The following is a 1,153,433-nucleotide window of genomic DNA, read 5'->3' on the forward strand; positions in this document are numbered from 1 at the left end:
TATGCTTAGCTTGTATGAAAAAAGAACTGTTTATGTGGAATTTTGTTGTTTTGTATATAATTTACAGTTCAGGGAAAGAACGAAATAATGTTAAATCCTTCGCTACTCTCCGTTTCGCATTTCTGCGCAAGTGAGAGTTTTCGTCCTGTATTTTTTCAGACAAACGTACAGTATCCCTAACAGAAGTATTATTAACGAATTAACTTCCTGGCGGAATATCAAACATTGTTACGTTGCACCCGCACAACAATTAACTCTTATTAGACACTTCTTTATTGAGTGTTGCCTTGTAATCACATTTGTTTGTTTTCGACACTTCCTCAGTCAACGGAGCTGGTCTGGATGACCCGAGATCCTTTATGGCTAACTTTTCCTGATAATTTTATTTCCTCTCAGCACTTACAACAGCTTCAACAGAGTTCATGTTAATACTGCGCACAAAAGTCGATTCCTGCACAGTAAACAGCAAACTCCAAACACAAATTGCTGTTTATGGAAATAACTAAATTCATTTCATTTAACTACAGTAAAAATGAGGCAGTGGGAACAATTAGGGCAAAAAGCACATTGACTTCGATCCCACAATTAAGTGAATATCACAGAAAGCAGGAAGACAGCTTTTCGTGAATGTTCGTAACTACAGTGTGGACCTACATCACAGATAAACCTGACCCACAATAAGATCAACAGCTATCAGAAGCATGAATAAATGCGACAGTCTCATAATCGACTATGATGTTCTTTAGGATTTCATCGCCACAAATGGATTACTGCTTGATAGAATCCAAAACTTAACACACCATGTCTCATTCAGAATTCCACAAAATATGTTTTTCTGTCAGTATAACAATAACGTATACTGATGCCCATTCTATTAGTGAGTGAATGGACTAATGTCTGCTGCAGTGTGCTGCCACCTGGTGTCACTGACGTAAACTTGTATTTGAGCGGTAAGGGCCCGGTCGCACTGGGATGCCACGGCAGGTCTGCTGGGAGGGGCACCAGACAGAAGCTAAGGACCCAATGGAGCCTCAAATGGTTCAAATGGCTCTGAGCACTATGCGACTTAACTTCTTGGGTCATCAGTCGCCTAGAACTTAGAACTAATTAAACCTAACTAACCTAAGGACATCACACACATCCATGCCCGAGGCAGGATTCGAACCTGCGACCGTAGCGGTCGCTCGGTTCCAGACTGTAGCGCCAGAACCGCACGGCCACTCCGGCCGCAATGGAGCCTAACTCACCTGGCATTTCCCTGAGTGTGGCAGCTCTGCCAGTAGGCCTGCCAGCCTGGCGGCTCTGCATTTGTTTCATTTGTGAGATGGGGACGAGATCAACTTGGGACACTCCATCTCAAAACTATTCAAAACGTGAAATGGAAGAAGAAGTGTTGGGAATTACGAGAGTCATAAATGAAGTTTTGTACGAAGAATAAGCCTCTCCAAACTACAATAACGGTGAAATTACTTATAATAATACATTTTCCGGATTCTAACTAGCTGGATAGCGTGGAAATTATCGATTCTCAATTTCCTCATAGCCTGTTCCTAATGCTCCACTCCAACCACAAGGACCTTGCATCACAGAGAAAGCACGTTAGTTTCCGGGCTGTGTAAGTTTTTCTCAAAGCCTACCTCCAGACCGAAATAGCACAGCTACATCTCCTGCTGCAGCAAGTGATGAGTAAGATACATCAGACACTCTAAAATTATCTTAAGAAAAAAGATATGTAAACAAAGGAGACCGTTTTCTGACTTCTTTTGTAAAACATTCGTAAATTTAATTTCAATTTACAATAACGTACTTCTCGAATAAACACTGGAAATCACTTCTATGTATCCTTCACAGATACAGCTAAAACAGTATATATTACTGCAGACAACAAATACTTAGCTGCCCAATACACAGGTCACGAAAATGTTTTCCCATGAAGAGATTACTTTCCTTAAAACGGTGAAACTTTTCGTCAGTTAAAATCAGGAGCTATCCATCATTTCGTCGAATGAACAGAATAATATTTCCAGGATACTGGAAAACTTAGCGCTGTATTTTCTTAAACCATTATAAAGTATGTTAAACAACCCGTTGAAGTCACGATCAGCAATGAACAGATGCGCCCAGAACTTCTTATTCTGCATTCCTTTTTTATTTGGAACTTGCACACAAAGCTTGCTGCTCTTCCACTGAGCGCGGACTGAAGGCATTCCTCTGGCGTCCCTGCTGGCGTCTTGTACTGGCAGACCTGAGCACTGCCAGCACGAGCGGCCAGTAGACCTGCTGTGGCGCCCCAGTGCGGTAGCGTCGTAAGGGCAGCGTCGTAAGGGCTGGCTGTGCACGCCGTGAACCGCACACATTGTTTCTCAAATCCGTTTGTAATTGACCCATAAGGCAAATGGGCCACACCAGTTGCACATGCGCAACAGCCTCTTGAAACGTGCACAACTGAAGGTGTACATGAGACCCGCATGCCAAGTTTCACGAAGTCTGGAGAAGTAGCAATGGCGCATAGCGAGGTAGATTTAGTGCTGTGCATTTCAGATTGGTGCATTACATTACGTTTCACATCATTCAAAGCAAAATAACCAAAAAATTCGCAAGGTGTCAAAAGTTATGGTGTTCGCGAACTCGTGTGCTCTTACACAACAGCCACCAGTGGTACCACACGCTTGGATAGCAGCACAAACACAAGAAGGTTGGAGTAACGCCATGTTCATTCTCTGTATAAGGAAATACAGCGCAACAGGTCTCTTATTCCGAAGCCGTATTTGAATGTTAAGCGTCAGTGGTAAAACCATGTTATGCCTCGTGTAAGAAGGAGAAATGGTTCTAATGGCTTTAAGCACTTAACATCTGAGGTCATCAGAACTTAGAACTACTTAAACCTTACTAACCTAAGGACATCACACACATCTATGCCCCAGGCAGGAGTCGAACCTGCGACCGTAGCAGCAGCGCGGTTCCGCGCCTAGAATCGCTCGGACACGGCGGCCGGTTAAGAAGGGCAAATGTCTGCCTTCATGTGTCGGAATTCAACAGCGACCGTATCGTCGCATATAGAGACTGCAGTTTATCCTTCCAAGATACGGCTCCTCTAGTGTGCTTCAGCCCCACGAGTGCCATGCGAATATGTAATCAATGGATTATCACGACTATACTCAACACTACGCAATACCTCAAAGGTCCCAAACGACTAGACCTGAGACTATAGACTATTGTTTGCTTGATGGTGTAGGACCTTAAGGTAAAACACGGTTTTGACATAAAGCACTGCCAGTGGCTGGCCGATACAGGGATAAAGTCCGAGTACTTCGTCGGAGGCAGTAAAATTGGCCGCCTCTCAGAATCCTAAGTCCTACCATCCGCAGGAAGTCTTTGTGCTAGAGCTATTCACGTGCTGTATCTGCTCGAGGTCTGATGACACTGCCCACTGCTTCTGTAACAGGTGTCTTGCGGCTGTTGCACGTCATGTTAGCCGTCCACGCAGTTAGTTCGTGGCGAAGAGCGAGGTGGAGAGACTGCTGCCACGTATTGTTGAGTTTTATCATTCGGCAACAGGGAGGTGAACCCCCAGCGACCTACCCTTAGATTCAGTTTTCCAAATGGATTTTTCCGACCATGAATCGTGAACGTATACGTCTGGCTTCGAATTAAGAGCTAGGCAAACACAAGCTCTGGCACAGTTGCTATATTTCGAAATGCAGAGCAGCTTATGACAGACTGATACGCCGATTGGGGATACACAATGTATGCATTCTGAAATCCGCAACCATATAATGAATAGTTTTAAATCATTACATGCATCCGGCGGTGACAATGACACGAAGGTGAGTGAGTGATCACAACGCGATGAAAGTCATTAACAAATTACTCAGCATCAAAACGTGGCTTTGAAGGAGACTTTCATTAAGGAGGACAGTGGTTTAGGGCGATACATCATCCATATAGAACAAGAAGGTAGCTGCATACGTGCTATGAGACATGCGTTAACGATGAAAGATATTTTTTCGTGTGAGCCAACCTGCAACTCGAGCCGACAGGTGTCACCACCGTACAGGCGATGGAATATTGACTACAGCTTTAGAAGGTAAGTGGCGCCTTTCCCATACACCAAATGGAATACAAGTTTGTACAACAGTTCGTTAGGCCTGTTGCCCATAATACTGGTAATTTCAGCTTTTTTCTACAATATATTTCGATATTTACAAAATTACTTACAATACAGAATTTAGAACGTCCAAGAATTAGTTATTTCCTGACAGGCTCACATGTATTGTCTGAAGCTTAGTGAAAATGTTTAATGTAATATCAAGCCTTTCAGTAAGAGATAAAACACTTTTCTGTGAAATCCTTTACTTTTCGTAATGAAATTATGTTTTTAGGTAGAATAAGTTATTTCTTAAATAATGTCAATTTCCTTTCTTTTACTGCTTGAGTGGTAAGTAACTGATTAACTGTCCCTTGCACCTGACAGCTCATATCAACACAATGTACTGCTGTCGCTGTGGAGGTAAAAGTCATACGAGTTCCTAGTCAAGTCGTATTTAGTAGAGTAGTGACCAACATCTTTCTCGTGACAGCAGAACTGAAAAAGTTGCTTTCGACGAACAGGTTTCAGTTTATCGGAGTGTCACAGATTACCTAAGTAGCAGGAACTTGCCGCTTTTACGAATACAATTGAATAGTTATATCAGTACATTTCTGCAGAAGCGAAAGTAGTATTACGAGAAAAAAAATTCATACAACTGGCAACTAAAATTATAAACCAAATTTTACGTAATGAGCGCCAGTTTCTATATATCACAAAAAATATTTTAATCTGTACGATATTATCTGATATCAAGAATTTAATAGCAGTATCAAAGATAATGTCTTTACTATGTCTGTAGTGTTTGTTTTTGTTGCAGTGTTCTTATCAATTTTCTCTCCTTTCTGGCATTGGATTTCTGCAGCTCGGCGAATATAATCTTCTATTGCCCGACGACTCACCTTAAAGTCATTCGTAAGCGGCAACTCAGAATGAAATTCGACTGCTCATGGTAGACACTTCGGAAGTCGTCCAAGCAAAGATACGATTCTACATTTGAATCTGGTAAGCATTATCTGTCTTAGCGAAACCTCAAAATGGAGAAAACTCTTTTGTGGTGAATAAAAGGTTATGGGACGTGGCTAAAGCCCATCTACTATTATGAACTCTATAACGGTGCTGGTCGTGAAGCAAATTTTCTGGGGGAGGCTGGATGTAACGTGTCGCGTCACTGGGAATCTTCGACTTGCTCAGGTTAGATAGCAAGTACAGAAAGTTCACAGGTTACTGGAATTGACTAAGCGCCGATTTTTGGTCAAACGTTTTTAATGCATATGGATACCAAAATATTAAAAAGTTACCGCATTTTAATGTGCTTCAGAGTGATTAAAAATTCAGAAAAGAAAGAAATAACTGTATATATTTTACTGCTATCTTGTATATTCGTAGGAGTAAAATATCCGAACTCAAAATAGTGAATTATGTATAAACGTGGCTTTTTGTACAGCAGACTGCAAGCAGACTAGGTTTTCTAGGCCCATGTAACTGTCAGAAAGTATCGAAATTCTTGGAGTTAGAGATTGAATATAAAAGCAACAGTAATGCTATTAGTTTTGATATAGAAACCAGGAAAAATAATTTAAGAATTATGAAGCTGTTTCTTGTATAAGAAAGTCAAAAAATAGTGGCTCTAGCAAATTATTTTAAATATAAACTTCTTATTGATATTACACTAGCAGTGGCCGTAAATAATTTCCACGCAGTTAATATAATGTTTTTTCTTTGTTTTTTAAAACAACTGTTACACATTAAAACTTCACTTTGACGTAAAAAAGTAAAGCTTTCTTCATCGTGAAGGTTGGTTTAAGCATCGCCGTGGTATATAAGGCATGCCTGTAGCCCTATTGGATGTGGGATGTTGTTTCCGCCTCCCGATCTTAGAACTCACTTAACAAAGCAATTTTTAGTGTGGTCTATAGTTTCATTTTGGATGTACCATGGAGCAAATTGGTGTTCTTCGGATCAACGAATCATTAGCAGAGGTAAAGGAATGAGTTAATAAGTCACAGACAAATACTAACAAATCGACAATTGCTAAGACATTAATAAAAAACAACCGCGTATTAGAGATAGCTACAAAGTGTAAAAAACGGAGATCTCGAAGATACCACACACTCATCGACTTTAACCAGTCATAAACGTAAGGGCTGCTATCCAAATAACCGGATAGAAGGAGAAGAGGCGATTGCGCTTGTTGCCAGTAACACACTACGCCACCACGCCCTGTGATGATTGCAATCTGACAGCGCTGGTTCTCGGACACACTACAATGCCCTCTGTGGCATTGTAGTGAGAAGGAAACGACTCTGCCTTACTTCTCTGGCTGCTGTATTACTAACCTGGTGTCTTGCTGCTTCGGTAGCCCCTCGTCGCACAGTAGTAGCACTCAGGCGCCAGGTTCAATGTAGGTTTGTGATCCCGCTGAAGTGGGATGTGAGTTGTTAAACGTTATCAACGTTTTGTAATGTACTCGTTTTAATGAAGAATATTTTTAAACACACGTCACAAAATTTCCAATATGGCGGCTCTTAGCTACGCCGTTGTATTCAACAATTTCAACACATTTATCACTTTCCTTACTCGTGACAGATACTGCCCACGACAAGTGGCGTTCACTGATAACTAATACCTTCACTTTAACTTTCTATCTTGTTTAACAGCTGGAATATTTTCTCGCGACCGTTCTTTTGGAGCCGCCCACGGTGACTCGACCGTGAATTTTGAGTGGCACCTCGCTACTATCTCGCCCTGTGTTCCCCACGAACAAGAGACCCCATCTTTCTCCCTCAGCCAAGAGAAACACTTCACTCGTCTCCTACGCATATATATATATATATATATATATATATATATATATATCGAAACTTTCAGCCAATGTGCGTTTAGATCGCTGTTGCTTGGCGGATCTGACTTCACGTTTATGGGCATTGTGACGGAAGTTTGTCTCGGAACACTGTTTCAGTTTATAAGACCCTTCTCCCGAATAGTCGGATCTTGTCCCTACTAAGGTTGCACAACATTGCCTCCTATGACATTATCGTTAATGCTCCTTGCTGACGTATAGTTGTCAGATGTACATGTAGCCTGGCTGCTACTGAGCATTCCCGATCACATAAATGTCCGTAATACCTAGCATAAACACATGAAGGGAATGCAGAGATGCATTACAACACGAAGCTGCTTCGAGCGAAACGGACAGCACGTCTGCAGACAGGGCGCCGTTCTCGAAGGGCAGTTGAGATCCTTAATTACACTGTGTACCCACCACCTGATCCTACCGGTCCCATATTTCCGTGGCAGTCGTGTGATCCCGGCCATAGGAGCAATGATGTGGAACGACAAACGACAGTGTGGATAGACCTCGATCCCGCCTCTGTTGAAATCCGACACGTGCTGGCAGACGATGCTCCTTACACAATGCATAACATCATCCTCTCACAAACCAACAATATTCAAAAATGGTTTCTGAAAGAGAAACTCGCTGCGAAATCTTGTTTCATATATACAGAGTGTAGATACGTTTATTCCTGTATACGCTTTGCGGTTGCGTTGAGATGAATATCATTGTTCTGTGACCCAAACGGTAAAAACGGAACTATACTAAGATCGCTGTGTTGCCCTGCGTTTGTCTGTCGGACTGTTAAAAACATTTTTTGCTCAGGAACAGGTAGACGTAGCAAGTAAAAATTCATCCCATATTCAACTCTATTATTCCCTGGCGGTGTAAAATATTGAATCTTCTATAGCAAAGCAGTCAATAGGTGTGGCCATTTATGTCACATATTTCAATACTCAAACTCTCTCATAATAAGCTTTAGGGTACTTTCCTTTGGCGTAGACCCATGAAATTTGGCAAAAAGGAAGGTTTTACATTAAAACCAAAGAAAAAAGTCGAAAACTATAAATTTCTTACCAAACCACAAGGAATTTTTTTTTGTCGTATCTTACTTCTCTTTCTGTTCGTCCGTCTGTTAAGACTATTTTGTCTTACAGATGGGTAAAGATATCAAGTTGAAATTTATGGCCCATACTAAGGCCTACGGTCCCTTTGCTGCGTACACAAATGAAATTTCTAAATAAATTCCGTCATTAGATACGGCAATTTAGTCACATATTTTGATACTCGTAGAAAAAAACCTGTAGAGTACTTCTCGTTATCAACAATGATAAAATTTTGCAACAAGAAAGGTTTCACATTGCAAGTAGAGTGCACTAATTTTCGATGTACTAAGGCCTATCACAGCAGATTTTTTGTGTGTTCCCATATAAAGTAGCTAAAACACTCATTTGGATTTTGTAATTACTTCTCTAGTCAGCTTGTGCAACAAGTACAACAATGATTAAAAATTCATGAAAAACATATTTCTGTCTGAAGAACAAAATTCTGTTTTTAACAGAGCTACCTGAGTGACACGGGTGCTGGTGGGAAGAGAAGAGGGGAGGGGAGTGGTAACGGAGGGGGGTGGGGTCATCATCTTTGGAGACACTTTTAAACTGGCTTAATTTTGGTTTTTTTATGGTACAATTTCCACGAGTTAATTTTTTTCTTGTCGGAAAACTACAAACAATTTTTGAAGAAAAAGCTTAAACAAATTTTTTGGCACTTATTCGCGTACTAGCCCCATCAGAAACTGTGTCTGCGTCTCAAGACACCGTAAATCAAGGTACTCAAATTATCCAGCCTGTATTAACCTTGCAGTCGTGCAAGGTATAACAAATTGCGTACTGTTGAAAACAGCAGAGGTGGAAAATTTCAAACTGTCCTTTATATTCACATAGTATTTGAAAAAGCGAGCACACGACGACTTGTGACAAAATTTACATCTGATTTCATGCTATTTCTCGCTGATACACCCCTGCCCCCCATCCCACCTGAAAATAATAAAAGGAAATAATGTACCAATGTACCGCTTATTATATTTTCGCTATTAGTGTTGTAAAACCTCAGCATCAGGCAAGGCGTAATAATTTATTACTTTATTACCGCTAACTCTATTGGTAAAACATTTTACAAAGACAATCCACATGTCTCAAACTCGGACATACATCAAAATCATATCATTGCACGACACATAGCTCAGATCTGTCATTGAGGTGCGTGGAAAACTAGATTTTCTTAAAATAGAGCTTTCTGTGCATACGAGTTCGATTCGTTAAAGGTTCCGGTTCGAGGGTTACTGGTAAGTAGCTACTCACTCATAAAATCATTGAAGATCTACACTTCTGACCCACATTGTCGAGAACTCACAGCGATCCATCTAATAAGTGCCAAGAACACAGATCTGCTCTCGGTAGCGTGTGGTATGTGGGCAATAAGAATTAGGTGCCTCGGGGTTCGAACAATATTCCTTCTGTTCATTGAGTGTTATTTAAACTGACCAATACAATCTGGGAGTTCCGAGGAGGTGCAGTTTCTTGTTGAAGTTACATATTGTCCTCAGAGGGAGAGACAATGCAGCAGATCTCTGTATTGCACTGTGGAGACAGGCATGTAAGCATACGCTATACCAGAAGAGCAGAGTGGTATCCTGCTGGCACGTGGGTTTTGATGTTGTTGTTCTGGTTTATATTGAAGTTATTTCTTTCTATGCCTGAAGCATCCAGCCATGGTTCTTGCCCATCGGTTTACCTGATGTATCTCTGAATTGAAGTGGTTCAAATGGCCCTGAGCACTATGAGACTTAACGTCTGAGGTCATCAGTCCCCTGGAACGTAGAACTACTTCAACCTAACTAAGCTAAGCACAGCACACACATCCATACCCGAGGCAGGATTCAAACCTGCGACCGTAGCAGTTGCGCGCTTCTAGACTGTAGCGCCTAGAAACGCTCGGCCACCTCGGCCGGCCTGCTGTTTGATTTTCTGATATGGATTCTGTGTATCCACTTACATTATCTAGGATGATCGACGCTGAACCTAATGCATCTGACGCTGCAGTTTTCCTCTACTCAAGGTCGCACGTTACAATCTTGTTAAGGTGACATGTAAAGCGTTCCTTGTCTTCATTGCCGATCTGCCACGAACAGAAATATTTATTATTGGGATCTCATTTCTCTAAGATAGCAGTGATTTCAAGACAAGCAGAGAATGTATGATAGCAAAGAATTATTGGTTCAAATGGCTCTGAGCACTATGGGACTTAACATCTATGGTCATCAGTCCCCTAGAACTTAGAACTACTTAAATCTAACTAACCTAAGGACATCACACAACACCCAGCCATCACGAGGCAGAGAAAATCCCTGACCCCTCCGGGAATCGAACCCGGGAACCCGGGCGTGGGAAGCGAGAACGCTACCGCCCGACCACGAGATGCGGGTAAAGAATTATTCCATATAGTCACTCGACCGCTGACATAATCACGAAGCCAACTTAAAATTCATAGTAGTACATCGTAGCGTAATCCTGTGATGTACAGTTAACGTTTCAAGGTATCTTACTGTTTCTCTGTGTTCCATCGACTATGGAGGCGTCAGTGACTCAGCAACTGAAATAGAAATCATCCACGGTATTTGGAAAGAAATCACCCACTCAGTGCATTATAGAAGGCGTAAGAAGAACAGAGAATGTGCAGGTAACAGCATCGAGCAAATTATTGCCCACACGAAGGAGACATCACGCTAAGACCATTCAGAACAACCTCCAGTCTTGATACCACGCAGCACAACCTCCATTGTTCTGAATGAACTCAGTCAGGCGAGAAAGATAGCAAGTTTCTTCAGGTATAACATATCAATGTGAAGACAGTCGTTGGTGATTAGACCACTTAGAGCTACCAAGTAGCTGGTATGCTGACTGCTAAGTTTCACTCGCTGTTTCAAACAGTCCCATACATTTTCTATGGAATTTCGATCAGGTGATCTAGCGATCTAGCTAGTCGACGTGCATAAGGATGCCTGTGTTTTTGTTAATCCTTGGACGTATGCGTGGAATCTAGTGGACACGACGGATGTCATTGTGTAGGCGAAAGCGTCCGCAGCTTACTCATCAAGAAAAAGTGGAAGAAAAGACAAAAAGCAACAATTCGGGCAACTTATTTCGCTGTGTGATCTTGAGGGCATCCTTTCTGCTGTTCTGTCATCTCCCAAGGAGACGAATGTTACTACGATGATTCCATACAACCAACTGACGTATACAAATCAAAAAATGGTTCAAATGGCTCTGAGCACTATGCGACTTAACTTCTGAGGTCATCAGTCCCCTAGAACTTAGAACTACTTAAACCTAACTAACCTAAGGACATCAGACACATCCATGCCCGAGGCAGGATTGGAACCTGCGACCGTAGCGGTCGCGCGGTTCCAGACTGTAGCGCCTAGAACCGCTAGGCCACTTCGGCCGGCCGCATACAAATCACTTCACTGCCATGATGATATGACCTACGTCAGAGGTGAAGCGTCATATGACTACCTGGTACTAGTTCTACACCAGAAACAGCACTCCAAAGCGACCAAGATGCTATTATTGTAAGGGGATGACTAATACGTTATCAAGTGAGTCTACTAGCGTAAGGCGTTGATGTGCAGCAGCACCCAAACTTCCAACGCTTCTGTGCACAATTAGAAGAAATCTCATTACCAATTCGTGCTGCAGGCTCAACCGAAAGATCTATGGATAAACAACCAACGCCATCTGAAATTTCTATGGAATGTTGCAAACTGATTCGGTGTGTAGTGAATGGAACGATGTGGCAACATGACCTAGTACAGGCAAACAATCGTATCGTAACGAACAACGCTGATCACAGGTATTTAATCAACGTTAAACGTCATATCAGCAGCTTCACTACAAAGTGTCGATGATAACGGCAACACCTAGTACCGGCAAACAGTCGTATCGCAAGGAACAATGAATGTTAACAAAAAAAAGGAAACACCGCGAAGGAATTATCAGAAAGGGACGGAAATCTGTAGATGTGATGTACATGTACAGACGATTAAATGATTATGACCTTAGAAAAACCTTATAATTTATTCAAGAAGAAGAGTTTTACAAATAGAGGAGCTTAATAACGCGTTTATTGACCTCCGGCCCTTACGCAAGCAGTTATTCCGCTTCGCATTGATTGACAGATTTGTTGGATGTCCTCCTGAGGGATATCGTGTAGAATTCTGTCCAGTTGACACTTTACATCGTCAAAATGCCGAGATGGTTGGTGTGGGGGGCTGCCCATTATGTTCCAAACGCTCTCAACTGGCCCAGGATCCGGCGACGTTCCTGGCAAGATAGGGTTTGGCAAGCACGAGGACAGGCGGTAGAAGCTCTCGCCGTGTGCGGGCGGGCATAATCTTGCTGCAATGTAAGTCCTGGGAGCCTTGCCATGAAGGGCAACAAAACAGGGCGTAGAAACCCGTAGACGTACCGCTGGCTGTAAGGGTTCAACATATGATACCCAAAGCGGTCCTGCTATGAAATGAAGTGGTACCACGGACCATCACTCCTTATTGTCGGACCGTCTCGTGGTCAATACTCAGGCCGGTATTCCACCACTGTCCGGGGCGTTTCCAGACACGTGTCCGCAAGTCATCGGGGCTACATTCTAAGCAGGACTCATCAATGAAGACAATTCTGCTACAGTCAATGAGATTCCTGGCCGAATGTGCCCGACACTACGGCAAAAGGGCTTCTTTGTGTACCGTTGTCAGTGGTAGTCGACGCAAGGGGTGCCGTAAGCTTTGCACCTCTTTCTGTGATCCGTCTATCTATGATCCTTGTGGTTACTGAAGCGCAAGTTGCACGTCGGACCAATGATGATGATGAATCCGGTGCTCTGAGTGCCTCTCTGACGTTGTCTCTGAACTCTCATTCCGTCGTCTCTCTGACTCGATCCCTTCCTTCTTGATGCTGTGTTCAGCCAAGGTTCACCCACTCCTGCCATCTTCGTCGAATAATGGCATCGTTCCCATTCAAATGTTGAGCGATTCGCCGATTACTACAACCCGCTCAACTATACGTCCTCTCAAAAACTGGCTTCTGCGTATATTATTTACACGCTTTTCTGCGACGTGTAGGTACTGTCCAATTGAATATACCGAACGAAATTCGCAGAGACTTATGCCCCGCTACTGACGCGCCCCTGTTTACTGTCCTTGTCGGCTACACGATGAAACTAGGCTGCAGCGTCACACATTCATCCATCGGCCGCCAAAGTTTATAATTTTCTATTTCCCGTCGATACCTACGTATATGAATATAAGTTTGTGACCAATTTGCATAACACGCTTGACGTGTGCCTTTGTTTATTTTAGAGTGTATTTAATCAATGTTAATTGACAGATCAGTGTCACAACTTTAATGTTTATTTCTTGTGCTCTTCACTTCTTTCATCTCCGAATTGCTACTTAGGTTATGTTTCAGAGAGACAAAGCATAGTGTTTATGAAGCAGCACAGACGCGTAGAGGTGCAAAATTGAGGGGGTATGCCGCATCCGATATCGAATGTGAATCTCCGTTGTGCCACCATCAATCGTTCCTGTGTGCAGCCAGGTTTACCTTCCATACAGGATCAAAGCTTCAGTTCTTTGCTTTATTGCCCTGTTCGAATTTCGATAAAGCGTTCGAAGAAATTGAAGAAGGGCTAAAGGCAAGTGGGATCTAGAAGTGGAGTTCCGATTGAAGCGTTGTTGAATAGCGCCGTGAATTGCGTTCTCTCATCAGGGTTCGGATTTCTATTTCCTTTACAGCACACGCTTTCAGATCGAGAACGGATTGTACTCTGACAAAAGATGGTACGTATGCGGCGCGGAAATGAAGATTTACGCGTTTTCATTTCAGATAGGGTTTTAGGGGAAGCATCTGTGACGGTTTCAAATGATCTGGTCGACAGTGCGATTCAGATGTGATACGGCGAAAGAGAAAAATGACATCGGACTCTTTATTAACAGTGAAACCTGGACCATAACAAAGTCGCAGGAAACGAAATTACATCCGGGAAGTATATGAGAGTCATATGGAGTTGTGATGAAAATTAAACCCACTAATAATACCCTCGATAATACATGTAAATGAAAACGCAAGAGCGGAAAAAAAGAACGTCCTCGCGAAAACAATACAAATGTTAGTTCGATATTCTAAGTATATCTCAGTACTGACTTTCAATTCAGGTGAATGAATTTCGGGCAGAACTTTGGTGCATGTCAGATACTGTTATTCTGAGAATGTGCGGAAAGATTTGCTACTTTTTCGGCCGTCAATGGGGCATCTTTCGAAACAGTGAATCTTTTTTTCGATGAAAATATACCGACGGCGGAGTGGCAATGACAGCAAAAATACTGCTGGATTTCATGTTGAAGCTGAAACTGTAAGCAGTAGTCCTACAGTGACAGTTTATCATAGGATAAATAGAGAAGCTGTAGTGGCTAAGAAGATTTTCAGACGTCTGGATGCGATATTACAAAGTGCAGTTAAAGTCGACAAATTGATTGAAATCCTCACACTTGACAATCGTCTCTTCGCAAACTCATATGATGAAATTTCGGGTTCTAGGCGCTTCAGTGTGGAACCGCGTGACCGCTACGGTCGCAGGTCGAATCCTGCCTCGGGCATGGATGTGTGTGGTGTCCCTAGGTTAGTTAGGTTTAAGTAGCTCTAAGCTCTAGGGGACTGATGACCTCAGCAGTTAAGTCCCATAGTGCTCAGAGCCATTTGAACCATTTTAAATTTCGGGACACGTTTACTGCTTGTGAGAGAGCGACGGATATCAAACAGACAACCTCTCAAATGGCTCTCTGAAGAAGTGAAGTTTGATTTGGCTAAACACATCAGAATTGATTAACTGGTATGAAGTCAAGGTAATTTTCAGAAGCACTTTTTATCCCAGCTATAAGTAAGCAGTTTGTATTCAGAATGTCTTTGCCATAGAAATCGAATGTTTAACACCTCTCATTTAAACTAAAATAGAATATTTTGAGTCCTTTGATTGATATCACGATCCTCGGTTTTCAAGTAGAACAATATTTGGTTTGATACGGAGGTAGATCTGTGCCGACGCACATGAAACAACGCTTCGCGCTGTTGTGTACAATTAAGCAGTCATATTTATCGTATTATAGATGAAGATGTCTTTTCCAGATTTCATTTAATATATCTTTTGTTGAAGTGAAACTGTAAGTGGTATGATAACAAAGCGATTTTTTAAAATTTTGTTACACGCCATAGGAGTATGTCGTGCCTTGTGATGGAAAAACAAAATGTTGCAAGTAATATTTCATCGATGGTTAAAATTTTGTTACACACCATAGGAGTATGTCGTGCGTTGTGATGGAAAAACAAAACGTTGCAAGTAATATTTCACCGATGGTAACAATACAATCTCTTAACACTACTACATCTGATACATCTGTACGATTCCGTTACTTCTCCGACAATCAGTTGCTTTCCCACCGAAGTAAATGGTTGTCGAAAGTTGAGATTTTTGTGCATTGTCCACAACACGTGACTCATGCACCGAAAACAATTTCTACAACAGAGCGTACAGGGAAGACTTCGTGGTTATACACACTAAAAAATCCGAAGGAATTATCAGAATATAACGGAAACCGGTTGATGTGTTGTACATGTACAGTCAAACAAATGATTATAGTTATAGAAAATCTATATCATTTATTCAACAGAGAGAGCTTCACAAATTGAGAAAACCAATAACGTTTTGGTCTACTTCTGGCCCTTCTGTAAGCAGTTATTCATCTTGGTATTGGCTGACAGAGTTGCTGGACGTCCCCCTAATGGATATGGTGTCAGATTACGTCCTACTGGCTAGTTAGATCGTCAAAATCCCGATCTGGATGGAGGATCCTGCCCATAATGCTCCAAACTCTCTCAGTCGCCGAGAGATCTGGCGACGTTGCTGGCCAAGGTAGGGTTTGTATAAGCGCGAAGACAAGCGTTGGAAACTCTCGCCGTGGGCGTGCAGGTTTTAGCTTGCTGAAACGTAACTCCAAGATGGCTTGCCTTGACGGGCGACAAAACGGGCGTAGGATACCATCGACGTACCGCTGTGCTGTAAGGTTGCGCAAGTTATAACCAAATGGGTCTCGCTATGAAACGAAATGGCACCCCATACCATCACCCCAGATTGTCCGACCGTATGGCGGGTGACAGTCAGATCTGTATCCTACCTCTGTCTGGAGGGTCTTCAGAATCGTCTTCACTGGTCATCAGGACTTCGAAGCGGGACCCATCACTGAGAACGATTATCAACCCGACTGTTACTCGCTATACGGCCCGACAACCAGGAGTTGCCATTTCTTTCCATAGTGGGACCAGTTTGGTTGCCATCCTCTGAACCCCTCAATACGTCGACGATGTTCTACACCCGGCTTTGTTTCCCTTCGTGGCAAGCCATCCAGGGCTTACATTTCAGCAAGATAATGCCCGCACGTACACAGCGAGAGTTTCTACTGCTTCTCTTTGTGCTTGCCAAACCCCTACCTCGGCCAGCAAGGTCGCCGGATCTCTTCCCAATCGAGAACATTTGGAGCGATATCGGCACGGCCCTTCAACCAGCTCGGGATTTTTATGACCAAATGCGCCAATTGGGCAGATTTTGATAGGATATCGCCCAGTAGGACATTGTTCCTTAGTGTGTTGTTTCTTTACTTCTTAGAGGATATTTGCAATATAAGGGTAATTGGTAATACCTCTCGGCTTTCAGAAAACGACCGCGCGAATACTGCAAGACGAACTGAAAAGAGACAGAAATCACTTGACGGTGAAAAAGCAAGAATTTCAAATATTAGCGGGTGGGATTCATTGTTCTGTACAGAAGTACGAGTGGTTTTTGAAACAGTTTACAATAATCACTCAGTCGAACATTATGCATTCTTGCTCGACGGTTGTAAGGTACATATTGTAGAAGTCAGTTGTGCTGCAGAACTCGCCATTGCTGTTGTGCGGAGCGGTCACGGCGGCATGCTCGCGATGTTATATTACACATGTTCGCAAAGTGTTATCAAAATTTTCGTTCCTTAAGCGTTTAGCTTCGCGTCGGCGTGTAATAATCAGACGTGACGTCATATCCACAAAGTTCAGCGCTCCAGTCTGTTTCACAGTTTATTGCGCGATACGCGATATCTGAGTTTCATTTTAAAGCAATAACAATTCACTGTGTTTCACTTCAGCGTATCATCACATCACGGGTGAGTACACAAAATAAGTTCACTTGCCACTAAGAGTGCCGTCCATATTCGACATCAGTGCAAAGTGTATTTATTTCACCAGACGAAATTGTATTACCACGCGTATAATGTCTCTTGAAAACACATATTTCTCTTTGCTGTTTTATAAAGAGCCCTCCCATGAAATGCAAATTTACGTGCACTACGTCACCACTGACAGTTCTGTTTTCCATTGACAACTTATTACTCAGCCTCTGTCGGTAAGTGTCTTGTTACTTACAAATATGCTCAAAGAAAAATCCCACAGCTTATGTACTCTGTATTAAGTACTAACTATGATTTGCATAGTGTTTATGTTCTTTAACTTTCTAACTATTCCCTGTTAAAATTCTTTGCGACATTAATTTCATTGTGTGGTTGTTTACGACAGTGAAGCCTAGCTTTACAGGTTTTTTCGGCATGTAATGCGAGTTTACTCATTACTGCTGAAGCTAAGAACATCACTGACTATTTTTACCTCACACAAACTGGTGTGTGCCGTTGAAATTAGTCACGAGAATACTCTCAATAGTTTTATTACTTCACTTTAAAAACACGATCCGCAGTAGCTTGCAGTTTATGTTTACAAACTACATGATAGGCATAAACAGAAAAAATATTTTACACTACAAATCAATGCATTTGTACAAAACTTAAAATCTACTGACAGAAAAACTTTATCATCTGTATGGCTTCTGCCTTACTTTCTTTACTTGCAACTGCATAGCAAAAGAAATGGAATAATTGCATCCATGAAAAATATTATTAAGATTAAATCAAAAAAACAACTTCGTTGTTTACTTTTCTCTTCATAATATTAATGAAATGACTTTACTTAAAAGTTTATTCCTGAACTTCTATTAAAGTGAAAGTTTGTTGTTCAGCAAATGGTTTACTTAAGATCTACTTATGCACACGAAGAAATTAAATTTGTTCCTAAGACTACCATGTACACTGTTAAACGTCTTACATACAAATAAATTTACAAATTCGCATAATATTTACATAGGTACATCCACTCTAGGAAATGTTTACTGAGCAAAATATTTCTTTACATCCTTGTTTAGCCACTACAAGTAGTGGTCGACTATATGGTGACATAGATGGTTCTATAATATCCCATTCTAACATGCGACGGATTTCATCTCATTCAGCTTCTCTGTTGGACCACGGGACAGAAAAAAATATGTGTGACATCTTATGGGACTTAAGTGCAAAGGTCATCAGTCCCTAAGCTTACACACTACTTAACCTAAATGATCCTAAGGACAAACACACACACCCGTGCCCGAGGGAGGACTCGAACCTCCGCCGGGACCGGCCACAGAGTCCATAACTGCAGCGCCGCAGACCACTCGGCTAATCCCGCGCGGCCCCACCGGACAGAATAGGTAGAGTGACAAAATCTTTCGTGAGGCTTTACTTGCATTGTATACACATATCCTTTAATTATACCGGGATTGTCATCAAAACCAGATATATATATATATATATATATATATATATATATATATATATATATATATATATATATATATATATATATATATATATAAGGTCAATCAGTTCTTTTTGTTGTACGGTGTTTGAATAAACTGATTCATAAACTTTGCTTCGTATTTCTTGTCTGCAAGACTGTACATCAAATTGCTGTTGACTGGGCTGTGTTCGATCTGGCAATTGATTATCACATAAAACTACTTCTGTTTTTGATATATTTGATTCTGACTCCTTGACATAACTTACTGTGTACCGGCTTGCTTTTAATGAGTGGTAGGTAGTCTATTCCCTTCCCATTCGCTTTTAAGACATATGTGCCACAAGAAATGTCAATTACTGTATCTCTTTCTTGTAAGGAATCTACTCCCCACATGCAGCTCACTGATAAACCTTCACAAAGCAGGAATATTTTCTCTATAGCTCCATTACCTGCCTCAACTAATACGTGAGTCTGGATACGTACTACTTTTGACTTATTTCCAGACGCACCAATTATCCTACAATTGTGTACCAGCGACGTATGTGGTGTCTGAAGTTCACAAATCTTATTATAGAATTCTAAAGCCATACAATTTGTAGCCGCGCCCGTGTAAACAGTAGCTGTGGTTGGTATTACACCCACTACTGCTTGAAATGCAGCTTGGATTGTTTCCTTTTCGTTAGTTTAGACAAATGCTTTTCTTCGCGAAGTTCATCACTCAGAATTTTGCCCTGATTATATCTTATTAAATACACGCTCTTACGACATTTGCCCCCTGCTTCTTCCGTGACCGCCATATGAGGGCTGCGAGAGGTCGCATTTAGTTTAACGTCTCTGAAGTGCTGGGCGTAGTGTTTCCCACCACTTCTATAATTCTTACTGGTGGCTGTTGCCTCCACTTTTGTCCAGAACTATTGTGTTCAGCGGCACTATTCGGTGGTGCAGAAGCTCCAGCTGATTGTGTATTGGTTCCTGTATTAGGATGCCAATTACTGTTTGACAGCTGTGGCAGTGGTTGCCATCGGTTCGGCTGATTATTGTTATTAGTATTGTAATTACTGTACGCTGGATGATACCTGTTGTCTTGCCTACGCCTCTTATAAAAGGAGGGGAATTTCTTCCATCCCTTTGTCGTAGGTTATTATTACCCCTGTAAGAATGAGGAAAAGTATTCCCATTTTTGTTACCATTTCTGTTTTCTCAAATTCCTTATAAGTATGGCAACAATCTATTACTTCACTTGCTCATAAGACTCCGTCACCTTGAATATTTGTAGTGACAAACTGTATTTTCTGTTTATCAATCCATGATTTTGGTAGTATACCGCGGAAGCTTTTGATAAAAATGACAGGGTGTGGTATTTTGCGATCCGGTGTAAAACTTTGGAATTGTCTGTATTTTATTAAACTCTCTTCCACAAGGATGTTAGAAAGAAAACTGGCCGCCCCACGTTCACAAGCTACGTGAATGGATTGCGGACCGGACATTGTTGCCGAACAGCTGATTGATGTCGCTGCTCGAGACGTCACAGTCTACGTCTCTGGCAAATTACTGACACGTAAATCAGACTCGCCTGCTGTGTTTTGTATCGTTGCAAGCTCCTTTTTTAACGTGTCTACTTCTTGTGTAAGTGTGTTTCCATTCAGAAACGTGTTCGGTGTTTTCACCTAACATTTTTGCTGCGGACAGAGCTTCGTTTGTCGCGTTCTTTACGGTTACAAGCAGTTCGTTCCGTAAACATTCTTGAAATTGGTTGTCTTCCATGTTCAACCAGTTTACAAAGTCAAGAGTGAACTGATTGCCCTTCTCAACAAACTTCGCTTCTAGAGCTTTCTCCTGTTCGACAGTGAGTGTCTGTACCTGTGTAGCTATTTGCTGCACAGAATTTTCTACTGTACTTTGTGCGACATTAACTTGCGCGATCTGCTTGGTTACAACATTGACAGCTTCGGGCAAGTGCTTGTATGTTTTTCACATTTCGTCAATTTCATCACTAATATTTTTGAAGTTTGTTTCAATTTTACTGAATTTTCTATCAAGGTCGTCACGAATTTGTGTTGCAACATTTTCTTGTATCTGATGGGCTATGGCGTTCAAATTTTCATTTCCTAATGTAGTTATATTATTCTGAATTTCAGTGGCCGTAGTTTGAAGTTTTCTATTCAAACCGTCAGTCAGATTTTGAAGTTTTGCGTCTGAACTACGAGTCATATTAGTTTTGATTTCAGTGGCTGCAGTTTGCAGGTTTGCATCTGAATTGTCAGTTACATTTTGTAGTTTTGCATCTACACTGTCTGTTAAATCTTTTAGTTTTGCATCTAAGAGAAATCAGAGCTCGAACAGAAAGATTTAGGTGGTCCTTTCTCCTATGCGCCATTGGAGAGTGGAAAGGTAGAGAAGTAGTATGAAAATGGTTCGAAGAACCCTCTGCCAGGAACTTAAGTGTGAATTGCAAAGTAACCATGCAGATATTGATATAGTTGTAGATATAAACTGTCTGTTAAATCTTTTAGTTTTGCATCCAGACAGTCTGTTAAATCTTTTAGTTTTGCATCTAAACTGTCTGTTACATTTTGTAGTCTTTCAAAGTGTGCATTTTGTTTATTAACAGCGCGATGAAAAACCTTGCTTGGTTCTACGGAAAATGTGAACTTTTCCGCAGAATTAATAGGTACTGATTCACTGTGGGAGGGTTCTTCAGTATGTTCGGCCGTAGGTGCATTCTCACTCCCCGATAATTCATTATTTTGGGCTTCGTGACTCGCCATATCTTGCTCGACACTGTGTGTCTGACTCTACTCCGGGTGGTGTAGCCATTTTAATGTTTCTACCAACTTTGCCCTGAATTTTAAGAAATACACTTCACTGGATTTAATAAAACGGACCGTTAATTCCACTCAAGTTACACACGGCAAATTTTATTTAATAGGAATTACTGTTAATGGATAGCCATTGGCGATAAAATAGTTTAGCGACGATTCTCAGTCGTTCTAGAAAATGGACATCTTGCAGACATTTCGTTTTGCAAAATTCACCAAAAAATTTGCAAGCTGTTGTGAGCAACGTTTTTTTGGAATTTAACACTCCCTAACTGACTTATGCACACCAAGGCAAAGGAAAACAGTAATGTCCTTACCTCCTTTCTTAGTGCGCTTCAGCAACATCTCGAGTTGTGCTTTTTCCTTTTAAGGACCGTACTCCACGTCTCGTATTACCCAGCTTGTTGAAATTGTCTCGTATCTCTTTACAGTGGTTTTTCAAGTATCAGAAATATACAAATTTCTTAGATACGAAACTTACAATGATACATATACATACATATGTACATACATGAATAGCTCCTGTCACGATCGCCATTTATCATTGGGTTTTGAAATTAATATTTAATTTTATATTATTCTGGCTTTAAAAAAGTTTGAACTCAAATGCAAGTCTGAATCGAATTAAAATTATCTTTGACTAGATGAGTCGTCAATTAAAGCGTGAAAATTACGTACTTTAAAACATATCTAAAAATATTTTTAAATAGTGAAATTTGAATGCAATTTGCGAGATATTACCTCCATATGTTTTAGCTAGGCTCCTCTACCGGTATTGTCTGTTGGCGAGTACAATTTTTGGACGTGATTTACGCCTAAAATTTACCGGACTTCGTTTTGTGAAAAGTGAAATTTTAGATGCAGGTTCTATTCTGAAAGCAAACCAAACGCATGATACTGATCGGTGGCGTTAATTCGTGATCATTCACTAAGACATACCCACACAAAGTAGTCCACATTTAATTATCACATTCATTAAAAAAACCTGAGGAAGAAAGGTATGATTAGTCATAATGACAAACACAATGAAATTAAATAGTTATTATTATGCAAAATGAGAATAAATAACAAAATCTCTATGTAACATAGACCAAGCAGTATATTTTATCACCTTACCAGGCAATGGCTGAAAAGGAAGAGAGAGAACAAAAAAGCTGCGAGTCCTTGTTCGCTTAAATTACATAGATAATCCAATTACAGAGATATTAATTTCAGTGTAATCGCAGTGTCAATTGTCAGCGATAAAATCGTCTCAGAGCTAATGCGCGTAAACACACAGTCACGAAATTCGTAACACTTGGGGAAACATTACATGATGATTCAGAATAACGGGCTCTTCTGGTTAAATTAGCGCCAGATTGCTACGAGATAGAAACTCAAGTTATGAGGATGCCGTAGCAAGCCATGAGGCCGCAACGCCTCAGAGGCTACGGTGAGAGAGGAAGCGGCGCGGCGCCCACGCACATACACAGGCGACGCGGACAGACTACGCCCGATGAACCGGTGGGTAACAAGTAACACTTCGGGTCAGCGCCTCCAAACTCTTCGAACAGCTCGAAAAGCAGAGAGCAAACAAGCAGACATATAATTCATGCATAATAATCATAGAACATATGAAAATGCTCAGACCACGAGAAGAAACTCAATGTGAGCGTCACCCCAAGCCCCAACCAAACCTTCCTATTACAACAAGAATATTGCAGTTATAACTACTAAGACGATTAACCGCTTAATCTTACAATAAAATATAACAAGTTAATATGATAACTAAGAAATCATAGTGTTCTCAGCTCAAACATTTACAATAGTAATTGTACTTACAAGGGAACCTCCCCATCGCACCCCTCTCAGATTTAGTTATAAGTTGGCACAGTGGATAGGCCTTGAAAAACTGAACACAGATCAATCGAGAAAACAGGAAGTTGTGTGGAACTATGAAAAAATAAGCAAAACGTACAAACTGATTATTTCATGCGCAAGACAGGCAACATCAAGGATGGTGTGAGCCCAGGAGCGCCGTGGTTCCGTGGTTAGCGTGAGCATCTGCGGAACGAGAGGTCCTTGGTTCAAGTCTTCCCTCGAGTGAAAAGTTTAGTTTATTTTATTTTATTTATGATAATCACATCCACAAGAAAACCTAAATCGGGCAAGGTAGAAAAATACTTTTACCCTTTCGCCAAGTGTACAAGTTAGGTGGGTCGACAACATATTCCTGTCATGTGACGCACATGCCGTTACCAGTGTCGTATAGAATATATCAGACGTGTTTTCCTGTGGAGGAATCGGTTGACCTATGACCTTGCGATCAAATGTTTCCGGTTCCCATTGGAGAGGCACGTCCTTTCGTCTACTAATCGCACGGTTTTGCGGTGCCGTCGCAAAATACAGACACTAAACTTATGATCTGTCCGTTCGTTCATTGACGTCTCTGTTCACTGTAATAACTTTGCGAAAATGTAGAAAGTAAACTTTTCACTCGAGGGAAGCCTTGAACCGAGGACCTCTCGTTCCGTAGCTGCTCACGCTAACCACGGGACCATGGCGCTCCTGAGCTCAGACGATCCTTGATGTTGCATATCTTGCACATGGACTACTCAGTTTGTATAATTTTGCTTATTTTTTTCATAGTTCCACCCAACTTCTTCCTGTTTTCTCGATTGATCTGTGGTCAGTTTTTCAAGGCCTATCCACTGTGCCAACTTATAACTAAATCTGAGAGGGGTGTGATGGGGAGGTTCCCTTGTTAGTACAATCAGTATTAAATTTTTTGTGAGGGGAAAAAATCTCACCAGAGTTAAGGAACTTAATTAGCGAAATGAGCCAAGATTCACTAGGCCGGAAGCGTTTGCTTACCACGTCCGTAGGCTATTTTATAGTCGTTGCATTAGTCAGGAAAGCAACAATTTCCAATTAAAAAAATGTCGTCTGACTAGGGCCTCCCGTCGGGTAGACGGTTTGCCGAGTGCAAGTCTTTCGATTTGACGCCACTTAGGCGACTTGCGTGTCGATGGGGATGAAATGATGATTATAAGGACAATACAACACCCAGTCCCTGAGCGAAGAAAATCTCCAGCCCAACTGGGAATCAATCCCGGGCCCTTACCACTGACATTCTGTCGTGCTGACCACTCAGCTACAAATTTCCAATACAAATTAGACTCAATTTCGACCTCAGTGGTCACCAATTCACGTGGGGGCATAGAACATATGACAATTAATTTCAGGCTCAAATGACAAGATAAACAGACACTAAACAATTTGCAACTAAAAGAAATTGTAAAACATATCAAATATGGAACTCAGATAATCTCAAACAGAAGCACAAAGGGTAAATTTAATACTTGGTAGAGTGACACAGAACCACAGGCAGTCGAGCGAAGCAGGAGCAACTTTGACACGGGAGCACATAAGTGAATCAAGTAACGAGTACTTTATCCCCCAAGGGCAGAACAGACGGCACCAGAAAATGAACAGCACTTTAACACCCACATCAGCAACTATGCCTCCTCAATCAAGGGTAAACCAGCTGCGTGGACACAAGGCCCGAGTACTGCCGACCAACACAGCTCTACCCACCACTGGCCGCTTAGACAACCTAGGCTCCGTGACCAGCTCGCCGTACATCACACGTGCCCCTTCTCTCTCTCTCTCTCTCTCTCTCTCTCTCTCTCTCTCTCTCTCTCTCCCTAACTGCGAAACTGCGAGCGACTATTTGCCCACGTGGTCAACAACCCGCGCCAAGAAACTACAACCAAAGATTCAACTAGCAGGCGAGCGAAGCGCCACCCTGGGATGAGACATAGACAGATAGCGCCAGCTGGCAAAGATGTAACGATATAGAACGAGCCGACAAGGCTCAGGCACGTAGGAACCAAATTTCAAACTTCTGCGTCGCCATGGGAGAAAATTACGGGATTTCGTGACTCTTTAATTGTGCTGCGGAGTATACTTCCTGTACTCCGTTCCTCCGATGAAACAAGAAAAACCTTAATATGTGCTTCAATAAAAGCATTGAAATCTTTCTACCTAAATGATTAATTCTGCCTCCTGTAAAGTGTATCAAGAATGAATTATAAACCGCAAAGCCGTCCGCTGTGGCCAAACGGTTCTAGGCGCTTCAGTCCGAAACGGCGCTGCTGCTACGGTCGCAGGTTCGCATCCTGCCTCGGGTATGGATGTGTGTGATGTCCTTAGTTTAGTTAGGCTTAAGTAGTTCTAAGTCTAGGGGACTAATGACCTCAGATGTTACGTCCTGTAGTGGTCAGAGCCATTTGAATCATAAACACCAAAAATCAAGAGGTATGTTTCGGAAGCTGATGGATAAAAAGTGAAATACAGAGCATTACTGCATAGAAGTAACAATGATCAGAGATATGAATGACAAGGAAAAGCTTAATTTTACGTAAATAGAATATCGGTGTTCATTTCCTTGTGAGGATACTGGGAAGCAGCTTTTTATTTTCAGAATACGTTGCTTCCAAATCTATGCGCACGTTACACTGCAATACTGCCATGGTCTAACATGACTTCCAGTTCTCACAGTGGTAAGAGACTTGATTAACCGAAGTGTGAATGTACACAGTATTGTTGAAAAAACTGACGGATAAACTAAAGATTACGTAGCATTTTTAAATCAACACGTCGCAGTGGCCTTGTTGAAGTAACTAATGAGATTTCAGGTGACTAGGTGAGTTGAAATACAATTTCTTCTGATATTCTAAGAAGTATTCCTCCAGTAAAGTGACAAAGCTGTACGAAAACTGGGTGCAACTCTGTTGAATATACAGGGTGATTCAAAAAGAATACCACAACTTTAGGAATTTAAAACTCTGCAACGACAAAAGGCAGAGTTAAGCACTATCTGTCGGCGAATTAAGGGAGCTATAAAGTTTCATTTAGTTGTACATTTGTTCGCTTGAGGCGCTGTTGACTAGGCGTCAGAGTCAGTTGATGCTAAGATGGCGACCGCTCAACAGAAAGCTTTTTGTGTTATTGAGTACGGCAGAAGTGAATCGATGACAGTTGTTCAGCGTGCATTTCGAACGAAGTATGGTGTTAAACCTCCTGATAGCTGGTGTATTAAACGTTAGTATAAACAGTTTACAGAGAATGGGTGTTTGTGCAAAGGGAAAAGTTCTGGACGGCCGAGAACGAGTGATGAAAATGTAGCACGCATCCAGCAAGCATTTGTTCGCAGCCCAGGAAAATCGACTCGCAGAGCTAGCAGAGAGCTGCAAATTCCACAATCAACTGTATGGAGAGTCCTACGAAAAAGGTTAGTTATGAAACCTGAACGTCAACTACCCGAGGCGATGGATCGGCCGCCAGGCAGCCCGTGACAGAGCACTTCATCACTGGCCTCCAAGAAGTCCTGATCTTACCCCCTGCGATTTTTTCTTATGGGGGTATGTTAAGGATATGGTGATTCGGCCACCTCTCCCAGCCACCATTGATGATTTGAAACGAGAAATAACAGCAGCTATCCAAACTGTTACGCGTGATATGCTACAGAGAGTGTGGAACGAGTTGGAGTATCGGGTTGATATTGCTCGTGTGTCTGGAGGGGGCCATATTGAACATCTCTGAACTTGTTTTTGAGTGAAAAAAAACTTTTTTAAATACTCTTTGTAATGATGTATAACAGAAGGTTATATTATGTTTCTTTCATTAAATACATATTTTTAAAGTTGTGGTATTCTTTTTGAATCACCCTGTATTTGAAGCCATTTTCTACGCAAGTAGTGGGGTAGTGGGGCAGGCAACTACTGCCAAGCGTACATAAATCATGCAACACGCAATTATATATTTTTCGTATTGGAAGCATTTTTTTTTCCATCAGTCTACTGGCTGGTTTGATGCGGCCCGCCACGAATTCCTTTCCTGTGCTAACCTCTTCATCTCAGAGTAGCACTTGCAACCTACGTCCTCAATTATTTGCTTGACGTATTCCAATATCTGTCTTCCTCTACAGTTTTTGCACTCTACAGCTCCCTCTAGTACCATGGAAGTCATTCCCTCATGTCTTAGCAGATGTCCTATCATCCTGTCCCTTCTCCTTATCAGTGTTTTCCACAGATTCCTTTCCTCTGCGATTCTGCGTAGAACCTACTCAGTCCTTACCTTATCAGTCCACCTAATTTTCAACATTCGTCTATAGCACCACATCTCAGATGCTTCGATTCTCTTCTATTCCGGTTTTCCCACAGTCCATGTTTCACCACCATACAATGCTGTACTCCAGACGTACATCCTCAGAAATTTCTTCCTCAAATTAAGGCCGGTATTTGATATTAGTAGACCTCTCTTGGACAGAAATGCCTTTTTTGCCATAGCGAGTCTGCTTTTGATGTCCTCCTTGCTCCGTCCGTCATTGGTTATTTTACTGCCTAGGTAGCAGAATTCCTAATCTTCATTGACTTCGTGACCATCAATCCTGATCTTAGGTTTCTCGCTGTTCTCATTTCTACTACTTCTCATTACCTTCGTCTTTCTCCGATGTAGTCTCAAACCATACTGTGTACTCATTAGACTGTTCATTCCGTTCAGCAGATCATTTAATTCTTCTTCACTTTCACTCAGGATAGCAATGTCATCAGCGAATCGTATCATTGATATCCTTTCACCTTGTATTTTAATTCCACTCCTGAACCTTTCTTTTATTTCCATCATTGCTTCCTCGATGTACAGATTGAAGAGTAGGGACGAAAGGCTACAGCCTTGTCTTACAAGCTTCTAAATACGAGCACTTTGTTCTTGATCGTCCAGTCTTATTATTCCCTCTTGGTTGTTGTACATATTGTATATGACACGTCTCTCCCTATAGCTTACCCCTACTCTTTTCAGAATCTCGAACAGCTTGTACCATTTTATATTGTCGAACGCTTTTTCCAGGTCGACAAATCCTATGAAAGTGTCTTGATTTTTCTTTAGCCTTGCTTCCATTATTAGCCGTAACGTCATTATTGCCTCTCTCGTCCCTTTACTTTTCCTAAAGCCAAACTGATCGTCAACTAGCGCATTCTCAATTTTCTTTTCCATTCTTCTGTATATTACTCTTGTAAGCAGCTTCGATGCATGAACTGTTAAGCTGATTGTGTGATAATTCTCGCACTTGTCAGCTCTTGCCGTCTTCGGAATTGTGTGGATGATGCTTTTCCGAAAGTCACATGGTATGTCACCAGACACATATATTCTACACACCAACGTGAATAGTCCTTTTGTTGCCACTTCCCCCAATGATTTTAGAAATTCTGATGGAATGTTATCTATCCCTTCTGCCTTATTTGACCGTAAGTCCTCCAAAGCTCTTTTAAATTCCGATTCTAATACTGGATCCCCTATCTCTTCGAAATCGACACCTGTTTCTTCTATCACATCAGACAAATCTTCACCCTCATAGAGGCTTTCAATGTATTCTTTCCAGCTATCTGCTCTCTCCTCTGCATTTAACAGTGGAATTCCCGTTGCACTCTTAATGTTACCACCGTTGCTTTTAATGTCACCAAAGGTTGTTTTGACTTTCCTGTACACTGAGTCTGTCCTTCCGACAATCATAACTTTTTCGATGTCTTCACATTTTTCCTGCAGCCATTCCGTCTTAGCTTCCCTGCACTTCCTATTTATTTCATTCCTCAGCGACTTGTATTTCTGTATTGTTGATTTTCCCGGAACATGTTTGTACTTCCTTCTTTCATCAATCAACTGAACTATTTCTTCTGTTACCCATGGTTTCTTCGCAGCTACCTTCTTTGTACCTATGTTTTCCGTCCCAACTTCTGTGATGGCCCTTTTTAGAGATGTCCATTCCTCTTCAACTGTACTGCCTACTGCGCTATTACTTATTGCTGTATCTATAGCGTTAGAGAACTCCAAACGTATCTCGTCATTCCTTAGTACTTCCGTATCCCACTTCTTTGCGTATTGATTCTTCCTGACTAATGTCTTGAACTTCAGCCTACAGTTCATCACTACTATATTGTGATCCGAGTCTATATCTGCTCCTGGGTACGCCTTACAGTCCTGTATCTGATTTCGGAATCTCTGTGTGACCATGATATAATCTCATTGAAATCTTCCCGTATCTCCCGGCCTTTTCCAAGTGTACCTCCTCCTCTTGTGATTCTTGAACAGGGTATTCGCTATTGCTAGCTGAAACTTGTTACAGAACTCAGTTAGTCTTTCTCCTCTTTCATTCCTTGTCCCAAGCCCATATTCTCCTGTAACCTTTTCTTCTACTCCTTCCCCTACAACTGCATTCCAGTCGCCCATGACTATTAGATTTTCGTCCCCCTTTACATACTGCATTACCCATTCAATATTCTCATACACTTTCTCTATCTGTTCATCTTCAGCTTGCGACGTCGGTATGTATACCTGAACTATCGTTGTCGGTGTTGGTCTGCTGTCGATTCTGATTAGAACAACCCGGTCGCTGAACTGTTCACAGTAACACACCCTCTGCCATACCTTCCTGTTCATAACGAATCCTACACCTGTTATACCATTTTCTGCTGCTGTTGATATTACCCGATACTCATCTGACCAGAAATCCTTGTCTTCCTTCCACTTCACTTCACTGACCCCTACCATATCTAGATTGATCCTTTGTATTTCCCTTTTCAGATTTTCTAGTTTCCCTACCACGTTCAAGCTTCTGACATTCCACGCCCCGACTCGTAGAACGTTATCCTTTCGTTGATTATTCAATCTTTTTCTCATGGTAACCTCCCCCTTGGCAGTACCCTCCCGGAGATCCGAATGGGGGACTATTCCGGAATCTTTTGCCAATGGAGAGATCATCATGACACTTCTCTCCGCTCCTCCGCCCTCTTTCACAAGGCCGTTGGCAGAATGAGGCTGAGTTCTTATGCCGGAAGTCTTCGGCCGCCAATGCTATGGGAAGCATAGTTTACTAATAATTTAATGCTACTGTAAATAATTCCGAATCATCGTTTATTATGTAACATGTCCTAAAAAATTCGCGTTGCAGTTGTCGGTACCCCAAAACTGATGAATGAGAGACGGTTCACCACGATTCAAGAAACTGATAATGAAAGGTTGTGTCAGAAGCTGTCTGACTTTCTCTTTGACGTCTGTACCTTTAGTGCTCGTTATCACGGGTAAAATCTCCCTGTCCAACGTTCGGCTCATATTGGAACATCCTTCACTGGAAGGCAACAACAGTGGTGAGTTGTCAAGCGATGTGTTTTTATTGGCGTATCTCCATAGAGTAAAAGCTTTGAATCTTATTGAGAGCGGTAGCAAAAACATATAAATTTTTGTGAATGGAGCAGTCTAGATCCCTAACTACTTTATTTTCGATAGCGTTTCGGCTACTACCCATCTTCGTATCCTCGATTAAGATTAAAGGAGCATCAGAAGTCTTCTTTTGCTTCTCCCATATCGTGCACAGGGTTAAGGACGGATTTGGTACGGTTAATTTTAAGGGGTAGCTGGATGCCCTTCCTGCTGCCATCCCATACCCCCCTCCCCCCCCCATCTCCAGGACAGTATTAGTGTACCCCAGCTGTCTGCATCCAGTGTAAATCATGAAAGAGTGCAAATAGGTTTCAAATGTCTGCGAGTCGTATAACTGAGGCGGAACATGGGGACCAGCCCGTTATTCACGTAGTGGGATGTGGAAAACCGCATTACAACCGCACCCACGCTGGCCGGCACACCGACCCCTCGCCATTAATCCACCGGGCAGATTCGATACGAAGCCTGCGCGCCTACCCGAGTCCAGAAAGCAGCGCATTAGCGCTCTCGGCTAACCTGGCTGGTCAAATGAGCATCAGAATGAGACAGGTTAATCATAAATTAAAAGATGACAAAAGATTGGAAAATTGAAAAGCCAATATTCACTCGCTTAAACTTAGAAGTTCTGTGCTTCCGTGAAAAAGTAACTTCTTAATTTATTTCCTTTTGTCGCCTACTTATGTGTAGTTAACACATCTCATTCTCTCGTTCCTTTATTCTTAATAAATATCAGAAGATGACATTAGTGACCTACACATCTTTATTCGCAAAATATCCACAATGATTGCCGACTCATAAGGGAAATTTATTTCCTTTGTTAATAAGCTTACAAATTTGGTTTTTACTGATTTTCATTTTTTCCTGTACACATATTTTGCACTTTGCAAAATGTACGCGGGTGATCTGCAAAGTGAAGCCTATGAATTTGTGTGAAAGCTCTTGGAGCTTTTTAAATAAAACATGCGTTATTAATATTCTAAATCTTTGCCTTCATGTCCACATATTTATTTCTCAACTTAGTCACATATCATATCAACATATATTTCCCAACGAGAAAACCGGCCGCTGTGTCCGAGCTGTTCTAGGCCCTTCAGTCCGGAACCACGCTGATGCTACGGTTGCAGGCTCGAATTCTGCCTCGGGCATGGATGTGTGTGATGTCCTTAGGTTAATTAGGATTATGTAGTTCTAAGTCGAGGGGAATGATGACCTCAGAAGTTAAGTCCCATAGTGCTTGGAGCCATTTGAAACAACGAGAAACCTGTTTGTTGATACCGTTACTGTAGAATGTTAGATATTGTTGACGAAGCTAAACCTCACCACCGTTTATACCACTTCATCACTAGCAAAGTAAAGTCCTTGAAGGTGTTCTTTAAGCTTTGAAAACAGAGGAAAATCGGATGCGGCCTAGTCATGACAGTATGGAGGACGATCGATGACGGTGAACCGAAGGCATCAGATTATAGCAGCTGTCGCGACGCTAGTGTGTGATCTGTCATTGTCATACTGAAAGAGAGGATGCTCCATATGTGGATGAACTTTACGCATTCGAAATTCGATTACAGCGCGATGTCTCTTGCGCACCTACGTTGGTAGGTTACATACCGCCATGTTATATACTAGAATGAAGAGCGCTCTAGCGTCAGAGGGCTGGTAAAACGTAGACATGAAGAATAAAGGTATACAATGTTAATAACGTTTGTTTCGTCTAAAATCTCGAAGAGTTTTCACATAAAACGTTCCGAGGCATTACTTTGCAGCACGCTGTCGTAACTATTGTTCTATTAGCAAAAGCATACACATAGTAAGTACAGGGTTATTACAAATGATTGAAGCGATTTCACAGCTCTACAATAACTTTATTGTTTGAGATATTTTCACAATGCTTTGCACACACATACAAAAACTCAAAAAGTTTTTTTAGGCATTCACAAATGTTGGCTATGTGCCCCTTTAGTGATTCGGCAGACATCAAGCCGATAATCAAGTTCCTCCCACACTCGGCGCAGCATGTCCCCATCAATGAGTTCGAAAGCATCGTTGATGCGAGCTCGCAGTTCTGGAACGTTTCTTGGTAGAGGAGGTTTAAACACTGAATCTTTCACATAACCCCACAGAAAGAAATCACATGGGGTTAAGTCGGGAGAGCGTGGAGGCCATGACATGAATTGCTGATCATGATCTCCACCACGACCGATCCATTGGTTTTCCAATCTCCTGTTTAAGAAATGCCGAACATCATGATGGAAGTGCGGTGGAGCACCATCCTGTTGAAAGATGAAGTCGGCGCTGTCGGTCTCCAGTTGTGGCATGAGCCAATTTTCCAGCATGTCCGGATACACGTGTCCTGTAACGTTTTTTTCGCAGAAGAAAAAGGGGCCGTAAACTTTAAACCGTGAGATTGCACAAAACACGTTAACTTTTGGTGAATTGCGAATTTGCTGCACGAATGCGTGAGGATTCTCTACCGCCCAGATTCGCACATTGTGTCTGTTCACTTCACCTTTAAGAAAAAATGTTGCTTCATCACTGAAAACAAGTTTCGCACTGAACGCATCCTCTTTCATGAGCTGTTGCAACCGCGCCGAAAATTCAAAGCGTTTGACTTTGTCATCGGGTGTCAGGGCTTGTAGCAATTGTAAACGGTAAGGCTTCTGCTTTAGCCTTTTCCGTAAGATTTTCCAAACCGTCGACTGTGGTACGTTTAGCTCCCTGCTTGCTTTATTCGTCGACTTCCGCGGACTACGCGTGAAACTTGCCCGCGCTCACTGCAGGCCGACCCGTTGATTTCCCCTTACAGAGGCGCCCAGAAGCTTTAAACTGCGCATACCATCGCCGAATGGAGTTAGCAGTTGGTGGATCTTTGTTGAACTTCGTCCTGAAGTGTGGTTGCACTGTTATGACTGACTGATGTGAGTGCATTTCAAGCACGACATACGCTTTCTCGGCTCCTGTCGCCATTTCGTCTCACTGCGCTCTCGAGCGCTCTGGCGGCAGAAACCTGAAGTGCGGCTTCAGCCGAACAAAACTTTGAGTTTTTCTACGTATCTGTAGTGTGTCGTGACCATATGTCAATGAATGGAGCTACAGTGAATTTATGAAATCGCTTCAATCATTTGTAATAGCCCTGTACATCTCTGTGCAGTACATACAAGATGATAATTCGTCTTTTGGTCTCAGTTCCTTCTGTAATTTCTTATAATCTATCAGTTCCTGCGTAAGAAACACTGTGGATATTGTAGCAGTTCGCATATTTTACGCAACAGATTATCGCGGATACAACGTCGCCTTCCTTCTAACGTCATAAATTTAAATTTCCCGAGTGTGTCCGTCAGTTTTTGGTATGAACCACACACATCTGGCAGTGTTAGCGGAACATCTTGGGATTTCGTCGATGTCTTTATTTGTACTTGATAAGAATATAGCAGTATTAATTCTCGTTTTGTAACTGAATCTTCTATACGGTTTCCTTAAGAGTTGAAGTGCACTATTCCAAAATTACTTTAACAAGTATTGTCATGCCATTGTCTCCGGATGTTCACGGACATCTCCCTGGTATATCAGATCCGTATAAGTTCAGAACCCACAGAGCACTGTTGTTGCAGCTGGAACTTTCTTGTTTAAGCGAATGCTGCAAATCGTACTCTTTCAGCTTCCTGTGAGTTAGAAATAATCAACGACAGTAAATGTAGCCTCAGTATCTGGGTTAATATTAGGAAGAAATATGCACTAGGACGCACACGTGAAATCAGTTGTACGGTAGGCGGATGAGAGGCATATCTGCTGGAAGGATTCTGGGGAAGTTTTTAAAACGCAGCAGCATTTCACTAACTTGCGTACGCCACTGTAACTGCACCTTCTGGGATTCGGAGCAGTTACACGCGATTACTGTTTTAGTTCCTAGTTCTCCTTATGGCAAAATGTGTGTAGTGTGCTCAAGTTATGCTAACTGTATACAACACTTATTGCTAGGGAAACTCACTATGATTAACAATGTCGTAGAGATACTCTTACTGTCCGCATCTGGTGGTCGTGCGGTAGCGTTCTCGCTTCCCACGCCCGGGTTCCCGGGTTCGATTCCCGGCGGGATTAGGGATTTTCTCTGCCTCGTGATGACTGGGTGTTGTGTGCTGTCCTTAGGTTAGTTAGGTTCAAGTAGTTCTAAGTTCTAGGGGACTGATGACCATAGATGTTAAGTCCCATAGTGCTCAGAGCCATTTAAATCAAAATACTCTTACTGTTATCAGAACTTGCAGAGAAAACGTCCAAGTTATTGGTGAACAACATCATGTATCAAGTATTTTCGTTAAAATTTAAGATCAAGCAGTACCGGAATAATACATGATAGCAAATTTCAATACAATGGCGAAGCTAAAATCCGATAGAGCTGGATTGGTCTTCCGACTTCTTTCTAATTATCCTTTCTCCGCGGAAGTACACATCGTAAACCGAGTGAAAATGTGCAATTTTGTTGATATGGAAAAAAAGTGTGAAATCAATCATAATTTAAATATATTCAAGGCTGCAAAAGATGTTCTCAATGAAATTAACATATTCTTCTAATTTTTATAGATACATTAGAGATTATCCTCTGCAATCATTCTTTGGGAAACTTATAGTTTCCTACAGCACCATGTGCAATTAGTTATAAACACCTAGGACCTGTTTGAAACAACAAAGTATTCCTGTCGCCAAGAACGGTTTCCCCAAATCTTTACCTTAATATCGAGATAATTTCTTAACGATGGCGACGAACAATACTATTATCAAATCTGCCAAAGCAGCGGTAATGCTATTTCTCGTTTCGAACAAGTAATTCACATATAAGTGTTGGCATTGGTTCCCCTCAAAACAACGTTCTTAAGGTTCAGGAAATTTGTCGTTCAAAACATATGCAAGATATCGACACTTTTCCAGTAGCTGATAGTGTTTCAATGTGAGACTTTTCTGTTGTATGGTTGATACTTACAGAATACTGTGTTAATGTACTAATGTATTCTTTAAAAATTAAATATTTTAATGAAATTCGTTACTTCTCGACAATAGTTAAGTGATATAACAATGGTCACTTACTGTAGTAGAACTTGTTGAAAACGGAGCGAGCTAGTTGCCAACAGTGAAGATCAAGACTGGCACCAAAGCAATTTTCACTCTATTGTTTTGTCAGTATCGCATAACCGGATCGAAACTTAGCTGTGTCGACTATCCTGAGACGAATTTAACAATCTTGCCAGTAGTATACGGAAAAAAAAAGAGTTTTACTATGAACTTGCTATAAACATTAGCATGTATTGCAGAAATGTACTATCATCCTTTCCAGACAAGATAGAAAATACAATTGTTCAAAGTTTTAGTAGTTGAGATAATTATCACAAATCGTTACAGGCAAGTGTATGCGCAGTATCATTTGCAGGCATCTTGTTCCGGGCGTAGTAAAGTAAATCGAACGCTAGAGATGACAGTGTTACAGGACACACGATACACAATTAGTTTCCAGAAATTGGAATCCTATTAACAAAAATATTATTACGGCAACATATCTACTACAGCTTGCTCCGCAGCCGCGTTTCGTCATCGAATGACAGAACAAAGTTCCTTAACTGTTGCCGTGTGATTTGCTCTTTTGGTCCCGTCTTACAGAAATATGTGATTGTGATCGTACGTAAATTTACTTTTCTTTCTTCAGAGCTGAAATGGAATTGCACAGTCATCCTCCAAATTCGAGAACTGGGTTGTCGATGAACGCCAACGTATAACTTTGAAATAAGGTTTATTTCATGGACTCTATATAAAGAACACATTGAGTCGAAATGTTTCTTAAACAATGATTTCTTAGAACCAAACGATAGATATGTCAATAATAAATTACGATTATTGGCAGAATATGGGTAATAAATATGAGATCTGCGTACCACCGACCCATGATTAGTCGCTGCAGCGTGCTCGATGATATATAAATTGTTGCCGTATTAGTTTGTTTCATAGTTAAATATGGACAGTTGCCTTTACTGCTTGGACTTAACTGACATATTTTATCTTTTTACAGGTACGGTCTCAGCGAAACAGACACTGTCTACCAACACCGAGACCAGTTTCGGTTCGTATATCGTTAGCATAATTTTGCATTGCATTTCTTCAAAGCTGATACACTTCCGTCTGAAAATACATACTATCTGCTGGTGATGAATGCATTATTCCATTTCTGTACCTGCCTTTCTATCCTCACAAGTTTCTTTAACTTCTGTGAATACCTTAAATGTCATTGTTTATCATATTTTATTCTCCATGTGTAAATTAAATAGATTTCATCAGATAACATGTGCACAATTCGAGATGTTAATAGTTTTCCTTTTAATCTAGTTTTCTGAACATGGCTTCTACTTTTCAACTTTTCCAGGAGAGCGGAAATCGAGGTTCGCTTCTTTAGCAGTCCGTCCTGCATGTCAGTCTGTCGTAGTCGTGTTGTGGCAGTTATGCGCTCACGACAGATTGCTGTACGTAGAAGGTCGTCGGGCCTGAAGGTGCAGTGGCAGACTTTCGCCCCAACAGTTGTAGCGACTGGTTACACGGTTGTTCACTTGTATGCTCTGCACTGCGTTTACATGTTGTGTATCACTCCTGACGTCTCGCTTAGCGTCTGCTATACGTCTCCGTTACGCGAAAACTACCAGTCATTACACTTTTTTAAGTATGTGAAAGAGTATCAGCAACAATTAAAACTTAGCCCTTGACGTCTCCAGGAACAACGACAGATCAACAGCTTTCTAAATTGGCTTGCTATGTACTCGAAACTAGCACACAGACAGTGTGCAAGTTAATGTTGACAAGTCAGCTTTCTATTTCTAGCTTTGCTCTAACTTAGTGTTTCAGCGAATAATATGTGAATGTACTGGAAACACTGAGTTAACATCATGAAGAGGCTCTGTCTCGAAGTTGTGCATTAGTCAGATCCAGGGCAGATTGACAAATGCGCATGTTCCAGCCCTGAAATTCTATACATATACTGCCTGACAAAAAAAAGTGAACCAACCAGAAGTAAAGGAGGAAACAAACCGAGACTTCATGGCTTGAGAGTGTATGTGACGTTATTTCAGTGATTAAGAAATTTAGATTCAGATGTACAAAGAACTTGGCATTATGCTCCCAATAATCCGTGCATTATTATTGTTTATTTACATGCAGATTTTTTAATCTGTTACCTATATTCAACAACAGACCAAATGGGCACATGAATCAGTGTGTATATCGAACAAAATATTTTAACATAATTTCAGATGTGTTAGTATAACTAAGCCCTGTGGTGTTTAAGGAAGAGAATCTACATAGAATATATACACCTAATGATATAATAATAATAATAATAATTAAACTGAGTAGTAAAAAATAAATCTCTACATATTACCATTTGGCTATCTGGCGCAGAAATATATGATCTTCCAGAATCCAGGGGGGATACACGCTACTTGTCTACTAAACCATGTAGCATTGGTAGACCACAAGTTTTGCAATTTATAATTCTGGACTACACTGCTATACAACAGTGCACCAAACAGCATTACACAATACAATACTACCCAACTGTACTTGGTATCAGAACCAAGGTGAAATTCTAATTTGTCTACTTCATTGGCTTCTGGCTCGCTGAGGAGCAACTGAGAATTCCCAAAGGCTGTGCTGCTGTGCCAACCAAGATGTAGAGATTGCGAGGTGCAGTCGGGATCTCAGAAAATCCTTTCTGGTCCTCTCCGAGGCTCGTCTCCTCACTGCTTCCTGAAGGTTGTTGTAGGCGGATGTTCTGCCATGGTGCGTCTCCTTGTCAACATGGCCTCTTCTTCGTTGTTTCTTAACCATGTAGGCTTGCAGTTCATTAGCTGATATTTTAGCTGTTGGCGAGTTCAGTTTATGTCACAGTATCTCAATTCCTTATTATGTTGTAAACCGTCGTTTCTGCCGTGGTCTGCAACGTCTTCTGACATTCCGAGACGATGTGATCGGGGTGCCGATTGCTCCACACTCAGAAGTGTGCTCGCTGTAGAGCCTGTGCGAACCATACATTTCTCGCTCCATCAGCCGAGACGCCAGACCTGTAGCCCACAGCAGCGAGTGGGATTGCGTTGTGATACGTTCTGACTGTACTTCCTAGCGACTGAAAACTTCTTTGGCCAGTTTTTGCTATTTCCTTTAGAAATTTTATGCCTCTCTGGCAGACGATTTCTACATGTGCCTGGAAGCTTTTCGGTATAACGTTGCACCCTCTCTGGCCGGGATATATCCACTGATTCGATTGGGCCGGCCGGAGTGGCCGTGCGGTTCTAGGCGCTACAGTCTGGAACCGAATGACCGCTATGGTCGCAGGTTCGAATCCTTCCTCGGGCATGCATGTGTGTGATGTCCTTAGCTTAGTTAGGTTTAATTAGTTCTAAGTCCTAGGCGACTGATGACCTAAGTTAAGTCGCATAGTGCTCAGAGCCATTTGAACCATTTTTTGATTCGAATGAAAGGGTGTCATGAAGCCGTTGTATCCTCGTACCCTCTCCTGAGTTAATTTGACCCACAACTGTAGCTGGTCCTCGATATACTGATATTGGCGCAAAGTTGGAGTCGACATCTGTGCTCGTCTCTCACATGTTCTATTGGGGACAGATCTGGAGATCTTTCTGGCCACAAGAGTACCTCAGTATAACGCAGACATTCATAGGGACTTGTGCCATGTGTGCAAGACCATTGTACTGTTCCACTGACTCTTATGCATGAGAAGTAACACATGAGGTCGCAGGACGTCCGTGTTATACCGTCTGATGTTCCTGAATCAGTACCAGCCATGGCCTAAGCCATGTATGATGGCGCCCCACACCATGACGTCAACAGTAACTACGCTGTGCCTCTCCAAATTACTGGAAGAATGAGATTCTTACCAGTAACCGATGTACTCGCTAACGGGTCTTCCAGGGCAGTGCAGAACCACGATTTGGCGCTGAACACAGTGCATCGCCGTTCATCAGCACTGCCTGGTGGACTGTAATATCTAGTTTGGATGCTGTTGGTCTCCAAGCAATTGTGCGGGATGAAATGTTCTCGGACGACTGGCGCAATGGGTTGCAGTGCGAGTGGCGTACAATATGGCGATACTCCCTTGTGGGTCACACGCGGTCGAGCGGAATCTTGCTGACGAGTTTACCTTCTTTCACGTTCCAATGCAATCCAAGATAGAGCCACTGTCACATCTGAAAGCCCCAAAAATATGTACCCTTTACGTGTAAAAAGAGTAAATAACTAACAGAATCGTTTGATAGAGCAATGAATGTGGGTTTCAGTTTCATTCCCAACTAACACCGTTACTTCCCGACATACCCGTCAGGTGGCATGTGCGATTGAGTTATTCTAACAGTAATCACTGCATCCTATAACGGTGAAGAGTGTGCGCAGTGTTGCTTATGGTTTTATGAAACCAGATCATTTTCTACAATTCGGAGACAATTCAGGCCTAAATAAAGCAAGCCACCACCACAAAGACAAACTGCTATTAATTGGTACAATCGTTTCACCGAAACTGGCTGCACCATTATACAGTACCTTCATTGGAATAACTATTTCGTACATGCCACCTATCGGAATCGTCGGGAATTATCAGTGTCAGGCGGGAATAAATATAATAGTTTCAGTGCTATATCAAACATTTCTTTAACATATTTACCTTTTTCATGATTAAAGTTTAGTTCTCTGTAACTAATTCATAAACAGTATATTTCATGATTTGCATAAGTACGGTGTTCATGTGAAGAATGAATAACTGATATTAGAAGCAATTTTAAACATTCCTGACAGCAGCAACCGTACATAAATTTTCAGTGATTAATGTATACAGTCATCGGGTAGCATAAGTTTATCGAAAAGAACCTTGACCACGTTTCAATACCACTAAGGGTAACTTCTCCAGAAAGGAAGTCACATATATTAAATGACGTCAAAACTGTAAAAGTGCATGATTAGCTGAGAAGCTTAAGTCAAACAGCAGAAAATAACGAATATAGTCCTTCATTTTTACTGTTTCAGGGGATGACTAAATTCCATATTTACTGCTGGTTGACTTGAGGTTCTTAACTCTTCATGTATATTTCCAATTTAAACGTCGTGGTTGACGACGTGCAATTTACGTGACCTTCTTCTGAAGAAGATACCCTTCGAGATATTGAAATTTGGTGAAAGTTTTTTCAATAAACCTGTTGGCTGTGTACTGAAAAAAGTGGTATTTGAAGTTTTCATATTTTCTGTTTCATTATTTTCCCCAAGTTCATTGGTAATGGAGGTTCCGGAATAATGAAGCGTGTTTGAATGATACCTAAGAAAGAAAAGTTCGATTTGCACTCGTTTATCTTTTAGTTTTAAGTGAGCAAGACGTTAATCATTTTTAATTAGTTGTTATTTATAATACTAATTCTAGATTTGATGCTGGTGATTAATATATCGTAGAGATAACTAACTCGACAGTCATTCTACAAATTCCTTCACATTTGTCAATCCACGATGAATTCCTTATCAACTACTGCTCGGGCTCGTTTCCTTTCCTTGACACTTCCTCAGCGGACTAATAGGTACAATATCTCCATTGGTCTATCGCGGTTACAAATCACTTCTACTCGAGTTCCTGTTCCACGCCCATTCCTTGCTAACTTATTCAGAACTAGTTAATCTCTGGGAACAGAACGGACATCCCAAGGACAACGACCTCCGTTCTGCGATCATCCTCAACTACGACCCCTGCTTCTCTTCAGGATTTATGGAGTACATTACCATCCCCAATCCCCGGCTCTGTTCTCTCCCTCTCTAAACGTGTTGTGATTTTGCACACCCTGAATTGCTCAGGAAAGAACCGAAGTTACTGTCGAAACTATTCCAAAAGCTGAAATCCTTCGTGTCTGTCTCTGAAAAGGAATATTTCGTTACACTGACACTGTTCCTTCTCAATTTAGCATCAACCACCTATCAATTGTGAATAATGCATATTAACATGCTTTATTTCTTATTTATTGCATTTTTTCCGACGTGATGCTGAAAATATTTCTACGAAAATTAATGTCAATTGCTGCCGTTTGGTAACATATCGCAGTGTTTATGATGGAAAACATAATTCAGTTTACGTGGCTGGAATGTGAGGTACATCATCATAAAACACTTTGTGTGTAAGTTTGAGATATACGTGAAATTGAACTGTATGAATAATAGCGAAAGTGTGTATTCATACATATGAACATTACTGACATGGATGTACGTACACTGAGATGACAAAAGTCACGGGGTAGCGATATGCATTCGTATAGATTCCGGTAATACCATGTACACAAAGTATAAAAAGTCAGTGCATTGGCGGAGTTGTCATTTGTACTAAGGTGACTCGTGTGAGAAGGTTTTCGACGTGATTATGGCCTCACGACGGAATTCAACAGATTTTGAAGGTTGAATGACAGTTGGAGCTGGACGCATGGGACATTTCATTTCGGAAATCCTTAGGAAACTCGATATTCTGTGATCCACAGTGTCACGTGTGTGCTGAGAGTACCGAATTTCAGGCGTTACCTCTCACCACTAACAACACAGTGGCCGACGCCCTTCACTTGACCGAGGGAAGCGGCGTTTGGATAGAAAAGTCAGTGCTAACAGACAAGCAACACTGCGTGAAATAACCGCAGAAACTAATATAGGAGATATGGCGAACGCATCCGTTTGGATAGTGTGGTGAAATCTGACGCTAATGGTCTGTGGCAGAGGACTGACTCAAGTGCCTCTGCTAACTGCACATCACCTGCAGCGACTCTCCTGGGCTCGTGACCATATCGGTTGGACCCTAGAGGAGTGGAAAACCGTGGCCCGGTCAGGTGAGTCCCGATTACGGTTGTTAAGGGCGGATGGTAGGTTTCCAGTGTGGCGCAGAACCCACGAAGTCATCGACCTAAGTTGTCAACACAGCATCATACAGGCCGGTGGTGGCTCCATAATGGTGTTGACAGTTTTCACATGGATTCGACTGGATCTTCTGGTCCAACTGAATCGATAATCGACTGGAAACGGCTATGTTCGGCTAATTGGAGACTATTTGCAGCCATTAATGAACTTCATGTTCCCAAACAACGATGGAATTGTTATGGTTTATTACGCGCCATCTCAGTAGGGTACAGCTGTTCGCGATTGGTTTGAAGATCTTTCTGAACAATTCGAGCGAATGAGTTGGCTACCCAGATCGCCCGACAAGAATCCCATCGAACATTTATGGGGCATATTAGAGAGATCAGTTCGTGCACAAAATCCTGCACGGCAACACCTCCGCAGTTACGGTCGACTGTAAAAGCAGCGTGGATCATTATTTCTGCAGGGGACTTCCAACGATATTTTGAGTCCATGCCACGTCGACATGCTGCACAACGGTGGGAAAATGGAAATCAGACATGAATTAGGAAATACCCCACGACATTTGCCCCTCAGAGCATGAGTGTGTGTATGTGTGTATGCTCCACATCTCCTCCTAAACCACTGGACCAATTTCAACCTGACGTGGTAGAAATATCCCATACTGCCGGCACCAATCGCTATTGGGGGCAAGAACCATCTATCTATCATAATTCAGGAGATACTCCATCATAAACAATGTGATGCGTCCACTTACGCTGCTGAATGTACCTACAATCTTATCTCATTCTACGACCCATAGTTCAAGTGACAAACGTCATAAAAAATGCCGTATTATGCATGACGTAATACATTTATTCTTCACTATTGAGACACTCCTGTAGTCTAGTCAGCTTAAGGTAATCCCTTGACACCTGTCAACGCTTTGACAGCTTTCAGCTGTCAAGCGCAAACGGCTGTAAGCGAGAACAATAGCCGACTATAGAGCTGTGAAGAGACATTGCCTTAGAGATGTTTATAAAATCGCGTTTTAGACTCGCGAAACAGCTGCGCCCAGCACACAGAAACTATCCGGGATATTGTATAAGGGGCGTTAAAAAAGAAACGAGCCAGAACCATAATAACAAAAACCATTACCTGTATGTTAGAAATATTGATCCTAGCTGTTGAGACACCTGTCCCACTGTCACACAAGGCGGTGAATGGCTGTCTCATAAAATTCACGGGACTGTGATGTTAACCAGTTCCGCACGTACAGCTGGACGTCGTCGTCCGAGGTGAATCATTTGCCCCTCAGAGCCTTTTTAAGGGGATTAAAAATGGCGTAGTCACCGGGGGAGATGTCCGGACTGTATGGCGGGTGGCCGAAAACCTCCCATTTGAATATCTGAAGGAGTGCCGCGACTGTGTTGGCCGAATGAGGCTTTGCATTGTCGTGGAGCAGAATGACCCCGCGGGTTAGATTGCCTGGTCGTTTTGATTTGATCACTTGGCGAAGGATTCTCAAGGTTTGCGAGTAACGCTGGGCATTCACTATTGTCCCCTGCTGCAGGAAGTGAATCAGAAGGGGGCCATCTTGGTCAAAGAACAATGTCAGCATAACCTTTCCTTTCCTCGGTTGGACGACGACGTCCAGCTGTACGTGCCGAACTGGTTCACATCGCTGTCCCGGGAATTTTATGAGACAGCCATTCACCGCCTTGTGTCACAGTGGGACAAGCGTCTCCACAGTCAATACTTCCAACATACAGGTACTGGTTTCTGTAATTATGTTTCCGGCTCGTTTCTTTTTGAACGCCCCTTATACTTCTACATTTGTACATATACGTATTTCTATGCACAACTTTGTCATAATTTCAAAGATGTCTTCACGAATACACAGAAATGAATTTTTTCCGGTATTGCACTACAAACAATGTGCATTTCTTGTTTTTGTTGCTAACAGAAAATTGGCAACCAGTAAATATGTAAAAAATAATCAGTTAGTATTTGCAGCGAAAGTTACTTGTAGCCTCAATGAATCGCAACGATTTTTGTCATAATACTGCAGAAATATTGACAATATGTAATAGTGGATATTCCTGTACTACCTTTTATAGACGCGCATCATGCTAGTCACGAGTACGGAAGCGGTTGACCGCATATTACTCACCGTGCAATGCCAAGACGTTGCTCTTCATTCTTAAACTGTTATCTTGCAATCTTGTTTTAGGTCTTCTGTGATTTCACTAAACCACTTAAGGTGAACGTCGGAATGATTTCCGTGAAGCCGTTGTGGGCTATTTCCTACCCCATCTCTATATAGGCTGATGGAAAGAAATTGCAGCACTAAGAAGAAGTTGTGCGACATAATCGAAAGTTGGCAGTCGTGTTTCCTCAGCTGAAACATGGTGTCTATGAAAATTTCGAGCCAGTGACATAAGAGTGGCACTAGTAGTGTCACAATGAGAATGCTAATCAGGTTTGCCTTGAATACGCGCTGTAACGGTCGTGAGCGTTTGAGACTGGACGTGGTGAGTTGATTCTAGTCAAGAATGAGTTTAAGGCTGCAAAGACGCCACTATCAACAGCTCACTGACTCTGAACGAGGTCGTGTAATAGGTCTACGAGAAGTTGAATGTTCCTTCTGGGATACTGCAGAAAGACTTGGCAGGAATTTAGCCACTATACAAGACTAGTGACAGGTGTGGTCACGGGAATGTACGCTCACAAGAAGATTGGGCTTAGAACGACCGCGTGCCGCTATCGAGAGGGAAACCATTAACTTTGGTGTATGGCGCTGGCGCATCGTACTACGTCTGCAGTAGCAATCTTAGGAGTAGCTGGCACCACAATGGCACAACGAACTGTTACAGATCGGTTACTTCAAGGACACCTTCGAGGCAGACGCCCTATAGCATTCATTCCACTGACTCCAATCCACCGCCATTTGGGACTTAAGTGGTATCAAGTGAGAGCTCATTGGATGGTGATGATGATGATGATGACGATGTTTGGTTTGTGGGGCGCTCAACTACGTGGTTATCAGCGCTTTTTTTTTCCCATCAGTCAACTGACTGGTTTGATGCGGCCCGCCACGAATTCCTTTCCTGTGCTAACCTCTTCATCTCAGAGTAGCACTTGCAACCTACGTCCTCAGTTATTTGCTTGACGTATTCCTCTACAGTTTTTGCCCTCTACAGCTCCCTCTAGTACCATGGAAGTCATTCCCTCATGTCTTAGCAGATGTCCTATCATCCTGTCCCTTCTCCTTATCAGTGTTTTCCACATATTCCTTTCCTCTCCGATTCTGCGTAGAACCTCCTCATTCCTTACCTTATCAGTCCACCTAATTTTCAACATTCGTCTTTAGCACCACATCTCAAATGCTTCGATTCTCTTCTGTTCCGGTTTTCCCACAATCCATGTTTCACTACCACACAATGCTGTACTCCAGACGTACATCCTCAGAAATTTCTTCCTCAAATTAAGGCCGGTATTTGATATTAGTAGACTTCTCTTGGGCAGAAATGCCTTTTTCGCCATAGCGAGTCTGCTTTTGATGTCCTCCTTGCTCCGTCCGTCATTGGTTATTTTACTGCCTCGGTAGCAGAATTCCTTAACTTCATTGACTTCGTGACCATCAAACCCGATGTTAAGTTTCTCGCTGTTTTCATTTCTACTACTTCTCATTACCTTCGTCTTTCTCCGATTTACTCTCAAACCATACTGTGTACTCATTAGACTGTTCATTCCGTTCAGCAGATCATTTAATTCTTCTTCACTTTCACTCAGGATAGCAATGTCATCAGCGAATCGTATCATTGATATCCTTTCACCTTGTATTTTAATTCCACTCCTGAACCTTTCTTTTATTTCCATCATTGCTTCCTCGATGTACAGATTGAAGAGTAGGGGCGAAAGGCTACAGCCTTGTCTTACACGCTTCTTAATACGAGCACTTCGTTCTTGATCGTCCAGTCTTATTATTCCCTCTTGGTTGTTGTACATATTGTATATGACACGTCTCTCCCTATAGCTTACCCCTATTTTTTTCAGAATCTCGAACAGCTTGCACTATTTTATATTGTCGAACGCTTTTTCCAGGTCGACAATTCCTATGAAAGTGTCTTCGTTTTTCTTTAGCCTTGCTTCCACAATTAGCCGTAACGTCAGAATTGCCCCTCTCGTCCCTTTACTTTTCCTAATGCCAAACTGATCGTCACCTAGCACATTCTCAATTTTCTTTTCCATTCTTCTGTATATTATTCTTGTAAGCAGCTTCGATGCATGAGCTGTTAAGCTGATTGTGTGATAATTCTCGCACTTGTCAGCTCTTGCCGTCTTCCGAATTGTGTGGATGATGCTTTTCCGAAAGTCAGATGGTATGTCGCCAGACTCATATATTCTACACACCAACGTGAATAGTCGTTTTGTTGACACTTCCCCGAATGATTTTAGAAATTCTGATGGAATGTTATCTATCCCTTCTGCCTTATTTGACCGAAAGTCCTCCAAAGCTCTTTTAAATTCCGATTCTAATACTGGATCCCCTATCTCTTCTAAATCGACTCCTGTTTCTTCTTCTATCACATCAGACAAATCTTCACCCTCATAGAGGCTTTCAATGTATTCTTTCCACCTATGTGTTCTCTCTTCTGCATTTAACAGTGGAATTCCCGTTGCACTCTTAATGTTACCACCGTTGCTTTTAATGTCACCAAAGGTTGTTTTGACTTTCCTGTAAGCTGAGTGTGTCCTTCCGACAATCATATCTTTTTCGATTTCTTCACATTTTTCCTGCAGCCATTTCGTCTTAGCTTCCCTGCACTTCCTCTTTATTTCATTCCTCAGCGACTTGTATTTCTGTATTCCTGATTTTCCCGGAACATGTTTGTACTTCCTCCTTTCATCAATCAACTGAAGTATTTCTTCTGTTACCCATGGTTTCTGCGCAGCTACCTTCTTTGTACCTATGTTTTCCTTCCCAACTTCTGTGATGGCCCTTTTTAGAGTTGTCCATTCCTCTTCAACTGTACTGCCTACTGCGCTATTGCTTATTGCTGTATCTGTAGCGTTAGAGAACTTCAAACGTATCTCGTCATTCCTTAGTACTTCCGTATCCCACTTCTTTGCGTATTGTTTCTTCCTGACTAATGTGTTGAACTTCAGCCTACTCTTCATCACTACTATATTGTGATCTGAGTCTATATCTGCTCCTGGGTACGCCTTACAGTCCAGTATCTGATTTCAGAATCTCTGTCTGACCATGATATAATCTAATTGAAATCTTCCCGTATCTCCCGGCCTTTTCCAAGTGTACCTCCTCCTCTTGTGATTCTTGAACAGGGTATTCGCTATTACTAGCTGAAACTTGTTACATAATTCAATTAGTCTTTCTCCTCTTTCATTCCTTGTCCCAAGCCCATATTCTCCTGTAACCTTTTCTTCTACTCCTTCCCCTACAACTGCATTCCAGTCGCCCATGACTATTAGATTTTCGTCCCCATTTACATGCTGCATTACCCTTTCAATATCTTCATACACTTTCTCTATCTGTTCATCTTCAGCTTGCGACGTCGGCATGTATACCTGAACTATCGTTGTCGGTGTTGGTCTGCTGTCGATTCCGATTAGAACAACCCGGTCACTGAACTGTTCACAGTAACACACCCTCTGCCCTACCTTCCTATTCATAACGAATCCTACACCTGTTATACCATTTTCTGCTGCTGTTGATATTGCCCGATACTCATCTGACCAGAAATCCTTGTATTCCTTCCACTTCACTTCACTGACCCCTACTATATCTAGATTCAGCCTTTGCATTTCCCTTTTCAGATTTTCTAGTTTCCCTACCACGTTCAAGCTTCTGACATTCCACGCCCCGACTCGTAGAACGTTATCCTTTCGTTGATTATTCAATCTTTTTCTCATGGTAACCTCCCTCTTGGCGGTCCCCTCCCGGAGATCCGAATGGGGGCCTATTCCGGAATCTTTTGCCAATGGAGAGATCATCATGACACTTCTTCAATTACAGGCCACATGTCCTGTGGATACACGTTACGTGCAGTGGTAGTGCAGTGGTTTCCATTGCCTTCTGCATCCTCATGTCGTTGATCATTGCTGATTCTTCCGCCTTTAGGGGCAATTTCCCACCCCTAGGACAAGAGAGTGCCCTGAACCTCTATCCGCTCGTCGGCCCTCTTTCACAAGGCCGTTGGCAGAATGAGGCTGACTTCTTATGCCGGAAGTCTTCGGCCGCTAATGCCGATTATTTATCAAAATTTAGGCAGTTGCGGGGATCGAATCCACCACCGAAGACGTTTTGATTTTGAATCAAAGACGCTACCCCTAGACCCATACAAATTCCCAACGTTTGCTCAGTCCAATCTCGCCACTTTCAGGAATGATGATGGAATGATGAGGACAACACAAACACCCAGTCATCTCGAGGCAGGTGAGAGAGCTCATTCAAAGGCAGGGTGGAGGTCTGTTGTTTTTTCTGATGAAAGGTGATTCTGCTACCTCCGCTGTAGTTATGGTCGTCTATCTGTTAGAAATGAGAACAGCAAGAAACTTAACATTAGGATTGATGGTCACGAAGTCAATGAAGATTAGGAATTCTGCTGCCTAGGCAGTAAAATAACCAATGACGGACGGAGCAAGGAGGACATCAAAAGCAGACTCGCTATGGCAAAAAAGGCATTTCTGCCCAAGAGAAGTCTACTAATATGAAATACCGGCCTTAATTTGAGGAAGAAATTTCTGAAGATGTACGTCTGGAGTACAGCATTGTGTGGTAGTGAAACATGGACTGTGGGAAAAGCGGAACAGAAGAGAATCGAAGAATTTGAGATGTGGTGCTATAGACGAATGTTGAAAATTAGGTGGACTGATAAGGTAAGGAATGAGGAGGTTCTACGCAGAATCGGAGAGGAAAGGAATATGTGGAAAACACTGATAAGGAGAAGGGACAGGATGATAGGACATCTGCTAAGACATGAGTGAATGACTTCCATGGTACTACAGGGAGCTGTAGAGGGCAAAAATTGTAGAGGAAAACAGAGATTGGAATACCTCAAGCAAATAATTGAGGACGTAGGTTGCAAATGCTACTCTGAGATGAAGAGGTTAGCACAGGAAAGGAATTCGTGGCGGGCCGCATCAAACCAGTCCGTAGACTGATGACCAAAATAAAAAATCTGTTAGATGGAAGCCAATTGAGGACATACTACCAATCTATCAAGATGCTAAACATACAGGTCCTACACCAGGTATTATAGTCTGGGGTGCGATTTCATGTGAGCGTAGGAGCACTTTCCTGGTTATGCCACACATCCTGACCGCAGATTTGTACGTCAGTCTGCTGAGTAGACCTGTTGTACTGCCTTTCCTGAATACCATTGCAAGGGGTGTTTTCCAACTGGATAAGGCTCGCCACGTACTGCTGCTGTAATCCAACATGTTCTATAGAGTGTCTACACGTTTCCTTGATTTGCTGGATCAAAAAATCTGCTCCATCACTAGATCTGTCTCCAATCAAGCACATTTTGGGACATCATAGGATGAAAACTCCAGCGTCATCCACATCAGCATTAACTGTCCCTGCATTGATCGACCAAGTGCAACAGTCATGGAACTATCCTACAGACTGACGTCCACCACCTGTGCAACACAATGCAAGTACATTTGCATGCTTGCATTCAACATTCTGGCGGTTACACCGGTTATTAGTGTGCCAGCATTTCTAATTTGCAATGGCTTACCTCGCCCTTACATTAACTTGTGATCTTGCATTGTTAATCACTTAAATACGTTACCGAGACAAATGTAATCTCGAAAGTCATTACTCTACAATAATTATTTTTTGGTGCTGCGATTCTTTTCCGTCAGTGTATAAAATAAAAGCAAATGTCCTGACTATCATTGCCCAGCCGTAACTGCTAAGGACAGGAAATTCAAAATTGTGGAGGGTTTTGACCCTATTCTGTAGGCATCGTTTAAGAAGGTATTTTTCAAAATTCCACCCCTAAGGGGTTGAAATAGGGGTTGAAACATTTTTCTGAAAGTATGTCGATATTTTGAAGCTAGAATTACCAAAATTGGTACTTGGTTTCTCAACCAGAAATAAAAAAATACGTCCTGCAGAGAGGTGTTACGTTTAGGAGTCCGTCGTAACTTAAGTGGTGGGGAAACTAGCGCTGTATATTCGTTACTAGTTATTTCAGCAGACGTAGAGCCTTGTACAACTGAACAATGCATCTTTGTTTACGGCTCCCTTGTTCAAATGGTTCTGAGCACTATGGGACTTAACATCTGAGGTCATCAGTCCCCTTGAACTTAGAACTACTTAAACCTAACTAACCTAAGGACATCACACACATCCATGCCCGAGGCAGGATTCGAACCTGCGACCGGAGCGGTCGCGCGGTTCCAGACTTAAGCGTCTAGAATCGCTCGGCCACACTGGCCGGCGCACCTTTGTTGCAGCCGGTCATTCGGTAGTACAGACACAGTGAAGATTTCGCAATCAGTTCGTTGTTGGTCCACACGTTGCTGTCTCATCTCGTCCTACAATAATAATGTACTTCAACAAGTTCAGAACGAGACGAACGGTGCGACCTGGAACAACTCGGAGAGGTGTTTCGACAGTTAGAACAGCAAAACACCGAAAAGAGTTCGACAAACTATGGAGGCCAGCCCTCGGCGTTCAAGGTACGACATGCCCGTGCTTTTCGTATCTCAAGCAGGTCAGTTCGCTGCATTTTGCAGTTTGACCTTCACTTTTACCCTTTGAAAAGTATGATTGTTCAACAACTGGAGCAAACGACTGTGTACGGCACCGGCACTGGTCCGTAAATAACCCATGGGAACTACACGAGAGACCCCACATAGCAAGAAGGAAAATGTGTGGCGTGGATTAGCCCGATTTGGTATTATTGGAACTTACGTCTTCTGAGGAAATTGACGCACTGTGCCTGTCAACTCAAAGCGTTACGCCGGCCTGAGTGGCCGAGCGGTTCTAGGCGCTACAGGTTGGAACCGCGCGACCGCTACGGTCGCAGGTTCGAATTCTGCCTCGGGCATGGATGTGTGTGATGTCCTTAGGTTCGTTAGGTTTAAGTAGTTCTAAGTTCTAGGGGACTGATGACATCTGAAGTTGAGTCCCATAGTGCTCAGAGCCATTTTTGAAAGCCTTACCTCTCGATGATGCGAAAAATTTTTGTGCCAGAACCCTCTTCTAAAGGAGCCTAATTTCTTAGCACGGGGATGTGGAGTGGCCTCCTCGGTCAACAGATCTTTCTCTGTGCGATTGTTGCTTGTTGGGATACCTGAAATCTCGGGTTTACATTGAAAAACCAAGAACTCTTGAAGCTCTTTCAAAAGTAATTACTCGAGAAATACGAAAAATTTCTGTTGATATGTTTGAAAAGGCGTGGCAGTAGTTCCACTCGCCTGCAACAAGGCATGGTCAAGAATTCCAGCCAGATGGATGTCATTTTTCGAATTGAATGCATTCTTGTTTGTGCTTCATGTTTATTCAATGGCATTATATTTGTAATCTTTGAGAAATATAAGAATGGAAATTTATGAAAAAGATAAATGTGTTGGAATGTTTTGGAAAGTGTTTCTATGGAAACACCACCACATGAAATCAACAAGCAGGATTAACAGAAACCTCCAGCCACAAGAATCTCATTTTGGTCAGAAGTGTATTCAGAAAAGACCTTATAAAGGGTGAGAAGTTTAGAAGATGTTACAGTTTGTGAACAACATAGAAATTTGATTAAAGAAAAAGAAAAACATCTGTGCAAATCACACAGTGTGCCCGAAGGAAGCTGCGAGCACTAAGCTAGACCTTTAATAAATCGAGTTTTTGCTCTGTCTCTGAGGACCGAGAAACCATACTCCAGTGTTCTCACGTTTTTAAACATTTTCTTTTAGCAATAATGAACGCAATGGTAAAATTCCTTCGCTTTTCTGCCTCTGAAGTGCACTTAGTGATTTTGTTTGGAACCGATATCATCGTCAGTGTAGATTCACATCCTTTGTACGGTGAGTGAGCCTCCCGTACCTTCAGCATTGTAGAATGACAGAGCAATTTCTCCTTTAGTGTCAGCCAACCATTCAGCGGTACACAGGTATCAATGCTGAAATTGTTCACAGGATGCTCCTCGGAAATTGCAGACGCTAAGCTCTATCGAATATGGCATGCGTGGATCTACAGGCTGAACCAGAACTCCACCCACAATCTTCCAGAGGTGGAAGTATGGGCCGAAACAAGAAAAAAAGTTTAGTAAACATGGGGTCTAAAGTGCATACCTAAAGAGCTACTATCGCTTGTTCATTTTCGGTACTTTGAAACACATTTCTTGTATTGCAAGCTCTTTGATTTCCTTATTTTCCTACGAGCTACTGTGAATCAAAACAAAACAAAAAAAAACATGTCTAGCAAACATGTACTCTTAACACCTCAAGAGCTATGAGTAGTTGTTCAGTAGAAAAGATGTGATTCACAGTAGCGAAGATGAACAAGCAGTCTTACTTCTTAAGCTGTGCACAAATAGACCTCTTATTTACTGCACATTTTTTTCGTTTTTGGATCCCTACCACCATCTCTAAGAGTTTGGCGATGGAGTTTTAGTTCAGTCTGTATGTTCTAAACTGTTAAAAGGGCCGCACGACCCGACTGCAAGTTGCTTACCTAACGGCTTCCATGGGCAGAAAAGACTTCATTTTCAATATTTTATATAGTCATTGACCGAATTTAAAACTTAGAAATTCCATCACAATCCTCTCATGAATAGCTATAATTTTATGTGAAAGATTTCACACGACAGTATGAACTATATTTTAAAGTTAGAAACAAAGTCCTGCTACTAATAGATCTTAACTCATAAATGGAACTATGCAACGATACATAAATGATTGTCAAATCTATGACAGGTAACACGTTTGAGGCAGAAATTATTACTGGCTCTCATACAGGAGAAATTACTTTAATTCAGAGGATGGACTCAACAATTTCCAACATAGTTACCCTTCGTCTTAAGCGTCGGCAATTTCCCGTTAAGGCTGCTTTTGCCACGACTGTAAATTAGTTACAAAGTCAAACAGTGGACACAGTGTGAATATTGCTGCCAGAATTGTTTTCCATAATGGTCAACTTTATGCTGCAACCTCAAGGGTTCGAAGTTTGTGACGTAGAAATCAGGGAAGGTGATTCAATGTTTTCGTTATGGATTTTTCATCAGCTTATGGGTGAATAATGGTAAACTAATAGGGCCAACGTAATTACTATTTTGCTTCTTCAACCATAAACATTTTGCGTACTGAGCCTGAAATATTTATCATATTCACTCATATGTAAAGTAACGAAATTTTTTAAGTTGTTCTATACATAGGAGTTCTAACGAATCTTAAAGATATCGGAAGTGGGATTTAGAGGGGGGGGGGGGGGAGGGGGTTGTAATTGTTATTACAAAATAAGACCTCACAACATACGAATAAAGTGGTGTTCGTTTTCCAATGTTAGAGGAAGCTTATATTTACCAGATAATAAAATTAATCGAGAGCGTAGCAACTCCGATGGCTGCAAATGCCTCAACATTAATTTATTTCATAGACTCAGTTTTAATATACTATGTCTGTATCCATCAAAGACGCATATTTTAGCGATTTCACTTTCAAATGACTCATTTTTCCTCTTCGTATGTGAAATATACTTTGTGATGTGCATTTGCTACAACTTACAATGACATTTCTATGTATACCAGCATAAAACTGCTACAAACTTTATGTTGCTGCTAGTGCCTACAATTTGTGTCGTTATCTGGCGGACTTCAGAATTTAAAATGTCCTTTATTTTAAAATACATTACATATTTAGTGCTGTAATTATGTAACATATTTTAAAACAATAAACAGGCAATATGAATCATTTTAAATTTTAAAGTCTGTCAGAAGAAGAACTAGGATCATAATTTGTGGTGGAATGCAAGTCTCTTTTTTTTTTAAAGTTGTGTAGTTAAAGAATATACACTGAAACGTACGCTGGAGAGGGGACGCGAAAGCATACCTGTCTTTCAAGGCTGATGCTTGCTCTTCGAGCGGACCGACATACAAATTACTCTTGCCATTGCGCCGGCCGAAGTGGCCGTGCGGTTAAAGGCGCTGCAGTCTGGAACCGCAAGACCGCTACGGTCGCAGGTTCGAATCCTGCCTCGGGCATGGATGTTTGTGCTGTCCTTAGGTTAGTTAGGTTTAACTAGTTCTAAGTTCTAGGGGACTAATGACCTCAGCAGTTGAGTCCCATAGTGCTCAGAGCCATTTGAACCATTTTTGAACTCTTGCCATTTGACAACTACAAACCACTCTCTCCCACGATCCTGTCATGTAAGTACCCCACCAATAACATCGCTCAAGCGTTCTGCTAAGCATTTGTTTGAAATGGATGACTCATTATAATGTGAGTTATATGCTCCCATACATATCTTTTGTAGATGTTTATGACGCCCTCTCTTGTTTAAATGCTTCCCGGATGAACAGAACAATGTCGTAAAATGTTCGACTCAGCTTGGAATTTGAAATGTCTCGGAACAATTTAACCAGGCATCGGTGGGAAGAGGGGGGAGGGAGCGCTCGAAGTGTCTGCACTGGCCGGTACTGTTCGTAAACTGCCTCGCCATAACAGTAGTATGTGATGATTCGGTGTGTTGTTGGTCCTTCAGTACTGTCACATGTGTGACTAAAGATGAGATTCCTTAAGCCGTCGAGTGGACAGATGCATCACCTGACCGGTAATGGCACGTATGCTATATGCCTAGACATAATGAAAAGACAAAAGAACGGTAGTTGCGGCAGTGGCAGTGTGGGCATCCCACAACACAGACTGTGGGACCGTGTCCTCTGTAAAGAACGTCAGCCATTAAGGATGTTGGACCTCAAAGCAGCACTGAGCACAGAGCCGTCCTTGCGCATCTTGGACGTAGCCGCCAAGGAAGACTAGATGAGGCGTTCAGCCACAGGTCAGAATGTTCCCATCCCGGCCAGGCAAAATGTGTAGAACACATGGAGGGAAGAAAATTGAGGTCGGTGACCACTGAATGAAATGGCTTGTCACGAATGTACACTGAGTTGGTGCAAGTGATCACGGAACTGTGGATTCTAAGACGTAAGAATGTGTCGTGGAATCGATTGTCATAGTGGAAACTCTGCTGACACGCTGCCTTACGTCCAAGGAATGTATCAGGTAAGGGCTGTTGACCGGGTTTCTAAGAGGAAAGATTTAGCAACGGTGAGACCCATCTACAGTTAAGTGCACCAAAATAGATAAATAAAAACAGAGCAGATTCAGCAGTGTTAGTTTCTGGGTAATTGGTTAAAGAATTATAACCGAAGGAAAGTCCAGCATTGGTCGTATAAATTTGAAACTTTTTTAAAATTATTACATATAAATTTCAATCACAGAGTAATAATCTTCAGTGCAAGACTAAGTCCTGTGCGCTCATATAATCGTGCAGGAACTGTAGCTTCACCAAAAGGTATTTGTCATGAAGAACATGCCAGCTAGCAGGAAAAGTCCATGTTGGAATGAAGAGGTGTACACCAATACCAAGCTTTCAGAATATAAACGGCATTGCATTGCAGGGCAAGTGGAAAAAACGACCGTGGCGGAGTACCACCGTGTGACACCGACCGGTCACGTAATAAATTTCGTCAGCACACAGATTCCCACACTGGAGAATAAATACGACGATCGTTTTCTCAGGGAAGCCGTCGAAATTCTCAAATCAGGACGATAGTTTCATCAAAAAACAGGCAAGCCTAATACATCGCATAGATTCCTCCATGGCCGAGAACGACCGTTCCAGGAAACAGGATTATAACTGCAGCGGTAATGGTTAGAGAAAAGACGTCACAAACTTATGCTGCAAGTTCATATGACCTCCGTCGGCGGATTCGAATCCAGTCCGTCGGCAGGAATTGAGGATGAATGACAATGATAGCCGTTTGCGCTTGGCAAAACGCTAGAAAAACCACAATCGAAGATCCAGAGAAGACGAAGAGAAGAAGAGGCCACGAAAACTTCAACAATTCCATAATTTCAGTTTATCTGAGTTTTTGAAATATTCTTCAATAGATAGCAGCGCAGCTTCCTCTTTCCTGTGTGGCATTACAAATATATCGTAAATATTGTGTATTTTTACTACCACTACTTTTTTATTTTCCTTCTCTTATTTCTAGTTTTCAGTGTTTCATAAAACATAACTTGTAATGGAACAAGTTTCTTAAGGCCAAATTAGCATGCTTTGATAAGATTTTTTTGATTTCCCCAACGCATTCTCATTTTTGCACGATTGCACGCAATTTATATTTTATTCCTTAGAGTTGAGGGTTTCTAGGTATTAACGAATGAGAAAAAATGACGTAAGACAATTCTATAATATTTGTTTGTTGCAAAAATGAGCAGTCATACTCGGAGTGTGACACTGAAATTGAAGTGAATGAGAGGAATCACACAATGTGATATTCCCTTGAATTTTTTTCTATAGTACATACAGAAAATAGGATGTCGTGTTTTACTGATTTCTTTTCGTATCGCAAGATGTGATTTTGGACACGGGTTTCGAGTCAAATTTACTGGAAAACTTCGTGTATGAAACCTGTAGCTACGTGCCTTATCGCAAACAATATTACGACCTTTGTTATTTTGGAATTATCTGCATTTGCAGTCGGAACTACAGTATATTCATTCTGCGTTGACATTACATGCTTCACATTCGCATGTTGTACTCTACACAGATATCACCGAACGAAACCGTCTGTCAACGATTTTAGTGCATCGTGCCTCCGCAGCCAAACTGCACCAAAGTCCATCGAATTTATCTTGGCATCTGTGACGATACCAAGCTTCTTTTCGGATACACGTAACTTTGATGATATGTATCTGTTACCCCAAACTTTACAAAAAAAATTAGTAATATGCATATAGAAACAACATAAAATAAAATTCAACGATCTTAGTTGCACTTACATAATTTAATTGTGTGTTTGTCAGGATGAAAAAGTTTTTATTGCCTTGTACACTTGGTGCTCTATAGGTGAAATTTCAAGTATGACTTATTTGCCAATATTTTATTTTTCACGCATATTTCGGCCACCAAACATAAAACAGACTTATAAAAAACTCACTTTTTCACTTAAGATTTGTATCGACAACTGACGAGACATTTTATTTCGATTTATTTCACGTCATTTTGGAGTTGGCCTTGGCTGGAACACGTCAAAAAATTAAAATGTTTTTCTCGTCGAGATAAAAATTTGATAGTGTGAACATATACGGGGAGAAGAGTACCTGGAAAGCGAAAATACTCCTCGCCCAAAATTTCATTACATTTCTAAGTATATTGCACGATTAAATTTTTGATATGTTATTATTGTTAGCTAAGATATTCAGTAATATGAAATGTTTTCACGTGACCTTCTGAAAACAATATCCTCCGCTACGCTGAAGTTGACGCAGGAGAGATTGTCCTGTCACATGCCCGTTCTCTGCGTTAATCCAGCGGTTACAATGCGTACCATCTCATTGGTAGGGATGTGCGTTCCAAACTTGTTTATTCTTTCTCCATCACATTTTGCTTCATATGATGTATCTTGCACATCAGTTTCGGAAGTTGTCTACGTAACAGCATTTCTTACACATAGAGTGAAATCGTTCAATTGTGTGTCCACGGGGTGCTCAAAGCTGAAACATCAATTCTCAGAAAATACTGCTATTTATGATGTGAAAAAGAAGTACAGGTTTCAGTATTTACTGTAGCTGGGGGAGAAATCTTTATACGTGTCTAGAAGTAATAGCGGATTTAGGTAACCGGTTTCTCAACGAGGCGTCCTGAATTTCAATCATTGAGATGATATTTTTTCTCTTTAGCAGTGTGTGGGCTGTGACAAAATTTGTGCCAAGTTAACTCAATGTAGCCCTACAAAACCGAGACGATTATGTAAACCTACTATCATAACGTGCTTCACGTTCCGACTTCAAAAGTGTGGAGAAGACCTAATGGTTAGATGGTGTTTATACGGGTGAAGCTTTCTCGAATGCCGCAGTTCAGCAATGTCCGAGAAAGACATGGATTCAAGTTAGAGTTCCGGAGAAATACAAGGTTTTGTCGCAAGTGCTACATCATCAAATGACTAGCGACATGAAACTAAATCCCAATCGACTAACAGTTGGAGTCTCTCGTGGATGCTGAAGGAGTAAATTTGTTTATCACTTTCGAGCTACTGCGATTTATCAGCTAGTCTAAATAGCGGAACATCCTGTTTATTTCTGTATTTCACAGATACGATGCAGTCGTTCATCTTAGATCATTTTGTTTGTCTTTTAATTACCATGAGTCAAAGTACTTAATTCATGTCTCATGCAACATCCTGGCCAGCCTCTTGACAAATGAATAGTTCATTTTAGAAACCACTTATAATTACCATTTATGTCTCTATTGAGATACTCGTCCTACCTCTCTGATAAGTTGACAGATGGCATGTTTCCACTACTTGGCAGCTTGTCGAACAAGTTAAGTGACAAGCAGAACGGACCTGAATTATTCAGTACTTCAAGGATTTTGTAGAGTATTTCATTCACATTCCTCCAGCTTACAGGCACCTTTTTGTTGCAAAAGTTGTAAGGCAGCTGTAGTTTTCATTAAACTGAAACCTTGGAATTTTAAGCTCATTTTACGTTTGCTAAGCCTTCTATGTGGCTTAATTCTTGACCACCAACTTTCACAAAGGGAAGAACCACTGAAAGCATTTTTCATAGAGCTACCGTATGTTGTGATAGATCAAGCTAATGTCAGTTAAATGCATATACGAACGGTTAGATCCAGAAAGTGTATAACACACAACTGAAAACTTTAGTGTAATTGAATGCTCCCTTAAAGGAAAGGTAGTGTAATTATCACCCAGATAAAAATACAGGATCAGCACACATAAAGTACTGAAAAACAAACAGAAGAAAGGATACGCCAAGTAAGAGTAAGTTAACACTAATTCAAACAATTGTACTGCACAGGGCATTGAATGCATTATTTATCGAGCTACCTTCTGACACTGAACATTAAAGCTGTTTAAACGAATTAGCTACGCTGCTAGTAGTGCAACGCAACTGGAGAAAAAAGCACAGCTAAATAGGGTCATGTGCACCGTGTGTTGCAAGCTTGTGACGGTCATGAATAGATGGTGAGAATTAATGAGGAAATCATACACCTGAGCACGGGCTGGTTTTGGTTCCCTTTGTTTGGAAAACAAACCTGGCATGTAAAGGGACCTGGCTGTAATCCACAAAGAAAGCCAAAGCGCATTAGTAATGGAGACGTTAGGAGGTGACAGCATATGAAACTAATGAAACATCGTTGCAAGTGGTAAAGAAGTTGTTATACTCGCTATCTACACACATAATCTTCAGTTGCTCAAAGAACGGAAACTATTAAAACACATTTTACGACACTCGAAGGCAATGCGCGACACATAGATTCCAAACTAATTAACTGACTTGCTTTCAACGGAAACAGGTCAAATACATGTTACGTATGAACAAGGTCGTAAGTCTAGAATTCATTTGCAGATCACTTGAGTTCCGGTTCTCCCGACGCTCGGTGTATGAATGTCTCTGCCATGTGTGAAACCAACGTCAGAAACAGAATTACTTCTTGCAGAATAATGTAATATCTGTGTTTATCCTACGCGCAAGAGCATCTAACTGATGCAACATGCGGCTTCACCTAGACCTACATCCAGCTAGCACAGCAATTCGTCCACAAGAGCCGAAAAAAACCGGTCCTTTGAAACTGGCCCGGATTGTTCACTCTCATCCTGCAGTGTGTCAACCGAAAAATGGTCTCATCGATTGACCCATGTACGCAACCCTGAAAATTTCGCTAAGTACTAAAACGAGTCGAAATAGCAACTACGTTTCAATGTTTAAAACCTTTCTGGTGAAGAGTGTGAGCGAAATCCTGAAACGATTTAGATTTGTCTCTCATCCTGCACGAGACCCTCAGTTTGTCGCAGATGTTTGTACTATTTAAACTCACATACCCCCTGCCATGAGCAGAGAGTCGTAACTCAACCGTTTGAATAACTGTGACTACAACAAACCATCAGGAATTATCATGTACAGTTGAGATAGCTAGAGGTCTCCGTTGTTTCTAATTGCTCAAATATTGGACTTACCAACAAGAACTGTCATCCTCAGAAGCTATGACCCACAAAGTAAAATTACTATCCGAAGCATATGGGTGGACACATTTGACTTAGCAACTACGGTGGAGAAAAGTGACGTAGTGGCTGGTCTGATTCAAACACTAAACAACATGGGTGACCATGGTTGTCGTCTATAGAAAACATGTACTACTTTCATTCTCAGCGAGTCACAGTACTTCTCGTATTCATCCAAGATGACAGAAAAATTGTTCAATAATTGTTCTTTACTCGGGGCTAAGAATGGTATATTGGTGACCATAAAAGACCACCTAAAAATCGGATTGACTGCCTCAGAGCTATTTCTCGAGTGCCTGAAATTCACATAAATCTGCAATGGCAACTGATATTTAGTACATATGTAGAAAAAAAAATGAGATGGGTGATCGTGGTGGTGATGGTTTCACTCAAACGCGACAGTAGAAGGAATAATGAAAGATTTTTAGTATCAAAAACAGTCTTGGTCACAATTTATTTATTACGGTGACCAGTTTCGACCACTACAGTGGTCACCTTCAGACCAATGAGTAAGAACCTTCTTCTACTGGAGAATCACAGCAGAACGATGTTCTTACTGATTGGTCTGAAGATGACCACAGTAGTGGTCGAAACCGGTCACCGTAACAAATAAATTGTGATCAAGACTGTTTTAATAGTAAATATTTGTAACACATTGATCACTGTCACTCCCATAATGTATTCAAACATAATGAAAGACTGTACAAGCAGACTGTCACACACAGACTTCGAGTATCTAGTAAAAGTTTCAAAGAAAATTTCACGAGCTGCTGTTGTATCAGAAATAAAGGAACTTTCGGTAGCTGGTCTATTAGAAGATAAGGATAAGCCGGACAAAGGACTATTTAAACAGAGACATCTTGTAGGACTGGGAATAAGCTTTACGTGTAATAAAGGTACACCCTACCTCAGGATTCACCGTACTTTTTACAACACTGGGGTAAGCTCTAGATACACGGATACGAGTTGTACAGATACCGTCTGCATTAGCACGCAAATCAACGACGATCTCCAGTTGCAATATCACATTCCAGGAAAATTCGAAACTTAAGGCACTACCCTTCTAAAATTAGAAAAAAATGTCTGTTCTAGGCCGTTAAGGGGAAACTAGTGAACAAATAACTTTGATACGAACGCGATCTTTTTACAGAACATTCTACATTGCTTTTACGTGACTAGGTTACAATATAAATTGCACTAGAAATCAGTGAAGTTACTTACGGTAAGCGATCAAAATGTTAATTTAATGATTACAACGTTAGTGTTTTTTTAAACGTATAAAAGCATGAAAATACAAAGGACTTGGCCCAAATTCCAGAATATCTCTCTCTTCTCTCAAACAAGCATATTTTCTGAAACCACTGCCACGTGATAATAAAGTTCATTTTGATGTTCCTTACTCTACATGTTTCCGGATGTTGTATCCTTGTCAACTGCTGTCGTTCTTCCTGTATCATCACTAGTGTCGCCGTGAACTAGCAGAAAGAATTTTAAGACTGCAAAATTTACTCCATACTACACTTTCGAATCCTGTACTCATTTTTCACAGATTTCAACTCTGAAGAGCGCAAAGCAGACGAAAAATGTTCATTATATTCGCGAATAATTGAATTTACGTGTGAGCAATATGTAGAGAAAGGATGGAACTTCAATCGTAGTGTAATTAAATTATCATGATAACTTCGTACCACTATTTTGTTTGATTTATTTATCACTTAAAAGTAACATCAATGTAACGTTAACGGCGTTTTCATAAATTCGTTTACTGTCGAATCGTGTAATTAAGCACTGGCACAGATTAGTTTAGTTTCTCTCTCTCATTGCCGAGCTGTCACGTTGCTTTTAGCAGTCGCTGTGAAATGCAGTCGTACGCAAATATTACATACAAAAATCAAATACTGCAGAAACCTTTCAGTAACATTAAATGTAAACTGAAACTAATCCTGTAAAACAGTCCGTTTATTATATGACAGTTATTTTGTACGAACTCCGATAATCTGAATGAAAAAATGTGTCTATCAGAAAGGAATTTTGTGTAAATACTACATAAGAGCATTAACTTCCTTTCAACAGAAAAAAACCATGCTGATTAAATCGTTATTCTGTAGCAAAGCTATATCAAGATTTTATCCCCCTTTGGGAACAAAACTACTGCCTTTCTATTAAGATCACTTCGTGCTGCAGCTCCTTATTTAAGGTAAAACGTCGTCCTCCACCTTCTTCATCCCCGAAAAAGAAGAAGAAAAGATAAACTGGTGCCGCGAGATTACCCAACACCCTCCAATATTGGACGATGTAATCATGCTGAAAAATAAACACCCGCGAGCGCATTAACATTACCACAATCCGTGAAAACCTAAGATCGGACATTATGACACCTGAGAATATCATGTGTGTTGTTATCTGGCGTTTCAGAGACGAGGAACTAAGGCAAGAGGTTTGGAGAACGTTGGAAGGATTATGCTGCCTACAAAATAAACACCCGGCCCTACGGCAGTGGTGGATGTAGTTGGTCAAGTAAAAAATAACAAAATAAGACACTATAGTTATCAGAAAGCATATTTGGGAATACTAATAGTGAAGCTGAATAGAAACTCAGGTACAGAACGTTTGACGTCTTTGGTAGTTTATAGAAGACTGAAATAAAAGCGAAAATTCTTTTAGTAAAAACAAAGGAAATTGAAGGCATCAGAGAAAGTTCATAAGTGAAAACAGCAATACCAGCACAAGTATCTTCGCTTTACTATCTCACTGAAGGAAAAAACAATGTGGCAAGTGCGAGTGAGTTTGCGAGCATCTACATATGGCAAATAAATGACCGTATCGTATGATCCCACTGATTTACAAGCTGCCGTTTTTGACAACGCCAAGAGACCATAGGAGTCAGTATTTGACATAGCTTTCAATTCGATTCATCGTCCCGTTCCTGAGAAAAAGGTGTCTTAACAGACGGACATCAAAGTGATACTGTAAGGGTCCCGTTTTTATTGCCTGAGGTACAGAACCCTAAAAAGGGAAAGAGCGGAAATAATCAAATAATTAAAAACGGCAAATAATACAAAAATTAAAATCAAACACAAATTATCACATAAATATATAATGAAATTAGATTATTCTGTATACGACTACATATAGACGAACCGCTACTTCCGCAGCCATTAATCAAGAACTAAAAAAAAAGAAATACAGAAGGAAACGGAAGAAGAAGAGATATACAACATACTAAAATCCAGCCTATAAACAAATCACCACGTCCAGATAACATCGCAGTTGAATTCTACAAATGTTATTTGCAAATGATGAAACGGGAGCTTATCAACATCGTCAATAAAGTGCTGCATGTAAGAGACATACCAGCGGAATTAAAAAAATGCTCATTTATTTTGTTCCTGAAACAAATGTAATCGATGATATGAATAAGAGGAAATTAATTTCACATTAGACATGCTTTTCCTGGTAAATACTCAACCATCACATACCAAGTGGGTGGAGAAGGGGGATAAGGGTTACTTCGTGCCAACCTTTCCAAAATATTGTAATCTAGTCAGTTCCTTGATGTGTTAATTTTAAGAAAACATTTAATATTTTTAACGAATTCTTCTACAAGAATCGAGAAATGTTTTAAAATTGTCAGTTAAACTTCACGCAAAAATGGAGCCTTACTTGTCACTTTCCCAGGAAACATATCGAATACGGCACTCTCACCTTCAGGACCTTACTTACAAATCAAAGTATATTGTAAGTAAAGGCAACAACAATTAACGAAATTTACATTTCAAAAATGTTATGTTGCGGTCTATATACGTTGTTGAAAATGCGTCGAAATTGCTAAGAGTGTGGTAAACGATATTTTCAAGTTACAGACTCTACGTACACATCAGTACCCCTTTAAAAAGTATGTTGTTAATATAAGTCAACAAAATTAACAAATCTGGCTTTTTTGGTTCTTTTAGGGTTGGCATAAAGTGCCCCCCACCCACTGGGTAATTCGTGTTAGGAATATGTGTCGGTATTGCCAGAGTTAATGCTCTCAAACAGCGCCTAGCACCGTAAGCCCAAATTTACCAAGTTCTTCAGTTATAGGATACTACTGATATTACATTATGTCCGACGATGTACTTCACAGATGCCACTCGGCTGTTTACGCCTCTTCGCTTCGCTAGAGTGATCTCGCTTTGCATGCATTTGATGTATTATTCCTGTTCCAACATACGTTTCACAGTTTTGATCTTTTTATTTTGACTTTATTGTTCTTGTTACTGGTGAATGGTTTAGGTTTACAACGTCTAATCAGTAAGAATCTGGTTTTCATAAAGTTAAAATGCGATGTCTTTTCACCCTTCAAAAAGTGGTTCAAATTGCTCTGAGAACTATGGGACTTAACTTCTGAGGTCATCAGTTCCCTATAACTTAGAACTACTTAAACCTAACTAACCTAAGGACATCACACACATCCATGCCCGAGGCAGGATTCGAACCTGCGACCGTAGCGTTCGAGCGGTTCCAGACTGTAGAGGCTAGAACCGCTCGGCCACCCAGGCCGGCTTTTCACCCTTGTTGCAGTAAATTAGGGAAAAGTAAGAAACAATATTTTAACATGTGATAATACAGGATTTGTGGTTTACAAATCAGTCGTAGACAACATCCTAGGTTTCAGTTCAGTACCAGAGAGAGTCTCTACAATAACCTTCAAATCGGGAAACAAAAGGTACAGTCATCAATGCTCATGCATCGGTAAACGATTGCAACAGAAAGAAACCACAAGAAGTCGCAGACTTTTGGGAAGACATGGAAGATATAACAAATAAAATACGAGAAAGACTACTTAAAATTGTATTAGGAGACATCAGTGCACGACTAGGCAGGAAGAAGAAGTACTAGCAAATCACAGTCCCATACACAGCACTCAAACGCACCAACAAGGTTGGGGAACATACTTTACAGTCAAAATCTTCGCTTAAACATTGTGTGAACGCAATTTCAAAAGCCAGAACGACAGTCTACAACATCGAAAACGACCATAAACTAACGGAGAGAATTTGAAATAGATCACGTTGCCATCACAAGAAAAAATAAAAGCGAAATTCTGAACGTGAAAACACGCAAGGGATTCTTTGAGTCCGACGATCACTTGCTACAAGTAAAAATTTGGCCAGTCCCAATATACAGAAAGACAAAACAGGAAAAATTATTAGGTCTGAACCGGAATACCTTAAACTAAAACAAAATAGTTAAAAAAGTTAACCAAAGTTCAACAGAAAATTGGGTAGACCTCACGGAGACAATACAGAATGCAGTGCGTTGGGATCAACCTCCTAGAAAACGAAAAGATAGATGGTAGAACCCAACTTGTGATAAGGCCATTGCACATAGAATCCAGGCCTGAAGGAAGTTTAGCAGCAGCATAACAAAAGATACATGTCAAGATTTCCACAAAGTCTAGAAACAGTTCTCGAAATATATTAGAAGAGTGACAAGGACATACGACAGAAATAGACTAAATGAAATCGAGGAATACTTCAAAAGAAGTAACAGGAGAAACTTCTACAGAATTTTCAGAGAAAACATAAAAGGTTATCAGCCTCCAGATATATGCTTCCAAAGAACGGACGGATCTCTGGAGACAAATACTAAAGAAAGCTGTAAAATACTTAAAAATTATTTTGATAAAATCCTCAACTGCGATAAGCCTAAAGAAAAATTACTCTTCAGAAAATCAGCACTAGACCCAGATTCCAAGTCGCCTTAAATGACAGAGGTAGAAGAGACAAAACAACTAAAACACAACAGAGCCCCAGGAGAAGACGGCATTATCTCCGAGATCTGGAAACTCAAACTCCAAACTATCACAAAGAAAATCCATGAAATTCTTTTAAAAATGTGGAATAAAGAGAAAATTTCACAGGAATGTAAATGTGCGTTGATCCACCCAGTCCACAAAAAGAGTGTCCCTAATAACTACAGAGGTATCTCAATATTACAGGTCACCTACAAAATTTTCTCTAGGAAATTACTCAACAGATTAGAACCAAAAGCTGGTACAGAGATAGGTGAATACAAAGTGGGTTTCAGAAAAGGAAGGTCCTGTACTGAATAAATTTGTAACCTTCGAACGCTTGGTAGCTCGTCGCTTGTATTCAACATAGTCTTGGACAAAATTATCAACCAAATGGAAGAAAATCTAAACGAATTCAGTTAGGAAGAACGTGTGCAGACAAGACTATAAAATGTCAGGCATTTGCCGATGACTTGGCAATACTCATCAATAATAGACAAAAAACACAAGAAGCACTGGAATACTTAAATGAATTCTCTGCGAAAACAGGTCTACAGATACTGTATGAGAATACGCAATGCATGTAAAGAGAGAACAACAACAAAAACAACCAAACCATGTACACGAAATACAGAAAGGTTAACGTAATGGAAAAATTCGAATACCTTGGGGAACATACACAAACAGGAGTACCAAATAAGGCATCCAACATACAAAGAACAGAAAAACTTCAGAAAGAATACAAACTGATATGGACGCATTACAATGAAAGAAATATTTCAAGACATGCTAAACTCAGGCACTACAGTACAGTTCTACTACCTGAAGCACTCTATGCGTCAGAAACGACCACAATCGGAGAATCATGCATCACAGAGACACAAAGAAATGGAACATAAAATCCTCAGAAAAGTTTTCCGTGCAGTACACAGAGATGACATATGGATGAAAAGACCAACCAAAGAATTATATTAACACACAGATAGACTCACAGACATGATCAGGAAACGCCGACTAACATTCAATGGACACATACATAGAATGAACAACAACAGATTCACAAAGACGATTTTTGATGTAATAAACAGTTCAATTAAATAAACAATTTGTTTCAAGAAATAGCTGAAGATCTTAAACAAGCAAGTATCAGTATTGAAATTATAAATGAGAGACAAATTCAGAAGCAAAATTATAAACACGAAATTTGAAGTAGAAGAAAGGAAGAAAACAGGCAAAGTATGGGCAGAGGAAAGGAAAAAATAACGTAACCAAAGAATGAAGAGGTTTTGGGAAGAGAAAAAGAAGAGTGAAGCTAGAAAAATTAATAACATTCAAGTTAATCACTGTCCTGGACACAAAAATGTGTAATAACAACAATGAAGTTAAGTAAATAAATAAACTGCAGCGACGAAAGGTTCCTCTCCGACATTTTGTAGTGAGCCTCTTTAATACTCATCTGTGTGCAAAGAGATGCATAATAAAAATTGAACACTTAGTATAATTCATAAATACCCAAATGGTGTAGTAATACAACAATTACAGTGAAAAATATCATGAGAATCTTTCGAAGATAGTCCATTGCAGTGACTATTTTCCGCGGTTGCTGTTTATCTTCTGTTGACAATAGGAAGCGTAACATATCTTCGGGAAACGAAGACGCAAAAGGAAAGCCGTATGGTTCCTAATGAGCAAACCAACTTATGTTAATTTCTTTTAAAAGAACTGTAATAATCGAAATATGTAAGAATACAATTATTATCAATTATCATAAAACGTGTAACTGGAGTGTTTTCTTTGAAAAGTGTACTAAATGGCTTTTGAGTACATTTATCTGTTCCACACTTAAAAGTACGCATTACCATGCATTTCGATATTTCTATGTAAATGTCGGCTGGATTCTGCAGGCACTTTTTCATTTTTCAGACGACACCGGCAAAAAACAGTACATCATAACACAAATATACAGTACATCACAAGGAACTTCATTTATGATCTGTTCCCCAAAAATTTAGTAAAAGTCTTTTATAAATAATAGGCATTGAACTGGGATGCGATTGTAAGCCAGATATGCCTGAATTCCCCATGGACAGCCATCTTGCAAGCAATGTTTCCGTAGCTGACGGTGTGGTCAGTGTTTCTTTTTTTTCTCCTATGTGTTTGTAGAAGGTAGAAGAATCCACCGGCTGATCAGCGCCAGTATATACACAACTATCAGTTGAAACGGAAAGCAGAAACCGGCTCCCACAAATCAGGTCACGCACCATCACTGCAGAAACTTTCGGGGCTCGTACCATTGACTTGGAAGCGGCTTTGCTCGGACCGAGTGTAAAGGGTGGCGAGCTAAGGAGAGTAGATTCAGACGGCCCGTCGACCATGAGATCATTAGAGACGGAACAAATTCGGGTTAGGGGAGGGTGAGGATGGAAACCGGCTATGTCGTCTTCAAACCATGGCCTAACGCCCATACAACCAACACGAACGAGGATGCTCACCGCTATTTGCATTAAGGGATTTAGGGAAACCACAATAAACCTAAATCCTGCTGGCTGGAAGAGGATTTGAACAGCTGTCATCCTGGATGAATGCCGCACGTTGCTCGGTGATATTGTTTGGTACAATAGATATATAAAGACAGGAAGTTGTAACCTCCCATCAGATTATTTCCGTAACCTCGGAATAAAAATCTGACTAATCTCCCAATGAAAATGTGACTCATATACAACCTTTCAACAATTAACTGACGGTGAATCTAAACTGGAAAATCTAGACGTCAGTAATGCTGCGTCATGGCCCGGAAATTCTGAATAAACTGAAGATTCTTACCTCAATTATGTCGCCGGATAACGCGCATATATCTGCTCCTTTAAGGAATTTTTGTGGCACAGCCCAGTGCAATGCTGGCCGCTAGATTTTGTTATGTATAAAAAAACTGATTTTTCTTTACGATAATTGGCATGGATAGGAGAAATTGGTAAAAACTTTAAATTCAGATGAATGACTGTCAAAAGTTATCTTTATCAGAAAGATTACTATTGAAAAATTACTGAAAGTTATTTACATGTGACTTTGATATAACAATAGTACAAAATGAGTTGTTGCAAATTACATATGCGCGGCAATAAATAACAACAATTTTTGCTTTTACCTTATAACACATCGCTCAAGCACCGCCATCGTTCTCCACGACCGGCCTTGATAATTCCATACGGGACACAAATGCTTTCTATGAGCTATACAACTCGACAACTGCTCTCTAAGAGCGACCTGACCCAACCGCCCGACTGCGAGCTACTACTACTACTACTGCTGCCTACACTGCTCTCTGGTCTGCGGTTCTATTGTAGCTTACATATCACAGGCAGCGCTTGAGCAATCCATCGAAGTTACATCTGCTCGAGTGCGCTAGCAATAAATTCCTTAGTCATGGACCTCTTACAAAGTGTTAGAAATTCGTTACGATATGGCGAGTGAATGCCTGGTAGCCCGTAACGTCTCCTCATGGTTCTTATTTTTTTAAATCTTTTTCTTTATTTTCCGACTGTTTTGATGCTCTCGCCACGACTTCCTCTTCTGTGCCAGCCTCTTCATCTCGGAGTGGCACTTACACACAACGTCCTCGATTATTAGTTGTAGGCAGGGTGAGGCAGCCAACAGGACGAAAGGCCACCCAAGAACATTCAGAATGAGTAACTACATGGAGGTGCTGTTTCCGGCAACTTATAGCGGACAATACGGTGAATTTCTTGACGCTCGAAAGTAATTTTTATCATCTTTAATCGCTGAATTACGACACCGACTCTGTTTTTTCTAATGGAAGTATATACTTTCTCCTGTGGCACTTGAAAGAGGCTTCTAAGAGAACTTCAACGACATAACATGTATGGGACTTCATTAAATGAATTCGCAATTGCGAATAAGACAACCGTCAGTTGTAGAATGGAATGTCGACGATGGCAATGTGTGCCGGACCCCCGAACCTGGAATTCCCGCTTATCGCGACCGGTCGCTTTAACATTTGGCTACCCGTGCACGGCTCAAGACCACACCCGAACTTCATACGTCGTCAACCGTGCGTCTACGATCTGTAATCGTACATCAGTTACGTACATTCACGTACTTGAAAGTCGCTTACTCGGCATCGGCAGATAAATACGATACTGCAGTGCCTATGTCACTCTGCCGGCCGGAGTGGCCGTGCGGTTCTAGGCGCTACAGTCTGGAACCGAGCGACCGCTACGGTCGCAGGTTCAAATCCTGCCTCGGGTATGGATGTGTGTGATGTCCTTAGGATAGTTAGGTTTAATTAGTTCTAAGTTCAAGGCGACTGATGACCTCTGAAGTTAAGAAGCACAGTGCTCAGGGCCATCAGAGTGCTGATTACGATGCAAAGTTCCGTTGGACATGTATGCATTGCATCGTAATAAGAATAACACAGGCATTGCAATATCTTTTGTATGGGACTCGTTTGAATAGTATCAAGATAACAGCGCCATAAAGCACTGTCCCGTGGTCAGGAGAAGAGGTTCTACAAACGTGTGTCCCGTTATTCCACACTCAATCAAACACGTAACTCAGGCATGGTTCTTGTGTTTACCTGTGCGCTTGAAGACCATCAGTCCGTGCTCTGCTGTTGAAAAAATGGAAATGAGCGTTTGGCGTCACTGGGCGGGAGGCTCCCTGCACGGCAGGTCTGGCAGGCTTGGTGCAGGTCTTATGACATTCGACGCCACATTGGGCGACCTGCGCACCGGATGGGGATGAAATGATGATGGAAAAAACACAACGTTCAGTCCCTGACCGAATAAAAATCCCCGACCCAGCCGGGAATCGAACCCGGGCCCGGAGGACGGCAACACGTCACGCTGACCACTTTTTTTTTTTTTTTCATTTTGTTCGATATAGTACGTTGCGTTTGGTCTGGGCGGACGTCAAAAGACATCCGTTGAAGTTGATTCTTTGACTCCGTTTTTTTTATTACAGAGAGCACGCAGCACTCTGACCGAACACGCTGAGCCACCGTGCCCGCACCACTCAGCTATCGGGCCGGACTCTGGTGTCGAAGCAATCAGGTAACTTTCTCGTATAGCTACTGAGACATTCACGATGAATACGACAGTCGAAAACGTGAATATAATTTATGCCGAATGTTGCCAAACTATTGGAGCAGCGGTGCGATTGTATACTGAAGAATATCCAGATCGTACCAAGCACTTGCGATCTGTCTAGGAAATGGAAGTGTCGAGAACAAAACAACAAAGAAAAAACAAGAGAAATTGATGAAAGAAATGAAGTTAACATTTTAGCAGCAGTAATACACAATGCAAATGCCACTAAGAGGCATCTCGGAAGAGCTACAGGGATCGACCAAACGAGTGTTCTGCGAACATAACATTCCAAATGCCACATTTCGCTGGGTTTAAAAGTTCGTGGCAATGAATTCCAAAATTCATTCGAGTTCTCCGAGTGTTATCTACGAAAAGTGTAAAGTGATGCGGCATATTAGTGTAAAATTTAGTTTAAAGTAGAAGTATCGTATACAAAGAATGGGCAGGTCAATTTTCACAATACGCACTAATCATCAGTTGAAAACCCACGATGGCTCCGAGAACGCTGTTGATCTATCAACGTCTGGTGCGTGCTTTTCAAGAGTCGCATCACTGGTCCCTGTTTTAGTGACGGGAATCTAAATACAGTCAAGTATCTCGAGTTCCTATGATATGCTGCTATCGCAGTTATCGGAAGACACCCCACCGGACATACGCTCGTAAGACAATCAGTGTGCTTCGAGCACGAAGGAGGTACCATTCCGCAGACACTGTTAAGAGAACATTTGGAAAGCACTGGAGCGGCCGTTCAGGAAACGGAAATTGGTGCGCATGCTTACCAAACTTAACACCACCACACTTCTGTCTACAGCGGAAATTAAAAGGAGGGGTCTATTAGAAAACGCCGACGACTCCCAAAGGCATGACGAAATGCCTTATATCAAGATCTTGTGCTGCTGTTAACTCCAAACGAAATTCAACATGTGGTATTGTTTCTCCAGGATCACATTATAGTGTGTAGCAAATGCTAAAAGCCAACATTTTGAACACTTGTCATAACAGTCGTGATAATAAACACACGAACCATCCCTGAGTTTCGTGCTGCTAGAAACACCAGGTATGTAATTGTTAGCCTCTCACTTAGACAATGAATTGCAATCATTTAGTTCCAGTATGACGGACGTAGAGGAATTATGGATGAAGTTTACACAGATTGTAAAAAGTGCTCTGGACAAGTATGTGCCTAGTAAGTAGAGTAAGGACGAAAAAGACCGAACGGCGTTTTGCAACGACATTCGGAAAATGTTGAGAGGGCAAACGTTGTTGCATGCGGGGAAAGTGAGTAGAGACAAAGGTCAATAAAGAATCGTGCGTCTGTGGAAAGATAATGCGCGAAGCATACAAAACTACCACCGTCATACGTTAGCAAAAGATCTGACGGAAACCCGAGAAAATTCTGGTCCTATGTGAAATCGTTAATCAGGTTACATCCACTCACTCATTCCCAGTTTGGGTTGCATCTGAATACACGATAGTAATAAGCATCCCTGGCGTAAAGAAACAACGAAAGAGTTGAAAACAAATAGGTCGCTATGATCTGGAGGAATCCCAGTTCGGTTTTACAAAGAGCACTGTACTTTGGAGCCTGATTCCCACTTAGCTTCCATTTAACGCGAATCTGTCGCTCACTGCAAAGCCCCAAGAGACTGGAAGAAAAACGGAAGCAGCTCCTGTTAAGAGTGAAAGAATGGACCCTCAGTATTACAGACCAATATCCTTAACACCGGTTTGCTGCAGAATTCTAGAACGCATTCTGAGTTGGAATACAAAAAAAAAAAAAAAAAAAAAAAAAAAAAAGAATCCTAGAGACCAAAAAACTTACGTCCACAAATCAGGATGATTTTTGGGAGCATCGCTTGTGTGAAACTTAACTTTCGTTTTTCTCACAAGATATAGTGCGAACTATAGAGGAAGGGTCACAGGCAGATTCTGTATACCTAAATTCCCGGAAAGCATTTGACACAGTACCCCACTGCAAACTTTTAATGAAGATGCAAGCAAACGGAATAGGTTCTCAAATATGAGAGTGGCTCGCAGACTTCTTAGGTAATATAGAACCCGGTATGTTGTTCTCACGGCGAGTGTTCACTAGAGACAAGGGCGTCATCAGCAGTGCTACAGAAAAGTGTCAAGGATTCCTTTTGTTTTTCTGCATATATAAATAATCTGGAGGACAGGCTGAGCAGCTGAAGCTCTGGTCTATGGGAAGGCGTTAAAGACGAATGTCTGTAGGAGGACAATAGACGACTTAGTCGAAACTTCTAGTTAGTGTGACGAGTGGCAGCTAGCTCTAAATGTAGAAAAATGTAAGTTAATGGGGCTGAGTAGGAAAAACCAATACGTAACGTCTGCATACAGCGTTAGAAGTGTCCTGCTGGACACAGTCGTGTCGTTTAAATATCAGGTCGTAACGTTGCAAAGCTATACGAAATGGAACGAGGATTGTGGTAGGAAAGGTAAATGGTCAACTTCAGTTTATTGGGAGAATTTATAGGAAAGTGGGGCACATCTGTAAGGGAGACCGCATATAGGAGACTAGTGCGACCTATATTGTTGAGTACTGCTCGACCGTTTGGTCCGACCAGGTTGAATTAAAGGAAGACATCGAAGCAATTTATAAGCGGACTGCTATATTTGTTAGCAGTAGGTTCAGTCATCAGGCAAGTATTACAGACGTGCTTCGGGAACTTAAATGGGAATACCTGGAGGGAAGGCGACGTTTTTAGCCAAGAACATTATTGAGAAAATTTAGAGAACCCGCATTTTAAGCTGACGGGAAACAATCCTGTTACCGCCAACAGACCTTTCACGTAAGGTCCACAAAGATAAGATACGATAAATTAGGGCTCATATGGAAATAAATATTCTTAGGGATTGTGCCCCCCCCCCTCCCCCTCTCCCCGGAAGTTGGAGTCCTCCTCCGGCCATGGGTGTGTGAGTTGTCCTTAGCAGAAGTTAGTTCCAGTAGTGTGTAAGTCCAGGGACCGATGACCTGAGCAGTTTGGTCCCTTACTAATCTCCACACATTTGAAAATGGAGATATATAAACTGCCATTTTTCTCTATCTTTCTCTGCGAATGAAACAGGATAGAAACGACTACTAGTGGTAGGTACATGGTGCCCTCCGTCAGGCACCGTACAGTTCCTTTGCAGAGTACGTATGTACGAGGCCTGTTCAGAAAGTAAGCTCCGATTGATTGCCAAATTGAAACCACAGTGAACATCAGAAATGTTTTGCTTGTAACAATTAGCTACACCTTTCAGCTACTTCTCTACGTAGTCGCCGTTCTGACTTAGACTTTTGTCATAGCGTTGTACCAACTTTTCAATAGCCTCATCATAGAAGGCAGCCGCCAGTGCTTTCCGCCAATTCTCCACGCTGGCCTACACCTCGTTGTCTGTGTCAAAATGTTGTCTTCAAAGACAGCGGTTCATGTGACCAGAGATGAAACTCAGGGGGAGACAATTGCGGACTGTATTGTGGGTAATCTCACATTTCATTTGAAAACGATGCAGGAGCATCTTCATTGCCCCTGCAGAATGCGGCTGAGAATTGTCTTGAAGAAGAAACAGCACGACAGTTATGTAATGTTAGCTGCATAGCTTCAGGCGAAATTTCTCACCAGGCCCTCGTACTTGGCGGCAGACACTATTTTCTAGACATCTTTACGCGCTCACTGCGAGCTCAGAAATGAGAAGAGCGACGGGATGCTAACGGGGGTTATACTAGAGACACTACCCAACACATCTGTGCAAAGCTTTATCGGATTTTCATAGTCGTTTCCATTTCGCGACCGATCGGAGCTTACTTTCTGAACGCCCCTCGTAGATGTGCATTTGGTATAATAGGGTAGACGTTTGTAGAAACTCTGACGGGTGGCCAGTGGTTTGAGGCGCTGTTACTTTGATGTTATTTCATCAAGTGCCACACATCCTATGTCGCTGAAGTTCTCTTAGAAGCTTCTTTCAACTGTCACAGAAAAAAAATACGTTGTTCTATTAGAAAAGAAAAAACAGTCGGTGTCGTAATTCGGCGACTAGTAACGATAAAATTTTCTTGCGAAAGTCAGGAATTTCCCCATATTGTCCGGTATAAGTTAGCGAAAACCACATCTATATGTACAAAGTTACTAGAGGTGTTTTAAGCTGTTTCGTAAATTCACTGCAGGTAAATTAAATGACATATTGTTACAAAACTCAACACTCACGTAGAAGAACTCAAAAAGTTTCGTTCTGCTTGAGCCGCTGTTCATATTTCTGCCACGAGAACGCAGCAGTGAGCAGTTAGGTTAGATGGCGTCAGGGGGTGAGTATACGTAGGTTGTGCTTGAAATACATTCACAACAGTCTTGTGTAACAGTGCAACGGCACTTCAAAACGAAGTTCAACAAGGATCAACCAACTGCCAATTCTATTTGGAGTGGTGCGCGCAGTGTAAACCTTCAGGATGCCTCTGCAAGGGGAAATCAATGTGTCGGCCTGCAGTGAGAGAAGAAGCGGTTGGCCAATTGAGGGAGAGTTTCACACGTCACCCACGGAAAACGACGAACAGAACAAGCAGTGAGCTGAACATGTCACAGCCGACCGTTTGGAAGGTCTTAAGGAGACGACTGAAGTTGAAGCGTCACCTCTTCCTTTTGTTAAAAGCCCTGACACCCGGATTACATAGTCAGATGCTTTGAATTTTCAGCACATTTTTAAAAGCATGGTGAAGACGATGATTTTTTTCGAAATACATCTTCAGCGATGGAACAACATCTACTGTGAATGTCACAGTGAACAAGCACAACGTGCGAATCTGGGAGACAGAGAATCTCCACGCTATCGTGAAGCACATTCGAGATTTATTAAAAGTTAATGTGTTCTGTACAGTCTCACTGTTTCAGGTTAATCATCCCTTTTTCATCCGTGAAAAGACCTTTACAGGACACGTATATCTGGACATGCTGGAAAATTGACTCATGCCACAACTAGGGACTGACAGTGTGGACCTCCTCTGCTAACAGCATGGCGCTCCACACCACTTCCAACATGACGTTCGTGAATTCTTAAATAGGAAATTAGGAAACCAGTGGATTGGACATGGTGGGGTTGATTACTAGCAACCCATGTCATGGCCTCCACACTCTCCCGCCCTAATCCCATGCATTTTTGTGTGTGAGATTATATGAAAGAGTGTTTACACTTCCTCTATTCACAATGCTACTAGAACTGTCAGCTCGTATGAACGGAGTTTTTGAAGAGATTGATAATGACATGCTGCAACAAACGTGGAAAAACTCGATTATTGTCTTGATAGCTGCAGAATTAAGATTGGGCACATATGGAGCACTTGTAAAATGTAAAAAAAAAAAATTGTGTTTCTATGTGTGTCACATTTCAAACAAAACGGCGCTGACAGATGTATGAAGTCGCTTCAGTAACTTGTAATAGCTTTCTATTTATTCATTCTGGACATACACTCCTGGAAATGGAAAAAAGAACACATTGACACCGGTGTGTCAGACCCACCATACTTGCTCCGGACACTGCGAGAGGGCTGTACAAGCAATGATCACACGCACGGCACAGCGGACACACCAGGAACCGCGGTGTTGGCCGTCGAATGGCGCTAGCTGCGCAGCATTTGTGCACCGCCGCCGTCAGTGTCAGCCAGTTTGCCGTGGCATACGGAGCTCCATCGCAGTCTTTAACACTGGTAGCATGCCGCGACAGCGTGGACGTGAACCGTATGTGCAGTTGACGGACTTTGAGCGAGGGCGTATAGTGGGCATGCGGGAGGCCGGGTGGACGTACCGCCGAATTGCTCAACACGTGGGGCGTGAGGTCTCCACAGTACATCGATGTTGTCGCCAGTGGTCGGCGGAAGGTGCACGTGCCCGTCGACCTGGGACCGGACCGCAGCGACGCACGGATGCACGCCAACACCGTAGGATCCTACGCAGTGCCGTAGGGGACCGCACCGCCACTTCCCAGCAAATTAGGGACACTGTTGCTCCTGGGGTATCGGCGAGGACCATTCGCAACCGTCTCCATGAAGCTGGGCTACGGTCCCGCACACCGTTAGGCCGTCTTCCGCTCACGCCCCAACATCATGCAGCCCGCCTCCAGTGGTGTCGCGACAGGCGTGAATGGAGGGACGAATGGAGACGTGTCGTCTTCAGCGATGAGAGTCGCTTCTGCCTTGGTGCCAATGATGGTCGTATGCGTGTTTGGCGCCGTGCAGGTGAGCGCCACAATCAGGACTGCATACGACCGAGGCACACAGGGCCAACACCCGGCATCATGGTGTGGGGAGCGATCTCCTACACTGGCCGTACACCACTGGTGATCGTCGAGGGGACACTGAATAGTGCACGGTACATCCAAACCGTCATCGAACCCATCGTTCTACCATTCCTAGACCGGCAAGGGAACTTGCTGTTCCAACAGGACAATGCACGTCCGCATGTATCCCGTGCCACCCAACGTGCTCTAGAAGGTGTAAGTCAACTACCCTGGCCAGCAAGATCTCCGGATCTGTCCCCCATTGAGCATGTTTGGGACTGGATGAAGCGTCGTCTCACGCGGTCTGCACGTCCAGCACGAACGCTGGTCCAACTGAGGCGCCAGGTGGAAATGGCATGGCAAGCCGTTCCACAGGACTACATCCAGCATCTCTAGGATCGTCTCCATGGGAGAATAGCAGCCTGCATTGCTGCGAAAGGTGGATATACACTGTACTAGTGCCGACATTGTGCATGCTCTGTTGCCTGTGTCTATGTGCCTGTGGTTCTGTCAGTGTGATCATGTGATGTATCTGACCCCAGGAATGTGTCAATAAAGCTTCCCCTTCCTGGGACAATGAATTCACGGTGTTCTTATTTCAATTTCCAGGAGTGTATTTATGGTCGTCTGTCTTAGTTGTCCACCTTGTATATTCCAACCTCTGTCTTCCCGTGTACACTACTGGCTGTGATATGCAAATGATTAGCTTTTCAGAGCATTCACACAAGGTTGGCGCCGGTGGCGACACCTACAACGTGCTGACATGAGGAAAGTTTCCAACCGATTTCTCATACACAAACAGCAGTTGACTGGCGTTGCCTGGTGAAACGTTGTAATGATGCCTCGTTTAAGGAGGAGAAATGAGTACGAGTACGTTTCCGACTTTGATAATGGTCGGATTGTAGCCTGTCGCGATTGCGGTTTATAGTATCGCGATATTGCTGCTCGCGTTGGTCGAGATCCAATGACTGTTAGCAGAATATGGAATCGGTGGGTTCAGGAGGGTAATACGGAACGCCGTGCTGGATCCCAACGGCCTCGTATCACTAGCAGTCGAGATGACAGACATCTTTTCCGCACGGCTGTAACGGATCGTGCAGCCACGTTTCGATACCTGAGCCAACAGATGTGGAAATTTGCAAGACAACAACCATCTGCACGAACAGTTCGACGAAGCTTGCAGCAGCATGGACTATCAGCTCGGAGACCATGGCTGCGGTTACCCTTGACGCTGCATCACAGACAGGAGCGCCTGCGATGGTGTACTCAACGACGACCGTGGGAGAACGAATGGCAAAACGTCATTTTTTCGGATGAATCCAGGTTCTGTTTACAGCAACATGATGGTCGCATCCGTGTTTGGCGACATCGCGGTGAACGCACATTGGAAGCGTGTATTCGTCATCGCCATACTGGCGTATCACCAGGCGTGATGGTATGGGGTGCCATTGGTTACAAGTCTCGGTCACCTCTTGTTCGCATTGACGGCACTTTGACAGTGGACGTTACATTTCAGATGTGTTACGACCCGTGGCTCTACCCTTCATTCGATCCCTGCGAAACCCTACATTTCAGCAGGATAATGCACGACCACATGTTGCAGGTTCTGGATACAGAAAATGTTCGACTGCTGCCCTGGCCAGCACATTCTCAAGATCTCTCACCAATTGAAAACGTCTGGTCAGTATTGGCCGAGCAACTGGCTCGTCACAATACGCCAGTCACTACTCTTGATGAACTGTGGTATCGTGTTGAAGCTGCATGGGCAGCTGTACTTGTACACTCCAAGCTCTGTTTGACTCAATGCCCAGGCGTATCAGGGCCGTTATTACGGCCAGAGGTGGTTGTTCTGGGTATTGATTTCTCAGGATCTATGCACTCAAATTGCGTGAAAATGTAATGACATGTCAGTTCTAGTATAATATTTTTCTCCATTCCCAGGTCTCTTCATATTTTTCCTGTAAAGCAGTCTTTTCCACATATTCATTTTCTCATTGAGTCTGCGAAATACCTTATTTGTTACTTTAATGAAATGGAACTGTATGGTCCCAAAGACCTTTTCAAGTATCAAACTACCGAGCGAGGTGGCGCAGTGGTTAGCACACTGGACTCGCATTCGGGAGGACGACGGTTCAATCCCGTCTCCGGCCATCCTGATTTAGGTTTTCCGTGATTTCCCTAAATCGTTTCAGGCAAATGCCGGGATGGTTCCTTTGAAAGGGCACGGCCGATTTCCTTCCCAATCCTTCCCTAACCCGAGCTTGCGCTCCGTCTCTAATGACCTCGTTGTCGACGGGACGTTAAACACTAACCACCACCACCACCAAGTATCAAACTTCAAATGGCTCTGAGCACTATGGGACTTAACTACTGAGGTCATCAGTACCCTAGAACTTAGAACTACTTAAACCTAACTAACCTAAGGACATCACACACATCCATGCCCAAGGCAGGATTCGAACCTGCGACCGTAGCGGTCACGCTATCAAACTTCTGTGATGTATGTATGCAGACTGAAGTGACAGACGAAAATAAGTAACAAGGTCAGTATTCGAACCCGTGTCTCCCGTTCATTAAGCAGGTATGCTAACCACTACGCCATCCTGTCACGGTGGCTTCGCACAACAACACCGACTACCCGAGCATGTGTCCCTCCTCACACCTAATTCCCATTCATGCCTCAACCCACTTCATATTCCCACTATACTCGAATTGCATTTCTTACTTCATCGTATAATTTACTTTTGAGCATCCTTCTGTAACACCTCAAACCTTTCAATCCTTTTCGTGCCAGCTTTTTCTAATATCAATGATTCATTCCTATAAAATTCTATGTACCAGACATACATTCCCCGAAGCAACTAAGGGAGGTGGAGTAGTTTTTAACATACGGATTTGCGTTCCGTAGAATGATGGTTCAAATCCATACCCAACCATCCATATTTACTTTTTCTGTTGTTTCCCTAAAATGCCCCAGAGAATGGCAGGACGGTCCCTTTCAAATGACATGGCGCAATTCTTGCCACATCCTTTTGTAACTTAAGCTTGTGTTCCGTCTCTAATTACCTCGATGGCAGTGGGACATTAAACCCTTGTCTTCCTTCCTTCCCTCACATAATTAAGGCCAATATTTGATGTTGAAGATTTTGTATTAGGAGGGATTTTCTTCTTCCGATATGGGTTACTTTGCTGGCCGCTGTTTAATGTAGAAGACTTCGTTTTAAGTGTTTTTATTTTTTGCTTTTATTAAAAATTATACCAGCTGATGTCCCACCATCATCCAATTTAAATATGGATGTACGAAGATCGTTTCAAGAGGGATTTTCTTCGTCCGACATGGGTTAGTTTGCTGACCGATGTACCAATATAGAAGACTTCGTTCAAAGAGGGATTTTCTTCGTCCGACATAGGCTAGTTTTTTTGTCAAGAAATGGAATTCCTTCATTTTGTATGCTACGCAGTCCCCAGATTTGACGCCATATTTATCGCTAATCTTATTTCTGTTGCTTCTCGCTACTTTCTTTTATATCTTCTCAGTCCATACTCGGTAACTCTTTATTCCATTCGTGAATATTGTAATCCTTCATCACAATCACTGATCATAACAAGAAGTCATTAGTAAGTCTTATCCGCTTGCGTAGTTGAGTGGTAACGTGCTTGCCTCCCACGCAGCGGGTCCGGGTTCGATTCCCGGTTTGGTTGGTGTTGCTGTTATGCTCATCACCGGCACGCAAGACGCCCAGTGTTGCGTCAACTGAAATAAGACTTCCACTCGGCTGCCGAACTTCCCCGGAGGAGGCCTCCCGGCCAACTGTGCAACACGATCATTCATTCATCAGAGATACATCCTGAATCTTTCCACTTTTGAACCCTTCTTTAAATTCCGTTATTTCTTCTTCCCTATAAAAGTCGTGCAGGAGGCATTCGACATATACAGCATCGCAAAGGTACATTACAATTTTCACGAAATAAGACAGATCCAGAAATTCAAAAATGTTCAAATGTGTGTGAAATCTTATGGGACTTAACTGCTAAGGTCATCAGTCCCTAACCTTACACACTACTTAACCTAAATTATCCTAAGGACAAACACACACACACACCCCCATGCCCGAGAGAGGACGCAAACCTCCGCCGGGACCAGCCGCACTGTCCATGACTGCAGCGCCAGAGACCGCTCGGCTAATCCCGCGCGGCTCCAGAAATTACATTCCATCTTTTGTTAGTGGGTAGTGTTCATATAGTTTGGCTACTATTACGCAAAAATTATATTGCTATGCCATAAGTAAGAAAAATCCTACCACCCATAAAAATAATCTTGCTGTAGTTATATATAATTCAACGCCGTTGTTCAATGAGACAGGGAGGTAAGTACCTTACGAAATAGCGACTCAGTATCTACGAAATACGTTCACTGTCAGACTAGGACACAGTAAACTGCAGTGCTGTGGAATGTAATGAGTTTCCTCGGCTGGAAACGAGGAAGCGAAATGAATACGCACTTTTAAAACTTCAGCAGGCACACTCGTGTTTCATCAACGGCCATGTCTCCTTCCCGCCAACTACAATGTAACGAGCGCGTGTATGAAAAGCCCCACACACTCCGCAGCATGAAGCTTTTAATGAGACGTGAGGATCGCACATCCAGAGACATGCACAAAAAAGTACGGTAGACTCATCACTTTTCTCTGGAGAAAAGAGGTTCTGGCATAAAAAGGCCGTACTCTCTGGTACAACGTTTTATGGATGTACAAAGCTCAACGTAAAAGCATCATTCGCTCTTCCACAATTTCGCTGCGAAGCGACGTATCTTAAGTCTGCCCTTGTAGCCGAAGAGACGGAATTTCTTTTGTTACGTTGGACTATGATTATAGAAGTAAAAGCCCACTATCCGGTTGAAAGAGAAGTGCACAAACTGACGTTAAAGTGCTTCTATGTTGTACCACGTTTAGTTACAGTGCTACTGACAATATATTACATTCGCTTTCGAAGAAACAAAACGACAAACAAAAGTATATTCCACGTGTTGTGAACGAGACCAGAACGCATATGTGAAACCCAAATGTTTTCTCCAAGGTCGCGACCGTAAACTTCTTTCAAATGAAGGATAAGATCTTATCAACAAAGAATGAAAACATTAAATTTAATGAAGAGGCTTCATGTACAGGTCTATGTGTGTAGCAATTTTGTGTCACTCTTGTGTTTAACCTTTTCGCTGAACGACTTTCCTTTATTAAAATATTGTATTAATTACCGTACGAGGTCTGTATGTCAGCTGTGTAAATTTGGAATTCCCACAAACAATGTGTTTCTTTATTTTCGTCCCACATGCAATGGATGAACGCCAACATCTAGTATACTAATGAAAAGTACAATCTTCTTAGGATACTCTTTGTCTTTGCTGCAAAAATACATAAGCAGAAACAGTTATCAATGTAAACGGTGCACAAAACTTGTTAGAGACTGGAAATGTGTCAGGCCAGACAAGCGAATCTATATGCAAAATGCAGAAACTAAGAAAGCACACAAGATTATTTATAGATAACTTACGAGGACGTGCAGAAAAGTAACGCTTCCGAATTTCTTATGCGAAAACTATCAAATCTTTGTAAATAAAACAAACATTATTAATATTCTACGTCTCCATTGTTCATGTCTACGTATTTGCAGCCCTCTGCCGGTAGAGGACTCTAAATTGTAACGTGTAACATGGTAGTGTGTAGCGTAACTACGTCGGTACGTGAGAAACATCGGTCTGCAATCGAGTTTCGAGAATCGTCCAAACATGGAGCACCTATTTCTTCAACATGACAATACCAGATAACACACGAGCTCTGCGCCATCGGAAACAATCCGATGCCTTGGGGTTTACTGCCGTCGTTCATCCTCCATACAGTCCCAACTTAGTAGCCTCCGCCGATTTCCATTTGTTTTCGAGACTTAAACAACACTTTCGAGGATTTCACTTTGATAGTGACTAAGTCGTGCAAGCAGCGGCGAGGTTATGGCTCTGTCAACGAAGTCCAAGTGACGGTATGGACGAACTAGTCTCTCGTTGGGAGAGGTTTATTTGTTGGCAAGGCAAGTATGTTGAGGAATAAATTTGTAGACATGAAGACTACGGATATGTTGAGCAATAAATTTGTAGACATGAAGACTACGGATGAATAATGTTGACATAAAAATTTTTAAGAATTTTCATATCAAAAATTCGGAAGCATTACTTTTCAGCATGCCCTCGTATATATCTATATATTGATGATGATTTATTAAAAAACTGAGAATCATTATTGATTGAAAAATCCCGCAATTTATTAAAATCGTCGACGTCAAATAATTAACAATATTATACCAAAAGTAAGATACAAAAGAGGCAAGAAAAGACGTCGTAATTTTGCTGTGAAAGTTAATTTATTTGGAAACGGTATTACCACCGGGGTCTTTGTTAAAAGAAGTGAACGATCATCCCAGCTGCTACGAAAGGGACACTGAGAACAATGCTACAGAAGTGATTGTGAACACATTTTAACAACAATTTTTGTTGAAACGAATCTAATATAGCTTTATGCATATTTCGTGGCATACTTATCTAAAGCTTATAGGAGGAATAAGAAAGAAGCTTAGGGTTTATCGCCTCGTTGACTGCGATGTCATTAGATGAAGTTCAAGCTTGTAATGAGGGATAAGGGGGTGAGGACGAGGGGAATAAAATACACCATGTCCTCGTTTCTGAGAGACCACCGTGGCATTTGCCTTAAGAGATTTAGCGATGCAACGGAATTCCGAAACCTGGATGACCGAGTAGGGATTTGGACTGCAGTCGTCTCGAACGCATGCGTTATCTTAACCAGTGTTCCACCTAGCTCGACATCGGAAGCTATCAGCTGTGATAACTTGAGGGACGAGTGTGTGGAAATAGTCAAATAGTTTTACAGGAATCATCTGAAGACACGAAGTCCTTAAATGACTCCGCAATCATTTTATTTTTGGCACTTTGATTTTCACAAGTCCGTCTCGACACATAGATTTCTTCACACAAAGAAATCGGTGTGATCAAGACTGACTTGTGAAAATAAAACATGCTCTTTTAATTCTTCATTGAATTACCTCAATGATGCCTTGAGCAACAGTGTATTCGTAGGTCACTTCCGTGACAGTAAGATGGTATATCGCTTGTGACGCGGTACTTGGTAGTTCCTTAGTAGGAGTTGTTGCAGGCGCATTCTGTCACCGTTGTAAATATGAAGTTGAGCGTAGAGAAAAAAAGTGGAGCTAGATGCCGATATGTACAGTATGGGTTATACCTGGTGTTGTGTTGGCTGAAGAGCCAACACCGTGTTACGAAGGGAGGCCGAAATGCACACGTTTTAGCTCACACAGGCTGGCGTGAGGAGAGAAGAACTATACTGATGTGAGGTCTGGAACATGTCAAGGAATTAGAATTCAGAAAGCGGACGGAATTAGTTTCATACTTAACTTTAATCCATTAATGATGAACGTCGCTCTTGACGGTACATGATTCACAATATCAATATCAATAGTAACTGAATATGGCGCCTTGCTAGGTCGAAGCAAATGACGTAGCTGAAGGCTATGCTAAACTGTCGTCTCTGCAATTGAGAGCGTCTGTAGACAGTGAACCATCGCTAGCAAAGTCGGCTGTACAACGGGGGCGAGTGTTAGGGAGTCTCGCTAGACTAGACCTGCCGTGTGGCGGCGCTCGGTCTGCAATCACTGATAGTGGCGACACGCGGGTCCGACGTATACTAACGGACCGCGGCCAATTTAAAGGCTACCACCTAGCAAGTGTGGTGTCTGGCGGTGACACCATACCTGGCCTGCAAATGACTGAATAAGTGCACAATATTTCTGAGATAACGATTCACTTCATCTGAGAAACGTCACAGAATGCAACTAGCATTATCCGCTAAGCAATTGAATAACAGTGATAAGCGACAGTCGAAGAGGAACAGAGTTACTGCATGTAAAATATGCTACGTGATGTGCTTTATTTGTGTTAGTTGGTATATCGACAATAGACCGGGATGCGGAAGCTCTGCCACTAATTTTAGGTTCTCCCTAGTGGCAGTTTTGTGAGGAAGTCTGCAGGTAAACATTGGTAAGCGAAAGAAACATAGCTGCCAGTACTAGCAAAGCTTGCAGTATTCGTTCTAAATAAATGCCATTAAGGGACGATTTGTACGAATCTGTAGATGATGTCGGATACTACGACTCAGAGCCTGAATATGTTCCTGGCCGCAAATTTTCTTCAAAAGTGTTACCAATAAGATAAATTTCTTTAATCAAGAAAACATTGTTAAATTGTGAGCCTTGCCATCGTTTACGTGAATTTTCGTGGCAGGGTGATCGCTAACTTTCTTTACGTACTGTTGTTGTTGTTGTTGTGGACTTCAGTCCTGAGACTGCTTTGATGCAGCTCTCCATGCTACTCTATCCTGTGCAAGCTTCTTCATCTCCCAGTACCTACTGCAGCCTACATCCTTCTGAATCTGTTTAGTGTATTCATATCGGTCTCCCTCTACGATTTTTACCCTCCATTCTGCCCTCCAATACTAAATTGGTGATCCCTCGATGTCTCAGAACATGTCCTACCAACCGATCCCTTCTTCTAGTCAAGTTGTGCCACAAGCTCCTCTTCTCCCCAATTCTATTCAATACCTCCTCATTAGTTATGTAATCTACCCATCTAATCTTCAGCATTCCTCTGTAGCACCACATTTCGAAAGCTTCTATTCTCTTCTTGTCTAAACTATTTATCGTCCATGTTTCACTTCCATACATGGCTACACTCCATACAAATACTTTCAGAAACGACTTCCTGACATTTAAATCCATACTCGATGTTAACAAATTTCTCTTCTTCAGAACCGCTTTCCTTGCCATTGCCAGTCTACATTTTATATCGTCTCTACTTCGACCATCATCAGTTATTTTGCTCCCCAAATAGCAAAACTCTTTTACTACTTTAAATGTCTCATTTCCTAATCTAATTCCCTCAGCATCACCAGACTTAATTGGACTACATTCCATTATCCTTGTTTTGCTTTTGTTGATGTTCATCTTGTACCCTCCTTTCAAGACACTGTCTATTCCGTTCAACAGCTCTCCCAAGTCCTTTGCTGTCTCTGACAGAATTACAATGTCATCGGTGAACCTCAAAGTTTTTATTTCTTCTCCATGGATTTCAATACCTACTCCGAACTTTTCTTTTGTTTCCTTTATTGCTTGCTCAATATACAGATTGAATAACATCGGGGATAGGCTACAACCCTGTCTCACTCCCTTCCCAACCACTGCTTCCCTTTCATACTCCTCGACTCTTATAACTGCCATCTGCTCTCTGTACAAATTGTAAATAGCCTTTCGCTCCCTGTATTTTACCCCTACCACCTTCAGAATTTGAAAGAGAGTATTGAAATCGACATTGTCAAAAGCTTTCTCTAAGTCTACAAAGGATAGAAACGTAGGTTTGCCTTCCCTTAATGTACGTGCTGTAGTAAAGGTGTTAGCAAAAATTAATTTTATATTAGGCTGAATCATGATTAATTTTTGAGATTGTTATAGTTTATTATTGCAAAAACTCTTAATGCAGTTCTTGGCACCAAAAACTTAAACATTTCGGACGTTTTAAATACAGTGAGGTAAAACATCGCAACACCAAGAAGGAGTTTGGCGACGTAAACGAGATTTAGTAGGCGGGTTTTTACATATAAAACATAATGTCTATACAAATTTCACACCAGTCGCTTATAAGAGTGGCGCTAATAGCACCGCTATGAGGATGCAAATCAGGTTTGTTTTAAATACAGGTTGTAACGGTCGTGGGACTGATGACCTCAGAAGTTAACTCCCATAGTGCTCAGAGCCATTTGTAACGGTCGTAATGAATAAAGACCTTTGAAAATGGAAGTGGTGAGCTGATATTAGTCAAGAATGCCTTTAAAGCGGCAAAGTCATCATTATCAACATCCAGCAGAATTTGAACGAGGTCTTGTAGTAGGGTTACGAGAAGCTGGATGTTCCAGCTGCTACATTGGAAATACACAAATACACTTGGCAGGAATACAGCCGCGCGGTCTAGGCGTCTTCTCACGGTCCGCGCGGCTGCCCCCGTCGGAGGGTCGAGTCATCCCTCGGGCATGGCTGAGTGTGTCCTAATTAGCGTAAGTTAGTTTAAATTAAGTAGTGTGTAAGCTTTTGGACCGATGACAGCAGCAGTTTGGTCTCATAAGACCTTACCACAAATTTCCAGATTGGCAGGCATATAGCCACTGTACGCGACTGCTGTCAGCTGTGGTCGCGAGAACGTACGGTCGCAAGAAGACTGGGCTCTGGATAGTGAAGTGGCACAACCGAGAGGGAGGATCATTGTGTTCGGCGTGTGGCTCTGGTGCTTCGTACGGCATCTGCAGCAGCAATTTCGGCAGCTATTGGCACCACAGTTATATACGAACTGTTACAAATCGCTTACTTCAAGGACAAAGGCGAGGCAGACACCCTGTAGCGTACATTCCACTGAACCCAAACCACCATTTGCGACTTCAATAGCGTCAAGCGAAAGCTCGGTGGAGGGCAGGGTGAAGATCTGTTTTGTTTTCTGATGAATGCTGTTTCTCCTTGGGTGCCAGTGATGGTCGCGAGTTGGTTAGAAGGAGGCTAGTTGAGATCCTGCAACCAACCTGTGCGAGGTAGACACACTGGACCTACACCTGGAATTACGATCTGGAGCGCGATTTCGTAGGAGAGGAGGATTCCTTTCGTAATTATCCTACGCATCCTTACCGCAAATCTGTACATCGGTCTGGTGATTCGGTCTGTTGTGCTATCATTCATGAACAGCATTGTAGGGGGTGTTTGTTGACAGGATGGTTCAAATGGCTCTGAGGACTATGGGAGTTAACATCTGAGATCAGTCCCCTAGAACTTAGAACTAATTAAACCTAACTAACCTAAGGTCATCACACACATCCATGCGCGAGGCAGGATTCGAACCTGCGACCGCAGTGATCGCGTGGTTCCATGCTGAAGCGCCTAGAACCGCTCGGCCACACCGGCCGGCTGCCGACAGGATAACGCTCGCCTACGTACAGCTGTTTTAACCCAATATGATCTAAAAGTTGTTGACATGTTGCCTTGACCTACTCGATAACCAGATCTGCCTCCAGTCGAGCAAATATGGGACATCATCGTTCGACAACCCCAACATCATCCCTTGCCAGTATTAACCGTTCCCGTATTGACCGACCAAGTGCAACAGGCAAGGAACTCCATCCCACTAACTGACGTCCGGAACCTGTACAACACAATGCATGCACGTTTGCATGCTTCCACTCAATATTCTGGCAGTTATACCGGTTATTAATGTACCAGCATTTCACATTTCCAATAGCCTGTCTCGCACTTATATTAACCTGTGATGTTGCCACGTCATTCACTTAAATAAGTTACCTAGACAAATACAGAGTTCGCCAGAATAATGTATACCGACTTTAAGCAACGAAGAGTATTGCTTATGTGTTTACTTTACATTTAATAATTGATCACACATGTTGTAGTCTTCAGTTTAGCACGTGGTTACTTGAAGTATTCAAAATGTTCACCGTTGGCGGCTATACACTTAACAGAACGACGAGCCGTACGTTCAGTTTTACTCAGCTGTTTCAGAATCAGATAACGTAGAAGTTTCATCTTCTCGCTCATTCAGCAATTTAAGTACAGACACACTCATTTAAATAAAGAAGTTTCAAAGTCTCTGGTCTGCATAAAGTACAAAGACTTGGATTCCCATTTGTGGTTTACAGATTAATGTACAAAATATTTAAAAGTTTTTAAATTTCTAATAGTTTAATTAATTTATAATTACAGTGAGGTTCTACATTGCATCCCTGTTTGTCTGTATATCAGAATACGTTAACACTGTTTCTTGGTTATGACTTAACACTGATATTATGCAGTGCTTTCATCTGGACTGAATATACGTGAACAAATTTACGAGCGATAGATAATTGTAGGTTGTGAGTATTATATTTTTCGCTAGAAATTTCACTTACTACGCAGGGTGTGTAACTACACTTGATATAGTTTTACTCGTCGTCAATACACGCAGGAATATTTCTTCACACAGATTTATTTCTTGATTACTGACGTAATTTTTCTAGGGTGCACTACAACCGCGCCGTTTTACTATTGAGGGTGTACCACAAATGTCTTATGTTTCATTTTAGTACCTATCCGATTTTCATAAGTCTCTTATGACGTAAGTTAACACTGTCTTGACCTACTTACTCGCTTACTTTCATTCTTTGACGTGTAACCATGGTAGCTTCTACACTACATTTGTTGCCGTATGGTACTGATGTAGTGCGCTCTTTCCTCCTTAGGCTGACTTCATACTACACGACGTGTGTTTGTTTCCACGCGTCTCCACCTGTATTACGTGATGTGGTTATTTTTTTTTCGACTACGCACCTGTATTTATTATGCCTTGTACTACTCGAATAGTGCTTCTGGTATATTCCTTGACACCCACATTCCCATTTAACCACCAACTCATGAAGCTACCGACTAGGTTGTTACACATTTCGTAGTATACCCTGACACGGTTTTTGTTTTAGGACTGATTGTTTGACATATTTGGGAAACATATGATGCATTGGTTGCCCTCATTACCGCCTTGACTGTTCCCTTGCATTCTGTTTCACTGCATGACATATAGACGTTTCTACATAATTCTTTCTCCCCCATGAACCATGGACCTTGCCGTTGGTGGGGAGGCTTGCGTGCCTCAGCGATACAGATGGCCGTACCGTAGGTGCAACCACAACGGAGGGGTATCTGTTGAGAGGCCAGACAAACATGTGGTTCCTGAAGAGGGGCAGCAGCCTTTTCAGTAGTTTCAGGGGCAACAGTCTGGATGATTGACTGATCTGGCCTTGTAACATTAACCAAAACGGCCTTGCTGTGCTGGTACTGCGAACGGCTGAAAGCAAGGGGAAACTACAGCCGTAATTTTTCCCGAGGACATGCAGCTTTACTGTATGATTAAATGATGATGGCGTCCTCTTGGGTAAAATATTCCGGAGGTAAAATAGTCCCCCATTCGGATCTCCGGGCGGGGACTACTCAAGAGGACGTCGTTATCAGGAGAAAGAAAACTGGCGTTCTACGGATCGGAGCGTGGAATGTCAGATCCCTTAATCGGGCAGGTAGGTTAGAAAATTTAAAAAGGGAAATGGATAGGTTAAAGTTAGATATAGTGGGAATTAGTGAAGTTCGGTGGGAGGAGGAACAAGACTTTTGGTCAGGTGATTACAGGGTTATAAATACAAAATCAAATAGGGGTAATGCAGGAGTAGGGTTAATAATGAATAAAAAAATAGGAGTGCGGGTTAGCTACTACAAACAGCATAGTGAACGCATTATTGTGGCCAAGATAGACACAAAGCCCATGCCTACTACAGTAGTACAAGTTTATATGCCAACTAGCTCTGCAGATGATGAAGAAATTGATGAAATGTATGACGAGATAAAAGAAATTATTCAGGTAGTGAAGGGAGACGAAAATTTAATAGTCATGGGCGACTGGAATTCGTCAGTAGGAAAAGGGAGAGAAGGAAACATAGTAGGTGAATATGGATTGGGGGGAAGAAATGAAAGAGGAAGCCGCCTTGTAGAATTTTGCACAGAGCATAACTTAATCATAGCTAACACTTGGTTCAAGAATCATAAAAGAAGGTTGTATACCTGGAAGAATCCTGGAGATACTAAAAGGTATCAGATAGATTATATAATGATAAGACAGAGATTTAGGAACCAGGTTTTAAATTGTAAGACATTTCCAGGGGCAGATGTGGATTCTGACCACAATCTATTGGTTATGACCTGCAGATTGAAACTGAAGAAACTGCAAAAAGGTGGGAATTTAAGGAGATGGGACCTGGATAAACTGAAAGAATCAGAGGTTGTAGAGAGTTTCAGGGAGAGCATAAGGGGACAATTGACAGGAATGGGGGAAAGAAATACAGTAGAAGAAGAATGGGTAGCTCTGAGGGATGAAGTAGTGAAGGCAGCAGAGGATCAAGTAGGTAAAAAGACGAGGGCTAATAGAAATCCTTGGGTAACAGAAGAAATATTGAATTTAATTGATGAAAGGAGAAAATATAAAAATGCAGTAAATGAAGCAGGCAAAAAGGAATACAAACGTCTCAAAAATGAGATCGACAGGAAGTGCAAAATGGCTAAGCAGGGATGGCTAGAGGACAAATGTAAGGATGTAGAGGCTTGTCTCACTAGGGGTAAGATAGATACTGCCTACAGGAAAATTAAAGAGACCTTTGGAGAGAAGAGAACCACTTGTATGAATATCAAGAGCTCAGATGGCAACCCAGTTCTAAGCAAAGAAGGGAAGGCAGAAAGGTGGAAGGAGTATATAGAGGGTTTATACAAGGGCGATGTACTTGAGGACAATATTATGGAAATGGAAGAGGATGTAGATGAAGATGAAATGGGAGATAAGATACTGCGTGAAGAGTTTGACAGAGCACTGAAAGACCTGAGTCGAAACAAGGCCCCGGGAGTAGACAACATTCCATTAGAACTACTGATGGCCTTGGGAGAGCCAGTCATGACAAAACTCTACCATCTGGTGAGCAAGATGTATGAGACAGGCGAAATACCCACAGACTTCAAGAAGAATATAATAATTCCAATCCCAAAGAAAGCAGGTGTTGACAGATGTGAAAATTACCAAACTATCAGTTTAATAAGCCACAGCTGCAAAATACTAACGCGAATTCTTTACAGACGAATGGAAAAACTGGTAGAAGCGGACCTCGGGGAAGATCAGTTTGGATTCCGTAGAAATGTTGGAACACGTGAGGCAATACTAACCTTACGACTTATCTTAGAAGAAAGATTAACGAAAGGCAGACCTACGTTTCTAGCATTGGTAGACTTAGAGAAAGCTTTTGACAACGTTAACTGGAATACTCTCTTTCAAATTCTGAAGGTGGCAGGGGTAAAATACAGGGAGCGAAAGGCTATTTACAATTTGTACAGAAACCAGATGTCAGTTATAAGAGTCGAGGGGCATGAAAGGGAAGCAGTGGTTGGGAAAGGAGTGAGACAGGGTTGTAGCCTCTCCCCGATGTTATTCAATCTGTATATTGAGCAAGCAGTAAAGGAAACAAAAGAAAAATTCGGAGTAGGTATTAAAATTCATGGAGAAGATGTAAAAACTTTGAAGTTCGCCGATGACATTGTAATTCTGTCAGAGAGAGCAAAGGACTTGGAAGAGCAGTTGAACGGAATGGACAGTGTCTTGAAAGGAGGATATAAGATGAACATCAACAAAAGCAAAACGAGGATAATGGAATGTAGTCAAATTAAATCGGGTGATGCTGAGGGGATTAGATTAGGAAATGAGACACTTAAAGTAGCAAAGGAGTTTTGCTATCTAGGGAGTAAAATAACTGATGATGGTCGAAGTAGAGAGGATATAAAATGTAGACTGGCAATGGCAAGGAAAGAGTTCCTGAAGAAGAGAAATTTGTTAACATCGAGTATAGATTTAAGTGTCAGGAAGTCGTTTCTGAAAGTATTTGTATGGAGTGTAGCCATGTATGGAAGTGAAACATGGACGATAACCAGTTTGGACAAGAAGAGAATAGAAGCTTTCGAAATGTGGTGCTACAGAAGAATGCTGAAGATAAGGTGGGTAGATCACGTAACTAATGATGAGGTATTGAATAGGATTGGGGAGAATAGACGTTTGTGGCACAACTTGACTAGAAGAAGGGATCGGTTGGTAGGAGATGTTTTGAGGCATCAAGGGATCACAAATTTAGCATTGGAGGGCAGCGTGGAGGGTAAAAATCGTAGAGGGAGACCAAGAGATGAATACACTAAGCACATTCAGAAGGATGTAGGTTGCAGTAGGTACTGGGAGATGAAGAAGCTTGCACAGGATAGAGTAGCATGGAGAGCTGCATCAAACCAGTCTCAGGACTGAAGACCACAACAACAACAACAACAACAACATAATTCTTTATTTTATATGAAGTAGTTGTATGAATTTATATGTATTTTTACATCTATTATATACAGGCAGTTGTTCACCATTACTAACATTTTTTGAAGTTCTGCATACATGTTTTGGCTAAATTAAGACATAGGTAATCGCATGTTCTGTAACATATCGATGGATAATCACGCCATAACTTTTGCCCTCATTATCGTCTTGAGGTCACCCTGCCCCCCCCCCCCCCTTCCCCCTTTCCCCTGCCCGCGACAAATGGAGTTTTTTTTTTTATCTTTGATCCACTTTGCCAGTTTGTTTTACTGGTCATAGGTCACACTATCCTCTGTTTTACCCTGTATAAGGGCTACGTGTCTCATAGATGTCCGTGTCTTTGGTTTTCTGATTGAATAGAATATTTTTCTGATTTACTGACTATAAATTCCATGTCATTTCTTTAGACTTACTTCATAGTTAACAGTTCGCTATATCACCTAGCCACACTCCTGCCCACCAGCAGACTTCCCGTTTCTTAGCAATGATGATTATGAACTCTTAATACTTCATACAAGGTGGGAATTCGTTAAGGTGTATTATGTTAACTTTACAGTTTGTTTCATAAAAAATGTTTTTATTGAATATGTAGAAGCATACGAAACTGTGATTGATACTTGTTTTGACGTAACGTTAAATTTTTGTTTCTATATCAATATATAGCATTACTTGTAGTTGTTTGTCAACATGTGACACTATATTTATCAATGAATGACATCCGATTAATAGGTTCACTTTACTAATAAGTGGCATATATATATATATATATATTATTTCCTAATTTATATTCATACAGTGTGCAACGTTCCTCTCGCTTTATTCTTCAATTTATCTTTGGCTTTGACTTCACACCCTGTACAGTTTGGTTTTTGTTAAATGATTACTACGTGTTACTACTGTGTAAATTGATTTCTTAAATTCTACTCCGCCCATTTTATTATTGTTTTTATTATGTAGCTAACACGTTATTGTTGTTGCCTTTGCACAAGGGCCTGAAGTTGCATAGTGAAACGCCGAAACTGGTCGCATAAATAAATAAATCACATTCAAAATTTCGATAGCTGAAGGTAGTTTTAATTTTATGTTATTATTCGTGTTTATAGTAACGATCTTTCTTCAGATACATTGCCATATGTTCAGTTTGTTTTATTTTTGAATAATTCAAATGTTACAATACATAGCAATTCAAGTGTAGCTCTAGAAAGAGCTGCCACTGAAATTGACGGGGGTTTTAATACTAGGTTTATAATTTATTCATTCTCATCACATTTTGAAGAAATATCTTGTACGTAATTCAGAAATCTGGGAGAAACCTCTATACTAATAAATATAATACGAGGAACTAAGGATAAAGGATGCCAATGACCTCGTTTTAGAATTTTAGCATTATAGCATATTAAAATGAGGTGAACATAACACACAACTGCTGACACGCCTTAACGAATTATTGTTGCAAGGCGAATGTAATAGTCGAAAAGAACTGTTGGCATACTTCGCTTTTTCCATTCCATAGTGTCATATGCTGCTATGTTTTGGGGTATTCTCAACCTATATCATTGTTTTCCCAGACCAAAAGTTTAAAATACTAATTATGTGTTGTGTGAATTGAAGAATGGCCTATACAAATCCAAATAATATCTATACTACCTACTACTTCGGAGTATCTTCATTTATTACTAAAATTTGTATTAGATAATACATCCCTTTACTTATACGACCAATCGGCTCACAAAACAGGTGCTATGAATGAGAACCGTTTACGCACAGACTTAAGCGCAGTTACTTTGATCCTCAAAAATTTCCCATTTTAAATAATTTCTCGTGCCACCACAAACTGTATTTTTTCACAAAATAAACAGCCTTTCGGGCTGACTGATTGCTACTTCTACTCCACTTACGACTTGGCGCTAACGTTCGATCTCCCTAGCACCTCCTTCAAATATACGTAGGTTGGAACTTAAATAGTGGCAACACTGCTGAGGAGACACTATGCAATGGAATCTACTGTTGTCGCTGATAGCACACGTTGTTGACATACCTACCTAACCTCCGAGCAATCGAGGGAAACACTGTCACTTGTGAGTGAGCGGTCCAACATAACGGTGTCACTATGTTTTCGAAACAGGAACAACGGAGTTGCATCAAGACTGAATGTGCCAGAGGTCGTACTGCAGGACAGTGTCATCAAGGTCTTCAAGAGGCGTGCGGGGAATCGGCATTGCCGTACAGAACAGTGGCACGACAATGCGCGGGCGCACACAGCGCAAGCTGTGGCTGCTCTGTTCGGTCGACGGGACTGGGAAGTACAGTACCATCCACCATACACCCCGGACTTAAGTCCTTGTGACTTTGATTTGTTTCCGAAGATGAAGGATCCACTTTGTGGCATTCGCTTCAGAACTAAAAAATGGTTCAAATGGCTCTGAGCATTATGGGACTCAACTGCTGAGGTCATTAGTCCCCTAGAACTTAGAACTAGTTAAACCTAACTAACCTAAGGACATCACAAACATCCATGCCCGAGGCAGGATTCGAACCTGCGACCGTAGCGGTCTTGCGGTTCCAGACTGCAGCGCCTTTAACCGCACGGCCACTTCGGCCGGCTGCTTCAGAACTGTTCCAGAAATTCGACATTCGCACCATCAACAGAACAGGCTCTGCTAACGGTTTACTATGCCTTCCACATCGCTGGCAATGGATTCTACACAACGCTGGTGATTACTTTGAAGGACAGTAACAGGTGCAAACATGTAACTCTTTTGTATCGGTTGTGAATAAATAGTTGTGACTATTTAAGTTCTAACCCTCGTACTTCTTACAGACAACCGATATGTAGTAACTTGCCTGAAGTAATTTCGCGAATGGCTGTGACGATTACTGGGACATTATATAAATTTTTGTGTAACTGTATCGTCGATGAAAATGAAGCTTAACTTTTTACTCGTTCCACACTGTTGAGGAGCACTTCGTTATCTTCTGTTGACTGGATGTTAGATCGCTTGTAAAATATTTTTATGTATTCATTTCGATATGTTCAACATCCGAAACGATATCTTCAGTTGGGATTTATGGGAGAAAATATTTCTCCAATATATTTTGTAACATAAATAGCTTGTTGCCTGTAAGATGCAGTTGACTAAAGACGTCAACCAGATAGATTACAATAAGTGCCTATAATTTTTTAACTGTGTACTTGAAACTCAGAGAAAGTGGAACTGTTTCATCATGAAAGTCACCTTAGGTGAGACGTAAATTAGGTTTTTACTAATACTGTAAAATTCATGACTTCCTTCACGCAGAACGCGTTGCCACGCTGATGAATACTACATCACACTGCTTTGAAAACGAAGCCCAGAATGCGATGCCAGTGAACGGAGAACAGGGCCACTATATGTAAACAGAGTTTCGAGGCCTCATTTTCGTAATATGACTTCTGAAGACGTTTTTCACCAGGATGACGCAACCTGATGCGTAGCGTGATACATATCGACATAATTAAGAATATTTTATGATCTGCATTGACGTCTACATCTTTACCTGTATCACATATAGAGATAACGAGTGTGGCACTTACGTTGCACCGTGTATTAAGATTTAATCTTCCGCTTAATTCGCTGATGAAGCACGAAAAGAATTATTATTTGTATACATCTCTGCCAATGATTAGGCGAGTTTTATCCCTACAGTAATCATGATAGCTACGCAAAGGGGCTAACGATGTTCGCAAAATCTCTGGTGATAAATAGTTTTTGGAACTTTCTAACTGATATGAAGAAATAATAATCACGTTTTTTCAATGTCCCCTGATGATTGCTCATTGTTCAACTCTCCAACAATGTGAAACGTTCAAAGATCGGCCGCGTTTGGTATCCACAGGTATACATCCCACATATTTGAGATGTATTATGATACAGTTCTTACAAATGCCTACCAGCAGTGGCTACAGTATACTGAGCCCTCCAAATGTAATGAAAATCCTGTAGTTTCCGTTATCTGCAATTCATTTTGTGTGATCACATGGATTCTTTTTAGGGAGGGTTTGTGAAGTATGAAGCACGCGTACTTTCTAATGAAACAAAACTGGTGGCTTTCAGGGCGAAACTGAGTCACTCTTAAGAAACGCCGGTATTATCTAAGGCGCCATAGAAATAATGAACATAACGATACTGCGACAATAAACTGTGTGACGGACATTCGAGTGTTAAATGATATTTTGTGGTGGATCATAAACTGGGTTCCTTACAACAAAATATTAGCAATTAAGTGTTTTCTGTAAATTCTTATGTTATTACCGGATTCAAAAATTTCGTTCGTTTTGGGACAATTTTCTTCTTTGGCTAATGTCATTGCAGTTCCACTGTGTTTAATATTTCGTGCATTCCTTGTCCCATGTAATGCTTATTTTTCGTGTAGATTCCTGTCGTAAGATTAAAGTTTTAAGTACTCCAGAGTTATGTATTTAATAATTATCTTTTAACTCCCAAAAACATCTCCATTTTCTCAACATCAATCTGACACAGTCTGCTTGCCATAGGTTGTTCACCGATCCTGTGTAATTTTGTCTCCTTTTCGTTACTCGTAATTTACCAGCATAGTTTGTAAATGTTTCACCTGTTCCATAGCTGTATCTTCCAGTTTAGATTCAGTCCACTGAACATAACAGTGAGTTCATGTACCACTAGTCACAATTAAATTCAAGACTTCTCTATTGACTAAAGTTTGGGTATCGCCTCTGGTTGAATACGATTTGCTTTGTTGAAGTGTGAATATATTAACAACAAAATTGAAAGCAGTAAAATCGACACAATGAATTATGTTTTACTTCTGACATTTTTCTTACAATACTGTCATTGTCACACAATCGTAATTTCTTTACGTTTGGTATCGATCTCGCGTATACCTTTGTTTACCGCCAAACATGACTGGCAGTCTGTGCGGCATACTGACATCAGAATCGTGATCTATAGGGTGCAACATATTCCTGGGAAGCTATCAACGTAGAAAATTCAAAATTCTAGTTAAATATTTTCGTAAAATGTTGAAATTGGAAAATGAACTGTCACCTTTGGAAAAAAATATTGCTGTGTATCTATAGATGTTACTTTTTTAATGGAGTAGATAGGTATTTTGAATACATTTTACAATAGAGGAACATGCAAAGTAAACCTATGTCCAGTTTTGATCATAAATAATAATGGTTTCCTTTCGTTCTTGATTGTTTCCATGTTTCACTTCTCCCCCCCCCCCCCCCCTCTCTCTCTCGCTCTCTCTCTCTCTCTCTCTCTCTCTCTCTCTCTCTTTTACAACAACACAGAGTACCAAATTGATTGTTCTCAGACGAGAAAACAATTTTAGTCATCTTTCGTTTAGGAGCCCGTGAACTCCACGACAGATCAACAATGTAGACCGTCGAATTACTGTCCTGCAATTATGCATTTCGTGTGGAATCCATTATACATATATAACCTCTCGTAGCATCTGATTAATATTTCTTTTTTGAGAGACATACTAAAAGACTTACTAAATGTGTTTATTCCGTCATCATTTTAATTGGAAATACTGAGACGATTGTTCAGAAGCGGCAGAAGAAGAGGTCCGTTGTTGACAGCGTGGTTTACCTAGCAGTTTAGATGGCTGATGTTCAGGGACATCACACGGTAATTGACCGATTGCTGGTCGACAATGCCCTGGCCGAACTTGTTGTAGCGGTCGGTGACGACAAGCAGCTTGTCCTCAGAGTGCAGCACCTTGACGCTGCTGAAGAACTGGAGGCGCTCGGTGTTGTGGGCGAGCTGCCGGAAGAAGACCTGCATGTAGGGCTTCCTGGTGTCCCAGCAGTAGAGTGCCTCCTGCTCCGCGATGCCGAAGAACATCCGCCTCCCGGAGGCGTCCACGGCCAACGCACCCGCTGGGCCCGCCCTCTGCCCTGGCACCAGCGTCTGTCCAACACGCAGACGGAGGCAAACATTGCATCTTGTACGTGAAAAGGCAAGTAAATAAGTAAAGCCACTTTACTTTTGCTGCATAAGTTTACAGCACTGACACAACCGTGACGTTCCTAAACCTCACTGTTGATCTTGTGAATTAGCTGTGTTGATTCAGTAAATAGCTCTGTTCGCAGTGATTTCAATACATTTTATTACGGCTGCCGCGTCAACTCTATGCACCATGGAAGATATGTGGGGAGTGATTCGTTTTCTAAACTCTGAAGGCACTAACACTACAAAAAAATGGCTCTGAGCACTATGGGACTCAACTGCTGTGGTCATCAGTCCCCTAGAACTTAGAAGTACTTAAACCTAACTAACCTAAGGACATCACACACATCCATGCCCGAGGCAGGATTCGAACCTGCGACCGTAGCAGTCGCAGTGTTCCGGACTGCGCGCCTAGAACCGCGAGACCACCGCGGCCGGCACTAACACTACAGAGAGCATTCGTAAAATGCATCTGTCCCAGTTAATGAAAATTTACGAATGGATACATCGTAATTTCTGCCAATGAAGATATGCCGAACAGGTTATCCACTTCCAAAACGGACAGGAGCGTCGAAACAAGTGAGCAGATGATTCGTGATAACCGCCTTGCTAGAAATGATGACAGTGGTTGTTAATTGAACATTAGCCACTGTTCAGCACCTGCATTAACCCATGAATCTCTAAACCAACGTAAAAGTTTGTGGCCCTTTATGTACGTCAACTGCCAGACGAATACGAAAACAAAAAAAAAAAGATACATTACTGGCATACTCGGCTGCAGAGTGATAATTCATTCCACAAACACGACAGGTTTCAAAATGTCGAACTTACATTTCAAGTGCTTTGTGGAGGAAGGTAAACACTTTCTCATTCGCATAGTAACCATCGAGGACACACAGGTCCGTTACTGCGAAACACAGATTGTCAGAGCATGGTGTGAAAACATCCAGTTGCGCCTGCAGCAAAGATGTTAAAAAGGCCAAACTTGTGCAGGAATGTTGATAACGAAAGCGGTTTTAGATATGAAACGTCCACTGCACAGAGGTGATCAGTGAACAGTGACAGTTTCTGTAAGCTACTGTGATATGTGAAACCCAAAATAAAAAAGAATATGAGAGGGATGTTTGCAAGATGTGAGATTTCGCCCCGGGGTGATGACCGCCTTCATAAAGCTGAGAAAATGATCCCCCGTATTCAACCCGAGGGTTTTGAGCTGATGGAGCAGCCGCCGTAAAGTCCTCATCTAGTTTCTAGCTATTTGCACCTTTTTGGTGATAAAGGAGCACCTGCGTCAATCAGGTTTACATCTAATGAGCAAGTTGTAAGCTGCAGATCCTTCCAGGATGGACTTGTGAACCCTGTCAAAATATGGACCAACTGCACACAAGTTTAGGAAGATTCTGTGGAGAGATCATTTTCTTGCATAGATACTTTGTATTAAAAGGTTTCTTTTTATAAAATGCCTCTACTTTTTGAATTACCCTTGTACATAAATCTAACGGACTGAAAATGTGTAGTGATGTGGACAGTGTGTCCGTACGGTTACCTAATGTGACACTAATGAAGTCCTTCACTGAGATGACAAAAGTAATGAGCTACACAGTAATATCGTGTCGAACCTCCTTATCTCCGGTGCAGTGCAGCGCCTCGACGTGGGGTGGACTCAACAAGCTGTTGTAAGTCCCCTGCAGAGAAACTGAATTTCGATGCCTCTAAACCCGTCCATAAATGCGAAAGTGTTGTCGGTGCAGGATTTTGTTCCCGAACTGACCTCTGGATTATGTCCCATAAATGTTCTATGTGATTCATGTCGGACGAGCTGTTTAGCTAAATCAGTCGCTCGAACTCTCCAGAATGTTGCGACACTGCGCATTGTTAGCTACACAAATTCCGTCTTTGTTTGGTAAGATGAAATCCATCAATTGTCACAAATGGTCTCCAAGTAGCTGAACATAACCATTTCCAGTCAATGATCGGTTCAATTGGACAAGAGGACCACTCCATTCCATGCGATGATATCATACACCATTATGGAGCCACCAACACCTTGTACAGTGCCTTGTTGAAAACTTGGATCTATGGCTTCGTGGAGTCTGCCCCATACTCTTATCATCAGCTCTTATCAACTGAAATCGCGACTGGTCTGTCCAGGCCACAGTTTTCCAGTAGTCTAGGGTCCAAACAATATGTCCACGAGCCGAGGAAAGGCGCTGCAGATGATGTCGTGTTCTTATCAAAGGCACTCGCGCCGGTCCACTGCTGACGTAGCACATTAACGCCAAACTTTGCCTTACTGCCCAAACGGATGCGTTCGTCGTACGTCCCACGTTGACTTCTGCGGTTATTTTCCGCAATGTTGCTCGTCTGTTATCTCTGACAGCTCTACGTAAACACCACTGCTCTCGGTTGTTAAATGAAGGCCGATGGTCACTGCGTAGTCCCTGGGGAGAGGTAATGTTTGAAATCTGACAATCTCGACACACTCTTGATCCTGTGAATCACGGAATACTGAATTCCCTGGCGATTTCTGACATGGAATGTCCCATGCGTCTAGCTTCAACTACCATTCTGCGTTCAAAATCTGTTAAATCTCGTCGTGCCGGCATAATCACTTCGGAAAACTATTCACACGAATTACCCGAGCGCATATGACAGCCCTGCCAATGCATTGCCCTTTGATACTTCGTGTGCGCTGTTCTACCGCCATATGTATATGTGCATATCGCTATGCCATGACTTTTTTCACCTCATTGTGCTAGACCTGAGGTTTATCATAGAAATTCATTTTACGTAGAATGAATACCTGCCCTTCGCTCAACCCCCAACCTGGAGGACTAAGGACTTTTCTACCAGGATAAACTTCCCTTAGGAGAGTTGCCTTCGCTATGACTAGATATCTCTGCTCCATCAATTTTGTATTGCCAGTTAAAGCAGTGCTCCTTCATGCTTCACGTGTCAGTTCTGACGACCATCATCCCCGCCTTCTTTGCCCATGAAGTCTCCACGGTGTCGCTAGCGAGAGGCCTTCAGGAGCTACCATCACCCGGATTGGGTGAACAAAGGCTTTATTTTACTTTAACAAGGTGTTGCTCCTCCTCCTTCCTTTAGCGGGATCGGGGCAGACTATGACAAGTAAAGGGTAAGGCGACAGTTCAATATGTCTATGTTGAATGATGGAATATCCCAAAACAAGGGAACTCATGAAGCCTCATTTTTAGAATGGAGAACATAAGAATTGCAAAGTTTGCCCTTAGATATCATCTTGCCCGAAGAAGAGATATTGTTCGACTCATGAAGATTGCAGGAAAACTGCGGTCGGAGCAGACTAATAGGCTAATCCTGAAAAAAGGAAGTAAGTAAATAAAAAATGTGTGAGAAATCTTATAGGAACTGCTAAGGTCATCAGTCCCTAAGCTTACACACTACTTAACCTAAATTATCCTAAGGACAAACACACACACCCATGCCCGAGGGAGTACTCGAACCTCCGCCAGGATCAGCCGCATAGTCCATGACTGCAGCGCCCTAGACCGCTCGGCTAGTCCCGCGCGGAACTAAGTAAATAATTGAGATACAACACAAGTAATAACTTGGTTGCTATTACGGTGCGATTACAGATTCCTCTAATGCGACGTAGGCGCGTGTATGCTTACTGAATTTGTAATGAATTAGACAAAGAAAATGTGAGTCAACCATCTTAGCTGGACACGCGACACAGATGGTATACGTCAGATGTGTCGCACGCAAATATTCGTGAGTACTGCTGACTGCCTGGGGTTTTCGTTAGTTGTTCCGTGTAGTGTTACATCTTTATAGTGGAGGCTCAGCAGAACGAGTGATTTCAGACGTTTATGATATGTGTGTAGTTAGGTTTCGAAACTTGTGGAGTACACAGAGGCAAGGAGGGGTCCTGCTGCATGTGGTTTTAGCTCCATAACAACGTCAACTCAGAGGGTAAAGTTACCTCAACGGTGAGGTCCAGTATCTGCTCATCGGTGGCGTTCCTCAGCACACGGGTGGCAACCTTGTTGAGGGTGTTGCTGGCGAACGCCCAGGAATAGAAGTTGCCGTCGGCGACTCCCAAGCCGAACAAGCCGTCCATGAGGTAGGAGCGCACGCCGCCGATGGTGGTGACGCCCAGGCCGGGAGTGGGGTAGTAGTACTGGCTGTAGACGCGGTGCGTCCGCCCGCTGTCCAGGTCCGTCACCGCGAGGGCGAAACCCGTCACGTCGGCCGAGTAGGCTACTCGCCTTCCGCCTCTCAGAACCTCCACCTGTCGAGCAAATTACCGAAACGGCTGAATACTCGTCAAGACCGGTGTTTCTCATAAGAAATTATAGTTGGTATAATAAAACATGAGATTTTTCTAATTACATACAAATACACAGAAATTGTTCGAGTAGCTTGTGCAGCGTGCATTTCTACTACTTGAGGCGGATGCATTTGCCACATCCACTGATGTTTTGTAAGTAATGTTTGTGGACCTGCCTCTAGGTCTGCGTATCAGAGAAAGAACTGCCATCTACTAGAGTAAATCAACATACCACAGAAAGCAATGGCGTCCACGGCGCGCCAAACTTCAAGTGTGCAGTGTGTGCGGGCCGCGTGCTGCTCAAGAGCCGGTCTGTCTCCGCTTAGCTTCGTCCTTCTCGGAAGTACCCGGAACAGCAAACATTTAATTGAATACCGCGGGATCGCATTTTACGGTATTCTCAAGTCTCTTCAGTTCGGCAGAATCGTGCTATCAGCGCTGTATATCGTTCGCTGGTTAGAAAATTGCAGCGAAATGCAGGAAGATCTGCAGCGGATAGGCACTTGGTGCACGGAGTGGCAACTGTCCCTTAACATAGACAGATGTAATGTATTGCGAATACATAGAAAGAAGGATCCTTTACTGCATGATTATATGATAGCGGAACAAACACTGGTAGCAGTTACTTCTGTAAAATATCTGGGAGTACGCGTACGGAACGATTTGAAGTGGAATGATCATATAAAATTAATTGTTGGTAAGGCGGGTGCCAGGTTGATTCATTGGGAGAGTCCTTAGAAAATGTAGTCCAGCAACAAAGGAGGTGGCTTACAAAACACTCGTTCGACCTATACTTGAGTATTGCTCATCAGTGTGGGATCCGTACCAGGTCGGGTTGACAGAGGAGATAGACAAGATCCAAAGAAGAGCGGCACGTTTCGTCATATGGTTATTTGGTAAGCGTGATAGCGTCACGGAGATATTGAGCAAACTCAAGTGGCAGACTGCGAAAGACAGGCGCTCTGCATCGCGGTGTAGCTTGCTGCCCAGGTTTCGAGAGGGTGCGTTTCTGGATGAGGTATCGTATATATTACTTCCCCCTAGTTATACATCCCGAGGATGTCACGAATGTAAAATTAGAGAGATTCGAGCGCACACGGAGGTTTTCCGACAGTCGTTTTTCCCGCGAACCATACGCGACTGGAACAGGAAAGGGAGGTAATACAGGGGCACGTAAAGTGCCCTCCGCCACACACCGTTGGGTCGCTTCTCTTCGCTAAAAGATGGAGATTTCCAGCTCTGTAAAACATTTTGAAGATATGTTACACAAGAATCAGTATTTTTCAAACCCTTACAGCCTCTCGGAATTTATTCGTGTTTGCTTAGTTAAATTTCCTGAACACAAGATATATTATTTTGGGTGGACGTTGTCAAGATGATATGGAAGCTTTTCAGGAACTTTTTCAAGGACTGGAAATTGACACGGACAATTGCATGATGCGAAAACGGGAAAACAACAACAATTATAGGTCACATCCAACACAATTTCGTGACGACAAAAACAATAACCGTACACGACAAGTCTACCGTTATAAATCAAACAGACCTGAATTTAATCAGAACTGACGTGATTCAAATAGGGCTCACGACAAGTTGAAACTATAGAAATTAGATCTCCAACTCCCAGTAACGATGCAAAGTTCCTTTGGACATGTATGTATGTGCATAGCAATTTACAGATATTATTGACAATGGAAGAACAAAAGATTACAGCAATCGACAGACGGGATTCATTGTTCTGCACATTAAGAAGCACTTTGTGCTACATTTGCAGCCATGGAGCTGCAGTACTTTCAAGGTCACAGCAATGAACGTAATAACTACGACATTCATATGCAAATCACTTTACTTTCGTGTATGTATGATTTCTGGAGAACGTAGTCTATGAACGACGATAACTACGACACTTGGCACATTTTTACCGTTAGCGATGACATAAATTTTCTTACAGCAGGAAGTACAGTTTAGCGCTACATGAGACGTATTTGGATGATTACTATTTGTAACTGAAACATTATTAGAAATATTTTTGAACTACAATGATACAAAGAAGGGTTTCGGTGACACATTTCATTCCGCAGTTTTAATATATAAGATCTGCGGTATCATTACACTATCCTTCAAAGGGATATACCAACTTTCTGTACCATGCATATGGCAAGCTCGAGGAGCCCTAGCTAATATGGTATTTTCTTAAACAGTTTTACATATCGGTACTACATTTCTCTAACGCAGAATTACACAGCTATCTGGTCACTGAACAGAGAGAAACTAGCATTTTAACTACGCCACTGACACATATCTACATAATTAAGCAATCTGATAACTTTGCATGTTTGAAATTGTACTTTGTCTGCATTTTGTGAACTGTTCACGTATATTTTCGGAACCATTGTGATACTGAGAGAGCTTTGAGTTATGTATATTGTAAGGGATCATGATTTTTGAAGTACGTTTGAGGTAGGTGACACAATTTAAACAAGCAGAGAGCATTTTAAGAGGTTTTGAGATTATTGAAGGAAGCTACGACGATTTTGAGATTTGATGGCTATGTTATGATGATATTATTACGACGATGATGTGTATTATGATGTTGTGATGTGGCTGTGATTAATAAGGCGATGCAATATGAGCAACATGATTATGCTACGTGTTTATTATGATGAAATATTGTAGAAGAAGACTCTGGTTTGTGGAAAAGAATGGTGGAAACCAAGAATTGTAGTTTAAGAGTTACTAAAATTGAGTATATATGTGAATGTGAGTACCAGGCTGCTGACGGAAATTTTTGCACACTGTTATTGATGATGTTTCCTTTCTACACACTTCTCCTGTAATTTTCAACCTGTGATTTTTTTTATATGCAACTGTCATTGTAGCTGCAACTGCTGTCATAAATATTTTGGTAAAGAGTATATGTGACCTTGACGTAATACTCTGCTGTGCTGGGCTGTGCGCTAGCCGCCTTGAAATATACCCATTGTTGTTGCCTTTGAACTTTACTGGTGCTGCTTGAACCTCTTTTAAGCTCGTCGCACTCCTGCAAGAGCTCGCATAGCTGTTGGGAATAAGGCCGTTGACCTCGCTATTGACATTTCTTTGCAGAACACACCACAAACATAACTTACAAAACTACTTGTAAACATATGAATATACGTTGGTGTTTGAGCTACTCATTGAAATGCTTATGAATTGATGAGAAATATTCTTAAGTTTACACACCTGATTATGGCAAGTATCTCTCTACGAGAGTTGACAGACTTTCTACTGACTTATGAAACGTCACATGGCTACTGAATGATGTTTTTATGCTTTGCTTTGTACAAGTGTGCTCATTTTATTTGATATCTGGTTTCTAGCTGCTATGCAGCATTGGTTTTATAAAATAAAATTTAATACATATGCTAATGTGAACACTTTCTGTCAACAGATCCATTAAATAATAATTTTATGACCCACATTCTTGAGAAAGAGCACTAGGAAGGAAATAACAATAAGGAGGAGAAGGGACTAGTAACAGAAACTGCATACATAATTTTCTTTTCAAGACCTTGTTGTTTTTTTTTTGTAGAATAAGCTGTTGTGGTGTACCACTTTGGTGTTGAGATGTAACATAGAACCATTTCATTTCACATGAGAGATAGTATAGATCTTGTTCCTTGTGCTGGCACTTTGCTTAGTTGTGATTATCACAGATGCACATATGCTATTGTAAGCTTACACATACGTATATTTCCCTTATCTGCATTGATGTCTTTACTGTAGTATTTTTTGTGCTTTGTCATGTTTATGTATAAGTCATTGCATTTGCTGTTGCTATTTTTCAGGCAGCATTCTACTGACTTTTACTTTGTATTACTACACTAAGCCAGTTTTACCACTGTATTATTTTTGTTTGCTGCATATTGCCTTATATTATTTGTAATGTTGCATTAGCTTTGCTAATTTAGATATGCTGCTTCTTGCTTTGCCAATTTGCATTTTTGTCAGTGTTGTTTGTGTTAATTTTTTGTGCTGCTGCATTGTCTCGTTCTCTAGTTTATGTATCTTACCTCAGTAGATTTAAGTTGGCGTAAGTGGGGGTATGCTCTATAAGAAAGATTTGTGATGAGTTGGGAAGAGATGCATTGAAAAGTTATAAGGAAAAGATCTGGCCAAAGAGTATTGTATAATGAGGAACAATTACTTTGAAAGAATAAATGAACAGATATAAGTAGGATATAGTGACAACAGGTTTAGGCAGGATTTTCTTGGAAACGAATGATGAGGTAAGAAAAATATGGAAATATGAGCACTGGTTGAAAGTATAAATACAGATAGCATGCTTAGGTAGGATTTTTGTGGAAAGAAATGTTGAAGTAAGAGAAGTCTGCGAGAGTTAAATGAAGATTTGGCTGGAATGGAAGTAGTTATGGCTGAAAGTAAAGGAAGTATGAGCATGAAGTATATTATTAAAAAGAAAAAAAACTAAAAATAGGTATAAAATGCGCACCCGAAGTACTGCAATGTCAAATGTTACACTTTGGCACATTTGCACTTGAAGACAGATCCTGTCCTTTGCTTCTGGGTTATTCCTGTATGTTTATGTGAACCCTGCGTATGTGTGTTCTTCTTATCCCTTTGTGTTTATCTGATAAGATAAATTTGGTAGAATTTTTTTCCTTCTAATATTAGGCTGCATTCATGATGATTACGAATACTGTTACCCTCAAACCTAATCTCTGTTTTTGTACCATATTCTTTAATTTAGGAAGATGTTCAGACATTATTTATTGTGTAATGTTTTCTTTTAATATTCATGTGTCAAGTTAATTTTTCTACTGACATTCTCATTTTTCGTTTATTTACTTACGTCATAATTCCTGTAATACTCATGTATACGCTTATTTCTATTCTTTTTGTAAAGCCTGTATTACTACAAATGTTATTTGTATTATCATGTTCTGTACTACAATAATGTTTTCTTTACATTTGTGATTGTATTCTTAATCTGTAAAATTGTAATTGTATACACACAAGTTCTCCAAGTGAGGTAAATAGTAGGGAATTTTTTTACTGCACACATTTGTCTGTTGGCCGTACTATATGTGTCAAATCTCAGAGATTATATGACTGTTTAGTGCTTGCACATGTGTTGATAACTCAGCAAGGGACTGGTTAAAAGCATTGCTGGTTGAAAATAAAAAAAAAGAAATTAAAAAAAATTGTGAGTGCACAGGTGGTGGCTCAGGGACTTGTAATATGCATCGGTACTGACTACACAATGGTGGCTCATGGACTTGCTATATTATCCTCAAGCCTCTTAAATTGTGAATGTGCACCCCCACAGTTGCAATGGAAGGACTACAGTGGGTTTGCTGTGTGTTGATCCACCAGTACTGCTACTATTCTTTAAGACTTCGAGTGATACTGCTGTTGGTCTGCTCTGTGGTGGCCCTTTACCAATCGTACGATACCATTCCAAAACTTAATTCACAAGTAAGCACTGTCTTTCTGTGCGGAGGACAACACTACTTCTTCAAGATCGCATGGTTGTGCACTACTTACTTGTGCATTTTCATATACTGCTCAGCCTGCGTGTGTAAAACTGGCATAGACTTCTCCTTTGATGAATTATTAGGACTGCCTTAGGAACTGTGAGGAGAATTTTTACTTTATTGACCAATAGCATATTACTTAACCTTTGTGTGCATCTGCTCAATTTGATATAAAACTTTAACAACTTAGTCTTGACCACTGCCCAAAACACTTCTTAAAATTTTTTGAGGGGAGCAGGGGGGCTATGTAAGTAGCCTGTTTGTATGTTGGCAGCGCTATAGACTGTGTCAACATCGCTGATAGCGCTCTGCGACCTTGGCAAGAGATTCTGTGGTTGGACGTACTAGCAGTTAGCGAGTGGATAGGGAAGTGTATGGACATGATATTCTTAGTGGAGACTGTGTGTTGGCAGGACATGCATTGTAAAGTGAGATAACTTGATGTGTTTATAAGAAGATACAAAGGAAATGTATGAGGATTGATGTATGGTTGGCAATGTTTGAGCTGTGGAATAATTGACAACTTTATAATTTTTGGAACTGGATGTTACACGAATAAGGTAAAATTTTCTATATATATTGTTTGCTCTTCAACAAAATCTTTCTTAATACGTATGTTTTTGGATAGGGTGCGCCTTTAGCAAAACACAATTTTGTTTCTTAACCCAAACATGTTTCACTGCAGTTGCAGCATCTTCAGTGGGCTTTTATTTTTCATCTGTTAAAGATAAAGAGTGTTCTTTACTGTTTGTATACATGTAGCTATTAGTTTTTAAATCGTAATTACAGATATTGGAGGAAACACATAAATTACGAATTCATACCTTTTTACCACATCTGGTCTAAACTTATATTATTAATTTGGAATGAGTGGAGACTGTCTCTCAGGATGGCGTCAAGTGAATTTTTATCTGCTTTTTTGAATAGGTATATTTTTCGCTTATTTTTCGAGGATTTGGGGATTACAATATTCAATCTCGCTACGACAACCCTGTGTTCACTAATCCATGTATCGGTTTTGATGCGCGTTATTAACTCAGGATTATTTGTTGCTAACAGGTCAAGTGTGTTTTCACAACTGTTTGCTATTCGCGTGAGCTCATGAACTAACTGCTCGAAATAATTTTCAGTGAATGCGTTTAGCACAATTTCGGACGATATTTTATGCATACCTCCGGAATTAAACATGTATTTTCGCCAACATATCGAGGGTAAATTAAAGTCACCACTGACTATTATCGTATGAGTCGGGTACGTGTCTGAAATCAAACTGAAGTTTTCTTTGAACCTTTCAGCAACTATATCATCTGAACTCGGAGGTCGGTAGAAGGATGCAATTATTATTTTTTTCCGGTTGCCAACAATGACCTCTGCCCATACTAACTGGAAGTATCTACTTCAATTTCGCGACAAGTTAAGCTACTTGTGACAGCAACAAACACGCCACCGTCAACCGTGTTCAGCCTATCTTTTCGGAACACGGTTGGGTTCTTTTCAAAAATTTCGGCTGAGCTTATATCCGGCTTTAGCCAGCTTTCAGTGCCTACAACGATTTGAGCATCAGTGCTTTCTATTAGCGCTTGGAGCTCTGGTACTTTCCCAACACAGCTACGACAATTTACAACTGTTAAACCAATGGTTACTGTATCTACGTTCTTCCTGTGATCAGCCTGCACCCTTTGTGACCGAAGCCCTTCTTGTGTTTTCTCGAGACCCTCTAACCTAAAAAACAGCCCAGTCACGCCACACAGCTCCTGCTACCCGTGTAGCCACCTCCTGCGTATAATGGACACCTGACCTATTCAGCGGAACCCGAAACCCAACCACACTTTGGCGCAAGTCGAGGAATCTGCAGCCTACACGGTCGCAGAACCGTCTGAGCTTCTGATTCAGACCCTCCACTCGGCTCTGTACCAGAGGTCCGCAATCGGTCCTGTCGACTATGCTGCAAATGGTCAGCTCTGCTTTCATCTTGCAAGCAAGACTGGCAGCCTTTACCTCTTCTGTTAGCCGCTCGAAACCATAGAGAATCTCTTCTGATCGACAGTGACGCACATCATTGGTACCGACTTGAGCAACCACCTGCAGTTGGCTGCACCCTGTGCTCTTCATGGCATCTGGGAGGACCCTTTCCACATCTGGAATGACTCCACCCGTCTGGGAGGACCCTTTCCACATCTGGAATGACTCCACCCGGTCTGCACACGGAGTGCACATTGGTTTTCTCACCTTCCTTGTCAACCAAGTCCCTAAGGGGCCCCAAAACGCGCCTAATGTTGGAGCTCCCAACTACCAATAATCCCACCCTCTGAGATTGCCTGGATCTTGCAGGCTGAGTGGTTTCCTCTGTAACAGGACAGGCGACAGTATCTGGTTCAGCGACAGTGTCAGCCACAGACAGCACCTGGAACCTGTTTGTCGGACAAACCGGGGAAGCCTTACGTGTGGCCGCCTGCAAAGTCTTTCGCCGCTTGCTTCACCCTGGGGCGACCTCCCACTCTACCACAGGTGAGGGGTCGGCCTCAGTGCGAGCAGTAACTGGGTTTGCCACCGATGAGGACCGATCAGAGGACTCTGACGTGCGGGACGTCCGTTGGACCCCCACGGCTGGCCTACAACAGTGGCTCCCATCCACTGCAGCCTCAAGCTGTGTAACCGAAGCCATCGCAGCCTGAAGCTGAGAGCGAAGTGTCACCAACTCGGCTCGCATCCGCACACAACAATCGCAGTCCCTGTCCATACTAAAGTCCGTGGAAAACTTAACTTAACTATTCAGATAAACGGACTATTGGCTCGTGCTGCGCAACTCTACGGTAGACCCTGGCGACAACGCACGAACATACAGATATTGAGAAACCTAGCTACCGAAGCACTGAAGTGAAACTAAATAATTTGCCCCTGATTAGGAACTTTTATTATGTCACAAGATCGGTTTACTTTCTGACGCAAACGAAAACGCGAGAACTGTGGGTATTAGATGTTAAAATTGACACGCAAAAACACAAGAAACTAAACTATTAAAGAACACAGATGATACAATAAAATTCGCTCCTGGTTAGGAACTCGTAAATGACACAAAAGCGTTTACTTATCTGCTGCTGCGTCTGTAGCGGTCGGCTACTGCTGCGTGACTCAGTTATTTCGCGTATTAGGTCACGCATGTCTAATGCAAAGATACAGTTCTGTACCTCATAATCGATTGCGGACCTTCAAGGCGAACACTGATTTCTATCCTACTGGATGAGGATCTTTGACCTCAGAGCATACAACTTCAACATGTCTGCAGATTCTGCTAGTCGCCATGATGTAATTAAGCAAAAGAAATTCCACCGGTCCATACGTGATAAGAAATTATTTACTTATTTTTAGCAGTCTACATCAAGTGAATAGTCTTCTGTCAAAAGACGATCAGCAAAGATTGAATCTTTCTTCCTTAATCTCCATCTTCTCCCATGTTCAGATAACTTAAATGCCACAGTTCTCCCTGACTGAGCAATATATACATACTTTACATACTTTTTCACACTGCTTGCATGTGATTTTATACACATCCTCTGTGCCAAGGATTTAGTTTTGTCTTTACTATTAAATAAAAATTAAGTATGCTGTTGGTATTATGAAATGCAGGTTTGCAGTTGCGATGATTTAACTTTTTTCTAAGGTTATCTGGAATGTTGCCAATATATGGAATTCTGCAACAGGCTTTATAGCTACTGACTGACTGCTATAGGCCAGTGTACAGAGCGTTGTAGTTTTATGCCTTTTATTCGGTAGTATATTATCAGTCAGAGAAGAGCTATAGCAATTGCTGGAACCGATGCGCTTGACTGTCTGTAGCACTGTTTGAAAGGCTGATTCTGATTACGGAACAGATACCAGACGATGCACCATCGAGTGGAAAGCTGCTTGTTTGTGGCTGCGTGGATGCTGGGAGTTTGCAGAGATTACCGCAACCGTAGCTATGTTTTTCCTGTAAATGCACTTACACCACTTCAAGCGCCGCTCAGCTCTGATTTCAGAAATGTGTCGCTTATGAGAAGCTACTCGACCACTGTACCCCTTCCTTTTTAACTTGCTACGCAGAGTTGTCGTTCAAGCTGGACTGTTGGTAGTACTGTGGAAGTCGAGTGGTTCCTTACTGTGATTATATGCAATTTGTTTTCAACCACCCTCCTCCGCAATGTTCGACGGTCCCAATCCATCAGTACATGAGGTTCTCTTGGTCTTGTTTCAGCTGTAGTTATCCCTTTGGGTTTCTGCAGCACAATCACAGTTGTCGATTTGGGCAGCTGTAGAGGGGTTCATAGGTCACTGATGGATTTTTAGGTGACATCCAATGGTTAGTCCACGCTCGAAAAGTTACTGAGCTCTCCTGGGCGACCCTGTCTGCTCTTACTGCTTCTCTCTAACGGCAACACAGTATGCTTTCATACTGGTGGGTCCGCCTCGTGACATCTAGTGGTAAGTTCCGCATAACATATGGGTGTCCTGACACTTTTCATCAGGCAATATATGTAACAAATTAGAAGATGAGTCAGAATTCCATTTGTCTCGTATTCGTGAAATTCTAGAGACAACAAAAGATGGTGACCGCTCACCGGTAAACGAGAACGCCTTGCGACTACGACCAAGGCACTTTTTAAGCATAGTTGAATGTTCTCGAAAAATAAGCCGCACTCTGGTAAAGTTCGTCTCCTGCAGCAAGAAAATAAGCGGAAGAAATCGTCGTTTTGTTGAAAACAATGCTGTGATGAACTATGTGCTGTTCCACTACTTGAACCCTAGCTTATTGACAGATGAAATGTAATATTGACGAAATGTAACGTTTTACATCACTATAAAGTTTTGTTAAAGCCATTTAAAAAACAAGCAGACACAGTAACGGTGATAATTTAGAGCGACAGTGATTTTCATAGCACGTGAACATGACCCGTAACATCAAAGGCACATGACATCGGCCGATTCGGGAACAGATTCCCACCCACCCTTCGTTTTTCAACTCGGCGCTTATAAGAAAAGAAGCTGCTACTATTAACAGACTTAGATTACATGGATGCTAATAATACGAGATATTGATTAAAATTAATAAACCATCTGATTTTTGATTCCTGGCTTACTGAAGAGGGCAATATGCATATAGTGACAAAATGTGAAAAATACAATCATCCAAGAACAGTAATACTGTGTAATGCTCCAAAACTTAAGTTCTCTTAGAGTACTACGTAGTTCCGTTGATAGATCTGTTGCTTAATGCAGTTGCCATTTTATGCACCTTTATAAACGGAAACTTGAGGTGTTTTCCTTATGTTTCATTATTACATATTATGCTAAAACTGTTCGTTTCTATTGTAATGTTGCAGTTAGAATAACGAACTTTGTAGACTTATTATTATTTTTTCCAATGAATCCTGACATATGTCTGTATCATTATTTGACGTAATTGTATGTGGGAAAGTCGGCTTTGCCTGAAACCAACAAAAGAAGATAATATAAAAAAAATTAAAAAATCGTCAACACAGCATAGCACAATCTGAATTGGCGAAATATGCGTCATTCCACGAACAGTAAGCGCACTGCTGCATGAATTCTACAGAGGAAGTGTCTACATCGTTGTGAGCATAAGACTGTCTTGCGCAAGAAGAACACAAAAGATATAACACAAATGATATACTACACTGCAGCGCCTATGTTGTTAAGAAGTACAATGCATGTCCGAAAGAACGGGCACTGCAGCGGCTGCAACCATCATAAAATACATAAAATGTATTTGCAGTTGCGAATACGCACCACCATCAGCTATTTTACGGAATGACAACAATGAAAACTGTTCCGGATATGGACTCGAGACCGCATTTCCCACTTTACGAGAGCGGTCGCCTTAATCGATTTGGCTATCCGTGGACAACTCACGGCCAGACTCAAATTTCCGTACATCGTCGTTCATGCTATACAGCCTGCATGCATGCATGCATGTCTGAAGGAACATTGTCGTACAGCTTAACAACAGGCACTGCAATATCGTATTTAACCGCCGATACCAGGCAGCAGCTTTCAATTAAAATGCGCCCCCCTCCCCCCACTCCCTTCCCGTACGGGAATTAAGTAATGTGTACGAGTGCAGGATGTGACACACGAACGACATTGTCCGTGTTGGCAACTTCGAATATATTGCGTGTAAAATATATTCTACGGACGCACAAGGCTACCACTACGATACCACCAGTTCAGTAATTAATCGTCGTCTTACCTCTATGGCGATGTACAGGGAATTGCAGGCCTCCTTGTCGATCTTTGTCGTATTGAGGATTGTAGCAGACGGCACGTCGAGCGTCACAATTTTTGGAGGACACAGTTTTTGGAACGATGACGCTATGTCCACCACCCCTGAGTCTATCAGGTACACGGTATTGTCGTCAGATGGAACTCTCTGGAAAATTCATTTCATTACATACAAGCAGAAGAAAAAACAAATAGAACGTGTGTGTGTTGCTCTTACTACAATGCAAAGTATGTTTTGTAAGCTGTCATTTGAAAATTAAATAACTTAAAATTAATTCTCCCTATCAGTGCAACATTAAGTATTAGACATTTCTACTTTTGTCGAAACAATATGGGTAACAAATATTATCAAATTAAATGTTATTCCTTAGCTAAATCCCTACATTCTTAATTTTACATTGTTCAGTCATAACTGTCCGCAGTTCGTGGTCTCGCAGTAGCGTTCTCGCTTCCCGAGCATGGGGTACCGGGTTCGATTCCCAGCGGGTTCAGTGATTTTCACCGGCCTCGAGATGACTGGGTGTTGTTGTGTCGTTTTAATCATCATCATCATCATCATTCATCCCCATTACGCTCGGAGCAAGGCAATGGCAAACCACCTCCACTAGGACCTTGCCTAGTACGGCGGTGCGGATCCCCCGCATCGTTCCACTACGCTCTGTCAAGGAGTATGGGACTTCAAAAAATCATCATCAGTCATCATAAATATCGTAAACGTAAAAAATGGCTAGGAATTCTTTGGAAGGATTTTAAAATTAAATGTGTTGTTACCGCAGGATTTGACCGAAAATGGGCAGTGCACCAATATTTCCTTAATTGCCTATGATGAATACCTCTTCAGTAAAACTCATCATGAATGAAATTATTTCTATTTGGGAGCCTCATAGTTTGAACTGTATTGGGTTGGTGCATAAGTTCGTTGCGTTTTCCGTAAGATTAATAAACATAGCAGACACACATAACAGATACTTTAGTCATCAATAATATATTCACCTTCACTGTTTACAACCGTCTGCCAACACTGGCGGAATTTTTCAATTCCACGACCGGAAAAATCACGTGCGTTTGAGGTGAGAAAATCGTCAAGCCAATTTCGGAGCGCGTTTTCATCCAGAAAGGAAATTCTTTGAAGGTTGTTTCGATGGAGGGAGGAAGAGGGGAAAATCTGAGGTCGCAATATCAGGTGAATAAGGTAGGCGTTTTTTGTCAGTCAAGCAGAATGCGGACAGGCGTTATCGCGGAGTAGCATCTTTCTGATCTTTGTTCTCGGATTGCTCTGTAAGACGTCTCAGTTGTTGACAATGAATGTCAGTTGTGATGGTTACATCTCGCCACTCGTAGTATACCATACAGTCACTGTTTCAACAGATGCGTAACATAATCTCTTGTGGAGCGCGCAGGCCTATGTATAGGCAGTTTTGGGTTTGTTTGGGTTGAACCATTCCTTTCTTTTCCTTATGTCAGCATAAAGATATCATTTCTCGTCAACTGTAACGATACAGGAAAGGAATGGTCGGTGTTGTTCACTAGCCAATTGATGACGAGAAAACAGAGGTGTACAAATGCCCACCCACTTATTTTTGTGGTTTCGGCTTACAGGAAGCGGTAACAATACACTCGATTTTTGAACCTTGCCGAATGCATGCGAATGTCTTACGATGGTGGAATGATCACAGTTTATCACATTTGCCAATTCTAGAGTACAATGAAGTGGATCATTGTCTATTAAAGCGTTTAAACGTTCTTCATCAAACCACGAAGGTCTTCCTGAACGTGGCGAGTCTCTATTCTCAAAATGATTCTTCTTGAAACGAGAAAACGATTTTCTTGCCGTGCTGTGGCCATTATCACCATAGACGGAGCAAATGTTTCTGGCTGCCTCCCCTGATGTCTCTCCTCTATTGAACTCAAGTATGTCGGAAGTGTTTCAGTTTCTCCACTTGGCACTCAATTTTGCAGCGTCCACAGCTCCGCTCAGTATTTCCAAATGACAAAATGTCAGTGTGAAAACAAAAATTGCAGCAGTGAACTAGACATAAAAAAGTCACGCGCTAGATAAACCTACGGCAACAGGAATACCAACATGCAAAACAAAATCACTAAGGAACTTACGCACCAAACTAACAATTTTTCAGCGTCCGACGTCAGTCGTCGCAATCTTTTAAATTAGTGAATACGAATTAGGGCAAGGCACTTCACACAAGCCGGCCGAAGTGGCCGTGCGGTTAAAGGCGCTGCAGTCTGGAACCGCAAGACCGCTACGGTCGCAGGTTCGAATCCTGCCTCGGGCATGGATGTTTGTGATGTCCTTAGGTTAGTTAGGTTTGACTAGTTCTAAGTTCTAGGGGACTAATGACCTCAGCAGTTGAGTCCCATAGTGCTCAGAGCCATTTGAACCATTTTTTTTTTTGAACTGCACACAAGCAAGACAACAAATTCCAGACTCTTCCAGGAGGAGTACCGGATTTATGAACTCATATGAAGTCGATATTATCAGCGTGCGCAAAATGCCGCCTCCTGACTCTCGGTTGTGCGGGGTTCCGGCGTCTAATTCGAATCTCTATTCCCGCCTTCCAACAATCGAGGTCATAATCTACCTTACGCTCTCTAATAAGGAACTGAGTCTTTTATAACTGAAGCATAGTAATGTGATGCAAAAGCCAAAATTCTCTGTCCGCAGCTCGTGGTCGTGCGGTAGCGTTCTCGTTTCCCACGCCGGGGTTCCCGGGTTCGATTCCCGGCGGGGTCAGGGATTTTCTCTGCCTCGTGATGACTGGGTGTTGTGTGATGTCCTTAGGTTAGTTAGGTTTAAGTAGTTCTAAGTTCTAGGGGACTGATGACCATAGATGTTAAGTCCCATAGTGCTCAGAGCCATTTGAACCATTGAACCAAAATTCTCATATTTGCAGATTGTATTTTGTTTCCATTTTTTTGGCATGTTTCACTATGGCCAACTTACTTAGCTTCTTATCATTTGAAGAAGTCCTGAAGAAAACAGAGGGATTATAAAATAAATTGCTTGAAAACCGAGAGACTTGTAATTAGTCGTGTTGTCGCGAAAGAATCTGAAAATAATTGATTACTTTTACTGACAATGAGGTAATTTTGTGGTTGTATCAGAGGAAACAGCTGCTTGGCGAGAGCTGTTCCCGCACAGAACACAGTATTCATAATATGCTCGACTGTGTGTGGCGTCATGTTCCAGTAATTGCTTCCTGGAAAAGTTGCTTCGTAGTTGACGTTTATTACCATCACCTCAAACGTTTTGTACCTGCAGTTCCATTGAAGCAAGCGGTAAGGCTGCGTCAGGTATTGCCGCAACACGATAATGTTCGTACACGTGTCGACAACATCAGAAAAGCAGGTGCCTTCCTCCCCTCAGTCCCCCCTCCGCCTCTACCCTCTATACCACCCCTCCCTCCCACCCTCACCCCTCCACACACACATGAAAGGTGCTACGTACGTGCTCTGTGAATTTTGTATGTCATTACGTCTTAGTACAGACCGATATAGACCCTGATGTACTCTGCACATTCATTTCATAGGCATCTTAGAAATCAGCATTCGATTTCTGAAATGCACTTGGCTTAAAGTTTTTGTACAGGTAAATGCGAAGGCATTTCGCTTCTTTGTGACAAGTGTCACAGCCCAGACGTCAGAATTTATTTTACTAAACGAAAGGAAGCACAATTTATTAGTTTCATACTGCACTTCATCAAATTTCAGAGTTTCTTTCACAATACAGCACGCGCCTGATGGTGACATCACATGTTTATAGATAAATTTCATAAAATAATTATTTATTTACTAACATTCCGTGAGATGGATCTATTAGCAGTGGAGTCGTAGTGGGAAGGCGTCAAATGGCCTATGAGAACGTAGCGAAGAAAATGCGAGGAAATTAGTTGGGTCGCTGTGTCACGTTGTGCTGTTTGTTATCAGCGGCGATTACGCTGCTAGTTTCGAGCACAGAATATTCTGCCATTGAATTAAATTTACGTAAATGATCGTGAACTCTTATTGCGTTTTCAGTGCTGTAACAATAAGTTTCTCTAGGAAATTCCGCCGGCCGAAGTGGCCGAGCGGTTCTAGGCGCTATAGTCCGGAACCGCGCGACCGCCACGGTCGCAGGTTCGAATCCTGCCTCGAGTATGGATGTGTGTGATGTCCATCGGTTAGTTAGGTTTAAGTAGTTCAAAGTTCTAGGGGACTGATGACCTCAGAAGTTAAGTCCCACAGTGCTCAGAGCCATTTGAACCATTTTTTGGGAAATTCCATTGAGGTATTCTGGAATCGTTGAATACAAATTGATTCATACTACAACAGTTAAAGCTAGGACTAAATAAATAAGTTAACATGCATGTGCAGATATTGTGATCCTTGCTACCTTAATATATACACATTTCAGTGCGTTAGTTGTTTTTCTCTGCCTCTAACAGTCTTTCTGCAGGCACTTCGCATAATTTACTGCCCTATGTTTCCTGCACAGTCGCAGCTGTACCACTCAGTGGACTATGCTCGTCAGCGTAGACTAAACGTTTCGCGCCCAAGTGCCCACACTAATGGCTTGCTCTTGCTCATATACATGGAGCTACTAACCATCCAAAAACATACCACTCATAATAGCTATAATTACGAGGACAGTTCAATAAGTAATGCAACACATTTTTTTTCTCGGCCAATTTTGTTTGAAAAAACCGGAAATTTCTTGTGGAATATTTTCAAACATTCCCGCTTCGTCTCGTATAGTTTCATTGACTTCCGACAGGTAGCAGCGCTGTACGGAGCTGTTAAAATGGCGTCTGTAACGGATGTGCGTTGCAAACAACGGGCAGTGATCGAGTTTCTTTTGGCGGAAAACCAGGGCATCTCAGATATTCATAGGCGCTTGCAGAATGTCTACGGTGATCTGGCAGTGGACAAAAGCACGGTGAGTCGTTGGGCAAAGCGTGTGTCCTCATCGCCGCAAGGTCAAGCAAGACTGTCTGATCTCCCGCGTGCGGGCCGGCCGTGCACAGCTGTGACTCCTGCAATGGCGGAGCGTGCGAACACACTCGTTCGAGATGATCGACAGATCACCATCAAACAACTCAGGCCCAATGAAGGACGCAATCCGTGGGACGCACTACGCGGATGATGAAGAAGTTATTGATGCAGTACGACGTTGGCTCCGACATCGACCAGTGGACTGGTACCGTGCAGGCATACAGGCCCTCATTTCAAGGTGGCGTAAGGCCGTAGCATTGAATGGAGATTACGTTGAAAAATAGTGTTGTGTAGCTAAAGGATTGGGGAATAACCTGGTGTATTTCAATGCTGAATAAAACAACCCCTGTTTCAGAAAAAAATGTGTTGCATTACTTATTGAACTGCCCTCATATAAGCCTGCAAATGAAGTAATTACTGATGTAATGCTGTTCATTACACTGTCCTCAGTCACCAATGAAATATCTGTTCTTATATTCCTAACACCTTGTATATCGACGTTTTGTCACTGAATGTAATTTGCAGCTTATCACTTTGCACGACAGAACGTTATTGACTGTGACAATGGCCGCAGAAGCCTACGTTTATATTTGGAATATCTACTTTAGCACTGAAAGACCTGAGTCGAAACAAGTCCCCAGGAGTAGACAACATTCCATTAGAACTACTGACAGCATTGGGAGAGCCAGTCCTGACAAAACTCTACCATCTGGTGAGCAAGATGTATGAGACAGGCGAAATAACCTCAGACTTCGAGAAGAATATAATAATTCCAATACCAAAGAAAGCAGATGTTGACAGATGTGAAAAGTACCGAACTATCAGTTTAATAACTCACAGTTGCAAAATACTCACGTGAATTCTTTACAGACGAATGGAAAAACTGGTAGAAGTCGATCTCGGGGAAGATCAGTTTAGATTGCGCAGAAATATTGGAACACGTGAGTCAGTCCTGACCGTACAACTTATCTTAGAAGATAGATTAAGGAAAGGCAAACCTACGTTTCTAGCATTTGTAGACTTAGAGAAAGCTTTTGGAAATGTTGACTGGAATACTTTAGTTCTAATTATGAGGTGTCAGGGGTAAAATACAGGGGACAGAAGGCTATTTACAATTTGTACACAAACCAGATGGCAGTTATAAGAGTCGAGGGACATGAAAGGGAAGCAGTGGTTGGCAAGGGAGTGAGACAGGGTTGTATCCTGTCCCCGACGTTATTCAATCTGTATATTGAGCAAGCAGTAAAGGAAACAAAAGAACAATTCGGAGTAGGTATTAAAATCCATGGAGAAGAAATAAAAACTCGGTCAAAGACAGCAAAGGACTTGGAAGAGCAGTTGAACGGAATAGACAGTGTCTTGAAAGGAGTGCATAAGATGAACATCAACAAAAGCAAAACGAGGATAAGGGAATGTAGTCGAATGAAGTCGGGTGATGCTGAGGGAATCCGATTAGGAAATGAGACACTTAATGTAGTAAAGGAGTTTTGCTATTTGGGGAGCAAAGTAATTGATGATGGTCGAAGTAGAGAGGATATAAAATGCAGACCGTCAATGGCAAGGAAAGAGTTCCTGAAGAAGAGAAATTTGTTAACATCGAGTATGGATTTAAGTGTCACGAAATCGCTTCTGAACGTAATTGTATAGAGTGTAGCCATGTATGGAAATGAAACGTGGACGATAAATAGTTTGGACAAGAAGAAAATAGAAGCTTTGGAAATGTGGTGCTACAGAAGAATGCTGAATATCAGATGGGTAGATCACATAACTAATGAGGAGGTATTGAATGGAATTGGGGAGAAGAGGAGTTTGTGGCACAACTTAACTAGAAGAAGGGATCGGTTGGTAGGACATGTTCTGAGGCATCAAGGCATCACCAATTTAGTATTTGAGGGCAGTGTGGAGGGTGAAAATCGTAGAGGGAGAGGGAGAGATGAATACACTAAGCTGATTCAGAAGGATGTAGGTTGCAGTACGTACTGGGAGATGAAGAAGCTTGCACAGGATAGAGTAGCATGGAGAGCTGCATAAAACCAGTCTCAGGACTGAAGACCACAACAACAACAACTTCTATTTCAGCAACTTTTAAACATTAATATTTAAAGCTCTCGGTGTGTGGAGAATGCTAAGAAAAAGAGTAGGATAAATTTTTGTTGCAGACCACATATTGCCCACAGCTATTGGACCAAAGTGTTCAATAATGGGCAGTAGCTTAATAACACGTACGCCTAGAAGACACATTGGGTCGAAACACGTGAGTAATTTTGAACCACAAATTCAACCCAGGGACTACAGCACAACGCTAGGAAGAAGAAGGACACGAAAGTGCCGGAAAAGAGCGCGACTCACGGTCGACCTGAAGACGGAGACCATTTGCGTGGAGCAGTCGGTGAGCGCCTGCGCGCTGGTCGCGTGCGCCTCCCAGCTGGGGAACGGCCTCAGGGGCGGGTCCAGCGTCCGCGAGCCGCTCACCACGCTGAACGAGGCCGGCGCGCCCGTCTTGAACAGCGGCGTCGTCACGTAGAGGTGGTCGCCGACAACTGCCAACAGCGTAAACAGACCAGGATGGCACTCACGCTTGTGTGTGTCACTTAACAGTCGCAGAACACGGCAGCTCAGATGAACCAACCTCATCATTTCTGCCTTGTGTAACAGGTACGGAAGTACACTACTGGCCATTAAAAATGCTACACCACGAAGATGACGAACTACAGACGCGAAATATAACCGACAGAAAGAAGATGCTGTGATATGCAAATGATTAGCTTTTCAGAGCATTCACACAAGTTTGGTGCCGGTGGCGACACCTACAACGTGCTGACATGAGGAAAGTTTCCAACCGATTTCTCGTACACATACAGCAGTTGACCGGCGTTGCCTGGTGAAACTTTGTTGTGACGCCTCGTGTAAGGAGGAGAAATGCGTACCATCATCGTTTGCGACTTTGATAAAGGTCGGATTGTAGCCTATCGCGATTGCGGTTCATCGTTTCGCGACATTGCTGCTCGCGTTGGTCGAGATGCAATTACTATTAGCAGAATATGGAATCGGTGGGTTCAGGAGGGTGATACGCAACGCCGTACTGGATCCCGACGGCCTCGTATCACTAGCAGTCGAGATGACAGGCATCTTATCCGCATGGCTGTAACGGATCGTGCAGCCACGTCCCGATCCCTGAGTCAACGGATGGGGACGTCTGCAAGACAACAACCATCTGCACGAACAGTTCGACGACGTTTGCATCAGCATGGACTATCAGCTCGGAGACCATGGCTGCGGTTACCCTTGACGCTGCATCACAGACAGGAGCGCCTGCGATGGTGTACTCAACGAAGAACCTGGGTGCACGGATGGCAAAACGTAATTTTTTCGGATGAACCCAGGTTCAGTTTACAGCATCATGATGGTCGCATCCGTGTTTGGCGACATCGCGGTGAACACGCATTGGAAGCGTGTATTCGTCATCGCCTTATTGGCGTATCACCCGGCGTGATGTTTACACGTCTCGGTCACCTCTTGTTCGCATTGACGGCACTTCGAACAGTGGATGTTACATTCCAGATGTGTTACGACCCGTACCTCTATCCTTTATTCGATCCCTGCGAAACCCTACATTTCAGCAGGATAATGCACGACCACATGTTGCGGATGCTTTACGGGCCTTTCTGGATACAGAAAATGTTCGACTGCTGCCCTGGCCAGCACATTCTCCGGACCTCTCACTAATTGAAAACGTCTGGTCAAGGGCGGCCGAGCAACTGGCTAGTCACAATACGCCAATCACTACTCTTGATGAAGTGTAGTATCGTGTTGAAGCTGCATGGGCAACTGTACTTGTACACACCATCCAAGCTCTGTTTGACTCAATGTCCGGGCGTATCAAGGCCGTTATTACGGCCAGAGGTGGCTGTTCTGCGTACTGATTTCTCAGGATCTATGTACCCAAATTGCTTGAAAATGTAATCACATAAATCACACATCAATTCTAGTATAATATATTTGTCCAATGAATACCCGTTTATCATCTGCATTTCTTCTTGGTATAGCAATTTTAATGGCCAGCAGTGTACTTACCATTACGACACCCAATGAAAACTCGACAGTGGCAGAGTGCATAGAAATTATTGAATTAAATTCGGAAGTTCAGTGTATAATAAGCATGCCACTGTGCATCGTGCGTAGAATTATTGTAACAGAATTCAGTGCGCTGTATGCCATATGTACTGAGGACTACCGAATCGTATAATTCATTAAAGGAGGGGTCAATGTTCTGTCAACATACACGATGCTACACAATTCATGGCTTCAGAGGTGAGCAGAGGGGAATCAGCAGATAAAGTTCCGATAGAGCAACCAGTCCGGAACTGTATCGCTTGGGTGTAAAGTAAGACTGAAGATCGGATCACTTTCTATAGTCCCGCTTCACGGTACCCACACAGCAGAGAATGCGTTCTGAGGAGAAAAACGGTATTGATTTCGATGTTGAAATTACTGTTTATTTATTCATCAACGACGCTTGTTTCATCTAATTCAAGTCATATTCGGACTGGCTGATAAATGGTTATAAGCAAGTTATGGATATCGATGACAAAACATTCCCAAAAATAAATTTCCCTCGTCACATGCAAGAAAAATAGTCGAAGCAAACATATGCTCTCGTCATGTGTTAAAAGTATAACGTCATATTAAGTCAGTACTGAAGTACTGTGTATGTGGTCGTAGGACACAGAACGACGCTTCCAGCATGTTTACCATTTGACATATTTACTCGCCTGATCCTATCTTGCATTCATTGGACCACATTACGCGTCCCAGCAAAGTTATCGGATGTTACGCATTTATTACATGGCGGGAACATATGTCTTCCTCAATTATTTTTCATAGACATGACGAGTGCAGTTTTTTTGCGGATGTTTCATCATCGATATCCAGAACTTGCTTATCACCATTTATCGGCTAATCTGAAGATACCCTGTATTACGCGAAACGCTCATGATTGATGAATTAATAGTGATTTTACCCTCGCAACTAAGACTTTTCTCCTTCACATTGTACTTTCTGGTTTCCCACACCATGGAGTGGCAAACCTTATACAGTGTTTGCTCTACAGGACACTATGGCAAGGGCATTGTTTCCAATTCTCGTCACCTGGTTCTTTTCAACGTGACAAAGGACGTCCTCTTCAAAGTCGAGAGTGCGGCGCGTTAGTGAAGCAGCATTCAACCTCTTAGCTGCAAACGCAGCAATTTCTGGCAGCTGTTGCGGCTGATAATCGTATGTGATGCTACAGTTATAACTGGGTTGGTTGGTTGTTTGGGGGAAGAGACCAAACAGCGAGGTTATCGGTCTCATAGGATTAGGGAAGGATGGGGAAGGAAATCGGCCGTGCCCTTTCAAGGGAACCATCCCGGCATTTGCCTGGAGCGATTCAGGGAAATCACGGAAAACCTAAATCAGGATGGCCGGACGCGGGATTGAACCGTCGTCCTTCCGAATGCGAGTCCAGTGTGCTAACCACTGCGCCACCTCGCTCGGTGTGTTATAACTGGGACTGACGACAGTGCTCTCTTCCCAGTCTGCATGCGTAGCGTGAAGCGATACGACATTCAAACTTATTCCGGACATGGGTTCCTCATGTAAACTTTGTCTACTAACGCCCCTCTGCAACGTCTACAAGCCTGTAATAGGAACTGTGAAACACCCTGTATATGGGAAGTTTTTTTTCGAGTCATCTAGCTAGTTTGATGCAGCCTGTCACGAGATCCTCTTTGCTGTCAACCTCTTCATCTCGGAGTAGCTCAAAATGGCTCTGAGGTCATCAGACGCCTAGAACTTAGAACTACTTAAACCTAACTAACCTAAGGACATCACACACATCCTTGCCCGACTCAGGATTCGAACCTGCGACCGTAGCGGTCGCGCGGTTCCAAACTGAAGCGCCAAGAACCGCTCGGTCACAACGGCCGGCTCGGAGTAGCACTTGCCCCTATATCCTCAATTATTTGCTGGATGTGTTCCAATATCTGTATTCCCACACATTCTCTACCCTCTATAATTCCCTCTAGTACCACAAAAGTTATTCTATGATGTCTTAAAGCATCTCGTGCCATCCTGCTCCCCTTCTTGTCATTGTTTTCCGTATGTCCCTTACTTCCTCGCTTGTGCTGGGAACATTCTCATTTCTTATCACTCTACCTGATTTTCAAAATCCTTCTATACCATCACATCTCAAACGCTTCGATCCCTTTCTTTCCCGTTTTCCCATACTTCATGAATCATTATGATATAATTCTATGTTCCAAACATAGATTCTTTGAAGTTTCTGCCTCAGATTGAGGCCTAACAAACATCTCTTGTAGAGTAAATTTCTTATATTTCACGTCTGTTGTCACAAACTTGTAGGTCCTCAGACTACCGGTTTCGGTCAGCAATGACCATCTTCAGATGTGCTTTATAAAAAAAAAAGGTATATTAGGACATGTTTTTCTGTAAAAGAGATCTAAAGATGGTCACTGCTGACTGAAACCGGTAGGCTGAGGACCTACAAGTTTGTGACCACAGGCGTGAAATATAAGAAATTTATTCCACATTTCCACTGTTCCATGTCGCCGTTTGCGATACGTCTCTTGGCCGTCAATATCCTCTTTGCTCGTGAGAAACTACTTTTTATGTCGTCCTTGCTTCGTCCCTCATGTGCTACTTTACTTCTGGACTAAAATTTACATAGAAATTTAACCCCACTGTTGAACAATTTTTTTATTTGCATCGTAGATTCTTCGCTGCATAGACTGAATAGTGAAGGCATTGATATTGTTTCCTCTCGTTCTTGTACATACCGTATAGCTTACACATATCTTTCACAGAATTTCAAACTTCTTGCACCGTTTTACGCTGTCAATCGCTTTCTCCTGGTCAACGAATGCTGTAAGGGTGTCCTGCCAGAACTGCCTGTCTGGTGCCCTTACCTTACCGAAAGCCAAACTAATCGGCAGCCAGCATATATGCAGTTTCGTTGTTCATTCTGATGTATATTATACCAGTCAGCTACTTGGATGCTTGAGCCGTTGAGCTGATTGTGCGATAATTCTTGCATTACCTGCCACTGCTGTTTACGGTATTGTTTAGACGATATTTTTCCGAAAGTCTCATGGTGTCGATTTACGTTTTATCCTCAGCCACGTCATGAGAAAAGTGCTCCCCCTCGTAGAGGCCTTCGATGTAGTGCTTCCATTTTCCTGACCTCTCCTCTGCGCTTAACAACGAAATTCCCGCTGCATTCTTAATGTTGATGCACTTGCTATAAATTTCGCCGAAGGTTGTTTTGAGTTGTTCAATCTCCTGAATTAGTTCTTCCGATGACATTCCTTTTCTCGCCCTCTTCACATATACCTGAATAGTTTCGCTATGCTTTCCCTACACTTCTTATTTGTTTCATTCCTAAGTGATTTGTATTGCTGTATTCCGGAATTTCCAAGAGCTCTTTGAGCTCCATTCTTTCGTAGATCAATAAAATGTTTCTTGTGTTATCCATGGTTTTTTCGCAGTTGCCTTCTTTGTACCTGTGTACATTTCTTTGAGCTTTGTTTTTTCCACTTCACCCTGTTCTTCATCATTAATAAATTTGACCTGACAGTATGTCTTATAATTCAATACCTGATTTCGGAATCTCTGTCTGACGATGATGTAATACAGCTACAAACATCCAAATCCATAGGCCTTTTCGAAGTATACCTCCTCCTTTTTTGAAACGAGTAATGCATTGTTCTCCATTGCGTTCTGCATCCTCATGCCTTTGAGTATAGTTATTACGCCTTTTACTAACAGTTCCCTTTATTAAGGACAAAAGGGTGCCGTGAACATCTGTCCGCTCCACGGTTATCTTAGATAAGGCCGATGGTAGAACGAGGGTGACACATTGAACTGGGAATATTCGGTGGCCATCGTTGATGATTTTTATTCAAACCTTAAGGAGTGGCTCGGTTCGAACCCGCGACCCAGGACAATTTGGTAATTAGTCATTAGACGCTACCCCTAGACCATGGATTTCGAAGTTTACAACAGTAAAATTGTGACTTGGGTCCTATATCGCACTTCAGTTATACTTTGTAGAAAATTGATAGCCGGCCGGAGTGGCCGTGCGGTTCTAGGCGCTGCAGTCTGGAGCCGAGCGACCGCTACGGTCGCAGGTTCGAATCCTGCCTCGGGAATGGATGTGTGTGATGTCCTTAGGTTAGTTAGGTTTAATTAGTTGTACGCTCTAGGCGACTGATAACCTCAGAAGTTAAGTCGCATAGTGTTCAGAGCCATTCTTGAACCAGAAAATTGATAAACTGTGTGTAGAAGTTTAGACGAATCCTTCTTTCACAGATAAAATAAAATTTTATGATGAAGAATAAGAGAGGAAACTCATTTTCTTATTTTTTAATCAATAGAAATGGGTTAATCTGTTATGCGACTTCAAACTTTTAACTACAAGTTTTGTAAGTACGATATAGAAATTTTGAACACATGTGAGCCATTAAAACTACGAGGTTAGTCAAATTAAAACACGCACAAAACACAGTATTAAATTACCTTTGTGAACGGAAAAATAGGTGTTTTAAGTCAAAAGAGCGATTACAGTGACACTCTGTCAATTGCATTAATTAATGTTATACCAAACCATATATTATCACTCACTTTCCTTCTGTTTGGGGGATAATTTGTCTGTGAAGCAACTGTTCTAAGTGTAAGGTCATGGCTAGTGATTCTAAGGTGGAGCTTGTTGTAAAAACACGTGTGTAAGGTTCATGGTTAGATGATAGAAACAATCAGGTGAGAGGGAGAAATTCTTGAAGTACATGGTTTTGTGTAGAGATGTATAAAGCAGAGGCACAGGAAAAATGGAAAATGTAATAAAGGGAAAGTTGAAACACAAGAAACTTTGATATTCATAATGAGAACCGATTCCTTGGATTTTTCTTGGGATCGTGAACTTGAAATTTCGAGGTGAACCGTAAGATTAGTACTAATATAACCAGATAACCAATCAATCATAAATTTATTGTGTCAGTCGTATTTCTCAGTAGTCAATTTCAACATGTCTTTAATATATATCAGACTGTACGCTTGTATGTGGTCAGTAGTGACTAATTACACGGTTCGTGATTAACCCCCCCCCCCTCCCATCCTCCCACTCCCCTGACTTGTCCTGCTGTTCAGTCCGCGGAAGAACAACTGACCATAATTGTCCGGATGAGCTTTTTCATATCTCTGATATTCTCGTCGTGGTCATTTGTCGAGACGTATGGGGCGCAAACAGTACGTGGCCTTAATCTTCTTAGAAGGAACTCTCGGATTTTTGACACTAAAACACGATGCACAACGCCTCTGTAGTTTAACAAAAATGTCTGCACTGCTGTCACGCATACTAAAGCACTCATGACGAAACACACCTCTCTGCTTTGCATCTTCTCCACCTTCTTTATTAACTGTACCCGCTAAAGACTTCCGAGTGAATAACAATACTGAATGAGCGCTTTGCACGCCACTTTCCTGTGGGGTCTGACGTTTCTACGATTTGTCTATCGTGTTCGCTCCACATCAGACGGCTCCTGTCGGTTAGCCCCATACATTTTAAAGATCATACTATTTCAAGCGATTTTTCACCAATAGCGTTAGCCAACAGGACTTTTTTTTTTGGTCTCTTTATGCGACATATGTTATTCATTTACATAGATGGTCAAACATGTATGCAGAATACATCACATTCTTAAACTATTCTTGATATAAAGTAAAGAACTTAGAATAAACGGACACAAAAGATGACTTTTACACCCAAGACAAAGAAATGAGCCAACGGCGTCATAGAACAGACAGCTCAACATCCGATGCAGAATTCCTGCGACGACACAGAATTGTGAACAAAACTGTGGCTATCTGAACAAGTTGGTTGTCATCTCATGCGGTGGTAACAATACCTTGTCCTCTTGCCATGTGTCGCTGCATCCCCATGCGATTCACTTCGTAGATGAACTGGTACAGTATATCGAGTGCGCTAACAAAGAGCGACAAGTCTACCGCTTTAGAACTCGCTCGCATGGTCGTACTGCTGCCTCTGAAGTTGCACACGTGCACTTGCACTTTCCACGTCATTCCGTGTCCGCACGCCTCATGGTCTAGTGTCTAGAGTTGCTGCCTCTGGATCACGGGGTCCCGGGTTCTCTTCCCGGTCGGATTGGGGATTTCCTCTGCCCGGGGACTGAGTGTTTCTGTTGTCCTCATCATTTCATCATTATCATCATTCGAGGCAGTGGCTACATTGGATTCTGAAAAAACTTTGGACTGTGTAAAAACTGGGACTTTGTACGGGCGCTGATGACCGCGCAGTTGAGCGCCTCATAAACCAAACATCACCATCCTCGTCGTTCAATGACTCTTCCGTGAGTTTTGATGTTTCACAAGACAGTGTTTTATTTTGGACCCTGCCGTTTTTCATTTGCGTAAATGATCTTTCACTTTCCATTTCGGAATATGCTAATGTTGTCGTTTCTGCAGATGGTTAAGTATAGGAACAAAAAGCAGTGCTGATCCCTTTACTGAAAAGGCAGCAAATGAAATATTAGGTAACATTATTATATGATTCAAAACACTAGAGGCATTACTAAATTTTGAGGAGAATAAGTAAATATAATTTAATATTTCTCATGTAATTGCAAAAAGTACAAAAATAATGTTCTGAAACGACGTAATACAAGCTGTAGAATGTGTTAAGTATTCGGTACTAGAAATAGAGCACAACTTTGATTCAAAATCCAGCTGCGTAGAATTAACGAAACGCCTTAGTTAAGCTACATTTTCAATATCACTGTTATAAGTTTTCTTCCAAATTAAGAAAATAGTTTATGCTGCATGTTTTCATTCACTAATGTGCTAAGCAACCATTTTTTGAGTAAACGTACAGGGATAATACTTTTAGAAAACAGAAAGGCGTTAAAAACCTGCCACCACATATTAAATTTCTTGTCAGCAGTCAGCGAGTGCAGTTTTAGACTGTTCATTTCTGCACTTTGTGCCTGCTATCAAATATATGAGATTAGATCCACATCAATATGACAGCTACTGCAATTAAAAATATTGTGTTTGACGTCAGTGAACCAACCTTAAACTTGATATTGTGTTAATTCGTGACTTGAAGATAGTCGCGTGATCGAAACCACTTGCATGGAAATAAATATTGAAACAGCTTTTGGTGGTTCATGAATATCGTTCTTTAAAGACATTTCACTGGGACCAATATTAACTTTTGCAAGAGGATATGGCTCAAATGGCTCTGAGCACTATGGGACTTAACATCTATGGTCATCAGTCCCCTAGAACTTAGAACTACTTAAACCTAACTAACCTAAGGACAGCACACAACACCCAGCCATCACGAGGCAGAGAAAATCTCTGACCCCGCCGGGAATCGAACCCGGGAACCCGGGCGTGGGAAGCGAGAACGCTACCGCACGACCACGAGATGCGGGCAAGAGGATATAATACAAGCTTATTTACGGAAGAATGAAAGAACTAGTAGAAGCTTACTTCATGGAAATTAATCTCGGTTCCGGAGAAATGTAGGAACTCGCGAGGAAATACCGACTACACTGCACAGAAGACAATTAGTTTATCTTGCGACATAAAGTCGCGAGTGAGGGCTGCGAGCGTTAAACTCTGAACAGAAGTATCTGGGCACCTGTTACTGGCCATTTATATGGGATATGTCCACCCTTCGCCTTTATGACGACGTGGTCTCTGATGGGGTCAGTGGGATACTTGAATATCTGTGGACGAGTGGTAATAATTTTGGACTCCGGGTTCTGGATCGAAGTCGACTCATCCCAAAGGTGTTCCACTAGATTCAGTTCGGAACACCAGCCAGACCAGACTATTTCAGGAATGTCAAGCCCACAAACCACTGCCTCAAGGTTATGCTTTATTGTCGCGTGCATTACATTGCTAATCCAAATAATCATCGTCTCCGAACAGTTCCTCTACTGCAAGCAGGTACACAATGCTACAAACTGGGTTCATATCCTCCGGCATTTAGCAATCACACCAAAATACGGAAAAGCACCCGTACACCGTAATACCAACTCCTCCATACTTCACTGTTGGCCCTACACATAATGGCAGGTTATGCTCTCCAGGCATTCGCAGAGCTCAAACCCTTCCATCGGACTGCCAGAGGGTATAGCGTCATTCGTCACTCCAAGTCGCTCGTTCCCACCCGTCCACTGTCCAGCTGTGTCGCTCTTCACACCACCTCAAGCGTCGGTAAGCAATGGCTACAGAAATGTGTGGCTAATGAGGAGCTACTCGAGCACTGTGCGCCATAATTTTTAACTCTCTATGCACTGTCATTGGGCTAGGTGGACTGCCGGTACGATTTTGGAACTCACGAGCGATTCCTTACGCTGATTTCATGCGACTTTTTACAGCCGCCCTCCGCATTCCTCGACGGTCCCTGTCCATTGGTACGTGTGGTCTGCCTGGTCTTGGCTTAGCTCCGGTTGTTCTTTCGCCTTTAGTCACATAATCAACAGTCGACATGGACCTCACCACCTCTTATACTGGTGGTTCAGCCTCTAGTGACATCTAGAGGTAAATTCCACGTTACATAGGGGTATCCTGGTACTTTTGATTAGATAGTGTACTAATGCTGAACACGTCCTGATCCTAAGTTTTTGTCCACTAAAAGCAAAAGTCTACGTCACTTTTTTGCGCTTCTAGCATGACCCATCATCGGAACATGTGCCAAATCGTCACAACTATCATGCAGGCACAACTTATAGGTGGTATTAAGAGCACATGTTCTTAAATTTATCGACAAGTAAGTTTACACGCCAGAGAAAAGAGCATAATACAGAGTATCGCACCAAGTGATATCTGTCGTAACATTCGCAGCAAATGATGTCATTCGTCCCTGGCTTAAATATTGTTTCCCCTTGTGTTATATAAGTTAATGAATACCTGTTTTTACTTTTTCCAGTTTCCTGGATTTTTACTGAAATACACTCCTGGAAATGGAAAAAAGAACACATTGACACCGGTGTGTCAGACCCACCATACTTGCTCCGGACACTGCGAGAGGGCTGCACAAGCAATGATCACACGCACGGCACAGCGGACACACCAGGAACCGCGGTGTTGGCCGTCGAATGGCGCTAGCTGCGCAGCATTTGTGCACCGCCGCCGTCAGTGTCAGCCAGTTTGCCGTGGCATACGGAGCTCCATCGCAGTCTTTAACACTGGTAGCATGCCGCGACAGCGTGGACGTGAACCGTATGTGCAGTTGACGGACTTTGAGCGAGGGCGTATAGTGGGCATGCGGGAGGACGGGTGGACGTACCGCCGAATTGCTCAACACGTGGGGCGTGAGGTCTCCACAGTACATCGATGTGGTCGCCAGTGGTCGGCGGAAGGTGCACGTGCCCGTCGACCTGGGACCGGACCGCAGCGACGCACCGATGCACGCCAAGACCGTAGGATCCTACGCAGTGCCGTAGGGGACCGCACCGCCACTTCCCAGCAAATTAGGGACACTGTTGCTCCTGGGGTATCGGCGAGGACCATTCGCAACCGTCTCCATGAAGCTGGGCTACGGTCCCGCACACCGTTAGGCCGTCTTCCGCTCACGCCCCAACATCGTGCAGTCCGCCTCCAGTGGTGTCGCGACAGGCGTGAATGGAGGGACGAATGGAGACGTGTCGTCTTCAGCGATGAGAGTCGCTTCTGCCTTGGTGCCAATGATGGTCGTATGCGTGTTTGGCGCCGTGCAGGTGAGTGCCACAATCAGGACTGCATACGACAGAGGCACACAGGGCCAACACCCGGCATCATGGTGTGGGGAGCGATCTCCTACACTGGCCGTACACCACTGGTGATCGTCGAGGGGACACTGAATAGTGCACGGTACATCCAAACCGTCATCGAACCCATCGTTCTACCATTCCTAGACCGGCAAGGGAACTTGCTGTTCCAACAGGACAATGCACGTCCGCATGTATCCCGTGCCACCCAACGTGCTCTAGAAGGTGTAAGTCAACTACCCTGGCCAGCAAGATCTCCGGATCTGTCCCCCATTGAGCATGTTTGGGACTGGATGAAGCGTCGTCTCACGCGGTCTGCACGTCCAGCACGAACGCTGGTCCAACTGAGGCGCCAGGTGGAAATGGCATGGCAAGCCGTTCCACAGGACTACATCCAGCATCTCTACGATCGTCTCCATGGGAGAATAGCAGCCTGCATTGCTGCGAAAGGTGGATATACACTGTACTAGTGCCGACATTGTGCATGCTCTGTTGCCTGTGTCTATGTGCCTGTGGTTCTGTCAGTGTGATCATGTGATGTATCCGACCCCAGGAATGTGTCAATAAAGTTTCCCCTTCCTGGGACAATGAATTCACGGTGTTCTTATTTCAATTTCCAGGAGTGTATTACGTGCCTATTCTGTCAAACATGTCCTTGTTTAAAATGTTAGCATTTGTTCCACGGTATTTGTAAGTGCATTCCATTTCATCCTATTTATCTCATCTGGAGTGGGCGCTCTCTCGTAAGGCCTGTTGAACATTATCGCTTTTTTTCATTGTTTGCTTGTAATTTACAAATGTTTAAGATACTTTTATTATAATGTGACTTGATCTGTGTTTTGCAACTGTACGTCAGTAAAGAGTGTCTCCCCTTTCCCTATACCCCCACACTGTCCATATCCCCGTTCCGGTGCATATTCGCCCACGCCTTCTTTCTGTCGTAAAAGAAACTTCTCCTTTACCTTAATTATGTAGTTGCCCGATAACTGACAGACTTACAGTGGGTCTCTCCACTGTATATAAGTAATAGGTTTGCCAACGCTGTACTTCGTTGGCTGTAACCTGTGTGAGCTAAGATTTATTCATTACACCATGTCGGCTCGCTTTCCCAACACCCGTTGCTCGTATCAGATGTTGTTTGCCCACTTCTAAATGTGATTGTTGATTTCCCTTAAAAGGGTTTACTGCTACTTTATTTGTGACCCTAATTTTGTTAATAACTGACCGTCGCCTTTTAATGTAAGTTTTAAGTTTTTGAACGTGGCTACGTGGTCAGTGACCGTTTACAAAGTAAAATTAAAGCAGTAACAGCCCTCGGTCGCAAAAAGAAGTATTTTGATCTAGGTTTCGGTCCTATTATGAGTGCCTTCATCAGAACTAAAACACTCAGACTGGCCTATGACATAAGTACAAAATTATAGTAAAAATTTTTTTTTTGAAGTATAAGTACTGACTAGCAGTACAAAAAAGAAACAAAACTTACATGTCACGTATCAATAAGATCAAGCGATAAAGCTTTTACCACAAATTTTTTGAAATAGAATTACTTCTGTACAAGACACTCATAGTAGTGCAGAAACCTATGTCAAAAGACGTCTTTTTTGCGACCGAGGGCTGTTATTGCTCTAATTTTAATGTAAGTGTCCAACACCAGTAGAACTATTCCAAAAAATGGTTCAAATGGCTCCACCATGGGACTCAACTTCTGAGGTCATCAGTCCCCTAGAGCTTAGAACTACTTAAACCTAACTAACCTAAGGACATCACACACATGCATGCCCGAGGCAGGATTCGAACCTGCGACCGTAGCGGTCGCGCGGTTCCAGACTGTAGCGCCCAGAATCACTCGGCCACTCCGGCCGGCAGAACTATTCCACCCGGCGGCATTTTATCATAGCCGGTTTTTACAATGTCAACACTCGGTCATTTGAAAATCATGTTACGATTGTTACCACTTAGCAATACTCTGTGTACAATTCTTTTCTTTGGTATGTAAACTTGTTTGTCGATAAATTTAGTTATGTTCGCTCTTAAAACGTCATCTGTTTGTTGTACTTTCATGACATTAGTGAATTTTTTGGCAGACATTCTGTTGACGGGCCATGCTGTAAACGCATAAATAAAAAGTCTTCAACATCATGCGGCTTCTCAGTATTAGCGGCCAAAAAGCGGTTGTTAGGGTATTCTCAGTATTTGGAACAAAGATTGAAGAACCAATTGTTTAATTTTCAGAACTGCGTATGACAGTTTGACTGAAATACACTCTTTGGAATTCTGGAGGTAGCAGAAATAAAAATACATGGAACGAAAGATTAAGTGCAACAGGTACATAAATCAGACTGCAATTATAAGGCGAAGGACGCGAAAGGGAACCAGTAGTTGATAATGGATTGACATATGATGGCAACCTACCACAACCCCCACCCCCCACCCCCCCTATTTTATTCAGTCTGTACGTGGAGTAAGCTGTGAAGTAAATCAAGGAGAAATTTGGACAGCTAATTAAGGTTTAAGGAAACCAAATAAAAAATTTCATTTTTGCGATGACTATAATTCTCTCACAGACTGGAAATAACGTTCAAGAGCTATTTAACGGAACAGATAGTGACCTGAAAGTTTATAAGATCAACACCAACAAAAGTGCAACACGTAAACTAAGTGTGTTGGAATTAAACAGAGTGATGCGTAGGTAATTGCTTTATATTAAGGGGGGGGGGGGTGGAGGAGGAAGGAAAGGGAAGGAACTGAAGATACCAGGTGCACTTGGACATTGTGCGGAATCGGTAGTTGACGAGTGAAAATGTGTGAAAGACGGGGACTCTAGCCCAGAACCCCCTGCTTGTTAGGCAGTTGAGTTAACCACTGCGCCAATGTTCGCTAATTTTAGATATTGTGCATTCTCACTGACGGTTGTGGATTCATTAATCAATTATATCAATCTGTGGTTACTCTTCTTTCGGACATGTCTTGGTATAAGTAGTGTAGTGGTTTTAGGTAACGAAAGGCTGAAAGCGGTTTACGTATTTTGTTACTTGATTACATAATAAGCAAAGATGGCTGAAATAGAACATAAAATGCGAATAGGCAATAACGAGAAAAACATGTCTGAAAAAGATAACTTTGTAAATATTGAAAATAAATTTAAGACCATCATAAGACGCCGGCCGGGATGGCCGAGCGGTTCTAGGCGCTACAGTCTGGAACCCCGCGACCGTTACAGTCGCAGGTTCGAATCCTGCCTCGGGCATGGATGTGTGTGATGTCCTTAGGTTAGTTAGGTTTAAGTAGTTCTAAGTTCTAGGGGACTGATGACCTCAGAGGTTAAGTCCCATTGTGATCAGAGATATTTGAACCATTTTTGAACCATCACAAGACGAATGTCAACAAAATCAAAACAAAGGTAATGGAATAAAACAGAATTAAACAGCGCAACGGTGTGGGGATCAGATAATGAAATGAGACACTAAAATTCGTAGATGTTTTGCTGTTTGGGCAGCTAAGTAGCTGATGATGGCCGAAGCGGACAGCATGTCAGACGGTGACTGACAACAGAAAGAGAAACATTGTAAGTGTTAGAAAGTCTTTCTTTTGGCATAGGTCTGGATTGTAGCGTTGTAAGGAAGTGTAAGGTTGGCGATAAAAAGCTAGAAAAGAAAAGAATAGTAACTTTTGAAATTTGTTGCAACAGCAGAACGCTCAAGGTTAGATGTCTAGATCGAGTAGCTAATGAAGAATTACTGAATCAAACTGAAAACAAGTTAAATAGATAGTACAAGTGGATTAAGAAGGGGTCGGCTGAGAGCACACACATCCTGAGCCATCATTGAATCGTCAGTTTATGTGTGTGGTTGGTAAAAACTGTAGAGGGAGACCAAGGCTTGACTACAATGTGCATGTTGAGATGGATTTAGGTTTTCTCGGTTAAGCAGAAATGGAGACTATATGCAATAGACTAATGTGCAGGAGTGCATGAAACCAGTATTCGTATTAAACACTATAACAACAAAGAACACCAACGAAAATCAGATCAAGTGTTGCAGATGCGTTATTTGTAACAAATTCTATGATAATCCTCTGAAATTTGCCCTTATTAATAGAGCGCGTTGCGTGGTCTTTATCATGGATCGTAGCTGGAATTTCAAGACGGTACTTACTGTCGGCGTCTATGAGAAGGATGGAGGGCGGGTCGTAGCGTCCTGAGTTTCGGTACTCCTGCTCCTTCGTCCGGTTGCCTCCGAAATCGAACGTGAGAGTGTGCCACCGCGCCACATCTGAAAGCCCGCCCACACCTGGCCACATGGGCGAAAAGAAGTCCCAGTCGTCGGAGCGGCCTTCTTTCTGCTGCTGCTGCTGTTGTTGCTGCTGCTTACCACATGCAGACGTCGCCACTGCCAGCACCAGGAGTGCAAGAGGCACGGCGTTAGCCAGTGGCCTGGCTCCTCTTTGTGACGCTACTGCCATCACGTGTCGCTCTCTGGAAATAAAAGAGTTTCAAGACTCGTCATTAACGGATACGATGGTGGCAGTGTGACAGAAATGTTGTTTGGATAAGACTTTGATTCATTCACAGGACACTGACAGAATGCAACCAGTCTGCAGAGGAGACTGCTTGCACAACATTCTTGCCACTCATCCAAGAGTATTGTTCAAATATGTGGGAGCAGCATTAAGAACATTAGAGGATATTTAATGTATACTAGGAACGGTTGCACGTATCGTCCCCTCTATATCAGTTACATGGGGGAGCGACAAGTAGGTGCAGCAAAACCTAGAATAGTAGCTGCCAACTATCTACTTTGCATGTTTGAAGAATCGGAATCAACGGAGGAATTTGGGGTGTACACAACTGCCTAAGCATCGCTCCTCTAGGGACTACAAAGACAAGACTGGACTACTTACAGCGCGCACAGAAGCACTGAAGCTGTCATTCTTCCCACGCTCCATATGTAGATGGAACTGGAAGAAGCGCTAATGAGATGTAGATTGGCTTTTACCCTCTACCATCCACTTGGTTGGAAGAGTACAGATATACATGTTGAAGTAGTAGGTGTTGATGTAGAAGTGGATATAGATGTACAAGAGGCGATCAAAAAGTTTCCTTCGAAAGCTGTACAGCCTAGATTCGGAATGCGAATTACGCAAAATTGCCTTGAGCATTGAGACAACCATCCCACCGACGCACCAGGTTAAATATGACCTTTCGCTAGAACACCGTGTCCTGATGCTTGAAGAAATATGTAACTGCCTACTGCACGTCGATGTCCGACAGGGATCGTCGATCGTTCAAGGCCTTTTTTAAGGGAGCAGAAGGGTGACAACCGCATGGGGAGAGATCAGAACTATATGGCGGGTGCTCGAGTGTCTTCCACTTGTCCGTAATGGATGAGGCTGGCTTCGCAGATCGACCGGCGACTCGAACCGCCACCAGTACTGAACTTGGCGCACCATTCCACAATGGTGATTTTCTTCAGACGTGCTGCGCCACACACATTCCTCATTCGCCAATGATTGCCACATTTTTGCGTTTACCGCCCGCATGTTGGAAAGACACTAATGCGCCACTACTCTCTTCCCTACATGTCCGCGCTTGTATTGAGCTACGTTGCATATCCACTGCAACAGTGCCCTCGAACGGAAACTTTTTGATTGCCTCTCGTATGTAACAAGTCATTATCTAACTATTCCAATCAGAATACCACACGCAAGATTCACTGACAACTTCTCTTATCACTGTTGTGTTCAAAGCAATGTTTGCTGTGATGAAAGTATGTAACAAAAAATGGTTCAAATGGCTCTGAGCACTATGGGACTTAACATCTATGGTCATCAGTCTCCTAGAACTTAGAACTACTTAAACCTAACTAACTTAAAGACATCACACAACACCCAGTCATCACGAGGCAGAGAAAATCCCTGACCCCGCCGGGAATCGAACCCAGGAACCCGGGCGTGGGAAGCGAGAACGCTACCGCACGACCACGAGCTGCGGACCGAAGTATGTAACAGATAAAGTCTGTGTGCCGGCCTGGACTTTGGAAATGAATTCCTCCCTTTCGCGGACTGTGCACTACCAGTTACGCCATCCAAAAATGCATCACGGATCAACTTCCAGCTTCATCCTATCCATAGTTACTTCACTTTCCTTCGTCGAATGCTGAGACACAGTTTCAGTGCGCTGCCTGAAAATTATCATCTTTACTGAAATTACTAGTACACATAACGTCACAGTCGTCATTAGGATAACGGATCAAGGACAATAGCCGATTATCTTTCAGCTGCATCTTAGCCAAAGGATCCATTTCTGTGCAACTGAATCATTTCCAGAACACTGAAACACCTGCTAAATTTTGCACCACATTTAGCATGCTACAGCAAGATTTCCTCAACTATTTGACGAACAAGGCTCAGCTCATCATTCTCGTATAGACAGCAACAATGACCTTATGTAAATTGTTTCCAGTCTTCGGCAGCCCATTGTTTGCGTCAACAGCAACGGGACAGCCTTCTTCACAGGACTGAAGAATGTGCAGCTCTACTCCAAATGTCCACGCTATCAATTTCCACCACACTGTACCTTAGGGGCCAGGTTGAGAAGTGTCAGTGTTAACGTACTACATGAATACAGAGACCGAAATTGTACTTTGCTGCTTTTGTGGACTACCAGAACACTACTCTGGCCAGTCTGCCGCCAGTGCACAATGAAACACCACAAGTCACGGCCATTGATCGTCTACAGCGAAAGTGAATAATAATGGGAGATTGAGTCCCTTCGACAACGAGATCTTTAGAGAGGATGAACAGACTTGGATTACAACTCGATAATGGATGAAAATGAGCGATGTGTAAAATACATTTAAGCGAAAACTTTTCAATCTTACGTTACGCCTTCAACGAAATTTGTTATTGAACGGAATGCAAGGAAAATAATTAAGGCTCTGACAACCCGCGGACATGGAGGTCTCTTTGTACCTCGAAATGACTTTATGATTGACAGACTGCAGTGGCGGGAGGCACCGTTGCTGCTTGCCATCGTGCAGCCAGACGGCTTAACTGAAACTGTACACACAAAACACACAGACATACGTTTAGCCAGAAGCACGTAAATAAATATTAGTGGTGCTTCAATTTGACTTGTTTTATCACGAGAAATTTACATTGCTGCTAGCCAAAATAAAGTAAGGGGCAAAAAGCCAGTGCCAAACACAGGAATATTTGCAGAATGTGTAGCCAGATGACACTTCCTGAAGTAATCGGAAATGAGACAAATTTATTGTAAATAAAACTCGCTCTTCAGTGTCTTTTGAAACGATACAATCAGTAACTTTAGTTTATATTTTCAACAAATCTTTTGAATTTGCATGGGAATGTTTATATATTTCAAATTCTTCTAAAAGGTTATTATGTTGCACTTGTGAACTATATGCAAATTTTCTGTGTTAAGCAAGGACTGAGGAGAAAGGTGTGTTTCTGTATTTAGTGATGTTTGCAAAAGTTGACTTTTATGAATTCTTACCGTCTTTGTTGAGCAAGTCCTCACAAAAGTGGGTCTCAAATGCCATGTCTGTCTGTCCTGTACTATATAAAAACACGGAAAACTATTACATAGTATTTTATACAGGGTGATTCACGAAGATAAGCAAATATTTTAATATGTTTTTCTACAAGTAAAACTAAAGAAAAAAGGTCATGTAAACATAGGTCTGCAAATGTTTAGTTATGGAGTTACGGCTAATAACAGATTTTGCTTGAAATTAAGCAACTTCGGTAATTTTAAGCCAGCACAAAACTGTATGAGGTTAAAGTAAGGCACGATTTCCATTTATTTTCTTGTTATTGGTGTGGTGAATCTAATAAAACATGTCCCAGACGTGTATCTACAGTAGTTTTCCAGAACATCAAAAATGGTTCAAATGGCTCTGAACACTATGCGACTTAACTTCTGAGGTCATCAGTCGCCTAGAACTTAGAACTAATTAAACCTACCTAACCTAAGGACATCACACACATCCATGCCCGAGGCAGGATTCGAACCTGCGACCGTAGCGGTCGCTCGGCTCCAGACTGTGGCGCCTAGAACCGCACGGCCACTCCGGTCGGCTCCAGAACATCCAGAGCAGCAAAGATTATTATGCAAGTAAATTCGTTTACTTTCCATTGAGAATGTAGAAACGTTTTTGTCATTGTTGGCAACCGTTAGTGAGTTGTTTCAGTCGTTTCGTAACCTTGAAACGAGTTAGTTTCCTGTATTGTTCAGTGAAGGAACATAACAACAACAGTGTAAGAGAAACCACATAGTAACTGTTCTAGTTTGTAGATTATTTATGAAATAAGGATGCCTTTCAAATTTACGACAGAGGAGTGCGCCGATATGATGTTTTTTTACGGCAAATGTGATGGTATGCTACGGCTGCGGTTAACGAATATCGCATACGTTATCCTAATCGGAGGATTCCGAATGCACGAACCATTAGCTCAGTGTTTCGAATGTTACTGGAGATAGACTCTCTGCCTAGCGTTCGTAATTAGTACGAGAGCTCGATACGCGAAGATAATGGTGAGGATATTACGGATGCTGTTCTACGTTGCCGGATTACCAGTACACTACGTATCTCTCAACGATTAGACATTTCACAATATAAGGTATGGCGTACACTGAAGTACAATAATCTGTATCCTTACCATAAACAAAAATTGGATCATTTACAACCGGGAGATCGTGCCCTTCACTTGGAGTTGGGCAATTGGTTAAATACTAATCAGCAGTTACACAAAAACGTTATATTTACTGATGAGGCACAGTTTACTCGAGATGGTATAAACAATTTACATAACGAGCACGTATGGTCTGAAGTAAACTCACATGCAACAGTGCAACGCAATTTCCCAACAGCGATTTAGTGTAATGTGTGGTGTGGTATAATCAACGCACACTTGATTGGACCATTCATTTTCCAAGGACGTCTAACTGGCGAACGTACTTACGATCCCTTCAATAAGAAATGTCCCGCTTGCTCGGAGATGTTCTACTTGCTATGCGATTGCAAATGTATTTTCAAGTTGATGCCGCGCCTCCACATTTCAGCAACGCCGTTACTACACATTTAAATGAACAATTTCCCCAGAAATGGATTGGTCGTGGTGCTACACGTCCGTGGCCACCCAGATCGCCCGATTTAACAACACTGAATGTTTGTGTATGGGGATGGATGAAAGACATAGTTTTATGAGGGGACAGTCAATAAACGTGAAGCACTGCTTGCTCGCATTATGAATGCAATAAACGAAATAAGAGGAACCCTGTGAAACTGAAACGAGCAACAAAATCTTTTCATACAGGTGCAGCTAAATGCATTGAACTCGGTGAAGACATTTTTGAACATTTATTGTGAGTGTACTGTGAAACTGTTTGTAGACTGTGCAATTTCCTTAACACTGAGCTTTTTCCGGTTTAACATGAATTCACGTGTGCTATGGTATTAATAAAAGCAAATTATCTGACACATTCATACAGTTTCAGTTAACGCTATTACCATCATTTTTCCAAAATTAAATTCTCTAGAACTTCTGTTAAGAACTTTGTGCAGTTGTTTGGAATTTATAAAAACAAACTAGGCCAAGTAGTTAACAAATAAAAAATTTTACGAAATTGCGTCTTTGCTTCTCTGGAGGTTCTGGAAAACTACTGTAGATACACGTCTGGGACATATTTTATTAGATTCAGTAGATCAATAACAACAAAATAAATGGGAATCGTGCTTTACTTTAACCTCATACAGCTTTGCGATGGCTTCATATTAGCAAAGTTGCTAAGCTTCAGGCAAAATCTTTTATTAGCCATAATTTCGTAACTAAACATTTGCAGACCTATGTTTATATGAACTTTTTTCTTTAGTTCTACTTGTAGAATAACATATTATAATATTTGCAAATCTTCGTGAATCACCCTGTATAGTCCAGATTCGAGAAATTTGTCTTTTGGAGGTATTATGTAAAGAACATGCATGAGAAAAGTAATGAAACTGCCTTTTTATCTACCTAAGTTTTTTTTTCAGACAACAAAATTGTCCTCTTGAAAGTAGTTCTCTTTGCCAGATATACACCGGCGGAGTCGATGTTCTCAGTCTTGGTAGAAGGGCTTCAGGTGGTAAGGCTTTTAACATGTCGGTCACATTCTTTTGAATGATCTCCAGCGTTCAAAAATGGCGTCCTTTTAAGACTTTTTCAATTTCAGGATAAGAAGAAAGAACAAGGATTCATATCAGATGAATACAGAGCTGTGGAACACAAGAAATCCTTTCGAGACCAATAATATGGCGATGGAAGTTGCTGTGTGACATGAGGCGTTGTCTTGATGCGTCATACACTTGTCAGCAATGTCCGGTCTCACTCGATTCACGTTTTTCCTGAGCGATTCAAGCCCATCTTTGTAAAACACTTGGTTAACAGTTTGTCCTTGGGGAACAAATTCTTTATGCACAATACCCCTATTGTCAGAAAGGCAAATCAGCGTTGTTTTGATCCTTGATTTGCTCATTAGACTTTTTTCAGTCGAAGAGATGTCTTCGTGTGCCACTCTTCTCTTTGCCACTTAGTCGCAGTATCGTACTAAAAATTCAAGGATTCAGGATTCATCACCTCTGATCATACGACTGATCCATTCGTGGTCTTTGGCAATCGCCTTAAGATCAACGCACACGTTTCTTCGATTGTCTTTTTGCTCAGTTGTGACGTTTTTCGGCACCATTTTCGTACAAACATTTCGTATTTGCCAAACTTCGGAAAAAAATTGATGTACGGTGAAAGTGTTCAAGTTTAATAAGTCATCCATTATATTTATTGTTAAACGTCGGTCTGATCTTTCAAGAAGTTTCCGTCGGTTTTTGTAGCTGATGGTCTCCCTGGGCGATGTTCATCTTCGACGTTCCTCTGCCTTCCAAAAATAATTTGTGTCAGCGAAAATCTTGTGCACTTGAAAAGGTGTTTTCCACTTAGGCCTGTTTCCGATTTTCAAAAATCACACTGGCGAATTCCACAAGTTTAACATAAACTTTGGTGGCATGAATTTGCTCTAAATTCCGCTTTCCATCTTCGTAACACACAACAAAAACATCTGTGATGGCGCTATCAGATACCACGTGATGGCTGTGCGGAGGTGGAACTCAGACTGAGCGTCTGCAAGGTATGAACACACCGGTCTACACACGCAGAACATCACAACGTTGTCAGAATGCTCACAGTGCTGCCTGTCTCATTACCTTTCTCACACCCCTCGTAAAGAGCAACTCGCTGGCATTATTGGTGGTAAAGGTCATAGTAACGTCATATTCTTTAAATACATTAATTATACGATATGAGATGTCATCTAAAATTGGGATTGTAGCATATTCTTTAATTGTAAGGCCATTTTTATTGAGCGTATAGAAATGTTTGTTCTTGTTTATGTTAGTATCATAAATTTTTTGTACAAGGTATGCTTGATATCCGTTTTTCAACGCTTTATACTTTTAGTTATTAAGTTCTGCAGCAATAGCTGATGGGGTTAGCGTCAGCTCAGTAATGTGGTCGATTATCGTGTGGAAGAATGCCATACGGTTAGCAGCAGCTCAGTAATATGGTCGATCGTCGCGAGAAAGAATGCTTCAAGTCGTGACAAGAAGAGACATGACTAATGTTACCTTTTGTGGTGGGTTTCCTCTAAATATCAAAGTTAATAGTACCATCTACTACAAATAGTCTCACATCCATAAAACTCAGTTCATTATGTTGATTTCGTATTTCATATGTAAATTTAGTTTAAGGATGGACGCACTTCAGTGAGTCAATAACTAATTTGATATCCTTCACATCTTCTTTTAAAACAGTGATGGTACCATCGACATATCATATGTAAAATGTAATGCTATTGGCTAGAATGGGATAGGAACTAAAAAAAAAACTTATTTCAAAATTATTAATGGAAATGTAAGGAACAAAGCCCAGCAAGACAGTTCACAATAGCAAGGACTTCATCTTGTTGATGTAGGTGACCATTGAAACCGAAGTAGTTGTGCCTTAGAATAACTCTCAAAAATCTTATAAATTCTTTAATTTCATTTGAATTCAGTTTCTTGTACTTAGTGAAATTGTTTTCAATTATATGGATAGTTTTGTATATGTAGGAATGTTAGTGTAGAGATTTGTAATATCAAAAGATGTGAGTATGTGGCCAGGAGGGAAAGTGACATATTTTAGAGACTTAATCGTCTCTCTTCTGTTTCTCAAAGAGAATGACATTGCATATATATAGTTTCCTGTAATATATACTTTTAAGATGCCTTTACACATGTTCATTGCTACTAACACAACAGCTCAATGAACATATAATTCAGTTACTGTAAACTGTCAGTCTTTGTTTACAATAATCACACGCAACATGTAAATTTCTTGACATATCATGTTTAGTAGGTGGCAAACTCAACTCTGATAGTTCAGGAAACCGATTACAACACATAACATCATTCATGTCTCACCTGCTTACACCTTTATGCACAAAGTGAGATTCTTACAAGCTATGATCGACCTTATTACTGAGGTGCCACTAACCTCTTCTGCTATTGCACTTAATAACTTCAAGTATATGGAGTTCAAAGACGGATATCAAGCATTAAAAAAAATGTTCAAGTGTGTGTGAAATCTTATGTGACTTAACTGCAAAAGTCATCAGTCCCTAAGCTTACACACTACTTAACGTAAATTATCCTAAGGACAAACACACACACCCATGCCCGAGGGAGGACTCGAACCTCATCCGGGATCAGCCGCACAGTCCATGACTGCAGCGCCTTAGACCGCTCGGCTAATTCCGCGCGGCTATCAAGCATCCTTTGAACGAAAACTTTATAATAACAAAACCAGTAAGAATATAAACTGCACTACACTCAATAAAAATGGCGTTACTGTTAAGAAATGCACTACAATCCCATTTATAGGTGACATTTCATACTGCATATCTAATGTATTTATAAGATTCGAAATCTGTGCTTTACCAGCAATGATGCTGCCAAGTTGCTCCTTATACATAATGAGAAACTCCCGGGTGACAAATTTCTCAAATCTGGAGTGTATAAAATACGTTGTAATATGTCCAAATTTTTTATAGAGCACAGGCAGGGAGGTTTTTTGGTCCCACATTCCGGAGCATTTGCTCAACAGAGACGGCGATAATTCATGTAAGTCCCATAATTCATATAAGCCCCATAATTCAAAAGATTTGTTGAATGATCAACTTACAGTAAGAAACACAGTTTTGATTGCATATAATTTCTTGTAAAATGTGAAAATTAACCAATTCCTTTTATATGGTAGTACTGTTTGCCATGTTTTTTCCTGTGCATTATGTATAACAGATTTGTATACTTTTAAGATGCTTTTATATATGTTCATTGCTACTAACACAACAGCTCAATGAACATACTATTCAATTACTGTAAACTGTCAGTTTTTGTTTACAATAATCACACGCAACATGTAAATTTCTTGACATATCATGATATTATGCATCTGTAAGGTGATACTGATATCAAATCAATACTAACTTAGTTTCTGTACAAAAAACCTTTTACACTTCACATAAATGTATAGCCAAGCTCTAAATATTTATAATATCGCTAATTTTGTAGGCTTCTGAAGACGACAGATTATTCTGCTGAATCTGGCAAAGTATTATAAAAATATGTTTGCAACTGACAACTGAATTTTATCCTGAAAAATACATACTTATATATTACAGATATTACCTATGTGTGCAAACGTTTGTTAGAGTAACACTTTGAAGTAAATTGGTCAACAGCTTTTCGAAATTTTTGATAATAGAGTTTTCCACTTTACATATTACAATTTATTTATATATTACATATATTAAAATATGTATACAAAAACAGTTTTATATTTGAAAGACATATTCTATTTACATTTTGGAGACTTCAGATTTTGACGAAACAAACATTAAATTCGTGTATAAAGTTCACCTATAATTATTACATTATTGTACAGTGCCACATATATATATATGTGTCACTCCAGCAGGTATAGCAACAGGGCCACAGTCCCGTCCAATGTCTTGTTAAAATGTCAAAGCAACTGTGAAGAACATTTGTATGTATTTTCGAATACAATGTCATGTCAAAATTTCAAAACAATCATTGAAGAAGTTTTGGAGAATTTAGATTCTGCAAGAAACGAATATTTACATCTACATAAATAAAACTACAAATGGTATATATATATATATATATATATATATATATATATAAAGGGTGAGTCACCTAACGTTACCGCTGGATATATTTCGTAAACCCCATCAAATACTGACGAATCGATTGCACAGACCGAACGTGAGAAGAGGGGCTAGCGTAATTGGTTAATACAAACCATAAAAAAATGCACGGAAGTATGTTTTTTAACACAAACCTACGTTTTTTTAAATGGAACCCCGTTAGTTTTGTTAGCACATCTGAACATATAAACAAACACGTAATCAGTGCCGTTTGTTGCATTGTAAAATGTTAATTACATCCGGAGATATTGTAACCTAAAGTTGACGCTTGAGTACCACTCCTTCGCTGTTCGATCGTATCGGAGAGCACCGAATTACATAGGGATCCAAAGGGAACGGTGATGGACCTTAGGTACAGAAGAGACTGGAACAGCACATTACGTCCACATGCTAACACCTTTTTATTGATCTTTTTCACTGAAGCACATGTACATTACCATGAGGGGTGAGGCACACGTACACAAGTGGTTTCCGTTCTCAATAGAGTGTGTCCCGACATGTCAGGCCAATAGATGTTCAATGTGGTGGCCATCATTTGCTGCACACAATTGCAAACTCTGGCGTAATGAATGTCGTACACGCCGCAGTACATCTGGTGTAATGTCGCCGAAGGCTGCCACAGTACGTTGTTTCATATACTCTGGGGTTGTAGGCACATCACGGTACACATTCTCCTTTAACGTACCCCACAGAAAGAAGACCAGAGGTGTGAGATCAGGAGAACGGGCTGGCCAATTTATGCGTCCTCCATGAAACGCCCGTCGAACGTGTACCTCACCCCTCATGGTAAAGTACATGTGCTTCAGTGAAAAAGACCAATAAAAAGGTGTTAGCATGTGGACGTAATGTGCTGTTCCAGTCTCTTCTGTACCTAAGGTCCATCACCGTTCCCTTTGGATCCCTACGTAATTCGGTGCTCTCCGGTATACACGATCGAACAGCGGAGGAGTGGTACTCAAGCGTCAACTTTAGGTCACAATATCTCCGGATGTAATTAACATTTTACAATGCAACAAACGGCACTGATTACGTATTTGTTTATATGTTCAGATGTGCTAACAAAACTAACGGGGTTTCATTTAAAAAAACGTAGGTGTGTGTTAAAAAACATACTTCCGTGCATTTTTTTATGGTTTGTATTAACCAATTACGCTAGCCCCTCTCCTCACGTTCTGTCTGTGCAATCGATTCGTCAGTATTTGATGTGGTTTGCGAAATATATCCAGCTGTAATGTTGGGTGACTCACCCTGTATATATATACAGTCCTGGAAATTGAAATAAGAACACCGTGAATTCATTGTCCCAGGAAGGGGAAACTTTATTGACACATTCCTGGGGTCAGATACATCACATGATCACACTGACAGAACCACAGGCACATAGACACAGGCAACAGAGCATGCACAATGTCGGCACTAGTACAGTGTATATCCACCTTTCGCAGCAATGCAGGCTGCTATTCTCCCATGGAGACGATCGTAGAGATGCTGGATGTAGTCCTGTGGAACGGCTTGCCATGCCATTTCCACCTGGCGCCTCAGTTGGACCAGCGTTCGTGCTGGACGTGCAGACCGCGTGAGACGACGCTTCATCCAGTCCCAAACATGCTCAATGGGGGACAGATCCGGAGATCTTGCTGGCCAGGGTAGTTGACTTACACCTTCTAGAGCACGTTGGGTGGCACGGGATACATGCGGACGTGCATTGTCCTGTTGGAACAGCAAGTTCCCTTGCCGCTCTAGGAATGGTAGAACGATGGGTTCGATGACGGTTTGGATGTACCGTGCACTATTCAGTGTCCCCTCGACGATCACCAGTGGTGTACGGCCAGTGTAGGAGATCGCTCCCCACACCATGATGCCGGGTGTTGGCCCTGTGTGCCTCTGTCGTATGCAGTCCTGATTGTGGCGCTCACCTGCACGGCACCAAACACGCATACGACCATCATTGGCACCAAGGCAGAAGCGACTCTCATCGCTGAAGACGACACGTCTCCATTCGTCCCTCCATTCATGCCTGTCGCGACACCACTGGAGGCGGGCTGCACGATGTTGGGGCGTGAGCGGAAGACGGCCTAACGGTGTGCGGGACCGTAGCCCAGCTTCATGGAGACGGTTGCGAATGGTCCTCGCCGATACCCCAGGAGCAACAGTGTCCCTAATTTGCTGGGAAGTGGCGGTGCGGTCCCCTACGGCACTGCGTAGGATCCTACGGTCTTGGCGTGCATCCGTGCGTCGCTGCGGTCCGGTCCCAGGTCGACGGGCACGTGCACATTCCGCCGACCACTGGCGACAACAGCGATGTACTGTGGAGACCTCACGCCCCACGTGTTGAGCAATTCGGCGGTACGTCCACCCGGCCTCCCGCATGCCCACTATACGCCCTCGCTCAAAGTCCGTCAACTGCACATACGGTTCACGTCCACGCTGTCGCGGCATGCTACCAGTCTTAAAGACTGCGATGGAGCTCCGTATGCCACGGCAAACTAGCTGACACTGACGGCGGCGGTGCACAAATGCTGCGCAGCTAGCGCCATTCGACGGCCAACACCGCGGTTCCTGGTGTGTCCGCTGTGCAGTGCGTGTGATCATTGCTTGTACAGCCCTCTCGCAGTGTCCGGAGCAAGTATGGTGGGTCTGACACACCGGTGTCAATGTGTTCTTTTTTCCATTTCCAGGAGTATATATATATATATATATATATATATATATATATATATATATATATATATATATATATATGAGTTCTTCACCATTTACTTTGAAGTTTTGACACAGTGTTTAATTTTTTTATGCACCTATGGGAGCGATATTATCCACACATTATGAAGAAGTTAATGTACTGCAGTAAGTATATGTAACATTGTGACATCAATACATGCCCGACGTGTAATGCAGTGTATTTTATCCTCATCCCTATCATAATGGAAATACTGATTAGATTATAATGCACATCCTGGAAACAATAATTGCGATTAAAATTCATGATTATTCTAAGAGAACAAATAGAAACAAAAAAATGAAGATCTAGTTTTATCACTATGAAGAATGATTTGCATTGAATCTATTTAACTAAAATGTATCAAAGTATTTTAGTGTTGTTAGAGACCATGGGTTTTGCTCTGTTGGTGAGATTAATGGTACAAAGCAAAATAAACTGTTTTCGTACCCACGTGGAGTTCTTAACGAAACTATGCTTTCTGGATCGAGAAGTTTCCACGCATGCTAATTAATTGCTGTTATCAGCTGCTTCAGCTTGCACAGCAGCGAAGAGAGTTGTTAATGTAGGGGAGAGTACACGCCACAATGGCGCAGACAGGTGTTTTCAGAGCAAACTCTGACCTTCCAGGGAAACGCCGTACAATCGCGTTTGTTCAGCGTTAGCCGTGTTTTCCTAAGCAAAATAAAGAGTCCCCAACGAGTTGTTAACTTGAATTAATACTATATTGTCTGCAGCAGTATCGGTGTGCGGCTTGGCCGTAACTACCTAAATTAATTCTCGTTATTCCTCTTACAAGTGTTATGTGGACCATTCCATCCTGCATAAAAACACACTGAAAAGCTTTATTCTGCTGTGCCTCACTCGACGAACTAAACAAAAAGAAAAATCCGGGTGAAACGATTCAGATGGATGTTTTCACATCAATCCGAATTCCGGCTTCAGATTTTGGCACTGAACCAGAAATAACATTGTACTTCATTTATGCTCTGCATACGCGCTCTTAAAAATTTTCATATTATTACTTTCAGAACTGTGAGTTTTCCTCTCTGTAAGTGAATCACCCAGTGGAAATTTTCTAAAATCTCCGATATGGCACGAAATTATAGTGACAAGAAAATGCGGGTGTCATTTCACAGTCAACGCCTTCATGAGCCGAATGTACGTAAGCTACTATACACTTCATGATCCAATTGTACGTAGACTGCTATACTTCTCATTTGAGTATAAAATGTATTGAAGGGGGTAACTGAATTGAATTGAGTTGGAAATGGGGTTACGTCCCAGAAAATAAATTTTTCAGTAGACACAAAATATTTGTGTTACTGCACAATGGGTTTAAGCATCGTGTCGTGAAGATGCTATGTAGGTGAAACAATATACACCATAATTTAGCCATCGGGTGTGGACAATAATCCAGTATGAAAGAACTGGAGGTGACTCTTTTTCGAACTTGATGATGTTGAAGAGGCAACTAGCGTTCTGTTTGGAGTGGAAGTATTGTGATATGCAACTTTATATTATTCATATTCATAATAGCAATAACAGAGTGTGTTACCAGCATAAAGGTTTATTCATAATGTTATAAAATGGTTTCTTTTCGTCAAGTATGCAGTACAGAACATTTCTACATCGTCTAGTTTCTTACTTTTTATTGGAACAGGTCCACTATTTGGTTGTTTCTTTGGAAGACCTGTCTTACATCATCCTTTGAACAACGGAAACTAGAAGGCAGTGAGTCCAGGAATGAATTGCTCGGCTTCAATAATTCTACGAGAATTGCTACGGAAAATGAAGAGGCCGTACGGAGACATCTGAAACTTCATTTTGGTTTTGCTACCATAGAAGCACTCTCAGGTAGCATCGCTTTTGTAGCAGCCAGGTCACCAGGTCTTGAAGTTCAGACTATCTTCTGTCTTCGCGTTTATGAAGCTAAACGACGGACGCATCAAAGCTGTTGTTTATCTGGACTTCTGTGGAGTCATCTCTGGACATGGCTACTTCTCTAACTCATCATCCATCTCACGAGCATGTATACTGATGTGATATGAGCCCTTGTTACCGCAAACACTGCGAACAGATACAAAGATCAGTTATATCCGGTAAATGTAACCTGAAAAAATTGTACATGGCCCTTTTTCACCGATTGCATTATGTCATCCATGATAACCGCTTTATGTTATGTTCACATTTTAAGCGTGAAATGGACGATTGCTGTGTACCTCCCCCCTTCTCCGTCCAACGTAAGATTTGCAAGGTTAAGCGTTTCACAATATTCTCAGAGTCCACCGTTAAAATCACTCTTTGGATGTTTGTGTGGAGGTTTACACAAAATACATGAGATATGTTTCTTCGTGTATATGCCATCTGAAAGTCTCTTTTACTATTCTGCGAGCCAATCAGTCCTATAATATTTCACATTCCGTTTGCTTTTATAAGATTAATTTCCCTAATTAGGCCAACCACATAGGCATCCCACACATTTCGTCAGTACTGCGACTAATGTGGCCATCATGGGTTAGCGAGTAGGGTACCCTCGTTGTCCCAGATTCGATCCCGGATATGGGTGCGGATTTTTTCTACTTTCCGTCCTTCCACAACTGCCCAGGTCCACTCAGCGTGCTATCAAATCAATACTGGGGATCCTTCCGAGAGATAAAAGACGGCCGGGCAATGGGTTTGCCACCCTCCCCTTCCCGCTGCTGGAACGAAGAAAGTCTGCACTCCACCTACAATCAGGCCAGTAGACCGCTGACGTGCGCTGACCCACAGACTTTACCTTTTTCTGTTACCTTTATTACAGCTAATATCTGATAATCCATTAAGATGGAATGCAAATAAAATCCGGAACATCATACTTTACCGAGGCAGCTCTGAACCATTCGCTCCTTACAGAGCAAAATGCTGCACATCCTGTTAATAAGATCTTGATCCACTCGAAGAACTGGCTACATATTCTGAGCAAATGTAAATTTTTGTCGTTAGATCTTTATGGCGAGCAACTCATTAAGTAAAGGTATTATGTGGAAAAATGAGATGCTTAAATTCTTAGAAATTAAGCATCTCACTTTTTCCATAAATTATCTACGAAACTCGACGAACTCAAACTGAAGAAGGTGGAAGAAACATTCAGCCGTCAGTTCTTGATAAGAAGGCAAAATACGGAACCTAAGATCTGCTATGAGGTCATAGCTTCCATATTTTCGGCGTTGGCTTATTTAATTCTTGTATTTTCCGTTAGCGAAAGGAGTTAATATAACCTATTGACAGTGAACATTATAGTGAGTAACGTTTCTCAAGCGTTACCGCGTTACATCTTGCAGGTGAGATTACTTATGTTCAATACTATGATAATCCACTTTCAAAGATTTTATAACCTCCGGCAATTTCAACTGAGCTCCCGTTTGTGCATTGACCGTTGTCGCCCACTAACGCGTAGTAATTGTTATGTCCATTATAATTATTCGGGCTGTTATGCCGTGGTCGGTTGATGAGTTCTGTGTCAATTCCCAACGTTTCGTCCCCGTCTGCCGGGGACACCTTCAAAGGGGTCTGTAGCTCGATGGAAGGTCCAACACACCCACTGGATCGCTACTGACTGCCGCTAAATTCCGTGTCCGCGCGCTCCCGCGCCGAGGCGTGACGTCACGTGTTTTTAAAACTTCAGTGCAATTGGCCGCTGTCCGCTGCCGTCGATCGCCGTTGCCATCACCCAGTGGTGGACGGGTGGTACACATCTTCTTCAACACCGGCATCCATATACCGTTTAATTTCACGCCCTCCTCATTTCGATTGAAATTATTAGGGTGTTTGGCGATTTCGATTGCCTCCCTGTAGAGCCTTTCGTAATATCCGCTTGTGGCCGCTAGTACTTGCGTCTCCTCGAAACGAATATGGTGGTTACCTGGCTGGAAAGCATGCTCCGGAACAGCTGATCATTCCGTTTCTCCTCTTCTACAATTGCCCTTGTGCTCTTCCAAACGTTTAGAAACAGTTCTTTTAGTGGTACCCACATAAACATCTCCACAGCTGTACACTCCAGCTTTTTCCAATGGTTTGCGAGCGTCCTTGGCAGGCATAAGGTATTCCTGTATCTTCCTGGTGGGCTTGTAAATTACGGTAATATTCCGCTTCGTCAAGATCCTCCCTATTCTTTCCGTTACATTTTAACAAACAGGAGGAAAACCTTACATTTTGCAGTAGCCTGTACTTCACTAGGGTTTCTATGTGGCTGTCTCAACGCACGTTTTATTTCGGCGGACGAATATCCGTTCTTCATTAGTGCATTGTGGAGATGTTCCATCTCAGAGTCGAGCAACTCAGGTTCACAAATATTTCTAGCTCTGTCCGCTAACGTCTTCATAACACCCCGCTTCTGTTGTGGGTGGTGGTTCGAATCCCGGTGCAAATAACGGTCCGTGTGCGTGAGTTTCAGGTATACTGAGTGGACCAAACTATCATTTTCGTTTCTAAAAACAAGCACATCGAGGAAATGTAATTTGCCGTCTACCTCCTCCTCCATTGTAAATTGAATTCTCGAGTTTATACTATTCAGATGTTTGTGGAACCGGCTAGAATTGACACAGAATTCATCAAGCGACCACGACATAATGGCCCGGATAATTATAATGGACATGACATTTAAGGCCCTGAAAGTCTACGTTTTAGTATCAGTAATTGTTATGTTAACTTAATTTCAGCCCAACGTAGTCAGTTTCCTAACTTCTGTCCTTAAAGGGGTCGGCGCTCGTATCATTTCACTTTTAAATCATACCATTAACTCCTACCTTGCAAGAACAACAGTTTTTCATTATTAATAAAGTTTATGCTCAAAAATATAATTAAAGCAGTTAACATACAGAACTGAAATAATATCTTCAGTTCACTTGTTAACTTCATCGTTGCATTGCAACAGCAAAATTTAAATTGTACTTTCTGGCTGGTTCATGAGTTTAATACGCAAGTTCCTTTCATTAATTTTGACACTCGTTTATTGCAATGATAGGAACAGGGTCCTCCTGTACGTAATAATGAAGCGGGAAAATCATTAACACAGGAAAATTATTATTGTTCACAGAAACACCGTGTTATTCGATAAACTGCTTTTGCGAACTGGAAAGTATGGTACATTTCTAAATGTCTGAAATGGCACAATGTTACTTTCAGATGGAGCAGCTGTTGGCGCGGCGCAGTGGTTTGGTGTAACAGTTATCAGGCAAAAGGCCCTCCTTCTAGTTATGAGCTAATTTTAATCCATTTGGCCAAACAGTACTCTTCATTTCATAATCCTATTAAGACTTCTCCTCGAATAAACATCTTCTATGTCTCATACGACTGCCTGCTTATTGTATCCATAATATACGTATCGTCACCACGCCATTTATGCACTTACTTTCCTTACACTTATAGCTACTTCTCGTCCGACCTCATTTACTATAACTTGCGACACCTCACCCGCACGCTCGCTTGCCATACAAGCTGGTACTATTCAGACAATCTTTCTCTCCCCGATGTTATTCAATCTGTATATTGAGCAAGCAGTAAAGGAAACAAAAAAAAAAAAGAAGAAAAAACTGGAGTAGGAATTAGAATCCATGGAGAAGAAATATAAACTTTGAGGTCCGCCGATGACATTGTAATTCTGTCAGAGACAGCAAAAGACTTGGAAGAGCAGTTGAAAGGAATGGACAGTGTCTTGAAAGGAGGATATAAGATGAACATCAACAAAAGCAAAACGAGGATAATGGAATGTAGTCGAATTAAGTCGGGTGATGCTGATGGAATTAGATTAGGAAATGAGACACTTAAAGTAGTAAATGAGTTTTGCTATTTGGGGAGCAAAATAACTGATGATGGTCGAAGTAGAGAGAATATAAAATGTAGACTGGCAATGGAAAGGAAAGCGTTTCTGAAGAAGAGAAATTTGTTAACATCGAGTGTAGATTTAAGTGTCAGGCAGTCGTTTCTAAAAGTATTTGTATGGAGTGTAGCCATGTATGGAACTGAAACATGGACGATAAATATTTTGGACAAGAAGAGAATAGAAGCTTTCAAAATGTGGTGCTACAGCAGAATGCTCAAGATTAGATGGGTAGATCACATAACTTATGAGGAGATATTGAATAGAATTGGGGAGAAGAGGAGTTTGTGGCACAACTTGACAAAAAGAAGTGATCGGTTGGTAGGACATGTTCTGGGGCATCAAGGGATCACCAGTTTGGTATTGGAGGGCAGCGTGGAGGGTAAAAATCGTAGAGGAAGACCAAGAGATGGATACACTAAGCAGATTCCGAAGGATGTAGGGGGCCGGCCGAAGTGGCCGTGCGGTTAAAGGCGCTGCAGTCTGGAACCGCAAGACCGCTACGGTGGCAGGTTCGAATCCTGCCTCGGGCATGGATGTTTGTGATGTCCTTAGGTTAGTTAGGTTTAACTAGTTCTAAGTTCTAGGGGACTAATGACCTCAGCAGTTGAGTCCCATAGTGCTCAGAGCCATTTGAACCATTTGAAGGATGTAGGTTGCAGTAAGTACTGGGAAATGAAGAAGCTTGCACAGGATGAGTAGCATGGAGAGCTGCATCAAACTAGTCTCAGGACTGAAGACCACAAGAACAACAACAACAACTTTGGTTATTATACAATACAAAGATCTGACATTTACAAAACTGTTTTCAGTAGTTTGCAAGAATATTATTTCATATATTCCAAGGAATAATTTACAATAAAATAAAAATATACGTACATTTATCTGAAGAATGAATTCGAAAAAATAAAACAGATAATTTGCTACGTATGAATTAGTCTGTTTGGTGTTACAACAGAACACAATTATGACAGATGATATAGATGTGCTTTGTCCGAAGATATTTGCATGGGATGAAGTGGGACACCTAACATTCCACCATCGTCTCTCATTGAGAATCTGTGGAGGAACTTAGTGTTTGATCATACACATTTATTTGTCTGTCAACTGTACTCTGCAAACCACCAGTGATTTCAGCAGGACAGTGCACCACCCCGTTTCTCCCGTATATTGTGTTACGATGGTATCACGAAACGAGAGTGCAGTTATGTTGCTCCAGGTTTATCTGATGTCAATGGTACTGAGTACGTCTGCGACACCATTCAGAGGAGGTGTACCTTATTCAGTTCCTTATGCATGGACCCTTAAAGTTAGAGCCGGCCGCTGTGGCCGAGCGGTTCTGGCGCTTCAGTCTGCAACCGCGATGCTGCTCTGGTCGCAGGTTTGAACCCTGCCTCTAGCATATATGTGTGTGGCGTCCTTAGGTTAGTTAGGCTCAAGTAGTTCTAAGTCTAGGGGACTGATGACGATCAGATGATAAGTCCCATAGAGCTTAGAGCCATTTGAACATCTTAAAGCTTAGAGCTCGGCAATTAAGAGAATCGCCACTTCCTGACTTTTCCTGTAAGATTCCGGTCGCCATTTTCAGTTTTCCGAGCGACCTTGATCCACGGGAGAATGAATTTGATGCAGATGTTGTCACATGTTCCATGATCTTTCTGCTAATGTGATCGAAAGAATTCTGTACTGTTTTTAAAATCCGGTTTTTGAGCATACGTAAAATGCCGTATGATGTTGAATAAATCAATCTCGATTAGAAAGTAAGACCACCGGACTAAAAATAAGTCACACTTACAGAAAGCATTACAAATACCATTTAATACCGTGTAAATACGACCCTGGACATGATATCCGCCTGGTTTCGGTTAGGAAGTGAGTCCACAAGGTTATGGAGTTACGTCGCATCGAGTTCAACCCACTCATATTTGATCGTGCAGTTTCGCCAAATTGCGGGGATGCTGTCGTCGACAACAACGGGTGAAACGCTGTTGCAAAATATCTTACAGATTTTTATGGGGTTCAAGACAGATGATCCTGCATACAAATGGAGATCTAATAGGGTGGGAAAGTGGTCAGTAAACCAGTCACATTTTCCTGCAACCAATAATTGATATTGTCATCTTTATTTGCTGTGTGAGCAAAAGGCTTTGTTAGGTGAGCGAATCCAAACGTTCATTCTATGCAGTTCTCGTCCCAATATTCTGTCGCTGACAGCTTGGGATAGATCTCCATTCACTGTCAGTAGCAATTTCTGTCGGTTTGGGAATCGATTCTGATTCACAAGGCTGCAAAGGTGTCTCTCGTCCCTCCAGTCAGTATCTTTCTCCGACAACAATTCTCTCGTTGCTTTTCGTGGCCACTGTGATACACCACTGCTGGCTGAAACGTAGAAAGGGCCGCCGCGACACACCAACAAATCCAGCAACTTCACACACCGTACGGCTGCGAGCGCGCCCAAACACGACTGCCTGTTTTTGCCACCCTGTCACGTCATCACATTCAACCATGTCTGCGTACACTGTCCGCCTCAAACATAAAGTCTCACTTATCGCTACTGCCTTACGGCTCTGAGCACTATGGGACTTAACATCTATGGTCATCAGTCCCCTAGAACTTAGAACTACTTAAACCTAACTAACCTAAGGACAGCACACAACACCCAGCCATCACGAGGCAGAGAAAATCCCTGACCCCGCCGGGAATCGAACCCGGGAACCCGGGCGTGGGAAGCGAGAACGCTACCGCACGACCACGAGATGCGTGCAAGAGTACTGCCTTACGCTCCCGCAGAGGCAGTGCACGTGCGGCTGAACAAGTCACTCCATTGCTGCATCATCTGTAAACTGATAAATGTCAGATCGTCGATAAATGTGGGTGAAATGTAAGAAACGCCCAGAAGGAAACAACAATACACAGGGCTTTAAAAAAATAAATCTCGCATGTTCCTACTGATGGTAAATTGGTCAGTACTAGAACAAAGTTCCTGTATATGTCCGCAAACCAATACCTCCTGACATACCGACCGTTTTTTTGTGACAAGTAATGTTTAGTACTCGGTGTGTGGGGCAGCTGGTGGAACTGCATAAATGTTTGAATGTTGAAACACTTCCCAGCCGATGCACCATATGTGGGGCAGTGGGTGGAATTAATTGTTTAAAATGTTCCTATTATTTAGGATGTTATTTATGCTGTCTTTCGCCGTTCTCAACACTGGCTCTCTAACTACAATATTGGCAACCAGAAAGTGATTAGCAAAACGTGAAGCCTGTAATTAGAATTCATAGTGCCCACTTCATCTGTGAATACACTTATAGTTACAGCTTATAGCTCTGAGGAATTAGGAGATTGTCCGGGATTTATAACCAAAAACGGTCTTGAAAAAACGTTCTGTACTCTGAAAGTCACAGATGAAAACAAAAGAATCCACACCATCTAACTAACAGATCAGTTCAGAGTCTAATGCGCTGATGCAACTATAAATGTCCAAATTAAATGTTTAAATGAATGCCCGCCATAATTTGATGATAAGGTTCATCAAAAGCCACGCTAAATAATTGGTAGAATGTCTGTCCTGCGGCGGCACGTGAAAATACGACATACACTTCTCTCGAAAATGATTTCATGGTTACGCGTACCCCGACCCGAGTAACTTAATACGGCATCCGAGTCTGTTTGTAGCAATGATACTGACGCGACGCGACGCGACGCGACGCGAATCCCGACATAAATGGCGTGCTACTCAGCGTCTGGAGAGAACTGGGGCCCTGCTTCCTCGCGCAGCGTTCTTATATATAAAGCCGCGGTGCGGACGGCTAAGGGAACGCCTGATCAAATCGGCTCTCCCGACTAGCCGCTGGGCTAGTAATGCACCACTTTAAGTTACCTAATAAATCATAGCTTCTCTTGCTGATGGCCGATGAAGCTCTTAATTTAAATGTGCATTCAGCACGCAGGTAAGTATTGATCATAAAATTTTTACGTGGCTAAGTTAAATATTTTGGACGAGAGAATTAATTTAATTACACTGCACGCAGTAGGCGAGCTCTGAACTGGCCCTTTGGAGATACGCTATCGCTATAGTTTTATTGGTATTCAAATGAAACTTCTCACATCTTCATAGTTATAGCGAATCTCCAACCTACTTAAATATAAACATCCTAGCCTTATTTATTAGCCTACTTAATCTATCTTGCTTCCTTAAGTTTTAAGACGAAAAACAGAAAATCATGAATTTCCACTAAAATTTTAATTTGTGAAACCCAAAGTACTGTTTTTATTAAATAATTATGAAAAATGAATTTAATTATAAATTTTTAACTCTCTAGCTCTTTTCTGTTGCGCCAATGATTTTTACAGAAAAACGTCCAAATTTCGAAAATGGTTAAAGTTATCTAACTGATATTCAACACATATTAATTTAGTATTACTCCTGACATGCTAGAAACGTTTTAGGTTATTTATTTGATTTTTAAAGTATTGCGCAACATTTATGACGTCAGAGCTAGTTACAGTGGACTGGCTGGCACACAATGGAAAGACTGACGTGAATGTACTATAGCGTGAGTAGGCTGCTTCCCTGCAGGTGGTGCTGGCAGTCTTTCTGTTGCAGCATAGTAAATTACCATAACATACACGTGTAAGCAGAGCAAATCCTCGAGTACTCATGGAGGTGAGGCGTCAGGAGCGCTTCAGTATCAGTATATGGACTGAAATCGTCTGTGACTTTACCAAACAGACTGCAAGGTGCTTTGTATTACCGATTTTCTGTACGATGAATTAACGGCTTTATTGGAGAACGTTACCTTTGCAGAAAGATAACGATTATGGTTTATGCACGACGGGGCATCACCCTATTTCCTCAGTATCTCACAAGAACGTTACAGCGGCCATCGGTTGGTTGATGAGGTCCCGTAGTGTCGGCTGGATTTTTGGCTTAGGGAACATTTAAATGTATTATATTATGCCCAACCCGTCGACAATGTGCAGACGTTGTGCATCCAGTGTACACTGCACGTGAAGGAATTCGAATGGAGCCAGGTGTGCTTGAAAGAGTGCGTGATTCACTGTAAATAAGGGGTGAAAGATGAGTAAGGATGCATGGTAGTCACTTGCAGTACTGCCTAAGGTGTCTACTCCTGCGTAGGAGAGGCTGATGACATCACTGATAGGCCTATGTCGTAACAGGTATTTGTTTCCAGAGATATTATAATGGGAGTTTTGACCAAGACTACCTGTTTAGGAATGTGTGTCTCTTCTTTTCCTTTGAGGTAGGCACAAATCCCTTATGTAATGAGGGGAGTCTGTCATCAACGGCCCTGACACCTAATCTTTGACAACCACTGCAGGTGCTGCTCGCGAATGATATGTTACTACTTCTTTCTAAAAAGTTACGTTGCCAGGGAACTGTATTGCCAAAACAAAAGCTTTAGACATGTCATCTGTGCGAGGGACGGTAAATATCTGTAATTATCGGGCAAATAAACTGCAATCTAACATCTGTTAGTCAGCACTCGTAGATACTCAACATATTATTCAGGGTTACTGGCGGTCGATACAGATGCCGTCGCCTCACGTTTCGCAAGTGATTTGCAGCCGTTATAGTCAGTCTTCAGTCAGCCGTCTTGTGTTGCACAACAGAAAACGCAGTTACGAATTTGGACTTACATTTTATTAATTTTCTGAATCAGATACCTTAAATCGAGCTAATTGTGGCGAAAACCGTCGGAAGCGATTAATCAGAACAGTAGAGTTTTAGGATATCGTTCGTTGTCAGCATACTGATGGCGTACTTCGGGAGATGTAGAAAGTCCTCACGTTGTCGAACCCTGACCGTGTTACATAAATGCCATATAAAACCTGCCGACTAATTTAATGCTTAGGTGATCGGTCTGATGACTTCTCATTATTGACAAACACTAGTTACATAAGTTAACGAAATATATTTGATAACTTTGCACCTCTTATTCAAAGCATAAATTGATAACAAAAGCAATGAAATGTTGTATTATAATGCGCAGGGTTAAACACTCTGTATAGCGCAACCAGGAAATACTGCCCACAGCTAAATGTTGTTAGATCTTTGTGAAGACAAACAGATGTGTTTATCACCAGTAAACTGCATGATGGATTCAGTAACCGTAAGTGAAACCCAGCGCATTGTGTGGCGTTGGGCACGAGATTCCTATCCAGAAGGAACAGCGTTCAAAACCCCATCCAGGTATCCAGATTTCAGTGTTCCTGAAATCGTTTACGGCTAATATTAGAGCGGTTCCTTTGAAAAACACTCGAACAGCTTGCTTCCCCTTCCACGTCAAATCGGCGAGTTTGCTGGTCATCGACACGACCTAATCTCCTTCCTTTTTTTCTGAATGTATGTTATGACATTCGCCGAAGCCTCACAATTACTCAGTGTATGACTGCAAATCTTTTATGGTACACTGACATTTGGGTAGGATCTCCAAGCTGACTTAACGTGCCGACATGCGAAATCATGTCGTCAAGAAAAATAATCTGAACTTACTTGAGCCTCAGTTTTTGCATGAAGTGCCTCACCTGTAGAAAGTACAATTACCCGGTTTATGTGTGAATGAGATCGACTTTCATCGACCAATTTACGAGTGTTGTGGACCGTTCACATGAGCTCACCGTACAAAAAAATAGTTAACCTTTGCGCACGCGCAGATGAAGCGTTAAGCGTTGACAGATGGCGCAGCGATCGAATCATGTGTTCAAATGCTCGTGCTCTGACTAAGGGAGCTTAGGCAGTAGTGATCAGTGAAGCATTTTATGTTTCAAGCGAATATTGTACGCCAACAGGGGTAAAAGGTAAGGATTTGATAGAGTGGCAGAAAAAGGGTCAATCGTGTTTGGCCGTGTCCATGGCTATAAGGTGTGTGAAGTTATTGAATTTGTTGGTGTAGAGTTGGTGTTGCGTACTGGTCATTGTGCTTACAAGCAGTCGTGTAACGCAAGTAGCGACTAAACACGTCAGAGCTCTGATCGGGAAAAGAAGAAGAAGACACGTTTCACGGCTTATGAATCAAAATCGATTCCAAACCCGACAGTAATTGTTGCAGGCAGGGAATGAGGGTCCATCACAACATGTGAGTGAGAGAACACTGGAACGGCAGCTACGTGCAATGAACATAGTTATAGAGTCGGTACGCGTTGCAAGAAGCCACTTCTCGCAGAGGCACATAAAGCCGACAACAACAAAGTTCACTGGGCTGGAAGCACATGGTTTACTGAACACACCCCCGCTCTACTACATCTCAATTGGCCTGAAAAATCACATCACGACTTGAACCCCGCACAAAACTAGTGGAACGTGTTGGAACAGTGGATAAAACGGCGAAATTTGCATCCCCGTAATTTGATGAAATTGCGTGCTCAGATCTACAGCGAGTAGCTTCCTGGACGTGACGTACCTGCCCAACCTTGTGGACTCACTTCGTAGCCGAATCCAGGCTGTTACCGAATTCAGCAGCGGAATTACACGGTATTAAACTCTGCTTGTAATGATAACTTTAGGAGTGAGAGATTTTTTGTCCAGTGATGTAAGAAGAATGGGTACTGTAAACGTGTTTTGTGTTTCCATCTAGGTAAAGGTACTGGTTGCGATGACTGCTGCTGTCTAGAACAGATAAATTACTGGAATGTGGAATATTTTGGTCGAATCATGACTATGAAGGAGCGTAAGTTTTCTGCGTGAAGTTACAGAATAAACCTAGGTTCGTATTTACACTATGTGATCAAAAGTATCCGGACACGTGGCTGAAAATGACTTATAAGTTCGTGACGCCCTCCATCGGTAATGCTGGCATTCAGTATGGTGTTGGCCCACACTTAGCCTTGATGACAGCTTCCACTCTCGCAGGCATACGTTCAATCAAATGCTGGAAGGTTTCTTGGTAAAAGGCAACCCGTTCTTCATGGAGTGCTGCAGTGGGAGAGGTATCGGTGTCGGTCTGTGAAGCCTGGCACAAAGTCGGCATTCCAAAACATCCCAAAGGTGTTCTATAAGATTCAGGTCAGGACAGTGTGCAGACCAGTCCATTACAGGGATAAACTGACTAAACCAGAGGTTGTACAGAGTTTCAGGGAGAACATAAGGGAACAATTGACAGCAGTGGCGGAAAGAAGTACAGTAGAAGAAGAATGGGTCGCTCTGAGGGATGTAGTAGTGAAGGCAGCAGAGGATCAAGTAGGTAAAAAGATGAGGGCTGGTAGAAATCCGTGGGTAACAGAAGAAATATTGAATTTAATTGATGAAAGGAGGAAACATAAAAACGCAATAAATGAAGCAGGCAAAAAGGAATACAAACGTCTCAAAAACGAGATTGACAGGAAGTGCAAAATGGGTAAGCAGGGATGGCTGGAGGACAAATGTAAGGATGTAGAGGCTTATCTCACTAGGGGTAAGATAGATACTGCCTACAGGAAAATTAGAGAGACCTTTGGAGAAAAGAGAACCACTTGTATGAATATCAAGAGCTCAGATGGAAACCCAGTCCTAACCAAAGAAGGGAAAGCAGAGAGGTGGAAGGAGTATATAGAGGGTCTATACAAGGGCGATGTACCTGAGGACAATATTATAGAAATGGAAGAGAATGTAGATGAAGATGAAATGGGAGATACGATATTGCGTGAAGAGTTTGACAGAGCACTGAAAGACCTGAGTCGAAACAAGGCCCCCGGAGTAGACAACATTCCATTGGAACTACTGACGGCCTTGGGAGAGCAAGTCCTGACAAAACTCTACCATCTGGTGAGCAAGATGTATGAAACAGGCGAAATAGCCTCAGACTTCAAGAAGAATATAATAATTCCAATCCCAAGGAAAGCAGGTGTTGACAGATGTGAAAATTATCGAACAATCAGTTTAATAAGCCACAGCTGCAAAATACTAACACGAATTCTTTACAGACGAATGGAAAAACTAGTAGAAGCGGACCTCGGGGAAGATCAGTTTGGATTCCATAGAAATACTGGAACACGTGAGGCAATACTGACCTTACGACTTATCTCAGAAGAAAGATGAAGGAAAGGCAAACCTACGTTTGTAGCATTTGTAGAGTTAGAGAAAGCTTTTGACAATGTTGACTGGAATACTCTCTTTCAAATTCTAAAGGTGGCAGGTGTAAAATACAGGGAGCGAAAGGCTATTTACAATTTGTACAGAAACCAGATGGCAGTTATAAGAGTCGAGGGACATGAAAGGGAAGCAGTCGTTGGGAAGGGAGTAAGACAGGGTTGTAGCCAATCCCCGATGTTATTCAATATGTATATTGAGCAAGCAGTAAAGGAAACAAAAGAAAAATTCGGAGTAGGTATTAAAATCCATGGAGAAGAAATAAAAACTTTGAGGTTCGCCGACGACAGTGTAATTCTGTCAGAGACAGCAAAGGACTTGGAAGAGCAGTTGAACGGAATGGACAGTGTCTTGAAAGGAGGATATAAGATGAACATGAACAAAAGTAAAACGAGGATAATGGAATGTAGTCGAATTAAGTCGGATGATGCTGAGGGAATTAGATTAGGAAATGAGACACTTAAAGTAGTAAAGGAGTTTTGCTATTTGGGGAGCAAAGTAGAGAGGATATAAAATGTAGACTGGCAATGCCAAGGAAACCGTTTCTGAAGAAGAGAAATTTGTTAACATCGAGTATAGATTTAAGTGTCAGGAAGTCGTTTCTGAAAGTATTTGTATGGAGTGTAGCCATGTATGGAACTGAAACATGGACGATAAATAGTTTGGACAAGAATAGAATAGAAGCTTTAGAAATGTGGTGCTACAAAAGAATGCTGAAGATTAGATGGGTAGATCACACAACTAATGAGGCGGTATTGAATAGAATTGGGGAGAAGAGGAGTTTGTGGCACAACTTGACAAAAAGAAGTGATCGGTTGGTAGGACATGTTCTGAGGCATCAAGGGACCACAAATTTAGCATTGGAGGGCAGTGTGGAGGGTGAAAATCGTAGAGGGAGACGAAGAGATGAATACACTAAGCAGATTCAGAAAGATGTAGGTTGTAGTACGTACTGGGAGATGAAGAAGCTTGCACAGGATGAGTAGCATGGAGAGCTGTATCAAACCAGTCTCAGGACTGAAGACCACAACAACAACAACATGCATGATACATATATAAACGAAGGAAAATATGGGGAAAAATTTCCTGTGGTCAGAAAATTTTGTACAGTGGTTGGAGGAAGTACCCTGAGCAACATACTGTACTACAAATCCTAGCCAGTGTGATGTGTGCGTGGTGAGTTCGGGGCTAGGCTTAAGGGTTTTACATTGCAGGGGATGAAAAAATCTCAAATGATTAAAAATAGGGTTTTCAAGGTATAAAATTTATGTTTGTTGTTAAATGAAGTGCGTTAGGAACAAATACTAAATTTGTGCCACATATGAGTGCAGTAGAACCATATTAAAGGATGGAGCGTGTTCTGGGGCGTGTGTCAGGCTGGAGAGCTGTTTGGGGGTGGAGGGTAGACGCACAAATGAAGGCATTTCACCGGACTGTGGTCAGACACTTTCGTAGATCTGCACACCGAAGAGTGAGCAGGCGATGCCCCAATCTCTCTACCCCACTACCTCACAAAAAGTAACACACAGCGTTATGCCGTTCCTTCCACAGTGCACCTTACGAGTCATTGGCTGCATTGTACAAAATTTTGAGACTACACGACTGTTTCATGTATTCGGCTATTTTTTTTTGTCTTCATTGACTGTGCTAATAATCTCATTTTTGCCTTTTGCTACTATTTTACCCAATACTGATCCTTAAAGCGCCAAGTTATTGCGGGATGTCGTAGCAGATGGGGCATTAACCTCACCCTTCCACTAATAATGCAGCTCTATCGGCTTGTTTTTTAATAATATTTTATCTATTGTAGAAATGAATATTTGAGGCCAGGAATCATGCATTCAGAGATAGCAGAACTTGTGGACTCGAAGGTGTGGCTTCGTTCTGTTCTTGCGCATTATTTGCCTGGAAGTTGCGTCACGAGCAGAAAACGTGAGCCGCGCGGGATTAGCCGAGCGGTCTTAGGCGCTGCAGTCATAGACTCTGCGGCTGATCCCGGCGGAGGTTGAAGTCCTCCCTCGGGCATAGGTGTGTGTGTTTGTCCTTAGGCTAATTTAGGTTAGGTAGTGTGTAAGCTTAGGGACTGATGACCTTAGCAGTAAAGTCCCATAAGATTTCACACACATTTGAACATTTTTTTAACAAAACGTGAGGAGCGCAATAACGGCCCATTGTCTACAGTCTGTAGGGAAACGCACTCGTCGATTTACGGTTATGACAAGTTTCGTAAACTGATATCTAAATTACATAAATAATGCGCCTCCCAACAAGACCTCATACATCGTTACAAGTAGCGCCTGATAAAATTATTAACAGCAATGTAGCATAAAATTTTGGCGATGTCTGTAATAGTAAACGCTGTATGGCTAGATGAGAATAATTCATTTTTAGCAGAGAATAAGGTAAAACACCTCTGTTGGCCTGAGGAACAAATTTAGTTTGACATACATTTTCAATAAGTAGTACTATTCACAGGGGTAACGTATGTCCCTGAAGAGTTCCTAACAGCTTCTGACTATGTATTTCTTATCAGCGGCCACACATGTACTCTGCAAATAAGGATAAAACTGACTGTTGTTAGTTGATCATTGTACACTTACAACTGCGCGTGGAATTGGCTTGTGTGACCAATACGTGACATAAATTATCTTCATTTATATCCATAATGCTTATATACGAGTATGTTTTCAGTAGAACTATTTTCTCAGGGCGTCTGTCTCGCAAATGTTCCAGCAGAGCTGAAGAACAGTAGGGCACATCATACACTTACTCATGTCTGCTCTGTAATCGTAATATGTTTCCCCAGAAGATTTCCAAGAAATACATATATTTTATTCACTGTGAACACGACTGCATACGTTACGGAAGTTGCTAAATCGTTCTAAGAAATGAAAATATATTAAGCTATACAGACGACTTCCTTCTCAAAAAATTATTTCAGTTACTTACACAGTTCAAATTTGATTTACTGTATTATTTGATCCATTTACCGTGGGATCAAAAGTTCATTGTTCCAAATCGACAGAAATCAGAAGATTTTGAGGATTGGCAGTGTTTTGTGCTCAGTAATTTGTCAAATTAGATGTGAAAAAATACTGTATTCTGCCGTATTATGCTGGTCATTATTGAATTCGACGTTTCTTTCATGGAGATGAGCTATAAATATGTTTGAAAATTTCAAAGCAACGTACTTCCAGTTCCAATTTCGATTATGTTGCATGTTCAAGCATTTCTCAGCCCTAAGTGTTGCTTCCACAGAGCAAATGTACGGTAATTGCACTGCCAGAGGAAGTCGGGGCTTTCAATGAAATTGGACAATGACTCAAGCTCCTTTTCTTTTTTTTTAGTAACAACATGATACACTAATTTAGTAAACCATACTATACATCAGTACAGGACTTACAATTTATTCGCTCTGTGTTTTGTTATTTATATTAAATTCTCATATACATCAAAATGGAATATTTTTGTGATATTTTACCTGTACGCAATTAGTGGTAATTCAACAACATTTGGATTACATTTCCACTTGTATTTCGTTCTTTCGGAGATTTCCTTCATTACAAAACACTTGTAACTGTCATTACAGATTACTGAAGCATTTATGAATATATATCACAAAATATGTAAGGTAGGTGATATTCTTTTGTTTCTGTTACAGTGTTGATGCAGAGACTACTGGAATAACTTTATTGTAAGCTATTTGGTGAAAAACCTTTGCAGTGCATCGATGTGTTAATGAATTACTGTGACGTTGTTAAGGAGTATGAATAAAATCAAATAACCTGTGAAATTTAATTTAGTAACGGGTGTGGAAATACTTAGAATCTTGATATCCTTTTTGCAGCAAGGAATCTACAAATAGATGACTTTACCAATGACTGCTGATGACAATCAACATGTGACACGCAGAAGCAACCTTTTATTGACGTTAATTTCAGTATACAGATTATGTATCATTTCCTCTAATTTCTTCTCAAGGTATGAGGAAAGTGAACGCAAACTAGATCAAACTGGAATTTAGTAAGTTTTTATTGCTGTTATTAACTCAGTTATTCCAGGGTACAGTTTATACAAGTGATCTTAAAGGCTTCATCTCTCCTCACCGCATCTCTCGTCACACTAGCCAAGTTGTAGGGCGGGGCTTGTCTCCAGCACTCGTGACGTCACAGTGTACAAGTTCAATGAGCGCTTTTAATACCGCAGTAGCTGTCTATAGTCCCTCTTTGCCACTCTTTACTAGGAAATGTTTTAGATGCTATTTTGCAGTTCACTTTCTGTTTGTAGTGTTCTCATTTTTAGTTCTAGATGATGTTCTAGCGGCAGTTTCTTCCCAAGCTACATGTATATATTAGTACATATATCTATTAATTTTCAAAAGCTTTCATTTAAACTCTGCCCTTGCATCACGATGTTTCCCAAATTAAAGGACATTTTGAAACTGGTCCTAGGAAGCGTAAACGAAGAATTCAATTGCTAACGGCTACACTTTACCAGCTGTACAAACGGAACTGAACTGACTACAAGCTGTTACATTAAAAAGTGGTTTGGCTTTATGTACATGGTGAACCCGAACCCCCGTTGATAGAAATCCGGTGTACATTGGTTTGCGCGGCCGGCTTCAGGGTCATTAAAACCCTTTTGAGTGTATTGCCGGCTGCCGCGTCAGTCGAACGTGAGGAAGGCCGCTGTAGCACAACCAAAACGTCGGCTTGTTTTAGAGTTTTAGAAGACAGTACAACCAGAAGAGGTTTATAAAAATTTCGTAGGTTGTTCAGTGATATTTTCTGAGTATGTTGGTACAAGGCATCCATGGTCAACGATGGCTCGATACAGAATAATTTTGTTTTGCTTCGAAGTTTACTCGCTGGCTGCGAATTCCTTGACATCAGTTGTGTTCGGCATAGATCTATTACCCAGTACTGACATGAAGAATTGTGCTGAACCATTATGAAATTGGTATTAAAAATAAAAATACAACGAACCAAAACATATATCAAAAAAAGTAAACTCCGCCATCTGAAGCATTTATATGGGGATATATTTTAACATTGTGACGGAATCAGTGTTTTGTTGTTGCCTTCAGCACTGATACTGGACAGAAAAGCACAAACAATCGCGGAGAAAAATCTTCTCGTGTTACCACGCACATCAATAAGCGCTAGTTAGCAACATTTTTGGAAGCAATTTCTCTCCTTCCATCTTTTGGCGAAGAACAATCAAGGGAAGAATAAATTGTTATCATGTAGTCAAAAGTCATGAATTTCCTGAAGAATAAATAATTGTGTTGTTAGGCGAACACACTAAATGAACTTTGTATCGGAATTATCATCTAGTACGACACTGATCATTGGCCACATACCAAGTGATCCTGCCTAACACCTTTGATTTGCGACTTAAGCTGACGAAACAGTTTCCAGTAAATAATACAGTGCGAAAGGGTGAATGTTCAGCTGTGTAGTTAACAATCGCAGCTATTACGTTAGTTGAGATACAGTAGCACTTACGACACATTTAAATGTCAAATGTGCTGTATTTAACGGCATTTAAAAGCGTTTGCTGTCAGTACAATTCTTGTCAACACTTGCAGTATAACTTTTCGCAAAAACCGACTGGGCATACACCGAGAAATTTTACGTGATGTTTGTGTGATGATTGAGATCAAAACTTTCCATCTGTATCAGCGATTAGCTTCACTGAAAAACATTTAGGACGCAGCTATTTGAATATTCAGTCTTTGTTGACCGTCTACACTGCACCTACTTCTAAAGGAGCGACGGTTATTCTATAACCAGAATATCCCGTTAAATTCTATAACCACGTTTACGTGCTACTTCATAGAGCAGTATACTCTTGTAACCAAAATGCTAAGGTCTGATGATGATCCGATCGAATCAGAACATAACACAGTCTTAAAGTGACAAAGAAAATTCTTATAGCATCATTAACGGCAGATTTTCTCCATACAAGGTAATATGTCAGTTGACACCGTTCCATTAATAAAAATCTAACTATATCCGTATTTTGAGACAGAAAGAACTTTTGAGCCTAATTAATATAACGAAATACTTGTATATTCACACACTAACTTTTGTTAAAATCATTTGTTCGATATTTCGGAGCATGCAGAATACGTTAAATGGTATTCCGTGTATACGAGTAACTCACCTATTAGGTGATGGAACAGAGACGTCAAACACTCATGCATACAGAACTTCCCCGTGCGCTTGCAAGAGCTGAACTTAACTTCACTGACACCTCAACTGCACACGGAAACCAGAAGCATCTTTGGCTCTCAACTTATACTCTCCGCCGGACGCGTGACACTGACTAACGCGAAGGCACGGCGCGCCCGCCAGCGGCGATAAGGAAAACAAGTTTCTGTAATCCTCAGAGAAAGGAAAATACCAACAGAGCACACGATAGCTGGGAATAGCCGTAACTGCCGTTAATGTCAAACGGACCGTCGCATCAGCTCTGATACCGCAAGGGTCATGGGTCCCAGACGAATCGACCTGATACCACAGAGGTCGAGCCCACGATGAAGACTCTGGGAAACACTGCTTTGTGGTTACGCTCCTCTGAATTTGTAGGAGTTACGTTGCAAGTCTGTGGTTTCGTAATGGAAAGACCATTGACTACTTCCCAGTTCGAACTTTGACCTCAGTACCCAGCAAGGTGGGTAGATGGGTAGCCGACTGGGCTCGCATTCAGGAGGACAGCGGTTCAAATTCGCGTCCAGTCATCCAGATGTAGGTTTTCCATGATATCCCTAAATCACGCCAGCCAAATGCCCTGATGTTTCCTTTGAAAGGACACGGCCAACCTCCTTTCCCATCCTTCAAACAATTCGAGCATATAATCCATCTCTAATGACCTCGATATCGATGGGCCGATAGATCTTAAACTTTCTTGCTTCCTTCGAACTCGGAAGAGCCTGAGCAGTATCTCAGTTTTCTTTTAAAATGGCTCTGAGCACTATGGGACTCAACATCTTAGGTCATAAGTCCCCTAGAACTTAGAACTACTTAAACCGAACTAACCTAAGGACATCACACACACCCATGCCCGAGGCAGGATTCGAACCTGCGACCGTAGCAGTAGTTTTCTTTTACCTGTTGCGGCACATGGTCTGTCGACACCTATAAATGGCAAATAACTCTGCTTCCGAAAGTTACTCTCAGAGGTTACGATCGTAAATTTCACCTTTTGCTGTTTATAGGAGGATTCAGATGCTGTGCTGTTAAAGCACTGGACTCGCACTGTAGATGACAACCTATTGTAACACCATCTTTTTTCCCAGAAAATGTGTACTTTGAAAAGGACTGCAGACAATCTAAGATGCCAACTACATTACATCATGGTAATGTAGATTCAGAAATCATATATTGGATTCTAAGCAGTATCCAGGAGTAGATATAGACTCACATGTGTAGAAAGTTCCTCATATTATTGCGTCTCTGTGGCCCCCTCTACGTTTGTTACAATACAATGTGACTCAGTGATAAGCGTTATCAACATGTTATAGCTCAATATACAGAAACAGAACCCGATAGTTTTTGTCGAGTCCAGGAATTTATGGTACATAGTTTGTAAGTTGCTGTTTCGGTCATCAATCAAGTGGTTGAAATGGCTCTGAGCACTATGGGACTTAACTTGTGAAGTCATCAGTTCCCTAGAACTTAGAACTACTTAAACCTAACTAACCTAAGGACACCAGACACATCCATGCGCGAGGCAGGATTCGAACCGGCGACCGTAGCAGTCGCGCGGTTCCAGACTGTAGCGCCTAGAACCGCTCGGTCACTCCGGCCGGCGGTCATCAATCCCAAGGGAGGTTTGATGTGTTCAATCCTTCTCTCTGTAACATCGAACGGCTGTCTTATGTAATCACTTCTTGGTCAGCTTGTAACGTCCCCATACACCGATCGATTAAACCACTGAACCTTGTGGTTACGTAACTGTGTGTATCTACGCATTTCGGAAGCAGTCTATCGGTCATGAATACTGACTGCCAAATGAAAATGGGGAAAATACACACTACTACTAAGAATGGCAACAACAACTCACTCACTGTCAATATATTTTATATGGAATTACTAACACTTTGACTGCGAATCTCGTCAATCGACGGGCCACTAAAATTTCAGTAGACTACCGATCCCACCATGTGGCTGGAGTATGAATTCTTCCGCTTTTAAATACGAAATCACGTATATTGAGCGGTCCGACAGGTGTTCATTGTTGGCTACTCTTGGCCACTTAACACAGCCGGCTCTCTAGGAAACGTCAAGATTTACGTGCCCGGCAGGCAAAGTGTTAATGAATTGACGGATTAAAGTTGGTGCTGATCTTTCTTAAAATATACTTCGATAATTTTTAAATAATAATGCCAATCGTCCAATTGGACGACCTTCAATATTGTACATTTCGATTACGTTATGGTGCATCATGCCTACTGATGAAAATATTCGGTGTGATTACTGGAAATAGCATGCGTGAATCGCTCACCCCAGTCATCTTCACAGACCATTACGATAAAACATACTGTAATTACTACAACAGAAATGACCTTGAATAGGAATAGTCTCAGCACGCTGACTCTTTGCTTCGCAATTTTATTTTTAGATGTATTTATCAGATAAGAAAAGTAATACTTTCAAACTATTGAAACGCTTTTAAACATCAAACGAACAACACTCAAATACTAAGCACTAAACAATGAACACACAACAGTAAAGACACAAATGAAAATTTCTTTGAATTTTTAACCTATTCAGTACCAGCACTCAAATAAAATAACATAATTGCTTTCAACTAGAATAATATTAGCCTAAAGGCCTTTTACTATGGAAGTGACGGTTAATTTACAAATTAATTATGTGGTATTCAAAGGTGTAATATCTGATAAAATTCCATTACATTCAGTTACATATTTATGGTACTGGTTCATGTCATCAGGGATCTAGCAATCAGGATCCAATTCCAGGTAATAATAAAACACTATTTATTGGTAAATTACTGTTTTCAAAAGAGATAGTGAGATTTACGATGACAATCGAATGTCGTAATCTTGTGGTGAGGTTGGTCGACGCAACAATGGGCTAGAACTGCCCCGTATTTTTAGCACCTCGTTAATTCTGTGCATGACATAAACTGTTGCCCAAATTACTTTCTCTGCTGACTGCTGTCCATGACTGTCACGGTTTGGAAAAACAACATACTGTTAAATCATGCCTCGCAAATGCTCGCGAGCGCCGTTTACGAGCCCACGTCGTGGCTCAAATCTGTGCTTACAACGCGTGCCACGGCCAAATTCTCGCTACAACCAACGGGCGCAAGAGCGCAAGTACACGTACAATTCCTAACATTTGTGTATTGTGTGTGTATTGTATATTGAACTGGGGCCCTAGAATCGACGAAGAGGCTTCGTCCCGCCGTAGCCCTCAGTGGTTCACACCCCTACAACAGGCCATAGCAGTCCACCCACACCACCGCCGCCCCACACCGAACCCACATTATTGCTTGGTAGAGTAATTATGGTGTACGCGTTCTTGGAGAAAGTGTTTGCGCAGCAATCGCCGTCATGGTGTAACTGAGGCGGAATAAGGGGAACGAGCTCGCATTCGTCGATGAAGATGGAAAACCGCCTTAAAAACCATTTACAGGCTGGCCGGCACACCGCGCCTCGACAGTAATTCGCGGGGAGGATTCGTGCCGGGGACAGGCACGCCTTACCGTTCAGAAAGCAGCGCGTTGGACCGCGCGGCTAACCAGTGCAAATTTATTTCTCTCGAAGACCAGTACCAACTTTAATCTATTGAATCATTAACACTTTGCCTGCCAGATACGTGAACCTTAACGGTTCTTAGAATGCCGACCATATAAATGACCAAGCCTAGGCTACACTGAAGACCTACTGAGCCTGTCAATATACGTGATTTCGTGTTTAAAAGCGGAAGAAATTATATCCCAGTCACATGATGGGATCGGTAGTCTACTGAAATCTTGCCTTCAAATGGTTGAAAATGGGTCTGAGCGTTGACTTAACTTCTGAGGTCACCAGACCCCTAGAACTTAGAACTACTTAAACCTAACTAACCTAAGGACATCACACAAATCCATGCCCGAGGCAGGATTCGAACCTGAGAGAAATCTTGGCGTACCGTCGATTGACGAGATTTGCAGTCCAAGTGCTAATAATTCCATCTCAGCTCTATTGCAAGCGAGTGAGTTGTCACTGTCATAAGCAGTGAAACATTTTTATTAAGTGTGCTTCATTGAATATAACTGGTTCAAATGGCTCTGAGCAGTATGGGACTCAACATCTTAGGTCATAAGTCCCCTAGAACTTAGAACTACTTAAACCTAACTACCCTAAGGACATCACACACACCCATGCCCGAGGCAGGATTCGAACCTGCGACTGTAGCAGCCCCGCGGTTCCGGACTGCAGCGCCAGAACCGCACGGCCACCGCGGCTGGCAATATAACCGGAAAAAGCTAAATTTGACTATGTTCCTGTGCATCTGAGAAAAAAAAGTAACTGACATTGTTGTGGCGTTGTATGCCCCTGCGATTCTTTCCCTTGTGCCACCAAATTGTGTCTTCTTTTCAGTACCGACACATCTCACAGTATGAGGCCAAACTCTTCGTTGGTGTTTTTCGATGTCGCGTGTTTATGTTTTCGACAATGGCATGCATCGTAGACTATGACGTCTTTAGGACTGAGCGTTTTTTGCAATGGTACTATAATACTGCTTCCCACAACACTATGATCCCTGCATTGTTTACAAAAATAAGTGATAATTAAAAGACAAACCTGCTCAGTCCCAGGCCTGATCCCAAATAAACGTTTTGGATGAAGCGTCAGTTGCCTGTGGGATCATTTCTCCAAGAAAACCACCAAAAACTGCTTTTAGCAGATTGGGACTCTTCTTAGCAGATTCCATGATAAATGCATCAGAATGTAGCAAAAATACGTAATGCATGAACGCTGTACTAATAACAATAAGTCACGCAAGCTCTATTCATGTTTAGCGTCTTTGTGAAAAACAGGTGACTTTGGCAAGAAAGAGAATAGGTGACAGGAGCCTTTTCCCCCTCATCGTATATCGCACGTGTACGTCACCGTTTATATCCACCTTTCTCTCTCGTTTTGACTTGTACACAATAACAAGTGTATAATTTCTTCTCCACGCGTCTTCCACACACAAGTATGTGTGTGTAAGGAAATACCGGATTCAAATCTGAATGAGAATATCTGAAAATATCACAGTCACAACCAGTTAGTGTCGAGAACTTCACAGTTCTGCACTGTACAGGTATGTTATTCGTCAACCGGCTGCTCGGTTTGGCGTTAAGTTGGCAGGCGTTCCTAGAGTGTGCTAACTTCCTGCTTATTACGTAACGCATGCTCATTTCGCGCCTCACCACCTCTGCTGGCATTTCGTTATGCGGCGTCTCTGGGCTCTAACTGAACCCAGCACGACGAAGATGAAATTATAAAATATTTCCTTAAAAATATTCTTCATTTGTCTGAGGAATTGTAAATCTGGTAGATTAATCGCTGAAAGATTTCGCCAAGGCCGATTTTCAACAGCATACCGTATCATCCACTGACTTCGTTTGAATACTGCAGGACGTGTTGTAGTCTATATACTAGAAAACGTTTCTACTGAGTTTACTAAGTCACTGTTCACTTCAATATCGTTGTGGTTACAGAATTTCTCTGTAAGTCGCCAGCTGGTGAGCGGCGCAATATCGTTATGTTTATGTTTGTACGTAGTCATTTTAACATTTGACATGCCGATTTTGTAGTGATCTTCATGAGAGCGGGAAAACGACGTGCCACGCCAATGGACAATACAATGTAATATTTTAAAGCACAAGGTATGTTATAACTCCACACGTTATGTTACAAGACAATTTATCATCATTGGAAAAGGTTTTTCCTATCAGTTTCTGTTCGTCTTGTTGCACATCTGATGATGACAGCGGAACTCCGTCGAAACCGTCATCCAATAAACTGCTTTTTTTAGCGGTTTTGGCTTGTGAAGTTGTACTCAGTTATCATTATGATACACGAGTAACCTATGTAAACGTTTAAATAATATAAATTAGATGTTCAGTGCAAACTGATGAAAGACCTGTCCGTACTGCTGAAAGACGGCGCTGTTTTTGGCAAGATAACTGCTAAACAAGGAGCTGTATATAAAAATTCGTTATATAAAGAAAACTGCAAAAAAATGATTGCATTAGCGTTGACGTGATCAACAATAATACAATAAAAGGAATCCCGTTGGAAGAAAATGGAATACTGTATTAATCAACAAAAACTCACATATTTACTTCCTTAAAACAGTATCTATACTCAGCGTTAGGGAAGACGGGGTCACGTAGTGTCGATGTAAAAAGCAAGTCCTACGGCTCAGTATACTGAGAGAAGGCACCAAACTACAGCTCGTTTATAGAAATCGTAGTCAAAGACATTACCATACGCCACCCGCTAATCTGACGTGTAAAATGACATCGGCGTCTGTGAACGCCCAAGGTCAAACTAGCAGAATAACCACAAACCTGTTTAGCCCTTATGACTCTGACCATATAACAGCGAGAAACTACAGGGTCCCATTCTTCAATGCTGTTGTGTGGAACTGTTTGTGCTCTGCTCGAAACAGGACTACACACATCATTGGGCCGTTGCTGAAATGCTCGTTTTAACAATTTACAATTATGCAAAGTCTACTATGCGTCACAGAGTGATATAGCATGGCACCACTGGATAAATTTGAAAATTCTTTCGCCATCACATAGCTGAACTGGATATTGCACCAAAATAATTTCCGGATGCCCTACTACTCGCCTAAAATTGCACTTTCGGTCGGGAAAATTGTGAAACGCCTGTACAACCTCACGGAAAAAGAAAAACGTGTGAGCATTTACGATTTCAGGATAAAATCCAGTCCCCATTTGCATAGGTATTTTTATTTCGCTTTATCATTTTCAATAGCAACTTCATTCATCATCTTCAGAAGCTTAAAAACTAGGGGTATTATAAATCATTAGACATCTGTCATAATGAGTGTATTAGAAAACAAATTCCTCAAATCCGTGATCTATAAAATTCTCTGTAATATATGACCGATCTTTTGTACGGAGCCGGCCGGAGTGGCCGAGCGGTTCTAGGCGCTACAGTCTGGAGCCGCGCAACCGCTGCGGTCGCAGGTTCGAATCCTGCCCCGGGCATGGATGTGTGTGATGTCCTTAGGTTAGTTAGGTTTAAGTAGTTCTAAGTTTTAGAGGACTGATGACCTCAGCAGTTAAGTCCCATAGTGCTCAGAGCCATTTGAACCTTTTTTTTTTTTTTGTACGGAACAGAGAGGGAGGACATTTAAAAACCGCTTTCGTTAGTACGAGTAGACATATAAGTTAGCTCTTGCAGAACATCTCAAAATCGAGAAACTCACTGTTCCTTCTCCATCCTTGCTTAATATGTAAATTCCGCATACATTTGACAACGACTACAAAAAAAACCTTTTAGGAGAATGTGAAACATACAAATATTCATCTCAGTTCAAAAGATTCCTCAAACGTTTAGCTGGCTTTGGTAAACAGCCACTATTTTGATTGTACAGCATCTCTTATAAAACGTAAAAATTGGCTTTTACATATTAATGCCATGTTCCTCATATTTCTTGTGTATAACTTCGATCATATTACTTATTTCTAATTTTTATATCTTTTGCAGTCTTTCTCGCTGCTAGCGCAACAGTTTGACTATATACATAAATGTGACTCATTTGGTGTAAACTGTCAATCTCTCAATCTTTTTTTTTTTATATATAATAATGACATACTCTGTGTACGTTTATGACATATCATGACATTATGCTTCTGTGAAGAAGTTATTGACATCTGTTAAACCATTATTAAGTAAGGTTTTGCAATACACTTTTCATACTTTACACGTAAATGTATTACCACAGTCTAATGCTTTATAATATCCCTAATTTTGTAAGCCTTCTAAGTTGCCAGATCAAACTGTAGACACCGGTAAAACTCAATAAAAATATCTGTGCAGCTGAGGACTGAATTTTATTCTGAAATACATACTATAGTTGGTGTGAGAATAACAGCAATGGACAAAATCATAAAATTTATGACGTATTCGTTTTGTAGTTAAAAACGCCTTTTTCTTGCAGCAATGTATTTTATTTGCTTCAGACGCTTTTCTTCTTTTACATTAAGGCATCTTCAGTGGCATCTAGAATGATACAGTTTTGTTTTGTTTTGCGATATTTGTAAAGCTATTGAAGGATCGAATGTGAACACAAAAGGTTTTATTTGATAATCACGTGAATTCACCGCAACATTCTCATTCTTCAGTGAGGCCTCTCTTAATCGAAGTGCTCCGGCGGATTCTGCAGTAAACTGTGTGCGTCCACCGGCACTGAGCTGATAGAGCGAGCTGAAGCTGGTCACATCGTAAGTTCACGGTTCAGAGCTGGAAGCACTTACGAACATTGCGAATAAATTCGTCGTGACATATACTTTCTTAGTAGTGTGTACAGTTTCACGTTTCTTTTTGTTGATGTTCGTGTACATCCTCTAGTGAAAGACTACAATGTTATATGTTTGAAACAGAATAAAAAATTATGTTTCATTCGGTTTGTTAGTAGTCCCTTGAAACAACAACTGGTAAGGGCTATACTGCTACAACAGCGACGAGACGAACCGGGTGTTTTACGTAGTAATTTTCTAGTAACGCAGGTTTCTCGGAATTGCACTGTGCATTGTGCACTTAGAAGAAAAATCACAGTACCAGCTCTGTGTGATGATTATTACGCTATGACAATATCTTCCCGTCCTCAGGCAACCAATTTGCGTTTAATCAAACATGTAGAGAAAGTAATATTGTAGGGAAAGATTTGGAACGTAGTGGTAGCGTTAATCTTTAATAGTTAACTTTCTTGAAGGATATATTACCTTGGTGATGTAGTTCGTGGTGTTATACAACATGATATTAGAGCAAGAGAAAATGTTTCCTGTTGCGTTTCTTATAACTACCAACTCCTTTAGATGATTTACTATATCACACATCGTACGTTCACTTAAGTATGTAAACGTAGCAACAATGCCTTTCGACTTACTTATATGAGTCTGCTTAATATACACCAGCTGTGTCTTGGTTTATATTAATGTTAATTGTATGTTACATTAATGTTAATGCTTCCCTAGTGACTTGGTATATGTGACGTCAGATAAATTGTGGTAAATTGCGAGAATAGGTGACCCTTCATAGTGATGGCAACGAAGCAATTTTCATGTGTGGATTCGAGAGGCATAAAATTGATTTTACTTTGTTAGACTACTCTTCAGGCAGGAAGTTGTTGACTGACTGCTGGTACAAATTCAAGAATGGTGAAATTCTGTAAATATTTGTGTATTCTTGCTAGTAACTAATTCTGTTGACATTTATATTACGGCTGGATGCATCGACCTCCTTCGTCTCCAGTACTGCGAAGGACAATAATCCCCAAGTTGTGGATAACATTGTCTCGAATGTTTCAACTTTCCGTAAGCAACTTGTTCTGCTCACAGGAGATGTAGTGGTGAGACTACGGTCATAGTAAATTGCACGATGCTATTATTTGCTGTTATTGTCCTGAATTTTGAATTTTAATTTCATGTAAGTAAGCATCCGCTTGTGACTTCAGGGGAGTTGGAACGCCTGATCCCGACAATGTTAAATTTAGTGACTTGGCTTTCCTGTATTTCAGGAACTACTGTAGCCATTGACATGAAACTTTTACAGGACATTAAACTGTATGTTCTGAGTCTAGTGAACTACAATAATTGCATTTCAGCCACTGCTTTCGGAAATACAATTTTTTAATTACACGGTTAAAATTTTGTGTACTTTTTTTGTACGTTATCCTAAATAATTTTAAGTATACATAACATTATGTTCTTCTTTTAGTTCAGTAGCTTCAGGATATGTGTGTTGTTACTCCCTGAAAATTTGAATACTCTACTCGAAGTGGTTTCTCAGAATTAGGGAAAAATGCAACAGAAAACGTAAATTTCCAGTAACGCCTTCTAAAGTATCAAAAGACTGTAACCCACTTAATGTGCTTAATTTTTTTATTTTTACTCACTCAGAAGCACACTGCACCATACTGTGTATCATCCTCTTGATCTTTTTCCAAGTTTTTTTTTTTTTTTTTTTTTTTTTTTTTTTTTTTTTTTTTTTTTTTTTTTGGGCTCCTTAGTGGCCAACTGTGCTGCATATCAATGCGAACCTTGTCCGTCTGTTCAAGTTCTCTGATGCAGTTTGCTCCAGCATTAATTCCCATTTGCTGTAGCACATTCACCCTACCAATGTTGCCATCATTAAAAGCAATAACAGCATCACTTATCTTTCACTTTAGTGTCTTCATTCCAACAAAAACATTTTTTGGTAAGCGAGTCCACATAAGACAGTTTGGGATTTTGTATCTGACCATGCATACACTTCTTCAGTAGTCCAGGATTTGCCAGGTCTCTGTAAATAGGTTTTATGATATACATGACTGCTGCTGGGATGGAGTGTTTATGGCTGTATGAACTGTTTGAGTACTGGGCATTGCACCATTAAACAGGTCCAGGAGGACAAAGGTGGTGTACAGATTTCTCATCAGTTGATAGCCTGTGGAAGAAGGTAGCCTGATTCATTTTCAACAAATCCTCAGTATTATTCCTAATGGCCATCCCATGGTACTGCTGTAGTTCACCAATCATTTGGTCTGTCAGCCTGCCTCTTATGATTTTACCATCAGAAAGTTTCTTGTCTCTCAAACTTTGTTTCAACTTCGTCAACCTAGTGCCCATCCTCCTGTGGACATGACCAACACATTCCAGTTTTGTGATAATCTTCTAACCATAAGGCTGAGCGGCTACTTCACTGTTATATGCTTTTGAGCCTCCATCACCTAAGTTTTGTATCCCGCATGGAAGGCGGCGCGTGGGTAGGAGAAGGAGCAGGAAAAATACGTCGGTACTGCAGTGAGTAAAAATGGTTTACTGGTGAAAGAAAGAATACATAACTTTGTACAGATGCGAAGTCTTCGACCCGTGGTACGGAGAGCAAACTGAAGCGAAGTTTCCTGGCTGGCTGCACCTGATGAAATGGGGCGAAGCAGTCGCGGAGCTCGTAGACCTCGACAGCACCGGCTAGAGGGCGCTGTCGTCTGTCTCCCGTGGTAGTGCCAACCTTTGAAACTGTGCGTTGCTATCGATACCACACTAAGAACTTAGTGTAACACACTCCCCTTCGTTCACAGATCGACTAAAAAATTCAATAACTGCAGAGGCCTCCATATCACCACTTGTTCCTTCATAATTTCTGTCACAGATATGCCCGTTTTCAGTCCCTGATTTACACTTATAACAATGTTTGGCTAAAATCCAGTATCCACAATTCTTAGAACTGTAGCTGTGCTTCTGCCAAGTGCCATCATAAGCTACTGGTATGTCAGTCATACCATCATTTATTTCAACAGCTTCGTTTGCAGCACCCTTCATTGACTCACATGCAACAGATTCCATAGCAGCTTCAACAAATCCAGCATACCTGTCGATTTTACAAGATGGGTGTGGCATATTCATCATGGCACACCTTGTTTCTGCGGCAGTGCGTCCTTTGCCATTAGCTCTCAATCCTTAAAACCACCTAACATTTACTTCAAAATAATTGTTTTTACACTTACCAGAATTCCGAAATGAATGAGTATATTTACAACTGGCACAATTAATAATAAGTTTCCTGGCTAGTCCATTTGATACCTGACTGTCTTCATGTAAACTAACTGGCCCCCCACATATTTTACAACACATACATTCACCTAATACCCTACCATTTACATCACTTTCGTTTTGAGAAAACTGTGTATCACAACGTTTTATTTTTAAAAAATGGTTCAAATGGCTCTGAGCACTATGGGACTCAACTGCTTTGGTCATTAGTCCCCTAGAACTTAGAACTACTTAAACCTAACTAACCTAAGGATATCACACACATCCATGCCCGAGGCAGGATTCGAACCTGCGACCGTAGCAGTCGCACGGTTCCGGACTGCGCGCCTAGAACCGCGAGACCACCGCGGCCGGCTTTTATTTTCATCTTTGAAGCACTTAATAGGCGTTTCTCTAAATGCATACGAGTTTGCGTTTAACTCATCGCCTGTAACTTCACATGCCACATGTTGAATACTATGTTTCCCTTTATGCGACAGTGCTACCAATACAAACACGTAATTTAACTTTATAACACAGCAATCCACAGCCTTCTCTATAAAAAATTACCAATTTTATTAGATCTTGAAAGTAATGCACTTACAGATTTTAAAATTTTCAGCTGGTGTAGATTATATTTAAAAAATAAAATAAAATACTTCCCACGTGAGTTTATAATTTTATTCGGAAAATTGTCAATTTTATAATGAGATAAAAATCAGAAAATGTGAAAAAAAATTCTGTTCTATCTCCCCTTAGCAAGTCTATTTATTTAACGAAAGGTAGTTCCGTTGGAGGAGCAAAACGTAATTTGACGACATACAGCAACGTTCAAGTCCAGTATTGCGCTTTACCTGATTGACCTCTCTTACATTATTATCTGTTAATACATAGAAATATTTTATTTACTTTGTGGCTTTTTTTCCTCCGAGAAAAAGTGCTTCACATACAAAAGTGATAGAGGGACAGAAAACTGCATTGTATTTGTAGCATATAGGGCCTCACGTATGCTTATCCGTAAAGAGGGGAGCTTGGGGCGTGAACTGCGTTATGCTCTTCCACCATTTTGGCGTAACCCAACCCCCCTCCCCTCCCGCCCCCCCCCCTCCCCCGCCGTGACTTACCAGACTGCAAAGTAGTCTAATTATGAGACTGGCACACCAATAACCAGGCTTTTGCCAGATTAAGGTTGCAAAGTGTCTTAAGTGGAAATCCCTTTAGAAAACGAACCGTTGAAGATACTCCAAAAAAGAAAGGCAACAAAAGAGGTAGTGGATAAATAACGACACCTATCGGTGAATGACGGCTGAAAGTGAAAGCGTTCCTAAGCTCACTGGGCGATAGTTTGTAAACTGAAGAAAGGCGTCTTGACACTTCTACGAACCGAAATAAATAGTTTTTACGAACGTAGCCTAGTGCAGAGCTAATGTGAAACAATTTTATTGTAAGAATTGTACATGACGGACGAAGACAATCACGTACAAGAACCTCGTTCGACGATTTCTTAAGTGGTGTTCATCGTCAAGGTCGCTTAACAAGCTGGATTACCAGAAGAGACAGAAGAGGTTCACATAAGAGGTTTGCTTCGCGACTGTAAGAATATTACAGAGATCCTTAAGAAACTGCAGACTTTATGCACCTAGGGAGCCTTACTTGCGACAGCGTACGTTCAAATACGAATAAAAAAATATACTATTGGCTCTAAAATACATATTGCGTAATTCGGAGACACCCAGAGGCATACTAACAATCCTTCCATTCGTGCCTGGCACAAGCAGGAGATAAAATGCTTCTGGTAGACAATGGGACCGCCTCGACGATAACCTAAAATGAAGGACTTTCTTTAAGATATTCTGGCGCAACACCGCCCCCCTCCCCAAGTTTTTAAAAAAGTTACTCCTAAAGCTCATCACGCGCAATTGACTCACAAGGAAATGGTCCGATCCGACTTGTCGAAACGAACCCTGGAATTTTTTAGACAGTAAGATTACACCGAAAAAAATATCGTGTCGAAATATTAGCTGCTAAGATACACTAGAAACTGCCAAATTCGTAGCTTGCCAGGCGGCTGGAAAAATGGGTACCCCTACCGTAACTGTAACAGACAGCACATACACAATACGGGAGGCGCATGCCCTTGCTTGACGGCACATCAACAATCAAATAAAACGCCACAACGCGATTGTAATATGCAAAGTGAATATAAGGTTTTTTTTGATTCGGTTCTCTGTCACAACTGTTCACAGTAACTATTTGTTCGAATTTTCAACTCATTTAATATTCATAATAATTAACAGTTGCCTCTGCTGTATTACTGTCAACAATGGATATAACACGAATTAATTTTATTTGTGTTTTCTACATAGCCGGCCTTACTGACCGAGCGGTTCTAGTCGCTACAGTCTGGAACGCGCTGCTCCTACGATCGCAGGTTCGAATCCTGCCTCGGGCATGGATGTGTGTGATGTCCTTAGGTTAGTTAGGTTTAAGTAGTTCTAAGTTAAAGGGGACTGATGACTGCAGATGTGAAGTCCCATAGTACTCAGAGCCATTTGAACCATTTGTTTTCTACACATGTGCTTGCTAGTAGCATCTGTCTCCAACAGTTTCACATTACTGTGGAATCCAATTAATATTTTCAATCTTACAAAGATGAAATATGAAGAATGGTGTAGCAATTTAAGACCAACATACGTGTTATTTACTAGTTAATTTCTTGAACATTCATCTGAATGATGTGGACATTTCGTTAGCAATTGTTGGAACATTGTAAAAAATAGGAAATAGTTTCGATGGTTCCGTGAATTGTGACTCAAACAATGGTTGCAGTGTTAATTAAAGCCAAGAGCAAAAATACAATGCCTTCCTAGCCCACAGAAATCATGTACAGTGATAGCTTTCCGTGATAAAGAAACGGCTGTAAACTTTTTGGTTAAGCAAAGGAGGAAGAAAACACTTGAAGTTAAGCAGTTTGAACAGCCGGTTTCGTTTCGTAAAATCCGAACGTGAACTGTATAAATGGATGAAAGGTCAACCAAAGTATGAGACTGCTTCAAAATGAAACAAGTAAAAATGTGAAAGAAAAACTGTTCTAAAGAATTGGGACAGCTCATGAGAGTCAATACACCGTTACCGAGGAAGATCTCTGAGACTGGGCCCTCTGAACTGCAGGTCAGATGAGCATGACTGATTTCCAAGTTTCTTCGAGCTGGTTAAATAAACCCAGGAAATTATACGTAAAAGGAAGCCAGTGGTGGTTCATGGTGTGGCTTCCTGTAGTCATGTCCTAGTTCATGAACCACGGGCAACGTATGAGTGGCCAAGTAAGTGGTCCCGACAGTCGGGATACCAGTTACTTTGGAATAAGGCTGGGCATCTCGGACATATTCTCAGTCGTGGTCACCTTTGTGCTCATACGGTAAAGACTACCAAATCCACCAGTTAGTCCCTCAACCGTTTGGGGTAAAACCCAATGGGACTCGGGGCAAGTAAGGCTAGCAACCTGCTTCCCTGGTACTTTAAATATGATGCTGGCAACAATCAGAGCAAAATGCCTCGGACCTTTGGAGGTGATGGAGTCCCACCTCTAAGTGACAAACCAGGGACTCCTAAGATACGACTTGGCAAACAAATGGTAATGAGATGGGGAGCTATTAATATCAATGGGGGCTACTCTGGGAAGAAGGTAGAGCTGGCAGAGGCTGCAAGTAAGATGGGGCTGGACGTTTTAGCTGTTAGTGACATTCGGGTAAGGGGTGAGAAAGAAGAGGAAGTGGGAGAATACAAGGTCTACCTGTCAGGAGTAAAAGCAGGAATAGCACAATGGGGTGTAAGGTTTTACATCACGAAAGAAATGGAACGCAGCGTAGTTGCAATAAGGTATGTAAACGAACGACTGATGTGGATAGATTTGACAGTGTCTAGCAAGAAAATTAGGATTGTGTCAGTATATTCGCATTGTGAAGGGACAGATCAAGATAAGATGGATAGTTTTTATGAGGCACTCAGTGATGTAGTTGTTAGAGTAAAGGACAAGGACAGTGTTCTGCTCATGGGTGATTTTAACGCCAGGATTCAAAATCGAACAGAGGGGTATGAAAAGGTTATGGGTAAATTTGGAGAGGATATGGAGGCCAGTATGGGCTTAGTAATCACAAACTCCTTTTTTAAACATAAGAACATTCACCGGTGTACTTGGGAAGGCAGGGGAACCAGATCTGTCATTGACTATATAATAACAGATCAGGAATTCAGGAAGGCTGTGAGGGACACACGTGTATTCAGGGGATTCTTTGATGACACTGATCATTATTTAATCTGCAGTGAAATTGGGATTGTGAGGCCGAAAGTGCAGGAGGTCAGGTCCATATGTATGAGGATAAGAGTGGAGAAACTTCAGGATAAGGAAATCAGGCACAAGTACATAACAGCCATCTCAGAAAGGTACCAGTTAGTTCAATGTAGTCAATTACAGTCATTGGAAAAGGAATGGACAAGGTACAGGGACACAGTACTAGAAGTGGCTAAAGAATGTCTTGGAACAGTAGTGTGTAAAAGTAGGATGAAGCAAACAGCTTGGTGGAATGACACAGTCAAGGCAGCCTGTAAAAGGAAAAAGAAGGCGTATCAAAAATGGCTACATACTATCACTCAGGTATACAGAGAAAGTTATGTTGAAGGAAGAAACAAAGCCAAACAGATAATTCCAGCATCCAAGAAGAAATCTTGGAAACAGGTTGGAGACTATGGGTCAAGCTGCTGGAAAACCATTCTGGAGTGTAATTAGCAGTCTTCGAAAGGGAGGTAAGAAGGAAATGACAAGTATTTTGGACAGGTCAGGAAAACTGCTGGTGAATCCTGTGGATGCCTTGGGCAGATGGGGGGGAATATTTTGAAGAGTTGCTCAATGTAGGTGAAAATACGATCAGTAATGTTTCAGATTTCGAGGTAGAATGGGGTAGGAATGATGATGGAAATAGAATCACATTTGAGGAAGTGGATAAAATGGTCAATAGCTTGCAGTGCAATAAAGCAGCTGGCGTGGATGAAATTAAGTCGGAACTCATCAAATACAGTGGAATGTCAGGTCTTAAATGGCTACACAGGATAATTGAAATGGCCTGGGAGTCGGGACAGGTTCCATCAGACTGGACAAAAGCAGTAATCACACCAATCTTTAAACATGGAAACAGAAAAGATTGTAACAACTACAGAGGTATCTCTTTAATCAGCGTTGTGGGTAAAATCTTCTCAGGTATTGTTGAAAGGAAAGTGCGAGTATTAGTTGAGGACCAATTGGATGAAACTCAGTGTTGGTTTAGGCCTCTTAGAGGTTGTCAGGACCAGATCTTTAGCTTGCGGCAAATAATGGAGAAGTGTTATGAGTGGAACAGGGAATTGTATCTGTGCTTCATAGATCTAGAAAAGGCATATGACCGGGTTCCTAGGAGGAAGTTATTGTCTGTTCTACGAGATTATAGAATAGGAGGCAAACTTTTGCAAGCAATTATAGGTCTCTACATGGATAGTCAGGCAGCAGTTAGAGTTGACGGTAAATTGAGTTCATGGTTCAGAGTAGCTTCAGGGGTAAGACAAGGCTGCAACCTATCTCCACTGTTGTTCATATTATTTATGGATCACATGTTGAAAACAATAGACTGGCTGGGTGAGATTAAGATACGTGAACACAAAATAAGCAGTCTTGCATATGCGGATGACTTAGTTGTGATGGCACATTCGATTGAAAGTTTGCAAAGTAATATTTCAGAGCTAGATCAGAAATGTAAGGACTATGGTATGAAGATTAGTATCTCCAAAACGAAAGTAATGTCAGTGGGAAAGAGATATAAACGGATTGAATGCCAAATAGGAGGAACAAAATTAGAACTGGTGGACCGTTTCAAGTACTTAGGATGCATATTCTCACAGGATGGCAACATAGCGAAAGAACTGGAAGCGAGGTGTAGCAAAGCTAATGCAGTGAGCGCTCAGCTACGATCTACTCTCTTCTGCAAGAAGGAAGTCAGTACCAAGAATAAGTTATCTGTGCACCGTTCAATCTTTCGACCAACTTTGTTGTATGGGAGCGAAAGCTGGGTGGATTCAGGTTACCTTATCAACAAGGTTGAGGTTACGGATATGAAAGTAGCTAGGATGATTGCAGGTACTAGTAGATGGGAATAAAGGCAGGAGGGTGTCCACAATGAGGAAATCAAAGAAAAACTGGGAATGAACTCTATAGATGTAGCAGTCAGGGCGAACAGGCTTAGATGGTGGGGTCATGTTACACGCATGGGAGAAGCAAAGTTACCCAAGAGACTCATGGGTTCAGCAGTAGAGGGTAGGAGGAGTCGGGGCAGACCAAGGAGAAGGTACCTGTTAAGAATGATTTTGAAGTAATAGGTTTAACATCAGAAGAGGCACCAATGTTAGCACTGAATAGGGGATCATGGAGGAATTTTATAAGGGGGCTATGCTCCAGACTGAACGCTGAAAGGCATAATCAGTCTTAAATGATGATGATGATGATTGAAGGAAGTCGCAAAATTACGCAGTTTACTTCGATTAAATGTGTGGTTTAGTAAGCAATTGTCTAAATAAATTGTTCGTATCTGATGTGAAGACATAGCTTCTTGTAGTCACCTAAAATGCTGTATATAAGGAAAATCAGTCAGATATCGGCCCAAAACAGCGTACAAACCTCACATTATCATTTCGAAGGTAAAAAAGACAATCGCTTGTGCTGTCGATCAATCTCATAACACATTTGTATACAACTATGCCAGTGATTACTGTTTCCGCATCTTCATATTTGGCTCCAGGATCTTCGAGGCAAATTAGGAGCAAAAATTTAAAAAGATATGGCCGTTTAGTTGCAAAAGTATTGTCATTGACCTAACAAAATCTGAAGAAATGGGGAACAGTAATTTTCAGTTTTTCGTCCGAACGGTCTTCTTACCAGCTGCAAAAGTAATTCATAGTTTTTGTTGGATTCCTGGCCAGAACATAACGAGGTCTCTGTCTTTAGGAGGATGGTGAACTGTTCTTATAATTCCGATTCCATCCGGAACTAATAGTGTGATTCATCCTTTCGATTAAGAAATTTTTCGACAGTTTAAGCGTTTTTCAGAAAACTGTCAGACAATAAAATTTCCAAAAGTTCTTTGTCACGTCAGGTGTATCAATGGAACAGCATTGTTAATCTTGAGTCATCTGCGCATTGTCAGTTTGCATTACCATGTTTTACAGGTTTGATCAGATGTGTTTGGTATGCAGCACAATATGCAAAACAAAGGCGCCTACCAGTTTTGTCTAAATCTAACAAGAAACTGCTGTGAAGTGCCTGAATGCATTAATTTTTTTATCAGGTATGCTTGGTGAAACGAAAATATTTTCATCTTCCAATAACCACTTCACATTTTTGTGACGACCCTGGATGTAAACACAGAACAGTTTCATTGTTAGTAAAACATACACTGTGACTCTTCAAGCTTTCCCGTAGAGATTAGGCGTGACACATGCCGCATCTTGACCCAAGCCTCATCTAAGAGGTCCAACTTTAACATCACCTCAGCTGAAAGAAATGCTCTACGAGAATTGACAGAAGACCAAGACATCGTCATCTTACCTGCTGACAAAGGAAATGCTACTGTGCTTCTCTCACGCACAGAATATAACAGCAAGATATACAAACTGGACGATGCTGCATACAGTAAATTAAACAGTGATCCGATGGGTAGGACCCAGAGAAAGACTGTGGAACTCATCAGGAAGAGCTCGATTCCAACGAAAGTCGCTTAGGGTTTGCGTCAACAGACTGCAGTTCCTCCTGGACTCTTCGATCCACCCAGGATCCATAAGAATGGGGTGCCTCTCTGTCCCATTGCAAGTAACAAAGGAGTAACTACTTATTTTATTGTCAAAAACCTGACATCACTACTGAGACCTCTCGTAGGCAAGTGCGACCATCACATTCGAAACTCTGAAGATTTCATAGGTGGCCTGAAAATTCTTAGATTGCAATCACCGAATGTCTTAGTAAGTGTCGATGTTGTGTCTTTATTTACAAATTTGCCCTTACAGGACTGCTTGGAGTTCATTAGCAACAAGTTTGAGGAGGACATAGTAGCATTATTTAAACACATGCTTACTTCAACATACTTCTTATTTCATGACCAATATTTGAACAAGTGGACAGTGTTGCCATGCGAAGACCTCTGTCTCCTATGGTGGCCAATTATTTTATGGAGGACTTTGAAGAAAAAGCACTACAGTCAGCCATTCGCAAACCCTCTTGTTTTCTGCGGTATGTGGATGATACATTTGTGGTGTGGCCACATGGACTTGATACTCTACCTACGTTTCTTTAGCATCTGAATTCGCCCCATCCGAATATAAACTTCACAATGGAAGTGGAAAAAGATGGTACTTTTCCTTTTATTGATGTTTTGGTACGAAGGAAAGCAGATGGAACCTTGGGACCCAGCGCCTACCTAAAGCCAACGCATACAGATCTATATCTGCAGGCCACAAGCTGCCCTCTTCCTGCACATTGCTGTAGTGCATTACGGGCGTTAGTTCATAGAGCACATGTGGTATCTGATCCTCAAAGCCTGTCGAGTGGAATACAACATTTGAAGACAGTGTTCCGACAAAACGGTTATTCTGAGAGACAGATACGTAATGCATTCAAGCCCAGGCGAGTTCAATCTATGGAGCAGAATGAAGATACGAAGACACCCAACACTTTGGCCGTTTTGCCGTAGTCTGGTGCCATGTCGTCAAGAATCGGAAGAGTCCTCGGAAGATATGGAATTAAGTGTGTTTTTCAACCATCTGCAAAACTGAGAAACGTGCCGGGTTCGGTTAAGGACGACCTTGGCCTGAGGAAATGTGGTGTTTACAATATACCTTGTCAAAGCGGGGGAGCGTATATAGGCCAGACACGCCGCACAGTACAAGAACGCTGCGATGAACATCAGAGTCATACACGCCTTCGTCAACCGGAAAAGTCGGAAATTGCGGAACACTGTCTGAATACAGGACATCGTATGATTTATGAAAAGACGGAAGTTTTATCCCCGGAATCATCTGTCTGGGATTGCGTCATTAACCGATACGGGATTTCAACTGAGCACAGCCTGGAACCCTGCATTGCCTGCTATTAAGTAACGACGCGAAAACGAAGAGTCTTCGATAACAGGCCCGTCATAACATTGGTCTTATACGGCCGTTGGTGAGTAACGTCTGGCCCACTGTTGGCAAACGCTGCGTACAGCGCACGCGCAGGAGAGCCGCTCTGCGATTTTCGGCAGAGGGAGTTTGAATATGGCACCATGTATCTGCAAATCATTGCGCATGTGCGATTTCTGCGTTAAGTCGTATCTAGCTTCCAGCACGGTTGAACCACCTGCAGATGTCGGACAGTTGCTCCGAGGAAATATTGTGAAATTTGCACAACGCGATCCGGCGGCAAAACCGTGAAGACTATTTACAAAAATTTCGTTTTTCTAAAATTACCACAAGAATTATGCTACAGAAATTGTTATAAGATAAAAGTAAACTAATTAAAGTCCAGATTGGTGGAAGTCGTCTGTAATGTAAAATTATTCACTGCCTTGATTCTCTTTCCTCATGTATAACAGTTATATGTGCAACAGTTTAGCTGTCGATATGAACCAAAAGTTTCCTAGAAATCGACAGAAGAAACTTTTTCGACTGCCGTTTAAGTACCCATAAGGGAGCACCACTGGTGTTGCGACCAAGGCACCTGGCTGCGGAGAGGAGAACCTGTGTTCGATTTCCAGTTGCGTTTTACGTTTTCTTTTTTACTTCTGTTTTCTCCGCTTCGACGTTTGTAGGCATAGGAGATTGAATATACTAAGTAAAGCAATAGGGAATAATAACAAAGTAGGCAAATAAATTAACTTAGGAAAGAATTTAAAATTTAATCCTGGTTGTTTTACAGTGACACTTTCAGTCACTCTGTTAGATGTCTTCAGTTTCCTACGAAGAACTAGATGGATGATACGTGTCTTATAAATGTTCGACTCAAGTATACTCGTGGCACCAAGAAAGTCTGACGAATGCGATCTTCGCGTAACTACGTTGTTCCTTCCGAAGATTTGGAGAAAACAAACTTGGTCTACATTTAAAAATACTTGTTTTTCAAGAATTAATTTTGATGCATACCATGCATGCGATAACATTGTCCTTAAAAATCTGTGCTCAAAGTAAATCATGAATTATGCTGTGAATCGTTATTGAATACGATTGGATGTGCAATTCCGCTCGGTTTCTAGAAGCAGACTGTAAATTTCAGGCCTAGAAATAAACTTTTTAACATGTCAATAAAAATAAAAATCAGATGGCTGGCATGCAAGTGTGCGGTTTGGCGGTATTGCTTCTACCGTAAAAGTCGGCTGACCCCCGTCGTCTATAAATGGTTCAAATGGCTCTGAGCACTATGGGACTTAACATCTAAGGTCATCAGTCCTCTAGAACTTAGAACTACTTAAACCTAACTGACCTAAGGACATCACACACATCCATGCCCGAGGCAGGTTTCGAACCTGCGACCGTAGCGGCCGCGCGGTTCCAGACTGAAGCGCCTAGAACCGCTCGGCCCCACAGGCTGGCCCCGTCGTCTGTAAACTTGCTGTCATATAGTATGATGGCGCTAGTTTGTCCATCATAATATCACACAAAACTTGTTATCGAGAACATATGGATTTAAAATGTTCTTAAGAAATGTTTCTTAAACTTCTTTTTACGGATTTCGAGCAAGGTAAGTAAATATTTTTAAGAGCCCGGTTAGAAGATTAACCTCTTCTATACATCGAGAATCAAAATAGTCATTAGTTTCTTATAAGCCCGGGGACAAACATATTCCAGACGTTGTGATGGAATACTGCGCCGTGTACGAATGCGTTACTTACATAAAGCACAGTTTTTGTTCGCTATGCGATAACGCTAGCTGAATGCTCGTTTCCGTAGCGATCTCACGTGGAATTATTTTCCTACAACGAGGCTTGAAATTTCAGTTCTTTACTAATCCAAGTCGTTTATTAGCCTACTTTGTTATTATTTTTCATAGATGTATTCAACTTATTGATCCTCGTATTCATACCAAAATGCGAGGGTTATTCAGAAAGTAGGGTACGTTTCCGTCTGACGCCGCTTGGAGCGCGCCGATCGCGTCTATTTTGGTATGTGCGTGCTCGGCAGTTCATTCGGCATCCATCCGTGACAGCGGAAACGTCTCTGTACGTCTGGTTTTTTCGATATTCGAATTTGAAATGTGCGCTGCAATCGAAAATCTCACCAGTTGTATGGTGCGGTCTGTGATACGGTTGTTGTTGGCAAAAAACCTAAAACCTATAGAAATTTATCGTGAACTGTGCGAAGTGTACGGAAACAACGTAATCAGTGAATATTTCGTCCGTAAGTGGTGTATTCGGTTTCAAAATGCCCAAACCAACGTTCATGATGAGGAGAAGAGTGGACGTCCGAGCATTGTGACAGACGATTTGTCGCTAAAGTTGAAACGATTCGTGAAAACCGTCGCTTCACAACAACGGAGCTTTCGCTTTCTTTTCCACAAGTTTCGCGAACTTTGTTGTTTGCTACCACAAATATTGTGCACGCTGGGTGCCCAAAATGCTTATACAGCACCATAAAGAACAGCGAATGGAGGCCTACCACAAACATGGTGATTCATTACTGGATCGAATCGTAACCGATGGCGACACTAGGGTGAAACTCACTCACCAATTGCGAGACAGAATTACAGTCATTGAAGTGGGGGCACACAAGGTCCCCCCCCCCCCCTCAAAAAAAAAAAAAAGAAAATGTTTGCACACCTTGTCAGCAAGGAAGTTGATGGCGACAGTGTTTTTGGGATAGGCAAGGTGTACTTCTTATTGATTTCCTCGAACGTGGAAAAACCTTAAATTCTGCCCAGTACTGTCAAACTTTGCACAGCCTTAGAAGAGCAGTTCAAAAGAAACGCCGAGGAAAGCTGACGTCCAAAATTTTGTTTTTGCACGACAGTACCCGACCTCACACTGCAAACCGCACTAAAGAACTCCTTAATTCATTCAAATGGGAAATTTTCCTTTTTCGTTACTACAGCCCCGATCTTGCACCAAGCGACTTCCACTTGTTTCCCACCATGAAGAACTGGCATGCAACGGAGCGCTTTGATGACGACGCGGAACTCCAGGCGGGCGTGACTCACTGGCTGAAGTCTCAGGCGACAGAATTTTACGACGAAGGTCTTTCAAAGCTTGTCCACCTCTATGATAAGTGTCTCAATGTGTTTGGCATCTTTGTTGAAAAGTAGCATGTCAGTCGCCCTTTCAGATGTATATAATAAAATGTATTTCTTGTACTTTTTTTTTTAAGTGCCAAAACGTTCCCTACTTTCTGAATAGCCCTCGTAGAAATGAAAGAAAACAGAGCGTGCAGAATCAAAGTGGGAATCTAATACAGGTTGTCTGCTACCGAGCGATATGCGTTGGTCGCTGCACCAGCGGCGCTTCCGATTAACAGCTCGTATGGTATAAGTACACGCGGAAATCGAAAAAGTTTCTTTCCTCGATTTCCAGGAAAATATGCATTTACAGACGCCATTTATGTGACGAAAAATGCTCAGTTTTCAGTTATCTATCGATCCCGTCATGTCTTAGTCGATTGCGCGTAATGAATTTAGGTATATTTTCATTTTAGATCGTACACAGTCGACTTGCGAAATATGAGCCGGATCGGTATGACCGTGTTTTAGACCTTCCCCTTGACAGATTCATCACTGAACACTAATCGTGAAAGGATATTATTTTCTATCTCCACGCACGTACTGAATTTACATGTTATTGTTTATAATCATCGTGAAGGTCTTGTAATAATAGATCCCTGTGCGGGTTGAAATGCTAACGTCGCCTCAAAAGACGCCAGACAGAACCACGGGAAATGGATAACTCTCTACTGGCATGACGATTATAGCTCTGTGGACTAAGTGCCAAACTCTGTTGAATGCGCTCATCGTGTTAATCGACCTCACGTGGGCGACCTGTGGATATAAACAGTACCTTGAAAACGTTGGTGCCGCATCAAATATTTAGAACTGGAGAGCGCACAGTGTCCTACTCTCGACGAAAATCACGACACACAGTTGCTGAACTGCACCTGTTGAAACGAGGAACTCAAAACACCTGTTGTTGCTGTATTATTGTCTTTTCAACTCGATGCACATTGGGTAATGAATCAGCAGGTGAGAGGGCGGGTGAGCTAGCTGCACAACTGTCATCAGGATAAAGTTTCAATTTCGATGCGTAAGTTAAAATCCACGCCACATTTGTTACCTTGACTGATGCAGGTGACATAGCCTTGTGAAATCGAATGAATCGTTTTGAAACCATCCTGTATCATCGATATTAGTTGGTGAATTCTCTCTGCGACATTCAGTATGTGGAACTGTCCGTTCTGTTCGGTAGAACTTGCTGTTACGGTTCATCCGTGTTGTTGAGGGAGCAATGAATTTAATTCTCGCCTTAATGCTGTCCACCTAAATGAAATAATATACTGAACGGATTATACAGTCAAAGCCTGTATGGCCTTTGTCCGACTTGCAGAAAATGTCTTACATACGCATACTCGCAAGCGACGTTAAATCAGTGGCCTCTGACATCTGAAAGTTGAAGATAGCTCTGGATTGCAATTGCTACTCCTGTTAATTGTATTTATTAAGTACAAAATTTTATTTTGACATCAGACTATCTACAATGACCTAAAGATGTATGGTTCAAATGGCTCTGAGCACTATGGGACTCAACTGCTGTGGTCATAAGTCCCCTAGAACTTAGAACTACTTAAACCTAACTAACCTAAGGACAGCACACAACACCCAGCCATCACGAGGCAGAGAAAATCCCTGACCCCGCCGGGAATCGAACCCGGGAACCCGGGCGTGGGAAGCGAGAACGCTACCGCACGACCACGAGATGCGGGCACCTGAAGATGTATCTTTGTTACTTGTATGAAGCGCAAAACAGGAAGGGACACCAGTTGCAGATTACTGATTTATCTAGAACCAAAGGTATGAGTTAGGCATATTTTTCTTTTGGCCCACAAAGAAAATAATTATATGGAGAAGAAAAGTTTTGAGTACTACTTTCGTCGTTCTTGTAATTCATTTCAATAGGTTTTCGGTTACCGCTATTTTGGAATCTTTATACGACTGATAACGTTTCTGGAAACTCGTAAGTGCTACTGATACTGATTACTTTAAATAATTCTGTTACAAACGAAATGGTTCAAATGGCTCTGAGCACTATGGGACTTATCTATTGTGGTCATCAGTCCCCTAGAACTTAGAACCACTTAAACCTAACTAACCTAAGGACATCACACACATCCATGCCTGAGGCAGGATTCGAACCGGCGACCGTAGCGGTCGCATGGATCCAGACTGTAGCGCCTAGAACCGCTAGGCTACTCCGGCCGGCGACAAACGAAATTCGCGTAGTCACAATAAATTATATTGACATGGACGGAACGTAAAGATCCTGTTTACAAAAAAGGTAGTGGTTGAATGGTATCTTCCGTGGAATAATTTTGAATTTAACGTGATCCTGCTTCATTTTGTAGATAATAGTTGAAGTACATTTTATGTTTAGGGAGAGGAGGGGACGGCTGTGACCTCGTGTGTGTGTGTGTGTGTGTGTGTGTGTGTGTGTGTGTGTGTGTGATTGAGTGCGGGAGAGGGAGAAATCCAACCAGCCCCTACACAGTGGAGGATTGTTTAATTTTTTTATTTCTATTTTTTTTTTCAGGCAGAGCACATTTCACCCGGTAAAAGTTCATATTTCTGTTACAACAATTTCTTTACATTGATTATTCTCCTATTACTTTTCAGAAGTTGATTTCAAATCTGATTTGAAGAATTCAGAATAGTTACTTTTTTCTGACACTGAATCATCTTTCAGTGTATTTTTCATTCTTGTTCCTATAGTCATATTTGGGCATATTGTGTGCGAATTATGATTAAGAAAATGTTAAAGAGGCCCTTGGTAGTAGTGGTTGAAGTGCAAGTGACGAAAACTATAGTAATTTTAATGGGCTACAGTAACAATTTACCTACACAAATCCACAAGCTTCCTCATCTGCCAAGATTTGCGTATGGTTCTTTCTTGTATGTGTCGACATATTGAAATTGTACAGAATAATACGTTTTGCCATTCCTCTTAATCTTTCTACGTATCAGAATTCTGCTACTTTCACTTAAAGAAATACGGAAGACAAAATATCGTTCGTACTTTTCTCAGAAGCAGCAGATTCAGGTAAGCGACATGGCCGACTGAACTGGTGCTCCAGTTCTGACGATAGCTTTTTCTTGGGTAAATTATACTTGCCGACACAATAATCAACATTTTAATATTATAGTTTTATTAATTTGATAAGGAATAACTGGCCGTTAGGTGGTGTAATTTTGAGGTCGTGTAATTTCTGAACTGCAATTGGTGTAGTTAAATCTCGTGTTGATGCAGATTGTGCCATTGGTTTGACCAGAACGCTTGAGAACTGCAGAAGATAAAAGTCAAAATACTAAAGTACTGCTACAGAGTAACGCGGTTTAGGTTTGGTATGATATGTTTAGATTTGTTATTGCATATAATGAAACGATGAAATAAATATTATGAAGTAGAAATATGAATTCTGTTAGTATTCAGCTATTCCTTTCGTACCAAAAGAGTATTGAAAGAATATTGAAATCTTGATTACTTTGAGAAGAAAGCTTATTTATTGTACAGGTGTATGAGATAAAATTGGCCTGACAATTGAGGGAACGAGTCGGCATTTGGTCATCAGTCCCCAAATCTGGAACGTTTGGCACTCGCATACCTATGGTCACTTGAATATCTTTGATTCCAGATCTTTTATATTTCGTAGTTACTCATTACAACTTACGACACTCGAGCTACCATATAGGTATCTTCATAAACTATTGAGAATCGCGATGAAACCCGAAACAAGTGACAACTTTGCATCGGTGATGAACATCTGTGCAACACTTCATCCAGATCCACCATTTCTGTCTTGTGTACGTGTGAGATGCGCCTAAGAATAACGAAATTATTGAAAACTTTTGATGGCAAATATTTGTGCGTCTTTCAAGGAAAGGAGTTTCTAAGAGCGTGCAGACGGGATGTATTGTATCTCGGCGTAATTTAAAGTGAAACCGACGACCAACGTTCATTGCGAACGATGTACAGTACTCTCCTGCGTCGATCTACATCCGTTCAGAACTTTTCGCCTTAGTCGTCTTTAGTTGAACGACGTATAATGTTTGACCCTGCAATTCCATGTAGATATCATGCCCTGTGTAACTTCTGTAACAAACTTGCTTCTTCATCACAGTTTAGCACGTTTGCCGTTAATTTAGGAATCAAGCAGTCGATCGGACTCCGTGAAAGATAGTTTCCAGAAGGTGGGGAAATCAAGCGAGTGGAGAACCCTAGCGGTTAGTGCCACAATGTGCAATTGCCGTGGAAGCACAACAGGTCGTGACAGCTTTCCGCGTCATTTGGCTTTGATTGCGGCACGAAGCAGACGATCGTGGTTTTCGCAACATTCACTTTAATGTCATTGCAGGAGCGTTTCCACAGTATGTCCATCGTGATCCATGGACTGCAGGATTCAAATCGTTACTGGCGTCGTTTTGGTAACAGAATGGTTCTTCAAAAGCAATACTGATACTGTCTTCCATTTGAATGTTGTTAAATTTTCAGAATCAATTAGTGGAACCTTTCTCAGCATTTATGTTTTTATTCTTCATTGCCAAATCCAGCCGATCCTGAGAAGAAAACATGTGTCCAGACAAAGAAAGATTAATTGTTTACAAGTACTGGTGATTAACCTGTTCCGATGAAAACGAACACAGACACACACTGAGCTGAAAGTAAAGAAGGAAGTGCAGTATTTGCACATTGATTCCAGAAGCTACAATGACATGCATTTAAAATTTGCATTATACTAGCTGACAAAACCCGGCACTGCTTCTGTATTTATTAGGCTGTGCCTGAGACTTTGTAAGTATTGGCCTTCTGTTTGATTTATAAAGCTACTTTGTATATAATCTTTCAATTAGTATGAAAGGGGACATGAATGAAGAGCTTATTTGCTTCATTAACACGGAAGAGAACCACAAAAATCTTGCTGTGTGAAAAGCAGTTGGCACTAAGATCCATGACTGCAAAAAGCAGCCTCTGATCTTTTACTTTGTTCTTAATCTCACTGAGAATTGAGAGAATTTAAATCGAAATGGTAAACTGTTAGGAATAAGCAGGTTTCGGTATATAAAAATTCACTCGCCTACGCCACTGCGCCGGCCGCTGGTGGCCGAGCGGTTCTGGCGCTACAGTCTGGAACCGCGCGACCGCTACGGTCGCAGGTTCGAATCCTGCCTCGGGCATGGATGTGTGTGTTGTCCTTAGGTTAGTTAGGTTTAAGTAGTTCTAAGTTCTAGGGGACTTATGACCTCAGCAGTTGAGTCCCATAGTGCTCAGAGCCATTTGAACCATTTTTTTACGCCACTGCTCGTCAGAATTTCCGCTTCTATGACGTTACGCTGGAGAGAAGTACCTTTAAGCCTCTATGAGTGAAGGTTTCTGGGAAGCGAGATAATACATGACGATATCGGTCAGGGTTACATCGCACCTCGCTTTCAGAAGAAGTTTTCAAATGAGCGACTTAAAGTCTAATATTCTCGAGCTACAGCGTATGTCGCATCACAGTCTTCATTGGATTCTTGAGACAGCACGGTCCGACTTTTAGCCATTCTGATGTATTCAGAAAGACTCGATCGTTTTCTAGACTTTTAATTTGTAAACAAAAAGAAATAAATATGTGATGGATAGATTCAAAAAACCACAAAGCAAACTTAATAAATTCGTTTTCCGTAGCAAAGGATATAAATAATACCTGTCGAAAGGAACAAAGCAATGTAGTTAACCATATGTCTGAGCCAAGTAAATTTGCTGTAAGTTTTTATTCGAGAAGATATGACTGTGGCTCTTAATTCTGTCACTGACGTAAACGTGCGAAAGCAGTTCTTTCACCGAGATAAAAAGTTATGGTGCTGTCTACTGGTTCTTAGGTGTACTATGCCGCAATGATTAAACATCCGAATTAGTAAAATGAGGCGGCCGGGGTGGCCGTGCGGGTCTAGGCGCTAGTCTGGAACCGCAGGACCGCTACGGTCTCAGGTTCGAATCCTGCCTCGGGCATGGATGTGTGTGATGTCCTTAGGTTAGTTAGGTTTAAGTAGTTTTAAGTTCTAGTGGACTGATGACCTCAGAAGTTAAGTCCCATAGAGCTCAGAGCCATTTGAACCATGGATATAGCTTGGCGTTAGAAATCTGACCATTGTAAGCTGATATTCGTTGCTTTGTGGAAATATTCTCAAATAGATGACAGAATTTCCACATTTTAACGACAACTTATATTCTCTAACTAGAAACGTTGGTGTAAAAAATATGAACGCTGCTTGTATTATATAATGCAGAAACGATACCACCCGGTGTCTTACTCCCAAGTCTCCTTTCGCTTTTATGAAGTTTTTGAAGTATTCAGTATTTGGCTGAGTGCAGTTATAATGCTTTAACAAAATCTTAATAATCTACACACAATTCATATCAGTAGATGAATCTTGTGTGGGATTTGATAATGGCAGATGGTGAAAATGGCTTCCCGCAGTGAGTGAGAGAACTAAAGAGGTGATGGAACTTCGCCGCGGGCACTTAGTCGCAGTCAGCGAGCAAGGAGCGACACTGGTCTCGATACTGGGCTCTAAGGAGCTTGTTTCAGTTCCCCACCCTGACTTTCTCATTTACGATTTCAGTGATATTCCTCAATCTCTTGGCCGGCCGAAGTGGCCGTGCGGTTCTAGGCGCTGCAGTCTGAAACCGCGAGACCGCTACGGTCGCAGGTTCGAGTCCTGGCTCGGGCATGGATGTTTGTGATGTCCTTAGGTTATTTAGGTTTAACTAGTTCTAAGTTCTAGGGGACTAATGACCTCAGAAGTTGAGTCCCATAGTGCTCAGAGCCATTTTGAACCTCAGTCTCTTGCTGTGAATGGCGGGGCCGTAAGATAAACATAACCACAGTCGATCTGAAAACAGAATAGTTATTATTTGTCTGTATCATAAGTACAAATTACCGGCTTCAGTCTATTTAACGAATCATCTTCATATCTATGTGGTGAAATGTGTTACACCTCAGAGATAGACAGTAAATCTTTTAAATGATCGTACCTGTCTCTACCCCACCGGTACGTCTACAGAAGACCTCATATGGCTTGAAATATCAGACTGTTAAGACGTAGGGTGAGAAGCCTATTGAAAATTTGCGATGGCACATTGTGTACTGGCCTTCAGAGCGTAGCATAAAGCACTCAAATCAGCAGATATAGTAAGCGTAAACGCATAGACCTAAGTAAACAAGGAATAATTTTATGTATTTAAAATACATAATGTAAAAGTACAGTTATTTGCAGTTAAATTATAAACATAAATCCAAGAAAGTGGAAAGAATCGGAGTTAATGGAGTGCGACCAGCAGTTCACGTGGCTTCCCTTCTCTCGTGTTGTTTACTACTTGTGCCAGAAGCGTTTTGGTGGAAAATATCAGATATTTTAAATTCAGGGGTACACTTAAATTCGGTATCTCCAGGAAGATACGAATACAGAATCTTATTAATCTACAATCTTGCCATCCACAGCAATGCACGCAGGCGTATTGTAATATGTTGATATACAGAATTTTGAGATTGTTTTTACAGAACCAAGAGAACGAAAAGAAGAAAAGAAAGGGCTTTCTAAAGCAAGGAACAGTACCGAATGGATGCAGGTATCGTTTGTGGCACAGTCATACAACAAACGAAAGAACTCGATGGAAAGTAAAAAGCTATATGATGTTGTGTTAACATGACGTATAATGGAACTGTGATAAAGCTGACTCCGTCCGAACAGGCCATGAAGGCCCAACGGTACCGACCGGTTGCCGCGTCATCCTCAGTGCAAAGGCATCACTGGACGCGGATATGGAAGGGCATGTGCTCAGCACAGCGCTCTCCCAGCCGTATATCAGTTTACGAGACCGGAGCCGCTACTTCTCAGTCAAGTAGCTCCTCAGTTTGCCTCACAAGGGCTGAGTGCACCCCGCTTGCCAACAGCGCTCGGCAGACCGGAAGGTCACCCATCCATGTGCTAGCCCAGCCAGACAGCGCTTAAGGGGGGTAGGACGTGAAACGGGCCGACTTGGAGCAGGAGAGGCGCCACACGACATTTCAATTTCCACTGTCTATACTATTACAAATAAATTCATAAAAATTTGTCAGCACGACCAGGAAGGATTCAGGATTCAAACTCATAGCAATGTAAGTTCAAAAGTATAACAAAATAAATTTTTTACGTGTGAAATTTCATCATTTTTTCACTTACTATTGGCTGCATTTGTTGCTATAGGTACACTTTTCTTCACAAGTAAGAGAGATTCTTCGATGAATATTGCACTGCATACAAACCATACTTTCAGGTGTATGAAACTCTAGAATTTATTTAATTAATGAAAAAATGAATGAGCTGTTACATTTTAAACTTCATGTTTAGAAAAAACTCAAATTTTATGGTTAATTATCTCAATTTTTAGCACAGTTTTTAATATACTTGGAAAATTCTAGAGTTTCATACACCTGTAAGTATGATTTGTATGCTGTGCAAAATTCATCGAAGAATCTCCCTTACTTATGAAGAAAAGTGTACCTATAACAACGAATGCAGCCAATAGCAAGTGAAAAAATGATGACATTTCACAGGGAAAAAAAATATTTTGTTATATTTTTGAACTTCCACTGCTCTGAGCGTGAATCCTGAACCCTTCCTGGTCGTGCTGACAAATTTTTATGAATTTATTTGTAAAAGTATAGACAGTGAAAATTAAAATGTGCTGTGGTGCCTCTCCTCCTCCAAGTCGGCCCGTTTGACGTCCTACCCTCCGTAACTACGGTGATCTGACGGGAACCGGTGTTATCACTACGGCAATGTCATTGCCGTTGAATGTAAGAAACTGATATAAAACTTGATTCAACGTGTTTAATAACTTAAGACACGCTTTTTCATACTTTCTCTACAAAAAATTAATTTATTCATTCAGGGATGTATAGTTCTGTGCAATAACTGCGAGAAATGATATGTTGAACAGTTAAATAAATACAATTTCTCTTTGATGAGCGTATGTGAGTACAAAATAAAACTCATTTAAGTAATTCATGCACGCCTATAAAATATCTTCACGGCGACCAGAATTTGGAAATATTACATAAATCTACCGTCGATGCGAACGTATCAGACAAGCTACTTCTAAGACGCACTAATACGCTCTCAACGCCTGTTTAAACAGTCTACGCTGGAAGTACCACAACTGTCTGACATGTGCATTTTGTCGCAATCTAACGCTGTAGTAGAGGAAGGTATGATCTGGCATATATTTCGATAATTTTACTGAATTTCTATGTGAGTTTCAACATCTTTTCTAATGATGCTTATGTTTTACATTTTCCACATGGATGTTTAATTAAATAGTTAGTTAAATAAACTAAAACAGGTAATTTGTGTTTGTGATCTTGTTGTATAATGAATGTTCTTTATTAGTGATCACGGTGTTCTGTTGTCACGATGTCTGTCACAGTTGCAGTATATATATTTTGAGGCTGTTTCCGAACCGACTGGTTCATTCTCTAACCTGACTTACTGAGGCTACATTTAAAGTGTCCGATGTTAGAGACAAGTTTCTGAAATTGGCAGAACACACATCACACCGCGACCGTAGATAAATGTTACACTGTACGTTTGCTCACTGCACAAGTCAGAATCGAAACCTAGAAGCTGCGCAGCTTCATCGAGTGTGTATGTGTGGGTTTGGGAGATCTCACACGTTGTTCATCATAGTAATAATTCACATCATCGAGGCACCAAGGTTATTGCTTCTCTGACTTTACAGTCTATATTTAATTACAAACATGTAGCCTACAAACTTCATTTTCCTGCTTCAGTAGTCGCATGAAGAAAAGCATCCGGAACAACTAAGCAGTACCTGTTACGAAGTCGCAGGCACCAAAGTCAAGTATCTGAACCTTGTAGTGAAACCACGCAAGTAATGGATGTAACAGGTGATAAGAAAGCCTGTACTTAATTGCACCTTCGTGAAATTAGTATCTTTCTGGTAACTGCGTAAGGAAATTCTGAAAAGGAGTGGTGCTGCTTTTGCAAGATAACAACCCGCATATGTTCAACTAGTTGTTCAAGCTCTTGCTATTGTTAAGAATTCTCAGACATACCTAACAAGTAAAGGAAACTGATACATGACGCTTTGTTAATTCTCTATTATCATTTTTATGGGGAAATACTAGATAAAATCTACAACGTGAATGCTCTAAATGTCGTCATTTACATTTGTGTCCTGTTACCTAATTCTTTCTTTGAAGAGAGGTACTTCCTTGTATTGAAACACCACTAGCCTTCAAATGCAGCTGACGATACAAAGTGGTTCATTTTAAGTAAGGTTAAATGAAGTGAAACGTTTGGCACCTTAAGTTGGGTAAGCGGAAAAGGCACGTGCTTAGTGGCGTATTACTTTCGACAATACGATTGTGAAACGTTCACTGCCAGACTTATTATAACTTCAGTTATAGTTTTCGTAACTTATTTACCTGCTTGGAAAGAAATTCTCCTCACATATAGAAAAGTACAGCGTAGAAGATAAATGAATAGAAAGATATTCGAAAATAATTGAATGGGACTACCGCATCCTGGAAAGTGCTTAAATTACTAGAACGCTGCATGCTCCTTTAGTGTATACGTTACTGTAACTATATAACGCGAATTGCGTGTGTCAAACAAGGAATGATTGATGGTTCGAGTCAATTGTGAAGGTGCATTTCTTAAGTTTGTTCGGTTGTACAATATTATTTGGAGCGTTGTGTCATAAATATACCGACAGTATCTCCTACAAGGCATCTCCCATGACTATGCACAAAGTACAAAAAAATCACAGGTGTTTGAAAATTTTTGGATATTTGTGGTAAGTTCCAATGGGACCAAAGTGCTGAGGTCATCGATCCCCAGGCCTACACACTACTTAATCGAACTTAAACTAACTTCCGCTAAGGACAAAAGACACACCCATGACCGAGGGCGAACTCGATCCTCCGGCAAGGGGAACCGCGCGAACCGTGGCAAGGTGCCCCAAACCACGCAGCCACCCGGCGCGGCACATGTGTTTGATTGCGACGACTGTCCACGTGTGAAGAAGACGTTTGGTACCGTGAGACAAGTAACCCGCTGCCAAGTAAGATCCACAGTAAATAAGGTGCGAATGAGGGAAATGACGAGAACATAAAAAAAATAAAAAAAAATTCTGATTGTTCAAAAATGGTTCAAATGGCTCTGAGCACTATGGGACTCAACTGCTGAGGTCATTAGTCCCCTAGAACTTAGAACTAGTTAAACCTAACTAACCTAAGGACATCACAAACATCCATGCCCGAGGCAGGATTCGAACCTGCGACCGTAGCGGTCTTGCGGTTCCAGACTGCAGCGCCTTTAACCGCACGGCCACTTCTGATTGTTCTAGCCACGTGTTTTCCCTCGTCGCATTCGACTGTTGTAGTACATTGTAATGTTCGATTACATGAAGTTCATGAAAGATCGCTCGTATCTATCACTTTCGGTCCATGGGATGCAAACTCTCAGAACAGTAACCAATCAGTGTTTTGGAATTAGGTATTTTTGAACAAAAACTGTAACTTTCGAAGATTACCATTTTCTTCTTCACCTTGGAGTGCTTGACTTCTTATGAAGCAGTAGCCCGGCTTACTATTTGTGGAGTTTCGACACCTGGACTATGATTTTCATATGCGAATGCGGAAAATGGGCAATTAAGAGAGCTCTGCCTTAATCTCCCCCTCCCCCCCTCCCGCAAGGCCCAGAATTAACCGATGACCGACGGGAAGGGAAGGGAACGGAGAAAAAACTGTCATAGCTCCTAGACTACTTTCCTTTGAAATCAAGTTTTTAGTATTTGGTCTTTGTAATCAGACCATTTTTAGTTCCCGGCACTACATTTGTAGCACTATTTCCCTTTACTTTAATAGGCACAGCAGAATTTCTACCAATTTATATTATTTCTGGCTCAAATTAAGCCAATACGTGTGATAAGTCTTTCGTATTTTCTATGGTTAATTTATGTTCTTCCATAAGGCTGTGTTACGCTGTCGCTGCCATTTGCTGGTATCTGAACTCGATATGACGTTTACGCTTAGAACAGCATTCGAACATAGAGCGAACTCTCCGGCCTACGTAATTTTCACCAAATTCACATAGCACTCCGAAACTATGTCCATTATATCTGAGCACGAGCGTTTTGAATTAACTGGACGTTCCTGCGGTAGAGAGAGATTGCTCTCGCTAGAAGCACTCTATATAGCCCAGTGCAACTTCTCCTGTGTGCCTGAATAGTCCAATACAATCGCGTCTCGATTAAGCGAAGTTCAAGGGACCTCACAAAAGTTCTAATAATTGAGGGTTTTACTAATAGAGGTAAAATTAGGTAAAATTCAAAACAAGGGTATCCTCTGCAAACATAAAGTTAAAAATATAGTACTGTAATTTCAGTAACTGCAGTATCTTACGCCACAGGGAAACGGAAAATAATAACTACAACTCAAATTAAAAGAAAATTTTTTGACATGTTTTTATTTATATTTATTTTACATTTTCAAACCAAAGATACAGATAAACTTCCAAAAGTGCGTAACAAAACTTAAATTTCTTTTTAAAGACGAATTAACGACTTTTCTGTGGTGCAACTACCTTCAGCATGTTTCATTAATCGCATTTCGTACTGTTTCCAGAACCGAAAGTACATCATCAGCTAAACATATAAGCGATCACATGAGCAACATTTGCAATGATGACGTGGAATTTTTTGGAGTCCCAGATGGATATGATTGCTTCTTCCTCTGCTTTTTCATCTTCGATTTCGTCACCCCTGAAAGTCTAAATTTCATCTTAACTCAGGCCACCGCAGAATGCCACATGATCGCCATAATGTAAGAAATCATCAAATGTAAAAATTTCTCCTTATATAACGAGATAATCCTGCCACAGTAAAACTCTTGTGCGTCTTTGAAGTTATCTCAACGCTTATTTATCTATTGTAGTACATTATATGTTGTTGTGTGCGCAAAGGAGTGTTACGAAAAGTCGAAAATCGAAACAATTACCGAAAGAAACTCGAAAATTTTGAATTAGAGAATTTTAGTTAATCGGCAATCCAGTTATAGAATAGTTGTGGACATGTTTGCCGTGACAGTCGCTTCGATTGAGTGTGCCAAAATACGTAGGACTTTTTAGATTTATGTAAATTTTTTCAAGAAACCGGACAACTAGATCGATTTATCCTAAAGTTTGATTTATCGAGGTTCAAATCAGCAAGAATAGACTGTAGAACTTAATATAGCTCATTGTGATGACAGATACATTGCTGTTGGCATACATCGGTTGTCAGTTTGGTGAGTAGTACACTCATTACGAATCCAGACATCTCACTTGACATTAATTAGTTGTGCCTCCATTACGGTCCAGTGCCTACTTTCCAGGTACAGACTAGATGTTATGTAACTGCACATGTTACTGAAAAAAAATGATAGATACATGTTCGCTTTGGTGAACTTCAGGTAATCAAAACTTACGTTACAATATGTGACAATAAGAAAACTTGACGGGACAAAACTGTCGACGATTCGTTTAAACATGTATCCTAAAGATTCAAACAAATCGTTTGAGGGTTTCCAATTGCAATAAGTCTACAGATCGCTCTCTTTTATTTCCATATGACCAGTTTCGGGGCAGTTGCCCATCTTCGGTCATTTGTTACAGTTACAGAATGTGCAGCTGAAAGTTTGCTGTCATCAGCTCCGCAATCGACGAGTTACTCGGTAACTATAACAAATGATCTGAAGTTGGGCAACTGGCCCCAAACTGGTCGTATGGAAATAAAGGAAACCTATTTGGAGACTCAATTCGGACCCTTTCTTGAAAGAAATGTTTTGATACGCTTTAGAGAGAAAAATGCTCATGAATCACACATCGAACACGCATGAAACAAATAGTCAATTGGAACTTTCTTATGTGTGGGGGGAGAAATATTTGTAAGTGAATGTACAAACATGAATCCATTTCAAGAAGTAACTGTGACTGCGCCAGTGTGTGTGTATAGTATTTGATCATGGTAGACGATAACTCTCAAGTAAATAGGACATGTTTCTAAGGCAACTGACTCGCTAACTGCAGACCAGAGGTCATCCTCAGTTCGTACAGGCGGTTGGTGGAATTGGTGAAGGCGGAAAGCCTCGCTCGCGGGGTGGAATCAGAGCTAACAATTTGTAGTATCGTTCCCAGAACCGATCGCGGTCCTCTGGTTTGGAGCCGAGTGGAAGGCTTAAACCAGAGGCTCAGACGATTCTGCGGAGATCTAGGGTGCAAATTTCTCGACCTCCGCTATCGGGTGGAGAAATGTAGGGTACCCCTGAATAGGTCAGGCGTGCACTACACGCCGGAAGCGGCTACAAGGGTAGCGGAGTACGTGTGGAGTGCACATGGGGGTTTTTTAGGTTAGAGAATTCCCTCCCTAGGCCCGACAAGACGCCTCCTGAGACGCGGCAAGGCAGGAGTAGGCAAAATGCAACAGGGAATAACAATATTAATTTGCTAATAGTAAACTGCAGGAGCGTCTATAGAAAGGTCCCAGAACTACTCTCATTAATAAACGGTCACAACGCCCATATAGTACTAGGGACAGAAAGTTGGCTGAAACCAGACGTAAACAGTAATGAAATCCTTAACTCGGATTGGAATGTATACCGCAGAGACAGGCTGAACAGTGAAGGGGGAGGCGTGTTTATAGCGATAAGAAGTGCAATAGTATCGAAGGAAATTGACGGAGATCCGAAATGTGAAATGATTTGGGTGAAGGTCACGGTTAAAGCAGGCTCAGAGATGGTAATTGGATGTCTCTATAGGCCCCCTGGCTCAGCAGCTGTTGTGGCTGAGCACCTGAAGGATAATTTGGAAAGTATTTCGAGTAGATTTCCCCACCATGTTATAGTTCTGGGTGGAGATTTTAATTTGCCGGATATAGACTGGGAGACTCAAACGTTCATAACGGGTGGCAGGGACAAAGAATCCAGTGAAATTTTTTTAAGTGCTTTATCTGAAAACTACCTTGAGCAGTTAAACAGAGAACCGACTCGTGGCGATAACATATTAGACCTTCTGGTGACAAACAGACCCGAACTATTTGAAAAAGTTAACGCAGAACAGGGAATCATCGATCATAAAGCGGTTACGGCATCGATGATTTCAGCCGTAAATAGGAATATTAAAAAGGGTAGGAAGATTTTTCTGTTTAGAAAAAGTGACAAAAAGCAGATTTCAGAGTACCTGTCGGCTCAACACAAAAGTTTCGTCTCAAGTACAGATAGTGTTGAGGATCAGTGGACAAAGTTCAAAACCGTCGTACATTATGCGTTAGATGAGTATGTGCCAAGCAAGATCGTAAGAGATGGAAAAGAGCCACCGTGGTACAACAACCGAGTTAGAAAACTGCTGCGGAAGCAAAGGGTACTTCACAGCAAACATAAACATAGCCAAAGCCTAGCAGACAAACAAAAATTAAGCGAAGCGAAATGTAGTGTGAGGAGGGCTATGCGAGAGGCGTTCAATGACTTCGAAAGTAAAGTTCTATGTACTGACTTGGCAGAAAAACCTAAGAAATTTTGGTCTTATGTCAAAGCGGTAGGTGGATCAAAACAAAATGTCCAGACACTCTGTGACCAAAATGGTACTGAAACAGAGGATGACAGACTATAGGCCGAAATACCAAATGTCTTTTTCCAAAGTTGTTTCACAGAGGAAGATTGCACTGTAGTTCCTTCTCTAGATTGTCGCACAGATGACAAAATGGTAGATATCGAAATAGACGACAGAGGGGTAGAGAAACAATTAAAATCGCTCAAAAGAGGAAAGGCCTCTGGACCTGATGGGATACCAGTTCAATTTTACACAGAGTACGCGAAGGAACTTGCCCCCCTTCTTGCAGCCGTGTACCGTAGGTCTCTAGAAGAGCGTAGCGTTCCAAAGGATTGGAAAAGGGCACAGGTCATCCCCGTTTTCGAGAAGGGACGTCGAACAGATGTGCAGAACTATAGACCTATATCTCTAACGTCGATCAGTTGTAGAATTTTGGAACACGTATTATGTTCGAGTATAATGACTTTTCTGGAGACTAGAAATCTACTCTGTAGGAATCAGCATGGGTTTCGAAAAAGACGATCATGTGCAACCCAGCTCGCGCTATTCGTCCACGAGACTCAGAGGGCCATAGACACGGGTTCACAGGTAGATGCCGTGTTTCTTGACTTCCGCAAGGCGTTCGATACAGTTCCCCACAGTCGTTTAATGAACAAAGTAAGAGTATATGGACTATCAGACCAATTGTGTGATTGGATTGAGGAGTTCCTAGATAACAGGACGCAGCATGTTATTCTCAATGGAGAGAAGTCTTCCGAAGTAAGAGTGATTTCAGGTGTGCCGCAGGGGAGTGTCATAGGCCCGTTGCTATTCACAATATACATAAATGACCTGGTGGATGACATCGGAAGTTCACTGAGGCTTTTTGCAGATGATGTTGTGGTGTATCGAGAGGTTGTAACAATGGAAAATTGTACTGAAATGCAGGAGGATCTGCAGCGAATTGACGCATGGTGCAGGGAATGGCAATTGAATCTCAATGTAGACAAGTGTAATGTGCTGCGAATACACAGAAAGATAGATCCTTTATCATTTAGCTACAAAATAGCAGGTCAGCAACTGGAAGCAGTTAATACCATAAATTATCTGGGAGTACGCATTAGGAGTGATTTAAAATGGAATGATCATATAATGTTGATCGTCGGTAAAGCAGATGCCAGACTGAGATTCATTGGAAGAATCCTAAGGAAATGCAATCCGAAAACAAAGGAAGTAGGTTACAGTACGCTTGTTCGCCCACTGCTTGAATACTGCTCAGCAGTGTGGGATCCGTACCAGATAGGGTTGATACAAGACATAGAGAAGATCCAACGGAGAGCAGCGCGCTTCGTTACAGGATCATTTAGTAATCGCGAAAGCGTTACGGAGATGATAGATAAACTCCAGTGGAAGACTCTGCAGGAGAGACGCTCAGTAGCTCGGTACGGGCTTTTGTCAAAGTTTCGAGAACATACCTTCACCGAAGAGTCAAGCAGTATATTGCTCCCTCCTACGTATATCTCGCGAAGAGACCATGAGGATAAAATCAGAGAGATTAGAGCCCACACAGAGGCATACCGACAATCCTTCTTTCCACGAACAATACGAGACTGGAATAGAAGGGAGAACCGATAGAGGTACTGAAGGTACCCTCCGCCACACACCGTCAGGTGGCTTGCGGAGTATGGATGTAGATGTAGATGTAGATGTAGAAAGGAAACATGTCAAAAGTTTTCAAAATTCTTGTTATTGCATCAAAGGAAATGGTAGGCGCATCTTTTACTGCAGATGCTTAACTTGCGCACAGTTAATAGAACGTGTCTGGCAACAGGTATAAATTTCCGTTACTGCAGAAAGGGTACATGTTCTGGACGTATTCCCTTTCTGCTATAAACAATAATTCCTGCAGCTAGCGCTGGTGTGTTAGCACCACTGATCGGACGGATCTAAAAGCATTTGATTACACAGCACTCAAGACAGCTGATCTCTTTGCAGTCGATGTAAATTACAACGTATCCTAATACTATTACTGTCCATAATAAATCCATGGGAAGAAGAAGGACCCGAGGTCAGAAAAAGGAACAAATGAATCATTAACGCTGAAATATGCAACTGAAGTATGATCAGACAGCCAAGATTTCAGGTAGAGAACATTTTAACTGGAAAGGACAACTTACTCCAGCTACAAACAGCCTGAATTAAATAACTGTAGTTAACATCTTCTTCTTATATTTAAATGTGGATGTTTTATACCAGTACTTTTATAATAAAACTTTATTGAATAATACACAATATCACACTGAAGCACTAAAGAAACTGGTATAGGCATGCGCATTCTAATATATAACGTGCACAATACGACCAGTGGTCGGCAACGACTATATAAGACAACAAGTGTCTGGTGCAGTTGTTAGTTCGGTTACTGCTGCTACAATGGCAGGTTATCAAGATTTAAGTCAGTTTGAACGTGATGTTACAACCGGCACATGGGCGATGGGACACAGCATCTCCGAGGTAGCGCTGAAGTGGGGATTTTCCCGTACGACCATTTCACGAATGTACCGTGAATATCAAGAATTCGGGAATACATCAAACCTCCGACTTCGCTGCGGCCGGAAAAAGATCCTGCAAAAACGGGACCAACGACGGCTGAAGATAATCGTTCACCATGACAGAAGTACAACCCTTCCGCACATTGATGCAGATTTCAATGCAGGGCTTCAACGAAACTTCATCGATATGGGCTTTCGGAGACGAAGGCTCTAATCGTGTACCTTTGATGACTGCACAATACAAAGTGGATGGACGTGTACGGGTATGGAGAAAACCTCATGAATCCATTGAACCTGCATGTCAGCAGGGGACTGTTCAAACTGGGGAGCGTCTGTAATGGTTGGGGAGTGTGCAGTTGGAGTGATATGGGACCTCTGATACGTCTAGATACGACTCTGACAGGTGACACGTACGTAAGCATCTTGTATGATCATCTGCATCCATTCATGTCCATTGTGCATTCCGACGGACTAGGGCAATTCCAGCAGCACAATGCGACACCCCACATCTCCAGAATTGCTACAGAGTGGCTCCAGGAACTTCCGCTGGCCACCGAACCTCCCAGACATTAACATCAGTGAGCATACGTGGAATGCCTTGCAACGTGCTGTTCAGAACAGATCTCCAACCCCTTCGTACTCTTGCTGATTTTTGGACAGCCCAGCTGGATTCATGATGTCAATTACCGCCAGCACCATTTCAAACTAAGTCGAGTCCATCCCACATCGTGTTGCGGCCCTTTTGCGTGCTCGTGGGGGCCCTACACGATATTAGGCAGGTGTACCAGTTTTTTTGGCTCTTCGGTGTAAGAGGCATAATCAAGAGTTAAATTTGCGAAGCGTAGAAATTATGAATTTAATTCAGTATTAATATATTCTTAATTAAGCTTTTATTTTATTTTATGACCTTGGAATCTTTACTGAAATTGATCCACACATATTATAAAATAAATATACTTACGTAGGTATGTATGTGTGTTACACATCTCTTCCTAAACCATGGCACTGTTTTCAACCAGACTTGATACACAGATTACTTACTGTCTTACTGTCAGAAAAGAATCACTGTAGGTAAGTACCACGTAACTATGGAATGGGTAGAGCTGGTGCTTGGGGTAGAGTTAAAAAAGCAGTGTAGACCACCACGTGCAGATACCAAATCTTTATTCATCCACAACTAAAGAATGAGAGCATTTAGGCAACTGCAACAAACTTGACATATAATTTCAAACAATAGTTGAACTTTCTCTTGCTGACAACATCCAGAAAATGATGAAAGAAAACAGGTTTATCACGCACTACATTTTCGGTGTTGATGCAGTAAAACTGCCGCATGTAGCGTGACGTTTTAATTTATCAATTCTTTAGCACTAATTGTATTCGCAACACATTTTGCAGACGGTATCCACACACATCGCTGAATGTACCTACAAAAATATATCATTGTACGACACATTTTTCAGGACATATGACGTGAAATACTGAGATGCGTGAAAGACTCTCATATCATGCATGTCATTTTAATTAATTATTTCTTTACAATTAACTATTTGCGTATGCCGCTGAGTGTACCGACAAAAATATATCGTTGTTCGATTCGATGCACAGTTATGCAGGTACGACGTTATAAACATTGAGCTGCGTGAAAATGAAACGTCAGTGTGACTTTCGTCAGAAATGCAACCAACCTACGTGTACAAATACGTTTGCACTATTTTAAATATTTTTCCGTGCACGTATGAGGGAAAAGCCACGTGTAACAAGCTCATTCTAAACCCCTGGAACCACTTCACTCAAATTGAGCACACGCATTAGTTACGATCTGGAAAGAAATACTGTTAGAGGGAAGAGCATTCGGGCTCCTACTGGGCGTGGGTCATAATTTGGAGAGAGAAAAGGAAAAGAGGAGGAGAACACAGACAGGGGGAGGAGGGGTTGGCCGGAGAGAGGGTGGGAGGAAATGAGAAGAGAGAGGAGAGAGGAGAAGATGGGCTAACAGCTGACCGGAATAAATACATACTCGGGCCACATCGGGACTTCAGTTAGCTCTTTAATAACTTGAAAGCTGTAGTTGACTCTACATACCATACTAAGGGCAAGAACTGTAATTGGTTTTGCAAATATATATTCATTTTTTGAGTCATCGCTCTTTTGACTGGTTTGATGCCGCCCGCCACAAATTCCTCTTCTACGCCAATCCTTTCATCTCAGAGTAGCACTTGCAAGCTACTCGTACTTTCTCAACTATTTGCTGATTTGTGGCAATCTCTGTCTTCCTCTTGCGTTTTTACCCTCTCTGCAGCTCCCTCTAGTACCATGGCAGTTATTCCATAATGTCTTAGTTGACGTCCTATCGTACATTCTTCTTGTCAGTGTTTTCCATATACTCCTTTCCTCGACGATTCTGTGGAGAACTTTCTCATTCCTTATCAGCCCACCTAATTTCCAATATTCTTCTGCAGCACCAGGTCTCAAAAGTTCCGGTTTTCCTACAGTCCATGTTCCATTATCATACAATGCTGTGTTCCAAACATACATTCTCAGAAGTTTCTTCCTCAAATCAAGGCGTATGTTTGATACTAGTAGACTACTCTTGGCCAGGAATGCCCTTTTTTCTCGTGCTAGTCTGCTTTTTATGTCGTCTTTGCTCAGTCGGTCATGGGTTATTTTGTTGCCTAGGCAGCAGAATTCCTTAACTTTGTCCACTTCGTGATCACCGATTCTGATGTCAAGCCTCTCTCTGTTTTCATTTCCGTTGCTTCTCATTACTTTCTTCCTTCTTCGATTTCCTCTCAATCCATATGCTGTACCCATTAGTCTGTTCATTCTATTCAACAGATCCTGTAATTCTTCTTCACCTTCAAAGAGGACAGTTGTGCCATCGACCAATCTTATCATTTATATCACTCTACCTTGAAATTTAATCCCTCTCGTGAACCTTCCTTCCGTCATTGCTTCTTCGCTGTATAGATGTAGCAGTATGAGTGCAAGACTACACCCCTGTCTTACTCCCTTTTTAATTCGAGAACTTCATTATTGGTCTTCGTCTCATTGTTCGCTCTTGGTTCTCACACATATTATTACCCGTCTTTCCCTATAGCGTACCCCCATTTTTCTCAGAATTTCGAACATCTTGTACCGTTTGACGTTGCCGAAATCTTTTTCCAGGGGTGCAAATAATATGAAAGTGTCTCGATTTTTCTGTAGTTTTACTTCCGTTAACAACCGCATAGGCAAAACTGCCTTTCTGGTGCCTTTACCTTTCCTAAAGCCAAACGAATTGTCGTCTAACATGTCTTCACTTTTCTTTTCCATTTGCAAATATACAAACTGTTCACACTTTTAAGTAATACCTTTTTTTTATTTTCCATATTATAATGAATACACCGGTCAAACAGAAGTACGTTTTCGTATGGATACAGCTTTTCAATTATCATTTTCCGCGATGTGAGCGCCACTTAGCTGCATTTTCACATGCATACAGGGTGGTCCATTGATCGAGGCCGGGCCAAATATCTCACGAAATAAGCGTCAAACGAAAAAACTACAAAGAACTCGTCTAGCTTGAAGGGGGAAACCAGATGGTGCTATGGTTGGCCCGCTAGATGGCGCTGCCATAGGTCAAACGGATATCAACTGCGTTTTTTTAAATAAGAACCCCCATTTTTTATTACATATTCTTGTAGTACGTAAAGAAATATGAATGTTTTAGTTGGACCACTTTTTTCGCTTTGTGATAGATGGCGCTGTTATAGTCACAAACGTATAAGTACGTGGTATCACGTAACATTCCGCCAGTGCGGACGGTATTTGCTTCGTGATACATTACCCGTGTTAAAATGGCCGGTTACCAATTGCGGAAAAGGTCGATATCGTGTTGATGTATGGCTATTGTGATCAAAATGCCCAACGGGCGTGTGCTATGTATGCTGCTCGGTATCCTGGACGACATCATCCAAGTGTCCGGACCGTTCGCCGGATAGTTACGCTATTTAAGAAAACAGGAAGTGTTCAGCCACATGTGAAACGTCAACCACGACCTGCAACAAATGATGATGCCCAAGTAGGTGTTTAAGCTGCTGTCACGGCTAATCCGCACATCAGTAGCTGACAAACTGCGCAAGAATCGGGAATCTCAAAAATGTCGGTGTTGAGAATGTTACATCAACATCGATTTAACCCGTACCATATTTCTATGCACCAGGAATTGCATGGTGACGGCTTTGAACGTCGTGTAGAGTTCTGCCACTGGGCACAAGAGAAATTACGGGACGATGACAGGTTTTTTGCACGTGTTCTATTTAGCGACGATGCGTCATTCACCAACTGCGGTAACGTAAACCGGCATAACATGACCTATTGGGCAACGGAAAATCCACGACGGCTGCGGCAAGTGGAATGTCAGCGACCTTGGCGGCTTAATGTATGATGCGGCATTATGGGAGGAAGGATAATTGGCCCCCATTTTATCGATGGAAATCTAAATGGTGCAATGTATGCTGATTTCCTACGTAATGTTCTATCGATGTTACTACAAGATGTTTCACTGCATGACAGAATGGCGATGTACTTCCAACATGATGGATGTCCGGCACATAGCTCGCGTGCGGTTGAAGCGGTATTGAATAGCATACTTCATGACAGGTGGATTGGTCGTCGAAGCATCATACCATGGCCCTCACGTTCACCGGGTGTGACGTCCGCGGGTTTCTTTCTGTGGGGAAAGTTGAAGGATATTTGCTATCGTGATCCACCGACAACGCCTGACAACATGCGTCAGCGCATTGTCAATGCACGAGCGAACATTACGGAAGGCGAACTACTCGCTGTTGAGAGGAATGTCGTTACACAAATGCAGTGATGTTGGCGGACATCATTTTCAGCATTTATTGCGGTAATGTGGTATTTACAGGTAATCACGCTGTAACAGCATGCTTTCTCAGAAATGATAAGTTCACAAAGGTACATGTATCACATTGGAACAACCGAAATAAAATGTTCAAACGTACCTTCGTTCTGTATTTTAATTTATAAAACCTACCTGTTACCAACTGTTCGTCTAAAATTGTGAGCCATATGTTACTGACTATTACAGCGCCATCTATCACAAAGCGCAAAACGTGGTCCAACTAAAACATTCATATTTCTTTACGTACTACAAGAATATGTAATAAAAAATGGGGGTTCGTGTTTAAAAAAACGCAGTTGATATCCGTTTGACCTATGGCAGCGCCATCTAGCGGGCCAAGCATAGCGCCGTCTGGTTTCCCTCTTCAACCTATACGAGTTTCGTTTTTGTACTTTTTCCGTTTGACGCGTACTTCGTGAGATATTTGGCCCGGTCACTATCAATGGACGACCCTGTATACAGATACTGGGCTCTGAGCACTATGGGACTTAACTTCTGAGGTCATCAGTCCCCTAGAACTTAGAACTACTTAAACCTAACTAACCTAAGGACATCACACACATTCATGCCCGAGGGAGGATTCGAACCTGCGACCGTAGAGGTCGCGCGTTTCCAGACTGTAGCGCCTAGAACCGCTCGGCCACTCTGGCCGGCTATACAGGTACTGTCAGTAGCTCAGTTGATGAAGCGCAACATTTGCCGCGAACAGTTTTCAGTTAACCAGAGACCCTCAGTTTTTATCTATTTTATTTACTTTGTTTTGCTGACCGATACTATTACTGAATGTTTCATGTAACAAATTTTATTTTTTGAGCATTCGTCTGTAGACATTTAAATGGCCTATATTGGTTAAAAGCGGTCATGCAAAACATAGTAAAAATTGTGATCCAGACTGTGACATTCAAACAATCAGAACGGTTATTTGATAAACTTCCTTATGAGATGGAATCTTTAAATTTTTTTGTTGTCTTCAGTGAGACGTACGTAGAAGAAAAGAATGTGTTTATTGATTCCACTGCGATTGCGTGCTTCCGTGATTTTAACAGTAAAGCACACCGTTACACACAATGGCTCTCTAGTTGCATCTATCTTTGGAGTGCGCAACTCCGTATCGTCTCCAAGCATACTAAACGAACTCGCGCCGAAGAGATGTAGTCTTCTTTGGATTCCCTCTATTCCGTCTATCAGTCCTATCTGCCAGGGGTGACAGGCTGAAGATAAGTACTCAAGCATTGTTCGAAGGTTTCATAAACGATCTCCATCGCGTATCAACAACCCTTTCAAAAGACTTGTCGAATGAAAAACACGTCACCGAATGTAATGTAATGTAATCTGATCAAGGTAACGACAGTTAATAATTACTACTTCTCCCGAACGGACGTGTCCATGTGGTACAGTCAACTTATTATGTTTTATTTATGGTATACTACATATTTCGTTTTGTTTCATTTCATTCGAATTACAGTTATACTCTTTTTCCCTTGACTTGCGTAAACAAGAGCAGTATCTCGTTAAATCAACTTTGTTTGATATAATGAATTACATTTCGTTCCAATAAAAGTCTTCTGAGAGTGTGAACGCATCATGAGAGTTATTCCTACATTTCAACAGGTATAGGAATTAACCATTCTAATGGTGATAATACCAGAACTGTGCACAAAAGATACGAGACCCCTCGCATGAATAAGAAGTATTCACTGCGACGTATATAGTATCTGATCCAAAGTCTACGGGCATCTAGTAGTTGATGTTAATGTAGGGTTACTTCAGTCTCCACCTTTGTAAACACACTATTGTCTCACAGATATTGCACTGTCATGCTGACACAATCATGTTAACTGATTCTTCTGTCGGTTTATACAACAGCTGAGGTAGGGAAATATTATTATCATTATTTAAGCATCAGACTGAGAAGGGGACGCAACATACACTTGCGTGGCTCCGTTTCCCGCGTACCATTGTGGAACAGTGAGACTTTGTGCGAGCGATGTGCGGTAGGAGAAGTAAAGTATGTTAATAAATTACCGGACGTCACTCGCACTGAAAATTTATGTAAGGGCCAGTTTGAAACTGAGTTCGAAGAATATTACAAGGGGGGGGGGGGGGGGGGAGAAACACAAGTAGTATGTCAACGTCGGCCTCGACTGTTCTGTCACACACAGTGACATGTCGGACACGGTTGGCCTTGTAAAAAAATCCTGGCACATAGAAAGTAAATGATAAAGGTTGTCCAACAACGAAATCAAACACAAATTTAGAGTAATTGACACTATATTTACAAGCTTTCACTTAACATACGTAAAACATGTTAACACTTACGTGAGGAACAATGACAGAGGTTGAGTGGTTTGAAAAGTTTAGAAATCACATAGAAATGTCCGTTCATTAACCACTCTGCGTTTTTCACACATACTAGTCTCACACGCAACAAAATCTTATAATGACGCCTATGTAATGGTGCGTCCGCATTATACAGGAGCTAAAAAGAGAGTGATATCGTCCGGCAGTGGACGATGGGTTGCGCGCTTGCTTTTTTTTTTTGTAATATTCAAATGTCTAAAGAGTCAGTCTTTAATATCGATATTTTTACATGCACGTTGAATTAGTCTATAGTTTCAGTGGCGCTTGATTCATTTCTCCTTGTAAATCGTCAAAATACATCATTAGAATGAGTAGTTAAAAATTATATATTGGCAAATAAGTGGCTCTTGGCCTCTTTCATTACTCACATCAGTGTTTTATATGCTGAGATGTGACGGTGTGAAAATACAACATCTCAAACAATCATCGGCTCCGAAGTGTTCCTCTGCTGTACGCAGTACAAAGTGCTGCGAAATGTGTTCATATCGCTCGGCACATTGCATTTTCTGAAGCCCATTGCGTGGATCATATCCTAATCACCAAAAATCTGCTAGCTGCAACGTAATTCCTGTTGCACTACACGTGATGGCAGTTAACACCCTTCCATCGGATCGCGAAGTTTACAGCGTAACTAATCACTCCGAATCAGCCATTTACTTTCCAGTAACGTCACTCTTTACATCATCTCAAGCGTCGCGTACCATTTACAGAACTATGCGGCTCATGAGGGGCTGCTCGGCCAATGTGCCCAATTCCTCGTAACTCCCGGCGCATATTCAGTGCTAGCTAACGCGCTGGCAGCGCTCTGGAACCCACGAATGAATTCCATTACATGAGGTCTGCCTGGTCTTGGTTTCACTGTCGTTGTTCGTTCGCTTCTCGACAACACCAACAGTCGACTGACTCGACTGTAGCTGGGTTGAAATGTTCATGATGAATTTGTTTGGTGACATCCGATGACTAGCCCATATTCGAAGCCACTGACCTCTCCTGACGGACCCATTCTGCTGGTACTCTTTATCTGCTGACAATGTTATGTTATGTTAACCGGGGACCTAGAAACGACGTAGAGGCTCCGTCCCCGCCGCAGCCGCAGTGGTACGCAACCCCACGACGACTACCGCAGTCCACTTCACCCCTCCGCCGCCCCACACCGAACCCAGACTTATTGTGCGGTTCGGCCCCCGGTGGACCCACCAGGGAAAGTCTCACACCAGACGAGTGTAACCACTATGTTTGCGTGGTAGAGTAATGGAGGCGTACGCGTACGTGGAGAACTTGTTTGCGCAGCAATCGCAGACATAGTGTAGCTGAGGCGGAATAAGGGGAACCAGTTCACATTTGCCGAGGCAGATGGAAAACCGCCTAAAAACCATCCACAGACTGGCCGGCTCACCAGACCTCGACACAAATTCGCCGGGCGGATTCGTGCCGGGGACCGGCGCTCCTTCCCACCAGGAAAGCCGTGCGTTAGACCGCACGGCCAACCGGGCGGGATTACCTGCTGACAATACTTTCGTACTGGTGGGTCCGGCTCTCGTGCCTTAGCCTTAGCCTAGAGTCCCGCGTTACAATGGGATGTCCGGATACTGTGGATCCGATCATGCATATTAGTTAGAGACAAGTTATCAGTCTTTAACTGTGCTCTTACGCTGTGACACGTTTTGTGATAATCGATATGCTCATGGCAGTAGACGGACAGTCTTGTACACTCGACTGCTGTGAAGAATGCGCTGTACAGAAAAGCGACAGCGGAGGGTCCTTCCGGAGGGTACACGCGGTACCATGATTGTTGGTAAGTCTCTGTGCTGGTTCAAATTTCTCGAATGTTCTTCTTGTGGTCAATACACGAGACGTATGTGGGGGGAAGTAACACGTTGTCCGACCCCTCCTGAAAAGTGCTGTCCGGAAATTTCAGTAGTAAATCTCTCCGTAATGCACAGAGCCTCTCTTGTAACGTCTGCCAGTGGAGTTTGCTTAGCAACTCCGTAAACCTCTCTCGCCAGCTAAACGATCCCGCGAGGAAAAGCGCCGCTCTTCGTTGGATCATTTCTTTCTATCACTCGTACCTGATAGGGATTCTAAACAGATGAACAATACTCAAGAATCGGGCGAACAAGCGCCTTATAAGCCACTTCTTTCGTGGATGGGCTACATTTAAGATTCTTCCGATGAATCTGAGCCTACTATCTGCTTTTCCCGCTAACTGTTTTATATAGTCATTCAACTTAAGGTCGCTCTGGATAGTTACGCCTGGATATTTTACGGCAGACGTTGTCTCCAGCTGTTTGTCATCAATAGTGTAAATGTACAGCAGAGGATTTCTTTTCCTATGCATGCGGAATATGTTACGATTATTTGCGTTCCGGGTCAACTGCCAGAGCCTGCACAATTCATCAATTCTCTGCAGGTCGTTCTGCAACCTTCTGGCGTTGCTACTTTGGTATTGACAACTGCATCATCTCCGAATAGCCTTAAAGGGCATCCGACGCTTTCTACTAGATCATTTACATATATTGTAAACAGCAATGGTCCTATCACACTTCCCTGTGGTACTCCGGATATCTGACGATTTAGTTCCGTTAACAGTGACTTGTTGAGATCTATCTGCAAGTAAGTTTTGAATACAATCGCAGATCTGCTGCGATACTCCGCAAGCTCGTACTTTTTCCATTAAACGTCAATGCAGGGTGGTGCCCAATGCCTTATTGAAATTAAGAAACTCAGCATCAACCTGAGCTCCGTTGTCCACTGTGCTGTGGGTCTCATGGAGGACAGAGCGAGCTGAGTTTCGCAGGATCTCTGTTTGCGGAATCCATTTGACTTTGATAGAGGAGATGTTCATTTTCCAAAAACGTCATATTTCTTCAGCATAAAACATGTTCCATAACTTTACAACAGTTTGACGTCAACGATGCAGGTCTATAATTGTGTGGATCTGTCTTACGGTCTTTCTTAAAAACGGAAATGACCTGCGCTTTTTTCCAGTCGTTGGGTACCTTTCGATGCTCAAGTGATCTGCGATAAATTACTGCTAGAAGGGGATCAAGTTTTTTCGCAAAATCTTTATAGAATCTTATAAGTATCTCATGTGGTCCTGAAGCCTTTTCACAACTAGAAACAATTTCGGAAGACCGAATTCAGTATTTCGGCCTTCTCTCTGTTATCTCCCATTTCGGTTGTCGGTGTGGTCTCTGAGAGAATGAATAAGTGATTTTGACCGACTTACTGATTTTACATACGACCGAAATCTCCTAGGGTTTTTACTCAGGTCGATTAACAACCTCTTACTTTCAAAATCATTGAACGCTTCTCTCATTGCTCTCCTTACGCTCATTTTTGCTTCGTTCAGCTTTTGTTTGTCAGCTAGGTTTTCACTTCTCTTGAATCTGGGATTAAGACCTGTTTGTTTAGGTAGCGCTTTTCTAACACGGCATAAAACCATGGTGGATCTTTCCCATCCCTTAAAATCCTTCTCGGAACATACTTGTATAGGAAATATTGAACGATGCCTTCGAATTTTTTCCATTTGTTTTCCACATCTTCGTCCTCATCACCGAATATTTGATGCTGACTGCTGAGATATTCTGAAATTTGGATCCTGTCACCCTTGATTAGCAAACATATCTTTTTACGTTTCTTAACATTCCTTGTGGGACCCATCGTCATAGATGCTGTCACTGATAAGTTCAGGTCTGTTTATTGCCAGGAGGTCTAAGACGTTACCGTCTCGAGTTTGTTCTCTATCTACTCAAGGCAATGTTCAGACTGGACATCCAGAACAATGCCACACGATTCCCTGTCTCCGGCACCACTTTTGATGACATAAAACTCCTAATCTATACCTGGCAAGTTGAAGTCATCCCCTATTACAACAGCATGATCAGGAAAATTCTAATGATATTATGCAAGTTCTGTCTGAAGCGCTCTACTACTATAGATCCTGACCCAAGTCGTCTATAAAAGCACTCGGTCACCATTTTTGACCGTTCTTTGATATTCAATTTCACCGAGATTAATTCACATTCGGAATCCGTGATAACCTCGCTAGATTTTATCGAATTTTTTACTGCAATAAACACGCCGTCACCACTGGCGACTAACCTATCCTTACGAGAAACATTCCAATCTGAACGTAGGATTTCACTGTCATTGACCTCTGGTTTCAACAGCTTTCTGTTCCAAATATTATCTGTGCATTATAACCTTCAGTAAGCGATACTACACTCCTGGAAATTGAAATAAGAGCACCGCGAATTCATTGTCCCAGGAAGGGGAAACTTTATTGACACATTCCTGGGGTCAGATACATCACATGATCACACTGCAGAACCACAAGCACATAGACACAGGCAACAGAGAATGCACAATGTCGGCACTAGTACAGTGTTTATCCACCTTTCGCAGCAATGCAGGCTGCTATTCTCCCATGGAGACGATCGTAGAGATGCTGGATGTAGTCCTGTGGAACGGCTTGCCATGCCATTTCCACCAGGCGCCTCAGTTGGACCAGCGTTCGTGCTGGACGTGCAGACCGCGTGAGACGACGCTTCATCCAGTCCCAAACATGCTCAATGGGGGACAGATCCGGAGATCTTGCTGGCCAGGGTAGTTGACTTACACCTTCTAGAGCACGTTGGGTGGCACGGGATACATGCGGACGTGCATTGTCCTGTTGGAACAGCAAGTTCCCTTGCCGGTCTAGGAATGGTAGAACGATGGGTTCGATGACGGTTTGGATGTACCGTGCACTATTCAGTGTCCCCTTGACGATCACCAGTGGTGTACGGCCAGTGTAGGAGATCGCTCCCCACACCATGATGCCGGGTGTTGGCCCTGTGTGCCTCGGTCGTATGCAGTCCTGATTGTGGCGCTCACCTGCACGGCGCCAAACACGCATACGACCATCATTGGCACCAAGGCAGAAGCGACTCTCATCGCTGAAGACGACACGTCTCCATTCGTCCCTCCATTCACGCCTGTCGCGACACCACTGGAGGCGGGCTGCACGATGTTGGGGCGTGAGCGGAAGACGGCTTAACGGTGTGCGGGACCGTAGCCCAGCTTCATGGAGACGGTTGCGAATGGTCCTCGCCGATACCCCAGGAGCAACAGTGTCCCTAATTTGCTGGGAAGTGGCGGTGCGGTCCCCTACGGCACTGCGTAGGATCCTACGGTCTTGGCGTGCATCCGTGCGTCGCTGCGGTCCGGTCCCAGGTCGACGGGCACGTGCACCTTCCGCCGACCACTGGCGACAACATCGATGTACTGTGGAGACCTCACGCCCCACGTGTTGAGCAATTCGGCGGTACGTCCACCCGGCCTCCCGCATGCCCACTATACGCCCTCGCTCAAAGTCCGTCAACTGTACATACGGTTCACGTCCACGCTGTCGCGGCATGCTACCAGTGTTAAAGACTGCGATGGAGCTCCGTATGCCACGGCAAACTGGCTGACACTGACGGCGGCGGTGCACAAATGCTGCGCAGCTAGCGCCATTCGACGACCAACACCGCGGTTCCTGGTGTGTCCGCTGTGCCGTGCGTGTGATCATTGCTTGTACAGCCCTCTCGCAGTGTCCGGAGCAAGTATGGAGGGTCTGACACACCGGTGTCAATGTGTTCTTTTTTCCATTTCCAGGAGTGTATTTCCGGGAGCTTTCTTTTGATGCTCCTCCTGTTTACTAAAATCATATTAATCTATTCTATCTCTGATCTGCCAGGACCAAGATTCCCTGAGGCCACTGTGGCTGTTTTAACAGGCAAATCGTCTTTGATCCCTAACCAAAAAAAGCCCAATTTGCACGCCATACGTACTCCGGTACCCTAGTAGCCGCTTCCTGCGTGTGGTGCACGCCTGACCTATAAAGGGGAACCCTACAATTCTGCACTCGATAGCGGAGGTCGAGAAATTCGCATCGAATACCTTCGCAGAGTTGTCTGAGCCTCTGGTTTAGACCTTCCATTCTGCTCCAAACCAGAGGACTGTGGTCAACCCTGGGTACGACGCTACAAAGAGCCTAGCCTGCATCACGCGTGCGCTGCTAGCTGCCTTCACCAAATCAGCCAACCGCCGAAAGGAGCCGAGGATGGCCTCAGAACCCAAGTGGCAGGCGTCATTCGTGCCGACATGTGCCACCACATGCAGCCGGTTGTACCCAGTGCGCTCGATAGCCGCCGGCAGGGCCTCCTCCACATCAAGGATGAGAACTCCCGGCTAACATACCGAATGCAAACAGGAATTCTTTCCCGCCTTGCCTGTTGCCTGCTACGTCCCTGAGGGGCTCCATCACCCGCCTAACATTGGTCTCCCAACTCCCAATGACTAGCATAACCCCCCCCCCCCCCCACTCGCAATCTGTACTTGTCCGGGCTGTGCAGGGAAATCGACAGCTGGCCCAACAAGAGAGGAATCCCGTGCTGGCCCAGAGTTATCATCAACACTGGGTAGCCCCTCGTATCTGTTGCTAAGACGTGGGGACCCAGCCGCAGTGGCTCTCTCTTTCTCCTTCTCGTGGATACAGTTAGGTCAACGTTGAAACTGTGATTCACGTGATGACACTGAGCGACGTAAGTACACCGGAGTTCGACGATGCCTGTCGTACCCTCGTATGGCGAGACATGATAACGCAGAATGCACTTTGGAGCATTGTCAACGTGATCGTTTCAAAGGACGAGGTGTTATGGAGTGGGAAGGCGCGATGTTTCATGGGCGTAGTAACCTCCAAATCTTTGGACACGAAACAGTCACGGATCAACGTTACTGTGACATTGTCTGCTGCTGTCCCTAATTGTGATAACAGTAATAATAATAATAATTAGAAGAAGTAAAAGAAAAAGAATTATGATGACAACAATAGTAACAATAATGATAGTGGCAGATATAAAAAGGTTTTGTAGTTTGGTGAAATAGATTTTTGTGATATAACAAGTTCCGGGCAAAGAGAATTTGAGGAGACTGCATCAGCTAAGAATACTGGGAAATGAGGAAGATCTGGTTGGAAACAGGAGTGTACAATGGTAACTAGTGCATATAGGTGCAATGGTAATCATTATTGTTGCTGTAGGAGATACGTCTACTAAAGCTAGAGATGTTATTCACTTCTCTAACATACTGCGGGAGATTACTCCAGAATCGGTTTCGACTGCGTGGGACAGAAAACATTTTGCTCTGATGGGAGCAGGTTTCTGCCATGTTGTTCAGACAAGAGCGTTAAGCTCGAGGAGAGACGTAGAGGACAGAGTACTTTGAGAAGACAGACAGTATGGACGTCTCTGCGCTTGTCCGCACGCGGCCACGGTATATGATGGTGAAATTTGATCAAAGAGTCGAGGATCACAGATACAACAAACACAGGCTTTCATAAACAGTTCCAGGCACGGAGAGCTTTTCTGCGAACAAAGCGCCTTACCATACGAACTGCTTTCAACATTGTGGCCAGTATGGAAGTACGACACAGAGTGTGCGCCTTCGTCCACGACGTTCACACACCGTAATTAGAATCACGTCCAGTATTTCATAATGTCCAGGGGACAATCATGAATTGCTTCAGTGTAATTACTCACTTTGAATCAAAACGTCATTTCTGTTCGTCTCATTATGTACACTACCGGCCATTAAAATTCCTACACGTACCATCACGTTTCCGACTTTGATAAAGGTCGGATAGTAGCCTATCGCGATTTCGGTTTATCGTATCGCTCCAATGTTGCTCGCGTTGGTCGAGATCCAATGACTGTTAACAGAATACGGAATCGGTGGGTTCAGGAGAGTAATACGGAACGCCATGCTGGATCCCAACGGCCTCGTGTCACTAGCAGTCGCGATGACAGGCATCTTATCCGAATGGATGCAACAAATCGTGCAGCCACGCCCCGATCCCTGAGTCAACAGATGAGGACGTTTGCAAAACAACAACAATCTGCACGAACAGTTCGACGACATTTGCAGCAGCATGGATGGCTCTGAGCACTATGCGACTTAACTTCTGAGGTCATCAGTCCCCTAGAGCTTAGAGCTACTTAAACCTAACTAACCTAGGGACACCACACACATCCATGCCCGAGGCAGGATTCGAACCTGCGACCGTCGCGTTCGCTCGGCTCCAGACTGTAGCGCCCAGAACCGCACGGCCACTGCGGTCGGCCAGCAGCATGGACTATCAGCTCGGAGACCATTGCTGCGGTTACCCTTGACGCTGCGATGCTGTACTCAACGACGAACCTGGGTGATCGAATGGCAAAACGTGATTTTTTCGGATGAATCCAGGATCTGTTTACAGCATCATGATGGTCGTATCCGTGTTTGGCGACATCGCGGTGAACGCAGGTTGGAAGCGTGTATCCGTCATCGCCATACTGACGTATCACCCGGCGTGATGGTATGGGGTGCCATTGGTTACACGTCTCGGTCACCTCTTGTTCGCACTGACGGCACTTTGAACAGTGGACGATACATTTCAGATGTGTTACGACCCGTGGTTCCACCCTTCATGCGATCCCTGCGAAACCCTACGTTTCATCACGATAATGCACGACCGCATGTTGCAGGTCCTGTACGGGCCTTTCTGGATACAGAAAATGTTAGACTGCATCCCTGGCCAGCACATTCTCCAGATATCTCACCAACTGAAAACGTCTGGTCAATGGTGGCCGAGCAACTGGCTCGTCACAATATGCCAGTCACTACTCTTGATGAACAGTGGTATCGTATTGAAACTGCATGGGCAGCTGTACCTGTACACGCCATCCAAGCTCTGTTTGACTCAATGCCCAGGCGTATAAAGGACGTTATTACAGCCAGAGGTGGTTGTTCTGGGTACTGATTTCTCAGGATATATGCACCCAAATTGCGTGAAAATGTAATCACGTATCAGTTCTAGTATAATATATTTGTCCAATGTATACCCGTTTATCATCTGCATTTCTTCTTGTTGTAGCAATTTTAATGGTCAGTAGTGTATTTCTTTCACTTACCTTCTGTGCAATACTGTGGCAGCACTCACTATGTGTGGTCCAAGTTTCATCGATCTACGATTACAGTGACACGCGATGGGAAAATTACTTTGGTGTTTGCGTTTTGCACACCACTGTTATTTAGTTACAAGCTCCGTAGATCATTTAAATGAAGCTTTTATCGGAATGATGTGAATGAGTCAGTTTACGGGATGGTACGCATTATTAGTGTCAACATTATTTAAAACATTACTATTTTACCCCCACTAATGCAACTACACATAAAAACAAGGTTTACTTGTTTTTATTTGTAAATTATATATAGCAGCAATCAATCGTAATTCTTAAATTTTATTATGCAAATCTAAATTTCGGCTACAAACTAGCCATTCTCAGTGCACTATTTTTTTCGCCCAATGTGTGTAAGTCCCTGTTGATCGGGCTTCACCCACAGTTCATTGAACTTACACGCATTGAGCGAAAATAATAGTGCATTGAGAATGGCTAGCTTATAGCCGAGAACTAGATCTGCATAATAAAATTTAAAAAGGACGACTGATTGCTGCCATCTATAATTTATAATTCAATCTAACAGTCGCTGAGTGCAATCGATTTCCGAATGGAAGGTAACCTGATTCAACTTAAGTATTTGTTTTTTACCGGCTTCCAGTTTTTAAGCAGAAATTCGTCAATGAAATAGAAGCTCTCCTGGGGAAATAACTTAAATTTGCTCTGCTGACAGTCAGTCATTTTCTACTATTGAGCAAGTGATCAAAGATTGATGTTGCTGCATTATTATCTCCTTTCTGAACCACTAACAGCTTTAATAATAGGTAACAGAAATCATTTTTCCCTCCAGTGATGTAGGTATGGACATCACTGTACTTCTCAAATTGTGATGGGTTATTCATGTCGAATGTCATTACCGAATATATGCATTGCGAAGCCCAAGTTAAAAAGCCTAGCTCCTTGAAGAGGGCGGGACGGGGTGGCCGAGCGGTTCTAGGCGCTACAGTCTGGAACCACGCGACCGCTACGGTCGCAGGTTCGAATCCTGCCTCGGGCATGGATGTGTGTTATGTCCCTAGGTTAGTTAGGTTTAAGTAGTTCTCAGTTCTAGGGGACTGATGAGCTCAGATGCTGCGTCCCATAGTGCTCAAAGCCATTTGAAACTTGAAGAGGTAGCTTCATGACGTCCCCGGTTGAATACCACGTATTATCCTTACTGCTCGCTTTCGTGCAATCAGTACTGTCTTTCTATGTAACAACTTTCTCCCAGAAAATTATTCCATAAGACATTATTAAGTAGAAACATTAATTATATGTCGGGAGCTTGATTCATTTGTTTCCAAGATAAGCAATTATTCGAAGATCGAAAGTAGCTGGACTTGTTTGAGAATCTCAGTAACATGCTTCTTTGTGTTCAGGTTGTCGTACTCTCAAAACTTTGGAGCATTCTACCCAGTTTACTGACTCCTGCTAATGTGACGCCTCAATTGTTTGTATGAAGCTACTTGTTATACAGTAATGAACATAGTGCGTTTTTTTTTCAATATTTAAGAAGAGCCTCATCTTTTCAGCTCTGATACTGAAAGCATAATATCGATCAATAATTCCGTATAAGAGTACAACTAATATCAGTGTTGATACTATGACCACAACAACCGGAATGCATACTTTATCTCGCTACACGTTTCGTTTCATTCGATTAATAGATCCCAAAAGGTGGGGGTCTCGTGTCAGTTTCTGTCGTACAATGGAGATGTAATGTCAGCACACACGTACCACTAAAATCTTTTTGTTTGACACTGTTGTTGTACATAGACTACACGCCATTAATATTGCTACATCAAGAATAAATGCAGATGATAAACGGGTATTCAATGGACAAATATATTATACTAGAACTGATATGTGATTACATTATCACCCAATTTTGGTGCATATATCCTGAGAAATCAGTACCCAGAACAACCCCTCTCGCCGTAATAACAGCCTTGTTACGCCTGGGCATTGAGTCACAGAGCTTGGATGGCGTGTACAGGTACAGCTGCCCATGCACCTTCAACACGATACCACTGTTCATCAAGAGTAGTGACTGGCGTATTATGACGAGCCAGTTGTTCGGCCACCATTGACCAGACGTTTTCAATTGGTGAGAGATCTGGAGAATGTGCTGGCCAGGGCCGCAGTCGAACATTTTCTGTATCAGAAAGACCCGTACAGGACCTGCAACATGCCGGCGTGCATTATCCTGCTGAAATAAAGGATTTCGCAGGGATCGAATGAAGGGTAGAGCCACGGGTCGTAACACATCTCAAATGTAGCGTCCACTGTTCTAAGTGACGTGAACGCGAACAAGAGGTGACCGAGACGTGTAACCAATGGCACATCAAACCATCACGCCAGATGATACAAAAGTATGGCGATGACGAATACACTTTTCCAATGTGCGTTCACCACTATGTCGCCAAACACTGATGCGACCACCATGATGCTGTAAACAGAACCTGGATTCATCCGAAAAAATCACGTTTTGCCATTCGTGCACTCAGGTTCGTCGTAGAGTACACCATCGCTGGCGCTCCTGTCTGTGATGCAGCGTCAAGGGTAACTGCAGCCATGGTCTGCGAGCTGATAGTCCAAACGTCGTCGAACTGTTCGTGCAGATGGTTGTTGTCTTCCAAACGTGTCTTTCTGTTAACTCATGGATCAAGACGTGACTGCACGCTAAGATGCCTATCATCTCAACTGCTAGTGATACGAGGCCGTTGGGATACAGCACGGCGTCCCGTATTACCCTCCTGAACCCACCGATTCCATATTCTGCAAACAGTCATTGGATCTCGACCAACGCGAGCAGCAATGTCACGATACGATAAACCGTTATCCGATAGGCTACAATCCGACCTATATCAAAGTCGGAAACGTGATGGTACGCATTTCTCCTCCTCACACGAGGCATCACAAAATCGTTTCACCAGGCAACGCCGGTCAACTGCTCTTTGTGTATGAGAAATTGGTTAGAAACTTTCCTAATGTCCGCACGTTGTAGGAGTCGCCACCGGCGCCACCTTGTGTGAATGTTCTGAAAAGCTAATCGTTTGCATATCACAGCATCCTCTTCTTTTCGCTTAAATTTCGCGTCTGTAGCACGTCATCTTCGTGGTGTAGCAATTGTAATGGCCGGTAGTGTAGAAAATAAAAGGAACTGAAAGACTGAAAGCGGAAAACAACGAACATTCGCAGCCTTATTGTGGGTTAAATATTGACACAGTGCTAGAGAGTACAAGACGTGTGTAGGAAACTTCTGTGTTGAGTTAGTAATGATCGCCTTCAAGAGTACCCATTTGAGCCCCATATCACTATTCGTTCCTTCCACTTTTCAAAACAGATCTGTCTGCCCGTTTTGCAGAGGCTGAATTACCTGCGCGTACAGCTAAACGAGCAGCGTGGTAGCTTGTGGGATACGACAATGAACCGGACCCCAATCGAAACTGCGCAGAGGATTAACGACTCTTGGTCTGGTACAGCGGTCAGCCAGAGATTGCCAAATCATGACGTGCAGCGGACCATGTACGATGGTTTAAACTGTAGGAACGAGGGATTTTCTGTAAGGCTGAACAGGAGCTGCACGATGTATGTAAACATGTAGCGAACTGCTCGCCAACTATCGGTCTTATAGTTGTTCTGAAGTAGTGTAAGACAATTCCATTACTACTATCGTTCTATCCAAACTGCTGTTTTGCCCAGCTCGTATGAATGTATACCAGGCCAGCGATAAGAATCGTCTTCTGTATGGACGCCTGTATGAGCGGGATCTAAGAATATTCTTATTTTCTTGGCAAGTCTTGGGGAACCACAATTAAAGAAATCTTATGAGCAGTGTTCCCGAGACGTCTAGTGGCAACCTGCCAATGAGTCATACGCTTTCATTGTGTACTGAGTATCGTCTCAGTTGAGCAACTGGTTTCGTGATTTCCTGTCACAAAGGTCATAGTACGTAATACCTGGAAGCTATCTTGTGAAACAGAAGTGAGTCGTGGTGTTCGCAAAGGAATTGTTATAGGCCCTCTGCGTTTTTCCTCCACATATATACACTCCTGCAAATTGAAATAAGAACACCGTGAATTCATTGTCCCAGGAAGGGGAAACTTTATTGACACATTCCTGGGGTCAGATACATCACATGATCACACTGACAGAACCACAGGCACATAGACACAGGCAACAGAGCATGCACAATGTTGGCACTAGTACAGTGTATATCCACATTTCGCAGCAATGCAGGCTGCTATTCTCCCATGGAGACGATCGTAGAGATGCTGGATGTAGTCCTGTGGAACGGCTTGCCATGCCATTTCCACCAGGCGCCTCAGTTGGACCAGCGTTCGTGCTGGACGTGCAGACCGCGTGAGACGACGCTTCATCCAGTCCCAAACATGCTCAATGGGGGACAGATCCGGAGATCTTGCTGGCCAGGGTAGTTGACTTACACCTTCTAGAGCACGTTGGGTGGCACGGGATACATGCGGACGTGAATTGTCCTGTTGGAACAGCAGGTTCCCCTGCCGGTCTAGGAATGGTAGAACGATGGGTTCGATGACGGTTTGGATGTACCGTGCACTATTCAGTGTCCCCTTGACGATCACCAGTGGTGTACGGCCAGTGTAGGAGATCGCTCCCCACACCATGATGCCGGGTGTTGGCCCTGTGTGCCTCGGTCGTATGCAGTCCTGATTGTGGCGCTCACCTGCACGGCGCCAAACACGCATACGACCATCATTGGCACCAAGGCAGAAGCGACTCTCATCGCTGAAGACGACACGTCTCCATTCGTCCCTCCATTCACGCCTGTCGCGACACCACTGGAGGCGGGCTGCACGATGTTGGGGCGTGAGCGGAAGACGGCTTAACGGTGTGCGGGACCGTAGCCCAGCTTCATGGAGACGGTTGCGAATGGTCCTCGCCGATACCCCAGGAGCAACAGTGTCCCTAATTTGCTGGGAAGTGGCGGTGCGGTCCCCTACGGCACTGCGTAGGATCCTACGGTCTTGGCGTGCATCCGTGCGTCGCTGCGGTCCGGTCCCAGGTCGACGGGCACGTGCACCTTCCGCCGACCACTGGCGACAACATCGATGTACTGTGGAGACCTCACGCCCCACGTGTTGAGCAATTCGGCGGTACGTCCACCCGGCCTCCCGCATGCCCACTATACGCCCTCGCTCAAAGTCCGTCAACTGCACATAAGGTTCACGTCCACGCTGTCGCGGCATGCTACCAGTGTTAAAGACTGCGATGGAGCTCCGTATGCCATGGCAAACTGGCTGACACTGACGGCGGCGGTGCACAAATGCTGCGCAGCTAGCGCCATTCGACGGCCAACACCGCGCTTCCTGGTGTGTCCGCTGTGCCGTGCGTGTGATCATTGCTTGTACAGCCCTCTCGCAGTGTCCGGAGCAAGTATGGTGGGTCTGACACACCGGTGTCAATGTGTTCTTTTTTCCATTTCCTGGAGTGTATTTGTTTCCCATCTAGTAAACTCGTTTGAGGATCAATACGAATTACAAGATTATTTACACGATACAACTGCATGGTGTTAAAAATGGAAACTGATCTCGAAAAATAAAAAAAAAGTAGGAGGTCACTCACATGATCACTAAAAAATTTCTATTAAATTTCGGTTACACAATAAATCGTACGAAGGCCTATTTAAAGGTTTTGGAGTCAACTTAATATGTAACGATTGCAATTAAGTAAGAATTAAATTGAAACCATCACACAGAATATTTTGTGGCCAAGGACTGCGTTTTATTGGCATAACACTTAAAACATGCAATAAAACTACTACAAAGGCTGCCCACACGACGCTTGTGCGTCCTCTTGTGGAGTATTGATGTGTGGTATGGGATCCGTACCAGATAGGTCTGATGCGGTTCCTGAAAAAGTTGAAAAAAGGGCAGCTCGTTGTGTATTATCGCGGAAAGGAGGAGAGAGTGTCACTGATATGGCACGCGAGTTGGTGTGACAATCACTAAAACAAAGGCGTTTTCGCTGTAACGAGATCTAGTCACAAAATTTCAATCACAAACGTGCTCGTCCGAATTCGAAAATATTTTGTTGACTTCCACCTAGATAGGAAGAAATGACAATCGTGATAAGATATAAGAAGTCAGAGCTCACACGGAAAGATTCAGGTGTTCATTTTTCCCACGTGCCTGTCGAGAGTGGAACGTACGAGAAATGTAGTCCGAATGTGTTCCTATCAACCCTCTGCCATGCAGAGATGTAGACTGTCTGTTACTGACGTTAGAGTATGATCGAATTTCACTTTCACGTTTGCCAATTTCGTCCCAGATGATTGGATTACTTATCTGTATCCTGAATCCGTTTAAAATCTTGTCCGTAATTTCTTAAGATTGCTCGCTAGGAGAATTTGAGGAACAGGGCAAGGTATATGACATCAGTCTAGGAGCCGTTGTCAACTGCCCTCTTCGTGGGTTAAATTTCGAAGGATGACACTTTGTGGAATCTATGTTTACATCCTGTCTCCAGAAGAGTTATAACACTCGAGTGTAAAACTTGTTCCATAAATTACAACATTTTCTAGGGGGAAAACGACACCTGTGATTTCTTAAACATTATTCCCAGATTGTTTTTCGGAACTTATATTTCCAATTTCATTTCAAACAGGCGTAATTCATCTTCATGAATTTCCACGTGATGGATGCTGTAATACTGGCCCGCAGTTGTATAGTCCACTTTAAAGGGGAAGAAGAGCCACACAACAGTTAACATTTTTCTTTGAATTTTATTTATGATAAATATCATAGAAAAATTATAGATGTTGTGTAGATTTTCTTACCCCACAAAGTGGATTAGGCAGTGGTTCTGATGCATGTAGTATAAAACAAAAACCACCTTAGTCGTATTTTTATTTAAGATGTATTTACAAGCTTGACACAAAATACGTAAATACGCAATACACTGGGGTGCATATCATAGTTCTTATGCTTATTCTAGCCATGCATCATCTAAAAGGAAATCAGTTAGAAAATTATTGATATTAATCACATTTCTGCACTGAGAATTTGCTTAAGTCAGATTTTATGTAACAATCATGTTATTTAATTTTGCTACAATTGTTCATTGACATTTCCGGAGTATAGAGGTTTTTCTCGAACATAACAGTAGCTCATAAACTTTAACGTATTAGCACTGAAGTAGTCAACAATGTATTTGAAGGTGTTCCTTCATGTTTTCCTATTTTGTATATCAACTTCTTCTGCATCAAGACTTTTTATTATAAACTGTAAACTTTGGATCCAGTATAAGTTTTAGTATTCTTGTTCCCTCCATTCTTGTTATACGTCCAAACCACTGCAATTTATTTCTGTGTAACACATCATACACTCCTGGAAATTGAAATAAGAACACCGTGAATTCATTGTCCCAGGAAGGGGAAACTTTATTGACACATTCCTGGGGTCAGATACATCACATGATCACACTGACAGAACCACAAGCACATAGACACAGGCAACAGAGCATGCACAATGTCGGCACTAGTACAGTGTATATCCACATTTCGCAGCAATGCAGGCTGCTATTCTCCCATGGAGACGATCGTAGAGATGCTGGATGTAGTCCTGTGGAACGGCTTGCCATGCCATTTCCACCTGGCGCCTCAGTTGGACCAGCGTTCGTGCTGTACGTGCAGACCGCGTGAGAGGACGCTTCATCCAGTCCCAAACATGCTAAATGGGGGACAGATCCGGAGATCTTGCTGGCCAGGGTAGTTGACTTACACCTTCTAGAGCACGTTGGGTGGCACGGGATACATGCGGACGTGCATTGTCCTGTTGGAACAGCAAGTTCCCTTGCCGGTCTAGGAATGGTAGAACGATGGGTTCGATGACGGTTTGGATGTACCGTGCACTATTCAGTGTCCCCTCGACGATCACCAGTGGTGTACGGCCAGTGTAGGAGATCGCTCCCCACACCATGATGCCGGGTGTTGGCCCTGTGTGCCTCGGTCGTATGCAGTCCTGATTGTGGCGCTCACCTGCACGGCGCCAAACACGCATACGACCATCATTGGCACCAAGGCAGAAGCGACTCTCATCGCTGAAGACGACACGTCTCCATTCGTCCCTCCATTCACGCCTGTCGCGACACCACTGGAGGCGGGCTGCACGATGTTGGGGCGTGAGCGGAAGACGGCCTAACGGTGTGCGGGACCGTAGCCCAGCTTCATGGAGACGGTTGCGAATGGTCCTCGCCGATACCCCAGGAGCAACAGTGTCCCTAATTTGCTGGGAAGTGGCGGTGCGGTCCCCTATGGCACTGCGTAGGATCCTACGGTCTTGGCGTGCATCCGTGCGTCGCTGCGGTCCGGTCCCAGGTCGACGGGCACGTGCACCTTCCGCCGACCACTGGCGACAACATCGATGCACTGTGGAGACCTCACGCCCCACGTGTTGAGCAATTCGGCAGTACGTCCACCCGGCCTCCCGCATGCCCACTATACGCCCTCGCTCAAAGTCCGTCAACTGCACATACGGTTCACGTCCACGCTGTCGCGGCATGCTACCAGTGTTAAAGACTGCGATGGAGCTCCGTATGCCACGGCAAACTGGCTGACACTGACGGCAGCGGTGCACAAATGCTGCGCAGCTAGCGCCATTCGACGGCCAACACCGCGGTTCCTGGTGTGTCCGCTGTGCCGTGCGTGTGATCATTGCTTGTACAGCCCTCTCGCAGTGTCCGGAGCAAGTATGGTGGGTCTGACACACCGGTGTCAATGTGTTCTTTTTTCCATTTCCAGGAGTGTATATACGTAGCAACTTTTCTTTTCACTTCAATACTTCATTGTTCCTTACTTTTTTTTCTTAAAATTTTCTCTAAAAGTCCATCTCTAATAATTTCAGCTTTTCAGTATCTGTCGCTGTAGATATCGGGGCCTGTGCTCATTGCAACACTCTCTAATAGCGACGTGAGTACGATTCTTTTCGTGATCTTCATCACATTCCTACTCCACAAAACTGACGATCCCAATGAACATCTGGCCGTTACAAATTCTTTTATTATTTCCAACCTCTGAAGACAAAATTTCTCTAAAATAAATCCAAGGTAGCAAAAATTATTGATATTTTGATTTTTTTTCCTATCTATGGGCAGTTCATCCCTAGATCATTGGTAAGGTATTCTAGTTTTGATTATTAATCCTCATACCCAAATGTTTTTGTATTATGTTGGTAACGGATTGCGTATGTAATGACCATCTTTCTCGTCTTCTGTTAGTTATTAACATATATTCGAATGAATTCGTTCTACTGAGACATTTGTACTGGAGTAGAAGGAGTCTGTCACCAAGGAATCCCGTGGGTCCCCTTAAAGAATACTTTACTGGTAGTTCAACTTTCTAAGGCTGCTAGCTGGTTACTGATGCGTGCCTGAAAAGTGGCTGCATTTTTTGATCAATGTAAGTGATTTAAATACACTGACAGAAAAAAATCTCAACACCAAAAAATAGTCAATGCAGAGTAAAGAAATTTCTATAATACTCTTGTCTAGCTAATGTATTTAAGTGATTAACATTTCATGGTCACAGGTTAATGTAAGCGCGAGATTAGCCATTGCAAATGTGAAATACTGGTACGGTAAAAACCTGTGTAACAGCCAGAATGTGAATGCAAGCGTGCAAACGTGTAAGCGTTGTGTTATGGAGGTGCCGGATGTCAGTTTGTGGGATAGAGTTTCACGCCGTTTCGCTTGGTCGTTCAATACAGTGACTGTTGATGCTGATTGTGCAGACACTGAGTTCTCGTGGGATGATGTCTGGTGAACGAGCAGGCCTTGGCAATACGTCGACACTCTGTAGAGCATGTTGGGTTACAAGAGCGGTATGTGGGTGAGCGTTATCCTGTTGGAAAACACTCCAAGGAATGCTGTTCTTGAATGGTGACACAGCAGGTCGAATCACAAGACTGACGTACAAATTTGTAGCCAGGTTGCGTGAAATGACCACAATGTGCTCCAGGTGTAGGTCTAGAGTGTGTAGCAAGCAGACAGGTGAGGTGCACGCCTCCTTCTGACACATGGGCGCACTGGCACAGAGATAGAACCAGCTTTCATCAGACAATACAACAGCCTTCCCTCCTGCTTTCCAGTGAGCTCTAGCTTGATACCACTGAAGTCATAAAGGGCCGTGTTTTGGGCTCAGTGGAATGCACGCTACAGGGACCTTTGGCTCGGAGCTGAACTAACCTATTGTTAACAGTTCGTTGTGATTTTGTGGTGCCAACCGCTGCTCAGTTTGCTGCTACAGACGAAGTACGGCGCGCCAGAGATATACACCGAACACGATGGTCTTCCCTCTCGGTAATGCCACGCGGCAATCCGGAGCCCGGTCATCTTGTAACAGTACGTTCTCGTGACCACCGCTGCCAGCCATCCTGTACAGTGACTACATTCCCACCAAGTCTTGCAACAATATCGTAGAACCATCCAGCTTCTCGTAGCCCTAGTACTCAACCTCGTTTAAACTTAAAGGCATTCTTACGAAACATCAGTCTCAAAGGTATTTAACGCTCGCAGCAGTTACAGCGTGTATTTGAAGCAAACCTGGTTTGCATTCTCATAGTGGCGCTACTAGCTCCACTTGTCCAGCTGATGTGAAATTTGTAAAAATACGCATATCGGCTTTCGTTTATGTCGCACATCTCCTTCTTGGTACTGCGATTTTTTTCCGTCAGTATTTTTATGGAGATATTTCTTATTTCTAGTACTGATTCCATGAACTGAGCTGTCCATTTGAAAAAGGGATATATTATTATTGACAAATTCGATGAAGAAATAAATATATTGAAAACAGTACTTAATATCCCCGGTTCCTTGAAGAGGCCTCTGCGAGAGGTTCTTGAATTCACATCACAAAAAATTCGTATCATTAACGTAGACTATTCCGCACTTGCAGCCGATCTCGTAGATTACAGGCCCAAGCAACAAATTCAGAGCATATTTCGTGGAGTTTGATTTCGTTGCTGGTTGAGCCTGACGACCTCTCTGGAGGAAATTATTTATTAGATGATCACCGACGTCGTCCAGGTACGACTGGACGACCTCCATCTCCTGTACAACCTTCGCCCCTTCACTCATGCTGAATGGATGAACGGTCTGACAAGTACAGAATATGAAATGAGAGTACATAGAAGAAAAGCGAAAGTAATGAGAAGTAACACAAATGAGAACAGCGAGAAACTTAACATCAGAACTGAGGATCACGGCGAAGACGAAGTTAAGGAATTCTGCTTCCTAGGTAGTAAAATAACCCGTGGCAGACGGGCAAGGAGGACGTAAGAAGCAGACTAGCACTTTGCAAGAGAAGTCTACTAATATCAAAATTGCCTTCATGTGCAGAGGTAGTATCCATACAAATTTGTACTTTTTTGGTGGCTATTGGCTTCGTGTCTACCGTGGCTTTTGTAATCCGTTCACTATCTGTTCGTATTAGCTTACCTACGTCCTTGTTTTCATTCATTATTAGATTTATTACTGCATTACCCTAACTGATTTTGTATTTAGAACTCTGTACCGACCTGATAATAAGCACTGTTCTCGCTGTCACTGCACTTCAATAACTTCCACAACACGTAAATTCAAGCTATCCGATTCCTCTTTCTCTAACCTACCTAACTGTATACGGGTTCTAACATTCCACACTCCTACCCGTTGAACGACAATTGTGATTTTTCTGATGACGACATGCTGCTGAGTAGTTTCCATCGAAGTACTTTACCCGAGATGATGTCACCATCATTAAGCCATGCAGTAGGCCGAGATGCGCAGGGGAAAAGTACCGGCTGTAATTTCCATTCGTTTCAGCTGTTGGCACTACCAACGCAGCAGTGCCATATTGGCTAAAAGTTAGCTGAACGACGCAGACTGTCCCTTAAAAGTTTGGTGCCCCTCTTCAGGTAACACAGGTTGGTCTGAAACTTCCTGGCAGATTAACACTGTATGCCGGACCAAGACTCGAACTCGGGACCTTTGCCTTTCGCGGGCAAGTGCTCTACCAACTGAGCTACCCAGCACGACTCACACCCCGTCCTCACAGCTTTACTTCCGCCAGTACCTCGTCTCCTACCTTCCAAACTTTACAGACGCTCTCCTGCGAACCATGCAGGACTAGCACTGCTGAAAGAAAGGATATTGCGGAGGCACGGCTTACCCACAGCCAAGGGGATGTTTCCGGAATGAGATTTTCACTGTGCAGCGGAATGTGCGCTGATATGAAACTACCTGGCAGATTAAAACTGCGTGCCGGACCGAGACTCGAACTCTGCCAGAAAGTTTCATATCAGCGCACACTCCGCTGCACAGTGAAAATCTCATTCTGGAAACATCCCCTAGGCTGTGGGTAAGCCATGTCTCCGCAATATCCTTTCTTTCAGCAGTGCTAGTCCTGCATGGTTCGCAGGAGAGCTTCTCTAAAGTTTGGAAGGTAGGAGACGAGGTACTGGCGGAAGTAAAGCTGTGAGGATGGGGCGTGAGTCGTGCTTGGGTAGTTCAGTTGGTAGAGCACTTGCCCGCGAAAGGCAAAGGCCCTGAGTTCGAATCTTGGTCCGGCACACAGTTTTAATCTGCCAGGAAGTTTCATATCAGCGCACACTCCGCTGCAGAGTCAAAATCTCATTCTCATACAGGTTGGTCTGTCCCCAGCACAGATGCCCCTCCGTTCTAGTTGCACCTACGTATGGCTGGGTTTTTGAGAAACACACAAGCCATCCCATCTCGGCTTGGATCATTGCTTATGGGAGTCTGATTTGTTAACATTGTGTCAAATAAACTGTTCATAAAACTTCTGTCGAATATGGGCAATGACATACTAACATAGAGGAGGAATAAATTCTGTAGACGAAGTCTGCCGGTTGGGGGGAAAGTGAGGAACAGTAGAGGTAAAAGGGCACATGAGACTGACGAAAGCTTTGATAGCGATTACAATATACACGTATTCTGGCTTGCTGTTAGACGGAAGGAATATAGCACGGATATGTCGAGGAGAAACTGCTCCAATGATAACAGGGAAAGTATTAATCTCCTCTTGAATAAGGCGTGGTTTTGGACCAGAAACGTGTTACTGAGTTTAGTCGGATGGCTGAAGTGGATCAAGTGGCGAGGAAAGGTTTAATGACGTGAAATGGTACAGCCAATATACTGGACGTATCAGACCCTCTAATAGAGTAATAAAACGATGAATGGCATTTGATAAGCCAGGAAAGCAGTACAGAATAACAGCGAATAAGAATTTGCTGAAGAAAGAACGTTTGGTAAGGACATCACCTGTCCTTTTGCATCCCTCGCTAATTGAGCACAGAGGGTACTGACCGTTCATTGTATAGACCCGAGGCCCTTTCTGAAAAACAATGTACACATGGAAGCACCCACAACTGTTGGATACAGCCATCAGCGCAAGTATACCCCATGTTGAGACCTCACGTCTGCAGTCCTGAATGGCCTTCTTGTTCGTATCTACAGCAGCATCAGGGTCGAGAATAGTGATATCTACATCTACATAATACTCCGCAAGTCACCTAATGGTGTGTGACGGAGGGTACTTTCGGTACCACTATTTCATCCCTCCAAACCTGTTCCACTCGCGAATAGTGCGCGGGAAGAATGATTGTAGGTAAGCCTCTGTACTGGCTCTAATTTTTCGTATTTTCTCCTCGTGGTCAATACGTGAGATGTATGTGGGGGGAAGTAATATGTTGTTTGAGTCCTCCTGAAAAGTGCTGTCCAGAAATTTCAATAGTAAATCTCTCCGTGGGGGATAATGTCTCTCTTTTAACGTCTGCCAGTGTAGTTTGATTAGCATATCCGCAACGCTCTCTCGCCAGCTAAACAGTTCCGTGAGGAAAAGCGCAGCTCTTCGTTGGGTCTTCTCTATCTCCTCTGTCAGTCGTACCTGGCCGCGCGGAGTGGTCGCGTGGTGTGAGACGCCATGTCACGGATTGCGCGGTCCCTCCCGCTGGAGGTTCGAGTCCTCCCTTGGGCGTGGGTGTGTGTGTTGTTAGCATAAGTTAGTTTAAGTAGTGTGTAAGTCTAGGGACCGATGACCTCAGCAGTTGGGCCCCTTAGTAATTCAAAACACATTTGAACATTTTTTAGGCCTACCTGATAGGGATCCCAGATAAATGAACAATACTCATGAATCGGTCAAATAAGCGCTTTATAAGCCACTTCTTTGGTGGATGAGTTACATTTCCTTAAGATTCATCCGGTGAATCTGCTTCCCACTATCTGTTTTATATGGTCATACCACTTAACGTCGCTCTGGATAGTTACGCCTAGATATTTTACGGCAGGCGCTGTCTCCAGCTGTTTGTCATCAGTAGTGCAGCTGTACGGTAGTGGATTTCTTGTCCTATGTAAGCGCAATATATTACATTTATTTACGTTCAGGGTCAACCACCAGAGTTTGTGCCATTCATCAAATCTCTGCAGGTCGTTCTGCAAATTCTTACTATCTTCTGGCGTTGCTACTTTGGTATAAACAACTGCGTCATCTGCGAATAGCCTTAAAGAGCATCCGACGCTTTCTACTATATTATTTCTATATACTGTGAACTGCAACGGTCCTGTCACACTTCCCTGTGGTACTGCGGATATTACCTTTACCTCTGTCGATTTAGTTCCGTTAAGAGCGACGTGTTGAGTTCTATCTGCAAGAAAGTACTGAATACAATCGCAGGTCGGCTCCGATACTCCGTAAGCTCGTATTTTTTTCATTGAACTGGCATGCGGGACGGTGTCAAATGCCTTAGTGAAGGCACACTGAAGGAACACTGCATCAGCCAGAGCGCTATTGTCCACTGCGCTGTGGATCTCATGGAAGAACAGAGCGAGCTGAGTTTCGCAGGATCTCTGTTTGCGGGATACATGTTGATTTTTATAGAGGAGCTGTTAATTTTCAAAAAAAAAAAAAACGAATGACCTGCGCTTTTTAGCTGTCGTTAGGTACCTATCGTTGCTCAAGCGATCTACGATAAATTACTGCTAGAAGGGGAGCAAGTTCTTTCGCATAATCTTTATAAAATCTTATAGGTATCTCATCTGGTCCTGAAGCCTTTTCACTACTAAGCGACTGTAGCTGCTTTTTAACTTCGCGATCGGTTATCTCAACATCTGCCATTTCGACGTTCGCACGACGATTGAAAGGAGGGACAATGTTACGATCTTCCGCGATGTAACAACTTCGGAAGACCGAATTTAGTATTTCGGCCTTCCCTCTGTTACAGGGTGTTTCAAAAATGACCGGTATATTTGAAACGGCAATAAAAACTAAACGAGCAGCGATAGAAATACACCGTTTGTTGCAATATGCTTGGGACAACAGTACATTTTCAGGCAGACAAACTTTCGAAATTACAGTAGTTACAATTTTCAACAACAGATGGCGCTGCGGTCTGGGAAACTCTATAGTACGATATTTTCCACATATCCACCATGCGTAGCAATAATATGGCGTAGTCTCTGAATGAAATTACCCGAAACCTTTGACAACGTGTCTGGCGGAATGGCTTCACATGCAGATGAGATGTACTGCTTCAGCTGTTCAATTGTTTCTGGATTCTGGCGGTACACCTGGTCTTTCAAGTGTCCCCACAGAAAGAAGTCACAGGGGTTCATGTCTGGCGAATAGGGAGGCCAATCCACGCCGCCTCCTGTATGTTTCGGATAGCCCAAAGCAATCACACGATCATCGAAATATTCATTCAGGAAATTAAAGACGTCGGCCGTGCAATGTGGCCGGGCACCATCTTGCATAAACCACGAGGTGTTCGCAGTGTCGTCTAAGGCAGTTTGTACCGCCACAAATTCACGAAGAATGTCCAGATAGCGTGATGCAGTAATCGTTTCGGATCTGAAAAATGGGCCAATGATTCCTTTGGAAGAAATGGCGGCCCAGACCAGTACTTTTTGAGGATGCAGGGACGATGGGACTGCAACATGGGGCTTTTCGGTTCCCCATATGCGCCAGTTCTGTTTATTGACGAAGCCGTCCAGGTAAAAATAAGCTTCGTCGGTAAACCAAATGCTGCCCACATGCCTATCGCCGTCATCAATCCTGTGCACTATATCGTTAGCGAATGTCTCTCGTGCAGCAATGGTAGCGGCGCTGAGGGGTTGCCGCGTTTGAATTTTGTATGGATAGAGGTGTAAACTCTGGCGCATGAGACGATACGTGGACGTTGGCGTCATTTGGACCGCAGCTGCAACACGGCGAACGGAAACCCGAGGCCGCTGTTGGATCACCTGCTGCACTAGCTGCGCGTTGCCCTCTGTGGTTGCGTACGTGGTCGCCCTACCTTTCCAGCACGTTCATCCGTCACGTTCCCAGCCCGTTGAAATTTTTCAAACAGATCCTTTATTGTATCGCTTTTCGGCCCTTTGGTTACATTAAAACTCCGTTGAAAACTTCGTCTTGTTGCAACAACAATGTGTTCTAGGCGGTGGAATTCCAACACCAGAAAAATCCTCTGTTCTAAGGAATAAACCATGTTGTCTACAGCACACTTGCACGTTGTGAACAGCACACGCTTACAGCAGAAAGACGACGTACAGAATGGCGCACCCACAGACTGCGTTGTCTTCTATATCTTTCACATCACTTGCAGCGCCATCTGTTGTTGAAAATTGTAACTACTGTAATTTCGAAAGTTTGTCTGCCTGAAAATGTACTGTTGTCCCAAGCATATTGCAACAAACGGTGTATTTCTATCGCTGCTCGTTTAGTTTTTATTGCCGTTTCAAATATACCGGTCATTTTTGAAACACCCTGTATCTTCCGTTTGGGTGCCGGTGTGGTCGCTGAGAGAATGAATAGATCATTTTGACCCACTTACTGACTTAACTTACGACCTAAATCTCTTAGGGCTTTTACTCAGATCGGTTGACAACGTCTTACTTTCGAAATCACTGAACGCCTTTCTCCTTGCTCTTCTTACGCTCATTTCCGCTTCGTTCAGCTTTTTACTGTAATTATTAAATAATTCGGTAAATCTGTGAACCGAGACAGGAGTAGCCATTACTCATAACATGCACAAGTAAATAAAAATAATATTTCGTCTTTGGAGCTTAACGCACGAATTTATTACACGGTATCTATGTTCCGTACTCTGAAGTTCGTGACACCGCTGTACGCGTAACAGCAGGTATGTCATAGACTGGGTAATATCTCTAAACAAGTGCACATACCAACCAAACAGTGTCGGTCGTAGCAATTTGAATGGAAGGTAAAATATTAGAAAAATATCTCCGACTGACTAAATGATACAAACTAAATAAAGAAGAAGACGCGAAGCTAGTTTTTAACCGGTCCTGTCACAAACAGCACAAGAAATTACGCTAGCGGTCCCGTTAGAATTCATCTCCATCGCGTCACTGTATTCTGATCCCCTATAACCATTCAGCACGCAATAATCATAGTATAATAATTCCTCCTTTTGCTGCCATCAGACTCTAAGATTCTGGCGGCCAGAAACGTAAAATAAGGGGTGGGGGCAGACCTCAAAGCAGAGACTTGCTTTGGCAGACTGCGTGTTTTGCTAGCAGGGGCACTCGCTTATGTTTTTGGTGTGCAGCGACGCAGTAGTTAGTTTGCTGTACCGTACAGTGCTACGGCAAAACTTAATTTTCGGCTGAGCTGTAGAGGCTCTTCACAAAGCAGAATTTGGGGCGAAAGAGGCTGGTGGGCAGGTGCACTTCCTCTCCTGAATATAGCGTAACAGAGCTACACCTCATGTTTTCCAACTCCACGCTGACGTCTATTCACAATGCTTGTTGCAGGAAACTTTTACAGCATTATTATCAATATTATTTGGACCACCCATCTCTCAATTACTTTCATCTCCTAATTCAGCAATTTCTATTGTGTGCAACCATTTCATTTTGGTACACAACCTTCAGCATCCTCCAAGGTCTTTGTGAATATTCTAATCACGGTGTGTCCGCATAATTTTAATTGTCTACTGCTCCTTCCAGTTCCAAGTAGCGGAAGTCCCACCAGCATGGAATTCCAAAGACCTCTTATGGTTATAATTCTTTTTAGAACAAGATTTCACACTTCTGTCAACATACTTTAGCGGTCTACCATGTTATTACTTTTCAAATGCTTCTAGGTTCTTTATCTCCAGATTTCTGAAGGATCTCGTTTCATTTCTGTACAAATATCCCAGACTTTTACTTTGATGGACGCTTCTCTCAATACATTTTTGTTCTGCACTTATAGAGTTCCTTTCTCAAGAAAAGCTTTCTTCACTGATGATCCTTTAATTCTAATAATTTCCGTGGCTCAGCAAATGTAATCTGGCATCCCAGGAAAGAATAAACTTTCATTTCTTCTCCTGCTCTGTCTCAACCGCTGTTGATGTTAAACAAGTTCCCATACTTTCTTCCAGTGATCTCCGTCATTTCAAACTTAGCTGTTTCATGCTTACTCCATACACATGTGAAAGGCGCCGCTTATACATTCACACATTCACCGGTTTGCTTCTTCTTTCTATTGAAAACACACTGTTTCAGGTGACGAAGAAGAGAGAATTATGCGTATATATCAAGCGAAAAGTAGCAAATCGAGCTATACTCATGTTTACTAAGGAACAATTGCCATAGATTTATTAAATATTCTGGTAATTGTGTGAGATGCCGTCTTTATCGTTTAATATTATTTACAGACAGGCGGCGTTGATTGGTGATTGGTGTTGATTTATTATTTCATGAAGAAGAGTGTACAGAGCACGATACTGTTCGACTGTCATTACCGACTTTGAGTGAAATGGTGGAGGACTGTTCCTACCAGCGGCGTCTCCTTGAGCACATCATCATAACGACGTTTTAACAATGTTCCTGTATTTCAGCAGTAAGCCCCCTTCCCCCCTCCCCATCGCCGTATGTTATGTCTACAGGGTCGTCCATTGATCGTCAAACGAAAAAACTACAAAGAACGAAACTTGTCTAGCTTGAAGGGGGAAACTAGATGGCGCTATGGTTGGCCCGCTAGATGGCGCTGCCACAGGTCAGACGGATATCAACTGCGTTGTTTTAAATAGGAACCCCCATTTTTATTACATATTCGCACAGTACGTAAACAAATGTGAATGCTTTAGTTGGACCACTTTTTTTGCTTTGTGATAATGGCGCTGTAATAGTCACAAACATATGACTCACAATCTTAGACGTACAGTTGGTAACAGGTAGGTTTTTTAAATTAAAATACGGAACGTAGGTACGTTTGGACATTTTATGTCGGTTGTTCCAATGTGATACATGCACCTTTGTGAACTAATCATTCCTGAGAACGCATGCTGTTACAGCGTGATTACCTGTAAATACCACATTAGTGCAATAAATGCTCAAAATTATGTCCGTCAACCTCAGTGCATTTGGCAATACGTGTAACGACATTTCTCTCAACAGCGAGTAGTTCGCCTTCTGTAATGTTCGCACATGCATTGACAATACGCTGACCCATGTTGTCAGACGTTGTCGGTGGATCACGATGGCAAATATCCTTCAACTCTCCTCACAGAAAGAAATCCGGGTACGTCGGATCCGGTGAACGTGCGGGCCATGGTATTGTGTTTTGATGACCAATCCATGGCGTGCCACTACCAACCGTGATATGATGCCATACCCGCTGAATCCCCAAACCAGGAGTAACGCCACTGCGACTCTCCACAAGTCGCTGCCACGGTCGCCGACTATGGTCATACGTTGTAGTGCACCGCTGAACACAATGCGACGCCATGCATCAGCAGTCCGTGCGTCACGGCATCACTCCAAACACGGCCGTTTGTCTTGCGGTGATAACGGCAGTCCATGCATTGGGCACTAACTCCCTAGTCCGGCTACTGATATTCCCAGATCAGTGATGTGGGCTGAAACAGAATGTTGCAGGAAGGCCATTACTTGTTCTGAGAAGGCAGACGGAGACAATAAGGGGTCACCACGTTCTTGGTGGACAATACTGCGATCCTTCCCTGTGTTGGGCAGAAGTGACGGATCGGAACATTGACGACACTTGAGGCTGCCCCATATTCCACTCCAGTGCAACATCGGGCCACTGTCACATCAGAATTCCCCACAGATATGGACGTTGCTTAATAAAGCCTCCAATAGGCCCCCTTCAAACCCTGTAGAGTGCTGATGACCCTGTCTCACGCGAGCGTGCGCCATTTCCCTGCCCCTCACAGTAGTAACGTAACCTCTAACACTGTTCACGCCACTTGTATTCCCTACCAGGCCTGATAACAACACTACATACACTGGTCAGATGTAAGAGACGGCCATACGGCCCTAATGTGGTCAGCTAAATATGCAATAAACAAACAAACATGAACAACAATAATGCACCGGGGTGACCGTTTTACCTGTCCCAGAAGATTGCAACTCACATCGTTTACATACCCTCAAATGGTGTGTATGTCTGCAAAGTTACATTGAAGTACGGACATGCCTTGTGGATAGGTCACTTCCTGGATCAAGCATTGTATTTTCACCCGAATAGAGGTAAAAATGGTTCAAATGGCTCTGAGCACTACGGGACTTAACATCTGAGGTCATCAGTCCCCTAGAACTTGGAATTACTTAAACCTAACCAACCTAACGACAGCACACACATCCACGATCGAGGCAGGATTCGAACCTGCGACCGTAGCGGTCGCACGGTAACAGACTGAAGCGCCTAGAACCGCTCGGTCACAGCGGCCGGCTAAAAATGAAGGCACGTTCTATGGTGAAAACTGTCTGAAACGTTTGTGATTGTTAAGGAAAAAATTTGTATTTGCTAGTGGCAGAATCCTGTTATATACCTGAAAGAAGCACATACATAAAGCGAGCTTGAAACACATGCTGGTAGCTATCAGCTATGTCAGGTTTTTTTTTTTTTTGCTGTCATTTTCGTGTAGTGTGATTAACCTGTAGTGAGAAACAGCGCTATCTTCATATAGCATGTAAAAAGAAGCGTCACCAACTAATGAACATCCGTGTTCAACAACGTTGAAATCGTTCGCTCAGACATGAGACTAGTGTTGATAAAAACTACTAACGAACGACACTAGCACACCTTAAACATACACTGAAATTAAGATGTACAAGGGTGACGTACACTCGTACTCAAAAGTATCCGAACGACCTGAATTGCATTTCGCCTGATTCGCATGCAACCCACATAACGCAGCTGTCTATCAGGTCCTCTAATGGCTCCTCGGTACAGTCGTTTGACTATTGAAAATGGTTCCAACAAGTCACCACTAGAAAACACTACTCTGTACCGCAATAACTCAAGATGTTAAGTAATGCTACGATATTACAAATATCGGGGAACACCTTATCACAGGTAAGACTGTCCTTAAGGCTTGTAAGCTCACATTTACTACAATAAATGATATACCTGAAATGTTACGTCAGATAGGTAATACACGTAGCAAGTTCGTCGTATTCATGACTTCCTCTTTAAAGTAAAATACCGTACTTATTATTTAACACAAAATGACATTAAAATTTAAGTTATTCACGAGCAGCTAGTTGAGAATATGTATGAACTTCAAATGACACGACGAACCCTCTCGTTCTGCATATGGATTCAAACCTAGGTCATGCAGACTAAGCAAAGATTTCGTGACTGACGGAAACTAACAGTCATTCCTGATTAGGCATACAGAGAGTGATATACCTCGATTTTAGACAGTATCAATTAGCAAATACCAACTTTAAATTACATAACGCAAACATTTTTAACGGACGCGAATTCCTACACAGCACCTATTGTCCCTGTTAACGATCTACGAGAGATGTTAAATATTGATTCTTTACAAGTAACTTACTTGAAATGCCGTGAGGTAAAGCTTTGTGTTGGACAGGGATTCGGACCCAGAACCTAATCGGATAGATATCGAAGCACAATCAACTGTGACATATCGCATTTGCTTGGCAGTACCTAGATGTTTTAACTGAAATGACGAGACGAAACATTAATTGTTTCCTTCCAAGGACTCCAACCCGGCACCTATCGCTGTTATATTCTAGAGAAAACGAACGTTAAATATGGGTTTGTTGCACCAGCAGCGACATGTGAGCATGTTTGAACTAGAAATAATATGTCGAAGAGTTCAGTGCTGACTGGGAATAGAGCCCCACACATATCGTTGTTGACTACACACGAAGAGACGTCAGCTACCAAATTTTTCTCCATCATCAGCTCAGAATAACATCTTGAACTTACAGAGATCTCGCAAATAGTTCTGTGTCTCACTGGAAGTCAAAAACGTCAAATATTGTTAGTGTTGCCAACGAATGAAAATATATAAAAAATCGAAATTATTATCCACCAGCAAATAAGTATTCTCATGGTACAGCTTCATAATACATAATGAAATCTTTAGTGCCGGGCCAGAATTCGAACCCACTTACGCGCAATATGTGGGGATGTTGAGGAATCTGCGGTTTTGAACCAACAACAAATCGTAGCCGAGCTGTATTGTCCGAAGGGAACAAATTCCGCGTTAAGGGCGGACTGAGTTGCATTCCCAGTTCAGAACTAATTTTATCGACATACAGAAGCTCAGATAAAAGATGGAATAAGTCTCCTGCGATCCTACAAGCGTTTGTTTCGTCACTAGAAATAAATAACTTGTATAAGAAAGGTTACTGGTGATAGAGTTTCTACATGTCGCCACTCCAGACTTTATTGTGGCTCAACCTAACGTCTACTTGGTAGAGAAGGAATATAATTTTTAAAGTGAATTTCAGACCACAATGCCATTATATCTTCTTCACTTGGTGTAGCCAGAAGAGAATGGAATCTGTATCTTCCTATCTAAAATCACTGACCGAAGTTGGAATCGAACCCAGACCATAGATATATTAACCTATCATCAGTCCAACAGACCACCACACCTTCTCCTCAGTGGCTCATTTTTCTATCATAACGCCTTTGTGCCACACTGGCTAAAAATTCTGACACACAGGCTCCCTGTATCAATTTGCAGCATGTTCAGTAAATTCATTTACTTGGTTGACCGAATCACCATGAACTAGATGCCTCGGCTACCCAGTGCATACATTCAACTTTATTTTGTAATCACCCAATTGAAACCACGTAACTGCCACATACACAGAACTGCCAACAGTGTAGGATGCAGAAATTTAAATAGGAAGTGTTCCTTTCCACTTGAGCTACTCTGTTGCGCTATCTGTTTGTTGAAAACATCGTGCAGTGCAAAAGAAAAGGTATAACTGTTTGTCTCTCATAAGTATTCACCTGGCCATATGCATTATCCCACAGCGCTGTGGAATGCAGAAGTTCTGGAGGAATTGTTGTTGACTTCTGAAGCTGTTATAGCTACGTGTCAGGTAATAGCGTAATGCTAGGTATCGGGTGCGGTAGATAAGATGTCTCGAGTTCGAGTACATTCACTGCTATTTTTTTTAAAACGCAATTCCGCTGTCTGCTAAAGTTATCAATCTAATGGAACTTGTAACATAATTCTCTTCAATTCTCAACCCAAAATAGTTGCATGTGGGAATTCTCTAGAATAAAACAGCGATAGGTGCTGGGTTGGAGTCCTGGGAAGGAAACAATTAATGTTTCGTCTAGTCATTTCAGTTAAAACATCTAGGTACTGCCAAGAAAATGCGATATGTCACAGTTGATTGTGCTTCGACATCTATCCGATTAGATTCTGGGTTCGAATCCCTGTCCAACACAAAGGTTTACCTCACGGCATTGTAATTTAGAGTTGGTATTTGCTAATTGATAAAGTCTAAAATCGAGGTATATCACTCTCTGTATGCCTAATCAGGAATGACCGTTAGTTTCCGTCAGTCACGAAATCTTTGCCTAGTCTGCATGACCTAGGTTTGAATCCATATGCAGAACGAGACGGTTCGTCGTGTCATTTGAAGTTCATACATATTCTCAACTAGCTGCTCGTGAATAACTTAAATTTTTAATGTCATTTTGTGTTAAATAACAAGTACGGTATGTTACTTTGAAGAGGAAATCGTGAATACGATGAACTTGCTGCGTGCATTACATATCTGGCGTAATAATGAGAGTGGTAACATTTCAGGTATGTCATTTATTGTAATAAATGTGAGCTTACAAGCCTTAAGGACAGTCTTACCTGTGATAAGGTGTTCCCTGATATATCGTAGTATTACTTTACATCTTGAGTTATTGTGATACAGAATAGTGTTTTCTAATGGTGACTCGTTGGAACTATTTTCAATAGTCAAACGACTGTACCAAGGAGCGATTAGAGGACCTGCTAGACAGCTGCGTTATGTGGGTTGAATGCGAATCAGGCGAAATGCAATTCAGGTCGTTCGGATACTTTTGAGCACGACTGTACATTTTTACGAACTTGCTATCAGAAGTGATACGTTGCCTACCGGCACTGATGTTTACATTCAGTGTCACTAAGACAAACTGGAAATGCGATAATGTTCCCTCAGCAGGACACTAAAAGGTGGATTTTCAGGAAGGTTATCTGCATTTCTATGCATTATATTTGGTCCGACAAAAGTGATACAGATACAAGGTGATATGTGATGGATTTCGTGATCAGCGTTGCAAGAGTCAATTGATTTCCAGTAGGATATAACAAGTAAAGATAGAAAGACCATACTTATTTCTGGAGCAATGATTTTCTCTTACTATTTTTAGGAACAATACTACAGGAGATATTGCCAGAGTCGTAGCTTACGTCAAGCAAGAAATTGTTCTTGGTATGTGAAGGTATTTCGATGAAGAATTGCAATCTTGTGCCGGTCTGATAGTTCCTGGGATCAAATACGGTTACAGTAAATGACCTAACGCAAACATTCCTCATTCATATACAGATGGGATCAAAACAATTTGCTTTAACAACAAGAAGGCTAACAGTTCTGATATCAGGACTGTGCAGTCACGCGAAAGTACTGCGGTCGGCGACCAGAGTTGCATGTTCAAGTAGCAGCGATAGCGAATATAAGGGGGTAGACCAGCGTAGAAGTATTTTTGTGCCTAATTTTTTTATCGGCTTTATGTGATCCTTAGATAGTCTATTTTAAAATTTAATTCATATAAAATGTGTCACAAACGATAAACTATGTTAAAACCGCATGAGAGTCTGGTGCATCTGAGCGCTCTAATGCAACCGATGTAATACTATAATAGTTACCGACGGAACAGGGGCCTTTTAGTTTCGGGTAGTATCGCAGAGGGCATTAGTATGAATTAAAATAGTATTCTCAAGAAGATTTCCCCTCTTAACATGATTCGGCCGGCTGGGGTGGCCGAGCGGTTCTAGGCGCTACAGTCTGGAATCGCGCGACCGCAACGGTCGCAGGTTCGAATCCTGCCTCTGGCATGGATGTGCGCGATGTCCTTAGGTTAGTTAGGTTTAAGTAGTTCTAAGTTCTAGGGGACTGATGACCTCAGACGTTAAGTCCCATAGTGTTCAGGCCCATTTGAACCATGTTTTTGACTCGTTTGTGGTAAACAGCCTGAGAGCACGAGCCTGTGCCATATGTGCTTGACCTGTCATTTCGCTTTCTTTGTTACACGATGCAAATCGTGAATGCTTGAGAAAGAAACGGATTTATACGGATAGAAAGGGTTAGAAAGGTAATCCCAATGATGCAAACAACGCTTCGATTGGTAAACGGAAGCCAGTTTTTCGTGAAAACCAGAGTATCCCGACATGGGCGTAGAAAAGCCCAATTGTACGGTGCTGGTATTGAAGATTAAAGCTTTGTTCGGTTTCAATGTTAAAAAGCTCAAGTTGAACATTTAAACGCTTGTTTCTTCAAAATAACATTTTTCAAGCTGGCGTGAGCTATCACTCTTGAAGTACACACGCAGTTACCTTATACGTTACTGTAACGTATGAGTCGGCCTTTTGTCTAGCGTAGTACGTAGGATTTTTGCGATGTACGAGTATTTTAATTTAGATTTTTGATACACGTTTTTATAACGACTTCTCTTCGAAAAAATGACTTATTTCAGAGTGTCGTCATTTTGTTGAAAACCATTTTCTTATGTACTTATATGGATATGGTGTCTGTTCTTTCGGACATAAGTATATAGTTCTGGCAATACCGGCCATGACCTTCTTCTTCTGTGCGGATGCACACATATTCCCCGAATTCTTACGGGACTTGGAAAGAATGTCTTCCACGAGTAATGAGTGTGTTGGGAAGGACAAAATGGTTCAAATGGCTCTGAGCACTATGGGACTTAACATCTGTAGTCATCAGTCCCCTAGAACTTAGAACTACTTAAACCTAACTAACGTAAGGACATCACACACATCCATGCTCGAGGCAGGATTCGAACCTGCGACCGTAGCAGTCGCGCGGTTCCGGACTCAGCGCCTAGAACCGCGAGACCACCGCGGCCGGCTGGGAAGGACACGTATGTAGTGTGTGGACATACAAGGTGAGAATGTGGGTCTCGCGGGAGGCGTGTGCGAGATACTCCCTAAAGTCGCACTATCCTCTGTGCCCTCGGTGGCTCAGATGGATAGAGAGCCTGCCATGTAAACAGAAAATCCCGGGTTCGAGTCTCGGTCGAGGTACACATTTTCACCTGTCCCCGTTGATAAATATCAACGCCCGTCGGCAGCTGACCGTATTAAAATATTTCTACTTACTTTCTCCTTTCTTATGTATCTCTACGTTTTGCATTAGACTATACCGTCAGTTTTAAAGTAGTTTTTGAAATTTTGTTCTGGGTTAAAAACTGTGGCGTTCAGAGCTCCCACCGACCGTCCTCACACTCCGCGAAGGCGATATCGTGTAGCGTCATCCGAGTGCAGGCTTTCTACCCGAAAAGAAGTACATAATACAGCCGTAAGGGTGTACAATGTAAGTCTGAGGTCAGTTGTGTCATTAGTTACTTTATTGAAAAGAAAAAAAAACGTGAAAATCGGTTCCAAAATCGAGCGCCACCCTGGTCTTCACCCTTAAGGAATGACACGGTGACACAGTGTAACCCGTGGCTCACCGCACGGTGTGGATGGCTCGCGCTTGTAACCGGCCCTCAGGCTAGAAGCGCTCCAGGACGCTGCAGGACGGCGGTGCGGCGGGGTCTGCTGCGCGCCGCTGTCGCCGCTGTCGCCGCCGCTGTCCGCGCGCGGTGCCCCGCCCCCCTAACGGCATCGGCCGTTGCATCACGCAGCTCTGAGTCCGCAGCGCGCAGCCGCTTACGCAAGTAGTTCGGCGACCGTAACCTAAGTAGGTCACTGGCCGCACGTCTACCATTCATCGCCACGAAAACACAGATGTTGTATACTCGGACTAACTGTGCCCGCCATGTGTTCCAATCGCTCCTTTCCTTTCTACGCAGGTACACATATGCAAAGCAGACACATTAACATGTACAAAGTAAATGGAAGACAACGATTTTCTCGTGAATTAAATTTTTACCCGAGGCTGCGCCCGCATACGCACATGTTACACACACTATGTAACACGGTTCGCCACACGTATGTGGACAAATATTTCACCCGAATTTCGCCTGCTTTCTGAGGAAATTCGTGATTTTTTACGACTGTCGCTAGTAACTTTATGATTCTCCGCTGTTTTATACCGGGTAAAATGGAAATGAGCGTTTGGCGTCATTGGCTGGGAAGCCCCTGACGGGGCACGCCCGGCCGCCTTGGTGCAGGTCTTTTAGTACAGTCGACATCACATTAGGCGACCTTCACGCTGGATGGGGATGAAATGATAATGAAGACACCACAACGCCCAGTCCCTGAGCGGAGAAAATCCCCGATCCAGCCGGGAATCGAACCCGGCCCTATTAGGACGGCAGTCCGTGACGCTGACCATTCAGCTATCGGCACGGACTTTATACCGTGTGATCGAGAAGTAAAGGTGAATTTGAATTTGGCGCCATTTTTTCATACGACGCACACACGGCAAAATGACCACTGTAGGCGGCCAATATTCAAATATGTTAAAGAATATGTGCATTTATACTTAGAAAGGCTTCTGACCTTAGGGTTGATGTGTATTCACACTTGACAAGATTCTGAAAGTACCTACCAACCTAAAAGGTGATTTATAGGTAGCTAAAAATTAAAAAGTAGAATGAAAATCAAATTAGTATATTTTACTTAAAGTTTACAGACAGTAAGACAGCCAGTATCTCTCATCATAATCATCCATTTTTCCGTCGTCGTCGTCGTCGTCATCATCATCATCATCATCATCATCATCATCCATTGTTTCTTCGTCACCATTATCTTCAAGCATTTTCACAACAGGTTCTTCTAACACTAACAATACCTCCTTAGGAAAGGGTTTTCTTTTTTTTAATATGCCTCCTCCTCTTGGACGTAATGATACGATCTGAAGCTATCAGCATCCAGTGGACAATATCCGTATTGGTATGTATTCTTGAAGTTTTCCTTGCATGGAAAAGTCTTAAACCTTTATATTCTTTCTGATTAGTTTCCAAGACATCTTCTGAAAAAAGCCCCACAGCCAAAGGTAGTTCCTTTATTATGTCTGCACCATGTATTAGCAGCATGTTATAATGGTACTTGAATTACGTAACCATTACGGCACCTGACCTGAACCTCTCGATACCAGTAATATTCTACTGTGTTTCTGTAAAGTAGTTGACATATTTCTGAGACAACATTCAGATTTGATTTCATTAATGTAGAAGTACTTTGATTCATCGATATGTTTATGTTGCAATGATATTATTCTCATGTGTATTCTTTCTTTTGTCACTATGATCTTTGACGTACTTGTAACTCTGATTATTTGGGCGCGTAAGCGATTATTAGTTAGTTGTTAGAGAGTCGGACCTTGAGAATGTCAAGTCTTGAATGTCATGTTGGAAAAGACCCATATTGTAGTCAGCTTACAAAATGTGAACTTTAACAGTGACTGTGAGGAAGATGTTTTCAAGTATGTTTTGTATTGTGAAGTGATGTTTTGTGTGTTACGTGATATTGCAATAAAAGCAATTAAAAGGAAGTCTAACTTAAATTCGGAGTGCTGATTATTTTTTTTACATCACCATTGTCCTGCAAAAGTGTAATCTTCAAGAATGGTTTGTGAAGCGCATCTACAAAACTTTTGAATGTAGCAGAATAAAACCTAGGCCTCTTTGCATCCGAGCTTGGAATCATCACCGCCTGGATTTTCGACGATTGAGCCATGATTTTACAACGAGACCAGCGTGGGAAACACGAAAAGATGAGTGCCTAGTTTATTCATTATTAAATGAATTGACTTTATTAACTGTGCTCTAATGACACCTGCCACATAATAACTTAGTTGTTGCCCGAAAATGCAGTATTTAGCAGCGTGAGCAACACCACAATCATTATTAAATTTTGACCTTTGTTGTGGTAGCGTTGTTAGAATATGCACAGATGCACTCAATTTCTACCACTTGTACGTTTCTAAACAGATTTTTGCTGTTTCGAGGCAATAATTTTTAAAATTACTGTAATTAACAACAAATCCGCAAGACAACACGCTTAGGATGTTTGCAAATCTTTGTATAATTTCGGGCTCTAGACCTGTTATAGTCGCAGATTTTGTGGGATCTGCAAAAATTTTTCTTGCAATATTCCCGTCATTGGAGTTACCTCCTCCTTGCATGGGCTGGTCTACCACTAATCCCATTTCACGATAGAATTTAGTGGTTATTTCTTCTTTTCTTCTTTTATATTTTCTTTGGCTTCTTTACCTTTTGCTTGCCACTGCTTCAGTTCCAATTTATATGATATATGTAACAAGTACTCGTAACATCTAAGGTATGAGTGTAAAACAGATATCCCAAACTTAAATGAACTAGTCGTAGAATATTGTTTTTGCAAAAGTAAGTCAAGGTTGTTGACACATTACACGCTTGTGTTGACGAAGTGTCTGTGAGCACATTACACGTTTTTCCGTCCATCATTGTACATACAGCACAATATTTAAATGTTTAAGATTTATCCCCAAGGGCCATCTCAATAGGCTGCAAACTTGATATTTGTTCTTCAGTTGCTTCGTACTGGAGTTTTACTGATTCCTTTGTCTCCTTTCCAATCTGTAGGCGAATGATGTGATTATATATCGACGAAGAAGGACTCGGGTTTTGCCAGAAAATCTGTTTACCATTCGTTATGACCCGCGACATTTGCAATGGAACTATATTACATAGAATTATGTTGGTATCTCCATACAGTGAGTTGTTGGCAACACATTGTTTCTAAAGGGAATGTCCACCACTACCGTCAAGGCCCCACTTGTAGATGACTTCAACCGCTGAGTTTGCAGTGTGATCGTGGTGTAACAAAAGTACATCCTGCTGTACATGAGCAAGTCTTTTGATTATGTAGTCCAAAATATCTTGAACTGCAATTTGCACTTCGGTCTCCGTGATTGTTATGTTACTCGGGTAACATTGCTTCTTTGTTTGTGCTATGACATTATAAGGTGGATAGATGTTCGCGCCTCGAGATTTCGCCCCTTTTTGCCAATGAATATAATCTTCTTTTCCCATATCAGAGTCAATAATGAGCGCTAAGGCTTCTTCGAGTGAGCAATGCTTCATAACCGAATATGATGGCTTTTCGTGAATGTGTTTCATGCGTTTGTATCTGCGAAGGGTTGTGGTAAGGGCTAAGTTTACTACTTGTGCAGCTGTTCCTTTTTCACTCTTATTAAGGCTGCTTTGAGCAGCGGTACACAAAAGCTCTGGCGTTGACTCAGCAATAATTGGTTGCACTATTCTTCAAAAAATGGTTCAAATGGCTCTGAGCACTATGCGACTTAACTTCTGAGGTCATAAGTCACCTAGAACTTAGAACTAATTAAACCTAACTAACCTAAGGACATCACACGCGTCCATGCCCGAGGCAGGATTCGAACCTTCGCGCAAGTGGCGAGTCTCTATGCCACTGACACCAGCTCGCATCTTTGAGCCTTGGTGCTTTTGCCTTTGCTGTGTCTTGTTCGGACGACACAGCAGTATATCTTACAAACTCTCTGACAGACAAATTCTTAGGCGCTACTTCGCGTTGGTAAATACCCGTATTTCTGTGTAATCACCCTTGACACATCAAAAGTAGTTTTGCATCACTTCGGTTCCAAGCGTTCCGGAACCTGTACAGAAAATTGGAATAGCTATCAACATCATTTCCGCCCTTTTTATTGCGCATGAAAACTACATATTGCATTTTGTACCACCATATAGTGACACCTTCAGAGGTGGTGGTCCAGATTGCTGTACACACGGGTATCTCTAATACCCAGTAGCACGTCCTCTTGCATTGATGCATGCCTGTATTCGTCGTGGCATAGTATCCATTAGTTCATCAAGCCACGGTTGGTTCAGATTGTCCCACTCCTTAACGGCGATTTGGTGTAGATCCCTCAGAGTGGTTGGTTGGGCACGTCGTCCATAAGCAGCCATTCTCAATCTATCCCAGGCATGTTCGATAGGGTTCATGTCTGGAGAACATGCTGGCCACTCTAGTCGAGCGATGTTGTTCCCCTGAAGGAAGTCATTCACAAGATGTGCACGATGGAGGTGCGATTTGTCGTCCATGAAGACGAATGCCTCGCCAATACGCTGCCGATATGATTGCACTATTGGTCGGATGATGGCATCACGTATCGTACAACCGTTACGGCGCCTTCCATGACCACCAGCGGCGAACGCCGGTCCCACATAATGACACCCCAAAACAGCAGGGAATCTCCATTTTGCTGCACTTACTGGACAGTGTGTCTAAGGCGTTCAGCCTGACCGGGTTGCTCCAAACACGTCTCCGAGGATTGTTTGGTTGAAGGTATATGCGACACTCATCGGTGAAGAGTACGTGATGGAAAGCCTGAGAAGCCCATTGGGCATGTTGTTGGGCCCATCTATACCGCGCTGAATGGCGTCGTGGTTGCAAAGATGGACCTCACCATGGACGTCGGGAGAGAAGTTGCGCATCTTTCAGCCTATTGCGCACGGTTTGAGTCGTAACACGACGTCCTGTGGCTGCACGAAAAGCATCATTCAACATGGTGGCGTTGCTGTCAGGGTTCCTCCGAGCCATAATCCTTAGGTAGCAGTCATCCACTGCATAAGTGTATCCCTTGGGTGGGGTGAGCGAGGAATGTTATCCACAGTTCCTGTCTCTCGCTATCTCCTCCATGTTCGAACAACATCGCTTTGATTCCCTCAGAGACACCTGCACACTTCCCTCGTTGAGAGCCCTTCCTTGCACAAAGTAACAATGCAGACGCGATCGAATCGCGGTGTTGACCGCCTAGGCATAGTTGAACTACAGACAACACGAACCGTGTACCTCCTTCCTGCTGGAATGACGAACTGATCGGCTGTCGAATCCCTTCCGTCTAATAGGCGCTGCTTATGCATGGTTTTTTACACCTTCAGGCGGGTTTAGTGACATCTCTGAACAGTTAAAAGGACTGTGTCTGTCATACAGTATCCACAGTCAACGTCTATCTTCAGTAGTTCATGGAACCGTGGTGATTTAAACCTTTTTTGATGTGTGTATTTAGTTCCGGATGTGGTGCTCTGCGCTATCTTTTTCTTCAAAGATCAGGCACGTGTAAAATCTTGCTTATTATTAAGGCAACAGTACTATAAAATGACGCAGGGTTTTCGATGGCACCTCCACACGAAGTAACTTCCATCACAACTAAAATCAGCCGACATCGCTTGTACGTTTGAGGAGACTGTTCCGCTTGAATTAAATGGTAATTCTTGATATTAGTCAACGGTTTCTTCTAGAATATTCTTGAAAATTCTTAAACGACCAGCATGACGTTTTGTTATTGTAAAACAAAACAGGAGCAATGATTTTCCCTGTATAAAAAAGGAGCCATATGGTAAGCATCTAAAATTTCACGATTACCTTTAAAACGTCTGCTTTCGCTACCTCGCGTGCTATATACGAGTATATTTGAACGTCATCCGCTGATGGAATCCTAATAACGAAAAAGAAAAAGAGAAGAGCATTATAAAAACTTAATCCCTTTTTTCGTTTATTTATTTGCTGCATCTGGTAGTAATTATTGTCCGAAGCAATCGCATAAATTGCTAGAACATAACAGAAACGTACGGGAAAGTAACAAGTAATCACCGTTAACTGTTATGTACACAGTGTTTACCATTTGTTTCTGAGAGGCAGTTAGCCGGGCTTGAACTCACATGTGACGCCGGCTAACGACTTCATTAGGGACTCTTCAAGTCTCGTTTACTGCCTCTGGTAGCGACGTAACTGTTACCTTCGGTCGCGTCGTAGAGTTTAACGTGCAGGAGATTTTAAGTTCCGCCCGTACGTAAACATTCCACCTCACTCTACCTCGCAGTCGTCTAGTTGTACTTTTCTAAAGTTACAGTAGCGCAGTGTGTGTATAGTTCGATGCAATGTTCCTCATGCTTGCAAGTCTGAAGGAACATTACGTTGAACTCTTCCGAGACTGTAAAATACAAACACTTCCCCACTGTATTTCATGCAATCTGATGAGATTCCTGTGCGGGAATCATACTAGTTTAATGCTATCACAAAGGGTAATAGACACAAGATGACATATGGAAGTGTGAGCCGATCCTGTAGACTCGCTCGGATGGGCGAGTCGCAGGCACGGTAGCTCAGCTAACACATGTAACGAACAAAATATCAACAACAACAAAATAAGGCGATTAAGGCGACCGGCCGCCTAAAGCGAGAAGTCCGGGTTCGAGATCCAGTATGACACAAATTTTCATATGATTCTAGTAAATCGTGTAGACATTGTACAAACGTACAGGCAATTTGCAAATGCATTTTATATTTCCTCAAGTTATCGTTGCGGTCATCTTCCTGCTTTGTTTGCCTAATGTACTTTTACTCTATGTTGTACGCGGTGTGTACCTGACGTAACAGCGAAAAGTGATGCAACGTCCCCTTAGAAAAATTTATCAGTGACTGTGCTGATAAAACTCTTACATTATTTGCTTTTCAAACAGCTGAGCAAAACTGAACGTACTCAGACATTACTCTCTTTACTTATTCTGATCAACACTGAACTGACACACAATATTTTTAGCGCAACGCAATCTGACTTTTAATAATCCCCACAAAAGAATCGCCCTGACTGACAATAACCTATACCTTTCATGAATCACTTACCTCACAAAAATCTTCGTTTTTCGAACTACTGCAATACAGCGAGTGCCAATACTGCCAGCAAAATAAAAGATTCTAACTACTGAAGTAACTAACTACTGATAGGCATAGTTAGCAAATGAAAGATTTTGATAAAGAACAAAATTAAAATTCCGCCATCTCTCTCCCCACATCCACCACTGTTGACGGCTCACCTCCAACTGCGCAGCGCTACGCGCTGTTAACATCCAGCTGACCAACCCTAGAATAGCAAACAACAATGCATACCAGCCACAGACTGCACACAGCACAGTCACTGATTTTCATATAGAGCGCTACATGGCGTTACCAACATAAAAACCTAAACAGCCTACTTGCAGTAACACAGGCAAAAGTATATTATTACAGAAGCAATAACGTTCCAGTAAGCATCGGTCGGCAAATTTTAGGACTGGGAGATAAATGCGAATGTGTAGTTGTGAGCCACCAATGACTTCAATATGTTAGTGCTACAAATGTACTTGAAATGTAAGCTTCTTGGTTAAGTACTCATCTAACTTCGGTCAAGTTGTACCCATTGCACACAGTTGGAGAATATACTAAGTGCATAATGGGGCTCTAGCACATTTTCTGCTGATGTAAGATGTCACCCAACTCTCCACTCATGAATGGGTGCAGAAGGGCTCCAACATCACCCGACCTCATCCTCTGGATGTTTCTACCTCTGGTCATCTCAAGTGAAATGTAGAGTACTCCTATTGATAAAGTTGGAGAACTGGAGGAGCGAGTTGTATAGTCCTGTCTAGACTGACAAGGTGATCCTGGGATGTCTGCAAGCATTCATCTCACCGAAGAGGCGAGTCAAATGCAAGAACGACAAGTGAAATACGTCCGTTAACAGGTAGTATTGTACACGTAAAGTGTTTTGGTCCTGTTAGTATTCAATTTCTTGTTAGGACAGTCAATGGGTGAAATTTGACCTCAGTTGAGGTATTAAACTTAAAGTTAACTTTTCAAATTCGTTTGTACTTCATACTGATTTCAATGGCTACTCGTGATCAAACATTGGCTCGTAATCAAACGTTCGCTTGTAATCAAACACATCTGGAGAATGGCTGGTTTACGGATGCATGTTTGCTTGAACATTTTTTCTAAACATCGGTACGCACGCGACAACAAGCACTAGCTTATGCGATACAGAACACTGCGCATAAAAATGGGACTTTTTCGGGGCTCATACCGCAGGTTCCGTTGGTGAGAGAAAGGTATAGTGAAACGTTGTGGATAGCCCTTGAGCTAGGGACAATTTGTATATCCAGCAGAAGGATCGGCTTACTCTGAGTATCCTACATTACAGGGGGGACTTTGAATGTTACATACTTCCTTAGCCAAATGGAGCAGATCGGTTGGTTCTTTTTGCATGAAATGTGTTCTACTGTGCGCCGCTAGGGGCATGTGGAGGCACCATTTATTTCAAGGGCGTTTCCTGAGAAAACCCGATGAAAATGTTTTTTGGTACCTAAAATATCAAAATTTTACTTACCCATAAAGTTCTTTTCATATGAGTGACGTATACTGCAGTAGCAGGAAAAAGAAAGGAACCAGCGAAAAATGCTTCTATCGGAGAACAAAAAAGGCGAATATGTTCATTTTTATTAAAAGACTCTGACGTAAAAGTGGTGTGCCAGCTGCCTCGTACTACCTTGCTCGGCACCTTCAAAAATTTCCCCAAAAATTTTGACATGCGAACATACCCTTTTTAATGCTGAGAGGGAAGGAGGCAATGTCAGTGGGGAAGAGACGGGAAAGTAACAACTACTGGAAGATAGTAGACAGTGGCTGAGATATAGAAAGAGCGAGGGCGACACTGATAGTGTGAGAGAAAGAGAGGGACACAGTGCAGTGGACAATAGTTGACAGTGACAGAACAGTGCTATGAAAAGAGCGAAGAAAACAGCGCCAGTGGGAAAGGAACAAACATAAGGAGAAAGTGAAAGTGGATTAGAGCCAGCGTTACTGATAGACATAGTCTACGACGATGAGAACGAGGCAGAGAGAGATAGTGACAATAAGAAGAGACAGCAGCAGTGGGAAGTAACGAATGAGATATTAGCAGTAAGAGAGCAAGCAGGAGACAGTGACATTGAGGAGACAGTGTTAGGGGGGGGGGGGGGACAACAAAGAGAATATGGCTGTGAGGTAGGGGCTGTGACTATTAGACAGACGCAAAGAGGTAATGACAATGAGTTGGGCTGAATGAGTGAGTGAGAATGGGTAAGTGAGAGTGGATCGGTATGGGTGACTTACAGCGATGGACTAATGCTTGTGAGCGACATACGGTTAGGAGAGCTTGTCAGAATGATAGGTGGATTTCTTGTTAAAAACAGCGCAAATATTTTCGCGTGCCAAAATTTTTAAAGGTGTTGAGGAAGATAGAGTGAGGCAGCTATTACCCCAATTTTCAATCAGAGTCCTCAATTAAAAAAAAAAAAAAAAAAAAAGGAGCAAATTTGCCTGTTTTGTGCTCCGATGGGTGCATTTTTCTTTTGGTGTTCACTTTGTTTCGAACAGGAAGACTCCGAAAAATTGCCAACATTTCGACATAATAACGCAACCAACACAAATATAAAGGATAATGTAATGCTCTGTCAGAACACAACTGCTAAATTAAACATAATTTTATACATGAAGATAGTAACGGTTCTCGAAAGAACAGATACCATTGATGACCGTGCAGCTTCGCCAGAATAAATGATGATTAATTGGAACCCTCAGCTGCCGACAGGTGTTGTTGATATACCTCGATGGGGACAGCTGAAAATGTGTGCCCTGACTGGTACTCGAACATGGGATCTCCTGCTTACATGTATATAGATTGTGGACAGTTGGAAACGTGCGTCTCACGGGAAGCGTGAACGGGAAAAGTCCCTGCAGTCGCGCTATTCATCTGTGTCCTCGGTGGCTCAGATGGATAGAGGCGTCTGCCATGTAAGCAGGAGATTCCGGGTGCAAGTCCCGGTCGGGGCATACATTTTCAGCTGTCCCCATCGAGGTATACCAACAACACCTGTCGGCAGCTGAGGGTTTCAGTTAATCATCATTTAAACATAATTTGTCATAAGAGAAAGTAATAAGAAGAAACTACACTTGTTAGTTTAGAACAGAGGCACAGCTAAAGTGGAAAAATGGAATTATAATGAAGGAGTGTAGATTTATGAAATGAATACGTTGAAAAATTAGGGTTTGGTTAGTAAACAAGAAGTATGCTGCTGCAGTAAGACTCTATATCGCAAATAATGATGACTTACAACAAAACTTCTCACCCTATCACAGGATAAAGTGGTAATATCGATGTTGCTCTTAAATGAATTTATCTTGTGTTCATTCGTCAGTCCTAGTTTTTTTGTTATGGTCTCCATAAATTTAGCATATTTTATTACTACGGATTTTTGTTAGGAAAACTCACGTCCTCAAAAATATCTTACATAATATCTGCATTTTCCTGACTGATATACTCAGTTCTTCTCGTCCTTCTTTTGTCTGTCACTGGAACCAGATCTTTGATATTTATCCGTTAACATATCATAAGAGCCTCTATCTTCGATTCTCATACTGCCGGCGCATTGACGTTCCTTTACGTGCGCCCTTCTTCTCCTTTCATCTTGTGAATTCATATTCGGTTAAACCTATCGTACTGATTCAGGTGTCGCATTGATTTCCCTCAGCACTGCAGGCGAACACCGGAATGATCCCCCGCTACATGTCAGAGCTGCTACCGTAATCCATTGTCCAACACTTCCATTCCCATACATAGGTGATACTGCTAGCCCAGGACATTCCATCGGATATAGATTAAAAGGCAGCCTGTTTGATTTCAGCAGTCGGCCAGGAAAGCGAGAAGTAGTGACGTGAAATTCTTGATCACTATGCGCCAATATCCCCCATTACATCTCAGATCTCTTCACACTTAATCACACAATGAGAGCATGTGAGACAGTTGATGGTGATCATTGTTGCTATCTATGCGGTCTAGACTTGCGTTGACACCAGAGTCTATGTCTCAGGACTACGTTTCAGCACAAATACGATACCATAGTTAAGACGCACTGATTGACAGTAATCTGACAAGCTGATTTTTTTTCAATCTGTATTTTGACTGCTAGGACTTTCCATCTCTTTACTTTATGCAAGCTGTAGTGTTCCACACAGACGGCTTAGCCAGCACCCACGGCCACCACCGAGCAGCAGAACTATGCTACGCAGCTGAGGCCCATGCAGCACCACGTGGAGGTGGGGCTGTATGGTGCTCATTTGTCTGCTCATTGATATTACTCGGATCTTGTTTACTTACAGCAATTATTCTTACCTTTGAAAGAAAAAAATACACGAATTTTGAATCTGGAAATTATAAATTTATGGCATATTTTAGAAAGAGAACGGAAAGAAGACAAGGAGGAGTAGACAGAGATGCCTCTTCACTAGTATCAACTCGGAAGGGGACTTGGTACTGACCAACTCCAGCGTCTCCGCGCTGTGCTTCTATACTTTATAAAGTTTATCCTTATATTCTAATTACCATGCAATCTCACGACTCCCTGAGTGAAGCCGGGTAACCCAGATAATTTTGTATATATTGCCTAATATCTATGATCTGCTTCTGTTGTATACTGACACTGAATTAGCGCTAACTTACTTTATAGAACTTTCATGTAGTTAAACTTAAAATGATGCTCTCATTTATGGTACTACTTAAAATGATGTATACTATTTTAACGTGGATTCTAGAACAGTATCTGTCCGTGTACTATTCTAATTACTTCTACTTTCAGTTAAATTCACGCACAATATCTGTACATAAAAGGCAGTGTCCTGACTGACTCACTCACTCACTGCCTCATCATCGCCCAGTCCAAAGTGCTAAGGATAGAAACTTGAAATATCTGGAGGGTGTTCTGTAGGCATCGTATCCGAAGCAATTGCTCGACATTCCACTCCTAATAGGGTAAAATAGGGTATGACAGGCGTTTCCAAAATATGTCGCTATTAAGCCAATTTTGAAGTTAGAACTACGAAAATGTGTATTTTCCCAGTCAGAATTTTGAAAACAAGTGTTGCACTATTTTTGGAAATTCAGTCCTGAAGGGGGTGAGATAGGGGATGAAAATGATTAAAAAGTTTTAAAGCTAAATCTTTGGAAATTGGTATTTCATTCCTCAATTCGATATAAAGAAATATGTGCTAGGGAATGAACGTGTTATGGAAATATCACCACAAGAACGCATATGCACGAATGACAAAAACTATGTATTCCAGATGCCAGAACCGATTTTTGGTCAGAAATACATTCGGAAAAGATCATACCTGTATAGTCTTAATTAGCGTGAAAAGTTAGGAAGGTGTCACAATGAGTGAGAAACATAAAAATTTAGTAAAGAGAAACAAACAAAAAAAAGTCTGTGCTCACCACACAGACGATGCGAGCTAAGGAGTGGGCGCTAAGCTAGTGAGACACAAATTGTGATCTTCTACTAATGTTCAAGTTACTTGTTGTGCATGGAGGATGCAGGATGGTTGTCGACGCCGAGGTAGTTACATTAATTCAGCAATTTCAATGTCTCCCTGTACTGCATACTGTTCTACCAAGTCGCGTATCGAGTGTGTATGTATTACACTCGGTCGGAAACTCGTTTGATTCGGCTCTTCGGCGGCAACTTGATTCTAACTCCAATGAAAACGACGGGGGCAAGGCTAGAAAGGTTAGAGTTTAACCTCCCGTCGATAACGACGTTATTATTGACGGAGCAGAGATTCGGATTAGTGACGACGTGGATGAAGTTGGTCACACCAAACTGAATTAAGTAGGAGTTCATGTGCGTTTCCATAGTATTTCGCATCATAAATAAAGGTTTATCATACAGCTGAATTGGTCTTGTTCGCTATAGTACATACTAGTAGTCATTGAGCCGTGTGCAGCTCGTGTTCATGCCGATTATTGCTTGGTATCTTATTGCGAATATGTCATTTCGTTTCTTATTCGGTTTACTGGCGTCACTAAGTTCTACATCTACATCTACATCTACATCCATACTCCGCAAGCCACCTGACAGTGTGTGGCGGAGGGTACCTTGAGTACCTCTATCGGTTCTCCCGTCTATTCCAGTCTCGTATTCTTCATGGAAAGAAAGATTGTCGGTATGCCTCTGTGTGGGCTCTAATCTCTCTGATTTTATCCTCACGGTCTCTTCGGGAGATATACGTAGGAGGGAGCAATACACTGCTTGACTCCTCGGTGATGGTATGTTCTCGAAACTTTAACAAAAGCCCATACCGAGCTACTGAGCATCTCTTCAGGAGAGTCTTCCACTGGAGTTTATCTATCATCTCCGTAATGCTTTCGCGATTGCTAAATGATCCTGTAACGAAGCACGCTGCTCTCCGTTGGATCTTCTCTATCTCCTCTATCAACCCCACCTGGTAAGGATCCCACTCTGGTGAGCAATATTCAAGCAGTGGGCGAACAAGTGTACTGTAACCTATTTCCTTTGTTTTCGGATTGCACATCCTTAGGATTCTTCCAATGAATCGCAGTCTGCCATCTGCTTTACCGACGATCAACTTTATATGAACATTCCACTTTAAATCACTCCTAATGCCATACTCCCAGATAATTTATGGAATTACCTGCTTCCAGTTGCTGACCTGCTATATTGTAGCTAAATGATAAAGAATCTTTCTTTCTATGTATTCGCAGCACATTACACTTGTAAGTTGCTGGCTTGCCTGCCCGTGAGTGGCAGCAGCAGCGCTTATCGATACGAGTACTGTGGTACTATCTTTGGAGCGACCGCTAGTATTTCTAGGTCGCGTTGAGTGGAGTGGGGGTTGCAAACAGAGGAGGTCGGTGGGGTGCGCAACAGCGAGCAGGTCTGTGCAGCGCGTGGGCAAGCCGGGGCCACTGGCGGCAAGCTGCCACTGCTGGATCGAGGAGGGGTAGCTGCGAGAGCGACGACTTCGTTGCACACCGAACCCTGGACGTTTACGTTGGCTGAAGAGTTAACTGCTAATGCAACCTCGACTATTCTGACACTGTCGCCTGTCCTGTTTCAGAGGAAACCACTCAGTCTGCAAGATCTGGGCAATCGTAGAGGGTGGGATTATTGGTAGTTGGGAGCTCCAACGTTAGACGCGTTATGGGGCCCCTTAGGGACTTGGCTGACAAAGCTAAGAAATCCAATGTGCACTCCGTGTGCATGCCGGGTGGAGACATTCCAGATGAGGAAAGGATCCTCCCGTATGCCATGAACAGCACAGGGTGCAGCCAGCTGCAGGTGGTTGCTCACGTCGGTACCAATGATGTGTGTCACTTTGGATCAGAAGAGATTCTCTCTGGTTTCGAGCGGCTAACAGAAGTGGTGAAGGCTGACAGTCTTGCTTGCAAGATGAAAGCTGAGCTGACCATTTGCAGCATAGTCGACAGGACCGATTGCGGACCTCTGGTACAGAGCCCAGTGGAGGGTCTGAATCAGAGGCTCAGACGGTCCTGCGACCGTGTAGGCTGCAGATTACTCGACTTGCGCCAAAGGGTGGTTGGGTTTCGGGTTCCGCTGAATAGGCCAGCGGGCGGTTTTGTAGGTTAGAGGGTCTCGGGGAAACACAAGAAGGGCTTCAGCCACAAAGGGTGCACGCTAAACACGGGAAAAACGTAGATACAGGAACCACTGGTATAACAGTTATAAATTGTCGTAGCTGTGTTGGGAAAGTACCAGAGCTCCAAGCGCTAATAGAAAGCACTGATGCTCAAATCGTTACAGGCACTGAAAGCTGGCTAAAGCCGGAAATAAGCTCAGCCGAAATTTTTGCGTAGAACCTAAAAGTGTTCCGAAAGGATAGGCTAAACACGGTTGGCGTGTTTGTTGCTGTCAGAAGATAATTCTTGTGAGTTAGAATGGGCAGAGGTCATTGTTGGCCACCGGTATAAAAAAAATAATTGGATCCTTTTACTGACCTCCCAATTCAGATGTTACAGTTGCTGAAAGGTTCAAAGAAAACTTAAGTTTGATTTGAAACACATACCCGAATCATACGATAATAGTTGGTGGTGACTTTAATTTACCTTCGATATGTTGGCGAAAATACATGTTTAATTCCGGAGGTACTCATAAAATATCATCCGAAATTGTGCTAAACGCATTCTCTGAAAATTATCTCGAGCAATTAGTTCATGAACCCACGCGAATAGTAAACGGTTGTGAAAAAACACTTGACCTCTTAACAACAAATAATCCTGAGTTAATAACGAGCATCAAAACCGATGCAGGGATTCGTGAATACAAGGTTGTCGTAGCAAGACTGAATATTGTAATCCCATAATCCTCGAAAAATAAGCGAAAAATATACCTATTCAAAAAAGCAGATAAAAATTCACTTTACGCCTTCCTAAGAGACAATCTCCACTCATTCCAAATTAATAATATAAGTGTAGACCAGATGTGGCTTAAATTCAAAGAAATAGTATCGGCAGCAATTGAGAGATTTATACCAAATAAATTAACAAACCACGGAGCTGATCACCGTGCGACTGCTACGGTCGCAGGTTCGAATCCTGCCTCGGGCATGGATGTGTGTGATGTCCTTAGGTTAGTAAGGTTTAAGTAGTTCTAAGTTCTAGGGGACTGATGACCACAGCAGTTGAGTCCCATAGTGCTCAGAGCTATTTGAACCACGGAGCTGATCCTCCTTGGTACACAAAACGGGTTAGAACACTGTTGCAGAAACAACGGAACAAACATGCCAAATTTAAACAGACGCAAAATCCCCGAGATTGGCGATCTTTTACAGAAGCTCGAAATTTAGCGCGGAATTCAATGCGAGATGCTTATAACAGTTTCCACAACGAAATTTTGTCTTGAAACCTGGCAGAAAATCCAAAGCGATTCTGGTCGTATGTGAAGTATGTTAGCGGCAAGAAACAATCAATGCCTTCTCTGCACGATAGCAATGAAGATACCATCTAAAACAGTGCTGCCAAAGCAGAGTTACTAAACACAGCCTTCCGAAATGCCTTCGCAAAAGAAGACGAAGTAAATATTCAAAAATTCGAATCGAGAACAGCTGCCAACATGAGTAACTAACTCTACTAACTCCGTCTACAGGCCGCAAGCGACCCATCGGGACCATCCGACCGCCGTATCATCCTCAGGCGAGGATGCGGATAGGAGGGGCATGGGGTCAGCACACCGCTCTCCCGGTCGTTAAGACGGTTTGCATTGACCGGAGCCGCTACTAATCGGTCGAGTAGCTCCTCAATTGGCATCACGAGGCTGAGTGCACCCCGAAAAATGGCAACAGCGCATGGCGGCAGGATGGTCACCCATCCAAGTGCCGGCCACACCCGACAGTGCTTAACTTCGGTGATCGCACGGGAACCGGTGTATCCACTGTGGCAAGGCCGTTGCCCCAACATGAGTAACATAGAAATAAATATCCTCGGAGTAGTGAAGCAACTTAAATCACTTAATAAAAGCAAGTCTTCTGGTCCAGACTGTATACCAATTAGGTTCCTTTCGGAGTATGCCGATGCATTAGCCATACTTAACAATCATATACAACCGTTAGCTTGACGGAAGATCCGTACCCAAAGACTGGAAAGTTGCAAAGGTCACACCAATGTTCAAGAAAGGTAGTAGAAGTAATCCACTAAATTAAAGGCCCATATCGTTAACGGCGATATGCAGCAGGATTTTAGAACATATATTGTGTTGGAACATAATGAATTACCTCGAAGAAAACGGTCTATTGACACACAGTCAACATGGGTTTAGAAAACACCGTTCCTGTGAAACACAACTAGCTCTTTATTCTCATGAAGTGTTGAGTGCTACTGACAATGGATCTCAGATCGATTCCGTATTTCTGGATTTCCAGAAGGCTTTTGACACTGTATCACACAAGTGGCTCGTAGTGAAATTGCGTGCTTATGGAATATCGTCTCAGTTATGTGACTGGATCTGTGATTTCCTGTCAGAGAGGTCACAGTTCGTTGCAATTGACGGAAAGTCATAGAGTAAAACAGAAGTGATGTATGGCGTTCCCCAAGGTAGTGTTATAGGCCCTTTGATGATTCTTATCTATATAAACGATTTGGGGGACAATCTGAGCAGCCGTCTTCGGTTGTTTGCAGATGATGCTGTCGTTCATCGACTAATAAAGTCATCAGAAGATCAAAACAAACTGAAAAACGATTTAGAAGAAATATCGGAATGGTGCGAAAAGTGGCAGTTGACCTCAAATAACGAAAAGTGTGAGGTTCATCCATATGGGTGCTAAAAGGAACGCGTTAAACTTCGGTTACACGATAGATCAGTCTAATCTAAAAGCCGTAAATTCAACTAAATACCTAGGTATTACAATTACGAACAATTGAAATTGAAAGGAACACACAGAAACTGTTGTGGGGAAGGCTAACCAAAGACTGAGTTTTATTGGCAGGACACTTAGAAAATGTAACAGACCTACTAAGGAGAGTGCCTATACTACGCTTGTCCATCCAATTTTAGAATACTGTTGCGCGGTGTGGGATCCTTACCAGATAGGACTCCCTGAGTACATCGAAAAAGTTCAAATAAAGGCAGCACGTTTTGTATTATCGCGAAATATGGTAGAGAGTGTCACAGAAATGATACAGGATTTGGGATAGACATCATTAAAAGAAAAGCGTTTTTCGTTGCGACGGAATCTTCTCACGAAATTCCAATTACAAACTTTCTCCTCCGAATGCGAAAATATTTTGTTGACACCGACTTATAGGGAGGAACGATCACCAAATATAAAATAAGGGAAACTAGATCTCGTACGGAAAGATACAGATGTTCATTCTTCCCGCGCGCTATACGAGATTGGAATAATAGAGAATTGTGAAGGTGGTTTGATGAACCCTCTGCCAGGCGCTTAAATGTGATTTGCAGAATATCCATGTAGATGTTGATGTAGATGAAGATCTCGCCTTTGGTCTGTGGATTGTTGCTCCCAGGGCCACTGAGCCTGGTGGCAACGAGTGAAGTGTTTCGAGGTGGTGAAATATTGCAGCCGCCCTTCTCTATTTGTTATTCATCATTGAATTTAGTATTATTCTTGTTAGTGAAGTGCAACCAGCGATTTTCTGCCTTGTGGCCGCTAACGCCCCAGTTACCTGCCCTGGAGGTTAGCGTACCTGTCTGGCAATGTACCTTTCCTCGTCGTGTTGATGCTGTCCGACACGGCGTGTAGTTCGACAACCTTTTGTATTTTACTGTGCATATTTTTTGGGGCCTCCCCCCATGAACCATAGACCTTGCCGTTGGTGGGGAGGCTTGCGTGCCTCAGCGATACAGATAGCCGTACCGTAGGTGCAGCCACAACGGAGGGGTATCTGTTGAGAGGCCAGACAAACGTATGGTTCCTGAAGAGGGACAGCAGCCTTTTCAGTAAATGCAGGGGCAACAGTCTGGATGATTCACTGATCTGGCCTTGTAACACTAACCAAAACGGCCTTGCTGTGCTGGTACTGCGAACGGCTGAAAGCAAGGGGTAAACTACGGCCGTAATTTTTCCCGAGGGCATGCAGCTCTACTGTATGGATATATGATGATGGCGTCCTCTTGGGTAAAATATTCCGGAGGTATAGTAGTCCCCCATTCGGATCTCCGGGCGGGGACTACTCAGGAGGACGTCGTTATCAGGAGAAAAAAACTGGCGTTCTACGGATTGGAGCGTGGAATGTCAGATCCCTTAATCTGGCAGGTAGGTTAGAAAATTTAAAAACGGAAATGGATAGGTTAAAGTTGGATATAGTAGTAATTAGTGAAGTTCGGTGGCATTAGGAACAAGACATTTGGTCAGGTGAATACAGGGTTATAAATGCAAAATCAAATAGGGGTAATGCAAGAGTTGATTTAATAGTGAATAAAACAATAGGAATGCGGGTAAGCTACTACAAACAGCACAGTGAACGCATTGTTGTGGCCAAGATAGACACGAAGCCCACACCTACGACAGTAGTACAAAATGGCACTGAGCACTATGGGACTCAACTGCTGTGGTTATCAGTCCCCTAGAACTTAGAACTACTTAAACCTTACTAACCTAAGGACATCACACACATCCATGCCCGAGGCAGGATTCGAACCTGCGACCGTAGCAGTCCCACGGTTCCGGACTGCGCGCCTAGAACCGCGAGACCACCGCGGCCGGCAACAGTAGTACAAGTCTATATGCCAACTAGCTCTGCAGATGACGAAGAAATTGAAGAAATGTATGATGAAATAAAAGAAATTAATCAGATAGTGAAGGGTGACGAAAATTTAATAGTCATGGGTGACTGGAATTCGGTAGTAGGAAAAGGGAGAGAAGGAAACTTAGTAGGTGACTATGGATTGGGGGTAAGAAGTGAAACAGGAAGCCGCCTGGTGGAATTTTGCACAGAGCACAACTTAATCATAGCTAACACTTGGTTCAAGAATCATACAAGAAGGTTGTATACATGGAAGAAGCCTGGAGATACTAAAAGGTATCAGATAGAATATATAATGGTAAGACAGAGATTTAGGAACCAGGTTTTAAATTGTAAGACACTTCCAGGGGCAGATGGGACACTGACCACAATCTATTGGTTATGAACTGTAGATTAAAACTGAAGAAACTGCGAAAAGGTGGGAATTTAAGGAGATGGGACCTGGATAAACTGAAAGAACCAGAGGTTGTACAGAGTTTCAGGGAGAGCATAAGGGAACAACTGACAAGAATGGTGGAAAGAAATACAGTAGAGGAAGAATGGGTAGCTTTGAGGGATGAAGTTGTGAAGGCAGCAGAGGATCAAGTAGGTAAAAAGACGAGGGCTAGTAGAAATCCTTGGGTGACAGAAGACATATTGAATTTAATTGACGAAAGGAGAAAATATAAAAATGCAATGAATGAAGCAGGCAAAAAGGAATACAAACGTCTCAAAAATGAGATCGAAGGAAGTGCAAAATAGCTAAGTAGGCATGGCTAGAGGACAAATGTAAGGATGTAGAGGCTTATCTCAGTAGGGGTAAGACAGATACTGCCTACAGGAAAATTAAAGAGACCTTTGGAGAAAAGAGAACGACTTGTATGAATATCAAGAGCTCGGATGGGAACCCAGTTTTAAGCAAAGAAGGGAAAGCAGAAAGGTGGAAGGAGTATGTAGAGGGTCTATACAAGGGCGATGTACTTGAGGGCAATCTTATAGAAATGGAAGGGGATGTGGATGAAGATGAAATGGGAGATATGATACTACGTGAAGAGTTTGATAGAGCACTGAAAGATCTGAGTCGAAACAAGGCCCCGGGATTTGTCAACTTTCCATTAGAACTACTGACAGCCATGGGAGAGCCAGTCCTGACAAAACTCTACCATCTGGTGAGCAAGATGTATGAGACAAGCGAAATACCCTCAGACTTCAAGAATAATATAATAATTCCAATCCCAAAGAAAGCAGGTGTTGTGAGATGTGAAAATTACCAAACTATCAGTTTAATATGTCACGGCTGCAAAATACTAATGCGAATTCTTTACAGACGAATGGAAAAACTGGTACAAGCCGACCTTGGGGAAGATCAGTCTGGATTCCGTAGAAATATGGGAACACGTGATGCAATACTGACCCTACGACGTATTTTAGAAGCTAGATTAAGAAAAGGCAAACCTACGTTTCTAGCATTTGTAGACTTAGAGAAAGCTTTTGACAATGTTGACTGGAATACTCTCTTTCAAATTCTGAAGGTGGCAGGGGTAAAATACACGGAGCGAAAGGCTATTTACAATTTGTACAGAAACCAGGTGGCAGTTATAAGAGTCGAGGGACATGAAAGGGAAGTAGTAGTTGGGAAGGGAGTGAGACAGGGTTGTAGACTCTTCCCGATGTTGTTCAATCTGTATAGTGAGCAAGCAGCAAAGGAAACAAAAGAAAAATTCGGAGTTGGTATTAAAATCCATGAAGAAGAAATAAAAACTTTGAGGTTCGCCGATGACATTGTAATTCTGTCAGAGACAGCAAAGGACTTGGAAGAGCAGCTGAACGGAATGAACAGTGTCTTGAAAGGAGGATATAAGATGAACATCAACAATAGCAAAACGAGGATAATGGAATGTAGTCGCATTAAGTCGGGTGATGCTGAGAGAATTAGATTAGAAAATGAGACACTTAAAGTAGTAAAGGAGTTTTGCTATTTGGGGAGCAAAATAACTGATGATGGTGGAAGTAGAGAGGATATAAAATGTAGACTGGCAATGGCAAGGAAAGCGTTTCTGAAGAAGAGAAATTTGTTAACATCGAGTATAGATTTAAGTGTCAGGAAGTAGTTTCTGAAAGTATTCGTATGGAGTGTAGCCATGTATGGAAGTGAAACATTGACGATAAGTAGTTTGGACAAGAATAAAATAGAAGCATTCAAAATGTGGTGCTACAGAAGAATGCTGAAGATTAGATGGGTAGATCACATAACTAATGAGGGGGTATTGAATATGTAGTGGACTGTTAAGGCAGCCAGTCCACAGTGAAGTAGCCGAAAGGGCACGCGTCTGGCGTTAAGTCTGGAACAGGATTCGTAATGAATGTGATAAAGAAAAGAACGTAGCTACTAGAACACTTAACTTTTATATTGTCCTTTGGTATACAGCATTCTGGATGATACAAGTGAGACTCTATCTTGAGGTACATGCAACGTTACAAATGGTTAATGGCGCCTTGCTAGGTCGTAGCCATTAACTTAGCTGAAGGCTATTCTGTCTCTCGGCAAATGAGAGAAAGGCTTCGTCAGTGTAGTCACTAGCAACGTCGTCGTACAACTGGGGCGAGTGCTAGTACGTCTCTCGAGACCTGCCTTGTGGTGGCGCTCGGTCTGCGATCCTGACAGTGGCGACACGCGGGTCCGACATGTACTAATGGACCGCGGCCGATTTAAAGCTACCACCTAGCAAGTGTGGTGTCTGGCGGTGACACCACAGAATAGAACTGGGGAGAAGAGGAGCTTGTGGCACAACTTGACTAGAAGAAGGAATCGGTTGGTAGGACATGCTCTGAGGCATCAAGGGATCCCCAATTTAGTATTGGAGGGCAGCGTGGAGGGTAAAAATCGCAGAGGGAGACCAAGAGATGAATACACTGAGCAGACTCAGAGGGATGTAGGCTGCAGTACGTACTGGGAGATGAAGAAGATTGCACAGGATAGAGTAGCGTGGAGAGCTGCATCAAACCAGTCTCACTACTGAAGACCACAACAACAACATATTTTGGGGAGGTCTACCTTGCTTCTAGTGTTTCCTTTGGCCTTGGGTGTTTTCTGAAGACGTAGTGTTGTCTGTCTCTTCGCCCTTGCATAAAAATATACCCTTGTTGTACCGGTGATCAGACGTTAGGCGGATTGGTTAGTCGGTCGGTCGGCGATTAAGCTGCACCTAGTTTGAGTTGCCATCCTGTTACGTAAGTACAACTCTAGGCCGCCTGTCTCACCTTACCTTATGTTTGAGTTACGTTCGCAGGCCGACCCTTGCAACGCTTGCTGAGAACCGCTTGTCCTGACTCCTTAGATTGTGATGTACGTTTCAAGGATATTTGTTATTTTCTAACTATAGTTGTTCTGGCCTTCAGCCGAGTAGTAGTTTCACTTCTTTGGTGATAAGGCCTTCAGCTGTGTTACAGTAAGTTTTTTTAAAAGCAAACTTGTTTTAAAAGCAAGGGATTTATTTTAAAACTGCTATTTGGAATTGTTTTCCTGACTTCTAATTCAGGCCTTCAGCCTTTTGTTATTTGAAATTGTTTGTGGCCTTCATCCGCGTACTAATTTCACTTGTGTTATAATAAGGCCTGCAGCCGTGTTACAGTTTGTTTTAAAACGAAGTATTTATCTTGATATGTGCTATTTTGAATTGTTCTTCTGATTTCTAATTCAGGCCTTCAGCCGTTTGTGATTTGAAATTGTGTGTGGTCTTCAGCCGAGCAATAATTTCACCTCTTTCGTAATAAGGCCTTCAGCCATGTTACAATACGTTTTTATAAAGCAAACTTATTTTAAAAGCAAAGTATTTGTTGAGATGTGTGCTATTTGGAATTGTTTTCCTGACTTCTAATTCAGGCCTTCAGTCGTTTGTTGTTTGAGGTTATTGCTGGTGGCCTTCGGCCATAAATTGTGGAATTTTTTTGTGATAATGCCTTCAGCCGTCGTACAGTCAATTGTGTTTTTTTAAGAGATTGTTTCAAAATTTGAATTTCTTTAAAAAAAGTTTACGTATTTGTTGTGCAACCGAGAGTAACTGATTACGGCCCCATCCACAATCGTAACCTTATGCTGCCCCATCCTGAGAAATCAGCTCTCAATCATAGAGTACTCTGCTATACTGATTCTAAAAGAAATATATTTGAACCTCAAAATGACTGTGATTACTATCGAAACACTAAGTGATGCAAAATGTGAAGTAAACATAAGTGGAGTAAGAACAAATCATTTTATTTTCCGTATGGGTATTACAGCCATTGATCCAAGAATAATTATAATGAATATCGGACCTTATAATTGACGGAATCTAGCAAATTACGAAGAACGAATTTTACTATGGACTTTTCAGCTTTTGCAGATAACCTGGCGGTTGTATATGACGACATTGTAAATCACAAAAACAAAGAGGTATTCTTAAAGCAGCCGAAAGGATATCTCCAAGCACCATAGACTTTTCAGGTTTTGCAGATAACCTGGCGGTTGTATATCACGACATTTGTAAATCACAAAAACAAAGAGGTATTCTTAAAGCAGCCGAAAGGGTATATCTCCAAGCACCATGTGGAAAACCAAAACATATGTCTGGCAAAAAACTACCACCAAAAATTCTAAAAAATCAGTGTGGGAAAAGTGTCACAGTTCAAAATTTTTTTGGAAATCTTATAGGGGACAAGTTTGCAAATAATGACTTTGAAATTCGTCGCCACAAAAAGGAAAGAGTGTTCACAGTTAGCAAAAGATGTCTGTAAGAAATAATACACCTTAAACAGCAAAACTAAAGCGCTGCAACACATTCATCGAAACAGTGAGTATTTATAGGGCTGAAACACACGATTTGAACGGAAAGACAGATTGACGAAATTCAAAAAGGAAGAACGAAAAGTTGTCAGGAAAATTTTACTTCCAAATTACTCTGAAGAGAGAACACAGAGACTCAGAGAAAATAACAAACCTGAGAAGTATACCAATATATCGCTTATTGTCATTAGCTGAATCTGTGACATAAAGTTCACTACAGTCAATTTCGAAACAGTTTATTACATATTGATTTTGGCCTAACACCAACGACACAATTTATTCTGTCCTCTTTGTTGTGTGTCAAATGATACCGCATTCTTAGAAGTGACTTGCGATAACACACTGTGTATTAGCAGTCAGCCTTGTCAGAGGCAATTATGTGCGCGTTGAGCCCAGGCTGAATCTTCCTGCATGTGTAAAGGCCAAAAGTGGAAACAAAGGCCAACTAATTAACATGGGGAATTACGATAGTGCAAAAGTACGAGTACGTTAACAAAGCTTTTGTAATAGTAGTGGCTTCAGGAATACAAGCCTTTTGATCGACCTGTTTGCTGCGAACAATGTTTTCACTATATTTGCTTTGCTTAAGACGAATCTCTTTCACATAAGACAGCCGCAGTCAGCTGGAATAAACCGCAGATGACTCCCGCATATAAGAAGACTGAAAAGGACGGGCCAGCAAAATTACAGACCAATATCTTTAACATCGATTTGCTGCAGAATTATTAAGCATATTTTAATTTCCAGTGTAAGAATTCTCCCACAGACAGAATAACTTCTATCCACAAATCAACACAAATTTAGAAATTATTGTTCACACGAAATTCAGTTTTCCATTTCCTTGCCAAGGTCCGAGAACAGAGAATAGGTTCTGAGGTATGTGAGTAGCTCGAAATCTTTTTTAAGTTAGTAGAATCCAGAGCGTTGTCGGGGCAAAAAGCGTTCATCAGAGGCACTGAATACCCAAGTATTATGTCAGCAGTGGCCGAGGGACGTGTGAAAGGACCACTCTCGTTCTCTACATACGTGAACCATCTGACGGATATACTGGGCAGCAATCTGCAACTGTTGGCTGGTGAAGCTGTAACGTGAAGGACAGTATTGTCTTCAAGTGATTGCAGGACAATACAAGATGGACAGAATTTAGTTTGGTTTAATGGAATGACAGCTTCTTCTAAATGTCGAAAAATGTAAATTAACAAAGGGGAGCAGGAAAAAAGTTAACGTCGGTTAAATATGTACATTTAAAATTGTAAATAGAATAGAACGAGCACGTGAGGGAGGTTGTAGCGAAGTCGAATGGTTGACTTCGGTTTAATGGGGGAGTTCGACGAGACATCTGTAATAGAGACCGCGTACAGAACACTTGCGTGACCCGTTATTGAGTACTGGTCGAGTATTTGGCACCGTCACGTCGGATTAAAGGTATTAATCGAAACAATTCAAAGGCGTACCGACAGATTTGTGATTGATAGGATTAATGGATACGCCATTATTACGGAAATGCTATGTAAACTCGGATCGAATCCGTGGAGGGAAGACGACGTTAATTTCGCGAAACAATATTGGAGAAGTCTAGAGAAACCCGCATATGCGACAGACTGCAGAGCGGTCCTGCAGCTACACACACACACATGTCGCTTAAGGATCGCGAAGAGAAATCAGGGCTTATACGGAAGCATACAGACATTCGTTTCCCTTCTGCCCCCCATTCTGGGGTGAAACAGCAAAGGGAATCAGTAGCAGCGGTACAAGATACCCTCCGCCAGGCGCCATACGGTGGATTGTAAAGTTTGTATTTAAATGTAAATGTAGATATAGATTTTTATGTTGAAATCCAAACAAACTTTATTGGTTTTTCAATGTCCTAACGTAAGTAACAGATCTAACTTTTATTTTAGTATACGTACCTACATTTCCTCAAATGTACTGATTAACAAATAAAGATATATCTCTCGTATGATTTACCTCGCCGTACGGGGTCTGTTGCCGTCGTATCATTTGGCATCATTTTTTCTTCTTCAGTTAACCTAAGGGAGGGAAGTCACGAGCCCTATCTGTGTAAAGTGTAAATTTTGGTTGTGTGTTGTCGTATTTTGAGACGTTGTGTACATTATTTTTCACGGCGGAGATTGGGTTCCAGCCCAGAATTTGCCCACCTGCATTGAAAACCGCCTGCGTACGACACTCAGGCTCTCCAGTTTACCAGACAAAAACGTTAATTAACCCATTTGCGTGGATTCGATCCACGTCTCACTCACTTCCTTATCTTGAAAGCCGACGCTCTGCGAGTTTAGCTCTTCCAGAAATGGCTCTGAGCACTATGGGACCTAACATCTGTGGTCATCAGTCCCCTAGAACTTAGAACTACTTAAACGTAACTAACCTAAGGACATCACACACATCCACGCCCGAGGCAGGATTCGAACTGCGACCGTAGCGTTCACGCTTCCAGACTGAGGCGCCTAGAACCGCTCGGCCACAACGGCCGGCCTAGCTCTTCCAGGAAATCAAAGATGCTGAATAATAAATTGGCTCGTTCAACCAGGTAGCATGAATTATGTAATTGAGCGTATACGAATATGTTGTACATGAATTTTATTTCGGATCTCTACAACCGAAGGAATGAAAGAAGAAATTAGTACATATAAAACAGGTGAGATCGAGCACCCATATTTACATCCCTCAATACTGGTGATTCAGTTGCGCAATGATACAATATCTGTCCGTGGATCTCGTAATTGCCGGTAACTTGGGTATCTCGTAAAATTTCTATATTCAAAACGCAGTGTCCTCACTGGCTGACGACTCTTTATCGCCTAGAACAAATCGCTAAGGATAGAAACTTGAAATTTGGAGACGGTGTCGATCTTATACTGTAGACGTCGTTTAAGAAGAGACTTTACGAAATTCCAATCCTAAGGGGCTGAAATAGGAGATGAAGCGTTTTTCTTGAAAAATGTCGCTATTAAGTCAATTTTGAAGTCAGACCTACGAAAACTGGTATTTGGTTTCTCGGTCAGAAATAAATAGCTGCTAAATGATTTTTAAGATTGCATCTATGAAAACTGGTATTTGACTTCTCTGTTAGCAGTAAGAAAATAGATATTTGAATTTTTCTGGAAATACAGCCCAAAGGGAGTGCACTTGGAGATAAAAATTGTTATGAAAATATTCCGTTACATTAAAAAATTTAAAGCTTAATTTTTGAAAATTTGTATTTCACTTCTCAGTCAGATATGAAGACATTTTGGTTATGGGTTGAAAGTTGTTATTGTAATATCTCCACATGAACGCGAAGGCCTTGATTAACAAGAATTTGGGCTCCAGCTACCACAATTGCTTTTTGTTCAGAAGTACAGTACATTCAGAAAAGATCTTGCATATATGGCCTTAGTTAGCGTGAAAAGCTTAGAAGGTGTTGCAATTTGTGAACAACGTAAAAATTCGTTCAAATAAAGACAAAAACTCTCAGCAAGCCATGCAATCCACGCGGGCGAAGCAGCGGAGCAAAGCTATTTAATCGCCCCTGGTTGTAAACTAGCGGTTCATACACACGCTCCGCTCCAGAGTGAAAATTCCTCCTGGGCACAGCATATCTAGCATGTTTCACACTGATTACTTTAAATATCACACAAACACACACATACAAACACAAGCGCGCGCGCGCGCGCGCACACACACACACACACACACACACACACACACACACACACACACAACACAATATTACTTATTCAAAATTTGCTTTGGCCAGCAGAAGGTGATACTAAGCACGAATGAATACCTTAAATAATTCTTTGGAAGTTTGTATTGTGTTCGTACTGAGGGTTAAGAATTTTATTTAATGAGAGGAGTCACTGCAAACAAATTTTTCATTCTTTGGTCGGAGAGCCATCACAAGTAGCGAACAGAGGACGTACGGGAGGATGCAATGAAAGTATAGAAACACTATCAAAAATGCATTTTTTCCTTTTTTTACCAATCTTCTGACTGGTTATGTGCGAGCCTCTGCAGTGCCAACATCTTTATCTCAGAGAAGCACTTGCAACCTACGCCCTTAATTATTTGCTGGATGTATTCTGGTCACTATCTCACTCTACAATTTTCACCCTCTGCAGCTCCCTCTGTTACCATGCAAGTTATTCCGTGATGTCTTAACAAATGTCCTACCATCTTGTCCTTTCATCTTGTCAGCGTTTCCCATATATTCCTTTCCTCGCAGATTTCCCGGATAACCTCCTCATTCCTTACCATTTCAGTCCACCCAATTCTTCTGTAACGCCACATCTCAAATGCTTCGATTCTCTTATTTTCTAGTTTTCCCACTTTCGATGTCTTACTACCATACAATGCTGTGCTCCAAACGTACATTCTCCAAAATTTCTTCCTCATATTAAGCTTATGTTTGATGGTGGTAGACCTATCTTGGGAGGAAACCCTTTTTGCCAGCGCTAGTCTGCTTTGGATGTCCTAATTCCGACCATCAAGAGTTACTTCGATGCCTAGGTAGCAAAATCCCTTAACTTTTTCTACCTTGTGGTCACCCACCCTGATGTTAAGTTTCTCGTTACTCTCATTTCTGCTACTTCTCATTACTTTAGTCTTTCTTCGATTTACTCTTAGTCCTTATTCTGTAGACTGTCCATTACATTCAGCATATCCCGTAATTCTTCCCTTTCACCGAGGATAGAAATGTCATCAGCGAATTTAATCATTGATATCCTTTCACCTTGAATTTTAATTCCACTCTTGAACCTTTCTTTTATTTCCGTAATTGGTTCTTCGATGTACTATGTGGATCGTAGGGGCGAAAGACTACATCCCTGTCTTACATCCTTTTTTACTCCAGCGCTTCTTTCTTCGTCTCCCGCTCCTATTTTTTCCTCTTGGTTCTTGTACATATCGTATATTACCCTACAGTTTATCCCCATTTTTTCTCAGAAATTCGAACAACTTGCACCATTTTACACAGGTTCCCATTTCTGAGAAAAATAGGGGTAAGCTATAGAAATGCGTGCTTGGGCATAATCAAAGAGAAGCCTGCAGATTGCGCTAATTATGCGATCACAAAAAGCACTTGTATAATGTTATAAATACGTTGCAACTGTCATACGTGGTCAGAACGGTGTTCTGTGTAGTTGCGAGTGCATTACGTCGGAGCAAACTGAATTCGAACGTGGGCGAATTGTTGGTGTTTCCGTAACAAAGAAAGCGAGAGTATTTGATTTTTCAGTTAAGTGCCGCACTGAAGATTTGTACCGTATACAGAAAAAGCGGACAAACATCATCCGCTAAGACAACGCTAACGATAGTGTGTGTTGAGTGATTTTGTCAGATGGTAACTGAAGAGAAATGTGATTAAAACCAAGAGGACAACAGCCGGCCGCGGTGGTCTCGCGGTTCTAGGCGCGCAGTCCGGAACCGCGCGACTGCTACGGTCGCAGGTTCGAATCCTGCCTCGGGCATGGGTGTGTGTGATGTCCTTAGGTTAGTTAGGTTTAAGTAGTTCTAAGTTCTAGGGGACTTATGACCTAAGATGTTGAGTCCCATAGTGCTCAGAGCCAAGAGGACAACAGCTGCAAAAGTTACTGCATAACTGAATTTCGCACTCGCGAACCCTGTCAGCATCAAAACAACACGAAGGGAGCTCCATAAGCTGAGAATTTCAATGCGAGCTGGAATTCCAATACCACTCATGAGTGATACAAATACCCGTGGTACCGAATGTATAGAGCCTGGATTCTAACAATGGAAGAAAACCGTTTCGTCAGAAGAGTTTTGATCCGTTCTGTTTACAGCCTCTAGATGAGTGTACGTCCCAAGAGTGAAACATGGAGGGAGTTCGATGATAATTTGGGCAGCCATATAGTGGTATTCCGTGAGCCCCATGGTTACTCTGCAAGGTCGCGTTACTGCCAACGGCTATGTGACCATTTTGGCTGATCAGCACCATCTGGGACCAAAACGGTATTGACCCCTATGATGTGCGCACAGCACGTGACTCTACAGGTCTTATTCCGTAGGCCCCATGGTTACTCTGAAAGATCGCATTACTGTCAAGGATTGTATTACCAATTTGGCTGATCAGGCCCATTCAGCGCCAAAAACGTATACGAGCCCCAACGTGCCTCACAGCACGTGACACTGCAGCAACAGTCTGTGATAGAGAACGAGGTACCATTTCACACCAGTTTAATGCTTCGTAACTGTGCGTTTAAGTACAGTCAGGCTCTCTGCAACATGTGACAAAGTTTAGGACTTTGGTGGGGACCTTGTAACAATTCACATACTAATCTCCCGCCTGAACCCGGACGTAGTCGAGTGTTCACGATGTATGTCGGGGAAGGCGACTAGTGTGACGTCACAAGTTCGGTGCGATGTCCGTATTTCTCGTAAGCTACGGTCCATCCCATCTACATCTACATATATACTCCGCTAGCCACCAAGCCGTGATTGGCGTAGGGCACAATTCGTGCGAGGGAAGAACGACTGTCTACTGTCTGAAAGCCTCGGTACGAGCTCTAATTTCCCTTACCTTTGAATGGTGATCATTGCGCGATCTGAAAGTTGGTGGTAATAATATATGCTCTACATCCTCGACGAAGATCGGATTTCGGAATTTAGAGAGCAGCCCCATTCCGTTTAGCACGCCGTCTACCTGCAAGTATGTCCCACTTCAAACTCTCAATCAGATTTGTAACGCTCTCGCGATGGCTAAATTTACCAGTCACGAATCTTGCCGCTCTCCTTTGGACCTTCTCAATCTCTTGAATCTGACCCAACTGGTAAGGGTCCCATACAGACGAACAATACTCCAAGACTGGACAAACTAACGTATTGTAAGCAATTTCCTTTGTTGAAGGACTGCACCGCTTCAGGATTCTACCAATAAACCGCAATCTAGAGTTCGCCTTGCCCGTTAATTGTGTAATCTGATCATTCCATTCGAGATCATTACGAATAGTCGCACCCAGATACTTGACGGATGCTTCCAAGGACTGATCATTTATTTTGTAATCGTACATTAATGGGGATTTTCGCCTTGTTATACGCAGTTGGTTACACTGCACTACATTGAGAGATACCTGCCAGTCATTACACCTCTTTGATTTGATCACACTTTCGTGTGATACTACTTTCCTGTAGACTACAGCATCCTCGGCAAACAGACTAATTCCGCTGTCAATACCATCAACCAGATCGTATATGTAAATCGTAAAAAAAAAGCAGCGGGCCTATTACGCTGCCCTGTGGCGCACCTGAAGTTACGCTTGTTTCTGTTGAAGTCACCCCGTTCAGGACGACAAACTGCTCTCTGTCTGTCAGAAAACTTTCTATCCAACCGCATATGTCATCGGATAGACCGTAAGCGCGCACCTTTTGGAGAAAGCGACAGTGCGGAACTGAGTCTAACGCCTTTCGAAAGTCGATGAATATGGCATCAACGTGGGAGCCGGTATCTAGAGCCTGTTGTATATAATGCACAAACAGGACCAGTTGTGTCTCGCATGACCGCTGTTTCCTATAGACGTGCTGGTTTCTACAGATGAGCTTCTCAGAGTCTAGAAAGGTCATTATGTCTGAACACAAAATATGTTCCATGATTATACAACAAATCGATGTCAGTGAAATTGGCCGGTAAGTGTGTGCATCAGATTTTCTACCCTTTTTATAGATTGCTATGACGTGGGCCTTCTTCCAGTCCCATGGAACTTTCCGCTGTTCCAATGATCTCTGATAGATTATGGATAAGAATGGTGCTGTATTTGTAGCATAGTCAACATAAAACCTTACGGTGATACCGTCTGGGCCAGATGCCTTCCTGGCGCCTAAGGATCTTAACTGTTTTACAATCCCAGATACACTAAACACTATGTCAGCCATCCTAGCGTTTGTTCGATAACTGAATGGGGGAATGGTGCTGCAGTCCTCTATTGTAAACGAGTTTTTGAAAGGTACGTTTAGAGTTTCGGCCTTCTGTTTATCATAATCCGTTAAATTACCCGCACTTTCAGTAAGAGAAGGTATTGAATTATTTGCAGCGTTCATAGATTTTACGTACGACCAATATTTTTTGGGGTTATTTTTAGAATCTGCAGATAAAATATTGCTTTCAAATTCGTTAAAAGAATCTCTCATTGGCCTTTTGACAGCTGCTTTCATGTGGCATAATTTCTTTTTGTCAGCGGGCAATGACTACGTTTGAAACGACTGTGATAAATTCTCTGCTTTCTCAGCAACTTCCTAATATGTTTGTTGTACTAAAGTGGATCCTTTCCCTCCCCTATAATTTTCCTGGGGACATACTTCTCTAGCACGTGGTGGACAATACCTTTAAATTCCGACCAAAGATGCTCAATATCTTTGGGTCCCGTGGTGAAAGCTTGGAGTTGACTATGAAGATGATCATTAATGACACTTTTATTTGCTTTCCCAAAACAAGAAACCCTAAGCTGTTTCTTTGGTTTTTTTGCAACTTCCTCTGACATAGAAGCCACAACGACATTATGGTCGCTAATACCTTTTTCCAGATCAACTTCCTCTAAAAGATCAGGTGTGTTTTCGCCAAGATATCTAATATTTTCCCATCTAGAGTTGGGTTTCTAACCAATTGCTCAACATTGTATGTTGAGAGCGCTCCTAGAATGACTTCACACAATTCTTTGCTTCTGCCCCCTGTGATAAACGAGTAATTTTCCCAGTCAGTGGATGCCAGATTAAAGTCTCCACCTATAACTAATGGGTAATTTGGATAGTTGTTTCCAATGTACTGGAGACTTTCCCTGAAACGTTCTGCGACGTTTGTTGGGAATGCTGGTGGTCTATAAAAACATCCTAATACAATGGTCAGTCCTTGTCTGATTGACAGCTTCATTCAAATTATTTCACAGTCGGACCCATCATCGATCTCAACTGCGTTTAAACAGCTTTTAACTGCAATGAAGACACCACCTCCCATAGCATCAATCCTATCCTTCCTAAACATTGTCCAATCCGAGTTCAAAATTTAGCTGCTATTTATATCTGGTTTCAACCAGCTTTCGGTACCTTATACAATATTGGCATTGCTACTGTTTATTTCGGAGAGTAGCTCGGGGATCTTGCAACAGACACTTCGACAATTTACTAACATGAGATACAGCATATTTAAATCCTTTGGACCATGGTACAATGTGTGTTCCCCAGTGGTGATGCTGCGTTCCATGATAACAGGAGCCACACTCACACGACGCGCATCGCCCAGGATTGGTTTGGTAAGCACGAGGATGAACTGTCGCGTCTTCCCTGGCCATCACAGTCATCTGATCTTCATGTTATTGAGCGTTTGTGGTCCACTTTGGAGAGAAGAATGTGTGATCGCTGTCTGCATTCATCGCTGTTACCTGAACTTGACACTATGTTACATAAAGATTCCCTTTAAACCATACGTGACCTGTATTTATGCATTCAGAGACGACTAGAAGCTGTTTTGAATGCCAACAGGTTTCTTACATCGTATTAGGCAAGGTAATGTGTTTGCTTTTGGTGTTTCCATATTTTTATCCATCCTCTGTATTTCTATTCCATGAGTTACATTGGCACTCTACTCTTCAAAATCTGACGAGTTCGTAGTGACAACCGTTTACAACCGTATAAATGTGCTGTTACCAGAATTCAGAGTTCTTTATTAGAGAATTCCTAGAATTTAATCATTTCGCTTACGGATGAACACAGTGAATAACGTTTAATACAAGTTTATGATTTAAGTCTAACTGCAGGCTGGTAATGATTACTATTACAAATACTCGTAAAATGAAATCTGTGACACTTTGGCCATCTAAAAAACAGTTACATGCTCAGAAAATGTTGCAGATCTGAAGCCTGTAATCTTGCATCTAATACGTCACTTCGATATTTGTATACGTATTAGTGCGGGCATGAAGTAGTGCTTTTCTTAACGCCTTTCCCATTTGTTCCACTGTATTTTCCGAGGTCGTATCGTGATTTTTGCATGAGAGTGTGACCTTTATTTCATGTGGTAAGAGACTGATCGTTCATGAACAAAATCAATAGTTCCGATACGCGAATTCGCTAAGTCAAGATCCAATGCTTCTCCGACGAGGCTAGGATCGCGTCTCCTTGAGGCATTCAGCGCTGTCTACTTCGGATAATAAAGCTATAAACGCGTCCTTCTGCTGCGTGATACCACATATCAGAACAGAAAAACCCATCATCTGTGCAATTCTAGAGCTTTCTTATAACCTCTCGTCCAGTTTTACCCCTGTACGCTTCGACGGTGCATCTTTGAAATGGGAATGACTGGTTCGTGCCATACCGCGTCCTCAAGCAATCAGAATGCCGGAGTCCTAGCAAAGTGATGTACATCACGCCATTTCCATTTAGGTTACGTGCTATTGAGCGCCAGAATAAAACGCTTCGCCTTTCTGCCACCTCTTCACTTCCCTCTTGTCCTTGACAAACGCCAGACGCACGCGAGTCCATTTCTAGAACGACAATCTGTGTGAAAGATGGGCCTCTCACCATAATGTTTGTTGTGGCTCGAAAATAAATTCCACTGGCAGCCGACGTCATTTAACAGCAGTCGTTTCCGACGGGACAGGAGAGTGAACAACAAATGATGCGTCGTGACCTTCGTGCTGCAAAACGCGAAGCGGCGAAGGAGCTTGCTCTTAACGATACGTAACTGATTAGTAAACACGTTCTGTGAGCGTTGTTCACTGAAAGGTAATTATAGTTGCGGCTTCAAAATTGACCATTATGTGTGTATAATCTGTCTACATCGAATACAAAATATACATCCATGTTTAATCTTTCGAGTGTCCTTTTCTGATAGTATCACATTTCACTGGGAGCTTAGAAACGCCCGCGTGATTTGTTTGTAGGCATGTCAGGACACAAACACTGATATATACCGTAAACTCTCAATAACTTATTCACTGATTCATAACTCGGGGTCACTGCTCCATCTGATCTTACAAATCCCTTTGAGTCCTAGTGGTGCGGAAAAAGATTTACGGACTATTGAGAATATGTCAAAACAGAACGGTTATTCAGCTATGGTTGTAGACGATATGTTGAAAAATTAAACTAAAAGGGAAACAGAGTAGTACGCTCCTCAGATAAGTGGATGAGTCGGCCAAGAAGAGCTATTGCAGAACCTCTTACTTTGGTCCCATATCCGATGTTTAGGATCTGTAGGTGTCACTCCACCCTTTCTGTACCTAAAATAACGGGCGTGCAGTTTGTCCGTAATGTAATGCTGGTATTTACGGTATCAAATGCCCACAGTGTGAGTGTAGACATATCGGGCAGACGGAGAGAGTGTTTCAAACTAGAATTAGAGGACATGGTACCACTCGTAATCTTAAGTCAGCTTCAGTGGCGCATTTGGCATGCAATGTGCACAGATTACGTAACACTGAAGATGACTTAGAAATCTTGCCCATAAAAACGAAGGGCCAGGTTTTTAACATTTTAGAAGAGCTAAAAATGAAGTGCAAATAAGTCCTCACAGTAGTCTCAATGAGCAAACCGAACTTAAACTGAAATGGATGCTCCGCAACTACACTCCTGGAAATGGAAAAAAGAACACATATACACCGGTGTGTCAGACCCACCATACTTGCTCCGGACACTGCGAGAGGGCTGTACAAGCAATGATCACACGCACGGCACAGCGGACACACCAGGAACCGCGGTGTTGGCCGTCGAATGGCGCTAGCTGCGCAGCATTTGTGCACCGCCGCCGTCAGTGTCAGCCAGTTTGCCGTGGCATACGGAGCTCCATCGCAGTCTTTAACACTGGTAGCATGCCGCGACAGCGTGGACGTGAACCGTATGTGCAGTTGACGGACTTTGAGCGAGGGCGTATAGTGGGCATGCGGGAGGCCGGGTGGACGTACCTCCGAATTGCTCAACACGTGGGGCGTGAGGTCTCCACAGTACATCGATGTTGTCGCCAGTGGTCGGCGGAAGGTGCACGTGCCCGTCGACCTGGGACCGGACCGCAGCGACGCACGGATGCACGCCAAGACCGTAGGATCCTACGCAGTGCCGTAGGGGACCGCACCGCCACTTCCCAGCAAATTAGGGATACTGTTGCTCCTGGGGTATCGGCGAGGACCATTCGCAACCGTCTCCATGAAGCTGGGCTACGGTCCCGCACACCGTTAGGCCGTCTTTGCTCACGCCCCAACATCGTGCAGCCCGCCTCCAGTGGTGTCGCGACAGGCGTGAATGGAGGGACGAATGGAGACGTGTCGTCTTCAGCGATGAGAGTCGCTTCTGCCTTGGTGCCAATGATGGTCGTATGCGTGTTTGGCGCCGTGCAGGTGAGCGCCACAATCAGGACTGCATACGACCGAGGCACACAGGGCCAACACCCGGCATCATGGTGTGGGGAGCGATCTCCTACACTGGCCGTACACCACTGGTGATCGTCGAGGGGACACTGAATAGTGCACGGTACATCCAAACCGTCATCGAACCCATCGTTCTACCATTCCTAGACCGGCAAGGGAACTTGCTGTTCCAACAGGACAATGCACGTCCGCATGTATCCCGTGCCACCCAACGTGCTCTAGAAGGTGTAAGTCAACTACCCTGGCCAGCAAGATCTCCGGATCTGTCCCCCATTGAGCATGTTTGGGACTGGATGAAGCGTCGTCTCACGCGGTCTGCACGTCCAGCACGAACGCTGGTCCAACTGAGGCGCCAGGTGGAAATGGCATGGCAAGCCGTTCCACAGGACTACATCCAGCATCTCTACGATCGTCTCCATGGGAGAATAGCAGCCTGCATTGCTGCGAAAGGTGGATATACACTGTACTAGTGCCGACATTGTGCATGCTCTGTTGCCTGTGTCTATGTGCCTGTGGTTCTGTCAGTGTGATCATGTGATGTATCTGACCCCAGGAATGTGTCAATAAAGTTTCCCCTTCCTGGGACAATGAATTCACGGTGTTCTTATTTCAATTTCCAGGAGTGTATTTTCAATGGCTACGGCGGTCTCCACTGCAACAGGTTGTCGTATTTTATCATCTTCGCGCAAGCTGTATCTATGATATCTCGTCCCCTGATCGTGGATGTTCCGTGTCATGTCAACTGTGTAGTTTCGCATAGTAAGTTTTTGAAAAGAGCCACAAGTCAAGTTTAGTGTTTTTTATTTGCCGGTTTCGCTCTTCAAATGAACGTGATCTTAATCAGAATATATATAGTTTAAAGTTGGCTGACAGCACTAAATAGTATACTATAGAACTTGCAGCACGTTTGAAGAAAAGTAGTAAACAGTGACATTGACAGCGCCGATGATAATCTGTCAGTGTCATCATTTACTACTTAGTTTACACATATTTTAACCGTAAGTCAACATCCAGTTTAATTTTTAGTGCTGTCAGCCAAATTTAAACGCAATCTTTAGTGCTGTCTGCCTACTTAAATCGTTATATTCTGATGTGCTTTTGTTAATTTGAAGAAGGAAACCAGTCAGAAAAAATAGTTTGACTAGTGTCTGTCTTCAAAAACCTAGTTTTAACAGTCGCTCCACTTGCAGGCATACCTGCTCTTGCTAAAAGTGTCACATAATGTTTCCAAAACTAGAAAACTGGAAATTTGTAGTAAGGTCTTATGGGACCAAACTGCTGAGGTCATCGGTCCATAAGCTTACAGACTACTTCATCTACCTTACGCTAAGGACAACACGTTCAAACAGCCATGCCCGAGGGAGGACTCGAACTTCCAAGGGGGGAAGCCGCGCGGACCGTAACAAGACGCCCTAGACCGCTTGGCTACCCCGCCCGGCTTTTCAAAACTAGATTCAAGTTTTCTTTTAATGGGCTGTACGTAATATTAGTGCCTAGCGTGTAACTCTGCGGCTATGTATATGTTTAGTATATTTTGGAGTTTGCTAGTCACGCTGGCTTTTCAGTTTCTGTAGATTTTATGGACTCTGATTATGTAGGCTACCCTGTTCACTTTGTTCTGTCTGCATTCACAGCGTCGAATTTTTAATATGACGTGCTCTGTATATTGACATACCTTCCACTACCATCTTTAATTTGTGGTATTTCGGTTGGCCCTTTTTTATTTTATTCTACGGTTTTATTAATTTTATATTTTGTACTATGGTTTTATTAGTTTTATATCTTGAAAATTTATTAAACTTTTTTAATATTTTTCTTTCTTGACAACCGCATTATACGTTGCATGTTTTGTTTCTATTGTTTGCTCTACACTAGGCCTGTGTTAGCTGATGCCATACAGAAGTAAGGTGGATTTAGCAATATTGATATCAGTTAGCATTTGGGAGGAAACGTGTGGTGCGGCCGTGTTGTTAGCTGTAATACCTTCAATGGTTCCTCTCACCCTCGGCGTTAGTTCCGGTGGCGACGACTCTCTCATCTGTGTGTGTACACAGAGGTCTCACTACGCTCCGCGCGGCAGTCTGTTGAGGGCTTTTGCTGAGTTTCCACGATATGGGGCGGTCTGGGTACTTACATGGCAATCTACTTTTGAGTTTCACAAATTGGCATTCTACAGCTTTTATGCCTTCATTTTAATTTCTTAAGCGCATGTCAACATGTCGAGTCGTTCGCAGTTGGTTCATTCGTTACAGAAGGCTGGCAGTGTGTGCTTACTGACTGTTACATTCATGTTGTCTCGGCTGGACCCTGCTTACCCGCTGTGGTAGCCTACTGGTTCACTCATGCCTCATCAGCACGGGATCTAGCATGCTACTTGATAAATTTCCTGGATTTTTTTTTACATGATTGGTACGACTTTCTCGTACGCAATCAAGATATAACCTGATGTGCACATTTGTATGTGCGCTTCCAGTGTTATTTAATTTGATTAAGAATCCCTCTTAGTTCTCCTAGTTTTTAGTAGCGCTTGAAGATGAGATTTACATCCTACAACTCAAGTTGTGTGTACGATTTTATGCAAATAAAGTACAACTGAGGCAGATTTATTCATCATGAAAAAATTTAACAACAGTTGTGGGTGCCCCACGATAGATTTCAATGTTGCAAAACAGGTATGTCTCAGAATATTGCTTATATTTTTGTTTCTGATGTTACTGTTTCAAACAGCAAGGGGCTGTAAACCAGCCTTAATTTGATTACCAGCTGTAACAAGAATGCAACGGCAGTTTAGACGTATGTTTCAGCATCGTGCACTGAAGTGTAACTTGTACAGTCTGTCTCATCAACTGAATAAAATAAGTTGTGATATTAGGGAAACCAATAATGAGGTGTTTGCAGCGGTGTTCTTCCCGGTGAGCAGTCTCTTCTCTCTGAAACATCAGTTTTTGGTGGTTTATTTTTACAAAATGATGCGGACTAAGACCCAAATAGATTTCACTCGAACTGACACTGACCTTTAGTATCTATGTCAACAGTGGAAAGTAATGAATCGGTCGAGATTGGGATGATTATCAACACGCCCATTTTGTAGCTCAGTGACATTCTTCTCGTGTTCGTGATTATGCGAAATCCTCAATGTTTGTACGTCCTTCGATGACTGATTAGTGAACACTCAATACTGTTGACCACTGGCACTATTGTAGAGGTCTGCCGGGAAAAATATTCCTTTATTTCTCGTTTATTACGCTACGTCTAATAATGTCAATGGTGAATAATTGTTATGGATTCAAATGGAAATGCATTACAGGAGGAATACTCAGTTTTCACGGGTAAATACCACAAAGATCTATTCACAGTTAGTACAGCAAGACAGTGTAATATAGAATTAATGTCGTAAGGCTAATTTAATGAAAATGTTCAGGAAGAGCATCCCGCTACCCCTTAAAATTAACATGCCAAATCCGGTTAACCATGGCCGACCCTGCGTAACCGCGGGGCAAGGCGCAAGCGATAGAATAGAATAGTGTAGACAATTACTTACGAGAGATTCAAATGGCTCTGAGCACTATGGGACTTAACATCTGAGGTCATCAGTCCCCTAGAACTTAGAACTACTTAAACCTAACGACATCACACACATCCATGCCCGAGGCAGGATTCGAACCTGCGACCGTAACAGTCGCGCAGTTCCGAACTGAAGCGCCTACAACCGCTCGGCCACCGCGGCTGGCAACTTGTAGTAGATATATTTGAGGTTGAGAGTGATTATACAGGGTAATTCCATGATGATGTTACAAAATTTCAGGGATGATGGAGAAGGGTAAATGTGTCAATTTCAGTTCAGGGACTCTGGTCCGGAAGCGACTGAGTCGAAAGTTGTAAGCGCAAATAATTTTGATACCTTTGACAGTGGACCTCTTCTTTCGGAAGCTCTTTGCCCTCCTTATTTTTGGAGGAAGTAGTATGGACCAAAGCAAGGAAAAATTGTCTGGTCAACGTGGGCTCTAAGATGCATACGTTAGGAGATATGAGCACTTTTCCAGTAGACGAGATGTGTTTCAGAGTACCATAGACGAGCTCATCGCTCTTAAGTAATGCAGTTCTGAGCTCGTATTTACTGAAAATTTTTATGCGCTTTAGAGTCCATGTTTACTGCATTTTTTTTTCTTTTGTTCCAGCAGCAGAAGACAACTCTGTTATCCGAACGATTTTCGCTCATAACATTCAACTCGGACTTTCCCTGACCAGTCTTTGAATGCTGGCCCCTATGTTGACCGGAACCGAGGTTGGATTTCGAGATGGGGCTCGATCTCATGGCCGTGATTTACGGGACAACGAAGGTACCCCGCAAGAACGAAGCCCGCTGCACCGAGTTCATCGCTAGGTAGTTACCACACTGTCTTGGTAACACACGTCATGTCCAACGAAAATAGTCTGAGAGGGGTTGGTATTAACAGTAACAATGTTCGTGCATCACACAGCATTCATGTCGACTTCATTAACAATCACTGGTCGCAGGAAAGTACAGGTCAAGCATACATTCCACTGTGCATGCACGGTGCAAGTATTTAAGTATAAGAATATTTATAACATCCCTTCCGAGTGCGAAAGGAAGTACCGGGTGATCAAACAGTCAGTATAAATTTGAAAACTTAATAAACCATGGTATAACGTAGATAGAGAGGTAAAAATTGACACACATGCTTGGAATGAGTTGGGGTTTTATTAGAACCACCCCATATTGCTAGACGCGCGGAAGATCTCCTGCGCGCGTCGTTTGGTGATGGTCGTGTGCTCAGCCGCCACTTTCGTCATGCTTGGCCTCGCAGGTCCCCAGACCTCAGTACGTGAGGTTATTGGCTTTGGGGTTACCTGAAGTCGCAAGTGTATCGTGATCGACCGACATCTCTAGGGATGCTGAAAGACAACATCCCGACGCCAATGCCTCACCATAACTCTGGATATGTTTTGCACTGCTGAACATTATTCCTCGACTACAGCTATTGTTGAATAATGATGGTGGACATATTGAGCATTTCCTGTAAAGAACATCACCTTTGCTTTGTCTTACTTTGTTATGCTAATTATTGCTATTTTGATCAGATGAAGCGCCATATGTCGGACAGTTTTTGAACTTTTGTATTTTTTCGGTTCTAATAAAATCCCCATGTCATTCCAAGCATGTGTGTCAATTTGTACCTCTCTATGTACACTATTCCGTGATTTATTCAGTTTCCAAATTTATACTGACTTTTTGATCACCCGGTATATCGGTCAGTCCATCTGAACCGTTTCAGGCTGCTGTGCTGAACATCAATGGCATATTAAAAATCGAGAACTGGAGAAATCTGCAGTTGCTGAGCACATCCTCACATACAAACACAAAACACTGTTTCACAAAAAAGTTTTGTAGTAATAGGAGAAAGATTCGTCGCAATATTTACGTCACTACGTCACCGGCGCAGACGTTGACACCATATGCGACAGCATTACGTAATTACTGACCGGTCACAAGCCGTCTGTGGGCTATCAGCAGCTTAAACAGTCACTTGATTCTGACGAAGACGATGGAGGTAATCGTAGAAAGCCGGCCTTAGTGGCCGAGCGGTTCTAGGCGCTACAGTCTGGAGCCGAGCGACCGCTAGGGTCGCAGGTTCGAATCCTGCCTCGGGCATGGATGTGTGTGATGTCCTTAGGTTAGTTAGGTTTAATTAGTTCTAAGTTCTAGGCGACTGATGACCTCACATTTTAAGTCAGGTAGTGCTCAGAGCCACTTGAACCAATCGCTGAAAGCTCGAAATTTTATGCTGAACTGACGCGGTAAGAAGTTGAAGAGTGTTTTATGAAAAAGCGCCATCGCCAAAGACTTCTTCTCAACATTAAAAGCAGTTTTACTTCTTGCTGTAAACAACGCTGTATGTATATACAAGATACAATAACGCACCGTTAATGAATATCAGGAGCGAATGGTAAGAAATGGAGTTTTCTCCACGGCTGTGGGGTGACATAGGCTAGTAAAGAAGGCAGCAACGATTCGCCGGTAGAAGGTGCAGGACAAGGTGTATCCGGGTCGGAAGCTTTTCCGCCCACCGCCTTCTTGGGTGTCTGGCGCTACGCCACGGTGCCCAGGGCACTTGCCGACACTTCCTTTCGGGCGGCTATAAATACCGGGATCCGAGGGCAGGAGCGGCCAAACGAGATATGGCACGGTCCACGGCGGTGCTTCAGCCTGCGTACCCCCATCCCGACAGAGTTCCATTTTGTCTAAGTCTCCGGTGGGCCCGAGCCTGTGTGAACGCAGAAACGCTAACGTGCGTTCACTTCGCGACCTGTTTTCAACGTCATAGTGTGTTCGTACATGTGTGTAAGTAATTGAAATAGCTGACATGAATTTCCCTAGCACATGCGACAGCAGCCAGCTTTGGAAATCTGTTCAAAAGTGTGCTTATCTACAGGAGCGAACTAATGCGATGTAAGTGTACGGAGCAGACGATTTACCTACACCTTCTGATACACCTGCGCTCTAACACAATTGTGCCGTGGCTCGTATTACAAACAGAAATTTGGAGAGATGCTCTGTCCACTGATACGCGCGTCATTTTTCTGTGTCACTGTCACGCAGTTCTCTTGTGGAACCATAGAGTTAATTATCAATAACTCTTTACATGCTGCAGACTACATCCAAGTGTGAACATCAAAATGAAGAACATCATATCTTATAAAAACTACGCTATAGTCTTCTTTTCTGTTTTCTGTTCCATACATAAAAATGTACTTTGAATATATTAAGTTCAAAATGGTTCAAATGGCTCTGAGCACTATGGGACTTAACATCTATGGTCATCAATCCCCTAGAACTTAGAACTACTTAAACCTAACTAACCTAAGGACATCACACACATCCATGCCCGAGGCAGGATTCGAACCTGCGACCGTAGCGGTCACGCGGTTCCAGACCGAAGCGCCTAGAACCGCACGGCCACACCGGCCGGCGAATATATTAAGTCCCCTAATTCTTACTTCAGCTGATTTTTTTTTCAGAACTTTATTACTCGGTACATTATTCACAGTTCGCTTATAGCAATAATTTAGATCAGCTAGAAGAATTTTGCTCAGAAAAATATTCTCAATTTACGATTCACTAAATCCACGTGCACTTAAAAATTCGACCCTGCTAATAATTACTTGTTTCAAGATTGACATATCTTATTTTAAAGCCCTCTTTCAAACTCCTCTTCTAAACGAACGTTTTACTTTCTTCGAAAACCTAGAGTTTCAAATGCATAACTACTCAAAATTTCCAGAATGTAATCCTTTCCAAAATGATGCTTTATAATTTTGTTGCGCCAGAAAGGTGCACTACTGCTAAAGCAATATCTTCTTCTACACCTACAATCATACACCACAAGGCACATAACGGTCTGTGGAGAAGGGTACTTCTGTACCAGAAACTGGATTCCCCTTCCCTGTTCCATTTGTGAGTAGCACGTAGGAAGAATAATTGTCGGTAAGGTTCCGTATCATCTCTAATTTAGAACGAAAATTCCAGGACTCCATATCGATTAACTCACCTTATTTTCAAATATCGCTGATGAAGTGAAGGCTGTTATTATACATATATCCATTTTCGGAATATTCGAGTTTGATTTGCACGCAACCTCTGGAGTGTCCTTCAGTCGATCACGTTGAGACACGTGTGTTGAGAATTCTACCAGGTTACGTCTGAGTGTTCATAATACCCGTCAGATGGCTGACACCGCACATCTGGTGAGAAGCCCGTTTAAGACGTGTATGGGTATAAAACGAAATATAATGTGAAAGACAGGCCAGTAGTTTGATATGCTTCAAACGGTAACACGAAAGTCGGAAATTAAAGTAGGGAACGGTACCGCTCATGAGACGGAAGTTACACAACTCACACAAATACAATAAATCCGCTGAATTATCAACCCATATTACATACGTCGATAAGTAACAGGATTTTGAAACCAGTACGATTCAGAAAGTACTGTCCGTGTGAAACGCATTTGGATCCTTATTCGCCCGAGGTACTGAGTGCTGTCGACAGAGAATCCCGATTCCACTTTTCCAGATTTTCAGAAGAATTTTGACGATGTTCCTCACAAGCTGCTTCTAAACAAATTGCTTGGAGTACTGCGCATCTGGATCATCGGTATTTGTAACTGACTATCAGAAATGTCAGGAAGGTGTCGAGTGAAACCGAAATTATATTTGGAGTTACCCAGGGAAGTGTTATAAGCCATATGCTGTTCTTAGTCTATACAAACGATGAAGGAGACAATCTCAGCAGCTCCCTCCAATTGTCTGCATATTTTGCTGTCGTTTGCTGTCTAATAAAGTCACTCAAAGATCAAAGCGAATTACAGTATGATTTAGACAAAATATCAGCATGCATTGATCCTGTATCACATACTATATTGTAATAGTTTCACAATATTTTAATGATAAAGAGTACATTGAAGGTTAAGAAAACTGTCCGAAAGACTTAACAGGTAAAGCAGTAAGATACAGAGGTAATGAGGAATAATGAGATACGTTTGGAGTACTTCAAGGTTGTAGATACAGCTATATTGAATACCACTGTAGGCAGTTCATTCCCAAAGAATGGACAACCCTAAAAAGGGCACTCACAGAAATTGGACAGATAATCATAGGTACAAGGAAAATGACTGCGAAGAAACTTGTGAAACTGAAGGACTACTAGAATTCATTGATGACGGCAGAAGTACAACAACGTCGTGGCAAATTAATAATACGTCCTGGACCGCGTCTCGAATCTGGAACCTTAGGTAAATGTCCCAGATTCAAGTCCCGGTCCAGCAAACAATTTTAATGTGGCTGGTAGTTTGAAATCAGCACACACTCCGCTCCAGGGTGAATATTCATTATGGAAACAACCGCCTAGGCTGAGGCTAAACTGTGTCTCCATAGTATTATTTCTTCCAGGAGTGCTAGTGCCGCGAGGTATCCAGGACAACTTCTGTAAAGGCTGGAAGGTGGGAGATTAGATACTGGTGGAAGTAAAGCTGTGAGGGCGGGTACTGGATAGCTCAGTCGGTAGATCAATTGTTCGCGATAGACAAAGGTCCAGGGCTCGAGTTCTGTCCGGCATACAGTTTTAATCAGACAGGAAGTTTGAAATCAGATCAGACTCCGCTGCAGAGTGAAAATTCGTACTAGAAGTACAACAAAATTTCTGTTGGAGAGCAATACAGCAACGTAAGTCACTTAGCAATCGAAGAACTAGGAGGTGCAGGGAAGCCAAGGCGAAATGGCTGTGGGAAAAATGTGAAGAAATCGAAAAAAATGGTCGTCGGAAAGAGTGATTCAGCATTTAGAAAAGTCAAAACAATCTTGAGTGAAATTTAAAACAAGGGCGTCAGGATTAAGAGTACAATGCGAATTTCACTGTTAAACACGGAGGAAAGACAGTGGATAGATGGGAAGAGTACACTGGATGCCTCTTCGTGTACACTTTCACATACGTCGTCCTCTTCGGTGAGAAACTCTTCTAACGAATTTTCATCGCAACTTCAAAAGCCTCCCTGGGTGATATACTTTGCACGGGGGGCTGAAGGTGTAACCTTACTTCTCGGCAGAGGGTGAGGACTTGTAAAATAAGGCAGAAGGGATAGATAACGTTCCTTCGCAATTTCTATAATCATTGTTATCAATGCTGACAAAACGATTAGTCAAGTTGACGTGTAGAATCTGTGAGAATGGAAACCTGCCATCAGAGATTCGGGGAAATATCATTCCCGAAGACAGCAGTGGTAGATAAAAAAGGGTGCTATCGCACAATCATCCTAACAACTCAAACATCCAAATTTTTGACAAGAGTAACACACATAAGAGTGGAAAACCAAACTGAGGATCTGTTAGATGACGCTCATTTTCGCTTAGGCTGACAATGGAAGGATGACTTATGAAAGATAAAGACACCTTCACAGGATTCGCTGATCTAGGAAAAGCACTCGACAACGTAATTCGGTAAAAGATGCTAGAAATTCTGAGGAAGAATGAGTAGGCTGTAGGGAAAGTCAGGTAATATGCAGTATGTATAAGATCCAAGAGGAAAAACTAAGAATGGAAGGTGAAGAACCACGTGCTCGGATTAAGACAAGGATGCAGTCCTTCACCCTGTCGTTCAGCCTAAAGAACGAAGAAGCAATGGAGTTAACAAAGGTGTCAGAGGGAGATTAAAATAGGAGGTGAAATGGTATCGACAGTAAGATTCGCTGTTAACATTGGTATCGTCCATTGATGAGAATAATAATTATAGGACTTATTGAATGGAATGAAGAGTGCAATTGTTACAGAATATGTTGTTGTTGTTGTGGTCTTCAGTCCTGAGACTGGTTTGATGCAGCTCTCCATGCTACTCTATCCTGTGCGAGCTTCTTCATCTCCCAGTACCTACTGCAACCTACATCCTTCTGAATCTGCTTAGTGTATTCATCTCTTGGTCTCCCCCTACGATTTTTACCCTCCACGCTGCCCTCCAATACTAAATTGGTGATCCCTTGATGCCTCAGAACATGTCCCACCAACCGATCCCTTCTTCTGGTCAAGTTGTGCCACAAACTCCTCTTCTCCCCAATCCTATTCAGTACCTCCTCATTAGTTATGTGATCTACCCATCTAATCTTCAGCATTCTTCTGTAGCACCACATTTCGAAAGCTTCTATTCTCTTCTTGTCCAAACTATTTACCGTCCATGTTTCACTTCCATACATGGCTACACTCCATACAAATACTTTCAGAAATGACTTCCTGACACTTAAATCTATATTCGATGTTAACAAATTTCTCTTCTTCAGAAACGCTTTCCTTGCCATTGCCAGTCTACATTTTATATCCTCTCTACTTCTACCATCATGTTATTTTGCTCCCCAAATAGCAAAACTTCTTTACTACTTTAAGTGTCTCATTTCCTAATCTAATACCCTCAACATCACCTGTTGTGCGCCCTAAAACACTAATAATAATAATAATAATAATAATAATAATCAACATCACCCGACTTAATTCGACTACATTCCATTATCCTCGTTTTGCTTCTGTTGATGCTCATCTTATATCCTCCTTTCAAGACACTGTCCATTCCGTTCAACTGCTCTTCCAAGTCCTTTGCTGTCTCTGACACAGTTACAATGTCATCGGCGAACCTCAAAGTTTTTATTTCTTCTCCATGGATTTTAATACCTACTCCGAATTATTCTTTTGTTTCCTTTACTGCTTGCTCAATATACAGATTGAATAACATCGGGGAGAGGCTACAACCCTGTCTTACTCCCTTCCCAACCACTGCTTCCCTTTCATGTCCTTCGACTCTTATAACTGCCATCTGGTTTCTGTACATATTGTAAATAACCTTTCGCTCCCTGTATTTTACCCCTGCCACCTTTAGAATTTGAAAGAGAGTATTCCAGTCAACATTGTCAAAAGCTTTCTCTAAATCTACAAATGCTAGAAACGTAGGTTTGCCTTTCCTTAATCTTTCTTCTAAGATAAGTCGTAAGGTCAGTATTGCCTCACGTGTTCCAGTATTTCTACGGAATCCAAACTGATCTTCCCCGAGGTCGGCTTCTACTAGTTTTTCCATTCGTCTGTAAAGAATTCGTGTTTGTATTTTGCAGCTGTGGCTTATTAAACTGATTGTGCGGTAATCCTCACATCTGTCAACACCTGCTTTCTTTGGGATTGGAATTATTATATTCTTCTTGAAGTCTGAGGGTATTTCGCCTGTTTCATACATCTTGCTCACCAAATGGTAGAGTTTTGTCAGGACTGGCTCTCCCAAGGAAGATAAGAGACTTGAAGAGTTTGATATGCGGTGTCACAGAACGATGTTGAAAATTAGGTGCACTGACAAAATAAGGAATGAGGACGTTATCCGCAGAATTGGCGATGAAAGTAACACATGGAAAGCACAGACAAGAAGAAGGGATTATATGATAGACATAACTTCTGTGTTACTACAAGGAGCTGCTGAGGCTAAAAGCTACAAGGGAACACGAGGGTGGGAGTACATTTCATAGTTGAGGACATAGGGTGCAATTGCTTTTCTGAGAGGAAGAGAGCTCATGGCGGGCTCCAACAAACCAATCAGTAGATTACTCTGCAGTGGAGTGTGCGGTGATTTCAAACAACCTGTAGGATTTAAACTATTTTCTGCGCAGGGATTCGAACTAGGGAACTTTTTATTTCATCTTTCGTGGGTAAGTGCTCTACCGATTGGGCTACCCGAGCTATCGTAGCGAGCCACCAACATCTTCCGCTTCGTTTACCTTACAACGCGTTCGCCTGTCAGTGGCGAGCTCTGTTATGCACCATAACTAAGACATCCAACCCGTCTGCATCACTGTTTCGGTCTTTCAGTAGATATAATACTGTTTAGATAACTTACGTATGGCGTCGTCGACAGAAGTTATCGACACTGAAATTAATAATCAACGGCTGAGGCAGCATTAACTCAGTCCCTCTGTTTTCTGAGAATGGAGAGAGCAGGATTTCATGCAGAATTTAAAAAGAAAGACCATCTCTATTCATAAGGTTATTTGCTAATTTAATTTCATCACCTTCCTTAATAACGCTATCCCAACAGCTGAAAGTGCATGCCGGAATCTCGGTGTTTTTATGTTCCATAGGATGTCAGGTGCCGAGACAATGTCCTGCAATGACTGATTTGCACGGCTGTTGTGAGCGTGTGTACCGCTTATGCTCAGCACACCACTCTTCCACAGTCCTGATAGTCTGACCAATGTATGAAATGCCACATTCGCAAGGAATACACCCTCCCTACAGGAATCAAGAACATCCTTTACGGAACCCAAAAGGAACCTGATCTTAGATGGTATACATCATATTTCCGCAAAATGCGACCAGTATTCTTAGAAATCCTCGCTGCGTAAGGCAAAAAGGGAGGAGACTTTGGTGCCACCTAGGTGTCATCTTCACTCACCCGGTACACAGTTGGTTGATAGTGCAACGAACGTTTGAAGTGCATTTCACTGTAAACATTCTGACGAAAGGTGACTTCGAGATGGGCCAACTCAGTTGACAAACTCTCAGGATCCGAGATGAAGTTGATCTGGATGGTGACAACTATCAGCCTGCAGATACAAGTCACTGTGAGCAGACTTACTACGAATGACATGTCCCAGCATACCATCCATCTTCCGCCTGACCAACACATCAAGGAAGGGAGGACAGTCATCCTTCTCCACCTTCATCGTGAAACATGAAGGTGGCTTATATTCAGGCATTCTAAAAAGTAGTTCAAATTCTCACTGCCATGAGGCCAAACAACAAATGTATCGTCTACACATCTAAAAAAAATACGGTTTCAAAGCCACCGACTCCAAGGCGCACGTTCCTCGAAATCGTCCATAAATAGATTGGAAATAACAGGTGGCAACGGGCTTCCCTCGCAAATCCATCTGTCTGCTCGTAGTACTGGTCACTGAATAAGAAGTAAGTGGATGTCAGTACAAGTCGAATTAGTTTCGTTAACTCGGAATCAGACCTCAGTCATCCGTAACTAATCAGAGGAACACGAATGAAAATGGAGATCACATAGTAAATTACAAGAATATCAGAGTCATTGAAACGCATTCCCTCTAATCGATATAAGAATTCCGCCGAGTTCTTAATGTGGTGCTCACACCGACTTACTGTAGGGCTCAACAGAGTACCAGTGTGTTTCACTACACGATATGTCGGAGCCCCAATGCTATGCACAGTTGGACGAAGAGGAACAGCACAGTAAAACTCTTGATAGTTTCCTGCAAATGGGAGCTTTTTTTCAGGAAGCTGTTACTCTTTCTCTCACAACATTGTGTGGGATCAGCACCGACCCTGCGATATGCTGAGTCAGACAGTAAACACTGCATCTTTTGAACGTAATCCTACTTGTCCACAACAACGGTAGCATTGCCCCTGACCTAACTAAGTGAACGTAAAGCAGCCCTCTCAGCTGCTGTGATACTCATGGTATCTTAGGAGAGCTTAGACATGCACCAGAATTAATACGTGAAGTGGGAAAGTTAATAAGCATGTCAAGATAACTCAGGATTCACTGCAACAAAACATGTGTTAAGGATCTCGAAAGAAATGAAACGATAAAATTAAAAATCATGACTGCAGCTGCGAAACGAATGTAACTTGATCTCAAAGTTCCTAAACTTCTCAAGATGGCGATCTCAGTTGAATCCTAACACCGCAGTAAGAACCTTTTCATTCTGGCTGCGTCTAGGATCTCTCCTGCTCTCTCCCTATCTCTACACCGTCCTCCTGAACAGAGTGCTCTCTCCAACACCGAAAGCCTTCCCAATTTTGTGTTTCTCTAACTCTGGCGTTTCACCAAAAATAATGCACCTGTAAACAAGCGTCAGCCAATCACGACTCTTGGGTATTTGTTGACCTATTGAAAGACTGCTGTCCTCTCGTCTCAAGAGCCTCTCAGAAAGATCAGTGCCACTTATCGGCGACCAGTGAGAGCTCTTGTTTTGTTATTAACCTGTAAGGCATGGGCAAATGCTTGCATCTTCCCCTGCCAATGAGACTATTTTTGAAAACGTTTTAGCTAAACCAGGAAAGATTTCTCATATCTTGTAAATACCACTGGCGTCGCTGAGTCCTGCAAGGGCCTAACTTCCTACATAGCCAGCAGACTGTAAGCCCTCGACTAGCTCCGTCATGTCGCATGTGTGCATAAACGACTGATAGTTTGAGAACTATCTCCTTGCTGCTGAAGCCGTCATGACTGCAGGAGGCGTAACTACATCGTTAATCAGAAAGCAGTCCTTCACAGCACATTCCACCAGAATCCTGGCGTGACAGACCCCTGGAGAGTTCAAACGCGAGCCTCGTATGTATAATTTACATGAGATTCTGCGTTGTCTGAGGGACACAAAAAGACCGCTCTCCCCTTTGAAACACTCAGTTGGAGTATGTGAGGTGACGGGTGAGTTGTGGAGCCCTAAAAATATTCTAACTTCTGAGTTGGCGTGGCCGCACGGGCCGCTCGGTAAGCCAGGGCTCGTCAGCGACCACATGGTGCCGAACATTAGCTGAGCAAGAGGGGTAGCCCCAGCGCATGGTCCAGCAGACGCGTGGCTGGGAATTCCATGGTGATGCCGTGTCGATGAAGGAGACCCGCCGGGAGCGCCAAAAATGGCGGACTTTGTGAAAATTTAATGGCAGAAATTTCACAGTTCATATAGATATTAATAGTAGCCAGATGAATCGTGATACCTCAAGAAGAAACAGGTACATAACCATTATTTGCATGACGATTCTGATGGTGTAATCAGATTTTCAATATCTTTATTAGTTTAAACTTTAGTATCTGACTGTAAATTATACAAGTAACACCCAGCAACGAATTTCCGAAATCACTTGATTCATCCGATTTTGTCGACCGACATGTCTTTAGAAAGCTATTAGTGTAAACCTAAATTGTTAGAAATTACAGGCGTGTAACTTGAATAGTACATTAGTTATTGAAGGTGAAAGTGGCCGATTACTACTGATCATGTCAGGCCACAAGTACTCCACAGTTACACAAAAAACGGTAGCAGCATGCTTATAAATATATTTATTCAACTATGTCTTTGTTTATATCCAATATATACTATTAATGAAGATATTGGTCAATTATTTACTGTGTTTTAGAAAGCACAGAGTCATTAGGCTACTGGGTTATGTCTGTTATATTCCTTTGATATATGTTTATTTAATTTACTTATGTATTTAATATGTGTTTCACTATGTTTGTGAGTGTGCATTGGCTTGGAGACAGGGCGGGAGCGCTCTAGCCAGTCACAGCGATCGTTTCCAAAAAGGATACGTGGAGTGACTGCATGGAAGTGGGGGAGCGGGCAGTGGCAGTTCTGCACAGTGCAGCTCGAGGGACAGTACAGGAGAGGACACAGAGCGTCCTGGACAGTACGGCGCGATAGACGCACGGTCGCGGGAAAGACTTGGCAAGTGGAGCAGTTTGCGCATGGTCGCGAGAGATAGAAACGTTTCGTAGTGCCGACTTGTGCACTTGCGGGATTTCCGTGGCTTCTGCGTGAAGATGTAGTACGCATTTAGAAGTGAATATCTCGCAAGCTATGTTGTTGTTCATATCTAACTACGTGAAGTAGGGATCTGTTTCCCTACTATTCAACTTATAATTTATTGCTGGACCATAGACACCAGTAAGTGTTTTGCAGTAATAAATGGCATTCTAAAAGGTACTTCTGCTATCGTACTCATCATTTAAAGTCGTTAAGATAGTACCTGCAATTTAATTACAATCCTTAATTTATAAATTAGTATGTTGCATTAAAAATTCGCAATTTCAGAGTGATAGGAACCTTCGACCATTCGATTCATGTGTAAATTCATGCTGTATACTGTAGACTCAGCAGTATTTGGCTTGTGATGCGGCCCAGCCCCTAGACAACGAAACCAGCCAAAACTTTTAATAAGTCAACTCTGAGTTTGAGGCTAATTTTAGTTGAGGGCCATCACACCACCACATCACATCATTTCATTTATTTCTGAAAGCCCGCAAGTAACAACAATTCGGTACATCAGAAGAAAGTACTATTGTTTCAGTACAATCTGATTTACTCATTTCTTGCCCTTCAAAGGGCGGTACTGAAATATCTATATAGATTTCATTAAAGGAGCTAATTACGAGAGTGACTGCACTTCTTTCTGTTCTGCTTTCGTTCACACTGAAATTACCGTTGGGAGAACATCTGACCTGATTCAAATGGCTCTGAGCCCTATGCGACTTAACTTCTGAGGTCATCAGTCGCCTAGAACTTAGAACTAATTAAACCTAACTAACCTAAGGACATCACACACATGCATGTCCGAGGCAGGATTCGAACCTGCGACCGTAGCGGTCGCTCGGCTCCAGACTGTAGCGCCTAGAATCGCACGTTCAATACGGGCGGCCATCTGAACTGGCTTTTAGCCACAGCAGGTGGACGTATTGTTCAAAGTGCAAGTGCTAAGATGAACGCCAGCATTTCCACATGCTTCTTTTGTTAATCTACCTCTTTGTCATCCTTTGTCGGATCGGGTTTTCGTCTTAAGCTGGACTAGAAAAGGAGTTAGGAAGGCAGAGATAATCATTTATGAAACACACAAACCTAAAGAAAAAAATAACACGATTCTTTCCGAGTGCAATCATTTAGCTAGTGGAAAAAGGCAATGAACAGTTTAGAAAAGTAGAAAGATATGAGAAGGATCTGACAGATCTCTCTTAGTTCAAAAAATGGCTCTCAGCACTATGGGACTTAACATCTATGGTCATCAGTCCCCTAGAACTTAGAACTACGTAAACCTAACTAACCTAAGGACATCACACAACACCCAGCCATCACGAGGCAGAGAAAATCCCTGACCCCGCCGGGAAGCGAACCCGGGAACCCGGGCGTGGGAAGCGAGAACGCTACCGCACGACCACGAGATGCGGGCGATCTCTCTTAGTGCTGATAGTTCTTCGTATGTTCACGGTGACAATTCGATTTCGTTACTATAAATTACTCACACTAACACGTGACACCAGAGCATCTGCTTTCCATTATTTTTCAACTATAAATGGGCTACGCTAAGTAGCCACGCAACAATGTTTCTTGGAGAGTACTTCGTACTAATATTAGGCATTCCTTGTTCTGTTGCAGTCGCTTATAAACTGAGAGGAAATTAACTGTAGGTGTATTTCTGCATGCGTTATCCTGAAGGTTCTAAAATTTACCGAACAGTGCTTCCAAAATTTAAGCGGCCTTTTTTCACGAGAACAACGTAATCCATCTTTCAACTAGGTAGGAAATTTTGTGCGGTATCATATGAACAATTCAGTCATGATGAAACAAACTGCAGACGGTTTGCGGCATTGCTGATAAAGTGCTGCTAAGGGATCAGTTCTCTTTTTAAGAGGAAAACAGCATAACGAATAATCGAACAATATTCGCTAATTTTATCTAACAAGTAGTTCGTTTTCACTGGTAGTCCTACAACGTTTCCCTGCTCATCATCTGACGTTACTGTTGAACACTCGTCCGAAAGGACAACGAAGTTCTGTCAGAATCTGATGATACCAGAAGTGTAAACCGAAGTTTGGAACTCGCTTGTCTAGCTATTATCTGACACGGTCAGGCAAGGCCACATATCTTGCATCATATGCAAACAATCTGGCAGATGGCTAACTGTGAAGTATAGAAGACAATCTTGTTTCTGAAATGCTCACAGATTATAAATTTTCACTTTTACACTTTTTTTGTCATTGTTCAGACTTTGAATGATTTCGCTAAAGTGATGAAACTATCTATTTATGTTGCGGACAATAAAACGATGAAACAGCAAAACAATAAGCTGTTCATGTTAAATTTTTATCACACGAAATAAGAGTCACTATTTGGATTCATGGAAGTGTGTTTGCAACATCACAGTTAATACCCCAAAGGTATCGTAAATAGGTTCACAAAATATCAACAGTGAAACTTGAAGTAGTACCAAAAAAATGGTTCAACTGGCTCTCAGCACTATGGGACTTAACATCGGAGGTCATCAGTCCCCAAAACTTAGAACTACTTAAACCGAATTAACCTAAGGACATCACAAACATCCATGCCCGAGGCAGGATTCAAACCTGCGACCTTAGCAGTAGCGCAGTTCCGGACTGTAGCGCCTAGAACCGCTCTACCACAGCGGCCGGTTGAAGTGGTACCGATCCCTAGCACTCTGCGCAATAAAACGCAGCAAAATGAAACAAACATTTGCAAAACTGGAAATTTTTCTGACATTTGGCAGACAGGAGTATATATAAATAACTGCAGTTGCAAAATGAGTACATCCCCAAAGCAAATGAAACACTTATCAACCTTCAAGATGAGTTGAGCAAGTTAGGGTAATAATAAGCGCACTTTAGCGAGTTGTGGTGTGAAATTTCTTGACAACCAGCTCATACTACCACAGAACAAGCGTCTGCAGCAGACAGTCCTGTCCAAGCCATGATGCGAGTCGTCGTATTCCCTTTTCTTAACATTTTGTTAATGGCTCGTGTGTTATGTTTTCTATGATAGAGTCGCTTAATAACAAAACTGAATCCTCGTTGTTGCAGTAGTAGTTTTATATCGATTAAAGTTATTACATAACTAAATATTAGAAGACATTTAATTAATAATTTTTTCAGTTAGTAGCTAATTTTTTTGTATTCTTGTTTCAGGTGAGACATGGTCGTGTGGAAAGTTTTCAAGCAACATCCATACAAAAAAGGTTTCTGCGCAACTCGTATTTCCTGTCTGAAAGAATCTTCGAAGAATACGGTAAGTTCAAGACATTACTGGCTCTTACTTTCTAGGTACCTGCGCAATGTAACCATCAAGGGTAAGCAGCCTGTCAGACAACAGTATCTTACACTCGTCCACTTAGCCGCACGACACGGAATATACCTTGCTGTCAGCAAGGCACTCGTTTGCATAGACGATGCTTTTTTCGTGTAACTGGCAGTCGCCACTTCACGTTTTGCATAATTTTCGTAATTTGCTAGCCATACATCCGGGAAATTTCTCAAGGATGTTTACCTTACCCCTACACGTAACCCAAACAAGGAAAGTACTGTTTCAATGATCGGTACTATAATGTTAGTGCAAACCTATTATCTCACGTTCATAATAAACTATTTTTCCCGAACTTCTTGTATTTTCCTTCTTGTACTGTTCGCAGAGTTCGCACACGTAACACGTTCCCCTTTATGACATGTTTTTACAGACTTTGCGTTCAAAGATTTTGTCACACGTAACTTTCCTAAGTTTATTTGTACCTTACTGAATTAAGCTGCTGCAATTCGCTTGCATAAGTGCTTAATGTCTGGTATGTTTTCCATGGTCTATTTCTCTTCATGATTCTTATCTCGAGCAATATGGTTCGGATTGCCTCTTAAACGAAGTTGCTGCATGCCTTGGCGCATGGTCTGAGTCAATCGTCACAGGAAGGCCTACGCCAAAGGCCAAAGCATGTCGTTACAATAAAATACTTGACCATCCTATGATTCTATCACGAAATACTACATGTTATTAATTTAACGTCCTCCACCACATTATGCCACTCTGTATGTGATGGCTAACTTCAGGAACTACTGTAGGGATATTATTATTTATGAAACATTACGTCGGTTCTTGGAGGAACATAGACATATTAGTAACCTGAATGCAACGTATTAACGGTCCACAACGTTAAGACGTTGTATTCAAGTTATCAATATTGTTATTGTTTTTCTTAATAGATATTTCGATATACAAGGAAGGTTTATAAATATGATTTATAATTAAACTTCCTGGCAGATTAAAACTGTGTGCCCGACCGAGACTCGAACTCGGGAACTTTGCCCTTCGCGGGCAAGTGCTCTACCATCTGCCCGCGAAAGGCAAAGGTCCCGAGTTCGAGTCTCGGTCGGGCACACAGTTTTAATCTGCCAGGAAGTTTCATATCAGCGCACACTCCGCTGCAGAGTGAAAATCTCATTCTGGAAACATCCACGAGGCTGTGGCTAAACCATGTCTTCGCTTTATCCTTTCTTTCAGGAGTGCTAGTTCTGCAAGGTTCGCAGGAGAACTTCTGTAAAGTTTGGAAGGTAGGAGGCGAGATACTGGCAGAAGTAAAGCTGTGAGTACCGGGCGTGAGTCCTGCTTCGGTATCGCCAGCACGGTAGCTCAGCGTGTTCGGTCAGAGAGCCGCTTGGCCTCTGTAATAAAAAAACTGAGTGGAAGGATCAACCACCGAACTTGAACAGGATGTCTTGCGACGTCCGCAACGACCTAACACAACGATCAACAACGAACAAGATGAAAAAATAAATAAAATAAAAGATGGTAGAGCACTAGCCCGCGAAAGGCAAAGGTCCCGAGTTCGAGTCTCGGTCGGGCACACAGTTTTAATCTGCCAGGAAGTTTCATATCAGCGCACACTCCGCTGCAGAGTGAAAATCTCATTCATGATTTATAATTATTTTGAAAACTGACTGAATGATGAAGTCCGTCAGTTAATTCGTGCCTCCTGAGGATTTCCCTGGCGTGCGCTGATGAAATCTTTTAAGCTATGCTAGAATTTTGAGTTAATACTCAGGTAGCTAAAGTTCTCTGAATTTTAATCGTATGTGTACGCAGTGTCAGTAAACTGAATTACTCTTACGCGGGAAAAGCCGACTGGCCGTACTTATGCTACCCGAGCGAAGCAGAACCGTGTCGCTTGTTCACATACTTGAAATTGTTACAAAAATTGAGAGATCGAGCATCCTGACGAAGGAGAAAAACTCTGTTCTTGTATTCATAAGGAAGATGTTCAGATACTTCTATGGCTGCATATTTTGAACCTTTGTGGCGCAAGAGAAAGTTGTCGATTGTGGGGCTACTTTTGTACCTATTGTTATGCACTGTGGGTGGGTGAGTGGGGGGTGTGAAGGGGGAATGCATCATTCGTTCGCATGTGCTTGAATTAAACAGCAAAGGGGAGGGAAGCGAAGAGGTGGTTTCACTGAGGCCGATTAAGCCATATCCTAATGGCTTTTCGTGCCGTTTCTGACCGGTGATGTGTTTGAAAACGTTTTCCTCGGTCAGTGATTTCAGTGCTGGGTGTCGCACTTCTTACTTCCATCGCAGAGGCGTCAAAAGAAGGGGTGAAACGTGTGTAACGGGGATGTGACCACTTTCTCATCATGTGACTCATCCATGATGGTGTATGAAGGAAAATTGTGGTGAAATTTGGTGCCAATGTGACATTAGTAACCCACCTTACTGCTCGCCTGAACCTCTGAATTGTGACTTCAATAGCATGCTGTTTGAAGCGCCACTGAGCCATAGGGTGAAGTCGCAGGGCGCCAAGCTTTTGCACCATTAGCAGAGGAACGTTGTAGGCAGCCCTGAGCTAAATTCCAAACTTATTCGTCGTAGAGGGAGACAATTACGATGTTTCGAAAAAGTGATACTTTAATTTTTTAAACAGTGTAGGTGCTGCAATTATTTCGAATTTGTAGCTGATTATTGAAAACAAACTTCAAAAGACAGTAAATGATTTATGAGATTATTGTCAATGTGGCCAATTTCTTGAACAGTTGGCAACATGCAGTTAGAGGTGTCCATACGAAATTCAAGGTACCCATGTGCAGTTCGGGAGTGCACACCAGATATTAGCCTCACTGTAATACACTGGAACTTAAGTATGTGGGTCACGCAAGCTGTCCCGCGCTAACACCATTGCGCAACTAGTGATGCATTGTCGGAAGAGTGTTCACGTTCCGGGTTTCCTGCAGACACAGCTCTCCTGAGATACGGATGACGGTGGCATTACAGTATACAAGTAAAATGGCTCGGAAAATAGAAACGTGCACCAAAGCTGAACTAAGCGGGAAAGTATTTTTGTGGACAAGGAGTCTAAATTGCACACAGATCCACCGCGAAATTCTGTCAGTATTTTGACAATACGCAGTGTCGTGCCCAGTCATACCGAGTGATGTTGATAACGAAGCCGAGATCGTAGACATGCGATTCCTATGTTTCTTGAACGCTGAAAGAGAATTTTGAGGGAAGAGCAGTGTTACTCACTCGTCCACAGTTTAAATATCCGTTAGTTTCGATAATCTTTAAACCATCGATATATCGATAAACTATCAATTGTTTTGGCAGGTATATCAGTGAAAAATAAATCTGTAATAATTTTTATTGGTTAAAATAGTAAGTACCAGTACAGGAAATGCAAAGTTTGTTTTACGAAAAGCGAGATACTTAAATTATTTTTCTTTTGCCTTTTCCGTTGTTTTGTTAATTATTTCTCCTACCTCGGAGGAAACCCTCTCTGCAAAAAAATGGTTCAAATGGCTCTGAGCACTATGGGACTTAACTTCTGAGGTCATCAGTCGCCTAGAACGTAGAACTACTTAAACCTAACTAACCTAAGGACATCACACACATCCATGCCCGAGGCAGGAATCGAACCTGCGACCGTAGCTGTCGCGCAGTTCCAGAACTGAAGCGTCTAGAGCCGTTCGGCCACCCCGGCCGGCCCCCCTCTGCAGGAACAAGTCCCTAGACAGCAGAAATGTTTATTGGCCATTGCACGTGACACACTATTAGATTTTGAGCAATATTCTAATATGGAAGCATAGATATCTATTACAGGCTTTTTAGAATAGACATAGTTCAATAGAATCAGTGACTGCTCTAACGACGTCACCGTTACGCTTTTGATTATTAGGCAGAAAAGTACGAGTACTGATAGACATGTCAGTAGGTGTATTAGCGCCACTCACGAATGCTTCTGTTTCCTGTGTTTTTCTTGGTGTCGATGAGTCGACCCAATGACAGCTGCGTACTCTTTCAGAAGGAGTTACGCAGCGCTCTCGTCCTCTTGAAAAGTCCTGAAACCTAGAGTTTAATAATGTCGCAAGCATATACACAGTCCGTGTACTAAATGGTTTCAGTCTTTCATTGGCTGGTTTAATCAAGCAATCTGGAACACTTCATGCTTCATTAGTTGCTAAAGTGCTTCCCAAGTCTGACAACTTTGCAGAAATATCTCGTATAATCACAATCACAAACGCTGAACGAATCGTTGGAATGTCATACTTTCCTCTACTGATTGCGTTGTATTATAAAAACTTTATTTACATTTGTACTCCTAGCTACAAATAAGTAGGTTTACAATTTTGAAAACGATCATGTGTATAATGCGCATTCATGAATCCATGTTATTTACATGTGAAAGTTTTACCATAGTGCTTCATCCGTATGAGATCCGCACACCCGGCTGCTGACAGCACAGGAAGACAAACAAGAAAATTTCCTCTCTCACGCCCCATCCCCCCGCAGTGTATAAACCAGCACTGATTGTGTAAGAAGCCGCCATATTTGATGTTCATTTAATATTGCCTTCCTATCTTCTTTCGCTCTGTGCCCAGCACGCCACAGAAGTAAGGGGCATCATATTATAAACGATATGATTACCGATAACTAACGTACACTACCGGTAATGTCGGCTGTGCGGATACTGTCGGTCAATGGGTAGTTTATGTACGTTTAAGTACACTACGAAAGAGAGTTTCTAACGACGAGGACGGTCACAAAGTGGTTAGTTCCCTCGCAATACCTCCTACGACCCTCTTCATGCGACTCTGTGTAATTTTATTTCTGGCTACGTACCTCTCTTCGTCTGATGTTTTCCTTTTCTGGTAGAAGCACAGCATAGACAATGGAATTTTCTTGTGCATGTGTCTGGGATAGCGATCGTCTAGTGTAGCTGTTGGTGGTAACGGGACGAGACAAACGCTGTGTCCCAGAACCAATTGTGCCATCGTGGCCATAACAAAAGACGGGAGGCTCCAACTGTTCGAGCGACAAATTGCGCAGATCCAGCGCGCTGAATCAACAGTGGCGGCTATCGCAGGGGTGGGCGCTGGGGCGGAGAGAGCCCTGCAGCGATTTATTTTGGCGGAATTCTCGCCTCAGGCGCGCACAGAGAAGCACCTGTCGTCTCCTGTAAGACCTGAAACCGTTGTCACGTTGTGTATAAAATCAGCGTATAGGTCACAGTTGCAAATGGCCATCATCAGAGTACTGTATTTAGTACATAATGGCCAAGTTTTTCGTTATTGATCATTTCACTCACCCCACCTGGTGAGAGGCTGACAGCAGGAACATAGCTGCATTGTTGCTTTAATCCAAAATAAAATGTGATAAAATACAGTGTGACCCAAAAGCCCGTTAACATTTGAAAATGCCCTAATTCATGGAATAATGTGGGCAGGGGGATTAGACTTGACCCACGTACCTGAAAAGGCATGGAGCTTTATTGAAACCAAAAGCGAGTGCAAAAACCGGCCACCAGATGGAGCTGGACAGGTTGTGCTGGTTTTCACACAATAAGTCGACATACGTTTATGTGGTACAGAATAGCATCGTCCCTTGATGAACACATGTTGTAAGGTACAACTTTTATGCTAGGTGGTGCTCCATCCCATACTGCTGCACGTGTGAAAGCTCTCCTGCGCACATCGTTTGGTGTTGATCGTGTTCTGAGTCACCACTTCCGTCATGCTTGGCCTCCCAGATCCGCAGACCTCAATCCGTGTGATTATTGGTTGTGGGATTACCGGAAATTGCAAGTCTACCGTGATCGTCCGACTTCATTAGGGACGCTAAAAGACAGCATCCGAAGACAGTTCCTCCCATACCTACTGATATTCTGTACTGTGCTGTTCACAACGTCGTCCCTCGATCACAGGTATCGTTAATAGATGACGACCGCCATATTGAGCATTTGTTATAAAGAACAACGTCTTTGCTAAAAATAGTTACGCAAATTATTACCTTTGTATCACATGAAGCTCCGTCTGTTCGTCATTTTCTGCACTTGTTTGGCTTCAATAAAATTCCATGTCATTTCAGCCATGTGTCTCAGTTTGTACCTCTCTACGTGTATTACTCCGTGCATTTTCAAATGTTAACGAACTTTTGGGTCATTCATTAATACAAATGTACTTTTGGCGTATTAGATTACCTTGACAGTCTCATACTCTGAACACTAGAGGATGCTGTGGTGTATGAGCAACGTATAGAGTGATTTTGCAAAATTACTGCAGTGAACGATCCTTGAGCATAGAATAAGGGGCAAAACAGGTATTTTGGACACACAGCTGGAAAAGCATTCCAAGAAAACCGCACCCACTTCATCGTGGAGATAAAATACTTTTGACAGTAACCGCGGCATCAGCACCGGGTAGGTGTCTCGCCAGTATGCGATTAGCAGACGATCTTACGGAACATTCTCCCCAACTTCCTCTATCCATACCACTTGCGTTGCTACCTACCAACCCGCCTCCTCGGCGACCGTTTTGTCGCTGGGATGTCGCACAAGCCACCACTGTGCTGGGATTTAACGAGCGTTCAAAACACTCTCTTGTGGGCTACGGAGAATTCCAACAGCATCGTGGCAGCGATCCATCTGAACCGGTTCAGCCTCTATGTGTGGATGAGGAAGCCAGTCATCCTTCCACAACGCCTCTCTGGCAAGGCATATCTGAACTTCCTGCGGGGGCCCTGTATCCTCTGCTGACACGTGGCTTCCGTGATACGTAGGATAACGTGGCTACTACACGATGGTGCTCCGACTCACTACCCTCTTGGGTGTGTAACTAAAACACTCGCACAGACAGTGGGGGATGTATTATCTTGTCTGCTTTCAGTGACTGAAACCTAAAGGTGTTTTATCCCCATCTTCAAACGGGTGAACCTTCCTTGGAACGTATTTCCGGCTTTACATTGATATGACCTTCCTTGCCCTCTCATAAATCTTTCCTTGCAGTTTTTTTTTTCATATGGCAAAATTCCCCTGTATATTTGCGGATGAATTACATTTCGAAAATCTGTGCTTCAGTGGCTGAATATAAAAGCACAAAAGTCTTCGAAATCGAATGCAATTAAACAACAAACATAACTGAGAGGGAAATTAGTATTAAAATATCATTTTCTTCTGGATAGACACCACAGCATCAATAGATCTGAAGAACGACGTCATTTCACCGGGTTCCACTTTGAAGACCGGGCTAAGAACAGTTACCTAAGGCAAGCGACTTTTATGTGTCCAGAGGAAGACGATGTATTAACTTCGGTTATATATGTAAAAGGCCATACTCAAAACTATTAGTGCTGAGTAAAGCGTCATCATTAGAATACTCCGATCTTTGTTGCTATAACTTTGAATTTTTGTTGGTAGAAACAATACTTGCTTGGAATGACGAACACTTTATGTTATCACATGAAAAAATTGCAAAATTGACACCCTTTATTTTAAGTACTAGGCATCCGATCTCTAAACATAGAAAAAATAAAATGAAAAACGTAGCACTTTGATATTAGAGCCCGGAGGATTATGTCTCTCCCAGTATGAAAATTATCTCTGTCTTCCAAAACGAAATATACGTACAGTGGTTTTCTTTACAATAAAAAGAAGAAAATAATTGGAATAGTATACTGTTATTCCGATGATGATTTACTGTAACATACACTCCTGGAAATTGAAATAAGAACACCGTGAATTCATTGTCCCAGGAAGGGGAAACTTTATTGACACATTCCTGGGGTCAGATACATCACATGATCACACTGACAGAACCACAGGCACATAGACACAAGCAACAGAGCATGCACAATGTCGGCACTAGTACAGTGTATATCCACCTTTCGCAGCAATGCAGGCTGCTATTCTCCCATGGAGACGATCGTAGAGATGCTGGATATAGTCCTGTGGAACGGCTTGCCATGCCATTTCCACCTGGCGCCTCAGTTGGACCAGCGTTCGTGCTGGACGTGCAGACCGCGTGAGACGACGCTTCATCCAGTCCCACACATGCTCAATGGGGGACAGATCCGGAGATCTTGCTGGCCAGGGTAGTTGACTTACACCTTCTAGAGCACGTTGGGTGGCACGGGATACATGCGGACGTGCATTGTCCTGTTGGAACAGCAAGTTCCCTTGCCGGTCTAGGAATGGTAGAACGATGGGTTTGATGACGGTTTGGATGTACCGTGCACTATTCAGTGTCCCCTCGACGATCACCAGTGGTGTACGGCCAGTGTAGGAGATCGCTCCCCACACCATGATCCCGGGTATTGGCCCTGTGTGCCTCGGTCGTATGGTCCTGATTGTGGCGCTCACCTGCACGGCGCCAAACACGCATACGACCATCATTGGCACCAAGGCAGAAGCGACTCTCATCGCTGAAGACGACACGTCTCCATTCGTCCCTCCATTCACGCCTGTCGCGACACCACTGGAGGCGGGCTGCACGATGTTGGGGCGTGAGCGGAAGACGGCCTAACGGTGTGCGGGACCGTAGCCCAGCTTCATGGAGACGGTTGCGAATGGTCCTCGCCGATACCCCAGGAGCAACAGTGTCCCTAATTTGTTGGGAAGTGGCGGTGCGGTCCCCTACGGCACTGCGTAGGATCCTACGGTCTTGGCGTGCATCCGTGCGTCGCTGCGGTCCGGTCCCAGGTCGACGGGCACGTGCACCTTCCGCCGACCACTGGCGACAACATCGATGTACTGTGGAGACCTCACGCCCCACGTGTTGAGCAATTCGGCGGTACGTCCACCCGGCCTCCCGCATGCCCACTATACGCCCTCGCTCAAAGTCCGTCAACTGCACATACGGTTCACGTCCACGCTGTCGCGGCATGCTACCAGTGTTAAAGACTGCGATGGAGCTCCGTATGCCACGGCAAACTGGCTGACACTGACGGCGGCGGTGCACAAATGCTGCGCAGCTAGCGCCATTCGACAGCCAACACCGCGGTTCCTGGTGTGTCCGCTGTGCCGTGCGTGTGATCATTGCTTGTACAGCCCTCTCGCAGTGTCCGGAGCAAGTATGGTGGGTCTGACACACCGGTGTCAATGTGTTCTTTTTTTCATTTCCAGGAGTGTATAAATGGTGATTTTGTGACGACGAAGACGATGACGAAGGCACATATGGCAAGCTCCCAACAGACTGTCCCATTAGGAATGAAAGAAGTGTAGAGGGAGGAGAGGCAATAGAATAATAACGGGTTACAGGTGTCGCTGTATCTGAGGGTGGGGGTGATGATGTGAGAAGTGGCGTGCATAAATAGCGATCGGAGCAGGAAGGAGCGAGATTGTGTTGGAAGGCTGGCAGAGGTAACGGAGCCTCGATCTTCGGTTGGATATGGGATCGTGGGAGGGCCAGGAAAAGAGGGTCTGTTAAAAATGGATGAGGTGGGTGTGGTCGTGTAGGGAGGGTGAGACAATTTGGTGCACCCACAACAGCATCCCTGGATTGGAGACGATCGGATAGACAATTGTTACTTTATTCGGGTTGGTGGGGTGTATATGATTTGAAAAAATGTTCGAGCAGTTTCAAGGGATGTTATAGACTAGTGTCCTGATTTTACAGCCAGCTTGAAACTTCAGAAAACTCTGTTTGATTAGACGACCAAACTGGAGAAGAAGAGCCTGAAACACTGACAGTGGCTTTTTTTAATTATCTGTTGATAGGTATAGGCGAATGAGGGGAAGTACAGGACAAAGCAAAGCACTCCGTCTTCAGACCGCAAGTGGCCCATCGGGACCATCCGACCGCCGTGTCATCCTTAGCTAAGGATGCGGATAGGAGGTGTGTGTGGTCAGCCACCGCTCTCCCGATCGTTACGATAGTTTTCTTTGACCGGAACCGCTACTATTCGGTCGAGTAACTCCTCAATTGGCATCACCAGGCTAACCCCGAAAAATGGCAACAGCGCTTGGCTGCCCGAATGGTCACCCATCCAAGTGCCGGCCACGCCCGACAGCGCATAACTACTGTGATCGGATGGGAACCGGTGTACTGGCAAGGCCGTTGCCAGTACAGGACAGAGCGGCGTATTTATGCCTGCTTGGTGCTGTTAGCAACGGAGGCTGCCGCGGAATCGGGAATGCTGCCAGCAACTGCAGTCAGGGAAGATGTTGAGAGGTCTTATCTGTCGTCACACTCATGTTGGAAAGCTACTTCACGAGTCTCGTACTTTTTTCCTGAAGTTAAATGGCTGGCTACATGCTGTGCTACCTTCCTGAAATTGGTTTTGCCTCACTCATGGCGATAATCTGCTGATTTGTCATCCAGGACCTCCCGCGTTCCATTAAGCGCGTGCCAACAGAACATACCGACTCACCAATGTCTACTAATCTGCATTTGCAGCTAATTTCTTTGATTTGAGCTTATCGATAGCTTCTTTCGTGGAGTCTAAGACCACTAAAATTTGTTACTGCCTCTGTAGATCTTCTGCTCGGTGAATAATTTTTTTCATTCTTTCGCTGACACTCGCAATGTACAATGGAAATGTGTAATAATTTTGCTGCGTCTATTCCTCTCTTTTAGTTTCATTATGACAGTACAATGCTACATTTGTTCAGTTGTCGAAGACATTTACCCTAAAAATGGGTGAAGTTCCTCAGTTGTCATGCATCACTAATTCGGTCTGTCCTCTTAGTTAATGTATGCTGGGTAGAGTTCTTGTGTTTGCTCGATGGGGCAAGTAATGTGCAGCAAACAGTACTTGTAGGTTCCCTATATACTCTGTGGCCGTGAGCAGTCAGCCTTCCCGTAAATTTCCACATCGAGGAAGGGAGGCTCGCCGTTCGTTTCAAAATTCTGTCTGAAATGTGTATTCGTACGCTGCTGACTGAGATGATGGTGTAAATTATTCAGTTCTCCTTCACCGTGTGACTAGGGGTAAAGATTTCTTCTATGTAACAAAGCAAGCTTTTGGGACGCCACGATGCAGAGTACTGATTCTTCCAATGCCAGCATAAAGATATCTACAACTGGATCCCCTAGCTGCATCACCTGTCTTTTCGTAAAACTTCCCCTTTCACCTTAAGTAGGTGGCCGTGAAACAATGATCCAAGAGGTCGCAAAGGTCAGGTGCGTTGAGATACCTCACATTCATCTAGAACGTCGATGCTTTATGTCAGTGGAATATTTGTGAATACCTATTTCGAGGTAAAGCTAACCCTTAGGTCCTTACACGAAATAAACGTGCAGTTAGAAGTGCAGCTAAGTGGCCCTGAAATACGTTTCTGTGTAGCCAACAAGATGCCATAGGTTCTGAGTTTTCACTGTTAGGTAGATCAGCGAATTTTATCATTGACTATGAGCATTAGAAGGTAAGCTAATTTTTGTACCTAACAAACACACCAAGCATTCTTACAAGGAACGAAGAAGATAGAACGACGCAGACTCATGGAATCTGGAATAGAATCTGGCACGGGCACAAAACTCCGACGACACCCAAAACATATCGAGAACCCAAAGCAAAAGTGTTTAGAATGCCTGAACACTCGCTGACCCATTTACAAAAACCCATCACTTCTCACAAACAACGGCACGTCATTCAAAACAGAATAATTCCGCCTGAACGCATTAACTGAGAGAGAGCATCGACTCAGTGATGCAAGACACTTAAAGGAAGAACTGCAAACATAGTAATCCCCTTTCAGAGACTATGACTAAGACAAAAGAACAATACGTTGCATTATCCCATCATAAAGAGATGAGATAAGAAAGAACAAAGCTCATCGACCTACTACCACACGCCCGATGAGTCAGGGAAAGTGTAGGAAATGTTTTCGTCCATCGGTATCAAACCGATCATCGGAAGCAGCAACACTTTCAGATGCACCGAAATCAATGAAATATGCTATCTACAAGCTACACACACCTGAGGTTTGAGAAATCAGCTGCGAGTGCGGAATACTAAACATTGGTGAGACGGTGAGCCCTATTAGCACACACGTATCGGAACAGAAAACGGTTATGCAACCTCGACAACACAGCCGGTCGTCAGAGGCGGAATATCAGTGAGTGCGACAGAACTTTTTTTTTTTTTAATCTTCTGACTACCTTGATGCGTCTCTCGCCTCTAATTCCTTTCTTGTACCAACATTTTTATCTGAGAATAGAGCTTGCACCCCACGGCCGCAGTTATTTTTCGGGTATATTCCAATTTATGTCTTCCCCAGCGGTTTTTACCTTATACATCTCGCTCTGGTACCATGGGAGTCACTCCGTGATGTCTTAACAGATGCATTACCATTTTGTCCCTTCTTCTAGTCAGAGTTTTACAAAAATGGTTCTGAGCACTATGGGACTTAACGTCTGAGGTCATCAGACCCCTAGAACTTAGAACTACTTAAACCTAACTAACCTAAGGACATCACACACATCCATGCCCGAGGCAGGATGCGAACCTGCGACCGTAGCAACAGCGCGGTTCCGGACTGAAGCGTCTAGAACCTCTCGGCCACATGGACGGCTTCAGTGTTTTCCATACGTTTTCTTTCGTCAGTTATTCTGCGGAGAACATCCTCATTCCTTATCTTATCAGTATACATAATTTTCACCATTCTTCTGTGGCACTGCATCTCAAACGCTTCGACTGTCTTCTTTTCTGGTTTTACGAAAGTCCATGACTCACTACCATACAATGCTGTACACCAAACGTATATTCTCAGAAAATTCTGCCTCAAATTAAGGCCAGTATTTGACACCAGTAGTCTTTTCTCTGCCACGAATGCCATTTTTGCCATTGCTGGTCTGCTTTTTATGTCCTTCTTGCTCTGTCCGTCATGGGTTATTTTGGTTCATGGTAGCAGATTTCCTTAACTTCAACTGATTCGTAATCACCAATTTTGATGATAAGTTTTTCGCTACTCTCATTTCTGCTGCTTTTCAGTACTTTGGTCTTTTTCCGGTTTATTCTAAATCCATGCTCTGTACTCATTAGACTGTTCATTCCATTGAAAAGATCCTGTAACTCTTCTTCACTTTCATTGAGAATAGGAATACCAACAGCGAATCTTATCATTGATATCCTTCCACCCTGGGTTTTAGTGTCATCCTAGAACCTTTCTTTTATTACCATCGTTGCTTCTTCGATGTATAGACTGAACAGTGGAGGAGAAAGGCTCCATCCCTGCTTTATACGCTTTTTAATCCGAGAAAATATTTTTGATCAGCCAGTCGTAATGTTCCTTCTTGGTTCTTCTGCATACTGTATATTGGTCGTGTTTCCGTATAACTTACACATGTTTTTCTCAGAATTTCAATCATCTTGCTCCTTTTTGATTTATCGACCGCGTTTCTAGGCCGACAAATCCTGTGAGTGTGTCTTGAGTTTTCTTCAGTCTTGCTTGCGTTATCAAACGCAACCTCAGAACAGCCATTACCGTTCCTAAAGCCAGACTGATCGTCATCTATAAGTAACAGATTATTATTTTCTCCACTATATGTTATTCTTGTTAGCAGCTTGGATGCATGAGCTCTGAAGCTGAATGTGTGATAGTTTTCGCAATTATTGGCCATTGCTGTCTCATATATTCTACTTACCAACTTCAATAGTCTTTTGTTTGCCACTTTCCCTGAATGATTTTAGGAATTTAGATGGAATGTTATCTATCCCTTTTGTCTTATTCGATCTCAGGTCTTCCAGAGATCTTTTAAAAATCGAAGCAGTTCTTCCAATCCATCTGTGGCATGAATCAGCAAACCAGTGTTTAGTAGCATTATTTGAAAACAGTCTTGGTTGCAATTTTAGTTTTTTTATTCATCAACTACGCGTTTTACCTTATTTAGGCATCTTCAGGCTGATCTTAATTTGGTATTTCCTAGGACGATCCTTTAAACAGTGTAGTCACCATTTAGCTACACTGTTTAAAGGATCGTCTTAAGAAATACCAAATTAAGATCAGTCTGAAGGTGCCTAAATAAGCTGAAACGCGTAGTCGATAAATAAAAAAACTAAAATTGCAACTAAGACTGTTTTCAACTAATAAAAAATAAAGGGGTTAGTGACGTTCAACCAGAGACTCTGGACGTTTTAATTATCAATCAAAGACGCTACCTCTAGACTGTGGGTACCACAAAACTATAAAGCACCATAGACTAACGTTTTATAGTTGGGGTTCGTGAGCCTGCCCCACCATGGGCGGCATCACTTGTAGCAGCTGAAGGCACATACAATACCGAATTGTCTCAGCATACAGAGTGCACGGCTCGAGCAAATACTGCGTCACTGCCTTGGCATGCCCAGAATCTGCTGATGCAGAGTACCAAACAGCTAAGGTCATGAGTCTCCTATTCAGCTTCTAGGATAGTAGTGTACTCATACTGTGTGCGTGCAGAATAAGTTCAGTATGCAGGTGTCGGGAAGTGTTCTAAATGTTTGCATCCATTGCATCAGAGACAGAACATGGGAACCAACCCGATATTCACCGAGTGGGAAACTCCAGTGAAGCCGTATCTGGGCTGGAGGACACATCGAAGCATTGTCGTAAATTCGATCCAAAAGCAGGACCGACATACCTTCCTGTCCAGGAAGCGACGGTGTTAACCAGTGCGGCTACCATGGCGGGTCTGATGCAAACCACTTGTGGGGCGGCGGGTGGAATAATTCTTAATGTTCCTATTATTTATTTAATGCTGTTGTTTGCCGTTCTCAACACTGGCTCTCTCACTACAATAGTGGCAACCAGAAAGTGATTAGCAAAACGTGAAGCCTGTAATTAGAATTCCTAGTGCCCACTTCATCTGAGAAGTACATTTATAGCTACAGCTTATAGCTCAGCGGAATTAGGGGATTGTTTGGGATTCATAATCAAAAACCAGTCTCTCTAAAATGTTCACTATATTCTGAAAGTCACAGACCAAAAAGAATCCACACAATCCAACTACCAGAGCAGTTCAGAGTCTAATGCACTGATGCAACTATAACTCTTCAAATTAAATGTTTAAGTGAATGCTCGCCATAATTTGATGGTAATGTTCATCAAACGCCACGCTAAATAATGGTAGAATGTGTGTCCTGCGGCGGCACGTGAAAATACGACATACGCAAACTAAAGATAGATCATTAACGTCATCCCAAGATTAACACTTCACTCGAAAACGATTTCATGGTTACGCGTATCCCGAGTAACTTATTACTGCATCCGAGGCTGTTTATATCAACGATACCGACGTGACGCGACTCCCGGCACAGGTGGTGCGCTAAACAGTGTCTGGAGAGAACTGGGGCCTTCTTTTTTCTCGCGCAGCGTCCTTACATATAAAGCCGCGGTGCCGACGACTAAGGGAACGCCTGATCAAATCTGCTCTCCCGACTAGCCGCTGGGCTAGTAATGCACCACTTTAAGTTATCGAATAAATCACTGCTTCCTTTGCTTTCAATTTAATTGTGCAATCAGCACACAAGTAAGTAATCATAATAAAAGTCTGACGTGGCTAAGTCAAATATTTTGGGCGAGAGAATTAATTTAATCACACTACACGCAGTAGACGAGCTCTGAACTTTGGAGATATGCTATAGCTATAGTTTTACAGTTATTGTGTTGAAACTTCTCACATTTTTATGATTATAGCGGATCTCCCTTCTACTTAACTTTAAACATCCTAGCTTTATTTATTCGCCTACTTAATCTATCTTGCTTCCTTAATTTCTAAGACAAAAACCAGAAAATCATGAATTTCAACTAAAATTTTAATTTGTGAGATCCATAATATTGTTTCTACTAAATTATTATGCAAAAGGAATCTAAATATAAATTTTTAAGTTTCTAGTTCTGTTGCGCCAATGATTTTTTACAGAAAAACATCCAAATTTCGAAAATGGTTAAAGTTATTGAACTGATATCCAACACATATTGATTTTGTATTACTCCTGACATGCTAGAAACGTTTCAGGTTGTTTACTTCATTTTAAAGTATTGCGCAATATTCATGACGTCAGAGATAGTTACAGCGGACTAGGCTGGCACACAATGGAAAGACTGATGTGAATTTTATAAGGTGTGAGTATGCTACTTCCCTACATCACCCTCTACTTAATTTTTTTGAATGTAAATCAAAAAAATTTATTACAAAAAGGGAAGCAAGATTACAGCTTAACTCCCTATGAAAATTAAAATTGAAATGTAAACATATAGAAATATTAAAACAAAACTTATTACCTACTTCAATTATTTAAATTGCTGGCATGTTCACTGCCTCTTAAGCAACATTATCACTCAAAATTTAAGCAAAATCAATGAAACATTTTGGCACACATATTGCCTTAGACAGACAAACAAATAAAAATATGTAAAATTATGAAAATCTTAAGTCCATTAAATTGTCTGTAAAGATTTTTTACATACACAAATTCAAAGAAAATAACACAGTTATTCATGATACATAAACAGATAATTATATCTTAACAGTCTTTTCTAAACCTGAAAGAAAATTTCACAAGTCATGACAGTTTCATTTTTACACACATGGTTGTAGCCACTTTGGCTGGCGTTCTACACTTCCATTCACAAAGGTAGAGGGGCGGCGGGGAGTTGCTATGGTGTGCGTCCTTCACGTTCACTCTAAATTACATGGGGAGAGGGGAGGGGTCACTGTGAGTTGTGTCCAAGCCACTCCACGCTTTCATGCAGCTACTAGGCTGCCATTATCTGGTTCGTCCTGTAGAACAAACAAAAAGAGTGCCTCAGACTTTGTTCACTTAATATCTAAGGGTGGATCACAATGAAATGGGGATATATACATTTTATCTTTCAATATGTTACTGGAACAAAGTGAACAGAACTTTTTCAATTTTACTCTCGCAGTTACTTAGCTGTCATAAAATCGGTAAACAAATGGCTCAAAACGCCGTTAGTCATGTACTACAGAAAATTTATGCTCAAGGCATACAATCATGAATGCTATTTACTCTCAATTTATTATTTCTGGGCCAGAACACTGAACCAATGCTCGGTACATTCTTGATACATTTGTATTTTATTTACTTAACTGACTCATCTTCGATTACCTTATTCTTAGAGATAGTATGAGTATATTTGATTAGTAGTTGTCTTCTAAGCTTCTTTGTACATGGGAGTAACTTGTGGCAATAGTACAGTTCTGAGTGTTCAAAACACACTACGTTTAGTTGATTACTAAATCCACTTATTGGTCCTCTGCTGCTGTGTCAGTTCCACAACTGCAATTATGTACTTACTTCATCGAAGTGTATTTATGCTGAGCTATAAATAATGTTTCATGTCTGCCATTATGTTACTCAATTATGTTGCTAGTGTATGTACTTATTTAACACTCACTCTATTAACATTTAACGCATAGGATAGCACATTTATTTCATATCTGTAGTGTATTGCAGCTGATCAGTTTGCTCACGTTGCAATCCATTTCCACTTGATTGGATGCTAAAACCACAGGTAGCCTCTCTCGACCTACCACTAAAGTGCATTAAGTAATTATGGTCGATCGTAACGCTAAATTCCTTAAACCTGTTGGACACCATGAGCTGCTCTGTCTCACCTGACATAAGGGTACCTATGGTCGCATTCACGCCTCCAACTCATAACCTCAATACATGTAGGTGTGTCCTGTCACACACTACACCAAATAACGGCCAGCTCCAACCTTATAAATATTTCAAGGACGTGTCCTTCACGTCTCAACCACAAACACTGTTCAATTTTATTACACTGCCATTCCTTGCTACACAAGGTGAGTTCATTCATACAACTTATCTGCATATTTTTCATAACACTAAGCAATCTCTTTTACTATTAATTAGTTAGCTCCACAGCATACAATAGGTTTCACTGCCACTTCAGATCCTGCTTGTACACGAATTTGTATATCTTTTTAAATTACTGTTGGTGGACCATTTCCAATAAAACAACAACTTTGTACTTATAATATTACCAGGGTTCTATACATACTTGTTACTCAAATACCTTTGTATCTTAAGTACGTCATACTTCTCTCTTGTTTATGTCACTGTTAGGTTTGTCACATTAGGTATTTTCTTCACTAATCGGTGGATAGAATGGTTACAGAACTCATGGCTTGATAGCCTTGACGGAAAATTTTTGTATTGCAAAGAAGGAGTCGAAACTTTGGTGGATATGAAAGATGAAGATAGAGTGAGACCTCAAATGGGAAAGAAGATCTCACCCAGCTGGGACTGCACAGCTGCCACACTGTGTAGAGGTTACAGAACAACCTCCTCCCTACAGAATTCATTCACTACCTATGAAGTTCTTTAGGTCGATCACGTTCCTGAGACCTAATAGCTTTTTATTCTTAGGGTACTCTAGCCTATATGCATTGTCATGTGGTTTTCCTATGATCCTGAAAGGTCCTTGGTATACGAACATGAATTTCTTTGTTTCTGCATTTATTTTCTTTGATTTTTCCTTGGTTTTGACAAGCACTAACTGACCAATTTCAAAACTGGTGGGTAGAGCTTTTGCGTCATGACGCTTCTTTCTTTCTTCTGTGTTTAGCTTACTTTTACTAAGATTAACACCTTCGTCCCAATATCTCCTATTTTTCAGAACTCGTATAGGCAGCTCCCAAGTTTCATCATTAGTTACTACATGTTTATCAATAAAAGGTACCGTAATTACTCCGGTTATGAGCAAGACCAATTTTAACTGGCTTCTTTCAAAGTCAACAACACTCTGATATTTCGACAAGAAATCTATGCCAATTAAAACCTCAATACTGAGATTGTTTACAATTAAGCATGGATGATCAATTAAATTACCATTAATATGAAAGGGCAGTAAAGCTTCTTGCTTTACCGTTTTTGACACCTTGCCAGTGGCACCAATTATTCTTAGTCCTGATACCCTCATTACGGTAAGCTTGTCTTTACTAGGTAATGCATCAAAGAAGGACTGAGATATCGCACTCACCTCACTTCCACTGTCTAAGAGACAACTTACATTGATACCCAACATATTCACTATTATTATAAGATGGCGTATTCTAGGTTGTACAGGTGGTTTCTCAAACTCATCCAATATTTCCTTTTGGATTTGTCTTCAACTAAAGTGATCGACATTTGTCTTCATTACATTTAGGTCAAAGTGTGTAGGGGTTTCCTGAACTACATTTTCAGCTGCCTTTTCCAGTCGGTCTATTAATTTCTAATCGAAACACCGCACGACTTCATTACATTTTGTTTGCTGAACATGACCCAAATTACTGTAGTCTGAGTGATTCTGCGCCTCCAGACCGGGCATAACACTAGTTACAGCTAAACCACTTCCACTATTATCGTCGGGTTCCTTCTCAAGTGACAACCGGATACAGCTACTGGGTTCATCGACCCACAACAGGCTACCCTCTACATTCTCACTTACCTCCTGTCCGAAATCTATTAGTACAGTATCAACATCCTGCACAGGCACTTTAGATAAGAGCACATCATCCTTATCGTAAATATAAGCATGAATTTCTTCTGCTTCTTCACCTGACAATACAGTATTTTGTAGCTCTTCCCTATCGTTACACTGCTGCGCCTTCTCTTTCTCTTCCCACTTAGAAAGCGTCTCTAACATGGTATCTATTAAATACTGTGAGTGATCTAATATTTCTGCTGTATCTTTAGATGCTACCAATTACTGTAATTACTGGCTTAGAAAAAGTACCGCCTGGTAAGCGCCAGTGTCCTCATAGACGGGAACTAGTTTTCCTGCCTTGGTCTACTACTGTTTCCTTTATTTCCATTATAGTTAACTGGCACAGCATTGCTTTCCGCACTGTTGTTTACCTGCATAATTTTGTTTGGAACAAAATTAATATCATTTGGATGCCATTGTTGGTTCTGTTAATTATTTCCCCAATTCCTACCTCTCTTAGGATGGCGAACACCTACTGTTCTGATGTTTACATTGCCATTCTGCTCGTTCTTAAAATTTCTACTAGTGTTATTACCATTTCTGTTATTACGTGCTTGCTCCTCATTGGCAGCAACACGCTCTACACGTTCCAAATACTCAATGAAACGATCAAGATTGTCTCTAGGGGCAGATATAATTCTAGTTTGCCAATACCATGGCAGTTTGGCTTCAAGACCTAGTATTATCATTTCAGGTTTCAGCTTTTCCGCCAAATGTGACAAACGTGAAATCCATGACCTAGGAAACTCTTTAATATATCCCTTGCCTGCACTGAAGCGTTTCCCACTCCAAAATTCTCTCAACACTTCATTTTGCTTATTGCTAGACCAATACTCATTAATGAAACCTGTTTTAAATTCCGCTACTGTTTTACACTTCAACAAAACACCAGCTGACCAACGCATGGAGCCACGTGCTAAATGGCTTCTAATAAACGAGATTTTCTCTCGTTCAGACCAAGTTGGTGGAATCACATCTTCAAAATCGTTCCAGAAATCTAGCGGGTGGATATTTTTATCTGGATCGAACCGCAAGAACTGCCGACACCCGATAAAAGTGGCGTTTGCAGCTACAACTTGTTGTATACTACCATTACCAGAAGTTACTGAAGCTACTTTACTCTCAATGTTAGCAATGTTAGTACTAATATTTTCTACTCTCATCTCAACATTATCTACTCCTTGCACAATATGAGTAGTATCAGTTTTGATTGCATCTACTTCTGCTTGACATATATTTACTTTTATATTAACATCTTTAAACATATCTGAGCACAGTTCAGATTCCGCCTCGATCTTTTCTGTTAACTTGCGCTCCAGCTTCGCATCTTCCATTTGGAAGTATTTGTGAACCTCAGCAACTTCGGATTTTACTGTTTTATACATTTCAGAAAATTGTTGAGCAACCTTTTTCTTAATATCCACATGATTGTAATCAATTTTATAATTCAAACTGTCCTGATCCTCTTTCAACTTACTGCAACCAGCCTTGAAGGTATTATTCATTACCTCCAATCGTTTATTAAAATTAGTTTGGCTGACCACAATCTCATACTTTAATTCAGCATTACTGCTTTTGACCTCAGTTATTTCAGACTTTAATTCAGCTGTCATTTTAGCATTACTGGTAGCTATTGCTTGTAATAAAACATTTAAATCAATAGCCCCAGTATCTTTGGGTTGCTCACTAGCTGGTTTTTTATCACACTCAGGTGACGAAAAACTAGCTCAAATACCAGAATCATCAAAACGAAATGAAACATCTGATTGATGATTCATATCTAACTTATCCTTTTTAAACTCTACCACCTCTCATGACTGTTTCGTTTTTAACTCATCAGATAAACTATCATCCAATAAATTAACAATTTCTGATTTCTGCTTTACTACAGGGGTCTCCATTATTGAATCATTGCCCCTTTTCACACTACTGTCAGGAGACAATACTTCATATTTCACTTTAACATTACAATTTTCATGCATATTTACACTTGAACCGTTGTCTGGATTTACAGTTCCCTCAACAGACATGGGTTCTGATTTAAGTTTAACCTCAGTTTCTTCTGGCGGTTCCATCGCCGACAGTCTTTTAGTGCAGCTTAGTAAAAATTTTAACAGCTTTTCACTTAACATAGTTCCTTCTGCACGACGTATGGCGTTGTCGGCGCGCCGTACCAGGATTACTGATGCGACGCGGCGCGTTGAACTGCAGACGGCACTTTGACGGCAGCTGTGTGTTTGCGTGGCCTGCAACTGCAGGCGCGGCTCCGGCTGCTCCGGCGGACGACTGCGGTGAGGCGAAACTGGCTTCTCGCGATGCCGGCAGCGCCGCTATACTCAGTGCCAGCTCCGTCAATCCAGATGTGTTGTTAATCCAATTGCGTCGTCCACATGCACACGTAACACTATAACTGTTCTATTACTCAGTTGCGTGTCGCATTTCACTCCCGAATCCGAATATTTAAAAATCACTTTCACTTTTACTCGTTTCTTTCCCGGCCGATGCACCATATGTGGGGCGGCGGGTGGAATAATTGTTAATGTTCCTATTATTTATTGAATGCTGTTGTTTGCCGAACTCAACACTGGCTCTCTAACTACAATATTGGCAACCACAAACTGATTAGCATAACGTGAAGCCTCTAATTATAATTCCTAGTGCCTACTTCATCTGAAAAGTACATTAATAGCTACAGCTTATAGCTCAGCGGAATTAGGGGATTGTCTGGGATTCATAATCAAAAACCATTCTCTCTAAAATGTTCACTATATTCTGAAAGTCACAGACCAAAAAGAATCCACACAATCCAACTACCAGAGCAGTTCAGAGTCTAATGCGCTGATGCAACTTTAACTGTTCAAATTAAATGTTTAAGTGAATGCTCGCCATAATTTGATGGTAATGTACATCAAACGCCACACTAAATAATGGTAGAATGTCTGTCCTGCGGCGGCACATGAAAATACGACATACGCAAACTAAAGATAGATCATTAACGTCATCCCAAAATTAACACTTCACTCGAAAACGATTTCATGGTTACGCATATCCCGAGTAACTTATTACTGCATCCGAGGCTGTTTATATCAACGATCCGACGCGACGCAACTCCCGGCACAGGTGGTGCGCTAATCAGCGTCTGGAGAGAACTGATACAAATGGCTCTGAGCACTATTGGACTTAACATCTCTGGTCATCAGTCCCCTAGAACTTAGAACTACTTAAACCTAACTAAGCCGGCTGCGGTGGCCGTGCAGTTCTAGGCGCTGCAGTCCGGAACCGCGGGACTGCTACGGTCACAGGAACGAACCCTGCCTGGGGTATGGATGTGTGTGATGTCCTTAGGTTTAAGTAGTTCTAAGTTCTAGGGGACTGATGACCTTAGATGTTAAGTCCCATAGTGCTCAGAGCCATTTGAACCATTTGAAACCTAACTAACCTAAGGACATAACACACATCCATGCCTGAGGCAGGATTCGAACCTGCGAGCGTAGCAGTCGCGCGGTTCCGGACTGAGCGCCTAGAACCGCTAGGCCACCGCCGCCGGCTGGAGAGAACTGGGGCCTTGTTTTTTCTTGCACAGCGTTCTTACATATAAAGCCGCGGTGCAGACGGCTAAGGGAACGCATGATCAAATCTGCTTTCCCGACTAGCTGCTGGGCTAGTAATGCACCACTTTAAGTTATCGAATAAATCATTGCTTCCTTTGCTGATGGCCGATGAAGCTTTCAATTTAATTGTGCAATCAGCACACAAGTAAGTAATCATAATAAAAGTCTGACGTGGCTAAGTCAAATATTTTGGGCGAGAGAATTAATTTAATTACACTACACGCAGTAGATGAGCTCTGAACTTGCTCTTTGGAGATACGCTATAGCTATAGATTTACACTTATTCTGCTGAAACTTCTCACATTTTTATGATTATAGCGGATCTCCCTTCTACTTAACTTTAAACATCCTACCTTTACTTATTCGCCGACTTAAGTTATCTTGCTTCCTTAATTTCTAAGACAAAAACCAGAAAGCCGGCCGTGGTGGTCTAGCGGTTCTAGGCAATCAGTCCGGAGCCGCATGACTGCTACGGTCGCAGGTTCGAATCCTGCCTCGGGCATGGATGTGTGTGATGTCCTTAGGTTAGTTAGGTTTAAGTAGTTCTAAGTTCTAGGGGACTGATGACTATAGATGTGAAGTCCCATAGTGCTCAGAGCCATTTTTGAACAAAAACCAGAAAATCATGAATTTCAACTAAAATTTTCATTTGTGAGATCCGGAATACTGTTTCTACTAAATTATTATGCAAAAGGAATCTAAATATAAATTTTTAAGTTTCTAGCTCTTTTCTGTTGTGCCAATGTTTTATTACAGAAAAACATCCAAATTTCGAAAATGGTTAAAGTTATTGAACTGATATCCAACACACATTGATTTTGTATTACTCCTGACATGCTAGAAACGTTTCAGGTTATTTACTTCATTTTAAAGTATTGCGCAATATTTATGACGTTAGAGCTAGTTACAGCGGACTAGGCTGGCACACAATGGTAAGACTGATGTGAATTTTATAAGGCATGAGTATGCTGCTTCGCTACACACTGGCAGTTGGAACAAATCATATCAATGAAGAGAGTTGCTCCCTGCCTCTCCCTTTCTGCCATCTAATCGGGATAGAGCTCAATTCTGTTCCAGACAAACTTTATCGGAGAGCAGGATGAATAATAGAATGTAAGATCTGAACACGGCACTGGTCCAGCCGTAAATGCATCACTGGTGAAAGATACTTGCAACAGCGGCAGAAACGTAGGTTTTATAAACACGACGACCAGATTATAAACAGGGAAACGTTTTATTGAAAACGATAGTGATCGCCAGAGTCCACCCTAGTATGTGTTCAAATTAAAATGAAAGCAATTACAGCCCTTGGACGCAAAAATTAAGTCATTTGACGTGGTTTCGGCACTTCTATGAGTGCTTTAATCAGAAATTAAACATTTAAACTGGCCTACAACATAACTACAAAATTTATGGAAAAATTGTTTTTACTCGATAGCACTATTGTTGTAATGTTTACCTGCCCGCAGCTGCTAACGCGGGCGCCTCAGTCTGTTGCTACCTGTGGCCTGACATGTGTGAGCAGCCCATAGTGGCTTGCGTTCCATGTATTCATTTTTTTAAAAAAATTGTGACTAAAGCTTTAACGCTTGATATTAATTTTATACGTGGCATGCAAGTACTGTTTCCTTCTCGTACTGTTAGTCAGTACTTACATTCTTATAGAAAAAAAATTCCATAATTTTTGTACTTATGTTATAGTACAGTTTACATGTACAGTTTCTGATGAAAGCACGCATAGAAGTGCCGAAACCAGGTCAAAAGACTTAATTTTTCTGACCGTGGCCTGTAATTGCTTTAATTTTAATTTGTAAACGGTCGTTGACCAATCAGCCATGTTTAAAAATCTAATGCCTTCCGTTCGCTAGTGTGACAGCGCTATATGATACTTGACTTAAAGAACAAAGTCGCAGTCACCTCGACATCGTAGCAGTTGGAGGCATACAGCAGTATATTATATTTTATCTTTTTTTATTTACGAAAGCACTCTGAAAAGCTGTGCCTCCGAAAATTTTAGTGAAAACTCTTAAAGCATTTTTAAAAAAATATACGTTATTAACATTCTGGTTCGTTCTTTTCCAAGTCTACATGTTTATTTCTCAACAAAATTATCCTGGCGATGAACACATTTCTCCCAGTGATAGACGAGTTTGTTGATACGGACGCTGTAGGATGTTGACTTTGTTGACGGGGCCACAACCTGACCTCTCCTTCCACCGCTCCATCATTGTCAAAGTGAAGTCCTCGCAAGTATTCTGAAAGTTCTGCAAACAGATGAAAATCGGATAGGGTCCGAATGAAGGATTACCGGTGACAGTCAACCCAAGGAGTTAGATTGTTGCAGAATTCGCAGCGTTCGTCTGTGACCTGACATTGTCATGCACAAGAAGAGGGTGGATATTTCCTACAGTGAGGAAGTCGACCACAGCACACTGTTTCTCGAGCACCGACTTACTTAAGTTACACACACCTTTGTTACACGCTACAGTCCGGAGCCCTCCAGCAAGTATATGCAGCTGAAATTTATCCATCCAAGAAATCGTTGAGTGGCTGCGAAATAGGGCCGAGAGTGCCACGCACGTGATACGTGAATGGGGGCGGCAATAATTAAAACAAAAGAATTTTTCGTTGTGGCAGAATCTTCGCGTGGAGTTTAAATCACGAACTTTCATCTGCGATTTCAAAAAATATTCTGTTAGCCCCGCCCTACATAGGGAGCAATGATCATCATGAAATAAATTAGAGTTAGCACAGAACTAGAATGGCAGAAAACTACCCACCTCCGCCACCCCCCGCCCCCATGCATAGCGCAGAGTGTTATCACGAAGTTTTCGGGTTCGGGGAGAAACGCCGGCTCCGAATCGAATCCGCCTGGCGTATAAACGACGAGACCTGTTGTGTGCGACTCCTGGATTTGGTTTTTAGGCGGTTTCCCATATTTGACCAAGTGATTGCCTGGCTGGAACCCACGTCCCGCCACTGTTACACGATTCGCAAACATTCAGAAAACTAACACACACTTTCACATGGGACAGCAGTAGATGCGGACAAGTGATCTGCAAAATATGGTTCCCTAGGGGGAACGTGTGGTGGTGACAGGAAGGTAATCCGGCCACCCTCTACTAAGTACGGATTAACATGAAGAGTCCGTGAAGACATGGGATAAGATCAGGAAAAGAAGCAAGTTCGCCAGAGTACAATGGTTGCTCTGTGTCTACATGTTTCAAGCTCTTCCCCTAACTAAGAGTGACTCAAAAATAAATTAATTATCAATGTATCAGAGGTGCAAAGAAATTAACTCAGTTACCTTCTGTGTGAAAATATTTTAGTACTTGGCCTTTGTCATCGTTTGGTCGATACGTGTCTCGATTGGCTAAATCGATGTGCACGCAACTGTGTTGCACGCATCTCATGCGTACAGCAACGCCATTAACATTACATGGTGACATCAACATGACGTAATTAATACGGAGGGATTTGCATGTGGAAACACGGAACATGGTAATGAAAGATCACATTTACTCTTCATTATAAGTTTTTAGTATCATCATAAACCAAATTGGCCACTGGACATATAAGGAAGCATCTACATTATCAACAGCAATCACCGAATAGAAATAGGATGGAATTATCTTCGAAACAATGACATAAAACCTAGAAATTATGAAATTAGTATAATAATAACCATTTATTCGCAGATTTCCTCAAAAAATTCGTGGACATATCTACTTGAGCACAAAATTAGACTAATAATTCAGTTCTGGTGGTCCTAAAAATAGATCACGGTCAGACCTTGACAACACGGTAAGATATTACAGACAGCAACTTAACTTGAGAGACCTTGACACACTAATGGAAAATCGTGGCCGTACCACTCAATGAGGCACAAAACATGTGCAGAGAAAAAAAGAAGCAGAAGAAGAAGAAAAAGAAGAGAGGTGTATAAAAAAGTTGGGTTCAGCAGGGCTGTTATATATAACGTTACTGCCTCATCTACATCAACATAATTACTCAGCGATTCACAATTAAGTGCCTGGCAGAGTGTTCGTCGAACCGCCTTCAGGCTCTACCTCTACCGTTCCACTCTCGAATGGCGAACGGGAAAATTGAGCACTTATCTAGTTCTGTGCTAACTCTGATTTCAATTATGATGATATTTGCTCCCTATGCAGGGTGGCGTTACCAGAATATTTTTTGAAATCGCAGGAGAAAGTTCTTGATTTAAACTCCACGCGAAGATCCTGCCACAACGAAAAATGCTTTTGTTTTAATTATTGCCGGCCCAATTGACGTATGACGTTCGTGGCACTCTCTGCCCTATTTCAAGATAATACAAAACGAACTGGCCTTCTTTGGACTTTTTCGGTATCTTCCATCAGTCCCATCTGATGCGGATCCTACGCCGCACAGCAGTACACCAGAAGAGGGCGGACAAGCGTATTGTAAGCAATCTGTTTCGTAGACCTATTTTACTTTCCAAGTGTTCTGCCAATAAATCGCAGTCTTTGATTTCCTTTGCTAACAACGTTACCTATGTGATCGTTCCAATTTAACGTATTCGTGATTGTAATCCCTAAGTATTTACTTGAGTTTACAGCATTTATAAGCATTTATGTGATTTATCGCGTAGACAAAATATAGCTCATTTCTTTCATTACTCATGTGGATACCTTCAGATTTTTCATTGTTTAGAGTCAAATGCCACATTTCACATCGTACAGATATCTTGTCTAAACAATTTTGCATTTGGTTTTGATTATCGATGACTTTGCAAGAGGGTATTGCCTCCCATGTCGTTTATGGAGTCAGGAACAGCAAAGGGCCTCCAACTCTTCCTGGGAAACGTCAGATATTACTTCAGTTTTACTACGGACAGTGACCTTTCTGACAGGAACTCACTTATCCAATTACACAGCTTGGACGGTACTCCATAAGCACGCAATTGGATTGGAGCTCGCTTGTGAGGAACAGTATCAAAAGCGTACTGAAAATCTAAAAATTTGTACTCAATTTGACATCCTCTGTCGACAGCTCTCATTATTTCGTGAGAATAAAGAACTAGTTGTGTTTAATATATAAGAAACTATCAACCTCGATTGCGGTAATGAAACCAACCTTTACCTAGGTTTCAGCCCAAATAATGGAGCCTTCTTCAGAAGATATACCTGAATCTATAATTTGTCTAAGAGGGCATGGTCTAGAAATAAAACTAAAACAGCCTGAATAGGCGTAGTCACAGTTTAAAAATGCGGTACATAAGTACTAAGTCAACCTTTGATTTGCAGCGCGTAAAAGGCCTACTTAGTTTCACGTGAACTCCCGAGGCCCACCGCACGCCGTCCATGGAGACGAGGCGCATGCCAGAGCTTAAGTTAAGTCATGGTGTTGACTTAGTACTTATGTACCGCATTTTTAAACTGTGACTACGCCTATTCAGGCTGTTTTAGTTTTATTTCTAGACCATGCCCTCTTAGACAAATTATAGATTCAGGTATATCTTCTCAAGAAGGCTCCATTATTTGGGCTGAAACCTAGGTAAAGGTTAGTTTCATTACCCAAATCGAGGCTGATAGTTTCTTACATATTAGATTATCACGATTGCTGACTGGGCTGCAATGTTGAAAGTACAAAAACTAGTTGTGTTTGACAAGGACAGTATTTTCTGAATCGTTTTCTTCGAGGTAATTCACAATGTCCGAACACAGTATACGTTCCAAATTCGACGAAGTGATACGGAAATGTAATTCAGCGGATTTCTCCTGTTTCCTATCTTGGGTATTGATATGACTTATGCAACTTTCCTATCTTTAGGTACAGACCTTTAGACAATCGCTCGGTTGTCTATGGTTGCTAGGTAGGAGCCATTGTATCAGCGTACTCTGAAAGGAACGTGACTGGTATACTTTCTGAACCGGACGCCTTCCCTTTATTAAGTGATTTAAGCTGCTTCGCTACATCAAGCGTATCTATTCTAAGTTAATCACGTTGAAAATTGCTCTAGATAGGAATTCTTGAATATTTACTTAGTCTTCTTTGGTGATGAAGTTTCGGAAAACCGTGTTTAGTAACCCTGCTTTAATGGCACTGTCATCAGTGCCTTCACCATTGTTATTTCACAGTGAAAATATCGATTGCATATTGCCGCTGATATACTTTACACACGACTAGAATCTGTGTGGGTTTTCTCCAAGATTTCGGGACAGAGTTTCGTTGTGGAAACAGTTGAAGACATCTCGCACTGAAGTTCGAGCTAAATTTCCAGCTTAAGTAAAACTTCGACAACCTTATGGGTTTTGCGTTCTTTTAAAGTTGGCATGCTGTTTTCGTTGCTTCTGCAACAGTATCCTAACCTGTTTTGTGTACCATGGGGTATCAGTACCAACGCTCATCAATTTCTTTGATATACATCTCTCAACTGCCATCGATATTATTTCTTTGAATTCAAACCACATCTGATCTACGCTCACATATTCAGATTGGAAGTACTGGAGGATGTCACTTACGAAGACGTTAAGTGTATTTTTATCTAATTTTTTTAATAGATTTACTTTGCCTTTATTTTTGGTGGGCTCCTGAACTACTTGTTCAATATATATATATATATATATATATATATATATATATATATATATATATATATATATATATATATATTTTTAAAGAATGTATTCGGTACACTTTCGGACGACCTTTTATGCCTACTGCCGGCATTAAAAATGTATTTTTGCCAATATGTCTAGAGTAGATTGAAATCACCACCAACTACAACTGTATGAGTGGAATACCTATTTGACATAAGACTCAAGCTTTCTTTGAACTGTTCGGCAACTGTATCGTCTGGGTGGGAGGGTCGGTAAAAGGAACTAGTTCTTAATTTATTCGGTTGTCAAATATAACTTCTACCATCTTAACTCACAGGAACTATCTACTTCGGTTTCACTACAAGGTAAACTGCTTTAGCCAGCAATAAACACTCCACCACCAACTGTATTTAATCTACCCTTTCTGAAATCGATTAGGTCCTCTGTGAAAAATTCAGGTTAAACTTATTTCCGGCCTTAGCCAGCTTTGCACACCTATAACAATTTGAGCTTCATTGCTTTCTATTAGCGCTTGGAACTATGGTTCTTTTCCAAAAGAATGACAATTTACAGCTACAATACCCATTGTTCCTAGGTTTGTCCTGCACACTTTTAGACTGGTGCCCTTTCTGTAGTTTCCCGAGACCTTTTAACTTAAAAAAAAAAAGCTTCCCTCCACACAGATCCCGCTACTTGTGTAGCCGATTCCTGCCAGTAGTGGAACCTTAACAGCCACCACCCTACGCCTCAAGTCGAAGGACCTGCATCCTCAGAACCGTCTGAGCCTCTGATTCAGTGCCTCCAATAGTCTCTGTGCCAAACGACCAGAGTCGGTTCTGTCGACGATGCTACGCCTTCATTTCGCAAGCAAGACTAGCAGTCTTTATCACTTCGGATTCAGAGAGAATATCTTCCGTTCCAAAGCGACACACATCGTTGGTACCGATATGAGCCACTAGCCTACCTGAAATTGGCTGCATCCTGTGCTCTTCATGGCATCCGTATGTATCTTTTCCAAATCTGGGATTACTCCTGGTATGCACACATAGTGCACAGCCTTATCTCTAAGAGGCGTCATTGTGTGCCTAACATTGGAACTCCTAATTACAGGCTTTCCCTGGAACAGGGCAAGCCACTGTATGTAGCTCACGGACTTCGTCAGCCACAGATAGCGACTGATACCTGTTCGTCATACGAACCTATGACGCCCTTCTATTGGCCCTTCGGAAAATCTTTCGCTGCATGCCACACCTTGGAACGACTTCCCACTCCACCACAGGTGAGCGGCCAACCTCAGTGCAGGCAGTACTTGGGGCGGTTCGAGTAATGGACCGGTAGGGGAACACATGGGATGTGCTGCGGGACAGGTCGATCAAAGTGTGGAACCATGACGCACAGAAAAACGAATGAAAACGCATAGGTATTCCATTTGGTCCGTTGTAAAATCTTACAAAGTAGGCCTCACCAAGCCAATGAACTTCTGAGCAGCTCATTATTATCACTTCGTGTGACGAACGGTCTTGTAGAGGCCTCTCTTGTTGTATTCAGTAAAATGACTAATATATCAGCCACCATAGTGAATCCGTCTTAATGCAAGTAATTGTGACGCAAGCGCGTACTCGTAGATTGTATCGTCAGGTTTTGTTTCTGATATTTCTGTTACATGGATTCGGTCAGGCCGCAAACAGAATGCGTTCCTCTAAGCAGCTTCCATATAATGGCCGAGTCATCACGCATTGTTAGTGTCGACTACTTTGTTGGTTTTCCGTGCATGTGCTGTCGTCTTTCTGTAATGACTAAGTGATATTGTAATTATTAGACGAGATTACGTATTATTATACTCCTTGTATAGGAGTACTTGCAGGACAGATTAATTTTCATGCAACGCTTTACAGACTGCAATTACTTGTATTAGTGGTCATCTAGATGACAGTGTCTTGGTAGAGAGGCTTTGGGTTCGAAGAAGGATCCCAAGAACCTAGGGCTACTTTATTGGAGGTAGTTGGCCGTTAGATCTGCAGAGTTCCCTCAGAACACGCTCGCACGACGGGCTTTCTTTCTTTCTTTTCCTCACTCATCCTCACTTTGTTAGTGTCCCACACAAGTAAACATCTAGAAGCCGTGTAGTGACTGTCCTCCACACAGAGGACATAGTGGTAGGAGTCACGCTGGCGGAAGTCTGGCTCTGAGGCCTCATGCACTTGTAGAATTTGAAAATCATGTATGAAGTTTACTATTCGCGAGACGCAACTGATCTATCTGATTCAAGCCATCGGCCACCGTCTGCATCAGATGGCAGGATTCTGCAGCCTACAGCACCATGCTCCACTGCTAGTAGTTCTCTCTCTCTCCATCTTCCGTCTCAACCCTGCAGTAATTTCCTTGACACATTTTTTTTTTTAATTTTCATTTGATGATCTCATGTTGATCTTGACCTAAATACTAGTCCACTCTTTCCTCTCGATTTCAGTGCGTTCGACTCATCATTTCAAATGATGAGTCAAATTTGGGTTCTTCCCAATGTTATGGCTCTGATGCGAGTCTTCCTGTTCACCCCATGAAAAACTTTGATTTGTCGGTATCAAAATTTAGTGCTACATTCACGTCTGTAAGTTGCATCGAGTCAGATTGCAGCGTACTTTTCTTACTAGTGGAATAAAATTTGGAAAATATATTTAGCTTAATGTCTAATTCCATTGCGAACCGTGTGCACTAAGACCGTATTATTGTCAATATATTTTGGATAAATGGCAGCATCGGTCGTAAATACTGAAATCCTTCATTTTGCAGATCGATTCCGTCACTGTCTGCCTATCTTCAGTGCAAATTATTCGAACCTTTTAGGCCCGTATCATAATATCACAACATTTTCTATGAGCTGTTCAAAATGGTTCAAATGACTCTGAGCACTATGGGACTTAACATCTTAGGTCATCAGTTCCCTAGAACTTAGAACTACTTAAACCTAACTAACCTAAGGACATCACACACATCCATGCCCGAGGCAGGATTCGAACCTGCGACCGTAGCAGTCCCGCGGTTCCGGACTGCAGCACTAGAACCGCACGACCACCGCGGCCGGCTCTATGAGATGTAACATGTACTGTATTGATTACTTCACTTTTACCCCATACAATAATTTTTAATTTAAAGAAGAGCCTGTCTTATAACCTTAACAGTCGCCGATTCAACATATAGTGATCTCTGAGATCTGTAAAATCAAGGATCTCAATATTTACAAGCGATCCTGCCATTTATCCAAAATATATTGATATATTCAGCTGTTATGAAAATATCCAATGCTCTTAGGCAACATTTGTCTCGGGAAAGACGCACCACAAATGGGATAGCGCGATGCGGTTACCAGTTTAACACGTATCATAAAATTACTGATTATTTGGTGAATCCTCAGTAGCTTTAGTCTCTTCCTTACGCCATTGCGATGTCCTCTCTGCGTATCACGCGTTGATGGCTGTTGTACATCGTCATAGTATGAATGCAGTGACCGTGAAAATATTTTTTATTAACTTCCACGCACAGGGTGGCAGCAAGTATGAAAACAAATATAAGGGTTCCACTTTTATGAACATAATGGCGAAACGACACAACGCGGTAAGCTATCGGCCGTTTTGCTTCCACGCGATGTGTGCAAATTCCTGGTCACAGACCTGAAATGTTAAAACTCATAAACCAGATAAGCCTATGCAATCATAAATGATTCTGAAAATGACTGTAGTCACATTGTTAAATTACATAAGCCTACATCTGTTCACTCAGGTGACTCAATAAGAATGAAGTAAACATCAGAAGAAAAAAAAATGGTTCAAAAGGCTCTGAGCACTATGGGACTTAACTTCTGAGGTCATCAGTCCCCTAGAACTTAGAACTACTTAAACCTAACTAACCTAAGGACATCACACACATCCATGCCCTAGGCAGGATTCGAACCAGCGACCGTGGCGGTCGCACGGTTCCAGACTGTAGCGCCTAGAACCGCTCGCCCACTCCGTCCGGCGAACATCAGAAGAGGAAGACCTCGTTTTCCTACTTTTGTTTTAAAAAATGAATAACGTATAGATATAATCTTGGCTGGTTTTATCTATACACAATCCGTGCATTATTTCTACCGTCCTATGTCTTTTACGACATAGCTGTCACATAGCATGATCATTTCATCAAAACATAAGTAATAAATGAAATTTAGTACATTTTTGTATTTACAAGATTCATTTCAAGATGCTTCGAAGGGCAGAAGGTACGCCATCTCCTTCTTTGGTTTTCTTTTGACAGAGGAAGTGGTGTGTAGGCCAGGTGTATCACCACAACTCCATTTATGAACGATTTATTCTATTTGGGCCGTTATTGTTCAAATGTGTGTGAAATCTTATGGGACTTAACTTCTAAGCTCATCAGTCCCTAAGCTTGCGCACTACTTAACCTAAATTATACTAAGGACAAACACACACACCGATACCCGATGGAGGACTCGAATCTCCGCCGTGACCAGCCGCACAGTCCACGACTGTGGCGCCCCAGACCGCTCGGCTAATCCCGCGCGGCCGGCCGTTATTGAGTTGTTATACTCTATACTCGTATGCGATATTCCATAGCTACCACTAATTGCTCCTGTTCATTATTATGTGCATTCTCTTTATTGAACACTGTCGCATTTAATATAGTAAAACTGTGCTGAGAGTCTAACGTAAAGCTGATGGCGATGAGGGAGGAGGCAGCGAGTCAAAAGTAAGACCAGTAATATATTTCGAATGGCACCAAAGACATGGGGTAATGTGTCCGTCTATCAGACAATCACCATCAGCAGTTTCTCATGCACGGGGGAATTGACCCAAGGTATATGTGCATAACTTCGTGATCGTGAAGTATACGCTTTTACCTCTCCATCTCTTGCTTATCAATTACTAGGAAGGAAAATGTCCTAACACCAGCAGGATTAGAACCGAGCAACCATTTAACATTATTCTTTTAAGACGATGGATTAATGTTGGCGCCGGCCGAAGTGGCCGTGCGGTTAAAGGCGCTGCAGCCTGGAACCGCAAGACCGCTACGGTCGCAGGTTCGCATCCTGCCTCGGGCATGGATGTTTGTGATGTCTTTAGGTTAGTTAGGTTTAACTAGTTCTAAGTTCTAGGGGACTAATGACCTCAGCAGTTGAGTCCCATAGTGCTCAGAGCCATTTGAACCATTTTTTAATGTTGGCATTGCTATTCACCCATACGTTTATGGCATGTTGTTCCTGACTTCAATCATTAAACGCAATGACCTTTCATTAAAAAATTAGCCAATTTATAGATGTCCATCCTATTGCATGGACGAGGGACTTCAGCTGATGATATATATGAGAAAATAGTACCTCCTCAGCTCTATCTAGAGAACGTCTTTATTGTCTCACACGACTAGTTTCGGCGGCACATTACCGCAATCCTCAGGCCCCTTCACTGCCAAAAGAGCATTATAATTCCTTGGAGCGTTTATTATGGAGTCCAGTTCCCACATCGGAGACAACACGGTGTCGGGCAAAGACTCCAGAGGAAAGTTAGTCGACGTGTACTAGTAACAAGGACTTCACAATAAATGCGCCAAGGAATTCTAACACTCTTTTGGCAGTGGTGGAGCCCAAGGATGGCGGTAATGTGCCGCCGAAACTAGTCGCGTGAGACAGAGACATTTTCAAGATACAGCTGTGGTGGTGCTTTTGCTCATCAATAATTAAAGTCGCACTTTCACATAACATCCTCGATTATTTTGATGATACATTCCATGGTTTGTATTCGGCTACCTTCTTTTCCCTCTGCAAGTCCCTCTAGTACAAAGGAAGTAATTCCCCATAGTCTTAACATGTGTGTTTTAGCTCGACCACTATTTTCGCTTTGTGATAGATGGCGCTGTAATAGTCACAAACATATGGCTCACAATTTTAGACGAACAGTTGGTAACAGGTAGGTTTTTTAAATTAAAATACAGAACGTAGGTACGTCTGAAAATTTTATTTCGGATCTTCCAGTGTGATACATGTACCTCTGTGAACTTATCATTTTTGAGAACGCATGCTCTTACAGCGTGATTACCTGTAAATGCCACATTAATGCAATAAATGCTCAAAATGATGTCCGACAAACTCAATGCATTTGGCAATACGTGTAACGACATTCCTCACAACAGCGAGTAGTTCGCCTTCCGTAATGTTCGCACATGCATTGACAATGTGCTGACGCATGTTATCAGACGTTGTCGGTGAATCCCGACAGCATATATCCTTCAACTTTCCCCACAGAAAGAAATCCGGGGACGTTAGATCCGGTGAACGTGCGGGCCATGGTATGTATGGTGCTTCGACGACCAATCCACCTGTCATGAAATATGCTATTCAATACCGCTTCAACCGCACGCGAGCTATCTGCCAGACATCCATCATGTTGGAAGTACATCGCCATTCTGTCATGCAGTGAAACATCTTGTAGTAACATCGGTAGAACATGACGTAGGAAATCAGCATACATTGCACCATTTAGGTTGCTATCGATAAAATGTGGGCCAATTATCCCTCCTCCCATAATGCTGCACCATACATTAACCCGCCAAGATTGCTGATGTTCCACTTGTCGCAGCCATCGTGGCTTTTCCGCTGTCCAATATTGCATATTATGCCATTTTATGTTAGCGATGTTGGTGAATGACGCTTCGTCGCTAAATAGAACGCCTGCAAAAACCCTGTCATCCTCCCGTAATTTCTCTTGTGCCCAGTGGCAGAACTGTACAAGACATTCAAAGTCGTCGCCATGCAATTCCTGGTGCATAGAAATATGGTACGGGTGCAATCGATGTTGATGTACTAATAGCATTCTCAACACCGACGTTTTTGAGATTTCCGATTCTCGCCCAATTTGTTTGTTGCTGACGTGCGGATTAGCCGTGAGAGCAGCTAAAACACCTACTTGAGCTTCATTATTTGGTGCAGGTCGTGGTTGACGTTTCACATGTGGCTGAACACTTCCTGTTTCCTTAAATAACGTAACTATCCGGCGAACGGTCCGGACACTTGGATGATGTCGTGCAGGATCCCGAGCAGCATACATAGCACACCCCCGTTGGGCATTTTGATAACAATAGCCATACATCAACACGATATCGACCTTTTCCGCAATTCGTAAACGGTCCATTTAACGCGGGTAATGTATCACGAAGCAAATACCGTCCGCACTGGCGAAATGTTATGTGATTCCACGTACTTATACGTTTGTGACTATTACAGCGCCATCTATCACAAAGCGAAAAAAGTGGTCCAACTAAAACATTCATATTTCTTTACGTATTACACGAATATGTAATAATAAAGGGAGGTTCCTATTTTAAAAAACGCAGTTGATATCTGTTTGACCTATGGCACCGCCATCTAGCGGGCCAACCATAGCACCATCTGGTTTCCCTCTTCAGGCTAGACGTATTTCGTTCTTTGTAGTTTTTTCGTTTGATGCTTATTTCGTGAGATATTTGGCCGGTCACCATCAATGGACCACCCTTTATATATGCCCTTAAAATGTCATGTCACCACAAACTGTGAAAGTAGAAATGAAGAAAAATGTTTTAACATGGCAAATTAGTACATATCAGTTAATCTGCCTGTTAAAGAACGGGAAAGAAATGCGAAGTTAACCCAGTTGATAGTTCGTTAAATAACTCTCCAAGATATTGAGGTATTTAATAATTTTTGATGCTCGGAAACTAGAAAAGGTTTTGAAGGGAATTATGACTGAAACAGAGCTTCATGCCGTTCCGTCAGTCATTCTTTGGGCGGCCTGTGTCGGGGTGCAATCGGCGGGAACGTCGCACTATGTAATTAAATTTCACAATGTCGTCATTCCGGTCGGGACCCGCGCCGAACAACTTGGTTTAATTAGCCAAATGCACCGACATTGTTCGATCCGGGGCGACAGCTGCGAGGGCGGCCGGGACGACCCCGGGAAACCCCCGGGAAGCCGTCCGCGGCCGTCCGTGTTCGCCTCTGCAACGGTACGGGAAGGATCGCGTTCCCCACAACCCTCTAGAGAGTAATTGCTATTATATACGACAGTAATTGAGTAGAAGTATAAAATAGGCGATTAAACTTCATATGAGCCAGGAACACGACACATCATGCTTTCGTCTTGAAATGTGCATGCCTCTTTTACTTATTTCTCTTATGTGATATTCTGGAATGTTTCCAAGAAACGTACTGAAACTGCGACAGAGTATTAACTTTAATTCATACGCAGTAAATTTAGACAATAATTCAAGACTGATTTATGTGCAGATTATAGCAGCGTTACTACACCTGGAATGCTGGCTTTTTCTTAGGAGGTCCGCAGCATTTACAGCAACAAACACTGACGAGTCCAAACATTATGACTACCTGCTTTGTAACGCTTTGGTCCCGCCTTTCGAACGCAGTAAAGCAGCGATTCTGCGTGTCACAGATTGAAACAAGCCTTTGGTAAGCTGGCAGAGCTATATGGCAAGAGATATCTATGCACAGGTCATGTAATTCCCGTAAATTTCGGGTGGGTGGTTTGTGATGCGGAGCTGGCGCTCGATAGCACTAATTCAGGGCTTCACAACATACGTGCTCGCGGAGCAAGCTGTGAGCGGCAAGGCGCGAGCACGGAGCAGCGCGAGCACGCTACCCCCACTACCGGACCAGAGCGGAGAGTGGGGAAAGTCACGTGGGGCACACAACAGCTGCCGCCAGTCAATGTAAATCCGCGGCCACCTGCAGGGATATCACTCACGAATTATTACTGCGACAAATGAAACAAAGGAGAATGTACACATGCCACATAATTTTATTAGCTTAGTGTATGCCTCTACATTCGCATTAATTTGTGAACTGTTACACAATAAAAGGTGTCACTGAAGTGTGTGATTCTCGGTTAACTTGTACTTTTTGCCCTTTACAATTGGGTCTATGTTTGGAGTAATTGTTCTTGTGCATTTTAGGCGCAGCGTGCAGTTTAAATTTCGATCAGACAATGCGTTTCTCAGGCGCGTCTTGTTACATTTCATTGCAGAGAACAGTTGTTCACAAACATACGTGGACCCGAACATTGATATTATTGTAGCCGCCAGTTTGTGCAAACGAGGAAATCTATCCTGAGGGAAGTGTCTGTAGAATTCCAAAATGTTTTTCCTGTTCTGAAATTTGTCTCTGTATTCTCTGTCACGCTGCAGGTCAATAATTTCTTGCTGCAGCTCAGGAAGAATCTCTTAAATATTCGCTGAATATGGAGAGAACAGATCAAAATCACTGTCTAGTGCTGTCAGATCTTGAAAGCGCCGATCAACTAAACTATGTGAATAACGTTCACAGTCTTTGTGAACATCTTGCATGGATGATAATTTAGGAACATGAGCTAGGTTTCCTGTTTCCAGCTGACTCACCCAAAGTGTCAATTTCATTTTAAAAGCTCGTATTCGATCTATGAAATGAGTAATTAGCAGATCTTTACCTTGTAGTAAAATGTTCAAAGCATTCGGATGGCTAGTTAAATCTGCTAAGAACGCGAGACCACATTCAAACGTGTGCGCGCATTTCCCCTCCCTCCCCTCCCTCCCTACTCCGCGACCTTGCACCTGCTCGCGAGCACGTGCCTGAGCAGACGCGAGTACTCGCGCTCAAAACCGGCCAGTTGTTAAGCCCTGCACTAATTCTTTTTCAGATCTGGCAAGACATCAGCGTGATTTTACTATAATGCGATGGCACGATTCTGGCCCTCTGACACTGATAGTTATCCTGTTGTAAGATACCATTGCCGTCCGGAAAGTCATCGAACAAGAATGGATGCAGGTGGCCCCCAACGATGTTCACTTATCTCCAAACTCCCATGGTGCCCGCGATTACTAACGTAGGTCCCATGGAAGTCCACATGAATGTTCTCTGTAGCATAATGCTGCTCCAACTGGCCTGCGCCCTAGCTGAAGAACATGTTTGGGGCAACTGTTCGCCTGGATGACGGTGTATCCAGGCACTACCATCGGTATAGTGTAACAGGAAACGTGATTCATCTGACCAGGCAACAAGTTTCCATTGATCCGCGGTCCACTCCCTATGATCCCATGACTCCTACCGTAGCTGACGATGTTGTTGGTTCAGCAAAAGAACACATATGGAGCCTAATGTTCAACGGTGTGTGCTGAACGGCGAACTCCGAAACGTACTTGCACTAGCATTGCGCTTTTGTCAGGTCTACCTCAGATTGCCTCCTACCTTGTTTTACAGAGAGGACAAACCTGAGACCTAACGCCTTTTCGCCTGCTCGTGGCTTCATCATTCTTCCACCAGTATCCATAGATGTTGACGACGGTGGAACGAGAACAGCCGTCCAGGGTTGGTGATTCTGCCTTGCTCGTCCCCAGGAGCCAGACTATGAACATCTGCCCTTCATCAAAATCGCTTATGCCAGTTCATTTCCTCATTAGCGGTCCATATCGTCTCTGCTCCATTGGTATGCTTTTTCTGACAGTGTCACATGACCGCATTACACTAGGTGGCATTCTTCTTCGGGATAGGCTATGGTCATAATTTTTTGGCTAGTCAGTGTATTTACTCCTCAAGCCATTCTCCAGTATATAGCGGTTGTGCATCGTACCAATACTATTGATTTTCTGTTTCACCTACTTAGTGAGGGAGAACCGACTGTCTGTATTCCTTCGTATTCGCCCTACTTTCTCTTACTTATTACCATGAACCTTATGCGAGATACACTTTGCTGGCAGCATGACAACGACACAAAATGATGAAATGTGCGTATGGCATTTTTGGCAGGGAGATCCCTTCCGGGTTGTTCGGCCCCATGTGCAAGTGTTTTGATTTGATCTCACTTCAGCGACTTGCGCGTCGATGATAAGCAGAACAACACACACACACACAGGGTGTCGATCGTAGAAAATCCCCGACATGCCGAGTATCAAACCCGGGACCTCGTGATCGAGAGTCAGCAGAGCTAACCACGAGACGACGAGCTGCTGACAACGATACAGTCCTCTACGAAGACAGTATCTCTATCCTCATACGACATCCTTTTGCAAGCATTGTGACGTCGTTCTTCAAGAAATTTCCATCGAAGCCCATCGAACATTCCTGTCGTAAGCTACTTTCATATGGCTGTATTAACATTTTAGGAACTCAGCAATGCGTCTGAATTTGTGCTATCTCGCATACTTGTTAAGGGTCAGTAATACTGGAACAATGCTCTAGAATTGGTCGCATTAGCGTCTTGGATGCTATTTCCTGTCAGTTTCGAACCACACGAACGGAGTTAGATCGCAAAACCAAGAAATAATTACCGTAGCGTAATGAAATTTCGGGAATACGTTTCTGTAATTAACATTGCAAGATTACAGCTGAATGTAAGCGCAAGATAAGCCATTGTATAATGGAGTAACATTAATAACCGGTGTGACCGCCAGAATGTTGAACGCAAGCACGAAAACTTGCATGTTACGTGTTTTGCAGGTGCCAGATCCATAGCAGTAAGATCCATAGCAGTAAGATCTACAACTCCAGACCACAAATACATTCACTGTGGAGTGTGAAAAACGTTGTAACTGAAGTTGCGTACTGTGAAACCTCGTCTCATGCTTTATCAGCGGCAGAGGATGCATTAAGCAGACTATTTCCTGATCTCCTTAATAACAGTTTCGTGTGGCTCTATGATCGAATGCAAGATCGTCGACTGGACACCACTTGGCCGACTTGCGTGTACATAACGAGTCAACGATGTGGAGGTGCAGATGGAGTTCCTGATCAGCTGGCATCATGTGCATCGACAGTGCGGCGCTTAATGAGGGTGTCAGCATTGCCGTCGACGTTTGTCAGCAATCTTTCAGACGCAAGCACTCGAATGCAGGTACACAATGCTGGGACCATCTTCCACAGAAAGATCTGTCTACTTCGCCCACTTATGAAACCTCGGGTTAAGTGTGCGGAACACGCTCCTTGGGTCCCACAGAGTTAATGTAGAACTACCCACGATGATAGAAATTTACCTACACAAACTAATTTCGAAAGATGGAGTTAACACACATCATGTATAAGTACTGAAAGCAGTTTCCTGAGCGACATATGCAAAGATTAATGAGCGAATAGTCAATAGCAATTGCTAGAGAACAAAGCTAAGACAAGAAGAGAGCAGAAGCTTCTGAAATGTGGTGCTACAAAACAATACTGAAGAGTAGATGAACAGATGGATAATAAGGAAGAAATACTGAATGGAATTGTGGAGATATAAAATTTAACGCATAACTTCACTAAAAGAAGGGATTAGTTGCTACGACACATCCGGAGGCATCAAGGAATCGTTAATTTGGTAATGGAGGAACGTTTGGGGAATTGAAATTGTAGAAGGACTTCAGTGTTGACTATAGTAAGTAGTTTCGAAAGGATCCACTTCGCAACAGGTACTTAGAGCTGAAACGGCTTGCTCAGGATATAGTGTCGATAGCTGTATCAAACCAGTCTTTAGATGGAAGATGGTAATAACACAGAGAACACAGACTTTCCTACATGATTCAAGTATGTCTATGTGAAAGAGGCCTACGACTAGAGGGAAACCGTCTTCCACAAAATACCTAACTCCGGCCCAAAATGCCTCGGAAGGTCCAACGCTACCGACCGCCAGCCATGCCGTCCTTAACCGCTGGCGTTAATGGATTCAGATATGGAGGGGCATGTAGTCAGCACACTGCTCTCCAGGCCGGTCTCAATTTTGATGACAGCTACTTTTCAGCCAGTTAGCTCCTCAGTAGTCGAAGAAGAGAGGACATAAAATGTAGACTGGCAATGGCAAGGAAAGCGTTTCTGAAGAAGAGAAATTTGTTAACATCGATAATTGATTTAAAAGTGCCAGGAAGTCGTTTCTGAAAGTATTTGTATGGAGTGTAGCCATGTATGCAAGTGAAACATGGACGATAAATAGTTTGCCGGCTGAAGTGACCGAGCGGTTCTAGGCGCTGCAGTCTGGAACCGCGAGACCGCTACGGTCGCAGGTTCGAATCCTGCCTCGGGCGTGGAAGGGAGTGATGTCCTTATGTTAGTTAGGTTTAAGTAGTTCTAAGTTCTAGGGGACTGATGACCATAGCTGTAAGTCCCATAGTGCTCAGAGCCATTTGAACCATTTGAACAGGACAGGCTTCAAGACGTGAAAAACAGACGGGGGCAAACAACACGAACGACGATGGAATGACAGTTGGTCACCGTTTTTAACGACGTGAACCATGTACTGCCAAATTTGTGTATATGATTGCTTGTACTAAATGCATTAAACACTATATTGAACTTGAAAGCAAAGAAAAAGTACTATAATAACAGCCTATGGAAGCTTCTCATGCGTCTTAACACAAAAATAGTTATTAGTAACCAATATTCGTAATTATTTTCATCATTTAAAAAATCTAATTGTGAAAATCGAAACTTTTCCTCATTTAACAACAATGTTTAATTTCTAGGATTTTGATATTTTTGTTATAATTCTGTTTGTTTCCTTCAACCCTTTTTATTATAGTTATATGTAGTCAACTATGTTTATTATCTGAATATGGTTATGGGAATCTATTCAGACGTCACGGATGTATTATGGTATCTAAACTGTAATTTACGCACTAACACGTAGCTGGGTGATTTACAGTTGTGTTGCTGAGAAAAATCTCGTGTAAGGCATAGTATCAATGCTAATATTTTCAATTCTGTCCAGCTGTGAATGTTGTGAATATCGATAGTAGTTCAGGAAAAACTGTAGCTATCCACTTTAATGTACTGTTCAACTATGTGTTTCGGAGATTATACCAGTATCATCAGGAGTTTCAACATTGGTTACCAACGAATTGTGGAGGAAGCCATGGCCCTGCCCTGCCTCGCAGCAGAGACAACTATCAGAGTTTCAGCCATGTATCTGCAGTGCTGAACTGTTTTCCGCAGGACACAGTTTTTCTCTAGTGTCTGCATGCGTATTAGCAGTCGAGATTGTTTACGCGCTCTGGTGCATTTACATTCGACTCAGAGGCAGTCTATTTGTACCCAAGTGTAAAGTAACATCGTTCTTGCGAGACACTGGTGGGCAAACTACGAAAAACTATATTCGAGGAGTACTGTACTACCACTCTCCTGCCAATATCCTGTATCCCAGGGAGTGACCATGACAAAAAAGTGAGTTTAGTGGGCGTGGAGACGTATATAGACAGCGATTTCTTTTCCTTCAGTTCACGAAAGGAATAGAACAGGGAATCGCTAATACTGGCGCGGAATAGCTTCTAACAAACACTGTACTGTGTGTTACGGAGAATATACACAGCCAGACAAAAGAGCTAACCATCCAGAAGGATAGGAGGAAACGAAATATAGCTTCACTGGTTTAAAGAGTGTGTAAAGTTATTTGAGCGTTTACAAAATCGAGTAAAACTTGCAAAGAACTTGGCATTATGTCCCCGCTTACCAGTATATCGTTGCACCTCCTCTCACCTTGAGGCATGTGCAATCCGTTCGGGCGGAAAGGGTGTCTTAAAGTCTTTGTATCGTCCCGTGGTGCACGCTGGCCCGCAACTGTTGTAACTGGTGCTTCATATTCGGGTACTGGATCCCTCATATGTCCCATCAGAAAGAGATATGAGAATCTTGCTGGTCGCGGCAATACTTCCGCATCACGCGGCCAGTTCATAGATTCATGCCATGTCTGAGCGATAATTGTCCTATTGGAAAATGGCGTCACTGAAATTGCTAATCATCAGAATCAGGGAAGGACTAGGCTAACTAACATCATTTGTTCTAGGACAACAACATTTATTTTTATATATGTTTTTTGGGAGTAACAAAACGTTTCCTTTGAAAAACAGGTAAGAAAATAGTAGTTAATTTGCCATTACGAAGATGAAGGCGTTCAGTATGGTAATGAGACAGCCGTTGAATTGCAATAATAATAAAAAGAAGAAGAAGAAACAAATTTATGAAATAAGCCCTTAAGAATACTACCTTCTTAAAAAAATTTAAATTAAACAATTTTCATTAAACCAGTCACTTAAAATAATTAAAACAGTTCTCGGTAAATTTCTAGAAGACATTAAGCAGACGCCCGAAAGGCTTACTCTAAAAACTTACAATAAAACTTGGAACAATAACACAATATGTAATAAACATTAAAGGGGAAACTTCTTATGTGAAGCCAGTTAATCACAGGCCTCTTGGCCAACAAGAGAATTTCGTTTAGAGTGCCAAATGAGATAACGTTAGATACTCAGCTTGTGCACAGACAGCCGCTCGGGATTAGCCGAGCGGTTTAGGGCGCTGCAGCCATGGACTGTGCGGCTAGTCCCGTCGGAGGTTCGAGTCCTCCCTTGGGCATGCGTGTGTGTGTGTGTGTGTGTGTGTGCGTGCGTGCGTGCGTGCGTGTGTGTGTGTGTGTGTGTGTGTGTGTGTGTGTGTGTGTGTGTGAGTGTGTGTGTGTGTTTGTCCTTAGGATAATTAAGTTGTGTGTAAGCTCAGGGACTGATGACCTTAGCAGTTAAGTTCCATAAGATTTCACATACATTTGAACCTTTTTTTGAGCACAGACAGCCAGGACGCGCGACTCCAAAGAAACAGCAAGCCGCGCTAGGAAATGCTAGAGACCCGTGCACACGGCCCCAACTATAATCCAGGCCCACACAGCAGGAGGCCACCGACAAGAAGTACTCTCCCAGCTGCATACTAACAAGGGGAGGCCACGACGTTTGGAACGCGGATTTACTGCAAACTTCGTACACTCTTAGTGCTCCATGAACACAACGAAATGTGTAAGCAGTAGCGCGTAATTCTCAAGCGTCACTGAGAAAATCGCAGCATAATTTCGGTCGTTGAATATAATATATATCTGTGCGTGGCCATTTTAACCATGAAGCGGCTGCAGCCGAGTGGTGCAGGCACGGCAGCTTAGCGTGTTCGGTCAGAGAGCCGGTTGGCCTCTGTAATAAAAAACTGAGTGGAAGGATCAACCACCGAACTTGAACAGGATGTCTTGCGTGTTCGGTCAGAGCATGAGCTACTCTTTATAATAAAAAGATCAAGCGAACGGATCATCGAACAAACTGAACGGGTATCATCAGACGTCCGTCCTGAACAATTGAGCGAACAATGTAGAACAAAATGATTTTCTTTTTTAAAACAAAAGTGGTTGGAGTTCGAGCCGCTGGATCGCTGGATCGAGTTCCGTTCGTCAGTTTTTTTTTTATTTTCAACACCGTAATTTTCTTTACTATTATTACAATTGATATAATGGGGAAAATACGTGTAATCGGATGAACCTTTATTAAATTTACAATTTTATTTGGCAGTCTACTAACTTTTACTATCACAAACAATGTAATGTTTATAACTATCGACTAGTAAACGACCAAACGCAAAAAGTGATACTGAAAATGTATGCTTGTTCGTGATTTGAGAAATCCGTAATACCTGGGAGGAGCCCGAAACGACTTGTTAACTCCAAGTTTTGACCGGCACAGACGGCTTTCTAAAGATGTACAATTAATCGTCGCTTTCGACATTACGAGTACAAGTCGCAGGATGGCATTTTTCGTAAAAACGTGGAAAACATAAAGTTAAACGGCACCAGCTGCATTCAATAAATTCTATGTTTCCGCATACGCAAGGTCTTTTGACGTTAAGCGTGGAAAAACAAACCTCGTTAACATTTTCAAAAACCTCCCTTTCAGACGATAGTTTGGAAGCAAAACCATGCTCGACGCAGTATTTCCTTAAAAATCGGCGCTGATAATTGGTTAATAGCGTCTTCCGAGAAGCAATTTCTCGTTTCCTTTCGATTAAATGCGAACAGTTTTGAAGACACGGACAAGCATACATTTTCAGTATCACTTTTTGCGTTTGGTCGTTTACTAGTCGATAGTTATGAATATAATATTATTTGTCATAATAAAAATTAGTAGACTGCCAAATAACATTGTAAATTTAATAAAAGTTCATCCGATTACACGTATTTTTCCCATTATATAAACTGTAATATAAATCGTAAAGAAAATGACGGCTTGAACGCTAGATAACTCCTTCAATAAGACCATGTCCGATTTCCTGTCTCAATGGTATCCAGTTCTTGCTTGTGCTTGACCTCTAATGATCACGGCGTCAGCAGTTCTTGTAGCTCTTCCTAAACCTACCCAGCAGGACGAACTACAGCCCCATATTAACAGCTTAGAGGTTCAAATCACAGTCCACAGTTTCTTTTTTCAGACTTAAGTTTATCGAAAACAGGAAATATATTAAACTCTCGTCCGTCCTGTCCAGGATCTTGAAATCTTTGCCAAAACAGAGGAAGCAGTGAAATAGAGAACACAAAATCATGTGTGGGAAACAAAAAAAAAAAAAAAAAAAGCGAAACACTTTGAGAAACGTTGCTGAAAATTATGACATAGCTCGTCCCGATAATAGTCAGGGAACGAATTCGTCACTATATTCACACATATACCGTGCAATGGCAACAACGGGGAAATTAGAAAATCAGGCAATCGTCCGTTATATGTGTTATTCGCTAATCGAGTACGAAGAGAAACAAATTACTCTATATTGTACACCGGTACTCTCCACCGTATACTGTTTGCTCTCTTGTGGCGTACGGATTTAGATGGAGATTAAAAGCGTGTTGGATAATGGCATGAGTACCAAATTTAGGACAATAATCTGTTTGCATTCAGTTTAATACGGATCAGTTTTAATTAATATATAAAGCAAAATTTGCGCAGCTGCATATTTCTGCAGTCAATAAACTCTGTAAACATTGTCCCAACTATTAATTGCTGTTCAGTTTATATGAATGCATTTTATAAAAACTGTTGTACGACCTGCGTTATTGGAAAACGGTAAGCAATTTGTAGAACGCTATGAGAATTGTAAATACGTAAATACAAAAATATGTCAGCTAGATTACATCATGGTCAGGCAGAGATTCCGAAATCACATACTGGTCTGTAAGCGTACCCAGTGACAGATACAGACTAAGATCACAATTTGATAATGATGATGAGTAGGCTGAAGTTTAAGAGACTAGCCATGAAGAATAACGTGCAAAGAAGTGGAATACATAAGTACTAAGGAATGAAGAGATGTGGTTGAAGTTCCCCGAGACTGTAGATACTGCGATAATGAATAGCTCAGCAGGCAGTTCAGTTGAAGAGGTATCGGTATATCTAAAAAGGGCAATCACAGAAGTTGGAGAGAGAAACGTAGGTACAAGGTAGGTTACTGCGAAGAAACCATTTGTAACAGAAGAAATTCATAACGGTGATTTGTTCAGTTGTTACAACTACAAGAAAATGTCTGTTTTCCTCGTCAGACGCTTTACGCTTCATTGGGGTAAAGCGACATCAGTGGTCTGTAATTAAACATATTTACAATTTGATTGAAAAACAGTTCGTTAGCAATTTGTTGGTTCTTACTTACAGTGATTTCTGCTTGGTTTCTCTCCCACATCAGGAACTGCCGTCTGCTAGCACGCCTTTGGTTTCTTTCTACATTAGACACTCATACTTGTAGTCTAATTTTTCGCTGCTTTGCAAAACTATGCACTTTTTACATTTTTCACAGCACACTTTTTCGTGCATCGCTGTTTATTGTTTATCTATGTGCGTTATTCTGTTTAGTTATATTACTGTACATTTATACATTGTGTAAGAGTAATGAAGGAATAGTGGTGGAGTGTGACGGAGAGTGAGTTGGAGGAAAATATGAGCAACAAGACGTAAGATGAAATTGTGGAAGGGGGGCAGGGGGGCATCGGGTGGAGGGAGGGAGCGGGTGAAGGAGAAAAATGTTCTTTTTCATGTGGTACATCAAAGACAATGTAGTGGCAATTTTGGCACATCCAAAACACAATACATACTTCATCATCATCCATCATCATCATCATCATCAGTGTTCTGCCAAAAGGCAGGTTTTCACATGGTAGTTCCTCAGGCTGGCCGGTCTTCTGCCATCCTCTTCAGGTCTACATAATTTCCTCTTCCCTTTATGTCGTCTATCATCTTGTATCTCCTTCTTCCTCTCATACTTATCCCACAAACTAATACATACTTGGAAGCACACAAATAAACAGCAAACAAATGTGTAAGTAGAAGAGGGGTATAAAACATAAAAAAGCATATTTATGCAAATCAGCGTAAAATTATGCTTCAAGTATTAATGTCTAATGAAGAAAGAAGCGGAAGACGTGCCAGCAGACGGCATTTCCTGATGTAGGTGAGAAACCAAGCAGAAATTACCGTAAGTGAAAACAAATTGTTCACCAACTATTTTTTGAGATTAAGAACAAATCAAACTGTAAATATGTTTAATTACAGACCTCTGATAATTTTTACCCCAATAAAACGAAACGCGTCTGGTGAGAAAAACAAGCATTTTCTTGTAGTTGTAACGACGGCACACATGTACCCTCAGGAATTGTAAAGAAACTACGGAGAATACGGCCACGCAAATGAAGAACAGAAGAAATACTTCAGTTGATCGAAGGAAGTAAAAAAATGTTCAGAGAAATCCAGGAATACATAATTACGAGTCGCTTAGGAACGAAATAAACGGGAAGGACAGGGAAGTTACGGCGAATTGGTTGCGTGAAAAACGTGAAGAAATTGAAAAAGAAATGATTATCGGAAGGACTGACTCAGCATATAGAAAAGCCAAAACAATCTTCGGTGAAATAAAGTACAAGAGAAACGGAAATTCAACTGTTCAATGCAGAGAAGAGAGTGAATAGGTGAAAAGAATACAATGAGGGCCTCTATAAGGGGAAGAACGTATCTGATGACGTAACAGGAGAAGAAACAAGGGTCGATAGGAAAGAAATAGGGGATCCGGTATTAGAATCAGGATTTAGAAATGCTTTGGAAGACTTGATATCAAATAAGGCAGAAGGGATAGACAGCATTCCATCGGAAAATCTGAAATCATTGGAGTAGTGGAAAGAAAACGATTATTCACACTGATGTGTAGAGCGTACGAGACTGGCGATACACCATCATACTTTCAGAAAAACTCCATCCACACAATTGCCAAGATTGCAGGATCCGGTAAGTGCGAGAATTATCGCACAATCAGCTTAACAGGTCATGCATCCAACTTGAAGATAAGTATAATATAAAGAAGAATGGAAAAGAAAATTGAGGACGTGTTACATGACGACCAATTGTGCCTCAGGAAAGGTAAATACGTCAGAGAGACAATAATGGAAGCAAACCTAAAGAAAAGTCAAGACAAGTTCATAGGACTTGTCGACCTGGAAAAGTTTTCGACACTGTCAAATGGCGCGAGATGTTCGGAATTCTGAGAAAAATAGGGAAAACGGATAATAAATAATATGTACAACAGCCAAGAGGGAACAATAAGAGTGGAAGATCAAGAACATGGTGCTCCGATTGGAAAGAGTCTAACACAGGAATCTAATCTTTCGTCACTTATGTTCAATCAACACATCGAAGAAGCAATGACTGAAATAAAAGCAAAGTTCAAAAGTGGAATTAAAATTCGGAGTGAAAGGACGTCGATGATACGATTTTCTGATGGCATGGCTATCTTCGGTGAAAGTGAAGAAGAATTGCAAGATCTGTTGAATGCAACGAAAAGTAAAGAGAGTACAGAATGTGGACGACGAAACTAATAAGAGGAAGCAGAAATAAGAACAGTGAGAAACTTAACATCATAATAGGTGGTCACTAAGTAGATCTGCGATTCACTGGAAAGATGAGAACACCTTGGAAATGTAACCCTAGCTGTCAGTGATGCAAGAATCGTCGGTCGGGAGAGTTACTACTAGTCCAGAGGACTACAAGGACTACAAGAACTCATTTTGAAGCAGGGTTGGTTATTCTTAACCTGCTTAAAATGAATTATGGTGGATACCTACGGCGTGTAGTGAATGATGAGACCCATGATTACTAGGCTCACTTTAGGGTTCCATTAAAGTTTTAAGTAAAGTGTCCAGATATCATGGTATGAGGTAGCACTGTCCAGGAAAGTGCTGCTAGCGGAAGAAGAGACTGACCAATGCGACTGCCCACCGTTCTGCGCACCAAAGCTGATTGGTTACAACGGCTCTAAGTTTAAGCAATTTATGACTGGAGGCTCGCGAAATCGGGAAGTCGATAATCAGGCTTGCTGGATTCAGAACGCGAGATGCGGGTATCTAGAGCTAAAGTGCTATTTCGGAAGTCAGTAAGCCATTAGGATCAACAAAGCTACTTTTCAGATACGAAAACATACTAGAATCAGTATATTCTACTATACAGGCGTAGAGTAATGATCAGTTTGTGTGGCTTTTGTAGGAAAGTATTGCTGTTTAGTGAGCGCTCCTGTTATTGTTAGGAAGAGACCTCGTAACAAATCGTGTAGCCTTATCCAACAGTTGTTGATTGAAGGCGAGGACTTGGCGAAGATTCATTAACGTTAATAATCTGTTGGTCTTCCTGTGTAAAGTTAATCTGTTACCGCGTTATTCTTCATCTAAGAACTTTGAACCATTGGCTTGTTTTGTCTTTGTGGAGATTAGCTGCAGAAGCCACAAAGAATGAGTTTTAGTGTGATATAATTTTGTAATCCATTATAGTAGCAAAGTCAATCGTGAAGCTAACTATACATAAGACATATCTGTGACAACAGCACACTATTGCTGACTGCTCTCTGATTCCATTTACACAGTGCAATCCTCTCGGAACTGCATTTTGGGATTCCTGTCAGAAACCTTAATTTCTAATGTTGATAGCATTTTAATTCATCATCCCATAATTTGCTACCGTGAATTGAGCACTGATAGCAACTTCAGACCGTAACAGGTTAATGGGTTTGGGGAGGGGGGGGGGGGGGAAGGCAACACATTTCGCAAATTCTAAAACTGTATCATACATGAACAAAGTGAGGTGTCGTGTAATATTCAGATTCAATTAAATGACTGGTTAGAAAATTAACGTTTATTCAGAAGATGCAGGAAAACAAAGGATCATAACTTACACAAACAGCCGTAGACCAAATGCATCAGCTGTTGTTGTTAAATTATAAATCGGAATTTCAAAATATGTGTTATTTGGAAATATTACGGACTGGAAAAATCACGAACAAGTAGCTTTGGTCTCACCACAAAATTTAGGTTAAGATGAGACATTTTATACATAAACTCAGAGTCTTATGAAATTTCGTAAGAAAAATTCACTTTTATTTTGCAAATATGGCAGACATGATGATGATATAGTACCGGTAGTGGAGACAAGTGTTAGAACATATTCCACTAAATTCAAAATGCAACAGAAAAACTGTTTTAAGTTAATAGCAGTATAAATGAATATAGAGATAGCCTTCATTTAGCGTAATTGTGTTATTAAATACATTCTTCAGGTAGCTGAATTCTGTTATTAAATACATTTTTATACTTTTCGGTTACATGGCATCCCTTAACTAGTGGGAACACTTTTCGGATTCACGCCAAGCATCACCGGAGAGTAAGTTGATGTTATAGTAAGTCAAATAGACCAAAATCGTTTTCAATTTTTGTGAATGCCAAAATTTATGAACATGTAGGTTGGCAAGAATGTAAAACCATGTCATTCTTGGTCTACTTCAGAGATTTATTAGGAGACCGCATTATTTATCAATACTTATATTTCACATAGTTACAGAACCTGACAGCACTAGTGCTCTTAGGACCAGTAACATGACGTCGAATATAACCATCAGACTTTTTCCATTATATTCATGAAATCCACAAGTTCGATTTATGGAGTAGTTATGGTATACAGAATGGGGATTGCCATTTTTTGTCGACCGCAAGCGCAGGTAACGCTGCAACTGGGTTTATTTATTTGAGCTGTCATCACAGCTATCAAGCCCCTATTATTAAGAAAAGTCGTGGAGTCACTGGGGCTGTTTGTTCTTTAGGTAAGAAGTTCAATACATTACTGGCCATTAAAATTGCTACACCACGAAGATGACGTGCTACAGTCGCGAAATTTAACCGACAGTTAGAAGATGCTGTGATATGCAAATTATTAGCTTTTTAGAGCATTCACACAAGGTTGGCGCCGGTGGCGACGCCTTCAACATGCTGACAAATCGCAGTTGACCGGCGTTGCCTGGTGAAACGTTGTTGTGTTGCCTCGTGTAAGGAGGAGAAATGCGTACCATCACGTTTCCGACTTTGATAAAGGTCGGATTGTAGCCTATCGCGGTTGCGGTTTATCGTATCGCGACATTGCTGCTCGCGTTGGTCGAGATCCAATGACTGTTAGCAGAATATGGAGTCGGTGGGTTCAGGAGGGTAATACAGAACGCCGTGCTGGATCCCAACGGCTTCGTATCACTAGCAGTCGAGATGACAGGCATCTTATCCGCATGGCTGTAACGCATCGTGCAGCCACGTCGCGATCCCTGAGTCAACAGATGGGGACGTTTGCAAGACAACAACCATCTGCACGAACTGTTCGACGACGTTTGCAGCAGCATGGACTATCAGCTCGGAGACCATGGCTGCGGTTACCCTTGACGCTGCATCACAGGAAGGAGCGCCTGCGATGGTGTGCTCAACGACGAACCTGTGTGCACGAATTTCAAAACGTCGTTTTTTCGGATGAATCCAAGTTCTGTTTACAGTATCATGATGGTAGCATCCGTGTTTGGCGACATCGCTATGAACGCACATTGGAAGCGTGTATTCGTCATCGTCATACTGGCGTATCACCCGGCGTGATGGTATGGGGTGCCATTGGATACACGTCTCGCTCACCTCTTGTTCGCATTGAAGGCACTTTGAACAGTGGGCGCTACATTTCAGAATTGTTACGACCCGTGGCTCTACCCTTCATTCGATCCCTGCGAAACCCTACATTTCAGCAGGATAATGCACGACCGCATGTTGCAGGTCCTGTACGGGCCTTTCTGGATGCAGGAAATGTTCGACTGCTGCCCTGGCCAGCACATTATCCAGATCTCTCACTAATTGAAAACGTCTGGTCAATGGTGGTCGAGCAACTGGCTCGTCACAATACGCCAGTCACTACTCTTGGTGAACTGTGGTATCGTGTTGAAGCTGCATGGGCAGCTGTACCTGTACACGCCATCCAAGCTCTGTTTGACTCAATGCCCAGGAGTATCAAGGCCGTTATTTCGACCAGAGGTGGTTGTTCTTGGTACTGATTTCTCAGGATCTATACACCCAACTTGCGTGAAAATGTAATCACATGTCAGTTCTAGTATAATGTATTTGTGCAATGAATACCCGTTTATCATCTGCATTTCTTCTTGGTGTAGCTATTTTAATGGCCAGTAGTGTAGCTTGCTGTAGACAGTGTACGATATAATTTTCCCATATGGTTAGATGAATTAATTCCACACTGTCAGTATGGACTGATCGAAGAGAGTTAGCGAATGCTATCGTCCAACGTCAAAGGAAGTCGCAGGCACTAATGGAAACGACTGCTAAGGTTACCTATAGTGTGCGCGCGTGGCTTGAGGATAAAAGTAACTTTCGCATCAGGTGTCACTGCCAAGTAACGTTGCTTGCTGAAACTTCGACCATACATGGAAAGAACTATTATAGCACAGTACAGTACAGGATGTAGCCGAAATAGGTAGACGAAGAGGAATGACGCTTTTACTGAAAGATAATAATTACACTTAAGTTACCGCGAATTATGATGGTCCCCTGGACATCACAAAAGGCGGGACATAGATTCTAATAAATATTGTGATCACCAAGCTCAGAAATGTACGCTCTGCGACGTACTCTTGTGTTCTTGGCGTAGGGCGTTCGATTCCTCCACCAGCATGTTCGACAGTTGCTGGGCGGTACATGTGGACGCGCCGCAATAATTCTCCCCAAAGCGTTCCCCACTTGCTCGATGGGATTCCAGTCGGGGGACAGACAGGCCAGTCGGCTCTCCGAATATCCTCTCGTTGCAAGAGCTCCTTCGCCTTCGCAGCGCGATACGGTCGCGAATTACTATCCATAAAAATTAAGTCAGAGCCGAATCCACTCTTGAAAAGACGCACATGAGGAAGGAGTGCGACTTGCGAGTGTACCTTGTTCAAAGATTTGGAGGTCAGTACGCCCATGCTCGTATGGCGAAAAGTTGGAACACATACTGCACCAGGGAACAATGTCGAATATGATCGTTTTGGTGGTGCAGGCGTTATGGTGTGGTGAGGCATAATGTAGACTGGGGGTATCGATCTCGAAATATCTGAACAAGGTACACTCACCAGTCAACGCTTTGTAACCTTGACAGAGAGGGTCAGAGCCTCATGACACTGGCGTGGTCAGGCGACCTTGAATTGTCCTGGAAACCGCTTGCAGCCTCTTCTATGTTTCCATTCATAAGTATCAAAGACTGCACATTTTTAAAAGTGAAATGAACAGACGTAAAGTTTTGTGTTAGGATTCAAACACAGCACCTAATCGGTTTGTTAACTGAGCGAAATTAGATGTAGATGTTACATACCGCTTTTTTTTATCAGTAGAGATATGAGGGAAACCGTCATGACGAAACAAAAAAAAAAAAAATCCCCTAACAGGATTCGAACGTGGAACTTCTGTCCCAGTCGTAAACAGACTTTAAATACCAGTTTACTGCAGTGGTAGCGAGATGTTCGCATGTTTGAAATGGAAATAACGTTTCGGAAAGCTCTGTGACGACTGGGAGTCGAACCAGACACACATCATCGTTGTTGATTACAGATGAAGGCATATGGAGACTGTAAAGCGGTTTTCCATTGCCGCAGCGAGCGGAGAGCTGTGGTCTGCCCCCAGACTGCCGTTTTGGCGTGAAGGTTACAAATTTAAAGGGAAATGGTTCAAATGGTTCTGAGCACTATGGGACTTCACATGTCAGGTCATCAGTCCCATAGAAATTAGAACTACTTAAGCCTAACTAACCTAAGGACATCCCACACACCCATGCCCGAGGCAGGATTCGAACCTTCGATCGCAGCGGTGGCGCGGTTCCAGACTGAAGCGCCTAGAACCTCTCGGCCATTACGGCCAGCTCACAAGTTTCAGTCCTAAGCGTCAGATTGCAGGTTATTTAAATCAGGCCTCGTACTGGAAGTATAAGGAAGCTGAAAAGGTGTGATGGTTTGATGTGAAAGCAACTGAAATGAAAACCTTAATGATTTATTACTATGTAAATGAGGTAATAAAGACAACTAGAAAAACTACCATCATTTTTCGACGTAGTGCCCGTGACGTGTAACAAATGGTTTCCACCGCTTCGGAAGTGAGTGGGTACCTCTTGGGAAGCATTATTTTGGTTGTGAATACACTACTCGTTCAACGCGGCGTCAGCTCTTCATTGCTTCTTAAATGACTGGATGATGTGTGATGTCCTTAGGTTAGTTAGGTTTAAGTAGTTCTAAGTTCTAGGGGACTGATGACCATAGATGTTAAGTCCCATAGTGCCCAGAGCCATTTTTTTCTTAAATGCTTGCTTCCCATCACTTGTTTGAGTCGCTCGAGTACATGAAGATCAGTTGTGGCGAGGTCTGATGAGTACGGTGAGTGATCGAGACACTCAGATTTCATATCCTGTGTTGTTGGTGCAGCTGTACGGGCAGTCTCATGACGACCACTCTCATGTTGAAACAAAACATCCGCAGTGAGAAGTCATCGTCCTTACATCCGAATGCGGGGTGAATTTGATTTTGTAGCAGATCAGAGTATGAATTGCTGGTCACTGTTAATCCCCTTTCAGTGTAATGCTGCAAAATTTTCACATTTGCATCCCGGAAGAGGGTGATCATGACTACTTCTGCCGATGGTTGACTACGGATTTTTTTCCCTTGCTCGATCTTTTCGGTAGCGACTGAGTATCTGAGAGGTTCCATGCCCTGTTTTGCATGTCGCTCCTCATTTTCATCAATTTTATTAATGTTCTGTCTCATTGCATGGTAGTAATAGACCGAATAAGGTTATTGTAATGAGAGTATTTGACCTGAGAGCTCAAAAAAGTATTTAGAACTTGATTCCTAAACATGTTTTACTTCCCTGGATGGCCTGTGCGAGGCGAGCATCGGAGGACGCGGCACACTGCGTTTCCTGTTGTGGGCTGCAATCCCCTGAATTCTGAGGGGTTCATACAATAGGCTTAAGCGCCTGGCGGGACGACTGACGTCGCTCGAGTTTCGCCTATTGTACGCAGGGCGAAACGACCTGCGAGACGTCTGAGTGTCGCCACAGTTTATGTGTTTACCATTCCGGCGCGTCCGGAACGAAGATTCCTGGCACCAACTGACTGCATTGTCCTCTTGATTCTGAGAATACTTGTGGACTGTGCCCTGCTGGGTGCGACTGTCTGGCGCTGGATTGCCGGTAGTCTAGGCAGGTTGTTTTCTTAGCCAGTCAAACGGCAAGTTCAGTGCCCTCACCTGAATAGCAGCAGCATGATGCGTCAACTTAAACTGAGGTTAGTTGACGCCATAAAACCCTGCTCGAAATTGGAGGAAACGGTCGCTATTGGCGCGAATGATGTTTCGAGACAGTGTGGGGGAATTCTGAAATCAGCACTGAATGCCGATTCGTGGTTTTCGAGGAGAGTAGTTAGTTGAGCAATGCTGGCTTCGCCCTTGCATCGCTTCACTGAGGAAAAATTCGGGATCTGATCTTCGTTGGAGTCGGACAGTCTTGCGACTTGGTCGCTCTTTTTCGGAAGAACTTAGAATTCTCGGACAGCCTTCGAGGCCAGGGGCTGACACAGAGTCTGCACGGCAGGAGTCGGCGCCTACATCATCAGGACGCTGCCTACCGACGACGTGCTGCAGATTCCAGTACTGGTATACTATTTTGCGGCTCCGGCGTAGTAGGACCTTATCAATTTCATACGGAATCCCTCAGCAGCACTCGCGCTGGCTTTGCTACAGGTCCACCTTGCTTATTTTTTACATGTGATCCCATTTGAGCTCTCACTGCTAATTGCGATACTGGTATATAGTTGGGAGATTAATATTTGATTCATTAGGACCTCCATTCATTATCGTCAATCTATTGCATCACAGAAAGTAGGAGCCCCTTGTTCTCGAGCCAACTCTTAAATATTCCAGTATACACTATACTTTAACGTACTGTGTGTGTCGACAATCATGTGCATTTATGTTCTGATGTATAATAAATCTCATTGTAATACTTAATCCGCATATCATTTCCTAGATATAGGCAGAATTCGATTTCCTGTTGTTTATTATGATAAAGTTATCTTTTTTTGAGTAGATTGCGATTTTTATTAAATTATTGTGAGTGTGCACTCTTTATTTCACCAACTAGCAGGGTCCAGCATCATTTCCTTCCGTTACCGTTGTGCACTTAATTAATTAGCTGGTAGATAAGGAGCGGGTCGAGTGCATGTCTCGTTCTCATGCAAAATTCGTCTGAATTAAAGAGGTACAAACTCTTCTCCATCCAGGCACCTCGCATATCATGCATCAAGGTTTCATCTCCGTAACAGTTCTGCCCACAGCTCCATTACCTTCTAACTGGAAACGACGCAGAAGTTCGTCACAGGCATCGACGAGACGACGTCTTATTTCAGCAATCGACTGACGTGGCACCTATCTTGCGGATACTGAAGGAATCACAGCACATCTTGCACAATATTGTGTTCTGAAACCACTCTAATACACAAAATAGTGACTGTTTCGTTCGCAGTACTCTAGTATGCCAGTTTTCCGTGACAAACTCTTCCACTCTAGCGGAGTTTTCAGTCCTTACTAAGCGCCGTGCTTTGTACAAAAGTTACGTATCCTTTGAACTCACTATGTCACTTGCACAGTTATTCAGAAGTTGCATTCAGGGTAGTGGCATTTGGGCGTTGAAGTGAATCCATTGCCACAAGTGAAAATTTATGCCGGACCGGGACTCAAACCTGGATTTCTCATTTAACTGAAGTGTCGCTTTAACCACATCTGCCATCGGAGCACGCTTCCCTATCGACTCTGATTCCCGCTTGTTACACACTACTGATGAAATGTGACCTAACCATGAAATCCCCGTAAGAGCTCGTGTCTCTGCGTGTGTGTGTGTGTGTGTGTGTGTGTGTGTGTGTGTGTGTGTACCTGTGTGCGCGGGTGAGAGGGTGGGTTGTGTCTGTTCGCTTAGATATGTCGGAAAGCACAGACGCTACGTACTCGTATATGCGTATTCGTACAGTTGCTGCAGGGATACTCTAGAATCACCGTATTGTGCTGTCACTCTATGATACATTTGGCATTTGACAGGGTTTAGAGTTTTACTGCTCCAAAAAAGTATCAGGAATAGCTGTTCGAACGCGGCGCATGTCATCCGTGGGGCCACCATCACTGCACTCACAGCGCCATGTAAGCGCACGGGACGCGTTCGCCGTGAGGCCGCAGGGCACGGCACGGCACGTGCTGGGAGACGTTCTCTTTTCGCTCGGCTGTCGCAGTCGATGCGCAGCCACGCGCGCCTGCGGCAGCAATTAGGGGCCGGTGCACTGCCGGTGGTGACGTCCGCCCTGCGACGCAGCCGTGTCCCGGCGTGCAGCCAGCGGGAAAGCGGGCGCAGCGTAACGACGTCGCAACTGCCCCCACAAGGAGTCAGTCCACTCGGGAACCCGACCCCTCCAGCCACCCACCCACCCACCCACACACGCATAGAGAGAACTGTTACCAGAGCGTCGTTCAAGAAACAATACCACGTAACTCACTTTTCCGTTTTTCCATATTTGAGTGACTTGGAAATACTTGACTCAGCTAGTCTGCTTTACTATCTTCGTGAAGTAAGTTACCAGTAGACAATTGCCCTTATCGGAGGACAAAAACTCGAATATGTTCATGTTTATTTAAAAGACTGCCTCGTTCTACCTTCCTCAGCACCTTTACAAGTTTTCCCAAAAATTTTGGTATGCTTGCTTTTTTTTTATGATGCTAATTCCCACAACGTGCCCTAACTGTAGCTCACTCGGGCCCAGTAGTCCATCACTCATAACCATACACTCCCAGTTGGCCTTTCTCACTCGCTCATTCTTCCTAACCCATTGTCATTATCTCTCTGTGTGTCGCTATCTTTGCCTCCATGAATGCATGTCAGAAAGAACACTGCATCTAATTCTGAACAACACTGCCATATCGTATTATCCACAGTGCTAGGCAAGGGACCATCAATTAAAATGTCTCCCCTGTACGGGAATATACATCATGAATATACGAGTGCTGGTTGTAGACACATGGTTGACGACATATGGAAGTTTGGGTCCGGCCGTGAGTCGTGTTCAGATAGTTAAATGGTAAGTCGACCGCTCTTGATAAGCGGAAAATCTGGGTTCCAGTCCTAATGCAGCACCAATTTTCACTGTCGTGATTCCATTGTGTAGCTGATGGTCGTCCATATTAGCAACTGCCAATACATTTCATGATTTTCCGTAACGGTTCAAATGGCTCTGAGCACCATGGGACTCAACTTCTGATGCCATCAGTCCCCTAGAACTTAGAACAACTTAAACTTATCTAACCTAAGGACATCACACACATCCATGCCCGAGGCAGGATTCGAACCTGCGACCGTAGGTAGCGGTCGGGCGTTTCCAGACTGTAGCGCCTAGAACCGCTCGGCCACCGCGGCCGGCGCGGCTGTAGTCCCCACAATGTCTGTTCGTTTGGATATGCATCACGTCAGTGGATCACCCACGCCTGAGGTACATGGAGGCTTTCCCCTTTGGGTACAAAGCTGGGGTGCTTTTCCAGCATCGGAGAGCCTCGGCGATACTGACGGTTTAAGAACGGTAAAATCAAGATAGGTTGAGGTGTAAATTGTTGTTAGAGTAGGCATTGGATTAGGGTAATCCGTGCAGCTGTGTTATACTTAGTGCTAGGATACTTCTTAGGAAGCAGGAGATCCAGGTTCAAACCCTGGCTTTGGCACAAATTTCAGTTCTTTCCTTCAGTCTCTATCCTTATCGAAGATACAGGTTTTCAAATGGTAATTTTTGGTGGTATGCAAGATAAGGTGAACACTACACGAGGACAGGGATACCTTCCTGGGAAGTACCAAGGACCAGTTTTTAATGGTAATTTAACAGATTTGGAGAGATCCCTCACAACTCCCTTATAATTCAGACATAGAATTTAGTAGGAATACCTGTTTAGAGTGCCAACAGAAAATAGCGACTATCTTGACAGTCGGTTAGTTTCGTGCTGACATCGAATTTTGAAATAACACTTAGTAGGGTCGTTCAGCTCCACTTCTGTCGGTGTCCTAGAGCAGTCGGTGTTCATCAAAGGGGAACTCGTTGTAGGCACCATATTGTCGAGGGACTCGCTTTAAGGCCTCACGCATTCGTAGTAGTAGTGACAGGCTTTACTACTCGCGAGACTTGAAAGATCTAAGTCATTTACTCGATCGGAAAGCAGCCACCAACCGCCGCTTGCTACGGCCTGCAGGCGTCATGCTCCACCTTTGATCCCCGTTGCTAGTATTTCTCTCTCTCACTCGTCTCAGCCCTGTAGTGGCTCCCGCAATATCACTTTGTAACTTCTGTTTTTAATTGATGCAGGATCATGTGCGAAACTTGATACTGAATGCAAGAGCACTATTTCTTCCAGCTTCCAGTCTTTTTTTACTGAAGTTAATTTCAGAATACATTCCTTTCAATACGTCATAAATGGGCTCCTCCCATTGCTATGATTGCAGTAAGGTTCATTCTGTGCTCCTACATCCCCATGAAAAGCTCTGCTTAATTAATGTTCAAACTGACAACTTGATTCAGGGTCGTAAGTCAAGGCCATACGGTGCGATATCACCTTCTTTAGCTTGTTAACCTGGAGGGCAAGCAAAGTGCACCACCACATGCTTTAACTGCGGGAACGACGAATTTTCAAGTCTTCACTATCAAAATCTGTCAGAAAGAATGTCGTGAAATCAAACAAGGTAAAAGAAGACTGACATCTGGGTAACTACACTGCCAAGTTACATTAACGTGACCACCTGTCAAAAGCCGAATTACCACCTTTTGGAGCGCGGACAGCTGCAAGACATGCAGGAAGAGAATGAGTGAAGTACTGGAAGTTATCGAGAAGGATATGGAGCCATACCGACTCCAGTGCCGCGCTAGCTGCACTAGCTTTCTCGGCCGAAGATTCACGACGCGAACAGCCAGTCGAGGTTGTCCCACATATCCTCGATTGACTTTAAATCCGTGGAGTTTGGTGGCCACGGGAGTACGGCAAACTCATCCAGGTGCTCTTCGAAGCACGCAATTGTATTGGAGGCTATATGACACCTTGCGTTGACCTGTTGGCAGATGCCACCCTGTCGAGGAGAAACAAACTGCATTTTGGGGTGGGCATGGAACCCACGGATAGATGCACACATGTGTTGATCCATTGTTCCTTCCAGAATGACGAGATCACTCAGAGAATGCCACGAAAACACTCCCCAGACTATAACGCTTTGCTTTCATACGTTCCACGCTCTACATACCAATGACCATCTGTCAGCTGGAGTATAAAACGTGATCCATGTGACAAGGCCGCCTGTCAACACTTTGTGGACGTGCAGTTATGGTACTGGCGTGCGAATTACAGCTTTCGTCGCCGATGATGGCAGCACGAAACAGGCGCCTGCTGTGGATGACCATACGCGGCTACGTTCACTGAACTGTCGTTAAGGAGACACTGTTGGTAGGCCTTTGGTCCATCTGGATGATCAATTGCTCAACAATTGCTCGTCTATTCACCCTTACACACATCCGCAGCCGTCGTTCACCCCTGTCACCCATGGCTCGTGGTGCATCGCAGTCACCTTGACGCCAGTTTTGGATAGTGCATTGTTGCCATGCGCAAAGTCAGTTAAATGGCTTCGTTTCGGTATTACGGCGACTGTACTGTTTCCAATGTCCTCCCGACACGCTTTATATACCCTCCATTGCTAGTGTTGCCACTTTCCGTCTGTGAATGGTTAGAGCACGTTGATGTCGAACGTAGATGATGGTTCAAATGGCTCTAAGCACTATGGGACTTAACATCTGAGGTCATCAGTCCCCTAGACTTAGTACTACTTAAACCTAAGGTCATCACACACATCAACGCCCGAGGCAGAATTCGAACCTGCGACCGTAGCGGCAGTGCAGTTCCAGCTTGAAGCGCGTAGAACCGCTCGACCACAGCGGTCGGCCGTAGACGATGGTCACATTAATATGAATGGAACGTGTGTAATGGAAATAAATGCCGCCTAATTGAAGCATTGGGAAATTCAAAAATTTGTTCATGTTCTCCTGTTCTTCCATTGTCCAAATGTATGTTGCAAAGTGAGAATGTAACGAAACGCAGGAAGATCTACACGAGATCGGTGATTGGCGCAGTGGCTGGCAGAAGTCAATCACTCTCTAAAACAAACTACCACCTTCCAACCCTACTCTCAAGGAAGGAACGATTTTTTTCTTCGTGTAAAGATCGTCTTCCAAAACGTTCTCTATTTCAAACAGCTGAAGCCTTCACCCAAGAACTGCTTTCTGACATGAAGAGATACGTAGGAAGCACAAACATATTCTGTGCTCAGAACGCTTTTGCGCTTTCGAGGCACAGTCAGTTACGGGGTGTTGTTTATTCAACGGCGTAGTGCTCCTACTACAGGACCTGTTGGACAGAATGAATAGTCTACTGAGTACACAATGTGGACTGAGAGTAAATTAAATAGGTGCCCAAATGAGATGAGCGATAAGTTTAACACCAAAACTGAGTACTTCGTAATTGAAGGAATTACCCTGCCTTGGAAGCAAACTAAGGAATGACTGGTCAAGCAAGCAGGATATGAAAAGAAAACCGACAAATTTGAAGAGAGCATTCTTTACCGAAAGACCTATACTAGTGTAGGCTTTACCTAGAGAAGTAGATTTCTGAGAATGTTTTGGACTACAGGGTTGTGTGGAAAAAGTCGCGAACAGTGGGAAAGCAGAAAAAGAAGAGGACGAAAGCGTCTGAGACATGGTTCTGCAGAATGATGTTGAAAATTAACTGAACTGATAATGAGAATAGCTGAGGAAGAGAATATCAAGAAAACACCGACTATGTGAACTCGCATGAGTTCAAATTAAAACTGATACTTACCACACTTGGGTATTTGTGACTGGACCGACATACTAACTGGAAGGCGCTGGACTTTGGATCTAAGGACGATTCATCAATTAACTACGGTAACAGTTCTGCTTTTGTTTCTGTGCAGGGAACTGAAGTAAGAAAAAAAATCTTCAATAATAGCTTCACGTCATAATTTTAATTTCAGTATACACTTACACTGCAAAGCTTCATCAGCAACGTCATGAAGTGTTCGAAAGGCCCACTGTCTACTGCAATACACGTTTGCAGATGCTGTTGCAGTGACGTCTGGATAGATTGATGAAATGACCTTATTTTTCTCGAACATGCAAGTAGCTGTAGGTCGTCGCAACTTAACGGATGAATTTCAAATTTGAGTTTACTGCGGGGGAAGAAAGTCCAGCGGCGTCAAATTTGGTGAACGTGCTGGGGTCAAATGAAAACGTCTTCACTCCCTACCCAGCGACTAGCAAAGAGCTGGAGAAGAGCTTTCGTAGTCACAAACGAGTGGTGAGACACTCTTATACCGCTGAAACAACATCTACGTATTTCTAACGATACTTTCACTGGGAGAGCCAGTAGGAATTCAGTAAGAAATTGTGTGTGTCTTTTACAATTAAAATTTCTTAACTGAGTAGCTAATCCCACTGCAGGCGTTCACACTCTACAGCCTTTGGTGTTCAACATGCCTCAACCAGTGGGGGTCTTTGTTGTCGAACAACGCGTATTTCGTGCACTCAGCTTTCCATATTTTGTGAAGGTAGCTTTATCGGTAAAGAGAATTCCTTGAAGATAGAGCCTACTGTTCTTGGGTCGCATCGTAACCGTGCAACGGAATTTCATGCATCTTCTGCGTCGCCATTCGCTAGTGTGCTGATGAAGTGACACATTATACGGGTGGAAGCCTTATGCGCGCAAAATTTGAACAATGGTGTGCCGACTTATTCCAGAGGCACTCAACAATTCCACTAGAGCTAACACTTGGATTACGAGCGTCAGCTGTCAGAACATCTACGTCTTGGCTCAACTCGTTGCAGTCTTAATCCTTACCCTCTGCCAAGTATTACAGTGCCCCTGCAATATTATTTTCTTTCCTTTTTTACCACAACTTACGGATGAATTTCATATTTGAGTAACTGCCGTCTGCTTCACGTCTGCTGTGCAGCGAGCTACCTTAATTTAAGTATTAACTGTATTTTTCTTACTTGTCACTTCTTCTTCCGTGTGTTTTTGCTTTTAGGAAGCTTTAATTGTCGAGTGCTAGTAATAGTGTTCCATAGATTTCGTGTTTGTTTTGAATACAGTCAGAGTGTCCCTTTAGTCAGCCATAGTGCCAGTAGTGCTAGTGTTTGTTTTCAATACAGTCCAGAGACAGGTAGTGCTATTTTCATTGTTTTCTACAAGAAGTGGCTAGCAACCATAGTTTAGTCAACAATCAGCTGCCCTTAGTGAATTAGCAGTCTAGTTAAAAGTTGATTAACTCTCTACAGTAAATTGATTTTTTAGGACGGATAGGATGTGTGACTGCTGTGTACGGACGCAGGAGGAGCTGGCCACTGTTCGCGAGCAGCTGAACGTGTTGATGGTCGCGGTCAGCCGTCTTCAGGCTGCTGCCTCGGAGTGTAGCGGCAGTGGGGAGTCTGGTGCGTCGCATGGTACACACCAGGTGTTACATGCGTCACCCACTGTCCCTGCTGTCGAGACATCTTCGCGGGTACCGGGCGCGGTTGGGCCATCCTCTCCCCAAGGGGAGTGGCGGGTTCAGCGGCGTTCGCGGCGCACGAGGCGGAGTGTAAATCTGGAGGCTGGCCGTGTGGTATCGCCCGCTCTGCCTATGAGTGGACATGTGGCCGCTCCTTCAGCAAGGTCCGAGCAGGCACACGGGGGAAGGGGTTTATTAGTTATTCGGAGCTCCAACGTTAGGCGGGTGATGGAGCCCCTTAGGGAAATAACGGAAAGGTCGGGGAAGGAGGCCAGTGTTCACTCTGTCTGCTTGCCGAGGGGGTTTCATCCGAGATGTGGAGGAGACCCTGCCGGTGGCGATAGAGAGCACTGCGTGCACCCGACTGCAAATTGTTGCTCATGTCGGCACCGATGACTCCTGCCATCTGGGTTCAGAGGTCACCCTCAGTTCGTACAGGCGGTTGGCGGAATTGGTGAAGGCGGAAAGCCTCGCTCGCGGGGTGGAATCAGAGCTAACTATTGGTAGTATCGTTACCAGAACCGATCGCGGTCCTCTGGTTTGGAGCCGAGTGGAAGGCTTAAACCAGAGGCTCAGACGATTCTGCGGAGATCTGGGGTGCGAATTTCTCGACCTCCGCTATCGGGTGGAGAAATGTAGGGTCCCCCTGAATAGGTCAGGAGTGCACTACACGCCGGAAGCGGCTACAAGGCTAGCGGAGTACGTGTGGAGTGCACATGTGGGTCTTTAGGTTAGAGAATTCCCTCCCTAGGCCCGACAAGACGCCTCCTGAGACGCGGCAAGGTAGGAGTAGGCAAAATGCAACAGGGAATAACAATATTAATGTGCTAATAGTAAACTGCAGGAGAGTCTATAGAAAGGTCCCAGAACTACTCTCATTAATAAACGGTCACAACGCCCATATAGTACTAGGGACAGAAAGTTGGCTGAAACCAGACGTAAACAGTAATGAAATCCTAAACTCAGATTGGAATGTATACCGCAGAGACAGGCTGGACAGTGAAGGGGGAGGCGTGTTTATAGCGATAAGAAGTGCAATAGTATCGAAGGAAATTGACGGAGATCCGAAATGTGAAATAATTTGGGTGAAGGTCGCGGTTAAAGCAGGCTCAGACATGGTAATTGGATGTCTCTATAGGCCCCCTGGCTCAGCAGCTGTTGCGGCTGAGCACCTGAAGGATAATTTGGAAAATATTTCCCCACCATGTTATAGTTCTGGGTGGAGATTTTAATTTGCCGGATATAGATTGGGAGACTCAAAAGTTCATAACGGGTGGCAAGGACAAAGAATCCAGTGAATTTTTTTTAAGTGCTTTATCTGAAAACTACCTTGAGCAGTTAAACAGAGAACCGACTCGTGGCGATAACATTTTAGACCTTCTGGTGACAAACAGACCCCAACTATTTGAAACAGTTAACGCAGAACAGGGAATCAGTGACCATAAAGCGGTTACTGCATCGATGATTGCAGCCGTAAATAGAAATATTAAAAAAGGTAGGAAGATTTTTCTGTTTAGAAAAGTGACAAAAAGCAGATTACAGAGTACCTGACGGCTCAACACATAAGTTTTGTCTCAAGTACAGATAGTGTTAAGGATCAGTGGACAAAGTTCAGCCGGCCGCGGTGGTCTAGCGGTTCTAGGCGCCCAGTCCGGAACCGCGCGAATGCTACGTTCGCAGGTTCGAATCCTGCCTCGGGCATGGATGTGTGTGATGTCCTTAGGTTAGTTAGGTTTAAGTAGTTCTAAGTTCTAGGGGACTGATGACCACAGATGTTAAGTCCCATAGTGCTCAGAGCCATTTGAACCATTTCGAACAAAGTTCAAAACCATCGTACAATATGCGTTAGAAGAGTATGTGCCAAGCAAGCTCGTAGGAGATGGAAAAGAGCCACCGTGGTACAACAACCGAGTTAGAAAACTGCTGCGGAAGCAAAGGGAACTTCACAGCAAACATAAACATAACCAAAGCCCTGCAGACAAACAAAAATTACGCGAAGCCAAATGTAGTGTGAGGAGGCCTATGCGAGAGATGTTCAATGATTTCGAAAGTAAAGTTCTATGTACTGACTTGGCAGAAAATCCTAAGAAATTTTGGTCTTATGTCAAAGCGGTAGGTGGATCAAAACGAAATGTCCAGACACTCTGTGACCAAAATGGTACTGAAACAGAGGATGACAGACTAAAGGCCGAAATACTAAATGTCTTTTTCCAAAGCTGTTTCACAGAGGAAGACTGCACTGTAGTTCCTTCTCTAGATTGTCGCACAGATGACAAAATGGTAGATATCGAAATAGACGACAGAGGGATAGAGAAACAATTAAAATCGCTCAAAAGAGGAAAGGTCGCTGGACATGATGGGATGCCAGTTCGATTTTACACAGAGTACGCGAAGCAACTTGCCCCCCTTCTTGCAGCGGTGTACCGTAGGCCTCTAGAAGAGCGAAGCGTTCCATAGGATTGGGAAAGGGCACAGTTCATCCCCGTTTTCAAGAAAGGGCGTCGAACAGATGTGCAGAACTATAGACCTATATCGCTAACGTCGATGAGTTGTAGAATTTTGGAACACGTATTATGTTCGAGTATAATGACTTTTCTGGAAAGTAGAAATCTACTCTGTAGGAATCAGCATGGGTTTCTAAAAGGACGATCATGTGAAACCCAGCTCGCGCTATTCGTCCACGAGACTCAGAGGGCCATAGACACGGGTTCCCAGGTAGAAGCCGTGTTTCTTGACTTCCGCAAGGCGTTCGATACAGTTCCCCACAGTCGTTTAATGAACAAAGTAAGAGCATATGGACTGTCAGACCAATTGTGTGATTGGATTGAAGAGTTCCTAAATAACAGAACGCAGCATGTCATTCTCAATGGAGAGAAGTCTTCCGAAATAAGAGTGATTTCAGGTGTGCCGCAGGGGAGTGTCATAATACCGTTGCTATTCACAATATACATAAATGACCTTGTGGATGACATCGGAAGTTCACTGAGGCTTTTTGCAGATGATGCTGTGGTGTATCGAGAGGTTGTAACAATGGAAAATTGTACTGAAATGCAGGAGGATCTGCAGCGAATTGACGCATGGTGCAGGGAATGGCAATTGAATCTCAATGTAGACAAGCGTAATGTGCTGCGAATACATAGAAAGGTAGATCCCTTATCATTTAGCTACAAAATAGCAGGTCAGCAACTGGAAGCAGTTAATTCCATAAATTAACTGGGAGTACGCATTAGGAGTGATTTAAAATGGAATGATCATATAAAGTTGATCGTCGGTAAAGCAGATGCCAGACTGAGATTCATTGGAAGAATCCTAAGGAAATGCAATCCGAAAACAAAGGAAGTAGGTTACAGTACGCTTGTTCGCCCACTGATTGAATACTGCTCAGCAGTGTGGGATCCGTACCAGATAGGGTTGATAGAAGAGATAGAGAAGATCCAACGGAGAGCAGCGCGCTTCGTTACAGGATCATTTAGTAATCGCGAAAGCGTTACGGAGATGATAGATAAACTCCAGTGGAAGACTCCGCAGGAGAGACGCTCAGTAGCTCGGTACGGGCTTTTGTTAAAGTTTCGAGAACATACCTTCACCGAGGAGTCAAGCAGTATATTGCTCCCTCCTACGTATATCTCGCGAAGAGACCATGAGGATAAAATCAGAGAGATTAGAGCCCACACAGAAGCATACCGACAATCCTTCTTTCCACGAACAATACGAGACTGGAATAGAAGGGAGAACCGATAGAGGTACTCGGGGTACCCTCCGCCACACACCGTCAGGTAGCTTGCGGAGTAAGGATGTAGATGTAGATGTAGACATTTGCCGCAATATTTCTCATTGGAGACAATCTGACATGATACCTCTGGGCGTACAACTAAGCCGTTCTTTTTGGATTCCTTCTGCATTCTCCACAAAGAAGCAGAATACCTAGTTTCTCTTAGTTTGTGAATGGCTAGTCAGAACACGTGAACAATACAGACTAACCAGCGCTAGATACACGTGAACGACACAGACAGAATGAAAGCTACATTTCGTCTGTTTCTTCTTAATGCAATGGTCTTGTGAGGCATGAGTAGCTCCTGTCGCTTTTCCGTTTCCGCTCGCGGACATACGCCCCCCCCCCCTCCCCCCCTTCACGCTTCACTCCCCGCTGTTGCGCACACACGCACAAACACACACACACACACACACACACACACACACACACACACACACAAAACCGCTGCCGCTGGTCACAAACACATACACACACACAAACCCGCTGCCGCTGGTGGGACATTTCGGCCGCTCGCGGTCAGCGGAAGCCGTTGGTTGGCTTGCCTCTGAAATGCGCCGTCTAGGGGTCCGCTGGCTACCGGAGCTTCTCCATTCCGCGGAATTCCTTCTTGACCCGAGGCGTGGTGGTCTTCTCTATGATACGACTGTGACCAGAGAAGGCCTGACAGCTTCGTCAGTTGGCGATATGTGGCTCACCACACCAGGTGTATTTCGGTGCCTCTGTTACAAGCGCGGCTGTCTTTCTCGGCTGATCACTTGGCGCATCTCAGGACGTAGCGGTACTAAAGTCCTTATCCCAGTAACCTTCTCCCTGGGACCTGAAACAGTGGGGTTTGGGGTCCACGCATGGGGGCGGGGGAGGTGGGCGGGATGAGAGCTTCCACTTTGACCGGGAAGCCCAGAATCTTCCGCAACTCGAAGTAGCCGCTGGAGTAGCCTGCCGCTTGCGCGGGGACAATAAAAAAGCGGAGGCCTCTTGTTATTTTCCGGTTGTGGAGCTTGATTGTTACTTCTGCGAAACCCGAACGTAGCGCCCTCTCTCAACTTCTTTCTCATCGCAAATCGAAGGCAGCCCCCCCCCCCCTCCTCCCGTCCCCCACCCACCAAGGATCTCCTTGGATATCTTGTCTTGCTGCTTTTATGGCGTCTTCTCCTTCTCGGGCGCTGCTGGTATATGGATAGCACCAACGTCCCTTGAAGTCGGCCATGCTCTCTGCCTGTGACTCGATCATGGCGTCCGAGTCAAAAGTCTCGGTGCCGAATCCGAGCTCCCAGCAGTCGACCATCTTGTCGTACAGCTCTGCCCATAGTATGACTCTGCACTGGACGTACAGAAGAAGAACAGGCCTGCGATCGTCGCCTTTACTCTTCTCGGGTGATGGGCATGTCCATTGTACAACGCTACTGATGGCCCCTTCACGGAGTCGACTTTCCGCCGCCCGTCTTGTCTCCCTGCGACCATGCTGCGAGTGCAAAATGCGACAGATTATGCCCGTGCCTTAAAACAATAATCACGACAGTTTCGCAATGTTGAGATTGCTAACGGCCTGAACACTTCTTGTTAATTCTCCTTGAATCAAAGTAGCGGAGAGCGCAACAGTAGCTATGAGCACGTTTCGACTGCTCAGACTTAACCATTTAGTTGGTGTCCTGTCGACGTGCTTAGTACTGCACGGCAGCTGACATCTCATCTCGCAGCAGCCACTGGAAGTGTTGTATCGAGACAAACGGTGTACGGAGGGCGTCTGCAGGATGGTCTTTATTGCCGGAGACCTGCTGTATGTGTACTTCTGACACGTCTTCACAGAAGGGAACGTCTAGAGTGGATTCGTCAACATGCCACTTGGACGGTACAACAGTGGGCCAACGTTCTTTCCACAGATGAGTACTGAATTGGTCTGTAAAGTGATTCCTGGCATCTGTAGGGAACATGGAATAAGATTTCGGGACCCGAACATTGTGGAAAGAGACCGACCTCGGGGAGGGTCCCTAATGATGTGAGCAGGGATTGCGTCGACCACTCGAACACCTCTTCATGAAGTTGTATCGTTGAATCGGCAACGTTTAACTGCTTTCAGGTATCGTAGCGAGCTCTTGGGACCTCATGTGGGGTTGTTGCGAGGCGCTGTGGGCCCAGGCTTCGTACTGATAGACGATACTTCTCGACATCATAAAGAACGGGTGATTCCTGTTTTCTTGTAAACGGAAGCCTGGTCGCTCTCCCAATTTGAATCCCGTAGATCAAGTCTAGGATACACTAGAGACAAAGGTTGAATCACATCAGCATCCACCGACCACTCTCCAAGATTTGCCAGCAGCTCTTCAGGATGTGAGGGATTATTGCCTCAACTTGAGATTGATGACATTATTTACAGCATGCCTCATCGCTGTCAGAGCTGTACTGCTGCCAGCACTGGTCACGCCCCTTACTGATGTGTGTCTAAATCCTTTAAGTTGGAAAAAACGAAGAACATATTTGGCTACCGTTATGCATGGTGCAATTGTCTACTTTCTGAATTCTTTGCATATTTTATACTTTGCTATCACCAGTTTATACTGTTTTTTGGCTAAATCAATGCAACTACGTATATATTCAGGGCGATTGACTAACTATTGCCACCTAGAATAACATCGAAAGTATAACAGTAGCTGAAAATTTTGTGGGACAGAAGTTGCATGGAACTACGGGGGCCTTAATATGACGGCGGTTTTTTTGTTGATGGTTGGGGTTGCATCAGAGATATGAAGGTCACCTTTGTATTTTTAAATGGGGTGCTATAGTTTGGTACTTACTTTCTGATAGCGACTATCGAGGCGAATCCAATGATGTGTAAAAGTAAGGTCTTTGAAGCTCAACGAAGGTCAAAAAGGTGCCATGAACTTCCATTTACAGAATGTGTTCGAAGTGATGACCATTGGTATCAATGCAGTGCTGCCATCTTCTTGTCATGGACTGAGTGGTATTCCTTATGGCATCGGCACTTATCGAAGCACATGCTCTGACAGTTCTCTCTCGTATATCGTGCAAATGGTAAATATTCGCCGAATACGGCGTATCCATCTAACTTGCCGTTGACATGTAAACACCATTCTACGGTTTCGCAGTACAACACTAATAGGAACGGTAAGACTAATATCGTCGAATCAAGTGAATGTGAATGATGTATTCCTTCGAAGAACAAGTCGATATGCTTCTCATTTACGGAGAATGCCAGCGAAATTCAGTGAGAGCTAGAGACTTATACGCAGAAAGACATTCTCAATGTACTCGCCCTACACGTCGTTCATTTAAATATGTGTATGATAATTTGAGAACACCTGAATCTTTCACGCCTCGGAAACATATCCGGCAAAGGAAAGCTCTTAACGAGGAAATGGAAATTGGTACTACTGCCACTGTAATTCGAGATCCTTGTGTTGTTGTTGTTGTGGTCTTCAGTCCTGAGACTGGTTTGATGCAGCTTTCCATGCCAATCTATCCTGCGCAAGCTCCTTCATCTCCCAGTACCTAGTGCAACCTACATCCTTCTGAATCTGCTTAGTGTATTCATCTCTTGGTCTCCCTCTATGATTTTTACTCTCCACGCTGCCCTACATTGCTAAATTTGTGATCCCTTGATGCCTCAGGACATGTCCTACCAACCGATCCCTTCTTCTAGTCAAGTTATGCCACAATCTTCTCTTCTCCCCAATCCTATTCAGTACCTCCTCATTAGTTACGTGATCTACCCACCTTATCTTCAGCATTCTTCTGTAGCACCACATTTCGAAAGCTTCTATTCTCTTCTTGTCCAAACTGGTTATCGTCCATGTTTCACTTCCATACACTACATACACTCCATACAAATACTTTCAGAAACGACTTCCTGCCACTTAAATCTATACTCGATGTTAACAAATTTCTCTTCTTCAGAACCGCTTTCCTTGCCATTGCCAGTCTACATTTTATATCCTCTCTACTTCGACCGTCGTCACTTATTTTGCTCCCCAAATAGCAAAACTCCTTTACTACTTTAAGTGTCTCATTTCTTAATCTAATTCCCTCAGCATCATGCGACTTACTTCCATTACATTCCATTATCTTCATTTTGCTTTTGTTGATGTTCATCTTTTATCCTCCTTTCAAGACACTGCCCATTCCATTCAACTGCTCTTCCAAGTCCTTTGCTGTCTCTGACAGAATTACAATGTCATCGGCGAACCTCAAAGTTTTTATTTCTTCTCCATGGATTTTAATACCTACTCCGAATTTTTCTTTTGTTTCCTTTACTGCTTGCTTAATATACAGATTGAATAACATCGGGGAGAGGCTACAACCCTGTCTTACTCCCTTCCCAACCACTGCTTCCCTTTCATGCCCCTCGACTCTTATAACAGCCATCTGGTTTCTGTACAAATTGTAAATAGCCTTTCGCTCCCTGTATTTTACCCCTGCCACCTTTACAATTTGAAAGAGAGTATTCCAGTCGACATTGTCAAAAGCTTTCTCTAAGTCTACAAATACTAGAAACGTAGGTTTGCCTTTCCTTAATCTTTCCTCTAAGATAAGTCGTAAGGTCAGTACTGCCTCACGTGTTCCAACATTTCTACGGAATCCAAACTGATCTTCCCCGAGGTCGGCTTCTACCAGTTTTTCCATTCGTCTGTAAATAATTCGTGTCAGTATTTTGCAGCTGTGACTTATAACTGATAATTCGGCAATTTTCACATCTGTCAATACCTGCTGTCTTTGGGATTGGAATTATTATATTCTTCTTGAAGTCTGAGGGTATTTCGCCTGTCTCGTACATCTTGCTCACCAGATGGTAGAGTTTTGTCATGACTGGCTCTCTCAAGGCCGTCAGTAGTTCTAATGGAATGTTGTCTACTCCCGGGTCCTTGTTTCGACTCAGGTCTTTCCGTGTTACTTCAGGTCAAATCGCAAGGGAATCTGGCATGAGCCAGAGTAGTGTTGTTCGAGTTATGCATCTCCATAAATATCATCCTTACCATATCAGTCTCCACCAACAGTTAAGTGGTACGGATTGTATGCGTTGTATTGAATTCTGCCGATGGGTTCAATTTCAGATTCAGAGGGATGACACATTTATTAATTTGATTTTATTTACTGACGTGGCTCCATTCACGAACAATGGAAATGTTAATTTGCTTAACATGCATTATTGGGTAACTGAAAATCCATGTTGTCTGTGGCAAGTTGCACAACAAAAACCGTGGTCGGTGAATGTATGGTGTGGGATTCTGGAGGACAGATTTACAGGCCCCTATTTCATCGAAGGAAATCTTAATGATAGGAAGTACACCATATTCCTGCAAGAAACATTAGGTCTGTTATTGAAAGAAATACCTTTAGGAACAGGGAAGAGAATGTGGTATCAATACTATGGGCTCAGTTGTTGATAGTAAATGTCAGAAATGATGGTTACACCTCAGGGAAGCAATTCGAAGTCACCACAGTGTCGCTGTTCCGCCATATGCATAGCATCTCTTGTGGATGCGCACAGCTCTTTGTACGCGGAGTTGCTGCTTTGTTCGGCTTAACCATTCCTCTCTTTCCCTTATGTTATCACAAAGACACCATTTCTCATCACCAGTAACGATACAGGATAGGACTGATCGGTGTTGCACACAAGCCAAATGATGACGGAGAAGCAGAGAAGCACATATGGCAACCCGCTGATTTTTGCGGTTTTGACTGAGAGCATTCTGTATCTATGTACCCGATTTTTGACCTTCATTGCACGCAGATGTCGCAGTATGGTAGAATTATCACAGTTCATCACACTCATCAATTGTCGACTAGAATGACGTGGATCATTGTGGATTAATGTCTTCAAACGATCTCCCTGAAACCCCGAAGGTCTTCGTGAACATGGTGAGTCACTAAACTAATTACATGATCCATAGATCATTTTAATGGTTCTTTTATCGAAATGATGTGGAACGAGACTGTTTACAGGATATGGATGTGTGAATAGTGCTAACATTAATGAACACATTAATATTTTATTCCTACTCATGCAGTTACACTTACAGTGAAGCCAAAACGATAGTCCTTAAAATGACAAAATCATTTCCTTGCTTTGTTCTCTCCAGTGGCATTATCCTTATACACGGCGCAATTGTTTCTGGCTGCCTCTGCTGCTGTCACCCCTCTGTTGAACTCAATGTCGAAATATCCTGATTTGTCCACTTGACACTCCATTTTCTAGCGTCCACAGCTCCACTCACTATCTGCGTACAACGAAATGACACATATAAAATCAAACAGCAACAGTTCAAATGGTTCAAATGGCTTTAAGCACTGTGGGACTTAACATCTGAGGTCGTCAGTCCCTTAGACTTAGAACTACTTAAACCTAACCAGGCCTAAGGACATCACACACATCCGTGCTCGTGCCCGAGGCAGAATTCGAAGCTGCGACCACATCAACAGCGCAAACAGCAATAGTGAACAACAAATAAAAAATGACAATCGCTAAACAAATCCATAGCAACCAGAATAGTAATAAGCAAAATAAAAACGTGTATGGAGGAGAAATGCGTACCATCACGTTTCTGACTTTGATAATGGTCGGATTGTAGCCTAACGCGATTGCGGTTTATCGTATCGCGACACTGCTGCTCGCGTTGGTCGAGATCCAATGACTGTTAGCAGAATATGGAATGGGTGGGTTCAAGAGGGTAATACAGAACGCCATGCTGGATCCCAACGGCCTCGTATCACTAGCAGTCGAGATGACAGCCATCTTATCAGCATGGCTGTAACGAATCGTGCACCCACGTCTCGATCCCTGAGTCAACAGCTGGGGACGTTTGCTTACAACAACCATCTGCACGAACAGTTCGACGACGTTTGCAGCAGCATGGACTATCAGCTCGGAGACCATGGCTGCGGTTACCCTTGACTCTGCATCGCAGACAGGAGCGCCTGCGATGGTGTACTCAACGACGAACCTGGGTGCACGAATGGTAAAACGTCATTTTTTCGGATGAATCCAGGTTCTGTTTACAGCATCATGATGGTCACGTCCGTGTTTGGCGACATTACGTTGAACGCACATTGAATGCGAGTATTCATCATCGCCATACTGGCGTGTCACCCGGCGTGATGGTATGGGGTGCCATTGGTTACACGTCTCGGTCACCTCTTGTTCACGTTGACGGCACTTTGAACGGTGGACGTTACGTTTCTGATGTGTTACGACCCGTGGCTCTAACCTTCATTCGATCCATGCGAAACCCTACATTTCAGCAGGATAATGCACGACCGCATGTTGCAGGTCCTGTCCGGGCCTTTCGGGATACAGAAAATGTTCGACTGCTGCCCTGGCCAGCACATTCTCCAGATCTCTCACCAATTGAAAACGTCTGGTCAATGGTGGCCGAGCAACTGGCTCTTCACAATACGCCAGTCACTACTCTTGATGAACTGTGGTATCGTGTTGAAGCTGCATGGGCAGCTGTACCTGTACACGCCATCCAAGCTCTGTTTGGCTCAATGCCCAGGCGTATCAAGGCCGTTATTACGGCCAGAGGTGGTTGCTCTGGGTACTGATTCCTCAAGATCTATACACACAAACTGCGTGAAAATTTAATCACATGTCAGTTCTAGTACAATATACTTTGCCAATGAATAACCGTTTATCATCTGCATTTCTTCTTGGTGTAGCAATTTTAATGGCCAGTAGTGTATGTTAAATGTATGTGAAATGTATTTCACATATGCTTTCGTGAGCATGGCCACAGATAGGATGGTAATATGAAATCCTTGGATAGTTTTGAACCAAATTTGGTACACTTATTACAATCTGGAAAGAAATAAGGTAGGGTTAAGAACCACCATCCTCCAATTGATGTGAGAATGATAACGTCAAGAAAGAAGTAGGAGGAGGAGATATACATCAGCGAGAAGGAAGGAGGAGATGAGTAGAGACAGGGGAGAGGAGCAGAGGTAAATGGACATAGAGAGGGGGAGAGGAAAATGGACAGAGAGAGTTGCATGGACTGAGAGAGGGGGGAGCAGATGGATAGAGAGAGGGGGAGGAGAAGATGGCGGTGGACGTAACAGATGGACAAAGGGGGGGAGGACCCGGACGATGAGCAGAGCAGGAGGGGAGGGGTGAGCTGGCCGGTGTGGCCGTACGGTTGTAGGCGCTTCAGTCTGGAACCGCGCGACGGCTACGGTCGCAGGTTCGAATCCTACCTCGGGCATGGATGTGTGTGATGTCCTTAGGTTAGGTTTAAGTAGTTCTAAGTTCTAGGGGACTGATGACCGCAGATGTTAAGTCCCATAGTGCTCAGAGCCATTTGAACCATTTGCCATTTCGGAGGGGTGAGGAGGTTTTCTGTAGGGAGAGGGTTTGGTAGGGATGGGCAGAGAGGAGAGGGTTGAAGGAGGAGATGGGCAGAGAGAGACGGAAGAAGGAGGTGGACTAATAAAAGACTGAAATAAATATACATCCGGGCAACGTCGCATGCTCAGCTTGTGCTAAAATAAAGAAAACGTGAAGTTATTGTGAAAAGTCGCGAGGGTGCGGTCTCATGAAAAGCGGTTGGTGGAACATGGAGGAAAGAAAGCAGGTATGTGCACCGGGATCCCACCTGGTCCGCGGAGCGCGATATTGTCTGAGGGAGCGCCCGGCGCGACCGGCAGGCTGCGTGAGGCGAAACTCCGCTCTGCAGACCTGACCGCGCGCGGCGCGGCGCGGCGAGAGGGGACCGGAGCAGCCGCCAGCCGCTGCGAGATTAGGCGTCGGTATTGGAAGGCTAAGCCGGCAGCTCCGACGGGCGGGCTTACGTGGGAGCACAGCACGGGACAGGCCGCGTGGCTGTCCCAGCTCTCCGCACGCCTCTCGGGCACACTTTTATTCGTTCCGGCCGTTCTCCTCTCTCACATACTGCGGCAAAACGTCGTTCTTCACAGTTGCATGGCAAGCCTTGTAACAAGACGTGTAATTACTCCTCGAGTGCTATGATGATAAATTGTTTTGCTGGTAAACTGTGATGACATACTTGTCCTCATGTTGTAGTTAATTACGAGAATAATGCATAGAAAAATAAAATAAATAAATACCAAAGTTTTCCACCGGTATAGTAGACATATGACGTAAGAGGTACCTGTACCGTGCCTCGGGTATATTCTTGGGTGTCGATACACTGGTTGCTCAAATGTTCAGATATGCGTGAAATCTTATGGGACTTAACTGCTAAGGTCATCAGTCCCTAAGCTTACAGACTACGTAACCTAAATTATCCTAAGGACAAACACACACACCCATGCCCGAGGGAGGATTCGAACCGCCGCCGGAACAAGCCGCACAGTCCATGACTGCCGAGTGGTCGCGTTTAATGCCGAACTGAGGGCAGAAGGGTTTTGAGGAGAGCGAGAATGTGGCGCAAAGAGGTGTCGGGTAGTACCGCTCGGGCTGTTTGAACCAACTTGGCTGATGAGTGCTGGCGGCGGCAGCCGATGTTTGGACAACATGGAGTGGAGGCTCGCACTGCTCCTTTAGTATTGAGAGGACCCGGGGCAAGTTGTAACACAACAACAAAGTATCAAACACACTAAATTTTCCCAATATTAATGTAACTTTGAGTAATGGAATAATACTTTCTTATGGATGAGTATCATTATGTAATTTAAACGCAGTGTCTACGAAAGAATTATGTGATTACTAGTAGTGAACACGTTGGTCCAGTCAAAAATGGTTCAAATGGCTCTGAGCTCTATGGGACTTAACTTCTGAGGTCATCAGTCCCCTAGAACTTAGAACTACTTAAACCTAACTAACCTAAGGACATCACACACATCCATGCCCGAGGCACGATACGAACCTGCGACCGCAGCGGTAGCGCGGTTCCAGACTGTAGCACCTAGAACCACTCGGCCACTTCGGCCAGCGCTGGTCTAGTCAGGGTGATTTGCTATTGCGAACAAAGAGTATATTAAGATGTAGGGAACATTGTCGCTTGGCGTGACGCTCACATTCCAGTCGGTTCTTCGCGATCTCTTGTACACAGTGCGAATAGCATCAAGAGGAATGAATATGAAGGAGACGTACTGTGGACCCAAAATTGTTTATTGCAAAGAGAAGCTAAGAAGAGCCTATTGCCATGCTTGTCGGTGATTATTACCTTACGCAGTACCAGCAGCCACTCACTGAAGTAACACCAGACCAACTTTAATATTTAGAAGTGTATCAAGGCTAAACAGCGCAGTAGTCTTGAAAGAACTGTGACAGATGCCCGAACAACAGCGGACCGACCAACTATAACATGCATTGATACTATGAAGTGGTGCATTGATAATGTCTACCCACTAGCTGAATAAAACTTGCAAGAGAAGGACGACTGATTCCTGCGCTCTATCTTTTGAAAGCTAACCAGCGTAGTACTTTCATTTTGTGAACAACTAACAACTTAAGGTTAACGCTGTGTTACAAGTGTTTAAACCTGAACAATCACCAAGTATGGTCCTCTCCTGAGATTATGAATTAAATCCCAGCATCACTGTTGATTAAAAAAAGAGTAAAATTGCTTAGCTAATTTAATTCTGATAATCTCTTTAAAAAAGTGGAAATTATCAAAACTTTAATAAACAATTGAGACTGATAGTTAAAGAGATAATGGACTGCGTTGCTCGGCGAAATCTTCACTTAAAAACCAGTATTAATGTTCGGTGATTGTGAAACAGTAATTTCTGTGAGTTTTAATGATTAGTGTAGATCAGAATGTTTAATTTCTTTGTGTGAACAATCATTTCTGCTCTAATTTCCAAAATACGTAAGTGTTATGCAAAAGTTAATCAATGAAAGTTACGCACTAACAAGATCTATTTCGTTTAACAGAAAACGGTTGTTTAACAATAGTTACGATAGTAGAAATATTAACAGTAGGCATTGTGGTAGGCTGCGCGAAGTTATTTATTACGCAGACTGAGTGCCAAACAATTAGCAGTCAAGTGCATATGCGTAGCGCAATTTGCTTTACTGATTTCACAATTAGATTTATTTCGTGTTGCTGTCCGATTTTGAATCTGAGCTCGAGTCAGTGTTATTGTACCTATTTCCACCTGATTGTCTTTCATTAATTATTATGTGAATTCTATTCGAAATTGATTAGCAACTGTACAATATTTTCCATTACATGATGAGCTGGCAACCTTTTTCTATAATTATTGCCAATATTTAACTTCGTCATCTGAATTTTGCACTAACTATGTAGTTTTTATCATTTTTCAAAATTCTTTCGATTGTTATTGCGTAGAAGTAGTTGCGTAATAACGGTTCGGTTACAACTGCTTCTATATATTTTTTGTATTTAATTTCTTCTTCGGAACCGATACTTTCTCCCAGACAACAGAAACATTAGCAACACATATCAATTATTTCAGTTATCAAAAAGTGTAGGTCTATTATAAAATTTTCGCTATTCACTACTGCCCTTGTGTAATTGCAAACCTTATGAAAAGCTGACTTTTGTAAATACGTGAGTGTCAAGCCGGTGGGTTTCACTCGCCTACCTGTTCACTACCTGTGCCACAGTAGTTTGGACTCCCTTGTGTAAGTGCGTCTACCAGTGTGGTTACTGTACGTTTTTGGTTGAGTATATACGATCAGATATTCTGAAACATGATTAAGTGCAAGTAGTGCTCGTACACTTCGATGAGTGAAGTCTTAGCTAGTGCATAAAAGCAGTCATTTACAGCATCTAAAAATTATTTATTGGATTTTGCATTGAGAGGCGTTTCCTTATTACTGTTCAGTGTTAAAATATTTTGTGGCTGTGTCTGTCACTGTACATATGTTTCAGGTTATGTTTGTTTAATTTGGTCCGAAAGCGCACGAGTCACTTGTCTGCATTACATTTATGGACATGTTGTTCACACGAAGTTTGTTGATGTTCAGGCGCACTTGCACGGACTGTATTAGCGCAGAGCTTTGTCCACTAATGGCACTACTTCGTGCTAGCCGGCTGAAGTGGCCGTGCGGTTAAAGGCGCTGCAGTCTGGAACCGCAAGACCGCTACAGTCGCAGGTTCGAATCCTGCCTCGGGCATGGATGTTTGTGATGTCCTTAGGTTAGTTAGGTTTAACTAGTTCTAAGTTCTAGGGGACTAATGACCTCAGCAGTTGAGTCCCATAATGCTCAGAGCCATTTAAACCATTTTTTGAACTTCGTACTAAGGTGATTGTATTCTGTTCTTTATATTTTATTCAGTTATTGTAATTTGGAGTGTATTCCTGTTTACGTGCGAAGGTACAGTTGTGTAAGTGAACAAGTGTCAGTATAGCCAGTCGACTTTTGTCCCTTGGCTCTGTCAAATTTGTGTGTCGTCGACGCCTTTCCGCCTTGCAGTCCGACGTGTTCTCTCGCCGCTGTTATTAAAGGCTGTAATTAAGGTGACAGTGTATAGGCTTGTTGAGGCTCGGATCCAACTGACCAGGTGAGTTCCTTGAATGGCATTATTCTGAGGATTGATTCTCTCGTTTTAGGGCTAACTAACATTTCAACAGTAGACGTTGTAGCACTTGAGTCAAAACTTATGTCTTAACCAGAATCTGTTCTGATATTTGATTACGCCGATATTTGATTACGCCACGTATGTTATTGTGGTTAAGCCTTCGTTGCTAAAGCTACGGTGTGGAATGGTGATAATTCCACAATTCTGATAGTGTGTTTTAACGTTTGCCCTGCGTCTGACATTTGGCGTTGCGTGTCTCACAAAATAGACTTGGCTGTTAAAGGTTCTATCCTACCTGAGGCGCGGGCGGAGTTTCATTATTTTCCACGCTTCATACGGGTATAAATTGTTTACATAAGAATAAACTTACTCCATATAATGGCGCTGCACCTCACGGCCAATTAATGTAAAATTAAAGCTGTTGTCTTTCTTTAAGCCCTGGCATGATGTACGTCACATCTAAGCTATACTTATAAGGATCTCTGTTGTCTTAAAAGTGACATGCGACACACTTAGCAACGTTGTCTCTCTTGGTTCTGTTTAAGTAATTCATGTTCCTTACGAGTAACATATCACCTATGACTGTTTTGCATCTTTAATTCAGTTTAAGTAAAATCCTGTCTTTCTACAAGGTGACATACGTCACGTTTTGGAATATGTTCTTTGATGCCGGCTGCTGCGGACGAGGGGTTATGGGCACTTCAGTCCGGGAACCGCTCTGCTGCTACCGTCGCAGGTTCGAATCCTGCCTCGGGCCTGGATGTGTGTGATGTCCTTAGGTTAGTTAGGTTTAAGTACTTCTAAGTTTAGGGAACTGATGACCTCAGATGTTAAGTCCCATAGTGCGTAGAGCCGTTTCAACCATTTTGTACTTTTATGTTGTTAAAGTAGACGCACATTTGGTTTAAGATCTTTGATGCTGTTAGAGTAAATGCCCGTTTTATTTAAGGGACACACGTGTCCATCGCTGTTTTGGAATATTTGTGCACAGTAATCTTTGATGGATTTAGACCAATGGTCTGTGTATAGTATGATTAGAGTTTTATTTGAACAAACCTTTTATTTGATTTACAAAAATTGTTTACACCAAAGAAAAGGTTATGCAAATGAAAATTTTAAAACATTTTTCGAAATTGTTTAAATAAAACTTTTGTCGGTGTGTTGTTAATAGTTTGTTTGTTTGTATCAGTATTTTACCACTCTCTTCGCCCACTGACCTGCCATTTCGGTACGAAATATCTGTTGACGAACGCTACCCTCTTCTGTATCGCAGAAGAAGCAGGTTGTTCAGGGATGGAGAGCGTTCCTCGCAAGGAGACGTCTACGTATATCATATATAAGTCTTAATTCGAGGAACAAATTCTTGAGAAGGTACGTCTGGATCAGGTAACTGTGGAAACCCAGAAAAGAAAACTGAAGCACTTGAGATGTTCTGTCGCAGAAGGGTGATGGAAATGAACTTGACTGATAAATTGTTTGAGAAGTTCCTTTACAGAATCGGCGAAAACACATTGAAAACATTGACTAGAAGGAGGGGCAGGATTATAGGACATCAGCGAATAACTTCCACGGTATTAGATTGGTTCAAATGGCTCTGAGCACTATGGCACTTAACATCTTAGGTCATCAGTCCCCTAGAACTTAGAATTACTTAAACCTAACTAACCTAAGGACCTCACACACATCCATGCCCGAGGCAGGATTCGAACCTGTGATCGTAGCAGTCCCGCGGTTCCGGACTGCAGCGCCTAGAACCGCACGGCCACCGCGGCCGGCCCACGGTACTAGAGGAAGGGGTAGAGGGCAGAAAGTGTAAGGGAAGAGAGAGTTTCGAATTCAGGGGCTGGATGTTAGTGCTATTCCGAAATGAAGAGGTTGATGCAGGGCTGTTTGCCGGTTTGGGTTACATCAAACCACTCAGAAAACTTTCAAATAACTTCCGGGAATTCAGCCAGGTAACACTTTCAGCGACCGCCGATATTTCGGCGGGAGAACACCCCGCCATTTTCAAGGCAAACTGCAACGGACAGGCGGCGTGCATGCAAATTTAATACCTCGGTTCTCGGATAGAAGCAGGAAAGATAACACATACACACACTGAACACTAGTGCCACCAAAGATGACCAAAGTCAGAGCTATCGATAGTGAGACTATGAATTCGCAGGTGAGGCAGCATTGACTCTGTTCCTCTGTTTTTTGACAAGGGAGAGAGCCGGATTCCAAACAGAGTTTAAACAGAAACCTCCATCCCTGTTAACGAGGTTGCTCGCTAATTTAATCTCAACTGCCTCCCTAATGACACTGTCCCAATAGCTGGACGTGCATGCCAATATCTCGGTGTTATTGTATTACATGGGGTGACCAGTATCCAAGCAGTGTTCGGCAATAGCAGATCTATTTGGCTGCTGTAATCGTGTGTGCCGTTTATGCTCAGTACATCTGTCCTCCACGGTCCTGATAGTTTGACCAATATATGTCATGCCGCAGCTACAAGGAATGCGATATACACCCGCCTTACGCAGTCCAAGATCATCCTTAACGGAACTCAAAAGTGCTCTAATTTTAGATGGAGGTCGGAAAACACATTTCACATCGTATTTCCGTAAAATACGACCGATCTTATTGGACGTGTTTCCTACGTAAGGCAAAAAGGCAGTAGACTTAGGTGTTGACTCAGAATTATCATCAATCACCCGATGTACAGTTGTTCGATAGCGCAACGCACGTTCAATCTGTCTATCACTATAACCATTTTGGCGAAATGAAACTTCAAGATGGGACAGCTCAGCTGGCAAAGTCTCAGCGTCAGAAACGACATGTGCCCTGTGTACCAAGGTACGAAGTACCCCTTCACGCTGAGCCGAATGGTGACAACTATTAGCTTGTAAGTACAAGCCGGTGTGAGTACGTTTCCTGTAGACTGCATGTCCCAATGATCCATCATCCTTCCTCCTAACCAACACGTCGAGAAAGGGAAGGCAACCATCCTCTTCCACCTCCATCGTAAAACGAATGTTCGGGTGGATCGAGTTCAGATGTTCTAGAAAGACATTCAAATTCTCCCTACCGTGAGGCCAAACAACGAAGGTATCGTCAACGTATCTAAAGAAACAGGCGGGTTTTAAAGGCGCCGACTCCAATGCACGTTCCTCGAAGTCTTCCATAAACAAATTTGCGATCACAGGAGACAACGGACTACCCATCGCAACTCCATCTGTCTGCTCGTAATACTGGTCATTAAATAAAAAGTAAGTGGATGTCAACACATGCCTAAAGAGATTAGTTAAATCAGCACCAAACCTGACTTCAATTAACCGCAACGAATCAGACAGAGGAACACGAGTGTAGAGAGAGACCACATCGAAACTCACTAAAATATCAGAGTCATTCAGCCTCAGCCCCTCCAAACGACGTAAAAAATCAGCTGAGTTCCTGATATGATGTTCACACCGTCCTACTTGTGGACTCAACAGAGAAGCAGGATGCTTGGATACACGATATGTCGGAGCGCCGATGTTACTCACTATAGGACGGAAAGGAACCGCTTCCTTATGAACCTTTGGAAGGCCATATAACCTAGGGGGAACGGCACTATAGGTGTTAAGCCTCTTGATTGTGTCCTGCGACAAACCACTTTTCTTCAGGAGGCTGTTGGTCTTTCTCTCAACACTTTTCGTAGGGTCAGCATTGATCTGCGATACGCTGAATCAGATAGTAAACGTTGCATCTTTTGTACATAATCATGTTTATTTAAAACAATGGTGGCATTGCCCTTGTCAGCAGGTAAAATAACAATACTGGGATCAACTTTGAGAGAGCGTAAAGCAGCCCTCTCTGCTGCTGTTACATTACTCTTGGGTGGACGAGCCCTAGTCAAAACACGGCATGCCTCCCTCCTAACTTCCTCTGCAGCGTCAGGAGGTAGTTTGCAAACTGCCTGTTCAATTGAACTAATAAAATCAACTACCGGCAAATTCTTCGGAGTGGGTGCAAAATTTAAACCCTTCCCTAGCACGGATAAGGTTGCGTCGTCGAAAGATTTCTCTGTGAGATTTATCACAGAACGTCGAGATATAACATCCGACTCCGCGCGATGAAAACGTTCAAACTTTGCCAAATGCCGGGCAGTAACGGAGTTGTACTCCCAGTCAGCTTGGGTCCATGAGGCACCGTCCAACCAACCCCAAGTGAAATCAGACACTTCAGATGCAACCATTAAATGAAAACGATACAATTCTTTGGAAACAGAATCCAAACGTCGACGAGTAAAACGAATCCTTTCGCGAACAAGAGCCAAGCCAGCACGTTGCTTGATACGATTGGCGGCAGGAGAATTAATATGGTGCACAACCTTAGCAAATGTTGGGACATGATTTTCATCACGACACCTCAGTAAAAACGACAAAGCACATTGCAGTCTAACTCGACAGCTACGAAGTTTATCCAACTTACGTAAACACCGCTTGTCCGTTGCAGTTTGCCTAGAAAATGGCGGGGTGTTCTCCCGCCGAAATATCGGCGGTCGCTGAAAGTGTTACCTGGCTGAATTCCCGGAAGTTATTTGAAAGTTGTATACGCCAGGAGAAACTCAGGTCTCACACTCAGAAAACTAATAGCAAAACGAAACAAGTAAATGACTAATCTTCTTGGAAGACTCTAGAGCTCGTGATGGAGTGGGTTTTCCAGCGAAGGAGGTTTCGCGTCATTTGGAGCCTTCCAGTAACTTTGGGAATTTCAGACTTGGCCGCCGTGGTATCGAGGAAGTGTTGCTTCCTCGAATTTCAGATGTAGGGAAATGTATCTGACGAAATCCTCTCGGGCTTCCATCCAAGTGGCTGCGTTGAAGTTCCGTGACGCATGTATCCATTTTACATACTCTTTTGAAACCTAATGATTTCCACGATGTGCTTTTCTTTGACGAATAGTCGCTTTAACCTTATAAAATAACGAACAGAGTGTTATCATAGCCTCCAACAAGACGTTAAAAACACATTTTTAATAATATTTTGTGGCTATTTCGTTCTAGAATAGTAGTTCAACATTGACATCAGTATTTTAGTAAATATGTTTAAGCTAACTCTCCATTAGTAAAAGTCATTGCAGAGTTTTCGAAATGATAACTATAAGAGACTAAATATTTTATGACCAGTATAAATTATAACTTTGGCGTATGTCCGAATACGCTTAATTTACGTCGACTACAAGCAGCTCTGGGAATTCCAAATAGCTGGAGGACGTTAATTCTACTGTATTTCATTCAGATTTCCAGAAGGCTGATACACGAATAACCGAATATCTCTTATCGGGAGAAGCATAAAATTCCAGAAGGTGTGTATTCTACCCTTTCTAACCGTACAAAACCAGGGAGGGTCATGTATATACAGGGTGGATCATCCAGAACTTCACCGCAAATTGCATTATTGCAGAAATGGAAAGTGCTATTGATGAAATGAAATGATCGTATGCCATTTATTGGACGGGATATCCCCTTCGGGGTTCGGCGGCTGTACTGCAAGTCTTTTTTTTAGTCGACGCCACTTCGGCGACTTGGGTGTCAATGATAATGAAAATGATGATGGACACACAACACCCAGTCCCCTGCCTGGAATCGAACCCGGGCCTCCTTGCGTGGTATGCGGTAACGCTATCGCTACGCTACGGAGGCGGACACTGCTATTGATGCACGGTTTTCACAGATAGGATAGATTGGCAGTCAGGAGCTCGTACTATTAGCCAATCAACCGATTGTCGTAGAACTTAGAATGTGCATTTTTTGTGCAGACATATATTTTTTAATGAAACTATGCATATTGATAATAACAGACTAAAAGTAGGGTAAATTACAATGTCAGTGGCGTTTGTTGCAGGAGTCTAGTGCGCGTTGTTGATCGGATACCGTACTTGGAAAAGTTTCTACGCCGACACTTGTACAACACCTGTCGTAGCGCACACTAAAGAACAAGACAAGTGCATACAATAGTCATGCAATTCTGACTCGTAACGAGACAATTGACCATCACAGATTGTGCGTCCGCAGATCGTGGTCTAGTGGCTAGCGTTGTTGCCTCTGGATGACGGGGTCCCTCGTCCGATTCCCGGCCGGGTTGGGGATTTTCTCTGCCCGAGGACTGGGTGTTTGTGTGGTCCTCATCATTTCATCATCATAGTTCGTGACAATGGCTAGACTGGACTGTGCAAAAAAAAAAAATTTGATTGTGTAAAATTGGGACTTTGTACGGGCGCTGATAAACGCGCAGTTGAGAGCCCCACAAACCAAATATCGTCATCCTCATCATCATCATCATCATCATCATCATCATCACAGATTGTGTTCGAAATGACCACCGGCAGCGGATATACACTCTTCCACCCTGCCATGGAAGGTGCTGGCATTTCAGCGGAGATGTCCGAGGAGGCTGCAGTAGTTCAAAAATGTTCAAATGTGTGTGAATTTCTAAGGGACCAAATTGCTGAGATCCTCTGTCACTAGACTTACCCACTACTTATGCTAACTTATGCTAAGAATAAGACACACACCCATGCGCGAGGAAGGACTCGAACCTCCGGCGGGAGGGGCCGAGCAATTCGTGACATGGCGCCCTCTACCGCGCGGCCCCACTGCGCGATCCCTTCAGTAGTACTTTATTTATTTATTTATTTACGTCCTGAATGTTTGTGGTATATATACCATACCTTAGATGTTGGACAAAATGATATTACATTAATATACTGTTACATTGGTGTATACATTACATTTATAAATTGTTACATTTTCATATTGCTATATTGTTACATTTACATTTTTATATTGTTACAACCAACTTATTTTTCAAGATACTGTGTTACTGAGTAAAAACAGTTTTCCAAGAGATATGATGTTACAGATTTTTTAAAGCTATGGATTTTGTTTATGGCCTTTAGGTTACTTGGCAGCTTATTAAACAAATGTGAACCTGAGTGATATACACCTTTCTTGCACAGTGTGGTATAACAATGATGTCTGTGTATGTCACTATTTGCCCTTGTATGGTGTTCATGTACAGATTTATTTTGAATAAATACATTTCCATTTTTTAGCATGCTTTTTTTTAGGAACATTACAACTTCTAGTATATAGATACATGGTAGGGGTAGAATCCCCAGTTCTTTAAAGAACGGTTTGCGTGATTTTCGGCTGTTTGCATTTTTCATTACCCTCACAATCTTTTTTTGTTTCCGGAGTGTGGTTATGCAATGAGGAGAATTTCCCCAGAATATGATGCCATATCTTAATAGGGAGTGTATGCAAGCGTAATACACTGCTCTAACTGTTTCAGGACTTGTTGTTCCATATAATCCTAATCGCATAAGTCATTTTGGATAGTTTAGAATTTAATGAAGTGATGTGGTAATTCCATTTAAGATTGTCTTGTAAGGAGATGCCAAGAAATTTTGCTTCAGTGACACTGTTAATTCTTTGGTTTTCCATTGACATGTTTGGTTTTAATGGGTTTTTATTTTGTTGTGTATGGAAGTGTAAGACGACTGTTTTTTGATGGTTATCAGTAATTTATTCCTCATAAACCACTCTGAGACATTTTCACTTGTGACTTTAGCATTTAAACTTAGAGCCATTTCATTTTCACCTTCAGTTAATATGCTTGTGTCATCTGCAAATAGCACTGGTTCGGAGTGTTGAACGTGTAGGGGGAAGTCGTTTATGAAAATTAGGAAGAGAAAGGGACCTAAAATTGAGCCTTGTGGTACACCGTGGGTTAATGTGGAAGGTTTCGATTGATAAGCTTGGAGTTCGTGTGCTTATCATCGGGTGTAGTTGGTATGTCATTGTGGACAGCGTCTTTCCGCTTTCCGCATCGAAAAATATGTCTACAGGTGTCAAATCCGGGGAGTGGACCGGCCAAGGTACAGGTTCTCTGCGTCCAGTAAAAGATCTGGAAACAATTCGTGAAGATTTGCTGTAGTACTTCGTGCGCTATGCACCGGACAGCCATCATGTTAGTACCACAGGTTTCTTGTAGACTGCACAGGAAAGTTTTCTAGCATCCGTAGGTGATGGCATGTTAGGAGGCTGAGATACTGTTGCACTTTCAGTGGTCCGTCAATGAAAACTGCACCTATGAGCCCCCGGGTTCCTGGGTTCGATTCCCGGCGGGGTCAGGGATTTTTTCTGCCTCGTGATGACTTGGTGTTGTGTGATGTCCTTAGGTTAGTTAGGTTTAAGTAGCTCTAAGTTCTAGGGGGCTGATGACCATAGCTGTTAAGTCCCATAGTGCTCAGAGCCATTTGACCCTATGAGCCGATGGTTCACTAACCTACACCACACGTTTGCACTCCATGGGGGCTCACGTTCCACCTGACGAAGCCAACGGTGGTTGTCAACAGACCAACAGCGCATGTTTCGACGGTTTACTAGGCCGTAATTGGTAAATTTGGCTTCATCACCAAAAAAGATGTATGATATATCTGGAGTATACTGTTTTAATGCCCTTGTGCAGTAGTTAACACGATTCTTATAATCGTTTCAGTGCAGCTCTTGAATGCAGGAGATGCGATAGGGATGGAACCCGTGTCGATGGGGAATGCGTAGAACACTTGCCTGACTCATGCCACTTTTTCGTGCGACTGCGAGGGAGCTAACGTGCGGATCAACTGCAACAGCTGCAAGGATATGAGTTTCTCCCTCTTCTGTCGCCATTTGTTTCCTTCTGTTAGGTTGTCTAGGTGTTACACTGGTTTGAGAGGTTGATAAATAACTGCCGAAATGGTTGATGCCTATTGGAATACCTCGCAGCAGATATCGTACAAGAACGAACTGCATTCTTCGTACAATCTCCGTACACCATGAGCATGTCGGCGTTTTCTGTGTTGATAAATCGCAAGAGAAGCATTGTTTGCTTTTAACATATTAGCGCAACGATGTATGGAGGTTAACCAGCCACTATATGTGTGCTTTCTGGATTATAATAAAGCATTTGACAAAGTTCGTCATGATCATCTCATAGAATTGTTAGAAAAGAAAACACTTGATAAGAAAGACATCCGCATTATATACAACCTCTACTACAATCAAACCGCAACCGTGAAGGTAGAAAATGAATTATCGAATGATATAGAAATAAAGAGGGGTGTGAGACAAGGTTGCGTTCTCTCACCCTTATTGTTTAATATGTATTCAGAAGACATAATCCAGGCAGCTCTATCAGATGAAATAGCTGGCATTAAAGTGAATGGGCTAAACATTAACAATGTTAGGTTTGCTGATGACACTGTACTACTAGCTGGAAACCTCAAAGACCTACAATTACTTCTTGACAAAGTCGCAGAAAAAAGTGAAGAATTTGGCTTGACAACGTAAGCAAGACTAAGTTCATGGTGATATCTAAAACACACCAACAAGAAAATCTTACAAGCAATAGGGAAAGAGTCGATCAAGTACGTAAATTTAAATATCTCGGAACAATTGTAAATGAGGAGATTGAAAGCTCAGAAGAAATTAAATCGAGAATAGGACAGGCCAGAAGTATCTTTAATAAGATGAAAAATGCATTCTGTTCGAGAGACATTTGTTTAAACACAAAAATGAGGTTGCTAAGATGCTATGTATTCTCAAAATTATTATACGGAATGGAAGCGTGGACATTGAAAAAGAAGGACATGAACAGTTTAGAAGCTTTTGAACTGTGGGCATATAGAAGAATACTTAGAATTAGTTGGGTGTCGAGGATTACTAATCAAGATGTCCTAAGAAGAATGGGAAAGGAAAAAGAATTAATTAAAACTATTAAAGTAAGGAAGCTACAATATTTAGGCCATGTTATTAGGGGAGTAAATTACAAAATATTGCGAATAATACTAGAAGGGAAAATTTGTGGGAAGAGAACGAGGGGTAGAAGACGGACATCCTGGATTGACAATCTAAAAAATTGGTACAACTGTTCAACGTCAGAACTCCTTAGATCGGCCAAATCAAGATCAGAAATTGCCAAGATGACAGCCAACCTTCTTAGAGGAGACGGCACATGAAGAAGAAGAAATCGCATCGTCCACGTCTGGGACTGTCACACACTAACTGACTAGCAAGGCGCAATGCACTCAAAGAACGCATATATACACTGTAAGCAAACGTAACAGCATCGTACCAAGCAACAATACAGGTTGAATGGTACAAACAACTGTCGGTGCGGAAACTTTTTAAAATACGTTATCTCCTAAACGACTCACACTAGAATTTTTCAACAAAAACCCCTGACATTCTGAATTCACCTACTTTTAGTTTGTTATTATTAACAGGCAATATTCAATATCAAAAGAGTATGTTTGCACAAAAAATTCTTTCCCGGAATTACTGCAATCTGTTTACAAGCTAACAATACGAGCCTCTTACTACTAATCCATTCTGTGAGATCAGCACATCAACAGCAGTTGGCATTTCCGCAATATTTGCGGTGCAAGTTTTAGGTTAGTCACCCCGCTGTTATAAGTTACATACGGCTTTGCTTTCTTGGTCCTTCCCATCTTCTAAAAAGTAGCACACTCCCGCTTTCTGTTTTGACAGTAATGTTCTAAGGTAAGTTACTTCCTCAAGACGAAGCCACGAATGTATGTAAATTTCGATGTACGTGCTTCTCTGCGCGGCACGCAGAATATATTACAAAACACACTTTCCGCTGTCTTTCACAAATTACTGGCTTATCCGCTTGTCCATCACCTCCTATGTTAACACTGAAGCGGACGTATAACTGTAAAAGCTATGGATCCGCTAATTACTCACTGTTCAGCAAAAGTATTTATATGACACCTAGTAACATTCTTGTGAGCTTGAAATTTATCTGTTTCGATTTATTTTTGTGTGTAACAGTGAAAGTTGAACTAAAAGTGAATCTGAATTTGTAGGTACCGTAACTCTGTTGGTGACAAAAAAATCAGCTGATACAATGCAGAGATAAACTTAATTGCGAGATTCTTAAGAAAATAATGCGCTTTCTTGAACTTAATGTAATAGCAAAATCTGTCTATGAACTTTGATAAATAGTTGCTCCCTGTGAAATTTAACTAAAGGAAGAATCTGCCCTCTACACAGTTTATCTTGCCTGGGTGTAAACTGCTTTAATAGCTACAGCGAGTCACAATAGCAGAGCTGCAAAATCTAACTACAGGGGTACGCGGAGGTGCAGTGCGTTCTCTAAAAGCATTGCTATCTTTTTAGTTCATAATTTTTTTCCTCTCCAGAATACGTCTTCTACTGACTCATAATTCCAGAAATCTCAATTTTTTTCCCTTGCTGGTACTAAACAAAACCTCGACTGTTCACATTTTGCATGAACTATAGTATTTGTTTTCTCTCTCCTCCTCGCTATCAACAGATACATCTTGCGCGCGTCTTCGCAGAGAAAAAGATCACCTCTGACTCATCTCTGTGCGACGCAGCATCTCTGTCAAGGCTGCTGGCGCATGTCTAAGCAATTCAAATCTTACGAGAATGATTTCAGACACCCAAAACAAGAAAAGTTCCTAAGAAAATATACACGTACTCCTTTCAAGATTTAAGCTGTGAAGAGAAACCGGGAAGTCGGACACGAAGATTTGCGGACAGCAGGGTTTGCCGAAGATTCGAGGACAACACTTTTGGCGCGTAGTTTAGACACCCATCGATTGGAGCGAAAGTGGACCTTCCTAGAGTTGGCAGAGTCCGCGAATCTCCACTTTCGAGCCAACGTGTCCGCATGTTTCCCGACACCACCTGTACGTAGGGGGGTTGTATGCATTCATTTTTATTAACAATACTATATTGCCAGTCCCTCAATATGCTGTAGCCACCAGAACGCCATCAATTGTTATGTTAGTATTTTCGTTTGGAGACACGAGTTCATGAAGCAAGTGTTTGCTGCTAATTTATTACGCATGACTGGAAAAAATCGATAAGTGAATGGTTGAGACATCTGTTTCGCCTTATGAAAAAGTGTTAAGGATGTCGCAGCACAGAACGGAAAAGAAAACATGCTAATTAGAGAGGAAATTGCAACTAAAAAAAGATTAGAAGCAACTGAAATTTCTTGCGACAGGATGGTTATTTGAGTAATAACTTGCGCTGTAATACCAGCAAACGCCTTAATTAAAACTGTCATGAAAGGCGGCTGTGCAATTTTGTCTGTCTTGCCGTAATGTTCTTAGTAAAAGAAAAGTAAAGGAACAATGTTTTGTTTATTGTGATATTATTTCGTATGGTATGGAGATGAGTAATTTAAAGTAATATTAAAATATAAACAAACAGTCTTAAATATATGTAGAATTTTATTATGATCAACACATAAGTGAGTATTGCTGCATCTGGATTTCCAGATCCCTTAATCGTCTGTAATAACTTCGTGAGACTGACGTGAATTTTACATACGACATGTTACTGTGTAAATGTTCGAAGTGGAAGCAATTTTCCACAATGCGATGTGGAATATTGGTGTGCTTTAACTCGACAAGCTAAAACTGTATTTTAATATTTAACAAGTAAACAACGTTCCAGAAAATCATTTATAAATCATATTTTGGAGTGAGAAAAGCAATTCTTAGTGCATTAATTTACGCTACATAAGTATTTTATGTTAAAATACTATTCAATAAATTCAGGTTTAGTATCTATGTTTGTTTTGTTTGAAATGTGTAGTACGAAGATATACACTGACGCATTAACTGACATTTAAGGCATATTCTGAGGCGACGCAGTGCTTTCCGTTTGTTTATAGATCAGAAAACAAATTAGGGACCAGAAAACATTCTTCCCCGCTTTTAATTTACGCAGATCAGAAGGTCCGCCGTAGAAAAACTTTTACCGTCTTATAAATACTTTTTTAATATGTATTTCATACTCATGACAAACAAGTGGTTTCAACTTATCATGAGATGTGTTGTTTGTAAAATACTAGGAGACTGAAGCATAGATCAAATTAACTTCTATACATAAAAATGTGTTTGAATACGTTACATAGTAAATCAGAGTCTAAGGATGCGCATGACTTTCAGTGCGTACCAGAACTCCACACGTGTGTCTGCAAACAAACAAAAAAATTACTTATGCAACTTTATTTTTTCAGGGTGGTAAAGTAGTGCCAGAAATTCCACTATATACACTAGCAGAAGGGAATCACGGAAATACACTGCCTTATCCTGCCACAAAGGATATGTGAGAAATCAAATAAATGCACTGACATAAAATGAATGGATCGACATGGAGGAAGTCAGTTGATGTGAAACAACATGGCGAGCTGCGGTACCATCTGATGCTACTGCGCTGCGACATATGTGAGCAGCCCATAGTGGCTTGCCTTATTTGTTTTCTATTTTAAAATTTCGTGGCTAAAGGTTTATCGCTTGATATTTATTTTGTACGTGACATGCACTCTTAGTAGTTGCCGAAACCTAGGTCAAAAGACTTCAGTTTTTGCGACCGAGGGCTGTTATTGCTTTAATTTTACTTTGTAAACGGCCGCTGACAAAGCAGCCATGTTCAAAGCTTTAAGCCACACAGATATTCAGTCAGACCTTGGCAAGGTTTCCAAGTGGTGAAAATTTAGGAACTTGTTTTAAATATTCAAAACTATGTAACTCTGTTTAGTTCACAAACTACGGGAAAGCAATATCCTGTGATTACATCAATGATTCACAATTGCAACCGGTCAGCTCATACAAATACCTGGTTATAATAGTTTGTATTGGAATTTCCACGTAGACACAAACGCTTAATTGGTAGGATATTGGTAAACTGCCGTGAGTCTACAAAAGACATTGCTTATAAAACGCTCGTGCGACAGATACCAGAATATTGCTCAAATGTGTGGATCCATAGCACATAGGACTAGAAGGCAATATTGAACGTGTTGGTTCTCGATCTTCCACTATAATCGAGTCTATCAACATGAGGAGGCAAATATGAGGTAGCCAAGGAGGTGGAAACGTGGGTTCTACTATGCCAAGACTGCTTGGTAGCTACAACAGGAAAACACAATTAATTAGCGGGAGTACAAAATAAAGTATTTATTACTTTACTTTGCTGTAGTCCATGATCAGTTGGTTTACAATTATAGAAGACGCGACAAGACTAAGCGTCTGAAGAATGACATGATTTACAAGTCACAAATCTTGCAGTGACTAATTGATCTCTCGTAATCTTGAATGTAGAATCCGGTGATTTTGAAGAGTATCTTGGAATGAAGCTACAGAGACTTGATGGCAGCAATGACTGAGCTGCAGACGATGACTAACATCGGCGCTGGCTGGCCAATGAGCGCGGCTACGAACTATAGACTGGCACAACTGCACTACACTCCTGCTGCACATGAAGTGGCCTAGCGGCGAGCGTAAGTACTGCGACTGGCTGTGTACTCTTTGCCTAACACAGTCGTTCTTCTGTTCCGTTTACCGAGAGAATTGCATACTGCGGATCGATCTCTCAGGCGGCGGTGTGGTCGTATGACTGACAACATCACAGAACGTATACAGAGAAAGGCAGCACAAATGGTGAGCTGTTTGTTTGAGTTACGGAGGGGTGTCAGGGAAACCCTAAACAACTTGAAGACGCTTGAATATAGACAACTGTGGAGCGAAAGCTCATTTACAAAGTTTCAAGAACCAGTATTAACCCTAGGACGCCTAAGGGGGGGGGGGGGGTTCGTTGAACCCAAAATTTTTATGTCCCCTGCTTTTGCCCAAGTAACTTTCATACTACATATTCCCTTTGAGTTATTGTTTGTTGGCTATTTTATGAAACGTTAGTGTCAATATACTTTATAGAAAATTCCTGCTTTGAAAGAAAAAATAAATAAACTTATTATGGGTCCAACAAACCCCCCCCCCCCCTTAGGCTTCCATGCTATAGAAAATTTCCCTTAGTAGGATTTCGTATTTCTCATCTCTACAGCAATGTAAGTTAGTTTGTTATTGGTTGGTATTCTTGATATTCACAACAATCGGTTTACTTTCAGAGGAAGTGATTGTTGATGGCAGTCAGCTGTTATTTATCTTGTAAACTTGCAGTGAGTTAGTTCAGTTCCCAACACGTAGGCCTCCAGTAACTCTGGTGTCCTACACTGTAAAAACGAAACCAAGTAAAAACTTACTGATGTTGTCAACAATGCACCAAGATAAAGGCACTATTGGAGGAGAGAAGAATAAAACATAGATAAATGCATATTATAATTCCACTAAAGGTGGAATTGATACCATTGATCAAATGGCGTGTATGTACACCTGCAAGAGGGGAACAAAGAGATGGCCTCTATCTGTATTTTACTCTCTCATCGACATTTGTGCTATCAATGCAACCACCAAATTCATCCAGCAACATCCAAGATAGAATGAAAAGAAACACAACAAACGGAAACTATCTTCTACAAGCTGGGATGGAACTAGTGAAATTGCAGGTAGAAGAAAGAAGTGCCAAAGTAAGCGGGTTACCTAACCAAATTGTTCAATCATTGGAGACTATTCTACAAAAGAAAATCAAAGAAGTGACAACAGAAGCACGTCAGCCTCCTGCTGGGAAGGTCGGTGCCATATTTGTGTAAGAGAAGCTAAAACAAAGAAGCAGAAGTACAACAATCTAAGTAAACCAAAACAGTATTGTGGACAGTCTCATAAACATGTGTGTACCACACATTCAGAAAAAATTGTGAAGTGTGTCTCTTGCATTGAAGTTGAGGACTCAGAGTAGTCTATTGTATATGAACACATCTGTATTTTGTATTGTAATATATCAATTTTTTATTCACTCAATCCAATATTTATAACAATAACAACATTTATAAACCGATGCCTTAGTTAAAATACATAAACCCTTTTGAAAGTTGTAATTTTTCGTCAGTAAACTTATTTAATACCTGTGGGCTCGCCGAACCCCCCCCCCCCCCCCCCCTTAGGCAGCCAAGTTAGAAAAAAAGGATTGGGCGTCTTAGGGCTAAATGAATAATAGGGATATTTCTCAATGTTCTACGTGTAGTTCCCCTATAGACCGCGAAGACAAAATTAGGCTAATTGTATTGCCTACAGAGGTATTAAACCCTGTGGTCACATGTCCACTGCAGTGCACAGCTGTGAATGATCGCTTCTTTGGAGATTTCAATCAGTCCTGAGGCTGCAAATGCACGCAGGGCAAAGTACCAGTAAGGCACTAGAGTGGGCTATGTGCATTTGCAGTCTCAGGACTGATCTAAAATACCAAAGAAGCGACATTAACGGCTTTCCACTCCAGTGGACAAGTGCACCAGTGGTTCAAGCAGACATTTTCCCCTCGTACTAAACGCGACTGGAACGGGAAAAGACACTAACACATGGTTAAACGCTGAGCACCTTTTGCCATGCTCTTCAAACTGCACTGCCGAGTATGCACGTGCATGTACACGCAGACTTGACCGGCTGCACTGCTGCTGGCCTGACAGCAGGCCGAGTTTCTGGAAAGACGCAAGGGCGGAAGGATACGCAGCCGTATCTGGGCTCAGTGTGCGCCCAAGTTGGCGAGCAAGTTGGGCTCCGGCCCTCGCATCCGCGACCGCCTCCCCTGCCGCCCTCGCTCCCGCCCCCACCCCCTCACATCCTCCATTCTCCTCACACCATCTCTGCCCCTCTCCCTCGAACCTCGGAGGGACAGGCGTTCTCGAATAAAGCACGCACAGCTCACCGCTGCACTCTTGCCACTCCTCACACATAGGAAGCTGATTTCCAAAAAAAAAAAAAGTTTGTGAGAATTGCCGTATAAATTATTCTGGTACAGCATCTCCGTCTGCGATTCAATTTGCGCTGCTGTGGGGTAAGGGGGAGGGGATGAGGAGGTGGACAGGACGATGAAACTGCGCGAGGAGTGGGACGGAATTCAGAGCAGGTGCTCTTCCTCTATAGCCGCCTCCACGCCGCTGGTTGCCGGTCTGTCCCGTTCTCATCTGCATCAAAGATGAGGGGCGCTCTGGCGTCGATTGTTAGACGCCTTAACGAATGAAAACAAACACGAGTCACACGCTCGCTGACGAGATGAAACATTATGAGACGACAGAGCAATGCAACACTGAAAGTCGCCGGGTGGACTTGCGAGCACGTCAACCGATAAGACAAGTGTACAAACTAGGCAAAATTATGAGTGAGGAATCATTCTGCAAACGGGTAAATACACTAACGTAAGCTAATTTGACAAAGGGCACATTGTTATGGGCCAGCGCCTGGCAACGAGCATTTCAGCAACGGCGACACTGATAGCAAGTGGTGGATGCAAAGTGGTTGATTGACGGTGAAACCAAGAGTACGCGACAGAGCGTTGCAGTTACGCGCCTCCTCACTTCGACACTTTCTCGAAAATGGTTCAAATGACTCTGAGCACTAAGGGACTCAACTACTGAGGTCATCAGTCCCCTAGAACTTAGAACTACTTAAACCTAACTAGCTTAAGGACATCACACACATCCATGCCCGACGCAGGATTCGAACCTGCGACCGTAGCGGTCACGCGGTTCCATACTGTAGCGGCTAGAACCGCGCGGCCACTCCGGCCGACCCGACACTTTCTCGGTCAGTGATGGAGAGAAGACGGCGATTTGTAGCAGGTCTGGCGGCACAGTATGATACTGGTGTGGGAAGGCCACATGGCTGTCCGCAGCCCGTCATCATCTGAGCGCACTTACACTGAAGGAGAAAAAAATTCACCACCAAGAAATAATTAATGCAGAGTATTGGAATTTTGAGACTAAATTTTTCTATGAAACACATTTCAGTTATAAACATTGCAAGCTCACAGGTTAATACAAGCGCGAGATAAGCTATTGCAGATGTGAAACGCTGGCACAATAACCGGTGTAACCGCCAGGATGTTGAATGCAAGCATGCGATATGTTGAACAACTGGCGGATGTTAGTTTATGGCATGGAGTTCAATGCCTTATGCACTTGGTCGGTCAATACAGGGAAGGTTAATGTCGGCATCTTGTAGAGTACGTCTGCAGCTCGTGGTCTTGCGGTAGCGTTCTCGATTCCCGCGCACGGGGCCCCGGGTACGATACCCGGCGGGGTCAGGGATTTTTCCTGCCTCGAGATGACTGGGTGTCATTGTGTCGTCTTCATCATCATCATTCATCCCAACTACGGTCGGAGGAAGGCAATGGCAAACACCTCCACTAGGACCTTGCCTAGTACGGCGGTGCGGCTCTCCCTCATCATCCCCTACGCTCCTCGGAATATTGGAACTCATCATCTTGTAGAGTACGAGGGTTGTAACAGCAGTAAATGGGCGAACCTTATCCTCTTCCACCACGCCCCGTGTAATGCTGGCAGCACGACAGGTCACATCGGCAGACTGACGTATAAATTTTCTGTCAGGATGTGTGGAATAGCCACGAGAGTACTCTTGCTGGCATACGAAATCGCACCCCTGACCATAATTCGAGGTGTAGGTCCATTGTGTCTACCATGCAGACAGGCACAACGAGCTTTCACCAGAAAACACAACAGACCTCCAACCCGCCCTTCAACGGCCCTCGTTTGACGCCACTGCAATCGCAAATGGCGGTGGTCTGGGGTCAGTGGAATGTGTAATGGTACTTTGACTACCGCGCCTCCACCAATACAAAGATATAATTTACGATCGCGCACGCAGAAGAGCGCTGCGCCAGCGACCGATTTTATAAATAATTTTGTTCGTCTTTTTACTTTTTGCGTAGGTTTTGGTTTTAACAACTAATTGATGACAATCTCTCTCTTCTCTTCATACGAAAGACGTGTATTTTTCGGCGATGTGTTCAATGTGCTTTTGGGTGGAAATTAAAATTATATTACAAAGCGAGGTTGTTTCAATAGTGATTCGAGGTGGTTATCGCCAAATTTGTAAATTGATCATGACAGTGACAACTTGAAGAAGTTTTCAACAGACGGAAAAAAGTGAAAGACGGGTCCTCCTACAATAGAAATTAGGAGAACAGCCATGAAGACTATATTGTAATTAATACTGCGTATTTAACAAGATTATAAGGTAAATTTCAATTAGTTTCTGATGCTATTTCCGTACAGTCGCTTTTGGTAGTGTTGCCGACCTGGTCTGCCATGCATGGTCAAATTACAGCACGATCTCAATCAATAATACGAAGTCCGCCTTATCCGTAACTGAAACCACCAAAATTCCAAACCCAATCAGATTTTCTGTTTTATATTTTTCACGGCAGAACCCCGAGGATAAGGAAACACTACAAATGCATGCTAAGGAGCGCCTCGTTCGGAGCTGTCTTTGAAGTAACCGATCAGTAACAGTTCGTTGTGTCACTGTGGTACCAGCTGCCGCTGAGATTCCAGCTGCAGATGCAGCAAGACGCGCCAGAGCAATGCGCCGAACATTTTATACTACGTGGCTTCCGCGGCCTGGTCATCTTGCCAATCGTATATTCTCGTGACCACCGCTACTAGCAATTATGTACAGTGGCTACATTCCTGCCAACTTGTTCTGTAGAATCGCAGAACATTCAGCTTCTCGTAGCCCTATTATATGACCTCGCCGTAACTCAGTGAGGTGTTGATAATGGTGCCTTTGTCGCCTTAAAGACATTCTTGACTAACGAAGTCCTCACTTCGAATCTGAAAGGCAACTAACGCTCATGACCGTTACAGAGTGTATTTGACGCAAGCGTGATTTGCGCCCCTATAGTGACGCTACTAGCGCCACTCGTATGCGACTGGCGCGAAATTTGAATAGACATAGTCTTTCTGATATAGAAACACGCCTACCAACTTTCGTTTATGTCACACATCTGCTTTTTGGTGCTACGTTTTCTTTTTCAGTCAGTGTAGTTGACCATGGGCCTCCGCAGCATTATGACTCGTACGTGTTCCCAAACTGACGCAACAACATTGTCGCAGTTGCAGTGGGTACGTGATGCTCGATGGTGCATCAACGGAAACACGTCGCCTAGTCTGATGAAGTACGTTTCTTGCCACGCCATCTCGATGGCCATATGCCAGTAACGCCTTAACCCAGGCGAATGGCAGTTCGAAACATGCACCGCACCGTCAATGCAAGCTGCCGGTGGCACCAGTATTCTACAGGGATATTCATCTGGCCTTCGATTGGACCTCTAATGGTAACCGAAGGCAGTACCATATGTATGTGTTCTTTAACATTTTCGCAGACCACCCGCATCATATCATGCTTTTAATGTCTTCCTAGTCCGTCCCGGTAGCTGAGTGGACAGCGCCGCGGTCTGCCACGCCAAGGAGCCTGGGTTCGATTCCTGGCTGGGTCGGAGATTTTCTCCGCTCATTGAGGGACTGGGTGTTGTGTTGTCCTCATTATCAGTTCATCATCGTCAGTGGAAGGCAACGGGAAACCACCACTGGAATCACTTTCCTAGACATGAGGTGGACCTCTCTGGCGAGGCTTCCCTCATTACAAGACCTGCCGTAAGGCAGAACACAAAGTTTAATGTCTTCCTCGACGGCCAGGGCACCAGCAGCATAACTGTTCGTGCCACAAGGCCAGAATCGTGCAACACTTGTATGAGCGTTATGACAGTGAACTCGCACTGATATCTTAACCACAAAATTCCACTGATATGAACCCTCTGGAACACAATTAGGACAGTATCTTTCGCCTATCCGCACTAGCAAACCTCCAGCAGCAATGCATTGGTATTGCGTGTGGTGTATGTGGTTGTAGGACTAAAAAGCGTTCCACAAGCCGATCAACACGCTTATAAGGAGGTGGTCATAATTTTTTCACTCTTCAGCGTTTGTGCATAGATTTCTGCGGCCAGCAAGTTTCAGTAATCGCTGGGAAACACACACGTGGCATCATTTCCGGGAAGATCCAGAGGATACAGCGAGTGCGTAAATGGATTTCTCCGACGTTAAAAGGTCTGTTAACTTGTTTGAAAACCAGTTGCTTGAGACATTTGTTACATAGGCTGTAAGAACTGCAGAACAAATATGTAAATAACACAACGCTATCCCTGAGTAAAGCAACTAAGTAAATCAAGAGTCTACGAACGCCGCCTCATCTGCGAGCATGTAATGAAACACGAAGATACCAGCGTGAATTTCTGCGACAGTTTAATGAAGGAAGCAATCTAAATTGGAGTGTCGAATAATTCTGTCAGAAGTGACACTCTTCATCAGGCACAGTTTTACGGGATTGCGTTTCGGGGTGCTGGGGTCCCAATTCCTTACTTTGTCTCCCTTGCTCGCCGCAATATAATTGGCTGTCACTCTCATCTTTAGCTTACCACGATATCCTAGGGATTAATAGTAACAATAACAATAAAATACATAAAATATTGTAATATAATAATATATACTGCAGTACTGAACAGAATTGGGGAGAAGAGCAATTTGTGGCACAACTTAACTAGAAGAAGGGATCGGTTGGTAGGACATGTTCTGAGGCACCAAGAAATCACCAATTTAGTATTGAAGGTTGTGTGGAGAGTAAAAGTCGTGGAGGGAGACCAAGAGATGAATACACTAAGCTGATTCAGAAGTATGTAGGTTGCAGCAGTTACTTTGAAATGAAGAAGCTTTCACAGTATAGAGTAGCATGGAGAGCTGCATCAAACCAGTCTCTGGACTGAAGGCAACAACAACAATAATAATTTGTAAACGTTATTGCAAAGCAAATCACCTAACAATAACTTACAAGAACACAAAAACTAATACTGTACTCGCCGTTACGAGTATTTCACTTAGCACTGTGGACACAGGTCTGCAGAGTAAGGCTGTGCGAGTGTGTAAATGGCAGGAATGCTAGTTCCTTTAGTGTTTCCCGCGTATGGTCTGGAAAACGAGATTTTTCCCTTAGTAGACAGCATTTTCCTTTGTGTCTCTCTCTCCATACTCAACTTACATTGATTTTCTGGTTCTGAATATCAGCTCGCGAACTGTGTCGGATTTGTAGCTGACAGCTGCTTCGGTTAGACTGCGAATAGCTGGAATGCTCTCCCCGCACCCCTCAAGTCGCAAGCCCATCCACATGAGCTAGCCCTCCAGCGAGCCACAGAAATGTGTCATGCGTTAGGCATAAGTCGTAATTTTCTATAATTCCTTCCCAGTTTTAGACTTTTTAATGCTATTTTACTTTACGAAAATAGCCTAAGAGACTTAAACTGAGAACGTACGCATATAAACGCATTTAATAAATGTTCTTTAGGCTGGTGAGGAAAGGGGGGATGGTGCGTCCATAACTCTTATGATCTCCCACCTCCCCTTCGTGTTTTGTATCAACGCCTGCGTTTTACCCTCGGTAAAACATGGTTCGGTTGCTTAAATCAGTCACGGAAAACATATTACTGCTCTGTGACTCTGCCATAGAAAAGTGTCTGTCAACACGGTTTTTGGTTTCTTTGTCTAACGGCGTTGGGAATCAGTCTGTAGGAGGACGCGCAGTGTGTGCCGTTCACTTTTCGGTTCACATCCAGACAGCAAGCAACTAAAACCACCCACGACACACCACGAAGAAAACTAAACAAGATACTGAAATAATATGGGAAGATAAAACGCCAAATTGACTGCAGATACAAATCCTTACAACCTGGTTTCGGCAAATTGTTCTGTGTGTGTGGTTGTGGCTTGCTTTTAAACGATTCGACAATTCTACATTGTAATTGAAAATCTTCATCATGTCGGTAACATATGAAGGCACTCGGCAAATGTAACTGAAGACCTGTTTTTACAGCCGAGATACAGAGAGGAGAAAATTTCACTTACGTACATCATGATTATTACTTACAGTACTGGTCGAAACTTTCGATAATCTTAAAGTATTGTGGACTTATAGCACCATAAGAAACATGACTTTTGTAACGTGGTTTAGTAAGAAACATTTGGAGATTTGACGGAAAAATGTTTCGCCAAGTTTGTCATCTACTTCGTGTTTTAGTTACGGGAAACGGGTACAGTATAGCAAATTGACTATTTCAGGTGAAATTTCAGTACAGTACAAGAAACTATGTAATGCAGTTCACAGTTGAAGTTTTACTCCTAGGTGAAGTTTTCTGCGATGATACTCAAACTAGAAGAGCTGTATTTTCAAATATATCCCAGGTCAAAAGCACCTTGTCTGTTTCGTTGGTTCATTTATGAGTAACAATGTGTAGCAGGGGTATTAAACATTTTTGGATTATCTGCAGGGCTTAATGCAATACGTTCGCTGACTTTATTTTTCATTTACAATTACACGAATGCACAATATCCATGTACCATCTTTCTTAGACCACCTCCATAAATTGAAGACCGATTAGTATGGTACTGTGATTGAAGTATTGTCCAGTCTTTCGGAAGAATTAGAGCTCCACCTATCCACATTGAGGTGCTCCACAGTTTCCTTTAATCACTTATCACGAATTCTGTGATAGTCCCTGTGTAAGGAACATGATCCGTTTCCTTCTATGTTCTTCCGTATCCTACCTTGTGTTTCGCCTCTAACAACATACTCATCAAAAGGATGATAATTAATAATTTATCTTCCAATCTCAAATCTTCCCTACAGAGTAGCAAATAATGAGGTGACAATTCCGCTCAGCACATCCGGGATTAGATCGAGCGAAATGTGCGAGCCTCCGACAAATTTCCGGCCAACCTCACCAGAGTTGTGATCATAGAATGCGATGTATACCTAATGCTTTCCTAGTCTCCTGGACTTTATGCCATGTATGTCACGCCAACGTGTAAGGGTGTGCTGTAAGGCCCTAGGTAGGTATCAAATGCTTATGAGTGTATTTCCGAAATCTCTCACACTTCTATTACTCTCAGTAATTCTGCTCCGACACAGAAAATACATTTCATCGCTTCCTCACTCGGTTTCTGTGTCATGAGTGCTGCTTTCCACGTATTTTTGCTAAGGTCACTGAATCTTTCTACAGTCCTTGTACATCCTCATTACATATTTGAAGAACTACGTCAGCTGCAACCCTCAGAAGTAGTACATGTGATCTCTGCACTTTTCTTCGGAAAATTTCTTGACATTACTACAGTTTTTGTAACTAAGTAATCACCTCGTGAGAATTTTATATAAATCATTGATGAGTTATGGAAACGACTTAGAAAGGAGTCGCTATCAGTTGCGAGGAATCTCACAAATATTGACGAATATTATGATTATATTGGATTTAGGGTGCTCAACAGCGAGATTCACTGTGCTCTTCAAATGGTTCAAATGGCTCTGAGCACTATGGGACTTAACTGCTGAGGTCATCAGTCCCCTAGAACTTAGAACTACTTAAACCTAACTAACCTAAGGACATCACACACATCCATGCCCGAGGCAGGATTCGAACCTGCGACCGCAGCGGCAGCGCGATTCCAGACTGTGGCGCCTAGAACCGCTCGGTCACTCCGGCCGGCACTGTGCTCTTCCTGAACATGAACACATGTAAGTTGTTTCAAAGTATTTGCGACGAACATCTAGGGTCGATAGATAACATCATGCGGGACAACTTCGGTTAGAGATAAAATGTTCGCTGGCGTTTCCCAGAGCTTCTAGGCATCGTTTAAGACTGATTATGCCCCTGAGAGGCGGTGTTCGCATGCCATGTGTGTTACTTAGCTACTCATCTACTCTACGTGAAAGGCGGTAGGCCCACCATACCATTGAAGTTCCTGATTCGCTTATAAGATATGTTTCTCCGCCTAGAGACACTTATTCTTATGGTTTTCTTATTGCAGATCACTGTCAATTTCCTGCGGCAGCACTTGCACACCTGATTATGAAACTCTGGTAGTTCGGCGAAATCTCGTTGGCCCGTTGTCGACGGCTACTAAAGGACGTCCAGCATAACTGGGAAGCGCCAAGGAATACTTTATCTCTAATAAAAAGGCTGTTCCCCTGACGCCATGGTTCACTTCTAGAGGTTTGTTGGAAAAGACTTTGTAACGTATTACGCATCTCAGAAGCGTGCTAAGGACACATAATTGTAGATTTCTTAGACGTAAATATGTGGTTCACATGTATTTAAATCCTCCAGCCATCGGAAAAAAGGGTCATCACACACTGCCTGCTGTCTAAAAGGCTGAGCAGTTAAATAATAGTAGTACAACAATACAGATAAAGCACAGGGACTTCCTCTCCCAAAGCCATAAATAGGAGACCTGACAAATAAAAAGTTCTTAGATGTGTGTTAAAGTGTGACTGTTTTCAAGGAGGATGGTTGATATGATTCCAGTTAAGCACAAGGCTAGCCCTCATATGAGAATATGAAACACGTGTAGCTAAAATTGTGCTCTATGTGGCATTCCCCAAGCTTGAAATGCTGGTGGATCATCCCGCCAGCGAATGGAACCCTGTGCCAACGGAATATGTCGTTATGGTAAACTGATGAAGACCAGTTGCTTCAACCGGTGACGATGCCTGCAGGGAGACAGTTTACCGAAACACAGAGCCTCCTCTACACAATTTCCTGACTGCAGCATTTCCCCATACCCCGACGTGTCCCACTGTCCAGCAGAATTCAACATTTTTGCCTCCGCTCTGGATCAGATGTAAGGCCGTCACCAAAGAGCAAATTGAGGCAGCAAGAGGTACCGACAAGCTCCCTCAAGGAAACACCGGTTCCAACCTCTCGCCTGATGGGTGTCGGTGGAGCGGTTTAAGTAAGAACTGACGGCAGGAGCAGGCAGCTGTGATGAATTTCCGATACGCCGTCGTGCTCGCCTACTTTTTTGGAGACTTCTCAGATACGTTCGCATGCTTCACGGGAGCACGGCGTACCACGCGCTGGCGCTCAGAAGAAGCACAGCGTAGTGCAGTGCGGCTGGGGCGGCGCTTTCCGGCGGGACCATTACGTGGAGGCGGGGTTGGGGTGGGCGGCAGGAGCGAGTGTGGGGCAGCAGCTAATGTCTACAGCGGCGACCGCCGCCCTTCCGCCCGCCGGCGCGCTGTCGTAATTACTGGCGCGCGATCTGGCGCCAGCCGTCACGCAGGTGCAGGCGCGCCCGCACAGCGTACTTAGTCTTCGTTCGGCCCCTACCGTCGGAACGGTTTTAAGGGGATGCGACCTGCGTAGCTTCTCGTTTCAGATCGTGCCAGAACCGTAGAAATTCATACTGTCCCATTGAAACATCCCCTTAGAAAATTTAATGAATTACTGTGCTGATAAACCTCTAACGTTACTTGATTTTCAAAACACCTGAGGAAAACTGAACGTAGACATTTCTCTCTTTACTTATTCTGGTCATCACTAAACTGACACACAATATTTTTTTCAGCGCAACGCAATCTGACTTTCAATAATCCCTACAAAAGAATGGCCCTGACTAACAATAACCTATACCTTTCATGAATCACTTACCTCACAAAAATCTTCGTTACTCGAACTACTGCAATACAGCGAGCGCCACTACTGCCAGCTAAATAAAAGATTATAACTACTGAAGGGACTAACTACAGATAGGCGTAGTTAGCAAATGAAAGATTTTGATAGAGAAGAAACAATATATTTACCTTAATAATGTTCAAAAGACATCATATATATGTATCAGTTCATGATATCCAATAATACAAATTTACTCTTTCTAATGGGCACACGTCCAGATCATCCGCTCTCAAAACTCCATCTCTCTCCCCACGTCCACCACTGCTGGCGGCTCACCTCCAACTGCCCAACGCTACGCGCTGTTCACATCCAGCTGCCCAACACTACAATAGCAAACATTCCAACAATGCAAACCATCCACAGACTGCACACAGCACAGTCAGTGATTTCCATACAGAGCGCTACGTGGCGTTACCAACATAAAAACCTAAACAGCCTACGACACCATTTGCGAACAGTTTTTTGTGCATCATGTTGCAAGATGAGACTGTATAGTCCAGGCGCCCTTTGCTTCCACCAGCGAGAACCTTTAAGGAACAAATAAAACTATCGCTGCTTATTCCTTATTAACATGAGTAGGACTCCCCTGGTTACACTAGTTAACAAATTTAAACTTTTTTTCTGCATCTGGCTTGTAAATGGGTCAATTTGCCTAATTTTAGGGTACTGAATACACTGGTAAAATCAGTTTTTCTCTATAACGTCACATTTCCTAGAATAAAAAATGGTAATAGCGAATATTGCCACAATTAAGTCAAACAAAAATACACATACAGAACGTTTGAAATCAGTACTGTTTTGTATGTATATATGGGCATGATGCCAATAAAAGGTCCAAATTGGTTCAGAAGAAATTTTACCTTTACTCGTCTTTGTTTTTTGAAAAATGCGACGACGGAGCTCTTCTTTTGTTTTCTGTTTCATCACTTTCCCTAACAAGACCCCAGCAGTAGTCACCCATCATCGAAGGATTCAAATGGCCATGGTAACGGTGTTCCATGGGAAGAATGTCATGGTGAAAGCGTCCGCCATGCCCATCGCTTACGGCTCCCAAATTTTACGGGAAGAAATCAAGGTGAGAATGTAAAAAGTGAATTTTAAACGCCATTCTACACCCAATTTTCTTATAGTTCTCCAACAGATCATTCACAATGGTAACATAGTTTTTGTCTTTTCTATTACCCAAAAAGCCCTTCACAATTGCCTTACAAGAAGACCAAGCAGCTAGTTGGATATCTGTGAGTTTGGTACCAAAGGTTGGATCTTTCAGAAATTTTCTTTTTTATGGTCCAACAAATGTACCCTCTTTCAGATTTGCCTCAATTTGTGAAAGTTATGTCTTAAGTGATTGAAGGCATCACCTTCTTTATCCAGAGCTTTTACAAAGTTCTTGATAATGCCCAACTTGATATGAAGGCAAAATGATTTTATCGGTCGCAACCAATGGGATATTGTTCACATTTACGTTTCCAGGGACTTCCTTATAGGCCATTCCTTGACTGTATACTGGTTCTTGGTGTCACGGCTCTCCCAAAGGCACGACAAACAGCTGTATTCGTGAATCCAGTCTGTAAACCTGCAAGGAGTGTAACAACTTTTAAATCACAGAAAAGCTGCCATTCATGATCCTTATATTTGATTGACTCTAGAAGGAAAGCAAGGTTTCATAAGCTTCTTCCATGTCTACTGCGTAAGCCAAAAGTACCGATGGAAATGCGCTGCCATTATGCAGTAGTATTGCTTTCAAGCTGGTTTTACTGGAGTCAATAAATAGTCGCAACTCCTATGGATTATGTTGTACACCTAGCTGCATCATCAGACCATTGACATCTTTACATACACGTACTGCATATCGAAATTTTGAGCGAAGGAAGCACCTCTTGACCTGTAACAGGAAATTTTTGTCGATGGAGACAGAAGATTCCGTTGTTGCAGTCTCGACCCCAAGAGCTCAGATTTCTGTTTCGAAAGTTTTAGACTGCGAGGCAAATCGTTCAGTTTCTTTTGATTAAAGAGCTGAGGCGAAGTGTAATGATATTAAGGGCAGTACTCTTCACATGTTCAATACTTTCTGATTCACTTGGCATGGTGGCTGGTTCCGTGGCTTTCAAGTTACAGACACGAACAGGCAACCCCTCATCATGGGGCACAGGAAAATGCACTGAAGATACAATTGGATACTTATTTTATGATTAGTTTCGCTTGAATGTCCCGAAATATTTGTAAGACAGAAGTAACAGGCCGAATAATGGTCTTTAGGGTTACACCACAACATCGGAACAGCGAATGGCATGGCTCGGTATTTTCGTTTCAGCCACTCAGTTAAGGTTGTACTACAGGTTATGCAGGTAATGTGAGGTGCAAAGTTTTTATCTTGATCACCAACAGGACAATCAAAATACAATTTATGTGCCTTCTTAACCAAGTTTTAAACACAAAATGTTTGCACTATCTTTCACAGGAAACGCTCACTGAGGATCGCTTTCACACCACTGTATTACCACACCACCCATTTACTGACGATTTGTAGGCCCCTAGCTCTCCTGTTGCCGCAGTGGATACACACGTTCCCTTCGGATCAACGAAGTTAAGCGCTGTTGGGTGTGGCCGGCATTTGGATGGATGACCGTTCTGGCCGCCATTGACTGTTGCCATTTTTCGGGATGCACTCAGCCTCGTGATGGTAATTGGGGAGCTAATCGACCGAATGGTAGCAGCTCCATCATAACGACCGGGAGACCGGTGTGCTGACAAACGCCCCTCCTACCTGTATCTACCTGCATCCTCCGATGGGCCACTTGTGGCCTGAAGACGGAGTGCCTAGCTCTCCTCTGCAAATCAAAACAAACAATTAAAGAGAAGAACATCAAAAAAAGAAGAACTGAATACGAAAAATAAAAAAAATCTGTAAAAACTCAAAAATGATATGTGCTAAAACATTTTGAATGGTATATTCGGATTCTAAACGCCAAAATACATACTAGATGATGTATCACATCCCACGTGCAAAATGACTGTTGACTAGTGTTATCGAAGTCATGATCTCTGACAGCATGTTTTGTGGCGCTAATAAAATATTTACATCTTCCTCAATAATGAGAGTCTAGTACGTGTTACCTAATTCAGTAAAATTTGAAGTGCGAGTTCTCCCTAGATAGTGAGAAATCCTGAATGGGTTCCATAGGAGTCATTAATGGGTCTACAATTATTTCCTATACCGAATGTCCCAGCAATGTTGCTACAAATTTTGAGGTGTTCTACAGGATATCTTGAGGAACAAATCGATACTAGGAATCCATGTCCAGAAACGTCATCCAATGATGCTACAGAGCGTCGAATTTATAGGCGCTGTCGCCTGCTACTAGGCCAACACTTTGGCAGCAAACGTGAATTTGTACGCTGACGGACCATTGGCGGACTGTCTCGAAATGTTTTTTCTTATTCAGTGATCGCGACTGATTGCCACGATAGTCAGTAGAGAAGATGGAAGTACCTGCTGCATAGACACGCCTTCTCTCCTACGAATGCAATACGCTTACGTCAGAAGACGACGGTTTCGGACAAGGGTTACGATCTGGAGTTCATTTTTCTCTTGTATTCCGAAACACAAGGGAGATTTTAGACAGTTCCAGGCGAAGAATAAATTGTGAATGGGAACCTACGTCTGAAACCTCATCTACTGAAACAACACAGCATCACATTCATAGGAGATAAGGCCATTCTACGCAGCAGCTAGCTGCATCTTCTCCAATGGCAATCGTGGTAAAAAACAAACAAAGAGGCAGGCCGTTCCGCCTACGGTCCATCAGCGAAGAATGTCACGTTTGCTGTCGAATGTGAGCCGGGAGCCGTCACCTGTAGTTTCGGCGCTCTGTAGCGTCGTTGTACGGCGTTTCCAGACAGGGGTTCCTATTCTCGATTTTTCCTCAAGACTGTCGCAACCCTTCTGGGACATCCTATAAGTGTAAAGGACTTTTCATTTTAAGATAGCGTAGTTTTACTTGTGAGACTGTGAACTTGTGAGACTACGAAACCTTCAAAGCAATGGACCTATCGAGACTCTGTCACACTCCTCTTAAGACTACATGTTAACTGTAAATTACGCAACGGAATCACTATCTTGAAATGCCCTAACACAATCATAAGGTGAGAAATGGCAACAAGCCTGCCGAATAATAAGACATTCAATCAGTAGAATAACTCGGTGAACTGAAGGGAACCACGTGCCCCTTCAAATAAAAATGAAACATAAACGAATTTATTTTTTATTAACCAATTAAAAAGTATTAGCATCCACATTTTATGAAAAAACAAAGTTAACTGCTGACGATAACTAAAAAGATAGGCAAACAGATGGATGGGTACCATATCCTAGATGCATATTACATCATTAATCCACTACAAACCCAACGGTTAAGTTAGAAGAAAAAAATGGTTCAAATGGCTCTGAGCACTATGGGACTTAACATTTGTGGTCATCAGTCCCCTAGAACTTAGAACTACTTAAACCTAACTAACCTAAGGACACCACACACATCCATGCCCGAGGCAGGATTCGAACCAGCGACCGTAGCGGTCACGCGGTTCCAGACTGAGGCGCCTAGAACCGCACGGCCACACCGGCGGGCTAAGTTAGAAGCTCCAGTGCTCTATTCAGTACGACATCAAACAATACTAAGGCTTGAATCGGGTTTCACGGAACCGTGACAACGGTACGCTTCCTATTTAAACATTAACGCCCACCTAGAGGGCCGTGCTTCTGCATACGCTGACCAAGCTGTTGCGGCGCTATGTCGGAGGATCGTGGTCGTAGTGGAGAATCAGAATCTCTCTCGTCAGCACTCTCTCACCTCCAAGCGCCACGACGTCTCAAACCAGCGACTTGTCTCCATCCACAGTCAAACCAAACGTGTCCTTTTTTTCTTCCAATAACTTCCGACTCGGAAACTTGCGCCAATTTGGCCGCAAAGGCCAATCAGGTAGAAGGTTACTGTTTTACAAATTCCAACCCAGAACGTTGTCAATCATCAGAGCACATCTTCCTCGCTAGTTTGTCTCAGAAATTCCCGGCTGACGTAAACCGGCGATGAGTGAGTCAGAGCGTTGCTCAACATTCCTGAATTTCCTGAGGTCCCTGTTCTCACCGTAGTTTGCCCAACATTCAAAGACTTTTACATTTCCGCTGAAGTTGTGGTGTCCCAGTAAGCACTTGAAATAACTGCCGTCAGCCATCTCAAGAGGCGAGTCGTGCCACCGATTTAGAGAAGTGGACTGGTAGCTCACTTGACACGCGGAGGCCAGCACAGGGCTTTGAGTGTCCACGACACACCTGCCGCATTCTGTGCGGGGCTGCGCATTTCTTACCTAGTCACAGACTGGAACTATTAGCCCTTTCACGACGACCACTAAAAGTTTATAAAATACATTTCCCCATAATAAATCAACGTAATCAGACTAAACACGTGCAACTAAAGTGGCCTGCCTATCGCCAGTCGTGACACGGGGCAGATAAATTTAGTACAAATGGAAGATGGCAAGCCAGACGGCTTGTGACATTCCTCACTCTTTAGCTTGCAGTACTCGGCGACGGCAATTTGTGACAAGTTAAACTGTTTACTGGACAGGAACTCGAAATCGAATCCATGCTTATGGCGACCAGTCCACTACCAACTGTACTCTTTGAGAACTCCTCAAGAACTCACTCGAAGCCACTAGTTGCCACTAATTCTTCTACAACCCAATCTCTCCCTCGCTTGTTTTTTTTTTTTAGGCAAACAGCCATCTGGCGACTTTGAGAATTCGAACGTAGTCCAAAAAATTTTAGTGAAATGATCTAGCTTTACTTTTCAAATGGCTCCAAGCAGTATGGTACTTAACATCTGCCGGCCGGGGTGACAGAGCTGTTCTAGGCGCTTCAGTCTGGAACCGCGCGACCGCTACAGTGCCAGGTTCGAATCCTGTCTCGGGAATGGATGTGTATGATGTCCTTAGGTTAGTTAGGTTTAAGTAGTTCTAAGTTCTAGGGGACTGATGACCTCAGAAGTTAAGTCCCATAGTGCTCAGAGCTATTTGAACCATTTTTGAACTTAACATCTGAGGTCATCAGGCCCGTAGACTTAGAACTACTTAAACCTAACTAACCTAAGGTCATTACACACATCCTGCGACCGTAGCAGCAGCGCAGTTCCGGACTGAAGTGCCAAGAATCGCTCGGTCACAGCGGCCGGGTCTACTTTTCGTAGGAGTATTTCCGAATGTTCATCACAATGAATACTCCTCTTAAGAGTAAAAATACTTCTAGTCAGCAATGGTCTTTTAATGTTAATCAAGTTGAAATCTCCCTCATAGCCTTTCCCGCCTTTAATACGAGTACTAGCTCCGCATCACCGTGATAAACTCTCTGTGGAATCTGAAAGATACTGTAACGTCCGCAACTTACCAGTTATCCTGCCGGAAATAATCCCGTAAACACTAAATAGTGCGTACGCCAGAAAGAGGCTTATGAGAAATAAGTTGCAACTAATAGTCACTCTATCTTAATCTTAATTTTTAAAACTGGGAAAGTCACGTTCAATTCAGAGGGTTTAGTAATAGCATACCACCGACACTCAGTTTGAACAATTTCGTTATCTCCTGACGCCTGTTAATATGCACTCTGGATGTCAACTAGGTGCGACTGTCATCGCTTTGCTGCTTGATAGGAGGATTTTATTTAAATGTTCCACACCCAAACACAAATTGCACCCATGAAAAGTATACACAGAATAGAAGAAACTCAAAAATTTGCTGTAACACCGAGAGAACAACGTAATCAATTTCAAAGAGGATAAGCCAGAATAGATCACGGAAATGGACACGGGAGCCGAGAAGGAGATAACAGAAAAAATAGGGTACACGTGAAATCTCTGTTAAGTAGAGCAAAAGAGCATATACATCCATGAGCCAAATCATGATGACCACCTGCTTCGTAGTGCATTGGGCGAGGCTTGAAACGCAGTACAGCAGCGATAGGGAAACATGACCATATTTTGGGTGGGTTCCTAATTCCGCTTAGATGGATGTCTCGCCTGATAGGTGCTGCACTTGGTAGCTCGCTCAGACAAGCAGTAGCGAAGGTCACTCTGATACGCCGTTGTGAATTTGCTGACTGTGCTGTTAACTTTTCGTTCTCCACAACTATCTTTGTACTGTGGTCGACATAAACATTTTCTATAGAGTTCAGTTGGAAATTCTCCCTCAAGCCGAGTAAAACGTACTTTAAAAGTAAGCCCGCATCTCGTGGTCGTGCGGTAGCGTTCTCGCTTCCCACGCCCGGGTTCCCGGGTTCGATTCCCGGCGGGGTCAGGGATTTTCTCTGCCTCGTGATGGCTGGGTGTTGTGTGCTGTCCTTAGGTAGGTTTAAGTAGTTCTAAGTTCTAGGGGACTTATAACCACAGCAGTTGAGTCCCATAGTGCTCAGAGCCATTTGAACCAGCCTTTAAAAGTAAGTCGTACGAGACAGTAGTGTGAAGTCTGCTCTTTGTTATCTAATTGACAAAAATGCCGTCCTTTACTCGTTCAAGGGTTAGGTTGTGCCTGAATAGAAGTAAGGGGTGGTCCGTAATACCGGAGAGTAAAGGGTTGCATAATTTTGGGTACTTCAGATTAGGCGTGAGTAACAAACAGGTGTTATGAGTATTATTCCAGACGTCACTTTCCATGTGTATAAGAGACAAAGACGTTGAGCCACTGGTAGATTGGGCATACTGTAGAGGCGCAACTATAGCATTGGCTGGAAAAAAAAGTTGTTGGGTCTATCCTTGTGAACCTTTGGTTTTTTTAGTATATGGATTTTTCTCTTCAGTAATCTGCAGCATATGCTGATAAGACCTCAGAAACTGTAGCAGGGCCAGGCGGCCGTTGTGGTAGAGCGGTTCTAGGCGCTTCAGTCTGGAACCGTGCGGCAGCTACGGTCGCAGGTTCGAATCCTCAGAATCGAATTATCACTTAACCATTTCCTTTGAACAATTTTCAATTTAATTTTATTAGTATTTTTGATTATTACGCTTTATCACTGTAATAAGTAATAATTTGGCAAGCCCACTGTAGATTTCACCTGTTGTACTCTTCATTTATTGCATACTGTACTGACGAATATGTGTAGATTTACAGTAGCGGCATCAATAACGAGTACAAATATGTTTTGGCTACTGTACTGCAGTTTGTTATGAACAATATCGAAAGGGACAGTATGACTGCCAGAAATGTGGCCTAGTTTACACCATACTTTAAATATGTGCGACGGTGCTAAGCTGATGTCGCTACGGTTTTATTGTATTAGGATATGTTATAAAACGGGTATGCCCCGCCGTAACTTAAGCGCATGTTTTCACACACGTGAAAGTAATAATTTTTCGTTGTGGTATGTTTTATTGTTCTAAGACGTAATCTGTTCACTATTTATATTTTATTTCCCATATTTTACTGCAGATCTGAAAGTGGTCATTGCTGACCGAAACAGGCAGTCTAAGAACCAAAAGGTTGTAATCATTGGCGGAAATATAAGAAATTCATTCTACACTTCCCGGATCACTGCTTTAATCCTTGACCATGTCACAACTTGTGACACTCGGAATTGTTGAGGGTGGCACACAATACGAATTAGGAAGTGTTCTTGTTCTGGAACAGACGTGAATAACCAATACGGTCTACTAAAGGCTTTTAAATATTTCTGCCTCCCACTAGCAGCAGCCTTCGCTTACCAGGTGTTCCTTTGAAACACCAAACCAAAACATGATATTAACGCTGAGATTAAAAATTGGTCAACAATATACTGACAGATGACACTTACCTAAACTCAGCAGTGAAATTAAATTATGGCTTCCAGAAACTTTAACTATTAAGGGAGCGACGCGCTTCACATTATTACAGTACGCAAACCACATCCATAGTAGAGTTAGTTACCTACGTAATAGTTATTACCATGCATCTATTTAGCACTGATGTTTACTAAGAGTTACTACACATACTAGCGGCCTCTTACTAGGTAACACGCAACATACTCTTAGCCTAGAGAGTACTCGCATGGTCCTAGTACGCGTACTAAGCCAACAAGATTGAGACAAGTCTTTTCAGCAGCTAACAGTAATGGTGCCAAACCAGATACTGTCCCATCCAGACCAACAACTTTGCAATTAAAAGTAATTTAAGATACACAAACAACAATATTAAGAAAATGTTATAAGAGACAGCCAGCAGAATTACTAAAAGTTCACAGCCAAACTCAGTCCCCGCTTGGACATGTCTCATACACCCGACGCCTTCGGAAAACGCAGAGATACAACCAAGTGACAATTTAACCCACTACTTTCAATTATGGTGGCTTAAGCCTCTAAACATTAAAACAAGCTTGGGTCACTAAACATTTTCTCTTGAATAACGTGCAGATTTCATTCCATGTTCTGTATCTACACAGACACTCCTCAAGTCACTGCACGGCGCCTACACCAATACTAAACATTTACTTTTATGTTACGCTCGCAAATATAGGGAAGGAAAAACGACTCTATGTGCACTCGTATGACCCTAATTACTCGTATCATATCTTCATGGTCCTTACGCGCAATGTATGTTGGCGGCAGTAGAATGGCGTGGCAGTCAGCTTCTAATGCCGGCTCTCTTAAATTTTCTCAGTAATGTTTCTCAAAAAGAACGTCGCCCGCCCTCCAGAAATTCCCATTTGAGTTCCCAAAGCATCTCCGTAAAACTTAAATGTTGTTCGAACCTACCCTTAATAAATATAGCAGCGTGCCCGTGGATTGCTTCGATGTCTACCTTCAGTCCGACCTGGTACGGATACGAAACACTAACAGTACTCAAGAATGGGTCGCACCGGCATCCCATATGCGGTCTCCTTTACAGGTGAGCCAATCTTTCTTACAATTCTCCCAATAATCCGGAGTCGATCATTCGCCTTCCATACCGGAGTTCTCACATGCTCCTCCCATTTCACAATCGCTTTGCAACGTTGCGCCCAGATATTTAAACTACTTTACTGTGTCAAGAAGGACACTAGTAATACTGTATCCGAACTAACAAGTCTGTTCTTTCTGCTCATCCGCATTAACTTACAGTTTTCCTCATTTAGAGCTAGCTGCCTTTCATGAAACCAGTTAGAAATTTAGGCTGTGTCGTCTTTTATCTTCCTACAATCACTCAAATTCAACACCTTACCGTACACCACAGGATCATCAACAAACAACCACAGATTGCTGCCAATCCTGCCCTTCAAATCGTTTATGTGTATAGAGAACAAAAGCGGTCCTATACACTTCCCTGGGGTTTTCCTGACGATACCCTTGTCTCTGATGAACACTCGCTGTCGTGGACAACATGGGTTCTAATACTTAAGTAGTCTTCGAGCCACTCGCATACCTGTGAACTTATTCCATCTGCTCGTACCGTCGTTAACAGCCTTCAATGGGCCACCGTGTCAAATGCTTTTGGGAAATCTAGAAATACGGAATCTGCCGGTTGCCCTTCATCCACAGTTCGCAGTATATCATGTGAGATAAAGGCAAGCTGAGTTTCGCGGTTAAAGGCGCTGCAGTCTGGAACCGCAAGACCGCTACGGTCGCAGGTTCGAATCCTGCCTCGGGCATGGATGTTTGTGATGTCCTTAGGTTAGTTAGGTTTAACTAGTTCTAAGTTCTAGGGGACTAATGACCTCAGCAGTTGAGTCCCATAGTGCTCAGAGCCATTTGAACCATTTTTTTTTTTTTTTTTGAGTTTCGCGAGAGCGATGCTTTCACAAACCATGCTCATTCGTGGACGTACGATTCTCAGTTAGAAGGAAATTAATAATTATGTTCTAACTGCGAATATGTTCAAGGCTTCTGCAGCAAACCGAAGTTACGAATATTGGTCTGTGATTTTGTGGGTCCGATCTTTTACCCTTCTTATATACTGGAGTCACCTGCGCTTTTTTCCATTCACTTGGGACTTCGTGCTGGGCGAGAGATTCACGATAAATGCAGGTTTGGTAAGGAGCCAGTGTCGTAGAGTACTCTTTGTAAAACCAAATTGGGATCCCATACAACGCAATTATCATGTGGTATACGTCGGATTCTGTAAGGTCCATTGTAAACTAGAAAGAATTTGTGACTCAAGTGTTTCTTCTTATGTGACAATGAATGAGCTTTAATGAGAACTTTCTGACCAATATATAATTTCTTTGCATTTGCTTTACCGTGTAGTTTTCTCCTTTTGTCTTCTGCAGATTTTATATTTATACACTCCTGGAAATGGAAAAAAGAACACATTGACACCGGTGTGTCAGACCCACCATACTTGCTCTGGACACTGCGAGAGGGCTGTACAAGCAATGATCACACGCACGGCACAGCGGACACACCAGGAACCGCGGTGTTGGCCGTCGAATGGCGCTAGCTGCGCAGCATTTGTGCACCGCCGCCGTCAGTGTCAGCCAGTTTGCCGTGGCATACGGAGCTCCATCGCAGTCTTTAACACTGGTAGCATGCCGCGACAGCGTGGACGTGAACCGTATGTGCAGTTGACGGACTTTGAGCGAGGGCGTATAGTGGGCATGCGGGAGGCTGGGTGGACGTACCGCCGAATTGCTCAACACGTGGGGCGTGAGGTCTCCACAGTACATCGATGTTGTCGCCAGTGGTCGGCGGAAGGTGCACGTGCCCGTCGACCTGGGACCGGACCGCAGCGACGCACGGATGCACGCCAAGACCGTAGGATCCTACGCAGTGCCGTAGGGGACCGCACCGCCACTTCCCAGCAAATTAGGGACACTGTTGCTCCTGGGGTATCGGCGAGGACCATTCGCAACCGTCTCCATGAAGCTGGGCTACGGTCCCGCACACCGTTAGGCCGTCTTCCGCTCACGCCCCAACATCGTGCAGCCCGCCTCCAGTGGTGTCGCGACAGGCGTGAATTGAGGGACGAATGGAGACGTGTCGTCTTCAGCGATGAGAGTCGCTTCTGCCTTGGTGCCAATGATGGTCGTATGCGTGTTTGGCGCCGTGCAGGTGAGCGCCACAATCAGGACTGCATACGACCGAGGCACACAGGGCCAACACCCGGCATCATGGTGTGGGGAGCCATCTCCTACACTGGCCGTACACCACTGGTGATCGTCGAGGGGACACTGAATAGTGCACGGTACATCCAAACCGTCATCGAACTCATCGTTCTACCATTCCTAGACCGGCAAGGGAACTTGCTGTTCCAACAGGACAATGCACGTCCGCATGTATGCCGTGCCACCCAACGTGCTCTAGAATGTGTAAGTCAACTACCCTGGCCAGCAAGATCTCCGGATCTGTCCCCCATTGAGCATGTTTGGGACTGGATGAAGCGTCGTCTCACGCGGTCTGCACGTCCAGCACGAACGCTGGTCCAACTGAGGCGCCAGGTGGAAATGGCATGGCAAGCCGTTCCACAGGACTACATTCAGCATCTCTACGATCGTCTCCATGGGAGAATAGCAGCCTGCATTGCTGCGAAAGGTGGATATACACTGTACTAGTGCCGACATTGTGCATGCTCTGTTGCCTGTGTCTATGTGCCTGTGGTTCTGTCATTGTGATCATGTCATGTATCTGACCCCAGGAATGTGTCAATAAAGTTTCCCCTTCCTGGGACAATGAATTCACGGTGTTCTTATTTCAATTTCCAGGAGTGTAATAGCCAAATCAACTATGTCTTTGTGTCGAAGTTGACGTGTATTCGGGAAAGGTACAAGCTCTCTGATTCTGTTCGGTGGTTCTTCATTCTTTAGTACAAGAGCAGGTGGTAAAGCAGTGGAGTCGTGAGGCATTTCATTCAGCACGTTTTGAAATAAGTGTAAATATCTGTCCCAATGCTGATGCTTTCTGTGACAATAAAGTCTGCAAAGCTTATTGATTTCTTTCATAATCCGTTCAGACGGGTTACAATGTGGTGAGTACAATGAAATAAAAACAGGTTTGATTTTATGATTCCGAAGCATGCGTGACCAAACAGCAGATCTGAATTGCGGTCCGTTATCTGAAATGACTTCAGTTTTACTGTGATGAATGATCAGGACTGTCTTTATGGACTGTGAGAAAATTTTAGCTTTTGACCAACATTGTATTTTATTATCTTTGTTATTGTAATTATGAAAAATTTTATCAAATCATTATTGGCCACTGCCCAAAACAATTTGTAAAATTTTTTTGTGGGGAGCATGAGGGCTACGTAAGTAGGCTGTTTATGTTTTCTTATTGGCAACGTTACGTAGCGCTCTGTATGAAAATCACTGGCTGTGCTGTGTGCAGTCTGTGGCTAGTTTGCATTGTTGTCTGCCATTGTAGTGTTGGGCAGCTGGATGTGAACAGCGCGTGGAGGTGAGCCGCCAGCAGTGGTGGATGTGGGGAGAGAAATGGCGGAGTTTGGAAATTTGTAAGACTGGATGTCATGAACTGCTATGTATATTATGATTTTTCAACACTATTAAGGTAAATACATTGTTTGTTCTCTATTAAAATCTTTCATTTGCTAACTATGCCTATCAATAGTTAGTGCCTTCGGTAGTCTGAATCTTTCATTTAGCTGGCAGTAGTGGCGCTCGCTGTATTGCAGTAGCTTGAGTAACGAAGATTTTTGTGAGGTAAGTGATTTGTGAAAGGTATAGTTTAATGTTAGTCAGGGCCATTCTTTTGTAGGGATTATTGAAAGTCAGATTGCGTTGCGCGAAAAATATTGTGTGTCAGTTTAAGCACAGTCATGTATAATTTTTCTAAGGGGACGTTTCAAGCTTACACAATACTTAATCTAACTTAAACTAACTTACGCTAAGGACGACACACACACACGCCCATGCTCGAGGGAGGACTCGAACCTCCGACGGGGGAAGCCGCGCGGACCGTGACAAGATGCCCTAGACCGCTCGGCTATCCCGCGCGGAGGTCAACAAGGGACTGAATGGAAGCGTTAGACCCGCTTAGTGATTTTACATAAGACCAGAATTCTCTCAGGTTCTGTGCCAGATTTGTTGCTAAGGTTTGATGGTGATAGTTGTATGCTTCGCGCGTAGGTCTTTTCACAGATGCACGAATCTCTACTAGCCTCCGCTTGTCATTTTTGCGTTCTCTTTTGGACCGAGAGTGCAACAGCCTTCTCTTCCTCAGCATCCTCCGTATTCCGTTATCAAATCATATCTTTTCATCCTTTATCCACTTACTAAGCCCATAACTCTCCAGACGACGATTTACAATTTGCTTAAACTTTGTCCATAAATCCTCTAGACACATCCTACTGGAACTAAGTGATGTGAATTCAATGTCTAAGTGAGATGCGAACAACTACATACCTCCTTCGTGTAGCAGAAACACTGTCCTAGCCTTCTTGACAGATTTATTAACTTCCCTAATCATAGTTGCTATAATGACATCATGATCGCTAATCCCCGTTTTTGTACTGACATTGTCGATAAGGTACGACCTATTTGTAGCTATGGGGTATAATATATTTCCATTGCGTGTAGGCTCCCGAGCTATCTGCTAACACAGTTTTCAGCAAACGGGCTCAAAAGTATTTCGCATGACGGTCTGTCTGTACCCCGAGCAATGAATCCATAGACATCTCAGTCTATACTCGGTAGCCCAAAGTCGCCTCCAAGTGTTATTGCATGATCTGGCCACCTCGCGCTACTGTCCATAGACATTCTTTGAATGACTCTAGAACTGTCAGAGCGGAATCGTGTGGCCGGTAGAAACATCGAACAATTAAATTGGTTTCAGCTACACCTGTTATTCGCGACTAGACGACTTCATTGCCGCACTGTGCTCCTTTGCTAAACTCACTACGCAAACGGTGCTATCACTGATATAGAAATCAGTACAAACTTCAGTCCGACTCTGGAGTTGGAAAGCTCTCGATGTACAGCTGACAGTACAGGATATCAGGCAAATAAACTATTAATCACTGATCATCCAATCGTTTCGACACACAGCGAACGTAAGTTTCCATTTAGCAAACGCAAGTCACCGTGGAAACTTCGCAAGACGGGCCAGAACCAATTTCCCTGGACGTGGTGCCTAAACACATCATGAACATACACTCACTGGTGCAAAAATTCAAACCGAGAACTAATAACTAATCCTTCAGGCTATTTTGGCTACAAACTTACAAGACGTACGTTCATAATCCACCACCAACCATACTCACAAAGTTCCTAAACCAATTTCCGAATACACAATACCTATTAACTAAGAACACACAAACACTGTGAAACTATGTAGAGGTCAGCGTGCTGGTCAGTAGAAAAGGGAACAAATATGTGAAATGTGCACGTTGCATACGCGTATTTGGCTAGGACTTCCCTTTTCGCAATTTCAGTCTCCTGAGGCAAGTGTTTTTATTTTACGCCACTTCGGCGGGAGGGCATCAAACCTGACCGTCTCACATGCCGTTCAGCTGCGCTTACCACTTAGCTATTGAGACATACACAACAAGAAACAGTTTCTAAATTACAGCTGATAAGAGAGTTAATGACTCTAGCCTACGCCTTCACACTTCACCCGTAACTACCATAAAACGGCTGGGCACTTCCGCTTCTTAGGAGAACGCTCAATAGTACGACACACCACTGGGCTTTCCATCGTGCCGTCTTGTGCAATAGTCACAAGAAGACAACATCTACATTCGTGACATCACGCCACAGCGTAACGCGGAAAACCTACCACCACACCTGCTAGAGGTGACCAATACTGTTGGCGAGAGCCGCTCTCTTGCGCGTCACGGGAGATAAGACATCGTCTCTGTGCACTACACGTCTCAAGTCACGAAGAAGGCCGGTAGGCGGCGCCGCTTCGACTGACAAGGGGAAGGACTCAGATACGGCCAACCGTTTCGGCTCAAATTTGGCAGGTCCCTTGTTTACAACCTAAAACGAAGGAATCTAAGATATTTTGGGTCAACACCCCCGCGGTGGCCGTGCGGTTCTAGGTGCTCCAGTCCGGAGCCGCGCTGCTGCTACGGTAGCAGGTTCGAATCCTGCCTCGGGCATGGCTGTGTGTGATGTCCTTAGGTTAGTTAGGTTTAAGTAGTTCTAAGTTCTAGGGGACTGATGACCACAGCAGTTGAGTCCCATAGTGCTCAGAGCCATTTTTTTCACCCCTAAAGGTTATGACGAGCAATCGACTGAAAATTGGCGGAATCGATAGATAATTGTAAAGAGAGCATTTTCATCATCAGATATGGGGTCCGAAAACGCATACTTTACCAGAAATCGAGGTATGAAACTTTTACAACTGCCGCTTCTGTACCCAGATGGTATACACTGTACGCCGACAGCACCGACACGGCCAAGGTAAGTGGCTGGGAATCTGAGAACCCGTGTTCCAATCTCGAAGAAACATAGCGGAACGTTTTTCTTTTCATTTGTATTTTTCCATATCTCAATTGATAGGGATAGGAGAGTTAATAAGGTAAGTAAATCAATAAGGAATGATAATAATAAGGTAGGCAAATAAATTTCTCAAACCTCTTGGGATAGTAAACAACTAAAATGTTACTCCAGGTCAGTTTACAATGGCTCTTCCAGTCACTATTCTTCGAACGACTAGATTGATGGTACTTGTCATATAAACATTCGAAACAAATATACTCACGGCACCAAGAATATCTAATGAATGCAATCTTTCGACAGCTACACTGTTCCTTCCGAAGAGTCAGCGGAAGACAAACTTGGTTTACATTTCAAAATATGTCTTTTTCGGGAAATAATTTTGCTGTGTACCACTCATGCGATATCATTGCCTGAAAATCGGCGTTGAAAGTTGGTTATGAATTACGCTGTGAAGAATTATTGCATCCGTGTGGTTGTGCAACTCGCGCTGGGTTTCCAGAAGCTCACTGCAATTCTGAAGCCTGGAAATAAAGTTTTACACGGCAGGCACACAGGTTTGCAGTTTGGAGTTTGGCGGTATTACTTTTACTGTGCACTTCTGCTGACCCACGCCATCTATAAATATTGTCATATATTGTAGTATTAATTTGTCCACTCCAGGAATCCAATGGTTTCCCTTCAAAGCAAATAAATCTTTCGCTCACAAGAAATATTCTGTAAATCGCATTCGTCAGTCTCCCGGATTTGGAGCAGGTAATGTAAACATTTTTCAACAAGTCGGTTAAACGATTGACCTCTTCTATAACCTGAGGACCAAATGTTTAATGTAAACATTCGTTTCTTGTAAACACAGGAAAAGCTTAGGCAACACTTTTCCATAGGCTGTGATGGCATATTGCGACAAGGGTTTGTTTTTCTCCCTTATGCGATAACGTGCGTCGAATGTTCACCCGATACTCGCATCCTGTTTGATCGCTGTTGATCAGGTAATCACGATTAAAACCGGTCATAAGTGACGCCGTTTGCGTGCTGAAAAGAGCCGCCACTTTCATATCTTCTATATTTTGTACCTGCTTATGAGAGACGTATTAAGTGACGTGCCATTGACGAATTTTATACTCCGATTTGAACTTTCTTGTCCAAGATAATGATGCAGCAAATAAAATTCTTGCTGGGTATATTGATGCGCTGCACCTGCAGCCCAATCCTGAAGTATTCTCGTTGTTACATTCTCGTTAGGACAACGAGAGTCGACAAATCGGTCATATGTCCACTTATTTATCGCCTGGTATTTGTCGTATCTTGTCCCTCCTTTAACGATATCACTTTCCCACAATTTCAAGTCCTCTTTCCTTTTCAGGGCTGTTGTTGCTCCATTATTTTGCAGTGTTTGTAAGTTCCAATTTGGATGATTCCTGGCTAGCGCTACCGCCTTTATTTTTACTTCAAGGGGTATAGCGCCGTAGTTCAGTCGTTTAGTAACCGGTTTGTTATATTCATCGGGAACAGATGGAGCACATATTCCCAGTGACGTGGTGATTTCCAAAGTGTTATGACCATTTTGCGATTCACTAGTCGGGATATCTTCCACTGAATCACCTTCTGCTTCGTCTTCACGGTATAGTGCTTCAGTATCAACAAAAGTCATTTCGTTCGTCAGCTCCAAAAATCGCTGGACGATAGCCGCTCCTATCAATCTGGAACGCCGAGAAACAGAACTGCCTTATTCCGGTTGTGCACTGATGATGCATCTGCCTTGCAACTCTTTTACAAACCAAAACACAGCGTCGGTAACTTCCCGCTTGCCATCGTCTGTGACAAGCTCCCAACTATATATTACTGCGCTAGTCGAAGGGTGTACATCCTCCATTATTCAGATTATGCACCTGAAAGATATTACAACAAACAATAACTAGTTACTACGGCATAAACAGACGAGCTAATTACTAAAAACTACACACAGTACTCGTCATATGTTACTTATGGAAAAACACTGTATTCATTCACAAAACGTATTTCATTAGGCGCGTTAACCGTGGAAAAATCAGTACATGTATCCGCGAGGTTCGCGGCAGCCTAATGACGGAAAACAACTCTTTCCGATTGACTTCTATAAGGCTCGTGCTGGGCACCTTCACTCGTCCAGGTTCACAGCTATGATATGACGAAGATGCAACCGGGACAATTTAATTCTCCCCGCGTGCATTCTGTCCTGTGCCTCGATGTAAACAAGCGTCGCGCGGTTGGCTATCTGTGAACTGTGATCCCTCGTGAGGAATTCGCAGCACTCTGACTCGGAGTTGATTTCCTGTGACAAGGCTTAAAAGTTTAATTCTTTACTAACTCACAGCGTTTGGGAAATTAGTTTGCCTAACTTATTATTATAATTCCTTATTGATTTACTTACCTTATTAACCCTCCTATCCCTATCAACTGAAATATGGGAAAATACAAATTGAAAAGAACATTTTCCGCTAAGTTCCTTCGAGATTCGAACCCGGATTTCCCGAATCCCAGCCAGTTACCTTGGCCGTTGCGCTGTCGGCGATTAGTGTTCACCATCTGGATACACAAGAGCAGTTGCAAGAGTTTCTTTCCTCTATTTCTGGAAAAGTTTGCGTTTGTGGGCCCCATATCTCATGGATGCTCTCTTTACAATTATCTATCGATCCCGCCAATTTTGAATCGATTGCTCGTCATAACCTTTAGGGGTGATTTTCTCAAAAACTCGGGGGTGTTGACCAAAAATATCTTAGATTCCTTCGTTTTAGGTTGCACACAAGCGACCTGCCAAATTCGAGCCAAATCGGTTGGCCGTGTCTGAGGACTTTCCCTTGTGAGCTCAATGCGCGCCTCAACGGCGGGGCTTCAAAATCCCATCATAGCCAGGACCACTCGGCACAATGATATGTCAGCGTTTTTGTAATGTGACCGCTTATGAATGCAACTAGCGTAACTCCATGAATTCAAACGTCCCACGCCGCACGGGGTAGCCATGCTGTCTGAGGTGTCTTGCACGGATCGCACGGCTTCCCCTCTCGGAAGTTCGAGTCATCCCTCGGGCATGGATGTGTGTTTTGTCCTTAGTGTAAGTTAATTTAAGTTAGATTAATTAGTGCGTAAGCCTATGGACCGATGACCTCAGCAGTTTGGTTCCATAGCCCTTACCACAAATTTTCGTTTTCAAACGTCCCACATCCATACATTGCGTCGTATTGGGATGCGAAACGCTGCTTCCTACTTTTACCATTGGATTTCAACGCGGTACTTGTTGTGGTGTCCCCGCCAGACACCACACTTGCTAGGTAGTAGCCTTTAAATCGGCCGCGGTCCGTTAGTATACGTCGGACCCGCGTGTCGCCACTATCAGTGATTGCAGACCGAGCGCCGCCACACGGCAGGTCTAGAGAGACGTCCTAGCACTCGTCCCCGTTGTACAGCCGACTTTGCTAGCGATGGTTCACTGACAAAATACGCTCTCATTTGCCGAGACGATAGTTAGCATAGCCTTCAGCTACGTCATTTGCTACGACCTAGCAAGGCGCCATTATCATTTGCTATTTATCTTGTGATGCATGTACCGTCAGACAGATGTTCACCAATTATGGATTAAAGTTAAGTATTCCAGAAGCTACGTACTATTTTTGCTACTATAAAGACCTTGTCATTTTCCAGACCTCACGCCAGCCTGCGTGAGCTTTAACGCGTGCCTTTCGGCTTCACCTCATAGTGGCTTGGCTGTCTTGCCAAGTCACAACACTTGTAATACAACAATGGCATCTGTAACACAATTACCCCAGACAGGCTCGCTACGCTTCGGGAAGCACATAGGTGAGATCGCTAAAGGCCACAAACAAGAAATAAGTTGAGACTAATTAACAACAAAATTGTAAGACGCCCTGGTGGGTTATGGCTAAACATCAATAGCACCTATGATCTGAATCGAATGAACCCATTCTATATCCATATTGTCCACCTCCCCTACGATTCAGACGTATTTAATAACTGCGGTCAGTGGAAACGTATAAAACAGTACTTGTCCCAGAAAAACGAGTCGTGGGTGTTGTTCATATCGAACTTTATATAAATACGGAACTGAAAGACTTAGACCATCATTAATAACAAACTATTCCACACGAGGGACAGAACGTGATAAACAAACATAATAGTAAACTCTGTCACACATTGGAGATGAGTAGCAACCTTAAAAGGTAATCCATATAATTTAACATCTGGCAGATACTGTGATGTAAAGTCCATGGGGAAGGGAAGAAAATAGTCTGTTAGCTAACTTACAGAGTCGTACAAGTAAATTAAGTCCACGGTTACACATCGGACTTGGATTGATTAGGAAAATACGTGCAATAACCAAAATAAATGTGTCATGCTTAGGCGATCGACTATCAGAAGTTGAAACTCTCGCTGCGGTCACCGTCCCACGAAGAGTACTGTAACTCGGTCCCGACCAAAAGTACCACTTTGCTTCACGCCATAACTGAGAGAACTTCTCCACTTCCTGAGCAAGAGTACTCCTCTCTTCCGCGCCCCGGCAAAGACTACTATTTAGCTACGCATCCCGATGAAGAGTAAAAACGACGCTCTTCTGAGCTCTCTGCGGAAAGAATTGCCAAATATTACCGCTTGTTGCATCAGACAGAATGTTAGAAACACCACCAATGAGAAGCCACGTAGGTAAGATTTCCCTACCTCTTCCAAAAGTTTTTTATAATCTCTTAATTTTCAGTTTAAACAAATTAACAATTTGGATGCTACATCCCCACACTGGAAAACCTGCGCTTCCGCCCCTTCGAAAGTCGACACAGTTCTCCCATCTGGTTGATTTTTAAGACGTCATCCAGTCAACGACTTCTCTATTGCCTGCGTCAAAAGCTCGGGTCGATGGCACTGGTGAGATTCCGGAGTGGGCTCAATGCGGGATGTAGCGCTCCATGTCTTGCACGAGATCTTATCGGCAGTGTAATCTACTGCCCAAATATCCCAGAAGCGTCCTCCCGGCTCACCGTGTCAGCCCCTTAGTGATATGAAATGATAATTATATCAATACCCTAAGCTGTCGACAGGCGTTATATAGATCAACGGGAACAGTCGAAAATGTGTGCCCCAACCGGCACCCGAACCCGGGATCTCCTGCTTACATGGCAGACGCTCTAACCATCTGAGCCACCGAGGGCACAGAGGATAGTGCGTCTGCTGGGAATTATCGTTTGCACGCTCGCCGTGAGACCCACATTCCCAACTTAATGTCCGCGCACTACATCCGTGGTGCCCCTGCCCATTACACTCATTACTCGCGGCAGACAATCTTACCGAGTCTCGTAAGAGTGCGTGTGCGTGTGCATCCGGCACAGATGAAGGTCAATGGCCGGTTATCCTTATATATGAAGATGGTATCTGTTCGTCCGAAAGAAGAAATACCATCGGTGACCGTGGTTCTCTCTAGAATGAAATGATAATTATATCGAGACCCTAAGCTTTCGGGACACACATTTTCAAATGTCCCCGTTTATGTATATCAACGCCTGTCGACAACTTAGGACCTTCATATAATTATCATTTCATTCTAGAGAGCTGCATGGTCACCGATGGTACATATCAGAAAGAACAGATACCATCTTCATACCTTGGTCATACGGCGAAATCCCAAGCGAGCACAGCGCGTACATAAAAATCCTCGTACAGCCTCCGTAAGATGTTATCTGCACATGGCGTAACTGCTCAGAACGTCTGCAAACAGTCTGTATTGGAGGTTACATACATAAATGATTTGTTGCAATGATTGGTTCCCTCATGTGAGAACACCCATCCAATCATTCTGATTACTAGACAACGCTACAGATTGTTCATCTTCAAAGAAATCCTCTCTACGTTCGAACCACGTCATTACGTTTACAATCCTCAAGATTACGACAGCTGTACCCACCACTGTCTTTAGGAGAAAACTGCTGACTGCTATTAATGGTTCTGTGTTCTGATTATAAAGGCTGAACCTGAATTGACAAAATTTCGTAGGTTGTTCAGTCTTTTTAGAGTATTTTCCTATTAGTGGCCAATGGCCTCTAATGGCTCATTACAAAGTAACTGCATTTTGATTGATTTCTTACCCATCTATCTTTGTATTTCCATTTTATTTTAAATATCTTAACAACAATGGAAATGCCAATAGCATACCTTGCGTGCCTTGTTTGTAAACAAAATTGATCGATGGGCTCACGGAATTTGCTGTTGACAAGAGTAACGCCTACTTTTCTCTCCGCTCTCAAGCTTGCATTCAGAACTGCTCACTTCGGCAGTATTAGTTGTACATTAACTGTGATGCATATCAGTATAGACAGCTTTACTGATGTAGAGTTGGCTGACGGGTATTTTGTATTTTGCGTATAGATAAACTAAATGTAACAGAAGAGTGAGATAACGACGCTGTCACCAGGTGTTTGCACTAAGTGGGCATCACATCGTAAAACTTTTGCATCTCTAGATAGCAGTGTAGTCTGTGTTTTGTGATGTACGTTTTGGTGACAGCGTACTATAGGCCTTTCAATTTTTGTGAAGGTATTTCCACAGAAACAAAGAAAATTGCAATAACAAACGTAATAAGCCATAATTAAATTATTACTCTGTAATGAGCTACGAGAGACGAAGGGTCACTCATTCCAAAATACTCAGAAAATTTCCCTAGCCAACTTCCAAATTCTGTCAGTGGAGTTGGGGTTAACTCAATAGCTGATGCAGTCACGTGTACATATTTTCAAACAAATGGTGAAGTGTATCATGCGCAGGAAGCCAAATTGGGCTTCTTCTGTCAGCTATGGTCCGCCAAAGCAGCTCGCGAAGTCAGGTGGCCTACACTGCGTTTTAGACAGCGGCCCCCGGCCCCTTATAAGCGTCCAGCATTCCTCTTTAGTTGTGCTTGGCGTTCAAAGCAATCCCTCATGCCCCGATCAGTGGGTGCCCTTGATCGCCGTTAAAATTATTAAGATCTAATTTCTGCCGCCTCATTCTCCATGATCCCCAATATGATGGTGTACGGACAAAAATGCTAGTCTTTTCAAAATTTATTTTATGCCTTTCCTTGGGCAAGGGAACGAGAAAATTATTTTTAAGTACGTCGTCATGAAGGATGCCGAGGACTACATTTCTTACTCCAAAGCTGAGGATACTCAGTCAACAACATAGGCTGACTTGTGAAACGTCCCCTTTGAACAATTATACAAGATTGTGCTTATCCTGACACACAATATTTTTTGCGCAACGCAATCTGACTTTCAAAAATCCCTACAAAAGAATGGCCCTGACTACCATTAACCTATACCTTTCACAAATCACTTACCTCACAAAAATCTTCGTTACTCAAGCTACTGCAATACAGCGAGCGCCACTACTGCCAGCTAAATAAAAGAATCAAACTACTGAAGGCACTAACTACTGATAGGCATAGTTAGCAAATGAAAGATTTTAATAGAGAACAAACAATGTATTTACCTTAATAGTCATAATATATATAGCAGTTCATAACAAATTTCAAAACTCCGCCATCTCTCTCCCCACATCCACCACTGCTGGCGGCTCACCTCCAACTGCGCAACGCTACGCACTGTTCACATCCAGCTGCCACTGCCCAACACTACAATGGCAGACAACAATGCAAACTAGCCACAGACTGCACACAGCACAGCCAGTGATTTTCATACAGAGCGCTACATAACGTTGCCAATAAGAAAACATAAACAGCCTACTTACATAGCCCCCATGCTCCCCACAAAAAAATTTTACAAATTGTTTTGGGCAGTGGCCAATAATGATTTGATAAAATTTTTCATAATTACAATAATAAAGAAATCAAATGAACACACTTATTGATACAATGTTGGTGTAAAGCTAAAATTTTCTCACAGTCCATAAAGACAGTCCTGAACATTCATCACAGTAAAACTGCCGTTTCTTTTCTCAAAGTCTGAGCAGTAGAAGAAAATGCACACGGAAGTAGTGGATTTCCATGCAGTCTTGAAGAAGTAGTGTTGTCCTTCCAACGAAAAGACAGTGCTGACTCTTGACATGCTGACAGGTAATGGGCCACAACAGAGCAAACCCACAGCAGAGTCATTCGACGTTTTGAAGAATATTGGTAGGTAGGTCATCACAGAGCAGACGCACTGTAGTCCTGGCAGAGATTACGGTATTGGTGGGCCACCAGGGGTGCAGACCCACTGCAGTCCTTGTAGAAATAATGGTACTGGTGAGTCAGCAAAGGTGTAGACCCACTGTAGTCCTTGTAGAGATGGCCAGCAGCCATCTGTTGTGACTGTGCAGGTGCACAATCACCATTGAAGAGTCTTGAGGATAATATAGCAAGTCCATAACCACCACTTGTGCACTCACAAAGTTTTTGGAATTGTCCTTAGAACCAGCAATGCTGTTATCCAGTCCCTTGCTGAATTATTAACACACATGCAAACACTAACAGTCCCTACTTCTCACATATTGTCCATATACTATGACCAACAGAAACGTGTGCAGTGAAATGTAACTTACAAGTTAATAATATGATGAACTGGTGTCAATTACAATTTTATAACATAAGAATACAATTACAAAGGTACAAAATACATAATTAAAGAACATAACAATACAGATAACATTTGTAGTACAGGCTTTACAACAGAATAGAAATAAACATATACATCAATGTTACAGGAATTATGAGATAAGCAGATACATAAAAGATCAGAATAAATTTTGAAACATCAACTTCACACATGAGCATTAAAACAAAACAGAATAAATAACGTCTAAGCATATTTACAAGGTAAATAACATATTATTAATGCCAATTATATTTGAGGATAACAGTATTGCTCATCATAGTGAATGTAGCTTAGTATTAGAAAAATTCTACAACATAAGTCATATCAGATAAACATATAAATACAGGAAAGACATAAATACACAAGGGTACACAAACATATAGCGGAATAATACAAGGAAAGGACAGGGTTTGTTTTACTGCAGTATTTTGCAAACAAAACTTTCTTTACTTCTCGGAGATCTCCCTTCGTTCTTCATTATTTCCAAAAGTCCTATCTATACCTGCTCTCTGTACTTTTCTCGTATAGCCTCTCAGTGCATTTCTTCAAATTCATCGCAACTCATTCTCTTATAGGCTACCCCCTCTTAAGCTAACTTAAATCTACTGAGCCCAGATGCTAAACTAAGGGACGAGGCAATGCAGCAGCACAGAACAATTAAAACAAACATCAATGACAAAAAATTTAAATAGGCAAAGCAATTGTAATAGTACAACTAATATAAGGCACTGTGTAGCAAACAGGAAAAATAAATCAGTAGTAAATAAATCCGTAATAAAACTGGCTTAACAGCGTAATACAAAGTCAAATTCAGTAACATTATGCCTGGCAAACAGCAGAAGCAAAAGCAATAAATTATATCTAAACATGACAAAGCTCAAGCAGAAAAATATTACAGTAAAGACAACAATGCAGATAAGGGAAATGTCTATTCACATCTTAATATCTATGTCATTAAAGTGGTGCACCACAACTATTTCTACAAAAGAAATTACCAAGTACTTGAAAAGGAAATTATACATGCAGTTACTGTTATTAGTCCCTTCTTATTGTTCTTTCCATTCCAAGAGCTCCTTTTTCGAAGAATGTGGATCACAAAATAATTATTTAATAGATCTGTTGACAGAAAGTGTTCACATTAGCAATTGCATTTAATTTTATTTTATGAAACCAATGCTGCAAGACAGATGGAAACCAAATATCAAATGAAATAAGCAACTATGTACAAAGTAAAGCATAAAATAATCATTCAGTAGTCATGAGGCATCCCATAAGTTAGTAGAAATTCTCTCAATTCTCGTAGATAGACACTTGTCCTAATCAGGTGTGCAGATGTAAGAATATTTCCAAGTTTGAGCGTGTCGTACTTGCGATGCTTTCTACAAAGGCATGTCAATAGCGAGGTTAATGGTCTCTTTTTTTCTCCGCCTAATGGCTTTTTCTCAAGGCGGCTGGCACACCTGGCCGCTCACAACGCATTACGTCATGGTCACTTACCTTTCTTACCGAAATATTTACGACAGCAGTTTCTGCTACAGTGACAGTCTCATATAAAAAATTCACAGGCCAAGAATTGGCGTTACAAATCTGTAGAAACAAAATTCTATAAATATAACAGTGCCCAAAAAATTTTCGCCGGCATTGTGATACATTCACGCAGGTACATACATTTCATAAACCTTAAAGTACGATCCTTGGTTTCCAACAACCTTTTTCACAAACCAGAGTCCCTAACCACTACTCATTATTCCTTACCTTATTCGTCGACACTTTTTCAATATTTCATCATAACAGATATGTAGCATACTCAAACAACTCATATAGCATCAGCTTATTGATCATAAACATACCGCAACAGCATAATACACATAGTCATCGTAATAATAACATCATAACACCTCAGTCAAATCTCAAAAACGTCGTAGCTTCCTCCAATAATTTCAAAACCTAAAAAAAATTCTCTGCTCATGTCAAAAGTTCCATCCACCTCAAACGCACTTTAAAAATCATGATCCCATACCAAATACATCATTCAAAGCTCTCATAGTATCACAATGGTTCTGAAAATTATGAAGGGTTCACACAGTACACACAAAATAAAATTTCATAAGTGTGAAGTTATCCAGCTGTGTAATTGCGTAAACAGCTGTCACTGACGTAGAAAAAAAATGTTTGTCTCTCGCAGTTAAATGATCAGATAGCTGTGTAATTCTGTGTTAGAGAAAAATGGTACTGATGTGTAAAGTTGTATAAGCAAATACCATATTAGCTAGGGCTCCTTGTGCTTGCCAGACACATGGTACACAAAGTAAGCGTGTACCCCCCTTAGGATTAATGTAATTATAGCCTCAGGTGTTACAGATTACAGCAATGGAATGAAATGTATCACGGAAAACCTTTGTATCATTGTACTTCAAATATCTTTAAAAATAAATGATTTAAGTACAAAATTAATCACTCAAATACGTGTCCTGTAGCACTAAATGTGCGTCTTGCTGTAAGATAATCTCTGTGAAAGTGTCGTAGTTATCGTCCTCCGAAAGCTAAGTTCTGCAGAAGCCAATGTACTTACCTCATGATACACCAAATTTCAAGTAAACCAAAATGTTGCATTAAAATCTCATTAGCAGTACTGGTAAATGTTCTAAGTATGTGAGCCTTATAGACGTTACATAATCGTGCAACTAACAAGCAAGAATGTACACACACAATGACTGTTTCGTCTGTTCACAATAAAAATGCATTCGTAATTTCTGTTTAAAAATGTTCCCTAGGTTCTAGGCTGGATAGTTGACTTCAAAACATTGTTGCAAGTTAACAGTTTCTCTGTGTGACAAATTGTACTACTAGCGTGAAGTGAAAAGTTTTATGGAAAAGACTACGTTAAAAAGCAGATTATCTTTCAATAAACGGTTTTATATGTGAAGTGTGGTGAAATCCTTTACTCTTCATAGTACTCAGAGTTTGAACTCGAATGCAATTGTCATGCGGTGTACGTCAGTAAAGAATACTGGAATTTTTCTCAAGGTTAGCGTCTATGTTATTTTTCTCTGAGCCAACCGGCGCACGCGGCAGCCTGCGGTGCAAGTCATTGTCTGTCTCTTTGTTGGCGCGCGCCGTTGTTGGGATTAGGAGACCGAACTTATACAAATTCACCTTGACGAGAAGGCCCTGGCCTGTTTGAAGCTTGCCAGTTCTGATGGAATTCAGGTCTGTCGTTTTGTCGGTAGTATACATACACTCCTGGAAACTGAAATAAGAACACCGTGAATTCATTGTCCCAGGAAGGGGAAACTTTATTGGCACATTCCTGGGGTCAGATACATCACATGATCACACTGACAGATGCACAGGCACATAGACACAGGCAACAGAGCATGCACAATGTCGGCACTAGTACAGTGTATATCCACCTTTCGCAGCAATGCAGGCTGCTATTCTCCCATGGAGACGATCGTAGAGATGCTGGATGTAGTCCTGTGGAATGGCTTGCCATCCCATTTCCACCTGGCGCCTCAGTTGGACCAGCGTTCGTGCTGGACGTGCAGACCGCGTGAGACGACGCTTCATCCAGTCCCAAACATGCTCAATGGGGGACAGATCCGGAGATCTTGCTGGCCAGGGTAGTTGACTTACACCTTGTAGAGCACGTTGGGTGGCACGGGATACATGCGGACGTGCATTGTCCTGTTGGAACAGCAAGTTCCCTTGCCGGTCTAGGAATGGTAGAACGATGGGTTCGATGACGGTTTGGATGTACCGTGCACTATTCAGTGTCCCCTCGACGATCACCAGTGGTGTACGGCCAGTGTAGGAGATGGCTCCCCACACCATGATGCCGGGTGTTGGCCCTGTGTGCCTCGGTCGTATGCAGTCCTGATTGTGGCGCTCACCTGCACGGCGCCAAACACGCATACGACCATCATTGGCACCAAGGCAGAAGCGACTCTCATCGCTGAAGACGACACGTCTCCATTCGTCCCTCCATTCACGCCTGTCGCGACACCACTGGAGGCGGGCTGCACGATGTTGGGGCGTGAGCGGAAGACGGCCTAACGGTGTGCGGGACCGTAGCCCAGCTTCATGGAGACGGTTGCGAATGGTCCTCGCTGATACCCCAGGAGCAACAGTGTCCCTAATTTGCTGGGAAGTGGCGGTGCGGTCCCCTACGGCACTGCGTAGGATCCTACAGTCTTGGCGTGCATCCGTGCGTCGCTGCGGTCCGGTCCCAGGTCGACGGGCACGTGCACCTTCCGCCGACCACTGGCGACAACATCGATGTACTGTGGAGACCTCACGCCCCACGTGTTGAGCAATTCGGCGGTACGTCCACCCGGCCTCCCGCATGCCCACTATACGCCCCCGCTCAAAGTCCGTCAACTGCACATACGGTTCACGTCCACGCTGTCGCGGCATGCTACCAGTGTTAAAGACTGCGATGGAGCTCCGTATGCCACGGCAAACTGGCTGACACTGACGGCGGCGGTGCACAAATGCTGCGCAGCTAGCGCCATTCGACGGCCAACACCGCGGTTCCTGGTGTGTCCGCTGTGCCGTGCGTGTGATCATTGCTTGTACAGCCCTCTCGCAGTGTCCGGAGCAAGTATGGTGGGTCTGACACACCGGTGTCAATGTGTTCTTTTTTCCATTTCCAGGAGTGTACGTAATTCTTGTATTACCTGAGTCAGCTGATCTTGTACTTCCCGGATTTCTCTTTGGTGTTGCGTATTAATTTGATTCTGATTTTGTTTGAATTTCCTAATTTGTTCGCACTCTTTTGTGTCATTAAAGACTACCGGTTTTGTGTAACTCAGATTATCATCTACCTTCGTAGATAAGTTAGTGAACTGATCCGAAAGTTCGGCTACTTTCTCCGATAGTGAACACATTTCCTCAGTGTGTTTTTCTGAACCAAGTTTCAGAGTGTCCATTTGTGTTGAAATCGAATCCACTGTGTCCTTTAAGTTTTCCTGAGTTTTTGCAAGCTGCATAACCGAATCGGTAGATGCAACTGAGTCAATTTTAGCCCACAAGGTCTCATGATTTTCATGAACAATGGTTTGCAGTTCTTTTATGGCTGCTTCGTGATTCTGTAATGCATTTTCATGCCGCGAAAAAATAGGTTGAAAATGCTCACAAATTTGTGTTTTTACTTCATTACAGACTTTTTGACATTTCGATTCAATGTTATGTAACTCAGTAGTTAAATCTTCACGTGTTTGTTCAAGTGTGGTGTCTAACTTCCGAAGATTTTGTTCCATTGTGTCTAACTTTTGAAGCTTTTGCTGTGTTTGCCTCTGATTTTGTTCCATTATGTCTAACTTTTGAAGCTTTTGCTGTGTTTGTCTCTGATTTTGTTCCATTTGTTGCATTAATTGCAATAATAATGTATTAGTGTCTGGAATCTGTTCCTCTATGCTTTTCGGCACTGCATTTGCACCGGCAAGATTTACATTTTGACGAGCAGAAAATGTGTCTTGACTTATTTGAGAGAACGGTGAGGACCCAAAACCTGAATCTGCAGTATTTGCAAGATTGTGTCCTGTCATTTCGTATTCCTGAGGCGAGCTGTTGCCGACCGATCGATCGATAATGCTTCCCTATTCACTACTTGTTTCACTGTCTACACCATTATTTGCCACCCGCTCCATTTCCCTATGCACAATTACCAAATTACTACTTTGAATATTAGTTAATTCATTACACGGTGGCGCTAACACACTGCTTTCGTCTTCGCTGTCATTTCTCAGTTTACTTTGGAGCCTAGTGTTACGTTTTTCACACGCCATTATTGTCAGAATATTTCACACGACAACACAGAAAAACACAATTTGAAGAGCAAAAATAGGGGAACACATTAACATAGCACTGAAAATAATATCTAGTTAATTGCAAGCGCAGCTGCGAAATACTTGCTGCAAATCTACATGCATGCCACAACTGTTTTACTGTACAACAATGAAAGACTGCAACTACAAAGGAGATTTTCTCTACAATTACGCGCTAGCAATAAACAAAAGCTACACTAATTACACAAACTACAAGAAAAAATCAGAAGATTCCAGTGAGGTATCCTCGGCTAAGGGTCGACATATGAAACGTCCCCTTTTTAACAATTATACACGAGACTGTGCTTATGCTGACACACAATATTTTTAGCGCAACGCAATCTGACTTTCAAAAATCCCTACAAAAGAATGGCCCTGACTGACATTAACCTATACCTTTCACAAATCACTTACCTCACAAAAATCTTCGTTACTCAAGCTACTGCAATACAGCGAGCGCCACTACTGCCAGCTAAATAAAAGATTCAAACTACTGAAGGCACTAACTACTGATAGGCATAGTTAGCAAATGAAAGATTTTAATAGAGAACAAACAATGTATTTACCTTAATAGTCATAATATATATAGCAGTTCATAACAAATTTCAAAACTCCGCCATCTCTCTCCCCACATCCACCACTGCTGGCGGCTCACCTCCAACTGCGCAACGCTACGCGCTGTTCACATCCAGCAGCCGCTGCCCAACACTACAATGGCAGACAACAATGCAAACTAGCCACAGACTGCACACAGCACAGCCAGTGATTTTCATACAGAGCGCTACGTAACGTTGCCAATGAGAAAACATGAACAGCCTACTTACACTTGTCAGCATTCTAGGACAAGTGAGAAACGAGGTCAAGGGATCAGACACAGGGATCTTGTATCGCTGTTCTAGGTAAGGTCCAATGAAGGTGCTTTCTCCGACATTATGAAATGTCCAGTGTGTTTGAAGTTTTTCGTATTGAGAAAATGGAAGAAGCGATCTATAATTAACTCGACAATACTTTTTTAGGCAAGATCACATTATTAATATTTATTATTGACCACCGGTTTCGACAGTTGAAACTGTCATTTTCTGATCTTCAAAAAGGTTTTGGTTATAAATATTGTTCAGTTATTAGTGTGTCACTCATTCCATGACGTCTTTGTGGTGGAGATTATATAGCACATTATACAGAGGTTTGTAAAAAGTTAAGTAAAATCATACACAGGGCCGGCCGGAGTGGCCGTGCGGTTCTAGGCGCTGCAGTCTGGAGCCGAGCGACCGCTACGGTCGCAGGTTCGAATCCTGCCTCGGGCATGGATGTGTGTGATGTCCTTACGTTAGTTAGGTTTAATTAGTTCTAAGTTTTAGGCGACTGATGACCTCAGAATTTAAGTCGCATAGTGCTCAGAGCCATACACAGATAAACACTTTGTGCAACTTTTTATAACCAAAATCGAATTAATTAATATTTGTTATTGACGACATGTTTCGACAGTTGCACAAGGTGCTTTTATACTTATATGGTTTTACCTTTGACGAACCTATGTATAATGTGCTGTATATTGCTGTGCTGTATATTCTCCAACATAATGACAACAAGGCATAAGTGATAAACTCTTAATGGAACATGGTTTACAGCAAAAAAAAATTTTAAGGTTAGAAGAAGACAGTTTCAACTGTCGAAACCGGTCGTCAACAATAAATGTTAATTGCTGCGATCTAGACTGTAAAGGTTTTATAGTGTCCAATGTGTGTACTGTGTCGTGTGAATGACTGTAATGAGTGCATGTAGAGTGTGGTGTTGGGTTGTGTTGTTATAAATAAAGAGAAGGGAGAGGGTCAAATTCGCTGGCGCGCATAGCCTATTACCCTCAAATAGCATCATAGGGGCCGCCAGGCTTAACTTCCCCATCCGATGGATGGATCACCATCAACAGTGTCACATGCCCTCTCGCCATGAGACACTCCAGAGGGGTTTGGAACTTATTTAAGGAGATTGGCGCAAAGACTCATGATAACGTATTTCACGCCGATACCTCTCCTCCCATTTCCGGCCAAATACTGGCAATGAAAATTTTCCGCACCAGGGATGTAACCAACTTGCCTCTGAGTCGATACCACCACGTAATCGTGCTTTAGTGACCTTGGTTACCAAGGTGGGTAATTCTACCAAAGAAATGCTCAAAATTCAAAGGATATGCAGTGGAATACCAGAAGGACACCTTGAGGCAGCAATGAAACTCCATGCCACCTTCGAGAACATGCTGGACCGATATCGTACTATAATATTTTTGGTTGGTAATTGACGGCCAATACTGTTCCCACAAGACGCAGGTTTTCATTATAATATAGGATAGAAAATCCACACATTATAATAACGGACTCCTTTGAACATGACACATTAAAAATTGCACATTTGAGGTACTTACGTGAAATTGTGGGAACACACGTTGACAGAAAGTAGTGTACAGAGCAAGGTCGATCTACCCTCCTCCTCCTCCTCCTCCACCTCCTACTATTACTGATACAAATTATATTTCTTTCATTTTTATTGACCTCTTTTCATTCGTTATACATACACCATGATTACATAAAATTACTGATTTCTTATTTACGCTATATCTTGCAGAACTTTATTATTCCCGGTATAGTCTACAGAGAGCTGACAACAATAGTGTAACTAGTTCGAGTAGAACGATTCATAAAATTCATCTACTCTTCAAAGTGCGACACCGCTAATAACTCTGTTTTATCATTGACGTACCTTAACTGAAAAATCGCATTATCCCGAAAACGTAAATAAGTTATATCTGTTAAAACGATCTTATTATAGAATGGTCAATTATTTGAATGTATTCGTGGAAAAAATTTAATCCTACAGCTTTATAGACCTAGTTTTCAATTTGCACAAATGTTTCACTCTCCCAAAGCAACATGTTAGTTCGTAAAATATTCCAATTAAAAAATTAAGTTTGCACTAAATTCCTGGATGGTTTTAGAAATCAAAAAGCATTGATAAATTTCATCATCAAAATTGTACCTTCGGTTGCCATTTTTATGATTCGTAAAAGAAATAAAGTCAGACTTGCTTATATTTACTATCGAGGTAATCGATTATGATCATCATCAGACCAATCTCGGACATATCCATACCCGTTTCACAAAACATGCTGTACATACAGCTAGTATTTAATCGTTATTTGACCATCACCGTAGGCAAAAAAGTTAAAAACTCTGCGTTGTGCCCCTAAAGGGAACATTCCTGCTTTCTTCTCCTTTTTATACTATATTCTCTTAGTGACGTAGCTTATGCTTTTAAATTTCTGTTTTACTTACGGATTTTAATCTCATTTTCTTCTTGGATTATATGACCAACAGTTTTTATATACTTACTCAAATTATACATATTTTCCAGTTATAGGGCATTTTGATCTATTTTGGCGGTTTGTATATTTTTTCTACACTCAAGTTCCAAGACAACTATTTTTAAGCATTTTACTGTGACAAGTTTGAATTTTTTTATATGCTCACATCGCAGGGTAACTATTGTTAAGCAGCATATTGTGGTAACTGGTATTTTTTTCTATGTTAGAGTTCCAGGCCAAATACTTTTTAAGGCTGCATACTTCGGTTTGTTCACCGATCATCTCATACCTCTCGTCTATATGCCACCACTGCAATACTGGTGCGACGTCTGCATTACAACAGATGCACCCCAGACAACTTAATCTCCCATCGGTTCCTGCTATCTGCCACCACTACGATACTGGTGTGACTTCTGCATTACCGCAAATGCATCCCAGACAAGTTTATCTCTAATCGGTTCCTGGTAGCTCATCGGAAGTGTACATTTCCATGGCGACCGACGGTGTCCTCTTTCCGACATATCAGTGGTTCACCGAAACGTCGTTTCCATAGCGAGAGACAGCGTTCTCCTGTCGCCACTACACCTTTTGTTCATCGTTTGCTTACTGCGGACGTACACTATCGATTCACTTCGTTGAACGTTTTTGACACGTTTTTAAGTCGTGTTTTGTTTCATTGGCTCCTACTGATGTCATGCAGCAGGAGATCGGCGGAGGTCTTTCTATTTAACCCTTAGCGTATTCATGTTATTCACAGTCAACGTTTGTCCCTTCCCACATGTAGTTCGTGCTCCGTTCGCCGCCGCCGGTCACCACCTGAGGTTTACACCTTATTGTCAATTTTGTTTTACTCTGTAGGTGTTAGTTTTTAACTTTTACTGTTTCTTTGCCCCGCTAACTTGTAACAGTTTCGGTACGTCTGAGACTGGTCTGCTTTCATTGTTTCTGTGTCCGTCTAAGTTTTAACAGTATCTAAGTTTCTGAGATTGTTCCGAATACGATTGTAGCTGATTTGAACCGCTTAACATTTTAATCGACAGTTTGAGCGACCAATACTGCTTTAAAATTTTCTTTAAATTTAATACAGATCGCTGTTTTTCCATTAATATTTTCACAGATCAGCTAAGCACCCAGGGTTGCCCTGGTACGTATTTGTTCCAATCTTCTCCCCTCTTCCTGTCCGTCTCCTACTTCTCCCCATCCCCTCTCTGTCCATCACTTCCACCCACTCTCCCAGTCCACCTTTTCCACCCGCCACTCATCCTGCCCCATTCTCTATCCATATCCTCCTGCACATCTCTCTGCCCATCATCCCCTCCCCCTCTCTCTGTCCATCTGCTCCTTCCCCCTCTGTCCATCTCTCCTTCCCCTCTAAAACCATCCCCTCCTCCCCTTTCTCCAATTCCTTACCACATCGCTCTTTATCCACCTATCTGTCCATTTCCTTCTCTCCTCTCTCCCTATCCACCCCTTCCTCCACTCTCATACCATTCGTCTCCTTTCCAGTTCAATCTCCTCTTTCCCCCTCTCTATGTCCATCTCCTCCTCTGTGGCTGTTTCCCACGCTTCTCAGCGTTTTTCATCATATCCCCTGAACTATATGCCACACAATGATATAATTTTGCTGGTATATTCAGTTGTATATGTCGATGCCGTCGGCGAAATGTGTCTTTATTAGTAAAGAAATAATAAATTGAAGCGGCGTACCTGATACAGAAGCTTAACTAGATAAAGAGCGGAAAGGTATTAAGTGATAAACGTCTTTTCTTTTGTCGTTTTTTAGACTTGTCAATGACAAAAAGTTTCGTAAAGGTCTAAAATTATGTGTAAAGTTTGCTGCAAGTCACTAAGTGCTCTCATTTTGCAATACTGGATGAGTATAGTCTGGATATTGGCAATTCATGAACTTTGCTACTTCGTCAGCCGCACCCTAACACCTTTGGTAGGTAGGTGGTTCCTACCCCCACGGCGATCAGTCCAGGCACTAAGTGATTTGTGTAACAAGTTTGGTTGAAATCATTCAAGTGGTTTAGAAGGAGATGTGGAGCATAAGTACGCAAATACATCCATATATGCATTTTTATAATAAATTTGTATTGTATTAGTCCATCTCCTCCTTCACTTTGTTCGGCACTTCCTCTCCCTCCCTGTGCACCTCCACCCCTCTCCACTGTCCATCTCCTTCTGTCCGTCTCTCTGTTCATCTCCTCCTCCACTCTCTCTCTTCCCATTTCCTTTTCCCCTTCTCCCTGTCCCTCTGCTCCTCCACCTCCCCTTGTTCATCTCCTACCCTTTACCTTCTATTTCCATCTCCAACTCTTCCTTTTCTCTGCCCATCTTCTTGTCTTTCCCCCTCTCTATCCATTTCCCCATCCTCTATCTCTGTCCATCTCCTTCTCCTCCTATCTGCGCCTCTCTCCTCCTTTACCCTCACTGTATGTCCATATCCTCATCCTCCCTTCTCTTTCCATGTTGTCACACTCACTCCAGTAGGAGGCTGCTGGTCCTTGCCCCTATAGTATTTCTTTCCAGATTGTAGCTAATATGTGTACCAAATGTAATGGAAATCGTTCTGGGGTTTAGGGTGAGCTTTTCACCTGTGGATTTGCCAGCACATCTCAAATTCATTTCACACATATTTCACATGTTTCAAGCGTATTCACCAGTATGTCTAGGAAATGCTGACCTGCAGTTTCATTTTCATTGGTTAACTTTTATGACGTCGTATCTCCTGAACTACTGCTGTACAATCATATAATTTTGCAGCTACATCCAGTGGTATGTGAGACTACCGTCTTCTAAATGTGTTGTGAATAGAGTTAGTAGTAAAGAAGTAATGAATTGAAGCGTCCAGCACGAGGCGCCAGATTTTCACGCATTTCAGTATTTGACGTCATATCTGCTGTATTATGGGTCGTACAATGATATGCTTTTGTAGATACATTCAGCGGTAAATGTGGATACTGTCTGCAAAAAGTGTTGCGAATCAAGCAATAAATTGAAACATATGTGGCAGTTTTTCATGCATCTCATTGCTTATGAAGTGGTATCTTCTTAACTATACGGCATGAAATGTAATTTTTCTGGTACATTCAGTTGCATATGTGAATTGTGTGTGCAATATGTGACGCGGATGCAATTAGTAATAAAGAAATAATAAATTAAAACGTCATGCTTCATGTTGCAGTTTTACGTAGTGAGCGACAAAATTCCTTCCTTTCATCATTTGCTGGAGGGTGGGGAGGGTGGGAGGGGTTGTCAGCGAAAAGAATAATAGTAATGGTTTGAAATTATGTGTAAAGTTTTTTTGCAAGTCTCTAAGTGTTTTCGTTCTCAAATAGTGGCTGGCTAAATTATTGGTATTCTCGCATCGTGGGTTAGACTGTTTTTTCACTCCCACCCCTCTGATAGCTGGGTGGTACTTAACCTCACAGTTAATCTTTCCACACAGTAAAGGATATGTGTACCGCATTTGATTGAAATCGGTCCAGTTGTTTAGTAGGAGATGTACAACATACATACATACATACATACGAGTACATATGTAAATTCATTTTTATAATTTGTATGGATTATGGTTAACTAAGATAAATTCACTAGCCAAACTGTTTTTTGTGAATTTTACTTTTGTTGTATTTTATGTTAATATCCAAAAGGTAAAAGCTTTATTTTTTTGAAGTTATTTGGACTATTTTTCGACTGTGACTGCCTCAAGATATACGTAAAAGTTTTTTTTTTTTTAAATTACCGCTGCCTGTCACAAACCTTGTCAATATTGTATTACTTATTTATTTAGCGACATGTTTTGAGGCTTAAACCTCATCTTCAGGCTAAATGGTATTACAAAAACAACTTTACAATAAGGTCATACTGATGTTACATAGTCTTTTCGTAAATATTGTGGTCACCCTGTGAAAGAAGAGAAAACTTAGTAATAGGCGATGTCACTTTGGAAGCTGGACTGATGTTTGCACGAAAATGTTTTGTAATGGTCACTCACTTTGTTCTTGTGGTATGGTAGTCTGGTTTTGATGCGTTGCTGTGTTTTTATTTCCGTGGCTCTCTTGGTCACTGTTCACAAATTGTCACTAACACAGCAGTATCTTGGAAACGCGATCACAAACAGTTCTGTAGTGCAGTGGACAAGGTGGCGGTCTGTTTACGATTGTGTTTCCAAAAAAAAAAAAAAATGGTGCAAATGGCTCTGAGCACTATGTCACTTAACTTCTGTGGTCATCAGTCTCCTAGAACTTAGAACTAATTAAACCTAACTAACCTAAGGACATCACACACATCCATGCCCGAGGCAGGATTCGAACCTGCGACCGGAGCCGTCGCTCGGCTCCAGACTGTAGCGCCTATAACCGCACGGCCACTCCGGCCGACTTGTGTTTCCAAGTTGCTGCTATTTTAGTGACGATTTGTGAACAGTGACCGAGAGAGAGTCACGGAAATGGAAACACAGCAACGCAACACAACCAGACTGCCTCACCACAAGAACAAAGTGAGTGACCATCACAAAACATTTTCGTGCAAACATCAGTCCAGCTTCCAAAGTGACATCTCCTATTACTAAGTTTTCTCTTCTTCCACAGGATGACCACAATATTTATGAAAATACTATGTAACATCAGTATGCCCTTATTGTAAGTAATACAATAGTTGACTAAGTTTGTGATTGGTAGCGGTAATTTTAAAAAAAGAAACGTCACATAAAAGCTTTATGTTTTAGCATTTTGTAATTTGTGTCCAACGCCCATCTTCAGATGTCCTGGTGCACAAAACAGGAGTCTCTTGGTGATTATTACTGATCTAACGCTGAGAGAATGTTGTTACTCAGTCGATGTTCGCTAATCATAATACAATGTTCCGTGTCAGTCAATCTGCATCCAGAAATGAATTTGTAAACTTCTGTTGAAGATAGCCTACGTAGTTCACAGTTTTGTGGTGTTAAATTGAAATATTTCACAGCACAGAAGCTGATCATCAAAAGTGTTTATGAATATGAAATGATAGTTAATCTCACCTGGGTTGAGTACAGCCATTTTAAGTTTATAATAAATATGTAGAAGAAGTAAGACGAAGAAGAAATTCTACATAATTTAAGAAGCATATGAAACAGGTCGGTAAGTTACAGCAGTGCCGAAATAGTTAATAATTCGCACTTAATCGGATTGAATATGTAGAACAACAACCGTCTATCCACCCAAGCCAGCTTCGATACTACCTGGCATTCGTTCTACCAGGATCACAGTACGCTGTTTAGACATTTTCATTTACCGCCAATTCTCCAATGCCAATACTGCGAAGAGAAATGTGAAAGACGTTGAAAAAAATATTCGGATCTATAAAATAAGATGGTATGTCGATACTTAGAATATCATTCGTTCGGGTCAACACTGCTTGTTTAGTAACAGAGGAAAAGAGAAAAGTAAGCTAGTAATTTATCTACTCTTTGATGTTTACTGGTATCACGGCAAATTAAAGTAACTGATAAAGAAAACTCCTTCAGAAAAATTTAGTAGGAATAAACTGTAATTTTCCGGAAGCATGAATAATTTGTTCTGACCAATCTTTCACGGCTTCCTTCAGCAATCGAGCAACCCATTACTCAACTTGCGGCAATTACTTAAACAGTAATGGCAGTTATTCAGGGCACCAATACAGCCGAGTGACGCGTCAGATGGTTTTTCCTGCATTAAGCGAATGAGCGGCTGCTCGTTGATTGGGCGAAACTGCAGCAATTACTGCGAATATATGGTCGAAACTACTCAGTTTTAGCGGTACTTCAGACCATGTTTCACAGCACATATGGGAGCCTCCGTCCGTAAAAGTCGGCCGCTAATGAAAATCGATGTTCAGCATTTACTAGTTGTCCTGTCTATGAGAATTGGAGGACATGTAGGAGAACCACGAACTTCGGAAGACATTAACGACCCAACTGATAAATAGTTACGTTCTTTTTCTTGCACTGTTCCTACATGTACTGCTACTCCTGTAATGTGTCTATGAGTGGCTTTTTCATGGCTAATACAGTGCTTACGAGGCCAGTTCAATAAAGTCCGACACGCGCTTAGTTCTCGACCCCTTGAAGTACTGGAACATGAGGTTTGCTGTTTTGTTAAGAAACAAGAAGAAGAAATACCTGTACTATGCAAATGTCATAACGAACGAAAATAATTGTATTTAAAGACAAGCGTGAAATCTATGGACATATAGAATGTAGTAGTAGCCGAATTTAGGTTTTAATCTGGTGTTAAATAGTGATTTATTTTGGTCTCCTGTAACCAGTCGGTGTCACGGGGTACCCAAAGGCACATATACAACACTTAGATGTGTTATGACTTAAAGCCACCCACTGGTTTAAGCATCCGAAACGCCGAGTCGTAATCAAAATAAAAAATGATTCAAATGACTCTGAGCACTATGGGACTTAACATCTTAGGTCTCATCAGTCCCCTAGAACTTAGAACTACTTAAACCTAACGAACCTAAGGACATCACACACATCCATGCCCGAGGCAGGATTCGAACCTGCGTCCGTAGCCGTCGCGCGGTTCCAGACTGAAGCGCCTAGAACCGATCGGCCACACCAGCCGGCGTAATCACAATAAAGTGAGACTATTTAGAGTAATTTGTAGTTTCAAAACGACTTGCCTCGTGGAGGTCATGTGCGATAAATCACAGCAAATGCTAGGTGTTTCTTACAAATTATCTCTCGAACTATTCGCACAGCCCAAGCTGACAGTGCGATGGCTCTTGGGAGCGACCGAAAATAACAGAACGCGGGCTGAGTAACAGCTTCGACTGCACGGATGAAAAGGTAACATGAGGAGAATGGAACAAGACTACGCGCTTCCTTTTTGAAGACGACTGCGAAGGTGGTGTTGATCCAGATAGTACTACCAGCAACCCAGCAAGCGGTATTATTATGCGTAGGGAGTTAAAAAGAATAGAGTACAATGGTGGGGCAGGTCCCACACATTTCTGTGACGCATGAGGTTGTGTAGAGACCGACGCCAATAGCCACTGGATGACTCAACACTTGTGGCTTTAGTCACGCTACATCCTGTGGCAATCAAATGGAAGTGTTTAATTTTCTGAATACCTCTAGAACATCACCCACTCTTACGTGTTGTGCCAGCAGTCGGTACAGAGAAGACGATGTTACAGTATAGACGTGTTTCCCCGGGTTATGGTGTGATACCTATATTGCGCTTAAGGAAACGCTGAATGCAGCAAGCTGTGAAGACATTCCACAGCATTGCGTACTGTGTATAGTAGTGTAACAGTTCGGAGACGACGATTATACCGTTTTGAAAATGCGGCTTACGGTAAAGCAGCGTATGTGAGGCAATGTGGACAATAACAATTCTGAAATGGAGTGACTCGTTCAGAGTCCCGAAGTGAGCCAATTGGAACACCTCTCCGACTGAGTTATAACGTCAACCTCGCTCCACATACTAGCGCCCAACATTACTAGCTACTCTGGTTTCGTCTCTTGAGTAACAAGACGTTCAGACACCTCACTGAAAATGTTCCCAGCAGAGTACAAGCAGGCATACAGACGGAGGGTGCACACACCAATTTCAATGTTACTTTTGTGAGATAGTGTACTTGTCGTAGTCGATGGTTGAAATTCCACATCTTCGTTGCCTTTGATGTATGTGTGTGTGTGTTTTTTAATTTATAAATAATAATATATCTTTACGTCATATTTGTTTATTTGGCTTCCATGGTTAAACAACACGAGAGATATATTGAACTACGATCTCCCTGCATCGGCGTTGCCACCTTCACTCTAGACAAAGACACTACAGCGCTGTCTTGAAAATATGTGCAGCTGTAGCTATCAAAGTGCCTGCCTTGCTACAGCTGTCCACATTGTGCACAACTCACAACGCAACCACTGCTCCCCCTCCCGTCCTTCAGCTGAGGCCGCTTCGTTTGCACTGGTGGCTTGTGGTGCCATCCCCAAGGCTTCAGACAAGAGCTGCATTAGAACTGCTACGTGTCTTACGAGTAAAATTAATTTTCAGTTAATTGTAAGTTTTACTGGGCTGATGATCAATTAATTACGTCCAAGTGAAATTTGGCTCACGAATTAGAGGTTGTACTCGCAACTCGTGTTTGCAATACACTAATTTAATGGCGATGAAAGGTTTCTAAAAACATACAACGAAAATATGCGTAGAAAAACGCCCAAATATAAATCAAACGAATTGTTTTTCTGTGTCCTCGGAGTCTTTCGTGGTGGCATGACTGGATGAAATCTCGGTTTTCAAACCGCGTCAATTCCACTAAAATTCTCGAGCTTTCGATGGCTAGCAATTTTCCACATTTGTTCGACAAAAACAGTATGACGTGACGTAAGGGCCACTACATAAAATTGAGCAAGCAGTGAAGGAAACAAAAGAAAAATTTGGAGTAGGTATTAAAATCCATGGAGAAGAAAAAAAATACCTTGAGGTTCGCCGATGACATTGTAATTCGGTCAGAGACAGCAAAGGACCTGGAAGAGCAGTTGAACGGAATGGATAGTGTCTGGAAAGGAGGATATAAGATGAACATCAACAAAAGCAAAACGAGGATAATGGAATGTAGTCGAACTAAGTCGGGTGATGCTGAGGTAATTAGATTAGGAAATGAGACACTTAGAGTAGTAAAGGAGTTTTGCTATTTGGGGTGCAAATTAACCGATGATGGTCGAAGTAGGGAGGATATAAAATGTAGACTGGCAATGGCAAGGAAATCGTTTCTGAAGAAGAGAAATTTGTTAACATCGAATATAGATTTAAGTGTCAGGCAGTCGTTTCTGAAAGTATTTGTATGGAGTGTAGCCATGTATGGAATTGAAACATGGACGATAACTAGTTTGGACAAGAAGTGAATAGAAGCTTTCGAAATGTGGTGCTACAGAAGAATGCTGAAGATTAGATGGGTAGATCATATGACTAATGTGGAGGTACTGAAAAGGATTGGGGACAAGAGAAGTTTGTGGCAGAATTTGACTAGAAGAAGGGATCGGTTGGTAGGACATGTTCTGAGGCATCAAGGGATCTCCAATTTAGTATTGGAGGGCAGCGTAGAGGGTAAAAATCGTAGAAGGAGCCCAAGAGATGAATACACTAAGCAGATTCAGAAGGATGTAGGTTGCAGTACGTGCTGGGAGATGAAGAAGCTTGCACAGTATAGAGTAGCATGGAGAGCTGCAACAAACCAGTCTCAGGACTGAAGACCACAACAACAACAACAACACAGAATTGCTTGTAATTAATCGTCCCTTTTCATATCACCTTTCTTCGTTTGATTCAAATTTTCGTATTTGGTTTCTCGTTTGGAAATTATCCTCAGCCTTACTAACATGTGTTGGAAGTCAGACTATCTCCTACGCCCAGGGGCATAGTAGGTTATATGGGGGATACCTGTCAGAAAACATCAGAAAACCTACGATGCTTGACATGTGAGCACTGCGTATCTTAACTTTGATTTTCTTTTTAGAAAAGCCTTTTCAAGCAACGACGTATTTCAGCGGAACCATGAGGTCGAAATACTTGTTACTGTAAACTAATTTTACTTATAAGACGATGTTTTACCTACTGTTAATAAATAAGGACATCGATAAACATAGGTTGACAACTCTCCTAATATTTTGCTTAGACGAAATCTAATTTCAGTTTCGTAATCCTCTGATCCAGCGGAATTGTTTGGTACAAAGTAGAAAAACAATTCGGATAAAATCTTCTCGATTTTCAAGCCGCGTCAGTTCCAATAAAATTCTCGAGCTTTCGGTGGCTAGCCCCGCTATCGTCGTCAAGAGTAATACTACAGACGGCCGGGACTGCCACTATTTTCTACTTCAACCTGCTTACCTACGATTACGGCCGAAACGAGGCGTGCACGGGAGGCTAGTTCGGCAGCTCATAGGAGCTCCGGCCCACCGCGGGACCCAGTGACATCAGACTGCGAGAGAGGCCGTCGCCACGTTTGAAGCTGCCGCTCCCGCCACTCCATAAGAGTCAAGCACCCGCCGTTGCTTCCTTTCGACATGCAGAGCCCGCCTCCACGCTCTACTCCTTGTGTAGCCCTGGTCTCTGTTAAAACTGTTGCTGTTCGTTCTAATCCCAGCCGCCTCTTTTATAACGTAGTCCCAGTATGTTGGCGCATGAGCTAAGACTCTTACGTTTTCAAACTGTATTTTTTGCCCGTTTTCGAAGCCGCGGCTATGGACGACTTGTCGATATCCCTTTGCTTAATATGTCATTTGTGCTCTGCAGCTGTGCGAAATGACCGGCATATATACCCACATCAAAAAAAGTTGTGCATCACCCCGATTCCCAGAACTCCTGAAGATAGACGTTGACTGTGGATATTGTATCACAGACACAGTCCCTTTCACTGTTCAGAGATGTGTATAACCATGCATGAGCAGCGTCTATTAGACGGAGGGGGTCCGACACCCGATTAGTTCCAGTCATTCCACCCGGAAGGTTGTACACGGCTCGTGTTGTCTGTAGTTCAGCCCATGCGCAGACGGCCAATACCGCGGTTGGATCGCGTCCGCATTGTTACTTTGTGCCAAGAAGGCCTCTCAACAAGGGAAGTGTGCAGGCGTCTCGGAATGGACCAAAGCGATGTTGTTCGGACATGGAACAGATACCGAGAGACAGGAACTGTGGATGACATTCCTCGCTCAGGCTGCCCAAGGGGTACTACTGCAGTGGATGACTGCTACATACGGATTATGGCTCGGAGGAACCCTGACAGCAACCGCCACCATGTTGAATAATGCTTTTCGTGCAGCCACAGGACGTAGTGTTACAACTAAAACTGTACGCAGTAGGCTGCATGATGCGCAACTTCACTCCCGACGTCCATTGCGAAGTCCATCTTTCAACCACGACACCATGCAGCGCGGTTCAGATGCGCCCAACAACATGCCGAATGGACCTCTCAGGACTGGCGCCATGTTCTCTTCACCGATGAGTGTCGCATATCCCTTCAACCAGATAATCGTAGGAGACGTGTTTGGAGGCAAGTTGGTCATGCTGAACGCCTTAGATACACTGTCTAGCAAGTGCAGCAAGGTGGAGCTTCCCTGCTGTTTTCGGGTGGCACTATGTGACGCCGACCTATGCCACTGGTGGTCATGGAAGGCGCCGTAACGGCTGCACGATACATGAATGCTAGTCTCCGCCCGACAGTGCAACCATATTGGGAGCATATTGACTAGGCATTCGTCTTCATGGACGACAATTCGCTCCCCCATCGTGCACATCGTGCCAATGACTTCCTTCAGGATAACGACATCGCTCGACTAGAGTGGCCAGCATGTTCTCCAGACATGAACCCTATCGAACATGCCTGGAATAGATTGAAAAGGACTGTTTATGGACGGCATGACCCACTAATCACTCTGAGGTATTTACGCCGAATCGCCGTTGATAAGTGGGACAATCTGGACCAAAAGTGACTTGATGAACTTGTGGATAGTATGCCACGACGAATACAGGCATACATCAATGCAATAGAAGGTGTTACTGGGTACAGAGGTAGCGGTGTGTACAGCAATCTGGACCACCACCTCTGAAGGTCTCGCTGTATGGTGGCACAACATGCAACGTGTGGTTTTCATGAGTAATAAAAAGGGCGGAAATGATGTTTATGTTGGTCCCTATTCCAATTTCCTGTACGTATTCTGGAACTCTCGGAACCGAGGTGATGTAAAACTTTTTTTTGATGTGTTTAGATGCTGCCGCACTCGCAAGGGACACCACACATACCGGGAACACAAAAAGAGCTACGTCGTTTTTAACAGCGCTCAACTTATTTCGTATTTTGGGCGCGGCCGTAACACTGGTTTCAGTGTAGTAGACTTGCTAATTTGCTGCTCGTTGCCACACAGTATGGTAGGAAAGTGGCCGGCTTGGCTTCTGCCGACTCACAATTCTTCGGTGACACCTGAAAGCTTTTGCAATTTCATTTTTGCTTTAGCCATTCTACCTGAACACGTTCCTCAAGTGCTGCAATGCATACTGTAGCGGAATTAATTTTTGCTCTCTGTATTTAACGTGTTCAGGGCCGCTTTCTTGTATGCAAGGTAGCGAAAACTACCGGCGTTCTAATATCGATCAGTGTGCGTCGGTTTCCCGTACGCTGAATTACCAAGCCCTCCTCCTGGCTTCCGCTCAGCTAAAACATCTAAGAACGGTAAATCAGCGGTCCTCGACACACTAATACATAGAGCCAAAGTTCTTTCAGAGACGACCACCTACAGTCTGAATTACAGCACTTAAGAAACGTGTTAAGGAAGAATGGCTACAGCAAAAAAGAGAAATTTCATTCGCTTTCAGATGTCAACGAAGAAGAAGGCCTTGTGAATAGGCAGAAGAAGCCAAGCTGGCGGGTTTCTTGTCGTACTGTGGGCGAACGAGCAGGAAACGTGTGTGGACGTGTACTGCAGGACACGGATTGAGACCAGTGTTGCGGTCCGCCCCAAGATACGAGATATGTTGCGCCTTGCTAAAGACGACACAACCCTTATTGTGCCCGGTGTGTATGGTATCCCTTGCGAGTGCAGCAACATCTATATAGGTCAAATTCTCACAGTTGCGGAGCGTTGTACCGATCACAAGAGACATATTGCAAAGGGAGCTCGACAAATCGGCCATAGCTGAGCATTGTCTCTAAAACGGACACAAAATACAGTTTCATAAAGCAAGAGTCTTAGCTCATGTGTCAACATAGTTATAAAAGGGGCGGCTGAAATTGGAATGAACAGCCAGCCAGAGTAGCCGTGCAGTTCTAGGCACTACAGTCTGGACCCGAGCGACAGCTACGGTCGCAGGTTCGAATTCTGTCTCGGGCATGGGTGTGTATGATGTCCTTATGTTAGTTAGGTCTAATTAGTTCTACGTTCTACGTGACTGGTGACCTCAGAAGTTAAGTCGCATAGTGTTCAGAGCCATTTGAACCATTTTGGAATGAACAGCAACAATCGCAACAGAGACCAGAGATACACACTGAGTAGGACGTCGGAACGAGCTTTGGATGTGGAAAGGAAGCAACGGCAGATGCTTAACGCTTGTAGGGAGGCGGGAGAGAGAGTTTCAAACGTGGCTCCGGCCCCTTGCCCCACCTGACGTGACTCGGGCCCGCGGCATGGCCCACGAGAAAGGCAGGCCGCTGCGCGTACGTCACGAAGTTAGGCCTGAACTCGCTCGCACGCTCCGCTAAGCAGACAAAATGCGTTTCTGAGTCTGTTTACTCGCAGCTGGGTGTGTACGTACTAACGAAATTGCATCTTCTACTTGATTAACAGTGCTACACCCGTAACAAATTGTAAGTAGGCCTAATGACTTACCATCATTGTAGAACTCCATAAAAGCGGATTCCAGTAGATGACGCAATTATCGTTTGTACGTACACAGTTACGAGTTAGGTGTAGAAACGTATTTTGTCTGCTGGGCTGAGCGTGCGAGCTCAGGTCTACCTTAGTGACTGCGGATGCGGCCTGTCTTTCTCGTGGGCCCCGTTCCGCGGCGGGCCGGAGCTGCTATGAGCTGCCCAACTCGCCTTCCGCGTATGCGTCGTTTCGGCGCTCTCTGGTGCCAGTGGCCAGTGGCCGTAATCGTAGATATACGGGTATAAGCGGGAAATAGTGGCAGCCTCTCCCGACAACGATGACGGAGCTAAATGGTTCAAATGGCTCTGAGCTCTATGGGACTTAACTTCTGAGGTCATCAGTCCCCTAGAACTTAGAACTACTTAAACCTAACTAACCGAAGGACATCACACACATCCATGCCCGAGGAAGGATTCGAACCCGCTACCGTAGCGGTCGTGACGGAGCTAGCCATCAAAAGCTCGAGAATTTTATTGGAATTGACGCGGCTTGAAAATCGAGAAGATTTCATACGAATTGTTTTTCTAATTTGTACCAAACAATTCCGTTGGATCAGAGGATTACGAAACTGAAATTAGATTTCGTGTAAGCAAAATATTAGGAGAGTTGTCAGCCTATCTTTATCGATGTTCTTATTTATTAACAGTAAGAAAAACATCGTCTTATAAGAAACACCAGTTTTCGGTATCGAAGTATTTCAACCTCATGGTTCCGCTGAAATACGTCGATTGCTTGAAAAGGCTTTTCTAAAAAGAGAATCAAAGTTAAGATACGCAGTGCTCACATATCAAGCATCGTACGGCCGTTTCCTGAGAGCTATCCCCCATATAACCTACTATGCCGCTGCTAGTAGGTCTGACTTTCCAACACATGTTAGTAAGGCTGGGGATAATTTCCAAAAGAGAAACCAAATACGAAAACTTGAGCAACACGAAAAAAGCTGATATGGGAAGGGACGATTAATTTCAAGCAATTTTATCTAGTGGCCCTTATGACACGTCATATTGTTTTTGTGCAACAGATGTAGAAAATAATGATTACCATATTTTTGGCTATGCATACATAAGAAACGAAAATGTTATTAGCTAGCAAGACATACTGAAAAATGATGCAGGCGGTAATCTAACGGAAGAGTACCTACAAAACAGCTTATTGCGTTTTGATAATGTATCTATATCTCATAATGGAGAGCTGATGAGATTTTAAAACTTATTGGCAGATTAATACTGTGCTGGGGCCTGGGACTCGAACTTGCCCTTAGCGTCGAATGCTCATACTAACTCCGTTGTGGAGTCTCGACTCACAACACCCCCTCAGAGCTTAATTTTGGTCCATACCTCTCTTCTAGTTTCGATGGATCGCGGAAGTTCTTCTGCATGCCTTACGTTACTAGACTCCTGGAAGAAAGGACACGGATCCTGGTTCATGTCCCACCCCACCACATAGGTTATTCTGCCAAGAAGGCTCTACATGCGATGTGTCTCAAATATAAACCTGCTTCGCCAGACAGGGTTGGAAGCGTCGTCCTTCGGAATGCAAGTCCAGGGTGCTAATTCACAAGTATCTTCACTCAGTGCACAAAAAGCATGGGCCACCTTAAGATAAATTTGTAAATTGGAAACAGTTAACAGTGCTTTTCAAGTAAAGAGACTCAAAACAAAACTGTGGCTAGAATGAAATTTTCATTCTGCAGCGGAGTGTGCTTTGATACGACACTTCCTGCCTGATTAAAACAGTATGCCGGACTGAGACTAACTCTGGACCGTTTCCTTTCGCGAGCAAGTTTTAAGGGATCCGCGATCTCTTACCCAAAGATGAACACAATTTTTGCCTTACACAGGTCGATAGTAGGCAAAAAATTATCAAGTGCCGCTAGCGCTAAGCGAGTGAAGCGTCAGTCAGTCGAATCTGGGAGGAGTTAGATTTTGGGCTCCGTCACGCCTAGGCGGAAATTTTCAAGTTCGTGTCAACCGCACCGGCTGTAGACTGTAGTGAGGATTTTGTGTGGTAACCGTTTTCACACTCTGTGACACAGTACCAGGAATTCTGACATGTGTTTGCCTCAAAATCGTGTTTAATCACAATGTATATTACATTCTGGAAGTATCCCACAGGCTGTGGCAAAGCCATGTATTTTCAATATCCTTTCTTACAGAAGTGCTAGACCTGCAAGTTTCGCAGAACGTCTGTGAAGTTTGGGAGGTAGGAGACGAGGTACTAGGGGAAGTACAGCCATGAGGAGGGATCCTGAGTCGTGCTTGGATAACTCAATAGGTACAGAAATTGCCCGCGAAAGGGGAAGGTCCCGAGTTCGAGTCTCGGTGCAGCATAAAGGTTTTAATCTGCCAGGAGGTTTCTATGTAAATCAAGCAGTGTAAAAACATCTGCCAGCTGTTATTGCATGAACGTTTATAATTTTGTTGAGCAGTCGCATCCTAATTAGAAACGACTCCCGAAGAAGCTAAATCCGATTAGTACTTCTCTATTAGGTCACGGCCACATCAAAATTTAAGCTAAGCTGTTATTTCGGTTAGTAACAAACAATGTCATATTATTCGGCACAGTTTCAGAGTGCTCTGCAGACTCATCTAACCAAGCACGACACACGAACCCTCGTCAGAACTTTACTTTTGCCAGTGCCTTGTCTGCTACTTCCCGAGATTTGGAATCACATCACTACATAGCATGTACCGCATCATTGAAGCAGAGTGAGTTATATATAAACAGGCACGTGTGATTATGAACAGTGTTACTAAATTTTTGAAAAAATTTGAAAATTTGTGGTATGGTCTTATGGGACCAAACTACTTAGGACATCGGTTCCTAAGCCTACACAGTACTTAATCTAACTTAAACTAAGTTACGCTATGGACAACACACATATCCATGCCCGAGGGAGGACTCGAACCTCCAACGAGGGAATGGGGGGAGACGCAAGGACCTTGACAAGGCGCCCTAGACCGCGCGGCTACCCCGCGTGGCTAAATTTTTGACCGGAAGGGTAAACAAGGAAGCAAAAATTTTATTAGAAACTGTGCTTGAGAGGATTTCGAGAACTGGAAAAGATAGACATGTGTACTGCCCAAGGCTTGACTAATTCGTAAGTACGTGGAGGAAGGAAAGAAAAAATTATATTTATGTAAAATTAACGAACGGGCAGTTTCAGGAGTGATACACACTTTCCACACGATACGTGTTCTTTATTTTACGCATTCAGTATCAAAGCAATTGACATTGTCTGCTCAGCTACACATTTAGTCCTCGTTTGTTTTTTGAGTTTCCCTTCCGGCAGTGTATGGTCAACTTATTTTCCTTTGGTTGGTCTTTTCTTTATGCGACTATTTATTTTCTGAACTCTAGTGAGACACTGTTGACTTTAAATGTCTATATTTGTCAATTATTGGTCGTGGTAACATAACTTGTTAATCGGTAGTTTCCCTTAACGTTAGGTGTAACTTATCGACTACCATCGCCCCTCTCCTAGGTCATCACCTGTGCAGGTACTAGCCACGTTATTTCGTTCGCACTCAATTTGGTTATGAAGTAACATGAACTATTCACATATGTAGTTCTGTATGATTTTGCACTCTTCACTCTGCAAGGTTAATGTGGTCATTCAAAGAATCACGTTCCAGACATATTTCCATATTTAGATTGTGAAACAGATTTACAAGAAGTTCGTTGGCAGAAAACTGGGAAAATGCGATATTTAAAAAGAAATTTGCTTGCAAAACGCTTATGCAGGATGCTGATCATGTACAGAGAACGCAGTGCGAATGCTCACGGGTTTGTATGACTAATGGAAGAGAGTGATGGAGATGCCGATAAACCCGAATTGGGAGACACTTGGTTGCCGGGAAATTCAGTCTAATACTCAAAAATTAAGGAATGTGTATGTTATCGACCGACTCATAGCAAGTGCACGGAACTGGATCGAAACTAAGACGGGATTTTACGCTAGCTCGGGTAGTGCATTTACTGTATCGGTTCTCCAGACAGGCAAAAGTTCACATTCGGTTTGCGTCACGCAAACGCTCTCAGTAACAGTTGTCGGTTCGATACACAGAGAGAATTTCATTTTGGAAGCAGTATGACGTTCACGCACATTCCTGATTAATTATTCTGCTCTTGTTGATTTCAATAATTCCGAGCGTAGTGACCGCAATGCACTCTGGCTGTGGGCGTAGAGGATTTCACTGTGGTGACACACAGAGGACATAATGTGGACCAGTGGTGCTGCGTAAGATTTAGTCTATTTGTTTTCTTCTTTATTCGTTGGTAAATGGCTTTATTTACTGTTCATGTGAACGATGCAATGAAGTTATATTTAATTACACTGAATTTTGCAAACTTCCACCACTCTTTGTGTGGGCTTGTGGAACCTAACCCTTTGGTAGGGGCCGGCCGGTGTGACCGAGCGGTTCTAGGCACTACAGTCTTGAATCGGGCGTCCGCTACGGTCGCAGGTTCGAATCCTGCCTCGGGCATGGATGTGTGTGATGTCCTTAGGTTAGTTAAGTTTAAGTAGTTCTGAGTTCTAGGGGACTGATGACCTCAGATGTTAAGTCCCATAGTGCTCAGACCCATTTGAACCTTTGGTAGGAGTACCTGACTGAAAAACTGTTGCTTTCGGGATGCATCAACAAGCATGTAAAATGGTGTACTTCAGTAATCAGAAAATGCAGAATTTCACGATCAGTATTTGCGCTTTAGTGAGTTTTGTTTTACGGACATTAGGCTATATTCCAAGGCCTACTTCTGATCCTATAATTTGGTCTGCTAACGCTGGCCGCATCGTCGCTGGTTACAAAGACAGCAATTTCACACTCACAGAATCTTAGCAGACTAAACTGTTTGCAAGGATCCATGAAATTGTCGTCTGAAAAAAAAAATGGATAAATAAGCAGTAGCAAAGGCGGAACTGGGACCAGGGAGCCAGCAAATTCTTTTCTCCAACACTAGCACAGTATCAAGATCGACTCATTATTCTGCTAGAATGTACAGAGAGGCCATAGATATTCAGAATCATAAAAACGACTGTAAAGGAAAAGAAGAAAGAATGAAATTAAGTAGGTTGTGTGCCGTAGTCTTAAATAAAGCAAACAGCCCAAACTCTACCCCAGTAGAAGCTCCGTAACACACGTCATCGCCACTTCACAATCTTAGGCAGCGGTTAGGGGCCGACCGTTGCATGGATACATATAAAGAAATAGGTTCGCTGAGTATGTTTGTTTGAAACTACCATCTGAATCTTTAGAGCGTCTCATGACATCTCCCATCATTAGGAGACGAAATGATACGCACATAAATATGTTTTGGGTTCCAGTCTAGCGCCCAAAATACAAAATTTACCTGCAGTGTTTTCTACTGGCTGGCGTATTTTGCATGAAACAGTGAAAGTACTTTGCTGCGACTGAGCTACACTTGTAAGGAACTATCTCTATCTAATGTTGCAGCAATGTCAGCTGACAAGGGGTAAGTGAAAAGGACAATATTCAACCGCCACTCTTAATCGTCCGTTCCTCTCTCTCTTATATAAATGCAACGTAATGGCGTGTGGTTTTCAACGCAGGTAACCTAAAACTAAAATATTTTCATTTCAGCGATTTATTTACATGGTTTTCAATTGCTATTAAGTACAATTATAGATAAATAGGCGTTTGTCAAGTCATGCTTCGATTGCACGACACCACTACCCCTGGGAATTTTCATCACAAGCCTGAATAAAAAGTGAAAACTAATGTAAACAACAACTAATCTGAATCCTAAAGCGAACAGCCATATGATGATGAACCTAACGGTGCTATTTATGTGGTTCAAGAGCAGTATTAAAAGTGGCTGGTTCCTGTTGGCTTCTCTGCAAGGGTCGACCACAAAGAAGTTTGTGCCTATAAGCTATTTACTCACTGGAAATGCGGACACCACATTTTTTTCTTTTTTTTAAGTCATCAGTCTTCCGTGGCTTGATGCGGCGGCCCGCCACCAATTCTTCTCCTGTGCCAGTCTCCTCAACTGAGGGGACTACTTGCAACTTGTGTCTTGAGTTATTTGTTGGTTGTATTCCAATCTCCGTCTTCGTCTTTTCAGTTTTTACTCTGTATAGGTCCCTCTAGTACCATTTAAGTATATCTTAACAGATGTCCTACCATCCCGTTCCTTCTTCCTGTCAGTATTTCCCATATATTCCTTTCGTCCCCGATTCTATGGAGAGCGTCCTCATTCATTACGTTATGAGTCTACCTTTCAACATTCTTCTGTTGCACCACATGTCAAATGCTTCGGTTCTCTTCTGTTACGGTTTTCCAGCGGTTCATGTTTCACAATCATCCAATGCCATGCTCCAAACGTTCATTCTCATAAATTTCTTCCTCAAATGAAGCCCTATGTTAGATACTAGTAGACTTCTCTTGGGCAGAAATGCCATTTTTGCCACTACTAGTCTGCGTTTGATGTCCTCCTCATTCCGTCCGTGAGGGTTTTTTTTTTTGCCTAGCTAGCAGAATTCCTTAACTTTATCTATTTTGTGCTCACCAACCCTGATGTTAAATTTACCGCTGTTTTCGTTTCTGATATTTCTCATTACTTTCGTTTTTCTTCGATTTACTCTGAATCCACAATGTGCACTGGTTAGATGTTCATTCCATTTAGCAGATCATGTAATTCTTCTTCACTTGCACTCAGAATAGCAAAGTCATCAGCGAATCTTATTATTGACATCCTTTCACCTTGCATTTTAATTCCACTCCTGAACCATTCTTTTATTTTTGTCATTGCTTCTTCGACGTATAGATTGAACAATAGGGGCAAAAACTATACCCCTGTTTTACATTCTTTCTAACTCGAACACTTCGTTCTTGGTCATCCACTCCTATTATTCCCTCTTGGTTCTTGTAAAAATAGTATATTACCAGTTTTTCCCTACAGCTTATCCCTATTTTTCTCAGGATTTCGAACATTTTGCACCATTTTACACTGTCAAATGATTTTTCCAGGTCGTCAAATCCTTTGAAATTGTGTTGACTTTTCAGCAGCCTTGCCTCTATCATCGTCAGAACTTCGTCTCTCGTGCCTTTACCGTTCTTAAAGCCTAACTGATCGTCATCTAAGACATTCTCAATTTTCTTTTCCGTTCTTCTGTATATTGCATCAGCAACTTGCATGCATGAGCTGTTAAGCTGATAGTGCGATAATACTCGCAAATGTTGGCTCTTGCTCTTGCAGTCATCGGAATTCTGAGGATGATGTTTTGTCGAAAGTACTATGGTATGTCGCCAGGCTCTTACAATCTACACACCAGCATGAATAGTCCAAAAATGGTTCAAATGGCTCTGAGCACTATGGGACTTAACAGCTGTGGTCATCAGTCCCCTAGAACTTAGAACTACTTAAACCTAACTAACCTAAGCACATCACACACATCCATGCCTGAGGCAGGATTCGAACCTGCGACCGCAGCAGTCGCGCGGTTCCGGACATGAATAGTCCTTTTGTTGCCATTTCCCCAAATTATTGTAGGAATTCTGATGGAATGTTATCTGTCCCTTATGCCTTATTCGATCTTACGTCTTAGCTGTTTTAAATTCTGGTTCTAATACTGGATCCCCTATCGCTTCTATTTCGACTCCTGTTTCTTCTTCTATCACGTCATCAGACAAGCCCTCCCTCTTGTAGAGGACTTCAGCGTACTCTTTCCACTATCCGCCCTCTCCTCTGAATTTAACAGTGGCATTACGATTGCACTCTTTATGTTACAGCCCTTGCTTTTAATTTCACCGAAGGTTGAGTTGACTTTTCTGTATGCTGAGTCAGTCCTTCCGACAATAATTTGTCAATTTCTTTACATTTTTCATGCGGTCATTGTGACTTAGCTATTAACTATTTATTTCGTTCCTAATTGACTTGTATTTCTGTGTTCCTGCATTTCCTTTAACATTTTTGTACTTCCTTCTTCCGTCGATAAGCTGAAGTGTTTCTTTTGCTATCCAAGGTGTCTTCACAGTTGTTTTCCTTGTACCTACGGTTTTCTTTCCCATTTCTGTGGCATCCCTTTTTAGAGACGTTCATTCCTCTTCAACTGAACTGCTTACTTAGCTATTCATTATCGCGTCTCTATAGCCTCAGAGAACTTCAGGCGTGTTTCTTCATTTCTTAGTACTTCCGTATCCTACTTTCTCGCGCGTTGATTATTCCTGACTAGCCTCTAAAACTTCAGCCTACTCTTCCTCATTACTAAATTGTAATCGGAGTCTGTATCTGCTCTTCGGTAAGCGTTACAGTCCAATATCTGATTTCGGATTCTCTGCTTGACCCTGATGTAATCTAACTGAAATCTTCCCGTATCTCCCGGCCTTTTCCAAGTTTACCTCCTCCCCTTGTGATTCTTGAGCAGTGTAGACTCTATTACTAGCTGAAATTTATTGCAGAACACAAGTAGTCTCTTTCGTTCTTACTACCAAGTCTACATTCTCCCGTCACCCTTTTCTTCTGCTCCCTGCTCTACACCCGCATTCAAATCTCCAATGAGTATTAGATTTTCATCTCCCTTTACATACTAAATTACCCGTTCTATATCCTCATATACTTTCACTATCTCTTCGTCTTCTGTTAGCTATGTCGACATGTATACTTCACCTATCGTTGTCGGTGTTCGTATGCAGTCGATTCTGATAAGAACAACCCTATCACTTGACTGTTCACAGTAACTAACTCTCCGCCTCACCTTCCTATTCATAACGAATCCTACTCCCGTTATACCATTTACTGCTGCTGTTAGTACAACCCCATTATCATATGACCAGAAATCTTGTACTCTATCAATTTCACTTCATTGACTCTCGCCATATCTACTTCGAGACTCTACATTTCGCTTTTCAGACAAGTTAAAAGCTAGGAAAGAGAGAGACTCCAAATCCCAAAACTATGGACAGATCCAAATGTCATGGCAGTGTTTACAAAACGAAAAATAAGTGAATTCAGTAATTACCATTGTATAACTTCAGTGGACCTGGAGTATAAGATTTACGCCAAGAATCAACATATTATTGCGGAAAATCTATAATGCAAAAAAAAAAAGAATTGTTTCATAAAAGCGGGGGCCCGTACTGATAATGCTTTCATACTTCAACAAGTTATATGGGAACAAAGGCAGTTCAATTGGAAAACACACACAGTATTTACAGACTTAGAGGAAGCCAGGGAGATATCCTGAGCAAATAATAAGGGTAATAGAAATCGTATATAGGGACATAAAAATAAAAATAAATACTAACCACGCTATGTCGGAAGACATACCAATAAATCAAAGAGTCCAACAACAGTCCAGCTTATCACCCACAGTATTTAGTACCAGGAGGCCAAGATTTCGGCTGGCACGCCATACTCGGGCCCGAGTGCCAAAGCAGTCCGCCTCGCTTCACATTTCCCCCACCACCATGTTGCACTGTCCTGAGTGCGAGGAGGGGGAAGAGGGGAAAACGGCGAACGCGTCATATTTAAATGGCAGTAGAGTCGCAGTGCGTATGATTTGGTTTTATATTTGACAATTTTCAGCAACATAGATCGCAAATAAAATAAGTTCTCAGTATTAATTATTTATTTTTGGTAAAAGGTATTGGCGTACGGGCAGACACAGACAGTTTCACAACTTCGCATTCAGGTTGCCACGTAATAGTGACTTATTTGGTTTCATAATCGGAGAAATGTCTTCCTCACAAATATGTCGATAGAAATATTGTTGCACTTTTGGAAATTCATTATGGAGACTTGGAAAATCTACCTGAGAAAAGCAATGTAGACATCCTGTACAGTTTTACGTGCAAAGATATCTCATTCAAACTGGAATTACGTTGCAGGTCAATCAGTCACATCCGCACATGCAGAGGGTCGCTTTCAACTTAGACGGTAAACGGTCTCGAAAACAGATGTAAGATTGTCAGTGTCCTCAAAAGCTTTATGAAAGTAGAGTTGTAGTTCTTACAGGGCCACAATAAATGCTCAAACCTCGCACTTTCTTTACGCCAGTGAGCTTACGGCACGCGATTGTTTTTCAGATTATGTCCCTTTCACAATGCGATTTACCTTTTAAATGCACCCCAATCAAATCAGAAAGAAGCTACCTAGCAACGTCTTGTTGTGGGGAGTGTGCAGTCAAGTTCACTTAAAATGCGAAGTCTGTTGTCCATTTCCGACGTTCTAACTTTCGATCCAGCAGTGCTTTGTGCTACATAAATTCAACAATAGCAAGATTTAAATCGAAAAATCGTTCCAGGCATGCCCCTTGGCATAACCCACGTACTTCTCAGTAACGTATGAAGTCTCCATACTCTTCATTCACTTCCATTGAAAGCTGTTGCAACTGACAATAGAATAATGGGTGCGACTTCAGAAATTTTACCATTCATAGCACCAGTTCTTTCAAGTGCTCCATCCCTGCAAATTCAGCACAAAGTGCTTGTTGGTATGCAGAACAACGAGCAACGTCTGCCGATGGCCCTAATTTCTTGCTCTTTCATTGTCATCTAAAATTTTAAATTCTTTCTGCATGTTACTATAATGTCGTCTCGTAGCAAATAAGCAATACCTATCGCTTGTGGGAATTGAGAATTCTCAGCCGTCTCTTCTACAATTTCCATTCATTTTAAAGGGTTGTAATAGCAGATCGCTTGACTGCCTCTTCTTGTGCAAACAGCCACTGGACCTGTGAACGTTCTTCATATCACGAACAAGCAGCTAAGGGTAAACAGCGCTGACACAACGATTCTGCCGAACTGAGAGAGTTGTGCCGACCACAGAATGCCGCACCGCAATTCTAAATGAAATGTCGCGTTGTTCCGGGTACTTCCGAGAAGAACCGAACAAAGCCGAGTGAAAGGCCGGACCTTAGACCTCATGCAGCCAGCACACGCTGCACGCGCGTAATTTTCCACCTCGTGGCCTGCCCTGATCTGATATACAAGGCTATTTTTTCCACCGTGTACAAACTCTAGGGATTGATCGATGAGAGGATACGGAACAAAACAGGTCTAATGAACTTGTGTCCGGAAATGCATGGTTCCCCTGCTAGAGGCCACTTATTCAATCATACAATGTTACTAAGATTGTGGTCTAATACGCGCTGTTACGTGCAGCCATAATTACAGTATACATGGTTTCCTCCTAGAAGCTGTATGCCCTATTTCCCTCTCCTGCCATCGTAACTGGTAATGTCGTGTCTGATTCACTTCTCTTGTTGGCTCATCTCGCAGTGGATGTGATACAGCGTTGTACACAATGTTCCATATTCCATTGGAGAGCTTGCCGACATGGTGTTTACTTACAGAAAGGCAAAGGGCAACGGGCGGCGGGCAGCAAGGTTGTATCAGGGAACTTACCGCCGTTGACAACAACCACAGCATTCAACGTTTGCAACAATGTTTCGCCGTTTGACTGAGACTGGGTCGTTTCAGGAAGTAGAAAGTCATGAAGGACGTACCCGAAATTTCGGACACCACACCTGAAGGAAAATGTGATCAACATCGTGGAAGGCGACTGCCATGTCATTACCAAGCAGTTGGCCTGCCAGTGCAGGATAAGCCAGAAGACCGTGAGGAAAATTCTCCATAACAGTTGTTACTACTCTTATCACTTACAGCGTGTGCAGGGCTTACCCACGACATACTTTCCACATCGGGGGCAGTTTTCTCACTGGTTTCTTCACCAGGAAACGACGATTCCGGGATTTGTGTCCTCCGTCCTATTCACAGACGAGGCCACCTTTACGCGAAGTTGTATCTTCAACTTTCATGACAGTCATCTTGGGACAGTGTACAGAACCCGCATGATATGGTGACAGCCAATGATCAGCATCGATGCAGCCGGAATGTGTGGGCCGGAATAATTGGCGACCTATTTTGGGACAGTCTTCCTTCTACGTCGCCTAACAGACCGCAAGTAATCGGCTTTTCTTGAGGGTGGAACTTCCTGGCAGATTAAAACTGTGTGCCGGACCGAGACTCGAACTCGAGACCTTTGCCTTTCGCGGGCAACTACTCTACCATCTGAGCTACCCAAGCATGACTCACGCCCCGTTCTCACAGCTTTACTTCTGCCAGTACCTTGTCTCCTACCTTCCAAACTTTACAGAAGCTCTCCTGCTTTCATATCAGCGCACACTCCGCTGCAGAATGAAAATCTCCTTCTGTTTTCTTGAGGGTCACTTTGCCTCCCCTGCTGGAAGAAGTGACATTGGCGATTCGAAGGGTTATGTGGCGGCTACATGATGGTGCTCCAGCCTACTTCGTCGTTAACGTCCGCATGCATATCAATCGTGTCTTCCCTGGTCGATGGATCGGACGAGGGGGTCCAGTTGCGTGACCTGTTCGTTTATCGGATCTCAACCAGTGCGATTTATGGTTATGCGGCCATGTCAGAAGAATCGTGTATGCAGAGCCCATTCCAGGTGTGGAGACACTGCAGCAGCGTATTCATGCTGCCTTTGACAGTGCTCGAATGGACCCTGGTCGATGTGAATGTGTGACAACATGCTACGGCGCGTACACACTTGCGTGGAGACACATGAAAACAATTTTCAGCACATACTGTAACTGTGGCTGCATAGTGCAGCGCCTATTGGACTGCAGTGTCTGTAACAATGTATGATTGAGTAAATGGTCTCTAGCATGGGAACACTGCAGCTCTGCTTGTTTGCAGGCTGAATTTGGTAGTGCTCTTCGGTAAAAATTAATGGGCCAAAAATCGTGGCAGTTCTTTTATTGTTGTAGGTAGCGAATAGTCAACAATGGTTGGTACTCGATCTGGTTGTGGTCTTATTCCCTCTGCAGTTACCACATATCACAGGAAAGGTACTTCTATTGAACCGAAAATGCGTTTGTTCAGATTGATTCTGATGTTGAATTTACTGAGGCATTCGAAAAGCAATTGAAGATGCTTCTTGTCCCCTTCTTCATCTTGTGATGCCACTAGAATGTCATCTATATAACAATACATGAAACTGAGGTCTCTCATTACATTGTCGATATACCTTTGAAAAGTATGTGCTGCGTTTCGGAGTCCAAACGGAAGTCGCGAAAACTCACAGAAACAAAACAGAGTTATCACTGCGGTCTTAGGTGCATCGTCTGGACGTACAGGGATGTGATGATAAGCTCTGACCAGATCTATTTTTGAAAATGTGTGTTTTCCACGCAGTTGGCTGTTAAAATCTTGAAGGTTAGGAATAGGATGCCTGTCAGGCTTGGTGATTTTGTTGAGAGGACGGTAGTCTCCGCAAGGCCTCCAGGATCCGTCTTTCTTGGGAACTAAGTCGAGGGGTCTTGCCCAGGCGCTATTTAACGGCTGTTGGAAATATGCTTTAGCTGCTTTAAGTTTATCTGGTGGTAGTTGTCGTGCCCTTGCTGCTACGGGATGTCCTCCTGTGCAATCGTATGAAAAACAGTGGTATCAGGGATGTCAAAATGGATGTTTTCTTGGAGGAAGTTTGGAAACTTCTTTAGAATGGCAGCATATTTTTGATCTGTTGGCATTACATGAACTGTAATCAATGTGCCAGATGTTGCAGCTGACGTTACCGGGTCATTGAGTCGTCTGTTCTTGAGGTCTACTAAAAGATTCTAATGGTGAATGAAGTCGGCTCCGATAATCGGCGATTGCACATCTGCAATTACGAAATTCCATGTGAAGTTTCGCCATAAACCCAAACTGGGTAATAATACCCGCTCTCCGTCAATATTAATACCAGTGCCGTTTGCAGCATAAAGCTTACGATCTGTTTTCTTTCGGCGATCACTGTTCGAAGACGGAATCACAGAAATGTCAGCCCCGGTGTCAATTAGGTAACGACCTCCGCTGCTTCTGTCTGTGAGAAATAGACGGCGTGAAAGATGGCTCCCATCACCTGCATCCGCCAGTGTGGTGCGTTTGAGTGTGACTGTTTGTTGGAATTTTGGATGGAAAATAGTCGTTACGAGCATGGTCTCCGACATTTCTTTGCCCTGTGGTGATATTTAAAGTGATACCGACATAGTGCTCCATTACGATTAAAACACTGGGCTGACCGTGACCTGTCTCGTGATATACTTGGTGAGAAGCGAGACGAACGTGAGCTGCCTCTTGAACGTTACAATGTTTTCAATTCATTGCTTGTTAACGTTAATTCAGCAATCTACGTTTTTAGTTTTGAGATTCTATCGCTATTGGTATCATCTACTTTACTGACTCCAATAGTGGATGACCCCTGCAAGGTCTGAGCTCATATATTCGACCCCGTTTGTGAAAATTCGACAGTTTCGTCAGCCATAGTGGCTGTGGCGTCAAGATCATCTCTACTTGTAGTTTCTATAGAAAATGCGGTGACAGGAAGCCGCTGCATAAATATGGTTTTCAAAAAATCGTCCTTATCTTGCGTACCAGCTAAAGTTCGCATCTCACGTAAGAGTTGAGTTGGCTTCTTATCACCTAATTCAACTTCAGTTAATAATTTCGTTACTTTTCTATTTTCTGACTCTTCAAATTCCTAAATTAATCTTGTTTTATGCTCTGTGAAAGGAGTGGTAGATAATGGTCGGAAATTAATTCTACAACAAGCTATAAATATAACTTTGACATACTGTTATAAACACCACACAGTGCATCGGGTCGATAATACATATCTCAACCGCGAACTATCAACAAACGATGTATAATATTTTACAACAATTATTCATTCACAATTGTAAATATTATATACCAAAACTTTCGCTAAATGTTGATATGTAACAACAATTTTACGGTTAGAAAATAATAAATAACCCACTGAAGATAGCACAAAAAGTGCTGAAACATGTCTGGGTGAAACAAAACAGGAAAAAAGGTGTCTTGCATAAGGCGGTATTCCTCAATCCGATTTTCATATAATATATTCCTTTGGCGAGCGCACTAATTGTACGATTAATTCGTTTCTGACGTTTATTTTGTGCTTAGTTGCGTCTACAGTTTTACAACATGCCAGAAACGATAACATATTCCACTTCGACTGTTAATGGATTTATCCATTTCACTGTTGTGATATTAATTTACTTTTACTTTACGTCTATGGTCACTAACTTTTAGTCAACAGATTACCGTTTTCGGTCTGTAATGACCATCTTCAGATATGCAGCAAAATACGGGAAAATCATAAATACACTAGCAGATTGTCTACAGCCTAAAAGAATAAAAATGGTTCAAATGGCTCTGAGCACTATGCGACTTAACTTCTGAGCTCATCAGTCGCCTAGAACTTAGAAATAATTAAACCTAACCAACCTAAGGACATCACACACATCCATGCCCGAGGCAGGATTCGAACCTGCGACCGTAGCGGTCACGCGGTTCCAGACTGAAGCGCCTTTAACCGCACGGCCACACCGGCCGGCCTAAAAGAATAAAATTGACTACAATGAAAAGTGCTACTGCCTTACATATACATGACAAAAAGTTTGTGAATGTAGACGTAAAGTAAAGGAAGTTTATTACTTAATGTAAATATTTCTATGAAACTTAATAGGTAAAGGAAATCGTTAATAAAAGCCTTTGAAGTATTATGTGTAAGTGGTCGCAAGAAATTCAGTCCCCAACAAAATACGAACATGGATATTTTCGTAGTCCACAGTAGGCAAAATCAATGAAGACAGACTATAAGATGATAGAGCTAAGCACAAAAAAAAAATTCAGCCGCTCACGACAGTACCTTTCGACAGAATCACTTTGAACTAAATCTGACGCCACGTCATGGAAAGGCGAGATACAGTCAGGAACCAGGCTGGTTCATTCAAGCATCATGCTGCATTCACAATGCGGAAGAGACTTACTGACTTTATTTGTTTTACGGAACTTACCTTTTATTTGACACGGAAAACGAACGTAATTTCTCCAGCATTGTGGAGCGTTTTACAGTGGACTGTGCGACATTGGTGTAATGAAAACACTGCAGAAATCTTGTTTCCTTTCAGTTGTGTTGCAGCTTGTATACCTCGCCCTATGGACCTTATTCTGTGTAGTTGGTTACGACGAGAAGGCTAAAAAGCTGCGCGAAAGGGAGCTGTTTTCATTCCTCCCCAGCCCTGTCTTTCTTTTTTGGATCGTACTAATTGTCTGTGTGCCTTATCCGGCGCTGCGAAAAATTCGCAGCGCACACAAAGGGTTTGCCGTAAACAGTATACTTTATTGCGGTCTGACCCCCCCACCCCCCCCCACCCCGTCGAGTTCTTTCCCTTGAGATAACGATAGCAGGCAGGACCGCGCTGCCCCTGGCAACGGCCTGTGAAGTCGGCCGTAAAGGATCGCAACAAAGACCAGCCCTGCATTTTCCTCGCGTATCGGCACTGCTGTCTGATCGCCACCACTCGCTGTCTGAAAGGGGGCCAACCACTTTTACAGCGCCATGAGTACACAGAGGCAAACTCTGACAGAGATTATATCCTCTTTTGACGGTACAAAAGGCTCAGGTGCACAAGGTGGCAGACTGAAAATTTATATTTCTCACAATAAAGTTTATGTAAAACGAACGGAGTTCTCATTTCACTACTGCATCAACACTTCCCCAGATCTCAGTCCGTGCGATTATTGGCTTTGGGATTACCTGAAGTCGCAAGCGTATCGTGATCGACTGACATCTCTAGGGATGCTGAAAGACAACATCCGACGCCAATGCCTCACCATAACTCCGCACATGCTTTACAGTGCTGTTCACAACATTATTCCTCGACTTCAGCTATTGTTGAAGAATGATGGTGGACATATTGAGCATTTCCTGTAAAGAACATCATCTTTGCTTTGTCTTACTTTGTTATGTTAATTATTGCTATTCTGATCAGATGAAGCGCCACCTGTCGGACGTTTTTTGAACATTTGTATTCTTTCGGTTCTAATAAAACCCCATGTCATTCCAAGCATGTGTGTCAATTTTTACCTCTCTATCTACATTATTCCGTGATTTATTCAGTTTTCAAATTTATACTGACGTTTTGATCACCCTGCATATATATATATATACTGCGTTATTCCTGTCAATATATATATATATATATATATATATATATATATATATATATATATATATATATATATATACGAGGGCTATTCCGAAAGTAAGGTCCGATCGGTCACGAAATGGAAACGACTATGAAAATCCGATAAAGCTTTGCACAGATGTGTTGGGTAGTGTCTCTAGTATAACCCCAGTTAGCATCACGTCGCTCTTCTCATTTCTGAGCTCGCAGTGAGTGCGTAAAGATGTCTAGAAAATAGTGTCTGCCGCCAAGTACGGGGGCCTGGTGAGAAATTTCCCCTGAAGCTATGCAGCTAACATTACATAACTGTCGTGCTGTTTCGTCTTCAAGACAATTCTCAGCCGCATTCTGCAGGGGCAATGAAGATGCTCCTGCATCGTTTTCAAATGGAAATGTGAGATTACCCACAATACAGCCCGTAATTGTCTCCCTCTGAGTTTCAGCTCAGGTCACATGAACCGCTGGTTATGAAGACAACATTTCGGCACAAGACAACGAGCCGTAGGCAGCGTAGAGAATTGGCGGAGAGCACTGGCGGCTGCCTTCTATAGCGAGGGTATGGGAAAGTTGGTACAACGCTACGATACACGTCTAAGTCGGGTCGGCGACTATGGAGATAAGTAGCTGCAAGGTGTATCTAACTGTTGCAAATAAAACATTTTTAATATTTACCGTGGTTTCCATTTCGCGACCTATCGGACCTTACTTTCGGAATAGCCCTCGTATATATATATATATATATATATATATATATATATATATATATATATATATATTGACAGGAATAACGCAGTATTAGCCTGCCTTCATAATTAACTAGAGTCAAACTCAAACAAGTGATTTCTGGTGGTCCCCTGGATAATGATGATAGACCATTGACATCCCATGATACAAACATAATCTATATAGTACGACAATCAGGTGGCAGGCTGAGGTTCATTGGAAAAATGTTAAGGACAGGTAATTCATCCGATAACTGAACCATCGACTACTGAGCGTTACTCATCAATCAGGCAATCTTACCAGGTTGGAATATTATAAGAGGTGGTGTACGAGAAGGTGTCGTTGTTGAGTGATTGTAAACCGGCCGGGGTGGCCGTGCGGTTCTAGGCGCTACAGTCTGGAACCGCGCGACAGCTACGGTCTCAGGTTCGAATCCTGCCTCGGGCATGGATGTGTGTGATGGCCTTAGGTTAGTTAGGTTTAAGTAGTTCTAAGTTCTAGGGGACTGATGACCTCAGAAATTAAGTCCCATAGTGCTCAGAGCCATTTGAACCATTTTTGAGTGATTGTAGGCGGACACAAGATGACTTTAACAAAAGCAGTATGAAATGGGACGAGCACGTAAGTTCGGTAATAGGGAAGACGAGTTTTTATTTTGTTTATTGGAAGATTTTAGGAAAGTATATCTTACCTATAAAGGAGACCGCGTGTGAAACACTAGTGTAACTCATTCATCAGTGCTGTTCGGGTGTTTCGGCTCTCCACGTGATAGGTTAAAGAAAGACATCGAAGTAAATAAGAGGCGTACTGCTAGATATGTCATCGCTAGGTTCGATCAACATGCAAGTATTACGGAGATGCTTCGTGAACTCAAATGGCGAATTAATAGTGGTGGTAGAACTGCCTTCCACTAGACACAGGTGATTTGTGGAGGATACATGCAGATTTAGATGTAGATGTATTAATGACTATCAGATAGAATCTGTTATGGTCTGTAGCTTATTGCTGACGACGTTGTCATCTACGAAAAACCACTATCCATTAAGAACTGCAGAAATATCCACAAAAATTCTGTTAAAATATCAACCTGTAGCAGAGATAGCAATTAGCTCTTAATGCGAAGTTTAACATGCCATTTTTCTTTGAAAGCGTGTAATTATTCAAAACTGAAGTCATCTTTGTCGATAAAACACTTTCTAGTGTACCTTCTTCTAGTACGAATTTTCTTTAAACTAATTCGGTCTCTGATTCCTTTTCTGCGCAGTGTATTTTTAACATTCACGTGTTGTCCTACATTAGAAATAATTGCAGATTGTTCTTCTGCAGTTTTTGCCCAAACCGATCTGCTTCTAAGATCTCTCTTGATTCGTCCAACTTGGACAAAAAGTGCATAGTGCAATTCATGAAATGACACACCTTCTTCCCAGGATTAATGTCTAGGAAACTGAAATTCACTATTTGTAGCCCCCATCTCTTTTGTCTTTGTTTTACTGAATCACGATCCAGTTCTTCTGATGGTCTGTCCATTGTCTTCAACAACTCTTTTAACCCTTTCTTCAATTCAGCTAGAAAGGCTACGCCGTCTACGAATAACGTCGTTGGGATCTGATCGTCCAGCACTTCAGATTTCTATTCCTGAATTTTCCTCATTTCTTCATGGTCCGTATGATGAAATTTTGTTCGGAAACCATCCGAAACTTTGGTTCCATGTAGCCTGAAATAAACTGATATATTGTCTTATTCTGGGTTGCTTTCAATAGGCCTGCGATAGATTGGGTAATGGTTTATTCTTTCTGTTGTGGTTGGCAGGATAGCCAACACCGTGTTACTAGAGGAGGCCGAAATGCACGCGTTTTAGCTCACGCAGGCTGGCGTGAGGTCTGGAACAGGACAAGGAAATTAGAATTTAGAAAAACGGACGTAGCTGGTGGAATACTTAACTTTAATCCATTAATGATGAACGCCGGTCTTGATGGTACATGATTCACAATGTCAATAGTAACTGATAATGGCGCCTTGCTAGGTCGTAGCAAATGACGTAGCTGAAGGCTATGCTAAACTATCCTCGGCAAATGAGAACGTAAGTAGGCAGTGAACCATCGCTAGCAAAGTCGGCTGTACAACTGGGGCGAGTGCTAGGAAGTCTCTCTAGACCTGCCGTGTGGCGGCGCTCGGTCTGCAATCACTGATAGTGGCGACACGCGGGACCGACGTATACTAACGGACCGCGGCCGATTTGTGTTTCTGGTGTTTCTATGATTTAGAAGCTTGATTAGATCGAGTGTTAGGTTTATTCTTCTAATGTTTTCCACAGTATTTGTCAAGTGATTCAGTGGTGTGTTTTCCAATACTCCAGTAAAACTGGGTAATTATATCACTTACGTTTTCATAATACATCGTTACGCTGTGTCAAAAAATTTAATTGAAATTGCATTCCATTGATTTTGTACGAACTGTTTCTGGTATGTGTGAATCTTCCTGATTCCCCAGGAGTTTGCAATAATCGTTTATCCATTTTTGGCTGGTCTAGGTTCTATGCTAACTTTATCTCCATCCTGAAACATAAGATTTTAGTTAAAAAAATGGCTCTGAGCACTATGGGACTTAACATCTGTGGTCATCAGTCCCCTAGAACTTAGAACTACTTAAACCCAACTAACCTAAGGACATCACACACATCCATGCCCGAGGCAGGACTCGAACCTGCGACCGTAGCGGTCACGCGGTTCCAGACTGAAGCGCCTAGAACCGCACGGCCACACTGACCGGCAATATTTTAGTTCATTGTTATATGTTTAGAGTTTCGATATACAAATTACAGAACAACACCGACAGGTTGCGACTTTACTGTTACACTCTTCGCTGTACAACATAAATCTACACTTCTATTCAGAACTCTCGTGATCGCATACGGTTTTTGTTTTTCGTTTGTTGGATGTGTAGTCCCCCTAAATCTAAGTTCCTTTCAGTACTCTAAATTGAGGTTGATAATAATTCAAAACACGAAAAATAGCTTTAGTATCCGACAGTGGGTCGGAGTCCCCAACCAGCCTGAGTACCCAGTTGGAAGGAAAGTCAGAGATTGCCAGTCTTCTTACAGGCGAAATTCCCCATCGCATCCCCCTCAGTTACAGTGGTAAGAGCGCCGAGTGGACAACCCGTCAAAAACTGAGCACAGTTCAAGCATGGAAACAGGAAGACGGTGTACTGAAGAGTGAAAAAAAAGCTAAATAGAAACTAGGAACGGTCCAAGGACTGGAAGTACAATACAGAGCAACATAAAGGGCAGAGGTGTGGAGGATAAGTAAGTGGTTATGGCTGTGCACTACCAAACGGACGAGTTGTGTTCCTCCTTTTTTTTCGTTTGTGTCTGTGTCAAGGTTTAACGTCCGTTTGCAACAGCGAGGTGTAAGGTAGGGACCTATAATGACAGTTGATTCTGCACAAATGCTCTATTAGCAGCCGAAAGGAAGTGTCTTGTTTGATGACAAGGCGACAAGTCAGCCAGATTCTCCAACGTAAATCACGTCAGTTGCCTCATACAGACTGGTGACAGAACGTGTCATACGATAGGAATCTCTTATCAACACACCTAATTTGTACACCTGGTAAGTGAGTAAGAAATGCCTACTTGCCCGATTTAGGTGTTCGTATGACTGTGAATGTGATCATTCCCAAGGAAAAACTGAAAACATAATAGTTTGTCACATGAGCTGTAACAAATGAACGAAACAATTCACAATCACACAGTTTCTCTGTGTTTTGTCAAACGTGTTTCTAACATTTTTGAAATTGCGTTCCGCTTTGGAAGTTCTGACTCCTGAATTCCTTTATTGCAACAAAGTTCACCTCCGTTTATTTGTTGCTTTCGCTTCTGTGAGACGTCTATGTGGTATCTCGCCTGCTCTCACTATTCATCACATTTACTTCCGCCAGTAATATATTCTTACCACATGATTTATATTCTGTTACCAATGTATTATATTCTGTAACCAATGTATAGTATGACTACAGTCAAGGCTACAGAAAGAGAACAAACACGTCAATGACCGAACAGACAGCTCATACCGTTGTGAAAAAGAAATTTAAAAAATAACACTACCACTGCGAAGTCCAACACCGTGACCAGTTAACAACAACGTTATGGCTTTTGCACTTTTCTCGGTGTAGCACTTGTTAAGCTTTGACCGTCCACTGGCTCTATTTTGCTTTTTTTTTTCACAGTTCAGTACCCCTTCTTCCTGTTTTCATGCTTCATCTGTGTTCAGTTTTCGACGGACTACCCACTGGACCTCCTTAACACTAAATCTGCGGGGAGTGCGATGGGGAGGTTCCCCTGTTAGCATGGTCGCAGCCCGCTTCCACACAGGCCTCTGCGCCGCGGGCATGCTACGTGGACCAGTCCACCGACGATGGAGTGCGAGTAAATACAGCGGCGCCACACTTGTCCCGCGGTTCCTTGCTGTTCTCTGGAGCATTCACTATGCGCCACTGATAATAGCATGATTGACCTTGCCTGTGTTTAAGTTTTCGATTTGGATCGCTCCCTGGGCTTTTTTGGGCAAACTTGCGACGATTTTCGATGGACTTTGCTACTGTCTAGCCGCTCAGTTCGGGATCTCCGTGTTTGTTCCACCGGTTTCCACGTCACAGCCAGTATAAATGATCGTAAACTGTGTGCTGCCTACCCAGAGCAGGGAAAAATGTAATGCTTGCGCTATAGTTTTTTTCAAATTGTACATCTTGTACACGTAAACCAAGCATGTTCATGCACTCTCTACAAACCTAACTGTTTCATTTTTAAGTATGACGCATGATCAAACATAGCAGCTGATTTTAGGTAATCACAATCACAGGTTGATGACAACCTGACGTGTACTTCTGTAAAAAGATGCCGTGTATAATTTTATTCTTTTTTTTTTGCGTTGGCCTTTAGAATATTTTTGTAACTGTTTTCAGTTCAATAGTAATATTGTATTTATGTTTCTCCTCCACTTTTAGTGTCTCATGAGAGTCAAACTGGTTAATTGTAGCAAGCCATCATCTGCATCTACATCTACATATATACTCCGCTAGCCACCAAGCGGTGTGGGGCGGAGGGCACAATTAGCACCAAAGTCATATTCCACCCCCCCCCCCCCCCCCCCCCTCTGTTCCACTCGCGGATCGCGCGAGGGAAAAGCGACTGTCTGAACGCCTCAGTACGAGCTCTTATTTCCCTTATCTTTGAATGGTGATAATTGCGCGATATAAAAGTTGGTGGTAATAATATATGTTCTACATTCTCGGTGAAGATCGGATATTGGAATTTAGTGAGCAGCCCCTTCCGTTTAGCGCGCCGTCTATCTGCAAGTGTGTCCCACTTCAAACTTTCTATGACATTTGTATCGCTCTCGCGATGGCTAAACGTACCAGTCACGAATCTTGCCGCTCTTCTTTGCACCTTCTCAATCACCTGAATGAGACCCAACTGGCAAGGGTCCCATATAGACGAACAATACTCCAAGACTGGATGAACTAACGTATTGTAAGCTCTTTCCTTTGTTGAAGGACTGCATAGCTTCAGGATTCTACCAATAAACCGGAATCTAGAGTTCGACGTTAATTGTGTAAGCTGATCATTCCATTCGAGATCATTTCGAATGGTCACACCCAGATACTTGACGGACGTTACCGCTTCCAAAAGTGATCACAACATTTGTGAATAAAAAGTGTATTTCAAATGCATCACAAACCTCTGTTTGACTATTTCAAGATTCTTTGCCATAATGATCGCAGGTAACAGTTTCGATAAGCTAGACAAGAACAACAAGAAAATTCTTGAAATTAGAGCCAACACAGAGGTTTACCGACAATCATTCTTCCCACGTGCCATTCGCAAATGGAAAAGGAAGCGAGGTCAATTAGTCGTACCAGAAGTCCCCAACGGCACACACCATCAGGTGGATTGTGGGGTATTAAACGTCTCTACAATATTATGAGTGAGCAGAAAATAAATTACAATCAAGTATTTATATCGTCTGCAGTGGTTCTTTGAAAAATTGTATAATATCTTGTATTTCACCTATCCGTTGAGTGGTCTTTTTCACTAAAATTTAAGCCAGAAGCTGGAAAGGGTTTTGGGAGTTCGTCCTACATTTTATTCAGACTCTCACTGGCGAAGCTACCTTATTAGAAGCTAGAAATAGTTTTATTTTCCAAGGTGTATAGTGAATTAATATATTTTGACCTCTTTTTACAAACCGCGACTCATCAAGGCGAATATTGCAATTGAAAATGAGCCTAAAGCTATATCCAAAACCTGATATACTTCTCCAAAGCGTTAATGATGCCGCGAGACATACTCATAACAGACCGAATTTCGCGTCCTAATCTCGAATTCATGGCGTCTCGCAAGATGAAACTTACGCCGAGACAGTTGATATGTATCTTTCCTTGTGGGGTATGGTGCTGAAGTTATTCTGTGTTAATCATAGACAAAAGTAACTACAAGCTTCCGTTATTAAAAAACAACGTGCATTTGGCTCTAGTCATTTTACACAGTTAGCATGAATCAACAGGCCAGAGAACAGCGAACCTGCAGCTAAACCGTAAAGGGACCATATACTACTTGTGTTAAATGCTGTTACTTTATTTACTACACAAAGTCGATTTTTTTTGAGTCATCGGTTTTCTGACTGGTTTCATGCGGCCAGCCACGAATTCCTCTATTGTGCCAACCTTTTCATCTCAAAGTAGCACTGCAACCTACGTCCTCAATTATTTGCTGGAAGTATTCTAATGTCTGTCTTCCTTTACAGTTAACTCTAGTACCATGGAAGTTATTCCCCGATGTCTTAACAGATGTCCTATCATCCTGTCCCTTCTCTTTGTCAGTGTTTCCCAAATATTCCTTTCCTCTCCGATTCTGCGCAGAACCTCCTCATTCCTTACCCTATCAGTCCACTTAATTTTCAACATTCTTCATCTCAAATGCTTCAATTCTCTTCTGTTCCGGTTTTCCCACAGTCCATGTCTCATTACTATACAAAGCTGGGCTACAAACGTATATTTCCAGAAATTACTTCCTCAAATTAAGGTCTATGTTTGATGCAAGTAGACTTTTCTTGGCCAGAAATGCCATTTTCGGTAGTCCTAGTCTGCTTTTGATGCCTTCCTTGTTCCGTTCGTCACTGGTTATTTTGCTGCCTATGTAGCAGAATACCGTAACTTGATCTACTTAATGACCGTCAATCCTGATGTTGAGTTTCTTGCTGTTCTCATTTCTGCTACTCCTTATTACTTTCGTCATTCTTCGATTTACTCTCAGTCCATATTCTGTACTCATGAGGCGGTTCATTCCATTCAGCAGATCATGTAATTCTTCTTCGCTTTCACTCAGGATAGCAATGTCATCAGCGAATCGTATGATTGATAACCTTTCATCTTAAATTTTAATTCCACTCCTGAATCTTTCTTTTCTTTCCATCATTGCTTCTTCAATGTACAGATTGAAGAGTAGGGGAGAATGACTACATCCCTGTCCTACACCGTTTTTAATTCGAGCATTTCGTTCCCGGTCGTAAACTTTTATTACTCCCTCTTGGCTGTTGTAAATATTGTTATTACGCGTCTCTTCCTATCTCTTCCTATAGCTTACCCCGAGTTTTCTCAGAATTTCGAACATCTTTCACCATTTTACATTGTGGAACGCTTTTTCTAGATCGACAAATCCTATGAAATTGTGTTGATTTTTCTTTAGTCTTGCTTCCATTATCAACCGCAACGTCAGAATTGCCTGTCTGGTGCCTTTAACTTTCCTAAAGCCAAACTGATGGCCATCTAACACATTTTCTTTTCCATTCTTCTGTATATTTTCTTGTCAGCAACTTGGATGCATGAGTTGTAGATGATTGTGACATAATTCTCGCACTTGTCAGCTCTTGCAGTCTTCGGAATTGTGAGGACGATGTTCTTCCGACAGTCCGATATTATGTCAGACTCATACATTCTACACATAAACGCGAATACTCGTTTTGTCGCCACTTCCCGCTATGATTTTACAAATTCTGATCGAATGTTATCCATCCCTTCTCGCTTATTTGATCGTAAGTCACCGTAAACTCTCTTAAATTTTGATTCTAATACTGCATTGCCTATCTTCGCCTATCTCTTCTAAATCGACTTCTGTTTCTTCCTCTATCATATCAGACAAATCTACTCCTTCGTAGAAGCCTTCAGTGTACTCTTTCCACCTATCCGCTCTCTCCTCTGTATTTAACAGTGGAATTCCCGTTGCGCTCTTAATATTACCACCCGTGCTTTTAATTTTACAGAAGGTTATTTTGACTTTTCTATATACTGTGTCAGTCCTCCCGATAACCATTTCTTTTTCGATTTCGTCACATTCCTCATGCAGCCATTTGTCTTAGCTTCCCTGCACTTCCTATTTATTTTGTTCCTGAGTGACTCGTTTTTCTGTATTTCTGAATTTCCCTGAACATTTTTGTATTTTCTTCTTTCATCAATCAGCTGAAATATTTTTTTCTATTACCCATGATTTCTTCGCAGTTACCTTGTTTATTGTTATGTTTTTCTTTCCAACTTCTGTGATTGCCCTTTTTAGAGATTTCCATTCCTCTTCAATTGTACTGTCTACTGAGGTATTCGTAACTATAGTTTAAGAGAACTTCAAGGGTATCTCGACGTTCCTTAGTACTACCGTAGCCCACCCTCTTCATTGGATATTGATTCTTCGTGACTAAGCTCTTAAACTTCAGCCTACTCATCATTACTACATTGTGATCATAGACTACATCTGGCCTTGGGTACGACTTACAAGCCACAATCTGATTTGGGAATCTCTGTCTGACCATGATGTAATCTAACTGAAATCTATCTGCATCACCCGCCCATTTACAAGTATACCTCCTCCTCTTGTGATTATTGAACAGAGTATTCTCCATCACTACCTGAAATTTATTGCAGAACTCAATAGTCTTTCTCCTCTCTCATTCCTTGTCCCAAGCCCGTATTATCCTGTAACCTTTTCTCCTAATTCTTCCCCTACAACTGCATTCCAGTCCCCCATAACTATTATATTTTCATCCCCTTTTATGTACTGTATTAGCCTTTAAAAATCCTCACATACTTTTTCTATCTCTCTTTTTCATACTAAATTACCCGTTCAATATCCTCATATACTTTCTCTATCTCTTGATCTTCAGCTTGCGACTTCGGCATGTATACTTGAATTATCTTTGTCGGTGTTGGTTTGCTGTCGATTCTCATAAGAACAACCCTATCACTGAACTGTTCGCAGTAACACACTCTCGGCTCCACCTTCATATTCGTAACGAATCCTACTCCCGTTATACCATCCTCTGCTGCTGTTGATATTATCCTATACTCAGCTGATTAGAAATCCTTGTCTCCTTTCCATTTAACTTCACCGAACCCCACTATTTCTAGACTGAGCCCTTGCATTTCCCTTTTAGATTTTCTCGCACCCCTATCACGTTCAAGCTTTTGACATACCACACCCCGACTCGTAGAACGTTATCCTTTCGTTGGTTTTTCATGCTTTTTCTCATGGTAGTCCTCTCCCGGAGGTCCGAATAGGGGACTATTCTGGAATCTTTTGCCAATCGAGAGATCATCATGACACTTTTCCAATTACAGGTCACGTGTCCTATGGATACATGTTACGTGTCTTTAATGCACTGGTTTCCATTGCCTCCTCCATCCTCATGCCGTTGATCATTGGTAATTCTTCCCCTTGTAGGGGGAGTTTCCCACTCCAAAGACAAGAGAGTGTCCTGGACCGCTGTCCGCTTCTCCGCCTTGTTTGACAATGGCGTTGGCAGAATGAGGGCGACTTCTTATGCCAGACGTCTTCAGCCGACAGTGCTAATTATAATAAAAATTCAAGTGGTGACGGGTTTCGAATCCGGGATCGAGGACCTTATGCTTACTAATGAAAGACGCTGCCTCCTTTTTTGTCTCATTTTGTTGTATTTGTTCGTGGAGGACGTCATATGACACTTGCTCAACTTCATCGTTCATCTATCAACTCAGTTTTTTATTTTAATTTTTTTAAAATTTTTTTTATTGCAGAGTGCAGCTAACCTTCTGACCGAACACGCTGAAGGCCTGGACCACGCGTGCCTCAGTCGATTTTGTTAGTATCAATACACCCACTTAGTTTCTCCCATACGTATGAATACCATTTGTACGTTCCGATATTGGTAGGCTTCAGATAAGAGCGAACAAGTGAGGAGCGATATGAATACTTAGAGATGGTCTTTGAGGCAGTCGTCTTCATAGCTGATTTTGTGATCATCTAGCATTTGACATCCGTAGATCTAGTCTTCTGACATTTTCTGATAGAGGGTCGTGAATTCATTTCCTAGTTACGTCCAATTGTTGTGATTACATGCTGTTAAATGCTGCTTCTGACGACGAATAAACATTGCAGATAGTACTGTTTCGCAAATTATTTCGAAAATGTTAGCCGGTGAGATAATATAAATTATTTTCGCAGACAGTACATATGTAGTAAAATTTTCTCGGGCTTCCAGTCGCGTCAGGTGGTTAAAATCCAACGAGCTTTCGACCGAACTCTCCTCAGTCATTGTCAAGTGGTAAGTCTGACCACTGTGTCGCCATGGCCGCGTCGTTATATAGCCGCACTGCTGGCTGTGACGTCAGTAGTGCTCTCTTCCTCGCCATATATGGTAATGTTTACATCCCGCGTCCGTAGCGCCCGTAGCTCCCGTTTTATCTTCGCGATGGCCGGGTCTCAGGCTGTGCTGAGCTGCAAACCGGCGTCCTTGTTGATGGTGTTTTCAGAGTTTTTTTTATCTCAATAGCTTCTTTTATGACGCTATCCTAAAATCCCTTCGTCCTCATAATGACAAATGTTTCATCGAATAGAATTCGGTGTCCATTTTCTAAGGCGTGTTCTGCGACGGCTTATTTTTCTGTATAGTGTAGGCGTAAGCACCTCTCGTGTTCCGTCAGGCGTTGCTCCACAGTGCTTACTGTTTGGCCGACGTAGTAACAGCCACACTGACATGGTAACTTACACTCCAGCACTCTAAGCCTTAGATCATCCTTCAAAGGTCTCATGAGCTGTCGAATTTTTGCTGGGGGCCTAACACCGATGAAATGTTATATCTCTTCAGCAGCCGGCTCATCTTTCCCGACACTGTACCACAGAAAGGCAAAATCAAAAGTTCCTGCTTTCTGCTTCGGTGGTGTTCTCTCTCTGTTGGTGTGTTTCTTGCGTGTCACACCAGATATAGCCTGTGACACCTGTCCTTCCCCCCATGAACCATGGACCTTGCCGTTGGTGGGGAGGCTTGCGTGCCTCAGCGATACAGATAGCCGTACCGTAGGTGCAACCACAACGGAGGGGTATCTGTTGAGAGGCCAGACAAACGTGTGGTTCCTGAAGAGGGGCAGCAGCCTTTTCAGTAGTTGCAAGGGCAACAGTCTGGATGATTGACTGATCTGGCCTTGTAACAATAACCAAAACGGTCTTGCTGTGCTGGTACTGCGAACGGCTGAAAGCAAGGGGAAACTACGGCCGTAATTTTTCCCGAGGGAATGCAGCTTTACTGTATGATTAAATGATGATGGCGTCCTCTTGGGTAAAATATTCCGGAGGTAAAATAGTCCCCCATTCGGATCTCCGGGCGGGGACTACTCAAGAAGATGTCGTTATCAGGAGAAAGAAAACTGGCGTTCTACGTATCGGAGCGTGGAATGTCAGATTACTTAATAGGGCAGGTAGGTTAGAAAATTTAAAAAGGGAAATGGATAGGTTAAAGTTAGATACAGTGGGAATTAGTGAAGTTCGGTGGCAGGAGGAACAGGACTTCTGGTCAGGTGACTACAGGGTTATAAACACAAAATCAAATAGGGGTAATGCAGGAGTAGGTTTAATAATGAATAGGAAAATAGGAATGCGGGTAAGCTACTACAAACAGCATAGTGAACGCATTATTGTGGCCAAGATAGATACGAAGCCCACACCTACTACAGTAGTACAAGTTTATATGCCAACTAGCTCTGCAGATGACGAAGAAATTGAAGAAATGTATGATGAAATAAAAGAAATTAATCAGATAGTGAAGGGTGACGAAAATTAAATAGTCATGGATGACTGGAATTCGGTAGTAGGAAAAGGGAGAGAAGGAAACGTAGTAGATGAATATGTATTCGGGCTAAGAATTGAAAGAGGAAGCCGCCTGGTAGAATTTTGCACGGAGCACAACTTAATCATAGCTAAGACTTGGTTTAAGAATCATGAAAGAAGGTTGTATACATGGAAGAACCCTGGAGATACTAAAAGGTATCAGATCGATTATATAATGGTAAGACAGAGATTTAGGAACCAGGTTTTAAATTGTCAGACATTTCCAGGGGTAGATGTGGACTCTGACCACAATCTATTGGTTATGACCTGTAGATTAAAACTGAAGAAACTGCAAAAAGGTGGGAACTTAAGGAGATGGGACCTGGATAAACTGAAAGAACCAGAGGTTGTACAGAGTTTCAGGGAGAGCATTAGGGAACAATTGACAGGAATGGGGGAAAGAAATACAGCAGAAGAAGAATGGGTAGCTTTGAGGGATGAAGTAGTGAAGGCAGCAGAGGATCAAGTAGGTAAAAAGACGAGGACTACTAGAAATCCTTGGGTAACAGAAGAAATATTGAATTTAATTGATGAAAGGAGAAAATATAAAAATGCAGTAAATGAAGCAGGCAAAAAGGAATACAAACGTCTCAAAAATGAGATCGACAGGAAGTGCAAAATGGCTAAACAGGGATGGCTAGAGGACAAATGTAAAGATGTAGAGGCTTACCTCACTAGGGGTAAGATAGATACTGCCTACAGGAAAATTAAAGAGACCTTTGGAGATAAGAGAACCACTTGTACAAACATCAAGAGCTCAGATGGCAACCCAGTTCTAAGCAAAGAAGGGAAAGCAGAAAGGTGGAAGGAGTGTATAGAGGGTCTATACAACGGCGATGTACTTGAGGACAATATTATGGAAATGGAAGTGGATGTAGATGAAGATGAAATGGTAGATACGATACTGCGTGAAGAGTTTGACAGAGCACTGAAAGACCTGAGTCGAAACAAGGCCCCCGGAGTAGACAACATTCCATTGGAACTACTGACGGCCTTGGGAGAGACAGTCCTGACAAAACTCTACCATCTGGTGAGCAAGATGTATGAAACAGGCGAAATACCCTCAGACTTCAAGAAGAATATAATAATTCCAATCCCAAAGAAAGCAGGTGTTGACAGATGTGAAAATTACAACAATCAGTTTAATAAGCCACAGCTGCAAAATACTAACACGAATTCTTTACAGACGAATGGAAAAACTGGTAGAAGCCGACCTCGGGGAAGATCAGTTTGTATTCCGCAGAAATACTGGAACACGTGAGGCAATACTGACCTTACGACTTACCTTAGAAGAAAGATTAAGAAAAGGCAAACCTACGTTTCTAGCATTTGTAGACTTACAGAAAGCTTTTGACAATGTTAACTGGAATACTCTCTTTCAAATTCTGAAGGTGGCAGGGGTAAAATACAGGGAGCGAAAGGCTATTTACAATTTGTACAGAAACCAGATGGCAGTTATAAGAGTCGAGGGGCATGAAAGGGAAGCAGTTGTTGGGAGGAGAGTAAGACAGGGTTGTAGTCTCTCCCCGATGTTATTCAATCTGTATATTGAGCAAGCAGTAAAGGAAACAAAAGAAAAATTCGGAGTAGGCATTAAAATCCATGGAGAAGAAATAAAAACTTTGAGGTTTGCCGATGACATTGTAATTCTGTCAGAGACAGCAAAGGACTTGGAAGAGCCGTTGAATGGAATGGATAGCGTCTTGAAAGGAGGATATAAGATGAACATCAACAAAAGCAAAAGGAGGTTAATGGAATGTAGTCGAATTAAGTCGGGTGATGCTGAGGGAATTAGATTAGGAAATAAGACACTTAAAGTTGTAAAGGAGTTTTGCTATTTGGGGAGCAAAATAACTGATGATGGTCGAAGTAGAGAGGATATAAAATGTAGACTGGCAATGGCAAGGAAAGCGTTTCTGAAGAAGAGAAATTTGTTAACATCGAGTATAGATTTAAGTGTCAGGAAGTCATTTCTGAAAGTATTTGTATGGAGTGTAGCCATGTTTGGAAGTGAAACCTGGACGATAACTAGTTTGGACAAGAAGAGAATAGAAGCTTTCGAAATGTGGTGCTACAGAAGAATGCTGAAGATTAGATGGGTAGATCACATAACTAATGAGGAAGTATTGAATAGGATTGGGGAGAAGAGAAGTTTGTGGCACAGCTTGACCAAAAGAAGGGATCGGTTAGTAGGACATGTTTTGAGGTATCAAGGGATCACAAATTTAGTATTGGAGGGCAGCGTGGAGGGTAAAAATCGTAGAGGGAGACAAAGAAATGAATACACTAAGCAGATTCAGAAGGTTGTAGGTTGCAGTAGGTACTGGGAGATGAAGAAGCTTGCAAGGGATAGGGTGGCATGGAGAGCTGCATCAAACCAGTCTCAGGACTGAAGACCACAACAACAACAACCTGCCCTTGGCTGTACCCGTTTTCCCGGAAGACTTTTCGGAGGTGGTTCAGTTCTAGTGGCAGACTTTCAGCGTCTGAGACGACTTTAGCACGATGGACGAGGGTATTCAGAACGCCACGTTCTTATGCCGGATGGTGGTGGCTGAGACCGTGCAGATACCGATCTGTGTGTGTCGGTTTCCTGTAGACACTGCGGCTGAGGTGCCCATTGGTTTTCCGTCGAACGAGGACGTCAAGTAAGCGCAATGCACCATCTATTTCGACTTCCATCGTAAACTTGATGTGCCAGTTAAGTGGCGCGTATGTACCTGTTAATTGTATGGAATCAGCGCAGTAAGCGGGATCAACGTGGAGACGTGACATAATGGCAGAAGAAAGCATTCATATTTGTCGAGCCCATGACTACCCACTGAAAGATGTTGTCTGATTTACTGGTGTATCAGCGGGTGTCTGATGACGATCGGTTTCAAACCAGATAGTAATTGCCACATTACCTGTTGGCTTCTGTCGCGGGTTCTTCGACCGACGTTTGTTTGACGAATTTCTGACGTTTTGCCAACACTAGTCGCTGGCGTTATCAAAGCTTCACACTTCATTTCTGGTGGTGGAATGTCCGGCCGAAGAACCCGAGACAGAAGCCAACAGGCAATTTGTCAACAAGTGGCCACGAAGGCCTTAACAGCTTTCTACAGACAGGAATTGCTGCTGCCAATAAATGCAAACTGCTTCAGAGCAACATTGCGAAGGGAATTTAATGCAACCGATATTTGGACTCTACAACCTTGCAGAAGACTATTTCGGATTGCGGCACATGAAAAGTTAAGTGTCTTAATTGGTCCATAAATCAAATAAACAGAGATCACTAAAGGGGGGGGGGGGAATTTCGTCCGGCGAGTCATTTTTGTCTTTTCAAAGGATACTACATCGTGTCGAATGCACCAAAGGCCCAATGAGGCGTTTATCCTGCACTGAATGGAGGGTGTAGCTGAGGCCAGAGGTGATTCTGTGATGTATTTTTTGCGCAGTAACCTGGGCACACTCATTCAAGTTGCGATTGATATTAATCACGACGTTTATTGCAATGTTCTCGTTGACTAAGTGTTTCCATTTTCTCTACAGCTCCATTATCAGTAAGCCGTGGACACTCTGCTTTACCAGGATGACAACTTCCGTCTTCACAGGGCTGCGCTTATACGTTCTTTTGTTTGACAATCATTCAGGCGTTTTGCCGCGCGTCGAGGGGCCCGCTAAATTATCTCATAGAAAATTTCTGGAACTATTTGGAACAGCATTTGAAACGTAGAGAATAACATCACCCCAAATTGGTGTCTCTACGAGATCTGATCATCAATGAGACATTTCAGCAGGAAATCGCAATCTGAAGAAATCTGTTGGCTCTTTGCCTCCGAAATTAGGTCACGAGCGGTTCTAGGCTCTACAGTCTGGAACCGCGCGACCGCTACGGTCGCAGGTTCGAATCCTGCCTCGGGCATGGATGTGTGTGATGTCCTTAGGTTAGTTAGGTTTAAGTAGTTCTAAGTTCTAGGGGACTGAAGACCTCAAAAGTTAAGTCGCATAGTGCTCAGAGCCATTTGATTTGAAGCTAGGTCATTATAAAAGTGAGAAGCGGTGTTATACGGTATTAGCATGTAGCGTGATGTCTACTGGTGGGTGACTACTGTCCATAGCACTACAGCGCCAATATGGTTCAAATGGCTCTGAGCACTATGGGACTTAACATCTTAGGTCATCAGTCCCCTAGAACTTAGAACTACTTAAACCTAACTAACCTAAGGACATTATACACATCCATGCCCGAGGCAGGATTTGAACCTGCGACCGTAGCAGTCGCGCGGTTCCGGACTGAGCGCCTAAAACCGCTAGACCACTGCGGCCGGCACAGCGCCAATACTACGAGGTTGAAAACACGTGCAAATATCACAATACCATAAATATTTAACTTGTCTTGTAAATATTACAGACAGAATAAAAGCATTACATTGAAGCCTTATTGTTGCACATTTCTCTGCGTACAATATACTCAGAGTTCATTGTTTCATACTGAGTTTAATTTATCGTCAACATATCCAATAAAAGAAATTTAGTGGTTTGGTATCAAGATACTTGCAGTTGAATAGTTGAACACAACTGTACAAATTTGATTCAGTTTACAAAAATTACGGCACGGAATAATGGTAATCTATGAATTGGTCATATCATCACAACGACGAGAATGACTGTTAGAATGACTAGAATAGTGGCAGACTACGTTCCAAACGTCAAAGAATACTAAGTTGTTTTCTTTTCTTACTTACCACTCATTTTGTCGTGGCTGTGACTGCGCTGCTTGTGACGTATAATGGTAATCTATGAATTGGTCATATCATCACAACGACGAGAATGACTGTTAGAATGACTAGAATAGTGGCAGACTACGTTCCAAACGTCAAAGAATACTAAGTTGTTTTCTTTTCTTACTTACCACTCATTTTGTCGTGGCTGTGACTGCGCTGCTTGTGACGTATAATGGTAATCTATGAATTGGTCATATCATCACAACGACGAGAATGACTGTTAGAATGACTAGAATAGTGGCAGACTACGTTCCAAACGTCAAAGAATACTTAGTTGTTTTTTTTTCTTACTTACCACTCATTTTCTCGTGGCTGTGACTGCGCTGCTTGTGACGTACTGCTGGTGTGGCAGCCTCGCTTGGACGTCAGCTAGGCCAACGATCTAACTTCTCTGGTAAACCCTTTACTCGCTTGCTTGTGACTGGCGGTTTGCTGTCCAACAACGTTATTTGAAATTTCTAACTCCAGTAGGCGAAAAGTACTAGTTATTGCTTCAATTTATCTGCTGTGTGCACGCATTTACGCAATGATTTTAGGTGGTTCGGTAACTGAAAAACAGTCTCACAGAATGACAGTTCGAGATGGTCCCGGGAATTGTTTTATCGATCCGAAAGACCTATGGATTGTTAGTTTCTGAAAAGTGCCATGCGTACTGAATTTTAATATGTTCTTGTATACGTACACTTATTTCGCAAAAGAGAGTCTAAATTTCGAAACCACACCCTCACAACATTTATACAATAACAGATCCTCACCGCTTCTCCTTCACAGCCCCCCCCCCCAATTATTTTTCTTCCATTATGTGGTATAGATATCTACGGTGCCACGTCGTAGGTGCAAGTTCTTAGTTTGGCACTACGACTGGCACCGATGACAGCGCCCTCTAGCCGGCGCTGTGCAACGCTACGAGCGCCGCTCCAGATTCAGCCCTTTTGATTCCGAGGAGACGAACTAGTAACATTGTTTCTACTTCATAGGGGGCTAGCCATTACAGACTTCGTTACTTCAGTTACTTCGATGATAGTTTGTCCAACTACTAGTAGCTGTTAGCGTTGATACCTGTACGGCTTCGTATCTACATGCTCATCTCAGCCAAAGTTGAGTAATATTATAATTTGTACATGTTCATACACCAGTAAGAGTTTTAACTGATACGCAGTACGCCAGTACTTCACCTTTTCCTGCTCCTATTCGCTTCCTAAATTCGGCCTACACTTCACGTTACAGGAGCAGACCCACGCGCCGCCTTCCAGGCGGGATACAAAACATTATACAATATTTACATTTTTAACGCAGCACCGATTTCCAGAACAAAGAAAACTTTGATTCGTACTTCTGTCGTTTGTTACTCGTTCAAACAGTTACTATTGCTACGTACTTCTGTCATTTATTACTTGTTTAAACAACGTCGTTCAATTTCAACTATTCTACCGTTGTTACAAACTACGCTAAAAATCGTAAGACAACTGGGTGGCCGTTTTTTGCTTTTTAACACACAACTGCATATCTCTCCCTGACCTCTTCGACTTACATCTCAGATGTAAGATATTACAAGTTATTTACCTTTGGGCGTAGCCCTGGAGCAGAAATATGTATGGTGTGAGCATAATGTACTTCACACGTCGCCAACATAAAACCAGGACCATCACGTGATTTACGTGCAACGCTGATATATACCGGAACTCCAAATCACACAGTTATTTGCCCAATTATCACACTTATTTTTTGGTAACAGCAATGGTGAATAATTGTTGTTGCAGTGGCTACAAATGAAAATACGCCTAAGGAAGAACAGTTGCTTTTCATGGGTAAGTACCCCAGAGGTCTATCTACAATTTTTAAACGAATAAGAGATGAGTTGTATGTTGGATCTTTCGGGACACAGCGTGATACCTACAAAATCAAGAATGATCATGCATGACATATTTTAGTTTCCCTATGAACAAACAAAGATTAAATTGTTTATACCGGGAAGGAACGACCGAGGAATTTCGTGCCTAAAAATATTTTGTGAAAAACAATTGATTTCCTGGATGTCACAGCTCCAAATTCGAAGTTTTTTGAGATACTATGTCTTACCAGGAATCTCTTGAAAAAAGGCGCTGAAACGTAATCCATTAGAACGGATACTCGGCAAAACGATGTTGTGTAATACAAAACCTGAAAACCAGCGATGGTTATCCTTCTTTTCTTACACCAAAATAACAGTGACATCTTTGCTGCGTCACTTATCACAAATAAGTGAAATGCCCTTGCATTTATCTCTTCAAAGCCTTAAGCGAACTTCATTTCAGATATCGAGTGCGAATAGTTACCTGTTTCACGTGCACTAAATCCATGATCCTTTTGAACGGAATCTGTAGGGCGTTTACTGGTAAACTTTACGCAATGCGTTAGTCAGGTGACTATCGATGTAAGGTATAGTGACAACAAAACTTCTAATGCGAGCATCTGACGCTCACTTCATACATATTCCTAATCTATTGATGTCTCATAATGACTTCCGTAAAACGAAATTTTAGATTACGTGCCATATTATAACTTATAATTTACATATAGCAAAATTACATCAATCCCGTTGTAATACGGGTAGTTAGATGGCAAGCTGATGAGGTGAGAGGCATTCCGTTTCGGAGTCTTAAGTCGTCTCCTGATCGGTGAGCTAACTCTGCATACCTGTTCTCTGTGTATTTTTTTGTAAAATCCCCACCAACAGTTCGACGACTGTTGCAGCAGCATGGACTATCAGCTCGTAGACCATGGCTGCGGTTAACCTTGATGCTGCATCACAGACAGGAGCGACTGCGATGGTGTAGTCAACGACGAACCTGGGTGCACGAATGGCAGAACGTCATTTTTTCGGATGAATCCAGTTTCTGTTTACAGCATCATGATGGTCGCATCCGTGTTTGGCGACATCGCGGTGAATGCACATTCGAAGTGTGTATTCGTCATCGCCATATTGGCGTATCACCCGGCGTGATGGTATGGGGTGCCATTGGTTACACGTCTCGGTCACCTCTTGTTCGCATTGACGGCACTTCGAACAGTGGACGTTACATTTCAGATGTGTTACGACCCGTGGCTCTACCCTTCATTCGATCCCTGGGAAACCCTACATTTCAGCAGGATAATGCACGACCGCATGTTGCAGGTCTTGTACGGGCCTTTCTGGACTGCTGCCCTGGCCAGCACATTCACCAGATCTATCACCAATTGAAAACGTCTGGTCAATGGTGGCCGAGCAACTGGCTCGTCACAATACGCCAGTCACTACTCTTGATGAACTGTGGTATCGTGTTGAAGCTGCATGGGCAGCTGTACCTGTACACTCCATCCAAGCTCTGTTTGACTCAATGCCCAGGCGTATCAAGGCCGTTATTACGACCAGAGGTGTTGTTCTGGGCACTGATTTCTCAGGATCTATGCACCCAAATTGCGTTAAAATGTAATCACATGTGAGTTCCAGTATAATATATTTGTGCAATGAATACCCCCTTATCATCAGCATTTCTTCTTGGTGTAGCAATTTTAATGGCCAGTAGTGTATATCAATGGACCAAGTTGAAAATTCGTGCCGGCCCGAGATTCGAACCTGGGTTTGCTGCTTACGACGCAGATGCGCTGACAACTACGCCATCTGATCAAAGTGGTCATTAAAATCCCTTCTACAACCCTAGCATGCCTACTGTCAGACGCAAATTCTCAACACTACCTATGTAGTAGTGCTCCTGCTCATTAGCTTCATTAATGGCGGCGTCTCGGCAATTCCTGTAAGCGTTCGGCCTCGGTGTGCATCTGCACTGAAGGGATCATTTACTGTCATCACCCTAACTAATTATTGTGTGGTATCTGTTCCTTTGTACATTTAAATCAGTAGCTTGTGGTTCAAGTTGAGAATTTTCGTGTAACGGGTCGTCCATGCGTTTGTGGCGACAACTGAGTCGCGATGGCGCAGTAGTCAGCGCGTCCTCATTGTAATCAGTCGAATTGGGTTCGAATCCCGTTGTGTTACAAATTTTCAACTTCAAAAAAATGGCACTGAGCACTATGGGACTCAACTGCTGTGGTCATTAGTCCCCTAGAACTTAGAACTACTTAAACCTAACTAACCTAAGGACATCACACACATCCATGCCCGAGGCAGGATTCGAACCTGCGACCGTAGCAGTCGCACGGTTCCGGACTGCGCGCCTAGAACCGCGAGACCACCGCGGCCGGCTTTTTCAACTTCCCTCATTGATATAAATCAATGCCCACTGGCAGGTAATGTCTTTAATTACTTTTTGTCTTGATTCTTAGTGGCTGCAGGCTCAAAATGAGGTCCGAAAGAGCAGACACCACTATTATAAAACAAAACTACAGAGACAGTTAACGATGTGAAATAAATACCGTGCGGTAACTCGGCAACAGCTGAAATGTTAAAGCTATGTGAAGAAAATGCCGGTGATCTCTATAGCCATTCGTATTGGTATGACATTGCTGCAACATTTTTGTTGTTGCTCGAAACGAATTACCGAACGGTATTCATTCCACATTACCAAGGGGCTGTGCCAAGGCAGTTTGGCTGCTCTAGTGGCCTGCTGCTGTGCTGTGTACAGGGATTTCAACGTATAATACGGCTGCAGACATGTACCAGTTAAAAAAAATTCAAAAACGAGATCATATTTTCAAAAAAAAATTTCACTTTGTAAAAACAATTAATAATTATTTTGGAAAATGAGTCAGTCTAAGGAGTCCGACGTACATATCTGGCACAATCAGAAACTGTTGATATGTCTTTTTCCTATCACTTTATCAACAACTTTTTTTAATATACAGAAACAGGAAGCCATTTGTCATCATTGAGATATTAATGAAGATTATTCCGAAGAACCAAATACCGAATAAGTAAACCGGCAATGAGCAAAACACCGATGAAATGATTCAATTGCTGCTGAAGTTATTCATGAATTTCAAACATTCGTGTGATAACTCACGTGAAGTGTATTTCTTGTACTTTATACGAGTAGTGATACAATGTTATATTCTATACATATGGGAAGTGTCCGTGTACTAAAGAAAAACCGTACCTCTACTTCAAGAGCTCGTCTTAAGTAGACTGCTCTAGTGGACTGCATGAGGCTTGGGGCAGAAAGCTGAGGCTCCCAGAGTCAGAAGTGCTACTTATTGTAGTGGACTGCATGAAGCACGAACTTGCTGGTCGTGTTTCGAAATTTAGCTGCCAGGTGGCATTCATGAAACTACACGAAAGAGTAGTCGTGGTCACTTACGTCATTTCCTATTTAATTTAGTTAAGAGTAAAGGGAACACATTAAGAGCGAAGAAAGTGCACTGTTTTGTGCAGTTATATATACCGCACCGAGATGCTTGTAGTCATCGCAAAGGACTGTTCTCTTACCCAGCAGTCAGGCAGATATAACTGGAGCGTCCATCTAAAAATGACGCGCCTATGGAGGAACCGACTGGTGGCAGAGTATTTGAGGGCCAGGGCACATGATGTTTCGCGAGCCAACTTTGTTTCTAAGTGTTTTTCGGTGTAGTATCAACTGAAACTCTGGAATGCTTGCGACCATTTAAAGCGGAAAGCAAAGGTAACATTTCTTACGATTTTGTGAAATCATTAATAGAAATGTTGTAGAACCGATGAGTCTGGAGACACACTACTAAACTTTCGGAAAACGATGATTCACGTAATCTCAAAGATTGTAAGTGCATAAAAGTGCGAGAACTGTCAGATAATCAGCTTAACATCTCATGCATCCAAATTACCGACAATAAGAATATGCAGAAGAATGAAAAAGACAGTTGAGGATCTGTTGGATGACGTCAGTTTCGAAACAAAACATAAAAAAGGAAAAAAGTCACCTTCCTACGATATTTCGACCTATAAAATAATTTCTACAACTAAAATGACGGAAGATGTCCAAAATTCTCAGGTAAATATGTGTAAGCTACAAAAAAGACGTACAATGTGTACAAGTACCAATGGGGGAAAAACAAGAATGGAAGAACAAAAGCGAAGTGATTGGATTTGGAATGGTGTAAGGTAAGGAATATAGTCCTTCGCCCCTACGGTTCACTATAAATACAGAAGTAACAATGTTGATGATAAAGGAAAGGTTCAGGAGTTGCATTCAAATACAGGGTGAAAAGGTATGAATGATAAGATTCACAGACGGTGTTCCCTTTTCTCAATGAAAATGAGGGAGAATTGCAGGATCTGTTGAATGCAATGAATAGTCTAATGATCACACAGTCTGAAGAGTATCAGAAAAAAATTAATATATAATAGATGAATTGAAGAATTTTTGCTACCTGGGGAGCAAAATAACACATGCTGGACGAAGCAAGGAGATATAAAAAGCAGACTAGCACAGGAAACGGTATCGTTCCTGGCTAAGGGATGTCTACTAAAGTGAAACATCATCCTTACTTTGAGGAAGAAATTTCTGAAAATGTACGTTTGGAGCACAGCGCTGTACGGAAGTGAAAGATGGACTGTGGAAAAGAAACAGGAAAAGAATTTAATCGAAGCGTTTGAGATGTGCTCGTTTAGAAGGATGTTGAAAATTTGGAGGCCCATAATAGATTAAGAGGTTCCTCGCAGAATCAGTGAGGAGAAACATATGAAAAACAGTGAGTGGAAGATGAGTGGATGCGTGTTAAGGAGAGAAGAGGGAAGGTACCATGTTCAGTTGGCCGTTTTCGTTGTACTTTTTCCCACTAGTATTAAAAGTAGAACACTAAATTATTTCACTAAGGTTTAGACTATTTGCTAACAATCTGACATTTTTTTAAGATAGCATATTAAAATTGTAATTTTTAAAAATATTTTAATAACGACCCCATTATTCGAGCAAATTTTTAAAATAAGTAATGCCATAGTTTCCTTTATAATATAGATAGAAATCTAAAAAAGGTCACTTCATGTACGTGTACTAAGACAATTCACTGTTAGACTTTCCTCGTTCTCCGATAAATGGGTTCAGAGAAAATATGCACTAGGCTAGAAAAAGCCAAATTCACGGGAAATTGAGTTTAAAATTTTGCTGTAATTACAGTGTCCTTAATACATTCCTTCTACGCACTCATCAGTTAAATTCACAGCTTCTTTCGGTGCATCTGCTATAGATTACTCTGCCACTGATTTTCCAGCAGCATGAGGAAATAATTACACTTAAGAAATTCTAGAAGGTGAGTTTTGTAAGCTCATACTGACAGATAACATTTTCTCCGTTGTTAACCCCTTTCTAATAGCACGCATGCCATGCACAAACCAAATAATGTTTTCTTTATATTCACTCTTTTCTTTCTTCAAGGCCCTTCTGACCTTTTCATGGAAATTTTGGTGGTCGCCCCCTGCATTTCTTTGTTCGGAAACAAAAAAAAAGCACGTCTTGCATTATTAGTGTAGGAAATAAATGAATATGACACAACAAACTGAAAACTCAAATCAATGGAAGAATAGTCTCTAGGCTTATAAATTCAAAGAAGAGACGTCACAGAGCATCGTGTGGGCGTGTCTGACACTGCAAATTGCCATTCAAACTGACGTTTGGCACTTTTAAATAAGGATTTGGTCCAAATTGCTTTTATAATTGCATGAAGCAGACTTCAGACCGTAATAATCACCAATAAAAGGAAATTTCGTGTTTTATCATTTTCAAGGTACTTCTGGCCCTAAAGATATCAAGGAATACTTCCAAGGTATTTGAGGGAGCTCTAGAGGGGAAGACTGGGGTGGAAACGTATCCAACAAGTAATTGACAACCTTGTGTGCACGTGATACTCTGAAACGAAGATGTTGGCACAGTAGAGGGGTTCTTGGCGAGCCGCATCACCTTAGCAGCTTCCTATTTTGATATCAGTAAAAATAAATCTTTCGTCAGTACGAAACTTCACATTAGCAGCTTCTTATCTTCACATCAGTATATTAAATCTTTCACCATTACAAAACCTCGCTTTTATTCTGTAGTTTGCTAGACTGAGGAAATCAATTCGTAGTTTGCAAACAAATTCTGTATGAAGTAGCAACTGATAGCAGCATTCCTTTTATAAAAGCATTCAAAAACATGTTATTTAAATTTGTGACTGTTGTAGTTCAGTATTAACCATATATGAATGAGTATAGACTCAACTGCCACAGTAAAATCGCGGAAGTCCTGGCATAAACGTGGCGTATAAACACTGACAGTGTTTTTGAAAATGAATCCCGCAAATAAAGCATTTCTCATACAGAATACACGGAAACACGAAACGTAAAAAAAGGAAGGATTTTAAGGACAGTAGAGTTTAAAATTATCACAAATACACTAATAAGAATGTAACAAGCACTTCTAGTCCTTTACAAATACGCATGCGAATGAAAGAAAGCTGATCTGCCTTAACAAAAATGAAGAAAAAAGATGAAAATCTGAAGATTTTGCATACGAAAATTACCACGTGACTTCCAGTAAGGAAACTTCAGCCTCTTTACATCGTCCAAAGCACGCCATAACAAAACTCAACACAACTAGTATGTGGTTCGTAACTCGTAGAATTCTCACCGTATTTGGCCTGCCAACAGCAGACCGTGGAGCGAACTTCAGTGTTGCCTTCTGGCCTGAATATTCTTCCATTCCAGGCAATCTAATGTTAGTAGCCAGGTTTTCACTGCTGTGTACCACAGCGCCCGTTTTAAGCGCACCTTTATCAAAGTCGGAAACGTGATGATACGCATTTCTCCTCCTTACACGAGACATCACAACAGCGTTTCACCAGGCAACGCCGGTCATCTGCTGTTCGTGTATGAGAAATCGCTTGGAAACTTTCCTCATGTCAGCACCTTGTAGGTGTCGCCACCGGCGCCATCCTTGTGTGAATGCTCTGAAAAGCTAATCATTTTATATAACAGCATCTTCTTCCTGTCGGTTAAATTTCGCGTCTGTAGCACGTCATCTTCGTGGTGTAGCAATTTTAATGTCTATTAGTGTAAATCAACACTCCGCAAGCCACATTTTTGTATGTGGTGGACGATCCTTCTTGGAGCAGTATTTTTTATGTCCGTCCCTGTTCCATTCGCGAAAGGAGCGTGGGAAGAACGGTGTCGATATCCCTCCGTATTAGTTTCAGTTTCTCGCGTTTCCTAGTTGTGGTCACATCGCGAGACATACGTGGGAGGAAGTCATGTGTTGCCTAACTATTCCCGCTAGGTACTCGGAACTTCAGTTGCAAATCTCTAGGTGGTGCACAGCGCCTGTGTTGCAGCGCCTGCCACTGGAGTTTGTTGGTCATTAATACAACTCAGCAATGGTCCCACACTAATGAGTGATACTTATGAGACGGTCCAAAAAATACTGTACGTTAATTTTTCCGTGGATGGCTTACATTTCCTTAAGATCCTTCCAAAGAATTTTATCCTGGCACTTGCTCTTCTTACGGTTTGTTTAATCTGGTCATTCCACTTTACGTCGCTCCAGACTGTTGCTGCAAGGTATTTGATATAGTGATTTGTCGCCAACAGTATAATCGTGAAGTAATGGATTTATGGATTTCTTCGTCTGTTTCCGCGCACTTCGTTTTATTTATTTACGATGAGGGTCTACCTCCACTCCCTGCACCCAATGTCAATATACTCTCATATTCTCCTCAAGCATCTTTCAGTTGTAAAATTCAACTGTTCCAGCTGTCATAAGTCTTTGACCTCACGTCGGATGACAATCCAATCAGCATATTGATTGCTTAAATTTAAGTGGCTTTATTGTCATTATCTTTCAGTTGTGAAATTCAACTATTCAAATTGTCATACGTCCTTGATCTCACGTCGGATGACAATCCAGTCAACATACTGTTTGGTTGAATTCAAGAGATTTGATTCTCATTGTCATCATTATTTGAACGACGATTGACATTTTAATCTTCATATGGGTTTTGAAACCCAAAACGGATAAATTATATGTAAAGACGAAAATCTCTAGTTTGTTACTGCGAGAGAAAAGCTATGCTCTGTGTGGCATCTTGGACTTCGCGGATAAACAATTAATAAACAGTAAAAGGACACACTGGTGTTAATTCTCCGATTGAGTTGACATGTATTAAATATTTGCCCGAAGCTAATTTAATATATTGTTGAAATTCAGCCAGCTTGTAAAACTCGGAATTCCAAAAGTTTGGTCGTTTGATAAGTCGTAATAACTTACATACTAACGGTAATCGTGACCGTATGTGAAGGATATAAAAGAACACACCATTGTTTAATATGAAAAGGTAACTACGTTTTCTCCATTTCATGTGTTGCAGCTTATATGAATCCCGATGTGTTACACATCGAAATTGTGGTTCGGTCGGATGGATTTTGGTAACAACCCTGGAGGCTGTGTATGTTCAGAACGTTTCCGAGAGAATGTGTATTTATCCGTAAAGTGTTTTCCTTCTTTTGAGGTTTTTGTAGGACGAATAATACTTACCAAACTCCAATATAGAAACGTTTCATTGCTGTGACAACTTCCGAACTGTCTAGTAAGAGTGGTCTAATTCAGTTCTGAGTTGCAGCTCACGACGGACGTAGCAATGAGACGTCGGGCACCAGAAGACTAAATTCGCCGACCTGCAGAACCCAATACCAGAGAGGAGTGCCACTTAATAAGAGCGCTGCAACACATAATAAACAATGAATACATAGGACATTATATTTGATGTTGCAGTTAAATTTGAGATAACAGATAACATCAAACAGATTAAAATAATTTTTTGTGATATGTTAAATCATCATCGATCCTCCGAAAATCTTGCTCCAGGTCGATACAGTTTTCTGGCGCTGCTACCGTCTTATACAAGGGAGGAGTTTAACGTCCCGTCGACAGTGCGATCATTAAAGATGGAGCACAAGTTCGGATTAGGGAAGGATACGGAAGGCCATCGGCGTTTGTCCTTTTCCGAGCAGCCATCTCGGCTTTTGAGAGGAGCGATTTAAGAAAACCACGGAAAACCTATATCTGAATGACCGAACGGGAATCTGAACCGTTGCCCTCGCGAATGCGAATCCAGTGTGGCAGCCACTGCGCCATCTCGCCCAGTACTTCTTATACAAGGTGATTTTTCCACGGTGTACAAACTCTAGGGATTGATCGATGAGGCGATAAGGAAAAAAAAAGGTATGAAGAACTTATGCCCGGAAATATATTGTTTCCATGCTAGAGACCATTTATTCAATCACATTGTTACAGAGATTGCGGTCTAATAAGAGCTGTACTATGACTCCATAGTTACAGTATGCCTGGTTTCCTCTTACCCTAGGCCCTTTACTGCCATGGTAATTGGTAATGTTCTGTCCAATTCACTTCTCTCGCTGACTCACCTTGTAGCGGATGTGATACAACGACACACAACGTTCTGTATTCGAATCGAGAGCCTGTCGTCATAGTGTTTACTTACGGAAAGGCAAACGGCAATGGGTGGCGGGCAGCAAGGTCTTATCAGGAGACCTATCCCCACTGACAGCAATCAGAGCATTGAATATCTGCAACAGTTTTTCGCTGTTTGTCTGAGACAGGGTCGTTAAAGGAAGCAGCAAATCTTGAAGGACGTACCCGAAATGTTGGGACACCAGACCTGTAGGAAAATGTGATTGAGACTGTGAGAGGAGACCACCGTGTCAGTACCAGGCAGTTGGCCTGATATTATACTGTAAGCCAGAGGACCTTGTGGAACGTTCTCCATGACAATTGTTACTACTCTTATAACTTACAACGTGTGCAGGTCTTACTAGCGACAGACTTTCGAAATTGGGAGCACTTTTGCCACTGGTTTCTTCACCAGGCAACCACGAATCCGGGATTCGTGTCATCCATCCTGTTCACAGATGAAGCCACTCCACGCGGAGTGGTAGCTTCAGCTTTCAGAACAGTCATCTGTGGGACAGTATGCAGAACCCCCATGATATGGAGACGTGAATCATCAGCGACGGTGCAGCCGGAACGGCGACCGTATTTTCTGACCAGTCTTCCTTAAAAGTCGCTTAAGAGACCGGAATTATCGGAGATTCTTACGGGTGGCTTTGCCTCCACAGCAGGAACAAGTACCATTGATGATTCGAAATGTTACATGGCTGCTGCATGATGGTGCTCCAGCCCACCTCACCGTGAACGTCCGGACACATCGTAATCGTGTCTTCCCTGGTCGATGGATCTAACGAAAGTTGAATGGCCTGCTCGTTCACCGGATCTTAATCTGTGCTATGTCTGGTTATGGGGCCATGTCAAAAGTATCGTCCATAAAGAGCCCATTTCAGATGTGGAGACACCGGAGCAGCGTACTCATGCTGCTTTTGATTCTGTTCGGAAATAGCCTGGCCGATGTGAACGTGTGAGACAAAACATGACACGGCGCGTATACGCTTGCATAGAAGAACATGGAAACTATTTTCAGCACATAGTGTAACTGTGGCTGTATGGTACGGCGCATATTAAACCGCAGTCTATGTAACATTGTGTGATTGAATAAATGGTCTCTAGCTTGGAAACCATGCATTTCCGACGTAAGTTCATTACACCTTTTTAGTTCCGTGTCCTCTCATCGATCAGTACCAAGAGTTTGTATCCGTTGGAAAAAAATCACTCTGCAGGCAGCCGCACCATCTGCTAACAGACTCCCGTAGCTTTCAACTTGAATCACTAGATCACTGAGATACCGGTATATTTTTAACAGTAACTGTCCTGTCACACTCCCTTGGGTACTCCCGAAATTACCTTTACATCTGTCGATTCGGTCCGCTTGCGACGTATTGAGTTCTGCCATTAAGGAAGTCCTGAATCCAGTCACAAATCTAAACTGATACTCGGTAAGCTTGTACTTCGTTCATTGATGGACAACGCGCAACTTGCCTTCCTGAAGTCGAGGAACACGGCATCAACCCGGGCGCCGACGTCCACAGTGTTCTGTATCTCACGTAGGGATAAAGCTCTTTGCAGAATCTACGCTGATAGGAGTAATAGCAGGGGTAATGTACACTGTACAGCAGCATAAGCAAAAGATTTATTTAGTGCATAGTTCACAGGATTAGACAACGTTGTACGTATACGCGTTTGTACCTTCGTTACAGCCTAAATAATAAAAAAAAAACATGAAATGTTTAACAGTGTCGCGAAGAAAGCCGATTGCGGCGAAGTTATACAGTGTTCTAGAAACGGAGTTCAATGACACCTAGTACACAGAAGAGCTGTGTCTCACGTTCACAATGCATTTAATTCATTCGTGAATGAAACCTACCACAATTCACCTCCAAGTCGAGTAGGCTTGTTTGATGAGAACTGAGCTATCGACTGTAGGGACATGTTAAAGGCCATACGGGTAGCAAGGTGTCTAGACTGAAGGTAGCGATGAATCCTGGCATTCTTAATCAAAACATAAAACCACAAAAATTTTAAAAACTTTCTATAAACATTTTAACACTTTCAAAATGTTCAGTATATTGTGTTAATCGAATTTAATATTAAACACTTTTCTCTACAAAGTGATGATCAGTTTCAGTAGCTTAATTACCATCTACAGATCTGAGAACAGAGAAACCTAAAGAAAAACTGCCTTAAGTCACCAAGTTCTGTAATAATTGCTATTGGCTTACTTTTAAAAATTTTACCGGGAATTAACATACGATATGTAGTATTATGAATGCACTCATAGTGTTAAAGATCGTTGCATCGCTCGTAACATTCTTATTTTACATTATTTTAAATCTTCAGGTAAAATGTGCCACGCACAGCCTAAAACGAAGGTAAGGGCAAATATATTATGTACTGACAAACAAATAAGAATATAAATAATTATTTAGATGGAAGCCTACTTCGTTGAAGATGCCACGCTATCTGTGAAAGCATATACGTTCAAACTCTCTTTTAATTATTATCGCTACAGTCAGTAACTGCAAGCAGAGATTCGCCTATAAGAAGTAAACAGCCCATAAAAGTAATATGATTATTCAAAGTAGTATAATATTCGTAGTGAAACATACTATGTATGCTGTATTTGAAGTCAACAGTAAAGCGAAATATATGTGCAACATCAGCACACTGGGTAACTTGCCCAAACAGTAAAAATATATGACCCCGACGTATTCATAGTTACAACAATACTGACCTTCGAGTTTAATGCAAATGGCAGGTTAACAGATAAAGAAAATACCCGTTGCGCTGACGCGCACAGGAGCTCAGTTCGTCACCGCACCTGACGATGGCGACAGGTCTGATCGCCGAAAGATTGTGCCTGTGGGACAGTATGGACCAGCAGTACACTCGTGGACTGTTCGAGAAACTGGACTGTAATTTCGCTCACGGCACACGGTTAGGAAATATGGAACATGGATAATACTTTGCCCATTCGTCTTAATGTGACCGCCTGTCAAAAGGCTGAAGAACAGTATTTTGCAGCAGGGACCACTGTGAAACGTGCAATAACAGAGCCAACGAGGTTCTGCCAGATACCGACGGGCATGTGGAGCCAAGGAGACTCCAGTTCTATGGCCAGCTGCCCTACGTTTCTAGGTTGACAATCCACGGCGCAAACAATCCGATCGAGGCAGTCTCATAGATTCTTGACTGGGTTTAAATCCGGGGAGCTCGGTGGCTAGGGGTGTACGGTAGACTCAGTCTGGTGCTCCTCAAACCATGCACGTACAGGGCAAACCGTGTTCCAAGTTACATTGTCCTGATGGTAGATGTCATCGTGCCAAGTAAAAACAAACTGTGTGTAGGAGTGGAAATGGTACCCAAGGATTGTAGATAGGTACTTGTGTTGATCGATTGTGCTTTCCAGAATAACAAGATCACATAGAGAATACCACGAAAAGATTCCCCTTCTGACGATTGTTGCAGGTTGTTTCCTTTCGGTTCTTTCTCACCACGACCACGGCCATCTGTCCGACTAAGCATAAAACTTGATTCATCTGAAAAAGCCACATGTCGCCACTAAGTGCACGTCCAGTCGTGGTATTGGTGTGCAAGCCTTCGTCGCCGATCAACAGCAGTCGCCATGGGTGCATGAACAAGGCGCCTACAGCGGATGCTCATACGGAGTAAAGTTCGCTGAACGGTCGTTTAACACGCATTGTTGGTAGCCCTTTGAATCATCTGGGTGGTCAGTTGTTCAACAGTAGCACGCCTGTTAGCCCTAAGCATCTGCACAGCCGTCGTTTTCATCTGTGGCCGGTGGTGCAACACAGTTGTCTCGACGTCGGTTCTGAATAGCGCCATTCTGCCATGCGCGGTATACTTTAACCACGGAAGCTCGCGAACAAACTTAGCCGTTTCGGAAATGTTTCCACCTTTGACCCGAAAGCCAATGATCATGCCTGATCTCCGTTTCCGCTTTGCGAAGACTGCCGCACTGCTTTCCGCGTCCCCTCGACACGTTTCATAGATTCTTGACTGGGTTTAAATCCGGGGAGCTCGGTGGCTAGGGGTGTACGGTAGACTCAGTCTGGTGCTCCTCAAACCATGCACGTACAGGGCAAACCGTGTTCCAAGTTACACATGACACCCCATAGCTAGTGCTGCCACGTACTGTCTGTGTGTCGTTATTGTACGTTGACATCGAATATAGCCGGTGGGCACATTAACGTGGCTGGACTGTGTAGTTCACGACGGCTGATACAGGACGACAACTAATGCGACAGTGTGGTTCGAGATGGATCTGTCAACGCTGGTATCTTGTCTGGGTGCCAGATCACGTCATCTCCTGTGGATTTTTCTGTCTGGAGCCATCTCAAAAGAGAAGGGTACACGAATCTCGTTGATATAGCCAAAGAACTGAAGCAGCGAATATTTTACGGTTTTGTCAAGATTACCAGATCATGCGGGGTGTTTGAAAGAATTCGTAATTCACGTAGAGAGAGCAGTACTGGGGCCAAATGCGAGGACAACATGCGAAACACCTCGTTTAACATGTACAAATGCACAGTAAATTGTAGCTTGTAATCTGATGAACAAATGCACTACTTCTCATTCATATAGCTCATAGGTTAAAATTTAGCCGAACTAGATGAGGACTTCATTAAAAAGGTTGCATTTATAGAGCTCATTTCTGCTAAGTATAACAATACGCCATACAGCAGTCAGTAGCGGCTTGTGGCCACACATCAAAAATGGTTCAAATGGCTCTGAGCACTATGGGACTTAACTTCCGAGGTCATCAGTCCCCTAGAATTTAGAACTACTTGGACCTAACTAACCTAAGGACATCACATACATCCATGCCCGAGGCAGGATTCGAACCTGCGACCGTAGCGGACGCGCGGTTCCAGATTGTAGCGCCTAGAACCGCTCGGCCACTTCGGCCAGCGGCTTCCCATCCCCTGTTATCATCCGCTGTTATCTCGCAAACTGTTCGTCTCCACGCCCTTGCTCACTGGAACGCATTTTATTCTGCTGTCGTATATTTTCATCTGAATCAATATTCGGCATTAATTGTGATACTTCATGTATGCTGACTGTAACAAGTGCATCCAGGGTCGCTGGTCGTGAAATCAAAGCAACTATTTCGTCCTTCGCGTCTGTTCTCCTTGCAACTGAAAATTCTAAGCAGTTCTGGATTCTAGAAGATTCCAGTTAACAATGGAGCTTCAGTTCGTGACTTCTTTCCTCGTATAAACAACATGTCTCACAAAACTACTAAAAATGTGAATGTAAACTGTATTTACAAGCAATAGAAATCATTGGTGGAAAAAAATAGTGCATCTGGAAAGACAACGTCTGATTTTGATCCGATGACGGCATTTACAACCTGGGGGATAGTAGATGCACTCATAATAGTTTCAACGTCGGCATATACCACCTGGGGGATAGTAGATGCACTGATAATAGTTTCAACGTCGTCCACCAAAAGATAGCGTAGTGGCAGAGCTACGGGAACGCAATCTGTGTCTACCCTAAAATAGGGAATACTCACAGCCACAAGGCTCAGTGTCGTGCAAACGTGTGAAGCAAGCACACGGCCGCACCTCAGAGACACACTCATACTTCCTACAGCCAACTGAGCGAGTTTGAAAGCGGTCAAGCTGTGGTCTTCCGCATGGCGGGATTGTCCTTTCGGAGAACTGTCAACGAAGTTCGACGTATTGCTTCAGTTGTGCAATGATGCTGGTACCAGTGATCACGTGAACATTCCCACACCGATAGACAAGGCTCTAGACCTCCATGCTTCACAGGCGTCAACCAGGGTCGTCACATTTTAAGGGCAGCAATGGCAGATCGTACAGCAGTACAGATAAGAGAGCTTGTGGGCCCAGATGGGCCAACATGAACTGTTACGAACCAGTTATCAGCAGTGGAACTACGGGCAAACACACTTCTGGTCCATCTTCCACTCACAGTATATCACCAACTTGCATGGCTCGACTGCTGTCGTCAAAGGATCACTTGGAAGATGGAATGGCGTGCCATAGTCTTCAGCGATGAAAATACATTCTACCTGCACTCAAGTGATGGTTGTTTGCGCGTGCGACGTAGGCCTGGTGAGTGCTGTGTCGTAGAGTGTTTTCGTCCAAGACACACTGCCCCTAACCCAGACGTTATCGTCTGGGGAGCGATAACCTACTACTGTCATTCAACCTTGGGTGTTGTTAGAGTCGACACGAACCAGCACTCGGTATGTGCAGAATGTTGTTAGAGCCGTTCTTTTGCCGCTCTTGCAACAAGAAGGTGATGCGCTGTTCCAACAGGCTAATGCTCGCCCACACACTGCCCGTGAAACTCAACGTGCTCTGCAAGACCTGAAGCAACTTCCCTGGCCAGCACGCTTGTGATGGGAAGAGAAGTGAATCGTCCGACTCGTCAACCAGCCACCCTTACAGACTACGTGAACAGGTCGAGCAGGCGTTTAATAACGTATCCCAGGAAAGTATTCGACACTTGCACGATAGAGGTTGAGTCAGCGCCTGCATTACTGCCCATGGAGGCTCAACCACGTTCTAATATGGTGTTTCAGCATAGGTCAGTAGCTGGTACCCGAAAACCGCTTGTGCTTTTGATCTGTAAATTTGATCATTACCTGTACTCCATATGTGCTGTTGCAACAATAAAAACTGAGAGAGTTGGCTCTGAGCACTATGGGACTCAACATCTTAGGTCATAAGTCCCCTAGAACTTAGAACTACTTAAACCTAACTAACCTAAGGACATCACACACACCCATGCCCGAGGCAGGATTCGAACCTGCGACCGTAGCAGTCCCGCGGTTCCGGACTGCAGCGCCAGAACCGCTAGACCACCGCGGCCGGCTGAGAGAGTTGGAAACCACTAAAAGAGTGTGTTAATTTTTTCCACCAGTGTATTTTAAAACTTAAAAACGATTAAAATCTTCAGAATAACTTCTGGTAACCGCATTAGCTTTAGTTCCTTTATTATAATATCGCACACGACCGGCTTCGCGATGAATTAGAAGACTTTAATAGTTATTATTTTAAAAAATTAAAAAAGTTCTTTTATGTACCTATGCTCTGGATGCTCAAACCGTACAACCTTATTTTTACACGTATCTGAAGTCAGCTGTCTGACCGGATAGTAGTTCTCATACAAATTATATTCTCCTAGTTATGTACACTGTAGGTAGTAGAACTAGCAATTTTGCTCACATTGGTTTATCCGTTATACTGGCGTTGATCTCCGTGACTCTGGATTAAATTAGTTGAAGGAATACGACAACCAGCCACTTGTTGATTAAGTTTATTTATGCTAACACGCCTTCCAGATTTTCGTCTGTCTTAAACTGGTGTATAACTGTTACATGTTCAATACTATCAAGCTTACGTCCACCGCATTTTGAATGCCGCACTCCACTTGTACGATCTAGTGGATGCCAGAGTCAGTGCGCCGGGCGGGGTGGCCGAGCGGTTCTAGGCGCTACAGTCGGGAACCGCGCGACCACTACGGTCGCAGGTTCGAATCGTGCCTCGGGCATGAATGTGTGTGATGTCCTTATGTTAGTTAGGTTTAAGTAGTTCTAAGTTCTAGAGGACTGATGACCTCAGAAGTTAAGTCCCATTGTGCTCAGAGCCGTTTGAACCATTTGAAACAGAGTCAGTGCCTGAATTACCGCCCATGGAAGCTAAACAACGTTCTCATATGAGTGTTTCAGGGAGGGTCATTAGCTGGTACCTCAAAACCGCATGTACTATTGATCTGTAAATGTAATTATTGCAAGTACTCCATATGCGCTGTTGCAACAATGAATCTTGAGTGAGTTGGAAACTTCCAAAAGAGTGCACCAATTTTTTTGCACCAATGTATTTTAAAAGTTAAAAAAAAACCATTAAAATCTTCTTAAAAACGTCTGTTACTTGCATTAGCTTTAGTTCCTTTATTACAGTATCACACACGACTGTCTTCGCGATGATTTAGAAGACTTGAAAAGTTTTTATAAAAAAATTAAAATATTTCTTCTATGTATCTAAGCTCTAGATGCTCAAACAGTAAAGCCATATTTAAACATGAATCTGAAAGTCATCTAGCTAAAAGGAAAGTAATTCTCATACAAACTATATTCTCCTAATTAAGTACATTGCAGGTAGCAGAATTAACAATTTTGCTTAATATTAAGTTATCTATTATACTAGCGCTTGATCTGCATAGCTCTAGATTAAATTAGTTAAAGGAATACAGCGACAAGCCACATTCCGTATAACTTTATTTGGGCTAAGACGCTTTACAGGTTTTCATTAATCTTAAACTGGTATATGTTCATTATTATTAATTTTACGTCCACCGCATTTTGATTTTTTTTTTCCTTTATTGTATTTCAGTTCCCCATCGGGGCGGGCTGGCAGCAGCATATGCGCTGCTCTTCATCCGAAAGACATAGAACAAACAGTAGAAGACATTTAAAAATAACAAAGGAGAAAACATGGTGAACATAGATATAAAAAGGGGGAACATCATGGAAGACAATAGACAAAAAAAGTGGCGACTGTAAAATGGAGATAAAAACCGTAAAAAAGTAGCGCACACAGAAAACCACACACTGGGACAATTAAAAGAACGCAAGGCGCAGTATGACCGGAGCATAAAAGTATCGACGGATGGCGTAGCCGCATTTTGAATGCCACACAATCTCTTATTTGCTTCCATTTAACACATACCTCGTAACATTATGCCGATACGCGTCAAGAGCAGAAGTCGGGCCCCCTCAGCTACGCTGAAGCCATTCACATCGACCGCACCACAACTTGAGAAGGGCATCGCTGTGCGCTATTAATTACCGTGGTTCCGTAATTAGCTACATGAAAGCCCTCAACACAAGTCTTGAGGGGCGTTCTGGCGAGATGCCCACTCGGAGTCCCACTACAGCGGACAATAGCAATCAGTGGCGCTGATGGAATAGTCCTTGTGTTTCAGCAATATGGAGGCTCTTGAATGGAATCGCTTGGTTACTTGTAAGTAAGAAAAATACAGCCACAGTGTATTTACATTAAATGAAATTATTTGAATTACATTCCAAACACGTCACAGAGATGGTTAAGGAAAACATTAAGTGCAATACAACTTAATGAGATAAAATATAACAATGTAAAAACGATACCGCGAATTACACATTATCCAGAAATATAACATTTAAAACTTCCTATAGAGATGATTTTCAGAGGAAGAGAGAGTGTAAGTATAGAAAAAGTTTTCAAAATGAATTTTCACTCTGCATCGACATTCGCCCTGATACGAAACCTCCTGGCAGATTAGAACTGTGTGTCGGACCGAGACTCCAATAGAGAACATTTGAGGACCTTTGTCTTTTACCGGAAAGTACTCCACCAACTAAGATGCCCGAGTACGACTCACGACCCTTCCTCATAGCTACACTGCCGCCAGAATATCATCCCCCATCTTCCAAATTTCATATTAGTTCTCCTGTGTATCTTGCGAAAAGCAAAGGTCCCGAGTTCGAGTCTCGGTCCTTTACAAAGTTTTAATCTGCCAGGGAGTTTCATATCGGAGCACACTCCACTGCAGAGTGAAAACTAATTCAAGCAATAATCACGCAAGCTGTGGCTAAGCCATGTCTCCGTAATATCCTTTCTTCCAGGAGAGCTCGTCCCGAAAGTTTCGCAGTGCAACTCTTGCGAAGTTCGGAAGGTAGGAGGTGAAGTACTCGAGGAAGCGATACTTTGAGGGCGGAACGTGAGTCGTGCTTGACTAGCGCACTTGGTAGAGCACTTCCCCGCAAAAGGCAAAGGTCCAGAGTTCGAGTCTCGGTTCTCTGTAGTTGAAATTAAATAACAAAGTAACAATAATACTGTAGGGAGATCAACAATGTGAGAAAGAGCTACAAATGGTTCGAATGGCTCTAAGCACCATGGGACTTAAAACCTGAGATCGTCAGTCCCCTAGACTTAGAACTACTTAAACCTAACTAACCTAAGGACATCACACACATCCATGCCCGAGGCAGGATTCGAACCTGCGACCGTAGCAGCCGCGTGGTTCTGGACTGAAACGCCTAGAACCGCTCGTCCACAGCGGCTGGCCGAAAGAGCTACAAGATCTGCTCATCAGCTCGTGAATTCGCGAAATGAAAGTTAATGATACAACAAGATGCCACATACGATAGCAAAATTAAACAACACAACCTGTGTGGCAAAGTAAGCAAGTAACGAGCTACCCAGAGCACGGCACGCGCTGTCACAATTGTGACACATTTTCCCACGGGAGCACACAGGGCGTCCATCAGCATCGTGGAGACGGGTGAGTCTCTAGGGGGGTGGCTCTCGAATGACCACAGAACAGCGGCCTGTAAGCCATGTAAGCAGGAGATTCCGGATTCGAGTCCCGGTCGGAGAACACATTTTACCGCCAAATTTTCAGATATTATATGAAGGGGATGACTGATAATGTGACGGACGAAAATTTCGCTTATTTCACGAAAAAACAAGGGAACATTTCAGAAACTTCCGATACTTGGGAAAAAAAAGGTCTTTAACAAATGCGAGATTGATACTGGGAAGGAGCAGTGACTCGTCGAATTGTGGGCTTTTTCGCGCCAGGCATGGTGGTGGAACCATTCATTCCGATTGTTTACACCAGATTTTTGAGCGAAAGCAACACAGGTTCCCACCCCGGCAGGGCGGCACGTCTGTGTCTTGTCCATTGCCATCCCAACAGAATAGACGAAAACTCGTGCTCAGTTATTTTCTGGGGATTGCAGTTGTGGCGCTGTGCCTTCTGCTCAGTGTAGCCGGCCGAGGTGGCCGAGCGGTTCTAGGCGCTACAGTCTTGAACCGTGAGACCGCTACCGTCGCGGGTTCGAATCCTGCCTCGGGCATGGGTGTGTGTGATGTACTTAGGTTAGTTAGGTTTAATTAGTTCTAAGATCTAGGCGACTGATGACCTCAGACGTTAGGTCCCATTGTGCTCAGAGCCATGTGAACCATTTTTTTGCTCAGTGTAGGAGAGATGATGGCTCTGCCGACAAAACCGCTAAGTACGCAACTGGATCATTCCTGTGTAAACTGCCCACGTTATAAATGACCCTGCCGATTTCCTGAGTGACCTGTCCGCTAATGTTTTATGAAACTGATTACATGGAATCGAACCTATACATTTTTCGTAGTGTGGTTGGCTAATCAGTTTCATTACGAAAGCAACAAATACGAGTTCATTTGTGTTAACTGCTTTTACTTGCACCAGAGTTTAAATACTGCAGAGAATCCGACTGTAAGCATGTGGAAATCACAGTTTCCAGCTTGCGGCGCAGCACGTGACTCATCTGCGGGAGTGCTGTCACATAAAACTGCCTCTCATGGCAACCTGTTTCCCGAAAAGCTAACAGTTTTCCTCAGTACTGGCGCTTGTTCTGCGCTTAACTAACACTTTATTGAATGTATGTACTTCAACTACTTTTAGCTACAGCAAGTTTCTTGTGGTGGTCAGTTTTGTAGCTGCTGCATATAAATTAAAAGAAAAAGGCCTTTTGCATCTGCACAATATGTTTCTTATTAAACTTGCGCATCCAGTCGTATTTTTCCTTGTTTATAAGGCATCTTCAGCGCGTGCCCTGAAATACTACACGATTTTTTCGTTTGTACATATACGTTTCCATTTGCACAAACGGACTATATATTTAAAACAATTCATTGAAGTTTTTATAAAACAACGAAAGATACTTACAGATCAGTCTCAAACTGATTATTTCTAAGCCTAAAAGGTTTCTCTCATGTTCAAAACTGGTTCTAACCTGTAATTTTCCCTGTGGTGTGCTGTTTTCGAAACGCAGCAGTGTATCTGCCGGTTTCTGCGTTGAGAGCGCCATTCTAGTCTACAAGTGTTCCAGCTCTCTCACCTTTTGCTTTCAAGTGTTTTTTGTGTTGTTGCTATATTTCTGTTGATGTAAGGTTGTGTGTGTGTGTGTGTGTGTGTGTGTGTGTGTATTTTACTTCCTATTGTCCAAATATAACCTAACAGGAATTTACCTTATTGCTAACGCAATCAAAAACTATCACTAATTTCTTTCCAAAGTGCAACGAGGGTAAGGGGTCCTATTTATAATTTTGGTACACGTATGTAAATGACAGTTCACAGTACTGTCTACTCGAGTTGTTTTCCTTACAGCTTCGTTTCGTCCTCAACGTAGCAACAAGTAATTTGAAGACACACGAAAACTTGTACTACCTTACTGCATGGCAATCCGTCTGTAAGAAAAGTTACTCAATAAAGATTTTGGTTGCTAGCTTTGAAGAGATGAATTTTCCACTGCTGAAATGAAATTAATTATCTTTCGTCAAACCGACTTTTACTTAGAGCAAGATGGATGCAGACTGTAAAAATATCACTTAGAGCGGTGGCTACCATCTTTAAACTTTTATATTGCTTAATTATTGAAGTTGATTACTTAAAAATGTGAAGTTACTTTAAAGAAAATTCAGTCATCAGCAGTTTATCAATGCGAATACTATGTTTAATTGAAACAATAATACTGCTCTTTAAGCTGTTACACGGTCATTTTCAACTTACTACAGACATGCTTTGTCGTAAAGATTTCATTGAAATACGATGCTTGATCTTACAAATTGACAAAAACAAACTTACGTGATATTTATGATCAGGAAACAGGATTCAGTAAGTAGCAATTAAAGAATGAATTTCAGATGCCTTTTGGACACCTGTTTATACTCAAAAGCTGCAAAAAAAGTCACTGCAATATTCTTGCACAGTTCTAAGAACAATTAATTGTTCTTGAATTAGCCATGGCACAAAATTTCATAGATTATAACTGGGAAATCTTATATTCCACAGCCCATAATACTGAAAGGCAACCTTGCACTATAAGTAACACAGCCGCAACAAATCTGACTTCGTTCAACACAGTACTGGAACTACTAGTTCCACCTATTTGGGGACACGACACAGTTCTACATCCGCACACATTGATGAACCCCCACACTTTCTCTATGCCTGCTCGTCACACTGTTCTCCAAGTTCATGGAGACTAAGTGATGCAAAACAGTGACTCTCTGGCTGGGGTACGTTTCGTTTCAAAATGTTACGAGTAATTCGTATTGATTTACTGTAAGAAATGAAAATGGTATGTGTTCTTTCGGACATGTCAGAGACAACAGATTACAGTTGTGATCTTGCAGCTCTCGAAGAATGAAATTAAAATGTAATGTAGATCTTTATCTGCTTAGAGGCGTTGATAAATATCAACGCGGACATTTGAAAATGTGTGCCCCGACCGGGACGCGACCCCGAAATCGCCTGCTTACATACCAGACGCTCTATCCGTCGGAGCCACCGAGGACACAGAGGATAGTGCGACTGGAGGATCTTATCCCTGGCACGCTCCCTGTGAGAGTGGGCAGGGGCACTGCAAATGTAGTGCGTGGACAAAAATGTGGGTCTCACGGGGAGCGTGCCAGAGATGAGTCCCTGCAGTCGCACTATCCTCAGTGTCCTCGGTGGCTCAGACGGATAGAGCGACTGCCATGTAAGCAGGAGATTCCGGATTCGAGTCCTGGTCGGGGAACACATTTTCACCTGTCCCCGTTGATAATTATCAACGCTTGTAAGCAGCTAAAGGTCTGGATTCCATTGTAATTTCAGCCTAAGAAAGTTACAGACATATTTGTTACACGGGTGGTAATCATCTTATAGTTATTAACAAATAGGTATTTACATATCTTCATTGAATGTGGTTAGTAAAGTCGATACTTCTTTAACTTTTTAATAAAAATTATATGCTCAATTTAAGCTGTTACGTTACAATCTGTAAGGGGACCTTTACCCTATATAATGAATCACCTTCCAGCGAGAAAAACGCAAAGCCATCCTACTAGCAAATTTAGCTGGTAGACTCTAAACAAAATTAACCATAAAATGATGCCATTCACTAACCGCGATTTTTACTTCAATAAACCATGCATATCTAGCCCTGGCGACTCATCTTCATATTTTTGGAATTTGCTTTACTGCTGGCCTTGTTAAGAGTACGTAGGTATATTACAAAGTGGCATTGTGTACCTACGATTTTTGCAAAGCTAAGACAAAACTAAAAAATTACTGATTCCAGTAGTGCTCATAAGTATTTTAAGCATTTTATTCAATTTTCTTCACTAAGTTGACGAAATTTCGACAGAATATATGCTATGAGCAGTCTGTACCAACCGAGGTCAAGTCTCAGTCAGGTACACAGTTTAACCTAACAGATGCTTTCAACATCAACGGTGTCACGTACTTTCTCTTTATAAACTGGTTTGTAGAGGCTGGAAATTAGTTCATTCGCTGACTCCAAATTTGGTGACAAGGAACTATGATCTCTCCTTTTCTTAAAGGGAAAATTCGGTCATTTAATATCTGTTCCAACATCAGGATGAGAACCCACCTGTTTGAACAGATCCGTTGTAGAGTTCGTATTAAATCGACCATGGCCTCTAACGATATTTATGTAGCAGCCCTGTAAAGGAAATCATGGGAATATGCTCACGGTGGGAAGCTCACCAGAGAACAACAAGGTGGTAAAAATGTGGAAACTTTCTAGGCGACCGCTCCGTGCAAGCCACTCGTGGATCGCGGTATCGAATTGTGCGTGGGCGTAGAAAGGAAATCGGAGATTGCGATGCCAGAATTCTCTCGTTTATCTGTGCTATTGACTCCTGCAGAGCTCCGTGAGATTCTTCTACCAATACGTAGCCGAGTCCCGCGGATGAACGTCAAGACGCAAACTTCGAACGCTGTATCTTGTGAGCAGGAAAATGTCTTTTCCTTTGCGTTCGCCATCTTGTTGAAAGACAACATTTTCGCCATTGACGGCTTATATTTGTTGTAAACCCCACAACTGCAATTTCTGCTTTAACCCATTCTTGTATGGTTTAAGTTCTGAAAAACAGCAACTGTGATCATTGATGCATATGAGATTACATGACTCTTGTTAGCTTCCGTTAAACGTGCTGTTGGTAAATAACAATTGTAAATGATGCAGAAAAAGTTCCATCGTGATGTTCAGTTATGACAATATTGGACATCCTATGGTGTCCCCAGTAAATATTATGAAGCGTACGATGAATTTCCTGTAGACTGAATAAACTGAATAAATAGCAAAAAGGTAGAAAATTAAGGAGATAGGACTTGGATAAATAGAGGGAGTCTGAGGGAGGGTTAGGCAACGTTACACTGAAATAAGAGGTAAGAATACAATAGTAGACGAACGGGAAACTTTGGGAGATGAAACAGGAAAAGAAACAGATGACCGCAAAAGCAAAAAGACAAGGCCTAGTAGAAATCTCTGAACAACCCAGGAGGACTTAAGTTTAATTGATCCAAAAAGAAAACACAAAAATCCAGCAAAGAAAGCAGACAAAAGGCAATACAGACATTTAAACATACTAGAGTGACAGAAAGTGCTAAATGGCGAAGTAGGAATGGCTAGAGGACAAATGTAAGGCTGTAGAAGCGCTGCGAGGGATTAGCCGAGCGGTCTAAGGCGCTGCAGTCATGGACTGTGCGGCTGGTCCCGGCGGAGGTTAGAGTCCTCCCTCGGGCATGGGTGTGTGTGTTTGTCCTTAGGATAATTTAGGTTAAGTAGTGTGTAAGCTTAGGGACTGATGACCTTAGCAGTCCCATAACATTTCACACACATTTGAACATTTTTGAGCTGTAGAAGCAAGCTTAGCTTTGGTAAAGATGGATGCCGCCTACAAGAAAATTAAACAGGCCTTTGGAGAAAATAGGAGCAGCTGTGTGAATATCAAGAGCTCAGATGCCAAGCCAGTACCAAGCAAGGAAGGGAAAGGAGAAAGGTGGTTTGAGTGTATAGCATATTTATGTAAGGGGAAAAACTTGAGAGGAATATTATAGAAAGACAAAGGTGGTAGGTGAAGATCAGATGGGACATAAGATACTATGAGAAGAATTTGACAAAACACTGAAAGACCTATATGGAAAGAAGGCCCTGGATCAGACGGTAAGCTCTCAGATATCGCTGGGACACACGAGGCAATACTGACCCCGAGACTTTTGCTAGAGGTTAGGTTGAAGAAAGGTAAACATACGCTTGTAGCATTTGTAGACTTGGAAAAGCTTTTGACAGTGTGGAGTGGATTACATTCTATGAAATTTTGAAGGTAGTAGAGGCAAAATACAACGAAAAAATGGTTCAAATGGCTCTGAGCACTATGGGACTCAACTGCTGTGGTCATCAGTCCCCTAGAACTTAGAACTACTTAAACCTAACTAACCTAAGGACATCACACACACCCATGCCCGAGGCAGGATTCCAACCTGCGACCGTAGCAGTCGCACGGTTCCGGACTGCGCGCCTAGAACCGCGAGACCACCGCGGCCGGCAAAATACAACGACCAGGAAGGTTATTTATAACATGTACAGAAACCAGACTGTAGTTATAAGGGTCGAAGGACCTGAAAAGCAAACGACAGTTGAGAAAGGAGAGAGATATTGCTATAGCCTATCCCCAATGTCATTCATTCTGTGTGCTGAGCAAGCAGTGAAGAAATCCAATAAGAAATTTGGCAAGGGGATAAAAGTTCAGGAAGACGAAATCATAACTTTTCGGTTTTGTCGAGACACTGTAATTCTGCCAGAGACGGAAACGACTTGCAAGAGCAGTTGAATTGAATGGACTGCATCGACCGAGGTGGCACAGTGGTTAGCACAGCAGATTTACGTTCGGTAGGACGATGGTTCAAACCCGTGTTCGGTCGTCGCAGGAGATAAAGACAGTATTCAAGACAGACTAGAATGGAGCGATGTCTCAACTCAGCCTTTGGAACGAAAACCACAACAGTAACAACAACAACAACAACACAGACTGGTTCAGGAGAAGATTTGTGGTGAGCTCAAGTGTCGGTTTCTGTCTGTCGAGGTTTCCTTCAGGGTTTTCTGCATTTCAATTCTAAAATTGCTGCCCTGAAGTTTGAGAAGCATTGCTGAAATGGCAGGCGGTTTCTATGCACTATTCTGCAAGAACATGTCATCCACAGAATTCTCTACGGAAACGCTAATTCACCTGCTTGCATCTGGAAGAACCTGAGTTTTGCGAAGATGATTCCACTAAAATAGCAGATTTACCAACTTTATGGACATTTGACTTTAGGGTTGCCTACATGTGGAGGCTTCCCCCATGAACCATGGACCTTGCCGTTGGTGGGGAGGCTTGCGTGCCTCAGCGATACAGATGGCCGAACCGTAGGTGCAACCACAACGGAGGGGTATCTGTTGAGAGGCCAGACAAACATGTGGTTCCTGAAGAGGGGCAGCAGCCTTTTCAGTAGTTGCAGGGGCAACAGTCTGGATGATTGACTGATCTGGCCTTGTAACATTAACCAAAACAGTCTTGCTGTGCTGGTACTGCGAACGGCTGAAAGCAGGGGGAAACTACAGCCGTAATTTTTCCCGAGGACATGCAGCTTTACTGTATGATTCAATGATGATGGCGTCCTCTTGGGTAAAATATTCCGGAGGTAAAATAGTCCCCCATTCGGATCTCCGGGCGGGGACTACTCAAGAGGACGTCGTTATCAGGAGAAAGAAAACTGGCATTCTACGGATCGGAGCGTGGAATGTCAGATCCCTTAATCGGGCAGGTAGGTTAGAAAATTTAAAAAGGGAAATGGATAGGTTAAAGTTAGATATAGTGGGAATTAGTGAAGTTCAGTGGCAGGAGGAATAAGACTTTTGGTCAGGTGATTACAGGGTTGTAAATACAAAATCAAATAGGGGTAATGCAGGAGTAGGTTTAATAATGAATCAAAAAATAGGAGTGCGGGTTAGCTACTACAAACAGCATAGTGAACGCATTATTGTGGCCAAGATAGACACAAAGCCCATGCCTACTACAGTAGTACAAGTTTATATGCCAACTAGCTCTGCAGATGATGAAGAAATTGATGAAATGTATGACGAGATAAAAGAAATTATTCAGGTAGTGAAGGGAGACGAAAATTTAATAGTCATGGGTGACTGGAATTCGTCAGTAGGAAAAGGGAGAGGAGGAAACATAGTAGGTGAATATGGATTGGGGGGAAGAAATGAAAGAGGAAGCCGCCTTGTAGAATTTTGCGCAGAGCATAACTTAATCATAGCTAACACTTGGTTCAAGAATCATAAAAGAAGGTTGTATACCTGGAAGAATCCTGGAGATACTAATAGGTATCAGATAGATTATATAATGGTAAGACAGAGATTTAGGAACCAGGTTTTAAATTGTAAGACATTTCCAGGGGCAGATGTGGATTCTGACCACAGTCTATTGGTTATGAACTGCAGATTGAAACTGAAGAAACTGCAAAAAGGTGGGAATTTAAGGAGATGGGACCTGGATAAACTGAAAGAACCAGAGGTTGTAGAGAGTTTCAGGGAGAGCATAAGGGAACAATTGACAGGAATGGGGGATAGAAATACAGTAGAAGAAGAATGGGTAGCTCTGAGGGATGAAGTAGTGAAGGCAGCAGAGGATCAAGTAGGTAAAAAGACCAGGGCTAATAGAAATCCTTGGGTAACAGAATAAATATTGAATTTAATTGATGAAAGGAGAAAATATAAAAATGCAGTAATTGAAGCAGGCAAAAAGGAATACAAACGTCTCAAAAATGAGATTGACAGAAAGGGCAAAATGGCTAAGCAGGGATGGCTAGAGGACAAATGTAAGGATGTAGAGGCTTGTCTCACTAGGGGTAAGATAGATACTGCCTACAGGAAAATTAAAGAGACCTTTGGAGAGAAGAGAACCACTTGTATGAATATCAAGAGCTCAGATGGCAACCCAGTTCTAAGCAAAGAAGGGAAGGCAGAAAGGTGGAAGGAGTATATAGAGGGTTTATACAAGGGCGATGTACTTGAGGACAATATTATGGAAATGGAAGAGGATGTAGATGAAGATGAAATGGGAGATAAGATACTGCGTGAAGAGTTTGACAGAGCACTGAAAGACCTGAGTCGAAACAAGGCCCCGGGAGTAGACAACATTCCATTAGAACTACTGATGGCCTTGGGAGAGCCAGTCATGACAAAACTCTACCATCTGGTGAGCAAGATGTATGAGACAGGCGAAATACCCTCAGACTTCAAGAAGAATATAATAATTCCAATCCCAAAGAAAGCAGGTGTTGACAGATGTGAAAATTACCGAAGTATCAGTTTAATAAGTTACAGCTGCAAAATACTAACGCGAATTCTTTACAGACGAATGGAAAAACTGGTAGAAGCCGACCTCGGGGAAGATCAGTTTGGATTCCGTAGAAATGTTGGAACACGTGAGGCAATACTAACCTTACGACTTATCTTAGAAGAAAGATTAAGAAAAGGCAAACCTACGTTTCTAGCATTTGTAGACTTAGAGAAAGCTTTTGACAACGTTAACTGGAATACTCTCTTTCAAATTCTGAAGGTGGCAGGGGTAAAATACAGGGAGCGAAAGACTATTTACAGTTTGTACAGAAACCAGATGGCAGTATTAAGAGTCGAGGGGCATGAAAGGGAAGCAGTGGTTGGGAAAGGAGTGAGACAGGGTTGTAGCCTCTCCCCGATGTTATTCAATCTGTATATTGAGCAAGCAGTAAAGGAAACAAAAGAAAAATTCGGAGTAGGTATTAAAATTCATGGAGAAGAAGTAAAAACTTTGAGGTTCGCCGATGACATTGTAATTCTGTCAGAGACAGCAAAGGACTTGGAAGAGCAGTTGAACGGAATGGACAGTGTCTTGAAAGGAGGATATAAGATGAACATCAACAAAAGCAAAACGAGGATAATGGAATGTAGTCAAATTAAATCGGGTGATGCTGAGGGGATTAGATTAGGAAATGAGACACTTAAAGTAGTAAAGGAGTTTTGCTATTTAGGGAGTAAAATAACTGATGATGGTCGAAGTAGAGAGGATATAAAATGTAGACTGGCAATGGGAAGGAAATCGTTTCTGAAGAAGAGAAATTTGTTAACATCGAGTATAGATTTAAGTGTCAGGAAGTCGTTTCTGAAAGTATTTGTATGGAGTGTAGCCACGTATGGAAGTGAAACATGGACGATAAATAGTTTGGATAAGAAGAGAATAGAAGCTTTTGAAATGTGGTGCTACAGAAGAATGCTGAAGATTAGATGGGTAGATCACGTAACTAATGAGGAGGTATTGAGTAGGATTTGGGAGAAGAGAAGTTTGTGGCACAACTTGACTAGAAGAAGGGATCGGTTGGTAGGACATGTTTTGAGGCATCAAGGGATTACAAATTTAGCATTGGAGGGCAGCGTGGAGGGTAAAAATCGTAGAGGGAGACCAAGAGATCAATACACTAAGCAGATTCAGAAGGATGTAGGTTGCAGTAGGTACTGGGAGATGAAGAAGCTTGCACGGGATAGAGTAGCATGGAGAGCTGCATCAAACCAGTCTCAGGACTGAAGACCACAACAACAACAACATGTGGAGGCAGGGATAATCACCTTTGACCATTGGGTTGACCTTGGATGCATGATGTCATAATGCCCCACCAATCTCCCACTCCATGACCTTCCTCTCACCCGTTCTGTACCCTCCCCTCTCATCCATTCCCAGCGCATTATTTCACTAGGCATCGAAACGTAATTGCCAATCAGAGCTTAGTAGTTTACCGGCCATTAAAACGAAACAGCTAGTCAGCATGTATCACAGAGAAGAACATCTTGTTCTCTGTGTCCTACTTGGCAACCGCTATAGTTCTATATTCCAGCCCATTATTTTACCAGCCACTGAAGTGAAACAGTCACAGCCCAGTGTTTTACAGGCTATTAAAACGAAACTACCCATCAGTATCTATACCAGAGCAGAACATCTTGTTCTCTGTATAGTTCGATATTTGTACCCGACTTAGAAAAAGCCATAACGAACCTCTCAAATTAAATATCACGATGCTATTCCCACGTCTAACGGTATGTAACAGCGAGAAAAAATGCGTAAAGATATTGACGCAACTGATGTAACTTACAGGGTATGAGGCACCTGAAGACTAAAATATAGCAATGTTATTTCGAAATCTAAAACTTTTCTTTATCACGTAACTGGTGTAAAATAAAGGATGTGAGGCACTTGTCGAGTAATCCATGACAGTGAACAGTAAAATTAAATGCTAGAATGTCATTTCCACGTCTGAAGTAGCACTGTCATAATTCATACACAACCTATTGGTTGCCATAATTTTTTTATATTACGTCTACAATCACTGCGTTATATTTTCTACATTCTTAACAAGTAGTTTGCCATATATGTGCATTATATTAACATCACATATAGCTACAATGTCATTTGCTTCTACACAGTCAGTATTATACCTGTAGAAGAACAACCGTACACACACCTGCCTTCTTGTAAATGACTCCTTAACACGACAACGTTGATGTTTCTTCGCAGGCACACATAAACGCTTCCTACCCGAACTCTATCGAAATCTGAGTTTAGAACTTTAGGTTTAGCACTTTTAGACACGAATGAAGTTATAAAGGCAGTTTTAGACTCTTCCAGAGACTTTTCTGTTGATAAATGCAGAACATCGAGAGTATCAATGTAACCCCTATTAGTAGAAACTGTATATAACTTCGATTGAATAATATTCTGGACTGTCGATTTATCAACGTAATTTAATACCTTGCATAAGTGCTATATGCCGCATCAATTTTTTTCAAGCTCTCTCCTAACCCATCTTAGTTCAGCTAAAACCGATACACTGAATTCAATATTATCTATTTCAAAGATGTAGTGGTGGTTCTATTATAACCGTGTAACAGGTAGAATGACAACCGTTTTCTGTCTTACAGACGACTTAACGACTCGTTTCGAGAGACAATGCTCTCATCATCTGTCTAGCCTACCTCACGTGGTTAAAACATTAAAACGTCTACCAACACAATTACGGCAATCATAAAATGTAATAGAATAAAAAGACATTTGACGGCGGACCCTCGTCTTACATTGCCGTTCCACCTCACCCCAGCCACCGCACCACGTTGCGTCCTCCTGGTCTGTTCTGGGCTTATCCAGGTGTCCAGGCTTTGTTGTGAGCTGACATGCCCACGGTGTTAACAGGTAAGCGAAGTTATTGCCTCAAACATAATGCGATTCCACTGGTCCCATATTTTTCATTTTGAAAGATGCTGTTTGCGTGTCTCTACTATCCTCTACTATCTTCGTCAAAGAACTATTGCAAATTTACGACTGTCTGCTTTAAAATAGTTCTAACAAGCCGTTAAGAATGATCCTTCTGTTGTGTTTCACTTGAGCATTAAAGATATTGTTATCTACATTCATGCTCATAAATTAAGGATAATTGCAGAATGTGGCGCCACACAACATGGCACTACACAAAACAGGCGCTAATAGCATAGACACATGGGGAACACACAATACATAGCTCTGTAAGTCCACGGTATTCGTGATAAGTTGAGAAAACCGTCCCGAAACACATGTGCTACAAAACGCCACTGACTGAGCATGTACCCCGACATCGGTATGGGACGTCATCACCATCCACACGTACACAAGTCGCATAACGGGTTGGCATACTCTGGATCAGGTGGTCGAGCAGCTGCTGGGTTTAGCCTGCCACTCTTGCACCAGTGCCTGTCGGAGCTCCTGAAGTGTCCTTGGGGTTTGAAGACGTGCAGCGATATGTCGACCGAGAGCATACTAGACGTGCCCGATGGGGTTTAGGTCTGGGGAACAGGCAGGCAACTCCATTCGTCTGATCTGTTTCAAGGTACTCCTCCACTATGGCAGCTCGGTGGGCCCGTGCATTATCATCCATCAGGAGGAAGGTGGGACCCACTGCACCCCTGAAAAGGCGGACATACTGGTGCAAAATGACGTCCCGATACACCTGACCTGTTACAGTTCCTCTGTCAAAGACATGCAGGGGTGTACGTGCACCAATTATAATCCCACCCCACACCATCAAACCACGATCTCCATACAGGTCCCTTTCAAGGACATTAAGGGGTTTGTATAAGGTTCCTGGTTCACGCCAGATGAAAACCCGGCGAGAATCACTGTTCAGACTATACCTGGACTCGACCGGGAACATAGCCTGGGACAACTGTTCCAATGACCATGTACTGTGTTCTTGACACCAGGCTTTACGGGCTCTTTTGTGACCAGGGATCAGTGGAATGCACCTTGTAGGTCTTTGGGCGAGCAAAGCATGTCTGATCAGTCGTCTGTAGACTGTGTGTCTGGAGACAACAGTTCCAGTGGCTGCGATAAGGTCCCAAGCAAGGCTACCTACAGTACTCCGTGGCCGTCTGCGGGCACTGATGGTGAGATAGCGGTCTTCTTGTGGTGTTGTACACTGTGGACGTCTCGTACTGTAGCACCTGGACACGTTTCCTGTCTGCTGGAATCATTGCCATAATCTTGAGATCACACTTTGTGGCACACGGAGTGCCCAGCCTGCTGTGTTTGACCAGCCTACTGTAGCCCTAGTTATTCTACCCTTCATAACGTCATCAGTACGTGTTCTTTGAGCCATTTTCAACACACAGTCACCATTAGCACATCTGAAAATGTCTGCACACTTACTCCCTGCATCCTACTCTGACATGCACCAACACACCTCTGCGTATGTGGACTGCTGCCTGCGCCATCTTGCGACGGCCACTTCTGAAATGCACCGCATGGTCATACCTCAAGGTGATTTAAACCCGCAAACCGCCCACCAGAGCGTAGTTTCACCATGTATCAGCATTATCCTTAGTTTCTGAGCATGAGCGTATATTTTCGTCAATGGCAATATCAGATTCTTCCAACAAGTCGAGTTTTCAACCCTACTTTTCTATGGGTAAGCTTCCTGTCTTCCCTTCCCTTAACCTGATGGCCTGTTTCGTACCCGTGGTTCGAAATAGCTTATTTGTCATAGTTACTCTGTCTGAATGGTCTCCGTAAAGTCCAATCCCTCGTTCACGTCGTGGGAAATGGGCAACGGCACGAAGTAGAGGCGAAGTACAGTGTGGGCTGTGTGTTCCCCGAGACCACTAAGGTATCTGTGAAGGTCCTACAAGATCCTTGAAAAGTGACGGCTAACGGCGCTCTTGTGAAGCTGCGGTAGGCCTAGCAAGCCAGTAGTCAACAATTAGGCGAGCTTCGGATCAAAACCAGTACCGAAAGTGACGTTGTGCAGATATGTCAGATATGACGACCAATATGGCTCTGACGAGTGACGGATTTGTCCATAGAAATATACAAGAAGTGTGACTATTAATGGTGTGTTCTTAAAAAGGTCGCAAAAATACAGGAACTCACACGGATAAGGCTTACATCAACATCAAGGTTTAGGCTACACCTATCTAGCTTGCTTCTCTGGAACGCTCTCTTGGCATGATGAGGTTTGAAAATATCCATTACCTTTTGCGAGATTGTTCCATAGTACCGCGTAGTGAACACTTTCACTTTTTCTTCGTTAAGTGCCTCCTTTCTGTTTTTCTAACTTTGACACATTACATTAGTAAAATCTACTTTGCAATCTTTGATTACCACTGTCTTCTTAATGATGGTTAGTTCTGTTTCTTTATTCTTCCTGCCCATTGCCTTGTGTGTTAAGCTATGAAAAGAAGCCTCTTTATAAGCCAGTGGATGATATTAATCATCAGAAACTATAACGTTAGTTTTTAGTTTCATGCACATCGTAAACGCATGTTTATTGCCCTGCCTTTTAATGCTCAAATCAACGAATTGTAAACTGCTGTCAATTTCGTACCCCTCGCTACACTCAGTTTATCTATGGGGCACCATTAACCTTTTTTCACTATTTCTTCCAAGCCTTCCTCAGAGCCATCAACAAGCAATAATGTACCATCAAAGTAATCTTTATAATAATCATTCTCACCCATAATCGCTTGGTCAGGTTTTACAATATTATTTCCTAGCTTCAAAATTGAAGTGCCTATGTTGTTAAAAAATACGATGCGATGTTCCTTCTGGCATGCACCATGATTGTCTAATGGAAAATTGCATCGCACTTCTTATAAACACAGGCACTGCATTAGCGTATTTACTCGCCGATACCAGGCAGTGATTTTTAATTGAAACGTCTCCTCCCCCCCCCTTCCGCCCCCTCCACCACCGCCCGTAAGTGATTTACATCAAGTGTACAAGTACAGGTTGCCACGCATGAACGACAATTTTGGTGCTGCCTGTGAGTCGTGCACAGACACTCAAAGCACCTAAACTCATAACGCGGATAATCTGGGTTCAAGTCCCAGTTTGGCACAAATTATCACTGTCGCCATTCCATTATACAGCTCATAGTAGTCCGTATTCGCAACTGTGAATACATTTCGTGTATTTTCTAGGTTTCTGAGCCGTCCGGGGTGGCACAGCGGTTCTAGGCGCTACAGTCTGGAACCGCGCGACCGCTACGGTCGCAGGTTCGAATCCTGCCTCGGGCATGGATGTGTGTGTGATGTCCATAGGTTAGTTAGGTTTAAGTAGTTCTAAGTTCTGGGGGACTGATGCCCTCAGATGTTAATTCCTATAGTGCTCAGAGCCATTTGAACCCTTACCTTTTCACGCAATTTGGGTGTATAGATCCTGAGAAATCAGTACCCAGAACAACCACCTCTGGCCGTAATAACAGCCTTGATACGCTTGGGCATTGAATCAAAGAGAGATTGGATGGCGTGTACAGATACAGTTGCCCATGCAGCTCCGATACGATACCACAGTTCATCAAGAGTAGTGACTGGCGTATTGTGACGAGCCAGTTGCTCGGCCACCATTGACCAGACGTTTCAGTTAGTGAGAGATCTGGAGAATGTGCTGGCCAGGGCAGCAGTCGAACATTTTCTGTATCCAGAAAGGCCCGTACAGGACCTGGAACATGCGGTCGTGCACTATCCTGCTGAAATGTAGTCTTTCGCATCGAATGAAGGGTAGAGCCACGCATCGTAACACATCTGAAATGTAACGTCCACTGTTCAAAGTGCCGTCAATTTGAACATGAGGTGACCGAGACGTGTAACCAATGGCACCCCATACCATCACTCCGGATGATACGCCAGTATGGCGATGACGAATACACGCTTCCAATGTTCGCCGCGATGTCGCCAAACACGGTAGTGACCAACATGATGCTGTAAACAGAACCTGGATTCTTCCGAAAAAGTTACGTTTTGCAATTCGTGCACCCAGGTTCGTCGTTGAGTACACCATCGCAGGCGCTTCTGTCTGTGATGCTGCGTCAAGCGTAACCGCAGCCATGGTCTCCTAGCTGATAGACCGTGCTGCTGCAAACGTCGTCGAACTGTTCGTGCAGATGGTTGTTGTCTTGCAAACGTCCCCATCTGTTGACTCAGGAATCGAGACGTGGTTGCACAATCCGTTACAGCCATGCGGATAAGATGCCCGTCATCTCGACTGCTAGTGATAGGAGGCCGTTGGGATGCAGCACGGCGTTCCGTATCACCCTCCGAACCCACCGATTCCATATTGTGCTAACAGTCATTGGATCTCGACCAACGCGAACAGCAATGTCGCGATACGATAAACCGCAATCGTGATAGGCTACAATCCGACCTTTGTCAAAGTCGTAACATGATGGTACGCATTTCTCCTCCTTACACGAGGCACCACAACAACGTTTCACCAGGCAACACCGGTCAACTGCTGTTTGTGTATGAGAAATCGTTTGGAAACTTCCCTCATTTCTGCACCTTGTAGGTGTCGCCACCGTTGCCAACCTTGTGTGAATGCTCTGAAAAGATTATCATTTGCATATCACAGCATCTTCTTCCTGTCGGTTAAATTCCGCGTCTGTGTCACGTCATCTTCGTGGAGTAGCAATTTTAATGGCCAGTAGTGTAAACAGGCGACTCGTCTAAAAGATACAATCGCAACTCTCCGTAAGTTTTTGATCGAATGCTTTGAAATTTTGAAACTGCGTTGCATTGGACTATGCGTGTGTGCTTATATCCGTGCCGTTTAATATATGTGATGTATAATTTTTTTATAAATTTAATAACAGGGAATATTGTTATTTTTGCAGGTAGTAGAATCGTCCTGTGGGCTCAGCTGTATTTTGTGAACTTTTTTTCCCTCCTCTTTCGTAACATTCGCGCGTAAAGTCGTACCTACCAGTAACAAAACTAGCTGCTCGTCTCCGAACTGCTGCGACGTCTTACCTGATGGAGATCCTAAAGACTCACGGTCTCATTTGAGCAGCTCAGAGCCAAAATGGAATAACTCAATTTTTTCCTCTTCTGAGAAATGAAACTTCTGCGTTTCGTTTAATGTAATTTCATGCTTTACAGTAATTTGTGATTCATTTGATAAAATGTACAGATGAAGTACTATAATAACGTTTATTACAGACTTTTTTGTCATTTGTGCTTTAAATTTCTTTTAATAGTCCCTAAAAGTTGGAGTATCACTTTTCTTCTCAGAAATTTACTCATAGTGAAAGGCAAAGTGATATAAATCAACAGTTGTACGACTCATCTTAAAAACTGTAAGTAGGCTGTTTAGGTTTTTGTGTTGGTAACGCCACGTAGCGCTCTGTATGAAAATCAGTGGCTGTGCTGTGTGCAGTCTGTGGCTGCTTTGCATTGTTGGAATATTCTAGTGTTGGGCAGTTGGATGAGAACAGCGCGTAGCGTTGCGCAGTTGGAGGTGAGCTGCCAGTAGTGGTGGATGTGGGGAGAGAGATGGCGGACTTTTGAGAGCGGATGATCTGAACGTGTGTCCATTAGAGACAGTAAATTTGTTAGACTGGATGTCATGAACATATATATATATATATATATATATATATATATAATGACTTTTGAACACTATTAAGGTGAATACATTGTTCTCTATCAAAATCTTTCATTTGCTAAGTATGCCTATCAGTAGTTATTGCCTTCAGTAGTTATAATCTTTTATTCAGCTGGCAGTATTGGCGCACGCTGTATTGCTGTAGTTTGAGTAACGAAGATTTTAGTGAGGTAAGTGATTCATGAAAGGTATAGGTTATTGTTAGTCAGGGCCATTCTTTTTCAGGGATTTTTGAAAGTCAGATTGCGTTGCGCTAAAAATATTGTGTGTCAATTTAAGCACAGTAATTTATAATTTTTCTAAGGGGACGTTTCAAAACGTTTTGGTGAAGTTGAGTACCTTATAAGGAATACACTGTCCTTCAATCTCCATAACTGCAATTTAATTATAAAACATAAATATAATGTGATACAGGAAATGCGAGCCTTCATTTATTGCTCCCAATATGCACTTTTCTCTCCCAAACTGAGTTAAAATAAATGTATTATTTTTGTTAATTACTAGAATGCTACCTACTGAGTTTGTCAAATAGTTCATCAGTACGTTCATCTACGGATTGTAAATACATTGCTGTTTCCAAACGTCAAAATTTCTTAAAATGCAATTCTTGCAATGCTGATATTTCAAGAGGCTTTGTAATGGAGCATGTCTCCTTACTCGATTTCACCGCCAACATCATCCTCCTCTGCCAAATGGTCAACATGTCCAGGTTCAGATTCCTGAGCCGAACTTGCAATTGTCAGTTGGCTAAAGAAAGCATGGTGCACTGGAGGCGTATACAGCAGAAGTTTGATCATGTCTTTTCTTTTTGCCTCGGCGACAGGTCGCACAACATTTTTGAGAGGAACGAGTTCTACAATTTATGTATTTAATGTGAAACATCACCGCTTGATTCGTGTAGGCTTTAAATAGACGTCAACATGGGCTACATGGACAAATTTCTGCTTCAGTAACATCTGGATATCACAAATCTAAAGAAAGAAAACAATGCTAATACTTACTAGCACTGTTACAATGCCTTTTTGATTTTAGAGCGTAAATAAACACGCAAAATAGCACAGAACAACAAGACGACGTGGCCTTACAGCTTGACTTTTACCACTGTTCCCGCGAACGCACTTAGCTCTGGCGTAAGAGGAAAAATGCATTTGGACCTCTCAAGTGGCTCCGGTGGGAGTCATCGTTATGTAACTTCTCCACAACGAATTTCCGTGCATTGTGAGTAAAGTGAGTGTATAACACAAGAAGTAAAATTTGACTTCGATCACTTTGGTGCTCAGAGGCTTATTTGTAGATCGCCTATGCTTTTCTGTAATTATGTCAATAAACAGAGTTTTGCCATTCGAAGGCCTACGTGCTTATTCCGTTTCATGTCATTTTGCAACGTTATTCCTGGATATTTAAGCGATGCAGCTTGTCAGGCAGCACACCACAAATACAGTATTACAAGATAACAGGATTATGTTTCCTATTCAGCAAAGTGCTTTACTAAAAGTGAACTATAATTTTTACATCACTTTCAAGGTATCAGCCACTCATCAACTACCAATCACACTAACTCAGCCTGTGTTCGCCAACTGTATATAGTGGTTGTCAGTCTCATTACGTATATTGCGAACGTGCTGTATAAACACAGGCAACTGGCAATCAGTGTTGTCCTACTTATGTTTTACTATTATAGTGTCAGCATTACGTGCAGCTTTCATTATGGTGCTTACGTTGTATATAGCCAGTTACTTATGTTTTACAGGCTACAGTTTTGTGTGTGTATCAGACGTGAAAAGGTATTCTGTATCTGTATCAGTACAAACGTAAATGTTTGTTTCTACAAAATCTCAAATCTCCGAAAATTCATCATGGATTACTTAGAAATTTTGACATAACATTGCAGTCGAATACTCGCTTGCTTTTATATACTAACTAGTACGTCATCTGATGTAAATGTAATATATACATACAAACATGGGAAACGTTGCAAAAATGTAAAAGTTGGTTTGTTCAAAATCGCTAACCTCCGAGAGTTCTTGAAAGATTGCTTCGAAATCCCGACACACTGTTCAGTTCTAATATGGATGCGTTTTGGGTACCTAATTCTTTGGAATATGATGCATAATATATGTACGTGTAACTTTTGGGATTTTTTGTAACACTTCCTTATTGTTAAATTTATATATTACATGTGTCTAAAAATAGGTAAATAGAAACACGCATGTATGGCAAAGGAACATTGTATCAAAATTTCAAACCAATCATTCAAAATTTTTTGTAGACTCGTGGTTAGGAACATCCTTCTTTTCTATATAATTACAAACTTAAATGTTCGTTTCTTCAATATCTCAAACCTCCGAAAGTTCTTCCTTGATTGCTGTGCAGGTTTGACGCAACGTTGCATTAGAATGCTCGAATGCTTTTATGTTTCAACTGGAACCTCGTCTGGTGTGTATGTAATGTATATGTAATAAAAGGGGAAACTTTATAAAAATGTGAATGTTACTATGTTCAAAACAGTTAATCTCCTGAAGATCTTGACCAACTGCTTTGAAATTTAGACTCGACTTTGAACTCTAATACAGGTGTATTTTTATTTACCTAATTGTTTATATATATAATACTGGGGAAATGAAATACCCAGGGCGGATCAAAAACCAATAAACCCAGTGGTGTCTGTTCAGCATGTGGCGGCTAGTGGTCAGCGTCTGTTCCTCTAGTTGAGGCGGCTGCACAAAATCTTCTCGAACTCAAAAATCGAGTCGTATACCTGTGGTCTCAACAGAGATCCCCACAAAAACTAAAATTCAACTTGAACGCATGATGGAAAAGACGACCACAGAGTCACTACCCCAGGCACCAGTCGATAGACTGGATTCACCTGATCATCGGATTCTGGGGGATCAGGGACACCATGCGGAGAAGAATCGGAGCTTCTCAAAAACTCGTCACACTCTCAAATCGAAACGTAAAAATTTTATTGGTACAATTAATGTGAACACCCTCACTAAAACAGGCAAATTAAAGCAACTCACCAACGCAATGGGAAAATTTAAGCTGAAAATCACTGCACTGCAAGAGACAAGATTCACAGATGAAGGACACTTTAACAGAGAATTACAGGATCTACAAGGGCAAACCTGCCATAAAAGTAAGAGACAAACTACCACTTTTCGGAACAGGATTCGCCGTACACACTTCCGTACTCCTCTCAGTTATTGACTTCACGTCTCCCAATGGAAGAGTCTCCCTGTTATCAGTAAAGTCAGCTAATAAAGCATACACTCTGATCAACGTGCACGCCCCCACAAATCACCACAATAAAAGCTACCCTAAAACAGTGGACAATTTCTGGGAAACACTAGAAGAAACAACAAATAAAGTACCTAAGCACCATGTGAAAATCTTAGTAGGCGATTTTAATGCACAATTAGGGAAGGAAAAAAAATTCAGAGATACCACTGGACCCCACACCAAACACAAACATACCAACAAGAATGGTGAAAAACTAATCGGCTTCTGCAGAAACTTTGGACTTAAAATAATGAGTACCCAGTTTCAAAAACCTGCACATAAATTAACCACATGGAAATCACCCAGTCTTAGACAGGGTGAATACCAAATAGACCATGTCGCAATTTCCAAAGAAAACATAAAAGAAATTCAAAACATCAGAACCCGCAAAGGTGTCTTTGAATCAGATCATCATCTTCTCCAAATAAAAACAAAATTCCAACCCAACAGAATGCTAAAAAGGCCACCCAAAAGTACCAAACCAGATCCGGAATATCTGCAACTGAACAAAGAAAAAATCATCATGCAAATTAATCAGGAAAAATCAACAGACTGGAAGAAACTAACAGAGATAATTCAGGAAGCCCTCAAATTAGGACAACCCCCTCGCAACAGGAAATATCGCTGGTGGAATGCAACCTGTGATGAGGCAGTTGACAACCGAATAACTGCATGGAAAAAATTTAGCAGTCACAAAACTGAAGAAAACTGGGAGAACTTTCTTAAAACCCAAAAACAGACCTAAAAAATAATTAGAAAAGAAAAACGGGGATATGACAACAACAGACTCTCTGAAATCCAGCAGGATTTCATCAAAAATAATACAAGAAATTTTTATAAGACTTTCAGAGAAAACTTACAGGGGTACCAAGCGCCTAGCTTGTGCTTCAAGAAACCCGATGGCTCTTTGGAAACCAACACGAAAAATAACTGTAAAATCTTAGCCCAATATTTCAGTTCCCTCCTCAACTGCGAACCACCCCAAGAAAAACTTGTCTTCTCTTCTCCAGTATTCACACACCAAGACTCACATGCCCCGGATCTTGAAGAAATTATGGAGATAGTCAAACAGTTGAAAAATAACAAAGCACCAGGAGAAGATCGGATCATTGCTGAGTTCTGGAAACTAAACGATCCTATAATTATGCAGAAATTACACCGTATAATATCAGACATATGGATAACGGAGCAGATGGCAGAGGACTGGAAATGCGCTCTAATTCACCCGCTACACAAAAAGGGCGACAAGACAGACATGAACAATTACACAGGAATTTCCCTGCTCCCAGTCGCTTACAAAATCCTTTCCAAAGCGCTTTTAAACAGGATAGAATCCCAAGCAGATACACTAATTGGTGAATACCAGGCCGGATTCAGAAAAGGACGGTCATGTGCGGAACAGATCTGGTGCTTAAAGACAATATTACAAATGAGGAAATGCAGAAACACAGTAGTTACATTCATCGACTTCAGGAAAACATATGATTCAGTGGACCGTGGACCCCTGTTTAAAATCATGGAAGAATTTGGGATCGACCGAAAGACACGAAAAATCACAGAACAGACACTTACAGGAACTACGGCCAAAGTGAAATTCATGGGCGAAGTATAAGAACCCTTCGAAATCAAATCTGGAGTCCGACAGGGGGACGGACTATCCCCAATCCTTTTCAATATTGTTCTAGAAAAGATAATCAGGGAATGGGAACCTCACGTAAAGGGTATCCAAATTGGTATCAAGAAAAAGAACCGAAATAAAGTCAAGTGCCTTGCTTTCGCTGACGATATTGCAATTATCACCAATAACAGAACAGAAGCGATTCACGCAGTGAAAAAACTACATGAAATTTCACAAAAAACCGGACTACAGATATCTTATGAAAAAACCCAATATATGGAAAGGCAGCCAGAAAATAGTTCCCCTTTAATAACAAAATATGGTAAAATTGCACAAGTCTGCCATTTTAAATACCTCGGTGAAACTATACAGTCCTCAGGATTAAACCGAATTGCCAATGAACAAAGAATCACCAAGCTCCAGAAAGCCTACAAGCTAACATGGACGCATTACAACAAGAAGTGCATTTCGACAGACGCAAAATTAAGGCACTATACAACAGTGATTCTTCCAGAAGCAATCTATGCAGCTGAAACAATGGTGATTGATGGTCATACTAAAATTAAGGAAATAGAAAAGCAGGAAAGAAAAATTCTCAGGAAGATTTACGGTCCAATCAACAAAAGTGGCATTTGGATGAAGAGACCACAAAACGAGCTCTATAGAAAGATCAACATAGTAATAGATGAAATCAGAAAGCGCCGAGCCAAATTTTATACACATATCTACAGGATGGAAGACTCCAGAACAGCAAAGAAATTATTCAATATTATAACAAGGAGTAAATGTGGCACGGAATGGCTGAAAGAAGTCCAGAGGGATCTACAGCAGATCAACATAAAAAATCTCGAAGATCGCACCGAGTGCCGGCATAAAATCACAAGTGTGAAGTTTGGGGAAAGAACATCGCGTCAGCCTGGTAAAAAATGGACAGAGGAACGGAAGAAGGAGCATTCTGAGAGGATGAGGAGGTTTTGGGAAGCAAAGAAGAAAAACATCCGAAGATGAAATTATGAATTCAAGTTCAATCGCTCTCCTAAAGGGGAACAATCGTTATAATAATAATAATATTTATAATTGTTTAACGTATGTAAAGGGAAAGCATTATTACCAAGTATCAGAAAATGTACCTTTCCGATTTACCTGAAATTTTTTCACGTTACTGAACCATATAAACTATATACAAACATCAATAAAAGTTTTGCATCACCTCGGTTCCGAGATTTCCGGAATCTGTATAGAAAATTGGAACAGAGATCAACATAAACATCATTTCGGCTCTTTCTACTGCTCATGAAAACTACACATTGCATGTTGTACCATCATACTGCGAGACCTTCATACTTGGTGGTCCAGATTGCTGTACACACCGGTACCTCTTATATCCACGAGAACGTCATCTTGCATTGATACATGCCTATAATCGTCGTGGCATACTATCGACGAGTTCATCAAGGCACTGTTGGTCCAGATTGTTACACTCCTCAACAGCGATTCGGAGTAGATCCCTCAGAGTGGTTGGTGAATCACGTCGTCCATAAACACCCCTTTCCAATCCATCCGGACACCATGCCGGCCACTCTAGTCGAGCGATGCCATTATCCTGAAGGAAGTCATTTACAAGATGTGCACGATGGGGGCGCGAATTGTCGTTCACGAAGACGACTGCCTCGTCAACATGCTGCAGATATGGTTACACTATCGGTCAGAGGAAGGTGTTCACGTATCGTACAGCCGTTGCGGCGCCTTCCATGACCACCAGCGGCATACGTCGGCTCCGCATAATGCCACACAAAAACAGCAGGGAACCTCCATCTTGCTGCACTCACTGGACATCTACATCTACATCTACATCCATACTCCGCAAGCCACATATATTAAACAGTGTCTAAGGCGTTCAGCCTGACCGGGTTGTCTCCAAACATGCCTCCGACGATTGTCTGGTGGAAGGCATGTGCGACACTCATCGGTGAAGAGGACGTAATGCCAATCCTCAGCATTCCATTGGGCGTGTTGTTGGCCCCATCTGTACAGCTCAGTATGGTGTCTCGGTTGCGAAGATGGACCTCGCCATGGACGTCGGGAGTGAAGTTGCGCATCATGAAGCCTATTTCGTGCAGTTTGAGTCGTAACACGACGACCTGTGGCTGCACGGAAAGCATTATTCAACATTGTGGCGTTGCTGTCAGGGTCTGAGCCATAGTCCGTAGGTGGCCCTGGGGCGGCCTGAGCGAGGCATGTCATCGACAGTTTCTGTCTCTCTGTATGTCCTCCTTGTCCGAACAACATCGCTTTGGTTCACTCCGAGACGCCTGGACACTTCCCTTGTCGAGAGCCGTTCCTGGCTCAAAGTAACAATGCGGACGCGATCGAACCGCGGTATTGACCGTCTGGGCATGGTTGAACTACAAACAATACGAGCCGTGTACCTCCTTTCTGGTGGAATGACTGGAACCGGCTGTCGGAATTCCTCCGTCTAATCGGCGCTGCTCATGCATGGTTGTTTACATCTTTGGGTGGTTGGTTCAAATGGCTCTGAGCACTATGCGACTTAACTTCTGAGGTCATCAGTCGCCTAGAACTTAGAACTAATTAAACCTAACTAACCTAAGGACATCACACACATCCATGCCCGAGGCAGGATTCGAACCTGCGACCGTAGCGGTCACGCGGTTCCAGACTGAAGCGCCTTTAACCGCACGGCCACACAGGCCGGCCATCTTTGGGTGGATTTAGTGATATTTCTGAACAGTCAAAAGGACCGTGTCTGTGATACAATAACCACAGTCAACTCTTCAGGAGTTCTGGGAACCAGGGTGATACAAACCTTTTTTAGATGTGTGCACTTTTGAAACGTTGTTAACAAACAGGAAACTTGTATTCATGGCTTATTGGTTTATGATTTGAATACTACTACTACTACAGAATCAGAATTTCCAGTAACAGCAATCAAGGTCCGGTGAGGGTAGGGGGGGGGGGTGATGGGCAGAGGTGGGAGGGCATGGATGTAGTTAACGGGAAGGAGGTGATGGACGTATGCAGAGGTCAGGGGGAAATGAAGGGAGAGAGGCGCAGGAGAAGGTGGACAGAGAAAGGGAGAGGAGGTGATGGACTGAGAGGAAAGAGAGAGAGGGGCAGGAGGGAGAGGGGGATGGAGGTGATGTACAGAGAGAGGGGAAGGAGGAGGAGATCGACAAAAAAAAAGATGCTGGAGAGAGGCACAGAGACAAGGGAGGGAAGGAGATTAGGACGTATATCCAATTCCCACACATATTTGGAACACGTGCTTTCTCTTTTCTTCTTTTCCGTGTAAGTAGAGTGTGTCATAGCATGGCGTGGACTGGTACAGTAATTTTTTTTGTATAAAACCAGTAGTTTTTGCTTTAAAGCCAATCGATTTTTTAATAACGCTGTAAACCATTTTGGATTGTAACGAACAAAACTCAAAGTTACGGAAATATCAAAAGAGTCAGTATTTCATTACTTGTTCGGAACATATTTTTTATGCGGCTTGTAGGAGCATAGGCTTGTGGCACATGAATTTATGTTTACTCGGTGAAATACGACAAGACTGAAGATTGTGCACGTCTCAACATGTCAGCAAAAGCACACATACATTTATGTTGACTGGGAAAAATATGGCATGGTTCAAATGGTTCAAATGGCTCTAAGCACTATGGGACTTAACATCTGAGGTCATCAGTCCCCTAGACTTAGAACTACTTAAACCTAACTAACCTAAGGACATCACACACACCCATGCCCGAGGCAGGATTGTAACCTGCGACCGCAGCAGCAGCCCGGTTCCGTATCGAAGTGCCTACAGCCTCTCGGCCACAGTGTCCGCCAAAATATGGCATGCTTGCAGATACTGTGAATGCGCATGCACGTCGTGTCAGCAAATCCATTGTTCACAATCACATCGTTGGTTCCGTGGCAGTCTTCTTGTACACGGAAATCATGGTTTGGTTTTAGGTAATCATATATCTCAATTCTGTTCAAAAACCCAGAAAAATTTTGCGTTTGGTCCATATCCATATGTTCCTGCAGTATTCCAGGAAGTTCACCCTGGAGAATTTACGGCATAGGAGCACTACTTCACAGCTACCCGCATCTGACAGCAACCTGATATACACGCAGCTCACATTTATGTAAAATCAGAAATAAGACAGGTGCATGCCTGAACTCATTATAAGTCTCGTATGAGAACCGCCCCAATGCTATCCCTCCTTCCTCGCCGCATTCGTGGGACGTTAGGTGACCTATGCTTAGGTCAGCAAGCTCTCACATGGGTCGAGACTTGTTCTAAATTTAGCAGGCAGGGACTTGCACGGGATAGACTAATATGGAGAGCTGCAGGAAATCACTCAATATACTGAAGACCACATCAACAAACAAGAGCATTTGCATTTAATTTTTTATTCGTAACGTTATATACCATAGTGTTAAACGTTACATGTCAATATGAAATATAGGAATATGTTTGCTTTGGTTACGTATTTTGAAGGTGTAAGAGAGTATCATTAAGTGTCACTACAGTCACAAATAATGCTATGCTTAACTGAATTCATGATAGTTTATGTATCATTCGTGTCGTAGGAAAACACTGACCTTGCTAGGTCTCACACACGAAACGTGCTTGTGGTAAGTAGTGAACTTTATTACTGCATTTACTAAATGTCATTATCATTTCCATGGAAGGCGATGTAGCGATAAAGAAATGTGAATGTTGATCTCCTTTAAAACATACTACGCGAAAGAAGGTCAACAACATCAGTTAACAAACAGTCTTGGAGAAAATATGACTAACACACATAGTGATTTCCATATTTCCTATTGTTATCAATCTTTATAATCTGCTCTCAAGGCCACATAGATGGTTCCGGATCAGCGCTCTTGATACACCCAAATTCTTTAATTCTTAAGTGATTGTGCTCTTACAGCGTGCAGCGAATTGAGATCGTTTGCCTAAATAATTTTAGCCTTAACGTTTAACATTAATCGTCGAAAGCTCGTACATAATTATAGCATATGGGTCCCAGTGGCCCATCTGTGTAATTTATTTTTCCATTACAACAGTTGTATGGAATAAATTGAAAGTATTTTATTTAAAAGTGGGTTATATTTTTTTAGAATAGATGTGAATTATCAAAGGCAAAAACCGCTCATTTCAAAAATGTTTAAAATAGATATCATGTGTACTGAAACTTTTTCACATACTTCTTTCTGTCTTTGAACATATAAATCTATTTTGCCATAGTAACGTCTCCCAATATTTAATTTCGCATCTCCCATATCAGAAATACACCTAACCTAGAAGTCATTGCTACATTACTGTTGCCAGTGTTGTGATCACTATTTGATTCAAGTTCACTTTCAGTTCCAAATTGACGTTCACAATCATCAGTATCACTTGTTAATTCCTGTAAAGTGTTAGCTGGAAAATCTGGGAAACAGGGCTCATTCACAGCCACTTTCTCAGTGTTCTCCAATCTGGCCCTTGTACCCTAAAATATTTTATTGATTGGCGACTCCATGTTGTCCTGTGCACCAAGACCAGATAACAGGTTTACTTGAAAAAAAGAGACAGCATTGGTCGTATATTTTTTACTATTGCAAAATCGATTTTCTGTCACTGAGTGACCATCTTCAGTGCTAGAAGTTTTTTTAACTTCTAGCACTGAAGATGGTCACTCAGTGACAGAAAATCGATTTTGCAATAGTAAAAAATATACGACCAATGCTGTCTCTTTTTTTCAACTAAAATATTTTAATAAAAGGCATTAGAAATACAATCATATTATTTACAAAACTTAATTATCTTAAATAAGACATAAGAATAGATAATTGTATTATTAGCAACTTGTATTCATTAAAAATCTGAAAACAGGAAACTGCTTACTTAACTGGCGTAGCAGGGTCCTCAGGTACCTTTCCGCGTACTGATACTGATGTAGCAGTCTTCAATAACGAAACTGTAGGTACAGTTCAAACTATTACTACATAATAGGAAAAACCAACCACCAGAACTGTTTATAACCTATAGAAACATTGCCCAAAATGTAAACTAAATAGTAAAAATATTCCAGGCCACTGAAGATACCTTGCACAGAATAAAAGCGAAACACGTACGGCACGAAAACTTCACTCAGTTGTAGTCAGACGGTCCAAAAAGTAAAAATTATCAATATACCGTAACAAACGCATTATTTATAATCAGAGCGTCGGGTCCTCTTGACACGGTCTGCTCCAGTTTAAATCAGAATATATATGGCTTTTTTTCCTGTCGCATATTTTCATTTATGATTCGGCAGTACTTTGTGTATCAAGTACATAGAAAAATGAAGGTCGATTGTAAATTTGAAGAACAACTCGCATCAACGACAATTTGTGGAAGATGATCATACGGTGTTTCTGGAAATCTGTTCCGCGTTTATTAAAGTGGCGGAGCAGCTGCTGAAGGTTCTAGACTCGGTAACAAAGGAAGATACAGGTGCAGCTCCCCCTGGGCATTCTCTGTCTCAGCGCCGGTGTTATATTCCACAGCCGTGGCTCTCTCCGTTCGGCGCTGCCAGCGCCATCGCGGCGCTGTGGCCGGCCCCTGGACTACACTCATTGCCATTCAGAGGGCGGTCCGCGCTATTAGCTGCCTAATGAATTCACGCTGTCCGCGCACAATGGGGGGCGCGGACGCTCCTTTTGGCAGCCGTCTTCCCCGACCACTGCCGGATTTAGTGCTGGCGAGAATTCCCCATTTGCTGGCAGGGGGCCTTCATCAGCTCCGCCAAAGACGGACCGCGGGCTCCTCAAATCCACTGGCAAGCGATAACGCTTCACGCAGCCTGGGAGAAAATCTCAAGTTGATCAACAGGGTGCAGCCATGTAAGTTTCACGTTCTGATGATGACGGAGTCACCTGTGCGCACGACATCCTGATGAGATTAAGAAGAAAAGATTCCTGCTGCTATGTGGTAGCCTCGGAAGGTGTGTGTCGAGACGGTACAGTACAAATAACCAGCAGGGCACCAAGTCGCAAATATTGTGAAGCTAAGTGATGTCTGAATAAAACAGTCTAGATCGCTTAATGCATTTCTTTAACAAATGGTTTCGGCTACTGCCATCATCAGGTAGAAACTTAGACCTTGTAAAGTAGCGGCCAGTACCACTATCAATACGAGCGTAGAGGCCCCATTTAAGAATAAGTTTTACTGACACTGACAATGAACGTTATTTTTAAAAGATCTAAGTTTAGATTTGATGATGGCAGTAGCCCAAACGACGCAATAAATAGAGTAGTATATTAAGCGACCTAGAAGACCTTTTGTTTAAGATAGTAACTATAATGAAACCAATATTTCGACTACGATTACAGTGGGTTCTGTCTGGGTCCGCTGGTCATGCAGTGCCATATCCAGAAGAGTTTCATAATAACTGCCTCTGGCCCAGAAACCTTAATCAAGTTTACTATACGGTTTTATCCACCAAGTGTCCCCAATGACCGTAGACTCAAACAGCAAATTTATTTTCGTGAATAATTAGTCAAGTGAAAACCTCAGCCAGACGAGACAAAGAATTTGTTTAAAGATCCTGACGACCACCGAGGACCAGTCATCATTGTGGGTGACGCAGGAAACATTCCGATTAAAGACTGAAATTGCAACATTAAGAGAGGTATGAGCCGGCCGGAGTGGCCGAGCGGTTCTAGGCGCTACACTCTGGAACCACGCGACCGCTGCGGTCGCAGGTTCGAATCCTGCCTTGGGCATGTATGTGTGTGATGTCCTTAGGTTAGTTAGGGACTGAAGACCTCAGAAGTAAAGTCCCATAGTGCTCAGAGCCATTTGAACCATTTATTGAAGAGAGATATGGACGGAATAGGAGTAGCAACTGCGCACACAGGGGGCCAGATTTGGGGAGTCCTGCAGCACCAAGATTAGTCTGGTGACCCACGCGAACATGGAGGTAACTAAAATGAAATCTCGCGGAAGTGCAGAAGTAAGACCCCAATATAGGTGTAGGTTTATTAGGTTAGAGTCAGAATTCAGGCACCCAGTTGTGAATTAAGAATGTACAGAAAAGTAAAATTAGTATATTTCATCAGAGCATGAGGGAACTGAGTAACTATGTAGGAGAGCTTGTTGTCTGTTGAAAAGATAGACATAGACATATTGTTTCTATCTGAACACATCACCAGAGGCGTTATAAAGGTTAAACATAGCATATTGTTCAAGAAGAACAAATAAGGAACCTGAGAAGTTACATACAGGGTGGTCAGAAACAGCGTGAAAATACTTTTAAGATCGTTGCAGGGTAGCTAGTGCTGATAAATAATTATTAAGAAATAATTACTTATTAATTCTTTATACACGATTACAATTGCTGATGATGGATAAAATACTAAAAAAATTGTTAAGAAAAAAATTCGATACGTTGCCCTGTTCCCGAATTAATTAGCACTAAAATTAGCCAATCAGGCAGTTGAGTGCATTATTCAAGCATTGCGCAAGAGACAGTGTCATCTACGCTTTTTTCCGCTTGGTTTTCCAACACCAAATAACACAGCTATGCGAAAACGGTAGTAGGGGTCGATCCCTGACACTCACTGTAACTGGTGGTCCGCTTGAATTTGCGCCCACGCAGGTTAACTTCTGTGCTAATTAACCAGGAAACGGCACAACATATCGAACTTTTTTCTTACAATTATTTCTCAGCACTACCTACCGTGCAACGCCCGCGACAGCCAGGCAGGTTAACTTCTGTGATAATTAACCAGGAAACGGATCAACGTATCGAACCTTTTTCTTAGCGATTATTTCTCAGCACTACCTACCGTGCAACGGCCACAACAGCCAGGCAGGTCAACTTCTGTGATAATTAACCAGGAAACGGCACAACGTATCGAACCTTTTTCTTAGCAATTATTTCTCAGCACTACCTACCGTGCAACGCCCGCGACAGCCAGGCAGGTTAACTTCTGTGATAATTAACCAGGAAACAGCACAACGTATCAAACCTTTTTATTATCAATTATTTCTCAGCACTACCTACCGTGCAACATCCTTAAAAGCGTTTTCAAACTGTTTCTGACCACTCAGTTTCCCACACTAGTTCTACACGACTAATATGACTGACTTCTCTAACCCTTTGGTGAGGTGTTGTTATAGAAATAGGATGTCTGTCTTTTCAGAGCTCTGTAAATTTTGCAAACAGACAAGAAGTTCTTTCACATTACCATTCAAGCCTCCTATGTTCTGATGAGCTAAGCTAATCTTATTTTTCTACACATTCTTAAGAATTTTGTTGGGCTCTTCTGTTATTGTAACTTATTTCATAACATGATACCTAAGTTCTGACTGACCTAATAAAGCAATACCCATATAGACGGCTTACTCTGCGTGACAGTAGCCACTTATCAGCAAAGCACAGCCAACATATCTTTCCCTCTCTCATTCAGTGTAAGCTCTGTTAGTTTACCTGCATTTTTCGGTGTAAGAACAAGCATTTCACTCACCTGAGATTTCATTTTAGTCAACTCCATGTTCACATGGCTCACCGGAGTAGCTGTGACATTGCAGGATATCCTAAATATCGCCGTTGTGTGTGCAGTTGCTTCTCCTATTCCATTCAGGTCTCCGTTAATGTTGCAGTTTCGGTCATTGATCACAGTGCTCGCTACTGCGCCTGATATGACCACTGAGCCTCTTTATCAAAATCCTTACACAGCTTCCCTATGTCCTCCATCACTTGACTACTGTAACTGTGCTAAGCAACAGTGTGTTTATATGGATTGTGTTAAGACAATTATGACAGTTATATAGTTCCAGATTACTATGGCCCATATATGACGCAAATGTATGTTTGATCTATTGACGCACAGTTTTTTTCTCCTTGATTGTAACAATCCAAACCGGTAGAGAATAACCATAAAATTGTGCAGGTGATGCCAGAAATATGCTTTTTCCAAACTTCCACGAAAATTTCCCTGGCATATAAAATCACATTATACGTTAATTTTTCTTTTTGAGGAAATGGTTACTTGCTGTGGTGAGTCTGCAGGTTATATACTCATGCACTAAGTGATCAAAACCATCCGGACACCCTCAAAAACATACATTTTCCATATTAGCTGCATTGTGCTGCCACCTACTGCCACAGGTCTGCAGGTTATATCCTCATGCACTATGTGATCTAAAGCATCTGGACATCATCAAAAACATACGTTTTCCATAATAGGTGCATTGTGCTGCCACCTACTGGCAGATACTCCATATCAGCGACCTCAGTAGTCATTAGACATTATGAGAGAGCAGAATGGGCCGCTCCGCGGAACTCCAAGGACTCCAACGTAGTCAGGTGATTGGGTGTCGCTTGTGTCATACGTCTGTACGCGGCATTTCCACAGTCCTAAACATGCCTCGGTTCACTGTTTCCGATGTGATAACGAAGTGGAAACATCTAGGGACACGTCCAGCACGAAGGCATACAGGTCGACCTCGTCTGTTGACTGACAGAGGCCACTGACAGTTGAAGAGGGTCTTAATGTGTAACAGGCAGACATCTATCAAGACCATCACACAGGAAATCCAGACTGCATCAGGATCCACTGCAAGTAATATGACATGCGGGAGGCGAGAAAACTTGGATTTCATGACTGCTCAAATAAGCCACGACGCCTCGCTTGATGTAAGGAGCGTAAACATTGAACGACTGAACACTGGAAAAACGTTGTGTGGAGTGACTAATCACGGTACACAATGTACACAATGTGGCGATTCATGCATGGCTGTCTTCACTTACTCTCATTAGCCACGCAAGGTGGGTGACCTTGAACGAGCTTCGCCTGGCTGCCGCCAGAGCTCGAGGATCGCGCGAGAGTTCTAACTAAGCGCGATCCGCTACAAAAGACTAACTTCCGGTGCGACAACGCCCTTCCTGCCGCGTGCTGATTGGCTGGCGCTTTCTTATCAGCAGCTGCGTCAGCAGCTGCTGCTGCACAGGCAACAGCATGCTCATTCGACTCGAGGCAGCCGCACAGTACACACAGCCATGACTTACCGTCGCAGAAGATTCCGAAGAACAAGACTTCCAGTATACAAGAATGTAGATACTTTTGATATGAAACCGAAACAAACAGCACAACAACAACTACTTGGAGGACCAATTACGTTTGTAGGATGTAAAATTAATTTTTCTTGCACTACTACAGAGGTTGTGAGTGGTAATTCACGGTTTACTATCGCTATACTACGAGGAGGTGATTCACCACTTGGAGGATTTGAGAGCTATAGTGAGAGAGATATTATAAGTTTTCGTACATTTTCCATTGGTGTAATTCCAAATAAGAATTATGGAACTGCTGTGGTAACAACAGATAAGCCATTTTCATTGTATACCAAGAACAGGAGGAAGATTAATGCTAATGAAAGACTTAATGCGTGGGAATGGCGAACACCCAGTGAACATCGTCTGCCATCCTGTGTTGCGCCAACAGTAAAATTCGGAGGCGATGGTGTTATTTATTTACACTCCTGGAAATGGAAAAAAGAACACATTGACACCGGTGTGTCAGACCCACCATACTTGCTCCGGACACAGCGAGAGGGCTGTACAAGCAATGATCACACGCACGGCACAGCGGACACACCAGGAACTGCGGTGTTGGCCGTCGAATGACGCTAGCTGCGCAGCATTTGTGCACCGCCGCCGTCATTGTCAGCCACTTTTCCGTGGCATACGGAGCTCCATCGCAGTCTTTAACACTGGTAGCATGCCGCGACAGCGTGGACGTGAACCGTATGTGCAGTGGTCGGCGGAAGGTGCACGTGCCCGTCGACCTGGGACCGGACCGCAGCGACGCACGGATGCACGCCAAGACCGTAGGATCCTACGCAGTGCCGTAGGGGACCGCACCGCCACTTCCCAGCAAATTAGGGACACTGTTGCTCCTGGGGTATCGGCGAGGACCATTCGCAACCGTCTCCATGAAGCTGGGCTACGGTCCCGCACACCGTTAGGCCGTCTTCCGCTCACGCCCCAACATCGTGCAGCCCGCCTCCAGTGGTGTCGCGACAGGCGTGACTGGAGGGACGAATGGAGACGTGTCGTCTTCAGCGATGAGAGTCGCTTCTGCTTTGGTGCCAATGATGGTCGTATGCGTGTTTGGCGCCGTGCAGGTGAGCGCCACAATCAGGACTGCATACGACCGAGGCACACAGGGCCAACACCCGGCATCATGGTGTGGGGAGCGATCTCCTACACTGGCCGTACACCACTGGTGATCGTCGAGGGGACACTGAATAGTGCACGGTACATCCAAACCGTCATCGAACCCATCGTTCTACCATTCCTAGACCGGCAAGGGAACTTGCTGTTCCAACAGGACAATGCACGTCCGCATGTATCCCGTGCCACCCAACGTGCTCTAGAAGGTGTAAGTCAACTACCCTGGCCAGCAAGATCTCCGGATCTGTTCCCCATTGAGCATGTTTGGGACTGGATGAAGCGTCGTCTCACGCGGTCTGCACGTCCAGCACGAACGCTGGTCCAACTGAGGCGCCAGGTGGAAATGGCATGGCAAGCCGTTCCACAGGACTACATCCAGCATCTCTACGATCGTCTCCATGGGAGAATAGCAGCCTGCATTGCTGCGAAAGGTGGATATACACTGTACTAGTGCCGACATTGTGCATGCTCTGTTGCCTGTGTCTATGTGCCTGTGGTTCTGTCAGTGTGATCATGTGATGTATCTGACCCCAGGAATGTGTCAATAAAGTTTCCCCTTCCTGGGACAATGAATTCACGGTGTTCTTATTTCAATTTCCAGGAGTGTATTTATCGTGTCAAAAGTACAGAAAATAGATATAAGTGTTGACATAATTTTACACAAAAGAAGACCAAAAATTGGACACTTCAAGTGCATTTGGTGTAGCTCTCATATGGTCTTGCATGGTGCAGGTGGTTCGTGATCAGAAACACTGAAGGATACAGCTGTTAGTCAGTTCAGCGCCACACTGGCAAAGAACTGAGTCCACAGAGAAACTGCAGGTCCTCAGATAGGTCTTGCATCTCGCTGTGTTTGATCGTAACCTATTGAGAGACCTCCATATTGACCACTTCTCCAAATGTCCAGGGGGAAGTTCTTCCTTTGGAGCCATCCATTGTCCCAAATACCAACATTTCTCCTCGCCAGCGCGAGATCCTTGCCTCAGTAGTTGTCAACAAGTCCTTTCTTGATTTTAGCTTAGGATGTGCTGGCTGACGGCCATATAGTGGATGGGCTTCCTTCGTTGTGGCCTTACTTTTCTCGTATCTCACAGCTACCTCACGTCTGATTTCAGGAGGAGCTATGCCAGGAAGGCAATGGAGTCTGTCCACAGGAGTAGGTCTTAAGCAGCCGTGATAATCCGGTAAGACTCATATAGAGCCACATCTACGTTCCTGGCATGACTGGACTTGTACCACACATGCATACTCAGCAGTGGAATAACATAGAGCAAGCGCGCTTGAGCGCACAGTGCGTGGATTAGCACCCCATGATGTACGTGTCAATGTCAATTTTAGCAATATGTTATTTCTGGCTTCCACTTTCTGTTTGGTGTTTAGGCAATGCTTTTTATATGTTAGCGCGCGATCCAGAGTTACTCAAGATATTTTGGAGTATGATTATGTTAGAGTACGATGCCCCCGCAGGACATATTTATTTGCCTGTTTATTCTTCAGGTGGAAAGCGTAGGTCTGAGTCTTGGCAGGATTACGTTTCAAGTAATTCCCACGACAGTAAACAGTGAATACTTCCAAAGATTTTGATAGCGTATCTTCTACAGTCTCAAAACAGTTAGCCTGCCCAAATAATAAAACTCGTCTTCTGGTATTTCATCTATGGATCGAATCCGCTCAGCATCATTTGATTTAAGCAAATGTCTGGATAGCCAGGCACATCCACCTCAGATAGGTGTGCCCTGTCGAAGGACTAATTCAAGGCTATTGTAGAGTTTATGTAAGGCAGATTGAACATGCATTCAGCATATCCGTGTCAGAGTAGCAGGTATCATGTACTTCACGGCTGACTACGGAACACGTGTCCTTGCAATTGTGGCAGCTCTTAGAAAAGAATAAATTGAAAGGGATAGGGCTATCCCTACAGCACCACTTAATGCGTTAATCATGGGAGCAACCCCTAACACCTGAAACGAATAGGGCATCGGCGTGACGTAGATCCCGCGCACACGCCCACCACCCTTCTTTCCATAAAAACCTTAAAAATAAAAAACAACGGCGTCTGACATAATCTTCTGGAATAAGCAAAGTGTGCTAACGGGCAATTTCTTCACTTATGGGGTACTGTGAATGCTGCCATTTACTGTACCACGCTCTAACGGTTACATAAGGTGACACGGAGGAAACCACCGGAACTGCTTTTGAAACATGTGCACAACATAACCAGACCGCTTATTGTCTCGGTTACACGTGACTTGCCGTTACATCCTCGGCACTCCCCAGTCTCGCACCGAGCGGTGTTTATCTCTTCGGACAGTTGAATAAGCACCTGGCTAGTTGCCACTGGAAGTCCAAGTCCGACGTTCAGGAAGCTATTGATAACTTGCTCTTACACCTGGACCCCGATTACGTCACTTTCGATATATTTGTTGACCGAAGGAACAAACCGACTATGTGAAAGTTTAATATGTACCGGTGCTGAAGTGGCTTCTGTATGTCTTACATTTTATTAAAAAACCTTTTCTCGCATAGGAGTTGTTACGTTACCTTTCGGTCGAACCTGTCAGAGGGGTAACAAAATCAATATAAACTAGGAAATGAACATCAACAGGAGGACAGCAAACGCTGTTGTGGATTGACCCTTTTAGCGCAAGTAAAATGGCACACATCTCAACATATTTTTGTTTACAGAACTCTTTTCTAAGTTTCAACCGCACTCTCTCCACTTTCTAGATGGTAATCTGAAAATTAACTCTCCCTTAATTCTGAGAAAATGCACTATTCCATTTTCTTTCAACAAATGGAATCATAAAAACATCTGAACACGGGAACAAGAGTCAGTAAACGAGACAGAATCTTCGAAACTTCCCGGTCTACATACTGTTGAAAACTTGAACAGGAAGACATATATTACTAAATTGCTCGTAAGATTAAGTTCAGTTTTTTTCCTTCTAGAATAATCGCTAGTCTGCATATTTCCACTCAGTAAGGCGTTAGGAATCATTTTTCAGTGCAACACGTCACGAAAAATGTACTGATTCCACAAGAGTGGGCAATAAGAGTAATATGTGAAGTCATCTTGCGGGTAGCTCCTCAAAGAGTTATGACACTTTTTAAGTCCACATTCACTATATACACAGTACATTCACTAATGATATTCATAATTTAAAATTCATCACAATTTGAGAATAATAGGCTGTAGTTGTAACAGTACAAGAAAATATGACCTTTAATACTCATTATTAATTGAAATTTTTTTTTCTCAGTTCATGCACTTCGTCTTCACTGTTGTCGTCAAAAAGAGATCTTCTGGTACCGGGTTTCCTGCCCTTCGTACTCTTCTTCTTTTTACTTCCTTTCTTCTCTTCTGGTGCTTTCCGTTTATCCTTCTTTCCACTTACTTCTCTTTCTTTATTTGGCGCTTCTGGTCAGTATTATAAAAACTTGCTGCAAGTATCGCCCTTGTTTCGGCCACTGCTTTTACGTCTTTCCCCTACGCAAACAGGTCAAAACTGGGGCTGAGATCGCCACTTTGCCCACACTGACGCCATTGCATAAACGCTATACACCCTCTAACAGCATGACCGAAATTTCAGTAGCTGAAGTATGATTATGAAGCCAATATATGTCACTCTCAACACAATTTCATTAAAAAGAGAGAAGTCGCTTGCCTCTCTACAATATAATCGCAAACTGACCTTTTTCTGATAGCAGGAAAGCAACAATCCACAAACATTATTATAACTGTGAGGAGTGCCACAGCAAACAGGTTAGCCTTCATGGGGTGACTGGGTCCCCCAGGAATCCAACTAACACTTTGCCCCACACGACCACTTCGTCCTGACCTCCCTTTCTGAAAAATAATATCTTCATTAATGCTAAATATAGGCCAGAGTGCATTCTAAGAATGCGTAAATGGACAACATGTAGCCATCCGCTGAAACTATACGTCTATACATATCCAGCAAAATGACTCATCCCACATAATACGATAAGAAAATCGTTCAGATAATGTACACTACTGGCCATTAAAATTGCTACACCACGAAGATGACGTGCTACATATGCGAAATTGAACCTGCAGGAAGAAGATGCTGTGACATGCAAATGATTAGCTTTTCAGAGCATTCACACAGCGTTGGCGCTGGTGGCGACACCTACAACGTACTAACATGAGGAAAGTTTCCAACCGATTTCTCATACACAAACAGCAGTTGATCGGCGTTGCCTGATGGAACGTTGTTGTGATGCATCGTGTAAGGAGGAGAAATGCGTACCATCACGTTTCCGACTTTGATAAAGATCGGATTGTAGCCTATTGCAATTGATGTTTATCGTATCGCGACATTGCTGCTCGCGTTGGTCGAGATCCAATGACTGTTAGCAGAATATGGAATCGGTGGGTTCAGGAGTGTAATACGGAACGCCGTGCTGGATCCCAACGGCCTCGTGTCACCAGCAGTCTAGATGACAGGCATCTTATCCGCATGGCTGTAACGGATAGTGAAGTCACGTCTCGATCCCTGAGTCAACAGATGGGGACGTTTGCAAGATAACAACCATCTGCACGAACAGTTCGACGACGTTTGCAGCAGCACGGACTATCAGCTCGTAGACCATGGCAGTGGTTAACCTTGGCGCTGCATCACAGACAGCAGCGCCTGCGATGGTGTACTCAACGACGAACCTGGGTGCACGAATGGCAGAACGTCATTTTTTCGGTTGAATCCAGGTTCTGTTTACAGCACCATGATGATCGCATCCGTGTTCGGCGACATCGCGGTGAACGCACATTGGAAGCGTGTATTCGTCATCGCCATACTGGCGTATCACCCGGCGTGATGGTATGGGGTGCCATTAGTTACACGTCTCGCTCACCTCTTGTTCGCATTGAAGGCACTTTGAACAGTGGACGTTACATTTCAGATGTGTTACGACCCGTGGCTCTACCCTTCATTCGATCCCTGCGAAACCCTACATTTCAGCAGGATAATGCACGACCGTCTGTTACAGGTCCAGTACTGGCCTTTCTGGATACAGAAAATTTTTGACTGCTGCCCTGGCCAGCACATACTCCAGATCCCTCACCAACTGAAAACGTCTGGTCAATGGTGGCCGAGCAACTGGCTGGTTACAATACGCCAGTCACTACTCTAAATGAACTGTGGTATCGTGTTGAAGCTGCATGGGCAGCTGTACCTGTACACGCCATCCAAGCTCTGTTTGACTCAATGCCCTGGCGTACCAAGGCCGCTACTACGGCCAGAGGTGGTTGTTCTGGGTACTGATTTCTCAGGATATATGCACCCAAATTGCGTGAAAATGTAATCACATGTGAGTTCTAGTATAATATATCTGTCCAATGAATACCCGTTGATTATTTGCGTTTCTTCTTGGTGTAGCAATTTTAATGGCCAGCAGTGTATCTAGCAAGTAGCTAACTACAGTGAGAATGTGGGGCACTTTTTTAAACAACTAAACCTATTTCGAGTAATATATTTCTTAAAAATTTGTATACAGTATTTAGTTTTCAATAAATATTAATTCCCATATGCTTACCATAAATACTGCAACTTCTCTGAAAGAGCAGATCTCAACAACAATGAGTAAAGGCGGGTGTGCGAACCTGTTCTTCTATCGCACTGGCTTTTGTGCCCGATGGTGGCAGTTTTTATGTGAGATCCAGTCGAGGACAGTGGAGCTAGAGTTATTGATTTGGCAGCCAGAGCCGTGAGGGACCAAACGGGGGCGGGCTGGCGGCAACAGGCGATATTTGCCGGCTGCGGCTGCGGCTGCAGCGGCGCGTCGGCGTCTGCGGTTGCGCCAGACGGGGTCCCACTGGCAGCGCGAGACGTGCCAATAACCTTCCGGTCGGCCGCGTCGCAAGTCCTACTGGCGACCGCCTGTGTAGCTTGCGGCACTGCGACGTTGCCCAGTGCGGAGGACACAGTTCCAGGAGTATACCGGTATCATATGTCGGAACAGAAGAGAGTCGAAGCATTTGAGATGTGGTGCTATAGACGAATGTTGAAAATTAGGTGGACTGATAAGGTAAGGAATGAGGAGGTTCTACGCAGAATCGGAGAGGAAAGGAATATGTGGAAAACACTGATAAGGAGAAGGGACAGGGTGATAGGACATCTGCTAAGACATGAGGGAATGACTTCCATGGTACTAGAGGGAGCTGTAGAGGGCAAAAACTGTAGAGGAAGACAGAGATTGGAGTACGTCAAGAAATAATTGAGAACGTAGGTTGCAAGTGCTACTCTGAGATGAAGAGGTTAGCACAGGAAAGGAATTCGTGGCGGGCCGCATCAAACCAGTCAGTAGACTGATGACCAAAAAAAATGTCGTGATTCACCGTAACCTACCCGTGGACCGATGGCCTTTGTAGTCTGGTCCCCTCAACCCCACAAACCAACTTACGTGTATGCTTCCGCATCAACTCCCAGATTAACGACAGAGAGGTATTGTGACAGCAACGTAAATATGCTCTTATCGTACAAAAACCAGAATATGATCCGGTCTGTTAAAAGACCTTGACAAGAATTTTGGCATGCGAACGTTTTCGCACTCTTTTTAACATGCAGCTCTCCTCTGACTCCCAGAAGCGCCCCTAGCTGTAAGTCGCTCACAGCCACTAGTCTATCACTGCAAGTCGCTCATACCCGTTGCCGTGGCCTTGCACAACTTTTAACCAGCCGGATACGCTGTTACGTGGTAGAACTGTACCAAACAACAAGGAACGGTATTCACAGTTGACAACACCAATGCTATTTTATTTTATTTATTTTTTTTTACTTCAAAATTCCTTAAATTGACTTAGGATATAAGATATAGACAATGCCACTAAAATTCCCCACAAACTGGTAGTAAATACAAATCAAATGCGTAACGCACCTTGCTGAGTGAGTGTGCACTTATATGAAACTTCCTGGTAGATTAAAACTCTGTGCTGGATCGAGATTCGAAATAGGGGACTTTGCCTTTCGCGGATAAGCGCTCTACAGACTGAGCTACCAATTTGCCCGCGAAAGGCAAAGGTCCCGAGTTGGGTCTCGGTCCGGCATACAGTCTTAATATGCCATGAAATTTCGTATCAGCGCACACTCCTCTGTAGAGTGAAAATTTGTGGGACCAGTTAGCGTACTAAATGATAATCCAGTATAGCTTGTCATTCAAATTTGCAGCACGATTATTGCTACTGTACTGTTTGAAAGCTTTTCCACGACTCCATACGAATGACTCAGACTTCGGGTGCGACGCTTATTTGCAGATGAGCGTATAACAGAAATTTAGACATGGTAAAATACAAGACAATTGTATTTTAGATATGAAAAGACAAAAAATGGAAGATACAAACATGCCACACGTAGTGAAGTCATCTTTCACCAAAATCTGTATACTTAAAAAGTGGTAAAACAATAGGTACTTATTCTTGAGAGAAAAATTTTAATGTGTAACGGGATTTTCAAATTTCTCTAAGAACTTTCTACAGAGTGAAATTTTCTAATTGGAATAGTTAACATACTAAAAGGTTATTTTTGAAACAGAAACCCGGGCTTTGGAAAGAACTACAGTTTTATACCGGAGCACGAAATTTTAACTGTGAATAACTTTGATATATTTAGTTTTCGGAAACTTAAACGTCTGCTTGAAAGAGGAGACTCAAAGATTTCTAATAATTTATCCTTAACATATATTAAAAATTTTTTGCTTGGTGCATTTTGACTTATCGTAAATTATGTATATTTCTTTAGATAAAATGTTGTCGTTTAAACTAAATTAATATTATCAGCTTTCGGTAAATTATACAGTGAGTAGTAAAGTTTAGTGAAATAGTGCATAGACGAGGATTTAGCCACTTGATGTACATACAATAAGGTGCTTGAATGATTTTCAGACGGGGAACGTATGTGTGCAGCTCTGTGAGCGCGAATTATGTCAAGAAGCAGAGACCACAGCATACTGAAGATGTAGAAGAAATTACAATGCTTGCACACCGAGAATGTTTTCAAGCATTCAGACAAAACACCGTTCTAAAATTGTTCCCACTAGCGTCTTGTGTACGATTTCGTTTACAGATCGTCCGCACTTTCCCAGTAATTTTTCAACATATCATTCACCTTCCCTAATACTCATTTTAAGTGGTCGTCCCACTTCATAGGGCTTCTTCGTATTACCATTAAAGACATGTACGATGAGACTTGTGCAAGATGTTCAACACTAATCTTTTCATCAGAGAATATACCGTTCTTTATAATAGGGCCGGCCGCGGTGGTCTAGCGGTTCTAGGCGCTCAGTCAGGAACCGCGCGACTGCTTCGGTCGCAGGTTCGAATCCTGCCTCGGGCATGGATGTGTGTGATGTCCTTAGGTTAGTTAGGTTTAAGTAGTTCTAAGTTCTAGGGGACTTATGACCACTGATGTTGAGTCCCATAGTGCTCAGAGCCATTTGAACCATTTTTTGAACCTCTTTACAACAGGTATATTTTTGTTGCGTTTACCAAAAGTAGGTGCTCAACAAGATTGTAGTTAGAAAGCAAATCCCTGACACAGATATCAGGAACTAAATGGAAGTGGCTTACTTGGTACCCAGATTTACAGGGCAAAATTTCTATATAAAAATAGTATTGTAATAAGTTACTCGTCTTGGCTTGTAGAGGAGGCATGGCGCTGACGTATTGATTCTGCATATAAACTAACAGTAGAAGATTACTGGCTTATCTAATTCATGTTCAGTATTTAAAGAATTTAAGTTCTGTCTCTCATTATATGAACTATCACTTTTACCTATCGGACGATTTGTTTGGTCGACACTATAGATAACTTACAGGCAACTTTAGAACCGAAGAACTGCCAACACCGGGCGATAATAGCTGTAACTGGTCGATAACTGGCATGCAAGTGGGTGGTGACACTAATCAACAAAAATTTACATTTTTCTGTAACTGGCATTAAAACAGCTAATCTTTATGCTTTCAGGTGTTCCGATAATGAAGATATTAATGTAAGATTATCTCTCGTTTTGAAGTTGTGATAACTTTAGGCTATCGTCTATATAAGCTTATTCTTGTATTTTACTTAGTGTTATCCCTCACAAGAAGGTCATTGAAGGCGCAGTCGCTTTGCGTGGCCTTTGTTGTTTTCTGTTGCAAACTTCCTGATTACTACCCAGCGATAATGGACTAACATTTATTCATTCACTTTCCAGGTATCTCATTTCCATGTCCGAAATTTATTGGTGGAAGCGTACTCCGTGCTTGTCTTTCACAGCACTTCAGTTGTAAGAAAGGTGTCCGAGTGGTAATCTGGTAATTTAGGAAATGTAATTTTAACGACGTGTGGCATCCCAGTTTATTATAGCAGTGCAGAATATTTGCCACAAGATCATTATAGTTTTCTGCCCTCTTATTTCCAAGGTAGTGTGATAACGCTTGAACCAAGGAATCCCAACATTTCATCACTTGTCAGGATAGCGTTGAAATGCTCATCTTTGTATAGTTTGCGTATCTGGTGATCGACGAAAATCCAGCCTCACTAAGACGTGGAAATTTCACAAGCAAATAGACAGGTTTTTTCATGGCCTTAACGAAGTTTTTCATTAAGTCCAGTTTTATACGAAGAGCAGGAGAATTATATTGTTGGATTCCACAAGTGCTTTGTGCATAACGTTGTGAGATACTGATTCACGTGATTGAGGCTTAGGCCAGTCTTTCTTTTATAATGAAGTACTTTGGCGCGACTATCTCAAACGCACAGGAAGCTACAAAATTTGTTGTAGCCGATATGCCAATGACTTCCAGATTCCTGGAAATCTCGCATTTAAATTTGTCATAGTTCAATCACGGTGGTAACACATTATCATTATGCAGTTGCACGCAATTGAGACTTAATTTGGAGGAGAAGATGAACAAGCACTGACTCTTATAGTCAGTGTTTGTTGCTGCCATTAGTCCCTGTGCATGATTACAAAGTAAGAGATTCTTTTCACTTTCGAAAAATGGAAGGAATAGCATATGGCGGTTACAGAGTCACGCTTACCGTCTTACCAAGGCAGTTTCTCTTTTGTTGTCTTGACACCAAGAACTCATCTTTACCTTCCGGCTGTTCCAGATCTCTCGTTAGGTCATTAAGTTCAGTCATTAAGTTCACACTGTGTTATTTTGTGAAACTGTGTACATTCATCGTTACACACAAAATCAGGATCTTTCGAAGACCTGAGTTTTCAAGGTAACTGTGCGTCACTAGTTTCAGTACTATCGCAGTAAAGTGGGTCAAGGACAGGCAGTCAATGTCCGTGAGGCACTGGTCACAAGGCCGACGGCATGTTAGACTGTGTCAAGGAAGACTTTTTTCCTTGCAAATACCTTGTGTTAATGGAGCTGTCATACAAAAGTGATAATCATTTACACCATTTGATACTTCTCGCCAGTTCATGGGTATATCAAAGCCCATGGAAGATCTTTCACAATTAAGTCACAAGGTATGCAAGACACATGACGATTCCAGAACTTGTCCTGGTCCCCGATGTTACAGCCAAAATACAGTCTGTACACCTTCCTAATACGTAGCACTTTCAATGTAGCCTGTCCGCAATGCAGCAAAATTTGTGAGCACTGTTTACCCATCTGCGAGGCATTTTGAATCACAGAAATTACGATGACCACACACACTAATTACAGTAGCACGTTCTTCCAACACACGAACAGAACACTGTAACAGGGTAAAGCTTCTCTTAAAGGAAACATGTTCGACTCCTCCTTTCCTCTTCCACTACCCGTTGTTGGAACGCGTCAGAGCTAAAAGTAGCGACAAAACACACAGCCGGCCGAAGTGGCCGCGCGGTTCTGGCGCTGCAGCCTGGAACCGCGAGACCGCTACGGTCGCAGGTTCGAATCCTGCCTCGGCATGGATGTGTGTGATGTCCTTAGGTTAGTTAGGTTTAACTAGTTCTAAGTCCTAGGGGACTAATAACCTCAGCAGTTGAGTCCCATAGTGCTCAGAGCCATTTGAACCAAAACACACAGCTATTGTTGCCTGAAATTGCAGCATTCTGTCTACCATCAGCGGGATTTCGAAGCGTATATCGGAATGAAATGTCAATGAATGCTAATAAAATATAATTAAATGCACTCAATTTAAGTTGGAAAAGCGTTGTCGACATAGTTCACAAATATTTATTTCACGCCGGTTACATTTTCACTGTTGGCTGTGGTGATAATTGGTGAGAACTGCCCAGAACTAGCCGACCCTCGGCGTGCGAGCGCTTATGTCATGCACTTGGCAAATGGGTGTTGTCCTGTGAACAGCTGGGGAGCTGCACTTAACAGTTCCGTATATAGTGCTCCATGTGTTGGCAGACATAAATATTGGTGGCTCCATGGCCTAACTGAATGTTTTGTATGGAAGGATGAAATAGTTTTTGGTATGACAGCCATCTAGGTGGTATCTGACATTACTAGATGATGTTCAAAACTTAAACACGAAATTGTATCGCTGCCAACTAAAACAGCTCGATTAAACTAAGGTAATATATATATATATATATATATATATATATATATATATATATATATATATATATACTCCTGGAAATGGAAGAAAGGACACATAGACACTGGTGTGTCAGACCCACCATACTTGCTCCGGACACTGCGAGAGGGCTGTACAAGCAATGATCACACGCACGGCACAGCGGACACACCAGGAACCGCGGTGTTGGCCGTCGAATGGCGCTAGCTGCGCAGCATTTGTGCACCGCCGCCGTCAGTGTCAGCCAGTTTGCCGTGGCATACGGAGCTCCATCGCAGTCTTTAACACTGGTAGCATGCCGCGACAGCGTGGACGTGAACCGTATGTGCAGTTGTCGGACTTTGAGCGAGGGCGTATAGTGGGCATGCGGGAGGCCGGGTGGACGTACCGCCGAATTGCTCAACACGTGGGGCGTGAGGTCTCCACAGTACATCGATGTTGTCGCCAGTGGTCGGCGGAAGGTGCACGTGCCCGTCGACCTGGGACCGGACCGCAGCGACGCACGGATGCACGTCAAGACCGTAGGATCCTACGCAGTGCCGTAGGGGACCGCACCGCCACTTCCGAGCAAATTAGGGACACTGTTGCTCCTGGGGTATCGGCGAGGACCATTCGCAACCGTCTCCATGAAGCTGGGCTACGGTCCCGCACACCGTTAGGCCGTCTTACGCTCACGCCCCAACATCGTGCAGCCCGCCTCCAGTGGTGTCGCGACAGGCGTGAATGGAGGGACGAATGGAGACGTGTCGTCTTCAGCGATGAGGGTCGCTTCTGCCTTGGTGCCAATGATGGTCGTATGCGTGTTTGGCGCCGTGCAGGTGAGCGCCACAATCAGGACTGCATACGACCGAGGCACACAGGGCCAACACCCGGCATCATGGTGTGGGGAGCGATCTCCTACACTGGCCGTACACCACTGGTGATCGTCGAGGGGACACTGAATAGTGCACGGTACATCCAAACCGTCATCGAACCCATCGTTCTACCATTCCTAGACCGGCAAGGGAACTTGCTGTTCCAACAGGACAATGCACGTCCGCATGTATCCCGTGCCACCCAACGTGCTCTAGAAGGTGTAAGTCAACTACCCTGGCCAGCAAGATCTCCGGATCTGTTCCCCATTGAGCATGTTTGGGACTGGATGAAGCGTCGTCTCACGCGGTCTGCACGTCCAGCACGAACGCTGGTCCAACTGAGGCGCCAGGTGGAAATGGCATGGCAAGCCGTTCCACAGGACTACATCCAGCATCTCTACGATCGTCTCCATGGGAGAATAGCAGCCTGCATTGCTGCGAAAGGTGGATATACACTGTACTAGTGCCGACATTGTGCATGCTCTGTTGCCTGTGTCTATGTGCCCGTGGTTCTGTCAGTGTGATCATGTGATGTATCTGACCCCAGGAATGTGTCAACAAAGTTTCCCCTTCCTGGGACAATGAATTCACGGTGTTCTTATTTCAATTTCCAGGAGTATATATATATATATATATATATATATATATATATATATATATATATATATATATATATATATATATAAGCTGCTGTAGTAAAGCGCATAAGGTAACTGAAAGAAACACGCAATGAGACAAAAGGAAATGATAATTTTATTTACAGATAAAAATTACACTGAAGCATCACCGCGAGTAATGATGATTCCCTGGAGACTATAAAAAGCGGGACAGAGTCCTTATTAGATCATCACCGACGGCAAGGCATGCTCTGCAACCTGTACCATACCCGCCACGAGTTTAGTAAGGAGTTATAGTGGTTGGGCGTTCCATTCCTCTATCAGCGCTGATAAAAGTTGCTCGATGATCGTTGGTGCAGGTGGAAATGCTGCAGAAAGCCTCCTCGACGCATTCCACAGGAGTCAGACGGGACTTAAGTCGGGAAAACGGGCGGGCTAGTCCGTTCACCGAGTATCCACTCGTTCCAAGACATTTTCCACCTGCGCTGTTCGATACGGTCGCGCATTTTCATGTATTAGCATGAAGCCATGGCCGAATGACCCCCTGAAAAGACACACAGTGGAAAGGAGTATAGCGCCTGAATAACACTGAGCGGAGAGTGTATCATATCAGTACTCCCATGCAACATTATGACTCTCCGCAACATAACACCTTACCAAACAAAACGATGTTCGTTGCTGCATTACGTGCTACCGTCTCTCGCCAGGCCTGATCGTTTTGGTGGTGCAGGTGTTACGCTGTGGGGAGGCATGGTGTTTCTTGGGCGTACTGACCTCCAGTACACTCTCCACTCTCGTTACTGAGGCACTGTGCTCCTCTCCCATGAACGTCTTTTCAGCGGTGCATTCGGCACTGACTTCATTTTAATAGAAGACAACGCGCGAACTCATCGAGTAGCGCAGATGGAGAAGCTCTTGGAATGAGTGCATACTCTGTGAATGACAAGAATGACAAGAACCACATACCAAAGTTGTGGCCAGCATGGGAGCACGTTGTAAAACATGTACAACCGTCCGAGGTCATCAAATTTTGTATTAAGATCCGCGTCCCGCCGTTTTTAATTTCCAGCGAAAATTCATGAATCGCGGTGACTTCAGTTTAGTTGTTGTCCGTGAGTAAAAGTCCCCTCTGCGTTCGGCTCACTGCGTGTTTCTTTGAGTGACCTTGTGTGCTATACTGTAGCAGTTCGTTCTAGCCGGCCGGTGTGGCCGTGCGGTTCTAAGCGCTTTAGTTTGGAACCGCGTGACCGCTACGGTCGCAGGTTCGAATCCTGCCTCAGGCATGGATCTGTGTGATGTCCTTAGGTTAGTTAGGTTAAAGTAGTTCTAAATTCTAGGGGAATGATGCCCTCAGAAGTTAAGTCCCATAGTGCTCAGAGAGAGAGTTCGTTCTATATGGATATGGTGTAAATTTCATCGATCTACGTTACTTGACAGTGATACATTATGCGAAAACGTCTTGCGCCCTTAATATTTGCACACCCTGTGATTGTGTCGCCACGGTTAGACGGCCTCATATGTGGCACTCTCAGATGCTACTGTTCTGTACCGTGGCCAGTGCACACATGGTAATTTTACATAGAATGTTTAAATAAAAAAATTAAAAAAATTGGATGATTTATTCAAGAGAAAGAGCTTCAGAAACCAAGCATGTCAGCAACGTGTTGGTATCCTAGCAGTTATTCGGCTTGGCATTCACTGACAGAGTTCTTGGCTGTCCTCCTGAGGGATATCGTGCCATGTTCTGCCCATCTGGCTCGTTAGATCCTCAAACTTCCGAGCTGCTTGGAGAATCCTGCCCTAATGCTGCAAATGTACTTAACTGGGGAGAGCTCCAGAGATCTTGCTGACCAAGGTAGGATTTCGCAAGCACGGACACGAGCAGTACGAACTCGTGCCGTGTGCGGACGGGATTTATCTCGCTGAAATGTAAACCCTGGATGACTTGCCACGATGGACAACCAAACGGGGCGTAGAATATCGCCGACGCACCGCTGTACTGTAACGGGGCCACGGGTAACAACTAAACGAGTCCCGATATCAAATGGCACCCCAGACCACGACTCCTGGGTGTCGGACCGCATGGCGGACAATAGTCAGTCCGTTATCACACCACAGTCCGGAGCGTCTCAGACATGTCTTCGTTGGTCATGGTACTCGCCTCGAAGCTGAACTCATCACTGAAGACAATTCTACCCCAGTCAGTGATATTGCAGCCCGAATTCAATCGAGCTGGTTGGTATGCTTAGGTCAGTGGTAGTCGGCGCAAGGGGGAGACGTAAGCTCAGTCCCCTTAGTTGAGCCGCCTATTAATAATGGTCTTTGTGGTCACTGAAGCGCAATTTGTAGTTGGATCGATGATAATGAGTAATGCAGGCCTCTGAGTGCTCGTCTGACGATTGCTCGTTCACATTCTGTCGTCCCCCTAGGTCGACCTCTTCCTTGTTGACGCAGTGTTCGGCCATGGTTCACGCATTCCCGCCAACATTGTGTGATAGTGGCATCAATCCTATTGAAATGTCGAACGATTCGCCGGTTTTTAGAACCTGCTTCTTTGAGCCCAGCAAGACGGCATCTCTGAAATGTCGACATCTACCTGTATTGTTCACGTGCCTGTCTGCGAGGCATAGTTACTGTCCAACTGAGTACATGGAATGAAATTCGCAAAGACTTTATGTCCTCGTATGCTTTGCCGGCGATGGGCGAGGCATGACAGAATCTCTGACCAGAGAGTAGTTTATCGCTAGTTGTTGCTTCTCGCGAGTATATTATTTGGGCATTTCTTTCTGAACAAATTAAATTACAATTAACATACATTATTAAATATGCGCAAGGCTGCTTCTTTACCTTCTACAACAATACTCATCGTCCAGAGTCCTGACCAGAGTCGCGAGCAGAGCACACAGCCGACGCATGCCGACTCCCGCAGACTACTCCTGTCCACTACTACTGTATCCGACTGACTACTACTGTCGACTCGCGCAGACTAGCGCAGACTCGCAAGAAGCAACAACTAACGATAAACTACTCTCTGGTCAGAGATTCTGTCATGCCTCGCCCATCGCCGGCAAAGCATACGTCTTACAGTATCGACATGCCCCTGTTTATTATCCTTGCCAGCAACGCGGTGAAATTGCGCTGAAGCAGCACACATTCATCCATCAGCCGCCAAAGTTTACATTGTTGCATTTTCCAACAATATCTTTTGTTTGTCTTAGAGCGTATATCGGTGTTTAAAGAGAGGTACGATTCATTACAACTAGTGAAAATTTTGTTCAAGCCATTCTGCATTTTCTCACAAGTGCCCAACGACGATAGTTTACTGTAGACAACAGTATAACTAGCAATAAATCTTATAAATCGTTTCACTATGGTGTAAAAGTTTTATTTTAGGATTTGTATTTGTCTGTGTTTATTTTTCAAGCTCGTGTATTTTATCATATATTACAATTTCTTGAAGTAATTAGTGTATTGGTTTGATCTTTCTTTTAGTAAATTGGGAGTTGTTTGTAACGGAGTGTTTTTTTGCGATGTGCCGGCAGGTGTGGATCTTCGGCGACGTGTGGTGCGCGGTGTGGCTGGCGGTGGACGTGTGGATGTGCACGGCGTCCATCCTGAACCTGTGCGCCATCTCGCTGGACCGTTACGTGGCGGTGACGCGGCCCGTCACCTACCCCAGCATCATGTCGCCGCGGCGCGCCAAGATGCTCATCGCGGGCGTCTGGGTGCTCAGCTTCGTCATCTGCTTCCCGCCGCTCGTCGGCTGGAAGGACTCGCACACGGCGCAGCCCCGGCCGGAGCCCTGTCCCTGGACCTGCGAGCTCACCAACGACACGGGGTGCGTACGAGAGCATTGCAATCGCGTCACCAATCCGTCGGGCGTTCACACTGATACTGTGTGTGAGAGAGAACGCGACCATACTTCGCTGAAGTTGCCGAAATTTAACGATGATGCCTCGCCTATTGGCAGCCGAGTGAGCGCTTGAGACTGCCACGCCGCTGGCGCAGCTAAGTTCTCGCTTTTTCACTACCACGTGGATGCCATGCGCTCGCACTCACTTGCACATTGGTTGCAATTTGCAGCGTGGGCATGCGCGATGCCCTTAAATTTGAAATCCACTGACGTTTACTGTTACAATTCTTTGTACTTTATTAAACGAAAGGACTTTTTGTTACTTTTAAATTAGTTTTCCAAAAAATTATTTTTGTGAAACATCTCATCAGAAACCATATTTGGTTTTCGACGATTTGCCGTCGTGTCGATAAGGAAAATACGTTCCACAAATGCAGAGGGGATATCAGTGTGCTATCTCCTTAATTCTTCTTCATTTGAAGATACCGATCTGACTTTCAACTCACATCTTCTTCAGCAAAAATTCAGAAATAATCAATTCTGCAGTAGTTTTCGCAAATAATCCATTGTGATTCCACATTATTTTCACTTCCGAATTTACATTCAAAACAAAATTTTCTTTCTAGTTCATAATGTCAGTCGAAACTTGTGACCTGATTTCTTCGTTATTTCTTTGGCTATTATACAAGGGTTGTTCAATAAGTAATGCGGCACACTACTTTTTCCCAGCCAGTTTCGTTTAAAAAATGCTGAATTTTCTGTGGGACATCGTGGAAGAAATGGCCGTCGGAATAATTGACTCAGCATGTAGGAAAGTCGAAACGACCTTCGGTGAAATTAAGAGCAAGGGTGGTAAAATAAGAGCGCATTGGGAATTCCACAGTTAAATGCATAGGAGAGAGCGCAAAGGTGGAAAGAATACATTGAGGCCTCTATGAGCGGAAGGACATGTCTGATGGCGTGATAGGAGAAGAAGCAGGAGCCGATATAGAAGAGATAGGGGATCCAGTATTAGAATCAGAATTTAAAAGATCTCTGGAAGACTTGAAATCAAATAAGGGAGAGGGATAGATAACATTCCATCAGAATTTCTAAAATAATTTGGAGAAGTGTTAACAAAACGACTATTCATGTTGATGTGTAGAGTGTACGAGTGTAGCGATATACCATTTGACTTTCGGAAAACATCATTCACCCAGTCCCGACGATTGCAAGAGCCGACAAGTGCGGGAATTATCACACAGTGAGCTTCACAGCTCATGTATCGAAGTTGATGACAAGAATAATATACAGAAGAACGGAAAAGGAATTGAGGATGTGTTAGATGACGACCAGTTTGGCTTTAGGAAAGGTAAAGGTTCCAAAGAGGCAATTTTGACGTTGCTGTTGATAACGGAAGGAAGACCAAAGAGAAATCAAGACACGTTCATACGATTTGTCGACTTAGAATAAGCGCTCGACAATGTAAAATAGAGCAAGATGTTCGAAATTCTGAGAAAAATAGAGGTAACCTATATGTATGAAGTGATCAGATGAAAAAGGGTGTGAGACAGGGAAGTAGTCTTTCTCGCCTACTGTTCAGTATATACATCGAAGAATCAGTGATGAAAGAAAAAGAAAGGTTCAAGAGTGGAATTAAAATTCAGGGTGAAAGATTCACTGAGGACATTGCTATCCTCAGTGAAAGCGAAGAAGAATTACAGGACGTGCTGAATGGAGTGAACAGTCTAATGACTACTCAATACGGAATAAGGGTAAATCGAAGAAAGTTGAAATTAATTATTTCTAGTAGCAGGAAAATGGAACAACGAGAAACTTAACATCAGGATGGGTGACCACGAAGTAGATACAGTTAAGGAATTCTAATACCCAGGCAGCAGAATAACCGATGATGGGCGGAGAAAGTGGGGATAAATAGCAGACTAGCACTGGCCAAAAGGGCATTCCTGCCAAAAGGAGGTCTTCTAGTATCAAACGTAGTTCTTAATTTGAGAAAAAAGACCTGCGAATGTACACCTGGAGCACAGTATTGTATGGTAGTGAAACATGGACTGTGAGAAAAAAGGAACAGAAGAGACTGGAAGTATTTGAGGTGTGGTGCTACAGAAGAATGTTTAAAATTGGGTAGACAGAGCATGGAAAGAGGAGGTTCTCCGCAGAATCGGTGAGGCAAGGAATATGTGAAAAACACTGACAATAAGTAAGGAAAGGATGGTAGAACATCAACTAACACATCAAGGAGCTGTAGAGGATAAGAACTGTAGGGAAAGACAGAGACTGGAATACATCCAATAAATAACTAAGGACGTAGGTCGCAAGTGCTACTCTGAGTTGAAGAGAGTAGTACAGAATTCGTAGTGGGTCTCATCAAACGAATCAGAAAACTGGTGACTCAAAACAAAGTTTGGTTCTGATTGAAGTTTCCACCACAGCAATGCCAACTGTCGACTGCGTTACATACAACTCTTGAAAAATCCCTCTCACCGTCTGATCTTACGCTTATAATTTCTGCGGGAAATTGACGTAGTAGGTAACAATATTGTCACTCGGTCTTCCTCGAATATTGGATATTTAAAATTAGCAAACATATTTTCGTCAAAACACCGTCGACTACCTTGCAGAAATACATGTTGAAGTTTTTTGGGCATCTCTATAACATTTTCACATGGGTTTTACCTACTTATTACGATCCTTGTAGGGCATCTCATAACTCGTTTGATACTGCTCTCATTACTACTTTATGAGGACTCTAAACGCAGAATTGCTCAAACTGACATCTTCTAGACAATTTCCTTTACAGACACAAATCACTTCCCTAGAGGCATTTCTTCACTCATACTCATAAATTAAGGATAATGATGATACACGGTGAAACAACGCTCAGGTGGGCCGTTTGAGGGCTTAAAACACCCCGGGGTATGACCATTCGGTGCATTTCACCTGCGGTCGTCGCACGGTGGCGCTGGCAGCAGTCCACAACCGCAAAGGTGTGTTGGTGCATGTCAGAGTACGGTGCAGCAAGTGTGCTGACGTTTTCAGACGTGCTAATGGTGACTATGTGTTGAAAATGGCTGAAGTAACACATATTGATGACGTTATGAGGGGTAGAATACTAGGGCGACTGGAGGCTGGTCGTAGTACATGCCCTCCGTGTGCCACAAACTGTAATCTCAAGATTATGGCAAGGATTCCAGCAGATAGGAAACGTGTCCGGGCGCTATAGTACGGGACGTCCACAGTGTACAACACCACAAGAAGGCCGATATCTACCATCAGTGCCCGCAGACGGCCACGGAGTACTGCAGGTAGCCTTGCTCGGGACCTTACCGCAGACGCTGGAACAGTTGTCTCCAGACACACAGTCTACAGACGACTGAACAGACATGGTTTATTCGCCCGGAGACCTGCAAGGTGCATTCCACTGACCCCTAGTCACAGGTGAACACGTGAAGCCTGGTGTCATGAACACAGTACATGGTCACTGGAACAGTGGTCCCAGGTTATGTTCACGGACGCGTCCAGGTACAGTCTGAACAGTGATTCTCGCCGGGTTTTCATCTGGCGTGAACCAGGAACCAGATACCAACCCCTTAATGTCCTTGAAAGGGACCTGTATGGAGGTCGAGGTTTGATGGTGTGGGGTGGGATTATGATTGGTGCACGTACGTCCCTGCATGTCTCTAACAGAGAAACCGTAACAGGTCAGGTGCATCGAGACGTCATTTTGGACCGGTATGTCCACCTTTCAGGGGTGCAGTGGGTCCCACCTACCTCCTTCTAGATGATAACGCACGGCTCTACCGAGGTGCCATCGTGGAGGAGTACCTTGAAACAGAAGATATCAGGGGAATGGAGTGGCATGCCCGTTCTCCAGATCTAAACCACATCGAGCACGCCTAGTAGGCTCTCGGTCGACGTATCGCTGCACGTCTTCAAATCCCTAGGACACTTCCGGAACTCCGACAGGCACTGCTGCAAGAATCGGAAGCCATACGCCAGCAGCTGCTCGACCACCTGATCGAGAGTATGCCAACCCGTCGTGCGGCCTGGTGATCATATCTCATACTGATGTCGGGGTACATGCGCAGGAAACATTGGTGTTTTGTAGCACATGTGTTTCGGGATAGTTTTCTCAACTTATCACCCATACCGTGGACTAACAGATCTGTGTCGTGTGTGTTCCTTATGTGCCCATGCTATTAGCGCCAGTTTTGTGTAGTGCCACGTTGTGTGGCACCACATTCTGCAATTATCCTTAATTTATGAGCACGAGTGTACATATCTATTGCCTCTAAACATCAACCTTAAAACATTCAACGATGGGCTGCAGACGTTTACTAATAAACATACAATAGAGCACTGCCGGTTCTCTTTGTATCAGGCTTTATACATGAGATTTTCCACATCCAAATACAAAAGCTATTCATTACATAAGTGCAAATACTGTCTAGTTCTTTCCGCGTTTCCTTACGGTTACTCAGTGAACTTGTAGACAAATGTGCCATCGAAAAATGAAACAGTGCTTCTAATCGTACCTGATAAGTCATTTATGTATAATGAAGACATTACAAGTTCCACAAATTCTTCGGACGCAACCGGTGTTTCGTTAACACTGAACATTCACCGTCTACCACAATGTACTGGATTCTTTCGGAATCGCAAAATGTGTTGTGTTGTGTTTTTCATTAAATGTTGTCGTGCTGTACTACAAGCCCCCTAATTTTCACATTCCTAATTGGATGTATAACATAGTTTAAAGTTATAGACGTGCCGTATACTATGTCAAACGTCTGTCACACGGCGACATATTGTCGAAACTAACTGTTGTTGTTGTGGTCTTCAGTCCTGAGACTGGTTTGATGCAGCTCTCCATGCTACTCTATCCTGTGCAAGCTTCTTCATCTCCCAGTACTTACTGCAACCTACATCCTTCTGAATCTGCTTAGTGTATTCATCTCTTGGTCTCCCTCTACGATTTTTACCCTCCACGCTGCCCTCCAATGCTAAATTTGTGATCCCTTGATGCCTCAAAACATTTCCTACCAACCGATCCCTTCTTCTAGTCAAGTTGTGCCACAAACTTCTCTTCTCCCCAATCCTATTCAATACCTCCTCATTAGTTATGTGATCTACCCATCTAATCTTCAGCATTCTTCTGTAGCACCACATTTCGAAAGCTTCTATTCTCTTCTTGTCCAAACTAGTTATCGTCCATGTTTCACTTCCATACATGGCTACACTCCATACAAATACTTTCAGAAACGACTTCCTGACACTTAAATCTATACTCGACGTTAACAAATTTCTCTTCTTCAGAAACGATTTCCTTGCCATTGCCAGTCTACATTTTATATCCTCTCTACTTCGACCATCATCAGTTATTTTACTCCCTAAATAGCAAAACTCCTTTACTACTTTAAGTGTCTCATTTCCTAATCTAATTCCCTCAGCATCACCCGATTTAATTTGACTACATTCCATTATCCTCGTTTTGCTTTTGTTGATGTTCATCTTATATCCTCCTTTCAATACACTGTCCATTCCGTTAAACTGCTCTTCCAAGTCCTTTGCTGTCTCTGACAGAATTACAATATCATCGGCGAAACTCAAAGTTTTTACTTCTTCTCCATGAATTTTAATACCTACTCCGAATTTTTCTTTTGCTTCCTTTACTGCGTGCTCAATATACAGATTGAATAACATCGGGGAGAGGCTACAACCCTGTCTCACTCCTTTCCCAACCACTGCTTCCCTTTCATGCCCCTCGACTCTTATAACTGCCATCTGGTTTCTGTACAAATTGTAAATAGCCTTTCGCTCCCTGTATTTTACCCCTACCACCTTCAGAATTTGAAAGAGAGTATTCCAGTTAACATTGTCAAAAGCTTTCTCTAAGTCTACAAATGCTAGAAACGTAGGTTTGCCTTTTCTTAATCTTTCTTCTAATATAAGTCGTAAGGTTAGTATTGCCTCACGTGTTCCAACATTTCTACGGAATCCAAACTGATCTTCCCCGAGGTCGGCTTCTACCAGTTTTTCCATTCGTCTGTAAAGAATTCGCGTTAGTATTTTGCAGCTGTGACTTATTAAACTGATAGTTCGGTAATTTTCATATCTATCAACACCTGCTTTCTTTGGGATTGGAATTATTATATTCTTCTTGAAGTCTGAGGAAATTTTACTTGTCTCATACATCTTGCTCACCAGATGGTAGTGTTTTTTCATGACTGGCTCTCCCAAGGCCGTCAGTAGTTCTAATGGAATGTTGTCTACTCCCGGGGCCTTGTTTCGACTCAGGTCTTTCAGTGCTCTGTCAAACTCTTCACGCAGTATCTTATCTCCCATTTCGTCTTCATCTACATCCTCTTCCATTTCCATAATATTGTCCTCAAGCACATCGCCCTTGTATAAACCTTCTATATACTCCTTCCACCTTTCTGCCTTCCCTTCTTTGCTTAGAACTGGGTTTCCATCTGAGTTCTTGATATTCATACAAGTGGTTCTCTTCTCTCCAAAGGTCTCTTTAATTTTCCTGTAGGCAGTATCTATCTTACCCCTAGTGAGACAAGCCTCTACATCCTTACATTTGTCCTCTAGCCATCCCTGCTTAGCCATTTTGAACTTCCTGTCGATCTCATTTTTGAGACGTTTGTATTCCTTTTTGCCTGCTTCATTTACTGCATTTTCATATTTTCTCCTTTCATCAATTAAATTCAATATTTCTTCTGTTACCCAAGGATTTCTATTAGCCCTCGCCTTTTTACCTACTTGATCGTTTGCTGCCTTCACTACTTCATCCCTCAGAGCTACCCATTCCTCTTCTACTGTATTTCTTTCCCCCAGTCCTGTCAATTGTTCCCTTATGCTCTCCCTGAAACTCTCTACAACCTCTGGTTCCTTCACTTTATCCAGGTCCCATCTCCTTAAATTCCCACCTTTTTGCAGTTTCTTCAGTTTCAATCTGCAGTTCATAACCAATAGATTGTGGTCAGAATCCACATCTGCCCCTGGAAAAGTCTTACAATTTAAAACCTGGTTCCTAAATCTCTGTCTTACCATTATATAACCTGTCTGATACCTTTTAGTATCTCCTGGATTCTTCCAGGTATACAACCTTCTTTTATGATTCTTGAACCAAGTGTTAGTTATGATTAAGTCATGCTCTGTGCAAAATTCTACAAGGCGGCTTCCTCTTTCATTTCTTCCCCCCAATCCATATTCACCTACTATGTTTCCTTCTCTCCCTTTTCCTACTGACGAATTCCAGTCACCCATGACTATTAAATTTTCGTCTCCCTTCACTACCTGAATAATTTCTTTTATCTCGTCATACATTTCATCTATTTCTTCATCATCTGCAGAGCTAGTTGGCATATAAGCTTGTACTACTGTAATAGGCATGGGCTTTGTGTCTATCTTGGCCACAATAATGCGTTCACTATGCTGTTTGTAGTAGCTAACCCGCACTCCTATTTTTTTATTCATTATTAAACCTACTCCTGCCTTACCCCTATTTGATTTTGTATTTATAACCCTGTAATCACCTGACCAAAAGTCTTGTTCCTCCTGCCACCGAACTTCACTAATTCCCACTATATCTAACTTTAACCTATCTATTTCCCTTTTTAAATTTTCTAACCTACCTGCCCGATTAAGGGATCTGACATTCCACGCTCCGATCCGTAGAACGCCAGTTTTCTTTCTCCTGATAACGACGTCCTCTTGAGTAGTCCCCGCCCGGAGATCCGAATGGGGGACTATTTTACCTCCGGAATATTTTACCCAAGAGGACGCCATCATCACTTAATATAGAACTACTATAGAACAGTAAAGATTTTAGCAGCTTTATTGAGGTTACACAAAAATGTACAGTCAAAAGTACTTTTCTGATTTCAGCCAAGCCCTCTGTGTCCCAGCGAACCTTATCTCTGGTACAGCCTCGTTCAATAATTTTAAATCCCTTCTATCATTACTGATTCGATGTACAGATGAACTGTAACTTCACCGACAAACTTTCAGAAGTAGTCGTATGGGGGAAAATAGTAAACGTGGACTCTAAAGTGTACCCTTAAGGACTACGAGCACTTAACTAATCTTCGATACTGTGACACACGCTCCTTCTACTGGAATCTGTTGCTTTTCACATTTTGGCAGGTGGTAGCATGGACCAAAACAAGAAAAAAATGTCCGGTAAACACGGGCTCTATGGTGCGTACCTACTAATTCATAGTCGCTACGATGAATCACTTCTACTAAACTAGTACTCCTGTATCTTCGGTTTCTCACAGGTCGTTAGGTTTGCATTTTAGATTCCCACTTTGCATGTTTTTCTTGTTTTGGACCACACAACAACCTCTGAAAGTATGTCGGTGGATTACCCTATAGAAACTAAACAGTACTGGAAGGAATCTACAACACAGAGTCACAAATTTGTAACACACATTAATGTAAATCCTAAAAATGATTTAGTTAGACTCTAGAGATGAGGATGATGATGAAGTCCCATACTCCTTGGCGCTTCAGTCTAGAACCGCGCGACCGCTACGGTCGCAGGTTCGAATCCTGCCTCGGGCATGGATGTGTGTGATATCCTTAGGTTAGTTAGGTTTAAGTAGTTCTAGGGGACTGATGACCTCAGATATTGAGTCCCATAGTGCTCAGAGCCATTTGAACTTTACTCCTTGACAGGGCGTAGGGGACGATGCGGGAGACCCGCACCGCTGTATAGGCAAGGTCCTAGCGGAGGTGGTTTGGCATTGCCTTCCTCCGACCGTAATGGGGATGAATGAGAACGATGAAGACAACACAACAACACCCACTCATCTTGAGGCAGGTGAAAATCCCTGACCCCGCCGGGAATCTAATCCGGGACCCCGTGCTCGGGAAGCAAGGCCACGAGCTGCGGACGGACTCTAGGGACACAAGAACAATTAAAGAACTATACAAAGAACAATTAGCGATAGTAAAAATGAAAAATACATAAAAAGAAGCTAGCAATCTCACAGATATTGGACAATCATGCAATATGTCTTCAGTCCTGTTCAATATTTGCGAATAACACGCAAAAATAGTTGCAAAGAACACTGTACAGATATAATAATAAATGGTGAAAGAAAACTGAAGCTTAGGTTTGCGGATGACATAGGTATGATAGTTCCAAATGAAAGAAATATCTGAATTGTCTTATAAGTATTGATACGGTGTCAAGGGATGAATACAAAATGGAAATTAACACAAAAAAGACAGAAATACACGTGTGGTCCAAGGAATCAGAAGAAGTAAACATTAAAACCAGACGAAGGAAAATAAAATATTCAGGATCCTAAAAAGGTAACTGAAGACGGATGAAGTGAAGAAAACACAACAGTAGAATCAGAAAAGCAGAAACAAAGTTCAAGAACAAAAGAAATGGTTTTGTTCAAACTATGTAAATAAATAAATCACGAGCGAGGTCGTTAATAACTGCATTTGGAGAATACCACATTATGGTAGTAAAACATGGACAGTAGTGGAAAATGAACTGAAATCTCTTGAAACATTTGCGCAATGGTGCTGGAGACGTCTTTAAAGCAAAAAGGACACATGAAGCTATCAACCAGAAAGTCCTGTAAGGCTCTAGTGAAGGATATCAGTAAACTGAAAAACGCACGAGTGGATTGGTCACATAATGCGACACAAACAGTTCCTTAGTGTCCTAGAGCATTGTAAGGAAATACAGGCCGAAGGAGATTGAAACTGGCATTCTAAAACAAGCTATACGCGAAGTGAGAGTCTATAATTATGTAACAATGAAAGTAGTGACTTCTAATAGAGGCGATTGGAGAAACGCCAACCAATCGAATGGCTGATAATGAAGAAGAAATCGTCTTTGTTACTCTTTCAAGTTCATTACTAGAATTTGGTTTTTTGTGAATAGCTATTGTATGATGGTGTTATGGCGAGGCCATATTCAGACTGCCTACAGACTACGTGAGCTCCTTGTCCGGGCTACCGCCCTGGGATGTGCTGCCTTCCTAGGCGAGTCTAGGCCGTCGCTGGTAATTCGCCCGCAGGGGTATCCTTCCGCTAGCTGACGTGCCCCAGTTTCAAGGCGCCGGGAGCCGACCGCTCGTGTCTGCTCTATGACGCATATCCATTGTGCTCCGTGCATTGTCCGAGAGCCACAAAGCCGCGGTGGAAGAGCGGAGCGATGCATTGGCGGTGCGCCATTCACCCGGCGCTTCTGCGGTTTCTCTTCTGGATAGGTTGTCTCTGCCCTCATATAGACTCGCGGGACACACTGCTGCCAAATGATTCAGAGGCACGTAAAAAGACATTTTCCGCACTTTGCATTACTCGTTTTCCTTTTCGTATTTCTTGTAGTGTTCATTTTCTCGCACACGTCTTATGTATATTTCTGCCCATTAAAACTACAGCTCTGTGAAGACGACACGCTGCGACCGTCAGCACCCAGAACATTAGTGACGTGTAATGCCAGTGGCTAAGCCGTTTGTTCGATGTCTCCGTGACGTTATCTTTCGACAGCAGATGCCAGACTGCATGTTTCCCGCACTTTCTCTACTGACCTCGATACAGACGGTGGTATACTGATGCCCTGACCAGCTCATTTCTGAATCTCTCACTACTGAAAACATCTGATCGTGGGCTACCATGAAAGAGAAAGCACGCCACCACTCGCTAGCCAATACGATTGATCATCACTGGCCCAGAGTTGAAGTAGCATGGAATGACGTACCAGGACCTTCATCTAAGCTCGGTTTGGCTCGAATCTCGGCCGTTTCAGAACCGCTGTCGCTGTCACAGGTGGCCCCCATGTGTACTAAATTTCACATTCTGTACACACCCAAATAACGAACAAGTTTGATCATGCGATCTTTCTACTATAAATTATATTTACAATAAAAACTTTGCTATTTTTTATCGTGGTGAAAGGGCATTCCTGCAAGTATTAATCGACCACAATGTTTCTGCATCTGTGAGTGAGGGAGCTTTGGTCAGCTTATCGTGATTTAATGTGTAATCTGGATTGACACATGCGTAAGTGACCTGACAACAGTGACAGTGCGATGCCTTTACTGTATCCGTCACTGTGCTTGTTTACTGCAACGTCATCACATGTCTTCGATGACGGCCAAGTGCGTAATGTATTGTGGTTGCGTAGTATTTGCTTGAGCATCGCATGTCCCATGGCGCTTGCGTAGTATTTGTTTGAGCCCTTTCCGACGGGTATAGTAACAAACATCGGCAATTACTTGCTGCAGGCAAGTTTTGTTCGTATGGTTTCTTTTTATTATTTTTTGTCATTTTAGTGTAATTTTGTTAACTCCATAAACCTGTTACATAGGTATATTAACACAGTTATATGAAGTTACCACCATAGTTTTTCGGTGCCACATATTTCCACTCTGCCACTTCCTTCTTGAAAAACATTAGTTTCATTACCTATTTTTCATTTGTTTCATTTAATTACTCTAATTACTTTTAGCACATTTAAATACGAGAATAGTTTACGCTTAATTATAAGTTTCTTGCATAATTGTACGTACGTATCTGTCAAATAACTATATATCTGTCGAGCTGATGTCACAAAAATGTTTTTAATGTCGTAACTGCACCCCACTTTGTTGCGCGGCGCCATTCACATTATGATTCTCCGGGCACTCTGGCCAGGCCTGCATTATATTGTTATATCTATTCGACGATGCCAGGCTAACGTTTTTTTTTTTTTCCTTCTTACGACGACGCCAGTTTGGCTTAATCATATTGGTGTAAAAAACGGCGTCTTGTGTTCTATTTAGGTGTGTCTCATCACATTTTTAAGCTCGTGTTATCTATTTACATGGAATTACCTATTTACACGAAATTTAAATTATTTCGTAGTTTATTATTTAGGAGACGTATATAGTCTTTACTCTCTAGATCGGAAGAGGAGTTGGAGCAAATGACCAAAGCACTAAAGGAGGCTGCCAGCAAATTTGGGCTAAACATAAACGAAGCTAAGACAGAGTACCTCGTTATGACGCGTGGTCATTGTCAGACTGCTGATCATCTACAATCACTGCAGGTTGGGGACCATTCATACAAGAGAGTGCAAGAATTCAAATACCTAGGGGCACTTTTCACTGAGAACTCGTCATGTGAAGCAGAGATCAATGCCAGAATACAAGCAGGAAACCGATCTTACCACAGCCTAGCACAACTGCTTCGGTCCAAATCTCTCTCCAGACAGTTCAAGATTCGACTGTACAAAACCCTGATCCAGCCTGTTGTTCTATATGGCTGTGAGACATGGAGTATCCGGAAACAGAACTTCCATAAGCTCCTTGTCTTTGAGAGAAAAGTGCTTCGGAAGATCTTCAGTCCGGTTCTGGATGCAGATACAGGGGAATGGAGGATCAGATACAAACAAGAGCTTGAGGAACTATACCAGCAGCCCAACATAGCAGGAGCTGTCAAAGCCAAACGAATGCAATGGGCTGGCCATGTGGCCCGGATGGAGGATCACAGATGGCCTCGGAAGCTCCTGGATTTCACACCTACAGGAAAGAGACCGCCAGGGAGACCCAAGAAGCGTTGGAGGGATGGACTCCATGAAGATTTAAAACAAATGTCAATAGATGTGGACGAATGGCGGATAGCAGCAATGGACAGAATACAGTGGAGGAGGAAACTTGTAGATGCGTGCGGTCCACTGGGCCTGATCACGTAGTAGTAGTAGTAGCAGCAGTGTATAGTCTTGAATCGTATTTGGTTTCCCATTTCCCTACATATTTGTAGATTGTCATTATAGACCGATATCAGTAGTCTGGCTACAATTTGTTTGTGATCATTTAGTGAACTTAAAGGAAAATTTGAGTTGAATTCTTAAGTGGTATGATTTCAGTGAAAATGACTTTTTGCACGAAATTTTGATTCCTGACTAAAAATTAACGTGATGTAACTGCTCTTTGGTTGATATACTTAGGTGTAAGAAAGAATTTTTCTGCGCAGGTAGAAATACAAGGATAACTTAAACATATATTTAAGTGAATGCTACATTGTGATCAACATACTCTAATCTTCTGACACGATCTGAAAGTGTATTTGTATCTTTTCGGATATGCAGTACTAGAGGAGAAACTCCATGTTGCCAGAGATTTTTTATAGCTGTGCGCCCACCCCCGTTACATGCAGCGTCTGGCCTTGTGCTTAATGTTTATGACGTCATATCTGCTGAACCGTGGCCTAAGCACACGTCTGTGTGACGTCAACAATTTAGTGTTGACAGCCGGCTGACACAAACGCTTTGTCAAAGATTTCGTGAAACTTCCTTGACCAAGCTATAACACAATTGTAAAATTTTTCGTCACGGTTGTATGGGAATGGGTGCCGAACAGTTAACAGCAGCTTATGTTGTTGGAGAGCGCATTACTGGAAAAGAGAAAATGGAAACGATTGTGGGTGAAACCATGGATAGCCAGTGGAGAAGCTCGGAGTGTTCACCAGAATTTGCTTCATGAATTTGTGCAGCAAATTCGAATGCAGCTGATCGCTGCAGTTGTTTCTTTGCAAGGTTTCAACTGCTTATTACGGTTTTAGTCGTCACCATGCATTTTGATGCAGTGATCACTGTGGAGGTAGCCACGCACCATATATACTCGTACATCATTTTATAGCTTACATGCACTAAATCAAGTGAACCGACATGTAAACAATGGCCTCACTCTAACTTTTATCAAAGATCGTTGCTAAAAGCTTCCCTACCACACTGTCAAAGATTTGATCAAAGGGCTTTGACACAGAGTACGTCTGTCTATGGGCTTTGATAAGTAGTTATCGTTGGCCAGGAACACTAAATTTCTGACGTCACACAGCCCTGCACTTAGACCTGTATTTATCACAAGCAAGTCCTGAACTATGTGTCTATATATAAATATAATTTTGAAGTTACATTAAGAGGGATATGTCAGTACTGTCTCAAAATGTGTTTCGAATGGATTTAGTAGCAACGAAACAATAAATTTAAATATCAAGCACGATGCGGCAGTTTTTCACGTATCTCACTACTTGTGACATCATATCTCCTGTCTATGTGTCTTACAATGATATAATTTTGCATTTACATTGAGTGGTATATGTGCATACTGTCTGTAAAAAGAGTAGCGAATACAGTTAGTAGTAAAGAAGTAACAAATTGCAATGTCATGCTTCATGCGATACTTATACTGTAGGAACAGCGGAGAAGCAGTAGGCGATTAACATTTTTCCTTTCATCATTCTGTAGGGGTTGTCAGCTCAAAAAATTATGTGTAAAGATTTTCCCAAGTCCCTAAGAGCTCTTATTCTCAAGTACTGAATGAATAACGTAGGAGAATTCATGCGTCTTGGGCTCCGATCGTTTTTCACCCCCACACCTTTAATAGACAGGTAGTTCTTACCCCCACAGCGATTGTTACCTAGCAGTAAGGTAGCTGTGTACCACACACACGCACACACACACACACACACACACACACACACACACACACACACACACACACACGTGTGTGTGTGTGTGCATGAATACGTCCAATAAGGAAGTAAAACCTCACTTTGTACCGTCTAACGCCCATTCCCAATGAACGTGAATCGCAATACTTACTCCGAACATGTTCTAGATCAGCATGAGTTCTCGAAGTCCTCAGCGACCAAAACTACCTTATACTTGCTGTAAAATGCATGCAATGAACGTAAAGTATTTCTCTAATGGCAGTTTACTAGGAAAACGATCTGCTGAAGGCACAACGTGACTAGTAGGTAAAATGCATGAGAACATGGGAACATCCGAGGAAACCATAATAATTTTCAGAAATGGCTGCGGGATAAAAATAATTAAAGATTAGTTTAGAATAACCTCGTATTATTACTCGATAAACAAGTGATAAATTATTGGAGAATTTGTCCTCTAACGGACCAAGTGGAGTAAAATTCCACAAAGAATTTGAATTAATAGGAATCTCATATAGTCTTAAATTCCCACAGTAATATTAGATAAGTGGAATAGTGTCGTAGACCAGGGCCTATATTCAAGGACGAAGAAATGACACACCAGTATTGAGTCTTGAACATGGAATATAGTCTTTAGCTTCGAACAACAGATTTTACCTTAATAACAAATAGCCAGTCGGTGTGGCCGAGCGGTTCTAGGCGCTTCAGTCTGGAACCGCGCTACCGCTACGGTCGCAGGTTCGAATCCAGCCTAGCTCATGGATGTGTGTGATGTCCTTAGGTTAGTTAGGTTTAAGTAGTTCTAAGTTCTAGGGGACTGATGACCTAAGATATTAAGTCCCATAGTGCTCAGCCAATTGAACCATTTTTTTTAATAACAAATAACTGACACCTCTAAAACTGGAAACGAAATATGGCGCCGATGTATGCTTGCAAGCAACGATCATACCATTTATTTCTGTATACTGCAGCACAGAAATGGCCGTCGAAACGAAACATAAGACGATTATCGAATCAGAGCGCTTAGTGTCCTGCTGATGCAACGATCCGATAAATACAAATGTTGTTTTGTCTTGTAGCCTAAGCGTGCACGCTGCACGAAGTTCTGCCATGCATGCACCGAATTGGTCAGACAGCTACTATTCCAAAGTACATCATATAGATATACATTCGCTGATCACCCAAAGACTGTGGTATCCCTAGCAGACGAAAACCGTGCACAGCGTCTCTTTGGACCCCAGCAATGACTAACAATAACTTACGTAAATTATTTGACATACGTTTTCTAATGGCTGATTTTCGAAAGAAATTTCCTATCCTTCCGGGTGTTGCAATTTTGACGGCTAGAAGTTCCCTAGACACTGAAGTCCTAAAGCGACGGATACAGCGATGAAACTACCATCTCATCATCCTACCTAAGGCGTCAGTCCTTTCCTTTGTGATTTCCTTCGATTTCTTGGTGCATGGTTTTAGCATAGTAGAAACAGCAATGCTGCATGGAAGCAAAACAGAATCACTTAAACAACGCCGTCACGAAAACACCAAAAGCAGCTGTAATGCGTATTTAGTTACGAACAACAAGTTTTACCAAGCGACCAACTTCAAATCGGGGATTAACATTGCGTCACGTTAAAGGTTCTCTGCAGTCAGATACATAGTTACTATCAGTTACAGGATGTGTCACTTATAAAATCAATCCATTCTCTTACACATTTTCGGCAACCACGAAGGGCATAATCGATAACCCATTGCGCTGATCAGTATACTGTGTGACCAGTTCTTTTTACGGACTCTGAAAAAAAAAAAAACAGTGCGTAATTTGTTTTGCAGATGTGCTGGATGTGAGTTCCTCTTAGGATGAAGTCTCAAGTTATATGTATGTCCATTTCTACGCTGTCTGCTTACGACTGTTCGTGTTCCACGTGAGAGGGGCGCCATTTTTCATGCTTCTGCGATCAGAGTAGAGCTCGGCTCCTTGTGCCGCAGTACAGGTGACGACGTGGACCTCCGACACAGATGTAATTCCAGACATTGTTTCATTCGCGGGAAAAAATTACGGAATGCTTTTGTAGTATGTCCGTGTCAGATGAAACCTCTTCAGCTGTACCAGTTTAAAGTTATTGTGTATCCATTTGCAGAAACTTGCAGATGCAGAGAAAGGCAGTCGCGAGCCCGAAATATTTCGGGGCGTTTTAATTTAAAAGTAAGTGAGTGATAGACATTATTTCTATTAATTACGGAGTTTGAGAAAAAGGTACTGTTTTGGGTCGGATTAGAGCTTGTGAGGTCGATACTGTCTGTTAACAGGAAGCAGTTCAGCGTGAATGTAGAAACTGTTACTGTCGGAGCATAGGGTAACTGTTGGAGGGAGTTAGGCACGATTTCTGCTCGGTAAATCCTTGGAAAGGACCGCCGTAACAACTAGCCGCGCCTCCTTACATCTCTCACTCTTCTCTCCTTTCTGATCCATCTTTCTCTGTAATAAGCTAAATTTACCTATTCCGTAGCTCACGGTATTCTGCTCTACGTTGGTTTACTCACATCTCACAATGAAATTTCGACACATGAAATGTGCAGAATACAATGAGTATCAATGCTCTTTCTCACTGACTAACGGTGTGTGAAAAAGTGTACATGTGTTATAACATTTCACTCCTTAATACTAATTAAGGAAGGCCTCTTACCGGGCATTGTAAGGTATGTAAATATAAGGCAGCAATTTGTTTCGAATTATTCAATGTCAATTTGTTGAACAATTTGGTCCGGTATCTGATCTACATAAATACGAATAAGGAAACATAGTCCATGCCTCATTTAAAGACTTTTGATTTTACGTAGAGTAATTTATCTGCCTGAGCGTTGTGATCTTTTTAATTTCTGATTTTTTTTGTCTTCACCCCCCCTCCCGCCCCCACCCGTCCAACTCTCCTAATATGGTTCCTTTTCAAGTGTGAAATTTGAGGCCTGTAGACTGCGAGTTCAAAATTGGAAAATCAAGGAAAAACTGCTTTTGCAATGTATAACTTCTACGTGAGGAATTAAGGTATTGTGTAATGCAGACTAATTGTTTACTTCAGTGTACATAGCTAAATTTCTACTCAAATCACAGATCGAATTGGTTGGGGTGACGTGACAGGTAAGGTGATGTAGAGAAGTGACGAAGCCATTTCATTTTACTACCCAATATTATCGCCCCAGTGGCCTTTCACTTTTGAGGAAAGTTATCAGGTACACTAAAAAAAAATTTTTTTTTTCGGATATTACTCGCTTGAAATAACTGGAAGCAAACATGGACCGTCAAACAAAGGGTAATGACTGTCCTTTAAAATTTGAGCGTCTATAATAACTGTGAGGCAAACCGCTGCACTATGTATACGGGAAATTATGGTTTACTGGAAGTAATTATAAAAATCCGAAACGATATTAGATTTATGGCAAGAGTGGAGACGACTACAACAGCCACGGGGAAGATCTAAAAAATTCAGATTTTCTTCAAAAAGCTCTCGTCATTTTCGGGGTAGCCCAATTTCCTTTCATACTTAAAAACAAAAACGGAAAATGCCTTGAATCCTGAGGCAGAATCCGTCAAACGAAAATGGTAAAAGTATTCAAGTAGGAACCGAGAAAATTCCAGAGGTTATTAACGGGAATGAACATTTCGTGTATAGAAAAACACAGGGATGTTTGTTAGCATGTAGGATGTAAGTGATGACTTTCATACGTTCGATCTGTCGTAGTGGCTTGTAAGTGGCGATTTCACCAACTCTCCAAATACGAGTCACAAACGTGTTATGATTTAGATGCATGCTGTGTGGTTATTTGGTGGATACAGATGCGAGGAACAGATGCTATTCATGAACGGAAAATTCGGATATTAATTTTTTCTGGATCTAATATCAAATAGTAAAAATAGTACATAACTTTGATATCAGCGTTAGTTCTAACAGGAGATCTGAATGTAGAAATATATACAGCTACGAAAGATCATAAATTTGTCACTTATCAGTACAATGCCTATTCATTCATGACATTTCTTCCTTTATTATGTTTTGAATATTTTTCTGACCCTCTCATGGGAAGTAAGCAGATCGATAATGAATTGTGTATGTCTTATTTGATCACGTTATGGTATTTGAAATACTGATTTTGTTTTCAACGAAGAGACCAGTATAGATCGCTTGATATAGTAACATTTATTATTACATTTAGGCTACTGGCATTATCGGATCAAAACTGTAAATTTGGAATTTAAAGGTGAGTATAAGTTGTAATAAAACCTATTCCTAAGCTTGGCGTCAACTCATATTTTTTCTCACAAATGACATGCAACTTTGATTTTCCAGTTAAGAGTTTTGATAGAATGAAGGCAGTAGACAAATTTTAATAATAACCAGACAGCTTGATCCACAAAAGTCCACATGATCGATGACTGTATTTGAAAATTATTTCTTTATTAATAGTCTTTATGTTTCCTTGGTTTATCGATAATTTACTTTCCAAACAGCTTTCATCATCATCCACCTCACAAAATAGGCCACCTGCTCTTTCCCTAATTGCAATCTACTTTCCGTAACACTCTCAGAAGTCTCAGATATCACAGCTTTTTAGGTTTTATCATGGCAATAATATTGAATAGTTTCGGTTTCTGGTGAACCAATGACATTCTGTAAGTCCTACTGACATACGTCAGTTATGGCCCAAGAGGACCCCTGTAAGAACGAGGGTTGAACTAGTGAGATGGCCTTTACAAATAATTGATATGTGTTATGAACATCAGAGGAAGTACAAGATGTACTTGGAAAACTCTGAACGGTATGTTGGTTACTAACGTAAACCGAAAGCCATTAAATACAGAAGTCTTTTCGCCTTTATATGGCATTCACAAAGAGTTAATCTGGGATGTCACAGCTAATAAAATAGAGATGCAGGCTGTCAGCGCGAACTTTTGACAAACTTCTACTACGACTTTGATTCTGAGAGGACTAAATACACAGATTTTCTTCTTTTTGTGATTCGAATAGTGCTATTTGTAGCAGGGAAAAGAAGAAAGCATTTACGTACCTGTGTTAGCATCTCGCTACAAAAACACAATAACCGTTAAATCCGTCATCTACAGACCCCTTAAACGCGAAGAAAGCCAGGAAAGATAAGCGAAGCCGTGCTTCTGTAGCCTAAGAACAGCTGCAAGGTACGAGCTGAGCGACTTACTGTAACTCTCGCTCTACGACACCAGTCGAGGTAAAGAGTCCTTCCTCTGCAGACAGAAAGCAATGCTCCCTATACTTGACCGCCGGATATAAAGTGTATGACCCTGTACGTGTCTTCTATGTATCTGCAAACCGCGCGTCCAGTCATTACATACAATTATTCAACACCAAGGAGGGGGTGGTGCGCTCGCCAATTGTAGGCAGTAGCAATTATATTTACTTACCTGAAAGCACTATTAAAATGCCGACTATTCCACTTGATATAAACAGGTATAGTGGTTGTGTCGCCTCATTTTTGCGGTTTCCTTTCTACTAATTTCACTAATTTTGTGAATTCTCTCGCTAATCCAACGTTACTGTAATACCAGAATTAATATTTCACTCGGCGGTGGAGAATACGCTTTTTTTTAAAACTTCCAGACAGATGAAAACTGTGTGCAGGACCGGAACTCGAACTCAGCACCTTGCCTTTAGCGGAAAGTGCCCTTAACAACTGAGATATCCAAGCTCGACTCAGGAGTGACCTGTATAGTGTAAATTCACATATTACTTATCTCCAACCTCTCAAACTTCCTGCATACTTTGCGGAATGATGAAGCCTAGAAAACTGCAGAGTAATGGCGCAGCTATATCCTGGATAATTGCCACTGTAAAGCTTTTCTGCTACGATGTAGCAACACTTCAGTTATTACAATTGAGCTGTATTTACAGTGTTAACTCGTTTATCCGGCCCGCTTTACTGTTTAGTACTGTATTCCTCTATTCCCCCGTTTATTTCGACTGTGAAACGTCATCAAAGAGAAAGTAGGTGGTGTCATGCCCCTCGACAAAGGCAAGATGTACTGCACAAGATTGATAAAGGATAATTGTTGCAAAACATCAGCGCTGAAGCATTTAAAGGCTTTCAGGCACTGGCGTAGTAACGTAAACAACTGGCTGCGAAATGGGAATGATTTCTGATGACGAAATTTCATATCTTGTTAGTCTGCAGACAATGACAATTGTGATGACGGTTTACGTAACGGATTTGATTCTAACTATGAAAACTTTACGAGACAAGCAGCGTCAGCAACGCAGCTAGACCAAACAAAGGTTCACTTGGAACGCCAGCTGGCAACAGCTCCGGCGAAACTACTACTGATGAAATGGATGCGTGATCATGCTGCACATACACGACTTGTGAATCTCCATCGAAAAGGGAATGAATATTTCAGGCTGTACAACTCACCCTTTTTTCCATATCTAGTGGACTTTTGTGTGGGGAAAACGTACAATATGTGTCTTTACGTGAAAACTGATGTAATGTATGTACTCGTATTTGTAGCACTGACACTTAATAAAATATTCCAAGCCTTTATGCTATGGTCCAAAGACTCAAGTATTGAAAGCCTACGTTTCGTCCCCATCTGCAGAGAACATCATTAAGGGTTGTTGTAGCGTTTTTAAACGTCCGATGCACACCCTGCTTCGCAACTGATCGCCATCGAGTTTCTATAAAAAATTCCTTCTTCCACGGCTTGCTAGTTTGGAATATTTTAATAACTGTGACATTTACGGCCGCAGAAGTTCGTAATTTGTAGCATTTAAGCCATCTCATTCATTTTATTCAGATTTTTAGGGTTTCCAGATGTTAGATTATAAAGATGACACAGTTTCACCTACTACAGATAAACAAAGGCTCCACTGTATTTTTTTCTGTGAAATCGTTATACTCTCTTAGGAACTCGGAACTAGGAACAATAGACATCCCTCGCAGTTCGTCGTTCTTTATACTTCTATGTCACGCAACATGAGTGATAATACGTCATCAAATTTCATGACGATAAAAACAGAATTCCGCCTTGCAATATTTCACTATACTTAGAAAACTCCGTTCTTGTATGTTTCACACTGTTCGCGTTTTTCGTCGAAGGTTTTCCCCGCTCCTATTGATGTTTATTATATAATGAATCACTCTGCCAAAGTACACTTTCACTATTACCGTAAACCCTATTTCAATATCTCGAACAGTTTTCTATACTGCGTGTAGCAAGTATAAACACAGATAACTCTGTTTTTGATTGAGGACAGAGTACTGAACAGCATTACATCAGTGTTACGTCGTTTGCAGGCTAATAATTATAGATATTAAAAGTCGTGTGTTTTTACTTTGGGTAGTACCTCCTAGTGCATGTGGCAAGAACAAGCCATCAACGTTCATTTCCCCCTGCAGAGCAGGTAGGTTTTGAACCCTGGACACACGGATGCGAAGTGGTTTGTCTATACTGACAGGGGTAGTGAACCTGGTGATTTACACTACCGGCCATCAAAACTGCTGCACCACTAAGATGACGTGCTACAGACGCGAAATTTAACCGACAGGAAGAAGATGCTGTGATATGCAAATGATTAGCTCTTCAGAACATTCACGCATGGTTGGCGCCGGTGGCGACACCTACAACGTGCTGACATGAGGAAACTTTCTAACCGATTTCTCATACACAAACAGCACTTGACCGGCGTTGCCTGGTGAAACGTTGTTGTGATGCCTCGTGTAAGGAGGAGAAATGCGTACCATCACGTTACGACTTTGATAAAGGTGGGATCGTACCCTATCACGATTGCGGTTGATCGTATCGCTACATTGCTGCTCGCGTTGGACGAGCTCCAATGACTGTTAGCAGAATATGGAATCGATGGGTTCAGGAGGGTAATACGGAACGCCGTGTTGGATCCCAACGGCCTCGTATCACTAGCAGTCGGGATGACAGGCATCTTATCCGCCTAGCTGTAACGGATCGTGCAACCACGTCTCGATCCCTGAGTCAACAGATGGGGACGTTTGCAAGATAACAACCATCTGCACGAACAGTTCCATGACGTTTGCAGCAGAATGGACTATCAGCTCGGAGACCATGGCTGCGGTTACCCTTGACGCTGCATCACAGACAGCAGCGCCTGCGATGGTGTACTCGACGACGAACGTGGGTGCACGAATGGTAAAACGTCATTTTTTTCGGATGAATCCAGGTTCTGTTTACAGCATCATGATGGTCGCATCCGTGTTTGGCGACATCGCGGTGAACTGCCATTTGGAAGCGTATATTCGTCATCGCCATACTGGTGTATCACCCTGCCTGATGGTATGGGGAGCTATTGGTTACACGTCTCGGTCACCTCTTGTTCGCCTGGACGGCACATTGAACAATGCACGTTACATTTCAGATGTATTACGACCCGTGGCTCTACCCTTCATTCGATCCCTGCGAAACACTACATTTCAGTAGGATAATGTACGACCGCATGTTGCAGGTCATGTACGGGCCTTTCTGGATACAGAAAATGTTCGACTGCTGCCCTGGCCAGCACATTCTGTAGATCTCTCACCAACTGAAAACGTCTAGTCAATGTGGCCGAGCGACTGCCACGTCGCAATACGTCAGTCACTACTCTTGATGAACTGTGGTATTGTGTTGAAGCAGGATGGGCAGCTGTACCTGTACACGACATCCAAGCTCCGTTTGACTCAATGCCCAGGCATATCAAGGCCGTTATTACACCCAGAGGTGGTTGATCTGGGTACTGATTTCTCAGGATCTTTTCTCCCAAACTGCCTGAAAATGTTATCACATGTCAGTTCTAGTATAATATGTTTGTCCAATGAATACCCGTTTATCATCTGCATTTCTTCTTGATGTAGCAATTTTAATATCCAGTAGTGTAGTTACGACCGTGCAGAAAACAACCGGTGATAAATTACTGGACGTATTTGCGGGAAAACTGTGAGATACGGAGAAAAAACCACCGACACACTGATGTGTCTACATATTAAGGTGTCAGCCATAAAACTATCTGCACTTTTACCTGTTAGTCGCCGTATGCCGAAGTTGTTCACATTACATGCGACACGCTGCAGAACGTCTATGTATATGCACGCTCTTGAGAGCCACTTGTTATCCGAAGCGCTGACGTGGCAGCCGGGCGCAATGCGCCTCGCCTTGCGCCACCTTACCTCACTTCTCGCCCCCTGGTTTTATTTCGCTCTTCCCGGAGGCTCAGTGTCGCAACGGCGGCGTTATTGGTGGAGGGCGGCGGGTGAGTGTATTTCCTTTTCAACGAAACGAAATCGGAAATGTGTGGGACAGCGCTTCCCAGGACTGACTGGAGCCCCGCCATTTCACGCCCGAGCACACGTGAAAGCGGCGCCGTAAATTCCGGCCCCAAGCACCAGCGCGAACGGTGGGAGGCGCGTCACCTCTCTCTTGCGTGCCACTGTGCGCTGAGTAATGCTGCGACGCTGCAGCCTGCGCCTCGCACGAGGCGTAGACGAGGCTACAGTGCACTTAGAGTGGGGGATCGAAAACTGCGACGTCCGTGCATACACATTTGTCGTTTCGTTCGCCAAGAAAGTTTGAATGCCAAACATAAATACTGTTGCATTGACCATACCGCTTAACCTTTGTAGCAAAATCGTTATTATAAAATTTTGATCTTAGCTCCTTAAGTTAACAAAAGGTGCTGTAACGTGTTGCTGACTATTACACGCCCGAAGAATTTAACAGAAAAAAGTCTAGATTTGATTTATTACTTCGGCAACCGGGTTGAATGTACATTGTCGACAAAATTAAGTAAAATTTTCGCCAAATATTTTGTCTGAAGTTTAGGAGGACACCAGATGGTTCCAGTGCTGGACAGATTTCTCACGCCAGGAGGTAGAAGCTTACTGTTCTTCAGTTGTAGAAGAACACGCCTGCTTTGTTTCTCATTCAACATCACTTTTGTCTTGTCAGTGCTGATAAACCCGATGCTAAACAAATGGCCGTTGCTACTGCAGCTGTACAGATCCTCTTCAAATGGATTTTGGACCCCCTCCTGCTAAATTTAACGAAATAATTACAAAATGTACGCGAATGAAAAATGAGGTAGCATTCTTTTTTTAAGGAAACTTACCAACATTTCAAAAATACAAAGATTTTTAACCTATCGTGCTGGTCCTATTATCAGATACAACTTTTGTCATCAACTCCGGACAAGGGATGAGTCTCACAGACAAACATACTAATTGTTTTTCATTCTTCAGGGAATATTGTCATAATGCCAGTTTCAAAGAAAAAAAAATGAAGTGGTAGTGTGGAATTGATGACCGGGAGGTCCCATGTGGTGTACTCCGACCGTCTGGTTCAAGTATTTTTTCAGGTGACGCCACATTGGTGATGATAACACAACACCCAACCCAGGAGCGAAGAAAATCTCGAAGCCGACCGGGAATCGAACCCGGACACGCTGCATAGTATGCAAACTCGTTACCATTCAGCTAAGCAGCTGGACTGTTTCAAAGAAAACAATTTGGGTCGAGAAGATAATAAAAGCAGATGTCGATGGTCTATTGACGGGAAAATTCTGCATCAAGGTAACGCCACAGCATTTTTCTATCCCTAAGAGCTCATTAGGAGAAAATGTCGCTGTCTTTAAAAATACAGCAATGATACGCTACGGAGACAGATTTGAAAAACACTTTCCCTCATCAATTGTAAGATGAGCTAATGAAACATCCTAAACATTCGGACACCTGACTTTTGCGCATAAACAGAATAGATTTTTAAGAAATTACTTCATTATTTAGTGGCACTTGTGAAGCCGCCACATCAATCTAAAATTAACAAGAAAACTACTGGCAATTTTAGGTTTGCATGAAGCGGCATTCTAATATTTCCTTACGATGTGACCAATTTACCAGCTTTCAAGGAGCACTAAGTTTCAACAGAGAAGTTTTGAAGGCAAAATATAACAATATTGATATTATTATTCTGTTTGATTTTATGTTTGTGTTCACATTTGGAATGTTTTCCACCGTTGGGAACAGTAAGATGAACCATATCACTCTAAACATTGTCTTAATATGTGTGTGTGTGTGTGTGTGTGTGGATTCCATTCCTAAGGAACCAAACTGCTGAGGTTATCGGTCCCTAGACTTACACACTATTTAAACTAACTTATGCTAAGAACAACACACACACCCATTCCTGAGGGAGGATTAGAACCTCCGGCGGGAGAGCCCGCGCAATCCGTGCATGGTGCCTCAAACCGCGTGGCCACTCCGTGCGACTTATAATGTAATTAGCTATGTTAAAACGACTTACTATTCTGATATTCTTTTATTTTAATGTCACATATTCTCATCTTGAAACAAGTCTAATTCTACACTGAAGAGCTAAAAAACTGTCACATCTGCCTAACATCGTATAGGGCCCCCCGTGAGCACGCTGAAATGCCGTAGCACGACGTGGCATGGACTCGTCTAATGTCGTGCTGACATGAACAGTAGTGCTGGAGGGAATTGACACCATGAATCCTGCAGGGCTGTCCATATATCCGCAGGAATACGAGCGGGGGGGGGGGGGGAGGGGGGGGGGAGGTGGAGGTCTCTTCTGAACAGCACGGTGCAAGGCATAGCAGATTTGCTCAATAATGTTCGTGTCTGGGGAGATTGGTGGCCAGTGGAAGTGTTTAAACCCAGAAGAATGTTCCTGGAGCAACTCTGTAGCAATTCTGGACGTATGGGTTGTAGCATTGTCCTGCTGCAATTGCCCAAGTCTGTCGGAATGTACAATGGACATGAATGGATGCAGGTGATAAGACAGTATGCTTACGTTCGTGTCACCCGTCAGAGTCGTATCTAGACGTATCAGGGGTCCCCTATCATTCCAACTGCACATGCCCCACGCCATGAAAGAGCCTCCACCAGCTTGAACAGTCCCCTGCTGACATGGAGGGTCCGTGGATCCTCGAGGTTCTCTCCACACCCGCACACGTCCATCAGCTCGATACAATTTCAAACGAGACTCGTCCGACCAGGCAACATGTTTCCAATCATCAACAGTCCAATGTCGGTGCTGATGGACCCAGGCGAGGCGTAAAGCTTTGTGTTGTGCAGTCATCGAGGGTACTCGATTGGGCCTTCGGCTCCGAAAACCCCTATAAATGATGTTTCGTTGAATAGTTCGCACGCTGGCACTTGTCGATGGCCCAACACTGAAATCTGTAGCAATCTGCGCGAGTGTTGCGCTTCTGTCACATTGAACGATTCTCTTCAGTCGTCGTTGGTCCCGTCCTTGCAGGGTCTTTTTCAGGTCGCAGCGATGTTTGAGATTCGATGTTTCACCGGATTCCTGATATTCTTGGTACACTCGTGAAATGGTCATACGGGAAAATTTCCACTTCATCGCTACCTCGGAGACTGTGTCCCATCCCTTGTGCGCCGACTGTAACACTACGTTCGAACTCACTTAAATCTTGATAACCTGCCACTGTCACAGCACCCATACACTTGTTGTCTTACGTAGGAGCTGCCGACTGCAGTGCCGTATTCTGCCTTTTTACATATCTCTGTATTTGAATATGCGTGTCACCATCAGTTTCTTCGGCGCGTCAGCGTAATTCATTGACATCATTTTTGTGAAAATGCAAAAAGTTGTGTGAGTCAGCCATTCAGGTAATTTCCCTCATCTACGACATCGAATCATGGGCAATCAAACAGAAAGACCAAAAATTGTAGACAGTTCTCACATGTGCTTGTGGAGAAAATTCGTAAAAGTGAAATGTGTTGTGGGACAGTCCCACCTGGCATTCAGAAGAGTCTCATGATCGGCAACTGGTGACGTCTCGTCAGGGTTGTGTAAGATGGCTCAGTGACAGCCATTCTTACGTTTGCAGATTATGTTGAGACCACAGAAGTCGCCTCGGTTCTGTTGTGATTTAGTGAACAAAAGTGCTACTATTTCTTCAACAATGACGGGCTAACTTCCCATTTATACTGCTCGTTTTAGACAGATTGAAGCAGTCACCAGGAAACAGGTATAGGGGAAGTCGATGCCGGACAACGACTCAGAATGAATCGTGCTGTCTTCGATGGTTGCGAATCTGCCTAAGTCTGAATGCTGCTGACTTTGTGCCTTCAAGCCACCTGGCCTCCTGTTGGCTGACTTCCATCCACTGATGGTCCGCCTTGTGTGATCAAATATTGCTGCCACACACCACCCTGTCTAGGTGAACGTCACTGCCACGAGCTGCAGTTTGGTTTTGAACACTCTGCTGCGTCCCACACTGAGCTGTGAATCAGTACGTCGACGCAGCTTGCTGCTGCGGCCGCAGCATGCTGTGCTCGTGGGGGCCTGTGTCAGCGCCACATTGCTGTAGTGATGGCCGCGTAGCCTCGACTCGGCCACTGACTGCCACCGGGCGACGCCGCTCGTGGCCGTGACCGGAGGCTGCTTGCTTTTCTAAGAATGCTTCTCCGACCGAGACCAACCTGCACCTCAAACAGCACTCATTGGTACCTAGCACTACCGTGACGAACATATACTGAAATAAAGGGATACTGCGCATGAAATTACAGTTTCTGTGACTGAATATCATCCCACTACACTGTTACAACCAAGTCCAGGATGGAGAAACAAAGGGAATCCTGACCTGTAGCAGCCAATCAGAGTGGGCTGTATTCTTTTTAAATATTATTGCGAATCAGCTAACCTTCTATCAGATCTTTAATTCTGTTTCCATGTCTGTATCGTGGCAAATAAACTCGGTGCTATGAGGGTGTGTGACAACGTACGTTAAATTTGAACCATTTACTATGGGCAATGTGTCTCGTTGTAAGTTAGGTGTATGGTCCATGGCCCATTGTTTTGAGGTGTGTAAAGAAGCAACCTTGAGATGGTGGAGGGGGGGAGGGATGAGTAAGAGCAAGAACAAGTAGTGTTACGACTTAATGTCGGACATATTCCTCGAGAGCGATCTGTCATTGGTGAATACGAAATTCTTCTGCAGCCAAGATCACGTGGTCTTTTCATTTTATTACATCTAGGGTCGCTTAGAGCCCATATTTTTGCTAGGCACTACTGACATCAGCCTAACCGCGCAAATTTCTCAATGTGTATTGGTAACACGACCCAAGAGTCAGGTGAAATTCCTGGCAGGTTGTATACGGACTTTGCAGTCTCTGTCAAGACCGTATCGTAGATTCCCCGGTTAAAAAAAAGGCACAGGTCATACCCATGAACAACAAGGGTAGCGGAAGTCAACCATAAAACCAGTGATCTCTACAATACCTGGATGTACATCTGTAATCTAAAAGTGGGGAAGTTCGACGGCCTACCGATTCTTGTCATCTGCATAGTCCGTCACGTCGTAAGTAGGTAAAATAATCTGCACCCGGCTGTACGTGGTAAGGAATTTTTTTCTTATTTCTTGCTTTTATCTTTATGTCAATATGTAATGAATAGGCTAATGTGGGATCAGAATGAAAAAGTATTTTCATTGTGCGTTCTCGTGACACTTCTTGGTAGACATGTTGTAATTAGGTAAGAAAAGAAATACGAGCATCTTTGGCCGGCACGTTCAGACAACTGGAGTTTGACATCCAGACAGCATGGTGATTACTGCTTGAAACTATTGTCTAATGTTACTGACATCCACCTCTTGCATAATTTTAAAACATTTTCTGAGCTCAAAGGTAACGAAGTATCTCAAGCAGTAGCTTCGCCGTGTCAACTACATGACTGCCGAAAACTTTGGCAATGCGAATCCCAAACTGTGCGTTTCTCATATGTCAGGAAAGCGATGGATTAAGGTAATCAAGTGGATACAGTATTTCTTGACGTCAAAAGCCATTGGACTTGGTATTAACGGCTGAGCAGCCTATCATAGGCTCCGTCAGGACTTACCGCTGGTATCTTTCTGGCGACAAGCGTGAGCAGCATATTATAATTGGGCTCCGATGTGTGGCGCCGTTCTGCCGGCTATCCCGTGGAGCTCGGCGACCATTTCCGCTAATCGTCCTGGACAACAGCACAGTCGTGACGCTGAGCTGGCGCATTCCTGCCCAAAATAAGAGACTTTCGCAAGAAAACTGCCACCAGACATTGTAAAAATAGCGGTTATTCGTCGCTCTGGCCCCTGAGACCAAACATCAAAAGAGAAAACCGCCATCCATGGGTCGGGACTCATCCACAACTCCCAGTGACCGGATTTCCCTCCACCTACTGCAATTGCGAGCGGTTTGCCTCCTCACAGCCCGAAAGTTCCCCCTTGTCTCCTACATGAAATGAACAGAATTAAGATACGCATGCATCCTACTCCCGATCATGTATATGCCGGTACACAGCATTCATTTACCTACTTTTCATGGCAGTTTAATACGGTAGCAAAATGACATTAATTTGCATATATGTAAATTCAGATTTTAAAAGTGCAAGAGAGGCTGGTCTGATACCCCACAATAATTTATGAAGAGGCCAGTGGGCCTGCCATCTTGCATTAACCCCTACTGACATTAGATTTTTAAACAGCATGTGGGCCTCACTACAGAAATAGAGATAGCGTCGCAAAACACCAAGAAAAAAATCACATCTGACTCGAACGTTTCAGAACATGCCCGGAGGAACCAGTGGGTACAATAACGAAACAGAAGATGAGAACTCCCAACTCTCTAGCCATTCATCACAATTAGGACAGACTAAACGGAGACGAAGAGGATGTAGATGAAGATGAAATGGGAGATAAGATACTGCGTGAAGAGTTTGACAGAGCACTGAAAGACCTGAGTCGAAACAAGGTCCCGGGAGTAGACAACATTCCATTAGAACTACTGATGGCCTTGGGAGAGCCAGTCATGACAAAACTCTACCATCTGGTGAGCAAGATGTATGAGACAGGCGAAATACCCACAGACTTCAAGAAGAATATAATAATTCCAATCCCAAAGAAAGCAGGTGTTGACAGATCTGAAAATTACCGAACTATCAGTTTAATAAGTCACAGCTGCAAAATACTAACGCGAATTCTTTACAGACGAATGGAAAAACTGGTAGAAGCGGACCTCGGGGAAGATCAGTTTGGATTCCGTAGAAATGTTGGAACACGTGAGGCAATACTAACCTTACGACTTATCTTAGAAGAAAGATTAAGAAAAGGCAAACCTACGTTTCTAGCATTTGTAGACTTAGAGAAAGCTTTTGACAACGTTAACTGGAATACTCTCTTTCAAATTCTGAAGGTGGCAGGGGTAAAATACAGGGAGCGAAAGGCTATTTACAATTTGTACAGAAACCAGATGGCAGTTATAAGTCGAGGGGCATGAAAGGGAAGCAGTGGTTGGGAAAGGAGTGAGACAGGGTTGTAGCCTCTCCCCGATGTTATTCAATCTGTATATTGAGCAAGCAGTAAAGGAAACAAAAGAAAAATTCGGAGTAGGTATTAAAATTCATGGAGAAGAAGTAAAAACTTTGAGGTTCGCCGATGACATTGTAATTCTGTCAGAGACAGCAAAGGACTTGGAAGAGCAGTTGAACGGAATGGGCAGTGTCTTGAAAGGAGGATATAAGATGAACATCAACAAAAGCAAAACGAGGATAATGGAATGTAGTCAAATTAAATCGGGTGATGCTGAGGGGATTACATTAGGAAATGAGACACTTAAAGTAGTAAAGGAGTTTTGCTATTTAGGGAGTAAAATAACTGATGATGGTCGAAGTAGAGAGGATATAAAATGTAGACTGGCAATGGCAAGGAAATCGTTTCTGAAGAAGAGAAATTTGTTTACATCGAGTATAGATTTAAGTGTCAGGAAGTCGTTTCTGAAAGTATTTGTATGGAGTGTAGCCATGTATGGAAGTGAAACATGGACGATAACCAGTTTGGACAGGAAGAGAATAGAAGCTTTCGAAATGTGGTGCTACAGAAGAATGCTGAAGATAAGGTGGGTAGATCACGTAACTAATGAGGAGGTATTGAATAGGATTGGGGAGAAGAGAAGTTTGTGGCACAACTTGACTAGAAGAAGGGATCGGTTGTTAGGACATGTTTTGAGGCATCAAGGGATCACAAATTTAGCATTGGAGGGCAGCGTGGAGGGTAAAAATCGTAGAGGGAGACCAAGAGATGAATACACTAAGCAGATTCAGAAGGATGTAGGTTGCAATAGGTACTGGGAGATGAAGAAGCTTGCACAGAATAGAGTAGCATGGAGAGCTGCATCAAACCAGTCTCAGGACTGAAGACCACAACAACAACAAACGGAGACATCCTCTGGGACACCAAACTTATTCACTCAGTTCATCACAGATGTTGCGGAGAACTGAACACTCCGCTGCTGTCCAAGATATTTGAAGTGAGTGTGCCAAATTGGACTGAGGTCTTTGCAATTACTGCACATAAATAACGAAGTACAATAATCAAAACGTCTACTTGTGCCATTAAGGAAACACTGCAGACGTACACAAAGAAAAAAATGGTGACCAACATACAGTCTACAGCTACATCTACATCTACTTGTACATCTATATTCTCCAAACGAGCGTGAGATGAATGGCAGAGGGTACGTACCACTGTACCAGTTATTAGGGTTTCTTCGCGTTCCATTCAGGAATGGAGTACGGAAAGAACGCTTGTTCGGATGCCTCTGTGCATGAGGAGTTGGGCATTTCAGCTTTTACTTTGCTACAGTCAATTTCATTTCCTGTCTCATTCGCTAGGGACTGGAGAGTCCGATTGTATCTCTAAAAAAGTACCACACACAAACAAGTGTCTCACAATAACAAATGTTCAGTGTATGATTCATTAAAGTTGATCTAATGTGCAGTCATTTTCATTCATTCGCAAAACACGTGTAGAGCAATAGTCAAATCTCATACATATGAATCGTAAAAGTATAACAATGTAACGTAATAATATGTACAATGCTGGAACGCAGCCTAACTCGAAGTAAATGGAGGATGATGTACATAGACATGTAGATTATCACCAAAATGAATATCTATTGTGATGTATCTATTGTGATGGAGTTCACATATATATGATCATATAATAATAGTAGCGAAGGTGGTCATATTGATAAAAACACTGCATATTAATGTATTTCATGGAGAATATGCGTAAATAAAATACATTTAAATGATATGTGAATAAAACAATGCAGAGTTTACAAGGCGAAAACGACCGAACTCCGGTGTTCGTCAACTAACGTGTAAGCTGTCTGTAGTTGAAAACAAATTACTAGTATGAATGAGATAAAGATGTCCAATTTAGAATTGTATTTACCTAGAAAAATTAACCAAAGTGTTTATCAGTTAAAAGTAGTGAGTTTAATGTACCCCTATGATATATGTCCTACAAACATATTAATTATATACAAAAAGAAAGAGATAAAGAAAGAAAATGCCCATGTAGGGTATCTTGTTGCAATGAGAAAAGGATTGAGCTGATAGTGAAAAACATAGTAGAAAACATAATACAATAAAAATGTGCCATTATAGCTTGTACAGATGTGTGTAAATGCAAATGAGTTGAGACTGGGTAATGTTTTAATCTTGACGCCAATCAAATACCTACTGTAATGACTGTGTAATGTAAGGAAATTTCCGCAAACATACCTCAACACAAAACATTTGTCACACACAGTATCTTGAGTGTTATCTGATGGGCAGGTTCGTGCCAAGGATGTGGCAAGAGAGGGACATGTGGTTGAAGATGGTGCCCAGTCACATGTATCATGTGCTGGAGAGGATTCTGGAGCAATGTAGGTGTCAACTACGCAAACTCTTGTCATGTGGTCATAGGGAGGCTCTTTCATGGCGATACATTGTGAAACAGATGGCCCACTACTTTGTTGATTACTGTCGTTTGCACCGCATGATGATGTATGCAAATGCCGTGTGGTGCGCTATGAGCCATGCACACGAATTGGGTAGCGAGGTGTGCCTTCGTCGGCTCTGCATTGTGTCAATTCAGTCTTCTTCTTTGAGCAAGACGCCAGCAGATGCATGGTTGCTCCTCCCACCCCGCCACTAGGCCAGCGTGTTCATGGGCGCACGAGGCGTGTGCTTCAGGCACACAGTGGTGTGTTGCGTCGACCCTTCTTGTCCACTTCTCCTAGAGAGCCCAGGAGTGCAACAGTGCTGGCACGCGACACAACCCCCCTCTCCCCCCTCCCCCATATTGGGCCATGGAGCAGTTGTGTCTGTCGTGACCCTAACCTATGAACGTGTCTTGCACCTGTGTTCACCAAGCTTTCTCGGCAACAGCGAGAGTTGTTGTGACTCGGGGTTATGTCATCTCGGCCACTCGGAGCATTTCTCCAGCCTCGCGTTGCTCATCGGTTGCCCACTCAAATATCCTGTCCCTCCATCTCGCCCCTCTGTCGACCGTTCGGGTACAAGGCTGTGCAACGTCACTTCTCAAGCTCCATTGTGGATCATTGAACAACACGTATGCATTCTGTTTTTGGAGCATTCTCACAACCATTACAAATATGTTGCAACATTGTTGAACAATTTGGTGAAAGCAAAGAACCACACATACTGTATCTCTCAGTATTTCTCACTCTTGTAACATGCTAAAAGAATCATGAAACAAGGATAACCTAATTTTTAAACTCGTAGATATCTAACAGTGAACTTGTGAACATAAAGGACTTAGAAGTGAATGGTTGGAGTGTAGGGGCTTTTAGGATTAACATAAAGTAATGCTTATCATTAACGTAATCAGACGTCAAACGATACCCATCACCATCTACCTCTAAAAGTACACTTATAAATTACCGTGCATGAAGAATCGACATGCACGTAATTAAATTCAACATGTTCCTGTAATTATACTAGTGCATCCAATAAGTAATTACTGTAACTTATATATATATAATTCTACTTTTTAGTAAATTATGAATAATTCCCCTCTCCTTGTGTGTGTGTGTGTGTGTGTGTGTACATTCTGCTTTATTCTTCACTTCCCTGCTGTAAGTATAGAACCTGTGGACAGGGGACGTCAGCCGCCACTTTCATCGATATGGCCGAAATAATAAACGAATATGCATAACCGATTGACATGCGCAGATTATATACTTCCCATTCCATGCTACTGAACAGCCTAATGCCCCCATTGTGCTGCTGTGTCAATGAGGAACTCCCTCATGAGATGGTGAATCTCCTGTTTGGTACCTGCGACCTGTGTATTAATCTGTGATATGCATGCTGCCGATCAAATAATTTGATTTCTCTGGAACTCATAAGATATTGTTAGTCGTAAAGACCTACCAGATACTATTACAGATCCAGTGCATATGAAATGTGAGAAATCTACAAGTTAGTAAAGAAGGTGTGAATTGACCGATTCACAGTTTTGGTATCAGAATGGGGTAGTGACACACGTCACTATCGGTCACAGCAAATTGTGCACGTGTCGAAGGGCGTTGTGACATCGTGACAATCGCAAAACGATGGGGTGACCCTTCTCAGCTACTGCGAGGGTGGGGCTCTATGGTCTCATTAACATCTTAAGCATCCGACTATAGAACTTCCCGCTCTAAAAACTGGCGACGCCTCACGCTCCTGCCTAAACCAAATCCCGACGAACCTGCCCATTTGTCGTGACAGTGGGCAATCTAGCCGCCTTCACATCCTAAACACGTAACTAATATTCTGGGGACGGACTTATGCACTAATGTGTCTCAGTATTCATCCGAACATCCGAAACAAAAACAGAAGGGCGTCACGCTACCCGTGTGCGCGACGGTCTCTCGTCCATTTCCACTCAGCACTGAACCAAAACTTCTGACCAAACCAGATAGTTCGACTAAAAACACGACAGCCCCGAAAAACGGAAAGGTGTCGATCATTGCAGAGCAGACAAATAACGAACACGTCGAGATATTTACCAACAACAGAAAATCATGACTTTGGGAACCTATACTCACAAATCCATGGCTATATCCAGAGACGATGCCTGACGCACAACTGTCATTTACAGGAAACAGACAGAATGAGACCTAGAGAAACACACAAAGAAACAAAAAACAGAGATAATCTTGAGATATAATAGGTGGACCCTATTCTACACATAGTAATGCATAAAAACATTTCACAAAAATAAGAAGTTCAAACCCAATACTAACAAAATCAAAGAAAACAACGAATGACTAGGTTCCTTTTCTACAAATAGCTTGACATCTGTTATCAGTTATGAATGTCACTTCAATGTTATTGTTCACTGGATGGGTTTGAACCCCTGATTTCGATTCTGTTCCAGTTGTTATTATTAAGGTTCTGTCTGTCCCATAGGTTGTCTCCCTGCTGGCTATAGCTTCATTTGCTCCGGTTTCTATCAGATCTATGGGCAGCTCTATAATCATGCTCTGCTTAATTACTACAGTTCAGCTGTGTTACTGTTACCTGTCGCACACCTTGCGGTTCACTTCGCTCATTCGCACTTTCGTTATTCTTACAGGGTTTCTCATTATTTCGTTTGTCTACCCTTCTTCTATCACTTCCGTTTTGTTTACCGAACACAAGTGTCAGTTCGGACAGCAAATATTGAAATGTTTTAGTGTTGTCACCACATCTTCGAACTAGTCCTTGCTGATAGTAGATAGTAACGTTGCTGAAGAAAAACCAAATTATCTCAGACACGCTCGATAAGGAGTCTAAGGACTGATTTTTTTCCAAGCAATGCGTGGAACATTTTGAGGAGGCTTTCGTATCCAGACGCTTCTAGCTCTGGCCACATCATTAATTCTTGCTCAACGTGGTCTTGCATTTATCGCAGCCAGCGTGTGGCGAGTACCGCGTCTCTAAATTCGTCAAAAGAACTGCAGCGTGCTGCAATGTCTCTCATTTTTTCTGCAGTGACGCCATCCATGTGAGCAGAAAAAAATTTCAGCTTTGAATTAACTGGCCACAAAGAGGAGAGTGGCTTGCTAAATAGTCCCAGGCAGATTTTGGAATGTAAAGTACTCCCTACCTCTTTGAAGTCCTGAAATTTCAGGACGAGCGAGATATGTTTGCGATAGAGTATGTGGGAGTTCCTTCCGCGCTTGAACATCTCATGGACTCCGGTAACTACTTCTCCATCCACAATGGATCTTCGGGTGCGCATTAATCATAACTCTGCTCGAACCTGTCAGTAAAGACTGAACCGACAGTGACCCACACAGCCGTACAGGCTTCGGCACATCGACCCTTATTATACCTGTTTTGAACATTTGCTCAAGGAGAGCCACTCGATCATCTATTTTTGTGGCTTTGTTCGAGATGCGCTTGACCACGACCTTACCTTTCGTAATCGACTGGCGAAGGCCTATTTGTTCTGATCTACTGTTTGATTCATATGCTTAGCTCTCCCGGCTGCAGTGATAGCTACCTTCGTGGGTCCTGCCACTTTTAATTTAGCTAGACGCACGTCTCTTTTCGTGCCAATTGCAGTTTCTTTTGATTCTGAACACGTTTTTACAATTCCTAGCATCTATTCCCTGAGTTCACTAAATTCAGTTGAAAATCGCTTTGTAGGTACTTCAAAATTTGCATCTCGCGACTTTCCAGCCTCCGTCCTTCCTATGCCTCATTCCCTTTTTTCTATACTTGGAGAATTTCCTTAGGAAATTTTGCGGCCTTCTCTTCCCCCTTGCTTCTGCTTTGTCCCTTCTTTTATGTATTTCCTCTCTTTTTCTTTCCGCCCCTGTAAGGAAATCTGAAATTGGATTCTCCAGTAGTTCATATGCCTCACTGATAACAGGGGTTGCAACTCTGGATTCTCGTGCACTATTACGCTGGCATCGACTAACTGACCTGCTGTTTGTTTGTCACGGGCTCTGGATTGTTAAAATGGATTCAGTAGGTTCCCTACAGCGTAGCTCAATGGAATCCGTATTATCTTGAATGCAGTGTGTTCCCAGATCATGATCAATCTCAGAACAGTGAAAAATACTGGCATCTGGACCTATCTACTCTATATTTCCGTACACCATATCATTGCCAGCCCCTGCTGTCGAAATGCTCCATTATGTAATTAGAATTTGTACATTTCCTTCCCTTAACAACCACACCTTACTCGTTGTCAGCATTCAAAACTGAATAACAGTACAACATTGACACCAATTCAAGGAAGAATGTATTTAATAATCTACAATCCCTTTCTCAGGAAAATAATCAAAGTAACTTTCCCTCTCCAAGAATAACATACCCACAAAGAAATCTTACATAAGTTAACGACACTGTTCACAACACTGATTTATGACAATCATCATGAATGCAGTGCAGAAACCACAGAACCTTGAGTCACAATGGAACGTAACTCGCTAAATAAAAGATAAATGAAGCATAAGGATAGCATAGAAGAGCCACCAACTGAAATGTACCATAGATCTAAATAAAAAAAAAAATCAGGTAACTGATGAGGGAGAGAAAATGAAACTAGTCTGTAACTGAAGATTCGAGGTTCGAATCCTGGCAGGTTCGCCAATATTGAAACTAGCTACTTGTTTGCTATCGTGGGATCCTTAACTGATATGCAGGACGGGGGGCAGAATCACGATGTTATGTAAATCACCCCCAAGTGGGATTAGATTGAATCTGCACAAAGTGTGTAATACAGTCTTATAATAGCCCTGGGGTGGCTAGCCTCTCATATAATTTTCTTTAAATTAATGTATTACAATTCTCCTACAAAATGATAATGGGAAAAGATTCTGGCGAGTGTGTCTATCCAACAGGTAAACGCCATCCTAACAATTTAAAATTACATTCATTTCCTTTAAATAGAAAACAACACTGATCATGAATTTCTACAAGGAACAATCATGTATATTAACATAAACCAAACATGTAAACAGTCCTCATTTGATAGTTACGTTGGCAGAACCTAGCATGAACAACAGTGAATGGAATATAGTGTGCTTCTCTGCCACGAGAAAGAGAAGCGAAGAGTTGAAATGTGTAATATTGACAAACAAGTCGGTAATCGGATGCTGTACCACAGTGTCACCTAAGAAGGCACAGTTGTTCTACAGATGCCAATCTTGACAAACCTCAGTTGAAATTTCGGACGGCTGAAAAAAATCAACTGAAACTCTACAGACCGGAGCTGCGTATGTTACTGACAGTACAGTGCAAGGCAGCGTGTTGATGATGGCTGCTTTTCGTGGACTGCTGCTGCACGGAGATGGGCTCTGCATTGGAGACCAATCAAAGTGCGAGCATGAAATAAACTAAGTGTTTGTCCGGTTGGCTGGGCAAATGGAACTGTGAAAGAAATTACTCTCCAGCAAGGCTGGCAACTGTGCGACCAATTCCTGCAGCCATCAGTAACCAACTCCCCAATCACTGTCAATAGCAAAAGCTTTCCCCACTTATGGCATTAAAACAAATTCTTCTAGACTCCTACTACCATACCCCATCAACATAAGCACATACCATTCATTCCTTCCCCACAGTTACCAATGGTGACTGCAAACGTGTGCTGCTGTAACAGTCTAGCAGCCTTTCATAGCCTCCACCAGGATTTTTAGTGAGGATATTCCTGGCGAATGGCGCCAATGGCATATGATAATTAGAGTCCGACATGTGGCGCCTTTCTGTCGGCTCAGCGACTATTTCCCTGAATCGTCCCAGGTAGTAGCACAGCTATGACGCCAAGCTGTGCGTTACTGCCAAAAACATGGGGCTTTCATGAGAAAACTGCCCCAGCCACTGTAAAAATAGCGAGTGTCCTTTGCTCTGGTCATTGAGGTTCGACATCAAAAGAGAAAGCCACCAGCCAGGGATCAGGACTCTGTCCACAATTCCTAGTGACCAGATGTGTCCAACCTCCTGCTACTGTGTGTGAGTGGATGGCCTCCTCACAGACCAAAACTGTCCAAAAGATCTCACTCGTCTCCTACCTGAAATGAACAGGATTGCAGTATGCAAGCATTCCACTCCCCATTGTGTACATATTGGTATGCAGAATCCGATTACCTACTTTGCGTGATAGTGTAGTACGATAGCGAAATGACGTTAATTGGGATGTATGCAAATTCAGATTTTAGAAATGTAAGATAGGCTCGTTTTAGGGCACTTAATAATCGTATGGATGCCAAAGTGCCCACCGTCTTACATGTAGAATTGCACAGTTCGGTCTGCAACATGCTCAGATATGTGTAACTTGCCACTGACGTGTATATGTCATGCGACTCAGAGCTGCCATGAAATGATGAGGATCACATCTTGGCGAATGTATCTGTCTGTTGTGTGTTTACTCAATAACAGAAAATATCGAGTTCTTGCGTTCTAAATATATGTTTGTTTATACCTCTGCCCTGGATACTGTGTAGTATTAAATGAGTAACTAGGAATACACAGCAAACGCTACAAACTGATGGTTTATAAATCCCAGTGTAAGACTGAAATAAATACAGTGGAACCAGCATTTAAGACGTTGTTCTTACCTCGCTCTTAATGCGACTGAATCTGATAGAGACCCTAATACGTGACAGAATAAGAAGTGCCCTCTTACTTGCACTTGGTGGTTTGCATTCTTCTGGATGCAGATGCAGTCTTGAGAGAGCTCATATTTTATATGACTGGATGCAAGGCCAAATTCTCTGACATGGTGAGAAATTATGTTTCATTTCCTGACCGGTACTAGAATATATTTCTTTTCGTCATATGTCAGTCTCCAATGCTGAGTAACAAAATATTGCAGCACCATGAAGCATAGTAGGTAATGAAACTGTACTTGTTGTGCATATAAAGTATGGTTGGAAGAATACCTGATTCGAATTTTGTAGATGCTATGGGGATATACACGGTGGGAAACGTAGTACACGATCGACCACCTTCGGCATCAAAATCGGCTCTAACGTGTGTGGGCCTCGAACTGGACTGAGGTAGGCTGATATGCGATACTGCTTCAACCCTACGCCACAAATCATCAGTTGTATTGCCTGGCGAGTGGCTGCTTGCCAGTCTCCCAGCAATCTGTGGCCAAATGTTTTCAGTGTGTGAGCGATCTGCAGAAAGTGCTGAACACTTTTTGTATCGGGGAAAACCACTACAGTACCGACAAATGCAATCTTACATCATCTCGTTGGCAGATAATGTCATGGAGTTTTCAAAGACAGGATACAGCCACCCTTTTGAACACTTCAGAACTGTAACGCCTAATGATTAAAATCGTCATGTTGTGAACCAAATGGCACCCCACACAATAAAGCGTGTCATATGGTGACGACAAATGCAATCTGGAAACGTTCGCTCTTCTCGAATCGACACGGATGCGGCCATTGTGATAATGTGTACAGAACTATGATGTCTGAAAAGACAGCATGGTCCACTATTGTCTTTGGGTGCACCATTTTCAGCGCATCTCTCTCTGCTTGCATCAAGGGATGGTGTAGCACTGTTAGCCACGCTGGCAGTCTTGGGTGCTCCAGACCTCGTTGCGCCGTTCTTGTCAATAGGCCTACTTTTCTCGCTCTAAAGAATCTCATTTCAAAGTTCGAGATATGTGACGTGACTATACAAATCCAAATGGCAGGGTGAGCAAAATGTTGTGGCAATCAGTATCGACCTTCTGTTCCCATCGACTGCGTATTCACGTAACAACCAATGTGGACAATAAACTACTGTCTCAGTAGGCCATGATCCTAATTCTGTTATACTATGGAATTTGCTGGTACACGTTTCTACTTTTCCCATGAGGAATATTACGGTCTTCTCTGAGGGCAACATTCAAATGCGATTTTTTAATCATATGCTCACTGTTTAATCTTTCCTCACATATATACGAACCAATCACATTAATGTGAGTACATGTCAAAAGCCTAAACAACCGCTTTTAGCAGCGCAGACATGCTGGAAGAGCGTCAGTGAGGTTCTACAAGCTACTGATACAGATATGAAAGAATTCTGAATCCAGTGCTTTGGTCAGCTGCACTTGGTTTCTCGGTTGAGGATAGATGATGTGAATAGCATGACTGAAGTGGCCCCACAGATTCTCTGTTGGGTATAAATCCGGGGAGTCTCGGGGAGGGGAAGTATGGTTCTCTTCAAACCACGTGCTACACTGCGAGCTATGTGATACATTGCATTGTTCTGCTGGTAGATGCCACCATGCTGAGGAAAACCAAACTGTATGTAGGAAGCTGATATGGTCCACAACAATAGATGCATACTTGTTTTGATCCAGTGTGTATTTCAGAATCAAGAGACCAACAGGGAATTCCCCAGATCATAACGCTTCCTCCTTGAGCCTTGACTTTTCCAGCGATTTTTGCAGGGTGTTCTCTTTCAGAAGTTTCAAGCTGTACACAGCCAACGACCATCTGTTCTATGGTACATAAAACACGAATCATCGGGAAAGGTCACCTGTCGCCACTCAAGGGATGGCCACTTACGATACTGACGTGAAATTTAGAGCCTTCATCGCCTGCGGAAGCCCTTAAGCAGTTGAACATTCGTTGATGAGACATTGTTCGTAGTCTCTTTTCCTTTTTTTTCCGTCAGAGCGATCAGTTGCTAAACAGTTGCACGTCTGTTCGTCCGTACATTTTCTACAGCCGCCACCCTTGTCATCTATGGGTCGCTGCCAAGTTCGGATAGCACTATTATATCATGCACGTATACTTTAACCGCGGCAGCAAGCGAACAGTTTACGGCATCGTCGTTTTGTAAACGCTTTCACCGTTGGTCCGAAAGCCAATGATTATCCGCAGTTGGATGTCGGATAAATCGCTCCGCATCTGTATTACGACGACAACTGCACTGTTTCCCGAATCCCCCGAAACGCTGTGCATACCCTCCACTGCTAGTGCTTCCACCTATCATTTGTGGACCCACTCCACTCTGCAGTTCGATGCATGTCGTAATTTTGCAGTTTTACGAGTAGTAGCCAACAGTGTGTTTCTTTGCATGATGCTTCAGTAACATCACATTACAAGGAACTATTTACTTCTAAATTCAAACTCAGAATCCTCGGCATCTACATCTACATCTACATGACTACTCTGCAATTCACATGTAAGTGCTTGGCAGAGGGTTCGTCGAACCACAATCATACTATCTCTCTACCATTCCACTCCCGAACAGCGCGCGGGAAAAACGAACACCTAAACCTTTCTGTTCGAGCTCTGATTTCTCTTATTTTATTTTGATGATCATTCCTACCTATGTAGGTTGGGCTCAACAAAATATTTTCGCATTCGGAAGAGAAAGTAGGTGACTGAAATTTCGTAAGTAGATCTCGCCGCGACGAAAAACGTCTTTGCTTTAATGACTTCCATCCCAACTCGCGTATCATATCTGACACACTCTCTCCCCTATTACGTGATAATACAAAACGAGCTGCCCTTTTTTGCACCCTTTCGATGTCCTCCGTCAATCCCACCTGGTAAGAATCCCACACCGCGCAGCAATATTCTAACAGAGGACGAACGAGTGTAGTGTAAGCTGTCTCTTTAGTGGACTTGTTGCATCTTCTAAGTGTCCTGCCAATGAAACGCAACCCTTGGCCCGGCTTCCACACAATATTATCTATGTGGTCTTTCCAACTGAAGTTGTTCGTAATTTTAACACCCAGGTACTTAGTTGAATTGACAGCCTTGAGAATTGTACTATTTATCGAGTAATCGAATTCCAACGGATTTCTTTTGGAACTCATGTGGATCACCTCACACTTTTCGTTATTTAGCGTCAACTGCCACCTGCCACACCATACAGAAATCTTTTCTAAATCGCTTTGCAACTGATACTGGTCTTCGGATGACCTTACTAGACGGTAAATTACAGCATCATCTGCGAACAACATAAGAGAACTGCTCAGATTGTCACCCAGGTCATTTATATAGATCAGGAACAGCAGAGGTCCCAGAACGCTTCCCTGGGAAACACCTGATATCACTTCAGTTTTACTCGATGATTTGCCGTCTATTACTACGAACTGCGACCTTCCTGACAGGAAATCACGAATCCAGTCGCACAACTGAGACGATACCCCATAGACCCGTAGCTTAATTAGGAGTCGCTTGTGAGGAACGGTGTCAAAAGCTTTCCGGAAATCTAGAAATACGGATTCAACTTGAGATCCCCTGTCGATAGCGGCCATTACTTCGTGCGAATAAAGAGCTAGCTGCGTTGCACAAGAACGATGTTTTCTGAAACCATGCTGATTACGTATCAATAGATCGTTACCTTCGAGGTTCAAAATGGTTCAAATGGCTCTGAGCACTATGGGACTTAACATTTTAGGTCATCTGTCCCCTAGAACTTAGAACTACTTAAACCTAACTAACCTAAGGACATCACACACATCCATGCCCGAGGCAGGATTCGAACCTGCGACCGCCTAGAACCGCTCGGCCACACCGGCCGGCACTTTCGAGGTGATTCATAATGTTTGAATATAGTATAAGCTCCAAAACCATACTGCAAACAGACGTCAATGATATAGGTCTGTAGTTCGATGGATTACTCCTACTACCCTTCTTAAACACTGATGCGACCTGCGCAATTTTCTAATCTGTAGGTACAGTTCTGTCGGTGAGCGAAAGGGTTGTATATGATTGCTAAGTAGGGAGCTATTTTATCAGCGTAATCTGAAAGGAACCTAATCGGTATACAATCTGGACCTGAAGACTTGCCCGTATCAAGCGATTTGAGTTGCTTCGCAACCCCTAAGGTATCTACTTCTAAGAAACTCATGCTAGCAGCTGTTCGTGTTTCAAATTCTGGAATATTCCATTCATCTTCCCTGGTGAAGGAATTTCGGAAAACTGCGTTCAATAACTCCGCTTTAGCGGCACAGTCGTCGGTAACAGTACCATCGGCACAGTCGTCGGTAACAGTACCATCGGCACTGCGCAGCGAAGGTATTGACTGCGTCTTGCCGCTTGTGTACTTTACATACGACCAGAATTGCTTCGGATTTTCTAACAAATTTCGAGACAATGTTTCGTTGTGGAACCTACTAAAGGCATCTCTCATTGAAGTCCATGCCAAATTTCGCACGTCTGTAAATTTTAGCCAATCTTCGGGATTTCGCGTTCTTCTGAACTTCGCATGCTTTTTCCGTTGCCTCTGCAACAGAGTTCGGACCTATTTTGTGTACCACGGGGGATCAGTTCCATCTCTTACCAATTTATGAGGTATGAATCACTCAATTGTTGTTGCTACTATATCTTTGAATTTGAGCCACATCTCGTCTACATTTGCATAGTCAGTTGGGAAGGAGTGGAGATTGTCTCTTAGGAAGGCTTTTAGTGACACTTTATCCGCTTTTTTAAATAAAATTATTTTGCGTTTGTTTCTGGTGGATTTGGAAGAAACGGTATTGAGCCTAGCTACAACGACCTTGTGATCACTAATCCCTGTATCAGTCATGATGCTCTCTATCAGCTCTGGATTGTTTGTGGCTAAGAGGTCAAGTGTGTTTTCGCAACCATTTACAATTCGCGTGGGTTCGTGGACTAACTGCTCGAAATAATTTTCGGAGAAAGCATTTAGGACAACCTCGGAAGTTGTTTTCTGCCTACCACCGGTTTTGAACAAGTATTTTTGCAAACATATCGAGGGAAGGTTGAAGTCCCCACCAACTATAACCGTATGAGTGGGGTATTTGTTTGTTACGAGACTCAAATTTTCTCTGAACTGTTCCGCAACTATATCATCGGAGTCTGGGGGTCGGTAGAAGGAGCCAATTATTAACTTAGTTCGGCTGTTAAGTATGACCTCCACCCATACCAATTTGCACGGAGTATCTACTTCGACTTCACTACAAGATAAACCACTACTGACAGACACAAACACTCCACCACCAATTCTGCCTAATCTATCTTTCCTGAACACCGTCTGAGACTTCGTAAAAATTTCTGCAGAACTTATTTCAGGCTTTAGCCAGCTTTCTGTACCTATAACGATTTCAGCTTCTGTGCTTTCTATTAGCGCTTGAAGCTCAGGGACTTTCCCAGCACAACTACAACAATTTACAACTGCAATTCCGACTGTTCCTTGATCCAAGCACGTCCTGTATTTGCCATGCACCCTTTGAGATTACAGCTCACCCTGTACTTTCCCGAGGCCTTCTAACCTAAAAAACCGCCCAGTCCACGCCACACAGCCTCCGCTACCCGTGTAGCCGCCAGCTGAGTGTAGTGAACTCCTGACCTATTCAGCGGAACCCGAAACCCCACCACCCTATGGCGCAAGTCAAGGAATCTGCAGCCAACACGGTCGCGAAACCGTCTGAGCCTCTGATTCAGATTCTCCACCCGGTTCTGTCAACGATGCTGCAGATGGTGAGCTCTGCCTTCATCTCGTAAGCAAGACCGGCAGCCTTCACCAAATCAGATAGCCGCTGGAATCTAGAGAGAATTTCCTCAGATCCAAAGCGACACACGTCATTAGTGCCGACATGTGCCACCACCTGCAGCGGGCTGCACCCTGTGCTCTTCATGGCATCCGGAAGGACCCTTTCCACATCAGGAATGACTCCACACGGAGTGCACACTGGATTTCTTCCCCTCCTTTGCCGCCATATCCCTAAGGGGCCCCATTACGCACCTAACATTGGAGCTCCCAACTACCAATAAGCACACCCTCTGTGATTGTCCGGACCTTGAAGACTGAGAATCATCCTCTGAAACAGGGCAGGCAGCTGCATCTGGCTCAGCCAGAGACAGGGGAGGCTTTCTGATCAGCCTCCGGGGACGTCTTTCGCTGCCTGCCACGCCTTGGAAGGACCTCCCAATCAACCGCGGACGAGGGCGCAGCCTCACTGCGGGCAGCAACCGGGGCAACCACAGCGGCAGACCGATCTGGGGATAGACGGGACGAGGTTGACATCCCCGTGATACCCAAGTCCGGCTCCCCACAGTGGTGCCCATTGGCAACAGCCTCAAGCTGCGCGACCGAAGTCAGCGCCGCTTGCAGCTGTGAGCGAAGGAATGCCAACTCAGCCCTCATCCGAACGCAGCAATCACAGTCGCTGTCCATTCTAATCGATGTTGAACAACAGTTACTGAAACACGAGTCAGTGACTAGATAACGCAACGGAAACACGCAAATAATGTATTAACTAACCTGTACAAATTCCTAACGACTGCGCTACAATCTGCCTGAATTTACGATTACAGTAACTAAAACTCGAAATGACACCTCCTATACAAAACTCAGACGCAATTTAAGTAAGAATCTACGAAGTAAACACTAAAGCGCGATGCTACAACTCTCAAATACTACAATACGCCCGAAATTTATGAATGGTACTCTAGTGACTGTGTGTATGTTGGCTATTGCAATTTTTGGCTAACGAAGCTAAAAAAGAGAACGATTCGGAGCCAGCCATAGGCGTTGTCTCCTCTAGGCTGCACAGAGCAAGTGGCACTGCACTGTGTTTCGAGCTTGGCAGAAGCGCTGGGCGCTAGCAGGCGCACGGCGCCGGCGCCCCTGAGCCATCACGAAAATTTCGGTGCGCCTGAGGGGTGGGACGAAGTGTGAGCGGCGTGCGAGGCGCGTTTTACGCTTCCTTTAATCACGTCCACAAAGCGCCGGCAGGAGTTGGGAGGCGGCGGCGATGGTGGGCGCCAAAGCAGACAGCTGCCGGCTTCCGTTCCCACGGGAGTGCGGGCGAGAGGACGCTCTCTGAAGCTCACCCTGGGCTGGGCTGCGTCTTCCAAGTGCTGGGAAGGGGGAAAAGGCAAAGATATTTTTGGGAACTTTGTGATATCAGTACTCGGCTTGAGGAAGAAATTATTTTAAATTACGTAGAAAAAGATGGTTCTCACGGTAGTTCGGTCTTGTTATATCGTGTATTAGTGTGTAAAAGGGAAGTGATCAGCAAATGCGGGCGTATAAAGTAAAAAGAGCGTCGGAAGAGTTAAGAACTAACTGTAGGAGAATGACGTTGAATGTTATTAGGCTAAGATGTTAATGTCTAGTTTACACCAGTGCTATTAGGGACACAATATCGAGACAGTCTGAAATTAAAAAAAAAAGTGCTTTGGTCTAAAGTTGCTCTTTCATTTTGTCTAGTGATTTTTGGTATCAGATAGGTACCTAGTACTATCATCATGTCATCCTAAGGAAAAATCTCAAAAAATATTCAAAATGGTTCAAATGGCTCTGAGAACTATGGGATTCCAGTTTCGAATCCTGCCCTCGGGCATGGATGGGTGTGATGTCCTTAGGTTAGTTAAGTTTAAGTAGTTCTAAGTTCTAGGGGACTGATGACCTCAGATGCTAAGTCCCATAGTGCTCAGAGCCATTTGAACCATAGCTATTGTAAAACCAGTCCTTTACCCATGACGTTCATCCAAATACGTGTGATAATTACTGAAAGTATGTGTCAGTGCTATACTTTAAACAGAGTTTTGATAAGAGTATTCTGCATTTTTAAAAAAGAGTCATAAGGTAAAAGACACCATCCAGTCGCATGAATGTGACCATCGCCTATGTTAGCCGTGAAATTGCGATACCAACTCACAGACGACAGGTGTCCGCACTGGGAGTGGAGGGCGTATAAAGCTTGTCGAGCCGTTGTCGTAATGCGAGAACTGAATGATTTATCTGACGTCCAAAAGGGCATGATAAATGGCGCTTGGGCCAAGCGTGGAAGCATGTCCGGAATTTCTAAGACTGTAAACAGTCTGCGCGACGCCGTGATTAAAGAATACCGTACTTATCAAAATAGCGCTATCCAAAACTGACACCGTGGTAACTGTGCTGCACCACAGGCAATAGTTGACAATGGTGAACCACGCCTGTGGAGACGTGTACGGGCGAATAGCCACACACTGGGATCAATTATTTGTTCAGGCAAGGCGTCAGTTATCTTTGGCAAAAGTAAGCATTCGACAGATGACATAAAGCTCCTTACACAGGAGCCCACTAGTATAGAGACACAGTGTTTTGCTTCTGAGCAACTACTCCTTGAATCGGTGCTCTGCTGTGCCACCTTTGAAGTCTGAGAGGTTGTACACATGTTTCCGATATGAAGCAACTGTGACTGCGCGTCTTCCTACTTCTCCACGATCTTTGGCAACTGTCGTAGCCCGACAGTAATTTCTAAAGTGTCCGATTTACCTGTTATATCGAATTCTTTTGCAAAGTTTAACAAGGCGTGTGAGGCTTGTTTTCGCCAACGAGCGTGCCCTTACATATTTCTTTCTTAATACTTCGTCCATCATGGAAAGCTAGCGGCGGCAGGCAACAGCAGAAGCAGCAGTACAGTGAGTGGGAATTACAGGAAGCAGGATGGCCAGACCAGGTACTTAACTTCCAGAGGCATCGCCTTCACGCTACAAGCTGCGTCTCCGTGTTGGCCCGTCGACACTCGGCGCTGCCGTTCCGCCGATGGATGACTGTCTCTGCACGTGACTTCGTCGAATCCATCACAATCTGGCCCGGAAGACCAAAATGTGAGGACCAAACTGTTAGCATCCGCAGACGGAAACGTAAATGTGCTGGAGGACCATGAATTGAAGAGGACCGTATGCTGGTTCGAGTCCATTCAGAAACACGAGAGTTGAGATAATCACTTGTTATTCATAGGTAAGTTAACCGAAATATACTTCTTTGCCGTTTACATGGCTCGCGCGGCCACGGGGTAAGGACAGCCGGTGGACCAACAGCCCATTCACCACTGCCAAATCTCTCCCTCGCCGCGGCGGGAGTACCGTTAGGTGCCCTTTGAGGGGTGACCCACTGTCCACTGTCCCTCATGTACAAATACCTCCAGAGAGGGCACCACTGTCCAGAGACACAGTGCATACACGTTTCCATGCTTTCATTCAACATTCTGGCGTTTACACTGATTATTAATGTAACCGCGTTTCACATTTTCAGTGGCTTATCTCGAGCTTACATAATCTTACGATCTTAACAATGTTAATCAATTAAATATATTACTTAGACAAATGTGTTCCCAAAATTTCATTATTCTACGTTAATTACATTTTTCGGGTTGCGATTTCATTCCGACAGTGTACGTAATGTACAGGAATATAATTTTTCAGTCACATCCAGTGGTATACTTTTATAGTGTATGCGAAATGTGTTGCGTATAGAGTTAGTAGCAAAGATGAAATAAATTAAAAGATGATGCATGATATGGCTGTTTTTCACGTATCTCAGTGTCTGTGACGTCATATCTCGTGAACTATGTATCGTACAATAATTTAGCTGTGACATTCATTGGTATGTCTGACTAAAACTAAATCTGAAACTCCGTCCGAGCAGGCCATGAAGGCCCAATGGTACCGACTGGCCGCCATGTCACCCTCACCCACAGACGTCACTGGATGCGCAAATGAAGGGGCATGTGGTCATCACACCGATCTCACGGCCTTATGTCAGTATACGAGACCGGAGCCGCTACTTCTCAATCAAGTAGCTCCTCAGTTTGCCTCACAAGGGCTGAGTGCACTCCGCTTGCCAACAGCGGTCGGCATCCAAGTGCTAGCCCAGCCCAACAGCGCTTAACTTCGGTGATCTGACGAGAACCCGTGTTACCACTGCGGGAAGGCCGTTGGCGGTATGTCTGACTACTGTCTGCAACATTTGTCACTAATGCATTTAGCAGTGCAGAAGTAATAAATTAAAACATCTTGCGTCATGCGGCAGTTTTAATGGGTGAACAGCGAAAATGTCCTTAGCGACAACTTTCTTTCCTTTTATCATTTTGCGGAGGTTGTAAGCAAGGAAAAGTTTGGCAACGGTTTGAAATTATGTGTAAAATTTATTGCAGGTCACCAAGTGCTTTCGTTCTCAAATACTGGATGAAGAGAGTATGGATATTCTTGCGGAATGGGCTACACTGTCTTTTCACCCCCACCCCTTTGAGAGGCAGGTATTTATTACCCCACAGCGATGGTTTCCACACAGTAAGTGATATGTTTGCCAAGTTTGGTTGAAATCTGTCCAGTGGTACAGGAGGAGATAGGCCGTATATATACATACACATATATACATACATATATTCTACTCACACACTATGTGATCAAAAGTATCCGGACACCCCCAAAAATAAACGTTTTTCTTATAAGGTGCATTGTGCTGCCACCGCTTGCCAGGTACTCAATATCAGCGACCTCAGTAGTTCTTAGACACCGTGAAAGCAGAATGGAGCGCTCCGTGGAACTCAAGGACTTCAAACGCGGTCAGGTGATTAGGGGTCACTTGTGTAATACGTCTGTAAGCGAGATTTCCACACTCCTAAACATCCCTAGGACCACTGTTTCTTGAAACGTACAGCACAAAAGCGTACAGGCCGACCTCATCTGTTGACTGACAGAGACCGCCTGCAGCTGAAGAGGGTCGTAATGTATAATTGGCTGACATCTATCCAGACCATCACACAGGAATTCCAAACTGCATCAGAATCCACTGCAAGTACTATGACAGATGGGCAGGAGGTGAGAAAACTTGGATTTTTTTGGCTGCTCATAAGTCACACATTACGCCGGTAAATGCCAAACGACGCCTCGCTTGTTGTAACGAGCGTAAACATTGGACGATTGAACAATGGAAAAACGTTGTGTGCAGTGACGAATCACGGTACACGATGTGGTGATCCGATGGCATGGTCTGCTTATGGTGAATGCCCAGTGAACATCTGCTAGCGTGTGTAGTGCCAACAGTAAAATTCGGAGGCGGTGGTGTTATGGTGTGGCCGTGTTTTTCATGGAGGGCGCTTGCACCCCTTGTTGTTTTGCGTGGTACTATCACAGCACAGGCCTACATTGATGTTTTAAACACCTTCTTGCTTCCCACTGTTGAACACCAATTCGGGGATGGCGATTGCGTCTTCCAACACGATAGAGCAACTGTTCATAATGCACGGCCAGTGGCGGAGTGGTTACACAACAATAACATCCCTGTAATGGACTGGCCTGCACAGAGTCCTGACCTGAAACCTACAGAGCACCTTTGGAATGGTTTGGAACACCGACTTCATGCGAGACCTCACCAACTGACATCGATACCTCTCTTCAGTGCAGCACTCCGTGAAGACTGGGCTGCCATTCCCCAAGAAATCTTCCAGCACCTGACTGAACGTATGCCTGCGAGAGTGGAAGCTGTCATCAAGGCTAAGGGTGGGCCAACACCATACTGAATTCCAGCATTACCGATGGAGGCCACCACGAACTTGTAAGTCATTTTGAGCCAGGTGTCCGGATACTTTTGATCACATAGTGCATATTCGTTTTTGCAATATGTGTGGATTACAATATCAGTGAGTCACGACTGGAATGAGCCATAGATACAAGTACCTGCGTGTAACATTTTATGAAATGGTTACAATTATAGATTCAGCGGTGTGTGAAGTGGGTAGGGCGAGACGCTGAGAAAAAGAAATCGCTCTAAAAAGGAGATTGCTTATAAAACTCGTAGAATATTGTTCAGAATCCCAGAAGCGCATAAGGATTCTCAAGGATAACCTTTATGATTGCTCTCTCTTTTATTTATTTTGAGAGAGAGACGCTAATAAAAAAGTAATTATTCCAATGTCAGCTTCTAGACTGAGTACCTATGAAGCAGACATCGAAGGAATTCAGAGGCGTGCTGCAGCGATCGTATACGAAAATGTAACGGAAACATGTAATGATTTAAATATTAGATTTTTCGCAAAAAGCGGCTTTATTGTGACTGAACTCTGTTGCGTATTAAAAAATAGCCAGTGCAATTGTTCCGCCTCCACATTAGTATGTCTGACATAGGGATCATGAAGAAACTATAAGATATTAAGGAACGTACAAAGACATATGAATTTTTCCCAAGTTCCGCCAGTCTTAATATTGGACTACAGTCTGTGTATGAGACGAGGTAGACGAAGTACCCGCCGATGAGGAGAGTATAGCTGCTTGTATAATGTAGACTTAGATAAACACTATTCAGTCACATCAGTATGAACACCTTTCAAAAGCCTGAATAAACACCTTCTGCAGAGCGGTCCGCTGCGACACGTGCAGGAAGAGAGGCAGTGCGGTACTGGAAGGCACCGACAGTAGTTCCGTGGTCAGCTGCGCTATGTGTCGCGGATGATGATGCGAGGCGCGAACAACGTCATAGACGTGGAACCACAGATTCTCGATTGGTTTTAAATCCAGAGGTCTGCGGCAAACTCATCCTGTTGCTCTTGGAACCACGCACGTACAAGCCGTGTGACACGTTGTAGATGCCATCGTGCCGAGGAAAACCAAACTGGGTGTACGGGTGGACGTAGTCCCCAGGGATGGATGTATAATTATGTTGATACACAGAACTTTCCAGAATGATGAGATCACCCAGGGAGTGTCGCGATAACATTCTCCAGACCAAAACGCTCCCTCCTCCGTCCTGGACTCTTCCGAAGATTTTTGTAGGTAGTTTGCTTTCAGATGTTTCACGCCGTACACGCCATCTGTCCAATGGAATATTATGGTGACTAATATTGTTGTGGACTGGCAAGACAGCCAATCCACAATGACGGGAAGCCGAAAGACACGCGTTAAAGCTCACGCAGGATGGCGTGAGGTCTGGAACAGGACAATGTCTTGAGACTAGCAAAAAAGGTACGTAGCTTCTGGAATACTTAACTTTAATCCATAATTGGTGAACATCGCTCTTGACGGTACATGTTTCACAATCTCAATATTAACTGGTAATGGCGCCTTGCTAGGTCGTAGCAAATGACGTAGCTGAAGGCTATGCTAACTATCGTCTCGGCAAATGAGAGCGTATTTTGTCAGTGAACCATCGCTAGCAAAGTCGGCTGTACAACTGGGGCGAGTGCTAGGAAGTCTCTCAAGACCTGCCGTGTGGCGGCGCTCGGTCTGCAATCACTGATAGTGGCGACACGCGGGTCCGACGTATACTACCGGACCGCGGCCGATTTAAAGGCTACCACCTAGCAAGTGTGGTGTTTGGCGGTGACACCACAAATATGAAATGGCCACCTGTCACCATTCAGTGGATGTCCATTTACGGTACTGGAGTGCAAATTCCAGCCTTCGTCGCCGTTGAACGACTGTCAATATGGATGCATGTACCAGGCGCCTGCTGTGGAGGCCCATACGCAGCAACGGTTCCTGAACGGTCGATCAGAAGACACTCTTAACAGCCCCTTAGTTTATGTGGGTGGTCAGCTGCTCAACAGTTGCATGTCTATTCGCCCACGCACATCTTCGCAGCAGCCGTTCACCCTTCCCACCTATGGCCCATGCTGCCCCAGAGCTGCAGTTCTGAATAACGCCATATTGTCATGCACGGTATATTTTAACCACGGATACACGCGGATACTTTATAGATTTAGCCATTTGGTAAATCCTTCAGCCCTTTCTCCGACAGCCAGTGATCATGCCCTCTTGGACGTCAGATAAATCACTCCGTTTTCGCATTACGAAAACGACGGCGCAGTTTTCCCCGTGCCTCTGACAAGCTCCACCGCTAGTACTACCACCTTCTGTCTGTGAGTGGTTATTAAACGCTGACAAAAATGACCACTTACCTTACATCAGCATTACTAAAATCCACAAAAATTATACAACTCTAAAGAGCAGCACTGCAGACAGGTTAGTCTTCATGAGGTGACTGGGCCGCCGAGGGAGAATAAGTTGAAGCATTTCTGGCTCGATGTAGGTACCTCATAGCTCCCGAGACACCAGCAGTCACTTTTTCTGACATGGCCACGTTGACCGCCAAGGCCACTTCGCCTGGTTCTGCCTTACTTAAAATTTTTGGAAATTTGTTTTAAGTCCCAGTGGGACCAAACTGTTGAGATCATCGGTCCCTTGGCTTACACACCTCCTAATATAACTTAAAGTAACTTACGCTAAGGACAACACACACACCTGTGCCCGAGGGAGGACTTGAACCTCCGACGGCGGCAACCGCTCGAACCTTGGCAAGGCGCCCTAGACTTCGTGGCTACCCCATGCGGCTTCTCCCTTCCTTAAGAATACTGGACCAAAAAGTAATAATCCCCATGAAACACATCCCCTCTATCTTTCGTAACGGCCAGAGCTTCAAGGTTTCTTCAAAAATACCATTTACAGCTAAGGTTGTGAGCAGCTCTTAGATACCACAAAAATACCTAATGGCATGGAGGTCGGCAGCTACGACCCACTAGCTGAACCAGAGAGTCACAGATACGACGTGAAGACTGAATGATTTAACTGACCAGGGAAGTTGTGATAGGATGCCTGACTGTCCGTCAAACAAGCGTGCAGCCCTTAGAACTAGGCTGTTGTCATTTTGGAGGGTGGGACTGTTCACACCTTACTCATCTTGAGGATATGGAATAAAGAACAATACTCGACCAGTTAATCAATACATATTATAAAAATTCATGTTCTTGTTTGCGTGTGTATGTGTGTATCTCCCAGATCCACTCCTAAACAAGTGGACCGATTTGAGGCAACTTGGTACACATACCACTTCTGTCTATGAAGAATCGCAATGGAGATAATCATCTGTATGTCAAATGGATGGGGATGGAGGTGAAAACACAGCGTAGACCAAGGCGCGAATACCCACTCCTTACTCACTCGGTATTTGAGAATGAGAACTCTTTGTGACTTTGCAACGCACTTTATGCATAATTTAAGACTTTTACGACTTTTTTTTCTCGTTGACAAAGGCCACAAAATGATGAAAGGAGAAAAGTTTATCGCTTACTACATTTTCACTGAATACGCAGTCACACTGATGCTTGAATCATGACACTTTAATTTATTACTTCCTTAGTACGAACTGTATTCACGATGAATTTTGCAGACTGTATTCTCATAAACCGCTGAAGGATAGAGCAAAATTATATCATTGTACGACAAATTGTCCAGGAGATATGACGTCATATGCACTGGGACGCGTGAAAAACTGGCGCATCATGAAAGACGTTTAAATTTATTACTTCGTCGCCACTAACTCAATTCGAAACACTTTTCGCTGAGAGTACACACATATGCCGCTGAATGTGTCTAGAAATATTTATCATTGTACGACACAGAGCTCAGGAGATACCACGTCAAATACTAACACGCGTGAAAACTCCAAGTTCATGTATGACATTTTAATTTATTACTTCTTTATTACTAATTCTATTCGCAACACATTTCGCAAACAGTACCCACATATGCCTCTAAGTGAACGTAGAAAAATATATCAGTGTACGAGACCTAGTTCAGGAGATATCACGTGAGAAACTACCGCTTCACGCATGACGTATTAATTTATTACTTATTTACTATTAACAGCAAGTTTCACAGACAATAGCCACATGTACCACTGGACGTGGCTGCAAAAATTATACATATATTGTACAGCACGGAGTTCAGGAGATACAACGTCATAAACAAAGAGATGTGTGAAAACGAAACTGCAGTGCGAAATTTGCTAGAGAGTCAGGTGAAATATGCGTGCAAATACAGGTTATATTTGTTAAATGTAAGTAAAATATATTTGACATGTGCGTTCGCGGTCCAGGACACGAGAAAAAATTCATTCTAAACCCCTGCAAGTATTTCAGCCAAATTGTGTACACTTTCCAGTTATGATCTGGAAAGAAATATTGTGAGGTAAGACGCTGAGCCTCCAGTTGGGGTGAAAGTGATAGAGTGGAAAGAGGAGAGGGGACAAGCTGACGGGCGGACAGGGGGAATGAAGAGATGGACGGAGGAAGGAGGAGCACATGGACAGAAAAAGGGGAAAGGCGGAGACGGAGTAACAGGAGACTGGAATAAATACGTTGCCAGACAACGCCGGGTACTCAGCTGGTGCTGTAAAAACCATCGCGGCTCATGTTCACGGAAACGTGAATGAGTAGGCCCACGTAAGTGCACGAAAAAGACTCTCATTGCTTCATTCGAAACGAGGCGAAGCACGACTCATCGGGTGACACTATACACCTCCAGTGAGCCACTGTCCACTTTACGTGTTCTCTGGCCTATTGATGACATCCAGTTTCATGTGCCGCAGTGAGCAGTGGCCTCCTACGGTGTTCGCGGTTACAAATGTCAGTTCATGTGTTCACTCCTAAAATACTTGAGATGTAATTGTATTCACTGACAGCGGCAGTTCCTGCGAGGCTTGAAACCGGTTGTCACTGAGAAGAGCACATCGCTCTCTTTAATAGTACTGTTCTTATGCAGTGCTACATGGATCGTAGAGCTACACCATTCTTTGAAGACATGTCGGATAGTACGCGTTGATACAGCAACAAATAGGGCAACTTCATTCACTGTGTGGCCATGGGCACGTCCCAATACATTAGCTCATTTCTGCCGTTTTGTCACTTCGGTACACTGACCCATCTTACATCTGATTACATACAACTGATTGCTGCTTATACGCTACTTCACAGCCATGATTTACGTCAGTGTAGTGCGTGACACGACCGCCAGGTACGTTTCGCACCATTTACAGTGCTCCAGAGACCAGTGTGTCCTTTTAGCGGGGTAACTAACATTTTTACAGTGAGATTATTTCCTGTGGAAGGGTATTCATATCGCTGGAGAGGCCAATTATTAGGGAATGTCTATGCTCAAAGCGACAATGTATTTCTGCAACGACGGTGTGCGCAGCAGCACAAAGAATTTCGGGACGTCAGAGGCTGAAGCCCGGAACGCCGAAAGCGTAGTAGTGCTGTGGCGGGCGTTTGTCGGGGTCGACCGCAGAGGGAAAACACGATACCATCACCGCACCACACCCGCTTTTATTGTTAGCAGCGCCCCGCCGACTGGCAATATTGCTGCCGCACTGGATTCCAGACCGGGATTTGCGGGTCCTGGAACGTTCCAGTGGGGTGATGGGCCGGTCCTCTGTCAAACGGATGACTGCCGCAAACATTTTTTAGCTGTGTACACGGATAACATCCAGCTGTTTTTTCGTTATGAAGCCGTAATAAGATTGAATGCATTTTTGTACGGGCCAACCGCTGAAGCGCGCACAAACGGAGATCATGACAGAGGAGCTGTGGTTCACTTCCTGGGGCGAGATGGTAATTCTTTCTACTGTAGATCTACCAACGCTATTTCCGCTGCTAGAGAAATATTAAGTTCATCAATATTTTGTACTAGATCTTCACTCCGCAATTTCCTGTACGTTGTGCACTGGAACGTTCATAGCTTACCAATATAATATTTACACACTCTTCCCTTTTCATTTGTGGACAGTGGATGGGACAATATGTTGTAAGGAATGCTCAGTGAAAAGCAATATTCGCTATTCTTGCACCATGGTGAACACCAAGGTTGTATGTGCGAGAAGATGGCGTGTTACAAAAACACTCTTCTGCTTGCGTCATCATTTACTAATTAAATTTTCTAGAACCGATCGGCATTATATTAATGCATCACAAGTCCATAACAGTATTCGACATCTTTTCTTTTAAGTTCCCCAATCATCATTTAGGATCTGCAACAGAGAGAAATTGTTGTCACATGCTTGAACTCTCTATTTGTTACTTGTTTCAAAGAGAAAAGGATCAGTGAATCATTAATCGAAGGCAAAGATTATGGCTCATGAAGATTGCAGAGCGCTTCCGAAATGCGTCATACTAATTAAGTCAATGAATGAGTGTAAATGTTTTACTGTGTTAGTCGGCATTTTTATTAACTTTTACCGCAGACTGAATAATTAAAAGTAAAAATAGTAGTACCTCAGTATAACACCGATTTAATCTGAAAATACAGTCTTTGGGAGGAACGAAATCCTGTCGGAGATGCGTGGTCGATGCAGTGTGAACTTTCTTTTATCTTCGAAGCAATCACATTTCTGAAACAACTGTAACCGTTTTCGGCCTACATTGGCCATCTTCAGATACTGTGACACGAAGAAAGTGAAAAGGCTATGTCAGTATATCTTTATTGAATGATATTTAGAGGTCACCCATAAATCTAGACATAAAATATGATTATGTCAGAAATACAAGGACGTGCACCATACGTCAGTCACGGATCTCCTCCGATACAATGTCTGATTTTTGCAAAAATTTGCCTAGGAAGGTGTAGGAAACTTAGGACTTTTTTGGAAAAATAATGTGTTCTAAAAGCATCTAATAATATATATATATATATATATATATATATATATATATATATATATATATATATATATATGATGGCTGAGTGATCAGAGCATGTGCCTAGCAAGCATGAGACCCGAGCTCGAATCCCAGACTAGCACAAATTTTCAACTTCCCATTGATATGCCTCGTACAGAGGCATATAGGCAGTCATTTTTCCCTCGTTCTGTTTGGGAGTGGAACAGGGAGAGAGATGCTAGTTGTGATACGAGGTACCCTCCGCCACCCACCGTATGGTGGATTGCGGAGTATGTATGTAGATGAGTAGATGTAGATATTTCCTTCAATGGCCATTTGCAGCTAATGTCTGTAACTAGACTGTGTCAAAATAAATTTAATTTTATTTCCATGTTTGTGACCAGATACTCTTCCTGACGCCTCGATCGTGTGTTAAACTAAGGTTGGGAAGTCGTTTGTGCTAGCTGCCTATGAGTCGTCTATACTACATTCTGTGTTTTATGGCAGCCGTAGTTGCTATTCTTGGTAATACCGATGCAGTGATGTAAATGAAGAGATAGCAGATTGCTACAATGTTTTTGATTTGTTTTGTATGTTATTGTGTTTTATCTGTTTGTACACCGTATTTTCTGGATAGTATTGAGGACCAGCCCAGCATCTGCTTAAACGAGAGTAGAAAACGACACTGATGGTGGCCTGTCTACCAGACCAACAGTCGTTGTCCACACTTATTCAATCCTGACATGATTCACCTTGTGAGAAAGCAAGCCGTCGCTAATGAAGAGAGTAAAGTATTCATTTTTCTCAGTCGCTCACTGAAGGCCGTCCTACAGAGCACCTGATGTAGGCTGTGAGACGTTGAACATAGAAATTGCACCAAATAATCATATAAAATTGAGTGTTTAAATGTTGGTTGGAAACTTGATAACATTATGTAAGACTATGGAAAGGTTAAATGTCTTGAATCTCAATATGTTTCGCTAATTAGTACCTTGAAAAACTTAATTTTTGTAACCCTCGAAGAGAAGAGCAATATTAACTCTAATGCTAGAAAGTTTTAATTTTGTAATTAGATGCAGTTTGTCATAAAAACACATGATAGATGTTTTAAGGGAGCTGCCTCTTTTACGTTTTGAATTATTCCACTTTTTTCGTAATATTAGAAGCACGTGATATTAAAGTTACAGAGTTCAGCTTCTGAAATTAGTTTCAGTTTATCATGAAACAATTTTGTAAAACAACTTTTGTTAACTAATCTTTGTTATTAAGCTAGAAAGCCAAGACGGCAACACTATGTTCGGTACATGTAATAATGAATCTGTACCAAGTGTCACGACCATACTGTAAATCTGTAAGGTGCAGTAGACTAATCTGAGTGGTCGTGCGGTGGCGTTCTCGCTTCCCACGCCCGGGTTCCCGGGTTCGATTCCCGGCGGGGTCAGGGATTTTCTCTGCCTCGTGATGGCTGGGTGTTGTGTGACGTCCTTAGGTTAGTTAGGTTTAAGTAGTTCTAAGTTCTAGGGGACTGATGACCATAGATGTTAAGTCCCATAGTGCTCAGAGCCATTTCAACCATTTTTTTTTTGAACTAATCTGAGACAGTTCAGAGGCCACCATCTATTGTGGGTTCCGTTTGGAAAATTCCGGAATTGAAATTTTAAGAGCTATTGGGCTATGGATTTGGTAGAACATAAATAAAGTACGGAGATACTTGTAGAAAAATGGGGATTGTTGTTAGTCTTCAACTAACAATAATATAAATAATTTTGTATTCATAAAGGGTGCTCGCTGGGCACTGCTGCCAATGCTAGAAGCAGTTTTGTAGTAAGCGTTTTCTTCGGCATCCGCAAAGAACACACGTAAGTAACGAACTATTTGCACTTGAGAAGGGTACTCGATCGTTGTCAGGCATAAGAGAATGAGCTACGTCTCACTGTATTAAGTGTGCGTCCGCCTATGCCTCGGATGGCGTTAATAATGGCTGACATTGTTGTGTTCTGCTTGAATGATATATTGCGTATGATTGGTGAAACTATGTAAAAGTGAATCCACTTGGATTATGAATTTATATGGAGAACTCGTGCTTCGTTCTCCATGTTCTGTTTCGTGTGCCGCCCGCTATATTATAGAAAACCGCGTGGCAAGTGTCCGAGATTTTTCTCCACTTTTACGGCGAGCAGTTGGCTTTTTGTAAATGGGAACAAAGACTAGAAATAATCTCTGAGCTGTTTCGAGTGCTGAGAAAGCTTTAATGATTTTTATTCTTATTCTTGTGCGTGTGAACGTTGATCATAATGTACTGTTTCGTCAAACGACAGTATCATCGTGGCTCCTGACACCTTTGCATACTTTTATAGAGTTGTAACGTTTATTTGAATTCAGATGAGGTGAATTTTCAGGCCCTTCTAAAAGCATGTGATATTTAAGAATCGCACAGAACTACCAAACATTTCAACTTAAAAAATTAGAGACCAAGCAGTTATACGATAATTATTACATGCCACCCCATAACCTCCCAGACTCTAGCATTGTGTTTTATGCTAACGAGGTCAAAAAATTTCCACTTGATCAGAATAAAGTATAGAGAAATTCCTTGCACAAGTGACAAAAATGACTTCAGAAACAATACATTGGGACGTTAAACCCCAATGCTACTTCCTTCGTTCAATTATAGGTACAACTGTATCAATTTGGGCATCACCGAAGATCAATGGGCACAGCTGGTAAGTTGCTCGTTCAGCAGCGGTAACTGCATCGGTGCTGTTCGAAGGATGGTATGCACTCCAGCCCACCTTATCTGGCAGGCGTCTGTGGTGCCCAATTTTTACAACTTGGAACACAGCTAATAATACCCTCCCAACAGCACACGCCAAATAGATACATTTATCAGGGTGTCAAGTTACAACTGTTGATGGGTTCCAACGGGACATACTCAATGCCGTGCTAGATCTCAGCCGTCACACGCGACTGGCGGCTGAGAGGCCAGAGATATAGCTTGCTCGCTACTGTGAGATACTGCATACGCCTCGTGTATCTTAACTCAGGAATTGGCGCTATTTTCCGGACGAAACGTGTCCACACGGTTAGTGCAGCGACGGTTGGACCATTACAGACTGCCGCATGGCGACCATTGCTGCGACGCGACTGCAGAGAGGGCGCTGCTGCGCCAGCGGTGCCCCCAACGGCAACAATGGATACAGGAATAGCGCCTCCTCGTCTTTTCAGACGGTAAGTTTTTGTTGACACCATCATGATAGCGGTGTTGGTGTCCAAAAGTTCAGAGAAACGCGAATTGCCAGGTTTCGTTAATCTGCCTAGGGTCTCAGTATCTCATTTGGCTACATCGTATGCAGTTAGGTGCAAAACACCATCAACATTGCATCCCGGTTATATGGACAGGAGAGGCTACATTTCTGAAGCGGTAAAGCCGTAATATGTGCCCTATTTTCGAGTTCTTCTTCGGGGCCTCCGACTTCTTATTCCAACAAGATACCACATCATTATGCCCATGCTGTCCTGAACTACCTCCATAGAGAGATTGTTCAGTTACTGCCCTGGCCTGCACATCCTCCATTACCTCTCACCCATTGAAAACATCTGCTCATTAGTTATCGACAGATAGGCATGTCATCAGTCACGGGCCACTACTTCTGATTAACTCTGGCATAGAGCTGGAGCGGCTGGAATGACGTTCCCATATGCTGTCAACCATCCGGAGTTTGAGGAGACGCTCAACTGGATTAGAATGATTGTTCCTGCGAACTTTGTAAATTTCGCAGCCTGCATACCGCCACATCACCTGCAAATTTAATTATGTATTGTTACTCCTATTCTGTAAACGTGCTATAAGTAAATTTTTGTTATTTCTTACCGTTTGTGGCTCTGAAAAATAGTGGCCAGCAGTGTAGATTCGTGATACTACTTGGGCGTTCCATTGCAGCTCACAAATGTTATTGCTCTGGTTATCTGTTTCCACATCATACAGAACTGCACAGCGAAATAGGTAGCAGGGACACGTAAGTGCAAGTTGCAGAGTCAAAGATCGATGTGGGAACTACGTAGTTCATTACAAAAAATGGCTCTGAGCACTATGGGACTCAACATCTTAGGTCATAAGTCCCCTAGAACTTAGAACTACTTAAACCTAACTAACCTAAGGACATCACACACACCCATGCCCGAGGCAGGATTCGAACCTGCGACCGTAGCAGCCTCGCGGATCCGGACTGCAGCGCCAGAACCGCACGGCCACCGCGGCCGGCAGTTCATTACAACACGAGAAATCGTTACAACGATGTGCTATCAAATAGCTAGTAAACAGTGTCTGAAATATGAAATTTTAAGTTATCATAACAATCAAAAGCCTCATGGAACACCCATACCAACTGAAATCCCCTTACATAAGATGCGAAAGGAAAAGGACACATGGATGAGCGGACCCCACGATATTCGCATCATTTTTCCTTTGTCAATTCACATTTATTTGCAGAATACATTACGATATTAACAATGCAAAAGAAACCGGTTTAAGCAGCTGATCAAAGGCCCCCAGCCACAACTAAGGAACTAGTAATGAATACAAAAGATGGTGCAAATGGCTCTGAGCACTATGGGACTTAACATCTGAGGTCCCCTAGAACTTAGAACTACTGAAACCTAACTAACCTAAGGTCATCACACACATCCATGCCCGAGGCAGGATTCGAACCTGTGACCGTAGCAGTCGCGTGGTTCCGTACTGAAGCGCCTAGAACCGCACGGCCACCGCGACCGGCAATGAATACAAACTTGCAAGATAATAAAGTAATATATTTCTTATTTAAAGCACTTTGGCCTTGGAATAATTAAAAGAATTACTCTGCCGAAACTTTCAGAACAAATCACCACTTATGCCTATTAAAATCGTTTAAAAAATAAAATGACTTTCTGTATTATTCAGATTATCCTTTGAAAGGAACATCTGCAGCTGTGATTATTAATTACAAGTCACAAGTCCAAACATTCAATTTTCAGAACAGACCAACCATGAAAGTTGAGTGCCAACAGTTACAATCCAGCAGGATTTTCATTTGCATGCATGAAATGAATACAATACGGAAGTGATGGCAAAATAATCAGAAAAACATCTCAAACAGTGACCACTGGAGAAGGTAAGCTCAAAGTTTCCAAATATTAGCACAATAAGTACAGGCTTAAATAATGTGATATAGAAAAACTGAAGGTTAATCACAAATAGGAAAATATTACCCATTTTAGGAAAGATGTAAAATATTTGGCGGAAAAGTTTAACATAAGAACTTGTAAATAAGAGCGTAAGGTAAAGAAACCAACACGAACAGCACCAATAAGTTAATGTGGGCCAGCCACAAACACTCCAGAAAAATACTTTGCCGGCAACAGGTCCCCACGGCCAGGCGTCGCCCCGAACAAGGGATCCTGAACTCATAAAACTAAGAGCATTGCTACACCAAGAAGTCGTTATTTCATAATTTCAGCTCAATGCAAAACGCGGGCATTCAAAGACGCACAGCATAGACTTGAGGGAAGAAAATTCAGCTGAAGCACACCGAAGGACTTGATGAAAACTTCGATGTAGTCACTACCGGTAGGCGCCTCCCGCCGGAGGTTCGAGTCCTCCCTCGGGCGTGGGTGTGTGTGTGTGTGTGTGTGTTGTTCTTAGTATAAGTTAGTTTAGGTAGTGTGTAAGTCTAGGGACCGATAAATGGAAATGTCTTGTGACTAGGGCATCGGATAGACCGTTCGCCGAGTGCAAGTCTTTCGATTTGACGCCACTTCGGTGACTTGCACGCCGATGGGTATGAAATGATGATGATTAGGACAACACAACACCCAATCCCTGAGCGGAGGAAACCTCCAAACCAGCCGGGAATCGAACCCTGGCCCTTAGGATTGACATTCTGTCGCGCTGACCACTCAGCTACCGGGGGCGGACTAGGGATCGATGACCTCAGCAGTCTGGTTCCTTAGAAAATCACACACATTTGACATTTTGAACTCTAACGGTACACTTTCCTCTCGCCACATACCAGGAAAATCTCCACAGCAAACGCTCTGGCTTGTTTTCGGGACTCCGCGCCAGCGATAACACACAGTAAACTGACAACTCATGCCACCCAACAGGGCGCTGCAACTGCAGGGGGAAGAAATGGTGAAATTAAGCCACCCCGGCTCACCAGCGTATGGTACGTTATGTCTTGAGTTGTCAGATGTGATATCAAATTCTTAAGACAAAGACAACCATTTTCCTACAACGACTGGCAATGAGAGGCTCTAGAAATGATTAGATAATCCAAGAGATTATACGCAGATTTTTCTTAAAATTGTCAGTGTCGGCCTCATGAATTCCATGCGGTAGGGAACCAGCATTGATCGTTATTACGCGTAAGTCGGCCTAGCGAGACTTTCGCAAAAGGCCAGAATCGTGTTTGAGTTACTTATTTATTCTTCTTATTTTGAATCTCTCTGTCGTTTGCTTTGCTCAGAACAAGATTCATAAGATTATTCTACTATAAAGATCTGCGGGGTTATGTAGGGAAGCAGCCTACTCACGCCGTAATAAACTCACATCAGCCTTTCCATTGTGTGCCAGCCAGTCCGTTGTAACTAGCTCTGACGTCATAAATGTTGCGCAATACTTTAAAAATCAAATAAATAACCTGAAACATTTCTAGCATGTCAGGAGTAATACTAAATTAATGTGTGTTGAATATCAGTTCAAAAATTTTAACCATTTTCGAAATTTGGACGTTTTTCCGTAAAAATCATTGGCGCAACAGAAAAGAGCTAGAGACTTCAAAATTTATATTTAGATTCATCTTTCATAATAATTTAATAAAAACAGTACTTTGGATTTCACAAATTAAGATTTTAGTGGAAATTCATGATTTTCTGGTTTTAGTCTCAAAACTTAAGGAAGCAAGATAGATTAAGTAGGCTAATAAATAAGGCTAGGATGTTTAGATTTAAATAGGTTGGAGATCCGCTATAACTATGAATATGTGAAAAGTTTCATTTGAATACCTATAAAACAATAGCGATAGCGTATCTCCAAAGGGCCAGTTCAGAGCTCATCTACTGCGTGCAGTGTAATTAAATTAATTCTCTCGCCCAAAATATTTAACTTAGCCACGTCAAAATTTTATTATCAATACTTACCTGCGTGCTGAATGCACATTTAAATTAAGAGCTTCATCGGCCATCAGCAAGAGAAGCTATGATTTATTCGGTAACTTAATGTGGTGCATTACTAGCCCAGCGGCTAGTCGGGAGAGCCGATTTGATCAGGCGTTCCCTTAGCCGTCCGCACCGCGGCTTTGAACGCTGCGCGAGGAAGCAAGGCCCCAGTTCTCTCCAGACGCTGAATAACACGCCATCTGTGTCGGGAGTCGCGTCGCGTCGGTATCATTGCTATAAACAGCCTCGGATGCCGTATTAAGTTACTCGAGATGCGCGTAACCAGGAAATCATTTTCAAGTGAAGTGTTAATTCTGGGATGATTTTCATTATCTAGCTTCAGTTTGCGTATTGTCGTATTTTCAGGTGCCGTCGCGGGACAGACATTCTACCATTATTTACCGTGGCGTTTGATGAAATATCATCAAATTATGGCGAGCATTCATTTTAACATTTAATTCGGACATTTATAGTTGCATCAGCGCATTAGACTCTGAACTGCTCTGTTAGTTAGGTTGTATGGATACTTGTGTTTTTCATCTGTGACTTTCAGAATATACTCAACTATTTTGGAATATCGTTTTTGATTATAAATCCCGGACAATCTCCTAATTTCCTCAGAGTTATAAGCTGCAGCTATAATTGTATTCTCAGATGAAGTGGGCACTAGGAATTCTAATTACAGGCTTCACGTTTTGCTAAATCACTTTCTGGTTGCTAAAGTGTAATTAGAGAGCCAGTGTTGAGAACGGCGAAAGACAGCATAAATAACATACTAAATAATAGGAACTGATTTTACATTCAAACTTTTATACAGCAACCATATTTTCAATAACACGCCGCCCCACAGTTATCTTAATCTGCAGCTATGTATACAGCAAGCAAGTCACGATTCAGTGCGTGGTAGCGAGTACAATATCAGCAGTTCGCACGCACATGCAGAAAGGGAAAACGACTGTGTATGTGTCTCGGTATGAGGCCTCACCTTTCTTCTATTTTTCCCATGATACCTGCTCTTTGTGTTTGACGGAAGCAGCATGGCTGTCGCACAGTCATTCTCGAATACCATCAGGTTCTCGCGGCACCGTTACCTTCCATTCAAGGATTCCCATTTTACTTCCCTCAGCATCTCTTGCACAGTTTCGCTGTGTTAACATGTTAGGAATCGTTCGACTTTTCATATCACGCCTACCTGATAAAGACTGCAAACGCTGGAGTGTCAACTAGAATTGTTCGTAAAAGTGTCTCCCTGTGTTCACAGATCAGAATCAAGAAGAAATCTATGTCTTTCATCAATCCTCTCTACATTGATTTTACGCGTTCGCCCCATTCTATATCGCTACCCCTAAATACTTAGACTACCTGAGGGGCTCCAGAATTCTGTCATCTGTCTTGTAACGTGTGATATATATAGTTCTTTTTCTTTGTTGTTTGACTTGTCCCATATGTACAGAACTACAATTCTTTAAGATAATTGGAAAGATTGTCCTCAAGTCGCTTTAGATTTCCTTTCTAATATCCAGCGGCAATACTTCCCCGTTGACGATAGCGTCGTACATTGTCCTCTGACTGCCGGCCAGGGTGGCCGAGCGGTTCTAGTCGCTACAGTCTGGAACCGCGCGACCGCTACGGTCGCAGGTTCGAATCCTGCCTCGGGCATGAATGTGTGTGGTGTCCTTAGGTTAATTAGGTTTAATTAGTCCTAAGTTCTAGGGGACTGATGACCTTAGAAGTTAAGTCCCATAGTGCTAAGGGCCATTTGAACCATTTTTTTGTCCTCTCACTGTCACTGTTTCGCTCCAGCTCTCACTGACTGCTTTTGTCTCACTCATTCCTTCTCACTGCTACTGTCACTTCTCACTGTCACTATATCACTTTCCCTCTTTGTGATCGTCATAGACTCTGTCTATTATCACTGGCTCTCACCCACTACCACTTTCCCCTCTTTATTCCTTTCCCACTGTCGCTGTCTCCTTCACTCTTTTCCTATCACTGTTCTTTCACTGTCAACTATATTCCATGCCACTGCGACCCTCTTTCTCTCACACTGCCATGTCCTGCTTTGCTCTTTCAGTACCATAAACACTGTCTACCATTTTCCTATATTTCTTACTTTTCTGTCTCTTTCCCACTGCCAATGTCCCCTTCCCTCTAAGCAAAACAAAGAGCCCATATGATCACATGTCAAAATTTTGGGAAAAAGGTATTAAGATGCTGAGAAAGGTAGAAAGTGGCAGCTGGTACCCCACTTTTCAGTCAAAAGTCTTTTAAAACGGGAGCATATTAGTCTTTTCCGCTGATTCCCTTCTTTTTCGTCATACAGAAGGGCGTTTCATGTTTCGTGGGTCAATAAAACTTTGACAGTTCAGTTATGTGAAATTGAAATAATGCAAAACTAATTTTACACTTCAGAACGGATTTTACATACAGAAAAATTTTGCATGTGCTTCAGTATTAAAACATGGAGTTCCGAGAAGACTTCTAATGATAACGGAGATACTTCATAGCATATTTCTCCGTGCGACGTTGCTTTATAAACTACATTTTCGCCTAACACTGGATTTTACTTGGACAAGTAGGATAACTTTGAACCTTTGCATCTAGAAATGGGTAAAGATATACGGAAAATTTTCTATTTTGTGCGAGATCAGCTTCTTAGCAATTTATCTTAAAAATTACAGCCATCAGCTGTCCATAGCCGTCTTGGAATCTGCAGCTCGGTTTTGGTTCCCATGAGCCACGTTTTAGGGGTGCTTCTCAATAACGGATAAATATTTTTGGAAAGATGCAAAAGCCCAGCTATTCAAGGTTTTCTCAGGAACCGATCGTGAACTAAATGGTACTTTGCACCAAAGCTCAAAGAACCAACCGATTTGCTATATTTGCCTAAAATGGAGGAAGTGGGTAATCAAACTTTGAACCCGTACTGTAATATTGTTACGTAAGCTGATTCTTTTGTTGGATGTATGAATACAAATGGTCCCTAGCTCAAGGGCTATCCGAAATGTATGCATAACGATTCTCTGCATGATGATGTATCATACGTCGATAGTACTTTATAGTATCGAACGGCTTCGGGTATCCGGAAAGACGGAATCTACTTCATTTCATCTACTGTTACAAGATATCGTGGCGGGTGAATTAAGCGTGCTTCGTTTCATATAAATAGTAGGCCTATGTTCCTGAACCCCTCCTGATTATTTGAATGAAGCTATTTTTCACACAAGAACATTATAACACTCAAGCTAGGAATGCGTTCTACATTCACGCAGTAGAATGCTGCCATTTCACAGTGGTGATTGTGGCAGTTTGTCTTTACTTTAAATGACTCTATCTTCGTGTTTTAAGAAGGTTCTATGAACTGGGTCAGTTCTACCAAACCACATACCTTTTTTGAATAGTTTACCGCTGATGAGCGTTGTCCCTGTAAGGTCAACAGGTTGGTGAACCCACTGTTAATAACATTAATAACACAGTTAATTATTAAATCTACACATTTGCTTTTAGACTGAGTTTAATACTTAGTTCCTCTGTTGACATTTTCTCGTGTAGGAATCTGAGCTTCTTCTAATCTTAAACGAAAGCAAAGTATTACTATGTAAACTGAATTTGGAGGAACGGGGTGGGGGAAGGAAAGGAAATGAACTAAAGATATCAGCTGCGTCGGGGCTCCACGCAGAATCAGAGGCGACGAGGGTCAATGTGCGGCAGGTCGGCATCTGAACCCAGAACCTCCTGCTTGCCAGGCCACTGCATTAGCCACTGCGCCACTTGGACAAAATGTTTATCGCAAATGCGCCGACTACCTCGGCACGCTCCCTGGCTCACTCACATTTCCACTTAGCGCCATCTGTCCACAGTTTCTGACCGTGCCCTCCACTCCCGCTAAAGGTCGAATGTAAATGTGCATCCGCACTGTAGGTGATGGATTCAGCGCCAAATCGAGGCGGATCAGCTGTATATGTGTCGGCACTGATTCCGCAGCTGGTATCATTAGTTCCTTCCATTTCCTTTCCTATTTACATCCCTCCACCATCAGTTTAAAAAATGGTTCAAATGGCTCTGAGCACTATGGGACTCAACTGCTGTGGTCATAAGTCCCCTAGAACTTAGAACTACTTAAACCTAACTAACCTAAGGACAGCACACAACACCCAGCCATCACGAGGCAGAGAAAATCCCTGACCCCGACCATCAGTTTACATAATACACTCCTGGAAATGGATAAAAGAACACATTGACACCGGTGTGTCAGACCCACCATACTTGCTCCGGACACTGCGAGAGGGCTGTACAAGCAATGATCACACGCACGGCACAGCGGACACACCAGGACCCGCGGTGTTGGCCGTCGAATGGCGCTAGCTGCGCAGCATTTGTGCACCGCCGCCGTCAGTGTCAGCCAGTTTGCCGTGGCATACGGAGCTCCATCGCAGTCTTTAACACTGGTAGCATGCCGCGACAGCGTGGACGTGAACCGTATGTGCAGTTGACGGACTTTGAGCGAGGGCGTATAGTGGGCATGCGGGAGGCTGGGTGGACGTACCGCCGAATTGCTCAACACGTGGGGCGTGAGGTCTCCACAGTACATCGATGTTGTCGCCAGTGGTCGGCGGAAGGTGCACGTGCCCGTCGACCTGGGACCGGACCGCAGCGACGCACGGATGCACGCCAAGACCGTAGGATCCTACGCAGTGCCGTAGGGGACCGCACCGCCACTTCCCAGCAAATTAGGGACACTGTTGCTCCTGGGGTATCGGCGAGGACCATTCGCAACCGTCTCCATGAAGCTGGGCTACGGTCCCGCACACCGTTAGGCCGTCTTCCGCTCACGCCCCAACATCGTGCAGCCCGCCTCCAGTGGTGTCGCGACAGGCGTGAATGGAGGGACGAATGGAAACGTGTCGTCTTCAGCGATGAGAGTCGCTTCTGCCTTGGTGCCAATGATGGTCGTATGCGTGTTTGGCGCCGTGCAGGTGAGCGCCACAATCAGGACTGCATACGACCGAGGCACACAGGGCCAACACCCGGCATCATGGTGTGGGGAGCGATCTCCTACACTGGCCGCACACCACTGGTGATCGTCGAGGGGACACTGAATAGTGCACGGTACATCCAAACCGTCATCGAACCCATCGTTCTACCATTCCTAGACCGGCAAGGGAACTTGCTGTTCCAACAGGACAATGCACGTCCGCATGTATCCCGTGCCACCCAACGTGCTCTAGAAGGTGTAAGTCAACTACCCTGGCCAGCAAGATCTCCGGATCTGTCCCCCATTGAGCATGTTTGGGACTGGATGAAGCGTCGTCTCACGCGGTCTGTACGTCCAGCACGAACGCCGGTCCAACTGAGGCGCCAGGTGGAAATGGCATGGCAAGCCGTTCCACAGGACTACATCCAGCATCTCTACGATCGTCTCCATGGGAGAATAGCAGCCTGCATTGCTGCGAAAGGTGGATATACACTGTACTAGTGCCGACATTGTGCATGCTCTGTTGCCTGTGTCTATGTGCCTGTGGTTCTGTCAGTGTGATCATGTGATGTATCTGACCCCAGGAATGTGTCAATAAAGTTTCCCCTTCCTGGGACAATGAATTCACGGTGTTCTTATTTCAATTTCCAGGAGTGTATGTATCACAGCAGCAGATTCCATGTGGTGTCTGGTGTTTCGGATGTTCCCGAAAGAATAGACATCAGGCACTCATATATAAGTAAAGTACTGTATATATGTTATGTATCTCTAAAGAAAAATGTGTGGATGGATGTGTTTGTTTATTTGTTAGTTTGTTATTAAAGCAACTGATCCGTTTGTATGTATAACCGAGTGCATTTGATGATTATGGCTACGTGGTTTGCTTAGCACACACCCAAACAGACCACACCATTTAACGCAGAGAAAATTATGAAGTTCGAATTAGCTGGATATTTCAAGGCTTGAATAAATAGTTCATTAACTGGTACTGCCGGTTTACAGGTTTGAACTATAAAGAATTCTTGAGTATGAACTCGACTTTTTAAGTGATAAGTCATTGTCGTGAATCACGATTAATTATACTGAATGTCCAAAGAGAAGACTCTGATTTGATATAAAGTTGCAGATATCGATCTTTAATTCTGAGCGAAAGAATTAACTGCTTAATCCGTCGATATAATTTAACTGTTGATCACTCACACCACACACATACTTGATGAAGTTCAGTCACATTTCACGTTGATCTCAAGAAACTATTGCGCCCCCTGAAAACCTTTAATACGACGCAAACAGAAAAAATTTCTACGCTGTGCTGATGGATCACCAGCTCACCTGGATGCAATGGTGAATTGTCACATACAAATTCGCGGTTCGTGGAGCGGAGTGAATGCATTTTGGAAGTTAGATTATTCAATGGTGGCAAGATGAATACTACGATTGTTAAGAAATTGCTGATTCTTCCAGGCAATAGAATTACGAGGGATATCCGGAAAGTAATTTACAATCGATCGCGAAATGGAAACCACTTTGAAAATCAGAAATATTTTGTCTGCAACAGTTAGCTATAGCATCCAGCCACTGCTCTACATAGTCACCACTCCGACTTAGACATTTGTCGTAGCGTTGTACCAACTTTAAAATACCCTCGTCATAGAAGACAGCCGCCTGTGCTTCCCGCCATTTCTCTACGCTCATCTATAGCTCGTTCTCTGTGCGACAATGTTGTCTTCGCAGCCAGTAGTTAATGTGAGCAGAGATGAAAATAGAGGGAAACATTTACGGGCTGTAGTGCGGGTGATCAAACACTTCCCATCGAAAACGCTGCAGGAGCATTTTCATTGCCCCTGCAGATTGCGACCAAGAATTGTCACAAAGTGGGAACCGTGTGACAGTTCTGTAATGTGGACTGCATAACTTCAGGCGAAATCTATCGCCAGGACCTCACACTTGGCGATACACTATTTTCTATGCATCTTTATGTGCTCACCATGCGTTCAGAACCGAAAAGAGCGAAGTGATGTAACCGACAGGCATACTAGTGACACTGTCGAACACATATCTGCAAAGTTTTATTAGATTTTCACAGTGGTTTCCATTTCTTGACCGATCGGAACTTACTTTTCCGGATATCCCTCGTTACGCAATTCCAATATATATGGTAGCAATCACTCAATAACAGTAGTTCTTGGTACATCTAAAATTAATTTTGAAGAGGCACGTTAATTTCACATATATACTGAGGTTCTTACAGCACTCGCCACGCATTTGACGTCATAGTTTCATTCCCACTCAACTTCAAACATGAAGTTCTTCTTATGTGCCTAAGACAAGCGAACAACAATTAAGAAGAAAAACACCAGTGCAGAACAAGTCTGCCTTCATGTACGATTAAAGCCAGAGTCACTCCTTCTAAGTCTTATTACACCTAGCAATTACATAAAAACTAAGAGTAATGAAGAATTCAGCGACAGCACTACACCGAGCGGCCTCTGATTAAGTATAGTATGTCGTCCCTGCCGTTAACAGTTACAACTGTCGCATTCAACTGTTCAGGCGCGAGTTAGACAAGGACACTAAATGCATTATTCAGCGCCAACAGATCGCAACTCAGTACATCCTTATTTGCATTTTTTATGTTTACACATGAAATAAAAGGAGATTGCTCAGTATCTTTTACACAAACTTTATCTCACCACAAAAGTTACTGTAAATAGAATTTGCTATCCTGGGTGACTTTATTAATTTGAATTGGTCTTGTTACGTCGAAATAGCTTTGAGCAAACGAGGTATTTCCATACCAAATTACGTCATTAACGTAAAATAATTACGGTAATGATATATGCGTAAGCTGTTTTTCATTACTTAATTTGATCCGAATGGTCACGTAATATTATTGTACAGTGTGCACAATGCGAAATTACTACGTTCGATATTTTTTTATTGTTTAGAACTTCATGCTATTTTCGCAGACGATGTAATAAATTCCCTGTTAGCTTTTCTCAAATTCGACATTTGTGCTGTTTTGGAGTTGTCTTGTTCTTGCTTCCAATTTTTCGGTCATAGTTCTGCTATGTCGTCGTTACAAAAGAGCAGGAGTAAAAAAAAATTGACAAATTCATCGACGTAAATAGTATTCCTCTCGCAATGGTTAAATGTTTGGTATAAACAGTAATTTAATCATCAACAGAAAACGGTAAGCTCATTCGCTATTTTAAGCATACCGCATTCAGGCGGTTTAATTTATTTCCACGTACCAAATATAATTCGTTTGAAGCGAGCATCAAATTTCAATTCGTGAATTGGAGAGGAGGACCACAAATTTAATTTCGTCAAATCGCATCTGCGTTTGCACAAAAGAGGACCTCATTTGCAGATGAACAAATTAAATCCGCTTAGGTGGATGAAGACATTCGTAAGTTTATCCTGCGCCCATATTAATGTTTCTGTGACTTTTAGTAGACGAATTCAACTTCGGAGAGACCATATTTATGTAAATTGACAGATTTTCTGAGGTCTACTGCGGTTATGATGTGACCGTGGATCGAATGTTCTTTCTTTCCGATCTCAATTTTCGAAAGCGTTTAACTAAGAGACCGGCAACTGAATAAAAGCGTAAGTATAGAGTTATTAGCAGTCATGTTTCATGGCAATGTTTCAACCCTCCTCGCTACGTGTGAGTTTGTGGAAGTTCACTTGTCGCATTGGTCCATTGAGTAAATAAAGAGTTGGTGACTTTACTTCTGTCGTGTGAGGACACACAGTATGTTCCATTTGGAGGACAGTATTCTATACCTCTATCCGTCTTCCTTCCGCAAAACATTCGCAGGCATCAAAACAGATTTCGTGTTTAACATGTTCTTACTATTTATCACACATTACACCTGCAACATGTCCCTTATAACCCATCTAGAGTGTGGAATGACCTCACTGGAAGAAAGTGAAATTCACTTTCACAGAAGTGCATCCACAGATGACATCCTAAATGACAAAACAGAGCTACCCAACAATATTTCTCCAATGAATTTCCAAAATTTTCTCATACAGTCACACACTAAGTACAGCCATGGAAAAGCTTAATCCATTTTGAGCTATCCAGGATGAGCCCATACAGTGCACAAATCTAGTAGTGCTACGGAATGTAAATCCATCGTTCTTTCTTCATCGTTTACAGAGGTCATTACAACTATGAGTGAAATATATAATATTAATTTTTTATATAAAATGTGTAACATTTTTATTTTTATGATATTTCATTTAATCTGATTAAAGTCACTAATGCAGTTGCTTAATGACCATACAGAATCCTCAGCACGTTCACGCTAAGCAGTTTCAGTTCATTTTAGTCATACAGAACCTGTAAGCAAAATAAAACTGTGGCCATAGTAGAACCTGTAAGCAAAATATAACTTTGACCATAGATATAATTTTCGGATGCAGACAAAGATATCAGTAGCCAATATGGCTAATACTGTAGTGTTACTGTGCAAGATAGAAGTAGGAAAGTGTTCGTACCACATATATAAATGCAAAAATCTGAATAACAACAAGCAGAGTAGAAAGCAAGTAAGCTAAGCAGCAATATACAGTAAATATACAGCTCGTGAAGTTTAGAAACTAAAAAGAAAATTGTTATTTTGCACAAGACAGCTGCAGCATTCAGTTTTCTGTCGACGTTGTAACGATCTACTGTCTGAACATTCAAATATGAATTACGCTGACTAAAGAAGGGTGAAAGCCCGAAACGCGTATTAGCTTAAATAGAAAATACATAAAAAAGTGACTGGTTGGTGTATTCCTTAATATAATTTAATCCGCAGTCACGGAGCTCAACAACCAGTAAAACTAATAAATTATAAAAGTCAGTATCATCGTAACATAGAGAAACTCAAATCCGTTCATATGAAACAAATCCTTGACGTCGGGAAGACAGAGCCTTCAAGACTGGCGTTCGTCTTATTGAAAGAAACCTTCTTCATAGAAGACATTAGAATGTAGATGTCCGGTCCACCTCCAACGCCTAAGAGAGCACACGGCAAATACTCATAGAAAACCAAAACTTTAGCTAAAACGTCTTCTACTCAACCGATGCCATAATGACAAAATAGTGGAATCAGGCGAATTACGAACACTGAAAAGTGGTAGCACGATACACAACACATGGATACCACCACAAGTTGTTACAAAACAAGATTTTCGTCAAGCCGAATGAAGATTACATGTTTGAACTGTGTAATGAGTGCTGTGAAAGATATCATGCAAAAAACGGCAAAAGAATAAGAATGTCATTATTAAAACTAGGACTAGAGTGTTGTAATCAGCTTCGTAATTTTGCTTGTTCTGTATTTTTCATTGTGCGGATTTTCATGAATAATAAACATTTATTGTTATTCTTCACTGATCTTTCCGTTCCTTACTACACAGGATGACCCAGCTCTCCTTACCGATGTAGTTTTTTGCAACCCGCAATGTTATAACTGGCCTTCAAAATAAGCGAGATTTTCATATTCCCTGGCTTGCTATGCGCACAGTATTCTCCTACAGAAAAAATGAACAGATTTTTTTTTATAGGGAATTTAATGTAGTTAAATTTTGTACTGGGGTACGTTCCAGTTGGAGGCAAAGGTTTTCGAGTTATTCAAGAAAAACGTACGAAAGTGGCCTTCAAACGCACCTCCATCACCACACTCATCCCTCACCAGTCAGTATTTCTAGCAGGTTGTTGGTAGCAATCCCTGCTGCCATTGCACAAACATTTCCGACTACACAAACTATTCTCGATACGCCTATTGGACCGTTTTTGGTGTCTACTCCAGCGTAGTTTGTTATTCCGTTTACATTATTAATCTAAATGTGGCTTTGTGGGTAATAAAGAAAGAAAAATGACTTTCACAAACGTTACGCTATAACTAATTATGTTGATAATTCGATCGAAATTTAACCCTTATAAGCACAGTAGTATCGTAGAAGACCTCACGAATGCAACGATGTAATTATTCGTTTTATATAGTTAAAATTCAAAAAGTATTAGGTAAAATTTACACACACGTTTATTTTGCAGTTTGTATATGCTCGACTAAGCCGGTGGCGTAATAAGGCTCGTCAATGAGTACCATAAGAGTTCTAATTTCGGAAATGAGTCGTACAGTCGCAAAGTTTTGTACATTATGGAGGAACGAGTGCTGTTAACATTTCACTAGAATTTTAATCGTTGGGGTGTGAGTGTGGCAGCGTTGGTGAGTTTGAAGGTCATTTTGGTACTTTGTTCTTGAATAACTCGAAAACTACGGCCTCTAACGAAAACGTATTCCAATAAATCATGTAACTACATGAAATTTCCTCCAAAAAAGATCTTGTTAATTTTTTCTGTAGGACTAATAGTTGGCGACTAGCGACTGAGAGAATACGAAAATCTCGTGCGTGGTTTTTAAAGGAGGGATATAACATTGCGGGATACATAAAACGACATCGTTTGAGGTTGCTGAATCATCCTTTGTATTTGACTAACGATCTTAGGTTTGTAACAATTTGCTGAGGCTAAATGCTGCAAAATTGCAAGTTCTATGTGGATTTTATCTCTGTCAAGCTGAAGTTTAATAACCCGAAAATCATTGAATGAAAATATGATTTCTTTAGGATGTCAAAATTCATTGTGTATTAATAAGTCAGTAGCAGTCGTCATCCGGTAAATGATAACTTTTATGTTTGTAATGATTATTCATTATTTTAATGTCTAAAACACTGATACTTCCGTTACTCTACAATTCACAAGTGAAATGTGTTTCCGGATGCAAAGAATTTAAGTGTGACTGATTTCTGTTTTGACAGTCGTTAAATAGGCCCAATGTGTCATCGGCTTAGTGCCTATTGTATGGTACGTTGTCTGAAGTTGGATTACATGGCTTAAAAATTTTCCTTTCCATATTTATTTTTGTGTTATCTTTTCAGAAGTACAAAGTATTGCATATAATCAACAAAAGTAAATCGATCATTGACATCAGTTGATACATGGTTGACAAGAAATTTACCACGTCGAGTGCATTCGATGTCTCCCTCGTCAGATTGCTGGAGATGTACACTGTATTAGATGGTTGTTAGCCCACACAGCATCACATTTGCAAAACACTGACTCCACAGGGACGCCTCACTTCTACACGCTTATCTTGCATCTCGTTGTATTAGAGCGTAGTGTGCTGAGAGCCTTCCATGTTGTCCACTGAATGACCAGGAGAGCTCTTCCTTCGGAGGCACTCAGTTACCCAAATGTTGACATTTCCCCCGCCTCTTCGATATCCCTGTTTGCTGTGGCACTGCCGTAACAGCTTCAGTAGTTGACAGTAAGCTCTTCTTGATTTCAGCCGAGGATATGCTGGCTGACGACCATATAAAGGGTGGTCTCCCGTAGTCATAGCGTTGCTTTTCTCGCATCTAGCAGTTGTCTCGCGTCTAATTTCTAGAAGACAGTCGAGTTTCTCTACGGGTGTAGGTCTTAAACAATCCGTGACAACGCGACAGGTCTCATTAAGCGTCACATATGTGTTTCTGGCGGGGTTGGACTTGTGCCATGCCGAACATGCATATTAAGCACTGGAATAACACAGGCACTCTAGTTCTCAGGGCGCGTGGGTGAGCTCCCCATATGGTACGTGTCAGTTTCCGCACCATACTGTTTCTGGCAGACACTTTCGGTTCATGCTCCTTTTCAGCTATGAGTATGTCTACTACTCTTCCAGCAGACATTTCGCGAGCCTTATATTACAATAAATATTCAGACTCTGAACGTACGCTATCTACCGTCATAAACGTCGTTGTCTAGCTAAAAATTATTTGTCATATGTGTGGAGTTACGTAGACACAACTTATATTTCTATTAATGCGCCCTCTGGGAGAGTCATATTTCCGATTATTTGACGTCCAAAGTATAATACAGACTTACTTGCCCCCCCCCCCCCCTTTCCCGGGATTTCACTGCACTCTGCAAGCGCATTTGATGCCCTGGCGCACCTTTCGTTCTGAATTTGAGCTTGTACCTTTGAACATATGCATATAACAGCGTACACTACGTTATGTCTCTGGCTCATAATCGATTTATGGGCACACTGCTTCAAATTACTCTATCTTTGCTGTAACTTTTCCCCGAGTGGAAAGAAGTTGCTTTTGGTGTACAAAGGAAGGGAGCTCATATAACGTCGTGTTAGTTATGAAAAAGACTTTTACTTTAGGCAGTATGCATTCTAGGTTTAACTGTAACGCTCCCACGTTATCTGGTTGCTCTCTGATAAGCCTCACCCGCCGTTTAATAACAGGATACTCCTATAACAAACACATCGACACCTATAACTACTATTTTAGGCTGTCCGTTGTGAAATATTATCTTCGAATTTCAGTAAGCCAAACTTAATCTGTTTCTTTGTAGACTGCTTTCGAAAATGGCATGTAAGGCTGAAATTGGTCAATCGTGCGAAACATAATAAAGTGAACGATTGTCAAAAGCAGCCATGGTGGAATACTTCAGTACGTCATTTGCCAATTATGCGTCTGTCGTACCCAGATTAAGAAATTGATTTAATTTCTTTCTTTAAAAAAACGTAACTACTAAGTGGATCATCTTCCTACAAAAATATAGCATGTCAGTTACTTGTTTTTCTTTAAGTGTTTATTAACTGTTAAAAAGGAATTCAAAAGCTTGAATTTTTGTTCAAAAAATGGTTCAAATGGCTCTGAGCACTATGGGACTTAACTTCTGAGATCATCAGTCCCCTAGAACGTAGAATTACTTAAACCTAACAAACCTAAGGACATCACACACATCCATGCCCGAGGTAGGATTCGAACCTGCGGCCCTAGCGGTCTTGCAGTTCCAGACTTTAGCGCCTAGAACCGCTCGGCCACTCCGGCCGGCTTGAATTTTTGTCTCTCCGGGTCTCCTAGAATGGCGTGAGCCTTCTTAGTGTGAGTGAATTGAGTGAGTATCACCCCTCTAAATCCAGCCATCGTTGTAACTATTAAGTTAAGTTGCGGCAAATAATTGAAAGTAAGAAAAATTTAATACTTTCGTAACAGAATAGTTTCAACCAAGTGAGGGCGATAAACTTGAAGAAAGGATCCAAGTTTTCTATGTCGTTGGCGTGGAATCTTGTAGTTCCTAACCACCAAGTTGCATAAATCTGTACTTCCTCGTTTTGCAGACTCACATCGAAGTTAAATTTCTTTACATAAATGTTTTACATCTGCAAGGTGAGATGACTATCGTTGTACCAACAACATGTGGCATAAATCAGATGATTATTGTAAATGAACGTCACAGGCTCGTTCTTGAAGAATGATAATAGTTAGTTAACAATTCAGAATAACTCTTAATATCTCCAAGTTCAGAGCGTGCTGATTTCCAAACTCAACAGCTGACGGAAAGCTGCCTCAGTTGCTAATAAGAAGTTTGTGAAGTCCACGACCGGTTTCTGCCTTTACATTAGGCCATTCTCAAGCAGATTGGGAAACTTCGGTGTAGAGAACCAACGCCAAATGAAGGTAGAAACCGGACAGGGACTTGATAAAATTCTTATTAACAACAGGGATGGCTTTTCTTTAGTTACGAATAAAGTAGACAAGTTGTCAAAAGAACTTGAAGGCACTCTGCTCCTGTATCAATGTCTAATATCAGTAGAGCTCTTTTACTGTAGAGCGTAATCTTCCCCACTGGCACTCTACTTCTGAATCTTCGTTGCCTTGGTCTTATTGTAATCTTGCTCCCGTATTAAAATATAAGTTATCTTCCTGTCTTACTCTTATCTCAATTTGGTACTGACGGTTGCTGCCCATTTCAATTAATTTTACCCAATCTCTGGCAACTAAAATTCTCAACTCTTCCTTGATCAGCTTCATCCTTTCGTCAGTCAAAGACAACGCCACTCCGTCTGTTTGACGATACTAGCTATTTTTCACGATATCCGATTGACTTTTGCATTTAACAACATCTTTTGTGACGAACAGAGGTGAGCGAGTGAGGTAGAAGACGAGGCATTTGACGCTGAGGATGATAAAAATAAACGGAACTGATAACGGTGCATTACGAATATGTAAAAAAACATATGTAAGCACACAGGTCCCTTTTGAGAGCCGCAGATTGTGTATAACTGATTCCAAGCGGTAATATGACCCTCCGCCGCTGACGTAAGCTAAGGCAAAGAGGTGATATGCATTTGCTAGACGGCTGTGGAAATCAGCGCATTAAGATGGGTCGACGTGGAGACGTATAACAATGACAAAAAGGAGATATTGTGTTTAGTTTAGGTGTTCCCACGACAACACCGTGAAAGTAGTTCCTCAGTTTGTTGAGAATGATGAACCTGTCTACAAGGAATGGTGTACTAGTCGCAGCTATGCAAGACAGTGTAAGAACAGCAGTCGTAAAATAATCGTGGCCAACAAGAACGGGAGACGAGTGTCAGGCATTGGCTATGAAAATCGGTTTGGAACCAGGCAGGATTTGTCACTGTCAGTGAATGCAGGTCCTTCTCAACCACTTTCCTTGCGAACACTGAGAATGGAACTGCACGCAGTTGACAACTGGAGTTGGGTACATCGCAGAATACCAACGTCCACAGCGGCACATACAACTGCAAACCTTCAGTGGACCAAACAACACAGACACAGGGCAGTAGCTGACAGCAGGCGTGGGAGTGGTCCAACGAGTTGCAAATCTGTGGTCCAAAGAGTCGAAAATTTGCCTCTTTTCAAATAATGCAAGGCATCTAGCGCACCGACGGCCCACTGATGCGTTTATCGCAGTGTGTGGAGGGTATATTTTGGGCCATGGGTGATCCTGTAGTGTTGTGGGTTTATTTTTCGTACCATGGCTTAGGTACACTCGTTAGTTTACGGTGAACATTAACCATATTTCCATATTCTCGGTGATCGGCGTTGCTTGATCGGCGTTGCTCTTTGTTCCACATCTTCGTGATGAGTCTGCTGTGGGCACTCCCCTTTTACGAGTTCTGTCTTCTCGGAAACATGCCCCCAACATATTTTAGAATATTCTCTATTCATTTCCTTTAGTCAAATAATCGAATAATCGATTACTGATGGAGACTATGATAATGACTACTGAGATTCAGTACTCCCTCCATTCTCTTCACTTCTCTATTTTAATACAGTGTCGGAACTACTCAGCTGGAAGCCTAAAATCTGGCTAGCGACAGATAAGAATACTTTTAAGAGGAGCTGGTCACCATTTAAATGTTTCAGTGCCGAGGCGAAGCTGCAGCTACAGGTAGACGAACAGGTAGACCACCCTGTCCGCCTAGGATTGGGGACGGTCGCATTCTGTCGGAAAAACATTGTATTCCTTGCAGAAACCTTTTAGCAAGATAACAGATCCCTAGCCAAGCCTCCCGTCCCAGAGGATCGTGTGGATCTTCGTTACGACGCCACGAAATAACGTTCGGTTTAATCTTCTTGTTCTGCTGGTTCTTACCGTAATTTATTTCGTAGAACATGCAGCTTCTCGGCTGTGCCTACGTGTCTACTATCTTATTCATCTGTTCCAAATTTGTGCAGTGTAGTGGGGGAGATTTTCTGCCTTCCTCACCACCTCAGTGCACTATTGGTTGAAAATAGCAAAAATCCGCAAGAGCAGGAGATTGTTTAACATCTTTCCCTGAATTTGATTGAACGAAACTCGCAGTATTTGCCAATTCCTGATCTGGCGGAAAGCAGCCAAGTTACAGAGCGTCCACAATGAAGACACTTCACGCTAGGGGGCCAGAGAGTACAATTCATGTTAGGAGATTGTGAATTAAGGACTTGCTGCTAGGCGCCAGGTGAGCCGAGATTTGCGGTTGCACAGAAGGATGTTTGCACTCGAGTAGTGAGGGCAAAAAGAGACCTGGACTGAGATTAGTCAGCCGCTACTGCCGCTGCTTTGTGAGTATCGTAAGATGCGCCGTCGTTGCAATCGGCAACTCCCTTCAGGAGCCAGTTATTGCGATTTAATACTTCGGAGCTAGCTGGTTTGCTTTCAGTATCCGCATTGGCACTCTCACTGTATTCTATCCTATTTTTCTCTATTCTTCCTGTAATTTTCTACCCATGTTTCTTCACTGGCCATATTTGTGTGTTTAACGTGCCCTCCCACCAATGCCGATGTTACAGCTCGCTTGCCAAAGTATTTAATGCTTAATTGTCTATGTCAGTGGGTAACTCATATGTTTTATTTTACGAGAATAAGTTTTGTAGTTATAGGGACCACTTGTTGTTATAGATTACAGCGGGTATTATCTAATCTATAATAGAAACAAACAGTCACTATAACTATCATTAAAACGTCTATGTGCATAGTGTGGTACCCTTATTGTCATGTCTGGTTGGGCCAGGCCTATTAATTTCCTCCCGGTAAGACGTTTCAGTTGCGTGACATTAATTTTTCTTTAATTAACTTTCATGACCATATAGGGTGTTTTCTTTCGCTGTAGGTCAGGCAACTGACATTATCATCATGGGGGAGGGGGGGGGGGGGGATGCAAAACAGCACAAGTGACACACCACACCCTCATTAACAACAGCTGTAGAGACGGGGCTCAGCTTATACGTTCTTGGTTTGACAAAAAAAGACAGCCACCCTATCACACCTCTACATGTCTACTAAATTACCCGGTGTTAATCCCTTAAGCTGTCGGCACACAGACGGTGCTGTCGAACGTTAACGTTGAGCGTGCCAAGTTCAACGTGCTGCCGAACACTCAGGAAGGATGCGACTTGTGCATACGGTACGTGGGCCCCAACGTGGTATACGCGACCGCAACCCACTCCTGCGGCAGTTGAGGGATGTTTCTAGTTCGTAAATCACACTGTTATCTCAACGGGCGCGCGTAAAATTCCATTACTGGACAGAGACGCAACTCACTGCGCTAAACCACCAACCCGCTCCTTATTCTTAGCCATATTGTGTTACCTCTTGATAAAAACGTTAACCGTAGATAATTATGTTACTAACTGAAATGTAATTATAACAAATTGTACCAAGAACAATGTGTTTCGGGTGGATCTTCAGTGTGTCGCTGCCTTCAAATAGCATACCCTCATAATACGCAAGTTACAATAATTCTTTTGCCACGAATGTGATGTTTCTCATTATTTTATTGGAACGAATAACACAATTAACAACGGGTTTTCCAGTGATTCGCAATTTTCTGATGCTCAGAAACGGCATATGTACATACAGGCTTGAAATTAATGCCAACATGGTGCCTCACAACTCTGTACTGAAGGGAGACGGCTTGCGTGTGACGTAGGTGGCGTTATGCCATCTCATTGGTCAACGCTCAGACGCACGCTCAGAATATCTGACATGCCAGATATTGCTCTGCACGTTCGGAAAGACTCCCGAACGTGCTATTCCACGCTATGACGTCAGAAACTCAGCACGCTCAACGCTCAACGTTCGGATGCACGGTCGGTGTGCCGACGGCTTTAGAACATTTTTGGGACTGCTTGGAGAAACGGGTGATACTTAGCAATTTGGTAGCTCTGCGAGAACGTATCATCCATGAGGGCTGCGGCTTGTTATAGCATTCCTGAAAATACTTGTGGTGTCTCCTCCACGACGACTTCAGGCCATTTTCAGGGTCAGAGACGGTGTTACGAGATGTTAGCACGATGTCTCCTAAGGGTTACGATTTTATTATCCACTGTGATTTTTAATATTGATTTTATGACTTGCGACAGTGCGTTGTGCTGTGTACCAGCTGCAGCTATTGCCGATCTCCTGTTTGCAGTCACGGCTAGAGAAGTGGCGCAAATGGCACGATCCCAGCCGTACGGCACTGCGTTGACAACTGGCGTTGCGGTCCCGCAGGTACGTGCTGTACTCGGCGCTGGGCTCGTTCTACCTGCCGATGCTGGTGATGCTGTTCTTCTACTGGCGCATCTACCGGGCAGCGGTGCGCACCACGCACGCCATCAACCAGGGCTTCCGCACGACGCGCGGCGTGCACTCGCGCTTCGACGACCAGCGGCTGACGCTGCGCATCCACCGCGGCCGCGGCTCGCTCAACAGCAACCACGACGGTGGCGGCGGCGGCTCCGGCAGCGGACAGCCCTCGCCCAGCCCCTCCTCGGTGGCCGGCCGGTCGCCGTCGGCGCGGCGTGTCAAGATCAGTGTCAGGTAGGCCGAGCCGCACTCCGCGTGCGCCGTCCACTAGTACTCTACCTGATCAACAAGTATCCGGCACCTATTAGTGGACGTTAATAAGGGATATGTCCACCCTCCGCCCTTATGACGGGTTGATCTCTGCTGGTGACACTTTCAGCGACGTACATGAATTCTTCACGGGTTGTCAGCCCAGTAGCATCGTCGTCTCGTAGCAACGTTTCGATGGAATGCGCCTCCATCATCTTCAGGCGAAGTGTCGGGATATCTGCTGCTCTCATCTTTTACTTTCCCCTCTTTGGGGTAGTGTGAGGGGGAGTTTGTAGCCTTTCGGCTTTTACTCCCCTGCGAACGTGTGTGTGTGATTTTTCTATAGTTTTTTTGGTGTCTGTGATATGTGATGATTGTTCTGTCTGTGTCTGGTACTTGCCTGAGGTAGGCGAGATGATTGGTGTTATATAGGAAGGAACAGGATTAAGGGATTGGGTGTTGGGATTTTCTCTTCGACTTGTCGCGGGACATGTCATACCGACCTAGGGAGTGGATGAGGGCGTTTCCTGATCTGGAAGAACCTTCATAGAAAGCCCTTGCCAGATCTTGGAAACGCTCTCTCAGCAGTGGGATTTCAGCTGCGGCGTGCAGATCGTCTATGGGGAATCCAAGGGGGAAATGCAATGCCCTCCTGAGGGCGCGGTTCTGCAGCCTCTGGAGTTTGTCCAGGTGCTGCTTTGCCGCGTATCCCCTGACAGGGCACCCATATTCCATGACTGGCCGGATCAGGACCAGGTACACGTACAGGCGAAGTGTCGGGATATCGTCGGTCGCGAGCTTATATCTCTGCTGGACCGCTCTCCGCTTCCCGCGGCCGGCCAATCACGCGCCCGCGGAATCGCCCGATGCGCCTGGATCGGCCGGTGGTTGGGGGATCGCGTGCGCGGGGTTCGAGTCCCGGCGTCCGTCTCTGTCTGCTCCGTCTGCGGCCCTTGGTGAAACGGAACGTTCTACTCTGATTTTCCTGATTACAGGCTCCCAGGCTGTGCTGAGATGGTAGCCACTGTCGCGGTTGATTAGGTTGTCGTGTAACTGTATTTCTATGGACTCTTTGATTACTGAGTCCCAAAATCCGTTTGTACTGCATATTTTCTTTGTGTCCTCGAAATCGAAGGTGTCCTCGTCAATACTATGTTCGACCACAGCAGATTTGTTGGTGTGACCCAAGCGTACATGCCTAATGTGTTCACTGCTGCGCTGTGAAATGTAACGCTGCGTCAGTCCTATATATTGCATCCCATTGCATTTCAGCGACGTGTCTTCCTCAAGAGCCGAATCCAGGGAAGCTAGTGATGTAGGAGGTTGGGATCTGGAGTAAAGTCTTCCTTCTAAGGTGTTCCATTGGGTTCGGATTGGGACTATGGGAACGCCAGTCCATTTCTGGAATGTTATCTTTCCGAGAGCATTGCCTCACAGATGCTGCTCTGTGATAAGGTGCATTATTATACTGATTTAAAGAGTCATCGTGTGCGAACTGTTCCTCTGCTTCACGCATTAAAGAGTGTTGTAAAATGTGTTCGAGTTCTTCCGCATCTAGCGTTTTTCCTATGTTCAGTAGGGGATGTATACCTTAACTGCCTAAGATACGCCTGTAGCGTAACACCATCACATCCGTACTTCAGTGCTGGTACCGTTCTACAGGCTTTCGCTAAGTCCAAACCCTTCCATCTTACTGATACAGGATGCCGCGTGAGTCGCCACTCCGAATCACTCGCTTTCACCATCAACTTCCCATTGCCGTCGCTCTTTACGCCACCTCAAGCACGGCTTAGCACTGACTACAGCAATATGTGACTCACGACGAGTTGCTTGATCGTTCCATCCTACTCCTTTCATTAGTGATTCCATTCACTGATTTCATGCTGTCTTTTGCAGGTCTTCGTTTACCTATAGATTCTCTTAGCTTTTCCACTTTGCACTGACATAACCAATAGTCTATTCGGGCAGCCTTAAAAGGCCAGACGTGTCCCTGATGGATGTGTTATGTAGTTGAGATCCAAATGATAGTCGTCGTTCGAAGTCATTGAGCTCTCCTTACCGATCAAATCTGACAACACGGTAGTCTCTGCCTTCATTTGCGTTGGCCGGTCTGCCTCTAGTGACACCTGCTGGTCCATTACGCATTAGTAGAGGTGTCTGGATACTTTTGATCAGATAGTTTACTCATACGCTGACGCGTTCTGCCGGATTAAAACTATATGCCAGATCGGTATTCCAACTAGGGACATAGCTTTTCGCAGGCGAATCTTAGACTGAAACACCAAGATAATAGCAGTTAGTGTTTCAAAACATTCCATATTTTAAGGTATTTCCCATGCCTTAAAGTTTAAACGATTATCCAGTATGGACCTTGGACGAGAGGTTAAAATCTCATATTTAATGCCTTCCGCTAATGTATCTTATTTGTCTATCTCATTTGTCGACATTATAGCAATATTAGGCCTATATGCGGCTCATAAAACAATGAAGCATGAGTTTGTTTTGTAACTTGTTTGTCCGAATCACAGTTGGGTACATAACATTACTTATTTCTTACTGGACTGGATTTGCCTTCTTTAAACTGTAGCCTAAGTCGATAGTCAGTTTGCGACAATAATGGACTACACTTTGTTGAAACGATACGATACCAACTGCAGCTCCGAAACAGTGGCGTAGACAACAGAAGCTAGTCGTCAACAGTTGACTAGTTGTTCGTTGTACGAATACGACTAACACCTGATATTAATGTCTAATTCACCTAAGCGAGTTAAACGACTTTGTGTCTCTTTACAAAAAGTGGGGATGTATAATTCTCTCCCGGGTGAAAATTCTATCCTTATACTGTTGTGGGCTATTATGTCGTTTACAGATTCGCCCTGATGAACCGTTTCAATGCCTTTCCTGCTCATCATCCTCAAGTCGCTGGAGATGACGAGTATGAAAAACGTCGAAACGGTGCTGAAATTCTTCAACAAAACCAGCTTGTGGACGTGCCTCTTATATACTGAACAGCCAAAGAAACTAGTAGACCTGCCTAATATCGTATAGGGACCCCGCGAGCACGCGGAAGTACCGCAACACGACGTGTTATGGACTCGACTAATTTCTGAAGTAGTGCTGGAGGGAACTGACACCATGAATCCTGCAGGCTGTCCATAAATCCGTAAGAGTACGAGGGAGCGGAGATCTCTTCTGAACAGCACATCGCAGGGCATCCCAGTTATGCTAAATAATGTTCATGTCTGGGGCGTTCGCTGGCCAGCGGAAGTGTTTAAACGCAGAAGAGTGTTTCTGGAGCCAATCTGTAGCAATTCTGGACGTGTGGGGTGTTGCATTGTCCTGCTGGAATTGCTGTCGGATTGCACAATGGACATGAAACGATGGAGGTGATCAGACAGGATGCTTAAGTACGTGTCACCTGTCAGAGTCGTATCTAGACGTATCAGGGGTCCCATGTCACTCCAACTGTACACGCCCACGCCATTACAGAGCCTCCATCAGCTTGAACAGTCCTCTGCTGACATGCATTGTCCATGGGTTTATGAGGCTGTCTCCAATTGCACACGCCCCGCACCATTACAGAGCCTCCATCAGCTTGAACAGTCCTCTGCTGACATGCAGGGTCCATGGATTCATGAGGCTGTCTCCATAACCGTAAACGTCCGTCCGCTCGATAAACTTGAAACGAGACTGGTCTGACCAGGCAACATATTTACAGTCATCAACAGTCCAATGTCGGTGTTGACGGGCCCAGGAGAGGCGTAAAGCTTTGTATCGTGCAGTCATCAAGGGTACACGAGTGGGCCTTCGCCTCCGAAAGCCCGTATCGATGATGTTTCGTTAAATGGTTCGCACGCTGACACTTGTTGATGACCCCGCACTGAACTCTGCAGCAAATGCACTTCTATCACATTGAACGATTCTATTCAGTCGTCGTTGGTCCCGTTCTTGCAGACCGCAGCGATGTCAGAGATTTAATGTTTTACCGGATTCCTGGTATTCACGGTACACTAGTGAAATGGTCGTACAGGAAAATCCCCACTTCACTGCTACCTCGGAGATGCTGTGTCCCATCGGTCATGCGCCGACAACAACACCACGTTCAAACTCACTTAAATGTTGATAACCTGCCACTGTAGCAGCAGTAACCGATATAGCAATTGCGCCTGACACTTGTTGTCTTATATAGGCGTTGCCGACAGCAGCCCCATATTCTGCCTTTTTTCATATCCCTGTATTTGAATACGCATGCCTATACCAGTTTCTTTGGCGCTTCGGTGTATGTCTTGCCTGTTCCGAACTCTTACAGGAGGCAGTACTAGTCAAAACTGGGAAGAAAAGTGTCGTAAACATATGTCCAGAAACATATAACTATTTAGTTCTACATGCCCAAGTGTTTATGCCAAACCATAAATAATATAAATAAATATTAATTCTAACGAGAAGGGCCTTTCTGTTGGTTTTCATTGCTCATTTCGTATTGGTTGTGTTTATCTCTGTATTTACTCTATTAATAGTGATGCTATTTGGGAAAATACACCTTATTGTCAGTGGAAATTTTGTGAGTAAAAAAAAGATTTCTTTATTTTCTTGCGACAGTAATCAGTTCAGAATGTGGTCACCATCGCTCTTTTGTAGATAAAAAAGGCGAAGAAGAGGCAACAGCAAGAATCATTTCACCTGAAAATAACGAGTAGGAAACTTGTAGAAACGTTGCAACGACACGACTCCACGACTCTGATGATCAATGAAATTCGCCGAGGAAACCTACGTTCCGAAAAATTTTCATTATAGATTCAGTAAAATCTGCGCAGTAACTATGTATGTAACGATAAAACAGGAAGATATCAAGGTTTTATGCATGGAGTGTAACCTTCTCTTTGTCTAAAAATATTGATGATGATGATGATGATGATGATGATGATGAGGTCCCATACTCCGAGGAGCATAGGGGGCGATGCGGGAGACCCGCACCGCCGACTAGGCAAGGTCCTTGCGGAGGTGGTTTGCCATTGCCTTCCTCCGACCGTAATGGGGATGATTGATGATGAAGACGACACAACAATATCCAGTCATCTCGAGGCAGGGAAAGTCCCTGACCCCGCCGGGAATCGAACCCGGGATCCCGTGCGCGGAAAGCGAGAACGCTACCGCGAGACCACGAGCTGCGGACAAAAAAAAAAATTGTACTTAGACCAAAATATTTGAACTCTACATACAAGATCTAAGTTGACAACGCGACGGGAAGCTTACGTCACTGCTTGCAACATATGCACTTTAGTATAACTTTATTTCTTTCTTTTATCATTTCATACATAGTCAATTGACAGATTTTATAAAATCCATAATGTAAGTCATTATTAAGACAGAAACAGCCTGGTAAACATGGGTTCATAAACTGTCCATTTACAAGATAATTGCGAATAGACAGGTTGTAACCGCTACAAGTGCAGATATTTATACTGGTGACTGGTGAACGGTGCACTGAACGACATTACATCAGTATTTACGTCGTCTACAGACTAATAATTACAGTTATTACAAGTCGCACGTTTTTAGGTTGGTTAGCACCTCCAACTACACGTGGCAAGAACAAAACATTAGTACTTATTTTGTCCTGAGCTGCAGGTCAGGTATTGTAGTGTGGACACGTGAACTCGAAACGGTTAGTAGTACAAATGTATATGAAATGTGCAACTTTTAGATTTGGTCCCTATCTAAAATGCATATCACGTACCTTAACAAGAAACACGATACTACTTCCACACGTTACATGTTACAAAGCAGTCTACACTTATACCTCTTAAGGGAGGTGTTTCGACTGTTGCCCTCGCACTTAAATGCAAAACTACAGTCGTCTCTACTGTGAGTTGCAATTTTTTTTATACAACCCCGTGTTACCTCACAAATCTTGACAAGACTGTTTAGTTCGCTGCTCCAGTTCTTCAAACATTTCGACGGGATGGCTATGCACTTCACTTATCAAATGACCCTGAACAGATAAACGCAGAGGGCTGACGTCAGATAATCAGTAGAGGTCAAAATACAGGCCCTGTTCAACCTATCCACCTCGGACCACATTAGTGCCTTACATGTGTTACATCAACAGCAACTTGTGACTGTTCCCCGTCACGCATGTACGACATTCCTCAACATCACACAAGTGGGTTATCCATAAGCAGTCCTGGAAATCCTCACCGCCATGAAGTCCTTGTAGGAATATGTGGTCCAATAAAGACGTTCACCAAATATTCATAACCACATACAGAATGAGAAACGTTACCGACGTTCTAACTTGTGAACAGCATGTAGCTTTGCGTCAAATTTGAGCCAGTTAGTTGGGATCTCAACTGAAACGTTTAGATTCCGAATCTATTGTGACTGGGTCTGCGGTCGTTGTGTGTATTTTGTGAATAAAGCCTTCGAGATTTCTCATACATTTATTTATTTACAACATCGTTTCGGCTACAGCCGTCATCAGATTCAACCTTAGTACTTGTAAAAAACATTCTATGCGACTTTCAATAAAACGTATGCCATAGGAGAACACAGAATTTATTGACATTGGCACTGTATGTCGTTTTACAACTACTAAGTTTTGTTCGTGTTATGGCACCCGAAAGGACGTTATAAATGAAAAAGATAATATTTGAGTGATAGGCTGTACGCAATAAATGATGAATTTCTGAGTAGCATACGAATGAGATGTAAGTAACATTGCATATGAAGAAGGATGTTCCACGTAACTTACATTCTGATTGATACAACTGAAATGGTTCCTCCTGATCTGGTACGAATGTGGTGATATCAAGAGTTTGTCTTTCCTGGGTCATGACGATTTCGTGACGTAGTTCGTGACAGTAGTCCGTCGTGACGTAGGCAGTTAAAGGTTCACATGAAAGAATACCAGTTCAGGGGACACTGAATCGAAGGCAGGCCAGCATCAGAAGAGCCGAAGATTGCAAGGGTGATGGTTGGCAGATCGGTGCAGATACTGTTGTTTCATGGATGGCCATTGAGGAACCGACTCCGGTGGAGGCCAGCGTCCGCGGAGGTGAAGGCTCCGAGGGTGACGGCTGGCGATTCGGTGAGGCGCGGCTGCCGTGAGCTCCGACTGATGTGCCGCTACGCGCTGCCGATGTAAGTCCGGAGAGTGAGCTTCTGGTGCCTGCTTGCGGTCGAGAAGCGGTTCAAATAGGCACCGGCGGAAGGATATGCTAACCGCATTTTTTGAGCAGGTTGACCAAAGATGGAGGACAGTGCCATGACTGCAGTGCCGTTGTCGTCGTTAAGCAAGTTGTTGGTGGCGAGATAAGCGCCTCGGTTCTTTGCTGGAGGCTGGCTTGTCAACAGGCGTGCTTCTATTTGGTGGCTGTACTGCAGACCAGACCTGCTCAGAAGGTAGCTTGGCGAGCAAGAGCGCCTACACTGGCTCGCAGCCGAGGTGGAGAGCGTTCACGTAGTGTGGATCTGTCAGACGTCATTACGTAGCGCAGGAGAAGTGCAAACAATGTACTGCTTTCGGAGCTATGACCATAGTCAGGTTTGGCGTAGCCTTAAATACCTACGGCTCAGTGCCTGAAGTGGAGAGTGGATCTTTTCAATTCTATCAGAGTAGCATGATGGTTGGAAGTAACTTCAGACCAAAGGTCAGACACGCTAACATCAATTTACCACAAGTCAGTGAAGAATGCTAAAATATTTGTGTGCGATGGTGCTTCATAGCTCTGAACAGATGAAAAAATTCAATTTACAACTGCATTACAATACTTTTCACTCAAAACGTTATGGGCGCCTGCAAGGCAAAGAGCGACAAGCGAAGATGCAAAAATTAAAGCAAGCACTGTTAAGCGATGCGACGGAAATAAGTAATGAACAAACAATGCAAACGCAATAAACGTCTGCATAATTTTGCTCACCATTTCCGCTATGAAAAAATATATTTGTTTACAGGAGGAACAACAGTAGCCAGTTACCCTATTGCTTTTCAAATTGGCAAAGGACTGCGCAGCTTTTCTGAATTAGAGTCTATAAAGACATGTTTAGTTTCTGCAGCTGAGTTTGTAGCTCATGAGAGATTTGAAGAGTTTCAAACGCTCGAAGTAGAATTCAAGAAATATCCACTAAAGTTTTAGGTAAGGTAATTGCTCTTGCAAAAAATATTGGATTTTATTTGGAACTAGATGCGTGCAGAGACGTGTCTGATACTGCTCATTTGGCGAATGACGTTCACGGAGTTGCTAGTCTGTCCGTGAATTTGTTCCGATGAAGGCAAGGGAGCGTTGACAAAATGGGTAAAATGGGCCAGCAATCTAAGAATCTCGATTCTGTGGCTACAGACGGCGCAGGTGCTGTGGTTGGCCGAAATATCGGTTTCGTAGCACTTCTTCAAGAGACGGTAAAATTTTTACGCGGTCGACGGGAGATTTTTGCAATACATTCTTCTCCACCAAGAGAATTTTGTGCTAGGAGCGTAATATGAGGAAAGTGATTAGTACAACATATTTCATCCGCTCTCATGCTCTCAAACATCGCCAGTTCAGAGCCTTTTTGGAAGAATTGGAAAGCGGTTACTGTGATGTGAGCAGTCACGGTGGAATATGCTGCCTGAGTCAAGACAAATTGCTTGATAGAGCTCTTCAACTTCGGAATGAAACAGATGTATTAATGGACATGAGTGGTAAGCCTGATGCAGAACTGAAAATCGAACGATGTATAGCAAAACTGGTATTCCTCTGTGACATTACCAACCGTATGAATGTTCTGAATTTTGCACTGCAAGGAAAAAGAATGTTAGTCTCAGAAATGTGTGACTATTCAGAGCTTTAAAATGATATTCTCTGTGCAGAATGTTCAGCAAGGAAATGGGTACACGGCTCGTTTCTCCATGCTATCACCTTTGAAGACGGGAATTGAGCGGAATTTCGAACAAAAGCAAAATGCTAGTATATTCATTGAGTTTCTCCAAGTTGAGATTCGTTTCCAGGAATTTGAAAAGTTACGTGAACAGTTTAGTGTCATTTCACTTTCCTTTTCAGCTGACGTTGACAATGTGAAATCTGAGCTAATAAATCTAAAGTATGACAGGTAGTTGCATCATAAGTTTCATAACAAAAATAGTCTCGCAACATAAATGTCCATGACTTCACAAGTCTGCAACTACGATTATGTCAATGTTTGAATCTACATAAGTCCGCAAGCAACTTTCTTACGAAATGAAGAGGATGAAATCCAGACACAGGTGCTCGCTGATAGACTTCCTTTACAAAGTTCGTCTTCAAATTAAGCAGTGCCCAAAAAGTGGTACCTGATATTTAGGCTTCAATGATAAGAAAAATAAAAAAATATTCATTGACGTCCTATGTCTTTATGTTTAACGTTTAACAAAATGGTCACTAAATACTGTTCTACGCTAATTTAAATTTCGTCCCAATATGAGATGCATGGAGATGGTGTATCAGTCGTAAGAAATGTCATGTTTCGAGTTTAGCTGCCCCATGTTTTCGCTTGACCGAAATATTAAGTTATATGTAAATTTAATTTCTTTGTCATTTATCATTAGCACAACTGTCTTAGTAAATGAATTTGCCACGAAGCGCACTAACGAGACACAATGAAGCGATCCATCTCCGTATAACTTGACAATATCGGCCGCAGAATTAGACTTGTTGCGAAGCTCCCCTACCACCCCTCCCCTCCCTCACTTCCCTTTCACTCTCACTTTTGCCACTACTAGTCGCCGTGAGCCGGCCGTACCGTGAGAGCGAGCCAATTCACGCGGTTAGATCGACGAACACGTCTGTTGTAGGCAGAACCACGCTGAGCTTACATCGCACGGCCCGTACTGTCTCCGGTGGAGGAGCGCCTGGAGAAAGACTGCCCGCCGGTCATGAGCGTTGTGGGGGAAGCAGAAGTGGCCGGCGTCTGAAGTCTTGTTGGCGTTGGAAAAGGAAAAGTTATGCCCTTCAAGTGTGAAAAACTTGAACAGGGTGTCCTCTCATTCCATGTGGAAAATGACAGAAATAGCATTGTTATTTTGAGTAGAATTATTTACGGTGTTAGACCGCGTCATTGTAAAACACTGAAACAACTGAAGTGCCGGCGATTCGACAGACTTGCTGCGGTTCTCTTCTGGGCAGTTAACTCAAAAGGACCGCAGCAGGTAGGTCGAAACCTTGGCAATTTAGTTGCGTTAGTGTTTTACACTGACGCTGCATAAAAGCCAAAACAATTGTATTCAAAACGAAATTCGCCATGGAAGTCAAAGAACTTATACAAGCAGTCTGCTATGATTTATTCAACGGCGTTAATCGACCGGCACCGATCAAGTACGCCATACGACATTTTCAACGATGTATTCCATAGGAAAAAAGGTACTGGTTCGCTGGCCAATCTTATCCATGAATCATACCAAATATAGAAAAAGAGTGCTGCGACGAGTAGAAGACTATCATGAAAGAAACGGTGTTAGCTGCTGTAGGCATATAGCAGGCTCTCTCCTGCTCAGTTTTGAAGCGACAGTTACTTTATCCTCATCACTTAGAGCATGCGCAGGCTATAACGCCCCAAGACCAACGTTACAATTCTGTCAGCAGTTTCTGTGATGCAGCTCTGAAGATCCTCATTTCATAGTCTACATTTTATTTGCGGATGAAGTGGCTTTCACCCAGAATGGGATAATAACTTAGCACAGTAAATGCCTGTGAACAGACACAAATCTTCCAGCGATCATGAATGTAAGCTATCAAGTTCGCTTTGGTATTAACTCTTTCATGATTAAAATTTATTTTTCATGTACTGAGAAATAAAAAGTCAAAAACTGCCACCCTTTGTGATAAATAAAACGCACGTACTACCAAAAATATTTTAAGCTGGACTATTTTGGAAGTCGATGAAGTGCGAAAGATGTGTCCCACCAGCCTATCTGTCAATATTTTCAAGTGAACATAGGAATTCCAGACAGAAATTTTTAATTTTAAAATGGTTTTATCGGAATGACAATTAAGGAAAAAATATAACAAATCAGTGAAAAATGCATTTATTTTACTGATAATGAAAAATGAGAAATAGCACACACAAGTTTACAACAAAACATTTGAAGATGGCTTTGATATACCACCCACGTCCTCTGAAGTATTTTGGGGCATATACTTCCCACTACATACAAATTTTGTACAACTCAGCTGAATTGCTTAGGTGTGTAGCTATATTTGAAAGCAATGATGTATAAGAAAACAGTTACTTCAGACATTCTTCGAATGGAGAAGATGATTTAATCTGATATTCATGAAACAGACGCACTGTGACACTGACAAACACACGCCGCCCAATTTGCTATCTCAAAACCTTCTGGGTATCCATCCCGTATTTTTTCCCAAGTTCCGAAAGCATCTCCATACATCCTAATGCTAGACAGACAGAAGATCTAGATGTCCCAACACTCAAATGGCTTCAAATGGCTCTGAGCACTATGGGACTCAACATCTTAGGTGATAAGTCCCCTAGAACTTAGAACTACTTAAACCTAACCAACCTAAGGACATCACACACACCCATGCCCGAGGCAGGATTCGAACCTGCGATCGTAGCAGCCCCGCGGTTCCGGACTGCAGCGCCAGAACCGCACGGCCACCGCGGCCGGCCCAACACTCAAGACTGAGTATTACTTTAATGGGCCATATGTGTCCCATCAACCAAGAGAGGATTAATATGTAGACGGGAAATGTCAATGACAGACTCATAGGTCAATATACAGGGTGATTATAATTAAATTTAAACTTTCAAACCGTTCTAGAAATAACACCACTGGTCAGAATGATGGAAAATTGCAACGGAATATTATCGGAGAAGGGGGAAAAGGTATGGCAGAAGAAAAATAAATAGTTACCAAATGTAGCAATGAATCACAATTTAATAGTGGTCGACTACAAATAACAAATGAATAATACAACAATGACTAATATGTACGTTTGGCGTTAAACAAACTGTGATACTCGGTGTGCATGGGTGTACAGATGTAATATTGTTAGTTACGTAAGGCTATCCACCACGGCAAGGTCATACCACATCGGATGGGAAAAATATGTTTTTAACTGTCCTGAGGCCAAAAACCGCATGAAAAGCATCAATAAAAACAAAATCTGATTATTAATTTCCGTGTGACTGGCGCAAAATATGTTCAATATACTGTCCACCGTTTTCTGCAACAAGTTTAAATCGAGAAACAGCATTTACTACAGGTGATCGAAGTGCTTTCGGGGTCACGTTCAGAATGTGTTGCGCAATGCGTGCCTTCATTGCACCTGTGTTTGTAATCGGAACACTGAACACAACATCTTTCAGATAGCCCCCACAGCCGGAAGTCACACGGATCGGGACGGCCAGACTGTAAGGAAATGGCGGCTGTTAATTCTAGCATTTCCGAAATGGCTTTTCAACAGCTGCTTAACTGGATTTGCAATGTGTAGGGGTGCGCCATCTTGCATAAAAATGATTCCGTCCACACATCCGCGCTGTTGGAGAGCTGGAATGACGCGGTTGCGCAAAACACACTAGTAGCGCATACCAGTGACGGTACAGGTAACAGGACCGGAAGCACCTATCTCTTCGAAAAAATACGGCCCTTTGATAATTGATGCCGTAAACCCGCACCACCCAGTGACTTTTTCAGGATGAAGTGGTGCTGGTTGATTTGTGTGTGGATTTTCCATTGCCCATATTCGACAATTCTGTGTATTGACATATCCTGTCAGATGGAAATTGGCTTCCACAAAATCATCCGCGGCTAATAATTGCCCACTTCCATGTGAGCGAGAAATTCTAAAGCGAAGGTCTCTCTTGCTGGCAAATCGGGAAGCAACTCGTGCACATGGGTAATTTTGAATGGATACAATGAAGGATGTTTCGTAGGATTTTACGCACCGGGCTCACGGGTATGTCCAATTTCGAGCAATTCTCCGTGCACTACATGTTTGCACACCACTACTCGTCTCCTTCTGCATTACTGTGGCCACTGCTTCCACTGACGTCGAATCAGTTCGTTTCCTCCCTCTAACAGATTGCACACCAAAAGACTCCGTCTTTTCGAATTTCGGATTAATTTTCTCCAGACCCACGGCAGTCATTGGAACAATACCGTTTTTTCAAACCCTTCAGTGTCCGGAACTTCTACATAGCGACGTGTGCACAGTCATCATTCTTCCAGTACAGCTTTACAAGCACAGCGCGATACTGCATTGAGACAGTCATGGCGAACGTCGCAAACGCGATAGGAGGAAAAGCAGTGTACCCGGCGTGTTTATACTAACATCATTGGGTCGTGCGCATGACAGGTGTTTTCATTTACGTATTCTGACACATACAGCGACATCTTTTGATCAATTTTCACACATTTTTTTCTTCTTCTGCCATACGCTTTCCCCCTTCTCCGATAATATTCCGTTGCAATTTGACGTCATTATGACCAGTGGTGTTATTTCTACAGCGTTTTGAAAGTTTAACTTTAATTACAATCACCTTGTACTTTACTGGACAAATTAACAAATGCTGTTTACGAGGTGCCTTCAAGTTCTAAGGCCTCCGATTTTTTGTCTCCGGACGGGAAAGAGATAGAAACATGCGCATTGTTTTAAAATGAGGCCGCGTTCATTGTCAATACGTCCCAGAGATGGCAGCACCTTATGGCAGATGGAAGTTTACCGCCAGCGGCGAGAATGAGAACTGTTTTAAATACTTAAAATGGCGACGTTTTCCTTACTTGAACAGCGTGCAATCATTCGTTTTCTGAATTTGCGTGGTGTGAAACCAATTGAAATTCATCGACAGTTGAAGGAGACATGTGTCGAAAGTGCGTTCGTGGGTGCGACAGTTTAATGAAGGCAGAACATCGTGTGACAACAAACCGAAACAACCTCAGGCTCGCAGAAGCCGGTCTGACGACATGTTCGAGAAAGTGGAGAGAATTGTTTTGGGGGATCGCCGAATGACTGTTGAACAGATCGCCTCCAGAGTTGGCATTTCTGTGTGTTCTGTGTACACAATCCTGCATGACAACCTGAAAATGCGAAAAGTGTCATCCAGGTGGGTGCCACGAATGCTGACGGACGACCACATGGCTGCCCGTGTGGCATGTTGCCAAGCAATGTTGACGCGCAACGACAGCATGAATGGGACTTTCTTTTCGTCGGTTGTGACAATGGATGAGACGTGGATGCCATTTTTCAATCCAGAAACAAAGCGCCAGTCAGCTCAATGGAAGCACACAGATTCACCGCCACCAAAAAAATTTCGGGTAACCGCCAGTGCTGAAAAAATGATGGTGTCCATGTTCTGGGACAGCGAGGGCGTAATCCTTACCCATTGCGTGGGCACTACGGTAACAGGTGCATCCTACGAAAATGTTTTGAAGAACAAATTCCTTCCTGCACTGCAACAAAAACGTCCGGGAAGGGCTGCGCGTGTGCTGTTTCACCAAGACAACGTACCCGCACATCGAGCTAACGTTACGCAACAGTTTCTTTGTGATAACAACTACTCACCTGACCTGGCTCCTAGTGACTTTTGGCTTTTTCCAACAATGAAAGACACTCTCCGTGGCCGGACGTTCACCAGCCGTGCTGCTATTGCCTCAGCAATTTCCCAGTGGTGAAAACAGACTCCTAAAGAAGCCTTCGTCGCTGCCATGGAATCATGGCGTCAGCGTTGTGAAAAATGTGTACGTCTGCAGGGCGATTACGTCGAGAAGTAACGCCAGTTTCATAGATTTCGGGTGAGTAGTTAATTAGAAAAAAAATCGGAGGCCTTAGAACTTGAATGCACCTCGTGTCACCAATTTCTCTACGACAAATTTTCTGCACTTTTGGAGAACCTATCAGAAAGACAAGGAACGTGATTTATTGCCTACAGGGCAGCACTCTATTATCAGCGGCTCGTACGATGAGAGTCAGATGTTGAGCTAGTGGTGATCTAGGAGATCCTAAGGATGACTTCGATTTTCACCTGACTTTTACCTCTTTAGACTTCTGACCATGGGAAATACGTAGATTCTGTGTTCCATACGCATCGACAACGCGCACACTTTACAGGAGCGTGTGATTCATCCTATCAGAGGATTCCCAAGTAAGTTCCCAAGAGATAGTGTTTGTTACAGAAGGACGGCTATTGGATGTACAAGAATAAGAGGTAGCCACATTGAACACCTCTTATAGCGTAAGTACGTAGAAGGGTATCATAGGACAGTATGGTCCATATCTCAACAAATATTTGCTTCGGGACATGTTTTTACACGACTTTGTTCTCGTTTTGATTAATACTTTCTTCTGTTGGAGTGTAATACTTTTTCCGTGGCCCTACATAAAAGAATTCTTTGATGGATGAAATAAATATCTATGAAAAAGTAAAAGTAGAAGTAAAATAGAACTAAAAATATTAAACAGCATCATTTTGACACTATTGTAATAATTCGTAATTCTCTATGAATCGGGCTACCGTTGCCAACGGTGGAAAATGTGTCATCATTTGAGCTGTCCGAAAATGCGTCATAGACCGATCCGAAGTTACAATTTTCCGATTGTTCATAATGTAAAAGAGATAATGTCATCATAAATTTCCGTTTTTAGCACAAATGCTAACAAACAATGTGAAACAAAAAGAACGATAACAAATATAATAAAGAGAAATCAGAAATTACATACTCACATCATCCTGATCTTCCTGTTTTTGTTTAATGTCCCTGTGACATCGTACACTCAGAGGCAACTGTTAAAGAAAACACGTAAGATTACTGATTTTGTTAGTTGCCATGTGAAAACGTACAACGCGTATAATATGTCTACCATGGATTTTAGGACAAAATATCTTTTTTAATCAGCTGATAGTTAATGAAAGGTAAGTGAGATCAACCTTACAACAAGCGATGCTGAGTTAGCAGATGTGTGGCAAAAAAGTACCAACATACGACAGAGTGGTTAGGTGGAGCAGACGCTGGCAATGATGTCAAATAAGGCTGAATGACGATGAACAATGTGGCAGACCGTCTTCTCAAGAAGAGCCGGGAATCGCAAACGAAGGCCCTGGTGGTCGAATACACAGCGTATCACCATCGAAGCGTTAGTGGGAAAAGTGAAAATCAGTCCTGGATCAGTTTTCACCATCCCGTAGGAAACCTGCTTTCAAAAATTCAAAAAGTCTACCGAACCGAAGCAACAGTGGAAATGTTACCGCTTTGCCAGACCAATCCCGATGACTTTTTTGACCATCCAGTCACCTTGGAAGAGTGCTGGATGATTCCGAGACGGACAATCAACGGAAGTAGAGAAATCTAGAAACAGGTGGAAAGTGCCTGTGAGCGGAATATCAGAAGAAAAATTGACGAAAAACTGTCGAGATACCGGCCGAGAAATAGAAGAAAACCTGGTAGTCCCAAAATGAGTCAACATGAATCTTAGAAGACTGAACAGTCAGTTATCCTGATCCCTACAAACGGTCAGATGATGAGACGATGATTACTTTCCGTTCCCCGTCCCGGCTGTTCCAGTAATGACGCAATGAGAAGTGAGAGGTTTTTCACCCGAAAACCAGACGAGCCTGTAGTGGGTCGCAGGCAGTCCCACTAGGGAATATTCTGGAGTGGATTTGCAGTTCCAGCATTTGACTTGTAAGCCCGAGGAAAGCCTGCCGGAAACTTCGCTAACAATAGGAGAGCGGGTACGATTTCTACTTTAATTCTGGAACAGTAAGTACCAGTAACATATGAGATGGTAGTTTATTTTAAAATATAGAAGTAAAAACTTCATCAGCCAAGACAGCTAATTATATATGAAAAGGCTTTGCGAGAATAGCGGTTTTTTTGGGGGGGGGGGCGGGGGTGTAGGGCGGTTCCTGTTTCAGCTAGAAACATGGGGTAAAATGATTTTGGTTTAGCCCAGACCAGCTTCTGTTTGTATAGACATTTGAACATCTGTCTTACTTTTACAGTATATTAAGCAACGTTTGAACTAGGAGCCGGATTTAACTCCCACGCAAACTGTGAGAAACGATTAACTTCTTTTGTAAAACATTTTAATTCTCAGGTAAGGACAAAATTTGTACGCGCACCTTTCGGGTTTTACATGCAAAAACAGTCACTCTTAAATACCTCCGGCCTGGGGCGAGACTGATGGTTCAGATTTGGTCCACCGGTGTATCGGACCTTGCTCCTACAGTAAGTTTCAACCGTTACCAAAACTCTTGCTTCGTTTCGATTTTACGTGCAAAAGACACGTTTTTCTGCAAGGTTTTCCAATGCCGCCACTTGTATGCTTTACACTTGTATGAATCGTTCCAAATTTTTCACGAAGGTAGATAAATGCATCAAGCCAAAACTAATTCTTTTATCCAATAATTTTATCCGTTGTCTGTGATGGTTTAAAATAGAGCTAAATGTAGCACGTAAAATTCGTTCCTACCTGAATTGAATGCATTGAAATGGTTTGAAGTGAATCAAATAAATAAAAAGTGCATTCTTACGATAAAACTGAAAACTGTCTTCCAAAAATCTAGCTTCATTCAGTTTTTACGTGCAAAAAGCACGTTTTTGTTAATTTTTGTACCCACGTACTTCTGTCATTCACATTTAGGCGAATCGGTTCAATTTTTGTGAGAAGGTGCACAATACAGCTGATTAATGGTCGTCATGTTGTTTTGTGAAGGCGTTATCCATTGCCAAGATGTAGGCAACGTTGTTCAAAAAATAACAATCTTCATTGGCTGCCAAGGTATGGCGATCTAATTCAAAAATTATGGTAGAGTAAAAGATGGGAACTAGAATAAAAAACACTTCTATGGTAGCACAAAAAAGGCGAATAGATCTTGGGCAGAGTGAGGAATGCAAAAAAAGGGAACTAGCTTTTCGACTTATCTGACAACTCCAAAGGCATTTGAATAAAAATATCTTCACATATTCGCATTATTTTACGAGTTAACCTTACTTCCATAGCGCAGTGATGGCATGTGTCATATTATGCTACTTGTTACTTTACTTGACACGACACATTATATTGCATGACTTGGCTAGTAATACTAACAAATAAAAAGACGCGTGTATGTCAAGAATTTTTATTGAAATGTCTCTGAAGCTGCCTGGGACATACTTGCCTTTTTTGTGTTACGATAAGAGCATTTATTTTTGATTACCGGTTTCAGTATATCTATGTTGCCATCATCGGATCTGTGAAGTATATATACCGAAAATTAGACTCATAACCAAGTCAGGCACACGTAGGTCGGGTATGTATTTTCACAAAATTGATGTACACAACATAAATCTCAATACATCTCAGTCATATTTACAATATATCGCGTCAAGTCGTGACAAGTCACTCAAGGAACCCACAGAGAGTGATGGTCTGACATGTCAGTAACAAAACAAGATCTACAAAAAATAACATACACATTGCACCGTCTGCACAGGCTCGTGTTCACACGACAGATGAAAGGAGACTGAAGATCCCAAGTGAAAGCAAAGATATTATGAACAACCAGCAGGTGGCTCTGTAGTAGTAAATGTACAGAAATAAGATCGTAAATTATAAAGCATAAGGAAGAAGTTGCATCCAAGGAATCGATAAAAGAATGCAGTCGGCCTATATACATTTTATTATTATTATGATAATCATTATTTGCATCGAGACTCTGTAGGATCAGGCAAAGAATTCTTTCTCAATTGAGCATTCTTTCCGAACTTCCACGGTTCTCTCATTTTTCCTCCCTGGTGTTTCTTTCTAACCTCAGTGCACTTCGTCCTGGTTTCTTTGGGACTTCTTTCTCTGACACACTATTCCATGTACTTCAATTTGATTGATTTGTGCTTTCTCTAGGTCAAGTTTAACTTGTGTGATCCATGGTATTGTTGATTTGATGCCTTGTATGTATCTCAGAATTCTGTTGGTGAGTGTAGTTGGTCGTAGCCTGCTGACTTGCCCATAGAACTTTAACCTTCTTTTTCTGATGCCTGCTGATAGATTTGACACCTTCTCTATGGTTTTCCTAGAGTATAATCTGTATCCCTCTTCTATAAGCTGTGGTAGACGGGTCTTCTGAGAGATCTTTTCTCCTCCTATAGGTTCGAGGATTTCAAAGAGACATTTGAAATATGTAACTCTGTTTATCTTTGCCGTATAATGTGTCTAATTTTGAGCATAATAATTCAGACTTCTGGTAGGAAATTTGCATGCCAACTTTCTCTGCCCATTCTTTCAGTATTTCTATTTATTTGGCTGCTGTTGCTTATTTACCTGAGTGTGGGGCCAGGTCGTCTGCGAAAGCTATGCTTGAGATTTCTATTTTGTCCTGGGATCGTTCTAGACGCATTGGTTTCCAGTGTCCTAGGATTTTCGGTTCTTTTCCTCATTCCGTCATTACTCTGGCCAGGACTATGTTGAACAATAATAGGGATAATCCGTCGCCATGGCCTACTCCAGTTTTGATCATGAGGGGATCAGATATTATACCCATGAATTTAAATTTTGATGTTGTGCCAACCAATGTCTGTTTGATAAGCCGCAGCGTTTTTAGGTAGAGCCTCGTTCTTCTACGATGTTGAATGTGCTCCTGATAGCCTTGTATTTCAGAATTGTTTTCAGGTTGAAGATTTGCTCTATCCATGTACGACCGAGGCGGAAGCCTGCCTGGTATCCACCAATTGTGTAGTAACTGTTTTGTGTTCTCTGGAATAATTACGCTGAGAAAATTTTGTAGGTAACTTGTAGATAGAGACCCCCTGTCATTGTTCAAATTTTTCCTATCTCTTTTGTTGTACAGAGGTTGGATAGGTGTACATTTGCAATTTAATATTATAAGTACAATATTACAAATATTACAACAACAACCATAAAAGACCATGGCAGCTCGTGGTCTGTCTGAGCTGTATACAATTATTAGCATAAGGAAGTAATCTGAAGTACACCGATAACATGTACAGCATTCCAGTAGCATAATATCAGAGTACAATGAAATAACAAAATTCCTTTTTTTTAAATTAAAAAAATGAAAAAAATATTGTGATTTGCTTATGATATTTGAGAATGCAATACTATAGTGGTTCCCCTTTGTTACCTACATGTTATGAATATACGTTTTGCATTATTTCTGTATTCTTATTACCTAGACTTCGGGTGGTCTTCTGTAAGCTTATTCAGCGGCGATTTATTTTCCGCATTATACATGCCTTATAATTATTGTGACTGAAAGGGCGATAGGTATTGGTACTGATATAACATATGTTCTTTTATAATTGTACAAGAATTTTGATTTAAAAAAAATTAAAAATAACAAAAATTAAAAAATATGCACCGCAACTTAGTGCATCTGACATGAATATGAGTGTAATTTGCAATCTTTATGCTTTACAGATCCGATGATAGCTATTTAGATTTGCCGAAACCAATGACGAAAAATAGTATTATAATTAGCGACGTTGGATGTTGAAGCTTTATGCTTCTATATTTCATATTACTCCAGATCGATCCCACACTTGAACGATGTCAACCATATGTAGTGTATTTCCTTATGTGTACACACACTTAAGCTGAGGACTCGCTTAGTACGTGCAGCGTACCAGGACGACGCTCTGTCATCGTCCACGTTTTTTATGGCAGAGAGTCTCCGAGACAGACTGTGGGAGTTATTCATGGAGGCGGAGACAGCCAGAGTTATGACTCCCGAGGGAATGCGCGAGCTAGCACTGAAATGAATTCTTCTTCCATCTCTCTCTGGTAATCTTTTTCCCTCCAATGCCACCACATTGCGCCTACTTTACACATGGACAAGGCAAGCTGGCAGTGGAAAGCTTCAGTGAACAATAACATCGTCATTTTGGTTAGGATATCATACTCACTCATTTAATAGACCCAACAGAGCTGCTGTTGATCGGTCGCGGAACGTCGTCTGTTATTCGTTCGTTCGTGGTCAGACGTATATGACACTAGACATCTACTTACAAAGCTGCAATTAGGAGCAGATACGTTAGTTGTCACTGCACGCCATCCTAAACATCCTGGTAGCCTGAAAATCAGAGCACTGCTAACTTCAAAAAAAGTTTATTATCATTTCCTTTACACCATTATTTCACTATTTTCGGCTTGCGTCACAACAAATAGGTTTCAGCTACAAGTGGTCACGGCAAATGGATTTAGGACAGCTAACGTGAGCTACAAAATTTTATTCTGTCTACTCCCGACATTTATGAAAAAGAGGTCAAGAGAAAATGTTCACATCTTATTAGGTCTGTATAACATCTCAAAGATAAGCAAACTTTCACGTGGATCTGGAAAGGAAATAATGAAAAATCTAGGAACATTTCATTTTAAAATTGAAACTACACGAAACTTCCAGTTTATCACCATTACAGCTTATCTTTTATATTTAATAAGAACAAACGGAGTCGAAGAATTGCCAAAGGCTATGGTGTACGAGTCAAAATGCTTCTGCATCCATATTACACAATTTTTTTACACAGAGGATAAGGAAATATAATGGGCTACTAAGTTGAATTAAGAGGGTGTATAGTGCAAAATGCGACAACTACATATAAAGTAAAGAGAAAACGAATGAAGAATTACACGTAGGAAAAGCTAACAATCATCAGTGTATCGCTACAAGGAGGAAACGAAAAGGCAAGGAGCAGTTCAGTCGTATATAGCTGATTGTGAGGGTGAGAGTAACTTTGTTCGAGCTAAGAAATTTACTAAGCTGGAACATAGTGGTTCAATAAATCCGTTTATGGACCATTGACTGCCTGAAAGTAAAACTAGCCCACTGTTAAACACAAAAACAAGAAGATAGAAACATTTCGACGATAATGCTACAGAGTGATACTGAAACATACGTGAAAATGTGAAGGTAGAAATAGAGCGTTACCAGCCATAAAAGATGAGAAATGTGGGAAGTACACATCATAGGAGAGAGAGAGAGAGAGAGAGACCGACGGAATATGTGTTAGTTTTGTACCGAAGGACACATGAAACGGAATGATCTAAAAACTATTACAAAGACTGTAATAAGTGCTGAAGGCTTTGCAGTATTCTGCTTATAGTATGTCGATGAGATTAAACTGGCCATACATGACGAATGGAACCTCTAAATAAAAATGAAGATGAATGAAGCGTTCTGCCGTTTTTATTCTGTACCTCAAATTGACTTCTAGTTGTGGCAAACGCGCTTTGGCTTAACTCGCTTGCACGATTTGTATTATTCATTCTCTTAAACATAAAACAACCACTTCAATTTTTAATCTCTGTAATCTTTTTGATACTTAGTTCTGAGATGTATTTTGTTGTGAAATAATGTATGTGTCACTTCCAAATTCTGCAGCGCACTCTTTTAGTTTTATTCATTCTGGCACATATATTTTTTCTAGAACATTGCTTTTAGTTATAACACAGTTAGTATTTAAGTAATGTAATTTATATCCTGATGTATTTTTAAGCTTTCATCTTTCACCGGTTGATTTTTTTACTGTCACTGATTTACGCAAATTGAAATTTCCATTATGTTAAATAAAAATTGATTATGTGTTGACTAGATTTGTAAGTATAAATAATGTTTTATCTGATAGTGGAATTTCTGTTACGTGAATTGTGACCTATAAATCCTCTTTAATATAGGGAATCTGAAAAATCTGCTGTATTGAAATGATGTTTTACCTGTACTTCATACAATTTTCCTCTCATAACATGGCTTTTATTTATATCTCGAAAAAACTGTTGAATATAAGAGCTTCAATATTCATGAAAACGATTGTTCTTACAGTGTAGCATTAATAGTGAAACTGCAGCATTTTATAGCAGTAACGTGTCCATATAATTTTATTGTTGTTGTTATATCTGAAAAGCACTAAAGCTTTTGGCGTAACTAATCCTTCTAATTTTTATTCTGCCTTTAGAGGAAGAAGGTCGGAAGGACTTGTTTTCGTGTAAGTACTCTGCATTGGATTTCCCCATGCCTTGGATTCAATGTTAAAACTCCTCCACTACCTAAAAGTAATGAGTGCCAGGAAACCTAACGTATAATGTCTTGCTCCTCACCTGAAGCATTTACCATGTCTGCTGTCAGCGTCCGTATAGTCATATGTATCTTTGCATTTAACAATCTTTTATTCCCCAATAAGAAAAAATTCTTTACTTGCATAATTGCCCCAACCTTCAAATTATATCTTATTTTAATTCTCATTGATATCGCTCTTTTCGCCCTTCATTTAAAACATTCCACATTAACGATCTGTGTCATCCCCCATCCAGAAAATTAGCACGTCCGATGCTCCTTTAAACATAGTTTACTATAATCGCTACAGTTTTAAATACGCAATTGTATTAAAATCCTTCTCTGCATGTGGTCTCATCAAATCACAAGATATTTTTCACTCCGAAAGTGAGACTTATATAGTGAAATTATTGTGCAAATGCGGCTACTTAGTTAAACAAACACTAACATTGCTAGAAAAAAAACTTTGTCTTATCTGGACTGCACAGACCCCTAATGAATCAATAAGACATTCCAAAACTGCTTGAAAGTAATTTCGTCAATATTTCTATCCCTAGCTAAAATGTTCGAGTTTTGTAGGTAGTACATGACTATTCTACCTGTAGAAAAGTGAAGTTGAACACATCAGGTAAAAACACCAATACGTTAAAGCCTCTTTCAATATATAATTGCCCAGTTTTTTTACAGTCTTTAAGAGTAGGAAAAGATCCTTTCAGGTGCTTGAAATGTGATGTTTATTTTGCACGTGTGCAATGTTTTTAATAATTCCGACAGATGACCCAGCCGCATTGAACCATCAAAATAATGCAAGACACTCATCACAAGGAATGTGCAGTAATCGAAATTTTCACTCTAGACGACAGATTTATCGCGCGAGAGACAACAGTTGATGGTCAAAATAAATCTCATTTATTGTTCCTCCTCAGTTGCACATTTTAATTAGATTACATGGTTTAGATCACTCAGGACCATCTACAGATCTAAAACAAAGTAAAACAAAAAACATACTATCAAATATTTTGAAAGAAGTAGAAAAAAATTGTACATAAATGTAGAAGTTACGTAGTATTTGCGTCAGCAACCCGTTTTTTCTACTCAGAGCCACATATCAGAGTGCTGTGTTTTGCAGTTGCGGTCAGTGTTTTAAATAGGTAGGGGGAGGGGAGGAGGGGGTAAGGGTTAATGGAATGGAGCTGACTGGGGGAGGATAAAGGAAACAGGGACGGGGTGTTGGGGATGTCATGAGTTCGACAAAAAGCGTATTTCTAAAAATATAGAAAGTATAATTATCTAAAACTTCTCGCTAAAATACTAATAGTCCAAGACAGTGAGGATGTAAAATGTACATGGCATAAAATAATAAAATTATAAAGTGGAGCGAGGGGGATTGAGAGCAGTAAAAGAAGACAAGGGAGGGGAAGAGAGGTAGAGTGGCAAAGGAGGGGGAAGGAGTGATTGTGGCAACGTTACTATGGGTTTAACAAGAGATGGGCTACTATGGTAAAAACAACAATGATACATTCTTCTGTCAAAATACCAGAATGGAAGTGTAAAACTGTAAGAGGGGATAAAGCAGTAGATTATAAAAGTGGGAATAAGGTAACGGAAATTAATTAGTACCTTAAGATAACAAAAATGTGGAACTTTGAACGTATAAAATAACATTTTACAAAAAACCTCATCGCCTAGAAGGATGGACGGATAAATTGTGAAAGACATCAAAATCGCAAAATTACGCAAGTTGGGTATGTAGAGGACCTAGAACTGTATGAAGTGTGATTAAATAGCATCTTTTAAAAATCTTTGGAAGAATAAACCCATAAAAATTATAAAACAATAAATTACATTACTCAATAAAATAATTTTTTTCACTGCTACTTGGCTGAAAATATGTTCCTCATAGTAATTCATATGCGCTGAGTACAGAGCTACAGTCGGATATGCTCTGGCACGCCAGGAAAAAAGGTTATGCGCGTATAAAGGTTATCAAGAACAATGCTATTAACTACATTGAATTGCCAATGTCAGGGGCCCTTAGCTACACTAAGACTCACAACGCCTTGGTTTAAAAGTGTGTAGAGCTTCTGCTGTTCTCTGCAAAAACCGACGGTAATCCCCCATCATGTTGGTACTGAAGCGGCCATGACATCTTGCTTGCATGGTAAACATGTCCTCGTGGAATCTTTCACCGTGCTGAGATGCGAATGCAAGAAATGCATCTTTAGTGACATTCGGCAACCGAGGCTCTGGAAGGCTGTTAGCAATTGTCCACAGTTTCTGCATAGTTGTCTGCTCTGTGGTTCCAAAGAAAGTTGTGCTCGACAAGCGCAAATGCGTCCCAAGCTGCTTGCTCTCGTTCCGTGAGCTCCAATCTGAATTGTGGATCTTGAATCAATTTTCGTGTTTCTGGTCCAACGAAGACCCCTGCTTTCAGTTTTCCGTCAGTTTTCAACCTTCCAAACTTGCCTTTTAGGTACTGAAGATCACAATTTGTTTTAACTGTCTCTGCAACAAACTGTTTCCTAAGACCCAGTTTGATACGGAGTGGAGGTAGCTAAATCTCATTACGTTCCGCAAGATGTACATGTTGAACTGGCTGTCTGTCTGCAGCTGAATTTCTGAGTGTCCAGTTTTTCACTATGTAGTGATTCTTGTCATCGCGACTATTCCACAGGCAAAGAAAGCACATGTGCTTTGTATACCCAGTGTGTATTCCTAACGGAAGGGTGCAACCTTCAAATCCCCGCAAACATGCCAATTATGCTTAGAGCACATAATCAGGATCAAGAAAGTGTTAATTGTTTCCTAGGTTTCCTTCATTCCCACGGCACGAGCAATAGGAATTGATGATTCCTGGTTCCTATTGTGTAGCAGTGAAGCTCTGAGACTGCTTGACGTAGAGTCAACAAAAAGTGTCCACTTTTCTGCTGAGTATTTGTTATGTAGTTCCTTAATGAGTCCTGTCACGTCATGACAGTAGCAAGAATCACGTTCAACAGCATAGCACACTGCGAATTTCATGTCGTGATCTCGAAAATGCGTAACTGTAGCACCTCTCTTTAGTAAGTTCCAGTCCTTCAGTCTGGAACCCAACAGCTCAGGCTTTTCTTTCGATAGGGACAATTCGCGAACTAAGTCGTCCTGTTCGGCTTGGCTTATCAACTGTGCCTTTTTAATGTCATTGTCTGGATTATTCATGTATTCCATAGCTCCAGAGTCACTACCAGTACTTTCAGCATCACTTTATTCGTCGTTCATTGCATCGGTTGAAGGAGTAATTAGTACTGGGTAATCTGTACTATGTGCTACAGGCAGTAGAGCAGACTCACAATCCAGATACACGATTTTTGACTTGTTCTTCTTGTTGTACCCGGATATGATGGTCAAGCAGAAATAGCAAGCCGAGTGGTGGTCTTTCTCCTCCTGCCAAATCATGGGAACAACAAAAGTCATTCGATTTCGCTTACCGTTTAACCACTGGTTTTGGCCAGAATAACAGACGGTGCAACAGAGATGAAGAGCCCAAGATTTTGTTTAATCTCCGATTTCAAATCCGACGTAATGTTTGTAAGCTATACGTAACTTTCTGGTCATGGTCTTGCGCTAGTCGGACGTTATATACCAGCCACAAATATAGAAAATCAGTCCAGACAATTCACACAACTGCACATATTCACCTTTCGTTTTCTGAATCACGATAGACCGATTTACCGAATCGTCTTATAGGAAATCAGTTAAATGCATATTGCTGCGACTGTTGATTGATAAAACGCAGAACCACACTAGCACGAACTAGTCAACTCCGAATCATTGTTGGACGATCAGGAGAAACAGCACGGGAACAAATTTTATAAAACATTTTGAAACCTCCCTGTATGCTTTAGTTCGCAGACAATTTAGAAATCGTCGTGAAGTAGTTGCATGTTGTCCAAGTCTGCCTGTTTCTTTTTACTACTACACATTTATCTATCCACAGTCACATAAAGCAGAGTAATCTTGAGAATACACACACATGCACACACATTCATACAATCGTACGTCAGACACGACTCGTTGATGCAGCCAAGTGTTAGCCAATGTACAGACTTTTAATATCATATCACTTTCAATTATAACTTTAAATCCAGACGTCGTGCACCATTTCTGATTGAAAAATCGTGTTATTTTCACCCAGTAGCAAATCACTGCTGCGTAGTGTTGTTGTTGTTGTTGTTGTTGTTGTTGTGGTCTTCAGTCCTGAGACTGGTTTGATGCAGCTCTCCATGCTACTCTATCCTGTGCAAGATTCTTCATCTCCCAGTACCTACTGCAACCTACATCCTTCTGAATCTGCTTAGTGTATTCATCTCTTGGTCTCCCTCTACGATTTTTACCCTCCACGCTGCCCTCCAATACTAAATTGGTGATCCCTTGATGCCTCAGAACATGTCCTACCAACCGATCCCTTCTTCTGGTCAAGTTGTGCCACAAACTCTTCTTCTCCCCAATCCTATTTAAGTACCTCCTCATTAGTTATGTGATCTACCCATCTAATCTTCAACATTCTTCTGTAGCACCACATTTCGAAAGCTTCTATTCTCTTCTTGTCCAAACTATTTACCGTCCATGTTTCACTTCCATACATGGCTACACTCCATACAAATACTTTCAGAAATGACTTACTGACACTTAAATCTATACTCGATGTTAACACTCCTGATAACGACATCCTCTTGAGCTGTCCCCGCCCGGAGATCCGAATGGGGGACTATTTTACCTCCGGAATATTTTACCCAAGAGGACGCCATCATCATTTAATCATACAGTAAAGCTGCATGCCCTCGGGAAAAATTACGGCCGTAGTTTCCCCTTGCTTTCAGCCGTTCGCAGTACCAGCACAGCAAGGCCGTTTTGGTTATTGTTACAAGGCCAGATCAGTCAATCATCCAGACTGTTGCCCTTGAAACTACTGAAAAGGCTGCTGCCCCTCTTCAGGAACCACACGTTTGTCTGGCCTCTCAACAGATACCTCTCCGTTGTGGTTGTACCTACGGTACGGCTATCTGTATCGCTGAGGCACGCAAGCCTCCCCACCAACGGCAAGGTCCATGGTTCATGGGGGGGCGTAGTGTTATAAGAGTAAAAATACGTGCAACAACTGAAGTTACAAGGAACAGGTTGTGACAGGTAAGGTTAAATGCCTCAAGAATGAGATTTTCACTCTGCAGCGGAGTGTGCGCTGATATGAAACTTCCTCGCAGATTTAAACTGTGTGCCGGACCGAGTCTCGAACTCGGGATCTTTGCCTTTCGCGGACAAGTGCTCTACCGTCTGAGCTACCCAAGCACGACTCACGCCCCGTCCTCACAGCTTTACTTCTGCCAGTACCTCGTCTCCTACCTTCGAAACTTAACAGAAGCTCTCCTGCGAACCTTGCAGAACTAGCAATCCTGAAAGAAAGGATATTACGGAGGCATGGCTTAGCCACAGACTAGGAGATGTTTCCAGAATGAGATTTTCACTCTGCAGAGAAGTGTGCGCTGATATGAAACTTCCTCGCAGATTAAAACTGTGTGCCGGACCGAGACTCGAACTCGGGACCTTTGCCTTTCGCGGGCAAGTGCTGTACCAACTGAGCTACCCAAGCACGACTCACGCCCCGTCCTCACAGCTTTACTTCTGCCAGTACCTCGTCTCCTACCTTCGAAACTTAACAGAAGCTCTCCTGCGAACCTTGCAGAACTAGCAATCCTGAAAGAAAGGATATTACGGAGGCATGGCTTAGCCACAGACTAGGAGATGTTTCCAGAATGAGATTTTCACTCTGCAGAGAAGTGTGCGCTGATATGAAACTTCCTCGCAGATTAAAACTGTGCGCCGGACCGAGACTCGAACTCGGGACCTTTGCCTTTCGCGGGCAAGTGCTGTACCAACTGAGCTACCCAAGCACGACTCACGCCCCGTCCTCAGAGCTTTACTTCTGCCAGTACCTCGTCTCCTACCTTCGAAACATAACAGAAGCTCTCCTGCGAACCTTGCAGAACTAGCAATCCTGAAAGAAAGGATATTACGGAGGCATGGCTTAGCCACAGACTAGGAGATGTTTCCAGAATGAGATTTTCACTCTGCAGAGAAGTGTGCGCTGATATGAAACTTCCTCGCAGATTAAAACTGTGTGCCGGACCGAGACTCGAACTCGGGACCTTTGCCTTTCGCGGGCAAGTGCTGTACCAACTGAGCTACCCAAGCACGACTCACGCCCCGTCCTCACAGCTTTACTTCTGCCAGTATCTCGTCTCCTACCTTCGAAACTTAACAGAAGCTCTCCTGCGAACCTTGCAGAACTAGCACTCCTGAAAGAAAGGATATTGCGGAGGCATGGCTTATCCACAGCCTAGGGGAGGTTTCCAGAATGAGATTTTCACTCTGCAGTGGAGTGTGCGCTGATAGGAAACTTCCTGGCAGATTAAAACTGTGTACCGGACCGAGAAAGCCCGCGAAAGGCAAAGGTCCCGAGTTCGAGTCTCGGTCTGGTACACAGTTTTAATCTTCCAGGAAGTTTCAAGGTTAAATGCATTTGTTTCCTCTTGCTGGCATTGTACGGCATGCAGTTTTTCAATAGGTGCGAAAGTCAGTTGATAGCAGTGCTATAGGGCAGTGAGTAAAGGGAGTTAAAATGCCAGGAAGAACAGAAACTGAGGTCCAAGATCGGCCACATTCGGGACCTGCTTCCGACATCCTGAATCGCGCGGATGCGATAATTTCTGCGAACTGGCGCATCGCCAGCCGACAATTAGCTCTAGAGTTATCGGTGAGCATTGGAAGTTAATCTGAACTGATTGAGATGATGATAAAACCTGACTGACGACAGTGTAGCACAGTTACCCGCCCTTTGATTTTCGTGCTCCTGTCGTGTTCTTGACAGATCTCTTGCACAGGATTTGCGCTGGCTCCTGCTAGAGGTCAAGGACGCGGGATATAATAAAAGAAAGCTCTGGACGTGGCAGAAGCGGCGATTCGTGCCGCGGAAGCCGGTGCTCCAGCGGGCCCGCGGTCACGCTTGAATGCCCGCTATGGTCTGCCCCCAGTCACCTGCGCTAACTGCCCTCGATGCGAAATGGCTCTGTGGCACGCGAACTCCACACTGGCCGATGGAAAAGCCAGGCGCACGCGAGATTTTTATTTCCTCTGGCCTCGGGTATTCAGGCGGCCCCAGAACAAATATCAGTCTGAAGTGCTGAAAGCTTGGAAATAGCCATCCTAGACATCCTACTTTCTGTTGTATTTATTGGCACAATGAAGCGACGGGGAGCGTAAAGCTTTTTGTGAACAAGTGTGAAAATCATTTACCTGTCTGATGAGGAATAGCTCCCGGATATCTTCTGAACATGGGGACTGGGGAAAGTGGAGATTAATAGTTTCGTATTTTGTCAGTAAATAATGTGAAAGCACTGCATGAGGCCGGAAGCATAACCGAAATAATCTAATTACCCTTTATCGCTCTGTTCTTTTACTAGCTATAGTCCGCCCAATAGCTGAACGGCCGCCGGCACGGTAGCTCAGCGTGTTCGGTCAGAGGGTTTAGCTACCCTCTGTAATAAAAAACTGAGTGAACGGATTAACGAACAACCTGAACGAGTGTCATCGGACTTCTGCCTCGACCAAAGTCAACGAACAATATAGAACAAAATGAGATTAAAAAAAAAAAAAAAGTCAGTGCGTTGGATTGCCACGCACAGGGGCCCGGGTTCGATTCGTGGCTGCGGTGGGACATTTTCTCTCCAGTAGGGACTGGGTGTTGTGCTGTCATCATCATCATCTCATCCTCATTGTCGACGAGCAAGTGCCCAATGTGGCGTCGCACTCAATAAGTGCGACTGGCGGCTGAACTTCCCGCGTAGAAAATCCCGGTCACTGATGCCATACGCTCATTTCCATTTGTATTAACTATACAAGTATACACTTACTAGGTTAAGCCATCATCCTAATAACATTAAACTGACATTGGCACACAGCAGCTCTTCAGCAATCCTAATGTACAAACTTAAAATGTATTATTGCATTAGTCCTTCATCGGTCGTACTTTCAAATTGCTCACGAGATATTCTAAATCACTGTCTCTTTAATATGTGTCTGATGACTGGTTAAGCCGAAACGCCTTAAGTTGTGAAGCTAACGAAATATGGATGCTTGTGACACGGAAAATTGCATTTTATGATTGACACAACCGTAATTTTGTTGGCCTCGAATGATTGATAAATACATTCTAAGAGAAAAAGAAGTCGCACCAGGAAGGAATTATCCCAATGGGACGGGAATCGGTAGATGTGATGCATATGTATAGACAAAAAGTGATTACACATTCAGATAAATTGGATGATGTATTCAAGACAAAGAGATTCACAAATTGAGCAAGTCTGTAACGCCTTGGTCCGTCTCTGGCCCTTACGCAAGCGGTTATTCGGCTTGGCTTTGACAGAGGTGTTGGATGGCCTCCTGACTGATATCGTGCCAAATTCTACCCAAGTACCATGTAGATTGTGAAAATCCGAGCTGACTCGAGTGCCCTGCCCATAATGCTCCGATTTTTCTCAACTGGACAGAGATCTGACGATGTTACTGGCCATGGTAGGATTTGGCAGACACGAAGACAAACCGTAGAAGCTTTCGCCATGTTCGGGCGGGAATTTTCTTGGTGAAATTTAAGCCCAGGATTATTTTCCATGACGGGCATCAAAAGTGGGTGTAGAACAACGTAGACGTACCACTGCGCTCTAAGGCTGTCACGCATGGCAACCAAATGGGTTTTGCTATGAAATGTGATGTCACCCAAGACCGTCACTCCTGGTTGTCGGACTGTATGGGAATTATATTTAATGATGAGTCCCGCTTCGAACTGATCCTCAATCAGCAGCGTGAAGCACGGGGCAGACAGTGCACGTAAAACGACTGGTTGAGCCGGCGGAATACTTTGCACGAACTTTAATCTTCAGTCCAGTAGTTGTAAACTAATGTATTTGCGTTGTAGACGTAAGATGTTGAAGCAAAACCCCGACAAGACTACACACAGAAGTAAACTGAGCTGAGATGACAACCCTAAGAGCTTATTTTCTTTACTGTTTTACAGAAGGCAAGCAGAACATTGTAATAAAATATTCTTCAGTTTCTTGCTGCGTCGATTCGTAGTATGTCCGCAACGTTCCGGAGGACATGCGTTTTACAAGACAGGATACACTGCGAAATGGCGAGGCAAGAAACCACAAAAGATTTGGTTGAAGTTTCACGCAGCGAAATTCTTCATTTCTTATAGTAGAAATAATGTCTGAAAAACACATATTTACAGCAGAGAACGTGTTTCAGGCGAAAACATACAGTACAGTTCACTTTCAGCTTACAAACTAACTGAAAATCCGTCACGGACTGAATACCAATTTTCAGGATATCGTTCTAATACTTGTGAGAAATATGGGACTGCTGACTACACTTTAACAATTGCGGAAAGTAAATATTTGTGGTATGTGCATTATTTTGAACAGTGATATCTTCTACGTTCTTGCGTACTACGTTCGCTTCCTTATATGTACCATGATTTGAACAGTTCTTCAGATCACTCATGAAACATTTAATGACAAACTATCTTTTTCTACCCTGGCGAATTTTCTTCTTTCTCTCAACGTATCCCTCCAGTGCTAATTTCATCTCAAGCAATACATGGAAGTTTATAAACCGGAGTGTTTCGTTATAGCAACACTTTTCTTGACGAGATAACTTCTACGCATCATTGGCTGTATGCAAAGGTGTTTTTCCCTGCTCACTGTGTGCTCTCTTGTGTATGTGATAATTCTGTTAGCAACGACACCCAGATAAAGTTAGTTATTACATTCTGGTCATCTGCAGACAAGAGCAGCTGTGTAATCGAAAACGACCTCTTTCATCTTTCCGTTTGCCTTCGTCGATGCCAAATTGCGGTTCCATATGAGGTGCTTTTATCTTTAATTTGACTCATGGCTTATTTACCTGGTGTTTCACTATATTCCAATATCAGTCACGACGTTATTCAGAACGATGGCATCTTCGTGGGAGAGAATTTTTGGAACCTTGAATGAGCAAAACTTGATGCATTTTCGAAACAGCATATAAAATTCAGTACTCAGGTTACACCTGCTAATCCAAATTGTGGGACAAAGCCGTCATTCGTTTTTCGCATTCCTGTTGGGATGAAACAGCAAATGAGGTCACGATTACGCCAGCAGTGCAAACGCCCAGTACTTGCATGTCTCTCACGAAACCATGTACGACATTCGAACGTAGTCCTCCATCAAAATATGCATATCCACGAATGGATATTTACGTAGCGATATAAACAACCTGATATCCACACGCTGTTAGGCAGATGATATTTCGAAATATGTTGGCCCACATAGTCTGCACTGCAGTGACAGTTACTTAGGAGGCTGTAACTGCACAATAATTCACATCATTCAGATGCTAGTTCAACATTGTTGCCAATTTAAATGACAGCACAGTTCCCGTCAATGATCAGTCCGTAATGCTCTGCGCAATAATTGCAGGAACCTTTTAATTCTACAATGAGGTTTGCCGGAAAGTGAAAAATTTTCACGTTGTCAAGCAGTTTCTTTATTCATCGATACGTTTTATTAAACAATGTAATTTCCTCCTACGGCTGTCAATAACTGTTTGTTGTGTTTTATTTTGGCCGGCCGGAGTGGTCGTGCGGTTCTAGGCGCTACAGTCTGCAACCGAGCGGCCGCTACGGTCGCAGGTTTGAATCCTGCCTCGGGCATGGATGTGTGTGATGTCCTTAGGTTAGTTAGGTTTAATTAGTTCTAAGTTCTAGGAGACTGATGACCTCAGAAGTTAAGTCGCATAGTGCTCAGAGCCATTTGAACCATTTTTTTTGTTTTATTTTGTACTGCTTTTGTCCTTTCCAAGCATTCCTCAGAACACGGTACGTTTGTATCAACTCTTTTCCCGATTCTTTAAGGATTTCTTGACGACGTTTTTGGTGTAGCGCATAGCTCCCTCAACGTTTCTCTTCGGTAGCAGCATTTAAGACGACCGCTGTTCAAATTCTGGTCAGACTGTTCAGCCACTTTTTTTGATATTCCTGTATCGCTTAAGACAGGTGCTGGAATGATTCCTTAGAAAAGGATACGGCCGATTTCCTTCCCTCTGTCAACTCAGTGTAAGCTTGTGCTCTGTCTGTAGCGATCTTATTGTAGATGGATATCCTACACTGCCTATCTTCCTTATCAGGTACTGTTGGAACACTGTCTTCTATATTTCGTTTCCTATTGTATTACAGAACAAGAAAAAATCGAAAAAGGCCATCGTCTGCGCATTCGGGAGCTGAGGCAAATATTCACAAACAGGCAGTGATGTGTGACCGGATGCTTTATAGCTGTTTTGCCACAAACAAGATGTAATTTTTCTCCAAGACCTTCGCGCAGATGGCATAGATCTGTCAAGCATTCCATATTCATTGAACGATATCGTAGCAAGAAATGACGCTGTCAAAGTCGATCGAACCTGATAAGCTTTTTCGGGTCATGGCTCTTCAAGAAATTTCTGTTGGTGCGAATCGGCAATAGTTTGTACGTCATACACACAGAAACATGTCTCATCATCAGTTATATGTAGTTTGTACACTTCTGAGAAGTGAATTTCACGATAATTTACTTCAAAGCGATGTTAACTCGACACTGCTGTTTGTCTACATTAACAAATAATGGAATAAATTTTGCTGTCGCACGTTTCACGAACAAAATGCGTTCAGCATGAGCCCAAGGCTGTGGCCACATCTTCACTGTCAGTGCTGATGATTCTGCGATTGTTGAAACGCTGTTGCATCCAGCTCCTTACATGGCCCTCTGATAAGTGTGTCACATGTCAACACTTGCTATATTCACCCACAGTTCATCAGGACTGATATTCGTTTTAACATGTCTGTGTGGTATAACACTTTACCATATTCGCAAAAAATTTTGTAGATTCTTTGTTCATTTTGTCGACACCTTAAAAATGGCGGAGTACCAAAACGAATATAGGAAACTCCAATCTGGTTCCAGAGTGAAAATATGTTAGCGATAGGTTTCAGTCTTGACTGAAAATGTTAGCTGGCTCTTTCAGGAGATTTATATTCTCGTCCGATATGTCGTTAGCTTATGAGTTAATTCACTAAAGAGAAGAGCATACTAAAATATAGTTCGCGAGACCTAATCGTGTGGAATAAACGATCACTGCAAGGCGTTGCTTTATTTTGAAATTCACAGACTCTGCCAAAGGCTCTGCGTTGGATAGAAATATTTTGATAGTATCTCTAAAACTGTTATTGAAATCATCAGCAAATTACTAGCTTTTGATCCTCAAAGGCATTTTCATAATCAGATTTATATTCAGAGAAGCGTACATGGAATGAACTTCATAAGCGTCGTTTAATGAGACGTTTATACGGTGGAATTACATGGCATGAAGATTACTTCGTTGATGTATTTTGCTAACACATTTTGTTTCACTCAAGTTTACGATTGGCGTTTACGTGAACCGAGGCACGCAGCGAATGGCTCTTTAATGTGATCAAGCATAGTAAAAGACTCATTATTCGTGGATAATGTAAGTCTCTAATAGCTTCAATATGCATACGAACAGGGCTTTAAAGAGTAATTCTAAGTTGCAACTTTTGTCGTCTATTGCCTGCTTTCACGATGTTCGTCAGTGCATAGCGAGTAACTTTAGGAGCAAGAATTGTAAAATTAAAGCCTCAGATTGCTAAAAAAAAAAAGCGGTAAATACTACAGCATCCTGTAATTTAACAGTACTCATAGAATGTACACTCTAAGAATGTCATAGCAGCCGCTGAAAAAGTGTTACCTCGCCAATGTTGCGGTGCGGGCGTTAGAACGGTATGGCAGGGCATAGTACATGGTTAAAGTAAGACAAAATGAATCTCGCATAGTGTCTGAATCACTACTGTTAACATATTCTTTTAGACCTATTGAGTGATTCCAGTATTTTCCAAGTGTAACTAATTTTGTTAAATGCTACATCATACTTCAGTGGAGCAAACATCTTTGTAACGCTACGATGTATATTCATTTCCTATTTTTCAACGCAGTGACTTGCTTTCCTTTGCCAAACCCTTCATCTTAGAGCAGCACGTATATCAAACGTCCTCGGCCAGTCGTCAGTTGTTTTCCACTCTCTGTCTTCCCCCACAGTTTCTATCCCCGTATAACTCCCTCAAGTATCGTGGAATTTATTCGCCGTTGCCTTGCATCCTGTCATCCTGTAATTTCCTCTTGTCATCTTCGAATATATTCCTTTCAGCGCCGATCCTGTGATTTCTTATCTCTCTTCTGAGTTCTAAACATACCTGTAAAATACATCTCGAACATTTAGAATGTCATCTTTTCCTGTTTTCCAGTTCCTTTCCACAGAACGCAGTGCTCCAGATGTACGTTCTCAGAAACGTCTAGAAATTTCTTCCTCAAATGAAGCCCCATATGTGATTCTAGTAGACTTCTGCACCCTCCTTACTTCATTCGTCACGTAGAATCCTTTCACTTCGTCTACTACGTCACCGCATACCGACGTCAAGTTCATTGCTGATCTCGTTGTTTAGTTCATTGCTGATCTCGTTGTTTCTGTTCCTCAATACTTTGGCCTTTTCTTGGTTTACATTCACTTTACATTCTGTGCTCATTAGAGTGTTTGTTTCATTCAAAAGGTCCGGTAATCTTTCCCCACTTTCACTGATGACTAAAATGTCTCTAGCAGACAATATTAATTGTAACTTCAGACTTTTCGCAAATGAGTCGGACATTTACAATAAAACACTGTTTGAAAGAAGCTACACAAATATTATTTATTTATTTGCTTATTTAGCCTGACCAGATTAGGGCCTTAAGGCACTTTCTTACATCTGACCAGAACAACACATACAGATAGATTAGCAAAACATTCATGAAAATGATAACAATCTTAGAGATGATAATAAGCTAATAATTATTATTATAAAAGTTCATAATAATGAAAGTAAGGATAAATGGCAATAATAACAGTAATAATAAAATAACGTACATTAAAAATAATATATAGTTTAGAACAACTTAAATGATGATTAGTATTGTCAGAAAAAGAAAGGATGAAGAATAAGAAAATTTGAATAACAGTAATAGTGGCTGTTAGGAGAGGACTTGAATTAAGTAAATAACTCTGTAAGCGAGGAGAAGGGAAATGTTGTAGGGGAAGGGGGGATTGAAGAGTGTGGGCTGCAGACAAGTATGTGGGAGAGATAGCTATTGCGAGAGAAGGTGAGCCATTAGCTGCTTTTTGAAGCCTGGACGTGATTTAATTTCTCTGATATTTTAGGGAAGATTGTTCCAAAGTCGGGTTCCGGATACAGAAAATGATTTAGGAAACATGACGGTGTTGTGTGTTGGTGCTGAGAGGATCTTACTTTGTTGAGATCGAATATTTCTGCTGTACTGTTTAGATAGTAATGTAATGACTGAGGATAAGTAAGAGGGAGTCTGATGATTGAGAAGACGATGGAGTAACCATAAATTGTGGTAGTCCCTACGTTTATCAGCACATAGCCACGATAATTGTTCATAGGGTGGAGTGATATGATCGTAATAACGAACGTCACAAATATATCGGACGCAAGCCAGTTCAAGCCTGCGAGAGTTTGCGTACGAAAGTCCTTGAAGAATAGCATCGCCATAGTCGAGAATAGGGAGTGTTAGAGATTCTACGAGCATCTTCCTAAGCTCTAATGTAAATACTTTTTTGTATTTCTGCAGACAATGAAGGGGTGCAGAAACTTTCTTGCAGACTGCAGTCTAAGAGGTGGTCCAGGAATATCCCCAAGTTCTCTGCAGAAGGAGAAAAGGTGATTTCGGTGCCATTTATAATTAAGCATGGAAGAGACTCTCTGTGCTGTGTTGTAATAAGTCTTTTGTCGGCGACTAAGATTGCATGCGTTTTGGAAGGGTTTAGTACTAGACCTATGTTCTGCGACCATTCTGATAAAGCAAGTAAGTCAGCATTTACATAATCGATGGCTGTGTGCAGGTTTGCTGGACTTGCACTGAGATATAACTGAAGGTCATCAGCGTATAGGTGGTATCTGCAGTTGGAGAGAATAAATAGTTGACACATCATTAACATACACTACTGCCCATTAAAATTGCGAAGTGGTTTGTCTATACTGACAGGGGTAGTGAACCTGGTGATTTACAGTACTGGCCATTAAAACTGCTGCACCACGAAGATGACGTGCTACAGACGTGAAATTTGACCGACAGGAAGACGATGCTGTGATATGCAAATGATTAGCTTTTAAGACCATTCACACAAGGTTGGCACCGGTAGCGACACCTACAACGCGCTGACATGAGGAAAGTTTCCAACCGATTTCTCATACACAAACAGCAGTTGACCGGCGTTGCCTGGTGAAACGTTGTTGTGATGCCTCGTGTAAGGAGGAGAAATGTGTACCATCATGTTTCCGACTTTGATACAGGTCGGATTGTGGCCTAACGCGATTGCGGTTTATCGTAACGCGACATTGCTGTTCGCGTTGGTTGAGATCAAATGACTGTTAGCAGAATATGGAATCGGTGGGTTCAGGAGGGTAATACGGATCGCCGTGCTGGATCCCAACGGCCTCGTATCACTAGCAGTCGAGATGACAGGCATCTTATCCGCATGGCTGTAACGGATCGCGCAGCCACGTCTCGATCCCTGAGTCAACACAAGGGGACGTTTGCAAGACAACAACCATCTGCACGAACAGTTCCACGACGTTTGCAGCAGCATGGACTATCAGCTCGGAGACCATGGCTGCGGTTACCCTTGACGCTGCATCACAGACAGGAGCGCCTGCGATGGTGTGCTCGACGAACCTGGGTGCACGAATGGAAAAATGTAATTTTTTCGCATGAATCCAGGTTCTGTTTACAGCATCATGATGGTCGCATCCGTGTTTGGCTACATCGTGGTGAACGCACACTGAAAGCGTGTGTTCGTCATCGCCATACTGGCGTATCACCCGGCGTGTTGGTATGGGGTGCCATTGGTTTCACGTCTCGGTCACCTCTTGTTCGCATTGACGGGGCTTTGAAACAGTGGACGTTACATTTTAGATGTGTTACGACCCGTGGCTCTACCCTTCATTCGATCCCTGCGAAACCCTACATTTCAGCAGGATAATGCAAGACCGCATGTTGCAGGTCCTGTACGGGCCTTTCTGGATACAGAAAATGTTCAACTGCTGTCCTGGCCAGCACATTCTTCAGATCTCTCACCAATTGAAAATGTCTGGTCAATGGTGGCCGAGCAACTGGCTCGTTACAATACGCCAGTCACTACTCTTGATGAACTGTGGTATCGTGTTGAAGCTGAATGGGCAGCTGTACCTGTACACGCCATCCAAGCTCTGTCTGACTCAATGCCCCGGCGTATCAAGGCCGTTATTACGGCAAGAGGTGGTTGTTCTGGGTACTGATTTCTCAGGATCTATGCACCCAAACTGCGTGAAAATATAATCACATGTCAGTTCTAGTATAATGTAATCACATGTCAGTTCTAGTATAATATATATTTTCCAATCAATATCCGTTTATCATCTTCATTTCTTCTTGATGTAGCAATTTTAATGGCCAGTAGTGTATAAAGCTATTGTATCAACATACCCTGAAAGGAACCTGACTTGTATACAATCTGGACCGGAAGCCTTTCTTTTACTAAGTGATTTAAGCTCTTTTGCGACTCCGAGGATATCTGTTTCTATGTTTCTCATCTTGGCAGTTGTTCTTGATTGGAATTCAGGAATATTTACTTCTTCTTCTTTGGTAAAGGAGTTTTGGAAAATCGTGTTTAATAACTCTGCTTTAGTGGCACTGTCATCAGTGACTTCACTGTTGTTATGGCGCGGTGAAGGTATTGATTGCGTCTTGCCACTGGTGTGCTTTATGTACGATCAGAATCTCATTGGGTTTGCTGTCAGATTTCGAGACAGAGTTTCGTTGTGGACATTATTGAAAGCATCTCGCATGTTTCGAACTTCTGTAAAACTTTGCCAGTCTTGGGGATTTTGCGTTTCCTTTTTAATGGGTGGGGGTGTTATGGCAATCAGCCTAACAGCAACTGTCTTGTGGTCCTAATCTCTGTATTCGTCACGATGCTCACTATTTGTCCAGGACTGTTTGTTGCTAAGAGGTCGAGTATGCTTTCGCAGCTATTTACGCTTCGAGTGGGCTCATGAACTATTTGTTCAAAATAATTTTCTGAGAAAGCATTCAGTACAATTTCGGATGACGTTTTATGCCTGCCGCCTGCTTTAATCGAGGGCAGATTAAAGTAACCGCCGACTATAATTGTATGAGTGGGGTACGTATTTGAATTGAGACTCAAGTTTTCTTAGAAATGTTCAGCAACAATATCTTCTGAGTCGGGCGGTCCGTAAAACGACCCAATTAATAGTTCAGTCTGATTGTCAAATGTAACCTCTACCTACAATATGCCACAGGAACTACCTACTTCAATTTCAGTACAAGGCACACTGCTTCTGACAGCAATAAATACTCCACCACCAATTGTATTTAGTCTATCGTTTCTGAACACTGCTAGATCGTCAGAAGAAATTTCTGCTCAGCTTATTTCCGGCTTTAGTGAGCTTTCTGTATCTAAAACTATTTGAGATTCAGTGTTTTTTATTAGTGCTTGGAGCTCTGGTTCTTTCCTAACACGTCTATGACTATTTACAACTATAATACCGATCGTTTCTATGACTAACTTACTGTGTTTTACCTGCCCCCTTTTAGACAGACGCCCTTTCTGTGGCTCCCTGAGGCCTTCGAACCTAAAACTGCAGCACTTAATTTCTTAGAACAATGATGCCAGTAAGTGCGCACCTCCTCGCAAATCCACGATCAGCAGAGTAATCAATAGTAAGTGTAGCAACCCGTAGTTCGATCCAGTAGAGAGCACCTCGGTTCTGGAAGCGCATCACGACGATGACGTAAACAATCCTCACTCGGAGAACGACGTGCCAGCGACACATCTGGCTGCTGCTTATAAAAGCGTTGTGACGTGTATATGGAGGGACCAGGTGAGTCGCGAGATGTGCCACCTATCTTGAGTTGGCATGTTCCGCAAACATTTTGACTCGACAACGTCAGTATCTTTAGTGACACAAGTGATGTCTTGATACAAGACTATGGTTAGTAACTGATTGTCTTTTCTCTTCCCCGTTTCCTAAACTTCAGACCAATACATGAGTATGCATTTTCCAATCACACCGACACCAAGACAGATTCTACATTACAGTCTTAGGCATGCTAAACGTAATATTGCGGTTTCACGGCTTATTATACAGAGTGAGTCACCTAACGTTACCGCTAGATATATTTCGTAAACCACATCAAATACTGACGACCGATTCCACAGACCGAACGTGAGGAGAGGGGCTAGTGTAGTTGTTTAATACAAACCATAAAAAAATGCACGGAAGTATGTTTTTTAACACAAACCTACGTTTTTTTAAAATGGAACCCCGTTAGTTTTGTTAGCACATCTGAACGTATAAACAAATACGTAATCAGTGCCATTTGTTGCATTGTAAAATGTTAATTACATCCGGAGATATTGTAACCTAAAGTTGACGCTTGAGTACCACTCCTCCGCTGTTCGATCGTGTGTATCGGAGAGCACCGAATTACGTAGGGATCCAAAGGGAACGGTGATGGACCATAGGTACAGAAGAGACTGGAACAGCACATTACGTCCACAGGCTACCACCTTTTTATTGGTCTTTTTCGCTGACGCATATGTACATTACCATGAAGGGTGAGGTACACGTACACACGTGGTTTCCGTTTTCAATTACGGAGTGGAATAGAGTGTGTCCCGACATGTCAGGCCAATAGATGTTCAATGTGGTGGCCATCATTTGCTGCACACAATTGCAATCTCTGGCGTAATGAATGTCGTACACGCCGCAGTACATCTGGTGTAATGTCGCCGCAGGCTGCCACAATGCGTTGTTTCATATCCTCTGGGGTTGTAGGCACATCACGGTACACATTCTCCTTTAACGTACCCAACAGAAAGAAGTCAAGGATCTGCCTAGTGTTAACTGCGGAATGTGCAGGTGCACCATCATGCTGATACCACATACGTCGACGCGTTTCCAGTGGCACATTTTCGAACAACGTTGGTAGATCATTCTGTAGAAACGCGATGTATGTTGCAGTGCTCTCCGATACACACGATCGAACAGCGGAGGAGTGGTACTCAAGCGTCAACTTTAGTTTACAATGTCTCCGGATGTAATTAACATTTTACAATGCAACAAACGGCACTGATTACGTATTTGTTTATATGTTCAGATGTGCTAACAAAACTAACTTATTTCCATTTAAAAAAACGTAGGTTTGTGTAAAAACACATACTTCCGTGCATTTTTGTATGGTTTGTATAAGTAATTACACTAGCCCCTCTCCTCACGTTCAGTCTGTGGAATCGGTTCGTCAGTATTTGATGTGGTTTACGAAATATATCCAGCGGTAACGTTAGGTGACTCACCCTGTATATTACATCGTTGTTCGGCTGACAATGTGAGTTGAACACATTGAGAATTCCAACCAACTGCATGATAGGTATTTTCCTGTAATAAATAGTTGTAACTAAAGTGTTTATGAGCCTGGAAACGGGATAAAACATTATAAAGTTGCAATGTGTCTGTGACATCCCACTGTTCTACAAGACAAACTAATGTGCCTCCATTAGAAGGAATGATTACGCTTGCAGGAATGACGCCCCCTTTGCTTCTTTCTAGCAGCCACCATCACAGTTCCCCCCCCCCTCCCCCCTCTACAAACTGTAGTGGCGCGTACCCGCTCTTCAGCATGTCCTGTTACCCGAGCCCCTACCGCCCGATCCGCGGCCTCGCATTAGCTTGTCCTGTGGTTGACGCACGCACGCCTGCAGCTACCCGAGCAGCGACGCCATCTGCGGCGGGGGTGGCGCCGGCGGCGGTGTGGGGGCGGCCTGCCCCCAGCCGGCGTCCCCCTGCGGGTCCCCGCCGCCCCCCGGCTCCCCGGGCAACAACAGCAGCACGGCCAGCACCATCAAGTCGTCGTCCTTCTCCGCGTCGCCGCCCGGCTCCATGGCGCGGCTGTACGCCGCCTCCAGCGGCCAGCAGCAGCAGCAGCAGCAGCAGCAGCAACACCTCAGGGTCACCGGGGCGCGCCTCGCCGCCTTCCGCCGCAACAGCAGCGTGTATGTAGTCTTCTGCCTCTCTCAGCTATGAGCGCTAGCCAAAAACTAAATATACTGCACACAAAGCTGTCTGTGTGCACTGTGCACTCAGAAGTCTTGCTGTCATATCATTACGGCCCCATGCCAAATATGGAGTCTATACCGCAACGTAACAGCAATACTCTCTTTGACATTTTGACGGTAACAGTAATAAAACACTCGGAATGAAAGGTTATTCACACCTTTTTCAGAAACCAGACTGCAGATTTAAGAGTCGTAGGGCATGAAAAGGTGGCAGCAGTTGACGAGAGGCCAAGACGGGGTTGTAGACTATCGCCATTGCTATTCAATTATTTCAACTGAACAGTCTTCGAAGCAGAGGAGAAATTCGGAAAGACCATAATTTAAGTTGGGAGAAATAATTAAAACATTGTGATTTTCCAGTGAAATTGTAATTCTTTCACACAGCAAAAGACTTGGAACAGCAATGCAAGGGAATGTACTGTGGTCTTGAAAAGAGTTGATGATGATCATCAGCAAAAGTAAAGACGTAGCAATGAGATTTAGTCCGATTAAATCAGTTCGTACTGAGGGTATTAGAATTGAACACTAAACTCTAAAATTAGCAAATAAGTTCTTCTGTGAGCACCAAAGTAACATACACTACTGGCCATGAAAATTGCTACACCAAGAAGAAATGCACATGAGAAACAGGTATTCATTGGACGAATATATTATACTAGAACTGACATGTGATTATATTTTCACGCAATTTGGGTGCATAGAATCTGAGAAATCAGTACCCAGAACAACCACATCTGGCCGTAATAACGACATTGATACGCCTGGGCATTGGGTCAAACAGAGCCTGGATATCGTAACAGAGCCTGGATGCCCATGCAGCTTCAACACGATACCACAGTTCATCAAGAGTAGTGACTGGCGTATTGTGACAGGCCAGTTGCTCGGCCACCATTGACCAGACGTTTTCAATTGGTGAGAGATCTGGAGAATGTGCTGATCAGGGTAGCAGTCGAACATTTTCTGTATCCAGAAAGGTCCGTACAGTACCTGCAACATGCGGCCGTGCATTATCCTGCGGAAATGTAGGGTTTCGCAGGGATAGAATGAAGGGTAGAGTCACGGGTCGTAGCACATCTGAAATGTAACGTCCACTGTTCAGAGTGCCGTCAATGCGGACAAGAGGTGACCGAGACGTCTAACCAATGGCACCCCATACCATCACGCCGGGTGATACGCCAGTATGGCGATGACGAATACACGCTTCCAATGTGCGTTCACTGCGATGTCGCCAAACACGGATGCTACCATCATTATTCTGTAAACGGAACCTGGATTCATCCGAAAAAATGACGTTTTACCACTCGTGCACCCAGGTTCGTCGTTGAGTACACCATCGCAGGCGCTCCTGTCTGTGATGCAGCGTCAAGGGTAACCGCAGCCATGGTCTTCGAGCTGATAGTCCATGCTGCTGCAAACGGCGTCGAACTGTTCGTGCAGATGGTTGTTGTCTTGCAAACATCTCCATCTGTTGACTCAGGGTTCGAGACGTGGCTGCACGAACCATTACAGCCATGCGGATAACATGCCTGTCATCTCGACTGCTAGTGATACGAGGCCGTTGGGATCCAGCGCGGCGTTCCGTATTACCCTCCAGAACCACCGAATCCATATTCCGCTAACAGTCATTCGATCTCGACGAACGGGAGCAGCAATGTCGCGATACGATAAACCGCAATCGCGTTAGGCTACAATCCGACCTGTATCAAAGTCGGAAACATGATGGTAGACATTTCTCCTCCTTACACCAGGCATCACAACAACGTTTCACCAGGCAACGCCGGTCAACTGCTGTTTGTGTATGAGAAATCGGTAGGAAACTTTCCTCGTGTCAGCACGTTGTAGGTGTCGCCACCGGCGCCAACCTTGTGTGAATGCTCTGAAAAGCTAATCATTTTCATATCACAGCATTTTGTTCCTGTCGGTGAAATTTCGCCTCTGTAGCACATCATCTTCGCGGTGTAGCAATTTTAATGGCCAGTAGTGTATTATAGTCAACGTGGAGACGATGTAAAATATACACTGGCAATAACAACGAGAGATATTCTAACATCGAATCGAAATTTAAGTGTGGGTGAAAGGTGGATAAAACATGCTCAGACAAAATGAGAAATGAAGCAGTGGTGCTGGCAGAAGAATTCTGAAGGTTAAATGTGTTGTTAACATAACCTGTGAATAGCGAGTGAATAAAATTCAGGAACAAAGAAATTTACAGAAAAACTTGATTGTAAGTAGAGTATGGTTGACAGGACACATTCTGTGGCATCAAGGAATCGCTAATTTGTAGCAGTGTATGAAGGTGATTGAAAAAGTTGCCTAGGAAGTCTGAGGCTTGACTACAAAGTTCAAGAATGCTGCAGTCGGCGTATAGAAAATGTTGTGACCTGATGTGCTGCGGTGGGTCGTGGTGAGGGTGCAGGGAGTTTGGTAACTCATGAAAATAAAATCAGAAAGTCAAACACTTTATTGAGATACATGCTACTACACTCGTAGCTCTGCAAAGCGGCGGCCACGCCACCTTTTAGCGTCTGACATGAAAGGCTTGTGGGGCGCTTCTGTGGCCAGCTGTTCAGCAGAAGCGGCACCAAGGAATGCTGACGCCCAGGAGCGTGTACAGTGGCCAGTGGCGTTCACCCCAGTTAGACACAGGATAGTGTGGTTGGTGCCACAGGCGCGGAACCCTTCTGTAATTCTTGCAGGGGATAACATCGTATAAGAATGAAACTCCCCCCTGCGAGCAAAGGCGTGTGGGACCAGGACATCCGCACCAGTCTTAGGAGGGCGATCGGCTGTGCTACCACAGTCACTATCTGCTACCGCCTGTACAGGAGTGTGGCTGCTAAAGTGTGGCTGGATTTGGGTCACTGGTAGAAAGGCGCCGAGCCCAGGGGGGAAGACACAGTGCCAGAAGACTCAAACTCGTGGTGGCACTTGCAGACCCACACCACTGTGGTGTAGTTCTCTCGTAGTTGATGCTGCCAGACTGCAAGTATCTCTCCTAGAATTGACACGTATTTGAACTGGTAAGAAGCTCTTTTGTTGTGCCGATGTACTGCTTCTAGGATTTATAGAATAACATATCCCTGGGCAGAAATGAAGACATCAACTGGTTTGTTTTTCAAGAGCCCAATCTTTCCTCTGCATCATTGTGATTCCAGTGCTCGATCTGGCTCGCCTCGCGTTGTGTAAACATCACTATTGCTGCATTAGTCACTTCGACGCCTGGCACCCACAAGCTGCTTACGATGTTTTCAATTACGGTGGCTGCCATCTATCGTAGTGAAGCCCAAAAAATAGTGATTACACATAACGCCTCCCTCTTTCGGGGACCCCTCCTTCCCGAGCTCTCTACCCCAGACGGCTCTGCAAAAATTCTCAGCATCCATGGACAACAATAAACAGTATTTAGGGTTTTCTTTGTAATTACTACGCAGCTTCTATCACAAGTTTCAGAGGCAGCGAATATACGTTACAGCTTTAGCCCTGTGGCTCCTACTTCCATCTGTGCTCAATATCTGTTCCGAATTCTTCATTTACGAGTAATAGAGATATTACATTCCGTTTCCACAAATTAATAGTCAATTAGTTTCTTTTGAAATCATTTAAAAAAATATACAACAGCTCACTGCCTCTCGCAGGTCACATTCCAATGGCACCTCACCTTGTGTTGTTAATCACCTCTCAAAAATCACTTATGGGCCCCACACCCTTTCATTTGTATTTTACAGCATCTTAAATACTAGAAAACATATCAATAATTGCTATCTGTTTTGCAGTGTTCGCACACACAAGGAGCTTTTTCTTACCGCTTCCCCTCTTTGTACCCGTAAACGATTTGTGATCCACTCTCGATGAAGAGGTGAATCACTGCTACGACTAGGATTCCCTTCATCCTTATTCCTGACACACGACAAACTGGGAACAGGGAGCCGCAATTACTCTCTCTTCCTGTTTCGGAAGGGTCTTCTGTCGCCTAACATAACTTTATAATGCGCGTTCATAATAAAACCTCGACATGAAGCTACAACTACTGTGGCACACAGAAGAACTTATTCCCTACACATTTTACAACAAAATGCCGCCTTCCGACAGCCACATAGCACCATTTTCCTCACATAATTTCATCTTCTTCTATGTGGTGGATGTCTGGAATGCCTTGAAATCGTTGTAGGCGTCCAACATTAACAATCGTCGTTCTAGATAGCACCTGAAGCTTGACATTGACTGATGATATTTTCTCCATTACTTGGTACATCACCTGTTACCTCGTAATAAACTTTTCTCGTTTTACCCTTTCGGGTATGTGGGCTTCATAGCATCACCCAATCACCCATTGTCCTATCCTGTATTGCAGTAATTTCCCTGTGAATTCTCCGACTATCTCTTGGCGTTCTGGAGCCTTGGTGTTTGCTCCCTCCACTCGTCTCCAAACTTCTTGCGAAATTTGTCTTGGTGGAATTTCGAACTGACTTCCCATTCTTTCTAATGTCCAGTCTGACCGTATCAAACGGCAAATGCCTCTTCCTCCCATACATCACCTCGTAAGGGGAAGGCCCAATACTAGTGGAAACCTCGAGTTCCATGCTGCTATAACAAATGACGCGTTGACAAATACAAATACCAATCACTGCGACCGGAATTCACTTGGTAACTCAGTTTCCTACCAATAAAACGGCGCACTCACGCTCTGGTTGATCATTAGTTTGTGGATGCAGCGAACTGTTTCTTAATTTCCAAACCCATAGCAAACAACATAGTTGTTTCACCAAATCTGACATGAAACGTGTCCTTTGATCAGTGATTACTTTTTCAGGCAGACCAAACTGACACACGTGCCGCTACATAAAAAAGAGCTTGCACTTTATGTCTCCTTCATTTTCCTCTATACCACATTCCACTTCTGTCTACAGATCTGCAATATTAAAATTTAATGGCAATGCCGCTCGATGGACTTGGGCTACCCTTTGGCGTTCAGTGCCAGTCTATTTTTACCACTACTTTTACAGTCTCATGGTTGGTGTCCAGCCACGGCAGATTTACCCCTCTGAGACTGCCACCACTGCCTCTGAACATACCCCAACGGTCCAGACCTGCAGCGTCTTACGTTGTTTACAAGTGTTATGATGTCTTCTTCTACCTCTGCAACCACCCACTGGTTTTCACAACAGTGCTGATCTGGGGATTTTTCCACCTCCAACGAAAACAAGTGCTTGTCTGCAGGCTAGTGACCTATCCACTTGGTGTTCACTCGCCTGCCGGGCAGGACGGACTAACAAACTTCGAATACATTGGTCAAAGTTGCAGAAGGCGGGCGAGACTACTTCTGTTAAAAGGCGCAGCCGCAAACGTGGCTTGACCACTCGGCTGCATATGCTCATGCAAAGGATACGAAGTCGCGGAGTGTGTAGGACCAATGCATCCTTTATGCTGAGCTTTTACTGAGGCACGCCGCTTTCTCCAAATTACTCGCAGTATCTCAGACCTACGCACTCACTGACCATAATCAACAGCGCCGCGAAGGAATATGTTTTCTGGGGTCTCTCGGTGTTTGTATTTGAATATGAAAACCTATCTTCCGCTGCAGTAGTGTGTGACAGTGAAGAAATGAGCGAAAGTGATGGGACTGTTGTTACATGCAAATTGATTGATGAACAGAAAAACAAAAAGAAAACATAAGGCAACAGATTTTGGTGGCACAGCATTGACAGCAAATGATACGATCATGGTGAGTATCATTCTCCATTTTTGGATTTGATGAAACATGGTACAGTACTTTTTCAGTGTTATTAAATAATATTGAAAAGGAAATGTTCTCCAAAATTATATTTATTTGGTCACGAACCGGCTTTCGGCTTGTTAGCTCATCTTCAGGTGACAACCTAAGAAGCCGAAAGACGGCTCGCGACCAAATAAATATAATTTTGTAGAACGTTAGGAATCCTTTTCTTTTTTAATATTATTATTACGTTCTGTCAATCTCTGACGGAAAATGAGTTAATATTATCAGTAACTCACCAGAAATTTACATCTCTCCCTGATAAACCTTCGTACGTACATGTCATTAAAAAATTCTGTTACTCTAAACGAAAGACTGTAACTTACTTTACTCGTTATGAAAGTAAAGGATACATTTAAACTATTTTTCACTTATCTAAGTAAGGGGCATCTTTCAGTACAGGTCCTGCTTCAGAAACTACACTGTGAAACACCATTAAAGAACCACTTTCTCGAACCCCCGTAACTGACTCCCATTATGATGTACAGGTTCGAAATGTGGCTCAAAGGTAACGTTCCTCTGTAATGGTGTTGTGGCGCCTGCGACGTCGCTTTCTGGCTCGAAGACACTCGAAACAATAATATGTCGACAGATGCGAAAAAAGGACCACAAAAAAATGGTTCAAATGGCTCTGAGCACTATGGGACTTAACATCTGAGGTCATCAGTCCCCTAGAACTTAGAACTACTTAAACCTAACTAACCTAAGGACATCACACACATCCATGCCCGAAGGAGGATTCGAACCTGCGACCGTAGCGGTCACGCGGTTCGAAACTGAAGCGCCTAGAACCGATCGGCCACACCGGCCGGCAAAACGACCACATCTGGGAAGGTGAAGTGAACTGTAAGGTGGGTTAAAGATGTCACGTTGTCATGAAAATTCATTACAAAACTGCTCAATGCCATCGTGGACGTTTCACATTCCCTCTTACCTACGTTTCACCCATTCTTTAGACGCCTCTGTAATGGAGGTCTGAATGGTGGCACCCAGAGCTGAAATCACGCGGTTTTCTTATAGCTGATCGGGAAAAAGGTTTCAGACACACCGCAGGCTCAGAATCGACACGAAAACTGGTGGGGGGTGGGGGAGGGGGGGCGTAAAGGGCGTCAATGATACCACTCGCGTATTTCACGGTTTAAAACGGCATTTCTCAGTCCGATGTTCAACAGTACGACGTTGTCGCACCCTTTGACGCTGCTGACACACCCGGTCGATTCAGCCCATCTCTAAACACTTTGAGGGAGCTGTATCCCTATGAACATAATCGCAAGTGCAAAACCACGAAAATGGCACGAAGCGTACTACTTTCTTCCATATGAAAATGATTAACATCTCATCGTCACTACACAAAGTGGATAGGAGTAGCCCGCATTCTGCACGTAAGGAAATATTATGCAGCATATTTCTCATTCAGGAACCGCATTAGACTGTTGGTTGTTGATTAGAAGCCTCGTGTAGTAATGAAAAATATCTGTCAACGTTTCTGAATTCGACAGCGGCAGGATCACGGCCTATCAAGACTGCATTTCTCCATTTGGTGATACTTCTGCTCACATTGGTTGGTATCTTACTACTGTAAAGCGGATCTGGGATCGATGTGTTCGGGAGAATCATACTCACGTCATGCAATATCTCAGTGGCTACAAAAAAGTAACGCCCAAGAAGTTATGTAAACCGCTCACTCTGCTGAAGAAATAAGGTATACCGCTAACTCGGCTGTGTGTGCTCATGCTGCCACGGCATATACTTTGAGCCAGAAAAGGGGCATTCTTACAACGAGGCAAATATTCACACGGATATCTTCACGGAATTTGGAGTACCATGAGCTATTAGCATGGCATTATTGATGCCAGTTCCCTAGATGCGGCGCCACCAAAGACCACACTGAGCACACGAAGGACAGCACGTCGACTTGTCAGACGAGGCACGATTTGCTTATGGCTTTACGATGGACATGCCTGTGTACGGAAGGCCTGAGGAGAACGGATGTGGCCAAATTGATTCTGTTATCATCTTAAAGGTCCAACATCTGGCGACCACCTCAGATTCGCATAGACAGTAGTGTGGACAGCAGGCGTTACACGTATAGTGTGTTAAGGCCGGTGTCAGTGCCCTATCTATCAGATCTCCCCGATGTATCATGCAACAAGATAAAAAAAAGATCGCATGTTGCCCATGCTATGCTGGACTGCTTCCCTACAGAGACTGTTTGGCTACTGCCTTGACCAGCATCTGGCGACCACCTCAGATTCGCATAGACAGTAGTGTGGACAGCAGGCGTTACACGTATAGTGTGTTAAGGCCGGTGTCAGTGCCCTATCTATCAGATCTCCCCAATGTATCATGCAACAAGATAAAAAAAAGATCGCATGTTGCCCATGCTATGCTGGACTGCTTCCCTACAGAGACTGTTTGGCTACTGCCTTGACCAGCACGTTCTCCAAATCTGTGACTCACTGAAAACATTTGGTGGTATGGTGCCGTGAGACTAGCATGCCATCACTTGGCGGTCACTACGACTGAACGCTGTCATAGAGTCCTTAAAGTGAATTTCTTAAAAAATATGACAATGAAATACGTGTCAGTATGCACTCTTTGGAAATAGTAACGTACAAATCTCGATTTACACAATACACTCATATTAATTTGACCACCTGTCAAAAACCTGAATAACCACATTTTGCAGCACGGACCGCTTCGGGACGTGCAGGAAGAAAGTCAGTGAGATTCTGAAAGGTACCGACAGCCATGTGGTGCCATGTCAACTCCAGTGCAGTGGCCAGAAGGGCTAGCTTTCACGTTTGAGAAGCTTCCCGATCGAGATTGTCCCACAGTTTCACGACTGAATTTAATTCCGGTGAGTTTGGTGGTTAATGGAGTACGGTAAGCTCACCCTGACACACTTCGAGCCACATACGTACACTTTGAGCTGTGTGACACGTTGCATTATCCTGCTGGTAGATGCCTCCGTGCCGAGGAGAAACAAACTGCATGTATGGGGGGACATGGTCCCTAAGAATAGAAGCATTCTTGTGTTGATCCAACGTGTCTTGCAGAAAGACGAGAACACCCAGAAAATGCTACGGGAACATTCCCCAAATCTTAGCGCTTCCTTCTCTGGCCTGGACCCTTCCGACGAGTGTTCAGGCTGTTTGCTTTCAGAAGTTTCACGACCGATGGAGCATAAAACGTGATTCATCTGAAGAGGCCACCTTTCGCCTCTCCGTGGAATTCCAGTTGCAGCACTGACGTGCTAATTCCAGCCTTCGTCGCTGATGAAACACCAGTCAGCATTTTTTAAATTATTATTCCACTAAAACAGTAACGGAAATGACTAGCTCACAATGAAATGACATAAATAAGGTGACAGCTATTGCAGTCATCAGTTGCAGCGTTCATAGAATGAGGAACGAGATTAATTTTTTAACAGTAGCACAAATATAGCAGCTTCATCCATCCGAGAGGCATCTTTACTGTCACCTTCAACTGGTGGGAGTTCAGAATCCACATTTTATTTTTCTGCAGCCTCAGGTTCCTTTTCATCAATTCCCAGACTCAGTTTAATCATTCGGTGTATCCTTGATGTATGCCCCTTAGTCTCCCCCAGGGTAAATTATATGGATAGAAGAACAGTATCAAACAGCAACATCCAGAAGTCCTTCACTGCCTTACCATTTTTATTAGTGTCAGTCCTCTAACAGCATCCTTAGGGAGCTCAAGATCTTATTTTGTAACAGATACAAGATATTTGCCGATGTATTATAGTATCTGCTGTATTACTGGTTTACTTGTCGTGTGTAACTTGTGAGGGAGCTTAGGGTCGGGAATGCGCCGCAAAAGTATTCGGGCATCTCCGCGGCACTGCTACTTCTTCGTGACCCAAGCCATCGCCTTCCCACGAGGAATCCACGTGTCCCTAATCTATCCTCATTCTGTTGAAGACAATTCGGAATATGTTACCATATTTCTTATTGTGGTTCAGATACTTTGTTGATGTTTTTTTCGGATTCAGTTTCATATACATTTTGCATTCGGTATGTCCATCAGTGTTCATCACTTCCAATATTATCAAAAATAACCAAAACACTGTGTTATTTTTCGCCTTTCTTCTGGTCACTAGAAAATGTTAGTCGGTACATTGTTTGCTGAAGTTCTTATTATTTGAGCCACTTTCTCCCTGATCCACCTCCAGTTTATAATGTGATATCCACCGTGTACCGATGAGACACAGTATCGACAACGTTGCATTTACTGCACGTGTTAGTGTCATTTAAACCGATGGCAAAGAGACGCTCATTACTGCTGATCATGTTATTGACTACCCTGTACACGTTTTCCTCACGTCAGACGAAAGATCATCACTGCTGATGTTTTTCCAGACTGCAACCCACGCTATTCCAGCATATTTAGTTTCTATGTAATTTTTCTTTTCGTGGTGCCTTCTTTCTGCTAAAATCGTCTTTGCTATAATGTTTTTGGATTTCAGAAGCTTTTTGCTGAGGTAGCTGCGTTCAGCATAAAACTCCCGAATATATTTTAGTTTAAAACTTAGTTTTTGTATATTGAGTGGCGACTCGACTCTTTCCCGCTTGACAAGATCATATAGTTTTGCTGTAATGTATCCTGGATTGTTACACATTATGCTCAATATTAGTTTGACATACAACGCCGTCGCTTTAGACTAGATGTTGGTTAGTCCCATTCCTCCATTGCTTGTATCCAACACTGCCGTCTACACAGGCCCTCGAAACAGTTCCCCTTTCCTTAAGAACTTTGCTAAGGTGGACATCATCGTCTTCGCCAACAATGATGGGATCGGGAGAACCCGTGTTAGGTAGTAAACCTTGGACAAAATATACGTGTTGACAAACAGTACTCTTTGGAAATGGTCTATGTTGCGTTGACAAATTTCAGTCAAAGCTCCCTTGATTTTTCTTGCCTCCTCCCGACAATTTATTGCAATCATTTTCAAAAGGGAAATTGTCAGTGCTATTCCTAGAGTCTCGTGTTCAGTAACATGGTTCGCCAGCACAATGCGCAAGTTAACAAACTCAGAAATTTACTTTTGTTTTCATTTACCCTCAAACCTGATGATGAACAATATTTTTCATGTGTCATCTCTAGTTGTAACACATCAGCGTGGTCTTTGATGATTACGCCTGCATCGTCCACATAGGACCTACCACGGTTTTTATTCCTTGAAAGGCAATGCTTGCCACTCTATGCTGTAGCTGTCTCAGGAAAGGTTCCAGCGATAAAATGAACAGAAGACTGGATAAGGGGCTTCCTTGGGTAACGCCTCTTTTATTTCAGTTTATTTTGTCAGTAGATAGTTAATGGAGATTTGCGCAGTAACATCTATTTCTATGTTCTCGATGGTGTCGACAGTTTTGCCAGGACGTCTATGCGGCGCATTGTCTCTATCAGGTATTTGTGGTTAATTTGATCACATGATTATGAAAGTCTATGAAAACCAGTCCACATTTTATGTTACTTGTCTGTGTTAGCGCAATGATATCGCGGCTGAAAGCCGCAATTTCTAAAATCATTCTTCTAAAAGTATAGGTCTACTGCTGGCCTATTATGTCAGCGGTGTATGGTATAAAGCGCTTATGAATTGTTCGCGCTATAATTTTATAATCCGAATTTGTCTACTATTAGGGTCCAGAATCATTTCTACAATTCAAACGGCAGTCCGTCAGGTCCTGCAGATTCCTTAGCGCACGAGCTGCGCAAGATTTCCAATACATCTTGCTTGGTAATGTCCGAAGAAATGTTCTCATCGTCATCTCATGATATTAGTGGAAGATGTGTACCAAAGAGCTCATCATATTTTTCTTCGTTTGTTTCCCCCAATGCATACATGCTTCCATAGTAGATGGAGATCTCTTTATTTATTCCCGTTTGGATCGTGATTATGGTACCATCATCGAGCTGAAGTTCATCCACGAAAATTCTTCTATTCTTGTTGTGTCTGACGAGCTGGTACTAGGCAGCAGTCTCATCTTCAATGATCGACTTTGCTTTGTATTTAATCTTAAGTACCTCCAGTTCCTTACGTTTCAAATTTATTAACTTTGCTCTCATTTGCTTGATGTCTTTTAATCTTGTAGGAACTACATGTGTCTGAACGTAGAGGTCCATTAGCACACTACAGTAGAATTCTACAGTCTATTTCCTTTTTCTGGCCTTATCTATACTAAGAGATATTAAATTTCGGTACCGCCAGCCGGGTCCATCATTCTAGCACACATGTGAAATTGTTCAGCTAATGGAGACACATTTCCCAAGCTCTGTTTAGGTCATTTTCTAAATCTTCTTCTCATAATCCGAATTTGTCTCCTCTTAGTGTCCAATATCATTTATAGATTTGAAAGGGCAGTTCGTTAGATAGTTCGATTTTACTGGCTTCTTACACTTCGGTCGGTTGTGGTGTTAAATTTATGCGGGTAACAACGCACTGTGGCCGGAAAAACTAACGGAAACAGTTTCTGTTTTCAACACTTTGTCTGCTAAGTTTTCCGGTACGTAAATCCTGCCAATTCTACTACAGGAGTTCAGAACAACATGAGTGAAGTTCACATTTGTTGGATATTTTAATTCCCACATATCTTTTAGTTTTAAGTCGGCAACAAGGCCTCTCAAGTCAGTTGAGTAACTGAAGCTAAGAATTTGATCCTTACGATTCAGTATACAATTAAAATATCTCCCTATTATATGTTGTAGGGGGTTTTTTCTCAGTAAATAAATTACGCTTTCTTTAAAGAATGTAGCTTTTGCATCTCTTTTAGTGCTACCAGAAGGTGCATGTAAACTGACAATAGCAGCTACTGCCATATTTATTCCAGTACTTCGCCCCGATTCTAATTTATCAACGTTATGTTCGGGGACGCCTTCGCAAACTAAAATGAGCGTCCCAACGCTTCTTTCAATGGATATATTGTGAGAACCAGCATAACTGGAAATTTTTAGTTGCGGGGACACCACTTTATCTAGTAGAGCAACGTCGGTTCTGACTCATATAGAAAATGTTTCAGAGCAGCTATTTTTACATCGGACTGTACCCTGTTAATGTTCAACGTGGTAATCGTATATGACTGTAACACTAGAGAGTGATTTTTTTTTTAATCATCATTTTATGTGGGATCCTTCCTGGGAATTTGACGGGTTTGCATTTGAACCGTTCTTTTTTTACTTTCCTTACATATTGCAGTGACACTGGCCTTCACCTAATGTCTGCTCCGCCCACTCCCTGAGCAGTTTTCCATCGAAGGCGGCGTCGGAGAATCTGAGGGGCTGTCCGGTATCAGAATCTCGTCTTCCGAGCGCCGCGCATACGGAGTTCTCCCCATGTTCGGTCACTTCTGCAGTCACACTCGTTTGCTGTTTGTTTGTTATCGCTGTAAAACTCCGCTTGTTGACTGGGAGGGGGGGGGGGTTGGGTGGTGACGTCGCCTGTTGTTGACAATCGCTCGATACCTCGTCATGTTTGCTTACAGCTGCATCCGCGGGTGAGTCTGTTTGCATTCCCCGACACGTCCTTACTGCAGCGCAGGGTTGTGGCGTCAAACGGGCACGCGCATTGCCAGCTCCTGCCAGGTACTGGACTGCAGAATGAGGTTGTGACGTCACTCCTACCTGTTCGGTTGACGGTAGCCTACTCAATTTGTCCACCGATACACTTAACTCAGAATTTGAATCTATGCTAACAATATTGTCTGAAATTACAGTTTTGTCTCCTGGGTGTTAACAACAGCATTCAGAGACAGGTTGATTTCATCTGTACTACTGCCATCATAAGTTCGACGTCTCTTGTTAGTGACGGTACTACTTTTCGCAACCGGATTGTCTACAGTGTCTCTCCTAAGTAAAGGTGGAAATACTTTAAGAGTATTTTGTGGTCTCTCCTGTACATATCCTGTAACGCTGGGAAAATGTTCAAATGTGTGTGAAATCTAATGGGACTTAACAAGGTCATTAGTCTCTAAGCTTACACACTACTTATCCTAAATTATCCTAAGAACAAACACACACACCCTTGGCCGAGGGAGGACTCGAACCTCCGCCGGGACCAGCCACATAGTCCATGACTGCAGCGCCCAGACGGCTCGGCTAAGCCCGCGCGGCGTAATGCTGGAACCTTCACCAACCGTCATCTGATTTTCGGTCACAAGATCAGCCAGTGTTAATCTTAGCCGGCCAGTGTGTCCGAGCGGTTCTAGGCGCTTCAGTCTGGAACCGCGCGACCACTCTGGTCGCAGGTTCGAATCCTGCCTCGGGCATGGATTTGTGTGATGTCCTTAGGTTAGTTAGGTTTAAGTAGTTCTACGTTCTAGGGACTGATTACCTCAGATGTTAAGTCCCATAGTTCTCCGAACCATTTGAACCATTTTTGTTAATGATGTTGCAAATTTTTCTGCACTACAAGCACCTTTATTGTACAGTTTTTCCAATGATACCCACTTTCATTAGGTATGTGGCAAGTCAATGTCTGTCCTTTGTAAATAACGTGCGCCTTGTAACCACAAACCGAAACATGAGTTGGGATATTTTGTTTGACACGCATATCGACAGAAAATGGCTCTGAGCACTATGGGACTTAACTTCTGTGGTCATCAGTCCCCTAGAACTTAGAACTACTTAAACCTAATTAACCTAAGGACATCACACACATCCATGCCCGAGGCAGGATTCGAACCCGCAACCGTAGTAGTCGCGTGGGTCCACACTGTAGCGCCTAGAACCGCTCGGCCACTCCGGCTGGCCCATATCGACAGACCGAACACTATTAAGGCATTGCAATCTATGCTGGCGCTACCATCGTTCACTACGATTTTGCTTGATGTCTCAGTACTTATATAATACGTCTTTTAAGCAGCAGTTTTCTATCTCAGGGGACAAATTAAATACTCTAATTTGTTTATAATAAACATCAGCATATGAAATAGACGCTGTACTCACCAAATTGTCGCGATGGCGGAATTCAGCTTGCCTTCAAATTTCTGTAGAATCCCTTCTAGCACCAACGGGGAAACAAGTTTCACAAAAAACGATATTGCTCCAAGTCTTCATAAACAGCGTTCGTCTGATCCGAAGTAATGCCAATAACATCAACGATCCGTGTATGGGTCACCAGTGAACTTGGCGGAACATTATGAGTTACTTTGTCAAATCCAAATCTTAGAGTAAGCTTCTTGGGAAACATGGTGGCCTTTTCAGTAGTTCACAGTAGGCGAAAACAAGTAAACTAAAAGACTTTATCAGCACAATCACAGTCTTACACTAGACTGTAACGCACAGAACGAATACAAATTGTGCGTCATCCAAACAGAGCAGCACCGTGCCTAAAGCTCCAAAGCGCGTCCGCAGAGCGCGCCCGCAATTGCCGCTATTCTGGTCCCAGGCAAACGAATCTTTTGTGTCAATTCTTTGTCGAAAGGCTTTCAACGACAACGGACACCGCTTAAAGTTGAAACTATATTGTCTCTGTATGCCCATCTTTTCAGAGATGGTTGCGGGACTCGGCTGTTCGATACAGGATGTCACATCAAATACCTTTCAGCAGTCTAGTTTCAAAGCTTATTTTATTCGGCTACCAGTTTCGGCGATATACTGCGCGATCTTCAGGCCTCTGACCGACGTGTAGTTGGTTCTGGGGCCTGAAGATTGAGTAGTAAATAGCCTAAGCTGCTAGCCGAATAAAATAAGCTCGGAAACTAGACGACTGAAAGGTGTTTGATTTGACATCCTATAACAATATTGTGTGCATGAACCAGGCGCCTATTGCGGAGGCTCATCAGTAACAACGTGTCGTTGAGTAGACACTGTTGGTAGCTCCGTGATTCATCTGTTCGGTCGGTTGTTCAACAGTGGCACGTCTGTTCGCCCGTATACATCTTCACAGCCGTCGTTCACCCTGTTATCCATGACCCGTGGTGCATCACAGCGGCCTCAGTGCTGACTTCGTATACTGCCATTTTGCCGTGGACAGTGTACTTAAACCATGCGAAAGGCTTACAGACTTAGCCGTTTCGGAATTCCTTCCAGCTATGTCCCGAAAGCCAATGATCATGCCCTTTTGGACGTCAGATAAATCGCTCCGTTTCAGCATTAGATCAACCACCGCACTGCTTTCCGCGACCGCTCGTCCTCCTCCCCTCCCCCCAGCCACTGCTACTGCTGCCAGCTGCCTTCCGTGAGTGTTTATTGCTCGGTGACGCTGGACACTGGCGATGTTCACATTAATGTGACTGGTCTGTGTATTCTTCATTTCAAAGTCTAGGATGAGGTATGGGGTTGTAAATATTCGTACTAACGAGTCAAGAGAAAGGATTAATACATGGTACTTCCAATGGTATATGTTGTTGTTGTTGTTCAGTTCTGAGACTGGTTTGATGCAGCTCTCCATGCTACTCTATCCTGTGCAAGCTTCTTCATCTCCCAGTACCTACTGCAGCCTACATCCTTCTGAATCTGCTTGGTGCATTCATCTCTTCGCCTCCCTCTACGATTTTTACCCTCCACGCTGCCCTCCAGTACTAAATTGGTGATCCCTTGATGCCTCAGAACATGTCCTACCAACCGATCCCTTCTTCTAGTCAAGTTGTGCCACAAACTCCTCTTCTCCCCAATTCTATTCAATACCTCCTCATTAATTATGTGATCTACCCATCTAATCTTCAGCATTCTTCTGTAGCACCACATTTCGAAAGCTTCTATTCTCTTCTTGTATAAACTATTTATCGCCCATGTTTCACTTCCATACATGGCTACGCTCCATAAAATTACTTTCAGAAACGAGTTCCTGACACTTAAATCTATACTCGAAGTTAACAAGTTTCTCTTCTTCAGAAACGCTTTCCTTGCCATTGCCAGTCTACATTTTATATCCTCTCTACTTCAACCATCATCAGTTATTTTGATCCCCAAAGAGCAAAACTCCTTTACTACTTTAAGTGTCTCATTTCCTAATCTTATTCCCTCAGCATCACCCGACTTAATTCGACTACATTCCATTATCTTCGTTTTGCTTTTGTTGATGTTCATTTGATGTTCATCTTATATTCTCCTTTCAAGACACTGTCCTTTCCGTTCAACTGCTCTTCCAAGTCCTTTGCTGTCTCTGACAGAATTACAGCGTCATCGGCAAACCTTAAAGTTTTTATTTCTTCTCCATGAATTTTAATATCTACTCCGAACTTTTCTTTCGTTTCCTTTACTGCTTGCTCAATATACAGATTGAATAGCATCGGGGAGAGGCTACAACCCTGTCTCACTCCCTTCCCAACCACTGCTTCCCTTTCATGCCCCTCGACTCTTATAACTGTCATCTGGTTTCCGTTCAAATTATAAATAGCCTTTCGCTCCCTGTATTTTACCCCAGCCACCTTCAGAATTTGAAAGAGAGTATTCCAGTCAACATTGTCAAAAGCTTTCTCCAAGTCTACAAATGCAAGAAACGTAGGTTTGCCTTTCAAAAATGGTTCAAATGGCTCTGAGCACTATGGGACTCAACTGCTGAGGTCATTAGTCCCCTAGAACTTAGAACTAGTTAAACCTAACTAACCTAAGGACATCACAAACATCCATGCCCGAGGCAGGATTCGAACCTGCGACCGGAGCGGTCTTGCGGTTCCAGACTGCAGCGCCTTTAACCGCACGGCCACTTCGGCCGGCCGTTTGCCTTTCCTTAATCTTTCTTCTAAGATAAGTCGTAGGGTCAGTATTGCCTCACGTGTTCCAACATTTCTACGGAATCCAAACTGATCTTCCCCGAGGTCCGCTTCTACCAGGTTTTCCATTCGTCTGTAAATAATTCGCGTTAGTATTTTGCAGCTGTGACTTATTAAACTGATAGTTCGGTAATTTTCACATCTGTCAACACCTGCTTTCTTTGGTATTGGAATTATTATATTCTTCTTGAAGACTGAGGGTATTTCGCCTGTTTCATACATCTTGCTCACCAGATGGTAGAGTTTTGTCAGGACTGGCTCTCCCAAGGCCGTCAGTAGTTCCAATGGAATGTTGTCTACTCCGGGGGCCTTGTTTCGACTCAGGTCTTTCAGTGCTCTGTCAAACTCTTCACGCAGTATCTTATCTCCCATTTCGTCTATATCTACATCCTCTTCCATTTCCATAATATTGTCCTCAAGTACATCGCCCTTGTATAAACCCTCTATATACTCCTTCCACCTTTCTGCCATCCCTTCTTTGCTTAGAACTGGGTTTCCATCTGAGCTCTTGATATTCATGCAAGTGGTTCTCTTTTATCCGAAGGTCTCTTTAATTTTCCTGTAGGCAGTATCTATCTTACCCCTAGTGAGATAAGCCTCTACATCCTTACATTTGTCCTCTACCCATGCCTGCTTAGCCATTTTGCACTTCCTGTCGATCTCATTTTTTAGACCTTTGTATTCCTTTTTGCCTGCTTCATTTACTGCATTTTTATATTTTCTCCTTTCATCAATTAAATTCAGTATCTCTTCTGTTACCCAAGGATTTCTACTAGCCCTCGTCTTTTTACCTACTAGATCCTCTGCTGCCTTCACTATTTCATTCCTCAAAGCTACCCATTCTTCTTCTAGTGTGTTTCTTTACCCCCATCCTGTCAATTGTTCCCTTATGCTCTCCCTGAATTCTGTACAACCTCTGGTTCTTTCAGTTTATCCAGGTCCCATCTCCTTAAATTCCCACCTGGTATGGTATATATAGATATAAATTTACCAATGTCAGTGAAATGGTTCAAATGGCTCTGAGCACTATGGGACTTAACATCTGTGGTCATCAGTCCCCTAGAACTTAAACCTAACTAACCTAAGGATATCACACACATCCATGCCCGAGGCAGGATTCGAACCTGCGACCGTAGCGGTCACGCGGTTCCAGACTGAAGCGCCTAGAACCGCACGGCCACACCGGCCGGTTAAAGTCAGATAAAAGGTTGAAGTAGAGTAGAACGACATAACAAGATTTCCAATTGAAGGACATTTCGACTCGATGCCTGCCCCGCTTAAAGTCATTATTGCTGTCACAGGTGGCAGCTCTGCGCAGTCTTCATACGCTTAAATCACCTACAAGTAGAGTCATACAGTACTGAGATTAGATGACACGTACAGGTATGTCGTTCCATGCTGCTTCAGCTTCATACCAGAGTTCATGAATCATAGTGGCTAGCGTGTGGTGGTGTTTCGGTCTCGTCGGAAACTCACGACTAGAGGTATTGGTAGGTGAGATATCAGGATGACGTACGGAGCAGGGCATGAGCAACATGTTGTCGGCCACTATTTTGCTGACAGGTAACTTTACAGTAACCTCGAATAGAGGGGCGAGTAGTTAACAAAATTTAGAACATTAAATTCATGTCATTCATTCACAATAACCATGTTTTCTACCTTCTTTCGGTAGAAAAGATGCAAATGCAGATTATTAAGCACCCAGTCTCATGCAACACCGGCGACAAAAATAAATATTTCGCGGCAAACAAAACTCATCATTGGAGTAAATATACTTCTACGCTGGCTTGCTTAGTGGTTGTTGGTTACCGTTGAAACGCAACAAAGTAAAAGTTCTGCGTGGCACATGTTCGACAAGTCCTTGGTAGGTTTCCAATGGTGTGTGGCAACAAATGCTAATGCACAGGTCATTTGACTCGAGTAAATGATGGCATGCCAGGCTGTGAGACTGAGGTGGCGACCGATACCACCCCAGACGTGTTACATACGTCCCATATCATTAGTATCTGGTGAACAAGACATCACTGGGAGTCATGCTTCTCAGCCCACTGTAGCGCTCTTCTGGCCTCGTGATACGGCCAGTAATACTGCTGCAAGATGCCATTGCCGTCTGGGAGGACACGAAACACGAAGGGATGTAGATGGTCTGCAATAATGTTCACGTTTCTCCACAGCTGTCATTGTGCCAGACGACTCGTGGCGTTGCTGTCACTCTCAAATGTTTGTACGGCATAAGTGTTCCTATTAATGTCTCTTCAGTCTTTTGTTGTATTCTTAACAACTTCACTCATCGCAATACATCGAATTACTATAGTTCTCCACCAAAGATTACGAGCCGTATCTTACCGGAGATTTTCAGTGTCTTCGCAAAACTACTTGAGATACCTCTCTCCGGAACTTAATTGTTTCAGAAGATGTCGAAGGTCTTTCTACAATATAGAAACAACGAATAAACTTCATTTTCTTCATCAACGGCAGTGAGGACATTTACAAACGTGTGATGTTTTCCACATGATTGATGTTTTGGATATCTAAGTGACGTTATTTTTTCCAGTTCCTCTGTCTCCTTTGAGGAGGTCCTGAAATGGGTTCGGCTCTTTCCAACTATATCAACGACTGTAGGGTAACTAGGAATTGCTAGCAATGGCTATGAAAGAATGACAAGGAATCATCTTCATTCAATGGCACATGGTTTGTTTCAGCAAGCGGCTGCTTCTTCCAAAATAATAAGTTCCTCTCAAGTGACTTAAAATATGGTATACACCACTTGTTTGATTATAGTATGGATTTATAATTCTCAAAGGGTAAGGTGACCTAAATATGATACAAAATCACAAAATTTGTTTCCATTTTTGAAAGAAAAAAGAGTACCTGTGAAAAAAAAATATATGTTAGAGAGCATAGGCTGGTTCAAACTGACATTGTATTTTATGCTTCAAAGCTACAGATGTAAACTACAAAAATAAAAGCTGCTTATTATTTTTTGGACTGAAATTCTTAAATATGATAGCGATGGTCCAAAATATGATACACATGTTATTGTTATGTGCACAAAAGATATAAGGTTGAGGTCTTAAAAATGAGATAGAGATACGTATGCATAACTCTAATTTTTCTGTAGAGGTTTTTCTAGGATATTTATGGCATGAAACATTTGTCAGAGTGAACTTCTGAAATTTATTTATTTATCTTTCCACTTTTTAAAACTATAAAGTCAACTAGTATTGGGTAAGAAATGACACTGACACTAGTACAAAAGTAAGAGGTACACAAAAGAGAATCATGGTCTCATTTTTTTCCTTGTGCATCAACAGGAACACTAAACACAAGGTAGATTCTTCTTTGATACTTTCCACAAAACAGGTTCCTCTTTGATACACCCCACTCCAATATCAACATGAGGAATGTGCAACTTCCTTATAACATCACACTAGTGAGTAAGACAAACGTCTTTTTCATTTAATTTATAAACAAATTTTCCCTCACAGACTCTGGAGCAATAGCTTCTAAGTAATTTTCCACTACTTTTTGTGTGTTGGTGACATATCTGTACCTTTACGAATTCCTCTTTCCTTTTCGAAATTTAACCATTGTTCTCACAGATTATAGAGCAATACCTTCTATGTCATTTTCCAATATTTTTTCTATGGCGCAAACATATCTGTAGCTGTATGAATTCCTCTTTCTTAATTTCATAATTACGAAATGAAAATTATAAACTGCATTAATCCTACTCTAACGTACCTCCACTTCTTCTACTGGCTATTGATGGCAGAGACTTTCCATGAGTACGTACAAATGATAGTTTGGCAATGGATATTTTAACGCTACTGAAGTTGCCCCGACACTTATACATACCCCAGTAGGAGTAACTTATTCTCGTTAATTATGTAAATTGTCATGTGACAACCTACCCGTTTCCTAATCATATCCTGTGGATACGACAGAATGTCAGCATAAGCCGACAAAATCCAGTCCCCCTTTTAACAAATAGGTTATAAAATGTACACAGGAGACAAGATTTATTGGTACAGAAAAATACTGCCTACTACAGGATAAATTTAGTGATTTTAACACATGTATTCAACATAACAACAATTTAAAGAAACTAAATAATTATTACAAGTCTCAGGTTCTTCCTGTATGAATACTGGCCCTTAAACTGTCTGGCTATGCCCTATAATGTACTCGCGATCTGTGATTAGGCGCGATGTAAGTGACATCCCCCGTTGAACTAAAGAGCAAGAAGGAACTACTGTCTCAATGACCAGTGTGAAACCTCAGTGCAGAACGAAGTAGAACACGTAATTCATCAATGTAAATTCATTGTCCTACACGTCGGTGCATAAGCAAGTTCACCGTAATGATCAAAAGCTATAATCGCAGAACTTCTCGCCTCAGCGAGATAATAGCAAAATTGTACTTCACCAAAATTACAGCCGTGGACCTCCAAGACGACTCTCCTGCTTCATGACCCCACAACGACTCCCTGTTTACTTCTCTCGTCTTTTCGCTGCTCAAAGTCTTTTCTCCCTCTTAAATTTGGGTGGCACATCATCTTTCCGGAATGCAGTCGTTTCTGAATTCTGACCATTCGCAGTTTAGAATCCAGATCGAAGTATCTGGAAGTTCTTTCCCTGTCCGTAGGAAATTACGCGAAGACCTGCTGCAGTATTTTTGGCTGACCAGGTCGTTTTCTCACGCCTGCATGTAGGCCACGTTTTCCCGTTTTGCAGATGCTCCAGTTCACGAGCGGGTCCCGGGGGCTAGCGCCGGAAGTGGCTGTGGCGTCCTATTGTTCGAAGGAATGTATCCTGTGTCCTTCCGTTCTACCACGAGTTTCACTGCTCTGCTTGTTCCCCAGTCACCCAACATGCAGACATTATACAATAAATTACGTGTACTAGACGATGTCAGTCACGTACATGTTTATCATGCCTTTTCTACCATTGAATGGGCTTGCTGATGTATTGGATGTAAACGCGGTTTGTAAGCTGTAAAATAACGCCACCTTACAACACCTTCCCGTTCCCAGCAATTTTGTAATAATACGAGATGACTCTTACAGTGTAGTCTGATGCAGCAAAAATTTTTTTATGCCCTTATCAATTTATCAAATCTATCGAGAGCAGAGGGACAGATAAACATCAATATGCCTTTATCCATTAACCAAACATTCACTCCTGGGATGCTACCAACTGTAATTTATTTTTATTGACATGGTAATTATTTACTTATTTGTTCGTCGGTGCCTTATAGTTTGAATTATTTTTGGGTTGTAGTACGACTATTATAATGTTCAGGTGCAAAATAACGGATGTCAGCCATAGAAAAATGTAAAGAAACAATATAATTTATCTAGTTAATTATAACAAACGGTAGTCACTCTATTTAATTTAAAATCCTTTCATGCAATCTCTCATCCTTCCCTAACTGAATTTATAGTAATACAACATATTAAAAAGCATATTTGATACATATTAAAATTAAAATTTCTTATATTAGAAGAGGGCAGTCTCGTCTTTATCTTTTTAACAAATAGGACTTCGTCATTTTATTATTTCAACAAATTAATATTCGTTACAAACAACAATTTTCTTGTGTATTTGTGTCTGGAAGTGTTTCTGTCCCTGGCGAATGAGTCAGTTCAAATGGTTCAAATGGCTCTGAGCACTATGCGACTTAACTTCTAAGGTCATCAGTCGCCTAGAACTTAGAACTAATGAAACCTAACTAACCTAAGGACAGCACACACATCCATGCCCGAAGCAGGATTCGAACCTGCGACCGTAGCGGTCACGCGATTTCAGACTGCAGCCCCTAGAACCGCACGAATGAGTCAGTTATCTTCACATAATTTATAAACGGTCTGTGTAAGTCCAGTGCTCACTTTTAGTGTACATCCTTTTTATTCAATAGAGGCATGGTTGTAATCATATTGTTTACTTCGACGATCTGCATTTAAAAGAAAATTACAAATGTTCGTTTTCGGATCCACCATTCAATATTAGGGCAATGCACAAATATTCAGTGTGTTCGCTTACAAGAAAAATGTACAAACAAGATTAGCATGATACATTTTAAATTGATACAGTTTACAAAACATGTTTCAGAAAGGCATCGATGAATTTTGTCTGTATGTGTTGATAAGAACCTATCAGATGTGGCACTACTGTTTGTATAATCCTAAGACTATTCACTGATTGACATTCCACTGACACTAATGATGATAGTTTATTTACAGGAGTACACTGTAATCTTTGTGTGGTGGTATGTGGTGTGAACTGACGCGCGCCTCTGGTGTGAATTAACTCTAGTGCGTTTGCAATAAGATCTATGGGCGCTCAGCTTTCTCGTCGATTGCAACTGGTCGCCGAGGTACAATGACGTCAGTGTAGGGCATGTCTGTTCACAAGGTGCGCAGCGAGGTAGAGTGTTGCATTGATGGGCACCATCATCTGGTTTTCATCGCTGAGACAGACAATTGTTTAATAGGAAGGTACAAAGGTTTTATGTGGCGCAGGCAGTGGATATTAGAAAAAGTATATTTCTTCTGCCCCCCCCCCCCCCCCATGAACCATAGACCTTGCCGTTGGTGGGGAGGCTTGCGTGCCTCAGCGATACAGATAGCCGCACCGTTGGTGCAACCACAACGGAGGGGTATCTGTTGAGAGGCCAGACAAACGTATGGTTCCTGAAGAGGGGCAGCAGCCTTTTCAGCAGTTGCAGGGGCAACAGTCTGGATGATTGACTGATCTGGCCTTGTAACATTAACCAAAACGGCCTTGCTGTGCTGGTCAGCGTCAGATGTTGAAGAATTTCCACTTTGTAAGCACACATACGAAGACACTGGTGAACTACGTTGGTCGAGGTACATCAAGTTGCCTAGATGCTAGACGAATTGACTTACGTGGGCTTCTGAGAAAAGTTTGTCTGATGTCCTCCACTGTCTCTTCTGAAACTCCGTAACGTGCACCGTCAGAATGTTTAGGAACACTTCCTGTTGCCAGAAACTTCCTATATCATTCCTTAATTGTTTTCACATCAGGTGAATCACATTCATACACACGACGATAATTTCTTTGCACAGACGATTTTGTTTCTGCAAACACTATTGCTTTCGCGCACTTATGTGGAGTCACCATTTTCGCAGTCCGGAACCGTGCGACTGCTATGGTCGCGGGTTCGAATCCTGCCTCGGGCATGGATGTGTGTGATGTCCTTAGGTTAGTTAGGTTTAAGTAGTTCTAAGTTCTAGGGGACTGATGACCACAGCAGTTGAGTCCCATAGTGCTCAGAGCCATTTGAACCACCACCATTTTCACTTCATGACACCATGATGCACTCTGGCGACGATACCTGGCACTTCCGACCCGACAATATAAATTCTTTGAGATGATCTACAACATGGTGCATTTTTCGTTGTCGTATCTATTGTGATTTTTCTTTCCAGGGTCCTCGAAATCAGGGAGGTTTCAGTGGAACACCCTGTATATACTTAGTCAACCGTAGAACGTCAGTTAGCTGCAACACGCCTCAGTTTTAATTTTTGGATTACAACTCGCGTCCAGATGCGAGAGAGAAACCTGCACGGAGACATTACCTGAGCAAATCACCCATCGTTTTGTCAAACAATGCTCTGGCACATACACAGCACGATGTTCCTGGTTTGCTTGAGCGATCACATCGGAAGGTGCTATATTATCCATTAGACTCCCTTTACGTAAGCCCTTGACTCTTAAGATGAACGAAACATTTCATAGCATTCGCTTCGGAACTGTTACGGAGGTTCGTCGGGAGCTAGTCCACTCGTTTAGAAGTATCATCACAACTGTTGCAACTAAATCTATCCAATAACCTCCACGTCCCCCCATGAACCATGGACCTTGCCGTTGGTGGGGAGGCTTGCGTGCCTCAGCGATACAGATGGCCGTACCGTAGGTGCAACCACAACGGAGGGGTATCTGTTGAGAGGCCAGACAAACATGTGGTTCCTGAAGAGGGGCAGCAGCCTTTTCAGTAGTTGCAGGGGCAACAGTCTAGATGATTGACTGATCTGGCCTTGTGACACTAACCAATACGGCCTTGCTGTGCTAGTACTGCGAACGGCTGAAAGCAAGGGGAAACTACGGCCGTAATTTTTCCCGAGGGCATGCAGCTTTACTGTATGGACAAATGATGATGGCGTGCTCTTGGGTAAAATATTCCGGAGGTAAAATAGTCCCCCATTCGGATCTCCGGGCGGGACTACTCAAGAGGACGTCGTTATCAGGAGAAAGAAAACTGGCGTTCTTCGGATCGGAGCGTGGAATGTCAGATCCCTTAAGCGGGCAGGTAGATTAGAAAATTTAAAAAGGGAAATGGATAGGTTAAAGTTAGATATAATGGGAATTAGCGAAGTTCGGTGGCAGGAGGAACAAAACTTTTGGTCAAGTGAATACAGGATTATAAATACAAAATCAAATAGGGGTAATGCAGGAGTAGGTTTAATAATGAATAAATAAATAGGAGTTCGGGTAAGCTACTACAAACAACACAGTGAACGCATTATTGTGGCCAAGATAGACACGAATCCCACGCCTACGACAGTAGTACAAGTCTATATGCCAACTAGCTCTGCTGACGACGAAGAAATTGAAGAAATGTATGATGAGATAAAAGAAATTATTCAGATAGTGAAGGGAGTCGAAAATTTAATAGTCATGGGTGACTGGAATTAGATAGTAGGAAAAGGAAGAGATTGAAACGTAGTAGGTGAATGTGGATTGGGGATAAGAAATGAAAGAGGAAGCCGCCTGGTAGAATTTTGCACAGAGCACAACTTAATTATAGCTAACACTTGGTTCAAGAATCATAAAAGAAGGTTGTATACGTGGAAGAAGCCTGGAGATACTAACAGGTTTCAGGTAGATTATATAATGGTAAGACAGAGATTTAGGAACCAGGTTTTAAATTGTAAGACATTTCCAGGCGCAGATGTGGACTTTATTGGTTGTGAACTGTAAATTAAAACTGAAGAATCTGCAAAAAGGTGGGAATTTAAGGAGATGGGACCTGAATAAACTGACTAAACCAGAGGTTGTACAGAGTTTCAGGGACAGCATAAGGGATCAATTGACAGGAATGGGGGAAAGAAATACAGTAGAAGAAGAATGAGTAGCTCTGAGGGATGAAATAGTGAAGGCAGCAGAGGATCAAGTAGGTAAAAAGACGAGGGCTAGTAGAAATCCTTGGGTGACAGAAGAGATACTGAATTTAATTGATGAAAGGAGAAAATATAAAAATGCAGTATATGAAGCAGGCAAAAAGGAATACAAAGGTCTAAAAAATGAGATCAACAGGAAGTGCAAAATGGCTAAGCAGGCATGGCTAGAGGACAAATGTAAGGATGTAGAGGCTTATCTCACTAGGGGTAAGATAGATATTGCCTACAGGAAAATTAAAGAGACCTTTGGAGAAAAATGAACCACTTGTATGAATATCAAGAGCTCAGATGGTAACCCAGTTCTAAGCAAAGAAGGGAAAGCAGAAAGGTGGAAGGAGTATATAGAGGTACTATACAGGGGCCATGTACTTAAGGGCAATGTCATAGAAAGGGAAAAGGATGTAGTTGAAGATGAAATGGGAGATATGATACTGCGTGAAGAGTGTGATAGAGCAGTGGAAGACCTAACTCGAAACAAAGCCCCTCTACCATCTGGTGAGTAAAATGTATGAGACAGGCGAAATAACCTCAGACTTGAAGAGGAATATAGTAATTCCAATCCCAAAGAAGGAATGCGTTGACACATGTGAAAATTACCGAACTATCAATTTAATAAGTCACAGACGAATGGAAAACTGGTAGAAGCCGACCTCGCGGAAGATCAGTTTGGATTCCGTAGAAATGTTGGAACACGTGAGGCAAAACGTAGGTTTGCCTTTTCTTAATCTAGCTTTTAAGACAAGTCGTAGGGTCAGTACCCTACGACTTATCTTAAAAGCTAGATTAAGAAAAGGCAAACCTACGTTTCTAGCATTTGCAGACTTGGAGAAAGCTTTTGGCAATGTTGACTGGAATACTCTCTTTCAAATTCTGAAGGTGGCAGGGGTAAAATACAGGGAGCGAAAGGCTATTTAAATTTGTACGGAAACCAGATGGCAGTTATAAGAGTCGAGGGGCATGAAAGGGAAGCAGTGGTTGGGAAGGGAGTGAGACAGGGTTGTAGCCTCTCCCCGATGTTATTTGATCTGTATACTGAGCAAGCAGTAAAGTAAACAAATGAAAAATTCGGAGTAGGTAGTAAAATTCATGGAGAAGAAACAAAAACTTTAAGGTTCGCCGGTGACATTGTAATTCTGTCAGAGACAGCAAAGGTTTTGGAACAACAGTTGAACGCCATGGTTTGAAGCAAGGATATGAGATGAACATCAACAAAAGCAAAACGAGGATAATGGAATGTAGTCGAATTAAGTCTGGTGATGCTGAGGGAATAAGATTAGGAAATGAGACACTTAAAGTAGTAAAGGTGTTTTGCTATTTGGGGAGCAAAATAACTGATGATGGTCTAAGTAGAGAGGATATACAATGTAGACTGGCAATGGCAAGGAAAGCGTTTCTGAAGAAGAAAAACTTGTTAACATCGAGTATAGATTTAAGTGTCAGGAAGTCGTTGCTGAAAGTATTTGTATGGAGTGTAGCTATGTATGGAAGTGAAACATGGACGATAACTAGTTTGGACAAGAAGAGAATAGAAGCTTTCGAAATGTGGTGTTACAGAAGAATGCTGAAGATTAGATTGGTAGATCACATAACTAATGAGGAGGTATTGAATAGGATTGAGGAGAAGAGGAGTTTGTGGCACACCTTGACTAGAAGAAGGGATTGGTTGGTAGGACATGTTCTGAGGCATCAAGGGATCACAAATTTAGTATTGGAGGGCAACGTGGAGGGTAGGAATCGTAGAGGGAGACCAAGAGATGAATACACTAAGCAGATTCAGAAGGATGTAGGCTGCAATACGTGCTGGGAGATGACGAAGCTTGCACAGGATAGAGTAGCATGGAGAGCTGCATCAAACCAGTCTCAGGACTGAAGACCACAACAACAACAACATTTCTTCTGTGTTGACTAACAAGGGAACCTCCCCATCGCACCCCCCTCAGATTTAGTTTTAAGTTGGCACAGTGGATAGGCCTTGAAAAACTGAACACAGATCAATCGAGGAAACAGGAAGAAGTTGTGTGGAACTATGAAAAAAATAAGCAAAATATACAAACTGAGTAGTCCATGTGCAAGATAGGCAACATCAAGGAAAGTGTGAGCTCAGGTGCGCCGTGGTCTCGTGGTTGTGCAGGAGGCAGATGAAACTCGAGCAGTAGGCGGAGCGAGAGTCACGTGACAGGCCACGCGACTTTCAGCCTTATTGCATTCGTTTTATTGTTTCACCAGTACTAATCCGGTTTTTTTCTAGCCACACCTCGTACATAATCATCGTACATCACACTGACTGTCTAATGAGAATGGACGACAGTGACTTTCAAGGCAGATGTTCTTATTTACATTATTAATCTAGTTTTAATTTTATAAGTACATGGTACTTTATGTAGCTCTCCTTTCCACCGGACCTGTTTTATGTGGGAGAAATATTTTCATTAGGATATACAGTGTACTCCAACACAAATGCCCATGACATACGGTAAATATCTGTCTACGCTACTTGTTAAAATTAAACAAAGAACTAACACAAAGAAAACAATACGCTGGCCAGCGTGTCTACTCTACTCTTATTCTACTAACCTCCCTTTCTTTTCTATGATCTCAGAAGCAATCTTCCGCGCCGTGGATCCCTGGTTGTGAAAGTTGTGTAGGTTTCCCTGTGAACATAAGAACTGAATGCGCCACGGCGTATAGATTACGGTTAGTCATATTTTCTTTGTTGGTAATCCAGCTCTTTCTTCTTACAATCGCCCTTAACTCCGTCTATGTTTGGTACCTGCAGACGGATGAATATTTTGCGTGATATTGTGATTACTACTCAATATCACGGCTACCGCAGTGAGATCTTATTATTAGTACATTCTCCCAAGCGACAATTTTCGGAGCTTCTTGTGCCTATAGTTGTCTTGTTAGCTATCTGTATTTAATCTTACGTGATCAAGTAACTAAACATTCTGATGTCAAGTTCCCACAAGCTTTTAGATTTTAGTGCGTTCATACGCCATCACGCAGATCAGGCCACCATTACTAATTTCTCGTCTCAATAAACACAATTAAGAATTTAACTCTACATTTTCACGGTGCGCTCTTATGTACTTCACGCTGAGCAGGCCACCAAATTAAATTGACATCGACACTTCTAAATAACACGGGAGTCATACACATTTGTCTCCATAAATAATGCCTATCAAATCACTCACTGGTGTCATCCTGTACTCACGCAAATTAAATGTTTCTCTACAGTTTGTAATCCTTTTATCGCGCACCCATATCACTATGAACGTATTTAAAGAGAGATAGCTTTTATTACATAAACTCAATGGGATTGTTCTGTCTTTTCCAGGCACAGATAATATGGAATCACTAAATGGTTTTATACTTGCTGGTTATCAATTTAACTATTGTTCTTTCTACCACAGCTTAATTCTAATCATTTCATACCAGATTACTACATCTACGTAATCTCTAAACTTATAAATAATTTATACAATGGACATCCCATTCTCCATTTGCTGGTTTACCGTACCTTGTTTTTACTCCACAAAGTTTTCGATATGGCTTACGTGATGTAAGCCAAGTGACTTCCCGCGTGTGCTAATCGCCTAATCCGTACAGGTCCGTCATAGGCAGTGAAGAATTTGTGGCATAGCCTCTTTTGTTTATTGGACAAACGGTGGGTTTTACCAACACTCATTTGCCGATAGTAAATTCTTGTTCCTTTGCTTTGATATCTGCACCCGTCTTGCACTTCTCTCCTGCCACGCAAATATTACGTAGCGTATCTGCTACGACGGCTCTATGCTGTTGTCGTTTCCTTGGCGGGAAATCGACTAGTTCCATTATTCTATCTGGAGCCGGTCAGCCCAGCCACAGGAAAATTACTTGCAAACTAAAAACAAAATCAGTACGCCCTATGTTACAACATCTGTTTATCGAGTTCAAAATTGCTATCCGTGGTTTGAATTGGGCGCGCACCATAAAATTCCACACTCCTAAGGAGAGAAGTATTCCCAAAACAAGTTTGCTTCCTCCAAATGGCTGAGTGGCTGATAGCTGGCGTCTCAGCGTCAACATCACACATCCTAAGCCAGACTGCCAAATTCACGAGTTGTTCAGCCCACGCGGATGTCCGCGCCAGCAGCGGATTCATGAGCTATACACAGTTCTTTCGACAAGACTCATCGAGTATGGCGCACATGCCCGTATATTTCCTTTCTGCTCCACCGCCTTCCCTCTGGTGGGAAGGCATCCTTCGGTAATCCAGCAGTGGTCAGAGACATGGCTGCTGTCGATATAAGGAAGCAGTCCTGAAATGGAATGCATCTCGGCTCATAGCTATGTGAGATCACGTGAAATACTAAGGTATTTACTCAAATAATTTTCCTAGTCTCTTTGGAAAAGAACTAATTCCTCTCTAAGTCTGCATGTTTTTCTGCATCGATGGTAAAAGCTTCTCGGTCATTACTCAGTGTCAAATTCGTCTTCGAGCTTCTTCTATGCTCTACGTTCCGATCTTTCCACTGGGATCTTCTTCAGGATTCCTCAGGTGTCCCTGAATGACGGAACACTGTGAAAGACAGTATTCACTTGTTAAAAGCTGTTCTCGTTCGCTTTTCGGGTAGAAGTGGAATTTCTGGCTAAAAGTTTCCAGGCTGCCAATGATGAGTCGCCATCATGACTAAATACTGAAAGAAAATTTGTGGAAAGAGGGGGAGAGGAGCCTAAATATTATGGCTGTTGTACTAACTCGGTGATTTACTGGCAATTGTGTTCCTCCCTCACCGTGGCTGGATGTTTTCTTCCTTGACAGCAGGTGGCTTCAAAGTTGGAATCCTATAAAAGTCTCTATTCAAACTGCATTGATTCTTTTATATGTGAATTGCTTACCGGCCTTTGTTTCTATAAATGCTATTTTCTGTGGTTAGCACTTGTATATCCTTAACGTTCATTACCTGGTGTAGCGACCCTTTTTTCTATCCCGACTTCCATATCTTGCATGAAAGTAGGAATGTTAATTTATCTATCCATTGACTGGTATTGAGGGGTTTTGTTTTATCCCGGCTAGTTCTTAAATTAACCCCAGTGAGTCACCACACGTATTGTCTTCACAGTTCTGAAGGGAAAAACCATAAGGAAATTAATACTAGTGTTTTCAATAGATTCTCTTTCACTTGTTTCAGTTACTAGTCTGCAGTTTATTCTTGTTGAAAATCACGTAACATAATTATTTATGAACCTAAATCGAAGTAAAGTTGAAGACGAATAATCAGTTTCAAATTAACACGTTATTTTATTTAACAATAATTATTAATAAATCAGTTAATTCACACGATCGCATTCAAAGGGGTTCTTCGAATAAGTATCTAATCTGCAATCCCGTCAATATCAGATATACTAAACAATGTTCTGTCACTTTCGATAAAAAGATTGTTCCCGTTTAATATTCATAAACTGTCACGAACTATGATTACTAGTCGCGTGAAGTAAAGCTTTTCCACTATCACAGTACAAAGTCCGAATCTGTCCAAAAATCGTTAATTCCGTAAAATATTTAAATCTTCACACGAAGTGACGTTAAAGTCAGAGAGATTATTGATCACCTCCCCGTTCCCCTAATATGACAAAAGTTCTAATTCTGATCTGAAATTAATGCTTCCCAAAAAACAATCTCGTCGCGATTTATTCTTGCGCCCTGGTTTAATAAAGCTCCTATTGTTGCTTCCTAAAACTGTACGTCCTAATTGACTTCGAACAGACTAGAGGATAGAGACTGGAGTATAATAAATGCATTGTATGTCTATTTATACTTTAGTAAACGCTATCTTCGGTGTTCAAGACCTACGTTCTGCGACTATAATATTGATTTTCTCATATATAAGAATAACAAATAATTTAACCATTTCTATCGTTTTCCCCCCTCCCATGCTTCCAAAATTTATGATTAAAATTCTTTTCTTTTTCTATTATTTTTCTACTATAGATTTCCCTCTATTTGTCTCTTATTTCTATTTCGTAAATTACTACTTGTGGAGGGGCTTGGGACATTGTCTGAATTTATATTTAGAGGGCATGGGAGCTAATTTGGGAGATATTTTGGTTTATTAACACCGAGAGCTGTTGTAGGTGTTACACTGGTCACATTCTTCTTGACCCTTTGTTACCGCTGACTGTGCATTTTGTGTTTACAATCTGAGGCGTTCTTCAATAGATTCTTTTGCAGTTCTCCTAGTTTCCATTATATATACTTTGCCACACCCATTCACACTGCAGTATGGAGGCAATTAGGCATGTTCGTTGTAGGTTGGAAGGAGCCCGTTGGCTTGTCTTGGCTGAAAATACATAGCATTATTCCGAAGGGTTTTGCCTATACAACAACAGCCTGCACAACAGCAATAATATTTTGTGTTACCCCTCTGTATCCATACCACCTTTCAGTATTTGACCAAGACGATGGACCACCATAAGCAGTCTGGAGATTTTTAACCCAGTAACTCCACTTCTCCCGTAAACTGCAAGGAAGTATATTCTTTTGTAGGTGAATACGACACTGTCTTTCGACAGTGTTCAACAAGCCAGGTACACCAGTCCGATCCTAAAGATTATCCCATCACGGGACTGAAACGTGGAGCTTTGAATAAGTTTGAAGTGATATATGACGCGGCGCAACAATTTAATGGTTTTACCATCAACTAATTTCTCTCCCCAACAAGTTTGCCTACGTGAGACTGAAAACTTTCGCGGCGTACATATCATTCCACAAAATTTCCATAGGACTGCAGCATGTCTCTAACTTCTTGCCACAATATTTCGGCGCAGGGTCTTCTGGCCATCTTCAGGTGATACTTTCGAAAACGCACTGAGCTCTGCTATTAAGACCCCGCCGGCACGTGCGTGGTGTCTTCACTTGAAGTTAAGCGTGCGCTACTTGAGCGCGTTCGATTCTCCTGCGCCGCGCTCCCTCCGTGGTGAAAACTCGCCGCATCGATATCAATTCAATTATCTTGCCGCGGTTCCATCACAGAACTACGCCGGCTACGGAGGACACAAAGTTTTTCAACGATTGGAATGCATGCCGAATTCAATTGAAAACCGGCGTCTCGATAAATAAGAGACTCACTGTCAGATGGTCGGTTTTCCACGGATTCATTAATAATAGAACTCCAAAAGTTAGACATATGGGCCACAATTTTCGTCTCACTGTAATTCATGACACGACCAGTGGAAATACAGTGTTCAGCGATGACAGACTTCCATGGCTGAAGAAGGCGGGTAGGCCGCTGATGTTCTACAATGCGATCCTGCACAGTACGCGTTATTTGTCCTATATAAGATTTGCCGCAATTTCACGGAATCCTGTAAACACTTGATTTGCCTTGCGTCTTTGACAGATCCCAACGGCGATGAAATTTTTGCAGGAGGGCGAAAGGTTGCTTTCACTTTTTATTTTCTTAGTATTCTGCCTGTTTGCACTGAAATATTATCAGTATGTGGTAAACTGACAGTCGTTTTAAAGGCCTCTTCCTCTTCTTTGCTCCGTAGTTTACAGGTCTGCAGCACTCTCTCCACTTGCTGGAACGAATACCCATTCTTCAGAAATACAGTCTGAGGTGCTCCAGTTCCGTTTGCAAACTATCGATGTCAGAGATGGCGTGGTCTCGGTGAATCAATGTCTTCAAAACACCCATCGTTTGCGCCGGATGGTGGCAACTAGCGGCTTGCAAGTAAAGGTCTGTGTGAGTGGGCTTTCTATATACTGAATGACCAACTGTGCAATCGCTATTACGTCGCACCAAGGCGTCTAAAACCGGCAGGCCACCCTCCTTCTCCAACACCATAGTAAATTTTATGTTTTCGTTTATAGAGTTCAGCCTTCGTACGAACTCTCGCAGACGACCCAAACCACGAAGCCAAACTATAAAAGTACCATCAACATATCGACAAAATACTGTTGGCTTAAAACTGACTGTGGCGAGTGCTCGCTGCTCAAAATCTTCCATAAAAGATTGGCCACCAGGGGAGACAAAGGACTCCCCATGGCGAGACCGTCTGATTGCTCATAAAACTCGTTGTTAAATAAAAAATATGTAGAGGAGAGGGTGTGCTCAAACAGCGCTGTAATTTCAGCTCCAAACCTATTGCCAATGAGATGTAGTGAGTCCACAAGAGGTACTTTTGTAGAAAGTGAATCTACATCAAAACTGACCAACAAGTCGTAACTTTGCAGCTGCAGTAACTTAAGCCTGCTGATGAAATCACTATAATTCTTTATGTGATGTGGACACTTTCCTATCATTGGTTTGAGCAAAGACGACAAATACTTTGCTAAGTCGTAGGTGGCTGCTCCAATAATACTCACAAATGAACATAATGGCACGTTATCATTGTGGATCTTCGGCAATCCATACAGCCTAGATGGAACTGAACTATTTGATCTCAGTTTCTTAATTATCTCCTTCGGTAAGGAACTATTAGTCAGAAATTCTGCTGTTTTCTGCACCACTCGGGTAGGCCGTCCGCTGTGGCCCAACGGTTCTAGGCGCGTCAGTCCGGAGCCACGCGGCTGCTACGCTCGCAGGTTCGAATCCTGCCTTGGCCATGGATGTGTGTCGTGTCCTTAGGTTAGTTAGGTTTACGCAGCTCTAATTCTAGGGGACTGATGACCTCGGATATTAAGTCCCATAGTGCTTAGAACCATTTCAGCCACTTGGGTAGTAGGATCCTTTCCGATTTTGCGACATGTTGAGTCGCTTAATAAAAGATTATCTCATTAATATAGTCCTCCCGTAGCATTAAAGCAGTAGCATTACCTTTGTCCTGTTTAAGTACCACTGTATCCGGGTCTGCTCGCAAGTTCCGGAGGGCTGTCCTCTCCATAGGCGAGATGTTGCTCTTCGGCAGTGTAGCTCTTGTCAACACACAACAAGTCTCCCGGCGCACTTCCTCAGCTTCATCTGTAGCAAGACGGTGCACAGCTTCTTCGATGGAACTCACGAAGTCCAGTAGTGGTAGTGAAACAGGTGTAGGCGCAAAATTGAGACTTCTTGCTAACACAGAAGTAGTCGCGTCATCTATAGGTTTCCACGCCAAGTTAATAACGGATCGTCGAGTAGGAACTTCCTCCAGCATCTGTGTCGAAAGTCGGTCGAACTTGGCCATTTGCCTCTACGTAGCCTTGTCGTGACTCCAGTTTGGTTTGGCCCATGTCACACCATCCACTCAGTCCCAAACAACGTACACAGTCTTGCTGTCCATTCTAAATTAAGATAGTACATGTCCTTCGATACGGAATCCAGTTCACGCCTACTGAAACGAATCCTTTCTCTCACTAATGCCATACTGCTTTACGTTTGATGTTATCTGCAGCGGCGCTGTTGATAAAATGCACAATGTTTGCAAACTTTCGGATAATATTCTTGTCTCTGCAACGTAATAAAAATGTCAGAGAGATCAGTAGTCATGCTCATTTTTCTCGTAACCTATCGAATCTTCGAATACACTGCATCAGTTGCTCCCTGTAGAGATGCTTGATGTGAGATTTTCCACAAAATTTCGGGAGGACTGCCGGATGTCTGTAACTTCCTGCCACAATATTTCGGTCCGGAGTCTTCTGGCCATCTTCAGGTGATACTGGCGCGCGGCGCAGCAGGATCGAATGCGCTCAAGTAGCGTACGCGCAACACCAAGTGAATCCACCACGCATGTGCCGGCGGGGCCTTAAATACCAGAGCTCAGTGCGTTTTCGCCAGTATCACCTGAAGATGGCCAGAAGACTCTGGACCGAAATATTGTGGCAGGAAGTTACAAACATCCGGCAGTCCTCCCGAAACTTTGTGGAACGAGTTTGCCAATCACTGACGGAGAATCACTGCGATACTGTTCATTGACGCCTCACAGTGAATAGGAATTGAGTCGTACGCTTAATGAACTGGAACGAGTGCTAACTGATGCACTCAAACGCAAAGGAAACGAAGGTACTGGCGTATGCATTAGGTGGACATTCTGGATGGCTAAATTTAAGCTTATTTCGGAGATTAATGAATATTGCTACATCAACAGTAGAGTACATAAAGAGTGAAGATGAAACGAAGGCTAGTATGCAACATAGCATATGAGCTTTCTGTGGAAAAAAATCCTCTGATGATGTCCATAATGCAATCTTTGAGAACATTAAAAAATTCATGAAGTATGGATAAAGTTGGAATGGGGAACGTGGTAGAAATAGGAGGCAGAACTGAAGCGATTTGAAGCCTCTGAAATACGAGGATGTGGAAGATTTTTGAAGATGAGATGGACTGGTTACGTAAAGAATTAAAATGTCGTATAACGAGGAAAAAATGCCTAATTAAGAGACGGATCGCTCGTATTTCCCATGTTACTGTCGAAGTGCAACAGTGGCGACATTCCATTTATCAATAAACTTTATTGCTGCCAAATAAATTTTTAAGTGAAAAAGTTGTCTCTTTCATCGATAACAAATATTTATATAGTAATCTATTTATGTTGTTATCTAGGATATTATGCTATTCTGCTCACAGTTAGACGCTATTCTGTGGCGAGGTGTTAAAATCGGGCATCCATCGACCTGCGTCGCGACGGTAAAAAACACTGCGTCACGTGACATAAATCAGCCGGCGATGCAGCGGGAGGGATTTTATCCGATGCGATTATTATTGCACTCTTTTCTTTTCAGATGCCAGTACGGGGGCCAGTTTATACAGACGCACACCCAGTGTGATTCTACGTGGACCTAGGAGATGTCTAGTGAATATAATACGTTAATATTCGCTGTGTTGTTGACCAATAGCGTCCGTGAACTCATTAACTTTTGCCATAAAGTTAACATCAGTTGAACACAATTTTTATTTATTAGCTATTCCGGTTTCGATTTTTCAGTCATTGTATATAGCTCTGTAAAATGAAAATATTATACGATAATGCATTTCCACATTACATTAAGAAACAAAATAAACACCCTACTACACTTCATGAATTTAATGTGGTACCATAATTTTTCTTGGTCAATGGCCTTTCAGGGTGTGGTTGGAGTGAACATATTCTCAAGGGTCCTACTAGGGCTAGCGAGTGAAAGGCCTATAGCACGAGTCTTCAATATGGCTCTTGACGCCTAACACATTGTCACGTTTTATACTAGATGATCAATCTCAAAAAGAATGAGAAAGAATGCACCTAACAATGTTTATCTTCGTAAAGATGAAATAACTAACCTGCTTACAATTATGAGAAAAATAATTGAGGCCCAGCAGAGTCATCCCAGGTGTGCCACAGGGTAGTGTCGTGGGTTGCGATTCACAATATATGTTAATGACCTTGTGGATAACGTCGTAAGTTCACTGAGGTTTTTTTGCGGATGATGCTGTAGTATATGGAGAGCTGGAACAATGGAAAATTGTACTGAAATGCAGGAGGATCTGCAACGAATTGACAAATGATGCAGGGAATGGCAATTGAATCTCAATGTAGACAAGTGTAATGTGCTGCGAGTACATAAAAAAAAAGATCCTTTATCATTTAGCTACAAGTTAGCAGGTCAGCAACTGGAAGCAGTTAATTCCAAAATTATCTGGGAGTACGCATTAGGAGTGATTTAAAATGGAATGACCATATAAAATTAATCGTCGGTAAAGCAGACGCCAGACTGAGATTCACTGGAAGAATCCTAAGGAAATGCAGTCCGAAAACAAAAGAAGTAGGTTACAGTACACTTGTTCGCCCACTGCTTGAATACTGCTCACCGGTGTGGGATCCGTACCAGATAGGATTGACAGAAGAGATAGAGAAGATCCAAAGGAGAGCAGCGCTCTTCGTTACAAAATCATTTAGTAATCGCGAAAGCGTTACGGAGACGATAGATAAACTCCAGTGGAAGGCTTTTGTTGAAGTTTCGAGAACATACCTTCACCGAGGAGTCAAGCAGTATATTGCTCCCTCCTACGTATATCTCGCGAAGAGACCATGAGTATAAAATCAGAGATATTATAGCCCACACAGAGGCATACCGACAATCTTTCTTTCCACGAACAATACAAGACTGGAATAGAAGGGAGAACCGATAGAGGTACTCAAAGTATTCTCCGCCACACACCGTTAGGTGGCTTGCGGAGTATGGATGTAGATGTAGATATAGATGAAACATAATACATATTTTCATTAACATATCTCATTCGGAAACGAAACCTACTTAAACTGCTGTTGCTACTTGACTGAAAACTCGTTCCAGCAACTAACAGCTAAAATAAAGAGCTGAAGCATGGATGCCTGTTTGAGCTGGGAGGAGCAATAAACACGTCAGTTCTGTCAGGAAACACGTACCATAGGGTCGCAGAAAGAATCTTAATTTCTGCCTTTCATAGTTAAAACCAAAAAGAAAATGCATACAGATATTGATAATGATTCAAAAGGGATCAACGTCTTGATTGAATGATAAACGGAGTTGTCAAGGTCTTACTAATATATATAGTGGCCCGCCCGGCTAGCCGTGCGGTCTAACGCACTGCTTTCCGAGCGGGAATGCGTGCCGGTCCCAGGCAAGAATCCGCCCGGCGGATTACTGTCAAGTCCGGTGTGCCGGCCAATCTGTGGATGGTTTTTAAGGCGGTTTTCCATAACACTTTGAGGGTCATGAAATCTGCTGCAGTTACATTTCTTAAGCAAACGCACTTTTGTTTAGAAAGAGCACCCATTCTACCTAAGAATTCATTTCCCACAAGCCTGAAATACATAAGTCTACCAGACGAAAACTGATTGAAAAGCCACAATAAATGGTACATACAGTGTCCGCTGTCACTTGTAGAGATTACTACACAGTGAAGCAAACTGAATACTTTTCTATTGACTCCGTAAGTACAAGCATCAACAATGATCCAAAGAGAGTAATCCAAACGAAGTCCAGTAGTAGATCCAAGACAGTCATATCGCGAAAAACCAGAACGTGATAGCTACGGAGCACCTAGCGAAGTAAAGTGTGGAGCTCGGTCCGTGGCCTAGGTAAAGACCCCCGTAACTATCAAACATGGTGTGAAACATAGCTATGCTTGGAAATATTTGACCGTGTACGGTGCAGCTTGACGTGTTTGTCAAGCGTAAATCGTGTCTGACATGTCTGCGAGAAATATTGATTGACAGAAAGTTTGACAAGATGGCGGACGTTGTTTGTGTCGACGTTACATCGCATATGTTTAGTGAAAAATAATTTTATTACGATTTATCTCACTATGTCGTAAGTTTCCGCTACTGTGAAAACTACAGTCTAGAATAAAAACAAAATAGCACTGACAGTTACCAAAATGGTAGAGGTACCATACCTTTCCCAGCCATACATTACGCATGAAGAGGTTACGAACAAAAACAATAATTTACGCATACAGTGACATACAAGCAGAGGGGAATGAAATAAAAGAAATCGAAGTTCTCCTGAATTGCCAAGGTCGATGTGGGCTATATGTGGCCACGTTACAGTGTCGTAATGAACTGTGGTTCAAATGGTTCTGAGCACTATGGGACTCAACTGCTGAGGTCATTAGTCCCCTAGAACTTAGAACTAGTTAAACCTAACTAACCTAATGACATCACAAACATCCATGCCCGAGGCAGGATTCGAACCTGCGACCGTAGCGGTCTCGCGGTTCCAGGCTGCAGCGCCTTTAACCGCACGGCCACTTCGGCCGGCGTAATGAACTGTGATTAGAGGATCAAGTAGAACAGAACAGAACAGTACAGAATAAGCCGGCCGGTGTGGCCGAGCGGTTCTAGGCGCTTCAGTCTGGAACCGCGCGACAGCTACGGTCGCAGGTTCGAATCCTGCCTCGGGCATGGATGTGTGTGATGTCAAATGGCTCTGAGCACTATGGGACGTAACTAGAACTTAGAACTACTTAAACCTAACTAACCTCACACACATCCATGCCCGAGGCAGGATTCGAACCTGCGACCGTAGCGGTCGCCCGTTTCCAGACTGTAGCGCCTAGAACCGCTCGGCCACTTCGGCCGGCTGTGTGATGTCCTTAGGTTAGTTAGGTTTAAGTAGTTCTAAGTTCTAGGGGACTGATGACCTCATATGTTAAGTCCCATAGTGCTCAGAGCCAGAACAGAATAAATTTTCGCATATTTGTGTCTTCTTTCTCAACGTTAGGCTGAAGTACAGCTAGCAAGTTATTAAAGGTTTCACTGTCCACACACAGGAAGTAGATGTAATCATCGGGTTCTGAGAGTAATATTTCCTTTAGCATACTTTCATGGGTTTTAAGCCTAAGTCTTGCTCTTTTTATTCTTGTTCTTCAAACACAGAGCCAAAGTGGATGCCAGAACTGCTGTGTCTGCATTTGTGGCCGTTCTCGCTACTCGTAAGTCCCAAAATACACTCGAATAAGAATAGCGTCTGTTTCAGTTGAGGTTAAACTAACAGTGTTTGAACGTGTACGGGCTTCCTCGGCAAATCCGTAGCTAGATAAGAGTGATGTTGTCAAACACGTTTGATCGTTTACGGGGCCATTAGGATCCGTAGTTCAAATGGGCGCAAGTTGGAGCGCTGTGAGCACCGGCGCGTGCATATGTGTTGCAGACTCGATGCAGGGAAGCAGCTACTGTTCTTAAAGATCAATTCTGCAACGGACGCCAAGGGCCAGCGGACGAGACTTGATGACGTAGCATGGTGAGGCGAAAATAGTGCGATGCTGTTTGAGCGACCGTGTGTCAACCGTGCGTACTACGAGTGGCGGCCGACGAACGGCGGTCGCCTCAACGGGGCGAGTCATCGCCGAAGTTGGAGGTGCCTAGTGACGCGCTAATGTCTCGGAATTACCGCACTACTTCTCTTCAGAAAATTCAGAAATTTATGACTGGTATTGAAAACGCGACACACAAGGAGCACACTGATCCACACAAAACTACTTGGTAAGAACTCTAATATGAAACACGTCGTACAACTTTTCGCGGCAGTAAATAGTATGCTGCGAATTTGTAATTCACAGCACAGTTATTTTCCCGTCCCTGCCTAGTGGCGGCGACAGAGTTGTTCTTCTGTCTCTGCCACCACTTAGGCTTCTCTTACAGGCGATTTAAGTGGACACAACGCCACGCTGTGGTAAGCTGTTGTGGTGCAGTTCGGTTGTGGTCAGTCTAAAGAGCGGGGCAGAACCGACTTCATTAACAGCATCTGTGAGTCAGCCCATAGGCTGCGGCAGAAACGTGTTTCGTGCAGCAGACGGGGACGGGGACGGGGGGGGGGGGGGGGGCATGGCGCCACGGTGGACCTTTCATAGTACCAGTATGGCTGACCCAAGTCGCTGCTGCCATTATGAGTAGGCAGAGGACGTGTGGCTGCTGTCACCATCAGATGAGGCAGCCGCAGTGGAGCAGCGGAGATGCAATCCACCAGCAAAATTGAAAATATCCCGCAGGAACCTCAACAGCGTCACGTGGAATCAGACCCAGCGAGACAGTGAGGTTGCAGACCATCAGCATCGTGTGTGATCTGCCGTTAACGTGAGGCATCGTTTGGCTGGAGCAGCAGTCGGTGTCTGCCTCTGTACTGGCTCTGTATGAGCAGAGGATACAGCAGCTTGGAGCCAGGAAGCGCTCTCGTAAGTGTTAAAATGCATCTTCCAAACAGTAAAACACCTGATTTGGAATAAGGAAATCTGTGCATAACAGTGGCTCGTGCCATTCTGTTCCTCTGTCATTTGAGCCTGTGTGGGCGTATGTGTATTGCCAATGTTTAAAACTGATAAAACATGTGGGTGTTGTGTGATGTCCTTAGGTTAGTTAGGTTTAAGTAGTTCTAAGTTCTAGGGGACTGATTGCCATAGATGTTAAGTCCCATAGTGCTCAGAGCCATTTGAACCAGTTTTTTGATAAAACATGGAGTTGCCACTATCGCACCTGCAATTTTTAGGACCGTGTAATGCAATGTGTTTTGATGAAACACATTTAAGACATTTGGGGCCTGAATACTGTAGAGCAGTGCATTATCTCAAGAAATCTATTGTAATGATAAAATTTTAGTGATTCAATGTGCTTTGATAATTGATGCACATTTGTTTATTGGGTCACTAAATGTTGAGGATGTCGCCTATCTTGTCTGACTGTTTGCTTAAACTGTTGGCCGTACTGGGTGACCTTATCCTATCTTTCTGACGAATGTGTGTTGTTGTAGGTGCCCCTTTTGTTACGTTCATCTCAGTGGGGCAAAGTATTTAAATCCGATGATATATATATATTAGGTTACGATTGTCTGATTGTGAATTCATTAAAAAAAGAAAACGTTCAAATGGGTCTGAGCACTATGGGACTTAACATCTGAGGTCATCAGTTCCCTAGAACTTAGAACTACTTTTAAGTCATTTGAAAATCCAAGCACGATGTCCTGGTTTGTTTTTTATTATACGTGTGCCCTGCTAATTGAATGCTTCATGCTATCATAATATTAAATAGCATTTGGTTAAGAATCTGCACTTGCAACCCACAGTCAAACTCCACTCCCCCAGAAACTTTGCGCTACACTACCATACTCTAATAAAATAAGTGATTTCACAATCTATCTATCTATATCCGGATCCCGCTCCAGCTACTGCTGGGTCTGGGTGCTGACGACTCCTCTCCATTAGGCTCGGTCCTCTCCACCACTTCTTCCTCCACTTGCTGCCAGGTCACACCTTTCCTTTCCACAGATATTCTTACTCCCGTTTTCCGCCGTGTTCTTGGGCGCCCTCTAGGCCTTTTTCCATCCATCTTTAGTTCTTCCATAATTTTGTGGAGTCTCTGCCCACGCATCCTCTTAACATGCCCGCATCACATTAATCTCTTTTTTTTTCAATTTCTTCTCTCATACTTTCTTGTTTAAGGCCCTTTCTAATATCTACATTCCTTACTTTGTCCATCCTTGTTTTTCCCTTAACTGCTCTGAGAAATTTCATTTCCCCGCTTGTAGTTTGCTCCAGTCTCTTTCTATCATTGTCCATGTTTCTCTCCATAGATGACAATAGTGGAGTAATAACTCTTATACATAAGGAGCCAGGGACAGAGACTCTTGTGACATTATCCTGACTGCCTTGTCCGAGAATTACATCGAGCAGATAGTTAGAGAACCAACTCGTGAAGCTAACGTTTTAGACCTCATAGCAACAAATAGACCGGAACTTTTCGACTCCGTGAATGTAGAAGAGGGTATCAGTGATCATAAGTCAGTGGTTGCATCAATGACTACAAGTGTAATAAGAAATGCCAAGAAAGGAAGGAAAATATATTTGCTTAACAAGAGTGATAGGGCACAAATCGCAGAATATCTGAGTGACCACCATCAAACGTTCATTTCTGAGGAAGAGGATGTGGAACAAAAATGGACAAAATTCAGAAACATCGTCCAGTACGCCTTAGATAAGTTCGTACCGACTAAGGTCCTAAGCGAGGGGAAAGATCCACCGTGGTATAACAATCATGTACGAAAGGTACTACGGAAACAAAGAAAGCTTCATCATAGGTTTAAGAGTAGTCGAATCATAGCTGATAAGGAAAAGCTGAACGAAGCGAAAAAGAGCGTAAAGAGAGCAATGAGAGAAGCATTCAACGAATTCGAACATAAAACATTGGCAAACAATCTAAACAAGAACCCTAAAAAGTTTTGGTCATATGTAAAATCGGTAAGCGGATCTAAATCCCCTATTCAGTCACTCGTTGACCACGATGGCACCGAAACAGAGGACGACCGAAGAAAGGCAGAAATACTGAATTCAGTGTTCCGAAACTGTTTCACTGCGGAAAATCGTAACACGGTCCCTGACTTCAGCCGTCGCACGGACGCCAAAATGGAAAATATTGAAATAAACGATATCGGAATTGAAAAACAACTGCTATCACTTAGCAGCGGAAAAGCATCCGGACCAGACGAGATACCCGTAAGATTCTACAGTGATTATGCTAAAGAACTTGCCCCCTTTCTATCAGCAATTTATCGTAGATCTCTGGAAGAACGTAAAGTACCTAGCGACTGGAAGAAAGCGCAGGTCGTTCCCATTTTCAAGAAGGGGCATAAATCAGATGCGAATAATTATAGGCCTATTTCGCTTACGTCAATCTGTTGTAGAATAATGGAACATGTTTTATGTTCTCGTATTATGACGTTCTTAGATAATACAAATCTCCTTCATCATAACCAACATGGATTCCGCAAACAGAGATCATGTGAAACTCAGCTCGCCCTATTTGTCCAAGAAATTCACAGTGCCGTAGACACTGGCGAGCAGATTGATGCCGTATTCCTGGACTTCAGGAAGGCATTTGATACGGTTCCGCACTTACGTTTAGTGAAAAAAATACGAGCTTACGGAATATCGGACCAGGTTTGTGATTGGATTCAGGATTTCCTAGAAGAAAGAACACAACATGTCATTCTTAACGGTTCAAAATCTGCAGATGTAGAGGTAATTTCGGGAGTACCGCAAGGAAGCGTGATAGGACCTTTATTGTTTACAATATACATAAATGACTTAGTTGACAACATCGGTAGCTCCGTGAGGCTATTTGCAGATGACACGGTTGTCTACAAGAAAGTAGCAACATCAGAAGACTCGTACGTACTCCAGGAAGACCTGCAGAGGATTAATGAATGGTGCGACAGCTGGCAGCTTTCCCTAAACGTAGATAAATGTAATATAATGCGCATACATAGGGGCAGAAATCCATTCCAGTACGATTATGCCATAGGTGGTAAATCATTGGAAGCGGTAACGACCGTAAAATACTTAGGAGTTACTATCCGGAGCGATCTGAAGTGGAATGATCACATAAAACAAATAGTGGGAAAAGCAGGCGCCAGGTTGAGATTCATAGGAAGAATTCTAAGAAAATGTGACTCATCGACGAAAGAAGTAGCTTACAAAACGCTTGTTCGTCCGATTCTTGAGTATTGCTCATCAGTATGGGACCCTTACCAGGTTGGATTAATAGAAGAGATAGACATGATCCAGCGAAAAGCAGCGCGATTCGTCATGGGGACATTTAGTCAGCGCGAGAGCGTTACGGAGATGCTGAACAAGCTCCAGTGGCGGACACTTCAAGAAAGGCGTTACGCAATACGGAGAGGTTTATTATCGAAATTACGAGAGAGCACATTCCGGGAAGAGATGGGCAACATATTACTACCGCCCACATATATCTCGCGTAATGATCACAACGAAAAGATCCGAGAAATTAGAGCAAATACGGAGACTTACAAGCAGTCGTTCTTCCCACGCACAATTCGTGAATGGAACAGGGAAGGGGGGATCAGATAGTGGTACAATAAGTACCCTCCGCCACACACCGTAAGGTGGCTCGCGGAGTATAGATGTAGATGTAGATGTAGAGTTTTGGTTTTACTGGAATTTCCTTATTCCAAATCAGGTGTTTTATTGTTTGGAAGAAATTGCCTTCCTTCTTTACTTCCTATTAATTTCGTTGGCTATTCTTTCATCACTAGATAATTCACTACCTAAATAAGTGAAACTGTCTACCACTTTGAGGGGTTCTCCATTCAAAGTAACATTTCCGTTGATCCCTTTGTCTCTCCCAAATACCATTACTTCACTCTTATCTTTATTTCTTTTTAATCCAAACCTTTTCATTATTTCCTTCCACGATCAAGTTGTAACTGTACATCTGCCACTTTATCGCCCCATATTACCGTATCATCTGCTAAAATCATCTTTTTGTCTTTTTCTTTTACTGTATCTTTAATTGCCCTATTCATTCCCTCCATCACAACTTAAAAAGTGCAGGAGATAGAATACTTCCGTGTTTAAGTCCTTGTCTTATTTCGAAGTACTCAGAGTTCCCCAATGGTGTTGTAATTCTACAATTGTGTCCTCTGTACATTGTCTTTATTACATTGATGTATCCATCTTCTATATCTATCTTCTTCTTTCTTCCCAGAGTCTTTCCCTGTTAACTGAGTCATATGCCTTTTCTATATCTATAAAAACCATTATCATCCCCCAACAGAAAATCCTTTCTTGCGTTTGGCCTAGCAAGCCAGTAGGAAAGTCTTCATATATTCCTTTCAAAACACAGATGATTTCACTCTCTCTCTCTCTTCTCAGCGATCACAGGCCTTGAAGACCACGCACTGCATCAACGATCTGCTTCCACCGCCTTCTATCTCTCGCAGACTCTCCACCCTGCGGAAATTCCTAATGCTGCGATGTCCTTCTCTATGACATCTTTCCACCTTGTACGAGGTTGGCCCAATGGTCTTGTTGCCTGGAGAGTTCCTTTAAATGCTTTCTTGGTGATTATGTTGTTTACGATTTTGGCTCCATGTCCAGCCCGTTGTAGTCTCCTACTTTTTAATTTCTGGATGATAGTGGGTTGCTTCATTAACTGATAAATTTCATTGTTCTTTCGAATTCTCCATACGCCATTCTCCAACACAGGTCCCCAGATTTTTCTCATTACTTTTCTTTCAAAAACATTCAGTTGTTCTCTTTCATTCATCTATACAATGGTCTCCGATTCGAATACAGTGAAGTAAAACTCCTGGCTTATGCAGACGATATAGTGTTGCTGAGTGAAACTGAAGAAGAAACTGAAGAAGAACTGAAAGACATGTACAGATCTCTCAGGCACAGTGCCAGCAAAATCGTGCTTTTGATTAACAAAGAAAAACTGAATATATGGAAATAGGTCGAGTCATAAACCCAAATCCTTACTTTGAAATTGACCAACATTCTGAATTCAGAAAAGTTCTCCAGTTTAAATACCTTGGATCACGTTTCAACAGTAAAAATATCATAACAATGGATATAAATGAAAGAATAGCCTCAGGGTCAAGATTTCTGTACTCACTAGTCAACCCACTCAAAAGTAAAGCTTTGTCAATCACCACAAAGATGAAGATATACAACACTATTATCTGCCCCATAGTACTGTACGGTTCAGAAAGCTGGACGCTTACAAAGATGATTTCACAATACATAATATTAATCAAAAGCTGAGATGATTCCAAATTCCATTCGACAGGAAGCGACGTGGTTCGCATTTACTAAAACGTGAGAGGTTTGATCCATTTCCAATTCGAATCTGTGCCTCTTGCTTTGTTTTTCATCAATAAGGCACAAAAATCTTGACTACAGTTTTGAAAAACAGGCGATCTCTTACGCGAGAGACCCTTTCAGTACTCTGACGCAGCGATCGGTCAAGCGATATTATGGTCCCTCTTTTAACTTCCATAGAGTTGAATGTTTATTTAGTTTATCAAGTTAATGTTCGCATGTGTGTTTGCGAACACATTATCTTGTCGTACACAGGTCCTGATATTGACTGAAACGTCGAAAGCGGTATAAACACAAAACAATATTATTGTGGGCATCAACTGGTGTAACCTTTGTCGTCACTGTTTACAGTTGTGTAACACAATCAGAGATGGGGTTAGCACCTCAGGATACGCCTTGTGTTTCTGTGGCTCCAGGAGGATCCGGCGGCGCAGCAGCAGCGACAGCGGGAGCGGCACGGCGATGCTGGGTCCAGGAGCTGTGTCTGGTGGGGGCGGAGAGTCCGCGGGGGGCAGTGGAGGCGGCGGAGGCGGCGGTGGCGGCGGCGGAGACAAGTCTCCGTCGCCCACGTACGAGGATAACGGCAGCGGCGCTGCAGCCTCCGGGGGCGGCTCTGCCTGTGGAACAGGGGGCGGCAGCGGCCGGCCCAAGCTCATCTCGCGCATGGGCAAGCGCAACATCAAGTCCCAGGTAGGTGGCTGTTAGCTCCAGCTGTTCTCCGCCTCACCTGTTGCTGAGTCAGGAACTCGTGTAATGGTTCTAGCATAGCTGTTCGTATTGAATCAGCACTGGAAGTATAACATTTACAGACTGAATTTTCTCTCTGTCGAAGAGTATGCGATGATCTGAAACTGTCTGCTGGACCCAGACTCGAACGCAAAACTAACGCCGTTCACGGGCAATTGTCGCAACGACTTAGCTATCCTCAAAAACTCTGCTGTAATTCTGAATGTGTTCCGTAAATAATCGCCTAGGCTGTTTCTAAGCCATTTTTCCATAACATTCTTTCTTCCAAGAATGCTAATCCCGAAAGGTACCCGGGAGAACTTATGAGAAGTTTGATAAGTTTAGAGAGATACTCTGGGGAAAGTAAAGCTGTTAGAACCAGTCGGGAGTCGTGCCTGCATAGCTCAGATCGTATAGCATTTGTCACTGAAAGGAAAAGGTTACAGATTGAATCCCATTGCGGCATGCAGTTTAAATCTTCCATAGAGTTTGAAATGTAGCATTGCCAAGCTGAAGGCAACCAGCATTGTGGATGCTTTACGTGAGTTTGACGGTATGATGTAATTACGGTAGAGTATGCACAAAATATCTTGTACCGTACTCATAGGGCGCACAAAATACCTTGGGCCGTACCAACACAGTTGGCACAGAGTACAATGATAGTGGTGGAAGTTCAGCTGCTGAGGCCCCCATGTAATAGGGGAAGTGCATTTCAACAGCTCAGCGAAATTCTCCTCATACGCAGAATTTCTAACCTACAGCTATCGAGTCTGAAAACGATCGTATAAACACGTCATGCCAGTAAGGGCAATAATGCAGTAAGTCAGTAGTCTCTGTCCGAATAAGAGAGTCAGTGCAAAACAACTGAGGTGGCTGCTTCAAACAAATGAAGCGCACGGTTCAGCAGGCGCAAGCAACCAAGGTAGCCACCCGCTCGGGACCTAAAATTTTGGAAATTTGTGGTAAGATCTTATGGGACCAAACTGCTGAGGTCATCGGTCCCTAAGCATACACATTACTTAATCTAACTTAAACTAACTTACGCTAAGGACAACACACACCCATGCCCGAGGGAGGACTCGAACCTCCGACGGGGGGAACCGCACGGGCCGTGACAAGACGGCACAGAACGCGCGGCTACCCCGAACGGTTCGGAACAAAAGGCTGGACTCATGCAGCACTATGAACGTTATGTCGCGCGAACTCTAACTGGCGCCCAGGGCTAACATTGGTGTCGTCTGCCTTTTGCCAACACTACCCGTTTTTTAGTTTAGCCCTCGAGCGGGTACGCCTCTGTAGACAGCGCATGAACCACAAATAACATTGTTGCGTACCGTTCCATTGTAGTTATACAATTGCGAGCCCACTTCTGTTTCTTCATTAGAGCTTCAACTAACACAGTAATAAGCCGTGTTGTTATACGTCCAAATGAGCAGCAATAAAATAAACCGCGAGCCAGGCGAGAAAAAATTTACGATCCGTGCTAGAAAATGACCCAGACTGCGAGCTGACAGCACAATCCCCTGATGAAGCAGCTGCCTACGAGATTATTAGTGATGAAATACATTTTTGGTGGGGATCTGATGCACCTGGACCGTTTAATGCCCCGAATGGATCGTAACTGTGTGGTAACGCTTGTACGCCGCAACAGAAGGAAGTTTATTTTATTACTGTGTAATTAAAGAGTGATTTGTCTCATATAATATAGATTTATTTTATCGTTGCTTAAGTAAACTAAGGTTAAATTGTGATTTTGCTCATGTATGTTTACGTCGGTCGGATGAAGACAGCTGTTCTTTGCGTGTGCATAAAGCACGCCGCACGCCCGTTCGTGTCACGAAAATCGGTGCGCCCGATGAAGAGTTAGGCTGCATCGGCGCTTATGGTGTTTATTCATTTCTTGAGAACATCACTCTACAGTGGAATAAAAGTTGTACGCTTCATTATTTCTTTTTCGAATACGATTCAAGACAAGGCACAGAACACTATCCAAGGTCGTATTACTTGCGACAATAGCTGAATTCCGTTTTCAGTCTTTCTTTTCCAATCACTTCAAAGCTTAACAAAAACACAAGTGCCAAATAAAACTGAAGTTCTGTTGGATCATTCTGCGTAACTAGAGTGATTCAATCTGGTATCTGGAAGGAAGAAACAACAGTGTCTCCACAAGGAAAAAGATAGGACATAGAACTGTTGTTCAACACATTTTAATTAGAGCCTCCTCTTGATTCCCTCTCATACATCTCAGCCTCCTTCTCATTTTAGTGTCGCCTGGTACTTTTCATTATTCTTTATTCCTTCTTCTTCTCCTTTTTCTTGTTCGTCCTTTTACATTTCCCTTTTCTCATTTTTTGCCTCTCACAAATACGCGGTGCACATTGCACACGTACCGGCTCCCATACCCTGCTTAAGTCACCGTGTGTTCAGCAGTTGGTAATAGTTTCGTTACGCCTGCAAACGTTGGCAGGTTCTAGATCTACGATAGATAGCGTTGCTACTGATGAAATTTTGTTTATGTGATTTTCATATGTGTTGGGCAATGAAGTGAGTAAATCTTTTTTTTCACAATAGTTGTCTTTTACAGTTAATCTCCTTGTAGAAATAATAAACAGCCAATCAGCTGCAAAATGGGAGGTTTATTAAAACTTCTCTACCATATGAACTTCTTCTTCAGAAAGAAATGTTGACAACCTAAACAAGTTACTGCTCCAGCCATGTACAAAATTTTAAAAAATACAGTTAAAAACATTCCGTCATAAAATCATTTTTCGTGGACTGTTCATCGCCATACACGACTGAAGGTGATGATGTGAAGCTTATGAGGAACCCGCTACTCTATTTTCTATAGTTAATAAACGACCTGCATGAATCAAATATTTGAGTTCTCGTATGAGCATGGCTAAAAAGAAACAACTACCATAGACAGGAACATCTACAAGCCGGTCAGCAGAGTATTGGAACAACGGCGACTTAATTTTCATGAAATAAATGGCGCGGTAGGCATGTTGGAAGAAAGAATATACTACATTCTAGATGTTTATCATAGTCATTCATCACACAGTGAAATATTCGGGCGTACGTTAAATGACTGTTGCAAGAATTTCGAAAGCTCCACATTGATATTCGCACATGATTCTATTGTCTACAAGGCCAGAAAGTTAGGAAATTGCACTGAAATGTGTGAAGACTGCAGATGAAAGGCCTCTGATGCAAGGATTCGGAGTGGACCCTCAACACAAACAAATGTAAGGTGAAATGTCCATTATCGTTCGATTACGCGATTGCCAGACACTGAATGGAAGCAGTCATTTCTATTAAATATCTCGGAGTCCCGTACGCATCAATTAAATTTGAACGTTGACATAAAATTAATCTTGAACGCAAATGACAACTGTGATTCATTGGAAGGAAACAGTTTTAAGAGATCTTCTCTGCGTAGATTTGACCGTGCATTTATATGATAATATGACACGAAAGATCCTGATGAACTAGATCTTGCTGATATAGACTTAAAGAACCCGTTCTACTTCCGAAGTTTATGAAAGAAACCATTTCAGAAATTTTTAATGTACTCCAAAAGAAGACCAAAAATAGCGTAATTTATTTCATAGATAGTGGCGGAACAGCCCGTAATTTTACTCGGGTATACCTGTGAAAGCCAATTAAACTCGCGCCTCGTCATGAGTATGCAGCAGTATGATGTTCTCTGGATGTGAGCACAGTTCTTGTTGTTGGACGGCTGCCAGATTTAAAGTTACCACCGAGTGTATGTCTTGCACCAATAGCGAACGAATAGCACTGCTATGATTGGTCGGCACTCGGAATATAATGGCGGATGCCACAGCTTACGCAAATTGCGATGTATTACAACAAAACGGCTACTGGAAACACTGCACACATAAGCCTATATAAAAACACGAGCCTTCGCAAAAGGTACGTAAAAATACATGCAATAACAAGCAAAAAAAATAAAAGAGAAAGATAGAATTATCAAACGGTAATGACACAAGAATAACTACGAGGCATATAACATCAACACTGATTGCAAACACTCTTCACAGAAATTACATTTATTTATGGGAAAGCAGTGATGGCCAAAGATTCATTATAGAAGAAAAGAAAAATTGTAATTGTAACTGTCGGAATACTCGTATTTTAAAGTCTTGACTTAGCAACAGCTTTGTGTCGTAGTTTACCTGTTCGTAATCGGTGCGATCTGACGTCTACGGCAGCTCGTCACGGTAGCGGCGTAATTAAAGTGGCTCCATCAGTTGTGAAATTGGAGCAGATGTGCCCTCTTGCTTGGTACATGATTCTCCAGATAGTAATATCATGCTCCATTGCGTTCCTTTGATCGCATATTGGTCGAACGTAATTGTTGCTGTTTCGGATATACAGGGATGTCGGCTTTGACCAGTGACTTAGAAAACATGCTACATACACCGTAAACAATTTAACAACGTTAAGTTCTTAGCTAAGTTTTTTTTTTGAACTGGCTAAGGCGTCGTTGGCTTCGCAAGATGACAACCAAACCCTCACCTTCCAACTTAACCTAGACCGCGGGCAGACCTAGAGTTCAGTCTGTCACTATAAACAAGTTTATTTAAGATGTTTGTTTACATTTTACATTCGGTGGATTCACCTACCTACAACCTATCTGTCACCTACCAACCTAACCTAGATCTCGGTGGTTAAAGCTGCACACCAATGCGTCACCACAACTAAGTCTTTTTTTCACATTTTTTAGCTTTGCAACTAACAACAAAACTATGAATATGTGCTCCAAAAGGTGATGTGACGGCAGTCACGAACGTTACTTTATTGGGTAAAAGCCAATGACTCCTATCTAATCTCGTCTTGAAGGCCGGCCGCGGTGGTCTCGCGGTTCTAGGCGCGCAGTCCGGAACCGTGCGCCTGCTACGGTCGCAGGTTCGAATCCTGCCTCGGGCATGGTTGTGTGTGATGTCCTTAGGTTAATTAGGTTTAAGTAGTTCTAAGTTCTAGGGGACTGATGACCACAGCAGTTGAGTCCCATAGTGCTTAGAGCCATTTGAACAATTTGAATCCTCTTGAAGTTTTCTTCCACACGTGATTCTGTTATCAACGATGCGTACACAGTTTCAAAACGGTGCAACATCCACCTTAACTCATGTTTTAACGCACTAGACCGTTCAAATGGCTCTGAGTACTATGGGACTTAAATTATGAGGTCATCAGTCCCCCGCTAGCCCGTACATTAAGTTACAAATAAAATAAGAAATTTTAAACTACATTATTTTGTTCAACTCAGTTAGATCCAGACAGTTTGGTTCAAATAACAACAATCACTGCTCATCCGCATGTGTACTGCCACTGCCGTTCGTTGGTTGGTTGTTTTGGGGAAGGAGACCAGACTGCCGTTCGTAACACCCCGCGAAGCTAGCAATATTTTCGTAATGTTCACATCCAATTTTAGTTCAAACCGGTTCAAAAACAGAAAAAAATATAGCTGCCTGTGTTTTTATCCCACTCGGCAATTGCACAACACACGCGCGTACATGTCATGCCACTGCACACCCACTGACTGTCGCTTGTCAATTGCAGCGATCGATATTGTTGTCGCTTCAAAAAAATGGTTCAAATGGCTTGAGCTCTATGGCACTTAACTGCTGAGGTCATCAGTCCCCTAGAACTTAGAACTACTTAAACCTAACTAACCTAAGGACATCACACATATCCATGCCCGAGGCAGGATTCCAACCTGCGACCGTAGCGGTCGCGCGGTTCCAGACTGTAGCGCCTAGAACCGCTCGGCCACCCTGGACGGCCGATATTGTTGTCGCCTCACAGTTTATACAACAGTTCTGCATATTACGTTTGGTGTCACACAGTGCATTTAACAGAAGCAAAGAAGATCAAACATAATTTGAAGTTTTGTATACTAAATTACTAAGAGACTCATGTAGCAATTTATCATTATTGTGTGCGATTAGACCCTGTTGGACCATCCAAAGCTTCTTGATTTTTTTCTTTTTTCCACATGCTTTCATTTTTTGTCCATGGGCTCTTTTCTTTCCTCTGTCCATTTTGTTTCTGCTTTCTTCGCAGCTTCGTTCTCTGACTTAACTTCCCAACTGTCAACTTTCTGCTTAAATACCTTTCTGTCCAAAATATCTGAATAATTTATCTGAGCTTCTGGTGGGTCCTTTCTGACCTTTTGTATCTAGGGTATAGTTTTAAGTTCTTCCATGTATTTAATTTTGTGCGTAAGTCTTGTTTTGGGAAGTCTAGAGACGTTCCCATAAAATTTTAATCGCCTTTTTCTAAAGCCTGCTCAAGTTTGGACAGTTTCTCAGTAGTTTGTCGAGATTATAGTCTATAGCCATATTTTGTTTTCTTTGGCCCTGGTATCTTTCTGATGATTTCACATTCTTCATTAATAAGATTTCTAGGTCATCTTTTGTATGGATTGTCAGGGTTTCACTGGCAAACAGGACTTCAGGTTTTAATACTGTACTACAGTGCCTAATTTTAGTGTTTTTGGACAAGCATTTTTTATTGTACCCCTTGTAGGTTCTTCCATAGCCTCTAGTTTTTGGAGGCGAATGCTTTGTACTATTTTCTCTCGCCGCGTAGGTTCAAGGACTTCGCCTATTTAAAACATGGGACTCTATTGACATGACCGTATTTTGTAGTCTCGTTTTGCGTTTCAGTTTTTGTGGCGGTGAACTCAGAGTTTAGGAAAGGTATTTGCAGATCAACTTTCTTCACACATTCTTCAAGGGTTTCTACCTGTTCAATTCCTGTTATCTCGTCATCCGCTAGTAAGGCTAAGTGGTCAACAAAAGCTAACCATTAAATTCTTGTGTCACCCCTGACTCACCCCAACTGTATAAGTTCCCAACAGTTTTTATTCTTCAATTCCTTTTCCCATTCGCGGATGACCGTGTCGAACACAAGACTGAATAGGAGAGGAGAAAGACAATCAAATTTTAGGACGCCAGTTCTGATCGAAAGGGCTCGGATATTTCACCCACGAATTTTACCTTGGAGATAGTATCGGTCAACATTTCTTTGATGAGGTTAAGTGTTTTTGGATCCAACCCTTGTTCTTCAAGGATATCTAAAAGTGCTTGTCGGTCAACTGAGTCGTATGCCTTTTTAAAGTCAACAAATGTGTAAATTATTGGGCTGTTACTGACCGCTTTGTATTCTAGCATGGTCTTCAGATTGAAAATTTGTTCTGTACAGATCTATTGGGAAGAAAGCCACCTTGTTAATGTAGTAACTTAAATAAAACGAAACACAGGTGTCGTATCGGCCGCCGCACAGCAGCCGTCAACTCGGCGCGGCGTGCTGCAACACGCGCGCCACACAGCGAGTACCGCTGGCGCCGCACACGATGTCAACTGGCGCAAGTGAACGCGTCGTCGCGGGTTAGCGGCAGCGTCCACACCACTATCGATACGGATTACCCTGGCGGCGCTGCCCTTGCCACCAGAGTGAGCAACCCTATAAGGGCGCCATCTACCAACACTCTGATTGGCCGGAACTGCGGATTTAAGCGAGCTCCATGAGCCCGTTTAACCAGTGCAATCTTCGCCGATGACTGTGCTACTACCCGGCTACTGGATTCCCGACGACCGAACCGTACTGTGGCCTCCCTGGCTGGAAACTTGCGACGTGTCGGTATCGACTGGTTGACAGTGGTTTGGACTTGTATTCTCTACTAGTGACTCTGATTTCTCCTTGGCGCTACAGCCAGCGAAGTGTTGTGTAGTCGAACTTAAGTTTTATTTTGAGTGACAGAAGGTCAAATAAATTTGGTTATCACGGAATATTTGTTGTGTTATAGTGCGGACATAACAATAGGCACATTTGGCACTGTGGAAGAAAGCAAAAAAACTATTTTAGACCGCCAAAGATATACGTACAGAGTAAAAGGAAAAAATAGAAGGTAAAGAAAAATAATGTATCTATTCCAGTTATCAAAATCTTCACAGAATATTCATCATGAAATATAAGCCATCTGTGGGTGAGGTGGCATACAAAACCCTCATTCCACCAATACTTCAGAGCTGCTCATCATTCTTGTACCATTGAGATGCAGGATTCATAGTTCAAATAAAAAAGATCCAACGAAGACGTCGCGAACATTCCCATCCAACTTCAGTGGCAGAAGCTACACTCGTGCTCATAAATTAAGGATAATTGCAGAATGTGGTGTCACATAACGTGGCGCTACACAAAACTGGCGCTGATAGCATAGGCACATAGGGAACACACACGACACAGATCTGTAAGTCCGCAGTATTGGTGATAAGTTGGGGAAACCGTCCCAAAACACATGTGCAACTAAACGCCACTTTTGGCTGCGCATGTACCCCGACATCAATATGGGATATGATCACCATGCGCACGTACACAAGCCGCTCAATGGGTTGGCATACTCTGGATCAGGTGGTTGGGCAGCTGCTGGGGTGTAACCTCCCATTCTTGCACCAGGGCCTGTCGGAGCCCCTGAAGTGTCGTAGGGGTTGAAGACGTGCAGCGATACGTCGTCCGAGAGCATCCCAGCCATGGTCGATAGGGTTTAGGTCTGGATAACAGGCAGGCCACTCCATTCGCCTGATATCTTCTGTTTCAAGGTACTCCTTCACGATGGCAGCTAGGTGGGGCCGTGCGCTATCATCCATCAGGAGGAAGCTGGGACCCACTGCACCCCTGAAAAGGCGGACATACTGGTGAAAAATGACGTCCCGATACCCCTGACCTGTTGCAGTTCCTCTGTCAAAGAGATGCAGGGGTGTTCGTGCACCAATCATAATCCCACCCCACATCACCAAACCACGACATCCATACAGGTCCCTTTCAAGGACATTTGGGGTTGCTATCTGGTTCCTAGTTCACGCCAAATGAAAACCCGAAGAGAATCACTGTTCAGACTATACCTGGACCCGTCCGTGAACATAACCTGGGACTACTGTTCCAATGACCATGTACTGTGTTCTTGACACCAGGCTTTACGGGCTCTCCTGTGACCAGGGATCAGTGGAATGCACCTTGCAGGTCTCTGAGCGAATAAATCATGTTCGTTCAGTCGTCTGTAGACTGTGTGTCTGGAGACAACTGTTCCAGTGGCTGCGGTAAGGTCCTGAGCGAGGCTACCGGTAGTACTCCGTGGTCGTCTGCGGGAACTGATGGTGAGATAACGGTCTTCTTGTGGTGTTGTACACTGTGGACGTCCCGTACTGTAGCGCCTGGACACGTTTCCTGTCTTCTGGTATCGTTGCCATAATCTTGAGATCACACTTTGTGGCACACGGAGGGCCCGTGCTACGACCTGCTGTATTTGACCAGCCTCCATTCATCCTAGTATTCTACCCCTCATAACGGCATCAATATGTGTTCTTTGAGCCATTTTCAACACACAGTCACCACAAGCACGTCTTAAAACGTCTACAAACTTACTCGCTGCAGCGTACTCTGACATGCACCAACATACCTCAGCGTATGTGGACTGCTGCCAGCGCCACCGTGCGACGACCGCAGGTCAAATACACCGTATGGTCGTACAACGAGGTGATTTAAACCCGCAAACCGCCCACCAGGTCGTTGTTTCACCATGTATCAGCATTATCCTTAATTTATGAGCATGAGTATACAAGGGGGTATTCTGCACATTACGCTGACGGAAATGGAAAGACCTGAAGAAGGAAACGTCCGACATACATCAGACTCTGTGTAGATATTCTTAACGTAATAGCCATCAATTGATTAAAATTGTAGTCCATTCTGACTGATTATCAACATCAGTATGAAGTGTGATTCCCACAGGCAGTAATACACACCAGTATTCGGTGTCGCGTGAAAGCAAACTGCCTCCAAATGTCACCTTAAGAAATTTCTTAACATGCCTGAAAGAAATGCTGTATCACTTCATGAAGATTACTGGTTGGAGGTTGGTATGAAAGCATATGTCCTTCCATCGCATACCAGCACTGCTCCAGGGTTCGTACAATACTCAGAACATTTTTAATCTGAAATGCAATGTGAGATCTTGCGTTATCATGCTAGAAGAAACCATTTGGGCCTTCCTCTTGAAGGGTGTGTTAATCGTGTATATTATTCTTTCCACGTACTGGTGACCATTCAGCCTACCTTCAGCAGTTATCAAAACAGTCCTGTTGTCATATACAGTAGTTCCCCACTACATCCGCTTAAGAAGCTGGAGGGGTCTGGGTCTCAAGAGTCGTTACCACCTGTGCTCTCTCACCACGTCGTGTACGGACACGTTGGCAAGGACCTGACCGCCACAAACAGAAACAGGACTTGACGCTAAACACCAGAGGATACACTGAGCTGACAAAAGCCACGGGATACCTCATAATATCGTGTCCGACCTCCTTTAGCCTGGTGTAGTGCTGAAGCTCGATGTGCCGTGGACTCAAAAAGTCATTGGATGTGCCCTGCAGAAATACTGAGCCATGTTGTCTCTTTAGCCATCCATAATTGCGCATATGTTGCCTGGGCAGGATTTTGGTCGATGGGACTCATGTCCAACGGTTTTGGTGGCAAAATCATTCGCTCGAAATGTCCAGATTGTACTTCAAACCAATCGCGAACAACTGTGGCTCAGTGACAATGTTATCCATTATATTCCATCGTTTTTTGGGAACGTGATGTCCGTGAACAGCTGCAAATGATCTGCAGGTAGTTGAATATAATCATTTCCAGTCAAGGATCGGTTCAGTTGGACCAAAGGACGCATTACATTCTTTCTAAACACAGCTCACACCGTATGGAGCCACCACCACCTTGTACAGCACTTTGTTGTCAACCTAGGTCCATGGCTTCGTAGGCTCTGCACCACATTTGAACCCCAGTTCTGCGCCACACTTGAACCCTACCATCAGCTCTTACCAACTGACATCGGGAGTCATCTGAGTAGGACACGATTTTCCAGCCTAGGGTCCAGCGAATATGGTCACAAGCCCGGAAAGGAGCTTCAGTCGATGCTGCCATAGCCCATTAATGCCAAATTTTGCCGCACTATCCTAATGGATATGTTCGTCGTATGTTCCAAATTGGTTTCTGCTGTTGTTTCACTCAGTGTTGCTTGTCTGTTAGCATTTGCAGCTGTACAGAAACGCTACTAATCTCAGTCATTAAGTGAAGGCAATCGTCCACTGCATTATCCGCTCCGAGAGGTAATGTGTCCTCTTCACACACTCTTGACACCGTGGATCTCGGAATACTGAATTCCCTAACAGTTTCAGAAAACGAATGTCCTATGCTTCTAGCTTCAACTACCATTCTTCGTTCAAAGTCTGTTAATTCCAGTCGTGCAACAATAATAACGTCGGAAGCCTCTTCACATGAATCACCTGGGTAGAAATGGTACCTCCACCAATGCACTGCCCTTTTATACTTTGCATACGCGACACTACCGCCTTCTGTGTATGTTCATACCGCTATCCCATGACCGGTCACCTCCATGTACCTTTCTATGTTCCAGTTGATTCTGGCTCTACACCACGCAATTCTCTGGTCTCTTCAGTGCCAGCAGTACCAGATGGATGGGAACTGGATATCTGATCTCAATTTCCAAAAATCTGTTACATTACCTCTAACTTCCGCTCGGATTTTAGTGGTTATCAGAGCCTGTCGAGCAATCGTATAATCTTGTCGTGCTATAATCGGCGTGGAAGGAACTGTGCTCACTATTCTCGCCCCACTGTTGACCTATGTCCACGTTGTCATAACTCGTTTTGCAGTCACTGCAATACCGCCAAATAGCTGTGCGATCTGTCTTTAAGGTAATCCCGTTTCTCTCATACCAGTAATTGGGCATTTTTTGAAGATCGTAGAATTGTGGCAAGCACATGTACATTTCAGTGTAAAGCGACTGCCTACATTTTGGCTGTCGTGTATCGCAGTGAAACTGATAGTGTTCCGTCAAGACTTTTTACTCTGTAATTACGAGAAATAGTATGATATATAACGATAGTATTGTAATTAGAGGGAAAGATTTTTCTGATCTGTTATATTGCAAAAATGGTATTAGAACCCAGGTGTCATTTGTTGTTATATTTTCATTAGATCTAAAGATGTTCGACATTATCCGAAACCTATCAGTTTGATATAATAAAAACGGCGATTGGTTCAAAATGGTTCAAATGGCTCTGAGCACTATGGGACTCAACTTCTGAGGTCATTAGTCCTCTAGAACTTAGAACTAGTTAAACCTAACTAACCTAAGGACATCACACACATCCATGCCCGAGGCAGGATTTGAACCTGCGACCGTAGCGGTCTCGCGGTTCCAGACTGCAGCGCCTAGAACCGCACGGCCACTTAGACTGACAAAACGGCGATTGGAAGACTGACCATAGTTTGTTAACTGTGCACTGCCCAAATGCACCTCCCATACAGTCTTTCAACAGAAGACTCGCGTGCTCCTCCCCTATCCCTGGAGCAACGACAAGATTTTCCGTTTCATTATCGCCACTCTTCAAACCTGAGCTGCTAAATGGCTTACCCCTCTTGCCTGGTGTGGTAATTTCGCTTAGCTCGGCGTGACACGTATCCCGGACATTGAGGATCTACGGTGAGAGAGGCCCACAGAGAGAAGGGGGAAGAAAGGGACAGGGAAAGAGAGAGAGAGAGAGAGAGAGAGAGAGAGAGCTGCTAGCCCGGCGTATCAGTATCCGGGCCCACTTACGGTGCAGGCAGAGGCCTTTCACGGCCGGGGCCCCTTTGTCGAGTGGCCACTCCGCCAAGAAAGGCTTGAAACCTGCCGCGGAAGGCGGTGCAGTATTTTTAACCCCTTTCATCGTCAGAACGAGTATACCCCCGCCTGCGTAGGTCAAAGGTGCGCGCCGAGCAAGTTCGCGAATCTGGTGTAGTCACCCTAGCGACGAAATTAAGCGGTCATGGGGCGTTTATGGAGACATCAGACTTTTGGGGAAAAATATCCACAAAACCCCGGAGATAGCAAGCCACATAAATGCCAGAATTATTGCACAATGAGCTTTAAAGTTTATGCGTCCGAATTGCTGACAAGAGTAATGGAGAAGAAAACTGAGGATCCTTCAGATCGCAAACAGTTTTGCTTTACGAAAGATAAAGGCACACGAGCTGCAGATGCCTTTGATAACAGAAGCAAGAATTAAGAAAAATGAAGCTCTTTCATAGGATTTGTCTACCATGTAAAATGTTCAACAATGGGAAACATTGCAACATGTTTGATATTAGGAAAAATGGGTATAAGCTACAGGGAAAGATGGTTAACAATCTAGAAGAAGCAAGAACAGAAAAATGAGAACAGGAGACTGAAACAAAGCATTCGCATTAAAAAGGATGTCAGTTAGGGATTCACACTTCGCCCCCTCCCTCCGTTATGACTGCTATAACTGTTCGATCTGTATATAAAACACATGACGACGGACATAAGAGATTATTTCAGGAATGAGTTTAAAACTCAGGGCCAAAGCATTTCGGGGATTTCAGTGATATGTTACATAAACGATCTGTAACATGTCACGGTCATTTAGTTGCACTATAATATCACATTTGCCGTGACCATAGTTTTCATTGACTTTGTTACACATTATGTGTGGCGGCGTTAGGCCATTTTCAAAGGATCTAAAATAATACGGGAACACATGAGAACAGTCAATTCTGAACCATTGGTTCCCTTTCATGTCTCTTGACTCTTGTAACTGCCACCTGGTTTTTGTACAAGTTGTAAACAGCATTTCACTCCCTGTATTTTACCTCTTCTATCTTCCGATTTTCAAAGAGAGTATTCCACTCAACATTGCCAAAAGCTTTCTCTAAGTCTACAAATACTACAAATGTAGGTTTACCTTTCCTTAACCTAACCTCTAAAGTAAGTCGTAGGTTTAGTATCGCTTCACGTGTTCCTACATTTCTCCAAAATCCAAACTGAGCTTCCCCGAGATCGGCTTCTACCAGTTTTTCCATTCTTCTGTAAGGAAGTGGTGTCAGTATTTTGCTACCACGACTTCTCTCCGTCCGAACAGGCCTAGGAAGGCCCAATGGTACTGACAGGCCGCCGTGTCATACTCAGACCACAGACGTCACTAGATGCGGATATGGAGGGGCATGTGGTCAGCACACCGCTCTCCCGGCCGTATGTCAGTTTACGAGACGGGAGTCGCTACTTCTCAATCAGGTAGCTCCTCAGGTGACCTCACAAGGGCTGAGTGCACCCCATTTGCCAACAGCGCTCGGCAGACCGGGTGGTCACGTATCCAAGTGCTAGCCCAGCCCGACAACTTCGGTAATCTGAAGGGAACCGGTGTTATCACTGCGGCAAGGCCGTTGGCATCGATGACTTAGTTTAATAGTGATTTGGTAATTTACACACCTGTCAGCACCTTCTTTGGAATTGCCATTACTACATTCTTCTTGAAGTTTGAGGGTATTTTACCTGTCTCATACATCTTTGTCGTCTATTCCCAGTGCTGTCTTTCGAATTAGCCCCTTCAGATTCTTCACGGAGTATCATATCTCCCATCTCATCCTCGCTACGTACTTAGCCCTTTCTACAGTATTACTCTCAGGTTCATCTCCTTCATACAGACCCTGTATATACTCCTTCTGCCTATCAGCTTTCCCTTCTTTCGTCAGAACTGGTTTTCCATCTGAGCTGATGATATTCACACGGCTGCTGCTATTTCCTCCAAACGCCTCTTTCATTTTCCTGTAGGCGCTACCTATCATTCCCCTAGTGAAATATATTTATAAATCCTTAAATTTTTCGGCTAGCCATTCAAAAATTGTTCAAGTGCCTCTGAGCACTAAGGATCTTAACATCTGAGATCATCTGTCCCCTAGAACTTAGAACTTCTTAAACCTAACAAACCTAAGGACATTAAACACATCCATGCCCAAGGCAGTATTCGAACCTGCGACCGTAGCGGTCGCTCGGTTCCACACTGAAGCACCTAGCTATTCCTGCATAGTCATTTTGCAATTCCTGTCAGTCTCACTATTTAGGTGTCTCTATTCCTTTCATCTGCTTTATTTCCTGTATTTTTTTAATTTTCTCTTTCCATCAGTTAAATTCAATGTCTTCTGTATCAGCCATGGATTTCTACTAGACCTGGTCTTTTTTCCTAGTTGATCCCATGCCAGCTTCATTATTTCATCTCTTTAAGCTACCCATTATTCTTCTACTGTGTTCCTTTCCCTTGTTCTAGTCAGCCGTTGCCTAATGCTCACACTGAAACTGTCAACAACCTCTGACTCTTTCGAAGTATCCAGGTCTCATCTCAAGTATCTACCTTCTTGCAATTTTAATCTACAGTTCATAACCAGTACATTGTGGTCAGAGTCCACATCTGCCCCTGAAAAGTCTTACAATTTAAACTCTGGTTCCGAAATCTCTGTCTCACCGTCATATAATCATTCTTGTACTTTCCGGTGTCTCCAGGGTCTCTTCCACGTTAACAACATTCTTTAATGATTCTTAAACCAAGTGTTTGCGATAATTAAATTCAGCTCTGTGCCAAATTCTACCAAGCGGCTCCCTCTTTCATTCCTTCCCCCAGCCCATATTCACCCAGTATTCATCCATCTCTGCCTTTTCTTGCTATCGAATTGCAGGTCCAATCACAATTAAATTTTCATCTCCCTTAACTGTCAGAATTTTGACTTCTGTCTCAGGTGTTGGCTTTGTGTCTATTTTGAGTACAAGAATGCGTTCACTGTGCTGTTCATAGCAGCTTACCGGCGTTCCTATTTTGCTTTTCATTATTAAACCGACTCCTGCATTATCGCCATTTGATTTTGTATTTATAAACCTGTATTAGCCGACCAGAAGTCCTGCTCCTGTCACCGAACTTCACATATTACCTCTATATCAAACTTCAGCCTGTCTATTTCTCTTTTTAAACTTTCTGTGCTACCTGTGGGAGTAAGGTCTTAACATTCCGCCCTCCGATCCGTGGAACTCCAGTTTTGTTTCTCCTGATGTCGACATCCTTCTGAATTGTCCCCGCCTGGATATCCGAATGGAGGCTATTTTACGTCCGGAATATTTTACCCAAGAGGATTCCATCATCAATTCCCCATATAGTAGAGCTCCATGCCATCGGGAAAATTTAGGGCTGTAGTTTCCCCTTGCTTTCAAGCGTTCGCAGTACTAGCATAGCAAGACGATTTTGGTTGATGTTTTGTGATCAGATAAGTCAATCATCCAGACTGTTGTCCCTGCAATTTCTGGAAAGCCTGCTGCCCTTCTTCAGGAGCTGTACGCTTCTCTGGAATCTCAACAGATACCCTTCGCTGTGGTTGAGCCTACAGTACGGCTATCTGTATCACTGAGGTACGCAAGCCACCTCACCGACGGCAAAGTCCATTGGAGGGGGAGTGGGGGGGGGGGGGGGCGGGTGGTATTATGAACCAACAAATAGCAAAAATGAGTCTGTCAAACATTCTAACACAGTTCGTCGTCGGTCTTAAAGCCGTGAAATACAAGTGCAAACTGATCGGAATGTACTCACGAAAGCGTTAAAAAAAGATATCCACCAGATGGCACTTAACGCATGGCGGTTATGACGTATAATATTATGGCATACCGAAAGTAATTTGCATTTTGTTATCAACACACAGTATTGAATAACTTATCTTTGGGCCCCAAATGTAACATATAGACATAAAAATGCTGCTTAATAATAAGATCTGCTGATGACATTGCTAACCTAAGAGAAAGTGAAGATGGATTGCACGTGTACCTATAATGATTACAAAGAAACCACGGGCTATATGGCCACACAAATGAAGAACTTAAGGAACTGCAGAATCCGTTAAATGAAACGAACTGTATAATGAGCATGCCATATGGATTGAGAATGAACTGGAGAAAGCCGAAAGTAATGAGGAGTACCAGAAATGAGGGCAGCGATAAACTTAACATCAAAACTCGTGACCACGCACTTGACGAACTTAAGGAATTCTGCTTATTTTCAAGCAATATAATATATGATGGACCGAGCGAGGTGGCGCAGTGGCTAGGACACTGGACTCGCATTCGGGAGGACGACGGTTTAATCCCGCGTCCGGCCATCCTGATTTAGGTTTTCCGCGATTTCCCTAAATGGCCCCAGGCAAATGCAGGGATGGTTCCTTTGAAAGGGCACGGCCGACTTCCTTCCCCGTCCTTCCCTAATCCGATGAGACCGATGACCTCACTGTCTGGTCTCCTTCCCCAAACAACCCAACCCAATACATGACGGAGCAAGGAAGCCATAAAAAAAGGCGTTCCTGTACCAAAGAAGTCTACTAGTGTCAAACACAGGCCTAAACGTGAGGAAGAAAAGTCTAAGACGTATATTTGGAGCATAGTAATGTATGCTAATGAAATATGGACTCATGGAAAACTGAAAAAGAAGAGAATCGAAGCGTCTGAAATACAGTGATATAGAATGATGTTGAAAAATAATTGGAGTAATAAAGTAATAAATGGTGTTTCCCACGGAATTGGAGAGGAATAAAATATGTCGGAACCCTGAGGAGAAGTAGGGTCAGGATTACAGGACTGGTTTGATGCGGCCCGCCACGAATTACTCTCCTGTGCCAACCTCTTCATCAAAGAATACGTCCTCAGTTGTTTGCTGGATATATTCCAGTCTGTCTTCCTCTACAGGTTTTGTCCTCTACAGGTCCCTCCAGTACTATGGAAGTTATTCCCTGGTGTGTTAACTGATATCCCATCATCGTGACCCTTCTTCTTGTCAGTGTTTTCCACATATTCCTTTCCTCTCCGATTCTGCGCAGAACCTCTTTATTTATTAACTTGTCAGTCTGATTTTCAACATTTCTGCGGCACCACATCTCAAATTCTTCAATTCTGTTCAGTTCCGGTTTCCCATGGCCCATGTTTCACTGCAATATAATGCCGCTGCACAAGTACAATCTCAGAAATTTCTTCCTCAAATTAAGGATTATGTTTGATACTAGCAGACTTCTCTTGGTCAAGAATCCGCTTTTCGTCAGTGCTAGTCTGCTTCTGACGTCTTCTTTGCTCCGTCTGTCACTGGTTTTTTGCTGTATCGGTAGCGAGTGCACACATGGGCTAGGGGTAGTGTCTTTGATTAGTTATCGAAACGTTCTCGGTACCCGGCTCATAACCCTATCTACAAATGTAGTAGGAGTCAGTGAAGTGAAATAGAAAGAATAAAAGGGCTTTTGGTCAGATGAGTTTGGGGTAATATCAGCAGTAGCGGAAAACGATATGACGGGAGTAGGATTTGTTATGAATAGAAAGGTAGGGCAAAGAGAGTGTTACAGTGAACAATTTAGTGACAGCCTTGCTCTTGTCAGAATCTATAGAAATCCAACAACGACAACGATAGTTCAGGTACACATGCCGACGTCGTAGGCTGAAGATGAACAGATAAAGTATATGAGGATATTGAAAGGGTAATACAATACGTAAAGTGAGAAGAAAATCTAATAATCATGGGGGACTGGAATGCAGTTGTAGGGAAAGGAGTGGAAGAAAAGGCTGTAGGAAGACATGGAATTGGGACAAGGAATGAGAGAGGTGAAAGACTAATTGAGTTATGTAATAAATTCCAGGGATTACTCTGTTCAAGAATCACAAGAGGGGGAGCTATACTTGGAAGAGACCGGGTGATACGGGAAGATTACAATTAGATTACATCGTGGTCAGACAGAAATAAGATACTGGGTTGTAAGGTGTACCCAGGAGCAGACATAAACTCAGATCACAATGTAATAGTGATGAAGAGTAGGCTGAAGTTCAAGAGATTAGACAGGAAGATTCAATATGCAAAAAAGTGGGATACAGAAGTACTAAGGAATGACGAGACACGCTTGAAGTTCTCTAAGGCAATAGATACATCAATAAATAACAATTCATTACGCAGCACTGTTGAAGAGGAATGAACATCTCTAGAAAGGGCAAACACAGAAGCTGGAAAGAAAAACGTAGATACAAAGAAGGTAAATGCGAAGAAGCCATGGGTAACAGAAGAAATACTTCAGTTGATCGATGAAAGAATGAAGTACAAAGCCAGGCAGGGAAATTCTGGAACACAGGAACACAAGTCGCTGAGGAATTAAATAAACAGGAAGTGCAGGGAAGCTGAAACTATATGGCTGCATGAAAAATGTGAAGAGATCGAAAAAAAAATGATTCTCGGAAGGACTGAGTCAACATATATGAAAGTGAAAAGAATCTTCCGTAACATTAAAAGCAAAGGTGGTAGCATTCAAAGTGCAACGGGAATTCCACTGTTACATGCAGAGGAGGATACGTGGAAAGAGTACATTATGATCTCTATGAGATGGAAGATTTGTCTGATGCGATAAAAGAAGAAACAGGAATCGGTTTAGAAAAGATAGGGTATCCAATATTAGAATGATAATTTAAAAGGGCCTTGGAGGACTTAAGATCAAATAAGGCAGAAGGGACGGATAACATTCCATCCGAATTTAAAATCATTTGGGGTATGCAGCAACAAAACGACTACTCAGTTGGTATGTAGAATGTATGAGTTTACGCCATACCATCTGAATTTCGGAAAAATATCATCCACACAATTGCGAAGAATGCAGGAGCTGACAAGTGCGAGGATTATCGCACAATCAGCTTAACAGCTCATGCATTCAAGTTGCTGACAAGAATAATATACAGATGAATGGAAAGGAAAATTTTGGACGTGCTAGATTACGATCGGTTTGGCTTTAGAAAAGGTAAAGGCGCCAGACAGGCAATTCTGACGTTGAGCTTGATGATAGAAGCAAGACTAAAGAAAAAGCAAAACACATTCCTAGGATTCCTGGAAATAGTGTTTGACAGTGTAAAATGGTGCAAGATGTTCCAATTCTGAGAAAAATAGAGGTAAGCTTACGGAGAGACGGCTAGTATACAGTACGTACAGGAGCGAATAATGAAAGTGGACAACCTAAATCGATCAAGGGGTGTAATCTTTCGCTTCACTGTTGAATCTGTTCATCGAAGAAGCAATGATGGAAATGAAAGAAAGGTTCAGGAGTGGAATTAAAATTAAAGGTAAAAGGGTATCAGTGATACGATTCGATGATGACATTGCTTTCCTGGGTTAAAGTGAAGAAGAAAGTACCTTTCCGGAGATCCGAATGGGGGAATAATGAGGAATCTTTTCCCAAAGGCGAGGTGATCATGACACTTTTAAAATTACTGACCACATGTGCTGTAGGTGCACATGTGTCTTTAGGGCAGAGGTTTCCATTGTGTTTTTCATCTGCAGTCCGAGTATCATTGCTGATGCTTCTACCTCTCAGGGGTAGTTTCCCACTTCAACACATAGAGGGTGCTCTGAAGCACAGTCCGCCCCTACACCCTCTTTGACAAGACTGTTGGTAGAATTCGGTTGTTTTCTTCTTCGGGCGCCATTAAATTACTCAAAATTGAGCAGTGTCTGTATTCGAACTGGGTTCGTTAGACGCTTTGATTTCTACTCAAAGACGCTATCTCTAGAAGACGGGTGAGCTGTGCTGTAGACACAGAGTTTGCTGTGTAATGTCGTCGATTGTACCCATATATTTCAGTAATATAGTTGGGAATTATATGTTGGTCAACAAGAACCGGTGATCAGCCTTAACAACCAAATCACCTTCTTACTGCGGGATCCAGGAGGTACCGCTTCAGAGCCATACCTCATCTTAGTGAACATTACAGGGTACATAGGATAGATGGCCTGTGCCCATGAACAGCGCCATTGGACTTTAGAAGTTAGCAGAAAGTTCGCAAGAGTTGCGGTAAATATACAAGCTGACGGCAGGACACAAAAATCACTGTTACTGTAGGTGGTTGTGGTAATGTCGCATGGAAGATGTTTACACGGTATGAAATGGAATCTTTGGTTTGCCTGGCACCTTTGACCTGTAAACTATCAAGATATGTACTGTCCAATCATGTACAACCGTCCGCTTGTTTACAATGCTCCTTAAGTGACAATACCTTTAGTATGACTATGTAGTAACCAATCGATCCCGAATCGGGTAAAAATGAGAACAATCCTGAAACAGGACACTTCACGTCAGGTACTATTGAACAGATTTAGGGCATCGTCAATCAAACATGTTTCAAGATGTCTTTTCAAAGCTTTAGGTAACTTCTCGTGGAGTCCGTGCTATACGGCGTCGTCGCCATAAGGATATTTGCTCATATTTGCTCATGACCGTAGTTTCTGTAGACACTCAAATAAGAATATAGGCACTCAAATGAGAATACACTTTACCTCTTAAAAGTGCGGGGTGAAAGAATCATCCCTGGGCCTTATGATGAAGCATTCCATAGCATACCAATAGACTTGATCAGGTCTGCTTCAACTCTGCATACGACCCGTGTGCTAGTGCGGAGAGAATATTCGTACAAGCATTATTCAGGGGCTTACACTATGTCTTTTTTTATGACTTATCAAACGCAGCGATGAGGAGTGATATCTCAGGTTTTCTAGGGATAATTTATTGTTTGCTTTCGCTTGTATAATCGAGTTCTGATTCCCGTTTGTGATCAATATTCCGACAACCGACGCTGTCGTCTTCTTCAGGTGCTGTGTAGTGTACTATTGTGCGTAATTACTGCCTGTGAGTACAGTGTGTGAAGTATTGTTGATGTTGCGCTACTATTTACAACTCATTCCTGGCGCACGCTGCCACGATGCCCCCTTTGGCGTTTATTTGTTTTCCATAGCCCGCGCTGTTTCTCCCTGAAGCGCATACTCATTCAGAGTTTTCGAGCTTTGATGAAACAGACGGCCGGCAAGGTCTTAATAAAATGAATTTCGGACCCAGAGGTTTGTTTAAATTGATACTTCCATCACTGTTTATTTTTTTTTCCGACGTAATTATTTCGGTAGACCGCTCAGTTACGTTGCCCCAGAAAACTGGTATTGTCACCAGGACAACGGCTTCTTTATATGTCATTTCATGGTTATATTCCAGACAGTGCTTAGCGTTATATTCGAGGCAGTACTTAGCGACAGCTGATTTGCTCGGTCGTATTAGTAACTTGAGTCACTGATGTTCTTTGCATTTCATCACAGCTGTTTTATTAGTGAAATGTGGTAGGGAGCTGGTGCTGAGTGGAAAGATACTGGGTCACAACTTTACTAACATATTTGTTAAAAAACACAAACGAATGTATTCAAACACCAAATATGATTTTTAAGACAATATGAGCAGCTACCCTTCCGGAATAAATTAAATTTATTTCCAGCAACACAGCTGTTGGTATACATTACACAACTTTGAGAAATCACTGAATGAACTTTAAAAAAAAATTTTTTTGAGAACAACATTAAGTTAAAAAAGAATCGACACTTAGCACGGAGGTCTAATCAGGTCACAAGTCTATAAAATTAACCTGCATATTCCACATTACAAATTTCAATAACATATTGAAAATTGCTGACAGGTCATTAACATCAGCCATTCACTATCACATAACTGTTTGCAGGTAATTAGAAGGAAAACCACTGGTTCGAAGCAAGCAGAATAACCTGAAACATTAATTTCAAAATATGATACAAGTGGGAGTTACAGAGCTGAGCAATTTCTTTTTCTTCACATAAGTGTGGATGGCCATTAGAGAGATTGACACTCACAGTCAACATGTTTATAGTACCCAAGCCTCTATAGCTGGGCCCACAATATGAACAACATATACACCAGGCTATCCTGTAACATACAAATCACTTATTAACAACTGCATTTATAACACAATTAGATACTGTAAAGACACTTAAAAAAGGTGAACTTTACTTATGAAGCACTGATTCCAAAATGAACACAAATTTTAATTATAGGTGAGGGCGAGCTTAGTCTAACGGTTCGAGCACCACTACTTTAGTCACATATGGCAACAGAAACGTAACTTGTGTGAGACCATTTGAGGTATTTGTGAATGAGATGTTTACGTGTCACGATGGACTACTAGGATGAGGAGTTAGAATAGACACTGCACGACACAACATAATCATACCCACGGTACACTGAGACTCACCATAATTTGTACTCTTCTTGCTCTCACTAACCGAGACCTTCTGTAACACTCCATGATGTCTGAAAGCACACCATTAATCAAACACGAGAAAGCGAGCTGTTGCATTGTATTCATTATGGTTGCCATATATCAAACACTAGTACAGTGTGTAACATCAATAAACATGCTAGCAAGAAAGTACAGAAAATTTTCATGGATTAACGGTTAGATTGGAAAAACCGCATTTTACTTTCATCTCGGTTTCGTGAGTGTAGGACGCGTATTTGAAAGTGTGGCTGTAGGTCCTGAATACACAGAATTTTTTGAAATTTTCAACAATATTTAAAAACTCACATATTATATTTTGGACTGTGAATATTGTAGTGTGGTTTTTGTAGCATATCGAATCTCCTGATGCTAAGAGACAATTCAAGAGTAAATTACAGTATTATTGTTCTTGCTAAGGTACTGGAAGGACGATTCGTTGTACGTGCTCATACAAAGCAACGCACAGCGCAGTAACTCGCTGGACAAGGAGGCGTGCCAGACATTGACGGAATTCGCGAATCGGATTATTGATAATGGGCCGTTACACTGACTAGCCTGAGGATGGTGTTTTAGGCGGTCTCTCACATTCGTTTAGGCAAATGTTGGGCCGGTTCCCAAATTCCGCTTCAGAGAATACTATTCAGAAAGAGTTAATATACGATAATATACAGAACGATATACTATTCACAGATATATGACGCACACGACCTTCCTCCCATATATCTACTTGTGCAAATATACACCGTAAGCTGCCGTATGACTATTTCCGTTAGTCATTTCATTTCCTGTTCCACTCGCAAACATAACGAGGGAAAAAACTGTTTATATTCCTCCGTATGAGACCTAATTTCTCTTATCTTCGGGGTCCTTAAGCGAAATGTGTGTTGGTGGCGTTATAACCGTTCTGCAGTCTGCCTCAACTGCCGGATCTCTAAATTTTCTCAGAAGTGCTCAGCGATAAAAACTTCGTCTTCTCTTTAGGGTTTCCTATTTGTGTTCAAGAAGCGTGTATAATATACGCGTGTTGATCGAATCTACCGGTAAACAAATCTAGCAGTCCGGCTCTGAACTGCTACGATGTCTTTTTTTAATCCGACCTGGTGAGTTACCCAAATGCTCAAGCAGTACTCAAGAATGTACAGCACTATACTTTTTTCATCATGATAGTAAACTTGATGTAAGGAAATACAAGCACGTTGGTTGGAGATCAGCCGTAGAACACGTACGTGTTGTTTCGCTCATGGAAGTAGGTCCTACTTACGACTTAGACGTCTCATTACAATGCTGCAGTAAATCAAACCTTAAGACAATCTAATGTGCTGCCAGCCATCAACGTTTTTATTAACCATACTGTAGCTACGTAGTTTTTACTTCAAAAATCATCGACAATCGCAATCTCTGTACAGTTGTGCTCTGATTGTCGTACTGTGAAAAGGGCTGGCGCTGCTTCCTCCTCCGTAGTGAAACACTCGCGTGGGGACACCATAAGAAAGTGACGAGAAACGGATTGATGTGAATGTTTTCACATGTTTACAGAAAGAATCCACTCTGAGGTTCCCTGAATAAGTATATTTACTGAGGTTAATGGGGCTATGAAAACCGGACGTATAGCTGAAACCTTAGCGACATAAAACTACAGTTAGGTACAGTTCATGGTTCGATGGTACAAATGTCCCTTTGGTCTTCCTTTTTTTGTTCAGTATGGAATATCTAAATCTTATAAATGTAAAATTCGATAAGTATATGCCAATTAACACATAACTAATAATCATGTTAATGAAAAATACACGTCTTCTAGTTTCTAATAAAGTATTGCATGCGAAATTACTGTACCACTGCAGTGTGAACTCAACAGAACACAATTGATCTGGAGCCAAGTTAAGGGATCTGTCTCGAGGAATACCAAGGCATTTAAGCTGTCAGACGTACTGCAACTGATGCACAAAGTTCCTGTCACACGTCACTGCCGAGCACTGGTGGGATACAGAACGGCACGTCATGAAATAAGCGGAGAAAATGTGGCACTTGGATGGTTAGTGATTTCTATTATTGATCAACTCATTATCAGCGTAGCTCCAGAACTAAAATGTATTTCTCGGATTTGGATACGGAAGGAGTTCAGAGATTACCAGGCGACTGACAACAAATAATACGTTCAGTAGCCTCAATCTCTATATATAATATGCAGTGTCCTGAATCAACGCCCAGTACAAAACGCTAAGAGTAGAAACTTGAAATTTGGAGAAGTTGTGGGTCTTATACTACTGCAACATCAATTAAGAAGGCATTTTCGAAATTCCAATCCTAAGAGGATGAATTAGGGGATGAACGCTCTTTTTTTTAAAAAAAAAATGTCGCTATTAACGAAATTTTGAAGCTTGACCTACGTAAATTGGTATTTGCTCTCTCGGTCAGAAATGAAGAAATACGTCTTTCAGCATTTTTGGAAATGTAATCCTAGGGGAGCGAAATAGTGGGCGAAAGGTTTTTTTAAAATGTATCATTATTAAAGAAAAACTAAAGTATTTTTAAAGCTACATCTATGAATACTGATGTTTGACTCCCCAGTTACGGATAAAAAAAAACACGTGCTTCATTGTTTTTAGAAATTGAAACCGTAAGGGAATGAAATACGGGATGACACTTTTTGTGAAAATATTTTATTACCAAAGCATTTTTAAAGCTAAATCTATCAAAAAGTACGTGTTTTACTGTTTTTGGAAATTCAGCCCCTTTCAGGATGAAACGGGACATGAAAATTTTTATGAAAATATTTCATTGTGCAAGCATTTTTGAAGCTAAATCTACGAAAATTTGTATTTTTCTGCTCTGTTAGAAATAAAACATACGGATGTCACTGTTTTTGGAAATTCAGCCCCTAATTGGGGTGAAATATTTCACGAAAATATTTCATTGCGTAAGGATTTTCAAAACTAAGTCTTTGAAAATTCGTCTTTGGCTTCTCGGCTCGACAAGAAACATTACGTGTTTCACTGCCACTAATGGGGTGAAACAGGATCAGACTGATTCAATGACTCATCATCGCACAGCCCAAATCGCTAAGGATAGAAACTAGCTCCCTGCCGCCGTTGGATAAGCAGCTGCCAGCAGAAAGTCGTATACTCCCAGCTCACTTATTTGTTACATAGTTTAATTCTTAACTTCTTTGCGTGTTTTTGGGTACTTGCATTGTTCAATTCATAAATTTCGGGCGTATTATAGTATTTGAGAGTTGTAGCATCGCGTTTTAGTACCTGAATAGTGTAAAATCGCGTAGTCGTCTGTCTTCTGTTTTTGTTTTGAACGGCCAGTGTCGGTTGATCACAGCCAGTGTGCTCCCTGCCGCCGTTGGATAAGCAGCTGCCATCAGCAAGTCGTATACTCTTAGCTCACTTATTTGTTACATAGTTTAATCCTTAATTTCTTTGCGTGTTTTTGGGTACTTGCATTGTTCAATTCATAAATTTCGGGCGTATTATAGTAATTGAGAGTTGTAGCATCGCGTTTTAGTACCTGAATAGTGTAAAATCGCGTAGTCTCCTTCCGTCGCCGAGCAGTGTGTCAGCAGTGCGCAAGTAGCAGCATTACTGCATTGACTAGGCAATCTTGTATTTTAATAACCGTTTAAATTTTGTGTCGATTTGTTTGTGCTCTCTGTAGATTAGTTCAGAAGTTCTTTGCATAACACTTTTTAGCGTGGATAGGGACTGCAACTGCTGTGTTCGGATGCAGGCTGAGTTGGCATCCCTTCACTCCCAGCTTCAGGCAGTGTTATCTTCGGTCACACAGCTTGAGGCTGTTGCCAATGGGCATCACTGTGGGGGTCCGGATGGGGGTTTGTCGGGGACGGCCAGCTCGTCCCACGCATCCCCCGATCGGACTACGACTGTGGCTGCGCGGGATACTGCCCGCATTGAGGCTGACCCCTCACCTGTGGTAGAGTGGGAGGTCATCTCGAGGTGTGGCAGGGGGCGAAAGACATTCCACAGGGCTGAATGGAAGGCCTCTCCAGTTTGTCTGACGAACCGGTTTCAGGCTCTGTCTCAGGCAGGAAATGGCTGCTTGTCCTGTTCCAGAGGTTGCCCCTCAGTCTGCAAGGTCCGGGCGGTCGCAGACGGTGGGCTTACTGGTAGTTGGGAGCTCCAACGTCAGGCGCGTAATGGGACCTCTTAGGGAAATGGCAGCAAGAGAGGGGAAGAAACCCAACGCACACTCCGTGTGCATACCGGGGGGAGACATTCCAGATGTGGAAAGGGTCCTTCCGGATGCCATGAAGGGTACAGGGTGCACCCATCTGCAGGTGGTCGCTCATGTCGGCACCAATGATGTGTGTCGCTATGGATCGGAGGAAATCCTCTCTGGCTTCCGGTGGCTATCTGATTTGGTGAAGACTGCCAGTCTCGCTAGCGGGATGAAAGCAGAGCTCACCATCTGCAGCATCGTCAACAGGACTGACTGCAGACCTTTGGTACAGAGCCGAGTGGAGGGTCCGAATCAGAGGCTGAGACGGTTCTGCGACCGTGTGGGCTGCAGATTCCTCGACTTGCGCCATAGGGTGGTGGGGTTTCGGGTTCTGCTGGATAGGTCAGGAGTCCACTACACGCTGCAAGCGGCTACACAGGTAGCAGGGGTTGTGTGGCGTGGACTGGGCGTTTTTTTTAGGTTAGATGGCCTCAGGCAAGTACAGAAAGGGCAACAGCCTCAAAGGGTGCGGGGCAAAGTCAGGACATGCGGGGAACAAGCAGCCAATCGGTATTGTAATTGTAAACCGTCGAAGCTGCATTGGTAAAGTACCGGAACTTCAAGCGCTGATAGAAAGCACCGAAGCTGAAATCGTTATAGGTACAGAAAGCTGGCTGAAGCCAGAGATAAATTCTGCCGACATTTTTACAAAGGTACAGACGGTGTTTAGAAAGGATAGATTGCATGCAACCGGTGGTGGCGTGTTTGTCGCTGTTAGTAGTAGTTTATCCTGTAGTGAAGTAGAAGTGGGTAGTTCCTGTGAATTATTATGGGTGGAGGTTACACTCAACAACCGAGCTAGGTTAATAATTGGCTGCTTTTACCGACCTCCCGACTCAGCAGCATTAGTGGCAGGACAACTGAGAGAAAATTTGGAATACATTTCTCATAAATTTTCTCACCATGTTATAGTCTTAGGTGGAGATTTAAATTTACCAGATATAGACTGGGACACTCAGATGTTTAGGACGGGTGGTAGAGACAGAGCATCGAGTGACATTATACTGAGTGCACCATCCGAAAATTACCTCGAACAATTACACAGAGAACCGACTCGTGGAGATAACATCTTTGACCTACTGATAACAAACAGACCCGAACTTTTCGACTCTGTAAGTGCAGAACAGGGAATCAGTGATCATAAGGCCGTTGCAGCATCCCTGAATATGGAAGTTAATAGGAATGTAAAAAAGGGAGGAAGGTTTATCTGTTTAGCAAGAGTAACAGAAGGCAGATTTCAGACTACCTAACAGATCAAAACGAAAATTTCTGTTCCGACACTGACAATGTTGAGAGTTTATGGAAAAAGTTCAAGGCAATCGTAAAATGCGTTTTAGACAGGTACGTGCCGAATAAAACTGTGAGGGACGGGAAAAACCCACCGTGGTTCAACAACAAAGTTAGGAAACTACTGCGAAAACAAAGAGAGCTTCACTCATAGTTTAAACGCAGCCAAAACCTCTCAGACAACCATAGCTAAACGATGTCAAAGTTAGCGTAAGGAGGGCTATACGTGAAGCATTCAGTGAATTCGAAAGTAAAATTCTATGTACCGACTTGACAGAAAATCCTAGGAAGTTCTGGTCTTACGTTAAATCAGTAAGTGGCTCGAAACAGCATTAAACACCTTTACCCAAAGCTGTTTCACAGAAGAAGACCGCACTGCAGTTACTTCTCTAAATCCTCGCACAAACGAAAAAATGGCTGAAATCGAAATAAGTGTCCAAGGAATAGAAAAGCCCTGGGAGTGACGAAATCACCAACCTCTTCTTCATACACCCCACTGAGCTTAGAGCTTCAGTGCAAATTTAAACGCAGCCAAAACCTCTCAGACAAACAGAAGCTGAACGATGTCGAAGTTATCGTAAGGAGGACTGTGCGTGAAGCTTTCAGTTAATTCGAAAGTAAAATTCTATGTACCGATTTGACAGAAAATCCTAGGAAGTTCTGGTCTTACGTTAAATCAGTAAGTGGATCGAAACAGCATATCCAGACACTCTGGATATGATAATGGCATTGAAACAGAGGATGACACGCGTAAAGCTGAAGTACTAAACACCTTTTTCCAAAGCTGTTTCGCAGAGGAAGATCACACTGCAGTTACTTCCCTAAATCCTCGCATGAACAAAAAATGGCTGAGATCGAAATAAGTGTCCAAGGAATAGAAAAGCAACTGAAATCACTCAACAGAGGAAAGTCCACTGGACCTGAACGGACACCAATTCGATTTTACACATACGCGAAAGAATTTGCCCCCCTTCTAACAGCCGTGTTCCGCAAGTCTCTAGAGGTACGGAAGGTTCCAAATGATTGGAAAAGAGCACAGGTAGTTCCAGTTTTCAAGAAGGGTCGTCGAGCAGATGCGTAAAACTATAGGCCTGTATCTCTGACATCAATCTGTTGTAGAATTTAAGTACATGTTTTTTGTTCGCGGATCTTGTCTTTTCTGGAAACTCAGAATCTACTCTGTAGGAATCAACATGGATTCCGGAAACAGCGATCGCGTGTGACCCAACTCGCTTTATTTGTTCATGAGACCCACAAAATATTAAATACAGGCTCCCAGGTAGATGCCATTTACCTTGACTTCCGGAAGGCGTTCGATACAGTTCCGCACTGTCGCCTGATAAACAAAGTAAGAGCCTACGGAATATCAGACCAGCAGTGTGGCTCGATTGAAGAGTTTTCAGGAAACAGAACACAGCATGTTGTTCTCAAAGGAGAGACGTCTACAGACGTTAAAGTAACCTCTGGCGTGCCACAGGGGAGTGTTATGGGACGATTGCTTTTCACAATATACACTCCTGGAAATTGAAATAAGAACACCGTGAATTCATTGTCCCAGGAAGGGGAAACTTTATTGACACATTCCTGGGGTCAGATACATCACATGATCACACTGACAGAACCACAGGCACATAGACACAGGCAACAGAGCATGCACAATGTCGGCACTAGTACAGTGTATATCCACCTTTCGCAGCAATGCAGGCTGCTATTCTCCCATGGAGACGATCGTAGAGATGCTGGATGTAGTCCTGTGGAACGGCTGGCCATGCCATTTCCACCTGGCGCCTCAGTTGGACCAGCGTTCGTGCCGGACGTGCAGACCGCGTGAGACGACGCTTCATCCAGTCCCAAACATGCTCAATGGGGGACAGATCCGGAGATCTTGCTGGCCAGGGTAGTTGACTTATACCTTCTAGAGCATGTTGGGTGGCACGGGATACATGCGGACGTGCATTGTCCTGTTGGAACAGCAAGTTCCCTTGCCGGTCTAGGAATGGTAGAACGATGGGTTCGATGACGGTTTGGATGTACCGTGCACTATTCAGTGTCCCCTCGACGATCACCAGTGGTGTACGGCCAGTGTAGGAGATCTCTCCCCACACCATGATGCCGGGTGTTGGCCCTGTGTGCCTCGGTCATATGCAGTCCTGATTGTGGCGCTCACCTGCACGGCGCCAAACACGCATACGACCATCATTGGCACCAAGGCAGAAGCGACACTCATCGCTGAAGACGACACGTCTCCATTCGTCCCTCCATTCACGCCTGTCGCGACACCACTGGAGGCGGGCTGCACGATGTTGGGGCGTGAGCGGAAGACGGCCTAACGGTATGCGGGACCGTAGCGCAGCTTCATGGAGACGGTTGCGAATGATCCTCGCCGATACCCCAGGAGCAACAGTGTCCCTAATTTGCTGGGAAGTGGCGGTGCGGTCCCCTACGGCACTGCGTAGGATCCTACGGTCTTGGCGTGCATCCGTGCGTCGCTGTGGTCCGGTCCCAGGTCGACGGGCACGTGCACCTTCCGCCGACCACTGGCGACAACATCGATGTACTGTGGAGACCTCACGCCCCACGTGTTGAGCAACTCGGCGGTACGTCCACCCGGCCTCCCGCATGCCCACTATACGCCCTCGCTCAAAGTCCGTCAACTGCACATACGGTTCACGTCCACGCTGTCGCGGCATGCTACCAGTGTTAAAGACTGCGATGGAGCTCCGTATGCCACGGCAAACTGGCTGACACTGACGGCGGCGGTGCACAAATGCTGCGCAGCTAGCGCCATTCGACGGCCAACACCGCGGTTCCTGGTGTGTCCGCTGTGCCGTGCGTGTGATCATTGCTTGTACAGCCCTCTCGCAGTGTCCGGAGCAAGTATGGTGGGTCTGACACACTGGTGTCAATGTGTTCTTTTTTCCATTTCCAGGAGTGTATATAAATGACCTAGTAGATAGTCTGGAAGTTCCATGCGGCTTTTCGCGGATGATGCTGTAGTATACAGAGAAGTTGCAGCATTATAAATTTGTAGGAAGATCTGCAGCGGATAGGCACTTGGTGCAGGGAGTGGCAACTGACCCTTAACATAGACAAATGTAATGTATTGCGAATACATAGAAAGAAGGATCCTTTATTGTATGATTATATGATAGCGGAACAAACACTGGTCGCAGTTACTTCTGTAAAATATCTGGGAGTATGCGTGCGGAACGATTTGAAGTGGATTGATCATATAAAATTAATTGTTGGTAAGGCGGGCGCCAGGGTGAGATCCATTGGGAGAGTCCTTAGAAACTATAGTCAATCAACAAAGGAGGTGGCTTACAAGACACTCGTTTGGCCTATACTTGAGTATTGGTCATGCGAGTGGGATCCGTACCAGGTCGGGTTGACAGAGGAGCTAGAGAAGATCCAAAGAAGAGCGGCGCGATTCGTCACAGGGTTATTTGGTAACCGTGATAGCGTTACGGAGATGTTTAGCAAACTCAAGTGGCAGACTCTGCAAAAGAGGCGCTCTGCATCGCGGTGTAGCTTGCTGTCCAGGTTTCGAGAGGGTGCGTTTGTGGATGTAGTATCGAATATATTGCTTCCCCCTACTTATAACTCCCGAGGAGATCACGAATGTAAAATTAGAAACATTCGAGCGCGCACGGAGGCTTTCCGGTAGTCGTTCTTCCCGTGCGAACCATACACGACGGGAACAGGAAAGGGAGGTAATGACAGTGGCACGTAAAGTGCCCTCCGCCACACACCGTTGGGTGGCTTGCGGAGTATAAATGTAAAGGTAGATGTAGATGAACCATACAAGGCGGGGCTTGTTGTCACAGAAAGTAACGTAAGTGCTGAAGTACGTTACAGACAACAGTAGTGAACGCAAAGCTGTTATGCACACACACTGGAAGGTGAACAAAGGCGTCACCAGGAAGAGCGACCGCGGAGCCCGTCTGGACAGTGTCGCGGCTGCGAGCGAGCTGCGTCACTGCTGCTTAGCTGGACCAGCTGGCTGGCCCAAGTTCAAGGTGTCGGTAAAGCTGCTGTCCCGTATTCTCGCTCAGTCGACGTGCGCGTAACGAGCGGCATAAAACTTATCCTTATTACTGTAAATGATTATACACGAGACAGCATGGCTTCCACTCCACATGAAACGAAATCCAGTGAGATTCCAGCAAATGCGAAAAAATATATAAAGCAATGTTTGCATCAGGTTTATTCTTACGATGAACAAAATATAATGTTCTATAAGCGCTCTCCCTTACAGAGGAAACACACTTTCCTAAAATTCTCCCAATAAACCTAAGTCGACTATTCGCCATTCTTACGTTGAGGACTGTGGCTTCAGGAAAGGCATCAGGGAACAGAATCAAATGATTAAAGAAACAAAAATTTCCCAAATGCTGAAAAATCTGGAGCAGGAGGAGAAAAGATTCGTTATTCAGATTGTTTTAAATGAAATGTCAGATTTGGCAGTGAAACACGAAATAACCGTAGTTACATGTTAAATAGTTTTTATTATTATGTAAAAGAGGCGAATCCAATGACATACCCTTCCAAGAACAGAATATCGAATATTGACTTCCAGTCACTGCTGGAGACGTGGCTCATACTAACCTACGAAAAAATATGAATGTGTTCCAGGCCAGAATTCAAAACTCAGATGTCAGCCAGCTACAAGTTACGGTCGTAGCTCGGTCCGAGCTTTGGTTCTGCACTCAGTTTTTCGTGTGTCTTGAGGCAAAACTGCGGTTTATTACCACATCAGCAGTGAAAAATCACGCACCTTACTGACGAATAGTTTAATCACCCGACAGGGAAGAATACTTTGGAAGACGAATACTGGTTGGCCTAAGTACTTCAGATGTGTTTAATGCCTAAGTGCCACTAACGCAGCGAAGTGGGACAGTGATTAAAACGTCGACTATGTATTGGATGGCGCAGAGTTACAGACCGTTGCGCCAGTGCTGATTTACATTTTCCCTAAACCCACTGCGCTGAGCTGCGTGGCCAATTTCCTGTCTGTGCCGCTGATTCCGCATCTCCAATGACCTCCATGTCGACGGAGCTCTAACCTACCTACTTTTTGTGTTTTAACCCGCACTGAGATCAGAGCCATTACAGACAAAGCAGTGGCTAAATTGGAAAAAGTGTACGAGTAATACATCTATGTCATTTCTTTTTATATTTTTTGACATATTTCATTTTCTTAAAAAGACTAATAATCAGTGTAAATTTTCTGTGTGTATGTTTTCTAAGTGTAAGTTTTCTATGTGTATGTTTTTCTATGCTGGTATTCAGATGTAACTTTTCCACTCTATAAGTGTTAGTGTCTAAGCTTGATTTTTCGAAAGACAGTTGCAACGTGGAGTTTACGTGCAAACCGGTGACAATTGAAATAATAACAAGTACAGAGGACTTGCAAGATACAACTAATTTATTACTGACCAACAGTTTAACCCAAAGGACACAGTATTTACCAAAAATTTTCTACAAGTGTCTCTTATTCACAAGTCAGAAAAATACATTACACAATACCTTTCTAATTGAATTAGGTGCAAACAACAACTTCTTATAACTTCCATACTAACTGTAGGCACTTCAATAATAAAAGGTAAAATCAGTTTCATTTAACAAGGGCACTTGAATAATAAAGGTGAAATATGTTTGTTTTGAACCGGATACACAAGTCAGAAAAATAAATTACACAAAACCTTTCTGATTGAATTACTTGCAAACAAGAACTTCTTATGGCTGGCTCTGAGCACTATGGGACTCAACTGCTGTGGTCGTAAGTCCCCTAGAACTTAGAACTACTTAAACCTAACTAACCTAAGGACAGCACCCAACACCCAGGCATCACGAGGCAGAGAAAATCCCTGACCCCGCCGGGAATCGAACCCGGGAACCCCGGCGTGGGAAGCGAGAACGCTACCGCACGACCACGAGATGCGGGCAAGAACTTCTTATAACTTCTATACTTACTGTAAGCACTTCAATAATAAAAGGTAAAATCAGCTTCATTTAACAAAGGCACTTGAATAATAAAGGTGAAATAAGTTTCTTTTAAATAGGTCACCTAGGCAAGCGCAATAAGACAATTCACATAATCTCCAATTTCCGCTTCCCATCAAGTATTTCTCTTTAACATGTACATAAGTTCAACTCCCGCTGCACGTAAGGTAAAATTCAGAACACTAGTCTCCTTCCTTTATGGTTTTGAAGGTAAATATATAAGCAGTATAGCAAACGGAACAGACGCCTTGGCGTCCCAATGCAGAGGAAACTTAACTTAATGCAAGATCCCCACTCACTGCAACCCGAAGAGCTCAGTGGCCGCCGTATCGATTGCCATTTTCCCCGCTGCCAAAAGAACCTCCCGTTCCCTCTCGTACTGGTCGGCCAAGGCGTCGTACACCGGACATCGTTTTAGACATGGACTAGGTGCCCGCTGCGGTGCTGCAACAGAAAAGCACACACACACAGCCACAGCCAAAAGAAACAATGTTAACAGCCCCAGAATACAGTCAGATAAAATTCTGCAAAGATAGATCGCATCAAGACAAAGGCCAATTAAAAATGGTTAAAATAATTAACTGTAGAGCTCAAATTTCAAAATATGTAAAATTGCCCCGGCACTAAGAGACTAGTTTTAAAAGTGCAACGATTAGGCAAAGCATAATATTATTACACCAGTACATCGCAGTTCAAAATAGCTCTGAGCACTATCGGACTTAACAGCTATGGTCATCAGTCCCCTAGAACTTAGAACTACTTATACCTAACTAACCTAAGGACATCACACAACACCCAGTCATCATGAGTCAGAGAAAATCCCTGACCACTCCGGGAACCGAACCCGGGAACCCGGGCGCGGGAAGCGAGAACGCTACCGCACGACCACGAGCTGCGGACTTCGTCTCACTTCCAATACAATATTGACACTCATAAGAAAAGGTAGAAGCTAGTGATAAAACGGGTAGTCCCGAGCGCCAAACTAGAAAGCTTGAATGTTTACTTCTTCAATAGACAGCTGCGTGGTACATAGTTCAACTCCACTAGCCAAAATGAATAACACATTGCTCAGCATCCTGTTGTAATGTTGTTGCTTTAATTTCTGGTGTAAGCGGTGCTGATAGAAAATAAAAGCGGGTTAAAAGCTGTGAGCTATCTGAGGAAGTTAACCTTGCATTACTGCGCAACTGGCCGGCCGGTGTGGCCGTGCGGTTAAAGGCGCTTCAGTCTGGAACCGCGTGACCGCTACGGTCGCAGGTTCGAATCCTGCCTCGGGCATGGATGTGTGTGATGTCCTTAGGTTAGTTAGGTTTAATTAGTTCTAAGTTCTAGGCGACTGATGACCTCTGAAGTTAAGTCGCATAGTGCTCAGAGCCATTTGAACCATTTGAACTGCGCAACTGTTTCACCAGGTATCCAGTCTAGCTTACCAAATTCCCAACCAGACTAACATTAATTATAATCTTTTAATAGTCATACGACAACCGGTGATACACACTCCTGGAAATGGAAAAAAGGACACATTGACACCGGTGTGTCAGACCCACCATACTTGCTCCGGACACTGCGAGAGGGCTGTACAAGCAATGATCACACGCACGGCACAGCGGACACACCAGGAACCGCGGTGTTGGCCGTCGAATGGCGCTAGCTGCGCAGCATTTGTGCACCGCCGCCGTCAGTGTCAGCCAGTTTGCCGTGGCATACGGAGCTCCATCGCAGTCTTTAACACTGGTAGCATGCCGCTACAGCGTGGACGTGCATGCGGGAGGCCGGGTGGACGTACCGCCGAATTGCTCAACACGTGGCGCGTGAGGTCTCCACAGTACATCGATGTTGTCGCCAGTGGTCGGCGGAAGGTGCACGTGCCCGTCGACCTGGGACCGGACCGCAGCGACGCACGGATGCACGCCAAGACCGTAGGATCCTACGCAGTGCCGTAGGGGACCGCACCGCCACTTCCCAGCAAATTAGGGACACTGTTGCTCCTGGGGTATCGGCGAGGACCATTCGCAACCGTCTCCATGAAGCTGGGCTACGGTCCCGCACACCGTTAGGCCGTCTTCCGCTCACGCCCCAACATCGTGCAGCCCGCCTCCAGTGGTGTCGCGACAGGCGTGAATGGAGGGACGAATGGAGACGTGTCGTCTTCAGCGATGAGAGTCGCTTCTGCCTTGGTGCCAATGATGGTCGTATGCGTGTTTGGCGCCGTGCAGGTGAGCGCCACAATCAGGACTGCATACGACCGAGGCACACAGGGCCAACACCCGGCATCATGGTGTGGGGAGCGATCCCCTACACTGGCCGTACACCACTGGTGATCGTCGAGGGGACACTGAATAGTGCACGGTACATCCAAACCGTCATCGAACCCATCGTTCTACCATTCCTAGACCGGCAAGGGAACGTGCTGTTCCAACAGGACAATGCACGTCCGCATGTATCCCGTGCCACCCAACGTGCTCTAGAAGGTGTAAGTCAACTACCCTGGCCAGCAAGATCTCCGGATCTGTCCCCCATTGGGCATGTTTGGGGCTGGATGAAGTGTCGTCTCACGCGGTCTGCACGTCCAGCACGAACGCTGGTCCAACTGAGGCGCCAGGTGGAAATGGCATGGCAAGCCGTTCCACAGGACTACATCCAGCATCTCTACGATCGTCTCCATGGGAGAATAGCAGCCTGCATTGCTGCGAAAGGTGGATATACACTGTACTAGTGCCGACATTGTGCATGCTCTGTTGCCTGTGTCTATGTGCCTGTGGTTCTGTCAGTGTGATCATGTGATGTATCTGACCCCAGGAATGTGTCAATTAAGTTTCCCCTTTCTGGGACAATGAATTCACGGTGTTCTTATTTCAATTTCCAGGAGTGTATATATAAAAAAGAGAATTTAAATAATAAGAAATAAATCAGTTTATATTTGGAAATTTATTTTATCATTGATCATTGAAATTTCAGCATATTAAACTTGATCCATAACTAAACGGGTGCCTTATTTAGGATTGTGAAAATGTGAGTTTGTAATGGTTCAAATGGCTCTGAGCACTATCGGACTCAACTGCTGTGGTCATTAGTCCCGTAGAACTTAGAACTAATTAAACCTAACTAACCTAAGGACATCACACACATCCATGCCCGAGGCAGGATTCGAACCTGTGACCGTAGCAGTCGCACGGCTCCGGACTGCGCGCCTAGAACCGCGAGACCACCGCGGCCGGCTGAGTTTGTAGTCTTACGGAACACATCAAATATGGAGCCAAGATTGGGAGACTGCATACAACACTGCATTCATAAAATAACACACGAAGAACGTGAAACATATGCAAGAGGAAATTAACCACTACCAACCGATTCAATTTTCACCCAAAGAAGTTACGTTCGTAGCGCAATCCTATCTGTCATGTAATTACCACACACTGGTATACTAAATTGATACTAACTCTCTGTGAAATCTTCCCGTAAAGAATAGCTGAGGGCTACTTTGATGATTACACCACATGCTTCACGTGGTCAACTTGGTTTACACCATAATTTTGATAATTAAAATAAATTAGATCGAAAAGTAATTTACAATAGAAAAACCTCGAACTGGTTACTGACGTCTTACTATTAAGCTGATGGGTCAAACAATTGTATAAGCACGTGGTACTGGTCTCACAAAGTACACCCCACGTGGGTTGAACATAAAGAAAAGTTGCTATAATGAAAAATATTGTCAATACGAGACGTTATAATCTCACACACATTCGCATTTAAGATTGATTCCACTTTACTCACAAAGTAGTGACAAAGCAACTACTGGAAGATATTCTGAACTGTACACTCGAATCACACTGCGTTGCAATTTAAGATAACACTAGATATTTTAGAGCTAAACCTGAAATAAAAGTGATTAAATTTTCAGTTACGCTGAACTTAAGAAATCCATTGTCCTACGGACTTAGCAGACACGCGCTTCAGACGCACTTCAGACGCTCGCCGCGGACAGACTGACCTGGGCTCCTACCAAGGGTGCTTCCGTATACAAATCGGAAGTGACCAGAGAGTCAGCTTCCTATACCAACATGACAAGGGACGGACAGGATCATACTAAGGATAGAAACCTCTTTGCTTTTAGAAAGCGTAGCTACCTGTTCCAACGTTGGTCCTACTGTTCTCTAGCAGACAGGTTTGTCTGCTACCATCAAGCATGCAACTAGAAACACATTTGCTCATTCATCTTTTCACGCAGAAGGGAAGGGGGATGACAGTAGCTTATCATATACAGTATATAAAAGAAAGCGGATGTAGGCTCCGTATGAGACTGTGTGACATGAATTACATATAAACTGTGTTTTAAAGTGTAGTAGTGTGACAGATCGTTCTTGTTTATGTGTAAAAGTAATACGTTCCACTACTCAGTCTCCTCCCAGATAGTCAGAAACGCCACAGTAAATTTAGAAGAGGAATTTATGCCGTAAATGACAACAGATTTAAGAAATTAACATGAAAGGAATCCAATAGAGACCTTTCACTGTGTAGAAGTCCATGGCCCAGTCACGCCTCAAGAACTTGCAATAACAGGCCCGCTTCCGCACTCCGAGTCACATACACCGGTCAAATCCAGCTAACTCCACGCAAACACAAGTTTCACTCTCTGAGCAGCGACACGTACCGGCCGTTCCGAAGCCAAAACCCAGTCTGCCCTCCAGCCCACCAGCACCACCACCGGCCAACAAGGCAAATATAAGCAACGCCAATGGGAAACAATCGATCCGGGTGAATCTAACGTCCTCGGTGGCTCAGATGGATAGAGCGTCTGCCATGTAAGAAGTAGATCACGGGTGCGAGTTCCAGTTGGGGCACAAATTTTCAACCGTCCCCGTTGACTTATATCAACGCCTGTATGCAGCTAGGGGTATTCATTTCATTGTAACTCAGTTCTCTTCCGTTTATTTCTTTCAACTTTGCCCCATTTTCTTCGTCATTTACCATGGAACACCTCATAACGGCTTCAACAATGCAACAATCTCTACATACACGACAGTAAACTGCGCTACCCGGTTTAACATGGCTATCTGGTGCAGTCGTTCTGTGTGGGAAGTCTAGCAAATTTCTGTAACACAGTAGGATCTTTTGTAAAGAGGTACGACTGTTGGTGGGATTCTCGTACTGGTCTTGTTCCGACATGCAAACAAATAGAACTCACGGTTTATTTGCCCTTTCCCTTAAGTAATCAGTAGAACTTTCTTATTTATTTTTCCTGGCATATTCCTTGTCTTCATGGAATCGGAATGTCATATGAATTTGACAATGTTTGTGGTAGAAGGCGGCCAGGTAGCCTTGCTGTCACCCCTGCCCCCCTCACACTTACTTCCTCTCCCCACCCACCCCCAACCCCGGTTCCCTTCAGGGACGGAACCATCTGTCTGCATCTACTGTTATCGCATGAGAAAGTATGAGAACGTTTTCAAACGTTACCGAATCGAGTAACTCAGGTGGGTCATCGATAACATCCTGCTATTCTCCTAGTCGGATGTGAAAAACAGCCTAAATATCACACGCAGTCACTCCGGCACACCGACTCTCGTCGTTAATCCGCCAGGTGGATTCGACCCCGGGCTCTCCGCATCCTGGAAGTGGCGTGCAAACGTGCGTCGCTGTCCGGGCGGGAAAGTAATCACTACCACACATGTGTAAAAATAAAGATAAGTGCCATTAGGATCATAAAAAAGAGAAAGAATATAAACTGGCTTGAGATGACTATCACCAGCACACTAGACTGTTTATTATTCAATAAATGAACGGGCCGGCCGTTGTGGCCGAGCGCTTTTAGGCGCTTCAGTCCGGAACCGCGCTGCTGTTACGGTTGCAGGTTCGAATCCTGCCTCGGGTATGGATGTGTGTGCTGTCCTTATGTTAGTTAGGTTCAAGTACTTCAAAGTCTAGGGGACTGACGACCTCAGATGTTAAGTCCGATAGTGCTCACAGCCATTTGAACCATTTTTTTTAGTAAATGAACGAAATTAAACGTGGTCATACGATAACGTAGGATAGAAGGCTACAGAAGACTGCTTCAGATTTCTTCGGAATAAATGTAGCATAAAATTCTTAGCATTCTGATACAAAAGTCATAAGCTTATCGTTTTGGTAGATATATCATACAAAATGAAACGTAAGGCGAGTACACCGTTCGTTTGTTACATGTTATTACGAGCTTCAAATAGGAGCGACTTATTTTCAGTTATCTGTGTAGTTACTAGTTTATTTTTGTAATTTCTTACACATTTGAGTGGTTACTAGGCACAACCTTTTATTTTAATAACAGTGTAGCGTACATTGCCACCGTTGTTAGCGACCCTTGTATCGACCCCCATATCGTAATGCTTTTGTTTGTTTTGGTTAGAACAGCTCAGTGTCGGTTAGACCATCAGCGACATGGCACCTCGAGTTCCCACTGCTAATAAGCTGAGTAAATATTTCGTTTGTTTGTTACTATTTCTATGAGCTTCAAACAGGAGTGACTTCTGTAATGGATAGGAACTGTGATTGCTGTGAGCAGATGCAAGCTAAGTTGGCGACCACTCGCTCACAGCTCCAGGCGGTATTGGCTTCCATCACCCAGCTTGAGGCTGCTGCCAAGAGACATGACTGTAGGAAGATTGACGCATAGATGCATCCCCCGATCGGTCCACTGCTGTGGCCGCCCCAGGTACTGCCTGCACTGAGGTTGGCCCCTCACATATGGTCGAGTGGGAGGACAATCCAAAGTCTGGCAGGCAGCGAAAGACTTTCTGAGGGGCCAATCATAGGGCCTCCCCAGTTACTTTGAGGAACAGATTTCGGGCATTATCTGTGGTTGAAGAAGTCTCTGAGCCGGATGCAGTCATACACCCTGTTCCAGAGGAATCTTCTCGACCAGCAAGGTTTGGGCATTCACAGAGGGTGAGTTTTCTGGTAGTTGGGAGACCCAATGTTAGGCGCGCAATGGGGTTCCTTAGGAAGATGGCTGCAAAGGAGGGGAAGGAAGCCTCTATGCGCCATGTGCATACTGAGGGGAGTCATCTTGGGTGTGGAAAGGGTGCTTCCAGATGCCATGGTGAGTACAGGGTGCAGCTAACTGCAGGTGGTGGCCCATGTCTGGTGTCGGGCGACTAGCGGAAATGGTAAAGACTGCCAGTCTTGCTTGCGATATTAAGGTAGAGCTCACCATCTGCAGAATCGTCGATAGAACCGACTGTGGTCCTTTGGTGCAGAACCGAGTGGAGAGTCTAAATCAAACGCTCATGCGGTTCTTTGACCGCAGATCCCTTGACTTGTGCCATGGGGGGTGGGTTTCCCGGTTGCGCTTAATAGGTCTGGAGTCCACTACACACAGGAAGCGTCTACACGGGAAGCTGGGACTGTGTGGAATGGACTGGGCGGTTTTTAGCGTTGAGGGTCTCAGGAAACCACAAAAGGGCGTCCGTCTAAGAAGGGGCACGTAAAACGCAGTAAGATAGTTGTGAAAGCGATCGGTATTTTAGCTGTAGATTTATTGGGAAGAAACCAGAGCTCCAAATCCTAATAGAAAGCACTGAAGCTCAAACATTTATAGGTATGGAAAGCTGGCTGAAGCCTGAAATAAGTTCAGCCGAAATACTTTCAAACGATTTAACAGTGATAAGAAAGGACACATTAAATGCATTTGGTGGAGGAGTATGTATTGGTGTCAGAAGTAGTTTACCTTGTAGTGAAAGTGAAGCGGATAGTTCCTTCGAAATAGTATGGGTAGAGGTTATACTTGACAATCGGACTAAACTATTAATTGGATTGTTTTATCGACCCTCCGACTCAGAAGGTATGGTTGGTGAACAATTCAAAGAAAGCTAGAGTCTCATTACAAGGAGGTACCGCAATCATACAATTATAGTCGGTGGTGACTTCAATCTACCCTCGATGTAGTGGAAAAATTATACGTTTAAACACGGCGGCAGGCATACAACATCATCCGAAATGGTACTGAATGCTTTTTCAGAAAATTATATTGAACAATGGTTGCGAAAGCATACTCCTCTAAGCTACAAATAAAGCTGTACAAATAGGGAGTATCATGACGGTTTCAGGGATTAGCGACCACAAGGCAGTTGCTGTTAGGCTGAGTAACACCTTCACCCATCAAAAAGAAACGCAAAGTACATTATATAAAAAAAAAGCTGATAAAAATGCTCTTAACCCCTTTTTAAGAGACAGTCTCCACTCCTTCCGCTCTGATCATGTAAGCTTAGAAAAGATATGGAATGATTTCGAAGAGATAGTATCAACGGCAATTCAAAGATATATACATCATAAATTAATAAGTGATGGTACTGATCCCCCATGGTACACAAAACGGTCAGATCGCAGTCGCAGAGGCAACGAAAAAAACCATCCCAAATTTAATAGAACGCAGATAGTATCAACGGCAATTCAAAGATATATACCTCATAAATTAATAAGTGATGGTACTGATCCCCCATGGTACACAAAACGGTCAGATCGCAGTCGCAGAGGCAACGAAAAAAACCATCCCAAATTTAATAGAACGCAAAATACCCAAGATTGGCAAAGTTTTGCAGAAATTCCAAAGATAGTACGTACTTCAATGCGAGATTCTTAAAATAATTTCTACAACGAAACTCTGTCACGGAACCTAGCAGAAAAACCGAAGAGATTCTGGTCATACGTAAAGCAAACCAGTGGCAAGACGCAATCAGCACCTTCACTGTGCGATAACAACGGTGAAGTCACTGAAGATAGTGCCACAGAAGCATATTTATTAAACAGGGCTACCCAAAACTACTTCACCAAAGAAGACGAAGTAAATATTCCTGAATTCCAATCAAGAGTAACTGCCAAGATGAGCCAGATAGAAGTACGAATCCTCGGTGTAGCAAAGCAGCTTAAATCACGTAATAAAGGCAAGGCTTACGGTCCAGATCTATACCAGCCAGGTTCCTTTCAGAATATGCTGATAGAATAGCTCCATATTTAGCATTTATATACAACCGCTCGCTCACAGAAAGATCCGCACCTAAAAACTAGAAAATTCCTCGAGTCACACCAATACCCAAATACGGAAATAGGAATAATCCAATGAATTACAGGCTTATTCACTAACGTCGACGTGCAGTAGGAGTTTTGAACATGTACTGATATCCACAGGCATGTCAAATTGATTCCATATTTTTAGATTTCCAGAAGGCTTTCGACACCGTTCCTCTCAAGCGTCTTCTAACCAAACTGCGTGCCCACACAATATCGCCTCAGCTGTACGACTGGATCCGTGATTTCCTGTCAGAAAGGTCACAGTTCGTAGTAATTGACAGAAAGTCATCGAGGAAAGGAGAAGTAATATCCGGCGTTCCCCAAGGAAGTGTTATAGGCCCTCTACTGTTCCTGATCTATATTAACGACATTGGAGACAATTCTGGTAGCCCTCTTAGATTATTTTCAGATGATGCTGTCATTTACCGTCTTGTAAAGTCATCAGATGACCAAAACGAATTGCAAAATGATGTAGATACGATATCTGTATGGTGCGAAAAGTGGCAATAGACCCTGAATAAGGAAAAGTGTGAATCTATTCACATGAGTACTAAAAGAAATCCGTTAAATTTCGATAAGTCACACAAATCTGAAGGCTGTAAGTTCAACTAAATACTTAGAGGTTACAATTACAAATAACCTAAACTGGGACGATCTGATAGATAGTGTTGTGGGTAGAGCACACCAAAGACTGCGATTCATTGGCAGAACACTTAGAAGGTGCAACAGGTCTACCAAAGAGAATGCTTACAGCACGCTTGTCCGCCTTATTCTGGTGTATTGCTGTGCCGTGTGGGATCCGCATCAAGTGGGATCGATGGATGACATCGAAGAAGTACAAAGAAGGGCAGCTCGTTTTGTATTATCACGAAATAGGGGAGATAGTGCCACAGACATGATATGTGAATCGGAGTGGGGATCATTAAAACAAAGGTGTTTCTTGTTGCGACGGAATCTTCTCATGAAATTTCAATGACCAGTTTTCTCCTCCAATTGCGAAAACATTCTGTTGGCACCCACCTACATAGGGAGAAATTATAATCACTATAAAATAAGAGAGATCAGGGCTCGCACGGAAATCTGTAAGTGCTCCTTTTTATCGCGCACCGTTCGAGAGTGGATCGATAGAGAGACAGCTTGAAGGTGGTTCATTGAACCCTCTGCCAGGCACTTTATTGTGAATAGCAGAGTAATCACGTGGATGTAGATGTATGTGTAATATCCTGAATGTATAAGAAGAAACTGGATGCTCGAACTGGGACGCATGCGTTGACTCCGAACAAAGAATATTAGAGTACCGATGTTTAATGATCATTGAAAATGTTTAAGCCTACTCCACTGACAAAGCATGCGTCCACCATTACATCTCCATAACATTTCTACAATCAGAACAGGGAGTTCAGAAAGTAAAATAATTTTGATTGAATATTGGAAAATGGCATAAAAAATCAATGTGTGTTATTATGCAATATTATCAGCAATTGGTGCAGTGTACTGAAGTGGATTCGATCAAGAGTCCTATGTAAAACTCAGCGAAGGCAGATATGTATGAGCTGTGCTCCAAAATAGTTTCCTAAATTCGTCTGCGTGTGACTGTTTCCTGTATCATAATATCAAATACGGCAAACTAAGATGTTTCTGTGCTATAAGGGAGTATTATAAGGCATTAGAAACTGATATTTTTGTTGCGTGGAATTCAAATAAAAGAAATTGACCTAACATGGTCAGCTTTATTGACCACAGTATAGATTTCGTTAGTTAATAAACTATTTTTTGCCTAGAAAATAGTTTTTCTTCTCTCTATTTCACGGAGTGTCTTTCTTCCTGATGATTCGTTAAGGATCTGCCGTGCCAAGTAGATGTAGTCCTCGGAGAATTTGAATGGGAATCCTAGGAAGTAAGACAAGCTAGCTCTCGCGAAAACATGTTTGGTAAATTTAAGAGTCTCTCTGATCGAAGAAAATTGTAGAACCACTACATTGCCACCTTCGTGTTTCTCAAGCAGGGGTCATGATACTAGGAGAAATTAGCACTCGTGCAAAGGCATGTAGTCGTTTCCCTCTAACTGAATGTGTGTATGGCATAGGAAGGAAACTCGATACTGCTAGCGTGATATTCCTTCCTTCTGTTTACTGATGAAGCCTCTAGCCCTTGTGATGGTATCAGCAACACTGCTAACCCACATCGGTGGTCCGACGAATAGTCACGTGATTTTGCTGAGACACCTCTCAAGAACGCTGATCTGTAAATGTGTAGTGTGTTATGATAGACCATCAGTTGTTTTGTTACAGCATCGTCTTACAGGACTCCGTTCCACAGGCCTTCCCGAAAACTTGTAAACGTGGCCGGCTTTGTTGATTCCCGCTCTACGATATCCACTCTAATGATAGAAAACTACGTACAGTACGAAACTACGGAAAAGAAGACGAAGCTGTGCTCCTATTTGTGTCTGTTTGTCATGTAACAAATTGCAGTGACACCGCAAACATCTCGACCTCACAGTGCACACAGTATGCCCTCTGCTCCTTGCCTGTGTTGGTCTGTTTATTTAGAGTCCCGATTCTGAGGCCACAGCGCGTGAACAGTCTCAGAGCGATTCTAATTTATATTGAGCTTTACTGTTTGCCTAGCTTTACGTTCAAAACTATGACCTCCTCCTCATTTCAGAGACGCTAGCACACACACGAAGCGTTTTCCAATATACGTCCATTAGAAAAATGTGCTGTCATGGGAGCCATATGTCAACCACCACGCCTTGTAACTTACTTTTTGATGTCGCCACAGTCTCCAAACCCCATCAAACCCGGGCCGTCAACACCAGGTAGACGTCATCCACCCGTGTTCCACACGTGCTACGGTACCGTGACATAATCTTCGCCTTTTTACTCTTTCGATCGATTGTCTCACAAATTTCCGTGAAAAGGAGCCCCAAATGATCACTCAGCTCCCTTCAATCCACTGCCGTGCTACGCCCCCCCCCCCCCCCCCAGGTGAATTTCCGATATACACTCCTGGAAATGGAAAAAAGAACACATTGACACCGGTGTGTCAGACCCACCATACTTGCTCCGGACACTGCGAGATGGCTGTACAAGCAATGATCACACGCACGGCACAGCGGACACACCAGGAACCGCGGTGTTGGCCGTCGAATGGCGCTAGCTGCGCAGCATTTGTGCACCGCCGCCGTCAGTGTCAGCCAGTTTGCCGTGGCATACGGAGCTCCATCGCAGTCTTTAACACTGGTAGCATGCCGCGACAGCGTGGACGTGAACCGTATGTGCAGTTGACGGACTTTGAGCGAGGGCGTATAGTGGGCATGCGGGAGGCCGGGTGGACGTACCGCCGAATTGCTCAACACGTGGGGCGTGAGGTCTCCACAGTACATCGATGTTGTCGCCAGTGGTCGGCGGAAGGTGCACGTGCCCGTCGACCTGGGACCGGACCGCAGCGACACACGGATGCACGCCAAGACCGTAGGATCCTACGCAGTGCCGTAGGGGACCGCACCGCCACTTCCCAGCAAATTAGGGACACTGTTGCTCCTGGGGTATCGGCGAGGGCCATTCGCAACCGTCTCCATGAAGCTGGGCTACGGTCCCGCACACCTTTAGGCCGTCTTCCGCTCACGCCCCAACATCGTGCAGCCCGCCTCCAGTGGTGTCGCGACAGGCGTGAATGGAGGGACGAATGGAGACGTGTCGTCTTCAGCGATGAGAGTCGCTTCTGCCTTGGTACCAATGATGGTCGTATGCGTGTTTGGCGCCGTGCAGGTGAGCGCCACAATCAGGACTGCATACGACCGAGGCACACAGGGCCAACACCCGGCATCATGGTGTGGGGAGCGATCTCCTACACCGGCCGTACACCACTGGTGATCGTCGAGGGGACACTGAATAGTGCACGGTACATCCAAACCGTCATCGAACCCATCGTTCTACCATTCCTAGACCGGCAAGGGAACTTGCTGTTCCAACAGGACAATGCACGTCCGCATGTATCCCGTGCCACCCAACGTGCTCTAGAAGGTGTAAATCAACTACCCTGGCCAGCAAGATCTCCGGATCTGTCCCCCATTGAGCATGTTTGGGACTGGATGAAGCGTCGTCTCACGCGGTCTGCACGTCCAGCACGAACGCTGGTCCAACTGAGGCGCCAGGTGGAAATGGCATGGCAAGCCGTTCCACAGGACTACATCCAGCATCTCTACGATCGTCTCCATGGGAGAATAGCAGCCTGCATTGCTGCGAAAGGTGGATATACACTGTACTAGTGCCGACATTGTGCATGCTCTGTTGCCTGTGTCTATGTGCCTGTGGTTCTGTCAGTGTGATCATGTGATGTATCTGACCCCAAGAATGTGTCAATAAAGTTTCCCCTTCCTGGGACAATGAATTCACGGTGTTCTTATTTCAATTTCCAGGAGTGTAGATGCCGTCAGGAAACCGTGAATACTGTTTTTCGAAAGGTAAATAAGACTTCGCTGCGAAGAATGCACTTCTGTCTGCCTCTCCAAATAGCCTCGCAGTTCTCAGAACCGATGCGGTTCCATAACTATTCCAGGTATCTCATACGTTTCACAGTAAACATTACCGTGGACAAGTTTACTGCACTGCAAACGGCGTTCCGTAGCATTGTGCATGTTCGTATAGACAGGCTGCATAGTGAACTCTTCATTTACCAGAAACCAACAGTCAAAAATTTTTGTACGATGAAACTATGAAATTTGTGAACTGTATAATCTTCGTGCAACACTTTCTATCAATATAACGGGTGATCAAAAAGTCAGTATAAACTGGAAAAAATAAATCACGGAATAATGTAGATAGAGAGGTACAAATCGATACACATGCTTGGAATGACATGGGGTTTTATTAGAACCAAAAAATACAGAAGTTCAAAAAATGTCTGACAGATGGCGTTTCATCTGATCAGAGTAGCAATAATTACCATAACAAAGTAATACAAAGCAAAGATAATGTTCTTTACAGGAAATGCTCAATATGTCCACCATCATTCCTCAACAATAGCTGTAGTCGAGGAATAATGTTGTGAAGAGCACTGTAAAGCATGTCCGGAGTTATGGTGAGGCATTGGCGTCGGATGTTGTCTTTCACCATCCCTAGAGATGTCGGTCGGTCACGATACACTTGCGACTTCAGGTAACCCCAAAGCCACTGAGGTCTGCGGACCTGGGAGGCCAAGCATGACGAAAGTGGCGGCTGAGCACACGATCATCACCAAACGACGCGCGCAAGTGATCTTTCACGCGTCTAGCAATATGGAGTGGAGCGCCATCCTGCATAAACATCGTACGTTCCAGCAGGTGTTTATCAGCCAGGCTGGGGATGATGCGATTCTGTAACATATCGGCGTACCTTTCATCCGTCACGGTAGCAGTTAAAAAACCAGAATCACGCATTTCCTCGAAGAAAAAAGGCCCGATAACGGTACATGTAAATCCAACCCATACCGTGACTTTCTCGTCGTGCATTGGAGTTTCCGCGACAGTTCTAGGAGTTTCGGTAGCCCAAATTCTGCAGTTGTCGGCGTTGACAGACCCTCGGAGCGTGAAATGAGCTTCGTCGGTCCACAACACGTTACTCAACCAATCGTCATCTTCCGCCATCTTTTGAAACGCCCACACCGCAAATGCTCTCCGTTTCACTAAATCGCCAGGTAACAGTTCATGATGCCGATGGATGTTGTACGGATAGCATCGGAGGGTACGCCTTGCCAACCAAACAGTAGTGTATGGAATGCCGGTGCGACGTGCGACTGCACGAGCGCTGACGTCCCCATGCATAGACGAACCCGCTACAGTCTCCGTTTCTTCCTGAACTGTCTCAGCAGCATTACGCTTGTGCTCGGTCGTCCACTACGGGGTCTATCGTCTAAACAGCCCGTGGCCTCAAACTTCGAAATCATTCTCGCCACAGCTGCATTTGTCAACGGACCATTACCCGTTCGAATCCCCTTCCTATGGCGATAGGATCGTAACGCTGAACTAGCACATTCCCCATTCTGATAATACAGCTTCATTAAAAGCGCCTTTTCAGGTAACGTCAACATGCTGCGAGTGCTGGCGCAACTGATTATCTCTCTCATTACAGCTCCTTTTATACACGAGTGTCATGCGCAGTCACTGACGTTTTGCTGTGCAGCGCCATCTGTCGGACTTATGTGAACTTTTTTTTGTTCTACACTCCTGGAAATTGAAATAAGAACACCGTGAATTCATTGTCCCAGGAAGGGGAAACTTTATTGACACATTCATGGGGTCAGATACATCACATGATCACACTGACAGAACCACAGGCACATAGACACAGGCAACAGAGCATGCACAATGTCGGCACTAGTACAGTGTATATCCACCTTTCGCAGCAATGCGGGCTGCTATTCTCCCATGGAGACGATCGTAGAGATGCTGGATGTAGTCCTGTGGAACGGCTTACCATGTCATTTCCACCTGGCGCCTCAGTTGGACCAGCGTTCGTGCTGGACGTGCAGACCGCGTGAGACGACGCTTCATCCAGTCCCAAACATGCTCAATGGGGGACAGATCCGGAGATCTTGCTGGCCAGGGTAGTTGACTTACACCTTCTAGAGCACGTTGGGTGGCACGGGATACATGCGGACGTGCATTGTCCTGTTGGAACAGCAAGTTCCCTTGCCGGTCTAGGAATGGTAGAACGATGGGTTCGATGACGGTTTGGATGTACCGTGCACTATTCAGTGTCCCCTCGACGATCACCAGTGGTGTACGGCCAGTGTAGGAGATCGCTCCCCACACCATGATGCCAGGTGTTGGCCCTGTGTGCCTCTGTCGTATGCAGTCCTGATTGTGGCGCTCACCTGCACGGCGCCAAACACGCATACGACCATCATTGGCACCAAGGCAGAAGTGACTCTCATCGCTGAAGACGACACGTCTCCACTCGTCCCTCCATTCACGCCTGTCGCGACACCACTGGAGGCGGGCTGCACGATGTTGGGGCGTGAGCGGAAGACGGCCTAACGGTGTGCGGGACCGTAGCCCAGCTTCATGGAGACGGTTGCGAATGGTCCTCGCCGATACCCCAGGAGCAACAGTGTCCCTAATTTGCTGGGAAGTGGCGGTGCGGTCCCCTACGGCACTGCGTAGGATCCTACGGTCTTGGCGTGCATCCGTGCGTCGCTGCGGTCCGGTCCCAGGTCGACGGGCACGTGCACCTTCCGCCGACCACTGGCGACAACATCGATGTACTGTGGAGACCTCACGCCCCACGTGTTGAGCAATTCGGCGGTACGTCCACCCGGCCTCCCGCATGCCCACTATACGCCCTCGCTCAAAGTCCGTCAACTGCACATACGGTTCACGTCCACGCTGTCGCGGCATGCTACCAGTGTTAAAGACTGCGATGGAGCTCCGTATGCCACGGCAAACTGGCTGACACTGACGGCGGCGGTGCACAAATGCTGCGCAGCTAGCGCCATTCGACGGCCAACACCGCGGTTCCTGGTGTGTCCGCTGTGCCGTGCGTGTGATCATTGCTTGTACAGCCCTCTCGCAGTGTCCGGAGCAAGTATGGTGGGTCTGACACACCGGTGTCAATGTGTTCTTTTTTCCATTTCCAGGAGTGTAATAAAACCCCATGTCATTCCAAGCATGTGTGTCATTTTTACCTCTCTATCTACATTATTCCGTGGTTTATTAAGTTTTCAAATTTATACTGACTTTTTGATCACCCGGTATATGCTTCCTTAGGTATTTCAAAGAACCGTTGACATAGTCTCGTGACTGACTATTAAAGCGAGACAGTAAATGGGATCACGTATTAAAGCAGTGGCGTGTGGTGGGAGCTAGTGGCACTGTGTCAAAGCGATGTTTACAGGCAGGCATGACCTGTTTGCAGGCTCCGCTTGTTGCACCGCAGAAGCCACTACCGCAGAAACCACTACAGACAGCTGCCTGACCCACGACTGCACATCTGTTTACCAAGTGTATTCGCCAGGCTGCTGGACGTGTGTCATGCGATTCACCGTGTTACATGCTACGCATCTATGCCGATCTATTATTGCCTGGCGGTGGCATAATTAATTGACGGTTCTGCGGTCCATATTTTATACTTTAGAATGTTGGCTAAAAAAGTATAATAATAGTTATTGTACCTCCTGAAAAGTAATTATGTCAGTGTTATAACCTATCTAGAATTAATTTAAGGTTTATCATTCATTGACTCCTGCGCAGCACTCTGTCTAAACGACTGTCTACTTAAAAATGACTTCTTCTGTTCTCAATACATGAAAAAATCTGCTGTATGTGGTGGCATAATAAGATCCACCAAAGTCTGAATCTATGGGAAAGATCTTAAAATGGAAGGTAACCAATGTCAACAAGGACAATACTAAATACACTACTGCCCATTAAAATTGCTACACCGCGAAGATGACATGCTAAAGACGCGAAATTTAACCGACAGGAAGAAGATGCTGTGATATGCAAATGATTAGCGTTTCAGAGCATTCACACAAAGTTGGCGCCGGTGGAGACACCTACAACGTGCTAACATGAGGAAAGTTTCCAACCGATTTCTCATACACAAACAGCAGTTGACCGGCGTTGCCTGGTGAAACGTTGTTGTGATGCCTCGTGTAAGGAGGAGAAATGCGTATCATCACGTTACCGACTTTGATAAAGGTCGGATTGTAGCCTATCGCGATTGCGGTGTAACGTATCGCGACATTGCTGATCGCGTTGGTCGAGATACAATGTTAGCAGAATATGGAATCGGTGGGTTCAGGAGGGTATTACGGAACGCCGTGCTGGATCCCAACGGCCTCGTATCACTAGCAGTCGAGATGACAGGCATCTTATCCGCATGGCTGTAACGGCTCGTGGAGGCACGTCTCGATCCCTGAGTCAACAGATGGGGACGTTTGCAAGACAACAACCATCTGCACGAACAGTTCGACGCCGTTTGCAGGAGCATGGACTATCAGCTCGGAGACCATGGCAGCGGTTACTCTTGACGCTGCATCACAGACAGGAGCGCCTGCGATGGTGTACTCAACGACGAACCTGGGTGCACGAATGGCAAAACCTCAAGAATTTCGGATGAATCCAGGTTCTGTTTACAGCATCATGATGGTCGCATCCGTGTTTGGCGACATCGCGGTCAACGCACATTGGAAACTTCTATTCGTCATCGCCATACTGGCGTACAACCCGGCGTGATGGTATGGGGTGCCATTGGTTACACGTTCGATCACATTTTGTTAGCATTGACGGCACATTGAACAGTGGACGTTACATTTCAGATGTATTACGACCCGTGGCTCTACCCTTCATTCGATCCCTGCGAAACCCTACATTTCAGCAGGATAATGCACGACCGCATGTTGCAGGTCCTGTACGGGCCTCTCTGGATACAGAAAATGTTCGACTGCTGCCCTGACCAGCACATTCTCCAGATATATCACCAATTGAAAACGTCTGGTCAATGGTGGCCGAGCAACTGGCTCGTCACAATACGCCAGTCACTACTCTTGTTGAACTGTGGTATCGTGTTGAAGCTGCATGGGCAGCTGTACCTGTACACGCCATCCAAGCTCTGACGCAATGCCCAGGCGTATCAAGGCCGTTATTACGGGCAGAGGTGGTTGTTCTGGGTACTGGTTTCTCAAGATCTATGCACCCAAATTGCGTGAAATTGTAATCACATGTCAGTTCTAGTATAATATTTTTGTCCAATGAATACCAGTTCATCATCTGCATTTCTTCTTGGTGTAACAATTTTAATGGCCAGCAGTGTAGGATGTTCAACCTGCTGCGTCTTTGGGATGACTGTCTCAGTACTTAGTGCGGTTTTGTTTGACTGGCATACCGATTCATGATGGAAACTTTTTGATAGCCCCTTATATTATGGAATATATAGTTCAGCACGTGGCTGGTTAAGTTCTTGTTCAAGAAATAGACTGCATAAAGTTACTCCAGGCTGTTCGTGTAATACAAAAAAGGACAACACATCATTTGAATGGTCTGAAGGGGAATAAATTACATCTTGTGTGAACTGAAGATTGAGAGGGGGGGGGGGGGGAGAAAGATAAGGAAAGGGATGGAACTAATATTACTAGTTTCATCGGGACATTATGCGGAGTCAGCGGCGACGAGTTAAAATGTGTGCCGGGCTGGGACCCGAACCTGTGACTTCCTGCTTACTAGATAGCTGCGTTAACCACTGCGCCACCCGGACACTGTGTTTATCGCAAATGCATGGAATATCTTTGGACACTTCCCAGCCGACTCCCACTGCCACCCAGTGCCACCTATCCGCAGTCCCAGTGCATGTCCTGCGGCTTTCATAGCATTCATATAACGATTTACATTTGGAGACCCACGGGGCTCGTATCTTAAATGCGAAAGTAGCTCTGTTACGTTTTCACGCTTAAACCGCTGAACCGATTTTGATGGAATTTTATGTGGAGATTGCATGAATCCTGAGGAATGACATGAGCTTCTTTAAAAATTTGTATTAATTTTTGAGTAGTAATAATATTTTTAAATATGGTACAAGTGAGTGGGATTCACACGACGCTTGCCTGAGGTTGGTGACTTTGAGTGTTTATAGATTATTCCGTGGGACTGTGAATCTAATGTTTACATTAGATGAGCGGTTTCTGATATCTTTAACACAACTGCTACAGCACACGACAAAGGTGGAGATACAATAACATATGCATCTACTTCTACATCTACATCTACTCCGTAAGTCACCTGACGGTGTGTGGCGGAGGGTACTTTGTGTACCGCTATCGGTTCTCCCTTCTATTCCAGTCTCGTATTGTTCGTGGAAAGAAAGATTGTCGGTATGCCTCTGTGTGGGCTCTAATCTCTCTGATTTTATCCTCATGGTCTCTCCGCGAGACATACGTAGGAGGGAGCAATATACTGCTTGATTCCTCGGTGAAGTTATGTTCTCGAAACTTCAACAAAAGCCCGTACTGAGCTACTGAGCGTCTCTCTTGCAGAGTCTTCCACTGCAGTTTATCTATCATCTCCGTAACGCTTTCGTTACTACTAAATGATCCTGTAACGAAGCGCGCTGCTCTCCGTTGGATCTTCTTTATCTCTTCTATAACCCTAGCTGGTACGGATCCCACACCGGTGAGCAGTATTCAAGCAGTGGGCGAACAAGTGTACTGTAACCTACTTCCTTTGCTTTCGTATTGCATTTCCTTAGGATTCTTCCAATGAATCTCAGTCTGGCGTCTGCTTTACCGACGATTAATTTTATATGGTCATTCCATTTTAAATCACTCCTAATGCCTACTCCCAGATAATTTATGGAATTAACTGCTTCCAGTTGCTGACCTGCTATATTGCCTCTCGAAACCTGGCGAGCAAGCTACACCGCGATGCAGAGCGCCTCTCTTGCAGAGTCTGCCACTTGAGTTTATTAAACATCTCCGTAACGCTATCACGGTTACCAAATAACCCTGTGACGAAACGCGCCGCTCTTCTTTGGATCTTCTCTATCTCCTCCGTCAACCCGATCTGGTACGGATCCCACACTGATGAGCAATACTCAAGTATAGGTCGAACGAGTGTTTTGTAAGCCACCTCCTTTGTTGCTGGACTACATTTTCTAAGCACTCTCCCAATGAATCTCAACCTGGTACCCGCCTTACCAACAATTAATTTTATATGATCATTCCACTTCAAATCGTTCCGCACGCATACTCCCAGATATTTTACAGAAGTAACTGCTACCAGTGTTTGTTGCGCTATCATATAATCATACAATAAAGGATCCTTCTTTCTATGTATTCGCAATACATTACATTTGTCTATCTTAAGGGACAGTTGCCACTCCCTGCATCAAGTGCCTATCCGCTGCAGATCTTCCTGCATTTCGCTACAATTTTCTAATGCTGCAACTTCTCTGTATACTACAGCATCATCCGCGAAAAGCCGCATGGAACTTCCGACACTATCTACTAGGTCATTTATATATATTGTGAAAAGCAATGGTCCCATAACACTCCCCTGTGGCACACCAGAGGTTACCTTAACGTCTGTAGACGTCTCTCCATTGATAACAAAATGATAAAGGATCTTTCGTTCTATGTATTCGCAACACATTACACTTGCGTACATTGAGATTCAATTGCCATTTCCTGCACCATGCGTCAATTCGTTGCAGATCCTCCTGCATTTCAGTACAAAAACTGACAGTAAGCCCTAGAACCGCATTTACAACCATTAAGAAAAATAACATTTATGTTTATTTTATGTGTCTGACAACAGTAAATCTGATTCAGTGCATCGTTCTAAGAGAGCTGCGAAAGTTACTCGAACTCAACGAACTCCAATGCAGAACTTTATGCGGCCATAAGAGCTAGAGAGACATTCATACAGTCACAAATCCGACCCATTTTAAACGCTGAGTCACACGCGTCTTATATAGCGTCTGAAACGTTTGAAGCCTCACAATAACGCCGTTATTTAAATGCTGTGCGAGAACCAGAGAGGCGTCGTGTGTTTACAAGTAGAAAGTGGGATTTTAGTGTGGCTGCACTTGAATGTGATTCGTATCTAACAGCATACTTAGTCACCGTCACTCATCTTAACAAACGGGTAACAGCTAGTACTTTATATATCAAGTTTTGAGACAGATTACCAGCACCCTTGAATGTTACACATTGTCAGTTAATGATATAAAATCACAGTACGAATCCATGATTACCATGTTACTGGTTAAGAAATATTCCGTCTTGGCTGATTTATATTTTAAATTATACAGGTTTATTGTCCATGGTGTGGTTGCACATGAGAGTTCTGACGAATTAGCATCTATCGACTCCTTTGAATGTGATTCTTAATTGTCATCGGAAGCAACGAGTAAAGCAAGAAAGCGTCAAAAAGTAAACAACCGTATGTTATAAGGAAGTGGTTGCACGTTGGAACCACGGCACATAAACTTATGAACCTCTTATCATTTCCTGCAGAAACAAGCTCAGAAATACCTCCATAGGAGATTCGCAGCGTACATCAACATCTGGTTCGACCTCTTAAGAGAAGTCATATACAGTTGCTACTTTGTACGATGTAAAAACGGTATTTGTGAGTTTATCATGGCAAGCTCTTCTTCGCTGTCGTCATCAGCGATGTTATGAACTGCATTTAATGTACACTTCAAAACCTAGGACATAAGCTGAAGTTCCTTATATACTTGCCTGATGGTGAACCATCACAGGAGCATCCTCCAGGTACCTTTCTGCCTCAAATGTCTCTGACTCCAAATCACTCGGAATTTCTTGTTCTATGAGACGGACGTTTGGGTCTTGGGTGACGTCTCTAAACTTCCATACCACATAATGCCAACAAATTACAGTCCTAAATAACAAGCAGGAAAATGGCCTATAATTAAACAAATTTACATTCAATTACAAATTAATTATAATAGTGCATACGGGCCCATTAGTTTCCTGCCGAAACTAAACTTCACGTTACAGTAACTGCTACATATGCAAGTAAACTATGTACCAAAAATTTGAAGATACAAAAATCCTACAATCCTGTAGCAGACACTCCCCGACGACTATTGCTTTGGATGCGGTAAGCGGCTCCTGCAGTGCACAACATCCATAGGAGCACCTCAGGGTACCACTTGGAGTCTCTCTCTTGCAATAGATTCTATGGTTTCACGCGAAAGGCACAGATGAAATGGGGTTCAGAGCGTGAAGCCGAAACACGTAGCAAATAATGACATAGCGATCGTGAACGCCTTTAATTACATTAACATTCGTAAATATGTTAAATCATACGTACAAATCTCCCAATCTCCCAACAGTTTAAAAATGGAATGTGAGATATTATTGTTAATTTGAATAGTCATTGTATTTTGTTGACAGCAGTTGTAAGTGACAATTTAGTACCAACACAAATGTAATCCTGTAAAATAAAATGTCTTTGACTGCATTCAAACAATTTATGAGACACTAATCTCGCAATATATTTGTAGCATGCTGCGATTTTAAATAGAGCAAACCCTGTGATTGATGCCATGTCTGTATCTGATTTTCTACGTCATGAAGGATGCACAATACCTGCAAACAGATACATAAAAAATGCTATTTTCTAACATTAGCATCTGTGAATTACAAGATTTCTATTTTCCAATTTTCCGATGGCCATAAACACTGAGAAGGACTGCTGTGGCGGAAGAGAAGCGAAGCAGTAGACACGCAGACGTCACAAACAGTATTAACGTGAGCTCCCACAGCACTTGAAAGTGGGAATAAATTCTTGACACGCTTCTGGCTGCGCACAAAACAACGTAACTGGTGCAGCACTTTATTATTTAAATCGTAACCAGTCTATTTCCACCAATTACCTCCTTGATTCAGAAGAGGGCATCGCTAGATTCTCCGTCATCCTCCTCGCTAAGTTTTCGGCAATGGCCTGGACACTGGTGACCTCTCACTATACACTATAATTTATAAATGTGCGTCAACTCCAGGCTCTTTCAATCATTGCCAAATTTTGCAGTGCTTTTACACATAGCTAACTACACAAAAAAAGCAAAGCTTCAAGAGCAAAATATCACCTTTTACACTTGTGGTTATCTGCAAACGAGTTTTAACTACAAGTTGGTATTGCGAGGACCGGAGAGTAATGTCGTTTCTGCTCATGTCGATATCTGTTTTTTGTCACTTATCAGCCCACTGCGAACTTCAAAGTGGTGTGAAAGACATTTTAAGTTTAGAGTGACTTGTTTGCTAGCAAATATTTAAATTTTATTTTTTAAATTTATGGTGAAATGGCCAGCCAAATAGCAAAAGACGTACATTTCCGGTATCGTACGCTTTTCGAGTTTCGCAACAGTCGTTACCAAAAACATGTGCGATCTTTATCTAAGTGCATCATACGTATATAAAGGCCAAAGGTGGTTTTCTACGTTCAGATCCGGTAATTTTGATCTTTCCGACTCGTATCGATCAAGAACACCAACAACTTTAGTGAAAGACGTTTTAAGGGCGGGAGTGGAAGCAAATGCGTGCCAGACAACCGAGAAACTGAAACTTCCTGGCAGCTTAAAACTGTGTGCCGGACCGAGACTCGAACTCGAGACCTTTGCCTTTCGCGAGCAAGTCAAAAACTGCTAAGCAACCTTTATTGATCATCCAAGGACATTTGCAGCAGATTAAAAAAGACAAAAAGGGCTAACCGATCCAACGCATGCAACTTATTGTTTCAGCGCAAACTACAAAAGCGTTTCTCGATCGCTTGACCACAGTAAACGAGAAATGGGTCCTCTACGACAATCAAACACGCAAGAGGCAGTGGCTCTCTCCAAATAAATCCGCACTGAGTATAGCTAAACCAGGTTTACACCCCAAAAACGCTCTTTTGTGTTTTTGGTGCCGTATTCGCAGGGGCGTCCATTTGAAGTGCTGAAATCTGAACAGACTGGGAATGCAGACCCTTACTGTGAATAACTGAGTCGAATAAATAAATCTTTAATTGGAAAATGCCCGGCAATTGTCAACAGAAAAGGCGTTATTCTACAATACGATAATGCAAAGTCGCACTCGCGAAAGACGAATCGTGGAGAAAACTAATGAATTAGGATGGGAGGTATAGGCTCATCCACACTCGTCAAATATTGCGCGATCAAATTTCCGTTTATTCCCATAACTACAACATTTTCTAAGTGGAAAATAAACTGAAAATATTGATTATGTTCAAAATGCCATCTCTAGATTTTTGCTAAGAACCAATTCATTTTTATCGATACAGCATCGAAAATTTTCATACTAGATGGCGAAAGGTTGTTGATAACGAGATAATGAGGTTGATTACGTGACTGATTAAAAATAAAAAATTGTTAACAATTTATCTGTTTGAATCTAATTTAGTAAAACGACAATACTTACAATCACCCTATTATTTCATTCAACATTCGTTACTTGTTGAACTTTCAGTGCAAATAAAGAGATCACTTGCTTTCTAATTTACCTATAAATGTCACAAAAATCGTTAGATGGATGCAGGATTCTTTAGTATTTCTCTTTAACAGTAACGAACTTTGAAAGAAAGATGTTCCAAGGTTGTGTTGTTACATTTGCAGTACCGAAAGAAGTACTGAACACTTCAAACGATTCACATTAAGAGCCCCAGCTGCACGAGAAGTGGCAGCTGATGAAATAAATGAGATTCTCATTACAATAAGCCCTCACAATTTCTTCATTAAGGTGTGGGGGCCACGAGATTCTCTTTCCGAGAACAAAGCTTGCTGTCTAAGAAGCGGAAGATGGTATAAGAAAATTATCCTCGTTGACTGCGGGAATACCAAATAACTGCTGGAAAGTAACTGCTCTTTTTGGTACTAATAATTATTTTGTTACAGATGCTTATTTATTTTATTCTGTTTTGACTTCGCAAAATGTGGTTACAACGACATCGTTGATGTGGTATGATGTGTGTTTGGCACTATGTCAATTACATGAGTCCAAAGGTTGGCAAATTTGGTCAAACAAGTTACTTTTGTTGATAGCATATCCATAATATCATGTAGCCAATTATTGATTTGAAGTGTAACATGTCATCTGAGTTCCATAAATAACATAATTTCTCAGTGGTCTGAGCATTTACAAGAGTTAAGTGTAGCCGTATTTACACTGCAATTCTAAATTATTCTACACAGGCATACGAAGTCAATAAACAAACACGTGCGAGTATTTCCTTCCCCTACAATCACGTAACTGATGACATGTAGAAACAACCTGCAGAAACTTCGTGTATAGTGATCATAGCGTGTAATCCTCAGCGAAGAGTCTCTAATAAGCTGGTGTTTGTTCCGTTATGACTTAAATATGATCCATTGTAACAGAATTCTTGTGAGATTCATGTGGAACCAGTTGATTCATCATTTCATCACACAATTTTGCTCGATATGGTTCAGGTCGTGGCTCTCCGAAGGCCATTCCCATCTTACAATCACGATCTTAATTAGTGACTGCTTTGTGGTTACGTACATTATCACAGTAATACAGGAACTATCCATTTCAATTTGTCGTGTAAGCCTAAAGACACGAGGGCGTGATGAAAACTAATGCCTCCGAATTTTTAATGTGAAAGCACTTAGGGCTTCTTTCTTTTCTTTTCTTTTCTTTTCTTTTTTTTAAGCACATTATTAACATTCTGTATCTTTATTCTTCATGCCCTCGTATTTGCTGCCTTGCGCTGCTAGAGGGCTCCGAATTGTAGCGTGCAAAACGGAGGTATGTAACACAATAATGCCAGTGCGAGAGGAACAGCGTGTTGTAATAGAGTTTCTATCCGCAGAAAACGTTCGTGCACGCATTGAGCACCCTCTCCTTCAACATGAGAGTGCCACCATGCCATACACAAGCGCTGCGACATCTGCAGCAATCTGACGCATTGGTTCACTGTCATCCATCATCCATCATACCGTCCGAACTTGGCACCAGTCAACTGTAATCTATTTCCAAGACTTACAGAACACCTTTGAGGATCTCACCTAGATAGAGATGAAGGATGAAGACGCAGTGAGATTGTGGCTCCGTCAACTAAATCAAACATTCTATAATGACGGTATCAACAGACTGGTCTCTCTTGGGTGAGACGTATCCGTTACCAGAGTGTCTGTGCTGAGAAACAGAAAATTATTCATGAAGAATAAAAATGTAGAATGATTTCTTGTCCAGCATCTCCTTGCATTTCAGTGTCTGAAATATTTGATACAGACTTCTGATCATGTTTCCATCGACTGAAACTAAGGTACAGAGAGAAAACGTCGAAAAATGACCACAGATCTTTGCTCTGTGTCCACCATCTTTCTTTGGTGCCAATAAATACAACTAAATATCTTCCGACAGGCATCCAACAAGTACACAGACATCCATCTGATCGTTATATTGCGTCTCAGGGCTCAACACCGCATACAAAGTTCGTTGAATTCTGTGCGTTTTGGTGACGACGTTGCCCCAATCACTGCAATTGTTTATTATGATCAATATCCTCTGGATAGCAACTCTGTTATGAAAGCGGACCTGTTTGTAACTAGCTTCAAAAAAGACTTTCGCCAATAATTGAGATGATGGCCAGCAGTCCCGTTCGTAGCACAAATTTTAATTCATTTCTACAGCTTCCATCATTATCGTAGCTAAAGATGAAACTTAAATATCTCGAGGAATATTTAATTGTAGAATCTATAAATCACCTGCACCTGAGGTACAGGATTTCCCCATCATGTCCAATGCTGGAGTGTTAGTGCAGTGCCAGAAAGCCTCGGCAACAGTGACGATCTAAGAAGGGGAAAATAAACTGAAGATGTGAATGAAGTGTGTGTTGGGGGAGGGCATTGGAGTTAGATAGACCCTGCAGCGATATTAGCTACAGTACTGCGTTGGTGTAATAGCTAGCATTTCTGCCTAGTAAGCAAGGAGACCCATGTCCAAGTCTTGGCTGTGGCACAAATTTTCATTCATTACCGTACATGAAGATGAGACTCGAGGAAAATTTAATTAGAAAATTACTTTCTCATTTCGTGGTTATACCTAATCACTGCTAACATATGCACCACATTAGTAGGCAAAGAACTTACTAGGATGAAATAGTTTTTGAACTACTCCCTGGACTTCTATTACCTAAATTTCTTTAAATTAAAAATCAAGGGATAAGTAATAAATTTTCTGGTCAGTATGTGTGGTCCCACAATATTAATTCTAGTGAGAATGAGTATTTCAATTATCTCTTCCAAACTTCCACTCTCGTAAGCAAAAATAATCACTATCATCATTTATATTTCACCATTAATGTGCGTTCTCTTCGAATACATCAACCAAGATACTATTGTATTCAGTTACCTTACGTACATTAATCTTCAGACAAATAGTATTCATCGTGCGTTAGCCAGAATGTTGGTGACCGTGAAATTACTGACACAGAATGTTACTCACGCTTGGGTTCCTCGAATAGCCGTTTAAATGTAGCCGTCACCGCTGGTGCGGCGCGAAAAGTAACGTTGTGGCAGTCAAAGCAGCTAACACACTCAATTGTCTGACATTATGGAGCGACTTTTGCATTTTCACCACCACTCCACCACTAGCAGTTCCGGCTTTCTGTCATTAGCAGTTCAAAGCATTCATATTTCGTTCCAAGAATTATATCAGAGTTGCACCAATACATCGTCGCCTACACACGCCATGTTCACTTTGAACTGGGAGTGCCCCACATCGCTTAGTGAAATTAGCTCTTTGAAACAGCTAAAGAGAAAGTAATAATAGCAATGAGCCACCGTAATAAGGGACACCAAAAATATCGAAGGGCAAATTCCTGCCCTAATGAAAAGGTCAATGGAATTTGTAATACTACGACTGCTGTTCAGATTTATCGTGCTGGACTCGCAATGTTTTGTTCACTGATTGCAGTACTTTAATAGAATTAAACACGGAGGATACCTACGTCAATGCTGGTGCATTTCATCATTGCAACCCCCTTTTTCATTTCGTTTAATTCCTCTGTAGCCGACGTAGGCAACTGAACTGTGTTATTGTTGAAACTCACTTCGTATGACGTTTTCCACCGTATCTTGCAAGATCGTAAAAAACTTCACAAATAACGTGACATAGTTTTATTGTTAAATGTTCTTTAGTACAGTATTCAGTAATTATAAGAATTATGAAGACTTTGCTGGTTAGCGAAGCGTAATTATCGGGACCTCTTCCCCTGTCCTCCCTCCATACTTTCGTCTACATTTTCTCCTGCACGATCTAACACATATGCCAAAACCGGCAAGAAAAAAAGAACAGCTCATATTCCTTAAAAAGAATTTGTTGCAGTTATCAGATGGCGATTCAGGCAATGTCTTTAGCTGATTTCGAGGTCAAAATAGGTTGCGAACACAATGGAAAGGAGAGGATGAAGGCAGGAGGTGGAAATAATGGGTGTCACGACTTAAAAAAAAAATGGCTCTGAGCACTATGGGACTTAACTACTGAGGTCATCAGTCCCCTAGAACTTAGAACTACTTGAACCTAACTAACCTAAGGACATCACACACACCCATGCCCGAGGCAGGATTCGAACCTGCGACCGTAGCGGTCGCGCGGTTCCAGACTGTAGCGCCTAGAACCGCTCGGCAACCCCGCCGGCTTGTCACGACTTACCCCACTAAGAACAACTTACTGTTATTTTATTGTATTTCTAAATCGGAGAATGTAATAACACGTAAATAGGCGTCGAAGATGGCGAGAAACTCTTCAAAATTGGAAGCTATGTTTAACACACAAGGTATTTTTCAGTTGCTTGCTTGAGCGCTAGTCCTCGCTGATAGGCTTGCTGCCTGACCCCCAGCAGAAGGCAAACGACCTTTCACACGATGACCTTACCTACTGGCAACATTATTTCGACGTTATTTCCGAGACATACATATTACAGAATGATTTTTTCGATTGTACATGAATGAAGATAGAAACCGGAGGTAAATTAAAAGCATGGAACCTAAAAGCTTACATCGTCGGCAGTTGTAAGGGTCAGCTGATAAGGTTGCCGGTGGCTGCCTTACAACGCTCCTACGTGCTTTTCCTTAAACTGTTTTTAGTTCTCTTGTCTTTCTTTAAATACTTCGTCTTTAATAGTTAGTGAGACTCAGTATTCACTTCCAAGACAAGGGCTATCGGTGGACATAAACTAAAAAATATAAATCACATAATTTTCGCCACAGTGAATGGTTTTTTATCCTTTCCTTTTATTGCTTAATCATCTTTGTATCAGTTATTTCATATGCCTCCTCGCAATGGGTAGTGGTCATAATGTTTTGGATCGACAATGTACGTTATTATCAGGTGGCACAGGCAATCAACAAAAAAGCATAAACCGTGATTTGTTCCAAGAGTGAAGTTCCAAGGACTTTGTATAGAGATGGAGTAAGTATATAACAGTTGACAGATAAACCAAACGACAACACTTTAAATTAATAGCTACGACCGGCAAACATGAACCTTCTGGGATTCCTTTTGGATGGAATTTGCCAGTGACGAGTTTAGGTTGACACTGCTCGAGAATTTTATGCCATGAAATGTCTGTAATTACTCTTCTAGGTTTATCGGGTATGATCCTTTTGTTTACCCCTGTGGCCTCGAGCAGTAATCGTATTTCTTTACCTGGCTTTGTCATTGCAAGTGTAACGAATATTCGAGTCGATGGTAAAATGCAGTCTCACATTAAACGCAGATTTGACACCCATAAGTTACACAGAGGGTTACAATAGATGGAACATCCCGCCTTAAAAATGTGTCGGGATTAAGAAAAACGGTGAATTTCAAAGAGAAATGTGGGCGGTCACTTTTCCTACCACATCTTCTAAAGATTTCGCGTAACCGTATTCGCGTTTGGTTTCTTCTCCGTTGGCCGCAAGCTCTAACACTTGTGCCATAAACAGTGCCAAGTAATGTGACAAATGGTTAGGTTTAAATGCTAAGAATAATAAGAATCGTACAACGTTAGGATGACAGTTAATTTCGTTTTATTTCAGTAGTTGCAAGATTAGTAAAACTTTTTCAAGATCCCGTCTATCGTCAATATTCTCGACGTTATTCCCGTTCATTAATCTTTAGTTCCCGAACAACGCAAAAGTCACACATATGCTTCCACGATCTTAAAACCAACATGAGATCGCTCAAATATGTTTTCCGAGGCAACTTGAACAATACATTCCGTCTTTATACGGAGTTGCACTTCACACACTAGTTCGCGTCTTGCCACCTCGAAAACCTTGGATTAACACAACATAGCACAAGTACATCATCCGAGGCAATTTTTCAACAAACTGGTCCGTCTTTGATTGAGATCATGAATTACCTTCTCGGAACCCTACCTCAGACTATTAGTGAGCTATCTTAGCAGTATGGCGCCTGTCCCCTCGGGACGTGCTTCTGATTGTTCCCTCCTTTCAATCAATAAGCACTGACAGTAACTAAAGTTTGTAATTATCATTACCAGACGAACTGAGTGACGATGAAATTATTATCAACAAGTTTTCAGTGGAAATAACATCATGAGCATGGGTGGTGCTATGTATTAGTACTTTAAAAGTAAATATAAACAATAAAAGATTCGCTTCTTGGCGCCAAAAGTGGTAGATGACTCCCCACTGTCTCTTCCTGGTCCAGTACGATTCGACTTTTGTTCGCTCGTCCGCTGTCACGCTATGTGACCATGTGGAGCGTCGTTCAAAGACTGATTTGTGCTCGTACCTACTCGCTAGCCTCCCGTTGCAACATTGTAATATACTGTGTATTAAAGCACAGCAACAAAATGTAATAAATGTGGCAGCGATGTGGCATAAACGCCACACAAGTATTGGGTTGGCGTAAGGACTTTTGATGGCTCTTTATTGTCCATTACAGCAAGTAGTTTATTTCTTTTGAATCGGCTGGTCATTTTGTGCAAGGGAGAGAATAAGAGGGAAGATTAAATGGTTTATGAAGCACAGTATCAACTTCATAACTACTAATTTCTCATATACCTCTTCGAAAACATTTATATAGTCGGTAAGAGCTTTCCGCAGATCACCTTTATGTTTATCATTAATACGATCTGATCCAGACTCTTTACTACCTACCGCTATTATGAAACGATTGGTACTATTCGTGTCAGAAGTGCTTACATCTTGGTGTCACAGTTCGACCCTCACCATTCTTATTCGTACCTGTAGACAGAATTTGCTTTGGCTTTCAGCTACAACCAAAAAATATAGACCTATGGTACGGCCTCCTAAACGTAAAATATAATGACCTACAGAAAAACCTGTGAGCTTTTCTCGTTTAGAATGTTGAAATCCAGCATTTACCTCAAGGTAGTCTGCAACAAGCAATCTGTAACGCTCTGCCTCTTCCTTAAACTTTGCCTCTAGTCGGGCCGGCAGCTTAACAGCCTTTCTTTCTATTCCTATGGCACCCAGTTCTGCAAGAGCTAAAAGGCAGGCTTCACATATGTTTACATTCAGAAACGTTTCTGAACAAAGCAATCGAAATGAGTATCATGTCGACCCCAGAATTTGCAATAGTTACTGATTCTATTTCAGTTATTATTGTTAATCGCTTCTTAGGTTTTTCTAACAGTAGACATTCGTCATGATTACTTTCTAGTTTGTGTCACACATTTACGTCTTCATTGTAGTGTAGCGAAAGTACGTCAAAATATACGCCCCTTTCATCTCTTTTCTATGCCCGAGGCTAGTTTTCCGCTCTGCCGGGATATGAGAGCTCGTCTTGGCCACCCTTTTGATTGTGGATTCGATTTTTATGATATAGCTAGTATCGACCATTCTGTCGCTATTTCAATCATCCATTGTTAGACTTTCCTGTATAGTGTTCACAGCTGTTTGAATTGCTATACCACTCACCATGAGTGTTGTGCTGTAACGGTGCTGCTTGGCTACGGAATGACTTTTCACGCGACTGTTTTGGTTTCTCTTGGATTGGTGGGAAGTGTTGAGTGATACAGGAGTACTGTTTTCAGCAGGCCGCTTCTCCTCTTCCACGAGGTCCATAGTAATGATAGTGGAAAAAAATTCGTCCACGCCGTAAACAGGGATGTCAAATTGTCCACGTCGTGAACATGGATGTCTAATAACTTTTCCCTGGTGTATATTGGGAGTTCCCCTTTAAAGATTTTTTAATACTCATGTCAGGGACATCTACTGGTCTCAATATTTTATCTTATATGCAAGCTACCTTGCTATTATACATCGCTGGACTGAATACTTCATTTTGTAATCTGCCTTCAACCAGTATTTTTGAGAGACGTGCATAGCTGAAATCGCTAAGGTACGCCAGTGCAAAAGCACCCGACTCGTAGGTAAGCCGGTTCGGACCCTGGGGGATGAAATTTTTCACTGTCAGTATTTTTAACGGTACAGGGAGGTGCGACGATGGCGTGAAGTTATTGATCTCCAGTCTTTCCATCAAAGTCCTGCATTAAACTCTAAATCTATCAGCCGTATCTGGTGATGTGAGGACATGTGACACTGTTGACTGTTCTTCTGTCAAATGAGCTCGTTAAGGTGCGCGGCCCATCTTGGTGCCATTTGAGGGGATCAGGATGTGTGCCTTCAGCGGGTTTCGTCCACCCCCTTCACCCATTATTATTTATAACGAACATAGCACAATACTATGAACACATCCATTACACTCACCAACACACATATGACACAACTCTCCGCAAGGGAAGGGACAATTCTGCACGTAGGAAGGACACCCTAACCGACAGCCGGCTGAAATCATCCCAGGAGATGTGCCAACCAGCAGTTCCATCTGCTATTTACAGTTTTTCTACGGCAAATGTCGCAGCAGATTTCATTTATCTTGGGAGAAATGATAACATTGTCCCAGAAATAGCGACAATCCCTCTCTTCTGATCAAGGTTTTTTGGAGGTTTCCCTTGGTTATCAGGTGAATGCTCGAACTGTATGTCCCCTTCCAAATATTCCCAGTTGAGATACTCTGTGCTCCAGTCACAGCCTGCTGGGCCACTTAACTGAAAAGAACTGCGACTTTTTAATGGGCTGCATCGTAAACATCCCGCACTGCCCCCTGGAGTGTAGAATGAGAAGTGGAAAAAGAAAGAAAAGTGCCTCAAAGATGAAGTCAACTTCAGGCGTTCTGGCATTACTACAAAAGTGAGCGTCATTTTGATGATCATTGTTATTCTAATTATTGTTACCGTTTACGCTGTCTTCGCCCGTAACAGAAGCCCCTTTATCTAGCTGTTTCAAATTATTATTCAGTTCTGAAATTTTGTGGTATACCATTTTCATACATATATTTACCATCTCACACAGGGTTTGCGTTTCTTTTCCAAGACCATCGTCACAAGTGATATGAATTTTGTTCAGTAGCTTGGTCACGACCTTGGCAACATATGCTTCAGTGACCTTTAAATAATTTCTAAGTGAGATTCCGACTGCTGTACGGTTTCGTTGGGTTTGGGTATGGTAGTAAACAAAGTAAAGTTCCAGAACGAGATTTTCACTCTGCAGCGGAGTGTGCGCTGATATGAAACTTCCTGGCAGATTAAAACTGTGTGCCCGACGGAGACTCGAACTCGAGACCTTTGCCTTTCGCGGGCAAGTGCTCTACCAACTGAGCTACCGAAGCACGACTCACGCCCGGTACTCACAGCTTTACTTCTGCCAGTACCTCGTCTCCTACCTTCCAAACTTTCCAGTTTTAATCTGCCAGGAAGTTTCATATCAGCGCACACTCCGCTGCAGAGTGAAAATCTCATTCTGGAAACATCCCCCAGGCTGTGGCTAAGCCATGTCTCCGCAATATCCTTTCAGGAGTGCTAGTTCTGCAAGGTTCGCAGGAGAGCTTCTGTAAAGTTTGGAAGGTAGGAGACGAGGTACTGGCAGAAGTAAAGCTGTGAGTACCGGGCGTGAGTCGTGCTTCGGTAGCTCAGTTGGTAGAGCACTTGCCCGCGAAAGGCAAAGGTCCCGAGTTCGAGTCTCGGTCGGGCACACAGTTTTAATCTGCCAGGAAGTTTCAGAGTAAAGTTCCATGTTCTTGCCATGACTGGCAATTAGGATGGGCTTTTGGAACAGCTAGTAATCGGTCGAATAGCTCCTCGTGTGGTCTCACGATGCTGAGTGCACCCGTACCAATCCTCCCATCACGGAAAAGTCCTTGGTGGGACCGGGAATCGAACCTGGGACCCCGTCATGGTATGCAGCCGCGCTGGCCACTCAGCAAAGCAGGCGGACTTCGCCTTGGTTCGATTTAAAAATTTGCTAGGTCTGTGACCTTTCTCAAGCGAAAATTTGTCCTGTATTGTTTCCGTGCGATCCTGACTTTTTTTTTGTGCCGACCAGTTGGTCATATATGTTCGTCTACGTGTTTTTCCAACTCGCTTGCGATGTAGTCCGCAAGATACGATACACGATGATGCTTTGATATATTTGCGAATGTTCATTTGTCTAGTGGTTTTCTTGTGCAGCAGTTTTACCTATTGTTTTCAATTTTTTGGGCAACGGAATTTTGTGCTGCAGCGATGATCTCTATTGTTTCTATGTTCTGAGACAATGAGTTTACACAACTGCAACAGATTATAGCTTGGATAGATTGTCAGTAATTGTGTGTTTCGGAATTTGTACAGTAACATCTCCATGCGCGATTTCGACTTCACGAGGCCATAACCTCAGTTTTGCAACGTAGATCCATATAAAAAAGTTTCAAGTAACAAAATAGGTTTACCGTTGAAGTGATTACTTCTGTAGGTAGAATTAGTCTTTGAGATAAATGTAAGAAGTCTTTGTAGTAATTATTATCCAAGGTGAAGGGCGGCCGATCACACTGAATCAATTGATTTCGGAGCACTAGGTTGAACAATGAAATATGAATTCTGAGTGTTCTGTTGTTACAGACATTATTTCCATTGACATCTAGTATTATAAATAAATAAGTTCCGTAGCTTTTATTCTACAGTTCCTGAATTTTAAAGCGGAAATTTCTGTCACTAAATTTTCATCGACAATTTGTTACCATAATTATTGAAAAAAATTTAACCACGTTTTAGATCCATCGGTGGTCGCGGTATAATTATTTTCAGTCTCCATCAGGATTTTTCTGTTTTAAATTTCTCTGCATTCAACAATCCTATGCAATAAAAGTTTGCAGACATATTAGTGCATAGAATTGTAGACACATTAAAAACAGTCAAATTAATTAATCGCTAATAAAAGCAAGTGTTCATGTCCACAACTGGTAGAACTGCAAGTGTGTAAGTCTTTTCGCATTGTCGCCATTTGATAATTCTCCATTGTTATTTTTCTGATTTGGTTTATAGGGTTCTTGCCCATCTTTAAATACTTTTCCTTTAATACTTATTGAGGTTGACAGTTATACAAATTTAATACCAGGAGTCAATGACAACGTATATATATATATATATATATATATATATATATATATATATGTGTGTGTGTGTGTACGATGTAAGATACTATCAAGCTTTGTATGCTGTTTACATAATGTTGTTAGTTGATTGTTTAGATGGTGTGTTCATTTTTCATTAACAATTCGTTTTATTTAATTTTGTATTCTACTATGACCATATGTAATACGAAACATGGTTTGTTCTCATGTTTCCTCTTTTCTTTGTCAATTAATCAAAGATGTTAACGCTCTACATATCGACTGGTGTAGGAATGGAGGTAACAACAGACGAGAGATGATGCTATAGACTTATGCTGTACGTTGTTTTGAAGCCAGAGTGGGCGGGGCCTGCTGTCAGCTTAAATAGCCAGCGACATTAGTAGACTACTGTTTACGATTGTTTTTTGGTCATTATTTCTGCCATAACCACGGCTATTTTGAATACTAAAAATTCCAGTGCTTACATCAATAAGTGTCAGGAAGACGTTTTGATCGTTTTTCTGTTCTTGAAAGTGTATTTACTCTAATAATACGGCACTTTTGGACTCGTCAATGTAAGTTGTTTTTTGCTGATATGTTTCGAATAACCAAGAGGAGAAGAACATGATACTTCCTGGAAGATTAAAACTGTGTGCCGGACCGAGATTCGAACTCGGGACCTTTGCCTTTCGTGGGCAGGTGCTCTACCATATTTTTTGCTTTTTTTCAGTACCGACTTTTTTTAATATTCTAATTTATGTCTTCCTTGTAGAGAACGAATGGAATAGACGTCTACCACATGAGCAAAATTCTCAGGTAATGAGAAAACAAATAAAAACCTCTAGTGTATGAAAATAAAAGCCGACGTTCTTCATAAAACAACACAATATTCCTTGAAAACGTAAAACACAAATAATATCATCTGAGCCACCCAAGCACGACTCACGCCCCTCCCTCAGAGCTTCGTTTGTGCCAGTACCTCGCCTCCTACTTTCCAAACTTCACAGACGCTCTCCTGCGACCCTTGCAGAACTAGCACTCCTGGAAGGAAGGATATTACGGAGACATGGTTTAGCCACAGCCTGGGGGATGTTTCCAGAATGATATTTTCACTCTGCAGCGGAGTGTGTGCTTATATGAAACTTCCAGGTAAATTAAAACTGTGTGCGGGAATGACACTCGAACTCGGTCCGGCACACAATTTTAATCTGCCAGGAAGATTCACATCAGCGTACACTCCGCTACAGAGCGAAAATCTCATTCAGGATAAGGATATGATGTGAAAACGATGCTGTTGTAATCGATTTAATTCCACTTTTACGGTATTTCTATCGGTAGTAAAGGAAGCTGTAACTCCAAACCCAATGCTTGTTTGCTAATTGGTACTGCTTCTGGTTCGTTATATTTTCAGCTTTCAATTCGTGTGCATAACGTTTCTCATGTATGTAAAAAATGTATCTGAGTGTTATTTGATAGCCCGTAAATGTGTGTAATGAATAAAGATGCAAAGCAAGGAATCGTATCTTGTGCATGTCAACGAAGAGATCGACTACTGAATGTAAAAAATAAAAATAAAAAAAATTGCACAGAGCTATACTTCATTGCAGAATAGATTGTCAGTGCATTCGTCTCAAAGTAGGGTACACGTCTTCCGACTCCGAAATCTTACCTATAATGCGTCATTAATTGTGTGGCTAATAATAGCAATCTACATGATAAAAAAAGATATAATTTTTTAAACATTTCCAGCATTATGCAATGCTATACATGTGATTAATGGAATCAACTCAAACGCTTAGACCCCGTAAATGAATATTCCGCTTCAATATGTATATAAATCATTTTTATTAATGATAGCCTAACCTGTGTAACATGTAGGTCTACGTTTCCAACAGTAGCCAATTTGCTTCTTTTTCTGGAATATTCCTCGCCAACTGTTCAGTCAGTTTTTCAGGAATAACCAAACACATCACATTTGGAACGTACGTGCACTTTGATCATCTGCTCCATTTTACTTTTTCATTGAATTTTGATGTTTTCAAAGTATATAAACTGAAACTTCCCCTTTGAATGTAAAGAATGACACTGCTGGAAAAGCTCTTACGTTATTTGATTTTCAAACAGCTGAGCAAAACTCAACCTACTCAGACAGTTTTCTCTTTATTTATTCTGATCATCACTAAACTGACAAACAATATTTTTAGCGCAACGCAGTCTATCAATAATCCCTACAAATGAATGACCCTGACCAACAGTAACCTATACCTTTCGTGAATCACTTACCTCACAAAAATCTTCGTTACTCGAACTACTGCAATACAGCGAGCGCCAGTACTGCCAGCTAAATGAAAGATTCTCACTACTGAAGTCACAAACTACTGATAGGCATAGTTAGCAAATGAAAGAGTTTAATAGAGAACAAACAATGTATTTACCTTAATAATGTACAAAAGTTATCATACATATATCTATCAATTCATGACTTCCATCTTTACAAATTTCCTTTTTCTGGCGGACACCCGTCCAGATCGACTGTTCTCAAAACTCTGGCATCTCCCTCTTCACACTTACCGCTGCTGGCGGCTCACCTCCAATTGCGCAACGCTACGCGCTGTTCACATCCAACTGCCCAACACTACAATAACGGGTATTCCAATAATGCCAACCAGCCACAAATTGCACACAGCACAGTCAGCGATTTTCATACAGAAGGCTGCGTGGCGTTACCAACATAAAATCCTAAACAGCCTACTTACAAAACCTACACCACCATTTGTGATATACCAACAGTTAGTTGGTTGGCTCTGAGCACTATGGGACTTAACATCTGAGGTCATCAGTCCCCTAGAACTTAGAACTACTTAAACCTGACTAACCTAAGGACACCAAACACATCCATGCCCGAGGCAGGATTCGAACCTGCGACCGTAGCTGTCGTGCGGCTCCAGACTGAAGCGCCTAGAACCGCTCGGCTACTTCGGCCGGCCCAACAGATAGTTATTTAGTTAGCGAGCTTCATGTTCCATGTATCATCCGCTCGATAAATCGTAATGAGGTGGAATCAGTCTTTTACATTAATATCAGTTTTTTGTACATATGCATCCATGCTGATCATTTGCTAGATTTTTGAATTAAAAACAGACATAAGTTGGTCAGTAATTCGAATCTATCACCAGTTACGCATTACAGTAGCTGATAGTCTTTAGCGGAGTGGGAGTACTCGTTAAAGAGAAACGTTTTCAGTTTAGTTGTAAATTTTACTATGCCATTTGTCAGGCATTTTAGATCGGTGGGTATGCGAGCAAAACTTTTTGTTGCATTATTGTGAATCCCTGTTTGTGCTACAGATAATCTCAGTGCGACGTAATGAATGTAATTTCTTCTTCTGGTATTGTAATTATGTATATCATTATTCATGTTGAAATGCAGTGGACTATTTACAACAAATATTAAGGAGGGAATAACTGTACTGTGAAGCAGATAGATTTCTATTCACACGCCGAGCAGCAGACAGTCACGACGAGAAGAGAGTTCACAGTAGTTTTCGGCCAAAACCTTCTTCACAAAGCAAGCAAAGCATAAACTGACGCCGACCGGTGTGGCCGAGCGGTTCTTGGTGCTTCAGTCTGGAACCGCGCGACTGCTACGGTCGCAGGTTCGAATCCTGCCTCGAGCGTGGATGTGTGTGATGTCCTGAGATTAGTTAGGTTTAAGTAGTTCTAAGTTCTAAGGGACTGATGACCTGAGATGTTAAGTCCCATAGTGCTGAGAGCCATTTGAACCATAAACTGACACTCATGCAATCATACACACAACTCACACACAGGTGACCGCTGTTTCCGGCTGTTCTAGCCAGAGTCTTTTTCAAAGAAGGAGGAAATGTGAACAATGAATAATTATCGGTGGCAGGACTTTGCGACATGAGATGCTGCACCAACAATCATGGTACTCACGTAGCCGTGTGTTGTGCAGTGACGAGACCGGATAGAGTGTGGATAGATGTCGGAGTGTCTGCAGTTTGGAAGGCAATGAAAAACAGGAAAGAATAAAAGTAAACAACGCAATAAGATAAAATATTCCTGGAACGTCTCCACTTACGAAAGAAATGTGATTCCTTTTAATTTTAGATTTACAATCGGGTCGATTAGTACCTCCGCTACAAGCTGTCAATTTTGGTAAAACAACTACACAATCAAAGCAATAGATGCTACTTTCTATAGAACCACACTAGTCGATGAATATCCACGCCGGTCGAAACTGGGTACGTTCACGTCGAAGTGACATCTCAGGCAGGTACCACTGCGGTGAACCCTGGTGGTGTAAATGCGATGAGCCTGATGTTTTTGGCTCTATCAGATGACGGACGTTGGCTACAAGTTTGTGACATAATGACAACTCCGTTCAAAAAAAATGGCTCTGAGCACTATGGGACTCAACTGCTGAGGTCATTAGTCCCCTAGAACTTAGAACTAGTTAAACCTAACTAACCTAAGGACATCACAAACATCCATGCCCGAGGCAGGATTCGAACCTGCGACCGTAGCGGACTTGCGGTTCCAGACTGCAGCGCCTTTAACCGCACGGCCACTTCGGCCGGCTCAACTCCGTTCTATTTTGTCTCCATGTGTACCTGAAACCTAAAATTACGGTGCGCACTTTGGTTCTGTATTGTGTCTCTTCCTACCAGTGTAACATCTTTGACGATGTATTCAGTAACAGCTCCTGAATTTTATTTAAATGGAGAAGTTGCTTGTTTCATCATAGTTGATAGTGATTCGGAGATTCCTCACAATTCACAATGTAAGTTCTCAGTAGGTTAAAATGGTGAGTACTACACTTACGATTGTTTCTATAATGACTTGTTATTGTTGTGATCTTCAGTTCGAAGACCTGTTTGATGCAGCTCTCCATGCTGCTCTATGCTGTACAAGCCTCCTCATCTCCAGGTAACTACTGCAACCTACGTTCTTCTGAATCTGCATAATGTATTCACCTCTTGGCTCCTTTGATTTTTACCTCCCACACTTCCCCCCAGTACTGAACAGGTGATCCATTGACGTCTCAGAACGTGTCCTATCAACCGATCCCTTCTTCTAATCAGGTAGTGCCACAACTGTTTTCTCTCATCAGTTCTATTTATTACCTCCTCCTCAGTTACGTAATCCATCCATCCAATCTTCACCATTCCTGTGTAGCACAACATTTCAAAAGCCTCTCTTCTCTTCTGGTCTGAAATATTTATGGTTCATCTTTTACTTCCATACACGGTTACTATCCATACAAATACTTTCAGAAATGACTTCCTGACACTTGAATCTATACTCGATGTTAGCAAATTTCTCTTCTTAAAAAATGATTTTCTTGTCATTGTTATTCCACATTTAATATCCTTTTTACTTTGGGCATCATCAGTTATTTTGCTGCCTAAATAGCAAAACTCTACTTTAAGTATTTCGCTTCTTAAGGGGCTCCGGAACGCCCTATACTTGCAATGTTAAAATACCGCTTATAAATTACATCTTTCCTCACAAAGTATTTGAGGTAGGAAGTTGAACTTTATACAGATTATTTATTGGAATATGGGCTACAATTTAACACAGGGATTTTACAAAATTTTAGTTCAGTTATTAAAGATGATTTTTTTTTCAATCGTAATGAAAATTCACAACAGTTTTTTGCAATTTTTTATTTATATATTCAAAAATATACAGTTTTTTGGAAAAAGGCTGTGTTAAATTATGCAGAAGGTACTGTGTAACATTTACTGAAAGTTTGAAACAAATATGTTTGGAAGATCCTTAGAAAACATGTAATTAGTATGAGAAAATAAAAGTTTTGGGAATCGAGCGACAAAGATTGGATTAACTTTTTAGTGCATTCCAGGTCCATAGGATGGATTATCTTCATCCTCTGCAAACTCCTCCTCCAGCTTCCTCTTGTTCCTCCTCCTGTTTACTCTTGCTTGTATTTCTAGACTCTTTACAGCCCTGTCTGCAGCCCGAAGGCGTTCCTTGTCTAAAGCAAGCATCGCTCGTACCATGTTAGAACCTATCTTCATTCCCATATTTCTAAATACCTTGGCTTTCCAACATTTCTCCTTTTCTTAAAAGCCTTCAGAGGATTTCTAATAACTTTACTTTTACTCATTATTATACTTCAACAAAACAGAGACTCAAGAAACAGAATTAATTACGAATATTTTCGAGATAACGACAGAGTAAATAAACATGAAACAATCGACAATCACACCAGCGATATATATTGAACCATCACAGGTTAGCCACAACACATACTTTATCTCACATCACTAAAATGTACCTGATGAACACGGACGTTAATAATAACATCATTTGACAGCAGTTTAACAGCGCCACAGTGGGTCACGCCCATGTAGAACACATTTCAAAAAAAATTTAAAAATAGTTGTAGTCTTCGGAATTGAATAAATTATATATCTATTAAAAGGTAATAGTCTGCAGATTCAGAAAACGCAAAAAAGTAAAAATTGAACTTTTCATGATTTTGAGCCTTTCCGGAGCCCCTTAATCTAATTTCATCAGTAAAACATCATTTAATTCCGCTGCATTCCGTATCCTTGTTTTTCTTTTGTTGATGTTCATCTTATATCCTCCTTCCAAGACACTGACCATTCCGCTTAACTGCTCTTCCAAGTCCTTTGCTGTCTCTGACACAATTACGATGTCATCATCAAACTTCCAAGTTTTTCTTCTCCCTGGACTTCAATTCCTAATGCAAATTTTTCTTTGGTTTCCTTTACTGCTTGCTCAATGTAAAGAATGAATTAACATAAAGGACGGGCTACAGCTCTGCCTCACTCGCTTCTGAACCACTGCTTCCCTTTCATGCCCGCTCCTTGTATTTTACCCCTGCTACCTTCAGAATTTCAGAAAAAGTATTCCAGTGGTCTTTGTCAAAAGCTTTCTCTTAGTCTACAAATGCTATAAATGTAGAGTTATCTTTCCTTCCTTAACCTATCTTCTAGTAGAAGCTGTAGGGTCATTACTGTCTCGAGTGTTGCTACATTTGCCCGGAATCCAAACTGTTAAATATTGAGCTACTAGATTACCATACTTCGAAAAGGATGTCATTAGTGTGCAGTCAGTACCGGAAAATTTGCCATTATTAAGTGACTTCAGTTGCTTCGCTACACCGATGACACCTACTTTTAAATTACTTACGTTAGCAGCTGGTTTCGACTTGAATGCTGGAATATTTACTGCCTCTTCTTTGGAGAAAGGGTGTCGAAAACTGTGTTTAGTACCTCTGCTTTAGATGTGTTTTCCGGTGGTGAACTTCATACAAACAACCAAAATCTCTGTGTGTTTTCTGGCAGATTTCGAGACAGGATCGTGGCACGACTGCCGTAGCTGGCGACAAAGCCTGTAGCGTAGGCCTAACTTTAGCTGCATGCGGAAACCCTAGAGTTGTGCTCTACCAAAACTACAGTTCGATGGTTTTGATACGCTTCATAAATGACATAGTAAATAGTAGGACTACCTGTAGTATTGGTAGCATTGATAGGGAAGGAAACATAAATTTACGTAAGAGAGAAACTGGGAGCCGACGACTAATCTTTCTTTCGTTTTCACATAACGAGAAACGCACATCATTCAGTGTTGGTCCACTGTGTATTTTATATCCTTACAGAATGTAAATGGAGTTTTATAAGTACAAAAAATAAGTTTATCGTGTAACTTCTGCCCTTTTACGTAACCAAAGCAGCTACTTCTGATGAACGTACAATTTACATGTACAAACACAACAATTGCTTATGATTACTGCTGTGGTTTTTAACTCATGGAATGTTCTTCATCATGATTAAAGGCAAAAGTTTCCTGTTATTATTGATAAACGCCACAGGTGTTTATGAATAACAGGAAAATGTTTTATATAATTTTGGTTGATATGTTTTTGTTTTGCAGTTTTTTTCATTTTACGTTTTTGTTTAGGAAATTGCTTTTTGTAGCGCTGTTTCATATATCTACAATGTTTCTTTTATTTTTACTGCAAGATCTCTCTGTTTCACGTTAAAAATCGACAATTTCCGAATAAACCTGAATTAAACACTGACAGTTTTTGTTTAGCTATAAAAACTGAAAACGGCCGGGAGAGTGGTGTGCTGACCACATGCTCCCCCGTATCTGCATCCGGCGACGCCTAAGGGCTGAGGATGACACGGCAGCCGGTTGGTACCGTTGGGACCTCAAGACCTGTTCGAACGGTGTTTGTATAGGCGTCACCGGATGCAGATATGCTACAAAAAGCAGTTTCCTAAACAAAAACATTGTAAACTGTATTTTCCAGTAACAGGCAGGAGAATAATTATGTAGCACTAAAATGTTACATAGGTTACCTGGCCCTTTATATATCCCCACTTAGTTTCGAAACGGTTCACCACTTCCGATTTTTAGTAGACTAGTAGCACACTGCTCGTATACGTAAGGAAAGCGAATGTTGTGAGGGAACGCCTGATAGGTATGCAACACACTTAACCCTCCAGCAGGCGTGTCAACTTTCATGACGCCGCTAGTCGCGATGTATCTCGTGGATACATGCGCCGATTTTTGTGGTTTTTTGTTTGTTTACAGGTTATTTTTCTTTTGTTTTTGTTTTAAATTGCAGTTACCTTTATTGTAACAGATTTTACAAATACAGAAGTGAACATCAGGCTCATTACACTTTCAAATTAACAGAAATATTTGACATTTTGTAATGGAGAAGTACATGAAATTCTTTTAAAAATTGATTTTATTATAGATACAAATAAATTATTGAACTAATCAAAGCATGTCTCTTATTACTGATAGCCCTCTACAGAAAGACATTGTTCACAAATTATTTTTGCTTGCTTTTGCAAACAAAGATGTGTACCGCATTTTTCACATGTATACTTGCTGAGACTAGTCTTTTTTGTCTCCCTGTAGCATGACTGGCACCTTTTTCTTTTCTTGTTTTCTGATTCCAAGGATTGTTCAGCGTTTTGTTGCTCTTTTCCTTTAGGTTTGTACTTTACTAGCATTGACTTTATATCATCAGGTATAGTCATAATAAGAGCTCTTCTTTTGAGATGATCCTGCAGTAGAGTCAGAGCCAAAGTTTTGAGGTACTCGCGGCGATTTGAGTATTTATTCTTGTTGCCCAAGAATATACCTCTTGAGTTGGTGCCAGCAATGTTCAACAGGTGGAAAAAAATCACCATAGGCCATCTTCTTGTTGACCTAGCTACATTGTAGGTTGCACAGAGTTTGTCAACTACATCAACTCCAGATTTGGTGTCATTATAGTGTAGAATAATTGCTGGTTTCTTCTCTAAACCTTCCGAAACCTCACTGGACGATACATGCATACTCGAAAGGAGGACTACAGTTTTCCCTTTTTTCGGGACATACGACACAAAGGTTTCATTCTTGCTGTAGCCAAATACGCTATCATATTGCTGTCTACTTTTTGGTGCTACGAAATTCGATGGCAGTTCCTTCTTGTTTTCTAATTGTGCCTACAAACGACAGTCTCCTTTCATGCAGTTCTCTTACTAACTCCAAACTAGTGAACCAGTTATCTGCTGTAATGTTTCCACCCGTCCCATATATTGGTTTGGCAAGTCTCAGAACTACTTCTTTGGCGGAGTTGATATTCTGAAAGGGTCCTTCTAGTTGTAATCCACAATATATTTCCATGTTGTAAGTATAATAAAGCTTGGCATCACATAGGCAGAAAATTTTGATGCCATATTTAGATAGTTTGGATGGTATGGACTCGCGAAATCCACACCGGCCTCGAAATGCTGGTAGCTGCTCATCAACTGTGACGTTCTGACCGAGGGAGTAATGTGTCTTGCAGTTATTCAAACACATGGTGAACATTCCCCTCACGGCTGCTAATTTGTCTGTCTTGCGCCGTTCTTGTCTTGTGGCTCCATCATCAAAACGAACACATCTTATTAGGAACAGGAAACGTTTTTCGGACATGGTCATTTAAAAATATTCAGACCAAGGTCATCTGCTGTCCAGAAGTCGTGAACATTCTGTCGCCCACCACGGAACACACCAGCAAGGTATAACAAGCCAAGAAAGGCTTTTATTTCGATTGCGTCTGTGTCCTTGCAGTCACTCTCGCGAGCAAAGTTTCCTTTTAGATCAGCTATACGCCTGTTAGTGTTGACCACAATTAGATCTAGGATATCATTACTGATGAATAGGCTCCAGCAGTCAATTTCAGTTACCATTTTCTTTGCGTCTCCAACTACCCCAGGCAGTTTGGTTAGTATATTATGAGGCCGTGTCTGTGTTGCTTTCCAAGGCACTTTCCTACATTTAGTTCCATTCTTACCTAAAATAAAAAAATAAGTACATTACACCATTATTAGATATTGTTATTATTACATCTGAAAGCATATTTATTGTCTTTTCTACTCACCAAAATAGTAATGTTCGTCAGTTTCCTGCGCTTCATTATTTTCCTCTTCATCAAATTCATGATCTGTGTCTGAGTCTACAGATCTTGTTTCGAGTATATCTTCGGTTTCTGAATCAGTTTCTGCAAGATCATCTTCATCTTCAATGGATACCTCTTCGTCGAGAAGAAGGCGATGTACTTCTTCCAAATCCTTAGGATTTTCTAGATCATATCGTTTACTCATTTTGAAAGAGAGTGCACGTAGCTACAACGAAACGTTGCTTCATTTAGAAGATAACAACGGAACTGCCTACTTGCGTACGGTGCAAACAATGCAACAGCTGCAGTCATTAGCGGCGACAAAGCGTTACCCGAGTAGGCGCGCCGTATCTGAGAGATACAGGCAGTACACGTTCCCACACCTGACTCATTTATGACCTTGTCAGCATCGGGATAAGACTGAAATTCCTGTGAAGCAATAAGAAAGGTATGACACAAGGTGTCGTGGGCCAGCAAACCGTTACCACTGTTCATTGCGGTAATATTAGAGAAAAAGTAGGTCATATATCTCTCACAGATACATGCGCGACTGTCGGAGGGTTAAGTTCTTGAACACTTGCTCGCCAAAGGCAAATGTCCCGAGTTTAAGTCTCGGTCCAGCACACAGTTTTAATCTGCCAGGAATTTTCAGCCTACGGTAGTCTTACAATTCTTCTATCAACATAAGTACAATTACAAAATTCCCATTACAAAGACGAATCCTCATATCAGCATAGTGGGAGCTAATGGTTAAAACAGCCAAATGTCGCAAGGAAACCTCGGAGGAGCAACTGTACCTGGAGTTAAGTCCGTTGCGAGGCATAAGGTGGAGCAAGCAGCTTCCGCGGCAGAGCGAGCGGGCGCAGTGATAGAACAGGTGGCAGGCAGGCAGCTGTTGTTGTGGGCCAGTTCCTCGGCAGGGCCGCACAATGCCGCCGCCGGCACTTTTGTCTGGCTGGTGCGTCATTAAGCGGCGTGCGCCAACAAGCTCATCACGGCAGAATGGCCCGCAAACTGCGCCCATTCACCGCCGCCACTATTGTGACTGGCGCGCCAAATGCCTCGCCCGCAGCCGCAGCCGCCGACGGCTGAACACGGGAATTATACACCTGCCCGGCCGACTGTTCGGCTCAAGAATAACGCCCCACGCTCCAGAGTTTTTGTCGCCGCCGTCGAGTCGGGAAACTCGGGGACGGTGCAGGACTAGCGGAAGCACATATGCACTTAGCAGTCCAGCGTTCTACATAAGGAAACGGAAACACTGTAATACGTCATCTGTAAAAGAAGTATCCTAAAAAAAAAAAAAAAATAATGCGATCACTCAAGAGTACCTTTCAAGCGTTTGGAGTCCTTAACAAGTGTTAGCATTAAGTACTGCCCACATGGGACTTTTATTTGATTCCAAAGTACTGTTGTTGTTGTTGTGGTCTTCAGTCCTGAGACTGGTTTGATGCAGCTCTCCATGCTACTCTATCCTGTGCAAGCTTCTTCATCTCCCAGTACCTACTGCAACTTACGTCCTTCTGAATCTGCTTAGTGTATTCATCTCTTGGTCTCCCTCTACGATTTTTACCCTCCACGCTGCCCTCCAATGCTAAATTTGTGATCCCTTGATGCATCAAAACATGTCCTACCAACCGATCCCTTCTTCTAGTCAAGTTGTGCCACAAACTTCTCTTCTCCCCAATCCTATTCAGTACCTCCTCATTAGTTACGTGATCTACCCATCTAATCTTCAGCATTCTTCTGTAGCACCACATTTCGAAAGCTTCTATTCTTTTCTTGTCCAAACTGGTTATCGTCCATGTTTCACTTCCATACATGGCTACACTCCATACAAATACTTTCAGAAACGACTTCCTGACACTTAAATCTATACTCGATGTCAACAAATTTCTCTTCTTCAGAAACGATTTCCTTGCCATTGCCAGTCTACATTTTATATCCTCTCTACTTCGACCATCATCAGTTATTTTACTCCCTAAATAGCAAAACTCCTTTACTACTTTAAGTGTCTCATTTCCTAATCTAATCCCCTCAGCATCACCCGATTTAATTTGACTACATTCCATTATCCTCGTTTTGCTTTTGTTGATGTTCATCTTATATCCTCCTTTCAAGACACTGTCCATTCCGTTCAACTGCTCTTCCAAGTCCTTTGCTGTCTCTGACAGAATTACACTGTCATCGGCGAACCTCAAGGTTTTTACTTCTTCTCCATGAATTTTAATACCTACTCCGAATTTTTCTTTTGTTTCCTTTACTGCTTGCTCAATATACAGATTGAATAACATCGGGGAGAGGCTACAACCCTGTCTCACTCCTTTCACAACCACTGCTTCCCTTTCATGCCCCTCGACTCTTATAACTGCCATCTGGTTTCTGTACAAATTGTAAATAGCCTTTCGCTCCCTGTATTTTACCCCTGCCACCTTCAGAATTTGAAAGAGAGTATTCCAGTTAACGTTGTCAAAAGCTTTCTCTAAGTCTACAAATGCTAGAAATGCAGGTTTGCCTTTTCTTAATCTTTCTTCTAAGATAAGTCGTAAGGTTAGTATTGCCTCACGTGTTCCAACATTTCTACGGAATCCAAACTGATCTTCCCCGAGGTCCGCTTCTACCAGTTTTTCCATTCGTCTGTAAAGAATTCGCGTTAGTATTTTGCAGCTGTGACTTATTAAACTGATAGTTCGGTAATTTTCACATCTGTCAACACCTGTTTTCTTTGGGATTGGCATTATTATATTCTTCTTGAAGTCTGTGGGTATTTCGCCTGTCTCATACATCTTGCTCACCAGATGGTAGAGTTTTGTCAGGACTGGCTCTCCCAAGGCCATCAGTAGTTCTAATGGAATGTTGTCTACTCCCGGGGCCTTGTTTCGACTCAGGTCTTTCAGTATCTTATCTCCCATTTCATCTTCATCTACATCCTCTTCCATTTCCATAATATTGTCCTCAAGTACATCGCCCTTGTATAAACCCTCTATATACTCCTTCCGCCTTTCTGCCTTCCCTTCTTTGCTTAGAACTAGATTTCTAGAATGCTTTAGACACCATTTCCCGCAAGCGGCTTTTAATAATGTTTCCTGCCTCTGAAATATCGTCATAGTCGCACGATTGAATTACTGATTTTCTGTCAGAAAGACGACATTCTAAGTTAATGGATAGTCGTCGAGTGAAACGTAAGTCTTACCTGGCATTCCCCAAAGATGTTTCACTGATTTTCCGTCAGTCCTAAACTATACAGAAGGATCAGAAACAGTCTGAATAGCTTGTAAGGATGTTTCAGGGTATGTCGTACAGAGAAATAGTTGTTAAGAAAGAAAATCGATACGTTGCACCGATTCCGAGTTAATTAACGTTGAAGTTAGGCAGTGAGCCAGTTGCGCACGAAAATTCAAAAAATGGTTCAAATGACTCTAAGCGCTACAGGACTTAACATCTGAGCTCACCAGTCCCCTAGACTTAGAACTATTTAAACCTAACTAACCTAAGGACGTCACACACATCCATGCCCAAGGCAGGATTCGAACCTGCGATCGTATCGGTCGTGCGGTTCCAGACTGAAGCGCCCTTGAACCGCTCGGTCACAACGGCCGGTTTTTTGTGTTGTCCTTAGCGTAAGTTAGTTTAAGTAGTGTGTAAGCTTAGGGACCGTTGAACTCAGCAGTTTGGTCCCAAAGGACTTACCACAAGTTTCCATCTATGGTATGAGAGCAAGTGACACATTGTATCTAGATTTTCTCGCGCAATAGCCTGGTTGACTGACTTCAACGCTAACTAACTCGAAAATTGAGCAAAGTTTTTCTTAACAATTACTTCTCAGGAGTACCTACACTGCGACAGGCATATAAGCTTTTGAGGCTGTTTCTGACCACCCTTTATAATCGATTTACGACACTATCTGAGTAGCATTCTTAAATTATTTACAGATGTTCTTATCGTTTGCCGTCCAGTAAAATCTTCCGAAGATCAAAACCTATTCCAATATGATATAGACAAGATATCTACATGGCGCGAAAAGAGGCAATTGTGCCTAAATAATAAAAAAGGTGTAATGTCCTCTATATAAGCACTAAGAAAAGTCATTTAAATTTACTCTACAAATAGGTAATACAGATTTAAAGGTTGCAGATCCAGTAGAATACGAAGCGAGCGTAATTACAAACATCTCATACTGTAACCATCGTATGGAAAATGTCGTGCTGAAGGCAAATCATAGACTAAATTTTATTGGCAGAGCACTTAGAAGCTGCAGCAAATCTACTAGACTGTTCGTATTGCGCTAGTCCTCTGTGTTCTGCAGCACTGCTGCCCGATATGGAACACTTACAAGATGCTATTGACAGAGGACATTGAAAAAGTACAGACAATGGCAGGTGGTCTAGTATAATCGGGAAATAGAGGAAATTCTGACAAGGATGTGATCAACCAGTTGGGGCCGCAGTCATTAAAACAAAGAAGTTTTTCGTTGAGACTATATCTTCCCACGAAATTTCATCACTCACTTATCAAGACATAATGTTGCAATGTGATATGAAACTGAACAAGCGCCTAAGGACGGTAGCAGGAAAGTAGAATAGTTGACTTCCTTTATTACGAGGATTCTAAGGTTTAGCCCATCTATAAAGGGGACAGTGTATAGAACGCAAATGCGACCTACTCTTGAGTACTGCTCTGGTGTTTAGGATACCCATCAGATCGGATTAAAGGCAGACGACAGTGCAACTCAGAGACGTTCCGTTAGATTTGTTACCGGTAGATTTGATCAACACGCAGGTATCATGGAGATGGTTCTTGAACTCAAATGGAAATCACTCTAGGGAAGGCTACGTTCTTTTCGCAAAACGTTATTGAGAATATTTAGAGAAGCGGCATTTGAAGCCGACTGCAGTGCCATCAACGCACATTTCACATAAGGGCCACGTATGTAAGAGACATTAGGTATCTTGCAGAGGCAGATAGACAGTCGTTTTCCACTCCCTCTATTTGCGAGTGCAGAGGACTGAAGATGATTAGTAGTGCACAAGGCACGCACTATATGACAGCTTGCGGAGTATGTATGCAAATGTACATCTACTTTCTCCTCTTAATTTCTATACATTTTCGTGATTACATAGCCCAACACAGGGAGAAATGACCTTCGTAACAAAACAAGCGAAATCAGAACCTCGCACGGAAAGATTTAGGTATTCATTTTCCCCACGTGCTACTCGAGAGTGAAAAGGTCATGAATCTTCTACCAAACATTTAAGTGTAAATTGCAGAGAAACCGTGTAGAAGTAGAAGCAGACACGTCAACACACATTGAACGAATTCAGGGGAGCTTGGTAGCAGCGTACCACGACGATTTAGTACACATGAAAACGTAAGAGAAATTCTCGGTGAACTTTAGTGTGGATCCTTGGACAAAGATGAATTTCTTGCAAACCTTATTGATTGAATTTAGGGAATCGGTATTCGTCGAAAAGTATACAACATTATTCTGCCATCTTCGTATGTCTGAAGCAGTGATAATGGATAATAAGGTAACAGAGATTTGTGTGCTTACGGAGGGATATGCAAAATCATTGATCACTGCTTACCCTTCTGGAACTAACTAAAATTTGGTTAATTGTACAGGTTTACTAATAGTGATCAAGCATATTTTCATTTTATTTGTCTTTGAGAAATATGAGAGTTTTGTGATGAGTTCAATTGTTACTGTTAACTCTCAATCCATATATCATAGGTGCAGTGACTTTATTGTCATATATTGGTTTCTTCTTTAAAATCTCATTGGTCTCTTTACTCCATTTCTTATGTTTGCTGCTACTATACTACTATAGAGCACCAGGACAGGAGGAGTAACTGCGTGAGGTAAATGTCAGTTACGTTTAGTCACAAGATGCTTGGCTGCTAAAGTTTTGTCTCCGCCCTATGCCAACCTTAGCGATCAAACAATGTGCATTTCAGTATGGTAGACATTAGTGAATGCTGTACATCAGAAACGTTTGTAGATTTACATATAATTGCTAAACTGTCTAAATGGCATGCAGTGGCGTCCTTGGCTGGAAATCTTTCTGCCGGTTTGTACGTGTTTAGTAGTAAAATGTCATAACAGGTATCTCTTACAGGCTCTTTGGCGTACGTTTGGTGCCATCGGCATTCAGATTGCTGTTCACGAATCACGTCTTAGGTGGACTCTGTCTTTCCAGCTGGTAAACGATGAATCAGGCAAGGCCAAGATTTGCGTTCCTGGAGCATGCGAGGGCAGACGAATTTGCTGAAAGTCCGGATTCCCCCACCACTGAGATCTTCCCAGTAGTTGTATGAATTAGACACCTATATGACTAAGGTAACGGGAAACTTTAGGAAGAAGTGTTTGCAACACAGTGCTACTACTCCTAAGATTGGAGTATCGCAGCATACTTTTATAAGCAGGATTTTATCACTTGCGTTTGTGTTCAACTTTTTACTTTTTCGCCAAAGCAATATCTTTCATGATGGAGCTAAATTAGTACATTTTACATTACACAATACAGTGCTAATATGGTGAGCACAAACACAAACAGCTTTACATGAAAGCTTTTAACATTACGTTGTGATGTTTATAAATTTATTTGCGTTTCGAGTTTAGAAACAAGGAAGATAGTCGCAAACGAATGATAGTATGAACTGGAACACTGTAAAAACCCAAAATGTCTAGAAGTGACACTTGATAGATGTTTTACTTTCAAGAAGAATTACTTTCATGAGAATTGGCCGGATCACAGTGGGGTAGTCAACTTGAAACTCTACGATCCTCTGCAATGGCATTATCCTATTTTGAGACAGAGTATGCATGACCTGTTTGTATAACTGAACACATACCAGATAGGTGGAGATAGGATTCAGTGTTAGCTGCAGAACCGTAACAGTTTGCTTAAGGCCCACTCCAGTCGAATGGCTTCAGCACATCGCAGGAATAGCATCGAACAGAAACAGCCGTGAATGAGGCAAGAAAGGATATGGAGCAGGAGAGAACACGTCTTTTGTATGGGCACGAACAGCATCCGCAACGACTGAAGTCTCGGCGGAGTCCCCTAAGAATCTCGATGACACTTGGAACCACTGCTGATAAAGCTAGGTTGCAACTATGCAGGGCTACGTCCTACCTTCCCCCAGCCTGGAACAGTGTTTTAGAAACCCAACATGAGAAATGGACGACTTGGAACTCCCTGAATAGATAGAGATCTGGAGTTGGCAGATCAAATATTAATTTGGCGAGACGGGGCTACACTGATAAAAATAATATTCAGTGCGATTGTGGAAAAAAACAGTAGCAAAAAGCGAGACTATTCTGACAAATACATCGAAATCTGTCTTCAGTCCTGCACTGTGTTAGGATCTCTTTGGAGACTGTTCGTCAAATGTTCCAGGTACTGAAACATAGTCAGTCATGTCTGATCCACAAGCGACTGCCTTGAGTTCCAGGAAATGTACAATGTCGCGAATTTTGAGCTGATTTTTCCGTAAGATTAATCTTTATTTGATAGCATCAATCTTGTCCGGAATATGTTACCAAATGATTCTTCCGTTGCATTAACACACTTTATGGATCAAATGATTGGGCACGTCGACCATACAAGATTTTGTCACCTCTCTACTTACCCTTAGTATTTTCCCTAATGGTCATCTTCAGTTCAGTCAGCATTCACTGTTCGTCAGAAGACAAATGCATCATTTCGTCTTTGAGGCGAGTGTTGTAATGACGTCTCAGTAAGTGTTTTCCAGTCCCTAATAGTGCGATGGCATACTAACTGTCTGCATGGCCTGAAAACGATACGAAACGTAAAGCAATTTCCATTCGGCATTAGAAGACGTGTATTCTCCACATTCCAGTTTTTGGACAGTTGTGTGGACGCCATGATATTCGTTATCCAGAACGTAAAGCTTAATTACCACAAAGGGTATTGTCAGCAAACTGCTTGGCGAATAACAAGCCGAGTGACGTACTCTAGCGGCACTCGACTGCCTCCTTCGTGTCCCTCCTCGCCCCTCACCCCTCAGCGACAACCACCGTTGCACTTGGAGCGTTATGAGTAATGGCGGATTTCGAACAGTTTACCTGTCATCCATTTCGCAAACTCAAACCGACGACGATTCGTCCTCGGTAAGGTGGTGTAATACAAGCACAGCCTAAGGTTACCAATTCTCGTTGTTCACTACTGATCCCAGCTTCCTGCTTGTTGTGGTCAGTACTGCAGTCTGGTCTCCTAACGAACGATGCCAGTACAGCTGATTTCGATCTTGCAGTTTTCGGTTTGCCTGCGGTGCAAGAAGTTTCATCAATGAACTCTGGGCTAAGGGTGGTCTATTTGGTTGACGTTGCCAGAAGTGCTCCTCTCTCCTGACATTGGTACCATCTAAATGCGATCTTTTGGTGTTCACATCGTCAGCTTTCCTGTCACCTGTAAGGAAGAAATATCAATTACACGTCGAGGATGAACAAATCTATGCTCAAACGGAAGGTACTGTTGTTTTTCTCGTGTTATTCTCTATCTCTTTGATGTGTTACGTGACGCAGCCATCTCATACTAATTTTCAATTTCTATTTATCCGCCTGTTTTTCCTTTAGAAGGTTTGTTATATAACTAGGGCCCACCTTGTATTGTCACGTTCGTACTTCGACAGGCGTCCGTCTTGTGTGGCCGGCTGTCGCATCTCGTAGTTACTGCCACTTGTGACACAGCTGCTAAACGTATGTCCACGGTATCGATTCTTCTTCCACCGATGGCTAAGAAATGCGACAGCGAGTTTCGGTTCCCTCTAAAATTTTCAGCGTCCCTTTCGGTTTAAATCTCGTATCTGTCTTATGTACTAGTACAAAGTCATAGGATACCTCCTAATGTGGTGTCAGACCTCCTTTTTGCGGGCTAGTGCAGTAACTCTACTTCGCATGAACTCGACAAGGGTCCCAGTGCAGGATTTTGTGCACGGACTGACCTCTCGATTATATCCCACAAATGTTCGATAGGTTACATGTCGAACGATGAGTGGCCGGATCTTTCTCTCGAATTGTCGGGAATATTCTTTAAACCAATCGTGAACAACAGTGGCACCGTGACATGGCGCATTGTCATCCATAAAAATTCCTTCTTCGTTTTGGAACGTGAAGTCCATGAATGGCTGCAGACGGTCTTCAAGCAACTGAACCTATGCATTTACCTAGTTCGTTCCATGTGAATACAGCCCACACAGTTGTGGAGGCATCATCAGCTTGCACAGTGCCTTGTTGACAACTTGGGCCATTGCTTCAGGGGTCTGTGTCACACTCGATCCCCACTATGAACTCTTACCAACTGAAATCGGCATTCATCTGACCAGGCGACGGTTTTGCAGTCGTCTACGGTCCCAGGAGAGGCGCTGCAGGCGATGTCGTGCTGTTAGCAAACGCACTTGCGTTAGTCGTCTGCTGCCATAGCCCATTAACCCTTTCAGGGACAAAATAAAACAAAATTAATTTTTAATTTTTCCTTGTTTTTATTGTATTAATTTTCATACAGTGAGGCAGAAAAATGTAAAAATTAAATGAAATATACGTAAACTGAACACATACAGGGTGGTTTCAAATGGAGCCACTGCCCGCTAAATGTCATCACTTTTGATGATACAGTAAAAAGCAATTCCTTTCTGCAGATAAGCATAAGGCTACCTGGCAGTGACTACATGTCCATCTGCTTCTGTGGGGTTCTTTCCTTGTGCTGCAGTGCACATAGCGCCTTGAGGTTCCATGTTTTGGCAGATGTTTTGCTTCCGATGTACGTTTCTCATGGAGAACAATAATTTTGAATTTGTTTGCAGATGGTTCTGACGGTGTACTGGGATGGCCAAGACTATCTTTGAAGACATTACTGCCTACCAGGCCTGTGGCAATACATCTTCGAAAATCCGTTAGCACTTGCTTCGCTGTTGGATTACATAATCGAAACAGAATAAGTGCATTTCCAATAGAAATATCAAGTATATACAATCTTAGCCACCATCTTCGTGATTTCCTGTCTGTTGCATAAAAACTGTTCGTCATATCTGCCTTATCGACACATCCCATATTTGCATTATATGATTTCACTATTTTTGGGCAAGGTACCTTTTTGATTTTTCCATCCTTTTGTTTACGGCTGACTTCTTCAACACATACAGGCGAATCAATTGTAGACAGCAACATGACTACACATTTGTCTTTCCATTTGATACAGACAATGCCATCAGAACGAACTGACCAGTCAAACTCTCCTCTTTGCAACTCTTTGTCTGTTTTTAACGTAGGAAGCCCTTCTCTGTGTGATTTAATTGTTCCACAGGCAAAAAGTCCGTCATCTTTTAGCTTCTGTAAAAGTGAGACACTGGTAAAAAAAATTGTCAAAGTATATGTGGTATCCCTTTCCTTCCAAGCCTTTACACATATTTCTCACAATTCTCTCTCTTAAGGATTTTTCCACTACACCTTCAACTTTTCCAGTATATATCTGAAAATCACAAATATATCCAAGCTTATCAGTTCTGACCCAGATTTTGTATCCCCTCTTGATTGGCTTTTGGGGCATATATTGTTTGAATGCGATTCGTCCTTTGAACTTCAGCATGCATTCATCTATAGCTTGCTTCTTAGTAGGTGCATAGAATTCTTTGAAATTTATTAGTATCGGATTGATTAGTGGACGGGTTTTATATAATTTGTCATAATTTCTGCTCTCCCTTGAAGGCATAACAGCGTTGTCATTGATGTAAATATATGTCAAAATCCAGCTGAACCTTTTTACCGACATTAGTGAGGAAATGTACCCATCTCGAAGTTCCTTATGGGATAACCAGCAATCACGATAATAACAAGGTATCTTGATTCCCATTAGAATGTTTATAGGCAAAAATACTTTTAGTTTTGCTTTAGAAAGAGGCCTGAAATTGCCACTTTTCTGTGTTGCGTACAGGCTAGACCGGAAAACTATGTGTTCTAACATAGTGTCACAAAACAGACACAAAAAATCTACTGTCATTTTTAAGTTTTCCTCATACACCAGCTTCCTCTGAAAAATTGGCGGCTAAGTTCATTGCACTGATGTCCTTTCTCCATGAAAAATTCGCAATGGAAGACAGTGGTAAATCGTCATTAGTGCTGAAACTATCATCACTGTCATTGTCAAAATGGTCCTCACTCTCACTTTCCGCAATAATTTGAGATAAAACAGGTGTTTCCACCGGCAAATCCAGATCAGTCTTCAGTTAGCACATCACTTTCACTGTCACTGCTAGTGTCCATCTGTGAGTCGGGATCTGAAGGAATATCTGCGAAAAAGCACTCCAGAATTTCCTCATCCTTTAGTCTGTGAGAATACATCACGTGAAACTGGAAAAAATATATTCGTCACACCTACTAACGTCACAGGAGCAGTGGCTTCAAATGGAACCACCACAAAATTCACGGAAATATATGCATTATTTTGGTTATTATTGCAGTACATATAGTATTAATGTAAACAAAACAGTGTTCTGCATTTAATACATGCTTAAAAGTTACCTAACACAGAAGAATACAGTCACAATTTGAGAACAAAGACGTTCTCGCACAGCGTACAAAAATGGGTATCCAACTCGCCTCACTACTTGCTAATATTTACAGATTTTGAAGCGATTCCAGTGACAGCCACCAGAGGGCAGCACCAACTAGGCTGGCTGCTGAATGGTGTCCCAAAATGTAGCCACTGCACTTTTGCCACAAGATGAGAAAACTGTAGGTGGTTTCAAACCGAACCACTTCCCCTGAAAGGGTTAACGCCAAATTTCACCGAACTGTCCTAACGGATACGTTCGTCAAACATTTCTCATTGATTTCTCCGGTTGGTTCACTCAGATGCTTGTCTGTTAGCACCGACAATTCTACAAACGCCACTGCTGTCGGTCGTTAAGTGAAGGTCGTCAGCTACTGTGTTGTGCGTGGCGAGAGGTAATGCCAGAAATTTGTTATTCTCGGCACACACTTGACACTGTGGATCTCGGAATACTGAATTCCCTAACGATTTTCGAAATGCAATATCCAATTCCTCAAAGTCACTTAATTCCTGTCGAGCGGTCATAATCACGTCGGAAACCTTTTCACATGAATTACTTGAGTGCAAATTACAGCTCCACCAATGCAGTGCCCCTTCTTTACTTTCTGTACGCGATGCTACCGCCATCTGCATATGTGCTTATCGCTGTCCGCTATCCCATGACTTTTGCCACCACATTGTATGTCAGAGAGACATGTACATCATCTAGCGTCGTAATGCACCATTGAGATACCGCCTGTTCTGTGAAGTAAAACTGAGAAAAACGCAGTCTGGGCAGAGAGTCAGATGTAGACCAATTACAGAATCAAACTCACTGCCGGAGGCATACGAAAAGTCGGTACATTTTTGATGATTTACATCTTTCTGGAAGCTGTGGTTGACTCTCACTTCCTCACTCAGATGCTATCTCACTGCCTCTCCTGTACATGTATACAATGATAAAGGTGGAGCCTGTGCAGAGCTTTGAGAACCCTGGTAGTTTAAAGCGTCCCAATGAGGCGGACTTCTCTGCTGAAGAGCAGACGTCTCCCGGCCCACGGGCGGGTGGCAGCCCTGAACGCTGGCAGCTCGAGATGCCGACTTATCACGGCAGAGAGCGCTGCTCGTTATTCCGCGTCAGAGATCCAAACAGCGGCGCGCCTGCGCACTCATGCACACACAGCGTGACGTGGACACACGCACGCGCGGCCACGCCACGCTGCCTGCACGGCCGAGCCGTCAAAGACGTATTTTTAAACCGTCTGGCGGCCCGCTGTCCGGCGTAGACGCCGCCAGCGTGTCCCCGTCCTTCGCAAGCTCACTCGTTCACGGTAGCAGTGGGCACTCGTGCTGACAGTTCGTATTAATAACCAACTGATCCGATGGGCGAAGCTGGCGTTAGTTATTAGCGTGCCGTATAGCCAGTGCACACGATAGCGTGATGCGGAACGAGGAATCATATACATATAGCACCAGTACACATGCGATTAAAATTTACGTATGGCTACATATCGAAGATTTACGTATGACTAATTGAGGACTTCTACACTTAATATTGGAACCAAATTCCAGATTCTTTTTCAAATCTCTCTGACACACACACACACACACACACACACACACACACACGGGCTGGACAAAATGTGGAAAAACAAAAAACACAACACATTACCATCCCTGATACCGTGTAAGAGACCCGTTTGCATTCAGAACAGCTTTCAATCGAAGTACGTGTCCTGTACGGTTTTCAGGGGAATCTTGTACCATTATTCCAGCAAAATGGTGGCGAGTCAGTTTACGACGATAGAGGTGGATAGTTCTCACGCAGCCTCCTCACCAAAGTAGACCAGAAAGGGTCAGTAATATTGAGATGTGGTGAGTGTGGTGGCCAGTGGTGAAGTGAGAATTCACCCTCGTGCTCACAAAACCAGTCCTGGACGATACGAGCTGTGGAACTGGGGCACCGTCGTCTTGGAACACAGCATCGTCATTGGGAAACAAACTTTGTGTCATGTGACGGACCTGATATGCCAAAATAGTCACATAATCCTTGACAACAATGCAGTCTTGCAGAGTAACCTTGGGGTCCATGCAATATCACGATATGGTCGCCGAAATCATCAGCTAACCCCCGCTAAATTTCACTCTTGGAAAGTAAACTCGGTCACAAACTGGAAATAGTGTGACACAAGATTCATCCGCCTAAATGACTTTCTTCCATTGCTTCATATTCCAAGATTTGTCGCTTCGGCACCACATTTTCCATGACGGGCATTTGCATCGCTGGTGTTGCTTTTGGAATTCGAGCTCGTTCTGCAGTTACCTGCTTGTGGACCTTCTTTCGTGTTATTTTGGCGCTAACACGGCTCGCGAGTGCGTCATTCAGTTCTGCACTCACTGTCGTTCCCATATTTTTCCTCGTGACGGTCCGTCACGATCACTTCGGCCTCGTTGTGACTTAGCTGGTGACGTTTCTCCGCTTTCCCTGTATGAACTTTCGGTAGGGTGCCTCTTGCAGCATCAAATACTTCGGCTCCCTCGATCACGGAGGCACCCACCATATGTCAACCAACAATTTTCCCACTTTCCAATGCGATGAGTTCCGACATAACCCACTCACAACTACGCAGAGCACTATTCTAATCACGACTGAGAACCTTGCACAGGCGCAGTTCGTGGTTAATTACAACAGGGTATCCTGCAGACTAGGCTAGCATCTACGTTTATGAAACTTCCTGACAGATTAAAACTGTGTGCCGGACCAGCACTCGAACTCGGGACCTTTGCCTTTCGCGGGCAAGTGCTCTACCAACAGAGCTACCCAAGCACGACTCACGCTCCGTTCTCACAGCTTTAACTCCGCCAGTACCTCGTCTCCTACCTGCCAAACTTCGCAGAAGCTCTCCTGCATACCTAGCAGAACTAGCACTCCTGGAAGATAGAATATTGCGGAGACATGGCCTAACCACAGCCTAGGGGATGTTTCCAGAATTAGATTTTCACTCTGCAGCGGAATGTGCGCTGATATTAAACTTCCTGGTAGATTAAAACTGTGTGCCGGACATAAAGCTGTGAGGACGGGGCGTGAGTCGTGCTTGGGTAGCTCAGTTGGTAGATCACTTGCCCGCGAACGGCAAAGGTCCCGAGTTAGAGTCTCTGTCTGACACACTGTTTTAATCTGCCAGGAAGTTTCATATCAGCGCACACTCCGCTCCAGAGTGAAAATCTCATTCTGCATCTACATTTATGTTCTCGGGGTGTTTCCGTATTTTTACCAATGCCTGCATATACACTGGTGTGTACCCTGGAAAAGACGGAAATGGGAGGGAGTGTAGTGTCACAATAACGTTGACTTATGCGTGTACCATGTTCAAAGATAGTGATGTCGGTACACCTGTGCCACATTATGACTCCACTCACCATTACACTTGGACTGTTGAAACGATCATATTCGACAATGCCGGACGCATTATCATACGGCAAGATGTGGGAATGCGTAATGCACGCAGAAACATTGTGGTCAGCGTGGGAGGACGTTGCAGAGCATGCACTGCAGTCCGTAGTCATCTCACCCTCCTTTTGTAATGTCCAGGGAACCACCACACTACCAAGCAACACAGCTCGACAAAAATTGGAACAACTACAATATAGGACATAAAATAACTGTACGTAACGAGAGGAACAGATACTTTCGTGTCGTGCTGTCGAAGCGGCCGCCGCGGTTGCTGGTCCTTTACTCCACTGCGTTGCATTGTTGTGGGTGTGACTCCTTGTGACTGACTGACCTTACGACCACACATTTATCTTTCTGTAATTATTTGGTGGCTCCTGAAGATGAAGTCTTAGGCTTCGAAACAATAAATAAGAAATCACTGGCAACTTAAGTGCATTTTCATTCTATTAATATGTTATGATCATTCTTGTCCAGCCGCTCCTTCATCTCATTTTTTTGTTTCCACTTCTCGTCAACAAGGTACAAAACTTCAATACCTTCTCCTAATGTGCGTTCATCATCTCATTTTCATTATCTCATTTTCTTCAGTAAGGTACGGTAAAATCAAGTTCTGCCTATGACTCTTTAGTATATAAATCCTTAGTTTCATTCTTCGCACATAATGCCAACCAGATTGTGCAAAACTCGATCAAAAGCTGATTGCCTACAATGCGTAGTGCGCAAACCGTGGCTGCATGAAGACCGTCAGTTTACAGCAAGTATGCCCTTCGTGGGAGAAATGAAAAGAAAAAGTAATAAAAATTACACGTATAGTTTTGAAAGGGACTTATGGGACCAAACTGCTGAGGTCATCTTTCCCTAAGCTTACACACTACTTGATCTAACTTAAACTAACTTACGCTGAGGACAACACACAAAAGCTTTTTTAACCAGTTGTCACCAGTACGCTAGATTTGTCTTTATAATTAAACGAAACATTTGTAAAGTACAATCATGAGAACCTTCGCCTACCATGGTGCGTCCTCTTGCCTACTCTAGGAGGCCAACGTGAAAATACAGTCACTTTAGATCATCATCATTTATGATTATGCCTTTCATCGTTCAGTCTGGAGCATAGTCCCCGTTATAAAATTCCTCCATGATCCCCTATTCAGTGCTAACATTGGTGCCTCTTCTGATGTTAAACCTATTACTTCAAAATCATTCTTAACTGAATCCAGGTACATTCTTCTTGGTCTGCCCCGACTCCTCCTACCCTCTACTGCTGAACCCATGAGTCTCTTGGGTACCCTTGCTTCTCCCATGCGTGTAACATGACCCCACCATCCAAACCTGTTCGCCCTGACTGCTACATCTATAGAGTTCATTCCCAGATTTTCTTTGATTTCCTCACTGTGGACACCCTCCTGCCATTGTTCCCATCTACTAGTACCTGCAATCATCCTAGCTACTTTCATATCCGTAACCTCAACCTTATTGATGAGGTAACCTGAATCCACCCAGCTTTCGCTCCCATACAACGAAGTTGGTCGAAAGATTGAACGGTGCACAGATAACTTAGTCTTGGTACAGACTTCCTTCTTGCAGAAGAGAGTATATCGTAGCTCAGCGCTCACTGCATTAGCTTTGCTACACCTCGCTTCCAGTTCTTTCACTATGTTGCCATCCTGTGAGAATAGGCATCCTAAGTACTTGAAACCGTCCACCTGTTCTAACTTTGTTCCTCCTATTTGGCACTCAATCCGTTTATATCTCTTTCCCACTGACATTACTTTCGTTTTTGAGATGCTAAACTTCGTACCATAGTCCTTATATTTCTGATCTAGCTCTGAAATATTACTTTGCAAACTTTCAATCGAATCTGCCGTCACAACTAAGTCATCCGCATATGCGAGACTGCTTATTTTGTGTTCACATGTCTTAATCTCACCCAGACAGTCTATTGTTTTCAACATATGATCCATAAATAATATGAACAACAGTGGAGACAGGTTGCAGCCTTGTCTTACCCCTGAAACTACTCTGAACCATGAACTCAATTTACTGTGAACTCTAACTGCTGCCTGACTATCTATGTAAAGACCTTTAATTGCTTGCAAAAGTTTGCCTCCTACTCCATAAGGTCTTCCTGACCGCTAATCACTTGCATTGACACCATTTTGCCTGAACCGCTTCAATGTATTACGCCAACTTTTGCTGCTACCCTTCTAGTTGAGTAGCCTCCTGATACGTCCCATTGGCAGGTAATATTGTTTGAACCTGGTCAGCTACACGAACACACTGCTAAACTCATACATTAAACTGTAAAATAATGCTTCCGACACAGACTACTGAAAGAATATGGTCTATTCGAATGGAAGCGTCATAGGGAAAGGCACGTCAGTGTTGCTTGGATATTCAAGAGCAGCCCGCTATGCGAACAACCAGCCAAATACACAACAGAAGCGTTTGTATGTTTATACTTGTTTTGTTATCAGAAAAGGGATATGATAGAATATTCAAAACGAAATCCCTGTTGTAACCACAAATACATAGTTGACATGGATCTGACCTGTAGTGTATGATTTTTTATTTTTTATTTTATTTTATTTTTTTTTTTTTTTTTGAGGAATGAGGTAGAGTTGATGCTGTGTCTTCAAGAAGATAAGAGACAGTCAAGCTATTTACGACTAGGTAAGGTTAAACTCGCACAGAGGGCGAAATGGACAAAGGCCATGTTACATTTCCGCCGTATGTCACGGTAATAGTTCTCAAGTGGATATCTAATCACCAAACATGTGTATAAGCAGACACACGGCTCTACTCAGCAGATAGTCACCCCAAGTTACTACAGTTACAGGTCACTGAGAGTGTCTCAGCGTGTACTTAGTCAACGCGAAGGGGAACCCAGCTGGACACTGTACAAGTGATGATCGTCATCATTTACTGCATTTAGGGCCACATCATTTTTTGAAGTCAGATCAGTGCTATTGAACATTGATCTGTATTGCAACGCACGATCTTCGTACTCCAGTTAAGTATTGTAACACGTCTTTTAATGAATCATTATAAACTGTTGCTAGTCGGTCTTGTCATCTTTTTTTGTCATACCTGCTGCTTAGCCATCTGTCAGCCAGCGACGATTCTGTATAGCTGCAAGTCAGTTCACATTAACATATTTGGCGCCAAGTGCATTTGGTGAATACAACAGTTAAAGACTTTTGACCAGCACTATCTGAGTAATTGTTACCAGAGCTAGTTACGTGCCTCCTCCTCTCCATTTGCTACGATCACTCAACACGTGCACTTACAAATGTCGGTGTTCGTATGTACCAGTGCAGAAAGATCCATAAATTCTCAGAAAGTAAAGCATGGGTCAAAATTCTCTAACTCTTCACAGCGATGTTGCACCCACAGTACAAGAGCAGCATGGAAGCGCTTTTTACTTTCATTAGCGAAGTACAGTAAATATGACTGCGCTTGGTAACTGGCATTGAATCTGACTGCTACACTTACTGTTGGTGTAATATGCTAAGGAAGTATAACGAGTATGAAAATGGTAGAAAGGGCTATGGTGATATTAACCGACACAACGGGTTTAAGGACGGTGTACCGGAAACTGGTTTCGAATGTAGATGATGAAACAGTGCGAAACAGCACAAGTAGACGATGTGGCTATGTGATATGAATGGTTTCAGGACAATTGCCTATGATAAAAGAAGCAGGTATAACATGTCATTAGCTTCGGTCCATAATGAACGAGCCATTCCCTAAGATTATCACTAATAATATAGAAACAATATTGTATTTCAGTAACGTAAAGAAATAAGATTGCTTTAGAGGTTGAAACGCGTACGTTTCATATGTTTTTCATTACAAGCGATGGCGAGGCATGACAGAATCTCTGACCAGAGAGTTGTTTATAGTTGCTAGTCTGCGCTTGACTGCGCGAGTGTTCAGTTGCGGGTAGCGAGTCGGCAGGAACAGTGAGTTGCGAATTGTCAGTTGCGAGTAGTGAGTTGCGAGATGTACTCAGTCGGAAGTTGTGTGTGAAGAGTCGGCGGGGGTCGACATGGGTCTCTGGTCAAAGTTCGGGACGAGGTATATTGTTAAATAAGGTAATGAAGCAGCATTGCGCACATCTGATAATGTAACATATGTTAATTGTAATTAATTTGTTCAAGAAATGCCCCAATAATAATTTTGTTTTCAAAGCAATCGTTTTTAAGAAAAGAATCATTCGAATTGAAACAATATTTCCTATGCTTTTCCTCCCAGAATCAATTTATCAGATTAATTATTGCACAGGGCCTAAGGTCAGCGCAGCTGCCCTTCTAAAAGTTATCAGGTTGATCTTAACGTTAATTTTGTGGGAACTTAACATTTTTGCACATTTTTATTATCATTGAGTTTTATTACTGTGGAAAGCTAACATTTGGCTCTATTTCATTATCATAGACTTTTCTTTTATTTCTGCGGGGAGGTTACAAGGTCGATATCCACAATGGACGTTTATATGTGAAGCTATATGTCAGTCACTAAATTGTGTGTGAGGAAGCTTTTGAATCAACAAAAATGGTTCAAATGGCTCTGAGCACTATGGGACTCAACTGCTGAGGTCATTAGTCCCCTAGAACTTAGAACTAGTTAAACCTAACTAACCTAAGGACATCACAAACATCCATGCCCGAGGCAGGATTCGAACCTGCGACCGTAGCGGTCTTGCGGTTCCAGACTGCAGCGCCTTTAACCGCACGGCCACTTCGGCCGGCTATTGAATCAACAACCTGCACTACCAGCCTTTAAGAAAGAAGACGTTGATTCGTCGCTTGTTAGCATGCTGAGGAATTTATAGGAATTTATGTGACATTCATGCAAGTGATCCGCATGTATCTAATCGAGCGTATGAAATGTGACTCCTCTAAGTCTGTTGGCCCGTTGCTCACTATGTAATTATAATCTTCATATCATAAGGATAACTGAAAAAGCTGTAATATCGTGCTACTATAGAAATGAGGCTAATGTAGTGTTTATAGTATACAAAGCAGCTCTGAGAAATTAGCTATTACCGATGTTCTTAACGCTAGTAATTCAGTTGGCCTGATACGTTAATACAAAAAAGTAATGTTTGAATTTATCTTGTCATTGGCTATTAGAAAGCTCAAGGCAATCAAAAATATACGATAGCGTTCGGTATTATCTCCACCGTACTTACTCGTCGACGACTTCGCTTGATATCGGTTTCCCTCTCTGGCCTCGATTTGGATTGGGGCTCCTACTTGAGCTGTTGAGAACGTTGTGCCGAAAGTTTGCAGAAGCGACCGACAGCGAGCGATGTCTGGATGCGTGACACTCCAGCGATAAGCAGCAGCATAGCACGAAAAGCTCGAATGTCCTGCTTGCGGACGACCATCTCGCGCAACAAGATGGCTGCTTAGAGCCGACCAGCTGTTTCTATAAAAGGGCGCCCCTAAACTGCAGAATACTGTAGCTGGAGAGTAAGGCTACAAAATTACCTGTGCTTAGGAAAATAAAGAGACACGCAACGTTGTGCAAGAAATTTACAAAGGGAGGAATCTTCATGGAAAATTTTTTAATTTATATCATCATCTAAGAAGGTCACCAGACAATTCTTCGAGTAGATATGAATGGGTAGAGGAGCATTCGACTGTCTCATCAATAAATTAAAGACGATTGTTTTTTACATGAACAAGTACTTTTAACAGCAGGATTCTAACCTGAGACCGTAGCGGTCGCGCTGTTCCAGACTGTATCGCCTAGAACCGCTCGGCCACAGCGGCCGGTAAATTCGGACAAAAACTCATGTTGTTATTTGTAGAGAGTCTTGTTTTCGCTCTGCTCACACGTTTACAAAAATGTATCGAGTGTTAATCATACGATAAAATGGTCCTTTCTGCGTGCTGTTACTTCCAAAAAACGTCTTTTCGATGTCTTGAACTGTTTATGACATACGACGATTTTTAAGACCACTTCATTCCCGAAGGGCAGTAAAGGATTCGGACCTGCCGCGAGCGACTCGTCCGTGGAAATAACCAATATCTCAAGAATGAAAAGAGATAACATTGCCGGCCGCGGTGGTCTAGCGGTTCTAGGCGCGTAGTCCGGAACCGCGCGACTGCTACGGTCGCAGGTTCGAATCCTGCCTTGGGCATGGATGTGTGTGATGTCCTTAGGTTAGTTAGGTTTAATTAGTTCTAAGTTCTAGGGGAGTGATGACCACAGATGTTAAGCCCCATAGTGCTCAGAGCCATTTTTTAGATATCATTCCGGTCTCAACTTTAAATACAATTAAGATATATTAGTTACATTTCATACGCAATCATGTGCGGCCTCAAATGAACTATACGGAAAGTCCATGTAATGTGATTTTACCTCTGCAATATTTTTAAAATTTAGTGCAGCCATGTATTCCGTTTCGTGCAGCACAGTAACTATGACGAACAGCGAAAATAAATTCAGATCTTTATCGAGCAAAGATATCAAGCTATAATATGAGGAAGAATCAAATTTTTTCACTGTTTTTTTTTTTCTTTTTAAAGTCGGGTGGTAACTATTTAATAGCTGCCGTCGCGTCCGCTCCAATGCTTTGCAGAGAAGACACACGGCTGTCGCTGTCAGTGTCGCGCGTGCTACAGCCACACACGTCGCTAGTTGTAGCAGAGAACAGGCAGCGCCACAGATGTCGCACATGTAGGTCCCTTCTGTAACCATACCTGCGGTGGTGTTTCGTCGTCTGAAGCTGTCGCGCGCTGTCGGTCGCTTCTGTCGCTTACGTAGGACACGGCCTAAGGGTTGTCACCTAGATTGCTATCGCCTCGTACTTGTTGTGTCAGGTCCACCGTTCGTCTGCCTTTTCGCTCCGGCGTTTGAGTCCCGACTGCAGGCGGTCTTCCTGCCTTGCGTCGTCATCGTTCCTCTCCTGTTCTGTGAAGTGTGATCCGGTATCTGGCGACTCGCGGATATAGCACAGACATTTTAGGCAGTATAGCTAGTTGTCAGAGTGTGAAGTCTGACACTCGGACTGCCCGAGTATGTGTTGTAGGCCTCTTGTTCTGGACTCGCCGGTCGAAATATTTGTAGGAAGGAATAGATATCAGTCGATGTTAAGTCCGTAGGTGAGCAGTCGTAGAGGCTGCCAAATGGATAACGCCCGCTGGATCCCCCTTCGTGCCAAAGACTTGATGGAAGAACTATGATGGAATGCACTCAGCCTGGTAGAGATAAATGAGGAACTGTTGCATGGAGAGATAGAACCGAAATTAACGTTCAAGAGTGTGGCATGCCGAAATATGGCCCTGAAATACCTGTAACAGGATCTATTTATGAGCACAAGTGAGCAGCTATATGAAGGAGAACTATTGATCCTAGTTTCACAGTCCAGTTGTGCAGTCTATCAAATATGCGTAACAGAACTGGAACATAGCGCTGTTCTACGATCATGTTTGTATGGGTCTATATTAGTACTTAGCCTACACGGCATGATCTCCATGAGTTTCCAACGAAATCGGTAATAATGTCGAGTCCGAAAGATCAGTTTACACTAGTGACAAAAAGCATTATCACCAACTACTTAACAGTGTGTTGGTCCACCTTTAGATCACAGAACACCAGCGATTCAGAAGCACATGGATTCAACATGTCCTCGGTAGGTTTCCGGAGGTAGGTGGCATCAGAAGTCTACGTACAAGCCCGCAAGCCCTATGAAATGGTTGTTTGTGTGCACAGACCTGGTGCCCAATAGAGTCCCAGATGTGTTCAATCGTATGCAGATGAGCAAATATGGTGGCTAAGACTTCAACATTAGTTCAGTGTTATGCGTCTCAAACAGCTATGGCATGACTCTGGCCTCGTATCACGGGCTTTTATCCTGCTGGTAGATGCCATTGCGTTGGGGAAGTCGCCAATCACAGTTTATGGTGGTCAGTGATGTTCAAGTAGCTTACAGTTGTCATAGAGACTTCGATTACCTCCACAGGCCCCACGGAAGCCTAAGTAAATCTTCCTCATAACGTAATACTGCAATACCGGCATGCTTCCGTGACGCTGTGCTTATTACGAGCATCCGTTCGCTTGGATGAGAGCGTATGCGGACACGAACGTGATTCAGTCGACCACACGACAAGTTTCCATTGATCCATGGTCCAATCAGTTCTTCCGTGCCCACTGAAATCGTAATTTGTAAGGTCATTGGAAAGGTATCATGTAGCAGTCGGTTGAGGAGCCCCATTTCCAGAAAGGTATGATGAACGGTGTGTTCCGCAAGTTTTGTGACTGTACCAGCAATGTACAGTGTCGTCAGACCTGCCACAAATGGCCTTCTCTCTTGGTTTACACAGAGGGTAAGCCTCCGGTCCCCAAGTTCATTGCTGACGCTGACTTACAACTGATTTTTACCTTTTTGTGATATGACCGTCCTTCAACCACTTCCGTAGATGCTCACGACATTAGCAGGCGAACGGCCAACCGACTCCGTCGCTCCTGAGATGCTCTTTCCCAGATGCTGGGTAATGACGACCTGTGAATGTCGCTTATAGGCCTGTCAGTGGATTTCCCCACTTGAGGCCCGGTCGCTAGAATGATTCACCATTCATTTCTGTTCCGCTTACACATTTTCCTTAGGACGTCAGGCGCCCACAAAGACATCAGACGGCATTCTCTTTCGCGATGGGCAGTGGTAACAATATTTTGGTTCACAGAGTTCTTGAGGTCTTCCTGGGCCGTCTTGTGCGCATGCCCACGTAATGTTGTCATTATGCAGTGTTGTTGCTCATCAGCTGTTGGGTTACTGGCTATTCTTCGTGATTTCCTGCATCTTTTGACATCTATTATGAAGTCTAATATATAGGTAGGCCAGTATTTACAAATTTCTGTCGATCCATCGTATATTTTGGTAAAAGGTTTCACTACTCCATCGATTGGGTATATAAAATTTCATTGAAACATACTTTTTGGTATCGAGAAACAAAGTAGTATTATTCATTACGCTGTGTGTCTGGTGCAAGATCTGATGAGTTGAGTCCACCTACATATTACTGAAACGAAATATCAGATATCTGCTGCGACACCAGAGAACATATACCTGCCGATTCCTAGGCGTAAAACTTACATCTTTTGTTTACGTATAAATGCATTCTGGGATTTCACTAAATTTGGTCATTGTTTTACATTTATTCTTGTAGTGTATAGCGCCCGCTCTCGCCCTGTTACGGTAGCGATGTGACTTAACATCGACTGCACAAAACACTGGTCGCTTTGATGAGGTGATGCCCGACCACTCAACTGCCGTCCACATAGCGTAGAAATTGACTGAGTCCAAGGTTTTCATATCTCGGTGAATGATGCTCTTCACAAGGGAATGATAAGACCTGTCATGTCGAAAGCTGTGCTGACATTTTCCCCACTGTAAGTCAACTTCAGAAATTTTTAGCTGACGACATCAACGGAAAGACATTCAGAGAGAACTACGCAATATATTTCGCATGGGTTACGGTATTCAAACTGTACGGTGAAGAAGCTCTAAATTCTCTTGAAACGTGTTGCGTCGCTCTGTTGTAACAGCTTCCCTTGATTTTGCAATGCGAGTGGTGATTCTCTAACTGTAAGTGATCGAAAGGTAACTAAATATTGGAGGAGGAATATGCAACTTACATTTTACCTATAACTTTATTTCTAAACTAATATGGAGTACATAAACACCAAATTTCCAACATTTCTACATCAATTTTATTTCCTCTAACTATTGAAAAAATTAGAAATACTTATACATCAAAATAAATTACGGACGACATTTGAATGTCCTATGAATTGTACAAAGACTTGGACAATTTTACAAAAAATTAGACCCTAGTTAGGAAAGAGTCTCGATTATTATTGGTATATTTTGAGTATGTTATTGTTGTTGTTATGGTCTTCAGTCCAGAGACTGGTTTGATGCAGCTCTCCATGCTACTCTATCCTGTGCAAGGTTGTTCATCTCCCAGTACCTACTGCAACCTACATCCTTTTGAATCTGTTTAGTGTACTCATCTCTTGGTCTCCCTCTGCGATTTTTACCCTCCACGCTGCCCTCCAATACTAAATTGGTGATCCCTTGATGCCTCAGAATATGCCCTACCACCCGATCCCTTCTTCTCGTCAAGTTCTGCGACAAATTTCTTTTCTCTCCAATTCTATTCAATACCTCCTCATTAGTCATGTGATCTACCCATCTAATCTTCAGCATTCTTCTGTAGCACCACATTTCGAAAGCTTCTATTCTCTTCTTGTCTAAACTATTTATCGTCCATGTCTCACTTCCATACATGGCTACACTCCATACAAATACTTTCAGAATCGACTTCCTGACACTTAAATCTATACTCGATGTTAACAAATTTCTCTTCTTCAGAAACGATTTCCTTGCCATTGCCGGTCTAGATTTTGTATCCTCCCTACTTCGAGCATCATCAGTTATTCTGCTCCCAAAATAGCAAAACTCATTTACTACTTTAAGCGCCTCATTTCCTAATCAAATTCCCGTAGCATCACCCGATTTAATTCGACTACATTGCATTATTCTCCTTTCGCTTTTATTGACGTTCATATTATATCCTCTTTTCGAGACCATGTCCATTCCGTTCAGCTGCTCTTCCAGGTCCTTTGCTGTCTCTGACAGAATTACAATGTCATCGGCGAACCTCAAAGTTTTTATTTCTTCTCCATGGATTTTAATTCCTACTCCAAATTTTGATTTTGTTCCCTTTACTGCTTGCTCAATATACAGATTGAATAACATTGGGGAGAGGCTACAACCCTGTCTCACTCCCTTCCCAACCACTGCTTCCCTTTCATGCCCCTCGACTCTTATAACTGCCATCTGCTTTCTATACAAATTGTAAATAGCCTTTCGCTCCCTGTATTTTACCCTTGACACCTTTAGAATTTGAAAGAGAGTATTCCAGTCAACATTGTCAATACCTTTCTCTAAGTCTACAAATGTTAGGAACGTAGGTTTGCTTTTCCTTAATCTATTTTCTAAGATAAGTAGTCGGGTCAGTATTGCTCACGTGTTCCAACATTTCTACGGAATCCAAACTGATCTTCCGCAAGGTCGGCTTCTATCAGTTTTTCCATTTGTCTGTAAAGAATTCGTGTTAGTATTATGCAACCATGGCTTATTAAACTGATAGTTCGGTAATTTTCACATCTGTCAACACCTGCTTTCTTTGGGATTGGAATTATTACATTCTTCTTGAAGTCTGAGGTTATTTCGCCTGTCTCATACGTCTTGCTCACCATATGGTAGAGTTTTGTTAGGCCTGGCTCTCCCAAGGCTATCAGTAGTTGTAATGGAATGTTGTCTACTCCCGGAGCCTTGTTTCGACTTAGGTCTTCCAGTGCTCTGTCAAACTCTTCACGCAGTATCATATCTCCCATTTCATCTTCATCTACATTCTCTTCCATTTCCATAATATTGTCCTCAAGAGTATCGCCCTTGTATAGATTCTGTATATACTCATTCCACCTTTCTGCTTTCCCTTCTTTGCTTAGAACTGGGTTTCTATCTGAGCTTTAATTTTTCTGTAGGCAGTATCTATCTTAACCTTAGTGAGATAAGCCTCTACATCCTTACATTTGTACATTTGTCCTCTAGCCATCCCTGCTTAGCCATTTTGCACTTCCTGTCGGTCTCATTTTTGAGACGTTTGTATTCCTTTTTGCCTGATGCATTTACTGCATTTTTATATTTTCTCTTTTCATCAGTTGAATTCAATATACCTTCTGTTACCCAAGGATTTCTATTAAAACTCGTCTTTTTACCTACTTGATCCTCTGCTACCTTAATTATTTCGTCTCTCAAAGCTACCCATTCTTCTTCTACGTTATTTCTTTCCCCCATTCTTGTTAATCGTTCCGGCCGGCCGAAGTGGCCGTGCGGTTAAAGGCGCTGCAGTCTGGAACCGCAAGACCGCTACGGTCGCAGGTTCGAATCCTGCCTCGGGCATGGATGTTTGTGATGTCCTTAGGTTAGTTAGGTTTAACTAGTTCTAAGTTCTAGGGGACTAATGACCTCAGCAGTTGAGTCCCATAGTGCTCAGAGCCATTTGAACCATTTTTGTTAATCGTTCCCTAATGCTCTCCCTGAAGCTCTCTACAGCCTCTGGTTCTTTCAGTTTATCCAGGTCCCATCTCCTCAAATTCCCTTTTTGCAGTTTCTTCAGTTTTAATCTACAGTTCATAACCAATAAACTGTGGTCAGAGTCCGCATCTGCTCCTGGAAAAGTCTTACAATTTAAAACCTGGTTCCCAATTCTCTGTCTTACCATTATATAATCTATCTGAAACATGTCAGTATCTCCAGGCTTCTTTCATGTATACAACCTTCTTTTATGATTCTTGAACCAAGTGTTAGCTATTATTAAGTTATGCTCTGTGCAAAATTCTACCAGTCGGCTTCCTCCTTCATTTCCTCCCCCCCAATCTATATTCACCTACTACGTTTTTTTCTCTCCCTTTTCCTACTATCGAATTCCAGTCACTCATGACTATTAATTTTTCGTCTCCCTTCACTATCTGAATAATTTCTTTTATCTCATCATAAATTTCATCAATCTCTTCGTCATCTGCGGAGCTAGTTGGCATACAAACTTGTGCTAGTATGGTAGGTGTGGGCTTCGTATCTATCTTGGCCACAATAATGCGTTCACTATGCTGTTTGTAGTAGCTTACCCGCATTCCTATTTTCCTATTCATTATTAAACCTACTCCTGCATTACCCCTATTTGATTTTGTATTTATAACTCTGTATTCACCTGACCAGAAGTCTCCTGCCACCGAACTTCACTAAGTCCCTCTACGTCTAACTTTAACCTATCCATTTCCCTTTTTAAATTTTCTAGCTTACCTGCCCGATTTTGAGTAATACTTCGCATATTCAACCAGATTTCGATACGAACACTGTGGTAGACCGGAAACTGTTGGACTCTGACCATAATAAGTTCAGTAAAATGCATTCCACCGATGGAAATTTGTCAGTCTAACGTTGAAGTTCAGATGGAGTCTGAAGCATCTGTCCAGTTTTGTCAGTGCGAAATCGAATGCGGATGATAATGGTTCAGACTCATAATGATCTGACCTAAACCTTAGGAAAAGAAGCAACTGTTTTAACGCAATCTAAGAAAAGCCTGACGTATGAAAAACATAAAATTGTTCTTTCCCATATTTACAGACTTCCATGTGTTTACCAGCAGACTTTCTGCACCGAACGTCGATCTTTTGAAACATGGACAAAGTTTCCAGTCGATTCTTGAAGACAAACAAATAACATAGATAACAATGAACCATCCAAATCCATTACGGGCGTAAGTGTGTGATAATATGCTGGTTCATTCTGAAGTCGAATGAAAGAATTCTTTTAGCCGGCATTTCATTTTCAAGATTAGACTGCAGCGTACGTGCAAGATTTGTTTTGGTGGTAATATTTTTAATAAAATATGCCACTATGAACGTCAGATTCTTCAGGAATACAAATATCTTTAGTTTTTATGCAGCCTGTGATTATGCAGCCTACAGTATCTGATCAGAGGTATCCAGATACAACTATGTAATATTCAATTGACTACTAAATATCACGAGAGGTGTACCCACAACAATAAAAGGAAGCTGTGCGTGTTTTATTGTCAGCAGAGAAGCAGAGTGGATCGGTCTTGGGAGATCGGTGACTTTGAACGAGGTTCACTGGAGAATCAAATGAATCACGGACATTTCAACCCTTCTACAGCTACCCAAGTCGATTGTTGGTGACTGAATGACGCTATAAGTTGTGCCAGCCCGATGGGAGGGTTTGGGTTTGGCGAATGCATGGAAAATGTTACTAGCTATCATGTGTAGGACCAAACGTACGGAGGAGACGGTGTTACGATTTAAGGGTGTTTATCGTGGTTAGAGTGTTATGTCATTATTGTGATTAAGAAAACTCTAAATTTCGAAGGATGAGAATACACTTTACAGAACTACGTATTGAGTATAGTAGAGGAACAGTTCTGCGACCATGGTTTGTATTCACATGCCAATACACTCCTGCATAAAGTATCACCTGTAAGACAATGATTTGTGGACAATAAAATCCCTGATATGGACTGGCCTGCTCTAAATCCCAGCCTGAACGCAATCGAACACCTGTGGGTTCCGTTAGAATGGCGACGGCGCTCCATATCCTAGTGACGTCTTCTCTGGTTTCTGCTCTTGAGGAAGAAAGGGCTGTCGTATCTATGCAGACATTCAGATACCTCAGTGAAAACGTCCGCATAAGATGTGGAGCTGCTATAACGGCAAAGGGTGGACACAGCACACATTAATGCCCAATATTATGCGTCTGGATACTTTTGATCACATATTGTATATCATGTAGTGCTTCAGTTGTTTCTAACCACATATCTGCACTGTTACGTTCATCTAAAAGTTTTGTAGGCATTTCCTACATAACATAACCTTCACGAGTTTTCTGTTGGTGGAATCAGTTAGCGTTACAGTATATATCCATAGGATAACGAGTTTAACATTCCTCATCGTACCCGTCATCTGTGTGGCGAAACTATTTTTTTGGAGTTCAAATTGTGATTAGAACGATATGATTCCAAGTATTTATCAGAAATTAAAAAAGACTTCTGAAAAAAATAAACGATTGTTAACTTCCCTTTTTAACAAAGCCCTGATGTGACATTCGTCTTCAATGAGCGCGGCGTCAAGAAGGTCCGAATTGACCGACCATGCTAGCTACTCGCGCCGTAATAAGAGCCAATGATATCCAGAGCTATCCATCTCTTAGCTGCAGGCGAAAAGCCAATGAACAAAAGTTTCCGTATCTTTATAGGTGTGTATCAGCAGCTGAATCAGCTTGTGAGTCACAAATTATAATACCTACTTAGTGGAAAGTAAGCCATGTCAGATTTCGAACGACATGTCTCATCAGCCTCTCGTCAGATTATTTCTATACGATAGATGGTAGATGATACAGGAACCCTCAAATTCCCGAATATCCAGACCGCTCCTCACATCATTGTGACACATTTTGCAGTTTACATGAGCCCTTTCTTTACATAAACATCACTCAGGACGTAATTTTATTGATCTAATAATTCTACAACCACGAAGACTTCCCGCAGGTAAAACACACATCAAAAAAAGTTTTACATCACCTCCTTTCTTTGAGTTACGAAATCTGTACAGAGAATTGGAATAGAGATCAACATAAACATCATTTCCGCCCTTTATATTGCTCATAAAAACCACACATTGCCTGATGTACCACCATACAGCGTGACCTTCAGAGGTGGTGGTCCAGATTGCTGTACACGCCGATAGCTGTAATACCCAGTAGCACGTCCTCTTGCATTGATGCGTGACTGTATTCGTCGTGGCGTACTATCCACAAGTTCATCAAGGCAATGTTGGTCCAGATTGTCCCAATCATCTAAGGCGATTCGGCGTAGATCCCTCAGAGTGGTTGGTGGGTCACGTCGTCCCTAATCAGCCCTTTTCATTCTATTCCAGGCATATTCGATAGGATTAATGTCTGGAGAACATGCTGGCCACTCTAGTCGAGCGATGTCGTTATCCTGAAGGAAGTCATTCACAAGATTTGTACGATGGGGGCGAGAATTGTCGTCCATGAAGACGAATGCCTCGCCAATATACTGCCGACATGGTTGCACCATCGGTAGGAGGATGACATTCACGTATCGTACAGCCGTTACGGCGCCTTCCATGACCACCAGCGGCATGCATCGGTCCCACATAATGCCACCCCAAAACAGCAGGGAACTTCTACCTTGCTGCACTCGCTGGACAGTGTGTCTAAGGCGTTCAGTCTGATCGGGTAACTTCCAAACACTTCACAGACGATTGTCTGGTTGAAGGCATATGCTACGCTCATCGCTGAAGAGAACGTGATGCCAATACTGAGAGGTCCATTCGGCATGCCCATCTGTACCTTACTGCATGATGTCGTGGTAGCAAAGATGGACCTCGCCATGGACGTCGGGAGAGAAGTTGCGCATCTTTCAGCCTATTGCGCACTGTTTGAGTCGTAACACGACGTCCTGTGGCTGCACGAAAAGCATTATTCAATATGGTGGCGTTGCTGTCAGGGTTCCTCCGAGGCCATAATCCGTAGGTAGCGGTCATCCACTGCAGTTGGTTCAAATGGCTCTGAGCACTATGGGACTCAACTGCTGTGGTCATAAGTCCCCTAGAACTTAGAACTACTTAAACCTAACTAACCTAAGGACAGCACACAACACCCAGCCATCACGAGGCAGAGAAAATCCCTGACCCCGCCGGGAATCGAACCCGGGAACCCGGGCGCGGGAAGCCATCCACTGCAGTAATAGCCCTTGGACGGCCTGAGCGACTCATGTCATCGACAGGTCCTGTCTCTCTGTATCTCCTCCGTGTCGGAACAACATCGCTTTGGTTCACTCCGAGACGCCTGGACTCTTCTCTTGTTGAGAACCCTTCCTGGGACAAAGTAACAATGCGGACGCGATCGAACCGCGTTATTGACCGTCTATGCATGGTTGAGCTACAGACACGAGCTGTGTATCTCCTTCCTGGTGGAATGACTGGAACTGGTCGGCTGTCGGACCCCCTCCGTCCAATAGGCGCTGCTCATGCATGGTTGTTTACATCTTTGGGTGGGTTTAGCACATCTCTGAACAAAGGGACTGTGTCTGTGATACAATATCCACAGTCAAAGTCTATCTTCAGGGGTTCTGGGAACCAAGGTGATGCAAAACTTTTTTGATTTAAATATTTGATTAGCTCTACCTTGTCTGCCAAATACTGCTTTATTTGTAAGAGCGTATACTTCCGTCAGTTAAAAAAACGTTTTCCACGAAAGCTCACTGCAACCGCGGTCGAAATGTACTTTTTATACAGGAAAACTTGTAATACAAAATGATCCAACACCACCCCTAGAAAACTTTTATGTTAAGATTCCTTTTTAATTTCCTTGCGTTCTCTCTCTTTGAAGCTTTAAATCGTTCTCAAGTGAAATACCGAAGCAGATGATGCATGTAAGACACACTAGTCAAATATAATGATCATGTAACAAATGACACGTCATAATCATGCAAGAGCTTATGTATTACGAGAAATCACTCATTATCGAGCTGGATGAAGAAAGGAAGTGTTCCCAAGCATCGGATGTCCAGTACCGTTAGACACATCAATAACAATACAACACGTAACGTAACTGTCCACTGACATTAATGAAGCATACGAGAGCTTGCTTTCACACTACAGTCAGTTAACTCTCTCAAAGTGATCTTCATGTAACTTATACATCATCTCCCTGAAGTAGTGACTACACATTGCTGTACACTTTCTGCACGCGTTTGTCGCTTTTATTCACTCTTGGTACTTCGTACTTACTGGAATTAAGGAAAACGTGGAAGGGATGAACCACCAATATAACTTTCTTTTCACACAAACTGTCTATTTAACAATATATAAACTGTGTTTTACAGATAATAGAAGTATTTAATCATAAAATTTTCCTTAACAAAATGAACAAATCTGCAAAATTCTTTTGACCCTGAGCCGTGTGCGGCTCGCTTTAATGCCGTTCATAGCTTGGCATCTTGTAATAGCGATAGTGGCGTCTCGTTTTCTTAGTGTGTTCGCTGGCGCCACTACGTTTGCTCGTCTTGTCTGTCCATGAGTGGCAGCAGCAGCTCTTATCGATAGCGCGTACTGTGGTACCATCTTTGGAGCGGCCTCTAGTGCTTCCGTGTCGTCGTGTGTCCAGGAAGTGGATTTCGGACGGAGCAGCAGTGAGGTTCGGACAGCCAGTACTCGCCCGACCGCTGGCGACACACAAGCACTGTCCGACGGAAGGATGTCGTCGCGAGAGTGCACGACCACGTCAAGGACCGGATTCAGCGAGTTTTAGTTGAATGGATCGTAATATTGGAGTACTACAACTTTAACTTGTGTGTGTGTGTGTGGTCTCATAGCAATAAGTTGTCAGTCGACGATTTATACTGGGATCTTTCCCGTGTCTGACTTGAGTGAGGACCACCATTGGTTGGTCGTTCGGTCGGTCGTCACAGCAGACCACGTGCATTTGGTCCTCCGACCGCTTCTGGCTTCTCTGTTTTTATGCTGACTTGTAATTCGTCCGTGTTGTTTCACAGTGATTGGGTTGAGTATTGTTTGAGACATTGTGGAATTGTCTTCGCTGGTCCGTGTATCTTGTGTGGTTTTTAATGTACAGTTATTTAAATTTTGCGTGCGTTCTAGTGCAGGCAGTTAGGCTTCGGACAGAGCAGCGAGGAGGTCTACAGCGTGAAGGCAGGCCGGGACTGCTAGCGGCGTGCAGGCACTGTCGGCTCGAGGGGCTGTAGCCGACGACAGAACCCAGGACGTTTGAAGTTGAGTGAACCGTATCCAGTACTGGGACATACACTGTTTGAGATCTCGCTGTTGTTTGCATGTTGCTGCTCCCAGGGCTGGTGAGACCAACTGCAACAAGTGGAGTCTGTCAGGTTGGCGGAATGTGGTAGCCGCCTTCCACTACTTGATGTTAGTCTGGATTTAGTATTATTCTTATTAGTGAATGGCAACCAGCAGTATTTTCTGCCTTGTGGTTGCTAACGCCCCTGTTACTGTCCCTGGAGGTTAGCGTACTTTTACGGCTGTGTACCTTTCCTCTTCGTATTGATACTGTCTAACACAGCGTGTAGTTCGACAGCCTCTTGAATCGTACTGTGCATATGTTTTTGGAGATCTACCTTGGTTGTAGCGTTTCCCTCCACCTTGGGTGTTCTTCTGAAGACGTGGTGCTGTCCGTCTCTTTGTCCTTGCCTAAAAATATTCCATCGTTGTACCGGTGATAGGACGTTAGGCGGATTGGTTAGTCGGTCGGTCGGCGCTTAAGCTACCCCTAGTGTGAGTTGCCATCCTGTTACGTGAGTACAACTCTTGGTTGCCTGTCTCACCGCTTACACAGCTGTAGTCACCTTCCTCAGATCGATCCAGGGAGCAATTTCTGTGGATCACTTCGTCTTATTTGGACAAATTGTCATAACTGTTTAAAATTTAATGTTCTAACATGCTATTGCCTTCCCCATTTGTAATTCTGGACCTCAGTCGTTGTTGTTTGTAACAGTGCTTGTGGCCTTCAGCCGACAAGTTAAAAAATGGTTTCAAATGGCTCTGAGCACTATGGGACTTAACAGCTGTGGTCATCAGTCCCCTAGAACTTAGAACTACTTAAACCTAACTAACCTAAGGACATCACACACATCCAAGCCCGAGGCAGGATTCGAACCTGCGACCGTAGCAGTCGCACGGTTCCGGACTACGCGCCTAGAACCGCGAGACCACCGCGGCCGGCCCGACAAGTTATTTTCAGTTTTCTCTTAAAATAAGGCCTGCAGCCGTCATTAGGGGCTGTTACAGTTCGTTAAGATTGTTTTAAAAATATTTTAGTATTTTAACATGCGACTGCCATCCTTACTTGCAATTCAGGCCTTCAGCTGTTGAGTTTTCTGAAGTTTCATGTAGCCATCACCCAACACAAAAAAATTTAAGTTCCTTCTTGGCAAGGCCTTCAGCCGTCAGAGTAGTGAAATCTTTTAAAATGGTTGTTGAGAGTTATTTTTTTAGAAATAAAGTGTATGTGTTTTCTGTGCAACCAACGGTAACTGATTAGACCCCGTGACACCTTCCCTGTTTCCTCCAAGTTCCACGTCTCAGACCTTAAACCTCAAGTTGAATAAGCTTTTAATCTTTGCAAAAGAGATATGAAGTGCTGTATTGCAAAATATGGCAATGATTACAAGACCGTCGGACCTGCAGCCCACCCGTTATCGGGTAAAACAGCAGTGTTTACTGCCGCGCTAGACACATTCTGTCTTATTAAATACCCTTCTGCAACAGACGAAAACTATATAAACACCATTGATGACAAGAGCGATTAAATTACTCAAAACAAATCAATTAACTTTTAATTTGAGAGCTGTATGTCGAAAGGTTCAGGAATAAGACGCTCACCTGTGTTTAGAGGTTACATAGATTAGCAAACGATATGACAAATACTTCAAAGCAACCAACCTCTTAATTTCAATCGGCAACCAAGGTGCGAATAGATCCCAACTCGTCCCTTCCGACAATTGACTAAAGCCCAGTGCACAGTTGGCTGTTAATATTTTCAAGGTCAAACTGATTGTCAATTATTAAGACCGCTCTGAAGGAACGTTTTAAAACATCACTTATGAACACTTTTTACAAGAGAACTCACTTGACGGGACCACAAGATCCAGCTAGAATACACCAATAAGACCAGGTCTTTCAAACACGGAAACGAACAGCGGAGTACAACAGGTAGTCCAGATTATGACTAATGACTGAGAAATGAAATTACAGTCAAAGAATTGAACCGGTTAACAGCTAAATCTAACCACAAGGTCCCTCTTTTGTTTAACGGCAACTTGTGCCTTAGTACAATTGTTCCGTCTGTGTTTACGACCAGGAAAAAAATGTTCAAATGTGTGTGAAATTTTATGGGACTTAACTCCTAAGGTCATCAGTCCCTAAGCGTGCACACTACTTAACCTAAATTATCCTAAGGACGACCACACACACCCATGCGCGAGGGAGGACTCGAACCTCCGCCGGGACCAGCCACACAGTCCATGTCTGCAGCGCCTAAGACCGCTCGGCTAATCCCGCGAGGCATACGACCAGGAGCTGATTAATTAGAACATTAATGACCGGGTACAAACCAAAAGGGAAAGGCCATATAATAGCGGAACAAATTTTCAAACGACAACTAATGTCTTGGTAAAATACTACTGCCTATATCTGCGATCAAATGTCCGACCGAGTGAAACTCTGAGGGTCGGGTACAAACCAGAAAATAATAAGGAGGGCAGGTAGACAATGAAACAAATCATCACGAGGATTACAAAATGTTACTGCCCTTTATCAGCAAGCAGTTTCGTGGATCCACGGTGCGTCGCAGCGGTTACTGAGTGGTGCCGATGAAAGCCAGGTAGAAGAGGGCAGCCAGGTCCCGAGCGGTCGTCCGACACGAATGTTGCCAACCAACCGACGGAAGGTCAGCCTGCTGCTTGTAGTCGATGCTCATCCCTGAAGTACTTTGGTGTCTTCGCTTTGCGTCAATCCCCAAACTTCGTGCCTGCTTCTCGAGCCAGTAAACCCCATAAATATCTCAGCAAGCAAAGACCTTCTAAGGACACAACCCATAGATACCAACTCATCCTCATAGGTATTGGCAATGGGGCCGCAAGAGGGATAGTCGAACCTACAGCTGAGCCAGGAACGCCAGATAGAACAGCCTACTAATTCAATTGCGCCACGGCTCAATTCTGTCGGCAATGCAGTTTTATCAGAAGTCAGAGTTCAGGGTTTTCCAAAGGAAAATTTCCAACGGAAAATTTTGTACGAGAATGTTATATGTTAGTAATTATCACAGAACTATTACCACAGTACCATCTATACCTTCCTTCACTGATACTTCACCAAAAATGCGAGTGTTGAGGTGTCTGTGTAACTTTGTAATACAGCCAACCACGTATGCAGTGCCATCTCCAGTGTTATGATGAAAGTAATGGTTGTTTGGCACTAACCTTAATAACAATGTGTAACTTGAAAGTCCTTAATTAGTACACATTATTAACATTTTATTTCGTAACAGTTCCTTATTTTATCACTAACTTCGCCTGTCTGCAGTAACTGATAAAATTCAGATAGAATAACCGAATTGGGTTTTGACTGTGTGACCTCCGCAGTCCAGCTGTTCGCTGCACCAACTCCCTCGGTGCCGTTCCTGTTACAGGAGCGAATAAAACGCCTTGATCTCTTTCATCTCTGACTCACTTTTTGAGAGGCTTAATTCGTTACCTGAGTGAAAAAGATAACTTCGTCAGCGCTCAAATTTCTCTCACATCCAACTGAAGCACTTCAGTGTTGAAGTCCTTAAATTGCCAAAGCTTTCTTCTGGGATCGCTAGCCGTCAGTATAAAGTGATAAAGGAAGAGTACCCCGAAGGCAATTTACCCGATTTGCATAATCCCTGTTTAATGGGGCAGTCTTTCTCGTTTCACCTTTACCTTGCAAAGCGCGCTGGGACTCTTCACGACCACTTTAAATACTCCTAATAGCCCACTTATAGTCGGTATTATCCTGTACAGGCCTCGCCCGAAGGAGGAGCGTGAAGTACTTGTGTACTGCTGCTCCCGCGTCTAACAAGCAAGGAAGTAATTTTCCTGTGATCCATCTTTCGAGATAGTCCTCTTGGATGTGAAGATGTATTTACTAAAACTATATACGTGGAATGTTGTACAAAGGTGTGTTTATTTGTGATCATATTTACGTTACGCTATCGATCTCGGAGTTACGCAATTCCGCCAGGCGTCCGTGTTTATACGGACGCCTGACGTCTAGGGTTGTTGTTACGTAACTCTGAAATCGATATATTTGTATATGAACATCATAAACGAAGAGAGATAAGTGGTGTATTCTAGAGAAATTTTCTTATCAAAAAGTAAGTTTCAGAAAAACGGTTCTACAGAATATTCATTCGATTTTTAACTAATGGCGCCTTCCATCACATGTAAATTAATGCAGATGCTACATTGGAAAGACTTCTTCTTGTGAAACTAGGATTTTGCAGATCACACTACAACGATAATAATGACTGGTGTGTATGACAGCTCAACTTTAGGGTCATTGACGGCCAATGTAGTACGCTAGAAGATGGTAAACTTCATAAAAGTTTTTTGGTGCATACATACCACAGTATCTGCGTATATCGTCTGAGAGAATATCACTTTCACCCTATTTTTTATGTCTAAAAGAAACAGGGCAGGTTATATCGTGTACACAGTCGTGGAGGTTATAGGTGTGCCAACGTCTTTGTAAAGTACTCATTTATTACTAACACTGACGCGAGCTTAATTCTGATACAAAAACCGCAAAATATCGCAAACTTAGCAGTGCTCTCCAACATAGACACTGAAAAATGTCAGTCTGGTTTCCCAGTTTTGCCTGTTCTCTTTTATTCATAAGTGCTTATATTTCATGTTCTTTTCTCACTTGCTATTCAGGTCCTGTCAAGCCGCCGACGATATTGCAATCTTCTTGGTCAGAGGTGAAATTCATTTTGAATCACAAGTAAATATTTTCACTACTCCCGTCTTGGTAGTTCATCTTGATTCTTTAGTATCAACATTGATAGGATGTCTATTTCTAAATAACGTGAAAACGAACTGTCATGGATTGGTTAACGTGTTCATTTGATCTGTTATATTGTGTGAGTTTGCATATCCAAAGATTACCTGCTTTAGCAGGCGGAGTTCCCATCCCGCTAAACGTGTGTCATGAACATTTAAGTAAAACCTTAAGTTACAAAACGAAACAAGAATAGTGTCTGTGCGGCAGAAACATCAGAAAGAGAAGGTATTTTATTTGCGCCAACCTATCGGAATTGCATGCTTTGGAGAGACACTTTTTTAAACAAAACATATACAATAACAGTTGAATTAAATTCAAGTAACAACAATCAATTTACGAAGAGAGATGAAATAAGTTTAAACAGTGGAAAAATGATAAGCGACCCTTGCTTATACTAACTGTTTCGATGAGCTAGGCAATAAGATTAAGTCTTAGAAACACCATCACAAACACACAAATAAAAACAAGCAGTGTGGCAAACAACGAAGAAGACGGCTATAGAGGAAGCAAGGATAAAATAAAGTAAAAAACGAAGCAAGTGAGAAAAAGAAAAAAAAATGGTGAAGGAAAATTCTCACCAAACGAAGGAAACTAGAGTTCAGGATCTGGTCTCATACACATTTTCCCTTGTCGGTGTATGTTCATTAAAAAAAAAAACATCAAAATCATTAAAAGAGACTCCTAGAAGTGATGACTTTTCATAGCAGAAGAGGTTTGGTAGCCGTATGTGTATCTAGACTGAAATCAATTTGTCCTACTCGAATGACTACCACGCAAGAGCTACTTGTTTTCCCAAACCTCCCCTTTTTTGTACTCTCTTAAACGACTCTTGACTGCCTAATCACGTAAAGCACTGTCATTCGTTCCAGCAGCATCACATCTATTTCCTTTCTACTTTGAGATTTCAGACGATCTGATATATACTCTTGGGTCTTTCACTTCCATGATAGCATGTGTTAAAGCGTAATGAAAAATAAAAGACTAGTATATGAAAATCAGTTTGTTTGTACACTCTCTTTTGTGCAATTTAAATGCTCCAAGGGTATTATGTATTTCCATACAATATGCAATGAAACTATTTATCATTGCAGTTCCTTTTTTTGAATCTGTTTTTTTATAACTGAGAATCGTTCTACGAAATTGATGGGTTCCTGCTGCGTTTGCTTCCTTTATAATTTGTCTCACTTATTGTAAACAGGTCCTGCGAATTCTTCTGCTCCACTGCCCCTAGTTACCACTATCAAATGGCGGATATCATTTTTCTAAGAATTTGTTATGAGGTTTTTTCCTTCATTTTGGAAAAGTGTCGGAACGAAAGACAATTTCCATCAGTTCTTCCCTCATTATTCAACAAGGTACTGCGGCAATGTACGTAATCGTATTGCTCTTTCCTTTCAGTCATTTGAGAAACAGGCTTGCACTTCAGAGAACTTTGTAAGGATACATCTATGCCGTAGGAATTCTTGTAGTTACGAAGAAGAACACGGCAGTGGATGCACCATTAACATAGATAGACACTTCAAATGAAAGTAGCTAGTGTGTTATAAACACCTCTCATAATAAATATCTGAGTTTAAATAAAGCGCATGAGCTAATGTGGGTATCACAGGATGTGGTAATATGCAAGTATGTTGCGGACTTGTAGTGTAATGCGTGAGCGAGCAGGCATAGCGATGACGAAAAACGTGATCGTAGGTTTACTGTTGTATAGGTGTCGCAATACGTGTCATGGAGCAGAGACAGTATACGATAATCTACAACTACATGTCTACTCTGCATTTCACACTTAAGTGCCTGACAGAGGTCTCATCGAAATACTTTCAAAGTATTTCTCTACCGTACCACTCCCTGACAGCGCACGGGAAAAACGAACAACTAAATTTTTCCGTGCGAACTCTGATTTATCTCATTGTATTACAATGATCATTTCTTCCTATGTAAGTGAATGTCAACAATAGCTTTCAGAGAAGAACGTTAGAGATTTAAATTTCATGAAAAGCTCTCACAGAAAGGAAAAAGTCTTTTTTTTTTTTTTTTTAAAGATTGATACCATAGATTGCTTATCGTATCCATGACAGTTTTTCTCTATTTCGTGGTAATATAAAGTAGGCTGTCCTTCTTTGAACTTTTTCGATGTCATCAGCCAATCCCATCTGGTAAGGATCCCACAATGCTGAGCAGTACTCTAGCAGAGGACAGACACGCGTAGTAGAACTGTTACATCTGAGTATTATGACAATAAAACTCAGTCTTTGGTCTGCCTGCCCCACAATATTGTCTATGCAATAGTTCCAATTTAAGTTGTTCGTAATTATAATTCGAGGTATTTAGTTTAATTGACAACCTTTAGGCTTGTACGATTTATCATTTAACCGAAATTTAAGGGATTACTTTTAGTGCTCATGTGAATGACCTCACGCTTCCAAATACGTATTTGGGCTCAACTGCCATTTTTCGCAGCCTACTGTGTGTTGCCTAAATCATTTCGCAATTGGTTCTGATCTTCTGATGATTTTATTAGACGGTAAATGACACCATCGTCCAGACAATCTAAGATGACTGTTCAGACTATGTCCTAAATCCTGTATAAAGATTATGAACAGCGGAGGGCCTAGAATACTGCCTTGCGGAAACACCAGATATGACTTCAGTTTTATACGATGACTTTTCGTCTATTACAAAGCTGATGTCACTTCCATTTTACTCGATGACTTTTTGTCTAGTAGTACGGACTACCACCTTTCCGACAGGATATCACGAAGCCAGTTGCACAACTGAGACGATACACCATAAGCACTAAATTTCATAGGAAGCAGTTTATGAAGAACGGTATCAGAAGCCTTTTAGATATCTACGAATGTGGAATCAATTTAAGATCTCCTGTCGATAGCACTCATTACGTCATGAGAGTAAAGAGCTAGTTGTGTTTCACAAGAACGATATTTTCTGACTCAGCGTCAGTAGATCGTTTCCCTCGAGGTAATTCACAATGTTGGAACACAGTATTTGTTTCAAAATACTACTGCAAATCAACGTCAGCGACATGGGTCTGTAATTCATGGGATTACTTCTACTTCTTTTTCTTGATTTTTGGTGTGACCTGTTAAACGTGTCAGTGTCTAGGTACAGGTCTTTCGCCGAGATAGCGATTGTACATGATTATAATGTACAGAGCTATTATATCAGGATACTCTGAAAGGAATCTAATTGGTATACAATCTGGACCAAAGAAATTTGATTTTTAGTTGATTTAAGACGCTTTTCTGTACCGACGATATCCCCTTCTAAGTTACTCATGTTGACAGCTGTTCTTGATTAGAAAGATTATACAGTATTTCATGTAATGAGATAGCTCAGTGTTTTATCTTACATTAGTGGTATTCCGCGGACCATTGGGTTACAGAAAGAAATCCAAAATTTATATTTTATTTATGAGCAATAAATTAAACGACTTAACGCTTTAAATATGATTCTATCATAGTTTCAGTGTTAATGGTAAACTCTACTACGTTAGTCACAAGACATTTAACATGTTCTGGAAGATTATTAAATTACATGTGTGCCCATGTAGTGGACTCTTTTCACTCTTTTCAACACCAACGCTATCTTCTTGAAGTATTTGTAAAGGTTGATTTCCATTCTGGTCGTATATTCACACACTGCCCTATTTTTTTTTTAAGAAGGGAAATATTGACAACTGGAAAGAAAACCATTCCATATTTAAGCTGGGAAGCAACTATCAAAGCACTAAGTTCTTTGAAGCGGTATTTGCAGGATGTTCTGGAAGTAATAGCAAACACAAATCTTGTAACACGATTCTGTATTCTGAAAATATGTCCCTGTACCGTTACAGAGGAGACAGTACGCTGTGGTTGTACAAAAGTTGACCAACACGGTAACTTACGTTTTTACAAATGGTAGTCGCTATCCCTGGAGCCCAGATGTGATTCAGTAACTCATTAGTCAATGGAATTATGATGAGTAACATTTACCTTCATTTTAACGTATTTTTATTAATAGCTTTGCATATATATAACTGAATCGGAAAACGCAATATCTTGTAATATAAGAATATCTAAAATGGCAACAAATTGAATAATACATGAAGTGTATTCGCCGTTGCGAATAGGAATAACCATCGGCTGTATAAGGGAATGACGAAAACGGAAATTTGTGCCGGACTGGGATTCGAACCCAGATCTCCTGTTTTGTGCGAGCGGTGGCCTTAACCGCTTTGACTGTCCTCGCACGACTCCCGGCCAAACCCAAACTTCCATATGTCGTCGTTTTGCATCACTATCTGTAATGGTACACACATAATGTAATTCCCGTACAGGTGAAGTCATTTTTATTGAAAAGACGCTGCCTCGTATCGATGGGTAAATCCGCTATTGCAGTGTCAGAGTTGTTAAGAAGATTGACCCAATGTTTCTTTTTAACAACACACGCACTGCAGTATCGTAAATTCTGTAGAATTACAAGCTTTGTGCCGGCCGCTGTGGCCGAGCGGTTCTAGGCGCTTCAGTCTGGAAACGCGCTGCTGCTACGGTCGCAGGTTCGAACCCTGCCTCGGGCATGGATGTGTGTGATGTCCTTAGGTTAGTTAGGTTTAAGTAGTTCTAAGTTCTAGGGGACTGATGACCTCAGATGTTAAGACCCATAGTGCTTAGAGCCATTTGAACCATTTTGAACAAGCTTTGTTTTCACAGGACCTCTTCAGTAGTGTTCCTGCCCACGCAGGAACGCTAAAAGGCTTATAATGGTGTTGCAGAGTAGGTTATGCTGAGAAATCACTGTTAAGAAAAAATTTCTATACGTTGCGCCGTTTCGGAGTTAATTATCCCGTCTCGCCGTTGCGCTCACAGATTCAAGAGGCCTGCCAGATACAATTAGTGTCAGTTGTCCTCATAGCGATAATAACACTGACGTATATTTCAGCCTTTGGCTCGCGTTCGATACTTACTAGCGTCTCATGTCCAGTTTCTGTATCGCTCCCTTCTTCGGTTCTAGGATACCAAGCGATGGACACGTTTGGCAATACCTTCTCTGGCACCCCGGCTGAATTTGCTCTCTCTACGGCCTGATTGGCTAACTTCAGTATTAATTAACTCGGAAGCGACACAACGTATCCATTTTTTCTTAATAGTTTTTTTGTCAGTACAATGTACCCTATAACATCCTTACAAGCATTTTAGACTGTTTTGACCACGCTTCGTATCCGTTCTAGATCTGCAAAGAGGTTTTATATGAACTTTGCAATAATGATATTACATGCATTATTATTCCAGTTTAATCTTAAGTAACGATTCTGCTTATGGGGATACGGCCACTGCCTAGTACGCGAGTTGCTTTACTCGAGAGGAACAAATTTATGTCAGTGGCTACGATTGGTCGCTTGTTGTAGTTTTTGGCGAGGATTGACTAGAGAGTGAGCTGTAGAAGTGTGGTTCATTCATCCCCTGATACAATGTGAATGAGCGACAGCGAATGCACACACCAGCCGGTTTCTCACAGTGGATGTTGTGGTTTCCCCAGTGCGCTTGCGACTGTACTACGCGATTCTCTTGATGCTGCCAAGTGTCTGGCTTGGAAGCCTAGTCCCCCTAGATAAAACTGAAATCAGCGTTTCCAAACACTACACCTGCCGACGGTTCACGCAGCAGTTCCATCCACTCTGGATTTCTCCTCCGGTCTTGGGCTGTTCGTAACGAAGACTGTTCCATGATGTGCAAGACACGGTATGGAGTGAGGCTTTTCTTTATAATGTATCTCAAGTCCTGCAACACATAAAGATCCTTAAAGTCATCAACAACATACTGAATAACCGAATCACTGGTGCTAATTTGCGAAACAAGGCACTTGCGTAATGGCCTTTCACAAGATCTGGTTCTTGTCTGATTACTTTCCATCTGTGACATCGCTAACGTCGTAAAGACACAACTGCGAGAGCCTGGATGCATTTATGACGCCGTACGTGAATATCAGTTTCTTATGGGTATTACTTGCATCAAGATAAAAAAAAACTTCGAAATTAAATAATGAGAGTATACACATATGACCTTTTAGTATGCACATCAGTTACGTAAATATTAGAAGCTTACTGCATTTTCAGTTTTAATAGTCCATAAAAGTAAAGCAATTAAGCCATGTTAGGAAAGGACACAGAGCATTATTTGGTGCTGACTTCGTATGCATAAAGTCAGCTTAGAATGAGCGACCGTTACAGGTTCTACCGTTAACGTTTCGGATACTTTTTGGGTCTAACACAAGCTTTCAATTACGCATTCTCTGTGAATGACATATATACATATCGACAGATTTCCGAGATATTCTCAGTGTTACGCCAAATTAGGGCCCACGCAGAACGTAGCTAAGTGTAGACTTTTATCTACACTCCTGGAAATGGAAAAAAGAACACATTGACACCGGTGTGTCAGACCCACCATACTTGCTCCGGACACTGCGAGAGGGCTGTACAAGCAATGATCACACGCACGGCACAGCGGACACACCAGGAACCGCGGTGTTGGCCGTCGAATGGCGCTAGCTGCGCAGTATTTGTGCACCGCCGCCGTCAGTGTCAGCCAGTTTGCCGTGGCATACGGAGCTCCATCGCAGTCTTTAACACTGGTAGCATGCCGCGACAGCGTGGACGTGAACCGTATGTGCAGTTGACGGACTTTGAGCGATGGCGTATAGTGGGCATGCGGGAGCCCGGGTGGACGTACCGCCGAATTGCTCAACACGTGGGGCGTGAGGTCTCCACAGTACATCGATGTTGTCGCCAGTGGTCGGCAGAAGGTGCACGTGCCCGTCGACCTGGGACCGGACCGCAGCGACGCACGGATGCACGCCAAGACCGTAGGATCCTACGCAGTGCCGTAGGGGACCGCACCGCCACTTCCCAGCAAATTAGGGACACTGTTGCTCCTGGGGTATCGGCGAGGACCATTCGCAACCGTCTCCATGAAGCTGGGCTACGGTCCCGCACACCGTTAGGCCGTCTTCCGCTCACGCCCCAACATCGTGCAGCCCGCCTCCAGTGGTGTCGCGACAGGCGTGAATGGAGGGACGAATGGAGACGTGTCGTCTTCAGCGATGAGAGTCGCTTCTGCCTTGGTGCCAATGATGGTCGTATGCGTGTTTGGCGCCGTGCAGGTGAGCGCCACAATCAGGACTGCATACGACCGAGGCACACAGGGCCAACACCCGGCATCATGATGTGGGGAGCGATCTCCTACACTGGCCGTACACCACTGGTGATCGTCGAGGGGACACTGAATAGTGCACGGTACATCCAAACCGTCATCGAACCCATCGTTCTACCACTCCTAGACCGGCAAGGGAACTTGCTGTTCCAACAGGACAATGCACGACCGCACGTATCCCGTGCCACCCAACGTGCTCTAGAAGGTGTAAGTCAACTACCCTGGCCAGCAAGATCTCCGGATCTGTCCCCCATTGAGCATGTTTGGGACTGGATGAAGCGTCGTCTCACGCGGTCTGCACGTCCAGCACGAACGCTGGTCCAACTGAGGCGCCAGGTGGAAATGGCATGGCAAGCCGTTCCACAGGACTACATCCAGCATCTCTACGATCGTCTCCATGGGAGAATAGCAGCCTGCATTGCTGCGAAAGGTGGATATACACTGTACTAGTGCCGACATTGTGCATGCTCTGTTGCCTGTGTCTATGTGCCTGTGGTTCTGTCAGTGTGATCATGTGATGTATCTGACCCCAGGAATGTGTCAATAAAGTTTCCCCTTCCTGGGACAATGAATTCACGGTGTTCTTATTTCAATTTCCAGGAGTGTATAAACGTGATATCGTCTCTCGTTGCAGGTGAAGCGGTTCCGCATGGAGACGAAGGCTGCGAAGACGCTGGGGATCATCGTGGGCGGCTTCATCGTGTGCTGGCTGCCGTTCTTCACGATGTACGTGGTGCGCGCCTTCTGCAGCGACGCCGAGTGCATCCCGGCGCCCGTCTTCTCCGTGCTCTTCTGGCTCGGCTACTGCAACTCCGCCATCAACCCCTGCATATACGCGCTCTTCTCCAGGGACTTCAGGTGCGTGCGCCGTCACTGCAGCAATTCTCCGACGGAGAAATCCATACATACGATCAAAAACGGTGTGTGTGTTTTGCACGTTTCCTCCCAAACCGCTAGAGCGATTTCAGGCAAACTTGGTACCTATTCTCTTCAGTCCCGAAGATAAACAAAGAATGGAAAAGATATTTCAGTCACTTTTTTTTGGTGCAGTTGATCTCAAAGTAGCACAAAAGAACTAATTTTGAAATTTTATTTTAAATAATGTTTGAATAATTGATTGTACACATATGTGTATATTGGGTCTTAACAGAGAAGAAAATGCCGATCTCGTAGTATTTTCATATTTTTATTTACAATGAAAAATGTTCACATTACTTCTCCTTTTTATGTACACATTACATTTTATGAACACATTACTTCTCATGTTTATGGAATTTAGCAAAACAATTGTTTTTTTAATATGCACAAATAAACTTTGCACTTTTAACACATTATGCGACAACGTGACTTGCACCCTGGTAGGAAGGTGGCCTACCCTGTCACATTTGCTTTCTCTAGTTGGCTTTGGCACAATTCATCTTTGTTTTGTGTGGTTTGATGCCCCTCGTCTTCATCAGAACTGCTGACATTCTCCTGCGTTACACTCGGAAAAATTTCTTTCGATAGTTCCAGTGAGTCTACAATTTTTGAAAACTTCACCAAGTGGTGGGCCAAGTGAATTCTGAAGTTAATGAAAGACATCCACTTTTGTTTTGGTATCCCTTCTTTTTGACAACACTTTTTCTACATAATCCATGAATTAATGTTGGCACACCAATATGTACAGGTGGAGTTGGAAGTTCATCAACAGAATCCTCGTCTTCATCTGACAAGGTACTCAGTCGCTAGCCTCAAGTAGTTCCATAATTTCATCGTCTGTCAGAGCTGTGAAGTGAAAATTAAATAAAGTAACTGTTGAAGTAATTGACAAAGAAATGAAAGTGAACCTAATAACAAAATTAAAAATTTTAGAACTTTTACTGAGATTCCAGGACCTATAGATTACATGTCCATCCTGCTACCCGTAACACCCACAACGACTTTGCTCCTACTCTACCGTATTAGTAGCTAAACTTTCAGATTTTAATTTAGATTAAGTTTTAAATTACGATTTCGCAGTGAGATCAGTCTTAGCGTTAGTACCACTACATTATGTGAGCTAAGACCTGATGTTCACAAATGTGTACTTCAAATTCAACAGTCGATGTTTGTGAAACTACGAAATTATCTTTTTAATTGCATGCATATATCACTTCCTTGATGTCTTGTATGGAGTAGGACATGATCAAAACAGCAATACAATTAAAAAACTAATATAGAAACTGAATTTACCTTTCTCGCGCCTCGCAGATGACGCTATCCTAAAGATCGGAAGTTTCAGGATGCGAGAAAACAGCCAAAACTGACTTGCGAGCAACCTAATGGCAAAAACAGAGACCGCATGATGTTGCCAGTCGTGCACATCAGGTGTCAATTCGGTAAAACGACACTTGGCAGGATGACTCTACAAAGACCTGATGTGCTGCACATATGTATACGTCGGGACTGAAGAGCCTATAGTGCCAGGTAAGAATCGCTGGGGGGGGGGGGAGGAGCTAAGAACCACCTGTATATCACAGTTCAGGAGATACGACGTCATAAATAATGACACGCGTGAAAAACACCCGACACCCGCCTCATACACGACGGTTTAAATGAGTTACTTCTGTGCTACTAACTGTATTCTGAGAAAACTTCTAAGGTAGTATCCACATACGTCGCTAAATTCACCTACAAAGTGCGTTAAGGTACCACACATAGTTCACAGATACTTCATAAACACTGATATGCGTGAAAAACTGCCACATGATGTATGACATTTAAATTTATGGTCCCTTTGCTACTAACTCCATTCGCAATAAATATTGCAGATGGTATCCACATACGCCGCTGAATGTATCTACAAAATCGTATTGACACATAGATTAGGACATGTGTCATCAACACTGAAAAACACGGAAAAATGCCACATCATGCATGGAGTGTTAATACATTTATTCTTTACTAATAAAACACTACTGCTCTCGAGTCAGGTTAAGCAAATCCCTGACACCCGGTAGAGCTTCTGATAGCTTTCAACTGTGAAACGCAAACGGCTGTGGGCGAAAACGATAGTCGTGAAGTAGCGTACAGTAACTGTCCAGGGTCATATTTCTTAATTAGGGTGCTGTACTTATACATTTGTACATTCTCCGTAATTTTTTTTTTTTTTTTGGTACGACTCTTTCATAATTTCAAAGGTGTTTCAACGAATATATGAAAATGAATTTGTTTCCATACCTCACTATAAACATAGTTAATTTTTTGTTTTTATTTCTAACAGGAAATTTGGCAAAACGAAAACCTGGGCAATGCCGGGTTTGTCAGCTATTTATTGATAAGTGTTGACCTCACCTTGATCTTTAATTTCTCTGTCCTTACGCCATCATCCATTGAAAACTCCAATCCTTAATAACATTAGGTTAGGTTTGTTGATGAAAAACGAAACCGACGCTTCATCTTCATCTTCTCTTCAGGTATTAAGCAGGAATTTCCTGTTACGGTACCCATCTCTGCCGGGGTCTTCCTCTGTCTCTTCTCCAACGGCACTTATAATTTCTTGTCTTTAAGGGAAGTCTTTCACTCTCCATTCTTTGTAGATGTTCGTTCCATTTTCTTCTGTAATCTCGAATTTTATCATTGAGACTTAGGATTTGCAGTTCTCCTCTAATATCTTGGTTTCTTAGCCTGTTTTCTCTTGTGCAACCTTTAACACCTCAAAGGAATTTAATTTCTTGTGCCTGAATCCGGATTTCTTGCTTCTTGGTAATCACCCAGGTCTCACTTCCACAGGGCGGTGTGGGATCTGCAACAGTTTTGTAAGATTCAAATTGACTGTCTTTCCTGGTTTTGTTTTTTTAAGTTTCTGTTAATTGTTCCACATATCCGGCTGGATTTACTAAGCTTAATTTCAATATCTCTGCTGTAGCCATATGTCATTTCACGTCCGAGGTAATTGAAATGGTTTGCTCTAAAATCTTCTGATCTATCACTATTTTTGTTCTGATTGGTTCTTTCACCACGAAGGCCATTGTCTGAGTGCTTTCTTTTGAAATTTCCATGTTAAATTTTGGACTTATTTGTTTTAGCAAGTAGATTCCTTTCTGAAGGTCATCTTTATCTGCTAGGATCACTGCATCATCAGCATATAGCAAATTATTTAAAAGAATGTTCCTGTCTAGGTAGATGCATTTCTGATATTCTGAATATCATATATGTATTATTTCATTAATACAGATGTTGAACAAAGTTAGACAGATGCAGCAGCCTTGTAGTACCCTTTTCTTATTTGGTATCTCTTTAGTTGTTCTATTGGTATTTGTGTCTTGATATAAGCTTTTTATCACATTTACTAGATGCTTTGTATATCCGCTAGTCATCATTATTTCCCAAAGTTTCTCTCTATTGACGTCAAAAGCTTTTTTCAAGTCAATAAAAGCAATGTGTGTTTCTTTATTACACTCTCTCCGTTTTTGTATTATTTGCTGTCGAATAAAAACTGCATCTATTGTGGAGCGTCCTTTCCTAAAACCCATTAATTCCTCTTGCAGTACTGCTTCTGCTATGTTTTTAAGTCTTGTATTTAAAATCTTAGCATACACCTTGTATGCTGAGTCCAGTAAACTTATTCCTCTGTAATTACAGCATAAACGTTTATCTCCTTTTTAAAAACTGATATCACTGTAGCTGTTTTCCAATCTTTGGGAATACTCTTCTTCTTCTTCCAACATTCGTTTAACATTCCAATCTTTGGGAATACTCTTCTTCTTCTAACATTCGTTTAAGAGATGTAGCAGTCGTTGGCGAAGCACCATTCCTCCATATTTTAATAATTCAGCATTAATGCCGTCTCTTTCAGTTTCTTTTCTGTTCTTAAGTGATATTAGTGCAGATGCTAACTCGTCAGACAGTCATTCATCTAATCCTTTCTCGTATAGTTATTCAATTTCAGTTTCTTGTGCTGTATGATCATACCACAATTCTCTGTAATGATTTATCCACTGTTCTTCTTCAGTACTATTTATTTGTATCTTCTCTCTTTCTGTTATGTTTAAGGTTTCTAAAACCTTGTATGCCATTTGCTGTCTTCCGTGGATATCATGTTCGATATTAGAAATAAACCTATCCCAGTGATCCTGATGTGCTTTCCTTGCTACGCATTTACCTTTATTTCTTTTCTCCTTATAGTATTGTTTGTTCTCAATAGTGAGGTTGCTTAATTATTTCGTATATGCATCCTGTTTTTCTTTGACAGCTTTCATTATATCCTCATTCCAAATTTTTAGGCCTTTTCTTTTCCGTATTCTTTTCTTTTTACCGAGAGCTTCTCCTGCTACTCTGCATACAGTATTCTCCAGAGTTTTCCATTCTTCTTCTATATTGTCTTTATTTTGTAAGTTTGCTAGTTCTTCATTAAATCTCCTTTGTTACAGGTGTCTGATACTGTCCTCTTCAAGCAAGTATACAACGCTATGATCTTGTTGGTTTGTTACTTGCTTAGTTATTTTCTTCCATTTTGTAAAATGTTCTGTTCTTGAGATTAGTAAGAAATGATCTGATCCTATTTCTTGTCCTCTATAAACTCTCGTATCCCTTACTTGGTCCGCTAGCTTATCATTTGCTAAGATCTAGTCAATTATTGATCTAAGACTTCTGCTGGCCCAAGTATACTTGTGTACATTCTTTTACTTAAAAAGTGAGTTTGTGATTTTTAAATTGTTGTAAGTGGCCAAATCTCTTAGTAGTTTTCCATTTTCATTACACATGGGTTCTCCTAACTGGCATATAACGTTTGTTACTGGGATATTTCCTATTCTGCATTGAAATCACCCATCATAATAATCTGAACAGTAGCACTGTATTTACTCAGAGTCTTCTGCAGTTCTTCGTATAAGCTTTCAGACTCGTCTTTTTTCCCTTCTTCAGGTGCATATACATTTTTAAAGTTGGCGTTACACCTTATCAGTTTCAATATCACTGTAAGTATTCTTTCACTTATGTATGTACAATCTTGAATGTCTTTTTCCCATTTTGTATGCAGGAGTAGTGCTACACCTTTGCTTGCTCTTTTATGTAGTTGAACACCACTACAGATCATAATGTAAGCCCCTACATATTTATTTCCTCTTAATTTCTTTTTAGTTTCTGTGAGTGCTACAGCATCGACATTCCTGTCGCTTAGTATATTTACTAGTTCTACCTCCTTTTGAAAAATTCCTCTCATATTCCAGGTTGCTACCTTGATATGTCTATTTATCCATTTTCGTTTGTCCTTTTTGATAGCCTTGTCATTTACCTTTGAGACCTTATTGTTTCCGAGGATCGTTTGGGTACTGGAAGTAGTCTGTGTCTTCTGAGAGTTGGTTACCAGCCATCTGCTCAACCCCCTTCTAGGAAGACCAGGTTTTTCTTTATGGGTTATCTCCTTTAGCCGATATGTTCCAGTTATTTAAAGGCGCCGGAAATGAGTTCGCCTTTCATCTTCACCCATTGGCTTTGTAGCCTATATCTATTGTGTGTCATACATTGTCTAAGGGTCTCATGACTCATGCCTTCTAGGATGTGGGAGTAGGGTTTGTTGGCAGAGCTGCATTGAAATCCTTAAGTCTGATTGACTTCCCAAATCTGAGTGGACGTTTCCCAGAGTTTTGTTTCTGCAAACAGCCTGAGCAGACTCCAGTGTCCTTTTCGAAGCTTTGATTGTTGGAGAATAGAAAAGAGAAATGAAAGACACGCTCAGGCCTCGAAACCTAATTCCAATGGGGACGAAAGAGTAAGTTGACCAAGGGAGGCCGATAGGAAAGGAAACAGAAGAAGCCTAACACAAGTAAGTGGAAGTAATGTCAGACATAGCTAAGGGCCCATGTGGTTGCCGCCCACATACTCCCAAGACCGTAGCCCCCTGGGGGACTACTCTGTGTCTGGAATCTCACCAACTGACCTGTCTGGCATGGGTGACCCTACCGGGAGTATAGCTCCCGCCAGCGTAGCTCAGTGGATCACTGATATTACAAGGGGCGCTCAAGAGTAACTCAGTGACAGCTCTCTGCTTGGAATGCAATTCTGTTAAAGACGTCATTTTGAAAGCTACCAATAGCGCCGCCACCTGTAGGAACTTCATGAAACTGTAGGGGTTGAAGGGAGAATATTGCACGATGTCCTACAACAAGTTCAACATATTTTAACTGAAATCGGCTGAGAAAGAAAACTGTTGCATTACTTAAGCAACACCCCTCATATTATTATTGTTGTTATTAGTATTATTAGTGGCAGCTTTTGTTTTTTATTCTTGATGGTATCTAGTTTCGAACACCTGTGTCCATTATCAAACAAGTCGTATCGTAAGTGTAAGGAGACGCTTACGATACGGATGGTTTGAAAATGGACACAGGTGTCCGAAACTAGTTACCATCAAGAAACTAAAAAAAAAAAAAAGATATTTCTCAGTGTGGTTTACGACGGAGCTACAAACTTGCGAATCTACTTTTCACCTGCAGCATGTTGCAAGCTCGTAGACGTCAATTTATTTCCTTACTGTTTGTCATATTAAAATTATTGTTATTTCTCATGTAAGTGTGATGTATATAATACTGTATGTGTAAAACAATGGTCCGATGTAAGAGAGGACCTTAAGGCCCTAATGTGATCGGGTTAAATAAATAAATAACTGCGTCCGAAATGATGTGGGATAAGGTACCTGTGCACTGTGGGCGCTTCAAGCCGTTCGTAAAGGAGTCGTTCCTCGACCACAGACAGTGAATTTAGAAGACAAATCGGTTGATAATATTTGGATTTTTTCAATAGTAACTGTATTCGCCATCTTCAAGGCTGCGGGCAGTGTCCCAGACGAAGGGGTCGGTAATGATGGAGAAGGAGGGGCGGGGAGACCGTCGGTTGTGGCATCTGCTGGAGCAGGTGGTGCATGCCTGACAGGTTCGCCTTCACGCGCATCCTCTGCCGCTGCGCCGGCGGCCGCGGTGGCTGGGGGCGGCGCGCTGCGAGTCCCGGCGGTGCGTGGGCGGCGCGGCGCGGCTCCGACGGCTCCACCATAGGTCTGCGGCGGTCCGGAGCGCGCATCGAGAGGCGCCACAGGTGGGCCACTCGTTTTGTGTGTGTGTGTGTGTGTGTGTATGTGTGTGTGTGGGCTGCATAGGCTGCTCCGAGCAACACCAGCAGCCGAGGCGAGTGTACCGGCTGCCGGAGATTTGCGGACACCACCTCTGCCAGGCAATTTGGATGCCCATCCCCAGGGACGAAGGTAGGCCTTCCTCGAGCTCACGGTGTCCGGAAATCTCCGCTTTCGTCGGCCGGAGTGGCCGTGCGGTTCTGGGCGCTACAGTCTGGAGCCGAGCGACCGTTACGGTCGCAAGTTCGAATCCTGCCTCGGGCATGGATGTGTGTGATGTCCTTAGGTTAGTTTGGTTTAATTAGTTCTAAGTTCTAGGCGACTGATGACCTCAGAAGTTAAGTCGCATAGTACTCAGAGCCATTTGAACCATTTTTTCTCCGCTTTCAAGTCACCGAGCCCGTATCTTTCCTGACACTGCCGGTACATATGGGGCCTTCACTCTTTCAGTATTTATTAAAAATGCTGTACTGTCAGTCCTTCAATACACAAGATGATAGGAAATTCCCGTTACAATCTTCTAGGTGTTGTGCAGGAGAGTGAGCGGATAATACCGGGAGATCAAAAAGTCAGTATAAATTTGAAAACTGAATAAATCACGGAATAATGTAGATAGAGAGGTACAAATTGACACACATGCTTGGAATGACATTTGGTTTTATTAGAACCAAAAAAATACAAACGTTCAAAGAATGTCCGACAGATGGCGCTTCATCTGATCAGAATAGCAATAATTAGTATAACATAGTAAGACAAAGCAAAGATGATGTTCTTTACAGGAAATGCTCAATATGTCCATCATCATTCGTCAACAATAGCTGTAGTCGAGGAATAACATTGTGACCAGCACTGTAAAGCATGTCCGGAGTTATGGTGAGGCATTGGTGTCGGATGTTGTCTTTCAGCATCCCTAGAGATGTCGGTCGATCACGATACACTTGCGACTTCAGGTCTGGGGACCTGGGAGGCCAAGCATGACGAAAGTGGCAGCTGAGCACACGATCATCACCAAACGACGCGCGCAAGAGATCTTACACGCGTCTATTAATATGGGGTGGAGCGCCATCCTGCATAAACATCGTACGCTCCAACAGCCAACAGGTGTTTATCACGGTAGCAGTTTGCTGTCCAGCGCCATCTGTCGGACATTTAGTGAACGCCGTTTTTTTCTTTTTTTTGTTTTTTTTAACAAAACCCCATGTCATTCCAAGCATTTGTGTCAATTTTTACCTCTCTGTCTACATCATTCCGTGGTTTATTAAGTTTTCAAATTTATACTGACTTTTTGATCACCCCGTATTTTGAATTGGAACCCCTGTTCGGAAACGTACAGTTTCCGCGCTACAACCATTTGAAAACGTGTAGGTAACGCGACCACTTGTACAAGTAATTAATTAGGCTTGAACTAGTCCATTATTTATTTTACAATTCCACTCACTTATAGCCAAAGAAGAGGCTCTTGCTCTCGTTGACGGGTTGTCTTCAACGGATGCAATACGGCCTCTTCCATTTCGGGGGTGGGGCGTCTCCTTGGAGTACCGCAGTCACGCCTGCTGGCGGTGAAGATACCGTTTCTCGAAGCCGTTACGCATTTGTGCCGGAAAGGGTATGCGATGGAGTCGGATGTTATGGAGAAAGATACTGCTAAAGACAACTAGCAGGTCTTCCACTATCGTCTTCCACTATTCAGAAGGATCTTGTCGGTGTATTTTGCAAACATGTACTCAACCATGTTGCTCAAGCACTCACAGACACATGAATGAGGATCGAACCACGTCACAGAGGTAGGACAGATCCAACGTAAGCACCTCCCACCATGACTACCCTGCTGCATACCTACCTAGCAAATATATTTTCAATCGCCTGTAGTACGGAAACGGTACATTCCCGGGCATGAGATCCTGCTCAAAATGTTATGTGCCCACTTCCCTCTAAAAGTCCTAGAAATCTGTAGCGGGAATTTTCGAACACTCTGTATTCAAGGCACCATCAATAGTTACGTCTGTATTTTCATTTGGAAACACGACTTTAAAAAGGCAAGAGGTCAAACGATTAAGCTTTTTCATTCTTTTATTAACACCCTGTTAAAGTGCACACAGAATACCAAAGCAGTAAAATGGTCACTCCATAGATTCTACCACGGATGGCGTTGGGTTCCAACGACTGCGGCCGTATAAGACTTCTGTCCCAGCTACACAAAATTAGTCCAGATAAAAGAACAATTACTTATTGTAACTAAAACACAGGGTGATTTAGCTACCACTATCGATGTCATTTCATGCATCCCGCACTGTTATATCTATCCTTCAGAAACCAGGCACGAGATTTTCAAAATGCCTCACTCGCAAACTATCAGTCCTACATAAAAAAAAATGAACAGGGTCTTACTGTAGGAAATTTAATGTAGGATTGAGACATGTTTTCACTAAAGGCCATAGATTTATTGTTATTAACGAAAAACGTACAGAAGTTACCTGCAAACGCACCCCTATTCCCACACTCAGCTCCCACCGGTCAGGATTTCTAATAGGTTGTTCATGGCACTGCCCCCTACCACTGTACCATAATTTGCGATTACGCGAATTATTTCCCACATTCGACCGACTTTTGTCTTCACTGACTGACCTTATTCAGCTACCGATTAGTCGGGCACTTACAAATTGTAAAATTGACATTTGTGTAAATTTTACCTACTAATTTTGAGAATTTTAACAGCATAAAGGAAACAGTTACATCGCTGTATTAGCCAGACCTTCTGACTATAAAACGACTGTGATTATAAATGTCAAATTTGGATGGAATTGTCAACGTAATTAATTTCAACGAAAAGTTTACAAAAGTATTTTTCTTTCATTACCATATCGGAATTTTAAATTAATAATGTTAACGAAATAGACAACTATGCTGATGGAATGATAGCCCAATCAATAGAGACCGAAAAGGTCGAATATCGGGAGTAGTGGGTCTTCTTCTTCTTTACTTCGTGTATTAGGCAAATTGCCTGTTATCGTACCCATTTCTTGCATGGCCTTCCTATCTTTCTTCTTCCAGTGCATTTATAATTTAGAGCCTTTCCAGGAACCTGTCTCTACCAATAATCTCTACATGTTCCTTCCAATATTTTTCTATTTTCCTTTATTTTCTCTTTTAGGTTACATATTTCTCAATATTTCTTTATATCTCCACTTCTTTGTCGATCAACCCTTTTACTTCCTTCAATTCTTCCTAGAAACCTCATGTCTTGACACTGTATTCTACTTACTTGGTGTGTTGTTACCGATGCTTCACCTCCATTAGTAGGGATTGGTATTGCTATTGTTTTATGAAACTTCAGCAAGGTTTCTTTCCTGGAATTAGTCTGTACAACTTTTTATGATGGTTCCACATACGGAAATAAATTTATTTAATTTTGGTCTACGTCATGGTTACATTGTCCGCCTCGATAGCCGAGTGGTCAGTGCGACAGAATGCCATGCAAAGGGGCCCGGGTCCTATTCCCGGCTGGGTCAGAGATTTTCTCCGCTCAGGAACGCGGTGTTGTGTCGTCTTCATCATCATATCATCCCCATCTATGAGCAAGCCGCCAAAGTGGCCTCAACTAAAATGACTTGCACTAGGCGACCTGTCTACCCGACGCGAGGCCCTAGCCACACGACATTCATTTTTCATGGTTACATTCGTGATATCGTATCCTGGACGTTTAAAATGTTTCACTTGCTCCAAGAAATTTTTATTCAAAACTAGTTTAGATCTTACTAGTTGCCTGCCATGAAATGCCATGAAATGCCATTATACTTTCGTTTTATCTAGCTACAATGTTGGGTTGTAATTTGAGGCTATCTGCTGCAACTTATAGACTCCCATCTGAAGATCATCTTCATTCTCTATAATCAGAGTGACCTCGATCAGCCATGACATTTCATAGATTTTCACTACTATCATTATAGAAAGCTTTCTCAAAATCCACAAAAGCGAGATGGGTTTCCTTACTGAACTGCCACCTCTTTTCTATAACTTGTCGCAGTCTAAAAACATTTTCAATAGTTGATCGCCCTTTTCTAAAACCTGATTGTTCTTCAGATGTTAACTCCTTTATGATATCTTTAAGTCTTGAGGTCAGGATTTTGGCGTATGATTTATAGGCTGAATCCAGGAGGCTTATACCTCTATAGTTACTACATTTATTTAATCGCACTTTTTAAAGAGAGATATTGCTTTGGCTCTCAGCCAATATTTTTTTGGCTCTTATTTCTCCAACATTGATTAAATTTGTGAAGAAGTCTGAAAGGCAGGCATAACCCTCCATATTTCGGCAGTTCCATATTGATTTCATCTAAACCAGTGACTTTCCTATTTTTGTAGCTTTTGGAGCTTCATCAGTTCCCTCATATCAGTATCGTCCAGACCTTTTGGTCATTTAGTTCAGGTAATATCCATCATACCACAATTTCTCTACTATATTATTAACACGTATACTATCATTTTCTTGTCTGATGAGTAATTTCATCACTTTATGAACGACAGTTTGTCTGCCATGTAGGTCATGCACTATATTGCTAATAATAGTTCACATGATTCTGTGTGCGATTTTCGAGTTATGTACTTAGCATTATTTCTCTTCTCTTTATATTCATTACATTTCTCATTAGTTGGATTATTTAAGTAGATCTTGAAAGCTTATTGTTTTTCTTTAACTGCTTTTTCTATCTCTGGCGTCCAAATCGTAACTCCTCTACGTTTCCTGCATTTTCTTCTCCAGAATATCTTACCTATGTTTAACACGGCTATTTTTAAATTTTTCCATTCTTCTTCCAAGTCTCCTTTGTCATTCGCCTTTCACAGAGATCTCTTATGCTGTTGTCTTCTAAAGGATTAACTTGAAGAATTTGTTCTTCGTTTTGATCCTTAATTGTTTTCTTCGGTTTTGCATAGATATGAATTATAGACACCAATTAGAGGTGATCTCATCCGATATCCACTCATCCATAAAATCAACCCATTATTTATTATTATATAATCTATATATATATCCTCTTGCTGACCACGGAAATTTGTGTATTTCCTTTTCTAAATAAACTACTGATAATTTTTAAATTACTAAAGGTAGCAAAATCTCTGAGTATTTGCCATTTTCATTAACAAATTTCCTCCAAATGCGCCTACTATTTTTGGAGTTGGTATATTTCCATTTCTAGCATTGTGGTTTCCCATAAGTTAAATCTGATTTTTATTGTATCTGTTTAACTCTTCGGTGGGCGAACCTTTCATACTTCCATGAGTGGGCGCGTTGCGGCTTTTACAGCGAAATTAGTATTACACTTTTAACCTAAGGCAAAATAATCTGTATATAATCGCCAGTTACATTTTATTGGAGAAGACAGAACATAACATTACATGGCTCTGTAAAAACAATCTTTTATTTATTTGTTGCCTTCACAATCGTCTATTATTATTGTAATTTATAACAAGCCGATATTCTTTATTGCCATCATGATTCTTTTGATTATGTCTCTTAATTGCACTGATTCACGTGAAAAGAAAGTAACAAGGGAACACATTATGAAATGGAGCATTCATAAAAATTCCACTCCTGTTTATGATTAGTCAACTTCCATCTGCATCTTATAGTCTTCAGGACGCACAATTCGACGGTGCCTGTCAAATGCCTTCTTTTTGCATGTCCACGCTTTTATGAGACCTAATGAAACAAATGTTTGTATAAAAGTAATATATTGTAGCAAATAAATAGCCAAGATTGTAAAAAGTAATGAAAATTGCTTATGGGAACTTCGATTCGATTCTAATATTCATTATATACTAATTTAAAAGAAAGATTGCCTTGAGGCGAAAGTAAAACACAAGTATAGAAAATACTTACATCACAAGGCGCGTAGCGGAAAACACACCGCAAACGCAACACTCACGTTTCAAACAAGAATAGCGGCCAAACTGCTGAAAGCATGAATCTCGCAAATGTAGTAGGTGGTGGAATCTGTTGAGAACAACAAATACGTATCTGGATGTGGACGCAACTGTAGTGCTATCTGTGATACTAACGGAAAACTAAATCTTGCGGCTAACTGCCGCAGGCGCGCCCACCGAAAAGTTAAGATCACTTGTAACTCTTTGGAAAAGGTCTTCGATTCATCAAGTTTTCCTTCTTCTAGGGCATACGTTGCAGCTTTCCGAACTTAATTAACCCATTTTCCCGTGTTCCTGTTCCTTGCTCATGTCGTATTCCGGCAATCCGTCCTGTTTCCGACGCTAGATTGAGTACTGCAAGTACGCTTTTGAGTCCCTGAATTGGGCACTGGCACATTGCAGTTATGACTTGTGATGGGATTGCTATTTCTGAGCTTTACCAGCCACAGCTCGTAATGCACATAAGTGTGTGTAAGGGAGGAGGCTACTTTTATAACTTTTTCTTGAATAAGTCGAAAACTGTGGCCTCCAGTAAAACGTATCCCAAAACAAAATGAAAAAAGTCAGTTCATTATGTCTCTAGCATTAATAGTTTGCGCCTATCGCGCGGGAGAATATGAAAACCTCGTTCGTGATTTTTGAAGCCCACATATTGCGGGTTGCATAAAACTACATTGGTAGAGGTAGTTCATTCACGTTGCATACCTTAACTTCCAACTGTTTTAACGCATTTAATCTGTACAGGTGCACATCTGGGTCCATAATTCGTAATCACTTCTAGTAGTAGTGCACATGATACCCCTTTCGCTCTGTAGTTTTCCTAGCGGAATGATGTCGTCGTTGCATCTATTTGGCGAGCAATGGGGTGTGGCAATGAAGCCTGGCCACTACGGAAGGTCTCTTTGTACAACCACGTAAGCTCACGCTGCTTCTGACCTCACCTTAATGTATGCTACGCCGAACGCTGCTGCCATGGATGAGAGGCCTACGCGGCGAGGTACTGGTGTAGGTCACAAGACAACATATACCGCGGCTTAAGACAAATTATTTAAGATATTATGGGAAGCAATAGAGAAAGAAACCGTGTTCATTAGAGAGGAAATTACAGTTGGAGAGCCGGTCAGAGTGGCCGAGCGGCTCTAGGCGCTGCAGCCTGGAACCGCGCGACCGCTACGGTCGCAGGTTCGAATCCTGCCTCGGGCATGGATGTGTGTGATGTCCTTAGGTTATTAGGTATAAGTAGTTCTAAGTTCTACGGGACTGATGACCTGAGAAGTTAAGTCCCATAGTGCTCAGAGCCCTTTGATTTGATTTGATAATTTCGTGACACTGATTGACTACATAAATACGACATAGTGTTCTAAATGGAAGCAGTATTCCGCAACTGCAATTTGGAATATTATATTACTTAATTTGATAAGATAAGAATGTGTTTTAATATTTAAAATGAATGAAACTCCACAGAGAGACATTTACAAACCACATTTCAAAATGTTAACGGTAATTATTATTGCAAAAAATTACACAACCTAAGAGTTTTTAATAGTATTTTCTATTCAAAAAGTTCAGCCTGAGAAAGCAGATTTTTATTTTGATTTAAATATGTAGTACGAAGTCATGCATGGAAGCATATACTGCTATTTCAGGCATATTCTGAGCGCGAACAACGATTTTTACATGTTTGTAGGCTAGAAAACACCGACTATTATTTGAACCATGTTGCGTTTTTCACGCTGAATACCACCATGCTCTCCCCTTGCTTCGGAAGTAAAGTATGTACTGGAATTTGTGTTTCTGCCAGCGCACCGTTAATTGGCTGTGCCCGCAAATCCCCGGTGTTCACAAATCTCCATGCCTGTGTATCTCCAGGCGATGGCTACACTGGCTAACATTCAGCTCTGAGAAGGTCGGTTTCACTGCAGCGCATCCCGTAGTTATTCATTCTGAAATTGTGCTCAACTATACTAGGCTGCAATAAGTTAGCCGAAACATATAAAAAGAAAAGTTTAAAAAATCGGTGGAATGGTGTGCTTTCGGGGATTGACGTGAATTGTTGATTTCACTTTTCTGCACATTTCTACTACCAACATAGTCAGCTCCTCCCCGTATTGCGAGGTGTGTTGCTATACGTCGTCGATGGATGGATGCTAATCATACTGTACACTATTGTTGGTCTCGCGCAGCTATTAATGCCTGAGTTCGACTCCCGGAGCGCGCAGCGCCCCCTCAGTCACGTTTGGTGTCCATTCTCTGACCATTATCCATCTGTGGAGGAAATGATTGATGGCGAGATCTTAATAAATTGAGAGCCGTACCCCAAGCCTTGCGTAAATTCAATTCTACCTCCCAATTTATTAGGTTTTGTGAGATTATTATTTCGATAGACTCCTTAATAACACTGTGGCGATATTAGTCTTGTTGTATTTTATTTCATGATTACAGTCGAGGGACTGCTCGGCAACAGCTTATTTGTTAGAATGTTTTAACCAGATGTGTCGCTGTTGTCCCTGACAGTTCCTCTCGACGGCTCCAGCTGTCTGGAACACGTAACACCTGCCACATTCAAATAGAATGAGGTACACACCCAACTTAGGGAGACCTAGAAAGTCTTTATTATTACAGAGCAGATCTTTCATCTTCGCTGACTTGAGCGAAATACAGTGGATTCACGTTTCCGCAGGAGTCTATCGATTTCTCTGGATACCGGGACATTTAAGCTAGGCTCGGGATTCGGCATACTATTTATCAAGATCTCTTAGGATATGTGAACAGTCTGAGCTATAAAACGCTAACAAAATGTGCATTTCGCGGAACGACGTTGCAGCCCTTGAGAAAAAATTAGCATCCGATCATCATTAAAATGGCATAGCGGGCACCGGGTGTCGAATTCGGGTGTCAACAGCGGCGTAACATCTGCTGTACTTCGCAGTGTAGTTGGAGCCCTAGGAGCGAGTACGCATAACAGTAAGACAGCTCGTAGCAGCTGAAAAAGACGATTGAACCAGTTCTCCAAATACAAGGGCTATTTATAAAGTAACTTCCGATAGTCCATTTTCGTTTTATAAGTTCCGGTTTTACTTGGAGCATAGGCCAGCCCAGCTCGAAACTGATAATGAGACCTTGAGATATGTCTCGGTGCTCCATAGACGTCCTGGTACTTGTATTCGGAAAGTAAGGTCCGATCGGTTGCGAAATGGAAACCACAATGAATATCAAAATTTTTTTATTCGCAGTAGTTAGCCACACCTTCCAGCTACCTCTCTAAACAGTCGCCACTGCGACTTGACATTTGCCATAGCGTTGTACAAACTTTCCAGTATCCTAGTCACAGAAAGCAGCCGCCTGTGCTTTCCGCCAATTCTCTATGGTGGTACCGAGCGAGGTGGCGCAGTGGTTAGCACACTGGACTCGCATTCGGGAGGACGACGGTTCAATCCCGTCTCCGGCCATCCTGATTTAGGTTTTCCGTGATTTCCCTAAATCGTTTCAGGCAAATGCCGGGATGGTTCCTTTGAAAGGGCGCGGCCGATTTCCTTCCCAATCCTTCCTTAACCCGAGCTTACGCTCCGTCTCTAATGACCTCGTTGTCGACGGGACGTTAAGCACTAACCACCACCACATCTATGGTGGTGTGCCTTTCGTTGTTTGTACCAAAATGTTGTCTTCGTAGCCAGCCGTTCATGTGAGCAGAGATGAACAATGGAGGGAACCAATTAAGGGCCGTATTGTGGGTGATCAAACACTTCCCATCGAAAACGCTGCAGGAGCGTCTTCATTGCCACTGCAGAATGTGGCTGAGAATTTTCTTGAAGTAAGAAATGCATGACATTTGTGTTATGTGGGTTGCATAGCTACAGGCTAAATCTCTCACCAGACCCACATACTTGACGGGAGACACCGTTGTTTTAGGAATTTCTACGTGATCACTTTGCACTCTGCACTGAAAAGATCGACGTAAAGCGAGCGAAAGGCACACTAAAGACACTGCGCAACACATATATGCAAAGTTACAGCGGACTTTCACAGTGGTCTCCATTTCGCGCAAAATCCGACCTTGCTTTCCAAATGCGCCTCGTAGGTCAGCCAGATTGTATACTGCATCAGCATTCCAGTTTGAAATTCAGCATGTAAGAGAACCCAAAATGTAATTACCGATGAATTATCTATATTGTTTCAGTGTGATTTGGCGGGGATTGAATAAGAAGAATGCGGGAGAGCTCCCGAATTCTCAGGTAATTGATCCTATTTTAGGGGAGATTCCGGCACAGTTTAAGTGCAGTACTAGCTGTCAGGAGGGGACTGAAAATCTAGACAATGAGACAGTTTGGCGAGAGGTGAAGAGGATAAGCCCCATGTCTTAAAGGATGATATATAGTATTGTTAAGTCAGGGATATTCATTGCCCTAAGGTCGAAGTTCCCGTCAAGCGTATACCTATGCTATTTGCATAGTGTTGTGAATCATCTATGGGCAGATAAATACCCGTGTCAAGATTCACGAGTTTATTTGGAAGGGTATGGATTTCGATATAAGGAGGATCCTACACGTTCTGTTAGTAAATCCCCACAGGTCACCAAGAGGAGTATGTTCACATCCAGTGAAGAAACTATTACAAAATATATATATGGATTTTGTGACGCGACTGCTACGGTCGCAGGTTCGAATCCTGCCTCGGGCATGGATGTGTGTGATGTCCTTAGGTTAGTTAGGTTTAAGTAGTTCTAAGTTCTAGGGGACTGATGACCACAGATGCTCAGAGCCATTTGATTTTATGAGGTAGTTCCTTCGCTCTCTTTTGGGAAATAAGTGCGCATTTCTTTTTATGGATGCGTTTTCAAGGTTTTCTTGCCCTTTGCATACATGCAGCCAAGAGAGCTTGCAGTTACCAGCTTTTTAAATCGCTCTTGTTGTATCTTTGGTCCATGCTCGATTGTGCTATCGGATAATGCTACCAGGTTCACTTCCTGAATTTTTAAACAGTTTTGTTTTGCATTAGGAATGAGACGTACCGCTCTCTATTATCCGAAACCCTCATTCACATAGAGAATCTTCTGCTCCAATAATCACGTACCACAACCTAGACTATACCCGTTAGGGCGATATATCGAAATGATTGATGTATGCCCACAATACTGCCAAGCAAGGGGCACATATGGACACTCCAACGGGCTTATGTTCGCTTTTCGGCAGAATGTACCCGTATCTAACTATAGTCTGTTAATGAATTACTACCTAATAGGATGTCTTCTGAAGATATTCAGGAGAAATGGCTTTGGGGCAGAAAACTCATTCAAGTAGCCCATAGGCAGGAAGCTAAACACTACAATACGTAAGGACTCCCTAATAAGGTTAGGGGATGGGGGCTTACCTAAGGAATTGAGTACTCGGGGGAGATGCTGTTGGGGAGCTCTTACGATGGTTTTCAGGTTTTACCGAATTCTTAGGTGTGTATCACTGTTTTTTTGAAGGAAATTGCAACAGGAGGTGACTATCGAATTCATATTTCCCAGTTCAAACTCCTGTACGCCTTATTTCATGTTTAAAATGTTTTCTTAAGATTATAAGTGCCTCGCTTGGAGACCTTTATACAAACTTCTTGCCCCGCTAGTTGTATGAAAAAGAAACCTGACTTTGGTTGCGTTACGTTGAAATGATTCTCTTTCTCTCGTGTAGCATGAAATTTATGTCGTTGCGTAAACTTTTGTTTTTGGGTACCCCAACATTTCTCTAATACTGCCGATGTCAATATACGATTTGTACCTTAAACTGGGGTGACTTTGTGCCACTTTTGAAGATTTTGCTCAAGAAAATACTTACTAGAGAAAATGTTTTCGTAAATTCTGAAGGTGTATATAACTTTAACACGTCTCACAAAATAAACTTGCTGCTTATTTTCTGTAGTACACCTTTCTATCAAAATATTGTCAGAAACTTGGCACAAAGTCACGTCATCCGCGTGGGTGAGGGTCTTTGTGTCATAGTCATGTTCTTGGATTTTTAAATGCTAAACGGTGAACGGCCTAAATCCAACCACCTAAAAGGTAACTATGTGACAATAAAAGGAAAAAAACTCTAAAATAAATATATTTTATTGAGTATTTAATATGTTATTACAAGTTCTGCAGTAGTTTACAGATTTACTGGTCATATATTTTTTTAAAGTCAGGAATACAATAGAAGGATGACACTCTGCGAACACATCGGTCGAGATACGCCTTTGCAATGGAGTGCAGATGCAGTAATGAAAATGGGAAACCATAATAACAAATTGTCACCGCATGTGTGCCAAATATATGCTCTTTTTTTTAAGCACATTTTTCGACCCACTGGTGCATGACGTGTCCAATGAAATTTGTTCATGAGGGTGTTTCGGCGAATGTCATATTTGGTAGCTGCTACTCGAATTGAGATTTTCTTGTCACCAATTTCTTTAAGCGCATTCTCCATCAGTGTAGTTGGCGTAGGAACAATAATTTAAGACGTTTCTGTATGTCCGTGGCATATTCTGCAATAGTATCGTGCCGGTCGGTGTGGCCGAGTGGTTCTAGGCGCTTCGCCTGGAACAGCGCGAACGCTACGGTATCAGGTTCGAATCCTGCCTCGGGCATGGATGTGTGTGATGTCCTTAAGTTAGTTAAGTTTAAGTAGTTCTAAGTTCTAGGGAACTGATGACCTTAGATGTTAAGTCCCATAGTGCTCAGAGCCCTTTGAATCATTATTGAACAGTATCGTCTAATTCCAATTAATGTTATGAATACCCGTACAGTATGTCATTGAAAAGTCACACAAAGACTCAATGAAAACGTGGTACGAAGTCATCCCTGAACCTTCCAGTTTTTAACAAATCTCACTCGTGTGCCAAAACCATCAGTGAGAGAATATGTGAATACGTTGTCGCATCAGACTAATGAGAAATGTAGCAAAACTGTATACTACCCAGAGGTTGCTGATATTCTTTCTTCCGTGAGCCACAATAGAAAGTTTCCGATTAACAGGCTCATAACGCAAAATACACAGACTGCTACATAGGGTTTGCTGGGACCATACGAAGTAGGACGTGATAAATGAATACACCTGCAGATGACAGCACCAGCCAGCAAAGTTTTACGCGCTTCAGCTATTATCTTGGGGGGACATCTCGAACTACTAGGATCCACTGGTTCGAAAGAAAGTGCGGGTCGCCCAAAGTCACCTGCGCGGCAAAAAGCCACCCCGGTTTACGTTAGTGAAATTCGTTCATCAAAAGATAGAACTATTTCAACAATTCGCTTATTTCGCCTGTATTCGATGTAAATCGTTCTGTGGTACATCTACATCTACATACATACTCCGCAATCCACCATACGGTGCGTGGCGGGGGGTACCTCGTACCACAACTAGCATCTTCTCTCCCTGTTCCACTCCCAAACAGAACGAAGGAAAAATGACTGCCTATATGCCTCTGTATGAGCCCTAATCTCTCTTATCTTTGTGGTCTTTCCAAGAAATAAGGTGGCGGCAGTAAAATTTTACTGTAGTCAGCCTCAGATGCTGGCTCTCTAAATTTCCTCAGTAGCGATTCACGAAAAGAACGCCTCCTTTCCTCTAGAGACTCCCACCCGAGCTCCTGAAGCATTTCCGTAACTCTCGCGTGATGATCAAACCTACCAGTAACAAATCTAGCAGCCCGCCTCTGAATTGCTTCTATGTCCTCCCTCAATCTGACCTGATAGGGATCCCAAACGTTCGAGCAGTACTCAAGAATAGGTCGTATTAGTGTTTTATAAGCGGTCTCCTTTACAGATGAACCACATCTTCCCAAAATTCTGCCAATGAACCGAAGACGACTGTCCGCCTTCCCCACAACTGCCATTACATGTTTGTCTCACTTCATAGCGCTCTGCAATGTTACGCTCAAATATTTAATCGACGTGACAGTGTCAAGCGCTACACTACTAATGGAGTATTCAAAGATTACGGGATTCTTTTTCCTATTCATCTGCATTAATTTACATTTATCTATATTTAGAGTTAGCTGCCATTCTTTACACCAATCATAAATCCTGTCCAAGTCATCTTGTATCCTCCCACAGCCACTCAACGACGACACCTTCCCGTACACCACAGCATCATCAGCAAACAGCCGCACGTTGCTGTCCACCCTATCCAAAAGATCATTTATGTAGATAGAAAACAACAGCGGACCTACCACACTTCACTGGGGCACTCCAGATGATACCCTCACCTCCGATGAACACTCACCATCGAGGACAACGTACTGGGTTCTATTACTTAAGATGTCTTCGAGCCACTCAAATATTTGGGAACAATCTCATATGCTCGTACCTTAGTTAGGAGTCTGCAGTGGGGCACCAAGTCAAACGCTTTCCGGAAGTCAAGGAATATGGCATCCGTCTGATACCCTTCATCCATGGTTCGCAAGATATCGTGTGAAAAAAGGGTGAGTTGCGTTTCGCAGGAGCGATGCTTTCTAAAGCCGTGCTGATGCATGGACAGCAACTTCTCTGTCTCAAGGAAATTCATTATATTCGAACTGAGAATATGTTCGAGAATCCTGCAACAAACCGATGTTAAGGATATTGGTCTGTAATTTTGAGGATCCGTCCTTCTACCCTTCTTATATACAGGCGTCACCTGCGCTTTTTTACAGTCGCTCGGGATTTTACGTGGGGCAAGAGATTCGCGATAAATGCAAGCTAAGTAAGGAGCCAGTGCAGTAGAGTACTCTCTGTAAAACCGAATTGGAATCCCATCAGGACCTGGCGATTTATTTATTTTCAACCCATTCAGCTGCTTCACAACCCCAGGGATGTCTATCGCTATATCCTCCATACGGTAATCTGTACGAGACTCAAACGGCGGTATGTTTGTATGTTTCTCCTACGTGAAAGATTTCTCAAATGCTAAATTTAAAATTTCAGCTTTCGTTTTGCTGTCTTCCTTTGCCAGGCCAGACAGATCAGTGAGTGACTGGATGGAAGCCTTCGACCCGCTTACCGATTTTACGTAAGACCGGAATTTCCTTGGGTTTTCAGCAAGATCTTTTGCTACAGTGTGGCGGTGGTAGTGGTTGTATGCTTCGCGCATCGCTCTTTTTACGGCAGCACGAATCTCTACTACCTTTAGCCTGTCCTCATTCTCCCGATCTTTCTTGTACCGCGAGTGCAACTGCCTTTGCTTCCTGAGCATTCTCCGAATTGCGCTGTTAAACCACGGTGGGTCTTTTCCGTCCGTAACCCACTTTTTCGGCACATACTTGTCCAATGCGTGATTTACAATGTGTTTTTAAATGTGCCCGTAATTCTTCCACGTCCATCGTACCGGAAGTAAATGAAGTCGATTCATAAACTAAGTGGGATGCTAACAACTGCTTATCTGCTCTTTCTGGTAAGAATACCCTCCTAGCCTTCTTGGCCAACTTTTTAACTTTCGTAACCATAGTCGTAATGGCAACATCATGATCACTAATCCCTGTCTCAACACTGACATCGTCGATGAGGCCTGGTCTGTTCGTGGCTACCAGATCTAAAACATTTCCATTGGCTGTCGATTTAGCTGCTCAAGACAGTTTTTCGGATAATGTGTTCAAAAGTAATTCACAGGACGGCTTGTATGTACCACCTGTAATGAATCCATAGACATCCCAGTCTATACTAGGTAGGTTGAAGTCGCCTCCGACTAATGTAGCATGATCCGGATACTTCTGCGATACAGAGTGCAGACTCCCTTTGAATGATTCTAGAACTGTCACGGTGGAACATGGTGGCCGGTAATAACTCCCAATATTTTACTTTATTTCACCTAGCCCTGTTAAACGTGTCCAGATAACTTCACAATCACTCTCTACTTCGATCTCAGTAGACACAATATTTTTGTCAACTGCAATGAAGACACCACCTTCTACGATGTCTAATCTGTCCTCCCGATACACGTTCCAATCCTCACTGAATATTTCAGAACTTCCTATCTCAGGGTTCTGCCAGGTCTCAGCCCCGAGAATACTTTGCGCGCCACACGCTTCCTGGAGGGCAGTAAATTCAGGAACTTTATTTCGAACACTCTGAAAATTTACTGCTAACATCTCGATAGCACTTTAAAAAAAAAGAAGAAAGGAAAACCACTTTGAAATGCAGTTAGTATTTTGCGATACTGTCGCTATCGATGCTTTTGTCCCTGAATAGTCAAAGTGTCGATACAGTTATTTCAGGTACGGGTGTCGATACCGAACACCGGGCAATGGCAGTGTGTTGTTGTGCGGCCAGGTCGGGGTCTTCGGGCAGTCGCGGCCGGCAGGTGTCCGGCAGGGGCGCCGGCACCGTGGCGGGCGCCGCTGGGGACGACAGCGACCCCAACAACGAGGGCTCCGACTCGAGGTGACCCCGGCCCGCCCCCGCTGCCCCCGCCGTCCCCGTCGCCCCCGCGCCGGCCGCCGCCTGACCACAGCGCAGTCCGCTGCCGCAGCTGTGAGTACCGCCTCACGTATTACACCTCAAATGCGCTCCGCAGTGCCGTGAAGATTTCACTAACCTGGCCCCACGAGATACAGGCACCCACCCGAGAGATCTCGTAGCTCGCCCACTGGGCAAGTGTAGGTGATAGAGTACTCGCAATTGGTCCTATTGCACCGTGTTGAGGCCTCGTTCCGTCACGTTCTCTGTCACTGATATAATTAGTCACGTAACTGACATTCGCTTCTCAAAAGAATTAGGAAACGTAACCCTGATCTTCTGCCACACTCTATTGAGCAATAATTGAGGACTGGCTATGTGTCCCAACTATACCTTTGTCATTGTTGTGGTCTTCAGTCCAGAGACTGGTTTGATGCAGCTCTCCATGCTACTCTATCTTGTGCAAGCTTCTTCATCACCCAGTACTTGCTGCAACCTACATCCTTCTGAATCTGTTTAGTGTATTCATCTCTTGGTCTGCGTCTACGATTTTTACCCTCCACGCTGCCCTCCAATACTAAATTGGTGATCCATTGTTGCCTCAGAATATGCCCTACCAACCGATCCCTTCTTCTAGTCAAGTTGTGCCACAAACTTCTCTTCGCCCCAATCCTATTCAATACCTCCAAATTAGTTATGTGATCTACCCATCTAATCTTCAGCATTCTTCTGTAGCACCACATGTCGAAAGCTTCTATTCTCTTCTTGTCTAAACTATTTATCGTCCACGTTTCCCCTCCATACATGGTTACACTCCATACGAATACTTTCAGAAACGACTTCCTGACACTTAAATGTATACTCGATGTTAACAAATTTCTCTTCTTCAGAATCGCTTTCCTTCCCATTGCCAATCTACATTTTATATCTTCTCTACTTCGACCATCATCAGTTATTTTGCTCCCCAAATAACAAAACTCATTTACTACTTAAAGGCTCAAATGGTTCAAATGGCTCTGAGCACTATGGGACTTAACTGCTGTGGTCATCAGTCCGCTAGAACTTAGAACTACTTAAACCTACCTAACCTAAGGACATCACACACATCCACGCCCGCGGCAGGATTCGAACCTGCGACCTTAGCGGTCGCGCTGTTCCACACTGTAGCACCTATAACCGCTTGGCATTTACTACTTAAAGCGTCTCATTTCCTAATCTAATTCCCACAGCATCACCCGATTTAATTCGACTACATTCCATTATCCTCATTTTGCTTTTGTTGATGTTCATCTTATATCCTCCTTTCAAGACACTGTCCATTCCGTTCAGCTACTCTTCCAGGTTCTTTGCTGTCTCTGACAGAATTACAATGTCATCGGCGAACCTCAGAGTTTTTGTTTCTTCTCCATGGATTTTAGTTCCTTTGCCTTTTACAAATTGAGTACACAACAATACATCATTACATCCTCCATCGTTTCCTAAAAAGAACTGAAATGTCTGACGGGTGTCGAAAACAAAGTGGAAACAATCATTCATACCATCGTCCTGGGTGCTTTCTATTGGACTTTGAGAGCTTCAATAGCATGTATGCCTTCTGTGCCTAACTAAGTGGCATCCTCCAATAAGGACGCGGAGGTCCCCATTCGTCCATGTGAGCCCGTTACAATCCTTGTAGAATCTGTGACTAAGCAGTACGACCACGAAAACGCCTGTGAAGCATGTCCCACACAAGCGCGATGTGATTTAGATCGGAACCCATAGCCGGGCATTCCACTACTTCATTATCGAGACTACGCGAGACATCCCTACTGTCGCCCGCCAGATGAGTCGTAGAATTAGAAGGATTTCAGGGACACCACCCTATGCAGCATCCAGCAATCACCACATTCTCCAACAGGATCAGTTAAATGTACTGCCTGTCAGTACGGTGACCATGAACAACGAGAAATTCCATACGGTCCATGTAGTGTCAACACTGAAGCCTTCCCGTGACATCACAGAACCTCTCAGATCTGCAGATTTTCTGAAAAAAATTGGCTGGTGCCGCTCACCATGGGTCACCGCACGCGAATACTGCCATCACCTTACGGCAGAGGCTATCTGGACTCGTCGGTGAATAGCACGTTTTGCCATTGACGAAGTTGCCCGTTGACACTGGAAAAGCAGAACTGAAAGCGATCTGCAAGGTGTTGTCGTGTCAGGCGTGCTATTCGAACAGGACATATGGGTAGTAATATCGTTCCTGTAACCTGTTCATTACAGTATGTTCGGACACAGTAGCTCCAATACCCTTCTGGGATCATATTCCATTGGGCTGGCGGTAGTCGTACGACGTCGCAACGTGCAATGGTCAGATATCGGTATTTACGTGGGATTGGTGTCTAACTCGCCATGTATACTGACGTGTCTAACTGTAGGGTATTTACAGCCTTGACACATGGAGAGACATTTGCATCTGCAGGAGCAAAACTGAAGGTCCACCCTTTTTTTGGTTAAACGGATCACCGGTGCAGGTTGCACTGGATTAAGATGTCGCTCTGCCTGTGCTTTGATGAATACAACGTCCACAAGTGACAAGCGACGTCGGCGCACCTCAGTAAAAATCAATTGGACACCGGTACTCATTTTCTTCCGAGGCCTGACACTGTAATGCATAACGTTGCCAGTACATGGCGAATGATTTTAATCGTAGCCTAAATTGAAATCGAAGTTTCCAAGCCATACAGTAAGACCACAGGTATAGCCTGTATCCAAACAGATGTACCCTATCGGACGTAGATACACGTGCTGCTCTAGTTCTTTTGAACAACATTTGGTAACGCAAGAAAAGAATCACCTCGCTGATAATGTACGTGACAAAATTAACGGTTATAAGAACGAACTGCATCTGTTTGGAAGGCAGCTTTGTGAAGGTATCTACTTTTTTCGAACGTCTTTCATTCTTACAATCCCCTCCACATATATGTTACCAAGTTTACTAATGAAACGTTGTACAACTTCATCAGTATTTTGAGGCAAGGCTTCATGACTTACTTACCCTAGAAAATGAGGTTATTTACCACCTCGTTATCAGCTTCTCCACATTCTGTAGCTTTTCAAATGCGAATAGACGTCACACATTTCCTGAGTAACTGATACGTTGTAAATGGAAATAAGGGACCTTGTAAGTGTTTATATATAGTTTATTATGTCAAGACCGCCTAATAACTACAACGCTCACATTAAAGGTTTCGGCCATTTGTTCAGTAATAATATATGATTAATCGACTGACAGTTTCGTCATCACATATACATTCACGTTTGCCCTCTGAACATCATAAACCGGTTTAAAATGTATCAATTAATTGTAGGCTACATCATGGTGTCACTAGTAAACGTCACTTTTAATATGGGTAATTTTGTAAATCAGTCACATCTACATATTTATTACACTAGGATCGCCTAATTACTACAACGCTCCTATTATTGGTTTCGGAAATTTATTGAAATCTTCAGATGTGGTATACAGGATGAGTCACGTAAGATGTAACATCCTTTTTCTTTCGTGAACGGTTCCTGATATCAAAATGAGATTTCCTGCAAATGATAGTGCGCTAAGGGACACTCGATAATACTTTGGTGTATAATAAAGACGCCTGACTCTTGAATCGAGCGAGATATTCAAGGAAGTGCGATTTTGTAAATGGAATGATATATTTCTTTGAACGGCTTCTGAAAGCCCTTGAAAAGGCGATTACAATGATATAACGCTTGTTAATTTTGAGGCTGAAACATTTCGCAAAACAAACCTAGGGATATGCTGAAATTGGAGAGAAACGAGGCAAGAGTTGTTTATCGCGGTGTAAAAGCCACCCAGAAGAGCTCCGTCGTTATATGCAGCAAGACAGTTCTATCCTACTAACTTAAAATCTCATTTCCTGTACCACATAGATACAGGGTCAGTTGCAGTTTTTCTATATGGATCTACGGCATATACTAGCTTCTGCCGCATCACATGGGACTTAGAGAAACTGTTTCAAATGTGGTTACGTTTCCAAATTTTAGCGGTAGCAGCTACATTTTCGTCAGGTAGTTTTCATTTTAAAACCTCCTTGTCGATGATTACTTGTCACAGCCAGAATAGAGACGTAGTTCGTTCATATTTCATAGTGAGAAATGGCCCTATTCACAAAAAAAAGAAGCTAGTTTATTAACTTTCTGGGGTTTAAAAATAATATTAATAATAATACCTGACGTCTCTTTGCATGAAGACGTCTGCATGCCTATTAAGAGTAAAACACCTGCTGTCGGAGAGATGAGTCTATATATACTACTCGAAATTGTAATTAGGCGGAATACAATTCAAATAAACTAAATATTTTATTCAGAAAGGCTGACGTTATGTCTCCCACAAAATACGTTCTCTTCTTAACGAAATGTAGTTTTACACTTAAGCATATGCTCGCATTGTTTAGCATCAACTGCAAGGTACATCCGAAATTTTGAGAACAGTTTCGGCCTCAGAATCAAGAAGCATTATATCAATGAACTCATCTTCTCAAGCACCTACGAATGCCGTTAAAAATTTTCATCATTCAATTTAAAAAAATCTTGCGTTGCATGACAATTTCCATCGATACATGAGTTAAGGCTCTTTATGACACACCATATTAGCGTTCATGGATCGAGGGTTTGGGTTTGGTTCTGAGAGAGCTAATAGATTTTCATTCTCTGCTACCCTCCTTCCCTCCCCCCCCCCCCCCCCCCCCCCGCCTTCACGCGCTCCTTCACACCTCACTGTAAATAGTACTTGCAGTCGCCCACACTTTTAACGTGTCACGTATGCGTAAGATTCAATAATAATAACAACAAAATATAAACAGTATAGAATGTCTTAATATAGCAATATAATATAACATCCGCTCTTTAACATCATTTTAAAAAACATTCAAGATATTACAGTCCTGAGAATCAGAGTACTTAAAAAACACGTCATTTAATTATTTTAAGAACCGTAACAGCACGAAATTATCACAAGTCTGACAACGTAATAATTTACAAAATATAAAATGGAAATGTGCATTCATCTCAATCACTATTTCACTTAACAATACGACTATGGAAGTAAGTCTGAAGACTATGAAGTATACTGTTGTAAACATGGCTTGTAGTTTGAAAAATTTCTAAACATTTACATGCTACTTTACTGTCCCAAAGTTAGGAGGGAAATCTGGGAATTCATGCACGTAAAAACTTAAAAATTTTGAGTCAAATATGTTCAGGGATTTGTTTAGCGATTGGAATCATGAACCTAAATGCCTCCTCCTCCCGCTTGGATCCACATTTACACAATAACTAGTTTTTAGTGCCTGCCGTTAAATCAGTCGTCGTGCGGCCAACTCCTTGGCGATGAAATGAACGGCATTCTTTGAAAAATTTATATTTGATTTGAAGTAATGTGTTTTTAAATGAATTTAATACATCACAGATGCCTAAATAATGAAGCTCGGTTTCTGGAATTAATATGTGTAGTTCTATTTTGGCAAATGCAAGGTAAATTGCAAATTCACTGTCATGGTTAAAGCGCAGGATAATGTACAGTAGAACAAAAATGTTGTTATTAACTCACAGAAACGCGCGACAGTAATTTTGGATGCAAATGGTAGAGAAGGTTGCAGCATTTCACCCACCCTTTTCTACATTTATTTAGGTGACACAATCCATAAATGGAAGGAGATCTTTAACAAGGGAATTAAGATCAATAGAAATTCCCACTTGAATTATCTTTTATTTACAGACGACGCCACATTGCTGGCGGGAATGAAGATGACCTACAAAAGAGCACACATTTGTTAGATTAGATTTGTGAAGAGTACCATTTGGTGACTTCAGAAAAAAGACAGAAGCAATGACGTTTGAAAGAAAACATTCTGTACGATTAATCATTGTGTTTCACAATGGAACAGGTCAAACATTATCACTATTTAGGTTGCGGCGTCACCTATGAATATGACGAAGGCACTGGGAAGAAATCATCAATTAGGGTTGGATGTAAAATAATAAAGAAATGTCTAAAAAATAAAACCAATAAAGAAACAAATTTTAATTTTAGAACGTAATGGCAGTTCCGATGTTTATGGAAGTGAATGGTGGGTTATAAGCAAATTTCAGGAAACAAAGAAGAGATTTGCAAGAGCATTAAAGGGATGCACAGGACTCGCCAGATTTCGAAATTAGAAAATAATTGAAGAAATGAATATACAGTGTGAGTCACTAACTGTTGCCACCTAGAATAACTCCGAAAGTATGATAGTAGTTGAAAAGTTTGTGGGACAGATGTTCCATGGGAGAACAGGGCCCGTAATATGACGTTGGTTTTTAGTTGATGGGTGGGGTCGCGTTAGAGATATGAAGGTCAACTTTGTTTCTTTTAAATGGGATGCTGTAGTTTCGTACTTACTTTCTGAAAGCGGCTATCGAGACGAATCCAATGATGTGCAACAGTAAGGTCTTTGAAGGTCACCGAAGGTGGAAACGGTGGCATGAACATCCATTTACAGAAGGTTTTCTAACTGATGACCATTGGTATCAATGTAGTGCCGCAGTCTTCCTATCATGGTTTGAGTGATATTCCTTATCACTTCGACACTTATCGAAGCACATGTTCTGACAATTCTCGCTCGTATATCGTGCAAATAGTGAATATTCTCCGAATACGGCGTATCCATCTACCGTGCCATTGACATGTAAACACCAATCAACGGTTTCGCAGTACAACACTAATAAGAAAGGTAAGACTAATATCGTCGAATCAAGCGAATGTGGATGATGTATTCCTTCGAAGAACAAGTCAACATGCTTCTCATTTAAGGAGAATGCCAACCAAATTCAGTGAGAGCTAGAGGCTTATACGCCGAAAGATATCCTCAACCAACTCACCTTACACGTCGTCCATTTAAATATGTGTAGGATAAACTGAGAACAAGTGGATCTTTAATGCATCGGAAACGTATCCGACAAAGGAAAGTTACTAACGAGGACCCGGAAATTAGTACTCTTGCCACTGTGGTTCGAGATCCTTGTCTCAGTTCGCGTCAAATCGCAAGGGGATCTGGTTTGAGCCAGAGTAGTGTTGTTCATGTTCTGCATCGCCATAAATATCGTCCTTACCATATCAGTCTCCACCAAGAATTAAATGGTACGAATTGTATGCTTCGCACTGAATTCTGCCGATGGGCTCAACTTCAGATTCAGAGCGATGACACATTTATTAATTTGATTTGATCTACTGATGTGGCTGCATCACGAACCATGTAAATGTTAATTAGTATAATGTGCATTATTGGGCAACTGAAAATCCATGTTGGCTGCGGCAAGTTGCAAACCAAAAACCGTGGTCGATGAATGTGTGGTGTGGAATTCTGGAGGACAGAATAATAGACCCCTATTCCATCGAAGGAAATCTTAATGGTAAGAAGTACACTACATTCCTGCAAGAAACATTAGGTCTGTTATTGGAAGAAATACCTTTAGGAACAAGGACCAGAATGTGGTATCAACACGATGGGTGTTCATCACATTTTTCGCTGATGGCTAGAAATGAGTTGCAAAGACCATTCCCAAATCGTTGGATTAGACGCGAAGGAAATGTGTCGTGGCTGGCTCGTTCACCAGACTGGACGCCCCTGGATAAACATTTCGAAAGATTGAGGAGCGAAATATTACCTGCATAGATTCGAAGCATTGTTGAACTGTCAGATGAAGTCAAGGAAGACCGAGGAAGCGATGGGTGCTGTAACAGGCTGTTGACTGCGATGCTGAATAAGCCTTTAAAGAGATTATACAGCTATGTTATTCAGTCTCATATTCACCCCCAGGCAGAAGCAATGCAAGCAATCATCTGCGTCTAGAGTAAATTTTGTACGCAAATGTGAGAGAGTGGTCTAAACGTTTCTGTAACGTGTATCTGAGGCGAGACACGGCAACCATCCCCGTACTTTCCTCGTAGGAGGCTGTAATTTAAGAGATTAGTCAGGAAGAATCACTGCCCAAAGAACTGGGATACAGTAGTACTGAGGAATGACGAGATACGATTGAAGTTCTCTGAGGCTATAGATACAGCAATAAGGAATAGCTCAGTAGGCAGAACATTTGAAGAGAAATGGACATCTCTAAAAAGGACAATCACAGACAGAAGTTGGAAAGGAAAACATAGGTTCAAAGAAGGTAACCGCGAATAAACCATGGGCAACAGAAGAAATATTTCAGTTGATCGGTGAATGAAGGAAGTACAAAAATGTGCAGGGAAATTCAAGAATACAGAAATACAAGTCACCGAGGAATGAAACGAAAAGGAACTACAGGGAAGCTGAAAAATGTGAATAAATCGAAAAAGAAATGATTGTCGGAAGAACTGATTCAGCATACAGAAAAGTCAAAACAACCTTCATTGAAGTTAAAAGCATGGGTTGTAACATTAAGAGTACAACGGAAATTGTACTGTTAAATGCAGAAGAGAGAGCGGATAGTGGGTGGAAAGAGTACATTGAAGGCCTCTATGAGGGGGAGATTTGTCTGGTGTGACAGAAGAACGAATGGGAGTCGATTTAGAAGAGATGGGGGATCCAGTATTAGAATCAGAATTTCAAAGAGCTTTTGAGGACTTAAGACGAAATAAGGCAGAAGGGATACATAACACTCCATCAGAATTTCTAAAATCATTGGGGGACATGGCAAAAAACAGCTATTCAGTTTGGCGTGTAGAATGTATGAATCACGCCACATAACATCTGACTTTCGGAAGAATATCATCTACACAATTCCGAAGACTGCAAGAGCTGAGAAGTGCGAGAATTATCGCACAATCAGCTTAACACCTCATGCATCCAAATTGCTGACATGAATAATGAACAGAAGAACGGAAAAGAAAATTGAAGATGTGTTAGATGAGGATCAGTGTGGCTTAAGGAACAGTAAAGGCATTGGAGACGCAATTCTGGCTTTGCAGTCGATAATGGAAGTAAAGCTAAAGAAAAATCAAGACACGTTTACAGTATTAGTCGATCTGGAAAAAGCTTTCGACAATTTCAAATGGTGCAAGATCAGAATTCTGAGGAAAATAGGGGAAGCTAGAGGAAGAGACGGATAATATACAATGTGTACAAGAGCCAGGAGGGTGTAAGACAGGGATGCAGTCTTTCACGCCTAGTGTTCAAACTGTATATTGAAGAAACAATAATGGAAATAAAACAAAGGTTTCGGAGGGGATTAAAATTCAAGGTGAAAGGATATCAATGATACGATTAGCTGATGACGTTGCTATCCTAAGTGAAGAAGAATTACAGGATCTTCTGAATGGAATGGACAGTCTAATGATGGCAGATTATGGACTGAGAGTAAATTGAAGACAGACGAAAGTAATCTGAAGTAGAGGAAATGAGAACAGCGAGAAACTTAACATCAGGATTGATGCTAATGAAGTAGATGAAGTTAAGGAATTCTGCTACCTAGGCAGCAGAAAAACCGATGACGGACGGAGCAAGTGAACATGGACTGTGGGAAAACCGGAACAGAAGAGAATCGAAGCATTTGAGATCTGGTGCTACAGGCTAATGTTGAAAATTAGGTTGACTGATAAGGTAAGGAATGGAAAGGTTCTGCCCAGAATCGGAGAGGAAAGAAATATGTGGGAAATACTGACAAGAAGAAGGGACAGGATGGTAGGACATCTTTTAAGACATCAGAGAATGACTTCCATGGTACTACAGAGAACTGTAGAGGTCAAAAACTGTAGAGGAAGACAGAGATTGGAATACATCCAACAATTAATTGGGGACGTAGGTTGCAAGTGCTACTCTGAGATGAAGAGGTGACACATGAGAGAAATTCGTGGCGGGCCGCATGAAACCAATCAGAAGACTGACGACTAAAAAGAATATCGGAAACTGCCTCAAAACAGTATCTATGTTGGCCGGCTCACCGACACCTCGTCTTTGAACCACCGGGCCAATTCGACCCGGGGCCAGCCTGTCTCCACGTCCCAAATGCAGTCGTGTTAGTACGCACGTCTTACGGGCGAGTACAGTAACACGCAAAACAAGGTAAGACCTAATGCTTGAGTTGATGATGATCCTGACGATGGCGACAGTAATTATTACCAACTCTCACTTTACGACATTCTACTAAGAGATGTTTCAAAAGAGATTATCTTTTCTTTTAAACTAAGAAGTATGCTGACGCCTTTCGCCTGCTCAGTAGCACTTCATTTCGTTTTTTATTAATAAAGAAGGAGCTTATGACTGATGGTGGCCTTTGTTTATAACCGAAATGAGAACTAGAGTAACCCTCAATGCTACGATACGTAACCATCACAGCCAAGTTATTTCGAAGAAGTTATTTATCTAGGGAAACGAAAAGTACCTTCCGCCGGTCTCGTGCAGGCGGCGACCTTCTCCAGATCTGCGCGCTGATTCCCTTTCGCGGCTTATTTATAGGATTAGCCATGAATCAGCGACCCAGGGCCCGCGTCCGTGGCCAAATGGCGGGGCAATTTAGCTCCGGGGCTGCGTCCGTCGACGTCATTGATCAGAGCCCCGTATCTGTCACTGCGCCTAACCGCCGACTTTTTTCGTGGGTGGCCGTCGAGCTCTCGTCATGTGTACAAAACAGACATACAAAACGACTGGTTTATCAAACACAGAAATAGATGTACCTCCGAAATGCGACCAACTGAAATTTTGTGCAGAGGCAAAAACGATTCCTGCACTCTAAACAGTTTCTCGTCGTCCTGCACCTACCAGGTTTAAGGAGGAGATAGAACAATGCCAGCACATAAGATCAGTTGATTACTGAGTCCGGTACGCCTACTTACACTATTTATCATGAAAATGCATCGTGAAGGCGACATGTAACAAAAGTAAAACCGTCACGAAATGTCCAACATTAAAATCACTGCAATACAATAGAAGAACCGGGGATTATAGTTTATCTAGAAGGACCAACCCATCATTTTGACGGATGCAATGTTATTTGACTTTTTTGAAACAGTAAACAAATTTGTATATATAACGATTCACTTCCGACTTTTTATAAACTTTATGAGGACATAGTTTTACTTTTCTCTGAAGAATTACATGGTATAATGAACATTTATATCTGATAATTAATGCGAACAAATATGACAGTAAAATGTGAAATGTGTACCTTCCCTTAGCAGAAAGATTTGTTTTCTCCTAATATCGTGTCGGAGCTCGTTTTGCCTTGCGTAGTGCAACAACTCGGCGTGGCACAGACTCAACAAGCCATTTGGAAGTCTCCCGCAGAAATACAGAGCCATGACGCCATTATAGACGCCCATAATTGCGAGAAAGTTGCCGGTGCAGCCTACACATACACACTGGTATCTGCAAGCGCAATCCTACGACCGCCAGCGCAGAAGAGCTCGGTCATCCGTTCTTTGGCAATCCGTGCGCAGCGCCTAAGTGATGCTCAAAACATAACATCTGAGCTTGAAAGGCTACGCACAACTTTTCTAGCCAATGGCTATAGCCGAAATTCGATCTACACAGCCTTGTCGACGAATACAAGTAAACAATATATGCAAGAAGTTTTATTCTGCAAGCAAGAAATAGACAAACTGCAGCCAGCAGTGCGCTTACCTTATGTGAAAAATGTTACTGACCGAATAGGCAAACACCCTCGTCGGGTTGGGGTGCAGCCTGTCTTCTTTAGTGCTCGCAGGATCCAGGACGTGCTAGGCTCCACTAAGGAGAATGTGGATGCATTACACACTACAGGCGTGTACAAGGTGGAATGCGTATGTGGAGCCACGCGGAGTGGCCGCGCAGTTTCAGGCACCGTGTCACGCATTGCACGGCCCCTCCCGCCGGAGGTTCGTTCTCCCTCGGGCATGGCTGTGTGTGTTGTTCTTAGTTTAAGTTAGCTTAAGTAGTGTTAACACTAGGGACCGATGAACTCAGCAGTTTGGTCCCTTAGAAATTCACGGACGCCATACATCGGCGAGACTGGCAGGCCTATAGCAATGCGCATTGGGGAACATATTCGTCTAGGGCAACACAACAAATCTGCAGTGGCAGAACATCAGCAAGACTGCGGAAAAGAAATATAATTCAGCGAAGCCTGTGTGTTGGCCTAGCAGTCGGTTATGGCGAAACGCAAAATCAGAGGGGCCATCGAAATACTTAAACACCCTAAGAACATAAATGGAGAGGCTTACCCCATTTTGGCTGCCAGCAATCAGAGCCCACCAAACAGATCGCACTGTCAACAGGAGGCGCGAGCACTACCGGCGAGCAACTGCCACCGCGATGCAGACATTCAGCTCCTGGTAAACAGGAGCCCACTTCTCATTTGCTGGTGACCATCAATCATGGCACATAATACAAGAGTCATTAGACAAAAGAGGTTACGCTCTCCCTCCACCGCAGTAACCTATTAAAATAAAGTTCCCTCTCCTTCTTTCTTAATTGACCAATGAAATGAACTACGTTTTTAAAATTATGACATAATGACATGCGCAGTGAACAGCAATAACAAAACATAAGGGACACTGCATAGCTAGAACGCACCAGTAGTGCCAGAAGAAGACCGCTGCAGCCGTGGCCAAAACGTTGGTTTTCTCCAGCAGTAGTTTTATACAATATGACGTGGTACCATACCCAGTAAACTTTTATGTCGACTGACTCTGGCCACTGAAGCCTACGCAATTATATAAGGCAACATTGTCGCATAAATGTGTATTGGCTGTTGCAGAAACAAATTTTGTGGGTTTCTTCTGTTTCAGATGGTGCGATTGTGGCGCGGACTGTCTTACCAGATGAGCTCTACGTCACGCACATTACGACAACAGGTACGTAGCGACTATTCGTGGTTTCACGAAAGAGGAAATAGTGATGCTTCATGTTCGAAAGTATCGGTTTCGAATTCCGGTTTCATAGTGGTAGCAGCTAGTGATGTATAGGCTGGTTATAATTAAACTTTCGCTACCTGAGATGGCCACCATGAAAAACGAGTGATCGTAGGACACTGAAACTTCGTGGAAACATTTGTAGAGACATTCAGGCGAGAAAGAAACGAATAGACCATTGAAACAAACACATTTGAAGTTCCACATAAGAGGGTCACATTTGTTAATTAGATACCATGGTTAGAACCCCAAGTTAAAAACGTTGCTCTCTGTGACGACCACCTGAGTTGGCAACGTCATGGAACCGCATTAGAGGCACCATTTCATAATTTTCACAACGCTTTTCGAATGGTGAGCCATGGAACGTTTAGTTGTCCTGATACATCTCCTGCACTGCTTGTAGATCGCACATAACGCCCATCATTCTCAGCCATGGCAACAGTATCATCAACAATTTGTCGCGCAATTGGGCTTCAGCCTTCCCCTGGAATAATTCCCAAATAGCCAGTTAATTCGAACCTCCGAATCATATTCTACAATTTCGTGTGGAAAGTGGACGTCTCCGTATTAATCTAATATCGATATTGCTATTATTCTGATAAAATAGCTTTACGAGTAAAGCCCCGCTCAACATGTCCAGACCCATGTGGACCGTCAGCATCTGTAATTCACAGTGACGCTTATGTTTCAACACTACGCCTCCGGACTACTAACGGCGCCTAAGGCAAGTCATGACATTAATAAACAATGCAAATCCTGCAGCGTACAGTCTGAACATCTTTCCTATCATGTTGGGTATCCATACAGTAAATTGTTTTCCGTCCACACCTGTTCAAGTAGCTAAATTTTAATTACAACCACCCTCTTCTCAGCGACTACTGTGTTTGACTATTTTGACGTCTGCTGATTACAAAACTGCTATTGGTACTCAATCTTTCACTTTATTACGGAAAAGGAACTTAACATCAGCAGTTATAATTTGTGCAGTGATATAACGTCCACTCAAATTACGTTGTACCTCCGATACGTCTTTTCCTATTCAGAATACGTAAAATTTCAGTGGACTGAGTTTTCGTCCATGGCTGTGCTGGTGGTGGTGACATTATTGATCAGGAAAATTGAGGTTGGTTGTTGTGTCTGTGGATTGCGAGGTCAAGTTAATTTAACTTTTCGTTTTTCTTCCCTAGTTGAATTTTACTTTCGGATGGTCTGTGTTTACGTCATTGTAGAGTTGTTCGATGCAGCTGGGTGTATCATCTATAAGGCTTTTGATATCATCTTGATAGTGACGTCAAGATACTATACTGTGTTGTTGTTGCTTACTATGCTTTCAAATACTTTGTTTCCAATGTTGTAAGGAAGATGTTGGCGAGAAATCGACTGAGTGGTAACCCCAAGGGGAGTTCACCTTTTTGTGAGTGTTCATTATTTATTTTAGGTGATATATTCAAAAGTCTTTCTTGTCTTCTGATCGTTATTTCATGATGTTGATGGTTCCTATCATGGGAATATCGGTATAACTGGATGTGATGTTGAGTGATGTAAATGTTGCTATTGTGGGTATGTTGAGGTGTTGCTTGCTTCTGTTGTTTGTGTATACTTAATATTCCTGCCAGTATGTATGTGTTTTAAGCATCCGGCTAGATGAAATGCAGGTGCTCTTCTGAAATTACAACTGATTGTATCGATTTTTCGTACCCGTGGGTTTTTGGGGGTCTGTTTAGAGTGGGTACCTTGGAGTTTTTTTGTTTGAGCGATTCATTTTCTGTTTTGTCAGTATGTGTCAGATAGTTTTTTAAAGCAGCTTCTTATTTCTTTCGTATCTTTCTGTTGGATCACTTGTTATTTTTACTTTATCGTCGTTTTCTAAAAATGTTACGGTTTTGTTTTTGTATTCCTCCAGCTACGTTATGACCATAGTGTTGCCCTTGTCTGCTTTTGTGATGAGACCCTTACTGTTTCTAAGTTTATTCATTATTCTTCTGAATGTTTTTTTCTCCTTATCTTTTTCGTTCCTGACCAAATGTTACTGTTTCTTTTTCCCTCATAATGCATCTAATTTACTCTGCAACTGACTCTCCTGCATCCTCAAAGAACTACAAGTTATTTTCTTGTAGTTTTATTATGTATTCACTTTCTGTGATAAAATTCTCCATTATTTTGTGTGTAATGTTTCTGAGAACCTTGTATTTAGGTGCTTTATTTAGCAGATTTTTTTCTTCGTTAGTGAGTTATGTGCCAGTAAGGTCGACCAAACGTTTATACAGTAGAATGTGTGGTTTGTCTGCCTTCTGTTCCTACATTTATGGTAGTACTTTGTTTCAAAAGTTTGTTTACTTCTTCTTGTTGCTTTTTCCCATTATAATTTTATTAGTGTTTCTGTAGTTTGTTTGACAGTAATCATGATTTCATCAAATATTTCAGAGATTTTCATGCGACTTTCTAGTTCTATATGAATTTTGAGTAGTTCTACATAGAGTTCCTGTTTCATGGGATCTACACATTTAATTTCCTGATTCAACCAGCCAGTTTAGCTTTTCTTGCTTGGTATAAAATGGGCTGCAGCTGACACACTGTTTACATTTACTTGTATAAATTTGAGTATTACATAATGTAAACGAGAGATTCTGTTGTACTTTGTCTTTAGAACAAATTTATGGTGCTCTGCTCTAGTATTTCAGAATTTTTTGTTGAGCTTACTTGGTAATGAGTGATATGGCGTTGAAAATTTCATCTTCTGTTCCCAAATTTGTGAATACTTTTCTTAAAATATGAAAACAGCTATAGGTACAAATAGTAAAGAGAAACTTTCCGGTTATTTAATTGAAAGAAAGTGAAAAAAAAAACACTGGTACTAATGGTGCTTAACTTCAGAAAAACACGTCTGGTTAAGAAGAAGAAAAAATTTGTCAGCAACTCGGAAACAAGAATGAGGTTCAACCTCAACATAATCCTTTATATGTTGGATACAGGCAGTGGGAGGTGTTGACGTCTGAGCTGATCCCACACATGTCCTATCAGAGATCCTTCTGGGGATTGTGCGGGCCACTGGGGTACTTCATCACCATGCAGACAGTTCATAGAGAAGTATGTAGACAAGTATTACCCTTTCATAATATGGCACCACGTTATTGTAGCATGAAAGGTAACATCTGCTGATGTAGGTGTCCTTTATGTACTCTTGTGCAACCAGAGTTCCCTCAGACACTACCAGCAACGATCTGAAGTCTTACCGGGTGGTTGTCTCCAACATGATGCCGGAAGTAACACCGCTGTGCCTCTCCCGAGGTCGCCATTGTAGTCGCCAACGATGGCCATCCAGGACAGCGTAGAACCGCAGTACATTGCTGAACACGGCGCGATGCCATTCATCAGTAGTCCGTGCTTCCTGGTCGTGGTACCACGCAAAATGCAGCCGTTGTGTCATGTGGTGTTAATGGCAGCCTAAGCATAGGATGGCCATTCCCTAGTCCACCTGGAGCTAGTTCCTGACCAGTCGTGCAGGACGTCACAGAACATTGCACAGCGCCCGTTACTCACCACATGTGGCAAACACACATGTGAAGGTTGCGGCGGGGCGGGGTCGGTTTGTCTTTCGTACTGCTGTTATTAAAATGTCCACCTACCTCAGTACGGCTTCCGCTCGACGTCCCTTCACTCCCCAATCGTAGGTAGTTACTAGGCAGCGAAAAAGCAGCGTTGAAGAAAAATGCCACCTAATACCTACCCTGCTGAGGCCGCGTAACTCTAATAGTGAAAAACAGTGCTATGAATCATCGCTAAGACAAAATTCTGCAGCCTCCTTTCAGCCACTGGCTCCAAGTCTTACTGCAATGAATGTTATCCCACAATAATTTGCTACGTTACAAGGAGTTACGATGTGCTTGGTGCACAATAATGTAATTGTCTCTTCTGGACGTCATATGCTCTCAGTCGGAAACATGATGTCGAATATGACTGCTCTCACGTTCACAAGCAGTGCAACACTGGACCACTGCCTCAGCCGAATGTCCTACCAATCTGGATGTTGCACAATTAGACGAGTTGGTCAAATGGAGGCCCACGGTTAGGCACCTTCCAAAGTGTCACATGGCGATAATGCTGTCTCTCACGACTGTCCGACAACTTCAAGTTCCTTATATACGTTACCAGTATGGGTAACAACACTAAACACGAACAACACTCTTGAACTCTGGTGGCCGCTCTACCTGTCATACAGAACTGCATACGCACCAATGGTATGCATGCATATCTGACCATGTCTTCTGGGTGCTTCACTTTTCTTGTCATGTAGTGAACATTTTGTAACACAGGAATGAGGAGTAGAGGCAACTAATATTACAGATTAATATCAGTGACAAAGACAAAGCCACAAAGTTCGTAATTCCCTGTGACTTATCAACTGCTTCAGAGGCAGAATTTTGAAAGTATTCGACGATGTATTGAACGAAGTGGAATAATCTTTTCCTGTGCCTGACTAAAATCAAAATTTATTTTGGAAAATATGGTCTTTAACCCTCTGCTTACCAGGAAACCCGCATAGTGTTGCCTATCAGTTTGGCTTCTCAGGCCCGTGTTGTTTAAACTAACATAAATTGACACTATTGTGATTACCTATGAGGTGAATGACTTTTCAGGCCCAAATAAATTGTATATTTAAAGTTAAAATGAGTATGTATATTTAAAGTTTACATTTTAAACACAATTTTTATACTTTTACTGGTATCTTTTATTCTTACTGAAAATGTGCTCAGGGTCTACAGACAATAACAAACTGTTTTGAGCATACACGTTTGGCGCATTTATAACAGGTAACTTGACTTTCTCTATCGTTCTTCTCTACACAATAAGCACATCTTCTCCTTTTCTTAGCTGGTGGTTTCACTGCGCTTCCTTCATCCGGTGCTATTAATGAATTCATTAACTTCTATACCCCTGCTAGCTGCTTTCCCAAATTGATTATGGAAGTCAGAGGTCTCTCTTTTTTTATTGGTAACCAGTATCATCCAAATTATGTATGCATTCATTAAACTTATCGATCATGTTGAAGAAAACCACCAACGGCCAACGCCTTGTTTTTCTCTTCAAACTGTAGCGTCATTTCTTCCGGTCCATGGAGTTAACGCCACCCTCTCTGGCTTTGAATCTCATAATATCTTCGGACTTCTTTACTCGTGATGGTAACACCGTTGGTTGGATATGAAGAGAGCTAAGGACGATAACAATTTTTTCTTAGGAAGATAAGAGTCTGTCATCACATCTGGTTGAAAACCAAATAGTGTAGAGTTTACTTCACGTCCTTTAGATGTAATAAAATAGGCAGGTATCTCACCTTTGTTTTTTCCGATAGTACCATCTAGTGTCAGATCTTCTGGCAACAAATAATGAGCTAAATCAAAAAACAAGATATGTAAGAAAATTATCACAGTTGATATTACGCCCAGACTTTCCAAGTTCACAACGTTCTCCCCAAGTTTCTTCCTACTTTCCCGAATTCACTTTACTCTTCCAGCAGCAGGTTGTTCCGTTGTCACAAACTGCCCAGAACTTTATTCCGCGTCTACTAGGTTGTGATAGTATGTATTGTCGAAATGGTCGGCGACCTCTAAGTGTGGCCAACTGCTCATTCACTGCCATACACCATCCCGGAATGTAGGCATCGTTAAGGGTAGTGTCCCACATCTCAAAAACTTCCCTGTTTGGTTCCAGTTTGTCACTTGAACTCTGTTTACGCCGGGCTGGGCTGCTGCAATATCAAAGCGCAACGTCCTCAGAATACCATGGAAGCTGCTGCGAGACATAATTTCACTGAACAGTGGTCGGCCAGTCTCATCATTCCAAAGCAGACTGATATCTTTATTGCTTGGCTAGTAAGCGCCAGTCAGGATCAGAAGACCAAGAAAATTTCTCATTTTATATATAACTATATCTACCCAGCCCGTAATAAAGTATTCGACTTTCCTTGATGGTCCACATACACACTTTTACAATGCGTTTTACCCTAAAGAACAATATAAAACAGGTTGCTTCATTATCACAGTCCCTGATCGAATATCTTGTAGGTCCCTGGTCGTCTTTCAATACATCCCATTCTACTCCTCCTATTAGGAATTCCAACTTGAGGAGCTGTGGCCCATATTTCATTCCCGTTAAGAGAAAACAGTAAGTCACACTCAACAGAATTTGCTCTAAAACGCTCTTCTCATCTCCGTAAAGGGATTCTTCATGACCATCCCCTTCATCTAATTCTGAGTTGTCATCGACCTGTACCTCAGTACCATTGTCACTAGAAGATTCACATTCAGTAGATGGGTTTCCAGAATCAGAAGACTGCTCCAGCAATTCCCTTACCTCCTCCTCTGATAGTCATTTTCTCCGTAATATTTTCAGTTTGCACAACAACAACTGTTATGAAATAATACACCAAAGTAGACACGTGCTTATCGGAAGGAGGACCGTTGAACACTGAAAGAACAACAGCGCGAGTCAAAAATGGCAAATGATGTAACATACGCTGGACAGGTAGACATCTAGTTGTTGAAAATTTGCTTCTAACTGCACGGGCCTGCGAAGTCCGTGTCGGGAGAAAATGTGCATCAGCAGTTTAACACGAAGCTGCAGGTAAAATTTTATAGTTTTACACAAAATTATGTCTAACTTGACAAATTAGGAAAAGTAATATAATTTCATTAAAATAAAATGTATTGGTACTAACAGGGAAGATATAAAACACCACCGAAGGGCCTCTGAGGACAGATGGTTGATAAAGGATTGTTGTTGATGATGATTATGTAAAGAGTTTATAAGTTTTTAAATATCATTTCCATTCCAAGTGGTACCAGGACATTCAAGCAAATAGTTACAGTGGGCAAAATTGAAGAACGGAATAGTATATGTAGAGAAATACCAAAACTTAGTCTTGTCGATGCATTAACGATTTAAGTTTATTATTTGTTAGTTCCAAAATTAACTGTAGGATTAAACAAGGCCAACTCGATATTTAACAATCTGATGCACTAGCTCTAAAAGAATCAAAACTCCCGAAAAATATATTGGTATGTGATCTAAACAGTAACATTACGCTTCTCTCTGTAGTGTGGGCTAGCAAAGTCATATCAATAACCTCAAAATATCAATCAGCCACTCCTGCCGTTGTGACCCAACGGGAACCTTGTCACTATTCTGTATGACTGAAGGTACAGGGAGAAAGTTTATTTTTCGCTTTGAATGTGTCATTCATTTGAACGCACTGTATAAAATTTCTTATAGATTAAAAGAGTGTGCCACAGCGTGCTTTCAAACTAAAAGTGTCCCTCCTAGAAGCAGTTCTCTTCCTGACCTGAACATATACCTTAAGGATAATTGGCAAAGTAGTTGTCGGACCATCGACATATAGGACATGCGCTCTGTATTATTCGTTGTTAGTGATGGGGAGGTACACAATTACAGGTGAGAAGTGTTAACGGAAAATTACTACAAGACTTAAGACAATTATGAAATACTCGTACATTGCCAGAAATGCTTTGAAATAAAGAAGAAGGGGTTTGTGGTGAAAATAGTAAGTACTGAGCGTCCCTGACAGTAATCAGTCTGCAGTCTGTACGAGGTTGCTCTGTGCTTAGTATATGTCCAAATAAATAGATTCCCTGTCACCGTCAGCATTGGCAACAATGCAACGTATTCTGATCGAAGTTAATTACTTGTCTGTATATTAAGTTCAATGCACATAATAACTCTATCTAACAGCCCACTACAAAACTGTTGAATGAAATTTCATGGGGCATAGCTCGGTTTTAATGATCCTAAGAATAAATAATATGTGCGTTCATGGAGACCACAAATCTAATTTTTAAATTCTGAGTACGCCCCGCGTTAAAAATTTTGCTAATGTTGAAACTCAGTTTCAAATTTCTTGATTTCACGAACTTGCTATGCGAGAATGCATAGTTTGAAGCTGACCCAACCCACCAAAGAGAACCTAAAAATGAATGTATCTACAAATTCGGTATGTAGCAGAATCATCGTCAGTTTTCACAACTGACTCACTTCACCCTTCTTGAATTTTTACAGGCTTATGTTACAACATACGGCGTCTTTTTCCCATATTTACGCTTTTCCGCACTCTTGGTAAGCAATGGTGTCGTTAGTGTACACATCTCTTTAAAAGCGCGACACACATTGAATGAAACTTACCCATGGTGTAAAAAAACTATCTTTCGCTTTTCTTATACACAGTGAACGAAACAGAGCATACGGTTACATTTCAAACGGAGTCATTTCGTCTCGTCCTACATCGCTACACTGACTCATTAGCTGTATTCATTGTCTGTCCTCTCACGCACAGCTGTCTTAAGCACGTGAAACAGATTTCTAGAATCAATTTTTGGGGGATCAGTAAACATTATTTTCCTTAACAGGTACAAAACAAACCTTTATTTCAAAAACCAATTACAATCTTAGTAGACTCGTTTCTAATGAATAAACGACAGAAGACTCATTAATTCAAACGGAAGACAGCGATGCTTTAACCGGCTGTTGGCGGCTCCATTACTCAGAAGTGCTGGGGATGTTCGCGAAGCGTAATCAACAGTGCTACAAACATTTCATATTTTAAAGACAATTGGAGGAAATTTCTGTCTCACCATCTCGAAGTACCTTCCTAATCAATCAGCTACGAATAGGTCTCTTCAGATGAATCGTTAGCTCGTACCATCTTGTCAATTCCTACAAGAAAGGAAAATGATTTATCTTCAACGAAGGTCCATGTTCAGCTCAATTTCGATTGAAAATTCTGTGCTGGTGTGAATGATGCGCTAGAGAATATGGACCTTGGGATAAACTAATTTCATACAAAGAAGTAAATTTTCATTAGTGTCATCAAAGCCTCATTCCTCCGTCATAATATCTTATACGAATGTGCATGATACACTGTCATGAATTCACCTATGCATTTCACTGCATTTTATGCAGCATCGTGTTGAACAATGTCACGTGTTCTTGTGTGATACAATCTCCTTCTGGATATCTCAATTGTCCCCGGCAATCACATTTGGATATTAGCTTCTCTCATAAATATCCAGTGCAGAGTTATTTCGTTCATTGGTGTTAATCGATTGTTGGAATGTACAGAACATTTATGACGGCACGAACACCTGTGTCTGTGGAGTCATTAATGATTCATTCCCTATTTCGCAGTATCTACTAAAAAACCGTCTGACATTAATGTATTTTCAGAACAATTTTTTGATAAGAATTTTTTATGTATACTTTAGTGTCGACCTTACTTCTACTTGTCGACCGTATTTAGATTAAAGACACATTGCAACGCAGTATTTACGTTGCTTACTGTCAGCATGCCACACTAAAAATTTCATCCGTGACAGTTGTTGCTTTATAAGCATATACTGTATTAAACTTGATATTATCGATACAATTACCTATTTGCTGACAAAGATAGTTCCTCAAAATGTATGAAATCGCAGTCTCGACACCAAATAGTAATGCTTTTTACTAGGAACTAATGTTGCTATCAAATAAAATTTATGTACTTGAAAATAAATATCACGATTCGGTTATAAGAGAGTAAAATGAATGAGTAAAGTTGATTTCTTTTCTAACTCAGTTTTCTCCCTTTTTCCCTAAGTTTTAACCAGTTGTTTCTGGGATGGAGCAAGGTTCTACCTGGGTAAAAGTCAGCAGTGCTCACAGTGCAGGAAAGAACACAATCGTCCCTCACTACCATCGTAACTCATCTTCGATTCTTGTCGTTCCTGTTTTATTTTCTATTTTCTTGTAAAGTCTTAATTTCCTCCATCAGCTGACAATACTATAAAGCGCCAAATTACAATGCTAGTCTTCAGTATAGTATGCGATTTTTAGTGTGACTTCAGTTACAAACGTTTTTTGACTGCTATCCCAATAATTGCATAAGCATACCACCTACCCATACTCATGTTAGTTGCGATAACAATAAGTGCTATGTGACAAAACAAATGAGAAACAGAGAACGTATAACAATGTCATTACCACAAGATCTTGTGCTCACTGCTGAACGTTGTGACCCCATGAACCAAACGTTTCCATTCCATTCTCGATGGTTACCAGCTACTTTTAGAGCCTGCTGAAGGGGTAGACTGTAGATTGTTTGATCTGTCCACCTGCTCGCTGGTGTTCCCCTCAGTCTCTTTCCCTCGATCTTTCAAAAATGGTTCAAATGGTTCTCAGCACTATGGGACTTAACATCTGTGGTCATCAGTCCCCTAGAACTTAGAACTACTTAAACCTAACTAACCTAAGGACATCACACACATCCATGCCCGAGGCAGGATTCGAACCTGCGACCGTAGCAGTCGCGCGGTTCCGGACTGCGCGCCTAGAACCGCTAGACCACCGCGGCCGGCCCTCGATCTTTCCTTCCACGATTATTTCCTTTAGATTTTCTGCAGCTTTTCTCACAAAATTACCGAAGAACTGGAGAATATTTTGGTTGAAACGAAAAGAAGGGCGCCCGGATATATTAAGTACGTCAATAATTGACACATTTGTTCTTCTTTCGGTTCATTTTATGCACAGTATCCTGTGCCTGCATCAGAGGTCAAATGCATCAATACGCTGCTTGTCTTTGGCCTTTAGGTCCATGTTTCTCAAACGTAAAAGACAACGGAAAACACAAGTCTTTCAACGTGCCGGATCTTTGCGATGTTCGCCATGGCTCTGTCCTGTGCCTCTAAAGCGATGAGTCTTCTCATCCTATCTTCACAACTTCCCATGTCCCAGATGGTTGACCCAAGATAGATGAAAGAATGTACAACTTCCATTTCCTTTTATCAATCTTAGGACTTGCCTAGAAGGATGTCTAATCCACATGATAGACTAATGCCCTTTTTCTTTGTTAGGTGCTCAACTAGTTCACCTTCGATTCTGGCTAAAACCGCGATTACATAGGAGGTTATTACTAGTTCTACCAATAGTTGACATGTTTTTAGTCCAGCCATTAAGAGCATTTCCTGTGACATGTTCTGCATAGAAGTTGTGTAGTTGAGGGGACACAACACAGCCCTGTCTGACAACTTTTGATATACTAAAGATATGAAACAAGCCGCGAGCTGATAATTCTATAGTTTCTGATCAGTTCTGTCAAGTATGGTGAGATACCGAAATCTGCTAGCGCCTGCCACAACTTTTTCCTGGCAACACAGTCAAAGTCTTTCCTGTAGCCAAGGAAGCAGAAGAAAACAGGAATAGAGAAATGTCACGATTTCTCGATTATTTGTTGTATCTTGAGAATCTGTTCACGAGTTCTTTCCCTTCAAGAAAACCTGCTTGCTCTGTAGATATGTGACGCTGAATATACGGATTTAAACGCTGGTTTAAGATGTAGAGCAAAATTTTGCTAGCATGGGATATGAAAGTAATAGTTCTGTGGTTGGTGCAGGACAGACGCTCAGTAGCTCGGTACGGGCTTTTGTTAAAGTTTCGAGAACATACCTTCACCGAAGAGTCAAGCAGTATATTGCTCCCTCCTACGTATATCACACAAAGAGACCATGAGGACAAAATCAGAGAGATTAGAGCGCACACAGAAGCATACCGACAATCCTTCCTTCCACGAACAATACGAGACTGGAATAGAAGGGAGAACCGATAGAGGTACTAAGGGTACCCTCCGCCACACACCGTCAGGTGGCTTGCGGAGTATGGATGTTGATGTAGATGTAGATGTAGAGGGATGAAGAGAGACTTCGACCAGTCTTACGGCCACTACCCAGTTTCCCATATTCTTGTATACAATGAACCCAACACGTCAGCACCTTCCTGCCCCATTTCTCTGATGATATTCTCATACGTATTGTCTAGACTAGGCAACATCTTCAGATTGTAAGTTCTAATATAAGTTCTGCTTGACTGTCCGTACTGTTTTTAATTCCAGATTACAACTTTACACACTACCATCCGACGTTTCAGCCGAGAACCATATTTACACAGTATTGTTTGCACCTTGCAACAGTGTCTTCCTTGTTTCCGATAGGATTGCCAGTCTCATCGTCCACCACCGTCACAAGAGGATTAAATTCACCTGTGATGCTGTTGAGTTTCTTGAAGAGCTCACACACTTGGTTTCGATTATGTTGATGACCTAGCTCATCACAGAAACCGTTAATGAAGTTTGACCTGTCCTTTCTACAGTACGGCTTTAAACGCTGGTTCAAGATGTAGAGCCAACTTTTGGTAGCATGGGATATGAAAGCAACAGTTTTCTAGTTGGAGCAGTTGTATTTCCTTCCAGAGACTTTTGTATTTCTTGATCCCGGATAGAGCGGATTCAAGTTTTCTTCGGATTGGTTGTCTCTTTAATTAATTGCAGTGTGGATTGTGATATCCAAGGATGTTTAGTACTTAATGGTCGTTCTGATGTTGGAGCGGCGAAGAAACGACGTCCTTCATTCGACCCCATGTTTGTGATTCTGGTGCTTCCTTACCAAGACTGATGTTGTGGAGTTCTGGTCTTGCAAGATCGCCAGATTCTCGAAGAGCTTCCTTGTTTATGAGACTTAGCTGTCTTTCTCCGCTATTCTTGGTGGAGTTCACCTTAATCCGCATTTTTATGGACAGCAGATTGTGACCAGCTTCACCGTCAGCTCCAGAAAAGGTCTTACTGTCCAAGATTAAAGTCTTCGAACTAAGATGATGTCAGTCTCGTTTCTTATACAATCACCGGGTGACACACAACTTTACAGTCGTCTTGCGTGATATCGTAACATAATGTTGCAGACAGTCATGTCGTTACACAGAAATCTAGTAAGTGCCTTCCTGGTTCATTTATCTCATAGATTGTAAGTGGGTGTCTTATTGTATCTCCAATTTCAGAATTGAAGTCTCCTCGAACTGTCACCTGTTGCTTGTTACAGATCATACTAAGGACTTTTTCCAGTTGTTCATAGAACTCGCCTATCTCCTCATCCGACGCTGCGATTCTTGGGACGGAGATTCAAAGGTTATTGAGTTCATAGGAGAAAAACATTCGATTTAATAGGCATTATACTGTCATCAACGGGCTCATAACCGATAACACAGCTGTTCAGATTTCTAGGAACAACTATTGCAACACCGTTTCTGCCTTGCTCACTGCTCCGTGGAATGTACACATTATTCCTTCCTTGGGCATGAAACGGCCACTTTTTCTCCTGTGAGTGTCACTAAGCTCAAAAATATCACGGTCATTTCTTTTTCTACAATGGAAAGGAAGGTTTTCCACGCACAAACCATGTTGCAATCGAAATACTTTCTGTTCACCGACTGTTTCACGCTTGATTTGGTTACCCAACCCTCCGCTGAGTTGTTCGGCTTAACAGAAGCACCACGTGTAGGTAAGAAATTGGAGAATGGAGGTGACAGAGGCAAAGGTAACTCACTTCCTGAGTTCTCGAAACCACATATCACACTCAATTTTTCTTGACAGTCTCATGGCGTTCACAGACTCCTCCGTATTACAAAGTAAAGAAATATTTTCTACAGTAATGTGTTATTTTAATTCTTTCGTGACTTCAGAGGAATTTTGTGTATGTTTCTTCTAGAATATTAATCAAAACTTGCGTTTCCCATCGTTATGATAAATGATAATCAATGTTCCTTGTTCATTATGTCAGTATGTATTTTCTTCTTTTTAATTATAGTTCAATTTCGATTCCTTGCTCTGAAACTTTAATTCTCCTATAAGTGAAATATTATTATATATAGCAGTGGTTCCCAGATGGTGGCACGCATACCACAGGTGATTCGTAAGGACGTTTCAGATGGTACGCATGCAAGTAAACAAAACACATACTGATAAAAGTAAAATTATTATACCATGTGACTTTACTTTTAAAGTAAAAGAAAAGTGAAAGAAATGATCGATAATACCAGCATTTGTACAATGTTGAAATGGATTTACCGCATAATGTTGCTTTGGATTATATACAAGATACGGGTGGGTCTGATTATACCATTCCCATCCCTCCCTTCATGTGTCTTCGCTGCTTTGGCCGGAATGATTCACTTTCTTTGTGTTGTTTTGCAACTGCCCCCATCTTTTACGCTGATCCGATGTTGACGCTGCAGTCATTGTACACTGAACGGTTTGTTGTTGCTACTGTCGCTTTGTTGGGCGTTGCCTCAAGTGGTATCATGATGCTAAGAAACATTGCTTTTGGAAACGGGGTATGCGTTTCACAGCGAGCTTATCTTGACTACTATGATTACGATGTGGAGTTTAACTTGATTGTGTGACTTACACGTGCTTGTGTTTTATGTTAACTATAAAGCTATTTTTAACTCAGAAACTTCGTTTTACCTTCAAGGAAGCAGTTAAAGAACCTAAACCAACACCTAACCGCCAGTATGACGAAAACTACTAACGATTTGGCATTACAGTAAATGCCGGTACAGAAACCAGTGGTAGCCCAATCCCGCAATGCGTTAGTTTCTTTGGAACGCTTTTAAATCAAAGCATGAAGCCTTCGTTCTTGAAACATCGTCAAAGTTCCATGGCTTTGAGTTAGTTGGTAAACCTATTGACTTTTTTCAAAGAAAATCTCCGATTGGTGAAAATGAGTCCCAATACTTAGCAAATTTTAATAACGCCGATACTAACTTGATAACAGCGTTACACGTGGCTGGTTTTAGTATTGCAAAGGAAGGAAAAGTTCACAAATTTGTGAGTTTCTCTTACCGCCCGCGGCTAGGGAGATGGTGTAAGCAGTTTTGGCGGAAAAAGGGCCATAAAGAAATAAAGTTCCGTTATCCAACAACAGGGTAAAAAGGAGAACTGGTGACAGTCTTCAAATAATGAAGAAAAGTTATTACAGCTGCAAAAGCGCATTTATTTCGCTCTTCAAATAGACGGGAGTATAGAATCACAAATATGGCGCAGCTACTCGTTCTTATACATTTTGATATCATGAAGATATGAGACAAGAGTTTTTTACTGTGGAGACCACTTGAGTCAAAAGAAAACATTTTCAATATTATTGGCCTTGATTTGTTAGAAGTAGGTATTTATTGACAGAAATGTGTATTTACTTGTGCAGTGGGGCAAAGCCAAAGCATGGTACTTAATATGTCTGGAAGCAAAAGTGAAGAAAGTAGCACATAAACTGTATAATACACGGAGAAGCATTGGATTCTGAGAATATGCTAGAAACTCCTCATTTTGTATTGACAGAGGCAAGGACTCTAAACTCACGCTCATTCACGCTGTTGTGTGAAGCTAAGGGAGATTTAAAAGTTTGCTTTATACTGAAGTAAAATGGCTCTCTCATGGCAAGATATTAAATCCAATCTTTAAACTGAGGAACGAAGTTTTTACGTTTTTTTTATGTTTCTCAGTGACAAGAACAAAGACATGCAGAAATATTTCTCTGATTAGTGCTTACTATGATTCGCCTATTAATACTGCTATATACACAACACCAACCAGTCTTCAAAACTGTGTAGAACTCTCCAAATTCTGTAACTGTCTCTGGAATAGCCTGTCTAAATTTCCTTCTGTATAATTTCGAAGATACAGATATATAACCATCCATTTACAAACCATAAAATACCAAAAAATTCAAACCACTTTGTCATTTTTACGACTAATTTATTTGTAATTTTTTTTTCAGACCAATAAGAAGAAACAAACTGACCAACTACACCAAGCAATTGTGCATCTTAAATAAGTAGAGTGTAAAACAAAAATTTTACAGTGATATGTGAAAATCAGAACAACCTGTCTCACCTTCTGTACAATGTGTAATCGTAGTTAGCCCTTGCAGCATACATGTGTTTTTTCAAATAAGAAATATTTTTGTGGATAATTAATGACAAATATTTATGTAATTGTGATGTAATAATTGTGTATTCTATTGGATAATGTGGCTTCATTCGTGTTTGTGTACTCCAAAGTTTCACATCTGTTTAGAAGCTTTACAAAATTCGCCACAATATTGAATCTAAACTGCAGAAGCTAGAAAACGAGTATAGGATAAAAGCCGAGTCCAATATACGCTGTGGAGACAACATTTAGAAATGCAACAAAAAACTCCTGAAATTCGGTAATTTTCTTTACAGTCCAAGATAAATAATATTCTAGATCAGGCATGAGCCTATGAAAAGTAATTGCAACTCGTCGTATTGGTCCAAGACGTTTTTTCGTGTATTTAACTCCCGTTTCGATTGTGTGAACTGTTGTGAGTCTTCTCAGCTTGCCGGCGATGTTCCGTGTTGTTATAGCCTGCACAACCGGAATTATCACTTCAGTCTGTGAATGTCACAACATTTGTGCATGTAGTGAATAAACTTTCTGTGAAAAAAGGAATAGTAACATCATTGGTCGCCTCTGCGTATATTGTCATAGCGCTTAAGGGATGAGTGCTCAGACGGAATGAATATGCGTTTTCAAGCTATTAGTCAGTCATTATAAAAAAAAGAGAGGAAGAAATATTTTACTTGTTACCAGAATTCAGCTGGATTCTTTGGAGCTGCAACGTGCAAAACCATATTTGGCTTTTATACTGCGCAGTTTTAAGATTGCTTCCTAGTTCTCGAAATTTCAGGAAGCACAGGTTTTCAGCTTCAAAGAATCGGCGTATCTCTTACGGGTCAATTTCTCTCTCCAAATGCAAAAACTATAAGTGTCCAAAATCTATACTATATTGTAAAATTTGTGTAAATATTGTTGTTGTTATTGTAATCGTTTCTTGCCACCTATCACATCGCCTGATGCATCAACTGAAATGTCTACATTCTGTGTATATAACACGCAACAATTAAAATTATAAACGGGTATTTATTATAAATGTAAAAGTCAACTATATAATAAATGTGATTGCTCTAAATTTAGACTGCAATTTTATTTTTCCTTTTTTCCAGTGAGGAGTTAAACAAAACTTTCAAAATGCGCTTGATCTGAATGATCACTGAATCTATTCAAACAATTGTGGTTTATGAATCTCTAATTACTTTCCGAAATAATTGCTGTGAAAACTGTACATAGTAATACGAAGTTCATTAAAGTAACATTTCCAGATGATATGTGGATTTAGGTTCCGGACACCATAAAGTACTGTGTGTTTAAAAAAATATGGCTTTGCATCGAAAACTTATATTTGCTCACCTTGTATTTCCTACTTAGAGTTCATCGGCTCCCTACTTGGAAGAACTCTTTTTATTGAAGCTGCTCTACTTCAGTCCAAAGGTAAAAGGGAAAAAATATTTATAATCTAGAAGAAGTTTATAGAAATTAGAGACTTTTGTAGTGGGACAGGAGGATCGTGGTTATCTCAGGTACCCCGTCGATTAGACAGTAGAGTTAGAGAAACACTACATTATTTATTGCATCAGATACTGCAGTTGTGTTGGCACAATCAGCTGCCAGGTTCGCACGTCGGCTATGGAGTGCGGAGAAGGCACTGGAGACGGCAAGCAGCCTTTGCGGACAAATTACAATGGATAGTAAGCCATGGTGAGGCAGACACACGCCGTCAGCGCTAGGGCAGGTGGGGCAATGCAAAATGAGCTGCAAAATCGTCGTCTGCTGCAGCCGGTCCAGTTTGTGGCTCAGTGCAATGAGCAGGCAGAGTTGAATCGGCGACCCCAGCGTGGACTGCAGCGGCGACGGACAGCGGAAGTAGTGAGTGTCCACAGAAGGTAGGCGGCGAAAAAGCACGTGGTCCGACCCAGTGGTGAACCCTGGACTCCCGGTTAGGTGGCCTGGAATCCGCAGCAGTCAACCAATGGGTGGCGCCCGTCCGGAAGGCACCAGTTCGACACACTGCAGCATCAGGTCTATACGCAGACTGCAGCAGCTAGCAGAGGTGGCGTCTAGCAGTAGCAGATACACTGGTACGTAAAACTTAAGGACGAAAGTAACTTTCTCATGACGTGGCACTGAAACTTGGAGCACGGTTTGGAAGAACTGCTATAGTACAGTATTGTGTAGCATAGAAGGTAAGCGAAAGAAACACACAATGAGATGAACAGAAACGACGTTTCTTTACAAAGACTATAATTATACTGAATTCACCAAGATTAATGATGGTTCACATGATATGAAAAAGGGTGGGACATGGTTCTTAATAGGGTGAGTGATAACCACGGAGGGCAATGCATGACCATCAACGTGCTTCCATGCCAGCCATTGGGTTCATACGGAGTTATTGTGGTATGTCGTTCCGTTTTTCCACTAGAGCAGTTGGCTACTTCTGGATGGTTGTTGGTGCACATTTATGCGCTGCAGTACATCTCCCCAATGCTTCTCACACGTGCTGGATTGGATCGGGAGAACCGGCAGACCAGTTCATTCGTCGAATAAGCTCTCAGTCTAAGAGCTCCCCCATTTGCGCAACATTAAGCCTCTTCACACCATAACGTCAAAACGATAGTGTGCAGAGCTCTTCACAGAACTTCAGAAAAGGCCACAACTGCCGACATTATGGAGCTTCTGACACCTCAGAAACAGACTCCAGCAAACAGGTTAGTGCTCCCTATTCCATTGCTGCAGAGGTTTCTACGAAGCCTCCTCAGGCAGTCAAACCAAATGGGAAGCGTCAACTACAGAAGGAGACAGGTTATAAACTTTCGGACCATGTAGACCTGATTTCGACGGTTCTAATGATTCGGCTTTGGAGACAATGGAAGCCGTAGACCCCTGAAGCAACGATATAGCCCTCCAGACTGTTGCAGGATTTATTCTTAGGTGGAGCGACGAAATTAATGGAATACTTCACCGTTAAATGGCCCTCACACTACAGTTTAACATCAGTGGGTTCAGAAAGCATGTCAAGGAATTAAAACTCCTAGCACAGGAATAATCCCGATGCATGTGTCTACAACAAACGTATTAAACCTACTGCCCCCCTTGTGTTTCAGGGCTTTACCATCCATTGCAAGGATGGGGAACGGGCCAAGGAAGGGTTAGCTGTGTTTGTAGATAACCTATACCTCCCCTCTGCTCTACCCCTGGTAAGTTCTGTATGCCCTTTGTTTTACCACCACAGGAAGCGATAGATTCTGAGGCTCCCGCAGTTCTCAAGGACCAACTCTCCCGACCATTTCTCCTACAGGGACGCTTCAGTGTATGCACTGTATTATGTGTCTCACACTCTACTTACCTTAGGGTTCGAGTTTGAGAGAGACTCATAATATCGCAGGATCTGTGCATCCTCAACAAGGACAGTCCCACTCATTTCCCTGCTGCCACTGGGACGTCCTCAGCTGTAGATCCCTCTTTCTGCTTCCCTGCGCTCATCTACTCTGCTCAGTGGGAAGCAACTGATGACCTACGTTCCAATATCTATTTTCTACTCTGTATTCACTACATGCAGCAGTCCTTGAAAGGAAGCCATCGAAATGGATGAGCAAACTAAACGCTGTCTGGCCAGCTGGCTGAGAACGCTGGGACAGCGTGCATGAATGAATGGACCGCATCACAAGTGTGATCCACCATGCCACTGACATACCCCTCCTAAAATGGGATCATCTTCGAAATCAGCCTGTAGCATGGTGGACTAATGCATGCAGTTCAGCAGTCTAGATCAGTGACAGTTCTGAGCTGATGTAAGTTCCGTTCAACAACAGAAAATCTCTCAGCCTTCAAAACCCTGATAGCCAAAGCTCGATGCATTATCAAAGAGAGTAAGAAAAAAAGTCATGGCAAGAGTTCCTGGACTCTGTCAACCGCTTCACGTGTTCTAAAAAGGTACGGGAAGCCATCAGGAGGGTTTCTGGTATGTGCATTCGTTTAATAATAGTAGCGATGTTGGATAAGAGATGACTGCAAACAATGCCTGGAGACATCGTTCAGGCAATGAAGAGCATTTATCAACGACTACTGCCACTGCCAGCGAGGATCCAGCGTTCTGCCACTACTCTGCGAACGTGGAGATGAGCGAGTGGGACATCGGATCCTACAGTTCTGCCCTACAGCTGCTCTTTACAATCACGACCAGATCCCGTACTTGCAAGCAGCCTCAATCGAAATTATTCTCGAATGTTTTAATTCTATACGGTAGCCTGGAAAATCTTATAACGCACTGCGAGAGGCAATATTGATGCCTCTCCTCAAATCAAGACAGTACCAAACGTGTCACAATAGTTACCAGAGCTTCATCTTCACGAGCTGTGTACAGAAGACCTTGGCGCAGATTGTCAACCATCGTCAGAGCTAGATGTTAGACACAAAGTAGCTTCTTAGCCACTTTCAGATTGGATTCAGGAGACATCGATTCACTGACAACAGTCTGACCCAGCCAGAGGCAGACATTCAGTAGGCTTTCCTGTACATACGTATGTATAAATACATGTATCACTTATGAACAATTCAGACCAGGAGTTTAACATATTCAAACCATTTTCCACATATTCTATTTATTCTATTTTTCGATAGTTTTCATGTTCTGTGTGTAAATGGATAATGTATATGCTGTCTTATGCTTACATTACCAGTTGTGGGTTGCTAGTTTTTGCAGTCCAACTATAATACAGAGTCTCAGTCCAGCCAGGAATCTTCAAACTATAGTTCATCTAAATGTCAACATGACAATAAGTGCTAAAGCCACTGCAAAATTTCACACATGTATGTGGATAGCTGTGGAGGTAATCCATATACACCCATGTCTGATCTGAGTTAGTGTACGGAACTGGATCCACCTATGTAGTGTCTTGGGTCACCCACATTACATCTAGAAATATTATTTGGGTGGATCCAGCACACGCTATATTTTTTGAATAACACATTACTTTGAACCCACCACCGGCCAGGATGGTCGAGCGGTTCTAGGTGCTACAGTCTGGAACTGCGCGACCCCTACCGTCGCAGGTTCGAATCCTGCCTCGGGCATGGATGTGTTTGGTGTCCTTAGGTTAGTTAGGTTTAAGTGGTTCTAGGTTCTAGGGGACTGATGACCTCAGAAGTCCCAAAATGCTCAGAGCCATTTGAACCCACCACAGGATGCTGTCACCACTGATGCCAACCTGCCCCCAGTCCCCCGTTTCCCCCAGGGCTGGGTCTATGGCGTTCTATGGTGTGTTCAGAGTAGTATGGTATGTGGAAGGTGGATCTGCCCATTTTAAGAGTGGATTCTCTGAAAATGTTTGGGGTGGGATCCACATGCACAAAAAATTCTGGAATAATACTCACTTCGGACGCAATCATGCATATTCTGGTTTAGCACCCAGAAATGGATCCACTGATGTATGATCCAGGGTAGTGTACAGAAATCGATCAATCTAATCTGGAAATATTATTCTGGTGTGTCCAGCTTGCACTACATTCAGGGTTAGAATACTACTCCAAACCCTCGCCATGATGCTGCTGCCATCGTCCCCTGCCACCTCCACATGCCCCTGATGGCACTTGCAGCATCTTAATTTCAATGGAGGGGAGGAAGTGGAGGGCACCTGTGGGAAGCCAAGAAGCAAACTAGTGTAACTTAGCAATGTGTCTTTACAACAGCATAACGCCAACCCATAACGTCCACAGCAATGCAGGTACATGTGCGTGTCTTAGTGTTAGGTTTGGCACTTGGTGTTATGTGTGTTGACATTTAGAAGAACAATAGTGGGTAGATGTTCTAGCTGAGTTGAGACTCTGTATCGCAGTTTGATAGTAGAAAAAGCAACTCATACTTGCTAGTTTAACCAGTAAGAGCATGTATGCAGTTGCACATTTACATGCAGTACATTGAAGAATATTGGATAAATGTGAAAAATGAGGATACGTGATGAAAATGTCAACAAACGGTAAATCTGGATGTGACATGTTCATACTGGATGTCTGCATTTATCCCTAAGAACCAGTCGAAACTTTTGTGTTATCTTGGATACCTTCCCAGAAAGATACGAATTTGTACCGAGGAAGAGAACTACTATTGTCACAGCACTGTATGTTCCCAAACTGTCTGTGAGTTCTTTGCTAAACGTTGAGAGGGAGCTTCCAGACACCTTAGAAAAAAAAGGTATAAGAAGTTTGTTATTTCTACAGACCGATGGAGGCAGAGATATGATGTCACACATACACCTAGTAATTAAAAAGCGTTGTACAATAGGAATAGTCAGCAGAGATGGGCAGTGAGGACTAGGTATGAGAGAGGGTATGACAAGTGAAAAGACGTTGCGTTCTAGACGGACGTGGTGACATGACGTTATTGTCATACTCTCACTAGTTCCGTGTGCGTGAGGAAATGGTAATGCTATTTTATTCTGAATGTTGTGGTATTCTCTGTCAATACATGTGAGTTGCAATTTACGTACACAGATCTGGAATCGTAAAAATATTTGGATGCAATATAAAGTGGTATTTTTCCATAACCGAAAAGTGATACACGTGGATCACATATTGATGATATTATAGATGCAACGATGAAATATTTCTGGTAGAAGGTAAAGGGGCTCTGTATACAACAAGCGTTTCACCTACAGAACTTAGATTAGCCCCTACTACTATTGCTCGGTGTCTGTCTAATTTTTTTAAACGATTTATCCTACAGTTAACCATTATTTCAATTGTTCTCCCCGAGAGTATCTGTAGTGGGCTGTTTGCTGCTTACGACTCATATGCAATGGAGTGTTTTGGAGTGGAGTGAATGTATCTTGGAGAGAGATGGTCGAAGATGCAGTCACTACAGATAATGCTAATATGTCTCCGTCACGGTGTGGAAGGTAATACCGAGCACTGCTGATTGATCAGGGTCGTTTGATAGCGCCATCAGCCAGCCTGTGAGCTCCTGTCACCATCCTATGGTTTTAATGTGAAACATTTTATAGTCGCATCTTATTATTTTCTTAAAATAATCAATTACATTCTTGCTGTAAGTGGACGTGGCTGACATTGAAGTGAATATCCTCAATTAGTATGTGTTTTAGTGTGTTGAGTAACATCACGCATACAGAAGAAGAAGATCACATCCACCATACCCCTCGCCCTGAGATATTCATATCACAGCGTACATACACAAAGTAGGTTGTTAATACATCAACGCTCAGAGGGTATGACCGAAAGTACTGATAACTTGAGTCTTTACCCATATGTGTTTGGCTGCTACTAACAATCATCAACTAAACTTTGACCTGTGGGAGTCTAAAGAAAAATATTATCTGTCAGTCTAAAATTTTAATTATTTAGTGTGTATATCGATTACACAAACTCGTCCTGTTGTTGTGCTCACACGAGATAATGTATTCAGAGACACTTAACTACTACACAGGGCGCATAAACGCTGGACTTGGTACCTAAGTCTAGATTTTGCGTATTATTTTATCAAAATACTCATCTTAGTTGTACTTCAAAAGCTATAAAAGTCATCCATTCATTATGATAACCCTCCATACTTGGGTAACATTGTCACACCCTTCCGCACGGTTGTCTGGTTTGAGAGTGGCATTTGACATTTTTTGTAGATATCGAGACTGATACGTGAGTGATAAATGCACACTGCTAAGTATGCGTTTTTGGTGTACAGAGTAGCACTATGTATACAAACAAAGCACCCAGCGACGTGGCACTGATGTGAGCACACTGGACTTGCCTTCAGAAGGATAACGATTCAAACCAGCATCCTGCCATCCAGATTTTGATTTTCCGTCATTTCTCTAAATCGCTTCAGGCAAATGCCGGGATGGTTCCTGTGAAAGGGCACAAGCGATTTCCATCTACATCCTTAACACAATTCCACAATTCGAGCTTGTGCTTCGTCTCTAATGACCTCGATGTCGACGGGACGTTAAGCCCAATCCTCCTTCCTTCCTTCAAGCAAAGCACCTGCATATTACTTGTTGTGGGACCCACAGTACTACTCCAAGGTACTCAAGTCTCCATGTTGTGGAACACAGAAAGCACTGCAAGTCCAGCCCCATTTACAAGGTATGATAATAAGATCACGTGACTGGAAGTGTTTTCATCATGAGCTTTACCTGAAGGTCTTTGCTACTCGTATGATTAATCAGCATCAATAAAAAAAGGCATTTGCTGTTGGTGGACATTTCGATCATATTCCTTTGCTGTACCACATTTCAGTATTTGTCCTACACATTTACAGGTACTAACGTAGACTGACGTGAAATCTAAACAAGCATCTTCCAGAAAAGAAAATTAAATATTGTTGTTTCCTGTGGATTTACATACATTTCGCGTCATTGGCGCCGAAAAATGGTTAACTATGCTCTGTAAGTCTACAGTTTTAATTATTTAACCTGGAAATCGATTGCACGAGCTACCAAACAGCGATGTTAACAGTTATACTGTAGACTACATCTTGGCAGCGCTATGTTTTCCATCTGGATGACTGTCTTTTCGTCGTAAGCAAATCACACTTCAAAATTAGTAAGGTACACAACAGCTTCCATGAAGTTATTTTGCTAGTGATAATCATGTGGAAAATTCTAATGCCAGTAAATCTGAGAACGCAAAAAACATCTGTACGTAGCCAGTGGTCTGACTACCTTGCTAACAAAGATATAGAACAAATTACACCTTCCTGGTACATAAAGGTGGCTTGTGTCAAGCAGATTTAGACCGTTATCTATTAAAGTTATCGTAATGTTCTGCAATATGTCTGCCGGTAAGTATACAGTATGTTGTCGATCCCGTGATCATGAAGTCTTTTACTGGTTATGGCTTCCAAAATTTGAAAACATGAGTTTATGTTTTTACTTGTATGTGTGCATGTCGTAGAAGACTGTTGCTTTAATGCAATATTTGGTAATGGCAGGATGCAATATCATACCTCAGTATTCTACTTCGGAATGACAATCAGGTCCCGTGAGGGATTATAAAACTATGTACTGTAAATCTGTGGTTTTTATTATTTAATGTATAAATTCTTTACGCAAGCAGTGGTACTGACAGTCGTATTATGAATAGTCTCCTGATGGAATACTATGTTGATTTGCTGGAGATTCATTGGTCGTAAGCAAATCAGTATGATATACAAATGAATTGGAAGAATGCGGTTTCAACAGACATGTCTGAAAGAACAGATACCATCGGTGACCGTGCAACTCGTTAGAATGAAATTACAATTAAATCATTACCGTGAAATAAATACCCTTAGCTGCATACAGGCGTTGATATACGTCAACGGGGACAGTTGAAAAAGTGTGCCCCGACCGGGACTCGAAGCCGGGATCTCCTGCTTACATGGCAGACGCTCTACCCATCTGAGGCACCGATAATAAGTTGGAAATGTGGGTCTCACGGGAGGCGTGACAGAGATAAGTTCCTGCAGTTGGAATATCCTCGGTGTCCTCGGTGGCTCAGATGGCTAGAGCGTTTGCCACGTAAGTGGGAGGTCCCGGGTTGGAGTCCCGGTCGTATCATACATTTTCAATTGTCCCCGTAGACGTATATCAACGCCTGTATGCAGCTAAGGGTATATATTTCATTGTAATGATTTAATTGTAATTTCAGAGTATCTGTTGATGACGGAAGAATGTGGCTATCTATTTATATAAACGTTTCCTACGCCAAGTTACTTGGGTCGGATTCAAGCTGTAGAATCAAGACCAGTGTTTGCTATTTGCGGTTACCAAGGGCGCCAAACGCATCACCTCCCCGTAGATTTCTTACTAATGTAAAGAAATGGAAAAATTTAGTGACAGTAATACTGGTAATGCGGAAAAGAGGACTGACTGCCTGTCCTGCAAATATATATATATATATCAAATTATGCCTCCCTGACACATGAAGGAGGCACTGTGTCATGCAGACTTAGACCATCCCCTATTATAATTTTCGCATTTGCAGTCCTAATATCTCTCCGCAATTTTGTCTACTATATGAGCTTATATGTTGACGTCTTTTCCTGTTATGACCTAAAAAATTAGAATACAGTTTACGTGGATGTTAACAAGTTGTGGAGCAGAACAGTTTTAACGGCACATGCGGTAATTGTGGGGTTAAATAACATACCACAGCACTCTACTTAAAAAAGACAATCAGGACCAATTATGGGTTATAAAACTGTGCGCAGTGCGGCTATAGTTTTAATTATTTTAATGTGGAAATCGGTTGCACAATCGGTGATACTGACAGTTGCTTTGTAGATGACTTAAAGGTGGAATTCTGTGTTAATATGATGGATGACTGAAGTCGTCAGCCACGTTTCTGCCGTCATATATTTTCTATAAAACCAAGACTGCGGAACGTGTTTTATTATGCTCTTGCAACTACAGCTGGCAGAAACTAAGCCTTCTCAAACGTGTTACGGATCTCCCATGAAGCGCTAATCTTAGTATGGTGTTATAAACAAGTGCCCACAATTACCCATCTAATCTACAATTATCTACCACATACATGACATGTTTAGGACTTTTGTGCTTGTTTAGAAAAGAATAAGGGATTTGCTCGTCAGTCAGCGACACTTATCAGTTTGTATTAATAGATGCAGGCTATAATTATTGGGATGACTACATTATTATTGCCAGTCTAGTCCTTACATGTGTATATTTCCGAAAAAAAAAATATATTGGACATATCCTTGCGCATAGAGTCATCGCTTTTTTTCAAATGTATGTTAGAACTCTAGGTCGCTTATTGCTTATGAGACGATCACTAAATTATGAAGTCTGTTCCTAAATTCTTTTAGAACACACACACACAGACACACACACACTCCTCATCGTACCTTGTGCCACTCACAAAAAACGGAGCTAGAGAGGAAAACGTCTATTTGTACGAGTACGAATTTCTCTTATCTTAGGTGAAATGTATGTTGGCTTCTAACGTCAGTTGTCAATAGTGTTATTGCGAAAAGAGTGTTGTCCGATTTGAGTTCATGTAATTCTAGCATGTTGATTGAATCTACTGGTAACAAGTTCAGCACTAGATTTTATGGAAAAATTCTTCTACTTAGTAAGGTTTATGTTACAGCATTTATGCTGAACGAGAGGTTCATTGCTATAGAGTGTTACCACCAACATTATAAACCACAGTAAGGTATTTGATCATAAGTCTGAGACCCATACTAGCTTGGATTATTAGATATGGGGTATAATTATCGCTCAACCTACCTTAAACGTATGTTTCCTAGATAAATTACCCAGCAGAATGGTAGCTACAAGAGGAAATCATCACTTGCAAGGAACACATGCATTTTCAAATGAATTGTCGTATATACCGCCTTTGGGTAAAAGAGAAAAGAAAAGGTTCAGTAATCCTATATACAGCCTTCTCCTGTCAGCAGCATCAGGCTCTCAACGTGACTACTATATTGGCTGATTTGTGCGTCTTCAGTAACAGTCTCGTAGACAGGGCGTTGTCGGAGCACTAACGAAATATGAGAAGCAGGAGAGAGAGCGATTAGTGGTAACGATCAACACTTTACACTTGATGATTTTATTGAATCGAGCACATGTGGTATTCAAATGACATACTTTTTATTAATAAGAGTGCGTGGGTAAACCCAGTAGCTTGCAAATGTGTTGAATAATATACAAGTGTCATGTAATAAAAATAATTTTAAAACGTTTGTAAGGTCACCTTCATATAGCATCTGCTTGTTGTCATGCATCTTCGGTAGATGACACACTACCAACATTATCAAGTACCGGCTTCCTGCAATTAGAGCCGCCGCTGGCAGCGCGTGCGCCCTCCTCAGTGCCCATAGCAGAACGGCCTCTGTTTTCTGAACGATGTAGTTGCAGGTGTTGGGAAAAAGTGATCTCTTAAACGTTATCACGAATGATACACAGAGAAGGGATACTCTGACACATAGGGAGGTTTCCCACAGTTACTTGCAGCCAACGAGCACTGTGCTCTACACTTAATCGTACTTTCCTGGTTAAACGGCACAATTTTGTTCATAGTACAGAGAAGTTACTCTTCTCAAAGAGATTTTAGCACTCTGTACACGAGGCATTCTGGGTGCGCGACATCAGAGGTGGCATGCGTTAGAGTGAGAGATAGTCGTGGTAATCGAAACGAGATGGTTTTCATGAGGTAAGTGCGAACTATTTTTGCCAGTAGTCAGTGTCCTTGTGTTCTTCGCAAGTTGAATCCCATTAGTAACAGGTTAATTGTCATTACAAGTGCTTCTGTGGAGAATCTTGTACATTGTTATTAGTAATTTAGGGATGATATCTTCGTCAGTATGCTTACAGAAAATACGATAAGGAATGTATTTTCGTACTAGTTAATGTATTGCAGAAAATCGTTGCATTTTGTTATAATATTGATCCACTGTAATTGTTTACAGCGATATGTTGTGGAAAGACATAAGTATGCATATTTACCCCTGGTATTTACAAGTCTTACACTATCTTGAAAAACCAGTTACATTGCAGTGTTAATTTGTATAAATATCGTATTGCAGCAGGTTAGAAGTAATGCATGTTACTCATTATTAGCGCACAAATGAGTTTTCCATAAGATTTTTTGTTTTAAATACTGCAGTGTGCCATGTGTCCTGTGTATCCAGCATATATCTTTGGAATTCTTTGCATCAGTGGAAATTATGTGAATAGTGATGGATATATTGATATAATTTTTTCTTTTTCTTAATCTACGAAACTTCTAGTAATGTCGCATATACTGTTAATATTGCAGGGTGTATTGTTTAGTCATCGTTATTGTAATTACGTGTTTTCATTCCAATTAGGAGTGCTGGCTGAAGAAGCGGTCGATAATGCATAAGTGCTAGTTCTGAAAGCATATTGGTTGCGGTGAGCTTGATTCTCATTGGACCAGAGAGAGGAAGAAGTGGGTAAAGCTTGGCGATTACCTACAATTCCGTCTGCATATTTCAGCAGACGTGCCTGCGTTGCCTGCTTTTATAACAGAGATTATTGCACCAGAAAACAAGTCGAGACGATTACTCTGACATTGTGAAAATATCTGAGTAATTGCTGGGTTGGGGACGGTTGTTCACGACCCAACTCCACATGTCAGCGCTAGGGGGTAGTCTATCCTGCAGGCGGCTAATTCTCATACACAGTTTCTTTGGTTGGAAATTGGTAAAACTGAAGTGCTTATAGATTTTGCTATGATGTTATTAGATGTTGTGACACCATTATTCCTACCAATGTGTTCGTTTTTAACACATATATTAAGACATCTCACACATACACACACACTACTAATGGAGTTGTGGCAATGATCAATAAATCGGATACTTATAGACACATGGTATACTGTGACTGGTTAAGAGCACCACGACATTGATGCATTGCAAAATTGACATGAAGTTGAGAGTAGTGGAACGGAATTCGGGTAACTTGATGAAATACGTAAAGTTTGGGCAAAATACGAAAAACCTGGAGAAATACGTAACATTCTGAAAAATTTGGGAAAATACGGAAAACGTTGAAAAAATAACCAAAATTGTAGAAAAATGAGAAACCTTACACATTGTACCTGTGTGTGGTCTCTGCTGATGCCTTGAATGACGGAAACCACGTAAAATAAAACTGTTATTAACAAACAGACCTCGAGTGACATGTCTTAACGTAAGTACAATAATTCGTTATTAACAGACAGACACAGCTTGATCCTTTCTCAAGGGTTGTGCCTGGGCATTGTTACTGTGCACTTACTGCTGTTACATGCTTTCATACTTCCAATGTCTTTTGCTTGCTTAAGCCGGTATTACGGCATTAGGTATCATTTTCTGATGTTTTCAGGTCAGCAATGGCGTATAATTTTCTGGTTAAATAGCATGTTGACACGTGAATTTGTCACAACAGGTATTTTCCATTGCGAAGATAGTCCATAATCGAACTTTATTATGAATAAATACACTGTAAGACAGCACAGTGTGTCATGCATTTCTCCAAATTATATGTTAGAGCTTATACTACCGTTAGTAAAGTAATGACCGAGAAAGAAGGCACTCTGCTGCATAAGATAAATACTTTCAGCATCATTGGGGAAAGCCCAAAAAAACCGAAATTTTTTACATTTTATTTATAGAAATAATTGGAATGATAGATTACTGCATATATTTCAGTGAGTATGATTGTTATATTTTTGGCTTGTCGTCAGTCGTCTGGCTTATTTGATTCGAATCGCCACAAATTCTTCTCCTATGTTAATCTCTTCATATTATCGGAGTCGCACTTACACTCAACTTCCTCAGTTATTTGTTGGATGTATTCCAATCTCTGACTCCCGCTACAAATTTTAGGTTTTATGCCTCCTCCCTTTATTCAGTTACTCCCTCATTTACCTTCATACGCTCCCTTCATTTAATCAGTGTCTTCTACATACTACTTTTCTCATCAGATTTATCGTCTTATCAGTGTACTTAATGTACAGAATTCTTCTGTAGTAGGCAGGTGAGTTAAATCGACGAAAGGTCTGTAAGAGGTCCGAGCAGATGTAATTTCGATGTATTGCACATGCGCTGCCTGCGATATGCAAGGTATAAGAAAATCCCTGACCAGAGAGCAGTGTTGACTGCAGTAGGAACTGTGTAGCTGTAGCAGTAAGTTGTTGCTAGTCTGGAGTCTGCTCTGGTCTGGTATGGTGTATCGTGATGGCTGGCCCGGTCGCGGTGCAGCGATGTCGGAGCCTGAGTATTATTGTATAAGGTAAAAAGCAGCCTCGCGCATATGTAATAATGTTATCTCAAGTCGCATGTAAATGTTTTAAAGCTCTCGTAATAATAATCTTCCTCATAAAAAGTAACCTTTAACAACAATGCATTTCAATTTAAAGAATTTACCAATTTCTCCCATCCATGATCATCCCGATTATTGCAATAGAAAAATCAGTTGCTTCTTTTCATAAATGACAGATAGGTCGGCCAGCATTGCACAGAGCTGTGCCGGAAAAATTTATTGTAAGAGCAGATATATCCGGCGACTTCATTGAGGTAAGAATTTTTCCTTTTTTTTATTCCGAATGATCTTTCAGGGCCATGACGCAGCACTGCTGTCGTCCAAAATTTACCAGGTTAAATTCACAGTGAATTATTGAAAAGTCATAAGTGAGCGACAATTTAATTGAGAAGTTAGTTACATTGTATTATTACCAGGTTACTGAATTTATTTTTTTATTGGGACGTTACACTGAATGTGAACGACATAATTATAATTTTTACTGTTGAGAGGTTTAGGAATTTTTCTGTTTTGAGGTTACGCTAAATGTGAATGAATTTTGAACTTTGATTAAATCAGAAAGAATTTTGTAGGGAGGTTATAAATGTAAATGAATTTTGTTTTGAGGTTACACTTAATTAGAATCATATTCATATTATTTAAAAATATTTTGTGTGGAGGTTAATGTGAAAAGAAATTTTGTGGGGAGGTTACAAATGAGAAAGAATTTTGTGGGCAGGTTACACTGAATGACGATATTTATTTATATTAATGATTTTAAATTATTGTGGGGAGGTTACAGAGTTAAATGGACGAAAGGTCTACAGACTGAAGTTTTAAGAGACCCAAAATGTTTCACTGTCGGAATAACTAGCTTAGATTCATATTTCTATGGCCGGGCCACAACAATCAGGCTATTGTCAAAGTCGCTTATCTCGGTGGATTTCCGCATTTGCGTCACTTGTCTTCTTAAGAAAGATTCCCATTCGTCTCTGTTCCGCTCATATACTTCTCGTATTGCTTCACGTGCCTTCAGTGCCATCACTGCGATGGGCAGTGGTCGTAATGTATGTCGTAATGTATGATTACTCGTTATGTATGATTACTGGATCACATGCCATCGTCTCTGAAGTTATTATAGCAACAGAGGTTAAAGAGGAGCCAAACACAAAAATATCAAATCCGAGGAAGAACTTTCTTTACAATAATAACAGCAGTTATAATTAAACAAAGCTGATAAAATGATTTAAAGGTGGGAGCTATAGTTATGAAATTCCTAACAGAAACGCTAACAACATTGTTTGCTATTTAAATATATTAATTATCACCCATAAAACATTAACTGATAACTACAACAAAGTTGCAACAGTGATCATGAAGAATAATTAATTGCCAAGCTGAATATATTTGTTGCAAAGGTAGGTTCATTAAATACCTTTTTCTTATGTTTAAAGTTAACTGCTTGTCATTTCAACAAATGCTAGTTTCCTGAAAATCTCAGTTTATAAGAAATTATCTATAGTGAGTCGTTTAGTGACATCACTAGAGACTAATTATCAGAATCTTTCCAATAAACACTTTGTGGCGATGATATAACGTACAGCACAGCACATAATCTTACACAATGTCTCTGATTATAACAGATACTTTTGGCTACGAGAATTCACATCTTCCCTTCATTTCCCCTGAGCAAGAAGCTTTCCAGTAACGTCTTTCCGGCACAATAACCGTTCTTGATTCTTATATGGCGCCACCGAATATCTGTTGTAAGGCTTAAGCTTCCACTTTAAAACGAGATGTGACACGACATTTTACAAATTAAAGAATGCCCTGGAGAAGTGAAACTACTTATCGCATCTGTAAAGCAACTATATTTGATTGGCAGTTACGAAAAAAATTTAAGCAGAATGATTTCGATCTTCTACCGTACAAAACCGCTTCCTCTGAAGTTTGCACATACTGATAATGACCTGAACATTAGAACTCTGGAACCGAACGATGTGGTATTAATGGTTTCCGGAATTATTCATTATTTGTATTTCCACCTTTAATGATATTTTTGACCAATATTGGTAGAAATGCGAGTCACTAACATGAGACAACAGTGACAGCCTAAATGGAATTTCACATCCAGGAGCGTCAAACAGTTGCCTCAAATATATTATTCATTCCTTTTTAAGTGACTGATATTTACAGAGCTGTGCAGTCCCTCTGTTACAGGAAAGCTTAGGGTCAGCCTACCAGTCCGCCAGTATTTTCAGGCGAAATGCAGGGTTAAGTCATGTGACAGAGGATTGGGGTCTTTGTGTATGGCTTTTTTAAAAGAGGACCATGTTGTAATGATGGGTGAGGTGGGAAATGATCTGAACAGGGATGAGATACATGGCTTAGGTGGTGACCTGGATAAGATAGTTTTCCTGAGTTGCGGCGTCAGTGTACTATTCGTTGACCTGCTCCGGCGTCATAATCAGCCACACCTTAATCGAGCTGTAAGGTGGATTAATGTGGGGGTTAGCGACGGCACTATTGGCAGCAGACTTTCCGCACGTTGCTCTGATGCCTGCGGGAACAATAGATGCGGTTTCAATAGGCATGGTCTACACCTAAACAGGGCTGGAAAGGGAAGACTGGCACAGCTGATTCATGAAAGTATATGGTGTGGATCTCGAGCCACACATTGCCAGATGCCTGTTGTTACGGGTATGAGAAGTAGAGCTTTCTTTTTAGGATAAACCCAAATAATAGGTTCGTCAGCCCAAAAAGTATCACCAGCAGCAATAAATAATCACTCACAACATAGATTCTAACACACAAAGTGACACACATAGCTGAATACATGTCATAAAGAAAATGAAAGCATCGCAAAAAGTATACCACAGACTTGACAATCGTTCTTCAAACATACAGTCAGTAAAAAGTGAAATACAACAATTTCATATTGAGCTCCAGTCTTTGAAATGCACATCAGTTTGTGTCACTGAGTACTGGTGTAGAGAACAGATATCTAAAATATAATGTTATGACTATATGAAAGGACAGACTCTTATCGTAGGACTACTTCGAAGGGAGGAGGATCATTCACTAATGTCAGAAAAGGAACAAAGCTCAAATCCATACACGACTTCATTACAGTAAGGGAAAAACAGGTATTGAATTAACAGAGCCTGATAACAACAATAAATTAATCATTTTGTGTGTGTATCGATCTTCCAACGGCAGTGTGGACAATTCTTTAAGAAATTAAAAAGAAGTTCTAGATAAAGTTTCCAGTACAAAAGCAAACATAATTTGGTATGGAGGCAGAAACAGAAACACAAATATCGTAATGAGGCTAGTTCCACCGTCATAATTATTATCCTTCAGAGTTTTTCTATTAAAAAATATGTAGCAGCCAATGATACAATAACAAAAGACACTAACAAAAATCTGTGGTCTTTTGAAAGCGTTCAGAAACAACCTGTAGCCAAAGATAGTGAGATTCTCAAGAAGCTTACACAGGAAATTCACTTTACTCGATGAAGTCCTTTTCAAAACAGAAAACGAAACACAACAGAAGGAAGTGACATTAATTCAGAGCTTACAAAAAATGGTGACATTTTACTGAAGCTTAGGATGCTGTGTTTCTGTAACTACTTACAGAGGAAAATCCCAGATGAATGGAGGATTCCGGAAAGGAAATCAAAATGAATGCGAAAATGATAGAGGTATAAGTATAGTAGGTGCAGCATATAAGATATACATCGGAATATTCTTAAGAAGCGTGCAGATAATAAGTGAAACACTTCCTTAGACGAGCAGAATTGTTTTAGCTATGGCAGTTTTTCACATAAACGTAATGTTATAAAGAATATGCCCAAGAAAATCAGAGAGTGTAATAATGAAACTTAGCTAAAAAGTGATGAACCCAGAAGGGGACGAGGAAGCGGAATGAAATACCACGACTTGAGAAGATGTGAGACTTTATTTCAGTGATTACAATATCAAGTCATATCTACAAAGGACATGGAAATATGAGTGCCTTATCAGTATCATGCTGAACCAATTCTGGCAAGGATGCATGCACTGATTCGGTTGGAAAGGGTGTCACGAAGTTATTGGATCCTCTTCTGAGGCAGGGTGACAGAACTGTCGTATCTGGTCCTTGACATTCTCATACTAGCACTGAGACGCAGATTCTCTCTGGTTTCCGGTGGCTATCTGAGTTGGTGAAGACTGCCAGTCTTGCTAGCGAGATGAAGGCAGAGCTCACCATCTGCAGCATCGTCGACAGGACCGATTGCGGACCTCTGGTACAGAGCCCAGTGGAGGGTCTGAATCAGAGGCTCAGACGGTTCTGTGACCGTGTAGGCTGCAGATTCCTCGACTTGCGCCATAGGGTGGTGGGGTTTCGGGTTCCACTAAATAGGTCAGGTGTCCACTAGACACAGGAGGCGGCTACATGGGTAGCAGGGAGTGTTTGGCGTGGACTGGGCGGTTTTTTAGGTTAGACAGTCTTGGGAAAAACATCAAAAAGGGCTCCAGTCTCAAAGGTTGCAGGGCAAAGAAACGACGAGAATCGACCAAGCAACAGTCGGTATTGTAAGTTGTTGTAGCTGTGTTCGAAAAGTACCAGAGCTTCAAGCGCTGATAGAAAGCACTGAAGCTGAAATCGTTATAGGAACAGAAAGCTGGCTAAAGCCGGAGATAAATTCTGCCGAAATTTTTACAGAGGCGAAAACCGTATTCAGAAAGGATAGATTAAGTAGAGTAGGTAGTGGGGTGTGTCTGTTGGTAGTAGTTTATCTTGTAGTGAAGTTGAAATAGATAGTTCCTGCGAATTACTATGGGTAGAGGTTATACTCAACAGCCACACGAAAATAATAATTGGCTCCTTCTACCGACTCCCCGACTCAGATGATATAATAACCGAACGTTTCAAAGAAAACTTAAGTCTCGTTACAAATAAGTACCCAACTTATACAGTTATAATTTGTGGAGACTTCAATCGACCTTCCATTTGTTGGCGAAAATACTTGCTCAAAGCCGGTGGTACATAGAAAATATCTTCCGAAGTTGTACTAAATGCTTTCTCTGAGAATTACTTTGAACAATTTGTTCACGAGCCCACACGAATTGAACATGGTTGCGAAAACACACTTGACCTCTTAGCCACAAATAACCCTGAACTAATAGGGAGCGTCATGACGGATACAGGGATTAGTGAACACAAGGTCATTGTAGCGAGGCTCAAAACCATGTCAACCAAAACCACTAAAAATAAATGCAAAATATATCTATTTGAAACAGCAGGTAAAAATGCCTTCCTAAGAGAGAGTCTCCATTCCTTCCAAGGCAATTATGTAAGTGTAGACCAGATATGGCTCAAATTCAAAGATACAGTATCGACAGCAATACATAGATTCATACTGCATAAGTTGAAAGGTCTCTGTTGGATTCCTTTCATGTTAATTTCTTAAATCTGTTGTCATTTACGGCATAAATTCCTCTTCTAAATTTACTGTGGTATTTCTGACTATCTGGGAGGAGACTGAGCAGTGAAACGTGTTACTTTTACACATAAACAAGAACGATCTGTCACACTACTACACTTTAAAACACAGTTTATATGTAATTCATGTCACACAGTCTCATACGGAACCTACATCCGCTTTCTTTCATATACTGTATATGATAAGATACTGTCATCCCCCTTCCCTTCTGTGTGAGAGGATGAATGAGCAAATGTGTTTCTAGTTGCATGCTTGAGGGTAGCAGACAAGCCTGTCTGCTAGAGAACAGTTGGACCAACGTCGGAACAGGTAGCTACGCTTTCTAAAAGCAGAGAGGTTTCCATTCTTAGCATGTTTCTGTCTGTCCCTTGTCATGTTGGCATAGGAAGCTGTCTCTCTGGTCACTTCCGTTTGTATCTGGGAAGCACGCACGGTAGGAGCGCAGGTCAGTCTGTCCGTGGAGAGCGTCTGAAGTGGTAAGATCTCCGGCTAAGCGCGTGTCTGCTAAGTCCGTAGGACAATGGATTTCTTAAGTTCAGCCTAACTGAAAATTTAATCACCTTTATTTCAGGTTTAGCTCTAAAATATCTAATGTTATCTTAAACTGCAGCGCAGTGTAATTCTCGTGTGAAGTTCAGAATATATCCCGGTAGTTGCTTTGTCACTACTTTGTGAGTAAAGTGGAACCACGTGTTGATCAGTAACTCTAACTAAGTTCATCAATCTTAAATGCGAGTGTGCGTGAGATTATAACGTCTCGTCTTGACAGTAACTTTTCTTTATGTTCAACCCACGTGGGGTGTACTTTGTAAGACCAGTACCACGTGCTTATACAATTGTTGGACCCATCAGGTTAATAGTAAGACGATAGTAACCAGTTCGAGGTTTTTCTTTTATAAATTGCTTTTCGATCTAATTTGTTTTAATTATCAGAATTATTGTGGAGTTACACTCTTTGTGTAAACCAAGTTGACCACGTGAAGCATGTGGTGTAATCATCAAAGTAGCCCTCAGCTATTCTTTTCCCGAAGATTTCACAAAGAGTTAATATGAATTTAGTATACCGGTGTGTGGTAATTACATGATGGACAGGATTGTGCTACGAACGTAGATTCTTTGGGTGAAAATTGAATCGGTTGGTAGTGGTTAATTTTCTGTTGCATATGTTTCAACGTTCTTTGTGTGTTGTTTTATGAATGCAGTGTTGTATGTAGTCTCCCAATCTTGGCTCCATATTTGATGTGTTCTGTAAGATTAGAATCTCACATTTTCACAATCCTAAATAAGGCACCAGTTTAGTTAGGAATCAAGTTGAATATGCTGAAATTTCAATGATCAATGTTAAAATAAATTTCCAAATATAAACTGATTTATTTCTTTTTATTTAAATTCTCTTTGATATATATATATATATATATATATATATATATATATATATATATATCACCGGTTGTCGTATGACTATTAAAAGATTATAATTAATGTTAGTCTGGTTGGGAATTTGGTAAGCTAGATTGGATACCTGGTGAAACAGTTGCTCAATAATGCAAGGTTAACTTCCCCAGACAGCTCACAGCTTTTAACCCGCTTTTATTGTCTACCAGTACCGCTTTCATAACAAAATAAAGCAACAACGTTACAAAGTTAATAAGAGACCGGACTGATCCATTATGGTACACAAAACAAGTGAGAACACTGTTGCAGAAGCAACGAAAAAAGCAGGCCAAATTCAGAAGAACGCAAAATCCCCAAGACTGGCTAAGTTTCACGGAAGCTCGAAAATTAGTGCGGGCGTCAATGCCAGATGCTTTTAATAATTTCCACAATTAAATATTGTCTCAAAATATGGTAGAAAACCCAAAGAGATTATGGTCGTATGTAAAGTACACCAGTGGCAAAAAACAGTCAATACCGAGACTGCGCGAAAGCGATGGAAATGTTACCTATGATGGTGCCACTATAGCGGAGTTACTAAATAAAATTTTTCTGCAATTCCTTCACGAAAGAAGACGAAGTAAATATTCCAGAATTCGAAACCAGAACAGTTGTTAGCATGAGTGACAAATGTAGATATCTTAGATGTTGCGAAACAACTCAAATTACTTAAGAAAGGCAAGTCTTCCGGTCCAGATGGTATACCAATCAGGTTTCTTTCGGAGTATGCTGACAGAATAGCGCGTTTCTTAGCAATCATACAATCATATACAACTTATCACTTGACGAAAGGTCTGTTCCTAAAGACTGGAAAGTAGCACAGGTCACACTAATATTCAAGAAGGGAAATAGGAGTAAACCACTGAATTACAGACCCATGTCACTGACCTCAATTTGCAGTAGGATTTTGGATCATATACTGTACTCGAACAATATGCATCACCTTGATGAAGGTGATACATAAGCAACACGGATTCAGAAAATATCGTTATTGTGTTATTCCCATGAAGTAATTAGTGCTGACGATAAGGGTTCTCAGATCGATTCCATATTCCTAGATTTCCAGAAGGCTTTTGATACCGTTCCTCACAAGCGACTATTAATTAAATTGCATGCATATGGAGTATCGTCTCAGTTGTGTGACTGGATTCGTGATTTCCTCTCAGAGAGGTCCCAGTTCGTAGTGATAGACGGCAAATCATCCAGTAGAACAGAAGTGATATCTGGCGTTCCACAAGGTAGTGTCATAGGCCCTCTGCTGTTCCTGATTTATATAAATGATCTAGGTGATAGATTGTTTACAGATGACGCTGTAATTTACCGTCTAGTAAAGTCATCAGACGATCAATTCCAATTACATAATCATCTAGCGAGAATTTTTGTATTCTGCGAAAAGTGGCAATTAGCACTAAACAAAGAAAAGTGCGAGTTCATCCACGTGGGTGGAATCCGATAAATTTTGGGTATACGATAAATCGCACAAATTTAAGGGCTGTCAAAAAAATGGTTCAAATGGCTCTGAGCACTATGGGACTCAACTGCTGTGGTCATAAGTCCCCTAGAACTTAGAACTAATTAAATCTAACTAACCTAAGGACATCACACACATCCATGCCCGAGGCAGGATTCGAACCTGCGACCGTAGCGGTCGCACGGTTCCGCACTGCGCGAAGGGCTGTCAACTGGCTAAATACCTAGGAATTACAATTACGAGCAACTTAAACTGGGAAGACCACATAGATAATATTGTGGGGAAGGCGAAACAAAGACTGCGCTTTGTTGGCATAACACTTAGAAGATGCGACAAACCCACTAAAGAGACAGCTCACATTACACTTGTCCGTCCTCTGCTGGAATATTGCTGAGCGGTATGGGATCCTTACCAGGTAGGATTGACGGAGGACAACGGAAAAGTGCAAAAACAAGCAGCTCGTTTCGTGTTATCGTGCGATAGGGGTGAGAGTGTCACTGATATGATGCGCGAGTTTGGGTGGCAGTCACTGAAACAAAGGCGGTTTTCTTTGCGGCGAGATCTATTTACGAAATTTCAATAACTAAATTTCTCTTCCGAATGCGAGAATATTTTGTTGACACCCACCTATGTAGGGAGAAATGATCATCATAATAAAATAAGAGAAATCAGAGCACGAACGGAAAGATTTAGGTGTTCCTTTTTCCCAAGCGGCATTCGAGACTGAAATGGTAGAGAAGTAGTATGAAAATGTTTCGATGAACCCTCTGCCAGACACTTAAGTGTGAATTGCAGAGTGACCATGTAGATGTAGAGCTGGTCCCACACATGTTCTATTGGGGACATATCTTCAAACCTTGCTGACCACAGGGTTATCAATAGACAGACAGTTCATAGAGGCACGTGTCATGCGTAGACAAATATTTTACTACTGAAAAATGGCACGACAATACGACTATACTGTCGCATAAGAGGTAACAAATGATGATGCAGGATTTCCATGACGTACCGTCTTCCCGTCAGAGTTCCTTAATCACAACCAGCCACTACTAGAAACCATTCCTGATGGCTCCGCGTACCATGACGCCGTTGTTATTCTCCGAAACATTGGAAGAATGAATCATACCTCTTAGTCGTCGCCGTCCTGGGCGATTATGGTCATCTGAGGTGGTGTGGAACCGCAATTCATCGTTGAACACAGTGCTGCGCCATATATCAGCATTCCATACTTCCCTGCCACAGCACCACTGCAAATGGAGCCGTTTGTGCTTTGGTGGTAGCTGTAGCTACCCGTGGGACGATAATTCTCTAGTCCGGCTGTTGCTAGTGTCCGACTAACCGCGCGGGTTGACGCAAAACGGACAGCCCATTACTTGTTCTCGGAAAAGCAGATGATTACGTGAAGGGTGTTACGATATGCTTGGTGTACAATAACGGTGATCCTTCCTTGCGGTGGTCACTCCTCGTCGACCAGAACCTTGAGTATGCTTGCCCTCTCATTCCCAAGCCACCTTTTGGTGTGTGGCGGAGGTTACTTTGTGCACTTTCCACCTTTCCTGTTCCGGTAGCCAATGGTCCATGTGAAGTTTGATTGCCGGTAAGCTTCTGTGTCACCTCGTATCCTTGTCGCATCTGAATGCCTACGAATCTGGCTGTTGCGCCATTCGACCAGCCCGCCAAATGGAGATCCACACTGAGGCCCCATTGAAACTCTTTTAGGGGCCGATAAGACAGTCTCACACTGGTATGCGGCACCTTCATGTCCTTCCAGTGGTCGCTGAATATCCAACGCTTTTTCCGCCCCCGTATATACCCTCCCAAACCTGTCAACAATAGTGAACACGAACAACGCTAATGCACTTTGGTGGCCGTTGTACGCGTCACAGGTAATTGTTTCTCTGATATCGCACATAACTTACAATGGTGTCTGCGTGTACGCACTTACATTGGCATCCAACCATGATTTCTGCGTGGTGCAGTCTTTTTGTCAGTCAGTGTATGTGATGGCGTTTAGCTGAATAGATAGAACATTGCTTTAGAGTAAACCACGCTTGTATTGAAAGATCTACGTCTACATCTACATCTATACTCTTGAAGCAACCTTTTGGTGTGTGGCGGAGGTTACTTTGTGTACTTCCCACCTTTCCTGTTCCGGTAGACAATGGTCCATGTGAAGTTTGATTGCCGGTAAGCTTCTGTGTCACCTCGGATCCCTATGTTTACCTTCAAGCTCGTTTCCTGAGATACGCGTGGGAGGAAGTAATATATTGCTTAGGAAATTGTTCTCGGAATTTTAACAGCAACCGTGATGCACAACGCCTCTTTTGCAGCGTCCGCATCTTGATTTGTATGGGCATCTATTGACACTAACTTAATCAATCTGTAACAAAAATGACTGCTGTTCTTTGGATATTCTTTGCGTTCTCTATCAAACTCGTCTGGCATAGATTCCAAAATGATGAGCGATATTGAACCATTTATCGAAGAAGCACATCGTAGGCTATCTAGCTCCTTTCGTGGATCATCGAACGTGGCGGAGAGAGAAGGTACAAAGATCATGCACAAAATTATAGATGTCGCAGACAGACTTACTGTTAATGCACAATGTTGTCTTCCATTTGGCTTACAGAGTATGAACTGGCGTAGCTATTTTCACTAGCGACAGTGCAACTATGTGTGTCAGTTGATGTCAATTCATTTTCTTTGATACAGCAACCGACGCGCTGTTCTGGCTATTTTCAAAGCACGACAACTGGATCTGGAGGTTAGGAAAAGAGACGCAAGAAAGGTACTATATTTTGAGTGCATAAGACACTTGACACTGCACTCAGTGTGACAAAAATAACACATAGTCTTACGCGGGCAAACGATTGGGACCTTTCTGCACGGCAGAAGAATATCAGAGAAACACAGAGCCGTTGGGCAGTCTGATTCACTGTCCAGTTGTGCTTGATTCATATAGGGGAGAGTTCTACAGTACCGGCCTCCTTAAACTTTGTAATTGTAAAATGTGAAATATTAAAAATTTAGGTATTTAATACAGTAGTCTGGCACTTAAACTAATGCCTTATCGATGAACATGACCGATTTCTCTGAAATTTTACAAAAGTGACAGGTCACGTAGTACAAATAGGTGGTTTCTCAGTCAGTGCAAAAATTGTCTTCGAGTACCGGCCAGTGTCTGCATAGGAAGATTTTCACGCTTTATTGATAAATAGCATTACACAAATAAAGAAAACCATTAAACACATTATTATATGGAAAAAGTTCACTAATTCAGAAACCACATTTTACTTGTTGCAATGATCAGAAAAGAACAAAATATACCTTTTTGACTACGCAACTAACATGTGATCATTCTTTACTTTAGTGTATTGGACCCATTCTTCTTCGAACAATTCGCAGCATATTATACATATCATGTTCTCGTCCGTAGTTAGAGTGTCGCCATCAATTTCAGCTCATTTTGACGCTTCCTATTTGCTGCATCAGTATTTGAACTATTAACTTGTTTACCTGTGTTAGATGCATCTCACTTTTCTCAAATGAGCACTTGATCTGACTAAGTCTCTCTTACTTCATTTTCTCTGCCCATTCCCTTATATTCGATCACGTAAAGTGCTCCTCGGGACATGAAAAGTCTCAGCTACATGCCTGGCTGTCATTTTCCCCTATATTACTTCGTTTATTGCCACCCTCATATTCTCTTCAGTCCATTTTTCTTTCATCTTGCCCTTATTCTCAGCCATTGCGCTCTGAAGTGTGGAGAGAAAGAGATATTATTGCTCTTCCCCAAATGTTCTGACTGGTCGGTACTAGAAGACAACTGGCCGGCTGGTACTGTACTACAATCACGCAACAAAACCGATGCGGGTTGCTTATTGCTTAATACACGATATGTTTAAAGTTTTATAGCTACAATATCCTTAAGCAATAAAATTAAAACAAATGTTAAAATAAACACAATTACCTCATAAACGTGTACCGCAGTGTTGAAACTAGCTCCTTGTGCGCTCTTCTCCCACAACCAACATTAAAAGCTCACAACTAACGAAGAACTGAACACAGGACGAAAATCCCGACGTATCATAAGTTGGATCACTGCGTTTTCAGCTCACCCCTTGCATGTGCTGCCACCTAGTACTAGATACGCGAACTACCGATGGCCGGTACTGTGAGACCCTCCCCCACAGCTACGTTATCATCATGTTTCTGACTTCGAAAATGATCTTCCTTCTTTTCTATGGTCTGCCATTTCAGCGAAATCCTCTAGACATACAGCTTCCCTGTAGATCGATTTTAGCAAACTCAACTAAATGTCTTTTTTTTCTTCACCTCAAGTAAGTATCTATTAAATGGCACTGCAGTGGCTTGGACCCTACTTTAGCCCCTGCTAGTGAGGACCTCAGGTTCGGACCCGCGTAAATCTGCTAGTACCTGCACACTCTTATACAACTTCAACAGTGCTTCCTTCTTACTTCGTTTCTTAGCGTTCTACTTATTGCAACACACATTCTGTCAAATTTTTCAATATTTTTGCCAGTATCAAGATCTTCAAAAAGTGGGTATGAAATGAAGCAAAATAAATTTTCTTTCTTGTTTAATGGATTTGCCATTGGTAACCAACTTGCAGCGTACACGAGATGAACTGAAAACTACAATTGATTCTATTTCCTGCAGTGAAGTTTCCGGATTGTGTTATTCCGTTACTTTATTCAGTTCAAACATGACTTACTACATTGGCATTGTTACCTGGTCGTCTACAAACAGGAAGTCAAAGCTGTCGCAAGTTTTGCCGTTGTTAGAAACGTTAGAACATTCCGTTTCGAGTCTCGAATGTCATCGTCAGTGCATAAAGTAATCGTATGCAAAACCACATATCATAAAACTGCAAGAACATATGTACGTGTATGATCCACATCTCCTCCTAAACAACTAGGTCGATTTCAGCCAAACCCAGGACACAGATCGCTTACTGTCTGGAGATACCTACTGTAGGGATAAGAACCACCAATCTCTCAAACGGGTGGTGTCGGGGGTGAAAAAGAAGCGTAACACACGATCCGGAAATAGACTTTATTCATCCAGTATCTGAGAGTGTGCGCACTTGGTGACTTGCAACAAGATTTACACATAATTTCATATCTTTTTCTTGCACACACGCCCCATATAACGATACAAGGAAAAAAGTTTATCGCTCACTACACTTTCATCGTTCATGCTGTAAAACTGTAGCATCGGGCGTGACCAATCAGCCTTTAACTTTTATGTTATTACTTCTCTTTTACTAACTATATTCACAACACACTTTGCAGGCAACATTTATGTTTAAGACTTATCGTACCTGCAAAAACACGTCATAGTGCAACACACAGCTCAGAAGATATGACGTTATGAATACTGAGTTCCGCGGAAACGAAACTTCAGTGCAAAATTCGCTAGAGATACGATTAAAATATGTGTACAAATAAGTGTGAAATATGTTAAATATGTGTGGAATTAGGTGACATATGTGTATAAGGGTAAAACTGGGGGTAGAAAGCTTCTCCTGAGTCTCTGGATAGATTTCAATCAATTTTTTCACACATATTACTATTTGGAAAGAAGCACTGTGGGGGTAAGAACCAGCAACATCTTATTTAGGTACAGGTGATAACATTGAGAGAGAATTTGGATGTGGGAGGAAGAGATGGACAGAGAGAGGGAAGGAGGAGATGGACACAGGTACAAAAGAGGAGGAGATGGACAACAGAGGGGAAAGAGGAATTGGACAGAAAAAGAGATGAGGAGGTGATGGACATTGATGAACTGGACAGAGTAAGTGGAGACGGACAGAAATAGGTGGGAGTAGAAGATTGACTTGGGAGGGGTAAGGGTAGAAGGGTAGGACAAGACGCATTTAGAGGGAGCAGGAGGAAATGGACAGAGGGAGAAGATGGACAGAGGGAGGGAAGGCAGGGGACAGTCATAGAGGGGAGAGTATCAGATGAACAGAAAGAGATAGGAGGAGATGAACACAGAGGGGCTGTAGTGGACAGAGAGCGTGGGGAGATGGAGATAGAGACGGGGAAGGAGGGGATGGACAGAGATGGGGGAAGGAGAAGATGGACTAAGAGAATCTGAACAATGCCGGGTATTCAGCTAGTATCCATACGAAATGAAAGGCAGAAAAAGATACTTTTGCTTGTGACTTTGTATCCAGGAAGGCCAGGAAGAGATTCAATCACTTAACAATAGGCTACCTTCACTGCCATTTAAGCGTCCGTGCAGTTGGCGAGAATGAAAGTTAGATCGGTAACCCCTGAAGGAACGTCCTAACTGTTCATCGTATTGGTACGGCTGTTTCCCAGGAATATGTACCACTGAGGCTGCTGTGAATCATAGTATCCATTGCAACACCGGCGACACTGGAATGCCAGTCAGTACCCAAGAAATCCCGTACACAATGTCTGTTTACTAGTTTCTAAATTGATCCGTTAGCGAAATAAGCTTTCATATTTACTTGTAAAAGAAAATGGCGTTATTAATAAGTGGATTATTTGGGAAGTAAGTGTAATAATAATGGCGATAATAGCTGTAGTGATACTTATCTTGGGAACAATAATGATGAGATTACTAGTAGGGATTGGAAAATATTGTTAGATATTAATAGTACCTTCATGGTGACAGAAGAAGTAGATATTTTAAGCCGCCATCTGGCTCAAAAAACGGAGAGACATTCATCAGCTGTGTAGGCCACGTATTCTACAGTCACAGAGAAGAAGTGTTTCATAAAAGTACTTTGCAGTACTTCGAAATTATATTTAAACACGATAACGTTAACATAACAGTTAAATGCGTTTCCAAGACAATAATATTACAATTGCAAAAAGGTCAAAGCGATCTACCGTACAAATCTACACTATCTAACAGAAACAGTTAAATATCCAGAGGCGGAAAACGTATATGATTTTATCTGAGTAATTATAAAATCGAGTCGAATTTACAAAAAACTTGGCAGTATGAACACACTTATTGGTATGATGTTGCACGCTCTCTTGTATGGATACTTGCTCTGATTTGGTTGGGAAGCTTGTCATAAAATCGACGTATCCTCTCCTGGGGCAAGCTAGCGCACAACCGTTGTATTTAGTCTTTTATATCCTGGACACTAGCACCGAGACGGTCATCCTAGATTATGCCACTCTAGTACTGTCGAGAACAGATCTGGATATCTTGCTTGCCAGAGACTACCTCAACGTCGCACAGAAACTTCGTATAGAAATGTTCCAATTGTTAGACGGAAAAAATGGTTCAAATGGCTCTGAGCACTATGGGACTTAACATCTGTGGTCATCAGTCCCCTAGAACTTAGAACTACTTAAACCTAACTACCCTAAGGACATCACACACATCCATGCCCGAGGCAGGATTCGAACCTGCGACCGTAGCAGTCGCGCGGTTCCGGACTGAGCGCCTAGAACCGCTAGACGATCACGGTTATCCAGAGCAGTGGAGAAACATGATTCATCGCTGAAAATATAGTGTCATTTATCAGCAGTCCAAGCTCCTTAGTTAGAGCACTACTCAAATGGCACCATTTGCGTAGTGGGGTCAACTGAGGTCTACATATGGGACGGTAGTTCCCCGGCTGCTGGTTTCAGGGAGTCCACTTCTTCTTTGAAATAAAAGGTGATTTCCTTTGGCATTCTTTTATTTTGCACAGTGCTACTAGTTTCGGTCACAGACTATTTTCAAGCTCAGCTTAAACAAGGAAATACGACACGTTAGAGATTGTTCAATTTGACAAGTTAGTGTTAGGTTACATATATATTGTAAATTGCAAGAGTGTTACACAATTATATTAACGACTACAAGTTGCTGTTACAGGCCAACATAGTCAACTAAATTGTCGGCGATATAATAACTGTAAATAACAGTTGTCACCAGATGGCTTACTCACATCGAAGGTCAATAACAATCTAACATTCGACAATAGGTCAAGCAGAATAAGAAAACAGGCAAAGATAATGTCATGTTAAAGATAGGAATAGTACAGCATATTCAAACAAGTGAAGCTATAACCCAACAACCAAAGTGGTACAATGTAGTCTTTGGTTGTATCAAAATTTCTTAATGTACAGAATTCCAAAGTTCTGAACCTTACAGATACTGTCAGCCTCGTCATGCAGATATGTGTAAATAGGAGTGCTTATTGATATGAAGTGGTATGACTGAGCTGTAGACAAAGAAAGCTGTGTGCCACGATTCATTAGTCAGTAACTGGGAAAGAGCATTCTATTTATAGAACTGATTGGTGCAAAACGCTCTCACGATGCTTACTTAAATGCATGGCCAAAGGGTTGTTTGGCGAGACTGAAACAGATACGTTGGAAGACCTTAACTGTCAGACACATAAAGAAAGAAGCAATAGGTCACACAGGAACCTGTTTAGAAAACTCCGAGAAGCGTCATTCAGAACAAAATCTGTCAACCTACTAAGTGTCTGTCCCGGAGAGACAGCGCAGATAAAATCATACAAAAACTCTCATAGAGTCACATAAACAGTCGTTCTTCCAGCGCTCCACTAGTGAATGCAACTAGAAGTAACCCTATAATATATCATTATAGCACAATAAAATGTACCATTTGGCACTTAATTCTCAGAGATTCGTGAAGAAGTCATGTATTCGTTGGTTTAATGAAACCTCCTTTTGTCATAGAGAATGTTGTAAGTGACGCAGACAAATGCCTGAGATAGATCACAGAAAATACTAGCTAGAGCTATTTCTCTTATACTGTTTCTAAAATTTGGTGAGTGAAAGTGTGGATGGCATTCTTATCCGAGCAAGTCTTCTGAGAATATTACTGTTTCTCAGATGGGATACCATTCTAGAATGCATTAGATTCTCAAAAATTTCGGGAAATAGTATCAGTAGTAAAATAGGTTGATAGTTATTGACATCTTTCATGTCACCTTTCTTTTAAAAGTTTAACATTGGTTTATTTAAATATCTTTGGAAAATATCCTGGGTTGGTGATGCATTACATGTTTAAAAAAAAGACAGTATTTGTTGTGTGTGAACAAGTCTTCAGTGCTCTGTTGGAAACCACAACAAATCTAGTTGAGGTTTTATTTTTGGAGGATACGTACCTGTCTTAATTTTAGAAGGATATTTGCTAAGACTTTCATAGGATTTAATTGTATGATACTTCCTTTTCAAAATACTCCTCTGATATTCCACTTCAACTGGTTGTCTCTATACTTTCTACTGCATTTACGAAAGGATTATTATATGTGTCTGCTACCTGTGACGAATTATTTGTAGCCCTTCTATCTACATCAATAATATTATCCTGTTATATGCCCTGTTATCCAGTCTCTCGTTTTACTACATGCCCTTTAGACTTACGTCTGTTGTCGGATTTTCTGATTTATGATTTAATGTGCATGTTTCTTGATTATTTATTTTAGGGGTAATTTTGATTAGTTTTTTAAGTGTACAACTACTGCAAGGTCTTTGCTGTCCGTGCCAACTCATTCTTCCTTTTCTTTTCACAATACACTTTTATCCCTTCTGCGATGCATGGTTTTTCAACATGGTTGTTTAATGTAATTTCTGATAAACTTAAACAGATGATTTGAACTTATTATTGAACAGATTAAAATTTATATCAATATTCGGTTCATTATAAACGTTATTCGAGTTCTCTAGTGAGCTGTTCTTAAAAATATTTGACCTGCAGTCATTGTTTATTCTAATGTGTTTCCACTGAAGAGTATCTATACCGTACGTAAGTACATTATTTAGCATAAATAACTGCACATGATGATCAGAGAGAGATTTTCTTACTAGGTATACGGACATTTTCTTGCTTCGAGCTTCATCAAAATAAAGTTCTCAGTTACAGCCCTAAAGTCTTTATCCTCCTGTGTTCAAAAATTAGTTATTGAGATCAAATTGTATAATCCAAAAATGTTTCCAAATCATTTTTCCTACCAGTGTCTTGAGGAAACGTGCATTGGAATCACACTAACAGTTGCTTGTTGCTGCCTGACGGACAACATAGGTGGAATCCATATGCCTCATTAAGAGTAAAAAATGCTCCCAGTGGTGATCTATATTGAGTTAGAATTAAAATGAACAGTTTTTCACTATTAATTCACAAGCGAATACAGACAGAAGTTATAAGACTCGACAGGCATGAAAGGGAAACAGTGATTAAGAAAGAATTGAGGCAGAGTTGTAGCCTATAACTATGTTATTCATATTATTCATTGACTAAGCAGTGAAATAACAAAAGAAAAATTTGTAAAAGGAAATAGAGTTCAGAAGAAGTGCCAAAAACCTTGACATTTGTTGATGACACTGTAATTTAGTCAAAAACGGCAAAGGAGTTGGAAAAGTAGTTGAATGGAATGGACATCATCTTAAAAGGAGGGTGTAAGATGAACGTCAACAAAAGCAAAATATGTCTAGTGAAATGTTGACAAGTTAAGTCAGTCGATGTTGGAGAGTTAGATTAGGAAACGAGACACTGAAAGTGGTAGACGAGTTTTGCCATTTGGGTTGTAAAATAACTGGTTGATGCTGAAGCAGAGAGGATATAAAATGTAGACTTGCGCTGGCAAGGAAAAGAGTATCTGAAGAAGAGAAATTCGTTGATACTGAATATGTATGTAGTATGTCTTTTCTGTAGGTATTTGTCTGGAGAGTACACTTGTGTGGGAGTGAAATGTTAGTGGTAAACAGTTCCGACGAGAATAGAAAAGAAGCTTTGGAAATGTGATGTTACAGAAGAACGCTAAATAATAGAATAGTAGATCATGTAACTAATGAGGAGATACTGAATAGAACTGGGGAGAAAAGAATTTGTGGCACAACAACTAGACTTGTGATATGATGCGTTCTGATACCTGAAGTGATAATCAATTTAGGATTTGCGGGTATAGCTATTCTTTTTAAAATCACAAGCTAACACATTCCATAAGTTCTTTTTTGTTTTATTCTTTTTTTTACATGAGCGATGCATAAGTGTAGAGACTTTGAATACTAATGTATAGTTTTAACTTAGAGGCCTAAGAGGCTATATATATATATATATATATATATATATATATATATATATATATATACACGTTATCTTGTTTAATCAAAATTATATTTCATTTCTCACTTCTTTACTCAATCTTCCTCTATACGATCGTCGCAGAGGCGACAGGTAAGTTATTTGTATTGTTGCCTACTTAACGGCGTTTTATTTATTAAGATCAGATGATATACCTGATTTAAAATCATGTTTCCTCTATTAAATGTTTTATTTGTGTTTACATAGGCCGGTTTTCAAAGGGTTGGAGTCGGATTATTCATTGACGAAAGGATTCGAGCTTTATTTGTGCTCTTTCGTTAATGATTCCCTTGACAGAGATAGGACCTACCTTTGTCAGTATCGGAATCTGATTATCTTAATTTCTACATTGCTTTAGAGTAATGATTCTATTAAATTTTCATGGTTGAGAGCCACTGAATAGTGACGTCAGACAACCAAAACATATTGGTCAGTAACGTAATCATTCCTTCATCTTTTAACGATACGAAACACTTTGGGGGCGGCACATACATTGTCTTGAAAATTAATGGAAGAAAACCTGGACCCAATTTCAGGTTTACTTTCCAGAAAGGAAAACCACACATCCCATCTCATTCATTAAGGCATTTATAGGAGTCTTGCAAAAACCTGGACTTGTTATCAAAAAATTAAATTTACCACAGCAGGGACAGAAACTGCGTAATAATGTGCGACCTAAGAACCGTTTGAACATGCATTCTCGGCAAAATATCGGTCACCTTGCTTCCGGGAACGACTGCGAACTGTATTTTTTAATCTTGAACAATACAACAGCAAGTGAGGTAGCTTGAGAAAGTGTTTCAAGAAGACATAAACAAAACGCGATACTGAAATGAACCAGTTGCGCATAGGATCGTCCTGAGAATGTTCTGAGCCAAATTACCGTTCAGTATTAGTGAAAACTTAATTCATGTCCCAGAAACCAATATAGCAAATTTCCTATCAATAGTATATTCTGAAGACCTGATACAGGATGATTCTAAGAGTAATGCTGGCAACAGTGGCATGAGATCTGATCATTCCAGTGGACATGGTGCCATGAAAATGGTACAATGCCGCAGGGCAGATCTGTGAGTCACCGAAGACAACAAAATATAGAGGTGGCAAAGAAATAATATTTCAAGGTACAATATGACCCAAAATAGTTCACTTTAAAATCAATTCGGGAATTAGTGCATATTCGGGAATTAGTGGATCCTTCACAGCAACAAGCCTCCACAACCTAACATAAATAAGTCTGACCAAGCTATATACAAAACATCAAACCATGTACCACCTTCAAATTGACAACAAGAACAACAGAATCATGTGGTACATATCATCTAGATGATGTAAGAATATCCGTCCACTTCAAACAGTCAGGATAAACTAATTGCGACCACATCACACAGCCAGTGCTGGTTGTTGGATGGTAATGTAGCAGTATCTCAAACCAAAGAATTCACAAGTTACAATACAGTGACGGCACTGTCATGAGGGATAACCTCTGCTATGACTTTTAGTTATGTAAAGAACAGGATGAAGGGATTGTTCAGGTGCTGTTAGAGCTTGATGGAATTCCTACTAGTGTAGTGTTCCTACTAGTCTAGTAATCAAAACTGGTGCAGTGGTTAATGTAATAAGATGTAATTTCTTAAGAGGATACTAGAGACAACTAAAGTACCCAACCTACTGGTACATAATTGTGCAATTTCTGAAAGACACTGGCACAAATTAAGATATATTTCAGAATCAGTGCCATATGTTGCGAGTGTCTTGTTAAAAGTTTTGTCTGTGATCTGTATTTTGGGGATGGACTTTTTGAGAGGGGGAGGGCGGGGGGGGGGGGGAAGGCAAAAATATTCTTCCCTAATGGGAAGTGCTACCTGACAAACGGCACGAAAATATTGCCTTAGATTTACTGAAAACTAAAGCTCCCTATGGAAAGTTTTGCTAAGGGCGAAAATAAAAACGATAGGACTTAATGTGTTCAACACACTACCTGTCTTTGTCCGCCCATGTTCGTACATCATACTACTCTGGTGATACGTATACTGACTCGTTACTATTTACAGAAAAACTATGGAATCTGAATGTATGAATGAAGAACAGCATGCTGAACTAGCCAAATTATTGTTCAAGTATGTACCAGTTTTTTAATGACAAACCAGGAATAATTAAAGCTTATCAGTATCGTATGCATGTAGTACCCCACAAGATATTCTGCCATGCAAAGCACTCCATCCTTTGGGGTATGAGGGATGGGGTGTAACGAAAGATTAAATTTTAACAAAACAAAAGACTTATATCATCAGAAACATAGCTATATGCAATTGCAGTAAGATCGTGGATATAATTTTAACTTTTACTATCAGTTTTTGATTTTCTATGTATTTAAGTATTTATGTTGTTTTTTATGTAATAAACTAGCCACATTAAGTAAGAATGTGGGAACCGTTTCTTGGAGTAAAGTATCTGTGTGATCGAGACAAGAAAATAGATCGCATTTCATTGTATAAGATTTCTATACATCTGTCTTTGCGTTGTAGTCTGATGAGTATTGGTTTTGTAGTTAGTAAGTAAATGGGATTTCATCTTTGCCCTCTGCACATTTCTATGGTCAAAATTTTTGCACCAGTTGATATGTAATACTAAGGCAATGATAACTGTTTATTTTTCTTTATCAATTTATATATATATATATATATATATATATATATATATATATATATATATATATATATATATATAAAAGTGTAAACATAGACTTTGTTCTTAACCTCAACATAATTCTTTGTCACACTGACTGTGCTAGAGAATACCGAATATTGTACACTAAAAACAAGTGTACATGGTAATGTAGGTCAAAGAGCGATGAACATTCCTAGTGGAGAATGCTATACTCAGTGCTTAATGTAACATTTTGTAATGCACACAGTGGACTATACCGTCTGATCACGGAAAAAGAACTGTTGCAAAACAATGTGTTGTGTACAGTGGGACCATTAAAACAAAATAAAATATAGACCATATCAGTATTTTGAACATGGCTGCACTAAAGCAACGGCTACAGGACAGCAGAAATAAATGACAGCGTAACAGTTGCAAAAAATGGTGGTCTTCAACTAACCTTGATCACAGTTACGACGGATTTAAAAGCGTCTTCTTCAGAAGAACAAACCTGTGCACCTACAGTGCGATAACTTATAATGAAAATGCCATGGACCAATATTAGTGGCTAGCAGAAGCTACTCTCTACAAAAAGTATAGAAATATCACAAACACAGTGGTATATATCAATACAGGGTAAGTTGTACTCACAAACATTAAATTAGCAATTCACTCAGTAAAAGCTGTCTCCACAGAATAATCTTCACAAGGATTCAAAGTCACTTAGTCTTGTAGAAAAGATGTGCATTATTCAGGAACACACATTTTCAATAACTTGCCAGCAGCCATAAAAGCTTAACAACCAATGAAATTCAGTTTAAGAGAAGCCTAAAGGATTTATTGGTGGCCAACTCCTTCTACTCCATTGATGAATTTCTTAGTAAAACCAACTGATTTGTATATAACTACAACATAACTTCTGCGCAATTTCAGTGCAGTAATGTGTTCATTGTAAATAAGTATTACAGTAGTTGTATTACCTTATAAATAAATAAAAAACTTTTTTATTTTAAATTCAATGCATTAGTATTTGTAAAATGACTCATAGTGTTCATTAAAAAATGACGATCATTCCACTTGGGACCTGTGGAATGGTACATTAGCTTATTTGTTTTAGTTGTAAATATTTGTCATGTATTGTTGTTTTTCTGACATCCTGGAGGACCTCCTCACCACGGATCAATTGGAATGAAAGTAAATCTAATCTAATCTAAATCCACATGACATTTATCAGGAAATGTCCGTGTATGTCCATATATAAAAATTAAAGACCATAGAATCAACAGCTTGTCACACCAGTAAACCCAATCACTTAAAATAACAGACCATGCTAGTAGCTATATCCCAAGTGAAGGCAAGTGGAGAGCGTTAATACCAGGAAAATAACTCCTAAGGTGCATACGCCGATAAACATGTTCGCTTGACGGTCTAAACAGCCAATAAGGGTTTGAAATTACTAACGGAAATACACCATGTATATCAACGAATATAGAATAAGATGTTCAAAAAGACAAATACATAACATATACTGGTGTAAGTTAAGACCCTTATAGGACAGTAAACACACTATTGTATGGAAACAATGATGTCTAAGCATAAGTTCGTTGTTACGAGCACAATGAAATTTATATCATCCGCAGTACATCATCGTATGGGAAGTAAAACTGCCTGTGCATAAGAAAGCTATTAAACATAATGACAATAAAGGGCAAAATTCGTAGGTCTCTCAATAGTGGCAAACGTAAGAAGAGTGGGTACCATCAGTATCCGAGTACAATATACCTGATACACATGACTTCAAATCATGTTTCCTCTATTAAATATCTTGTTTCTGTATACAGAGGCCGGTTTTCGAAGGGTTGGAGACGAACTGAACATTGACGAAACTATTCGAGCTTTATTTGTGCTCTACCGTTAATCATTCCCTTGACAGTCAAAAGGACCTACTTGCTTCAGTATCGGAGTCTGATTATCTTAATTCCAACATTACTTCAGAGTATGAATTATATTAAGTTTTTATGGTTGAGCGTCACTGATTAATGACGGTAGGCAATCACAACATATTGGCGAGCAACGTAATTATATTTTCATCTTTCAGCAGTGGGAAACATGATTATACCTCGTAGCATTTTCAGGTTACGACTGAACACTTATAAAAAGGCATAAAAGCCTATTACAGAATACAATACCAGCAAGTGGATTTGGCATAGCCAAACCGTATTTTTGAATATACATTTTACCATCGAACATCTGTTATGAAAGAAAGGAGCTAACATACATAACTCTACATCTGCTGAACATCTACTCATTGTCAAACACACTCCAAAAAATTTTGGAAGACAAAGTTATTCTTCATAGAGAAATCAATGGGAGTCACCGAGCGAGGTGGCGCGGTGGTTAACAGACAGGACTCGCTTTCGGGAGGACGACGGTTCAATCCTGCATCGAGCCATCCTGATTTAGGTTTTCCGTGATTTCCCCAAATCGCTCCAGACGAATGCCGGATGGTTCCTTTGAAGGGGCATGGCCAACATCCTTCCCCATCCTTCCCTAATCCGATGAGACTGATGACCCTGCTGTTTGGTCTCTTCCCCCAAACAACCCATCACAACACAAAGGCAGCAATATGGACCTTTAGAAAGAATTAGAGATCTATAAAGATCTTGAGTGCAATGATGGGAATTTACAAAGTGACCAACTGCAGCTTGCCTGTAGACAATATTTCGATGGTTTCTAACCCATATTGATGGCAAAAAAAAAAATCTTCTTATAACTGCTGGTAGCCTTTGCGAGTGGATCATTCCTGCACAATTTTATTATAGAACTTTTTTGCATATAATTTCGTTTGTCAGTTTATATTGTACTTGGATACTGATGCCATCCCACTTTTTTTAAGTTTGCCACTATTCAGAAATCTATGAATTTTTGCTCTTTATTGCCATTATGTTTAATAATGTGCTTATGCATTAGCAGTTTGAAACTTCTAAATAATTTTAATTATTTAGACAGAAATAACTGGGAAGGTGAAACTTCTACATTATTTAATTCTGAAACTGCTGAGTGAAACTGAATGTACTGAACCTACCTCCTCTTTACTTATTCTTTATCATCTCAACACTGACCAACAATATCCTAGTGTAACACAATCTGACTGCTCAAAAATGATAACCTCACTCAAATAATTAATACAAAAGAATGGCCCTGAGTTAGAGGAAATGCTAACAATAACCTATGCATTTCATAAGTCACTCACCTCACAAAAATCTTCATTACCCAAACTACAGCAATGCCTCAAGCACCAATACTGCCAGCTAACTATTGTAGGCTCTAACTACTTATAGGCATGTAGGTAGTAAAGAAAAGATTTTGTTGCCGAGCAAACAATGTATTTACTAAATATTACCTTCATGAAGTGACAATGAGTTTAAAAAAGTTATATAATCATCAGTAATAAAGCTCAATGACAGATATACATTCAGACCATCCACTCTTACTAATACAAAAAACCTCCAACACTGCTAATTATTAACGTCTAACCTCCATCACTGCTAACTACTCACTCCCAACATCCATCACTGCTAACTACTCACTCCCAACATCCATCACTGCTAACTACTCACTCCCAACATCCATCACTGCTGGCTGTTCACCTCCAACTTCCATCACTGCTGGCAATTCACCTCCAAATTCCATCACTGCTGACTGTTTAATTCCAACTGCTAGTCCAACCAGCCACAGAGCCTTTTACAGAGTGCACACAGCGCTGTCAGAGTTATTAATGCGAAGTGGTACATAGTGCTGCCAACATACAAAAACAAAAAAAGCCTACTTTCATAGCCCCTGATCCTCTTAGAAATTTTATATAATAGTTTGGGAAGTGGCTATGACTAATTTGTTAAAAAAATTATATTAACAATATCAAATAGATCAGATGCAGACAATTGGTAATACACTGTTGATCAAAAGAAAAAAGTGCCACCACAGTCCCTAAAGACAGTCCTAATCATTCATCACACGAGTACTCTATGACAGTTCTATGCACAAGGTCTGAGCAGTAAAAGAAAATGCACACATAAGTAGTGGACCTCCATGTAGTATTGAAGAAGTAGTGTTGTTCTCCCAAACGGAAAAACAGTGCTGACTCTTGACATGAAGATTGTAATGGACAACAACAGAGAAGACCCACAGAAGAGTCAGTCGAACTCTTGTAGAATATTGGTACAGTTAGTAGGTCACCACAGAACAGACCCACAGCATTTCTTGTAGAGATTAAGGTAGTAATGAGCCACCCAAGGGGCAGACCCACTATAGTCCTTGTAGAGATTATGGTAATAGTGGGTCATCACAGTTGCAGACCCACTGTAGTCCTTATAGAGATGGCCATCAACCATCTGTTGCGACACTGCTGGTGCATAAACACAACTGAAGAGTCTTGATGTGAATGTAACAAGTCCGCGGACTACCACTTGTGCACTCACTAATTTTTTACAATATCCTTAGAACCAGCAATGCTGTTAACCAGTCCCTTGCTGAATTATCAACACACGTGCAAGCACTAACACAATCATATAACCTCTGACATCTTATATGTATGGTATGACCAACAGAAATGAGTGCAGTAAAATGAATCCATACTATTTACTTAACTTCAAGAACTCGTTTGTATACAATTTCAATTTTACGATGTAAGAATACAATTACAAATGTAAATAAAATATCATTATAATCAAACCCATGATAATACCAGTAACATTTGTAGTTATACAGGCTTTACAAAAAGAATACAAATAAGTGTATACACGAGTATTACAGGAACTATGACACAAGTAAATAAACGAAAAATGAGAATATCCTTAGAAAAACTTACTTGAGCATTACAAGAAAGCAGAACAGAGTAAATAATGTCTGAACATCTTTCCAAAGTAAAAAGAAAACAGGTTATATTTGAGGAAAACAGTATTCCTCATCATAGTGAATGTAGCTTAGTATTAGAAAAAAAAATTCTACCACATTTATTTTATCAAGTAAACAGAGACAGGAAGAACAGACACACAAGGCTACACAAAAACTCATAGCCGAATAACACAAAAGGAAAGGACAGGGTCTATTTTCAGTGTGTCATTTGATACTGCAGTACTTGTGGAACATCATTTCCAACCAAAATTTCATATCATTCCCACACATCTTCCTTAGTTTAACATTGTTCCCAAAAAAAGGTCCTATGTAAGCATGCTTTTTCTAAATCATACTTTCACATACTTCTTACCTCATCATTTGTTTCCAAGACTATCCTACCGAAACCTGTTGGCACTATACGCTACTTCCATCTGTTCATTTCCTCTTTCAAAATAATTATTCCTCATTGTACAATACTCTTTGGCCAAAACTTTTTTCTTATAGCTTCACAATGCATTTCTTCCCAACTTATCACAACTCATTTGCTTATATAGCTTACCCCCTTTTAAAATAAATCTGCTGAGCTCAGAAACATAAACTAGAGAAGAAGACAATGCAGCAACACAAAACAGTTAACATAAACAACAACAACAAAAAATGAAAATTGGCAAAGCAAATAGCAGTATATTTAAATTAGTAAAGAAAATACAACATTACAACTAATATAAGGCATTATGCAGCGAACAAGAAAATTAAAATAGTGGTAAAACTGGCTTATCAGAGCAATACAAAGTAAAATTCAGTGGGATAATCCCAGACAAATAGCAGCAGCAAATGCAATAACTTATAAGTAAACATGAGAAAGCACAAGCAGAAAAAATATTACAGTAAAGACGTAAATGCAGATAAGGGAAATGTCTATTCACATCTTAATGTTTACATCACATCTTAACACTAGAGTGGTGCACCACAGCAACTTATTCTACCAAAAAAATTCCAAGTCATTGAAAAGTAAATTATGTATGTAGTGCCTGTTAGTAGTCACTTCTCCTTCTTATGCTTCTTTCATTTCCCAGTGCTCCTTTTTCTACAGATGTGGATTATAAAATTGTCATTTAATGAATCTGTTAACAGAGAGTATTCACATTAGCATATGTATTATTTTTTTATTTTATAAAACCAATGCTACAGTGCAGCGAGGAACTAGATATCAAATAAATCAAGTAAATATGTACAAAGCAAAGCATGAAAACATTCACATTTCATACGTCAGTAAAAATTCTCTCATCCCTCACATAAATACACTTGTCATAAAATATTTCTCATCAATTCATAAGCATTTCATTAAGTAGCACCAAGTATGAGCTCCAAAGTTTAATAATATGTTTTGAAGTAATACTGTGTTGTGTTTGTAGTGCATTGTGCAAAGAAATGTCAATAGAGAGGTCAACAACCTCTCTTTCCTACAGCTGTGCGAGCGCTTGAAGAAGTATGGCAAGCTTCAAAGCTGCTTAAGCAGCACCAGTAAACTTAGAAGTCCACTCAGCAACAGATATTTTTCAAAGTGGCTAGCATGCAGCTGGGTGCAGCAGAGCATTATGCCAAGGTCACATGTACTCTTTACAGAAATATTTACAACAGCAGTTTGAGCTACAAGAACAGTTTCATAACAATAAAAAATTTCGCAGGTCGAAAAATTACAGTAGAACTGTGTAGAAATGAAATCTCATCAATAACAGTGTCAAAAAATCTCCGTCAGCATTGTGGTACTCACATTCACATATTAACTCACCTTTCATAACTCTTGAAGTACGATTCACAAACCAGAGTCCCTAACACCTACTCATTATTCACAGCCGCATTACACATATACATATATTTCATCATAATAAACATGTAGCAGAAACAAATTCCTCTTATAGCATCACCTTATCTATCATAACCACATCTCAACACCCTAATACACACTGACATTATAATAACATCTCATAACAGATCGATCAAATCTCAATCGTCATAGCTTCTTTCAATAATCTCAAAATCTTTAAAACAAAAATGCTCTCTTGCTCGTGTCAGTACTGTCCTCTATGTCAAGTGTACTTCTTAAAATCAAGATCCCATACAATATACATCTCTCAAAGTTCTCACAGTATCAAAATGGTTCCAAAAACATATGTAAACAATACAGAAAATACAAAGTACAAGATCCTAAAAAAGAACTGATCCAACTGCGTAATTACATAGGCATGTGTCACTGACATAGAAAAAAAACTGTATAATTCCCTCTGATAAATATTTAGATAGCTGTGTAGTTCTGTGTTAGAGAAATATGGTACTGATATGTAAAACTGTATAAGCAAATACCATATTAGCTAGAACTCCTTGCGCTTGTCACACACATGGCATCCCCTGATTCCAGTGAGTTGTCTGGCAGAGTCGCCAGGTGAAATTTGTTAAAAAACTTTTTCTTACTTAGACTGAAATAACTGGAAAATGAAACTTCTACATTATTTAATTCTGAGACTGCTGAGTGAAACTGAATGTACTGAATCTACTGCCTCTTTACTTATTCGTTATCATCGCAACACTGACCAACGATATCCTAATGCAATGTAATCTGACTGCTCAAAAATGATAACCTCACTTCGAGCAATTAATACAAAAGAGTGGTCTTGAATTAGAGGAAATGCTAACAATAACCTATTCATTTCATAAGTCACTTATCTCACAAAAATCTTCATTACCAAAACTACAGCAATGCCACAAGCACCAATAATGCTAGCTAATTAAAAGATTCAAACTACTGTAGGCTCTAACTACTAATAGGCATGTGGGTAATAAATAAAAGATTTTGTTGCCGAGCAAACAACGTATTTACGAAATTTTACCTTAATCAAGCGACATGGGTTCAAAAAAATTATATAATCATCAGTAATAAATCCCAATGAGGGATATACATTCAGACTGTCCACTCGTGCTAATACTGCAAACCTCCAACACTGCTAATTATTAACCTCTAACCTCCATCACTGCTGACTACTCACTCCCAACATCCATCACTGCCGGCTGTTCACTTCCAACTTCCATCACTGCTGGTGATTCACCTCCAACTTCCATCACTGCTGACTGTTAACTTCCAACCGCTAGTGCAACCAGCCACAGGGTCTCTTACAGAGTGCGCACAGTGGTGTCAGAGTTATTAATGCAAACCACTACATAGCGCTTCCAATATACAAACACATAAACAGCCTACTTACAAGTTTTACTTCCCATACGATGATGTACTGTAGGTGATATTAGTTTCACTACTGCCATTACGTTTGTAATAACGTACTTATGTTTAGACATCAATATTTCTGTATAATAATATATTTAAGTCCTATAAGAGACTTAACTTATTTCAATATATGTTATGTATTTGCGTATTTGAATATCTTATTCTATACCCGTTTATTTGATGGTGTATTTGTCTTTATAATTTCAGTGCACTTACGCTTATTGGCTGTGTAGTCCGCCAAGTGTACGTGTTTATCAGCCATGGGTCTCAGGACAAGCTGTTGTTTCTAGGGACTGTTGCCGATTTATGTCATGTGGAGACAGCTTTTACTGAGTGAATTGCTAATTTGAAGTCTGTAAGTACTATTTGTACTGTGTTGATATATACCATGTTATTTGTGATATTCCTACTCACGTTGCACAGAGTAGCTTCCGCTAGTCTCGTAATGCTGGTCCGTGGCGTTTCCATTATAAGTTATTGCATTGTACGCAGGTTTGTCCTTCTGCAGAAGATGCGTTTAAATCCGACAAAACAGTGGTTAGTGTTCAACTTTTGCAGTCGTGTTTTCCTCAATTGCGTGTAACATTACAGTATATTGATAATTTTTACTTTTGGACCGTCTGACTACAACTGAATGGAACACAATTACAGTACCATATTCGTATCGCCTTTATTCTCACATTCCAACCAACTTAAGTTAATCTACCAAAGAAAGACATACACAAAAAAGAAAAATGCTCTTGGAAAAAGGATTGAAACCCTGTACCAACAGCAAAGTAAACAACCAACACAGAGAAAATGTCATAGTAGAAACCGAACACATCCTTACAAGTGAAGAACAATAAAATAATTGTGAGAACTAGTAAGAAAAGAAATTAAAAGCGTAATAAAACAAACACAGAATATATACAATACGGAAAACCTGAAACGAACGTTGAAAAATATTGAACACACTCCCACACACAAACAGAAATACTTCATAACACAGAAAAAACCCCAAGCACCAACATTCTGCAGCCAGCCAAAGAAACATAAAGATGGTGAGCCATTATTAACTTCAGGAAAGCCCCAACATACCGTAACACTTATATCGATTAGGAGTAGGTTACCTTTAAGTAACTGTGTATCTGCAATTTATGAAGTGTGCATTCTGTGTTGTTTGAACACCTTGATGTATGGCAACAAAATTAGAGTTTTGTAATGTATATATGAAAAGAGCAAAAGAATATAGTAACATTTTTAATTATTGTAATATAAAATTTTTTATGAGAAATGTATGTTTGTTAAATACTGGTACATGCTTAGGGTACTTGTATTTGTAACATGTAAACACTGTAGGGAAATCCCTCCATAACGAAAGTGGCATGATGTGATGTAAAAGGTGGGCTTGGTGGTAGAACTGAGCGGCTCATTTGTGTGAGTGGCACGCAGTGTGTGGCTGTGGCTAGCCTTAGCACAGTACACCTTCATGATGGTGCTAAAAGAGGCAATTGGAAGCTGCATTGGAAGGGATTTGCCTTGAATGTCGATCTGGCTATTATTTGGTATTCATGGAATAACGTAATGGCTCTAATATGTTGAAAATCCAACACCAAGAAGAGTTTTTATAGAGCATTCGCACATCAAGAGCCATTTCGCCTGCCACCAATCTTCGCCACTGCTTCACAGACATCATACATTCAGTTAAGTAATGTATATTGGCGTGGACCTGTTTATTTGTGTGTTGTTTCAATAATAATCACATGAAATGTCAATTCGTGTTTGAAACCATAACTTCAATCCTGATCACGAACCTACGCAGGGTCCTCACATACGTGCTACTAAAACTGAATATTCTGATTTAAATGAACAATTCTTGCATTCATGTATTTAAGATTGATTTTTTGTCTAGAGTAAAAGGAGTAGCAATAGCTTCACATGTGATTAAAGTTCAAGTACATATAAATCTTTAATGAACAGATTTACAGTAGTGCTGTTAGAAGTGAAGTTATGCACACTTTCAAAGATAGTGTAGTTTTGGTAGCCATCATGAATGGTTCTTTTGAAGTTAATAAAGATCAGTGTTGTATTTTATTACCTTCCAAAGTAATTTAAGTGAATGATTAGTTTTTACTATTGCAGTATTCAATGATCCTTGCCCAGTTAAACTATACCAGTTTATGGATCTCCATCATATTCTCTGCCTATTAAGAAAAACTTGAATGGTTACTGTTACTAAGAAAACTGCTGTACGTAGTGGAGCTTCAACACTGTATTTAAGATGTTATCCAATTATATTTATGTTATTTATGTCAGCCGAGATATCATATCCAAAATTAGTTCTGCACTTCATGGAGTGGTGTTTCAGTATTTGATTAAATAATGCTCTTGAGTGCTGCTGTCATTAGTATGAGCTCAGTGCAATTTTGTTTCCCATAATTTACTGAGGTTTTAAGTAGGCTGTTTAGGTTTTCTTATTGGTGACGCCACGTAGCGCTCTGTATGAAAAATGGCTGTGCTGTGTGCAGTCTGTGGCTAGTTTGCATTGTTGTCTGCCATTGTAGTGTTGGGCAGCTGGATGCAAACAGCGCGTAGCGTTGCGCAGTTGGAGGTGAGCTGCCAGCAGTGGTGGATGTGGGGAGAGAGATGGCGGAGTTTTGAAATTTGTAAGACTGGATGTCATGAACTGCTATATATATATATATATTATGACTATTAAGGTAAATACATTGATTGTTCTCTATTAAAATCTTTCATTTGCTAACTATGCCTATCAGTAGTTAGTGCCTTCCGTAGTTCGAATCTTTTGTTTAGCTGGCAGCAGTGGCGCTCGCTGTATTGCAGTAGTTGGAGTAACGAAGGTTTTTGTGAGGTAAGTGATTTGTGAAAGGTATAGGTTAATGTTAGTCAGGGCCATTCTTTTGTAGGGATTATTGAAAGTCAGATTGCGTTGCGCAAAAAAATATTGTGTGTCAGTAATTTTTCAAAGGGGACGTTTCATATGTCGACCCTTAGCCGAGGATACCTCACTGGAATCTTCTGATTTTTTCTTGTAGTTTGTGTGATTAGTGTAGCTTTAGTTTATTGCTAGTGCGTAATTATAGAGAGAATCTCCTTTGTAGTTGCAGTCTTTCATTGTTGTACAGTAAAACAGTTGTGGTATGCATGTAAATTTGCACCAAGTATTCCGCAGCTGCGCTTGCAATTAACGAGATATCATTTTCAATGCTACGTTAATGTGTTTTCTTATTGTGCTCTTCAAATTGTGCTTTTCTGTGTTGTCGTGTGAAATATTGTGACAATAATGGCGTGTGAAAAACGTAACACTAGGGTCCAAAGTAAACTGAGAAATAATAGTGACAACGAGCGTAGCTTACCATCACCACTGTGTAATGAATTAACAGACATTCAAAGTAGTAATTTGGTAACTGTGCATAGGGAAATGGAGCGGGCGTCAATAATGGTGTAGACAGTGAAAGAGGTAGTGAACAGGGAAGCATTATCGATCGATCGGTCGGCAACAGCTCGCCTCAGGAATCGGGAATGACAGAACACAATATTCCAAATACTGTAGACTCAGGTTTTGGGTCCTCACCGTTTTCTCAAATAAGTCAAGACACATTTTCTGCTTGTCAAAATGTGAATGTTGCCGGTGCAACTTCACTGCCGAAAAGCACTGAGGAACATGTTTCAGACACCAGTGCATTGTTATTACAGTTAATGCAACAAATGGGACAAAGGCTACAAAAGTTAGACACAATGGAACAAAATCTTCAAAAGTTAGACACAATGGAACAAAATCTTCAAAAGTTAGACACCACACTTGAACAAACACGTGAAGATTTAACTACTGAGTTACATAAAATCGAATCAAAATGTCAAAAAGTCTGTAATCACGTAAAAACACAAATTTGTGAGCATTTCCAACCTATTTTTTCGCGTCATGAAAATGCATTACAGAATCACGAAGCAGCCATAAAGGAACTGCAAACTGTAGTTCATGAAAATCACGACACCTTTCAAGCTAAAATTGACTCAGTTGCATCTACCGATTCGGTTACACAACTTGCAAAAACTCAGGAAAACTTAAAGGACACAGTAGATACTCTGAAAATTGGTTCAGAAAAACACACTGAGGAAATAAGTACACTATCAAAGAAAGTAGGCGAACTTTCGGATCAGTTCACTCATCTACAAAGGTAGATGATGATATGAATGACACAAGACCTGTAGCCATCACTGACACAGAAGAGTATGAACAAATTAAGAAATTCAAACAAAATCAGAATCAAATTAATACGCAACACAAAAGAGAAATCCGGTAAGTACAAGATCAGTTGGCACAAGTAATACAAAAATTTCATATTTTAGAGGACACTCGCGCTCCAATACGGGAAGAGGGACATAGAAATACGGAACAGCCACAAAATAATAACTCAGGGCACTTCGGAAATTATGAAAGAAATTGGCAAGGTACACCGAATTTTGAGATGGAACCGCCGAAACGACGTAACAATGACCGACATGCGACTCGCCGACATGATGATTTTGACTATAAGCTGATCATTACTACACGTAAATTCAAAACATTTAAGAATTCTGCCAACGACATTCATCCACAAGCATGGCTCCATCAATTCTCTCATTGTTTTCCTCCCAACTGGTCATTAGAGCACAGATTAGAATTTATGTGTGGCTATTTAGAGAATGAACCAGCTGAAAGAATGCGATCGGTCATTCACGATTGTCACAGTGAAGGAGAATTTTACCATAACTTCCTCTCAGCATATTGGTCTCAAGCTACACAAGACCGAGTAAAACATACCATCATGTTGATGAAACACTTTGAACAATCTGAATTTTCCAGTCTGGTCAAATATTTTGAAGACATGTTGCATAAGAATCAATATCTTTCAGACCCATACAGCTCCTCAGAACTCATCCGCATTTCCTTAATGAAATTGCCTGAACATTTAAGAAATATTATTTTGGCAGGACGTTGCAAAGACGACATTGAAGCTTTTCAGGGACTCTTACAAGAATTAGAAATTAACACAGACATTCGCGGGATGCGAAAACAGGAAAACAATCACTACAGGTCACATCCGTCACAATTCCGTGACGACAGAAACAATAACTGGACACGACAAGTCTATTCTTACAACGCAAATCGTGACAAAAACAGACGCCACCCATATGACAACCACTGGCAGAGTAATAATAGTTACAGAGAAAAATCACATTTCCGTATTGATGAATATGACAGAGATCGCCATAGAAACAGACAATATGGGAACAAAAACAATTATTATCAAGGGAGACAGAATAACTTCAGACGCAACGGTCCAGCGCGCAGTTACGATTCAGGGAGAAATTCTCCACCACATGACCGACAAACAAGAAACTATGTAAACTACCGACAAAACGACAGACCTGAATTCCATCAGAACTGGTGGGATTCAAACAGAGCAGGGCACTCTCGACAAGGTGAATTTGTAGAAGTTAGGTCTCCTAATCCCAATAACGACGCACGCCAACAAAAAGACAGACAATGACTCGCACCGCAGGCAGCCACGTGCGCCGGCTGGCTCAGGGAAAAATTACATAGACGCTAACCTTGAGAAAAATTTTAGCATTCTTTACCGATGTACCATATACCACATGATAATTCCACTGAAGCTGAAACTCTGCGTACTAGGAAGAGTAAAGGTTTACACCACATTTCATATGTAAAACTGTTTATTGAAAGATAATCTGCTTTTTAACTTTGTCTTTGCCATAAAACTTTTCACTTCACATTTCTAGTATGCATTGTCAGAATTAGAAACTGTTACCATGCAACAATGTTTGAAGTTAAATATCCAATCAAGAACCAAGAGAACTTATTTAAACAGAAATTACGAGTGCGTTGTTATAGTGAACAGACGTCACAGTGTTATTGTGTGTGTTCATTCTTGCTTGTTAGTTGCACGATTACGTAACGACTATAAGGCTTACATACATAGAACATATACTGGTACTGCTAATGAGATTTTAATGCAACATTTTGGTTTACTTGAAAATACATTCTGGATTTAAGGTACTTTCAGTGAAATACCATATGACACAGTGGTTAGTTTATGTGACAGCTAAGCGATTTTATCATGACGCTACTAATGAGTGACAATTTACAATGTTGCTTTTGCAGTGTTTCTGTTTTATATCTGTACAGTTTTTCTGTATTATTCTGGAAAGTAAAACATGTTTTAGTAGTAACCTTTGTGGTATAGCTACAATGAGACAGCCTTTTCCGTAGCAGAATGATACGTTACAGCACAGTCCTTTCTTCATCACGGCAATAAGCGTAATAACTAAGATATCTATACGCAAAGCATTTAACTTTTGTTTATCATGAGGTAAGTACATTGGCTTCTGCAGAACTTAGCTTTTGGAGAACAATAACTACGACACTTCCACAGAGATTATCTTACAGCAAGACGCACACTTAGCGCTACAGGACACGCATTTGAGTGATTAATTTTGTACTTAAACCATTTATTTTTCAAGATTTTTCAATTACAAAGAAAGTTTTCCGTGATACATTTCATTCCATTGCTGTAATCTGTAACACCTGAGGATATAATTACATTTATCCTCAGGGGGGTACACACTTACTTTGTGTACCATGTGTTTGGCAAGCACAAGGAGCCCTAGCTAATATGGTATTTGCTTATACAACTTTGCACATCGGTACCATATTTCTCTAACACACAAATTACACAGCTATCTGATCATTTAACTGAGAGATAAACATTTTTTTATTACATCAGTGACACATGTTTACGCTATTACACAGTTGGGTAACTTTACATTTATGAAATTGTATTTTGTCTGTACTTTGTGAACTGTTCATATTTTTTCAGAACCACTGTGATACTATGAGAGCTTTGAATGATGTATTTGGTATGGGACCATGATTTTTAAAGTACATTTGAGGTAGATGACACTTTTGAAATGAGCAGAGAATTTTTTTTTAGGTTTTAAAATATACAGAAAGCTACGACGATTTTGAGATGTGATTGACCTGTTATGATGTTATTATTACAACGACGATGTGTATTATGCTGTTGTGGTACGTTTATGATCAATGAGATGATGCTATATGAGGAATCTGATTATGCTATGTATTTATTATGATGAAATATTGAAGACGTGTTGATGAATATGTATATGTGTAATAAGGTAAGGAATAATGAGTAGCGGTTAGGGACTCTGACTTGTGAAGAAGGATGTTGGAAACCAAGAATCGTACTTTAAGAGTTATGAAATGTGTGTAAATGCGTGAATGTATCACAATGCCGGCGAAAATTTTTTGGACACTGTTATATTTATAGGATTTTGTTTCTACAGATTTGGAACGCAAATATTTCGACCTGTGAAATCTTATTTCTATGAAACTGTCACTGTAGCGAAAACTGATGTAAATATTTCGGTAAGGAAGGTAGGTAACTGTAAGCACCCAGCCGCACGACAGTTGCCTGGAAAAAAGCCATTAGTGTGTGCCTTTCAGAGGCACAGGTGGAGAAAGAAAAGGAGGCCATTATCCTCGCTATTGACATTCCATTGTAGAAAGCATCGCAAATACGACACGCTCATTATTTGGAAACATATCGTACTTTGTGCTACTTACTGATATGCTTATGAATTGATGGGAAATATTCTTACATCTGAAAACCTGATTATGACACATGTCTTTCTAGGAGAGTTGCGAGCTACTGACTTACGAAATGCCACATAATGTTTTTATGCTTTGGTTTGCGTAGTTGCTTTTTTCATTTGATATCTGGTTTCCAGCTGTCTTGCAGCATTGGTTTCATAAAATAAAATTAAATGCATTTGTTAATGTGAACACTTTCTGTCAACAGATCTATTAAATAATTATTTTCTGATCCACATTCTTCGAAAAAGGCGCTCTTGGAATGGAAAGAACAATAAGGGACTAATAACAGTAACTGCATATATACTTTTCTTTTCAAGTACTTGGTAATTTCTTTTGTAGAAATAGTTGTGGTGCACCTCTTTAATTACATAGACATTAAGATGTGATTATACATTTCCCTTATCTGCATTGTTATCTTTAGTGTAATATTTTTTCTGCTTGAGCTTTGTCATGTTAAGATATAAGTTATTGCATTTGCTGTTGCTCTTTGCCAGGCATAGTGCTACAAAATTTCACTTTGTATTACTCTGTTAAGCTAGTTTTACTACTGATTTACATTTCTAGTTGCTGCACATTGGCTCATATTAGTTGTAAAATTGCATTGCTTGGTAATTTAGATTTACTGCAGCTTGCTTTGACAATTTCCATTTTTTTCATTGCTGTTTGTATTAATTGTTTTGTGCTGCTGCATTGCCTTGTCCCTTAGTTTAGCATCTGAGCTCAGTAGATTTAAGTTAGCTTAAGAGGGGTAGACTATATAAGAGAATGAGTTGCGATGAATTGGAAGAAATGCATTGAGAAGTTTTACGAAAAAAGTACAGAAAGCAGGTATAGGTAGCACTTTTTGCAATAATGAAGAACGAAGGGAGATCTCCCAGAAGTAAAGAAAGCTTTGTTTGCAAGATACTGCAGTAAAACAAACCGTGTCCTTTCCCTTTCTGTTATTCCGCTATGTCTTTGTGTACTCTTGTATATTTGTGTTCTTCCTGTATTTATGTGTTTCGCTAGTAAGATTTATGTTGTAGAATTTTTCAGATACTATGTTATTTTCTTTGTAAAGATGTTTAGACATTATTTATTCTGTTCTGTTTTAATGCTCATGTGTGAAGTTGATGTTTTGAAAGTTATTCTGATCTTTTATGTATGTACTTATGTCATAATTCCTGTAACACTGATGTATATGTTATTTCAATTCTTTTGTGAAGCTTGTACTACAAATGTTATTTGTATTGCTATTTTCTTTAATGATGTATTTTGTACCTTTGTAATTGTATTCTTATGTTATAAAATTGTAATTGACACCAGTTCATCATATTATTTTGTAAGTTCCATTTCACTGCACACGTTTCTGTTGGTCATAGTATATGGACAATATGTGAGAAGTAGGGACTGTCAGTGTTTGCACGTGTGTTAATAGTTCAGCAAGGGACTGGATAACAGCATTGCTGGTTCTAAGGACAATTCCAAAAACTTTGTGAGTGCACAAGTGGTGGTTATGGACTTGCTATATTATCTGCAAGACTCTTCAATGGTGATTGTGCACCTGCACAGTCACAACAGATGGCTGCTGGCCATCTCTACAAGGACTGCAGTGGGTCTGCACCTCTGGTGGCCCACCAATACCACAATCTCTACCAGGACTACAGTGGGTCTGCACCTCTGGTGGCCCACCAATATCGTAATCTCTACCAGGACTACAGTGGGTCTGCTCTGTGATGACCTACTTACCAATATTCTTCAAAACTTTGACTGACTCTGCTGTGGGTTTGCTCTGTTGTGGCACATTACCTGTCTGCATGTCAAGAGTCAGCACTGTCTTTCCGTTGGAAGGACAACACTACTTTTTCAAGACTGCATGGAAATCCACTATTTCCATGTGCATTTTCTTTTACTGCTCAGACTTTGAGAAAAACACTGCAATTTTACTGTGATGAATGATCAGGACTGTCTTTATGGACTGTGAGAAAATTTTAGCTTTTGACCAACACTGTATTAATAAGTGTGTGCATTTGATATCTCTCTTACTGTAATTATGAAATTTTTTTTCAAATCTGTATTGGCCAGTGCCCAAAACAATTTGTAAAGTTTTTTGTGGGGAGCATGGGGGCTATGTAAGTAGGCTGTTTAGGTTTTCTTATTGGTAACGCCACATAGCGCTCTGTATGAAAAATGACTGGCTGTGCTGTGTGCAGTCTGTGGCTAGTTTGCATTGTTGTCTGCCATTGTAGTGTTGGGCAGCTGGATGCGAACAGCGCGTAGCGTTGCGCAGTTGGAGGTGAGCCGCCAGCAGTGGTGGATGTGGGGAGAGAGATGGTGGGGTTTTGAAATTTGTAAGACTGGATGTCATGAACTGCTATATATATATATATTATGACTATTAAGGTAAATACATTGTTTGTTCTCTATTAAAATCTTTCATTTGCTAACTATGCCTATCAGTAGTTAGTGCCTTCCGTAGTTTGAATCTTTTGTTTAGCTGGCAGCAGTGGCGCTCGCTGTATTGCAGTAGTTGGAGTAACGAAGGTTTTTGTGAGGTAAGTGATTTGTGAAAGGTATATGTTAATGTTAGTCAGGGCCATTCTTTTGTAGGGATTATTGAAAGTCAGATTGCGTTGCGCTAAAAAATATTGTGTGTCAGTAATTTTTCAAAGGGGACGTTTCAAGGTGTGTTGGTAATTGTTGCTACTCACAGTACAGATAGCACTGTGTCAGTTTGTCTCCTGTTTGCTATCCAAAGTGAAATCTCAACGATAGTAACTTCAATAACTAATATCCAATTTTCTAATAATATATTTCCAAATTGATGTGCCTAATTCAGCTGACGACCATTCATTTTTTATTCGTTTTTTGATTTTATCACTTTTTTAACTCCCAAGGATAAAGCCTGTTTGTTTTATTGTTAACTTCACAAAATTCGAAATCAAAGTCCGATACCCTTTTTCCATTAGACACAAGCACAGTCAAACTTCGAAATCCTCTCAGAGGGTAACATTAGCGTGTTTCATGGCACAATAATGTTATAATACCACATAACCAAACAGCTCCAATGTTAATTATGTAACACTAAAACACAAAAAAACATAACAGTGATAAACACACATCCAAAACAATGGTACCACACATAGCCTCCCTGATGTCATTCGACATAGAAAATCGGTATACCTTGTGGCGTTCGCTGTATTATTCTGTGGTTTGGTATTTAACTAATTTGTAAATGAAAATGATAATATTATTTCATTACAGTGAGTAATTACCAAATAATTTTTTCTCCCGGCTAAAGATTTGGTCAAGCTGCTAAAGAAACACAAGTTAACCTTGTGTTAAAGTGTTGTCTGTAAGTTGTATAAGTGTCACTAAGTCACAGTTCATACAACAGATTCTATACAAGTATTGATTATGATGGAAACAGTTATCTTCAGCAAAACGATCATTAAAACCACCGAATATCAGCTGCGCACCTATGTTACCTGAAACAATATTCTTCGCAACTCATGTGTAATTAATTTTGGCTCCATACAACAGCAAGAAAAAGTTTGTTATATGGATAGTGCTATGAGCACTGTTTTTTAAAAACTAATCTGGTTCGAATTATTTTCATTAAAATGAGTTCAGGACCACCGGTGCACATTTATTTTTACACATTTTTATCACCTTCGGCATTTATGTCTGCAGAGTTATATAATTTGAATTTGCCACTGAGATAATTGTTAAGATGGCGGCAGACAATTGACAGAGACTTTCTATTGTTAGAGAAAATTTCCTTTTAACAGGATAAGTAACTGAATTAATGCCAATTAAACTTTACTTTTATATTGTGCACTATTTAGACTAATTTTCATCAAGCAAACCTTTGATACTTTTGTAAGAAACACAGATAAAAATGCGATATAAATCGCTATCATCAATGGCTGCGCTCCTTGCAGCAGAAAAAATAATTAACACAGATAATGCTTATTGAGAGAGGAATTAAAGTTATAAATAATTATTCCCTCATATTTATAATAATAATATATATAATAATACATAATAATATATATAATAATAAATAATATATATAATAATAACATATTCTCAAGTAATAACTAACAAATAATTACAATTTCTTAACAGACCTCAGTTTGATATGCGTCTTGCGTCCGCGACCTACAAAAGCCAACCAAGAAAAAGGTAAAAATAAAGGAAGACAAACGCAGATCATAAAAGGAATTTACAATCATCATTGTCTTTGTATGATACATATCGATATGTCAAATTACATCATAAAATGTTATATAAATAATTAATATTTATCATCATTTTGTTTTATTTCACTGTTTTTCTATATGTCAGATGGATAATGTTTATAACTGTTAGAGGCATAATTTCCTCTCGTCGCACTATAGCTAAAATTTATCTCTGGACATTACAACCTTCAGCCCTATCACAGAAACAATATCAATCATAGAACAAAATCTGACATCCTACAGCATCCTAACCACAGATGTAATAAAAGAAATAACAAATATGCTCTGACTGACAATCAAACAAAACTACTTTCAGTTTGAGAATGAATAATACCTAGAAAGTGATGGACTGTCCATGGGTTCCCCAATATCAGGAACATTAGCAAACAATTTCATCCGTCAACAAAATCAGATATTTCAAACGATAATCACTAATGAAAGTTTTAAAATCAGATGTTGGTACAGATATGTGGATAACATTATTCGTCAGGTAGATGAGCCAAATTGAAAAAAAAAAAGATTAACTCCACTCAGAAATCAACAAAGTTCACTAGAACATAAAATTCACACTCGAAAAAGAAAAAGAAGGTCAAGTAAATTTCCTTGACATAACAATAAAAATAGAAAATGGCCAACATACAATTAACATCTTTAGAAGACCAATAGCCACAGACACAATAATACATTCCACATGTAATCATCCCCACAAGAAGCAGTTTGCAGCACTAGGAGATGTGTTACATAGGTTAAACGAGATCACACTCAACAAGAGAAACTATGAAAAAGAAATAAGTACAATGATACAAATAGCTAGGAACAATGGGTATGACACACATATAGTACACAGGCTAAATCAAAAAATAAAAACACTAATACAAAACTTCCAGAAAACAAGCTAACTCGCAAGCTGCCAACTTACAAACACACGCAACCAACCACACATTGAAAACATCACACAGAAAAGAATCAGATGGTAAACTATGACTTACACACATAGATTAACACCCAGAGTTGCCAACATGCTACAGACACAGGGCTTCCATATGTCGTGTAAGACTGGGCAGACCCTCCAATCACACCTAACTGAACCAACTACCAAGAGGTATAAATTCCAGGGATCAGGAATATACAAACTTCAATGTCAAAGTTGTGATTCAGTATATGTAGGCATGACATGCAGGAATTTTGAAACATGGTACAATGAACATAGGTGTTGGAAGTACAAAACAAACAATTCCACATTTACAGAACATTTAAAACGCCATAACCACCATCCTACAAACATTGAACAAGAAATGAAAATAATGAGAATAAACACCCATGACAAAAACCTTATACAAATGCAAGAAAGCTTCCACATTCAGAAAGCCATCGCTGAATACAAACGTGTGATAAATGAGCAAACACACATCAGTACAGTCTCCCTACTACACTTAATAAAGGAAATGATAGGATAAAAAATCGTCCCTCTCGCACGAGCAACCTCAAAAAAAGCTCGCCAAAATAAATATTATTTCACACTAAAACACATACACAAACATCACACAAACACACACACATGCATACAAAAATAGGTCACAGATACCAAAACACTCCATCAAAACAAGTGTTCAGCTCCTAGTGCTGTGAAATGTGGAAAAAACCCCAAGTGGCAGTTGCAAGAAGAGGAACGGCACCAGAAATGGAACAGAAACATAATATGCAGAAAATCGTCCACGTAAGCTGTAAGTAAAATTTAAAATATTGCTGCATCACTGCAAAAACCAGAATTGTTTATAACCTATAGGTACATTGCCCCAAAATGTAAACTAAATAGTTTACGACTTGTGGAGCACAGGCATTTCCAAAACTTATGTGAGGGGATTTTTCTGCAGTTACGGCCCAGCGACTACTATGTCGCTGCACAATAACGTTCCGTGCAGTATACCTGATTGTCGTCCCGTGTAACTCTGTGTGTGCAATTATTAAGAGTTTTGAAGTTTTCAGCTGACAACTGTGAGAAAACATGATAAAACGCCCTACAGAGACGCTTATTCAGAGCTCGCAGAGCGTGTATATATAAATAAACTAATACCAGGAAAGCAGACTGTAGCTATTGAACTGAGAAAGGAAGTTTAACTTTTGAAGTATTGCACTGGGTTCTCGCCCATAAGCAAGCTTACCAACCAAAAATAAATGTGGGACGAAGTTCCCAATTACACTCGCATAACACAAATTATATGTAAATAAGCAATCATTTTAAGTCTTACATCCGTTTTAACAAGGAATTTATTTCAGAAAACTCCACGAGGGCTTTGTTATTATGTAACTCTGATACTGCCTTCTTAATGTATCATGTTTAGTGTTGTGAGCTGCTAACGACTCGCTGAGAAGACCTACAAATTTTAACTGATGTTTGCAACCGTCAGCTGTTCCACCAGTCGCGACGTCCGTGTTCCTACCAATTCGTCCTGAGTTATGGGGCCGACGACGGGCGTCCTTTTCCATCGCTGGTCCCTCTAAACTCCCCGAAACTCTCTCTATGTACCCCAAGCTAAGAAACAACAAAATGAAATTTGATTAATATTTTCTTTAGAGAATGTTGTTAATGAAACTGTAAATCAGTCATTTTTATCACACACCAAAGACATAATCACATTCGGTCTTTTTCTGTTGATCAATATACTGAATACCACATATGAAGCAAAATCATCGAAAGACAGTTTGTAAAAAGTAGTGCGACTTCCAAACGTTCATCTATGTTCATTTATTAGTCGCTATTCCAGTCAATTCAAATTAAATTTGGCAAGGGCTAGAAGATGGGATTTTAAGACCTTGATCCGGTTATTAAACATGGTTTACTATGTTTCATCGCCCAAATGTGGAGGCAAAACTAAGAATATTAGTCCTTGTACAGGTAATTCCTTCCAAATCCCATCATGCACTAAAATATTTAAATCTGATCCCCAAATAAGATGCTACTGAATGCCCGAAGTGACTGCTGTTGATATCACAAACTTCTAGTAGTCAATATGGTGATGCAGCGTTTCTTCTTAAATCAGAAGCCTAATTCCATTTATTTTCATGTGCGACACGTAAAAGTAAAGGCTTTGAATATCAATGTGTGTCTTTAATTTAGAAGCCTGAGTCGTTAGGTATATGCACGCTATCTTGTTTTGTCAAATTTATTTTTCATTTGTCACGTCCTTAATCACTCATCTTGCTCTGTTCGACCGTTTTAGAGACAACATGTAAGTTATTTGTACTGTCGCCTACATAATAATAACCTGAGAATTGATTACTTAATGACGTTTTTTTTCCTCAAGATCAGATGACATACCTTATTTCAAACCATATTTCCTGTATTAAATTTATTATTTATGTTTAATGAGGCCGTTTTTCGAAAAGTTATAGTGGGATTGTTCACTGAACAAACGATTCGAGCTTTATTTATTTTATTTCATCGATCATTCTCTTCATAGAGAAATGACCTATCTTCGTTAGTATTGGAGCTCGGAGTGTGGGGGCTAAAAATTACAATGGAAGACCAAGAGATGAACACAGTAACCAGGTTCAAAAGGAGGTATGTAGCACTAATTATTCAGAGATTGAAAAGCTTGCGGAGGGTAGGGTAGCATGGAGAGTTGCATCCAGCCAGTCTTCGGACTGATGACCACAACAACAACAACAATTCACAAGCACACACTTGTGTATGCTGAACACTACTATGTCTGCTTGTTTCAATGTTCTTGAATTTGTGTTCTCCCTTACTATATGTCATAACTCCTCCTCTCTCGATATTAGTTCTACAAGTGGAAGACGCTATAATGTGATCTTCACTATTGAACTTCTCAAACCCTATTGTTATGTTGTATTCACATAGGAACAAAATGTTTCCCTTTCCAGAGATTTCTGCAGTTCCCAAACAGACAAGAAACTTTTCTACCTTCTTAATCAATTAACATTCTGAGAAAATAAGCTAACTTTTTTTGTGTGCTTTCTTAAGCATTCTGTTGGGCTGTGATGCTCAGATAGCCACAGGATGTCTTTCACCCAAATACACTAAAAACTCATCTACTCTTATTACATAAGGCTTTAATATTCTGATGAAAGAAGCTAACCTTAGTTTTATGTGCATTGTGATGCCATATATTATTTTCCTTTTTGTTACTACCTTGTACTTCATAGATATATTTCTGATGACGTAGAATATTTTTCATTTGGTTATATAGTGTAGCACATGAAGTGTGATCATGTTTACTGTGCTCTTTTCACTATGAGTTACTTGTGTACGGACTTAGATTTTTTCTGATGGTCCTTCAAATAGTTTACTTAAATGTGTTGTCTGAAACGGAATGCAACAGGCAGAAGTGTTGAAAGAACTGTGGAGTGAGAGAGATATCGATAGTTGTCAGGTCGAACAGAATGTGGCAGACAGTCGCGGATAGTGCGTGAGCGTGGCGGTACGGAAGCAAGTGTTGTGTGTAGTAATGGTGTGCGATTAACTCGATGTTAATACCGGACCTCCGTGTGTTAGCCAAGGTTTGAAATTTGACTTTATTCTGGACATTCTAAATGGACGTTATGTTACTCGAGCGTTGTTGGTTTTTGCAGAATGATGCTTGTGGCAGTGATAATGCACTCGTAAACAGACAGTATTGTCGTCGGTTTAGCATTGAACTGCATTACATAAAATATTCCTCATTTTTCTTGCCAACGAAATATGACGTATGCTAAAACATTAATCACCAATGTGGAAACTGTGAACTGTGGTGCTACGTAAATGACTGTTTTCGCGGGAACAGTGTTATCATGAACCTTGAATATTAACAGCAAATGGACTTTCTAACTTCGCAATTGGCAAATTATAGCAAATGGAATGTTAATTTAAATACGGCGTATGGACTGTGCCAAACTATCGTGTGTGAAAGTTGCAGCTGACCCTCAAGCGCTGCATAAACAGTTTCTTTGTTCTGGGCTACGGCAAATGGATGCTACGCAACTTATTACCACCACCAGTCGACACAGGATATAAGAAAAGAGGATAAATTAAGGACACGACCGGATGGGCTTATAGGATTCATATCAGCAACTTCAAGCTGCTTGTTGTTCAAATGTGTGTGAAATCTTATGGGACTTAACTGCTAAGGTCATCAGTCCCTAAGCTTACACACTAGCTAACCTAAATTATCCTAAGGACAAACACACACACCCATGCCTGAGGGAGGACTCGAACCTCCGCCGGGACCAGCCGCACAGTCCATGACTGCAGCGCCTAAGACCGCTCGGCTAATCCCGCGCGGCCAAGCTGCTTCTACCGCCATTGCCACATCACGCCAAACCAGTACAGATAAGACTCAAAACCATACCTCTCTTCGAGAATTTCACAATTGTAACAAGTTTAATTTCTTTTTGCTTTGTAACAGGCTATCTCTTGAAGTTTCTCTCCGTAAATAAAAGTATAGTTTTATATTGTAAAGACTGTTGACCTTCATTGACTGTTGACCCCACCATTAACAGTAGTTATTGCCGTCATTTATTTGTTTTGCCGTTCAGTATGTTTGTACTAGTTGTTTCATGCACTGTGTGTGTCTTTTGGAAGGGTATGTTTCGACGTGTATATATAGTCGTTTAGGCAGGAGAATTTGTGTTGTACTGTGAAATGTGGCGAGACGTGTAAGTGGAAGCGTTCACCATTAAAGTTAATTACACAGACCAATTACAAAGAAATAGCTCACTTGCATTGGTTCAAGTTAGCGCATTAAAGGGAACATTGAATCTAACAGCTGACAAAGTACGCGATCTTTGTTTACATGCCACGTAAGTCATATTTCCAGTCCTTCATGTTTATATGCAATTTATCTGGGTTTAACTGTTACTGGCAAGCAAAATATACAGTATACTCTGTCCGTATTTACCAAATTAGCTTCTGAGTGTTTTACTGTTTTCAGTTATCAAAGGATATTATTATCAGAATTTAAACAGGCCTGGAAAACTTCTCAAATAGAGGTTTGATTTTGAAGTTTCCGGGAGTAAAACGGGTTCTTGGGGTTTATACAATACTAATTTCCTTCGTCCAGTTTTTCTTTAAACTCTTTATGACGACTCACGGTCTTAGTAAGTCTCCAGGAACAATTTTCTTCACAGAATTCTTGAGCATATTCTAACGTTGTTCTACTCTGTTAACATCTTTAACAACATGGTGTCTGAATCCTGTTTCTAGGAAAGTTACCCCCCGCCCCCCTCACGTCAGTAACCATATGGATACAGAAATGTGTGGATCGACCGGAGTTAGATCGTGAAAAAGAAACAAAGCTCTCATAAAAAATCCTGAATTTCTTTGTAAGAGAGACATTATATTTTTAAAAATCACCATGCAAGACAAACATATTTAAAAAGTGACAGTATTATGAAAGGGAAAGTTGCTACTCACCATATAGCAGAGATGCTGAGTCGCAAACAGGCACAACAAAAAGACTGTCAGAGTGTAAGCTTTCTGCCAACAAGGCCTTTGTTGAAAATAAATAACAGGCACACACACTCACACATGCAAAAGAAACCCACACATACATGACTGCAGTCTCTGGCAGCTGAAGTCACACTGTGAGCTAGCATTATTGCACGATGAGTTTGCCAACTGGGTGGGGGTAGGAAGGAGGTTGATGTGGGGAGGGGGAGGGATAGCAAGATAGGGGTGGGGGACAACGAAGTGCTACTAGGGAGCATGCAAGAACGAGGTGGAGAGAGGGTAGGAGAGCTAGGTGCAGTCGGTAGGTAAGACAGCCAGAGAAGAGATGGGGGAGGGGGGGATAGCAGAAAAGAAGTATAATAAAGATTGTGTGTGTTGGTGGAATGAGGGCTGTGTAGTACTGGGATGAGAACAGGGAAGGGGGTGGATGAGTGAGAACAATGCTTAAGGAAGTTTGAGGCCAGGAAGGTTATGGAAACTGCATTCAAGTTCTAAGGCCTCCGATTTTTTTTTCTAATTAACTACTCACCCGAAATCGATGAAACTGGCGTTACTTCTCGACGTAATCGCCCTGCAGAAGTACACATTTTTTACAACGCTGACGCCATGATTCCATGGCAGCGGCGAAGGCTTCTTTAGGAGTCTGTTTTGACCACTGGAAATTCGCTGAGGCAATAGGAGCACGGCTGGTGAATATGCGGCCATGGAGAGTGTCTTTCATTGTTGGAAAAAGCCAAAAGTCAGTAGGAGCCAGGTCAGGTGAGTAGGGAGCATGAGGAATCACTTCAAAGTTGTTATCACGAAGAAACTGTTGCGTAACGTTAGCTCGATGTGCGGGTGCGTTGTCTTGGTGAAACAGCACACGCGCAGCCCTTCCCGGACGTTTTTGTTGCAGTCCAGGAAGGAATTTTTTCTTCAAAACATTTTCGTGGGATGCACCTGTTACCGTAGTGCCCTTTGGAACGCAATGGGTAAGGATTACGCCCTCGCTGTCCCAGAACATGGACACCATCATTTTTTCAGCACTGGCGATTACCCGAACTTTTTTTGGTGGCGGTGAATCTGTGTGCTTCCATTGAGCTGACTGGCGCTTTGTTTCTGCACTGAAAAGTGTCATCCACGTCTCATCCATTGTCACAACCGACGAAAAGAAAGTCCCATTCGTGCTGTCGTTGCGTGTCAACATTGCTTCGCAACATGCCACATGGGCAGCCGTGTGGTCGTCCGTCAGCATTCGTGGCACCCACCTGAATGACATTTTTCGCATTTTCAGGTCGTCGTGCAGGATTGTGTGCACAGAACCCACAGAAATGCCAACTCTGGAGGCGATCTGTTCAACAGTCATTCGGCGATCCCCCAAAACAATTCTCTCCACTTTCTCGATCATGTCGTCGGACCGGCTTGTGCGAGCCCGAGGTTGTTTCGGTTTGTTGTCACACGATGTTCTGCCTTCATTAAACTGTCGCACCCACGAACGCACTTTCGACACATCCCTAACTCCATCACCACATGTCTCCTTCAACTGTCGATGAATTTCAATTGGTTTCACACCACGCAAATTCAGAAATCGAATGATTGCACGCTGTTCATGTAAGGAAAACGTCGCCATTTTAAGTATTTAAAACAGTTCTCATTCTCGCCGCTGGCGGTAAAATTCCATCTGCCGTACGGTGCTGCCATCTCTGGGACGTATTGACAATGAACACGGCCTCATTTTAAAACAATGTGCATGTTTCTATCTCTTTCCAGTCATGAGAAAAAAAATCGGAGGTCTTAGAACCTGAATGTACCTCGTACTTCAGGGAGAGTTCCCACCTATGCAATTCAGAAAAGCTGGTATTGGTAGGAAGGAGCCATATGGCACAGGCTGTGAAGCAGTCATTGAAATGATGTCGTTTTGGACAGTGTGCTCAGCAACAGGGTGGTCCACTTGCTTCTTGACCACAATTTGTCGGTGGCCATTCATGCAGACAGGCAGCTTGTTAAATGTCATGCCCACATCGAATGCAACACAGTGATTGCAGTTTAGCTTGTAGATTACATGACTCGTTTCACAGGTAGTCCTGCCTTTGATGGAATAGGTGATGCTTATGACCAGACTGGAGTAGGTGGTGGTGGGAGGATGTATGGGACAGGTCTTGAATCTAGGTATCACAGGGATATGAGCCATGAGGTAAGGGGTTGGGAGAAGGGGTTGTGTAGGGATGGTCAAGAATATTGTATAGGTTCAGTGGACAGAAGAATACCAATGTGGGAGGGGTTGGACAGATAGTGAGCAGAACATTTCTCATTTCAGAGCACTACAAGAGGTAGTCGAAACCCTGGCAGATAATGTAATTCAGTTGCTCCAGTCCTGTGCGATACTGAGTTATGAGGGTAATGCTCCTTTGGGCAGGTTGTAGGAGACTGGAAAGATAAGGCATGAAAGGCTTGTTTTTATATAAGGTTGGGAGGAGAATTGCGGTCTGTGAAGACGTCAGTGAGACTCTCGATATATTTCGATAGAGAGTGCTCGTCACTGCAGATGCGATGGCGGCAGGTGGCTAGGGTGTATGGAAGGGACGTCTTGCTATGGAATGGGTGGAGGTATCACTGGTGGTTGGTAAACGTGATGTGGAAACAGACACCGATGTATCCATCTTTCAGGTGGAGGTCAACATCTAGGAAGGACCAGGTGAAGGAAATGAGGGAGAAGCTGTTGATGTTCTGGAAGAGTGTGGGTAGGGTGTCCTCACCTTCGATCCAGATCTCAAAGATGTCATCAGTGAATAGGAACCAGGTGAGGGGCGTGCGATTCTGGGTGTTTAGGAAGGATTTCTCTAGATGGTACATGAATAGATTGGCATCGGATGGTACCATGCAGGTGCCCATAGGCATACCCCAGATTTGTTTGTAGGTAATCCCTTCAAAGGAGAAGTAATTGTGGTTGAGGATATAGTTAGCCATGGCGACTAGGAAGGTTGTCGGTTTGGAATCCATCGAGCATTGGGAAAGGTAGTGTTCAAAAGTGTTAAGGCCATGGGCATTAGGGTTGTTAGTGTAAAGAGATGTGGCAGGAAATATTGTCGTATTGACAAATGTCTCTCAATATGACGCCATTTTTACGCAAAGCAAATGAAGGTTACGTAATTTTGGGATGTACTGCAACTTTGGCCATGCTTTTCTTGGACATGACGCCCATTCAAGGGAGGGCTGAGTATTTTTCGAAATAGAAATACTGCAGTACTGGGAAAGATCTTTGAACATGGTGTCATTTTTACAGAATTCAGGTGAATACTGCAGTATTGGGAAACATTTTTGAATATGACACCATTTTTTCGTAATTCATGTCAAACGTACGTAATTTGGAAGCTACATTGTGACTGGCTGCTTCATTTTAACGGTGTCTAAAAGACTGGGCTGTGATAGTCTGTAGAGGGGAGGCGAGTGGAGGAGAAGATTGGGGTTGGGGGCGGTGTGAGATACATCATAGCACAGGATACATGGGCTACTTTTCGTCCCTTCCCAATACAGCTCATGGCATAAACAAGGCGAATAATCACTTCACTACATTTTGTGCATGTTACAGGAGATGTACTGTACATTTCGTTACTTTACACACTTACCATTACGCTACAATTTTGTTGGATGGGCTTCTTCTCTTACTTATGTCCTCATTAAACGTAAAGAATTTTTCACTATTACAGAATTTGCGTTTAGCAACAGACAAAAGCAGTTCTGAAGCTTGCACTTATTAACTAAAAGTAACCGTTATTTTCTCTATTTAAAACACCATCATGTTGTTCATTTCATGTTGCGTTTTGAAGCACTAATTTGCGATCTTTTAGGCCTGACATCACTTCACTGCGGCGTAACAGTTTCTTCAGCTTTACGATTTCCAACGACAAGCTAGTGTTGATTACCATGAAATTCACGGCTGCAATTACACTCCTTCGTTTCTGCCAATTTACAACGTAAAATGGTTGAAATACGCAGTCACAACAACAAGTTTACAAAACAAATGCACGAGAAACATTTAAGTAAACTCACGTAATCCACTTGTACTGACAGAAAGATCGACTGCAATAAATTCCTACTCATGGAAAAGTCGATATGATCTTCAAGGATACTGCACATACGAGTTGCTGTGGAAATAACAGCTCCAAAATTACATAACCAGTCACTGTAGGAAAGGTACTGTGTTTGACAGTAGTGCGACAGCTAGGCATTCACGCTCCGCATCATCCTTAGAAAGGCATTTAAACACGAAAATAATGAGGTATTACACATCAAGTACATAGTTTTAGAATCAAGAAGAACCACATAATATTTTAAAGTAAAAAAAAAAAATCCATATCCTTGGGCCTCATGACGTCCAGGTCCCCTTTTATTCTAGCTGATAACATGAGGAATAATATTTTCAGAAAAACGTTTAAGTTTACTCTGTTGTATAAATAAGGACCCTTTGACCCACATGAAATAGTCAGCGCATGTATCGCAAAGCCGTACTTAATGCCGTCTTACATACAGCAATCACATAAGATTTAAAGAGACAGCAGCACAACAAATTCTACCAAACCATGAGACAGAACTGTCTTCTTGATTCACAATACTAGTAACACTTACGTGCAGCTCCAGACAGACCGGAAAAACAAAGAAATTCACATAACCACCTAGAGATGTGGATTAGCTTCAACACAATCCAGGAAAACAACGTGAAATTATGTAGTGAAGAGATAAATGGAAAATAGATATAGTCATCCCAGCTACACATAGAATATTCACAAATACTGCATGTACTCGTATGTAGCCACATATGACGACGAGAAAACTGAGGATGACTGCAAGTCATTAACTCGTCAGACACATGATTCATCTCCTGCGTCCCGGGAAACACATACACCCCTCCCTACCCGATCCGGGGAACTGTCTGCCTGCAGCAAAAATCGTGACTTCACCTATTATGAGAATGTGGACAGAGTGAATCGTTGTCCAGAGCAAACATCCACTGATATCACTAGTCGAAATGAGCAAACGATCTTCTATGAAAGAAATTACTAGAGACAACGTTGGAGGAAGGATACAGATAGTAACTTCCATCTGCTCAGAAATTTGTCTTCCAGAGTCAGTATGTTATTTACTTCAGTTTCCTGCTGAATTACAAAATAGGAAATTGCTGCGAGAGTTCACAATAAATCTCTCTTGGGTACACATGATGCTTTTAAATATAATTTACAACTACTGGTTTTCTTCAAACTAATGGTGAATTCATATGTCTGTTTTGAGGGGTAGGATATGAATTTTGTTAGTGATAACTTTTTTTTTTTCTAACGGGAGGGGCAACAGCACTCACCTGCCATCCGCAGGATATATCATTGAATGTAACATCTATCGAAAGTTGTACAGATATATAAAATTGTCACTGAAACGCAGCCACTTGCAGTTCTGTCATCGTAAGTGGGCCATAGGTAAATTTCCCTTGTAACTTTCGACTTTCCCGATCTGGGATCCTTTGCTGTAATTGATTAATCTGTTCTTCTCCTAATGAGATGAAAATGTATTAACATAAATGGAAGACTCTTGGTAATTACAACTAAGTCTGTAGTTGTATGTACATATAATGGAACCTTGTATCTGCTCGATAAGTACAATATAATGCCCATAATAAGGAGAAAGAACCCACTAGTTTCCTATTACAAGTTCACTGATGTATATCTTGAGTCCGTCATATCGGATATTTAGGTGTAAGACGAAAACGAGGTGAGGTCATTCGTGCTTTAGCGCCTGTCGGTACAATAACACAGTGTGTAAGTGAAACACAGTATGTAAGTGAATGAAGTATTCTATAAAGAACTTGAAAGGGTGTCTTGCGACGTCTGCCGAGATAAAAACAGTGATTGCGGCACTAGACTGCAACCGTGGCGGTTCTGAATTCAATCCTGGATAGAGGCACCGTCATTTTCTCGTTCCAAATCTTTCAAGGAGGCTCCAGGTCCATTCATTCTGCTATCAAATGAGTCCCTGGAGACTTTTCCAGGAACCAAAATGTGAAGAACAGCTGCACCTAACCCTCAGTCATGTCAAGAGCGCGGTTATTGGCTTGCACTACAGACTCCACTTTTTTACTGACAGTGAATACAAAATGTAATGATCACGTTAATTGAGTATTACACGAAAAGAATAATTAGATGTATTTGTAGGGTTCAGGGCAAGTGTAGAACATCTGCGAAGGAAATGACATACAAGGCGATATTGCGACCAATGGTAGAGTCTTGTTTCCACGTTTCGATTCGGTTTCCAGTAGGCGTTATAATACACATAGAAGTAATTCAGAGAGGTGCTGATAAAATCGCAACTGGTAGGTATAGCCCATATGGAAGTGTGATAGATTTTCTTGATCAATTTCAATGGGAGTCCATGGAAGAAGAATTATATGGTTCTACCGAAACCCTTTTGGGTCAGATGAAGGAATCTGCAATTGAAGAAGACAGTGTGGAAATTCAGTTGCCAACATAGTATACTTGACGTAGTGTAGCGACACCACCGTTTAGAATAGGGAAAGTTAGTTTTGTGCAATATTCTTAGCACAAGTTACAGCCAGGTGCATGCCCAATTGCAGTGAGTTAGACATACCAACGGTTGCGAGGTAGAATGGAGGCCACAGGGCCATCGAACCAATGAAAAGCGTAAACACAGCGGTTTGCATGGCGCAAGCTACAGGCAGAAGGGGCCTACTGGCGCAACCTAGGTGTGGTGAATACATGACTCGGAGCAGTATGTTAGCAAAACAGGGTCACACAGCCAAGCATAAATAGGTGCCGTTTTCTAACAATAGTCATTCAAGTGTGGCAGCTCTCCTGGATGGCAGGGCGTGTCACACCACCAGCTACACACAGCAGCAGATGGGGCGCCGGCATTCCATTACACGGCTGGTCGCTGATTCGACCCTCGGAGGCCAACGCAGGGTCTGTAGCCAGCCAGCCAGTGGCGGGCCACTCTTCAGTTTGCTACAGCAGGCAGTCGTCCTGGCCTACAACACACGCCGGAGGTGAGGGGCGCAGATTCGGACGTCGGATCTTGAGCGCTCGTTGACTCCGTGATCTCAGCCACGTTGGCGGGAAGGACGCAACTGGCCACCTGCGGCTGACACTGAGCAGCACGGAGATAGCATGGACGCAGACTGCCGAGTCAACTGCCAGCATCCTAATGACGATGCAACTCCACTGGCGTACAAGGCCAGTTTAACACAGCATTGCATTGCACAGGCTGCTGGGGTGCTTCCTCAGCATTACGGGGCCCTGTGACGCCGACTGAGGTATATGAGGGCACTGTAGTTGGAAACAATAAATTACTTGAAAAGCCTTCTACCACTTCCCACTATATTTGGTCATCCTGATACATTAGGTGGTGAAAGTCGCCACTACAGTAGGCATCATGACTAAAAGATGAGAGAAATCAGCTTGTGTACAGAGTGTACACAGTCTGATGCAAAAATTGGCATAACATCCCTGTCAGCAAAAGTTACGTGTCACATCATAGGAGAAAGTAGTGATCTGGTAGGATCCACATTATTCATATAGCCCACAAGACAACTGCCAACAGGTAGTACCTGGTACATTTATCATACATCAGTGAAAAATGTGTACACACATTGAATTAAAAATAATATATGTTTGTTGTTGGAAATACTGTTCTTGGAAATACTTAAACTTTTGTTTCATCAAGGATAAGAAACGTTATTCAAATATTTTGAAAAAAAAAACATTTGTTTCAGTGACAGACTGTATGTGTATCCATAGACTTGCGACAGGCCAGTCTGTGTTATGGAATGCTCCTTCTTGGTGAACCAGAATCGGCCATTTTAAAAACCTGAAACAGTCAAAATGGCAATAAGAAATCCATTTAGACATACATTTAACCCTTGTAAAGTACCTGAACTGAACAGAACAGAATACTGATTTACAAAGTACCCTCTGCCATGCATTGTACAGTGGCTTGTGAAACATACATTCACAGGTGTACAAAAATTAAGGATGAAAGTACCTTTCACATGATCTGTTATAATATATAGGTCCCTTCATAAAATTGTGCAATACTGAGCAAAGAGGAGCAATATGGTGTCATAATGACGTAGAAGTTACAGTGTGGCACCTTGGTCACGTAACCTGGCTTCATGGAGTCACCCACGTCAGATGCTTTCTATTGGCTGTTGGCTGACCGAGGCCTCCATAGATACAGTAACACACAATTTGCGAGGTTGGGCTCGTAAGAGACCAATACAAAAACCAATTGTTCAAAACACGTAAACGACACTGTGACTGTCATGTGGCATCGCAAACACAGATAAATATATGGGGGGGCATACAAAATAGCTATTGAAAAAATAAAGAGCCCGCTTGTTCTTTGATGACAAAGGAGTGGAAACAAATGGCACAATTCCTGCTGGACAAGCTCCTCCTGATGACATCGTCAACACTGACGCACACCAATAAGCAACACTGTGAAAGTGTGAGAGGTGGCACGCCTTTACGATGCACACAGTGACTTGCACCCTCTCGTATTTGTATCTTAATCTGGGTAATTCGATTTGGGGAAGTATAGCCGAGTATGGTCATTACAAGGCTAGTATTGAGAACTCAGAAGTAATGAATATTTTCCTCTCTACTTGCATGCGGTGAAAAGTTGCTATTCCTTCACGCGCAGATTTCCCACGCAGCATCTCTCGTCACCAGGGTGGTCCGGTGACCGGCGGGTTCTGCTGATCTTGAAAGGGTTATGCCAGTGGGTGTGAGGGAGTCGAGTGGATGCTGTCCAGACGCTGACATTGTCATAAGAGCGGGGGTAACACTCCCACAGGGGCCTGAAGGAGCGGCTGAAGGACGGACTACCAGCGAGACGTGAGAATGACTTGTGTTCCCAGGAAGTCTTGAAGGGCAAATTCCCTCTTTTTCTGCAAAATTATGTGATTGGCTTGCCCAGGGATAGTTCCGTGACGTAGCAAAATTGCCGCAGAAATTGTCGCCAAGTATCTCCATTTGTGGAATAGTAGTGCTCCGGCTATAGAGTGGAATTGTCCACCGGTTTTCGAGTTGCTGATTGGCACGATTAACCCCGGCCACTATGGTGGGGACGGTAATGTTCTGTGTTCGGCTTGTACGGATGCTCTTGGTAGAGTTGGCTCTCGCTTTTCGGTCAGAGTAGGTTACAAGACTGAGCTCTCGCTGCTCTGGACAGCCTGCCTTCCGTTTTCTGTCTAATATACTTTCATTACTTGTAACTATTTGACGAAACTGCTGAAGTTTCGACTTCAACGTAACTTTCCGAGTACAGTTGTCGAGCGTTCTGCATACAAGGGGCCTATGTTGTCCATCTTGAGCAGATTTGGCTAAAGTTGACTGTAGGGGAGTTACTGTGTGACTTCGCTTGTTAAAATCAATCACTGTACCATCAGTGATTGTGTGGCGAGCCTTCTTCGTCTCCTTCAGAGGCGGGTTTGTGTTGTTAGGAAGTCCTTTGTCCGGAACAACCAGACCAGGATAATTTGTTTCGGGCTATACTCGCGACGTTATCATCACCACGACAGGACGTCGAAGCAACCAGCCATCGCCTCCGGTACGCCAGGTCGTATCCTTGCAGTTAAGAAGACAACTTGGCAATGTATGTCCGCAGCACCGGCAGTTTAGGGAATTTTGCTATGTGATAATCAGAGCTCAGCAGAGCGCGCCTCTTCCCGTTTCTTCTAACGTGGTTCTGTCTTGGGTGTTCATTGTCTGAGTTCTCACTACTGTGGCAGCAGTTAATGTTGGGTTGGCTGGGTGTTTTTCTTAAGATTTGAGTTGCAAGGAATTGGCTCCACATACCACTTGGTCATAAATGTCACAAGCTACTCTATGGACAACTTCACCTTCACAGTATTTGGTTCAAATAGCTCTGAGCACTATGGGACTTAACTTCTAAGGTCATCAGTCCCGTAGAACTTAGAACTACTTAAACCTAACTAACCTAAGGACATCACACACATCCATGCCTGAGGCAGGATTCGAACCTGCGACCGTAGCGGTCGCGCGGTTCCAGACTGTAGCGCCGAGAACCGCTCGGCCACCCCGGCCGGCTCATAGTATTTATTTGAATATCCAATTTGACGTATTGTAAATGTTTCATGTGTTTTGTTTATTATTTTGTGTTTAGTCATAATAAATGAAATTGTTATTTTGGACAGAACTTTCATTCTGTAGATCGGTGGAGCAACCCTTTCATTTCTCGCTACGTTAATGAAACTTTCCTTTATCAAATTAATTTCTATCAAATTAAATTATTGCAGGAGCCAAACTCTTTTCTACTCCACTTGCAGTGCTGATTGCAGTTACTTCACGTTTCTTGTTAATCCATGTGCAACAGCAAAAGTCGGAGTTAGAAATGGGGGAGGGGGGGCTTAGAGCACCATTTCCATATGAAGATTCTAGAAGAATTTAGTGTTAAATACACTGCACCATACAAAACTGCCACAATCACCTGTCCTTTGGTCCAAGAAGAGGCAGCAATAGCGATATGAGAGTTGAAAAGCAAGATAGCACCTGGACCAGACGGAATTCATTCAGAAGCATCAAAGCAGACAATACCACAGACCACCCCATTCCTTACAACTCTGCTAAACGACGCTCTGTGGCTGGGTCTAGTGCCTATGGTCTGGAAGGTCTCCAAGTCAGTCATAATAAAGAAAGTAGCTGACAGTGATCCACCGGATCCCAAGTCATATTGGCCTATACGTATTATAAATACACTTGCCAAAGCCTAGGGAAAGCTCCTGTGCAGGCATTTACAGACGCACAGAGTTCTCCATGGCCTAAGTCAACACCAGTTCGCTTCAGGGGGCAAAGTCGATTTATGATGCCATTAACCAGGTGTTACAACTTTCTAACTATAGGGGTAAGTGTGCAGTGGCAGTTACGATCGACATTGCGGGTGCCTTTGATAGTCGCTGGTGGCCCGCAATGTTCAAAAGACAGACAACTGGAGGTACCTGAAACACTATACAAGTCTGCTGGACAACTGCAAGAACAGAATGGTCGAATGGTAGATGGACGGCCGAAAAATATTCAAAAGAATTACAAAAGGCTGCCCACAAGGGTCGATCTGTGGCCCCGTCTTCCGTGACATCACTATTCAAGCCCTCCTGCAACCACTGGAGGGAACAGTAACGACAGAGGGAGTTTCCGCATACGCTGACAACCTAGCTACAAGAAAGAGTACATGGCACACTCAAAACAATAACACAGTGGTGTCACAACAACAAACTCAAGATAGGCGAGAGCGAAAGAACATACACATTACTGAAAGTGTCTCTCCAGAGAAACCCTAGTGTTAAAGTAGCGGATACAAATATTAAACGAGCAGTCACCACACGCTATCTTGGCCTACCCATAGACGAAAAGCAAAATTTCCATGAACACATGCGCATTGTCACAAACAAATCAGGAAAAGTACCACACAAACTGCCAACATTAAATTCAGAACAATTTAGATTCTCTTTGTCGGTTACACGAACATACCATTGTGGTCTCTTCGAGTCAGTACTTAGTTTAGCCGCCAGCACTTGGGCTCACAGGTCCAGCCTTTCAAGAAAGCGGACCCTCATCAGACGAGGACAGAGAGCGAGTTACTTACGACAATACATAGAGCGGCTATGTACTGGCTTAAGGAGGGAAGGCACGAGGAGGTTCGAAAGACACGAAACACCAATCAAAAAAAACTGGAGGACAGATACATGGCAAGGTGAGTGGGACACAAGTGATAAGGGCGGCATGCTACACCAGTTCTTTCCCGATGTAAGGGAGAGACTAAAACTCAGACATCTTGATCCCGGCCGCGGTATGATCCACTTCTTAACACGACATGGCCCTTATCCCACGCACTTAAACAGCGTGAGACTGAGGCGGACACCAACATGCACATCTAGGGAAGAAGGCTCTCCAGAATCATCCCCTTTCTCTGCGGACCACATACCAACGTCAGATACGCATTACACTTAAACATCAACAATATTCAAGACACCATACACACAATGCTCAGAGACGAAGACCAATGCACCATGTTAAATGCACTCACTGGCGACATATCCAAAACGGCCTATAGAGAGTATGTCCAAGACAAACAACGAGCCTATATGCAAACACAGGAAGGAATGCATAGTGCGAAAACGGCACTGAATCCGACATAGAATTAGGTGATGATACTGATCCCGACACTACCGTAAGTGAAAATGAAGAAATGTCTTAAATAAACAACACAACAGACTAAAAAATATTAATCCCAACAACTCTGTATCCAAGCAGAAAAAGAACATACTGACAACATATTGCAAAGACGATTATTTTTGGTAAGGTTTAGTTACCAGGAAATCTAGAGTAGATATTAGATTTAGATGAAGAGCTGCGATTGTCGATCGGCGGCTTAATTGATAATTCCGAGACACTCAACGTCACACACACTTGGAGAAAGGACGTTCTTCCACCATCATCTTTACTATCCTCTATTTTTATTCTTCCTAAAATGTGGTTATGGTTCATATTTCGGCAAAATTCTCTCAATTTCATAAATCTTTATTATCTTTTATTTATCCACCTACATATACATGGATAATCGGCAAGTCACGTTTAAGTGCCTGGCAGTGGATTCATCGAACTACCTTCACAATTCTCTATTATTCCAATCTCATATTGCACGTAGAAAGAACGATCACCTATATCTTCCCGTACGAGCTCTGATTTCCCCTATTTGATCATGATTAAACACAAGAATCTTGTTTACTTTATAAATTTTTTTCCGAATTTATAATATGTCTTAAAGTTATAATGTGTTACAACCTCTTCTCTTTCTTCATAAATTCCTTTCTTCTATTCCATAATCGTTAATTTTAAGATTTTCGTTTCTTAATTACCTTTACGCCTGTCATTATTTAAATGTTATTAATCTTTATTAAAAATAAGAAATAACAAATAAAGTTCACATTCTGTGTGTGTACAATTTCGTCTTGTGAAAGTACGACCTGTCTTAGTAAAAATGTGGCAGGTCATTTGTAAATGACAGAAAATAAAAAATAAATAAATGGCCTAAACGAATGACGTAGAAGCTCCCTCGTGTTGGCAGGAACTCGAAGGCCGGGGCTGGTAGTATTTATTTCATTAACAGTACAGAGTAAGGCACCACCTTGAAATGTAAGGTGGATCGAATGTTTCTAAATCTAATGGCAAATACTTCTTATTATTACAATTTTATTGGTATACAGTTGGTAATATATTTTTAAATAATATAAAAATTGTAATTATAAAAATTGAATATTTAACGATTGTTAAAAGTGGTTCTATATAATTTGTTTCTGCCTAGTTGATGAGAAAATAATTTATATAACGCTAAAGTCAAAGAAAAACAAAGTGTAACTGGTTGTCAGACTGAGAGAGGGCCACAGTAGACTGTCATTTGTTGAAATTTACCTTTAAAAATATTTTTTATGGTTGCTTAGTCGAAAGTCCGTCTATATATGTGTGTTGTAAGTAATGAATGTGTCATTTGCCCACGGTTGCATTATGGTACTCACTGCAAATAACGTGTGAAACGTATTAAGTGTACAGTGAACGATGATGTGATTAAAACCACAGCAATCATTAAATGCATTCCCTTAAAAAGTTAAAGTGCTTCCTCCTTAACACAAGCCAAGTAATTAAGGATTTCCTTCAGATATCACCACTGCAGCACTATAGCCGCCACTTCTCTACAAGAGTAAGACTGAGTGCTTCTGCTGCAGCGAAAGGACGTTCTGAAAACGCAATGTTAGTGGATTTCAGAAAAAATGAGAGGTGTGAAAGATTTACTCATCCCCAACAGCAAACTCTAGTGTAAATTTACTTAATTACAATTAGATGCTGGGGCACGTCTTGCCAATGCAAAGAGGGTGTCGTAGTGTCACCAGTATACCTTGATTAAACTTGGAGAACACGTAGAGAGAACTACTAGATATGTTACAGGACAGTCTCGCCAAAACTTTTGCATAACCTTATTAATAAACCAATATTCAGATGAGGCTACCTAATTCACTCAAATTCTTAACGCTGCATTAAAGTACCGATGCAGTTAAAACTAGTACCATTGACTGCAGGTAAAAGTAGTTATCTTTCCTCTAACTCTCTACGGTGACAGCTCCTTCAAGTGTTTGCTGTAAGTTTCGGAAGGCCAGTCGGCTATGAGAACGAACAAGAGCACTGACGGGTAGCACAGAACACAGACAAATATGTTTCTGCTTAACGACGGGAGTCAGGCAAGTAAGGGCCGGTAACAGAGCGCTGCCTTTTCGATGGACGCAAAAACACCAGGCATTCGCCAAGGGGACATCAGTGCCGAGGAATTGTTCACAGCGCGTTGTAAACCTTCGAAAGCAAGGCACTAAAAAATACCCCTCAGAAAAGATAAGGTCTGCAGCTGCAGGAGAAAGATAAGGTCTGCAGCTGCAGAAGAAAAATACGACACACTCAACATGGAAGATGGTAATTGCAGGCCGAAAGATGACAGAGTTGTAGATATATAAATTTTGTAAGGGATCCCCTGATTAGTTCATAATAATAACTATCTTGATAGCAGGGATGAGAACTAGCGATTCCGTAAATACAGCCGTTTCCACTGAAAAGGAATCGAAGGCACACAGACAGTGGGAGAGAATCTCTGTGTTCTGTCCCTCGCTAGGAGAGAACTGATTAAGATTCACTAACAACAATAGTTTCGTTAGGAGTATTGATATTATTGCAATTGTTATACAGTTTTCGTTTAACTGAATTCAGAATGTATACTGCAACTGGCTACCAAGATTATGGACCTGGCAGAACCAGCTACATTTAGTACAGGAGTAGGGAAAGGCACTTCGTCTTAGGGCACGAAAGAGTAGACTTATTCCTCCCTAGGCGTCAGGCAGAGAAAAGAGGTGTCTTCACTTTACAGCTGATTACAGATACTGGCACAGGATTTAGAATTCTCAGGCACTACAAAAGCTATCTTCTGCGCCAGAATATAAGCGGGGTGGTACGCATGAGCTACATTTGAGTACATCGTGACAAGGGGAAAACAAATTTATTTCTTTCAAGTCAAAGTTTAACCTTTTTGAATTTATTCGCATCCAGGTATCTACATTCAACATGCGCTTAGGCCAGAGAACCGGTGCTTGTTAGTTCTTTCTGTGGTATTTCTTTAGATTATCAGTTTCTTGACCAATCACTGGCGATGTTTGTAGATTGAGTTTCTGTACCGTTCCGTCTCGAATCCACCCACCTGTGCCAACGTCTTTCGTACACTACTGGCCATTAAAATTGCTACACCAAGAAGAAATGCAGATGATAAACGGGTATTCATTGGACAAATATGTTATACCAGAACTGGCATGTGATTACATTTTCACGCAATTTGGGTGCATAGATCCTGAGAAATCAGTACCCAGAACAACCACCTCGGGCCGTAATAACGGCCTTGATATGCCTGGGCATTGAGTCAAACAAATCTTGGATGGCGTGTACAGGTACAGCTGCCCATGCAGCTTCAACACGATACTACTGTTCATCAAGAGTAGTGACTGGCGTATTCTGACGAGCCTGTTGCTCGGACACCATTGACCAGACGTTTTCAATTGGTGAGAGATCTGGAGAATGTGCTGGCCAGGGCAGCAGTCGAACATTTTCTGTATCCAAAAAGGCCCGTACAGGACCTGCAACATGCGATGGTGCATTATCCTGCTGAAATGTAGGGTTTCACAGGGATCGAATGAAGGGTAGAGCCACGGGTCGTAACACATCTGAAATGTAACGTCTACTGTTCAAAGTCCCGTCAATGTGAACAAGAGGTAACCGAGACGTGTAACTAATGGCACCGCATACCATCACGCCGGGTGATACGCCAGTATGGCGATGACGAATACACGCTTCCAATGTGCGTTCACCGCGATGTCGCCAAACACGGATGCGACCATCATGATGCTATAAACAGCACCTGGATTCATCCGAAAACATTACGTTTTGCCATTCGTGCACCCAGGTTCGTCGTTGAGTACACCATCGCAGGCGCTCCTGTCTGTGATGCAGCGTCAAGGGTAACCGCTGTCATGGTCTCCGAGCTGATAGTCCATGCTGCTGCAAACGTCGTCTAACTGTTCGTGCAGATGGTTGTTGTCTTGCAAACGTCCCCATATGTTGACTCAGTGATCGAGACGTGGCTGCACAATCCGTTACATCCATGCGGATAAGATGCCTGTCATCTCGACTGCTAGTGATACGAGGCCGTTGGGATCCAGCTCGGCGTTCCGTATTACCCTCCTGAACCCACCAATTCCATATTCTGCTAACAGTCATTGGATCTCGACCAACGCGAGCAGCAATGTCGCGATACGATAAACCGCAATTGCAATATGGTACAATCCGACCTTCATCAAAGTCGGAAACGTGATGGTACGCATTTCTCCTCCTTACACGAGGAATCACAACAACGTTTCACCAGGCAACGCCGCTCAACTGCTGTTTGTGTATGTGAAATCGGTTGGAAACTTTCCTCATGTCAGCACGTTGTAGGTGTCGCCACCGTCGCCAACGGTGTGTAAATGCTCTGAAAAGCTAATGAATTGCATATAACAGCATTTTCTTCCTGTCGGTTAAATTTCGCTTCTGTTGTACGCCATCTTCGTGGTGTAGCAATTTTAATGGCTAGTAGTGTACGTATATAGATAACAATAACGGTCCTACCACACTTCCCTGTGACACTCCTGACTATACTCTTGTGTCTGATGAATACTTGCCGTCGAGGACATAATACTGGGCCCTATTCCACTCACGTATCTGTGAACCTATTCCATATGCCTGCACTGGGATACCATATCAAACGCTTTCCAGAAATCTAGAAAGATAGTCTCTCTGTTGCCCTTCATCCACAGTTAGCAATTTATCACGTGAGAAACGGGCAATCTGAGGTTCGCAAGAGCGAAAATTTCCAAGACCATGCTGACTGGTGACATTAGATTCTCGATCTCAAGAATATTTATTTTATTCGAGCTGACAATATGTTCAAGGATTCTGCAGCAAACCAATGTTAGCGGTATTAGTCTGTAATTGCAAGGGTTCGTTCTCTTGCCATTCTTACGAGTACGTACAGGAGTCACATCCGCTTTTTCCCAGTCGCTGGGTGAGAGACTCGCGAGAAATGCAAGCTACGTAAGCGGGCAATGCTGTAAGCACTCTTTGAAAAACCTAATTGGGATTCCATCTGGACCTGGTGACTTATTTGTTTACAACTCTTTCAGTTGTTTCCCTACGCCAGTGATGCTTATTACTATGTCGTCCACGATCAAACGACGGTATTTTTTTTTAATAATTTTCACGTTTGAAGTCGGATCCCATCGACATTCTGCCACGATATTTCGGTCCAGAGACGTCCGCCGATCTTCAGGTGGGTAGACAACTACTGAAGAGCCCAGGTTCATTCACAGTATTTAAGCCGATTCCACGCATGTAAAATGTGCTGGCGTCTTTCGGCGCATGCGGCGGATGATGGCATTCGCAGGACAGCCGGGATTCGTGCTGCTATCGGTGGTGGAATTGGCAGATTGTAACGTAGCAAGTTACTACGGGATGACATTAGTTGCAGTAAGGCACGCAGCCGTTTGGTACGGTGGCTGCACCCGATGGCTATGTTTTTTTGTCGCTTTGCTCACAGCGCAGCTGACGCTGCCTGCCTTGAGAACTGCATGACGTAACAATCAGTGAATACGAAAATTCATACTCTGTACGAATCTACATAATCCATATTAATTAGTATCCGATTTTGTTCACGTTTGGTACACAGCCTTTTGTTATTAATGGAATGCCGGCCGCGGTGGTCTAGCGGTTCTGGCGCTGCAGTCCGGAACCGCGGGACTGCTACGGTCGCAGGTTCGAATCCTGCCTCGGGCATGGGTGTGTGTGATGTCCTTAGGTTAGTTAGGTTTAAGTAGTTCTAAGTTCTAGGGGACTTATGACCTAAGATGTTGAGTCCCATAGTACTCAGAGCCATTTGAACCATTTATTAATGGAATAATTCTGTCAAAATTTCAGATTTTTATTTTTTATAGTGCCAGAGATAAAGAAAATTACCTAAAAGTCCTAAAACCAATGCTTGTTTTTTAAAACCATGTTAGTAACAAATACAGATTGACTTGCATTATCATCTGAAGCCATTACAAAGTTACCAGTGCATAAAAATGAATTAATTAGAATTTGCTTTTTAAAACTTGAGTCACTGTACATTATGTAATACAAAAATCAGTCAAAATTATTATGTGATTATATTTTGTTGTGTAAGTGCGTGCGAATGTTTGAGAGAGTTATGTGGGACATACGTTAAAACTTAATATGTCATTTTTCGTAAAACCTTGTACAAATAGACCGTGGGAAAGTTATGGTGCAACCACGATTCAGGTGACGTATGTCGGTGTGTGCTTGCTTTTGTATAAAAGTAACCAGAATGAAAGTTACAGACGGAATAAGTTTATTTATCAGTTTGGAGAATAATTCGTACTTCGCTTATTTTGATTAAACAATATATTAGAAACTGAAGTTTTAATGACGTTCATTACTATCAGATTATTGATTGCATAAGGCAAGCTTTGCCGCGAGAAGTATTGGTCGTTTAGATCAACATCCAATCAGAATTAAGCTGTTCCCGCGCGAATATAGTGGGGTGGGCAGTGAGCAGAACGAGAGAGTCGCTTGCTAACCAGCCTACAGATAACACCATGTTAGATAGCTCCATAAAATTACTTTGGAAAATGAAGAAATAGTAAGTTAATTGCAGTTCGAATATCTCGTTACTGAAGCGACTGGAGTTACGAACATTTTAATCTAAGTTTGGTGTTTCTAAATTAAATAGTTTGAGAGTTATGAGCGTGCTAACTTGCTGGTCGTAGTAATAATTTCGCGTGGCGTGTTTCGTGCTCTGTACGGAAAACTTTGGCGAGCACTTCTTTCGAAGAAGACCACTAAAACGACCGAATGTTTAACTCACGAATAGTTGTGGGTCGGCACCTGGTAGAACGTGAAAATTAGTCGGGTCGAACTTGCGAAAATTCTGGCTGCTTTTCGGGTGAAACTATGTTGTACAGACAGTGAACTTTGAATGATAGAGCATTACCATATTAAATACTGACTTGATAGCCATTTCATGTGTTTCTGTATGTATAAAAACCAGATTCAGTCTAATTTTAAATGCTTTCTGCAAGTAGACTGCATCCTCCGAACACCCGATTTTTTAAAAATGAACTTTCAGAAACTGACTTTCAACTCGAGCTACGCGGCCTGTGTGTGGTAGGTATTAGTAAGATGTTTCATCAACGCTGCTTTACACTGCCCAACACGTATCTCCTACTACAGAGTGAAGAGACGTCGGAAAGAAGCATATCGAGGTAGGTCGACTTTCGATAAGTAAAAGAAAGAATGCAGACGACCGACCCCACCCCGCCGAAAATTTTTTATTTATTTATTTAGCTTATGGCATATAACACATCATATAGAAAAGACATAAAAATCATAAGACACAGGAATAAAGAGTAGTCACAGTGTGTAACATATAGTTGTAGATATAAAAGTGTTTAAAAATAGTGTATATAACAAACAAAAGTTCACAAACAAACATCCAGATTTGTGACATAGTCTATTGCACTTTCAGTCGCGGTCAGAAACTCATTGGGGTCTCCTGCAAAACGTCTCAGAGGGCAATCTTCCACGATGTCACGAATCGTCTGCCGGTCCGCACCGCAGTCACATCTCGGGGTGGTGATTTTACCCCACCTGTGGAGGCTGTCTGCACATCTGCCGTTATTTGTCCGAATTCGATTCAGGGTCGTCCAAGTTTTCCTTGGCAAATTGAATCCTGGTGGGTGGACATTGATGCATGGCATATTCTGCAGGTTTTGGGGCACAGATTCTCTCCACCGCATTTTCCAGAGGTTGCCATAATCCGGGTTGAGAGGATGCGTATTTTTTGCCTTTTTTAAAGAGGGGTGTCTTGAGCGCAATCTGTTCATCTCCAGGGCAGGAACATCCTTATGGATTGGCAGTTTCTCGTTGTTCAGCACTTTTCCATACTCGCGTAAGAGAGCGTTCTCTCTGCGCAGGTCCGGTGGGGGAATGTTGCTCAGTATAGGTGGCCAGTGTGAAGGCGTTGGCTTTATTGTTCCTGATATCATCCTCATTGTGTAGTTTAGTTGAGCATCGATCAAGCCTGTGTGTTTACTGTTTAGCCATACCGGTACGGCATATTCTGCTGTTGTGTAGACAAGTCCCAGAGCCGAAGATCTCAGTACAGCCGCGGAAGAGCCCCACGTGGTCCCACATAGCTTCTGTATGATATTATTTCGAGTTTTAAGTTTTGCGGCTGTATTACGTAGGTGTTCCTTGAATGTTAGGGTTCTGTCAAAGGTGACGCCTAGATATCTGGGGTAATTATTATGGTTTAGCTGCCTGTGTTCGAAATGAACGTTGAGCTTTCTTTTTGCTTGGGCATTGTCGAGGTGAAAGCATGTCACCTCCGTTTTTGTCGCGTTTGGCCGTAATCTCCACCTTCGGAAGTAATCTCCCAGCTTTGTTAGATCCGCAGTTAATGTGTTTTCCGTTGCCTCCATTGATCTGCCTCTTGCAGCTATTGCCCAGTCGTCGGCATATCCGAATTTTTGAGAAGTGGTTTCAGGTAAGTCAGATATGTAGAGGTTAAACATCAATGGCGCCAGAACGGAGCCTTGTGGAAAACCATTGTTGAGCTTCATTTGGTCACTTTTTAAGTCGCCCATTATGACTCTGAAACTTCTATCTGTGAGCATGTTATCAATGAGGTTGGCCAGCTTATTACATGGTATGACCCGCAGCAACTTAAATATCAGGCCTTGTCGCCAAACGGTATCATAAGCGGCTGATAGGTCAATAAAGGCTACTGATGTTTTGAGTTTTTTCTGAAAGCTCGCCTCTATATGAGTTGCTAGGGAGAGGATCTGGTCGGTGCAACTGTGGTTGGGTCGAAAACCTGCCTGTTCAATCGGTACCACTTAAAGAATTTTTCCGCTTATTCTATTGTAGATGATACGTTCCAACAGCTTATAGACACAGTTCAGCAGAGCGATAGGGCGGTAGTTTTGGGGCATGTCATTAGGTTTGCCTGGCTTTAGTATTGCTATAATCTTTGCTCGTTTAAGCTGGTGTGGGATATTACCCAATTCTAAAATATCTGTTAAGAAGTTTGCGAGCCATGTTCTAGTATATTTTCCACAGTGAAGTAGGAATTCCGGGTGGATGCCATCGAAGCCGGGAGCCTTGCCACTTTTGATTTTTGACAAGGCTGCTGCAACTTCTTCCGCTGTGACAGGCTGGGAAAATTCGGAGGTAGGCGATGCCCTTTGTTTTAAGGATCTTAATTCACGTTTGACGGTCGTGGTGTGTGTTCTGTCCCTTGGTGCTCTTGAGGTTCTAACTATGTGTGCGGCCACATTGTTAGGGGTTATCGGGTGGGTGTCTTTTATTTTACGTTTACTGCCTCCCAGGTTACGGAGTAGGGTCCATGCTTGCCTACTGGATTTAGTGAAATCTAGATTCTCCACGGTGTCCATCCATTTTTCCCGTCGAGCTGCGTCTAAGCTGTGCAACAGTTCGTCCGCGATTTCTTGGTTGTTGGTTTTGGTAAATTCCTGGTACAGGTCTTCGCATCTCTCATTCCAGCCAGGGATGTACTCTTTCCGGTAGCCTCTGGGTACATTCCTCTTAGCCGTGTCGATGACTGCTCCCACAAATCTGTCATAGTTGTCCCTAGTCGGGGGTATCCAACCTAGACACTTGTCAAGGTTTTCTGCAAAGGTGGCCCAGTCTGCCTTCTGGAAATTCCATCGTGGGCGAGGAAAGGATTTTATGATTGGGATGTTAATTCCGACTTTTAAGATAACAGGGCGATGCTGGCTATGTGGGAAATCAGACAGGACTTCACGAGTTGCGGCTAGCGATTGGTTGTTTTTGTTTTTAGTGACAAAACATAAATCAGGGTTATAATCTCGTCTCCATGCTGCTGATCGAAATGTTCCGCGGTCCTTGGCTTCGAAAATCAGGTGGGTGTTAGTCTCTTCACTCCAGCTCATCAGGGATTCACCGTTCTGGTCGTTTCGTGCGTACTTCCAGTTCTCATGGTGACTATTAAAATCTCCTACGTAGATAGCAGGGTGGGGATATTCTTGGAGTACTTCTGGAGGCCATGGACAGCCGGGAGGCTTATAGATGTTAACTATAGTGGTCTCGCCAATTTTGACAGCAACTTCATGTATGTTGTTGTCTGTAGATATCTTACACAGGGAAGCATTTTCTATCTTATTTCGTATGTAGGTTGCCACGCCGTAATTGCGGTGATAGGTGTCTCCCAGTATCTCGAATCCAGGGATTTTTCCTCTAGAGGCCAGCTGATCTATGTTTTCCGCATGAGTCTCTTGTATCGCGACTACGTCGATTTTGTTCTGAGTGAGAACTCTCTGGAGAAATTCACATTTGCTCCTACTTATGCCTTCAATGTTTAGGTGGCAGACTCGGAGGCACGGTCCGAGTGCTCTAGTCAATTCTTCATCGTTCATTTGGTCGGTATCACTCATGATGTGTTTACCAGGAGATCCAGCACAGGATTATCTGGATTATCTGGTTGCCTTTAGTGCTAGTTCATTTAGCGTTACCCAGGGTGCACGTGTAGTATTCTACTACGGACGCGAACTAGCCTTACACCCCACAGATGAACTAATCACTGAGCATTATATGACCCTCGTCGATTCCGCTCTGACTGAATAATTTTCATAATAGGATTCCACTTTTTATCCAGTTGAAAGCCGTTGTCACGATTTATAACATTATCGGCAAGACGTACTTCGACAGATTCGTTGATTACTGAATCCCAAAAATTAGAAACTGGGGCTCAAATTTTTGTTTTATTGTATTCCATTGAGTGTCCCGCGGAAATACAATGTTCTACTACTGCTTATTTTAACAATGACCGAAGACGGATGTACGTGTTGTGTACAACACTCCTGGGCAGTTCGTGTTGTCTGGCCTATACTTGGAGCACCCCATTCACAGGGAATTTTGTAAAAGCCCGCTTTTTTCATTTGTAAGTCGTCTTTAACGGATCCAATCAGGGCCAAGCTCTTCGCTGGTGGACGGAAGATAACCGTGATTTTATTTTTCCTAAGCACTCTGCCTATTTGAGAGGGAAGGAATGCAGTTGATTTATAGTCATCAACAGTGCCCTCAGTGCGTTGCTTCTTGTTATTATAGCTGTGCAGGACCTCCCTTATTGACGTGAAGTACCCATTCTCTTTAAAAACCTTCTCTAAGTGTTCTAATTCCTCGTGGATATTTTCATCGTCCGACATTACGTTCGTCCTATGCATTAAACTACTAATAACACCGGCGGTTTGTGCATGCTGATGGCAACCAGAGGCCTGGCGATAGAGATCTGGGTGCATGGGTTTTCTGTACACAGAGTGCCCCAATGACGTACTAGCACGTCTAGACAGGGTGAAGTCCCAGCTTTCTTATTCTCTGTCATGAACTAGATGTTCTCGTGTAATGAGTTTTAGTGACAAAACAATTTTTTCCAGTTCTTGTCTGAATGTGCTTCTTATTTAATAACGAATTCTTTGAACAAACGTATGGCTTTGCCATGGGGAGCGCTTTTGTCCACTGTGGTGGCTAATCTTTTCTATGGAGTACTTTGAGGAGAAAGCACTTGAGTCCCACGGTTTTGGTTCAAATGGCTCTGAGCACTATGGGACTTAAAATCTGAGATCATCAGTCCCCTAGAACTTAGAACTACTTACACCTAACTAACCTAAGGACATCACACACATCCATGCCCGAGGCAGGATTCGAACCTGCGACCGTAGCGGTCGCACGGTTCCAGACTGAAGCGCCTAGAACTGCTCGGCCACAACGGCCGGCCTCACGGTTTTCTGGCGTTACGTAGTCAAGAATAACGCATAAATACCGTGCATGCGCCTGGGCTCTTTAATAGTTGTCTGATCACCTGAAGATGGCCGGACGTCTCTGGGTCGAAATATCGTGGCAGAATGTCGACAGGATCCGGCTTCACACCTGAAAGTTATTACATGAAGAAATACGGTGGGAAAATTTCGGAAGTTCCACACGACGGTATATTTGTATGACTCTTCATCCCTTAAATGTGAAAGTTAAAACCTCGTCTTTCGTTTTGCTATCTTCGCCTACCTAGAGTGGTCAACAAGTGCATGGATGGAAAATTTACACCCACTTAGCGATTTTACATAGGATCACAATTTTCTCTGGTTCTCCGCCTGGTCTTTTACTAAGGCATGACGGTGGTAATTGTTGTAAGCTTCTTGCATAGATCTTTTCACAGACGCACGAATCTCTGCTAACCTTTGCTTATCGTCATTTGTCCGTTCTATTTTGAATCGAGAGTGCAACAGCCTCTTCTTCCTCATCATTTTTCGGAATCTCGTTATTAAACCATGGTGGGTCTTTCTCGTCCTCAGTCCAGTTACTAGGCACGTAATTCTCCAGACCCGATAAACAATTGCTTAAAGTTTGCCCATAATACCTCTGCGTGTTACTGGAATTAAGTGATGTCAGTTCACTGCCTAAGTGAGATACTAACAACTGTTTATTTTCTCTTTCTAGCAGAAACACTTTCATTGCCTTCTTAACTGATTTATTAACTTTCGTAACCATAGATGCTATAGCGACATCATTCTCGCTAATCCCCGTTTCTGTACTGACGCTGTCGGTAAGCTCCACTCTATGCGGGCTGCCGAACTAGCTGCTCAAGACAGTACTTCGCTCGACTGCCTGCCTGTACCCCCGGCAATGATTTCAGGGTCAGTACGCCCATGCAGCAGTTTCGCCTCTCCACATCGTAACACCTGGACTACGAAACTGATCATGTTCGACTCTTCTGGACGCACCCTGATATTGCGAGGAATGGGAACACGTAATGCACCCAGAAACAGTTCTTTATATTTACGGTCCAGGTTTCATCGGACTTTGTTACTTGGCTGTGGCGATAAATCATGCGGAAGTTACCTTCATCCTTAAATTAACACGTAAGTGCAGATACATATGTACCAATTTTCGTTTCATTAGATTCGAGGAACTGTACGAAGAATGCCTTTAATTTTATCAGGATGGTCGTCAACGTTGACTTTCTTAGCATATTGCTTTACATTCTAGTAGATTTAACACAAGTCTGTAACCTTCCGTGTTATGTTTTTTGCCTGCTCGTAGTACAGTCGCTCTTACATTAGTAGACTCTAGTACAGGCAGTACAAATGTTCATAAGCTCTCTCCTTCGTAGAGAAATTACGGTACCCGGTATGCCCCATTAATATTCTTGCGTTTGTTCCACTTCATAACCCCCCGACACAGTCACATCTCTGATATATGTGTTGGATGCCAGATTGTCGTCGTGAGCCGTTACTCTACGAGTAGGAAAAGCTACTGAGCCCTGGCGCCTTCCGTGAGGGCGCGCACGTCGGCCCTCGTCGTATCACCTTTACTGGTTATGTGTGCCCTCTGGGGCTGTGTTGTGGCGAGTGGTGTTTCAGACACACGCAGCTGGACGGATGCGCCTGAATACTTGGGGTGCTGGAGATTGCATCGAGTTAACACCGTCGACCGTTGAGCTATGGTGTCCCGCGTTTTTCTGCAACGTTGACCGTTGTTATTGGCGAGTGTAGTAGGTTACGAAGTGCATCAGTCAGTTGTGCTGAGCTAAATATGCCATGAGCTGCAGGACACTATTATCTGGTGCCTACCTGGAGTCCTGAAGCTGTAGGTGTTCTTTGGAGACTATTTAATAAGTACTGTACTCAAAGATGGTTACTTCTGTCCGGTGTGAGGTGGCCTGGAATACAGTTTTCCCCTTGCCTGATCTTCATAATTGTTTTTGTTCTGGAGCTAGCTGGTTTACTGTACTCGACTTGAAGCAAGCCTGGCACCAGATTTCCTTGACCGAAGAATCTAAGCATGTCACTACCTTCTACACGGACTGGACTCTGTACGAGTTTAATAGAGTGCCGTCAGAGTTGGCAGTGTGTGTGTGTTTATAACTACCGTGATGATGTGACTGTCTATAGCCGTTCGTCTGAGGAACACCGTTCTCACCTTGGTCAGGTGTTGTCCAGACTTCGTTCTGCTGGGTTATCAGTGAAGTCGACAAAGATTAGCCTCGCCAGGTGGCAGATCTCATTTTTGGATCACTTCTTTCCAGATGATGGCATTATGATCGACCAGGAATCAACAACGGCCCTGAAGAAATACTGTCCACCTATGAGTAAAAAGGATGTGGCCAGGTTTATAGGAATGACTAATTATTTTCGTACATTTGTTCCCGATTTAGCGCAACTTGGTGCTCCCCTTAATAATTTGCGCAGGAAAGAAGAGAGCGCCAGCCGTTGTGGCCGAGCGGTTCTAGGCCCTTCAGTCTGGAACCGCGCTGCAACTATGGTCGCAGGTTTGAATCCTGCCTTGGGCATGGATGTGTTTGATGTCCTTAGGTTAGTTAGGTTTAAGTAATTCTACATCTAGGGGACTGATGACCTCAGATGTTAAGTCCCACATTTGAACCATTTTGAAAGGAGAGAGCCTCCAGGAAAGGCGCTATAACCGTGGTACACGACTCTTTTCGGTTAAGGTGGAAGATTAGGCTTTTGTTAGAAACTTCAAGGGGCGAACGCAGAATGGTGCTGGTGTTGGTAATTTGACCTGTGTTCTGCCACCACGGCTTTGAGGCAGATTAATTTATAGTCAGACAGCCATTCGGAAGACCTGAGTGCATCATAGTCAGGTGAAGCTTGTTAATTAATGTACCTTTCCTTCTTACCCAGGGGGTATCTTTCGGTTTGAGCGGATAAGATTGAGCTGTGACGGCTTCAATGGGAGCACACGCATTATCCTAATGGCGCCACTTGTTCCTACTTAAAAAAAAACTAAAAAAAAAACTAAAAGGCCGTATCCGAATTCTATAAAGATTTCCAGGGCCGATCCTCGCCTGAAAAAAAGAAACTTCGAATTGCGGGCGGAGAAATTACTGAGACAGCACAACAATTGAGGCTGATAGCCCAACAAGTGGCTCCAAAACTCGAAAACAGCCAACCTGAAACAACAAAAACTATTGCAACTGCCGCGTTAGAACCCGTGGATTCCAACGAGAATCGAAAAATACCACCGGGTGATCGTTGGTGGATGGATAATGAACCGACAAAAATGAGGGCCAACCGTAGTTTAATACTGAAATTTGTGTATGAATGTGTGCGTATTGGCATAACAGAATTTAGTGGTTCGGGTATATCTCCTTCTCAATGACTGATACTTTCACGTACAACATAACAACGATTAACATTAACAGAATTCAGAGTGATGTAAAATTCAGAGCGCACACAGCCTTCCTATACTTCCTAGACGTCGGGCTCTTACAAGAAATCTGCGTAGAACCGAACATAGCAGGATTTGTAGCCATAACGAACGTCAGCAAAGAGGACAGTCGAAGATAATACGGCTTATAAGCTTCTGTCTCCTTGAAGATTATATTGGTTAAGTAATGATTATTATGTTACATTCCTCTTGTTTTAGTTGCCCGTGTATATCGAGACCTCGTTCGTTGTTAAATGCAATGGTGTGGTACTAACTGATGGAGACGCATTAAGAACTGGTAAAATATAATTTATTTCCTTTATCACACTGCACAAACATAAACACACTATTATTCAAACTGTGTGCCACTATTATTAAACATAGAGATAAATCCTTCGCTACGCAACCGCCTTTGGCTCACGCAGCCTACACCTTCCACACACAGCCTCTCAACAACTGCCTCTGCTTGCGACTCTCTGCGCCACTGGGCATTGTCGCCATCCAAAGAACAACCACTTATAGATACTACACACCAGTACCCTCACAGGCTGACAAATGGACGGGGCATATCTTGTCGAATCAGTGAAATTCAGATTGTCAACTTATACGCACCATCTGGCAGTAACCGCCGAAAGGAACGTTCTAATTTTTATAAAAATGATATGCCTCTTTAAATTAATGAATATGCCTCAAATTGTACCGTAGGGGAAGAATGTAACTTCGTTATCTCAGAAAAAGACCAAACAGCGAACTTAAATAAATGCACAGAACTCGACCACCTTATTTCTGCACTGAATCTGTTTTACACCTGGGAAAAGCAGGCCGTTGTGACCGAGCGGTTCTAGGCGCTTCAGTCCGTAACCGCGCTGCTGCTACGGTCGCAGGTTCGAATCCTGCCTCGGGCATGGAAGTGTGTGATGTCCTTACGTTAGTTAGGTTTAAGTAGTTCTAAGTTCTAGGGGACTTATGACCTTAGAAGATAAGTCCCATAGTGCTCAGAGCCATATCATCCGGATAGACCGCATATACGTCTCTTCCACAGTCAGCCATAATGTAGTGAACAGCGATATTGCTCCAGTTGGCTTTTCTGACCACAATGCCCATCAATGCTACATAAACCTCCAACGCCCAGAAGTGTTTCGCAAGAGAGGCTACTTGAGAATGAATGGCAGCGTGCTGCAAGGCAAGCAGCTGGACGCAGACATCCAACGGGCAATGGAGCAAATAAAGCGCTCCAAAACCCAATACAGAACGGTTACTGATTGTTGGCAGCACGGAACCGAAACTTAGATCAACAGTAAAAAGTTACGCTTACCAGAAGTCCTATTGCGTCAAACAATAGAATCTAATTTCTCATATCTCCGTGAACTACAGCACGCCACCGAAATCACAGCTGACACTTACCACCGTGTAAAGATGTACAAGGCGAAAATCACGAACCTGTATCACAAACAAACGGAAGACACGATAACGCGATCCCAAGCAAAGGGCATCGGTTTAGAAGGAACAGCCTCACTGTGACCACTCTTTACGAACATTGCGGCGGCAGAAAGCGTAGCTAATTGAAGAGGTTATTGATGGGGGCGGAGACTGAAGTCACAACACAAAGTGATAGCACAAGCCTATAACTACTACAGAGAACTTTACGACATGCAGGAGATCAGTGACGCGCTTTGAACCGAAGTACTCACTGAAATAGTTTCCGTATTGTCTCGTGACGACAATGATACGTTTTAGGCCCCATTCTGTGAAGACGATGTAAAACAGGCGATGTTCAGCGCCACGAAACGAAAATCTGCTGGACCCGACGGCCTCGGCGAGGAATTTTATCAACATTAATTAAATATCTTGGTCCCAACATTAACTCAACTTGATAATGAATTGTGGCAGCTTGAATCTGTACCAGAGGAACTCAAAGAAGGCTTCATTGCGCCTTTAACTAAAAAACAGGAAACAGAGAAAAGATACGTAAAATACGACCTATTACCTTACTTAGCTCAGACGTTAAAATCATAACACGGACTGTGTAACATCGAATGCAAACCAAATACTAGGAAAACACCAATATGGCGCGGTAACTGGACGCAGTGTAATATCAGCTGCCTGCGATCTACGGGATATCATCTGTTCTCTGGCGGACAATAAAGACCCCGACGCGTTACTATTATTAGACTTTGAAAAAACATATGACCGCATAAACCACGAGTATCTGATTAAGGTACTGATGAAGATGGGCTTAGCCCAACGTTTCGTCAAACTAATGCAGCGCTTATCTTGATTAATGGCCACCTATCGGACAAAATTGTCATTAGGAGATCTATCAGGCAAAGCTCCTCCCTATCAATGGCGTTGTAAGCGGTAGAACCCTTACTTGTACGCATAGCCCAGCGACCACTTGGAATCAACATCAGAACGGAGAAAGTGGCTTGCATATCTTATGCTGACGACGTCAGCTTAGCAGTACGATTCCCAACAAGAGAAAGGCGACGTGCTCCTCGTAGGAGGAGGCATTGGTGACGCTGCCTATCTCGATTGGTGTGCAACGAGGGCACAACGCAATACTCTTGGAGTCTACTGGGGTGCAGTACCGGACTTGATAGCGAAAAAAACTGGACAGACATGCTGCACAAGATCAGAGCTACAACATGCATTTATTATGACAGGAGCCCGCATCTCGTGGTCGTGCGGTAGCGTTCTCGCTTCCCACGCCCGGGTTCCCGGGTTCGATTCCCGGCGGGGTCAGGGATTTTCTCTGCCTCGTGATGGCTGGGTGTTGTGTGCTGTCCTTAGGTTAGTTAGGTTTAAGTAGTTCTAAGTTCTAGGGGACTTATGACCACAGCAGTTGAGTCCCATAGTGCTCAGAGCCATTTTTTATTATGACAGGAAATTAGATCTCCTGCAAAGAGTATATAGTCAGAATATCTATAGAGAGTAGAATGTACTACCTAGGCTGCATTGGACTCCGCTACTGCGAGATCAGCTACATACGACAAGCTGACAACATCCATCCATCTTATAACAATGCGAAAAACTGTAGTTTTCTCACAAACACGATGGTAGAGCAAACAAAGTCGTTCAAAGACTTCCGCAAGCGAAGTGGAATATTACGTGGCGAAATATCCATAGCTCTGTGTTACTATCACGAGTACTACCTATATCGTATCCAGTCAATGAGGAACTCCACAATATCCACATAAGCCCCACACCCAGCTGTACGATATGCGGTCGCGTGGACACCTTTAATACACAGGTTTACCTGTGGTGCAGCTGGACTAATCACGGCATACATGCGAAGCAGACTGGCAATTGACCGCACGGTTCCGCACCACGTCGAAATCATAGAATTAACCAGACCAGAAAAAGTACGATATCGCCGCAGGAAGCAAAATGCCGCCATTTGGATTTTAGGTCACACAGCTGCTTATATTATCTATCATCGTCATGTAACACTTGAAGAACACTGTGCATATATGGAATACGTACATGCAAATATAGGAGGACAAAGAGAGTACGCTGACATGTATGATAACATATTGAAAATTATGGTGCTGATGTGAATCAGTTTATCTAACACACTATTTTGTACATAACAACGTATCACTAGAACATGGAAAGCCAGCAAAACTTACAGAGCTATCCTGTTGTTGAAGCTGTGGTCTTCAGTCCAGAGACTGGTTTGATGCAGCTCTCCATGCTACTCTATCCTGTGTAAGCGTCTTCATCTGCCAGTACCTACTGAAACCTACATCCATCTGAATCTGTTTAGTGTATTCATCTCTTGGTCTCCCTCTACGATTTTTACGCTCCAACACTAAATTGGTGATCCCATGACGCCTCAGAATGTGCCCTACTAACCGATCCTTTCTTCTAGTCAAGATGTGCCACAAATTTTTCTTCTCTCCCATTCAATTCAATACCTCCTCATTAGTTATGTGATCTACCCATCTAATCTTCAGCATTCTTCTGTAGCACCACATTTCGAAAGCTTTTATTCTCTTCTTGTCTAAACTATTTATCGTCCATGTTTCTCTTCCATGCATGGCTACACTCCACACAAATACTTTCAGAAACGACTTCCTGACTCTTAAATCTATACTCGATGTTAACAAATTTCTCTTCTTCAGAAACGCTTTCCTTGCCATTGCCAGTCTACAGTTTATATCCTCTCTACTTCAACCATCATCAGTTATTTTGCTCCCCAAATAGCAAAACTCATTTACTATGTTAAGCGTCTCATATCCTAATTTAATTCCGGCAGCATCACCCAATTTTAATGCGACTACATTCCATTATTATCGTTTTCCTGTTGTTGATGTTCATCTTATTTCCTCCTTTCAAGACACTGTCCATTCCGTTCAGCTGCTCTTCCTGGTCCTTTGCTGTCTCTGACGCAATTACAATGTCATCGGCGAACCTCAAAGTTTTTATTTCCTCTCCATGGATTTTAATTCCTACTCCGAATTTTTCTTTTGTTTCCTTTACTTCTTGCTCAATATACAGATTGAATATCATCGGGGACAGGCTACAACCCTGTCACACCCCCTTCCCAACCAATGCTTCCCTTTCATGCCCCTCGACTCTTATAACTGCCATCTCGTTTCTGTACATATTGTAAATAGCTTTTCGCTCCCTGTATTTTACCCCCACCACCTTCAAAATTTGAAAGAGAGTATTCCAGCCAACATTGTCAAAAGCTTTCTCTAAGTCTACAAATGCTAGAAACTTAGGTTCGCCTTTCCTTAATCTATTTTCTAAGATAAGTCGTAGGGTCAGTATTGCCTCACGTGTTCCAACATTTCTACGGAATCCAAACTGATCTTTCCCGAGGTCGGCTTCCACCAGTTTTTCCATTCGTCTGTAAAGAATTCGTGTTAGTATTTTGCAGCCATGGCTTATTGAACTGATAGTTCGGTAATTTTCACATCTGTCAACACCTGTTTTTTTTTGGGATTGGAATTCTTATATTATTCTTGAAGTCTGAGGATATTTCGCCTGTCTCATACATCTTGCTCACCAGATGATAGAGTTTAGTTAGGCATGGCTCTCCGAATGCTGTCAGTAGTTCTAATGGAATGCTGCCTACTCCCGGGGCCTTGTTTCAACTTAGGTCTTTCAGTGCTCTGTCAAACTCTTCACGCAGTATCATATCTCCTATTTCATCTTCATCTACATTATCTTCCATTTCTATAATATTGTCCTCAAGAACATCGCCCTTGTATGTTGTTGTTGTTGTGGTCTTCAGTCCTGAGACTGGTTTGATGCAGCTCTCCATGCCACTCTATCCTGTGCAAGCCTCTTCATCTCCCAGTACCTACTGCAACCTACATTCTTCTCAATCTGCTTAGTGTATTGATCTCTTGGTCTCCCTCTACGATTTTTACCCTCCACGCTGCCCTCCAATGCTAAATTTGTGATCCCTTGATGCCTCAAAACATGTCCTACCAACCGGTCCCTTCTTCTAGTCAAGTTGTGCCACAAACTTCTCTTCTCCCCAATCCTATTCTATACCTCCTCATTAGTTACGTGATCTACCCACCTTATCTTCAGCATTCTTCTGTAGCACCACATTTCGAAAGCTTCTATTCTCTTCTTGTCCAAACTATTTATCGTCCATGTTTCACTTCCATATATTTCTACACTCCATACAAATACTTTCAGAAACGACTTCCTGACACTTAAATCTATACTCGATGTTAACAAATTTCTCTTCTTCATAAACGATTTCCTTGCCATTGCCAGTCTACATTTTATATCCTCTCTACTTCGACCATCATCAGTTATTTTACTCCCTAAATAGCAAAACTCCTTTACTACTTTAAGTGTCTCATTTCCTAATCTAATCCCCTCAGCATCACCCGATTTAATTTGACTACATTCCATTATCCTCGTTTTGCTTTTGTTGATGTTCATCTTATATCCTCCTTTCAAGACACTGTCCATTCCGTTCAACTGCTCTTCCAAGTCCTTTGCTGTCTCTGACAGAATTACAATGTCATCGGCGAACCTCAAAGTTTTTATTTCTTTTCCATGAATTTTAATACCTACTCCGAGTTTTTCTTTTGTTTCCTTTACTGCTTGCTCAATATACAGATTGAATAACATCGGGGAGAGGCTACAACGCTGTCTCGCTCCTTTCCCAACCACTGCTTTCCTTTCATGCCCCTCGACTCTTATAACTGCCATCTGGTTTCTGTACAAATTGTAAATAGCCTTTCACTCCCTGTATTTTACCCCTGCCACCTTCAGAATTTGAAAGAGGGTATTCCAGTTCACGTTGTCAAAAGCTTTCTCTAAGTCTACAAATGCTAGAAACGTAGGTTTGCCTTTTCTTAATCTTTCTTCTAAGATAAGTCGTAAGGTTAGTATTACCTCACGTGTTCCAACATTTCTACGGAATCCAAACTGATCTTCCCCGAGGTCCGCTTCTACCAGTTTTTCGATTCGTCTGTAAATAATTCGTGTTAATATTTTGCAGCTGTGACTTATTAAACTGATAGTTCGGTAATTTTCACATCTGGGGATTTGGGATTGGAATTATTATATTATTCTTGAAGTCTGTGGGTATTTCGCCTGTCTCATACATCTTGCTCACCAGATGGCAGAGTTTTGTCATGACTGGCTCTCCCAAGGCCATCAGTAGTTCTAATGGAATGTTGTCTACTCCCGGGGCCTTGTTTCGACTCAGGTCTTTCAGTGCTCTGTCAAACTCTTCACGCAGTATCTTATCTCCCATTTCATCTTCATCTACATTCTCTTCCATTTCCATAATATTGTCCTCAAGTACATTGCCCTTGTATAAACCTTCTATATACTCCTTCCACCTTTCTGCCTTCCGTTCTTTGCTTAGAACTGGGTTGCCATCTGAGCTCTTGATATTCATACAAGTGGTTCTCCTCTCTCCAAAGGTCTCTTTAATTTTCCTGTAGGCAGTATCTATCTTACCCCTAGTGAGACAAGCCTCTACATCCTTACATTGGTCCTCTAGCCATCCCTGCTTAGCCATTTTGCACTTCCTGTCGATCTCATTTTTGAGACGTATTTATTCCTTTTTGCCTGCTTCATTTACTGCATTTTTATATTTTCTCCTTTCATCAATTAAATTCAATATTTCTTCTGTTACCCAAGGATTTCTATTAGCCCTCGTCTTTTTACCTACTTGATCCTCTGCTGCCTTCACTACTTCATCCCTCAGAGCTACCCATTCTTCTTCTACTGTATTTCTTTCCCCCATTCCTGTCAATTGTTCCCTTATGCTCTCCCTGAAACTCTCTACAACCTCTGGTTCTTTCAGTTTATCCAGGTCCCATCTCCTTAAATTCCCACCTTTTTGCAGTTTCTTCAGTTTCAATCTGCAGTTCGTAACCAATAGATTGTAGTCAGAATCCACATCTGCCCCTGGAAATGTCTTACAATTTAAAACCTGGTTCCTAAATCTCTGTCTTACCATTATATAATCTATCTGATACCTTTTAGTATCTCCAGGATTCTTCCAGGTATACAACCTTCTTTTATGATTCTTGAACCAAGTGTTAGCTATGATTAAGTTATGCTCTGTGCAAAATTCTACAAGGCGGCTCCCTCTTTTATTTCTTCCCCCCAATCCATATTCACCTACTATGTTTCCTTCTCTCCCTTTTCCTATTGACGAATTCCAGTCACCCATGACTATTAAATTTTCGTCTCCCTTCACTACCTGAATAATTTCTTTTATCTCGTCATACATTTCATCAATTTCTTCATCATCTGCAGAGCTAGTTGGCATATAAACCTGTACTACTGTAGTAGGCATGGGCTTTGTGTCTATCTTGGCACCGAGCGAGGTGGCGCAGTGGTTAGACACTGGACTCGCATTCGGGAGGACGACGGTTCAATCCCGCGTCCGGCCATCCTGATTTAGGTTTTCCGTGATTTCCCTAAATCGCTCCAGGCAAATGCCAGGATGGTTCCTTTCAAAGGGCACGGCCGATTTCCTTCCCCGTCCTTCCCTAATCCGATGAGACCGATGACCTCGCTGTCTGGTCTCCTTCCCCAAAACCAACCAACCATCTATCTTGGCCACAATAATGCGTTCACTATGCTGTTTGTAGTAGCTAACCCGCACTCCTATTTTTTATTCATTATTAAACCTACTCCTGCATTACCCCTATTTGATTATGTATTTATAACCCTGTAATCACCTGACCAAAAGTCTTGTTCCTCCTGCCACCGAACTTCACTAATTCCCACTACATCTAACTTTAACCTATCCATTTCCCTTTTTAAATTTTCTAACCTACCTGCCCGATTAAGGGATCTGACATTCCATGCTCCGATCCGTAGAATGCCAGTTTTCTTTCTCCTGATAACGACGTCCTCTTGAGTAGTCCCCGCCCGGAGATCCGAATGGGGGACTATTTTACCACCGGAATATTTTACCCAAGAGGACGCCATCATCATTTAATCATACAGTAAAGCTGCATGTCCTCGGGAAAAATTACGGCTGTAGTTTCCCCTTGCTTTCAGCCGTTCGCAGTACCAGCACAGCAAGGCCGTTTTGGTTAATGTTACAAGGCCAGGTCAGTCAATCATCCAGACTGTTGCCCCTGCAACTACTGAAAAGGCTGCTGCCCCTCTTCAGGAACAACATGTTTGTCTGGCCTCTCAACAGATACCCCTCCGTTGTGGTTGCACCTACGGTACGGCCATCTGTATCGCTGAGGCACGCAAGCCTCCCCACCAACGGCAAGGTCCATGGTTCATGGGGGAAGCGCCCTTGTATAGACCCTCTATATACTCCTGCCGCCGTTCTGCTTTCCCTTCTTCGCTTAAAACTGGATCTGAGCTCTTGATATTCATACAAGTGGTTCTCTTTTCACCAAAGTTCTCTTTAATTTTCCTGTAGGCAGTCTCTATCTTACCCCTAGCGATATGTGCCTCTAAATCCTTTCATTTGTCCTCTAGCCATCTCTGCTTAGCCGTTTTGCTCTTCCTGTCGATCTCATTTTTGAGACGTTTGTAATCCTTTTTGCCTGCTTCATTTACTTAATTTTTACATTTTCTCCTTTCATTCATTAAATTCAATATCTCTTCTGTTACTTAAGAATTTCTATTAGCCCTCGTCTTTTTACCTACTTGATCCTCTGCTACCTTCACTATTTCGTCTCTCAAAGCTACCCATTCTCTTTCTACTGTATTTCTTTCGCCCATTCTTGTCAATTATTCCCTAATGCTCTCCCTGAAGCTCTCTACAACCTCTGGTTCTTTCAGTTTATCCACGTCCTATCTCATTAAATTCCCACCTTTTTGCAGTTTCTTCAGTTTTAATCTACAGTTCATAACCAATAGATTGTGGTCAGAGTCTACATCTGCCCCTGGAAATGCTTTACAATTTAAATCTGGTTCCTGAATCTCTGTCTTACCATTATATAATCCATCTGAAACCTTCTAGTATCTCCAAGCTTCTTCCATGTATGCAACCTTCTTTCATGATTCTTGAACCAAGTGTTAGCTATGATTAAGTTATTGTTAATATAATTATTATTTCTTATTTTCTTCCCTTTATTTGGCAAGGAGTTTGTACAGGGAGACATTTTAAATCGTCAGAAGAATACTTGTTGCCCACCTGAAGACAGATATCACCTGTCTTGGAAACGTGGGACTGTTGATTTATTTACGGGAAAGGGTAAATTTCTGTTTCACAGCTATCCAGGAGAAGACTATTTTGTGAACAATGGTAGGGTATTGCCTGAAATTTAACGGCTCGTGTTTCTACCATTACTAATACCAACATCCTATATTTATATGGAAGACTAACATAACATTCAACAAGAATATTTCAAGATTTGAAAACTAACCAGCCCATTGTGGTTTAGTGCATGGGTGTGAGGAATATTAAATATTGTATAAGGCTATTTCATAAGATCCATGTGTTGCCATCTGTATACAAGTGTTTAATTTATCCTGTGGCTGAATGATGGAAATGGGACATTTGATTAATGGTGGCTTTTCCTGTCTGGTTTGAGCGTATCAGAGAACATACAAATAATAATAGGTAATGATAATAGTATGTGACCAGTATATACAAACTTTGGGCGCTTGACAATGGCTTTTGCGTAAGGTCCGTTCATTGTTTGTTTGTCCGTGAGTGATTTTTCTGAAAATATTTCTTTATCGGACTTCTGAGACTGAATAATTCCAAAGTTGGGTTCGTGCTGGACAACTGATACTATTTGTAACAGGAACCTTTAGTCATGCCAAGACGCCGTTTAATTGGAACAATAACTTGCAACATAAATGAAACGCAAGATTAAATAATATTACTGTATTCAAAAAATGTTATACTAAATTAAATTACATAGACACTTACATTAATTCTGTTGCTGTCTAACTGTGAGTTCGCCTAGTGAGAATGAGTACCCCTAAAATAGAAAAATGGTGGTGTAGCAATTAATTATCGGCAGCGATCGCAGATATGCTTCCGATTTGGGTCGCTTCAATAACAAAAAAGTTACCGTCTTCTCGGCAAGGCAACTGATCTGCGTAATTATCCTAACGTTTCAGCGGTTTCGCCCCACAATCGATACAACCGCTTATACTAATTAATATTTTAAGTGATTCTTTATTTATATTCTGAACTTATGTCTACATTTTTGCTATATATCAGTGCCCATCCTGCAAATGAACCTTTAAAAACAGTTTACTACAAGGAAAGGAATTCTTCTCTAGGTTACAGTGCAAAAATAATTTTGATGCAAATGGATTTGACACTGACAATTCGCCACTTTTTGGACGATATCGACCGTCAGATGTCATTTGTTGATCAGCATTTCGGCTTGTTTGTGACGTATGACGAATTGCTTTTCCCTCGTCTGTCTCTCGTCCCTGCTCTGTCTGGTTACTACAGACCATGGCGTCATTTCGTAGCTCGTAACTCCGACGTTGGGCTATGGGGGCCCGCGTTTTCCTGCAGAGTTGACCGTTGCTACCGGCGTCTGCAGTGGGCAAGGAGCTGCTCTCGTCGCGTGCAACCTGATAACGAAGTGCTTCAGTCAACTTTTCTTTTCTTTCTTTCTTAGGGCCTTCTTATTACGGATTTGGCAGTGTTAGTTACAGAGGGTGGCCGGATGCCCTTCCTGCCGCCACCCCAAACCCCCCAGGACGTAACTAGTGGACCCCAGCTGTCTGCGTCTAGTGTAAACCATGAAATAGTGCGAATGTCTTCAGGTGTCTGTGAGCAGTGTAACTGAGGCGGAACGTGGGGACTAGCCCGGTATTCACCTAGCAGGATGTGGAAAACCGCCAAAAAACCACATCAAGGCTGGCCGGCAGACCTGCCCTCGTCGTTAATCCGCGGTCGGATTCGATCCGGGGCCTGAGCGTCTATCCGAGTCCAGGAAGCAGCGCGTTAGCGCTGTCGGCTGCCCTGGCGGCTGAAGTGCAGCTGTGGTGTGCTAAATACGCCGACATGTACTCAACAACTTGTTAGCAGCCACGAGCCGCAGGGCAGTGTCATCTGGTGCCTAGCTGGAGTCCTGAAGCTATTGGCCTCCTTGGCATTTGTTTGAAATTATCTCGGGAGATGGTTTAGTAAGTGTTGTACTTAAGGATTGCTGATTCTGTCCCGTGAGTGCTGGCCAGGAATACAGTTTCCTTATGCCTTTCGGTGACCCATTTGGGGCTGTGTTTCGCACTCTGGAGGTTACTGTATGCGCCAGGCTACTGTTTTTCAATGTTAATCTGGTACTTGCAATCATGGTTTGTTATTATTTAGTATTTGATATTAATGATTGTAATTTCTGTTTATTGTAGACCTGATGGCCCTTTCTGGGGCGACTTATTGGTTTTGGCCTGTAACTAAAGTTGTGTGCGCTCAGCCTAAAGATACGCACGTGTGGGTCATGTGTGTGTACGTGCTCGCGTTTGTACACTCTCTTACTCCTTGCTGAGGAGCTCTTTGGTGTATAGGTGTACAGTTTAACTGGTCATCTGCCATTTGGTGCGTATCTTAGTTACAGTGTCTACTAGTCCCTGAGAGGCCCCAGTAAAGGTATACCTTGATTTTTAAAATCTCGTTTCAATTATTACGTAATTATTCTATTAAATGACCTCGTACATTGCTTCTTGTAATTTCTGGGAAGATTAACTTGCAATGTTATGAGCGGGCCGCTCCCATACTAAAGTCTTAATCGTTGAATTTTCGATTGCCTGTTTAAGTACTACTGTTTACGTTAGTTTATATCAAACTTGTTTTGCTATTTGTTGTCTGGTATATGTTGACAGCCATGTATCGGCAGCGGTTGATGTGTTGCTGATCTGCTGGCGTGGGGCAGAGACGTGGTCTCCTTCTGCTTCGGCGGCTTTCCCGTCATCGTACGAGACCTAAATGTTGACAGGTCACACACGATTCTGCAGATCTCTCGGTCCAGCCACAAGTTGGCTAGTTTGTTGTTATTCTTTTGGTGGAGTGCTATGGTGGGGTGAGCACTGAGTTCCTTGGTTTCTTATCAGGTTAATGGTTTGACTGTGTTTACCATTTTAATTGTGTTTTGGGGCCCGGTAGTTTAAGTACTTAACATGATTTATTTGGAACAGGCCTGTGGTCAATCAGTGGAGAACTACTGTTGCTTGTGTTGTATGTGTGGGAAGCCTTTGGGCGACTTGGACGTATCTTGTCTATATGAGAGCAGAATAACCAGTCGAGATGTATGCATTTTAATGTTGTTTATTTAATGTTTGTTGAACTTATATTCAAGTCCAGTTGTAAGATTAGCCCACAGTTGTGATCTAGTTGCGGGGAGACAGTGGGCCGCAGGTTTATTTTATTAACTGTTTGAAGTCGGGCCATCATTGTGTTGCGACTTGACGTTTTTGAATACTATTTATAACTTTATGTTTAATGTAAATGTCCTTATGAATTGTAAATTTGACTGAAAAATCATTCGTAAGAATCTTTGTAATTGTCAGTTGACTCATGATTGTCTTATTATTAAATAAAAATATGTTTGGGAATGATGAAGAACGCAAGAAGATGGGCAACCCTTTCACGTGTTCTCCTAAAATTAATCCCGATCCTTGTTCTTGATCTCACCTACTACGTACTAATCTTTCGTTACATGCAGAATGTTACATTTTACTATATCAACAGCCAGTTGTCGGTAGTTATTCAATACAGAGACTTTAGTTAGATCTGAGATGATATGACAGTAATTTCATATTGGAAGACATTTCATCAGGGGCAGCCGCCCAATCATCTTTGAATTATTTTTAGCTCACCTTTATTTCACTGTGCGTAAAACGTGCTTAATTACTACTTTATATAGGGTGCGGCAGCGTTCATAGCGTAATTTGACTTGTGTAGTACAATGACGTAATGCAGGAATGCGCGCCAGCTCGTGCCGCATTCGTGTACTAACGAGCTGCCATTTCGAGTGCGACAGTGACATGGAGCGGTGGTGTGCACAGCATCGTGCCTTTGCTGTTGGAAGTTATTTCGAGAATAACAACTCTGTTGTTGCTACCCAGCGTCTATTTCGGCAACATTTCAACTTGAAACGTCATGGGAAAGTTCCAGATGGACGGACCATGGCGAGCTGGGTACGTGCATTTCGAACAGGTGAAGTGAAAGAACTGTGTGGACACCAGAAGCCGTGGAAATCGGTCGTGCTGTACTACTGCGTAGCCCAAAAAGAACTGCTCGGCGTCATGTGCAAACTGTGCACATGTCCGATCTCTCATTCAGGAGAATATTGCACGAGGATCTCCATTTTCACCCATATAAGCTGCAGATTGTTCAGGAAATTAGGCCTCGCGATTGGGTTTCACGCGATACATTCTGCTTAACCATGCGCGATCTCCTTCGCCAAAATCCACAAATCTTGCACACCATCCTGATGTCAGATGAAGCTCGTTTCGAGTTTTGTGGTTCAGTAAATAAACAGAATATGTGTTATTGGAGAGATGTAAACCCGAATGAACTGCACATAAAGTCCTTGCACAGTTCTCGTGTCACAGTATGGAGTGGCTTCCTTTGGGATAATTGGCCCTTTCATCTTTGAGGATGACAGCGGTGTGGTTGTAACTGTCACCAGTGAACGCGACCTAAAGATGCTGCAAGACTTCGTCCTTCCCCAATTAGGTACGGTCCATGTGGATGTGGAACAATTATGGTTTCAACAAGACTGAGCGACCTCGCATACAGCCAGAATTTGCATGGATTTCTTGCGACAAACATTTCCAGGTAGAGTAATTTCCCGTTTTGGTGACATTTGCTGGCCACCTCCCTCACCTGACTTTTCATGTGCAGACTTTTTCCTTTGGGGCTACCTAAAGCAAGAAGTGTTCCGAATACGTTGTGCCACCATTCCTGAGTTGAAGGATCGCATCAGAACTGCCGTCGGCAATGTCCCAGGTAATACGTTACGCCGAGCTATGGAAAGCTTCCAACGCCACCTAAATGAATGTGTTGTGCAGAGGGAGCATCAATTGACAGGAGTCATATTCAAAAAGTAATCTACACAATGGACAATGACTTACACATTAGTAAATGGCATACCTTTAACTATTAATTGACATAAGAGGTAATAAATAAATTACAGTTACTGCCTGATGGTATGTTTTTAATATCCTACTATGAACGCTACCGCACCCTCTATATATTCATAAGTTTGTGTTTGCGTCCGTAACCTTGGAGACTGCGACGTATTTGAAACGCCTTCCTCTTCATTAAACGGAGGAAGACGTACCTCCAATAACTGCTCCTTCCATATATCAGACAAATAACAGAGCTTTCCGGAAATCGAGATCGCCGCGCCCGTTACTCAATCGCCGTGTGTCGTATTGGATGAAACTACCGCTAACACGCCGCTTACGCAAGCCTGTGACGTAAAGCGGACGCCAGAGATATTGCCGTCGTCTGTCTGCGCCCGGCAGAGAGGAAGAAAACACGGTGTTTATGCGACATCCAACGCAGATCCGCAGATCGTATTTATTTATTGCTATTGTATTCATGGAATACTCGAATCTCTCTGGCGTTCCACTGGGTGAACATTGTGCATTCATGCATGAGCAATCAAAGCTGAACAGCAGACCCGAAATCGTTTTATCTCCTTCGCTGGTTTTGAGGGTACGTGTTTGACTCTTCCAATATTTGTTTCTTCCAGACGACCGTTCTTTCAATAACGACGGATGAAGGAAAATATTTACGACGGTTTGCATCCAATGTGGCAGGGATTTGTCTTTGCTGTTATGTTGTTTGGAATATCTCGCAGTTGGGCCTCCTTATGAATTCCTTACACGTAGAAAAAAAACAACTCAAAACGTTTCTAAAAATGATGCACGTTTACCCATATACTGTATATCGTTACACTGTCTATAACATATTATTCACACCACATAATTATTTGAAACATACCTCCTCAAAGTAAAACTCATTGCAGTTTTCCCTCTCAACTGCCCTTTCATTCATTTTATCCTTGTCATTGATCCGGTAGGTATTTTCTGGATCGATGTAGGTGTTTGTGACATCTCTTTAATCGGATCGGACACCTTACATTCTACTACATATGCAGACATACATGTAATGGATTAACGCTATATCAATTAGCTTGCTTGTTCTGTAACAACTCTAATACGACTACAAGACTTACAATAAGAAAAGCAAAAAGAGGCAGGAAGAAGAGTATGGACACATTAAGAAATCGGTCCATAATTGTGGTTTACTAATCCACTTGACTGCACACTTACAAATTCGGACTCACGATCGTGAACTGTTGAACCTCCGAACATTGTCAACATAACCGCCAGCCCTGCAGGTGGACCATATTAGCCAATTGCCAGAGCACCACACGAAGAAAAAAAATGTTCAAATGTGTGTGAAATCTTATGGGACTTAACTGCTAAGGTCATCAGTCCCTAAGCTTACACACTACTTTATTCTAAGGACAAACACACACACTCATTCCCGATGGAGGACTCGAACCGCCACCACACGAAGAGCCGGAATCATAAGCCGAACTCGTCGTATGCTAGACATAAATTTCCAATTGTACACAACAAGAAAACCAAGAGAACAGTCGATGAAACAGATCTGACATGGCACGTAACTATTTACTACATTCAGAGTACTAACAGCAGATTACTGTAGTATGCAACGACCACTAAACTTGCGCTACTGGCCATTAATACTACCACACCACGAAGATGACGTGCTACAGACGCGAAATTTAACCGACAGGAACAAGTTGCTGTGACATGCAAATGATTAGCTTTTCAGAGCATTCACACAAGGTTGGCGCCGATGGCGACACCTACAACGTGCTGACATGAGGAAAGTTTCCAACCGATTTCTCATACACAAACGCCAGTTGACCGCCGTTGCCTGGTGAAACGTTGTTGTGATGCCTCGTGTAAGGAGGAGAAATGTGTACCATCACGTTTCCTACTTTGATAAAGGTCGGATTGTAGCCTATCGCGATTGCGGTTGATCGTATCGCGACATTGCTGCTCGCGTTGGTCGAGATCCAATGACTGTTGGCAGAATATGGAATCGGTCGGTTCAGGAGGATAATACGGAACGCCGTGCTGGATCCCAACGGCCTCGTGTCACTGGCAGTCGAGATGACAGGCATCTTATCCGCACGGCTGTTACGGGTCGTGCAGCCACGTCTCGATCCCTGAGTCAACAGATGGGGATGTTTGCAAGACAACCATCTGCACGAACAGTTCGACGACATTGGCAGCAGCATGGACTATCAGCTCGGAGGTCATGGCTGCGGTTACCCTTGACGCTGCATCATAGACAGGAACGCCTGCGATGGTGTACTCAACTACTGGGTGCACGAATGGCAAAACGTCATTTTTTCGGATGAATCCAGGTTCTGTTTACAGCCTCATGATGCTCGCATGCGTGTTTGGCGACATCGCGGTGAATGCACATTGGAAGCGTGTATTCGTCATCGCCATACTGGCCTATCACATGGCGTGATGGTATGGGGTGCCATTGGTTACACGTCTCGGTCACCTCTTGTTCGCAATGACGGCACTTTGAACAGTGGACGTTACATTTCAGTTGTGTTACGACCCGTGGCTCTACCCTTCATTCAATCCCTGTGAAACCCTACATTTCAGCAGGATAATGCATGACCGCGCGTTGCAGGTCCTGTACGGGCCTTTTTGGACGCAGAAAATGTTCGACTGTTGCCCTGGCCAGCACATTCTCCAGATATCTCACCAATTGAAAAAGTCTGGTCAATGGTGTCCGAGAAACAGGCTCGTCACAATACGCCAGTCACTACTGTTGATGAACTGCGGTATCGTGTTGAAGCTGCATAGGCAGCTGTACCAGTACACGCCATCCAAGCTTTGTTTGACTCAATGCCCAGGCGTATCAAGGCCGTTATTACGGCCAGAGGTGGTTGTTCTGGGTACCGATTTCTCAGGATCTATGCACCCAATCTGCGTGAAAATGTAATCACATGACAGTTTTAGTATAATATATTTGTCCAATGAATACCCGTTTATCATTTGTATTTCTTCTTGGTGTAGCAATTTTAATAGCCAGTAGTGTCGATCACCGTATCTCGCAGACTTCATCCGTATCGATTGTCCCACGTGGCGGTAGTACAAGATAACTTCCCCTTCATTCGGTTCACAACGCAAATACTGACTAGGGGTCGCGCCAACATAGATTTGCTGTTCTAAAGTCCTTTAGTTAGATTTCAATTGCGTTTCTCCTGGATGATAAAATACAGGGCTAAATTCAGTTAACGTTTATGTCACTTCAGACGGCATTTAGAGAAAGTTAGAGAATGACAAACACTGTTTTTCCGATAGGAAGCTCAGGCCTATGGGAAGTTCGAGTCATATGGCAAAAGTTCTTGCCTCTGAGTAACCTATTCGTTATATCTAGATGTTATCAATAGTTAATAAACAGTGGGCGCCTTTTAAAGTGTCACGGCCATAGTAGATTGCGATGCCGTACCACCTGTTACTCAATGGTTGCGACATCGAACAATCGCCGCCGCCTGTAAGCGACAACGACACAGTGGGTCCACTCTTGGGGTCTAGCGAAAGAGATGAGCCACACGTGAGAGCCTGAGTGATAACGCTTTTGCGCGTGGTTTCTGAGCTCGCAGTGACGGATGCAACATATCGAATAAGGTCCGTAGTCAGCACCCGTATAAGATTTCGGCAGGGTTAATACCGTTGGCTAGGATGGACCGAAATGTAGCCAGGAACCTATTCAAAGCACCCTCGAAAGGTGTCGTTAGACGAATTTCCTCATCTGCGACCGGGCAGGGTGGCCGAGCGTTTCTAGGCGCTGCAGTCTGGAACCGTGCGACTGCTACGGTCGCTGGTTCGAATCCTGCCTCGGGCATGGATGTGTGTGATGTCCATAGGTTGGTTAGGTTTAAGTAGTTCTAAGTTCTAGGGGACTGATGATCTCAGCTGTAAAGTCCCATAGTGCTCAGAACCATTTTTTTAACCTTATCTGCGGCTTGAATGTCCTGACCACCTCCTCTGCCTCTGAGTGTGAAGGCAGACGACAGGGGCAGTGGTCAGGTTCGTGAATCCAGTCCCTCTGCAGTAACTCTGGAAGACAGATGAGAATTGCAGGGGCATTAGCTGATGCCTGTGTCAGTGGTGCACTGTCTACACCTCCACCTAAATCTACATCCATACTCCGCAAGTCACCTGACGGTGTGTGGCGGAGGTTACCTTGAGTACCTGTATCGGTTCTTCCTTCTATTCCAGTCTCGTATTGTTCGTGGAAGGAAAGATTGTCGGTGTGCCTCTGGGTGGGCTCTAATCTCTCTGATTTCATCCTCATGGTCTCTTCGGAAGATATACGTAGGAGGGAGCAATACAGGGTGAGTCACCTAACGTTACCACTGGATATATTTCGTAAACCACATCAAATACTGACGAATCGATTCCACAGACCGAACGTGAGGAGAGGGGCTAGTGTAACTGGTTAATAAAAACCATAAAAAAATGCACGGAAGTATGTTTTTTAACACAAACCTACGTTTCTTTAAATGGGACCCCGTTAGTTTTGTTAGCACATCTGAACATATAAACAAATACGTAATCAGTGCCGTTTGTTGCATTGTAAAATGTTAATTACATCTGGAGATATTGTAACCTAAAGTTGATGCTTGAGTACCACTCCTCCGCTGTTCGATTGTGTGTATCGGAGAGCACCGAATTACGTAGGGATCCAAAGGGAACGGTGATGGACGTTAGGTACAGAAGAGACTGGAACAGCACATTACGTCCACTTGCTAACACCTTTTTATTGGTCTTTTTCACTGACGCAAATGTACATTACCATGAGGGGTGAAGTACACATACATACGTGGTTTCCGTTTTCAATTACAGAGTGGAATAGAGTGTGTCCCGACATGTCAGGCCAATAGATGTTCAATGTGGTGGCCATCATTTGCTGCACACAATTACAATCTCTGGCGTAATGAATGTCGTTCACGCCGCAGTACATCTGGTGTAATGTCGCCGCAGGCTGCCACAATACATTGTTTCATATCCTCATATCTCCTTTAACGTACCCCACAGATAGAAGTCCAGAGGTGTAAGATCAGGAAAACTGGCTGGCCAATTTATGCTTCCTCCACATCCTATGAAACGCCGGTCGAACGTGTACCTCACCCCTCATGATAATGTACACTCGACAGCAAAAAAAGTGGGTCACCCCTGAATTCCAACGTGTAGGCTGCACCTGAATGTATGCAACCAACATAGCATATCTGTGTTGCACATAGTCGCAACCCTCCACAGTACAGTCGTTGTAAGGTACACAATTGGTACCACTAGAGATGTAAAGTAACACCACGATAGTGCAGAAGAGATCAGACAGTCCTTAACGTTTGTAAACTAAACTTCATTACAATAAGTGACATTTCAAATGTTATGGGACAACTAGTTTTGTCACGTAAATAATCCAGTAATCCTTAGGCACAATTAAATATTTGAGACAGTATATGTATTTATAAAGTTGTATGGCAATTGGAAACAAGTTCTTTGCTGTCTAAAAGGTTTACCCAAAACATGCTGAACGTCGTTCAACGTTCAACGGGGAGTGGTTTCGCATCAACTTTATGTAACACTAAGCAGTTAAAAGAAAACGTGTTTAACGGCGGCAAGCACTCTACGGAAATCCCAACATTAACAGCGAATCACAAGTAATATCATTGTTCACATTACTCATCAACAGTTACTTGTACATGAAGTTGTACTTTAAATGACATGACCAACGTCTTCGTTCTGGATCCGGATGCAAACCCAGAACGTAAAGCCATTGTTAACCAAGCAAAGCTTTGCGCCTTATCGAGACTCGATCACTAGGCAGAAATATCGACGTTTGCACCAGTATCAGTTATCAATTCTCAACTTGAACGTAAATGACGATCATCTCTGTACGAAAGCAGGAACCCTAACATGGCAATTACCTTCTTGGTAATTAACCTCGAAAGACGTTGTATAGTGTTACATTGTCAAGGAATAAAGGATGCACATGTTTAAAATTGAAATGCCATCATGTAATGCTGGGGACAAGGATGCGAACCCAGCACCTAATCGGATTGTTGAATAAGTACGTAAAATCAGAATGTAGATATCACAGTTTGTCACCAGTAGTGGGATTGGATCCTTAAATGACGACTGAAGTTGTATTGCCTGACTGGGATTCGAAACCGGCGCCTACCGCCGTCGTTGCGTAACCAGGAACAGACGAGAAATGTCCAATGTTGGTCCACCATCAGCGAGATGTGCACACGTTTGACTAGAAATAAGGTGACGAAAACGTCTATGCTGACTGAGAGTCGAACGCCGCACACATGGTTATGAAGACACGATAATAATCAACTTCATATTCAGTAGTAGCTAGTAGTAGCATGTTTAGCTGCAAACCTTAAGGCCTTACTCATCCCTAGTAACGTGTTGCCTAATATCTGCGATATCATGAAGTTAATTTACAAGTGGATTGACTGCCTTAAAGAGCAATGTTCTCTAGTAGTCGTGTATCATTGAGATGTAAATGAAGTGCCTCAGCAGAAAGTAATTTCCGTCGTGCAGCACGTATTGTTTCAGAGACACTGAGGACATGTTATAAGTGCACAAAACGTGTATTATATACTAAGTATATACTATTATGCTGCCGCCAAACCTGTTTACTTTTACATTCCGCTTAGTTGTCGTTGTTGAATACATGTTTTCTTAAGGCTACATGTAATGCACAGCGCTTACAATAAAGTATAGTTTCCTGCGTCATGGTATTGCTAGCTAGATGAAATATTTTGTGGTAGCTATGTTTAAAATGAATGTATTTTTGAAAGTATTCTTCGTCAAATATTTGAATCAATCGTCAATTGTAGGTGTGCCTGCACATGTTATTGCATAATAGCTGTAGCTGCGTTAGTTTGTACAACAGACTTGGGTAGGTTAGGTGTAACTTTTGATCCTTCAAGGGGTGATCGTGGCCTTGCGGCCCGGATCTGTACTAGCCGCGGCTCGCGAGCTACGGGCCAGCCAGCCTGGCCGAGGCGAGACGCAAGTGAGCGAGCTGCCGGTGGCGTTGGTGGGCCAACAGCCCGGGACGAAACAGGACGGCTGCGCCGCATGCCTCTGCCTCTGCCGCTCCGTTTGACGTAAATATGTTTACCTCCTCTCCTGGAATCAGTATAAGAGCGGCAAGCAGAAATACACATCAGGCTGTCTGCCGTAATGGCTCACTGGGAGAGGTCTATTCGAGGTAGAAAATGGTTCAAATGGCTCTGAGGACTATGGGACTTAACATCTGAGGTCATCAGTCCCATAGAACTTAGAACTACTTAAACCTAACTAACCTAAGGACATCACACACATCCATGCCCGAGGCAGGATTCGAACCTGCGACCGTAGCGGTCGCGCGGTTCCAAACTGAAGCGTCTGGAACCGCTCGGCCACTCCGGCTGGCCGAGGTAGAGTCGTCGCTCTCATTGAGGAAGGAGGACGTTCCATCAGAGAAGCTGGCAGACGGTATGGCGTACCACATACCACTGCAACGAGATGGTGGAGGATCTGCCTTGAAAGAGGTACCACCAACAGGGCTCCTGGCTCAGGCAGGAAGAGAGTGATCTCACAGCAGGAAGACAGGGGCCTAGTGTCTAGGATCAGAGAAAATCCCTTTCTGAACGCGAAGCACTTGCGGCGGGATACCAACTTCCCCGGCTCCAGTGACACGATTCGCCAAAGGCTGAGGGACGCTGGACTGCATGCACGACGATCCGCCGTGAAACAAGAGCTCAGCGAAGCCAACGTTTTATACCGGCTAGCATTTGCGGAGCTCCATCTGAGTAGTAGTAGTAGTAAAGCTCCATCTGAGGGCGTCGTGGGACAACGTCATTTTCACTGATGAGAAGGTGTTTTCCACCAATAACGACGGTCGACGAATCGTTTACAGGCCGCAAGGGACTCGCCATCGGCGGGAATATGTAACCACGACGAGAAGAAGTGGCCAGCTATCTGTTACCTGCTGGGATTGGAATTCTGCGAGAGTGTCGGGAATTCTTCACAGGATAGAAGGAACTCTGGACAGCGCGCAGTATGGCCACATATTGGAAAATGTGATGCTTCGGTCAGTGCGAATGCTGTACGCAGAAGGGGACGTCACATTGGAAGAGGACTGTTCTCCCATTCACAAGTCGTCATTTGTTCAGCAGCGGCTCTCCACGATTGGCGTCAACGTCATGGACTGGCCGCCACGGGCGGCTGATATGAACTCCATGGAAAACATGTGGGCTGAGGTCGCCAGAACATTAACAGAGAACTGGCCACGAAACCAACCAACTACTGCGGACGCTCTTTGGGACTGCGTCCTGGAAGCCTGGGAGGAAGTTGCTTCTTCAGGCTGTCCGACGGCTTATACATTCTATGCCAAGACGCGTGATAGAAGTACAAAATAATGAAGGATTCTGGATAAAATATTAGAGTTCTTAAAATATTTTGTTATGTCTTCTTTTTCGTCATTTTTCCTCATTGGGAGCTAGTGGAAAATCACGTGGCAACAGAAAAGATACAATATGGGTTAGCTTTTCTTTGAGCTGCCCTTTTAATTCAAGTGGGTTTCTTTTGAATATACAGTTTGTTAAGTATTCTATTCTGATTTCATTTATACCCTGTCTACATACTTCCAAACTAATCGGCGTAGATGGACTCTGTCACAGTAGTTTTTGTTATTTCAAATACGTCTCTCTCTTCCCCTCCATCCATGAATACAGCCTCCGTCCTCCACACAATATGCCAACGATTTCATATTATGTTTACTCGCCGCGCGGGATTAGCCGAGCGGTCTGCGGGGCTGCAGTCATGGACTGTGAGGCTGGTCCCGGCGGAGGTTCGAAACCTCCTTCGGGCATGGGTGTGTATGTTTGTCCTTAGGATAATTTAGGTTAAGTAGTGTGTAAGATTAGGGACTGAAGACCTTAGCAGTTAAGTCCCATAAGATTTCACACACACTTGAACAGTTATGTTTACTCGTTGTTAATATCTCTTCTATTCTCTCTCACTCTCTACAACACAATACCACGATACTACAAATATCAGGGAACACCTCATCACAGATAAGACTGTCCTTAAGGATTGTAAGCTCACATTTATTGCAATAAATGACAAACCTGAAATGTTAGCACTCTCATTATTATGTCAGATGGGTAATGCACGTAGTACGTTCGTCGTATTCATGATTTCCTCTTCAATGTAACCTACCATACATGTTATTTAACACAAAATGTCATTAAAAATTTACGTTATTCACGAGCAGCTGGTTGGGAATATGTATGAAATTCAAATGACACGACGAACCGCCTCGTTCTGCATATGGATTCAAATCCATGTCATGCAGGCTAGGCCGCGTTGGCCGTGCGGTTCTAGGCACTTCAAAATGGCTCTGAGCACTATGGGACTTAACATCTTAGGTCATCAGTCCCTTAGAACTTAGAACTACTTAAACCTAACTAACCTAAGGACATCACACACATCCATGCCCGAGGCAGGATTCGAACCTGCGACCGTAGCAGCCCCGCGGTTCCGGACTGCAGCGCTAGAACCGCACGGCCACCGCGGCCGGCTAGGCACTTCAGTCCGGAACCGCGGGACTGCTACGGTCGAAGGTTCGAATCCTGTCTCGGGCATTGATGTGTGTGATGACCTTAGGTTAGTTAGGTATAAGTAGTTCAAGGTTATAGGGGACTGATGACATCAGATGTTGAGTCCCATAGTGCTCAGAGCCATTTGAACCAATCATGCAGGCTAAGATTTCGTGTCTGACGGAAATTAACAGTAATTCCTGACTAGGCATAAAGAGAGTGATATACCTCGATTTTAGACAGTATCAGTTACCAAATATCAACTTTAAATCACATAACGTAAACATTTTTAACGGTCGCGAATTCCTACCCAGCATCTATTATCCCTGTTAACGAACTACGAGAGATGTTAAATACTGCTTCTACACAAGTAACTTACTTGAAATGCAGTGACGTAAAGCTTTGTGTTGGACAGGGATTCGAACCCAGAACCTAATCGGATTGTTATCGAAGCACTATCAACTTTGACATATCGGATTTTCTCGGCAGTAGCTAGAGGTATTAAATGAAATGACGAGACGAAACATTAATTTTTCCTTCCCAGGACTCCAACCCGGCACGTATCCCCGTTATATTCTAGAGAAAAGGAACGTTAAGTATTGGTTTGTTACACCAGCAGCGACATGTGAGCATGTTTGAACTAGAAATAATATGACGAAGTGTTCAGTGCTGACTGAGTATCGAACCCCAAACATATCGTTGTTGACTACACACAAAGAGACGACACTTACCGAATTTTTCTCCACCAGCAGCTCGGAATAACATCCTTGAACTTACAGTGATCTCGCAAATAGTTCTGTGTCTCACTGGGAGTCAAAAACGTCAGATATCGTTAGTGTTGACAACGAATGAAAATGCATTAAAAATAAAATTATTTTCCACCAGCAGATAGGTGTTTTCATGCTAGAGCTTGATAATACATAGTGAAAAGTTTAGTGCTGGGCCAGGATTCCAACCCATTCATGGGCAATATGTGGAGATGTTGAGGAATCTGCAGTTTTGAACAAACAACAAGTTGTAGTCGAGCTGTATTGTCACGAAGGGATGAAATTCGGTGTTAAGGGCGGTCTGAGTTGCATTCCCAGTTCAGAACCAATTTTATCGACATACAGATGCTCAAATAACAGACGGAATAAGAGTCCTGTGACCCTACACAGGGTTTGTTTCGTCACTAGAAATAAATAACTAGTATAAGAAATGTTACTGGTGATAGAGTTTCTACATGTCTTCACTCCTAACTTTATTGTGGTTCCACCTAACGTCTACTTGGTAGAGAAGGACTATGATGTTTAATGTGATTTTCAGACCACAATGCCATTATACCTTCTTCACTTGGAGTAGCCAGAAGAGAATAGAATCTGCCTCTCCCTACCAAAAAACATCGGCAGAAGTTGGAATCGAACCGAGACCATCATCGTATGAAACTATCATCAGTCTAATAGACCACCAAACCCTCTATCATAACACCGTTGAGGCACACAAGATGAGAATTCTGACACACAGGCTCCCTGTAGTGGTTTGCAGAATGTTCAGTACATTCATTTACTTGGTTGACCGAATCGCCATGAACTAGCTGCCTTGGCTACCCAGTGCATACATTCGACTCTATTTTGTAATCACCGAAATAAAATAACGTAACTGCCACCTACACAGAACTGCCAACAGTGTAGGATGCAGTAATTTAAATAGGAAGTGTTCCTTTCCATTTGAGATACTCTATTGCGCCATCTCTTTGTTGAAACCATCGTGCAGTGCCAAAGAAATGCTGTAACTATCTGTCTCTCAGAAGTCTAGATCCAGCCATATGCATTATCTCACAGCACTGTGGAATGCCGAAGTTCTCGACGAATGTTGTTCACTTCCAGAGGTGTTGTAGCTACGTTACAGCTAGTAGCGTAACGGTAAGCGTCGCGTGTTCTATTACATTCGCTACTACAGTTTTTTAAAACGCAATTCTGCTGTCTGTTGAAGTTAACAATTTAATGGAACTTTGAACATAATTCTATTCACTTCTCAACCCAAAATAGTCGCATGTGGAAAAAAGGCTAACTTCTGCGTCATTTTGTTCCTTTCAGGTTTAATAGACGGCCAGGCAGCAGATGCGCTCGAAGCTTTTGTATTATGTATGGGGAGAGTGCATCGTGCCAAAATAGTCAGAAAAGTATTTTCTACATTAGCTGTCGTCTGGTAGTGGCATTTTATTCTTCTTCAATCCTTGTTTGACAGCTTTAACTCAGAACAAGTTTTCTACATGCATGTAATCAATAAACTGCATATGCATTGTCAGACTGTTATAAATAACATCAGTGAATTCGCATATATCGTTGATGATTAATTTCTCTCTCATGTTTGGTTTTGTTTTAACAACACTAAAAGAAACCTTACGAAAACTCTGCACTGTATTGTAAGAAATGAAATAAAACTACCCACGATAACCTTACGACGAAAGTAAATCTGTTTGAACAAAACTGAGTATCTGTACAGAAGCGTGCCTCTATCTGCACGAATTAGTAAAACACTACTCACTTAGATTTCGATTGGGTCTGTGTTTAAATGGTGTGCTGTGTCATACTCAACTGATATGCAAATGTGGCATTTCATAAGTAAAGTTACGTATTCCTAGAAACCCAAAATTTGCTTGTCAGGAGCGGAAAGAGGCGTTACCTGATGTGCAGCATTGAAAGTTTTTCACCATTTCACTATGAGCTGAAAGTATTTTCTTACGATTTGCTTATCGATGTTTGATCTGACTGCTTGCAGCTCTTACACAGAAGAGATAAAAACGTTACATTCAGCGAGGCTGGAACCGCGAATCATAGCAGTGGCGATTCCACAGGTCAACACGTCAACACAGAGCGAGCGGATAGATACTGTTTGCGCTTTCCTCTTACGAGGCCAATAGTGGCTTGAACTCGTAAACCGCTATTTACAGGATGAGATTAGTTGCGATTGCCACGTTCAGTGACTTTGCTGGGTTGAAAACCGTAAATTTACATTCTTCTGTTACACCTCAAGCGATAACAACTCAGTTTCTTCAATGGAAATGACACGAGAAATCAAGTGAACTTTGAGGCTTAATTCCGTGCACACCAGGAAGTAACTCGTCGATCACAGAGTTGCCAAACCTACCTTGCGTTGTTGCCAAATCTCAGTTACATTACCAGCAGGCAGAAGACGAACCGATATGATCCTACAGCGGGCTACGAAGTGACCATAGCTGGCGCCTCAAAGACGCGGCTGCTACGGCCTGGAATACGTAATGCGTCTGATTTGCATTTCTGTAACTAGATTTAGGGACTGGAGCTTAGTTGCTAATAATACTCAGAACTGACTGCTACTAACAAGGGAACCTCCCAATCGCACCCCCCTCAGATTTAGTTATAAGTTGGCACAGTGGATAGGCCTTGAAAAACTGAACATAGATCAATCGAGAAAACAGGAAGAAATTGTGTGGAACTATGAAAAAAATAAGCAAAATATACAAACTGAGTAGTCCATGTGCAAGATATGCAACATCAAGGATAGTCTGAACCCATGAGTGCCGTGGTTCCGTGGTTAGCGTGAGCAGCTGCGAAACGATAGGTTCTTGATTCTAGTCTACTCTTGACAGAAAATTTTAATTTTTTATTTTCGCGAAGTTATGATCTGTCCGTTCGTTCATTGACATCTCTGTTCACTGTAAGAAGTTTAGTGTCTGTGTTTTGCGACCGCACCGCAAAACCGTGCGATTAGTAGACGAAAGGACGTGCCTCTCCTATGGGAACCCAAAACATTTGATTGCAAGGTGATAGGTCAACCGATTCCTCCACAGGAAAACACGTCTGATATATTCTATACGACACTGGTGACGGCATGTGCGTCACATGACAGGAATATGTTGTCGACCCACTTCGCGAATGGGTAAAAAGATTCTTCTACCTTGCCCGATTTAGGTTTTCTTGTGGATGTGATAATCACTCCCAAGAAAGTGATGAAAATAAGAGTTTGTCACATAAACTGCAACAAATGAATGCAACAGTTTCACAGTCGCACAGTTTTCCCTGTGCTCTGTCAAAACATATGTTTTTAACGTTTTCAAATTTTTCCGTTTAGGTGTACCGTCCCTATACTACGGCGCAGTTACCTCGCATCGGACGGACGGACGGACAGATAATAATTGTCTGAAAATAAAAAATTAAATTTTTCACTCGAGGGAAAACTTGAACCAAGGACCTCTCGTTCCGCAGCTGCTCACGCTAACCACGAGACCACGGCGCTCATGGAATTAGACTTTCCTTGGTGTTCCCTATCTTGGGCATGGTCTACTCAGTTTGTATATTTTGCTTATTTTTTTCATAGTTCCACACAACTTCTTCCTGTTTTCTCGATTGATCTGTGTTCAGTTTTTCAAGGCCTATCCACTGTGCCAACTTATAACTAAATCTGAGGGGGGTGCGATGGGGATGTTCCCTTGTAAGCATCATAAATCAGTAACTCTAATAGTTGTTTTTATATGTCTGTCGTAACTGTACTCAAAACTAAGAACCTGATTCACGGACGTTTTCTTGCCTCGCCGATAGTCGAGCACAACAAACAAATAAAAATAAAAAGAGAATGTGTGTGTGTGTGTGTGAGAGAGAGAGAGAGAGAGAGAGAGAGAGTAAAAAATTGTTGTAAAGAAATTGAATACTGGTATGTAAAGAAACCTTTCATTAAAATGACTCGTTCCACATCATCACGAAATGTCGTATTCATGATCTATGGTACAAGTATTAATCTAATCTAATCTAATCATATCATATTGCTGACTGTCCATGAAGAGTCATGAAGTACCGAAACTTTCGCCCATATCTGTAACCAAATCTAAACTTGAAAATAAAAGACGACAGTTTTTGTAATAAACCGGGACTCCTATCAAGACCCTTTCATCCCTGTTAACTAACCATGAAAGATGTCTGATATACTTCAGTTCAGAAGTAACGAAGTGTGTATGAATTTAAAGATGAAGCGCATGATGTGAAGTTCTTCGACAGAGATACGAACCCAAGACGTAATCGGATTGTTAACTAAGTAAAATCAAATGTTACGTATCGGTTTTTCTTGCCAGCTGCTAGGTGTTTAATCTAAAATAAGGACACAATTTTTTGTGCCTGAGCGACAATCGAACCGCACTCCTGTCGTTCTTCTTTATTGTCCACGAGTATTGCTTAAGTATCAATTGCTTACTCACCAACAGCAAGATGTGTGCGTGTTTGTCCAGAAATTGTTGGCAACATGAACAGACATTAAAAATGCACGTTAATTTTCACTAGGAGGCCGGTGTGCACGTGATAGGGCTTGAAATGAAATTATTCCGGGAGATTCAGATCCTCGAAAGAGGAGATACAAATTCGAATCAGAGTCCGGCACCAAATTTTTCAACGTCTTTAGTTCAATCAATTATAACTAAAATAAGAGCCCTGTTCCTTTAGACGGCTGTCAGCTCATCAAATAAAATAAAATTTTCTAATGTAAGTAAGTTTACTGGCGACAGTATTTCTGTTTACCCTGACCTCCACCTATGTCATTTTCCAACGTAAACCGGCTCTGCCCAGTTTGGAATGAAGGAACGTGATGTTTGATGCGGATTCTGGATTATAACAGCTTTCTCTTGAGGTTACCAGAGGTAAAGTAAATCTGTTTGTGCCTCTTAAAAGTAAATGCCTGAACCCACGCATTGCACCTGTGATAGTTCGTTCCGCCAGACCATTGTGGCCACATTTCCCAGCCCCAGGAGTGTGCTGTAATGGATGATGTGCTTAGCTTACAAAATTAGTCACGGTGGAAAAAAAACGCGAGTCTATTAAATGGTTAAGTAGAAGCAAGCTTCTGAAGCAGAGATTATGCTATTCTCATGTCAGCAGGATGTAAAAACTCTACTAGGCGTCATAGCCTCGATGTGAAGCCATTTTGAAATTTTCACTAATTCAGGAAACTTCTTAGTTCGAGAAAATCCACTGTGAAGTGTGAAGTTACCGGATAATTCGATTATCACCGTCATTATTACTATCATTTTCTTCATACCGCTGCTGGAACACATGTGCTTGAAGATCATTTAAGTCCTTTTGGTCATTATAGATGTAGTTTCCCAAGAACAAGTTCTTTCCCTGTCTACGGAATCCTTTTCATGTTAATATCAAACATCAGCAATTATTCGTAGATCACATTAAAACTAAACTAATTGATGAAGACGTTACTTGATAACGAAAACGCGCTGCCTTTCTTCATTTACTTGCGCCTAGAAATGGCTGTCGAATACTGCCAAACCAAAAGCCAAGGGATCTTACTGCCTTCCAACATACGTCGCTGTCGGTTCTTCCATATGATTTGGTCGTCGTGACCTGTTTCAAGTTGTGTATGACACAGAATGTTTTAGAAAATCAATTGTTTTTCTTTGCAATAAACAGAAAGATTTTCATTCTAAGCTATCAAAGTCCAAAATTTTCGCAATATTAGTTCAAATTTAATTTTCGCTTCCATATTGTAAGGAAAGTATTTCACAGTTGCAAAACCCGCATCCGACTCACTGTCCTTACACTTAGACGCTGGCCATAAATTCTAGCTCAAAGTGACGCCAGTTTAAGTAACCTAATGTAGCGAAGACTGTTTGCTAGTGCTCTTTCTCACCAGAAAATATGTAATTCACTCATTGGGCTCCATAAGTACACTGTAACAGTAATTTCTGTGTGTATGCATTGCATACGGATTGTAGAATTTAGTGTTGCTCTCTCTTCCACTTCTGTGTACAATATGCATGACCTAAACGGTCCCTTTATCATTACAGGCCCTGGGCGGTGCAACATCATATTGACAACAGTAATGTGCTTATACTGACAACCTCATTGTTCGTTTTACCCGATTTTGTAATCATCTCAGTAAAACAACATGACCTTCGAGTGGGAGACGTTTCGTCCCCGTTTTCCTTCTGTGAAATTTGTCAGTAAGCTTTTTGCCTTCGAACCAGCGAAATGCGGCAGAGTACTGTCTAAAATCGAAGTATATCACTCTCTTTATGCCTAGTCAGGAATGACTGTTTCCATCAGTCACGAAATCTTAGTTTGCATGACCTGGGTTTGAATCCTTATGCAGAACGAGGCGGTTCGTCGTGTCATTTCAAGTTCATACATATTCCCAACTAGCTGCTCGTGAATAACGCATATTTTTAATGACATTTTGTGTTAAATAACAAGTATGGTATGTTACTTTGAAGAGGAAATCATGAATACGACGAACTTACTACGTGCATTACCTATCTAACGTAATAATGAGAGTGCTAACATTTCAGGTGTGTCAGTTATTGCAATAAATTCGAGCTTACAAGCCTTAAGGACAGTCTTATCTGTGATGAGGTGTTCCCTGATATTTTTAGTTTCGTGGTATTACTTTACATCCTGAGTTATTGCGATACAGAGCAGTGTTTTCTAGTGGTGATTTGTTGAAACCATTTTCAGTAGTCAAACGACTGTATCAAGGAGCGATTAGAGGACCTGCTAGACAGCTGCGTTATGTGGGTTGCATGGGAATCAGGCAAAATGCAATCCAGGTCGTTCGGATACTTTTGAGCATGACTGTACTTCGTTAACAATCCGATTGCGAGCTGGGTTCGCATCCCTGTCACAAACTTTATATGATGGCTTTCCAATTTTAAACATGAGCTTACCTTGTTCCTTGTGAATGACACCATATTAAACGTCGTTGGGGGTAGTTCCCAGGATGGTTACTGTTATGACAGGATTCCCAGTTCAGTACAAACATTTTCGTCATTTATTTTCAGGATCTGAATTGATAACTGATACTGGTGCAAACGTCTACACTTCACGTCTCTTTATGCCTAGTGGTCCGGTCTCAATAAGGCACAAACAAAGCTTAGCTTAGTTAGCAATGGCTATAGGTGCTGGGTTTGAATCCAGGTCCAGAACGACGACGTTGGTCACGTCATTTAAAGTTCAAAATTTGTGTGCATGTAGCTGTTGATGTGTTACGAGAACAATGATATTACTGGTGATTCGCTGTTAATGTTGAGATTTCCTTCGAGCGCTTGTTGCCGTTAATCGCGTTTTTCTACTGGTTCGTCCAATATCCAGTTTCCAGAGCCACTCGCCGTTGAGCGACCTTCAGCACGTGGATGGAAAACCTTTTACAGAGCGAAAAACTTTTTTCCCTATTGCTGTACAGCTTTGTAACTCCATATATTGCCTCAAGTATTTAATTTTGACTAAGGATTACTGTACGAGATATGTAATATAATCCGTTTTCTTAGAACTTTTGGAATGTCACTTGTTGTAATTAAAGTTTAGTTTATGAGTGTTATGGGGTGTCTGATCGCTAAGAACGTGTTTTCTAATATGTTTTGTATGACGATATTAGTTGACACTTAGACTGACTGCCATAAAGACCTTTGGTCTCTTAGTGGCCTCTTGCGGTACCCATTGTGTGTAGTCAAACGACTGTACCCCACAGGGTTTTGGTGTTTAGAGGACCTGCAACACAGCTACGTTATGTTGGTTGTATTCGGCAGTGACCCACTTTTTTTGCTGTCAAGTGTACATGTGTGTCAGTGAAAAAGACCAATAAAAAGGTGTTAGCATGTGGACGTAATGTGCTGTTCCAGTCTCTTCTGTACCTAAGGTCCATCACCGTTCCCTTTGGATCCCTACGTAATTTGGTGCTCTCCAATACACACGATCGAACAGCGGAGGAGTGGTAATCAAGCGTCAACTTTAGGTTACAATATCTCCGGATGTAATTAACATTTTACAATGCAACAAACGGCACTGATTACGTATTTGTTTATATGTTCAGATGTGCTAACAAATCTAACGGGGTTCCCTTTAAAAAAAACATAGGTTTGTGTTAAAAAACATACTTCCGTGCATTTTTTATGCTTTGTATTAACCACTTACACTAGCCCCTCTCCTCACATTCGGTCTGTGGAATCGATTCGTCAATATTTGATGTGGTTTACGAAATATATCCAGCGGTATGTTCTCGAAACTTTAACAAAAGCCCGTACCGAGCTACTGAGCGTCTCTCCTGCAGAGTCTTCCACTGGAGTTTACCTATCATCTCCGTAACGCTTTCGTGATTACTAAATGATCCTGTAAAGAAGCGCGCTGCTCTCTGTTGAATCTTCTCTATCTCTTCTATCAACCCTATCTGGTACGGATCCCACATTGCTGAGCAGTATTCAAGCAGTGGGCGAACAAGAGTACTGTAACCTACTTCCTTTGTTTTCGGTGGCGAAAATGTTCGCTAAAGGCCCGGATCGTATTTATTCATTCGTCCGGGCCACGTGTGGAAAATCTGAGAATGCGCCAACAACTGAAAGCTATGTGACGCTTGAACTCGGGCTGTTTTTATACATTCCAAAAAATGTTGATACGTGTCGTAGATATGTTTTGAAAGGTTACCGCCTGCTTTCTGGGAATAGTGGCAAAGGGACGCCAGATGAAAGATTACTGTCTGCTTTGTGGGTATTCAACAAACATTTTGCAATAAACCTAGCAGCGGACCCCAGATGGAAGATAACTGTTTTATTGTGGAGGAGAGAAAACTATCCTTTTGCCTGTGATTTCATGAAACCGTCTGGCAACTCTCGTATTTCTGCTTTAAGCAGCCCTCGTGATTTTTGTTGATTTTCTTGTTTCTAAACTGGTCCACAACCAGGTGGAAACCGACACCTGACATCGACATTAATAGGAGAAGTAGTCAATGCAACTACCCTTAATGGAAATGGCGCAACGGATAACTGGAAGAGCGGTACATGAGAGCGTTATCTAGAAAACAGAGCGTGTCCTATTTTGCACGTTACTGAGAAATGGGCTGAAGGCCTCACATGCTGATGTGTGGGTCCCTGCGTTCTATACCTTTTTGTTGTTTTTAAAACTCTTTTCCTTCTATAAATGAATTCTCTTAAATTGACTTCATTGTGATTTCAGGGTATGTTAAAGATTGATCATCATTCATAACCTATTTATTTTAAACATAATCATTGGACTTTACAGCAATTACAGAAATAATTCCACTTTACAGAGATTACGTTTTTACAACTTATAGCTTGGCTATCTTGTATGCTAATCTGCACTCACATTTTGTTTTAGGCGCAAGACGGAACTGCGCTTGGCCAAATGTGTACCACCAAATTCTACCATTACTTTACACAGAACATCCACTATATGAGAGGAGGATAACGGACAAACTGGGGATCAGACACATTGACACAGGGGTCGAAGGACTTTAGCAGAGCGATATCTGTTTTGTCGCTATTTGAAACTCGTGCCCACCGGAATGAACGATCGACCACGTGGAACTACATTGCATCTAACTACAAAGGGAGTCTAAACGACAATTAATTTAACTCTGCCGTGTAGCGGCGAATTACGATGTGACCGTTCGATGTTATAATTTGGCTACCCAATGATCAACCACGTTCACTATTACTAGCATGGGGCAGACCACGGGTTCTAAGACCCCCTTCACACAAAGAAACATTTTTACAGTTCAATTTTTCGACCAAAATAAATCACTCGTGGATGAATATACTTCGTTGCACTCGATTTGCGCAATAGAGTTTATGCATTGGAACTATTGATTAGACTTTGTAGCTTACGACACCACGTGCCTTTCTAACGAAGAAGGGAGCCAACTCTGCTTCCACCCAAAATTTCCGAAATAAACGAGAAAGTAATCATTAGGTACACTCATTTCCCTACATAACCTGAAGCTGGAAATAAAAATAATTAGTTCAAATATTAAAATGCCTTTCTTCCTGTGAACATCAAGACAGACGCACTGAGGGCACGTCTGCTCGCTTACCCGTCTTCTGTAGAACTCCAAGAATATGGCAGGCACCCAGAGGTCTTCCTGGGTCCCGGTGGAAGGGATGGTCGAACCACTTGGCCGTCACCAACCTCTCCACCCCAAATCTTATGATACCGTAACGTCTTTGACTTCGACCTGCCTGTGCTGTATCTCTGATTTCCTACCCAGGAGTAATGTTGGCACTACTGTACTACAGATTTACTTCAGCTGTTTCCCACCTAGTATTTGGCCACCTTTATGGAAAGGTGGGAGGAGGATTAGGAATGTTCACGTGCATGATATGCATTCAAGTACAGATAAAACGTTATGGCCGACATATATAAATACGTATAATGAAGCCTAACACACTCTCCATCCGTCCACATGGGGTTCCGCTGCACCTGCGGCCGACCGCGTCGTGCAATAAATTGGCAGCGAAGCCGCCTCAGTTTGCATTCCCGGTGTGAGCGAGCTACGAAACCTGGTGCTTATGGAGCGGTAACTACTGTACCGTTTCAGTTTTACTGATATATCGATATCGAAATCGAAATATAGAGTTACGATATTTTTCTTTTATATTTTATTCGCAATTCTCGGTAGATATTTGAAACTGTTCTTTTCAAATTGTAATAGAGCATAATTGTACTTTCACTGTGTGAAGGAGTCTCACTACCATTTGAGCTTTCATCACGTTCAGTCTTTCTCTTTGAATGTGTGAAGTAAGTATAGGTGGCACAAAGAAAAATTCCGATTGCACTGCAGGATGACTGTGTCACTGGAATAACAAGATGTCCATGTGAAGAAATAGCACACCAGTTACGCTGAAAAAGGATTTTAACGCAACTAGTTTGCTGTTTCTTCACATCGGCAATCTTCAAAATGATGAACAAAAATCTAAATGACAAGGTTTGTCTTTGCGGTGGGCACAGACGTTTTAGGAGATACTCTGACGCAATCGGAGCTAACAACTGAAATTGCAAAGTTTAACTTCACCACGCAATTTTGACACTACAGCTGCTTGGTCACTGGCGCTTACAGAAATGAAAAAAAGGGAAGCCGACATGGTGAGGAGTGCTAGTTCTGCAAGGTTCGCAGGAGAGCTTCTGTAAAGTTTTGAAGGTAGGAGACGAGGTACTGGCAGAAGTAAAGCTGTGAGGACGGGCTGTGAGTCGTGCTTGGGTAGCTAAGTTGGTAGAGTACTTGCCCGCGAAAGGCATAGGTCCCGAGTTCGAGTCTCGGTCCGGCACACAGTTTTAATCTGCCAGGAAGTTTCATATCAGCGCACACTCCGCTGCAGAGTGAAAATCTCATTCTGGAAACATCCCCCAGGCTGTGACTAAGCTATGTCTCCGCAATATCCTTTCTTTCAGGAGTGCTAGTTCTGCAAGCTTCGCAGGAGAGCTTCTGGAAAGTTTGGAAGGTAGGAGACGAGGTACTGGCAGAAGAAAAGCTGTGAGGACGGGACGTGAGTCGTGCTTGGGTAGCTAAATTGGTAGAGCACTTGCCCGCGAAAGACAAAGGTCCCGAGTTCGAGTCTAGGTCCCGCACACAGTTTTAATCTGCCAGGAAGTTTCACATCAGCGCACACTCCGCTGCAGAGTGAAAATCTGATTCTGCAAGCCGACATGATGTTCCGAACAGATCCGATATGTGATGAAACCCAACGACGGACCCATAGGACACCTTTCACTGTGCCACCTACATGCAGTTACCATTTTTGGCAAAGTAGTTATCGCCAAGTGGGAACACTCTTTGTTTTCCTTTCAATTCTTGCTTTAAGGGAGATAAGCAGGATGTTAGTTGGTTGATGACAGAATATCTAATAATAAATCAATACTTAAATATACGGCTACAAACTCAGCTGTATATTCACCATGTACGGCCGATGTTTTTATAGGCTTGTACATCGATATTTTTTCCATCAACATATCGGTATTTGTTGTTGTTGTGGTCTTCAGTCCTGAGACTGGTTTGATGCAGCTCTCCATGCTACTATATCCTGTGCAAGCTTCGTCATCTCCCAGTACCTACTGCAACCTACATCCTTCTGAATCTGCTTGGTGTATTCATCTCTTGGTCTCCCTCTACGATTTTTTCCCTCCACGCTGCCCTCCAATACTAAATTGGTGATCCCTTGATGCCTCAGAACATGTCCTACCAACCGATCCCTTCATCTAGTCAAGTTGTGCCACAACTTCTCTTCTCCCCAATCCTATTCAACACCTCCTCATTAGTTATATGATCTACCAATCTAATCTTCAGCATTCTTCTGTAGCATCACATTTAGAAAGTTTCTATTCTCTTCTTGTCTAAACTATTTATCGTCCATGTTTCACTTCCATACATGGCTACACTCCATACAAATACTTTCAGAAACGACTTCCTAACACTTAAATCAATACTCGATGTTAACAATTTTCTCTTCTTCAGAAACGTTTTCCTTCCCATTGCCAGTCAACATTTTATATCCTCTCTACTCCGACCATCATCAGTTATTTTGCTCCCCAAATAGCAAAACTCCTTTACTACTTTAAGTTTCTCATTTCCTAATCTAATACCCTCAACATCACCCGACTTTATTCGATTACATTCCATTATCCTCGTTTTGCTTTTGTTGATGTTCATCTTATATCCTCCCTTCAAGACACCATTCATTCCGTTCAACTGCTCTTCCAAGTCCTTTGCTGTCTCTGACACAATTACAATGTCATCGGCGAACCTCAAAGTTTTTATTTCTTCTCCATGGATTTTAATACCTACTCCGAATTTTTCTTTTGTTTCCTTCACTGCTTGCTCAATATACAGATTGAATAACATCGGGGAGAGGCTACAACCCTGTCTCACTCCCTTCCCAACCACTGCTTCTCTTTCATGCCCCTCAACTCTTATCACTGCCATTTGGTTTCTATACAAATTGTAAATAGCCTTTCGCTCCCTATATTTTACCCCTGCCACCTTCAGAATATCGGTATATCGACACTTTTTTGTTATATCTGGGCTGACTTCGATATTTCTTAAAATAGTGATGTCTCGGATTATCGATACTTTTAAAGATATCAACAGGCCTACCTTGAACTGTCCAGCGAAATCTATGTGTTTCTATTGGCGTTTAGGTTCGGGCCGCAAAGAAAAACTTTGGTTGAAAGCCACTTTGCGCCGATGCCTGACACTTGTGGACCGTGTACTCAATCTCAGTGGCGATTCTGGGCCAGTAAATGTAATGTGACCTAGGCTGCTTCGTCGGGAGGAATTAGAAACGACTGCGGTGCCTGGCGCATACTGTCGTCGATTGAGAAGCACGTGGTTTATTGTCAATTAAAATCGTTACCCAGGACAACAGACATGGGAGACATATTATGGAAGTTTGAGAGTGTGCAGTGGTCCTATAGCGAAATTGGTGTTTTTAATTGCTCAAAGTTAGGGCCACCATTTCAGCTTCTGTGCTGTTTTTTTTTCCAGCAGCCTCAATTACGGGCATAACTAAGGTATTAGCACTCTATGTTACCGCATGGAACTTGGCGCCATAAAGGAAAATATAAAATTTTTTGAAAGCTTAGATTATTGACAGAACTTCATTTTCGGGGAGCCAAATAACTGATGATGGTCGAAGTAGAGAGGATATAAAATGTAGAATGGCAATGGCAAGGAAAGCGTTTCTGAAGAAGAAAAATTTGTTAACATCGAGTATAGATTTAAATGTCAGGAAGTCGTTTCTGAAAGTATTTGTATGGAGTGTAGCCATGTATGGAAGTGAAACGTGGACGATAAATAGTTTAGACAATAATAGAATAGAAGCTTTCGAAATTTGGTGCTACAGAAGAATGCTGAAGATTAGATGGGTAGATCACATAACTAATGAGGACGTATTGAACAGACTTGGGGAGAAGAGGAGTTTGTGGCACAACCTGACTAGAAGAAGGGATCGGTTGGTAGGACATGTTCTGAGACATCGAGGGATCACCAATTTAGTATTGGAGGGCAGCGTGGAGGGAAAAAATCGTAGAGGGAGACCAAGAGATGAATACACTAAGCAGATTCAGAAGGATGTAGGTTTCAGTAGGTACTGGGAGATGAAGAAGCTTGCACAGGATAGAGTAGCATGGAGAGCTGCATCAAACCAGTCTCAGGACTGAAGACCACCACAACAACAACAACAACTTCTTTTTCCACCTGCGAATAATTTATCTATGTGGGAAAACCAGAACAGAAGAGAATTGAAACACTTGAGGTGTTGTGCTACAGATGAATGTTGAAAATTAGGTGGACTGGTAAGGTAAGGAACGAGGAAGTTCTCCGGAGAATCAGCGAGGAAACGAATGTATGGAAAACGCTGACAAGAAGAAGGGACAGGATGAGAGGAAATCTGTTACGACGTCAGGGAATAACTCTCATGACACTAGAGTGGGCTGTAGAGGTTTCAAAACAGTAGGGGAAGACAGAGATTGTAATACCTCCAGCAAATAATTGAGGACGTAGGTTGAAATTTATACTCTGAAATGAAAATGTTGGCACAGGAGAGGAGTTCATGGAGGCCCGCATCAAACCAGTCAGATGACTGATGACAAAAATAAAGAAAAAGGGACGTGTTGCTTCAGTGCAGCTGACATTTTGTAATCATGAAAGACAGCTACGCCTTAAGATTTCTAAGGACAAGAAGGTGAAGCATCGCGTTGACATGCTCGCCTTAAGTTTCGGTTTATTCACGCTTAAAATATAGAATATGTGTGTGTGTAATGCGTACTGAACCGGGGACCTAGAAACGATGGAGAGGCTTCCTCCCGCCGTAGCCCTCAGTGGTTCACAACCCCACAGCAGCCACAGCAGTCCACCCACCCCACCACCGCCCCACTCCGAACCCAGGGCTAATGTGCGTTGTGCTTTTTTTTTTTTTTTTTTTTCTTTTTTTTTTTTTTGTGGCGACGGTGGGGGCTCGGGGGGCAAAGTGGGCAGGGGTCGAAACCCAAGGCCTGGCCACAGTGTCCCCCTCACCACCACCGAGTCTGTGGTGCTTAGGGAAATAGGAGACACAGGAATCAACAGTAGTGGAAGGCGTTGTTATTTCTTTATTTATCACTAATATGAAATTATGGGAACACATCGGCGAAAAAGAAAAGAAATATAAATTCTGGTTAGAGAAAAAGAAAGGAAAAAGGAAAAGCAAAAAGAAATAAAATCCGCGCAATCTGCGACGCGCTCTCCCATCCGCGGAGGTCAGAAGTAGAATAGATCGCAGGCGGTTGAAACTCAGACACCGCCGGGGGAGGAGGGGTAGGTGCCGTCTGAGCCAGGCACCCCCCAACTCAGTGGAGGTCTAACAAAGACCGCTCGAAGATAGTTAGCAAATAATGTTCGGTAACGTGGCGTGTTTTCGAGAGCTGCATGGGCTGTTCGTAAATAGGTCCAAAAGTCGAGGCGGGATTTAGGTCCCTCATGAAAGAGGTAAGCGACCGCCCATCCTTTGACCCACGTAATAGCATGACATTTTGTGGAGGGAAAATGTCGGTCCTCCGGGTATAGAAACATTCGAGGTTCGATTGTGTCTGGTGGCACCCGGAGATAGCAGGCAATGATTTGCTGCACGAAGCGCCATACATCTTGCGATGAGGCGCATGTCAGACGGTGTTCATCAGTGTCCAGTTGCTGGTAAAGGAGACAAAGAGGGGATTCTGACAAGCCAATGTTGTGCAGGCGCTGCTTCGTGGCAAATTTCCTGTTGACTATGTGATACCACAGTGCCAGGACGTTCGTAGGGAGGAAGGGCTGGTGGACGGTAGTCCACACTATGGGCCACTGGATGGAGGGATGTTTGGTCTCCATCACATTCCGGGGAACACAGCGCAGCAACAGGCTGTAAAAATCCTTAGTCCTAGGTGGGCGTGTATCTGGGAGACTGGTATGTATGTAACTGTAGTCGACGAAGAAGGTCGAAATATGGGACAAATAAGGCACGATATGGCCGACAAACACCGGTGGTGAGGTGGAAGCAGGTAGGAGGACTTCAAGCAAGCTGCGTGTTAGAGATGTACCCTGGCCCATCCACTGTTTTCTCATGGTACTCATGTACAAGGCTGCAGCTCGCATACGGACATTAACGAGCCCGACGCCACCATACCGTGAGGGCAGGGTAAGTGTCTCATAACGGACTTTAAACATTGAACCAGCCGTGAGATAATAGCCAAAAGCCGCCTGAAGGTTGCGCCCAATTGCAGTTGGCAGAGGGAGAACTTGCGCGATGTGAACCAATTTTGATGCCACATAAAGATTAATAAACTCAACCCGTTGAAGTGTGTCCTGGCGGCGCAAGAGGTTCTGGTGGACGTCGTTGCGGATGACGTGTAACAGGCGACGGAAATTCGTTGCCGCTGTGCGTGTGACCGTGGGGGTAAAGGTAATGCCCAGGTACCGGAAAGTCCGCACAAGCGGCAGGGGTGCCACTCTACCCTCCTGGAGGCCTCGTCCAGTGTGCATTGCAGAAGATTTGGCGACATTCATGGCACTGCCAGCGACAGCCCCATAACGCGTAATCAATTCGAGGACTTCCCGAATCTCAGAGCCGGAGCGAATGAGGAGGAGGAGGTCATCAGCATATGCCCGACAGTGAAAAGTGAGTTGGCGTAGGGTGAGGCCAGAGAGCTTGGTCGTCAAGCCACCAACAAGGGGCTCAAGGGCAATGGCATACAGGAGGGTAGAGAGGGGGCACCCCTGCCGTATCGAACAGCAGATAGGTACCGGCCCTGCTAAACGTCCATTGACTTGGACACGTGAACTGGCACTGTCGTAAAGACGCCGGATGACGTCGAGAAACGGAGGGGGGATGCACATTCGGGCTGCCACCGAAAACAGGAAACGATGACGCACTTTATCGAAGGCGCTGTCGAAGTCTATAGCGACGACCGCTGCCCGGAGTCTGCAGGCCGCCGCTATCGCAATTAAGTCGCGGCATTCCCCTGTGGCAGTCTGTATGTTAACCCGTCCGCCAGGCGTCGCTTGCTCTGGCGAGAGGATATGAGGGAGCGTAGATCGGAGCCGCATTGCCAGTAAGCGCGCGAAAATCTTGTAATCGGCATTGAGTAGGGTGAGCGGTCTGTAACTCGTGACCATCGAACCTCGGGCTGGTTTGTGGACCGGTATAATGATGCCCTCAGCAAAGGTGGGTGGGATTGCTTGGTCAGATGTCATCAGTTCTTGATACATAGTCGTCCACCGTGGTGCCATGAGGTCCCGAAAGGTACGGTAAAACTCAATCGGTAAGCCGTCAAAGCCGGGCGATCTGTTGACTGCACCCTTGGCGATGGCGTGGTTGACTTCGACTAGCGTGACCGGCACTGTCAAAGCATCCGCCTCCGTGTGGGGGAGGGTGCGCGTGACGTAATGCAAAATGGAGTCGTCTGCTGCAGTTTCAGCGTCTTCATCACTATAAGTACGACGGTAGTGTTCGACGAATGCGTGGACGATGTCATTCTGAGTGGTCACCTGCGTTCCATGAGGCGTGGTCAGAGTGCTGATGATCTGCCGACGACGCCTTCGTTTGTCGGACACTATATCATGCATGGATGGAATTTCTAAATCCGCGTGATCGTGGCGCCGCGTCCGTATCACGACCCCTTGCAGTTTCCGGCGTGCCAGCGCAATTATCTTCGCCTTAGTTCTTTGCCGTTCCAACTAGTTGTCCGGGGTTGGCGGTTGAGCATCCAGATCTCGGAGAATCGCGTAATAGAAGTCAACAGTGGTGCGATGCCAGTCGGCCATGTCCTTCCCGTTTCCCGTATCTCATCAGTGTCCTCCGGATCGCCGGCTTGGCGCAGTCCAACCACCATGTCAATGTCGAGTGGTAGCGGGGAAGGCGTCGTTCGCAGGCTGTCCACGTTTCAGTGACTTGTTGGCGACACGCCAGGTCATGCATGTGTGAGACATTGAGTTTCCATGGCGCACGGCTGCGCCATACTGATTGCGGCGGAAGGAGGACCGTACAGATGTAAGTGCAATGGTCGGAAAAGGCCAGCGGCCATCGTTCGGCGCCCCGTATCGCAGATCTAAGAGTTTGTGAGACATATATCCTGTCTAGGCGGCTTGCGGAATGACTTGTAAGAAAGGTATGGCCAGAAAGGTCGCCGTGTTGAACTTCCCAGGTATCGTGAAGCAGAAGGTCTCGCACCACTATGCGTAGCTCCTGGCATGTAGTATAGTGGGAAATCTGACCTTTAGGATGCAGAACGCAGTTAAAATCACCTCCTAGTAGGCAATGGTCATAACGCCCTAAAAACAGGGGAGCGATTTCCTCGGAATAAAACTGGGCTCTTTCATGCTGTCGGTCGGTGCCTGAGGGAGCGTAGACATTAATGATGCGTGTCCCCATGGCAGTGAGTGCCATGCCCCGAGCTGATGGAAGGAAGGCGACATCGGTCACAGAAATCCCGTGGCGGACGTAGATGGCCACCCCGCGGCCCATAGGATCACTCGCGGAGGCGTGGGCGGTATAGCCATTGATATTCGGGAGACTAGCCAAGTGAACTTCCTGCAGAAGGGCGAAATCAATATCCGAAGCCCAGAACATCTCCTGCATAAGGCGGATTTTCACCCTGGAACGGATGTTGTTGGTGTTGATGGTTGCTATCCGGTAGGCCTGGTGTCGGATTGCTGGAGGCTGGTCCACTCCGCCGTCCGCACAAGGGTGTGGCCGTCGCAGCGGAACGTTATCCCGCTGGCCCGCAGGGGAGTCTGGGGAGAGTATGATTAGTGGTGCGGCCGTGACGGCGCAGGGTCCCGTAACGGGTCCTGCTCCTTGACCTCCTCCTCGTGCCACGCCGTGGAAGCGGAAACTGGTGTATCGTCCATTTTGTCTGCAGCAGATGTTGTAATTGTGCGTGGTGTAGTGTCAAACGGCTCTGAGCACTATGGGACTCAACTGCTGAGGTCATTAGTCCCCTAGAACTTAGAACCAGTTAAACCTAACTAACCTAAGGACATCACAAACATCCATGCCCGAGGCAGGATTCGAACCTGCGACCGTAGCGGTCCTGCGGTTCCAGACTGCAGAGCCTTTAACCGCACGGCCACTTCGGCCGGCGTGGTGTAGTGTCGCCTGTGTTACGTTCATGATTTAGTTCAGCGTCAGCACGGGGCGCAGGCACACCGATAGATGTCTCCGCGCTCATTACGTCTTCGTCAGCAGTAGCGGGTTCGGAGGCCTCGTGCTGGTTGACGGTTACGTCCTCTTCGACTTGTAACGTCTCCTCTTGGCCGGAAACGGTGCGACGTCTGCGCTTGCGATGTTTCGGGGAACGTTGTTTCCTTGTGCGACCCTCCTGTCTGACGACGCAACGGAGTCGCGTCGTTCTGGCAGGTAGGCCGCTGTAGGAACGATGAGCGAGTCGATCTCCATCGTGTTTCCGAGGCCAGGGTCAGCGTCGGGTTGCGCCGGCATCTTCGGAGCGGCGTCGATGGCCGGCCGAGGCGGCGGGTCGTCCGAGGCGCTCTCCGTCGGTGTCGGGTCGGGCTCGTTGGTGGCGTCGTTTGTGGTGACCGGGCGACGTTGCAAAGCGGTAGGATAAGCTAGAGCAGCGGCATAGGTCACCGGTAGCACCGTAGGTTGCGACGTGGGTGGTTCTTCGGCAGCTGGAAGTTGCGTAATACGCCGTTGTAGGTATTCGGATCTAAGGTGGCCTTCTTTGCCGCACCCGGAACAGGTCCGAGGCTGGCCGTCGTATATAATTATTGCACGGCATCCGCCGATCTGTAAGTAGGACGGGCCGTGGCTTCGGAGATCTATAGTGACCTGCCGGACCCCGTTTAGGACAGGATACGTCCGAAACTGTGTCCACTTCTCCGCAGTGTGGCCATGGACTGTGCCGTATGGGCTTAGTGCCGCGACGACTTCCTCAGCAGGAAGTTCGAATGGCAATTCGAAAATGCGTATCGTTCGCATACCTAAGCCTGCGTGGTCGACGGTTACCTACCCCACATTGCCATCAGCGTGACAGAAGCGGAGCCCCTGTTTGGTCTCACGTAGTATGCGTTCGCACGCCGCGTCGTTAAGGGGCTCCGGAACGCCCTATACTTGCAATGTTAAAATAACGCTTATAAATTACATTTTTCCTCACAAAGTATTTGAGGTAGGAAGTTGAACTTTTTACAGATTATTTATTGGAATATGGGCTACAACTTAACACAAGGATTTTACAAAATTTTAGTTCAGTTATTAAAGATGATTTTCACATAGATCGTGCTGCTCACGATGGACAAATGTATGCCGATAATATCGGTCGCCGGGATCTTCACTTCCTCTCGCAGAAAACGCTCCACATCGAGTGCTTTGGGTCGGGCATAATCGTTGCAGAATGTAAATCGGAGTGTTGATTTACGGTAACGGTTCGCCATGGATCGTACAAGGTAAGCCGGCACTTAAGCAACGGCCGTCAGAAAGTAAACAAGGCGAGCTCGCGCGCCGCACGAAGTCAACACGTACGCGTCCGCTCTGTTGCCCTGCCGAAGGCAGACTGCCGGTTCGGCCCACTGGGAACGTCTCACACCAGACGAGTGTAACCCCAAATGTTTGCGTGGTAGAGTAATTATGGTGTACGCGTACGTGGAAACAGTGTTTGCGCAGCAATCGCCGACATAGTGTAACTGAGGCGGAAGAAGGGGAACCAGTCCGCATTCACCGAGGCAGGTGGAAAATCTCCTTAAAAACCAAGCACAGGCTGGCCGGTACACCGGACCTCGACACTAATCCGCCGGGAGGATTCGTGCCGGGGACCGGCAAGCCTTCCCGCTCGGGAAGCACGGCGTTAAACCGCGCGGCTAGCCGGGAGGGCGTGGAAATAGTTCTCAGTACTGGGTTGCAAGGAACTGCACTTGTCCATCAGGCAGTGGAGGCCGCTTGATTTCAACCTATGGAACTGCTTTGAGGAAATGCTAGGTGTTGCTTCCGTTACGATAATGTCACCCACGTAATTTGAACTCAACGGTATAGCGTGGGCGAGCGGCTCTATCGTTGAAATATAGCAGGAGCGCTGGCCACAACATGTGGAAGCGTATTATATTGACATAACCCAAGACGTGTTAAGCACTAGTGCCTCCCTTGTTTCTGTACCAATAAAAAAGCGTCCGCTAAGTCAGTTAAACAGAATAATTAACCCACCGCTAATGTCGCCAACAGGTCTTCTGGACGCAGAATGTCGTAGAGATTTATCTTAGATTTGGCGTTAATAATTGTCTTCAAATCGTAGAAAAGGCGAGGAGAACCGTTTGGTTGCTCAGTGACGACCATATGGGTCGCCCATCGACTAGTGGAAATGAACAAGATGACCCCGAGACCACCAAAACGGTCAAGCTCCTTTTTAACTACGAGGCGCATTACGAATAGTGACGGATGGATGCGAGAAATTGAGGTTGCCCCCTAGCTTAAACTACACTACTGGCCATTAATATTGCTACACCAGGAAGATGACGCGCTACAGACGCGAAATTTAAACGACAGGAAGAAGATGATGTGATATGCAAATGATTAGCTTTACAGAGCATTCACATAAGGTTGGGGCCGGTGGCGACACCTACAACGTGCTGACATGAGGAAAGTTTCCAACCGATTTCTCATACACAAACACCAGTTGACCGCCGTTGCCTGGTGAAACGTTGTTGTGATGCCTCGTGTAAGGAGAAATGCGTACCATCACGTTTCCGACTTCGATAAAGGTTAGGTTGTAGCCTATCGCGATTGCGGTTTATCGTATCGCGACACTGCTGCTCCCGTTGGTCGAGATCCAATGACTGTCAGCAGAATATGGAATCGGTGGGTTGAGGAGGGTAATACGGGACGCCGTGCTGGATCCCAACGGCCTCGTATCACTAGCAGTTGAGATGACAGGCATCTTATCCGCATGGCTGTAACGGATCGGGCAGCCACGTCTCGATCCCTGAGTCAACAGATGGGAACGTTTGCAAGACAACAACCATCAGCACGAACAGTTCTACGACGTTTTCAGCAGCATGGACTATCAGCTCGGAGACCATGGCTGCGGTTACCCTTGACGCTGCATCACAGACAGGACCGCCTGCGATGGTGTAGTCAACGACGAACCTGGGTGCACGAATGGCAAAACGCAATGTTTTCGCATGAATCCAGGTGCTGTTTACAGCATCATGATGGTCGCATCCGTGTTTGGTGACATCGCGGTGAACGCACATTGGAAGTGCGTATTCGTCATCGCCATACTGGCGTATCACCCGGCGTGATGGTATGGCGTGCCATTGGCTACACGTCTCGGTCACCTCTTGTTCGCAAGGACGGCACTTTGAACAGTGGACGTTTCAAATGTCTTACGATCCGTGGCTCTACCCTTCATTCGATCCCTGCGAAACCCTACATTTCAGCAGGATAATGCACGACCGCATGTTGTAGGTCCTGTACGGACCTTTCTGGACACAGAAAATGTTCGACTGCTGCCCTGGCCAGCACATTCTCCACATGTCTAACCAATTGAAAACGTCTGGTGAATGGTGGCCGAGCAACTGGCTCGCCACAATACACCAGTAACTACTCTTGATGAACTGTGGTGTCGTGTTGAGGCTGCATGGGCAGCTGTAATTGTACCCGCCATCCAAGCTCTGTTTGACTCAGTGCCCGGGCGTATCAAGACCCTTATTACGGCCAGAGGTGGTTGTTCTGGGTATAGATTTCTCAGGATCTATGCACCCAAACTGCGTGAAAATGTAATCACATGTCAGTTCTAGTATAATATATTTGTCCAATGAATACCCGTTTATCATCTGCATTTCTTCTTGGTGTAGCAATTTTAATGGCCAGTAGTGTATATGTGTGCTACGATATACTTAGCATAACTGAGTGAGGGAGCAAAAACAGCTTTAAATTCTCCCATAGCTAATCTATGTATTTGAATGGAGTACCTTTCGGCAGTATCCTCCTGCAGTCATTCGACAACGACACATCTCCGTAGACTACCGCGTCATCAGTGAACAGTCACGGATTGCTACTCATACTAAACGTCAGGTGCAATGGTGAAAAAAAAAAAGATCGCAGCACCAAGAACGAGTTATGCGACATAAACGGAAGTTGCTAGGCGTGTTTCTGCATCTGAAAGATGATGTCTATTCAAGTTTCGCGCCAGTCGATAAGAGTGGCGCTGGGAGCGCTGCTATGAGTTTGAAAATCACGTTTGCTTTAAATACACGCTGCGGCGGTTGTGACCGTTATGTGCATTTGACCTTGGAAATTTGTCGTTAATAGGCTATGGCAGCAGACGACAAATGCGAATGTCTTTACCAACAGTACAACACCAGCTGCAGCGCCTCTCCTGGGCTCGTGACCGTATGGATTGGACCCTGGGCAACTGGAAAACCGTGCTCTGGTCAGACGAGTCACGGTTTCAATTTGTAAGAGCTGATGGCAGGGTTCGTAGTGCGGATCCCACGAAGACACAGACCCAAGTTATCAACAAGGCACTATGCAAGCTTGTGGTGTTTCCGGAGTCGTGTAACCTGAGCTTACATGGAGTGGATTGGACCCTGGTCCCGTCCTCCTTTAGTAATTGTAGTGCGTGCTCCATACAGTAAGTAAGAGTACACAGCAAATTATGGTGGAAAAGATACCACATCGGCGACATCGATATATGACACCATTTGTGAAGGACGTTGTTTCACATTGTGCTGTAGGCTGAGGTTACATGAAGTCGACTGGATCCTGGTCCTGTCCTCCTTTCGTAATTGTAGGGCATGCCATGTAAGAGTGCACAGCAAATTATGGTGGAAAAGATACCACATCGGCGACATCGATGTATGATATTGTTTCACGAATTCTGATCGACAGAAGTACCATTCCGTCACCTCCAAGAGTTACCTGCAACCAGTTCCTGATTCCACATTCTGTCAAGACTGAAGACATCATCATGATTCAGTTACTTTCACAAAAAGTCACGGTGGCATATATCTCCACTCCCCATTCGGTAATTTTTCTACAGTTATTTGCCGTATACTGACATGTACTTGGTTCTTCCCACTATTATACACGCCCTGATAAAAAAATGTTAAGCACCCAGAAGAGGAGCAGGAAACGAAATGAAACTCCACAGGTTGTGAAGGCATGTGATGTTGTTTCAGTGATTGCAAAATTCAATCAAATTTGCAACGAACTTCGCCGTGTACGACCGCTTATCAGTAAGACGTTGCACCCCCTCCAGGCTAGATGCACGCCCTGATTCGGCAGGAAAGGGTGTAATAAAGTCAGTCTACCTCCTCCTGTGGTATACTGTCCCAAAACTGTTGTAACAGGTCGTTGATATCCAGGTTACTGTCACCGGGAAAAAGTTGATACACGAGCTGGTCTCACACATGTTCTTTCAGGCACAGAGCTACGGATCTTTCAGATGAGGACAGTTCATAGAGACATATGTGGACGATCATTATCCTGTTGAAAAATGGAACCACGATACTGTTGCATGAGAGCGCAGGATGTTACTGACGTACGGTTCTGGCATCTCAGTTCCCTTAATCAATAATAACCGTGTCCTAAGATGACACGCAATGACTTCCCATACCATGATGCTAGGTGTATTATCTCTGTGCCTCTCCAAAATGCCTGAAGATTGGGACCTCTCCGTAAGTCGCTCCCATTGTCGCCGACGATGGTCATCCGGTGACAGCAGAACCGGTATTCATTGCTGAACACAATGCGACGCCGTTGATCAGCAGTGCATTCTCTCTGGACACGGCACCACTCCAAACGCAACTGTTTTCTGTTGTAACTTTAACGGCAGCCTACGGGTGGGACTGTAACTCGCTAGTCCGGCTGCTGTCACTCTCCCGTCGACTGTGCGGAGTGACACAATGTCGCAGGGAGTCGGTGAGTTGTTCACGGATGGCTGGCGGAGATGTGAAGGGCCTACAGCGTAGTTCATCTACAGCTGCAGCTACATGATTACAATTCACAGTGAAACGCCTGGTAGATGGTTCATCGAACCACCTTTAAGCTCTTCTCTACCGTTCCACTATCGAACAACGTGTGGAAAAAATGAACAGTTATATCTTTCCATGCGAGCTCTGATTTTTCTTATGATATTAATTATGATAATTTCTCACTATGTAGGTTGGTGCCAACAAAATATTTTCACCCTCTGAGGAGGAAGTTGGTGACTGAAATTTCATGAGAACTTCCATCCGCAGCGAAAATCGCGTTTGCTTTAATGATTGTCACCCCAATTCGTGTATCGTATACGTGGCAATGTGGAGATCCTCCATTGTGGTAGTCAGAGGCGATAGACCAAAATGTTAACGAAGAGTGTCCCTGTCCACACGTTTCCATGTAGGTGGTGACTGTCACAACTGAACATGCCACATATCTTCAGTCTGGATACGGCACAATTCCATCAGCCGGCCAAACTGATATCGACAATGAGACTAATTTCAATCTCTGTCAGCTACTGACAATACTGTTTCATACAAGTAATCATCTCTGTGACCACAACTATTTCAAAACATAACACCGTTTACGCCCCTTATACACAGCACTGGATCAGGTGATGAAATTAAACATGAGTAGCCCTAAATCATTGTGGTGGGAGTTCTGTTAGACGGAATTATAGCTGTGAACACTTACACAGTCGTCGATGGTGTGTATGTGTGTGTGTGTGTGTGTGTGTGTGTAAGAAGTTAAACTGGCATCTGACGTTTCTTCAGGCTGCTTAACTTTTTTCCGTCAGGCAGTGTATAATGTAGTTACCCGCCAGGTGCTTCCTGGACTAAAGTAGGCGCACCAGCCCCGGATCGAATCCGCCCGCCGGATTAACAACAAGGGCCGGTGTGCCAGCCAGCCTGGATGTGGTTTTTAGGCGGTTTTCCACATCCCTCTAGGTGAATACCGGGATGGTCCCCACGTCCCGCCTCAGATACACGACTCACAGACATTTGAAACACATCCGCACTTTTCCATGATTTACAGTGGTCGCAGACAGATGGGGTACTCCGATTCCGTTCCGGGGGGTACGGGGTGGCGGCAGGGAGGGCATCCGGCCATCCCTTCACATTAACATGCCAAATCCGATTTAACCACGCCAACCCCGCCCAAAATGAGGGACAAAGGCGCAAGTGATGGTGTATAATGTAGTCGGGACCGTTTTATCGCCAGCCTGTACGACTAACTCCGAATTCGGTATGACGGTTTGCATCTGAAATATTAGTAGCAAAGTAAGGTTTTGGTTGAGTTCCCGTAATTTTATGGACTGAGTGGGATGTTTGGTACGTATTGCCAGGGAAATTTTCTGTCTTCACCACCCTGTGCAGCTCTTCATCCATGATGACCGTAATAGCCAGAGGATTCGCAGCAAGGGCTAATTGGGTGTTTCAGGAGCCTTTTTGCCTTTTTTTCGTCCGCCGCTGAGCTGTGAGTTATTAACGAATAAACGTCGGCCGCCGTGCGTGGCGCTCTGACAGACGCCGGCGGCAGCAGACAGCGGCCCACACGCCGCCAGGGGCTGGGTACCGTGGCAGTCCTGCGCGGGCTGCGAAGGCGGCGGCGCGTGGTGGCTGCCGGCGGTTCATTAACAGAGAGCGGCTCCCAGCAGGGAGCGCTTTTCATATAAAACAAACGTTATTAACATTTTACGTCCTTATTCTTCATGTCAGTGACATGAGGAGAGAAAAGCTGATGAAGCAAACGTTTTAATTTGGGAGCAGATGCGAGTTGAGACGTCATGGCCCAAATACAATGACCTACTAGATAGTGTCGGAAGTTCCATGCGGCTTTTCGCGGATGATGCTGTAGTATACAGAGAACTTGCAGCATTAGAAAATTGCAGCGAAATGCAGGAAGATCTGCAGCGGATAGGCACTTTGTGCAGGGAGTGGCAACTGACCATTAACATATAAAAATGTAATGTATTGCGAATACATAGAAAGAAGGATCTTTTATTGTATGATTATATGATGGCAGAACAAACACTGGTAGCAGTTACTTCTGTAAAATATCTGGGAGTATGCGTACGGAACGATTTGAAATGGAATGATCATATAAAATTAATTGTTGGCAACGCAGGTGCCAGGTTAAGATTCACTGGGAGAGTCCTTAGAAAATATAGTCCATCAACAAAGGAGGTGGCTTATAAAACACTCGTTCGACCTATACTTGAGTATTGCTCATCAGTGTGGGATCCGTACCAGGTTGGGTTGACAGAGGAGATAGAGAAGATCCAAAGAAGAGCGGCGCGTTTCGACACATGGTTATTTCGTAAGTGTGATAGCGTTACGGAGATGTTTAGCAAACTCAAGTGGCAGACTCTGCAAGAGAGGCGGTCTGCATCGTGGTGTAACTTGCTGTCCAGGTTTCGAGAGGGTGCGCTTCTGGATGAGGTATCGAATATATTGCTTCCCCTATTTATACCTCCCGAGGAGATCACGATTGTAAAATTACAGAGATTAGAGCGCGCACGGAGGCTTTCCGGCAGTCGGTCTTCCCGCGAACCATACGCGACTGGATCAGAAAAGGGAGGTTATGACAGTGGCACGTAAAGTGCCCTCTGCCACACACTATTGGGTGGCTTGCGGAGTATAAATGTAGATGTAGATGTAGATGAACGCCCTTAAAGTGACCCGTGGCGAGGAACAACAAACGCACTGGGTGACTCATCGAAGAGGACAGTTAGTGGGCTAGCAGCGTGGTACGGAGAGAATCTTTAGGATACTGCGTTGCGGAATTTCCAGATGGATACAAACAGGCCAGCGATGCAGTCGGTCACGTGAACTGCACTTGGTACACTCATGACGTACGCATGTAACTTTTAGGCGTCAGGAGCGGGCACAAAATTTCCGGTCAGCTGACATGAACTAGGAAGGGGTAAAGTGCCGAAATTTCGATGCAGGTTAATGGTAGGCCCCTTGAGATTGGCAAAGATAGTTTCCACAAGATGAAAGGAACGCTCCTATTGGTCGGAAAAAGCCGTTACACGAAGCACAAAAGGACCCAGGTGGGGGACACTTTTGCTACGAGATACACAAGACCGAAAATTTTGGAGACTCTCCACTGAACCAGCGTCAAGTGCAGAACAGGACACTTCACGCTCTGTACAACGCTAAGGAGGAATTTCGAGTGTACACTGCATTCACTTCGGCTGAGATTCAGCTAGACATGAGCTGTAGCATCGTTGAGCTCCAACAGTGGAGAAACGAAACAGCCACATAGTTAACTGTTCTTGAGAGAAATGAGAGGGCATTGTAATATGAACGCTACTCAATCCATGCACGTGCATATCGCCATATTTCAAGACCAGGGATGAGTGCATGTTTTCTCACCTAACAGGAAACATAGGAGAGTTTCTGATGATAAAATCAGGAAACATTTTGATTAACTTTTTATAGGACTTTCAGAGGGCGAGAGCAGCCATGCAGACGACGACTCATTGCAGCTAAATATCGCTAGCAGAGGCGTAAACTTGTAGGTTCACCAGCATGCATCCACTGTGAACTTGAGCAACCTTGAGTAATCTTTTGCTCAGCTTGTCACAAAAACCAACCATCCTTCGTAGACTTGATTGTCATCCTACAAACTTAGAGCTGGTACCGGACGATGTGTCGCAATACTGGCCAACTTCACGATGTAGTAGTAAGAATATTTTTGTAGAGAACCTTCTGGTTAAAATTTGATATTGCTGTGTTCAGAGTAATTTCAATTAAACAGGACGAAATGCATTTTATTGACAACTGTACTAACACTGTCATGTTACAACCTATGTAAATTCGTGTACTCCTTGGCAATAATTTGAAATAAAAACAATTCGTGTATAGCTGAACACTGTTGTGCTTTGTCATAGAATAACGGTACACTCCTAACCCCAGTCATTTATTCTATAGACGCTAACGCACTCACAGGGTGTTTTTGCTGATATCTGACGATAGAGAAAAGGAGTGGAATGTCAGAGGATGGTCGGCGACAGAAACACCAAGGCGTTGGACTGTTGCAGATATCGCAGCGCTCGTGTGTAGTCTGACATTGTCATGCTGAAAGAGAGGCTGCTCCATGTGAGGACGACCTCTTCGGTTTCGATTCTCGATTAGAGCACCTTGTTTCTCGCCCAGAGACATATTTACATTACACACTGACAATGTTACACGCTACAATTCGGAGCCCAGAGGGCTGCAAATATATAGAGGTGAAGAATAATGGCGTATAATGTTAATAACGTTTAATTTACTTAAAATGCTTTAAGAGTTTTCTTATAGAGAATTCAGAGAAGTTACTTTTCAGCCCATCATAGTTTCTTTAACACTAGAAGTCAATCTCTCTACTTCTCTGTGGCTGTCCTGCATTTTCTCCTACATTATGCTAATCTACTCATATTACAACGGAAACTTTACTTGTTTCGCAGCAACTGATATTTTTGTTGCAGAAAGGATTAAAATTCAATGTACATTCAGAAAGAGATGAAGATTACTTAGAAAATCTAATTATAGAAGTAGAAAGCGTTTTGACAAGGGAAGATAGGAATGAAAACAGCAGTGTCAACATTGGACTAACCAGAGAACTAGTAAAAAAAAAAAAGAAATCTAGAATATAATAACCAGTATAAAAACACAACAACACAAAAACAACAAAAACAGAATCTACAACACTCAGTAAACTTAGGAGAAAACTTCGAAATGAAAATGTTATCATTTCAAAAGCAGACAAGGGGAACACAGCAGCACTGATAGACAAATAACAATACATTGAAAAAAAAACACACGAATCCACCTCACAAAATAACATTACAAAATTAAAATCTGACCCAACAAACGGATTCCAGACAAAAGTAAAAAATATAAAAAAACAAAAAAAAAACACTCTGAAAACTATTGATACCATACTAGATAACACAAAGGAAAGAAAGTTGACACAGATCAACCCCACTGCACCTGTCCTCCAAAGCTAACCAAAAATCCACAAACCGAATCTTCCTGTGAGGCCAATACTGAATTTCAGAAAGTCCTCCACTTACAAGCTAGCAGGATACATTTTAAAATTAATGTCTGAAAATTTCAAAGTACAACAAAACAGAACCATAAAAACACTACACAGCTAACACCACAAATAAATGATATAAACATCCTAGACACAACAACACTCCTCTCATTTGATATAGAAAGCATGTATCCCAACAACCAGTACCAGAAACAATAGAAATCATAGATAAGAAACTGAAAGGTTATAGTCAACTCCCTGATGAACAGATTAAGTATACATGCACATTAATAAAGCTCATAACAGAACAAAATTACTTCTAATTCAATAATGAATTTTATTTACAAGAAGACTTGTTACCAATGGGATCCCCAGTTTCAGGAGCCTTAGCAAATATTTTTGTAAACCACATTTTCACAAAAATAGTAGCAAAAATAGTACAAAAGTAGTATATTGGTTCAGGTATATGGATGACATACTTTGCTTAATAGATGAACCACAAACAAAAATTGAAAAACTACATACTGACATCAACAAGATATATAAAAGTATAAAATTTACAATTGAAAGAGAACAGAACAACCAAATTAACTTTCTGGGTATAACAATCAAAAAACAAAACAATAAGCATATGTTTGAAATTTACGATAAACCCACAGCAACAGACATTATCATTCCCCAATCCTCGAACCATCCACACTCACAAAAGCAAGCAGCACATCGACACATGCTCCATAGGCTCAACACAGTACCACTCATCAAAGAAAGCTACCAAAAGAACTGGACATAATAATGCAGATAGCACAAAATAATGGTTACAATAATAACACAGTCACAAAGCTAAACAACAAAATTAAAAGTAAAATAAAAGCACAAAGCCCCAAACCACAGACGACAACACAACAGAACCAAACACAAACATGCAGTCCCATAGCAACTACATATATAGGATAATCAGAAAAAGATGAAAGAAAACACAAGATGCGACGCAATGACACACAAACACAAACTCACCCATAAAATCACCAACATTTTCAAGACGGGGAATAAACATAGTACACACAGCAGGCAATTCTATACAGAAACACACCCCAAAACCGACAAAAAACAGAGACATATATCAGAAACCAGATATATATCAACTACAGTGTAACGCTTGTGAAGGCAGATACATAGGACAAACAGGTAGAACATTTGATATCAGATACAAAGAACACATGAGATTGGAAATGTAGGACAAACCACTCCACATTTGCAGAACATGTATGAGAACATGACCACAAACCAACCACTAGAGAAGGTGACATGAAAATAATTAGAATTAACAATAAAAAGCACCTCCTAACCCTGCAAGAAAATTACCACATACCGAAAACCAAATCAGAAAGGAAAACTCTGTGGAATGACCAAGTATACATGGCAAGCAATTCATTATTTGCCCTATGGTAATAGATAAAATAATAGAATAACGCTCCCATAGAGGATTAATATAATAGTACTGCCCAGTATAACAATAATGCCACCAAACATCTTTACACTCAATTATCCATGAACCCCTCCACAGAACACAGAATATTTAAACGAAAAGTCAAACCAGCTGTCACCAAAGTTTTCAACCAATCGCTAACAACTAGTACAACAACATACAACAATTGAAACTACCAACCCCCCCCCCCCCCCCCCGCTCCCAAAGAAATAGAAAGTTAGTCTTGAACATATACAGGGCTATTACAAATGATTGAAGCGATTTCATAAATTCACTGTAGCTCCATTCATTGACATATGGTCACGACACACTACAGATACGTAGAAAAACTCATAAAGTTTTGTTCGGCTGAAGCCGCACTTCAGGTTTCTGCCGACACAGCGCTCGGGAGCGCAGTGAGACAAAATGGTGACAGGAGCCGAGAAAGCGTATGTCGTGCTTGAAATGCACTCACATCAGTCAGTCATAACAGTGCAACGACACTTCAGGACGAAGTTCAACAAAGATCCACCAACTGCTAACTCCATTCGGCGATGGTATGCGCAGTTTAAAGCTTCTGGATGCCTCTGTAAGGGGAAATCAACGGGTCGGGCTGCAGTGAGCGAAGAAACTGTTGAACGCGTGCGGGCAAGTTTCACGCGTAGCCCGCGGAAGTCGACGAATAAAGCAAGCAGGGAGCTAAACGTACCACAGCCGACGGTTTGGAAAATCTTACGGAAAAGGCTAAAGCAGAAGCCTTACCGTTTACAATTGCTACAAGCCCTGACACCCGATGACAAAGTCAAACGCTTTGAATTTTCGGCTCGGTGGAGATCATGATCAGTAATTCATGTCATGGCCTCCACGCTCTCCCGACTTAACCCCATGCGATTTCTTTCTGTGGGGTTATGTAAAAGATTCAGTGTTTAAACCTCCTCTATCAAGAAACGTGCCAGAACTGCGAGCTCGCATCAACGATGCTTTCGAACTCATTGATGGGGACATGCTGCGCCGAGTGTGGGAGGAACTTGATTATCGGCTTGATGTCTGCCGAATCACTAAAGGGGCACATATCGAACATTTGTGAATGCCTAAAAAAGCTTTTTGAGTTTTTGTATGTGTGTGCAAAGCATTGTGAAAATATCTCAAATAATAAAGTTATTGTAGAGCTGTGAAATCGCTTCAATCATTTCTAATAACCCTGTACTTCTTACTTCGTTAGGTTGGCAACAAGTAGGTCAACACGCCAAAGAGGAGGATACACGTAATGGAGTCACAATATTTACGTTGTGGAAAGCAGTGTCCGGCGAAATAGTTATATCGAGTGGCAAAAACACAACAGAACACCACAAAAAGAGTGATAAACATGGTGAACAATGTGAAGAAGATAAGAACGCAAAGTCGTGCTTGTACGGCAGTAATAACAGTGGTGGTGCGACCTCCAGACCAGATGTGAGTAAAGCAGATCAGCAAATTGTAAGTAATTACTTTCTTACCAAAAAAATAAATAAATAAATAAATAAATAAATCGCGACGTGAACTGTTTAATAATCTACAACTAACAAAACTGTATCTTTGTAGATCCCACTGATGATGCCTTAGAACAAGATAAGGCGAAACGCGTATGGGATACATAAATTAAGTAGCAGCAAGAAAAGGTAGTTTTATTTACACAACAAATATTGATATTTTTCTCATTTTGTATGATATGTAGGCATTTTGAAATACACTCCTGGAAATGGAAAAAAGGACACATTGACACCGGTGTGTCAGACCCACCATACTTGCTCCGGACACTGCGAGAGGGCTGTACAAGCAATGATCACACGCACGGCACAGTGGACACACCAGGAACCGCGGTGTTGGCCGTCGAATGGCGCTAGCTGCGCAGCATTTGTGCACCGCCGCCGTCAGTGTCAGCCAGTTTGCCGTGGCATACGGAGCTCCATCGCAGTCTTTAACACTGGTAGTATGCCGCGACAGCGTGGACGTGAACCGTATGTGCAGTTGACGGACTTTGAGCGAGGGCGTATAGTGGGCATGCGGGAGGCCGGGTGGACATACCGCCGAATTGCTCAACACGTGGGTCGTGAGGTCTCCACAGTACATCGATGTTGTCGCCAGTGGTCGGCGGAAGGTGCACGTGCCCGTCGACCTGGGACCGGACCGCAGCGACGCACGGATGCACGCCAAGACCGTAGGATCCTACGCAGTGCCGTAGGGGATCGCACCGCCACTTCCCAGCAAATTAGGTACACTGTTGCTCCTGGGGTATCGGCGAGGACCATTCGCAACCGTCTCCATGAAGCTGGGCTACGGTCCCGCACACCGTTAGGCCGTCTTCCGCTCACGCCCCAACATCGTGCAGCCCGCCTCCAGTGGTGTCGCGACAGGCGTGAATGGAGGGACGAATGGAGACGTGTCGTCTTCAGCGATGAGAGTCGCTTCTGCCTTGGTGCCAATGATGGTCGTATGCGTGTTTGGCGCCGTGCAGGTGAGCGCCACAATCAGGACTGCATACGACCGAGGCACACAGGGCCAACACCCGGCATCATGGTGTGGGGAGCGATCTCCTACACTGGCCGTACACCACTGGTGATCGTCGACGGGACACTGAATAGTGCACGGTACATCCAAACCGTCATCGAACCCATCGTTCTACCATTCCTAGACCGGCAAGGGAACTTGCTGTTCCAACAGGACAATGCACTTCCGCATGTACACCCAACGTGCTCTAGAAGGTGTAAGTCAACTACCCTGGCCAGCAAGATCTCCGGATCTGTCCCCCATTGAGCATGTTTGGGACTGGATGAAGCGTCGTCTCACGCGGTCTGCACGTCCAGCACGAACGCTGGTCCAACTGAGGCGCCAGGTGGAAATGGCATGGCAAGCCGTTCCACAGGACTACATCCAGCATCTCTACGATCGTCTCCATGGGAGAATAGCAGCCTGCATTGCCGCGAAAGGTGGATATACACTGTACTAGTGCCGACATTGTGCATGCTCTGTTGCCTGTGTCTATGTGCCTGTGGTTCTGTCAGTGTGATCATGTGATGTATCTGACCCCAGGAATGTGTCAATAAAGTTTCCCCTTCCTGGGACAATGAATTCACGGTGTTCTTATTTCAATTTCCAGGAGTGTACATTATGAATCAGGAAAAATATAATTTCTTCAAAACAGAAGAATGTATGCCCTGTGTGTCACACGTCCAATGCCGAATATTTTCAGGAAACACTAATTTTAAATATACTGCACAATTTTCGTCATCGAAGCCTTCGTTTTGGCACGCGACGTGGCACTACTCTTGTGTCCTAAATGTTCTAAATATGGACGTAATGGAACCTTAGGATGTACTGGAATTGGATAAGGACCTTTCGCTTCTGGAATGAAGTCACTTTCAATGCATTGAAACATGCCTAATGTTTATTTAATATGAAAAATCAAACACTACTTACATTACTTGAAGCAATCTTTCATTTACTGACTGTGAGAAAAAACGTTTACATTAGGCTGAAAATAAAGAAGATGAGTTATAATTTGATGCAAAGTGTAAGTTAATCATTATTTGGTAGGAACAGTGTTCACTTTATGGAAAATAAAACGCCTTGACATAAAGTAGCTGGGAATAATGTTCAACAGTTATCCCTAATTAACTAAAACTTTGCCTTCAGTCAGCTACTCCACTGCACATAATATCTATATGCAGTAAAACATATAACAAAAGGACTGCGGCCGCACTCCTGCCTAGTACTCCGACGGCAGCAGCGAGAGAGGTTGAGGAGTCAGGAGGAAGAGGACAATAAAAGTTTCAATCGGATGCCACCAGAAGAAAGTATTCTCCCTGTCAGAGTCAAATAGTTCGCTAACAATAATACTCGCGTTAAATTAGATTTACGTTCCGCATTAGGAATACCATGGTGTATACACACTAGTCCAAGGAAAAAAAAGTGGGGAAGCCACATAATTGAATGCTAAATCAGTACTGCTGTAGTTATCGTAGTGTTTGAAGGCCATGCAACATGCTTAATATGTCATCGCACTGTTATGAGTGGGAAAAGCACCCATTTGAACGTAATTACAACACCAGCCCTGGTTCTAGGCGCTACAGTCTGGAACGGGCATGGATGTGTGTGATGTCCTTAGGTTAGTTAGGTTTAAGTAGTTCTAAGTTATAGGGGACTGCTGACCTCAGAAGTTAGGTCCCATAGTGCTCAGAGCCATCTCAACCATTTGAGCCAACACCAGCCGCAAGGACAGTATGACGGAATTCACTTCTGACGAATGAGAGGGAATTCTGCCTGAACCTAAGTCTATCGGTAGGGAAAAAACTGATTTAAGCGTAAGTCCAGCAGTGACAAAATCGTTTAAAGTCACCATCACCAGTTATTTGAATTTGTAAAGTGTTTCAATTCAAGCGGAGAATCATTTGGTAACAGATATGGTGGACAAGATCGATGCTATCAAACAAAAAGGAACCCCATGAAAAAATCAGTTTCATGTGCATGAAACGCAACATTTTCCAGGGCAGTCATTTGTGGACCAGACACGGCTGACTGCGTTTCAACACTTCATCATGAGTTCTCACGGAGATTCCAAGACATTACAAAACAGAAGACTGATTTCTATTTATTTCTCAGAGGGTTCTCGGTTTTGGCTGCTCATGTACCTCGTCATTGTCTCCAGCTTGTGCTGATGCACGTACAAGATAGCTTGGCTCAATGAGCTGTTTGTCCAGTGCCGGAATTTAGAAAATTTTACTCCAAGGCTAGTATTCTCGACTGCACAGACAAACCGGCTAGACTTTGGTCCAACGCATGTGCGCGAACGATTCTTCTCTCTTATGAAATTGACAAAGTCTTGCCAGTGTCGTCTTTAAAACTTTTTAATGTGCGTACCTCCACGAGTTTGTATCACGAACCACAACTCAAGATATATTACACATCCTGAAATCAAAATGTCCATGAATTTATAAACATCAGAACTTAATATTAAATTCCGGTATGTAAAGCATTTTGTACTTCTTCTCTCTGAGTTAGCACTATCTAATGTACTTATAGAATTTAGTATAAAAATTATTGCTCTGGTAGAAAAACAAGAAGGTGACAATAAAAACTAGTAATAAAATCATGCCGATAAGGTATGCTGCAATATTCGCTTCCTAGGAGAAGTCGCACTATGTTGCAAACATGCCTTCCTAAGTTTCTCAATTGTGCAGCCTTCGGCACATGGTTGTCTCACTCACGCACCTGCTGAGAATACCGCAGTGGTGGGGGAAGACGGAGAGCTAAGCAGACCTGGCTGCACTCGCACAGAGCGAGTGTGCTGAGGGAGAGCAAATCTTGGCCAGGCATGTACTATAAAATACGCTAATGAGCCCAGATATTATGAAAACTTGCTTAACAGTTTGTTTGTCCGTACTTGGAACGAAATACATCACTGATTCTGCATATCAGGGATCCGATAGTTTGCTAGTAGGTTTGTTGAGGTGTGTGGCGTTTGATGTCTACGCACACGTCACGTAATTCGCGTAAGTAACAGACTGCTTATCTGCGTACGCACCCAATAACAGCGCATATGGGTTCCATAGGATTTACAAAAGGCGAATTTGCTCGCCGAGGCCTCAATGAGAGTTCATTATAACGCTCCTCAAATCACTGTAGCACAATTCTGGCTCCGAGAAACGAACAATTATACTGCTGAAAGATGACATCGCCATCTGTTAAGACATCAAGCATGAAGGGATGCAGGTGGTTCACAACTGTTAGCGTGTCTCCGATTACTACCACAAGTCCCATGCAAGAGCAGGAGAATGTCTCCCGTATCATAATACTGCTCAAACCAGCCTGCGTGTTTCGAGCCGCCGTTCACCTTGATGAAGGCGTTTGTCGAGAAGACTATCGAGCTAGTGTAGCAGACATGTGATTCATCCGAAGAGACGACACTTTTTCATTGATCGACAGTCGAGTCCCGATGGTCCAGTACGCACTGTAATCGTAATTGTTGGTGTCATTGGACAAACAGTAGGGGTGGTCTGCTGTGGAGCTACGTGTTCAACAATCTACGATGAACAGTGTGCTCCGAAACACTTATGCGTTCACCATCATTGTGCTATTTCGGCAGAGATGTCACAAACTACCATCTATCCTACTTTACAGGTCGGACAAGCTTCCGAATTCCAAGTTCTGCGAAGAGTCATGGACGTCCATCCATTTAGCGCCAAGTAATAGTTTCGCTGTCCTTCTACCTCTTTCCAGAGAAGCTCAGGACATAGGACGTGAACATTCGACCAGCTTCGCATTTTCGAGATTTTCGCTCACAGGCTACATCTACATATCTACATCTACATTTATATTCCGCAAGCCACCCAACGGTGTGTGGCGGAGGGCACTTTACGTGCCACTGTCATTACCTCCCTTTCCTGTTCCAGTCGCGTATGGTTTGCGGGAACAACGACTGTCTGAAGGCCTCCGTGCGCGCTGTAATCTCTCTAATTTTACATTCGTGATCTCCTCGGGAGGTATAAGTAGGGGGAAGCAATATATTCGATACCTCTTCCAGAAACGCACCCTCTCGAAACCTGGCGAGCAAGCTACACCGCGATGCAGAGCGCCTCTCTTGCGGAGTCTGCCACTTGAGTTTATTAAACATCTCCGTAACGCTATCATGGTTACCAAATAACCCTGTGACGAAACGCGCCGCTCTTCTTTGGATCTGCTCTATCTCCTCCGTCAACCCGATCTGGTACGCATCCCACACTGATGAGCAATACTCAAGTATAGGTCGAACGAGTGTTTTGTAAGCCACTTCCTTTGTTGATGGACAACATTTTCTAAGCACTCTCCCAATGAATCTCAACCTGGTACCCGCCTTACCAACAATTAATTTTATATGATCATTCCACTTCAAATCGTTCCGCACGCGTACTCCCAGATATTTTACAGAAGTAACTGCCACCAGTGTTTGTTCCGCTATCATATAATCATACAATAAAGGATCCTTCTTTCTATGTATTCGCAATACATTACATTTGTCTATGTTAAGGGTCAGTTGCCACTCCCTGCACCAAGTGCCTATCCGCTGCAGATCTTCCTGCATTTCGCTACAATTTTCTAATGCTGCAACTTCTCTGTATACTACAGCATCATCCGCGAAAAGCCGCATGGAACTTCCGACACTATCTACTAGGTCATTTATATATATTGTGAAAAGCAATGGTCCCATAACACTCCCCCGTGGCACGCCAGAGGTTACTTTAACGACTGTATACGTCTCTCCATTGATAACAACATGCTGTGTTCTGTTTGCCAAAAACTCTTCAATCCAGCCACACAGCTGGTCTGATATTCCGTAGGCTCTTACTTTGTTTATCAGGCGACAGTGCGGAACTGTATCGAACGCCTTCCGGAAGTCAAGAAAAATAGCATCTACCTGGGAGCCTGTATCTAATATTTTCTGGGTCCCATGAACAAATAAAGCGAGTTGGGTCTCACACGATCGCTGTTTACGGAATCCATGTTGATTGCTACATAGTAGATTCTGGGTTTCCAAAAACGACATGATACTCGAGCAAAAAACATGTTCTAAAATTCTACAACAGATCGACGTCAGAGATATAGGTCTATAGTTTTGCGCATCTGATCGACGACCCTTCTTGAAGACTGGGACTACCTGTGCTATTTTCCAATCATTTGGAACCTTCCGTTCCTCTAGAGACTTGCGGTACACGGCTGTTAGAAAGGGGGGCAAGTTCTTTCGCGTACTCTGTGTAGAATCGAATTGGTATCCCGTCAGGTCCAGTGGACTTTCCTCTGTTGAGTGATTCCAGTTGCTTTTCTATTCCTTGGACACTTATTTCGATGTCAGCCATTTTTTCGTTTGTGCGAGGATTTAGAGAAGGAACTGCAGTGCGGTCTTCCTCTGTGAAACAGCTTTGGAAAAAGGTGTTTAGTATTTCAGCTTTACGCGTGTCATCCTCTGTTTCAATGCCATCATCATCCCGGAGTGTCTGGATATGCTGTTTCGAGCCACTTACTGATTTAACGTAAGACCAGAACTTTCTAGGATTTTCTGTCAAGTCGGTACATAGAATTTTATTTTCGAATTCACTGAACGCTTCACGCATAGCCCTCCTTACGCTAACTTGGACATCGTTTAGCTTCTGTTTGTCTGAGAGGTTTTGGCTGCGTTTAAACTTGGAGTGAAGCTCTCTTTGCTTTCGCAGTAGTTTCCTAACTTTGTTGTTGTACCACGGTGGGTTTTTCCCGTCCCTCACAGTTTTACTCGGCACGTAGCTGTCTAAAACGCGTTTTACGATTGCCTTGAACTTTTTCCATAAACACTCAACATTGTCAGTGTCGGAACAGAAATTTTCGTTTTGATCTATTAGGTAGTCTGAAATCTGCCTTATATTACTCTTGCTAAACAGATAAACCTTCCTCCCTTTTTTTATATTTCTATTAACTTCCATATTCAGGGATGCTGCAACGGCCTTATGATCACTGATTCCCTGTTCTGTTCGGGTCTGTTTGTTATCAATAGGTCCAAGATGTTATCTCCACGAGTCGGTTCTCTGTTTAATTGCTCGAGGTAATTTTCGGATAGTGCACTCAGTATAATGTCACTCGATGCTCTGTCCCTAGCACCCGTCCTAAACATCTGAGTGTCCCAGTCTATATCTGGTAAATTGAAATCTCCACCTAAGACTATAACATGCTGAGAAAATGTATGTGAAATGTATTCCAAATTTTCTCTCAGTTGTTCTGCCACTAATGCTGCTGAGTCGGGAGGTCGGTAAAAGGAGCCAATTATTAACCTAGCTCGGTTGTTGAGTGTAACCTCCACCCATAATAATTCACAGGAACTATCCACTTCTACTTCATTACAGGATAAACTACTACTAACAGCGACGAACGCTCCACCACCGGTTGCATGCAATCTATCCTTTCTAAACACCGTCTGTACCTTTGTAAAAATTTCGGCAGAATTTATCTCTGGCTTCAGCCAGCTTTCTGTACCTATAACGATTTCAGCTTCGGTGCTTTCTGTAAGCGCTTGAAGTTCCGGTACTTTACCAACGCAGCTTCGACAGTTGACAATTACAATACCGATTGCTGCTTGGTCCCCGCATGTCCTGACTTTGCCCCGCACCCGTTGAGGCTGTTACCCTTTCTGTACTTGCCCAACGCCATCCAACCTAAAAAAACCACCCAGCCCACGCCAGACAACCCCTGCTACCCATGTAGCCGCTTGTTGCGTGTAGGGGACTCCTGACCTATCCAGCGGAACCCGAAACCCCACCACCCTATGGCGCAAGTCGAGGAATCTGCAGCCCACACGGTCGCAGAACCGTCTCAGCCTCTGATTCAGACCCTCCACTCGGCTCTGTACCAAAGGTCCGCAGTCAGTCCTGCACATTGGTTTTCTTCCCCTCACTTGCTGCCATTTCCCTAAGGGGCCCCATTACACGCCTGACGTTGGAGCTCCCAACTACCAGTAAGCCCACCCTCTGCGACCGCCCAGATCTTGCAGACTGAGGGGCAACCTCTGGAACAGGACAAGCAGCCATGTCAGGCCGAAGATCAGTATCAGCCTGAGACAGAGCCTGAAACCGGTTCGTCAGACAAACTGGAGAGGCATTCCGTTCAGCCCTCCGGAATGTCTTTCGCCCCGTGCCACACCTTGAGACGACCTCCCACTCTACCAGAGGTGAGGGATCAGCCTCAATGCGGGCAGTATCCCGGGCAACCACAGTCTTAGTCCGATCGGGGGATGCGTGGGACGAGCTGGCCGTCCCCAACAAACCCCCATCCGGACCCCCACAATGATGCCCATTGGCAACAGCCTCAAGCTGTGTGACCGAAGCCAACACTGCCTGAAGCTGGGAGCGAAGGGACGCCAACTCAACCTGCATCCGAACACAGCAGTTGCAGTCCCTATCCATGCTAAAAACTGTTGTGCAAAGAACGTCTGAACTAATCTACAGAGAGCGCAAACAAACCGGCACAAAATTTAAACGGTCTGCGTAATAATAATCTGCCCTTTGTCAAAGTCGCTTATCCAAGTTCATTTCCCCATTTGCAGCCCATATCTTCGCTGGTTGATCACCCAGTCCGTGTCTGCTTCGCTTGCATAGTTTTGTTACCCCGTCAGGAATCCACAACGCAACAAGGCAGCATCCAACGTCGCGCTGGGCAGTGATCATTATGTTTTGGCTTATCAGTGTACTTTTACGTCATGCCAAGAGCGTGTTCGTACGAAGGAAGCCACTGAAAACTCTTTCTTGCAGCTTTTTTTTTTTTTTTTGCCAGAATAGCATTGTTAATAAAACTGTTCAGTTGAACATCTTACCATAAAACAATGCTTGAAAGCTCTTCTCGCTGCTGTTTCATTCCCTGGTAACGTCCCATCAACTGTATTTACAGGTCAGCACGGGCTAAAAAACATCACTGATACATCTCCACGCTTTATTCTTTAGAGCTCTTCTGTTTACCAACCCTAACCCGTATTTCCACGGAGTTGCTACGTTAATCTGGATCTAGCTATATTAGTGGCAGACGCTGCCCTTCCTGTCGCCACCCCTAATTTCCGCAACGAAATTTCTGTTCTTCGCCTTACAGTGTCTTGTGTTATTCCTTATGAAGTTATGAGCACGTTTTCGAAGTGCTTCCGAATCGTGTGTCGAAGACAGCTCATCGGTAACAGTCCGTTGTTCACCTGTGGGAAACCGCCAAAAAACCACGTGTAGGACAGCTGGCACACGAGCTCTCGTCCTTAATTCGCCAGGCAGATTCGATTTGGGGCCAGCGCGTCTCTCCGAGTCCTGGAAGCAGTATGCAAAAGCGCGCAGTTATGCGGGCACATCTACCTTTATTCTTCTGATGATTTGTGTGTCTTCTTTCTGGTCTGTGGGATTGGCGTGTTCCTTATTTATCTCCCAAATGCGTCCATATTACAAATCCAAAAACATCGCACAAAACTCAACAAGTCAACACCATAACGGTCTAGTAGCTGAATTACTTTTCGTATTGAAAACTGGGTCATCCGTGGACTGTAATGTTATATAATAAGTGAAAGACGCTCTTCATGGCACAGGACAAATGTAACACTGCTCAGCATCAACGCCCCACACTCAAAGCAAACGCGTAATCGACAGCCAGTAATTAAGTCTAATAACATAACACTCCACGGTTAAAAATAGTGCTTTTCAAAGCATTTCCTCGCAGTTCAAATGCCGTTGCTCAGCTTATTTAAATATTGTTGCTAATGATAAAATTACATACAGTAATGGCATGTGGAATAATCGGGTCTACCGCCGGATGTTTGTGGCGCTCTGGCATAATATTTCGGTCACGTAACTCGTTGCCTTCTTCAGGTGCAGATGTCTGAGGGAGCACCGGGGAAGAGACAACACATTACAGGCAGCGCCAGGCGGGTGCGGACGGCGGAGAGAGCACCCAGCGACCTCTGGGCATAAATACTGGACAAGATCCTCCACTACGGCAGTCTCAGGTAGCACCTGAAGAAGGCAACGAGTTACGTGACCGAAATATTGGCCAGAGCGTCACGAACATCCGGCAGTAGACCCGATTATTCCACATGTCAAGATCTCGCCGGGAAAGCCTGAAGAGTTACATGCAGTAATGTTAGCTGTTAACGACTGCTGAAATTAATAACTGTGCTTCAACCCCTACCAATCATATTTTGTTGTTGTCCTGCTTCTTCTGATGTACGTAACAAGTGTTTGAGACGATAAACCCCATTATCATATAACTATAACAGTAAAATGACATATCAGTATACGATAATTCTGTGACTTAGTTTAATGCGTGCTGAAGAACGTAGTATTCGTCATTATTGGATGTTTTCTTCTGGTAAGCTTGTTGCCTTCCCTTAATATAACTGAATTCATTCCACAGTCACTGCCTGAAGTCTCATGCGATTTACTAGCGACTCACTGTTCACTACATAGGTCGAAGAGAAAATGATAACACAAATTGGTTTGTGCTTGAGGGTTTACACATCGCAGCAGCCTTCTGTACTAGAGGCCTACGCAACAACCCTCACGTCCTTGGTGGTCCACAAGACTATCAATTAGCCCAAAAGATCTTCGGCTTCCTGCATCTCTCACGTATTCGAGAGGACGGCACTTTTACAGTTCCACACGACGTAAATTTTCGTCATGCAAGGAAATCGTTCAAATGCGCCTTGCATTGACGTGCATTTTGATGTACTAGTAAACTGTCATTCTCATGCATAAAAAAACAGGATTTTGCAAAAATTTTCACCCAATTTCACAAGACGATATCTTTCACATGAAGGAAGATAAACACATAGGGTATATTTTAACATACACATACGACTAGCACGTGTTTGTTTCTAAATGAGCCACCCACTTTCACAGAGATATATATGTTTTACATGCATGCATATACAGCCTTGAGCATTGTCCTCCACCAGAGGCGCTACAGACATCCAGACCATTGTCAAACTCATCCCATATTTTCATGAGCACGTCTGGAGTTCACTGCTGCATTCACTAATGCTTCAATTATAAATCGCGGTTTATTCAAAACTGTTTCACAGACCTCCACTATATTCACGATCCAGCCATACTAATGTGACCTCCACCTATGTTCCACATAAAAGTGTAATAACCACTCCCAGACGGCCGGTTCCAACACTATCAGTGGAGGGTATATAATGAAGGTCTGGAGGATACGGACAAACGTGTGGTTGTTGTCCTAATGCGGAGACGGAGTGATTTATATGACGTCCAAAAGGTCACAATCGTTGGTTTTCGGGCCAAGGGTGGAAGCATTTCCGAAACGACTAAGTTCGTAAATTGTTCTCATGCAGCCGTGGTAAAAGTATATTGTGCATGCCATAATGGCGCAATCCAAAATCTGAGCCGAGGCATGTGTGGTGCATGCACCACGGGCCATAGATGACAGCGTTGAACGACAGCTGCACAGCTGTCTACGGGCGAACAGGCGTGCAACTATTGAGCAACTGACCACCCAGATGAAACTATTTGCATTTACCGCAATTTTCCAGTTTTATTTTGTGGTTCGGAGAGTACCGGGATAAGTCACTGTACTCCCCTGCCGACCAAACTCGCCGTATTTAAACCCAGTCGAGAAACTGTGGGACTATCTCGATCGGGCTGTTCGCGCCACGGATCCTCAACTGTGAAACGGAAACGGCACTGGATTTTCCATGGTTCCATATCCCTGTCAGTACTTTCCAGAATCTGACAGACTCTCTTGCTGCACGTCTCTGAGTGGTCCGCTCTGAAACGGTGGTTATTCAGCCTTCTGACATATGCTAGCATTAATATGACTCGCCAATGTACACCAGTCATTGTGTGATCAGGTGATCTTAGAGACAAGCTGTGCACTACGGGATCTGCACGTCTCTTGTGGCTCATTCTTAAAGAATGCTCTTAATATAGGTGCCACAGGTGGTGTGTCCCGTTCAACAATGATATTTTCAGTTTGTTCTCACAACCCGAAAAAAAAAAAAAAACTGTTGGACAGTCGAGCGAGCGACATGGCTGCATCAAGGAGATCCAGACAGGCATCAAATGAACCTAAAACTTACAGCTGGCACCAAGGTAAAATTCATCACGGGATTCCATCTTCATTGGTCTAGAAGATGTGAAGGCGGATAGGCGGATGAATACTTTTGAAAATCCTGTGTACGGATTTCACGAGTTCAGGCGAGCTTTTTGCGGTCAACATGTCACTCATTATGGATAAGTGCTCACTCAACTTGCGGTACACAAAATGTAAACCAAACATCGTCGCCATAGTCCTGATGTCAGCTGTTAGTGTGTGTAATGATACTTTATGAAATAGTGTGTGTAGAGTGACGTGATCAGTGTCTTAGATGATGGTTGTAGAGAAATATATGAACAGTAAATCACTAAAATTTTACATTACTAAATAACGTCTTTAAAAACAGTGTTGTACACTATAACATGAATAAGGTTGGGCTGGCCTAGTATTTCTGACGATTGAGAGTCTAATCTCCATCGGGCTATCCTGCGGGGATAGTGTTGTGCCTAGAGGATGGTGGGCCTAGGGATGCTTCACGTTTTTTGTCGGTATTTCTGTCGAATAACTGACTTTGGAATCACATGACAGTGTTCGCAGTACGAACTAAGACAAGCATTTACCGCAATTTCCACTTTTATTTCGTTCACTAGACATGGATTAAGGCAGTATTTATGAGCTCTACACACTACAGATAGACGGTTAGTGTTCTGACTGGGGGGGGGGAGGGAGGAGGAAATGAGATGGTAACAGGAAAGGCATCGAGTCAACCCTTAAATTAATCATCCCACATCCGTTAATAACAGGCCCATGCTTGCGTCGATACGGCACAAAGGCACAAGTAAAACAAGATGCCCTGAATGAAGCTGCGGGTATCCTATAACGTAAGAGAATGAATCGATTGTTGTATCGTTAAATAAGAATTTATCACTAGTTCTCCGTTAGATGTTTTCTGTAATATATGACGTATTTACGTTGCTATGATACACCCATACTGACAAAAAAAATCCCTTCCACCAACATGACATACTAATATTTTAGGTACTTCAGTACAGTACAAAATGAACAAAATGGTTCAAATGGCTCTGAGCACTATGGGACTTAACATCTGAGGTCATCAGTCCCCTAGAACTTGGAACTACTTAAACCTAACTAACCTAATGACATCACACACATCCATGCCCGAGGCAGGATTCGAACCTGCGACCGTAGCGGTCACGCGGTTCCAGACTGAAGCGCCTAGAACCGCACGGCCACACCGGCCGGCACAAAATGAACATTAAAGCGTGTAATGGAAAGGAAATGATACGGGAAAACAATTGCAGTGGGTCGTATACTGGTAGTTAAGGCCACGATATTTATTCACAGCGGTCACGCTCATAGCAAACCTTATCGCTTCATTCAGTTGACGTAATGCCAACCGGAACCACACATTCATCTCTCTCACGAATGACAAATGTGAGACATAACATGGCCACAGATATAACGGCTCGTACTCTCCTCAGGTGCGTGAGAACACTCCTGTTTTTCAAGGCCCAAAAGTGATTTTGCCTTTCACTTCAGGCAAATATTAGAATTGGTTATCTCAATTGATACTGTACTTTTCATCGTACGTTAAAAACTTAGGAACTGCTGCTCTTATAGATCTCACTGTCGGCCGAGCACTGAATACCAACAACAGAGAGAAAGAGAACGTGTACACCATTTCCTGCGTGGTGGTAGTCAGGCTTCACTTCAGCACTGAGAAACAACGGCGAGAAGCGAACTGAAGTGTTTGCTTAATTTATTGACTTCCTTATCGGAAAACGCCTCGTAAATGGTAGCTTATCCACTCCCACTGGGAAACAAAATACGACTCTACAGATTTTTCTGCCTTTCATCACATGGTACACTCAGCTGATTTGCATCCTAGGGTAAACTATTTCGGAACAGTTGAGTGCCCCTACGTTTCAGCCATACATTCAGATATTCGGTGTTTGAAATGAAGAACTCGTTTCTTCAACTATTGCTTTTGGAGAAAGGAGAGAGGCTATACGTGTGTCAGTCGGAATTATTTCAAAATTAGATTTTGCGTAAAAGTAGTCGCTTTAAGGCTTCCTATTATGAACACAGTGAGTAGAATTTATGATGTGTAGCAGTGCTTGTTGAAAGTGATTAGTACAATTTTAATACACTCTAAGACACAAGAAAAGACGCACCATGAAGAAATTATCCGACTGAGACAGAAATCGGTATCCGTGACGTACAATTTCACAAAAATTGGGTGATTTATTCAAGAGAAAGTGTTTCACAAACTGAGAAATTCCGCTTTGGTCCATCTCTGACCCTTGTGGAGCAGTTATTAGGCTTGACGTTGATTGACAGAGTTATTGGATGTACCCTGGAGGGATACCGTGCCAAATTCTGCTCGAATGGCGCGTTAAATGCTCAAAATCCCGAGCTGGTTGGAGGCTCCTGCCCGTAATCCTCGAAACGTTCTCAGTTGGGGAGAGATCTGAAGACATTGGTGGCCAAGATATGGTTTGGCAAGCGCGAAGAGAAGCTCTCGCCATATGCGGATGGAAATTATCTTGCTGAAATGTTATTGCAGGGTGTCTTGCCACGAAGGGCAACAAAACGGCGCGTAGAACATAGTCGATGTACCGCTGTGCCGTAAGGGTGTCGCGGATGACAACCAAAGTGGTCCTGTCCCAGATCATCACTCCTGGATATCTGGTGACACGGCGGGTGGCAGTCAACTTGATATCCCACCGCTGTCCGGGACGTCTCCACATTCGTTTCGGCCTGCGGTCTCACTGACCGTAATAGTGAAAATTTAATCATTTGTTTCTCTGTACATGTACATCACATTTACCGATTTCAGTTAATATAACGGAAAACCCAGATACCTATAAATACTGCGCACTGTACACGACGTTTTTGTCTGTCAAATTTAAATAACACCATGCGTGGAGAAAATTGTCACAGACAAAATAACATGGTCAACATTTATCCACGTCTTTGTAATGTTTGTTCCGCCAGGATAAAGTTGATACTGTACTAAGAAAGAGTTAAGAACAAAGTCTCTCCATTGTAACAAAGCGGTATGGACGAGAAAGAGATGGTTGTCAAAATCGCCTCTATTGTTTACTGTGCCTTAGAACCGACATGTTACGAGATCGCACCTGGACGAATATTCAGCGAGATACTACGGAGCATGAACTGCGCATTATACAACTCGTCATTTAACACAGAAGATTTCTTTTCGCCTTGGTTTGCCGCTTCTGGCTTCGAGTTTCGGATAATGTAGATTATAAACACCAGTTATTAGTTTGGTGTCAATTACAAGTGCATCTCGTCGACTACAAAAGACACACTGGAAACAGTAGATCAGTGAATTGTGACTAACTGAGGCAAGTCTCATTCCGAGTTATTGGAAGTCCGAATTATACAGTGTCGCAGAAGGAATGGTCAACATTCACGGATATGACAAGAACGATCATCCGAATCAAAAACGTCAAGTAAACATGGCTTCTGAAATGCATATCTTAAGAACTATGACCATTTCTCCATCGTCGATAAAATGAAACAAATCTCTTCTCCATCGTCGATAAAATGAAACAAATCTCTTCTGCAACTTTGGAAGGAGGTAGTATGGGCCAAGAAAAGAAAAAAATTGTCTAGTAAACATGGCCTGTAAAATGTATACCCTATGAGCTATGAGCATTTGTTCAGTACAAGGGATGTGATTCACAGTTTTGAAGATGAAGTGCTCATAGTGGTTAAGATGTGCATTTTAGATCCCAATTTTACTAAGCTTTTTTGCCGCGAATTTCCTTTCTTGTGATTTCTTTAAATACTGACCATTCATCCTGGTACGCCAGGTAGAAATTTTTCTTAAAATATTTATCTGCAACTGTAATTACGAATATAGCGTACAGTGTATGTAGTGGATAAACTGAAACTAAATGAACGATAGTATCAGTTATCTTTAATCTGAGAGCAGCTAATGTAATGATATCCCAGTAATGGACAAAAGGATCAGATAAAGCTATAATACATATATAAGAAGGTTGATATATGCTCTACCACATTTCTCGTACATTCGTAAACCTGCCTGGGTCTGTGAAGCCACTTAGAAATAAGGATTGTTCCTTGACTTATAAGCTGGATCAACGAAATAGTCTTTACAGGGGGAAACATACATTTAGTCAATCCATCATCGCTAGGAAGATCAGAAGGAAGAGCTACACCTAATCTGGTTACAGGTTTAAATTTTCAATCTGTAATTTTAAATCTTCAAGGAGTAAATCGCTCTTGAGACTCAGAGAATAACTGTGCGATAGACCAAGCGCTTTTGTTAGCTTTGCACACGATTGGAAGATACTATAAAACTTTTGACTGCCGCAGCTTTTACAAATTTTCCAATTACGAGTGATTTTTAACGCTGTAAACCACCAGTATTAGAACAGAAAAGGCAAGTGATTCGTTCCTTACTCACTTTACGCCTTGTTGATGCCTTCTTTCCCACTGGTCTGTATATTGTCGGGGAAGGACTTAAGAAACAGATTTTCATTGCGTTGCAGGCCTGTGCCAAAGACCAATTTCCATCTTCTAAAACAGTCTTTAATTTTCTATGAAACTGTTCAACAGTTGCAAAGTTTGCTTCGAGCAAATCGTGGTAATGATGGCGTTCCACGCATAAGCCGACAGGGCCTTGGTGAGCGGCAACCCTGAGCTGACACATAAGTTCCACAATTCGGCTAACGAGGGCGCTGCTCTTCAGGTAGTGGAGTCAATATGTCACCACGATGTCAACACATGCGTGCAATACACAAGGCAGAAATGCATTGCGAACGGAGTAAGTCTATTTCAGCCTTCGATGGCTAACCTGGAAACGAGTCACAGGTACATAGTCGAAATATCGCGGAGCAAACTGAAAGACGACAATCTGCAATCTCGAGACTTCTTTACATCTATCGATCGCAAATTGAAATTACTTCCGGTAGTTTGGCCAGTTTTCATGTCTAAGCAGTGTTGTAGCTTTATTCATTTCCCATAATCCACACTATCACGTTTGCGATAGGTTCAATTTGCAGTCATTCGTTATTAATAAAAAGACTGTGGACATGTTAAAACTGGACACCAGGAACAACAGGCTGTTAGAAGGAACAGGTTTCTGGACATAGCCTATATTATTGCATTTTTCTCATATGATGACATGATGGAGACCGTGGCTGTTGTTTCAAGACAAATGTTGATGGTGTTAGGACAGCAACCAGCCACAAATTTACTTTCAGTTCCTTTATTCAAAGGATACCGTTACCGGTTTCGAATCTTTGTGATTCATCCTCAGACGGTTTACACGTTTGCTTTATGACATGTGGTGTTTTTTTATTATTATTTACAGGTTAATTGTCGTCAAACGTCGGTTTCGAGTGTTTGTTTTCATAACATTCGTCCAACAGATGTAAATGCATTCTCACTGCATCCTTGTTGTTGCACACGTAAATAGTTCTCACTGAACACTTTAGATTTGTCTCTAAAGTGGCATAAATTATGTAGCGGCTTTGGGTGAGAGACCACAGTGGAGCTGTTGACGTGAACGTGGGGGAGGGAGGGAGGGGGGTGGTGGGTGGCAGGGCGTAGAGATGGTGGGGCGGACCAGCGGTGGCCAGGAAAACACAGCTTTTTTTGTCAACTTGTGCTACAACATTTGTAGTGTGGTGATAGTGCGGTCACCTCTCATTGGGCGATCAGTTTTTAGGCCCCGCTGCCTGCTGTGGAAACCGCCTGCTGGTGGTGTGCCTGGTTGTGACGTCGGCGCCCAGCGTTGATGACACTTGTTTAGCCCACTCAGCGACTTTTGCTCCGTTTTGCACAGTGCGGTGGCATTCAGCAAGTGTCAGCAGCGCGTCTGTCTACTGAAATTCTCCTGGAGACGTCGGGACGAGGAAGAAGAGCTCGCCTCAGCAGGCGACGATGATGGGTAGTGGAGTGTGGAGGGCTGCACCACCCTGGGCACCGTGCAAGCTGTCAATTGCTTTAATCATAAATATATCTCTGAGTGATACTGAATGTTATTGTTTTTACATAAAGAGAAGTATTAGGTTCTCAACAACTTTCAAATTGTGAGCTATGCCCTTAATTTTTATATATAAATTAGTGAATTTACCCAAGTCACTTTTGTTGCCTGTGCCTGTGGTCACTTTCAGAACTCAAATTAATAATGAAATTAATTAATTTAATAAGACTGAACCTTAAATTGCTGGTGTACCCATGTACCACCACAATAAAATAAAAGCAGTGATTAGTTGAAGGAGTATGAGTGTGAAAAGTAGCATATTTAAGTATACAAAATAATGACAAGTTTCATTGATCCTTTTGCAAACACAGCTAGCTGATAAATCTTAAACAAAAGTGACAACCATACATCAGAAAAGGAATGGTGTTTGATTGGCAAAACATACATTGGGTTGGAAGCCATACAGGTTCTCCCCTGAATTAATCCCTTTTAGAACGCAATCTGACTTTGTTTATATGAATCCACTGTGAAGCCCAACTCTATTCAAATGGAATCAGCTACGATCAAGTACACCACAAACTATGGTTCACATGACATCCCCGTTCCGGTGCTGCAGCACTTTACCTTTTCAACTTGATTCAGGTGTCAGCAGATAACGGCGCACCGTGGGATGGAAGCGGAGCGCTCCGGCAGTTGTAACTTCGCCCTCGTGACACAAGATATGTAGTTTCAAATTGCCACTGGCTCTCAGTCCACCACGAGATGCAGAAGTCACACCCATTAAGGAAAGACCTGCAGTTCTCGACCAGGGTAGGACCGGAAGACGAAGAAGAAAAGAATCACAGCCACTTTCCACAAAGCCTCGGTATGGGAAACGAATTAGCAAATACGAAACCGCCTCCACGTTGAAGGAACCATTCGAGCTATCCTCTAATCATTGAATCTCCCCTCTTGACTGTTCTGTTGGCCTCATAGCCAATCCAGACAATGTACCAGGGTTTCCACACTGGGGAAGCAAGCCTCCACTTTGCATATCCTGAGAGAAACCAATCAGCGACTCCAAATCTCTCTTGTCTGAAAAAAAGAAGTTTTAGAGAAGGGATGTGTCGTTCTCACAGTAAGTTTGGACACGTTTTGCAAAAAACATCTACCTAGATGGAACCTCAATTACTCATTTTTGGAGAGATCTAAGCTATCTGGAGGGACCATTTCCAGTTTCTGAGAGAAGGCTGACTTCCCAGACAGTCATGCCCATGAAATATTTGTTTATGCCACTCGCTAAAACAACCTGGCTACTTTCTGGCATCAGGGGTATTACAGTCTTGCCTCGACTAAACACGTGCACCAGCTGCTCTGTCTGTGTTGTCCCAGCTTCTAACATGAGAATGCATGGCGTTTTATGACCTTCCCACCATTTGTACAAAGTCTCAGCTGATAGTACTCTCTTACATGGTTTTCTCCACCCACTTTCTGCCAACTGGCTCCCTTCACAATGGACTGTCACCTGGCCATGTAAAATGTTTTCTGAACTGGCGCCCTCCTGCGCTAACCCTGTATGGAAAGAGGGTAGTGCCACGGCCAGAAGTGCCTCTTCAGGTACAATCCACAGAGCTCTGCTTCCCAGAATCACTCACACAGCCTGGCCGCTGCACCCAGAATTTACGGATCCAGTTCATCTTTCTCCACGTTCTCCGACACTTCTAATATGACTCCTCAGGTACAAGTCCTCTACAGGTTACAAATGCACTTATATGAGCATTCTGCCCACAATTTCCTTACCTAAAAAGTCATTAACAACATATAGCAAATGTAGTGCTGGAGAACACCAAGATCGTGATGTAAAATATGGACGTTAATCTGACTGACAATGTTGTTTAACTGAGAGAGTGATGTGCCACCTCTCAACCAAACCACTGTCCTCCAAGGCAGAGGTCTGGCTCAAGCTTTAAACAGCCTGGAAGCAGCTCGTTGTAAGCACGTCTGTTGATGAAATCAGCCTAAGGTAAGAGAAGAGTCAAAACTACCACTGTGGTTATTATTGTGATATTCAGAGTCATGACCGAACACCGTTGCTCCTTTCGGTATTGCTGCACGTGATGAAGCATTTCCTCTGCCGAAATTCGTCTTTCTTGCGAGTCTGTTACCCGATACAATGAAAGGAAGAGGTCAGGATATAGCACCTGTAGTCGAGGGGTAGTGTCTTTGATTAGTAATCAAAACTTCCTTAGTTCCGGTTTCGAACACCATCTCAGCTTAAATTTTGAATAAAATAATCAACATTGTATGCCGAAGACTTCTGGCATAAGAACACACCCTCTTTCTGCTAATGGCGTTGTCAAATACAGCGGAGGACCAGGTTTAGGCTACTCTCTTGCCCTTAGGCTGGGCAACAGCCCGTACAGGTGGGAAGTAATGATCAATTGCATGAGGATGCAGAAGGCAATGGAAACCACTGCGTTAAACACACATCACGTGTATCCACAGGACATGTCACCTGTAACTGAAAAAGTGTGATAATGGTCTCGCCATTGGCAAAAGATTCCGGAATAGTCCATTCTAATCTCTGGGAGGGTAATCTCAAGGGGGAGGTGACCATGACACAAAGTTCCAATAACCGACGAAAGAATAACATTCTACAATTCGGGGCGTGGAATATCAGAAACTTGAACGTGGTAGAGAAGCTACAATATCTGAAAAGGTAAATGCTAAGGCCCATTATAGATACAGTGGGGGCAGTGACGTGATATGGAAATAAGATAGGGATTTCTAGTCAGACGAGTATAGGGCAATATCAACAGCAGCAAAATATGGTAAAATAGGAGTAGGATTCGTTATAAATGCGAATGTTTTCCTGTGAACAGTTTCCTGATAGTTTTGTTCTCATCAGAATCGACGGCAAATCATCACCGACAACAGTAGTTCAGGTATACTTGTCGCTGAGGTAAGCTGAGGATGAAGACGTAGAGACAGTATATGAGGACATTGAACGGGTAATTCAGTAGACGAAAAACTAGTAGTCATGTGGAACTGGAATGCTGTTGTAGAGGAGAGAAAAGAAGAAAGGGTTACAGGAGAATATGGGCTTGGTATTAGGAACGAGAGAAGAGAAAGACTAGCTGAGTTATGCAATACATTTCAGACAGTAATAGCGAATACTCTGTTCAAGAATAACAAGAGGATGGAGTATACTTGAAAAAGAGTAGGAGTTACGGGACTATTTCAGTTAGATTACATCATGGTCAGGCAGAGATTCCGAAATCAGATTCTGGACTGTAAGGTCTACACGGGATCAGATACAGACTCAGATCACGATTAAGTAGTGATGAAGAGTAGGCTGATGTTTAAGAGAACAGTCAGAAAGAATCGATACGCAAAGAAGTGGGATATGGAAATACTAACAAATGAAGAGATGCTCTTGAAGTTGTCTAAGTTTATAGATACTGCAATAAGGAATAGTTCAGTAAAAATTCTATTGACGGAAACTGACGTCTTTGAAAAGGTCAGTCACAGACACTATAAAGGAAATCGCAGGTACAAGTAAAGTACTTGAGAAAAAAACCATCGATAATGGCAGCATGAAAAATGTGAAGAAATCGAAAAAAGAACGATTGTCGGAGGGACTCACTCAGCATGCAGAAAAGTCAAAGCAAACTTAGGTGAATTTCAACGCAACGTGGTAACATTAAGAATGCAATGGGGATTACACTGTTAAATACAGGGGAGAGAGCAGATAGGTGGAAAGAGTACATTGACGACCTCTATGAGGGGATGACTTTTCTGAAGTGACAGAAGAGGAAACAGGAGTAGATTCAGAAGAGGTAGGGGATCCAATATTAGGATCAGAATTTTAAAAGAGCTTTGGAGGACTTAAGATCAGAAGGGATCGAGAGCATTCCTTCAGAATTTTTAAAATCATTGGGGGAAGTGGCAACAAAACGACTATTCATGTTGGTGTGTAGAACATATGGGTCTGGCGATGTACACTCATGCTCAAAAGTATCCGAACAATTGAATTGCACTTCGCCTGATTCGCATGCAACCCACATAACGCAGCTGTCTAGCAGGCCCTCTAATCGCTCCTTGGTACAGTCGTTTGACTATTGAAAATGGTTCCAACAAGTCACCACTAGGAACACTGCTCCTCCTGATAGCAATAACTCAAGATGTAAAGTAATACCAAGAAACTACAAATACCAGGGAACACATTATCACAGGTAAGACTGTCCTTAAGGCTTGTAAGCTCACATTTATTACAATAAATGACATACCTGAAATGTTACCACTCTCATTATTACGTCAGATACGTAATGCACGTAGTAAGTTCTTCGTATTCATGATTTCCTCTTCAAAGTAACATAGCGTACTTATTATTTAACACAAGATGACATTAAAAATTTTAGTTATTCACGAGCAGCTAGTTGAGAATATGTATGAACTTCAAATGACACGACGAACCGTCTCGTTCTGCATATGGATCCAAACCCAGGTCATGCAGACTAAGCAAAGATTTCGTGACTGACGGAAACTAACAGTTATTCCTGATTAGGCATACAGAGAGTGATATACCTCGATTTTAGACAGTAACAGTGAGCAAATATCAACTTTAAATTACATAACGAAACATTTTTAACGGACGCGATTTCCTACCCAGCACCTATTGTCCCTGTTAACGAACTACAAGAGATGTTAAATATTGCTTCTTAACAAGTAACTTATTTGAAATGCCGTGAGGTGAAGCTTTGTCTTGGACAGGGATTCGGACCCAGAACCTAACCGGATAGATATCGAAGCGCAATCAACTGTGACATATCGCATTTTCTCGGCAGTAGCTAGATGTTTTAACTGAAATGGCGAGACGAAACATTAATTTTTCCCTTCCCAGGACTCCAACCCGGCACCTATCGCTGTTATATTCTAGAGAAAACGAACGTTAAATATGGCTTTGTTGCACCAGCAGCGACAAGTGAGCATGTTTGAACTAGAAATAATAAAACGAAGAGTTCAGTGCTGACTGGGAATAGAGCTCCACACACATCGTTGTTGACTACACACAAAGAGACGTCAGCTAGCGAATTTTTCTCCACCAGGAGCTCGGAATAACAACTCTCAGTGATCTCGCAAATAGTTCTGTGTCTCACTGGGAGTCAAAAACGTCAAATATCGTTAGTGTTGACAACGAATGAAAATACATTAAAAATCGAAATTATTATCCACCAGCAGATAGGGGTTCTCATGGTAGATCTTGATAATACATAATGAAATCTTTAGTGCCGGGCCAGGATGTTGAGGAATCTGCAGTTTTGAACAAACAACAAATTGTAGCCGAGCTGTATTGTCACGAAGGGAACAAATTCCGCATTAAGGGCGGTCCGCTTTGCATCCCAGTTCAGAACCAATTTTATCGACATACAGAAGCTCAGATAAAAGATGGAATAAGTGTCCTGTGATCGTACATAGCGTTTGTTTCGTCACTAGAAATAAATAACTAGTATAAGAAAGGTTACTGGTGATAGAGTTTCTACATGTCGCCACTCCAGACTTTATCGTGGCTCAACATAACGTCTACTCGGTAGAGAAGGAATATCACTTTTAATGTGAATATCAGACCACAATGCCATTATATCTTCTTCACTTGGTGTAGCCAGAAGTGAATGTAATCCCTCTCCCTATCTAAAATCATTGCCCGAAGTTGGAACCGAACCCAGACCATAGATATATGAACCTATCATCAGCCCAACAGACCACCAAATCCTCTTCTCAGCGGCTCATTTTTCTATCATAGCGCCGTTGTGCCACACTGGCTGAGAATTCTGACACACAGGTTCCCTGTATAATTTGCTGCATGTTGAGTAAATTCATTTACTTGGTTGACTGAATCACCATGACCTAGCTACCTCGGTTACCCCGTGCATACATTCAAATTTATTTTGTAATCACCAAAATAAAATCACGTAACTGCCACCAACACAGAACTGCCAACGGTGTAGGATGCAGAAATTTAAATAGGAAGTGTTCCTTTCCACTTGAGCTACTCTATTGCGCTATCTGTTTGTTGAAAACGTCGTACAGTGCAAAAGAAAAGGTACAACTGTTTGTCTCTCATAAGTGTTGACCTGGCGATATGCATTATCCCACAGCGCTGTGGAATGCAGAAGTTCTGGAGGAATTGTTACTGACTTCTGGAGCTGTTTTAGCTACGTGTCAGCTAGTAGCGTAATGGTAAGTATCGCGCACGGTACATAAGATGTCGCGAGTTCGAGTACACTTACTGCTATATTTCTTAAAATGCAATTCTGCTCTCTGCTAAAGTTATCAATCTAATGGAACTTGTAACATAATTCCCTTCACTTCTCAACCCAAAATAGTCGTTTGTGGGAAAAGGGCTAACTTCTGCGACATTTTGTTCATTTCACGTTTAACAGCCAGCTAGACAGTAGATGCATCTCGAAACTTTTGTATAATGTATGGGTAGAGCGCATCGTGCCAAAATACGTCGGCAAACTATTTTTTACATTAGCTGTCGTCTGGTAGTGGCATTTTATTCTTCTTCAAACCTTGTTTGAGAGCTTTAACTCAGAAAAAGTTTTCTACATGAATGTAATCAATAAACTTCATGTGCATTTTCAGACTGTTATAGATAACGTCAGAGAATTCGCATGTATCGTTGATGATTAATTTCGCTCTCATGTTTACTATTGTTTTAACGACATTAAAGGAAACCTTACGAAAATTGTGAACTGTATTATAAAAAATGAATTAAAACTACCCACGGTATCCTAACGACGAAAGTCTGTTTTAATAAAACTGAGTATCTGTACACAAGCGTGCCTCTATCGTCACGAATTGGTAAAATACTACCCACTTGGATTTTGATTGGGTCTGTGTTTAATTGGTATGCTGTGTCAGACTCAAGAGGTATGCAAATGTGGCATTTCATAAATAAAGTTATGTATTCCTAGAAACCCAAAATTTGCTTGTCAGCAGCGGAAAGAGGCGTTACCTGTTGTGCAGCATTGTGAGTTTTTCACCATTGCACTATGAGCCGAAAATATTTACTTGCGATGTTTCATCTGACTGTTTGTAGCTCTTTCGCAGAAGGAATAAAAACCCTACACTCAGTGAGACTGGAACTGCGAACCATAACAGACGCTTTTTCACAGGTCAGCACGTTACCACAGAGCTGGTGGAAAAGTATGTGTCTTTGCTTTCTCTTCCAAAACCAACAGTGGCTAGAACTCGTAATCCGCTATTTGAAGGACGAGATTAGTTGCGATTTCCACGTGCTACGACTTTTCTGGGCTGAAAACCGTAAATTTACAATCTTTTTTTACACCTCAAGTGATAATAACTTAGATTATTCAATGGAAATGAACTTTGAGGCTTAATTCCGTGCACACCAGGAAGTAATTCGTCGATCACAGAGTTGCCAAATCTCAGTTCCAATACCAGCAGCTTTATTTGTTCATGAGACCCAGAAAACATTAGATACAGACTCCCAGGTAGATGCTATTTTTCTTGACTTCCGGAAGGCGTTCGATACAGTTCCGCACTGTCGCCTGATAAACAAAGTAAGAGCCTACGGAATATCAGACCAGCTGTGTGGCTGGATTGAAGAGTTTTTAGCAAACAGAGCACAGCATGTTGTTATCAATGGAGAGACGTCAACAGACGTTAAAGTAACCTCCGGCGTGCCACAGGGGAGTGTTATGGGACCATTGCTTTTCACATTATATATAAATGACCTAGTAAATAGTGTCGGAAGTTCCATGTGGCTTTTCGCGGATGATGCTGTAGTATACAGAGAAGTTGCAGCATTAGAAAATTGTAGCGAAATGCAGGAAGATCTGCAGCGGATACGCACTTGGTGCAGAGAGTGGCAACTGACCCTTAACATAGACAAATGTAATGTATCGCGAATACATAGAAAGAAGGATCCTTTATTGTATGATTATATGATAGCGGAACAAACACTGGTAGCAGTTACTTCTGTAAAATATCTGGGAGTATACGTGCGGAACGATTTGAAGTGGAATGATCATATAAAATTAATTGTTGGTAAGGCGGGTACCAGGTTGAGATTCATTGGGAGAGTGCTTAGAAAATGTAGTCCATCAACAAAGGAGGTGGCTTACAAAACACTCGTTCGACCTATCCTTGAGTATTGCTCACCAGTGTGGGATCCGTACCAGATCGGGTTGACGGAAGAGATAGAGAAGATCCAAAGAAGAGCGGCGCGTTTCGTCACAGGGTTATTTCGTAATTGTGATAGCGTTACGGAGATGTTTAATAAACTCAAGTGGCAGACTCTGTAAGAGAGGCGCTCTGCATCGCGGTGTAGTTTGCTCGCCAGGTTTCGAGAGGGTGCGTTTCTGAATGAGGTATCGAATATATTGCTTCCCCCTACTTATACCTCCCGAGGAGATCACGAATGTAAAATTAGAGAGATTAGAGCGCGCACGGAGGCTTTCAGACAGTCGTTCTTCCCGCGAACCATACGCGACTGGAAGAGGAAAGGGAGGTAATGACAGTGGCACGTAAAGTGCCCTCCGCCACACACCGTTGGGTGGCTTGCGGAGTATAAATGTAGATGTAGATGAAGACGAACCGATATGATCCTACAGCGGGCTGGGAAACGACCATAGCTGGTGTCTCCAAGTCGCGGCTGCAGCGACGTGGAATACGTAATGCGTCTCATTCGCGTTTCTGTAACTAGGTTTAGGGACTGGAGCGTAGTTACTAATAATACTCAGAAGTGACTGCAAACTGAGCATTATAAATCACTAACTCTCATAGTTGTTTTTATATTTCTTTCGTAAATGTACTCAAAACTATGAAACTCATTCACAGAATTTTTCGTGCCTCGCCGATAGTCGAGCACAACAAACAAATAAAAATAAAAAAAGAATTTGTGTGTGTGTGTGTGTGACCGAGAGAGAGAGAGAGAGAGAGAGAGGTAAAAATCGAAAAGCATGAGAAAGAGAGAGAGAGAGAGTAAAAAATTGTAAAGAAATTGAATCATGGTATGTAAAGAAATCTTTCATTAAAATGACACATTCCACATCATTCCAAGATATCGTATTCATGATCTATGAAACAACAATTAATCTAATGTAATCTAATCGAATCATATCATATTGATGACTAGCCGTGAAGAGTCATGAATTATCGAAGTTGTTGCCAATACCAGTAACCCAATCTAAAGTTGCAAAAAGGCGACAATTTTTGTAATAAACCGGGACTTCTGTCAAGACCCTTTCGTCCCTGTTAATTAACCACGAAAGATGTCTGATATACCTCCATTCTGAAGTAACAAAATGTGCATGCATTTAAAGATGAAGTGCGTGATGTGAAGTTCTGTGACAGAGATACGAGCCTAACACGGTTCTTTCCCTGTATACGGATTCCTTTTCATGATAATATCAAACATCAGTAATTACTCGTAGACTACATTAAAACTAAAGTAATTGATGAAGACGTTACTTGATAACAAAAACGCGCCGCCGTTCTTCATTTACTCGCGCCTGGAAATGGCTATCGAGTACTGCCAAACCAAAAGGCAAGAGATCTTACTGCCTTCCGATATACGTCGCTGTCAGTTCTTCCATATGATTTGGTCGACATGACCTTATTTGTTCAAATTGTGTATGACAGATAATGTTTTAGAAAATCAGTTGCTTTCGTTTGGAATAAACAGAAAGATTTTCATTCTAAGCTATCCAAGTACAAAATTTTCGCAATATTAGTTCAAATTTAATATTCGCTTCTATTATGTAGGAAAGTACAGAGTACGGCCGGTAAACGATTCACAAACCACGATTTAGTGCCGTTACGACGATTTCTATAAACATTGTCGTAGGTGAAGGAATTTAGTTTTGTCTTAAATCGTTTCAAGCAGCAATGTTCACAGACATCTCAAATAGGAAAACGTTCATCATCCAGGTACGAAGTTTGTAAAACAAACTTCCCCCAGTATGTGTCAGGTTGATGTTTTCGTCTGATAGCACTGCGTAAGTATTTTGTCTATGAGGTATACAAGTAGTGTTCCTGTAGCTGTGGGAATCATTGGTTGAAAACGAGTTTAACACCAATGGGTACAGTACTGCTAAATATTCAAAATGATTATCAACCTAAGTCTGAGTTCATCAGCAAACTTAGGCGAATTTATAATATTGAAGCTAGACTGTGTATCCTTGTCTTTCTTGAGTGGGCATTGGAAGGCGTTTACACAAACGTATACAATACTATGAACACTTCGAATGCTATAGTTTACGTTGCTCTCATAAACTACTTTTGGTTTTTAATTCTTCTGGGTCTTCAGCGTGCAATATGTGTTGTAGATACAGTCTTAGAGCAAAAAATTGAGCGCCGAGTCGTTCACGTAAGGTGTGGGCAATACAGTCGTGCTCCTCTCAGAATCTTTTGTCCGGCAATATGCTTGATCTGGCAACATTGTAGACTGCGGCACTTCCCAGAGGAAGTCTTGACTTCAGTCTTAGTACTTTATTCTTGACTACGACCGTAGTCTTGAGGTAAAACGCGAGACTAGCTAATACGATGTATGGTAACTAAAATCACACGTCGACAAAGTTTTTATCGCCCCTTTCCTCTCGGTGCTGAAGCTATCAGTGTAATTCAAGCGAATCTACAATAGATTTTGCTTTCTGTCACACTGGTAATAACAGTTTGGTCCAACAATGTTTTAACAAAAGATTACTTTGCCGACCATCTGCCTCTGAACACCGCAAGCGTCTGAGTTCTCTGGGACCCGTTTACTGCCTATCGGCGGGGGCTGAAGCACTGAATTGTCTCGCCTTCTGCCGACGTCTGCTCCACTCCGCACTCTCGACCATGTAAAATGCTTTAATGTTGTTGAGTGGCGACCCATAAAATCTGTCTATGATTTGTGTTTCACTCTTGACAGCAAAGGAGGCACAAAATCATTTTTATTTGATGATTATTTTATTACACTAGAATGCAATACATCAATGTGGCACAGAATTAATTTCATTGTTTCTGATCCACTGCAGTACAATTAAAGCATTACATTCTGTTCTTTTTCCTTTCACGGGAGGTTCCTCAAATAATTTATTATTGTCATGGATTCATATGTGTTAGTCAAGGCACAGAGAGTAAATGCAATGTAATGTGTTTGATTTCTTTCTTTGATTCTCGATGGTAAATGGATGCAAAAGATTGTGTCAATATCTATTAGAACCTGCTCTATAGCTACTCAGGCATATTGCTTGTTTTGAGGTCTGTGCCTTAATTAATGGAGAAGTTAACGCTGTTCACAAGTGATATTTAAAATATTCAATTGGATTTAAGGCGACAAAATTGCCCATATTTGAAGCTACCCAGAGAAAAAGTAAGTTGCTAGAGCCGCTGTTAGCAAATTGTGTGCAGGGAGTTGCTAACTGCTACTGTGGAAATTTAGCATAGAGGTCCTATAGTAATCAAGAGGTTCATTTCCTTCATACTTATCACCCTGGTATGTGAGTCTTAAGTGAAGAACAATATTGAAATTCGTATCGCTGATGGTCGATTCGAATTTTTTTCAGAGATGCTGGTATTGCGAAGAAGCTTGGCAGTCAGAAAGCCAAGATCTATGACCATTAACACAACTTACTGAGTCGAGCTACCAAGAGGATTTGATGTGTAAAGGTTTTCTTCCGATTTCGATACAGAATTTTTTCTGGAAATTCGCAGCTCCATAAAATATATCAGAAAAAAGAGCTCTCATACGCTGGCCCCCACCACGGTTAGAACTGACGACTGATTGACCCGTTCTGACCGGAGACTTGGGCGGTACCACTTTTTTTTTTACAGGGATGTTATTTTTTTATTTATTTATTTTCCATAAGGACCACTGTGGAACATGTAGATCATTTCATGGTATAGTATGTGCATTACATATGGAGCGGTGAGAGAAGCGTGAGGTTCATTATCAGCTGTCAAATGTGCACACCGACTGCACCCGGCACATCCCAACTACGTGGGGGGGTCGAGTAAGACTGCCTGAAGATAGTTGGCAAAGGTTTTCCGATAGTGTGACCATCTATAAACCTCATTGTGGGCTTGCTGCAAGAAATACCAAAAGTCGAGTCGCGACTTGGCAGCATCCCCATAGAGGTACGCGATCGTCCAACCTTTGACCCAGATGATTGACTGTGATTTAGTCGCCGGAAAGTAGTCACTTTCCGGATGTAAGAAGGAAGCAGGTGTAATACGTTGCGGGGTCACACGGAGGTAGCAAGCCACCATCTGTCTTCCTAGGAGCCATACGTCCTCCACCGCGATACAAGTTAAACGGTGATGGTCGTCATCCACTTGGCGACATTTCGGGCATAGTGGAGTGTCCACTAGTACAATTGCATGGAGTCGTTGGTTGGTGTTGAACTTGACACACGTGACAGAGAACCACAGTGCCCGAACGAAGGTAGGAAGGAATTTTTGGTGCACATGTCTCCAAATCTTCGGCCAATGCAACTTGGGGTGTTTGAGTTCAATGACATTACGACTTATCCGTCGTAGCAGCCAAACATAAAAATCCTTCGCGCATGGCGGTCTCGTGCGCGGAAGCTCGTCTCTGGTATAACTAAGTTCCACGATAAATGTTGATACATGCGCAAAATGTGGCGTAATGTTGCCCACCGCCACCGGAGGTGTGAGGGACGCTGGAACTAGGAGATCCAGTAGGCGGGATGTAAGGGAATCACGCCCGCTACGCCATTGCTTGTTCATCGTGGCTAGAAGGAGCACCGTCGCTCGGCAGTGAACATTCGTAAGTCCGAGTCCCCCCTTGTCCGTAGGGAGCGTGAGCGTTGCGTATCGCACCTTGAGGGGCGACCCAATCATCACAAAATAGCCTAGTGCTGATTGAAGTCGACGACCGAGCGTGAGTGGTAGGGGCAGGATCTGCGAAATATGCACCATTCGAGAAACCACATAAGTGTTCAGATATTCGACTCGCTGCAAAGGATCAAGGCGCCGTAGGAGATGATGTCGGACCATGGTACGTGTTGTCTGTAAAATACGTCGGTAGTTAACTGCCGCAGTATGTTTTACAGATGAGGTAAAGTCTATGCCGAGATAGCGGAATCGTTGCACACAAGGAAACGGACTGATTTCTTCCAGCGTAAGGCCCCTTCCAACCGGCATTGCTGCCGATTTGTTCATGTTCACTGCACTACCCGCCGTCACACTGTGGTCCAACAACAGTTCAAGGACCGTCTTCACCTCTTCCTCAGAACGAACGAGCAGCAGGAGGTCGTCCGCATAGGCACGACATTTGAAGGTGTAGCCCCACAGTTCCATCCCAGAAAGAGAATTTGTTAGCCTCCCAATCAATGGTTCCAACGCTATCGCGAACAGCAGCATCGAAAGAGGGCAGCCCTGGCGAATGGATCGTCGAATTTGAATGAGCCCTGCTATACGCCCATTAACCTGTACCAAGGATTGTGCGCCCCCATAAATCCTTCTAATGAGACCAGTAAAACGGTCTGGAAATCCCATTTGTTCCAGTACAGCTGAAACGTCCCCTTTGAACAATTTTTACCAGACTGTGCTTAAACTGACACACAGTATTTTTAGCGCAACGCAATCTGACTTTCAAAAATCCCTACAAAAGAATGGCCCTGACTAACATTAACCTATACGTTTCACAAATCACTTACCTCACAAAAATCTTGGTTACTCGAGCTACTGCAATAAAGCGAGCGCCACTACTGCCAGCTAAATAAAAGATTCAAACTACTGAAGGCACTAACTACTGATAGGCATAGTTAGCAAATGAAAGATTTTAATAGAGAACAAACAATGTATTTACCTTAATAGTCATAATATATATAGCAGTACATGACAAATTTCAAAACTCCGCCATCTCTCTCCCCACATCCACCACTGCTGACGGCTCACCTCCAACTGCGCAACGCTACGCGCTGTTCACAGCCAGCTGCCTAACACTACAATGGCGAGTATTACAACAATGCAAAGCAGCCACAGACTGCACACAGCACAGCCAGTGATTTTCATACAGAGGTGGCGTTACCGATAAAAAACCTAAACAGCCTACTTACATAGCCCCCATGCTCCGCACAAAAATTTTACAAATTGTTTTGGGCACTGCCCAATACATATTTGTTAAAAAATTTTTCGCAATTACAGTAACAGAGAAATCAAATGCACACACTTATTGATACAATGTTGGTCAAATGCTAAAATTTTCTCACAGTCCATAAAGACAGTCCTGATCATTCATCACAGTAACACTGCAGGGTTTTTCTCAAAGTCTGAGCAGTAAAAGAAAATGCACACGGAAGTAGAGGATTTCCATGCAGTCTTGAAGAAGTAGTGTTGTCCTTCCAACGGAAAGACAGTGCTGACTCTTGACATGCAGACAGGTAATGGGCCACAACAGAGTAAACCCACAGCAGAGTCATTCGAAGTTTTGAAGAATACTGGTAGGCAGGTCATCACAGAGTAGACCCACTGTAGTCCTGGTAGAGATTACGGTATTGGTGGGCCACCAGAGGTGCAGACCCACTGTAGTCCTGGTAGAGATTGTGGTATTGGTGGGTCATCAAAGATGCAGACCCACTGTAGTCCTTGTAGAGATGGCCAGCAGCCATCTGTTGTGACTGTGCAGGTGCACAATCACCATTGAAGAGTCTTGCGGATAATATAGCAAGTCCATAACCACCACTTGTGCACTCACAAAGTTTTTGGAACTGTCCTTAGAACCAGCAATGCTGCTATCCAGTCCCTTGCTGAATTATCAACACACGTGCAAACACTAACAGTCCCTACTTCTCATCCCTACTTCTCACATATTGTCCATATACTATGACCAACAGAAATGTGTGCAGTGAAATGGAACTTACAAGTTAATAATATGATGAACTGGTGTCAATTACAATTTTATAACATAAGAATACAATTACAAAGGTACAAAATACATCATTAAAGAACATAACCATACAGATAACATTTGTAGTACAGGCTTTACAACAGAATAGAAATAAACATATACATCAGTGTTACAGGAATTATGACATGAGTAAATACATAAAAGATCAGAATAACTTTCGAAACATCAACTTCACACATGAGCATTAAAACAAAACAGAATAAATAATGTTTAAACACCTTTATGAAGAAAATAACATAGTATTTGAAAAATTCTACAACATAAATCTTATTAGCTAAACACATAAAGACAGGAAAAACACAAATACACAAGGGAACACAAACACATAGTGGGATAACGCAAGGAAAGGACAGGGTTTCTTTTACTGCAGTATTTTGCAAGCAAAACTTTCTTTACTTCTCGGAGATCTCCCTTTGTTCTTCATTATTTCCAAAAAGTCCTATCTATACCCTTCTTTCTGTACTTTTCTCGTATAACCTCTCAGTGCATTTCTTCAAATTCATCGCAACTCATTCTCTTATAGGCTACCCCCTCTTAAGCTAACTTAAATCTACTGAGCTCAGATGCTAAACTAAGGGACGAGGCAATGCAGCAGCACAAAACAATTAACACAAATAGCAATGACAAAAAATGCAGAGTTCAAAGCAATTGCAATATTACAACTAATATAAGGCACTGTGCAGCAAACAAGAAAAATAAATCAGTAGTAAAACTAGCTTAACAGAGTAATACAAAGTCAAATTCTGTAACATTATGCCTGGCAAAGAGCAGCAGCAAAAAAATAAAAAAAAACTTATATCTAAACATGACATAGCTCAAACAGAAAAATATTACAGTAAAGACAACAATGCAGACAAGGGAAATGTATATTCACATCTTAGTGTTTATGTAATTAAAGTGGTGCACCACAACTTATTCTACTTGAAAAGAAAATTATGAATGCAGTTCCTGTGAAGGTAAATGTCTTTTTGTGCTCCCTCATTTTTATTGAAAAATCTATTATTTACTCGATCTGTAGACAGAAAATATTTATATTAGTACATCTATAAAATTTTATTTTAACCAATGCTGCAGGGCAGCTAAAAACTAGATATTAAACAAATTGAGCAATCTCTTAACTAGAAAGACAATGGATGTAAAATGTTTCTCATCATTTCATTAGGCATTTTAGAAAATATCATAAATTAAGAGCTCCACAGAGTAATCATACGTTTTCAAGTTCGACCGTGTCGTTTTTGCGATGCTTTCTACAAAGGAATGTCAGAAGCGAGGTTAATGGCCTCTTTTTTTTTTCTCCACCTAATGGCTTTTCCTCCGGGCGGCTGGCCCAGCTGGGCGCCACAACGCATTACATCAAGGTCACTTACCTTTCTTAACGAAATATTTACGACAGCAGTTTCCGCTACAGTGGCAGTCTCATATAAAAAATTTCACAGGTCAAGAATTAGCGTTACAAATCTGTAGAAACAAAATCTTATTGATATAACAGTGTCCAAAAGAATTTTCGTCGGCATTGTGATACATTCACGCATTTACACACATTTCATAACTCTTAAAGTACGATTCTTGGTTTCCAACATCCTTTTCCACAAATCAGAGTCGCTAACCACTATTCATTATTCCTTACCTTATTATACATATACATATCGTCGACACATAATCAAATTCCTCATATAGCATCAGCTTATTGATCATAAACATACCTCAACAGCATAAAACACATCGTCGTCGTCAAAATAACATCATAACACCTCAGGCAAATCTCAAAAACGTCGTAGCTTTCTGCAATAATGTCAAAACCTAAAAAAAATTCTCTGCTCATTTCAATAGTGTCATCTACATCAAACGTACTTTAAAATCATGCTCCCTTACCAAATACATCATTCAAAGCTCTCATAGTATCACAATGGTTCCAAAAAAAATGAACAGTTCACAAAGTACAGACAAAATACAATTTCGTAAGTGTGAAGTTATCCAACGGTGTAATTACGTAAACGTCTGTCACTGATGTAGTAAAATAAATGTTTGTCTCTCTCAGGTAAATAATCAGATAGCTGTGTAATTCTGTGTTAGAGAAATATGGTACCGATGTGTAAAGTTGTATAAGCAAATACCATATTAGCTAGGGCTCCTTGTGCTTGCCAAACACATGGTACACAAAGTAAGCGTGTACCCCCCTGAGGATTAATGTAATTATACCCTCAGGTGTTACAAATTACAGCAATGGAATGAAATATATCACGGAAAGCCCTTGTATCATTGTACTTCAAATATCTTAAAAAAATAATTGTTTTAAGTGCGACATTAATCACTCAAATACGTGTCCTGTAGCGCTAAACTTTGCGTCATGTCACAACATAATCTCTGTGGAAGTGTCGTAGTTATCGTCCTCCGAAAGCTAAGTTCTGCAGAAGTCAATGTACTTACCTCATGATAAACAAAAGTGAAATGCTTTGCGTATAGATATCGTAGTTATTATGCTTATTGGCATGATGAAGAAAGTACTGTACAGTAACGTATTGTTGTGCCACGAAAAAGGCTGTCTCATTGTTGCCATTCCACAAAAGTTACTACTAAAACATGTTTTTCTTTCCAGAAGAATTCAGAAAACTGTGCAGATATAAAACAGATACACCGCAAAAGCAACATTGTAAATTGTCACTCATTAGTAGCGTCGTGATAAAATCGTGTAGCTGTCACATAAACTAACCTCTGTGTCATCTGGTATCTCTCAGAAAGCACTTTAATTTCAGAATGTATTTTCAAATAAACCAAAATGTTGTATTAAAATCTCATTAACAGTACTGGTAAATGTTCTAAGTATGTGAGCCTTATAGTCGTTACGTAATCGTGCAACAAACAAGCAAGAATGCATACACACACTAACACTGTGTCGTCTGTTCACTATAACAATGCATTCGCAATTTCTGTTGAAATAAGTTCTCTTGGTTCTTGACTGAATATTTAACTTCAAACAGTGTTGCATGTTAAAAGTTTCTTAAGTCTGACAAAGCATACTAGAAATGTGAAGTGAAAAGTTTTATGGCAAAGACAAAGTTAAAAAGCAGATTATTTTTCAATAAACGGTTTTACATGTGAAATTTGGTGTAAACCTTTGCTCTTCCTAGTACGTGGAGTTTCAACTTTAACGCAATTATCAAGTGGTATACGTCGGTAAAGAATACTGGAATTTTTCTCACGGTTAGTGTCTATGTTATTTTTCCCTGAGCCAGCTGGCGCACGCGGCTGCCTGCTGTGCGGGTCATTGTCTGTCTCTTTGTTGGCGCGCGTCGTTATTGGGATTAGGAGACCTAGCTTCTACAAATTCACGTTGTCGAAAGTGCCCTGCTCTGTTTGAATCCCGCCAGTTCTGATGCAATTTAGGTCTGTCGTTACGAATATATCGTCTGTCGTCATGTCGGTAGATTCCGTAGTTTCTTCCTTTTCCGTCACGTGGTGGAGAATTTCTCCCTGAATCGTAACTGTGCGCCGAACTGTTGCGTCTGAAGTTATTCTGCCTCCCTTGATAATAATTGTTTTGGTTCCCATATTGTCTGTTTCTCTGATTGTCTCTGTGATAGTCATTACTACGGAAATGCGATCTTTCTCTGTAACTATTACTCTGCCAGTGGTTGTCATACGGGTGGTGTCCGTTTTCGTCACGATTTACGTTGTAAGAATAGGCTTGTCGTGTCCAGTTATTGCTTCTGTCGCCACGGAATTGTGACGGATGTGACCTGTAGTGATTGTTTTCCTGTTTCCGCGTTCCCCGATTGTCAGTGTCAATTTCCAGTTCTTGTAACAGCCCCTGAAAAGCCTCAATGTCTTCTTTGCAACGTCCTGCTAAAATAATATGTCGTAAATGTTCAGGTAATTTGATTAAGCAAATGCGGATGAGTTCTGAGGGGCTGTATGGGTTTGACAGGTACTGATTCTTGTGCAACATGTCTTCAAAATATTTCACAAGACTGGAGACTTCAGATTGTTCGAAATGTTTCATCATTATGATGCCATGTTTTACTCGGTCTTGTGTGGCTTGAGACCAATATGCTGAGAGGAAGGCATGGTAAAATTCTCCTTCACTGTGACAATTGTGAATGACCGATCGCATTCTTACAGCTGGTTCATTCTCTAAGTAGCCACACAAAAATTCTAATCTGTGTTCTAACGACCAGTTGGGAGGAAAACAATGAGAGAATTGATTGAGCCATGCTTGTGGATGAATGTCGTTGCCAGAATTCTTAAATGTTTTGAATTTACGTGTAGTAATGAACAGCTTATAGTCAAAATCATCATTTCGGCGAGTCGCATATCGGTCATTGTTAGGTCGTGTCGGCCGTTCCATCTCAAAATTCGGTGCACATTGCCAGTTTCTTTCATAACTTCCGAAATGCCCTGTGTTATTATTTTGCGTCTTTTCCGTATTTCTAAGTCCCTCTTCCCGTGTTGGAGCGCGAGTGTCCTCTGAAATTTGTAATTTTTGTATTACTTGTGCCAACTGATCTTGTACTTCCCGGATTTCTCTTTTGTACTGTATATTGATTTGATTTTGATTGAATTTTCTAATTTGTTCGCACTCTTCTGTGTCATTAAAGACTACCGGTTTTGTGTCATTCAGATTATCATCTACCTTCGTAGATAAGTTAGTGAACTGATCCGAAAGTTCGGCTACTTTCTCCGATAGTGTACTTATTTCCTCAGTGTGTTTTTCTGAACCAAGTTTCAGAGTATCTACTGTGTCCTCTAAGTTTTCCTGAGTTTTTGCAAGTTGCGTAACCGAATCGGTAGATGCAACTGAGTCAAATTTAGCTTGCAAGGTCTCATGATATTAATGAACAATAGTTTGCAGTTCTTTTATGGCTGCTTCGTGATTCTGTAATGCATTTTCATGCCGCGAAAAAATAGGTTGAAAATGCTCACAAATTTGAGTTTTTACGTCATTACAGACCTTTTGACATTTCGATTCAATGTTATGTAGCTCAGTAGTTAAATCATCACGTGTTTGTTCAAGAGTTTGTTCCAATGAGGCCGGCCGCGGTGGTCTCGCGGTTCTAGGCGCGCAGTCCGGAACCGTGCGACTGCTGCGGTCGCAGGTTCGAATCCTGCCTCGGGCGTGGATGTGTGTGATGTCCTTAGGTTAGTTAGGTTTAAGTAGTTCTAAGTTCTAGGGGACTTATGACCACAGCAGTTGAGTCCCATAGTGCTCAGAGCCATTTGAACCATTTGTTCCAATGAGTCTAACTTTTTAAGATTTTGTTCCACTGTGTCTAACTTTTTAAGATTTTGCTGTGTTTGTCTCTGATTTTGTTCCATTGCGTCTAACTGTTGCTGTGTTTGTCTCTGATTTTGTTCCATTGTGTCTAACTGTTGCTGTGTTTGTCTCTGATTTTGTTCCAATGTGTCTAATTTTTGAATCTTTTGCTGTGTTTGTCTCTGATTTTGTTCCATTGTGTCTAATTTTTCAAGCTTTTGTCCCATTTGTTGCATTAATTGTAATAACAATGCACTGGTGTCTGAAACATGTTCCTCAGTGCTTTTCGGCAGTGAATTTGCACCGGCAACATTCACATTTTGACAAGTGGAAAATGTGTCTTGACTCATTTGAGAAAACGGTGAGAACCCAAAACCGGAGTCTACAGTATTTGCAAAATTGTGTCCTGTCATTCCCGATTCCTGAGGCGAGCTGTTGCCGACCGATCGATCGACAATGCTTCCCTGTTCACTACCTGTTTCACTGTCTACACCATTATCTGACGGTCTGGAATTCCCATTTGTTCCAGTACAGCTGAAACGTCCCCTTTGAACAATTTTTACCAGACTGTGCTTAAACTGACACACAGTATTTTTAGCGCAACGCAATCTGACTTTCAAAAATCCCTACAAAAGAATGGCCCTGACTAACATTAACCTATACGTTTCACAAATCACTTACCTCACAAAAATCTTGGTTACTCGAGCTACTGCAATAAAGCGAGCGCCACTACTGCCAGCTAAATAAAAGATTCAAACTACTGAAGGCACTAACTACTGATAGGCATAGTTAGCAAATGAAAGATTTTAATAGAGAACAAACAATGTATTTACCTTAATAGTCATAATATATATAGCAGTACATGACAAATTTCAAAACTCCGCCATCTCTCTCCCCACATCCACCACTGCTGACGGCTCACCTCCAACTGCGCAACGCTACGCGCTGTTCACAGCCAGCTGCCTAACACTACAATGGCGAGTATTACAACAATGCAAAGCAGCCACAGACTGCACACAGCACAGCCAGTGATTTTCATACAGAGGTGGCGTTACCAATAAAAAAACCTAAACAGCCTACTTACACAGCGTACAGATAGTTTTGGCGCACCTTATCAATTGCACTGTCAAAATCAACCGCCACCATCGCCGCTTTAAGCCGGCGCTCCTCCGCCAGCGCTATCACATCACGGAATTCGCCAGTAGCTGTTTGCACATTCACCGATCCACCCGGTGTCGTCTGTTCTGGAGAGAGAACGCTACGAATTAATATACGACATCGGGACGCTAGCAACCGTGCAAAGATCTTATAGTCGGCATTAATCAGGGTGATGGGGCGATAATGTGTGACCGTAATTCCTGGCTTCGGTTTATGTACTGGCACCAAGAGGCCTTCCATAAAAGCCGGTGGAATAGGCGCATCGGAATTGAACATCTCGTTGTACATTTCCGTCCATCGCAGTGCCATTTCGTTGCGAAATTCTCGATAAAATTCAGCAGGAAGTCCATCAATGCCTGGTAACCTATTCAGCGCACCCTTTGCGATCGCATCATGTACTTCCTTACAGCTAATGGCTTCCAGTAAGGTTCCCGCGGCTTCCACCGTTAGTGTACGGGAGACGTACGTGGCTATACGCTCGAGGTCATCGACAGGGGCTGCTTCTTCCCGATAGATGTGTTGGTAATGGTCGACGAATGCGGAGACAATGTCCGCTTGACGCGTCACTCTTCGGTCTGCGCGGGTAAATAATTCCCGTACCAAAACGCGTCGTCGGTGCTTTCGTTCATTCACGACGTGGTGCATGGAAGGAATCTCGTGCATTATCGTATCGTGACATCTGGCGCGCACCATGGTTCCCTGAAGATGTTTCCGAGCTAAAGCCACTAGTTTAGCTTTTATCCTTTTGCGTTCGATCCAAACGTCCTGTCCCGGCGGACCATCGTCCAGGTCGCGCAGCGCTGCAAAATAAAAGTCTGTCGTACGGCGGCGCCATTCTGCCATCTCCCTGCTATATGAGATCAACGTACGGCGAAGCGCCGGTTTAGTACAAGTCAGCCACCAATCAAGCTTCGTCGCATACCTTCCAACCCTTCGCTCGCACATCGTCCATGTCTCAAGGATCCGTTGACGGCATTCAGGATCATGTAGATGTTGAATGTTTAATTTCCACTGGGCCTTACTGTTCCACACCTCTCTACGGGGAAGAAGCACCGTACAGATGTAAGCGCTGTGATCGGAAAATGCCAATGGCCAGCGTTCCGCGTCCTGGACATCAGTTGCATGAGCCCGTGAGATATAAATGCGATCTAACCTGCTCGCCGAATGACTTGTCGCATAGGTGTATCCCGGGGCATCTCCATGTCGTAATTCCCATGTGTCACTAAGTACAAGGTCGTTGACAACGATTCGCAACTCTTGACTGATGTTTGCTTGCGGCCATTGGTCTTTCTGGCTGAGAACACAGTTGAAATCACCAATTATTACACATTCATAACGTCCATGGAAAAGTGGGGCAATGTCTTCTGCATAAAATCGCGCCCTTTCCCGCCGCCGATTGTTTCCCGACGGTGCATAAAGATTGATGATGCGTGTCCCAAACGTCGTGAAAGCCATTCCCCTGGCCGACGGAAGGTAACACACGTTTTCCACTGGGAAGCCATCTCGCACGTAAACTGCCACCCCACTCCCATTGTGATCTCCATGTGACGAATAGGATTGGTAGCCTGCGATGTATGGGAGTGCAGCTATGTGGACTTCCTGCAGCAAAGCAATATCCACATCAGATGCCCAAATCGTTTCCTTCAGTAGGTGTATTTTGGCCGGTGAACGCACGTCATTTATATTTAATGGCGAAATACGGTTCGCATGGCGTTGAATCCCACTCTGTCGAGGCGCAACAACATCTCCCTGCATCGGCGCTGGGGGCTGAGTTAGAAGACGTTCTCTCGCCCCTCTCCCTTCACCTTCAGCAATTATTAGGCCGTCTTCGTGAGTGCCGGCTGCCTCTGTATGACGTCCGGCGCCTCCTCAATATCGTCATACCACATCTTTGCAGGCAGTGATATATTCGTGTCCATAGCCACAGCATCTGCGTCTGGAGAGCCAACTGGTTGTGAGTCCTCTTCAGCATCACCACGTCCCGATACCGTCAATATGACAGACCGCTGCGGGTCTGATCGAACAGTTTCCGTTGCCTCATCCTGTTTCGTAGAGGCTGTTGTGTCGTCTTGGTCCACAGGCACATCGTCGTCGGGGCAAGGGGAGTCATCCCTAGGAGATGTCGTGCGACGACGCCGTTTCCTCCTTTTCGGGGAACGTTGTTTGCGTGATCTTCCTTCCGTGTCCTCAGATTGTAGGGAATCACGGCTGCCCGACAGAAAAGCATCCGTAGGAACCAGAAGTGTTTCGAGTCCCATCGTTGTACTTGGCGGGAGTTCGGTCGAAACTGATGTTGTCGTCACAGAGTGCGTTCCAGACGGAACAGCATCCGTAATGGCTGGAACTGCTTCGTGTACTATCGGTGTGCTTGGTGGGAGTTCGGTCTCATCTGATGTTGTCGCCGTAGATTGTATGCTCGATGGAGCAGCATCCTCTGTCATCCCGACGTCTGCTACAAGGTTTCGGAGAGTGCCATCTTGATCCTCCATCGGGGCTGTGTCCTTTCGGTCATCAGCGGACGCAGTGAGGGCTTTGGCATAGGTGATCGGTAGTACTGTCATCGCCGGCGACGGCTCCCGGACATCTGAAGGCAGTTGCGTAATCCGCCGTTGCATACAGTTCGACCTGAGGTGTCCCTCCTGGACACAGCCAGAACATGTACGTGGTTGACCATCGTAAATCACCACCGCCCGACAACCACCAATTGTCAGATAGGACGGTACATGCTTCTGAAGATCAATAGTGATCTGTCGCACTCCGTTAAGAACGGGGTACGTGGCGAATTGTGTCCAGCGTTCTGCTGTGTGACCATGTACCGTGCCGTATGGTTTAAAAGCCTCGATAACTTCCGTTAAACTTTGTCCTTTCGGGTCTCACTGAAAATTGAGATTGAAATTTGACATATTCCTATCACCTGTGGTAGACATTTTGTGTTTTGTTTTCACCAGAGTCATTTATTCTGATTGGTAACGCATGCTGATAATCCAGTGAGTCACGTGATAGTGGTTGAACGTTGTGTTTCTTTCAGTTTATTATACCTCAGCTTGTGGAATCCGTTTAATATAGTGTTTGTTGTCCTTAATTATGTTGATTTCGGGAAGGCCAAAAGAGATTATAGTTAACAGCCTGAACCAAAACGAGCTTTGTTTGTATTCTGCCATAATTTTCAATTTTTTTAGTTTTAACCAAGTATGTTTGTGACCAGATTTCATTTGCGCTTAAACCGAAGTTCTTAACGATCTAAATGCCCTTTTTAATTGAGTTGCCTTCTTTATGTTACAGTAACACTATATTCGTTATCTTATTCATTTATTATTACTTTCCAAAGGTGCCAGTCGGCTGGTTAGGCTAACGCCAGGGAACCAGATGTATACTACATTTCTTGTTTTCAAATAAGTGTTATTAATTAACACAGCTTGATAATTTTATTGTTTTTATTGTTTAACAGTCTCACCAATACTTTAGGTTCGTTTATTAACTGAATTGCCGTTACTTTCATGAACATTTATTTTTACTATTAAATTCAGTAAATGTACTTTAATGAAATATGCTTGGCACACGGAATAAATGGATTAGCAGAATGCTTAAGAATAAATTACAAAAATGTTGATAGTTTAATATCAAATACGAAAAAACATTTTTGAAAGCTCCCAGTAGAACCTTAAAATTTAAAGAGCTGCATCGCCATATTATTTTGAAACCAGAATCAGTACTGAGACGTTGGGGTACTAGGCCAGAAGCACTTCAGTGACATTAAAAAATTATTTCTCAATTTGAAGATTAGCCTGCTGGTATTCTGAATGCAAAAGACCTTTCTGAAAATGATACTCTACAGAGTGATTTAATGTACGTCAAAAGCATTTGTTGTTCTTTATCCCGTGAGATTATGTGACCAGATCGCCCTTCAAATCTATCGAAAGACAATGTAAAGACTATCGAGAGCACAAAAATGAAAATTAGCGAAGCAGAAGCACCGTTGCTGAGTTGCGAAACTAAAGATTGAATTATGTACTTCAGAAATATTAATCTGTTGACATAAATTAACAGTATGCTATGCGGAAGAATATACAACAAACTTGACCTCCTATATTAACTTGAGAGGTTCCATGCCCTCTTTTGCATGTCGCCTCTAATTTTCATCAATGTAATTAGTGTTTTATGTCATTGCATGGTGGCAACAGGCCGAATAACGTTATTGCAATGAGAGTATTTGTACTGAGAGCTCAAAATACTTTTCACTTGATTAATATACATGTTGGGTTACATATAAGGGTGGCCTATGCGAGGCGAGCATAGAGGTATGATTGGTCAATTTAAACTGCGGCTAGTTGACGTCATAAATCCCTGCTCGAAATTGGAGGGAACAGTCGCTATTGGCGCGAATGATGTTCTGTGATAGTGTGGGGGAATTTGTGAATCTGCACTGAACGCTGATTCGCGGTTTTCGAGGATAATAGGGAGTTGAGCAATGTTGGCTTCGCATTTGCGTTGCGCGAGCGCACGGGATTCGGGATCTGATCTTCGTCGGAGTCGGGCGGTCTTGAGACTAAGTCGCACTTTTTCGGCAGAATTTAGAATTCTCGAATAGCCTTCGAGGCCAGGGGTTGAAACAGAGTTGCTGCACAGCAGTTGTCGGCACCTACATCATCAGCACGTTGCCTACCGACGACCTGCTACAGATTTTAGGATTGGTGAAGTATTTTGCGGCTCTGGCATTGTAGGACCTATCAGTTTTATTCTGAAGTCCTCAACAGCACGCGCGCTCGCTTTGCTACAAGTCCACCTTGCTTGTTTCTCCGTGTGATCCCATCTGAGCTCTCACTACTAATCGCGATACTGCAATATAGTCGGGAGAGTAATATTTGATTCATTAGGAACTGGAGTCATTATCGTCAATCAGTTGCGTCACAGAGAATAGGAGCCCCTTGTTCTCGAGCCAACTGTTATTCTCATAATAGTTCAGTATACCCTATCCTTTAACCTACTGTTTGTGTCGATAATCACGTGCCTTTATGTTCTGATGTATAGTAAAGTTCATTGTAATATTTAATCCGCATATTATTTCGTAGATATATGTTACCAACTAGCAGGGTCCACCATCATTTCCTTTCGTTACCGTTGTGCACATAATTAATGAGGTGGTAGGTAAGGAGGGGGCCGAGTGGATGTCTCGTTCTCATGCAAAATTCGTCAGAATTAAAGAGGTACCAGCTCTTCACCACCCCAGCATTCGCTAATTTCCAGAATTGTGGAATTTTAAGTTTGCTACAATCACGTCGTGAAAGATCTTTCAGTCAATATAAAGCGTTTTTCTATTCCAACATAAATGGTTTTAATTTTGAAAATTAAAAAAAAACATATCATTGTTACAAGACATATGTACCCGAATCCTGATTATCTTAGTATTGCCTCGGCAATGCAAACGTCATAAAATTCCAAGTGGCATTCCAATCACTGACAGCAATAATAACACAAAAATCCGTATATTCAACGTATTTTTACTCCGGTATTTGTCGTTCGACCTGTAAAAGTATTATATCACTAAACTTGTCTGATATTCTGGTAGTAAACAATAGCACAGTTCCAATAAAGAAAATGTTGATCCCTGTAGGTCGGTTATTAACCAAGCTGCGAGAACTCATTAGTGTTTCAACAATAGAGGAAAGAACAGCAAACAATCGCGAAATCCGTCGCTTTATTATAGTAGATCTTCATTTTACTTATTACATAGTCATCTTCAGTGCTAAAAGTTACAGAATAGGACAATCCGGAAAAAAATACAAGATAGTTAATGACGAATCGGAAGGGCAAACATAATCAGCATACAGTTACATACAACAACAGGTGACGTTAGTCCAAAATATCACGTAGTATACAATATTGGTTGATATAGAAGATACAGGCTCCCCTAACTTCAGTTGAAGCCGTTGCTTTCTTGGTTTAAAAGGATGAAAATTTTTGTTAGAGATGTGTGGTTCCCTACGTTGAGGCACTGGTGAACTGTTAAATGATAGTGTAGTTGTATACTTTTTTTAAAAAAATTAAAATGTACTATACAGTAAAACCACAAGTAATGGGCAATTCATTGAAAACAAATCACGTGTTGGGAGCCATAAGTATAGCACGTTCAATAAAAGTAAGTAAATTAAAGTAGTATGTAATGTACGTTTGCATAACAAAGTAGCGGAAGAAGATTCATTTACAAATCCATTCAACAGCGGAAGTACAATATTAAAAATAAGGTACCAGGACAATGCCATCTCTGGGCACAAATTAAAATCATACAGGTCGTAAAAATACATTAGCGCCATCTCTGCGATTACAGTATAGACGTGTGGAATAAAAAAACGTTACCAAATCACTGCGATTTGTTTCATAATCTCCTGGTATTACCAAGTTGTTACATGGTGTCTTGGCCACCACACGTTTAGGTAAAAATAGATCACAAATGTCTTTCATGGGTCAAAATGGATATGGTATGAAAATATTATTCTAGTTTCCTGCTCTTTGTTGTTCGAAGCCCAAAATCCGAGTGGCCTTTTCGTGGAGATAGAAGAAAACTGATGAGATATCATTTCGGTGATGTAAACGACGAACGGAAGAACGACGCAGAAAAATGGCCGAAAAAAAAGAAAAATTCTCCTAGCCAAAGGACGGTTCCGGAAGAAGTTGCTATCGGTCAGTGGAAAGGACCAACAGCAGAACGGCTGCGCCCGCCGCTTCCCGCGAGCACTTTGTCTTGCAGGAACGGTGCGTAGGCGCGTGACCGCGTCTCTTATAAAAGTTGCCGGCTGCACCGAGTGACGTAGTGCCGCGATACGTCACGCCTGGCTACCACTGTTCCGGGACAATGGCGTGGAGGGGGGGCGCAGGGCACTGTTCGTCGGATAGCAGGTGGCGGCGAGCGGCGCACCACCTGCGCAGACTCTTGTTGGCCTCATACGAAACACAACTGCCGTTTCCCGTCATTCCAGTGTTACACAGTGTATCATAATCAATAGCGAAAAATGACATTGGAGAAAGTATGACCATTGGATCTTTAATAATGGTAACACTGCTGTAGAAATGCAACGCAACGGAATTAAATAACTTCGCTTATACCAGAAGAACGGAATCTCATATAGCAGACTGTGTAATGCAGTGTTGTTGCGATGTTTGCAAGAAGCACGGAAATGGAAACATTTGGATGTACCAAAGGATGTATTGCATACACTGACCAGCAAGATCCGGTATGTCCACGTTTGGCACGTATAACAGCGGCGACACGTCGTGGCATGGAAGCAGTGAGGTCTCGGTAGGTCGCTGGAGGGAGTTGGCATCACATCTGTACACAGAAGTACCTAATCCTCTAAATTTCGGGGAAGTGTGGAGGGGGGGGGGCTATGAGCATTGACGCCACATTCACTCACATCCCAGATGTGGTCTGTCTGGTGCAGATCAAGTGAGGTTGGGCGGGGGGGGGGGGGGGACAGTACATCGATTGGAACCCCCTACTGTGACCCTAGAACCACTCCATCACACTCCTGGCCTTGTGACATGGTGCATTATCTTGCTGAAACGGCACTGCCGTCGGGAAACATGATCGTCATGAAGGGGTGTGTGTAGTATGCAACCAGAGTACGATAAGTTTCCTTTACGTCTATGGTTACAAATTTTTTGTTAACAGATTGCCGGTTTCGGTCTATAATGACCATCATCAGATCTGTTTCATAAAAACAAAGTCCTAATGTACTGCAGCCATAGTGGCATCGTCAAGTGTTAAATGCAGAATCAGCACAAGCATCATAAAAACAAAGTTCTAATGTACTGCAGCATGATAAATGCAGCATCAGCACAAGCATGATGCTTGTGCTGATTCTGCATTTAACATTGACGATGCCTCTATGGCTGCAGTACATAAGGACTTCGTTTTTATGAAACACATCTGATGATGGTCATTATAGGCCAAAACTGGTAATCTGTTAACAAAAAGTTTTTGCCCATAGACGTAAAGTAAAGAAAACTTATTGCATATATGGCTCACTTATTCGCGGCAATGTCGCAGCTTGTGAAAGCAGAGTACGATAGTCGTTGACCGTCGTGGTGCCTTGCACGAACTCCATTGCACCCACAGAGGCCCACGTGAATGTTCCCGAAAGCATAATGGAGCCGCCGCCAGCTTGTCTCTGTCCTGCAGTTCAGGGAAACTAGAGATTCGCGCCCTTCACTCTGCACGATGAAGAAGGTACCGCGATTCATCAGACAATGCACCGCTCTGCCACTGGGCCAACGTCCAGTGCCGATTGTAACTTGCCCATTTCAGTCGTAGTTGTCGGTGTTGTGTGTTAAAATTGGCACTTGCGTGCGTCGTCGGCTGCGGACGCCCATCGCTGGGAGTGTTCGGTGCACCGTATGTTCAGACACACTTTTTTATTCCTCCCAGAATTAAAGTCTGATGTTAATTCCGCCATAATTTGCCGCCTGTGCTGTTTTACAAGTCTGCCCAGCCTACGACGTCCGACATCTGTAGTGAAGGATGACCGTCCAACACTATGACATCTGGGCGCGGTTTCATCTTGGTTTCGCCATGTGTTGAAGAAACTCGCCATAGTACTCCTCGAATACCCAGCAAGTCATGCAGTTTCCGAAATGCTCGTTCCGAGCCTCCGGGCATCACAATCTGCCCTCGTTCAAAATCAGGTAGATCACGCCACTACCCCATCTTACACACGGACCCCACACTCGCTGATACTACATGCACCGTGAGTATGTCTGACAAGCAATTATTCCTCGCCAGGTGGCGCTGCTGTAGCCTGGGCTCTTATATATCAAAAGTAGGTCCGTGGTCATAATGTTCTGGCATATCAGTGCATACGACATAGTCATCAAGGTCTTCAATACTGCTGAGGGGAATCTGCATAGGCTTACAGAATAGTGGCGATATGGGTAAAAACTTTCAACAATAAACGCCACAATGTGACAGGACAGGACGTCCACCTGTCAGCGAAGAAGCACCTGCTGCTACCGCGTTCCAGGGCAGTGAGTGACGTTAAACGATTCGCGAGCTGTCCCGAGACGTAGACCACTGTGGTTTACATTGTGAATGAAACGCTTTGGTATGAAGAAACATCGTCACCGTGGGTTTTACATGATTTTATGGAAATGCAAAAATGACCACACTACGATCCTGCTCTAACCCATTATGGCCTGCTGTGAACGGGAAGGAGAGACCTTTTTACGCCGTTTCATTACGCAAGATTAGACATTAGCATAATTCACACCAGCCACACGCGAAGCACCAATCAAACGAATGGTGTCATTATTAGCCATAACGAAAGCTGGGGGAAACCTCCGCTTGCCCTTTTCTCGCACCACCTCCTGCGAACCATGGTTGAAGGGCAACAGACTGATTCCATAATCCTAGATTTCCTAAAACATATTACGCAGTGCCCCAACGCAGACTGTTTGGATATCTGGGCATGCGTAATCGTTGCTAGAAGACTTCTTAGGCAGTGGAACTCAATCGTCTTGAACGGCGAGTCATCATCAGAGACAAATGTATTGTCACGAGTGTCCCAGAGAAATGCGACAGGACCGCTCTTGTTCTTTACATACGTAAGCGACTAGCAGCCCTCTGTGGTTATTCATTGAAGACGCTGTAGCGTACGGGCCAGTGTCGTCATTGAGTAACTCTATCAGGGTGCACAATGACTTGGAATGTATATTTGAAGTAATGAATGACAGCATGCTGTAAACGTGTAAACATATTAGTTAGGCAGAGTAGTGGGAAAAATAATCTGGTAATATAATGAGATTTTAACTCTGCAGCGGAGTGTGCGCTGATATGAAACTTCTTGGCAGATTAAAACTGTGTACCGGACCGAGACTCGAATTCGGGGAGTTCTAGTCTCTGTCCGGCACACAATCTTGTAATATTCTAGAACATTGTTACTGGTATTCTGATTCACATAGTTACGTCGATTAAATATCTACCAGTGAGGTTCAGAGCGAAATGAAATGGAACAGAAAGGAGAAAAGCCGTCTTCGGTTCATTGGAAAAATTCTAGGAAAGTGCTGCACATCTATAAAGGAGACCGCGAGCAGGACAAAAGTGGGAGTGCATTCGAGCATTACGGATTCTCCCACCAGGTCGAATTAAAGGAAGACTTCCGAACAATTCTTAGGCACTCTGCAAGATATTTTACCTGTAGGTTCGGTCGAGACGCAAGTATTACGGAGATGCCTCGCGAACTCAAATGGGAATACCTAGAGGGAAGAAGAAGAGGTCCTTTTCGCGAAACACATTTAAAAAAAAAATTAGAGACCCAGCATTTGCAACTGAATGAGACAGATTCTACCACCAGCAACACAAATTTCCTGTAAGAATAACAGAAATTTAGGGTGTAAACACAATTGATTTTCACTCGCTCCATTTGTGAGTAGGACGAGAAAGGGAATGCACGGTAGTGATACAATGAATCCTCCGCCAAGTCCTGGAGGGTGGCTTGCGCGATATTTAGTTACGTATATAGGGGTTGGACAAAAAGAGAAACACAGTGAGAAATGCATACCTGACAACAAACACAGATTCTAGGCGAACATGCAGGTTGCACTGTTATTTTTGACCACAAACAGCACCTGTGCAATGTCCTTAATAAGTTACAAGTGTCTCTCGTGGTCATAACGGTGTTCTGCATGGTTGTGAGTGCATTGTGTTGGAGATATGAGGATTTAGTTCGGGGTCATATTGTGGTGCTCCTTCCGCCCCGAGGCAGCCGAAGTGTTTGGTGTTTCAATAGGCACTGTACCGAAGGTTTATACCGGAAACAAGGAAAGCGAAAGATACGTCATCCCCTAGGTGACAACGCAGACGGACGGACGGAGTGTTGAGTGATCGTGACGGACAGTAACTGACGAGGACTGTGACGCAAAATAAGGGAATTACAGCTGAAAAAGTCACTGCGGAACTGAATGTTCTACTCGCGAACACTATCAGGAACAAAACAAAGTGAAGGGCTCTCCATAAGTAGGTCATTTCAGGGCGAACTGCAATTCCTAAGCAACTCGTGCCAAAGCCGCAAAATCTGGACTATGAAACATTGGGAGAATGTTATTTGGTCGGATGAGTCTTGTTTCACACTAACTTCTGATCGAATTTAGCTCCCAGATAAATGGCGGACGTTCGTTGATGTTTCTAGCAGCCATACCATACTATTTCATCGGCCCCATGGTCACTTGGCAAGGTCACATTACTGCCACGGATTATGACTATTTTGGCAGGTCAGGTCCATCCCGTGGTACAATATTTTCTCCCCAATGATGATGCTGTGCTGCAAGACGATAGTGCCATTGTTCATCTAGACTGCATCGTCCAGGACTGTCGCACCAGTCACCGGATCTCAATGTTGTTGAGACTCTGTGGTGCACTTTGGAGAGACGGTGCAGCAGGAGTGGTAGAAGATGCCCTTGAAACATTAATAGGACACGTATTTATCCATCCTGAGGTGACTTGAAAATGTTTTAAATACAAACGTGTTTCTGTACCCCTGTAGACGTGGAAGCAGTATACGAAATTTATGGTGATTCTCTTGTACGACTGTCATGTTACGCTAAAATATAGAGTGTTCCACTCAGACTTCCCTGATTTCAAAGTCCCAGAAAAAAACCACAGTAGATACGACAGAGAAAAATGCACCACATTGTAGAGCATCTCAAAGAATTTATTGCTTTATCATCAATAACACCTATACATGTGAACCATTTGCAGCACGAAGAATATTGAGTCTATATTCAGTTTCTTGCCAAGTTCTTTGTAACATTTCATCTGTTATTGTTGCAATCGCATTAGTGATACGATGTCGACACTTAGGAATATCGTCCACTTTGGTGGTACACACGCGGAACTTCACGAATCCCCACATCAAGAAATCAAGCGGCGTAATGTCGGGTGAATGTGGTGGTCAGGCAATGAATGGGACCTCGGAGTCCGATCCAACGATTAGGAAATTTCCTATCCAGGAACTACCGAACAGCGGTTGACCAATGCGGCGGAGCCCCATCTTGTTGAAAAATGATCTTGGGTTGCAAGTCTTGTAGCTGAGGGTACACAAACTGTTCCAACTTGGCCATTCACTGTTTGTTCCGCAAAGAAGAACGGTCCAACAATCCTGTTGTGCATTAGCCTGCACCAGACGTTTAGGTTAGGGTTATCACGAACATGTTCAATGACAACATGCTAATTTTGCGAGCCCCAAATCCGAACATTATGCCTATTAGCCCTTCCTGATAGATGAAAAGTTGCCTCATCTGAGAATAAACATCTTTCCAGGAAGCTGGCATCCATAACAATATGCTGTAGCATGGTTTGTCTTTCAGCGTCAGATGTTGAAGAATTTCCACTTTGTAAGCACACATACGAAGACGCTGGTGAACTACGTCGGTCGAGGTACATCAAGTTGCCTAGATGCTAGACGAATTGACTTACGTGGGTTTCTGAGAAAAGTTTGTCTGATGTCCTCCACTGTCTCTTCTGAAACTCCGTAACGTGCACCGTCAGAATGTTTAGGAACACTTCCTGTTGCCAGAAACGTTCTATATCATTCCTTAATTGTTTTCACATCAGGTGAATCACATTCATACACACGACGATAATTTCTTTGCACAGTAGTAGACGATTTTGTTTCTGCAAACACTATTGCTTTCGCGCACTTACGTGGAGTCACCATTTTCGCAGTCCGGAACCGTGCGACTGCTACGGTCGCAGGTTCGAATCCTGCCTCGGGCATGGATGTGTGTGATGTCCTTAGTTAGGTTTAAGTAGTTCTAAGTTCTAGGGGACTGATGACCACAGCAGCTGAGTCCCATAGTGCTCAGAGCCATTTGAACCATCACCATTTTCACTTCATGACACCATGATGCACTCTGGCGACGATACCTGGCACTTCTGACCCGACAATATAAATTCTTTGAGATGATCTACAACATGGTGCATTTTTCGTTGTCGTATCTATTGTGATTTTTTCTTTCCAGGGTCCTCGAAATCAGGGAGGTTTCAGTGGGACACCCTGTATATAGTTAGTCAACCGTAGAACGTCAGTTAGCTGCAACACGCCTCAGTCTTCATTTTTGGAATACAACTCGCGACCAGATGCGAGAGAGAAACCTGCACAGAGACATTACCTGAGCAAATCACCCATCATTTTGTCAAACAATGCTCTGGCACATACACAGCACGATGTTCCTGGTTTGCTTGAGCAATCACATCGGAAGGTGCTATATTATCCATTAGACTCCCATTACGTAAGCCCTTGACTCTTAAGATGAACGAAGCATTTCATAGCATTCGCTTCGGAACTGTTACGGAGGTTCGTCGGGAGCTAGTCCACTCGTTTAGAAGTATCATCACAACTGTTGCAACTAAATCTATCCAATAACCTCCACGTCGTTGGCAAAGGGCAACATACTGCGGGGACTACTTTCAGATGCGGTAAATGTTCGAAACATTTATATGTTTTGAATTAGTTGTAAATAAATGGCTACCACTGTTCAAGTTATAACACTTGTATGCGACAACACAACCAAAAACGTATATTTACATAAGTAGGAGATCCCAGGTTCGAGTCCCAGTCAAGAACATATTTCACTCGTCGCCACTGATTCGGGATAAAATCGCGATGCAGGTGATATCATTAGTTCCTTCCCTCCCCTTTACGCCGGCCGGGGTGGCCGAGTGGTTCTAGGCGCTACAGTCTGGAACCGCGCGACCACTGCGGTTGCAGATTCGAATCCTGCATCGGGCATGGATGTGTGTGATGTCCTTAGGTTAGTTAGGTGTAAGTAGTTCTACGTTCTAGGGGTCTGATGACCTCAGAAGTTAAGTCCCATAGTGCCCAGAGCCATTTGAACCATTTTGAACCTCCCCTTTCCTTTCCTTTCCTTTCTGCCCCCTCCATTTTCAATTTACACAAATCGTTAAAGGAAACACGCGCCAAATTAAGAGTGTTTTGCGAGGGAATTACAAATTCTTCATTACAGATCACTACAGATTCTGTCCTAATTACACTAGCCGACGGAAGAAAATGTAACATCCATAAGGGGAGTAGGCAACTAAATGAACTTTCACGAGTTAAGAGGGTGTGTGACTTTATAGTAGTGATTACACTACCGAATCGAATTTCGGTAGTATGAGCCCTCTTGTCAATATGACGTTGCACTTCGTATGGGGTGGATGCCTGCACTCATTCGCCTGGGAAGACTGCCATACAGCCATTGATCCTCTCCTGAAGCCAGCTGCCACACAACTGCTGTTACTGGTAACTGATATCCAGGATGCTGGCACTGGGGCGGAGTTGACGTCCAAACAGATCCCACACATATTATATCTGGAACAGATCTGGGGAACCAACTGGTCATGGATGTACCACAACATCACGCACACATTTCATAGAGATACGTGCTATTGAAAGGTGGCTACACTGAGTCACTGCGCCAGAGATCGCGCTAGAGAGCATTGTTCCGCCGCCTCCACTGGCAGTGATTATTGAGATGTCGTAGTGGGCAGTGGTTGTTGAGAGCTCGTGGTAGTCAGTGCTTGTTAAGAACTCGTAGCAGAGAGTGTTTGTTGAGATGTGCTAGTAGGGAGTGCTTGCTGAGATGTGATACTGAAAAGTTCTTGTTGAGATGTGGTAATAGCGAGTCGGTGTGGAGATATATTGTAATGATTAGAGTGATTTTGGTCAATATATGAAGGTAACGAAACTTGATTTATTTTTCATTATTTAATGTCGTAAATAATGCTTCATTACAGGTTCAGTCAACAAAGCATCTGGCATGTGTTCTTGGATTAGAGGGTAATTCTGGTTTTCTTGAGTAATTATGGTATTTCTATTTCCTTTAATTAATTCAGTATAAATGATATTTAAATTTCTTGTGTTGTTGAAGAAGAACCGTGCCAGATGCGTACGTTGAGTCATACTTCCACACACAGAACAGTTATACTTGTGCTTTGGTTTCGTAGGTTTTATAGTTGCTGGGGACTTAATTAATTAATTGTATTAACGAAAATTTTCATTTCATTCTTTGTTGTTGTTCTATGCAGTCAGATAGCGTAATAATACTAGTCAGGGCCAACCGTTTACGAGACTGCGTAAACGGACAGACAGCTACTAAATCAAAAAAATTAAAATTATTTGCATTTTATTTTGATTAAGCCCCCATGCACTATCTGCTGGACGAGCATTATCCTGATGATAAATGGCACAGCGATACTACCGCAAAGGACTCACGATGTCTGTAACTTACCATTGTGCCGTTTCTTTTCCTACAGTCACTAATAGCTCCGACCTTATGTCGTACCCGATGGTTTGTAACACTTATGCTTGCTGTCGATTCTGATACTTTTATATAACCTCAATGTTTCCTACAGATACTAAATGCTTTGACTTGAAAATTATGGGAGTAACAGTTCTTATTATGTAAATAAATATAACGAGAAATATTTTTATAATTGTGCTTTTTAAAACAATGTTCCATCGTGGTATATATGTACACTGTGTGATCAAAAGTATCCGGACACCTGACTGAAAATGACTTACAAGTTCGTGGCGCCCTCCATCGGTATTGCTGGAATTCAATATGGTGTTGGCCCACCCTTGATGACAGCTTCCACTCCCGCAGGCATACGTTCAATCAGTTGCTGGACGGTTTCTTGGCCAATGATAGTCCATTCTTCACGGAGTGCTGCACTGACGAGAGGTACCTATGTCGGTCGGTGAGGCCTGGCACGAAGTCGGCGTTACGAAACATCCCAAAGTGTTCAGTAGGATTCAGGTCAGGACTCTGTGCAGGCCAGTCCATTACAGGGGTGTTATTGTCTTGTAGCCACTCCGCCACAGGCCGTGAATTATGAACAGGTGCTCGATTGTGTTGAAAGATGCAGTCGCCATTCCCGAATTGCTCTTCAACAGTGGGAAGCAAGAAGGTGCTTAAGACGTCAAAGTAGACCTGTGCTGTGATAGCATCACGCAAAACAACAGGAGCTGCAAGCCCCCTCCATGAAAAACACGACCACACCATAACACCACTGCCTCCGAATATTACTGCTCGCATTACACACGCTGGCAGACGACGTTCATCGGGCATTCGCCATATCCACACCCCACCATCGGATCGCCACATTGTGTATCGGAATTCGTCACTCCACACAACGTTTTCCCACTGTTCAATCGTCCAGTGTTTACGCTCCTTACACCAACCTAGGCGTCGTTTGACATTTACCGGCGTGATGTGTGGCTTATGAGCAGCTGCTCGACCATGAAATCCAAGTTTTCTCACCTTCCGCCTAACTGTCATAGTACTTGCAGTGGATCCTGATACGATTTGGAATTCCTGTGTGATCGTCTAGATAGATACCTGCCTATTACACATTACGACCCTCTTCAACTGTCGTCGGTCTCTGTCAGTCAACAGACGAGGTCGGCCTGTACGATTTTGTGCTGTACGTGTCCCTTCACTTTACCACTTCAGTATCACAGCGTATAGGAGTGTGGAAATCTCGCGTACAGAAGTATGACACAAGTGACATCCAATCACCTGACCACGTTCGACGTCCGTGAGTTCCGCGGAGTGCCTCATTCTGCTCTCTCATGATTTCTAACGACTGATGAGGTCGCTGATATGGAGTACCAGGCACTAGGTAGCAGCACAATGCACCTAATATCAAAAACGTATGTTTTTGGGGGTGTCCGGATACGTTTGACCACATAGTGTATCACTGTTCATGATTAGTGACTTTAGGATTGTACACAGCGTAAAAGCTGGACGGAAGTTCCCCTTCAACGAAAAGACTTAGGCGGGAGAGTAGAGTAAAATGTGGCTGGCGTGAAGTCTTTGTGGGAGATACAGCCTATGGTGAACATCCCGGGACAAGGTTTGGAGTAAAAGTGGACTAAATATGTCTCGGATGTGGATTATTATTTACTGTTACATTTACAAATGTTGCTAAATTTCTTGAAGTAATAATTTTCTTGATTGGTTTATTGGCCTTGTATATGGAGTTCTCCACGTGTTTGAAGTGATAAATTTCAACTATTCTTCTTCTTGTTTCGAATGGACCTGCTTTGAACGACGCTTGTTCAACTGTTGGGCTTTGATCTTTGCCCAGTACCGTCGCATCCTTTGTCGGTGGAACTCCTTCCTTTCTTCTGTGCCAGGGAGTACCTTCTTTTTGGGGCTTTTCCCCAAAATCCACGGACTTTCTTCAGGGTGTGTCTCACATACTGTCTGTTCTAGAGATCAGTTATTCCTAGTTCTTTAATGTCCTTCTCGTTTTGTGTCAGACAAGTGGTGCGAACCTTCTTGTTTTGCCAGAAGGTGAACAGAACGTTTGTCAATCTGTTTGGAGGCAAACTATTATCAAAAGCATTGCACAATACCAAAGTTTTTCTTAGTAAAACAGTGGTAACAAAAACGAGGTATAGGCCATAAGACTTCAGTGGCCTATATCTACTTTATTGACATTACAACTTTGTAATAGTGCTTTTGTTGTGTATTTGTGTTTATATGAGCACTGTTACTACGTCATGTTAGAGGTGTTGTTCCAAAACCCAGTCAACAAAACAGTTTCTGAACCGTCCTCGCTCCTCCCCAAAACCCCATTTTGAGTCAGTGATGTAGTAATATTACAGTGAAAGTCTGATCAAGATCCATTAATTATTCTAGAAACATTCGTGCATTTGAAAATATAACTGACAATCCAGGCCCACTATACGTCATGTACCGTAAAATACAAAGGCATATGTGTATCGCCTGAAATCTAATAGCTTGCATGTTGCTATAATGGAGTGGTAGATATTTCAATGTCACTGTTCATCAATAGTGATATTGTAGAGCCATCTCATTTCCGAATTATCTATACTTTTCTCGTGTTAAGTGGTGCATTGCATTCAGCGTTATCCTTTACATACTATAGCAGGCAATGAACGTTGGTGTGGTTCAGTTTGTTACCAATACATTTAAGCATTTATCTGTCTCTCTCATGTGTACTTTGTTTACACATGCTAGGGTGTGCCATTGTTCTTTCGTGTCCAAATACCAATCAAATTTCTTAGAGAAGTGAAGTCTAATACAACGATTATTTACTTTGTTTATTGAACATTTACTTGGAAACCGCTTTTGCCTAATTAGCCTAGTGACCGTTTTTTATTTGCATGACCACAGCTTTACGATTCAACTATAATACCATTGATTCGATTCCCGTCCTTTCAATATGTAGCCCTTCTGATGATGAATTATAGTCCTAGTAGTATCCGTTGGCATACACGATCGGGGTCAACTAAGGGTCGTATAAAAAGCATAACAGTATACTGTGGAATTGCTGTGGAATATAGCCTATACACACATTGATGCCAAGGGTAACATCGCTGTACTTTTCCAAAATATTGTAACCATGGCACCTCCACACAGGTCCCCTCTCTTTTCGCCGATGATGGTCATCCGGGGGTGCAGAATCGCATTTCATCACTGGGCACCATTCATGTGCAGTTCACGCTTCCCAGTCACGTAAATACTCCAGATGCAGCCGTTTTGTTTTGTTAACGGCAGCCTGCCCGTGAGACGGTAGTTCCCTAGTCCGACTGCTGCTAGTCTCCGATCACTGGTTCAAAACGACAGAGACTGTTGCTGGGAGTTCACTACTTGTTCTCGGGTGGCAAGCACAGGCCGACACGCACACACACTCACACTTCAGTTTCGCTGTGGCTATCAAAGCGTGCGGACGCTCTATGCTGACGCTGCCGAGGTTAACCCATTGCGCGTGATTTTGTAGCGACCGGTCACGCGGGTTCACACAGTCGGCTACTCGCCTCGTGTGTTCTCGCTCACCGCCGTTCTTCCAGAATCGACCTCAGCCTTTAGAGACTCGGGTGGAAAAATCCACGGAGCTTGACCCCCCTATCAAAGAAAACAAATATTTTCGTCGCTTTCTAAAAAAAAAGTTGCCGTAAAAGATCCAGAAGAAGGCCGCTGCAATCGTGGCCGAAACGTTGGTTTTTCTATAGCAGCAGTAGTTTTTACATTATGACGCGGTACCAAACCCAGAAAACTTTTATGTCGACTGACTCTGGCCGCGGAAGCCTACGCAATTATACAAAGTTGTCGAGTTGGGGGCCACGACATGGAGGAGGAGCCGAAACGAGATGATCGCTTCGGCGAGACGCAGGGTTTGGCAGATGACGGCCCAAGGGAGTTTTCCCGGACGACGGCAGCATTTGACCCCCTACCACCGACGAAGAGGACGAGCGAGAGTGATGCGCGCGGCCACCGGATGGACGTGGAAATTTCCGCGAATCTACATCTACATCCATACTCCGCAAGCCACCTACGGTGTGTGGCGGAGGGTACCCTGAGTACCTCTATCGGTTCTCCGTTCTATTCCAGTCTCCTATTGTTCGTGGAAAGAAGGATTGTCTGTATGCTTCTGTGTGGGCTCTAATCTCTCTGATTTTATCCTCATGGTCTCTTCACGAGATACACGTAGGAGGGAGCAATATACTGCTGGACTATTCGGTGAAGGTATGTTCTCGAAACTTTAACAAAAGCCCGTACCGAGCTACTGAGCGTCTCTCCTGCAGAGTCTTCCACTGGAGTTTATCTATCATCTCCGAAACGCTTTCGCGATTACTAAACGATCCTGTAACGAAGCGCGCTGCTCTTCGTTGGATCTTCTCTATCTCTTCTATCAACCCTATCTGGTACGGATCCCACACCGCTGAGCAGTATTCAAGCAGTGGGCGGACAAGCGTACTGTAACCTACTTCCTTTGTTTTCGGATTGCATTTCCTTAGGATTCTTCCAATGAATCTCAGTCTGGCATCTGCTTTACCGACGATCAACTTTATATGATCATTCCATTTTAAATCACTCCTAATGCGTACTCCCAGATAATTTATGGAATTAACTGCTTCCCGTTGCTGACCTGCTATTTTGTAACTAAATGATAAGGGATCTATCTTTCTATGTATTCGCAGCACATTACACTTGTCTACATTGAGATTCAATTGCCATTCCCTGCACCATGCGTCAATGCGCTGCAGATCCTCCTGCATTTCAGTACAATTTTCCATTGTTACAACCTCTCGATACACCACAGCATCATCTGCAAAAAGCCTCAGTGAACTTCCGATGTCATTCACCAGGTCATTTAAGTATATTGTGAACAGCAACGGTCCTATGACACTCCCCTGTGGCACACCTGAAATCACTCTTACTTCGGAATACTTCTCTCCATTGAGAATGACATGCTGCGTTCTGTTATCTAGGAACTCCTCAATCCAATCACACAATTGGTCTGATAGTCCATATGCTCTTACTTTGTTCATTAAACGACTGTGGGGAACTGTTTCGAACGCCTTGCAGAAGTGAAGAAACACGGCATCTACCTGTGAACCCGTGCCTATGGCCCTCTGAGTCTAGTGGAGGAATAGCGCGAACTGGGTTTCACACGACCGTCTTTTTCGAAACCCATGCTGATTTGTACAGAGTAGATTTCTAGTCTCCAGGAAAGTCATTATATTCGAACATAATACATGTTCCAAAATGCTACAACTGATCGACGTTAGAGATATAAGTCTATAGTTCTGCACATCTGTTCTACATCTACATCTACATTTATACTCCGCAAGCCACCCAACGGTGTGTGGCGGAGGGCACTTTACGTGCCACTGTCATTACCTCCCTTTCCTGTTCCACTCGCGTATGGTTCGCGGGAAGAACGACTCTATGAAAGCCTCCGTGCTCGCTCTAATCTCTCTAATTTTACATTCGTGATCTCCTCGGGAGGTATAAGTAGGGGGAAGCAATATATTCGATACCTCATCCAGAAACGCACCCTCTCGAAACCTGGCGAGCAAGCTACACCGCGATGCAGAGCGCCTCTCTTGCAGAGTCTGCCACTTGAGTTTATTAAACATCTCCGTAACGCTATCACGGTTACCAAATAACCCTGTGACGAAACGCGCCGCTCTTCTTTGTTCGACGTCCCTTCTTGAAAACGGGGATGACCTGTGCCCTTTTCCAATCCCTTGGAACGCTACGCTCTTCTAGAGACCTACGGTACACCGCTGCAAGAAGGGGGGCAAGTTCCTTCGCGTACTCTGTGTAAAATAGAACTGGTATCCCATCAGGTCCAGCGGCCTTTCCTCTTTTGAGCGATTTTAATTGTTTCTCTATCCCTCTGTCGTCTATTTCGATATCTACCATTTTGTCATCTGTGCGACAATCTAGAGAAGGAACTACAGTGCAGTCTTCCTCTGTGAAACAGATTTGGAAAAAGACATTTAGTATTTCGGCCTTCAGTCTGTCATCCTCTGTTTCAGTACCATTTTGGTCGCAGAGTGTCGGGACATTTTGTTTTGATCCACCTACCGCTTTGACATAAGACCAGAATTTCTTAGGATTTTCTGCCAAGTCAGTACATAGAACTTTACTTTCGAATTCATTGAACGCCTCTCGCATAGCCCTCCTCACACTACATTTCGCTTCGCGTGATTTTTGTTTGTGTGCAAGGCTTTGGCTATGCTTATGTTTGCTGTGAAGTTCTCTTTGCTTCCGCAGCAGTTTTCTAACTCGGTTGTTGTACCACGGTGGCTCTTTTCCATCTCTTATGATCTTGCTTGGCACATACTCATCTAACGCATATTGTACGATGGTTTTGAACTTTGTCCACTGATCCTCCACACTATCTATACTTGAGACAAAACTTTTGTGTTGAGCCGTCAGGTACTCTGTAATCTGCTTTTTGTCACTTTTGCTAAACAGAAAAATCTTCCTACCTTTTTTAATATTTCTATTTACGGCTGAAATCATCGATGCCGTAACCGCTTTATGATCGCTGATTCCCTGTTCTGCGTTAACTGTTTCAAATAGTTCGGGTCTGTTTGTCACCAGAAGGTCTAATATGTTGTCGCCACGAGTCGGTTCCCTGTTTAACTGCTCAAGGTAGTTTTCAGATAAAGCACTTAAAAAAATTTCACTGGATTCTTTGTCCCTGCCACCCGTTATGAACGTTTGAGTCTCCCAGTCTATATCCGGCAAATTAAAATCTCCACCCAGAACTATAACATGGTGGGGAAATCTACTCGAAATATTTTCCAAATTATCCTTCAGGTGCTCAGCCACAACAGCTGCTGAGCCAGGGGTCCTATAGATACATCCAATTAACATGTCTGAGCCTGCTTTAACCGTGACCTTCACCCAAATTATTTCACATTTCGGATCTCCGTCAATTTCCTTCGATACTATTGCACTTCTTATCGCTATAAACACACCTCCCCCTTTACTGTCCAGCCTGTCTCTGCGGTATACATTCCAATCTGAGTGTAGGATTTCATTACAGTTTACGTCTGGTTTCAGCCAACTTTCTGTCCATAGTACTATATGGGCGTTGTGACCGTTTATTAATGAGAACAGTTCTGGGACCTTTCTATAGACGCTCCTGCAGTTTACTATTAGCACATTAATATTGTTATGCCCTGTTGCATTTTGCCTACTCCTACCTTGCCGCGTCTCAGGAGGCGTCTTGTCGGGCCTAGGGAGGGAATTCTCTAACCTAAAAAACCCCCATGTGCACTCCACACGTACTCCGCTACCCTTGTAGCCGCCCGCACAGTCTCAGGATCCCCCTGTCAAAGGAGGAAATTGCCGCCGCCATCACCAGGCTGACCCCCGAGGAGAGTTGCATCAACACGCAACGTTTGGCCATGGGTACAGAAGAGGACAGGGAGGAGGTACTCTCGAGACTCCGGTTCTTGGTACCCGTGGGTCGCGACATCCAAGCGCATGTCGCAGCTGCTACGACAGCTGCCGCACCAGCAATCGCAGCAGCGACGCTGGCTACAGAAGGCGCCACGCCCTCGCCAACGTCCAGTCTGCCAACACCGGACGAGCCTACAGAGGTCGAGTAAACCTCGCGGAAGCGCCCAGCCGCGGCCGTAGAGGACACTCCCTCCCCCCAGGCAATTTCCGGTCGCGTCAGGCTGAAGAACTGGAGGGTGCGCCGCAGGACGACCACATCGCCGAGGAAACCCGACGAAGAAAGCTTCTTCGCGCCTTCCTGGCACCACACAGCGAGAGCCAGGGCGTTCGAAATGGTGACGCCAGAAAAGGTCCAGGCTGCAAACCGGTATGCAGATCTGCCGAAAGTAGCCGAGAATGACGTGGATTGGACCATACCGACTACGAAACCGCCCCACCGCCCGCCGTTGATCACCATCCATTGGCGCGAGGGCTATGGTGAGCTGAGAGAGAAGCTCTACTCTGCCGTAAAACTGCGAAAGATGATCGAGGGGACCGACACCTACAAGGTTAGAGCAGAATGCATAGAGGACCACGCGAAACTCATGCAGCTCTGCGAAACCGAGAAGTGGAACTGCTTCAATCAGAGCACTGAACACCTGAAGCAGCTGAAGGTCGTCCTTCGCCACCTGCTGCCGAAGATGACACCGGCGTTCCTACAACGGCAGTTTGAGGAAATCGGTTTCCATACCTTCCACGTGGGCCTGATGAGGTCGCCCAGGACCCACAGGGACATGTCCTTGTTCGTAGTGGTATTGGTTGACAACGTTGACAACTGGAAAATTATTCAGGTTGACAACGTTGCCGACTTCGACGCAAAAGTCGAACCACTACGTGCAAAAGGCAGGCGAGCTCTGTGCTTCAACTGCCAGCGCATGGATCACGTGGCAAAATATTGCAGGATGCCTGAGCACTGCTACAAGTGCCCTGAGGAGCACCAGTCGTGGGACTGCCCGAAGAAGGACGAAGACTGGCCGAAGTGCTACAACTGCAACGGGGACCACGTCACTGCTATCGAGAATGGGCCGCATTCAACCGCGGGAAGCGTGCCAGCCACGTAAACCCGACTCGCAGCTTCGCGGTCGTCGCTAAGGGTGAGCCGGCCGCCCCCTCCGTGAGGCCAGAGCTGCTCGCAGGGGAGGCCGCACCGGCACCGCAGCCGTCGCAGCTGCCTTAGCCGGCGGCGCCGCCTGCAATCGGGGGAGCCGGCTTACCGGCGCCTGCGGCAGCGAGGAGGGTTCCCGCCCGCACAGGGCGTTTCCAGCACGCCGCTCTGCTGCCGACTATGGGAAACGTCGCAACGGAGTCAGACCTTCCTGAAACAGCGAAGGAAGACACCACTCGAGCTGGCCGCCATTCTGCGGTCGCTCAACCAGCTGATGACTCAGCTACCAGTGCTCGTGGGAGCAGTGACGGTGGCCCTCCAGGCCACCGCCGGGAGAAACCAGCCTTAAAATGGATAACGATCATATTTATGGGTTAACCATTTGCACGTTCAACGCTAGAGGCCTCCACACCCAGCAGGGCAAATGTCGCCAATTCCTACGAGACGAGTCAGTCGACATCTGCCTTGCACAGGAGACCTTCCTCAAACCTGGGGCCGACATGCGAGCAGCAAATTTTTGCTGCTACCGAGATGACAGAGTCACCCATGGGGGCGGTACTGCCATCTACGTCAAGAAGTCACTGCGCCGTCACTGGGTTCAACTGCCAGCGCTTAATGCTCTGGAGACCACAGGAGTGGCCATCAACACCACCACCAGAGAGATTCTTTTTTTGTCGGTGTACTGGCAGCCTGGCAGACCGCTAGACAAAGCCGACTTCGACGCCCTGCTGTCGCTGGAGGGGCGAGCCTTCATTTCCAGGGATTTCAATGCGAAACATACCGAATTAAACTCGCGAACTGTCAACCGCAACGGGCGCCGCCTCTCCCGCGCTGTTCACTGTAGCCACGCGATCACCGTGGGACCGTTTGACCCCACGATCTTCCCTCTATGGGGACAACAGGACGTACTCGTTATTGCTCTTCTCAAGGGCATCGGGCAATTTGTGACCACCGAGACGTGAGACATCCTGTCCTCCGACCAAGTACCGGTCATTGTTGGCCTCGACGTGGTCAGAGATTCTGTTCCAGAGAGCTGTCCGATCTATCGCAGGCTGGACGCCAAGTGCTTTCGGATGAAAGCCCTCGAACTGTTCGAGGACGCGCCAAACGCCGCAGAGGTAGGGGAAGACGCCACCCTAACATTCTTCACCCGAAGAATACTCCGAGCAGCTGATGAAGCCACGCCGAGACATCGCCAAGGACCACGAGACTTCTCGCGACAGCTACCGCGCCTTCTCGATCACCGAGAAGAACCGACTGTTTCGTGAATGGCAGCTCACTCGCCAACCAGACACGAAGAGCCGCTTGAACCACATGAGACGGGAAATTAAGGCAACAGTCGAGCAACACCGGAACCAGGAATGGGAACACCTTGTGTCTGCCGTCAGTCCTGAGGATGGTAGTGCATGGAAGGTGGTAAAATCCTTCCTGCGCCGGCGACAGCGAATACCATCCTTAAGGTCGGGAACGACTTCGCCAGCGACTCGGACGCGAAAACCAGCGCTCTTGCTGTTGCATTCTCAGCGAACTTCACACTGGTGGCAGACGTCATCGACGTGGAGCATATATGGCGGGACCACGAGGAACTACCAACCTTCCGCGCCGTAAGGGAGGAAGGCGACGTTATCGAGCCGATAACGGAGGAAGAATTTGCCGTGCAGTTTCACTCGCTGAACCCTAACAAGGCTGGAGGCAGCGATGGCGTCACAAACCTCCTGCTGAAAAACCTTCTGCCGGGATTACACCGGCAACTTGCCGATGTTTTCAACGAGATCCTCCAATCAGGTGTCTACCCCTCTGCATGGAAACACGCAGAAGTTGTGGCCATTCTGAAATCCTGCAAGGACCCAAGCCAGGCATCCAGCAACCGCCCCATCAGCCTGCTCCCTTCCCTCTCGAAGGTTTTTGAGAGGCTGTACGCGAGAAGCCCAATGCGGCACGTCACCCAGGAGGGCAACATCCCGGACGAGCAGTTCGGGTTTCGAGAAGATGTCACTTCCCACCAGCTCCTGCAGGTGGTAGAACCGGCGATGAGGGCACTGGAAACAAGGGAATACCTTGGGGCAGTGTTCCTCGACGTCCCCCGAGCGTTTGACTCGGTGTGGCACCACGGTCTCCAGTTCAAACTCTTCGAACAAGGGATACCGACTTCCCACATGACAATACTAGTGTCGTACCTGTCTGAACGAACCTTCCACTTGAGGGCGACGACGGTACGTCCACTGACCGGCAGATACGTACAGGAGTGCCGCAGGGGTCGGTACTCGGCCCCTCGCTGTACTCCCTGTACACTGCCGACGCCCCAAAAGTGGCAGGAGTTGAACTGGCGCTGTACACAGATGATACGGCCCTGTTCACTTGCAGCATGTGTAAGTAGGCTGTTTATGTTTTCTTATTGGCAACGTTACGTAGCGCTCTGTATGAAAATCACTGGCTGTGCTGTGTGCAGTCTGTGACTAGTTTGCATTGTTGTCTGCCATTGTAGTGTTGGGCAGCGGCAGCTGGATGTGAACAGCGCGTAGCGTTGCGCAGTTGGAGGTGAGCCGCCAGCAGTGGTGGATGTGGGGAGAGAAATGGCGGAGTTTTGATATTTGTAGGAATGGATGTTATGAACTCCTATATATATTATGACTTTTGATGACTATTACGGTAAATACATTGTTTGTTCTCTATCAAAATCTTTCATTTGCTAACTATGCCTATCAGTAGTTAGTGCCTTCAGTAGTTTGAATTTCTTATTTAGCTGGCAGTAGTGGCGCTCGTTGTATTGCAGTAGTTCGAGTAACGAAGATTTTTGTGAAGTAAGTGATTTGTGAAACGTATAGGTTAATTTAGTCAGGGCCATTCTCTTGTAGGGATTACTGAAAGTCAGATTGCGTTGCGCTAAAAAAAATATTGTGTGTCAGTTTAAGCACAGTCCTGTATAATTGTTAAAAAGGGGACGTTTCATATGTCGACCCTTAGCCGAGGATACCTCACTGGAATCTTCCGATTTTTTCTTGTAGTTTGTGTAATTAGTGTAGCTTTTGTTTATTGCTAGCGCGTAATTGTAGAGAGAATCTCCTTTGTAGTTGCAGTCCTTCATTGTTATACAGTAAAGCAGTTGTGGCATGCATGTAGATTTGCACCAAGTATTTCGCAGCTGCGCTTGCAATTAACTAGATATTATTTTCAGTGCTATGTTAATGTGTTTTCTTAATTTTGCTCTTCAAATTGTTCTTTTCTGTGTTATCGTGTGAAATATTGTGACAATAATGGCGTGTGAAAAGCGTAACACTGGGCTCCAAAGTAAACTGAGAAATAATAGTGACGACGAGCGTAGCTTACCAGCACCACTGTGTAATGAATTAACAGACATTCAAAGTAGTAATTTGGTAATTGTGCATAGGGAAATGGAGCGGGCGGCAAATAATGGCCTAGACAGTGAAACAATTAGTGAACAGGGAAGCATTATCGATCTATCGGTCGGCAACAGCTCGCCTCAGGAATCCGAAATGACAGAACACAGTCTTGCAAATACTGTAGATTCACGTTTTGGGGCCTCACCGTCTTCTCAAATAAGTCAAAGCACATTTTCTGCTTGTCAAAATGTGAATGCTGACGGTGCAAATGCACTGCCGAAATGCATAGAGGAACAGATTCCAGACACTAATACATTATTACTGCAATTAATGCAGCAAATGAAACAAAATCAGAGACAAACACAGCAACAGTTAGACACAATGGAAGAAAATCTTCAAAAGTTAGACACGATGGAAGAAAATCTTCAAAAGTTAGACACAACGGAACAACATCAGAGGCAAACACAGCAACAGTTAGACGCAATGGAACAAAAGCTTCAAAAGTTAGACTCAGTGGAACATAAGCTTGAACAAACACGTGAAGATTTAACTACTGAGTTACATAACATTGAATCGAAATGTCAAAAAGTCTGTAATGACGTAAAAACACAAATTTGTGAGCATTTTCAACCTATTTTCTCGCGGCATGAAAATGCATTACAGAATCACGAAGCAGCCATAAAAGAACTGCAAACTATTGTTCATGAAAATCATGAGACCTTGCAAGATAAAATTGACTCAGCTGCATTTACCGATTCGGTTACGCAACTTGCAAAAACTCAGGAAAACTTAAAGAACACAGTAGATACTCTGAAAATTGGTTCAGAAAGACACATGGAGGAAATTAGTTCATTATCAGAGAAAGTAGTTGAACTTTCGGATCAGCTAAATAATTTATCTACGAAGGTAGATGATAAACTGAATAACACAAAACCGGTAGTCTTTAATGACACAGAAGAGTGCGAACAAATTAGGAAATTCAAACAAAATCAGAATCAAATTAATACGCAACACCAAAGAGTAATCCGGGAAGTACAAGATCAGCTGACACAGGTAATACAAGAATTACGTATTTCAGAGGACACTCGCGCCCCAATATGGGAAGAGGGACATAGAAATACGGAACAGCCACAAAATAATAACACAGCGCATTTCGGAAATTATGAAAGAAATTGGCAAGGTGCACCGAATTTTGAAATGGAACCGCCGAAACGACGTAACAATGACCGATATGCGACTCACCGACATCATGATTTTGACTATAAGCTGTTCATTACTGCACGTAAATTCAAAACATTTAAGAATTCTGGCAACGACATTCATCCACAAGCGTGGCTCCATCAATTCTCTCATTGTTTTCCTCCCAACTGGTCATTAGAGCACAGATTAGAATTTATGTGTGGCTATTTAGAGAATGAACCAACTGTAAGAATGCAATCGGTCATTCACGATTGTCACAGTGAAGGAGAATTTTACCGTGCCTTCCTCTCAGCATATTGGTCTCAAACTACACAAGACCACGTAAAACATAGCATCATAGTGATGAAACAGTTCGAACAATCTGAATTTTCCAGTCTTGTGAAATATTTTGAAGGCATGTAGCACAAGAATCAGTACCTGTCAAACCCATACAGCCCCTCAGAACTCATCCGCATTTGCTTAATCAAATTACCTGAACATTTACGACATATCATTTTGGCAGGACGTTGCAAAGACGACATTGAAGCTTTTCAGGGACTGTTACAAGAACTGGAAATTGACACTGACAATCGCGGAACGCGAAAACAGGAGCACAACAATTACAGATCACATCTGTCACAATTCCGCGATGACAGAAATAATACACGACAAGGCTATTCTTTCAACGTAAATCGTGACCAAAACAGACACCACCCATATGACAACCACTGGCAGAGTAATAATAGTTACAGAGAAAGATCACATTTCCGTAGTAATGAATATGACAGAGACAACCATAGAAACAGACAATATGGGAACCAAAATAATTATTATCAAGGGAGACAGAATAACTTCAGACGCAATGGTCCACCACGCAGTTACGATTCCGGGAGAAATTCTCCACCACATGACCGACAAGAAAGAAATTATGAAATCTACCAACATGACGACAGACGAGATAATCATAACGACAGACCTGAATTTCATCAGAACTCGCGGGATTCAAACAGAGCAGGGCACTTTCGACAACGTGAATTTGTAGAAGCTAGGTCTCCTAATCCCAATAACGACGCGCGCCAACAAAGAGACAGACAATGACTCGCACCGCAGGCAGCCGCGTGCGCCCGCTGGCTCAGAGAAAAATAACATAGACGCTAACCTTGAGAAAAATTCCAGTATTCTTTAACGACGTATACCGCATGATAATTGCATTCAAGTTCAGACTCTGAGTACTATGAAGAGTAAAGGATTGCACCACACTTCACATGTAAAACCGCTTATTGAGAGGTAATCTGCTTTTTAACTGTCTTTGCCATAAAACACTTCACTTTACATTGCTAGTAGGCTTTGTCAGACTTAGAATCTGTTAATATGCAACAATGTTTGAAGTTAAATATCCAGTCAAGAACCAAGAGAACTTATTTCAACAGAAATTATGAATGCATTGTTATAGTGAACGGACGACACAATGTTGTTATTTGTACATTCTTGCTTGTTAGTTGCACGATTACGTAACGACTATAAGGCTCACATACTTAGAACATTTACCAGTACTGCTAATGAGATTTTAATGCAACATTTTGGTTTACTTGAAATTTGGTGTATCATGAAGTAAGTACATTGGCTTCTGCAGAACTTAGCTTTCAGAGGACGATAACTACGACACTTCCACAGAGATTATCTTGCAGCAAGACGCACATTTAGCGCTACAGGACACGTATTTGAGTGATTAATTTTGTACTTAAATCATTTATTTCTAAAGATATTTGAAGTACAATGATACAAAGGTTTTCCGTGATACATTTCATTCCATTGCTGTAATCTGTAACACCTGAGGGTATAATTACATTAATCCTCAGGGGGTACACGCTTACTTTGTGTACCGTGTGTTTGGCAAGCACAAGGAGCCCTAGCTAATATGGTATTTGCTTATAGAACTTTACACATCGGTACCATATTTCTCTAACACACAAATTACACAGCTATCTGATCATTTAACTGAGAGATAAACTTTTTTTTACTACATCAGTGACACATGTTTACGCAATTACACAGTTGGATAACTTCACACTTATGAAATTGTATTTTGTCTGTACTTTGTGGAATGTTCATATTTTTTCGGAACCATTGTGATACTATGAGAGCTTTGAATGATGTATTTGGTATGGGATCATGATTTTAAAGTACGTTTGAGGCAGATGACACTTTTGACATGAGCAGAGAATTTTTTTAGGTTTTGAAATTATTGGAGGAAGCTACGACGTTTTTGAGATTTGACTGAGGTGTTATGATGTTATTTTTACGACGACGATGTGTATTATGCTGCTGAGGTATGTTTATGATCAATAAGCTGATGCTATATGAGGAATTTGATTATGCTACGTCTTTGTTATGATGAAATATTGAAGAAGTGTCGACGAATATGTATAAAATAAGGTAAGGAATAATGAGTAGTGGTTATGGACTCTGGTTTGTGAAACAGGTTGTTGGAAACCAAGAATCGTACTTTAAGAGTTATGAAATGAATGTAAATGCGTGAATGTATTATAATGCCGACGAAAATTTTTTGGACTCTGTTATATTCATAGGATTTTGTTTCTACAGATTTGTAAAGCAAATTCTTGACCTGTGAAATATTTTTATATGAGACTGTCACTGTAGCGGAAACTGCTGTCG

At 42.6% G+C, this 1,153,433-nt stretch overlaps 2 protein-coding genes, 1 long non-coding RNA gene, 1 other non-coding gene and 1 pseudogene across 5 annotated transcripts; 2 read left to right on the forward strand and 3 right to left on the reverse strand.

Moving 5' to 3' along the window:
• Positions 1-98,998: 98,998 nt before the first annotated feature.
• Positions 98,999-173,461, reverse strand: LOC126252546 (protein yellow-like). 2 transcript variants are annotated; one of them, XM_049953444.1, is made up of 6 exons: positions 173,277-173,460; positions 139,279-139,598; positions 123,642-123,832; positions 116,275-116,454; positions 104,143-104,451; positions 98,999-100,139 (listed from the first exon to the last, which is right to left on the reverse strand). In XM_049953444.1, the coding sequence occupies exons 2-6, from the start codon at positions 139,583-139,585 to the stop codon at positions 99,819-99,821; spliced, it is 1,308 nt and encodes a 435-aa protein (XP_049809401.1). In that variant the 5' UTR covers positions 139,586-139,598; positions 173,277-173,460; the 3' UTR covers positions 98,999-99,818. The 2 variants fall into 2 exon arrangements, with proteins under 2 accessions (XP_049809401.1, XP_049809402.1); XM_049953445.1 differs by lacking the exon at positions 98,999-100,139 and adding an exon at positions 103,432-103,517 and having other exon boundaries at positions 173,277-173,461.
• Positions 110,526-889,334, forward strand: LOC126252529 (probable G-protein coupled receptor No9). The gene is made up of 8 exons (XM_049953424.1): positions 110,526-110,587; positions 314,425-314,524; positions 577,690-577,985; positions 662,485-662,793; positions 754,338-754,611; positions 881,750-881,973; positions 889,006-889,074; positions 889,226-889,334. The coding sequence occupies exons 2-8, from the start codon at positions 314,432-314,434 to the stop codon at positions 889,332-889,334; spliced, it is 1,374 nt and encodes a 457-aa protein (XP_049809381.1). The 5' UTR covers positions 110,526-110,587; positions 314,425-314,431.
• Positions 243,585-243,658, reverse strand: Trnas-cga (transfer RNA serine (anticodon CGA)). Its single transcript has one exon. It is a non-coding gene; the product is annotated as a tRNA-Ser (tRNA).
• On the reverse strand, positions 275,075-275,191 carry LOC126253865 (5S ribosomal RNA; annotated as a pseudogene).
• A 16,125-nt stretch (positions 889,335-905,459) lies between the features above and the next one.
• LOC126252547 (uncharacterized) lies at positions 905,460-935,235 on the forward strand. The gene is made up of 3 exons (XR_007545847.1): positions 905,460-905,582; positions 918,289-918,354; positions 934,053-935,235. It is a non-coding gene; the product is annotated as an uncharacterized LOC126252547 (long non-coding RNA).
• The last annotated feature ends 218,198 nt before the right edge of the window (positions 935,236-1,153,433 follow it).

Source organism: Schistocerca nitens, chromosome 4, assembly GCF_023898315.1.
Source record: "Schistocerca nitens isolate TAMUIC-IGC-003100 chromosome 4, iqSchNite1.1, whole genome shotgun sequence".
Lineage (NCBI taxonomy): Eukaryota > Metazoa > Arthropoda > Insecta > Orthoptera > Acrididae > Schistocerca > Schistocerca nitens.

What these genes read in the sequence shown, in the direction of transcription:
- LOC126252546 (XM_049953444.1), bottom strand. Translation starts at nt 139,585, where the DNA reads ATGGCAGTAGCGTCACAAAGAGGAGCCAGGCCACTGGCTAACGCCGTG. An exon ending in CCTTCTCATAGACGCCGACA is followed by an intron (nt 123,833 to 139,278) that starts GTAAGTACCGTC and finishes CGCTGTTGGCAG; the next exon opens with TTGTCGGCGACCACCTCTAC. An exon ending in CCCTGTACATCGCCATAGAG is followed by an intron (nt 104,452 to 116,274) that starts GTAAGACGACGA and finishes TTTGCTCGACAG; the next exon opens with GTGGAGGTTCTGAGAGGCGG.
- LOC126252529 (XM_049953424.1), top strand. Translation starts at nt 314,432, where the DNA reads ATGGTCGTGTGGAAAGTTTTCAAGCAACATCCATACAAAAAAGGTTTC. An exon ending in GAGCTCACCAACGACACGGG is followed by an intron (nt 577,986 to 662,484) that starts GTGCGTACGAGA and finishes GCGGTCCCGCAG; the next exon opens with GTACGTGCTGTACTCGGCGC. An exon ending in CGTGTCAAGATCAGTGTCAG is followed by an intron (nt 662,794 to 754,337) that starts GTAGGCCGAGCC and finishes CTGTGGCTCCAG; the next exon opens with GAGGATCCGGCGGCGCAGCA.